Below are 1,153,433 nucleotides of genomic sequence, written 5' to 3' on the forward strand. Positions count from 1 at the left end.
TAGTGGATACAAAGCAGATGTGTTCAAGAAACAATGCAACATGCTTAATGAATACAGTCATTAATATGAAGTGGTAAATGAAGAGAAACAACCAATCTTTGCAAAAAAAAAAAAAAAAAAAAAGGAGCATCAAATTAGAGCTCTGAACCAAAAGAAGCATGCAGCCAGATAAGATATAGTTAATAAACATAATCCAAAACATAGGCATGCTAAAGACTCATTGATTTCAATGAGACCTAAGTCAGGTACAAAGTCACAACTATAGTAATAATCACTAGACAGACAAGATCTGAGACCTCCTTGACTCAAGGGAGTTGTGAACAAAATGTGCCAAGTGGAGAGGGCAGAGACTGGTACCTGTAAGAGAGTCAGAGAGTTCCCAATCTTCTCTTTGAGCATCAACCCAAACACCTAGGTGTCATTTGAATCATTTAACACCACCTTATCCAGGAGTAGGTGCTGAACAAAGACAGACTCACCTCAGTGTTTCCAGAACTGGCTGGTGAGGGGCAGGGAGAGGGGAATGTAGTATGAGAATTGAACACAAGCTGAGTCAAAAGGAGGTTCTTGATGAAGTCCCCCGCACACGTATCCCTCTTTTTGTTGTCGTTCCAAAAGAGGAATGCTGCTTAGCCTTGGATTTTGTAACTGATGAGCTGGGTGGTGATATTTCAATGTCACTGATAATACTGAAGGCATTGATACTGAGGTGTCATTTAGTGTAGCCTTCCTGAACACCAGCACCCTCTCAGCACAATGAGATGGTCTTCCATCATCAAAGAACAGCATGGGCAGAACTGAGGTGGCCTGAACCCCGACAGAGAGGTTTGGAGGTCTGCATTTGGTCCCTGAGCCTGATATTCCCTACCCACACTGTAACTGAGCACCCTTAACAAACTACGATTTCCAGGGAGGCACCATTTTTGAGTTCACCACAGGCAGTAAAATGTCTTCAGTCAGCTCTGAGTATACCAGACTGTTCAAGCCATTCTTCTAAGAAACTGCTTTAGCTGACTCCAATGAAGAGTCTCCAGAGCGTCATTAACATTTCCTCTTCTCCTTGTTTCTGTTCTGGTACCTTCCATCCTTTCCTACTTTGGGTATGATGTGTTTCTGGGGAGCTGGAGAACATCCTTTAACTAGCAGGGTTCCCAAATGACCGTGCCTTTGACTGGCATAGCCAGCTGTTCAGGTTTGAGACCGACTGATTGCCAAATGAGGTGTTGGTTTAAAGGGGAAAGCTGTTTTCCCTCCCTACAATTTATTTATTTTACAGGCATGCGGGTTGGATGGTCATGCATTTATAGGGAAGAATTAGCCCCAGAAGAGGCTATATTATGGTATGTGTGCTGCTTCAGACTCAACATTTAGAAGTGCAGATAGGTGGCAGCAGTAGCAGCCCAGCACATTTAATGTTGGCCCAAGCTTGGGCCAGACAGCTAAATGGCAAAGAGGGACAACTGCTCCAGAAGGATACTATGGTTGATGGTATCAAAAGCTACTGAGAGGTTGAGAATTAACAAGGACACATTTCCCCCATCTCTCTCCTGACATAAGTCATCACACAGGGTGACCAAAGTACTTTCTGTGCCAAAATCAGACCAAAACCCTGATTGAAATGGATCTAGAAAATCAGTTTTCTCCAAGAGTGCCTGGATCTGGTCCAAGACCACCTACTCAGGAACCTTGCCCAAGAAGATGAAATTGGCAACTGGCCAGTAATTACTTAGATTTTCCTCATTTACGGCTTCTTAAGGAATGGTCTTGGGACACGGGTGGCACTGTGGTCTAAACTACAGAGCCTAGGGCTTGCTGATTAGAAGGTCGGCGGTTCAAATCCCCACAATGGGGTGAGCTCCTGTTGCTCGGTCCCAGCTCCTGCCAACCTAGCAGTTTGAAAGCACGTCAAAATGCAAGTAGATAAATAGGTATCGTTCTGGCGGGAAGGTAAACGGCATTTCCGTGTGCTGCTCTGGTTCGCCAGAAGCAGCTTAGTCATGCTGGCCACATGACCCGGAAGCTGTACACCAGCTACCTCGGCCGGTAAAGCGAGATGAGCGTCGCAACCCCAGAGTTGTCCGCGACTGAACCTAACGGTCAGGGGTCCCTTTACCTTTTAAGGAATGGTCTTACCACTGCTTCCTTCAAGCATGCCCCCTGAAAGAAGGCATTAGCCACCTTCCTGGTCCAGCCCTCCTTACCAGTTTTTATCAGCCAAGAGAGGCAAGAGTCCAGAACACAAGTGGTCAACCTGGACCAATCCAAGCACCTTGTCCACATCTTCAAGCCTTACTACTCATCCAGTATACAGTGGTACCTTGGGTTACATATTTAATTTGTTCCGGAGGTCCGTTCTTAACCTGAAACTGTTTTTAACCTGAAGCACCACTTTATCTAATGGGGCCTCCCACTGCTGCTGTGCCGCCGCCGCACAATTTCTGTTCTCATCCTGAAGCAAAGTTCTTAACCCAAGGTAATATTTCTGGGTTAGCGGAGTCTGTAACCTGAAGCGCATGTAACCTGAAGCGTATGTAACCCGAGGTACCACTGTAGTAGGACTAGACTGTGCTCTGGACACATGTTGAGATTCAAGGTCCCAATGGATGCAAGTGATTTTATCCTCAAAATGCTTTGCATACAAGTCAGTTGTGTCACCTCCTTCGGGCCAGACTGTAAAAGGCCCTGCACTACAAAAAAATGCTCTGTCGGATGGCACAATGAGGTAAAGGTAAAGGACCCCTGAACGGTTAAGTCCAGTCAAATATGACTATGGAATTGCGGTGCTCATCTTGCTTCAGGCTGAGGGAGCCGGCATTTGTCCACAGACAGCTTTCTGGGTCATGTGGCCAGCATGACGAAACTGCTTCTGGCAAGGATGCAATGGAGGCAGCAAAGCATGCCTTCTTTGCTGCCTTCACTGCCACTAAATAGACTCAATGATGAGCCCTCACCAGTGTTCGATTACATTCTACTGGAGTTTTTCTCCACTCGTGTTTAGGTTCCATAGCCATGGGAGCTAGGCCTGCTGTTTAGCCCTCAGCTGAAAGCTGTGCAGCCCAGGGAAGAGGAAACAGGCCGAAACATCTTTACCAGCAGCCAAATCAGTCAGAGTTGGAATAGGGTTCAGGAGTGTGAGTGTGCTGAAATGAGTCAGTGAAAAACAGTGGGTTGGGTGTGTATGAATGAATGAGAAAGAGATGGTGAGGTAAGAGAGGGGTGTGTGTATAAATTATATAGCAGAAATCTTGTCCTCCCCCGCCCCATTCCACCCAATTTTGTCCGGTGAATCAGCTAAAGGGATGTTTAAACTTTTCCCCATTCCATTTAACTCCTTTCCCCCATGCTATTATTTTGAAATAAACTGCTATCCTGAGCTGCTATTACCTGTGTGAGAAGCTACCAGATAGCAGTACAGCCGTACCTTGGAAGTCGAACAGCTTAGTTCTCGAATATTTTGGCTCCCGAATACCGCAAACCCAGAAGTGACTGTTCCGGTTTGTGAACTATTTTTGGAAGCTGAATGCCCGGCGGGGCTTCCGCGACTTCTGATTGGCTGCAGGAGCTTCCTGCAGCCAACCAGAAGTTGCGCTTTGGTTTCCAAATATTTTGGAAGTCGAATGGACTTCTGGAACGGACTCCATTCGACTTCCAAGATACGACTATAATTTTTCTGCTATGGGGCTCACAGTATCTTCAGCAAAGCAACTTGAAAAGAGCATCATCTAAAAGGCACAGTGAAAAGGGATTAAGTGACCACTCCTCTAACAGGGCTGCTACTGCTATCAAAATCAGAGCTTCCTGCATCTGCTTCAAACACTTTTTAAAAAGCTCTAACATCAAATCATAAATTTCCCATGTTACTTCTGTTTTGGACCTTAAAGAATTGGCTCAGTTTCTTGAGTGATCTGCTCTGCCTGTGTTTTCAGTTCTGTCATAAATTCACCTATTGTCTTGCCCTTAGGTTCATATTGGAGTTAGCAGCTTTGCACAGATTTAGAGTTCTGTCCATGGATTCACCAAATATTTTCCCCTAGAATGTCTTCTAGATGCTTAGTTCTTCCATAATCTGCAGCATATATACAACTCATCTGCTTATATTATGCACTTTTACTCCTTATGCTTGTGGCATAACTGGGATCTTGACTGCTGTTTACTTTGGCATAACGTGGCTAGCCCTACCATTGGGCAGAATGAGGCAGTGGTCTCAGGTGGCTGATTCCCTTCTGTTCACATATGCCTGTTTCCTGCTCCCCGCCTCCAATCTGGCTTGCTGCCTTGAGTATGGTGGGGGATGCTACCCTATCACCAATGTTGAATTGAGATTCAACTGCCTGCCCATGGAGTGGGAAAGGGGAGCCATCTTGTCCTTTGCTTCAGGCAGCAAAATGTCTTTGGCTGGCCTGTGGGCTAGTCTTATATATTGGATGAGTTCTTTGGTGCCACGAGAATGGGACTTCTCAGTGGTAGCGCCCCATTTTGTGGATTACTCTTCCTAGAGGCTTGTCTGGTGCCTTCATTGCATATATTTAGGTACCAGGCAAAAACACTCCTCTTCTTCCAGGCCTTTGACTAATTAAGCAATCCATGGTTTATTTTATTATTATGTTGTTTTTCCCCATTTTGCATCTTTATGTTTTAAACCTCTCCGTGATCTTCAGGTGAAGGGTGGTATAAAAATTTAATAAAAATGATTTCTTAAAATGCAGCATTTTCTGTGGGCTCTGCCATTTATGCTGGGTTTTGGCATTTGGTTCTACTTTTTTATTATTATTTGGTTCTACTTCTTGATACCAACAGCCTCTTGCCCCCAATCCCTTCTGAACACCATGTCTTTAACACACGTCTCCCTGAGGTCCACCTGTCTGGGTATCCTGATTTTATCTTTCAAGAGTTAGTAAGCCTAATTTACAAGTTGTACAATTCTCATCACTCAGTTTATTTCCATTTTTTGTCTTAGCTGCCCATGATATCTACCAGCTGGCTGCCACTGTCCCTTCAAAGTTGACTTGACTGTACTTCCTGTTCTATGTATATTACAAATCCCACATGTTGGGGTACTTTGTGATTAAATAAACATTCAGTTGTATGAGGCTTCCATAGTATATGACTCATTTATTGGAGTTCTTATCTTTGCCATAAATCTGTCACAAGATGTGTTGAAAGTTTTCAGGAAAATTGAGATGCCAAAGAACATTGTCTCAGATCTGCTACCAAAAAGAAAGAAAGAAAGAAAACCCTTTAAAAAGGCTCACAACGAAATCCATAAATTACTTCGTTATTCCCTTACTCTAAGCAAGTGCACAGCTACATCTAGTACTTGTGGAAGCAGAATTGTTGTAAAATTTACGGATTTCTTAGACCTCAATAATATTTCTTAGACCTCAGTAATACCCCCTGTCATAGGAGCAAACTCTTAGGGGCCGAGGTTCCTCCCCCCCCTAAAATATTTGAGAGGGCTGCCCCACCCCTGATGGACATTGCCATTCAAACAGTATGAGAATGATTATGTGGGTTGAAGCTTACCTGGGCCCTTGCAATATTTTATTCAAGTTGGCACCCCTGCCTGCTGCTTTGCTATACATCAGAGCAAATGGCAATCTGCAGAAAACCCGACTGCCATTTGCTCTGATTGAGTGCTAAAGAGCAGTTTTACCTGGGTGAAAGCAGCAAGACAAGAGGAAGTGTGAATATGCTCTACTTTACAGCAGGAAAACACACAGAGATACAGAATTCTCTTAATGCTATAAACCTTCCAGAATGCCAGAATTGAAGGGGAAGAGGTTCTATTGTATTTTCTATGTTTTCAGCAATTCTTGGCTTTACCTGTAAGTTGCCTTAAATCCCACCAGGGGAAAAGGTAGAGGTGTGTGTGTGTGGGAGAGAGAGAGAGAGAGAGAGAGAGAGAGAGAGAGAGAGAGAGATCTCCATTTTTGTGTTTACTCTCTGAACCAAGTATCACATATATTATAAGAGGAAGGAATAAGCAGAACAATATGGAACAAGGAGACAGTGACAGAAGAGGTCATATTTTTATTCTTATGAGGTGAAGTAACTCTGAAAACCAGCCAAGCATTGACAAAGATGGATTTGTCAAAGTACTGTCAGGTGGAAGGACAAATAGACTTGATAAAGTGCTTTAAAGAAAGGATGTTACTTTAAGAGTTATTTTACAGACCTTGAGTCTTGGACTGAAATGCAACTTCTTTACCCCACTGAAGCTGCTCTGCATTGTGAACTGTTGTGTGCCCTGTTATTGGATCCTGATGTTTTCATCACATGTTTGGCTTGATTATCCTAATGGATTACCATCCCTTGTCTTTTTGGCAACTTAAATCTCCGCTAATAGCTTATTTGCCTAGCATTATTCCCATTATATTCTCCAGAGAAATTTACATTTGCTTTTGGTGCAGTGCTGCTATCCACATTCATTTTTCCTCATCAGTCTTTTCACCTGAGAATGAAAGCAGGCCTTTCTTCTCATCTCTAGAAAAGTCAGTATAGAACTTTCCATTCTCACACAAGCATCCTGTTTCTAACATCATTGGGATGCAAGAGATATTAAGATCTCCTAGTCATATCTTCTGCACTAAAGCAGCAGGTAGTGATTAGAGATTCCTCCCTTCTGCGAGTACTTCCTCTTCTAGTTCATCCTTATCAGTGCTAAAGTCTGCCTTGCATTTATTTTCCTCGCTCTGCTTTTTGAAATGTATACATCCTTTAGGACTCCATAATGGCATGCCTAAGCAGACTGAAAAGTGGCTATGGTCAATTTTTGAGCGCGTTAAGGAAAAAAAAGGAGGGGAGAGATGGAACATCATTTGTCTTAATTCTGTGTCTATGTGGCAGTTTTTGGTTTTTTCATTCTCCAAAACATGTTTGTCAGTCTTGGCACTGATATCACAATTAAAAGTGTCCAGCCCTTTCTAGCAGAGCATTCCATGACCTCCCGCTGCAGTGGATTCCATTGGCTTACAACACACTGTGTAGAACATTTCCTTTCATTTATCCTAACTGAAACAAGACCTTTTGCAGAGTGTTCATGCAATTGCCTGTCACAGTAGGATGGGCCCATAATACAAAGTCGAAGGTAATTTCTGACATTCCAAACTCCCTATCATAGGTAGGGAAGCTCAGTAGCTGAACATTCCACAGCACGATTGTTTTAAACATTATTATTAGCTGTCATATGGCTTGTCCTTGAGTTTGTACAGTATTAAATAAAGGCTAAATACTGTAGGAGAAGGACCTAGGATTAGCCGATATTCTTCCCTATATACTGGTAACTTGGTCTGCCTTAACTTAATGTGCCTATAATTGAAAAAAGCACTGTTTTCCCCCTCTTCAGTGTATGTATATTCCATCCAAATTTTATCAAGGCTGCAGTATATCACAATAAATCCTGCAGAGATATTTATATAGAACTCCTGCAGAATGCATCACTGGCATCTTAGCATAGCTTTCATCCACTTTCTAAAGCTGGGCTTGCTGGCATGATTAATGGCAGCATGCCATGAGCAACTCCCTTCCCCCCTCCATGCACACATTCTTGGTGTCATTTTTCTGCTAGTGAACAAATACTGCCAGAGCAAATACCAATATATTTCCCATTCCGCATAGCTGTCCATGCCGGACACTTCTAAGAATGTTACCATTCTGTACAGTAAGAAGCAGAAGTGGATGTCAGGAAAGCTGATTGACCCAGACTCCATTCTGTATCAGTTGCATCCATTCTGTATCAGAGCACTTTTACCAGACTGAGGCTGGAGATCGCATCATTTGGTTTCACTGGGATTTGCATGACCTTCCAATGTCCTTGTATTGTTTTTGTATTGTACCTTTTGAATTATTATTTTTTTTTTTTGGGGAGGGGGGAGAAGCTATTTAGGAAGCAGTGATTTAGTGTTCTAATGACAGGTATCATAAAGGTAAAGGGACCCCTGACCGTTAGGTCCAGTAACGGACGATTCTGGGGTTGTGGCGCTCATCTCGCTTTACTGGCCGAGGGAGCTGGTGTACAGCTTACGGGTCATGTGGCCAGCATGACTAAACCACTTCTGGCAAACCAGAGCAGCGCACGGAAACGCCGTCCTTGACAAGTATCATAACCATCCCTAAAGGGGCAGTTCAAAACACAAGGAGCTGTGTTTAGCCAGTATTTTAATAATTTTAATAATATTTTAATAATAATAATAATAATAATAATAATAATAATAATAATAATACACCAAGACAGCAGCAGTATGCCACCCAATTTATTAGGTTCAGCATGGCTTCAATTCTATGCTTTGGGCAGATCCAAACAATAAATTTAAAGCATACTGAATACAAATTTAAAAGGGCATGATTTCCCCAAAGAATCCTGGCAACTGTAGTTTGTTAGAGGTGCAGGAAAAAAGTAGCTCTGTGAAGGGTAAACTACAGATCCCAGGATTTGGGGGAAGTCATATGTTTTAAATGTACAGTGGTACCTCGGGTTACAGACACTTCAGGTTACAGACTCCATTAACCCAGAAATAGTACCTCGGGTTAAGAACTTTGCTTCAGGATGAGAACAGAAATCGTGTGGCGGTGGCAGCGGAAGGCCCCATTAGCTAAGGTGGTACCTCAGGTTAAGAACAGTTTCAGGTTAAGAATGGACCTCCAGAACAAATTAAGTTCTTAACCCAAGGTATACCGTGGATCTGCCCATAGCTTCATGGGAGGAAGCGCCATAGAACTCAGTGGTGCTTACTTCTGACTCCAGTGTTAATTTCTTCTGGCCTTTGGCTAGAACAACTTATAAACAATGACTACACAGATTCAACATGTAAAAACACCATCAGCTTTAACAAAAGTTTTCTAGCCAGCTGAAATGCGATCTTTAACTTTTAATTAGAGATGCAGCCAATCTTGCCAGTTACTATTTGAACTTCAAGTTTCAAAGAACCCAATAAGCAGTAGTATCCAGGTCTTTGCTTGATTACTTTCTTCATTAACACATTCACTTGCCAGAAGAATAGGGTCCATAAATTACCCTGAGGTTCTTGCAGAGGACGTTGCTGCCCCTGCTCTGAAAAAAGTGCTCCTTAAATCCCCCTTTCACTACAGCACTGGTAACAGTCAGGGCAGGAAAGTTAGTATATATACCCTACTATATGATTTAGTAATCATAGTATTGCTGCTTGTCTGGTTTTAAACTGGCCTTCACAGGTTTTTTGTCTTTTTAAATCATAATTCAGTCTTAATGTTTGATATTTCATGCTCTGCACTTGCTCAGGGTGGTAAGTACTAGGGATCAGCTTTGAAAGATCTGTATCTTTCTGCAATGACAGTGCTGGTGACTTGTGATGTTTACTATCTGTTTATCTACAAGCATACAAGGCCAGCAGGGTGGAGTAGGTAGACCAGCATTGGTGAATCTTTTTCAGCCTGAGAGCCACAATTCCTTCCATGGCAGTCATGCTTCTGAGTACCAGTTGCTGGAAGCCACAGAAGGTGGGAGTGCTCTTGTGCTCAGATCCTGCTCGCTGGCTTCCCACTGGCACCTGGGTGTCCACTGCAAGAACAGGATGCTGGGTGAGATGGACCACTGGCCTGATTCAGAGGGTTCTTTTCTTATGTTCTGTCCTCCACCAGGCAAGCAAGATAGATTACCACACTGCAAGGACACATTCCAACACTTGAAGAGGGCTGGCAAGAGGTGTGGCATGAGGACGGGTAATGGCCCAAAGGCCAGAGAGAAAGATGCCTGATGGGCCATATGTTTAGCCCGTGAAACTGAGGCTCTGAGAAAAAGAATTGTCAAAGGAAAAACTTCCAGACAGATCATGCTAGCCTTTAAAGCAGATCTCCACAAGTTTCCCCAAAGCAATTGCATACTCTTGCAGCAGCCCAAGACTACCACGACTTACCAACAAGCAGCAAAACCTTACTTTCTCCAACTCTTGCTTTGATTGAAACAGCTTCTTTGACTTCCTACACAAGATATATATAAACAGCAATTTAAAGCAGTATGCCTTTAAAGGGCAGCATGGGTAGAGGCAAAGGAGATATTAATTCCACTTCTGCCTGCGTTCCCTCACATGCCCTCATTGTTTCATCCAAATTGTTTTGCTTCCAAGGGTGGAAGAAATCCTGGTGGAAGAAAATCCTGTTGGGAGAACAACTGGGTTGCATGAAGGAAAGCTTATGCAGGGAAGGGTTCAGCTTAGCTTTCCTGCTTCCTATACTGCACTTTAAATCACCTGGCCCCTGCAATGTAGGAATTTGGCACAATCCAAAATGGGTTCAGCCAACGCCACGTTTACTCTCTGTTTCACCATCATGCATCCGGCAAGCAGGTTTGATCCGCATTCCTAGTTCTGGGAATGTCAATTGCCATTAAGCCCACATCACTTACTAAAAGCCTTATTTTGCAATGGCCATGCTGTTGAGAATGAGGAAATGTTTACTTGAAATAGCTCATAAATGAGATGTGCATAGTCTTCTCCTACGGAGAGATGGCATGGATGATTCATGGGGATTGGAGGGTGGCAGGATAAATAGCTTTTGTGATTTGCTGTGCGGTTCTTTTTTTATCACTAGAGCTCACATCTTTGGAAACTTGCCGCTTTGGAAAACTGCTGTAAAAGAAAAATTGTGTCTCTGGAGCTAGGCAATAAATTCATCCATGTTGTGCATCTGAGCAGGGCTGAAAGGAAAAGCCTTGCCCAGGGCTACAGCTGGAAATCTGGGTGTGGCTCCCCCCCCCCAACTGTGCACACATAGTGAGTCACTTTAGCACACTGTTCCATCCAGCATTGTTACCAGAGTCCCCCTTCCTACCCTAGGAAGTAAACAGCTTTGCTTAACATGGATGAAACATATTACATCAGGAAGCATGTACTGTGTTGCATTCAGTGAGTTCTCTCTCTGTTGTTCACTAGAGGAGAAATGACCACTGGGAGGCTTACAGAAAGAAGAAATGCTATGGTGAGTCTGCAGCAGCACAACCGAACACCTTCATCTGGACCAGCTGCAACAAAACATGTCCCTCATGCATCGGTCTCCACAGCCACAGCAGGCACTGTAACCTTCCCACAGTTTGACTTCACTCTCAAAGGCACGCTTCTCCATTGTCTCCCAAGACAGATGGATGCCAACCAATGAGTGACAAGGCTCCTAGCAGGCAACATAGTATGGGGCAGTTTTGTGATTGTCAGCTAAAGATAACTAGACATATACATGCTACACACAGAGAGACAGAGAAGCATGCATGCATACATATATCTCAACTATCTAAATAAACAATGCCACTGACCAGCCAATAGCCATGCCTGGTAGGTATTAGTGGTAGTGGAGACAATTCAACACAAAGCAAATGAATGCATTTATACAGAAACAAATTTCCTAGCCAGCGTGAAGGTAGATCAGGATCTACTATTAGATTTCTGGCTGATTTGCGGAAGATCTGACAGCAAATAGCAACAACAACAACAAAACCCCAACAACCTATGTTAGGGCTGCTGATATGAAGGAGGCTAACTAGGGTAGATTTTTGTGTGAGAGGTCTGTGAGCTCAGTTCAGTACTAGTACCAAAAACAAATTCCTAGACCCAGAACATACTTGGGGGGCACCCTATTTTCTTTTGCATCTTTCGCTTTTGCTTGAAAGAACTTGTGGCTCTAGCAAAAAAGCTAAACAAATTCCCAAAGCCTAAAATCTGCCCGTCCCTGGAATAGCTTGTGAAGAGATTTCAGAGAATACTGTGTGATAACCAAGTTAAGAACCTGTTTTTCAACACTTATTTTCAGTTCTTTGCTATGTCCTGATTGCAGTCTTGTTACCAGGTATTTGCTTTGCAACTATGTCATCAATTAGAGCTTGCTTATCATTATTTCCACATTCTGATCACAATAACATCAAATTTGTAGACAGAAACAAGCTTTTCTGACACTAGAGGGCAACATCAAAGTAGTATTTAGGCATTAGGACAGTTCTCATAAAAAAAAGAACCTTGCAGATTATTAATTAATTATCCTTAAATACTTTCTATAAACACAGCAAGCTTAAGAAAAGTATTAATATTACTGATCTTTGTTAAACTATATGTTTTGAATGTATAGGAAATTTTAGTATGCATTTATGAAAGGAAACAAAATGAATTTTAGTTTCAGTTGAACTACACATTAAAACAATAAACCAGGCAATTCATCACATTTATAAGATGCTTATTAAAGTAAATATCAATTTATTTTGGTTGAAATCCTTTATGGTTGTTGAGACATAGAATATATCTGAGTGGAGTGACAACGTCTTGAAATATATTTTTCCAAGAAAACTTCTGAGATTGTCACTTTGCAGAATTTTATCTGGATACTGGCCACCGTTCTTCTGTGGCAGCTGCCATTCCTTCCCACCCCTTGGAATGACAACAAAATGGTGGCCAGGTTACCAATGGCTGGTGCTGTCACTTGCAGCAGCAACAACAAAAGACCATTGGAGAGGTGGAAAGAAAGGGGTTGTGCCGTTGTCACTTCTACTGTTTAACTGGGCTTTATGCACAACATCTGCACTGATTTGAAGCTGAGCCCTGAATGCTTATGATACATGTAGATATATACATGTAGATAACTATTTTGGGAAAGCTGGAAAGGACATGATCCCCAGTCTTATGTAAGTAGCCTGTGGGCATGCATCTGAGTGTAGCTTCTATTCAAACCTTTGTCTGAATGTGCAGAGTAAGGGGGAAGTGGATGTGATCCCACACTGTTCATCCACCCATTCAATGAATGCAGATACAGCATGTGTGACTAGCTACACTTCATGCCTTCATAACTGCCTTTCTAGATCGTAAGTGGTGCTGAAGGTGTTTGAGTTGCAACTCTTCCATATCAACGCAATCATCTCCATTGTGAGCTGAGTATCCATTAAATATTCTGGCCTCTCCCTGTTCCTGGCATGAAATTTGGATCCCCTACAGTGCAAGAGGACAGGGACTGGCTCTTTTTGGGCTGAGTCACATCCTTAGGCTTACACGAGTAAATGGGTTCTGCTGTACAGGGTGACTCACACAATCAAACTAACAGCTTTCGAAAAGATTCTGCTCAGATGTGATATTCTGCAACAAGTCCCTCAGGAAGTTATTGCATATGGAATCTCGGGGAAGTGAAAAGATGAGAATGGACTAAAACAAAATGCAAACATGATTTCTGTAAATTGCTACTGAGGCAAGAAGGAGTTCTCAGCCACTAAGAAAATGGAGAGACCCACAGAATTGGGTGAGGTGGGGGTGTGTGTAAGCGTTTTCCATTCAAAAAGGGGCTCTTAATGTCTGTGGTGATTTGACTGTTGGACCAAACTTCTTTCCAGAAAGAAATTATTTCCTTGGCGACGCGCTCCAGACATGATGGATGTTTGCAAGGATAACAGATAAATTATGCATCTGTGCTCTCCTCCCCATTGTGAATGGACATGGCTTAGAAAATGCCTTCTGCAGACATTTCTGCTCAAAGCACTTCGCTATGGTAGAACCAAGATAAGATTTTATAGAGAGAAAAATAAAACCAATGTACATATTCCTTAGCAAGGCCAACAATTGTATGAAGAATTTTGAAAAACATTCTAATGCAACCAGAAATTATGGACTTTAATCCAAGAAGGGGGGGAGGATTAGTTTATTCTGAAAGAATGCGGCGGGTAGTCTGAAAATTTCTTTTGCAGCCATTCCTGACCATCTTTCAGTTTTCCGTTCATTCCCATCCTTTTTTTCTCAAGAGATTGCTACAAATGTTTCTTACTGCACATGTTTAACAGCTCATGCATGATTTGGATGAATTAAAACAAAAGTTAGCACATAAAACAAAACAAACACAAAAGTATCATTTTACTGTAAACTCTTGCCTAAACCAGTCTTAACTTCTCTTTTTTAAAAAAAACCAAAAAACATATGTTATGTAAATTTGTGTGAAAGCTAAATATTATATATGCCAAGCACATTGCTGCATCTCTGGAGACCATGTTAAAATATTAACATAGTAAAATTCTACTAATATAGTTTTGACATTTATAGTTCTTTCCATCCAAGAATCACAATCTATTTGAAGCCATCTTGTAAGGATGGTGGTACTTAAAGAATGATTCATTGTCCATTCATGCTATTGTTGGCTAGGGGAAAACAACAAAGCCACAAAGAAAAGGCAGAGCTCATCCCCTAAGCTGTCCATACCTTGCTGCCAGCATGGGTTCATGGTTCTATGGGGAAATATACCACCTAAGGTCCATAAAACAGCTTTAAAAGTACTATTATATCAAAACTTTTGACAAGGTTCTTCATTCTGAGTGCCTGACAGGGCTGGCCCAACCATTACACAGGGTGAGGTGGCTGCCTCAGGCAGTAGATGATGAATTGGCCAGTACTCTTGAGCAATTCATAGAATCATAGAGTTGGAAGAGACCACAAGGGCAATCGAGTCCAACCCCTGCTAAGCAGGAAACACAAGTTTGCACCACACGTTGCCCTACACTACCTAAACTAGCCTGCTGCCCTCTGCTACAATGGAAGACTCTGTTCTGCAGCCATGGTTGCTATAAGTCTTACTTGCTAAGGAATAACCACATTTGATACCAGTAGGGAATGCTTCCGAGTAAACATGCATTGGGTTGGGCTATTTGTCTGCATCCTAAAATACATTTACGAATAGAGGAAGCTGTGCTACACTGAGTCAAACCACTGGCCCATCTACAGTGGCTTTCCAGTGCTCCAGGCATGGAATTTCTCCCAGCCTTATCTGGAGATGTCAGAGAGCAAACCAGTGACTGTCTGCATGCAACAGCTCTTTCCCAAAAGCCAACTCCCATCAACCCTGATCTTTGGCCATGCTGGCTGAGGGGAGTCCAAAAACATGGGAAGGGCATCACGGGTTCCTCATCCCTGATCTACAGTGTGTGGCTTGAACAGAACTTTTGCTCCATTTTGCGGGTACTTACGTTAAAGGACCCACTGCTGCAGAAATGCTGATCACTTTGGGGTTTGCAGCCTCCCCTCAACCATGGTCAAAAAAGGAAAAAACTAAGATATCCAAAGAAATGCCTCACTAGAAACAGAGTGACATCCTCCCTCTCCCACCCCACAATTTCATTTCTTTTTTTAAACCGAAACATTAAAAAGGAATAGAAAATAGAAATGTTAATATTATCCCTGTCCTCCATTAAAAGCTGATTACAGAAATTGAGATATGTGGGTTTTCTTTCATACATTATGTTATGTTTGCAGATGGAAGACGTTAGTAAATGCATGCAAGTATTGAAATATTTGATCATGATATAGAACTCAGTCCACACAACACAGCCTTTTGAATAGTCCTTTGACAATCCATTGTGAGCACAACACTTGAAGGTATTTTTTGAAAATCATGTGAAACAAGAGAAAAACCATACAGATCTCAGAGGGACTTTCCAGAGGAGTTTGTAATAAACATATCCGCCCCCCTCCCCAATGATGCTTTGTTTTATGTGATCCAAAAAAGCATTTACTGGTAGTTTCTTTGACTGAAAAAAGAAAAATGAAAACCTACAGCTCAAAAGCAAAACTGAAATTGCCTGACATTTAAATTTATTGACATTTAAAGGGTCTTCTCAGAGTATGACTAATATTGGCTACAACTAAGAGTCCAGTAAGCTGCACTTTCATAATTCCATAATGTCATACTCTATTCAGTGAGATGTGAATCCCTTAAGAGGGAAGGTATTATTCACCTCATAGTTCTATCTCATAATGTATTGGTGTTATGCTTGCATTTTTAATGTTTTCAGAGATCCTTCACTATTTAAAATCTGCCTGCTACGCTTCCAATTTGTCTTGTGCAGGTAAATACCATCCTGTTGGGTACCATACAGAGACCTTACAAAGTCAAAAAGAATTTGACTGTCCTACAATTCTGTGACCTTTTAGATTTAAATGAGTAAAATGAAAGAAAAATGGTTTTGAAAGTAACTTATAAAGTCAGGAAAAGAAGGTATTGGCTTACTGGTAAAACTTTCCAAATGTGTTTCATTTAAATAATTTCCATGGGAGGAATGTGAGGGGAGGGGAAAGAACCCTATTACGTACATTTTTCATTTCATCATGTCACTAACTCTTGTTCAAATAAAAGCACCAAATCTCTTATAGTCACACACGGCTTATGGTGTATGTACATAGAAATATTATCCAAACTGCTAACATGGTATTATTGGAAGACATACACATGTTGAAATAGCCATAAATCCTGACATTAAAAGAGAAGCAAGCAGAGTACAAGAATATTAGCCAGTGAACAAAAATATGCCTAGCATTAGTTACTCTGTGGTTAGGTTGTATATTATGGCAGAAACATGTTTTGTGACATCTGGCAAAAAATGCAACGTTTAGGCTGCATTCCCTTTTGCCAGCACCATCCTTTTTGCCAAGCTAAGTTCTGCCAGTTTGCCAGGTCATGAGCTGAAAGAGGTTTCGATTTGGTGTAATTCTCACCCTATCCTGCCTCCAGGATGCCCTTCTGGGGACTTACACCAACTTTGGTTGGGCCAGCTTTGGCTGAGTCGGCTGGAGGGACTTCTTTATTTCTGGCAGAGCCAAGTTGGGGACTGCCAGCCTTGCAGGCTTTTGGTCTCGGCCATTTGAGGTCTTATTGCAATCTGCCAACACCCAACTGTTCCCTTCAAAGGACAAAAGGTTCAAGGGGGTCCAGATGCTATACCTCAGCAGTGGCGCCCTACTGCTTTTTCTCACAAGGCACTTGGTTCTGATGGCCTCTGTGGTGGGAACAATCCAGCCCATGAAAGCAGTAGCACGTGGATATATAGAGAAAAATGTTTGGTTTTTAATGTTCTTCTTTTAATTAATTTTATTCTAACCCTTTTAAGGGACGCGGGTGGCGCTGTGGGTTAAACCACAGAGCCTAGGACTTGTCAATCAGAAGGTCAGCAGTTCGAATCCCTGCAACGGGGTGAGCTCTCCTTGCTCAGTCCCTGCTCCTGCCAACCTAGCAGTTCGAAAGCACGTCAAAGTGCAAGTAGATAAATAGGTACCGCTCCGGCAGGAAGGTAAACGGTGTTTCTCGTTCACCAGAAGCGGCTTAGTCATGCTGGCCACATGATCCGGAAGCTGTACGCTGGCTCCCTCGGCCAATAAAGTGAGATGAGCGCTGCAACCCCAGAGTTGGTCACGACTGGACCTAATGGTCAGGGGTCCCTTTACCTTTATCTCTAAGGTTCAAGTGTATGGTATTAATTCCATATTTTAAAAAATGTCAGGTTGCCCCTGTGATGGAAAAGTTGGTTTAAAAAAGGGTTAACGCATGGCAGCCTCTGATTGGTTGAGGTTCCAGGAGCGAAAGTATAAAAGGAACAGATTTTGGAGAGACAGTAGGTTGGTCAGGAAGGAGGGTTGATTGTTGGTTGGATTTGGGAAGTTGGTTGATATGAGGAGGGAAAGGGAGTGAGGTTGGTTGGTTCGGAGGTGGGTTTTGGAATTGAGGTTAGTTGCCTAGATAGGGAGATAGGTAGAGATTTTGGGACAGTCAAGAGAGAGTTAGTTCAAGATAAACATCCACTCTTAGTGTAATACGGAAGGTACCTCAGGAGCAGGACTGTTTAAAGGGTTATGTGTCTGAAGTAAAGTACAACCCTGGAAAGGAGCCAAACTCTAAAGCAGTACCTAAGTTTTATCCCTCCAAGTCAGCTGTTCTCAACCTGTGGGTCCCCAGATGTTGTCGGACTACAACTCCCATCATCCCTGAGCTCTGGCCTTGCTAGCTAGGGGTGATGGGAGTTGTAGTTCAACAACATCTGGGGACCCACAGGTTGAGAAAGGCTGCTCTACATTGTTATGCTACCTTGGATTTAAATAAAGCATTATTGTTTATTTAAAAAGAAAACCCGACTGAGACTCCAATTCTTAGTTTTCCCCTCACGAAGGTCCCCCAACATTATACTCGGGGAACAGTTGTATGTTTGTGGGTTAATGGTTGTTCTGAGAGGTGGGGGCAACATAACCAAGTGAGAGCAGGTCCAACAGCGATAGGGGGGGAAATAATTAAGTGCCATTGCGCTCGCTGGTGTCCTGTCCCAGTCCCATTTTATATTCTATAAATTCGATGAACCTATCCCTAGTCTATCAACAAAAACATTTCAAGGCCAAGGCAATGCTAATGATAAGCAGAGCTAAACATGTAAAAGGGTGTTAAAGTTGGGTAACTAGCCTTTAAAATTGTTTATGTCTCACATTCAATTCATACTTGAATTATTAACTTTCACACCCAAGTTTGCAATGGCCAAATGATTCAAAGCAGAAGTCCAATTATAAAGTGTCAGTTGGTTTTTCCAGCCTGACACCATGTTACCACATGAATTTAATACCCAGTATCTCATTCCATCTGAAAGATTATGGCATGCAAGTTTACATGCAAATAGCAATTGCGAATAATTATTGAAAAGATAACTTTTCACAAGAAAAATCTTGTTTCATGGTGTCTCCTCCTTTGGCCTATAAATTAGCATGTAAAAAAGAGAAAGTTTTGTGTCGGCAACCCTTTATGTTAATATATAAAGCATCTTCCTATAAATCCTAAGAATTCAACTGATTGCCCGGAGTAAAAATCTTGAACGTCAGGGACTATGAAATCTCATCAGCAGCCCACAAAATGTTTTCCCCTTGCCAATCAGTAAAACACAACACATGACCCTGTTATGATAACAGCTCACTAAAACAGATTTAGTGCAATAAACTACAAAATAGCCTCAAACCCCAAGAAATTATATTAAATTCCATGAGACTTACCCTATGGAGGTGGGACAGAAATCCATAGCAAAGCAACTGGCACACCCAATCTCCTGCCATGCAGATGCAGCCTGGACAATGGGTGTGGGAGAGCTGTCCCTTTTTCACCCTTCCATTCTCCTCTCCCCCATTGACTACAATGCTCCAGGAGGTGCGTATGTCAGGGGAATGAAGCTTAGAATCCTGAGCATCCATCTTGCCTCAAGAATACCTCACTGATGGCAGGACACCTGCAGAACTTTCCATGAATGCACCATGGGGCCTTCAATGTCAACTCGCTTTTGGGCTGCCCACTCCTACTGTGGAGTGGCACTTGTGTCGCATCCAATGATTCCTGAGAGGATCTTTGGCTGGTTCAGGACTGCAGCTATGGTTCTTTTGTGACTAACTTATCCCATTCGTTCCAATATAATGCAAGACCAACAATAATTCTTTGTGTATCTGTGTGTATCTGAAGAAGTGTGCATGCACACAAAAGCTTATACCAAGAACAAACTTAGTTGGTCTCTAAGGTGCTACTGGACAATTTTTTTTTTTTTAATTTTTAAAATATATTTCGACTGTGTCAGCTACCTACCTGAATAATTCTTTGGTTTGGGACCTGTACCATGGACCCTAAAAGGTTTAAAATAGTTCTACAGCAAGAAACTCCATTTTGTCAAGATGAACTCTGTCACTTTCTTCAATTTATTTTTAAAAAAGAATATAAAAGCTATGCTAGCTAAATAACATATGTTAATTATAATCAAATATAAAAATGAATTGTTTGTGACAACCAAGACTTGTACATAACACTATGGGGAAAAAATGAAACTGGGTTTATTTGTTTTACAAGCTGTTCTGGGAATGCAATTGCTGTGATGTTGCATTTGTTTTTCCTGGTAAATATTCAAAAGGAACTGAAAGGGATGAAAAGTCTAATCCCCCCCACTGAAATGTAACCTAACAGTATGTATATCCCTATATCCACTTACCTCAGAAGATCCTGAGGAAGCAGCCTGCTGTGGTAATTTTTTTAATCCTTTGCTGTGTAGTGATATATTATCCTTATCATAGGGACAAAGAATAGGAGGCTGGTATTCAGGTCATGGAATTACAAACAAATGATATTATTATTTACAATTATTTCTCAATTAACTTTTTTAAAAAAAATGGTTTGCCAATAGAAACTGAAGGCTTTTGGATCTATATGTCCAGAGTTACCCCAGAACTCATTGGACTTCTGAGGCAATTCAGTCAGTCAACCTGCCATTTTCCTCAGCATAAGGCGAAACTTTCTAGTGAGCCATTACAATTTTGCTTTTCAGGAAAATCTTATTTAATGTGGACTACAGATCCCCCCCCTCCGATGTTGTGACCATTTAAAAAAACATACTGTTATGAGTTTGAGGGGCATAGGCTGTTTGCTGAGACCCTTCTAAACCTTGGATACAGTAAGTGTTTAAATATAAGCCAGGCTAGTTTCCTGATGTGGCGATTGCCTGGGTGATGCACCATTAAGGGGAACAAAGGAAATGGATCTGTGTGAGATGGCAAATGGGTGTCATTCCCCCCCCCCCCCACTGGCTGGTAGTTGGAAAAAGACAAAGGCAAGAGCTGAGTGTTCAGTGAAGCAAAGCAACAAAAAAGCAGAGAGCAATGCTTGATTTCTGTTTGAATCTAACGCTGTAGCTATAGAAGAAACAAAGCACTTGGGGGGTATTAATGCTTGAGCCTCTCCTTCATAGGCTCAGGTTGCACATTTTGTGTAAATAAACCAGATATAAAAAAGTCACCACCATCGCTCCAAAAGGAAATATGAACCCTGGGTATGCGCCTGGAACACCACTCGGATATTGGGGTGACGTGCAACAGTTTTATAATTTGTTATCTGTTCTGTGGTGTTTTGATATATTACAAATCCACAAATGAAACATTTTAGAAATGAGAGCTTCTTCTCTTTCCAAACTGCCATCATTTTAAGACAAAGCAAAAACAGGTTGTTCCTCTTCAACAGGGATTCCCATACTTCCTACCCCAAGAGAGCACTTGAGAAGGGGCTAAAACTTACTGAGGTCTACCAGTCACCAAATGGTGGTAGAGAGACGGTGCCAGTAAAAATAAATAAATATCTACCTTAACTATAGCAGCACTGCCTTGCTCCTGTAACATATCACACACTATTTCTATAGTGTATGAACTGCTTCAAAATACCATTGAAAAGCAATTGTGGAGTTGATTTTACTAGCATAGGAAATATGTGGCTCATATGAGAAACATATGGATACATGCCCTTAATCCAGATGCATTCAGCCAGTATTTTGCAAACTTAGGAAAGCACTGATAGCATAACTGATCACATATGTGTTTTTAAAAAACAAACAATTTTGCTAGACTGTAACATAATGTCTATACTGCTATTTGTAGACCATTTCATACAATGGCTTAGACCCAGACAAAGTTATCCACACTTAGGTCCCATTGAAATTAAGGGAATGTGTTAGTTATGACTAAGTTTTTAATGTGGATTTCAATAGGACCTGTGTGACTTAACACTTCTGACTTGTTGTGCACAATCAACACATCTTATGGTGATTCTGTTAGAGATATCCCACTTTACAAACTCTAGAACATCAGTACTGTTACATCCCACCAAAACAAGTGGTGCGATAGGAGCTGCAGATGCAATTTGCCCAGGGGCTGCCCAGGATTTTTACCCAGGCTTTACCCAGGACACATGGCCACCATATATCTCATGCTTTCTGCAGCCTATTCTAATTGACTGTATTGCATTTTGAACCCATCCAGTTGTATGATTCCCAATTTTGTGGTATCACTCATTTTAAAAAATCTAAGAAGAAATCACTTGTGCTTTTCCCTATATAGCCACACATACAAACTTGAAGAAGTCCACTTCACGCACTGAGAACTTTTGCTCAAATATGCCATAACTTATATTTTATATGCCTGGTTTCCATTCTTGGGGAACTATTCCTCATTTAAAATCTGAAATAGACAATATTATCTACTGTCTTTGAGACATTCATTCTTTTATTGCAGAGTATGAGCTTTAGAAAAATGGAAAGGGCATAGAAGTAATTATTTTTTCCACCAAGATTCCTCAGAAAGGGAAACATTACCCATCAAAAATATCCCTGAAATATGACCGAACAGCCTCACTCTTTTCCCCTCAGAAAGACAAAGCATTGCCATAATTGTACTAGTATGATAATTGCACTGTTGTACTTCCCTGAAGTGAAGCGAGTGGGGAATCTACTGGCAAAAGACAGGGGGATTTCCAATTATGTCGTTTGTGGGGTTATTGGGTTTTTTATATATATCCATGAAATAAATTCTTCAGCTGAATTATCCCACATGTTGTGCTTGGAGGTATTCCCAGTGATTTGCTCAGCAGGAGACAAGTGGGAGACGGGCCCAAGCTCACCCAGATCCAGTTTTGATACCATAGCGATAGTTTATTTTCTAAATAAAACAATGACATCTACTTCTTCCCTTCTGCTTTATGTATAGCTGTTCATATTCTAAATTCTTTCCCTCTGCCTAGCCCTGTAAAGCTATAACTGGGAAGGTGCAGGAGATACCTGGCCACTAACGCTACAATAGTTCTGGCTAGATGATGATGAGTATACTTCAGCATTGTCAAGGTGAATTGTGTGTCAGTGGCACCAGATGATTAGGGGAACAGTACTATAGAGCCTGCAGTTAGTAATGGGATTTGTCAGAGGCACAACAAACGCAGGCAGCCAAATGAGTTATGGCATTGGACTTTCATTGACACAGAGATGGAGTCAGTTCCTTCAAAGGGCAGGAGTGCGTCTGGTCGTTTAGTTCAACAGCTATGCTGCACTCTGCACAGTTTTCATTTAACATCTGTGTTTCAGTTTCTCCCATACCTAAAAAGCTCTCTAGCAGCGTTTAGTTTCTGTCCAATTGAAAAAGGCACAAATGCAATATTGCTGGGAATTATAACATTTATTTAGGGTTGCATTCAGGGCAACTCTTGGATAGATGTTCAACCAGCTCCTGTCTCCTTTGGGATCACATTCATCCAGTGCTTTACCAACTGCACTGGCTCCCAGTGGAGTACAGGGTCTGGTTTAAGGTGCTGGTTTTGACCTTTAAAGCCCTATATGGCCTAGGACCATAGCTGTCAACTTTTCCCTTTTCTTGTGAGGAATCCTATTCGGAATAAGGGAATTTCCCTTTAAAAAAGGGGGGGGGGAGTTGACAGCTATGCCTAGGACCCACGTACTTACGGGACCGCCTCTCCTGGTATGCCCTGCAGAGGACCTTAAGGTCCACAAATAACAAAACTTTGGTGGTCCCGAGCCTCAAGGAGGTTAGATTGGTTTCAACTAGGGCCATGGCCTTTACAGCACTGGCCCCGACGTGGTGGAACGCTCTGTCACAAGAGACTGGGGCCCTGTGGGACTTGACATCTTTCCGCAGGGCCTGCAAGACAGAGCTGTTCTGCCTGGCCTTTGGTTTGGACGCAGTCTGACCCTTATGTTTCCCTCCCCTTATGGTCTTGATTTATCAGCTATTTTAAAACGAGGCTGCATTTTAAATTGCACTTTAACTTGTATTTTAAATTGGGGGTTTTTCTCCCTCTCTTTTTCCCCTATGCTTTTATTGTGGTTTTATTTTATTGGTATTAGCCACATTGAGCCTGGCTCTGGCTGGGGAGGGCAGGGTATAAATAAAAATTTATTATTATTTTTTTATAGTTACAAAGATGAAAGGCTGTTCCCATCTGCATAGCTCTTTCCTGGATTGTGTTTCTTGGTCACACTAGGGCGGGGTGGGCATCCTTTTTGACCCCAAGCAGCACATGCAGATGAGCAAGTGGTGACTGTGGGTGTGGTCAGGCCCAGCATTTCCCTGTTACACCCACACATTCTTCACAAACACACTCACAGCCTTCCAACAGTACACATGCAACAGATGCCGCAAGATGGCTGGGGAGAGCAGGTTTTAACCTACACCCCTCAACAATTCAAATGCAGGTCAGATCACTGTCCCAGCATGGCACAGGAACAGTCATAATTCCCCCTGCCACCCAGTTTATGGTTGATAAACTGGGCAGCAGGGGAAAGTGGGTTGGGTTCCCCAGGCCTTGCCCAGGTCACACTGAGTATCGTCTAGACTTTAGGGCAAAGGCTAGGAACTGTTTTGGACATAAAATATTCTATAGCAAGGCATTTCACAGGCAGAGTTATGCCCCTCCCTTTTCATCCAGGTGTTCCCCCCTCATGGCCTCCTGGATAACTCTTTCCTCCCCACTTTCCACCTCTGGGTCTACATTCTTCTCCTTGTGTTTCCTCTCTAATTGTCCCTCCCGAAAATGTCTTTGGCTTTCTTTTCTCCATTTCTGACTTGCCCCCTGTTCTCTTGCTCTAAGCCCTGGTTGCACAAGGTCTTTGGTGCCTAACCACACAGCAACAGCTTGTTCCTAATGCTATTGTAGCGTCAGTAGCTGCCTGCCCTCATTAGCTGCAGATTCTCCCAACCTTGCGGGCAGGGTCCCTTCCGTAGTTCTCCCCCCCCCCCACTGCCCAAACAGCCCCTGCCATTTTCATGCACAGAGTGGGGGAGGAAGAGCATTTGAGATTGAGCTGTGTGGCTGGAGCAGATACCACAAAAGCAGCCACTCTAAGCACACCATCTAACCTCCACCACTTTTTACCGCAGTAGAAAAAGGATGCAGCAACTGCAACAACAGCAGGAGGACAACAACAACAACAACAACAGTAAAGCACCAGAGAAATGGGAGAAGAAAGGAAGAGGCGGCCGAAATTCTTGAGTGTCAAGAGTAATGGTTAAGTATTATTTTCATCCTCCATGAATTGCTCTAATCATTTTAAGACCGTTGTTTTTCACTTGTTGATCTTCATCTGGAAAATATGTTTAAGAATTCAGAGTCTTAATGCTGCACTTTTCTTGGCTTGTATATAGCGCTGGCCCGCCTCCAAAAAGTCAAAGCCTACACATCTAGAAACACTTACTGCAAATTCAAATGTTCTCCTTATTTGCAGTGTTAATCCCTAAAAGATAAAAGAGCTTTGAATGATAAATTAACACATTCTGATGGCATGCTTTGATCTGTGAACAATGCCAGAGGGTTCTGATATGCCAATTATAAAAAGAAATCTGATGGCAGTGGTGGGAAAGAATAGGGATTTAGAAAGTCTTGTGTCTCATTTAGTTGCATGCTATCAACAGCTGACAGCAAATAACCACCTTCACAGAGCTTTATGCAGTCACAAGTGAAAAACTAGGCCAGAGTAAGGCCTGTATAAAGCGTAGCTTCCACAAAAGCGGCAGGAAGGGACTGGTATGGAGAACCAGCACATAACAGTTCCAGGAAATCATTTTATTGTTGAACTTAGCATGCAGGTACAATTCTAATAATGTTTTCAGAAACCATAATAAAGCAACATTATATTGGGATGGCCCGTCTTTCCAATTGCTTATTTTAACTATGGCATAACAAATAAGAAGCATATGCTCTACAACGGGGTAGGCAACCTAAGGCCCAGTCGCCTTCTTAATCTGGCCCACAGCCTGTCCAGGAATCAGCATGTTTTTACATGAGTAGAATGTGTCATTTTATTTAAAATGCATCTCTGGGTTATTTGTGGGGCCTGCCTGGTGTTTTACATGAGTAGAATGTGTGCTTTTATTTAAAATGCAACTCTGGGTTATTTGTGGGGCATAGGGATTCATTCATATTTTTTTTCAAAATATAGTCCGGCCCACCACATGGTCTGAGGGATGGTGGACCAGCCCACAGCTGAAAAAGGATGCTGACCCCTGCTCTACAACTAGTAATTTTCAAACTATCGTGATGGCGTAAAGAAGCTTGCATGTTGGGTAGGCAACAGGGTCACCATTGTCACTATGTTCCTGTCCTCATACTTTTCCTAAATCATTTCTATTTCTCCACGTCTTTAGTGAACACCATCTTTCATCTCTTCAGCATCTTCACTTAAATGTCCTCCATATGTTAAAGAAGCCTCTGAGTTATAGAGACAGTGTATGAAGTAATGGTTACTGACATCAAGAAATACAGTTAACAGGTCAAGGAGGATTTTAAAAAGCCAACATTACTTTCAGTAAGCTCAAAATAAAAACAGTTCCCCAAATCCATGTAAATATCACATGAATCTGACTTGGGAGGCCATGCTTTATTCATGCATAAAATAATTTTATTTCAGTATTCGACTACTACCCCCAGTGGAATCAAATTGCTGCCCAGTGCTTCCTACATTTCCTGTGCTCTTGCTGGAAGTCATGGGAAAGGCAGATATAGTAGCTTTCTTCCACAGTTAACTTCTGTTGCCGCAAGCATTCACAAAAGAACTGAAAGAACATTTGGTGGAGGTGCTTTTGGGGAGGGTGGCATAAAGGAACACTACATTCACACAGTTGCCACCTGTATCTTGGGAGACAATGGAGGAGTACGCATTTGTGGTCAAACAGTTGACCACAAAGTTACTTGCTGTAACTGTAGAGACTGATATGGGAGACACATGTTTTGTTGCAGCTGGGGCAGATGAAGGCACCCAGTTATGCTGCTGCAGCTGCACCAAGGCGTTTCTTCTCTCTGTGCTCCTCCCAGTGGTGGGGGTTCCCCTGATGGTTCCCCAGCAGGTGCCTCCTACCACTCCTCTGCAGCCAGACAGTCCACGACAGCTGTCAGCCAGAGTCAGTAGTATCAGGCTACTTGGACCAATGATCTAAGTCAGTATAAGGTAACTTCCTACATTCCTATGCAGCACATCCACACTGATGTCTGCCAAGGTTGACTCTAGAGTTCAGTGTTGGACCTCAGAATTGCCAAATGTGAACTGAGAGACCCTAAAAATGTGATGATTGCATTGCCCTCGGATAATGTGGTCAACGTACTGTCTTTTCAGTTCTCCTAATTAAGGAATTCCCAATTAGCTTCCGCAAAATCCCTGGTTCCCTATGGATGGTTATATCATATTCCTTGCTTAATACTTTTGAATTATTAGGTTGTAATGCTTAGCACATTTCAAATATTTGCAAACATTCAGTTCTGCTTGAATGTGAGCCTCTTTGTAAGTCACGTACAGGGTTAAACTAAAAGTTTGACAGTGACGTCTTCACATTTCAGCCATGTTAGTTTCCAGTATATAGCATCTTCTTACTAGGGAAGGATATTACCAGTCGAGCTTGTACATCAAATTTCCTTCCACCATCCAAAATCCATCAACTTCATTTAAAATGTATTGTACACTTCCCGTTGTAGACAGCCAACATGTGTTAGCACAAGATGCATCTGGCATTAAAAGGCAGTATTACAAACCTCTGCTTTGGCAGAATTCTTATGACAAAATTCATATTCTGTCTAACTAAATGTGCACTTGACAGCTGATCCATAACCATCCTATATACAAATAGCAAAATAATTCTCCAATAATAAAAATAATTTATTATTTATACACCACCCATCTGGCTGGGTTTCCCCAGTGTGGACTCTTATGCAGTCAGAACTTTACCATCCCTGTACAAGGGGCAAATATCAGCAGGCCTGAGGGAAAACAAAAAAAATGAAATGGAACCCAAACAAAAACCTTTTAAAAAATACTCAGGGGAGGAACCTTAAAATGGCCATGCTTAGTTGGAACAGAATACTGTCTGTCAGGGTAGGGTAATGAAAAAACCAAGAGGGGGAGACTGGAGAAACTTGGAAGAAAGCTGGCTGGCTGGCACCTTGAACAGGAGCGCTCCACGCTTCAACAAGGTCATATTTGTCTCTTCAAATAGCCATAAAGAAATCATAACTAACAATTCTGATGTAACACAGAGGCATGCATGCAGAAGACAAGTCAGGAATTCAAAGACAACATCATAAGAACTAATTCACAGTTTAAATTCTTCCAAACTCCAATGACTGGATCTTGGGTCACAATATTGTTGAGGTCAGATTACTGAACAAAGTAGACAAACCTACCACAAGCTAGGACTCCACAAAACTATAAATAAAAATTAGTGTTTGTCAAGGGGGTGGTTATTATTTCGTTGTTTCTAACTATTTGTGCTTTTATTGCATGTTTTGATCTTGTGAACCTCCCTGAAATTTTTTTCATGAAGGGTTATATATAAATCTAATAAATAAAATAGACTCAATTATCTTTGTTCTGTGTGCTGCTCAGCGAACCTGAGTTATCATGTCACTTACAGTGTGCCTACTAGCTTGTAAAATATCTTAAAGTTGTGTCCTGTTTGAACTTAGAGCCTGTTGCACTGTGGTCTCCTTCATTTGCCTCACAAATCTTTGTATCCGATCATACGTTCTATTAATTTCAGACATTGCAAGTCAAGACAACCAAACATTTATGTCTGTGATGGTCCCATTTATCAAATTCAGGTGTAGTATGAACTGAACATCTTTTCATCTGGTCGTGAAGCTCCTGCTCAGAATGTTAAAGGACTTTCTGCACCTATGTGATCAGCATTCAGCAGACTGTTGTTGTTGTTGTTGTTTAGTCGTTTAGTCGTGTCCGACTCTTCGTGACCCCATGGACCAGAGCACGCCAGGCACTCCTGTCTTCATTCAGCAGACTAGACAACTGCTATGTGGGAACATGCACCAAAGTTCTTTAATTTTAACCCACTACTCTAAATTAAGCTCTCATTGGTTGCTCTGCACTATATGATCAGACCATCCTCCATAGCAGCCTTTCATTTTGGGAATATCTTTGTGCCAGTTCTCTCAAAGGCTATTTCAAAAAATGTAATGAGATATGCATATGGGTTAGGGTTATGCAAATGCTCTGGGGTAGGAGTGGTAAAACAAAACAAAAAAGTTCTTGGAGAATATTATAAAATGCATGTATTTAGCACCACCAGCTTGGTTATACTAACATTAGCTGGGAGAAAACAACTTAACTTTTTCTCCAGTCTCTGAGAAGGCTCATAAAAGCTGAGCCATACTGAGCTGGGGCATATTTGCTGCCCTTAATTTAGGCAGCCAAAATTATCATCCATTTCTGAAAAGCTAATGTCTACCTAAATTTTCTTTTGTCCTTATTTAAAGTGCATTGTGACATTTTAAATAAGAGTTTCAACACACGCAGCTCATTCTCTAGTTAATGGAGGAAAGTTGAAAGTGCATGCAAGGATAAACAAATTTGTCAACTTCTTAAAATGTTTATACTTCTTGGAAATGTAGTGTTTCTAAATTTAAACCCTGTACTGTTAACATTCTGTTCAACGTTCTGAACAGCAAGTTCTACATACAAGTTCTACAACTGCTGCATAGAAGTTAACAGGAAATACAGAGACAGGTTACTTGTGCTCCGCAGGCAGAAGCATAGTGGATGAAGCCTCTTGGAAGAAACATGCAATGGCCACCGAAACTGGGTGTATAATGGCCACAAACATTACTGGATACAGCTTCACAGAGACAAGTGGCATGGCATAAGGTCAGCAACCTGTTTCTGACAACCTAAGTTTTGCTAGAATGTTTCGTTCAACCTAGGCTTCTAAGTCATGCTGGGAAGTCAAAAAGCAGCAGCAATCAACAGCCCACGCTGTGCCCAAACAGCAGCACCCTCTCAACTCTGGAGAACCACCTCCCTCCCCCCAAAAAATCTCTAAACTCTAGCATTATTCTTCTGTTGGCCACCAAATGTAGGGTGCTTGCATTGCTAAACATTCCACTTCCAAACAAACACATCATTTAAATTCAGCTCTAGTTAAAATTATATGATTGTCTCTAGACTTTCTGTTTTGACTTAATTAACCCTTCTGGCAAGTACCCTGACTAGAGTGTTAAATATTGTAGCTATTGGCTTTAGTCCAAAGAGCTGCATTAGGTATGCTGAACAGCCTGCATGCATCCATCCACCTACTTTTGAAAAGAATGAAAAGTCTGAATCCCTTGTGTGCACACAGACAAGGAAGTCCTGGACTGTGGTGAATTCGTTTTGGGTTTCTAGATATTTTTCACCCCGAACACCAACAGCTGTTACTTTGTGTTGTACATGACAGCATGATCAGCTGGTGTTGAAAGGCTAAAACTTTGTTGGTTTTCATTTCACTGCAGGAGAAGTAAAACCTTATCCAGGAAGGGCAATTCTTTAGCTACTTTCTTACTATAAGAATTCTGCAAGATAAAACAAATTTCATTAGGAACATTTTAAGAAAATGTTTTGAGTTTATCTTTGTTCATAGCTCGTCTCTGCACCACTGTTCATTTTCCCCGTCAGTGTGTTAAATACTATATAAACAATATATTTTAAACCGCAGTATCAGTACAAGAAAACACCTTTCTATGTGGCAATAATCACTCATTTTGACTTTCAAAGGACAAATCTTCATCTCTGGTAACTTACTTAAGCCCTTTTTGTCATAGATGACCAATCCTATTAAACAAAACTTTGATAAATTATCACAAAATCCAGCCATACACCATTTCTCTCTCTAATACAAATTCTCCTTCTGCCACCTTCTGCTACAGACTAACCTTTTTGGATAGGATGGTGCTGGTTTTTTTGTATTAAAAGACATCCAGGCACTTCTCACTTATCCTAGTTTATTTCAGTATGATTTGTGATGCACCTTGTTCAGTTGTTTAATCACAATAATGTATATCCCGCTCCTCCACTGAGATCACAGTGCTTAGGGCAGCCTACTATAATATAAAAGCATAAAAGAAAACAAAAAATGAATAATACCATATTGTGAACCTGGATAAAGGCAGGATGTAGTGCAGAGTTTGCTAGCTTTTTGGGGCTATTGGACACATTCTGAATTTTGAGAGAGCAATGTGGGCATCAGTCACAACATGGGTGCCATGAGGAATCAGAATTGTAGAGTTGGAAGTCATCTATTCTAAACCCTGCAATGCAAGAATCCTGTCCACAGCAGTCCTTGGGTGGGCTTGAACCACCAGCCTTCTGGTTAACAGTCAGACCCACTGTGCCATTGCACCACTAAATGGCATGACACAAAATTAAACAGACAACCACCCTCAACAACCTTATGTTTACCAAAGAAAGTGTCCCGAACGCCTTGCCTACCTGGCAGCAAGTCAGTAGGCCAGATCCAAAGTTCAAGGCCCAAGGGTCGATCCACACAAGCAAAGAATGCAGCCTAGAGTCAAACCTGAAGCACAGTCCCATGGAGGTCCAGGAGCATCCAAGTCGAGATCCATCAACATGGGCAGTTGAGTAGACACAGCACCTCAGCTCTGCTGCCCATTTAGACTTTACATGCTGATTGCAGCATCTGGGCTTGATGAGGCAAGCCTACTCCAGCTGAGGAATCACACTCTGCCTCCCAGAGGTAATGAGCCCCACATGGCCAGCTAGGGAGTTGGGTTGTGGGCCCTTGCTTGTCTCAACCTCCTGGAGCACCCTGCCTGCTGCTCCCTATGCCTCAGAGCCCACCATGTTCCTAGAGACAGGGGCCTGCTGCTCTGGTTCCAGTGCCCTTACTCCCATTTCCTCCTCATTCTCTGTTCCCCCGTGAGTACTTCCCACACCAACTTCTCCTTCCCCATCCCTAGCTTGCCCCAGTGTGTCCCAGTCCCGGCTACACCCCTCACCAGGATCCTCTTCCTCCTCTTTCTCCTTCCCATTGTCCTGCCAGTTCATGACATAACTTCTGCTATATCATGCTGGTCTTAATTATGGAAATCTCTCTCTCTCTCTCTCTCTCTCTCTCTCTCTCTCTCTCTCTGTGTGTGTGTGTGTGTCTCCCTCTCTCGTGTTCACAGACAGAGCTCCTGTTCCTGTCTAATAACAGGGAGCATTTATCAGCACCCAGGAAAATATACAAAGTAGCCATAATATTCCCATTTCACAGAAATCACTTAGAAAGTACTTGCACATTTTGCCCCATAACCTCCTTTCCAGGATGGCTAGAGGGTTAACTTTAAAAATAAAATAAAAAGCTCAGAGTCTGGGGAATCTGCCCAAGGGCTCCACTGGAAACCTTCAGGAGCATAATGGTGCCCATGGGTACTGGGTTGGCGACCCCTGGTGAAGAAGAAATACCACCACAGAGTTAAACTTGGGCTTACCTCAGCCATTTCTTTATTGGGCAACTACACAAGTTTAACATCGCATTGGATGAGGACCCAACTTCTGGCTAATATTCTAGTACTGACCCAAGTGCTGGGGTTCAGCTTTAGGGGAGTGAGCATGATTCATGAGTCCATCACTGAGTGAATAATTTCCATAGTGCCTTCAGGAAACCTGGGAGTGTGGTGACCTTGTAGCCAGTCAACACCACCACCCCCAAGCTGGGGCTGTGGGCATACGGCAGCACCCAAGATCCCTTATGGGGATCCACCCCCTTGGGAAAGGGATGTGCCCATCCCCTGCTTAACCTGACTATGGATCCTTTCCACCAGAAGGAAGTTGTGACAATGTCAAGCAGGTCTACTTCTCCCCCTTTGCTATGAGGAAGAACCCCGCCCCCACTGCAGAGCAAGGCCCATTTCCGCCTGTGGTTAAAATCCCTACGTAGCTCTGTCCATCAGTGGCTGACTGCCATCCATAGCCCTGTACAATAGCAACTCCCAAGTGGTAAAAAAGCAGATCTAATGAACAAAACAAAGGGAGCTAGGTAGGGAAGTCGCCAACAAGACTGCAACCATTTTGCTTTTTAGAATTGTGAACCATTTGAGAAGCCCAGACTAAAAAGCTAATGAGTGGGCTATAATAACAATGCTCCAAGATCTGCGTTCGATATTTGAACCTAAGATTTAATATTTAATAAAGTTCGTACACAGAACTGTCTGGTACTATATACATGCTGATAGGAAAGTCGTACAAAAGAGCCATTTTCTTTTCCACTGTCATCTTATACAACGTTGCTTTACAGGGTTCAGTTGAGGCTTCAACTGGAAGCAGTACAATGCCACTTAAAAGGCTGTTCCCATTTGGGTTTTGACTTGGCCAGAATTGGGAAATGCTGGAATTCTCACATGTCCCATTTTTCTAATAATTTCAAACTGAGTAAGTAGGCAAATGAAGTTCTGGAAGGCTGTCCACATTTTTCTATTGTTCAGACCAAACCTCTGGGCCTAAAATTTGGCTCTGGCTCCTGCAACATAAAAATGCCATTATGTCCATTCATAAAATTCCCAGCTTTTACTGGTAATTGGCAGAGATGGTATCTGAGAGGAAAAAAGGGGGGTTAATATCCTCTCCCCCAATTTTTCTGTTATGGAATGCCACCAAGATGTTTTTGACAAACCACTTTGCTGTTTTTTTATGCTCCAGGAGAGAGTTGGGAAAAACATAAAAGCAATATTGTACTACTTACGTGTAGTTAATCTGATGCACACATGGTACTGTTTCTGAGCCTTAGTTGAAAAAGGATGCAGACATTTTCAGGACAAATATTTACATCATTCAAAGTTGTTTGTACAAATGAAAACTCACTCAAGCCATCAGAAAGTTGCTTTCATTAATCATAGTCAAGCTGTAATCCTCAAGGGTTTATGGAAAACAAACAATTCAAAAACAATTAAATGTATATGTGACAATTGATGTGAGGGACTTGCTTGGCATGAAACTACTTTGGATGAGTACAGGGAAGAAAGGTGTTACAGGGCAAGACTAGATGAGGCTCAATTCAAGCAACAACCAATTGTGTAAACGGTGGCTGAAAAGTAAATCACAGCTATTGGGCTCCAATCTGTAGCAGGGCCTTTGGCAGGTGTGTGTGTGTGTGTGTGTGTGTGTGTGTGTGTGTGTGTGTATAGAGAGAGAAAATTAACCCTTTGTCCACTGCAGCCATCTCAGTCTGGCCGAGGGCCCCTATGCCTGCTATTTGCATTGGGGAAGGAAAGCTTACATTCACTCCAGTTGTGTTGACTGAGAAGTGGATGCCATTTACTGCCTACTGAAAATTGTACTGTAGCTTAATAAATTTAGGTAGGGATATCTGTAACTTTGCCATAATGTTAGCATCCATCTGTACAGAGAAACAATGGAAGGGTGTGCCATCGGTGAGCCACTCCCCACCTTAAAGCCATCTCTGCTTGCTTTCAGGAGGCCTCGTTCAAGGTCATCAGGAGGCCTCGTTCAAGGTCATCCTCCGCTGGTACTAGATGCCAGTCAAAAATTAATCCCTCCCTTTTCTCTATGTTGGAAGGGTTGTGGAAAGCTTGGTTAATTTAATTATGTTTGGTGGGAATGCCCCCATGTTAAAAACTTTTGAAATAGAGTATTCTCCATTATAGCCACAATCACAAGCCAACCTCTTTCTCCAAATCCTGCCTCTTTGGATAGACTTGGGTTCCACTCTGCACCACATAGAACTACTAGGCTTCTTACTGTTGTCAGCATACTATTTGGGTGAGTGTCTCACCAGACACAGGAGGGCAATTTAAAGCATATTGAAAAGAGACACCTTCCAAGAAACATGAACCCCTTTCTTTAACTATGTTAATGGCCAAAACAAAGACCTTGTTATACCAACCGTTCAGTCTTCTCAACAGAGAGGTTACATTAAGTAATATGCTGGAACATTGAATGTGTAAATTTATGTCTAAAGCCAATGGATAGAACAAACCCTATTTGATGTACTGCTGTATGAGTGTCTAATGGTTCTTGTATTTCTCTAAAAACCAATAAAATTAAACCACTGCAGTTACAGTGCCAAACTTGACAAGAGCCAGGGCACTCTTCAAAGCATTGCCACTTGTTTTCTCAGCTGCCGTGGGGAGGAGGGAGCCACATGCTAGAAGTGGTAGGGCATGTGGGGTGCCACCTCTTGCGCTTCTGCAGCCTGGCAGGAGTTTCATCCCACCTCATTGGTGGGCCAGCTCTGCTACTTGAAGTGTTTTCATTTATTGTTCTGCTAAAAAAGATTCATTTGCGGTTACTCAGCTCTATCCGTCATAGCACATGGGGCTTCTGGGTCACAGCCAGCAACTTTTATACAGAGACGCCCCACTGAAATTAGTGGACCTAAGTTAATGGATTAATTTCAGTGGAGAGTAAAAGTTAGCTGAGTCCACCCATTGTTTCCATTATGTTACATTAGGGCTAGCCAACATGGCACCCTTCAGATGTTGTCCGACTCCAGCTCCCATCATCCCTGGCCACTGCCCATGCTGGCTGGGGCTAATGGGAGATAAGAGTCCAGCAACATTGGGAGAGCACCAAATTGGCTATCCCTGCATTACAAAATACAAATACAAATACCTTTATTGGCATTACGAGTTAAAACATTTCAAAACACTAGGATAAATTTAAAAGGGACAGGAGTGAGGCTTAAAAATTGTCCAGTAGCACCTTAAAAGGTAAGGGTAAAGGGACCCCTGACCATTAGGTCCAGTCGCGGACTACTCTGGGGTTGCGGTGCTCATCTCGCTTTATTGGCCAAAGGAACCTTTGGAGCCAAACTAAGTTTGTTCTGGGTATAAACTTTTGTGTGCATGCACATTTCTTCAGATACCCTGAAACAGAAGTCACCAGACCTTTATATATAGTGGGGTGGTGTTGACTGTCGTCAACAGTTGTCAACAGGTTTACCATACCCATCCATCTATTACCCTTCTGAGAAAAACCCCACCCCACCCTACCACTATGTAGAAGGGTCTGGTGATTTCTGTTTCAGTGTATCTGAAGAAGTGTGCATGCACACAAAAGCTTATACCCAGAACAAACTTAGTTGGCCTCTAAGGTGCTACTGGACAATTTAATTTATTTTGACTGCATCAGACCAACATGGCTACCCACCCGAATCAGGAATGAGACTGTCAAGGATCACAAGGTAATGCAAGGTAATGAGACTGTCAAGGATCACAAGGTAATGCACTCCCTGCATTACATTATGAGAGACTTATAGAAGTGGAAAGTACATTGAAACTCTTAGCAAACCAAGTATATGAGAAGTGAACAATGCAGACTCCAGTTTGGCACACCAGTTTCTGTTTTCCTAATACTCATTGAGCAGTGTCACACAGAGCCAATATGTGCTTATGCTGGCTACACAGCCATTCTACCACAAGCTCATTTTTTGACCACAGAATAAAAATAAACAGTACTAAGTGGACTTTGCATGAACACAAGTGTGATATGATCTGACCCCGAGTGTGCCTCTAGTGCTACAACGTAGAGAGCCTGCTGCTTTTTTGTTTAAGATGAAGTCAGGAGGTCTGTGTTTCAGTCCCTCTGTATGTCAGCCAAGTGCGCAGCTGCCATACACATTCTTACTCAAATTAGCTTGCATGGTTGGCCTTTAACATTACCTCTCAATTCCGCAAAACTCTATTCTGAAAGTTTGCTCTATTCTGAAAGTGTTATCCTAAAGGCTCAAAGAAAAGCTTTGAGCAGCAGCTGAGACAAAATTGTGTCATAATTTCTTAACACTACAGAGTGTGACACCTGCTGCTTATGACGAACCGCGAAAAGAGAGATGTGCCAGTAATTTAAACTGTTTACCAACATATGGATATTGCACTGCTTGTTTCTAGGACTCCAACTCGCTTTCAGAAGAGTGTGCCAACAGAATAGTTTACAAAGACATGCAAGACAGACGCTAACCAGATCCACTATGGATTGATGTTAAGGATAAATGAGTTACACTCTACTCTTTAGAATCGTATCCAACAAGGTATCCATTTATAACTTGCCTGAGAAGTTATTATATTAACAGTGAAAATGAAGAGTCAAGCCAGCTTGGAAACACATTCACCTTACTAGCAGTTTAAAAAGCCCAACAGTAATACAAGGCTTTGCCCAATCTGGACATCAATGGATTTCCATTTTTATCTATCTATCTATCTACTGATGGATCTATCTCCAAAGTCACTGAAGGGACATGGGACATATTTTGTAGGAAAAATAAGGGCAAAAGAAATCATGTATATAGCAATGGATATACAATTCAAGCTCATTCGCACACTCAGAAAGAGCAGGCGAGGCTACTATACTAAAAGATGAAGCATCTAATGTCTCTTTTTACACAACAGGAAAATGATGTCACCACAATTCTGGAACTAGCTTGTGCCTCGACAATTACAGCTATTAAACAGAATTAAATCATGCCTTTCAGATTTTCTACTTTTCCAACTAAGAACTCTGAAATCTTCCTGGCACACAGTGAAACAAACACTGTGCTCACATAGCATGGTTTTCCTGGAACATTCCTTGCTTGTTTTGAAAAACTCTTTTAAGCTCACATGTTAAATACTTCTTAATGGGAGTATTTGCCATACCAACATACAAATTCAGACCAAAACACCTCCACCCACGATTTATGATGAACAATTCCCACTTCATTCTCACCTAAAAAGGCCTTGTGAGAGCTACAGTTAAAGAAATACTATGTTGCACTTCTAAGGTAGGGTTACCAGACATCCCCATTTCCCAGGATCAGTCCCCGGATTTGTGAATAAGTCCCTGGACAAATTCCATTTCTAGAATGTCCCCAGATTTCATCTAATGTCCCCGGGAAATGCAGCAGCGGCAGCCTCAGCAGCCCGGAGCAGTTGGCTCTGGCTGGCTTCAGGAGCTGCTAGGAGGTCCCATATGATGGTGGTGCAGGGGCTCTAAGATGCAGCTTCCAGGCTGCCTCCACCTTCCCTGACCCCAGCAACTAAGCTGTGAAGGGAGGCTTCATGCTGCCTATCAGAGGGGGCAGGGATCTCTCAGGCAACGGCAAGCCTCCCTTCCCAGCTGCAGGATCCCCACTGCCTCCTGCTTGCACGTAAGTAGGAATGGGATTGGGGTTGCTCCGATGGTAAGAGGCATCGCGCTGCCCAACCCTTGCCATCGCCGCTCTCGGCCCTCCTCCTCTGCCTTCCATGCCTGACCCACCGCACACCGCTTCCCTACCACCAAAGAACCAACAACTCAGGGGCTGCCCAGGCTCATGGAGAAAGGAGATAGAAGCCTTGGATGAAGGGGAAACGTGGCAGTTGAGGTCACGGCAGCGGCTGCCCCTCTGCCACCGCCATCGCTATCACTGCATCAACGTCCCGAACGTGTAATATTTATGTATTTGTTTGTTTATTTGAAGTGTCCCCGGATTCATTGGGAAAAAAATCTGGTAGAAAGCACAACACTTCCCCCATACCAAAGCCATGTCCGCACTAGGACATTAATGCACATTTGAGTCAATGTTTCTGCGTATGCATTTGTACACCTACTGTCATGGTCCGGTCCACGGGTGATTGAAGTCCTGGCTGAGGATGTCGGGACCGGGGGCAAGATGGCAGGGTGGGAGCAGGAACGAGAGTCCAGAAGCCAGGGGTCTGAGGGTCAGGAAGCAGGGAGTCACAAAGTCGAGGGTCCGAGGGTCGAGAAGCAAGGAGCCAAGAAGCCGAGGATCAGGAAGCAAGAAACAAAACACAGCAAGGCAGGAAACATATTGCTGTGGCAAAGAGCCGAAGGGAAATGCTGACCTTATATCCCTTCCCGGCTCTAGCCACCAGGTGCAGTGAGTTACCAAGTGGCCTCACCTGTGCGGCCACGCCTTGCCTCTCCAGAACAAACTTAGGAAGGCCCCAGTCCTGCAAAACCCTACTGGTCACAGGGCCCAGCTCCTGCACACACTCCTGACAGGAAGAGGATGTGATGTGAATACTGCAAGAGAGAGAGAGGCTGGATCTAGACACATCAAAAAAGTAATTCAGTTAAACATGTTGTAAGCTTCTTAAAGGGAAATTCTGTTGGTGAAAGATGGGACTCCCCAGCGCCATCTGCTGTCATAGCGTTATTATGCATATAAAGTGCTTTTTTGTTTACTAATGTAGCTGAGTCTGGACACACACACAAGCAGCTTCAAATCCACAATAAACTGGTGTGAACAAGCCCCAAGAAATATCACTTCATAGTGGCCATAATTTCATTTAAAATATCCGAACTATTTACAAAAAATACATAAAATCATAAAATAAAAACCATTAAAATGTTAAAAACAGACAGCAATTACCCATTGAGGAATGATGTGTTATTAACAGCTTGTGTAGGCCTAGCAGAATAAAAAAGGTTTCAGCAGGCATTTAAAAGGTGAAACAGAAAGTGCTTGATTAATCTCTATTGGTAGAGTATATTATTGTTTGACTATTTGAAAAATATGGTACTGTAGGTAGATTGTGGAAGTTGTGTTAGATTTACTATCTGTGCCATATATGTATATTGCTAAAGTCCAGAAGAAAAAGTATTGCTCCCTTAATTTCAGAATGGTTTGAGAAAATTTGGGCTATAGTAATCACAACAAAGCTGACACATTATAGAAGACAAGCTAACAGATTTTTAAGAAAACTGGTCTTTGTTTGTTATATTTTAGAACGATAAATTTCAGAATATCCATCTACAGGTATGTCATACAGTGATTTCATGTGTTGTAAAAATGTAACATTTGTGTGTGTGTCATTTTTATCAGAGCAGCTAAAAGTGGAAGCTGAAATGTTTTACCACATAAATTAAAAATTCTGTTTTGTTACTGGCTAACACACATATTAGGGGACGCGGGTGGCGCTGTGGGTAAAAGCCTCAGCGCCTAGGGCTTGCCGATCGGAAGGTCGGCGGTTCGAATCCCTGCGGCGGGGTGCGCTCCCGCTGCTCGGTCCCAGCGCCTGCCAACCTAGCAGTTCGAAAGCACCACCGGGTGCAAGTAGATAAATAGGGACCGCTTACTGGCGGGAAGGTAAACGGCGTTTCCATGTGCTGCGCTGGCTCGCCAGATGCAGCTTTGTCACGCTGGCCACGTGACCCGGAAGTGTCTCCGGACAGCGCTGGCCCCCGGCCTCTTGAGTGAGATGGGCGCACCAACCCCAGAGTCTGTCAAGACTGGCCCGTACGGGCAGGGGTACCTTTACCTTTACCTTTAACACACATATTGCGAAGGTAAAGGGACCTCTGACCATTAGGTCCAGTCGTGGACGACTCTGGGGTTGAGGCGCTCATCTTGCTTTACTGGCCGAGGTCATGTGGCCAGCATGACTAAGCCGCTTCTGGTGAACCAGAGCAGTGCATGGAAACGCCGTTTACTTTCCCACCAGAATCTATTTATCTACTTGCACTTTGACGTGCTTTCAAACTGCTAGGTTGGCAGGAGCAGGGACCGAGCAACGGGAGCTCACCCTGTCGCGGGGATTCGAACCGCCGACCTTCTGATCAGCAAGTCCTAGGCTCTGTGGTTTAACCCACAGCTAAAACAACAACAGTAATAAAAAAGGAAGAAAGAAAATAAGATCAAGCAGATGATCATTTCATAAGAGATCTGCAATATATGTTTCCTTTGAAGAAATTCCCAATCAATTCAGTCAAATTTATTTCCCAGAAAGCATGTGCATAATTTTAGCCTTAAAGTCTAGAAACAAACTTGCTGATAAGAGGTCTAAATAATTCAGTCTCTAGAATTGATCAAATATTAGGCTGAAAGATATCCTGGTATGTTATGCATAGCTCTTAACATAGAATAGTCATCTGACAGGAGCAGCTCCTTCCAAGCAAAATGGAATTCAGCAACTGGAAGTTAATCTGAGACCAATTCAGCCTAAGAATAAAACATTGTGTAGCAGTAATGGTAATTAAAGACTAGTATTTGTCTCAGGAGACCTGGTAGACCCATTTTAGGTTAAATATTTCAAGTCACACTTCTGATCTTAAGGCACCGCCCATCCAATGCTGAAGGAGGCTGCTGTGTACGAGAATCTCCACCTATTGCAGAGGGGGAAACAGGAGTCTCTGGAACTGATGCGATTAAATATTGCCACTTATCTGGAAAACTGGGGCAATGGATATGAGGCAGGAACCATTGTATCTAACCCTCAATGTAGTCAGGGTGAGGCAAATGGGTGCACCCCTGCCCCAGAGCTGTGCTTTACCACCAGCCATGATTCCTGCTTGGCAGGGGGTTGGACTCGATGGCCCTTGTGGTCTCTTCCAATTCTATGATTCTATGATTCTATGATTTTTTTAAAAAACACACACGTGTTTTTCATTTGTGATATGTCATACAATGGCAACCTCCATTTAAAGAATGACAGCTTGTTTTAAGAACAGAAGCAATTTAGGAATCAAACCCTCTGAAAAATTCAGTGACTAAGGCAGGGAGAGCGCACAATGAAAGCCACACCTGGAAGTCTCCAAAAGTCTGCTCACTCAATCTGATTTGAGAGTGGAATTTTCATTATCACAATCATGAGATAATTGACATGACCCTTGAAGAGTAAAATATAAGTACTTTGTAGTATGTACTAGAGTTAGACTCCACCCCTTGGACTTTCCATTGCTCTGATTTTCAGTTTCAGCTGTGTTCTCCACCCAGCCAGTAATAAAGAAGCATACTTGTTTTTCCTGCAATAAGAAGCAAAAGTTTGCTTATTCTCCCGTTATTGTTCCCAAAAAGTGATCTGAAAAAATATCTACCTCGTTACCCTTTCCTCTTCTAAAGCACTCCCTATACCATACCCTCCAACATTTCTCTGATGAAAATAGGGACGTCCCATTCTATAATGATAACTTTGCTATTTATACCCCACACATCTTACTGGGTTGCTCCAGCCATTCTGGGCAGCTTCCAACATAAATAAAAACATAATAAATCATTATATATATATTTTTAAAAAAACCCTTCCCTATACAGGATTGCCTTCTTACAGCTCCGGGGTCAGATAATTCCATACCCTCCAACATTTCTCTGATGAAAATAGGGACATCCTAAGGAAAAGCAGGACATTCTGGAATCAAATCAGAAACTGGAATGGCTTCTCTAAATCAGGGGTGTTATGTACTGAAGTTCTCACCCTGGGCCAGCAGGGGGATACTGTAGATAGTTTTCGCTCAGGTCCACATATGCAAATAAGGAATTGAAAGTGACGTTCAGTGATTGGATAGCTACAGAAAGTTGTTACTATTGCCTTGTAGTTGAGCTCTATATAAGCAGGTTGGCTGAACCCTATAGTTCTGTTCTGTTCTGGCCTGTGAATAAACAAGAGCTGTCTGAAGAATCATCTGAGATGTTCGCCCACAACTTAACAAGGGGTGTCCCTGGAAAACAGGGACACTTGGAGGGTCTGCTATACACACAAACATAGTGGTTATTTTTTCTTCTTTTTCTTGAGTACATGATGGAAAATAATAACAGTCCTAGAGGAACAGAAACATTGTGGTGCACAGTACAGTTAGCTTGGCTGCCCACCTAGGATAACTTAGAATTTGGGGAAATCAGAAATTAGGCCTAAGTTCCATGGGCAATTGTCTATATGCAGCATACAATATACAGCCAGCCCTACGTTAATTCTCTCACTGGGTCTGGAAACTGTAAGTTGCTGTGAAGCTGGGCAACAGAAAAACCTCTGGATCTATTTTGAAGTTAGCAGAAAAGTCCTAGCACATGGTCAAGACATGGAATGTGACTGAATACAAAATGCTGGGGCCACAAACACACATCAGACTACTCACACGAGACTGCAGGTGTTTGACTGCCTCTATACGTAATCCCTGTTCACGCAAAATTAGTATTTCAGAGAGAGGGATTCTAGCCCTGCTTCATTATATTTCTCAGCACATTGGCTATACCAGAGTAGAGATTAACATGTCAGATATGTATGTTATCTTTCTGACACAGTTATAAAAGGTAAAGGGACCCCTGACCATTAGGTCCAGTCATGACTGACTCTGGGGTTGCGGCGCTCATCTCGCTTTATTAGCCGAGGGAGCCGGCGTACAGCTTCCGGGTCATGTGGCCAGCATGACTAAGCCGCTTCTGGCGAACCAGAGCAGCGCACGGAAACGCCGTTTACCTTCCCGCTGGAGTGATACCTATTTATCTACTTGCACTTTGACTTGCTTTTGAACTGCTAGGTTGGCAAGAGCAGGGACCGAGCAACGGGAGCTCACCCCATCGTGGGGATTCGAACCGCCGACCTTCTGATCGGCAAGTCCTAGGCTCTGTGGTTTAACCCACAGCACCACCTGCTTCCCAACACACAGTTTTATTTAAATACAAAAAAGAAAAATGAAAATTATTCCTTCAACACTTGATGGATATGGTGCAACAGTCATGAATGCTAAAATAAAAACTAAGTCTATGGTCCTTTTTATTAGCTTCATTGTTTTCGATTCTTGGTTTAAATTTTATTGGCCTCCACGGTGTCTATGAACTTACTGTAACGTCATCCATAAAGAAAGTTGTGTATCAAGAGGGGTGGGATAAAAGTTGTGGCACAGGTGGGAGCTAGTTCTGGTTAAACTGGCAAAGTTTGAGAAGGAAGGAGGGGAGAGATTTTTTTTTTAGGACTTTATAAACTATGGCATATTTTTAAAACAAATGTGCATTGCAATTCTTGGGAGCCTAACAAATCACACTCTGAAGAACCTTCCAAGCTGCACATGGTCTTTATGTCTCCCTTGTAAGTCCCACTAATGCCACAGCTGGCCCAAAGGATGTTAACAGGCCCCTTGCCTACTAATAATAGGCCTAACTTACAAACAGAACAAAATAATTGGCCCCGCTCCTGAACAAATTTAACTCATACAACTTAAAAATAGAATTTAGGAGAATGATAAAACGTGGAAAGAGAATGAAAGAAGCCGAAAGACAGCAACACACTGCCCTGCCCTGCCCTGCCTGAGGTGTGCAGCACTTGTAAACTACCAAAAGCGACATTTCAGATGTTTTCCATAACAAGGCAGAGGCAACTGTTGGCTGCTTCGCAGTGCTATATATCCATGTACCCAAGAGAGCTCTGCACAGTAGGGGTGCCAGGTTATAAAATGGCACAATTCCTCTGGGAGGCAAAGCAGAACGGCACTCTCTTAGCACAGGAGCAGCTGCTCGAGGAAAACCATGTCAAACCAAGCAGCTGCTTCGTGTCTGTCATTTAAAATCAGCCTGGAGAACGGTGTACAAATTCTCTCATAGCTGCTAAATCAAGATAGCTTGGAGTTGTTTTGTAATGGGTTAATTTGAGCCAGGGCTCCTCAGGCCGAGCTCTGTTACCTGTTTTCATTGCTTTGTAAAAAAATGTATTAATAATTTTTAAAAGCTGTTAACATATGCAGAGTGCTTTTCCCTCATAATCCGTACATCTTGGATTATGGGTAATCTGTGATAATGGCTCCCAGTTGGTGTTTTGTTTTTTTTAATAGGCAGGAAGGAATTTCTACATCTTGTTTTAGAAACTATACCCTGCATTTTTAATAAACAAGATTTGATATGGAGTGAAATCCAGGCTGGAAGTCTGCCTTCCAGGTGGAACTGAAGTATTTCCAGAGTGGCATTAAAGACCTGCTTCTTTGGGTGCTGTTGTCAAGCTGTATAGTCCAGGGACAGGAAACTGACTGTTTCTGGCAGGCCAGATTTTTACCTCACCCGCCTACCATGCAGGCCAAGTTTCACAGGTGGGGTCACAATGACATCATGTATGCTGTTTTCGCCCACACAGGTTGAAAGCAAACCACACAGGCGAAGGCACTGAAAATCAGCTGATTGTTGGGGTTTGCCAAGTCCAGTGTCCAATGCTTTGTGGGCACCACTGATTCAATTCCCTTCTGACTCAGTTGCATCTTTACCTGCCCCACACTGGACATAACATATGACATCAGGTCTAGTACAGGAGTCTTGGTTTGGCCAAATGGCCTTGATGGCCAAATTAGGAGCTGTGGCATAGCCTGCCTCTGTTTTCAGCCTCTCTTCTTTCCAGGTCATAGACACAGCAAGAGCTGTTGGGAAATATAGTTCTGGGGCTCCACAGTCTCCATGCAATACTAACCATGTTCTGGAAGCTCATTAACAGAGCTTTATACAGCTCTGTTAAGGAAGTATGGATAGCCCCTATCAATGGCAGACTTTGGGCTCTCATATTTCGGGGCGCCTTATGCAACGCTAAAATATTGTGCCCACTGAAACTTGCACTCCATTCTACAGCATTGCTGTGGTCACGGCACCCTGAAGCTGCCTCTGCCCACATCACATTCTCTGTATGGTCAGATTAACAAAAAGAATGTACATGGTAGCTGTTTGTGTTAGCAAATGTATTTCTCTTTTCCTGGAATTAGCGATTAGCATCTTTGTCAATAGCAAACGTATCACATTCTGCAAAGGCAGATAAATAGAGAGATTAACAAAAAAAAAGAACATGCATATATTAGCCAAAGGTATTTCTCTTTCCTGGAATAAACTTTCAGATCTTTGTCATCAAATTAATATTTTCCCTTTTAGACAAAGCAATCACCTTTCAGACTAAACAGTTCTCATCCAGCCTGTTACAGGCAGTATTCACAATTAACAAAACAAAAGGGCTTGCTATCTCCATACTTTATTCAAAGCCATTATCTCAGCTTGGAGTGCATGCTGTGGTGACAGGAGTGCTTTAAAGCATCCCAGCGTTCTTTTTCGCTGGTCTCAAACACAAGTCAGAGATCTTTCGCTTGGACGGTACTTTTCCATTAGTCAATATTTAGCCAATTTGTTAATATATTTATTTATATTGCATAAAATATATGCTTGATTAAAAAGCCTGCAGACTGTCTCGCCAGAGTGGTGCATGCTCTAGTTATCTCTCACTTGGACTATTGCAATGTGCTCTATGTGGGGCTACCTTTGAAGGTGACCTGGAAACTACAACTAATCCAGAATGCGGCAGCTAGACTGGTAACTGGGAGCGGCCTCCGAGACCATATAACACCGGTCTTGAAATACCTACACTGGCTCCCAGTACGTTTCTGAGCACAATTCAAAGTGTTGGTGCTGACCTTTAAAGCCCTAAACGGCCTCAGCCTCATACCTGAAGGAGTGTCTCTACCTCCATTGTTCTCCCCGGACACTGAGGTCCAGCGCCAAGGGCCTTCTGGCGGTTCCCTCATTGCGAGAAGCCAAGTTACAGGGAACCAGGCAGAGGGCCTTCTCGGTAGTGGCACCCACCCTGTGGAACACCCTCCCACCAGATGTCAAAGAGAAAAATAGCTACCAAACTTTTAGAAGACATCTGAAGGCAGCCCTGTTTAGGGAAGCTTTTAATGTTTAATAGGTTATTGTATTTTAGTGTTTTGTTGGAAGCTGCCCAGAGTGGCTGGGGAAACCCAGCCAGAAGGGCGGGGAATAAATACATTATCATTATTAATTATTATTATTATTATTATTATTATTATTATTATTATTAGAAACAACCCTCAAAGCAGTTAACAAAGAGAATGTTCCCTACCGCCTAACAAATCCAAACCCCTCCTTCCAACACCATCATCACATCAACACATTGGGATCACAAAGCTGCTCCTGTCTCACTGGCCCTGTACATGAAAGAGATAGCATTTCAGGAAAAGCTACCCTGGAGTTCCTGGCTTTCAACATCCTACCTAGCAACCTACATTTGGCTTCCAGGACCTCATAGCTACATTATCTCATATCATTGATGCCAACACGTACCATGACTACTGACTCCTCCCCAGCATTAACTCTCAAGCTATCTAGGCAACTGGCAACATCCACAGTCTTCATTCCAAGTAGGCAATTCACCCTGTTGTCTGTATGCCCATTGCACACCCAACCTTCTATGTACCTAATGATCAAATCACCCAGTACTCTGATCCTGCCACCCACTGGAGAAATGTCCTTGGTATGAGAGAATAAATGTTCATCCCCCCAGAATTGGTATCTTCTGAGAAAGGTCGAGGTTTTACATGGCTTACTGAACACAAACCTTTGCATCACTTTCAAAGGAACAGCTTTAATGTTTCAGGGGACAGCAGACCAAGGGATGGGTAAGGTCTCTATTGCCTGGTTGCCTGTTAATGAAGATGCAGTGAGCTTAACTCTCATAGCATGGAATTCTCAATCTTAACCATGGCTCCTGATCTCCTTCCTTTCATCCAAATGCAGGCTTGCTCTAACGAGAAGCTGAGGAAAGTACAACTTTGCTCCTCTTCCTATTAATGTTACAGAATCATAGAAGAGTTGGAAGGTATCTCAAAGATCATCGTCCAGCCCCCTGTAAAGCAAGAATATCATCTGAAGCATCCGTGAAAGATGGTTATCCAACCTCTGCTTGAAAGCCTCTAAGGAAGGAGAGTCCACCACCTTCTGAGGGAGTCAGTTCCATGGTCAAACATCTCTTACCATCAGAAAGTTCTTCCTGAAGTTTAGTTGGAATCTCCCTTCTTGTAACTTGATTCCATTGGTTCGAGTCCTACCCCTCTTTGTATATTTTAGTAAATGGATGCTTCTTGTGTCTAAAGAAGCCTTTGGTGTGGTATGAATAAACGGTTGGAACACATTTTATAAACAAGCGTCAGGTCTGATTCCTGCAATAGTTCCCACCTCTCATAAGTATGGATTAGGGTCACATGTGGGATGCATGTGTAATAAAAGAGGCTGGATCTGGACATATCAAAGAAGCATTTCAGTTAAACACATTGTAAATTTAAACAGGGAAAATAGGTAGAGAAAAACGGGACTCCACGCGCCTTCTGGTGGCACAATGTTATATTGCATATATTAATCACATATATTAATCACCTTTTCTTTACCAGTCTAGCTGAAACACTAAAGAGAAGGACTTACAGGAGAAATTATCATGCTCTACCAACTGAGCTACACACAAAAATTGGGAAGCTGTCTTCATCAGATCAAATGCTTTGTTTATCTAACCACTGGATTCTAGCCATTGGTAGCTCTCCAGTGTCTCAGACAGAGACCTTTTGAGTTGCAGGACTTGAATTTGGGACCTTGCACATGCAAAGGCCTGAGCTACAGCTCCTTTTCCTAGCATTGCATTCTGACCATTTGCTGTCTTACTAGAGGCTTAAAATTGTAGCTACCCTATTTAATTCAAGAATTACTATGCTATAAACAGCAGATGATTACCATTTAAGTCTGGCACCGCTTTGTCAGAAGTTTGAAAAGCCTGGCAAAAAACCTTTGTTTGTAAGCAATGGAATAGTTTAAAAGAGCCTTTTTTATTATGGAGCAGGTTTCTTCATATCCTCCCACACATTTCAAATTTATTGTTGATTGTTCCATGCTTGGATAGGAAAGTGCTGAATATGGCAAACCCACAACTATGTAAAGAGTGGGACACACAAAATAAAGGAGAGATTTATGTCAGGTTCATAAATTCAGACTTTTATATGATGCTTTTATTCAAGCACATGATATCAAATATAAGCCTATAAGCCTTAAATTCGATGTGCCTGAAATCAGTAGGTGTCTACAAGTTTTGGCTGCTCTTGCTAGCCAGCCATTGCTTGTAGTCAGTTTCTCTAGTCAGCTTCTCCCTCCAGGAGAGGGACTGGGTCAGACTTTCACTTGTCACAAGACTTTGAAGGTATACAGATCAGCAATATAATTTCTGCTTGTAAGGGTCAAAGTATACATGACATGGAAGGTCTGTGATGAGATTTCCTGATATCCTCCATAGTGACTACAGGAGCCATTGATCTCGATCAGGGCTGCCATGCAGGGGAAAGCAGGTTAACCCCCACACCCTGCTGATCTTCCCATTGTGAATCATTCCCCTGGAACCGAGCTGCAGAAAGGGAAACATGCATGTACACATATACAAATAATTTTTAATAGTGCAAGGAACCCAATAATTAAACCCAGTATAAAGGAACTGAAACTGACATTGGAGCAACAGAACGAGGATCTTCAAGGGGTGATTAAGAAGCTATGCATTAGTAATCCCCAAGCATGAAGGAAGACCTGTAAACAAGAAATGTTTAATTCGCTCTGGTGAGGATTTTGTGGGCCATTACAGAAGATCGTGGACAACGACACTACTGGGGAATCCATATTAAGTGTTCCATGGAACCGCCAATTTTGGGCTCCATGGTATTGTGTGAGGTCGTGATCCCACACATTTTCCCCAAAAACGTATGTTTTGAGGCTCCCTGATCCTGTGCAGGTGACAGGACCCATGTGGGAGTGGAGCTATGTCCTGGATTCTAAGGTAAAAATGTTGGAGGCTATGAAATATCCATCTTCCAAGTTCATTCGTAACAATGAATGGATGCTAACTACAGATACAATATCAGGCAGGTGTGGCAGTTTCCAAAGGTTTTTGCTTTGTTTCCAAAATGCAAATAAAAGAAACATGTTAAATAAATCACTGTCTAGGGTATCACAAATTTTCAGTTCATGAAAAATTCTGAAGCAAATTTGCAATTCAACATTTTCTGGAGGATCCTAATCCCTGTCTGGAGGTTATGTTGATGGCAAAGACTCGTGCTGATGGCTTGGTTGCAATGGGTGCCATGATCTGTTAAGTCCTAGGCCCTGTTACAAGCATGTGCATCAGGATCCAAGTGCTGCTGGGAACCATGGAAAGATTAGTTCCCAAAGTGCAGGGTCACCAATGTGGCCATGTGCACCCACAGAGGCCTTTTCTGGTGCCCACACTGAAATTAGGCTTGAAATAAACATTCTATTGTAACCAGTAGAACAGACTGCAGTGTGTGCTAGATTGGGGGAGAGGGGGGCAGTTGTCCATGATAGTTTCTCCACTTTGAAATATGCCCATGGGCCCCCCAAAAGTTGCTGACCCCTGCCATAGTGCCTATTGTCCCTGGGATATTTTATTCAGGTATATGTTGAATGTGTTCCTAAGGAACCAGTTTTACATCAATATACTTGGTTATGGCTCGAAATGCAGTGAAAAAAGTGTGTGACAGTTTTACAGTTTTAGTATTTAAAAACCTCAATTATGTGAATTATATAAAATTAAATGAATGACGTTGCTTCATTTGTGTAAGAGACATTGTGGAGAACCTGGGAGCCTTGTGGTTTACCCAGTTTTGGAGCAACTTTAAATCCCATTTTAAAGTCTCATATTGAAATGTTTAGCCATTGTAAAATTCTCCTTATTCTTCATTCTTCTGTGCCAGTGGATGTGCTCTGTTCACAATCAATTCAGATTAGGAGATGCCCCTTTTCTACTGCATTTTTCCTAGTCTGTGCCCTGATTTATCACTGACTTGATTATTCCACCGCCTGCCATATAAGCTATGCTAGCTATTATTCCCACCAAGAGAACATGTGTTGATGTGCAGCCATAGAAATCTAGTAATAAATTCCATTATCTACTGAATGGATGCTGCCAGACAATATATATGGTTTAGTTTTGACTTATAGTTTTGATATCAGTAGAGACACAATAGTAACTGAGGCTGCAGCTCCTAGAATCACATCTGTGTGTCCAACAGCAGATAACACTTATCTAAGCACCCAGCAGGTAAGTTGCCAGGGGCAAGGTTGGCGCAGTGTGGTGCACACACACCAGCCAAGTGAATCCTGTGCTCTTGCTGGCGAGTTTGCACTGCACTGGCCTTGCTGCTGCCCCCACATCCTGGTAAGCAGCAATAACTCACCTGCCGTGAGCACTAGCAGGCACCTTCACCCCAGTCTGTTACTGTATGTGTTTCAATGCTGGCACAACTTGCTCCCTCTTGTTGGACCTGAATCCACCATAAGTGATGGCTCAGTCAACAGCACTATCACTGGCATTGTGCCACCAGCCTAGCCCAGATGTGACTCCATTAGGACTGACTTTTCTAGAGTGGAGTAGAACAGAGAGTCATTTATGTAGCATAAGGATGGGAAACCTGCATCTCTACAGGTACTGTTAGATTCTTTGCTGCCATCTGCCCCAGACAGTGTTGTTGGTAATATCACACTGTGATATTACTCAAGTATGAATACAGGAGACCCAGTAGAAAGGTCACTTAGAATCATAGAATCATAGAATCATAGAATCATAGAGTTGGAAGAGACCACAGGGGCCATCGAGTCCAACCCCCTGCCAAGCAGGAAACACCATCAGAGCACTCCTGACATATGGTTGTCAAGCCTCTGCTTAAAGACCTCCAAAGAAGGAGACTCCACCACACACCTTGGCAGCAAATTCCACTGTCGAACAGCTCTTACTGTCAGGAAGTTCTTCCTAATGTTTAGGTGGAATCTTTTTTCTTGTAGTTTGGAACCATTGCTCCGTGTCCGCTTCTCTGGAGCAGCAGAAAACAACCTTTCTCCCTCCTCTATGTGACATCCTTTTATATATTTGAACATGGCTATCAAACCCCCCCTTAACCTCCTCTTCTCCAGGCTAAACATGCCCAGCTCCCTTAGCCGTTCTTCATAAGGCATCGTTTCCAGGCCTTTGACCATTTTGGTTGTCCTCCTCTGGACACATTCCAGTTTGTCAGTGTCCTTCTTGTACTGTGGTGCCCAGAACTGGACACAGTACTCCAGGTGAGGTCTGACCAGAGCAGAATACAGTGGCACTATTACTTCCCTTGATCTAGATGCAATACTCCTATTGATGCAGCCCAGAATTGCATTGGCTTTTTTAGCTGCCGCGTCACACTGTTGGCTCATGTCAAGTTTGTGGTCAACCAAGACTCCTAGATCCTTTTCACATGTACTGCTCTCAAGCCAGGTGTCACCCATCTTGTATTTGTGCCTCTCATTTTTTTTGCCCAAGTGTAATACTTTACATTTCTCCCTATTAAAATTCATCTTGTTTGTTTTGGCCCAGTTCTCTAATCTGTCAAGGTCGTTTTGAAGTGTGATCCTGTCCTCTGGGGTGTTAGCCACCCCTCCCAGTTTGGTGTCATCTGCAAATTTGATCAGGATGCCCTTGAGTCCATCATCCAAGTCGTTGATAAAGATGTTGAATAAGACTGGGCCCAAGACAGAACCCTGTGGCACCCCACTAGTCACTCTTCTCCAGGATGAAGAGGAACCATTGATGAGCACCCTTTGGGTTCGGTCAGCCAGCCAGTTACAAATCCACTGAGTGGTAGCATAGTCAAGACCGCATTTTACCAGCTTCTTTACAAGAATATCATGGGGCACCTTGTCAAATGCCTTGCTGAAATCAAGGTAGGCTACATCCACTGCGTTCCCTTCATCTACCAGGCTTGTAATTCTGTCAAAAAACGAGATCAGGTTAGTCTGACATGACTTATTTTTCAGAAATCCATGCTGACTATTGGTGATCACAGTATTCCTTTCTAGGTGCTCACAGACTGTTTGCTTAATGATCCGCTCCAGAATCTTCCCTGGTATTGATGTCAGACTGACTGGGCGGTAATTATTTGGGTCCTCTCTTTTCCCCTTTTTGAAAATAGGGACAACATTTGCCCTCCTCCAGTCTGCCGGGACTTCGCCTGTTCTCCAGGAATTCTCAAAGATGACTGCCAGTGGTTCTGAGATCACTTACAAGGTGGTTCTGAGATCACTTACAAGGTGTTTCTCCCACTCCACCCCTGCCCAGTAATTTATGAGGTAGGTCCTCCACAGTCTGGAGGATGCTGTCAACTACTGGAGTCTCGAGAGCACCAGCCTGTTATTTGCCACATGGCTGTTGCAGTGAGACCCCTAGTGCTAGTCCTTGAGGCGGTTGGAGCAGCAGCCAGCAGTATCCTTCAAAAAAACTGCTCATTTCCTCCACTGACAAGGCAATGCAAAGGCCTCTGATCTGTCTGCTCCTTGTGTAACGGATATTCAGTGTTGCAGTAACAAAGACATGGATGAGTGAAGCCTTGAAAATGTCCTGGCTTTTGTCACAGACCTATTATACTCTACTAAAAACAATTGTGTTTTGTTCTTCCACAAGTGAATGCAGATGAAAGAGACTATAATGAATAGATTAACATCGCAGAGAAGAAAACAGCAGAAGTCTCCAGATGCATTTATGAAAAATTAAAAGTATTGACGTAAAAATGTTTCTCTTTAACTAAGGTTAAGATTTAAAGCAAGTGGAATTTTCTCTTTTAAATGAAAGAGAGAATTCATGTGCATTCTTATTTTCTTCTCAAATATTGTTATTACTCTGGTGTATCACTCGAACCACAGCGCCATGGTGTTTTAATTCTCTTCCTGTAGCAGTTATGTGGCTCCATGGGCACAATTTTCTAGTAAACTGAATGTGCTAGGGCTGGCATAAAAGAAGAACATAGACAAGCAAACCAGGATGTAAAATGACTGCATGTGTCAACACATAAACAAATTAAGTTTCTCACTCTTCCTCTCATCACCTATCTTTAGAGGGAAATGCTTTTGCTTAATAATTTCATAACAGCCCTTAATACTATCTCGAAAGACAGCTTTGAAAAAAAAAAGGAAAAGCAGTAAGCAATGCAAATGGATATAAGGGCTACAGAAACTTATCTTGGCAACAGAATTCTGTTAGGGTCATCTCATAAGTAAACGATTTATAATAGTGCTGCCTTTCAAAGCTTTCCCAGTCAGTGTTGTTTCAGCTGCTGCATTTGGGCTCCCTTTGCTCCCTCAGTACCTTTAATAATTATTGCTTGTTTCATGCACTATCACTTTGTCCTGTCAGGCTAAAACAAATTGATTTCCTCCCCAACCACAAAACGCCTTACTTCAGAGCCTAGATAACAACAACAACAACAACAAAACAGGTCATGTATTAATATTATATGCCTAGAACCCCTTTTTTAATATTTAGAATTTTTGAGTGGGTCTTTTCCCACCCAACATCATTTTTGGGAAAATTCAACATCTCCTGGAAAAGAGTCATACACTGTTTTGAAACCCCTCAAATTGAAGTTTTTTGTTAATGTGGGCAGAGGTAAATTGTATAGAAGGGAAGGCCTGCTCAGGGCTGGGTCCCCATGGGTGAAGTAAGTTTATATATGTGAAGATGATCAGAGGTGGTCTCAAGTTCTTCTGAACATCTATTCAATAAAGAAAACCTGTGTGCACATTTGCGAGTCTTCATTATTAAAAAAATAGATAAGTATATTCTCCTGTCTATTGATACTTTTTTCTTTGTTCTCCACAAGTAACTCGAGTGTTAATCCTATGTACAAATACTGAACTCATTCACTGAGCACTGAATCTGATCCTTATACAGTCAAAATCTACACAGAAGTGTGGTGTTTAGCAGACCTAGGGGAGCTCCAAGGTTTGCCAAAGTGCTCAGAAAATGAAAGAAAGACTGGGGTAAAACACCTAAGGAGGGGAAATATCCAATACAACCCAGTGATGACTGAGAACATTCAGGAGCCACAGAATGGCAACTGTCTGTTGGGGAGGGGAAAAACAGAAAAGAGGAGGGATGGAATGGAATGGAGCATGCTGGGAGAGGATGTGGCTGTCAGGAACCCTGAACAGGAGCACTGCACACTGTAATCACAGCAATGATGATGACAACAACCATGCTTTTTTAAAAAAGGAGAATTCCGAGCCTGAAAAAAAAACATATTCTGGGATTCCGCATCTGGAAAACATCCCACAAGCTGAAGACAGAGTAGCGTTAACATGTCAGCTTCTGAATCCACATCAGGCTTACAGAATAAAATATTAGCATATGGAGAAAATACCATTTTCAAACCTCAGATTTTATACACTAATGTTCTTTAGGCTTTAGTTGTTTTCAGAGAAGTATTAAAATGACTTTGTACCCAGTTGTTTTGATGTGAGTTTCAGTAAGTTAAATGGTTTGGCAAATTTATAGTGGGAAGTATCATAAACCAAATCCTGGTATCTGTATCTTTGAGTTTAGTCAACATGCTTACTTCAATGTCTGTTGAGTGTTGACATGGCTGGCTACCTGCAGTCAACAAAGATTGGGTTTGGACATCTAATTGCAACTGACAATGTTTAGAGTCACTGTCAGGGCTTGAGTATAAACCTGATACAGGAGTAGAACCCTGAAGTAAATATATTACCCAAGAGGCTCCCTGCTTGTGCTAGGATGGGAAAATTGTTGTCTGCCAGGTGTTGTTAGACTCCAGCCTAAGCCATCATTGCACAGGTTCCCCATCCTTGGTCTTGAGATTAAGCCTATTTTCTATTTCTTGTTTGGTACCCCTCTGAAATTCCCATGTTTTTCAAAACGTCGTGTCTATTCTGTTACATTCTAAACAGGAGGACAGTTCCCATTCTCCCAGTTTGGGGAAAATGTTAGGACTGTAGGAACTTGTCTTACACCAGTGCAGACCATTGGTCCATATATTGTCTATACCAACTAGCAGCTTCTCTTCAGGGGTTGAGACAGGGGCCTCTCCCAACCCCATCTAGACTGAAGATTGAACCTGGAAACTTCTGCATGAAGAGCAGATGCTCTACCAGTGATCTGTGGCACTTCCCAGGGTTAAACACAGGTAACCTAGAGGACAGAACTTACTTGATGCCAAGAGCCATATAATGGAGAATCAGAGTTGTACTAGGATTTCTGGTTCAACCTCATAGGAGTCACTGCGTTACAAAGGCTATGAATACTCTGGGAATCTTTGCCACATACTGAACAATGTAGTTTAGCTTAAACTTCAGAAATCCATTATGGAGTCCATTTATCCACACTTTATCTGTAAAAATTAGCAAACACTTGCAGAGGCCGCTGTCAGGCAGCCATTACAAAAGGGCTATCGGATGTCACTTAACTAAATCCCTGAGCTTATTCTAAGGAGCAACTACAGTGGTAACTCAGGTTACAGATGCTTCAGGTTACAAACACTTCAGGTTACAGACTCCGCTAACCCAGAAATAGTACCTGGGATTAAGAACTTTGCTTCAGGATGAGAACACAATTGCGTGGCGGCGGTGTGGCATCAGCAGGAGGCCCCATTAGCTGAAGTGGTTCTTCAGGTTAAGAACAGTTTCAGGTTAAGAACGGACCTCTGGAACAATTAAGTTCTTAACCTGAGGTACCACTATAGTACACAACATCTTGTGGGATTCTCTTACAGCAAGTGTCAGCTAGCTAAACCCAAGTTAGGAAGACCAGTATTACTTGGGACTCAGTTATACAGCTGCAAATGAAACGTTTTAAGTGTGTTTTAAGTGCAATATACAATGTGATACTAGATGACGATGGTGAGCCTTATGGAAAAATCAGTGTATTTTTTTAAATGCTTTTTTTTTTTAAAGCATTTTCAGAATGTTTTTTATATGTGTGTAGATTCCACCCTGGCCTCTGCAAATAGATCAAATAAACGTTTGCCATATGATAGGTCTGCAAAGAATGAAACCACCCTTGTGGCAAATACTTTTAGGTTGCATTCCTACACATACCCACTGGGAATTACAGAGTTGAAGGGAACAGAAGTTTGAGTGTACATACTTGTCAGGGGTTCAGGAGCAGAGACACGGGGAAGAGAGGAGATGGAGAGCGAAGGGGAAGAATCCGAGGGGAGCGTAGGAGAAGAGGACAGTGGACCGAGGGATTCCATGAGCCTCTCCAGCGAATCGGAAGATTCACAGAAGGGGGCGCCAGTGGCCAGGGGTAGGGGGTTCCCAAGGGGAACGCCCCAGGAGCAAGGGGGCAGCGGGGACTCCCAGAGCAGTAGTTGGAAATCAGGACCAGCTTCCCCACCAGAGCAGAGTGGAGGGGAAGAGTCCCAAGGATCGGGGCCAGTGCATTCCCCACCAGGGAGAGAAGATAAGGCAGGGCTGACCACACCTCCATCGGAGAGTCAGACAACGGAGGGGAGGTCAGATCCGGCCAGTATCCCGGAAGAGGGAAGCAGTGACAGAAGTAGTGTAACGGTCAGGAGGAAGGTCACTGGGTTGGCGCGAGAGGCAAGTTCAAATGTACAGGAGCGCGGGACAGCAGAGAATGAGAATTGGGAACCGGGTCCTAAAGCCCGCCGGAGGGAAGGGGAGGAGCTAAGCGACTCCGCGTCGGAAGAGTCCAGAAAGGGCAATGCCCCAGCGGGCAGGAGGACCCAGAGGAGGAGAAAGCAGCGTAAAAGGTGGAGCAGGGCTAGGATCTTAAACTGGTGTCATAGGGGAGGAGACTCAGACGGTACTTCGCCGGTCTAGGCTTTAAGACGTAGAGCTGCGCGCTGCGGCTTGGAAATGGAAACTGAACCTCAATAAAGACTTTGTACATAACGACAGCCTAGCGTTGGTCCTCTGTGAGCTGGGACCTAGGGGCAGCTCTGACAATACTGGATCACACTTTGGATGGTCGAGTGCCCACAGGAAGTGTGAAGAACTGTACAGCGCACAGCACTTAGAAGTTCCCTCTCCATCCATAGTGTTTGCCCTTTTAAAAATGAAAAGCTCAACTAACTATGCCACAGCATTAAAAAACCAACAACCCCAAAACTAATTAGCCGTCAGTGAGCTTGACATTGTCCAGGATACCTATATCAAGAAGATGGTTTAACAATCAGCTTCTTATATTAAAAATGGGTCATAAAAGACTGAGCTGGTTGCAACAGAAAGAGGGAAAAGTTGGCCATCACAGTGGTATTTGGAAAGCTGTCTTACAGTAAATGTCACCAGCAATGGGCCAAGTCTATAAATGAGCATCACAGCTGGTATGGTATTACAGAAAGGCAGCACACTTTGTCTTTTTCTACTTAAGTTGTACTTCTTGTGATGCTAAATGTTGGACAGTAAATTTGTAAAGATTTGCAGTATTGGCAAAAGTGCTCAGAATGGGCAAGAGAGTGGAGTTTTACTGAACTGTCCTATTTCTCTGTATTGTATTGTATATGTAATATCATGATGCCTTTTCTCTCTTCATTCCCATCTATTATGATGCCTGCAATCCTATGAAATCCCACCGAGATCCTATCTAAATCAGCAGAATTACTTCGTTCCAAGTCAACATACTTGTAATTGGACTGTCATTTTTTTGGTTTCGAGGGTCAATAAGAATACATCACTTGCTTGTTCCCCATACTTTATTCTCAGCTTTAGACCACAATTACAATAAATTATACAAATCAAAAGCAGTAATGTTTATTATTTAAGTCTACTATGATCAAACTCTTCCAGGATGGATAGCAAAAGCTCATTAAAGTAGCAATCCCTTATGAGAAGGAATTAATTTGTCAATTTCTGATCTGCGTGACTTTTGCATGCTTTTACCTACAATTCTGTTCCACCCCTACATTAATTTTTGAATTTTAAAAAGCCCTCAAGATATCATTTAAATACATTTGTTACTATATATTTAAATGCATATTTTCTCTCAAAATGCATACTGTATTCATATATGTAGTTCTTCAAAATAATACATGTAGGTCCCACTATCCGACCACAATGTGCACAAATTGTACACAAATAATTATACCTAAACCTCATTATATGCATGACTCATTCAGATATCCCAGCAGCCAGAGTTTGATCAGATTCCTTACATGTTTGTCCTTAGCTGATTGGTGGCTGCCATTTGGGGGCAGAAACCATGCAGGGAGGGAGGGAGGGAGGGAGATCTGACAAAGTTTTTACTTTGTTTCTCTTTTGCGGGTGGGCTGCACCCATTTTTGGAAGAAACCATTGTTGGAGTACAATTTTTACATAGGAGATAATGGAAATTGTCAGCCTGTTATGCAAAGACTTGCCTAAATAATTATTTCCTGGGAATGTATTGTGTTTGGTAAGTGGGAGTTGCATGTATGTAAATGTATATTATGATCCATTTATTAGGTATGCACACAGGCCCCAAGACTCATTTTGTATCATGATTTTTTACAATTCTGATCTGTTTCTGAGTCACTTGGTGCACTCTGTGCTGAATCTGAAGGGGGATGGCACACAGACTAACTGAATGTGGATGCTCATTATGCACTGTATTACAGTATAGCACAGTGATTATAAAAGTATCTGCTTGAGTATACGTTCTCATCACGTGTAAAACTCATAAGGAATAAACAAATAGTTCTATATTGTGAGCAAGTAACTCCTAGAACAAAATTGTAAGTTTTAGCTTCAGAAAACCAAACTGTTTCCAGTTGCTTCTAGCCAACATCCTGTTGCCAATGTAGCTAAAATTTTAGCACTTTTGATTGTTAGTTGATAGCAGTGAAGTATGACAAGAGATTGGTGGGATGCTCTCCTACAGATTTCCAAAACTGTTGTACTACAGACACAGCCAGGACATTCCAGAACAATTCTATCTGATACTGTAAATGTCAGGTTTCAGTTTCACTCTAGCTATAAAGAACTGGTATATATGCAACATGTTCTAGAAGATTGCCAAAACTGAGCTCTTGGCCAAAGCATTATCCACTTCTGTGAAGTGTTATTTTTCACAAAACTAGCAATTGGTTTTCTAACTATACATGTTCCCTAATATGGTTAAAGCATTGGAATTATGCAATTCCAACTGTTGAGTTTAAAGGCTTACTAGATCCTAAGACTAAGAATGAAATTATTACAATATTGTACTTCTTCTTTACAATTTTGCCCACAGCTGCCCTGCTCACTGGGAGAACAGGAAATGGATCCGGAACACTTCAAAGCAGTACCATTGCTCCCAGGTGTCATCCTGTTTGGGCTGCCATTTTGTTAAAGCTGTGGTCTTGCTCTTGTAGTTGATCTGGGAGAAAAAAGGCAGGTTCCCCAGGAAGAAATAATTTCTGTATGAGGTGTTATGGAATGATACATTTGGTTGCCTAATAATCTCAAAAGGGGGGTGGGTCTGGGAAGGGGTGCCTCTGTCCTGGAGACCAAGCAGGGGCTAAGTGGTGGCCCTGTTGGGTTCATTCCAATTAGATGTATGCCATAGTGTGACTCCAGAGGCAGAGCTAGCTGCTCCAGCACCCGGAGTGGCGCACATGCTGTGCACCCAGGGGTGGGGCTAGCTACCCGTGGGGCGAGGCGAGCATCCCGGGGGGAAGGGCAGCGATCCGCCCAGGGGGCATTTTGTCACCCCCATCCTAGATGACACCAGGGGTGGGCCGTCCTCACTGCACCCCCCGCCACTGGGTGACTCTTTATACAGGGTTGACCCAACCTCTTATCAACCTGCAGGTGGGCTGCCTGATACCTGATGCAGACCCAATGCTTTTGCCCAAGCCTACTTACATCTGCAATCAATAAAATTTGTGGCCTACTTCAACCCAATACTGATGTCCTGAGTCTTATTTTCACTTGAGGTGGCCTCGCATATTTTGCTTTACTTCTTCCTTGTCCTTATTTGTTCTTCTGGTCTCATCACCTCACCCTATTTCAGCCTTCATTGAAATGCTTTTCTGAAATAAAATTAAAATCCCTGGATTTACACTCTAAAGAAATGTGTTTCAGATGCCCATGGAAGGAGACATTCAAAGAAAAAGGGAAGAGTGAATGGTTATGAACAGAGTTCAACATAATGTTTTGTTCCCCTTGTTTGCATCCATTCTAATTTTGCCTTTACTTGAGTTAGGGTCCTTTTTTATCTTTTTTGCAAATATGTACATCACAAGCTAGTCTGCAGCTACACACACACAAGATGGGTGATAAATTGGATCTGAAGCTTGATAGGACGCTTTTTCACCAAAAAGTATGATAATTTAAATGGCTGGATCATTTCAGCTTTGCAGGATATTACCCCCTTTTTTGTTCAACCCTATACTTAGCAATATGGTTTCAATAAAATGCATTCAAGTAATTATGCTAACAGCCACGCTAAGAAAAAAGGAAATTCTTATGTAATTTCCTCTGAGGCAGTATCTTACTCACAAAGAAGATAATCATGAGATTAATTCAAGTCAGATTTTTCTTTGAAGAGGCAGGCAGAATTTGATGAACATTGGACTAGTTATGAATATGAAATACTGGACAAGAATGGAATGACAGTGTGAAGCCAATCTGAACCTACCAACATACTTATGGAAGTGTTTTCATTGCTATCTGTGATCTGTGTGAATTGCACTTAGAAACTGCAGATAAATATAAAAATTAGGTTGGGTTTTTGCTTTTTAGGGGGGCGGTTTGCCTTCCTAGAAAGATTATTTATGCAACTAGTAAATCTTACAGACAGCACAGATATGTTGAGTCTCTGTCTACAATACTTCTAAAGTACTAACTTCTAAAGTAACCCATTACTACTTGAATCGTATAACAATCGACAAGTCCCACAAGTTCAATGGGACCCCCCCCCCCCATTTATCATTTTGGTTGCCCTCCCTTGCACAAATTCCAGATTGTCAAAATCCTTCTCAAACTGTGATGTCCAGAACTGGACACAGTTCTCCAGGTGGGGTCTGACCAAAACAGAATAGATACGGTCCATCATAGGGTCCGTCAATGGGTTACCAAGAATGCCCCCTTGTGTGTGGCGATATTCTAAGGTGATTTGATGCCAAACCATGATTGGGTAGACTTGCTATTGATGTACCGAGTGAAAGACAAACAGAAAAATAGATAGAAGATAGACTTCTGCTTAACAGCTAGCTAACATCTGGGCTAGACACAGACTAAGAATTTTAAGAGAGTTGAAAATGGAATAAGAGAGGCTGCATTGCCCATAGTCAACATACATTTCTTTGGCCGCACTGTCATTTCTGCTCAAAGAGACTTGCAGGTATGTGAATTCCTGTCATGCCTGCTTAGCATAGGAGAAAGTGGCTAATAATAACTATGTCACATCACCTGCAGCGTGCTGTAAACCAACAACCACCTGTCTCAAGCCCTGAAGGCTTTCAGGCAGAATGCAGTATGATGTTAATTCCATGTTTTGTGAGTCCTTTGGGCAAGGTGCCTTCAGATGACCCGCCTCCTGAGTAGCCCCGCCTCCTCTCTTCCATTGGTGCCCATTCAATTGCCCATTCAATTGCCTTGCTCTTCTGGGCCCAATCCCAGAGGGAGAGAGCATGGCAAGTGGAAGCTCCTCCTCCTGCTCCTCCTCCTTGCTCTTGTCACTCCTCATTCACTTAAAGGGGAACAGGCAGCAACAGCAAGAAATGGGAATAGCAGTTCAGAGGGCTCAGATGATTGTTTTAATTTTTTTTATTTATTTAAGGCATTTATCTACCGCTTAATCATTAGCATTTCTAAGTGGTGTACACTAAAAAAATGGCCATAAAGAGAATGAAAATAGAATGAAAATTCATCATGAAACCAAGCAGAAACCCAAACACGCCTGCTGGAATAAGAAAGGGCCTGAACAAATCTCTTGCTGGAAAGGCTATCCTGGCAGATGTTTTCCCTTGTGGGCTATGCGTACTGCAATCAGAATTGCCGATAGTCACAAATAATTGAATAGGCAAGTGCACCAAAGTATTAGCCAAGTGACGAAGTCCTAAACTTTGGACGGTTCATTGGAAATAAGTATGGCATTGTATTTGTAACTGATGGAAGATACAGCTTGGAACCAACTGTGTTGAGGATAGATTTAAGGCAAGTGATCTAGGCATGTAGGCAGGCAGGGATTCCATCCACTCAGTATTTTCTGCTTTCCCCCTTTTCACCTGTTTGGATACTGCATGGGAGTTGTTTTAATCATCTGTAGCAGCTGCTTTATATATAAGCACTTATGGGCAAGACTGGTGTTTAGCTTTAGACTACTAGTGTGAAGCTTTAAATTCTGTTAAATAAAATACATTGATTGGTTTGAAATGTTTTTGACTGTTTTATTGATAATTTTAATATTTATTGCAAACCGCTTGGATGTTTTAGTACAATCATGTTTTATATATGGAAAGAGGCACAGGGACCAGACCCCGCAGCAGACTCAGATGCCCACTCTGTCTCCATGTCTAATCCTGAAAGATTATTACAGGATACAATAATGTCATCTGCAACATCAAGGGATTCATTCAGCTGCTCATCTTTTGGTGGGATCTATGCCAAAATCTCCCAACAATGCCCTTCTGCATTCTCCCTCAGGCAAACAGGCCAGTCTCTACCCAAAATAATGAATGGACATATATCTGACATCAGAAATGAGAATATGCAAAAACTAGTAGGGAAATTTTTAAAACCCCTAGTACATTCTGTAAAAGACCTCAAAACCACCAATTCTTGAACAAAGGAACTTGAAAGTAAAACTGCACAATTACAATTTATCAAGAGGTTCAGTGCTATCACGTACAAAGACTGTGCTTTGTAATTATGCTTGCCACACCACATGTGTTAACTGGCTTATCAATGTTAGGATGTCTGTTTCATCAACAATTTGTGTGCTTGAAAATTCAGCATTGCCAATGTAATTATCACAGTACTTTCTACATTTCCTTTGCTTCTGACCTCAGTATTTACAACCCCCCCCCTTTTCAACCACATGACTCAGGATAACACTTCATTTGTCTAATGAGGCAGGCTGGAGTCCATAAAACTTGATGTCATAGTAAATATGTTCATCCTCAAAATGCTGCAAGGCTTGTTGTTGTTTCCTTCCCCTTGTGCATCTTTACTGGGCTGGAATGCAATGCATAGTTCCCTCCACTGTCAGTGAAACAGGAAACTGTTTCTGCTTCAGTAGATTTCCTTATAGGAGGATCTCAAATTGTGCTGTAGATCCCCCTTCATCAATAAAGGACCTGCAGGCAACATTGTTATTTGAATATCTTCTCCACCTGGCCTTCCCTTTGCTGACATTTCCCCCATATCTTTCTCTACTGCTCCCAGTACCCACTGCTGTGCCATTCTCAACCCTTTTATTTCCTTACATCAGTAGCTTTCAACCAGTGTGCCGTGGCACCCTGAGGTGCCTTGAATGATGGTCAGGGGTGCCACAGGCAACACTGGCCTCTGTCCCTCTTTCCTTCCCTCCCTCCTCTGATGCCCTCTCAAGTCTCTGCCTCCCAAAGGCTTGCACAGCTGTTTGTTGTGGCAGCACTGGCTATAAGATCCACAGGCGAATGGTGCCTATGTGAGGCATCTATCTTTGGGGTGAGGTGGGGTGGGGGGCAGCAGCTCAGAGACCAGGGTATCTGACCCCCACAAGGGAGCTGCAGCAAGAATGTAGTTGGTTAAGGGAGCAGAGACTCAGAAAGGTTGAAAACCTTGCATAGTTGATGCAAAAGATTCAACTCCATTTGGAAAAGAGAGGCTTATTCTGGAATGCACATTCCTCTATGTACTTCTCCACAAGTAACAAATTCAAAATTACGTATCATCTTGCTAGGCGCTTGAGGACTGCAAAGTGTGAAGTCATAAAACTCTTTGCCAGGATATATTGGAACAACCAGAGAAAGTGTCGTGATTAAAATGAGACTTGAGCGAGACTTTTTTTCATTCACCCATCGTATCTGAATGGAAAGAAACATTACATATAAGTAAGGTATTTAGAGCAGTTTCTTTTTATTTTCTTGTTCTTTTTTAGCCTGGAGACTTAACTTGTTAACATTCCCATAATAGCATGATTATATTAAAACGGGGGGGGGGGGGAGAGAGACCCAGAACTCTTATATAGCACAAGCTGAGACAAAGTATAAAATGTCCTGATGTGCCCTTTGCAAATATGTACAGATGTTACCACATTGCGCAAAAATAAAATGAGCTTGATTAAAAGGGTTTGACAGCACTAGCACTTTTCCTCCTTTTCATCCCCAAGTCCTCAACAGTACCCGTTGCCATATCCTTACGCAAGCTGTGATGATAACAACACTCCAACCCTCAGAGGCTGAGAGGTTCCCAGCAGCGAACTTGTTTTGTCTGTTGAAAATTGACAATGGAATACAAGCTTCTCCAATAAGTTAGTAATTTCACAGCTTTATTAACAGCTCGCTAGCAGGGCTCCTAACACGGGCCTGCAGCAGGGATTCCCCTAGGAGAAAAGAGAAGTAGCAGGAAACAGGCAGCTGAGTTTTTGCTCAAAAAGGAGCCATATTTTGCTGATAAAGTCATTGTTTACCTTGTATCAAGATTCATCATAGACCTTCCAGTTTTGAGGGAGGGTCCATAGCTTCTATTTTCATCAGATGGTTGAGTTGCCTAATGAAATTGTGGCTTGTGGTGGTTGGTTATGTATTGACTCCATGTCTAAGCCGGGGACCTTGTGTTTTTGCAGCCTGTTGGTGTTATCGTACATGTGTGTGTGTGTGTGTTTACATGTGGTTCATCATCAAAAGCTCAAAGCAGTTTACATAAAGTATTCATTAAAATTACTAATAAGTTAGCCTAAATTTAAACATTGACCAGGTGCTTGTGAGTATGCACACAATGTTCCATCCTGACCAATCAGCTATGAAGGTCAAGATGGAACATTGCTGTGCGCATACTTACATGGTAGTCAGAAGAACATGACTGGTGGGTCCAGGGTTTGGTGAACATGTCTTTGTGTGAAGGGATGGAGCTTTCCACTTTGAAGGAGGCAGTACTGTGGCCATTTCCAGGGTAGGAGGTACTTTTCTGGATCTGACAGGAGTTAACAATCCAATTGCAAAAACCTCCTTTTGGGGCAAAGTACTGGAGATGGTTGTGGCAATGCAGTTCCAGTTGTAGGTCTTGTTTGAGGAAACACATTAGCTAGGTTCAGGATGGAAATAGCTGGTGAAATTTATTTACAAGTTAAAAAGCACTGGTCCCAATACCAATCTTTGGGAGACTACTTTCCACATCCTCCATTGAGAGATCTGTCCATTTATTTTTACTCTCTGTTTCCTTTTTCTGAATCAGTTATTGATCCATACTAAGGATACATTTAATCTAACACTTTTGCATATCTCTTGATTTGAGTGTTCAAGATGATATAATACTATGAGCTTCTACTGCCCTCTAGTGAGATGCTGTAAATAAAGGACAGATGTTTGAAGGGAGCAAAATGTTAAAAGAGTTATTGTGTTAAAAGAATGTATGGTATTCAAAAAAGAACATATGCCAAAAAGAATTAATATAAAACCCCAACAACGCTGTGATTTTCAGAAAAGTCTTATGTGTACATAGAACATTAAACATGTGGACACTGCAAAATAATATTTATAAGGCACAGCAATAAGAGCATTCAGAAATATATTTAACAGCTGCAGTCACTTTGGATTGGGACTAAGGGTGCTTCCTGACTGTCACTGTTTTGCAGGATGGAATCAAACGCATATCAGGAAATACAATTCTGCCCAATTAAAGTAGATTTAAGGCCTCAGCTGCCCTAGCACAACCAGCATGCGTTTTAAAAAGTGGAGATTTACTGATCCATTCTGAGTACCAAATGCATAATTCTTTTTTGTCTTTGCTCTGTCAGCTTTCTCACCACAAAATGAGACTTGATAAGATTGTACAGTTTCTAGGCAAACTGAAGTAGAAGCAAACTTCATCTTCCACTGGTGAAGGTTCTCACAACACAAGCATATTTCTCCCTTTATTCCTGATCTAGAGTTATGGACCTTCAGGTGCCTTTTGGATGCCATTTTTATTGTGCATTCATGATTATTTGTGCTCATGATGGTACCAGGACACTTATACACAATCCCTTTCAGTGCTGTTCTTGCCTGCAAAAGTTTCAGAGCAGACATTGTGCTTTGTTTCCCATCAGTGCGTGTTCCCTAAGTTCCTGATGAAAGCTTGTAACTTTTTGTACCACAAATGTTCCAGTTTATTTGTTTTTGTCCTGCCTTTGTTGGGCTGTGGGTTAAACCACAGAGCCTAGGGCTTGCCGATCAGAAGGTCGGCAGTTCGAATCCCTGCAACGGGGTGAGCTCCCGTTGCTCGGTCCCTGCTCCTGCCAACCTAGCAGTTCGAAAGCACGTCAAAGTGCAAGTAGATAAATAGGTACCACTCTGACGGGAAGGTAAATGGCGTTTCCGTGCGCTGCCACATGACCCGGAAGCTGTACGCCGGCTCTCTCGGTCAATAAAGCGAGATGAGCATCCCAACCCCAGAGTCGGTCACGACTGGACCTAATGGTCAGGGGTCCCTTTACCTTTATCTTAGTGAAAGAATACCCTCCAGACAGCGATATTGCAATAACATTTAAGTCCACCACTAATGCACTATTATTGCATCAATATCATGCTGCAGAATACATCTCCAACCCCCCCCCCCACTAGTCTGAAGGGACCTTTTATCAGCTACATTATCCGTGGCTTCCAAGATGTGTAAGCAGTAACAGAATTAATTGTCCTCCTTCTTAAGTAGCTCTCAGTATTGTACAACTATCTTAACTAAGACTAGGCAATACAATTCCTTTAGTCCTATCAGCACACAAGTTGTAATCTAGTTTGATTGCAAGAGCTCCCTAAATAGGATCAGTGGACCTTTGCTGACTTCCAAGCAGAAACAGCATATGGAAAAGCAGCAGGTTTTTCAGCGACAAAAGGGGCTGAACCAGCAGTGGCCGATAAATTCAGCATTTCACCTGCATTCTATTCTCTTTCAACTTTAACAGGGAGGTTTTGTTCGTGCATTTATTCTTATAGAACACACAGAAGGGAAAGAAATGTGACAATGTTTTCATTATAAATAAATCAGTGTTGGTGGAGATGGGAGAACTGAACTACAGTTTCTAAGGAACCTTTTTCTGCACTTACCAACTGAATTCAGGCTCCCTGAACTGCTTCCAAAAGCCCGGTGGCATCTCTGGTACTTATAACAGGACAGGAACAAGAAAAGCAAATGCCACTTAAATTGCATCTCATTTTCAAGACAGGGATTCTGCCAATCTCTTGTGCCAATCTGCCACCCAGAGCAGCTTCCTGACAAGTGCTCCTTTTTTAAAAAGACAATGCAGTTGGAAAGTTCCCAGTAATTGTTGTGTCACAATGGAAAACTGGAAGATGTTAGTAAATGGCAAGCTGGCATGTTCAGAAATCCGCGGTTTTTAAAAGAAAAGGCAGGTTCCTCTAAGCCACTTGTTTTTCTTCCAGCTGTAATATTTTTTTCCTGTTTCCCTTCAGTGGCTGGAGCAAGAAAACATGCCAAAGTCCAGGACCAGCCAGACCGTGAGGCCATGTGAGGTAACTACCTTGGGAGGCAAGATCTGCCACCCACCTCTTTCTTATTCTGGCCTTGCCTTCCAGCTTGGCTTTGGATGTAACTTCTGCCTCCTTTTTGCCCAGAGACCCCCGTGCAGCAACTCTGCCTTCTTTTTGCTGAATTAGGAGAAGAGTGGCAGCTGGAAGAGGAGGAGAAGCCAAAGTCGCCTCTTTACCAATGTTGATCTTCCCTCCCTGCTTCTTCCCCACATTGATCTAACCACTACACCACACTGGCTCTCTACTTCCAACCAGGATTACTCCAAGTATTAATTGTGGGTCAGACTGCGAATTTAATTTAATCATGATGATATGAAAGACACCAATGGAGGAATGTGATCACTGAAGGTCTTCAAAAGATCTATATGGGGTCTGTGTCCTCCAACAGGCTCAGCCTAGACATTCTGTTAACTAAGAATTTGTCACCCAAAATGGCAGCCGTGCTTCTCATTCCCCCTCTTCTCACTGTAATATCTAATTAGAGACGTATGACATGGCACCCACCCACATTTCTCTAACCTGGCTCCACAATATTGGCTGATCTTAGTTTTCAATGTAAATTGAAGACATTTTGGCAAGTACTTAAATCTTGAATTCTTGATCCATCCTGTATTGATATTTGTGTTGATATTCATTGCATTTTCTGTACATTTATAGATAGATAGATAGATAGATAGATAGATAGATAGATAGATATAGATAGAGAGATAGATAGATAGATAGATAGATAGATAGATAGATAGAGATAGAGATAGAGATAGAGATACAGATACAGATACAGATACAGATACAGATACAGATACAGATACAGATATAGATATAGATATAGATATAGATATAGATATAGATATAGATACAGATACAGATACAGATACAGATACAGATACAGATATAGATATAGATATAGATATAGATATAGATATAGATTGCAGTGCTCAGCCCCCAGAAAATCTCCTGAAATGGCAAGGCTATAAATTATTAGAATAATCTGCATATATGCCATACCAGTGGACTGAGTCTTGGACCTAGTGGGTTGTATAGATCTAGTTTAGCAGGTCCAATAGGAAGTAGAAAACTTTCAAACCCACTTGATTAGCATGGGATGCTGCTGTAGCTGAAATTTTAAAAAAGCCTCTATTACTGATGTAGAAATCAGAGTTGAAGCATAGGACTGGGCTCCTGGGCAACTACTTAGCTTATGGACCATGACTACTGGGCTTCAGTATATACTTTAGTATAACTTTAGTATACAGTGGTACCTCGGGTTAAGAACTTAATTCGTTCCGGAGGTCTGTTCTTAACCTGAAACTGTTCTTAACCTGAAGCACCACTTTAGCTAATGGGGCCTCCTGCTGCTGCCGCGCCGCCGGAACACGATTTCTGTTCTCATCCTGAAGCAGAGTTCTTAACCCAAGGTACTATTTCTGGGTTAGCGGAGTCTGTAACCTGAAGCGTATGTAACCTGAAGCGTATGTAACCCGAGGTACCACTGTACTTTAGTATATACTTTAGTGTAAACAGCAAACATTTGTAGCTTTCTGATCTTCTGTGAGTCTCAAACCATAAGTGAATTTAGATTGTTCTCTGTCAGACAGTTCACATAATCCCAGTTTACTTTCGACCATGCTACCATACATAAACCATTGTGGGAGTTGGATGGAATTCCTTCTTGGCAGGGGACCCGAGAGACAAAAAGGGAGCCTGTGGTCACACAAGGTAAGCAGGCCTGTCTGTGAGCTCATGATTTAGCCCTTCCCACACAGTCTGACTTTAGCACGTTGCATCAGCAACAGATGTCCAGAAACCTGCAGTTAACTCCTTCTAGAAAAGGAATCACCCCCTGGTGTTGGCATCCATTTGGTTTGGGAGAAAATGGAAGTGTGCGCCTTTGGGGGTGAAGCCAAACCATTGGAGAGTTATAGTGCCTGCTGTGGCTGTAGAAACCAATATGGAAGAGACATGCTTTGTTGCAGCTGGGGCAGATGAAGGTGCCCAGTTGTGCTGGTGCAGGTATATAAATATCAGCCATTAATCCTTAACAGTTTGCAATCATCCGAAGTGTGGTTTGTATAAAACCACAGCCAAATAGAAGTGTCCCACAGTTGAGGGGGGGGAAACCATAAGCTCATATCTAAATAAGCACTCACACTTTTAGGCAATTTTCACACACCCAATGCTTCCTTTCCTCTTACAATAGTCTATTTATTTATTTATTGTTTAATGATATCAGTTGTAGTGGGATGAGATATTCAAGATTTGAATCCCTTTGTTGTTGTGTTCGTTGAGTTGATGTACATTTCTGTTACGACTTATCACTGCTGAGATCGCATCATCTGATTAATGTTTGGATCAATCAACTTGTGGCAAATGCCTATTGAATTTCATGCTTGATTAGTTAGATAGCTGCTGGCATGGCAATAGCCTATATTTAACCTAGCATTTGCCATCAGCTGAGATAAAGGCTCTCATCTGACTTATGGGAAATCATACAGCATACATTTTCCCAGCCTCAGGATGGGAGAGGAGGGGACAGAGCCTGTCAGCTTAACAGAGATTTTATTCCGCAGTTACCATGACAACTTGGTGTGTTTTTTAATCTCTTCCAATGGAACTTTAAATTCCATTGTGTGGTGTTCCTTCCCCCAGTGGCATTTTGCATGCATTTTCTCTCTCTTAAATCTAGCACTGTTGTGTGGTTGTTTGGTTTTAAGCCAAAGATCATTAATGACTCCACTATCCAGGACACCTGGCTTTCACATCACTCTTAATAAGGTATAGCTGAGGTAAAATGCCTAGGCGTAAAGGTGAACAGCAAAGGTGAAAAGCAAGTACTCTGCTGTGGCTGAGGCACAGGTGCAGCAGGTGGACAAACTTAAATCAAAAGACTTTTCACATGGCTTCCCATGCAAACGCTTCTGGTTATTGTGAAGGCATGATGTTGTTTTCAGAAACACTTTCCTCTCATAATTATTGTTGACTTCATGTGCGAAGGAAGCCTTGGAGGGAAAGAGGGTCCTCCTGAGGTTATCCCAGTCAATCCAGGGGTCATGTGGGCAACATGGTGTTAGATTTTTATACAGCAAATAAAATTTTGGGTACATGATAACTTCACAAAGTCAGGAGTGAGGACAGGAAGCCTTGCTTTGATGCCTCATGTAAACAATCAAATTATGCTTTGTGATGATCACACAAAACCAAATAAGTTTTTCGAAATTTTAGCTTATTTTGCTCGAACAATAGCCGAAAGTCAATTTTCACAATATGAGCTCCCCAGTTTCAACTCAGCCTGAGTCCTAACTATTCAGATTGACTCTGTTTTCCATACAATACCATGTCTGTGTTTAGTATTATTTAGTACAGACTTCTGATAATATAAAGATTTTGGCCATTCTTCAAATCATTTGGGGGCAAAAGCATTAAGGAGACACAAGTACTAAATTTGGAGATGAAGAACAGAGCTTAATAGATTTGTGAGGCAACTTTTTCCTTCAGTGGAAAATGTCTATTTAGTTGGAAAAACACATTGGAAAATGCCTCTCAGGAGAAAGCGAAATGTAATTAAGGAAAAGTCCTCCTGGCTGAGGTGGTCAGTTTTGGCTGCCCACAAGGAAGTTGAGCCAGATCTCCACGTTAATGACTGCAGAGTTGAGCTGTCATTATGACCACCTGTCCATTCTAAACTGGATTGAGAACCCCAGTTAACTTCTCTGGGGTAATAAATTAACAGATGGTAACAAAAACAGATGGTAAATGCTGATCTAGCTGGATTTGAGCCGGTAATTGGGAAGAGAAAGGAACCATATGCTGATGTTAATCTCCGGAAGCACCAGGACCCTTAGCACACCTTTTTTCCCCATCATGAGTTTATCCTTCTATTCTCTCTTACTAGCAATACTGTTTTTCTAGAAAGAGGTGCCGGAACTCATACAAATGCCTCCCTTATTCACTTATAATGGCAATGGCGCCCACTTGAGAGGTGCCAGAACTGAGTTCCAGCAAATTCTGGCTGAGAAAAGCCCTGCTTACTAATCTATGTACTCATGGGCCTTGCCACTGAATTACAGTTTATGAATACCCGGGTGGGGGTGGGGGAACGGACCTAGGCCATCCAGGTAAGCGGCATTGATGCCACTGCAAAGGGGGCTGCTCCATGGCACTGTCTCACCAAAAGAGCCTCTCCTGACCCTGCCTTGTACTTGGTAGATACTACAAAGAATAACATCTCAATGTGTCCCCTGTTTGACAAGGGAGCCAATTGCATCATCTTAAGGAATGATGGCATGCAGGTTTTCCCTGAACATGGAGGAAAAGGCTATTCATGGCTACTAAGTGTGATGGCTCCCAGAACATTTCCGAGCGCAATTCAAAGTGTTGGTGCTGACCTTTAAAGCCCTAAACGGCCTGGGCCCAGTATACCTGAAGGAGCGTCTCCACCCCCATCGTGCAGCTCGGACACTGAGGTCCAGCTCTGAGGGTCTTCTGGCGGTTCCCTCACTTCAAGAAGTGAAGTTACAGAGAACCAAGCAGAGGGCCTTCTTGGGAGTGGCGCCCACCCTGTGGAACGCCCTCCCATCAGATGTCGAGGAAATAAACAACTATCTGAGTTTTAGAAGACATCTGAAGGCAGCCCTGTTCAGCGAAGTTTTTAATGTTCAATTTTTTTATTGTGTTTTTAATATTCTGTTGGGAGCCGCCCAAAGTGTCTGGGGAAAACCAGCTAGATGGGTGGGGTATTATTATTATTATTATTATTATTATTATTATTATTATAGCTATGTTCTACCTTCACTTCTGGATGCAAAGAAGCGTGACTAGCCCAAGGTCACCCAGCAGCTGCATGTGGAAGAGCGGGGACGCAAACCCAGTTCAGCAGATTACGAGTCCACCACTCTTAACCTCTACACCACACTGGCTCTCAGGGGAGAGTGCTATTGTACTCAGGCTCTGTTTGAGGGCTTCCCATAAGCATCTGGTTGGCCACAGTGAGAACAGGCTGCTAGATGGGATGGGCCTTTGGCCTGATTCAGCAGGGCTGTTTCTTATGTTCTCATGGCAGAAGCAAACTGGGAATCAGCAAGGAGGAACGATCGCAATAGAAACTGTTGATTCTGAAACACGAATGGGAAATTAGAACCGAAGCTTCAACAAGGCTGAAATTAGAGTCACATGCCTTTAAATTCCCGAATTTATGTTATAGGCACATAAATGGGCTGTATCAGCTTTGGAAATCTATATTGCTGCTGATATTGTGGCAACGTTTTAAAGTTAAGTAAGACCGTTTGAAATGTATCAGCTTAAGAATTCTAAGCAACCAGTCAACACATGAACTCAAAGTAGGAAGAAAAATTTGAACTATGGAAAAATCTTTTCAAGCCTGCTGAGCCGAAAAGGAGGCACACTGAAATAACAAGCATATGGTATACAGCTTAACGTTATGGAGTAAAGATGCTTACCATCTGTTCCTGTGCTATATTGTGCTAAGCAACCAAAAACCTTACTTGCAAGACCATGAGAAATGTATTTATTTGGGCATTCATTACTTTTTATCATTGAGCTTGTACTTATGGTCCCGTTAGCATTCTGGACAATTCCTAAAATTCTTAGTCTTCAAGAATGAGTGCAATAATATGTCAGTATTTAGTCACCCTTACAAGTATTATCTTGGAAGTAGAACTTAAATGTCAAATGACATCTAGTTCTGTCTGTGCCTGAAATATCTCCCTCACTTTAGCTAGTTTTGGACCCTTCATGACTTTGGAAGATTGAAATTATCAAAGGGGAAGCTGATTCAGGCAGCTTTTTATTCCACAATATGTGTTTAGACTATGCTTCAGAAAAGGTTTGAGTTGCTGATAACTCAGTATTTTAAAGTGGAAGTTTGCAATGAAACTTATCTAAATTTCCCTCTCTCTAAATGCAGACATTTCTGATGTAGAGAGTTTGGACTCTCTACATCAGTTTTATGAAATAGAAAATGGGCTTGAAATGATACAAATGCTTTGCACTGGTATTCTTTTTTAAAGTTAATAGTGTATTTTTGTTGTCACTTGTGGTATTTTGCATCTAGTGTTTTGTATACAGAAAAAGTAGAAATTGGCAGCTAGCCCTGAACCAGAACAAGGCTCCAAGAAAGCCATCAGAGATCCCACTTATGACTAGAAAACACACTGTGCTTCACCGTGCACCTGGTAATTCCTCACAACCACGCTACTAGCACTTTAATACTGCATATTGCTGTAATTTTAAATATTTAACATTACAATACATTCACATTTATTGCATGTTGTAAAAAATACATGAAGGGAGTGGCAACAGTAACGAGGGAATTTGTGGCCCATTTATGGACTATCTGGCTTAATGCTGTGCAAAATGCACTCACAAAACCCTATACATAACACTGTATATTTCCTTTAATAACACAGGCAATTGCAAAACTGTTCCATGTTGGCAGGTAAATTACTCGTGGTTCCAACATTTGTCCATGTTCAACGTGCTGGTCATAAACTCTGTAGAAAGAATGCTGACCTATTTACAGTCCATTGGAAAAAGCAATTGACTCCTGTTGCTGATGTCCCCAAACTGCAAAATGATGCAGAACTAATTTCACTAGACAGCATAATCTCTCCATCTCTCTCTCTCTCTCTCTCTCTCTCTCTCTCTCTCTCTCTCTCTCTCATTCACAGAGGAGGCACAGACACAAAACAAACTTCTCTAGGAAATGATCATGCAAGTGTCCAAGTGAAATAAATAGGAGCTCAGCATCTACTGCACTTTTGTTCAATTATGGCTTCTCTGAAAGATCTTCCTGGTTGGAATGGAGAGGAAACTCAATTCACTTCACATTTTCAGATGAACCTCCTAAAGTCACACTTTGGGAACCAATGTGTGGACTGAAACACTGCTATCCATTGAAATTCGCATTTCTCTGAATTTTGCGTTGCAATTTTCCAGCCAGGTAATGTGTACAAAAATGCCTGCACTAGGGTAACATGTGCATATTAGTGAAAATAACATTTGGAAATGCATTATATTGGGGAAAATTGCTTTGCAAAAATATGTAAGGCAGGCAAAATTGCATACACAAAGATGCATATTAGAGGAGGTTTGCACTAAAATCCAGTGAGGACTTTCAAACATAATACTTCACAAACTTATGTGGAAATGTGGGAGACCTAAACTTAAAATTGGAAAAAAGAGAAACTGAGAAAAAAACAAAACTGAAAAATTCATGCACCACTGATGGATTGTGTTAACCGTGTTCTCCATTGGATCTTGGGGTGTAAACTTCTAAAATTCTAGACATATAACATATTTTTAATGGAAGTAATATTTTGAAATGGAAATATTTTTTAATGGAAGTAATATCACAGTATGACCTTTGAATGTATGCATATAGGTGTTGGTGCGGTCAGTTTTTCTCAACTTTAGTCCATAGAATAGTCTTTTTATTTTTAGGTGTGGTAGCTTTGATGTCTTGAGTGTACTTTGGAGTTATATATAAACATTCCTGTTTAGTCATATAAACCTATTAGCGTTATCTCTCTTTCTGGAAAGAGCAGAATGGAAGAATGGAGGTGCTCACTTCCTCAACAAATGATTATAGATGGATGCAATGTGTAGCAAGAAGCCACTACCTGCAGGTCAAACAAGGAAAAGCCCCTTCATTTAGTCCTTTGTGAGGCTTGAGCTGCCTCAGGAAGTGCTCTGTGGTGCCCTCTTCCTCTGCAAGACGCCACTAATCTTTTGCAATATTCTTTCAGCTAATCCTCTTTCATCAAAGCTGAGAGGGCTCTTTTGTAACTGCCTCTGCGAGACTGTGCTGCTGTAAGACTGCAGGACCTTTAACATGGACTGGGCATTTGTCCATATTGAGCACATTCCGCAGTCCCCTTTTCACAGTCATATTCCCCCAGTTTTACACATAGTAGAACTAGCTGCTGCTGCTGCCTTGGTGCATTTAGCTCAGAATGCCACACTTGGTTTACTATAATCTGTCTTTCAAACAATGCATCAAGCTGAACAGGTCTTTGACTCACATGATTTGGACTATTTTTTTCCTTTTTAAAAAATAATTGCAGCCATGGAGAATGGGGGGCGGGTTCCTGATCAGCGCCCCAACTGGGATGAATGGGTGAGTTAACCCCTTCCTCCCACTGGCGGGGGAAGGGGGATGCAATGGGTTCAGTCCGCCCCAGGTGGGATGCTCACCCTGCCCCCACGGGCGGCTATCCCCACCCCTGGGTGCACAGCATGTGCACCCCTCCAGGTGCTGGAGCAGCTAGCTCCACTTCTGTTTCCTCCCATACTGTTTTCCTGCTGAAAATTCCCTCTCCTAAGCCACTGACAGCAGCAAATAGCAGCTTCATCCTGTCCAAGCTCTATACCCATATAAATAACACAGCTCAAATGCCAACTGGCTGGAAATTGAACATCATCATGCCAATTTATAGGTGTGGCAATATGTGCCATACAGGCAGGGGCTCCTAGATTTTGCTGCATGCTAATAAGACTTATTAGCTGACCCCAAGTTATACCTGGTCAACACCCCCTCCCCCAATTCTGTCCAAATTAGATGGACTCCACTTGCAGTGCTGGATCCAACACTGTCGTTGGAAGCTCAAGTGGCCTCAGCGGCACAGAGTGTCTTCTACCAGCTTTGACTGGTTGCCCAGCTTCAACCCTAACTGGATGGGGAAAGCATAGCTTCAGTTGGCTAGACTACTCCAATGCACTGCACATGGGGCTGTCTTTCATGATAGTTCAGAAACAAAAATGAGTGCAGAATGTGATGGCTAGATTAACTGGGACAAGAAGACATGAACATGTAGCACTGGTTCTGGCCTGACTGCACTGGCTACCAAATTGTTTCCAGGACAATTTCCAAGTCCTGTTTTTGACTTTTCAAGCCTTATATAGTTCAGGAACAGCTCCCCATATGAACCCGTCCAGACCCTGAGAACCTTCGCTGGGTGCCATCTGTGAGAGAGGTTTGGAGGGCTGTGGTGAAAGAATGAGCCTTTTCTGTGATAGCTCCCCCTCTATAGAATGCTCTCCTGAGAAAGGCTCATCTTTTGTTAGCTTTGTCATCATTTTGATGCCAGGCAAAGGTATCTTTGTTTCCCCCGACATTTGAATAGCACCTGTTGGATGTTAGAAATTGGATGTTTTTATTCTGGTTACATTTTTAACACGTGCTTGTATTTTCAACTGTCTTTTTTTGTATTTTATTTTTGTAAATCACTTCGGAACTCTCTGTTGTGTGAAGCAATTCAGAAATTCAGTCAGCTAAATTAACTAACCTACAAGCCTTTAGGGCTTCTCAACAATTATACTGTTGCATCATTGCTATATAAATGATAAATAATAATCTTGGGAATTCTTGAAACAACAAAAAAGTTTTATTGCAGTGAAAAATAAACAGATAATATTATGTACAATAAGAAAAACATTTCCTGTATACACAATGAAATATTCATTTTTAGCATGACCAGAACCTCTTCAAGGCTAGCATTCAAGAAATCAGAAGCTGTTGTTGAAGGATGTGCACAGAGCCACATCACACAGAGTTTGCCTACATGCTAGAGAATTTTCTCTCAGACTACATGATATATTACTTGTCAATCTCTAATGATAACTAAAATATTATTTATTTCTATAACGGAAGCTGTGTCTGCACTGCCGATTAGTTTGCTTGCTTGCGTTTTCATTGCTTTAGGCACATTTGCCTATGCAGTATCTCTTTTCCTGTGAACCCATTAATTAAATTTCCTTTCTCCACATGTTTTCATTAATTATATTGTGTTGTAACTGAGCTGTGTTTTAAGACTGGAGGATTATCGCAAGGATTTCTTCACAAGCGCACACATAGCAATAGCAAAAGTCATATGATAAGCTGCTAATTAGACAAAAGTGTGCACTCAGCTCCACCCAACTGTGACAACCTTGACGACAGTGTTTTGTTCAGCTGTATCTTCAGATGATGTAATATGGCCCCTTCTTATTACTGGGGTGATTTTTAAGTAAGATTAACTAGTGCCTCAACTCCAGCTGTGCTCCCTACAGAAGCCGCAGGGAAAAGGCACTTCGGATTCACCCCAAGAGAACATTTGTGTGCAGCAAAGCAGCAGTGCAGACCAGCCCTAAATGGCAAATTATTGGTAGAGTATGAAGGCAGGAAAGAAGCATGAAGAGGTGGTTCCTCTTGCACCATGTTACACAGCAATGCATTTCAGAGCTAGATCCTAGGATGTACCTCCAGCTGCAAAGAAATGGAAGCTGGAGGATCAATCCTTTCACTTATTGGGCCTCTGCTCCTCAAATGGATTGCAATGGCCTTGGGAATCCCAAACTTTGCATAAATTGCATGGAGGAATGTTAAGGCTGCAGGGTAGCATTGTACATGTGGAGACAATGAATACTGATCACAGTTAAAACAGGCTACTTCTGGGAGAGAGGGCAAGCATATGGGTTGGAGTTATAGTTTTGGATTTGCCTTGATCCTCCATAAGGAACAGAATTACTAGAATCAACAGTATGACTCAAACTAGAGGAGTAACGAGGTGTGCTGGATTTGAGCCAGCATTGTCTTTAGCACAGCCCCCCCCCCAAAAAAAAATCCTGGGATCATCACCTCTAAACCATGCAAAACTGCATCAAAACTTCAAGTATCTATGACTTAAAAAGCTAAGCACCAGAGAGACACACAAATTGTGTATGTGAATTCACATGAGAAATAATTATCCCCTACTGGTATTTATTAAGAGTTACCTAAACAAAGTCATGCAGTTACATTCCAGGAATTACCTACTACCCAAAAGTATTCATTCTTGCCTTGTTGGGGGCAAGACAAAAATTATTCTTCAGTTCAGAATGATCTCAACCAAGAAGAGACAGTATGCAGATACAGCCAAGAAATAGTGGGGAGGGCAAATCCATAGCAATTCCAAAGAATTAAGAACTTGACTGGTATCTCTCTAGTGGGATATTTGAACCCAGTACAAATCATAGCATACAAAAACATTATCATGAATCCATTAATGAGGAAAAAACAAGATGCACAGAAAATACACTAAATTAAAACAAAACCTTTTTTAATTAAAAAAATCAGCAACAACAACCATACACTTAAGCAAACTTCTGACAAACTTCTGAACCCTTATTAGTTTAAAAATCCTTTATTTAACTGTAGCCCTTCTTGCCTTCAGTAACATGTGCCTGTGATATATGTAAAAAAAAACACGAGTACACAGCCACTCGTATTTCTTTTGGTGGAGAGATAACTTCCTAGATGATTCAGGCCATCTTATCTAATAAGTATAGCATGAAAGCCAACAGTCCGGACAACTTTGAAAATATGAGGATATTTGCAGTCTGAAATTCTTCATTTAGTATGTTCCTAATAATAGATTTTCTTCTAATTTTATATTGGACAAGAAAGGCTAAATATGCCTTACGTGCAAAACAGATAGATAACTAACTTTTCTTTTACCTTGTTCCTGTCAATGGACCAAATAGTTCCTTCTTTAAAAAAATTGCTTGTGCAGAAACAGTAGTTACCTATAAACCTGTCACATGCAACACAGCATTTTCCTCCCTACTAACACTTTTTCAACAGCAAAAATTAGCCCTCCAAAGCAGGGAACACCATCACTTTATTTTATTTTTTATTTATATAGCCCCTCCCCACCAAAAAGAAGATGTGAGAAAAAAGATTTACAAAACAAGAAAAGAATCATGTGTACAGTGGCCAGTAGCCCATTTAATTAAAACCCGCCCCTTTTTGCAAATAAATCAAACTAACTTTCATGATTGTTACAGCTTTGAGTCATCTTCAGTGATGTCCATTGCATTTGAAAATCCAAGGAAAAAGAGCCTTTCTTACATTTTCTTTCATTCATTTCAAGGTCAAACGAATCCATTCATGAACCATTAATATCCATATGCATCACTGAAAAGACTATAAGAAATTCTGAAGCCGCATCAGTGCCTCGTTCCTGTAGCAACACCATCCATCTTCATCTTATGTGATTCTTGTACTGGATCCACTTTTAAGAGCAAAATTCCTGAAAAGAAAAAAGAGAAGTCTGCCATAATTGTGTAAGTTCTTATCAAAGGCTGTGTACAGATTACAAAAACACCTGGAGCACAGGTTGTTCTTATTCATAACACCAAATTCATGTTTTATGCCCTGCTATTTTAAAAAGTTTTTCAGGAAGCATCCTGGAATCGTGGGGATGAGCCCCAGAATAAAACAATGTTAACTACTGCAAAATTTTGATGTGATTGGAATGAGTCTCTGTCGGTTAGGAAACAACTCCAATAAAGACAAAGTAAATTTTTGAAGTAGTTTAAAACACATGTGTGGTTCTTTTTTCTTTAAAAAAATAATTGTGTTTTAGATGGAAAAAGGATGGTTGCATACACACATACATTCATGTAGGCCTGCACAATTTTTACAAAAGTTCGTTTTCCTTTTGGAACAAAATTGACTAGACCAGCCCCATAATGAAACTGTACAATGTGGCTACAATGAGAAACTAGGAAGACAAAGAGACTTCATCACTTGCAGAGGGGCTCTTCCTCTTCCATTCCTTTAGTTTAGTTATCATGGTTACTCGGTTGCTGAAGAATGGACACCCTGAATGTGCTCAGGGGCAACCTGTAGTATATCCCCCTAATCTTTCAGAAGCAATAAGAAGCCTCAAAGACTAACACATTTATTATGGCATGATCTTCCATAGACTAGCATTCACTTCATCAAATGCATTGATTATGGTGGCTAAAGTATTTAAAATGATAGTCTTCAAAATGCTACAAGAACCCTTTCTGTTTCTGATGAAAAAAAACAGTCTAAGACTTCTGGCATTAATAACATGTTCTGGGACAGAGCAACAGTACACAGCACCTGTGAAACATCATCCTAAACTGAGGAAACACATGAGCTGTATCCATTCCAAATAAATAAAATATTTATTTCTTGTAAATAAAAATGTTTTATGTAACAAAATCTTCCTTGTGTATGACATTCATGTCTTAACTCCAAGAACTTTGCGGCTTATGTTAGAGAAAGGCATTTAAAATAAAATAAGCACTGTGGATTTTCGGTTGCTGCCTTTTGCTAAATACTAGCCTAGAATAGATTTGAATGCTACAGTTTACCTTGCCCTGCTAGATATGCCAATAGATGTCATGACGACTGACCATATACTCAGTTAAATTATCTACCCAATTTGGCTTCTTCAAGATGAGAGCAGCAATAGACAATTAATGTTTTGGCAATACATTGCACTTTAATGTCCCTCCTAGTAATAGCAAAGTAGTCTGAGCAACTCAGAAAGTTTGGAGACAAAATCTTACGGTCTAATATAATAGAACAATCAAAGATGGCAAATATGGTTGAGCTTCAGGCACCAGCTGGAACAACCTTTGTAATGATATTCTTTGCAACGAACAAGCTTTGTAATGACATAACTTAGCATGACAAGTTTGCAGTCTTATAGAACCCACAGTAGCAGACATTACATTCTACTAATAACTACATATTCTTAGTCATTACCTTGTTGAATGTGTAGAACTCAGGACTAACTTGTAGTAGGATTTGTGCTTCTGACAGCTTTCAAACTCCTATTTTAAAGGGGGAGAGACTATTGAATATTATCTAGTCTTAAACAAAAATACTGAAAATAATCTCTTTCTCATATCCATTTGATTCTGCTTAACCTTAAGCTTTTCAGCAGCGAATAATGGTTCTAGACTGGCTCATTTTTACTACCTCCTAAACATTTAACTGCTTTTGTAATATGTAATTTTGTAATATGTTGAGATATAATTTGAAGTTGCAATGGCACTAAAATTGCAGTTGTCCTTACAATATGGGAGTTACAGTTTTAATTTTCCACCATGAAATACAAATAACTGGGGAACAGTGAGGAATTCAATTTTAATAATTAGGGAAATAAATGCTATTGACCTAAGGCTAATAATTAACTCTTCTGAACAGTTTTATACTTTCAATATGCCGTATAATCATGAAGGTTTTGTATCTACTTTCTTCCTTGCACAGTATGATAATTTAGCTGATCACTGAATGAATCAACTGTTGCGTAGAACACAATGAGTAGGTTCAATGGAAAAAAACACCTACAGAAGTAGTTAAGAAACATTTAACTCACATTTGATGCTGCCTTACAAATTCTGCAAACTGCCGATCTTTGGCATAGAGTTCCAGGATCCTAATTCTGTCTTGAATTTCCTGGAACATTAGAAAATAATACATTACACAATTGTCCTATATAAAACACAACAGTTCCAAACAAAGGTGTTCTGTACTTAGTACAATACAGAGCAGCATAATGTACAAATTTTGTATTTTCAGTACTTTTGACTATGCTTTCATCAAATTGGTCTTCCATATTTAGCACTGAAATTGCACACTGATGTGCTATTAGCAAGTCATTCTGATGTGATAGAGGTCACATTAAAACAAGTAAAGTTACCCACCTCCTTAGTTAGCTCGCTGTGTTCATAAATGTGCCTGATTTCTTCACTGCTGTACTCAGTGGATGTCTCATTGCTTGTTGAACTATAGGAAGTAAGCTGTGGATATCTCCGATAATAGTGGCTGTGTCCAGTAGCGTCACTTTCATACATTGGGTTGTATTTCACTGCATTTTCAATAGATGAAAGGCTGTCTCCTTGCCTGTAAAGAAAGTAAAAAGAATTTATGTCAAACACAGGAATCCCCTCTTTGCAAAATATTTCCCAAAGCTTAACTGACAATCTCTGACATTCCAGGGAATAAGCTAGACATTAACCAATGTTCATGCTGCAAAGTGGAGCAACACCTCAAACAGGTAACTGACAGTTGTGCTCTTCCAGAAGCTGTGTTCAACTCTTATTGGGGATGCTTGTCTAACATGAATAGAGCTTCCATGTCTGAACTACCTGAGGGGGTTGACTTTAAAGGTAAAGGTAAAGGGACCCCTGACCATTAGGTCCAGTCGTGGCCGACTCTGGGGTTGCGGCGCTCATCTCGCTTTACTGGCTGAGGGAGCTGGCATACAACTTCCGGGTCATGTGGCCAGCATGACTAAGCCTCTTCTGGCGAACCGGAGCAGTGCACGGAAATACCGTTTACCTTCCTGCCAAAGTGGTACCTATTTATCTACTTGCATTTTGACATGCTTTCGAACTGCTAGGTTGGCATGAGCTGGGACCGAGCAACGGGAGCTCACCCCGTCATGGGGATTCGAACCGCCGACCTTCTGATCGGCAAGTCCTAGGCTCTGTGGTTTAACCCACAGCACCACCCACGTCCCTGGGGTTGACTTAAGATCTTTTCAATAGGCTAGCACTTTGCAGCAGTCACAATGTATGTGCCCATTCCTCTTCAGGCACCTATGCTTCCCTCCCATGACCAGGTTGATATTGCCTATTGCTACTCCCAGCTCCCACTTATCAAGCTAAGGTTACCCACTAGGATTTTTTTGGCATTTAGTCCTAACAAGAAGCAAACTGAAAGTCAATTCAAAAAAGAACTGAATTTAAGATTGGAAAAATGAGATACTGAGAGAAACCAAAAAGCAACAGATTTGTTCATCTCTACTATTTGTCTGTTATCTGGCTCCCCTTCAATGCTAATGGAGTCTCCAAGATTAAATAACCTACAAGTTATAGTTACCCTAACGAGTCTTCAATTTCGCTCTTTGTGTACTGATCACGAAGAGTCCTAGCCAGGAAGAAAATAACAGCAGATGCTACGAGAAGGAAGCCAGCTACCGAAGCAATTGCGATACCCACGACTAATGGCTCCGAGACATACTCTTCGCAGTGCTCTCCTCTGTACCACCAGTTCTCACCCACACGGCATCTGTGATCCACCCATGTCAAAAGGGAAGCGATAAAGAAAATAGTTATTCTACTGTCAACATGAAATGACTGAAGCTCGTATTGGATGCTAATCTTCACCCATCTAAGATAGCAGCTGAGTGAAAGGCTAAAATATTCTGCAATGGGTCAATTAAATAATGTGAGAAGAAACTGAGCAGGGGAAAAATCTGTATAGCTGCACCGCTTCCTGATCTTGGGAGGGTCACCCTTCAGGGAAGTATTCTGGATTTCTTTTGTTTTGAAACCAGATTCAATGTTAAAACTGGATTATCACATAAATAGGCCTATGCCTCTGATCTTCTGCATTTGAAATGCTGTACAAATGTTCACTTACCTGCATATTGCCCCTTGCCCTGGGATTATATCACATTTGCCATCATTTTGACAGAAGTCAGGCTGTAGATCACAAATGCTATTACAAGGCAATCCTTCAATGCTTAGATAGCCAGGATAACAGACACATTCCGCCTCTCCACTCCACTGGTTCACAAGGCATTCAGAGAACTCATTGCATGCCTGGAACTTGCAAGGATCAGCTTGATCTCCTGGAGGCACCAGCAAAAAGAGAACTTTTACTGCAGTGGCACCAGCATTTTGGGAAACTATTCCTATTGAATTCAGACAGACACCTGGAGTTTGTATATTTCTTCCCCTCCTGAAAACATTTTTGTTTCACCAAGCATTTTTAGAGAATTAATTTGATTCAATGGCAGTCATTTGTTTGGCATTTGATCTCCTGGGCACAGGAATCACGACACTCACTGCCTCCATCTTCCCAGGGTTCAAATACCGTTTATCTGGACTCATCCAGTTCACTATTGTGCCCAGACAATGATCCAGATCTTGCACAGCCCCTTCTGACATCAATATTATGGAGAAATAGAGATATGGAGAAATGGAGATGTGTGTTTTGTTGGATGAGACCAAAGGCCTTCTGTTATCACAGTGGCCAACCAGATTAGCAGGACAGGATTGCAACAGCACTCTCCCCACTTGTGATTCCTAGCAGTGGAGGCACAGCTTATTCACTATGGCTAGCAGCCATGGGTAGTCATATCCTCCATAAATTTGTCTAATCCTTTTTCAAAAGCCATTTAAGTTGGTGGCCATTACTGCATCTTGCAAGAGCAAATTCCATGGTTTAACTATGTGTTTTGTGAAGAAGTGCTGTATTTTGTCTATCTCAAATCTTCCAACATTATGTTCAACTGGCCATGAGTAGTAGTAGCTCACTGGGTGAGACCATCACTATTTTCCCCATAGATGGCTCATTTTTGCTTACACCAGCAGAGAGGAGGTGGGGGAAGATAGAGGGGAGGCTCCACAGTGCAAACACAACACTGGAAACAGCCAAGTGCTCCTACTACTAAATTTGTACCATGCTGACCTGCCACCACCTTGCCCTCTATCCCCCCAATAAACAGCAACTCATCTGCCTTGAAGCAAACATAGCAGCTCTGCCCCCCACCTAGTGAGCTGCTTCCAGCCACAAGAAAAACCTATCCCTATTTACTCTCTTCACACCAAGCATAATTGTACACGGGTGGCGCTGTAGTCTAAACCACAGAGCCTAGGGCTTGCCGATCAGAAGGTCAGTGGTTTGAATCTCCGTGATGGGGTTAGCTCCTGTTGCTAGGTCCCTGCTCCTGCCAACCTAGCAGTTCAAAAGCACGTCAAAGTGCAAGTAGATAAATAGGTACCACTCTAGCGGGAAGGTAAACAACGTTTCCATGCGCTGCTCTGATTCGCCAGAAGTGGCTTAGTCATGCTGGCCACATGACCTGGAAGCTGTACACCGGCTCCCTCAGCCAATAAAGCGAGATGAGTGCCGCAACCCCAGAGTCGTTCACGACTGGACTTAACAGTCAGGGGTCCCTTTACCATTACCTTCTTTGTGTGTGTGTAGCCTTCAAAATGATTCTGGGTGTTTTAGCTTGTGAAATTAACTGACTTGTCACTTCAGTGAGAATAAGGCTTTACTCCTAACGAAGCAGCAAATACTCCTTCCTTATCATACCTGATTCCACATCAAGGGAGTACTTGTCGATAGCCAGGTTCATGGTCTGGTAGGCAGTGTTGCAAAAGTCTTCGAGAATCATGTATACAGCATTAGTAACATTGCGAGGCACAGGTCTTGCAAACTTCATTCGGCTGTTCACCACAATGCTACCATTTCTGAAGTTCAGAATTTCCAAATTCTGGAAGCCTGTTAGATTGGACTGTAGATAAGGAACCAGCTACAAAACAGGAGAAATAGTATAACAAGATTAAATCTATTTTTCTCTGTGTTTGCGTGTCTATCCATCTATATGTCTGCACTTGTATGCACATAAACCTAGTTGTTTAATTTAGCTGGGTTTAATTCTGCGTAAACAGGCATAAGATATGTGATGTTAATTCTGTTGAACTCATTTGAACCTGAAGTTTGAATTTTCCCGTGTATGCCTTAATGTTTAGTTATCATGCAAGCGGGATGAAGCTTGCATACTTTGCCATTAGTATGGGCAGGAATAAGTATTCTTAACAATTTCATTTGATATTTTGTTTTGCCACATAGGTGTAGTCTAAAAGAGGAAATAATAAATCTGAATAGAAGTATCTGAATGTGAACTATCACAGCAGATCAAGGTGCATTTTAGTCACTATAGTAAACAAAAATCTAATGTGATGTCACTGGCTTGTAATCATTTGTGCAAAAGGTGTTTCGAACCACCCTGTGCATCTGGGTTCTACTCACATGCTAAATGCACCCTGGCAAAAAAAACTCAGTTCAAAACTATATCTTACCAGCTCTAAGAATCTCTGTTCCAGGGCTTTATATTCAGGGGAATTTTTATTAAACAAGTCCTCTGAAAACATCATGTTGGTAACTCGAAGACTAAAGAATACCACTAATGCGCGTGCAGGGACAGTAACATTGCTGAGGTTTTCATGAGTTGCCCCAGCTACACTGGCCATCTCTGTGGAATGGGCACTTGTAGAAAGCTCCACATGACTTTCAGTCATATGTCTTCCTTGGTCCTGTTCTGTAACTTCCAGATCTTTTGCGATCAAATCTTTTTCCAGTTCTGCAAGGATAACTGTGGATTGAACTACAGTTGGCTGTGTGGTGGGCTTGTCAGAGAGGGCATGGACAGAATACTCTGTAAGAGTCAGAGTTGAGGAAGAGCTTACTTCACTGTCAAAACTGCTAGGAGGAGTATTAGTGATTAGGATTGTACCAAACTCTCCAGTGAAGTCACTGGGGCCAGTTGTCATGTCTTTTAAATAAGGTACCAAGGTTGAAATTTCAAAATCAGTTGATGCTATTGAACTTGTGACTTTAGCTGCAGGCCGATGGGTAGAACTTTCAGCAGAAGGAGTAACAACAGGCTTCAGAGCAATTGATCCAGAGGCCTCTTGAGCCGTTGTGTCAGGGATCTGCTGTTCTACTATAAAATTATCCAACACTGGGCTTTCCCCAGAAGGTTTTGCTGTTAAAATTATTTCTGGTTTATCTAGCGTACTCCATGGAGAGAAGCTATCAGGTGGTGTTATTGTAATGGTTATAGGTAGATAGTCTGTTGGTGACAGTTCTGTTATGATTTGGTCTTGAATTCCAGTTATTTCAGAAATGATTTCACGATCCTCACTGGAATCTTCCAGTTGTGTTATGCTGTAGGTCTCAGTCAATGTTGCCATAACACTTTCTACTGTAGGGCCTTCTATTTCAAGAGATGACAGAGATACAACTTCATCTGGGAGGTCTTTAGATGTGTAGTCCTTTAAGGAAGGCAATATATAATCTGTTTCCTTATAGTCATATACACCTGATCCCTCTGTCTCCAATGTAGGTCTATACCAAGGCCATATGCTTGTTTGTGGTTCTTGTCCTGAACCAGAAGCATAGTCATCTACGTGGTCTTCTATATATACAGTGGGTTGCAGAGTTTCCTTTTCTAAAATTGTTGGTAATGGTTCTTTAGTGCTAGGCTCTATGGCTGATACAGAGGCCACTGGTGATAGAGGAGCAAGAGGAGTCACAGAATCACTTGTGGGTGGGATGTCACTTGGCACAATGTGAGGGGCAGGACTTGAAGGCAAAAGGAGCTCTTCCAACTCTTTAGAATCCTCAAGCCCTACAAATAAACATATGCAAAGTTAAGTAGTTCTTATAAATTTAGCTTATTGGATTTTATTTACTCAAATTCTCTCCCCCACCCCACCCCAGCAGATTATTATTATATTCTTTCTCCAGTAAATGCCGTCATCTCTTCAGGTTACAATGACTCTTGCTTACACAGGGAGGGGGCCCTAGACAGGAAGTAACTCCCCAAGCTTTCTAAGATCAGACATGTAACTCTGCTGCTACCAAGCAAGACAAAATAACATACCATCTTCTAATGAAGACAAATCAGAAATGCTTTCTAAGTCCACAAGTGAGTCAATCTCTAATGCTGTTGGCGTGACAGGATGCAATTTCTGCTTTTCATCCACAAAGAGCAGATCGTCTGGGGGAATGGTGATATCAGATTTTGAGAGGAAAGGATCTTTTGGTGTTGAACTGAAGTTGCCCAGAAATCCATCTGGTCTTAACCAGATTTCATTGCCATTGAACTGCTCGATATCAAAGATGAAACCTGGCTTGGTAAAATCAAGTGGCAAGATGTTGCTTACAGTTGACTCATCCGCAGAGGGCCATTCAGATACCACAACACGATCCTAAAATTCAGATCCATAATGGTTATAAGCCATTATGATTGCCCATATTACCTTACAAATCACAGTGCATAAACCCCAAGGCTTACTCCCACATTCCACCACATTAATAAGCTACACACCAAGACCATAAGTGACCTATGAAGTTTACCACACAATAATTTCAAAATTACTGATCAGAAGTTGTATCTAGCACTAGTCTTACTCAGAGTAGACTCATTGAAATTAATGGACACAACTAACTTATATCCATTAACATCAATGGGTCTAGTCTATGCATGTAGCCACCATCTATAAATTTGTATTGTCCCATCTGGAGAACCAGGTGTGGCGGGTGGGGATTCTCTGTACCACTTTGCAGGCAACTGATTAGCTGCACACTTTGTCTAATTACCATTCTGTTCATTTATATTCATCCATCTTCATGTAGCCATTAGTTGACTGCCATTGAGCATTGCTGACACAGTACTAGAAGGAGAAAGTGCTAGATTCTCTGGCCATCAAGCTTAGAGATGTGAGCAGAATATACTTCTGATCGGGGCGGAGGAAGGGGGCAGTGGGGACAAGACGCCCCGGGTGTCATCACTGAGGGGGGTGACATTCAGTGTTCCGCCCGTGACTCCCAAGCCTACCCTGAGCCGTCAGGGGAAAAGGGGGGAGCTGCGCCGCTTTGCCGGTGGCCTTCCCCCCTTCGTTTTGACAGCTCGAGGGAGGCTTGGGAGTTGCAGGCAGGCGGTGTGCCATTGCCCCCCCGCTCCCGGACTGCTTCCTGGGGGGGGGGGAGCCTCCCCTGAGCTGTCAAAAGGGAGAGGGAAGGAATGAAGGCTGCTGGCAAAGCAGCATAGCTCCATCACACACACACACACACACCGCCCAGGAAGCAGCCTGCCATGGGCAGCTCGCTCCACCCCCCCATGGGTGGCTCACTCCACCCCATAGGTGTCTTGCCCCTGGGATGCTCACTGTGGCACCCCCCTGGCCCTGGCCCTGGGTGCACAGCATGTGTGCCACTCCGAGTGCTGGAGCAGCTAGCTCCACCTCTGCTTCTGATCTGCATGTAGTTAAATCAATCTCCTATTTTCAACAAACTGTGCTGTCTTAGTGGCAGAGATGTTACACAGTAATCAGACAAAGCTCCAACAGCTCTTTTTTGTAAAGTGCTCTCCAGAAGCAACCACAGTGTGCAGAGAAGTTACAGGAAGCTGCTTAATCCCTACCCACAATTGCTCCAGCTCAAATTGCTCATTTTCCGTGATTAGAAAAAGTGTATAGATGCATGTTTACCTTTAATCATGCACCCGGAGCTCTGTGGGGTGGGAAAGCAGCTGGGGAATTCAGAGAATAATATAGCCAGTGGGGAAAAGGTTCAGCACCTACACACACTCCTCTACTCAGAACTTCCCAATCATATCACTGCTCTTCATTCAAAAAGCTGTGGGGCATCACTGTAGAAGACAGAAGATGATCTCTCCTAATGCCTGACTCCCACCCTTCTCCCAATCTTCATTGGCTGTCATATGAGTAACTAACATTTTAAAGGAATGTGAGCAAAACCATGAAAAGATAGTACTATGTAACCTAGAGAAATGTACACAAGTAGCAAAATAAACACAAAGACTGGGAGCAATTACTTTTCAATAGAAACATTTGGAGCATTTGCATATGTCTGCCAGGAATTACACTTCATCACTTACTTAAATTCAGAGAGATGTTCCTGTGGCATCTAATATTATTCAAGAATTCTCAGAATGGTACACTACATTAAGAAATGCAATATGATGCTGGCAAGTTTGGATTTTTATGCACAAGCTATTTGAAGAATCTACAAAATACGATAGAAATACCACTATGCAAAAACAAATTATTTTCCAAAGCTTTCTGCCAGCAAGACTGCATATTCAGTCTAATATTGTACCTGTTTCATGGATATATCCAAAATAATTTAAATGACTAAGAAAGGACTAAACCCTGTATGAAGTACTTATTGTTACATGAAGGATTTGAGAATATTTTGATTTCCCCCCCCCCCAAGAAAATATTTGAGTTTTACCTTATTGTACTTGAATTATTCAGTTAACTTCATAAGTGGCTAAAGGGCAAAGAACTGCTAGAACAAAAATGGCTTAGTGCAAATGGCTGAGCCTCTTGGCTTTCTGAAGAGAGATTGTGCCTCCTTTGACCCTCCCCGGTTATTTTACTGCTGCACCACACTGAGCTTAGCCATAGTTTGGTCCAGCATATCAACCAAATTCCTGCTCATGCTTTAACTGTTTACAGACGAACCACGAGTTGTAATCAAGGTTCGTCCCATGGTACTTTATGTCATGTGGTTTTTACAGGAAAGTTAAACCATGAGCTCAGGTTTAAACTAACTGCTAGGCTAAACTACAGATTAGCTCAGCACAGGCTGCAGCAAAGTGACTGGGGATGAGCAAAGGGGATGTGGTCTCCTCTTCGGCAGCCAGCAGGCTTATATGTTTGCACGAAGCCAAGGTTTGGCTTAGCATGATGTTTGAACCAGGCCAATACAAAAAAACGAACTTACATCATCAATGGGCCTAACAGTAATTCGAGTCGGGTCTTCTGTTACAGAAGAGAACACTTCCTTTACTGTGAAGACAAGAAACAAGGAAGACAGTAATGTATCTTAAATAGAGTTCTAAATTGCTTGTGATCTTAAGTGCGCTGATTTCATTTCCTATCTCACTGAAGAAACACGCATGCTTCTAAGCAACAATACTGCTAGTAGGAGTTCGGAGAATGGCAAATGTGCACAACTCAGCTTGCTCTCCGGGGCAAGTGCACGACTAAACTCTACTCTACTTGAAGAGTACTCTATGTACATTTTGTACTCTCTAAATTGATAATCACACAAAATAGTTACAGAATTTGATTGCCCAGTTTTACTTTTCTTGAGATTGTGGTCTCCTCTGGCAAAGGATTAGGTTATTTTCAGAACAAAGGTTCTGAATATTTCCTAAGACTTAATGTGTAGCACTTTCTCAATAGGGTGTATTAAACACACCCACCCACCCCTGCTCAGTCCAGAAATGCTAGAGTAATGCCCATGTTGTGGCTGGAGCAAACAGAATAGATACATCCACTGGCATGAAGAGACTGAGGAAAGCAGCCACAAGATGCAAATTAGCTTATTTCCCAGGATCCACTGTGGTTTCAAACTATACTAGAACACATTTGGTTCATTTGCAACCTGCACTATAATGAGTTGCCTAAAAGCCAAACTAGAAGTGACGTTAAATGTGTATTTGCGTCTAAAGTGTGTTTCTATGAGTGTGTCAACTGAGGGATCCATCAACTGAGAGGACTGATTAATTATCAGGAAACCTGGAAATGGAAAGAAACATCTAATGTCATATACAGATTGGTTCTAAGGGCAGTGGCTGCAGAGAAAAGCAACACGTGTTAGGCTTCTCTGCAGTGCTGTAGAAGATTCTTTGATGAATCACTTTGCTAGCATCCTGAATTGATTTCCCTTGCTCAGTTTTTTACTCTGTAGCCCACTTCTCAGCCACCCATCCTCATATAATGCATATAATGGGGACGTGGGCAAGGACTACTTGGCCATAAATTCAAATACATGAGGCTTGATCTAGAGAGACAAAATAGTGGCTTTGGTTTAAGAGCTTGAAGAGGAAACCCATAACAAGTCACAATCTATTAAATTCCTGGGGGCAGACGTTGCACATTTTTCTTATTTAATACACACCATTAATGAGCTGGAGAGAGTCGGGGTCCAAGTTCAAGGAGGCATTCTCAAGTAAAGCATTCTTATGAAGGATTTCAGCAATATAATTTCTGAAGTCACTGACTGTGTAAACAACGGTGGGATTATCTTCCATCTCTAGAAAGGCGTTGTCTTCCACTTTGTTGGACTGGAGGTTAATCAGGTCCCAGGTGGCATTGCTGATGGCTTCCCCATCAAAAACCACAGTGTACAGAACCTCCACGCCACTAAATGTTTAAGAAAGGAGCTGTTAGAGAGAAGGATGGATGGTACTACTGTTCTATTCTTTCAAAGATTCCATACCCAAGTCACAAATTATATTTCATTCTGATCTTTCTCTCCAAATCTGATAATGGCTAAATACTTGGGAACTGAACTTTCACAGGCTAAGTGGATTTATTCACATGAACAAACATAAAGAACCTGGAAATGCATTGATCTCAACAGCTTTCAAACAATATCCTGCTGCTATAGTTTGGCTCCATCTTTTCACTGGAAAGGGATGCTACTGCATATAAGGAAGGAAATTAATTAGCTATCACACAAGTAAGCATTTGAAGGTTTTGTGTACCTTTCATCCTGAGAAGATCTAAAAGTGAGGGGAGAAGGGAAGGCAAGAAGTTAAAATGAGGTTTTTCCCCCATATGTAAGCATTACCATTCAGTGCACCTCTCTAGCCCCTGATAAGCTAAAGAACACATATCTGAAAATATTTGTTCATGGTTCATCATTATTCTACTTCCATACTGCAGCAAACTTGAATTAAAATACACCTCAGTTCATTTTTATCAGTTTATCAGTCAGAATTATGCCCTTGCCCACAGTATGTTGTGGTATACAGAACATTTTGAATTTAGACTGCGTACAGTACACTCAGTGCAGCCCTGAAACTCGCAGTGTGGTGTTTGGATATCTCCCAAACTAACAAGCTGATTGTGGAGAAGGCACAACATCATACAAATGTGAATTATTATCACTATATTCCCCTCTTCACCAGAAGATTCCAGGCCACGTCACAGCAGTGTAAAATAAAAATTAAAAACAGTTTAAAACAGTTTACAACCACAACCAGTCCTAAAAACAATGTAACATAGTATCAAAGGCCAGAGCAATTGATCATGAGAATGATTGGTTCTGCTGTAGACAGAATTATGTCATCCACTAACATTGTTATAATTTTTAAATGGAGGAGAAGAAGAAGGAGAAGAGTTTGGATTTGATATCCCACTTTATCACTACCCGAAGGAGTCTCAAAGCGGCTAACATTTTCCTTTCCCTTCCTCCCCCACAACAAACACTCTGTGAGGTGAGCGAGGCTGAGAGACTTCAGAGAAGTGTGACTGGCCCAAGGTCACCCAGCAGCTGTGTGTGAAGGAGTAGAGACTCGAATCCGGTTCATCAGATTACGAGACTACCGCTCCTAACCACTACACCACACTGGCTCTCAAGAGAGAAATAAAGCAATGGACTTGTATGATTTAAAGCACATGACTTTCCTCAAATAATTCTAGGAACTATTGGCTGTTAAGGGTGTAGTATAGCTCTGAGAGGGGTAAGCTACTGTTCCCAGAATTCTTTGTGGGAAGCCATGTGCTTTAAACACATGTGTGCATGCAGCCTATCGTTGGTCCACTTAAGTGGATTTAGGTCCACATAATGCTGTGCTCGATAGTGGTCAGTGGAGGATTGTGAAAATAATTAGAATTACTGTACTGAAATCTGTACCAGTCTGAAGAAAGGCAACATTTCCCTCGTATAAAAATTGTGGGTTTTTTTAAATGACATAAATGGGGCATCACTTTTCTACACGTTGGAAAATGTAACATATGAAGACACCCTCATTTTATCAAAGGAAACCAAACTAACTCACAACACAAAACAAATGAGTAAGTCAGCAGCGGCAGTATAAATGTGAAGTTTTGTACCAGCAACTTTGGCAACATTAATAGAAGAAAAATGTTTTTATATTACAGGATATCATACCTGAACTCAGTTACATGGATATTCTTGTATCCAGGCAGCCCTTCATATGCATTTTGAATCTATTTGAAAGACAAGAGACAAAGATTATAGATCCCTTCCACTGCCCAAACCCTTTGTTGTTCCATCTAAATATTCACTTATTGCTCATTGTAGTGCAGGTTCTGGAGGCCAAGACTCTAGGAATAGTTGCATGAAAGATATAGCATTTTCCCTTTTGCAGTGTGTCCTCCTTTATGTGAGGGCTGGAGTATACACCTGCCCCCTTTTTTCTTTTCTTTTTTAAGCAGCAAATGACTATAACCTCTGCAATAAAGGATAATGTATAAACTGTGTGAAGGGATATCAAGCTATCAGCTGGTCTTCAATATGCTAAAATACTAGGATGTATTCAATGTAGTGCAACCAAACAATTTCCCCTCTCCTCCACCCATGAGCCCCTCAAATATGTTCCAGGGACTCCCCAACTCTCCATAGCAGATTTAGAGGGGGTACAGGATGTGCATGGGGGTGCACAGGGGGAAGAGAGGGGAAAATTCCCTTGCACTAATCCTTGTGCTAGTGCAGAAATGCAGTTTAATACTACCCAATGCTATTTCTTCCCTATGTACATAGTGTTGTAAGTTTGCAGAGGGCGGGTAGGCTGATTCCCTTCTAATTGCTGAATCCAACAAGAATTCAATTGCTGGAGTAACCAGGCAAGTTCCTTGGTAATAGCCTAAGTATGGGTCATCAAAGTAACAAAGGAAGTGTCTCTGTGCCAGAAGTTAAAAGGGTGGGGCCTGCTCTGTCAAGTGTCAGTTGGAAAGCCAAAAGGCAAAGCTGAGGTGTGTGAGCTAAAAGCAGGAAGCAGGCTGGGCAGCTGAGAGGCAGAGCCAATACTTGATTCTTGCTGAGATCCAAGGTCATAGCTATGGGAGAAGCAAAACCTTCTTGGGGTGTTAATGCTGCGAGCCCCTCCATCGTAGGCTTGGGTTGTATATATGTGCAAATAAACAATATCTCATAAGACATCACAGTCTCCGCTGCCCCTCATTCTGAGGAAACCGAACCCTGGAAATCCTTTGATTTGAGAGGTGTGCAACAATATAATACAGTTTAGAAAAAAGACAGGTTTACTTAAATAGAATGTAGGTTATGCACAGCTATGAATCCTAAAAGCAAAGTCTGCTAAGGTTTAGAAACGAAAAGCAAAAGAATTGTAGAAATGCATCCCACAGCTCGAAGAACAAGGAAAAGGCTGCTTCATGTGCATTCACAATAAAGCAGAAAAGCAATTTGACCCTTCAACTCAACAGAATAATTCCTTTCCATTTTTTAAAAATCTGCTTTTGAAACACACTTTGCCCAGAATCAAAACCATCCAAGTGCTGCAAAATGGGAAGGGTGTCTTTGTCCAAGCACAGAAAGAACTAGGCAAAGGATGAAAGGGCCATTCAGATGCCAAGTGGCCTTTGTCCGATCAGACATTTCTTTCGTTTATAGTATGGCACCGTTACTTGGCCACGTATGTAGGAAAATTAAGACGTCTCTCCTAATCTGGCCATGTATAACAGTTGCAGTGGTTCTCTTTGGCTGTGGGATAGAATTTATCTATTCCCCATATGATACAGTATCTGTCAGAAGATGAGTCCCAGTATATTGAATTCAAAAGGGTTTGCCAAGGCATGATCCAGGTGAGTTGGGGGGGTACTATAATTGTTACTGTTATTTCACAGATCTCACAATAACAGCTGGACCAAAGTGGTTAGAGAGGCAGTGGTGATCAAAAGCACATAATGCTATTGGCAACTTAAGGCAGGCCCAAACTAAAGAGACATTTGGAAGGTGCCCAGTCGTGCATGTGAGCGCCTTAAAATGATTCCGTCACCCAGACCAACTTGCTTTTATAAGGAGGGAAAGATCAAAACCGATCATTCATGTCGCTTATAATATAAACAGATGTTTGGTTATGAGAAAGGGCAACAATTGTGAGACGAGGAAGGTTTGGTTACAGTAATAATATGAGATCACAAAGAACACACCTGCATCTGTGAGCTCAGATCCTGAGAGAGCAGGGGAAGTCAGGAAGATTTCCAGATTCCAGAGGGTTTGTTTTCCTCCAGTGCCAACCTCTCTCAGCAAGGATGCCAGATGCAGAGAAAAACAAGTCTCAGCTCACAGAACTTCCTTCACCAGAAGGTAGAAGGAAGGGATGAGAGACCTTTCTGTGGTTGGATGGGTGTGACAGAGAAAGAGTGGGACAAAGCTTAGGGGCGGAGCATCTCTTGTAGGCACAAGGTCTCAGGTTAAATCCCCAGGATCTCCAGGAAGAGACACTTGTAGAAAGTACTGAGCAAGATGCACCAATGGTCTCACTCAGTATAAGGCAGCTTTCTATGTTACTAAAGGTTTCAGTACTGAAGAGCTGGAAGGATTAGTCTGCTCCTGGTGCATGTCACTTTCCTAAGTCCTCTTTCCACTCTATTTCCTCATGAATACAAAAATTCGTAAACAAGTACATACATACATATTTACATATATCAGTGCATGCATTTCTAAATGTATTTCATTGTAATATATACTACATCTTAGTACTTTTCTGAGTTTAAAATTACAGTGGTACCTTGCAAGACGAAATTAATTCATTTTGCGAGTTTTTTCGTCTTGCGATTTTTTTCGTCTTGCGAAGCACGGATTTTGGAAAAGCTTCAAAAATCACCAAAGTCTTCAAAAACTTCAAAAAAGGCTACCACACCGTGTGCTATGAGTTGCTCCTCGAAGTCAAGTCGCAACTGCACCCCCTGAATGCACGGTTTCAAGAAAAAGGAAACAAACTTGCAAGACGTTTCCATCTTGCGAAGCAAGCCCATAGGGAAATCCGTCTTGCGAAGCAACTCAAAAAACGAAAAACTCTTTCGTCTTGCGAGTTTTTTGTCTTACGAGGCATTCGTCTTGCGAGGTACCACTGTGTACCGCAAAATTTTTGAGAAGTGTAGTCTGTAGTGTATTTATATTTCAGTCCATATATTGGGCTATGTACACACTATGCCCGTGGTTCCCAATGTGGGGCACATGCCCCACAGGGGGGCAATTTGATTTTTAAGGAGGGCAATTTGAGAATGAGTTATTAACAGTTAATGGCCTTTTAGGCTTCCTCCACGTGAATAGGACTTTAATTACTGAATCATAAAAATTACATGTCATGGGGGGGCAGGCATTAGGATTTTAGAGATGCTTAGGTGGGGCATGGCGAAAAAAAGGTTGGGAACCACTGCACTAAACCATTAAAGCACATTCAAAGCACATTTCCCTTCTCAAAGAATTCTGGGCATATATAGCATATCAAAAAAGTACAAGTAATGCAATTACTTCAGAAATAAACTGCAGCGAGAGTTGCTGGGATTCTTCAGTAAAGGGGTCGCTCAGCTCAGTGGTGTATTTCTCCTCAGGAAGAAGAATGCTGAACTCAACCATCTGTTCATGAGCTGGGGTCACCAGTTTCTCATCTCTCTTTATCTCATTATTGATCTGATGAAAAAGAAATTAATTTTACTTAGCAAATTGTGGTTAGAAACCATCCTTTCACCAGTACAGGTTAAACACCAACTTAAATTCATACAAAGGGGGCTATTCCTCCATTATACATGCAAAGGGTTCCTCACGCGATTACTGGGCAGCAAGGCTGAATTGCTGGCTCTGCCTTCAAGGCTGGGTGGCTTCCACCAGCTCCAGCCCCAACTTGCCATGTTAGGCTTTTCACCTGCATACAGTTACACCTATGTGCATAGATCTCTATGCAAGTAGGCTTCACAAGGAGCTGAACCCCTGGAAAACTGGGATACAAGTTCCTGGGGAAGCCTACTTACATAGACAGTCCTTCAACAGAGGTCCCCGCCTATTCCAGTGATGTTAGTGGAGAGAAAGTCATGTGATCTTGAGGGTGGAGCCAGCAGGGCAGTAATTAATTGAGGACCCTTTCACATAGGAAGGCTCTATTGTGCCACTTGTTTCTGGTGCAATGCTTTTCAAATTTCTACCTCTTAGGCATAGGAATGTGGTTGAAGATAAGACTCAATTTCCACTGCACCTCGACTAGAAACAAACAATAGTTTCTGAAAAACAGTCAAAGGTGCTATGGAAGTGTCATAGTTTCCTATAATGTACTTATTTATTTCATTCAGCTGCTATTGCTAGTCAACCACTTCTTATAAGGTTTTGAAACAATGCACAATCCTGCTAAACCTGCTTACCAGAACAGAAAGTGAGGCAAGGAAGATATTGGGGAGTGGTGATGTCAGGACATATTGGGGAGTAGGAATCAGGAAAGATGGGGCTAAATCAAGGGAGGTAGGTGGGGTTAGGGGAGAAGAAAGAAAAGGTATTTGCATCTCTTATTTGTCTTGTAGGCGTAAGGACCAACCAATTTGGATGACTTTTGTCTCCCTTCTAGACTTTTAAGCCTATGAAATGCTATCAAACACTGCATAGAAATAGAATTCTTTCTAAATAAAGTGCTGGATTTTCAAAAGTGTCAGCCTTCAAGGATTTGGAAATAAAAACATATGTTACACATCATCTTGGTTACACTTCTGTCATCATCATTGTGATCCCACCTTTCCTTCTCCTCAACAGAGACTCAAGGTTACAAGCTAAAATAGAAACAGCTTAGAAACATATAAAAAGCAACCACTCCTACACACACACACACACACACACACACACACACACACGTAATGATCACATAAGATAATTACAATAAAATCACCACAACACCAACCCTTGCCTTAAAAGCAGTCAGTTCCCCAAAGCCTGTTGGAACAAGGAAGTCTTCACCTGCCACAACAAGGAGCCTGTCTTACTCCTCTAGGTAGGGAGGAAGTTCCAAATTATGGGAGCAGCCACCAAGAAGGCCCTTTCCCAGGTCCCTACCAAGTATGCCTGTGAGGGTGGTGGGATAGAGAGAACAACCTCCCCGAAGGTCTCAGAGCCCAGGCAGGTTTGTATGAGGCAATGCAGTCTTTCAGATAGCCTAGACCTAAGCCGTATAGGGCTCCATAGGTCATAACCAGCACTTTGAATTGTGCTTGGAAACAGACTGATAGCCATTGGAGCAGTTGTAACAGGGGAGTCATATGCTCCCTATAATTTCTAGAGCAGGCTTCCTCAACCTCGGCCCTCCAGATGTTTTGAGACTACAATTCCCATCATCCCTTACCAATATTCCTGCTAGCTAGGGATCATGGGAGTTGTAGGCCAAAAATACCTGGGGGCCCGAGGTTGAGGAAGCCTGTTCTAGAGAGTGCCTTAAACATGAAAGACATTTTTACTAAGAAGCATTTTTATTGGCTGGAGTTATTTACTTATTTGTTTTGTTATTTCAGTTTGTGTGCTGTTCTTCCACATAAACCGCTTGACAAATCTAGAAAGGAAAAGTGAATACAGTTTCTTATCCCCAAAACCAGTCTAACAAGGAGCTCATTACACATACTTCTGTGTCTTCAATTTTGTCAGTGGTACTCTCTGAAGGACTCTCAACTGAGACCACATCAGGTGGTGGAACATTGGCAGCTGCATCTAAGGTGGAAAACATGCAATACATACCCTTAGTCAATTAATTCATTGCTAGACGGTATAAACAAAGTTGAAAAAAATGAAATCTGCCAACCTGGGGGGGAAAATGTCTTGAAATGTTCGCAAAATTTAAAAATGGTGGTCACTGTGATTCAGTAAAGCTACATCAGACATTTTGTGTTATTTTTATGGTTTGCTTCATGACAATGTGGCAGGAATAACACTGACTCGAACCTGAGCCACAACAACACAAATACTGACTTGCCCTACTGCAGCTTAATCACAGCTTTCTGGACACACGCAAATATGCCCCTTCTAATTTCAGATATGGCTCGAGCAGCTCAGTGTCAACCTCCATGTACCCACAAGACACCAAAGAAAGGAAAGTCATGAGACCCTGCAATCCTATGAATAAAGATGTCCATCACTAATTGAAAGCCTCAAGTCTTCTTACTCATTTACTGCAAAATTAACATATGAATAAAGGAGAACAGACCTCTCAATGTGGTAGCATCCCCAGTCGGAGAAGGCGTTGGCAGCCCAAAACTGAGAACCAAAGACAACAAAAGGATTAAGTGTAAAAATGGGATTAAGTTTTCTTTCAAAAACAATCTTGCCCTTAACATGTGTAAGCCTCAGGGACCTTTTAACAAGCTGAGGAGAATTGCTGAATAAAATCCTCATAAAACTTTGCTGGTTCATGTTGTGTGTGTGGGGGGGGGGGTATATGTGCATCACTCGTAGGTTGTATTCAGTGGACCCCATAAAACACAAGAGATGGGTTCAGATAAAATATGAGGAGTGCAGAGTTTGGCGATCTCCCACAATGTTTCTGGTACTTTTCCAGCCCCAAAACTGAGTGTGAAAGAGGCAGTGGCCTCTCACTATCCTAGTGTAATAATATCTCACCAGCCACCATTCCATGGTGAGGTGTACTTTGCAACTTGTTCTTGACATAATGATGATGATGATGATGATGGTGATAAAGCATTAGTGGTGGATTTATTCTGCTTGAATTGATTATGTGATGCTTCCCCAATGCTACCCACATGATTACTGCCCAGAGAGGCTATCGTACAACATAAACAGGTCAAAAATGAACCAGAACATCTATGTTATGAAAAGTTATGGGATTTCAGCAGGGAGTTACAGGATATGAACTGACTGGAAGGAAATGAAGCAATGTGACTGTCCCAAAACTTTTGTAGGTGCAAACTTTATTGAAAGCAACACCGCACATGACCACTCTGGCAGCATCTGAATAGGGAATAACAACCAGACGTCTGGAGGGGCCCATAGTTCTTTGAATTAATCATAAGGAAGAATTCACTAGCAACAGAAACCCAGTTAAGATTCTCACATTGGGACTATAAATCCCACCTCTTTGTAAGATGGGGTACAGTCCTTTTCCCACGCTGAACACCACACGTACAGAATAACATGGTGCATTTTGTCCATGCAATAAATATGCTTGATAGAGATGGTTGCCACAATATTTCCCTCTAGCAACAGGAATTGACCATATTGTCTCCTGACATCTTTAAGTCTACGTTACAGTTCTGCATATATATTGTCATGGCCAATCCCACTTAGTGCAAATGATGGTTAGATTTGCCAACATGTAAGCCAACTCCAGGAATAAATTTATGGAATGTCATGTATAGTCATCATGTAATTTTGGACTTGGAGAAAACTGTTTGAATTTAGGAATCCAGTACTAAAACCACTCCCCATAAATGTTTATCTGGCACCTTCTTCCAGCAATACATTGCACAACTCCAAGAACACAGGAAGCTGTGTCGTATTATTTGTCCATCTAGTCCAATACTCTCTGACTGCCAGTGACTCTCTAACATCTCAGGCAAATGTCATTCCTGCTGCCTGATCATCTTTTAACTGGAGATTTCAGGAACTGAACATGAGATTTTATACAACATATTCTCTACCATTGAGCTGTGATCCTTCCCTCTTTAAGGGAACTTTTCTGTTGTTGAATTCCTAATAGAAATAGGACCTATTTCCATATTATTAGATTAAATCTAAACAGCCATAACTTAAGCACATTTATTTCATGAGTTTTTAAAACAGCATAAGAATATAATAGTTGTTGGGCCATTTCTTAATGGCAGCCCCGTAATTCTTTTTTCTTTGTCAGCAATAAATTAAGCAAATATTCAACCAATTCCTAGAAGGAGAATTAAGAAATATGGCAAACTAATCCAGTCTTGTTTGTCGTTTATCCAGGTTGGATGCTAAAGAACAGCTTTGCGGCAAGATGCACAAATTTAGGACATGTTGATACATGAGACAGTATGATACAGCATATGGGAACACCAAGATAGGTTAAGTGAGAAGTGCTTTCTCCAAATAAAGCAACACCTTTCACATTTTACCGTGGGGAGAGATGAGTGGTTTTTTACTTCATACATTATAAAGGAATGCAAAGGGGAAATACAAGGGATCAGTACTTCCTCTGTCTCTCCTAAAACCAACCAAGGCACTGCTGATTGAGGTGTGATTTTGAATGGTGTTGTTCTTGTCTAAATCAAACACTATCTTCATCTCTGCACCACACTATATGTGGTTCAAGCAGAACCAGAACAGGCTAAAAGACAAGAAGACACAGCTATTACAAAGTTCACAGGCTGTCATGTTGCTGCTGTTTATACATTAGCTTCGATTATTATATCATTAGAAAACCTAATCATTTATTCTAGCGACCTATTTTCTATTTAAAGAATAGTTTTGATCAAATTACAGCTTTCTCTCTATTAGCAATTTCATTATTAGTTATATAGATGAATGTTGGATAGGAAAAGATTATGACAGCAATTGTAGACTAATAGTTTGGAAAAGCTTTTTCTAGAAGAAATGGTAAAATTTAATTTCCCATATAATCATGCCTACACCTACTAAATAATAAAGTATAATTTCCAGTGTGACAGAGTAGGGCCAGCCATTAGGCAGAAAGAGATAGACCAGTTCAGAGTTTGGAGAACCACTAAAAGGCAGCAAATTGTCACTTGTTATATTTTTACTACCATGGAAGCCATTTGGATTTTAAAATCTAGATAGAAATTTTGAACTAATTTCACCATGCTTCTGACCCAAGAGTATTCTTCATATTTTTGGACATCTTTTTCTTTCTTCCACATGATTATAGCCTTTTGGTTTAAAAAAATAATGCACACCACCACTTTCTCAGAGAGAAAAACCACAATCCACCACTAGCTAAATCTCATCTTTAAATGATAGTATTAAAAGCTGTGTATGGTTCTTGAAAGAATGATAATAGCTACATTATAAGGAACTTTTTCGATGCAGCGTTCAAGCTGGAAGAGCTTGATAGTAGTAGGATGTCATTGCATAAATAGTAACCCTTTTTGAGGGAGGTTCATTTGCACAAATGATTCATTTGTGGTTCATTTGCACAAAATGAACCACTACAGTGTGCATTCTCTCCTGCCATTTGTTTCCTGCTTTCCCAAAGTTTCAAATTTATGGAGGTTTTAGAGTATCCCCAGCTTGCTAAGACCCCTAGATGCACGAGCTGGATCCATGATGCAGAGAGGGAAGACCAAAAAAGGTGAATACTGTGCAGAGAGGGGAGAAAGGAAACAGCTACCCTGCCAAGGAAGTAGGTTCGCCCAGTCAGCCATCTTTCGTTGGCAGAGGGAGTGAGACTCTCTCACTAGGGAAGCCTAAAATTATTCTCTTGGTCCTGAGTGAGGCCTCCTCATGGGTAGTGGCCTGCTTGTGACTGAAGTAATAAAGACAGGGAATTGACAGGACAAACACATATAAAATAAAAAGGAAGGGGAAAGCATAGAAGGAACACCCTCCATGTCGCCTCATGGCCAGAGAGGGAACCAGGAATCTCAGAGAAGAAACTGAGTGATGATAACTTCCCTGCTACTGAAGCAAATGGGGCCTAAGCCTTGTTCTACACTTCCTTTTCTCACAATATGTAAAAGACAAATTATAAATATTTCTATCCCACCTTTCCAAATAAAATTTCCAAGGTGGCTTTCAATATGGTTTTAAACAAATAACAATTTATTACAACTGCAGCTGCAGAAGGAACAACACCACCTTTCCCCAATAGCAATGGATCCCACATAAACCATTTAACAACCACCAAATCACTGAAAGCCACTAAAACCATAGGCCAACACTTTTTTTAACCTGCTGCCCCCCATCCCACATCATTAAAGGTGTTACTATGCAAAGTGATTGGCACAACTAAGGTACCAGCACTGAGAAGACCTGATTAGCCACCCCATCTCTCCACAGAAAATAATATAGAAAAACAAATGTTTACAGTCAAATAGTCTTGTTTGTTTTAATTCACAATGAAGGAGAAGAGAGCTGCAGGGTTTAAAAAAAATCAACAACAAAATAACAACAAGAAGTGTTTATGTAACTTTTAGTATTACGCAATCTAATGTTGTTATATTTAAAGTAAAAAAAATGTTAAGGGGGAAATCACATAGAATGTAAGAGGTAACAAATTTATCCCTAAATGCATCCTGAAGCCAATGACATAACTTCTGGACAGAACCTGGTCTATTTAATTGCCTAATTTTTCTCTTTAGAGTTCAATTATATTACAAAATTAAATAGTGGTGCTTTATTGGTTCAGAGGGGACATAACACACCACAAACTTTTATTTCTCTTGCAGAATGGGAATTCTTGTGAAAGCGCAGATCAAGGTATAGGGTCCCCAGATATTGAAAATAAAATATCTACTACCTGTTTAAATTAAAATATGGATCAAAATATATTTTCTTTTCCTTTGTTCTACCCTTGCTGCAGAACACAAAACTGGTGAGGTAGATTTTATCTTCAGTTATGCTTGTCCAACCCAACAACTTCGGTGAGAAAAATTTGGTCCATGGAGTTCCTATCATAACTTACTTATAGATAAAATGATAAATAACAATACTATAATATCTATTGCCTACCTGCATAAATGAAGCTCTGGATCAGCTTGGCTGAGTATTAAGCAAAATATTAAAAATGTATTAAATGTATAAGCAGATTTTTGTACACAATAGAGACCTAAGTACAGAGAACAGAGAACTTCAGTCACCTAGGCCTATGCAACACTGTTAAAGTTTGGAGCTCAGGCAACCTCACCAATAGACAAATTCCATAATAAGTGTAGCCATGCTTCTACTGAAAACCTGAGGGAATCTGCATGTTAATTTTTGCAGAGATTTCCAGTTATGAGGTAAAAATATTCTCTGCAAAAAGGAAACATGCAAACTGTGCTGCAATGTCATTGTACCCCTTTTACTTTACCAAGGGTAAAACAACTCAGGTAAATGCATAGTTTGGACTATTAGCATGCTTAATATTTCTATTTTACATACCACCTTGAGGGGAACTAATTGGGACTGGGACCTTCATGAGGGCAGAGTGGTCTTCTAACATTTCAATCCCATAGCAAAATCCTGACAAATATCCCACCCCCAATAGCTGCTATTTGTATTGGCAGCTTCCCTCACAACACAAAAAGCAGCTTTTGAACAGGGATTTTCCTTAGGATCACATCATGAAGGTAAACAAAAATTCCTTTGTTTCTAAAATCCCCTTCATCATGACTCCATCTTGATTTTTCTCCTGCTGCTATTTAAAGTAGAGAAATTTAGCATGGAAGTTATACTCTGCTCAACAATTATTTTCAGAGTAGATAATTGTTTTATTTTTATGATATGCCAGTCAGGTCAGCAAGGGCTGTTTCCCACACTGGCCCCAATCCATCCAAAATTAGGCTGCAATCCTAAGAACACATGTGCTTGGGAGTAAGTTCCATTGAACTCAGTGGGACTTACTTCTGAGTAAGATGCACACAAGATTGCTCTGTCAGTCTAAAATTTTGCTTGCCACTGATTGTCAACCGTTGAGATTCCAGCATTGCAGGGAGTTGAACTAGATGGTCCTCAGGATCCCATCCAATTCTACAATTCTGTGATTCTAAAAGGGGAATGTACTGTACCATGAAAAAACACAAGTATTTAAGCTAGAAGCATATTTTGGATCTGTATTGACGTCTCCTGGGGTAAACACTGTAAGTTTAAAGACATGCTGGAGGTTGTGATAGAACTTCAAGGTTCTAACTTTAGGTGGATCAGAGCCACAGTGTAATATTTTTGGGAAGCTGCAGAAAGGCTTCACACCTTTGTTTTCTAGAAAGGCATTTCTGGGCTTTTTCTGGGTTTTCATGGAGGAAACACTATCAAAAGCATAGGAGGAGGGCCAGGGCTCAGTGGTACAGCACATGCTCTGCATGTAGAAGGTTCCAGATTCAGTCCCTGGCATTGCCAGATAGGCTGGGAGAAAGCCCTGCCTGAAATCCTGGACAGCCGTTGCCACTCAATGTAAAGCAGATTCCTATATTCCTTAGCTCCCAGGCTGCTGGAAAATCTAAATTCAGTTGGTTAAGTGCTGCAGGGTTACTAATTGCTCTGGATTACTGGCATTGTTGGGGTTACTGACAATGTGTGATGCACACTGTCAGACAGAAGACATGGGATCATTATTGAATCCCACCCTATCAGCAGAAGGCCTGTGCAAGGACTGCAGGGTGGCGCAGGAGACCCCTCAGAACAGTGAGGAGGTTAGCTGAGGGAATTGTTTCATTAGGCAACCTGCAATGCTTGTGCAGACGAAGCATCCATCATAGCGCAATGTTTAATTTTACCTTTAGCCTTTGTATCTCCTATTATCAAAAAGTGGTAAGATACTCTGAATTTGCCATATAAGGTGCATTCCAGGTTGCCATATTTCAGAAAGTTTTTGAGCTATTTTTAAGGAAAATCGGCAAAAATGACACATGTCTTGCCATACGTCTGGATTTTCCCAGACATTTTTTTGACGATCAGACACTGCTTCCGACTACAGTATTCCGGGTATGTCCAGGAAATTCCAGCCATATGGCAACCCTTAAAGCACCTGATATCCTTTGTAATTAAATGAATATGAATTACTGGGAAATAACTCATTTTTGCATTGGGCTTATCAACTATTAAACATTACGTTTCAAAAATCTGAGATATAAATAAAAGAGCCCCCAGCCCCTCTTTTAAGATTAGACAATACTTCTCTTAAGTTTACATCCAATTATAATAAGGGATATCCAGTGTTAGTTAGGATTTAGGTCTAACTAACTCTGGATTCCACACACGTATTCCATGTTTAATCCAATGAATTTACAAGGTGGATTGGAGTCAAAGAAAACAATTATAAAACAATGAAAGAACATACAAATTTCCAAGTAAAACAACTACAACCAATAACATGAGCAGCATCAACAAAACATCAAATAAAACAACAGCAGAAGCAGTATATTCATTAAAATCTGACGTGAATAAAGCCGTTTTAGGCTTGACAAAACCTCAAAACAGTGGGCACTAGTTGGGCCATGCTACAGTTTCTATTGTTCTGGTAACATATATTGTGTGCTGTTTGGTTGTGTGTTGCATGTGGGGCTGCCCTTGAATACAGTTCAGATACTAGAGTTAGCAGTTAGCACACAACTGCTAAATTTATAACCAAGGCCAGATGTACGGAGCACACCTAGTCAGTCTTGGAACAGCTGTTCTAGCTCCTAATCCTTTCCCAGGCCTAAATTAAGGTGCTAGTATTTATCTTTAAAAGGACTGTACAATATGAACTGCCCTTCTCCCACATGATTCTGCCAAATAATGGATTTCTTCTGCAGAGGCATTTCTTCAGTTTCCCCCACCTACTGTGGTAAGAAGGTTGGTGCAAGGTGCTCTCCTCATTTACCCAATCTTTTATTGCTGTGGAGTCTTGCATTGTTTCAATATTATTCTTGCCTTCTGTTTTTTTACCTCTACTGCTATTGGTTTTTATGCTGGTTTATATTGTTTTTATGTATTTATTGTAATATTTTGTTTTTGATTTTGTTAGCTGCCCTGAAAAACTGACATAGAAATAGTACAAAAATAATCATGAGTGTAGAAGCCAGCCATTTTATTATCTGCTTAAATTCTATAATATAATCATAAGGCCAAAATTTGAAAAGCTATGTGTTGGAGCATAAAGTCAAAAATACCTCAGCATGTACACATTAAACACACATCATCAACAACAATAGATGAAAATTCTCAACTGCTGTTTCAAGATCACCCAAAAAATTGGAGGCTGCAAACAGTAAGTTAAGGAACTATTCGTCATTTGCAAGTAAACCAATAGTACTCTAGGTTACTTCAAAGGGAAACAGCCATAGCTCAATGGTAGAGCAAATTCTTAAAATGCAGAAAATTGTTGGTTCAACCCCTGACATATACATGTGGGGCTGAAAAAGATGCCTGTCTGAAACCCCAAAGAATTGGTTGGGATGTAGACAATACAGTGGTACCTCAGGCTACATACGGTTCAGGTTACATACGCTTCAGGTTACAAACTCCGCTAACCCAGAAATAGTACCTCGGGTTAAGAACTTTGCTTCAGGATAAGAACAGAAATTGTGCAGCGGCAGCGCAGCAGCAGCAGGAGGCCCCATTAGCTAAAGTGGTGCTTCAGGTTAAGAACAGTTTCAGGTTAAGAACAGACCTCCAGAACAAATTAAGTTCTTAACCTGAGGTTCCACTGTACTGAACTAGGTCAGGACCACTGGTCTGAGTCAGTATAAGGCAACTTCCTATGTTTTGCAAATCAGGAAAGAGTGAATGTTTGTTAATGTTTGTTTGGCTTATGTGGTGTGAGAACCAGGACACTGAATTGTCCAAGGGAAGGCCCAATTTTAACCTACGCCTCCCAAAGTTTCATAGTATTTGTTCTGAAACAAATGTACCCTCCTAGCATTTATTATCCATACATGACGTTCTAAAATCCTACACCTGATTTTTCTAATTATAATAGCAGAGGGTGGGGTTGTATTTAATAGAATTCGTCCATTCTGGCCACAATCACAATTTTGCGACATTATGCGACATTTAGAGGGCTAACAACCTATGTTTCCCATGCTTTGCAAATGCTGCATAGGTCTGTGTTTTAAATGCTGCTGGTTGATGTTTTGGTTAAATAGTGAGTCAAGATCTATATGCCTTTCTGAATTCAGGCAGTCAGCTGTTTTTTGTTTGTTTTTTGTTTTGTAGTTCCTTACATAAGTGGGATTTTGGGGTTAATTGGCATTCCCAAATTATTTCCCAATGACATCTACAATCACCTATAGTGCAAATCCATTTCAGAACAAAGAAGTCATAAGCAGCTGTCCATGTTGTTATTTATTTAAGCATCTTCAATGTGCATGGTGTTTCAAACAGTATAAAAGGGCAGATCCCTGCCCCAAGGAGCTTATAACAAGAAATGTAAGAGCAGTCTTGCTGGATTAGACCAAAGTTCCATCTAGTTGGTGATCACAGTGGCTAACCAGATGCCTACAGGAAACCCACAGGAAGACATGAGCTAAATAGCACTCTTCATCTAAAATTCGACACAGAGTAAACAACAAAAGAGGAAAGGGAAGGCTGGACCTTCCTAGGTAGGGCATTCTAGGTGGAATGTGCCACTGCAGAGAAAACCCTGCTCTTCATCACAGACAACAGCAGAGATGCTCTGAGGATCTTAACTGAAGAGGAAGCAGGTGTTCTTTCAAGCAGGGCTGTACCAAGACATTTTGGTGCCTGAGGCAAAGCACAAAATGGTCCTCCCTCCCCACTAGGAAAGAATGGGGGAGTGAAGAGATGCATTGGGGGCAAGGGGGGCGGGGAAGATCTCCATTGGGATCTGCTGCCCCTGTGGATTTTGCTGCCTGAGGTAGTAACCTCACCTTGCCTCACAGGTGGGCCGGCCCTGCCTTCAAGTATCTCAGGGCCAGATTAGTTAGAAGCTAGACAACCATCTTATGAGTCAGCACTCTTGATCTTTGGAGTAAAAACAAAAATTAAGTCAATTGCTTCCCACTCCCCACAAGAATCCACAGGTGCTTATTTGATTTCAATAACAATTTCGAGCTTTCATTGTGACATAGATTATATAGCAAGGTATGAAGGCAAAGTTTATGATTCGGTGTGCAGTACTGAATATATCGCCATTTTTTCTTTCAAGTTTAAGGCTTTTTTACCCTGAACACCATTTCCCATTTAAATTATACATGTGTATAGAAGGATACAAAGCCTAATAAAAAAATAACAATCAATACTGATTTAAGGACTTGGTCTTCTACAACTTTTAAAGAGCCAAGTCTCTTTCTACATTCATGAAACATCAGTTATATTGGAACATACTTTTATCCTAGTGTTGCATAATAGTCAGTAAAACCAACTGAGCTATTCCTGGAAGTAAGTTATGCAATAAAAACAAAACATCTTCATTTTCTAGCTACTCCAAACTATCCAGTACACAATAATTAGCTGAAATCACCTATGCACAACTATTTTCCCAAGTCCGGGTGAGATTTTATGAGGTGCTAAGGGAGACATAGCCAAAGCTGTAGTTTTATAACATTGTGCCAGACTTTTTTTGTAGAAGAACTTGTTTTAAAACTATGAAAACAAGGCGAAAACTAAGGCTGCCAACAAAGCATTTTAAGTTGATTTGCCACCTTAACTTATACGGTATGTCCTTTAAGTTTGAACCCTTCTCTTTGATCTCTAGAAGTTAAATATTTGAGTGGCAGGTTGGGTACCTCTCAACTCTCATACACAAGGCAAAGTGAAGTGGCTACCTTAAACAGGAGACACTGGTGTGTGGGGTGTGGCAGCAAGGAGTTGGAGGACAGATCTGTGAGTGCCCCACACAACCTGAAACTGCACCTTCTAACCCTTCCGATGGCTCTCAGGTGCAGAGGAGGATGCTGTCTGGCCACCAGTGTTGAACTAAAATTCAACTGCCATTGAAAGGGTGTGTGTGCACCATCTTGTCCTTTGAATTGGGATAAAAATATCTTGGGCTGCCCTGCTTATGCATGTATGTAATGGCTGGGCAACCTTTTTGAAATTGAGGACTGCATCGTGTCGGGGGAAAGTCACTGGGGCCATTTATAAATGGTGAGCAGAGCCAAAGTGCATGTGAATAACTGATTCTCACATTCCCTCTATCACCCCTTCTCTCTTTCCCTCCTTATCTCCCTCTCACACATCACCCGCCCATTCAGAGAGACACAAAAGCACACAAGCAAGACCCATCCATTCAGGCACATAACCCATTCATCCATTCTCTCTCTCACACACACAGCCTCCAGGCCAGGGTGGGGTGGGGGCAGCCAGTTACACTTGCCCCAGGCCTTGGAGGGCTAAGCTGGCTGGGGAGTGGGCACCAGGAGCCTGCCAGACTTACACTCTCATTCAAAGAACACCCTGGGCCTTCCAGCCGACTGGGGACATCTGCTTCGGGCCTCAGACAAACTCTGTAGGGGCCTGTCCTCATCCCTTCACAGAAACACAAAACACCAAGCCAACTAGCCCATGCACAAGACCCTCACTTTCCAAATCTGAAGCCAGCCTGAGAGCTCTGCCACCATATATCAGGTCACTAGTCCAACCACCATGTTGCCACTGGAGAAAGAGAAGAGCAGGCAGGTAATGGAGGACCTCTTCCCTTTGTCCTCTCCATAGTCTGCCCTCTGAGAGTGGTAAGGGAGCAATCAGTCTTGGAATGTTCATAGTATTTAAGAGTGCAGTTGGCCATCTCTGCTCTGTGGTCGGCATTCTTGAGCATGGCTGTTGGAGCATCTCTTTGGCACCTACTCTCAAAGGGCAGAAAAAAGGAGTGTGCACAATAACTGGTCAGCTTCTCTTTGTAACCCCCATATTTTAGTTAAACCTTCTCATTGGAGAACTTCTAAATGCATTCACGTGGACATAAAATGCCAGTGAACTGCTTCCTTTCCATTCCATCTCCCCAATGGCCTATCCACATAGGATTGTATCCAATGGTATCACTGTTGACAATAAGAGTCAGCAGAACAGGGGGTGAATAAATTTCCAGCTGTTCTGTTTTCCCCAAGCTTCCCCAAATGTGCTCTTCAGGGTCCTCCAACCATCTAGAACAGGTTCAGGGATGTGAGGGAGCTTCAGTGGGGAGGGGTATCTCAAAAAATGGCCTCTTTCCCCATTCTGCTGACAGAACCCTTACTGTCAGCTAAGTAACACTGTTGGATACACCCGAAAGTAAATTCTTGTGGAAATTGCATCAGTTGTGAAATTATAAATATTCTTAAGAGGTTCCTTGCCCCAGAGGAAACAGTTATAGTCAATGTGTTTATAAACTGCTTCAAAAGCCACTGCAGAACAGGCTACTGTTGAGTTAGTACATCAGAGTAAGTTAAGACAGGAAATGAAGCTTTTTGTGAAAATAGATGTGTTACAAGCACACTAAGTGCATCTCTGTTTTCTTCAATGAAATGTTGGAGAGTATGGTAGCCACATTTGGCACCTCCCTAGCATCTGGTGTAAGAAGTGAAAACAACACATCTGCTAACATTTGCGCACGCTTGGAGATGCATGCCTCCCCTTCACACTTGGTGCATGTTGGACACATGATCCAGCTGCCACACAGCATGTGAATCCACTGCGATCTCAATTATTGGAATGGCAACTATACTGAAGTTAATTCTACTTCAGACATATTTGTTTTCTTCTCTTAGCTGCTCTTTGAAAAAGAGCAGCTTTTCCTGTCATGTTTAATAGAAAGCAGCATGATTTCTTGACATCTAAATGCAGTTCTGATTCCTTAGTTACAATGCCAGTTTATTGCTCCATGGAATGTCTGGACTTGGAAGCCATCCCTGGCTGCCTCCTGATTTTCGGGGGGTTGGGATGGACCACGTATTGGAATTTCAGCCTTGCAAACAGAGTCCAACCTCTCAGCACTTGAGTACACGTGTCCCAGTACTTCAAAAAATAATGACACTATAAAAATTCCTTTAAAAATTAGTTGAAGTTGTTTCTCACACAAGAAAAATAGCTGGTTTCAAACAACTCCGTGTTTGAAGTGCTCTTGTTCTCTCCAGGACAGGCCTCAACTTAGACAGATCTTTTGTGGTCAAGATTTAAAAGCACGTCCAAAGACACGCCAGGTTTATATAAAACAATGCAGTGTCGAAACACACAGTGCAGAAAATTCTGTTCAAAATTAAAGAGACTAGTGCCATATAGAATCAGAAGAAATATAAAATAAAGGAGTTTTGGATCTCAAAACTTGATATGTCCAAACTTGAACTTGGAGACAGATGTTGCATGCAACTGTAATTACTCTTCCAGGAAAAAAACCACAAACCCAGTTTTTGTTCATGGGGAATTCCACAAATGTGGTCAAACCCCAGCCTTGCTATTTAAACTTTTTACATGGACAGCATAGTCAAGAAGGTATCTCAGTAGTTGTGGTGATTTGAAAATAAAAGAAAGAAAATGGTCTCTGGATATTTAAATACCAAAAACATTATAGGTAATAAAGCACACAACACTTATATCTATGGCCCTTTGAATGTTGTTGGAGCACAACTGCCACAGTCCTCTAACACTGGCCATGCTGGCTAGGACTGATGGGAGCCCAATAACCACTGAAGGACCACAGGTTTACTATCCCTGGTTTAGAACCTAAACTAGTCAAACTCTTAAAGGTAAAGGTACCCCTGCCCGTATGGGCCAGTCGTGTCCGACTCTAGGGTTGTGTGCCCATCTCACTTAAGAGGCCGGGGGCCAGCGCTGTCCGGAGACACTTCCGGGTCACGTGGCCAGCATGATGAAGCTGCTCTGGCGAGCCAGCACCAGCGCAGCACACGGAAACGCCATTTACCTTCCCGCTAGAAAGTGGTACCTATTTATCTACTTTTACCTAGGGGTGCTTTTGAACTGCTAGGTGGGCAGGAGCTGGTACCGAAAGACGGGAGCTCACCCCGCCGCGGGGATTCAAACCACCGACCATGCGATCGGCAAGTCCTAGGCACTGAGGTTTTACCCACAGCACCACCAGCGTCCCTAGTCAAACTCTTAGAATGTCATTTTTTTAAAAAAAAGTGCTATTGTAGTTATGCAGTCATTTTATAAGAGCATTTATATTCTGTTTAAGAGTATTTTATGTTATCTTTCCAGTGAGTGCATTGCTTACATTTGCATTCCCAAATCTACCTGCAGAATTTATTTGCAATGATGGCCAATGGCAGCTACACAGCTAGTTCTAGCCCTTACACACAATATCTAGACAGGAAGCCAAATAGTTCCTTGGACCCACCTAGCCCAGGAGAGTTTTAAAAATGTTTTTCTTTGAATAGCAGGCCTACCGTACCACATCACAAACTGCTTTTGAAAAGCACTTGCACTTTTGTCACGTGGGATGAGCGGCTGCTATTCCAGAAGCACAACTGCAAAACTCCCTTGAGTGTGAGGAAACAGTTGCACACAGTTCTTTGATTAACAAATTGAATTGTTCGTTATCTTATCTTTTGGAACCCTGGTTATCAGAAAAGTGCTTTAGGGTTTGAATGTCAACCCTTCATAGGTATGAAATTGCTAGGCTACAAGCCAATGTCAACAAGTTCATTTCTAGCTATTCTAATTAAGACATACATTTTCATGTGGCAGCATGAAGCCTGGCATAAAGTCTGAGAAGGCATATATATATATGAGAAAGACACATGCCAAAGGTGCATTGGGTCGTGAGTCTGCTTTGAGGTTTACACATGGGACCTTCAGTCTGTTTAAGCCTCTAGTGCCACTTTTTGATATTTATACGAAGCATATTCTTACAATGCTTTCATAAAACTGAACACCAGGCAGAGCGGGAAATGGAGTAGACTAAAGCTTTAAAATTGTATAAGTGACTTACCCACACGCCCAATCGCTGCAGGGACTGACAAGAAACCAAAATTTTAAAAGAAGCACAAGTGGTTGAAATGCTACTTCATATATCTAATGATATACACTATTTGTAAAATGCAGGGTAATGTTGATACTCACCCACCCATTGCGTCTTTAGCATAGGACAGCTTCTAGGAAAAATAGAAAATTAAATTCCGGGTAAGTACTTGCATTTTGCAAATTTAAGAGTTATATTTTTGCACCCTCTGTGATACCACTCCTGTTCTTGTCTAGTGCAGGTGAGCCTACAGGGAGAAAGCCCCTTGCATAGATTCTTGGCTACATCTATTCAGGTGAACAGGAAAACTTCAGATGGATTACTCAAATCAAATGACCACATTGCTAGGTTTTTTTGTTTATATTAAATGGTGCTTTACCACATTGCCTACTGTATATTATATTCAGAAAATTCAAGGGGGGGGAAAGGTTAAATAGAAATCCACTTTCTTTATGTCGCTTCGGAAAACTTATGTGGTCTTGTTAATGTGATCAAATTCCATTCAAGCTTTCTGAGAACCGCCAGCAAAACTGAATGCAAACAACTGGAGGGATCTGATTTGTTTAACTGTTGAACAGCTGTGCAGAAAGCCATCCACAATTGGTGTGGCATCCATCACTACAGTTCTCTAGAACCATTATAATACAGGCAAATTCAGAAGAACAGAATGATAGATTTTGGTTGCTGTGTGTGTGTGTGTGTGTGTGTGCGCGCGCGCGCAAGCAAGCAATATCATTTTGTGTTTTTAATGTATTATATATTTGGTGTTGTTTTATATATTTATATATCATATATATAATGAATTATATATTTGCCTTGCCAACAAAGGTCCGTATAGTAAAAGCTATGGTTTTCCCAGTAGTGATGTATAGTAGTGAGAGCTGATGTATAGTAGAGCTGGACCATAAAGAAGGCTGATCACCAAAGAATTGATGCTTTTGAATTATGGTGCTGGAGGAGACCCTTGAGAGTCCTATGGACTGCAAGAAGATCAAACTTCTTCATTCTTAAGGAAATCAGCCCTGAGTGCTCACTGGAAGGACAGATCCTGAAGCTGAGGCTCCAATACTTTGGCCACCTCATGAGCAGAGAAGACTCCCTGGAAAAGACCCTGATGTTGGGAAAGATGGAGGGGACAAGGAGAAGGGGACAACAGAGGACGAGATGGTTGGACAGTGTTCTCGAAGCTACCAGCATGAGTTTGACCAAACTGCGGGAGGCACTGGAAGACAGGAGTGCCTGGCGTGCTCTGGTCCATGGGGTCACAAAGGGTCGGACACGACTAAACGACTAAACAACAACAACAAATATTTGGTGTTAGCCGCCCTGAGCCCGGTCTCAGCTGGGGAGGGCAGGGTATAAATAAAATTTATTATTATTATTATTATTATTATTATTATTATTATTATTGGGGCAGCATAAAAGCAAGCTATCAAGGGAGTGACAAGTGTACAATATAAAATTGTACTTTTATCATAGGCATGTGTACAGGCTAAAAAAAGTACCAAAAATTGGTATTTTGTGCCTCATTTTTAAAGTTTTTATTTTTAAAGTAACATAGTTGGATTTTTTTTTTTTAGTAAATTTTAGTTTCTTTGTTTGATGAACAAAAATTAATGTCCTTTTTAATTATGTGTTCAATAAATGTTCACTTTTAAAATAAATGAATAAAATTCGCTGAGTGCATGCCCTCATGAAATTTTGCGCAAACGCCTATGACTTTGCTAATAAAATCCAATAAAAGGTTAAAATCAGGAATATTCCTTGAATGAAGGACACTTTGAAAGTGTTTGTCTGACTTCATAACACCTTAGTCCTATAACTCTGGATGACCAGAGAATATTATTACATTAAATTTCTGCGTTCTGGACACCTTTCTGAAACTACCAATAAAGCGAAGCATCAGTAGTCCATATGCTCCCTGAATAACAACCAGGAATGATCCTTTTTCCCGCTCCATGGCCATACAATTCCTCTAAGTAGTAAACTTGAATAAAGAAAATAACTATTTCCCCAAAATGCATCTCTCTCTAAATTGCTTAGGCAGGTGACCCGGTCAAGACCAGCAGGCTTAAAATAACACTTACCAGAAGTGTTTCGGTTTGATGGCACATGTAAGCGTGCTGTCACCCTGGATATTGTGGGATTAGGCACTCACTCCTGCTGTCTGGGCTTAGGACTCTGGGCAGGTGGCTTTGAAAGAGTGCACGAAACACACTGCACGGGATCAGAAATACTGGTGCTCATCCCTTGGCTTTCTTTTATTCTATTCATTAAATTTATGTCCTACCCACAGGAGCCCAAGGTAACAAACATCAAAATGTTAAAACAATACAATTTAAAATAAGAACAACGGCACACGACTGCTGTGTCTGGAGACAGAAGTATTCACAGCAGTGACCAGAGGAGGAATAACCATTGGGAAGAGCACAAAGAGAAGGAAAACTGTGGTGCCTCCATAGCAGCACAACTGGATGCCTTCATCTGCCCCAGCTGCAACAAAACATGTCTCTCCCACATAACTCTCTACAGCCACAGCAAGTGCTGCAACCTTCCAACCGTTTGCCTTCACCCCCTAAGTCTCACTCCTCCACTATCTCCCGAGATGGACGGATGCCAAGAGCATACCAGTTAGAAATGAACTGTATTATGTCTGCCTTCCAAAAGTTTTCTTCAAGTCGAGCAATTTTCATTGCTCCCTCAGTATATGAGTTTCAGGCAAACTCGGGATTTAGTATCTAAGGGCATTTTCCCAGCTCAGTAACAAGATGCTTTGTGCTCCCTTCCTTGGCCCAAGATGCACATAGAGCTTCCTTGCCTGCAAGGAATTCCCAATTCAGTGGTGGGAGCAGCTGCCTGCAAAGGCTCATATGTGTGTGCAGGACCTGCTCTGCCTTTAGGCTGAGTGAGGCAGCTGCCTTAGGCAGTGAGAGAGCATGGAATATTAGTGAGGTGTTGGAGAAGAAAGCTTCAGGCCTTGCCCCTAAGTTAGCCTGTTGCCCTCAAGCGCAGTCAAGGATGGTGTCCTGTTGCTGTTGTTAGAGTAAAACTCAATTGCTAGTCTGATTAGTTTCTGGGTGTGTAATGGGGTAGGGGTGACTAATTCTCTCTTGTCTAAGGCAATCCTATGTCTCTGTGTGTGAAGCTTCCATTTCCACTGAAAAGATGCCGGCTGACTGAGTTCTTAGTGTGCTTCTCAGTGGCTCTGAATTGGCAACGAGAATACTAAAGTAATCTTGCAACTATTTCATTGGACCTGCCAGTGCCTTGTGTCTAATTCCATAAAATATTCAGGTTCACAGTCTAAACAGGCCTGTTAAAATCATAATCAATCCCTCTTCACAGGGAACTGCTATCATTCCTGTATTGCAGAGGGCTGGACTAGACAATCCTATGGGTGCCTTCCAACTCTCCAACACATATAAAAACCATTCTGAAAATGCTTTTTTAAAAAAAAAAATTAAAAATACATTGGATTTTTCCATAAGGCTCACCATCACTGTCTAGTGTAACATTGTGTATTGCATTTAAAACACACTTAAAATGTTTTATTTGCAACTGTATAGCTGAGTCCTATGACTCCCCTAAAAGAAAGGGAAGGCTGCCTATGCTTTTTAATATTAAAAAACCCAAGTAACATCAAGTGCTTCACTAATAAACAAGTAACAGATAACGCTACATGATTATTACGCATGCAGTTAAGTACATACACTAATATGTTTCAACCATAAGCTGTAACAAAATTGGACAGGGTTTACTAGTAAAAGTGAAAAAGACTTATCTAGAAAACCTGTGTCTGCATAATATAGTCCTAACTCCCTGGCTGAAAACTAGAGTTGCAAGTTGAGGCAAATTAAGCTGCTTGGCTTGATGAATCCCAAGTAAATATAGCTGTGAATAAACATCAAGACATCTGCACATGTTGTTAGTTAAAAAGAGGGAAAGGATAAAGTCATGCTTGTTCATATCTAACTTGAGCCTTGGCATACTTGTCTGAAAGTCTTTGCCAAAGACTTCCAAAAGAAGCCACTTGCAATACTAATGTGATAACAAGCTCAAAGTTATAGGGAAATGTCTGGAAAATCTTGGGCCTCTGCTCCAAAGTCTGGAATTAAAGATAATCTTGAAGTGCACACAAATGTACCTTAAAAACAGGAATCATTGTTTTTCTCTCTTCCACAGAGCAAGCACCACTTCTCCCCTCCATTTTACAATGTTTTTTTTGACAGAGGTAGTAGCCACTATGCTTCAGGCTACTTCTGTTTTTTAAAGAATTGCTTGTATGTTTGTTCATTTGTTCATCTGGAGCCTTCTTTATTTACTTTTAGCACACACGCACACAAAATTGAAAAACTGTTCCCAGGGTGATGGGAAGATGGGTTTGTGACATCATGAGCCTCCAACCAATCAGCACTGTGCTCTGCCAGTTTCTGAACCAATTGCACATAGTTTTCTCTGAGTTTGATCCTGGGGCAGAAGATTCTGGGAGCAGTGACTGGAGTACATTTCCTTACAATAAACATTAGGGAAAGAGTTTAGAGATGATCCCTTTCGAATGGTGTGAAGGTGGATTTGAAGAAACTCCAGCAGAAAACTGGCCGTTGTTTTCTGCTAATTAATAAAACCACCATGTTAATTCTTGTCTCAAGATATTGAACCCAAACTTATTGTACTGTGTATGAATAAAATGCAGTGAGTGTGCATCACTAGGTAGAGAGTGGACAAGCCAGGAAACCAAACACAATATAGTTCAAGAACAAACATTCTTTAAGGAGGCACAATAAAACCCAAGAAACCATATGGAATGGAGAAGAAAAGCTATTTTGTTTGCTTATTCCAAGTTCTGGTGGAACTGTACGTAACTAAGGACAGAACTATACATTACAAAAAATGCAGAACTGCCACTGCCAACTCTACATTGCATTCTCCGTATCTCTATTTGAAATGTCTAATTCAATGTACCGTATACCCTGACATCACTACAATGTTTGTTTCTCTTCCCCCAGTTTTCTCCATAGGCTTCTGTAGGGACACACTCAGCATAATGATACCAGAACATAAGGGAAATTGAACTCAATATTAGGTAGGCAAAGGAGGGAACAAGAAACAGGGCTGCCATTTCCTACAGCAGTCATTTGGGTAATACCCGTACCGGAACTACATATTAATAGTCAAGGGTTAAATTCCAAACACTAGCATTAATTTAGTTTGATCTTTACTTAAAACTGCCACACCAAAGGGGTGTGGAATTAGAAGGGACCCTGAGGGCCATGTAGTTCAACCTTCCGCAATGCAGGAATCTCAGCTAAATCATCCATGATGGCCAGCCAGCCTCTGCTTCAAAACTTCCAATGAAGGAGAGTCCAACACCTTCCAAGCTTGCTGCATCTTCCTGACAACAGACCTTTAGGTATTTGAAGATGACTATCATACCCCCTCCCAGTCTCCTCTTTTCCAGGTGAAACATACCCAACTCCCTCAACTGTTCCTTAGAAAGCTTGGTTTCCAGAACCTTGCAGAACCATATTGGTTGTTCTCCTCTGCACACGTTCCAGCTTGTTAATATCCTTCTTAAAGATGTTGAACAACAAGGGGCCCAGGACAGAACCCTGCAGCACCTCACTTGTCACTTTTTCCCCAGGATGATGAGGAACCATTAGTGAGAACACTTTGGGTTTGGGTCAGTCAACTAGCTACAAATCCGCTTAACAGGTAACTCGTCCATTCCACATTTTACCAGTTCATCTGCAAGAATATCATGGGGGACTTTGTCAAAAGCCTTAATGAAATCAAGATATACTACATCCACAGTATTCCCCTGACCCCCTCATCCTCCAAAGCTTGTAACTCTATTGAAAATAATAAAGAAAGAAATGAGATTCATTTTGCATTACTTGTTTTTGAGAAATCCATGCTGGGTCTTAATAACCACAGCATCCTTTTCGAAGAGCTCACATACCAACCATTTAATTATCTGTTCTTGTTCCTTTCCTGGTATTGACATCAAGCTGACCACTCAGGAGTTACCTGGGTCTTCTTTTTTCTCCTTTTTGAAGATGGGCACAACATTTGCCTGCCTCCAGTTTGCAGGGACCTCATCTGTTCTCCAAGAATTCTCAAAGATTATAGAGGCTTTGAGATTACATCCACAAGCTCCTTTAGTATCCTTGGGTGCAGCTCATCAGGCCCTGGAGATTTGAATTCATTTAAAGTAGCTAAGTGTTCCTTTACTACCCTCTTTTCCTATATTGGGCTGCAGCTCCCTCCTTGTATCATTTATTCTGTTACCACCAGATTGGGCACTGTTTTCCTATTGGGTGAAGACAGAGGCAAAGTAGGTGTTGAGCAATTTCACCTTCTCTCTGTCACCCAATAGCATTTCTCTGTCTTCTCTATACAGAGGACCTATCACCTGCTTGTTCTTCCTCTTGCTTTGAAAATAACCAAATAAACCTTTTAAAATTATTTTTAACCTCTCTTGCATGTCTGAGCTCATTCTCAGCTTTGGTCCACCTGACCTTCTCCCTATAACTGTTGGCAACTTGTGCATTGTCTTCCTTTGTGATTTTTCCCCTTTCTTCCATTTCTTTTACATGCCCTTCTTAAATCTCAGCTCATCTGTAAGCTCTTTAGGCAGTCACAGTGGCTTCTTCAGATGCCTCCCACTTTTCTTTATTGTTGGAATTTTCTGCCTCCGTAGCTACAATATTACACCTTTAGGAAATTCCCATCTATCTTGGACTCCTTCCTCTTTGAGTACAGTGGTACCTCAGTTTAAGAACTCCGCAAAATCGGAAGTAGTGTCCCAGTTTGCAAACTTTACCTCGGTCTAAGAACAGAAGCTGAACAGTGGAAGGGCACCGGTGGCAGGAGGCCTCATTAGGGAAAGCACACCTTGGTTTAAGAACGGTTTCAGTTTAAGAACAGACTTCCAGAATGGATTAAGTTCGTAAGCCGAGGTACCACTGTATTTCTGACCATCACTCAGTAGTTCCTTAAGCTTTTTGAAATCAGCCTTATTAAAGTCCAGAGTGCATGCCTGACTACACTCAACTTTCCCTTGCCTCTGTATCATGAAACCCAAGAGGACATGATCACTTCCTCCCAAATTTCCCAGTACTTCCACTTCATCGATCAGTTCCTCCCTGTTGGTGAGAACCAGCTCCAAGATAGATAATCCCCTTGAAATTATCAGCCAGGCAGTAGGGAGTCACCTACCACCACATTTCTCTTCCTCCTAGGGGAGTAGAAGGAATCATTCTGTACATTGTACCTTCCACAGCCACCTGGGTGTATTCTGAGGTCTACAGCAGCTGTCCTTGCTCCATTGGCCCAGAATCAGTGTCTGGGGTGAGGGCATGGAATCAATTATGCAGCTCCAGTAACATGGCTCCCGACAGTCCTGCTTCGGTGTGCCACATTCCTCCAAGGATTTATCTCCTGCAATGGATGATCTCCCTCCTCCCTAGGGGCACCCCACGTACATCACAGTTTCAGGACAGTCCACTCTGCTCTCTCACTAATTTCCACGTCTTGCCCAGCAGCTCAAAGTGTGGGTAGGTGGGCCTCGTTGCTGTACTTTCTCTTCCAAGAAGTCTTGCACTTACTGCAGGTGTAGATTTGCGTACTCTCACGCAGGAAGACAAACATGGTGCAGATGTTGCAAGTCACTGCAGCTGCTCCCTTGCCATCAATGTCTCTTGGTCCTACGTACACCATGAGACAGCACTCTGGGCCTCCCCTTCAAAACACCCCTATTTACAAGTCCTGGTCACAAGCTCCCGGAGGCTGCAATCAGCTAAATAGAACTGCTGGCTGCTAACTCCTCCTGCAATATGTTCTTTGACAATAAATCCCCTAAGGATTAGGGAATCCCCTTTCTGATCCCGTATTACTTTAATCTTGCGCATCTGAACATTGAAGATACGTGATTAAATATTTCTATGAGCTACAAGTATCCAAGGAGCTGTGATATACATACTGATCATGCTATTAAAAATATTAACTGTTTTCAAAATGCAAAAATAATAATAATAATACTTCAGTAGTTAGTGATGTGTTATCATAATAGTGAATAATTCTGTGCTCGCTTCGACAGCACATATACATAATAGTGAATAATTCTATTTAATATAATACCCGCATGCTCATATCTTAGTTTGGTGCTGAGACCTTTGGCTAGGTAGCCCTCCACCCCTCCCAGTTTCATTCCTGGGCTCTGTGCTAGCACAGATAACATTAGAACATCACCAAAATGTTCCCATTGAAAAAAGCACCAGTCTTCCCCCCCCCCTCGGTTTATGCATGCCATGTCCCACACCCACCCAATGCTAGCTCAGCCAATGATTGGGTGGTGGATAGAAGCAAGTTTTGCACTGGCTGATGAGAAAGTGGGCTGGTTAGTATAGAAGAACTTCATATCACTGCCAAATATTACTAATTCTTTGGTTAGGCTTTTGGACGCATGCAAAAATTGATTTAAAAAATCCCCCTTTGCATGCCACGCTATCACTTTGCAAATCCAGATAACAACTGAATGTCATAACATTATTTTTCTTACAAATGTAGCTGACTGGAAGGTAAGCTGTACCTTTTCTTTACTTCCTTGCCACACAAGGCACTTAGAATTATTATTTTTTGAGCACTAAGAAGAAAGTGGAAAAACTTAGTGAAATAACAAAAGCATGGAATCAGAGTTGGAAGCAACCACAAAACCTGTTAAGTTTGAACCTTTGTCTAAATTCCAGAACCAACAATCCCTAAACCAATTTGTCTCTATTCCCCATAGATCAACCCAAGCATGCTATGCCAGAAAGCAAGAATAGCTTATTGTCTGAAGGTGCCTGAAAGGCAAATTAGGTACAGATGATTCAAACCAGCTTGGATTATTTATCCCCACCCAGGTTCACATATAGTGCTAAGCCAGTACGTTTCCGAGCACAATTCAAAGTGTTGGTGTTGACCTTTAAAGCCCTAAACGGCCTTGGCCCAGTATACCTGAAGGAGCGTCTCCACCCCCATCGTTCAGCCCGGACACTGAGGTCCAGCACCGAAGGCCTCCTGGTGGTTCCCTCACTGCGAGAAGCAAATCTACAGGGAACCAGGCAGAGGGCCTTTTTGGTAGTGGCACCCGCCCTGTGGAACACCCTCCCATCAGATGTCAAAGAGATAAACAACTACCTGACATTTAGAAGACATCTGAAGGCAGCCCTGTTCAGGGAAGTTTTTAATCTTTGTTGGAAGCCGCTCAGAGTAGCTGGGAGCCCAGCCAGATGGGCAGGGTACAAATTATTATTATTATTATTATTATTATTATTATTATTATTAGCCAAACTAATCAGTGGACTGACTGTGAACATCACTCATGTGGTCCCTTGCATGGCTGAAGATGGTTGAAGATGGGAGCACATCCATTGCATTAAATACTCATTGATTTTAATTGCACTTTATTGCTTTTACTTCTTATGCTGTATGACAATGTGAATTCTATGGAATTCAAATTGTAATGCAATAAAATACAATATACAAGCAACATTGAATTCTACCCAGTATGTCCAAAATCTTCATTAGATGGCTTGGGCTCTTCACACCCATAATTAGAGATCTTCCTTTGCTTTGGTTATGTATCTTTTGGCAACAATATTTTTTAATACATAAATCAATATTGAAACAGCACAAAAATAACAAAAATCAATATAAAAACAATGGGGAATGGAAACAGACCAGTTTGCGGCTTGTTAGCCCTGGCATTTGTGAAGCCAGGGTTTTTTTTGGGGGGGGGTTATTGGGTTATTGTGTATAGGGAGGTATACTGCTGCTACTACTACTACTACTACTACTAATAATAATAATAATAATAAGCAATGAGCTAAAGAGGAAAGACATCTTTGTAAAACTTCAGAAAGCTAAGCCAGCATTACTGGAATTTAATTGTGTGAAATACTTCCATTTCAAGGCATTAAATAAAAGTCGAACCAGCAAAATAATATTTTGGTCTTTCTTACTAGTCAAAGGCTTCCAGCTGAGAGATTTTTAGTACGTTCCCTTACCTACCTTCATTATGAGTCTTTGATGCTCCTCAGACTGGCTGAAGTTGGTGCCCATCTCAAATATACTCATAGCTTCTTCTTCACAGAGATGCAGCCAATTTTGGTACTCTTCGTGTCCTGGAAGCCTATCCCAGAATGTTTTGAAGACTTCCCATACTGCTTCCTGGCACACTGCAAAAGAAAAAATTAAAAGTATTATTATTGTGCACGACCATCACAGGTTGTCATGCAGACAATGAAACAGACTTGAACTTGGTTGCTCTGGGAGGCAAGAATAGCCCCAATGAGCAGAAACTGCGAGGAAACAGTTCACTCAAACGTTAGGAGAAAGTTCCTAATGGTAAAAACAGACAGCCTTGAGAGGTAGTGATCACTCGTTCACTGGAGGTATTTAATCAGATGCTGGGCAACCATCTCTCAGGGATAACGCAAGTCCCATAATGCATTGCAGATCCTGCACTGAGCAGGGAGGGCTGGACAAGAAGACGTCTAAGATTTCTCCCAACTCCCAATTCTATGATTGATCTGCTTGATCAGACCACTCATCTAGTCTCACATCCTGTTTTCAGCTGGGGGGGGGGGGGATGTCCAGGGGTAAAATCCATTGTCTTTTACTGCAAGAAGTGGGAAAGCAGACACTGCTGTGCAATATATGTTTGTTGTGCAAGCAGAAGTAGCATAACAGTACAAAACAGTGCATGATCGGTTAAAACAGCACAACACTTCAGCTGGCCCAAGCTGCCTGTTGGATCCAGCTATAGCCCTATAGGACGTGGGTGGCGCTGTAGTCTAAACCACTGAGCCTCTTGGGCTTGCCGATGAGGAGGTCGGTGATTTGAATCCGCATGACAGCGTGAGCTCCCATTGCTCTGTCCCAGCTCCTGCCAACCTAGCAGTTCGAAAGCACGCCAATGCAAGTAGATAAATAGGTACCGCTGTGGCGGGAAGGTAAACAGCATTTCTGTGCGCTCTGGTTTCTATCACAGTGTTCCGTTACACCAGAAGTGGTTTAGTCAAGCTGGCCACATGACCTGGAAAGCTGTCTGTGGACAAATGCCAACTCCCTCAGCCTGAAAGCGAGATGAGCACTGCAACCCCATAGTTGCCTTTGACTGGACTTAACCGTCCAGGGGTCCTTTACCTTTTTTATTTTATTGCCCTGTGCTAGAACAGGGCTCTTCCTAGCAGTGTAGCTGCTGCGCTGGTGGGTTGCCGCAGTTGAATCCCACTCCAGGTCTTACACCTCTTCATTCATTGAATTGTTAATTTTTATTATAAAAAATTCATTTCGGAGCAGCAGTATACTGCCTCTGAGCATAGAGACCATGCTTCTAATCCAATGGTGGGTTGGATCACTTTTGTGAGGGGGTAAACCTGGTTTTTAGTGGTTCCACCTTCCTGATACAGCCTCACTACTACTTCCTGCCATTCTAATCTAGAAGGTCACTCAGCCCCTGGAAACGGGGGGCTGCAAAGTTGTTTTCTCACTTTAACAACTGCTAGCGTCAGGACCTATATTCAGTGTGCGGGATTTGGATTGGGGAGCACAGATCGTCTAATTCAGAACTTGGGCCAGTCCACCACATTTCTGCCTAACTTACCTAGTAGAACTGTTGCAAGGATAAAAGGGGGTGGCCCCCATGAATGCTTCCTACATGCCTTTCTGGAGAGGGAGGACAGAATTACTCTAGAGATTCCAGGCACAGCCATTGAAATATTCCTCTTGCACTTCTCAGCAGAATGGATCAGAGTTGTCCAGTGGCTACAGGAGCGTAGTGAGAAGGGAATGAAACTGCAGCAGCACTCAGCACTGAAATGCCCTCTTAGCAGGCTCTTGTTAGCTCTGCAGTTTGTAACTGCAAAGCTCTCTCTCCCCCACCTCTACCTACCCCTCCCGCCATTCATCTGAGCACATTATAGTTGGTCGCATTATGATCTGCAACCTAAGATTAAAAAAAGAACGAGGAAGGTTCTTTCTTGTTGCTTAGGGGAAAGAGGGGGAGAAATTGGAAGGGTGGGGAGAATGAAGAGGATTTAGCCTACAAAAATCAAGTACAGTGGTACCTCGGGTTACAGATGCTTCAGTTACAGACTCTGCTAACACAGAAATAGTACCTCGGGTTAAGAACTTTGCTTCAGGATGAGAACAGAAATCACACGGTGGCAGTGGGAGGCCCTGTTAGCTAAAGTGGTACCTCAGGTTAAGAAGTTTCAGGTTAAGAATGGACCTCCAGAACGAATTAAGTTCTTAACCCGAGGTACCACTGTACCAACATTCAAGCATGCTGGCCACAACCTTGTTCCGAGGTTACACACAGAAGGGAGGACAAGTGGGGTGGGGTTTGTTTCAGTGAAAGTCTTAAGAGGCAGAAGCAGGCCCTGGCAGAAAAGGATGACCTTGAACTAGTCTCAGGAAAGTGGTTTTCGTCAATCAGCTTAGAAAGGTGGGGGTTGGGACAACTCTATGCTGGATACTCCCTGGACTTAATTTCAAAGACAGTGCAAGCCTTTATAGTATCAACGACCATAAAACCCAAATTTTATTCAACACAAAAAATTATACCGCCTATATTTTTATGTTCATTTACATCAATTGTGCTTTTCCTTCCTATTTTCCCTAAAGATAAGGAGCTTTTGAAATTAGCTTATACCATTTTATTTTATTTTAAATAAACATAGACATTTACATTACATCTTTACTGTCTGCATCAAGTCAGTCATGTATTAGTAATTTATTATTGTTATTTCTGTAATCTTTGGTATGTGCTAAATGTAGCTCACATAATGATGAGTCGATAAATGCCACACTCTTCTTCCTTATTAAGCAGTTATAAACAGACTGCTTTCATTAACTCGACCTCCAGACAGATAACTTGGGCCTGTTGTAGACAGGTTTGGCAACTGCAATAAATTTCCTGTAGGAGATTATAGATTGAAGTAGTGTTTGAAATAAGTGCTGTAAGGTATCTGCCTCTTTATATTGGCATTTGAGGAGGGACTGTGGCTTCCTATTTGAAAGCTATATTTTTGTCGCACTGAGACTGATACATCACAGGCAAATTTGAGTTGCAATAGCTGAAGAGTAGAACTGAAATACAACTTCAAAATCTGGCATTTCAGAAACTGGAGGTTTTTCATTTTAAAGAAAGACAGGTAGAGAACAGGGCTTCAGTGTGTGGGAATAGTCCACCAGAAAAGTTTGGGAAACCAAGACTTTAAACACACCCCTGTTTACTCTGCATCAAGTGCGCTCTGACTTCTGTTTTGGGAAGCGATGTACACATGACATTAGCCACAATCCACATCCATCCTCTTGCTTCTTATGAAATACTGCATTTTGATGGGCTTTCCCCCCAAAGAGCTTTGATCCAAATTGAGAAAAAGAACAACAAAATGCATTTTACGGCAGTAATGTGCATGCAGCCCAAAGCTCATCTAACAAGAACAGAAATTACTACAGTATATGAGTGCTCACTGAGTGCTCACAGGAAGGACAGATCCTGAAGTTGAAGCTCCAATACTTTGGCCACCTCATGAGAAGAGAAGACTCCCTGGAAAAGACCCCGATGCTGGGAAAGATGGAGGGCACAAGGAGAAGGGGACGACAGAGGATGAGATGGTTGGACAGTGTTCTCGAAGCTACCAGCATGAGTTTGACCAAACTGCAGGAGGCAGTGGAAGACAGAAGTGCCTGGCGTGCTCTGGTCCATGGGGTCACGAAGAGTGAGACATGACTAAACAACAACAACATGTCTTATATGGCTGTTTCTTTGTATATATTTTAATTATTTTGTATATGGATGCTTTAAGGTGGTTTATATCTGCAATGCCTAATAAAGGTTTGGAGAAAGAACAATATAAAAACACTAAATAATATTTGGCTTCATCTGTTTACAATTCTAGCAAGTGATCCAGTTCGTCTTGCGGGGAGGGAGCAATATGGACAAACAGGGCACTGAGTGCAGGAAAAAGGAAATGATATGGAGGTGAAGAGAAGACTGTGGTAAAGGACTGGAGTCTGCTTCTATTAAGTTTTCAAATGCCAACAGACAATGGTCTGGCTACTCTGACACTTGCAGTAATTGCAAATGTTAATTAATGGCAATTTTATTTAACACAGGCCAATTTTCTTGCTAAGGACCCCTGTTGTTTTCTTTAATAGTTTCATGCTCCTAGTCCTCTTGATAATGATGCCTCATCCCCTTTTAATTGAGGTTTCATTTAAAAAATGAATTAGGCAAGGCTACGGTATCTGAATGCAAGCTGTTCTTCCTTTTAACTGCCTCAATCAGCTCTTGCTAGCTTAGGGATTTAATATCCATCCTTCCAGTTAGTTAGTGTGACAGCAGCCACCCCACTGAGTCCAGTCTCAAAAGCTCGGCACCATCTGTAGGTTCTTATTGCATTAGCCAAACATGAACTTAGCAAGGTATGTCCTCTCTGGTGGACAGAAAGGATAAAGCTTCAGGAAGTCAGTGCACCTTCTGCTGTGCCAGGGAAACCCACAAAAACCAGACTTATATGCTTCCACCACACGGGAAAACGAAACACGTTATCGATAGAAATTCTTATTGTGCACACTGAGCAATATTGAAATATGAAAGAGAATCTTATTACTCTAAGGATGTTTAAAGCATTAGCATGGTTGAAAGTGGTGCAATTAGCCACTTCCCTGCTTACCAGCAGTCTGTGATTTTGCAAACCACTGAACCCCACCTTAAAGAGAGTTATGTGGTATCATGAAAACCACGACCAGTTCAACACAGAAGCATATTTTGAACCTAAGCTGCTGAGTAAACTTCTGTAGCATTCTACTCGGGTGGTTGGACATAAGGTAAAGGTAAAGGTACCCCTGCCCGTAAGGGCCAGTCTTGCCAGACTCTGGGGTTGTGCGCCCATCTCACTTAAGAGGCCAGGGGCCAGCGCTGTCCGGAGACACTTCCGGGTCACGTGGCCAGCGTGACATCGCTGCTCTGGCCAGAGCCAGAGCCAGAGCCGCACACGGAAACGCCTTTTACCTTCCCGCTGGTAAGCGGTCCCTATTTATCTACTTGCACCCGGAGGTGCTTTCGAACTGCTAGGTTGGCAGGCGCTGGGACCGAGCAGCGGGAGCGCACCCCGCCGCAGGGATTCGAACCGCCGACCTTTCGATCGGCAAGCCCTAGGCACTGAGGCTTTTACCCACAGCGCCACCTGCGTCCCTTGTGGTTGGACATACAGTGGACTTAATTCGTTCTTAACCTGAAACTGTTCTTAATCTGAAGCACCACTTTAGCTTATGGGGCCTCCCGCTGCCACCGTGCCACTGGAGCATGATTTCTGTTCTCATCCTGAAGCAAAGTTCTTAAACGGAGATAGTATTTCTGGGTTAGCGGAGTCTGTAACCTGAAGCGCATGTAACCTGAAGCGTATGTAACCTGAGGTACCACTGTATATAGTCAACAAGAGGTAGGTATCAATCAGCACTATCAGCTGTTGAAATAAAACATACTGGTGCCTGAGTAAGGCCTCCAGGCCACAGAATGCATTTGAGCAGCTCTAAGGGAAAAACCGGTGGGTTTCAGTGGGTCAGGGGTTCAAGCCTAGCTCATACTCTTTCTGTGCACCTAAAGCAGGGTTTGGGAGATTGCGACCCTCCAAATGTCGTTAGACTCTAGCTTCCATCACCCCTGACCGCCGGCCATAGTGGCTGGGGTTGATGTGAGTTGGAGTCCAACAATATTTGGAGAGGCCTTGGATTCCTCATTTCTGATGTAAAGCTTGAAAAACAGCAGAGGAAGAAAAGGAGCTGGCTTTGCATCTTCCTTTGCCAGCAGCTGGTCCAAAAGCAACACCCACACCACCCACATATGCACAAACCCTGGCCAGGATTAGTAAACCCTAAAGCTGATTTTGCAGCAACTTGTCTCACATATTGGCTAATAATGGATAGCTAAAGCATCTATTGCAGCTGGATCCCTTTGAACAGCCTAGATTTTCAGTATTTATTTATCTCTTTAACAAAATTTATATACTACTTGATTGTAATAAGACCTCAAAGCAGTTTACAAAAGTTAGCAATGCAAAAGTCAACATGTTGGTACAAGCTATATAAATTGACTTTGTTGGGCTGAAATAACAGTCTAAAGTCTACTGTACATCTACTACAGTAGATGAGGACTTTCACATGGGAAATGTGAAGTTGTTTTTCATTGGCATGACAAGCTTCTGTTTCAGATACTACATTTTGCCCATTACTCAAACCTCAGAATAGTCAATAGGAAAATATGATTTTTTCCCCAGCTATTAAGGCAATCAAAAATTGGAGTACTATTTGAAATACGTTTCTGCAAGAATCACAAGCACCTATTGGACAGTGCCCATGACACTCACCAAGGATGTATAATACAACTCCCTCTCATCGATCCTGAACCCTTCTGTGACCTGTTCCTTTTCATCTTTACATCTACGAGTACCTTATTTGAGAATAGTTTTCTGTTATAAATATTGTTGTTTCTACCAAATGCTTTTATTACATTCTCTTTCTGAAACTTTACGACTGAAAAATTCTCACAAGATTTTGTTTCTTACAAGAGGCATGATTCTTTTCAGGAAGCGCTCGTTTGGCATGGGTTTTATTGTTCCACGAGCTATTTATCTTTCCCAGCAGTAAGAGTGATTTAGCCTATTACGTCTTATTCTATAGAAAGGGATTTGCTAGGTTAACTGGAGGGACAGCACATGACAGGTATGGGATGCTTACAAGGGGGGTGGCGTAGCTTGCTTGGTCATTTGTGTAAATGAGCAGTGCTCAGATGTAATCCAGCCATAATCCCATTTGTACTTCTTAAGGGTTGAATCATGTACGGCAACTAGTAGTATATTGACTCAGGCAAACTATCTTCTTTTAAAACCCCACAGACAAATGTGCAATTGTTGGTTACTCAAGAGGGTAGTGAAAAAATTAATGTGGGATGCCTCTACAATTGCCAGCTTTAAGGGGGTGGGTTGCTTAAATTAGAAATTTTAAACCAATAAGATTAACTTTTCTGGCAGCACATATGAATCCTCTAGCTCTTGACTGCGTGTGTGGGTGGATGTTAAAGAATGCTGGGAACTGTAACTCTGTGAGGGGTAGACAACAGTGCCTGGAATTCTTTGAGGGAAAGAATGAGAGATACTTTAAAGGTACAGAGTGTACGCAGAAAAAGAAGGGGATGGAATAATTCACCTAAGATGAAAAGTTAAGGTAAGAGGAGTGCACAAACAGTTTTTCCTCCTTCTTAGTTCTAGAACATGAGGGCATCGAGTGAAGCTGAATGCTGTAAGATTTCAGGCAGACAAAATAAAGCACTGCGTTATACAGCGCAAAACTAGAACTATGGAATTTGCTCCCATAAAGTGGTAGTGCCAGCCACCAGCTAGGATGGCTTTAAAAGAGGACTAGGCGAATTAATGGAGGATACGGTTGTCAATGGCTGCTATCCATACTGGCTACATTCTACCTCCAATATCAGATGCAGTACCAGTTGCCTGGTACTCACAAGTGAGGAGAATGCTGCTCTGCTCAGGTCTTGTTTGCAGGCTTTCCACAGGCATCTCGATTAGTCACTGTGAGAACAAGATGCTGGACTAAATGGGCTTTTGGCCTGATGCAGAAAGGCTCTTAAAGGAGCCTCCCTCTAACCTTCCCCACCCATAGCAAGGCATTCCTCTATGCAAGAAAGGAAAACCTTGTCAGCATCCTTAAGCTTATCTAATAGTAGTGGCAGAGAAAGAGGACTGATAGAAGGTGAAAGGTGCATAGTTCAAATGCTAGACTGTACAATCCTCCTTCGATTAAAAACCCAATGTTGAGTGAGGAACTTTGTTCAATATACTTTCCTACAGTCATAATAATCCCTTGTGGTTTTCTTTATGTTACCCATTTTGAATGCATTCCCCACAAAATATGCATTTTTCAAAACATGAATTTTAAAGCACATTTTTGTAGGCTTTTTGTGTCAAGAACTGCACTGCAAAATCTAGAGAAGCATGGGACCTCATGAATACATCCCAATGTATGAGGGCAGGAGGTTTAGATCTTGCCATTTCATACTAGAATTTTGCAAAGAACACATTTCTTAAACATGCTAATCGTAAGTACATGGGAGTGTCCATAATTTGATATCCGAAATGTTAGAGGGAAATAACCCTGCAAATAGGGGCTCTTGACAAATAATGTTATTTGGCCTGAAATTCAAGGGCAAAGGGCTTTTCTCCCCTGTGCTCCTCTCTAAATGGTACCCCTGTTGTGTGTTGTCCAGTGCTCTGCTTCTGTGGGGAGACTGACAAGAGATTTGCAAATTGGTTCCAGCTGTGAGGCTATCAGGGAACAAATATTTAGAGCAAAGGCCAATTTCACACAGGCAGGCGCAGAAGACCAATTGTCACTGAGGTGTGAGCTAAAATAAACCTTGTTGAGGTCTGCTCTCATATTTCAATGTGTACTCAATTGCATTTTACCCTCTCAACAGCTGGCAGTGCATTATGGGTTGCCTCTGAAACTTCTCTGATCTGTACAAGTGACATATTGGGTGGCATGGTGAGGGGTTTGATTTTAGCAAAGGGAACTTCAAAAGTGCTCTTGCATGCCTGACGTTTGCCACGTAAATACAGCCTACTTAGTCTTGCAAAGGCCTTTCACAGTGGACCCTGATATTTTGTACACTTTACAGCAACAGTATGATTACAAACCACCTCCAAACTGGTTACATCTCTAGCCGCAGCAAACATGTTAACCTTAAACACCCACATACTCATAAAGACTTTGAGCCTAGCCTGAACATTTCCAATGCTTGTACAGTTTCTATCTGTATCTACGATGTTTTCTATCGTCTTCTTGCAGGGATGGGTCTAAACTCACTATCTTTACATATTTTATGACATCATTTCCTTGATAAGCATGCATGGGCCTCTTTTAGTAAGCTCACAATTCTCGGAGACAAATAGGTTTGCACATGTATCTAATTGATCAGAAGTCTCAAGAAAGTTCTTGAAACTTTTAATTCAGTTTTTTGATCAGTTATTCACCAGACATCTAGGGTTCGCCTCCCTACTAAATGCACTGATTTGCAAGAAAGTTGGTCTCAGCCTTACAACACTCACTTACCTCTGAGTTTGAAGTATTTCAGATGGTTAGCAATAGCCTGCTCAATAGACTCATCTGGACACACTTTAACTCCAGTAGGAAAGAAAATTGATCTCTTTCTTCGCAACAAGCGTCTGCTGAATTTCTCAGATTCCCTGAAATCAAGAAGATGCTTAGAATCTGGAAACTGGGGAAAGCTTCTAACTGATCGCCAGCCATTTGGTGGAAGATCTGATGTAGGTTCCTTGGCTTCTATGTCCTCTGTAGCTGAATAGGTTTCTTCTGCAAAATTACATCACAAACAAATCTCTTTAAGTAGCTGCACATATATTGCACAATACCACTGAGTTTCAGTTAAATAAATAGATGCAGAGATGGATCTAGACTAAAGTTGTTAATCGTACTCAAGAGCAGACCCATTGAGATTAATGGGTCTACTCTGAGTATGATGAACATTGGACATCATCCTCAATAAGTTGAACTAAAGTCCCATTGAAATTAATGGCACAAATCAATCCTGACTCAGCTTAAGCCCCAATAATTTAAATAGACCTAAGTTCAATTAACTTTGTATGGATCCGATCCATAACATTTAACCAAACTAATTTGTTTTGTGTATGCTTATTTCTATATTCATTCGGGTAACATAGGTGCTAATAGAGACAGAAGGTTCTGGCTCCTGCCCTTCCTGTTTGGTGCTATATTTTAATAACTATCCAACATGCACCATTATTCTCTTGTTCTTACTATGTCAATCTAAGGTGGTTGCAAATAAAAAGTAAATCTTTAGTGTAAGCCTAGCTAAAGAAATCTAACTCGTTCGTTATTGTTTTCGCTTAGCACACCAATATAATGGACAACACCAAATAATGGTCTATATTTCAAAGGAGGCTATCTTCACTAAGTTTGTTTTCTACATTTCCCCCAAATATATTTTAAGGTTATATTGGTTGTATTGAGTGAATGCTACACCAGGAAGATATAAATGCAACTGCTTTACCCTATTGCAAAGACATTATATCATTGCTTAGGTGTAGATACATCATGTTCTGCCAAGTCCTTTCTCACAGAGACATGGACTAGTGTAGAAGTCTTCAACTTTTGCAGACCCAGGAGGACCCACCTTTAATACAAACATGCATTTGATGGGCCATTTCTTTTTTTCTTTACTATATATTGGTAAGTTGGTAGCACAGCTGCTGTGACCCATCTTAGATCAGGCTGTGACTCTGAAGTGGGTCCCAACCCAACAGTTGAAGACCAGTGATCAAGTGTCACATCTCACACATTGTAAGACAAAATTACTCCATGTTACAGGGCTTGCAGCAATTTATTTTAAACCCCTTTACAACATCCTGTGACTGACAAAAGACAAAAACACATTAAACCTGCCACCATTTATGTATCTGATTTCATAAAGGAGTTATTATCAAGTGGACAGCTGATGTGTTCAAGTCATGTTGTATTAAATTTTGTATCTGGGAACCAATCACATTTTTTTTCATTCATGTGATGCACCTCAAATGACTTGCTTTTACAAGTGCAGGAATAATCATTTTAACTTGGAAAATTAGATTGGGGGGCGGGGTATCTAAACAGTTGAACCGTCCAGTAACTGAAAGACAGCAACTACAGCCAATATAAAAGTGTTACCGGTATGTGATATCAAACTGAATAGATAATTGTAACTGCTTAAAAGACTATATAGCAGCCTCGTGGGTGAAAATCTATAGGCAGGTGGTATGGGAGATGGGAAACATTATTAATTGTAGAGTGAAGCCCTATTGCGACAAAATTTGCTACATTAACATTAATGCAAAACAGATACTCAGTTTTTCAATTACCTCAGCATGTATATATTTCAGTGAAATATGCTAGATGTGGACATATAATGGCCCATTACTAATTTCCAGCTACAAACCTTGTTGAAATTGTTCTGACTCTGTATACATGTAACCCTATTTTCTCTCACTCTAAAACGTATTTTTTTTTTTTTTGTAAACATAAGATTCAAAGACAGTTCAGAGGATGGCAGAAAACAGGAGTATTTTCTTACCTGCAAATGCTTGAAATTCCCCTTCAATCAATATGAATATCCAGACTCCTAAGTAGATCTTCCAATAAAAGTCACACATATTTCTTTCGGAATTTTTTTTTAAAGGCAAAGGGAAAATAACCAAGTTCCTTTTTAGCAGTGCTAGCTGACCTGAACGTGTTAACCATCCAGTAACAGTCTGTTCTTAGAGAAGGTCTGGTGTCATTGGTAATTGTCTTGGATTAAAAAAAGGATTGATTTCTGCAACAAAAGTGAGTCCCAAATGTCTACAATTGTTTTGTTAAAAGAAATTATTCCATTTTCATTTTGGGAATCACAAGAGGCGGCGAAGAAGAGGCTCCTTGATGTTAGCCAATAGACCAGAGGGATAATTTTTCAGTTTTAAGCTGGCCAGCTAAGCCAGATTTACCAGAGCTTGTCATGTCGTTAACTGGCAGTCCACACAAGGACAGTACCTTTCACACTTAATTAAGAACAATTTTCATTGACTGTCTTAAAAGAAAAGCAGCAGCAGCTTGCTGTCCAAACAATAACTTATGTTAGCATCATGGTCATTGCTTGGAGATTCTCTTTCGAGGGTGCTTTTGCTATTGTCATAAGAGACCACAACTGATCCATTTTAGCCATGTGACAACCCTCAGGTATGCTGATGCAAGGTCCTGTCTATTGTTCTTCCTGGCAATTTCTCCACCCCTACCCGTTTTGAGGAGACAGGGCAAAAAGAATACACCCTCCCATCAGGTGTCAAACAGATAAACTTATATGACTTAGAAGACATCTGAAGGCAGCCCTGTACTGGGAAGTTTTTAATGTTTGAGGTTTTGTTGAGTTTTTATGATTTTGTTGGGAGCCGCCCAGAGTGGCTGGGGAAACCCAGTCAGATAGGCAACATATAAATAATAAAATTATTGTTGCTGTATTAGGTAGTAAAAACAGTGATTCTCATCCTTTCCGTTTTGCATAATCGCACTAAACAAAAACATGTATTTTATACATGCACATATTGTGCATACAAGCGGCAACTATTTGGCGGGGGGTTCCATGGGTCAGCAGAGCACATATAAGCATGGCCTGCCCCACTTCTGTTGTGCCCTCTTCCGGGTCCCAAAGGGCCTGCATATCAATTGGATGTGCCTAAAATGGTTGGTGGGACGCAGGTGGCGCTGTGGGTTAAAGCCTCAGCGCCTAGGGCTTGCCGATCGAAAGGTCGGCGGTTCGAATCCCTGCGGCGGGGTGCGCTCCCGCTGCTCGGTCCCAGCGCCTGCCAACCTAGCAGTTCGAAAGCACCTCCGGGTGCAAGTAGATAAATAGGGACCGCTTAACCAGCGGGAAGGTAAACGGCGTTTCCGTGTGCGGCTCTGGCTCTGGCTCTGGCCAGAGCAGCGATGTCACGCTGGCCACGTGACCCGGAAGTGTCTCCGGACAGCGCTGGCCCCTGGCCTCTTAAGTGAGATGGGCGCACAACCCTAGAGTCTGTCAAGACTGGCCCGTACGGGCAGGGGTACCTTTACCTTTACCTTTACCTAAAATGGTTGGTGTCTATACTGGAAATGAAAACTAACTAGAACACAGAATACTCAGCATACTAAATTGCACAATACCAGGGATAGACGATGTAATGCTTATGGGCCCCATTGAATCCAGCTCGAATAGTAGCCAACATGGTGCATTTTAGATGGAGTTGGAATCCCAGCTCCCATGAGCCTCAGCCCAAATTGTCAGTGCTCACGGATGTTAGGAGTCAATAGTCCAACATTAGGAAAGCACTGTGTTAGCTATTCTTGACCTAGAATACCTCCCACCAAACTCATACCCTGGAACTACCAGCACAAAAGACATCACAGGTTGGAGAGAAATCCCAGCCTCTATATTGCCCAACCTCTGCATTTTGTTACAGGAAAGGCATTGGCACAGCTCTCTAGCACTGGTTAGCCATGAAGGCAGAGGCTGAGTGGTGTAGTGGTTAAGAGCGGTGGACTCGTAATCTGGTGAACAGGGTTCGTGTCTCCGCTCCTCCACATGCAGCTGCTGGGTGACCTTGGGCCAGTCACACTTCTCTGAAGTCTCTCAGCCCCACTCACCTCACAGAGTGTTTGTTGTGGGGGAGGAAGGGAAAGGAGAATGTTAGCCACTTTGAGACTCCTTCGGGTAGTGATAAAGTGGGATATCAAACCCAAACTCTTCCTTCTTCTTCTTGTAACAAAAACAACTGTACAACCGAATAGCAAATAAGTCTATATTCTGCACAGGAAACACCTATTTAATATACTCTCCACAAGGGCTCCTAAACTAGTGGCTGTACACTTCTTACCATCAGCTTGTAGCCTTTAGGACACTGAATGATTTTGGGGAAGGGACATGATTTGCATGGAAGAGATCCCCAGTTCATATCCCCTGACATTTCCAGGTAAGGCTAGGAAAGATTCCCACCTGAAACTCTGGAGAGCTGCTGCCTGTCCATACAATCCTTCTAGACCAGGGGTCTGCAACCCGCGGCTCCGGAGCCGCATGTGGCTCTTTTACACCTTTGCTGCGGCTCTGGGGCAGATACTAGCGAGGGGAGGAGGCGCATTGTGCGCCCCGACACTCCCCACTGTGGCGGGCGCTGTACTGGCTGTGACGTCACCTTCCTGCCCGCCCGCTACATTGTAAGGGGCATGTACGCTGGTCACTGCATTGAAAGGGGGCATGTACGCTGGTCACTGTTTTGAAGGGGAGTGAAGAAAACACACACACACACACACACACAAAGGTAACTTGTTAATTTAACGTTTATTTCTATGAGGAGTAATTCTGAGGGGTCAAACAAAGAAATAATAAAAAAAAGTGACAAAAAGTTATTTTTATAATGACGAGTTTTGCGGCTCCCAGTTTTTTTTCCTTTGGAAACGGGTCCAAGTGGCTCTTTTTGTCTTAAAGGTTGCAGACCCCTGTTCTAGACAATTGCATGCAGAACTTTAAAGCTTGCATACTGATGTGGAAAATGGGGCAAACTGAACTTAAAACTGAAAAAACCCTTAACTGTATGCATGTAAGATATGTGGCCAATACGGTATAATGTCTTGGTAGACATGCATCAGAACAACCGCACGCCTTCATCTACCCCAGCTGTAACATAGCATGCCTCTCTTGTACTGGTCTCAACAGCCACGGCAGGCGCTGTAACTCTCCAACAGTTTGTCTTCATCCCTGAAGGCGCACTCTTCCGTTGTCTCACGAGACAAACAACTGGACAGCCAGGGACACCAAAGTTTAGTCATGTGAAGCTGGCCAAATTATTACCTCACAGGATTGTTGTGAAGATAAGAGAGGAGGTATGGAACCCGGTATATGATCCTGAGCGAATGGAAGGGTAAAAAAAATGCAACAAACAATTATGTTCTAACAAAGTTGCTGCTTCTTTTAATTTGAAAAAACAACAACATACAAATGAACTCAAGATCCAAAACAGGCAGGTAATTTTATGAAAGAAACTTAAAACAGACATTACAATTTATAAGAATTAAACACCCATCCACTCCAATATGCCATTCAATATAAACAATGTGACCATTCTTAATTAATAAATAAGTTTGGAGGCATTTATTGCTGCTGGGTTCTTACTGAGATGCTTTAGATTCTGGGGGAAGACAGACCTGCAAGCTTTATCACCTTGTACTGTATATATACTAGGGCTGAGATGGTTCTTCTTTCCTCTGGTATTCTCATCGATATGAAGCAAATCAATAATACATGAGAGAAAGACAGTGTGGAGCTCATATGAGAAAGAATGAAGATCTGGCTGAACACGAAACATGTAAGCCCCATGAAAGTTACACCAAGACGATTCACATTCGAATGGCAAAGGACATGGGAGTATTTTCAACAGAAATGTGAGCAGAAAATCCAATTAAACAGCCATAGGCCAAGAAATATATGTGTCAAGTGCCCCTGCTAGGTACCACTGGCTGTAGTGAAAATAGTTAGCAAAGTAATTTCTAAGCAACTTTTTCTTCTTTCTGTGACACTTGTTTTGGCTCAGTGCCACACTTCACACATACTTAAAAATAAGGGGGGGAAAGATAGTTACTATGTGCGTACAGAAAATGTACATTTGAGGGCAACATCAAATGTCTATTTTGCTGTGATTCCAGATATTTTGAAACAAAATTTCCAATACATGTAATCAGAGCAATTTACACAATCTTACCATGTTCACAACTGGCAGTGTATGTAGTCTCTCCCCCGCCCCCCTTATCTCATGCAGGAAAAAGGGTATGCGACGCGAGTCTTCAAAAGTATTTGTACTTGATAGCCATTACAATTTCAGTAGTCAATGCAAAGAAACAAGTATTTCTGTGCTTAAAAGAAATTTTCACTTCAAGTTTCCGGGCTTTGTCTTGTTTGTCCCAAGCCATTAGTGGTGGTTCTAGTTTATAATATAGGAGTTCTGGGTCGCTGTTGTTTGAAACACAATTTTCAAACACAGTAATGATATACAACCCCTTCTCTAACAAGTCTCTTATTCCTTCTGTTATGAATTATGGCAGAAGCATGTCCGTGAGAAAACTCACATCTTTCTGAAAAAAGGAACTATATTTATTCAGTCAGTACTTGTAGCTTATCAAATACATGATCAATCCAGATTTAAATATTTGACAATGTAACACAAATGACTTTTACTTCAGCTGAACCTCTTGCATGATTAGCTCTTCCTACAAGTATAGGTACTTGGGGGAATCACAAGCATTCAGCTTTTCAAAGTATATTATGTCTCTGAAATAATTGAGTCAGTGCCTGTTTTAAAACCAGCAGTTTTCCCTTCCATAGAATTTGGTTACATTATTCACAACGTAACCCTGCGCATGCTTACCTGGTTCTAAGTCCCATTGTGTTCTGTGGGACTTAACTTGCAGGTAAGGGTGACAACCAATGGTGCCCACCTGATCTTGCAATGGAAATGCAGTGGGGCTTCCGGTTTCTCTTCTCCTTCAGTTCCTGCCACCCACATACCACAAATTCTGCCACAGAGTCCCAGAGTGGGCGGCTGGGGAAGCAGAAGAGGGAGAAGCCCCTTTCCACAAGCAAATGCCTGCTCATGCTACATGGGCTTCACCCTAAGTGAAAACAGGATTTTAGCCCAAGTGATTAACAATCACATTTCTCTCCCCACTCCCCACAAACAAATACAATTACTGAAACACTAAAACAACTTTTGCCAGGGTGATGCCCTGTCAGATGTAAGCTACAACTGTATCCAGTACAGTGAAGACCATATGGCCTTATATATATATATATATAGTGAAATACATAGTATTCATAGCATTCGTTTAACTGCTGCACAGCAGAGAACGATTACAGCTCTGAATCTGGTTTAAGTGATCAAGTCAGACACAGGAAAAAAAATGAACATCTCTTTCTAAATTTCAGGAATGGTTTTACATTCCACTCTTGAATTCCAAAAATGTAACAGAGCAAGGTTTTAGGCATGTCAACTTCTAAGAAAGAGCAAGGTATGTCAGAATCCAAAAAACCAAACAAAAAACCACTGAGACCAGTAGCATTTGTGACCTATTCAAAGCAACCAGAATAAACATCTGTTCAACAACACCATTTTTGACATGGGAGAGATGTCTGCAAGAGCACACACTATGACTTTAAGACATCACAAGGGAAGAATCCCTACCTAAAATGGGTTGTTAACGTCTCCCTTTCGTGTAGTTTCACACAGTTCCAGATGTATCTGGAAACTAGGAATGAACCCTTTAGGGCTAAAATGTTTTCCCATCTCTGCAGCACATTCCAGTTATGCTGCTTCTATATTCCAAATAAAATTGGTCGATGTCACAAATATTTACTTTAAGTTACATAATTGCTATTTTGTAGTTCCATTTTCTCACAATGACCTACAGATCAACTTGGATATAAAATGCACACGATTTTATCTGCAGTTTTTCTTCTCTGCAAGAATAGAAGCACAAACGCTGCCGATTGGATTTCCAGTACGCCTGGGACAAAGTTCTTTTGCAAAATCGGAAGGAAATTCAGGCTAGCTTTTGGTGCCACTCTGCTGCTGCAAGTGAAGCTGCAAGACTAAGTCTCTAATTTCTTCCCGCTTGCTTCTCACCATCTGGCGAGGGAACCACCGCTCCAGGTGCATTGGAAGTTCGAAGTTAACAATAGGATTCTGGTGATTAAAAAAGAGAGAGAAAAGGGTAGTGTTACATTAATTTAAAAAGGCACAAAGACACAAAATATCCTGCTCTCCTGGCAAAAAATCCCACTGTTCACTTCGTATTAAACAAACTATAATTAAGACAAACATACGTTGTCAATGAGTTGTGGGGGGGGGGAGGGTACGTGGAATGAGTTTATGCATTGTTGCTCTTCCGAGAACGGTTGCACAATGCTGAATAGAACTGCACTTCCAGGAGCTGCCTAGAACAGGCATAGGCAAGCTCGGCCCTCCAGATGTTTTGGGACTACAACTCCCATCATCCCTAGCCAACAGGACCAGTGGTCAGGGATGATGGGGGTTGTAGTGTCAAAACATCTGGAGGGCCGAGCTTGCGTATGCCTGGCCTAGAGCAAGAGCAAGCCCAGATTGGTAGATCATGGGGTGAGCTGTCCACATCCATCCAACTACTGCTAAACATTATGGATACTTAATGTTCTGTTTATGCTCTGCCTCTTAAGATTCCCCAAGCCTTGTCCTTATTGTAATATGAAGCTAATAAAAACTTGGGTGCAAAGGCCTGTGCCGATTATTTCCTTGATTTCATTTTGTTGATGTTTTAGTGTTATGACACTAAAATATGTTAATTTCTATTACTGTTTTTTTTTTTATTCTTAAGCCTCTTTGGATCCTTTTGGAATCTATATCCATATCCATACAGATAAGTATTTAAAGTAAGATGAACAAATGAAAAGGGTTGCTCGCTCAGAGTTTTCTCATAGAATGCCAGAACCGCAGACCAGGAAGGGGATTCAGAATAATCAGAGTCCCCTGCAAAGAGACAAGAAATCACAAAACCCCCCACATATTCCTGAAACAGGAATAAACTTATGTTGTTTGTAAATTTAATCAAAGGTTAAATCTGCCTGCAAGCAGAATAAATAGTTACTACCAAGTAGATAGGTCATTCTGCACCAGATATTGAACATAAAGTAAATCCAGAAGCAGTAACAAAAATAGCTAAGAATGAAAATACTAACCGCCCCCCCCCCCCCCCCAGCAGGCACTGGAAGCTATCAAATCGGCCTTCCCATTCCTCAAGTTGCCTATGGAAGGAAGGATTTGAGAGTTCTATCCAGAAAATTTAAAATGGCATCCCAAAGGACCACTGAAATGCTTTGCACCTGGAAAAAAGTTTCCACATATTGGAGTAAATATACTCCACAGTCGCTATTGTTATGCTGCTTGGGAACTCTCGGACAGAAATCCACCATTGTTGATTTGTCAAACACCCGAAATGTGCGTTTTGCTTCACACTCTGCTTCTAGATATCTGAAATAAAAACAGAGAAAGATATGGTGGGTGGATGCAGGTTAAGACTGCAATCCTAAACATGTCTACGCTAAAGTAAGCCCTAAAGGTTCCAACGGGGATTACTTCCAGGTAAGTTGTAACCTAAGTTAGATGCATTTATATCCTTGTCAACGTAGAAAGCTAACCATTGTTAAATTAACTCACTGATTAACTCATCGTTAAATTGTCACACTGATTTTAATGTCGGGGCAGTATCTTTATTAGGTCTAACTAAATACAGTATCACAAAACAGTATGCAAGCTATTGAGTTCTCCAGAACTCTTCTTTAGGTTAGATGGCAAACAGAGCTACGTAGGGGGCAGAGAGGGAAAAACCTGACTGAAGTTGAAGCCATGGAGTCTCTCTCCATCTGGCCACGGTCTTAAGATGGATCCTATTTGTTATCAGACTCCATGAGCTTCCCACCCACCTTTCCATCTGGCTTGATGGAACTTGAAAGCTAGCACACTATTTATTATGCGATATTCTAGGGGCTATCCAGGTCTTTGGGTCTACTCAATGTTGGCTCTGGAGCAGATTGTGTTGGCTGTCCACTGCTGCTTATTGGCAATGTAATTTTCAGTTGAAATGTGCAACTTAAAATGTTCAAAACATGCAGTCTCTCGTCTTGATTTACAAAACAAAATTACATGCAAGCATTTATTAATTCGGTTGCAGGGATCTATAAGAGTAAGGCTATAAGAAATAGAAATGGAAATACTAAAATATTAGAGCAACACTCTATATTACATACTGTTTTAATAGCATATCCTTCCTTCAAAATACAAGAGCACCAGGTTGCTCACAGTATATACAATAAAAAGACTCAGATCAATATCACTTTAAACATAATTATCCGTTAAAAAGCAGAATCAAATGAAACACAGCTTTACTCACTCTCTCAAGACCTGAACTGTATTCTGCACAGAACTTGCCTTTAGGGAATCTAAGATGAGGATACATGGTCTATAAAAGAAAAATTATGTTCATTTTCCATTATGCAAAGGATCAATGCTTGTTTTAAGAATTTCAGGAGAAATTTCAATAAAATAGTTTCGTACCACTAGGAAAAACTAATGACTATTATTAGTATGTGTAGAAAAAGTGAATATGGCCCCATATTGTAGTATTATTACAAATGTAAATGCCCACCTTTTGCAAATTTTCTTCATTTTAGAAGTGCTTGAGGAGCTCTGAAAAACACATTCACAAACTATGATCAGACGAAGCAAGACCAAATAAGCAAATATGACCCTTACCCAATATATTAGCAGTTAAACAAAAGCACTTCTTGTTCAGTTTAATTAATGTATATCCTGCCTTTCCAAACCACAGTTCACTGTAAGCTTCCTGCTTTGACTGGTCACATTGCCAAGAAAAGAGAGGGCTGCAGGTGTGAGCAAAAGGCTCATTTACATCACAGCTTGTTAAGCTGAGATATGATCATCCAAACATGGCCAAAGTCACTTACTTTGAGAGCTTTGTGATCCAATCCTGGGGACACAGTTGCTTGCTGAACATTATCTAATATGCCAAAAACAACAGAATATAGTTTAATATAACAATGACATTGGAGGAGGGGGGATTATACTGAAAATGTGTGGCATGCATGAAAACGTGAAGCATGAATGAGAACTATTTTTTATGTATTACAAGAATGCTAGATGATAAAAGCAACCATGATAAAAGCAACAACCACACACACACACATACGAGCCACCAATAAAAACAATTTAACACATCTATCAGGATGCAATCCTACACTTGAGATGCACTACCTGAGAAACTATATGGAGAATATGGCAAGAAAAAGACAATTAAAAATAATACAGCATCTAACGCAGTGCGTTACAATTGCTACAACAGGCGGAAAACCATTAAGTGGTCTTCCAAGACCCCCAGCAATTTTCAAGTGGTTCACACGGGAAATTTGGGAACCACTGCTCTAGAGAGTTTATGGCAGAGAAAAGGGTTAACCTTCCTGATTTGGAGCTCTGTCTGTTAGACAGTATCTACAACAACTCTAAAAATTTGCTTATAGGTACTGAAAATTATGGTATAGCTTTCCTTGCCTGTTTTGATCTGAATTCTACTGTTGAGAATCTTGACAATATCCTCAAAAGCCCTGATCATAAACTGAAGCAAATCTTCTGAAGCAAGGTAATTCTCAGGGACAGAATAATATGTAAAAGAATATTATTTCATCTTTGCCAGCTGGTTACCAACACTTCCACTGCATTAACTCAAGCGCTCGGTTAAAATGAAATATTTTTTCAGAGCTACTTCTATTATTGCAGCATTGATGAGCAAATGCTAAGACTGTACGCCTTGTGTTGCCATTCAGAGATAATTTTAGCAGTGAGCGATTCATAGAACACTGGTGTACTCTTAAGTCAACAAATTGATTCTTGCATGGGTAAGTAGTCTACAAATTGTTCTTGGGAGCCAATTAGCTTACCTGCAAATTCATTCATCCAAGAGGTTTGTATATAATTATATTTCTAAACCATATATCATCATCTAGCATATGTTCTTAAAACATTACCTTTGGGCTGTAGGTTGCTATTTAAGTCTTGCTGCTCTTTATCACTCCTGGTATCATTAAAGACCAAAACTGATTCTGTTCTAATAGTGCCATGTTTAATTTCTGGCTGACGTGGAGATTGCTGGGAGCACGACTGAGATGAACCTTGATCTGGGCAATCCTCATATACAACTTCTTCCAGCCAAGGGAAGCAAATAACTGCAATGTACCAATGAGACCTGGAAAGGAAGAGAAAGTCAGTATCTGATACTTTAAAAAAAGAAGGGGGGGGGGCGGATTGGAACTACCAGTGCCTTTTCCCACTGTGATATCCATTAAGATCTGATAACAACTATGCTCAATACAATCAAAAGAGTGCTTCCCTCTTTCTGCATCAAGCCTAAATAAAAATTAAATTACAATAGAGGATGCATGCAGACATTAAACAATTTCAGGCTTTATACTCACTTTCAGAAACACCTACCCAAACTCTAGATATCAACTGCACGTACACCAAGTACGTAGACCATTTCTATTTTAAATCTGTAAGCAACATCATAATTCCCCCAATAGCAAACTTGGGCAACTGAGTGCTTATCAGTTAGGAAACTAAACAAATATAGGCTTCTATATACACAGGCAACTCTTTGAGTGTACAAGCTAAACTGAAGTTACAAGTTGAGAAAAGACTTAGATTTCAATTAATGAAGCAAACTTACTCTTCATTCACAGGCACAAAAATGTAGTCTTTACTAAAAATGTTTACATGTCGAGTCCATCTTTTTACTCTTCCGTGTCTTCTTTGTGCCATCCTGTGTGGATAACAAACCAGTTAATTCTGTCTGTCAGAACCAGAAGAAGCATTTTCTTCAGTCCCTCCAAATCCAGCAAAGAGGATATAAATTGTTCATATTGATCCTCAATATGCAAAATAGGCAAATCCTTTATAGAGTATTAGCTGGCCCACGCCAGGTATTAGGAAACTCCTTTTTCCAGAAGGATGTGACTGCAAGGCAGACCAGAAAACACTGAAAGATAACTTACGAAAGATTTGGGTTTTCTTCAGTGCTTGCCTCTGTCCTTGTCAGGCACTTATAGAAGAAGCTGCTAAATATATGGGACCGCTCAGCAAGTTCTTTGGGGGCTTTTTCCAACAACAGATACCTACCAAAAACGCAAAAATTGTGCAAATATTATGCATGTGGAAATTTATCTTGTATTCATTCACGTACAAAGGCAGGGGTGAAAATGAGTCTCCCCACAGGCGTTAGCACCACGTAACCCGAGTGGAACATATTATATACTATACTTATTTTACTCTACTAAACTTACTTAAGGTAAAAGTCAATGATCACATCATTGAGGAATTCTCCATACTCTAAACACTCCAAATCTTCTCTTGTGACACCCAGTCCCCCTTTGGCAGGTGGGGGAGGGTAAACGATCAAGCTAGAAAGCAAAAGAGACATTAAATACCTTCTGATAATTCAATGAAAAGCAGATCGAGTTCTTATTAAGTTATAATGAATGACAGGAGAGTACAACAAGCTGTTTTATCATTCATCTATAAAGGTGGACAAGAGATAAATGGCTCTGTTCACAAGTAACACCAAGCTAAGCCATAACATAGCATGTGGTAAGCCATAGAACAAATCTTGGCTATACCTCATGCTTTGTCTGGGGATAAAACCATGAACAATGGATTGGACGACCTGCTCAGCCAAACCACAGCTTAGCTCACAGTAGCACCACGGCAACAGGCCACAGGAGCAAAGCAGCCACAATCACCTCTCTGGGAGCCCATGTATTCATGCTAAGCCACTGCTGACTCAGCATTCCATGCTAACCAAAAATCAAGCTGCATTAAGACCATCATTTATCTCCTGCTTTGTTTTTTTCTAACAACAATGCTTTCCTGGTTTGGAGCTAGAATGACAAATGAAGAAACACATCTTCATCAACAACTTTATATTTTTTCAATGTATTTCATTTCAGTCTTTCAAGGTAATTCTTAACAACTAAGGAAGCCAGTGGGTGTTTCCCTATATAATTTCATTCTGGACATGTCAGTATCATGTAACCAACCATACATACTTCCGAACGGGTCCAGTCGCTCGCAACTCTTTCCACTCGTTCTTCTGCACGGAAGTGATGGAAAAGGAATAATGACCATTATTTGGCTTCTGCAGTAGCATGTAACTGGGCTTGTTGGGGCTTGCTTTTGATTCCTGCCAGAGAGAAAGGCAAAATCATCTTTCTTTGTCTTTGTTAAAGGCTCCAATAAGGATAAGAAAGTTGCAAGTAGGTGAGCCAAAACTTGAAAGTTGGCTTCAAGAAATCACATATGGCGACTTAAAATACACTTTCCCACCTCACTAAATCTGTTATTTGGCATGTAAGATATAGGAAATCGTCAATTCAGAATAGAAATCTCCTTAGAAAACTGTTTCTCCTGCGTATAGGGACAACTTCTACACAGAAAAGTCCTCCTTCAGCACCTTGAAATGTTACCCTATTCCTATTGAAGTATATTCAACATAGAATAATTACAAGAGCAATATCAGACAGAGTTAGAATATGTTTCATTAAATACATATTCAAGGGACAGGTTCTAAACTAATGGCTGCTTTCTAAGTGCCTACTCGTTACATAAAAGCTGATTCCAGTCAAACAAAATTTTTACACAAAGACTGAGAAACCCCATAAGGATATAGTTTCTTGCCTTTACACGGCACTTCCTCTTGGGAATGTTTTATAAAGGTTGCTGCCTTGACCAGCCACCCAATGGAGATGGTTATCATCATCAATTTACAGAAAATGGAACAGAGGTGCACATGGATGAACTGCCAAGTGTTTGGGCCCCAAACAGCTTGCATAGAAGCTGTGGGTACTTTGTACCACGGAAAACCTGGCCTCTAGAGACATGCCTGGGGACAAAGAGTCCGTGTTAGAGATAAAAGCATAGTTGGGAGTTCCTAGTGCCCAGCATCACAGTCAAATGAAACCAATGTCCAGATATCTCATTGACTGGAATATGCCACCCCTAAACAAATGATATAATCCATAAAAATACTTTTATTGCATACATTTCTCCCAGTAATATATTGGGATCAGTTAATTATATGAGTACACCACACCAAGTTACACTAACTTCCCCTGTTCCAGGTCAATGTGAAATTTTATTTGGCTGCTGCAGTGACCAGCTGAGAAATCTAACCCCTGCTCCCTCTCTCTTGATACTGGAAGCAGAAGCTGGTCTGCAACAGGGAGGCAGGGCAGATGATATAGGTCTCTAGGAGCTGAAGTCGAGGGAGTGAGCTATGGATGTTTATCTCACTTTGATTATGGTGAACTCCACATAGGGGAACCCTTGAATTGCCAACAAGCAAGAATGAGGGCTCTCTCTTCAAATCAGCTCTAGACCCAGGAACTAATCCTATAATTCTGAAAAATATTAATGCTCCAAGGCCAGTGAGACCCTCACATTTTGCACAATATAGAAGGGAATTATAAAATAGAGCGGGGAAGTGGCCATTGCTCATATAGGGAGTTGTTGGAGATGAGAAGAACACATAAACGCAAAGCTTGGCAACCCGGAAGGGCAGAAGTGGCGTAGAAGATACCCTAGTAGCTGGAAGATAAAACAGTGGCTGGTGGCAAAGGAGGTGCTGGTGGCGTCCTGGGCAGGCAAGGGAGGGAGAGACCATCCAGGAAGGACTAACAAGAGTAAGGGAGTGAATGAAAGAAGCTGTCCAAGCAAGCGTCTGAGTTGGTGAGAGGAAAAGCAGCCTGGCACTATAGGAGAGAAGGAAGTGAGTTGGTGTGCGAATGCTTGAGAGAATAGGGCTGGGCAAATGGCAGAGCAAATGGAGGGGAGGGCAAGGGCAAATGAGCGGGGGGGGGGTAGAGGAAAGACGAGGGATGCAATGAAGCACCTGCAGCTCTAAGGAATAGCTAATGAGAAAGTTTGGTAGATTCTGCCTAGAAGTAAATCTATAGGGAGGTAACACAGTCAGGTCTGTTGTTTTGTCTCACCGGTGGCAAGTCAAGGGAACATCATCAAAACAGTGCAATTACGGAAGAATGTACAAGGTACGCTGGATGGCAACACCCCTGACTCTAAACTGATTAATGTGTCTGATCATAGTAAGAGCTCTGAACTGGTGCTCTGAAGATATATGGGTGCCTAGGTACAGAAGGCAGGGGAGGGTTAAAGGCCTTATAGCAATAGTAAAGGCTTCATAAAGGAAGCCAGTGTGGTGTAGTGGTTAAGAGCGGTAGTCTCGTAATCTGGTGAACTGGGTTCACGTCTCCGCTCCTCCACATGCAGCTGCTGGGTGACCTTGGGCCAGTCACACTTCTCTGAAGTCTCTCAGCCCCACTCACCTCACAGAGTGTTTGTTGTGGGGCAGGAAGGGAAAGGAGAATGTAAGCCGCTTTGAGGCTCCTTAGGGTAGTGATAAAGCGGGATATCAAATCCAAACTCTTCTTCTTCTTCATAATATGTGATAATATATGACAATCCTATATGGTCTAATGGAGATTCCTGCAGACCTGTGCAGAGGGCGAGGGGCGGCAGTCAGGTACACTTGCCCCGGGCCTCTGAGGGATCAGCCAGCTGGGCGGGGCGGGGCGGGGGGGCTCCACCAGGGACCGACTGCTTTTTTGTTTGGGTTTATACTTTAACAAGGCTCCTTCCCAGGGCCTCAGATGAGCTCTGTATGGGCCTGGACTCCTGCACTGCAGTGTTGTTCTAGAATCAGCAGTTCTCAACCTGTGGGTCCCCAGATGTTGTTGGACTACAACTCCCATCATCCCTGAGCTCTGGCCTTGCTACCTAGGGGTGATGGGAGTTGTAGTCCAACAACATCTGGGGACCCACAGGTTGAGAACCGCTGGACTAGATGATCCTGAGTGTCCCTTCCAACTCTACAATTCTGTCATTTGTGGGTGGGGGGGGGGACATGATGAGGCTGCAGTGGGGAGGAGAGGATGATGAAGTCTTCTCAAGCATCTCTGGATTCCATTCTCCGTCTTTCAAGGTGCCGTAAGATTCTGTTGTTTCTGCTGCAGAAGACTTAACACAGCTACACCTCTGGAAAGTGTTAAAATAAATGGTAAAGGTTCTGAGCTTTAAATGCACAGTGTTCCCTCGAGGAAACTGTTGTTTTCCTTCCCAGCTCTGGTAACTCCAAATAATTCATTTGAGAATAACTGATTTACCCGAGGGGGTGGTTCCATCAGAACTGAAGTGCTGTCCTTCTGTAAGTGCTGCTGGGATGCTTCATAGCACTGATCAAGGAAGGCGTTTTCCTCACGTGGGATTTCTTTAAGAAACTCAACAGCGTCCTCCCACAGTAAGTAGTCACAGAGGTCTGGAGAGGCATTCTTCTTGCTCACTTCCACAATTATCTTTTTCAGTATGACCTGATCATCTTCTGTGAGCAGCTGAGGCAGCTTAATAAAAATAAACTCAACACTCTTAGCTGTGAGAAATGAAAAAGCAATGTGTTAGCAGCGACTTACAGGAAGCGCTATGGAGCTGCAATTATTATCTATGCAATTCAGTCAGTAGCTTAGGCAGAAGGCAGAGCAGAAATAATACAAAACAAGTCTATGAGACAAAATCTAATTAATTTAAAGGTGTGCCCACTTTCCCTCTTCACAAAAATGAGTTGATCAAAGCAGCTTACAAACAGAAGTGCAAACATGACAACAACAACATATTGCGATGTCTCTGTAAACTGTTATCTTCCACTGAAACAGTAGATTTAAAATATTTTCTTTCTTTGCTTATTCATCTGTTTAATACTGCTCTCAGTGTGGGAAACAACAACAAAAATTAAGAACAGAACCAAAAGTAAAAAACTGAAAATATACAAGTAGCAGAAGCAAACAGGACATAAAAGCATTGCAGGTGAAAAAGAAGAGCAACCAAGTGACACTTAAGAAGTTCTGAGAGCATAAAAAGATATCCGCCTGATGCACAAGGGTTACTGCTAGGAGGCCATCCACGAATAGGGATTACAGCTGGTTGCCATCAGTTGCCACCTACTGAACTTGGGCTCGGTGGTGGTGATGATGATGGGGTTGCTCTCCCAACACTGTAGCTTACACAGACGGGAAGTGGGAGTAGGGGTGTCAAGGTCGTGGATATGCACTTCAGCATGACTCTTTGCTCCCATTGGAGGACCTGGTTCACACTGGAAGCTGCCTACAGGTGACTCCCCACTTATTTGGGGGTTACGTTCCGGTGCTCCGCAAGTGTTAAGGGAAAAGCACCCCCTAGTAAAAGGTAAAGTAAAGGGACCCCTGACCATTAGGTCCAGTCGTGACCGACTCTGGGGTTGCTGTGCTCATCTTGCTTTACTGGCCGAGGGAGCCGGCGTACAGCTTCCGGGTCATGTGGCCAGCATGACTAAGCTGCTTCTAGCGAACCAGAGCAGCACACAGAAATGCTGTTTACCTTCCCGCTGGAGCGGTACCTATTTATCTACTTGCACTTTGACATGATTTCGAACTGCTAGGTTGGCAGGAGCAGGGACTGAACAACAGGAGCTCACCCCATCGCAGGGATTCGAACCGCCGACCTTCTGATCACCAAGTCCTAGGCTCTGTGGTTTAACCCACAGTGCTACCCTAAGCGCCATTTATATATCCTCTCTGCGGCTCTCCGATCCAATTAAAAAATACTGTACCAAAAATATCCACAACTGGAATAGAAGCTCTGGGACCAGTTGGAGGCTGCAAGAAGAAGCAATGGCAGTGGCTGCTGCGTCACCATGCACATCAGCTATTAGACGGGGAGCCTGAGCAGCCGAACAAAGCCCCACTGCGCCTCCAGTCCCTTCTCCGCTCTCACCAACGTCCTCTTCGGGCTCGCGAGCCACAAGGACTCTCCAGCTCTCTCCATCCATTTCTGGGTATGAATCAAATTATTTAATTATTTCCCAACTACCTTGCTTGTTTAATATAAGTGTTCCAATTTGTTTTTCAATCTGCTCCACATAATCTGATGACAGCCAAAGAAAAAAGGTATTGCAGTTCCTTGAAGTTGAAGAATCTTTATTCATCCACAGCCCGAACTTTCTTAAGTGCACAGAATCCACTGACAGTTCAATCTTCTTATGAGCCACTGCAGGGAACAGAATTTGAAATACACAAGATGATATACAGGATTGACTTGCACCAGCAACCATTGCTTCACATTACCGTTTTTCAAGGAAATAATCACTAAGCAAGATGCAAAATCATGATTCTCAAGAACATGAAATCATTTCTGAAAAATGTGAACAGTCATTCATTCAAAACTTGTCACGCTTCTGGTATATCAGATATCCTAAGCTTGACTCATTATCTCTAGCAGTCAACACTTCTTTCCAAAACAACCTATTATGTGAAATTGAAGGGAGACATGACTTATACCAAGTCAATTTCTTTGTCCATTTAATTCAGTATTGTCTGTTCTGACTGGAAGCAGTTTACAAGGGTCTTTAAGGCAGAGTTTTTACAGTTGTTTGCTATCATCTTTTTAAAACTGGAGATGCCAGAGACTGAACCTGGGGTACTCTACTACTCTTTTTGCCGGAATTGTGAATTGTATTAAAAATTGCCATCCTGCCCCAATACATGTAAATATTAGACACTTCTGAAAAAGTTGAGGGGGTATTAGACTTTATTATTATTTTTAGCAATAGGCAATGACCTGGCTCCTGCCCAAGACTAAACCACTGGTGTGTTTACTTGTTATTAATAAAGTGAACATTTATTACAGCAGTCTAACAGTACAAATTCAGTGGTCAGCAAAGAGCAGAATCTAGCCCAGGTGTTTCTGCAAGGCAAAGAAACAGCAACAATAGAGGCCAACAGGAAGGGTCAAAGTTCAGGAGTCCAAGATTTTCACTAAGTTGCAAGACTGCATGGGAGCCGTGAAGTCGTTCCAGCAAGTTCCTCTGCTGGCCTGCCTAGCTGTTAAGCAGAGACAGAGAAAGCTTAACTACTTGCAAGAATCCCTATGTCTGTAGGAATTCCTGAACTGAAGCCAGGAACCTCTTCCAGGGGGACAAGACTCCAATCTTCTCTTGAAGCACCATCTCTCTCAAGAGAGATCACTGGGCGAGCCTCCTCCTCTGAACTCTCCCACTCTGTCTCAGCTTATTGTGCCTCTGAACCCTGTTCATCGTCCACAGGCTGGGAAGGGGCAGCCCCTGGGACTCCCACCATGTCAGTTGGGGGTTAATTGGTGGCCGGGGGCATTATCAAGAAGGCTGTGCTTTACAGTCTCACTCCCCTTTCCTCATATTCCGAGCTCTTGTCCTCACTCCTGGTCTAAATAAGAGGGAACCGTGACATGCAACGCTGTAAAAACATAGCTTACTTCAATCTTCTAAACATAACTGTTATTTATATAAATGGCTGACCAAACTGCAATAAAATATCGTAGAGCCTTACCTTCAAATGGGATCTGAATGTAGCTGACGGTAAACTTGAAAAGAAAACAGAGAGAGAAAAAGTATTTTCAACAGTACTGTTTAGAAACACCTTCTGCTAATACATTAGAAATTAAATCAGAGGAAAATGAATAAGTGAGTGTTTTGACCAAACTTTATGTTGCAAATTTTGAATCTAAAATTAACACTTGCCTGGCAACCTTAAGTGCATTCACCTCACAGTATGTTCTACTCAAAAGGTGAACATTTAATAAACTTATTATTAAGATAGTAGCTTATTTTTAAGGTAAATAGCAGCATCCCCCACTTGGTGCCACAAGCCCTTTTTTAAACAGAGGGACTTTCAAAATAAGATTGCATTAACATACAATGAAGCAAGCTAATCTATAACACTTAGGCTGCAGTTTTGCGCCTTTTTTTTTAAGCATGTCTACATCTCACTACATCTCAGCAGGATATATATACTTGCAATTGCAGACTGGATGCTGGCCAGAGACGATGCTCATGAGCCAAAAAGCTGCTTAGGCACACATTAGGGGCTGCTATTGGAAGCTCAGTGGAATCTTTTCACTTTTTTCCTTTGGACAGCAGACGCCAGTGCTATATTCAAAAAATTATTCTGATGCCCTCTGCCCCCTGTTTCTGGCTCAGAATGAGGGGAGGCTGTTGTTCAAGAAAGGCAAGTTCAAGAGCTTTATGGAAAAGCTCCCGATCGCCATGGATCAGTAGCAGTAAACTTACTCTGGCACAACCTGTTGCTTTTCCTTTATATTTTCCAATATAAATTATTTCAAAATTTATATCTAAGGCAAGACCCATCTGATCGCCGAAGGTGCTATGATCTGCAGAGGAGCACGGTTTAAGTGGTTCAGCTGAAACCTATAAAATAAACAACACACACATGTTGAGGCTGTCTCCTCTCCCCACTCCTCCAAATTTCAAACTTCTAAGAATGTTTTTTTTTAAAAAAAAAAATAAAGAGTTTTTAAAGTAGACATTCCATACCCCCACTTTTATGTGTGTCATGCACAGATAATGATAACAATCAAGTTTCTACTGCTTGAAGCAAATGATAAGGTACCATACTGAATGTACCAGGCTGATAATGTACTGAATCCCTGGTAATCATTTTTTGCCACACGGTGGTGCCATTTATACAGCTATTACCAAAGGAATAGAATTCACTGTGAGGCTGTAATTCTAAGAAGAGCTTCGAGAAGTAAGCTCCACTGAAAATTTGGTTAGAAGTGGTGTGCACTATCCTTTTGGTATCTATGGGGGTGACCAGGTCACTCAGGAGTGATACATGATATGGCTTCTAGCATGATAAAGGGAGGGAAAAGCTCCTATAGAGCTGATTGTTTACCTGTTCTGTTTCACCTTCAGCTGCAACCTGTGATAGCTGCCCTTCTGACAAAGGTAACACAGCTTCCTGTTCCATTTCCTTCTCAGGTTTGAGGCTTTTCCCAGTCTGCAGGTCTCTCTCTGGATCTTCTGTCTCTGAGTGTCCCTCTTCTTCATCACTAGAAAGCACAACTAAAGCAAAATGAAAGTGGTGTAAGGCTCTAACTCCATGTGCCTGGAAACAAGGAAAGGGAGTTACAGTTACATACTTGGTTCAGCTGAATCAGCCGACTTTTTATTCCTTTCAGATCTATTCAATGGCTCTTTGGGAGGTAGAATTGTATTCGCTTTCTTCTTCTGAGCAGAGCTGAGGAGTGGGGAAACCTGCTCATCCTTGCTGGTGAAGGAAGGCTGCTTTCTCTTGGGAGAAGAGTAGGACCATTTCCCCCCTGGCCAGTGAGCAGCAGTGTTCTCATTACTGCTGGCAAATGCTTCACTACAGTCCGTTTCCAATGGTTGGGGAATATTTTCCTGCTGAGGGCTGTGCGTATGACTCTGGCAATTCTCACCTGAGCTCCTGCAGCCAGGTGACTGAATTGGTTCTGTTCTCTGTTCTTTCTGCAAAATTAAAATGAAATGAAAAATTCAGGATGACTCTGGGCAGTAAAAGTGAAGTTTCTTCACACGTGGAAATTTACGAATAAGCTTTCAATTAAGTCCACCACTGTGTGAACTCAAAGGAACAGTGGAAAGAACCTGATTAAGGTTAGGAGTGGAAAAAGTTGCACGGAAGCTCCTGAACCTCAGATTGCCTTGAATGAGACCATGGAGACAGTCACTGCTACAGGCCTCCCAGCTGTTCTCCTCCTCATAAAATCAAGTATCTCCTTCCTGCAAAACCTGCCACTCTCATGGAGTAAACCTGGACTGCTATGGGAGGAACATGAGCTCCACCAGAGGTGGGAAGCTCAGAAACCTCTAGATCTCAACATGGCCATGAGTCTAGAGGCCTCAGGAAAATCTAGATTCTTCTAAGCCTTTTCAGCCCATTTTTGAGTGCAAAGCTTTTCACATAAGACTCGAAAACAGATCGCCTTGCTTATGTATCTGAGCCTTTTTATTTTCAGAGTTTGGTACAAACACTATAGGGATTTATAGCTGACTATATACTGACGTATGTATGCATTAAATGTAAAATGACTTATATGCCACTGGCACAATTTCTCAATCTTTACTGCTACCAAAAGATGCAAAAGTTACTTACACTTGGTAGTGGTGATTTTGGTGAGGAATATATGTTCCATTGATTTGAGAAAACATCACTCCTTCTTTTTCTGCTCTCATTGTTTTGAAAGGTTGCTTCCCTCAAACCAGGAAAGAAATTCTTGGAATCTTTTCTTGTTTTCTCTGGCCAATCTCTTTCTTTATTCTTTATGTTGCAGTCTTTTTTTAAAAAAATAAAGGAATTAGCAAATGAATATACTCTTAGCCATGCATGCTTGTTTTACTGCTTTAGACATAAATAGAAAACCTTACATTAAAGGGGATATTAACAGGGCAACCCTATGCATGTTGCTCAGAGATAAGACTTACTGTGTTTGCTAAGCCTTGATAAGACTGGAGTCCAAACTTTTTTGCAACCTCACATGTTCCAAGCTGAATTTTGACTCTGGAAACTATTCCTCCCTCTCTTTATATATATGTTCTCTATGTTTCACAATCATGGTAAGAAATATTTAAAAATTGCCTTGTTCCTCTAAAAAAGCCCCTTTTATCCCTTATTGAAGAATCTAAGCATCTGAAATAATTGGCACCTTCTGTATTCAGTTATTCAACAAATTGGAATTACCACTCATTCATATATACAGGAAAAATATATCCATGCTATATCATTCATTAACTGCATTTATGAAGGAATAGTTAACTGTGCTAAACATTAGGGCAAACTTGAATTTCCATGACCCTAACCCTAAACTCGTTACACAGAAATAAGTTTCATCAAGTTTAATGGAATTACCATGCTTACAAAATTTGCATTAAGGCACAAAACACATTTCATGCCCTGTAATCTGTCAAACTTATTTCAAGGATGAAATTATCAAAGAGCTTGGATTTCTATTTTGTGGAGATAAGAAAACTTTCATAAACTGTACTGCATAACGTTTCAGAGATAGAGAACCATGTCTTAGTTTGGACAAAGGAGAACCTTATCTCACAAACCCCATTAGTTCAAATGCCATATCCAAATATTAAAATATATTACATAATTTCTAAAATACTAACCTTCTAGAATCACGTCACATCTTTTTAAAGGCAAAAAAGTGCTATGAGTTTCTGCATCTTTATATGGTTTCTGGTCATTCAGCCTTCGTTGAGATGTCCCATGCCTGTGGAAAAAAATACCCCAAGACATTAATCACCCATCTATTTTCAAGAACAATGTTTAGGTATATTTCACAATGCTACAACTGCTTACCTGGTTTATAACCTTCACAATGGTCACTAAAAATAAAACCAATTCATGCTCCTTCAAACAGATCTCAACAAGACTCATAGTCCATCTCTGACAAATAATCTTAGTCTAAGCCCTTTTGTCATGCCATATCTGTGACAACGTATGGTTTCAAGTTAGGCTCACTCTGTCCCTACTTCCTTCTGTACTATAAGAAGGGAGGAAAACATGTTCCATTTCCCCTGATATATGTACAGTAATCAGAAATATGTTTACATACACAGGGGCTGCAATCCTACCTTCCTAAATGCACTTAATAGGATGTAAGCCCTACTGCACACAATGGAACTTACTCCTGGGTAAAACCATGTATAAGATTGTGCTGTTATTAAACAAGTTAACTAGACTTATGTATCAAGTAATGGGTGTTACATGTAGGCATATTAAAAAATACAAATATAAATGATGTATATACCAGCGGTCGGGAGGGAGGGAAGTCAGGACTTGGCAGAGTCAAAGGGATTATAATGTGACAATAAGGATTGTTGGAAAAAGAATTACATGTTGAAAACAATAAAAATTTATTTGGGAAAAAAATACAGATATAATAAATTGCTACTGATTTAGCATATCAATCAGAAAGAAGCCGGCAGACAATCTCACTATATTTTCACTGCTTTAGCAAATTAAAGGAATATAAATGAGATCTATCTATCCATCGCCATCTTCTGTGATTATATTTCCATTAACAGTAACAACTAGTTGGACATAATCCAATCCTGCTTTTCCACTAGCACAGCAGACTTCTGCTTGCAAAATGGAACTTTCTCCTCTTCTCCTCCACAGCCCCTCTCAAACCCTCACAATCTGCTTCAGAGGGTGAGCAGGGAGAGAAGACATTCTGTTGTGTGAGTTTTAGACCCACATGCACAGCGTTAGACACAGCTCACAGAAAAAGACATACAGAAATCAACAGACATTGTTCAAGGATAACAATTTTACTATTAATATACCGTATTTTTCGCTCTATAAGAAGCACAATTTTCCTCTTAAAATCTAAGGGGAAATGTCTGTGCGTCTTATGGAGCGAATGTGTGGTCCCTGGGGCTCCCCGACCTGCTCTTTGGGGCTGGCGGTGGGGGAAAGCCAGGCTTCCCCCCACCGCCAGCCCCACAAGCTCGGGAGCAGTGGGAAGGCTGCGTGCTGCCTTTCCACTGCTCCCCGACCTGCTCTTTGAGGCTGGCGGGGGAAAGCCGGGCTCCGTTTCTCCTGCCGCTTCGCTGAAGGGGCACTGCGCAGAGAGGGGGAGAATTTTTTTTCTTGTTCTCCCCCTCTAAAACGTCTTATGATTGGGTGCGTCCTATAGAGTGAAATATACGGTACTATATATTTCTATGATGCATTTTCCTGTGATATAAATACTTTAAAGTACTTTGAGACTTCCCTCCGCTTACATATCCCTCTGATACGTAAACTTCGGGATGCGAATGCAGCAAACCGGAAGCATTTTTCCGGGTTTCACTACACTGCATGCATGCGCAGAAGTGCTAAACTGTGCCGCGCGGATGCGGAGACTCAGTCCTCCAGTTGCGAATTCCTTGGGATGCGGCCGGACCTCCGGAACAGATGCCGTTCGCAACAGGAGGTACCACTGTATTTATTTAGCAATAGTCTGGAAAAGACTTCCAGTTAGTATGAAATTATTATTTTTCCTTGTACCCATAAATGTCTGTTTGGCCAGTTAGAACAAAACCCTTCACCTTTCCTAACCATCCTTTTACAGATGGTATTTTCTGTAACCTCTGTTCTTTAGCATACAGTGTTCTGCTGCTCAAGGTGGCATATGTAGTTCTCCCCCCTTGCCCCTCTTTAATGCCCACAAGAACCCTGTGAAGTAGGTTAGCCTGAGAGGCAGTGACTGGCCCAAGATCACCCACTGAGCTTTGTGGCCACTTGGGATTTTAAACCCAGGTCTCCTACCACACCACATTGGCTCTCATAGTCTTATGTCCAAACCATGCCAAGGAAATGAACTCATTGACAAACAACAGAACTTTGAAATGTGGCCAAAAAAAATATTTATTGGATCTGACTTGCTGGGATATTTTCAGTGAAATAAAAGAAAGAAATAGTAAATAATCTGTTGTGTTGATTCAACTCAAACACACTGAATTTTGAAAGTTAAACCAAGTGCAAGTATCAAAGACCCACATTTTCCCTCTATCATCTCCAGTATCAGTCTTCACACATTTTGCAAGAGTGTAAAATGCAAAAACTACTGCTAAAGTAATTTTAAAAGTTGGTTACTTGTACAGTGGTACTTCGGGTTAAGAACTTAATTCATTCCGGAGATCCGTTCTTAACCTGAAACTGTTCTTAACATGAAGCACCACTTTAGCTAATGGGGCCTCCCGCTGCCGCTGCACCGCCGCTGCGCGATTTCTGTTCTCATCCTGAAGCAAAGTTCTTAACCCGAGGTACTATTTCTGGGTTAGCGGAGTCTGTAACCTGAAGCACCTGTAACCCGAGGTACCACTGTACTTACTCCCTATAAAGCTTAATCTGTTGGTTTGCAATACCCAGAAGTGCCCCATTTCAAGCAATCACATGCAAATATTTCAAGCCCAAGTGCTATATACAGGCATACTTCATTTGTGTGTGCTCTGCAGATATTGCTCCTCACGAGGATGCGGGTGCAGCTGCAGGCAGCCAAGCCCCCACTGCCCCTCTTCTGGCCACTGAAGTGGAGCTGGCTAGGGCTGCAGCTGCGTTTTCCCCCTCCTGCCCCTTCAGGGGGCCCTGGCGTAACAGACCACAGTACAGTGTAAACATAACTTCTATATGCACTGGGAAACAGTATAAATGGTGTGACTCCCTTTATTGTGGCATTTGCTTGATTGCAGTGGTCTGGAACCGAACTGAGGTACGCCTGTATTCTGAAGACGCAATAATAAATACTGTCTGTTCCCTTTATTATTGTTTGCCCCCCTTTTCTGTTTTCTAGTAAAAGAAATGAAGAAATGCCAAACAACCCATACTGAGTTGAAGTGTTTCTGCTTCAAAGTAACCGTATTTTTCGCTCTATAAGACGCACCTAGTTTTTGGAGGAAAACAATAAAAAAAATATTCTGAATCCCAGAAGCCAGAACAGCGAGAGGGATCACTGTGCAGCGATCCCTCTTGCTGTTCTGGCTTCTGGGAAGCCGCACGAAGCCTCTTCAGGCCAACGGGATGAAGGTTACCCCAGCCCTGGAGAGGCTTTACGAGGCCAAGCCAGAAGCTAGAATAGCAAGAGGGAGCGCTGCGCAGCGTTCCCTCTCGCTGTTCTAGCTTCTGGGATAGCTGCGCAGTCTGCATTCGCTCCATAAGATGAACACACATTTCCCCTTACTTTTTAGGAGGGAAAAAGTGTGTCTTATAGAGTGAAAAATACGGTAAACCATATTTTTCCTCCATCTTAAAATAACTGCTGGCCCGTTTGCATAGCACCGGCTTGTCACATACTACCGTATGTCATAAACTTATGGATTTCCAGTAGCCGTACCCCACCCTTCCATAGTCAAGATGGCTTACAAAAACCAAACGTACATTTAGTGTAACATTATTGAACTAAGCAAAGCAAAGCAGAATCGGAAGCAGCAGTAGTTGCAAATAAATCTAGTAGCCCACAAAAAGTCTGCTGAAATAAGTGAGTCTTTGTCACCTGGGATGGAAGCTCCCTAGGAAAGTTGTCCTAAATTCTGAACACTACTGCAGAGCAGACCGTTTGATGTACAAACTCATCACACATCTGACAAGAGGAACCTGAAGAAAGGCCTTTTAAAGTGGCCCATATAAGCCGCCATCTTCTTTTGGAGGAGGGGAGAGAGGACTCTTAAGAAAACTCTTTACAACTTTCAAGGGCAAAGCTAGCACCTTGAATAAAGGTTGAAAATAGATAGCCAGCTTAGATAAAACATGATTGTGGTAATGTGCTCCAATTTACCAGTTCCAGTCAGCATCCTAGCAGTCACATTTTGTACCAAATTCAGTGCCACTTCAAAGGCATCCCACATAAAGTGAGGAGGCATGTAATGGGACTGCAGTGACCCCATCATGTACATCCTTCTGCTGCCCAGCTAATAAGCACAAGGAATAGCTAGAGAGTCCCTCTCTGTTAGAAACTCAGATATATAAGCACCTGAAACCTAGGCTACGGTTGCCACAACAGATGGTCTAATCGCCATTTCTTTTTTTACAATGCAGCTTATTAATATTATTATTCATTTCATTTTATGCCACTTTACATTTTAAAGAAAAAATGTCCAAGTGGTTTACAACACATTAAAATAGCAAGTAAAACAATCCAGAATAAAACAGCAACAAGACATCACAGATTGGCTGGCTGGTAGGCAGGCAGCAGTGTATTTTGTTGCTGGGGTGCATGCAGCAGCAGAAAACGCTGCCGCCTGCCAGCCAGGTGGAGGAGATGTCAGTTGCAAAACCTGGCAACAAGACATCTTCATTTGGTCACAACTGGACTCGCGCCAATCCCAAAAGGTGCCTAGCGCCTGGGGGATTTTGAACACTATCTCTGTGGCTAAACAGCTGGGCAGCAGAGGTGGGGGGAATCAGTTGGGAAGAGGGGTCTGAGGGCTGCCCAGAAGTTGACCACTGTTGGAAGTGGGCTGCCCAGATGCACAACTTCTGCACTAGCCTAACACAAAGGGACGAAATGAGTTCCAGGTCTTTAGTATGACAGCTCCAGCATATAGCTACAGTTTTATATTAAGCGCTATGATGGAAAGAGTTGAATTCCAAATACACTATAGCTTCCATCATGCTTTAAAAAGAACCTCTATATTTTAGGTAGTATGTAGGGATATTACGCTGGCTTCTGATTTATTTCCATGTTGGCAGACTAAAAATTATGAAAAAATGCTTTCCTCCATAAAAGTCTTTTTGGAGGAATCGAGATGAAAGGCATTATTCTACAGGTAGTGTTACCTCCATGGCAATCATTGCAAATCATGGCTATGAATGAAAACAAAACATAAGCTTGCACAAAAACAAAGGGTCAAAGTTATTCAAAATCCTACTGATTTCAATTAGTGAATTAAGCATGTGCGTAGCTCTCCAGCTGAAATCAATGGCATTTAAAAGTAATTAACTTTGACCAGATTGTGACCAACGGCGATTACGTATATTACCCGTATGTATTGTTTTCAACCAAATCATAGTTTTAGTGATAAATTAAGGACCAAAATAAATAAATAAATAAAAATCAATAAATTGCTGAATGACGTACCTTTTAGGTAAAATACGGCTTTCTTGAGAGCTTATTTTTTGACATGACTCTAGGCTGGCAATGGTTGAGGAGGTCTGTTCATCTGATTGCAACTTGTTAGCATCAGATAGACTAGGATCAGTTAAAAGGTGCCTTTGAATGTATTTTCTTCCTGTTTTCGTCCTCAGAACATCTGTCAAGGTAACTTTGGGTTGCCTGCCATACATATAATAATTAGCATTCTGAAACCCATCAAATGAATGTTTGGTTGAATTACTGTATTGAAACTGTTTACTTAATCCCGAGTTTTATTAAACATAACTATCAAGAGGTTTACAATAAAAGAGAATAAAAAAAAGATGATGGCAAATAAGTGAAGGGTCCCAAAGGACAGATTCAGATAAGATCTATCAGAAGAAGTGTTACCGATAATTTTAAGCTCCTGTTGGCATCTTGGCATTGTTTTATTGAATGTCATGCAAAAACTGTAAATCCGCTCTCAATAGAAGAAAAAATGACCAGCTATAGCAGATCTTACCATTTAAATAGCTATAAGCTGACAAACTACGTATACAAAAATGAACGACAAAGCCCTGATTAACTGTGGTCTTTTGCCGTTGTTTCAGAAGCCACTGGCTGATATTCTTGGATGTGCCAATCATATCTGCTGACACTGAAGAGAAGGAGCAGCAAAAATAGACCAATGTAGAGATGGCTATCTGTTCAAAAGTACAAGACTATTGCAAAATTATTTTTCAACCAACTTTGTATGCATGAGTAATGGTGCAAACCATGAACATGCTACTGAATATGGCAGGCACTGGCCTCCTATGATGATGATCCAGGCTAGATCTTTTAAAACTTTATTGTATTATGTTGATGGTTCCAATTTGTCTACTTTTTTATGTCACAGGATCTTATGTTATGGCCTGCATGCAGGCTTCTGAATTAAAATTCAATTCCTTCTGCTTTCTAATGTATCTGTGGCAGATGAAGAGAAGCGAAAAGTGTAGCTTTGCTAATCACCAAGTAGACACTACAGTATTAGGTTTCTTGCTTATTTAAAATATTTGGCTCAAGCCAGGTTCTTACATCTTGCATGTCACTGACATATAAGTCAATCAGGGACAATTCAGGGATGAATGCTTTTTTCTTGATGTTCAGTATAGCTCCACTGAACTATAGGTAAAGTTAAACTATTACCTCTCCATGTGCCTTATCTATCAATCAATTATTTTTCATGTCAAAGGGTATTTTCAATGCAAAACACAGTGTTTGGTTGAGAGGAGTATAAAAAGTCCTACGGGAAAGCCAAGGGGCTCACAAAGGAATGGACAAGTTGCTATTGGTAACATAATTATGTTTTCATTGCAAAGAGAAGGACTGAGAAAATAGTCCAAAGAAGATTCGGCATGTGCAGGGGTGGGGTGGGAAGGGGAATAGCGGAAAAACTGCAACTCACTCTTTTCTGAGGGGGAGGAAGAGGCAAGAATGGAAATTCATGTCTCCTGAAGATGTTAATGATGCTAAACAAAAGTTAAGCATTACGAGAATAACTCACTATTGAATAATCCAAATAGCCTAGCTAGAATTAGTCCCACTGTTAGAAAGCAACTAGCTGAAGTTTTACAAGAGACATATGTAGACATATTTAATCTCATTCTAAACAATCCCAAAATGGAAGTCACAAGGGTGCTTCATAATGATACATTGAAAAGTGAGAAATGGCTAACGTAACAGCGAATACAATCGCATGCAATTTATTTTAATAATATGTAGGCAAAGCTGTATTATGTCTGAGACAGCCAGACTTAACAAAACATACCTTCTAGATATAAAAAGGTTTTGCTGAAGAAGACTTAATATTTCCCGTATCTCTACACTGTCAACAGATGGTGAGGTTTGTTGATCTGACTGCAACTGGACACCATGAGTTATATCAGTTATAAGCTGTGTCTTTATGTATTTTCTTCCTATTTCCGTCTTCAGGACATTCGTCAAGATAACTTTGGGTTGCCTGTCATACATATAATAATAATGATGATGATAAATAAGGTAACTAAAGTCTAAATAAGATACACGAGTTCAACTAAGATTCTTCGGAGGATGTAATAATCCCAACATTGTATTTTCATTTTAGATGCCCTCACCAAGAATGTATATTGTATTTTACTTTAGAGAGATGGAAGTAAATGTTCTTTCCACTCCTAATCTTTTTACATATTCTTCACTGAGAAAGCTTTGCTTACTATATTGTGTGCTTGGCCACTGAAGCCTTCTTTAAAGTGAACCTAGTGAATCATGCCTTAAAAGTTTACCAAGGCTTGTTTCAGAGGCACCTGCAGTGCACTAATTTATGTTTTCAGAAGTGACAAATGAAAATTAAATGACTTCACTGAAAGATTATGAATGGCAATGTAAAACTCTGCAAAAGCCAAGGTTGGAAATTTTCTGATACAGAATAATCCTAAGGAAGCCAGAGAAATCAGGACTTCAACCTAGAAAGGAAATAGCTGTACTAGAAGAGAACCAGCCAATTCAAAATCCTGGCTAGAAGTGCCTCACAGCTGTGTAACGTCTTCCACTGGGTTCAGAGATGCCAGGAAATTGGAGCAGTCTCTTCTTGTTCCTTCAGAGGTCACTTCAGAAAATCAGCTGGAGTCCAGGACTGTTTAGCAGTGTTGAAATGTCTTTTTTAAAAAAGAAACTTTAGAACTGCACAAACCAGCAGCTGCTACGCTGGCCAACCATAAACCAAAGAACAGACATGAACGCTGCACAGAACAATAAAGAGGCTTCCCTGGAGGCTATCATGCCTTTATCGCAAACGCAGAATGTAAACATGGCCTCAGAGAGATTATATATGGCTGCACCGGATTCAAGTCTGCACAGAGAAAACAGTCACATGCTAATGCATTCAAGATACTTCTTAGATATTTTCCACAAATGTGTGCCTATATAAAATACAAGCACCAAATAAAGGAAGTTGCATTTACTTTAGTTTACTTAAAGTCACAGCTACATGCATTTTTAAACAGCTGCTAGTTCTGTTGCCTAAGAAACGCTAATAGTCACAGTGATGTATTCACTTCACATTTAAGAACCAGCCTGTTTCTTTGGCAACAGAGACAGTGGTATCTATTTTATAAGATTATTGACTCAAGCCTAAAGTGAAAGTAAAATGAAAGCAGCGCAAGCTGGGCTGCACAAAATAACATCAGTACATTTATGGAAACATTCTTTGCTTTACATAGTTATACCTATGATCTACATAACTGGCCATTAAAAATAATATATGCTTTGTCACAGGCTTTGAAGGCTCCACTGCACTGACTTGAAGTCAAGAAGCAGAACCCTGAGAGCCACCCAGCAGATCTTCAAGGGCCCCCAGTTACATACTGAAGGGGACAGGTTAGGACAGGTTAAAAGGTAAAGGTAAAGGTACCCCTGCCCGTACGGGCCAGTCTTGACAGACTCTGGGGTTGTGCGCCCATCTCACTTAAGAGGCCAGGGGCCAGCGCTGTCCGGAGACACTTCCAGGTCACGTGGCCAGCGTGACATCGCTGCTCTGACCAGAGCCAGAGCCAGAGCCAGAGCCGCACACGGAAACGCCATTTACCTTCCCGCCGGTAAGCGGTCCCTATTTATCTACTTGCACCCGGAGGTGCTTTCGAACTGCTAGGTTGGCAGGCGCTGGGACCGAGCAGCGGGAGCACACCCCGCCGCAGGGATTCGAACCGCCGACCTTTCGATCGGCAGCCCTAGGCGCTGAGGCTTTAACCCACAGCGCCACCTGCGTCCCGCCATAGGACAGGTTAGGTTACCCAAAAACCAGTGTGGTCCCCGCCCCCCTAACCAGGCCTCAAGACTTTTAAAATTACTTTCTCTGAGGATTCAGTAGCTAGAAAAGCATTAGCTAGCATTAGCTTCGCTATAACAAAAAGGCTGAGAAAACAATGCTTTTTGTTTCCCAGGCCTCCAGTGGCCTTCCCCTTTTCCTGGGAAGGGCGCCAGGAGTCCCAAGACAGGAGTTTCTGTTCATGCTCAGGGAAACTCATGAGGCAGGGCTCCAGGGAGTGGGGGTGGGGGGCTGGAGGGAATATATGCTGTGTGCAATGGCTGTAAAAGTTGTACTTGCTTGCATAGCTGTCAACTTACAGATTTGAAAATAAGGGACCAGCAGCCTTGAAAATAAGGGACCAGCAGCCAAAATAAGGGACCTGCAGCCTCACCTGTTCCAGGCACTCCAGTCTTCCTGTCCTCCTGCAGTCTGGTCAAACTCATTTTGGTAGCTTCAAGAACACTGTCCAACCAACTTTGTAACCAGAGGTTCAACTGAATAGAATCTGAATCACATGCACCACAAGGCCTATGCAGCCTCAACTTAAGATGGCTCCCCGGCCTGGCTTTGCACTGCAAAGTTTGCAGCAGCACGTGCAACAAAATGGCGTCCAGCATTCAAAAAACCCCTCAGCTTGCATTAACTAGCCACACACAAGGCATGCAAGCTCCACCCCCCAGTCGTTCTTAGACTTCTTATTGGGTGAGCAACACAGCCAAGCAACACAGTTGGAGCCTCCCTCCTCCCTGGCCGGCAGGGAGGGAGGGAGAGGAGCTGCTTCCTTTGAAATTTAAGGGACATCATTTAAGGGACATTTAAGGGACATCCATCAATAAGGGACAGCAGCGGGACATGGCACTGGAATAAGGGACTGTCCCTTCAAATAAGGGACACTTGACAGCTATGCTTGCTTGTGAATTATCACGCAGGTTCCTTCTGCTACCCGGATGGCAGAATAAAATCTCTTTCTCTGAATTAACTCCTCGGTGTCTGTATTAGCTCCTTCTTCCCTCCCCGGGAGCAATGCTCTTCCCACCCAAGGGCAAGGCCTGAAAGGCTACAATACAAGTCCTCTCCTCAGCTTCCCTTACCCCTCATAATTATAGGCATAGCAACAGCCAGGTAGAATAGTTTCTATAACAACCAAGAAGTATCATTAAATAAGGATGAAGCACCAATGCCAACCTTTTTTAGCCTCTAAGAGTTGTTCCATGGGTAAAATGAGACAAATATATACTGTAACGTGTACTGAGTCCATGAGACACAGCAGGGAGGGAATCTAAAACAGCCCGGTCCTAAAACCCACTGCTCCAGCACATAATTGCTTGCCATGGGGCATATCAACAGTCAAACCAGTGCAATCCCAAAGAACGTTTGTTTGTCACCTTTTAGAGCTAGGGTGGGGAACTTGAGCTCCCCCCATCCCACACCAGAATTCTGTGGTTTTAAATATCAGGACATAATAACAATCATCTGTTCCTTAAAAAGGTAAAGGTAAAGGTACCCCTGCCCGTACTGGCCAGTCGTGACCGACTCTAGGGTTGCGCGCTCATCTCATTCTAGAGGCCGGGAGCCAGCGCTGTCCGAAGACACTTCCGGGTCACGTGGCCAGCGTGACAAAGCTGCATCTGGCGAGGGGCCACTAGGGGGCGCATTGGAAGATGGCCGACAATACCATCTCTCCGACCCACACGGGGTAATTAAGAGGCTGTTATGGGAGTAGCCAGCCTCCCTTGTTGCCCCAAGGAAATGGGGAACACTGCCCTTGCCTGCTGTGCCCATAAATCACCCCCTAATTCGAAAGAAGGGGGTGAGGGCCCTAGGCAGAATGTCCCCGTGTGGACCTCGGCTCTCCTGGACGCTGTCTCTGATCGCGCACTAGTTGCAGCAATTTGGAATAATTAATTACAAAAGAAGCAAATGCACATATTTCAAGTGAAGAAGGGGAGTGAAGTCTGCTAATTTAAGTGACCTCTGCGAAAGAAGACGACGGGCTGGAGAAACAGGAATATTTTACGATGAAGATACACCAAAGGCGGGGTATGTTGACAACGGGGCTTATTTGGGGGGGGGGAACCTTTTTTACTTTCCTTCTATGTAATTTACAAGAACCCCTCCTCATTAGAACAGTCGGTTGAACTGACCCAAGCAGGATGATTAAGGTCTGTGTGGAGATAAACTTTAACCAAAACTATGCTTTATGGAGACTGAGAAGCAATAAGAGCTTTTGGGAATGGCGCAGCAATTAATTCGGAGTCACCATCTTGCCAAAGGATTTATAGCTGGGAGGAAGAATGGACTTGGTTTTCAGACTGCATTCCTAGTGAATCTCCTCAGAGGTTTTGAGAAAGGAGGCAGATTGGTGAAGATTAATGACGCTAAGACTGTTTTGATGTATGGAACTGATGTTATATGGAAAACGTCTGGATATGGCTACTGGATAAAAAAAATAATATCCACGCAGGATTACAAACTGTTCTAACCAGCTTGCGGAGACTATCAGAGTTTACAAAGAGAAAGGAAAAATATATGAAAATAACAACAAGAGACGTGGAAAAATACCGTATTTTTTGCCCTATAGGACGCACTTTTTCCCCTCCAAAAATGAAGGGGAAATGTGTGTGCGTCCTATGGGGCGAATGCAGGCTTCCGCTGAAGCCTGGAAAGCAAGAGGGGTCGGTGAGTACCGACCCCTCTCGCTCTCCAGGCTTTGGGAAGCTATCCGCAAGCCTTGCAAGCCCGGCGGGAGGTCCCGCAGGCTCGCAAGGCTTGCGGGCAGCAGCCTGCAGCCCAAAAGCTCAGGGGACAACGGGGAGGCGGAGCGCTGCCACCCCGCTATTCCCCGACCTGATCTGGAGGCTGGCGGGGGGGAGAAGCAAGCTTGCTTCCCCCCCCCCCCCCCGCCAGCCCCATAAGCTCGGGGGATAGCGGGGAGGCGGAGCGCTGCCACCCCGCTATTCCCCGACCTGATCTGGAGGCTGGCGGGGGGGAGAAGCAAGCTTGCTTCTCTCCCCCCCCCCCCGCCAGCCCCATAAGCTCGGGGGATAGCGGGGAGGCGGAGCGCTGCCACCCCGCTATTCCCCGACCTGATCTGGGGGCTGACGGGGGGGGGGGGAGAAGCAAGCTTGCTTCTCCCCATCGCCAGCCCTCAAGCTTGGGGGACAGCGGGGCAAGCCGCTGCCCCACGGAGGCTAGAGAGGCTGTCCCTGAAGGCAGAAGAGGGAGACGGAGCGCTCTGTCTCCCTCTTCTAGCTTGGGGATGGCTGTGCAAACCTGGGGGGGAAATAAAATTTTTTTCCTTGATTTCCCCGCCAAAAAACTAGGTGCGTCCTATGGGCCGGTGCGTCCTATAGGGCGAAAAATACGGTAATAAGAAAGGACTGAATAGTACTGTGAACATCATAAGGTTAGATTTGTGGACATTAAAACAGCAGTAAGAAGCAAGAAGTTGATTGGATCCCTTCAGAACTTGAAATATGGGTACCCGCAACAAAAATTTAAAATTCGGCTGTGTAATTTGGAATTTATGTAAATTGGTTTGATTTGATGTGATTGGTCGGTTAATAAAAAATTATTCTTAAAAAAAAAGAAAAAAGAAGAAGCTGCATCTGGCGAGCCAGTACCAGCACAGCACACGGAAACGCTGTTTTACCTTCCCGCTATAAAGCGGTCCCTATTTATCTACTTAGGGGTGCTTTCAAACTGCTAGGTGGGCAGGAGCTGGGACCGAACGACGGAAGCTCACCCCGCCGCGGGGATTCAAACCGCCGACCATACGATCAGCAAGTCCTAGGCACTGAGGTTTTACCCACAGCGCCACCCGCGTCCCTCATCTGTTCCTTAGCAGGTCTTAAAATTAGGTTAATACAACCTCAGATGAACAGAAACACATGACACATTACACTGTGTCATGTGAATGACAGAATTCAAATGAGGGTGTGCTTTCTTTTTCCCATGACTCTGTGTGTGTGTGTGTACACCCACACACCAAGAACAAAAAACAAAAAAAATACTGGGGAATTAATAAATAATAATAATAATAATAATAATAATAATAATAATAATTTATTTATACCCTGCTCATCTGGCTGGGTTTCCCCAGCCATTCTAGGCGGCTTCCAACAAAATATAAAAAATACAATAAAACTTCAAACATTAAAAACTTCCCTAAACAGGGCTGCCCTCAGATGTCTTCCAAAAATCTGGTAGTTGTTTTTCTCTTTGACATCTGGTGGGAGGGTGTTCCACAGAGCAGGCGCCACTACTGAAAAGGCCCTCTGCCCTGTTCCCTGTAACTTCGCTTCTCGCAGTGAAGGAACCGCCAGAAGGCCCTCGGTGTTGGACCTCCAGTATCACAGTAGTGATGGGTAAGCTGGTATGCCTGGCAAAACTGCTTGTATCTGCTGTGTTGTGATAGAGATGGACCAGGGATTCCTTCCATTGCCTTCCTGTGCTGAGAGGCAGCAGTAGAGGTTAGAGTGCTGAAGCCAACATTGTACAAGGACATGATGGCTGGGGATATTTTTGTTTTCTTATGATGTCAGCAACCTGAATCCATGATGGCACATCTATCCAACATAGCAACAATACACTTTCACATCTCTGAATGTGGCAGCATCAGCACCCTCCACTGCTATGCAGTGTTGAAATCTAAGGGCAAAGCTCCCCTCCACCTTCTGTTGCCACGAGGTTGACCACTGGTAGTTTTGCCTAGCATACAGCCTCACGGCTCACCACTTCATTCAAACTAATGGAAATCAAGGAGGTACCCACAAACAACTCTCTGAGGTGTCCAACCATCAGCCTGATTTTACTAAGAGAGACAAGAAATACTCTTATAACAATATGTAAAAGAAATAACAGAAAATTTGGAATAATCCTTTAGCAAATAGCAGGGCCAGGCATCTGCTTCCACCCATTATGGTCTAATAATTGGTATAAGATTTTCATTGCATTCTATATTATAATATGGAATTATCATTTTTACTGTCATATAAATTGTTACGAGTCTGTCTAAGCAATACATAGAACTTATGATTATATTTATGCTTAGACCATGTATATGTGGAAACTCACCTGAAAATCATTTGGATATCCATGCAAATATGCTTGATATTGAGGTTTTAGATGTGCAACAAGCCATTAAAAGTTTATAACATTCAAGGTTGTGTGAATCGTTACAAACTCAACTTACAAATAACTTGACTATGAATGTATGTCAGTATTAGTTATTGTAATAATCTATCTCCCATGAGTTTAATCTAAGGTATGTTCCTATATAAATTAGAAGTCACCCCTTGCCTTGACAGCAAACAGAGGAGAACTCTCAGTGGATTATTCAATGACTTACAGTCATGGTATTCTCCTCTTGGAGATTCATCAAAGTGAGCCAATAATTTCCCACAAGTGTTGCAAGGTTTGTTTCTTTGTACTGGCATTCAAACCCAAACTGGTGGAGATTAAACTTCTATGAATATTTTTGTTGTGGTATAGACAATTTTATATTTTGCTGGTTTCATTGCTTATTTTTAATATTGCTCACCTCAAGATTGGTGAGGTTAGAAACCTAAATCCCCTAAAAATTCAACTTTGAAGACGATGGCTTCCTAGTCAGGCTGTCTTCTGATTAAAGATGCGTGAACAATCATATGACTTGTAGGCTGCAATTCCACTTCCCTGGAAGTTATGTCCCAATGACCTCCTCTGAGCAGACAGATACAGGATTCAACTACATTCTACTAGATTAAATCTGCATACATATGCATATGAATAAAACTCTCTTTTTCTTTGTTTTTAGAACGTACACACAGTACCATAGCAGGAATCACCTTAGAAAATATACTCACTCCTATGTGAAAGAAAACAGAATTCTTCTAGGAAGGCACTTGCCATCTAGCTTTGATAATTTACAAAAAATTAAAAACCTACTACCAGATTAATCAGGAGCACTATTTTAATTTTTTTCCTTAATTGATCAATCTAACTAACTAACTGTTTAATTAGCTAAACACTGCTGTCCTACATCATAGGCTTGCAGTACCCAAAATACTCAGCACTGTGGCCTTGAGTTCTGAAGCATCCTCCACTTACCCAAATGCTGGTCCTTCATCATTGATGTAACGTTTATCAAAAGGTCTTTTTCTTCCCCACTTTGCGTTAAAATTGTTATTTTTAGACCTTGATGTCCACTGAAGTTGAGGGTCAGGCAGCAGGGTGTTTGAACAAGGGGGGGGGGGAGGTGTGAAAAGAGGACAGAAAAAAATGAAGGAAAGCCACTGCCAGCAAGTATTGACAATAATGGGCTAGATGGACCAATAAAAAGGTAAAGGTACCCCTGCCCGTACGGGCCAGTCTTGACAGACTCTGGGGTTGTGCGCCCATCTCACTCAAGAGGCCGGGGGCCAGCGCTGTCCGGAGACACTTCCAATGGTCGGATGCAATATGAAGCAGATTCCCAAACAATTTCATTTATTTCAGTTACAGTCTTGAGTCTGTGGTCCTTCTCACTCCTTAGACTTTACCCAAAGGGCTGCACGGGCATTCAGCAAATGAACCCAGTTTCACAGTGGATGGAACTCCTAACTCTCTTATCTTGCTATTATAACAAGTAATTCAATCTGCTCCATGTCCCACAAATCAATGGAAATTTTGGAAATGGAACGCTATACAGACCCCCCCCCACCTACACACTTTCAATATGTGTGCGACCATGTAAACAAAATCGCTCCAGACCAGGAAGTGACACGGAATCATAATAAAGACGTCAGTGAAACATCTCTGAAAGGATGGAAATGGGGCAGGGGTGGAGCGGGGTATTTGCATGCTTTTTCAATGGGTTCCAATTACAGTAGTACCTCTGGTTACGTACTTAATTCGTTCTGGAGGTCCGTTCTTAACCTGAAACTGTTCTTAACCTGCAGCACCACTTTAGCTAATGGAGCCTCCCGCTGCTGCCGTGCCACCACCACGCGATTTCTCGTCTCATCCTGAAGCAAAGTTCTTAACCCGAGGTAATATTTCTGGGTTAGCGGATTCTGTAACCTGAAGTGTATGTAACCCGAGGTACCACTGTATGCACAAATTGGCATATTGCATCCCTGAAAACTAGCAATCTGTACGTGTAGCCAAAGGCTTTGATCTCAGACCTTGCATGCATAGTGCAGGGTGCAGAATGATCTCTTTTAAGGATAGTGTCCCTTCTCCCACCAGGTCTCTGTGCTTAGTGCACCACCATTGAGCAAAAACACCTGGAGGCTTGGCAAACCTGCCCTTCTCAATAAAGGATTGGAAAACTATGGCCTTCCAGATATTGCTGGACTGTTAACTTCCATCACCTCTGACCAAAATGGTCATACTCTGTAGGGTTGATGGGAGCCTTGTAACTCTAGAAGACCACAAGTTCCCCACCTCTGCTCTACATGGAGGCCTCTCCTTATAGCAGTAGGTTCCCTAGTCAAGCCTTCAGTGCACAGATGCTCCCAGCAGAAGCAAAGTCATGCATGTGAGGAGGAGCTGTCTGCTGGATGAGCCAAGGCATCCTCCAGTCCATGGGCTGGATGCAGCCAGCAGGCCTCTCCCCACACCACCCCCTCTCTCAGGCCCCTTTTGTCCTGCTGGGTCCCTCTGATCAGCTGAGCATGGCAGAGAGGGGGGACAAAAATGCAGGGTGGGGAGGTTTCCCTTGTACAATTTGCCACCACCACAAGTAGGGAACAGCTCAGCAGCAGGGAAGAGGAAGCATGACTGAGTCCTGCTATCAAGTTGCCCGTGAATAAAGAGTTTGCTTTCTTTCACAAGGGCAGTTTATTGCCTTTCTGTGGTGTACACTGAGAAAGGAAGCCTCCTTTCAGTACATTGCACAGAGACACTCTCTTTCTCCCTGGGCACTTGCTGCCTTATTGTCTGTGTCTGAGTGAGAGAGAAAGCGGTATGCATGAGATATCTGTCTGTCTCTCTGCTTCAGACCTGCCCATTTAAATGGATGGGCTTGCTGAGATGCCGTGTCCTTGCAACAAGCAGGTGGGGAAGAGAGGACATAAGTGCTTCTTATGAGAGACCCCTCCTCCGTATCTTGCTTTTATTGCACAGAAAACTGCAGTCAAAATGAACAAATGAAAGGTGTTAAATAGTTTCGTCCTTCATTTTTCATAAAGTGTCAGCTCAATGTGTTATTTATCATTCGCAGGCATAAAGTGCAAAACTAGATATTTAAATACAGTGGTACCTCAGGTTACATACGCTTCAGGTTACAGACTCCACTAACCCAGAAATAGTACCTTGGGTTAAGAACTTTGCTTCAGGATGAGAACAGAAATCGTGCGGCAGCAGCGGGAGGCCCCATTAGCTAAAGTGGTGCTTCAGGTTAAGAACAGTTTCAGGTTAAGAACGGACCTCCGGAACGAATTAAGTTCTTAACCCGAGGTACCACTGTAGTACACAACATCTTGTGGGATACCACTGTAATTATAGAACATTTAATTTTCAAAACATGAATAATGCTTGCCCTAAAATAGCTCTTCCCAAGCCCTTCACAGCAGTGCAGAAAAGAATAAACTTCTGTTTACCTCTTGCAATGTGCGATCCCACGGGTGGGAAAGTCTAGACAGTGGGGACTGAACATGGACATCATCTGACTGTGAGGATTTCTTCTTTGGTATTCGATACTGGAATGAAACATTGCATTTTTCGCAGCAAAAGAATGGAAAAGAAAACAACAAAACAACATTGAACTCCACACACAACCTTCAAGGAAAAAAGAGTTAAGGTACAGAAACTAGTAAATTATAATATTCGCATTTGGAACTCTGGGCACTGAACTTGTGAGACTTCCAGTGAAGATGGCAACAAGTAAGGCTACTTATCTGTGAACTCTGCAGACTGTTCTGGTTTTAGTTTACTTTTATTTTGAATACTGTTAAAGCATGCTCAGCAGCATTTAACAACAACAACAATTAAATCTGTATACCACCCTTCATCCAAAGATCACAGGGCGGTTCACGACATAAAAATATAAAATGAGAACACAAAAAACATAATACAACAAAAACCAATAACCCTTCCCCCACAAACACATTTAACAGACCATAGAATGTTAATCAGGCCTACTCACAAAGGAACATATTCACCTGGTGCCTAGATGGGTAGAGAAGGCACCAGGCAAGCATTCCAAAAACGGGGAGACACTGCAGGAAAGGGCCACTCTTGTATTGCCACCCTCCTCATGGAGGAGACACAAGAAGAAGGGGCTCAGATGACAATCACAAGGTCCAGGTTGGTTCATACAAGAGCCATTTAAGGCTTTTTAAGTCTAAACCAACACTGTGAATTGGGCTGGGAAACTAACTGATAATCAGTGCAGTTGGACCAGGATCAGTGCAATATGTTCACACCATCTTGTCCAGGTGACAAACCTGACCACCAAATTATGCACTAGCTGAAGTTTCCAAACTGTCTTCAGATGCAGTCCCATGTATAATGCAGTAATAGTACAAACATATATCAACGTTACGTATATAAAAGCAATATTCATTAGACACAAGAGTTTTAATTTGCCAAATAGGTCAATCTTACGGTCGTTGTAGTTATGCTCATGTATTTTTTATTTCCAAGAATGTGACATACATTTGTTTATTTACATGTAAATGTTATTCCGATCCATCCAAATGGTGACATTTTAGAAAAGCTACCAAATATTATGAGCTACACTCCCAAAATAATGGATGCAGAACAAGGACAACTTACTTTAGGCTGACTTGATGATGAATTTTTTCCATGTCCCTCCATAGTTGCTGCTGTACAAGGCAGACAGAAAGTAGCAGTATTGTGAATCATGTTATAATCAGCATTTCCAAAAGTAGCTAATTAAAGTATCATTAGGAGGCAATGCGTATTTCCCAGATGTTAAAGGTAGGCACATCCCGGGTGAATAAAAATGTTTCTCTGGTGATTGCTTTCTCCAAAATCTGTATACAGCTCCAAGGCAACTGCTGATCCCAAGGACTTCAAATCATAAGGAGGCGGCATTAACGACATGCCTATTGTTTTCATTTCTGCTACTGCCAAGGACATTAACTGATAAAAAGCTGGTCTGTGCCGTTTCGTTTGGCAAGTTCCAAGTTGATTGGGAAACAGAACATCCACCAATCCAGGAGCCTTTTCTATGCTAAGCGCTACTTTGAAAGAAAAAGGTCTAATTGGTACGGCATCTTCTGCATCACAGATTTAGACTATCAAAACAATTCTGACACAGGCCTTGTACAAATGTAATGGTACAATGGAGAGGAAACTGAAAATGCCCCATGGACTGGCATATTCCTCCCTCTTCTTCCTCTTCCAGGCATGTTCCTTCCTTTCCCCCTTTATTCCGCACCCCTTTCTGCACTAGCTATACTGAACATTATGTGTAAATGAGTCTAAATAGACCCATTGGGTTTAAATTTCTGAGTGGCTTTTGGCAGATTTGACTACAACATCAATAGCCCAGATCAAATAGGTACTGTGTTCTGTCTGGATTTTGAGTCGTGCTCCTCTTTATAATTGGTGCACACTCAGAGAGCCTGTGTGGTGTAGTGGTTAAGAGCGGTAAATTCATAATCTGGGGAACCGGGTTCTCTTCCCTGCTCCTCCACATGCAGCTGCTGGGTGACCTTGGGCCAGTCACACTTCTCTGAAGTCTCTCAGCCCCACTCACCTCACAGAGTGTTTGTTGTGCGGGAGGAAGGGAAAGGAGAATGTTAGCCGCTTTGAGACTCCTTCAGGTAGTGATAAAGCGGGATATCAAATCCAAACTCTTCTTCAGTGAATCACTAGTAATGTTAGCATATCCCCTTGTGGGTTGACATGTAGTGATCCATAAGGCTTGGTTTAGCAAGAGATGCTGGGAAAGTGGTAGTGTGAGACATTATCTACAGCAGGGTTGGGGAATCTATTTTTTAGCATGAGAGCCACATTCCCTCCTGGGAAACCTTCAGAGGCCAGCGTTAGGCTGACCAGACAGAGCAACAAGTGTAAATGTTATGTCTGTAAAGGAAGCGAGTTCCTACACACATGCACATACCTCTCTGCCTGTCCTTCATCCAGTTAAGCAAGAGGCATTATCAGAGTTCAAGGGCACATCCCAACCAAGCAAAAATATGCAATGTGCAAAGCAGAACCAGCTGAAATGCAGCCTTGGAAGTGTTCTGAAGGCCAGTCAGTGATGCCTGGAAGGAGCCACATTTGACACACACACACACCGCCCAAGTTAAAGCTAGTTAACTATTAGTGTTGCATTTCTGATTGGGAGAGTAAAAATGATACACCTCCCCCATAACACATACATGTGTGTGAAATAGAGATATTAACCCACCACGACAGCAACAAGAACACAATACAGTGGTACCTCAGGATGCGAACGGGATCTGTTCCAGAGCCTCATTCGCATCCCGAACAGAACATAAGATACGACAGCGCGTCTGCGCATGTCACGTTTCGCCACTTCTGCACATGCGCGTGATGTCATTTTGACCATCTGCACATGTGCGAGTGGCGAAACCTGCAAGTAACACGCTCCGTTACTTCCAGGTTGCTGCGGAGCGCAACCCGAAAGTGCTTAACCTGAAGCGTATTTATCCCGAGTTATGACTGTATCAATGAACAATTGGGGGGGAAACAAAAACCAAAAGCTGAATGTCACTGTAAAAAAAGTTGTTCTCTAAAAATCACCTGACAACAAGAGTCTCACTCTTCTTTCAACAAGACTTTTGCAATTAACAGTTAGCTGCTTGACATGCCAAAATGCCACAGTCAAACCTTTTCTTGGTCTGGAGACAAAATAATAAGAAAAGCTTCATAGCAAAATCATTGTCTTTTTCTGAACTTGAACCTTGCAAAGAAACATCTGTACATCTAGACTGCATCTTTTGTATTGCCTCAATGTTTACAGTATTTTATTCCTGTTATTATCAATGACTGGGTGAACCGGGCATAACACACCATGCATCTGATGAAATAGCCCGAGCCCCCAAGTGCTGATGGCATAAAAATCCGTTAATTTCCAAGGCAATAAAAGGCTCTCGGTTGTTTTCGCTGCTGCAGCAATAAGGACTCCTTTCTGTAAGACAGGTAGGCAAGGGCTTCGTTGTTGTTTAGTCGTTTAGGACACTTCGCGATACGCATAATACAACAAACCTCGGGATTTACAACCCCCTGTGTACGTTTAACTAGGACGTGGACGCCAACCGAAAGCAGCCCGGCTTCCTTCCGAGTAAGCATGCACAGGGACTGAGACTGCAATCCTTAAATGCGTTTACATGGCAGTAAGAAAGACCCACTGGCAAAAGGGCTACGCCGTCAACCCCCATTAGAAACACAGATGAGCCCCCAACCCGAGCCCACCCGCTCGTCTCCGTTGGGACAAACATCACATTATTTATGGTGCCTGGGAGTATTTAAAATGCAATCACGACCGCAGGACCAGCATCCCTCAGAAAGGAAGCGGATCCGGGCGTGTTCCGGGGAAAAGAAAACCAACCCCGGGTAGGTCCGGCCCCTTCACCACCCCCCTCTCTCCTCTCACCGGGCCACGGGAACGCCACGGCACCCCTCCGAGCGCGCTCGGCTTTCTTGATCCGGAGTGGCGCCGGGAGCCGCTTGGTCTGCCCTGCGCACTTCCGGCCCAGGCGCCGCCCCGCCGCTTTTTCTTCGGTGGGCAAGCCGAGCCAGGCGGCCACGTGCCGGGCGTTGCGCATCAGCCTCCTTGCTGTTCGGGCCTCTCTCCGCCCCACTTGGCCTCTCCGGGTCTGGCTGAGGAGGCCCGCCCCTCGCATACATCCACGCCGCCCCCGCCATCCCTTCATGGTCTTGTTTCGAAACGGGAAAACAAAGCTTTAAAAAAAGTTAACGTGGGGTGGTTGCGTTGGTTCATTTAAAGGAAGAAAAAGAGTAAGCCACTCTTGAGTGAGCTTTGCAGCGCGCTTGCCTGCCTTTTCACACAGTGGGTGTTGCGCGAGCGAAGGGAGAAAAAGGTTACTGGTTTGCCCCTTGGAAAAAACGGAATATGAGAGATGAAGTGACGCCCTGCTAAGAGATGTAGCGCGCAGTCTTTCTGGGCTGGGTTCCAGCCACTAGTTTCCTTTCCCTTTTGTGCTAATTAAGCATAGCTCTAACTGCTATCATGTTTCCCTTTCATTTTCTCTTTCTAAAGATACACTCTCACCCATTTCAACTACAGTATTGTTCATATGACTTGGCTTAAACTTTCTTTCTGCTTGGAGGTGTAGACACAGTTGTGCTCAATCCCAGCAATATTAAAATCTTCACTTCTGTTACAGCAGGAGATTACTGTTATAAGAATTTGAAGGTCTTTTATATATATTTACACACACAGAGAGTCATACCTCAGGTTACAAACGCTTCAGGTTGCGTTTTTTTGGGTTACGGACCCGCCAAAACCCGAAAGTACCGGAATGGGTTACTTCCGGTTTCGGCAGTCGCGCATGCGCAGAAGCAGTAAATCGTGCTTTGCACATGTGCAGAAGCGCCGAACCGCAACCTGTGCGTGTGCAAACGCGCCGCTGCGGGTTGCGAAAGTGCATCACGTTCGCAAACCAAGCGTCCAAGCTTTAATAAAGATCAGGCTTACTAGCTGCTTTGCTTCTCAATATTCTCTGGTTGGTCTCTGTTATTTTCTCCTACCAATAGAGAACCTGCAAAAGGACTCTATATGGGCTCTTGGGTACCCCATAAGGGAAAAGGAGCAGTCCGTCCCCCCCATAACACCTGTGCATCTTGTGGAGTTTTTTTGTTGATAATTTATATACTACTTAAATACAATACAGTGGTACCTCGGGTTAAGTACTTAATTTGTTCTGGAGGTCCGTTCTTAACCTGAAACTGTTCTTAACCTGAAGCACCACTTTAGCTAATGGGGCCTCCTGCTGCTGCCGCGCCGCTGGAGCCCAATTTCTGTTCTTATCATGAAGCAAAGTTCTTAACCTGAAGCACTATTTCTGGGTTAGCGGAGTGTGTAACCTGAAGCGCATGTAACCCAAGGTACCACTGTAATACCTAAAGGGTGTAAAAGTAACTGATTAGAAGAGAGATAAAAATAAGTTAAAACTATTAAATTAGAATACAGTTAAACTGTCTGCTGGGATTAAAAAAATGTCTTAAGTATTCAGCAGAAATTCAAAGGAGAGGGTGTAGAATCTTAGAAATGTATTTCTAGTCTGTATGTAACATAACTACAGTCATACCTCGGGTTACAGACTCTTCAGATTTGCATTTTTTCGGGTTATGGATGCGCCGAAACCTGGAAGTGCCGGAACGGGTTACTTCCGGGTTCCGGCAGTCACGCATGCGCAGAAGTGCTAAATCACGCTTTGTGCAAAAGCGCTGAATCGCAACCTGCGTGTGCACAGACGCTGCAGATTGTGAATGCTGCGGGTTGCGAACGTGCCTCCCGCACGGGTCACGTTTGCAACCCAAGCGTCCACTGTAATGCCATTTGCTTCTGTAAACAGAAATGCTTGCTGAAAGATATTGCCTGCTTTTTCATATGTGTCAAAGTAAGTTAGTGGAAAGTTTTCAGATACCCTTTGAAGCTCCTCCCTGTTTTTGTAACCTGCAATCCATCAAGTGCTTGAAGTAATTCAGTCCCTGCTTTGTTTCTTAATTAACGCCTGTTAAGTGATGTATAGCCACCTAATGGCCTTTTCTTTCTGTGCTTCCCAAAGGAATGTAACAGATATGGGACCTGAATTATAAGAAGGTGTGAAGGAGTTTCCCTATGTCTGGTTTTCTCAAGGTCTTGATAAGTCAGGACTGGTCTAATAGCCAGGAGGCTCCTGAGAGGGAGGAGGAAAGGCGGGGACTGGGTCTACATTTATCTGGGAGTTCCATAAAATTGGAAACCGAAGTTTGCTGCTTCCTCTTCTGCGTGTGTGTATATGATTTTGGTTATATCTTTCTGCATGTAATTTTCTTAATATAAATAAGGCTGCAGTCCTATAATGCTTCTTTGAAAATAACTTCCGTTGAATAGTAGAAATTGCGAAGCACAAGTAGATGTTTAGATGTGTATTGTGGGCATATGTAGGTTTACAACCCCCTAAGTATCAAGGTTAGTTTCATACATCACATTCATAAGGAATAGGCACACAATATTCTACATACTGCACATTTCAAGTTGCGTGGATTGCATAGGTGTAATGTTGTATGTGTTTTGGCCATATAGGGCACGTATGGCAGTTTTAACTTGGGAGCAATTTAAGAATTCAGTATGGTGCTTACAGAATTAAAGAACTGGATGAAATGCAAAGAACAAGGAAACCTCAATACAACAAAGATTAGGAAGCACTTTCCCACATTATCAGTTTTCATGCCTATCTTTAGCATGTGGTGCACAACTGAGTTTGTAAATTGTTTGCCCTTAAATTTGGCACCATAGCTATACTTGATTAGGAAACAATAAGCCCTGAACTACAACATCTTAATAGTTGACTCTGTTCAGACAGATCTCTGAAGCAAAATATCCAGAAGTATCTAGAAGCCTTTGCTGTTATTCTCAAGCAACATGAATGTAAGTATGTTCTGTATTTAGGGGTGTCTGTGCAGGGGGCATAAGGGGAGAGGAGACTGAGGGAAAAGTCTGCTTCACAGCAAGAAGTCTTGGCACCAATAGCCTTGGCACTTCACTGGATACTGGCAAAAGTCAAGTAGAAGTACACTAGAAATACATCCTGGGTTTAAATTGATCTACTTTTTAACTGTTACTACAGTGGTGGCTAAAATTACCCAGTTCAGAGAATGCTCTGAAGGTATCTACTAAAGTTTTACACTGAAGTATAGTGGGTTTGGGCCTCACCAGCACTTTAAAACATCTAATAAACCTCTCATCATTCTGTGCTACTTTGAAAATGGAACAGGATACAAATGCAACAAACAGAAATATTTGTCACTTTTTAAGTTGCACTGATTTAAGTTAAGTTATTTTTACTGCCGTCCCCACCTGAACAGTGATATTTTAAGATTTTCTACAATATTTTTTACAATAACTTGAATATAGTTGTTTAAGAAATGTATGGTTTTTTTTTGTTTATGTCATGATCTGTCTGTTTTATTTGTAGTGGTCACAGATGAATGAAGACTTGAGCTTCAGAAAACTAATAAATGGTTCAGAATGTCCAGAAACTCTCAAATATGACTTTAATAAAAATGGGGAGCTTAGGCATATGGATACCAATGAACCTTTTGTTTATGATTATCAAGATTCAGATAATGCTAATCACCGACATTATCAATTTCTTGGATACTTAATTACGCAGTATGTTTTCGAGCTCCTGGAAAAGACATGCAAACTGCAAAAGGTTTACATCCCAACAAATGCTCCAGACAATGAACGTTGCAGTTTTTTTTTCATGAGTGAGAATGCCTTAACTAATTGCTCAACTCTAGTCGTCCTCCTTCAAGACAAGGGACCTTTCCGTGCAGGTCAGTGGGGACGAAAAGTCATCGTTCATGAAGGCCTCCAACACGGATCTCAAATACCATTCATCATAAAGGCTCTGCAGTGCTCTTGGGGAGTGATTGTTTTAAATCCCAATGATAACTTCCTTGAACTGAAGACAGAACAAGAATGCTTAAGCCTGTCTGAGGAAAAAGACTCCATGTGTCCACTACAATTACCCGTGGCAGTCCCAAAGAGAGCGAGCAGTAGTCCTGAAGAGCATACAAGTTACGTTTGGGACCATTTCATTTCAAAGAGCACAGCGGAAAAGGTGGCTTTCATTGCCCATGGCTATGGAGGTTTGGTTTTCATCGACCTCCTCATGCAGAGAACTTCGGAGGTAATGAACAAAGTAGGTGCTGTTGCACTTATTGACTCAACACACCACACACCGCACCAGACACAAGGCATTTCGCAGGTGCAGGCCTGGATATGGAAACATTGCCGAGAGTGGGTATCACACAGTGAACCTTTAGATAAGTCAATAGGCTTTATGGTGAAAGTGGATTGCCCTACAGTCTCCACAGGAACTGAAAATTATAGCCTGGCTCCTTCCTCTAGTCTACAGTCCATTTTCAATTATCTTAAGAGTGCACTGAAAGTCTTCACTAAACAACCGTTCAGTCGTTCACCTATTCTTACAAGGAGCAAATCAATTAAAACAAGTTAAGCATCTGTTATTCATAGCCATTTTTTCTTCTAATAGAAGTTTTGTACTAGCTTCGATGCTTAAGCTTATCGTTGAGGTAAAAGTACTTTATCTAAATATGGAGCATACTATTACCAATCTAATATTTGTTGTCCCATTTCTATTTCTGAAACTTTATGTGAATGTAAATGTAACAACTGTTCCTTGCTTCTGGCAAAACTTCCTTCCTTCCTTTGAAAAGTCTGGGGTTTAATCTGAATAAATCACTGTATACATTGCAATTTTGAGTGGAAACTTCAGTGCATAGCAAAAAGAATGAGAAAACTTTGATTGAAAGATGGGTTTACCCCTTCATCCTTCCTACTGTATCATCATACTTTGACACAATACAGTTGAGTTTAATTCTTAATATCTTAAAATATTTATTTTTTAAATAAACCAATTTTAACATTTAAACTCCCACCCACCATCCTTTTCCAAAAGAGAATTTCCCATTTTGGGTTGTACAACTAGAAATACCTTATTATTTCTGTAGATGTAGTGTTCAGCTGATGGCTGGGAAATTAGGACAGATAGTGGGAGTAGTTATAACATTTCAGAATAAAAACCCAGTCATTACTTTTACCTTTTCTTCAGAACGCTTCTACAGGACATGGTAGCTCTAGAATGATTCTTGTTAATTATATCCTTATATAGCCCGAAAGCATTTATTTAGAACAATAACATATTACTCTCCTGCAGCTTCTTTGACATATTAGAATTAAATAAGTTGCAGCCTAAGCAATTCCAGTCAATTCCATTGAAAAATGAATTAATGAATGTCTGTCTCTGAGGCTGACCAATATGATCCTGTGTACAAAAAAGACCAGTCTCAGCTCCTTTCTTCCATTCGCTTTCAAAATGCAATTGGCAGACGTTTGGAGAAGACGTGGAATCATCAGCTTTAAGCAGTTCATATTCCACCTGTCGCTCCTCTCCCAGTGGGGCATTAAATGCCTTGATACAGAAGGTCATACTTGGGAATATTCTTTGGATCAATTGGGCTTCGTACGATTAGTTTTCCACGCATTGCTCCACGGTAAATCACCTCAATCAAATCTATGAAGTCTTGTTTTGTTTTGAAACTTCCCACAAATTTAGTGTGATCTGGAGATCTAAGTAGGAAAGCAAAAGGGAACAAAGTAAATGAAAGCTGGAACAACAACGTACAAGCTTAAATTCTGAAATAGTCATAGCTCCAAGTCTGAACCCTAAAAAAAACTCATGCCACAAATCATTTAGTCTTTAAAGCAGGGATGAGAAACCTCACGCTTAGGGGCCAAATGTAGCTTTTTGAGACTCTACCTCAGGCTTTGAGACTCTTCCTCAAGTACTTTGGCCAGGCTGGAACATGTTCATAACTGTGATGTTGCATTTTGCTTACCTGGATGGAGAGATGCAAACCAATTAACAGCAGGCTGGAGAACCCTATGGGCCCATTCCCATGGGCCAATTTTGACAGGTGGGCTGGATAGTTTTGCATGAAACAGCCTGGCTGACCAAATAAGGAGGCCTGGTGGGCCAGAGGCTCCCTACCCCTGGCTTAGAGGCGTTAATGATTAAAAGGTATATATATCCTGTTAAATGTGATATAGAGTGGTATCTCGGGTTAAGAACTTAATTTGTTCCGGAGGTCCGTTCTTAACCTGAAACTGTTGTTAACCTGAAGCACCACTTTAGCTAATGGGGCCTCCTGCTGCCGCTTGCTAACATCACAAATGGTCACAAACAAATATCATTCCAAGAATAGCTTGTACTTGGGTTACATGCAAACCAACTTACCCATAATCCACTTTCATATGCTGCCCGTTGAAAAAGAAGACAGTTGATGGAATATAGCTGATGTCAAAATATTGGGTGTACACTGGCACTTTGTTTACATCCACCAAGTAAATTGCAGCCATTTTACTTAAGTCATGAGATGTTTTTGCAAGCTGTAGAGAAAAGGTTATAAAAAGTTATACTGTCCAATATGAGAGGGCAAGAAATAAAGTCTTGAATTAAATTTAACACATTTTGAGAACAGATCGATAATTGAAGCACCAGTGCATGTGGGTTGTTGTTGTTTTTTGCGGGGATGTGGGTGGGTGGGAATGACATGAAGGAGTAACTAATGTCCGTTTACTTCTGGGGCCAACACCAGCACAACTATGTGCTGTCAAAATATCAGTAGGGCTGAAGTGTTGGTAATCTGGGTTAGGACCAGGATACCAAAGCACTATCTCTTGCCATACAGTTCTATGTAATGTAAATATTTTAAAGGGGAAAGTAAAATAAACTAGTAAAAATGAAATTTAAGAGTCTTCCAAAGAGTGGCTGATATTTTTACCCCGTGTCTCCTTTTCCCTCCCCTGGCCTCCTGAGTTCCATTTTTATATTTTTATACTTAAGCCTCTGCATGGCACCCGTTCTTTGTAAAGCACAACGTACGCAGATGTTACTTTATTAATAAAACATTTATTATTAAATTGCTTCTTATTAACACAGAAAACTTTCAAGGGAATTCTGGTAGTAAAATGTCCTCTTTTGTTCACAGCCGTGGGGGTGTGTGTGTGGGGAAAAAGTGTCTGACTTGGTTGCCCCAGACAACAAATTCCTACTGGGAGTGAGGAGAAAAAATGCAATTGCAAAGGAGCAAAATTCGCCTGCTCACAATATCGTCCAGCTGCATGCAGACAAGATCTTCATCTCTGCCGAAGCGGAGGACCAGGACTTTCTCGGCCACGCTCTTGATTGCCTCATCCACCTCCTTTTTGCTGCCGAGCTTGGGCAGCAAAAAGCTCATGGCGACTGAGCGAGGCGGGAGGCTCAGACGAGCTGCTGCAGCGCGGCCGCCGACCCATGCGGGGCGCATGCGCACAAGCTTCTTTCGCGCAGAAAGAGGGCAGTCTCGAAGCTCTTCTTGCAGCTCCTCGTGATTGGCTCGGAAACTGGCCAACCAGTGGCAACGATTGCTCAGCTCCTTCGGAAATGGACAACTGGCCTAGTGACGTTGGCGGAACTATTCGAGGGTGGGGGGAGGGAGCATCTGCATACCCACTTCCGGCGGGAAGGTGATTGGAGCCGGACCGGGCATGTGCGCAGGAGTGGAGCGCGCGGAGCTTCAGTTTGAGGTGATTGTTTAGGATGGCGCCGAAAATATTTTCTGAGCGGGTGTAATGCTGGGATAGCAGAATGTGAACGGCATTACGAGCCTCCAAATATATAGAGTTGCGTTGGTGCACGCTGGATTTCTGGGTGTACCTACTCAGAAGTAAGTCCTCTGGAGTCCAGCTAAGAGTTACTCCTAGGTAAACCTGTATGCCATGCATGGCCAAACTTGGCCTTCCAGTTGTTTTGGGACTACAATTCCCATCATCCCTGACCACTGGTCCTGTTAGCTAGGGATGATGGGAGTTGTAGTCTCAAAAACATGGGGAGGGCCAAGTTTGGCCATGCCTGCTGTATGCTCTAGGTTTGTAGCCTCCATCTGGTTGAAACTAATGGGCTTAAGTGCACTTAGCTGTCTTTTACTGTGGTTTCTGTGAGGAAGACACTTGAACGACTGTGTGTGGAGCTGGAAGATGGGTGTTAGAAGTGCACAAGGCAGTTAATGTTGATTCCATAGAGCAGCCTTTCTCAACCTGTGGGTCCCCAGATGTTGTTGAACTACAACTCCCACCACCCCTAGCTAGCAAGGCCACAGCTCAGGGATGATGGGAGTTGTAGTCCGAGAAAATCTGGGGACCCACAGGTTGAGAACCGCTGCCATGGAGAAACAGATAGCGCCCTCTTTTTCCTGCTTCTCCTTTTATAAAAAAGGCAACTGATTTCCTTGTCTGGAGTTAAAAGATCATAGGAAGCTGCTTTATACCAAGCTAGAGCAGCGGTCCATCTGTTTTAGAATTTTCTGCAGCTCTCTTAGGGTTTCAAACAGGATAGCCTACCTGGAGATTGAATATGGGACCGTCTGCACAATGCTCCACAACTGAACTATGGCTCTTTGGTTTCTCTTCCCCAGTGGTGTAGATGGCGAAAGGGAGGTGTCCTGATAAAGGACAACACAGGGGTGAGAAGACTGATCTGGGTGGAAAAAACCCTTAAAAGAGTTATCTGAAGTCTTCAAAAAAGTTCTATATGACATGTAGCTTTTGTGCAGCTTAGAGAACAATTCCATATGATGCTGTAGCTGATCATTGGTGGAGGAAAGTTGTCAAACTTCTTATTTCTTAAAGCACTTTAACCATGTGGAAACCAGTTTTAATATTCTCAAACCTATGTTTTCTTCCAGAACCTGTGGGCTTCAAAGCATAGTAGCAAGTAACTGCATACTTGACAAAAGGAAAGGTAACGTAATATTTCTATAAAACCCAATCTTCTTATTTCATAGATATTTCTGGCCCGAGGCCCAATTGCTCCCAGTCCTCTTTTTAGGACTGCAAATTGTGTTTATTGAATTTGGCCACCAGCAATATAATTAGTTATATATAAAGTTATTTTGAATCAAGGTGGTAATGCAGATGGAGCTCATTTGAAAGCTTTACTGAAATTATTGGGGCCCATGTACTGTAATTAAAGATGGTCATATCAAAAAGTTTCTGGTCTGTGAGATTTTCACATGAGTTCATTTACAAGTCTTGTACATGCTGTTTCCACATTAATATTTGGGTTTTTAAAAATGCATTTTGAATGTATTTTCTCATATGAATTTCTAAACATTTTATTTCAAAATATTGAGTTTTTAATAAATGTCTGATGTAAAGTGCATAACCTATTTTTCCCAGTTAGGAAGACTTTTGCATTATGCTTTGAAATTGGATGACTTTGTTGCTGATGTAAGTGAAGGGCCTATGAGGGTGAAAGGAGAAAAGGCTGATAATTCTATTGGTTCTTCAGTTTTATTTGTTGTTAAAATATCAATGCATGGAGCTATGATAGAGGGCAGGGTTATTGAACTGAGGAACTCTGATGCTCCTCCTTAAATCCATACACTGAGTTTTCCAACAAGTTATTCATAAGACACAAACTTATCCCTCCCTTTGAAGCATCCCACAGGTTTGTCACACCCCAGCTCTTCCTTTTATGCCCAGCCTTTTATTTCTCAGTATCTATCACATTCATTTCTCCAACTGGCATTTTCAGTTGCCTAAAGTCTCTTAATTTCCACAGTACAATCCTATTCATCAGGGCTCGGGGAGCTTGTTTTAGTTTTAGGGTTGCATTCCCTTATGAGGAGACTTCCAGGGGCTGTAAGCAAGTGGAGGGCAGGGTCAGGGCAAAAGAGGGTGGAGCAGTCGATTGTAGCCACCAAAAAAACAGCCATTTCTACAATACCCCTCCTCCTCTTCTAGGAAGTAAATGACATTATTACAGTTCAGTGACACATTCCAGGTACACTCAAGCAGGGCATGAAGGAGGGCTAGTGAGGGGGCGTGGCATTGCATAGGAAGGGTCCTGTCGGTCAGAAGAAACACTCAGAAGGCTGCCTTTTGGCCATGGTTCCCCCACTCCTTTAAATCTTTACCCTGAAGAAAGTACCACTGAGTTTACTTCTAGGTAAAGAGGTACAGAACGGCACCTTTAGACAGCTTCATCAATTCTCCCTTGCTCTATTACAAGACTAGAATGCATGTTTTTACTGACATACAAAGTGAGCGGTATTTTAAGATAGTTAAGATTAGGAGCAGCTTCAGCTTGCTAATACTGAATTATTTTGTTTTCCATGTATAATTTCAGATAACAGCCGAACATCACATTTCCAATTACAAACTTCTAAAATATGCATCTATTTAATATTATTAGAAGATCTGTCTTCCAATTAGCAGCATCAGATGGGACAAAAAGGAGATTATTTTTAATAATGCCCAGCAGAGTCATAACTTGTAGAACTTTGGTTTCGTCGGCTTGGTTGAACAAGGACTCCTCCCCGAGTGCTACTGAGAAACTAGATTTGGATGGATGGAAACATGTAATGCGGTCTGCACAGCAAGAACAAGCCACTGAAAAAACATCACAGAGTGAAGAAGATTCTCCTTTAGCGGTTACTAGGGAACTTATTGAGATGTGGAGACTATCGGGCAGACTTGTTCCTGAAAATATTAGCGAAGAAGATTTCAAGACTTTAAACGAATGTCCCACCAAGAGTTCCATAAGGAAGTACTTAAAATTCTTGGCTATAAAAGAAAGCAGGAAGAAAGCTGACAGAGAAAAGAAAGAAAAACGAAACGAAGCAAACAAGGAACGAATGTTAAACACTCAGGAAAATGCTGGTGGTGAGCTACCAAATACATTTCTCCCTAAGTTTTGGACTAGGTCACAGGATGCCGTGTACAACTGGAGAGCAGCCCAGTCTATGATCTTTGGTCAGCCTCTGGTGTATGATATGAACTATGAAAATTATATGTCACGCAGAGAAATGGAGAATACAGTCAAACAGCTGATGGAATGTGAAGGGGCCAATCGTAGAGCTTTGGACCCATTTCACTTGCATTATTGTAATCTCAAAGCAGGTGGTCCGTATCACAAAGAATTTGTCAAACGTTACGGAGAAGCATGGGACAAGTTGTTTGTAACTGTGACAGAAAAGTCTTATGTTGAAGTCTTTCCAAAAGATCAACTTGTCTACTTAACTGCTGATTCTCCCAATGTGATGAAAACATTTGAGCATGATAAGATCTATATAATTGGATCAATAGTTGATAAATCAATGAAGACTGGACTCTCCCTTGCTAATGCAAAACGGCTGGACTTGGCAACAGCACGCCTTCCTTTGGATAGGTGCTTGCAATGGGGGGAGGGTGCCAAAAATCTCACTCTAGATCAAATGATGCGCATCTTATTAACACTGAAAGATACTGGGAATTGGAAGGAAGCTCTGCAGTTTGTTCCACAAAGAAAACATGAAGGCTTTGTGGATACGTCTTCCTGGTCAATGCAGCAAATTGACACATGGAAGAAAACAAAGTTGCATGAAAAAATGGCTGGTCAAAGAAAGGCACACAAGCAGTTCGCACAAAATTTCTCCAGGCGGCAAACACAGAAAAACTGGTGGGAAGATGTGTCTTAATAGCATGTTAGCCACCCAGTGTTTGACTGATTGAAAGTTTGAATTAAATCAAGATTTAACCTTAAGATTTTAACTGCTTAAACTTTTCTCTAGCTCTTGAGTTGCATGGGTGTCAGCCAAAGTGACACAAGAACATGCTTTTCTACAAAAATGAATGTGACATATTTATTGCCTGTTATTCAATACTCAGTGATAAGTTCCAGAAGTTATTCAAGAGCCCAATAGTATCAAAATGTGACAGTGCATGTTGTAACCTTCACTCCTTCACTACCCTATTCTAGTAAGGGAATTGGTTTTCAGGCTGTGGATGCCAAATGAACTTCCCTCACAATACTTAACTATAAGATGAGGTCATGAATGTTTATATCATTCACAAGCACCCTTGGCTTCAAAAGATCCACAGACGCTTATGTCCAGGGTGTCAGTGCCAATACTTGGTAAAGCAGAATAGATTTCTTCAGCCCCCACTGGCTAGCTCAGACTTGAAGCAAGTGAGAGTTCAGCAGCATGCTGCTGTTGCTGTACTAGGAAAATTTTCTGAATGCTAGGGCAGCACAATGAATTTTATCTGCTTTATAAAGTTGCTGGACAAGAAGGAACCTACATTTTCTGGTAAATAGCAAATATGACCATTGTAGTCAGGTAATACGTAGATGTATGTAAATACAAGCTTAGCTGTGGTCGCATTGAAAAATAAATGGAAATTTATTTGATTTATGTTAGTTATGTGGCCTTTTTTTTACAAGGAAAAAGCTAGATATTTAATGTTAATAACAAATTGGATCCATAATCATTATTGTGGCTTATGTGGTGCTTTTTGGCCCAAGGGCCACCCAAGCATTGAACAACTGATAATTACAGCAAAAGATACAATAGAAAAACCAATTCTAAGAACATAAGAAGATCCTGCAGGATCAGATTCATGACCCATCAATAGTCAAGTACATGTCTATGGAAAGCCCAAAAGCAGAATATGAATGCAGCTCTCCCCATTCATGTTCCCTAGCATCTGGTGTTCAGAGGCATACAGAGGTAGTATATATCCATCCTGACTAGCCACTATTATTACAGTGGTACCTCAGGTTACATACGCTTCAGGTTACAGACTGCCAACCCAGAAATAGTACCTTGGGTTAAGAACTTTGCTTCAGGATGAGAACAGAAATTGTGCAGCGGCAGCAGGAGGCCCCATTAGCTAAAGTGGTACCTCAGGTTAAGAACAGTTTCAGGTTAAGAACGGACCTCCAGAACGAATTAAGCTCTTAACCCGAGGTACCACTGTGGCCTTATTCTCCATCAACTCCATCCAAAATGGTGGCCATCAATACATTGTCTGACAGCAAATTCCAGTTTATGTGCTGTATGAAGAAGTACTTCCTTTTGTTTTGCTGAATCTTCCTATATTCAGTTTCATCAGATTACTACAGGTATTTTGACAGGGACAAAACCTTTCTACAACTTGCATAATTTATACATCTTTTCAGTTTCTTTCCTAATGACCCCTAATATAGAATTCACATTTTTCACAGCTGCTGTGCATGAATCAACATTTTCATTATGCTGTCCCCAAACCTTTTCTTACCAATTCACTCTTATTAACATATATGTCAAGGGTTTTTTTGTCCTAATGTGCATCACTTTAGACTTGCATACATTGAATTGTTTTTTTTTGATACCCATTCACCCAGTTTGGAGAGATCATTTTTGGAACTCAAAATCCCGTTTTTGCTTTTATTATCCTGAACCATTTGATGTCATCAGCAGATGTGACTACTTCACTTCTCATTCTGAATTCCAGATCATTATGAACCAGTTAAAAAGCATCAGTCACACATAGATGCTTGAGGGGGCCCATTTGTTATAACCCTCTGTGAAAACTGTCCATTTGTTTTTACCTGCTGCTCCTTAAACAATTACTGATCCAGAAGAACATATGGCCCATTATCCCATGACTGCTAAGCTTACTTGGGACTCTTTTGTGTAGGAGCATAAGTGAAGTTAACTCTTTACTCAAGGAAACAGTCGACTCAGGAGAACAGACCTAGTGAGCACAGCAACTCCTCCCAGTATATCTTAGATATCCTATGAGACAGCTGTGGGGCCTTTCTACAGCTGTCTAAATCTCTCTTGGGTCCTTCCAAAGCAATCTGAGACTTCTTGCTGTGCCTGTCTTGGCACCGCCCTCTTCATACCTTTTCTGGTTCTGGGAGGGGAGCTGATCACAGAAGGAGTGGGAAACGCCCTGGCTTCTTCACCAGCTTGACTCATTACTGATCCTTGCCCACCCCTTCCTCTCCTCTCCCACTGCTAGATTTAATAAGCTAGGAGGGACAGGGATTGAGGGGGCACATGGTTGGACGCATTGCCACTAGCACCTGTTCCACATCTGATTGCATAAGGTGAAACTGATTCCACAAAACATTCTTGATAGCAGCACTGGGTACTTCAACCGGAGTTTCAACAAGTGCCGTATCAAGATCACTCTGAATTTACGCAACTCTATCCTCAGTGTGTAGCGAAATCCCCCCCCCCAAAAAAATCTGGTTTCGAAAACAAGTTTCTAGAAATTCTATCTCTTTTTTGTAACTACAACATGCATTTCTCTAGACCACAACCCTACATCTCACCCAGGCCTCCTAAGGTCCACTTAGTCCAGCAGCTAGAGATAGGTTGCCAGCAGGAAGGCAAGCAGCCCTCCCGGGGTTTTTATTCTGTCCCCCCACCCCACCCTCTCAGCTAATAATAATAATAATAATAATAATAAATTTTATTTATACCCTGCCCTCCCCAGCCAAGGCCGGTCTCAGGGCAGCTAACAACCAGTAATAAAAACAAGTTGATTAAAATACAACTTAAAGAAAGATTAAAATGCAACATTAAAACATTAGGATGAAGCCTCTTCACAGGAGAAGGGAAAAAGAAAGAGGGGGAGGGAATCAAACTGATTCTAAGCCAAAGGCCAGATGGAACAACTCTGTCTTACTTCCTTAGGGCCTGGGACCTTTATGGATGGTGGGGCATACCGGGAGAGGCGGTCCCGTAGGTACGAGGGTCCTAGGCCATGATGGGCTTTAAAGGTCAAAAGCAGCACCTTAAATCTGACCCTGTACTCCATCGGGAGCCAGTGCAGCTGGAAATGCATTGGGTGAATCTGCTCCCATGGCTGAGACCCCGTGAGGAGCCTCGCTGCAGCATTCTGCACCCGCTGGAGTTTCTGGATTCAGCTTCAAGGGCAGCCCCGCGCAGAGCGAATTACAGTAGTCAAGCCTGGAGGTGACCGTCGCATGGATCACTGTGGAGAGCCCCCCTTTAAAGCCACCTTCAGCCATATTTTGGCAGCTTCTTCCCACGTATTACTAGTGCTCGGGCAAGGACTTTTATCCCTCCGGAATGCGCTGCCAATCTCACTGGATGGCCTCGAGCTCTTGAGTCAAGGAGACTCCCCCGCCCTAACTCAGCTCAGTCGGTAGAGGATGAGACTCGTTAACCTCAGGGCTTGAGCCCCGCAGAGGGCAAAAAAAGATTCTTGCATTGCAGGGGGTTGGACTAGATGACCCTCGTGCTCCCTTCCAACGACGATTCTCCGAAAATGACAGCGCTCCTCAGACCTGAACGATGGAGGGTGGCTGGGTGCGGGGAGCCAAGCGCGAGGGACAACGTCACGACCAATCAACAGGCGTTCGAGGAACACCAATCCCCTTGCGTCGACTGCCAGAAGAAGCGGCCGCTCCAAGCCGGAAGTTGCGACCACTTCCGCCCGGAAGCGGAGCGAGCCGAGACAACGCAGGAGCCTCTCTGGCCGCCGCTTCTCTGCTCCCGCTGACGGCGCGAGGCGTGGGCGGGCTTGAGCGGCGCCGCTGCGCATAGTCCGTGGACGCAGCCGCGGGGAGGAGGAGGTGGGGCAAAATGGCGGACGGCAAAGGAGGCGACGTGAAGCTGAAGCGGCCGCTTCTTGACGGAGGTAAACACGCTGCGTTGCTATGCGAGGCTCTGGTCGGGAATGTTTTGGGGGGCCGCTTGGGGCTGGGTTTGGGCGGGAGAGGGTCGAGGGCTGGTTTCGGAGGGGGGAGCGGCGGCGGGCTCCAGGTAGCACCTTCTTCCCTCAAGAGCCCTTGAGAGATTTGGCTGCTTACCGGAGGCGAGTTCGCTGCCTCTGACGGGAGCCAAGTCGCAGCCTAGTCTTCCGCGCGGCTTCTGACGCCCCGTGGCTTCCGTGGCTGAAGGTCGTTCTGCAGACTCACCAAAATCCCCTCCCCCCGGGCTGCCTGAATGCTGCATTTCCCGGTGCCTCGGCTTTCTGTATCCTTCATAATTCCGCTTCTTCCCCGTCCCTGTGGCTGGGCGGGAGTGGGAACCCCTCGTGGAAGACGTCGTAGTGCCTAATAGACAGTGTATCACGCCCTGTGGCAGGGCAAGGATTTCAAAGAGCTGCTTGGCCTGAAACATTGCGCTGCTGAAGTGCAGCTGTTTCGTAAAGCACATGGGCGCCCGTGTAAATAATCCCAGTCCCTTCAAAACTTAGCGCAACATTGGCCCAAGGTCCTCTATAGACGCCACACTGGACTCAGGGGCTTTCGTGTAGCTGGACATGTGCAGGGTTTGACTACAAACACACACTATTCCCTTACAGGGATAATGCTACAGTAATTGCTTCCTTCTGAAACTTCGCCATGGCAATTTTTAGGAATAAAAGTTACGTTTCCAACTAAATGTGTTCAACCATATGCCCATATTCTCAATTTGGCATTACAGCTTTCATATCTACTTTTCACATATACTTTTCCAGTAATAGAAGTGGACGTGTCCATTATATTTGAAAGGACGAATGCTGCTTGCTAGTTTAATAACTAACAAATGGCTTGGATGCAACCTTTCAGTATTTTTAAGGTTGTTTATTGACTTTCATATTTTTTTTTAAAATGTCAGAGGAGTGTACCATAAAATAAAAATGAATCCAGTAAAATTACGCAATGAACAGAGGCAAGTTTGCATACAGCTGATATCAATGTTCTGAAAAATGCCTGGGGAGACAGAACAGTGTTAAGCAGGTGTTAAAAACCATCTTCTCTATGTATCGTTATAACTTTTAATGTCTTAAGAACATAAAAGAGCCCTTCTGGATCAGTCCAAAGGCCTATCTAGTCCAGTATCCTAGTCTCTCAATGACTATCCAGATGCTTATGAGAAGACTGTAAGCAGGATCTGAATGCAACAGTGCTCTGACCACCTGCAATTCCCAGCAACTGATATTCAGAGGAATATTGCTTCCAAGTGTTGTGGAAGAACATAGCCATTGTGGCTAGTAGCATTCATAACCTTCCATGAATTTGTATAATCCTTTTCTAAGAATGTAGGAAGGTGCCCTGTTAATCTGTATAAAGTTAGCCAGTGCACATGAAGAGATATAATATTGGTGCTACCCACCCGCAGTATTACACAATTCCCACTGTAGACTAGGCCAGGTAACATTTTGGGATTAACTAAGTATAATGAATGAATTGAATAATAAGAGATGGACAGACTTCCCTTTTTTTGCTGGTTAAAACAACTTAACACAGTAGTATTCAAATATAATGCATGGTCAAAACCCTTATTGAATACAGGCAACTCCCGATTTGTGCAGGGGCCCCATTCCTGGACATTGCTTGTGTTGCCGGAGTGCTTATAAGCCCCCTTCTGCCATCTTCTGGGTCTGAAAATGGCGTATACATGTTTGAAAAGGTACAGGGCTGTTTGTACCTTATTTTTTCTTGAAAAATTAGCTGTATGAGGCAGAACAGTGTCAAAGACACTGGTTGTAATGTCAGCTCTGCTTTTTATCCTAAACAGTTCTCTAATTTGAGTAACAATCCCTGTAATTTGAGTACAGTTGCACACTGTTTGTGAATTTGTCAAGGACTGCAGCCATTTTCTCTTCTTTTTCCCTGCCCTCAGCATCAAAACTTAAGTCATGTGTCATTTTAGACTTTTTATGGTGCTCACATATTTTTAATCCTGATTTCCTTCTTTGAACCCACAAAGTGCTATATAAATACAAGTGCTATATTCTTAAAAGATGTCAAGCTTTTTTCACTGAACTTCTTAAAGTCAAAGGATGGAATTCAGTTAGTGCCTTTGCACTTGCCGAAGGGCTTTTGTTCCAGCAGATGCCTGTGCAAATTAGAGGGGAGGCATTTCTTGCTGATTTCTTCCTGTACCACCTTCCTTGCTATTCAGCAGGACTCCCAATTCTCTGTGTCCAGTTTTTCTGGGCACTGTTGTAGGGAGAAACAATGGACACTGTTGTTCCTTAGCAGAGGCATCTGTGATCTGCTAGATCAAAAGCTGTTCCATGAGTGCAAATACACCAATTAGATTCCACCTTAAGAACTTTATTGTGATGTAAGCATTTGTTCTTTAAATATCAATGTTATAACTATAATCTAAGATGGATACAGTAATGAGTATAAATGGGGGCTGTTCAAAGCAAGACCTCTAAAATTATTCAATCAAGACGTGTGCTTTAATAACTTGCTGTACCTTGATCTGAATTGCCCTTGGCAGTAGTAATAGTGGTGCCCTGTGGCTTTAAAGGCTTATTTTGATTTCTTTTTGTATAACTGAAGAATTTTGTTCTGCATTAGTCACGTGATTGGAGCTCCCTTCACTATATGTCTATGTTCTTACAGTGTGCTCTGTATAAACAGTTGTGGAGGTGCTGACACTGTAAGTGCAAAAGTCTCCTCTGCATAACAGTGCTTTATGAGGTTGCTGCTCCCATCAGTCCACTCAGTAAAAATAGCTCATCTTGGTAAGTTGTTTCGACTTCACCAGGACCTGAAGAAGAGGCAGAAAAACCTGTGAAAACTAAGACTGTTTCTTCCAGTAATGGAGGGGAAAGTTCGAGTCACAGTGTGGAGAAGCCGGCAACTGATGAAGAATCTGACGACCCCGACACAAAGCCTGCTCCTGCCAAAATGTCCAAGTTTGGGTTTGCCATTGGCACACAGGTTGCAAAGAAACCACCTGCAATATCCATCAAGCTTGGAGCAAATGTACGTTATTGGAATGTTTTATTGTGAATTATAAAGTTGCAGTGTCTTTTTTGTGGTAGCATGCTAGTTAAGTAGTAAAAAAACAAATTAAAGCTTTTTATTTCATTATTCATTGATCAATAAACATTTAAAATATTGTAACTGTTACAAACTATGTATCTGAACCCACATGCATGTCCAGCATGCACATGCATTCATACACACACTGCCAAGAGTTTTAGGATCTTTTGCTAGAGTTATGGTGTACATCTGTTATGACTATGTGTCTACACTTAATCTTATGCCCAAAGGAAGTTCTTACACAAAAGGATTAAAGAAAGCTTGGTTTATTATATGAAATGAAGGTGACAGAATAGATATACAGGCAGCAAATCCTACAATACCGACACACTTTAATCTAAAGAGTGAAAGAATTCCTAACTAGTCTCAAAAATCTACAGAAAGTGAGTGTGGCAATTTTGCCACAGAACCCACACTAGTAGCAAGTCAAGAAATGGAAGCAGGGTAGATTATGCCTCTCCAGGTATACACAATTGGAGCATGTGTTGGCTCTTTAAGAACGCTGAGTAAGTTCTTGGTTGGGGCTTCAAAAGCTAACTAACAATAGAAAATCTAGGTGTTTTGTATTAATTTTAGGCAATGAATTCTAATGGAGGAGGAAGGTGGGCTTTGAGATAAGCATTTCCTATAATTCCAATCCATCTAATGTGCTAATGAATTTATCCTAGTTTCCTGTCTATTTCCTATTTTGCTTATTTGCTTAATGATATTTTCATTAGATTACATATGATCTTTACACAAGGAATTAGGAGCGCTGTATGTCTCCTAATGCTTTCCAGGACACATTTGAGATGAAGTTATGCTAACCTTCTTATGCATGCCATGATCAACAGTAATAAATTGTAGAAAAAGTTCAGATTGACATACACCTATTCACAATTTCTTGTGAATTATAAAGTTGTATAAAGGTGTTTTTTGGGGTAGGATGCTAGTTAAGCATAAAAAATAATAAAGCTGTTTATTTCAATATTAATTGATCCATAAACATTTATAATAATACACTGCTGCAAGGGAATGAAATTCTGGAAGCTATTGGTGGGTGTGGTGTTTGCTTGAAAAAATTCTTTTGAAGTTGGTGATTTTTGTTCTGACTTAGGTGTTATGCAGTACTGAGTACATAGCAAAATACTGGTGGTATTGTTTAGCTACACTGGTAAAAGATAGCTACACTAATATATTTTTATATCAATAAATATAATGCATGGGCCTTCGTTAAAGGTACAAATATCCATTGACAAGCATCTAAAGAACTGAAGGGGCTTATTGCTGTTTTCTAAACTATTCCACCTTTCAGTGGCTAATGGGGATTTCCAGGTAGATTTGGGAAATACCACAAGAACCACAAATACGTATAACAAAACAAAAAACCCTCACAACACAGGATAAAAAACAAGAGCTGTCTTTGTTCTCTTTCAGAAACCTAAAGAGCCTACTCCAACCCTAGCTCCAAAAACGCTTTCTGTAGCAGCAATCTTCAACGAAGATGAAGATGTAAGTAAATCTATTTTCTTAGAATAGAGAAGTATGGTGTTCTCTGACCAGGACAAGTATGGGTACAGGAAAGAGAAAGTATCGTATACTACTAGTCCAATACAACAAACACATGATATTCTGCTAAAATCTGAAATCTGTAAATGCCCTTTGAAATTTGAATTTCAAATAATTTAAACACTTTGGCATGAGGTCCAATATTGTGTAAGTGATTTCCCCTTCTTCTTGAAGCCCTGCCCCACCTCCTGTTTGCTCTGGAGGGGACACATTTTGGTACACAGCAGGGGCCTTGCAGAGAAGAGAAGGGGCAAGCCCATTTGTGAGAGCAGAAGCCAGCTATGCCAGCAGGCACCATAGTTGGGTATCACTCTTTGTTGCCAAGCTGTCTTTAAAATTTGACAGTTCACATTTTCCCCGTTTCTGCACAAGGCTGATATACGGTACAAATCTAAAGTATTTTTCCAGTCTTCACTTTTTTCAGACTTGGAGTGGTTTTTTATTCCTGTGTTTCTAAAACACATTACTACTGCCCCCTGGTGTGTGAAACCAATCGTCCCTCTGACTTGAAGTTGAGACTGCCATAGTCAAAACAAAATAAAAAAATTCCTTCCAGTAGCACCTTAAAGACCAACTAAGTTAGTTCTTGGTACCAAGAACTAACTTAATTGGACTTTAAGGTGCTACTGGAAGGAATTTTTTAATTTTGTTTTGAATTTGAGTCTGTTATCTTTGCTTCTTAATAGAACTGGCAGGAGGCAGATGAGAGAAATGTAAATGCTATGTGTTCTTTGCGTGGGGAACTTGGATCTGTTTTGGTTTTTGTCTTTGGCAGTATTGGTGATAGAACCTTGAATTTTAATTTGAGAATAAAAAAGGGTTCATGGAAGGGGGCATGTGTCAGAAAAACGTGCATACTTCTCCCTGGCTGAGATCTGATCCCTCTAGATATAGAGCTGCAACTGCCTGCTTTGTTCTGAATGTAAATATAAAGTTATTAAGTGTAAACATGAATTTAGAAGTGGCTTGTAATGTGTTCGTTATTTTATATGCCACAATTTTACTCCTACTGATTAAAATTTGTAACTATTTTCTTATGTTCATCTTTTCTTTGAAAATAGAGTGAACCTGAAGAGATGCCACCAGAAGCTAAAATGCGCATGAAGAACATTGGAAGGTAGAGTTGCGCTTGCTTGTTATTTTAGGAAAATGTGGGGTGACAGAAAGATGTTCTACATAGAAGCTTTTGTAGTTTTGCTTTCTGCAACAACAACATTTCAAAACCTTTCAGTTTTTCTTGTTATGGCCAAAACTATATGAGATCTTCTCATCCCATCCTGTCTTGTCTCTTTTGTCTCATACCCATTTTTCACCCCGCTCAGGTTATGTCTTTCAGTACAATATTTTTGAAAGTTATGTAATATCTCTGAATCACAATGACCCAAAACCTGAGAGTTAATGGAAGCTAATCTGGAAAAAGTATCTTAGCACACTAAACAGTCTGTGACTGTTCATTATGCAGATACAACTTTTATTATAAACTGACTCTAAGGTCATGGTCCATCTAGCTCTAGGCAGACAAGCAATATTAATATATTGGGGTTTTAATATTCAACATATTCAAAGTGTGTGCGCGTGTGTGTACGTGCACTGCATAGTATTCCCAGGTTCAGTATTGTGGGCATTGTCACTAACTGCTGCTTTGTAGCTGCATAGAAGATATTTCTGCGCTATATTTTTTCCATTGTGTGAGAGTAGTTCTAGAGAGGCATTTTTCATTGCCTCACAATTAAAGATATGATGGTGTTAATTTTTTCTGAACAGCAAACTTAAGAAGGTACCTACTGCATGTTAGCAGGTTAGCATGTGCACCTGGACTTCTAAACTATTAATATGAAACTGATAAAGTTGGCTACATGCTTTTTTTTTTCCTGTTATCACAGGGATACTCCAACTTCAGCAGGACCAAATTCTTTCAACAAAGGAAAGCATGGGTTTTCTGACAACCAGAAGTTATGGGAACGGAACATGAAATCTCACCTTGGAAATGTCCGTGAACATGATGACTAGTTGTGTATTGAGATCTGAGTGTTGGGAGAAATGGGAGGGTATGATATTAAAGGAACAGTTTCCTTTTTTAGAGTGGTGTATGGCTATTTTGGGTGCCACTTTTAAAAGTTTCTAGGTGGTGCACAAAAAAAACTGAGTTTAAAAGTAGAGGTAATTTATGTTTTGTATACAGATTTCAAAGCATTTGCTAATTTTGTAGCTTCGTGCAATTAATTTCACAAGGTTATGGAAAATAAAGACATTGGAAGTGGTACCTTTTTAAGAATTTTCTTTTACAACTATTCTTATATGAAGACAGAGGAAAGGTTACTGTCTCTTTAATCCATTTAAATTAAATGCTGCTGCGCTCAAGAATTCCAGCTCCTACTTTGTAATAGATTGCTTGTCTCCTTAAGGCTACTTTTATAGAAGGGGAGTAACTTGCTATACATTGAGTTTGATAGACTCTGGCTTTCTGGTCAGCATAGAACCTGAAAAGACTACTGCAAAAAGTCATTTAGTATTTTAAACATCCATAAACTCAGACTTCTGGCTGTGGTAGTTTAGCTCTATAGTCCTGTTTAGAAACTTTGTGTAATTTCTCTGTGGCCTGTTCCACTCTTAGACATCGGTCTTACATGTGTATAAATATTAGGAAAAAGGTAAATCAGTATTTTGATTGTTTTCTTAATCATGAGTCTTGACCAGTGCTTGTTAATGTTCCTTTGTCAATTTGAGACCGATAAAGAATATCAGCAGAAAAAGGCATTATCAAAATGATGATTGTACTTTTATCCTGCTTTAGTTTTGTTTTCAATATTTCCCATAATCCCTTAAGAGGAAAATAAAGCTACACACAAACCAACCGTTAGAAGCATTAATCCATATTTTGGTTTAAAGCTTTACTTTAAATGCTAGAAGACCTTCATATTGTATTTTTAAGTAAGGGACACTCTTGGATTTTTAGACAGCATTTTAATCCACTTTAGTTTTGTTATTAAAGCAATCTGTACAACATAACTTTACACTTTTATCCCCAGCTGTTTTACATTTTGTATTGCTGGAACACTGTTGAGACTTAATTTCTTTTAGCAATAGAGTTTCCTGTCAATTCTTATTTCCCTAATCTACCTGGACAAATACCTAAAACACTTGAGGACTTTTCAGCAGGATTTAAGTTGTGTAAATAGTCTGGGGTTAGGTAATATCAGCAGTCACAATTGACCGGCGTAGCTGAAATAGATAAAACACTTCAGAAGCAGTATATGGGTCTAAATTACTAGTTTTCATATGTAGTGTGAATATCATGATCATATTATAGATCACCTACTGTATGTTAGTCACTCTCACTTCAGCACAACGAGATTATCTGGTGGGGGAAATAGGCATCCAAGTTTTCTTTTTACAATTTAGAAGAGCTTTGACCATGTAGACATCTGTGTGTAAGATCTAAGCAGTTTTGTATTTGTATGTGAATTTTTGTTTGCAGTTAAAAATCTGTAACGTATATTTTCTTTAAAGGCTTTGTTATAAACATAAGAGATGTAAACAAGTTATTTCTCTAGAGCTGCAGTTGTTGAATTACTTGTGAAAGTTCAAGACTTTAAAAAAAGATGATTTATCTTGGCTCCTTATTATTGAAGCCAATGGCACAATTAACCCTTAACTAATCATTAATCAGGGAAAAGGAAAGATGGCACTTTTAACCATTTATGTACCTAAACTCAACACACACATACACATCCCTTCAATTTATTAATTCATTTATAGCCTTTGGGTGACCAATGCCACGGTCAGCTTTAGCCCCATTCTAAATAATAATCTTAATGTGTGCTTGTTTTCAGTACCCTTCCCATTATCAAAACAATGAAAAAGTGCACAAATCCTTTACCTCGGGCCTATGATATGCTAATCTCTTGAAGTTTCACAAGAACTCTTTGAAGGAGGAAGGAAAAGTCTGGAGTATTTGTCATGATTTATTTCCAAATTGGGGAAGAAATGGTGGGAACCAAAAGCTGTAACTTATTCTTCTTTGAGCTTTGCTTGTGCTGATGCTGTATAATCTTTAGCCATGGACTCTAGCTGCTGAGGCTAGTGTTTTTAAGTATAAAAACTTGTCAAGTAAAACTAAATTCCATGTCAATTTCATGTATTATAAACAAAGGAAGTGGGATATATGCTTAAATTTACCAAGGCAAGTATGAACGCAACCTTCTTTTTTTACAAAAACCCTTGGCTAACGTCACTGTCTTATTTGTGTGTACACCATTTTTCTCCCTGCTACATCTGACTAGCCAAACTTCTCGAAGTGGAGAATTTATTTAAGATAAAGAATATTTCCAGATTAAAGGAGGTTCTCAAGGCCACCATGAATTTCAACAAATTATGAATCAGACTTGGAAACTATTTTGAAGAGAGCAAGATATAAGATGTGCTCCAATTAATAATTTACCATCATTTAATGAAGCACCTGTAAGTAGTATGTTTAGCTTAAGCTATCAGCCCTTCATTTTTCTGATTGGAATACTGACCACTGAAGTGACTGCATTATTTCTACAAAAGGCAGGAGTTGCTTTTTCAATTTGTTTTGTTATCACAGATTTCTTTTGGTGTAGAAAAGCATTTTTCAAAGTGGGTTCTCACGATTCCTAGGATTTCCCAGTGAGATCAGTAGTGACAAATGTACTTGGAAAAACTGCGTGTTTTCTGTTGCTGATCTTTAGTCTGTGCAGCCATTGGAGAAGTCTGGGGGGCACTTTCATTTCTGGTGATGATGCCCAACAGGCATGGCTACTACCCTCCATAAACTCGGTGTAAACCTTTTCCAGTCTCCTGCTGCTCTGCGGGTTCCATGATGAGTTTGGACAGGGCTTTGTGAAGATCTGAAAGCCACTACTTTAGAGGATTTGATATGTTTGCATGCTAACCTCTCTGCAAACAAAATAATTGTCATTGCTTGTTTGTCAAATAGAGGTCAGGAATGGGTGTCTAGAGCATTAACCCTGTTTTTCAGGATGCTTTTTAAAAAAGCAGCTTGCCCGTCAACTGCCTTTTTCAGGAATCTCAGTGTGCTATTCCTGCTCCTTTGCTTTGTCTGCTTATCTCCAGATCTGAACTGGGGCACATGCTGCCAGCTCAGCAGCCTTCACCTTGATTTATTACATTTTAGCAGGCTGAATTTGGCAAAATTTCAAGTTACGGTAATAAAGTTGCACTCACAGAAGTTTCTGAATCTCCACTAATAGTGAAATGGTATCTAGGCAGAATTAGTAATTGGAGAGAAGAATGTGGAATGTTTGTTTAACAACTAACAAGTTGCTATAAACTTGCTGTTCAATTCCAGCAGTTGGAACTAAATTAAAACTGCTGTGTTGCCAAAATGTTGGTCTGCTTATACAGAAGTAAAATGTGAAACAAACAACAGAGGACCAGAACATTTGTGTGTACATATATAGAGCTCAGTATAAAATATGAAGCATTACAAATAAGCGTATGACCAGGCTGTTACTCTATAAATTTAGCACTATCATACTATAGTTGGCATTATACAATAAGGCTGGTATTGCCCCCAAAGTCAAATGTCAGCCTCTTTTTGCTGAACTAAATAGTAATGAGTACTTCATCTTGGTGTTTGCTGTTGTTTTATTACTTGTGATACATTAAAAAGAGTATTAAAATTGGACTTTTAAATGGGTAGCAAGAGGTTACCAAGCTGAGAGGGCTCCTGTATTTCTAAGAGCTGCTCAGAAAATGATTTCACCCAAAGCTATCCTTTCATGTACATGCAGTTGCAGTGACAAGAAAAGCTATGCAGATGACAATTTTGGTTTGAATGAACTTTAAAAGGGTTAGGAGCATCACTAAGAGCTGGACCTACCCTCCCTACCAACAAAAAGAAAGCACACTGTTTTCTGCTACCCATCCCATTTCTAGTTGTTTCACGAGATCACTTATAGTATTTGACTTAGCTCGACTGAAACTGAAGAACAAAACACAAATTCCTCACTACACGCAAATTGTGAGCATGTTCTACAATAGTCCCATCTCCTGGCACAATATTTTTATGTGGCTCAAGATATGTAAAATTCCTAAGTGCCAGCTGCTTGGTTTCCAGGCATCGGAGCAGTTCCAGTTCATGCACCTGTGGCAAGCCAGTTAGAGGTACTTCAGTTCTGTTGATTTTAATTAAAATGTGTCATCACAGGTGTAATGATTGGAGCGTAGCAACATGTTTATTACACTATTTAATCAAATTACAGGTAGTATTTCAAAATCGGGAGCAAGCTTAAGTTCCCTAGAACACACACTATCGTTCTTTCGCCACCTTTGCTTAATATATGGCTTGCAAGAGTTCTGGGAAACTCAAAAGCTTGCATATTATTTTGTGCCAGCACTATTGAATCCTAAAAAAGTTCAATATTGTATACACATCTCAGAAGCTGTCAAAATGAATCAAATCAACTGCAAGAAATAAGAGCAGGTGCTGACTTTTAAAACATACCAGTGCATCTTTACAATTGTGGAGCTCCTTTTTCGGAGGACCCACATTGTGGTTTCAGGAAGAATTAAAATATATCAGGGAATCTGTTGCTGTTGAAGTTTTGTTGTCTTACTGTCATTTGCATATTTATGTGCCACTAAGCTGGTTTGAGGCCTTTTGTTAGAATAGCAGTAAACCTGTTTTAATGAATTATAGAAAAACATGAGACGATGCATCAATAAGTAAACCATTTTGAAAAGATAATGTAAAACAGGCACTAGGAAATTAGGGGTGCAGGGAACGATATTAGTCATTACTGCTTCTTTCTTGGTTCAAGAGAATGTATTGTAATTGGGTATTCCAGGGTGACAAGTTTTGCTTACAGAGTGGGTTGTAAGGCATTGTGATATTTTCCAGAGCTGCTTGGAGTATGGGCAACAGATCCTAGCTTCTAATACCCCACCACTACCACTGGATACCGGTATGGGTGTCTGGGATGAGGTTTTTAACCCAGCAGAGGAAGACTACTGGCTGCAAGATTTCCGCTCTAGTCGAAACTCCCTATTAACTTCAGTAGCTGTCAAAGCCTATGATGAACCTGGGTTTGTCCAGTGGAAGGTATCTGTCAGGCATGACACCAATTGCTAGTGCTACCTCTTGCCATTGTAAGTGGTATAGTTAAGAAGGGAGTACAGCTTCAGGACTATTAGAGCGATAGTGATGTCATCTGCTGCAGCACCAGGGTAATGGATGGTTCCTCTTTGCTCTGAAGAGTTAATATTTTGACAATACCTTAGCCTCCAATGCTATACTGCAACCTTCCCCAACCCTTCAGATGTTCTGGACTGCAGCTCTCATCATGGCCAATGCTTAAGAGATTATGGGAGCTGTAGTCCAAAAATCTGAAGGGTACCTGCATGCAAGAAGGTTGCTTTTCTGTAACCAAGCCAGTTGCATATTCTAGCCTGTTTATTCTTCCATTTCTCTCCCCTTCTGTGTTGTTGGCATCTGTCTCGAGAGACAATGGAATGCACCTCCAGGGGTGAAGTCAAATGGCTGCTTTAGCAGCATTGAAGTGACCTCCTTGGGGCTCAAGTCTGGGCAGTGCGTATGGAGGTTCTGAGCTGCCTAGACATTACAAGACCCCTTGCTGATGTGGTTCAAAGGAAAGCAGAGCTTGGCTGCAGGCGTTGCTGGAAGGAGGCATTCAGGGTGCCATCCAACCATCTTAGGGAATCCACTCTTGAGGGTTTACTCCTTAGCCTTTTCTTTTCCCACAGATATCCTACAGGGCAGCAGAGGTTTAATATCAGTTTTCCTTCTAGATGGGCCACCTTCCCAGGTTGACAAGCGCCATCTGCCCCTCACATCTGTCTACAGCATGTGCAGAAACCACCACCTTGACTATTGGACCCACTATTGGTCTTGTCCACTAAATCTGCCAGAGCCTGTATTCACATGCAGGGGAAGCCCCAACCTTACTGAGGTTTTAGACCCTTCACCAACCCTCACCTGGTTTAGCTGGCCAGTTGAAGTCATTTCCCAGGGTATGCTCACTGTTTCACGCTGACAGCTTCTAGTAGCCACTGGTCAGAGCTGAGTGCAGGGTGGGGACCAAAGGTGGACAAATTACTCCAGAAAGAGCATAAAGTGCACCTTCCAGAGGTCCTACCCCTTCCAGTTCATTACCTACAATGTAACCACTTTGTGAAAGAATAGCCTCTCCTATCCTTTGAACAGAGAAATGACATCCCAGTAGCTCTTTTCTCTTTTTCTTGCTTGTAAGTCCCTTGCTGTAGATACCTTCTTTGTATAGTACCATGTACATGCATACTATAATATAACAGTACAGGAATACTTTTCCATTTTAAACAAGCTCTGGTTTGTTTCTACTATTAAAATTTGATATAATCCTGAGAATTTAAATTTCTGCAGTAGCAGGGCTTCTTGCCGTCACTGAAGGAAGCAATGTTTCAAATACATCACGACTGAACAACAAACAACTTCACATCTTTTCTCACACCAACTAGCAACATAACACAACAGTATTCTTTAACTGGCTATCCTTTGTTTAATGAAAACAAAGTGAGACAGATAAAAACTTGGACCCCTGTTGCCAGGTATCATAATTTCAACTGGAATTTCATGATTCTTTTAAGATAGGTGAAAGCCTGAACTAGTTATGTATACAGTAAACAATTTAGAATGTTTAGAAGCAGACATCATTACTGACACTATAATATTTTAAACAACTTCTGAGATGAAGCCACGTTGCCACTGACACAGATGTTGCCATACTGGATCCACATGGTTGTGCTTATACCCATTCAATCGCTGGCTTGACTGTATTTTTAAAGTAGGGGGGGGGGGACTAGAACCTGTAGCCAAGTCTGCTCCCATTACACGTCCCTTGCCTTCATGTTTCACATAGTTACATTTTGTTTTTTTAACAAGCATACTGAGTTCTATAATCCTTGTGAGTAGTTTTCTTGAATATATGACTAATCAAGGTATACATAATTTACAGACACTAAACAATTTTGCTTTCTGCTTCAGTAAATTGTTACTGGTAGCTTTACAAGAGACAATCACCACTTACAATCTGCAGAAAACAAAGACTCAATATCCCCATTATGGGAGGAGATGCTGTACTTCTTATAAGGCATTGGTTCTGTTGGTCTGTTTTTACAGAGAACAGGTAACAGCTTAGCTCCTAATTGATTCAGAAATTAATTTCTTTACAAATACAAACTTCAAGCCTCTATAATAAATAGTAATTGGCTTGATTAGAGTTTACCGACAGTAGCTCAATATCACTGCTATGGATATAGATTTCATCCGTTATGGTTTGATAAACAACTCAATAGGAACCCTATGGTGCTCTTTTGCATCTAACTCTAATGGGTCAAGTTTTTCTTTTTAAAATTATTAATCTTGGCAACTAGGCTTTAATTCCTTACCTTTCATAACTGCATATACAAAAGTTAGGTTTCATGGAAGTTGAAATGTACAACAAAATAAAATAACCACTCTTGGCTTTCATATACACAGCACATTCCTTAGTTTTTCTTTGTTTACAGTGCTCTTAATGAAGCATAATTGCACCAGCATATATATATAAAGTATACAAATATGTTTGCTAGTTGTAGGACATGCAATCTTAAAAGTACTTTTACAGGTTATGCAAGAGACAAAACTGAAAAAGTGCAGGAATGTACAATGCAGCAGAGATTTGTCCCAACATACGCACTGGAGTACAACTCACCGCCTCAGTCCTTCCCATGATCAGAATATTCATCTATATCGATAACAGGTTCATAGGTAAACTTGCAGATCAAACTCCTGGCCTGCTTTTCAGTGAACTTCAAACATAGCTGAGTTTTTAAGTGACTGGCACAACTCCGTAGCATACCAAACTGCCCAACAAAGCCAAAACAGCAGTATACAGTGGTACCTCTGGTTACAGACGCTTCAGGTTACAGACTCCGCTAACCCAGAAATAGTACCTCAGGTTAAGAAATTAGCCCCATTAGCTAAAGTGGACCTCCAGAATGAATTAAGTTCTTAACCCATGGTACCACTGTAAAAGCAAACTGCAGAGGGGAAAACAAAAACTACAACATACCTAACACTACCACACCAATGACTTTATTTTTGAGATTTTACTAAGTGATTACAACTGATCAGTAGTCTTAGTACATGTCCATGGCTTATATGGAAAGTCTTTGATTTTGCGTTTTATTACAGAGGTTGGTATTACACATTCAAGAAACTCTGAGCAGTGTTCTGGAGCAATTACTGTAAAAATCCAACCAGTACGATGGTTAATACTTTGATAATTGCATGCCGCTTCACCCAGGTCACCTTCCTTATTCGTGAACTTTTGTATTCAATCTAGATCAGAAACATGTTCTACCTCCACTTCTACAGTTTGAATGGCTTCTGTGACCTCAGTCATTTTCTGTCCTTGTTGTGCCAACACATAATTGACGACCTGCATGATACTTTGGTCAGAAAGTGTGGAAACTGTTGTACAGTCTTCAGCAGTTGCACCTGTTTCCAGTGTTTCTTCAGTCACTACTACTGTTTCAATCTCTTCACTGCAAACCTCTGTTTCTTGTTCTGGCACATCAGATGTTAGAATGCTGATGGCATGTTCTACTTGGGTTCCCTGATTATGAAACTGAAGTGTGTCCTTTTCCAGCATAATTTTACAAGGTACATAATCCCTGTGGAACTTGGTCATGTGCTTCCTTAAAGTACGGGCATCTATGTAGGCTTCATTGCATACTGGACAAACGTAAGGCCTCTCTCCAGTGTGTGACCGTACGTGGCGCTTTAAAGAACGTGCATCAGCCCAAGCCACTCCGCAGGTCAGACATTCAAAGGGTTTAACACCTATTTAACAAAATAAGAAAGAAAGGAGGTAACGTTTGAAAGGCTAAGGAAAACCTACTGGTTAATTAGTTCAGACCCCCAAATTACAATAGAGCACTCACTCTTTTTTCATCTGCCCATGTTACAATATATTGCTACCAGCCACTTGGAGCATTTTCTGCATTTGAACCTTTGTTGAAATAGTGTTTTTATTAACATTACAACACTTTCCTTAACGATTTACTGCATGGGTGGACGATTGGATCTGGCCAGTGGATCAAATGGTTACCCTCCCGTATTCTGGGCAAACTTTGGCACATGACACCCAATCACCTTTTGCCCCCAGGTGTCTTCATGAGCCCCTTTCTAAGTGCTCTTGCACAATGCTTTGAAAGGTGCTGCTGAAGAGCCAACAATCAGCTGACTGATACCTTACTCGGTGCTTTGCTTAAGGCTTTTCATGCAACACTGATCAGCTGTTTAGTCTGCAAATGCCCTTTCAGCTGAGCCAGGTTTCTTCCTGCCCCACACCTGAAGACATTGGGCATGTCCAAAATGGCATTGCAGGCCCAATGGGGAGCCCTAGTGGGTCTAATCAGGTCCATGGGCTGAATTCATAAAGCATACTTGAAAGTCACTGAAGTCCTCTACAAAGATGTATGTAGAAAAATTATACAGAGCTAAGAAAATCATGGCAGTCTGGCTACTGCATGATAGTCTCATTTGTTCATTAATTTTTCATCATTTCATAAATGCACCATTTATTTATACCCAGTCCATTATTTTTAGCCCATCTCAAAGCAGTGCTGACTGGAACCATTTCCCTCTTAAATTTAATGTTTTCTAAGTCCCAAATTTTGTTCATTTATTGAAACATGGCATTATTCTTAAAATTAAACTTGTCAGATTTACCCTCATGGTTGTTCATGTGTCTTCTGTACTCCCGAAGCTGGGTGAATTTTCTCCCACAGTGCTCACAAATACGTTCCAAATTTTGCTTTGCTCTTCCTTTTTTCCCATGAGTTGCTTTCTTGACATGCCTTCTGTACAAAGCTTTCTCATAGAATTCTTTGCCACACACATTGCACCTAAAAAATGAGAAGACAATTAGAGCAGGATAGAAAAGTCCTAAAAGTATTTATAACTCTTACAATAATAAGTGTTTGGGCTGGGAAGTCATTTTTATCCCAATCAGATTACTTGGTGAGTACAAAGCTGCCTTTTAACATATTAAGAAACTTTAAGGAGCTGTAGGAAGTCTAAGCTGAGGCATAATCAAAATATTTTATATTAATCATTCCTGATGGCTATGACACAGAATTTTAAAATATGCATCCAAAAGTCATTCCATTATGCACAAGCAGAATTACGAAGTACACACTGACTTGGCTACAGGTCTTTTATCATCTGAGTATTTATTCAAAGCTTAGACTAGTTTACTTGATTTACCTGTAAGGCTCAGTAACAGAATGGGACTTCACATGAGAATACCAATCTTTTTTCCAACTATAGCACTTTCCACAGGATTGGCACTGGAATGGTTTCACCCCAAGATGCTTGTTCATGTGCTGTCGGAGATCTCGGGGTTCATAGAAACTTTTCTCACATCTGAAAGAGTACACAATTGTACACATTTTGTTAAAGGAACTTACTGGGAAAGGTATTTGAGGTACAGCTATAAGCTGCATGCCCAACTAGACTGTTATTTCATGTTAATGTAACTATGGGCTGGATCTGGAGAGTTGCTTATTTTTATTTATTAGATTTCTGTCCTGCTTTTCCTCCCAAAGGAGCCCAGGGTGGCAGGTTAGAATAGATACACTGAAATTAATGTTAGTAAAAAAATTTAAAACCTATAAAAATAATCCCCATTAACAGGCGTCTAATACTTCACAAAAGTATGACCCAACTTGCTATGCTACAAAAGTCTGATGACGGGCTAATCTTCTACCCTTATAGAAAACAGTTTGATTCCCTCCCCCCATCCTTTTTATTCACTTTCTTTCTTTCTTTTCTTGACAAGCAAGCTTGTTTGATTTATAGTGGTCTTAGCTACAAAGTGTAATATAACATAAATTTTTTTATAAAAAAGAAAAGAGTCTGATTTTGAAGCCCAAATTTTCTATTGAAAAGTTGTTCCCATGCCTTTTAAAGACAAATCAACTTTCCTTCCCTAAGAAACCCACAGCCACTCACTCACCCCTATGCTATCACAAGCAACATTGTACTGGGTGAGTCTTTTAAAAGATGCGCCGTGGAACATGTGTACTCTGTATCCACGGGGCCTCTTTTAAAGGACTCGCCCTGTACAAGTCATAAGAAATGAAGTGTGATAAGAGCAAAACTCTGCTTTCACATTAAACCACATATAATCTATACCAGGGGTGGAGAACAGTTTTGGCCTGGTGGGCCAGGTCTTCATCTCCCAACCACCACTGTAACCCACCTTGGACAGATGGGCAGGACCAACCACGTGTCTGAAATCAAAATGGCTTTGAGCAATTGACATCTGTAAAAGTTAGTCCACGGGGGAGAAACAGTTTGAAGGGCTTGTTCAGCCTTGTGTGCCACCCTTCCCAAACACCTGACAACCAGCTAATTGTCAGATGTTTGGAAAGAGCTGCCTGCGCACAGCAAGCAAGCTTTGGAAGCCCGGCACTCAGTGCTTGGGAAGCGCCAAGCACAAGGTTTGCAAAGTATTCGGTGCAGTGCTTCCCAAATGCCTCACAGTGAGCTGGTTGTTGGGCACTTGAGAAGTGATGTGCAGAAAGCACTTGCAAAGTGCAAAGTGCTTTGTATGGCACTTCTGATGCGCCCAACAGCCAGCTGGTTGCTATAGAATCGTTGAGTTGGAAAGGGACCACAAGGATTATATAGTCCAAACCCTCCTGCTATACAGGATCCACAACCCTGAGATTAAGAGTCTCATGCTCTACCAGCCGAGATAATCTCAATGTCAGGTGTCTGGGAAGCAGGGAGTCAAGCCTCACCCTTATCTACCCCACACATGACATCATATTTTGTGGAGCGGGCATGGCTTGCCTGAAACAGCCTGGCAGATTTCTGTAAAAGTAACATGGGAATTCATTTTGATACCCACTGAAATTGGCAAAAATATACTTAAAACATTTAAAGGCTTGCAATTCTTTTCATACTTACTGAGTACACTGATATCCCCGAATTTCAGGTTTTGGCTGGTGTTTCTTTATATGCTTGCTAAGTCCTGAAGCTCTATGGAAAGACTTTCCACAGTGTGAGCAAAAGTATTTTGATTCTCCTGACAAAATAATAGCGGCAATGGCTTTAATAGATGCTATCGTATTCAACTTAAGGCAAAAAAACAAAATTATTTTTAACATTAAAAATGCTTTTGAAATGCATTTCCTTGCATGGTTTTGCCTAAAAAAATGAGAGAAGACAATGCGAGCAAATATAACAGGAAGGAGGTTAGCTGAGGAAAATAGATACTTTGCTCTCAGAGGTAGTAGCAGCTAGAGACCATCAGTGGAAGAAGTGAGCTGTTCATCTGGCCCTCCTCCACAGCTGCTGGAATTCCTCCTCTTGAGGAATCCAGCCTTTTTTTGCATCTTTGGTCCTCAGAAGGAATCCTTTCCCACTCCAGTCTCTGCTGACTGACTGACTGACTGAGAGCCCAACTAGGCTCCATTTACCAGGGAGTGTAGGCTATAACAAGACTGGAGTTTTGGAGTCCATTGTCAGCAAAATGCTATGTTTTTTATTATGTATTTTTTGTTCTTGTTTTTTTTTTATGCTGTGTACTGCACTGTGATCTTCAGGTGAAAGGTGGTATACAAGTTTAACAAAGAAGAAAAAGAAGAATATTCACTAGGAAAGGGAGTAGAGGCAGCAAATGGGATGAAAGGAAGTTGAGAGTAGGTAGATATGTTGTTGACAATTATGGCACAGGGGCAGCTAAGGCATGTTGCACCACACTCCAGTCTTTTTACACATGTAGGAAAAATATTTAGGCATTGAATAATTGACTAACAATTCCACTGACCAATAAGTCAAACATTCTTTAGAAGAAGCCAGCTAAGGCAGAAGAAAAGAATGAGTACAACAGGGCCAAGAAGGCATCAGAATTGTAGAGAAATTTGTAGAGATATGGTTCTGTGGAAATGGAAGAAGCTCACAGGAGATGATGAACAGTTAGGCAGTGGCTACAGAAAAGAGACTGCGGGACTACAAAGAAGACAAAGGGAAAAGCCTCACCCTGTACTACAGACAAATGGGAGATAAGTTGTGGTAAGGGATGCGGAGAAAATAATTTCATTCCCCTTTTTTAGCTGATTCAACTGTTAACACAATGAATCAGCAACAATGTTCATAAAATAAGCAGTTAATATAAAATAAAGCTGAATTTAATATAAAATAAAGCTGAATTTAATATACCGATTCAAAGCTGCCAGTTGAAAATTGAAACAGGAGAGCTCTAGTCTCTCAGCTCCCTCATCACTTATGGCTGGAATGCTGAACTGAACTGAAACCACTAGCTAAGTATTTGTGGTTTGAGTGCATTCAGTTTATACACCCATGAAAGCATAGTGCAGGTGTTACTTTTTCCTTAATAAGAAAGGGTCTCTCTCATTTACCTGTGTGAATGCTTATATGCTCCTGAAGACTTCTTTTTGTGACAAAAGACTTATCACACAATTCACATTTAAACTGCTTCTGTGCCTCATGGAGCGCAAGGTGCATCTTTAAACCGTGTTTGTAAGTAAACGACTTTCCACAAATCTGCAAGAGATCAAATGTCAGCAAATGTTACCATCCCTCCAAACAGACAGCAACTACCTACGATAAAGGAAGCATTAGATGGTAAAGTAAGAGTAGTTTTATGGCAAAACTAGGAGACAAGAAGACAAAGGGATTTAGTATCCAACTAAACAGATCCACTAGTGCAACTACCTTTGGCTGCTAAAGGGACTTCATCTCCCTCTCCACTCCCTGTGCCCCCTTAAATCTGTTCTGGGGGGCTTCCCAATCCTCTGGAGCAGATTTCGGGAGTGCGGAATGGACATGTGGGAGAAGAGAGGGTGGCAAACCTCCCATGTGAAAGCAGAAATCCTTGTGCTAGCAGATCTACTTAGTTGGATACAGCCCACAATTTGTACGTGCAGAAGTAGTTTAGCATTTCAGTGATGAAGAAAAAACTTATTCCAGTAAAACTCAAAGCTCCAGAGAGACAGAGAGCACCTGAGAAATCTTTTTTAGGTAATGCATACCCTTTAATGACAGTGCAAACTGAGATAATAATTGATGATCTTAGAAACCTAGCATGACCAATTCAAATTTCAATCTTGAAAATTGCAAAACAGATAAATAAATGTAGCAAGCCTGCCTACTAAACTCCCAACACCTATGGAACACCTGCAAATGTAATTAGATGTTTTTATAATCAATGAAATCAATCGCTACTGTTCTGCTCACATAATAGCTTTTGATCCAGTGGAGGCATCAGCTAACGTAAGAAAAGGCGATTTCCTCCCAGGTCCATTCCCTCTGCAGCCCTCACAACCCTCCAGTGGGCTGTTGGGAGGTCTTGAAGAACAGGTTGCTCGGAATATTTCAGGAGCGCACAGACACCACTGCTGGATCAAAAGCTGTTCTGCCAGTGGAATGGCAGCATTGGATTTCACCCAATACATATAAAAGCCAAACTTGCTGGGTGATATCAACATTAGTCGCAGAGCAGACACAATGAAATCAATAGGCTTCAGTAACTTACCTCAGTTGATTTCAACTCTACTCTGTAGATGTCTACTCTGAGTATGACTTAGCTAAATATTATTTAGGTATCACTGCAGCCAATGCGAGTTCAAACTGAAATCTAGGCCTTTGGGATTAAGTAAATGAAACATGGTGGCCATAACATCCACCTTTTTGAAGTATTGCAGAATCAAGATTTCAACTATGGTTTATAATTCATGAAAGGTTTCACAGCCTAATACTGAAGTTTTTCAAGGTTTTTCTAGGCTACATTAAAACTTAACACAAAGTTCCCATCCACCTTTCCTTCATTTCAGCAGTATTCATTGTTATGAATTCTGTTACTTTCAGATAGCAATTGAACTTCATATAAGCTTTAAGCCACATGGCTAAAATATCGCAAGAAATACATCAAAAATGTGAGACCATAAAGCATTACTTTTACCTTACATGCATGTGGCTTTACACCTGTATGTTTCAACATATGGATTCTCAGAGAGTAGAGTTTAGGCAAACTTCTTCCACATATATCACAGATAAACTCCCGTTTAGTTCTGCCCTTCATAGCTGCACCACTCTCCTCTATACTGGCAGTTGCAACAGTCACTTCATTTTTTCGGGTATGGCGAACAAGGTGGGCTCGCAGCGAGGCACCATACTGAAACTCTTTTTTGCACAGCTGAGAAACATAAAATTGTTTTGATATGTCACTTGAAATCTTGACACTAAGAATCAGAGATCAACATTCATACCAGTTTTGTAGCTGGAAGAGTTCTCTCCATCTACTAGATAAGGGACTTACTTCCAGGTATGCATACCTTACAGATAAAAGTAATGTATAATCTAGAAGTCTGTTCCACTTTATACATATTACAAATTGCAGACAGGAATGGCGACAACATTTCTCTTGTAACACTCCAAGATCTAGAGACTATGAATCTAAGCTATCTGACTGGAGAGCTGAAACATATTTAAGAGCAGTGATGGGAGTTTAAGTTGGAATTGTTATCTTTTGAAAAACCACGCTGGGAGATTATTGCAATGTTAAATGCCAAATGGATTATCAAAGGGAAGTGGTAGGCTGTACACAACTCAATTAATCTAGCATTTAAAGAATAGAGAGATGTTGGACATGAAACAAGAACTGATGCATGGAAATGACTATGTACTCATTCCCTAGCCAGGCCAGTTTCAGCAAATTTAAAGGGAAATTTTAAAATCTAATAGCAATGGAATTTAAAACCATAACATTAAACCTGATTTATAGAAAAGGACAGGACAATTGCTGGAGCTGTGGGATGACACAGGCAGATATTTTTGCACATATATTGGGAATTTCCTATCTTTCAGAACGTTTGTAATATAATCAGTTACAAAAACACTAGGGTACCCTAACCCTTGGTATCCTAAGTTACTACTGGGGTTATCTAAAAAACACAGTTCCATATGTCAATTTGCTAGAAGCAACCAAACAATTTTAGCAAAAAACAACAGGGGGAAACAATGCTCCTCTAACAATACTGTATATTGGTATGAGAAATTATGGTTTACTGTGAAACTGTTTAAATTAATATATTCTAGGACAACACAGATTAACAAAACCAACAGATTTATTGAAAGATTGTCTATATTTCTTAAGTTATTGAATGACAAATCTTAGGGAACGTTCAGTCGCATGATGCTTTTAACTTATTGTTAACATTTACATAACACTTGAGCCGTTTTTAAACTCTACATTAAATGGTAATTTGTACACTTAAAAAAAAATAAAGTTAAGTAATAAATGCATGAACAAGCATTGCTACAGAAGTGCCAGTTTAGAGTAATTTTAAGGGGAAACGTACTGGACATTTAAAATTCTTTGTCCTTTCATGCTTCAGTGTGTGCATTATAAGAGCATAACGCCTCTGAAAAACCATTCCACATTCACCACATTTGTGCTGAGTTTCTGTCTCACTGTGCTCTGAAGTGTCTCTCTTGGGCTGCTTCATCTTCTTGCCTCTTTGCACTAGCTTCATGGCAACCTAATTGAAAAGGATTGGTTACAATTAACATTACATAGGGGGAGGGAGGGACTGTAAAATCAACAAGCCGAGTGGAATAGCAACGGAAGTTTTCTTTTAAAATATCTCAGCAATTTTAGCAAACGGACATGAAGAAGATATATGTGATATTCCCCATAAAACCTACATGCTCATATTAGCTCAATTCAACAACATGTGAGCCCTCTTCACAGGAGCAAAAGCGTCCCAGGTTATTCCAGCACCTGTTTTCTGTGTGTACAGCACCAATGTATGTTAACACCAAAGCGTTTCTGTGTACAGCTAGAATTCTACGTGATTGGGGACCCAGGTCACACTGAAGTCTTCACATGTACAGCTGTATGTCTGCCATATCCTTTGCTACAGATGTTCATGCTGTACATGTAGACTCCAAGGAGCGATGCTTTTTGGTGCATGCTCACCTCTATATAGAGCAACGTAGAAGCTGCAATGACCAAAGCGTTCAATAATGGAGCACAAATCTAATTTTGAATTAAGATGTCATGGTGAAGCTGTGATTACAGCTTTCTTACACATTACCAAACCACTCTACAAGTAGTTTACATATAGGCTGTGCTTACTCAAGGCTTCTACACATTAATTCATAGGTTCTCAAATGTTGCAATAAGCCTCCTGAAAGGAAGAAACAACTTAGGGCATATTCATCGTGAAATTATCATCATCATCATCATTTATTAAATTTGTCAGTCGCTTTATCTTGCCCAGGCCAAAGCAACTTACAACCAAACAAATAGACAATAAACCCCACACAGATATATTTCAATGAAGAGGAAACATATATTTAAAAAGCATCCCAACCACTTCTAAAAGGCCATAGATAGCTGAAGGCAAAGTCCTGGTTATAAAGGAAAGGTTTTGTTTGTTTGGTGCCTAAAGATATATAATGATGGCAACAGGTGAGCCTCCCTGGGGGGAGCATTCTATAAACAGGGAGTCACCAGAGAAAAGGCCTGTACTCAGGTTGGCACCCTCTAGGCCTTGATATGGGGAAAAGCGGTCCTTGAATATCTCCTGCATATCTTTGTAGTGAATTCACATGCTCTGGCAAGGCCCTGTTATGTCTGCCCCTGATATTAAGGGTACAGCAGGAAGCAGCGAGATCGCAAAAGGACAGTGAAACTGGAATTGTTTTCTTGTACTGTTGAATTTACTTTTGTTGACTGTTTTAATCATTACATCTGATGATGTTACGATTTTGTATACATTACATCTTTAAAAATTATTTTTTTTATTGTAAACCACCTTGGAAGCCTTGCTGGGATTGAAATGCAAGAAAGGGAAGCAAAGAGATATCCTTATTACTACGAACAAACAAACAAGCAAACAAATAGCTCAGTGGACACAAAAAAGGTTTTTTGGACGGTAAGATTTTGAGCATACCTGCTGAATGGCTGATTTGGCTGCCGGCTTTCTATTTTGTAGTTTTTTCTCAATGCCCTTGTGCAACTTGATATAGCCTCCCTCACTCACAGAACGTTGACGTAGCTTGCTTTTGTAGGTGTCATCTTCACCGGAAACTGAGGTCTCTGACTGAGACTGAGGAGTGCTCTGCATTTTACATGGCCTGCCACGTTTTCGCTTAAGTCCTTCCCGATTATCTTCAGAGGCAGCATCTGCATTTGCTTCGCTGATCGCGTTTTGTTCACTTCCATCGTTCTGATCAGTATCGCTTTCTGCCCGAGTGCTGATAATGACTTGTTCTGCTGCTGGAGGCTCTGACTGCACTACAGAAACAGTCTGACTTGCGGTACATTCTACGATTTGGGTTTTTTCTTCAGTTTCGGTCATTTCTACACAAGTAGATTGCACTAGAGGCTCTGGAGGATTGTCCACGAGAGGCTCTGAAGCAGCTTGTGGTGCAGCCTCAGGCATAGCCATTTCTTCCACATCAGTACTCGAACATGTTCCATTCACAGTTGCTACAGCATCTTCTGTAGGTAAAGGCTGCTCCACACTGTCCGCTGGGTTCAATGGGCTTTCGTTCTGCTCTGAAAGATTCTGAGCTACCTCACTTTCGTTCTGCTCTAAAAGAGTTTGCGCTACCTCGACTATCTGAACATCTCCTTTTTGGTACACTGTGATTTGTTTATCTTCCATTTGTTTGTGCACATTTTCACAGATTTCCAGGACTTCTGTCATGACGAGATGTTGGGCCAGCTCAGCTACTGCTGCCATATTGCAGAAATCAAACGTCAGCTCTGAGGTATAAGCAAATTCTAGCAAAGGGAGGAAGCTGGCCTTGCGAAAGCCTGCAACAAATAAGGAAGAAGGTGACAAAAGGGTTTTAAGAGATGATCACTATTTAGAAATAAATTGCTGGTTCTGTTCATTACCAGCTAACTATAATAACAGCCTCAAGCCATATGAACAAAGTCCTCAGGGATTATTTTTGATTTGTATGACCACATTCTTGGAGTTCTGAAGAGAAAATGAATACTGCCAGGACAAATTATGCAACTTTGAGAGGAATACCTTAGAAGTGCAGCTGAAGGATTTTAGAAATAAGACACTGTGTGCCCTATCCATATGGCAGTCCCAGAAGCCCTCTCAAAGTAAAAGTTGCCTGCTCTGGTCTCTACTGAATAGGAACCCCTAACATATTTTCTGGAGAAACTATACAAGCAAAAAGAGAGATGTTCCATTTGTTTGAAACATGCTTAAGAGGCTTTTCTTTAGCAAAATGTAACACTCTCTAGTTTCTTTAAGTTCACTTTGTTTTAATGTCTTATGTTTCTGGCTGCGTGATTTCTAAATATGGGCAGTATAGCAATATATTATTCCCTGTATTTGGGATCTAATGAAACTTCTCCCATACACTCTGGACAACCTCCTTACTCACATATCAACAGCAGTAGTTCTGTGTCCCTGGCATCTCCGTCCTCTACTACCACACCCTGTTAGCTCCTCCTGTTTGTGCATATGAAATGCCAGCAGAAACAAAGAAACTCTGGGACTTAGTTCTGGAGACAGCATAGCATACTGAATGGTATGCATGTCTTGAAGGGCAGACCTACTGGATCAGGCCATGTATATAGCCCTGCATCCTGCTCACAAACAGCTTTCTGGCCTTCCATCAAGGTTGATCATTCATACATATAATTTCTATACCACACTTCATCCAAAGATCACAGGGCGGTTTATAATATGGCAAGCATCAAACAGGCTCATTTCAGCAGTGACCCAACATCTTGTGGAATTTTCTCTGTAGGGAAGTATGTATGGCCTTGTTGCTATCGGCCTTTCAGCATATCTTTACAAACTTCTGTTTTGTTCAGAGTTTTATTAATTTTTAATGTGTGTCACTGCTCTCTGCTGCTTTTATCTGGTTATTTCAATATTTTTGATCTGTAATTAATATACTTAATAAAGAATTACTGTCAGCCTTGGGGGAGTTTCTTGTCCTGAAAGGGCAGGGTAAAGATCTATTAAATAAATAAACCAGCTGGGGAAATTTGTCTGACTAAATCAGCTGCCTATCAATCTAAGCAGAGTATGCAAACAGACAAAATGAAATCATTCAGTCCTCTTTGATGGTGTTGGGGGTGGGGGGACGGGACAAGACACCCTACAGGTTTTCAACATCTTTTCTATTTAACCAAACAAATTCTGAATAGCCCCCCCCCCAAAAAAAAACCCCCATTATTTATGGGTTGTTGTTTTTGCTTAGATCAGTTTACCTGAAAGATCCACCACAGCTTCATGACTGGAAATAGCTCCTTTTTCGATGAAAAGTTCTCTGAAGTACTCACTGTTGGCTGCCAATATAGATTTGTGTGCTTTGTGCACTTCACCTTCAATAAGCAAAGTAACATCACAAAACTGACTGGAAAGCCGCTGCTGATTCAGTTGGTTTAAGACTGACAGAGAATGCTTTGGAGAAGTTTGTTTCACAAGACCTTTACTATCAACCTGGGATTTTTTTAAAAAAGAAAAAGTAAGAAGCAGTGTGTTTAAACTTTGTTTACTTGTAAATCCTAGCTTAAATCTTTTATTTACATCATTAAGTAATACAAATATAAAATAAACCTTGGTACCAGATTATATAAAAAGTTACTTACAAAAACAAGCTCATGTTTGGCTATTGGCTTCTTTTTCACAGGTTTTGGCAAAGCTGCTGGAAGCGACGCTGAGTTACTTAATTCATCATCTGTTTCATTACTATCTTCGTGAGATATTGTGTCTAAACCTAGTTCTTCCAGCATTTCAGAAGGATCAGACAAAGATCTGGAACGATCCAATTTTTCCTGGCATTTGCTACATTCCTTAATATAATCTTTAACTTGCTTCAGAATACCTAAAGAAAGGCATGCAAAAAAACAAACAAAAAACATTGTAAATATTGCTTCGTTGATGCAAAAAAGGATGTATTCACCTTTGCCCTTTCAGGTAATATTCAGCATGTAATTCTAGAAAATAACAACATTTGTCTTTCATTTTGATGATAATTCCACTCAGACTGTATAATATTAATAATAATAATTTATTATTTGTACCCCGCCCATCTGGCTGGGTTTCCCCAGCCACTCTGGGCGGCTTCCAACAAAGATGAAAGATACACTAAAATGTCACATATTAAAAACTTCCCTGAACAGGGCTGCCTTCAGATGTCTTCTGAATGTCAGGTAGATGTTTATCGCTTTGACATCTGATGGGAGGGCATTCCACAGGGCGGGCGCCACTACCGAGAAGGCCCTCTGCCTGGTTCCCTGTAACTTGGCCTCTCGCAGTGAGGGAACCGCCAGAAGGCCCTCGGAGCTGGACCTCAGTGTCTGGGCAGAACGATGGGGGAGGAGACGCTCCTTCAGATATACTGGACCGAGGCCGTTTAGGGCTTTAAATGTCAGCACCAACACTTTGAATTGTGCTCGAAAACGTACTGGGAGCCAATGTAGGTCTTTCAAGACCTACATGGTCTTGGTATGGAAACAGAATAATCAAGAATCAACAATTCCACCTTCTACCAGACCTCCTTGTGTGACTTAGTGCAAATCAGAGTTGCATGCATGAATTCAAGACATCCACTCCTTCAAGCTGCATCTCAATGTTGCTTACTTGACCCTGTTGGTTTCTGCTCTCTTCACTGTGCAGCGAAATGCTTGTCACAAGACAATGTTTACATTCCAGTCAGAGTTGCTGTTGGGTTTTCCCACGGGAAAGGAGACTGGATGTGACGTACACTGGTTTCCTGTTTTTCACACTGTTCTCTCCGTGCTTTAGAGGAGAGAGGATGCTTTCTCTGCTCCGGCAGAGGCAAGATGTTTTTCTGTAACCTACCAGCTTTGAAGTGTAAATAAAATAATATAGAGTATGTGGCACGTACTCCTCATCATTCCGCTGTGCTTGGGACACTGCAAATTCAACATTTTTGGTTATGGGCCCAGAAAGACGCAGTCATCTGAATGCCGGCAAAGAATGCAAAGGAAAGCAGAGGGACGGATCGGACAATATCTCTGCGCGTCAGGATGATTGATGAGAGGTATGTTGCTCATGCTCCGGGCAGCCTGCCAGCTCCTAATTAATGACTTTATGGCTGGACTTTGAACTTTTAAGGCCATTTTGCCGGGCACAGGCAAAGGCTCAAAGGAACAAGCTCCTATGTTGGGGGAAACCGAAAGTAACTTTTAAAAGTGCTTTTGGAATAAAGCAGCTGCAGAAAACAGTGACGCAGCTTGATTTAAGGCAGCAGAGAGAAAGCACTTTTGAACTTGCCTTTGGAATGAGGCTTGAAGCAGCAGAGACGCAGCTTGTATAAAGCAGCTTGATTTAAAGCAGCAGAGATGACGCAGAAGGCTAATGCCAGAGTCATGATGGCTAGCTGCAGAAGGCTGGCTGATGCAAATGGGGAATCTGATGCCAATCAGCCACATGCTCAGCTCAGAGTAGCTTGTGATACTGCCATGATTCAGAAAAAAGCAGACCGCCAGGGTGATAGCTGCATGGGAAAGGGGGAGTCTTCACAGACATCATCCCAGAGTGCAGTGGAACCACCAGATGGCGCCAAAGCTTTGAAGGCAATGAAATGCTACTTGTGTGGACGTCTAGGCCATATGAAGAGGGAATGCAAATATCCCAGGGCCAAGACAGAGCAGCGTAGCGAAAGCTCATTGCGTGGAAAAGGCCGAGGCAAAGGCGAAGGTCCGGTGTCCAGGACAACGCAGCACAAGGCAATGGTCTCACGCTTCACTCCAGAGGTTGCAAAGGTCCAGAAGACGTCTAGATCTTTTTTCGTTGTTGATTTGGCTGCAACGCACCACATGTGCAACGATAAGCGACTGTTCGTGTCTTTTGCACCGCAGGAAGGTGCAATTCACCAGGCGGATGACCACACAATCCCCAGTAAAGGCTATGGAACTGTTGTTCTTCACAGTTTGGACTTATCGATAAAAGATGTACTTTATGTACCAGATGCTAAACATAATCTGCTCAGCGTTGGACAGCTGAATGAGCGGAAAATTGATGTTTCCTTTAAGAACAAAAGGTGCATCATCACAAAGAAAAATGATTATGTATTGCATGCTGAATATGTTGATCGTTTGTATGTTTTGTATTATGATGATGTTGTGCAGGATGACACTTGTTGCATTGCAGGTTCTAACAAAAGTTTGCATGCAGGATGTATTCACGATTTTCACCGAAAATTTGGTCATTTGAATTTTGAGGCAGTATCTAAAATGCCTGCCTTGGTTGAAGGTATGACTATTAAACCCTGCAGGTACCACATGAAGTGGAAGGCATGCGCAGCAAACAAGGTGAAAATGGCTGTGAAAGGTAAGGTGTCTAGTAGACAAGCTACAGAACCATACCAAATTGTTCATGCTGATTTGGTTGGACCACTAGCGCCCTCTTTGGGTGGAAACAGGTACTTCATGGTTCTCATTGATGCATTTTCCAGGTATGTTTATGTGTATAATCTCAAGCAGAAATCAGAGGCTTTTCCAAGGTTCAAGGAATTCTGTGCTTGGTTGGAAAATGTGCATGGTAAGAAGATAAAAATTCTTTTCACTGATCGCGGGGGGGAATTCACTTCTCAGCAGTTTGAAGCTTTTCTGTCTGAGAAAGGAATTCAACACGATTTGTCTAGTCCTCGCTCGCCATGGCAGAATGGACTTTGCGAGAGGGCAAATCAAACATTGCTTCAAGGGTTAAAAACCGTGCTACATGATGCCAATCTTCCAGAGAGTTATTGGGCCGAATCTCTCTCGTGTTTTGTTTACAGTTATAATCGCAGGTTATCTTCAGCGATTGGTTGTACCCCCTATGAGAAGATGTTTGGCAAGAAACCATACATCAAAGACATGAAAATTTTTGGTTCTGACATGTGGGTTCACTCACCACAAAGCTCCAAGTTAGACAAGCGTGGATTGCATGGTATCTTTCTAGGTTATCAGAAAGGGTCTTACAGAATAATGATGACTGACTCTAAGACAATTAAGCTCACAAGAAGTGTTGAGTACAATGCCAAGTGGGGGGAGAATGTGGGAATTTTCCAATGTTATCCTGATGACAGTGATGAGACTGAGGATAGTCAAAAGCAGCCACAGCAACCCACACCCACTGATGAAGGTTCTGATTCTGAGTCTGAAACTGAATCAGGTGATTCAGAGGATTTCAAGAGTGCGAAAGCCTCTATGCGACCCTCTGAAAGCTCTGATCAAGAATTGGAGGAACCATTGTTCACAATAGGTCACTTTTCTCCTAAGAAGGAAGAGGAGAGTGTTGAAGACCTAAGGCTAATTCGCAGGTCACAAAGAGCAACAAAAGGCAGACCTCCAAAGAGATTTGCTGATGAGTTTGCTAAGATAGCAGTAACAGCTGTTAAAAGCTCCAAAAAGTTATTTGAACCTTCAAGTTTCCAAGAAATCCAGGATTTGGATTCAAAGGAAGCTGAGCCATGGTTAAATGCCATGAAGGCTGAGCTTGATTCCTTGGAAAGGAACAAAACATGGGAACTTGTTCCAGTAGTTCCAGGAATGAAACTGCTTGGAAGCAAATGGGTCTTCAAAGCGAAGACTGATAAAAATGGCAAGATAGTCAGACACAAAGCCAGATTGGTAGCCAGAGGTTTTGCACAGGTACCAGGTGAAGACTATCACGAGACCTACTCACCCACAGTGAGGTATGAGAGCATTAGACTTATGCTCAAGCTAGCTGCAGAGGAGAATCTACACATTAGTCACCACGATGTGAATACAGCTTTTCTGTACGGATCTCTAGGTGAATCTCTTTATATGCTTCCACCTGATGGCGTACAGGTAAAACAGGGATTTGTTTGTGCTCTGAAAAAGTCCCTTTATGGTCTCAAACAAAGTGCACGGTGTTGGCACACAAAACTCACTGAAGTATTGTTTTCTCTAGGTTTTAAGCAAGGGAAAGCTGATCCATGTGTATTTGTCAAAGAGGAGGGGCAAAAGAAACTGTATTGTTTGTTTTATGTTGATGATCTTTTATTCTTTTGGGATGATGTCACAATGTACAATAACGCCCTAGCTCAACTGAAAGAACACTTTGACATGAAAGATCTTGGTGAGGTAAACAACTACCTATCTCTGGAAATAGAAAGAGATCAAGATGGTAACATTCTAGTACACCAGTCACGGAAAATTGCTGATGTGTTAGGCAAACTAAACCTGATGGATGCTAACCCTGTAGACACACCGATGACAACAGGTTATCAGGTAGATGACACTGAAGAAGCATTTTCTGACACTACACTGTACAGAAGTGTGCTAGGCAAGCTAAACCTCATTGCCAGATGTTCAAGACCAGACATTGCTGTTAGCTGTAATTTGCTAAGCAGACAAGTCAACAATCCTACTGTTAAGGATTGGAAAGCTCTGAAACGCGTAGCGCGCTATTTGAAAGGCACTATGCATTACAGACTGAGATTTAACAATCAGAAGTCTGGTGGTCTTGAGATATTTGCAGATGCAAGTTTTGGAAGTGACACAACAGACAGGAAAAGTACATCTGGAGTTTGCTATATGTACAATCAGGGTCTATTTGATTGGTCATGCAAGAAGCAAACAACAGTTAGCTTAAGTACTTGTGAAGCTGAACTGAATGCACTGTCTTATTCACTTAAGGATTGTGAATGGTTGTTACAATTGTGCAAATACATGAAAATTCCTGTCAAATGTCCAATCCAGGTTTACCAGGACAACAAAGCATGTTTGGCTTTGCTGAATTCTGAAGGTTGTAAGCAAAGCACGAAGCACTTGCAATTGAAGTTGCAACATGCTAGGGAACGTATTCAGAAGGGACTCGTAACGGTGTCCTATATGCCAGGTAATGAAATTCCTGCTGATGTATTGTCCAAGATTGTATCAAGGGATCAACACTGTACCTATGTGCAGAAGTTGGGTTTGTACTGATATTGTACGAACACGCTGCCCAGTGATGTTCACAGAAAGGGGGAGGATGTTGGTTTCTGCTCTCTTCACTGTGCAGCGAAATGCTTGTCACAAGACAATGTTTACATTCCAGTCAGAGTTGCTGTTGGGTTTTCCCACGGGAAAGGAGACTGGATGTGACGTACACTGGTTTCCTGTTTTTCACACTGTTCTCTCCGTGCTTTAGAGGAGAGAGGATGCTTTCTCTGCGCCAGCAGAGGCAAGATGTTTTTCTGTAACCTACCAGCTTTGAAGTGTAAATAAAATAATATAGAGTATGTGGCACGTACTCCTCATCATTCCGCTGTGCTTGGGACACTGCAAATTCAACAGACCCTTCCTGATCCATGTGCCAAATCATGATAATGATGCACTTGCTGAAAGCTGCACACATATCCATGCAACATGGGCCTGCCCACCGCTTTTTTTCTTTTGCAATCCCCACACTTTGGAACCAACAGCACAGGAAGTTCTTCAGCAGATATGTCTTTGTTAGATGGATTGCCAAGTCACATTCTTTGACCCTCTGAGAAATGTTCCTGGTTCACAAGCAAGCCTGTGCATAATGCTGCTAAAGGTGTTTTTTTGTCCTTTGAAGACAATGTTTAGAGTCTACAATCCCTACCAAGTTGGTCCTCTGCCTACACAGCAGTGAGTTGCTATATTTATATGCTTGAAGTTGCTAGTCTTGTTTCTGTGTGGTCCTCCTATTACAGGCTTTTAAAAACAAACCCCAAATAAGATACTGTGCTAGATATACAGGAAAACCTCATATTTTGAATTAAAATATTCTTAATAATTGTTTTTAAACCATTAATGTCTCTGCAGGTCCACTGTATTAGATCTTCTCTGAAACAGTTATATTATCTAATGAACACATTAGCACATTCCATACAGCTGACTATCCACTTAACCATGTTAATGTCTACTCTTGTTTTTGCTCTTTATAGTTATGCAAAAGAAAAAGAAAAAACCTTCCAAAAACAAAGTGTGCTTCCAAGATTTAAAAAAACAACTTGCAGTCAACTCGTTTACTCAAAAATTAATCCAGTTGGTTGGAATAGATTTTTTTCATCTGGAAATAGGAACTTACTTGAAGATCTGCTGAAATCAGCAGAACTTGTTTCCCATTGAGCACAGTTGAAACTAGACTTCCCATCTAGGCATACTACTGACCACTTGACTATTGTGCTTGCCACACCGAGCCAAATCATGGCTTAGAACGAACACTAAGGCTCCTGGAGAGGAGACCCCAGCCACCATGCTGCTCCTAAATCATGGTTTAGGTCTCCCAGTCAAATCATGATATTGCTTGGTTACAGGATAAACCTTGGATAGAGCCAAACCGCGAGCCTTGAGTTTGGCCAACATGCTAAGCCAAACTATGGCTCAGCTCAACATGACAAATAGGAAAACAAACAGGGAGGACAAGTGGCTGGGGTGTCTTAGTTGGGAGTCTCCTTGTGAGAACCAGATCAGGGCAAAGCCCTCTGAACACAAGTGAGCTATGTAAAATGATAAACGTTAAAACAAAAAGGAGGCATCTACCCTAAGTTTCAAAATGTATTGGGGGGACGGACACTGAGCTGAAGACACCTGAAAACCACGTTAGTGTCTGATTCACCTTTTTCACTTTAAGACTCGGTGCCACAGCCAAAATCCACAAAGCAGCCCACCATCCTTCTTGTCAACATCGCCCATTGACTGCAAGGGATGCTGCACTGGGGCTGGACAGGCTACCTTAACCACAGGCGAGCACATGCTCACTAAGGAACGAGACTCGGGTGCATTCGGTGGGGGATTATTTTGTGTGTGTGTGTGTGTGTGTGTGTTTAAGCGGAACCCCTCCTCCTCCGAGTTCGTCCTAGGACACAGCCAACCCCTCGCTCCCCTCCGACCCGTCTTGCAGCAGCTCCGAGGAAGAGGCGGCGAGCTCCGTCCGCCTAGACCAGGGGCGGCGCTCCTCGCTCCAAGCCTGGAGCAGGAGGTGTGGCGGGCGAGTGGCGCGCGTGTCGCTTGGCTCGCTCGGGCCCGGAGACCCGTCGCTTCCCCGCTCAACCCCCCCCCCCCTTTCCCCGCTCACCTCGCCACCAGTAGCGCTTGGAGAGGCGCTGCCAGGTCTGCAGGCGCGTCCGGTGGGCGCCGTCGGGCTCCAGATGCGCCGCTCGGATGAGGCGGGCACGTCGCTCGGCCTGCAGCACCACCTCGAGCTCGGCGAAGCGCTGCTGGTCCCGCTGCCGGCGCTGGTAGTAGAGGGTCCCGCCGCGCACCACGTAGCAGGCGGCCGCCTTGCGGATCTTGCGCTTGGCGTTGCCCTCGGTGCCCGGCGCGTAAGGCTCGCGCTCGTTGGTCAGGTAGCGCAGGATGGCCAGGTAGCTCTCCTCGCTCGACATGGCCGGGCGCGCGAGGGAGGGACGCCGGCCCGCCCGCCCGCCCGCCGGGACCTTGCCCTCCTCCTCACTCGCTTTCCCTAGGCTCGCTTCTCTCTCTAGCCCCCACGGCGGCGGAGGGAGGATCGGGACAGTCGAGCCGTCTGAGGGAGGCGGGGTGCGCACTTGGGGTCCCTGGGAGGCGAAGGGGGACGGGGAGGCTGGGGGGGGGGAAGCGTCTCCTGTCACAGGTTGCCGCGAAGGAGACGGGACCGGGGTGGGTGGCTGGGTGGGAAAAGCGAGAACGGGGAGCAGGGGGGGGAGGGCGAGAGTGATGGGGGGCAAAGCAAGTTCCCTGGCGGGGTAAAAAGCAAGCCGTCGGGTCTAGACTAAGAGTCAGGCCCCAGGGGGTGGAACTGGAGTTTCGCGGTCCGCGGCGACGGGTGGGAGGAAGAAGCTCGGGCAGCAGGATCAACGGAAAGACAAAATGGCTGCTGCACAAGCGGAAGTGAGGTCAGGGATAGCTGTCGCCTAGCCCTCAACGGAGATGAGGGAAGGGGTTTGGGGGCGGGGGAAATGCCGCCATCTTTGGAGCGGGCAAGTGATGCCTGCTTCAGCTCGGGTTAGTGGCTCCTTAAGAGCAAGCGATACTAGAGCCGGCGTTTCGGCTGCCGCCGCCATCTTTAAAGCAGGCAAAATATCCCATCCAAACGTTCCAGTGTGGTGGTGGTGGTGTTTAGTCGTGTCCGACTCTTCGTGACCCCATGGACCAGAGCACGCCAGTCACTTCTGTCTTCCACTGCCTCCTGCAGTTTGGTCAAAATCATGCTGGTAGCTTCGAGAACACTGTCCAACCACCTCATCCTCTCTCATCCCCTTCTCCTATTGGAGCCTCAGCTTCAGGATCTGTCCTTTCAGTGAGCACTCTGGGTTGCTTTCCTTAAGAATGGATAGGTTTGATCTTCTTGCAGTCCATGGGACTCTCAAGAGTCTCCTCCAGCACCATAATTCAAAAGCATCAATTCTTCGGCGATCAGCCTTCTTTATGGTCCAGCTCTCACTTCCATACATCACTACTGGGAAAACCATAGCTTTAACTATACGGACCTTTGTTGGCAAGGTGATGCTTTTTAAGATGCTATCCAGGTTTGTCATTGCTTTTCTTCCAAGAAGCAGGTGTCTTTTAATTTTGTCTCTGCTATCACCATCTGTGGTGATCATGGAGCCCAAGAAAGTAAAATCTCTCACTGCCTCCATTTCTTCCCCTTCTATTTGCCAGGAAGTGATGGGACCAGTCGCCACGATCTTCTTTTTTTGATGTTGAGCTTTAAGCCACATTTTGCGCTCTCCTCTTTCACCTTCATTAAAAGGTTCTTTCATTCTTCCTCACTTTCTGCCGTCAATGTTGTGTCATCTGCATATCTGAGATTGTTGATTCCAGTGTACTTAACCGTATTTGTTCTTTTATCTAAAGTACTCGTATGGCTGCATAATAAATTGTGAACTCAATGTAAAATAATTTATTGAAAGGTCAGTAGCTAATTTATTGAACTGCCTCGTTTGAAGATTACTGAATATTTGGTTTTAGATTTCTTGTTCTCCTGTTGGATGATACAACTCTGAAGTCATTACATAGGGACAACTTTGGAGCGTCTACCTCAGTTTCGTCTACTTACAAACGACTCCGTCCTATGTTAAAAAATTTGAATGCAAGGCATATGCTTTACCACTGCTCTTCTGAACTTTCTCTCCACTCCTTAAAATAAGGCCAAACAATTGAGAATATGAAAAATGAAATTACCTGTATGTAGTGTATATAATTGATATATACAGTATAAGGTCTAGTTGCTCGGTCCCTGCTCCTGCCAACCTAGCAGTTCGAAAGCACCTCAAAGTGCAAGTAAATAGGTACCGCTCCAGCGGGAAGGTAAATGGCATTTCCGTGCGCTGCTCTGGTTCACGGCTTAGTCTGGTGCGCTGCTCTGGTAAGCAGCTTAGGCATGCTGGCCACATGACCCGGAAGCTGTACCTGGGCTCCCTCAGCCAATAAAGCGAGATGAGTGCTGCATGCTCGGTCAGAGGTATGTGCCTATCTCTCCAGGCACCGGCTGAATTCTTTTGACCTCCCTCCGGCGACTCCCGGCAGGAAAAACACTCGAGGTCCGTTCCGGCGATTTTCCTCAGGCTGTGAGAAAAACACACCAACTGCTTCTCCTCCTCCCTGCTCCCTGCATATCCCCAGGGAGGGGAATCAGACTCAGACAGAAATGTATCTTACATGCTTTTTATTCCTGTCTTTAGCAGTCATACAGTGAAAGATGTCTGCTCTGTTCAACAAACAGAGAGAAACTCAAAACTCCACCCATGTACATCCTGTACAGGTCATATGACACACACTGAGCTCACATCCTGTGCTCAATAAGGAGAATGGACTGCCCCTTTGTTTCCATGGCAACAGTCACATACATCCTGTCTGGCTTTGCAGCCACAAGCAGCTGACTGAGCTGCTAGAGCCTTTGCTTGCTGCAGCATTGCTGCTTTAGAATAACAGGCCACGACTGGACCTAATGGTCAGGGGTCCCTTTACCTTATAACGTCTAGTAACATGCCACACAAGTGGACATCTCAGATTTCTGTGCAATCTGAAGAGTACTATTAAGGTTCTGCTCATATGCAGATAAGCAGAACAGCAAAATCCTATACATCTTTCAATTCAGCTCTCAAATTTTGATGGAACTTCCCTTGTGTATGCATAGAATTGTCTCTTATAAACCCATCTATTTCAACATAGTATCAGGCTATATGGTTTTATCAGACAGGATCGCCTAATGGAATCAGTCAAGGTAGTGGGTAGGGTGCAGTGTGTCTGGAATATAGGCTTGCAGTAATGGACTGCAATCCTAAACACACTTGCCTGGGGATAAGTCCCTTTCAACTCAATGAGTCTGATTTCTGAATAGTTGAGGAAAAACTGTGTATGGGAATCTTAACACCGGTCCTGAAAGACCTACATTGGTTCCCAGTATGTTTCCGAGCACAATTAAAAGTGTTGGTGCTGACCTTGAAAGCCCTAAACGGCCTCGGCCCTGTATACCTAAAGGATCATCTCCAACCCATCATTCAGCACCTTCTGGCGGTTCCCTCACTGCAAGAAGTGAGCCTTGCACACCCAGTCTTCAAGGCGCCAGGGAGCTCCGAGATGCAGTTTCTCCAGGGGAGCCTGCTCTCCTGCTGTTTCCAGTCCAGGCTGCCTGTCAGCTCCGCCATGCGCTCAAGGCTCAAGGGGACCCTCTACCAGTACTCCCACCACTTGAGAGGTTGTTTTTAGAATACTTGGTTTTGTGGTCAGATTTGCACCATTGTTTAGAAAAGATATGAAGCAGTATGGACAGCAAATCTGAGTTAAATTTATCCATCCTGCAGTAGATTTTAGATTCATATGGAACATTGAAGGAAGGCAGAGATAACAGGGAGAACGTAAAGTGGATTTGAATTTAAGGTGAATCAATCAAGGTGTGTTTGAATACAAACGGAATGTTACTTGTTTTCTTTTTAGCTACCATTGGATTTTACTCATCTTTTGAATGTTTTTTAAATACCAGTTATTAAATTGATAATTTAAATGTTTTATTATATGTCTTCATAAACTGCTTATACTATCGTTAAAATCAAGCGGTATAGAAATTTTTCTTAAATAAATGTTCCCTGACATCTTTTTGCATCGTAACGAAATAAACACTAGCATTTCTTAATTGTCTTACAAAGGCATTTTTAGTTTTTCCCCACAAAAATCCTTGCCTATCACTCTAGCCATTATGCTCACCTTTCTAGTTATTAATGAAGTATAAATTATTTTAATATTTAAGGTAAGAAAATGACACAAAATCCCCAGAAGTGACCAAGAAACAGACAGTTTACATGTCAAATGTTTATTTCATGTAACCAAAGCAATCAAAAAAGTTAGCGTTTTCCACCAACACGAGGAGCAGAAACTTTTACAGGCTTCATGATTTTTTGCTTTGGAGCAGCCTTTGTAGGTGCCTATGAACAGAAAAAAGAACTAATGAGAATATGCTACTTGGTTATTTATCACTGTAAATTAGGTCAATAATTGTGAATGCACAAAGGGAAATACCAGGTTTAAAGTGAAAAGACAAGTTCATGCCTACTATTTAACAGGGACAATAAAGGAAGACAACCCCACACTACTATCTTATTCCCAACCAATGGAAGCATAGGAGAATGTGAGCTATACCCCTTGAATAAACTGGCAGACCTGAGGATCAACCAGACAACAGTCTAACTTTCACTTTAATTTTTTTAAAGCTTACTGTGGCTGTTCCCTGTATGGAAAGGATCACTCAAGTGTTGACTTTGCATAGCTAGAAATAGGAATGAGACCCATGTGCGACCAATACTTATGGCTATATGACACTTACCTGCTCCACAGCAATTCATGAACTACTTTTTTTTATTATGTTTGTGCCCTGATCAGATAGACATGATACAGGACAATCACAAATCTGCTTAATAAATAAATTTAGGTAAAATTAGGACAGTCAAATGGTTTCTTAATAGTGTACTCCTATGCATGTTTACTCGGAACAGAGCAACAACACGAAGTAATGGTTAGAATTCTGGGCTTAGAAGGTCTACTTGTGTCATCTTTTGCACCTTAACTAACAGGGCTTCTCAAAGGATAACTGAAGAAACCCAATGTACAAAATCCTGAAAGGCAAGAAATAATAAAAAATGGGATGGTGCAAGGGATTTAGCAAATTAATTGGAAGAGATATTTTCATGGAATTATTATGCAACACAGAAAAATGCTAAATTTAAAGGTCATATCTTGTTCTTGGAGTTTTAAAGAACTATTAGGAGGAAACTCAGAAAGCACACACAACTTCTCATCTTTAGCCATTCTCTGGGTAAACATTACCTTTGTTGTGGAGGGTACAGTTTTCTTAGTAGCCTGCTTAGCCTTCTTTGCTTCCTTGGCAGCTCTGTAAATGATATTTATAGGAACAGACTTAGTGTTAAGAATAAATGCACAATTCACAGTGTTGGTGCTGACCTTTAAAGCCCTAAACGGCATTGGTCCTGTATACCTGAAGGAGCATCTCCATGCCCATCATCCAGCCTGGACACTTAGGTCCAGCACTGAGGGCCTTCTGGCAGTTCCCTTGCTGCGAGAAGTGAGGTTGCAGGGAACCAGGCAGAGGGCCTTCTCGGTAGTGGCACCTGCCCTGTGGAACACCCTCCCAGCAGATGTCAAGGCAATAAGCAACTATTTTACTTTTAAAAGACAACTGAAGGCAGCCCTGTATAGGGAAGTGATACTGTATTGTTTTTAATATTCGGTTGGAAGCTGCCCAGAGTGGCTGGGGAAACCCAGCCAGATGGGCGGGGTATAAATTATTCTTATTCTTACTATTCATTGCTTTCACATTCCAGAATGGATTAAGAAATAGGCTTAGTCTTCAAATACAGCAGAATGAGGTGATAGTATTGACAAGACCAGTGGCTTTCAACCAGTATGCCGTGGCACCCTGGGGTGCCTTGAAGGATGGTCAGGCATGCCATGAGCAACACTAGCCTCTGTCCCTCTTTCCTTCCCTTCCTCCTTTGATGCCCTCTTGTGTGTCTGCCTCCCCAAAGCTTGAATGGCTGTTTGTTGCAGCAGCTCTGGCTACTATCTCCCCAGGCGAATGATGCCTCTGGGTCTGGCCAGGGGATGCTGGTTGCTAGGAGCAAGCCCAGCCAGCCCTTGCTGTTGGGAATGGATAGACAAGTGGGAGGCCAGGCAGGTCCCACGCTAGCCTTTCTTGTGCTTGCTGTGTGCAATGCCTGCCTGGGAGCTAAGTGCCCAGTGCTGAAAGGGAGCCTTTCTGCCATGCAGGTCTGGCAGCCCCCGCTGCTGCCACCCAAGGTAAGGTGCTAGGCTCACATTCACCTCTGGCCAGTCTCCATTGGGCCACAAAGGCTGGGGGCATCCTCTTCCCAGGCCCTTGTGGGGCAGGGTGAGGAAGCACCTCTTTGGGCAGCGTTCAGAGACCGGGGCGGCAGCAGCGGCTGCCCAGAGGACTCTCAAGGAGAGGAGGCTGAGGCATCACTCCACAAGGGAGGGTGTTCAGAAAAGGTTGAGAGGCTGCCAGTTATGCAGCCAAGGGGTGACATAACTGGGCTCCTGAGGCCCACAGGGGTACTGCAGAAAGAAGGTAGTTGGGCAAGGGAGCCATGGACTCCAAGGTTGAAAACTTCTGGGCCAGACTATTCCTGACTATAGGTAGGCAACCCCATTTTTGAGCATTTCCTTGCAAACTGAGGATAGAAACCTTCCCAGCTGTTTTTAGCTCTCTTTACAGTTTCTTTAAAAAAAAGTGGAGCAATGAAATCTGAAACTGCCTACACCTTCTCCTAAATGCAAAGACCAGGTCATAAAATGCATTACTTCTTATTGTACCATTTTACACAAAGGATAATAACTGCTTTGAATTATTTTTTACCATCAGTAAGTATATTCATTTTATAAAATAAATACACAAAAATTAAACAAGGCTAATTACTTCACTGCACTACTTTTACACCTGACACTCGAAAATGGTATAGGCGGCTTTAAGGATTATCCCAGAACCTAAACTTGGGAGGAGAACTAAAGATAGCCTGTGTTGCATTGTCCATTGTGAGGGCTCCAAATGTTTTGAAACTGGTGTAGCATGGATGAACCACAACCCTCCTCTTGAGGTTGGGGCAAGGAATTGGGAATGTCTCCATAGTTCAGCATGGTTCAGCATGGTTCTCATAGTTGGGGAGTGGACAAGAACCTGGCAATCACATTTTTTAAATGCAGGCTAACCAATATATAACCCAATTGTGAAAAATGGAGCCTATGAGGTGTCACCTGTTTACATTCCATCAATGATCACAATGAAAGCAGAAAATAAGTTTTCTGGCTGAATTCACTAGTGGTTTAGTTGCCTTTAATTGTGTTAGCAAATTTGTGTTTTAATATTGCATAATTGATTATTGCATTGCTTGTTTATTTTATCTTTTGTTTCCACCCCATCCCCACAAAATATCTATGTATTAACAGCATAATTTTTAAGTAAAATAAACAAATTTTAGAATAATTGCATTCTTGTAAAAATAGAAACCAAGAAAATGTTATAATTACTCACCTAATGGCCTGTTCCCTCTGGGCTTTGCGCACTTCAGGCTTTTGATTCCTCTTGGCCATTATTTCAGCCAAAGAGGCACCTGTAATTGCCCTATGGCACTTGACAGCACGGCGGGTACGTTTCTTTTGTACCTCTTCCTAAGCAATGAAGAAAGAGAACTACAGTAAGAGCCTGCAACTTGTGCACATTCAGCTTTACATACTTTGCAAAAAAGAGGGGCATCTTATCAAGTAATTTTGGCAATCCCACCCGCCATTACACCCAAAATCGAGGGCTTACTCTACTAAAAAGTCTATTCACAATTCAGGAGAAGAGAATATTGGGAACACACACTTTTCATAAACCTTCAAAGGGCCTGATAATGTAAGTCCATACACTACACTTCTAAGTAACTGCTACAATTTCTTTGCTATTAGTCACTGACATATTTTGACCTATTCTCTCCCAGTTTAAACTTCAAATGCATCCAGGGCCACCTCTAAAAAAAGTACAGCTTGTGAAATCAATCATTTGAACTCAGGGTATTGATGTTGCAATTCATTTTTATATGGCATCATTTCTATTCTGTTGCTATATTTGTTATCCAACTTGAAAGGCAAGGTGCAAATCATTTAATATAAATAAATAAAAAATTCACATTGAATTTTTCTAGATTTAAAGTCTATTTCACGTTCCCCAGAGGAGTGCTTAATGGACACTGCTTTATCATCTAATTATTTCAGACAAAATATGGATATATCAAAGGGTGATTCCAATATAAATCTGTCACAAAGAATGCATAAAAGCTCACATGTTCTCTAAATAACACCGAGTCAATGTTATGTTGGCTATTTTTCTCTGACTTTAAGACTGAACATACTTCAGAATATATATGTACAGGATTGTGCTACCAAGCAGCTCTCTGCCTTTTCAAGGAACTAGCCACAAGAGTTCATTATTGAAAATATTTGGTACAGGAGGCAAAACACTTAAAAAGAACCGCTTGCAACCCTAGTTACAAACTTCATTTAATAGATCAGCCTCTTTCCTCTAAAGCAATGTCCTAATACTATATTTTAATCACATCTATCTTAAAACAATATTCACTTTTCAGTGATCACAGAAGAGCTCTCTTATGTGAAAAGCCAGACACTACCACAAAACACCATAGACTAACTGAACAGATCATACTACATGCTAAGCTGCTAGATCACAAGTAAGCCAAATGAACAGCTTCGACTTTGCTGCTACATAAGAAGAAGAGTTTGGATTTGATATCCCGCTTTATCACTACCCTAAGGAGTCTCAAAGCGGCTAACAATCTCCTTTCCTTTCCTCCCCCACAATAAACACTCTGTGAGGTGAGTGAGGCTGAGAGACTTCAAAGAAGTGTGACTAGCCCAAGGTCACCCAGCAGCTGCATGTGGAGCAGCGGGGAAGAGAACCCAGTTCCCCAGATTATGAGTCCACTGCACTTAACCACTACACCACACTGGCTTAAATAAGCGTATTTAAGTACAGGGGTACCTTGGGTTAAGTACTTAATTCGTTCTGGAGGTCCGTACTTCACCTGAAACTGTTCTTAACCTGAAGACCACTTTAGCTAATGGGGCCTCCTGCTGCTGCTGCGCCGTCGGAGCACGATTTCTGTTCTCATCCTGAAGCAAAGTTCTTAACCTGAAGCACTATTTCTGGGTTAGCGGAGTCTGTAACCTGAAGCGTATGTAACCCGAGGTACCACTGTATATATAATCACTTGTCCATTTCTGAGGCACAACATACTTACAGACTGTCCTTTCTTGTGCTTCCGCCTGTACAAAACAGTCCAGTTGATCTGACGGGGGTTTCTCTTGGAAAGGAATGCAGACTCGCATTTTGCATTCAAAAACTGAAAAACCTGAAACATTGAGTTCATTTTAAGTGTTTACTTTACATGCCACACATACAGTACTATTTACCAGATGTAGGTAAATCAAAGCTCTAGAGCAGAGCTTTCCAAACTTTTCATGTCGGTGACACACTTTTTAGACATGCATCATTTCAAGACACAGTAATTCAGTTTTAATAGCAAATCGGAGGTTAAACTAACCCCTTTCCAGCCCCAGTAGGAGTACAGGGAGCATTCATGCGACACACCTAAACACAGAGTAAAGCGTCAGGACAGAGTTTAGAAAGCTCCTCTTTAGAGAGCTCTTGTAGCACAGTGGATGATCTGTGATCTGGGCAGTCTGTAGACTATCTTAAGAGGAGCAATTACCTTCTCAGCCCTACTGAGCGAATAGAAATATATTATACAATATTGCCATATACTATTTATCCTATTCAAATGCTAAACCACCAACATTTTAACTACCATAAGGTGCAAAAAGTCACACACATGCTGGCCAAATGGACTCAATTCTATTTACAACATCGCCAAATACTCTCACGCAAATAGAATGAATCAGATTATAATTCGGACTTTAGTTGTTCTTGTTATTTGTTCTTATTTATTATCCGATTTCACTTCAGGAATAGAAAAAGGAGACTTACACCATTTAGAAACCATTATAATCCTCCCGTAACACGAAAATTTCAGTCTCGTAGGTTAAGACAGTTTTAGATCAGTTTACAAGTCCTCGAGTCAACAGCGGCTCCTCTCCCTCATGAAATATCACACTATACCACAAAGAATCTGGGACACCATTAGTTCCCACTTGGCTACTTCCAGGGTTTAGCCAAGCCCGCTGCAACTCCCAATTCCTCTGCCCCTTATTTCCTCTTTACCTTGCCGTCCGTACGCGCATAGCGGCGGCCGTGGCCTGGGTAGATCTTGTACCCGCTGAAGCTGCACAACTCGACCCTGCATTGCGAGAAAGAGAACGCGAAACGGGGAAAAAGATTAGCGAGGCCAGCATCCCCCGCCACCCAACCCTCTCCAGGTTCTCCAAGCGAAGGATGGCACCGGATTAGAGCCGGGCACCGGTCCTTACTTCATAATGGCGGCTGCGGGAGCTCCCTCACAGGCAACTCCGGCGGCGAAAAGAAAGAGAGGATCATGGGAAACCGGATTCTATACTCGCGCGGGGCACCCTGGGAGTTGTGCCGGTGCATGATGGGAAGCGCTGCGCTTTCTCCGGAGGCTCGTCTATTTCCTAAAATGCTCGAAAAAATCATTCTTGGCGGCGCCGCGGCCCCTTCAGAGCCATCTATTGCCACCTGCTATTTCTGAAAATTGTTTTTTCCCTCAGTGGTTTTCACCGTCCAATCAGCGTCCAGAGCACGCCCGGTTGCCTAGCGTTGCGAGCAAGCGGGAAGTATGGCGGCGGCGAAAACGGAGGCGGCGAAAACGGAGGCGGCTAAGCCAGCCATGGGCGTCAGGGAAGGTACGGAGCGGGTCGCGGTGCCTAAAGGCGTCCCCTGTCCCTCCCCCCGTCATTTTGTGTCTTGTATCCAAGTTGGGAAGACTCGGCGAGAGCTCTAGTCAGGCTTGGACCGTTGCGGGGCTGCCGCGCGATGCCTTGTGGGGGCCGTAGTTTTTTCCTCGTCGTGTATCTTTGTTAACGTCCCGAGTCTGTTCAGCCTTGGACTCTAAATCCCAGAGGGCCCTGCGGAACACAGTTCTCTTTTTCTCTATTGTGGGGAGTGGGTCCTTTTTGAAACCTTGCAGGGCCGGTCAGAGGAGAGGCTAGAAGCTCTGCTGTCCCTTCGTTGGCACGAAAACATGCAGAAGGGAAAGGACGCGCGTCCAAACCTATCTTCTTCTCCTATTCCCGACCCATAAAGCAGGCGCCTAATGGGCAGGTGCAGCCTGCCATATAAAACACACAGGACAATGGTTGGCATCGAGGGTGCTGCTGTCATGGAATAATCCCATGTTATCTGGCTGGCATTTTGAAGGGTGCTCTGGTATTAGTTACCAGCATTGCTCAGAGGCAGGGAACGGTTCCACTGTGAAAGAGTTTGCTGAAACTCAGATCCCCGAGTTACATTATAAGGCATTCTCAGAAAAAAAAACAAAAAAACAACTAGCTATAATAACATGATACATTTTTATCACCAAGAAAGAACACAATACTACACAGCATTTTTTTCACACAAGGAAAGGGATTAACATACTATTATTTTAATTTTGCAGAAATATCCTGTAATTAGAAGTAGAAGGAAATTAACATATGTAGAATGTATCTTATTAGCAAGCTGATTCCTGGCACATTTTGAATATATAAGTCCTCCTTGGGAAGCGAGAGTTCACATTTCAAAACAGCCCTTTAGTAGGATGTATTTTCTAGATTCCACCAAAGCAGATTGGCCTTATGGAAATGCAGCTGGATGAATGAGGCAGACCGCCCACACCCATTTAAGTGGTGGCTTTCCATAGCAGCCTTTGTATACTGATAAAACTTGATTTTTGGTGCTAATGCTGTGTTTTAAAAAATAATTAGATAAAGTTTCATCTTTTTTCTATTATCACTTTTACATTTAAATATAAATATACAGAATTGAGAGAGAATTCACAGTGGCTTCTAAGATTAGAGTATTTTGACATTATTGCTAAATATGTTGCTTATGGTGAACATTCTCTTAAACCTTTTCCAAATATATAAAAAAATTGAATTTTCTGAGCTTTAGCTGGTTTGTGCATCACATCAAATCATACTTTAAACTATGGCTTGATGCAAACAAGCAGTGTGCTTGTACGATGTGCTTGTTCATGAGTCAATACTCTCCCACTGTGGTTGCCACTGCCTCCACATCACCTTGGCTTCCCAATAATTGAAAGAAATGAACCTGAAACATTGGTTGCATGTAACAGGAAGCCAGCCTCTGAGGGATTTCCTCTCTAGTGGCAGCATCAGGAATGTGGAGGAGTAAAGAAAGTGCTCACATGAAACTGCAGTTTAATTTTAAACACTTGTTTAAAATGAAATTCAAACCTGACTACTATGTACCTTTCCTCAGTTTTGCATTTTTTTTCTTTTTTCTTAGGTTCATTAATTAATTGGTCAGGCCAGGGTTTACAGAAATTGGGTTCAACTTTGGCTTGTGATGCAGATACACATACTTTGATTTTGGATAAAAACCAGCTAATTAAATTGGAGCACTTGGAGAGCTGCAAGAACCTGATGCAGGTTAGTTCCATATGTCTCTGATACAGTGCTGTGCTTATTATGTTATCCTTGCTTTATACTTAAAGGAAAAAGCATAGGAAAATAATTTTGGGTGAAGTTAAATATATATTTAAAATCCATTCTTCTCTGTTTAGCTTCAGAGCACTATGCAACTTCTTCTCCAACCATATACACTTGGTGCTACCTTTACTCTCTTAAGCAACAAAAGAGGTCTGTCCTCTGATGCCTTTAGTGGCTTGGGAGGTGGTTATTTAATGAACCTCCTGAACTTCCACGAACCTGGCTGCCAGCTAACATCTGCTTTAAAGGCCCTGTTCTGAGGACCTGGCCTTCTGACACTATGGGTAGCTCTCGGAGATGAGGTCCTGTGGAACATCCTCTCCAGACATTTAAACCTGATACTGCCTTTATTCTTCAAGCAAATGGGGGAGGTCCATCCTCTCATGCCTTAAATGGCTTTTAACCCCTTCTCATTGCTTATATTGTTTCTGTAAATTCTTCTGTGTTCTTTCATTGTTTTTAATTTGAACTTTCTTGGGCCTACATGCAAAAAGTATAGGAAAGGTTGTAATTAGACTGTGAAGTCAGAACCCATATCATTACTGGCTTACATTCTGCTGACTGAATAGCTCAATCCTATATGCAGAATTAAGCTGCTTTGAGTTTGATGGGCCTTCCTCCCAGGAAAATATTTTAGGAGTCCTACCTCAGTGAGGCCTTTCTTTGCTCTGTTATTTTGCAGTTGTCAGTAGCCAACAATCGGTTGGTGCGGATGATGGGTGTAGCAAAGCTGACTCAGCTTAGAGTATTAAACTTGCCTCATAACAGTATTGGCTGTGTAGAGGGACTGAAGGATCTGGTGCATTTGGAATGGCTGAACCTGGCCGGAAATAACTTGAAGGTAAACTTAATACCATAATTCTGAAGAACCGCTTCCTCTTATGAGTTTCCCACCACACTAAGAAGTCCTCCTTTCAGTTCTGAACTCACATTTCAGTGGAAAAAGGGAAATGACCTTTTCTGCTGTCACACCCAGGCTTTGGATTTTTTTTCATTTTCTCCCACAATCCCACAATCTTCTTTGGTTCTCCTTCTCATTGACCACCTGCTGCGATGTAAAAAGTTTTCATTTTAAAAAGACCTTTAAAGGCCTATCACCAGGCATATATGCTGCTCTTGGAAAGGGGAGGGCTTTTATGAGGGGGGCCTTATATGAAATTTCATTGTTACCGTCTTAACTGTTTTTAATCTCTTGGCTTGCTATTTTGTTTAGTTACTGTGTTTTATCTTTAATTTTTGTGATATCTTATGGTTCTTGTTGTGAATCACCTTGAACATTTAGAGGGAAAAGCAAGGTGCAAATATTCTAAACAGGTGTTATATTTTAAAACCAGAATGTCTTGCTTCCCTAAAAAAAAGTAAAATGTGTTGCCTTTCAGTGGTTTCAAAAACTAAATGTTGTCGTTTCTGTTTCCAGAGCAGTCTGCATCACATCCTCATCCTACCTTTGTGTCCCTTTTACTTTATTTCTCTCTACTTCTCCTGCCCCCATAGCCGTCACATTTCTCCTCCTTTATTGCCCCAATCCTGCCTTAAAAAATAGGTGTTAGTTTAAGACAGTGTTCAATTTGGGGAGGAAGTTCTATGGCTGATGCAATCTCTTTCTGTGGATGGTTTGTTCAGAAAGATGCATAATTTATGATGTTTCATAATGCAACAAAATATTTTCTCTTCCTGTAGACTATAGACCAGATCAATACCTGCACATCTCTTCAACATCTTGATTTGTCGGACAACAATATATCCCAGATAGGAGATATCTCCAAGCTATTATTGTTAAAGGTGAATGCTGTTCAGTTGCTGGTTGGATTGAATTATTTTCTTTGCTGAGAGGAGAGGGCTGTGTTTCATTAAGGCTGCAGTCCTATAACCACTTGTCTGGGATTAAGTTCCACTGAATTCAGTGGGATTTACTTCTTGGTAAACATGAACAGGATTGTGCTGTACAGCTCTTTCAAGTGTAATGCTGAAGTTCTGAGCTATCAATCCCTTTAAAACTGAAGGAAGTTAGTCACATTTTAGACCCACTGAAATTAAGGGAAAGTCATGGCTAATTTGTCAATTAGTTTCACTAGAATTAATGTATAAACTAGCTTCCACTTAAACCAAAGGCAAATGCCTTTTTGTTAAAACATTTCCTTTAATATCTTTTAAAGCCTCTATTGCCAGTCATTTTAAATTTTATGTTTGCACTATTTAACAAAGGCATGTTTAGTAATGATGATGATGATATTACACAGGCCTTTTTGAATGTTTGAAGGAATTCATATATGTTATTTAAACAAATGAGTACATATTGTATTTTTCTCCTATACTGTCTCTTAAGACTCTGTTACTGCATGGAAATATCATAACATCCTTGCGTACAGCACCTGCTTGCTTGCCTCAAAGTCTGGGTATTCTTTCATTGGCAGAAAATGAAATCAGAGACTTGAATGAGGTAAGAATACCATTTGTCAACAAAACTGAATACTGTACATATTTTGAGAATGCTTTACTTGCAACTTTGTCTTATATTCAGCTAAGGTTCCTTCATTACATTTTTAGTTTCCTACTTGTATCCATAACAATGTGGGACTCCATACAAAGTAGCTGGTGGTAGCGCAGTGTCAGCTACTGAAGCAAATAAACAATAATAATTAGCCATTATTAAACATTTACTCCAGAAAGGCAAAAGGCATTATGAGGGACAAATTCTCTTTTGGTAGTAATTCACATTAAGTTTCTTTGTTGTACAGCAGGCCTAGGCAAACTCGGCCCTCCAGATGTTTTGAGACTACAATTGCCATCATCCCTGACCACTGGTCCTGTTAGCTAGGGATGATGGGAGTTGTAGTCCCAAAACATTTGGAGGGTCGAGTTTGCCTATGCCTGTTGTACAGTGTCCCTGCCTGAATCTGTTGATAACAACAACAAAAAATCATAGAAAAGTACATAGAATGTATAAAGCACTGTACAAAGACTATAAAGCTCCTGTCTTGCAGCTTAAAGCCAAATAGATCCAACCCAAAAGGAAAGGAGGAGGTGAAATGGTAGAGGCCCCATTTCCTAACATTAGATAGCTCTCATAATTGGCAGCTTGAATGCAAATGGTTCAGGTAGGAAAGGACCCAAATGGCAGCCAATCTTCCAGGTGAATAGATCAAGTGGACCTTTCTGTTCCACTTCTCCCTCCATGTGGTTGCTGGCATCTGTCTGTCGTGAGAGACAGTGGAGAGTACCTCCAGGGGTAAAGTCAAACCATGTGAGAATCACAGCGCCTGCTGTGGCTGCAGAGACCGGTAATTCATAACTGCCTCCTACAACTAAAAGAAGATGATTTGAGGGTAAGAAGTGTCAAACAGCAGTTGGACCCTGCTGCCTCTTATTAATTATTGCTCTCCTGCAACAGCAACCAGGCGGAATGCTAACTTCCTGAATCTCCTCATTATCCGAAGCCATCAGATGTCCTTATGAAAATATTTAAACCTTTTTCTCTCTCTCCAAATATTTTTCATGCCCTCTCCCCTTAACCAATGTCAATTTCAGGTCTAGACAAGGGTTGTCAGTGTCTGAACTCTAAAGTATTCTGAAATTTGGATTCCTCTATATTGTGAATATTTTGTAATTAAGCAAAATCATTTATGCTTTGGGACGTCAATATGATTATGACCATGCATAGTCCCATTCAATAGGTTAAAAAGCTTTGATAGGCATCTATTGAGAAAATCTTAGGTACGTGCTATTCTGTTTGACGACAGGGAATTGAACTAGATTAGGGCTGTAGGTTGCATATTGGTGAGTAGTAGCATTAATTTATGTACTGTTAAGCTAATATCTGAAAAAAAAATCCATTACAAACAATGTAAGTTTTGAGACACGCACAGAACAAAAAGAAAAGAGCTGCTCTGAATGGAAAGAAGCAAGTCATTTTTTCTTCTTTCCTCCCTCAGATAGCTCATTGTGTATGAAAAATGTGGCTGAATGTGCCATGCTGTTGTTTATCCCATGAAAGCAAATTGCTGAACACAGGAAAATTTCAATTTATCAACAAAGCTATTGTTTCCTTTCAGATTTCGTTCTTGGCTTCCTTTACTGAGCTAGAGCAACTGTCAATAATGAACAATCCCTGTGTGATGGCCACACCTTCCATCCCAGGATTTGATTATAGGCCATATATTGTCAGTTGGTGTCTCAATCTTAAAGTCCTTGATGGCTATGTGATATCTCAGAAAGAAAGGTAAGAAACTGAAGGTCACTGTATTGAATCTGACTAAACAGAAGTAGCATGCTATTATGTATGTATGTATTTTATTAAATTTAATTGCATTACTGGCTACTTTTGCTTACAGTGTATAAACATCTACTATTGCTGTTACTTTATTCCACTACCATTGCATCTAGAGTTATTCTGAGTCTATTTTGAGTTGGATTACCCATCAGCCTGCTTTGACAACTTTGTTAGACACTTTGAGAATAAAATCACTATCATCCATTATGTCTTGAATGTCAGTGGAATAGCAGATCCTAGTGATGTAGCTTTGGTATCTCCTGTTTTGATAAATTTATACAACCCCAGAATGTAGACAACATCTTTGTAGTATTCTGTGAATCGCCTTCAGACCCCTGGCTATAGGGTGGTATATAAATTCAATTAAGAAGAAGAAGAAGAAGTAAGAAATTGTCCACCAGTGCACTGGATCTTTGCCCACCTTATTGATTAAAGAAGCCAGATGAGGTCTGGTTGGCAGCGTAAGAGTGGTAAATGACTTACTGGAGTACGGAGTAATTACCATCCAGACTTAGAATAGCTGTTGTGGGACCTTGGTCAGGATAGGGGGACTCCCACTGGATAATTTCCTCCAAGACTCCAATATGCCATTCTTGGGCAAGGTTCTTTGGTGTGTGGTGGCTTCTTAGCTCCAGGGGTCCTTGGAGGAAATGGATTACATAGACTTCAATTTTACATAGGTTCAATCCAATTTTGGACCTGGACTTGAAACTGAAACAGCTTGGATCACTTTGGCAGACAACTGCTGTGCAAGGAGACAGAAAAGGGGAGTAGTTTTTCCTTGGTTCTGCTAAACCTTTCTGTGGCGATTGATACCATCATTCTGGGCTGCCAGACACTGTTTTGTGGTGGTTCCAGTCCTTTCACAAGGGTCAATTTCAGAAAGTGATGCTGTGAGACTCAGTTTTGGCACCCTGATCATTTGGGCATGGTGTTTCTTATCAATTTTGGTTAAACTCTTTCTTTATTTTTATTGCAGTGTTTTGTGCAAAAGCATTTTATAAATGTTCACCAAGAATATTTCTTTTCAAGGTGATTGTTCTTCCCTCTAGCTTGAAAGCAGAATGGCTTTACAGTCAAGGAAAGGGAAGATCGTTTCGGCCAGGCCAGCACATTCAATTAGTACAGTATCTTGCCAGTGTTTGTCCTCTTACTAGTATGTTTGGGCTCCAAACTGCAGAGGATGCTAAACTGGAAAAAATACTACATAAGCAAAGGTAAGAACATTATCTTTTGTCAACAGCTGGGAATTTTAACAAAGTAATTGTTATTTTGTGGCAGAAAGAATAAAAGGATAACCAGTTAATCTTGACAGCTTCAGACCCGGCACTATCAACCCTAACTGTTGTTGTTTTGGACTCAAAGGAACTGGTTTGCAGAAAGACTTGTGCACCAGGCTCTTGGCTGATACTTTGCTGTTGGTTTAGAGCCACTCTGGCATTGATGCTTTAACAAAACCAGTCTCAACTCCGTGTCTTTAGGTTGCACCAGAGGCAACTAATGTACCAAAGCCAAGCTGATGAGCCACCTGTGTCTTCAACTTTGCATAAAGGGCAGCCTGCTACCAGTGAGCCAAACAGCCCTGTTCACAGGCCACAAATAATGACTGAAAGTGGTAAGATTCATGGGTTTCTGTAATACTGTTTGTGATGATGAGCCCATTGTCTAATATACTGATATCCAGCAGGAGCTGGTGGGGAGAGAGGATGGCAGAACCTTATGACTTGAAATAATGAAACTAGGGAAGCAGAGATGGAGTTGAAATTGAAAGGAAAAAGGGTTCTAAAGACCGGGATTCTGGGTTAGACAGAGATAGTGTTTATGATATCACACCTTGAACAATGTGATCAGTAGATCATGCTCAGCTCCAGCAGCGTAGTCCTGCAGAGCATTGGAGTCTTCTTGCTCTCCCGTTGTCAGCCTTTCCAGAGTGTAGAGTGTGTATTGTATCAAAATACAAGATAAGTCAAACACACTATCTACATAAACTTAAGAGATCCTAGTGCATCATGAACTATTTATCTGATCTTAGAGGTTAAACTGTAGAGATCCAAATAGACAGAGAGATCCATTCACTTACTTCAGCTCAATACTACAGTGGTACCTCAGGTTACAGACGCTTCAGGTTATGCATTTTCTGGTTGCATATCGCGCCGAACCCGGAAGTACTGGAACGGGTTACTTCCGGGTTTCAGTGCATGCGCAGAAGCGCTAAATCACACAGAATTGCGACCCGTGTGTGTGCAGACGCGACGCTGCAAGTTGTGAACACTGCGGGTTGCTAACGTGCCTCCCGCAATGATCACATTCGCAACCTGAGATTCCACTGTATACAGTTCTGTTCTGCAGCTATGCAGTAATAAGTAACTCCTAACTCTTTCCTGCTTAATGCAGCCTTGGCTTTACACCCACCAATGCATGGGTATTCTCCATGCATTCTCCACACATTCGTTGGAGAAAGGTAGGGTGGATGAATTTTAATTTCATTGGCAACCATGCATTTTTACGGGTGAAAGCCTAAAGAACGACATTCAAAGACACCTCTTGAGGTGAGAGTTTAGCCTATTCCAGAGGCCGGCAACCTAAGGGGCCCATAAGGGTCACTTAACCAGCACATGAGCCACCCCCAAACTAAGCTGCCCATTTGGCGATTCCCTGCATGCTGCGCTAAACCGGTGCGGCACCGGGACTTTCTTCTGCGGCTCTGGAAATTGCATCTGCACATGTCTGCGGTGCCAGAAATCACTTCTGCGCATGTCCAGACACTGAAAATCGCTTCTGCGCAGGCGCAGTTTCCAGTGTCATGCTGCACCAGCCCGGCCCATGGAGGTTCTCCGCAGGAGTGATCTGTCCCATGCCCATGCCTTGCCGACCCCAAGCCTATTCCTTGGTGACCCTAGCCATTTCACCAAGCCTGTTGATTTATATGGCTGTTGGTCATATTAGTGTGTGGTGGCATGTTGGAAGGCTTCCAAGATGCTCTGTTGCCCATACGCACAAGAGAAGACTCCTATCAGACAGTGTTAAGCTCTTTCCCCACCTCTGCATCCCTGCAGATGCACATGGTACTGACAATCCCACCTTTCATCCAATTAATGGAATGGACAGACATGTTGCGTACTAAGGTGATGGCTAGCAGGAAGCGGGGGGTCACTCAGTCATGCTCTACAGAGGTTCCTTAGGTATACAGGGGAGACCTAAATGGTTATGTTGCTGCCTAGTTAAGTGTTTGTCTTCTTACCCTTTTCCAGAACCTGTTATCAAAAAGAATACATGGGTAGCAACAAAGTCAAATGATGATCATTCCTATGCAGTTAAAAATGTTTTCCCCTCATCACCGCAAACTGAAGTAAGTATTTCTAGAGATCTCTACCTGGATGACATGCAAACTGACGAGGACAAGTTGAACAGTAGTCTTCTATCCTCAGAGTCTACTTTTATGCCTGTTGCGTCTGGCCTCTCCCCAGTGTCTCCTACTACTGCAGAACTGAGACTTCACAGAATTAATATTGAGACAGAAGGTATGGAGGATGCTGACTTTGAATTTATAAAAGAGGTTAATAAAAAAGGAACACAGGAAATGTCTTCTGTGATTCTTGGGGAATGTGCCATCAAATCAGCAGAGGCTGTGAAAACTCAAAAAGAGGATCAAGAGGAAGGACTATCGTCCACTTCTAGTTTGTCAGCAGCCACCGCTACTCTTTCTGCTAGCATTAGCAGTTGTCAAGTATCCTCTGAAGACCATGTTGAGCACAGTGACCTCAAGCGATCACATACTCTGGAAGAGGGTGTTATCAAAACTGTTTTCCCTGCCAAATATCCAGAAGAATTGCCTGCTAGTGCAACTGCTACTTTAATCCAAAAGTCAGATATGCTTGAAGAAATGAACAGAGCAGCCACCAAGATTCAAGCCTGTTGGAGAGGATTTTACACAAGGAACTACCATCCCAGAGCCAAGGAAGTGCGTTATGAAATTCGACTTGGTAGAATGCAGGAACATATTATACATTTAACTGAAGAAGTAGACAAGTAAGTTAGCAGTCGTTTTCAAATTGGAAGTAATTACAATTTTGAGACTAAATAGAAATATTGACTTACCGTATTTTTTGCACCATAACACTCACTTTTTTCCTCCTAGAAAGTAAGGGGAAATGTCTGTGCATGTTATGGAGCGAATGCCTGCGGGTGGCGGGGGGGATCTGCTGCAGTCGTGAGCAGAGGATCCATGGTTCCCCTTCCTTCCCTCCTCCGTGGTTACAAAGCATGGATCCACATGGATCCTCAGGATTTTTGCATTGGGCTACTCCAAACTCACTGTCAGATCACATGTCTGTGGCCACAGCATGAAGCACAAAAATCATATATCCACTATTTCGTTTAGAATATTTTTTTTCTTGTTTTCCTCCTCTAAAAACTACGTGCGTGTTATGGTCTGGTGCGTGTTATAGAGTGAAAAATACGATATCTAACTGCTAACGATGTAACAAGCATAGTAGGAGTGTTTAGGAGGTGTAGCGTCCGCCCTCAGTTGATGGGGACTCTAATTCTCTAAGGTCTCTAATTCTTTGTTTGGAGCAAGGTGGGAGAAAATTGAATAACCCATCAGCTTCAGGAGGTCTTAGAAGTAATAGAAGGTACAATCTGCTCTGAATAATTACATTAATATAATTATATACAGAAAGAGTCATTCTCTTCAAAAATTATTAGTAAAAGATAAGGGTTTTACTGTGGTCAGAAGATTCAAAAGTTCACCCATACAGATCCAATGCAGAGTCCACCAAACTGCTGATAAAATGCATAACAAGTACTGCAGCAAATTGTTTAAATTTATTTATAAAATCATATATATTTATATGTTTACCATATGTAGATTAAGAAAGGAAAAAGATGAGGAGAAACTTCAAAGACTTGTGCAAGAGGAAGCTGTAAAATTCCTTTGGGACCAGGTAAAAATATCATTTCTAAATCATTTTCTGACTCTGTGTTAATAAAAACCATGGCTCACTAAGCAAATAAGCTGAAGAGATATATGTACCATGTTGGATAGTTTACATGGTTTATAGTGCCTATCTACTCAGAAGCAAGTTTTGTTGAGTTTAGTGGGACTTATTCTCAAGGAAATGTCAATAGGATTGAAACTTAAGGGTCACCTCACACAGGATGCAGTTCTTAATATTGCTCTTTCATATGAAACTATAAATATGGTGGCACATGACGTGTATATAAGTCTAATTGAAATGATAACATTTCCTTTTGTGTGGTATTTGCAGGTTAGATGCATCCAGGAGTGGCAACTTTCAGTGAACTCACATCTCACTACTTTCCGGCAGCATAATACTCCTTCATCAAGCATTTTGGGTCCCTTCAAGGTCCATATAGACTCGCCTGGACGAAACCAAGTACCTTCTCCTGTCGGCAGTTCAACCTGGTTCGTTTCAGCTACTGAGGCTTGTAATCAGAAATGTTTGCCAGAATTTCCTGACTCGGGGTTCCATTCCTGTGTGACTGACCAGAACTGCCTTCATGAATCTCAGTGCTGTGGAGAAAACGTGGCAGAAGTAAATGGTGACGGCTCTCCAGAGGATTCTTTCAAAACGGTCAAACCATGTGAAGATTCTCTTTCCAAGTGCCCTTTAGCAGCTGAGGAGATTGAACTGGACCACGAGGAATGTTGTAAAGAGAGTTTCAACAGTGAGCAAGACAGCAGTAGTCTTATCCAGCAGTATTTAAAATCGGTTGAGCAGCTAGATAATGATGACAAGACAAGTTGCAGCAATGGAACAGGCAGTTGCAGGCCGAATACAGCTGCCTCATCAGAAGACCCGGCTGTGTTATGCAATGCTACATCAGGCTCCCAAGAGGTGCTTGCATCGGGACAAGGTGGAACTGGTCAGCCAGAAATCTGCAATTTGAATGCAGAAAGGCCAGAAGGAAAACAGACAGACTGTGACTCTTCTTTCCAGGCACTTCCTGTTAGCATAACCGTGTAGCAGGTATTCCGTTAGAAAAGCCACATTAATATGTTTTTGTTATTGTTGTTTGTATGAGATTTTTATACATTTTTGGAGACTTGTGCTCCTGTGCTGTTAAAGCATCTTAGGTTGTGAATAGTTTTGCTAATAATCTAACCTCTGACTGACACTGTGTTAATCTGTAACAAGTATGTTTCACTACAGTGGACACGATGCACTTAACTTTTTATGTGATCTGAACAGGTTTTTATGAAATATAATTTTGAAGACTCTAACTACTTTTCTTATTACCTTACTACGTGAACTAAACAGTTCTCTTTTCCCAAAATACTAAGCATACATGTGTGTTATTATCTTCATTTTAATAAACCAATGGGAGTAATTGAAATAGTTACATTGAGTACTTATAATTTGATGGCTATACAAGGTTAAGACATTCACAGTCAATAATTTTTAAGTATTTTGACCAACAGTTTGAAAATGTATGCTTAAACTCAGGTACTAAGCCATAGCTTGGATATTTTATTTGCCAGCCTTTTTTCATTTATAAGTCATCTTTTTTAAGAAAAGAAAGATGAAATAGTTGAATATCAGTTTAGAAACATGGCTGCTTGAGGTCCATTTATCACAGAGTCGTTTATCAAAGGGGTCTTTTATCTAAGAGGATTTGCCATGATGGGGAGTTTCTGTATGATACCACAGAGCTTGCTAGGAGCTTTCAAGGGCTGCAGTATTCTTGGAAAGAAAGTTGCAGTGCTAGCACTGCATTCCGAAGGTCAAAATAACAGAATTGTTCCTCTTTCACCAGTGCACATTCTGGGGAATTTTTTAAATAAAGGTGGCTGAGACATTCTTTTTTTACATGTAATATGTAAAAATATGACCATGGTTATTAACTGTTTATAGGATACTACTTCAGCTATTTTAGCACAAGCATGTCTTGGTGCTGCAACATCTGAAGTTTAGGGTATAGTTTGCCACTTTATCTTAGGAGATGTCTTGGTTCAAATCATTTTCTGCACCCTAGCAGGGACCTAAGACATTGGTGGTTGGGATGTAAGAAACCAGTGGTTGGAATTGTTCACTGCTGAAGGGGAATTGGCTACATGGATCTAGGAGTTTCCTGCATTAATGGAGACTTGGATGCTCTCCCTTTTCCGGTTGCAACTGTTGAGAGATTGACACACAAATCTTATTGGTTTCTACAGGTGTAAACTCCTTGACAGGTTTTCAAAATTATTATGAATAGTTACTGCCAGAAGTGGTAAATAGGCACTTTTATTCATAAGACTTGGAAGAATTCAGATGAGATAGTGATTTATACCACCACTACCCAAGCAATATTGTTTAATTCCTAAACAAAGATTGTGCATAGTGGTGGGGAACCTCTGGTCTGTGAGCCTAAGGAGGCCTGGTATGGCCCCCTAATTTGGCCTATGAGGCTGTTCCCTCCCACAAAACCACACCTACCTAATCCACATCTGATGGTAGGAATGCCTGAGAACATTCCTAATTGTTCCTTGGTAAATGGACAGTCCTAATCAGGTGATGGGTGCCAACAGACAGTTCCACTTCGTCTGTTTGTAGGCGTGGTTTGGATTCAAATCGATAACTTTGATGATGTCATCTGATATCGTCATGATGACTGGTGACTGACTGGTGCACAGCTGTGCTGACCTGTCAGAGTGGCCCATGGGTGAGGTGAGGATCCAGTATGCCACTCCTGTTATAGGCTGTCTGAAAAATGATGTGTCAACTTCAAAAATGGAGGAATTATTTTGCCACGTACATATGGATAGACATTTTATAAAAGTAAATGCCTATCGCTTCAAGGTGTACCATCATGTATTTTAGAATGCAAGAATGGAGTGATACGCAATGTAAGATCTAATAGATTTCATTTGAGCATTTGCTTAAGGGGTCTTGAACTGACATCACAGCCACATAACTGCTTTTCATTTTATAACTCCCCCCCCCATAGGAATTTATATTGTCTGTTTTGATTATAGGTCATTAGATTAAATTAATTCCTGTAGGCACAGGACCAATGCATCAAGAAGGGCTGCAGGCATGTAGTTAATTGGCTAAATGCCTGTTTTGTGCAAGAGAGAGAGAGAGGTCTAAAAACACTAGGCACAATTCAAATAGTTATGTATTTTAGGTCCCATTAGTTTTAATGGGAGAATTTTAAGCATGCACTTGAACTTTGCCCTTTTAAATCAGTTAGCTTAATTCTGAACATTTTTAAACTATCGTTGTGAATTATAATATCTGCATATTATAATGAATAAAGGAACAAAGCACATCTGCCTTCCAGCTGGGTTAATGAAATCTGTCTTCCATTAGAAAGCTGCAAGTGTTGAATGACTCAACACTTTAGAAGCTTGCAGTGTTACAACCTTGGCCCAGTTAAGTAAAAATTCTCACAGAACATTGCAGTATACCTAGAATTTTTAAACTATTTCCTGCTATGTCCAAAAAAAATCCATGAGATGTGCTGGAATGACCCCCATCTCTCTCAAAAGAGAATGTTAAATTAACAAAGCATGTATCTGAAAAGCAAAGGTGAAATCAAATGCCACTTGAGGAGACTTCGCCTGTAAAATACAGCTTTCTCTTCTCCTATGGCCCCCTGATCTGTCCCAGAGGACCTCCAAACCTCTGGAGCAGGTTGGGGGGGCATTTGGGGGGGACTGCAGGGGGCAAGAGAGAAGAAAGTAAGCCCCACCTCATAATGGGTTGAAGTCTGTTCTGCTTGCACATGGACAGCACTGGTTGCTGCCCAAAGCTATTTTGATCACTTACTAAAGTCTGGCCTGTGTCATGACATTTTGACAAGTGCCTCACTGGCTGCCCAATAGTTACACTGGAGTGCTTTCATGCTACAATGGAATATTGTCTGGATGCAATCTAACGGTCTCATTGACAGTGAAATGGGTTGGCCGTGTCCAGCTTGAAACATGAGAACTCTTTCTCTGCTTGTAATCTGGTGAAATGCCTGACCAGACTTGGTTGCAACAGGCTGTTCAAAAGCATCCTGAGGAAGACAATACATTTTGTAGGTGCAAAATGTAAGGTACATTTTGTAAGAGAGCTGATGCCACAGAAAATCACATTTTCAGAGAATCCTCAGAATTTTGATAGTTTATCTATGACAGTGGAGCTTGAAAATCATATGCACAAACACTTTTCAGTTAATTGTATTAAATACATTTAGATTTAATTTTGCTTGTATGTTGATGTCGACATGTAACAATGAAAAGGCTTTTAGCATGTAAAGACATTCACAGTATATACCAGTGTGTAAATTTTCTGAGCTTTGTCATACTGAACAATTTATACCAGTATGTTTTGCTTACATAGAGCATAAAAGCTAATTATGAGCATTTGGGGCAGGGAGACTAGTCTGCAGTAGGGTTATGTGTCATTTGGAATATATATATATATGCAGAAATATATTTGGAATATATATATATATGCAGAAAAATTGTGGCATTATGTAGACTAAACAGGATCACAAAACTGTTTTGTCATGGGGAAGGAAGAGTAAGTGTTAAAAGTACTCAAATTTACATAACAATCTGGTTCCTTTTCTATCACTGCATCCTTAAAATATGTGTTACATTTATATGAACAGCTGTCAAATATGTAAAAGCCTGAGTTAAACTTTAATAAAGTCAAATGCCATCTTTGCATTAGCTGGTTCACTTAATGGTGAGGCTGGTTATGTCAGTGTGGTGTTTGTTGCAGGATGTCAGACTGAGAACTGGGAGAGGAAACAGGAAGAGCAACTTTTTTCTAGTTCTGCAGCTGCTCTGCTTTCTTGTGAATTACCATAATTATAAAAGAGGAAAAGGAAATTGTGATGCACAGCAGCAGAAAGGAAGCTAGTAGTACAACTGGTGAAGGAGAGAATCTGAGAATATGGCCTATTGGTAATCATAGGTGAGTCAGTAGTTATAAACAAAGTAGGTTATATCCACCTCTGCTGTTCCACTTGTACAACAGACATCCTCCAAAATCTATTCCATTGTGTTGGCGGACCCTTTGGAAATATTGGGGGCAAGGGAGGAGAGGAAGGTTGAAGCCATGCTATGGAACTCTGCTTGTACAGTACAGCATTGGATACAAGCCTGCAATCTTGAGAGCACGTGGTCGAACACTGCTCTAAAACGAATAAAGGTTGTATCCAAGCTGCTGTTCCACTCATGCAAGACAGATGCTAAGACAATGGAACTTTCCGCACCCTTGCAAGCTCTCTGTGGAGCCTCAAAAATTTGCTCCAGATCCACTCCAATTTGTCTTCCAACTCTACAATGTGATTCGAGGAATAACGATTACAGTACTCTCCTTTTGTATCTGGCTCCTCTAGCCCAACTCTGGGCAAATATAATCCGATTAAAATACAATTCAATTTTAACAGCGCTTTTAAATTACAGGAAGCAGCAGTCTCGTGCATTTAATTTAATTCTAACGGGGAGTGTGCTTAGCGCACTTCGCTTCGCTGCTCCCAAATTGCGAGCGCTTTCCGCTCGTCACGTTGCTTCCTAGTGACCTGACGGCGTCGAAGAGACCCCGCCCCAGATTCTCCCAGAAAACCAACCCGCCCCAGGCCCTTGCCCGGGAGGAGCAAAGCAACGCAGCGAGCAGGGTGCGAAAGAACCGCAGCAAGCCAGGCGACAGAGGCAGGAGACAGGCGCCGAGGCCAGACCGCAGTGCGGGGAGTGCACCGCCCCGCACAGCGAGGATGCAGCAAAGATAAGAGACGCTGCTGCTCGCCAGATGCCAGTCTCCCTGCGCGCGCACAGGAGCCGAGGCAAGGCGGGCAGGTGTCCAACGCGCCGAGCCAGCGAAAGGAACCTCGCCGCCCGCCGCGGTCGGGGCTGGGCGGACGACTTTCCTCCAGGGCGCGAGGAGGGGAGCGCGTCGCTATCTGCAAGCGACCCCCGCGAAGTAGCGGGCGGAGGCGGCGCCGGCGCTTCGTGAGGAATTCCCCTTTCCGCGGTGGTCTCGCCCGCCGAACCCTCCTCCGAGCGGAGGGCAGCCAATGGGCAGCTGCTGAGCACCCGAAAGAGGAGGTGGGCGACGCGGGAGGGGAGGCTTCCCTGGCAGTCGCCTCCCGTCGCTCAGGAGGGTCGGAGGGGCAGGGTCGCCGCGAGGCACGAGGGCCCTGGTGAGTGGGGATGTGGGGGGGGGGGGGTGTCGCGAAGGACTCAGACCTGCTGTAACCCCGAAGCCCCTCTTGCTCGGGGCTCTTTATTTCACGAGGGAAGAGCGCTCTACGTATGCTCTCCGAGGGGTTCCTTCGCTTGCTAAGGAGGGTCGGTTTCTGCTCGCTGACTGAGCTTGGAGGGGAAGGTAGTCCCTGCATGGGTCCAGCGTCGGTGTAACATATTCGGCCCAGCGGCGCGGGAAGAGAAGGAAGCACTTTATCACTTCGGGCGGGACCGTTAGTCGGGCTGCAGCGTTAGGATTTCTTGAAAGCTTTATAGCCCTATCCCAAGGTGTCAGCTTTATATAGCAAATAGATCATCCCTTTTTTTTTTTTTTACCCTCACGTCATTCCTGCAAGATAGTGCTTCCCTCCCCCTCCCTTGTTATTGTCTTACTGACATTTCTAGATAACATCTAAAATAGTAGGAACTTGCAATGCATTAAAATGAAGAAGGAAAGGAATTGATGCAATGACTTGGCTAAAGCTTCATGGCTGAGCTGGGATTTGAATCTGATAACTGAAGGTTGAGCAATATATATGGCTGCAGGTTCTTTCTTTCCCCTGAGTTCACCTTTTCTGTTTTAGATCTTGTTGACGTGCGAAGGATTTTTTGTACAGCTTCTGGAATTTGATCTGTTCCTTCAAAAGTTATTGAATGGTCTAGGGCACCTTCCGTGGCAATCTCTTATTGGATCCACTCACACCTTTCTGTTTTGCCCTTTCATGTAGGCCTTTTGGGGGCTCTGAACTTGTGGTCCTGGGGTCTTTAGCTCTTCCTCTGTGCTACCCCCTCCTAGCAGCTGTAACCCATAAGGCTGTGGTGGTGGGGATACAGAGGGTATGTGTATCCTTGTTGCAGACCATGTTTTTTGAATGTCCCCAGGTGGATACACAAAGATTGTAAAGAGGATTCTAAAGGTTTGGGGGCTGTACTACTCTTCATTTTATATCAAATTCTTCTGTAGCTAAATTCTGGCTAAGGAAGACCCTGAGAGAATCTTCCTGGATCTAGCCCAGCATCTCTTTCCCACAGCTGTCACTCAGATGCCTATGAGAGGCTCACCAAGCAGAGTATGAGGGCAATAGCTGTCTTCCCACAGCAATTACGTAGTATTCAAAGCTATGGTGTCTCTGGTGCTAGAGGTAGTAAAAAAACAAAGGTGGTAAAGGACCCCTGGATGGTTAAGTCCAGTCGAAGGCGACTATGGGGTGTGGCTTTCAGGCTGAGGGAGCTGGCGTTTGTCCACAGACAGCTTTTCGGGTCATGTGGCCAGCCTGACTAAACTTCTTCTGGCACAACTGGACACAGTGATGAGTGCCAGAGCGCACAGAAACGATGTTTACCTTCCTGCTGCAGCGGTACCTATTTACTTGCACTGGTGTGCTTTCAAACTGCTAGGTTGGCAGGAGCTGGGACTGAGCAATGGGAGCTCATCCCGTCGCGGGGATTCAAACTACCAACCTCCTGATCAGCAAGCCCAAGAGGCTCAGTAGTTTAGACCACAGCGCCACCCATGTGGAGGTAGGATAGCTATGATGGTGAGGAGTTGCTGATAGCTTTCATGAGTTTGTCCAGCCCCATTTAAAACCACCTAAACTAGGGGCCATCACCAGATCTTGTGGTAGTGAATGGTATAATTGTGTGTGTGCTTCAGTACTTCATGTTGGCTGTCCTGAATCCCTCACTTTTCAGCTTCATTGGATGATCCCAGATTCTAGTATTATAAGAAAGGGAGAAAACCTCATGTTTATCCACTATCTCCATACCTTGAGTAATTTTCTACACCTTTATTATGACCCTTTACCCACTCGCTCTACTCCCTTATCAGTTTGGCTGCATTTTTTAAAATTCTGCAATATCTCTTTTTTTGAAATACAGCAACCAGAACTGTAAATGGTATTCCAAGTGTGGTCACACCATAGATTTGGATAAAGGCATTATGATATTTGCAGTTCTGTTTTTGATCCCTTTGCTAATGATCTCTTACAGGGAAATTCCGTTTTTCATAGCTGGCACATACTGTCTTTGCATGTCATGGTAAGCCATAGTTTATGGCTTACGGTGATTGAATAGAACCTATGATGAAGAACCTATAGTATCTGAGTAAGAATAGTAAAGCATGTGGGGTCCAGCTATGGCATCATTTGAACTTGTTTTCACAAACCTGCTGGCCTGGGTAGATTTGGCCACCCCTTTTTACACTGGATATTGCAAATTCTGACTAGAATCTGTAGCTTTGGGGTTCACTGAAGAGTTGTTGTTTTTTCCTGCTAGCAGATCCTAATTATTTATTTCTACTCCAAATTAGGAACTGCATTTAGATAGAGCTCTTAGAATGCTATATCCCAAGAGAAGGTCTGAGGACCCCACTCCAAACTCTTTATATGGGGCTCTTTCTAGCTTCAGCCTCGTTCTTCAGACTGCTAATTTAACTGGCATTTTAGGCATGCAGAGTTGTTATTGAACATGCAGAACTATCCCATTTGGATTCCCACAGAGTTAAAGGCATCCAAAACTATAGGCAATTCAGAAAAGAAACCCGCTGAAAAGATTGTTTTTAAATTCTCTCTGCCAGTTCTGTACTGATGGTAGTTTGCTGGTTGGAACTTAGAAAGTTACTAAGGGTTGTATCCATTGGATCCATGGAAATTTATGAACCTAAGTAGTCAGTGGAATTACTCCATGGAGTAGCCATAAGGCAGTATCTGTATGTGGTTCTCAGTATTCACACACAACTAGATCAGAACAGTGGTAGAATATGAAAATCCACATACAGTTACTAGCCTAGACTACGTCCAAGGGGACATAGCAAGTTGGAGGTTTCTGAATCCGCCTCCAAGGAAAAGTCTTGGCTTCTCCCCCCCCCCCCTCAAACAAGCACTTTGAGAATTGGAATTTTGCTTTGAGACTTGAGGCCTTTGAGGGTGGAGTGTTTAGTATCACTTGCTAATTTGAAACCCACCCATGGGAAAGTTAGGTTTACTGATTGGCTCCAAATCTGGGGTTCACAAACTGTGGCTGGCAGTTAGATGCTCCCGGCTACTTGTGATTTGTAAAAATGCAATTAAAAACAACAGAACATCTAACACAGTGCATTACAATTGCTACAACAGGCAGAAGAAAAAAAGTAAGTGAGCCGTCCTCATAAATGTTCATGTGGGGCGCAGGCTGTTTGTATGTGGAGACCACTGCTCTAAATAAACCAGACATGTTTTATTTATTTTTTTATTTTTTTTATAATATTTATTAAATTTTAGTTTAACAATAAAATACATAGATAATAACACAATCTTTTCCAATATCCACATTTCATATTCATCTTTGGACTTCCTCACAGCCCTTGTTCCTGCTTTCTAAACTCATAAATTTTACCAGCAAATTATTAACTTGGTTTAATTCATATAATATAATTTTCCAATATTAATATCTCAAATTTTGGGATTTAACATACTCTTATTGAAACTTAATCATAAAATGTTACTTATCCAAAATTTATCTTTTCGTCTTCCAATTAAATTTAAATTTATATTCTTTATACCTAGTTTGTTGAAGCTATGTTTTTGCTAATCTTACATCTTTCTTAACATTCATACAATTTACAATGTTTTTGTAGATAGTCCTTAAATTTCTTCCAGTCTTCCTCCACCAGTTCTTCTCCCAGGTCTTGGATTCTGCCAGTCATCTCCGCCAATTCCATATAGTCTATCAGTTGCATCTGCCATTCTTCCAGTGTGGGTAATTCTTTAGTTTTCCAGCTTTTAGCGATGAGTATCCTTGCTGCTGTTGTAGCATACATAAAAAAGATTCGATCCTTCTTTTGCACACTCTGACCAACAATGCCTAAGAGAAAGGCCTCTGGTTTCTTAAGGAAGATATACTTAAATACCTTTTTCAGTTCATTATAAATCATTTCCCAGAAAACCTTCACTCTAGGGCAAGTCTGTCCTGTGCCCATTTTATCATTGCTGATTTAACCGTTTCATCCTGTGTATTCCATTTTAACAGCAAGTTATACAGTCTTGAAAGTATCTTAGAGCTGGGTTCTAACAGTTCTGTTTCTAGCTTTGATTTTTCCACCTGGAATCCTATCTTTTTGTCCAACTTAAAAACTTCTTTAATCTGAGCATAATGTAGCCAATCTCGCACTTTGTCTTTTATTTTCTCCATACTCTGCAACCTCCAGTTATCTCCATCTTTTTCTATTATTTCCCACAGACATGTTTTAAAGGGTGGGGGCAGAAGAGGGAGCATGTTCCAATAAAAGGGTTTTGCCACAGTGAAAACCCTATCTGCCTCTCGATGATAGTAGAAAGTAGGTCATGTTGTCTGAGTGCAGGAGGTCCCTGTGGAAAGATTCCACTAAGTGGTGTTTAATACAGACTGGCCTTGCACTATTTGACATAAATCTTAAGCAAGGCATTATGTGTTTTGCAGGAGGGAAGAAGAGGAAAGCCAGCTGCAGATGGAACAAATAGCACCTGTAGTGTCGTGCTGCTCCTGGCTACCTTTGTTTTTATTCTTGCACAGCAGTCTGAACACATCTCTATAACCAAGAGTGCCTGGATCTGAAATGACCACCCTTCTTGGACCTTGCAGCTTGTTTATTCATACAAATAAAACAGTAGGATTCCCCCTTTTACTCTTATTAATCTATTCTCAAGCATGTGTTCCCCCTTATAATGTGGAGTCATCTTTCAGAATTTCATATGATCTCTGTAATCCCTTTATATAATCTGTGCAATGATTAACACGTGGTCTCTGCACTGCAGGAGCACGGATTATTTTTAAATATGTATCTGTGTGGCCATGTTCTGCTTCATAGCATTAATTTTGTAAGTGCTTACTGTGTTATTAGGATTCGCTAGCTAATTAGAATTCATTCTCTTACATAATGGAGTGAAGTGAAAGCACATTAACAGAAACCCATCCTTACTGGAATAGTTCACAAAATGCAGCTTGTTTCATAATGTGTCCCTGGAATAGTTTTCTGGAGCATAAACAGGAATAATTGAATCAATTTACAAGACCCTGAAAGAAGGCAAAGGTCAATGGAAGCAGCAGCCTTCAGATGATCGTTGTTAAATATTCAGTGCCGTATAATGCAAGCACCAGCCGAGTCTTAAAACTGCAGAGTTTATTCAGAGTAAGTCTCTCTGTCTTTTAATTTGTTTATTTCAGTGTATTCTTAAATATAATTTCACAACCATCTTCCACTGAGTAGATTCTATATTGCCCAGCTAGCAATATATTGTATGTGTTGGGCTGCATTGCCAATTGTGGTGTTCAGAAAGAACCGAAAGAGGAAAAAGAATAATTCAGTTTCCTAAATTAAATCTAGGATCTTGAAATTCATGTAGCTTTCTTAAAACAGGAGATTTCAAAGTGATGCTGAAAGGCTAAGAATTACGTGCTGTTGGCCATCCATTAGCTGAACTGTGCTGAAGTTCTAGAATGCTCACAGATATTCTAACTGCTCTGGCAAACACAGCAATTAGTTTATTGCCTGTTTAGCTACAGAAAGGGAAGTGAAATGTTAGTTTGAGTCGTAACACATCTTCACATAGGGCTTAAGGACAAGAGAAGCTATCAGCAGGGAGATGGAAAAGAAGAAATGGGGATGTCAGGCAGTTGGGAAGTGCAGGGAAGAAGGATGAGAAGAAGGCTGAGGTGTAGAGGGAGCTTGAAATAATAGGCATTGGGCTGAGGGAAAACTATGAAAAGAGTGAAGAAAAGGAGGAAATAAAAATAGGTCTTCTGGTATTATGTCCGTATACTGTAAACCACTTGCTGAATTAGCGGCTTTCTAGAGAAGAAATATCCCACCTCTGTCATGGACAAAGGCACCATAGGGTAGAATGGAGAGGCCCTTAATCTGGTAGTGTTCTCAGGACGGCTGGACTCTGAAAAAATCCATTCAGGTAAATTAATTAATTTCACTGGGGATTGGTTACAAATTCTGGTGCAAGACTTATTATCTGTTTCTTTTACTATTGGTGTAGCCAAAAGCAACATTGAAAAGGTATCTTTAATGCTAAACAGCCGTTCTGCCTCAGCTGAGATATAATGAGGATTTTCCATGCCATTATCTGTTTTTCTTTCCGGTTCCCTTTTTAAAAAAATAATTGCTTGATTTAGAGAGCCAGTGTGGTGTAGTGGTTAAGAGTGGTGCACTCGTAATCTGGTGAACCGGGTTTGCTTCCCCGCTCCTCCACATGCAGCTTGTTGGGTGACCTTGGGCCAGTCACACTTCTCTGAAGTCTCTCAGCCCCACTCACCTCACAGAGTGTTTGTTGTGGGAGAGGAAGGGAAAGGAGAATGTTAGCCGCTTTGAGACTCCTTCGGGTAGTGATAAAGCAGGATATCAAATCCAAACTCTTCTTCTTCATCTTATGCTTCTAACACTCCTGAATGTCATGTGGGAAACCCATTTTTTATTACTTTAGATGTATTTTAAGATCTAACTGGAAGCTTTTAAAAATGCATTTGCAGGAAGAGGAAATGCAGCGGAAGCCTCCGGATGAGATTTCCTGTGTAACACTGAGTAACAATGACACTGGCGCCTGTGGGATATGGGCAACATGGCAGCATCTTACGTGGGTGAGAGAGAGATGAAGGGATCATGTGGCCCAATTTCTCCAAAATACAGATTTTGTGCCTCATTCTGGCAGTGTTGGCGATTCTGGCTTTACTACACAACTTTTACGAATTAGAGGTGAGTGACTCACTTCCCTCCGGGGCAGGGCAAGTAAGTTGGGTAGCATTTTTCCTGTTCACCAGAACTTTCCCCATGCCAGATTATATACATGTGACTGCACCATATTTGCTGCTTAGGTACATCGCGAAAAGGGCATACCAATAAAATAGCATGGAAGTGTGGGGATAGGGTGGGAGGAATGTGTATGACAGGAATGTGGCCCTCAGCAGGGAAAAAAAAATTCCTCAGCCCTGGAAGGAGGATTTAGACCTATATCCAAAAAAACCTGGAATGTGTTCATTTTGGAATGTGCTCTTTCATACCTTAATTTTACACCTGTCTGTAGTAGAGCGCTATCCTTTAAACTCTCGTACACAGGCAGCAGCACAAACTGACTTGCATGTGCAACCAACATGTGCAACATATCACTGGGAAATGCATGGCAGAGTGTGGTCATATTTATTGTTGCTGGGGCTGCCCCAGGCATCAGTGATTTTCGAATATAATATTAGTCCACTTCTTTAAAAAAACACACATTGATCCAGCTTATCACCAGAGGCTCTGGTGGCCTCAGTGGCTTGGAGTTCCAGCTGTTTCGCCAGCCACAGCCATTCCTGGACAGTGATAGATAGCCATGTAATCTGTGTGCTAGTCACCTTCCATGGGAAATTTGCTTGGAGATGGTTCGGAAGCTGCAGCTTATGTGGAATACAGCTGTCAGGGTCTTCACTGATTTAACCAGGTGAAATCCTATTACAGTATATTGATTCTGAAGAGTTTGCACTGGTCGCTTATATGCTACTTTGTCAATTCAATATCTTGCCGTTAGCTTTAAAAGCCCTAAATGAGTTGGGGCCTTCTTGTCTGAAGGAGGGCCCCTCCTGTTTTTGTTTTTAAAAAAGACTTACAAATAGTTAAAACAAGCATCTTGTGCAGAGTTTTATTATCATTAAAAAAACCATCCAGTTGAACTCCCAGTATTGCTTCCATTTGAAAATTCTACTGTATTAGAGCTTCATCTTGGGCAGAACTTTCTACACTATTTTTATTATTATTAAAATATTTATGAACTCCTCTGTGTTGGTCAACCACAGGGTAGTATACAATAATAAAGGAACACCCAAAGCCACAAAAACATAAGGGAAGTCTCCCTAAATTTTACTTAGAGTAAACCTACTGAATTTTAACAAACCTAAGCAATTCACGTACATTAACTGCAATGTGTCTTCTTTACGTAGGACTAACACTGAATACAACCCATAATAACCATGTTCAGCATAAAATCTTCAATAATGCCAACAAACAGGTCAGATACTGAACTACCCTCAACATGCCCAAATGCCTAAGTAAAAAGCCAGGTTTTAAATTGGCACCATACTATAGCCAACATTGTTGCCTGCCAGGCGCCTATGAGGGGCAGGACATTCCAGGGCATCACAACAGAACACTTTCTCATGCACATCTTCATCATGCATCTCCATGTATTTTTGCAGTTTAATGGGAACTCTCTGCATTCAGAAGGTCCCAAATTCAGTCCACAGCAGCTCCAGGTACTGCTGGGAAATACCTCCTGATCTGAAATACTCCAGCCCTGCTGTCAGTCACTGTACACCATGCTGAGCTTGACAGCTCAAGGGTCTGACTCTCTGTATAAGGAAGCGTGGACATTTTGCTGTTTGTGGGATCTTTTTTATCATGCTTTTCGTTGGCTGCAAACCGCTTGTTTAGCCCATGAGTGGTATATAAACCCTGTTCGAAAGAACACATCTCTTTATTTGTGCTGTGAATAGGCCTGCTTCTATTTTTTTTTAAATAATATTTATTAAAGATTTTCAAATATAACAAAAAAAAAGAAAAACATCCAAATTTAAGGCCTTATTTTCAATATCATCTTTCCAGGACTTCCCCCTCCCCACTCCCTCTTGTATTCCAATTCTTTCAAATAGATTCAACAAATTCTTACCCCAAATTTTAAAATTATTATCATTAACCCAATTTAAAAAATATTTTTCCATCCCCTAAAATCGACCTGTTCCCTTCCACGAGTTCCCCTCTTTAATATAAGATACAGATTAACATAAAAGAATTAAAAAAAGAATAAAATATAATTTAACACCCTTTGGATTCCAAATTTCCCTCCCCCCTTTCCCGGTTGCGTTCCCAATGTCCATCAAATCCACTGTCTCCTGGAGCTCCCACATCTGAACCATAATCTAAGCCATAATCCTTCACCAGTCTGCTTTGCCGTCTTTTTAGTAATCTTTACCGTCTTTTAATCATCTTTAATTTCAAATGTCCAATCTTAGAAAGGGTCTATCTTCCAACTTTGTCCAGTTCTTGTTTTTCTTGTTGTTCTTGATGTTCTCTCTTCTCCTCTTTTTCCCCCCTTTTTTTCCCCCTGCTCTCCTGCACAAATGTTCTAATTCCAAAAAGCTTGTAATTCCTCTACAGAGGCTTTGTTATTCAGGAACAAAACATTACGTCAAGTCCCTTCCATTCTTCAATAGATAAATCTATTGTCTTCTTTAGTCTGTAGACCTCTGTAGACAAAATAGTGTTCCATTTCTGCAGTTTCCCAGGAGATAAAATGTCCGATTCAAATTCCATGCCAGCGATACTTGTAATAACCCACAGCTCCTCTAGAGGGATTATAGTAACTCAGTTTCATTCCCGATCTCACCCACCAGTCAAAGTAACTTATTATTCCTTGTTTTAAACAGTTTATATCCAATTTATAACAAATGTAACCAGCAAAGTCCTCGTAACAAAGTTCTCTTTTTGTTCTTCAGTTTTGGCAGCTCCTTTGACAGCTGTCAAAACCTCTATTTCTCCTCTCCAGGCGCTCTCACGGATCGCTCCCGGGGCTTCCGGGGGGGGGGTTGTATTTTAATTCACATTCCACTCTTCTCCTCCAGCCCAGCTTATAATTTTCCATCGCGAAATTAATATCTTTATCAAAAGAAAAGGTTGCGCTCGATCTTAGTTGTCAGGTCCTTTGCTTTAGCTCCTCTACAACAGGGGGGAGGTTGACTTCCTTTTTATACCTCCCCCGCTCGCTCCGAATTTAAGAAAAAATTTATTCCCCTTTTTAATCCAAGTTCCAATTACTCACGGGTTGTTCTTTTAAGTCCAGATTTTCAATGGAAGAAGTCAGCGCTCTCCGCCAAATGGGACGCGGCTTCGCTCAGCAGGGGAAGCGGAGGACTCACAGCACCACCACCCCCCGTCACCCGCTCCGCAGCCTTTAAAAAGGCTCCTTCGCGTGGTCGGGGGGGGCGCAAACGGTGCCAGCCGAGTCACCATGCCCATGGGTTTCAGCGCCCATGGTTTTTGAGGGTCCCCGCGTCGCCAGCGCGGTAGAACCCAGCCCCTGCCGAGCAGACTCCCTCCGGAGCTCGGAGGGAGTCCGCCATTCGGCGATGGCGCCAACCCGGAAGTCCGAATAGGCCTGCTTCTAAAAGCTTTCTTCTTTTGCAGAATCTGAATGAAGCAGGTTTAAAGTGGTTGGTAGAAGATGATGACCAACAGCCATCATTACAGATGACTAAAATACCCAGAAAGCTGTACTGTGGATATGAGCGCCAAGTCTTGTCCAAGAGAGAACAAGGGGAAGAGGAGTCCTTATTTGCTGCTATACAGTGGCCCAAACCTCCGGAGGACAAAACCCCATTTGTGAGAAGCACTGACCCCTCCCATAGCAACTTTGTGATCCTGAACACCCGTACACATTTCAAGGTTGGTGATCAGCTGGAGGTGCTAGTCCACATGAAAGACTATGAAGGCAAGCCAAAGCGTTACGGTGGGGACTACCTTCAGACAAGAATCCACTCCGCTCACCTGAAGGCTGGAGCCACAGGAAGAGTTGTAGATTACCAGAATGGATCTTACAGAGTTTTTTTCACTTTACTCTGGCCAGGGGAGGTCACAGTATCTGTGGCGCTGGTCCACCCTAGCGAAGGGATCCAAGTACTTCAGCGTTTACGAGAAGAGAGACCAGACAGGGTCTATTTTAAAAGCCTATTCAAATCAGGGAGAATTTCAGAAACGACTGTGTGCAATGTCTGTTTGCCAGGGGATATGCCGGTGTGTAACTTTACGGATCTTTACACCGGTGAGCCATGGTTTTGCTACAAGCCAAGAAAGCTCTCTTGCGCCACGAGGATCAGCCATTACAAAGGGGGGTATCAAAAGGGCCTTCTGACCTCAGAAGAGAGTCGCCTTTTCCAAAGGTACATGCTCTGTCATACCCCACTGTTGCTTCTGTTTGGGACTGTTTTATGTTGGTTCTCTGATATTTTCATTTCATTTTAAATTACTTGTATTGTTGAGGAAAGGTCCATAGTTTTCAGAGACCCCTTACCTTGGGACTTCTGTCCAGTATGTATATTGGGACCAATATGTATGTCAGTATGTACAGTCAAACCTCGGTTGCCAAAATTAATCCATCCTGGAAGATGGTTCGACTTCCGAAACGTTCGACAACCGAGGTGCAGCTTCCAATTAGTTTGGTTGCAAGAGTTTCTTGCACTCAAGTGGAAGCCGCGTCGGATGTTCGGGTTCCGGGTTTACTTCCAGGTTTTTGGTATTCAGGAGCTGAAACATTAAAAAAACGGAGCCATTCAAGAACTGAGGTTTGACTGTATATGTTCTGGCCATAACCCCTAGTAATATACATTTTGCAGAGAAGAGTTACCATTGGTATATTAATGGCACAGTTAAGCCCTCTTTTGACTGTGGATGTACATCTCTATGGAGGGATTTCCTACATATGTCGACTGCAATAATTTAATGTGGCAGAACTTGTTTTTTAAAAAGCCAAGTTGGGATCAGGTCCACAACAAGCAGGGAGAGGAATTTTAACTGTTTCATCCTCTTGCTGCAATCCTCCCTTTTGCATCAGGAGTGAAGATTCCATTTATACCAGTTGCAGCTTCCCTCCAAGTGTAAATAGCAACTTTTAAAAACCGGGGTGGGGGATTTTTTGTCAAGACCACAGCAAGATGGGAAATGGTTAAACTCTCCCTCCTAGCCTTCCATGACCCCAGTCCTGAATGCATCCCTTTTTTTTTGTTTTTAAAAAGCAGTCACATTAAATTCAATAACACATTTCACAAACCTGTAATTCACCACCTGTGTTCCTCAAAGTGTAATAAGCTGAGGTTTGAGGAATAGGGAAAGAGGCTGGAGAGGGGGGGAGGGATCCCTGTATTCTGCTTTGTAGTCCACATACACCCACCCACTTGCAAATAAGAGACTTCTGGGGACACTGTGTGCCTGAACTAATAATAGCTGGGGAATCTACATTGACATGCAGAGCTAAAATCAAAAGAGGAGTGTTATAACTATGACAGTGATGTACCAGTTTGGCCTTGGGTATTTGACCTTAGGCAAATGTGACTTTTTATCACTGAATTTCGTTTTGTTTTGTTTATTTAGTGATGTGAATATCAAAGTGCCAATATCCTCCACTGGCCCTGATACTGTGCTCGTAAGGCCCTTAAGGCATGCAGGTAAAGTTAAACATTTGAAAGACTTTGTTTCAAACCACAAAAAGCCTTAATTTATTTTACACCACAAAAGTCTTTTTCACATGTTAGATTTAATCAGAGGAAACTGCGGATGCATCCGGCAAGTGACAGTTTGATTCAGTGTGGCAATGTATTGCTGATCAGAAGCTGTGGGAGAATTTTTATTAGTGGCAGTAACATATCACTTTACAGTGAAAAGTGCATCGTGTACATTATCTTAGTAATTCTTCCAACAATCCTGTACTGTAGGTCCATATTGTTACCCTTACACTGCTGATGAGGAGGCTGAGTAAATCATGACTTTGTGGCTGAAATGAGTTTTGAACCAAGGACTGCCAAGCATACATTATTGACAACATTGTTAAATGCAAGCACTCAGTGCCTGCCAAATTAAATTAGATAAACACCAACTCAGCCAGTCATATGGATTTGCTCAGACGTCATGTTAAGTTCCCGTGATTTTGTGGTGCACCTACGTAAATTTAAGAATCCGTTATTTTTGTAAAAAGTCACAAAATGGTACCGGTCATGAGGAAAGTATGTAGCTCCTCACAAATGATCTCCATGGGTATGAGCCAGTACAGTGGTACCTCAGTTTAAGAGCAGTCCGGTTTAAGAACGATTCGGTTTACAAACTCTGCAAAACCAGAAATAGTGTCCCGATTTGAGAACTTTACCTCAGTCTAAGAACGGAATCCAAATGGTGGAAGGGCACCGGTGCCGGAAGGCCTCATTAGGGAAAGCGCACCTTGGTTTAAGAACAGTTTCGGATTAAGAACAGACTTCCAGAATGGATTAAGTGCATGAACCAAGGTACCACTGTAGTTGCCGTTTCACTCCCCACAACCATGATTTGCATTAGGCATGTAGGTGGAAAGGAATACTGGATTATTTTAGCAACAAAATATCGATCACAATCCAACAGGAAAGTGAGTGCTGTGTGCTTTAAGTTTCCATTCGACTGTGGCCATTGATTGCTGGGGAAATGCAATCTACCTACAACAAAAATACTTCCTTGAAGAAAGATATCTAGAGTCTCCATGATAGGCAAGTAATAACAGCCTATTCTCTCTCTTGCACACACACGTGCCTGGAAAAGCCTTGGGTCTCTGAATTTTTGGGGGGAATTCACCTGCAGATAAAAGGATTTGTCTACCAAAATTGATTGCTTTCCAAAATATTGATTGCTTTCCAAAATATGGAAACTTAGTACAGTGTGCTTATTAAATCTCAGTTATTAAATGTTTTCAAACTTCATGAACTTAATTACCAGCATTTTAGCAGGCTTGATGTTATGCTCCTATTTGATTTACTTATATAATTATAACACACAACTTTTCATTTCTAACTAGCAATTCAAAATTCTCTTTCAGAGATGGACAATCTGGAAAGATCTCAAAGCCCTGATGTATTTCCTTCTGGTTACTATTATGAAGATGAATGGCGAGCAAGAACACAGTGGATTCGGCATTTTAACAAGTCATCAGATATTACCGAATGTTTACAAGGGAAACTTATCCACTTGTTTGGAGACTCTACAATCAGGCAGTGGTTTGAATATCTGACAACATTTGTTCCAGGTCACTATTTTTGCCTTGCCTTTGCAGGTGTTTCACATATATATACAGAAATATGAGAAAACATTAATGTTTATACTCTTGATGTAGAGATTGTGGGATATTACTTTGTAACTGATTTTAATTTCGCTGATTGTGTTTCTGGGATTTGGAAGAGCTAGAACTGCAAAGTTTTGGCATTTACTTTAAATCTCTCTAATTCTGTGTCACCCTAAGAGTTGGCTAAGAATAGCCTTTTCATGTGCTTCAGGATTACTCTTTCAAGCCTCACCCCTTTCTCACAAAATGGTTTCTCTTTCTCACTGCATATGTTAATAGTGATGGGAGAGCTATTGCTAAAGAAAAGGAAAAAATAGGAGAAGCAGTAATAATGGGAAGGGCATGTGCAAATACACACATTTAGGCTTGCATTGGTAGTGAGGAATCCAGGATTGAGCCAAACACCTTATAGAAGAGATGGATTTTTGAGCAGTGATGGAAAAGAATAGAGTTCTGCAACATTACTGGATGATCTAATAGGGAATATGCGTGTCTTTCTGTGTGTGGTTTGCAAAGGAGAAGTTGAGAGGTGATGCAAGGGCATGGAAAGCTTTCTGAAGGAGTCGTTTGTTAAGGATGTAGACAACGATGGGATAACAGCGTTGGATTTGGAAGAAGGGGAATTGGATGACCTGAGCAGGGCAACTCTACCATTAGGCAAAGTCAGGCACCTCCCGCAGGCAGCAGTTGATAGGGTAGTTGTCGGCTATTCCACCTGAGCCCCCAGTTGCTCCCCTCTGGGAGGACAGAACTGTGTAAGCCTGTCTTGGGCCCCTAAAGTAAGCTGCTGCTTCAGGTAGAATGGAGGGTACAATACTGTTGCCAGTTTTGAAGTAAGATTCACTTGCAAGTCCAATCAGTTTTTTTTATATATTGACCGGGTGGCGAGTGCTTGCATGTGCCATTTTGTCCTTTTCCTCAGGCAGCAAAACGTTGTGCTCCAGCCCTGGGTTCGATTGACAAGAAAAGAAGTCAAATTATCTTGGTTGCAGAGCTGTGGACAGAGATAGGATAGCTCAGGAGTAGCGCAGGAAAGGCAGGAGGAAAGAGGTGGTAATAAAGGTGGGGGATGAAGAGGAAAGTGATTTTGTGTTGTAGCGATAGGAAGGGGTTGATGTTTAGAAACAGTGTATAGCAAGAAAAAGTAATGATTTGGTGGCAGATCAAATAAGGGGAACAAAAGAGAGGCACCAACGCTGAGTAAAGGGCCAAAGTGGACTGTTTTAATGAGGGATACCTGTTTAGATGGTTCAATTAATGTAACAGACTTTCCCTTCTGCAAAGAAGGTGTTTCTAGTTGAGTATCTTTGTCAAATATTGTTTTAAGATTTGGGCCCAGTTCATTACTGCAGGCTTCATGAAGCTGGGAGTGAGTCAGGCTGAACGCTGCTCCACACGACCCTTTTCTCCTTCCTCACACCTTGCTTACTTTCTTGGTTTTATTAGCTGACATTAGGGTAATTCTGACTCAATACAAGGCATTATCTTCTTGTCAAAGTGCACAGGGATGGGTAAGAGGAGAAGCATTTGACACTGATGCTTCTTCCTGGCTTCATATTGATCCTCCAAGCTGTGCCAGTTGAAATGGTTGGAATTGATACTCATGAAAAGTCTTGTGTGTTTCCTTTTTTTCCTGTCCTGTGTGAATGTTATATAGAGGACCCTAACAATTATTGTTTTCCTCTTCAGAGAGTTGCAACAGGCAGTCACTCGGTAATCCTTTTTGGTTTGCTTGTTTGTTTCAGATCTCGTGGAATTAAACCTTGGCAGCCCTAAAAATGTTGGGCCCTTCATGGCTGTGGACTCGGTGCATAACATCCTACTAAACTTCCGCTGCCACGGGCCCCCTATTCGCTTCTCCACCGTGTTTAGCAGTGAGCTGCATTACATTGCCAACGAACTGAATCGCATTGTAGGCGGCAGGAACACTGTGATAGCCATAACTATTTGGTCTCACTTCAGCACTTTCCCTGTCGAAGTCTACATCAGGAGACTGAGGAACATTCGCAAGTCCATCGTTCGGCTTCTGGATCGGAGTCCCAAGACACGGATAGTCATCAAAACCGCCAACGTTCAGGAGCTCGGGCCGGAGGTTAGCCTTTTCAACAGCGACTGGTATTCGTATCAGCTTGACACAATCATGAGGAAGATGTTCTCAGGAATTGGAGTGCACTTTGTGGATGCTTGGGAGATGTCGCTGGCACACCATTTGCCACACAAATTGCACCCAGAAGATGTTATTGTCAAAAACCAGTTAGATGCTTTCTTGTCTTTTGTGTGTCCGGTGGAAACGCACTACAGCCTCGTAAAAGGAATCCATAATCAATTGTGGTCTCTGTTTCTGTAGTTCACTTACGGACACGTTCTGCACTAGTTGTTTGTTGCTGATTTCGGGTGCCCCTAACCTGCATCTGATTCTCCAAGCCTGCACTGTAGCATACATAATTCATACTTGGAATGTCTGGGGACTGGTTGTTTTAATTTTTAAAAAAGTAAGACTATATGTGTGGATACCTCTTTACAATGCACACCTGAGAATGAAGGTGTCCACAGCTCCACTTGCCATTCTCACTACAATAAATGTTCTGCCACCATCTGGTAAGATAATGAAAGTATTCGCAGCAGCAGCAGCAGCCGCCTCCTTCAGCTTGGAGCTAGGGAGAGAGGCCACAGCACAATGCCAGAGCACATGTTCGAGATACTGAAAATTCCAGGTTCAGTTGTCAACATTTTCATAATAATAATAATAATAATAATTTATTATTTATACCCCGCCCATCTAGCTGGGCTTCCCCAGCCACTCTGGGCGGCTTCCAAAAAAATACTAAAACACTGCAATACATCAAACATTAAAAGTTTCCCTAAACAGAGCTGCCTTCAGATGTCTTCTAAAAGTCTGGTAGTTGTTGTTCTCTTTGACATCTGGTGGGAGGGCATTCCACAGCGAGGGCGCCACTACCGAGAAGGCCCTCTGCGTGGTTCCCTGTAACTTGGCTTCTCACAGTGAGGGAACTGCCAGAAGGCCCTCGGTGCTGGACCTCAGTGTCCGGGTAAAACGATGGGGGTGGAGACGCTCCTTCAGATATACTGGTTAAAAGAATGCCGTGAATGTCTAGCTTGTGGGTCTCCCTGTATTACTATTGTTATAAATTTATTCATACCCCTGATGGGACTCAAGGCAACGTACAGGTACAGTGGTGCCCCGCAAGACGAATGCCTCGCAAGACGGAAAACTCGCTAAACGAAAGAGTTTTCCGTTTTGGAGGTGCTTCGCAAAACAAATTTCCTATGGGCTTGCTTCGCAAGACAAAAATGTCTTGCGAGTTCCTGCGGTTTTTCCCCCCTCCCCCCCTTTTTCTAAGCCGCTAAACCGCTAATAGCGCTAATCCGCTAAGCCGTCAATGGGCTTGCTTCGCAAGACGAAAAAACCGTTAGACGAAGAGACTCACGGAACGGATTCTTTTCGTCTTGCGAGGCACCACTGTATATATATATATGGACCTGCTAAAAACAGGAAAACAACAAACTGTTTGGCCACTGTGAGAACAGGGTGATGAACTAAATGGCCATTTGGCTAGCTCCAGCAGAGTTTTTCTCATGTAGCAGAGCTGGAAGAAAACCTTTCCTGAGACCTTAAGAGAGAACTGCTTCAAGTCCCACAATACTGCCCTAGATAGATTGTTTGATTTAGGCTATGTACACAGGCAGCCTCTGAAATGTGCAGGAGTTGTTTTTCCAGTGTACACACCTATGCACAATAACAGCATCTAAACCAGCAGCTACTACGAGGGATGTCTGTACACACAGGTGGGCTTATTTTCAAACTAGTACACAATAGTGTTCTCCATTGCCTTCCATTCAGTTAGTGGTTCCGCTGAGTTTTTGCAAAACAATATATATATATATATTGCAATCTTTCCAAAGAGAGGGTCTCTTTCCAAAGAGAGAGCCCAGCAGAATGGGCTTTAATTGGACAAATAGTGTGGAGCAGGGACAACATGGGGTGATGTCATTTGTCCAGCACTCCCCAAAGGTGCTTACATCCTGCACTGAATGCACAACATACATAGGAAGAGGCCCATCTAGTCCAGCATCCTGTTCTCTCAGAGGATGAACAGTTGCTTGTGGGAAACTAGCAAGCAGAATATGAGCACAAGAGCATTCTCTCCTCCAGTGGGTTCCAGCAACTGACATTCAGAAGTGGTACTTGCCTCCAACTGCGAAGGCAGAGCATAGCAATTGCGACTAGTAGACATTGATAGCCTTACCCTCATGAATTTGTATAATCCATCTAAGTTGGTGGCCGCCACTACCCCCTGCAAGATTGAGTTCCATAGTTGAACTCTGCGTGGCATGAAGAAGTGTGTGCATGCCCTTAATGCACATTTACATCCATATTTGCTAGCTCTGCTGCTTGAAATTCTTTTAACTGGAGATGCTGGGGATTGAACCTGAAGACAATTATTTCCAAAAAATAATCATAATTGAAATATGAAAAAAGGGAGGAACTAAATCCAAATTAACTGAATACTAATGAAAGTTTTACAAAAGAAAAGAATTACCAAAACATTTGTAAATCTAAAAGAAGAAAAGTAACCATTTTCCCGGTGCACACCCCTACCACCCCATCTCTTTATCTCCCCCTGTTTTGGTGCCCAAGACATCTGCATGCAGGACACCCACTTTACTAATAGTTGGAGTGTTTTAATAAATTAAACATTTTGTATGGCTCGGTGGCTACCTCCTGAGTTATTCGATACTTTCCAAGGGAAAAATCTAAATGTCACCTACACTGGTATAAGTTTTAAGATCTTAAGACTGATTTGCTTTCTTTGTGAACTGCATGCTTTCAGGGGGCTTTTTGGTAGGTGACATCTGAACTGCAGGTAGCAAAAAATGATGCTTGAGATCGCAACAAACAAGTCTGAAATGTCATTGATTCCTGATTTTTTTCCTTTTTAAATAAAAGTCTAAGAGCTGTTTTGAAGACAAACTTGCTATTTAACATTTTGTTTCACTTCAGTGATGTGCCTGGGTACAGAAGGCAGACTTGACATGGTCCTCACCTAGAGGGGACTTGTAGATTACAGTAGATGGAACAAGACATGGATTTGGATGAAGCCAAAGATGTATTGGCAATAGGCCAGGGGAAAGATGGAGGGGCAGGAAAGTAAAGCTGGTTTGAGTAAGGGGTGGGATGGTTCAAGGGAACCTGTCTTGCAGGAGATAGAGGTTTGATCAGAAGAAGGCACGGCATCAGGCAGACGAGATGGGAAGGAGGCTAAAAGACATTTGGGAAACAAGCATGTCTACCAGTTGTCTAAGCTCCTGCAAGCCCACAAAGAATGTACAGAAATTATCCAGTCGTTTAAAAACTGTTGCGTGTAAAGTAGGCCCAGAACATCTTACCCACTGAACCATAAAGAAACTGAATTTCAAGTTTTGTTTACTCTGAACCTGTTTCTGTTGATATCAAAGAAGTCTACACCAATACCTGTGATTAAACTATTTCTCTATCCACAATCCCTTCTCATGTGTATGTTTGGTGCTGTTACTGTGACAGCTTTTTAAAATCACCAAATCTATCGCCACGTCTTTCTTTTCATGGCCAGCTGAAAGGATGGCAGTATATTTGACTATAAAGAAGGGAAGGACTTGACTGTTGGATTTGTCACCTTTGATGTTTCTGTTGTTGTTCGTTCTACTTCTGATACTGACAAGTGGCATCTATTTACAATTTCCCAACATTTCATCTCACACTCTGACTAACAGTTTCAAGCATCCACATAGGCTAGTGTTTGGACCAAGACTTTACTACTACAGTACAAGTAAAATGCAACTGCATGGCTAGGCATCTAGGAAACTTGGGACATGATTAACTGTTTACTATGACACCTTCCAATCAGCGGTGCCCAAACTTTTCTCAAAGAGGGCCAGATTTGATGAAGTGAACATGTGTGAGGGCCGACCATTTTGCTTGACGTTCTTTGAACCATTAAAATTAAATGCAAATTATATGCAAAGTAAATCAAATACAAATTAACTATTTTATGCAAAGTTCATTGCAAACGACATACTTTTCATTCCGTCACATGGATGACAAATCTAAACAGGTGTTAAATCACTCTGCCTTTCATATCTGAAGGCCAGATAAAAAACCAAAACCAGGAAGCTGAAATATATGTCAGGAAGATTGTAAAGTGGATTAAAGCTTGTCTGTCAACTTTTAAGTTCAAAAAATATGAACAGCAACATAACACCAGATATACATGTGTCCAAATATATTTATACCTGATTTAGACCAACTGACATTAACTGAAATTTGACAATGTATTCATCTCAATTCAAAACAAACCTTGCCTGCACTAATGTGAAGGGTGAAACTGAGATCTGGACTGCAGCATCACATAGGCTAGGTCTGGTTCAAAGGTAGTGGTCTTGTCCTCACATGGTTCTTGTTATAAACAGCCACAGTCTCTTGGCATATCAGACACACACAGTGATTCCGTATTTCAGTAAAGAAATATTCCACTTTCCACCTGTCCTGGAAGCAGCAGCCCTCACTGTCAACTTTCCTTCTCTTATTTACAGTCACCATTTTAAAAATTGGCCAGAAGGGGAAGAGATCATGTGAGCAAAGTGCCAGAGGTTTTGGTCCAAGTGTGTTTGCCCAAGCCCAAATGAATCCTCAATAAAACATTTGTCAACAGATTTGGCCAGCTCGTTCCCACCAGGAAGAAAATATTTCCCCTGCAAATGAAAGAAGAAGGTCTCGGGAGTTGATTTGTCAGAGCATAGATCTTTTCCGCAGTCGACAGCTTGAGGAGACTGCATGGATAGAACTGCTATTTTCCCTGATGGCGCAACGAAACCAGATGTTATCTGTGTTAGAACAACCAAAGGTACCATGTGCCTATTGCACCAAACAGCTACAGCTCCCAAAATACATATGAGGAAATAGCTATTGAACCCACAAGTTTGCAAGAAATGCAAATGTAGGCTTTCAGAAATCTATGGGACTTCATGTTCAGGAAGATGGGGTTATGAAACAAAGACTGCTGTCCCAGCGTTATCCATCAACCCATCTTTCCATTTTTGTCCCACCTGTCTCCAAGGAGCTCAAGGCAGTCTATGTGGTTCTTCTCCCCTGCCCTCACTTTAACTCTCACAGCAGCCCTGTGAGGTGGGTTAGGCTGGGAAAAAGTGACTTCCCCCTAAACCACAGCAGTGAGTTTTAAGTAAGAGTGGCAATTTGAAGATGGTTCTCCCCCAGGCCTCTAACCACTACATCACAATGGCTTTCAAACTTCTGAAAGGAAGGAAGATATGAGTAGGGAGTGTGTGTGTGTGTGTGTGTGTGTGTGTGTGTGTGTGTGTGTGTGTACGTACACACACAAACACATGCGGTGGGAAAGAACATTTGAATACTATAAATATGCACACAATTGGGCGTTTCGCAGCATAAAAACACAATATAAAAACAACGCATAATGAAAATAGAAATAAAAACAAGAGCAACCCAATCATTCCACCACACATTTTAAAAGCACCCACTGGAAGAGCAACATCAGCCAAGCGACCAATCATGCAGTGCCACTGCCGAAGATGCACCAATCGCAGCCTGCCTTGCCCGCCTCTAACCTTCCTTGGTGGAGCGTTGGCTCCAGGGGAGAGCAAAGCAGAGCAGCAGGCGCTCAGGGGCCGCAACAGATTGATTTCTACAAATTGCCTGTGGGGCCATTTTAAACCAGGCTGCGGGCTGCAATTGGTCTGCGGGCCGGACTGTGCACATGGCTTACAAGGTGTCTGGCTGGGTGCTGGCAAATGTATTCAGGACCGAAATGCCAATTTTGGTTGTTGTCGACTGACAACAGTAAGGAATTCCATGCTAAAAATAGGTTCTTAAATGTAGATTTATTGAGCTTACTCAGGACAGCTAGTGGTAATAACCTTGAACAAATTTATACATAAAATTTGGCAATTCCCACCAAATCATGCTTTACCCACATCAGCCAGACACTTGCATTGAGCACACAGGTGCATTGGCAACCTTTTTTTTTATTAAAAAAAGGAAGCCTGATTTATTATACGCAAAAACTATGTACAATATACTTATAAAAGAGTAAAGTCCCATTAGTTGCTCTATTTCCGTAGCATAATTTTATAAATTAATATACAAGTATACTGCATTTTTATACAACTTTATGCATTGATGTATGTATCTGTTTATCTGCTGATCACTTTAGGAAACTTGGAGTGTACAGTATATACATATAATATGTTTATATTAAATGTATAAGATGCAGTCATGATTTTTACTTTTAGCAGAACCAGTAAAAAATATCTGCGTTTTGTCAAGGTCAAGATTTTCAGAAAATTTCATTCCTAAGTGGAAACTAGGAAAAACCAGAGTTGGCTCATGAAAACATATATACTCAGTAATAGCTGAACTAGTAAGAATGAAAGGAATGTATAAATGAAATATAAAATGGCAGCATAAAAATAAATTGTAAAAAAGAATTTGAGATAACGTGTACTATATGGGTGGTTATGGAAATGTGGAAAAAATCCTGTAAATAAAGAAACAATTGAAAATTAATCTGAAGGACAATATTAATCACACAAGAACAATTAGCTAACGGAAACAGGCTGATAACTTCCAATAGAGCACATTTATTTTTGATCCTTAAATTGCATCATTTCCCTAAAATTCTCACTAGTCTAAACTGGTTTTTTTTAAATGGGAGTTTCCCACCTATTCAGCAATTTAATTTAATGATTAAACAGGTGAGGGAAAGAATTATAGCTATCAATCGAAAGCTGGGATCCGAGGAACAGGTTTCTGTGGATTTAGGGTGGAAAGCAAGAGAGATGAATCCAGGAGGAGCCAAATGGAAAATTAGTTCAGGTAGTAACAGAGAGGAAATATCTAAAATGGGAGAGTGGAGTCTGAGTCTCACAAGGTGATAAAGGAAAAATTAAAAATCTAGCATGAACCATTGAAACAGCCCAAATGGGAAAGTATCAAACATGCACACAGTTGACCCACTTCTCCAAATAATCTGTAAACAGTAATCTGGACAGCATCCATGAAAAATTTAGTAGAAGACGCCATAGTATGATACTATGAAATCTGGAGGTGGAGCTTCACTTTTTGTAAAATACTGTAATAACAAAATAGTGACCCATAATAAGTCTGCAGTACTTAAACAAGTGGGAACCACTGCCTTATATCCCTTATATGAATTTTATTGCTATATTTCTGTTGGCTACCTCAGTCTACAAAAGCAGATAGATATTAAAAAACAAACTTTGTAGGAGTCCTATGCAGTTTTGATGTGGCCACCCCACTTCAGAAGTCTGAGTAGAGAAAACAATTTGATTTCTTGCCCATTCATTAGTTCTCCAGCCAAAGGCCTAGACACAGAAATCAAGATGTCCAAATGCATGACAATATCTTGAACTGGGGTCAATGTTAGCAGTCTGAATATTCTTTTGAAATGAGATATAAGAACAATCTAGCAGTAAAAAAAAAAATGTACACAAATGAACATAAGTTATGCAAGCAAAGAATTAAAAGGTTGAAATCGGAAGGCTATTATTTTTTTCTCTTAACATGTAGATTTACTTTACAAGGTTTCCTGCAAAAGTAGAAACCCTTTTTTGAAAGAAAACAGTATTGCTTTGGGCATAGTTTAAGATCCAGCTGCAATGGTGGATATCAAGCAATTACCTGCAATCTTTACTACCTCTCCAGATTCACCGTACCATAATTTTTCAATGCTTAATATTGCAAGAGACACACCTTGTTCTCCTCTCATTGATTACCATGATGCAGAACACCACAGTCCCTAGCAATTAACTTGTTTTGAAAGTTTGATCATTTGCTGAAAGTGATTCCCATAACCGGAAAAGTGAGTGATGCAAATTTCAAAAGTGGCAGAGCGATCAAATCATTGCCTTTCAATTTTATAACTAAGGGTTTGGCCCTGAGTACTCTTGGACGTTTTAATCTGATACCGTGTAATACGGTATATCTGAAGGAGCGTTTCCACCCCATCATTCTACCCAGACACTGAGGTCCAGCGCCGAGGGCCTTCTGGTGGTCCCTCACTGCAAGAAACCAAGTTACAGGGAACCAGACAGATGGCCTTCTCGGAGTGGCACCCGCCCTGTGGACATCAGTTGTCAAGGAGAACTACCAGACTTTTAGAAGACAACTGAAGGCAGCCCTGTTTAGGGAAGCTTTTAATGTTTGATGTATTACGGTATTTTAATATTTTGTTGGAAGCCACCCAGAGTGGCTGGGGAAGCCCAGCCAGATGGGCGGGGTATAAATAATAAATTATTATTATTATTATACGCTTCAGGTTACAGACTCCGCTAACCCAGAAATAGTGCTTCAGGTTAAGAACTTTGCTACAGGATGAGAACATAAATTGTGCTCTGGCGGCGCGGCGGCAGCAGGAGGCCCCATTAGCTAAAGTGGTGCTTCAGGTTAAGAACAGTTTCAGGTTAAGTACGGACCTCCGGAACGAATTACAGTAAGTACTTAACTGAGGTACCACTGTACATTTATTCAAGTGCTGCTTGTCTTCAAATTTCCCATGTTTATGTTTCGTTTCGCCTGTGCCTCCTGCTTTTCTCCATCCTCCAGCAAAATATATGATGCTCATACCCAGATATGCTTGTTTTCTACCTGGCTTGTGGTGATGGTAATAACAATGATCGCACTTTCTTCTTTATGGCTGTGCATCTGTGTACCATACAGCCTGCTGAGACACAATTTTTTGTGGCTCTAAGACAGTACAAAAGAAGATATGCATGAATGAAAAATGATGATGAAAGGAACTGACACATAGCTGTCAACATTTTCCCTTTTTAAAGGGAAATTCCCTTATTCCGAATAGGATTTCCCTTAAAAAAAGAAAAAAGTTGACAGCCATCAACTGACAGGAAAAGCTTTCAGGAAGTTCTATACAGGTTGCACGCACACTATATCTTCAAACCACATTCAGATTTTTTTTTTTGTTTGCTTAATATACTGCCCTATACCCAGAGGTCTCAAGGCAGTTCACAAAATAAAATCAAAATATAAAACTGCACAATACATAATCAAAATAAAAACAATACCCCCCCCAAAAAACACACATTTTAAATTGCCATAGGATGTAAATCAGAACAACCAAAGGCCTGGTTAAAAAGGAACGTTTCTGCCTGGAGCCTAAAGGTGCATAATGAAGGTGCCAGGCAAAGTCCCTGGGGAGAGCATTCCTCAGACGGGGAGCCACTGCAGAGAAGGCCTGTTCTCGTGTTGCCACCCTCCAGACCTTTCGTGGAGGCACACAAAGTAGAGCCTCAGAAGATGATCTCAGGGTCTGGGTAGGTTCATATGGAAAGAGGTAGTCCTTGAGGTATTGTGGTCCTTCAATGGATTTCCCTTGAATAATTCTAGACATTATAGTTCCCCCTTCACAGAGTTCCAAGCAAGGAGGAGAAAAAAAAAAGTGTCTCAAAAGTACTTGCAATACCTAAAATTAGCCACTAGATGGGGCGGTATGGCAATCTTTTTTTATTTCTTGGTGCTTTGTTGACAACATTATTGTACTGTTTAGATAAAATCAAACCTATATTCATTTAAGAGTCACCCAGCAATCAGTCGGTGATGGAAGAAAGTGCCCAAAGTTTGAAGGATATAGTATTTTCAATTTACACCTTCCTGTCAATCCTGATATTTGCAAACAAAAGTTATACAGCCTGATCAATGAGGATAATACTGTATATGTTTGATGAAATGGACTCTAGTCCATGAAAGTTTATCCTATAACACATTTCTTAGTCTTTAGGGAGCTTCAAGGCTTGTTGTTGTTGTTGCTGCTGCTGCTGCTGCAGAGTAATGCTGCTACCCCTCTAGAATATTTTAAGAATCCTTCCTCGGATCAGACTGAATCCAGACAATATTGATTTCAGCAGGAACTAACTTTTCACAAGGTGATTTATTTTCAACCGCCTTAGGTTGTGATGATATACATACATACTTGTAAGTCCCATTGAACTCACTGGGGCTTAATTCTGAGTAAAGATGCGTAGTTAGTCAAGTTCTAACCCATTACATGTTGCTCTGATTCTTTTTGAAGACCACTTTTGTTTTACAAAATGAAGCTCCTGAACCTTAAATTTGTATGTGTGTATGGTGGGGGGGGGGAGGGGGGAGGTTCTTAACTTTTCCCCATCAGGTGTGTCAACAGAACTTCGAATGCTCAGTACACAATATGTGGATTGGACCCTCCACTCTATTAACAAAAGAGGATCCAATTTGCAATCAATCAATCAATCAATCAATCAATCAATCAATCAAGGCATACAGCATGTCTTATGCAGATGTGTATCCTCTTTTGCAGATGATGTGGAGGGTCCAAAAATAAATCAGGGGCCACACACAAGTAATAAAAAGTCTGACAGAGTTTTATTAACAGGTGACACTTTCCTTATAATTTAGAAAATAGAAACCTAAGAAGACTGCTGGTTCAGGCCCAAAGCCCATCTAATCCAGTTTCCTGTTCTTTACAACAACCAACTAGATGCTCATGGGAAGCCCGCAAGCAGAACATGAGTGCAACAGCACCCTCCCCACCTGTGAGAAAAACTTTCATGAGTCATGAGTCTCATGAATCACAAACCAGTTATGTTACTGTAGGTCTTTTATTGATTGATCTTAGGCTGACAGTACTACATTCAGAGCACTACCAAGAGTAGAATTTCTGCTTATGAGGTGGGGGAGGGGGCTCCCAAGAGATTTAAGATTTACAGCAACCAAATCTGGGATGCCCATGAATGGATAAATCCAAGATTAACCCTGTTAAATAGCAAGCAGTGTATTCCAGCAACATTTGTTGTGTGGTTCTCCTAATAACTGCAGCAATATTATCATCACAGGTCAAACAACGTTCCCTTTCCTCCTTGTGTTTTGGATTTGAACCACCAACATGAATACACAGTATTATGCATTCATTTTTAGGGCTCGTTCATATCTGGTTGAGCTTAAATAGGCTTTAAGTAGTTAGCGCCAAGGAGAGTTTTGCATGTCTGAACTCAGCAGAACATCGCCCTCGCACCCACTCATCTAATCCCAACTATCTCGGTTCTAAATTTCTTCATCAGCGTGAATCACCCTTGTCTTTTGCATGCCCTTTCTTTCTGCCTGGTTCAGCTTTAGGAAGAGAAATTAAAGAGAAATTAGCTGCTGGTCTTCTCTATCCCCCCCCCCCCCCAGTTTCTGTCATTTTTTCCTGACTGGTGCTTTCCACACACAAGCTCTTGCGCTATTTTCATTATGTTTCTCTTGGCACTGGAAGTGTGAAAGGAGAAAGTATAAGTAATTTTGAAGCAGCCGTTCACAGAAATGAAGTATGAAGGATTTATAAAAGCGTCAAGTAGGAGGCATAAATGGGTAACTCTTATACACACACATTGACAGGCAGGAGAGAAATCCAGAAAGGTTAGCAACGTTCCCACCACTCTTGCCAAATTTTGCAGCTACGTATGAAAGGTGCTTTTGTCTTACAGGTCAGGTACTTTGTCATACTTAACAAATTCTTACCACTTGAAATAAGGAAGATTTTTCCACAGCTGCAAGCACTCAGGCGGAGTTGGATCGAGGAGTTATGGCTCTGCCACTGTGCTGCTTTCATGATTTTGAGTGTTCTCTTTCCCCTCAGTTCTTTCTCAAGATCTTTCCTTGCTCCGTAGAAAACATAATTCCAAATAGTTCTGCCACCTTGTGCTGCGACTCTGCCTCCTGCTTAGCATAGAGTAGAGCAGTTGACATGGTGCCATTCAGATGTGGTGGACTACAAGTCCCAATCATCTCTGGCCATTGGCCATGCTAGCTGGGACTGATGGGAGTCGGGAGTCCAGCAATATATGGAGGGCACCATATTGACTACTTGTGGAGCAGAGTGAAGTTTTTTTTAAAGACAGCAATCCTATGGTCACTTACCTTGGGTGTGGTAAAGGTAAAGGGACCCCTGACCATTAGGTCCAGTTGTGACCGACTCTGGGGTTGGGATGCTCATCTCGCTTTATTGACCGAGGGAGCCAGCGTACAGCTTCCGGGTCACGTGGCAGCGCACGGAAACGCCATTTACCTTCCCGCCAGAGCGGTACCTATTTATCTACTTGCACTTTGACGTGCTTTTGAACTGCTAGGTTGGCAGGAGCAGGGACCGAGCAACGGGAGCTCACCCCGTCGAGGGGATTCGAACCACCAACCTTCTGATTGGCAAGTCCTAGGCTCTGTGGTTTAACCCACAGAGCCACCCACGTCCCTTCTTGGGTGTGAGTTGCACTGAAATTGGTGGGCCTTAGTACTCAGCAAAACATAACACATGGAGTCACATCATCGGTCCATTGAGTGGGCACAATACTATTGCCTACTATTACAACTGACAGCAGCTCTTCAGACAGAGGCCATCCCACCCCTGATCCTAAAGCTCCTTTGAATCAGAGATACCTTGGACATTCTGCATATAAGGTATCTGCAAGACCCCTAAGCTATGTCCTCTCCCTAGCATTTTAACTTCACAGAGCATGAGGCAGGGACCTGAGTTTGAAGGCTGACAGCTAAAACGCTAATGAGAGCACCAAGGCTAAGCTATGCAACCAGACAGCTGAGGCAAGGGCTGTATCATTTGACACTGTGGACTGTTGCTACTCCACCACAGATAAAGGCAGGCTGTGCTTCCTCAGGTGTTGTTGAGATGTCAGCTCCCATTGCCCATATTGCCTGGGGCTGATTGGAGGAGAAAAGGAGAACGCTACTTGCCTGTGTTCATCTTTGAAATCCAATGGGTACAAAAAGCTAACATGATAACCAGTTTTCTCAACACATTTAAAAGGAAGGTTCTGTTGTGCATTACCTTTGGTGCATCTGGATATGCCAGGGCAAATGCATACAACAAAATGACTGTTTTGATAGGTTTGGGAATTTTAGGGTCCCTCCAGACTGTTATGTTTTTTGCAGGAGGGATTCAAGTGCATACCAACATATTTAGGTTTGCACAATGAAAGTGGATTAAAGTGCCCTGTTGCTTTAGCTCATTCCCCCCCCCCTTTACCAGACTTTTTTAGGGTTTGGAAAGGAAAAGCAAAATGCATTCAAAAGTGTGGAATAAACGAAAGATTAATGGGGAGATATATGAACAGCCCACAAGCAAGTCAGCATGCTTGAGCATAATAAATGCTAATTGTTATACAACTTCCCAGAAGACATATCAGAATGAATAGTCAATCACAACCATATTCAATCAAACCTTGTGCAAGCATGTGATGAATGCTCAATAAACAGATCCCCTGGAAGAGCCCTTAACTGGTTTGGAACTGCCCAACTGGGCACATTGTGTTCTGCTCTCAGAATTTGATTCACAGCCCCCAACACATATTCTTCCCAGTCACTGTATTGATTAATACTCAATGGGTAGTCATTTTAGATCCTTCCTGGCTCATAAGAATGTAAGGAGATCCTGCTGATCAGGCCAATGGTCCATCTAGTTCAGCATCCTGTTCTCACAGTGGCCAACCAGAAGCCGATGGAAAGCTCACAAGCAGGACATGCGCACCAAAGCCCTATCCTCTCCTGTGGTTTCTAGCAACTGGTATTCAGAAGCATTGATGCCTCTTACCATGGAGGCAGCCATCGTGGCAAATAGTCATTGACAGTCTTATCCTTCCTGAATTGGTCTAATCCCCCTTTAAAGCCATCCAAATTGGTGGCCATAGCAAACACACTTATTTCAGGATCTGCCTTTAACATGTGTAATGTACTCTTGTAGTCTAATCCTTTCTGTATTTCCTTTACTGAGCTCGAAGCTTACTCCCACAATAACGTGTGCAGGATTGTCTTGAACATTTTAATCCTGTGTAGAGCAAGGCATCCCTAAGGCAGTTGACTTCAGTGGACAGGCACACCTAGCTGCATAGGACTGGACTGCAAATGATGAAATGTATCTGCTCCTTGGAACAAGTAGCTTAAAGCGATTAAGGCCGGCGGTGTTGTGCATCGACACAATCCGATGATGTAATTATATAGCATCTCTCGAGAGAACGGGAAGGCTTCACCCACTCAGCGTTTCCTGGCTACATGGAAAGTTTCAAAACGATCATCTTTGCGAAGGGGTAGCAGCAATCTTGGGCATCTTTCCGCTTACTCAGACAGGAGAGGGCAGAGGTTCACACACGCTTGCTTCATGCCCACAGTATCTGCTGTAGGCAGTGCTGAGGCAGGAGGCGGAGGGAAGTCCCGGGGAAGAGGCTCCACAATGAATTCATGCATCTGCCTCTGGCATCTGGCGCTGGCGCTCGTTCTGCAAAAACAGGCTCAGGAGATGTATGCAAGCCTGTGTAGATGCTAGTAGGCTGTAAAATTCTGTGGCTGCTTTCTCAAGCTGGTATGGTACACCCTGACGTAAGTGCGATTATGCACACGTATACCCCAGTTGCCATGGGTATTTTATCCAGTATGCTTTGAAAACCATGTTGCTGGAAATCTTCATACTTTTAACTCTAGCTTTAATGTAAACTGATTGAAGATTTCAGTCACTGGCAAGTGCTTGGTTGTGCGAGTCTAATATGCCAATCCTTTCCTCATCACTGACTACTGCTTAAACCCATCTTGAAACGACATAGGATGGATAAGGTGAGATATAAATATACCGTACTTAATAAATAAAATTAAATGAGTGTACAGTGGTACCTCAGGTTGCATATGCTTCAGGTTACATACGCGTCAGGTTACAGACTCCACTAACCCAGAAATAGTGCTTCAGGTTAAGAACTTTGCTTCAGGATGAGAACAGAAATCGTGCTCCGGCGGCGCAGCGGCAGCAGGAGGCCCCATTAGCTAAAGTGGTGCTTCAGGTTAAGAAGAGTTTCAGGTTAAGAACAGACTTCCAGAACGAATTAAGTACTTAACCCGAGGTACCACTGTATCAATTTCCCCAGCTCTCTAGCACACACATCAGACATTTTCATCCATTCAAACCTACTGGCTCCAATCCAGCGCTCATGAATATTTTCCCAGAGGTACAGAACTGCTGATGGAAATGTAGGCAGATCTGGCCTCCCTGGGGCAGAACATCCTGCTTGGTAACTGCTCTGGAATCTAGAGAGCTAAGTTGGAGATAGATTTGTGATATCCACCAACTCAAAATGAGTCAGATCCCCTAAGCCATGCAGGTGCCTTCAACGGCTGAACTTTTAAGAAAGGGCTCGTGTTTCTTGCGCTGTTTATCTGAGCCCTGTGACGTGGAATGCCTTTATGGTTGCCTGCATGTCACTGTCCGGTTGAGAGAAGGGAACAAAGCACCCCAGGACATCATTGCTGCCGTACTGAGATTGGGAATGACCGTCAGTACGGCTGGGCCCGAGTCTTGTGGTACAGGAACTGGGCCCATCCACACCTGTCCCTCTTCCTGTTTTGGTGGTAACTTCATAGTGCACTGGTCTTTCCTGCCATGCTCTGAGGGAACTGGTTCCATTATTTCTCCTGCCACATCCTCATCCCCAGTCCTGGCTGGCTATCTGTCAGCTTCTGTACAAGGCTTCTCAGTGTTATGAACCCTTAAAGGAGAGAGGGGGACTACTTAGATGAAAAGCCCAGTGGGTCGTAGAGATGTGCTGAATTTTATACAGAAGTGTAAAGTTATGAATGAGAGAGCACCATATATCGCAAAGTACTCCAAAGCAACACTTGACCACACTACACGTAGGTGGCTTTAGATCAGTGTTTCCCAACCTTGAGTCTCTAGCTGCTTTTGAACTACAGTTCTCACCATCCCTGACCACTGGTCTTGCTAGCTAGGCGTGATGGGAGTTGTGGTCCAAAAACAGCTGGAAACCCAAGGTTGGGAAACACTGCTTTAGATAGATAAGACAGCTAGATAGAGGCAATTGCCCTGAAGAAAATGATCATAACTTTCTTTTATCTCCTGTTGGGCCAGGTTTTGTCACTGCCAAGGTCAGAGTTACTTTATTTTAGTTTCAAAAATCAAACGGAATATTTACAGGATACCACTTCTTGCTCTGCAAGCATTTTCTCAAAACCAGTAAATGCACTCGCTTCTCCTTTTTTTTGCTCACTCTGACCAGCCTATTGACCATGTTGACAACCTTGGCTGGAGAGGAGAGACATTCCTAAAGACCCAGTGGATCCTTGCTGGCACGCACACACACACACACACACACGCCCGGCCTAGGAAAGTTACCATTCCCACAGAAAGCAAAAGTCCATCCAAAATGGAAAGCGAAAGGACTCCGGTTTTCATAAAGAACTTCGTGCAGGTCTCTAAAAACAAACAGATCTTTTGACTGCCTTTAACGACCGGTGTGCAGCGCTATTTGCATCGAGGACAACAACAAAAGCACCCCTGGAGCCTTGACTAGCAGTCCTCTCCGTCGTCAGGGCACCGGTCCGGGTTTTCCGGCAACTCAGCGGGGTGGGGAACGTCCCGGTGACCGGCTCGCCCAGCGAGGGAATTTCCTCCATGCCGAAAAAGTCCGAGCTGCAACTCTCGTCCCTCCACCCCGACTTCCTCTCTCACGTCACGACATTCCCCTTTCACCCCTCCCCCTTTTAACCATTGCAACACCAACCAGGCAACTCAGGACTGAATCACAGGCGATAAGGATATCGGGGCGTGCGGGGGGTGGGGGGGGGTGGGGGTGGGGAGGAAAGAATCCCCGAAGACCTCGAGCTTCGTTGTGAAACTTTCCCTTCTGGCTGGAGAGGCAGCGCGTGGCGGTGACGGGTTTGGGGCGGGGGGAGCTTCTGCCGGCAGAAATTTTAAGCCTCCGAGGGAAATGTTCGCTTTGCCATAGAGACGGAGCGCATAAGCAGCTGAGGACCCGTTAAGCAGCCGGGAAAACCATCTAGCTCGTTCCCTGAAACCTAGCTTCACTCCCGAGACATGAAGGTATATAAATATATATGTTTCCTTATCCTTTAAAAAGGCGAAACCGTGTGCTTTTCACACAAAAACCATTTCTATTGGGGTGAGAGGAAGAGGCTTCCTTACAGGTGCACGGCAGACAGACTTGGCATGGAGGTTTTCACCAGCTGAATTTCTGTCTAAAACACTTTTATTGCCCATTCCGGGTCGCCCAACCACTATCATAGTGTCCTTTCTCTTGGCAGATCAAGATGAGCAGGTGACAGCAAAGGTTGCAAAGTTTTTAGCTGAGGCAATCAGAATAAGATCCACTATTTGTCTATTGATTCAAAACCCTAAAAAGTATTTTATATAATTGACTTTTTATTTCTATTCTTTGTATATCGTATTGTTGTTTTATTGCTATGGCCGATGGCTGACGCAAATAAAGATTCATTCGTTGTTCGTTCTGTTAAAAACACAGAGGTTCTGTCAACAAACAAACAGCAAGCCTGGTTTAAGTTTTGGAAACTTATTTCATGTTGTTATTGTTATTCCTGTTGGACCAGATGGCCCTCGGGGTCCCTTCCAACTCTGCAATTCCATTATTCTTTTATTTGCACGTGGGAAATCTGAGGTTTGTGGGGCAGGGAGGGGAAAGGGGGTTTGTTGCCTCTCTGGTTATTGAAAGCCAACTTTTAAGGAAACACACACACAGAGAGAGAGAGAGAGAGAGAGAGAGAGAGAGAGATGTGGCTGGCTGCACATGCGCACCTGCTGGCTCCAAATAGAATTAGTTGTGCTTAACTGCCAGTAAAAATCATTAGATGAGTTGGTCCTGACTGACAAGTCGTCTTGAACTGACAGGAACTTCAGTGTCAGTCAATGGAGCTGGATTAGGGTGTCTAAGTATGAATGAAATAAAAAAATTCCTTCCAGTAGCACCTTAAAGACCAACTAAGTTAGTTCTTGGTATGAGCTTTCGTGTGCATGCACACTTCTTCAGATACGACTTCTTCTGGTATCTGAAGAAGTGTGCATGCACACGAAAGCTCATACCAAGAACTAACTTAGTTGGTCTTTAAGGTGCTACTGGAAGGAATTTTTTTATTTTGTTTTGACTATGGCAGACCAACACAGCTACCTATCTGTAAGTATGAATGGTAATGATGGACAGTTGAGATGGCAAGGTAGTGTGGACGAGCAGCTATTTCTGGCTTAGAGCAAACCCAACATGGAGTGTGGTACTTTTAAAGCAAACATGTTTATTGTGGCACAAGCTTTTGTATTCTAGAGTCCATATTATCAAATCAGACTCAGGAAGTGTTATCCTAAACTGGCAGGTGTGTGTGTTTGAAATAAATCTCTATCTGTAAATAAACACACACACACACATACACGCAAGAAGTGAGGTCAGGAGGAAATGAATGCAACAAACAAGGCTCTGATAATCATGTGTAAAGCTTAAATGTATGTAAAATATAAATGATTACAGTGACCACCCTAAATCTACGTTGATAACACAAACATCCACGTAATAACCTACCAGCTAATTTACAGGGCTCAGAAGACACTTTCTGTATGAACTTGTTTGCTATCTTGGAGCCTCTGTTTCAGAGAATTCTGGGAACTGTTCTGCTGGCTCTTCAGGAAGCTGGTACCCTCCAGATGTTTTGTACTGCAGCTTCCATCAGGCAAGCAAAGGCTGTGCCGCACCATAACTCTATTAGCACCCCAGGATAGCAACAGGGGAGAAAAGTCTATCTGCTGCACATGGGCAAGCCCACCACTGGACCAGTTAATGGGTTGAGGGCCCATTTCCATCTCTGGGTTCCTCTGAGCCATCCTTAATGGAGAGAGATACTGGAGCTTGGGGAAGTAGGTGCTATTTTCCTCCTGCATCCTAGTCCAGACAATGCTTAATGCTGAGAGGGTCCTGGAGAAAGATGACTTTGCTTCTGCTGACACCAACATAACCAACTTGCCATTCCTGTTTTGCTTGGAGAGAGACAAACCAGGAAGCTTGAGCTCATACTTGCTTCCCTGTAGTAAGAATCCGTATGGCATGGGGTGGAGTGGCAAAATCAGAGAGTTCTGAGTTTTGTTGCAGCTGCAGAGCTGGCCTCGGCACCATGGGGTGAGTTATAGAGTTGATAGAAATTTGGACAGAATATAGATAGAGCTGATAGAAATTTGGTGGCCTCAGTTGCCATCAGCAAGTTGACATGCTTTGCTGTCTCTCTAAAGAAAGGGTCTGTTTTTCTGTGTGCTTTCTTTTATATATGTCTTATGAATATGAATGAGAGGGTTACTCTATGTCTTTTGCTTTCAATTTCTTTTTTGCTTCTCCTTCTTTTACCAAACCAATAAACATATTCAGAACACGAAAAATCCTCTTTACTGTACAAAGGGAGAAATCAACTTAATATGTCAGAAGTTTTGAGAAATATTAACAAAGTTAAAATTTTCCAGTTTTGAAAACTACTTTGTGTTTAACTTTAGTTATTCCAGAAGAAAATAATTAACTGTTTATGGGCTTTTGTATTACCATTCTGACCAGCATTATATTCAACAAAGGATTATTGAATGTTTGAACACAGGTAAAATGCATAGTTGATTTTATTCTCAGCTTTATATTACTTCAGCAGAAACGATGTGCTGCATTTCCTGCTGAGATTCATTTCATTCCTCTGATCCTAAACTGAGTATTCCCACTGCATTTCTGTGGGGTTTAAAAAGAGCAGTGCATTAACTACAGTGTAGGTTTATCCAGGAACAAAGTCAAACAATGCAATCCTATACCTGCTTAGAAAAAAGCCCAACTGAGTTCAATGGGACTTACTCCCAGGTAAATGTATATAGGATTGCTACCTAACTTATTTTCTGCTGTTTGATGAGTTCAGTTCAGTTTTAAGAAATGAATTCAAGATAATAGTTCAGTTTCAAGAAATGAATTCCTGCTTACATTTAATTCTCGAACTTCTTTGCCGCACGCTTTAGAATCAAGAAGAGAAAAGTGAAAATCAGTATTGAAAATCATAATGTGCCTGCTTTATTTCATACACATTTTCTTGTCTTTAGCTAATTTTTTGAAATTGGAGATATCATATGTCATGTCACCAGCTAGTCAATGCTTTGTTTGGAAAAAGGGCCAGCTAAATACCTTTGGACACCTTAGAAACTGAGGACACGTCAACAGTGTTTTTGTGTTGTTTTCCCCTCCATCATCTTGTACTGAGAGAAAGATTGCAGGGGAAAGGGTATATGTTATGTATGGTTTTGTTTTGCTTAATTTTTTACATTTATATCCAGTCTTTCTTCCAAAGAGCTCAAGGTCGTTGACAAGGTGTCTCACTCCCCACCACACACCACTATACTGTACCACACTGGTTGTAGTAGGGAAGTAGGGAAAAAGTGAGTGATTATCTTATCCATTTACAGATAGGTAGCCGTGTTGGTCTGCCATAGTCAAAACAAAAAAAATTCCTTCCAGTAGCACCTTAAAGACCAACTAAGTTAGTTCTTGGTATGAGCTTTCGTGTGCATGCACACTTCTTCAGATACACATCTTAGATCAGATACAGATACAGATCTTATCCATTGTTTGTGTTTGTTTGGGTCCTTTGGTTGTACCAGCCCTATATTTGTGATTGACAATTGAGTTATTTGTTCCGCATGCTGGTTATGTCCTGCTTTTAGATTGTAGCAGAATTGTGGTGTTGGTTGTGTTGTGCTATGTGGGGATGTGCCTGATATCAAGCATATTGTTATGAGGTTGTGGGTTTTTTTGGAGGGGGGTCAGACTCCCCTAAATCTCTGGATTCAGTAAAGCATTAGAATTTAAGCATACCTCTGAATTCTTGGTGTCAAAAATAACACAGACCAGCTTCTTCATGAGGTCATTACTTAGTAATGGCCAAGTTGCTGACCTAACAAATGGCAGGATGATGGGCCGTTAAGCTAGATGGCTCTTGGAAGCAGCCCCTGCCTGAGCTCAGAGGGAGATAGTTGGCAGAGACAAGGAGAGTTTAGTTTTAGGACTGAAGTTTGCCTGATGTGGGCTGGAGGAAAATTGTTTTGGTCTGTTAAACACAGCAGGATGGAGAACTGGGAGGGGTGGGGATAGTCACAACACAATGTGGGCTGACGGTTCGACTCCAACATGGCAGCCATGCGACAAACAGGACCCACACAGAGTGTAATGATAGGAACCTCTCTATACTAGGCTCAGGTTATATATATGTGTGTGTGTGTGTGTGTGTGTGTGTGTGTAAATAAACCCTATATCATAAAGATACCACAGTCTCCACTGTGCCTCATTTCCAAGGAAAGCATGAATCCTGGGTAAGTGCCTGGACCCCTGAAATCTTGCACCGCTTGGAGATTTGGATGACATGTAACAATGCAATCCATGGACAGAATCATTTTCAAACAGAAACGAAGGGTTGCCATTAGTGGCTTAAAATGCAGCAAAGTGATCCCGTCCCCCTGCATTGCAGGTTACATTTGCATGGAGTCGTTTCACATCAGAGAGGGGACAGGGATTTCTCTACCTGATGCACAGGACATTTTTGTTTCCCCACCTCTGCAACCCCACAAACTTATACTCATTAAACTGTACTCTGTGCCTGTGTGATGGCTGCTGGGTATGTTCACTTTGCTGCTTGCACTGCATCCAAGTTTTCTAATCGGAGTGAACCTGGTTTGAGGGGGAAAATAGCAGTATTTGTCAAGAAACTGCAGGATCAGTATGGATTGTGGCTAACATTGTGTGAATGAGGCTTTAAGCATTAGCTGTAGGAGGGCACTGGATGTGGAGCCTGCAATAATTTGAAAGCCACTCATTTAAATTTAGGGGCAGGCAACCCAGACAACTGCCTAGGGTGCTGAGCAGACGGGGTGCCTGTCGTGGGCCTATCCGCTCAATAGCTGAAACAATAATACAGACAGTTCATGATCACTGTTATAAAGCTGGCAACACAAACCTGCACAGTCATGATTTCATTACAACTCTTTTTTATTTCAATCCATGAGAAATGTGCATCTATGCCCATTAAAAAAAAAACTGTGTGAGTCATCTGTGATCAGATCCTTTCCTGCAAATTTATTGTCAATGATAAATGATGTCTACAAATGGTGCATCAAATTTATTAAACAGGCAACAAATGCATTGAAAGAAGGTATTCAGAAAGGCACACCAAATCTGTTTCTTTACCAGGGTACCATTTAGTCTAGGACTGGCCCAGTCTGCGGATGGAATGGCTTGGTGGCAGTAAACTTGCAAAAACCACAAATACTAGCTCAAAAGGCTGCAAAGAACTTTTGCACTTAAGCAGAATGAGGTGGTAGTGTTCACTAGATATGTCCTTTGAGTCTCAGGGTCTGAGCTGCAGATGACCTGGCAATCCTAAGGCATGAATGTTTTTCAGAAGAACTTGTTCAACACTGTTTATCTTGTCTGTGAAGAACTCCTAATTAGCCTCCTTGGACTGTAATTTAACACCCACTAGTTTAAACTTCACTGTGTGATCTGCATGGGGATATTATTACAATTGAATTACATGGTGTACTTAGGGAGATTTTCCTCCCACTGTCACCTTCCTTGCACTGAGAGGAGAAGAAAGAGGAGGAAGTTTTGTTTTTTATCATTACATGTAAATGTGAGGTTTCATTTCATTGCAGTAGATGAATGAGCTGTGAGGTAATGATGTTACAGTGTATTGCACACAGACTAAAATAAACCCATAGTCTTAAAGGAAAACCTGGCATGGATTTTGAGAAGAGCTGGCATTTGACATGGCATGCTTGAGCAGTCTTGTCTATTACCGCCCAGGAGATTAAATCAATGTCTTTTCCTGTTTTGTTTTGTTTTTTGCTTCTAATGAACATATGTTAGTTCATGCACATTAGGCTCTTGAGTAATTCTATGCACATGAAATAATAAAAAGTAAAGTATTGATTTCTTGTTGAATAAAATGTTATTTTAAAGAGAATAAAATGGCCTGGCATTTTGATAGTTTTAAAAATGTGTGTCATGTGGATATGATAAGTCAAGATGGAGTTAAGAGATTTTAACTCAATTTGGTATGTAGGAGAAGGAAAAGCAACTTCATTTTTGGCAGAAAAGACACAGTGGGAAAAGGTGGTGGTGGTGTTTATTAAGATAATTTTGGTAGGGATTTTTTTTTTTGGGGGGGGGGTAAATTTCTTGGAAACTAATGCTCTGATAGTCCCCATAGCTCAATGATGTGTCTCAAACACTTGGTAAGTTAGGGTCTTCCTCTGCATGCAAAGACAGGCTCCAGCAGGTTGAGCAGACGAGACCAATTGTGGGTCCAATGGTCAAGAAGGCGGTTTCTGCATGTGCTATACAGGGAAAGTGAGGGCAGATAGGGTTCTCCAACTTGGGAAAGTAGCCCATCTAAGAGAAGGAAAACTCTGATCCTAAACCTCTGCTGCCTTGTGGGATATCTTCAGGAGAAGAAAAGGCTAAGGAGTAAATTCTACACAAATCTGGACGGTTAGATGGAGACTTGTTTGCCTCCTTCTGGCAATTCCTGCAGCCAAGCTGGTGCCAGACATATAGCTCTGCTTTCCTTTGGACCACATCAGGGAGTCATAGAGGGGGGACTTGTTGTCTGGGCAGCCCAGGACCTCCATAGACAACACCTAGGCTTGCAGCCCCGGGAGGTCACTTTGGTGTTGCTAACACAGCTGTTTGACCTCACCCCTGGAGGCACACTCCATTGTCTCTTGAGACAGATGGATACCAATAATGCTCTGATTGAGGTGAAATATCATACACAGTATGATGTGCCGTACAAAGCTCTGTAAAGATGAAATAAATCAACTGTTCTGCTATGGCGTTGTACTGTTTGCATCAAAATGCTGTAATTGACAAGGAAACTTCTTGATTTCCCAAAACAAGAAAGAGAAACAAAGATCCAGTCATTGCATTGTTTAGGGAAGTGTTGATGTTGCCATGGGGAAACTAGCTTTTTAACTGGGAAATTATTTTAATTTCTTAAACGGTAAGCCTGGAGTATCATAAAAAGTTTTCCAAGCAAATATACAGTAGTTCAATACATCACAAAATCTCCATTATAAATGCAGTTTTATCAACATAAACAACAGAGACTCTTGTGGCACCTAGAAGACTGATGACTAATGTTGTATGGCATAAGTTTTTGTGGACTACAGTCCATTTCTACAGTTGCACGAACCCCTGATGTTGTGGGTGATATTAGGTCCGGTAACAGTGCTGCCAGAATAGACATGGAGACAGAATTGGCCTGCTCTTCCTGATGAGTAGCCATTTTAGTTTGGAGGGCCAAGGGGGCTATCTGTAAATGTCTGCCAGTGCAATCCTATGTTTATTCAGAAGCAAGTCCCACTGAGTCCTGGGAGACTTAGTCCTTAGTGCGTATTGTTATGCTCACTCTCTTTCACGAACAAGAAATTTCTGGGGTGCAGTACTCACCCAGGATTGTTTTTTAGGGGGAGGAGATCACTGGAGGCTTATAGTGTTGTATAATATTTGAGTTTATATTCAAATATACATATTGAATAGATTAAATATTCCAGCGAACAGCCAAATCCACTGCCTCATATCAGATTTCTGGTGGAAGGTAGCCAGTACCCCAAAATGCTGCTGGCTTAAAGAGCCAGGGAAAAAAATCTGCTTTCTCTCTTAGTCTGTGTCACACTTGGAATCTGCAGAAAATTGGCCAGCTTTCCTCCTTGCCCTGATTAAAGGGAACAAGGATAAGTCATCTTCTTCAATCTTTTCTTAGCCTTCTTAGGCCATTTATCAGTCTACAGTCAGTTCCCATAGAGACATACATCGCCTGTAATTTCCTGAACAAAAAATGTGCCTGACAACTTTCCCAGAACTTTTAAGGGAGTCGCCAGCAGTATCTTCTGCTCCATTAACTCTATTCTGTACAGACTTCCAATCTTACACCAATTCAATATATTTGTGTGACACGCCTTGAGGTCAACTCAGAAGGCTGGTAGATGGCACAAAGATGGGCCCGCCATTTTGTCTAGAACAGCACAGTAGGTCATTTTTTTGCCCATATTCCACAATCCCTTTATGCCCCAGAGGATGTTTTCTTCCATGCAGGTTAGATACCAGAACTCAAAGTTGAAGCTGTGTCATCAGGCCTAGACATTAGAGACTCACCATGGTTATTTAATGGTGAGGGAAATTCATCATGTCCCTGCCCAAAGGTCTTCTGTGTTGGTTCTACTTCACATCTTGCAGGATAGAAAGTGGCACTGGAAAAAGCCCCAGAGCCAAGCCATGGTTCAAATGAAACACTGCTGTCATGACAGAACAGTCCCTTAGTCCCTTCACAATCACTGCCCCCCCCCGGTGACACTTGTGCAAAATCACAGCCAGCTTTATGATGGCCTAATACCACAAGAAGAGCCCTGATGGATTAGGCTAAAATCCATCTGCTCCACCATTCTGTTCTCACAGTGGCCAGCCAGATGTCTATGGGAAACCCACAAGCTGTATTTAAGTCCAGCAGCACTCACCCCTCTTGCACCGGTATTTGGAGACATACTCCCCCAGTACTGGAGGTAATTCACAGCCATCATGGCTAGTAGCCATAGACAGACTTATACTCCATGAATGTCTAAACCTTTTAAAAACCGTTTAGGTTTGTGGCTTATAATTTCCTGGGTTCCTTTTTTTAAAAAATGGTTTTACATTAGCCCCTTTCTAATTCTTAGGCATGGAGGACAACTGTAGGGATAAGTTCCATATCACATTAGAACACTTGGGTAGATGCCATGTAGACCCGGCAATGTTAGTTTATCATTGGAAGCACATTACACATAGGTGAATGCCCTCAAAGCCTCTCCATTCTTTCCCCAGACATGCTGTGAATCATGTGGGTGTTGATTTGTTGCTTATCATTTACTGATTCGATTCTCCTTCCTAGAAGGAAGCCTGCTGTTGGCATGAATCTGTTCCGGTTGTTGCAACAGTTTTGGCTGCCCTAGACAGGTGGCTTGAGGCAGATGTGACCATTAAAATGTATTACAGTGTTTGCTAGGGCAACTGGTGGCTTCCCTCAAACTGAATTGGAATTCATTTTAAAAGCTCTTCTTCTTCTTCTTCTTCTTCTTCTTCTTCTTCTTCTTCTTCTTCTTCAAATATAGCAATGGATTTGATGTGGGGTTACTTACTTGCTCCTACAGTAGGGATGAACTGAAGGAGATATGCTAGGTCTCCTTGGAGCCTCTTGCTTGCAACTGTTGCTCTTTCCTTGGAAAGCATCCTTAAACTGTCCTCTAGAAATGCCACCTACAAAACTGCATCCTTGTAAAATCAAGCGAACAGAAAAAGGATCACTATCATATTCATATTTCAAAGTTCCACAGAGTAGTAGTACTGATGACGACAAAAATCCCAAAAAGCATCTTGGGACACTTTAAAGTCTAATAGTTTTATCGCCAACACACCTGAGAAGACTTGAGACAATAAAGATGAGTAACTGGTTATATTTATTAAGATATAACAACGAAAGAATCTCCCTATCAGGACAATTAAACCAAATTAACCAAAACTGATGAGGTCTGGGTGGTTAGGTGGACTGATGGGATGATTTCAACTATCCCATCTCCTAAGCCAACTGCCAGCCACACATGAGATTATGCAGCAAGGCTTGAAGAAACTCCTTCCTCTTCAATGTGTGCTGTTTGGGTATATGAACCTGACACGTACACTGTGGTTCCATTGGCCAACATTAACCTCAATGAGAAGAGGGGAGAGGGTGGGGTGGAGTGGGCTTAAATAGCCTGTTCTCCCTGATATGGCAAATTGCCCCCATATTGTTGCCCATGTTACCCCTGTGGGAGAGTCCCATCTATTCTCCTCTTGCATTGGGTTTTGTAGCTCAAGTCCATGAGAACTTGTGACAGAACAAAAATTAGTATTTGATGTGCAAAAAGGGACTTTTTGCACTTCATACTGGCAATCTCACTAGCCAATGGATGCTAATTCAAATAAAGAAAATATCCTCACTTTTTTGGAAGACAGATGAAAAGAGCACTAGGCCCTATAAGTTATAGAAGGTTCTATCCTCTCTCCCATGTTATTTGATATCTACATGAAACCACTGGGAGGTGTCATCTGGTAATTCGAAGTGTGGCATTACCAGTATGTGTATTACGCTCAACTCTCTTGCTCCACACTGTCCAATTCAGGAGAGCCTGTGCAAGTCCTCAGCTGCTGTCTGGAGGCAGTGATTGGCAGGATCAAGGTCATTAAACAGAAGCTGAATCCTAATAAAGGTAGCAGCTTTGTGGGTTAGTGATTCCCAGGTCTTAGAATTCGATATATGACATATTAATAACAGGGAGGCAGTTTCCCTTGGAGAACAGGTGCATAGTCTAGGAATACTCCTAGATTTCAAATTGTCACAGGTAGTGCATGTGGCCTCAGTGGCAAGAAGTTTATATCCAGCTTCTGCTGGTTCATCTGCTAAAACCAGTCTTGGACTGGGATAACTTGGTTGCAGTAGTGTATGCTCTGATAACTTCCTGATTGGATTATTGCAATGCACTCTATGGGAACTTTCTTTGAATACTGTATGGAAGCGGCAGCATTACAGAATGCTGCTGCCCAATTTCTGAATAGGTCCTTTAAATGGAATCCCAGAACACCAGTCCTGAAAGCAATGCACTGGCTGCCAGCGAACTACCAGGCCCAATTCAAGATGTTGGTACTGATCTACAAGGCTGCAAATGGCTCAGGAGGACCCAATTACCTGAAGGAGTGCCTTCCCCAGTACCAACAAACTTGGATTTTAAGAAGAGTAGTTGACACCCGGTCAACACAGCATGGGAGCTGCTATACAAGGCAAGGCCTTCTTAATGGTGGCACCCTGACTTTGGAAATCCCTCCCTGTTGAGATCACGGACACGTTCCTCCACATAATTTTCACTCATGCAACACCTTAAGATTCATTTGTTCCAGCAAGCCTTTTGATCATAAAGGGAGAGTCAACATGCATAATTTAAAGTTGGCTCTTATATTTTACCTTATACTGTATGGTGTTTTGTGCTGTGGTTTCATGTGTGTGTGTGAATTTTTCATGTTAGCCGCCTTAAGTTCTCAAAGGAGGAAAGGCAAAGAACGGAAACAACAAAATCAACAACATCACTTTTATTATTGGTCGGCACTAATAAGTGATAAGGATAGGGCAGCTGCTTTTGTGTAAATTAACCTAGACTTCTACAGTGTTACTTTATTCTTGTTTGTGGAGCAGGGGAGAGCGGATTGACATCAGTGGCAATCACTTTGGTACAGCAAATATTTGTGTAGATAATGCAATGTTTGCTAATTATAAACTGTCTACTTTGAGAATGTTCTTGCAACCAGCTTCCTGTATGGTGTCAATAAAAGAGTCTTATCAGTTAATTTATTTAGCTGTTTTTCTGTTAGTTCAGTGATAGTCATCTTCAAATATCTAAAAGGCTGTCACATGGAAGATGGAGCAAGTTTGTTTTCTCCCGCTTCAAAGGGTAGGACCCGAACCAATGGCTTCCAACCAAGCCAAAGAAACCAAGGGGCATTCTGACTAAACATCTGGAAGAACTTTCTGACACTAAGAGCTTTTCAACAGTGGAACAGACTTCTTTAGAAGGCGATGGATTCTTCTTCATTGGAATTTTTAAAGTAGAGGTTGGATGACCACCTGTCATGGATGCTTCAGTTGAAATTATTGCGTTGCAGGGGGTTGGACTAGATGGCCCTTGGGGTCTCTCCCAAATCAACAGTTCTTTGATTCTATGACAACCTTCATTGAGGAGAGGAAATGTAGCACATGCTGTTCAAAGGGGCAGACTGAGTAAAGTTAACTTTTATCCTTCTGCTGGGCCTCTTGGACACCAAGGTTGCAATCCGATGCAGCTACTTGTGTTGCAGCTAGATGTGATGTTAGTCACCTGGATGCAGTTAACGTACACATATTTTTGGGAGTCATATGAGCAACAACCTGAGCAATCTCCATAGTGAGTGGTAAAGAGAGGCAGTTGTTCCTCTATTTTTCTCTCTGCCAGGTTCTTGAGGAAAACCCCCCTCTTCAAGGCTATCTGCATTTCAAATGAAGCCTCCACTGGCACCAATGGGAGCTTCCCTTGAAATGAAAACAATAACTTCAAAGGGGTGATTTTGCTGGGAACCCGACAAAGAGAGAAATAGTTGAACTTTGCCTCTCCACCAACATTCTTGGGGATCCTGCCATATCAGCATATTCTTCTTCATCACCATCCATTCTATGTACATGACCAAGTCAGCGTAATAATCGCTGGAGACATGCTGGGAATGTGGGCTTGGACGATCACATCTTTGAGAGTGTCTTGATGTAGGACATACGGAAGGCATTGAGGTGTTGTTCCCGGCAGTTGTAAGTTGCCTCTGTCTCACTTCCATAAAGCAGCATGCTCAGCACGCAAGCTGAGCATCCTATCTTGTTGAGCAGTGTGAAGAGTCTATTTCTGCTGACAAGTTCAAGGTCTATAAAGGGGCATTTCTGCTCTCGACATTCCTTCTGCAGCAGGCACAGAGAGAAAATCCTGTTGACACCTGAGCTATAAACAGTCCCCATAGAAACACAAGTTTGTAGTTTTCTGGACTGAACATTATCCTTGGCTGTTCAGCTAATGGCTGTCATCCAATGCATCTTTGCCCAAATTAGACTTATGTGCCAGTTACACCCATTCCTGAAAACTGCAGATTTGGCTGTGATGAGACGTTTTAGTTACATCCTGTCTGGATGTAACCACACACAATTGTTTTATTAAATAAAAACAAATCCGATCAGGCTGCTCAGCTGCTTCTGCATGGACACTTTTCTAAGAACCTAAACCCTAGGGTCCACACAGCATTGCTGTTTCACAGTTACTGGTCCCTTCCCCATTTACATATCAAACAATGGTTTAGCATGAACAGCATCACCTGCACAACTGTCTCAAGGTCTCTTTCTCTTCTGTGCTCTCCCACACACCTGGTCGAGCACTAAAGTGTACAGTGGTGAGCATGGGAACCTCCTATGCTGTTCTGCTCACGGAATTGAAAAGGTACCATTTTTTATTGGACAAATGTGTATTGCAAGCATGGCCATTTTTGTGATGCTCCCATTTCAGTAAGACTTAAAATTTGCAGGCAAATGTCCTTTTAAGTTATGGCCTTGATTAATCATTAATCATTTCCACAAACAACTGTCTCCTTGGATTCCTTGCTGCGTTATGTACGGTGATCTATTAAGGCCAAGTTTTTCCGCTCTGGGAATTTTCTCCTGGCCTTAGAGAATCTATAAAATGTTGATGGTCAAAAAATGTTTAATTGGCACTTTTAAAAGTTATTTTGTAATACAAGAAATGAATGGTTAACTTGACGGGCACAGCTATAGTGATTTTAAGTTTCACTTTCTCTTGTGCAGATGATTTCTTTTCTTTACCAGTTTTTGTGGATATCTGCTTGTATCAATGGTGGTTTTGTGCTTTGTATGCATACAGGGCTAGGCACCTGGCTTTCATTTATCCTCCCCCATCCATTGCAACCCCCTGATGGTTGGGAGACCCTCCAAAACAGTATGCGCAGAAGGCTGTAGCAGGGGCTAGGATTGGTAAAAATTGGATGCTCCACCTTGCACAAGCGCAAGTACTTTCTGCTTCCAAAGCCACCACTGGATACAACCCAAAGCTACTCTTCCATTAAGAAGAGCCCTGCTGGATCACACCAAGTCCTCATCTACTCCAGTATCCTATTGTCAGAGTGGCTAACCAGATGTTTATGGGTTCCTGATAAGCAGGGCATGAAAGCAACAATACTCTCCCCATTCATGCTAATGGGCTGCATTTGTGATATGAGCAGCATAGTTACGACACTTTCATAGGACCCACAGGCACGTAACTGCGCACAATATGACAGCCTTTGTTTTCTAGGTCTTAGTTGGTCATAGTTATTCCTTTTTAAACAAGAATGATTAGTGACTGCTGTATGTTTTTTGCCAGCCGCATTTATAGCTAGTGAAATGTGCAAAAAGCTCCGAGGACTGATGTGAACAAAAATCTGTTTATATTGTTTTCCTTTATTGAAGAAGTTTTGTGTGACAAAAACATCATACCTCTGCCCTATTTGGCAGGTTGGGGCTGAAAGACAGGGACTGGCCTGTTGTCATCTGGGAACTTCCTTGCTAAGTATGGATTTAAACCCAGCAGTTCTCCGTGGGCAAAGCCCCACTGCTCTATCCACTACAACACTTTGGCTCAATGTGTGGCTTTAATTAATTCCTCTTTAGCAAACCAGCATATAGAGCTGGACTGATTATCAGCTAAGGTCTCACCAGGCATTCTGTTAATGCCTTAAGAGGGGTTTGTGGGTAGATGAGTGTGCTCCCCCTTCTTCACCATTTAAGCCACCCAGTTCATGGCGGGGGACCTACTGAAGTGTGTGGGGGGGATCCTCCTGTACTCACAGAGGCTTTCTGCACATGAGAACCACATCGGGGTTCTAAAATCAGAATCTGGGGGTGAGTGGAATAGTTATACTACTGTGCTTGTCCCTGTGGCTCCTCTCACATGATGACATGCTATTTGGCTGCCTGAAGAAGGCTTTGATTAAAAAACAACAGCAACAACCCTGGCCAGAGAGACCCCCCACCACCACCTCATAACCAGCACATGCAATGCTGTTTGGATATTTTCAGGACACTCAATGAAATAATATCACTCAGTTCCTTTAGATAACAATGTCTGGTATTTATACAGAACTTTTTCTAGAAGCTACATGTGTTTCATATATATTATCTGAGTATTCCTCACAGCAACCTTGCTATAGTGGCCAGGATCATTAACTCATGTCCATAGTACAGATGGCTTAGGTAAAGGTAAAGGTAAGGTAAAGGTCTCCTGGATGGTTAAGTCCAGTCAAATGTGACTATGGGGTTGCAGCGCTTGTCTCGCTTTCAGGTCAAGGGAGCCGGCGTTTGTCCAGACAGCTTTCCATGTCATGTGGCCAGCATGACTAAACGGCTTCTGGCACAATAGAACACCACGACAGAAGCCATAGCACATGGAAACGCCGTTTAACTTCCTGCCGCAGCGGTACCTATTTATCTGCTTGTGCTATTTATTTATCTAGTTTCAAACTGCTAGGTTGGCAGGAGCTGGGACCGAGCAGCGGGAGCTCACCCCAGATTTGAACTGCCGACCTTCTGATCGGCAAGCCCAAGAAGCTCAGTGGTTTAGACCACAGCGCCACCCGTTTACCTTGATGGCAAAATGAAGTGTTAAGGCTGGGAAACTGGCCTTTGGCTAGGCACCAATGAATGAGTACATGCTGTGATTTCAACTGGGGACTTCCAGCTCATGCTTCTAACTACTACAGTTCCATTCCTCTGCATGACTCAGTGGGAAGAACTACATGTTACATAGGGATGGGAAAAACAGCAAAATTCCAGTTTATGATTATATCCATAACTAATTTTTTGTAATTAACCACACAAGCATTCACACACAGCAGGAATATATTTGCTTATGTGCCATCCACAATGAAAAAAAAGCCAGTATTTGAGAATCCAGTGCATAACAACTTATTTGGTGCTAGCAGTGGCATTAGGAGAAAGACAGGAGGACATCCTGGAGAACTTTAAAATTTAGATGGTAGCTGAGATTTCTGCTAAAATAATCAGATAAAACAATCCTATTAGAGATCTGATGAAACACTGTAGGGCCATATTATTTTGGCAAACTACTTGGAGATGGGTCTCCACCTTTTCAATCTAAGGTTGAGTCACCTACTCTGAATTGCCCAGCCCTGTAATCCCTCCCACTCATCTCACATCATGTTAAGAACCTGATTTTAAAAATTCAGAAGTGCTTTGGAAACCTTGATAATGTCCACTAGGCCCAACTGTTGAAGAGGAAATAGGTTTTGTCCAAGGAGCAGGTGGCAGGGGGAACAACCTAGCTTCTCATCTCCTTAAACAGGAAAAAGAGAATTGGTTGATCCATTCCCAATGGGTGTTAAGGTTACCAGACTAAAACATCAAAATGAAAGGGGGAAAGAGCATAAGGCTGGAATTATGATACTGATAGAATCACTTGGCTTGTATTCACAGATGTGCACTTTGGTCTTGGGAGTAGATCTCTATCCTCCCATTGTTTTGATCTGTACTTCCTCTGATGTGACTCTGTTTTTAAGCAGAGATTAATCACATTTTATGTGAGGGTTTGGTTGCAAGAGTTATGCGTATAAGCAAAAATCACGTACAGTGGCAATAATAATAATAATAATAATAATAATAATAATAATATATTTATATCTCGCCCATCTGGCTAGGTTTCCCCAGCCACTCTGGGCAGCCACTCTGGTACCTTGGTTCTAAAACTTAATCCGTTCTGGAAGTCTGTTCCAAAACCAAAGTGTTCCAAAACCAAGGTGCACTTTCCCATAGAAAGTAATACAAAATGGAACAATCCGTTCCAGACCTTTTAAAACGTCCTCTAAAACAGCAATTTAATATGAATTTTACTATCCCATTGATCCATAAAATGAAAGCAGTAAACAATGTACTAGTCACACAATCAATCAATTAGTAGCTGAACTGGGTTCCACAGAGTCACAAAAAAGAGCCACAAAAACAAAAATGCAAAATAAATAGCAAAAACAGACAGACCTCACCTCAGCGTACCACTCGAAACGGAAGTGTGGCACTCTAATCGGAAGCGTGACACTCAAAATGGAACGCGTTCAACTTCCGGAAAAAGTTTGCAAAGCGGTACACTTACTTCCGGATTTGCAGTGTTTGGGTTCCAAGTTGTTTGAGTACCAAGGTGTTTGAGAACCAAGGCACCACTGTACTGTACAGCCAAAATGACACTTGAAGCCGCTCTGTGGCTAGCCAGCCCACCTTCTATAAGGCAGCTGATCAGAGGTAGGAGGAAGCTGAAAACCCAAAGTGGACCTCGCAAGAAGAGAGCTTTAAACCTCTCTGCCTTTCCTCTAGGCAAGTGCTGTGTGCTACTTCTGGGAGTGGTGGGGAAGTCAGATCGGCTCCCCCCCCCCCTCCACTGTGTACTGTCAGAACGTCATGCAATGGGACAAGAGGGGAGATTGTTCTGTCTGGCAAGCTTGCACTGACAGAACAATCAAATTACCAAGACACCGCATTCCATGATCCACATTTATATATACCTCAAAGTTAATGAGATTTAAAAGTTCTTTTAACTCTACCTTGGAAATCATGGAACTTTAATATTCCTATCTTTGGCTGTGCTGTCTGTGTGTCTGCATGACCGGATGACCAGTACTATTTAATTAAGCTGGTGTTCCTTGTCAAAATGGGACAGCTGGAGGATTTCCTTCAGAAAGCTCTCATTTTAGCTTGAAAAAATTTCCATATAGAGGCCCATAGATCTGGAATGTCAATGACAATACAATACCTAAAGTTTTGGTGTGTGTGTGGGGGGATTATCTGTTTAGTGCCATCAGTTTCAAAGCTCAAAAAGTTGTGCAATTAACTGACAAATCATGATGCAGATTAAAACCTTTAGAGCATGACTGTTTAGTTTTCTCACACTTGGAAAACACTTTCACTTTTTAAAACTCCTCCATTTTGTGTTTCAAGTTTATGAATTCATGGAATGAAAGGAAAACAGAAAAAGAGCAATCTATTTGACACAGTAAGCTATGTGAACAGATACTATGTGCAATTTCAACTGATACTACTACTACTACTGATACTGGTACTACTACTACTGCAGTACTGCTTTTTATCCAGAGTATCTCGTGATCTACTGGTCGATTGCGAGACCCCCATCTCCCCCCCCCCAAAAAAAAACCCTCAACAACTTTGGCTGATGGTCCCCCCCAAAAAGCTCAACGACTTTGGCTCATCCTCCCCCCTGCAAAAGCTCAACAAGAGAAGTTTGGCCTCAGTAGATTCGAATTGTGAAGTAAATGTTGAGCATACTGGTGGGTTTCAGCTGCGGGTGTTTAGGACTGCAGGGTGGAAGAGCCTGTTTCTGTGATACGCTGGTCTTCATTTGGTAGCACTTCAGTGGTATTTGAGTACTACTTATAGTTCTGCTGAAGATGTCCATGCCACACAGAATTTCTGTAGGTAACTGTAGCAAGAAATGGAGCATTCATTTCAGGATATTCCCTCCTACTCAATTTTTTTAGATTTCATTTATATTTTTTTCTGTCCAGATGAAGAGTTTTACATTTTAGAGGGGTTTCTGCATGTGACTGTAGGCTATGCTAATTAGGTGATCACTTTAGGCTACCCTGGAGGAGGGACTGTCTTGCCTCTTCATTCCCTTCAAATAAATTCTCAGCTGTAGGAGTCTGAGAGAGCAGTGCACAAGTAAAAGAAATCTTGGCTTGTGTAGACCTTATGAAGGAATGTTAAACAATTTTTGTTCCTGGAAAGGCTACTGAAGGCCTTTCTATGACAGCAGCACATCAGAATGCACAAAGTAGAATCACTTCTTCAGAAACACATCCATGTTTAAAAATCCCCACAGTGGAGTAAGACGATTCCATCTTGCTCTTTCTCTGGTTTCCAGAAGACCACCTATGCTGCAACAACAGCCTATGATCAGCAATAATGTTGTGAAATCCCACAAGTTCAGGATACAACACAAGCTCTGCTGTTGCTTTCAGAAACTCCAAAGGGGAACAAGCACATAAAAATCTTATTGTGTTTGTATTGGTTGCTGCTTGGGTAGAAATATCAGTACGTATAAGGATTGGTTTCCCAAGGTCTCGCAGCTCCTGTTACTAGAGAAACTTATGGAACACCACAGTTCTAGCAGAGGACCTAGAGTGAAGGACAAATTCAGAGATTCTTGGGTGCTTTTCATAAAGTACTCCAGCATCAATCCTGCTTTTGGTGCATGGGGAGACATAGAGCTGTAGATTTGGCAATGTTTTAACGTCTTGCAGCGGAAGTGCGAAATCAGAGAGGAAATTGAGTAATGTGGGTAATACTAGTACTCCAGTGTTTCTTAAAACTGTTGGTTTATTATCGTTGTAATGGAAAATAAACCACTTCTTTTAAAAAATGTAGTGAGCCAGCATAATGATGATTAAAAGTGCTAGAAGAGGGATCCCTCCCAGTGTTTAATGCGTCTGCCAGCCACTGATGGAAACAACAAACATACATGGGCCAACTCACAGAAGGATTCATCTAATAATATAGTAAGGCTCAGATACTGCATAAGGAGAGAGAGGACCAGGGCAATGCAAGGAATATTTGATGGTCCCAGGCACTCTATATTCCCCATATGGAAAAGGTGTTGCACACAGTATCCACTAGGTTGTCCCCTCCACAAATGTTCATGCAGTGGCAAAATTATTGCTTCAAAATTTAAACTGCATGAACATAGTTTTATTTTAGTTGCTAAAATGAATAATGCACAACTGTGAAGCAGGAAGATCTTGCTAACCTTTAGAATGCTGCCCAGAACTTTAGCAAACCAATGAAAATGTGCCTTCTTCAACAACCTTGAATAATATATATATGCAGTTTGTTTGTTTTTAACAAAATTTAGGAAAATACATGCCTGTATAAAAGGGATAATGTATCAGTTTTCAGCATTTTAAAATTTGGTGTACCTTTGGCAATTTATATTTTATCAGTGAGGAACATTCATAACCCTCATTAGGTAGATCATGTACATCATGTTTCAATTTATTAGCTTAATAAATTGAACATTTATTTATAAGGTATAGTGCAGGGGTGTCAAACTCAAATTCATCGGGGGGCCGCATCAGCAGTTTGGTCACCCTCAAAGGGCCGGTTGTATCTGTAGGACTATGTAAAGTGGAGGTTTCCTGTGTAGAACGGCCAGCGCCGCTAGAGGGCAGACGTTCTCTGGCTTGTAGGCTGCTGCGCATGCGGTGAAGAGGCGGCTTTCTTGTGTAAAAAAAAAAAAAGCGAGAATAAAAGGTGAAGGCTGGCGGCCGGTGGCGGCTACACGGGCCACATGACGAGGTCTGGCGGGCCGGATTCGGCCCGCGGCCTTGTGTTTGACACCCGTGGTATAGTGTTTGGAAGCTTGTAATGGTGGAGGCTTTTTTTGTTACCTTCGCTAAAGGCGCAATCCTGTACCCTTTTAATTATGGCATGTCAGGGATGGGGAGCCTGTGGCCCTCAAGACGTTCCTGGACTTCAACTCCCATCACCCATGACCTTTGTCCTTGATGTTTGGGATTGATGGGAGTTGTAGGCCAACAATATCTGGAGGCCACCAAGTTGGAGAAGCCTGGTTTATGCCAGAATATATTTGGAAACAGGCTGATAACAGATAACCAAGCTAAGGGTTGACAGTGAGAGCTGCGATGGAGTTTCATCATCTGAATGGGATTGCTTGGGTTAATAGTGCTAATTTATTATTATTATTATTATTATTAACAATAAATGCAGGTAGGAATTGCAGACAAGTGGAAGTAGTCACGCCTTCTATGAAGACAGATTAATTCCCAGCTCAGACCATACCAATGCAAATGGGATGGCTAATCTCATTGTCATCCATCTTGCGGAAATAAATTCCATAGTTCGAGGAGAGGTACATTCTTTGTCCTTAATTTCCCACTGTTCAGCTTCATAGGAACACTCCCAAAGGTTAGCACGGATCTACAGCAGTGGTGGCCAAACTTGGCCCTCCAGCTGTTTTGGGACTACAATTCCCATCATCCCTGACCGCTGGTCCTGTTAGCTAGGGATGATGGGAGTTGTAGTCCAAAACAACTGGAGGGCCAAGTTTGGCCGCCACTGATCTAGAGGGAGAAGCAACCATGCTTAATTTTCATACGTCTCGGTCATATCCCTTGGTTTAGGAAAATGTTAATTGGAGCAACAGGGACACGGGCATCACCACCAACTTCATCGGACAGAGCTGCGCCCGCCCAGCCGCCTGGTCACGCACAGGGCATATGTGAAGAGACCACCCTAGCTGCCGAGGTCTTCCCCCGTGGCCCATCTCCTCAGCGGGACACGGCGCCGATGAACCCGAAGCGGCGGCAAGCCGCCTCTCTCTGAGCGCCGGGGAAATTCTCCAAACCGTTCCCTTTCCATGCTCCCGCTGCAGCCGCCGCCAGGTGCCCAATGGCGCGCCACGGCGGGCCAGGCTGCTTCGGGTTGCTTGGAGGCAACTCCTGAGCCCACCCCTCCTGCCATGCAGTCAGGCGGCGAGTCACGAGAGAGCCGGGAGGGCTGTTGACAGAGGCCGGCGACCTACTTACTGGAAGTGCCGCTTGCAGAGACGCAGCCGCGCCCCGCCCCGCCTCGTCGCCGGGGCGTGGAGGCGCTATAAGAGCCGTGGCAGCCGCCTCCGCCTCCCGAGCCCTTTCCCGTCCCCGTCAGCGCACCGGCTGAGCTCAAGCAGCCGCCTGCCTCTTCTTCGCCATTCGCGCCACACCAGCCGTCATGATCGTGGACAGCAGCCGCGACGAGCTGCCGGACGGCGGCGGCGTCGACGGTTCCATCAGCAGCCCTTTTAACCTGGCCTTTTTTTATGGAGCTTCTCCCCACTCCAGCGAGGGGAGCTGCTCGCCCACGCACTCCTCGCCGGGGTCCCCGGGGTCCGACTCGGGCCATAGTAGCGGAGGCGGCGGAGGCGGCGGCGACTTCGGCGCGAGGCGCTATTCCCGGCGCGGCGCGCGCTCAGCCGGGGAAGGTATACAGATTTCATACATCCGTCGCGCGCGCAGCCCCAAAAACAAACCTTCGGGGCGGAGGGATATCTACGCCGCTTCTTCTACGAAGCGGTCTGAGGCGGCGGGGGGGGGGGGCGTTCAGAGGGTGGTGTCGCCGGCCCGTCGCGTTTAGTATTCCGCCGCTTTTCCTTTCTTTTTTATGTCGTATATATATATATATATATATATATATATATATAGAGAGAGAGAGAGAGAGAGAGTCTCCTTTGCGCCTTGGCAATCCCGCTCTGGGCGGTGAGAGCGCGCTCACGCTCCGCGGCACTTCGGTTGTTTGGCTAGGTTTTGGGCAAGGAGAGGATAAGGGGGCTGCTTGGAAAGGGTGAATCCGGATTAAATGACGAGCGAGAGAAAGTGTGTGTGTTTGTGTTTGTGCGTATTCGTATGCATATGCATGCATATCCCACCAGGTCCCAATAAAACAAAGACTGTTACAAAAACAAATAATACCATTCCACCCTCAAAGCCGTATAGAAGTTGATGCCAATTGCGTTGCGTGGCCGCTTTGGAAAACTTGGAACAGTTGAGTTTCCAGCATTGCAGGGGGTTGGAATAGATGAGCATCGGGTTCCAGGGTCATTCCAACTATTCCAAAAACAAACTTTCGGGGCACGAAACCCAGGATCATAGTCTCCTTCAGGGGGCTAGTTTCTGAGTTCCTTTCCCTGCCACCGTGTAGCTTTACTCAGCGCTGTTGAAAAAGATGGCTTCTTTGGTTAGGCACTAATTCGCCCTTCCGAACTGCATGGCTTCCTGTTTGTATGTTGCTGCAACATATGCCATAGCTGTCAACTTTCAGATTTGAAAATAAGGGATCAGCAGCCTCACCTGTCCTGGGGACAGTCTATGGGATATCTAACAATCCGGGATAGCAGTGGGAAGCAACGGGAAACAGCACTGGAATAAGGGAATTTCCAACAAAAAAAGGGAAGGTTGACAGCTATGAACATATGCAGCTGCACAGCTCAAAGTACCTCATTCCGATTTGCAAGTTAGTGCAGAGTTGCTTGTTATTGGTAGGCAAGGGGAGCGCTTTGCACGCGAGTGTGCACACAGACACTCAAACAAAGAGAAAGCACATCAGTGGCTGAAAAGGTGAAATACACACAAGTATTTCAGTATGCCCAAGCATAACGTGGGAAGTGACCATTACTGTAAACCAGCCTAGGCTCCACCAAGTGCATTGAATGTATTCTGGGCTCCATAATGAAAAAGGTCTATGGATTTTTAGTACAGTATGGTAAACATATGTCCAAAGTCACCTTGAGTTTCCTATCTCAAGTTGCAATACACTTTGCACCTGCACATCCCCCAGTGCTGCTCTGTTGGTGAAAGGGTTTTATGAAGGTTGTGGAAGTTGCTTTGGGTGCTTATTGTGAGATCAGTCTCGCTCATACTTGAGTGCATGGGCATCAAAATGCAACTCCCCCCCCCCATTGGTCTAGATTCACCCTTTGCATGGAATATCCCAATAAATGAAAGAAACTTGTTGCCGTCAACCCGTTTGCAATATCTGAACGATGCAGTTGTAAAAGAAGCACTCTTTCCCTCTTTCCCCAAGTGCACAACACGGCAGGCTGCTGAAGTGCCAGCAGTTTGTATCCATTTCGTGAAGAAACTGAAAAAATGTAGTTAAGGTGTCTTATATCAGTTAGTTTGGAATTCACCAGTATTTTCAGGTATGAAATGTCCTTAAGCTTTTAGGTAGAATTAAGCAGCGTGTAAGCAGGATACTACAGTCATGCCAATTACTGTGGGTCTGAGGCGAGTTTATCCTACTGACCCTTTCTGGTGAGGTAGAATCTTCTGTCAATTATTTCTCGTGTGTGTTTGTGTTCAGGAAGTGCAAATTTGCAAAATTCTGGCTTGTATTGACTTTTCATTATAGTTGTTTAAATCTCAATAGTATTTGCCGTATTGCTGAGGGAGAAATCAAATAATTTGTTAAGCACATTAGTGTGATTTGCAAATAAAGATCAATTAAAATTGCAGATACTGGAAAATAAAATAGATCAGTGTGGTTCCCCTAATTTAATTGGAAAAGAAAATGGCTAAGTCTGGTAACTTTTCTGAAATGACTCATATTCAAGCTTTTGAATCGTTTGAATCTTCATGAAAGTTGAAAGTTTTGTATTGATTTGCTAACACAATTCATTATGTAGAAAGATTTCACTTTTATTTTTTGTACAACATGTTGCGTGGAGTGAACAAGGACAAAGCTATCTATACCAAATATAAATAGGCAGAGAGGCACAATTTATTTAAACAATGTAATATTTTTTATTTCCAAATAGTGCTTCTTATAGCTGAAATGGCTTTTGTTTCTTATGCACTGTTGCAGTTGAAATGGTATACAGTTAAGAACCTCAGTTGTCTTTTTATATAATTTCATGGTGTTTTTAGTGCTGAAGTTGCTTCCACAAATTTTCTTTCATTCAGGAATTATCTTAAAAGGTAGCATAACAATATCGGTTGTGTGTATCTTCATAATATTAAAATAGTGTGATGATTTTATTTCTCTGGCCAGTTTGATCTTTTTCCATAAGAAAACTATTGTTGTACTATATTTTTTAATTTACATTGGTTTGTATTTTCTACAAGTAATAATCTGAAGTAGTTTATTAATTGAAATATTTTGTTTTGTTTTTGATTGCTTTCACAATATTTTCTCAAGTAGACACCAGTTCTGTCTTGAAGGATACAATATAAGGCAATTTAATGAAGGACAATTAATTGCTTTCAATAGGCATACCTGTAAAGAGGAAATCATTTGCCCATAAAGTGGGTTGGGTTTTTTTTTCTAGACAGAAATTCCAGTTCTCCAGCAATTGGTTTTTCTGATTATTTAAATGTAGTGTAAACCGCAGTGCTTCTATATATAAAGTTGGAAGGGTTTGTACTTTTTAAAATGAAGTCACAACTTCTCTCTTGGATAGCATTACAGTACATTGTTGTTTCCTCTTTTCACTTCTGTTTTTTCACCTTCAGAGTAGACTATGTTAAAAGGAATGATGGCATAAGAGAATGAATGTAATATTTGCAATTCATCTCTTTTGGTTGCACATTTTCTTGGACAAGTGGATTCATTATGGAGGTGACAGGCACAAGTAATTCTGAAAATTCTTTCACGTAAAGCCATGTTAATGCTAAAATATCCTTTATATGGGACTGGTGTGTCCCTGCTTCTAACCTTCCTTTCAAATTGGGCTGGGGGGAAGAGAGAGAAGTTTCTTTTGTGTTTGTGACAACAAAGTTGACAAAATATCTTTTGTACATACTTTTAAGGTTTTGTGTAATTAATTTAGGATTAGCTATGTTTGTTTCTTGGCTAAAATTACGTACAAATCCACCCTCTTTTAAAAACCTCAACATTCTGTTTAATTGTTATCAGTGTTTTTATTTTATTTCTCATTGTTTGTGTCTCAACAGTTGAGCAACGTATGGGGGGAGGAAAGCAACAAAGAGGACCTTTTCAAGGTGTTCGTGTGAAAAATTCGGTGAAAGAGCTGTTGCTGCACCTCAGAAACAGCAAGCAGATGTCCTCAGACCATGGTGCAGATGAATTAAAGGTGCGGAACATTACTTTTCTTTTAAAATAATTTTATTCAGAATCATAAATGGCACAGTCTCTCATCTTTTAAAATATCAGTAGCGTACAACTGTATACAGGGCATAATTAGCACATGGAATTAATTCCTGTTAGGTAGGGTAATTCACGGCAGCTAGCTTGCCTGCCTTTGAAAATTTTTTTTGTTGCGCCTCAATTTGTCGGTGAATATAAGATTTGATAGCTAAAAATGGAATGTTCATAATTTCAAAGAAGTATGGCAGATGCTGGAATCGTAAAACTAGCACTTTCTGCAGATGTATAGTCTGTTGGTGAGCAAACGTTCTGCTTGGTAGAGCTTTGGTCTGATCTAAAATGGCAATTCTTATTTTCATAATCAGTGATTCTGTGTTTTGTTTTCCCTGAGAACTTTACCCCTCCCCCTTCTGCATGGTTAAACTTTAAATTTTATATCATTTGTTTTAGTCCTTTAAAATTGTAAATCAGCCTTGGCAGAAAGTCAGCATATAAATGCTGCTGCTGCTTCTTCTTCTTCTTCTTCTTCTTCTTCTTCTTCTTCTTCTTCTTCTTCTTCTTATGGCTTGTGCTGTTTTAGCTACAGAAGGGCCAGCAGTTGCACAGTAAATTCATTATTGATATGTACGAAAAAAGTTTTAGAAAACAGCAATATAAAAATTTCATTATTTAGGGTCCTCTTGATACAGCAGTTCTGTGTACCAGTTTAAGCATGTATCTGCAGGTGCTACAGATTTTAGAATTAGCAAGTTCTACAAACTTATTCATACATTCCTTGAATTGTCTTGCAAATATATAACTGTATGATTAAGCTATAATGACAAAACAACATCATCTGGAAATATTTAAGATTCTGAAAATGCATATACTTTTGTGATATTATTGGCTCGTTCACAGAGGTAATGCTTTCCAAACAAAGTAAGAATCAGAGATCAGTTTGAATAACAATATTTTCAGAAATTACCTGCACACATGCAAATTTTTCAGTCAGCTACTCTTCACATTTATGAGTAATATGTTGAAATGCTTGGAAGATTAACTGTAAAAGCCATTTTCCCACCACATTTTGTTTTGTTAAAATTATCCTGACCCAACTGGAGTAGTAGATAACATAGCAGATTGAAACTCTTAGTGAGTTTGCTTGGCTTTGTTTGGATGAAACAGAATACATTGTGAAAGCTGCAACTAATAATGGAGTTTTAGGACAGTGCAGTCCTATGCATATCTACTCAGAAGTAAAGCTCATTGAGTTCCATGGGTCTTATTTCCAGGTAAAGTTATAAGGATTGTAGTCTGAATCTGATGGGTTTCTTCTCCAAACATTCCTGAAAATATCTAGAGAGTACTGATTTTTCAGAACATTTTAGTGTGATTTTAGAACTTAATTAATATAACATTAGAAAAAGTTAGCATGGTTCCTCTTGTCATTAGAGCTGCCTTAAGACTATATTATAAATAATTCCATTTTTTAATTTTAAAAAACAGGTACAAGGAGGATTACCAAATTATGACCCATACACAGGTACCGTGTTTTACTTATATCCTTTAAGTACTTTAGATGTGTTAGTATTTAGAAAAGCATACTTGAGAAGCAGGGTACAAACTGAAACTTAGCATTTTAAATTTTTTTTTCATTAGAGTTGAAGAACATATTAACTAATGGTCGAAAAAGAAAAGCTCAGGACTCATTTTCAGATGTATCCTGTTATAAAAGAACAGCTCCTTTCCAACCTCACCTCCTGGTATGTATTTCTGTAGTCATTACTCACATTGAAACACATTTCTCACCTGCGCAGGATCATTCAAAATCTGCGTGCTCTTATTTTACAGACACCTCCACAGACACCAACATCAATGGATAGCAACATGGAGGACGCCCATATGAATGATCCGAAACAAGACAGCAGTTGTGATATGCTGCAGAACATTATGAATATTAAGAATGAATCCTGCCCAGTTTCTTTGAACACAGTGCAAGTGAGCTGGCTTCACACCATGACTAATCCTAACTCTCCAGGGGAACAGTATCAAGAGATGGTTGGAGCACAAGCTTTGTCACCTCCTCAAAGGTACCAAGCATTTCAAGCAAGCAGCCCCTCACCGATGATGGAGCTACCCCAGAATTATCAGTTTTCTTCCACACAGACCCAGAACTTGTCTCAGCATTACAATCCCCTTATGGATTGCAGGCCGCACTCCACTAGCAGCCAGTCCTCTGACTATCAGCATGTTTTTGAAAGCCAAGAACTGCAGTATTGTCCTACTCAAAGCTTCGCTTCTCTCTTAAGCGATTCAGAAGGGTCGGACATCTCTGCCCCACTCCCTCAACCACTTCCTCAGCAAGCTGATGTCAGCAGCCACCCTCAGAATTTCAGTCAGCTACCCAGTAATTTCTGTGGTGCTCTTGAAGAACATGGTGTACCATTGGCTACTTCAAATATGTCTGTGCAACATCAGGGTATCGCCAGGAACACAGCGCAGCTGGGCAAATCCTTCTTCCAGTGGCAAGTGGAACAGGAAGAAAGCAAACTGGCCAACATCTCTCAAGATCAAATTCTTGCCAAAGATGCTGATGGTGACACGTGAGTATTGTTCATGTTGTTAACCAGTACTAAAATGGAGATAATATGCTTGCAATAAGACACCTCTCTCATTAATTGTCAATTATTGCATTGTGCATTAAAAAAAAATATGTCACACAGATTTCTATGGCTGCCCTTCAAAATGTGATTAAATTGAGGTGTGCATTCAACAGTGTAATGATATATTGTTTCCCTTGCAGTCTGCAAGTTCCATAAATTGTTTGGCATTTAGGATATTTTTAAGGGAAGGGGTTTTCATAACACCTTAAACACATGTGCTTTTTCAATATTAAAAAGGAAACAAACACAGTATTTATTCCCCACAGGTTTCTTCACATTGCAGTTGCCCAGGGGCGCCGAGCAGTTTCCTATGTGTTGGCAAGAAAGATGGTATCCCTACACATGCTGGATATTAAAGAACACAATGGCCAGGTGAGGCTCTCAGCGTAACTGGCTCCCACTGTATGACTCCAAGACTTAATGCAAAACACCTTTGAACGCCTGTTAATACTAACTTCAAAGGTTAACATGGCGGCTAATTTATAACGGTGGCCTTAGAAGTACATTGGGCAAGCTGCACTCTGAAATGGTTGTAGCTTATTGGGAATATTTCATTATACTTCGGTGATTGCTATTTTCTGGTAGGATTTTGGTGAACATCTTGTTTTTCATTCTTATAGAGTGCCCTGCAGGTGGCTGTGGCTGCAAACCAGCACCTCATTGTACAGGACTTGGTTAGCCTTGGGGCGCAAGTGAATACAACAGATTGCTGGGGTAGGACGCCTTTGCATGTGTGCGCTGAAAAGGGGCATGCACAAGTCCTTCAGGTAAGCGGCCAGAGCTGAATCTTCCAACTATCTCCCTTTCTCCTGACATGTAGCAGTAAAGATCCAAAAAAGTAAAGATCCAAAAAACAGTAAAGATCCAAAACAGTAAAGATCCAAAAAAAAAATATGCCTTTCCTTTGGTGCCTCAAGTACTTGTGGGTTATACTAATACTAATGCTTTGGAATCTTGTAAATGACTGCTAAGGAGCTAGTATTCCATTACGTGTTATGACCTGTGGAACATGCCACTCCCCAACTCACACAGCAGCAAAGTTCTCACCACATCCTGTTCTCCCCACAATAGGAGGAGTGTATCTGAACACAGAAAGGTAGTTTTTACACCTAGAAGTGACTGTGTGTGGTAATACTACGTGGATCCTGTAGCACAGTTCTGTCCACACCCCAAAAGTAAGGAAATGAGCAAAGAAAGAGCATTAAAGAAATTTAATTGGAGGTAGCTGTCTCTGCAGAATGCTAAGAAAGACTTAGGCTTCACTATAACTAATTCCGTTTACAAAAAGACTGAATATTTTTTAAAAATCTGTGAGCCTTAGATCTAATATTCTGCATGACTGGAACACCATCTCAGTAGATTTACTGAGTGAATAATATTGGTTAAAATAATCTAAATAATCTAGAATAATATGTGGAGGTTTCAGTTACCGTTGTGCACAGTTGTACAGGATTAACGTATGCTCTCATTTTGCACTTACAGGCAATTGAGAAAGGAGCCATTGTAAGCAACCAATACGTAGATTGGGAGGCAACAAATTATGATGGTGAGTAGCCAAGAGTCCCTTTTCTGTGTTGTGTTAGGCAAAGAACCTAATAAAAACATGCTGAATTTGTTGTTGTTGCTTCTTAGGCCCTTGGATTTCATATGGAATATTTTACAGGAATATTTTATTATTGACATCCACTTCAAAATAGAAAAATGCAAAGCAACATTTGGAGCAGGGGAAGGCGATCAGGGCCTCTACTAAATACTTTAAGCTGGTGAAATACTCATTCATATTTCATCCTATACTTGATGCTCTCCAGTTCATCAATATACAAATCAGAGCCTGCTCCACTGTGTTGGGAATGCAAGGCAGCTGAACATGGTGGTAGCAGGATGACTGCCCCGTGTAACTTAAGTCAAAAAGTTGGTGTGCCACTGTCAGGAGAGGAATCAAAAATCATAACTACCCATTGAAACCTGTGGATATCTTTTATTCTTTTCTTATTTGGGACAGCGGTATCTGGTAAACCTGAACTATATTTTTGTTAAGGGTATCTACACATGGAAAGGCTTTTCAAAAATATGTATACTTAATTTTACATCTTCTAGTTGCCAAGCAACTTTACCTTAGTTCTTTCTCTAAAGCAATGTTGGAAACAGGTTAAAAATCCTTTAAGGGTTTGCATTGCAAACAAAGAAACAGCAGTTGAAACCTGGCTTACTGGTATTTGGGTTGAGTAAAGTTTCTGAGTCAGTCTTTGGAGAAGGGAGTCATTCAAAACAGTGTTGTTGTTGTTTTTAAAAATTGCTCACTTGTTGTGTTTCATTATTAGGTTTGACAGCATTGCACTGTGCAGTGGTGGCCCATAATGCGGTGGTACATGACATAGAGAGCCAGCAGTCACCTCACACTCCTGAGGTCCAGGAATTAAGGTTGAAAGGCAAGAGGTTGGCAGACACCATCAAATTTCTCATTGAGATGCGGGCCTCTGTTGAAGCCAGAGTAAGTACGGCAAGAAAATCATGATAACAAGCCCAGATTTGTGTCAGTGAGTTGAGTCACATACTATTTTTTAGCGTCTGTTTCAGTGTTACATTTAACAGTTGATCTGCACCAGCTTCAGACAGTCTTCCTCAGCCTCCAGATGTTTTGGACTATTATCAGCCCTTGTCAGTAGACATGTGTAGGATAGGGGTATACATTCCACTAAATTTAATGGAACTAACATTGAACTGAGGCTGCAGTTCTAAGCATACTTGGAAGTAAACCACATTGAAATCACTGGGGCTTATTTCTGAGTAAACATGCTTGAATTGTTTTGCGTCTCATTAATTTACGTCTAATTAATTAACAGGTGGCGCTGTTGGGACGCAGGTGGCGCTGTGGGTTAAAGCCTCAGCGCCTAGGACTTGCCGATCGAAAGGTCGGTGGTTCGAATCCCTGCGGCGGGGTGCGCTCCCGCTGCTCGGTCCCAGCGCCTGCCAACCTAGCAGTTCGAAAGCACCTCCGGGTGCAAGTAGATAAATAGGAACCGCTTACCAGCGGGAAGGTAAACGGCGTTTCCGTGTGCGGCTCTGGCTCGCCAGAGCAGCGATGTCACGCTGGCCACGTGACCCGGAAGTGTCTCCGGACAGCGCTGGCCCCTGGCCTCTTAAGTGAGATGGGCGCACAACCCCAGAGTCTGTCAAGACTGGCCCGTACGGGCAGGGGTACCTTTACCTTTACCTTTAATTTAATTGGGATTTCATCATGGGTGACTCTTGCTGGGTTGTGCAAACACTGATAAATCCAGCAGTAGACTGAAAGCTAGATTCTCTTGGGAGTCGAAGCTTGAATTACTTGGTCTTAATTATTCTAGAGTCATTGTGTCCCAATAGATACCACTGTTAGACTCGGACAAGAGGAAATAAAGGTTCCAAACTTCAAAGCCCACCCCAGCCTTGAATCGTTAGGTGCCACTGTTATCCCCTAGATTCATCTTCTGTCTGTAAAATGGAAATATTAGTGGCGACCTCTGAAGTTGTAGGGACAAATAAAAGAAACTATGTAGAGCAGTTTATGTTTTCATGCAATTTATTATTATTTTTTGCATTTTGCAAGTGGTTCAGTGCTTATTGTGCAAAATTAATTGGGCTTCTCCCCATCCCCTTGGACAGGATCGTAAAAGTGGCCGTTCTGCCCTTCACTTAGCAGCGGAAGAAGCAAATGTGGAACTCCTTCGTTTGTTTTTGGAGCTGCCTACTTGCCTTTCCTTTATCAATGCCAAGGTATGTTACTGTTGAGCCAGCACTAGAGATTAGCATAAAGCACGGTGTCTAATTCAGCATGTACCTGCTTGAAGGAACAAAGCATCCTGCATATACATTTTTTTAAAGAATAATGGTGTTTCTTTCATACCTCATCCAGGCTTATAATGGTAATACCGCACTCCATGTAGCTGCCAGCTTGCAGCATCGGGTGAGTCAGCTGGATGCAGTTCGCTTGTTGATGCGGAAGGGAGCTGATCCCAGTGCCAGGAACTTGGAAAATGAGCAGCCGGTTCACCTAGTACCTGATGGCCCTGTAGGAGTTGAGGTAAGAGATGCAACTAGCTGGAGCTCTTTTGAAGTGTAGTGGGTGGTAATCAGGATGGACAGCTCTGTCAGTTTTGGCATCTTTCAGTTTCTCTCCCCCCCCCCCCCCAGTCTTAAGTTCAGTCTTCACATTTCCATATCTGTTTGCCTTACAAAAATAAAAAATCTGCATCAAAGCTCATCACCATTTTAGTGCAAATTTCTCCTAATATGAACATTTGTGCAATGAATTTTTCCTGGTATATATATATATATATATCACCAATGCATGCATTTTATGAATTTCAAAGGTTAACTGTGTTTCAGTTTGCACACTGCAAATTAGGTGGGTTCACATTAAATTCCAGACTGAGCTGAATTCCTCCCTTATTCCTAGATAGTATGTTCATACTTTATTTTTAAGAAGAGACTCTTGCTTTGAGAGATGTTGAGCAACTAAAAATAAAAATATGTGTGGTATCAGCGTAATTATGCACATAGAATCATAGAATTGTGTAGTTGGAAGGGAGTATGAGGGTCATCTAGTCCAACCCCCTGTAGTGCAGGAATATTTTGTCCAGTGTGGGGCTCGAACCCGTGACTTGGATTAAGAGTCTCATGCTCTACTGACTGAGCTATTCCAGTCTGTAAAGCTACGGATGTAAACATCAGTCTTTTGAGCTTGGGTTGATTATTTACCTTAATAATCCTTTACCTGAATAATCCTTGATGCCCTGTACGTTTCTTAGAAACTGCGTCATGGGCAGGTCAGTAAACAGCTAAACTATCGCAATCCTGTTGACTTGACTAACTGTACAGCTGTGGTGATGAAATCTGGCTTTTATACTATCAGAATTTATCTGGAAACCTAGTTGGATAGATAGCTTTGTTCATTTCAGTTGATGTGTAACTGTCAGCCTGGTACAGTCATACCTTGGGGTGAATACGCTTCAGCTTAAATATTTGCGGGTTGCGCTCCGCGGCGACCTGGAAGTAACAGAGCGCGTTACTTCCGGGTTTTGCTGCTCACACATGTGCAGACGCTAAAAATGATGTCATGTGCAGAAGCGATGAGACGCGCAGTCGTGTCTTACGTTCGCTTCAGGATGTGAACAGGGCTCTGGAACGGATCCCGTTCGCATCCAGAGGTACCACTGTACTAGGCATGTTTTCCTTGGAAGTTAAGTCTCCTCACGTTCAATGAGAGTTAGGTGTTAGTAGATGTATTTGGAACTGTAATGTATTTTTTCATAATGTCAGAATCGGTGAACGTTGATAACCCGTTGCTTCTCTTTCGTTCTCCAGATAAGACGGGTCTTGAAAGGAAAAACAACTCAGCAGAGATCACCAGTCTATTAAGCTCCATGAGTGAACGATGACCTACGCTCGCTGTCAGTTAGGCAGCCGATGTTACTGTAAATAGACCATTTGTCCAGTGGAGGCAAATGTTAGTTGTTTCTATGAAACAAAAATATCTTGTTTACTATTATATAGTGGGTTAATGGCAACACTTCTGAACCAGATGGGAATGTTTCATACCCAGGTAGTTTGGATCAGTCTGAGCTGGTCCATTTAACTGACTTTACAACAGTAGTGTAACAAATATCAGGCAAGGATAATTGTTACTTTTCAAAAAGAAACTTAAACACTCTAGAGCTGTTGTTCATTACATGAAACATAAGCTTTTTAAGAATACTAACATAACATTTTGCAAGTAAACATTTATATCATACGTGTTTTATTTTATGCAGTACCATGTATAGGATGCTTTGTGATTTTCGAATTGTAATAGTTTGTTGCAGTTTGATACAGGACAAAACAATTTTTTAACTTTTAAATTTGAGAATTCTGTGTAGAATTCAGTAAAGTTTTTATAAGCATTTAATGGCTTTTATAGGTATGTTTTTGTTGAGGGAGTTGATACCTGTGTAGTCACCTTGCAGACTAATTTATGAAGGGAACATTTATCATCTCCAGTTTTCTAGCAACAGTTTATGAAAACTAAAAAAGTAAAAGAAAACATTTTGGACTTTTTTTTTTCATTTTTAAGTTATTCTCTTTACATTTAATTGGAATAACATTTGGTTTTCACACCATTATATATTTTCCACTTCTTATTTCAGAGTTATTTCAGAGTTTCTAACTTAATAAGAAGCATTCATAGAGAGGTTAAAGTTGGTTCTTCATCTGTGCATTTCAGATAAGGGATTAAGCATGTTCTTGAGTATATTAGGAACTGGATTTGCAAATGACACCAAATTAGTTTGAATAAAGAGCTCCAAATAGGCAAGTAAATGACAAATGAGATTCAGTGTAATTGTCAAGTGATTTACACTTGGGCATAAAGATCCCATTTCACATATACCCTGATGGGATCTAAATTTGCTGACCTCAAATTGTAAAGGAAGTCTTGGCATTGTGATGGATAGCTCAATAAAAATGTCCCATCAGCCTTTGCAGACACCATGTCCAGTGGTCAGGGATGATGGGAGGTGGAAACTTCATCTTCAGAATGTCAGTTGCCTGGAAAGAAACAGGGGTGTGGGTATCATTGCTTCATGCCCTGCATATGACTTTCCCAGAGGTATATGTCTGACAATGGTTAGAAATAGGGTGCTGGACTACATGAACCCTTGGGAAGATCCATCAGGGTTTGTCTTATGTTCATATGCTGAATTTGTCTCTCTGTTTTTGAATTGAGAAAAGTATTTCTCAGGGCTTTGCAGAAATTTAATTCTATTGTATTGTTTTTACCTCATAGGTATCGTAGGCAGTCAAGTATTAATGTTTTAAGAATGGTAGTAACTGTTTTTGTTGTTATTGACAATTTTCAAATTAGTACTTCAGATAATGTAGATAAAACATATTAAATACATTTATATAGTTATTTGCTTATACAATTATGCAGCATGCTTTTAAGTCTACTCCCTCTGTACATTTACTGTTTCCTGAGTGACTATTCTGCATTGCATATCTTTTCCATAGTTATTCTGATCATATTGTTTGACCAAGTATGTCTTGTAGACAAATAATTGGAGCAATGTTATCTCCAAAGCAGAGCTTATTCTTGTAATATCTGATACACATTTTGGAATAAAGTTGTTTAATCAATAGCATTGGCGTCTCATGATTTGGCTGACTGTTATCCAGGCCTTCTTAAGGGTACAAGTTCAATAATCTGGGCTTTTTGACATAACATTGAACAAATAACTTTTCCTTTTCCAAGTGATAACAAAGGTTGTCTATAATCTGGTAGATGAACAGAGCATTTAGGAATTGGTACAGAACAGCACCTTGAGAGTCTCAGTGTTCCCCCACCTTCCCCTTCTTAAATTCCAAAATTGTAGTCCTTGAGGATGTATCTTGAAAATATGTAGTCAATGCTTCACAAAATCTTAAAAACCCATGGTTGCCAAGCATGATTCCTGCTGGCTAGTCGGCAGAGTTATTGTATATATGCAGACATTTGTCTCTTTGCATGATTAACAGGATGAATTATGCAAAATCAGTAAGTACATATACATTTGTTCAGTTTGATGAACGTATTTCAATCATATCAATTTACAACAGCTTTGCACTGTTTCAATAACTAGAGAAGCTCCTTTAGTGCCATTTAACTGGCAGTGCGACAACTGTTTTATACTATTGCACAGGTCCATTGTTTTGATCTCAGGCTGGAGACTTTGGTCCCTCTTCTACCAAAGAGGCACCTTCCTACCAATCAGCTACTCTTACAATGCAGCATTTTTCTCATCATACACAGGAAGTTATCTTTAAGCATCGTCAGATCCAATCCCTCACCCTGAAAAAATATTTACCACACCAATACCAGAATATGTATCCAGCTGACCTTTCTGGGAAAACCTTCCCATGAAGAAAATGCTACAATGTCCCTTTGTTCCATTGTCTAAGGATAAAATAGGATTTAAAAGTTTCCCTAATGTCTAACATAAATATACTTTCCTATAATAAAAACCTCTTACCCTATTCTTTGTGGCAACAGAGCACATAACATTTCATCTGGAAAGCAACTGTTTAAATATTTACACTCTTACTATGCCTCCCTTTAATCTTTATTTCTGTAGGCTTAAGTGGGATAAGTGCTTTAAATGTATGATGTGGATGCGAAAGCACAATTTGAATAGTTTTTCACAGCAGAGCCTTGTTAGAGATGTCTATCTACCTGTTCCATACCTTGTTCATAATATTATTCTGGTAAATTAATTGTTTCAGATTCTGATGTCTTCAGGTGTGGCAGAGCAGGCTGAGCCCTATAAGGAAACAGCAGCTTTTGATCTTATTTATTAGATTTCTTACCTGTCCTCTGGGTGGGTAAGAAATGTAATAAATAATAATATGACAATTTCCCAAATTATGAGCATCAGGAAATGGCCTGAAGAAAAATTGTGCAGATGGATGTCAGTGACCAAATGGCAGACCACCTGGAAATTCCACAGGCACTGCTGTGTATTCCATTATGTAGTAATAGATGTGAACAAATATACATATATATGTCTTTTGCAAAATAAAGCATTTCTCCCTTTTTCCTTTTTTTTTTTTGCACACACAGTTCCATTTAATGTATAAAATCCGTATCTGCAATCCCGTGCCCTCTTTCCTCACTTTCACATACAGTACATAAATTGAACTAACATTCCAGGGAAGGTTGCCAAATTATAAATGTAAAGAAAAAAACCTTGTATAGAGAAACAGTAGGCTCCCCCCCCCCACGTCTTTTACACTGAATTAAGTCTTCTCTCAAATTCAAACCTTAACAACCTTGCAGTTGGATCCATTCCGCAGTTTGTGATCTCATCTTTTCTAGCACGTGCCTGTACATTAGTCCAAATTAAGCTCTAATTAACAGGAGTACCTCTGCTTCTTAGTGGCGGCATAGGACGGTTATCAGTAGGCGAAGTGCTTTTGCACTCAGCGCCTCCCTGCCTCCCACATTTCATGCTGGAGCGAGAACCAGGTATCGAGATGAACTATGAGTGAAGCCCGTTCCCCCCTGTCCGGGGGGGGGGGGGGAGAAACTAGCAAGGATAATGACCCTCAATCATCCTTTTTTTTTCTTCGCCAACAATCTGCTATCGTGGGAGCTGCCTCCATTAAGGCAGACCGGAACCGGAAAGCCAAAGGCAGGCCCATTTTAATCAGTGGTAGAAAATACTGTCAGGATTGAATTCCCCAAAGTGAAAATCGTAGTGTTTTGGAGGACCAGAAGGTAGGGTGAATTATAGGCCAGGAACAGACTCCAGGTGAACTCCAGCAGAGGCAGAACTATTATGTGTTCCTAAGCTCATGGCAGGAGAAAAAACATGGGTGGACCCAGTGCTTGTCTTCCCTCATAGAGGGCAAAAGAGCTCCACAGAGACACGGCAATTCTCACAGGTATTCCCACCACCAACACCACAGAATTTCCACATCACCTGCCTTGCCCAACAAAGCTTGTGTGGGACAAGTATGGAGGAAGCACCTTTCTGCACACACACCATATCTGCGCCATACATCTAAAGCACACTTGTGTGAGTTTGAACAGTCAAGGCTTCCCCCAAAGAATCCTGGGAACAATAGTTAAGGGTGCTTACAATTCTTAGGACACCCCTATGCCCCTCATAGTGGGACGCAGGTGGCACTGTGGATAAACCTCAGTGCCTAGGACTTGCCGATCGCATGGTCGGCGGTTTGAATCCCCACGGTGGGGTGAGCTCCCACCCACCTAGCAGTTCAAAAGCACTCTTAAGTGCAAGTAGATAAATAGGTACTGCTGTATAGCGGGAAGGTAAACGGCGTTCCCCTTTTTTTTAAAAAAAAATATTTATTAAGATTTTACATAGTAAAACAAATATTCAACAGAAACATTATAACACAATACAAAAGGTATACGAATAAAAAAAGGAAGTAATAAGAAAAAAATAAGAAAAAAAGGGGGAAAAAAGAAAAACAGAGAAAAAATAAAAATCTAGTTTTTTACTTACTATCTTTATAACCCTCTTTCCTGACTTCCTCCCATCTCCCTTTTCTGTGTTCCCCTTTACACAATCAAATTCAGCAATTCCTTACCCTCTTTCCAATCTTATTTAATATTATACATTTCAACCTATTATGTCTTCGGTTTTCCTTTCCTTTTAAATCCATTTATCACATGTTCTTTGTAACTTAATCCCTTATGTCATTTATTAAGCTTCAACATAATTTTACTCTGGTCTTACCCTCTTTTCTTAAAACATTTTTGCATATTTCTTTTTACTATGTCACTGATGCCATATTATCTTTATATCCAACATCATTTTAACATTCAAACATTTTACAATGTTTTTGGAGATATTCTTTGAACTTCTTCCAATCCTCTTCCACCGACTCTTCTCCCAGGTCTCGGATTCTGCCAGTCATTTCTGCCAATTCCATATAATGTATCACTTGCATCTGCCATTCTTCCAGGGTGGGCAAATCTTGTGTCTTCCAATACTTTGCGATGAGTATTCTTGCTGCGGTTGTTGCATACATAAAGAGTGTTCTATCTTTCTTTGGCACCGTTTGGCCGACAATGCCCAAAAGGAAGGCCTCTGGTTTCTTAGAAATGGTATATTTAAATACCTTTTTTAGTTCATTATAGATCATCTCCTAGAAAGCCTTGACCTTTGGGCATGTCCACCAAAGGTGAAAGAATGTTCCCTCAGTTTCTTTACATTTTCAGCATTTATTATCAGGCAGGTGATAAATTTTTGCAAGCTTGACTGGGGTCATGTACCACCTATAGATCATTTTCATAATGTTCTCTCTTAAGGCATTACATGCCGTAAACTTCATACCGGTGGTCCACAACTTTTCCCAGTCAGCAAACATAATGTTATGACCAATGTCCTGTGCCCATTTAATCATAGCTGATTTAACTGTTTCATCCTGAGTATTCCATCTCAACAGCAAGTTATACATTCTTGAAAGAATCTTAGTTTTCGGTTCTAAGCCAGTGTGGTATAGTGGTTAAGAGCGGTAGTCTCGTAATCTGGGGAACCGGGTTCGCATCTCCGCTCCTCCACATGCAGCTGCTGGGTGGCCTTGGGCCAGTCACACTTCTTTGAAGTCTCTCAGCCCCACTCACCTCACAGAGTGTTTGTTGTGGGGGAGGAAGGGAAAGGAGAATGTTAGCCGCTTTGAGACTCCTTAAAGGGAGTGAAAGGCGGGATATCAAATCCAAACTCTTCTTCTTCTTCTTCTAACAATTCTGTTTCTAGTTTCGATTTTTCCACCTGGAAGCAGGTAAACGGCGTTTCCGTGTGCTGCGCTGGTGCTGGCTCACCAAAGCAGCTTCGTCACGCTGGCCACGTGACCCGGAAGTGTCTTCGGACAGCGCTGGCCCCTGGCCTCTTAAGCGAGATGGGCGCGCAACCCCAGAATCGGTCACGACTGGCCCGTACGGGCAGGGGTACCTTTACCTTTATCCCCCTCACAGAGCTATGAGTCTCAGAATTCCCTGGAAAGAGGGATTGGTTGTTAAGCTCATTTCAGTGCTTTTTTCCCTAAAAAAATGTTTAGGGGCACTCTCTTTTTTCTACTCATATTGAAATTCTGCCCTTAATGAGGCCAAACCTAAATTCATATAATGTTTAGGGGGATGAGTACCCCTGTCATCCAGCCCACCAAAAAAGGACTGGTTAAGCTACTCTGAGAACTGTAGCTGTACGTGGGGAATAGGGGTCTCCTAACAACTCTCAACAAGCTACAGTCCCCAAGATTCTTTGAGGGAAGCAATGAATGTTTAAAGTGGTACAAGAGTGCTTTAACTGTATGGTGTAAATGTGGCCTCTGCCCCCAATGCATCAGCACGTGAAATGGCACACTGAGGCAAAATTTGGGAACATGTAAGTGTGCACTTTTTGGGGCAGCGGGTGGCGCTGTGGGTTAAAGCCTCAGCGCCTAGGGCTTGCCGATCGAAAGGTCGGCGGTTCGAATCCCCGCGGCGGGGTGCGCTCCCGCTGCTCGGTCCCAGCGCCTGCCAACCTAGCAGTTCGAAAGCACCCCCAGGTGCAAGTAGATAAATAGGGACCACTTACTGGTGGGAAGGTAAACGGCGTTTCCGTGTGCTGCGCTGGCTCGCCAGATGCAGCTTTGTCACACTGGCCACGTGACCCGGAAGTGTCTCCGGACAGCGCTGGCCCCCGGCCTCTTGAGTGAGATGGGCGCACAACCCCAGAGTCTGTCAAGACTGGCCTGTATGGGCAGGGGTACCTTTACCTTTACCTTTAAGTGTGCACTTTGAGTTAAGATGCTGCTGGCACAAGTTAAAATTCTGGCAACCAGTCCTACATTCTGTCTCATACTCAAAGCATTCTGGGAACTGACTGAAAAGTCAGAAAATTAACAGTTCTTTTCTGGTAATTGGCATATCTAGAGGGACTAGAAATAAGCAGACTTTATGGTTTTAGTTCTAGGGTGCTAATGTAATAGGAAGCTTAGAAAGGAAGTATTAAGGATGACATTTCCTTCTAACAACGAGTGAGAATATGTTTAATAAAATTGTAAGTTAATTTTATTTGTCTTACAATTATTATTTTAAACACTTCAACATTGATTGGCTAAAATGGAAATGATTGATCATAATTCCTTTTAATAGGCTGATAGCTCTAAAATTCACATGATTGTTTTGATTTTGAATCATGAAATCACTTTTGCACTATAATTTCACAATCTGGGAATATTACTTCAAGTCCTTCCCATATTTTTACATCTCACATGGAAAAGATTAATGTGAAAGCCGCAGGCTTTAATTAGAAGTTCAATCACCCCTAAAGCTTAAACTAAAGTTTTAGGAGTGATATCCAAATGGTAGTCATATTCGGGGTAAACCCACCTGTCCTCAGGGACTTAAGTAACTTATCTACTGATTTCAAAACATCCACTTGGATACCACCCTAGTTTGAGTCTATTCAATTTGCGAGAGCCAATGTATTTGGTAAAGCATAAAGGAAAATACATTTATGTATATGCCAAGGGTACTTTGAGTGTACCCTTAATAATCTACTCTAATGGGAAATCAATTCTCATTAGAAATCAATTCCTATGTCTAAAGCACCACAGGAAAATAATTAATGTCCATTGCTAAAGATGTGGCTATGCTAAAGATCCATGAACATGTAAAATTGATGGCATCTGTTTTGGTTGATTCAATGTTCTTGTTGATGTCATATTTCATTTAAAGGGCCCCCAGGCTCTTTGCTAGTTATGGCCTAGTTTACTGCCAGCAAATTACCTCTCCCCTTCTTGTCATCCTTAATTATAGCCACTTACAGCTCTTTAATTAACTGGCAGTTTTCCTAGCGCTTGCCACCCCAGTCAATTTCTTCTCCCACTCATCTCTTTAGATTTGTCAATTCCTCTGTTGGAACAGTCATTATCTGCTATTATCTTCTCTCGTGATTATTCTTTATATGGCCCATCAGAGTATGGTACAGCTGATCTTATCCAAGTCTTTGTAGTTAGCATCTATAACACTCAATAAATCTCTGTGTTACACCCTATCACTTAATATGGTTACTCTGAAGTCCCATTGATTTTCCATCAATTTCAGTGTCTTAACTTTCAAATAAGCAAGTATGCTAAGGATTGCAGCTAAAGAACATGGCACATGAGCTATGATCAAACGAAGTGATAGCTTAATTAACTTAGAAAGCAAGAGGAACCAACACCCACTGATGCTATTGCTTCAGCAGTACCTAAAAGGCAAAACTTAAATGCAGTTGGATTAGTTTATGGCTCCTCCAGATGACCTATTTATTGAGTGTTCAACCTGATTTGTTTGCACGCAACTTACATGGAGGTTATATTTGTTATTCTAAAGCAGCAATGCTGCAGCAAGCAAAGGCTCCAGCAGCCCAGTCAGCTGCTTGTGGCTGGAAAGCCAAACAGGATGTATGTGACTGTTGCCATGGAAACAAAGGGGCAGTCCATTCTCCTTGTTGAGCACAGGATGTGAGCTCAGTGTGTGTCATATGACCTGTACAGGATGTACATGGGTGGAGTTTGGAGTTTTTTCTCTCTGTTTGTTCAAGAGAGCAGACATGTTTTCTCTGTACTGAAGTAAAGACAGGAATAAAAGAATGTAAGATACATTTCTGTCTGAGTCTGATTCCCCTCCCTGGGGATATGCTGGAGAGCAGGGAGGAGGAGAAGCAGTTTGGTGTGTTTTTCTCACAGCCTGAGGAAAATCGCCGGAACGGACCTCGTGTGTATTTCGCCTGCCGGGAGTCGCCGGAGGGAGGTCAAAAGAATTCAGCCGGTGCCTGGAGAGATAGGCACATACCTCTGACCGGCCCTGAATTCTGACAATGGTAGCAGAGGATGGTTGCTACGATCCATGGGAGTCTGCATCAAGGAGACTGTATTCATCCCTCTCCATGGAAGCCTGAGATGGAAGCTGATTCTCTGCAGCCAGAAGCTGACCAGAAGAAGCTGAAAGCCAAGCTACGGAGCCCAGGTATGAGATTTTCGGGCTTAAAAGTGTGAATGCAGATGGATTAATTCTCTGCTTCATGGGAGCAACGTTTGGGAAAAACAGCTCCGAGAGAGAAGAGTCTGCATTCCAAACATTCCTGTGGTTTTTCCTGTCCAAGGAAAGGAATGTGGTTGCTTAGCAACGCAAGATAAGGGCTGGAAGTCAGGCTATGCCCGAAGAGGCACAAACAGCTCGTGTTTTGACTAGGTCCTTACAAAGGAACTGTGAAAGGGGACTTTCCAAGCAGCCAGTGTTATTGCTGCCAGGTGCACAGAGTGTAAACAAGCCAGCTATTGGATTTTAGAGGCTTGTGTTTGAGAGTCAATGCAAGGACTCAAAATGGATGCCAAGAAGGGAGGCCTGCCTTCTCCACCCCTTTTGACCAGTGACAATTATGCATCTTGGTCTATTAAGATGAAGGCCTTGCTGCAGAATCAGAGACTGTTTGGGGTGATTGAGAACCCCATCCCTGCAGCACCAACGCGTCCTTGGGAGTCACAGGATGTGAAGGCCAGAACTGCTATAATTCTGTGCGTGTCAGACTCTCAGCTTATTCATATACAAGATTTAGAGCACGCGAAAGATGTTTGGGACACGCTGAGAAGGACACATCAAAGAGATGCAGGTTCTTCAGCGTTGCTGTATTTTGAAAAGCTGACTAACCTGAGGCTTGCGCCTGATGGAGATGTTCAAGCGCACCTGACGGAAATGAAGTTTCTGCGTCAGCAGATGGTGGAACGCAATTTCCGTCTGCAGGAGGAAGTGTTTTGCTTCATGGTGATCAACAGCCTGAATCGGACTTACAAAACTGTTGCCAGTCAGCTGGGGTCTCTCCCAGCGCAAGATCTAACGTCGGACAGGGTCTTTGCCGTGGTTCTGAACGAACATGACAGACTTGCTGCCCTGGAAGTCAAGGACAGGGGGAGACAAGAACGGAGTTCTAACACCCCCACTGCTGTAGCTACTGGAGGAGACGCCGTAGCTTTGAACGTTGTCCGATGCCACAATTGTGGACAGACTGGGCATCTTCAGCGGTACTGCAAGGAGCCACGTCAGAACAAAGGAGCCAAGGGAAGCTCTACGAAGTCTGAGGCGTCAGGCAGAAGTCATGCCAAGTCACAGGCGAAGCCTGCAAAGGCTTTGATGTCCCTAAAAGCCACACCACAAGTGGGGAATTCCTTCGTTTTAGACACGGGAGCGACGGTTCACATGACCCATCGCAGGGATTTGTTTTCGTCGTTTAAGAAGCAAAGCTTCGTTGTACAACAAGCCAACGGTCAAGAGCTGGAAGCCACCGGAATTGGGACTGTGTATCTTAAAAGTCTGAACTTGACTATAAACAATGTTTATTTGGTTCCAGAGTTGAAGTACAATCTGCTCAGCGTTTCGCAGATTGCCAAGAAGGGACTAAAACTGTCCTATGATGATCAACACTGCGAGATCTACAAAGATGGAGAGTTGTATCTTTCTGCCAAAGAGAAAGATGGACTGTATTTGTTGACTTTTGATCAAAGTGATTACATGGAATGTAATTCTTGTGATTCTAACATGATCTCTTTTGCAGGTGTAGCTGAGAAGAGCGCCAAGCAGGTGACCTCAAGGGTCGACAGGGCATTTCAGCGGGTGTATGCTGATGTGATTGGTCCTTTAGCACCTTCTAGAGGCAATGCAAAGTATTACCTAATATGTGTTGATTCTTTTACAGGTTTTGTCTGGATTTATCTTTTGGAGAGACCGAAAGAAGCCTTAGAAAGGTTTAAAGAGTTTTGTGACAAGGTTAAAAATATGCATGATGCTGACATAGATTGTCTTTGCACAGATGAGAAGCCAATTTTTCTCTTACAGGATTTCCAGAGGTTCCTGAAGAAGAAAGGGATAAGACACAAAATTGCAGCTTCCGAAGAAGCTTGGAAGAGATGTATCTGTGTTAGGGTGAACAAAGAATTGCAAAAGGGAATGGAAGCGCAATTGCTTAGTTCACATCTGCCACATGAGTACTGGGCTGAGTCACTAATGTCATTTTGTTATACGTGGTTGAGAAAGGTTTCAAAAGACTTGGGATGTTCTCCTTTTGAGAAACTGTTCCACAGAAAACCTTCTGTTGCCCATTTCAAGGTTTTTGGGTCTCATGTGAGGACAGAAGCTCCAGGTGGAGTAAAGAATGCCAGAGGCATTTTTGTGGGTTATGAAAAGGGTCTCTACAGAGTAATTTTGTCTGAATCTGGTAAGGTGATTCTCACAAAATTTCTAGAGAGTGCTCCTGAACAGGAGCGAGTGATTGTTCACACATTTCCCACAGGTGATGATGATGATTCTGATGATGATGATGATGAGTTTGATCTTATTGAGTTCAGTAGTACTGATGATGACAGCGATAGCTCAGACAGCTCAGTTGTCACAGTCATTGAGAGGAAATCTCACACAATGACTAGACCCTCAGAAGAGGAGGATGAACCACTAATTAAGCTTAGTACTGGTTCTCCAGAGAGTTCAGAGGCTGAACCAGAAAGCAAGGGAGAGCAGCACCTCTTACGTAGGTCTGAGAGAGCAACGAAGGGTGTACCACCCAAGAGGTATTCAAAAGAGTTTGCTAACCTAGCTATTGCATGTGTTGCTGTTGTAAACGACCAAGGTCAAATTGAAGCTGTGTCTGAGTCAGAGACAAAGGCACAACAGAGAGTTGCTAACCAAGGTAATGCAGAAGCACTCATTCCTTGGAAGTCACACAACCAGAGAGGTACATTGGTAAAACCAGTGGCGGGTAGTTCCAAGGATGGAACTGAAACAACAGGGGAGTGTTATACATATAACAACTGTTTGTTTTCTTCTCTGGATGACGCTTTGCTCGCAGCACGCATTGATACTTTAGGGGGAGTATGTTATTCTAAAGCAGCAATGCTGCAGCAAGCAAAGGCTCCAGCAGCCCAGTCAGCTGCTTGTGGCTGGAAAGCCAAACAGGATGTATGTGACTGTTGCCATGGAAACAAAGGGGCAGTCCATTCTCCTTGTTGAGCACAGGATGTGAGCTCAGTGTGTGTCATATGACCTGTACAGGATGTACATGGGTGGAGTTTGGAGTTTTTTCTCTCTGTTTGTTCAAGAGAGCAGACATGTTTTCTCTGTACTGAAGTAAAGACAGGAATAAAAGAATGTAAGATACATTTCTGTCTGAGTCTGATTCCCCTCCCTGGGGATATGCTGGAGAGCAGGGAGGAGGAGAAGCAGTTTGGTGTGTTTTTCTCACAGCCTGAGGAAAATCACCGGAACGGACCTCGTGTGTATTTCGCCTGCCGGGAGTCGCCGGAGGGAGGTCAAAAGAATTCAGCCGGTGCCTGGAGAGATAGGCACATACCTCTGACCGGCCCTGAATTCTGACAATATTATATACAATATTTGTTGAGCATTTGTTCTGATTAGTTTGTGGGGAGGTTAACATTCATCCTAATTTGCTTGTGGGGTGTTTCGATGTATTCCCTTTAATCATTTGTTCATTCATTCCGCACTTCGCAATACAGTTCCCCATTACTTTCCTAACTGCAAAAAGTCACGTTTCTTTTTAAAAGTGTTGAGAGTTGCAACAGGCATGGCTCAGTTCAGGGCCCATGTGGATTGTAGACAAGGGTCTTGGAGTTATGCTCCATTGATCATCAGTGTCTGGATCCTCAGGAGAAACAATATCTTCTACAACTTGTACTCTTGCAGAATGTCTCCTCCCTTTGATTCTAATCTCCACATCATATTTTAGTGCTTGTCCAGCTGTTTAGAAGATGAAGCCTTTATGTCAGGAATGGGAACCTATGACATTCCAAATGTTGTTGGGTTACATCTCTCATCATCACTGACCATTGGCCATGTGGGTGGGGCTGATGGGAGTGGACTCCAGCAACATCTGGCATGCCACAAGTTACCCATTTTTGCTGCTTTATGATGTGGAATGCTCATGGTTTTGTTGCATACACCACAATTTAAATCTTCCCTCAAAATAGCACGTCTCCAACTTTTACATAAGCTCTGTTATTTGAAGAAGACCAACATTAACTACGTCACAGTTGGCTAATTGGCTGCCTTCCAGCGGTTTTTGGAATCCAGCTCTTACCAGTCCCAGCCAGCATGACAGATGGTCAATAACGATGGGACTTGAAGTCCAGCAGCACGTTGAGGAGCAGAGGTTCACCAGCCCAGGTCTACATATTCAACAAGAAATACACAAAGTAGAATTCAAAGTATCCCTGTGATTGAACTTGTCAAAATCAAGAGACTTGGCATGAATTACATATTTACATATTTAGCCATCACCTAAGCCTATGGACTTTTACAATCTCTTCAAAGCCTTCTCTGAAGACCATTTGGAAATCTTTGGCAAGGTGATACAGTAATGGCACTCATATTAACACTGATTTATTCACTATGGCTTAAAAGTTGTCTTTTGTAACAGCTACCCATGTAGTAGTACATCTTTAAATGAGTGAAAGAAAACAGACCATTTCCGACATAATCATTGAAACGTATTTATTTGCAGGAGTAGATAACGGCTACAAATGTTGCCCTGAATGACAAACATCACACAATCTCTTTGAATGTGTGGTGGCCTCATTTCAGTTTTCTAAACAGTTGACATCATCTTTGGCGAAGAGCTCAAAGGCTGACTATGAACAAAACCGTTTCCTCTTAAGATGCTTCCTCAAGGCTAAGGCAATGATCAGAACTCTGGTAGGCTTATTCTCTAAGTAAATACAATTCCATTGCCTGCAGCATTTTATGTTCTTCCAGAATCAAATTTTGAAAGAGATAATGTTGCATGCCACCACAATCTCTGAGTGGTGCAAGTTTCCAAGGGATCCAGGTGCCTACCCAGGGTTCAATTTCCTTGGAAGGAAGGAAAGCAGAGACTGTGGTGTCTTTTATATATGGTTTATTTACACATACATACAACCTGAGCCTATGCTGTAGTGGCTCACACCATTAACACTCCAAGAGGGTCTTGCTTTCCCCATAGCCACAGCCTTACTTTCCAAAAGAAATCAGGCATGGCTCTGTCTCCCAGCTGCTCAGCCTTCTTCCAGCGTCTAGCTTCTAGCTCACACATCTTAACTCTGGCTTTTGTCTTTCTAACTGTGCTGATCCCGGGGGGAAGGTTACCATAGGCGTAGTCAAAGTCCGGTCCTGGGTCACTAGCCTGGAATCAGTCCACAAGGAGCGGGGCGAGGTCCGAAACAGGAAGCCGGGCGGGGACAGGAGCACTGGAGAGTCAGGTCTGGGTCTGGGCAGGAACAGGAACTCAACAACGACGTTGCTCCCACAACCTGGGACCGGGCCGACTGGCCTTTATCTGTTCTGAGGCCAGGGGCGGTCCCGGCCCCCAGGAGACCCGCCTCTCTTGGCCTTAAGGCGAGCACTCCTCCTGGGAGCAACCAGTTCCCTTTGCCTCTCTGCCCTGAGTCTCTGCAGTTCAGGAGAGGCTAAAGGGTTACTGGGCCCAGGGGGAGACTCACCTGCAGGCACTGAGTCCTCAACCACCTCTGGAGCCAGAGTGGGATCACCTGGTGCCTGCTCCTGAGGCTCCGACACAGGTGCAGGCGCTTCAGCATCAAGGCCCTGCCCCAATTCAGCCAGCCCTGGAGGCGGGGACTCCTGTGCAGGCTGGGATTCCTCTGGTTCAGCCTCTGAATCGGAATCCCAGGCCATCACACCATCCCCCCTCCCAGGCCCCCCCCTCAATTGAGGGTCTGGACCTGGCTTGCTGGGGTACGCCGCATGGAAATCTCGGAGGCAAGCAGGCGCGTGGACGTTGGTTGCTGGTTCCCAGGAACGGTCCTCCGGTCCATACCCCTTTCAGTCTATGAGGTACTGCAGCTTTCCCCTGCGGTATCGGGAGTCCAGAATGCGTTCCACCTCGTACTCAGGCTCCCCCTGAACCAAAACTGGGGACGGTCCGGGTGGAACTCGTCAGGTGGGGCCACCGGACTCAGAAGGGACCTGTGGAATACCGGGTGAACCTTCAGGGTTGCGGGCAACCGGAGACGGAATGCCACAGGCGAGACCTGGTCCACGATAGGAAATGGGCCAGTGAAACGGGCGTCCAGCTTCCACGAAGGTCGAGAGGGGTGGAGGTAGCGAGTGGATAGCCATACCAGGTCACCGACGTGGAGTTCCGGCCCCACCTGGCAGTGGCGGTCGGCCTGGGCCTTGTACGCCTCCTTGGCCTGGCGCAGTTGCTCCATCAATAGCTGTTGCTGGGACTGGAGCTCCTGAAGCCACTCTGTCACCGCAGGGACCGCAGATGCCGGCAGCACATCTGGAAACAGCCGTGGATGAAAACCGTAACTGGCCTGGAATGGGGTCTGCTGGGTGGACGCATTCACCGCCTTGTTGTAAGCGAACTCCGCCAATGCAAGGTGGTCGACCCAGTCATCCTGCTGGTAGCTGCAGTAACACCAGAGGTACTGCTCCAGCACCGCATTCGCCCGTTCCGTCTGGCCATCGGTCTATGGGTGGTAGGCTGATGAGAGACAGACCTCTGTCCCGAGGGCCTGGTGCAAAGCTCGCCAGAACCGGGATGTGAACTGAACGCCCCGGTCGGACACCACACGCTCAGGTAGGCCATGCAGGCGGAAGACATGCTGAAGGTACAGCTGAGCGGTTTCCTTAGCTGAGGGTACGGATGGGCAGGGAGCACAGTGCACCATCTTAGTGAAATGGTCGGAGAAAACTAGAAGGCAGGTGCAGCCACGAGACGGGGGTAAGTCCACTACAAAGTCCAGAGAAACCGTGTGCCAAGGACGTGGTGGAACCGGCAATGGCTGAAGAAGGCCGGGGGGTCGCCCGGTAGGGCCCTTGGCCCGCCGGCAGACATCACAACCAGCGACATAGCGAGCCACGTCAGCCTTCAGGCGGGGCCACCAAAACTCACGGCTTACCAGATGGGTGGTCCTATACCGCCCAAAGTGTCCCGCGGCTGGGGCATCATGGGTCATCCGGAGAACCTCAGCCCGCAGTGGCCCTGGCGGGATGTATAGGCGACCGTGGTGCAGCAGAAGGCCCTGATGCAAGACCAGACCTGGATACTGAGGGCATGACCCTTCGGCCAGTTCCCGGAGTCGTTCCTGGGCCCAAGCATCGACCCGCTGCTGTTGCAGCACCCGAGCCTGCAGTGGCTCAGCCTCCTGGGTGGCCAGGAATGCAGCCGGTGGTAGGATCGTGGTGGGTACCGCTTGCTGTACCGTGTCTGCGTTGTCTTCAGGTTTCCGGGACAGGGCATCCGCCTTCTGGTTTTGGGAGCTCGGGATGTAGCGGATCCGGAACTGGAACCGGGAAAAGAACAACGCCCACCGGATCTGCCTTTGGTTCAGATTGCGGGTGGTCTGGAGGTGCTCCAGGTTCCGGTGGTCGGTTCTCACCTCCACCGGGTGCCGTGCCCCCTCAAGATGGTGGCGCCAGACCTCAAAGGCCACCTTGATGGCCAGTAGTTCCCGCTCCCACACGGTATAATTACGCTCCGCTGGAAGGAGCTGGCGGGAATAGTAGGCGCAGGGTAAGAGTGGTGCATCAGGTCCGTGCTGCTGAGACAAGACGGCACCGAGAGCCGTACTGGAGGCGTCGGTCTCTACCACAAAGGGTCGAGAGGGATCAGGGTGTTGCAAGATCGGCGCTCTCTGGAAACAGGCCTTCAACCCCTGAAATGCCTCCTCTGCCTCCTTGTCCCAGGAAAAGGGCGTCTTGGGGCGCAGCAGCCGGGTCAGTGGGGTGGTGCAATGGGCATAATCCGCAATGAAGGTCCGGTAATAGTTGGCGAACCCCAGGAATCGCTGTAGGTCCTTGCGGTTCCGAGGTGCCGCCCATTCCCGAACCACTGCCACCTTTCCAGGATCCATCTGCACCCCATCTGGAGAGAGTCGGTGACCAAGGAAGTCCACTGACCGCTGATGGAACTCGCACTTGCTGAGCTTTGCATACAGGCGGTGCTCTCGCAAGCGCTGCAGCACGGTCCGGACATGATCCTCGTGGTGAGCCGGGTCACGGGAGAAAACCAGAATGTCATCCAAGTACACCACCACGTACTTGTCTAGCAAGTCCTGAAACACGTGGTTGATGTATCGTTGGAACACAGCAGGCGCGTTGCACAGTCCGAAAGGCATCACCAGGTATTCGAACTGCCCGTACCGGGTCCCGAATGCTGTCTTCCACTCATCCCCGGCTCGGATCCGAATTAAATTGTAGGCCCCCCGGAGGTCTAGCTTGGTGAACACCTGCGCCCCTTGCACCCGCTCCAGCAACTCCGAAATAAGGGGCAAGGGGTACCGGTCTGGGATGGTGATTTTGTTCAGGGCCCGGTAATCATGGCAAAGGCGGAGCTCCCCACATTTCTTCTTAACGAAGAGCACTGGCGCAGCAGTGGGCGAGGTAGAAGGCCTAATGAAACCACGCTCCAGGTTCTTGCGCAAGAAGTCCTGCAAGGCCTTGCGCTCTGGCTCTGTTAGAGAGTATAAGCAACTCACCGGCAGGGGCGCTCCAGGCTGGAGGTCTATGCCGCAGTCAAAAGACCGATGCGGCGGCAGCTGGTCTGCCCCCCGTTCCTCGAACACGTCGTGATAGTCCCGGTACTCAGCGGGGAGCGTAGATGCAGCCTCCTCAGTGGGCGCAGCTGCTAGCATCTTGGTCTGGGCATGAGAACTTGGGTCTGGGAAGTGCACAGTCCGTTTGACCCAGTCAATCTGAACATTGTGAGCCTCCAGCCAGTCCATTCCGAGCACCAGGGGGAACCGGGGCATGGAGGCAATGTCCAAGGTTCGCATCTCCCGGTGCTGCTGGAGACACAGGACCAAGGGCTGGGTCTCCTGAGTAACGGCACCTGAACGCAGGAGCCGTCCATCAATTGCCTCCACCTGTACCGGTTCTGGCTTGTTCTGAAGTGGCACCCGATGATGGGCAGCAAAGGCAGCATCCATATATGAGCGGGTTGCCCCCGAATCCACCAGAGCATGGGTAGGGATCCAGGGCCCACCCGGAGGGTATAGACGTACCGGAACCATAAGGTGTTGCAATTCAATTGGTGCGGCCCCATTCTGCACTGTTTGGGACCCCAGGTAGCCAGGGCCATCAGCTACTGGGGTTTGGCGGTTTCCCTGTGGCTGGCGTTTCTCAGGACAGGACCGGGCGTAGTGTCCGCTTCCGCCACAATAGAGACATAGATTCCCCTCCCGATGCCGCGTCTTCTCCGCGGGGGAGAGGCGTGGCCGCACTGCCCCAAGCTGCATAGGCTCCTCCGATGACTCGGCTGTGGCCGTGGAGCTGCTAGTAGAAACTGGCGCCGAGAACTGGCGACGGTCCTCCAGCCGATCGTCTATTTGTAGACTCCGTTGAATGAGGGCGTCTAGCGTGGTGGGGCGTTCCATTGTGGCCAGCTGGTCCAGTATCTCGTCTGAAAGCCCCTCGAGATACTGGTCCCGAAGAGCAGAGTCATTCCAGGTCAAGTCCTGTGCCAGCAGCCGGAATTCCGTGGTGTATGCGGCCACAGTGGACTTGCCCTGTTTCAACCGCCTGATTGCCCGGTTGGCTTGACTCCCCTTCTGGGGGTTGCCGAACGCGGCCTCCAAATGATTGCAAAACCCCATATGGCAAGGGGGAGTCTTGCCTGAGGGGGAGTCTTGCCTGAGCAGCGGCAACGCCCATTTGGCCGCCTGGTCCTTTAACAAACTAATTAAAAAGTGCACCTTGGTGCGGTTGTCAGGGAAGTTCCGGGCTCTCCCCTGAATGTACAACTTGGCCTGGGCAAGGAACATGGGGAAGCTGGCCGGGTCCCCATCAAATTTCTCTGGCAAAGCCACTGGGTACTTGCCAGGAGCCGGGGCGTCAGCCCCAGGAGCCGGTAGGGCGTCCAACTGCTGCTGAAGTGCCGTGACCACATCGCTGAGCTGCTGCACGGTGTGGGTCAAGGCCTGGTTCTCCTGGGCCAATGCCACCAGGGCAGCTGCTTGGTCGGCCATGGCTTCTAGCTCTTCCCGAACGCACCCCAACGAAGGGAGAGTGCGGGCAGGTGGGAGCAAACTGTGCTGATCCCGGGGGGAAGGTTACCGTAGGCGTAGTCAAAGTCTGGTCCTGGGTCACTAGCCTGGAATCAGTCCACAAGGAGCGGGGCGAGGTCCGAAACAGGAAGCTGGGCGGGGACAGGAGCACTGGAGAGTCAGGTCTGGGTCTGGGCAGGAACAGGAACTCAACAACGACGTTGCTCCCACAACCTGGGACCGGGCCGACTGGCCTTTATCTGTTCTGAGGCCAGGGGCGGTCCCGGCCCCCAGGAGACCCACCTCTCTTGGCCTTAAGGCAAGCACTCCTCCTGGGAGCAACCAGTTCCCTTCGCCTCTCTGCCCTGAGTCTCTGCAGTTCAGGAGAGGCTAAAGGGTTACTGGGCCCAGGGGGAGACTCACCTGCAGGCACTGAGTCCTCAACCACCTCTGGAGCCAGAGTGGGATCACCTGGTGCCTGCTCCTGAGGCTCCGACACAGGTGCAGGCGCTTCAGCATCAAGGCCCTGCCCCAATTCAGCCGGCCCTGGAGGCGGGGACTCCTGTGCAGGCTGGGATTCCTCTGGTTCAGCCTCTGAATCAGAATCCCAGGCCATCACACTAACTACCAGAGAGTTGAGGAAGGCCCACCCATTTGTCTTCTGCACACAGCCACTTCCTTTGTTACCTTAATCATTGGCTCCTATTTCCTAGGCTAGTCCAACACTTGAATCCTTGTTGGATTCGGAAATTAGAAGGGACTCAGGAATACAGCCTACCCCACTGGAAAAATAAAAACCCTCACTACACTAACTTGTGTGCCTTAGTCCCCAACTACAATACTGATTTATTTCTTTGTTAGAGTTCTTGTAAGGTTTACCAAGATAATGTATCACGGGAAGTGCCTTGAATGTTCTAAAACCCATCATTACCATCAGTACGTTAATGAGCACAATGAGAGTTCTTACTCAACAAATGCATAAATTGTGCCCCCATGCACTATACGCCTGGTATATTTCAATCACGTTCTCCATTTGGTGGCCCATCAGATCAAAACCCAAAGACTCTTCATGTATGCCAAAACTCCTATGAATCACATGCGGAGGTGGAAGAAAGCAGGTTGTGAAGCAGCATAGACTGGCACAGTGAGTCACTAAGGTGGAGTGCTGGCCAGAGAACAGAGGAGATGGGTGAAGTATGCAAAGCTTGGATGTAGCCCAATGCCTTTCTCTGCCTTGGCATGTTGTGCGTGCGATGAGGAAAGGGCTGAGGGAAGTTTTTCTTCGCTTTGGATCTGTTTCTCCACCGCCGTGGGATCGTTTTTTGGTGGAGCTCGCTTTGCCAGCAGTGCCATGAGGAAAGCAACCTAAACGCCAAAAGTTCTCTGTAACGAGGCTCAGCTTGTTCTGCCCTCCGAGGTGTGCTTTGTGTATCCCTCCATTTTGCCTTGCTCTCACGCAAGGAGATCATTACAAATAAAAGCAAACGTTTTAGTACCTGAACTTTATTGCCGTTCTTATCTCATTCATACTTACAAAGTCTGAGCGAGGCTAATCTTCCGGGTTCTCATTTTATACACGGAGAACTGAGGTTGAAAGGTAGCGAAGTCCCCAGGGGCAGGGAAGCTTGCTAAAATGGAGTTACAACCATAACTTCCTACTTCTAGTCTAATTCTCAAGCTGCCAGATTTCTACAGTTCTTAGCATGGCATTATGTCCACACAGACATATGTTAAGTTCTTCTGCTGAGACCCTCCATCATTAAGTGTGAAGTCACACATATCTCTGACAGAGCTACAATTCCTAACACCCTCAACAAACTACAGTTCCCAGGATTCTTTGGGAGAAGTCATGTGCTTTAAATATATGGTGCGGAGATGGTGAAGTGATGCCTGCTAGGGAGTGTGCCTTTTCTGTGATTGGACTTCATCTATGGAATTGCCTCCCTTGGCACATTTGCCAGGCTTCCACTCTCTTTATCTTAGATGCCCTGTTCAAAACCTTTTTGTTTTGCCCATTTCCAGTTGATTGGCCAAGTGATTTATACAGTGGCATCAGGTTCATTGCCTGTAGTTGAACTCTTATTTATATTAATTTCCTGAGTCCAAAGTGAAAACACCATGTTTGAAATAACACCCTGTATTATCCTTGATCAAGCAATTGCCTCCTATTAATCTAACACTTCAAGCAGAAATCCTGATAGCACCCAATACAGCCACAAAGCTCTAAACTTACAATCTCTAGGATGCAATCAATCATTTCTTTCAGGAGCCGTGTGGCACTGATAGCTCTGAGAGCTCATATTGTAGTGACGTTGCAATGGAGTTTGGCCTTCTACCCTTTGTCCTCTCCTTTCTTCCTCTTGTCTCATACATGCTCGGAATATGCAAGGCTCTGAGTGATTCCACATGATCTATTTATTGAACATTTGCTCTGATTTATTTGCAGGAAGATTAGACAACAGTTGGCTACTTAATGAGCATTTATTCTGATTTGTTTGCAGAGAAGATAGGTGACATTGCAAGTGGTATCCCGCACTTTCCTTATCTCAAAAAGTCCAATCGTTTGGGGAATCATATTTGTTACGCAATACCGCTCAATTATAATTGTGCATTCTGAATTTGCTGATACATGTTTCAATCCAGCTCAAAAATAGTGACAATCTGGAAGCTCTCTAGATATGGGACTGTTTACTTAATTGCTGTAGCAAGAGGATGAGGAAAGGGAAATTTACTCTCCACTGATTCCTCCCCTGGGTGCATTTAATAAAAAAGAACCCCTTGGTGATTGTCAGGTAAGGTTATTAGAGGCCCATCCTATCAGCCTATCCTGTAAGAGTTTTATAGAAAATTGTTTTATAGAAAACAGCTTGTGTATGGCTATGCAGATCCCAAAGTAAATCGTAAGTAGAGGCTTCATTTAATATTGAAAAAGAAAGAGGGCACCACTAGCATCAGCTGCTGTCACATAAATCCCCTGCTTGGGTGAAAATTTTCAAACTATTTCTGATGCCCACCATCACCTCCAGGTTTCAGGGCTTAAAGAAACACCACCAACCTGTAATTACCAAAAGTTTTCACCTCTCACACAGGTTTATCATCAAGGCCCCAGTTCTTCTGTTCTATTTCAGTTCCCTCTCCACCTCCTGACCACCTCCTCTGTTTCTTTAACATGCAGCTAAAGGATTTACAGAACTGTAGTTCATTGTGGTCAATCATGCAAGGTTCTCGTACTCATTATGATGTAATAGCAGCAGGAGAGCTTCCTCCTTTTGATCCTTGATTTGAGTCAAGGTGTGGCATAGTCTCCCCTCTCCCGCCCCAAAGAACACATAGATGATCTGACTACACTGTTCAAGGGCAGATTTCATTAGAAGCATGCCCTCCAACATTTCTCTGATGAAAAATAGGGACATCCCATTCCATCATGATAATTTTACTATTTATACCCCACACATTCTGATCTCAGCCACTCAAGGCAGCTTCCAGCATATAAAAAACATAATAAAACATTAAACATTAAAAAAAACCCTTCACTATACAGGATTGTCTTCAGATGACTTACGGGTCAGATAACTCCATCCCCTCCAATATTTCTCCCATGAAAACAGGGACATCCTACCATACCCTCCAACATCTCTCCATTGAAAATAGGGACATCCTAAGGAAAAGCAGGACATTCTGGGATGAAATCAGAAACCAGGATGGCTTCTCTAAATCAGGAACATCCCTGGAAAACAGGGACACTTGGAGGGTCTGCAGATGGCAAAGGAGAAATCTAGGCTATGCTGCTACTGGCTTGTGAATATTCCATGTTTGAAAAGCATCTGTCAAGCTTCTCTACTCAGGGGACCTTACACAAAAACACTGTATGTCACGGAGCCATGTAGGTGTGTTTCAGGATGTGAAAGCTACAGCCTACTTGTGGCCCATGACACACCGATCACATGTAACAGAATATCAAAACTGATCAATATTATTCTGCATAAACTCTGTGTGGCTGCCCTTGAGGAAACCAGAATGTGACTACTTGGGTGGCATATTTCAGTTCCACACTCTGCCATTTGTATCCCTACCATAATTTGTAATTTGCATTCCCCCAGAAGTGACCTCCTCAAGAGTTCTTAAACTCAGTGCTATTTTTCTAGAAAAAGAGGCGCCGGACCTCACCATGAACACCTCCCTTGTTCTCTTTTGATGGCAATGGTGCCCACCTGAGAGGTGCCGGAACTGAGTTCTGTCTGGTTCTGGCTGAAAAAAAGCTTTGCTCCATGGAACATAGGGAGCTGCCTTATACTGAGAGAGGAAGCAGCTCCTGGTTAATGTCAGGAGGAGGAAGAGGAGGCTGAACATGGAGCCAAGAGTGGTACAGTGCAGCTTCAGTGGCCAGCAGCTCCTCCTCTCCCCCCTGCCGTGTAAGGGAAAGATGGGAAAAGCAGCCCCCAACTGGTGAGGGTGACAGGAAGAGGAAGCCGAGCGAGAGAGAGGAGGAGCCACCAGCCATTGTGGCCATGCTGCCGCTGCATTTGGCTCCACCCCCTGGCTCCTTCTTATGTGTCTTGTGCTACATCCCAATGTCACACATGCACAATCAGCCCCCTCAGACCTCTGCACAAGTTGCCGCCTCTACCCCAATGGATGGGCTGAAGAGCTGGGCACATTAACCATACTCTTCTATCCCTGCTTTGAGCAGGAAAGTTTGAAGTTGGATGGTGAGTGTGTTAGGAGAGGTGGGTTAGAAATCTGTTAAATAAATGCACAAATAATGATGCACGCCTGACTCAGCCCTTTGTTCTCATTAATTCTACAGCTACATGGGTTAGTTAGAGACAGACAGACTCTCACACATACTCAATTGTTCTCTATTGACCTTCTCCCTCTGGGTAAATCTAAAAAAGATTGCGTGTGCATCTGGGAAAAGTATGGAGCAATGGCTCCAGATAACTCTTATCTGACATGCTAATAAACTTAAACGTCTGTCATGTGCCATAATTTTTAATACATGCATGTTTATCTTTCAGATATTGTTAGCACTTGTTACTGCAAATATTGCCTTTCCATGTAAAGACAATATTGTGTATTATGCCAAAGCACATTATGACTGTCCTAAATTAATGATTGTCTATAATTTTGTAAATAAAAGCTGGAGAAGTTATGTTAGGCTTTTATTTTTATTAATTTCAGTGGGTGTACTCTGAATAAAAGCTAGTTGAATACAAACTGTGGATGGATTTTAGGAAAGTGAAATAACATGTTTTAAGATTAATTAAAGTCTCATGAACTAAAAAGTGAAAAGTTGCATACATTCTGTGACATGAGTCTGTCATGGATCCCAGTAAAAGGAAGTTCAATGCGGTCATAAACAAATCACACTTCTGTTTTGTGTAGATCTGCACTGAAGCAGCTCTGTTGCTGAAGCTTTGTGCTAAAATAACTTCATCTTGATCTCCTTATGAGCTGTTAGATGGGATCATTCTTGGTCTGGAAGAGTAACAGATGCGCACAGGATCTCTCCAGTCAAAAGCAAAGTCTGTGGACAAACAGGCAACAACTTTCCTTTCACATTTCATTCATATTTTTTGGACATGCATGGGTCTCATTTTTAAATCCATCCACTGCAACATTTAAAGAAACTACTTGCACAATAAAACTTCAATATTTATTTAGCCATAATAGTGTTCAGTCAACTGAAAAGGGAGATAGCCAATATGTATATAGCAGATTGGGATTGCATCCACTGGTCTCACCCCTGACTGCCACTCAGTGAAATGGCAGTTTTGGAAGATTGAAGCCAGTACATTTCTATTCCCGTGCTGTAGGTGCTTGATTTGTACCAAAACATGGAAGTTAGAATAATATAATTGTAGAGTTGGAAGGTTCCCTGAGAGTCATCAAGTTCAATCAACCCTTTGCACTGCAGGAATCTCAACTTGTGGTTCCCCATCCAATTTGAAACCATACCAGACCCTGCTTAGCTTTGCAAATGTGCTAGCAGTTTTCTTGCTGCACCACTTGGGACTGAAAATGGTGCATAGAAGCATCTGCTTCCCAGTATTCAATGTCTGTACATGCATGTTCATCATTTGACAGTTGCAACTTCAAGTGATGACCTGTGAATGTCAAACAGCTTAGTGGTTCCAGGTACATATTTTTCTTTGAAAGGAATGCTTTAGTTAAATTCCCAAAAGTTGCTTTTCAGGGTGCATTTAGGTTTTATAATCTGTGGGTGGAGTTTGGCACATTACTGAACTGCATGTTTCATGTTTAAATTTATACACACAAACACATACTCCACTTTTCTCTATAAAACTTCTCTTCATGCTTTAGCACACACGAACTCTTTAACCTTACCATCTTGCAATTTGCATGAGCAATTAATTGCCATGCCTAGATTTACTGTAGCCGCCTCTTCAGGTGAGTCACATGAACATTACATGCTTTCCAAACCCTCTCTCTGTTTATTAAGGCCATGAGGTAGTTTCGATTGACAGGCCCATAAAGGAAATATGCAAAAGGAAACAGAGCCAGGGGATGTTTCATAGTCACATAATATAGTGTGATATAGGTAAATCAGAAAATGGGTTTGAATCTACTTACTATGGTTTGCATTAAAAAAATGTAAAAAACAAAACCTTGGAAAGTTTGCTTGTTATAGTATCTGTTAAGGAAAATGTCAGAAAGGATCTGGTGTGAGGGCACTTTTCAATTGTAAGCTGCTTTGAGCTTGCTTTTTGTTAACAAAACAAAACAAAACAAAACAAAACAAAACAAAACAAAACAAAACAAAACAAAACAAAACAAAACAAAACAAAACAAGACTAATGGCAGTGATAATAATGCCATTCTGTTGCAGAATCAGTGCAGCCAAACACCCAATTGCTGTAGAGCTACAGTTGCACTGATCAATGTATTGGCATGAGTTGGATATGGAAAGAAAGGGGCTGTAAGGGAGCAGGAAGATGTAGTGTCCTAAGAGAATGGCAGTGTCAGTCCAAGACATTTTGCAGAGCAAAATGGAGTCCAAATGGTGCTCGCTCCCTGCTAGGGTCAGCACTTTTAAAAGTCTGCTGCAACATTCAGACATCAGTTCCTGCTTTCATCTCTCTCACCCACCCCCATTTAAAGTTCTGCCTAAAGCAAATTGCTTCACGCCGCTGCATGGTAGGACTGGCCCTGGATAATGGTGGAAATGCAGCACTTCCCAACATTGTTGATTGTCAGTGATGGGAAGTGCTGCATGGAAGGCTTTGTGAGCACCACTGATCAGCCGATCAGTTGTGTCGCAACACCCCATTTGTCCAAGCCATGTTTTTACCCGATCCACATTGAATGTCCAGTGTAAGGAAGCTAATGTATATGTAGCTCATATGTGGTCACTTTCACAAGAGAAGAAGAGATGGCTGATGGCTGATTTATTGCTGCTTCCCAATCTGTCTTCTAGTATAAGTTATCAGCTAGGGCAGTTTCTGAACCATGCTGAAAGCAAGAATGAAAGGAATTAATATAATTGACTTATTCCAGGAAAGCATTGAGGTGGATTGCTACCATGCACCTTAACACCTCACCCAAGAGTGGAATAGCAAACAGCATTTGCTAAAATACCCCCCCCCCAAAAAAAAAGATCCCTTCTTTAGTATAAATAGACTATGGCCATCTTGCAGAGAGGCACCAACAACTTCTACCATATATTTGGATAGCAACATGTAATTTTTTAATTAGAGAAGAATGCCAGGAGTTGCAGGTGCATGTGGTCAGTCTTGTTCCTCCAGAGCTCCGGTGTCCACATCCTAAGGCTGAACAAACTGAAAGGCATCCATAACAACCTGATAAGATGGAGCAGTAGATGCCTCCACAGTAACCTCAGACAACCAGTCCAACTTGGAGAAGATACAAGCAATTTAATCTACAAAATGCTTTGCGAACTAGTCACAGTCCCTCCCAGGGACTAGGTTGTGAACATCCCCATGTAACTTGGAACAGCTGTGTTGGAGATATTGAGAATATGAAATGGCGGTGGAATTCAGTGGTGTGCAGTGAATTTTTGTGTGTGTAGGGGACCAGTTAGGGTCAGAGGAGCCAGCTTGCAAGGGCTATGGGCGGGGGCAACATCCCGTGCATGATGTTCTGCCATCCTGCCATGAGCATTGCACCTCCTTCCCGAAGCCAGGGAAAAGCTTTGAGAACGAGGCACCAGGCTTTAATACTTTAATATGCTAATTTACCAAAAACATTTAGGAGACTAGCCTAGTCCCCCTACTGACTACACGCCACTGGTGAAAGTCTAATTGTTTCCCTGCCACCACCATCATAAAGTAGTCACTAAAATGGGTTTTGGTTCACGAGTCTTACATTAAAAGGCAACACTGAAACCATTAACACTGTAGAAAAAGGCACAGTGTGTTGTGTGAGCACATCTCCTTGAGTTTTAAATACACTCCCTGCTGATTCACCCATGCTTAGTTAGTTAAAGTGGGTTCTTTCCAGTTTGATAATCATACTACATTAGGAAGATCATCTATGCCAAACTATTGTCCTCAGTGACACTTACGAAGCATAGGCTTTCCATAAGTGTTAGTGTAAGGAGCTCTGTTGAAGCCAATTAGATATGGATTCATAATTTTCTTTTTTACTTAGCTTAGGTGTCTGCTAGGACAACTTAGGACATACCCTCCAACATGGTGAAGCAAAAAACCAGGCCACTGTCTTACGGGGCTGCATTCCCGTGTGAGTGACTCACATGAAATTGCGGCCTCGAAAGACATGCTTTTTTAAGGCCTGCCACCCAAAAATGCACGTTTTGGGGTGCCACATGGAATCGTGGCCCTGGGAAAAGTGCTTTTTTCAGGATGAGATGGTGGTGTGAGATTGTGGCGTCCAAAATGGCCACCATGCTCTCGCACAAAAACACAAGGTGTCCTAGTTTTCTTGGGACAGTTGAGAGGCATGCTACTGAAATTTAAGACCCCAAGGTCCACCACTGAGCTAGTATGGCACTCTTGCCACTGCATTTACCCAGTGCTGACCTCCCTGCTGTGTTCTTTCCCACTCTTCCTTTCAGTAAGTGACAGTGAGGTAAATGCTTCTTCCCTATCCCGGCATATGCTATTGCCTCAGGTCCTGGAGCTGGCTCTGCTCATTTAGGTAAGTTGTTAGATGGCCCTGTTGAGGAAGCAGTACACAGGATCTTCATGTGTCAGTTAAGCAACACATTCTTTCAATATTATTCAATATTCAATAATGACATCGCAGTTCCCTTTATAAAAATGACCTAATGGATTCCCTTTGTGTAAGCAGTATTTGAAACGATGTTTCCAGGCTAGTTGGTTCTTCACTTGCGTGGGTGGGGATGTCTTTGCTAAAGCCCCTGACATTTCCCTCTTATTCTCCCACATGTGTGCATTTTGGTCAAATTTCTGCCCGACAGTTTCTCTTCCCTAATACAAGTAACACATGAAGGGGCTCATCTTTTTCTTTTTGTGGTGCCTACAAAGCTTCCCTTACACACTTTGGCCACTTAGTGCCCTGCCCAGAGACTTACTTGTTTTATTGATTTGCAATTTCAGCATATTCTTATGCATGGATACTTAGAAGTAAGTCCCACTGAGTTCATGCTTCTTTATTTTGTGTGTGTGTGTGTGTGTGTGTATGTAGAGAGAGAGAGAGAGAATATCAAGAAAAAAGTGGTGCACCTTTGAAGGTGACCTGGAAACTACAACTAATCCAGAATGTGGCAGCTAGACTGGTGACTGAGAGTGGCCACCGAGACCACATAACACGGGTCCTGAAAGACCTACATTGGCTCCCAGTACATTTCTGAGCACAATTCAAAGTGTTGGAGCTGACCTTTAAAGCCCTAAACGGCCTCGGCCCAGTTTACCTGAAGGAGCGTCTCCACCCCCATCCTTCAGCACTGAGGTCCAGCACTGAGGGCCTTTAGGTGGTTCCCCCACTGCAAGAAGTGAGGTTACAGGGAACCAGGCAGAGGATCTTCTCAGTAGTGGCACCCACCATGTGGAACACCCTCCTATCAGATGTCAAAGAAATAAACAACTCTCTGACTTTTAGAAGACATCTGAAGGCAGTTTTTAATGTTTGATATTTTGTCGCTTTTGGGGAAGACTTCTATTTACTGAAGAAAGTTCCATACAAAGAAGGAAAACTTATTAATCGATGATGGGCGGGGTATAAATAAGAATAAGAATAAGAATAAAAATAAAAATAAGAATACATAATAAAAGCAGCATAAATACAGTCATTTGCCAATCCCATTCTAATCACAGCAAAAAGGGCCAGTCAATTGCTTTTTCTGTGAATGGACGTTTGCCCCTAGTCAGCATTAAATGGTGGGGTTTTCCCAGGAAAAGCAGCTGGGCAAATGAAAAACCACTTGGACCTGTTCCTAAAGTGCAAGGGTGGAAACCTCTCATACCTGTCCTTGCTAGACACAAAACAAGTGGAAGTGTGGATGAACCCTTATTTCCATTATTTGTGAAATATACGGTATTTGTATTTTCAAAAAACAAACATAGAGACTGTTCAGGTATTAAGCAGTAAATGAATATAATATAATAACAAATGAAGCCATTAGAAGTGGACATTATGGAATTTGGAGCACAATGTCATCAGTATGCTGCATTTTTCCATAACATCTGAATCAAGTGTAGCTATGAAGACCTGGACTGTTGTCTCCATCCCACAGAGTGCTATATGGAGGTGAGGGCCAATAAACTGAACTTGAATCTTGGCCAGATACAGGTGCCATACTGATTCCTGTGCCCAGGGCTGCATTCCCTCTGAATAGGCCTCCCCATCCCAAACCCTGGAGCCAGCCCTTTTGCTGTTGTCAATAAGACAAATGTGATGCATTTTTCTGTGCAGGAAATTGCATCATTAAAGGTATGTTTTCAGCCAAGAGTTGAAATCCTTCTAATGCTCCCATAATCTCTAAGCAGCTCTGCTGTTTACTTTATCTGCTGTTATTTCTTCATCAGCTGTACTGTGGTATCTTGCAAGCTTCTTTAAGAATCCAGGGGAAGGCTTGAGTTCTGACACCCATTGTACGACAAATCCTTTCATTTGACGTAGTTCCCCCCAGCCCCATCAGATAAACTATATGAAGCTGTTAATCATAGTCAAATGATGCAAATGCTTCAGTCCAGTTTCTTTCTGTCTCACTACCTTGCATGGAAGAACTACAGCTCTTCAAATGCTTTTAAAAAAATTCAGTGGAGCAGAACAGATCGATATTTTCCAAAGCTGTATAATGCTATGCTGTATAGTAGATGCAGGACTTTTTGAAAAAAATTATACTTGCCAAATAACAGCTGTAGCAAACTTCATCCATTCATAGGTTTTTCTTCTTTGTGTGGAACCTTCTTCAGAAAATGGAAGTCTTCTCTGAAAGAGGAAAGATAAACTTGAGCACACACACACCAGGCCCGTGCAGAACTTGTCTGAGGCCTGGGGTGGGAGTCCCCGGTCAGCTAGGAGGTATGGGACATTTGGGGCATGACAATGTGAGTCCGGCAGACACCTGGAAGTCTTAGCCCTCTGAGGTCTGTGGCAAGTTCACCCAACTGCCCCCCTGGCATGGGCATGACGGACACACATACAGTGCACAAACAGGCAATAAGGATGCAAAAAACAACAACAAAAATATCCAGGAAATTCATGTAAGGGTAGCTCAGTGCAGAAAAAAATGAAAATGAAAATGAATTTACAGGAAGTAGGAAGGAGACTTTAGGGCAGGAGTAAGTATGATTTGTGTGTGCGTGTGTGGTGAGGGGCACTACAGCTGTGAACCTTGAGTTACAAATGTACAAGCATTACTAGGTAAAGGTAAAGGGACTCCTGACCGTTAGGTCCAGTCACAGAAGACTCTGGGGTTGCGGCGCCCATCTCGCTTTATTGGTCGGGGGAGCCGGTGTACAGCTTCCGGGTTACTAGCTTTCTTCAAAGAAATATTGATGTGTACGCATTGTACTGGTTCTAACTAAACCGTTTCAGTTTAGATATAATCTGCATACAATACTATTTACTCTGACTCCAGTGTGCTCTCACTGTTGATGTTGGAAGCAGAGTACACATGGTGCTAGCCACTGATAAAGGGTTCCCTGTTTCCTTCTACATCACCACGATCCATATCTATCCTGTAGTTTTTCAAGAAACTCAACTGTTTGATATGTTTCCCCTCAAAGTGGCTTCCATCCAATTTGAATACGTAAGCTGTGGTTATGTATACATTTTAGAGAGCCTTTGCATGTGCACAGTTGACAGCGCATGTGCAGATCACAGCTTCATTTAACAGGAGTTCAGGAGGCGTGGGGATTGCAGGCATGGGGAAACAGATCTGGTAATGTGCATCTTGTAAAGCTATCCCCACCCTTTCTCTGGTATGTACAGCCATGTGAAAATGTGAAAGCTGATAGTATGCACATAGCCACAGATTCTAGTTTAGATTTTGACTGTGATGCTACAACAGCAAAGATATTTTGAAAGCAGAATGATAATTTTTACTTTGGATATGGAGTGGGTCACTCACATTGTAAAAGGAAGACGTCATGTTGAAATACACCATCTTGCTAAACACTACGAACACCAGTTAAAATGGGGATTTGAGGTCTGGTGGTAAGCCTGTAAACTGGACGTCACAAAATGACAAAGACTGACATTTGAGATAAAGACTTTGACATAAAGAAGCAGGTGTGATTGGGACAGGCCAGAATGAACATACCTTTGAATGTCAGAAAATGCTTTATCTGGTATGGACATCAGCTATCTCATGGGAACCTATGCAAGCAAGTATTTGTCCACAGGGCTAGCAAAATATGTGGCATAGCATGTTATCAGAAAAACAATAAAAGGCTACAGTTGTGAGACAATGCTGTTTAGGCATGCCTAGAGTACATCCTAAGCTTTCTGTGCAGTGAGCTGCTCTTGGCATTGTGAATCAAGGTGGCCGCAGCCAACTTGGCACTGCTAATGAACAGGACAAGACATGATCTGGAATCTGGCATTTCTCTTGGCGATGTTAAATGGATAGAATTTACCCTTGAAAGGGATGTTGCATCAATTTAATGAAATTTGGGCAAGTTGTCCTGTTTGTTTATTGACACAACTTGCCTGTTGCGTTTTTTGTTGTTGCAGTGAATAAATTAAAACTAGCACCACTACCAATAAACAGAAATAAATATAATAATAATAATATAATATAATATAATATAATATAATATAATATAATATAATAATAATAGCAATCTTTGTAACCAGCCCTTTCTCTATGCACAGCATTCTTGGAGTTGCAATATATACACTTACCTTGGAGTAAATCCCAGTGAACTCAGTAGGAATTGGTAGACCAGGATTGTGCTTTAAATGATGTGTCTACTTGAACATCTGCTATTTTTAATCTACCCTCTAATACTTAATATGGATGGTCTCTCATGGACTGCTCTATAATTGGGGGACCATTCCCCAAGCATCACCCCCTGGAACTTTGCTGTTACTGGTACCCACCTTGTGGGTGATTTTATCGCAGAAAGGTGGATTGTATAAATAAATGAAACAATGGAGTATCTCAACAATCTGTCTACTATTCGTGACAAGTAGGCTGGTATCCACAGCCCCAGTTGCAGAGAGGGACTGAGGCTGCTGCTGCTGCTGCTGCTGGTTAATGGCTTGCCAAAGGCAACTTAGTGAGTTCATGGTTGAGATTACGGCACTTCTGGTTTGCAGTTGTTCATAGAGTTTAGCTTGCCTTTGTGCCTTGCTTTCACTAGGCAATCACTGTTAAAGCAGAGGATGAAATGGAACAGGGTAAATGTGCATTGCAGTACCATACCATAGGGAGGCACAGGGGTGGTTGCCCTGGGCACAAAACTGTTAAGGGTGCAAAATTTCAACACCTGGTGCTTCCTCAATATAGCTGCGTGCTTCCATTGGTGGACTCCGTTGATAATGGCTTCTCCATTCACACCCGAAAGTGACCTCTTCAGACAACGGAATGACTCTTCTTTTCTTATCTCTGCAGCTGCGATCTCCTGGGTGATGTGGATGCCATTAGGCAGTTTAATGCACATGTGTATTCTGTCCATTTCCTCTCCCTCCCACTCACCTACCCATCTGCATGGCCCCGGGCACTGACAAACCACGCTACGCCACTGGTGCATAGGCTTGTAGACTAAAGGTAGGAACGGATGATACAGTCCTGATTATTCCCCTCCCCATAGTGGGGAATGGTAATGAGGATTGTGCCGTACCTTTCCATCCAACCGATGCACCTGCCCTACCTCTGATGCCACTGGCCATTCATATAGGGGTGTATAGCAATGGAAGTTTGTAGCACTGTAACTTTCAGGACTACCTGTGGATGGTCCTCAGAGGCATTGCAAAAGGGCTACACTGTCCACTGGCGTATTGATTTTTTAAAAAACTGAAATGCAGCCCAAGGGGGTTGTTATTTTGTCTAGAGCAGCTGGAGGTGGGGAAACATTTGCACTGCTATTTGCCCCTTGGGGAGAAAGTACAGTTACCTATTTTTAACACATTCCCCTGTGCTATTCCCCCCCCCAGTCAAAATTGGCCCCCAAGCTGTTATTTTATACTGATTACAGGTATCTTTTTTCATGTTTTGTTTCCACCCCCACTTCAGATCAGAGTGGGGGTGGAAACAAATTTCCACAACAAACAAAATTTCTCCTTGCTTCTGACTTTTCTTGGAAGAGATTAGTGTTGTTCATACCTTCCAACACATGTTTCAATGTAGTGGTCAACACAGACAGTTCCTGGTAGACTGTTTACATATAGCTGATTTAATGCCTCTTAAGCCTAGTTAGATAACATTAATGACACTGCAATGGTGATTCAGCAACCTTGATCAAGCTGTTTTTAAAAGAACGTATGAACTTAAGAACTGCTTTGCTGGAACAAGCCAAAAAGTACATCCAGTACAGCACTTGGTCTTCAACAGGAACAGTTCAGGCATACCAGGAAAACAGGAAGAACAAAGGTGGTCTAGTTATTCACAGTAATTTTCTCTTCACACTTAGTGTGGCCACTTATTCATTTCACATCTTTGCTTTATATATCCTGTGAAATACAGTGTTTTTATGCATTTCCCCCAAAACCAACTTCACTGTGAATTGAGAACAAGAATGACCTGACTACATTTTGAACCAGGGATGTTTATGCAGCTATAATACAGTCAGCATGTAAGCTTTGAGAAAGGAAACAAATGCTGAATATACAGGTTGTTGGAAAGAGCCCTGAGATTCAAAGGCCCACTCAGCCATGAAGTTCAAATCCGCACTAGGCAATATGCAGTAAAATAAAGCCTGAGCCTCAATTAATCATTTTATTTACCATACTTTTCCATGCACAAGACTAGTTTTTTTTAAACTAAAAAATAATGTTAAAAAAGGGGGGTAGTCTTATACCTGGGGGCAATCTCCACCCCCCATTTTCTTAATTTTGAGTCCCCCAAAATAGGGGGCGTCTTATATACGGAGGTGTGTTATACAGGGAAAATACGGTATATGCCACCTGTCCAAAGTTAAAAGCATGCTCAAGGTGGCTTACAGCATTAAAAAAAATTACAGAACTACAAACATAGCAAAAGTAGTAATAAACAATAAACAAAACACCAAAACATATACAACCAAATGGAACAAATTTCACCTAAGCACATAAGCAGAAGGATGAATCAATTTTATTTCCCCATTCAGAATGAAGAGAGGGATTCTCTTTATTGGGTTTGGTACTATGTTGGTTGCTGAACTGGGTCAACTTTTATGTTTCCTTGAGAGGAATGTAACTTTGACATTACATGTAAAGATATGTCAAAAATATTGACTCTAAAGTTGGCTATGACTCTAGCAAAGTTATGTTGAAAACGCAGCAGACACAAGGGCGTTCTGCAGGGCTAGATCAAAATTGCAGATAAAGAGCGAGAGAGATGGTGGTTTGCCTTTTGCAAAAACAAGAAGTGGGAACCTTTAACCTTGAGAGCATCAGTGTAAGATCAGCTTCTGTCAGCTTTTTTGTCTGTTCCGTGTTATGCTGCAATAGTCAAGCCCAGTGCTTTTTTTTTCCTGGGGGGGATGCAGAGGTACACATACCCCTAAACATTTTGTGAATCTAAGTTGAGAGGCAGTATTTCAATATGAGAAGGAAAATGAGAGTACCCCTAAACATTTTTTTTTTTAAGGAAAAAAGCACATATCGGCTTATTTTCTCCAGGGCTATTCCAGAATAAGAAGAAGAGTCTAATGACCATTGTGATTCTTTTCCCATTCCTTTTGAAAATGTGTGATTCTGTGTCTTTGATCATCTTTCTTGCCTGACTGGGGAGTGGTGTGTGTGCTGAAATAAACCAACTGTACAACGGTAAAATGAACATTTGTTGTCCCACACACTTTTGCTTCTGGCATTGCTCACCACTGTCATTTGGCTTTCAGAAGGTTGCTTTGAAAGAAATGCAGGCTTTGGGTTGAAAAGGATTCCCCTCTCCTGTTTTATTGTATGACTTTATCAGGTCATATACTGCTTTGAATTTAAGCGGTCTATAAGCGGTTTGGTTTTTTAAAATAAAATAAAATAAAATAAAATAAAATAAAATAAAATAAAATAAAATAAAATAAAATAAAATAAAGAAAAAAGGAAAGCCCACCAGATCTCCCCAAGAGGGGTGTCCTACAGTTGTGGCATTACTACCAAAACAACTCCGTCTTCACCACATCTCCACTGTATGTCTAGCGGAAAGTAGTATCTCTTGAGACCAGTGTTTATTGACTAAAAGTCCAACATGAAAAGTCCAACGCCAGCCTATTCCTGTGCTGGAGTGGTAGAACAGGGGAGCACGCCAACCTCTAAAGGTGTTAAACATAAAAATAAGTGCGAACTCAGTGGGCAGGAGTTATGTTGCTCATATTTAGTCACCACGACACTTGCAATACCACATTCCATGCAGCGCCAATGGAAGTGTGTGCTGGAAGAAAATAAGCATGTTCCCTCACTGGGAAAGACTGTGATTTGCATGCTGGGAAAATGCAGTATCTCTGCAACAGAAGTTCTACCTAGAGAGAGTGAGAGAGCATGCCTGGGTCTTCTGCAACAGAAATGAGTCATGGTACATTTATTGTATAAAGAATACGCTGTGTGGAAAAGCCCTTAAAAAGCACTAGAGGAAGAAAAAAAATACCGAAGAGAAGTTCAGATGCAGATGTTCATATCACATGAGGAAATGGCAACCAGATTTGTAATAGAATTTATTCTAAAGCTAGTGGAATTGTGGTGTTCTGCCTGGCTGATCAACATGTCTCAGTGAGCTATTATTACAGACGGGGAAGACCATCTTTTTTTCCACCCTGCTTGGGATAGATTAGCTGTCGGGTGCTGGAAGTTCCTGATCTTTAGGCAGTGGTAGGGTTGGTTGCAAGAGGAATCTCTTGAGTTTAGCCTGAGTCATTACATAGATGTGCCTGACAGAACATGAGAGATTCCCTTACGCATCATTTGTGGGGTTCCAGTGAGTTGCTCACTAGGTTAACTGTGCTGGCCTCAGGTACACTACACCCTCCAAGTGCCCCTGTTTTCCAGGGACGTCCCTGATTTAGGGAAGCCATCCCAGTTTCTTATTTGATCCCAGAATGCCCCACTTTCCCTTAGGATGTCCCTATTTTCATTGGAGAAATGTTGGAGGGTATGGAGATATCTGAGCCCCGAGTCGTCTGAAGGCAATCCTGTATAGGGAAGTTTTTTTAAAAAATGTTTAATGTCTTATTATATTTTTACACTGTATATGTTGGAAGCTGCCCAGAGTGGCAGGGGCAACCCAGTAAGATGTGTGGGGCATAAATAGTAAAATTATCATTATGGAATGGGAAATCCATATTTTCATTGGAGAAATGTTGAATGGTATGAGGTACACTACTGCCAGAGTTACAAAAGTCTGAGAAGCATTGACTGAGTATGTCTACAAATGCTAAACAACTCCTGCATTATTAATTTAATTCTGATATTTGCACACTGCCCAACAGTAAAACATTAAAGTTCAGTAACTGTCAATCAGCAATCATTAAAGCAATAAAAGCAACATTACTGCTGAAATTGCCTGGGCTACTGAGAGGAATGATATCACATTTCAGAGCCTAGTCATACAGGAAAGAAACATGGTTCAGGCCTCACAAATCTGTACCACTTGGGAATGTTAGTGGGAGGTTGCATGTTGGAACACTTCCCCCCCACGTGAAAAAGCTTCTGCATGTGGAGAGCTATCATTATTTCATTTATCACATACATTTATATCTCACTGTCCTTCCATGAAGGAACTCCATCACAGAACTCTGTGGAGCTTTCAAGAGACCTTTCGCCCAGGCAGCAGAAGCACTGCATGAAGGACGGGGGGGGGGGGAGGCAGAATGGCAGTGCTGGGCTCCCCAGGATGGATAAAGTGGAGGTGAGCTCCGGGGAGCTCCAGGTTGTGGCGCCACCACAAGTGCACACACCCCTGCATTTCCACTACCACCAATCCAGAGTTGTGGGAGAGCATCAACCCACACCAAGTGGATTTGTATCCAGTTTTAGTGCTTGTACCTAAGTAAAAAAATGTCAAGTGGAAAGTCACCCTCAGATGAGCAAAGGATTGTGGAGCAGCCATTAATACAGCCTTTACCAAAGGTAAACCAATGTCCCCACTGTGGAAGGATGTGTGGCTCCAGAATTGGCCTTCACAGTCACTTACACACTCATTGTTAAAACCATGTTTATGGAAGACAATCTTACTTGGCTACAAGTGATCGCCGAAGAAGAAGAAGAGGAGGAGGAGGAGGAGGAGGAGTTAGGAATTCAATCAGGATTAATTACATTAAGCAATTACCTCCATCCCCAGAAGTTTTGTTGTGCCAGACCACTATCCAGTTAAAACACACAGGCCTCACACACTCCATACATTTATCCCCCCTTCCCATACGGGAAACTGTAGTTTACCTCAGACAAAGCTACAATTCCAGACCACAGTTTCCAATATTCTTGGGATGTGTTTGTGCTTTAAATGAGTCTGCTCAGACTTCGCAGAAGGATTAGACACTGTCACTGGCAGTTTTAAATTGTTATGCTTTTGTATATCGCTTTAGGTGATTTCACATTGGTGTAAGACTGGAGCCTTGATAAGCTCTGTTTGTGGAAGGTTTCCATGCAAGGAGCTCACAATCACCGGATCTGACCCACATTAATTCATCTCCACACATTATATGCACATAGGCTTTCTCCAGGTTTACATGTGGCGGCTGGGGACAGAACCAGTGGCCCAGTCCTATTCTCTCTTTCACATATTTGTACCCAGGGCTTCCTCCCCAGCCAGAACTCACTGGAACTCCGTTCTGGCCCCGCTCAGGTGGGCACCACTGCCATTATAAGGGAACAAGGGAAGCATCCATGGTGAATTCTGGCACCTCTTTTTCTAGAAACAAGCAATCTTTGTACCCATGAGTCAAACAAAACTGTACTGCCTTGTATTCTATTCCAGTCGTAACATTATTTCAAATTTTTATGGACTCGTGGATTCTTAAGGAGGTCTATGACTCATGAAGCGAATGCTGGTGGCTTGCACAAGCTTGTCTTAACACCAACCCTCTTCTACAGGTAAAGCTTGGCTTGGAAGTTATATCTTACATGCCAGAAGGTTTTGTGGCAGAACTGTAGCTTTTGGCTAAAAAGCCTCTTTCATAGTAGAAAGTAAATTTACTCTTTGTAGATGGGTCCATTCTATTTTTCCTTTTTAAATATAGGCACTGTCTAAACAAAAACAAAGGCTGCAGAAGAAACTCTACTGAGGAAGTGAAAGGGGCTAAGAGGAAGCTTGTAAAAAACAGAATAAATAGGTCAGCATTTACGGACATGTTTCATGTCTAAAGTTACTGTCCAAACTGCTGACGACACTTAATGTAATATTAGAAAAGGGATGCATTCTGCTAGCATCATAATACAAAATGGAATGGTGTGTTCAAAGGAGGCTATTTTTACTGTAAACCACCAACAGAGGAATTTCTTAGGAGAAGTGGTATATTTAAAATAGAGAAATGTTTAATCTAGCTCCTATGGCTAAATGCCTTCTTAACAAAATTTCAGAAACATGTCACTGTATACATAGGCTTATTCCACATAAATATGTTGCAAAAACCACACCAATGACTGTGATGAATTTGGAGGGCATTCCACATACTATGGACATAATTTCTATTTCTTGTGTTTCCCCTGGGTTAGATGCCATCTTTCTCCTCTTTAAACTACAAGTCCAGTCTGCACTTATTTCCACTGGATTCCTGTTTCAAAACACAAGAACTGCCATAATGGATTACACCAAGGTCCATCTTTCTTAGCATTCCTTTCTGACACAGTCCAGCAAGATACCTTTGGAAAGTTCACAGGGAAGGCACAATGCTGACAATTACTGTTAGTTTTTTTGCTCAGCATCTGATAAATATACAAGCTTCCTCTGAACACAGAGGTCCTATTTAACTATAAATTCTAAGTTCAGAAGTGAGTGTAGATCCTTATGTAGCCAAAATTGCTGCATCCATGCACAAGAGGGACGTATCAGGTTGGGGGGTAACCAAAACCTTTCCAGAAGTACACACAAACACGTATAGCTTTAGGAAGAAAACCCTGAGAGTGGACCTCAAAAAAGCCAGGTGAGGCCTCAATGTGCTCAGTGGCTGATTCATTGTTGGTTTGGGAGGGGGTGGAAAACCAAGTCAGAGGAATAATGGAATGGAGTATCCTAACAGAGGGCATGGCTGACAGAATGGAACCACGAACTCTGCACTGCAGTGGTTTGTTGCAGAGCTCTCTTGTCATAGGAAATCTTCATTAATCATGTTTACCTCCAATGAGTTATTTGTAGCAACTGATTGACTGATATTTTAGAATATGTTCTGTATTTTACTGAATGTTATTTCACTGTTGATTGATGATGTTCACAGACATTGTATTTTTTCTGGATGTTGGCAATATATATATTTTGCAGATTAAAAAAAATGTGGACAAAGAAGATGAGGAAGATATGTTGAAGTGCCCTTCCCTTTCAGAGTACTTGAAACAAAAGTTCTTTGTCCTACCAAATGTCGAAACAGGAACTGAAAAGAAAAGCTCTGAGCTTAAAAGTACGCAGAGAACACCTGGAATCTACTTTTCACTCAAGATGTCAGAAGTGCCCTGGGCAATTTTATGTTTTGAATGGTTAAAATGATATAACATGGGGCATAAAATGGAAAACAACAGGCATCAAATAGTAAAAAACAAAAACAAATACAGTGGTACCTCAGGTTAAGTACTTAATTCTTAACCTGAAGCACCACTTTAGCTAATGGGGCCTCCCGCTGCTACCGCACCGCCGGAGCATGATTTCTGTTCTCATCCTAAAGCAAAGTTCTTAACCTGAAGCACTATTTCTGGGTTAGCGGAGTCTGTAACCTGAAGCGTATGTAACCTGAAGCGTATGTAACCCAGGGTACCACTGTATAACATATGGTACTAATGCGGAGCATGAGACAGGCAAAAATGTGTACTGGGTGTGCCATTTCAGATTCTGTGTGTGTGTGCGTGTGTGTGTGTGTGCGCTTGTGTGGGATGATTTTTAGCAAGGCTCAACAGCCTACTCTTGAATATGTTTGATACTGGTGGAGCAAAGTATTCAAGAGCAATGTTATTTTTATACATTCATCCTTCACCCTACCTTCACAAAGTTACTAATGTAGGTCAATGTTATCCTTACCCTTACTTTTTAAGTAAAGAGAGTTATACCGTTGTCATTCATACATGAGGATTAGATGAGGAGAAAGCAGCACTAGTTGTAGCTCAAATGATGCATATTCCAAGTTTCAATGCAGCCTGAGGCAGGTTGGGATTGGGCAGAAAAGGGGCAATCAAGTTACCCCCCCCCCATTATTGTTCAGCTCAAAAGCACCTTCCTCAAGCTGCTTTTTCACCTGAAAGGTTGGGGGAGAATGATATCTTGGCATCTTTCCCCTCTTCCACAAGTCAAGAAGCAGTTCTGAGCTGAACAGAGCCAGTGTGCTATTGTGCAAGGGAAATCAAACCCAGGCAAGCGCTGCTTCTGGAACATCTCATTGGTGTGGAAATGGGGAGCATGCAAAATGACACATCATGTTTTAAAAGATGTAAGCTCAATAAGATGATGCAGAAGCATAAAGTGTCAATACGACAAACACAATTGCATACTTGTTTAATCTCACAGAACGCTTGTTAGAGAGATGGGATTGGTTGAAGCTCCAGGTAGAGGCCAGGAATTTAGAGGCCCACAACACAAAATTGCGTAAAAATACAGAGAGCCCCTGGTCAAATTAGGATGGTGGGTGGCTTGAGTCTCATTGGCACTGCACTTTGCAGCAGGCCCACCCTTTGTGCAAGCAAAGTCTTTATTGTTTTTTTCAGTTTAGTAAAGAGGAGGAAGGGCAGAAGAACTGGAACCAGGCACAACAGCCCCAGGGCCTAATAATCCTTGATGTAGACTGTACAGTTGGTATTTTGATGTGGCAGCAGTTTGTGAAACAGTGTTTTGTCTGCATATACACACCTTGGCTCGATGTCATGCCCTCCCCTCAGCTGTCCTTGAAGTCGATACAGGAAGATTGCTTACTTGAAGAGACAATGCCCCTGTGACTCTGGACAAATAGAAACAACAGAGCATGTGCTTCTCCAGTACAGTGGTACCTCGGGTTAAGAATTTTATTGGTTCCAGAGGTCCGTTCTTAACCTGAAACTGTTCTTAACCTGAAGCACCACTTTAGCTAATGGGGCCTCCCGCTGCCACTGCACGATTTCTGTTCTCATCCTGAAGCAAAGTTCTTAACTCGAGGTACTATTTCTGGGTTAACGGAGTCTGTAACCTGAAGCGTCTGTAACCTGAAGCATCTGTAACCCGAGGTACCACTGTATTTTTATTATAGAGACATTCATACTAGCCTCATCTTACCATGACTGCATAAGTACCCAGGGTGCACAGGACAATTATATACCTCACTGCTGCTTTCAGATACCAATTCTGCTACAACATACAGCGTTGCTAGATTCTGCACAGCAGAGCTCAAAATTCGTTGGATGATGACCTGTGCCACAAACTAAATACAATGAGCACTCATATTAGAGTGTTCTGTAGACTGATAGCTATAGTCTTATATATACTAACCTTTTATGCTTTTTTACTCTTGTCTAATGTTCCTAACCCTTTTTTTTAGACTCTCTTAGCTTCTTTGGGATTCTTATAGTCCAGTGATGGTGAACCTTTTAGAAACCGGTGCCCAAACCGCAATCGAAAACACCCTTATTTATCGCAATGTGCCCAGAGTTGTTGAGCTTTTTTTGGGGGGGTGGGGGTGGATTGCCCGGATTTGCTAAGCATTTTTTTGAGGGGTGGTTGTTGTTTTGGGGAGAGATTTTTGGGGGAGACTTCTCATAGGAGCAGCCACTGTTGGCTGTGGTCCCTGCCAGTGAAGCTGAATCCCGCCCTAGCCGAGGACCCCGCTCCGAGCATGCTGCCCAAAGTTCTGCCGTGCAGGCTGGCTGGGCTTTTGAGGAGTCCCCAGACCCTGTATAGGCTCCGCTGTTTTGCAGCCATGACGATCAGTGGCTCATGCAAGGGGCTGGCAGTGCTCCGGCGGGGCCCCGGAACCTGGATGGGAACCACGTCTTTGTAGCTCCCTGAAAGACGGGTTGTGTGCCAGGCAGGTTCCCGGGAATGGCACAGCCCCACTCTCTGGCTTGCTGCCTCACAGTAAAGATAGCGCACAGAGGTCAGTGGCGCTTCCCGACTCGGCTCAGCAGCTGGGGCTGGGGCCACCATGGAGGGCGGGTGCCGCCCAGGCACAGCCTGCTTGGGGCGCTGCCCGAGGAGCATCCAGTAATAAATATTTGTTTGTTTGTTAAGGGTGTTGGGAGTTGCATCTCTGTGAAGGGTAAACTACTTTTCTCAGGAGTCTTTGGGGAGGAAATGTGCTTTCATCTCTGAAACCAAGATTTACTCTAGTGGAATTGTTGATTCCAATAGCATTTGAAGTTCTCTGTATGCTGAGAGCAGGAAACAGACCGCTACCTGTCTCCAGTAATGGGTGGTGAGACAGTGTAGGAATGAAGGAAAGTGTTTCCTCAATTTGGGTCTCCAGCTGTTTTTGGACTACAGTTCCCATTATTCCTGACCACTGGTCCTGCTAGCTAGGGATGATGGGAGCCAGTCAACTGTGGTGAATCCTTCCTATTCCTTATAACCTCAACAGTTGCCATTAACCAGCCCTTTCATTTTGACAAAACATTGGGCTTGTCTTAGCGTTAGAGGAATAAAATGAGCTGACTCTCATACCACGATAATATACAGAATCGGAACATTACGTAAGCAAGAGCGGGAGAAAAGCCCCTGTGCTGAACTTCCCCATCATTCCTAATTCTTTCTGGTCATTTTATCATGCTTAGTATTGCATAAGAAGGCAGTGGTTTCATGACACACGTCGCTGCAGAAAGCCAAACAACCAAGCAGCACGTGTTTTGATGTACAGTGATTCCTTGGTTTAAGAACAGCTTAGTTTATGAACAACTTGGATTAAGAATGCTGCAAACCCAGAAGAAGGTGTTTTGGTTTGTGAACTTTGCCTTGGAATAAAAACAACTTTCACTTCCTGTTGAGTGTGTTCCATTTGTAAATTGAGTCCCCCGCTGCTATGGGAAAGCATGCCTTGGTTTAAGAACGCTTTAGTTTAAGAACGGACTTCCAGAATGGATTAAGTTCGTAAACCAAGGTACCAGATGCATCTTTCGAGAACCAAAGCTCAAGAGGTCTTTTCAGGTGACCAACGCAGGGCGACAGAAAGCATGTAAAGACTGGGATCATAATAAATGGTAACTTTCTTAATGGGAACAACATACTTGAAGTGTAGGTAGGTTCCCATGAGGCAAGACATAGCAATAACAGCAAAAACCATTTTTGAACTACATAACTGGGGAACAGGGGCAAAGCAACTACTTATATACATCCCTGAAAGCCTGGGCCAGTCCCACTCTCAACGTGATTGGCTGTCTACACTTCCAAACTGCGAATCACGACTCAAGAGTTCAAGGGTCAATGGCAGAGGCCCAAATCCTGAAATGTTCTGTGATTGGACAACATGTATCGAATCAGAACACAGGAGCTCAGAATCCTTAGTCCAGACTCAAGCTCAGGCAAACACAGATCACTGAATACCTAACAATACTTGATCATTGTATTGGTGGCAAACTGTTTATCCCCCACATACACAGGATATGAAGTTGTCCCTTAGGCAACGAAATGTGAGAGTTAGTCCTTACTCTACCGTTCTTGAAGTCAGGAGCACATCACTAAGGTGGATTAGGGCTTATCCACACTCTCCTTTTGCCCCGCTCTTTCCAGGCACAGGCCTGAGCTTTAAATCTCCATATCTGAATGCTCTTTTTTATTGTCAGGAACTTTCCCCATGAAAACACGCTATTTAGCGCTCAATTGGAGCAAACAGCAATTTGAGTTTTCTGTGGGCTGCCATTTGCATTCAGCTTTAAAGAGTGGGTTTTTTGCGAGGAAAACTCTGGAGCAAACAAAAGAGAGAGGAGTGCTTGGACAAAGAGCTTATAAATGTGTGGATGAGCCCTTAGATGAGGAGAAGCAAATGCTCTACAGCCCTGCATCACATGGTTGTACTATCTCCCATTTCACATGCTTCCGTGGAAATGCTCCCCACTTTCAAAAAGAGAGGTCCAGAGACTCCTCTTTGATGCTTAAGCTTGTAATATGGAGCATGATTTTGATGTAAAGATGAATCCATGTTTTGGAGGACTGTGCCACATTGGGCGGCATTTTAGAACCATCCCTAAGATGTTGCCTCTCCTCAAGCAGATTATTTTATTTTATTCAAATTCCATTCCAGCTTGAAAGTTATGAAAGTTCCAAAGAAAGTTATGAAAAAAACCAGTTCACGTAGCCATGTGTGTTAAATGTATAGTGTGGGTTTGAAGGCACAACTTGACTCATTTTTAATTCTTCCCCCTAACGGGGCCTTATTTATTTCATAAAATTGATACACAGATTGATTTCAAAAACAAAAAAACTCTCGAAGTAGTTTGCAAAGAGAACATCACAATAAGATTCTTGGTTAAAAACAGTTAAAAACAATTTAAAACAAAAAATATATCTAAAAACAGCTACAAACACCAGCCTTCTACATATCTGGGTAGCCTTGTCTAAACAAAAGTGCTTTCACAAGGCACCGGAAAGAGAGCATAGCACAGGTAAGTCCTGATCTCAATAGTCATAGCTATGTGCAGTCCCATAACTTGCTTATAATATTATTTTGATCGAGGACATGAAGTGCTGATTGTTTCAGGTGTTGCATAGCTCTGTGAGAATAGCTTTTAATCCCAAATTGATCGATAAGACTACTCAGCTCTGTGAGAAGGCTTTGATCCTGGGTACAGTCATTGAGAGCAGAACATGCCTCTGGGTAATTAAGACCAGTTTGCGGAAGGTGAATCATAGCTGCAGTGATGAGGAGCCAATTTGTGCAGTCCGGGGTTCAAAATGGAACCGGGAAGACTTTGACCAATGTTCCTAGTAAGTCATAGGCTATCAGGTCCCTCAAACAGGCAACCCCCTCCAAAAGACCATTCACAGCGTGGGACGGCGCTCGTCAGCATTACATCCACATATGCTGTTGGACTACAACCTCCATCATCCTTATCCAGCTTAGCCGATGAGAACGTAAGAAGAGCCTGCTGGATCAGGACAATGGTCCATCTAGACCAGCATCCTGTTCTTACTGCGCCCAACCAGGTGCCTGTAGGAAGCATGCAAGCAGGACCTGAGCGCAGCAGCATTTTGCCCACCTGAGATTCCCAGCAACTGGTATCCAGAAGCATAATGCCTCTGAGGAGGAGGTGGAACTTCTTCTTCTTTGGCGATCACTCATAGCCAAGTGAGATTGTCTTCCATGAACATGGTCCTATCGATGCGTCCGTAAGTGACTGTGGAGGCCAATTCTGGATCCACATGTCCTTCCACAGTGGGGACAAAGGTTTCTGGGTGATAGTTGATCACGGTGAGGTTTTGCCAAGTGTGCCTTCCTCTTAGCGTGTTTCTCCCTTACGTCCTGAGTTTGAGCGTCTTCAAAGCCCATGATACCTTTGGTAAAGGCTGTTCTCCAACTGGAGCCCTCGCAGGTCAGTGTTTCCCAGTTGTTGGTGTTTATACTACATTTTATTAAGATTTGCCTTGAGAGAGTCTTTAAACCTCTTTTGTTGACCACCAGCATTACCCTTTCCATTTTTAAGTTCAGAATAGAGTAGTTGCTTTGGAAGATGGTAATCAGGCATGCGAACAAATGAGGTGGAACATAGCTATCATGACTAGTAGCTGTAGATAGCCTTATCCTCCATGGATTTGTCTAAGCTTCTTAAAAGCCATCACTGCCTCCTGTGGGAGTGAGATCTGTCATTTAACTATGTGTCTTGTGAAGAAGGACTTTCTTTTGTCTGTCCTGAACCTTCCAACATTCAGCTCCATTGGACGTCCATGGGTTCTAGTGCTACGAGAGAAGGAGAAAGGCTTTTCGCTCTCCACTTTCTCCATGCCATGCATAGTTTTATAAACTTCAACCATGTCACCACTTACTCACCTTTTCTCCAAACTAAAAAGTCCACAATGCCACACCCTTTTCTTGTAGGGGAGTTAATCCATACCCTCAATCATTTTGGCTGCCCTATTTTGAATGGTCAGGGATGAGAGGACGAGGGAAGTTGGTAAAGGTAAAGGGTAAAGGGACCCCTGACCATTAGGTCCAGTTATGGCTCATCTCGCTTTATTGGCCGAGGGAGCTGGCATCATCTCGCTCATCTCGCTTTATTGGCCGAGGGAGCTGGCATACAGCTTCTGGGTCATGTGGCCAGCATGACTAAGCCACTTCTGGCGAACCAGAGCAGTGCACGGAATCGCCGTTTACCTTCCCGGCGGAGCGGTACGTATTGATCTACTTGCACTTTGACGTGCTTTCGAACTGCTAGGTTGGCAGGAGCAGGGACTGAGCAACGGGAGCTCACCTCATCGTGGGGATTCAAACCGCTGACTTTCTGATCGGCAAGTCCTAGGCTCTGTGGTTTAACCCACAGTGCCACCCGCGTCCCTCCTTAACAAGGTATGGGGATCCAATATTGAAGAAGGGTTGGCATATGCTGTATGTGCAAATTTAAGTCTCTGTGAGGAGGGGAAAGGGTGGCAAACAGTCGACAAATAATCAGTCTTCGCAATTTGCACAAGCGTGGCTGCTTCATTCTGTGTTAGCGAAAAACAAACACAGAAGACTAACAAAGGTAAATGTGGCATAGGCTTTCACGGGACTAGTCCAATCCAACAGCTGATGAAATGGCCTCTGACACATGAAGCTTGTGCCACAATATAACTATTAGTCTTTAAGGTGCCACAAGAGTTTTATTTTTTATTTTTATTTTTTAAAATGCTATGATTTCTAATAGCAAAAATGTAAAAATCCCATTCTTTTGGAACCTTTGAAAGATTTACGGTAAGTTTCACTTCTCTTCCCTGCCATACACTTGAAACAATTCAGTGCTCTGCTTGTGCTAATGTCACTCACCACTGGGGCAAAGCCTCCTGTGGCACTTCAGTATTTAATATATTTCTTGTGGGCATAAGCCACAACCAAACTGTTGGTCTCTAAGATGCCGCAAGATGCCTTTCTGTTCTTTTTTCACTGGCAAAAAGTTTGTCTATCATTAAAAAGGTCACACCGGAAGTATGGCAGAGAGCCCTGTGGCACCAGTTCCTTCACCCTAGCCACAAGATCCTTGTTCCTTTTTCTCTCAGCTTCCTGAGATGTGATTTCATTTCCTAACACGGGTTGAAAGGTTATGAAGGATGGGTGCAATGAGAACATTTTGTTCTATGGTGTTTTCTTTTTTTTTTTACAACAATGGCGATCTCGTGGTTTGAAGTTGCGAAAGTCTCTTTTAAGGCAATGTGAAAGATTCAGAAAGCGACCCAGATGGTCATTTCACTACCACCTTTGAATACTTCCAGAATTTCAGAATAGAGAATTTCATGGTGTTGTAAGTTGTTGATTAATGCTCCACGCCCTGGATCTGGACCACACACACTTCTTATAAAGGAAAGAGATCAAAAGTTCAAAACAGGAGTTGACCCTAGATTGGCAAGGAATTATTAGTACAACACAGGGTGAGTTCAGAATGTGCACACATTTAAACATTTTTATATTCCTTTTCTGCCATTATTATTATTATTATTATTATTATTATTATTACTATATGTAATGTAGCTTAGAAGCATAAAACCAATTATACAAACATTAAAATATACACTCCCATAATTACAATTCATAATTAAAGTGCACAATAATTCAATTCCATTAAAAATTTGAAAAATATAAACATCTGTAATTAAAATGTGCCTTAAAACATTCCCATTAAAAACAGCAGATTAATTAAAAGGTCAATGCATCAAAATAATGCCTGAGTAAACAGATGCATCTGACAATATAGTGGAATGCCAAATTTCACCAGTGCCACCAGTGAAAAGGCCCGCCTCTACATCCTCACAAACCAATAACCATTAGAACGTGACAAGATTAGCCAGGTTCCATTTGTTGATCTTAATTCTCTTTCCAGGCAATAGAAATGAACTCATTCTCACAGCTGAAAACAAATGAATGTGGTACTAATGCAGAAATTCTGAGTTCTCACTATTGTGATAGACTGCTCCTGTTCTTTCACAGTGTTTGTCAATTCAGAAAGTGTTGTACCAATTCAATCAGTCCAATCAGAATTCAATTACTCCAATTTATCCTCTCTCCCAGCAGTGTTCAGTGTCTGTAAGTGCTGTACAATATTAGGCTGGGCCATGCATAAGGCAAGGTGAGGTGACTTCCTCAGGTGGCAAGATCATACCCTCTGACATTTCTCCAATGAAAATAAAGATGCCCCATTCCATAACGATAATTTTTTACTATTTATACCCCACACATCTGACTGGGTTGCCCCAGCCAGTCTGGGTAGCTTCCAACATATATAAAAACATAATAAAACATTAAACATTAAACAAACTTCGCTATACAGAATTGCCTTCAGACAGCTCAGGAGACAAATAACTCCATACCCTCCAACATTTCTCCAATGAAAATAGTGATGTCCTAAGGAAAAGTGGAACATTCTGGGATCAAATCAGAAACCAGGACAGCTTCTCTAAATCAGGGATGTCCCTGGAAAACAGGGACACTTGGAGGGTCTGCAAGATCCATAGGGGCAGCAAATCCCGAGGTAGATCTTTATTCCTCCTTTGTTCCTGATATAGATCTTTTCTGACCCCTTCTTTTGTGGTGAGGAGAGGGGCACCGTTTTCTGGTTCACCTCAGGAGCCAAAATGTCTTGGGCTGGCTCTGGTATTAGGCCAGAGACACACCGGCATTTAGAGGCTGCAAGAGTGTCACTCTTCCTGGCCTACATCCAATGCTGAATCTCTGAACAAACTGAAACTTGGCTTTACATCTAACACCATGAGAACTTGTCCAAGTACTTCTGAACTTCTAAAGAAAAACATTGCGTCATTTAATATTAGTTTGTTATGTTGATATATTGCACAATGTTTTTTTTTCCTTTTTTGCACCCCTGCCCATGTTGCACATGGAATTCTGTATTGCCGTACTCTAGTTACTCTATTGAACTCTCATTACCCTAGGGCCCATCCACACTATACTTTTAAAAGCAGTGTCAACACCGCTTTTTCCAACACTCATTACTTCCTCCAAAGAATCCTGAGAACTGTAGTTGTTGCAGGTGCTGAGAGTTCTTAGGAGACCACTATGCCCCTCGCAGAGCTACGTTGTGAGATTTTGGCGAGATCTCGGTCCTGTATACCTGAAGGAGCGTCTCCACCCCCATGGTTCAGTCCGGACACTGAGATCCAGCACCGAGGGCCTTCTGCCGGTTCCCTCATTGCGAGAAGTGAGGTTACAGGGAACCAGACAGAGGGCCTTCTCGGCAGTGGCGCCCGCGCTGTGGAACGCCCTCCCTTCAGATGTGAAGGAAATAAGCAGCTATCTTCTCTTTAAAAGACATCTGAAGGCAGCCCTGTTCAGGGAAGTTTTTAATATTTAATGCTGCATTGTTTTTAACACTCGATTGGAAGCCACCCAGAGTGGCTGGGGAAGCTCAGCCAGATGGGCGGGGTATAAATAATAATAATAATAATAATAATAATAATAATTATTATTATTATTATTATACAATATATACGATATACGATATCTTTATTGTCATTGTCCCATGCAGAACAATGAAATTGAAAAACTACATAAAACATTCAAACCCCCCTAAAAACTCTGAAACCCCATTTTAAAATACACTATACTATAGATACCCCTTATGCTGCGTTTATTATTATTATTATCTCACCAGAAAAGCTGCTGCTGCGGTGGCTGCTTCTCCGATGGTGTCAAGAGACAGCTAGGCAGGCTGGGAGCCCACAATGGCAAAACCTCTTGTGGTTCTATCGCCTGAGGCAGCTGTTCTAGGACTGTATGCACGATTCCTGGAACAATTGTCAAAGTCTTTCCCCTTCAAGGAGCAAACAGCCAAGAGTGGAGAGACGATATTGCACACAGCTACATCACACACTGCAGTTCAAAGCATGTGTAGGAACCGGTGGCTCTCCAGATGCTGCTAGACTACAACTCCCATTACCTCTAGTCATGCTTGGGGGTGATGGGAGTTGGTGACCAACAACATGAGGAAAGCTACTGGTTTCCCATCCCTGTCACAGAGCAGACAAACCTTTCTCAGACCCTCCGTATGGAAGGGCCAAGTAGGAGCCTGATGTTATTGCATGGGTGTGTGTGTTGGGGGGGGGGGAGGAACACAAAGTATGTATCCCATGTCACTTATTTGTCAAATAAACCATAGAACCATTTAACCTGGCTAGAGTTACCGCTTTCTGTTATGTTGTTGCTGATAAGGACTTAATTGTAAAGGAATTCAAGAAGAAATGCTGAATGGAGATATTGCGATGGATTCTAAATATGAGAACTTTTCAGAAATAATGCAAAAAAATTCATTAGTTTTCAATTTTTAATTATTTTATCTCTCTCTCCCCCCATTATATTAGGCAATGCTGGTATTGGGGTTTCCTGAAGCTGAACTCAGGCTGAGCTTGATAGCTAATTTAAAAAACGAGACTGCAGTTAGCACATTATCAGCAGGATCATGTTGTAGTTAACACCCACAACTGCGATGTGTTTTGACCAGAATATGAGATATGGATCCAGTTACAGATAGGTAGCCGTGTTGGTCTGCCATAGTCAAAACAAAAAAAATTCCTTCCAGTAGCACCTTAAAGACCAACTAAGTTAGTTCTTGGTATGAGCTTTCGTGTGCATGCACACTTCTTCAGATACCTGAAGGTATCTGAAGAAGTGTGCATGCACACGAAAGCTCATACCAAGAACTAACTTAGTTGGTCTTTAAGGTGCTACTGGAAGGAATTTTTTTTGTTATGAGATATGGAATCGTTGTTGATCGCATGCAATCGTATCTTCAAAAAAGGAAGATTTGAAAAGTCTGACAAATGTGGTTATGAGCTTGTAATTTCCACTGGTCTGGCATCGTCAAAGTTTGAGTACTTTAAATTGAAACACAATTTAACCAACCACATTTTCATGAGCAATGTTATCGAATGACTCTACAGGCAAACCCTACAGGACTTCCTCTTGATAATTCTAATACGAATGTTATATTTTTCTGAAGAATGGATGTGTGAAGAGACTGCATATTTTTCTTTTTTGCCTTGAATCTGGAAGAATAATAGAGATTACAGAAATTCCACGCAAATAAAATCATTTGTGGATATTTTATGGAGGGGAGCTCTTGTACTCTCTGTTACTCTGCAACACCATAAGCACCCAATAATCTTTGATCTACTGTACTGTAATTTGATTCCACTATGGTTGTGTACACATTATCACTTACTCTGGCCCCAGCGTGCTCCCATTGCTGATGTCTGAAGCTGAGTACACATGAGCCACAATCCATAGGTCTTCTTAGTACCCCTGCCCATACGGGCCAGTCTTGACAGACTCTGGGGTTGTGCACCCATCTCACTCAAGAGGCCAGGGGCCAGCGCTGTCCGGAGACACTTCCGGGTCACGTGGCCAGCGTGACATCGCTGCTCTGGCGAGCCAGAGCCGCACACAGAAACGCCGTTTACCTTCCCGCTGGTAAGCGGTCCCTATTTATCTACTTGTACCCGGGGGTGCTTTCGAACTGCTAGGTTGGCAGGTGCTGGGACCGAGCAGCGGGAGCGCACCCCGCCGCGGGGATTCGAACCGCCGACCTTTCGATCGGCAAGCCCTAGGCGCTGAGGCTTTTACCCACAGCGCCACCCGCGTCCCTACAATCCATAGGTATTCTGCAGCTATTGAAAAATACTTCTGTTTGATGCACTTTCCCTCAAGCCTGCTTCCATCTGATTAGAAAGTGGAAGCCAAGGTTAAACTGAGGTGCATACAGTTCAGACATTTGTTGAGCATGTACAGATGATGACTTCGGTGAATTGGAGTTTAGTGTGGGGGAACAAATATGCAATGGGGAAGAAGAAGAAGAGTTTGCATTTGCTATCCCGCTTTATCACTACCTGAAGAAGTCTCAAAGCAGCTAACATTCACCTTTCCCTTCCTCCCCCACAACAAACACTCTGTGAGGTGACTGGGGCTGCGAGACTTCAAAGAAGTGTCACTAGCCCAACGTCACCCAGCAGCTATATGTGGAGGAGTGGGGAAGCGAACCCGGTTCACCAGATTATGAGTCTACCGCTCTTAACCACTACAACACACTGGACATCCCCACCCTCTCTCTGGTCTGTACAGCAATATAAGAATACAACTTGAAATGCTGTGTTTCAAGCCACTGATGTATACATAGCCTTTGATTCTATGCTAGATGAGATGCTAATTGTGTGTATTTTTTTTAGCACATTTTCAAAAAACCTAGTAGCCACTGCGGGAAAGCAGACTGAATTGGGGCTATGGTGAACTGCCTTATACTGAGTCAGATTGCTGGTCTACCTAGCTCAGTACAGTTGACACGGACAGGTAACGTCTGTCCAAAGTTTCAGGTGAGTTTTTTTTTCAGCCTTCCCTGGATATATATAATATATAATATATATAATATATAATATATATATATATAATATAATATATATATATATATATATATATAATATAAATACTTTTTTCAAGAGGAGGATGTGCTCTGCCATTGAACTGTGCTCATTCCCCTCCTGCATTCTTAGCAAAAATGTTCTTCCCCAAAGTTGCCAATAACTCTCAGTGGAGAATAGCAGCCTGCTGGCAGGTGTGTATATGTGAGATTTTAATTGGGATTGCATGCTGTGACTCCAATGCCGCTTGCCACCCCTGCACCTATTTAAAATGTTAAGACTTTGCACACAATAAAAATCACATCTAGTTTGGCACACTAAGGGAATAGAGCTACTAACTGGAGGTGCAACTTTTCAGCTGATTCTCACACATTTCATATGGTTCATATGATTCTCATACATTTCATATGGTTGGTGTATCACTCATAAAGGATCATATGGACTGTGAGAATGTGAGCTGGGTGACATGGGGTAACATGGAACTTGTAAATGTGGTGCTCTGTGTGGGGATGCTTGAAGAATTCATGTTTTTTGTGTGAATCTGGATATAAAGGTACATGATCCACACCTACCAGACCGATACTTGGATTGGAATGCAATTATTCCACATGTTCCAGATTTGTTCTTGGTTCTATCATATTTCTATCTATGATCAAAATGCATGTAAAAATTGTGTTTTGAAATTAATACCTTTATAAATGCATACGTTGAGAGAAACATGTTTGGACTTGCTTGCTTTGTGAGAAAATACATTCAAAACATGTACTTTCATGAGGATTCCCCCCCCCCGATAGATTTGAAAGTGAGAAATAACAGTCTAATGAAGAAAAACACGTGTACCTGACAGACTGAAAATAGGCGGAGCCACCTGTCCTTCATTCTACAACGGTTGCTTCCAATGCACACAGCAACAGTTGATGTTGTGATTGTTGAGTGATGAGCAGACAATATTAGAATGACACATATTTGCTCAGCCACCTTGGGCACTTAGATTTCTCAAGTGAATCAAAGGAATCAAAACAAACAAACAATTTTCATAAGCTGACTTATGAAGCCTCAGCGAGTTTCAAACAGCAGTCATGTCTTTATAAGAAAGAAACTTATATCCTCTCTAAATGGCAACGATACTAAATAAAAGTGTGATGAAATGAAATGACAAGGCAAAACCTCAACTATGCAATCATACTTGCCCCCATGCTATGCCTCCCGTTTTACTGGAAATTTAGCATGTTGCTTCCTTTTAATTTCCTTTGATTGTTTTTCACATCTCAGAGGAAGTTAACCGCACAGGCAAAGCTCTTAACTATTGTAATGAGTTGGGGGGGGGACACAGTATGTCTGGGTTCCTTCTAGAGGTCCCAGGTTGTCCCCAAGATTGAGGGGGCCTAGAATGCGTTGTTTCGTCTGGAGGAGGCCGAGCACACTGAAGGTGAGGCATCTAATCATAAGCCTGCATTTTTATTGAGGCTTGATCAGGGCCTGTATCTTAAAATGAGCTTAAAGATCTTCAAATGTTTCATGCCAGGCAGAAGAGCAGCTGCCTAAGAACCTTGGCAAAATGTTTTTCCTCCTAGACAAGGGGGCCCCCTGATTTATAGCAGAAAACAATTCTCAAAGTAGTAAAAAGGGAATTACAGGCTGACAGCCAAGGTTACACTGACCCTACATATTACAGAAGATAAAAAAGCAGAGAAAAACATAATTAAGAGTGGGTAAATAGTAAAATAAAACCATGTGCCTCCCATTAAACTTGAGCCATATTTTCCTAAGGTTGAAAGGTCAAGAGCAATGGAAAAGCATCTAGCTGGCAGAAAGGAAGAGAGTATTTTGGGAAGTCTTTTTCTAAAGTTGTTTCTTTCTTAAACTGAGATCCTTTTAAGATTTCTTTTCCTTTTGAAAGGTTATTTATGTTATGTATTAAATATATTGGCTTAAATGTAATTATGCAAAGGAATTAGAAGCTAAGAAATGTTAAATCCTTATGCTAGATTCTTATTTCATATAGTTGGAAGAGATCACAGGGGCCATCAGCCACCAGCCCAGCCCCCCTTGCCAAGCAGGAAACATCATTAGAGCATTTGTCAAGCTTTTGTTTAGAGACCTCCAAAGGAAGGAGATCTTTCAATGATGATCCTTGACATCTGTTTAAGATAAAAATTTAAGATTAACCATCTGTTTTGGAGGGCAATAGGGCGAGGTGAGCTGGTAATTAAGGTTCCTTGTTGAGACACATGTAAGATATATTACTACTTATTTGTCATTTATAGATAGAAGAATATATAGCTTTTTGTTTCCCATAAAAGGGCATGAGGAAATGGGTGTATCTTTTGTGATTGGTTCTAGCAAACAGCCAATAGGAATTTCAACCAGGCTGATTGGACAGAGGCAGCCACAGGAGGAGCAAGGGGGCTGGATTAAGGAAATATAAGTGCTGGCCAGAATGGCAGGAGGCCAGGCCAGAGCTTGGTAACCATATACCACTGTGCCTCATATTTATTTGTCTGACAAATAAATTATTATTTTAATTTCTCTATTGCTGCGTTGAATATTTCATTCCAGCTAAGCGTTAACCACAAGCAGGGTGCTACAAAGGAGTTGGTCGCTGAAGCTGTGTTGTGTGATTCATGTGATGTCACTCATGTTTGAAGCATGCCTGCTCCCCTCAACATTGAGGTGGCTGGCCCTTTTCCAAAAATATTGATGGGGCCTGGATCCAACAAGGATTCAAGTGCTGGAATAGCCAGGCATGTTTACTGGTAATGGACTAAGTATGGGTTGTTACAGCAACGTAAAGAAACAAAGGAAGTGACTCTGTGCCAGAGAGCAAAAGGTTGAGTCCCCCTCACTCAACTGTCTGGTAGTCAGAAGACAAAATGCAGAACTGAAGACAGTGAACTAAAAAAGCTAGAAGAAGCAGGCAGCAGGCTGGGCAGCTGAGAGACAGAGCCATGCCTGATTTCTGCTCAAATTCAAGGCTGTGGCTATGGGAGAAGCAAGACGTCCTTGGGGTGTTAATACTTGAGCCCCTCTATCGTAGGCTCAAGTTGCAGATATGTGTAAATAAACCTTATATCATAAATACACCACAGTCTCTACTGTCCCTCATTCTGAGGACATCACACAATCCATTCTAGAGGTGGGAATAAGCCAAGACAACCCTTAAACACATAGTGAGAGGCACAAGGAAACTTAATTTTTGAGAAAAGGCTTGCAGCTGCACTTGGCAGAGACCGCTGCTCCAGGAAATATTTCACTTGTCCTCTTAGAGCCATTGGCAAGAGCTTCACTCAATTTGCTGCTTTTCATTATTATTATTATTATTATTATTATTATTATTATTTTAAAAAACACACAACACAGGGGGAATGTTATATTCACCTGAGTGCAATATCTATACAGTGGTACCTCGGGTTACAGATGCTTCAGGTTACAGACACTTCAGGTTACAGAATCCGCTAACCCAGAAATAGTACCTCAGGTTAAGAACTTTGCTTCAGGATGAGAACAGAAATCATGCTCCAGCGGCGCAGCGGCAGCAGGAGGCCCATTAGCTAAAGTGGTGCTTCAGGTTAAGAACAGTTTCAGGTTAAGAACGGACATCCAGAACGAATCAAGTACTTAACCTGAGGCACCACTGTAGTGGCCATGGACTATTCTCAAATGTGATCATAATCTGAGGCCTTCTTAGTGTGTCCCCTCCACAGGGGTTTGCAGTGTGTCAACATGAGACTTGTCCTTTTCAGTGGTGCCCCCCTCCTTGTAGAATGTTCTCCCCATGAAGGGATTCCGGGTGCCATATTTGCCAATTTTCGGTACCAGGCAAAGACTTTTCTCTTTGCTTAGGCTTTTGTCCCTTAATTTGACGGGTGGCATTGTGGCCTCTCTTTGTGGGGTGGGATTAGTGAGTCCCGGTATGTTTCGCTGTGCTTATAGTTTTTTTTTATTGGATGTTCTTAACTGGTTTTAATGTAAGTGGCTTTGGGTCCCTGTGTGCGAAAAACGGCTAGCAAATACTTTAAGTAAATGAATGAAGAATAAAATTGAGGATTAAGGCTTCTTCACACATTGCATTTTGAAAGCACAAGGGCATAGGTCTAAAATGTAAAATAATAATAATAATTGACTGTGAGACACAGGTTTTTGGGAATGAACACAATACAGCTGCATTAACCAAGGAGCTGGGATTAGCTGCCTGGTGTACACTCATTGGCAACATGAATTGAGAGTGGTTCTTTCTTACTACTTCCAATGACTCTTTTATGCATGCGTGCAAAAAACCAGACTCAATATTTCCACAAAGATGCACGGTTGCATGCGGCTTTGTAGTAAGGCAAACTGATATGCAACCCTTCTTAAGAGGCATATAGATTTCAGTTTTAGATGTGGTTGAAGCAGCATGGGAATGAAGGCCTCTTAAGACCTGCATCGTGTTTTGATGTAGGGCACTTGTGATAGTGGCTGCTGACTGGGTGACTTTTCAGGTAGCTGTGATGATTAATGTGGCTTGAAACCACGAACCTAGGAAATGAGAAAAGAGTAGCATCAGGAAGCTGCCGAGAGATTGCTTGTGTCTGATGGTTTCAAGAAGTCACAGTACCCATCAGCCAAGCCAGATTTTCCGTGAGATCACCACCTTGTGTCCTAAATCTTGTAAAAGATACAGACCAGAACAGGGATATAAGAAGGCATTGTTTTCCATTCCACTCTGTATTCATCACATGCAGTGCTATTTCCATTCTGGAGCAGTTTGTCTTGCTCCAAAACCTATGTCATACGTCTCACTGTCTGCTGTAGTGAAATTACATAACTTACATAAGACGTAATGAAATGTAAATTACAGCGCCATTCCATTATCCCACTCTGTTCATTTCAGTGCAAAGGAAACAAAATACAAAAGAAGAAGAAAATGTAATCAATGACATACTGTGTGTGAATTGAAAGGTATAACAGTATAGAATCACAGAACAGAACAGAATAGAACCATTGAATTGTAGAGCTGGGTGGGACCGCAAGGATCATTTAGTCCAACTCAATGCAAGGCAGGAATCTTTTTGCCCAACGTGGGACTTGAACCCACAACTCGGAGACTAAGAGTCTCATGCTCTACTGACTGAGCTATGATTTCACATTGTTCCCCAAACCATGGGAAACAGGGTAGAGATGCTTGGATTGGTGTGAGTGCGTGGGGCCTTTTAAAAAAATAGCAAAAAAGGAACATTCTTAGTCACCTCATAGAAGTAAAATAAGTATACAGTGGTACCTCGGGTTAAGTACTTAATTTGTTCCGGAGGTCCATACTTAACCTGAAACTGTTCTTAACCTGAAGCACCACTTTAACTAATGGGGCCTCCTGCTGCTGCCGTGCCGCTGGAGCACAATTTCTGTTCTCATCCTGAAGCAAGTCCTTAACCCAAGGTAATATTTCTGGGTTAGCAGAGTCTGTGACCTGAAGCGTATGTAACCTGAAGCATATGTAACCTGAGGTACCACTGTAGTATACTATTATTTGCTACAAATACTCTTATTTGCTACAAATAGTAGTATTTGCAGGATTGATTTCTGTTGTGGACATGGGACATATAAGAACACACAGACAATTTCCATTCCTGTTTCCGTTTCTGTTAGAATTCTTTGAGATCCCTAGACCAGAGCTAGTCAGAGGTGCAATACTTTTGAAAAAGCTATGCTTTTTCATGTAATCCAGGTCTAGTTTCACGGACATGGACGGCTGTCATGCAATGTGATTCAAGTACAGTGGTACAGAATGAATTAAGTACTTAACCCGAGGTACCACTGTACGTTTAATTGTAGCCATAATGGTTCTGCCAACTTTCATCTGATTATTTCTTTTTCTTCTGCATTTTCTTTTTCCTGACAGCATAACCAGGAAACTTTTCACATATTGCTCAATTGCAACCTCATTAAAATCCTCCAAGGTATGATTTTAGCTTAAAACCTTTTGAAGAAACTCTGGGTTCCCTAGTATGCAAATTGGAAAATGCATGAATTTCTATCACAGAATTATTTTGATTTGCAATTGTTGTGTTCGGCCAGATCAACGAATCCCAACAAATCTTGAGTGGTACAATAAAACCAAAGTGAAGCACTTTAAAATTCCATTGATTCCAACAGGAAAGATATTAAGCATTGCACTCTCCCATTGAAACCAAGGTCATGTTAAATTTCTTGACTGGATTGGGCTCTAAGGGTTTGAAGTGATTTGCCAGGAAACAGAAAATAACACTCATTTGAACTGGTGAGAACCGAAAGTCAGGGACTTCTCATGCACAACTTTAAAACATGCTTGTATTTATTTAAATGCAATGTAAGTAGTTACATCTGTTTTATAAGACAGGATGCTGGCTTTGATAAACTGTTAGCTTCATGAAATAAATAAATAAAAATTAAAAAATTGTCCAGTAGTACCTTAGAGACCAACTAACACAAAAGCTTATTCCCAGAACAAACTTAGTTGGTCTCTAAGGTGCTACTGGACATTTTTTTAATTTTTTAAATTTATTTTGTCTGCGTCAGACCAGCATGGCTATCTACCTGAATCTGTTAGCTTCATATTGTTGTTGATACTGTTGTTGTTGCTATTTGTTCAAGCTGCCCTTTGTATTTTAATTGAATGGCTCAAGGTACCTTTTCCATGTTGCAACTCTCAAAGCAAAATGAAAATAGTGCAACAGAGCAACTTTATATATGTGTGCTCAGAAGTGACTTACATTAGGTTCCATGGGACTTACTTCCAGTTAAGTGCATCTAAAACTGCAGCCTTAATGGTTAGGCATATTTCTTTCCCCTTTACATCCAACAGGATTCAGAATTAGAGCATGATTCGTTTAGCCTAAGTTAAGTACTTTCAAGGGCCATTGATTTTAGTGGCAATGTTAAGTATACACTTCAGCCTCTCATGCTGGAATGAATGGAATGTCTAAGTTTCAATCTCATGTACATTTATTTAAGAATAAATCCCATTGAACCCGGCCGGGGGAGGGGAGGGGTTGCCTTCAAGTCAAGATGCATAGCCCTGGGGTGTAAAACTAAACATTTCCTAATTCATGCTCTTACAATTTCCCCACTCTGTTTTTCCACTGTCTTTGTCATGCACCCACCCACCCACGTTGTGAGAGGTGATGGAAATGAATATTGGCTGAAAAGAAAAACAAAAAAACGCCAAACTACATACAACTAAGTTTAGATGTCTATCTTGCTTTCTTTCAAGTAGGGACTTTTCAGAACCCTTTTTGAAATGCCCCTGCTGTCTCAACAAGAAAAAAAACACACAGATAAGCCACATTTCAAAACAAATGGAACATCTGCAAGGGTCTTGTTGTGTAACGCATTCTTTCCTGTTTGTACCTGCAGCTTCCATGCTGAGTCAGGTGAGACCGCAGCGTGCCATTCTATGCCACAGCATTTCGCCTAGAAAGAGCAACGAGCAGAAACTGACATGCACGTTCAACCTTTAAAGGGCATTTCCCTGTGAAAATCAATTTGGGAATAGGTTATAAAATGACTTCAGTGCCAAGTGCCTCTTGTCGCCAGAGCAATAAGCCAGAACATTCAGGATAAGAGAGGGGCATACAGTGGCCCAGCAAACCTGGCTGGGTGGATTGTGTGGGGAAGATAAGTAATATGTCCTGGTAAGTGAAGGAGGAAGAGGAGAGGGTTATTAGAAATGGAAGGAAATGCTGGGAGGGTTGTGGGAAGGAGGGAAGCACTGAAGCCAAGGTGGAGTCAGCCAGAATGCTTGTACAGTGGTACCTCAGGTTAAGAACTTAATTCGTTCTGGAGGTCCGTTCTTAACCGGAAACTGTTCTTAACCTGTGGTACCACTTTAGCTAATGGGGCCTCTCGCTGCCGCAGCGCGATTTCTGTTTTCATCCTGAAACAAAGTTCTTAACCCGAGGTACTAGTTCTGGGTTAACGGAGTCTGTAACCTGAAGCGTCTATAACCTGAAGCATCTGTAACCCGAGGTACCACTGTACTGCTTTTCTTTGAAATATTGATGAGAATGTCTTGCTGCTGTTGTAAAATTAAATGTTCATATGGGGGCAGAGGGTTTCTGGTCTCGTCGTCTTTTGCGACAGCGATCTTAATTGCAGTTTTTAGAAGGTTAGGCTGCATGATTTGGCTAAAGTTGGGGTGGGTCAGGGAATGGGGCTAAATGATTTCTCCAAGAGTCCTTGTATCTTTCCTCTTATAAATCAAGTAGTGATAAAACTGTCAGTCAGTGAAGATCAGTCGGGTAAGCTGAAGTCAACTGCTAAAGTATGTTCACACAATGATTCCAATTTTAGAAACATATTTTAAGTTCACGAGATCCTACATTGCTCACATGAAGACTCAGATTGGCTGCTGGAGACATGGTTGCCACCGAAAAGTGACTCCCTCTGGAGTCAGAGTCCTTTTTATTTAATGGTCATCTAGAAAAGCATTGGTCATCTGTGTCACCCAGATGGCGTAGGAATGCATTCTATGTGAGGCTGCCTCTGAAGGTAGTTCAGAAACTTCAGCTGGTGCAGAATTCAGCAGCCAGGCTGCTCACTGGGACAAGATGGTTTGAATATATTACACAGATCCTGGCCCAACTGCACTCGCTGCCCATTAGTTTCCGGGTTCAATTCAAAGTGCTGGTTTGGAGTTGGAGCTCCAAAAGTGTTTATGAAGTCATGGAGAGGACGGATAAGCCTCACCAATTACCTGACCGATTGAACAGAAGCAGCTAACTGTAGGTGGTTTTGCTTGCTGCACGGGCAATTTCATTCTTTTGTTTAGGAGAGGGCATATTCCTTGCTGGAGTAATGGAGCAGTCCCTTTTAAGATACGTAGACCACTCTGGCTCAGTTGATAGAACAAATGCAATCTCCTCTTTTATGGATGGATTATGAAGTATATGTTGAACCAACTGAGTTGTGTACAGCTGATTAATCAGTCCTGGAAAGTTGACGCTCCTAGCCAAGGAAAAGGGCCTTGATGGTTGGACTGTCGGCTGAGTAGAACCACCTTTAACTGAAATTGAATGTTGTTTTTCCAGAATGAACTTGGAGCGAAGAGAACCAGATGAACCAGTTACACAGGCATGGTGCAATGCTTGCACCCTGTGCTATAAAGATACCATGTGCTGTTTATTATCCACCTGACAATAAAAATGCCTGGGCACTTGTGCCACTGCAGTTGAAGTGGCATGTATATTTTCAGAACCCACCCTATTTTTTATGGTATTTTTTAATAGTCAGTTTTTAAATTGTTTAAAAACACCTGAGCAAAACTCACTAAGGCTCAACACTGAGAGCTTTCTAAGAAAAGTAAAGTGTACTGTGTTGTATTTTCAATTTCTCTTGCATAAAGATCCAATTTTGAAATGTTCGTTCACTGTGAGCAATGAACTCTTGGTACCAACTGATTTCACACAAGAATGCATGCATGCTTTTCAGCTGGCGTCTCATTTATAAAGGTTGGCATGCTAGGTTATTACTTTAGGGCATACTTCCTTGCAATGCTAATGCTTGGGTAACCAGCAATTATGCAATGGTATACTTCATAAAGGTCATATTGAAGGACTATCATAAGTTCATCTTTTCTTCTATACTGCTGCTGGGATAAAGCATTTCAGATGGACTGTATATTTTCAGAACTTTTTATGTACAGCATCTCCTCTCTGTAATAGTCACATGAACCTTTGGAAAGCCAAAGCAATATTCATGCAAATGGCCTACTAGTCAACCCCCAGTCAATGGGACTATAACCCTGAGGCAATGGCGCACTGCAAAAACTGGTGTCAGACAAGGTAAATGAATGAGAGGAGAATTGTGAATGAGTTAGAGGCCATTCTTCCGTTCCTTTCATTGAGCAAGATCTTAATATTTTAGATTACAGGGAAGCTGCCTCCTGCCAAATCAGACCATTGGTCCAACTAGTTCAGTGTTGCCTACACAACACCGTCAGCAACACTCCAGGGTTCCAGGCAGGGGGGTTCTGTCCCCCTTTTCACTTGGTAACTCTAATGGTGAGCAGCAAGACTAAGACTGGATTGGGAACCAAAGGTGTAGTCCTACTTCTAGCCAGAAAAGTCTTCAGTTTTTGCATGTTCAGTCCCAGAACCCCCCCCCCCTAAATAAATTCACACATGACTCAAATTTGGGTTTTGGTTTTTGGCAGAATTTAGGCCACAACTTTATTGATTACAGAAAGTGAATGGTTGCATAGGCTCTGGTTCGACTAGCTCCCTACCATGCAGGTAGCGCTGACCCAGGGCACCAGCATAGGTCAGCCAAGGGTGAACACCTGGATAAGTGGAAAGCCAGGAATAGGCTATCTCCGCCACCCAAATGTCCCCCTGGACTCAGGCATGGGCACAACCCCCTTAAAGGGGTTGGCCAAACCATTGAGTCCCTGGATTCCTTTAATGGACTGTCCCTCACATAGGGATGGCGAGAGCGTTCTCCCATCCCTATCACCTGAACCAGAGCCTATCTGCAACCTTACAAGTTGTGACGATTTGCTATGCAGCAGGCGAAACCCAAATGGCACCAGCCAATCAGCCAAGTGGGGAAAATTCCTGCCCTGCCTCTGTTCCAATGACAGACGACACACGACGGCATAGCAAGGTCAAGCGCAAAAGCCCTAAAAGTAGGGAGAGGTGGGCAGGTGTTCCGAATGCACACACCAAAAGAGGAAGCTCTGGGTCCTGTGTATGGGCATAAATAGGTCCCTCAAACTGTTTGAACTGCGTCCCATTGGCCAGATTGCACCCAGCTATGAGGGACCTACCAATCGGGTGTTGTGGCTGATCAATCGTACCCACCCACAACACAGGGTGTCGGTTTCCAGGTCTCACCACAATATGTGCCCTCTTTAATGGAGGACCCGATTTGCCTTGTTACCACTAAAATCAGATCACCGGCACTAGAGACACAAAGTGGTATGTTTTTATTTGTCCCTTTAGTTATATTAGGTCACAATTGGCTGCATAATTACCTGGCAGGAAGTTCCACTGAACTTAAGTAGGACTTCTTAGTAGATGTGCTTTGGATTGTGTTACAGGTTTAATATTTTGGGCTGTATCCACTGTTAGTTTTACCCAGAGCAGACCCACTGAAATTAATAGACATGACTTAGTTTTATTAATTTCAGTGCAGTGGGTCTACACCAAGTAAAACTTATCTGAATACAACTTTTGTGACCAACATTTTGAGGCACATGGTTTTATATCTGTGGCCTTTTCTCCTTTTCCAATTTTTATTTTAACCAACGACCAAATAAATTCATGAGCTTCCTCACTAGTATAAAAGCTGCTGCAGACAGAGCAGAGACACAGACAGGGCAGGCAACACCAACTATCAATTAAAGTAAAATACACTCTTAGATAAAACCAAGCCATTTGTTTTACTGAATGGCGGTTCTGCTCGCTCTGGTTAAAACTTGTTCAGACTAAGTGGCTATGAGAGACTTGAAACAGTTTAAAAATGTGTGTTTCACAACTACTATTTTGAAAGTGAAGCAAGCTGAACTCCTCGCTCAGGTAAATAATGGTCAGATAGGTCAAGCATAAATCAAAGCCTTTCCCATAGCCCTCATATCTTTAAAACATCTATGCCACCAGTTTTATTATCTCCTGACAGCAATGTTTATATGAATACATGCCAAGGGAGACAGCATAATCAGACATAGTTAAGGGGGTGAAAGATACAAATTTTGATGACCAGTTGTTCATGTATCTCTCTCTGTCTCTGTCTTTTACTTGTGTCTCCTACATGCTACTTAAAGTGAATCATTACACTTAAAAGCTGAGCTGAAACTAGTGTGCTAGTTTATAGCCTTGTCTGCAGGGTCTGAAGTTGCACTGGGAGGGTGGAACTGGGAACAAAGACCCCCCACTCATTACATGATCACCTCTCTTACCATGCTGTCTGTGTTGGGGAGCTCAGTGTGAGAAGACAGGAGAGTGTCCCCACAAGTGTCTTCTCACACTGTAGAAATGTGTGCCGACAGCTGTACAACACTCCTGATCTTCGGGGGGAGGGGGTGTGTGCGCTGCAAAATGCTGATGACAGTCACAGCTGCAAACCACCTCAGAATAAATGAATCTGAGGGTAAATAGGAGAGAAGGGACTTCGCACTCTACAAACCATGCATTTTCTGCTAAGGTTGCCATATGTCCTGTTTTTCCAGGACACAACCTCATTTTCAGGGTTAAAATTTCTGTCCAGGAGGATTTTTAAAATTTGGCAATATGTCTCGGGTTTTTCGTTTGGTATTTTTGTTTACAGTAACCCAATAATTTTTTTTCTAGTGCATTAGACTCAGATCTTAGGCACCTGGCTAAGTTGGTCTGCAGCAGAGAATCACAACAGAGCAGCATCTTAAACTAGCTACATACTGTATACAGCCCTTCTCTTGTGGCTGAACTAAAAGGATGCTGGCTCAGCGACAAGATCTTGGAGAAGGAGTCTGGGAAGGCAAGAGTAAACATCCCCCTGCTCTTAAGGAGAGTCCATAAATTGTTCTGTGCACACTTACGTTCACAAAGATGTGAACATGAGCCCAAATTTCATGTGGCAAGTGAGGGAGCAATATGTGCTATTATTTTGTTAAGTTAAGAATTGTTTTGAAAGTTAAGAACATTGCTCCTAGCAATATATCACAGCCTCTATAGCCTACTGCTGGAGGAGACTCTTGAGAGTCCCATGGACTGCAAGAAGATCAAACCTATCCATTCTTAAGGAAATCAGCCCTGAGCGCTCACTGGAAGTACAGATCGTGTAGCTGAGGCTCCAATACTTTGGCCACCTCATGAGAAGAGAAGACTCCCGGGAAAAGACCTTGATGTTGGGAAAGATGGAGGGCACAAGGAGAAGGGGACGACAGAGGACGAGATGGTTGGATAGTGTCTTCGAAGCTACCAGCATGAGTTGGACCAAACTGCGGGAGGCAATGGAAGACAGGAGTGCCTGCCGTGCTCTGGTCCATGGGGTCACGAAGAGTCGGACACGACTAAACGACTAAACAATAACAACAACTATAGCCTACATATAGTGGGGTTATTTAAAATGAGAATCGTCATAGCGATCAGTAGTTAAAAGTAAAGGTAAAGGTAAAGGTAAAGAGACCCCTGACAGTTAAGTCCAGTCGCGAACGACTCTGGGGTTGTGGTGCTCATCTCGCTTTACAGGCCGAGGGAGCTGGTGTTTGTCCGCTTCCGCAGACAACCCTATTTTTTTTTCTTTTCTGAATTGTACCTTGTCTTAGTCTAGTAAATACATCACTTCCCCTTCATGTTCTTTCCAATTTCAGCAGTGGCCTACCCTAATTTCCTCACTTGCCATGCTTGTTTGCCTCCCACCCATTCCCTACCTTAATAAAACCTCCACAGCCCCACCTAATCTGGGGCTAAACTGGATGTTGACTTCTTAAGAAATGTTTTGAAGAAGAAAGGGAAGTGCATGCCTCAGATAATCGGCTCAGTCCTTTGTAGGACACTGTCAACATGATCCTTGTACTGAACTGTATTTCCTCAACCGAACATTGGCTCCATTGTTCAGGTATGCTGGGCCTTGGACACCTTGCCCTAGTCACCTTTATTTGAACATCTCCCAGGCGTGCATGTTTTTCTCTCATGGCTTTAAGTTTGAGACTGGAAGGTTTTCCTTCTATTTTTAATGAGCTGTAGTTTATTTACTTATGCTTTTTATACCACTTAATATAATTTCAAAAATCTCCAAGCAGTTTACATGAAAAGAAGAAAAATACAAAATCCAATAACATGTCCAAAACACTAGACGAAAAACAAAAAACAAAATATATACTGCAAATAAAAGTGAACGGTGTTGAAAATATAGATTCACAGTTGCACCTGAAATTCTCCAGCTTGCTCACAGGTGGAAAAGCTGTGTGGTGGTGGGGAGAGGAGCATTTCGCCAAACATTGTCCAAAGTCCCCCAAAACTCTCCATTTAGGGGAAGTTTCAGAAAATAAAATTCTTATAACAATTCTCAGAAAAATTCTCAGTCAAGTTCTACCCACCCCTTCTGAGAGTGGGTCTTTTGATGAAAAGCCATTAAAAATATATCATTATAGAGCGATGATCCAAAATCTGGTGACTCTTAATGTTTACTTCTGAATATTGATAATCCCAGAAGAAGGTGTGAATGCCACAAAACTCAGAGATCCTCCACTGAATTGTTTACCTTAATTTTACATTTACCTAAAACTTACATTTACCTAAATGCAGTTGTCAGCACCCAATATGAAGGTTGACATTCATCACATTTTTGACATTCAGTGTAACTCTTGGAAATAGCTCTTGGCTTCATACTATACAATTACTGTATGTTCTGGATTTGTTATTCTGGAGTGAGCTATCACTCCCAATTCTGCATATTTATTCACATAGAATTCACTATCCACACATGGAAACTTTGCAAACTGCCGCCCTTTTACTTTCCCTCATCTGTTCTTATTAGCACAGAAATGCACAATGGGTGAATTGGTTTATGTTAATTTATATTGGATTTCCACTCATAGGATCAACACACAACGGGTAATATGATACCTGGATCTTACTGAAATCCAAAACTATGTGTGTGGAAATTTCCAAAGCCTTGTTGGCCGCTCCTGCTGTTCTGAAATCCTAGCACACTTTTACTTTTAGCTATAAACAAATTAAATGGATCTCTTTATTACAGGTGAGGGCAGCTGAGTCATTCATTGCGTAAAACTGTGGGTGGGTGAGAACAGCTTCTCCTTTGGACCCTTGAGGCAGGGAAGGGAGAACATTTCGACGTAATCCATGTAGCTTTGATACTGTAGCTACATGTTGCAAACAAGGAGCTATAAATCTCTTCCTTTATGACTCTCATTATTAATGCGATTCTTATAAACTATCCAGGTGTTGTCGAGTCTGGCAGAAAAATTAATGGCTTGGAAGCTAATATTGCTCCTGCGGTTTTGTATGTCAGTTCTGGACTGGAGAAATTAGCCGTTATCAAAGCCAGCATCCTTTCTTATAAAACTGATGTCACTAATTAGCCGTGATTCAGACAGGCGGATGTTAGTAATCCCCCAAATGGTTTTCCATTTGCATATGCCATGGCTTTCTGGACATGCCCTATGGACATGACCAAATAGCAATGATGGAACATTAGGGCACATGAGCTCCCCTTGGTGTGCAAAAGTGGCCCTGCCTGGTTTGTCCAGGTTTCAGAGCTCATTTTGTGCTGCAGTCAGGACAGAGATATTGGTCCCTCCTCTCTCTTTTTGTAGTCCCACAAATCGTGTCCTCCATCGTGGAGGGCATGTGTTGCGGTGAGATCACCTAAACTGCCTCCTTGTTGTGGGGTGGGACTGTTTGGATAGCCACAACACCCCATTGGTTGCCCCTTGGTTGCCCCTTGGTTGCTGGGGTAGAAATTTGGCCTTTTGGGTTGTCTATTGGCTACCAAGGGGCTATTTAAGCTGTTGCATGTTGCTGGGAGCTTTCTCTTTCATGCAATGTGCATCAGATCACCCACCCTCCCTCCCTCCCTCCCTCCCTCCCTCCCTCCCTATATTTAGGGTTGTTCTTTTGGCCTAGCTATGCCTGTCTAGGGGTTGTCTGTTTTTGGAGTAGGGGCCCGGTAGGAATTTTGCCATTTGGCTGGTGCCACTTGGTTTTTGCCTACCGTGTAACAAATCGTCACAACTTTGTAAGGTTGGCGGTAAGGCATTGGTTCAATGTTTTGCGGAGGGGACCTGGTTGGCTGTGCCTGTCCCTCCATTGCTGCTGCTAGGGAATTCCATTAAAGGAATCCAGGGGCTCACCTTGCCTTTCTCTGAACCCTGTCAAGGGGTTAGGGCCATGCAGACCCCCTGGGAGCATCTGGGGTGAGCTGTGAGATCGAAGCCAGCTTCTCACTCCCCCAGGATGCTTTCCCTTACTGACATATGGTGGCGCCCAGTGTCAGTCCTGTTCCTGCCACTGTGCAGGTTCAGGTAGTCTGGAACCAATGCCTAAGCAACCACTCAGATGCTGTAATCAATAAAGTTGTGGCCAAAATTAATGCCAAAAACCTTAAACTAAATTCTGTGTCTATTGTGTCTTTATTTTGGGGGGTGGTTTTGGGGGTCTTCACACGCAACTTCTCTGTTGTTCCCTGGAGACACTTGAGAAGATTGGTGAGGTGCAAACATGGAAGCCATTCTTAAGTGCAATTGGTAAAGGGTCGGAGGCCCTTGTCAGTGCAAAACAAGCAAACAATCCCAATGGTCAGGCTAAAGAGAAAACAAGAACCTAGCAGTGTTTAGATATTGCATGGAAGGGAAAAGTCCACAGGTGCCTCCATCTTTCCTAGAAGTGGGGACTACTTTTATAGCTGAAATACTGCTATCATTCTAGTAAATGGCAAAAGATATTATATAACAAAGGTAAGAGGTGTGTTTTTTTGCTGCAATTTCACAAATACTAGTCTAGCCAGGTTTCTTTTCTTTTATGTCTGCTTGTGCAGTTGAAATGAGGCCAAAGACGTGGTGAGAGGCTTTAGAGAGGCTGCCTCCCCACAAATCATGCCTAATTCTGTTTTTACGACAACTTGGAAATTGGAGCCTTTGCCTGGTCTCAGTTTAGTTACAGCCAGGAACCCCAACCTTCACAAGACTTCACCTTCTCTGGCTACCACAACCTTCATCTCCTTTTCTGTAGGCTTCCATGGGGACATATGACAACCCTACTGGATCTGTGACAGTTTAGGCTGAACTCTTACTTCTGAAAGCAGTAATTATTGAACTCATGAATCATTTGAATGCACGCAGTCCTTCTTGTGCATTTCCTGCCACTGGCAAATTACAACATGCTTTGTTAAAAGCTGAGCTCTGATATGCTATATGGGATATCCATGACCCTCCAGATGTTTTGAGATGCAAACTCCCAGTTGGCATGGCCAATGATCAGGGATAATGAGTGGCAGTCAGGGTGGTGGTGGAGGAGGCGTGTGTATTTGTGTGTGTGTGTGTGTGTGTGTGTGTGTGTGTGTGTTGCATTATTGTGACCGGCTACAGTAAGGCTTAAAGAAGTAGCTCGCCTTGTGTGGACCCTCTGTAAAGCAGATGTGACAGTGGAAACAGTGCCACTACTACTGTTGCATTTCTTATAATTTATATGAGCAATAAATTGAGGCTGTGTCTATACTGTCCTCAGGTGATGGAAATGGATAAAGGCAAAGATGAATGCATCAAGAGACTTGACGACTGTGAGAGTCAGCAGTGAGAAATGCTGTGGCTTGCAAGGATTGAATGCTAACCCACTTTAAAAAAAAAAAGAATCATAGAAAAAGAGAGATTGTGCAAACCTGGAAGGTGCCATACAAAACAATGATGTTGTGTTGCTTCATCATACACCCAGCTCTGAATACAGTACAGTACATCAAGTGCAGGGTGGTCCTTCCCTCTACCTGGCCGATCCCCTGGCAACGCCTCCCCAGGCGGGATTGGGCGATTGGCTGAGGTAGGCGGAGACCTCCAGGTATCCAGCCTGGGGAGGGCGAAGCCAGCCCGTATTACCAGGAGCCACAGTGGGATCTGGGGGGCTGCGCACGACCACGCAAATGGCACCCCCCCATTTGATGTGGGGAGTGGGCACTTCAGAAGGTAGTGGCCTCTCGTTCACTGGAGGTTTTTAAATAGAGGTTGGATTGCCATCCGTCAGGGATTCTTTAGCGATGGTTCCAGCATTGTAGGGGGTTGGACCAGATGACACTTTGGGCAGCCCCTTCCAACTGTAGCAAAATGTTGCCATGCCGATACTTCCTGTTCAGAGTTCCCGCTGGTCTTCTCTCATCCCCCTCCCATTTTTGGTGTCCTCTGCCCCAACCAACACTTAGCGTTCTGTGTCACTGATTATGATCAATCCTCATTGGGTTGTTTTATTAAACCATTTGGGGGGGGGATTCTACCAACATTGGAGTCCCCATTCCCCAAGCCTGCTGGTTCCTCTCTCTTGTGCATGGCTATTGCCATTTTAGCTGTATAAGTAACATGACTCAAACCCTCAGCATTGGAAACAGGGGGAATGATGTGGCTGACAGACTGTGTGAAGCAGAAAGTGCTTACGGAATTGACAGGCGAGGGCATGGCCTGCAGCCAAGAAAATCCCCAAATTGCACAATGTGTGTTTGTTTTTTCTTCATGGCAGTCTTAACTTCAGCCAGCATTTATCCAGCGCTGGTTCCAAGGCTTACCACTATTTCCCGACTCATACTGGCAGGGATGCCTTCGGAATATGTTTTTTCCTCCATGGATAAATTAAGAACCTTGGAAAAAACCCCGCAGCAGCAGCATTTTGTCAGTTCAACACAACTTGTTAATCACTCTTCTCATTTTGTAAATCATGCATGGAAATCACGGTGAAGGTCAGAAATAAGGATGTTGAGCTTACATTTTGAAGAGTAGAGCAGAGTTGAGAGAACTTTTTCAGCCTAAGGGTCACATTTCCTTCTACGCAACCTTCTCAGAGTGGGCAGGGCCCGGGGCAAAAGTGACCAGAGCCATTAATACAAATTTTACCTTTGCACGGTAGGCTAGTTTCTCTCTCTATCCAGATAAGCAAGCAGCATTATAAGAGTACAAGGAAGCATTCTACCCAGGGAAAACACTTGTGTGTGTGTGTGTGGGGGGGGTGATAGGTGTGGTTTGGGAGTGGATTTGGTCTGGGGAAAGTCCTTTTGGTTTTTAAATGTCGATTTTTATTCATACTCATTTTTTAAAAAGTTATACAAAAGTTCATGCTTGATGTAAAGTATCTTTTTATAAAACACCAGAATAAAAGAAATAATATTGAAGCAAAAAAAGGGACAGGAGCAAAAAGAAGAAAAAAGGAAAGAAAGGTTGGCAGCAGCGGCCATGGAGAGGCAACAGGATGCTCCTCTGCAGCCATTGCCACTGTCCTTGGAAAATCGGAACACTTGGGGGGTTTGTATCTCACTCTCACAAAGGACGTTAAGGAATGTGGGATCCTTCCTCAAATCAAGCCAGTTTGCTACTGTTAAACTGTGAGCAGAGTTTGCCGCAGCAAAATGGCAACAGCGCAGCTCCTCCACAGGACCACCTTGTTACCAATGCCTTGCTCTGATGATGTGACCCAGAAGCACACCGGAGATTCCTGTAAGGGTCTGCTGACAAACTTGCTGCAGCGGCAAGATGGCAGCAGTGCTTGCAGAACAGGAAATGGCGGTGGGCGGCCGGCCAGGCCAAGGGAGTGTATGCAAACCAGGCACCCTTTTCTAGCCCACAAGCTGCAACAAAGGCCTTAGTATGGCAAACCAGGAGGCCAGCCCCAAGAGCGTGGGAATCAGCTTGCTTTGCTTAAAAATACAGATGGCACAGAATTCCTCAGCATCCCTTCTGATATGGCGATGCTGATTTAATCAGCAGTGAGCAATTCAGTGGAAAGCAGGTGTAACAAGCAGTGTGCTCCCTGGAAAGCATGCCTTCAGTTCTTATCAGCTAATATGTGGATGGAGACTTCCTTTGTTTCCTCCTGCTTGAACAAATGAATAAATTACAATAGTCCTAGCAAGGCTGACTCTGTTAAACAAATATTTGGCCACTGAGAAGTACATTTACTGGATTTTCTAGCCAACCTGCTGTTTGCGCTACTGGAAAGTAGAGCTGAAAAAACACACAATGCAAGGGAGAACAAAATCTGACCCAGGGCAGTCACTCTCAGGCTGCAAATGGTGGCTCATTTGCCAAAAGCAATGTATTTAGTGTTAACTCTGGAAGGGTATACAGTCGTACCTTGGATCCCAAATGCCACAAACCTGGAAGTGACTGTTCCGGTTTGCGAACATTCTTTGGAACCTGAACGTCCAGCAGGGCTTCCACGGCTTCCGATTGGCTGCAGGAACTTCCTTTTTTTTATATATAAATTTTTATTAAAGATTTTTTTAAACAAAGACAAAACAGAAAAAAACAATTAACATCTTGTAGTAACCACATTTTCTTCACTTTTTGGACTTCCTCACATCTCTCGCTCCTGCATTCCAAAGTTATACAGTTTTAATCAGCAATTTATCACCTTGTTTCCATTCTTATTCTATAGATTACCAATGTTATATCCCTAACTTTGAATACTTTTAGCTAAGCCTTAGTTACCCAATTTAAACATAATAATTGTTCAAAATTTATTTTTCTCTTTAAGTTCACTTATTCTCATATTCTTTTCAACTAACTTGATGGAGCCATGTTATTTTCAATCTCACATCCTTCTTAGCACTCATATAATTTACAATGTTTTTGTAAATAGTCCTTAAATTTCTTCCAATCCTCTTCCACTGCTTCCTCTCCCAGGTCTCGGAATCTGCCAGTCATTTCTGCTAATTCCATATAGTCCATCAGTTGCATCTGCCATTCTTCCAGCGTGGGCAAATCTTGAGTTTTCCAATGTTTGGCGACAAGTATCCTTGCTGCTGTTGTAGCATACATAAAAAATGTTCGGTCTTTCTTTGACACCCTCTGGCCAACAATGCCCAAAAGGAAGGCCTCTGGTTTCTTAGGGAAGGTATACTTAAATACCTTTTTCAGCTCATTATATGTCATTTCCCAGAAAGCCTTAACCCTAGGGCAAGTCCACCAGAGGTGAAAGAACGTTCCTTCAGTTTCCTTACATTTCCAACACTTATTATCAGGCAAATGATATATTTTTGCAAGCTTGACTGGGGTCATGTACCACCTATATATCATTTTCATAATGTTTTCTTTCAAGGCATTGCATGCCGTAAATTGCATACCGGAGGTCCATAACTTTTCCCAGTCAGCAAACATAATATTATACCCAATGTCCTGTGCCCATTTTATCATAGCTGATTTAACCGTTTCATCCTGTGTGTTCCATTTTAACAGCAAGTTATACATTCTTGAAAGTATCTTAGTCTTAGGTTCTAACAATTCTGTTTCCAACTTCGATTTTTCCACCTGGAAACCTAGCTTTTTGTCCAATTTAAAAACCTCTTTAATCTGAGCATAATGTAGCCAATCTCACACTTTATCTTTTAGTTTCTCCAAACTCTGTAACCTCCAATTGTCTCCATCTTTTTCTAGTATCTCCCAATATTTCGGCCATTTGACCTCCATATTGGGTCTTTTCAGAGCCTTGGCTTCCATAGGTGACAGCCACCTTGGGGTCTTATTTTCCAATAAGTCTTTGTATTTTATCCAGACATTAAACACTGCTTTCCTAACAATATGGTTCTTAAAGGTCTTGTGAATTTTAACCTTGTCGTACCAAAGATATGCATGCCATCCAAAAGCATTATTAAAACCTTAAAATCTAAAACATCAGTGTTTTCGAGAAGCAACCAATCTTTTAACCAGCAGAAAGCTGCTGATTCATAGTACAGCTTTAAGTCTGGCAGGGCAAACCCCCCTCTTTCTTTAGCATCAGTTAGTATTTTAAACTTAATTCTGGGCTTTTTGCCCTGCCAGACAAATTTCAAAATATCTCTTTGCCACCTCCCGAAACACTCCATTTTATCCACAATCTGTAAAGTCTGAAACAAAAACAGCATCTTTGGCAATACATTCATCTTTATAGCAGCAATTCGGCCCAACAAGGAAAGTTTCAATCTTGACCAACTTTCAAAGTCCCTTTTAATTTCTGACCAACACTTTTCATAGTTGTCCTTAAATAGACTCAGGTTCTTTGCTGTTATATTTACCCCTAGGTATTTAACTTTTTTAACCACATTTAACTCTGTCTCTTGCTGAAACCTTTCTGATTCTGAAAATGTCAAGTTTTTTTCCAATACCTTGGTTTTCTGTTTGTTTAACTTGAACCCCGCCACCCGACCAAATTCATGGATCAATTGCAACACCCCTTTTGTACTAGATTCTGGCTCCTGTAAAGTCAAAACTAGGTCATCTGCGAAAGCCTTAAGTTTATACTGTTTCGCTCCGACCTGAATTCCTTCAACCAACCGGTCTCCTCTGATCATATTCAAGAGCACCTCCAGGACCGAAATAAATAGCAGAGGGGAAATAGGGCAACCTTGTCATGTTCCCTTTTCAATTTTAAACTCCTCTGTCACCACATTGTTAACTATCAATTTAGCCTTTTGTTCTGAGTAAATTGCATCTATCCCATTTTCAAATCCCCGTCCCACTCCCATCCCTTCCAAATTTTTCTTCATGAACTTCCATGAAATATTATCAAAGGCCTTCTCTGCATCTATAAATATTAACACTGCTCTTGTATTGATATTTGTTTGTAAAAGTTCCAAAATATCAATAATGTTCCTTGTATTGGCAAACAAATGTCTACCTGGGAGAAAGCCTGCCTGATCTTTGTGAATCACTTCGTTTAACACTTTTTTAAGTCTACTTGCTAAAATGTCTGCAAAGATTTTGTAATCCACATTTAGGAGGGAGATGGGACGGTAATTCTTAAGTTGTGTCTTTTCAGTTTCTGATTTGGGTATCAATGTGATGAATGCTTCTTTCCACGATTCCGGTGCTTTCTTCCCCTCCATAATCTCATTGCAAACCTCCAATAATGGGTGTATCAAATAGTCTTTCAGTATCTTATAATATTTGGAGGTGATGGCTGCAGGAACTTCCTGCTGCCAATCAGAAGCCATGCTTTGGTTTCCGAATGTTTTGGAAGTTGAATGGACTTCCGTTCGATTTGCAAGGTATGACTATACTCGATTCTGACCAAACTAAGCCTCCTAGAGCAAAATATACACCAGGAGGCTTAGTTTGATGAGAATTGAGTATACACTTCCAGAGTTAACGCTAAATACATTAATTCTGGTAAATGAGCCACCATAGCTGCTAGAGGGCTGTTAAAATTGTGTCCTGGGCTCAGTGGTGAAGTTGCAAGCTCCGGCACCGGGGGCAGAGAACAGGCTGGGGCGTGGCTGGTGTGTGTCCCGGGGGTGTGGCATGCTGCCCGCGGGGGCGTGGTGCATGTCCTGGGGGCGTGATGCTCCGCCTGCAAGGGCGTGGCACCTGGTGTGGTGGGGTGTGTGTGGCACATGTCCAGAGGGGCAGCTGCGATGGTACCCCCTCCCTGATCGTGCTGGGGCAGTGCGCTCCCTCGCCCTGCCTTTCCTCCGCCAGTGCCTGGACTTTTTAGACTTGTTTGCCCTTGTACTATCCGAAACCAAAGGGGCACATTAGTTGCCAGATGTGAAATGTATTGACATTATTTTCAGTACTCTTATTCAATGGGGCACCATTTGGATTTAATGACACCAAAATGCCTTGGGCCATCTCCAATCTGCACAACCTAATGCCTCTTTTATTACCGAATACATGGCCTTTTATTTGCATTCCTCAATACCATTTTAAATCAACCCTATAGTAAGGCATCCCTTAAAAATTAAGATGTATTCAATAGCATGTAAGGACTAGATAAAATGTGGTGTTAAATGCACACTTTCATTTAACATGAATGTTTTTAAAAATAAAAACGAAAAGGGAAAACAGAAGCATCAGCTGGGGCGGGGGCTGACAGGAAGCAATGTAGACAGTTGCCTTATTCCAAGTCCTACCAATGTTGCAGCCAGTTTATTAATGTCTATAGTGACTGGTAGGGTTTCTGGCAGGAGTCTCTCCCAGTCCTATCTGGAGATTGTTAGGATATAGTTCCATTCCACCTTTAAAACAGATATGTGGATTGTTGTATGTCACATATCTGATTACATTCCAGCACAGTCTGCTGGGAACTTCCATTGTATATTGCTTTTGCTATACTGCTGTTTGCTTGGACACGAAGGGAAGCAGACATGTTTTTCTTTTCTCCTGCTGCTGAATAAAATGCTGTAAATATGCTTACACATGTCTCTGTTCGCCACCTCCGTTGTGAAAAGTTATTCACTCTGCTGATTAGAGCGTGCTCAGTCTCTGAAGGCTTCTGAGGCTTGAGTTGCTGATTGATGCGGAGTTTGCCCGGCTGCTGGCCAGTGGCTGGAGCCAGCTGGGGGCCTGCCAAATGCCCCCATCTCCCCGGACGCATCCCAACAGAGATGCCAAGAGTAATGATGATAATTTATTAATTATATGATTTTTTTTATTAATTATATTATGATTTATTAATTAATTACATGCCAAAATGGCTTCTAAGTGATTAACTTATAAAATCTGTACATAATTAAAATAATAAATCAATTCCACCAAAGAATTATACCTAGAATATTCTGCATGCAGAACAGATGCTCTGCCATTGAACAGGATTTGTGGCAGTTTGTGAAATTTTACCCTTTCCACATTGCTGTGATCTGAAGGAGACCCCTTCCTCTGAAGCAGGTACTTATGCCAATGGGTATTTCCTCTGCATGCAAATTCCAATTACAGATCTTCCTCAGGGCTGAAGCAGGGGAGAAAAGGGTAAAATCCCGCCTCTGCTACTGCTTCCATCACAATAATTATCACAACCCCTCAGCTGAAGCTATTTTCCCTTAAAAAAACTACAAGCCCTCTGCCTTAAATGCAAAAAACACATTTAATACCATGTCTAGTCTGACCCTCTAAAAGCCTTGGCCACATAGTAAGTATGGTTGTTGGGGGGGTGGTGGTGGTATGAAATTCCCCAGCAAACCCTAACTTAGCATAACCTTCCCCAAGATGGGGCCTTGCAAATGCTTTGGACTTCAGCTCCCATCGCTTCAGGCCAGCATGGGAGTTGTAGTTCAAAACATCTTGAGGCATTGAGCTGAGAAGGCTGGCTTGCCCAGTCACATTTGTGGCTTGAAGAAATTGGGTGTAACTAAAGGAGAAATGAGAGCAGCTTCTTGTTCTACCACACAGAAACTGTTAGCTTGTAAACTGTAATGTTGGATTTCCCCCCTTCCACAGCTCAGCAGTATTTATTCCATTCCAAGGAAAAGCTTTATTATGAACACCACCCCAGATGAGGTGGTAGAATCTCTATTCTATCAATAGATTTGGCTTAAGGCTGATAATGAGGCATCTAATCATAAGCCTGAATTTTTATTAAAGCTTATATGTTTAATCAGGGCTTGTATTTTAAAAATGAGCTTAAAGATCTTCAAATGTTTCATGCCAGGCAGAAGACCAGCTGCCTAAGAACCTTGGCAATGTTTTTACTCCTAGACAAGGGGGCCCCCTGATTTATAGCAGAAAACAATTCTCAAAGTCGTAAAAAGGGAATTACAGGTTGACAGCCAAGGTTACACTGACCCTACAAATTAAGGGTGGATAAATAGTAAAATGAGCCATATCTTCTTCCTAAGGTTAAAAAGGTCAAGAGCAGTGAAAAAGACAACTGGCTTGGCTGGAGAAAGAGAACATTTTTGGGAAGTCTTTTCTAAAGCTGTTTCTTTCTTAAACTAAGATCCTTTTAAGATTTCTTTTCCTTTTAAAAGGTTATTTATGTATTAAATATATTAGCTTAAATATAATTATGCAAAGGATTTAAGAAATGCTAGATTCTTATTTCATATAGTTGTAAGAGTTGTAACTATCCTGAAATTAAGTCAGCCACCAGCCCCCCTTGCCAGACAGGAGACGCCATCGAGCACTCCTGATATATGGTTGTCAGGCCTTTTGTTTAGAAACCTTCAAATGAAGGAGATCTCTCAATGTTGATGTGAACTCAAAATCCTTGACATATGTTTAAGATAAAAATTCAAGATTAACCATCTGTTTTGGAAGGCAATAGGGCAAGGAGGGCAAGAGGTGAGCTGGTAATTAAGATTCCTTGTTGAGACACATGTAAGATATATTACTACTTATTTGTCATTTATAGATAGAAGAATATATAGCTTTTTGATTCCCATAAAAGGACAAGAGGAAATGGGTGTATCTTTTGTGATTGGTTCTAGCAAATAGCCAATAGGAATTTCAACCAGGCTGATTGGACAGAGGCAGCCACAGGAGGAGCAAAGGGGCTGGATTAAGGAAATATAAGTGCTGGCCAGAATGGCAAGAGGCCAGGCCAGAGCTTGGTAACCATATACCACTGTGCCTCTTATTTATTTGTCTGACAAATAAATTACTATTTTAATTTCTCTATTGCTGCGTTGAATATTTCATTCCAGCTAAGCGTTAACCACAAGCAGGGTGCTACAATAACAGTATGTACTAACTATTTTATATCACACTTTCCCAGAAGCTGCTCAGTTTGTTTAGTAGCCCATCAACCAGCTTGAAATAGGCTGGCGTTATATATTATGATCATTTGCGTTCCGGTGTCTGGGATGTATTGCCAACTCTGCCTTGATTCTGGTTTTCCTATTTGCCATGTCTGAGGCAAACAATACATGATGGACAGTTCCACGATTCTTCCTATTGACTTTTTAAAAGCAGCAGCCAAGAGAGGATGAAATTTTGAGCCAAAGGTCAGCTGGGGGGGGAGGGGTAGGCTTGCTTAAAGCCTTTCTTTTCTGCATTTGCTCAAAATCTACTCTTCTGCCTGGAACACCACAACTTTTCTCTTGCAGGGAGGAATGCAGCTGGTGATTTGGAGGGGAGAAATCACAGGCCACAGCTTTGCTGGTCACCCACTCAGTCTCCTGCAGCTCCTGTGTGTGTGTGTGTAAATATGCTAGAAGCAGGGCTGGCCCTATCAATAGGCAATCACTTCAAGAAGCAGCTACATAGGAGCAGCAGGCCCTGACTATTCATTCTAAACCTTGAGCCGTTTCCACTGTCTCTATTTTGTAGGACAAATTTAGGTTGCCCTACTAAAGTGGATCTTGTCCTCTTGCAAAACAAGCCCACTTCTAAAGGAAACGGGAAAAAAAATGTGTTGTTTTTTGTGGTAAGAAAAGTGATGGCAAAATGTCCCGAAAAGAGTGGGATAACAGTGACATTGGACAATATCATATAACACCTGCACAAACAAATCAGCATGCGTGCTCATTGAACAACAACATTGCATAACCTCCTTGCAAACTCTGTCCAAATAAATCAATGAACACTCTGCTCAATGAATGCTCAATAAACAGCAACACTGTATATCCTCCATGGCAACTATGCACAAACTAATCAAGATGAAGGCTCAATAAATGGGCCTTGAGAATCTTGGTGTGTCCACTCTGGAGGGGAAAAATAAGATGGCTTGGACACTGGCAACAGTTAAAGAGTTTTTAATTTGTGATTGCTCACTTATAATGTCTTAGGGCAGGGATGGGGAACTCCACATGTAACCAGACTTTAACTCCTACCATGGGCCATGCTGGCAGAGGACTGATGGGAGATGGAACCCCAAACATCTGGAGGTTCCCCATTTCTCTCTTATTATGGCATGTTCCTCCAGCCTCCAACAGCAATGGTAGCACTGAAGGGAAAAGCACAACAGGAAAAGAATGTACTTCCTATTCTGGGAGCCCAGAGGAGATGATTCTATTTTGGCATGATAGTAGCTTATCATTGCACATCCTGCTAGTCCTTCTGGACCGGCAACAACTGGCATAGGAAATGGCACTCTGAACCCGAGGGTACAGGGGTAGCAGTTCTCTGGTCCCATAGTGCTTGCAGAGATTTGCCTTCAGTACTTTTTGTCCTCAGTTCTTGCTCACGATTACACTGCAAATCTGTATTTGCACAAGGTCTCTGTGGTATCCAAAGCACTTATTTACAGAGTGGGTACAAAAGGCTTGAAGGACAGGCTGAACAGGTACCACCTCAACGCAATGAATATCCTGCTCACTCTGGTTCCTAGCTCACTGCCGAGCTGGATTTGCTCAGCCGAAGTTCAGTACTGTTTGGCTGAAGCTTGTCCGAAGTGTTGCAACCAAGGGCTATAAATAAAGCACGTGGAATTTCCAACAGAATGTAGGGAGAGACGGCTCTGGAGTTTCAAGATATGCATTTTAACAGAACGTTTGGAGGCTGGTAGATCCTTTCCTACCACCTTAGCAAGAAAACTGGAGCAACCTAAAAAAGAAAAGGAAAAAGTGATGGAATAATTTTTGAGAAAGCAAATGCACTATCAGTCTAGCTAGTCTATTGCAATTCACAATTTTCTGATTCAAGTCCTCTTCTGCTTGCAGTACAACCCTAAAGTAGCACAGGAATCTTTAACGGGGGCAATGTGTGTTCTGAAGTCTGGATTTATTGACCAGGCATGTTCCAAAATATATCAAAACAAAGATGGAAAACATGGAACAGATAAGAACAAAGTTCGTGAAACTTGTAACCTGCAGCGTTATTCATTTACCATGAGGAGCAGAACCTGGTGCACATATATCATCACAAACATGTCAGCTGGAAATCGGTTGCCAAATGTTAGCTAGCCAGAGAAATTGTGAATCAGACACCAAAACAGAGCTAAGTTTATTTTCAGTGGCTTTCCTTGTATATCATCTGTAGCATCTGCAGTGATGCTGCCCATCTGTTGTCTCTCAATGCTTGTTTCCTTTCTATAGACCTGCTCAGTGGATGAGAGCTATGGTCACACAATAATCTTATATATAAAAGCCAGTTCCTCAGTTCTGCAGTCATGTTGTCACACTGTGCCATCAGTCAGAACTCTGAAAAGGAGGAGTCTAGCATGAGCTACAGCCACTTTGTGGGGAGCTTGATCCTTGGGGGCTAACATTAAGTACTATGGGGTGAATACATTATCTCTGCCTATTGACATTAGGTAGGCATCAAATAATGTTTTAGAGGCCTGCTGAAAATGTCTTTATTTCAACAGATACAAAATTTAGTTACCACATCTGTTAAAAGTTTTACCAACTTTATCTTTGTTTTTATAATGGCAGTTCTATGTATTGTTGTTGTTTAGTTGTTTCTGACTCTTCGTGACCCCATGGACCAGAGCATGCCATGCACTCCTGTCTTCCACTGCCTCCCGCAGTTTGGTCAAACTCATGCTGGTAACTTCGAGAACACTGTCCAACCATCTCATCCTCTGTTGTTCCCTTCTCCTTGTACCTTCAATCTTTCCCAACATCATAGTATTTTCCAGGGAGTCCTCTCTTCTCACGAGGTGGCCAAAGTATTGGAGCCTCAGCTTCAGGGTCTGTCCTTCCAGTGAGCACTCAGGGCTGATTTCCTTCAGAATGGATAGGTTTGATCTTCTTGCAGTCCATGGGGCTCTCAAGAGTCTCCTCCAGCACCATAATTCAAAAGCATCAATTCTTCAGTGATCAGCCTTCTTTATGGTCCAGCTCTCACTTCCATACAGTACTGGGAAAACCATAGCTTTAACTATATGGACCTTTGTCGGCAAGGTGATGTCTCTGCTTTTTAAGATGCTGTCTAGGTTTGCCATCGGTTTTCTCCCAAGAAGCAGGTGTCTTTTAATTTTGTGACTGCTGTCACCATCTGCAGTGATCATGGAGCCCAAGAAAGTAAAATCTCTCACTGCCTCTATTTCTTCCCCTTCTATTTGCCAGGAGGTGATGGGACCAGTGGCCATGATCTTAGTTTTTTTGATGTTTTGCTTCAGACCATAATTTGCGCTCTCCTCTTTCACCCTCATTAAGAGGTTCTTTAATTCTTCCTCACTTTCTGCCATCAAAGTTGTGTCATCTGCATATCTGAGGTTGTTGATATTTCTTTCGGCAATCTTAATTCTGGGTTGGGATTCATCCAGTCCAGCCTTTCAAATGATGAATTCTGCATATAAGTTAAATAAGCAGGGAGACAATATACAGCCTTGTCGTACTCGTTTCCCAATTTTGAACGAATCAGTTGTTCCATATCCAGTTCTAACTGTAGCTTCTTGTCCCACATAGAGATTTCTCAGGAGACAGATGAGGTGATCAGGCACTCCCATTTCTTTAAGAACTTGCCATAGTTTGCTGTGGTCGACACAGCCAAAGACTTTTGCGTAGTCAATGAAGCAGAAGTAGATGTCTTTCTGGAACTCTCTAGCTTTCTCCATAATCCAGCACATGTTTGCAATTTGGTCTCTGGTTCCTCTGCCCCTTTGAAATCCAGCTTGCACTTCTGGGAGTTCTCGGTCCACATACTGCTTAAGCCTGCCTTGTAGAATTTTAAGCATATATTTGTTAGTGTGTGAAATGAGTGCAATTGTTCGGTAGTTGGAGCATTCTTTGGCACTGCCCTTCTTTGGGATTGGGATGTAGACTGATCTTCTCCAATCCTCTGGCCACTGATGAGTTTTCCAGACTTGCTGGCGTATTGAGTGTAGCACTTTAACAGCATCATCTTTTAAAATTTTAAATAGTTCAGCTGGAATACCATCACTTCCACTGGCCTTGTTATTAGCAGTGCTTTCTAAGGCCCATTTGGCTTCACTCTCGAGGATGTCTGGCTCAAGGTCAGCAACCACACTACCTGGGGTATACAGGACATCCATATCTTTCTGGTATAATTCCTCTGTGTATTCTTGCCACCTCTTCTTGATGTCTTCTGCTTCTGCTTCCTTAACACTTTTGTCCTTTATTATGGTAATCTTAGCACAAAATGTTCCTTTCATATATCCAATTTTCATGAACAGATCTCTGTTCCCCCCCCCCCCCATTCTATTGTTTCCCTCTATTTCTTTGCATTGCTCGTTTAAGAAGGCCCTCTTCTATGTACCGTATATTGGCCTTTATTTATATTTGTTTTCAGTGGCGATAGTTTCATGCATGTTGTTTTTTAATTGGACTGGGGCTCATACACTGCCTGGAGAGCTTTTTGTTGATCAAGTGTTTTGTATGACTTCTAAAGAAAGAAAGAAAGAAAGAAAGAAAGAAAGAAAGAAAGAAAGAAAGAAATAAGACAGACTGGGTAGGAGCAAAACCTGCATCTTGGCCTCCCCTCCCCATCCCTGCAAAAACACACACCAAAAAAACAGGCTACCAGGAACAGATTCAGCCACCACCCGCTTGATATCTTAAAGCACATCCCATAACATCCTCATAAGAACAGAAGAGCAGCTCCCAGGCAGGTGTGTTTTCCAGCACTACCTGGAAATGCCGCAGATTGAACTTTGTGCTCTGCCTTTGAGCTCCAGCCCTTCAGAGTGTAGATCTGTACTAGCAAATTCCATCATTGCATCAGGCAGACACTGGGTGGAGAGAGAGTCCCTGAGGACAACACCCGTCGGCCGGAGAACTACCTCTTGCAATTCACTTATAGGGATGAAGTCGTGATGGCTGTTTCATCTCCTCCCTTCCCCCTAGGATTAAAGGCACTGTGCTTCTACATACCAGCTGCTGGGGATCATGACTAAGAGACAGCTCTGGTGTTCATGCCACACTTGTGGCTTTCCCACAGGTGTCTAGTTTGCCAGTGGGGTTGGAAAATAATAGTAGCAGTAGTGATAATATATTTATTTATATCCTGCCTTTCTCCTGGACCAGGAATCAAGGCTGCTTACACAAATTAAAACCAGAAAAGCTAAAAGCAATATATATATATATATATTAAAATACAGATAACAGAATCAAAGAACTGTAGAGTTGGAAGGGGCCTTGAGGGTCATCTAGTCCAGCCCCCTGCAATGCTAGACTCTCAGCTAGCGTCCACAACATATAGCCATCCAACCTCTGCTTTAAAATCTCCAAGGAAGGAGAGTCTACAACCTCCGTTTTGTGACTGGGACTCCAAACACTCTCTTCAAATTTAAGATGCGTCTCCTGGTGCAAAAAAAGGTTGACAATTCCTGCTCTGTAAATCTATCTTTGAGTGGAGTCAACTGAAAAAAGATTGCAGGAATGAATGAAATGAATACTACCAACTCCAGGGACCTGTGACACCACATTGCCAAAGTAAAAACAAAACAACAAAACAAAACAAAACAAAACAAAAAACATTCCCCTCTTGCATAATGGAAAACCAAAGTTGAAGGTGGTTTAGCAAATGACTTAGTCATAATGAATGAGCTGTTTCACTGAGTCACATAAATCTACACCTTATCTAGCCCAGTCCCCTTGCCCGTAAGATAGAATCATTGGCACCCAACTCCATCTTCTCAGCTTAGACCTCAGTGTGGCACATCCACAGAATGGGTACATCAGATCAAGAGGCATTCTCAGATAATAGCTCTAGAAATCTATCACCTGGTAGGTGTACTGAATACATGTTTAATCTATTTCTTAGTGTTGTTTAGATTTGCTTTGATCTGCTAACCATCATCCAATACAGGCCTGATGAACTCCTCAGAAGCATCGATCTCTACCTTTGATGCCTGCCACATGCGCATATTGGCAGTCTATCTCCTACACGGCAGTTTGTCAACCTACATGGAAGTATCACACAAACAGGCTTTCCTGTAACAGCCCACATCAGCACATGAAAATGTTGTTTTGCAAATCCACCCAGAATTGTTCTGCATACTTGATCGGCTAATGACTGCATTGCTATGGTTAACTTGTGAAGCTTTGTATAGTTTTAGGCCTTTTAATACTCCCGATTAATTGAGATGCTTAATTAAAATGAAGCCAAAGAGTATGTCTCTTCAGTCCCTTGCTTAGCTGGAAGCAGAGCATATCTCGGAACAAGCCCAACAGGTGAAGCAAGTGGCACAGATTATATAATTGCTTTGTAGGTGGGTATTCCGGTAAGAGTTCCCCATAATTGCTGCCAGCACGTTTACAAAAAGAACTAATCAGATTACATGCTCTGAATGCCAAGGTATGTGTACCAAGAAGGTATTTACCTACCACACATTGTACCTACATAAGTGCTCCACTGTGTATGATTTACTAATCCAAAGCAATAATACTTGAAGGGTATGAGTGCTCTAATTGAACATAAAGGTCGATGGGGTGGGGTGTTCTGGAAAAGAGCATAAACAAAGTCCTGCTCTGGAAGCGAACGTTTTTCCTGCTTTTGTAAAGAAGAGGGCAAAGGGCTCCTGATAGACAATATAACGGGGAGGGAGCAACCCTGCAAAGCAGATCAGGCAAAACTATGAGGAATGTTGAGCTGTTTTGATTTGGAAGTGAGTGACAAAGGTCAATGGACAAAAGGTCAAGTTCAGGGGTGTAGAGGGACAGGGATTTGGGGAAGTGGAGCTCTGGTACTTTCTTCAAAGCAGGACCTACGTAGTCTGCAGGAGTGGTATTGGCTTGTGGTGTTGGAGGGCAGGTCTTGCCTAGGCTGGCATATGATCCTTTTGGAAGGAAGGCTAGGCTAGGCTTAGGCGTTGATTAGGGATAGCGGGAAAAAACAGCTCTGTTCATTTTTAAACCTATACAATCCACACATCCAGAAACGACAGGAGAACCAAAATACAGCTACCTGTCCACGTTCACACTTCTCTGGATTTTCTGATGCAGTTCTCCAGCCAGGTAATGTGTAAATTGCATGTGCTGGGGTGAAGCCTGCATAGACATCTGAGAAGTGCTGAGGCTCAGAGTCCCTCCAAGCATCATATTCATTGAGCATTTCTTGAGCCTTCGTTTTGGGGTGGTTTATATTACAACAAACATTCATCCTGCATCTATCCCAATTTGTTTGCAGGGTGTTTAAATGTTTTCCCATTCACCCCACACTTTTCATTGCATTTCCCAATTACTTTACAAACTGCAAAAAGTCTTTTTTTAAAAAAATATAAAAAGTGGCTATTTGTGTGGGCTAGGGTGACAGAGCACTTTAATCCCACTTCAAATACACAAATCTAAAGTTCTGAAGTGTGCTTGAATCCCTCCTGCAAAATACAGTGGTACCTCGGGTTACATATGCTTCAGGTTACATACGCTTCAGGTTACAGACTCCACTAACCCAGAAATAGTGCTTCAGGTTAAGAACTTTGCTTCAGGATAAGAACAGAAATCGGGCTTTGGCGGTGCGGTGGCAGCAGGAGGCCCCATTAGCTAAAGTGGTGCTTCAGGTTAAGAACAGTTTCAGGTTAAGTACGGACCTCTGGAACGAATTAAGTACTTAACCTGAGGTACCACTGTACTGATATTATAGAGGCAGCTTCAGAGTAGAGCTGATACTTTATTTGCATGCAAAAAGTACCACATTTAACCCCTGGCATCTCCCCAATGGGGGGACAGTTCCTGTCTGAAACCCGAATGGCTGCCAATCAATGTAGACAACACTGAGTTTGATGGAACAATGCTCAGCTTAAAGGCTGAATAATAAAATGCAATATTACTTACATACCCCCACTTGGAGGCCGGAAAACCCAAGTGAAGCTTTGGCAGTCAGAAAACCATTCCTTTCTAGAAATAGAAAAATGAACCCAGCAATAGCCCCCCCCCCCCATTAACGTAAGATTAGAGCTGCATGCTTGTTATCCTATTATAATTACAAAGATGGAACTTTAGCTTTTGGAAATAGTTGTGGGATGGCTAGGTTTTTTACTCTCCACATGGATCTAAGAAAGGCAGGTGGAGTTTGCATGCCCTCTGGTGGATGGCTGAGCGCAAGGAAGGCAGAGCACTGCATATTTGGAGAAGGAGAAGAGGCTGGAGGCCTGGATAAGGTACATGAAATAGCATTAGCCACCCTGACTGATGAGCTTTATTGTGAAAAAGATGGAGGGAGTGTGACCGTATTGATTCGTCTTGATTTCTCGGCTGTGTTTGATGCCATTGAGTACAGTATCCTCCTGGCGAGGCACTGTGGATTTGGAGCAGGAGGCGCTGTATCGCAGTGGCTCTGCTCTGACCTACACAGCTGCTACCAGAGTTAGTGCCACAGGGTCTTCAAGTTCCAGAAATCTAGCAGAATGTAGCAGAAGTTCAGCCCTCATTTCTGCGCTAATCCCTGCACGGTTCTTTCCTGCTGTTTGCAAGGGCGCATCATGGGGAACAGAAGCACATCTGTGCAGAAAGGCTGAGGGTGTAGCAATGCAAAGGCCCCCTGACATAAAGCAGTTTTGAGCAGATGTCTGAAACACAGTAGGGAGGGTGCCTGTCTTGTGGAGGCAGTTCTGCAGTGTTGGTCCCACAACACCGACAGCATGACTCCTTGGTGAAATGAGCCATGCTTCCGGCACATAGCAAAACACGAATAATGTGCCCTCAATGAACTTGTGTGTACAGGGCAAAGGTGTCCTTAAGGTATCCTGGGCCAAAGGCATTTAGAGCTTTGTACAAGCACCTTGAACCTGTTCCAATAGCAGACAGGTAGCCAGTGCAGGTCTTTTAACACCGACGTCACAGATTGGTAGCAGTCCATTTCCGTCACCAGTCCAGTCACATCCAGCATGAGCTGAAGCTTCTGGACTGGAGATAAGGACAGTCCCACACAGAGCACATTGGAACAACCCAGTCTTGAGGTTACCAATGCATGAACTACCATCAGGGCTGGATTAAGACCTTTAGAGGCCCTGAGCACTTAAAAGGTTTTGGTGCCCCCATATATATTTCAAAATATAAACAATAATAAACTGTAAAAAATTTCCGAAATGAAACAAAACCTACAATAAGATGGGAAATAATGTTTATTTTTCTATATTTGTATAAATAATGTTTATTTTTGTTCAACTGCACTATATGGTCAATGGTAAATCAGGCAATGGAAAAATTCTGTGGTGCCCCCCACTTCCCTTGATGCCCTAAGCAAATGCTTATTTTGCTTAATGGTTAATTCAGCCCTGACCACAGTGGTCAGGTTATCTGGGAATGTCTGTATCTGACATACCAGCTGAAGCTGATAAAAGGCACTCCTAGCCACAGATGCCACACAAGGCTCAAGTGACAACAGGAATAACCCCAAACTACCTAACTGCCTCCTCAGGGGGAGTGCATCTGCATCAGAAGTCAGGCAACTGGCTTATCTCTCAGATACAAAATGCACCCATCCACAAGGCGTCTGTCTTTCTAGGTTTCTGATTCGGCCCTCATTCACTCCATTTTTGTATGTTATTTCACCAACATATGCATTTATATTACCCTAGTACATGCATTTCTGCACACATTGCCTGGCTGGAGGACTACATTGCAGAATGTGGAGGAGAGTGAATTTCAGAGATGGTTGGGTTTCAGTTTGCATATCTTTTTGGAAAGTGTGATTTAGGCCGGTTCACCTTTCAGTGAGAACTGAATTAAATTTTCCCCACTTTGTTCACCAGCCAGGACAATTCCTGGACTGGGATGAGGGATGAGAGATGAGTTTGTTTATACTTGAATGAGAAAGTACCTAAGTCACACTAAATTAGTGGAGAGCCCTCCACCCAACATGCCTCAAGGCACTGGTCATTATCTAAAGTGCTTACTCACATGCTTCTTCTTCTTTGGCAATCACTCGTAGCCGAGTAAGATTGTCTTTCATAAACAATGAGTTTAACAATGAGTCCATAAGTGACTATGGAGGCCAATTCTGGATTCACACATCCTTCCACAGTGGGGATATTGGTTTCCAGGTGGCAGTTGATCATGGTGTGGATTTGCCAAGTATGCCTTCCTCTTAGCACTTAGCACTTGCAGGCCAGTGTTTCCCAATTGTTGGTGTTTATACTACATTTTTAAATATTTGCCTTTAGATAGTCTTTAAACCTCTTCTGTTGACCACCAGCATTACACTTTCCATTTTTAAGTTCGGAATAGAGTAGTTGCTTTGGAAGACGATCATCAGGCATCCACACAACATGACCAATCCAATGAAGTTGATGTTGAAGAATCATTGCTTCAACACTGGTGATCTTTGCTTCTTCCAGTACACTGGTATTAGTTTCCTGTCTTCCCAGGTGATGTATAAAATTTTCCGGAGACACCATTTATGGACTATGGAGATGGTGTTTATAAGTGGTCCACGTTTCACAAGCATATAGTAAGGTTGGTAGTACAATAGCTTTGTAAACAAGCATTTTGGTTTCCCTTACTCACACTAAATGCCAATTAAACCTAACAGCCAAATTAAGCCCTGTCCAATCAAATTCAGAGCAGAATGAAGTAGGGGGAAAAGGAGCACCTAAACATCAGAGTGCACTTAAACAATTCCTACTCAGTCCCATTTGGCAATTGGTTAAGCCCACTCTGCTCAAGGGTGGGAGGGCAAGGTGCCACCACAAAGGAGAAAGGAAAGTGTCAGGAGAAGAGCATTATGTGCAAGATATTATTATGCAAGCTTCCTCTGTTAGAATTCCTGCTCTATGATTGCAGTCATGGGATTTTTTGTCTATCACGTGATGGTGTATGTTTTGACTCCACAGAGTGGGAAGTGACGGAGACAGGATGTTTGTGTTACTGTGTTCCATGAAGTGGGACTATTGTCCTTTGTTCTTTTTCTCTTTGCTGCCTGATGCTAGCAAGAGAGGGAGCCATGTTGCAGTGCTCCGTGTGTGTTTATATGTAAATAAAGTAGATTAGCCAAAATGCTGAGCTGCTGAGGTCTGTTACGTATGATGCGCAAACTCTGCGGATCCCTAAGTGTGCCGGTGTCAGTTGGCATCGGTCGCTGTGATGTTCAGGCTGAAGAAAGCTTTTGAAGCTCCTGAACGATTGACCAGGAAGAAGAGAACATGCCAGTTGGGCATGTGTCTCTGCCAGGGTCCTACTCGAGTGTAGGCTGAACTCCTGACATCCTCCATCAAGGCTATTGGCCCCAAACAGGCCACATATGGAAGGAGGAGATGACCCCTCCCCTCAGAAGAAAGCCAGTGAGACATTTTTCCTCATTGGAGTGGAGCAAACCCAACCTCAGCTGAAGGTCGGAAGAGAACTGATGTGGATTTTATTCTTATCTTTTGTTGTTAGGCAACCTGGGCACCTGCAGGAGGAAGGGGGAGATACAAAACCAAACAAACAATATTATATTTTACAACTCTGGTCCCTACTCCTGCCAGTTCTCACTCAAGGTAAACAATAATTAAGAAAAATAGCATTAAGATTCATATTTAAAAGAGGAAATGGAATGGCAGGCATGGAATGCATTAAAAGGAAACCAACAGCAGATCCATAAAATATCCCTTCAAGATAAGGAAGGATGCACAGATGCTAATATCTGGAGTGGGTGGTTTCTTCTTTTAATTACTTTAGGTGTGATGTCAGCATCTGCGATCAGAAGCTGATGCCTGCATACAGGTAAGTGAAAATATAAGGAGGATGTCAATGTGCCAGTTTGTAATTCAGATCAAGGCAGAACATGTAATTTCCAAACAATAATTCAACATAGAGACCAAAGGAATAAGGTTCTGGTCATCACTGTCAAGCCTGTTGAGAAATACAGTTGATGAGATGATGTCCATGACTTCATAGCTGAGAAGAAGAAAGGTTGGGTCAAAAGATCACCTAGTGTGAAAATCGGAAATGTCTGCAGTGAAATATGAACCTGCTAACAGGCTGAAGAGAAACTGGCAGCAATCCTGACCTTCTGAGAATTATATACCACAGTTGCACATGCTTTTAAGAGAGGTGTCGTTTCTTATAGTTGTGACAGCACACATTTGTTAACTCAGCCATCTTACCTGGCAAATTCTGGGTTTGATTCATTGAATCATTGCTCCTGCTCATGGCCAAATGACCTCCTTATCTGCTCAGAGAGACAAGATCTGGTCCCTACTCAATATCTTTTGCCAGCAGTTTCCCTCCTTTGTCAAGATATCAGTGAGCAGCAAATGCAAGATGACATGAAAACTGCTCAGAATCAGCTGTGTGTGTTCTTCTTAGCTACAGACCACAGAAGCAATTCATGGGATTTACACTATGTAGCCCTTTGCTAGCAGTTTCAGAGAAGGCAGTCGTTCACTACTGTGATTTTATCAGCATGCTATCGTGGCAGACACCTGGGGCTTCAGACAAATACTTTGGTTGAGAGCAATACAATTAAAAATGGGAGGGTGCATTCTTGTGTGAGTAATATACCAGCAGTTCTTCATATTAGCTTTAAGAACTCTGAATTTACAATGGCTTGGAAGCATAACAGCAACAATAGGTATTTTTGCAATGGCACCTATAACTAAGGTCACATCTTTAAAGCACATGGCTTCCCCAAAGAAATCTTTGGAACTACAGTTTGCTAAGGATGCTGGGATGTGTAGTTCTGTGTGGGGCAAGCTACAGTTCCCAGGATTCTTTGTGGGAAGCCACGACCTCTAAAATGATATAAATGTTCTTTAAAAACGGATTGTGTGACTGTCACCCATGTTTATCTACCTGCAATTGATGCAATTGAGACCTTGACCACTGGATGGCAGCAGAACAGCATCAAATAATGCTGGAATCCTGAACCACGCTGAAAAACAAGATTCCAAGTTAGTAAGTTTTTAGTCAAAACAAAATTTTTTTTCCTTCCAGTAGCACCTTAAAGACCAACTAAGTTAGTTCTTGGTATGAGCTTTCGTGTGCATGCACACTTCTTCAGATAAGTTTTTAGTGTTTTGGATGCGACATCTCTAGTTAGAGAGCTAATTAAATCACGATTGGTTTTAGCATTTTACGTTGCACAGAAGCAATTCCACAAAGATGCTGCTTATTATTATTTTTTAACCGATCCCTGCATGCAGGGGTTCAAGACCCCTTATATTGCTTCCATACGTGTCATGTGTTGTTGTTGATCTGAGGTTGCATTTACCTAATTTTAAGACCTGCTAAGGAACAGATGATAGCTATTATGCCGAGATATGTAAAACCACAAAATTCAAAGAGGGTGTACTTTCTTTTCCCCATGAAACACTGTATATAAGAAATCTTTTAACTGCACCATCGTTCTGACTCCATTGTGGCAATGTGGTGTTCTCTCCCCCCCCTCCACTGGTTTCAGTGGGTGACACTTTACTTTATGTCTGCTCTGATTGGTTCAAAGTTGTGCTGTTGCCATGGGTAAGAACAGTGGCACTGATATGCCAGCATATACTTATACCCAGTCCTTTTTTTCTGTAGGTATCCATAACTCTAAATCTTTGTACTTTTGTCCATTTGTGTCCATTTTGTCCATTTGTGAATCTTTGTACTTTTGTCCATTTACTGTATTTATTTTTCCCTGATTTGAACTATAAAATAGTGATTTTCTTGAGTCAAAATGAGTACCCTAAACATTTTTTAAGAACAAAAGCACTGATTATATCTGTGCAGTGTTTCTCCTGTGGTGGAGATATAACTCCAATTTTACAGTCATCGGTAACCTTCTATAAAAAGGTAAAGGGACCCCTGACCATTAGGTCCAGTCGTGGCCGACTCTGGGGTTGTGGCGCTCATCTCGCCTTATTGGCCAAGGAAGCCGGCATACAGCTTCTGGGTCATGTGGCCAGCATGACTTAAGCCACTTCTGGCAAACCAGAGCAGCACACGGAAACACCGTTTACCTTCCCGACAGAGCGGTACCTATTTATCTACTTGCACTTTGACGTGCTTTCGAACTGCTAGGTTGGCAGGAGCAGGGACTGAGCAATGCGAGCTCACCCCGTCGTGGGGATTCGAACCGCCGACCTTCTTATTGGCAAGTCCTAGGCTCTGTGGTTTAACCTACAGTGCTACCCGCGTCCCTTAGAACCTTCTATAGCGTCCTCCAAAACAGGTGTAACTTGAGCAAAGGATTGCACTCTTAATCAACAAGTGAGTTTTGAAAGGCTTGCCTGGTGCTGCTTTATATGAATCACACAATGCAGCTTGACCAGAGACCTGCTCCTACAATGAATTCAGATAGCAGGTGAATGCAGCGATTCTATGAAGCTGTAGGGAGAGGAGAAATTGCACACAATAAATGACTATGGCACTTGCTGTATGTAGGGCAACCACTTACGCATAATCAAAAAAGCAGAAATTGCTCCAAAAGAGCTGAAAAGTGGACATGGATTCACATAAAATTTCCATGCAGATTTAGAAACAATCTCTGTAAATTAAATAGAAACATATTTCATCTCACATAGTGGGGAAGACCGTGATCAGATGGACTTGCTGGTATCCATCAATGAGCAACTTTGAGGCCCTTGTTATGGTTGCTTCTTCTGAAAGGGACTTGGACCAGGAAGCCTTCAAATAGAAGACTGTCCTCTGAATAGCCCTTCTCCTGAAAGCAGGGCACATGGCCATCCTGTCTAGATATTATTAACTGTTTGCGTGTGGGTGATATACCCACAGCAATAGATTGAGAAAGCTCTTGTGGATCAAAATATACCTACTGTGTAAGAGAGATACCATCCTTGCAAAGCAAGGATTAAAAATTAATCCTTTCTCATACACATGCAGGTGGGAGTCCGTAACATCTTGAAGGATGGGCAACTGAACACAGCAAGTGGGCGGAAACTTAAGGCTCCACTTCACTCTATTTGGGGGTGAGACCAATGATTCTGCTTATACTTTCAAGCAATTGCCATGAGAAGTAAGTGGGAAGGCAGCCTACTGGTTTATTAGGCACACTGAACAATAAAACAGATCTGAAGATTTGTGTGAAGAAAGGCATTCCTCCGAACTGAGGATCTGATTCTTTGCAATCAACACCATCTTGGCAATTTGGCCCCCTTTTGTGCCATTTAGTTCTGTTAATTCTGTATTTTTACTTTGTAAGAGAATTTGTTTTATTATGGTAGTGCCTTCCTCTCAGATGTTGTGTGCTAATTAAAGTCTTTTAATTAAGACATAGCAGTGGAGGTCCAGTATATTTTGCTGGATTCATATCCTGGCTCTTAAGCATTCAAATTTAATTATGCAATAGAGATTTTAGGTTGAATCCAATGTTGCTGATACTCAGAGTAGACTCATTGAAATTAATGGACTTTGCCAACTGACATCTGTTAATTTAATTGTGCCTACTGTGGGGGCTAGATACAGTTCATTATCTTTGCGGATGGGGGGAAATATGTGATTTTGTTGTTAAACAAGTGTGCATTCCCTCTAAAATCTAAATTCATGTGCAAATAAGCAGAAAAAAGCTGTTTAAGGAGACCTCCATACATTATGATTACCAGTGTTACAGCCATGTTTTCTATAGTAAACGCAGAATGCGTAGTTCTCATACTTTCATTTACACACATCTTTAAAACTCAGTACCACGTTTAGAAACCTGAATGGGCCAAGGTGCATAAATGTTTATACAGAGGTATTTAAGGATGCATGTACATGCAAGTATGGTGTCCACATATTCTATGTTTTCTGCAGCGATAATATGTGGAGCTGCCCTTTGACAAAAGCGACATTGGCCATAACTCCCTCTATTGCCCTGAGAGCAGCACTTATCTCAGAGGAAACTGCTTTACAGATTATTAGTCCATGTACCACATTATTTCCTACTCCAGCAGGCAGCAGCTGTTCAAGGGAATATGCAGCAATGCTTGCTGCCGTACGGACAGTGCAAACAGGCTGTTTTTGTAGTTTGTGTTCATTTCCAACAGGTGGCAGTCCCTCCCCGCAAAAGCAGAGGGCTGGCCCATCAACTTTTCTTTGCAAAATGCTGTCAAAACTCATTTGCGACTCATTCAAAGAAATGGCAAACTTTTCTAGATGTGTTCAGTAGACAAATAATGGTGTTTTCACCACTTGATTTGACAGGGAATTGATGTCTGGACAGCTATGCTTCTGTGGGTAGTTTTAAACACACAGGATCTGCTGAAAATGGTTTAAAATGGGAAAAGTTAGACCATATGACATCCATCTACCTAGAATTTGGGATTCTGCCACATGACATGCCACATTTCCATGTTGGGGGGCATTTTGAAATGCAGCAGTCCAATTCGTAAGTTGCTATGGATCATGGTTTATTAATAATGGCTAACAATGCATTCCTATGCATGTCTACTCAGAGGTGAGAACCAGGGCTGTGCTTGCCCCCCTGTGATTCAGAGTCCAATCTGGTGCTAGGGGATGGCTCCAGTCTGACCTGGGACAATTCCAGGCCAACCCAAGCAGTCAGAGTAGTGACTGAACTAAGCAAGCATGTATAGGATTGCAGCTGAAAATCATCTCACCCCTTGCTTTTTCCTGTAAGACCAATTGCAGTCATTAACAGTTGTCAACAGGTTTACCACACCTATCAGCCAATCACCCAATCCTACCACCCTTTTGAGTAATACCCCTCCCCACCCTCTCACTATATATATATATATGGGTCTGGTGACTTCTGTTTCAGTGTATCTGAAGAAGTGTGCATGCACACAAAAGCTTATACCGATAACAAACTTAGTTGGTCTCTAAGGTGCTACTGGAAGGAATTTTTTAAATTTTGTTTATCACATTGATTTAACATTTATGTAGTAGCTGAGAACATAAAAAGAACCCTGACAGATTAGGCCATCTAGTCTTGAAAGCTGTTTCACAGAAGCCCCCCCCCCCCCAAGAAGACATGAAGGCAACAGCTCTGCCACACTGTTCTCATGCAGATTCTGCTATTCAGTAGCATATTGCTTCTGCATGTTGAAAGTGATTCGGATACACTCTCAGCAATCCCTACAACAACTACCCCCAAGTTATAGAGTGTAGCTGAAGTTTAGAGACAGCAACTTGGTTAAGGCCACCTAATGAGTTGATAACTAGCTGCAGGAGGGGCCACCCCTATATTTTATGGGTTGGGGCTGCTCTCCCAATGTTCCAAAAGCATGGAGATGAAACAGGGAGCTGGTTGGAGTGTGGTTCCAGTGGCCAGCTCCTCCTCCTCCTCCTGCCACGGAGGGGAAGGCAGGTCAAAGCAACCTCCCACTGGTGGTGGCACCAGGAGGAGGTGGAGCAGGAGCCACCAGCCATGCCGCCGCCCCGCCCCAGCTCCTCCCAACGTCCTGACATCATGCACATAACGTTGGGATGCTACATGTGTGACGCCTGGATGTTGCAGTATCATACAAACAACAGTGGCCCCCCACCATCACTTTCGTAAGCTGGCACCTTTGATCTGCAAGTGGGATAAGCAACAAAATATTGGCCTATATCTTCCCTTTTTAACAGAGTGATCCTCTTCAGAGTTCCACCCAGTTATTTGCTCTGAGCAGGGTGTTCAACTCCCATGCCCTGCCCCACTCAAATTCAATGGCTTTCAGAATGTGCATTCCTCACTGGGCATTCACCTTTCCTTATTTTCTTAAAACATTTTTTTTTCTCCCTAAGCAAGCAAATCTCAGGGTTCTCCTGAGCATGCTGACACCTCCGTTGTGTTTCTCAATGGTCCCATTTTGTTTCTGTCAGTGCTCACCGCCTGAGTTTGCTTTTAGAGGAAGTGATCATGCGAAATGCTTTTAGAGCCTTTGTGCCAGTGATAATCACAATTTACTATAAATATAATCCTGGGTTGTCTAGCTGCTTCTGAGGAGGGGGGTTGGTTGGAGGGAATGCAGCTCGGGGGGAAAGGGTTAGGGTTAGGGTTTCCGCACATGCAGTGGTCTAGATTATGCTCCTCCCTGTAGCTGTCATTTAAGGAATTAAAATTGTGCACATTAAACACTTGCATTTAGCATTACATATAGAGTGTAGGGCTTTTTAATGATTTGTAACTTGCTCTGGTGCATCCAGATTCTCCCCCCGCCCCCGCACCCCAACAGGTAGTGGAAAGTTGCTTCCTTTTTGTTTTGTATGAAAAGCTCAGGCATAAATGACAAAGCTATTACCCACACTCAGATATTTTTGTCACCTCTGTCCCCTGGCATTCTGGAAATGGAGAGAAACGTTTTGCTATTAATGCATTTCCAACTACATTTAGCATGAATAATAATGATCTCATTAAGGTTTGACAAATCTCTTTTTTACATGGGGTGCCTTGCATTTCCATAGATAAATTGAATGTTAGCCTTTGAGTAAAGTACAAATTTGTAGATAATTAAAACTGCGATTAGCCAAAAAGAAGGTGAAAAATTAGGGTCAGAAGCAAACCATTTGGAGTCACACACCTTTGCCCTCGTGTTTCTGCTGGTCAAAATAAAGTCCTAGCTGGTTTAATGCGCTGGACTAACAGTTTGAGGTGCACGGCTGGGAGGCAGGGGAGTTTTCAGAGCATTTCTCTACAGAAGCAAGGGAAGGAAAACAGTGATAAGAGGAAGATCAAGAAATTACTGCCAGCTGCAATCTCAAATTATAAGATGTGTTTGTGAAGGGGTGTACCTCAGACCTCTGCTTATGCTATCCCTCTCCCTGTGCCAACACCTGACAGTCTCAGGTGCAGGAAGGAGAATATTTTACAAGAATACACAGACATTATAAGGAGTGCTATTTTTCTAGAAAAAGAGGTGCCAGAACTTACCATAAACACCTCCCTCGTTTTCTTAGAATGGCAACGGAGCCTGCCTGAGAGGTGCCAGAACTGAGTTCTGCCTGGAAAAAAAAGCCCTGGTGATAAGAATGCATAGCCTAAAATAAACATACATACTGTTATGAGCATGGGTGGGTGTGTCAGTCTGAATGGTACTCTGGGTACCTTCCAATTCTTGGGATCCTGTATCTGTGGGGGTAGGACGTTGGAGAGCAAGCTTGTCATACCAGTTCCTTTGTCAAGTTAATGGTTTTGGCTGGATAGCTAAGTACCATGCTTAAGCCTAACCAAAGAAGTTGTCACAGAACAAATGAGTGGTGCTTCCCCTTACCTAGCTGCTATGTGGGAGAACAATAGCCAGAGGTGTGGAGGGTATGTGTGTGTTGAAAAGCTGAATGCTTGAAGCTGCAGACAGACAGACATGTTTTTGATCTGTACTGGGTCCAAAGTTGTGACCAATGGAGAAACAAGATCTTTTTCACGTTGCGTAAATAAAACCATATAGCCTAACAACACCACAGTCTCTGCTGTCCTTCATTCCAAGGAAGCCAAACCCTGAGTAAATGCTGGAACCCCTTGAGTCTCTCACTGCTCAGAGATTAGAGTGGATGGGAAACAATATTATGCTTTCAAGCAACTACATCTTTACAGCTTTCCATGAAAGGAAAGACAAATGTTACGTTCTCACAAATCAACAAAAAGAGAGGTCAACATTTCTCACAAGATTCTTAAATTGCACCTAGTACCTTAATTAGTTACACAGAGTTCTAGGCCTTCAAATTAAAAAAACAAACAACAACAAATGGACCCACTTCTCAATGAACATTTCCCCTAATATATGCAATTTTGTGCACATTGCTTGGTTGGAGAACTACATTGCAAAATTTGGATAAGGGTGTATTTCGGAAGATGGCTGTGATGAAGTTCTCATGTTGTTTTGAAAAGAGTAAATTCGACAGATTCACCTTGAAATGTGAACTGAAATGTTGAACTTCTCCCCATCCCTAGCTAGGACAGTAGCCTGAGTCACACAACCACACTGATCTCTTCACTCTCTGCATTAGCCGCAGCATATCTTAACAGGCCGAGCTGATCTATGTGATTTGCTAGAGGCTCTCTGCAGTTATCAGCAGTTTAGGTGTAGATGGAATTATGCTTTGACATAAAAACAGTAAGGCGAGACACTTACTTTTCATGACTTGTCTGGAGTTCTAAAACATTGTAGTGTTTACGACAACACATGTTTATGATTTATGAGGAGATGATAGTTAGGAACGAAAGACATTTCCTGGAGGTGATAAGAGTTTGCAATAATTCTACCACAGTCAGAGTTCCCTTCAGATAAAGTTCAGTCCTGTGAATTTACTTTTTTATTATTTGAAAATTGCTGTTGCAATTGATATAAATGCTTGGAGAACAAGAGGGGGATGTTATTAGAAACTTGTCCCTTGAGGCGTATTTTATAACACAGCGACAGAGCAAAAGAAGGGGACAGGAAAAGGGAGGGACTCAGAATAGAACAATGGAAGAAAGAAATAGCGTACAAACCATATAGGGCAGAAAAATGATTTTTGTTTGTAACCTACTCTGGAAAATCTAGTGTATCTTTAATGCTATAAAATGAAATGAACTATCAGAGCTCAGCTGGTGCGCAGATTATGGTCGCAATCCCAAAGAAAGCTAGGACACAGCCATAGATTACTTGCCAAATGTATGGTCCCCCAATCTGCTTACTGAGATATTGTGAGCATGAGGTCAAGGGGTTGGGGTAATCAGTATTTGGGAGGGTTTACCCTTTGCATGCTGACTGTTCTTTTTGCAGCAAATGCCCCCAAGGGATTTCCAGCTGGAGGGCATTTGCAGGGTACAGTCAGGGTACGTATAAGCTAAACAAGCTACAGTTTAGGGCCCCACTCTCTTGGGGGCCCCAAAAAAATTTAAAGGAAAAAAATGGATGCACATTTCCAAAATATAATATAAAAAACAAATAAAATAAAACCTACATATAGCAACAGTGTTTTGTTGTATTTCACTATTCATATACTTCTTAATTGTATTTCAGTTCAGCAATTACTTTGATAAAATACATATTTTGTTATGTGCAAATAGCTTTTGATACCCATTAGGTCCATAAATTACCATATAGCATATATTCAACAGTGACCATTTGTTGTTGACAAAGGACAGCTGGCCATATAAAGGGCCCCATTACCTTCAGTAGGCTAGGGCGTCATCAAACCTAAATCTGGCCCTGGGTACAGTCAGTCAGCTAGGCAGGATTCAGCGACCATTCAGTGCAATTCTATACATTTCTACTCAAAAGCAAGTCTTAGTGTTTTAAATGGAGCTTACTCCCAGGTAAGCATGTGTGTAGGATTGCAACTTGATTCTGTCCTGCAGATGCCACCTCCCATTATTTACTTGCCTCATAATATGTGCTACTGCTCTTAGGCTACATAAATTTTACAAGTCAGATTGATTTAGGCCACCAAGTCAGTGTCTCTCTCTCTCTCTCCATAAAAATGTGGATAAGAGTTTTGGTCTTTATTGTAAGTTTGTTCACAAAGGACAAATTAAGTCTTTCTACCAATTAAATAATTTATAATTGTTTACTCATTTTTTGTTGATCTTTTTGGTTTACTGGCTACAATCCAAACACTCAACAGAATTGTAGAGTTGGAAGGGACCACGAGGGTCATTTAGTTCAACCCCCTACAATGCAGGATTTTTTTTGCCTGATGTGAGGCTTGAGCCCACAACCCTGAGATTAAGAGTCTCATGCTTTACCGACTGAGCTATCCTGCCTTACTTCTGAGTAGTCATGTATAGGATTGCATTGCAGATGTAAATAAATGTGCATACCCAAAAAGCAAATAGGTGTCTTTCTGAGTTACTGAAGGAAGGGTGAGAAAACATGCAATTTAATAAATAAAAGTTACTACACATAGTTAGGGACATGGGTGGTGCTGTGGGTTAAACCACAGAGCCTAGGACTTGCTGATCAGAAGGTCGGTGGTTCGAATCCCTGCGACGGGGTGAGCTCCCATTGCTCAGTCCCTGCTCCTGCCAGCCTAGCAGTTCGAAAGCACGTCAAAGTGCAAGTAGATAAATAGGTGCCGCTCCGGTGGGAAGGTAAACGGCGTTTCCATGTGCTGCTCTGGTTCACCAGAAGCAGCTTAGTCATGCTGGCCACATGACCCGGAAGCTGTACGCCGGCTCCCTCGGCCTATAAAGCGAGATGAGCACCACAACCCCAGAGTCAGCCACGACTGGACCTAATGGTCAGGGGTCCCTTTACTTTTATACATAGTTAGGAAAGTTTAGTACTTTTTCATTCCCTGTTGCAATAGCACAGGAAGATCAAAATAGTCTCAAAAATAAAAAAATGTGACCTCAATTTTCAGTTCCACTGATTAAAATTTGCCTTCACTAATCAAGTGTATGAGGCTGTTAACACCACTTAGCAGTTTTTGCAGGCCACCTGAAATCAGCCCAATTACATCAGTCACTTGATACAGAATTATTGGGACAGAAAGATGTTTCTCTTTTATAAAAAGCAAAAGCTACTCTGAACTTGAACAATTTATTACTTGCTATGCACTTGCAACACACCTCAGGTTTGCAGTTTCTGGACATAAGTAGATATATGGTGCCCTAGCTATATGGTGCCCTGGACAGAGTCTAAGCTTCATCTGCAGCTCATTTACGGTGCGAATTACCCTGGCATTGTACCTCACTTATATGGCTATGCTTATATGGTCAAGAGGTGAGAGAGGGGTCAAAATGAGTTCATGGTGTTCATATTCCACACAGCAATTTGGGGCTTTTTGAGACAGATATTTAGCAGAATCTGTACCAAATTTCCCAGCAACCGCTGAATCTATTGAAAGTGGCTTGCTGCATTACCCTTATTGCAGTCAGCAGCACACCCATTTTAGCAGACCCTCCAAGTGTCCCAATTTTCCAGGGATTTTCCATGATTTAGAGAAGCCATCCCAGTTTCCGATTTGATCCCATAATGCCCCACACTTCCTATTTTCATTGGAGAAATGTTGGAGGGTGTAGGGAGTTATTCACCTCCCAAATCGACTGAAGTCAATCATGTATAGGGAAGTTTTAAAAATGTTTTATTATGTCTTTATATATGCTGGAAGCTGCCCAGAGTGGCTGGGGCAACCCAGTAAGATGTGTTTTTGTACTGTTTTGTACTGAATGGGGTAACTGTGCCCCTGAAGGACCAGGTGCGCAGCCTGGGACACATTTTGAACTCACAGCTGTCCATGGAGGCACAGGTCAATTTTGTGTCCAGGGCAGCTGCTTACCAGCTCCATCTGGTACGCAGGCTGAGACACTACCTACCTGCGGACTGTCTCGCCAGAGTGGTGCATGCTCTAGTTATCTCTCGCTTGGATTACTGCAATCTACTCTGTGTGGGGCTATCTTTGAAGGTGACCCAGAAACTTCAACTAATCCAGAATGTGGCAGCTAGACTGGTGACTGGGAGCAGCCACCAAGACCCCATAACACCGGTCTTTAAAGATCTACATTGGCTCCCAAAGTGTTGGAGTTGATCTTTAAGGCCCTAAATGGCCTCGGTCCAGTATGCCTGAAGGAGTGTCTCCACCCCCATCGTTCTGCCCAGACACTGAGGGCCTTCTGGCGGTTCCCTCGCTGTGAGAAGCCAAGTTATAGAGAACCAGGCAGAGGGCCTTCTCGGTTGTGGCAGCCGCCCTGTGGAACACCCTCCCATCAGATGTCAAAGGGAAAAACTACTACCAGACTTTTAGAAGACATCTGAAGGCAGCCATGTTTAGGGAAGCTTTTAATGTTTAACAGACCATTGTATTCTAATATCTCGTTGGAAACCGCCCGGTGTAGCTGGGGAAACCCAACCAGATGGGCAGGTTATAATTATTATTATTATATTATTATTAGTGGGGTATAAATAGTAAAATTATTATTATGGAATGGGACATCCCTATTTTCATTGGAGAAATGTTGGAGGGTATGTTTTAGTTTGCTCTCATCAGGGCTTGCAAATATGACTTGCAAATGTTGTGTAGCAGATGTTTAGTGGCTACTTTTGAACCTGGAAAAGCAGCTTTACAAACAAATTTCCTGCAAACTATATAATGATACTTACACAATAACAATATATGGTATGACAGCATAGACCAGAGACAAAAACACAATATAGTAATACTTGGTCCTCATGGCCTACCCTAACAGATTCTGCCTGAGTCAGGCATTGTGCTTTTTATTTCAGTTTTGCATTGCAAGGAATGGCTTGCTGTGTGTTGCCCCCCCCCCCATGAAGCACATAAGAGCATAAGTCTAGATCCCTTCAGACCCTGATCCTAAACACATCAGCCCTAATCACAGCCAACATATGGTTCTAGGGATGCCACCTTGTTAAACTCAACTGAATTCAATTTTCTTCCAAGCACAGATGCATTCTCAAATATCTTAGCAGGAAAGATGTTCTGTCCAGCTCTCTAGAACCTGCTTCCAGGTAAGCATGCTTAAGGCTGGGATGTAAGCTTTATTTTGCTCACTGGTTACGTAATGTATCCAGAAATGGGGGCCAGTGATTCATGCACTTGTTGCAAAGTGCACTTTTATAAATATTTCAGCAACTGTCTTTCCTGCTTCGATCAGATCTATAAATTCTACCTGAGCACAGCTGGATTATGAAAGAGGAGCTTGAAAGCTGCAGATATTCTTAGTACTGCAATATTTCCAGTCCCCTCACCTTCCACACATCGCTTTGCAAAAGCAGCAGCTGCGCCATCTGCCACCAAAATTATTTTGGTCCTCTCTATTTTGCGGATAAATTTTGTAAAGTGTATTGCTTATACACACACTTAATTGAACAAATGTGAAACCTATCCAGGAAAAAAGGGAAAGAAAAGCTTTTCAAGTGACAAGCAGTGTTCAATTTCCATTCAAATGGGTACTCTGGGGCTTTAAAATATGTGTGAATTCATCAAACACAGGCAGATAGACTATCTGTAGCAGATGGTGTATTTCTGCAAAAGAAGAAAAAAGTTAAGTGGCTTTTACTATCAATCTCCTCCCCCCCCCATTTTTTTGGCAAAGGGCTGACATAACAAAGATGTGTGCATTACTGACATGCTCTTTAATAATTCTACTGCCTTATGTTTTCCCTCAAGAATATGGTTAACTGAGTAGGAAAGTCTATTCAGAAGGTTTGTTTTTTAAAAATGTTTAACCATAACAAGCAGTTCTGAAAATCGGTGACAATCTGCTTCAAAAGCACCCTCACTTGGTAGGAAACATTATAATTCCCCCCCCCCCCCCCGTTCGTAAGATTCTACCATATTTTGCAAGTAGTTAATGATGATGATGATGATGATGATGATGATGATGATGATGATAATAATAATAATAATAATAATAATAATAATAATAATACTCCAATCTTTCACTGAATGGTCCCAGGACGGATACAAAAATTAAAACCACAGAACCAGCAAGTAACAAAATGAGAAGTGGGATCCTGCAAAGGCATTAGAGATGGATAATAAATTTGATTTGGCTCCCATTTAAAGGCGAACTCACCAAAGCCGCATTTTGCGAAACAATACGCGAACCGAAACCCAGCCATTGTTTGAAATTTGCTCTTCAAATTTTGCAGCATAGGTTGCAGATTTTTCAAAACTGCACACAGAAATGTGATTACTAGGAGAAGTTCACACTAAAAGGCCGGCAGATTTTCTTCAGGATTATTCTTAATTTTTGCTGCAGAAATGCAGGGAACTGAATTTACAATTTGAGAGAGATGCCACATTTAGTGTGCTTTTCCCACTTACATTTCTATTATCTGGCGGGAATCTTAAAGGCTTATCTTGAATTTTTGAAAATTTGTCATTATAAAATGTAATCTGCCCCACTCCAAACCAGTGCTTCTTTGAAGATTTAGGAAAGCCCTCCCTCCTACACACACTGTAAAAATTGCAGTGTTAACAGAACTATAGCAGAATCCACAGGCTTTTCTCCGTTAATCAAATTCACGCTCAGTACTTCTTACTCTAAAAGTAATAAGCAGATATTGATTGGCATTGAACTCAGCATCACGATTTATCGACTGGAGAGGTAACTATTGGCTAAATTAAAGTCAGGGTCAGCACATGTCTCTAAGGTACTTTAGATCTAATACAGAATGAAGAATAGGTCAATAGTATTACATATTTCTATTATTTTTAAAGGTTCTATATTAGCTGTATGACTTTGCAGTGAGGCATCGTGTTCTTGAAGTCTGTGGGACGTCTTCCTGTAAGTGTAGGTGCTGATTGGGTGAAATTAGGAAAAGTTCACATTGCTTGAGCACTAGTTGTGATTCACCAAGTTGCAATGTAGCCCCTGCAAGACATGTTGCCTTATATAATAATAATAATAATAATAATAATAATAATAATAATAATAATAATAATAATTTATTTACACCCCGCCCATCTGGCTGGGTTTCCCTAGCCACTCTGGGCAGCTCCCAACAGAACATTAAAAACACGATAAAACATCAAAACTTCCGTGAACGGGGCTGCCGTCAGATGTCTTCTAAAAGTCGGATAGTTGTTTATTTCCTCAACATCTGATGGGAGGGCGTTCCACAGGGCAGGCGCCACTACTGAGAAGGCCCTCTGCCTGGTTCCCTATAACCTCACATCTCTCAGGGAGGGAACCGCCAGAAAGCCTTCAGAGATGGACCTCAGTGTCCTAGCTGAACAATGGCGGTGGGTGTGGGGGAGCTCCTTCAGTTACACTGGGCGGATGCCATATAGGACTTTAAAGGTCAGCACCAACACTTTGAATTGTGCTTGGAAACATACTGAGAGCCAGTGTAGGTCTTTCTGCCGTTGTTCACCAGAAAGCGGGATTCAGAAGTCTGGTGCCTTTGATCCTGGATATAGTAGAGTCATCAGTACTGTTGCTGGTATCTGTCTGTGTCTGATTAATAGCCTTATCATCTGTTAATTTGTCTAATTTCCATTTAAAGCCATCATCACACCTTGTGGTAGGAAGTTTCATAGGATAATTGTTGTTGTTGAAGACATACAATTAGTTTATTAATTGCCTTCTAAACTACTGTCTTAAGGCAATATACACAAAAATTAATTGAAAACAGTTAAAACCGCAAATACATTTAAAACAAGGCTAAATAATAATAATAATAATAATAATAATAATAATAATAATATAATAAAATAATAATAATAATAATAATAATAATAATAATAATATATTTATATCCCGCTGAGTTTATATCTGGTTGAGTTTCCCCAGCCACTCTGGGCGGCTTCCAATCGAGTGTTAAAAACAATACAGCATTAAATATTAAAAACTTCCATAAACAGGGCTGCTTTCAGATGTCTTTTAAAGATAGGATAGCTGCTTATTTCCTTCACATCTGAAGGGAGGCTGTTCCACAGGGTGGGTGCCACTACTGAGAATGCCATCTGTCTGGTTCCCTGTAACCTCACTTCTCGCAATGAGGGAACCGCCAGAAGGCCCTCGGCGCTGGACCTTAGTGTCCGGGCAGAACAATGGGGGTATAAATGCTCCTTCAGGTATACTGGGCCGAGGCCATTTAGGGCTTTAAAGGTCAGCACCAACATTTTGAATTGTGCTCGGAAATGTACTGGGAGCCAATGCAGATCTATCAGGAGCGGTGTTATGTGGTCCCGGCAGCCACTCCCAGTCACCAGTCTAGCTGCCGCATTCTGCATTAATTACAGTTTCTGGGTCACCTTCAAAGGTAGCCCCACGTAGAGTGCATTGCAATAGTCCAAGTGGGAGATAAGTAGAGCAAGCACCACTCTGGCGAGACAGTCTGCGGGCAGGTAGGGTCTTAGCCTGCATACCAGGTGGAGCTGGTAGACAGCCGCCCTAGACACCGAATTAACCTGCGCCTCCATGGACTGCTGTGAGTCCAAAATGACTCCCAGGCTGTGCACCTGGTCCTTCAGGGGCACAGCTACCCCGTTCAGGACCAGGAAATCCTTCACACCCGCCTACCCCCTGTCCCCCCAAAACAGTACTTCTGTCTTGTCAGGATTCAAACTCAATCTAAAACCCTAACAAGTGGACACTCATGGTAAAGGCCCATTTATCTAGCTGGGAAAGCCTGTTGGGTCAAAAACTGTCAAAAACTTCAACTGTTTCCAGAAAGTGCAGATAGCGGGAGCCTGCTGTATCTCAATGGGAATACAATTCTATAGAACAGGGCAAGCATACAGACCTCAGTAATTTACTGAATGTTTCAGGGATAAGCTGGTATGAAAATGTACAAGGATTATATGATAGCACCAACACCTTGATAGGATATTGGCACCCAATGTGAACCCTGCAAGCTAGGAGATATATGCTGGTGGTAGTTCAGCCCCACAAGCAACCTAGCTGCCATGTTCTGTACCAAATGCAACCTCCAGACCAATCCCATTGCAATAATTGAAGAACACACTATGTGAAAAGTCATTCTTTTTGTTTGCCTTGAAGCGCCCACTATTCAGATTCGGTGGATGGCCCTAGTTTATCAAGACCATAGCGTGCCATAAAGAAAATGCTGATGCACCTAGACAGCTTCCTGAACACTTAATTGTTCTGTGAGATTTGGGCAAACAAGCCAAGACACATGTTACAAGGCAGGAGTTAAGCAGCCCCTGAAACCACTGAGTAGCTCTAAAGGGAAAAGCTCATTGAGGGGCAAAATGCTGTTTTCAGCTCCAGCTTTTAGACTACATTTTAAAAATTAATCTCCTAAACTGTCACAAAAATTCACATTTTTATGGAATTCAACAGCATCCAATGCACTCATGTACATTTACCTTTCCCTGTCAAAACATTATCACAAAGCTTATGATTCTTTTCCTTTTAGAGTACAATGATAACACAACATACGTAGTCCACTGTGAGGAAGCCAAAGTGTTTCTAAGAGCTCAATATTTCAGCGTAAAGTGTCCATTTGTCTCTGGACCTCCTTGTTAGAAATTTGTTTTTGCTCTTAGCACTAAATGAATGTTCAATTTCCAGGCATATAGTGATGGTGCTAAAAACATTACAACCAGGATGACTGTAAATCTTCTTGCAATGTAGTGGACTAACAAATCTCCACAGTGCTCCACATAAATCGTCTTCTAGCTTGTGGCACCTATGAATTTCATTTTAGAGATGTGCATTTCAGGCTGGAGTGGGGGCTCCTCTAGATGGGGATGGAACTTTTGTGGGGAGGGGGCAACTTTGCAAATTGTAGTAGTAGTAGTAGGTCTATAAGGAGTCAAGGCACTTTCTGGATTTGTGTGTGTGTGTGCATGGCTTCACTCTGGTGACTGAATTGGAGAAGTAGGAAAGCCGGATAGAAAAGGTAGAGATGAACCTGCAACTCTGTGTCCATATACCGGAGAGTAAGCATTACTGAACTCATTGGAATTTGGGGTAGACACACCTAGAACTGCACTGGAAACGGCATAGTGAGAATGTATAAGTAGGAACCAAGGTGTTATCCTGTGTCCTTCTCAACAGATGTATAGGTATGCACATGTACCCAGGCAACACATTTATTGTCAGGTCTTGAGCTGGAAAAAATGGGGCTGCGGATCTAAACCATGTAGAGAAAACCCAAGTGTGCATGCCATTAGGGTTCGAGTTTCCTGCCATGAATGAATGCAAACAGAGTACCACATGCAGATATCTGCTTAACTTTAAATTATACTACAGGGTGCTAACATGTCTAACCATGCTTGTACTGCTTTTAGGCATGCAACCTCCTCCTTTGGGGCACTAAAAGGACTGAATGAGGAAGCACATGGGATGACTTAATTAGTTCAGAGCAGGGGTCAGCAACCTCTTTGAGCCGTGGGCTGGTCCATTATCCCTCAGACCATGTGGTGGGCCGGACAATATTTTGAAAAAAATAATGAACCAATTCCTATGCCCCACAAATAATCCAGAGATGCATTTTAAATAAAAGGGCACATTCTACTCTTGTAAAAACATGCTGATTTCCAGACCATCTGCAGGCGATTGGGCCACATCTAGCCCATGGACCTTAGGTTGCCTACCCTGGTTTAGAGGTTAGGTGGATGGAGAAAGTTATTTGCATGTTCTGGAGCTTCCATGCTGGGACATGTACCCGTTGTGAGTAACTCACTGTGGTCAGCAAATGCAAACTAGAGGTTCCTTGCTCTGTGTGCTTGATACAGGAAATACTGTGTGGCATCGGGGGGGGGGGGAGAGCTTGTTGGAGAAGCAAGAATAGGCACAGGGGACATATATTATGACTGTGTATATTCTGGGAAGAGTGTTTGTGACACAAACCTGATGTATGCCTATCAACCTTGTACAAGTTGTGACCTGCCAAGCTGATCAGGATCCTTCTTCCATGAATGGCAGCCCACCACGAGCCTAGGACTATGAAACAGAGAGTTGTCAACTTCTCAACTGACCATAAAATGTAGATGGAAGATTTCATTTGGTTTGGTGGGTCACATCAGCCCTGGTCAGCATAGCCAGTGGTCAAGAATTATGGGAATTATGGGAATCCAAAACACCAGGAGGGCTTCAGGTTGGGGAAGTCTCTTCTTCAGCTTGAATAAAAGGATTAGTTTCTGTAGGAGGCTAAGATAATTTCTGAGTTGGGCACAAAAGGCTACTGAGCAACCCATGACAAAAGACCCCAAAGAAATATAGATGGAAGGCAGATGTTGGCCTCTGCTCCTATACAAACAAGGAAGTCCCATGACACAAGATACACTTGATGCTCCATTTGCACGAAAGCGAAAGTTTGCCTTTTCATTTTCATCTAGGAATTTCTTTATTATTCTACCGTTCACATAGACTTTGTTTTATTCCTTTGCCTTCCCTCCCATTTCCCCCCTCAATTGAACACAAGTACAATACCGTATGCTTCAGTAACTGGGATGATACCAAACTCCAGCAAGACTGTCTGATCCATAAATAAAACTGACACATGTCTAAATACCAGCTTGCATCTTCTTTCAGGGACAATAATTGACACGACTAAGCAGTCTGTGACTGCGTTTGCTGGCTATGATTTTTTGACAGAGGAAGCCTTGTTTGCGTAAATCCTTTGGATACAGATGGGAGTGTGATTACAGCCCTGACAAAAGGAGAGGCTGAATACAAATTTGGGAGGGATAGAAAGTGTTTAATATCTTTTTATTGTTTTCATCAGAATTCCAAATCCCTTTCAGACAGATGGCTCTGATCTTTATATCCATGTACAAAAGGAATAGAAGAAGGGATGCAAAAAGGACCCTTTGACTGAGGAACTGATTTTGTTATCACATTACAAGTGACGGTCCATTTGGAATTCTATTCAGTCATGATGACCAGACCTGGGTTTTTGTTAGAGGCCTTGCGTGGTTGGAATAGAACTGCTCTCTCTCTCTCTCTCTCTCTCTCTCTCTCTCTCTCTCTCTCCATGTACATGAGCATCATCCAATGCTGGGGCAGGGATAGTATGTAAAAATGAAATCAAAAGTTAAGGCAAGGTGGGAATTTGTGAGAATAACTGTGCCTTTGAATGAATGTGAGCCTGATATTTTTGTAAGCTTAAAATACTTACAGCGCTATTTTTCAGTGTCGGGTTTTGCTCATGAAACAATCTGGAAATCCGCCACCAGCCCAGTGACCAAATGGTGAATAAAAGGGTGTTTATTTTGCAGCAAAACCACTCATCAAGATGGGTCTTAGTATTGAGTTTCTCGTTGAGATCAAGAATAAATTGAAAGAGCTGCTTATTACCTTTCAAGTAAGTGAGTGAACAAAGCATGGCAAATCCACACTCAGGTGTGGAAGCACCCTTGGCCCTTGCTTTTCTCTCTGGCACATGGCTGCATGGTCTAGCAGGGGCTGCTGCCTTCTTAAATGTTCTATTTAATATCTTTTATTGTTTTCATCAGAATTCCAAAACTCTTAAATTGTTGGACCTTAGCACAAATTATTAGTGGGTTTGTTTAATTTTATGGTATGCTCAATAATATGATACAGCGGTACCTCGGTTTTCAAACGTAATCCATTCAGGAAGACTGTTTGTGTTCTGAAATGTTTGAAAACCAAAAATTCAATATGGAAGCCTCAATACGGAAATCTCAATATGGAAGCCTTGTGGCATGTTCGGCTTCCGAGGCGTGTTCAAAAACCGAAGCATTTACTTCCAGGTTTATAGCGTTCGGAAACTGAAATGTTTATCAAGAGAGACGTTCGAAAACTAAGGTACCACTGTATGCCAATTACTATTAATTGAAATGTTTTGTGATTGCTGGTGGAAATGTCATCAGCCCAATGAGAGAAGGGTATCCACTGCCCCCTAAAATGCCAAGGCATTCTGGATGTGGAGAATGCCTGCACAACAGCCATAGCTTGCCATGGCAGAGAAAGGCTTTCAAACACAGGGAATAAAGAAAGGGGAAGAGGAGGAACAGACAGACCTTCAAACAGAAGGTGTCTTAAAGTGGAGGACTATCTTCTTTAAAGTAGGACACATGGTCACCCTATCTCATAAAAGTAAACAGCTTGAACTTTGCAGCTTAATAGCCTGCTTTGGGAACCTCTCCCCAGGGCTGAGTGCTCAAACGTACAGTTCATAGCTCTGAATAGTGTTTGGCTCCTATAACAGAATCTCACAGAAAGTGGTATTGGGACAGTGTTGCCTCAAGCCACTTTGGCCCAGTTAAAAACCGAGCAATTTCTTCTAGTTCTGAAATGGCTGACATTGTTTGAAGCAGAAGGATGGCAAATCAAGGTATGGATGCAGTGCTGACACAAAGGAAACCTGCTCATCCTTACTCATTTGTTACAACTGGCAGAAAGGTAGCAACATGCCAGCATCAGGAAAATAAGCATTTGGGTATGCTCCAATTATGCAATTTTGAATGCACAGATTTTTTGTCCACAGAACATTCTTCATGACCTTTCCCAAAAATTCAGATATCCATCTTTCTTAATACTAGCATAGAAAGGCGAATTGTCATTAAACTGCATTGTAAAGAAAATCCACTCTAAATTGTATTGTCAGTTTATGTTTCTGTCAATACTTAATGCATCTGAAGTGGGTGCTTTAGTTTAGGTCATCAGTTTCAACGGTCTGAAAGAAATTGCTGTAAGTCTGCGTTTCCCATCAATAATATAGAGTTTGTAGGAAAACCTCTTACTGTCACATAGGGAACAAGTTTTCCATTCTGAAAGCAGACACACTATCTCAGGCAAGTGACACAGTAACTGAAATACTATGGATAAGACCTCTCCAAACGGGATCATTTTGTTGTGCTCAGCCAATCTATATAGAGTAGCTTCCCCTTCTTTTTGTTTGCAATAAATAGGGTTCATGGTCATTTATTGTATACTATTTTGTTGTTTTATACTATTACGGTAAGCCATTTTGAGGCTAGTTACAGTGTGAGATAGTAAGTGCATATGTGTAATCATTTGATTGTGGTAATGTGTGTTGAGTTGCTAATTTGTATAATAACAACAATGGCTGGTTTATCAATTGTGAACATTTCTCAGTCAATATAATAATCTTCATTGGGGAATGTTCATATCTTATTGCATTTTGTTCATTCTCCAGGCATTCTCCACATCCTCCAGTACAGTACGTCTTGGGGAATGTACACAATGACATTTTGGACATTTTCCAGGAAGTATTCATATTTTCCAGTAAAGAGGTATACTGTCCAACAAACATGCCCTTTGTTTCTGATTCTACTTAAGAACTGGACAAGCCGTTGCCCACTGAATACATGCAGCCCACTGCCTAATTGTCTGTGGCTTAGGGTGTTCCCTTCTGATGATCCAGCAGTGAGGAAAAGAGAGTGTGGCTGCTCATCTGTTCCCTTTTGGAACAGCTGATCAGCATTGCTTCTTTGTAGTTGTGGCTTACTTGCCCAACACCTGATGTAATATGGAGAGGGGCAGGGAGTCCATGACTTGGGGGAAATGCCTTCACGGGTCTCCTATGAGTCAAAGGCTTCCCAAGCCTTACATATACACATTCATTCATTCATTCATTCATTTATCCATTCACACACTGCACACACTTTGTGTATTCACAGTGTGTGTGGTTTTTGTGTGTTTGAATGGATACAAATACTCCACACTTTTTTTCAGCCCACATCCCTTTCCATCAGTCACACACATGCTTTTTGGGTATGTATGTATGCATCCATGGATGGGTGGTGTTTATGAATTGAGCTCCACTGTAAATGAAGACGTAACTTGATATGCAGCTCTTCCCCTTTCAAGGTCAACCTTCTCTCATTTTGTTGATCTTCTGGGAACAGTTGAACAATACAGGAAAGGAGGCTGATGCCACATGCTCTTAATTGTGATGTGCAGTTGCTCAGCAGGAGGCGAAACAAAATGACATAAAATTAGACGATGAGTGGCTTGCAGGCAATGGGCTGCCCACCACCTCTGAACTAGACACTAGAGATAGAAATAAAGGGCATAACATTTCTAAATAAATAAATACATGGGTGTACAAAGATGACTGAGTTCTGGACTTCTTTAATAAAAAAAAAAATGGCCTTGCTTTGCCAGTCTTGTTTAGGAAACATGTTGCATATGGCGTCAAGGAAAAGCCCTACAAAACTATTAAGCTGTTTTATGTTTGTTATGGCTGGGAGGAAGGGAAGAGAGCAGGGTCATTTGCTGCTTGGTGTATTGTGTTATATGGTAGAATTTATCTTGCCAGTCGTAACCTGCAAAGCATCCCAGTGGCAGAGTGAGTTGTTTTTCTACCTCAGCACTTTTTATTGCTCCACTTGCCAGTCTTGCTACCTAAGGAAGCAAGCAGAAGACCGGGGGAGAGCGAAGAGCTCTTTATACTACAAGCATAGCTCATTTGTATTGTTATGCATCCCAGATTTTAAAAACCTAGAGAAAAAGCTGCGTCATTGCTGGTTGGCTGCCCGGCTCGCAACAAACCTGTCATCTCTCTGTTTGATAGTCTAAGCAATCTCATTTATCTCATTAGCGCTGCCTTCTGTGTCCTGGCTGGAGGAAAGGTGCCATAACAATAACAATAAAAAGTGTGTTAGAGGAGCTTGGTGGAACTTCCCACTGTGAAGGCACTGGAAGCATATTGATGGATTGAAATGGAATTCAGCCCATTTGGAACTTTGACGCCTTGTGTGCATTTTGGATTACAGTGTAGGGAGCATAATTTTTCTTGTGGTCTGGGCAATTGTTTCTTGTCTCATTTATAGCTGTGGCTGTAATTACTAAATAGGAGCAGAATGTAAAAACGCACTTCTTATGAAACATGAAGAGGTCTATTGTTGCAGAAACACTTAAAAGATCATAGGGAAAACCGAGACGTATCTATGGAGCCGTTGGGATGCTCCGATGACTCTGGTCACCAGCTTTCCCAGCCTCCCAAGGAAGTCTGTGCATTTGCCTGATGGACTGTCCATCCTTGTGGAGCAGATCTGGAAGTACGGAGACAGGGGAAGCAAGAACCTCTGCATGGGTCAAGCCTTGGGGACTTGTTATTTTTCCATTCAGGAAGAGCTGCAGGCACCTCTCTGGCAACATTGCATGGTGGTTAAAGACAGGCATGATGGAAGATTTTAAAAAATATTTGACTTATTGCTCCTTTAAAGTGTAAGATTAAGCTGTTCCCTCACTCCAAAGCTAAAGGTCCATGTAGTCCACTATGCTGTTCTCACAGTAGCCAACCAGATTCCTATGAGATGTCCCAAAGCAACTGAGTGCAACAGCCCTGTTCCTACTTGTGATTCCCAGCAACCAGCATTCAGAGGCACGGCAGTGGAGGTAAAGCATAGCCTTTGTGGCAGTGACCATCAATAGCTTAATCCTTCATTACTCTGTCTCGTCTTCTCATGAAGCCAGCCAAGTTGGTGGCTGTTATTACATCTTAAGGGAGCTAATTCCATAGGTTAATGAAGCACTGTGTGAAATAATAGTTTCTTCTGTCTGTCCTGAATCTTTTTACAATCAGCTTCATTGAGTGACCTCAGGTGCTAGTACTGTATTATGAGAAGTACTAGACAAATGAGGGAACAGCATCTCTGTATCCACTTTTTCCACTCCGGCACTGATTTCTAAAGAAAACAAAAAGTACAGAATAGAAAATGCCACTGAAATGAAATGAACAAACTGCCTTTTATTTAGGCTTCACCAAGGCCTGAGAAGAGCAGCTCTTTGGTAATGAAGTAAAGTTTTACGCTTAAAAAAAAAAAAAATCAGGCCTTGAACACACAGTGGCCCAGTTTATTAGACTGAGATTAACATCTTGCCTGCACACTTCCCTCTCCTCTTCTCTCTTGTATGCTGTAATACAAACCTCTGGGGTTTGTAAAGCCACAGTTTCCCATTACATCTGAATTGGGAAATATCTGCTTAATCCTGGTCTACAAACTGTGGTTTGATATCCTAGTTCAGGCTTCCTCAAACTCGGCCCTCCAGATGTTTTTGGCCTACAACTTCCCTGATCCCTAGCCATGATGGGAACTGTAGTCTCAAAACATCTGGAGGGCCGAGTTTGAAGAAGCCTGTCCTAGTTTGCAGTAGGAGATCAAGACACAGTTTTCATGTTGAGATGTATCACTAAATTGTGGTTTAACAAATCTGAGAGGTTTTCCAGCATGGCTCTCAAGAGAAGTGGGCAAGAGTTTCACATCTAAACTGGGCCAATGAAGCAGTAATGCAAGTATAGTAGCCATACTTTTCTCTCTTTTTCTCATCCCCACCTTGCCTTCACACTGAGATGGTGTGAACTGGCCTTGTAATTTCCTCAACTGCTTCACGGCTTCATGATTCTCTCCCACTTCCATGTATCCTTTTTCTTACTTATCTATCTGTTTTACTTATGGCCAGAAAAGTGACATCTCTTTCAGTGTACCTTATTAATCCTTGTTTTCCTCTCAAATCTCTCCAATGAGATTTCATGAAACAGAGAGTGCTGCCCATGCATAGAATAAATGTTGATGTGTTGTATTAATTGCCTCATGCAATTTTTTCCCTGACTGGGCTGCACTTACATAATTTGCATAATTATTTTAATAGTGTGAGTACACTTAATCACATATTTATAACTATTTTCTAATTAGAAGTCATTAAGAAAAACACAAAATCATTATCAGATATAATCATTTGCAACTGAAAAGACAGAATCCAAGCTAGCTTTACATTGCAGCAGCTGTTATATGAGAATATAAGTAAAATGGTAGAAGCACAAAGCTTTCTAAACTTGGCTCAGCTTTTCAAATGTCTTTTTAAGCAAAATAACAGTGCACACTACTTCTATGCCACTAAATGAAAGCTGTCACCCAATTATATTTCTTTTAGTTGACTAATTGTATTACTTTTAATTCATTACTTGATTAAGGCTGTACTCCTAAACCCAGGACTCAGCTATACAGCTACAAATAAAACATTTTAAGTGTGTTGTAAAGTACAATATACAAATGTGACACTAGATGGTGAATGTGAGCTATGGCAAATTCAATGTATTTTTCAAAACTTTTTTTTTAAAAAAGCATTTTCACAGCATTTTTTATATGTGTGTAGATTCCACCCTGCTAAGAGGTTTAAAGACTGTCTCAAGGCAAATCTTAAAAAATGTAGTATAAACACCAACAATTGGGAAACACTGGCCTGTGAGCACTCCAATTGGAGAACAGCCATTACCAAAGGTGTCATGAGCTTTGAAGACACTTGAACTCAGGACGCAAGGGAGAAACGTGCTAAGAGGAAGGCACGCTTGGCAAATCCGCACCATGATCACATAGCTGTCAAGTGTCCCTTATTTGAAGGGACAGTCCCTTATTCCAGCGCCATGTCCCACTGCTGTCCCTTATTGATGGATGTCCCTTAAATGTCCCTTAAATGATGTCCCTTAAATTTCAAAGGAAGCAGCTCCTCTCCCTCCCTCCCTGCCGGCCAGGGAGGAGGGAGGCTCCAACTGTGTTGTTTGGCTGTGTTGCTCACCCAATAAGAAGTCTAAGAACGACTGGGGGGTGGAGCTTGCATGCCTTGTGTGTGGCTAGTTAATGCAAGCTGAGGAGGATTTTGAATGCTGGATGCCATTTTGTTGCACATGCTGCTGCAAACTTTGCAGTGCAAAGCCAGGCCAGGGAACCATCTTAAGTTGAAGCTGCATAGGCCTTATGGTGCATGTGATTCAGATTCTATTCAGTTGAACCTCTGGTTACAAAGTTGGTTGGACAGTGTTCTCAAAGCTACCAGCATGCATTTGACCAGACTGCAGGAGGACAGGAAGACTGGAGTGCCTGGAACAGATGAGGCTGCAGGTCCCTTATTTTGGCTGCTGGTCCCTTATTTTCAAATCTGTAAGTTGACAGCTATGTGATCAACTCCCGCCCGGAAACCAATGTCCCCACTGTGGAAGGATGTGTGGATCCAGAATTGGCCTCCACAATCACTTATGGACTCATTGTTAAAACCGTGTTTATGGAAGACAATCTTACTCTGCTACGAGTGATCGCCAAGGAAGAAGGAGAATTGTTTCCCATTGGATTTGTACTGTGGGGCTCCACGGTGCTCCATCTTGTCTCTTGGTCAGCTGAGGGTTCACAGTTTGGTGTAAGCAACTCACAAGTACTTCTTTTGTCTCCCTTGGTATCAGGTGCAGTTAGAATTCCCTGTGAGTGGCTGCCTGAGATCAATAATGAGATAAATGAAGGTAGTTAAAGTGAAATGTAATCCATACAATATGGAGAGACTTTTGGGTGACTGGTTCCAGATTATCACCAAGGGACAACCATATCACACTGTCACTTACAGAGCAGGGTCACATTTGGGAATGCTCCTAGATCTGCCTTTTTAGATCAGGGCAAACCCAATACATGTTGCTGCCCCCACCCTTATTTCACATACAGAAGCCAATGGAATTGGTGGTTGAATCTTCTGTCAGCACTGGTGAAGGGGCAGCATCCTTCATCTGGGACAGGTCATGTGGCAAACACAGGGCTAACCTCTTTCTTATCACTCCATGCCACACACAACCTGCAGTCTGAAGTGACTGCCTAACTCTGCCTAATGGTAGGAACCAGTCCTGCTTAGCTTGTTTTTTTAAAAAAATAACATTTATTCAAGTTTTAAAGGTTACAAAAGGACAAAAGAAAAAACACCAAATTAAGCAAAAACAAACAAACAAAAAACAAGACAATACATCACAATAAGTAAAAAACAAACAAAAAAACAACAACAGAAAAATACAAACAATTAAAAAACAAATCAAACCTTCCCATAACTTATCTTTCATTTGCTTGTTTGCTTGACCTCCTCACACCTCCCTTTTTTGCATTCTAGTTCAGTTAGATATTTCAGCAAATCCTTTCCATCTTTGTTTTTATCCTAATAATTTATCTTGATATACTGTAATTTTACATTCTCTTCTTTCACCAATTAACAATCCAATTTTACTTAGTCCTTTATAACATTTCTGCTAAAACCACATAACTTCATTCCAGCATCCTTCTAACATTCCTTAATTTTACAATGTTTCTGTAAGTAAACTTTAAATTTCTTCCAATCTTCTTCCACCGACTCCAGCCCTGCTTAGCTTGGCAAGGCCTACATTCTTTCAACTTTGGATGATTCTCCAGCTGAGTTCCTCTCTAAAGTCTTGGCTACTGCTGATTCCCCTCCCCCTTTTTTTCTTTTCTTTTGGATAACTTTTCATTTGCATTTCTTAGTGCAGAAAGTATTGATCTGATGTGTGGAGATCTTTCCTTTTCTGATTAATACAAGAGGATTTGAGAAGCTACTAGAAGCTTCTCTGTGTGAGAGAAGCAGGCAGAAGGGTTAATGATTGTTTGGGTTATACCTTCTGGGAAGCTGGTTTGAACTGGTTCTCTTATCTCTTCCAGTTAAGGTCATGCTGACTATAAATATAGGCCAGAAGGAGCCTGGGTTTTACTTTCTGTTTCTCTCTCTTCCTTCTGGTGTGGTGTACATAGTGTTAAGCTTAGAGTTAAGTTTATAAGTTTTTATAAGTGCTGCAACTGGATTTTTTATGGATTGTGCCAATCCTGAATGTACTAGATTATTGACCATTATGCTCATTTGCCTTCAGCACAAGTAAATGCTCTGCTGGATGAAATATTGCCTCTGGTCTATTTTTGGAAACTCTGCTGCATCGTGTTTAAGTTTCTCCTCCACGTACATGTATGACAGAGTATTGTAATGTTCTATGGACCTACCAATATGATGGTAGAGAACAAAATTATTTGTGCAGATACTTATGAATGGGAAAGTTATGTAAAGAAGAGCTCAGGGCTCACGACCCCTTACTTTCTTATGTAAATATTAGACCTGTCACTCCTGCTTTATTTGTGAAAAAGCCAGACATACAAATAAACAAATATGGCATCTGGCCTTCGTTGAACAGAAGCTGTCTTTTCTGTGGCTCACTATCCACTTAATGACAACAGATTAAAGACATTGCTGGAACTCAATTGTAAAATAATGACAAATGAATGAACGCCTTAAAATTAAGCTACCCAGTCTTTCAAAACCAAAATACTGCTGTAATTAATTATTTCATTGTTGTTGTTGTTTCAAAATACTAATAACTGGAGAAATGCAGCGTTATTTCCCATCTAACAAGAATCTGTTTTACGTATATGTCTCTGGAGAGGAGGAAGCAATTTTGTACTTGGGAGCCAGCCAGATTCTGTTTTATTCTCAGTCAGCGGGGAGTTTTGCTCATAAATCTTTCACGCACCAGCAACAGATCATGAACTATAGGGCTATGTGGAGAACTCCCTTCAGTCCTTACACCCTTTTCATTGTTCTTAATGAATCAGGACAGACTCTTGGCATCAATGATGGGTGAGCAGCAGCTCCTTCCACACTTCTGATAGGGAGTGAGGTCTGCGCATAACTTTCAGGTCCTTAAGAAATTGAATGTGCCTTTCCCACTTGGTGCAGGAGTCTTAAGGCACCTTTCTCTTCCCTCCTCACCCATTTGCCTCTTCTTTCCACGGAACACCAGCTGTCGTGCCCATGGACCCTCTCTGAATACTACTGTGTTTGGTTTTCACTGCCACATTTCAATATGGATGGTGCCAAACTGGAAACTACCAGTCCAATAAAAGGTTTGGAAGACAAGCCATATAGAGGAACTGGATTTAAACCAAAGAAGGCTAGGTTGATCTCTTTCAACAGTTTTATTAATTTGACATAAATGCACAGATTGCCCTACCTTGAAGACCCAGAGGGTATATAAGCATAGATCAAAATGATATAAAATCAATCCCATTATGACACCATCTCTTCTTTGCTTATGTTGCTCTGTAAAGAACCCTGGACGCTGATAAATCGAAATTTATTTATAAAGAAATATATTTCCTTTCCAGTGAACCACATCTGCTTGGATTTTCCCTGCTCAAGTAACCAGATGATGAGAAAGGTCAACTGAAAGAGAATAGAGAGATTTCACAAACTCTCAACAAACTGTTTGTCAGTTTTCACTGCAGAATATGTTGGGCAGATACCAGCACCTGAATTGGGACAAGCAAAGGGCTACCAGTGCAATCCTATTCCGGATTTATCCTGATCAGTGATGTATAGAATACCAACTACTGTAAATCCTCCTGAGCTAGTACAGACTGAAGATACAAGGAACCATAAAATCGTGGGCATCTACAGGAATCTTTCCAGCGCAAAGAAGACAAGCAAGAATGGTTTCTGACAAAAAATCAAGAAGAAGAATGTCTGTACATTTTGATCCTTATCTTAGATTCTAAATATTCTAGAATTATATATATATATAAAACAAAAGCTTGGAATATGGGGATTATGGGTCATGGGGGGGGAGGTACAACTGCCCTCCTTATTCCCCCATATACTCCCACACATAACAAGTGTCAGGCTGTGGGGAAGAAGAAGAAGAAGAGGAGGAGGAGGAGTTTGGATTTGATATCCCACTTTATCACTACCCTAAGGAGTCTTAAAGTGGCTAACAATCTCCTTTCCCTTCCTCCCCCACAACAAACACTCTGTGAGGTGAGTGGGGCTGAGAGACTTCAGAGAAGTGTGACTAGCCCAAGGTCACCCAGCAGCTGCATGTGGAGGAGCAGGGAAGCGAACTCGGTTCACCAGATTACGAGTGCACCACTCTTAACCACTACACCACACTGGTGTGAGTGGTGAGTTGGTTGTAAATAAGAGCAAAGAATCCTTTGGGTTGTATCTATCAATGCCATCCCAATAGCTATGGGATTTCTGTCTGCACAACATGTCTCCCTCTTCCTCCCCTCTGCTTGTGTTCCCCTGCTGCCCCAAATATGCTCTGATGGGCTGGGGGAATCCCCAGAGCATATGTACATGTCTCTTTGTGGGTGCATGGGTTGTACATGGTGAGAGAAGAGGGAAAGGAGGTTGTACAGACAAAAGTCCTTACATTAATGGGACAATTTTGGTGGCTACAGTCCTGTATTGCCCTCATTGAATTTGTTAAGTAACCACATGCTCCAAAAAACAGAAAGTTATGTTGAAAAGATTGGATTATATTCTCCAGTTTATAGGAAATGATAAAATGTGTTGCTGCTTCCCCTTATTACTTCTGCCACTTGCAGGGTGCATTTCTCACTGCAGTATTCATTCCTCTTCTGCCAACACAAACGTTAACAGCAATTATTAAATCATTTTGCTTCTCTGAAATAGTTGTTTATCCTGTAGGTACCAACTGCTTGTAACGAGGGAAGGGGTGTATCTGTCTTTATTATCTGCACCCTGATCAACTTTAAAGCTCACATTGCAGTGTCTGTTCCAAACCTGAGCATAATTGCATAGAAATGTTGCATTCCCAAGAGCTGATTTCTGTCAACTGATGAAATCAAACCATCTCAGAGGTAATGCTAAATCAGTGCCTGCCAGAAATGACTTTATCTCAAGGCTCATAACAATTCCCTTCGGCAATGCAAAATTTATTTACCTCTGGGGAAGATTAGATTGCTGCAGACAACTCAGTAGGTGTCAAAGAATCAACCAAGGTCAGAATGCGCTGGGACCCATTTTTAGTGAGGGTTTTTTCTTGCCCACCTCCCAACTTCCAGTGGCATATGCTGAACAATGTGCACGGCCTGTTGTGTCTTCTGTTTTTGAATAAAAAAGAGATGTAAGCAATCTGAGGACTCTGGATCCTGATTGAATCACAGACGGAGACATTCACAAGCAGACTTGAGCTTGCTGTAATGCTTCCTTAATTAGCAAAGCCTATTCTCTGCTGTTTTCAGCAAGATCCTTCCTGCTGAGATGTTGCTGCAGCAGGTCTCTGCTGAAGAATCAGGCTCTTATTTCAGTTATTGATCATTTACTAGAATTATATAGCTTTTAAAATGCCTTGTGCCAGAAACAACATGAACCAAATTTTAGACTAGGCTTGTGCTGAGTGAGGGGAAATACATGCAACTGCAAGGTCTGTATGAAGACTGGGCAAGGAAATTTCTGGCAGGGAACAGCAGTAAGTTTAATCTCTTCACTCCTTAGACCAGAGAACCAAGTTTGACTGAGAAGTTCCAACAAAAGATGGGGACATCAGTTCCTTTGTTTTACTGCCAGAAAGGCTCTGGCTGGTCTGGCTTGCAACAGTAGCCCATGCAACTGCCATAATATTTAAAGGCTTGTATTCATTGCACCTGCCTGCACATATGTAGCACATACATGCCAGCTATGAATGGCTTAAGTTGTGGTTGGGCCCAGAACAGCACATCCTTTGAAATGAAATGTAAGGTTCAAAAATGCTGTGTCACATTTCAAACCCCTGTTGGAAGCGTAATCTTCTGTGGTCATCATTCTTGCAGGTGCTTGAGCTGTTCAGCCATGAATTGCTTATTTAACATCACTTTACTATGCTCCTTTGTGAGGGTAGAGCACCGAGCAGTGAGAGCAAGATCTTACTGAATTATGGATTGCTGCTCTTTTTATTGGTCACAGGCCATTGACTTCATTGCATGCCTAAGGCTAGGACACAGGCATGGAAAAGCAATTTGTGTGTAAGGGGAGAAAACTGTGTTGTCGTTTTTTACAGAACATAAGTAATTTTGTTTAAACCTTTCTGCTCTTGTTTACATGGGAACTTCTGGATGAACATATCCCTTCTTCAGCTTGGATGCTCAGACCAGGCAGAAACCAAGTGCTGTTGGAGGGAGCAGGTGGGTGTTGGCAGCATTGAAAGATGGTTGGAAACGGACTTTCCACAGGTGGCTATAGCAGCTGCTGAAACAGGTAGATGCCACAATCACTTGGCAACTTTTCAGATAAGCCTTGTTCCTAGTGGAGCTCAGTCAGATGTCTTTTATAAGTCCATATAAAACTTCTATATTTCTTTATTTCCTTTCAAATCATTCAGAAAACATAAAGTTTCAGAATGGTAAGCTATGAAAGAAACAAGAAAGCTTCCCCAGGCATATTTTCAGACAATTTAAAAACAAACAAACTAGGAACATGGGAAGCTGTCTTACATTGAGTCAGGCCATTGGTACAACTAGTTCAGTAATGTCTACAGCAAGTGGCAGTGGTTCTCTCTGGTTTCAGGCAGTGTCCTCTTTCAGCCTGTCTTGGACATGCCAGGATTAAACTTGGACCTTTTGGTATGCAAGTCAAATTCTCTCACACCATGTAAGACTAAGACAGCCTACCCTTCAACCAGTCAGATCTGAGGGCATATAATTGTTTCCCCTTGTCAGACCACTTTTTCTATGCAACAAGTGACTGAGAATGTCTATCTAGCAAACCAATCAGAAGTGCAATCTCATAATCCTCTAACTGAATATAAAAAAATCCATTGCTTTCACCAGACCATTGTTATGTAACTAAGTAATAACCAACTGCCAGCCAACATTGGACACATTGTATTTTAAATTTAACCCTTTCCATAAACAGCTCCCCATGAACTTGTGTACATTTTTTCTGGCTTCTCAGCAACATTTCTATGGACCACTTGAATGCAGCTTTCAGACCACCAGTGGTTTATGGGCCACGGTTTAAGAACCTCTGACTTACACCACATTTACAGAAGTGGCTTACCAGAGATGGGAAGGTCTGGAAAAACCCAGGAAAAAATCGGAACCCCCCCCCCAGGGTTTTTTCTGTTTTTTCCCCAAAGCTATTTTTTCCAAAGGGGAAAAACCAGAAAACCTGCCCCTCCCATTTTCCCATCCCCCCCAGGCCTTCCCATCTCTAGATGAGGGCAAAGCCACTATGTTAGCTTCCCAGCAGGTGGGTCACTGTTGCTTATTAGGAAGAAGAGGGGGAGGGGAATGTTGCAGAAAGGTTGGTGTCTTGCAAACCCACTGGCATAGCCAATCCAGTGCTCCTACTGGTCCATTTGCACAACGCTGACCTCCCTGCAACCCAATGCAAAAAGCCATTGCTCATTTTGTCACAGATAAGATGAGAGATTTAAAAATAGGGAAGCTCAGAAAGACAAGCATTTCACACAGGATTTGAATGATGTATCTTGGAAGTGAGCAACTGAGATTTTTTGACATTTTAAAAAGCATCCTTTTCAAACTGCACCCAAGCTACAAAGGAGAAAAGAAGACTAAGATCCAAGTTTAATTTGAAAGGATCACTGGAAGAACTAGAGGATTTCAATTGTCAGATGTTTGGGCTTAAAACACACAGAAGATAACATGAAATGATTTACAAATATGTAAGATGATCCAACAGTGAAATTCTACAGAAAAGAAGCTGGTACATTCAAAGCATAGACATTTCTGATATAGAGGCATATATCTTCAATGGACCAGATATCCTGCCTTTGGGAAAGAGTCACAAGTATAAAGAATAATTTACTAAAAGAAGAGGACAGGGAAAGACTGATGGAGTCATCTCAGAGACTTCACTGAGAAGCAAAGAACCATATTTGCAATGGAAGAACACATCAAATTAATGTGGTCAATGATAATGCTGGGGATGGTGACAACATTTGCCCCATTTCTACAACTTGTAGTTGCTTGTCAACTTCACATAACACCTCACTACAGTTTCCCCCTGAAAATCCATTAATTTGGGGGCATATTGATGACAATGGCATCATATGGATGCTGTTAGAAAACAAAAGCAGAGCAAAACACAAGTGTGCATGAGGAGCACCAACCTCACAATAAACACTGTCTGGAGGCATCCTCAGTCTTTGAGAAGCATCAGGCATTGAGAAGAAGAAGAAGAAGAAGAAGAAGAAGAAGAAGAAGAAGAAGAAGGAGAAGAGTAGTTTGGATTTGATATCCTGCTTTATCACTATCCAAAGGAGTCTCAAAGCGGCTAACATTCTCCTTTCCCTTCCTCCCCCAGAACAAGCACTCTGTGAGGTGAGTGGGGCTGAGAGACTTCAAAGAAGTGTGATTAGCCCAAGGTCACCCAGCAGCTGCACGTGGAGGAGCGGAGACGCGAACCTGGTTCCCCAGATTACGAGACTACCGCTCTTAACCACTACACCACACTGGCTCTCCCAAACAATGGTTTGTGTCATTGCCCACTTGTTTACAGCCCCGGGAAATTCATATCAACAGTGATGGGAATAGCTTAGCACTGGAAGCTTAAGAATTGCAGTCTAAGTAATTATAAGACCATGTTTCACTTTGATATGAAAATCATTGTGATTTACTTCTGCAGCATCAGGCCGCAACTGCCGCAAATGAAATGCGACTTTTAAGGAGCTTTTTTTGATTAAAGCTGTTGAAGAAATAAATAATATAGTAAGCTTAAGAGCTATGGGGTGCAGAGAGAGAAATTTGATTGTAAGGATGTTCAAACAAAGATACTCTAATCACATTGGCTTATAATTATTTCATTCTGCACAACAGCATTTTGCCTATATCATTACACTTAGCAAGCTCTCATGCTATCTCCCCACAATCTGTTATATAAGACAACAAAAACAGTAGGCATTTTTTTCCATTTTCCTCCTTTATGCATCTCATTCCTAATGCATCATACAAATATTTAAGAATTAATTGTGCTACTGTTGTCCTCTGTTCCACAAAAGTACATTTAAAAATAAACAAAAATGACTTTCATTGGGGCTTTGATAATTTCCATTGATTCAGTAATTATGGTAATTACAAGTTCATAGCTAAGATATGTCATCAACAAAATCATTACAGTATTGTTACATCTCAAGCTTTTTAAATTATGTAGAATATTGGGAGATTTAATAATACTTCTATGAAATGATAATTCAATGCCTCTCAGAATAAGACTAAAGGAAGAATGCTATCTTCTCACTAGCATGGGATTTTATTTTTATCTTTTTGCTTATTTTAGACAATCCAAAGGAGCCAGGAAAAACCAGGTAAAGCCAATTATGTGGGCAAATTCAGACATACTGCTCTGTATCAAAGGATACTCCATGGAACTCCACATTTGAATGCACCTTGGAGTGGCTATAGTGCAATGGATCTGAGAAAAAAATTAACTGGAACATATGTGGTATAAAATGTGAAGAGGATGTTGGTGGGGCCCTTAGAACTGAAATGCACCAAGTGATTTATGATCCAACCAATGACATCTGATGAAAAAATCTATAGTCTTCTAGTATGCCCCTCTTTGCTTTTACTAGTGATAGAGGATTCTATCAATTCTATCAATTTTGGTTTCTTTCAGTTTCTCATTTGCCCCACAATCTTAAGTTCAGTTTACCAGATTTCCACATCAGTTTGTGATTTTTTAAAAAACAAATCATGTTAATTTTGCATGCATTTCCCCCAATACACAGATTTTTATATGCAGTTTTGCCTAAGACATTATAGTGGTACCTCAGGTTACAGATGCTTCAGGTTACAGACTCCGCTAACCCAGAAATTGTTCCCACGGGTTAAGAACTTTGCTTCAGGATGAGAAGAGAAATCGCGTGGCGGCGGCAGCAGGAGGCCCCATTAGCTAAAGTGGTACCTCAGGTTAAGAACAGTTTCAGGTTAAGAACGGACCTCCGGAACGAATTAAGTTCTTAACCCGAGGTACCACTGTACTGCAAACCAAAATGAATTTTGGACATTATTTTCCCTAACCTACCTATGCGGTTTTGCTTTACCCTAATGTAAGCATTTTTTGGAACATAGTTTTGAGTTGGGAGAACTGCATCACAAAATTTGGAGAAGTGTGAATTTTGGAAGATAGAATTTGTAGTTGACATATTAGACTGCTCAAATGTAACACGTCATGTTGTGGATATTTGAAAGAATTGATATACTTTGGGAAAAGCATGATTTGTGAAGTCATTATCTCTTTGTAGAACTTATTTTGCAGCCTTCTAATTAAACTTATGATAATAGAGCATAGAAGGCAAATTAAAAACCCTTTCAATTTTCAGTCCAATGGTAAAAGAAATGCCGAACGCTCAGAACAATTTATAGTATTCCTTTATCCTGATGACATATTGATCTAATTCCTTATGCCTCTCTAGCAAAATAATGTATTGATGTGAAAAACACAGCTTACAAAAGAAAATAGAGTATTCGATTCAGCTCTTCCATCTTCCCCTCACATACCTTTTGATACTTATTATTATAAATTCATTTCTTTTATGAATCACTTCCCAATAAGTATCTCAAAGCAATTTCACAATGCCAGTATATATAGCAACAGTTTAAAACCAGTTAAAACAATTGCACAGCAGACCCACAACTTACACACATTTAACTTGTGTGCATTCCGCTTTATGCATTTGGCAATTAAAAATAAAAAGGGGGTGGAAAGGGGTTAGGCTTCTGGGAAAAACAACTTTTGCAACCCCACCCGCCATGGCACGCTTGACTCCAAGCGATTTTGGCTTTATGTGCTATCCCCATAACGTAACCCCCACATAAGTCTTGCATCTGCTCTATATACAAAATAATAAATAAATAAAAAATAAATGTTGACTCCAATACAGATACCAATGGGGATGGAAATATCCACTTACAAGGTTTGTAGAAAGAGAGAGAACCTTCAATAGATACTCCAATGACAAAGAGGCAAGTGTTTTTATGGTGGCTGCAGAAGAAAGGGCTTCTCTCTTTGGTGGCTAGGATGAAAATGCAGTCTGCTAGCCTCTTAGGTGGCTGATAATAATGTCCACAGAGAAGTGTTGTTGAAAGAGGTGCTGAAAAAACAATAGAGGTGACACATGTCTGATATGTAAGGGGACGGCGTTCCAAAGGGAAGGTGCCAACATATGAAATACCTGATTCCAACAACACCATCATAAATCAAGAGGTCTAAGAAAGGTATTTGTTTTGGGTCACATTTTTGCCATAGAATTGTAGAGTTGGATTTTAACACAAGCCTACTTAATTCAAACTTCTCTAAATTGCTGTTCGCCAACCAAAGGTGTGTACAGAAATGCATATATTTGAAGAAAGGGCACATAAAATACATCTATTAGTTAGGGTAACTTACAAAATGCATTATATTAGGGGGAAATGTCTGAAAAGTGCATCTGGAGAAGTATGCACTAAAATGCTGACAAATCTTCATGAGGGTTTTTTTTTTAATATTGTAAACTGAACTGGAAGGCAACTGAAGTTAAAACTGGAAAAACAAGAAACTGAGAGAATCTGTGAATGGACAGATTTGTCTATCCCTAGAGAAGGCAGTATCTGAATATACTGTAGATTTGATTAACCTGGACTGCAAGGCTGCACAATGTGTGATCCCTCAAGCTGAGCCCAGCTTTCATTAAGCATCTCAAAAATCTAAAATAATAATCATACTGTACTGTTTTTGCTGTCCACTTAATGCTAGCACCAGTGGTAGTCCACAAGACATGTCTCCTGAGTTGGTATTTACTTGTGAGGACAGACTGTGCGGCCCTCCTCCCTTGGGCGCCTAACACTTGTTTTTGAGCAAGTGGATTGCTGCAATAGCTCTCAGCAGAAGGCACACCTTAATTTTAATTTTTGCTTAACCTGGCCTCATTTGACATGCTGCTTGGCCACCGCTGGCAGCATCCTTGGTGGTAGCTCCAGCTGTCACTCAGACTTCTTTCTCAGTGTTCTTCATTACCTAAGTGAAAGGCCCTGCTGTTTCAAATGTATTTTTATTAGGACTGCAATGTCTAATAGATTAAACAGCTAGATTAATCAATTCTTTTTTTTAAAGGAACCACTAAAAAGGTGCCCTCAATTAACTGGGTAGTGGAGTTTAATTTCTTTTTACAATAAAAGTGCTTCTGAAATCTTCAGAAAACCAACACCAATTCAGAGACATCCACACGTTATCTTAAAAGTAAAGAAAAGTTATTCCTTCAGAATTTTTTTATTTCATGTACATGCAGATTTATGCACATTTGGATGAATTTGCTGGGTGTCCTGAAAACAGAAAGACTGAGGAGCAGGGAATAATTTTTTAACAGAACAAAATATATTTTAACACTCCCCCCCCCCCCCCAATTACCTACCTACTCATCATATTTCTAGACTGCCTTTCAGGGCAGTGTACAGATTGTGTTAAAATGCAAAATACAACATTAATTTTAAAACATGCCTTAGTGTAATGTTGTAGTTGTATATACAAAAAACAAATTTGCTTTGTGACTCACTTCAGTGCTTAAGGGTTTGCTTTGGTCCAGATTGGACAAGACCCACTTCATTTCAGTTCTGAGGCAGTGACTTGCTTCAATTTGTTTTTCAAACTTTTGTAATAAGGAAACTATATTGGCTATAAAATTGGGGTTCTTTCAGAGCAGAATTGTATGTTTTTTTTCAGGCATAGTATGGTGCCTGGAGGAGACTCTTGAGAGTCCCATGGACTGCAGGAAGATCAAACCTATCCATTCTGAAGGAAATCAGCCCCGAGTGCTCACTGGAAGGACAGATCCTGAAGCTGATGCTCCAATACTTTGGCCACCTCATCAGAAGAGAAGAGTTCCTGGAAAAGACCCTGATGTTGGGAAAGATGGAGGGCACAAGGAGAAGGGGACGACAGAGGACGAGATGGTTCGACAGTGTTCTCGAAGCTACCAGCATGAGTTTGACCGAACTGCGGGAGGCAGTGGAAGACAGGTGTGCCTGGCGTGCTCTAGTCCACGGGGTCACGAAGAGTCGGACACGACTAAACGACTAAACAACAACAATGGTGCCTGTCAAAGTATGGTGGATATCAAAGTTTCGGCAAATAGCTTCAGAGTTTTTTCTTTGTGTGCCAGGTGGCTTTAAATTGTATTGAATTACCTTGCCACCTCTGCCTTTCCTTCCAGATATTACCTTATGGGCATCATAAGTTTTGTTATGCTTCTCCAGCACCCTTGGCCCTTGCCAAGCTATAGATTTAAAGCAGTATCCTACAACATTCAGGGCTTCCTCCAAAGAATCCTGGGAATGGTACTTTGTAAAGGCTGCTGAGTTGTTCCCTACAATTCTCAAGTCAATTATCAATTGATCTCTCTTCCCAGGGAACTCTGGGAATTGTAGTTCTGTGAGGAAACTTGGGTTCTCCTAAGAACTCCCAGCACTCTTAACAAACTACAGTTCCCAGGATTCTTTGGAGGAAGCGATGGCAGTTTAAAGTGGTATGGAGCTGCTTTAAATGTCAAGGGCAGATTGGGCCCTTGATGGAGCAGATAATAATTTGAAAGTAGACACTATTGTAGTGCTTATGCACAATCACATACAGAAAGACACAAAGAACACAGACACAGATATGATACGATCAGGCAGGCAGACAGCCACATATTGACACTGGACTTAAATCAATCAGAATACATTTTATATAGCCACCTCACAATATATCTATATGTGGATGGCTTGGCTGGTAAATTTTGTTAAACTCGTCTGCTAGCATGGTCTGCTACCATGAACATGAAACTCTACTTGGAATCAAGGACATTATTTTTGTAAGGTCTAACAAACTCCAGTCTTGAGGCTATTCAGGCTTAGTTTTTCCTCTATATTTACTCCTATCAAAACCCTGCTAATATCCTTTGAAGATGGTTGAATTAGTGGGTAAAGAAAGGATGGAAGGCTAATGTCTATACTGAAAATGTGAAAAGTTCCATTGCTGCTGTCCTGCTCATTCCAGCACTTATACTGGTGCTCTTTATGGTAGCTTTTGAGACCACTCATGTATGCAAGGGTTCAAGAATGAGAGAAAAGCTTATGATAAAGGCCCCTTGATATGGCCACAATATAACATAAAAATGTAGGCATCACTCTTTGAGGTATAATCTAAACTGCTCATAATTTTCATCCCAATAATTGTTGCTTCACTCATCCTACATTCTAATGCCGAACTGGTTCCCAATCATATGAATGAAGTAGTCTTTCAGCAACTTAACACTATACTCCAGAAAATGTGAAACCAGGAAACCACTTAGAGAATAATATCCTCTCTGTGTTGGCTTTTTCTCAGAAACACAAGAGATGCTGTTCAGCACCTGCAAGTGTGTTGGGAACCATCTGAATGGGGGAATCTGTCCACGCCTCTAAGTTTTTAATGGGCTGCTTGTTACCCCAGCCAAAAGAAGGGGCTGTGATGGTTGACTTTAAGTGAAAGAGGATGAAGGGCACAGCTGTTAGACAAGAGAGATTAGTTTAGTGTGACTTTTCAAAATCAAAATGCTCTCTTTATCCCAAGGCTTGAAATGCTCCCCCCGCCGAGCCTTATGTGAGGATGAAAATATTCACCCTTTAAAACTGTTTAAAGCATTTAGACACACAACACTGCTAAGATCTGAAAGTAGTGCTAAGTGATAGCGCCAAATTTTTAATAACTAGAATCATAGAATCCATAGAGTTGGAAGAGACCACAAGGGCCATCGAGTCCAACCCCCTGCTAAGGGGCAACCAGATATAGGGCTGACCCAAGGCATTTTGCTAGCTGAAGCAGAACAGCAACTGGTGCTTCCTTCCTGAGTCAGAGTGTACCTAAGCCTGGCCAAGTTACTTTGGCACAGGATGTAACAAAGCAAAGCAAAGCAAAGCAAAGCAAAGCAAAGCAAAGCAAAGCAAAGCAAAGCAAAGCAAAGCAAAGCAAAACAAGAAACGCCTCAACTTCCTACCTGGATATAGTTGTGGGTCTGTCCTAATTAAAAAGGCATAATGACACCCCTCAAAGCTTGAACAGACTATAGGAAGACCCCATTCTGCCAGTGTTCATAACCATGAGGCAGCTTTAAGTCCCATTAATTCCAGTGGGACGCAGGTGGCGCTGTGGGTTAAAGCCTCAGCGCCTAGGACTTGCCGATTGAAAGGTCGGCGGTTCGAATCCCTGCGGCGGGGTGCGCTCCCGCTGCTCGGTCCCAGCGCCTGCCAACCTAGCAGTTCGAAAGCACCTCCGGGTGCAAGTAGATAAATAGGGACCGCTTACCAGCGGGAAGGTAAACGGCGCTTCCGTGTGCGGCTCTGGCTCGCCAGAGCAGCGATGTCACGCTGGCCACGTGACCCGGAAGTGTCTCCGGACAGCGCTGGCCCCTGGCCTCTTAAGTGAGATGGGCGCACAACCCCAGAGTCTGTCAAGACTGGCCCGTACGGGCAGGGGTACCTTTACCTTTACCTTAATTCCAGTGGATGAGATTTACAGTGCAATCTTATTCCTGTGTGTGTGTGTGTGTGTGTGTGTATATATGTGCTGAGGAATAAGTCTCAATGAGTTCAGTAGGACTTACTCATAAGCAAGTGTGTATAGCTTGCAGCACACTAACGCTTCCTCTAAAGTCAATAGGACTTTTAAAGTATTGACGTTTGACCAGGATCATTTAACAGTGCAGTCCTATTTGTTTGTTTGTTTGTGTTTCATAAAACTTATATACTGCTTAATTGTAAAAAACAAAACAAAAAACCCTCAAAGTAGAGTGTATGTTTACTCAGTGGTAAGATAAATTGTGTTCATTGGAATTCCCAAATGACTCTCAAATAAGTGGGCATAGAATTGCAAGTTAAGTATGTTGAAACCACATACATACATACATACATACATACATAATTTTATTTGTATGTCATCTTTTCACAGTCCAAACCATGCTTGAGGTTGCTTACAACATGAAAAAAATACATAACTACAACATAACGAAAGAAGTCATAAACAGTAACTAAAAAAAACAAAACAAAATGTTTAGGGGCGCTCTCATTTTACTACTCATATTGAAATATTGCCCCTCAATGAGACCAAACTTAGATTCACAGAATGTTTATGGGTATGCATACCCCTGCGTACCCCCAGAAAAAACACACTGACTAAAACATTCAAAATACACATCCAAACTGAACAATTCACACATAAATCACAAGATCGACAATAAAGGATATAAAGGCAATAAAGACAACAATGGCTCAAGAGTCTGTTCAGTGGCCTCAGCTTTTGTAACTGGAGTCAGTCTGGGCCATGCCTCCCCAGGCTAGGAGGAAATGGGTCTTCTAGGACTCACAGCTGAGATGGTCTCATCTCTTTTGAGGAATGTATCCTGGTTTGGGGAAATGTATTTTGGTTTATAAATCAGATGTTGTTGTTTTAATCAACAGATTAACATTTTATTTGCATATATAACTTTTATGAATACATTATTTCTTTCTAATTTCAGAATCAGTTAAATGGCAGGACCTTTTCAGCATTAGTAAACAAACTGGACTTTTTTTTTTTTTTTTTACTCTCATCAGTAATGTTGTTTTGCCTTCCCTTCTACCTACTCCAGCAAAATGTTCTGTTGGTTTGCTTTGAAAATTACACACAGCACAGCAACCCATGCATTATATAGTAGGTGAAGCAGTGAATACTAATAAATGACATTCTAAACTGCCAAAGAGAAATACTTTTTTTAAAATAGTGTTTTAAATATTTGTTTTACTCATCTTCTGTAAAGTTTTCTGGAACAGTACTTTCCAACGTCAGAATTTATGGTATCCATTTGATATAAAGTGCAGTCGTAAGCATTCAGATAACAGGCTGGGTGCGTGAAATGTTGAAAAACGCATATGTCTGTAAGGAGTGAAGTGTCACTTGTAATGAGGAATCTTGTAAAGTCTGTTTTTTTTTGCTTTCCATTTCTGTGGTACATGAAGTATTTCACGCTTACATGTGTTCTGCCTTGAATAACTGGTTGCAATTGTCCTGAACAGGTCTAAAGACTCCCCATCAACCCTGTTGAATATTTTACATAGCAAAATCCTTCCTCTGTTAATAAATAGAGTTAGAATGAAATGGCATGTGGCTAACAAGCTTACACAATCTGGGGGCAGAAGAGATGAGATTGTTTCACATGAATCAAAGAGAGCAAAGGGACGCAGGCTCATTACCTTTGCAGAGATTCCCATACCTTTGAAAACCTAATCCCTCTGACCACGCTCATGAATAAAGATAATTCCCTTCCATTAAATATACATTGCAAATACTCAGGGCATTGCAACAAATTGACCACTTTGCATTCACAAATTGAATTTGGGTATTTGTGTGCCTCAGCAAAGGCATAAATTCAAATGTGTGACCCTTGAGAGGGTGTCTGAATTTTAAAATCAATGGGACTCAAGTCTGATTGTTTTCACTGGCTCTATTCTAATGAAGCATGACAAAGGCCTGGTTTGCACAGTACTTCAAACCACAGTTAAGCTTAACTATAGTTTAAAAACTGCATTTTAAAGGTTTGTTTACACTCCTCATGTATATTTTTTCCTGGAACAGCACTTTATTGACAAACGTGTCGTGTGCTTCTACTGATTTTACCATGAGTTTCTCTCTCTCTAAACCACAAGCTGTATCCACTGCTTGTTCTTGGCTCACTCCTTAAGATTTGCTTGATGGAAATAAAACCAGTGGCGTAGCGTGGGGGGTGCAGGGGGGGCCGGCCGCACCGGGTGCAACATCTGGGGGGGGGGGCGCTCGCCGCCTCTGGAGTCGCCAAAGAGCCTCGGGCGCAGGCTGTAGCGGAACCGACGAGCTGTGCGCGTGCCCAGGCAGCAGCAAGAAGCAGCTGGCAGCGGCGGCAGGTTAGGGGTTAGGGGCGCAAATTACTTGCCTTGCCCCGGGTTAGGGGGCGCAAATTACTTGCCTTGCCCCGGGTTGGGGGCGCAAATTACTTGCCTTGCCCCGGGTGCTGACAACCCACGCTACGCCGCTGAATAAAACATGAGCCCAGGTTTAGACGTAATCCTAAATCAAACCATGGCTTACAACCTGACAGGGCTGCGTAACAGGAATGAGGGGTGTGTGAAGCAACTGTGATTTTAACCCTGTGCACCAATATACGTATGATCACCTTTAAACCATGGATACAGTTATTTTCTCTTATTTTATTTTTTATGTGGTTTTTATTGTATAGTTTTATGTGTGATTGTTGTAAACTGCTCTGATTTTTAAAAACTGAATAGTGATATGTGATAGATAGATAGATAGATAGATAGATAGATAGAGATAGATAGATGATAGATAGATAGATAGATAGATAGATAGATAGATAGATAGATGATAGATGATAGATAGATAGATAGATAGATAGATAGATAGATAGATAGACTTATTTGCACCGTCCACTGTACGGCAGTCAGTCATTATTCTGTGCCGACTAGGTTCTCATTAAGTTGGTCTATGCTGACTAGGTGTGTTTAGTTCCCATTAAGTTGTTATGGGTTTTCCCCTCCCTTTAGGGCTTACTTGTAAAATCTTCTCAGTTTCCCCAAGCTTTCCTCTAAATAAATTCACACTTGACTCAAATTTAGTTTTGCTTTTTGGCAAAATTTAGAGCACAACTTTATTGATTACAGAAGGTGCGTGGTTGCATAGGCTCTGGTTTGACTAGCTCCCTGCACCCTTGCAGCAGCCCTGACCCAGGGCACCAGCATAGGTCAGCCAAGGGTGAACACCTGGGTAGGCGAAAAGCCGGGAACAGACTATGTTTACCACCCAGATGGCCCCCTGGACTCAGGCACGGGCACAACCCCCTCTCAGGGGTTGACCAAACCAATTGAGTCCCTGGATTCCTTTAACGGAATACCCTTCACATAGGGATGGTGAGACCACTCTCCTATCCCTATCACCTAAACCAGTGCCTGTCCACAACCTTACAAGTTGTGACGATTTGCTACACGGCAGACAAAACCCATATGGCTACAGCCAATCAGCCAAGTGGGGAAATTCCTGCTGTGCCCTGTCCCAATGACAGACAACACACGATGGCATAGCAAGGTCAATCGCACAATGCCCTAAAAGTAGGGAGAGGTGGGCGGGTGCTCCGAATGCATGAGCCGAAAGAGGAAGCTCTGGGTCATGTGCATGGGTATATATAGGTCCCTCGATCCGTTTAGACTGTGCCCCATTGGCCAGATTGAACCCAACATCGAGGGACCTACCAATCGGGTGTTATGCCAACCAATCCAACCCATCCACAACACAGGAGGTCAGTCTCCAGGTCTCACCGCAACATGTGCCCTCTTTTAGGGAGGACACGATTTACCAATATAAAGCATTTATATTTTCATTAATATATACATTTTATGCATACTTTACACTAGTATAGGCATTTTTGTAAACATCAATTGGAGGGAAAACTGCATTGCAAAATTCAGAGAGGTGTGAATGTTGATGGATTACATTCAGCTGTGTTTACATTCACATATTGTTTCAGAAAGTATTGATTAGGTAGATTCACATTTTAATGAGAACCATGTCCCTATATAAAAAGCTATTATTTGTATACATGGAGTTAATATCATATGATGTATTTAAAAAATAGCTATAAAAATCAAATTCACAGTTAAGCAAATTTTCCTTTCTGACAACATGCTGACCAGCATCCTACGTTTTCAAAGGCATGCTGTGATAACTGTATGCATATGTTTTTAGTGCACCAGGAAGGGCTATGGAGAGGCATAGATTGCAATGTAGATTTTGTGCTGGTGGTTTTATGGAAGACCCAAGTAATCTTGAAGAATGGACCCGGGGTTATGCTGTGCTACTGCCAGAGGAAAAGCTTTCCAAATGCCAATCGGGATCTTCATGGGGCGGCACATTTCATGTCACTGTTAATGGAAAGATACAGCGACTGAGGTTGTAAAATGATTTTATGTTTTTAATAACCTCCGCTAAAGACCAAAAGGCAAGAAAAATTTTATACTAATGACATCATAAAATCAGAAGATTCACATACTGTAAATCTACCCAAGGATAAAAAGGTGCCCTAAGTACACTTGTTTATGATGCTTAAGCAATATTCTATTGCTGATTCCTTTCAAGCAGAGAGTGATCCTGCCTTAGCTTTAATTGGAGATCTTAAAAATGTGAATAATTCTTCAGCATTCCAGCTTCTACCAATTGACAGTATCTCTGCTGAGTGAAATCATTGTAACTACTGACTGAGTGAGGTAGTAGTTAGGTTTTACTCAGTCTTTTACTTATACATACTTCAACAGATGCTAATGGGAATTTCTTCAGGTAAATTCAGTGGTTGGCACATCCATAATTTACCAGGCCATGGCTCTCTTGTGGTGTCAAAATGGCACAGTGACATGAGAATTGTTCTTTTCTAGAAATGGGGGCAGGAGCGGGGAACTGTACCTCTACGGTAGAGCACATGCTTTGCATGCAGATGGCCCCAGTTCAATCTCTGGCAATTCCAGGTTGGCCTGGAAAAGATCCCTGCTTGAAACTCTGGGATCTTGAAGCCCTGACTCAGTATATACCAGCTTTCTAAGTGGAATGCTTGGACTACTGCAATGCACTCTATGTGAGGCTACCTTTGAAAGTGACTCAGAAACTATTAATCCAGAATGCGGCAGCTAGACTGGTGATTGGGAGTGGTCGCCGCGACCATATAACACTGGTCCTGAGAGATCTGCATTGGCTCCCAGTGCATTTCCAAGCATAGTTCAAAGTGTTGGTGCTGACCTTTAAAGCCCTAAATGGCCTCGGCCCAGTATACCTGAAGGAGCGTCTCCACCCCCATCGTTCACTGAAGTCCAGCGCTGAGAGCCTTCTGGTGGTTCCTTCACTGTGAGAAGTGAGGTTACAGGGAACCAGGCAGAGGGTAGTGGCGTCTGCCCTGTGGAACGCCCTCCCATCAGGTGTCAAGGCAATAAGCAACTATCTTACTTTTAAAAGACATCTGAAGGCAGCCCTGTTTTGGGATGTTTTTAATGTTTAATGCTGTATTGTGTTTTTAATATTCGGTTGGGAGCTGCCCAGAGTGGCTGGGGAAACCCAGCCAGATGGGAGGGGTATAAATAATAAATTGTTGTTGTGGTGGTGGTTGTCGTCTCTGATCCAGATCTAGTGTGGGGAGGTTCCTCCTGCCCACCATGAGTTGCTGCACCAGCAAATAAATGGGTGGGGTGTTTTGCTATCTCTGCAGGGATTGCTATGCTGCTATAGATTTCATTTTCGGAAGCTGCATCCTTGACTCACTGCAATGCATTATACGTGGGGCTGCCTCTGAAAACGGTTCAGAAATTTCAGCTGGTGCAGAATTCGGTGCCCAGGTTGTTCATCAATCCTGGCCCAACTGGCCTGGCTGCCAATTACTTTCAATGAGCTGGTTTTGACCCATAAAGCCTTAAACAGCTCAGAACATCATTATCTCAAGGACTGCCTCGCCACATGTTAACCAACCCAGGCCATGCCGTCATCTGAGGCCCTTCTTCATGTGCCTCTTCCACAAGAGCTCCAGAGCATGGCAACATGAGAATGGGCTTTTTCTGCAGTGGCTCCTCGTTTGTGGAATGCTTTCCCCAGGGTGGCTTCACTATATATGTTTAGGTGCCAGGCAAACATTTCCCTCTAAATCCAGGCCTTTGGCCTTTAACTATAGTATCTGTGGCCTTTTAGAAGTGGGTGGGATGTTTTTGAATGTAGGTATGTGAGGTTTTTTCTTTGTATGTTTGGTTGGTAGGTTAGTTATTGGTTGTAAGTTGCTTTGGGCAAGATAAAGCAAGTAACAAATAATGATGATAATTAACATTTAATGAGCAGGGTATTTGTCACTAGACCTGTTCAAAAGTAATTAGCCACTAGTAGTTGTATACCATTTTGAGTTTACGTTATTTTGATTATTATGTATTATAATTATTCAAAATTTGATATTTCTGGATCATTTGCAAGCAAAAGATAAAATCATAAAAGACAAAAATGTGTAATGAAAATAAAATTTAAAACAGAAAAAAATGCTAAAAATGACATACAGTAATTGCAACAAAATTAAAAGGGTTAAAAACATTTTGTAGATGAAAAGGTCTCCTGGCACCAGAATGATGGCCATATTTGGCCTCCATGAGGAGGCCATTTCATAACAGGGACGCCAACATTGAAAAGACCTTGTAGTAGCTACCTACTGGACCTTATTTGGCAGAGCTACTGTGAGAAGGGCTCAGAAGTTGATCTCAGGGTTCTGTTAGGTATAAACTGGTGGAGGCAATCCTTTAGGACCTCAATCTAAAGGTTAATACCAGAACTTTGAATCAGACCCAGATATGGAATGGAAACTAGTTCACATAGCAAAGCGCTGGCCTATAATAACCATATCAACCAATCCCTGCTTCATTATTTTGGACCCACTATAGTTTCTGGATAAAGCAACTTCATGTATAAACGGTTCCCCTTAAATCTTTTCTTATACCAAATATTTTAACTTAGAAATTTAAATAACAGTTTACTTTGTTTGTTCCATTTTTCATTTCTTTTCAAAGAGCAGACTGGGGACAAATTCTTTTAAAAAGTATGTGCATGAAATATGTACACACGTCTTTTCAGATTGCGTCTCAAGACTGTAATCCCACATAAAGTTCAGCTGCTTAAGTACCGTTGACTTCAGTGAAGTGGATGCACTTCTTGGGTGCGATCAAAACCCACAGGAAATAATTAAACATGAAAATGCTGTGACCATTATTTTGGACCTTCTTCCATTAGTTAAATGTTGTTAAATAGTGATAATGCCTCTTGCTTGCCTGGTTGCTGGTTGGAGGATGGAGAGATATGTGGGGTGGTGGTGGTGGTGGAGAGAGATCAGAAACCTCTGGAATGTAGCCTACTGTTCAACAGTAAGAGGCTTATCTCTTGCTCCACCTGCTTTTGCCTCTGGCCACTCCCACTTATGCCTCTAGCTCCACCCATCAGTGGCATGCTTCCCTCAGAAAGTTGCGTATGAACAATGTGACCCTTGTGCTGATAAAAGTTCTACATCCCTTATTTGTGTCTGGTATACACCCAACCCTCTGTGACTTAAATCTGTTTTGTTTCTTTCCTGCTTTTGGTATGAAAGGTGTTCCGTTTGCCATCTGCTCAGATTTATTTCTTTGTAGTCATTTATATGGAATATTCCAAAATAAAATAAAAACCCAGCAGAATTATTTTTTAAACATACAGTAAAGCTGCAGCAGGATGACTCACATATTAAGTCAGAAGATTTATTTTTTTAAACAAAATCAGTAAGTAAATCAACAAATTGATACATTAATGATAAGTAAAAATCACCACAGCATTTAAAAATTATTTGCAGCATAGTAAAATGAGCCACTGAAACCTTTCAAGTTTCAGTGCATTATGAAAATACTCCAGTTTCCTATAAGCTGTTGCCTTTCCTCATTCTAATAAAATTTGTTAATTTGACTACATGCATTATCTTTCCAATTTTTAATGTCTGTGCTGTTATTGATGCAGCCTTTCCCCCAAGGTTTTACTGGTGGTCACTTTGGCTGCAGTGAGAAGATTTATCATCATTTCCTTTTCTTATTCTAAAATTAATGATCAAACATGCCAAAACAATAAGATCAAGAGACTTAGCGGGATAATATAACAACCACACCCTGCATGTTGGTCAACACTAGCTTCTGGTATCTCAGTTTCTAGCTGCTTGATCTATTCCATTATGTTCAGCTGGTTTTGTATGTATATAGATACCTTGCTGGTGAATTTAATCTGATGACAACTGCATTCACAGCAACATCACATATCACATTTTATCTCAACAAGAAATGTGTTGCCCCCTGTTTCTCGCTCTCTGGTTTTGAGTATGATCACAATTGAAAAAGGGTTAGAAATTTCTCACAAAGCACAACAGAACACTGATAACTGGCTGATGCTATCTCCAGGCTTGCTTTTCTCTTCTCTCTCTCTCTCTTTTGAGCAGACAAGATTTTCCCTCAATGAGCTGATGACAGAATAATATCTCCAGATTGATTGCTCACCCCCCACAGACCTCTTGAAATATTTCTACCCTGGAAAGTTGAAGATCAAAAGCATAGTTTTTTTTTTTTTTTAAAAAAGGACACCGAACTGAAAAAGCCATCATAAAGAAACTACTCCGATTTCAGTCTGGTGATGAACAGGCTTGTTAAGCATTTTGAGAATTGGCAGCCTTTCCCATCTAATATCCAGACATACTTTTAAAAAGAATTTCCATAATGAGTGTCTCTTTCCCCATCAGAGGAGATGGAGTATTTTCTGAAAAAGTTCTGCTAGGCAGTGATGTTAAACACTCGATTACATGCAGCAGCACAGGATACATGGAGTACAGCTGACTCAACAGCTACAGGGGATTTGGGTAAGTGCCCTTCATGTAAGCCACTTAAAAATGGTCCAAGATCTTTTCGGTTAGTCTCAACGGATGTGTACATTCCCCCCAAGTTTCCTTTGTATCACTTGTCAGGCATTAAGGGTTCATGGGTAACTCCTGTTGAGTTGTTGGACGTTGATTATAGGCATGGAGAAACAAAGTTCTGTCAAAGTCCCAGTGTGAGAGGAAGTGTTCATTTTTTTTTAATCCTCGTTTGTAGTTGTTGAAATCCAGCGCTGCACATTGTTCTTTTGATCTGAGAAGTGCACTAGGACAAGAAATTGTCTTAGGATGGTGAAGTAGATCTAACACAAAACTTTGCAGTTGGTTCCATGAAGCGGAACAGACAATCTTACCCAGCTAATGGTGTCAGTCTAGCAAGTTCACACAGTAAGAGATGCAAATGGGGAAGATAGATAAGGGAGATTTCTTATCAGGATTCCATTGCAAATGAAGGGATTAATTCAATGACTGGAAGAGTAATCTCAAATTGTTAACGTGAAGACCGGACATTATTTTTGTTTCTCTAAAATGGCTATGCATTTCTGATTGAGAAATAAGTTGGCTTTGAAATAAAATCATTTTTTGGCTATTGACGTAGTTCAGAACAGCATGCGGACATTAATAGTTAAATGTATTCTGAGAAGGTTTTCATCGTTCTCTGATGATAACCAAAGTGGGCATACAATCCCACTTACTATTACTCTCAATCTGAGGATATATTATAGTGAATGGCACATATTTCCCCCTTTTCCTCTCAACTAGATGATTCCCAAAATTGTTTCCAGTATGACTTCAAAGTTTCTTTGAGTGAGAGTCAAAGTACATAAAGGAATCAGTTTTCAATTTCATCATAAAATTTACCTCCCCGCACTGAGTTTTTAAATAAAAAAAACTGTGGGAATTGTGAATTTAAAGGCTTAGGATTCTACTGTCATTTTGTGTGCTTACTTAATGAAATATCAGAAACCTTATATACCCAAAGGTGTATATGTAACTTTTCAGGATTAGATAGGCTTGTATTATACTGCAACCAAATAGCACATTTCTTTCAGGCAATTTCTTTTTCTGAAGAAATGAAATCAGGAATGGTTCTAAGTGATAAAGGGATACTACCTTTATTTTAAAGCTGGAAGTGAGAAGCTACAAGATTTTCTAATTGCTAATACCTTCAGTCATATGTGAACAATTTATATTTATATGTTCACTTATTTGTTTTATCCCTCTATCATGGGAGGCAAGGCTGGTGTCAACTCAACATACCGGTACAACCTTTTCTGTTCTGCCATCTGCCCCATGGAATGCATTGCAGAGTGAACTCTATTAGGCCCCACCATGGTACCTATTTTAGGTGGTTGGTGAAAACTTTGGTTAGCTTTGAAATTTTTACTTGCATTAGCTCTATGTATATTTGTATGCTGGAGGAATTTGCTAAATTGGTTGTTTATTGTTTTGTGATTTGTTCTGTTTTAATGTAATTATTATCTCTTGTTAGCCACCTTCAGTCTCTTTGGAGAATACAACAGGATAGAAAATTTCATAATTGAATAAAGTATTTATTTATTATTCCCTATTGATTCTTTCCTCATAACAAATTAAACCCAAATGATATTTACTTTGATCTGCATTCACATCTGGAATATGGGAATATCCTATAACATGAAGCTGCCTTCTACCGAGACAGATCATTGATCTATCTAGTTCATGGATTGACTTCTCTGAAAGAAACTGAACGTTCCTTCTGACAGTGGGGAGAAGATCTTGCTCTGCAGATATCATGAGGATTATACTGGGACCATCTGTATGCATTAAGCAACATGCTCACCAAAATGTTGTAGGTTCCCCTCTCAGAACTCACAAGTGTCACAAGATTCAGAGGCAACTTATTTTTCAGAATGGAGTTAGAAGACAGAATTACAGTGCAACAACTCTGTTTTCTCACAGCTGGAAATAAGCTGCTCATTGCAAGATTGAAGAAAAATTGTTTCATTAGCATGAGTCACAGATGCATAGCTTTAAAAAAAAAATTAAAAATCACTGCTGTTATGAAAATTGTGTCATTTGCTCTTTGAAGAGTAGATGTGTGCAACCAAACAAGCCGCTTATTAGCAGTTAATTTATAAAAATAAACATATCACATGCAGTGTTGGAAAAGGGTCAAAGTGAAATTACCTAGGGAATCAAGGCTGCAATCCTAACTACACTTAAGTGGGAGTAAGTGTTATTGAACCCAATGGAACTTATTCTGATTAAATATACCAAGCATCTTGCTATTATTCTTTCAGAAAGTTCTTTGTCCTTGTAAAATTCTTAAATACTGTTTGTGTAATGATCATTATTTAAAGAATAATGATTCTCCCTATTATTAAATATCCCAAAGGAGCATAACTCAGCAGGTTATAAAACTACGAACAGTTCAATAGTTTCTGGTTGTCTTGCATGCATTTGGTGTCTGTTAATACTTGAGGGAGTGTAGTGGACTTCTATCCTGCTTATTGAAATTTGAGGCAAGGCTTCTGTCTCATTCCATTAGGAAAGGATTTATATTCTCTCCTTCAAATAGATATTTCAAAGAATCTACTTGCACCTCTCATTCTTGGAATTGAAATGAACTGCACTAAAATTGAAATATTTTCATACTAGTTAGTTACACTGAAACCTCACAATTAGATGTAGAGACTTCAGGTTATACGTATTTTTGAGCATTTATAAGCAGCCTTCTTTCTGACTGAGTCGTGATATGATTCCAAAACAGACTAGATAGCCAACTGGTTATAATGCTATTATCACATAATAATATATGCTTTTTGGAATAATCATTGGATACAACTGAATAAACAGGAGAGTCTTTAGTGAAGGGAAAGCAATAGGTGCTGGCACAAATGTCCCAAATGTCGTACTTCATATTTGATCAGTGGCTCAGCGCCACTTTTCAGATTGTTAAATGCTGTAGGAACAATTGCTTTGACCGCTAAGCCTCGCCACAGATTTATTCCAATATTATTTTGATAATACAGCATTACAGAACCAAAGAGCTTGCTGATAATGAACATGAGCATTTATCCCATTGATACAGCAGACAAAAATATATAGGAAGAAAAGTGATAGCCACAGTTGCACATATTGCAGCTGGAGAAGCCTGAATTTTTGTGCCACCTAAAAAGCAACAAATGTAACAAAAGCAAGAGGTCCCTTTTGAATCTGAAGGACTTCAATGTGAGCAAAAAGGAACTGCAGAATATAATCCATAGCCATGATAGTCAAATACTGGCAAGTAGAACATACGCTTACATTTTGGCATGTAAGCGGTATGTAAATTAAAACAACAGCAGCACCACCACCGCTGCCTATAGGAGGGAGGGATGTAGTCCAGTAGTACAGCATCTCCAGGGAGAAACCCTAACCCAAGACTCTGGAGAGCCACTTACAGTCACTGTTGTTACTGTTGTTACATGTACTGAGTTACATGGGCCAATGATCTGATTCTCCAGAAGGGCACCTTCCAATGTTCCTATGCTTTGCACACAGAAGGTCCCGGCAGAGCAGGAGTTTTGCATACTTAAACTCCCAGGTTCATTCCCTGGAATTTGGCAGGTCTGGGAAACTGCTGTTTGAAAACCTGGTAACCTGCTGCCAGTCAGTGTAGATAATTCTCATCTGAGCAGACCAGTAGCCTGACTCAATTTAATGCATCTTCCTATGTTGTGTTATTAGAAGAAGCTATTAATGCCAACAATCTATTTTGAGCGGCACGAGGAGACTCCTACCTGGATATTGTGCACACAATGTGGCACAGAAGCCAGCACACTTACAGAGCGATCCTATACATGTGTACTCATAAGTCCTCTTACTGTGCTCTGTCAGGCTTCTTCCCTTGCCTAGGTTCACAGCCTGAAACCCAACTGGGAAAACAGTACGGGGCTCTGTGATGTATAGTTTAAGCACAAAAACCCAGCAGAGAACCTTGGAAGAAAAGGAGTTCAAAGCTGTGCCAGAGCACAAAGAACGTAATGAACTGAATACAAGAGGCATGAAAATAATGCCCTCTCATTTAGGCACAGGGATGTAAGCACCAGCAGAGACATTCTATGCCATGAGGTGGGTTTCCTCCTGGTGAGCCTTTGTTGATCAGCCATTCTTTCATCCATAGACCTGTTGCTTTAAAATCAGGCAAGATGGTCAACTTCACAGCGGATCCTTGTTATTTCAGACCTGATCCAATGATCATGAAACAATCACAATAAGTATCTCTGGTGCAGTAAATGGGGACACAGAATAATCGCCTCATATTTTCCTTAGGTTTTACAATGGAACGAGCATGGTTGCTGCTCCTGCTGACTGCAAAGTTTCTCACAGTGACCGCGCAGTTCAATGGATACAACTGTGATGCCAACCTCCACAGCAGGTTTCCTGGTAAGTGTTAATTGAAACATATTAATTATAAGTCCTTTGTTAGCTTGTTTGTAGAGACTACAAAGCTTTAAAGTAAATGAAGCATTTGGAACAAACTCCTCATTAACTAACTAATGGTGAGTGAAATTCCTCTGAAGTAGCACAGAGCTTGCTACCCATGGGCGCAGCTACCCATAATAACAACAGGGTTTCATCCTCTTTCATGAAGGCTGCTTTTGTGCATTAATTCACTATGCACAGAATACTTGCACAGATTGCTGTTGACAATATTTAAAATGGATTTTCTTTCTTTCTAAAAGTATAGGAAGCTATTTCCTTAGGCCCAAACAAGATATGGCATCATTCAAGCAAGGTTTATTTATTTATTTTTTATAGAGTAAATACCTAATGTGCCACCTCCCTGATATGGATTGGGATTGTAGCAGAGGAATGTGTGTGCCAAAATGTCACCCAGCCCTATCAGGATTTCGACCTGAATTTGATTTCCCCATGGCTGCTATTTAATCCTAAAACCCAAAAAACCTCAACCCACCTGTTCACGTTGACTATAGTAAGCAAACTACAGTTTCCATGATTTTTGTGTTGGGGGTGGGTAGACCAAACTGGTATGATACTGCTTTATATGCACAGCACAGAAGGAGGTCCTTGTCACTGTTCAAGGACACATTCTAACCAGACAAAAGCACTCAGGAAGGACACAGAGCAGGACAAGTGAAGATTGTGGTTTGGGGAGAGATTAGAGCATTGAACAGATTAGACCCTTGCTAGAGATTTGCTTCCTTTGCTTTAGTGAAAGTAATAGATCTTATCAGGGCTTTTTTCAGCCGTAACTCACTGGAACTCAGTTCCAGCACCTCTCAGGTGGGCATCATTGCCATTATAAGAGAACAAGGGAGGTGTTCATGGTGAGTTCCGGCACTGGATCTTACCAAAAAGTACAACGCAGGTAGTTGCCTTTAGTATGTATGAAACAGATGTGTTTCTGATTCTTCTATTACGTTATGTAAATAGGAATAGTTTCTTCTTCTCCTCCTCTCCTCTCTTTTCAAAGCAGCCAGTTCCTAATGCTTTTTCCTTTATCAATCTAAGTATGAAAATAGAGTCCAGATTATGTAGATATTGGTCTCTGTAGACAGAATGTTTGATTGTGATTGATGCCCACTGAGCTCTATGCACCATAGTAGGCAGAAGTGTACCAGTAGCATTCTTGTCTGGATGAGGCTGGACCAGGAAGATGCTCTTGGAACGTGACTAGAGTAATGCACTGCACTCTGGTTGACTCTGAAAAGTGTTCAGAAATGTAAACTGCTCCAGAATACAGTGACAAAGTTGTTAACAGAAGATATTATATTCAACACATATTAAAAGATCAGTGTAGGTTATCAATCTGTTTCTAAGCTTACCTTTGAAGAGATTAGGAGATGAATATTTGAAGGACCATTCATCCAGGTCTTCATTGCAGGCCTTGCTTTGGGGGCCCCCTACTTTGTGGTTATGTTGCTAGGGCGTTTTCAATGGAAGACCCTCCCCTCAAACGTCAGATTTGCATCTGATTTTTTTAAAAAAGAAGTTTCTATAACTTTTTAATTATTTGTGATAGAATTGGTTGAAATTTCCACCTGCGTTTGCACCCTTTGAGACCATGAATCCTGCTGCAGATAATCCCAGATCTTTATTTTGAACAAGTGGTCACAGTTACTGCCAAGCCCACAAAGGGATCAGCAGCTAATTTGCCACCACGGGTTGCATTTGGAAAGACTGTAAAAATAAAGCTGATTCTAGACTTCACCTAATGTTTCCGCTGGTGATTTAATGCGTCACAAAAAATATAGTTCAATCATGCTTCTACAACTTTATTGATTCAATTAAAGGGACAATAATACTGGTGATTAATTTTTATCTTCAAATTAGCAATAGTGATACATAGTGTATGCTTGGGGATTCCAAACACTTATGGACTATCATTCCATCATGCTGTAACCTTTGAATGATCATGAAAATAGGAAGCTACCTCATATCTAGTCAGGTTATTGGTCAATCCAGTTCAGTAATATCTACACTGATTGGCAGCAGTTCCTCAAGTTTTCTGACCTGGCAGTAGCAGCTGGACAGTCAGGGTGGGCATTGTGGCATTGCTTACTTGGCTTTAAGAGAGAGAGCCAGTGTGGTGTAGTGGTTAAGAGTGGTGGACTCGTAATCTGGTGAACCAGGTTCCTCCACATGCAGCTGCTGGGTGACCTTGGGCTAGTCACACTTCTCTGAAGTCTCTCGGCCTCACTCACCTCACAGAGTGTTTGTTGTGGGGGAGGAAGGGAAAAGGAGATTGTCAGTCAGATAAAGCAGGATATCAAATCCAAACTCTTCTTCTTCTCTTCTTCAAAACACCATGTGTCTCTGCTGGTTACTGAAAGGGAGATAGGTAAGTCAGCAGAAAGCTCAGTGTAGTGCAGTCACAGTGGTGTAGCCAATCTGATGATGATGTTGTTGCTGCTGCGCTTGCACCACACTGAGCTCCCTGCTGTCTTGCCCCGCTCCTTCTCCCTCTCAGTAATGGACAGCAATATGTAGAATTGGAAAACCAGGTGAGAAACCCCACACCACCCTGCTGGCCGCAACTGAGATGGAAACCCTGAGTGGATGACACTTGAAAGCTGGCCTGTGAGCACAATCCTGATACTTACTCATTCACTACCTTATATACACAGATCAAATATCTGAACGGGATTAATGCATTTAAATCTATCCTGCATTTCCATTTATTGTTGGTGATATTTTAGTCCATTGCAATGTGTAGGTACATAAGAACATATTGTCGCATGCCACCCCAATCTCCATGAGCAGGGATTCAAGGGGTTTCAGGTGCTTAGCCATGGTTTGTGTTTCCTTCAGAAATTAGGCATAGCAGAGACTGTAGTGTCTTCATGATATATGGTTTTATTTGCACACATATACAACCTGCACCTAGATGGAGGAATTGCAGAGCATGCACATCCTGTGAGGGTCTGGTTTCCCCTTTAAGGGTAGAATTAGTTTCAAATGACAGCAAAAAGCCACTCTCTGTGTCTCTTAGTTCCAGCTCACATGGAGTTCTGCCCATCTGTCTCCTTCTCGCTGCTAACTCCATGGACTTCCCCCAGCCACAATATTCTAAGTTGAAACCCTAAACCTTGCCTTTGCTTCTGCCCACTAGCACCCAGCAAAGAAGGAGCCCAACTCCCCTTTGCCTGGCAATCTTGCCCTCTGCTGGTTTCTTTAATGGGTTATCACTAGCCTTTGTCTGCTGAACTGGCTTGACTCATTAGCCAGCGGATTTCCGTTTTTGGCAAAGTTTAATCAAACATTGATTAATTCTAACTTTTATTAAATCCAGGAATTAGGAGGAGGATATGACACCAGGAATTTACCACAATCTGCCCCCCTCTATAAAACCCATAACAGTATGATGCTGAGCCAGATAGTTGTTCAGACCAACCAGCAATGTCTACTCTGACTGGCAGTCACTCTCCAGGTCTGAGGCACAGCTCTCCTTAACCTTTCTGATATCTAATTCTTTTAACTGCAGGTGCCAGGGAGTGAACCTGGCAGCTCTTGCATAAAAACTATGTGCTGTGCCACTGAGTTATTGCTCCTTCCTTTAGGGTATTGTAAGAATGGATTCTAGGATTGATACTACCTCCCACAGAAACCCATTATGAAGCTGATCTAGAGACAATTGCCATTTCATGCAATATGTAGAAGGAGCAGTACATTTACTTTAGACATTCAAGTCTCATGTTGTCAAAAATGTAGCCCGACAATTCATCCTGGCAGTCCTAGTGGTAATAACTAACAGTTTTCCGGCACTTTAAGAGTGCTAAATCATTAAGAAGATCTAATAACTTCCCCTTTATTTAAATTAATGACCCATGCAGTGGAGCACAAAGAATAATTACAACGTGTAAAGAATTAACAAAGGCTCCGCTATGTTCAACAATATTTACCCCATCTTACGGGCACTGAACATTGCTCTAACACTGCAGTGGTTGGCTCTTGATTATGATGTATTATGTTTACAACTGGAGTCATAAATATATCCAGGATTTCAATACATTTTAAGATATTTTCAGTCATCTTACTTTTCAGCAGGACTTCCACTGTTCATTTAAGACAATACTTCAGTGGAAATACACATTTGAGAATTCTTTAAAAACAAGCTCAAATTCTTGGTATCCACTGAGCATGTGCAAACTGTATTGGCAACCCAGAAGCTTTGACATTTCCCCTGCTTAATAGAAGCCGTCTGCATAACAAGTTGCTCTGAAACTCAGAGCACAATCTGCAGTGCAACATTATAGCACTCATTCAGCCAATAGCCAAAAGTCAATAGCTTTGATATGCACATGAAGCACAGTATATGTGAGAACTGGTTGCACATTTTATTTTGTGCACAACCAATAGAACATTTGGGCTGGATCTATACTGATCTGTAAAAACCCTATATATAAAAAAATGTAATATAGCTCTCAATGCAATTTTGCATTGATGATGGATTGCTGCTCTATAGCACCATCTGGTGTAAATTTTTATAATGCATTTTTAACATAACTGACCAGTGTAGATTAGTTTCTGGAATGCTTTGGACAATCTTGGCATAATCCTTTGCTCTTAAACAAGGCAAAAGTATGAGAGTACGATACTCCAGCCATTTGCTCCCACACCTGGAATAAGAGACAGGACATAAACAGTGTTTGAAACTCCCATTGTTCTAGGCGCATTTTGCGACAGGGAATTTCATTAGTGCAAGCAGTTTCTGAGCTCTGGGTGCAGTACTGTGCCTAAGATTTCAGGTTGAAACTGCAGAGTGGAAGGAGGATCTTTTTCTGCCTCCCCACGTCCAGCTACTCTCTGCAGACTGTACAACAGACCCTCTTAAGAATATTTGGGGGGTGGGCAGAAGGACTAATCCATGTGAAAAATGAACATAATATTTTAGTTGCAGTTCATTCATTTTCAGATTTGTATTCTTGTTATAAAAAAGTGTGCCTAGACATTCCATTGTTGTGCCCATAACCTAGCTTTAAGGTGCCATTTAGCTCCTAGCTTTCATATCTCAGTTTCTAACACTGGACATATATCATTTGACTGAACTGGAGCAACACAGCTGAACTGCAGAGCAGACAAATCATTGGATGCTGGCAGGAGCCACCTAACAGAGCTCAGCCCCAGCTATGGACAAGCTTAACCTTGCTGCCTTGCTCCTGCTTCCAAGCTATGGGTAAGCAGAGTCTTGCTGCCTATCCCTGCTTCTCAGTATCTGCCACCTAAGGCAGCCACTTCACTCTGCCTAATGGTAGAGCTGGCATTGCTTGGAGAAGCATGACATTCAGCTAAGGATGTACATTCAAATGTGCATTTGCATTGGGATCACAGAGGAGAAAGAAAGGTGTTTATATGAATGTTTTCTCTCTGAATAAGGCTGCAATGCTGAGTGTTATTCTTAAAATTACAGCTGTAATGACTAGTGGGCACTGCTCTCAAGTGAAACTGAAGGATTAAGGCATTAATATAGAGGAACCAAGGATTACTATAATATTTTCAAAGCATTTGCTGATTTATTTTCTTTTACCTTTTCTAATAGTTCCTAATAATGTGCATATCGTTTTCTATCACCTACCTATTCCACTGTGCTGCTTGGAATTCTAAATTGCTATTAATAGCTGCTGTGTACACTTCTGGAGCCAAATGAATTGGGTGCTCAGAATACTTGCTCATCTGCATCCTACATTAAATGAGAATACCAGCGAGCAAAATGTGAGAAGAAATATTGTTTCCAAGGGCTAATTTTTGTGTAAAGGCTGCATAATGGTTCCTCGCAAGATTTAAAAAGTGCATATACTACATCATTTCGAGTTGCTTGAAAGCTTTGAATGCCCCATTTAATGAAGCCAGCTTTTTCATTATGATTCTTCTACACCTAACCTTTTGTTCATGTAATGCTGCATTAAATGTCTGCTGTTTTGCATGGACCTTGGAATCGAATATGATATGCAAAATACGAGTGGTATCAATTTATTGCCACATTAAAGCTTTTTGGGGTGCATTTGCATGTTCACCATGCTCATCCCCTGAGGGGGAAAGCACTGAATGTGTCTGAGAGGGGAGAGTCTCTTGTTCCTTTCCACAAATGAAGGATGTACAAAAATGGTAAAACAAAGTCACAAGGCAGGCAAGGTATCATGTGTGCATGTGTGTATTCTAGTTGCTACCCTATCATGCATGAAGTACCATGTGATGCTCCTAAGGTATTAAGATAAACCAATGGGTCTTTGCTTTGAATTTCAACTTTTACAGTGTTGTAGTTGGTTAGGGTCTAAGAGAGCGGTGTACCGGACAGAGAACACAGGGAAGGGTAGCTTCAGGAATTTTTTTTCAGAGAAGGTACAATGATGTAATCAGCTGGGGCAACAGGGAAATTGGTGGACCATCCTTGTGATTGCCATTGAATGTGATGTTAAGGAGGCTTTCATGTTTTCCCCTGTTTGTGACAGATTAGCATAGAGGAAGTCAGAGAATGAGGAAAATTATTAGGCCTTTCCTTTGGTAGGGTTCCTACTTCAAAGCCGTGGCTTGTATGGTAATCTTTTCCTTGCAAGATTGTTTGCATTTCTAAAAGCCAGTTTCAGCAGGCTGAAGATCTTTTGTTAAAGCCTAGGGTTTTCTACATGCTTATTCTCTAAATATTTACAGTCATACCTCGGGTTACAGAAGCTTCAGGTTGTGTGTTTTGGGGTTACGGATGCTGCGAAACCCAGAAGTACTGGAATGGGTTACTTCTGGGTTTTGAGCTCGTGCATGTGCAAAGGCACTAAATCGCGCTTTGCACATGTGCAGAAGTGCCGAAACGCAACCTGCGCGTGCGCAGACGCAGCGCTGCGGGTTGTGAACATGCCTCCCACATGGATCACGTTCGCAACCCGAGCATCCACTGTATTCCATGACTGTCAGCTGATCTTAATAAATTGTCTGCTATGTATTGCTGGTTTGGGGTGTGCTGTACACCAGGGCTGGCCCAAGTCATTTTGGCACCTGAAGTGGACCTCAGAGTGTCATGCCCCTCCCTGACAGGGAAGAAGGGATAAGGGAAGATCTATATCAGGAACAAGGGAGAAAGAAAGATGGACATTGGGAGCTGCTACCCTAGTGAATCCTGCCACCCAAGGCAGTCAAATTACCTTGCCTACATCACTGGTGCAGAGCATAACCTCTTTAGTATTTGTACCGACCCTTAATGGGAACTCTTTGTCAAAGAAGGTCCATTTGTTTCCCCATGAATTGCTTTGTTTTTAGATCACAAGATATAAATATATATAAATATATATCAATAACTTCAATGTGTCCCCCCCTTCACTTTTCATTTCAGCGGAACGAGATATCAGTGTCTACTGTGGAGTACAGGCAATTACTATGAAGATTAATTTTTGCACTGTCCTTTTTTCTGGTTATTCTGAAACGGATCTGGCATTAAATGGGAAACACGGGGACTCCCACTGTAGGGGATTTATAAACAACAACACATTTCCAGCGGTGGTCATTTTCATAATCAATCTCAGCACTTTGGAGGCATGTGGGAATGCTTTAATGGTAAGATGCAATTCTTTTGAGGCTACACAGTGAGATGGAGAAGAATTTCAGTTCAGTTTGCATTTTAGTTTGAATGTAACTAACTCCCAGCTCCCCAAACAATATGCTATTCTTTGAAAGCCACACTTCTCCGAATTTCGTGAATTAGTAAAAACACCAGACAAAAATGCATTCTGTTTGCAAAAATGTGTGTATTAGGCAAAATTTCATTAAAGGTGTGTATATTAGAAGAAGTTTGCAGTGAAATGCTGATAATTGTTAATGAGAAATTTTATTTTATTTTTAATTGCAAACTGATGCATTGAGCTTGGAAAAATAAGAAACGGGAGGAAACAAAAACTGGCAGATCATACTTGGTTACATTTCATTGCTAAAAAGAGAGAGAGAGATGAAGTATGAAATAGAGCATACCACACAAGTGAGGGGTGCAATTTGCAAATACAAATGCCTGAAGTTTAAGAATGAGCAGCTCATTTTTTTTGAAGATTGGTATGCAGTTATTGCTACAATCTTAAGTCTTACTCTTCCACTTCTGAATAAAATGTTTAGTTGTAAACGAGCCAACACATTTGCTGTGATGTTTTGTGATAATGGGACTGTTTGCACAGTCTGAAGGTGGAACTAAGCATAGGGAAATGTGTAGCTGCCGGTGTAAGAAGCATCTCCTCATCCCGTCTTCTCTTGTGGTGTCATGTAAAAACACAAAACATGGCATTTCACTCTGGGTATTCCCATCCCTACAACTACATCTCCAGTGAGATGGATCTGGAGAGGAAACTTGGAGTGTGATGGCTTAGTCACATTCCTTCTGTACAATATATAAGAAAACTACATCAAAGTAACTTGCCCACTATCTTTATGGCCCAGGATGCCTGCCTGGTGAAGCAACTGCTGTGTACGTGACATGTGAGGAGAGAGAAATGGGCATCAGAGTCAAAAGGGCACGAAGAGGGCATGAATGTAGAATCTTATGGGATTTAATCAGAAATTATCGTCAATATATCAAACCCAGTCAATACAATGCTTTCATCGTGGACACGATGGCTTGATGTATATTTTATAATTCCTCATGGTAATCCCATCTGATCCCTACACTGTACCCTCATGTTTTTCATCCAGTAAATGTTGGAGTTGTGAGTAGGCACAGAGATAGCGCCTTTGTGGCTTTTTATTTATATTTTATTTATTTATATATGTTTATTTAATGCCTAGTATAATTATATAATATCTGAAAATATTCTGGGAACATGGTAGATTAGAAGAGGAATTATGTGCATGCCTGAGCTATGTGAACCTGGTCATTGTGCTGAAATCTTGCCTGCATCTAATGATGGTTGTCACGGGAAGGACTTTGACACTGTGCTTCTATATCTGCTATGTCTCTCCTCTGAGATGAGCTCACAAACTGACAGCTGGATAGATAGGATCAAAGTCAATGAGTTCTTCATTCCCTAGCTGGCCATTCAAAGAATTCTAGCAATTCCAGTGTTTTTCTTGCAATAATGATAATGATACAGCATCAAGTGAAGCAGTACAAGGTCAAATGCTTTGTGAGCTGGAGTTCACTGCAGAAGATGTATAACTGAGAGGGGACAATTAAATGGTTTATAAGAAAGCTAATTGAAATGAAAATTCTATTATTTGCATATGCAAATATTCTGACACTTGGGTGTCACGGCAAAGGGCTGATGTTAGTGTGCAAGACTAAGGGCTGGGTCATGCCACCCATTTTCTTCCATGTAAGCATATCTTGCTTATCTCTAGTTTTGAACTTATGTAAAGAACAGCCATAATGACTATAAATAGAGTCAGTTGTAATTCATGGCAGTAGGGATGTTGTGGACTACACAATAGAGTGGGCAGAGTCCAACAAGACCAAAGACTTTTGTGTTCTGACAAAAGTTCTGGATGGCTAAGGCAAGTTTTTTTTTTAAGGATTCAGATGGACAATGTAGACCACCAAAGTTTCTCTTTAACAAGTATTATTAACAGGATGAGGAAAGGAAGAGGGGGAAATACAAGATCTTACAACTCCATCTGCTGCTGGAAAATCCTTTATACTTCTTGGGCAGGCAATGGATTAAACTCCTTACAGGTGATATGTGCAGCATCAATGTTGACAGCAAGGTCTGCACTGAGATTCCTCTGACCCTTGGTGGGCTTGGGACTCATACTACCTGGGAGTGCAGATGACACTTGAGCACCTTTGCCTGGAGTCACCTTTCCATAACCATGTCTAAGTTTATGTCTGACAAGGTTAGGGGAGTAGTCAAAACATATGGCAGTCTACAAAGGGATGAGGCAGTCTAGATATCTCCATGCTATGCTACTCAACACTGAAAGCACCAAAACTGATTTTGTGCCTTATGACTCACATGGGGATGTAGGTAGCTCTATCTCCAAATGACATATGGCTCTACCCCTTACCACTCCTTCAGCCAGGTAGCCTTTCTATAATAAGTGCTGATTCTCACAAGCTGCGATTAACTCTTAGAGAGCTCTGCTTTACAACACTGCACTGTTTTAACTACCCAAAAGTGCTAGATCAAGGTCTGCACCTGAGCAACTTTGAGGGCACCCAAAGGGGAAATTTGCAGACCATCATACCTAACTCCCCATAATACAATGGTCTTCCAGATATGTTCCAATACACCGTGCTACCAGTTACATTATTAATGATAGTTCTAGATGGGTACGGTTATTCGATAGATGCTAGCCCTATTTATGTGTTCATAGAATGTTTAGGGGGAGTGACCATGCATGTACTGGTTCTGACCCAAATATCCCTGTCTCTATTGGTACCCAATGGGACTGACAGGGCAGAAAGCAGAAGCACCAACAGTAGGGGAAGGCAGAGTCATTGGCAGGCAGAACCAACTAATTCTAATTTGGTTCCCATCCACCTTCTTGCTGAATTCTATTCAGGCAACACTGAGATGAAAGAGGAGGGGAGGAAGCTGAATTTTGAAGTGTTGGTGGTCTTATCTTTCACTATGAGTTGGATGAGGGCTCCATTATTTATTATTATTATTATTTATTATTTCATTAGGTCTAAGAGGGTTTTCTCCCTCTCCTTATTACCCTCAGTACAACCCTCTGAGGTGAATTGGGGTGAGAGTTGGTGACTGGCCTAAGGTTTCCCAGTGAACTTTATGGATGAGTGGGGATTTGAACTCCCAGTTCCTATTCTACCATACTGACACTGGTTTTTCTCTCTTTCTCTGTATTTTTACCAAAAGAATTGAAAGTTTGGCACTGCCCCAAGTAGCAGTTTGATTGCTTGGAGCAGTTTAGTCACGCTCCTGTGACCGAATGCCTCTGGCATCATGCTGCAGTGTCATTCTTAGGAGCATTTATTCTTAGGAAAGGGGAGATCTCTGCCCCTATTGTGGCTATTGGTAAAAAGGAAGAAAATATCTCAGTTGTTATCACATTTAAAGGTAACACCATTTCCTTCAAATGTCTGCCACTGGAAGTTGCTGAATATTGCCCCCACTTTTCGGGGGGGGGGTACATGGTTCTGTGAAAATATTGTGGGGGGTTATTTCAGAGCAGACTAATAGATTGGACTAAGGTTGCGCAACAAATCACTTTGATATATTTGACAGAAATGGTAGGTAGCTATTGCTCCCATTTGTATCTGTCAGTGGGACAGCAGAATGGGAGGATGGTTATACCTTTACTGTATGCCTCCAAACACCAGGTGCTGTGAATCACAAGTGGGGAGAGCACCATTGCCCTCAGGTACTGCTTGTGGTCTTCCCATGGTTCTTCACTGTGAGAATAGGATGCTGGACTATGTGGGCCTTTTGCAGGATCAAGCATGGTGCTTCTTATGTCTTGATGTAGAGGTTGTAGTGCATCAAATAAGGATGATTTCTTAACCTTTAACAGTCATATCTTCACTATTTTAAAATTTCTATTTTCTTATAAGATTGCCTCCCCATAATTCTGTTTTCTGACCTTATCCAACTAGGTAACCTCAGTTCCAGGAATTAATGCCTATGGCAATGTATCAACAGTCCAGATAGGCAATGTTTCAGGATACATAGACACCCCAGATCCACCCACAATCATCAGCTATTTACCAGGACTTCTGTATAAATTTAGTTGCAGCTATCCCTTGGAATATCTGGTCAATAATACACAACTTGCTTCGTAAGTATAAGCATGATATTGCAAGAAGTGATTGTTCTGTGTATCAGGAAGCCTTTGTATTTATTGTCATTAAGTAGCTGGCTGGAGCTTTGCATGGTCGATATGCCCTGTGAACATATCACATTTCTGATGAAATGCATGGATTCTGGTCATTTCCCCCTCCATAATTAGAAGCGACATCCAATTTGAGAAGAGGAAAGGAAGAGGATAGAGAGAAGGAAAATAATGACAAGAAGGAAAGTATTCCAGGGATTTGGTTTGCTATAGAATTAGCACAGCACTGAAGTCTGTGTTTTAATGTTAGCTTTCATGATGAAAGTTCGTCTACAATTCCTCTTAAAGATAGAGTAGTACTTGTACATAAGCAAATAAATATTTACTTTCAATTCTTTTTGCACAGCAATATATTAGTATATGTAACACAAGCAAATGCTATTTCTATGTACTGTATATCACAAGAAGTTATTTTCCCCTATCAATTTGCTTCTTAGCTAATTATTTGCCTGATCCATTGTTTCAGCAATGCCCATTGTTTCAAAGCTCTGACAGGGCTTCCACTATAAATTCCGATTTGTAGCAATTTAAAAACACAAGATGAGGGGAAAATACTCTTGGTGGTGAATTCCAAAACCTGATTTAATAGTGAAATATGGAATTGCAAAAATAAAAAATAGATGATTCCATCAATAATACTTTGCTTTCTAAATCTGTTCTAGATCATCAGCTGCTATATCTGTAAGAGAGAACAATGGCACATTTATTAGCACTTTGAATTTGCTCCTCTACAATGTAAGTATTAAAAAGCAGAAGTTTCTTAAATAAAGCAAAGGCTGCTCACCTGCCGGCCGGAGGGGAGTGGCGGCTGTGGCAGTGGGGCGATCTTCTAGGGGTGAACATCACTTCCTTCTCTGCTGGTGGCGCTGACTCCTGGGACTTGCCCACAGTTGCAGCCAATCGTGGGCAAGCTTGGGAGTGCGGTTTAGTGAGTGGACCAGAGGGAAAACTTATTTCATTTGGTCTGCTCTCTGGCTATAAAAGCCAGCTACACTCTCTGCTAATGTACCTACCATGACTGACTTATAGAATGTTATAAGTGGGACCAGCCCCTCTATTTCATTCTCTCTCCCTCTGCATTTCCAGCCCATCAAAAATAGTCAGAATGCCCACTAAGCATATTCAGTTCTCCTGTGGCTCTTTGGAGTTGTCAGATTCGGTTCCTCCACCTGCACTTCTTGAAATCTTGGTGTTCTCCCACAGCTGCCTAGCTTTCCACTTGGGTATGGGTGGTACCATTTCGGCTATTTATGCAATGGCGCTCACAGCCTTAAATTGGAAATATCAGAAATCACATGTTAGATCCAGCCTAAGATAATTGCATTTGGGTCCCTTTGAAATGAAGGCTTAATCACCATGGATCTTAAAAGGTAAAGGTAAAGGGACCCCTGACCATTAGGTCCAGTCATGGCCGACTCTGGCGTTGCAGCGCTCATCTCGCTCTATAGGCCGAGGGAGCCGGCATACAGCTTCTGGGTCATGTGGCCAGCATGACTAAGCTGCTTCTGGCGAACCAGAGCAGCACACGGAAACACCGTTTACCTTCCTGCTGGAGTGGTACCTATTTATCTACTTGCACTTTAACATGCTTTTGAACTGCTAGGTTGGCAGGAGCAGGACCGAGCAATGGGAGCTCACCCCATCACGGGGATTTGAACCGCCAACCTTCTGATCAGCAAGTCCTAGGCTCTGTGGTTTAACCCACAGTGCCACCTGTGTCCCCCACCATGGATCTTAGTGGGAACTAAATTCAGCTCATCTAGTCTGACTGCATCCCTGGCCTGCAAGAGCAAATCTAGCAGTGAAAATTGTAACTTTAAAAGTTAATTATAATTTTTAATAATGATTTTATTAGTTACATAACATCACCAGTGTATGTGGCACCTTATATCATAATCCTGTGCATGTTTACTCAGCAGTAGCTCCCAATGAGTGCAAAGAGGCTTGATGCCTGAAAAGTCTGCAAGGGACTGCAGCCTTAGAGAGTTACACAGCAAAATTGGCAAGTCCGTGCTCTGAAGGAGCCTACATTTCTAAATAGACAACGGGAAACAACAGGGGGAGGGAGGACCCTTTGTTAGACAAATGCCTTTAACAAATGTTCACACGTGCTCTAGCAAGAATAGTACAACTGATGCCTTGTGCCAGGAGTGGAACCAGGCTGGTCCACACACACACACCTGTTCTGGTACCTTCCACTCCACAAGCAAGGACTTATTCTGGTCACCCAAACTGTGTCTAAGTCATTGGTATGGTGTAAAATATAACCAACAACTACTGTTGTGGAAGATGTAAGCAATGTCAATAGACGGATGCTATTTCTTTGTGGTTCTTTTGGACAGTGGGTGGGCTAAAATTTTAAGTTCTTCCTCATGACTGCTGATTTTCTCTCTCTTCTTATTAGCATGATAATCAGATTTGAATATATGTAATTGTGTAAACTTGTATTGCATAAACAGGGACATTGGAAAGGAAATTTAAAAGACTTTTACTGGCTTTTATTTATAACAGCAACACTAATCTTCCAACTGTTATTTTTGTGTTGATTAGAAATTTTATTCATCCATTCAAATGTCTGATTTAAAAATCAGCTTTCCATTTCTCAGGCAGCATTTTAGTAAATTACAAATCCATTTTTTTGGATTATTATTCATGTCATCATGGACGTGGGTTATAATTCATGCAGATGATTTAAAAGTCTGTGCTTTCAGCTTGGGTTGTAATGAATGTGCTATAAATATCATAGCAGAATATTTCCAATTGCGTTTAAATGAATTTCCTGTTTGCAAGTAAGTTTTGCTATCTGACAGTTCAGAGATATGTTAGACTGGAGATGATATTACTTCCATTTTTTAAAATACTGAGTTTTTTTGTAAGAAAGTAGAAAGTTTCTTAAAACTTTAGGAACAAAAAATCTTTTATTTAGGGTATAGGGGATTTTGCCTCAGAAAGTTCAGTTAAAATGTTCTTAGAACACATGAGAATACGTCATATGGGGCCAATCAACATTCCAATCTTGCCCAATAAACACTCCATTTTACAATTTTGCTTTTGTAAGTCATCCTGTGCATTGATCCTGCAAATAATATCTTGGAGTGATTTCTAAAAGCAGTCTAAGGATAGTCATAGGAGCATCTTCATCCATGGTGTGAAGCCAGCTTTGCATCATTTTGTTATAGAAATATGTTCCAACAAGTGAATGCTGGATTGCTGAGTTACAGCCTGTGTCAAAGAGGTGTGTTAGCCATCAGTCTTGCTGTTGCCCCATGTCTTGTACCTCTGGTGGGCTGTTACCCTTCAAAGAACTACATATGTATTCTACTACCTTCACTTAAAATAAAACCACAAGATTATTTAATTATTTTTGCAAAATTGCTCCCGAGAATGCATGTGGTTTTTAGTGATGCCATGGGTAGCAGCCAATGGATGCTCAGCAGAACTATCTTTTCTTCAGCTCAAACTGAACCATACTGAGAACCTACAGAATCACCACACAGAGAGCAAGGATAGAACTCCATGTGCATGAGTAAAATCATTGTTTAATTGATATCTAAGATATCACAGCATGAATCGCCGTGGATCAAAATGAATATGTTTCAAGATGAAATACTGAATATTAAGCTACTGGATTTTATTTGTAAGCTAGGATCCCCATTTCAGTTTAAGACAACAGTAGCCCTGTGCAGTTGTTCTAATCTCCCACATGATTAGAATCACATTTGGTGGGATAACTTCTGTAGTGAGCAGCTTTCTTTACTCATGTAGGTTCCTGCACGATTTTGAATCTTGAAGGAGCCAGCAATGGGAAATGGAGCTTGTTTGCCTTTCCTTCATCACAGTAGGATGGGGACATTGCTTCCATTAGGCAGAGTGAGGCAACCACTTTAGGTGGCAACTTCTGGGATACACCAGGGACAACTCCCTGGATGTTCTTCCTGAGCCCCCTGGCCCAGGAGCAGTGCGTCCCCTTTTGCTGCTTGAGGTGAAATGGGAATGTGCTGCTCCCCTCCCCCACTGCTGCCTGCAGCTCTCTTACCTGTGTTGCATGGTGTTGCCCGTGAAGTGCTGGCAGTGGCACTGGCTTCCGGTGAGATCCCACAATATCTTCTTGGGTTTCTGCTGCTTAAGGCAGGTGCCTCACCTTGTCCCATCAGTGGGCTGGGCCTGCCGGCCATAACCTTTTGTTGGATGACAGAGTATTATGTACCATGTGGCCTGTTCTGCTCCTCAGTATTAGCTTGTTGCTCACAGATGCAGTGGAAGTATTGAAATAAGACTCAACTTCCAGTTTAGTTGGCTTTTGCATGTGGAAAAGAGAGGGAGCCATCTTGTCATTTGTGTCAGGTAGCAGAAAGTCTTGAACTGGTCCTGCGTTATGGATTAGGATACCTGAATTAGGCTTTTTTTTTTTAATTTATATGGGTGTTGTTCAAGCTTAAAGTTACAGCTCTGGATGAGTGGGTGAATTGTTTTTCTTCCTGCTAGGATTTCCACTGAATTCATACATCTGCATTACGTTTGCCATTGGCTTTATTAAGATTTCTTGGTGAACATGATATGCTCACGAGTAAGGGTTTTGTTAGGGTCAAGACCTTGCTCTGTGAGGACAGCGGTTAATTAAGCATGAATATGAAACATATTCATTTCCATACATTTAAAATTTAATATACTCAAGTCAAACTGTGCTGTGTGTGCATAATGAATTGAGGTACAATTCTTCACCATTACCAGAGGGTGACTTAAATACTTCTAGAAGAAGAGCGCAGTCTGAGGAAGAAATGCTAAAACTGTTGTTTAATTCACTTCATTATCCATAACTTTCTTTTTGCTAACAAATCATTAGTGGTGTAAATTAATAATGCAAGTGCCATTATTATATATGTACTTAATTAACATTTGACCATTTTTATAAAACAGAATGTGATCAAAATCTGAATTACACATACAGAAAATAAAGCAGAGGCAGAAAAACTCTACTAGGAGGAAATAATAAGGTAATATTTTGGCCCTTGGAGGCAGAAGGAAACTGCAGGCAGTGCAATTAAGGTTCACATCACAGGTTTGACTAAAGGGCTATATTCAATTTCTAGTAGAGTACAAAGGACGCCATGCAAAACCAAGACCTCATTGTTGCCTTAGCTTAGGCCATGACTGAGGAACTTGTGTCTGACCCTATAGATGCTGTTAGACTCCAACGCCCTTCAGCCTCAGTCAGATGGCTGATGACAAGGGATGATGGGAACAGGAGCCCAAAGCATATGAAGGACCACCATTGGTGTCTAGGACTGCAATCTTGAGTTGCAATTCTAGGCACATTAACAAAGAGACTCAGTGAGCGCTGTTCTCGGGTACTTGTGCATAGGATTGCAGTGATAGTTCCATTGGATTCAGGTAGGTAGCTGTGTTGGTCTGACACAGTTGAAATAAATTAAAAAACTAAAAAATTGTCCAGTAGCACCTTAGAGACCAACTAAGTTTGTTCTGGCTATCAGCTTTTGTGTGCATGCACATTGGAGTCGTTTGTGAGTGGGCTTGTTTTCCAACCAACTTGATTTCTTAAGGTACACAAACCGTGACTGTTAGTGATGTTGGGTGGGGATCGATGGGAGTTGACTTCCAGCAACATCTGGAGGGTTACATGCTGCCCACCATCGCTATGCCCCTTTACTTGGTAGTATATATCTCTGGACTTAGCGGGTATTACTTCTGTGTATAGTGTTTCACTATAAGTTTAATAACTGTGTGCTTATCAATGGGATTGTGGTATCTAATTATCTTAGGCTTCCTCTTGAATCCTAACTAATGGCAATGGCAGTGGGTTCTGGGGAAATTATTTTGGATAGCTGCAAAAGAGGGAATAATAGGATTAAATTTACTACTACCCGCAGAAAGATTGTAGCGTCATCATTCTAATATTAAGTAGAACTCTTTGGCAGATTTTATTTTTTACAAAATGCTGCTAAATTGGATAGAGGGATTATTTCCATGTTAATGTGTTCCACCACTTGGTTTATAGATTCTATATGACACATTTAATGATTTTGTTTTTCTATTCACATATCATGGCTAGTATTTGATTTAGTTTCTTTGCAAATTGTCTGGCACGGCTTGCTGTTGCCACATATCTTTCCACTAGATATGATCTCGATATATACTGACATCCTTTGCCTCCCGTAATCTACAGCATTATTAAACACAGTTCACTCTAAGTGCATTTGGTCATGTTGAATTATGTCTGAGTGCTGATCCACTTTTATGTGGTTCTCGATACATAAAGTGAAGCAGTGAAAGGTGAAGCCATTTTCATGCACAAGTCCCACTCATTATTAAAATGATCCCAAGGAAGGAGATCGTTTCTGATGTATCAGGGCTAAACTAAGCAATCAGTGGCAAGCTTAGCAAATCTAGGTTTCCACTTCTCTACTGCAAAGGGGGCAGAAGAGATGTGGGAAGACAGGGTTGTTCAGCTTTCCCCTGCCTACTGTTTCACTCTGTCGCCCAGTACACCTCCTTGAGACACATTCTTTCCAGATCTGTGTTTCCTTTCTCAAGTGGGGAAAAGAAAGGAAAAGTAGAGAAAAAAGTTTTGGGGAGGAAAGTGATAGAAGGGAAGGATGGATCAAGTACTCTTCACCCTATTCCTGTGACTGTAACCTGTTTTAACTGATCTTAATTCCAAATCTTAAACTGTTGTAACCTGCCCTAGGGCCCGCTGGTAAAGGGCAGGAAGTAAATTTACTACTACTGGTGCTACTCCTTCTGTTACGACTGTCTTCCTGCTAATTGGTCCCTTTTTCATGATTATGGAAGGGAGAAGTGATAGCCTGGGTTACCAGACCTGTGTTTGCTACCAATATCCAATAACGCAATGAGGATTTAAGGATATCTGCCTGGAAGCAATGCTTTCAAAGAGGATTGCAAACTGTTCCATTGTTACCTGATCCTTTCAGTGAGAAATGTTCTACACACATACCTGAGACTAAATCTTGAGTTTGGTAGCCTCACCAGCTGACTGCAATCACTTCTATGTTATATAGGGTCATATTGTTGGTGTGTGATTAGAACTGTTTGCTTTTCCAGGACTCCACCTACAGAGAGCAGCTGATTATCCCCAGTACAGGGTTACCGTTGAAAACAAAAGTTTTTGCAGCTGTAAGAGCAACAAACCTCGATGGCAGGTATGGTAAATGATATATTTCTCCTGCTCCCACCCCCCACAACAAAATCTGTGGTCCTAGAAACACAAGCTCCTTGGCAGAAGTAACTCTTCATGTGGGATGAAGCCAATACATCAGCTTCCTGGCAGGTGAGTCACTGTTGCTTAGGAGAGGTAAATGGTTAAAAAAAGGTAAAGGACCCTTAGACGGTTAAGTCTAGTCAAAGGTGACTATGGGGTATGGCGCTCATCTCGCTTTTCAGGTTGAGGGACCTGGCGTTTGTCCTCAGATAGCTTTCCAGGTCATGTGCCCAGCATGACTAAACCACTTTTGGCACACAGAAGACCATGATGGAAGCCAGAGCGCACGGAAACACCATTTATTTTCTGGCCGCAGTGGTACCTATTTATTTACTTCCACTGGTGTGTGTTTGAACTGCTAGGTTGCCGGAAGCTGGGACAGAACAACAGGAGCTCACCCTGTCACGGGGATTCGAACCACCGACCTTCTGATCAGAAGCTCAAGAGGCTCAGTGGTTTAGACCACAGTGCCACCCGGCCCCTTACACCTTTACCTTAGGATAGGTAAAGCAGTGGAGAGGGTGCTGCAGTGCAAAAGCACTCCTGGTAGTGTGCTTGTACCGAGCCAGCCTCCTTGCCACCTCACTCTCTTTCTCCTCTCCCACAAAACAAGCAACAGGAAGCTACTTCTGGGAAGCTAGCCTAGCAGCTCTGTCCTAGCTGGCAAGCTGCTTCTGCTCCCTGGGATACAAGGAGGTATGGATATATGGTGCTGTCTTACATCTCTAGACCATCTCTAGACCATCTCTCTTGGTGTTGTCTTTTCTATCTGGCAGCAGAACCCCAGGGTTTCAGATACAGATGGACTTATCTGTCCATTTTGGTTCATCTCATTTTCTCATTTTTCCAATCTTAAATCCATCTCTCCTCATTTTCACAGAAATTTGTTGTTTTTTAAAAAATCACCATGATAATCCACCATGATAATCCGTAATCTGGTTTGATTTCCCGCTCCTCCACATGAAGCTGCATGGAGACCTTGGGCTAGTCACACTTCTCTGAAGTCTCTCAGCCCCACTCACCTCAAAGAGTGTTTGTTGTGGGGGAGGAAGGGAAAGGAGAATGTTAGCCGCTTTGAGACTCCTTCGGGTAGTGATAAAGTGGATATCAAATCCAAACTCTTCTTCGTCTTCCTAAAAATGCATTTTTTTTGCAGTTTTAATAAATACATTCTGCAAACAATTTCTCCAAATATAATGCCTAGAGAGTAACAACAACAGCAGCAACAACAACAACAACAATTTATGTATAGCCTGCCTATCTGGCTGGGTTTTGCCAGCCTCTCTGGGCAGCTCCCAATAGAATATTTAAAACATGATAAAACATCAAACATTAAAAACTTCCCTAAACAGGGTTGCCTTCAGATGTCTTCTAAAAGTCAGATAGTTGTTTATTTCTTTGACATCTGATGGGAGGGCGTTCCACAGGGCAGGTCCCACGACTGAGAATGCCCTCTGCCTTGTTCCCTGCAGGTAGGGCTTGCTGAATGTTCCAGCTAAGTTGCAGAATCTCAGTGGTAGTTACACTCAGTAAAAAGTTATTTTATCTTTCCTTGAGCGCAAGATGTAGCAGCCTCAAATTCTAAAAGAGGCAAATGTGGTTTCTGGCTAAATGATCTCATGAAGTCTGAAGTAGCCAATGAAATGATAGCAAATTAGTACCACTTCATAACTTCATGACTATAATAGCTGCACCAATTCCTAGGTGAGCCTATAGCTTCACATTAGCTATATTGTACTCATTGTTCAGTGATTTGTTGCAGTTTAGGCACCAGGGTATTGCTCATCTTTTGAATCATAATGGAAGATGGTGCCACATTATCATCCAGCACTTTCAATGCATGTATATATATATATATATGTATATGCTGAATCTCAAGAAATGCTTAGCGGTTAATTATCTTTCATTGCACAGATGGAATGTTTTGATGGACTACTGCTATACTACTCCATCTGGAAATCCAAATGATGATCTGCGATATGATCTCTTCTTTAGGTAGATTTTCTTCTTCCAAATATAGTGTTTCTCTACCACACTACACTGTTAAAAAAGATTATTATAAAATGTATTAATTATTTTCAAAGTTTGTTTTTATATATAAAACATGTATAATGTTACTGTAGTGGTGAAATAAATATTGGCTCACGTCACAAGAAACCCTATAAGAAGAACTGAAACCTAAGAAATAAGTTAATAAATATTCATGTAAATAATGACTATCATAAGCAGGTATCAACTGAGTCTATTCTATCCTACATGCTTGTTTCAATATATGCACACTAAATATATATCCCTAAGTTTGTTTATAGGAGCCTACACAAATGATCAAACTACCCTGGCAGGGCACCCTGGAGTAGTTTGGTGATCAGTCGTGTGATACTGTTGACCAAGCTACAGTAGGGTGCCTCATATGTCATCAGTGATATATATATCACGTATATATGATGTGATAGTTTTTAAAAAGCATTTACTATAATGGCGATCTACCTAGCCTGGCAGTGAATGATATTTAACTCACATTCATATGTTGGGCTGTTCTATCCAATTCTGTGGAACTATAGAGGAATATAGCACAAGTTTGGCCCTCATTTCCACACTACAGTCATACCTCTGTTTACCCTCTGGTTACATAAACTTTGGGATGTGCATGCGGCAAACCCAGAAGTATTTTATTGGGTTTCGCCACACGCACATGAGCAGAAGCGGTCCTCAGGTTGCGGAAACCTGGGGATCTGATCAGACCTCCTGAATGGATCCCGTCCACAAATGGAGGTACCACTGTATTTGAAAACAGTTTTTTCCTGGAAGCAAATAACAATGAAATGTGCGCTAAGCTTACACTATACTCCACTAATGTTCCAGAAGTGGCTTTTATGTTGTGTGAAAGCTCAAATACAATGCAGAACTTAACAGTTAGGGACAAGACATGAAAATGGAATAAACTGCCCTGGGAATGCAGCCTGGCAGTCTAACTTCTGCACCATGCTTTGCATGTAAACAGATCAGTAGGAGCTAATGATAAGATGAGGATGAGTAATTGAACAGATCTTCTTTCGAGCTAAGTATGAGGGACAGTACAAAAGCGAATGGACTAACATGACAAGGATAAAGCATGTGTCAACTGTACATTACAATCAAGAAATGGGCTGCAAATGTAATTTAAAAATTACGGTATTCAAAAGTTGAGCCAATGTATTTAATTAATGTTTAGTTCATTAATATTTTTCTTCCATCACAAAGCTCTAGGAGTTGTACATGGGTTCCAGGTGATCTATGCAAGCACTGGCCAGAACCAGACCTGTTCTGGTGGCTGCACATCATGGGCCCTTAGACCCATGAAACCAAAGGTTTCTAACACCATTTCCCCACCATCTAGTAGTAGTCAGGATGCTTTAGTGTTTTTCTTTGAGACTCTAACCTCCTGGGAACCAGAAAACATCACTCCCGTTTCAATCTTTTCCTCCAGCTGTGACAAGGACCCTCAGACAACTATCATTGAAAATGGCAGGAGTCAAATGGGCCGGTTTTCTTTCGAGGTGTTCCGCTTCGTGAAGCACAAGAACCAGAAAATGTCCACAGTTTTTCTCCATTGTGTGACAAAGCTGTGCAGAGCTGATGATTGCCCCTTTCTTGCTCCTGTAGGTTTTGGAGTCTTTTGGTAATGCTGCAATTGGAACAAAACTTGGAATGTTTTGCACAGTGTATAGACAAGTGATTAAAACAAAACAAGCCATTGACTGTCATCCATAACATATTTAAGCAATTGGCTCTTAGAGATGTGTTTTAAATATGGAGGCTGGGATATAATCAGCTCAAGCAGTAGTTAACTTACCATGCTATGGCAATCCCTTCACTGCCAATGTATGGCAGAAAGGGCAGATTTGTTATGAATGATCAGGTTCACATTGTCAAGCAATCATGTAACAGCTGAAATTATAATGCAGGGAATATGTAGAGGGAATCATAGTAAAGGACAAGTTCACTTTCCCACCAAGCTTGTAATGAGCAGAGCTTTTATCTAGAACAAGATCTACTGATGAGGGGGATGCAGAAATTACATACAAGAACCTGATGAATAACACCAAATGTCATACCCATTTATTTTACTTATTTCATTGTATTTATTTCCTGCCTCCCCCCACCAAACAGACGTCCCCCCTCCACATTTAAGAGGCTCAAGGTCACCCAGTGAGCTTCATGGCTGAGTGGGGATTCATATCCTGGCCTCCCAGATCTTAGTCTGACACTCTAACCATTACAACACACTGAGTTTATCCAGAGATCAGTAAGTGGAACTGCTTGATTGATTCCCATTTGTCCCCTGTGCTATTCTGACACCCTCTGAAAACCTCCTGTGGTTTGGGGAACAGAAAAGCATTGAAGCTGGCACAGGAGTCTTCAGGGAGAACGGGTTCAAAGCACCTGTGTTTGCAGAAGGGCAATGCTGGGGCCAAGCCATAGTATTCTAGATATTATATTTCCACTGTTGGAGATGGTAACTTTTTGCATACCAGATGCTGGAACCCACAGGAAGGGTGAGTGCTATTGCGCTTAGGTTCTGCTTCTGGGCTTCCTGTAAGCCGCTGTGAGAGCAGGACATCCATCTAGATGGGTCGTTGGCCTGATCTATGTTCTCAAAACCAGTCCTGAATATATAAGGAAACAAAGAGGCATGGACAAGACTGCACTCTCTTTCAGGAGTTGTAACAAAAGATTGCACACAACAAAGTTACTAAGTACATAGTTTCTTTTCCAATACAGTTGTACCTTGGATCCCGAAAGCCTTGCAACTCGAACGTTTTGGCTCCCGAACGCCACAAACCTGGAAGTGAGTCTTCCGGTTTGCAAACGTTCTTTGGAACTTGAATGTCCAATGGGGCTTCTGCGGCTTCCGATTGGCTGCAGGAGCTTCCTGCAGCCAATCAGAAGCCGTGCTTTGGTTTCTGAACATTTTGGAAGTCGAAACGACTTCTGGAAAAGACTCCGTTCGACTTCCAAGGTACAACTGTACAATCAAAAAGAGCTTGTTTTTAAAATGTTCGATACAGAAGGAATGTTCTTCTCTGTCCACTGAAATCATGATTGTTTTCATTGCCCCTCCAGATCTGCAGTAACAGGAAAAAAAGAGATGCAGCAAAGAGAACCACTTGGAGCCCTCAGAGTACTTCTGGAAGTGCTGTAATCTCTGCTGGCCCCATCATTACTAGAACTGGTAGGCGTGATCATATCATTGCATGATTTCAAAAACACAACCATTTTCCTGTTTAAGGATAATTTTCCGTGAGTGACATCTAATTAAGTCCTACTCATAATTTTGGTCTTGCTACTTAATCTTGACAGTTTTCCTAGTTCTGCTCAAAATGCAAAGAATTCTTGTTTATTTGTATGCATCATTATACATATAATATTGCACACTTGAAGTAACTAGCATGTATGCAGATGCTTGCAACAATGCATATAACTCCATAAAAATATGTGGGTATTCATTAGGGCTGCCCAAGCCATTCAGTGCCTCTGATTCAGAGCCACCCCCAATAAGGTCAGCTTGCTCTGGATCAACTGCCCTATCCTGGATCCAGTGCCAAATTAGTTTTGGATCCAAATTAGTTTAATTGGTTTTTAAAAACCCAACTAATTAAACCGACCAAGAGGGTCTGTTTTGCAGGACGCTCCTTCCTAAGTGGCTTCTCTATGGGGAAGGCATATTTGTGAGCACCCTGAGCCATGCAGGATTGATGCCTCTGCTCAACAGCTGTTGCATGGAGGCACCGATCCTATATGGTGCTACTTCACAAGCAGCTTTCCTGCAGGGCTTTTCTGCACCCCACAACATCATTGTCTCTGCTCAGCATCGGTCCTGTGGGGTGGGGTGTTAAGCAGGAAGCAGAATCAGTTGGTATTGGGCTTCTACCTTCACCTGGGAATATGCAGCCAGCAGTCACATAGACTTCTGCCTTTCTTGTGGGTTTTCCTGCCTGATGCCTGCACCTCCTTTCTGCCTGATGTCCCGATCCCTGACAGCCCCAGATTCCTCAGAGCCATCCAACCCAACCTGTGGCTATTTCATCCCCACTTGACTGATCTTGCCCTGGATCCCTTCATATGGGCTCAATTTGGCTTGGGCCTCAGCCAAATCTGGTGTACAGCCCAAGTATTCATGCCCTTATGAAATTATGCTGCAGAAATAGAGTACAGCATGAGCCTGACTCTTTTACATGTATTACGGGTATGATATCTATAATTTTGCAATATAAATTTACATATAATTAGTCCTTTAAAAAACAACAACTGTGCATGAGTGGCTCAGACATAGCAGGCACTCAGTGCAAGAGGCTGTCTGATGCAAGCAAAGTTTGTTTGAGTTATAACTGTCAAATTCTGTTTATATGTTTGGAACACATGTACCCTCCACCCCAAATGTGAACAACTGTTTATAATCTCTTAGCACTCCTTAAAGTATGCAGCACAGCACTGATTATAAGTCCTAGTAAATTCAATGGGACTTACTTCCAGGTAAATATACACACCTGTCTTATAACAAATGATCTAAGATTAATCTGAACAAACAAATTGATGGTGACAAACTAATAATCTCAAAAAAGTTGTTTGAAGTATCCTAGATTATGTATGAGCAGAAAGATGCTGTTCAAATAATATCCTTAAATTTACAACGTATCTATTTTTATATTTTTGTACAGATGAGACCCCAACTAATAATTCACAGCTTGGTAAGTTGTACCAATATGAGCAAACAATTATTATTATTATTATTATTATTATTATTATTATTATTATTATTATTTTATTTTAAAGGAGTATTTTAATGTTACACTAATAATAATATATATATTTTTTATTTATAACCCACCCTTCCTGGTTCAGAAAACCGGGCTCAGGGCAGCTAACAACAAACTTAAAACACTTAATTGTAATACAATGGTACCTCGGGTTACATACACTTCAGGTTACATATGCTTCAGGTTACAGACTCCGCTAACCCAGAAATAGTACCTCGAGTTAAGAACTTTGCTTCAGGATGAGAACAGAAATCGTGCTCCAGCGGCGCGGCAGCACCAGGAGGCCCCATTAGCTAAAGTGGTGCTTCAGGTTAAGAACAGTTTCAGGTTAAGAATGGACCTCCGGAACGAATTAAGTACTTAACCCGAGGTACCACTGTATACACTATACCATAAAGCACATTCAAACAATGTTATTTCACTCAAATAATTCTGGGCAATGTAGTTTACCCCTTCATATTTAAATTCCCAGCAACCCTAAAAAACTACAGTGTCCAGAATTCTTTGAGGGAGCAATGTGTTTTGAATGTGCTTTAAAGTTATAGTGTGTATGCAAGCTGCAGCCCCATTCACACTTTCCTAGGTGTAAGCCCCATTGAAATAGTGGAGCTTACTTTTGAGCGGATATGTGGACTCACACTTATCTCTCACACTGGAATCAATGGGACTTAAGTGTGAATAAATGGGAATTTAAGTATCTTTGGTTGGATCAATTTCAGTGCCTGTAAACACCTCCCTTTTCATTTCTTACTCCTTTGTAGGTAGTCCAAATGGATCTGCTTTCCAGCTGAATTCAGTCACCAGTGCTTTGATTTCAGGAGTAGTAATTTTAGGAATTATGAGCACAATTTTTTTCATATTTTCCCTCACCCTCCTCCACAGAAAGTGGTCCAGCAGTAGCCTAGTTTTGAATGGTGTACGAAACCCAGTTTTCAACTAGAAGGAACAAATCATTTGGATTTTCTCTGTGGGATTGCCATGAAATGTGTTCCCTTTTAAGCGTCACCAAGGCGGCATTCTGCTGCTTTCAAGTTCCAGCTATTCTTACTTATAGCCTTATAAACGCTATTGTATAGATAATAAGCAGTAAAGGTAATGATTGTTCTTTTTTCCATTCGTGTATGCGCGTGACAAAGCTATTTGACATTTTGCCAATGGGATTATTGATAATCCAAACGTTTTTAAACCTCCAAGTGGGATCGTAAAGTTTAAAAATTGCTCAAGGCAGAAACCTTTCCCAAATGCATTCAAATTATACAAACACGAGCGCTATGAAACATGCATAGTTAATGAGCTCCTTTGAAAAGGACAACCTTTATTTTCTCTCTCTTCAGTTTTTCTACAACATTATACGTTTTATGCCAAACTTTTCTGTACAAAATCTGGCACTTGAAATATAGTTTTCATTACCGACTGGGCTACAAAAAGGAGTTACAAACCATTTAAAATAGTAAGTAGTTAAATTGCTTTGAAAACGCGATCAAGTGCTGCAGTGGGGTGAATTCTGCTCTGTTTCAGGGTACCATCCCATTGAACAAAGAAATGGCCACAATGGGCACATGGTTAACTTGTGTTTAATTATATTTTGCCTATGCAAAAATGTTTTATATCGCAAATTTACGACTGAATTGAAACTGCTAATTGTTTTGTGGGATGTTTTTGGCAGTGTTGAAAAGCACCCTACTGATTTGGTGTTTTGTTCCCTGGAGTTGTGGTTTTCAATTGCTTTGAAAACGTTCATCTATTTATTTCCATTACACTCTGTTGCTCTCTCTTTGCATTGAATTTGTTTACCTTTAGTGATGTCATCTCATAGCCAACTCCATCTCATGGTGGCTACATCCCATCATGATGTCATCATGTTCATTAGTGGCTACCATCACCTTTGCAAATTATCCAGGATGCATTGCCCTCACTCTGAATCGATACTGTTGGCCCTCAGTGACATCAGCAACAAGCCAGATCTGATTGGACTCTATAGAGTCATAGCATCATCATGTTCACCACATGACAACTGATTGTTGGAATCACCTAATCCAAGAGGGAGAAAGTAGCAGTAACAAGAGGAAAAGAATGATACTGAAGCAGCAGCAGTGATTTAGTGAAACAATGACACTGTGCTGAAAATACACTTGCAATGAAAGCATTGCTCAATAAATAATTCTGTCCCCTGCATATTTTTCACATGGAAACCTAAATCGCAGAATAATCATTGCATTTCTATGCAAACTCAAATTCTTGTTTCAAAATGTTTTTGATTTTTCATTGTTTATTAATCCAGTCCTAGTGTGAATACTGGATCAGAATTCAATTCTGGTCCACAAAAGATGTAAACATCTCTACAAAAGGTGTTTCTAACTCTTAAAATAATTTTAAAAATCAGTCATAGGAACCCTAAGGAAAAAAAACACTACATGCCTTTAAAAATGATGATGAGGATAATAATAATAATAATTAAAAGAATGCTTCAGACTGGAAGGTACCCAGTTATTCAATGCTTAACGGACCTTATCTAGATTCAGTAAATAGTTTGGTTTCCCCCCCCTGCTTAATTCTAATTCTCTGTCTGGGATGAAGAGGACCTTCTGTCTAGGACTTCAGTAACCTCTTTTAGGAATGGAATATACAGGAAGGGTTGTCCTGAACTTACCACCACTAAAGGAAAAGAAAACAAATAATACCCAGTGTCTTCAAAAGTTTTTGAGACTTCAGGGACAGTTCCATTCTGATCCTAACTATGATTATTTAAATGTAATTTTACATTTTGTATGCATGGAAAACACAAGAGGCTGCAATCCTAACTGTACTTAGGAAAAAGTACATTTTGGATTGCCGTCTCTGCATGATCTTTACTGCACAATTTCTCTGTATACAAGATCATTTTTTACGGTCTGTAGAGGATTTGTTCCTTAGGAAAAGTGGAACAAATCCATAGAGTCTAGAAAACTGTGAACTTTGAAGTCTGTTTATTGCCTTGGGAAAATGACCTATTTAGCTAGCCTGAATGACTCATTAATGTATGGCCTCTTTCTTGAAGTTCCCAGAACTCCACAGTGAATGCAGACATTCAAATGGTCTTTCACAGAAGGACTAGTATATTTATGATAGTGGTGACAGTTTAGGGTAGCCTTCCGCAATGGGACACACACACACACACACACACACACTATTTTCCTCTTACAACTCCCATTACCCCTGCCCTGACCATTGACCATGCTGGCATAAAGCATCTAGAGAACCCAGGCTGGTCTAGGGCTATTTGTGTCTTCATTAAGTGGCACCCTACTGCATCCTTAAAATTACCACTGAAAAAGTTGTTCAGGTGGCAATTGGGCTTCTGCTAGCTCCCCAGTTAGATCATCTGTTTCCTTCTACACCTGCTGCAGAAATCAGAACTCTGGATATGATGCATGTCAGGTGAGAAGGGAACCAGAGATAAAGACAAAGCTCATTTGTCTCATCTCTTGAGTTAGAGGCAGCTGTCAGCAGGGCCAGATCCAGGTATGAGTGGTCTCTTGACAATAGGCAACCTGTGGGCCACTTCCTATATTGGTGCCCTTCCAGCTGTGGTAGGTGTCTATGAGCCGCCATTTTACATTTTCCACAATGCCCCAGAGAACCTGATGCAGCATTGCTGTGGGCGGTTTGGGAAATTTAAGGTAGTAGTTCATTGTGCTGAGGGCCCAGGACAGGTCCCAGTACCAGTAGGCCTTGCCATTACCAACAACTGTGTGAGGTGTCAGGTCCTGACATCAAGCTACTTGTGGGCGACTTGTTACCTTTAACTGTATGAAGTGGATTCTGCCTCAGGTCAACCATTTGAAGGATTCCTTTCTCTTTTCATTTCCTCTCAGCAACATTATATAATTGTCCTTGAGATAACTACTGCTTAGGAAAGGAAGCCTTTTAAAGAAGAACAGGCTATGCATCTTATCAACATACATTGTCTCCTCACACCTCTAGCTCATCTAGTAAACTTCGGATGAGCGGAACCCAAGTCACTTTGTTTCTATAACCAGGTATTTAGAGTAGCACCTTAGATATTTCTGTGCAGCTCACCAAAATATGTAAGGGGTACTGATCATAAATGAGGCTACATAATGGCAGAATGTATAGTGGGATGTAGTTTGGATGATAATTTTATCTTTCAAAAGCTAGCAGTCTGAGCAAGTCGAATGGCTGCATATTGTACCTTTTGGGTATTGTCAAGTTTCCTGTGTTAATTTTGTCTGTCTTTTTCTGTGTGAACTTAACACAAGTGGTTAATTATCAGGGCTCTTTGAATATCATGACTAAATACGGTTAATAAACAACAACAACCTGTCATATCAGTTCACTTTGGACCTCTAAAATGGCCTATAAAGTTCATAAGATATCCAACCTGCTATAGAGTTGGGTCTTTCATAACAGTGATGTGCATGGTTTCCTCCAGTCTTAATACCTCAGAAACATGTTTTTGCACTTCAGGGTTTAGATCTGATGACATGTAAAACATGATTGTTTAATAAAATAATTTGGAAGAAAAGTCAGAACAATGCTTGTATGAGTCCTTTGTTGAGCATCATCATCATCATCATCATCATGCCACAGCCACTCTGGATGACTTCCCATAAAAGCTGGATTTTGCTACAGATCATGTTTCATCAGCAGGTCTTCACAGAGCATAAGGTAAATGCATTTGTGTAGGGCTATATTTTAGTGACAGAGCATCTGCTTTGCATGCAGAACATCCTGGCTTCACACCTCAGCATCTCCAGATATGGCTGGGAGAGACATGATGCCTGAAACCCTGCAGCACCACTGCCAGTCCGTATTGGCAATGTTGAGCTAGCTAGCTAGAGCAATGATATGGCTTTGTATAAGGCAGATGGTGGATGAATTCATTCAGTTCTCATTTAAAGGCAAATTTACTGAATTTGTACTTTTAGAATCAATACACAAACTGAAGCATAGCTATCCTTCAAAATTTGCACTTTTCTGAATTTTGCAATGCAGTCCTCCAGTCAAGTAAGTTGCACATGCTAAAGTGTCAACAGAACTATATATATTCATGGCACTAGCATACAAAAAAACACTTTATTTCAGATAAAGTTGCTTTGTAAAAAATGTGAATATTAGGAAAAGTAGCACATAACAATGTGCACATTAAGAGAAATATGCAGTAAAATGCCGACAAAATTTCATGAGGGCTTTCCCCCACCCCCAATGCCAACTGGTGTGGAAACATGGAGAACTGAATTTGAGGTTGGGGGAAAAAAAGAGAAACAGAGAAAATATGAGAGTGACAGATTTGCCTATTTCTGCTACAGCTTTTGAAAAATGCTGATGTGGTTTGTGAGGCATGGGGCCTAAGGAAGTATTCAACCCACGAATGCTGTGGAGTAGCTGAGAAGGATCCACCACACCCTCCTTCCTTGAGTGAGATGTGAGGTGGCAGGTAAGGAAGGGGTGTGGCTCTGTCACTGTCATGCAGGGATATAGTTGACACCAGTCTTGGGTGCATCTGTGAAAGTGGGGCTTGCAGAGCACAGCTGGCTAGTCAGCATCTGCCACCCCTGTGTGGTGCTAACAGAGCTGCCCCCTGACCCAGTCACCACCTCACTTCTACCTCAGGTGCTGCCCCTTCCCCTCCTACTATCATTTGGCACCCAAGTATTTATTGCCTCAGGTCCCGCACCTCACAAGCTATGTCAGCAGCTTTGAACCTTGTAGGTGTCCTTATAGGGAAAAATCGTCTCTGGGCGACCAATCTGGCACCCCTGCTTGTCGTTCAGTTTTGTACAGTTTCCTGATTTTGTTCTTGTTTTTAATTGTCCTGTTTGTTCAGCTGCTCAGAATCCCTCTTGTTCCGATTGCTTTATGTGCGCTTTGCTCGGCAAGGACTCATTAGTGAGATATTCAGCGCCTAGCTTGTTGTTCTTGTGGCTTTGATTGACTTTGTTAATTCTGCTTACAGGTGTATCTCAGACAGGCAATAATCTCTCTTTACGATGGTATGCAAATTGTTTGCTTTTTACTGCCTTCCACTCAGAAAACAACTGCGCTGCATCCTCCCCCTGGCTGTTTATAATAGATGCCCTTCCCTATTTCTCCCTGTGAGGGGGAAAATATGCCTCTCCACGATGGTATGCGTACAATCAACTTAAGCACATACACATTTGTTGATCTGATGTTGTAGGAAAAAACCGTGCAGTGTGAGTGGCTCATAAATGTGTGAATTGTAAGTGGCAGGCAAACCATTACAATGCATATATATCTTGAGGTTTTAAGCCATATTGGATTAACCATTATGACAGTGCACAGGGTCCAAGCCACACTGGGTTAACTTTACTTTGCAAGGTGTATACCTGCTCTGCTCCACCATTACATGACAGGAAAACAATGATCAGATTCACTGCAACAGACCTACTTCTGGACTGGGACAGTAACTTCAGTGGTCATGCAACACATTACACTGAGCATGCATCTTTAAAAGTTTGCTGGTCTCTCCCTCCCCCCCCAAAAAAAAAATGGCCTGTGAGCCCCTCGCTTGGATTGGTACCATGGTGTACATTGAGGAGGAGTTTAACTCTTTCGACCCCATACCACCACCTCTGCTGTGATTTCTCCCAGAGCTGTTTGCCGCAAATAGCACTTTCAGATTTAAAAAGCAGTCAGCAATGGACTCTCTCTCTCCCCCTCTCCCCTGCTTCCTCCCTTCCCTCCTCTCTTCCCCACCCCATCAAATCCAAAGAACCAAGCACACTGGCTGGCCCCTGCAACTGAGGTGGCCATGTGATGTGCTCATGTTACCTGTGGACACTGTGCAAACGTCACTGCAGGATATTGAGGGCCCCCTTCTTGAATTTTTTTTTTTTGGGGGGCCCGAGGCCCCTTGCCCCACCCTCAGTTGGTTCCCCTGATACGAACTAAAATTAACATTTTGCCCCACTGGTGAAAGCTTAACCTATATTATTTCCCCTAAGGGCAAACAGGCGCTTCATGGTGGGTTGGGAGGAAATAGGAATTTCAACTTGAGAAAATGTGTGTGAAGGTCCCAGGTCCAACCCCTGGCATATCCACAAAGGGCAGGGAAAAATTTCTGCTGGGAACTCCAGAGAGCTGCAGCCAGTCTGTGTAGACAACACTGAGATTAGAAAAGTTGAAGACCCCAGATTACATATGGTACCTTCCTATGTTCACATGAGAGCAATTTTGTTTATTTATATTTACCGTATTGGCCTGAATATAACCTGCACCCGCAAATAAGTCACACCTTTAAAATTTGGCGGCTTGGGGAAGACTTGGGAGCCGTGGACAGGACGGGCACCATTGCCCTGTGCTGCTTCCTGGGGGTGAGGGGGAGCTGCGCCACTTTGCCGGTGGTGTAAGGTCACAAATATAAGCCACACTTTAACTTTTCACAATCAGAATTTGGAAAAAAGTGCAGTTTAAATTCAGGCCAATATAGTACTTAAGTTTTGGGGGACAGACTAGCTCAGTGGCTGGAGCATTTACTTTGCACACAAAAGGTCCCAGTTTCTATCTCTGGCTTCTTCAACTAGAAGAAACCAATAGTATAATAAACCTTAAAAGGTAAAGGTAAAGGTACCCCTGCCCGTACGGGCCAGTCTTGACAGACTCTGGGGTTGTGCGCCCATCTCACTTAAGAGGCCAGGGGCCAGCGCTGTCCAGAGACACTTCCGGGTCACGTGGCCAGCGTGACATCGCTGCTCTGGCAAGCCAGAGCCGCACACGGAAACGCCGTTTACCTTCCCGCTGGTAAGCGGTCCCTATTTATCTACTTGCACCCAGAGGTGCTTTCGAACTGCTAGGTTGGCAGGCGCTGGGACCGAGCAGCGGGAGCGCACCCCGCCGCAGGGATTCGAACCGCTGACCTTTCGATCGGCAAGTCCTAGGCGCTGAGGCTTTAACCCACAGCGCCACCTGCGTCCCGATAATAAACCTTATACTTGCTATAAAGCAGCTTTCTGTGTTCCTGTGTTCTATTTTCCTGTTGAAGGGGAGGGTTAAAATCCACATGCCCCAGTGCCACAGTCTCAATCCTCTTTAGGAAGCATGCTACCACAGGCTACCAGAGAATATGTTTAAATAAATATTTGGAAGAAGAATGGTGTTTTAGCTAATGCTTTAAACTGGGCAAAGTCTTCTCACTTCATTTCTCACATATCCAGCAGTGATGTTGATTGCATTTATCACCTGATTCTCCCGGCTGGTCTCACGGGCTTGCTAGATTAGGGCCAGAGATAACAAGACTCTTGCATTTTATTTGGTAGCAAACAGAGAATAAAATATAGCATCACTAAACTATCAAATCTTTGTGACTGATACGGAGCCACAATCAGTTTGTTAACAGTCAAGCTATTTTGTTCCCGAAGCAGCATGCTTTCAAATCAATATAAGTCTGCATGAGGGAATGCTTTTTGCCACTATTGTACGCCTAATGCCAGCGAATTTACTGAGGCATCATATAACTGGAGTCATTAAGGTTAGTCTACATAATGTCGTAGTGTCAGCAGTGCGGATGTAAGCTCACAAGCTGCTCCAAATTAGCATTGCTTATAGTGTTGTTTATGGCAGACTGTGGCTCATAATTGTGGTGTTTGAGAAAATACTTCCTTGGCAGTTGTCACACTTCACATCCAGCTGTCAGGAAAAGAAATATAATAGCATTAAAGATCAGCATTAAAAATACAATGAAAGTGTCAGGAATTTATGTACCTATAGGTAAATAAATAGTCTGAATATTCTTGCCTTTATTCTCATAGCTGTTTGAAGGCATGAGTTTAAGGGGTTTGGGATTTCTAAAGAGTAGTCAAATGGCATTCTTTTAGGATGGGGGAGTCATTGCAACTTCTAGATTCTAAAACTTCTTGTTTTTCCATTTACCAAAAACTCCAGCACTTGAGTGGATAAAGAACAATGAGACCTCTTCAGTTTTCATCCTCTTTAAATGCACAGACATACATGGATCACGGCTTGCTGGCCATGACCTCAAACAATCTCCATGACCTCAAACAATTACTATGTGGAATAGAACTCAATGGAAAACCAGAATGCTGAGAACTCCTGACTGTTACAGGGCATGAGCATAATGCTGGCTTTCCTTTCTTATGCAATGACCAGAATCAGAAGCAGTTTGCTGGGTTGGGCAGCAGCTGGCTCATTGTTGCTTATGGGGAGGGAAATGGGGAGGGGCAAGGTGAGGGAACAGGGAGGTTGGTGCAGTGCAAAAACACTGGCAGGAACATCAGGTTGCCTCCAACCACATGTTTGCACTTTGCCAACCTCCCTCCTATTTCACACCTCCTCCTCCTCCTGGTAAGCAACAGTGACACACCTGCCTAGAACTTAGTGTAGTGGCTCTGCACCATCCCATTAATCAATTCTGACAGTAATGCTGCAATATAGTGTATAACAACACACACACACACACAGACACACACACACACCGCTATAGCAGAGGTATCCAAACTACTGCCTCCTTTTCAGAAAAAAATTACTCCGTGTCCCTGGAAATCTACCTTCTTTAAGCGAACAAACAGAAAGATGCAGTGACAAATTTGCATTCTCTTATGTGCCATTTTGTGTGTTTATTTGGAAAATAAAGCAAACACTATAACTTTAACTCTAAGTTGCATCAGTAAGCGTCATTATACAGATGAAACATGTACAAATGATTTTTCGAATCTTTCTTCTTTTATTTCTTTATGCTTCCACTGCCCCTTATTTTTATTCGACACCCCCAATTGCACCTAGGACTTCTACCGCCCCTGTGGATTGTTTCAGTGCCCCCCTGGCGGGGGGCAGTATCGTCCACTTTGGGCAGCACTGGTCTACAATTTTAGATGTTTTGTTAAGATATATATTTTTCTGTGAGTGTTTAGAGGAGAAGCATGATTAGTGTTATTAGTCATTGTTATTCAGTTATTTGTTTTTTTAATAAAAAAGCATTGTGTTATTTTTACAGATGGTTTGCTGCAAACTGCCTTTTGGATTATGCAAAGGGTGGCATATAAAATCAGTAAATGAATAAATTATGGCAATTCTTTCTACAGATACGATAGCACCCTTAGGATGACTGGATATTGTTTTTCATTATTAGTTTATTTACTTAAAATATTTCTAATTCATGGGGGGAAATGGAGGCCTACCACTAATAACAAAATGTAGCTTGACTACTTGAAAAACAAACTAAGAAATGGTATCAATCAATAGCCTGTACTACAATTCATAAATCAAAGGTACACTGTATTTGTTGGAATATGCATACGTTGGAAGGTATATCATATAGGGCACTTGACTTTGTCTTCCTTCTCCATACCTTTCCATTCTGTATGGATATCATTCTATGTTTCGAAAGTCTTGAGCCTCAAAGCAATGTTTGTTCTGTAAGGTCAGAAAAAAGCTTGACAACAAATTGGTTTGGAATTATTGAGCTAGTTTTTACCCTTTAGGCTGGGATCTTTATGAATGAAACAACAGTGAATGAAAGGGTGGAAAACCCTCAAAACAATCTATATCTCTGTAGAATACCATAAAAGCAAATATTGCTGTAGGGAGGAAAACCCATAAAAATCACATCAGGAGTTTCTCAGTTGTGAAATTCAATTACAGAAGGGTTTTGCTCCTGTCTACAGTGCCAATCATTTCCATAGCATCTTCTCATATAAAAGGCTGGAAAGGGGAACCATTAGTAGGTTTTGCATTGTGTTAGCAAACTGTAGCAGAGCCTAACCATACAATTCAAGGCCATCTATAGAATTGGTTTGCAGAATTTCTAAGCAGCCCCCTAACATAAGTGAGAGCATCACATACAGACCATTCTTCAGTTGTCTCATAGAAGGAATATATTTTTTGTGTCAAGAACAGGGAGTTAAGGTAAAGGAAATGATCAGTAATATACTGTTATGGCCACCCAATCTCTGCCAAGCGGTAGCAAGATTCCAGGGGTCTTGGCAGTTCCCCAGGGTTGTGTTGAGAAATCAAGGCTCAATAGAGACTAGTGTCTTCCTAAAATATGGGGAGGAACTCCACCCCACTTATTGTCTCCAGAGGAAGATCGCTTGACTTCAAACCCCACATATATTATTTTCAGAAATTATAGGGAGAACCTGGCACTCAGGAATGTTAGGGGATCCTTGCCCCCTGAAAACCCACACCAATACTGTAAAACTATGTCGGGGGTGAAACCTTTCTTTTGGTTAATTGCTGTTTACAGCTATTGCTGGAGCAAGTGTATCTGAACAAATCTAAGAAGGAGCACACCGTTTGTACAAATCTGAGGGTTTTATATATATTAAAAAGAACTGTGTACTTTGTTTCTTCAAAACTGAACCTGGGCCATGTGCTGCCTTCCTGAGAGGCCACCAATTGGCCCATGCGGCCAAACTTTAGGCAAGATCTGTAGCGATTGCTCTTTGGTTGAAACCCGTGGCAATGTTTAATAGCATGAGCTGTGTTTTTGTGTGCTTAATGACAATCAATGACCGGCTGAAGGTACTGTGTGAGTGGCAAGAAACTGTTTTGCTATTTAAAATAAAAATCCCCAAACCTGAGAGAAACTTCTATTTCACTGTTGTTGACACATTGTGAGACTTTTGAATGACTGTGATGGGAAGTGTCCCCAGGGGTGGTTAAGATGTCTGGGGAATGACTCCACCTGAGAGAAACTTAGGGCTGGCCACAACGATCAGATGTGAAAAGCTGGAGCTGGGCTCATCCTGGAGTGGAGCACCAACACCACATAGAGTAGCTGGTGCGTTTTGTTTTGAGTGCAAATTTGGATTAAGGGGAAGTGGTGGCTGTGGTGTCATGGGTTTGTTTGTTTTTTTTGACTCTTCAGGACAAAGATGTTTATACCTGGAGAGATCTTTTGTTCTGTGCATTTCACACACCCTTAAATATTCCTCAGCTGAAAATATGGATATATTCTACATCAATGTCCCCTCTCCCACCCCATGACTCCTCCTCAGAGGCTGGGGCAGGGACACAGATGCAGAACAAAGGAAACCGGAGCCAGGCAACCATAATGGATGCTCTTCGGCGTCCACAAATGCTCAGTGCCCCTAGTAGCCATGGCAACAGCCTCACAGACAGGCCATGCCCCAACCACTCTGCCACCCACCGCTTTCTTTATGGGAGACTTTATGTGAGTGCAATCCTAAACATGTCAGCCCACTGAGCTCAGTATTTCTGGGTTAGTGTGTACAGGATTGCAGCAATACTTTTCCAGTATTCACAGCCTAAGAACCATTGAAATGCAAGCATACAAACAAATTGAGTGAGAAAGAGGATTTCTTCAGCCTAAAAGCTGTGGTGTGGGAACTTCTGTGCTCCATATGCATTTTGTTGGTGAGGAAACATGGATTTGCATGTTTTTTTCTCCATAAAAAAGAACTGCAAAGTGTTTCATAGCACAAATGTTTCCCCTATAGTTTTGGTTATTTTAATTTTTTAAAATCCACTCGGTATGTTATTCTGATGTTTCCAGGTGGAAATACCAGGTATCATGTAAGTAAATCAAAAGTTTTATTTGAAGAGAGATATCTTCTAGGTGACACTCCTGTTGTTTCTTATAACAATAAACTATTGCTAGATAATTGAGAGTCAATATTGTTTTCATGAAAAGCCATTGATGTTTTTCTGGAAATAGCTTCTCTTCATTCTCTCCCCTCCTCCCCGCTGGGTCTGGAGAGTTTCCTTTTATTATCAGAGACCAGCTGATGATTGATTCTTGGAACTCAAAAGTGACATTTGAATAGTCTCAGCTTCTCTGACCTATTTCCCATAATTGCCTGATAAGGTATACCACAATGGTTTCTGCTTCGGAACAACTATATCTGAAAAAGGTGGGGTTTTTTGTTTTTGTCAAGGGGACTTTAATCTCGCCTCTGCCAGTTGCAGCTGTGTTTTACTTAAAAGTTGAAAGGGAAAAGTTACTTCATTGCAAGCCAATCCTGACATTATTCAGGAGTAAGTACTACCAATTTGAATGAGATTTGCTTCAAAGTAAATACCTGTTGTCTCCATTAATCAAAATATATCACGGTTGCAAGGGTAGCCACTCTTTGCTTGGACATTATTGTAATACATTCACTAGCTATATATCCATATATATAGTGTAGGTTATGGCAGTTCGGCCTTGGGTTGAATAGCGGTGGATCTACACGCAGGAAAAAATGCTATAAATAAGTCGTAAATTAAATCATTATAACCAAAGGGGGGAAAACCCCTACGTAAAATCTCATAGGAAAGTTTTGTGCTCCACAGCACCATCTGGTGTTGCATGTTTATAACACATTTGAAATGCTGTTTTTTGACTAATGCAGCTGAGTCCTAGGAATTGTTTGGGTGAACTCTGGTTGGACTTTGGGTGCTTCTCATCTGATTGTCCTTTTTCACCTTCTCTTAATTGGACTGGCTTTTGGCAAGTTTAGGCTTTTCAATTTGGCTGCCTGTTCTTGTCATTTATGACTGACAGAATTTCTTCTTCATCCCATTAATAAATACAACCTTTTCACCAATTCCAATCTTCTCTTCAATCCATGTATGGGACAGTTCATTTCAGAATTCACAAAAATTAAATTCTTCAAGCATCCTTACATGAAGCATGGGATATCATGTTGCATGGTCTGATTTTCTAACATGACTACTTCAGGATAATGAGAACAATAATGCGAGACTAATGAGTAATATTTGCCAGACACAAACTTTGTACAGTGTTCCAACTTGCCATAGCTGATGAACATGGACTCTTTCCATTGTCCAACCTGCTGTTTTGGTATGCGTTCCTTCTTAAAAGTTTGCAGATCTATCCAATATGGGACTTACTTGACTCTTAAACTTTTTTGTATCAGATGCTGGTTACGTATTCTCTGAAAAATGCCATTTTGCAGAAGTTCTGCACTATCAGTCTATATCTATTCAACAACATCTCATCAATTACGGGTAGCTGTGCTTTAAATTGAAAATATGGGACTGGCACCCAGTGCACTAGCCTTTGGTAATATATTTGATTGCTTGCTGCAGAATGATGTCATTTGTTTTGACTTCTGACACATTTTCTCCAAATACTGGGCAGCTTTTCTTTATCAAAGTTGACATGGGTAATATCAAATTCCTCATCATTTTCTCTGACAGTACTGTCAAGTGCCCTGGATAATGTGTCTCTCAGATCTTTTCCTGGCCTGTACTCAACAGTTAAGCCATATAACCGAAGTTGGAAAATGAATTTGTGGATCCTAGGGGACGACATCTGCCAGCCCTATCATTGCAACAGATAACAGAAGCTTATCAGTTTCTGCAACATCTGCCCTTGCATAGATGAGCACATGACAATTTTTGCACAGATATGCCAAGGCCAAAGCTTCCTTTTCTATCATTTGTGTTGGCAGCATTTTGTGAGAGCTCTAGAAGCACATGCAACCAGTCTCCAAATTTTTTTGTTGTTATTTTTGCAACAGTGTTGTTAAAATTCCCTCTTTTGAGGAAGAGGTTGACAATTTGGTTTATCTTTTATTATCAAAATTAATTTAGTATAGTGATTGTTTTGATTGATTGACTGATCTATTTGTGGCCCATTTTCAGTGTATTTTTCCTAGGTATAGATTGCATAGACTGCTTACCATTCTCAAGCAGTAGTGACAGTTGCGGTCAGGAGTGGTCACAGGCAAACTGGGGTGGGGGTGGGGGTCTGAAGTTTCCTGTGTGACCAGCTGTTTGATATCAGCTTCAGTCAGTGATGAAACCCTGGCAACATTTGATTTTACACTGGCCCATCATGGCCATGCCTGGGGGTGGTGTGTTGGTGGCGGACCTGAGACTTAGCTTCACTCAGGTGCCTCTCCTGGGCAACAATCTCATCTGCAGCATCGGAGGCATGAAATATTAACACAAATGTGCCCACACAATATATTTAAATCTCCATCAGGCTCACGTGTTTATTCTCACTATGATTTGAATCCAGCTGCCAGCTCTTATTCTTCTGTTCTCAATAGAACAATGATTCTGCTTTACATTTTGGGAATCACTTTGATAGCAAAATAGTTGTCAGTGAAGCTTCCCTTTTGAGCCAAATATTGCTAAGTAGCTCTGATAAAAGTTTGGGCAGAGTTTTCCTCAGTTTTCTTCCAGCAAAATGTTCATTTGCCTGTTATCAAGGAGGAATAAATGAGGCATTACCATAATAATTTTTTCTCATTGAAATAAAGACTGATCTCATTAAGGTATGTTTCCATAGAAATAAGTTAGGCACTAGCAATGATCCATTTTACCCCCAAAACAAAACAAAACAAAACAAAACAAAACTGTCTCTTAAAAAAACACATTTCCATTTGCACTCAACTATTTTAAGAAAGCAAAAATCAATGTAGTTTAAAGCATTTTTGTTTGCAAATTAAACTCCCATAGAATCAGGTTAATTGAAAAATGTTTATTTGCTAAGAGGCTGTAAAATTAAAGTAGAAAAGTGATCAATGTTCAGAAATGGCACCTCATTTTTACTGAGCCTGTCAGTAAAATCAAATAAGGAGTTTGCACCTAAGACACACCCAAAGTGACTTAGTCTAGAAGTGTCTGCCTAAAGCCAATATAATGACTTGCGAATCCATTAAGGTTTAAGTCTTGTTCATTCATTCAAAACGATGCTGTTGGTGTCAAGTGTGTTCTGGGGAATTAGGGGCACACATATGAGTTTCACTCCCAACATCCTCCTCTGCCACATGCTTCTTTGGGTATTGAAAGTGTGAGCCAGTTTAGCATAGTGGTCAGAGTGTCAGACTAGGACCTGGGCTCACAGAGCTCACTGGGCCACAGAGCTCACTGGGTGAGATGTTGTTTGCAGATGACACAGCCTTGAAGCACGCTTTAGGGAAGCTCGACAGAGAGTCATCAACCATTTTGCCTAAACTAGCATGGAGTTTGGCCTGACCACCAGCCCAACAGAAGCCAACATCCTGGGTCAGGACATCACCAGCACTCCACATGTCAGCATTGGTGACCATACGTTTGAGGTGGTAGACGATTTTGTCTGCTTGGCTCCACCATAACCAGCAACCTTTCTATTGATGCTAAGCTGGGCAAGCGCATAGGTAAGGCAGCTACAGCAAAGGCTGGCCTCTCCAGAGAATGGTGCTAACTACCAATACCAATACCAATATGAAGGTCTACCAGGCTTGAGCATGCTGCTTTATGTGAGTCATGGGCAACTTACACCTGCCAGGAGTGACACCTCAGTGCCTTCCATATGCACTGTGTCAGGAAGGTTTGGGGCATCACATGGCAGGACAAAGTCTCAAACAAAGATGTGCTCTTCCAAGCCCACATTCCCAGTGACATCTACACTGGCTTGGTCATGTAAACAAGAATGGAAGATAGTAGGATCGGGAAATGTTTAATGTCTAATGTTTTACCATTTTTATGTGCTGTAAGCCACCCAGAGTGGATGGGGAAACCCAGCCAGATGGGTGGGGTATAAATAATAAAATTATTAATAATTATTATTATTTAGGATCTTCAAGGGTGTGCTCTAATGGAAGCTGGCTTCAGGCACCAAGCCCATTAGCAGATCAACCCTGGCTCTGTAAGCAAACATGATATGAAGGCTGGCAACATTAACCCCACTAGTGGGAATCCCTTGCAAACGACCACAGTGGCTGAAGATAGGTAGTCAGGTCATGTATCCACAGCAGTGGCTAGAGGAGAAATGACTGCTGGGAGGAGTGCAGAGAGAAGAAACACCATGGTGCTTCTGAAGCAGTGAATCTGGACACCTTCATCTGCCCCAGCTGCCACAAAACATGTCTCTCCTGTATTGGTCTCTACAGCCACAGCAGGCACTGTAACTCTCCAATGGTTTGACTTTACCCCCGATGGCACATTCTTCCATTGTCTCTTGATACAGACAGATGCCAACAACTAGATGGTAGGAAGGGAGCTGCCTTATACTGAGTCAGATCTTTGGTCCACACTGTCTACAGTGACTGACAACAGCTCTCTGGGATTTCAGACAGGAGCCTCTCCCAACCCTAAAGGTAAAGGTAAAGGGACCCCTGACCGTTAGGTCCAGTCGTGACTGATTCTGGGGTTGCACTCTCATCTCGCTTTACAGGCCGAGGGAGCCAGCATACAGCTTCCAGGTCATGTGGTCAGCATGACTAAGCCGCTTCTGGCGAACTAGAGCAGTTCCTATTTATCTACTTGCAATTTGATGTGCTTTCGAACTGCTAGGTTGGCAGGAGTAGGGACCGAGCAATGGGAGCTCACCCCGTCGCAGGGATTTGAACCGCCGACCTTCTGATCGGCAAGTCCTAGGCTCTGTGGCTTAACTCACAGTGCCACCCGCGTCCCTCTCCCAACCCTGCCTGGGGATAATGAAGATAGAAGCTGGGACCTTTTGCTCGCAAGGCAAAAGTTGCTCTACAACTGAGCTATGGCCTTTCCATGTTACTGCAGCAGTATATGTAATCTTTTATATGCATTCGTCCCTCAAAACTTTTTTAGCATTTAGAAGCTGACTTCTGTATGGGCAGAACTGATTTTATGAGTCCTTATCATGCATTTTTCAGCCATCCAGTATTTGGGGTGAGTATCAGGCAATAATAATGTTCACAATTTGCCCAATCCACATGGCGGAGAGCATTTTAACTTGGCAGCAGTGCTATGTGATGCACCTGAAAATAAGCAGCTGCCATTGCAATTTCTGTAATGTCAAAAGGGCACCTTCTGCCACCTGGAACAATTTGGAATCAAGTTTGAAATCAAATATACCTTTTATTCAATGCCACTTTTCATTTAATTTACAGATGCAGGAAATGCAGAAACAGCTGTAAACATCTCTTGTGGAAATAGTGTCAAACAACACAAAATCATACTAAATGCTGAACTGCCGTGAACCTATTAAATGCATTGCTTCAGAGTGTTTTGATAGCTGCTTGGATGAATAGCTTTCCAAAGTGATTTCATCTGTCAGTGGAACGCAAGCAGCTAGCCGATAACAAGGAAGGCAGCTCACCTGTTTAAAAAATAGTATGCTGTTCAATAAAAGATCCTTGGGATACAGAACCAAGGAGAGACCTGACCATTCTCCATGGTTTGTGGAGGTATCTGCTGGTCTCCATGAATGCTGAACTACAGTGAAGTGCAGCTATTTTTATTTTATTTTTTTTATAAATAATTTTTATTGCTTTTCTTTTTTAAAACACGAAATATAACAACCTTTCAAATACATATCAAATACATTTGCTACACTGAGCTTGTGACTTCCCTCCTTCCCTTCAGCTGGTTTTCCAATTTCTAATAAATTGTAAGCGCATTTTAACTGCCAGTTTCTGTCCTTCAATATATAACAAGTCCCCTTTTGTCCATGGTTAGATACTATTTTTACATTACGTTACAAGATTTATTTCAGTCCTGCTAGTGTCTTCACATTTTTGCAATGATCTTTCAAGTACTCAATAAATTTACTCCATTCTCTTTGGAATTTCTGGTTGCCCTGGTTCCAGATCCTAACAGTTTGGCTAACTTTGCATAGTCCATCATCTTCATCTGCCACTCCTCAATCTTTGGTAATTCTTTTGTCTTCCACCTTTGGGCTAACAAAGTCCTTGCTGCCATTGTGGTGTATATAAATAGTCTTTGATCTACTTTTGCAATTTCTTCTCCCATCATTGGGGAAGATATATTTTAACAACCAGCATGAGTTTGACCAAGCTGCGGGAGGCACTGGAAGACAGGAGTGCCTGGCGTGCTCTGGTCCATGGGGTCACAAAGAGTCAGACATGACTAAACGACTTAACAACAACAATAGTTTAACAAGCTATTTTTATTTTAAAGGCTCCCACCTCAGATTTTGCTTGAACTGGGAATTGTGGCTTTCCATGAATCCAGGGCCACAATCTGAACACAAATATTAAATGTTTTGACAGAGACAACGGTGACTTATTTTCTCTGCTGTAAATAAAACGCTTCTTAGATTAGGAAGCAGCTGTGTACGGACTGTTATTTCTACACCCACACAAGGCACACACCGCTGCTCACAATACTCTGCTCGAAGCTGGGAAAAGTCCAGAGGCACAAGGCAGTGTGCCGGACGTTTGAATTCCACATGTTTTCATTCATTTGTTCAGGCTTTATTAATAACCACCATTAAAATAATGCTGGACATAGGTTGGAGAACATGAGGAGCAGGCAGGAGTCACCAATTCCCTCTTCTGCCTTGACAAGCATCATGGGCCAGCCACCAGTGTAAGCTCCTTGCAGCTCGCCCAGCTGTGGAAATTGGCAGGCTGGAAGGAGTGCACTGTCTATCCCTTGTAGGGGGTGTTCTGCAAACATCACACCAACTTAAAGTCAGGTGGGAAAAACAGGGCCTGGAGCTCAAAGCAGATGAAAGAGATGAGCTCAATTGTGGATGTGTAAGAGAGGCAAACTTGGACAAACGTCTATAAGGGAGAGATGTCCTGAGGCCGGCAAGAAGCCTCGATGCAAGAGGGAAGGCATGCAGGAATCCCTCTCAAACCCTGAGAATGCAAGACCCCGAGGCCTCCCCCCGTGAAGAATAATGACACATGAACACAGTATATTAGGTTAATGCTTAATGGGCAAAAATTAGGCCACAACTTTATTGGTTACAGAATGTGAATGGTATTGGCTTAGGCATTAGAAATGAACAACTATATCTGACTCTTGCCTGCCATGCAGGGAGTCCTGTAAGGGTAAACCACCATTGACTCGAGCTCCCCCATGGTTCCCGATGGGGTCGTGGCATGGCCCTAGCCCCTCCGCGGGCTTTGGACAAGATCAACACCCCTGGATCCCTTTAACGGAATACCCTTCAACATGGAGGGGCAGGTTACGGCCACACCTCCCCTCCCCAAAACAGAGACATGCCAATGCCTAACCGCCAAACCTTACAAAAGTTGTGACAATTCCTACGAAGTAGCTGAAAACCAAATGGCCAATGCCAATTTGCCAAATGGGAAAATTCCTACCAGGCCCACAACGGCGACCAACCACCAATGATGAAAACCTGAAAAGTGGGAGGGAGGGAGGGAGGGAGATCCGGAAAGGCAAGCCAGAGGAAGTTCCCTGGCTCACGCTGGAGTTTAAATAGACCCGGCCACTCACCCCGCCCCCGGCCAGCCAGATTGGCAGGCCAGGGCAATGATGTGGCCAGGACCTCCAGTGACATGGGACGTTCCTCATGTCCCGACGCCAGCGGAATGCCATGCGGTCTGACCACAACCCCACCCCACCCTGAAGCAGAGCAGATTTTTTAGCTCATAGAGCAATAGTTCTCAGCACCCTTGTCAAACTACAATTCCCAGGATTCTTTGGGGGAAGTCACATGCTGCAAATGTATGTTGGGTGTGTTTTAACATGTCTGGTGTGGATCTGCCCATAATGAGCAAGTGAGCTCTATATTCGATCACTTTAGATGGTACAAGGTAATGAGAAAAGGAGACAGCTAACAAAGGAGACAAAGACTGGAAGGTTTTCCCCTGGATTTTTTTTTTTTTTTAAATAAAGTCAGTCAGTCGAGGCACAAAGAAGCAAATGGCGATACACAGTTGCATATACAGTAAAACCAAAACATTCGCCCTTTTGCAATTTTGTAAGCCTTTGTTGGGGGATACAGCTGGCAGGAATGGGGTCATAAGAGCCACCAGCAATGTGTGTTCTTCTCCTTCTACGTGGTTTTTTTTTAATGGTATGGAATGGGAGTGGATAATGTCTGAATGGTGCTTGGGACACTCCTGTAATGCACTGGCGGAGGAAGAGGGCTGCGGGGGGAGCGCACCATCCCCAGCAGCGCGATCCCGGTGGGGTGCCATCGCGGTTCTCCTCCTCAAGCGGTGTGCCGCCACAAGCATTGCGCCACACCCCGAGGATGCACGTCACGCCCCTTCGGGCAGCGCGCCACACCCCTGAAGCTCTGCCATTGCTGTAATGCAATGTTACTTCAGTCTGGGCTGATGTGAATGTCAGTGCAGGGTTGTAGGCCATGATATTGCATTGGCACAGGAATACCAACTTTTCCTACCTTGCGATTTGGGGCTGGGCGCACAGCAAGTTGTTGGAATAAACTGTAAAATAAACAAGCATGTGAACACCAGAACTTGGCAGCTAGATATTAAAGTATTTCACAGGGTCTAGAAGAACATCCACTTTTGTTCACACAGATAACAATAATACCAATGTCTGGATGATAACCAAGCACTAAAATGTGATTGTTAAAATAAATTCAAGGTTATGGAATATTAGCAGTGCTATTTTTCTAGAAAAAGAGGAGCGGGAATTCACCATGAAGGCCTCCCTGGTTCTTTTATAATGGCAATGGCGCCCAACTGAGAGGTGCCAGAACTGAGTTTTGGTGAGTACCAGTTGAAAAAAAGCATTGCATTTTAGAATATACAAGGAAACAAACAACAGAAGTGAAGAGAAGTGCAAGGAATGAATACAGAAACATAAAGAAAAGTTCATTTCTAAGGATATACTGCCACCTTGCAACTTTTATATTAAGTACAGCAACTCAAGATCATTTTTGAAGGTGAGCTACCCACCAAAGAAAACATGAAGTCAACAAAAACAATGTTGTACGTATATATAATATTAAACAGCCTCCTTGGCTATCCAGACTTTCCTTTTATTAGAAACCTGATTCTCCTTTGCTTTGCACTATCCTGATAAATGTATTAAATTAACTGTAAAATTACTGCTCATACATTATGATTTGGGTGTGTATATGTAATCAAATTAAGTTTCTGGAGAATATCTGTGTTCTTCTAGTATCATACTTTGGAAAATCCTGAAGGCAATGCAATTCAAAGCAGCCTCATCATACAATGGTTCGTAGCTGGACTCTTTATAAGTACTATGCACTTATACGTTTGACGGATGAAGGTTTGCTTAACATTGCCATCCTGTCTTCTTTCTCCTTACTGCTACAACAGATATGTGTACAGTTCTTTCATTTCACAAGACACAGTAGTGCCCATTTCACATAAAATTAAAATCTAACCCTAGACTTCAGGTGGCCAATATTACAGGTACTTAACCTTTCTTCAGAATTTTTTCTATTTCATAGGAGGCAGGCTTGGAAATTTCGAAGTTTTTAGCTTTGTTTACAAAATTCAAGTAAAATAAAGATGCTAAATTAAAGCACTCCAATTCAAACATGTTTAATGCAAATTACCCAAATTTGCATAAATATTCCCCCCCGAAAACTCACTTCACTGGGTGGAGCACGTAGGTAGCATGCAGGAATCCTGGGTTCCGTCTCTAGTATTTCCAGGTAGGCCTGGAAAAGACTACTCTCTGAAACTCTGGAGACCCACTGCCAATCAATGAAGACAATACTGAGCCAGATGGTCCAATCATCTGACTCAATATAAGACGCAGTAGTGCCTAATCTTAGGGATGTGGGTTCGAGTCCCACATTGGGCAAAAAGATTGCTGCATTGCAGGGTGTTAGACTAGATCAGCGGTTCTCAACCTGTGGATCCCCAGATGTTGTTGGGCTACAACTCCCATCATCCCTGAGCTCTGGCCTTACTAGCTAGGGGTGATGGGAGTTGTAGTTCAACAACATCTGGGGACCCACAGGTTGAGAAAGGCTGGACTAGATGGTCCTTGTGGTCCCTTCCAGCTCTGCAGTTCTGTGAAGCGGTGTAAATGATGAAGTTCAGTTTGCAAACTTTAAGAGAGTTCTCTTATCCTGTAGAACTGTATATCCTCCGTCAGAAACACATAGGTTCACTTTTCATTAATTTGTTCCATGCTGTGACCTTCCAAGTATGGGTATCCATCATAATATATATCATATGGCTTTTTAAATTTTGGCCTTTGGTTAATCCCACCTCCCAACCCTGCAGAAGAAGAAGACAACGACGATGACTTGGCTTCTTGAAGGTGCTCTTTTACTGAACACTGTACTAAGAAAGGGAGACTTCCATACTGATGGCATGCGTTACTCTGGCCCAGTGAAGTTGAGTCTCAATAAGCCTGATTTCCATGCCAGCAAGTTAAGACCTTTTCAAAACATCTGTCCTAGAAATTCTGTCTTGCCATTTCATGTTACAAATAGACTGTAGGCAGCAGCGACTGTCATCACACAAAGTAAGGGAAAATAAACCGTGAGTTTATGGTACCATCCTTTTAAACCCCTTTCAAAAGTTAAAAAGGTTAAAGGCTTTACTCCCTTTTAAAGGTTAGGTAAACTTGTACGATCGTATTTCCTTCCAAGTCAGACAAGTGGTTATGAAAAGTTTATGAGCTTTATGTTGGGTAATCATCCTCATTGTTTGCTTCAGCTGCATCCCATGTAAAATGAATTCAGCTAAATGGGCTTTTATGAGAGTCTTTTGCGGATATGTTTTCCTCTGGAATCCTCCCACCAGCTTCCTAGTGGTTTTTAAATTACAAAAGTCTCAAAATGATCATTCGGTACCCTTCCTGCTTTCCTAAACATAAAGATGAAAAGGAAACCTCGTTCTCATGTAAATGCCCTCTGAGACTAATTACACTGATTTCACTTGACTAGCACTTAGATCTGAATTATAGTCATGAATAAGTTAGATCTTAATTAAAGTCATGTATGGGGTGCAAAAGGCAATGTTAGACATGCAAAGAAGCTGCTTTGTAATAAGTAGAAATTAGTATTAATAATAACATGTATATGAGATTTGGCTTCCAATTTGTCTTGTGTGTTGTATTATCAATTCATTACTCTCTCTTTTTGCCATGTATGGCTGGAGATTTTGTGCACCATAGCAAACCACGATCCCTAACAGACTCCAGATAAAGTATTGTTTATTGAAAAGAAAAGAAAAAGCAGTGAACAAAGCAAATCCATTTCTGGAACACTGGTGCTTAAAAGAAGAATGGAAAAATCTGTGGCCTTCCAGATATTGCTGAGCTGCAACTCCCATCATATTTAACCACTGGATATGTTGGCTTTGGTTGATGGGGGATATAATCCAACAACATCTGAAGATCCATAGCTTCCTCATCCCTGGCTTAAAGCATTATCCTCTGGGACACTTTCCTTTCTGTAATCTCAGTATGGCCACATTTTCATTGTCTAGGATGATTTTTGCCAATTGTCCAGTTCACCGCAGCTCCCTGGTTTACTTGTTAATGAAAGAGAATACAGTGGTACCTCTGGTTATGAACTTAATTTGTTCCGGAGGTCCGTTCTTAACCTGAAACTGTTCTTAACCTGATATACCACTTTAGCTAATGGGGCCTCCTGCTGTCGCTGCGCCGCCATCGCACGATTTCTGTTCTCATCCTGAGGTAAAGTTCTTAACCCAAGGTACTACTTCCGGGTTAGTGGAGTCTGTAACCCGAGGTGTTTGTAACCTGAGGTACCACTGTACATATAGCTAAGGATATACATTCCCTGCTTCAATTACAGGATCAATTTAGAAAATAGAATTCCTGCACTGTAAATCTTTTTATACTGTCTTTGTTAAGAAAATTCTTCACATTTTTCACAAGTGTTTAATAGACACACAGAGATTTTGTAAGGCTTGGTTAGTTTCAATCAAAGTGATTTATTGCAGAGGAAAAAGCAACAACTGAATAATTTTCCATATTTTTGCATCACATTATATGTTATATACTTGCCAGCTTAAATTACATGCATGAGATCAGAGGAAACAATCAATCCACTCCAAGAACAATGATAATCAATATTATTGTTTAACATGTTTCTGGGCGAACACTGTACACATCCAAACCAACTTTAAATTAAAACACTGTTCAAAACTTAAGAAGCATCTTTCCTAATAATTCTGATCAATCTGACAGCAGGAATCTTTAAAGTTCAGTGTACTTTAAGTGAATATCAAAAAGCTTTGACTGAATAGACAATAAGTTCTTATCTACTTGATGCAGCCCCCAACATCTAGCATCCCATAACATTTCAAAAAAATCTGCTAACTATTAGGTCAGATTCAATACATGGAAATGAGGAGATCACAGGACTCAGTATGAACACTCAGTGTGAACATATAGCAAAGGAATACAAATATTGATTCAGAAATGTTTCTGACAGCACAATCCTATACAACTTTTTTTTCAAAAGTCCTGTTAAGTTCAATGGGGCTTAACCCAAGAAAGTGGATAAAGGATTAAAGTGTGAGTTTTCCCGCACTTTAGGGGAAATATCCTGCTATTTTCCTTTAAAAAACAACGACAAACAAACCATAGTATGTACCATTAATATTTTGACAGTTGCTATGAATCAATATTTTTTTTTTAGGAATATGTTTAGTTCTAATGAATGCACGGAGCTCCTGCTGCCAACAATAGCTTCCTCCAGCATTCAATCCAATGGAGCTATCACAAATGCATGTGAATTAATACATACATATGGATTTACTCCAGATATTGGACTGAATGTAGCACCCTTTGTGTTGAGAGATACATGTGCAGATTTGAGAGCCCACAGATACCTGGATTTGAAGTTTTTATCTCACCGTTTCCCCAAAAGAGAGTCTAAAGCTGCTTACTATCATAAAATGTGTGTGTGTCCCTGTGCACACAGAAGTTGGGTTACTACTTTTTGTGGTGTGCCTTTTGTGGGGGCTGAAATGTTTGAGGGCACTCCTTGGTGAGAGGAAGCCATACCAGGAGCTGGTGGGTCTACAGTTCCACCCATCCTTGGATGATAGTCTTGGATGGGGGCTAGCAGCCTGGGTGAGAGCCAGTTTGCTATCTAAGACACTAGCATATCTGCGTGATTTATGCGTGGGAATTTCATATGAGTGGTTTAATTGCATCCTGATGTTTTTGCCGCACATTTTTAATACACTGGAAGGAGTAGCTGATGATCAAGCGGGTGATGCTGGAGTGAGTGGGAGATAATAGAGTGACTGGATACTTATAGATGATTGCAATGTGTGCAAGTGGAATGGAATGAATAGGGGATATTGTAGGATTTGTGTAGATGACTGCAAAAAGATCAAACTGATCCATCCTGAAGGAAATCAACCCTGAGTGCTCACTGGAAGGGCAGATCCTGAAGCTGAGGCTCCAGTACTTTGGCCACATCATGAGAAGAGAAGACTCCCTGGAAAAGACCCTGATGTTGGGAAAGATTGAGGGCACAAGGAGAAGGGGACGACAGAGGACGAGATGGTTGGACAGTGTTCTCGAAGCTACCAGCATGAGTTTGACCAAACTGTGGGAGGCAGTGGAAGACAGGAGTGCCTGGCGTGCTCTGGTCCATGGGGTCACGAAGAGTCGGACACAACTAAACGACTAAACAACAACAACAAAGACAGAATTTGAGAGTGAAGTGTTAGTGGGGTTATTATTTTGTACCGAAAGCCAGGCTGTTACTCGGTAAGAGGGAATCCTTGACTTCTAAGATGTTTTCTAAATACGCTGTTGTGTTTTTGCTTTTTATTATTTTAAATTTCACTGTTATTATAGCTTTGCATTACATTGCACTGCAGTTGTTTTTACATACGGTATATAGTACTTACATGGTCTGAGATAATGTAAATCACTTAGTTTTTAGTAGTAAGCAGGATATAAGTGTATGAAACAGACAATACACGATTCTGATTTGGCAGATTGAGAAGCACCTTTCTGTTGATCTGAAGTGCTTCTTAGGCTTCCGCACTTGGTTTGGCATCTGTCTTTGCTTTATTTCCTTCCACTCCCATTTCACTATTGGGAAATCAACACATTTTGCTGCTAAGAGTGGTTGTAATGGAATGTTAAATGTATGGCATTCTTGTGAGAGAGTGGCTGAATATATTGCTCTCTCTTGTCAAAAAGGACTCCAAAACCTAATACTATTGTTGGGAACCGTCTGTCTTGGGAGACTATGGGTGAGTGTGCCTTCAGAGGTAAAGTCAAATCATTAGAGAGTTAAGCAACTGCTGTGGCTGTAGAGATTGATATGGGAGAGACATGTTTTATTGCAGTTGGGGCAGATGAAGGTGTCCGGTTTTGCTGCTACAGGTGCACCACGGCGTTTGTTTTCTCTGTGCTCCTCCCAGCCGTCATTCCTCCTCTGGTCACTGCTATGGGTACATGGCCAGACTTATTGTCTCCAGGCACTGTAGTTGTCTGCAAGGGAGTCCCACACAGTGGGCGTAATGCTGCCAGCCTTTATGTCACATTTGCAGACATCTTTTTAATGCAAAGTTGGTCTGCCAACAGGTCTATGAAGGTGGGATCTCTGCCCTTGGCATTTCTCCTGCAGCTGGCACAGTGAAGAAATCATCTTGACCTCTGAGCTCTAAAGCCTCAAAAACGGAGGACCAAACTAGGTATTTATAGGTGCTGGCATCCGTCTGTCTCAAGACTCAATGGAGTGCACCTCCAGGGGTGAAATCAAACCACTGCATTAGCAGCACCAAAGTGATCTTCCACCACCATGCTGCAATTAGCTTTCAAAAAGAAAAGCTGCCATTGGCACTGATGGGAGCTTTTTTCTGAGTAATTATAGTGTCTGAGAGAGAGATTTTTGTCAGGATCGTGGCTGGGAGGGAAAGGTTAAACCTCCCCTCCCTTTGTGCTGTAGTCCCAATGAAATCACCCCCATGATTTTTAAATTGCTAAGTGCACCACTGGCGTACCAGCTAGTTTGACCACAAAGCAGCTGCCTATATATATCTCTATGACATGTGAAGTTGTCCACAGGGTTTAGTCCTCCCAATAGTTATTTTCACATCCAGCCTGAGATTATCCCCCCCCCCTTTTAGTTTTGATGTTCTAGCTTCACAGTTTGAAACATCCTTATGAATGAGGTGGAGGGGGAACCTGCATAGCGTTAGATAAGATGCATTGAGGCACAGTGGCAGCTGGAATTCCATAAATGACTGCCTGTCACACTGATGGATAGACTATGATAGGTTGTAGTCAGTAAAGCCCCATGATCTGCCTATTGCCATTCACAATGAATTATTGTTCCTAGATCCAGAGCCACTTAAAGGATTAGGAATATTATATGCCACAAACAGGTGCTGCTGTGTGCTTAAGAAAACAATGTGAAAAGATTTGAATTTATCAGGAGGGAGAATATGTTAAGTATATCTAATAATCCTTTGTGTATGGTGGAAGTGGAACCAAACAAAACAAAGGTCTTGCTTAAGAAAGCAGTGCTATCATATACAACCTGAAACATGGGTTACTGGTGTGTGTGGGGGGTTCTAACTGAGACTGTGTACCCCCCTCATTGCATTGCAAATGATATTTGCATGTTGCTTTACATATCAGTGGGTTTGGATGGGTTTCCAAGTCATCTGCCGTCTGTCCATGCTGGTGCGCATGGCTGTCTTCATGTGACTTGTTTCCAAATCAGTTCAAAGCAACTTTTCTGTGAAAGTGCATCAAAGAAGCTACAGGACAGATGTGGATTGTGGCTGATGCCATGTGTGCACAGCTTCACAAACCAGTGCTGGGAATTCACTGGGTGCAGAGTAAATGAGAAGTGTGTACCAGCCAGAGTTTAATTAAACATCCTAAGCATGTGACAGAGCAGGGCTCAGACAAATCGATGCCCTTGATGTAGTGGAACACTAAAATACTGCACGATTGTTTAGAAGCTTGAGGTTTTTGGTCACAATGGACAGCACATGATTATGCTTGCGCTGTTCTCTGATGAGCCGCTTGAAAATTCCCTACACCTGGGAACACGCAGATAGTTCTTCTCTTAACACACGAGCAGGAGACATTTGCTTGTCTTCCATAAATGGGATTTTAAAAACATTAGCAGCCTCTAAGCAGGCATCAGAAAAGGCTAATGCTCTCTGCAGACAGCAAGTTTGGAGTAACAGTTCCTGCCTGCTGATAACTTTTTCCATTCTTTTCAGTCTATACCCCCACCCGACCCCATTTCCTCATATAAACCGTGTTGCATGAACAGAGATAATCTACCTGGTGTTTTTTTAATGAACACAATTGGAAATGATAGGAGATCAAGGCAAATATAATAGAGATCTTTGAAGTGCTGATACATGTTTAGCAGATATGAGTAGCAAGGAAAAAGACCGTGCATTTAGAAGTTTAACTGAATGAGGCTTGTGTGAGCTACATGATGGGGTCTCTGAGGCAGCCTTTATCTAGACATTGAATCTGGTGTTACTAACCTGCAACCAGGCCAGGCTAGACTAACCTTTTCTCTTAATGACTAGGCAGGAAGTATATCAAACTGCTTTCCTACCCACAGAGTCTACTCAAACTGAGGTCCAATGCAAGCTGTGCTAGGCAACCATTTGCACATGCAGGCCTCTCCTTGTTTGCCAGTCAGCTAATTGTAATGTACACGGTTCACTTAGTACCAGTTTTGCATCAGGCAAGCACGACACGCTCTGCATTGTGTGTCACGCTTTGGCCCATTCAACTAAAGCACCAGCTCTTGCCACTGGACTCAGCAAGCTCAACCACTGGAGGGAGATCACAAACTGTGCCAGCTCATGCTGAATTCCTGCCAGCACATATTAAAAGGCTCCAAGAGAAACAATTTATTCCATAGCCACAGGGGCATTTCACACACCACAGAGGCAAAACTAGGTTTGCCATCAAAGTTGCTTTCACAATGGACACTTATTGTGGAATAGCAAGGTTTGGTTCACTCACTTTCAACAGGGCATCTGCATGACGTGATCAAAACGAGGGATGTCAGAGAATTGCAACAAAAATGGAAAAGGAAGCAGAAATTGCTGCAATTTTCATGTTTGTCTGTGGTGAGGAAAAGAAATCCACCAAGTGAATGTGATCAGTATTAATTTTCATTGTCATTGTTGTTTTTAAGTCCACAAGAGTAATCAATAATTACTTTTAAAAGAGTAATTTTCATGTAAAGGAAATGTCAAAACCATGTGAGTTATGTGAATAGTTACATTATGTATGTAACTTACATTAATTAGCAGACAGATAGATGAAAAACATAGTATTTGGTGGAAACCAAACTGCGGTGGAACAGAAACAGCACCGATTGTAATCCCTATGGTCTTCCCAGGTTTTCCCTGTTCACTCCACCCTAAACTGTTGTAGGGGTAGGCACTTGTGGTTAGGAGTACAGCGATGGGGAGGGAACATTTTACATTTTCCCCACAGACAACGTTGCAAATGAAAATCACAGCACCAAGATTTGGGACTGGGGAAAAGGGTGTATAGTCCCTTAACTTACAGAATGTTATTTGGATTCCAGAAGTCTGGAAATAGACTTGCTATTCCACTTTTCCAACTTAAAACAAAACATCAATGTTTGGGTGCTGTTAAATTGTCAGGAAACTCTCAAGTGTATACTTAACAGGGAATTGCTGCTAATAATGGCTCCTTGATTAGTATACCCATATGATGCAAACTTGCCTGCATTCATACTTAACGTTTTCAAGTATAAACATAAGACCTCTTAGACATATAACAAAAAATGTGGAATATGAGAAAGTTTTCAGGTATGCACCCTCCAAGAAATGTAAACATAGGACATTCCATACCTAGGGCAAGTAAGTAATATTTATTAAAGTTTCCACAAGAAAAAAGTTACAAAAATGGTAAAAAGAAAACACAAAAATTACTAATACTAAGAAAAACAAAAACAATTAAAAACAAATCCCTCTTTCTATATCTTACAGTTCATTTACTTATTTTCATGACTTCCTCACACCTCCATTTTTTGTATTCCAATTTAAATATTTAATTCAGCAAATCCATACCCTCTCTTTTTCTCTTAATCCTTTTCATCACATATTATAATTTTGAATTTTCATCTAATATCAATCCCTTTTTACATATTCCTTTTAACCTTATTACTAAGACCACTTCGTTTCGTTCCAACATCATTTTAACATTCAATAATAATTTATTTACAGTGCAACCCTATAAATGTCTCAGAAGTAAGCCCCATTGAGTTCAATAAGACTTACCAGTATTATTTCCAGTATTCCCAGGTAAGTGTGTATAGGATTGCAACCTAATTGATGTTGGTGTGAGGTTATTATTATTTTTAAAGACATACTCCTTGAAAAGTTTGCATGCATGAATTTTGCATGCTAAATTATTTCAACCCTTATGCATTTCCACCCTGGAAACAAAAATGATCAGAATCAGATATTGCTATACAAACTGGTGCAAGAAACCCAACAGGTACTCTCAACTATAAAAGAGACACTTAACAAGAAGAAAGTCGATGTTGTATTAGAAGATGAAATTCTGCAGAGTCAGCTGAGTTTCAGCAGGTGCAAATCACATGTGCCGAACCTGTGCGCATTGAGCTGTGTGTGCATTGGCCTCTCTGCAAAAAGATGATATGGGATGGACAATGGACAGACTGTCAATCTCCTCTCACCCATGGTGCAGGTACTTCTAATATTCACTTTGATTATCTGCAACAGGGCTTGTTTGGCAACCTAAGTGGGCAATTTTCACACATCTGAATTTCAAGGCAGTAGGAACCTGACTATACTCCTCCTCCTCCTCCTCCTCAACTTTGTTCAGTATACAGATTTCACAAGGCCATACCAGACTTGAGTACAATACATCCTCAGTTCTGCAGATTAAAATTTCTTGCAACATTACATAGGCCACTAACTCCTTAGAAAACTCATGCTATCATAAAGTTATATAGGTTCACATTTCCTGCTATGCAGCCCTCAAGGTATCTTACACGTTAGCTGAATATAAGATGTAATGATAGCCACCTGCATTTTCTAGTATATTAAATAAGTGATTCCTGCCAAAACCACACTTTAAAGTTCAGTACCAAGCACAATAAATTCATTGTGGAACATGCATTAGATCTGGTGATCATATTCTGTGTCATTCATTCAGTTCAGTTCATTGCTGTATGTTTCTTGGGGCATGGTTTGTCTGCTATCATTTTTTAACTGGATGGGTTGGGGTTCTTTGAGTAATTCTATCATAGCCACAGCCATGTGCCCCATGGCCTGTGGGCTATACTGAGCCCTTAGCCTTCCTCCTTGTGGGTCTCCAGTACCTCCATGCTACTGCCAAATGACAAAAGAAGAGCCAACAGGAGGGGATGAACCAGCCACAAACTGTGGCACCTACAGCATATTTCCTATGAAACTTTAAGTGCCTACATACATTCTGTGGTTGGGTCACAAGCAGCTAGGCACACACATTCAACCCAACTTCAGAGCATGACATAGAGAGCAGTGTTTTGGGAGGGCACTTTTATGCCCAGCATCAAAGAATGACCAGTTAAATAGGAAAGTCTATTTGACAGAAGCTATCAGTTTGACATCTCTGCCAGTGTGGTTTGTAGTTGCCAGTGTGTCCTCTCAACTCTTAGTTGCTTTCACTGAAAAATAGTAGCTGAGGAAATCTCAAAGCTGTCTTCAAGAGATGTCCCTTTTAGTCATCGCAATTGTCAGGGGTGGGCACGCACACACAAACCCTTGCAGAAACTGCTCTTTTGCAGATGTCTTAAACTGAATGTCTGCATAGGCTTCCATGTTATTAAAAGATTGCAGGGATAATCATGTTAAATAAGGCACAGCTTGGGCTTACGTTGGGCCATCTGTCAGGGATTCTTCAGTTGTGATTCTTGAGTTACAGGGGGTCACCCTAGATGACCCCTGAATCCCTTCCTTCGCTATGATTCTGTGATTGTAAAACAACACAAAAACAACATTTCCAGTTTAACTAAATAGCTAGGTAAAGACAAATGCAAAACATTGAAACAAATTAAACTGCCAATGGTTTTAGCAACATTTCCCAGGCATTTTTTCGCTTATGGTAGCTCACTCATTCCTTTGCTGTCTCTTACACAAAGAGGTCTCCACTTTGTGCCAAAAGACTCTCAGGGCTTGTCCACACTCTCACTTGTGCCTTGCCTAGGAAGCACAGGAAAAAAAATAAAAAATACTATTACAATTCTATTCCACCTTTCCTTCAAATAACTTAAGGTGGTGTACACAGTTCTTCCTCCCCCCCCCATTCTATCCTCATATTTTCCTCATACATTCTTTGAACTTTAATTTTGCAGTGTGTATATTCAACAATGATAGTCAGCATATCCTTGAACATTCCATGACATCACACCAGCTCAACCAATGGGTGAGGTGGGGTAAGAAGCAAGGAAGGTAGTTAGTTAGCATGTAATGTGTTTAGGAAAAACAACAGAAACAAAACCTGCACCATTAAAGCATTTTCTTTCATGAGTAATCTTTATGCATATAGCAGAAATGCCATGCAGCTAATCTATTCCTGCTCTTGATTTTTTTTTTAAAAAAACTTAATGTTATTAGTTTCATTTCCTGTGGAGATTAGTGCCAACAAAATGCCTATTAATAAATAAGCTGTCTATTAATGCTAGATTATCTCTGGCTTTTGGCTTGTAGTAATTAACTAGTCTCAATCCTGCAAAATTGTTTGACTTTGGTAGGAGCTACACATGTACAGAGATTACAGACTGGGGTTTACATTAACTCTGTTTCCTTGGACAGAAGATTCCAATTTGCAGTAGACTTCTTGAAAACAATGCCAGAGGAAATGAAACTCTCTTCCAAGTTCACTGGGGGAAGGGACTTAGTTGCAGCAGTCTAATTAAGATGGTTATCTCTTAGTAAACAAAGAATGCAGCACAGAAGGTAAAGGGTTTTAAAAAAGAAGAAATTGCTGTCAGCTGGAAGAGGTGTTTAGTGATCCCAGATACACAAACACATGCAGTGCTGCCAAGCTTAGTTGGAAAAGTCTGGCCTTTGGGGAATAAGAAGTTTTACAGGCATATTATTGATGGCATTTCAGACAATTCAGCAATGACAACACCGTAGACTATACATATTTAGAGTGGATAGCGTTGGCTCCATGTTGAATATATATACCCTGGCATGGAGCCATTTGTTGCAGCCCATGCATTTAGAGGGATGATCCAGCTGATAATTTATGTATCCAGAGAATCTAGACTTCTTAGTTCTGTTTTGACAGCACACTCTTGCCTAAAACATGCACTGTGGTTTATAAGTGAACCATGTGCCACCCCCAACCTTACCCCAGACCTTTTCATAATTCAGGAATGATACTGTCCCAACACAGTGATGGGTGCTATACTTTTAGTTGCTCTGCATCGACTGGATTGCTCTACTGTTGTTTGGCAAAATCCTATTCATGCTTATGCAGAAGTAAATCTCATGACGTTCGACGGGGTATAAATTCAGCAAAGTGTGCATTGGACTGCAGCCTAAGAGCACCACTCTATATAAAGGTAAAGGTAAAGGTACCCCTGCCCGTACGGGCCAGTCTTGACAGACTCTGGGGTTGTGCGCCCATCTCACTTAAGAGGCCAGGGGCCAGCGCTGTCCGGAGACACTTCCGGGTCACGTGGCCAGCGTGACATCGCTGCTCTGGCGAGCCAGAGCCGCACACGGAAACACCGTTTACCTTCCCGCTGGTAAGCGGTCCCTATTTATCTACTTGCACCCGGAGGTGCTTTCGAACTGCTAGGTTGGCAGGTGCTGGGACCGAGCAGCGGGAGCGCACCCCGCCGCAGGGATTCGAACCGCCGACCTTTCGATCGGCAAGCCCTAGGCGCTGAGGCTTTAACCCACAGCGCCACCTGCATCCCTACCACTCTATATATGTCTATTCAAAAGTAAATTCCATTGATTTCAATGGAGCTTATTCCCACCTTTGATTGAGGCATAGTCAGTTTTCTCGATCTCCCCAGCCCTTTCTCACCTTCTTTTTTAGCAGTGTGTCTTTGCATTATTGCACTGCAACATCCATTAGCTTTCAGTAGCGAAATAAGTTTTGGGTTTCCTTTCCTTGACTAATGATTGAAACTTGCTCCCTGTTGGGTTAAGCTACCAGATAAGTTCACCTGGAATTTATTTAATATTCTGGAGCTTCAGCATTTGCTGGGACCTCAGTCTTTCCTAGCCAGAAAGAAATTTAGAGCTGGTTCATACCTTACATAAATGCAAGAAAAGCAGAAGGGTAAGAGCAACTTACACCTCTTTCTCTGTTTCTGCTGTGATGTGCAAAATGAGACTTGTGCATCTCATCAATAGTCTGATCCATGAATTTAGGCGATCTCTGGGTGAGATATGCGAGTCCCAAGTCACACATTTCTGACTTTAAGGCTTGAGAGTCATGCTGACAGGGCTGTAAGGAAATACTGAGAAGCCCTTTGCTTTTAACAGAGCATTCATGATGTTCTGTGTCAAGATTTACAAGTGGCTGCTCCTCCCCTGAGGTTGAATCACGACTTTCCTCACTGCTACTGGAAGCATCACACTCTGTCCTTGATTGATTGAGCATCTCATTAAATGTCTCAAAGGTTACCCCTGGATTATGGAGGATGTGTTTTAACAGCCTAACTCCATTCTGCGCCGTTCCAGAGCTTGTTAGACATCAAGGACATGAGGAGATGGCTCTGTGATTGAATATGTCTGTTTCTGTGTTTGCAGATAGGAAATGCTGAAAAGAAATAACTAATTATTTAAATAAATATGAGCCAGCACAATGAGGGCTGAACAAAAATGTTTCCTCTGATTCCCTTTTCACTTTGCAGTTGATGGAATATCAGCCATTATTTGGGGAAGGTAAAAAATAAATAAAATGTCCTCAGGCACAGATTATGGGGTACTGCGGGGAACCTTCTTTCCATTTCGTGTTTTGCCGCTGCCACAAATTTCCCTTATTTCCCCTGGGATTATGCTACCATTCCATGAGGGCACTATGGTGGGGGAATGAGGTGGTGGTGGGGGAGATGGGCACCCTGGTCCTGGCAGTCAGATGCTGAGATGAGCTCTGCTGCTGATAAACTGCAAACTTGCAGCTAATTCCAGACCCCTAAATCTCCCTCCTCCCTGAGTTTTCAGCTCCCTGAATTTCATCTTTTCCCAGCCCCACAATTATGATCTGAAAGCTCTCAATAGAAAGTTGGCTTGCTCTTACTGAAAATCCTACCCTAAGGCAAGAACAAAAATCCCATTCTGTGTCACATTCACAGTTGTACTCCTAGAATTCTCCTCTATTGAAATGATTTTTTTTTAAAGAAAGAGATGATTTATAAAATGAAATAAAGAAATGTGTGAGTTGGTGACAAAAAGAGCAACTCACACATTTCTTTATTTCCTTTTTGAAGATCCACTCAGCATACATGGTATTATGAGGCTGGGATGTTAAACTGGGTGCCAAACCCCTCTAATCCCTGGATCCAGCTAGTGTTAGAATTTAATCAAGGCTTCTAATTCTTGAGACAGCCTGGTTGATGAGCTGTTAAGGGTCTCAGTGTGAGATGGCAAATGGGTGGGGGCTCCTCCCTCAATAGAAGTTTGGAGTTGAATGTGGTAGTCATGTGACCTAGAAGTAAAGCAGCAAGCTGGAGAGAGAGTCAGGGCTATGTTGGAGAGCAAAGTTTGATTTTTGTTTTGAATCAAAGTCTGTATGAGAGAAACAAGACCTTTTGGGGGGTCTTAATACTGTGAACCCTTTCATCATAGGCTCAGATTGTATATTTGTGTAAATCATAAAGACACCATAAAGTCTCTGTTGTGTCTCATTCCAAAAGGAAACATAAACCCAGGGTAAGTGCCTGAATTCACTGGAATCTTGCACAGCTCAGAGATTGGGGTGGCATGCAACAACATTGTTATGTGTTTCATATCAGATTGCTGTGAGTTAGGGCAATATCAGCTACCCTGAGGCAATGCCTGGCCAGCATCTTAGAAATGATAAAAGTATGTTGATATCTTGTGATGTTCTAAGTGTGGCATCTTGACGGGGAGCTAAGAAGGCTAGGTGATGATTAGAAGAGATGCCCTCTGGATTCCCCACCAGGGGGAAGGAGCAATCCATATCAGTGTGTGAAAAAGAACAATAGACTGCAATCTGAGCCAAAGGCAGACAGAGACAGGCATTTCTCTTTCATTTGTGTCCTTCACAGGCACAAATTTAACTATTCCTTTGCAGTACATCAACTTCTCATTAGCATCTGGATCCCTCCTGGATTCTTCTTCATAGACAAAGGTTGTGATTTTCTCTCTACCCAGAGGCACACATTTTGATCCTTTTCAAACCTCCCATTCCTGCCACAGTATTTAGCCATATATTTTGCATGCTGAGGAGGATTGGGCTTTTACCACAGACTGTTAATGTCCAGTGCTAGAGGGCCCAGAGGAAGCTAGAGAGGGCGCCTGGGCCCAGTTTGCCTGATGGAACTTGCAGTGGAGACGAAAATGTTGCCTTTGCAAGGCAAATACCACCTTATGGGTATCTGGAATATTAGTACAGTGGTACCTCAGGTTACATATGCTTCAGGTTACTGACTCCGCTAACCCAGAAATAGTACCTCAGGTAAAGAACTTTGCTTCAGGATGAGAACAGAAATCACGCAGCAGCGGCGTGGTGGCAGCGGGAGGCCCCATTAGCTAAAGTGGTGCTTCAGGTTAACAACAGTTTCAGGTTAAGAACGGACCTCCGGAATGAATTAAGTACTTAACCCGAGGTACCACTGTAGATGAAAAGAGGAGGCAGGCAGGATTGCACCTAGAAATGCCCCTCTGCAGAGCGACAGTCCAGCCACATAGCCACAGAAACAGACAGGTAAGAAACCCATTATGGGGTCTGTCAAGTACCATTCCCTTCTTATGTCATCACAACACGATGGCTCCAGCCATATAGCTGTAAGATGTACATGTGTAGATGTAGCTTACGCTCAATATGCCAGAGGCTCTAGGTTCAATCTTCTCCTAGGAGGAAGGGAAAGCTGTGTTGGGTTTTCTATTGATATCAGTGGCTACATAGTTACTTGCAACAGATCCATTTTTTATTAACAATGTACAGCTGGGAAACACAGGATGTGAAGAGAAAGAACAGGATCTGATCTAAGCTAGCCACTCTACCAATTCCTAACACACCCCATCAGCAAAATCACCCATTCCCTCTGCTTTATGCCAGTTTTTAGTTCTGATGGCACAGGCCTTACACTGACTTAAGTTATAGCATAAGTAATGTCATTGTAATTACATTACAACTTTCCTACATTGCCATAGAGTGGGAGGTGTGTAGGTGTAAGGTATTTAGGAGCAATCATATCCATCTGGCATAAATTGAAGACAGAATTGGGCTGTTAATCTAGCAGCTTAGCTCATAATGGAAGTTTGGACAAATGCCAATTAATGATGATTGAACAATGACCAATTGCCTGAAATTACAACAACTAATCTGTATTGGAAATGATTTTAAAAAGCTTGGAACCATCAATTTATACAATATAGCCCCCATGTTCAACTACAGAATAGAATGTAAATGAAAAATAAAGAGATCTGTACTACATATCCATTAAAAAGTCAGAACGAGAAACATCTCTCCAACAAAAGCATGGCAAATTTAATAAAATTCTGGATGAAAAAAAAATACTTACAAAACGAAGTTGCCTAGCAATGCTTGCCTTAAGCTATGTCTCTGTTACATCCTTCTGAAAGTGATGTTATGACTTAAATGTACTTTTGGAAGCACATCTGATAGTGGTAGCACAAGGAACCATGCATGCACAAGGTCTCAAAGTCAGTCATTAGCACCTCCAAATAAAATGATGGAAGAATGACTGGAAGACCATTGCCCAAGGGCAGAGATAATACTTGGTCAAAAGGACCAATGGCTTGGCAGCCTAAGGCTGTTTACAAAAAAGCATTCATAACACAAGTGAGCTTGTATTCTTTTATAAACAGCATGTTTGAAGGCTGTTCCTCCCCTTCCCCAAAACTAGGATGTTAGGAGAAAATGTTTGGTAGAAGTTTTGTTAACTTTTCACAACACGGAGAAGCAAATTGCAGTCATGTAGGTTTGAATCTGAATGCTGAAGTGCCACAACCCCAGGGTAGCTGTATTATATCCTTCTTTTGAATATGTAGACCAGCCCTAAATAAATGTATTTGGTCATAGCCTTATGCTAACAGAGCAGACACTCTTAACTAAATGCTTACCATTTCAAGGGTCTCTAGAAATGCAGCATGCATCTTGGAAGACCTGACATGCATCAGTGTCTGTCTCTGTGTTTTTAACAGAAAATAGGATGGAGATAAAAAACTTTGCCTGGTTAATTTATTTGTGTCAGAGCACTATTAAAGACACAGAAACAGGGCTATGGAACATGCCAGTTCTACATAGAAACAATACCTGGTTTGAACATTTATACTACTACTACTACTACTAAATTTATTACCTGCATTTAGCCTTCTCCATTCATTTGTTTTAACATCTGACCCAAACAATTTCATATACTTCTGCTCAAATTCCATTTAAATTCCCTTACAAAAAAAATCAATACAAATCAGTTGTGGGTATAATTGTGTTTTTCAAAGTTTCCCAAAGTTATCATGGTCTCAAGAATTCATTAGCAGTGGGTTACTTCTAAACTCCCAAATGGATATTATGTGAAAAGCATAAATAAAGTGATGGATGAGCAAGCCTAAGATTTGTTTTGTAAGGTAACGTGAAGGCTATTTTCAGAGATTGCAAATGAGAATATAAAAACAGCCTTGCTGGAGAATACCAAAGGTCCAGCTAGTTCACTGTCTTCTTTTGCTACAATGACCAGCCACATGTCTCTTGGAAAGCCCATAACTAAGGCTTGATGGCAATAGCTCTTTCTCTGTAGCTCTCAGCAGCTGATATTCAATGGCACATGATGGCTCTTCTGTGTAGCGCTAATGGAATGTTATCAAGTGCAGTGCTATAGTGACTCTTCTTCCATCATTGTCATAATAACAACAACACTCTATTACCTCCCCAGTTTCATCCTACATGTAAAATATTACAAATGTCAAATGCATGACTTTGCCTAGGGCTAGCAAACCCGTGACCCTGTAGATGTTGAAATCCAACATCTACTAGCTCAAGCCGGCCTGGGTTATGGTCAGGGATGATGGGCTGACCATCTAGAGAACCACAGGTGCCCCAGTCCCCTGCTTTAGCCAAATAACTTGTCTGGGAATAGACTTCAAGTTATTCTGTGAGTGGTTATATATACCACAGAAATCCATGCCAAAGTGAGATGAATTGAAAAAACAGAGAGAATCCCCCATCACTTCTTTATCCACACAAGTGGATGCAACGGTTAGAAACCAATATAAATGCTATGATGTTGTGAAATAATGACAACAAAAAGACAGCACAGTCCCATTTGGGTCTACCCAGAGCAGATCTAAGTCCTATTGAATTCAGTTGGGGCTTTCTCCTAGGTGAGTGAGCTAGGACTGCAGCCCTAGTGATCCCTACCCTCCTTTTGGCCACAACATCCCTTTAAGAAATTAGCTATCTCATAGCACTCCTGGCTCTTCTGTTTTCCTGCTGCTCTTTCTGGCAGTGCCGGCCACGCTCCACAAAGTGTCAGGAACGGTTCCTAATCAGCTTGAAGCTCTGGCAGCTGCGCTTTCTTCCAGAGGGCCAGATCAGATCAGTCTGACACCACACATGGTTGGCACCTCTACACTCTTCACATGAGAGCTGTTTAATAGCGATTGGCAAATGGCTTCCAGCTCCTAAGTACCATTTCTTATATTACTTTAATACCAGAATGAACAACCTACTTTCTCTCAAGGGCCTCATTCCCTCAGGGGAGTCTTGGGGGGGGGGGAGTGGCATAGGAGGAAAGTGCCAGCTGTGGGTGGAACCAGAGCCAATGAAGGGCAGAGTCAGAGGCTAAAGTGTTCTGAATTAACTAATCTGGACTGAATACCACCCTGTTCCATTTTTCACTATGGGTGCCTCAGATTGGAATTTCAAATCCTGTGTAGGTTTACTCAGAAGTACACCCCGCTGGGTTTGACAGGGTTACTCTCAAGTAAGTAAGTGGAGGATATTGTTTTAGTACAACAGATAAATACAGCTTCTTTTCTGGAAAAGGTGAAATTAATAGTTTTCTGATTTTCAACTACAAACAGAGCAGAAACCTACCAGTTTGTTATCAGACAGCTGGGGGAGGGGCACATGTCTTTGCTCCAAGTTATATTTTTTAAAAATCAGTGATTTTTTCTCAAATAAAATGCTGCTGCTTCCAGTTGCTCTGGAACTACCTTGAAATAGAGAGAAATCACTCCTTCAAAAGAGGAAAAGGACTCAAATGAAATGGAAGAATGGGGTAGCTTCAAGAGCTGCATAGAATGAGATATGGAGATACACATACAGTAGCTGCTCCAAAGAATTCTGGGAGTTGTAGTTTACCCCACACAGAGCTACAGTGCCTCAAACCCTTAACCAACTACCCTTACCAGCAGTGCTTTTTTCAGGGGGTGCTCAAGGGAATGCAGTACTGGCACCTATGTTGTTGTTGTTAAAAAGTGTGGCACTTACGGTACTTCATGGTGAGTACCGGCACCTATTTTTCTAGAAGAAAAGCACTGCTTTCCAGGATTCTTGTGGGGATAGGGAAGCCATGTACTTTTACTGTATCACACAGATGTGTGAAACAGCTTCCTGCCAATGACACCAGAATTTGTGGGTAGCATAAAAACCCTACCTGAGACTGGCCTTGGGTGTCAAGTCCTATGCAGTGAGGAGGAAATGGAACTTAAATGAAAGGCATTCCACCTCCCTGAAATTACAGATAACAGCTTTACCAAAGCTTTACTATGCTAACCACATTAAAAAGCATACAATACAGAATCATAGAACTGTAGTGTTGGAAGGGACCCTGAGGGTCATCTAGCCCATGTTTTGTGTGCATGTTTTAATGGTCATTCTTGGAATGGAAGGTCAGAAACCAGGCTCAAAATACAGACCTTTGATAAGCAAAGCTCTCAAAAACAAAGGAGGTAGGTAAGGATCTTCATCTTCCCCCTGTAGCTGAAATAAACAAACAGCTGCTGCAGATGGAAGTGTGGTGACAACACCCCCACCCCTAAAACTGTGAAAGAAAACACACCTGTGCTCTTAGTATGCTTGCAGGTGGAGACCAAGGAGAGTAAAATATATAGTTTACCATGATTTCTCTTCTTTTTAAAAAGTCATATAACTCCAAACCACCTAAAACATACTGAAAGTAAAGGCCTGTACCCTTTTGATTGCCTGCATTCTGAAAATAACTCTGCAATAATTCCTTCAGGGCTGTGCTTTATTTTACCCTACATTGCTTTTACCACACAACCTTGTATCTATTCCTTTGGGAGGGACATTGTGTCACTGTGTCTTCCTATATGGCATCTCTGTTTAGCAGATGGTTCTGCCTCCCCTTTGTCCTAAGCAACCAGATAGACTTATGAAGACATGAAAAAATGGATGGGTAGGATACTTTTCATGTCTTCATAAGTCTATCTCACCTTTCTGAGCAGCTTTTCAATTTCCTAAGACCCAAATCTTTCCCAGTCTTGCTACATGAGATCCTTTAACTGTCTGGAAAAGCTCCCAAGTACAAACCCTGGCAGTTAGAGCTGGGAATGTCTCCTGCCTGAAACCTTGGAGAACAGCTGAGAGCTTCCAGATGTTATTGGACTCCAACTCCCATCAGTTTTGTGATGGGAGCATGCCCAATAGCCAGGGATAATGGGTGATGTAGCCTAATTTGTGTCTATTTCTGAAGTGGAGGGTAGCTTTTCTGGAGCTAGCAGCAAGTGAGAGGCTCAACTATGTGTTTATGTGTAAAAAGGTAAAAAAGGGGGGCAAAGGACCTCTGGATGCTTAAGTCTAGCCAAAGGCTACTATGGGGTTGCGGCGCTCATCTTGCTTTCAGGCCAAGGGAGCCTGTGTTTGTCCACAGACAGATTTCCCGGTCATGTGGCCAGCATGATTAAACCACTTCTGGTGCAATGGAACACCGTGATGGAAACCAGAGTGCATGGAAATGCCATTTACCTTCCTGCAGCAGTGGTACCTATTTATCTACTTGAACTAGCAAACTTTTGAACTGCTAGGTTGGCAGGAGCTGGGACAGAGCAACGGGAGCTCACCCTGTTGCAGAGATTCGAACCGCTGACCTTCTGATTGGCAAGCCCAAGAGGCGCAGTGGTTTAGACCACAGTGCCACCCGTGTGTGCAGAAGACCAGTTCTGTGATAAGGCAGAGTGAAGCAATTGTTTCAGGCAGGAGATGCCATGCCTACTAAATTAGCTTCTTTTCCTCAGCTGCAGTGTTGAAGGGAGATTCATCTGCCAATTTTGTTGGTTTCTGTACATGGAAATGGGGAGGACAGCCTGTTCTTTGCCCCAGGCAGCAAAATGTCTCCAGCAAGTGTGTTTGTGTAAGACTTCATTGTGTAAGATTTCACTAATAATCAAAGACTGAGACATGCATAAAGATTAGGACACTAGATGGAAATGAAATGTTAAAAGCAGCTGACATGACATCATCTTATGGCCCGTAACTTTATTATGTGGCTAACATCAATGATTGAGGTCACTAGGCCATTGGAGACCATAGCTCAGATCTGGCTTTGCAACTTAAGATTAGACAGTTGTCAGTATACCACTTACATTTTCTGCTCTTCTTCCTCTTTCTTCTTTGGCGATCACTCGTAGCCGAGTAAGATTGTCTTCCATAAACACGGTTTTAACAATGAGTCCGTAAGTGACTGTGGAGGCCAATTCTGGACCCACACATCGTTCCACAGTGGGGACATTGGTTTCTGGGCGTGAGCAAAGCCGTTGGGAATCTCATACTCCCAGCAGGGTCACCCAAGGTGGTAAGGTCGAAGGGAAGGAGATAGACAAAGAATGATCCAAGAAGTCCTCAACCACAGAACAGGCAGATGATAACAAGCAGTATGTTATAACGGCTGTGAAGGCGGTTGAAGGCTGCAGCAGATAGGAATCTACCGTTTTGTCATAACTACTTCATGCCATTGGAACAGAGCCCTACTGCAAAGACTGTGCATTGGTCAGTGTGCACTGATCTACACACATAAATTCACGCACAGGCGTCTTCCAGAAACCCAGCCCACACCCCAAAACATTGTCTGCTAGCAGCTTGCTAAACCCACAGATTGTTTTCTTCTTCTATCTTACCTATTCTGGTTTCATCTCATTGCGGTCCCTACTTTCTTCTTCTTCTTCCATCTCTCATGGTGCTCTTTGTTTTCTTTCTCTTAATCAGTAGCAATGACTTAACTATCCACTCGCCCACCCAGAATTCCTGATCTAAACAATCTGCTAGCAGATCTGTGACTTTTACCTTGACATAAAATGAAAAGCAGAGTTCAGCCAGCCAGCTATTGGAGATCATTACCGAACCCGCAACACAGTCCTGAAGTGTTTTGTGGGTGAAGGCGGCCAGCTGTTGTAACACGGCAGACAACAGGACTTCTGTGCCGTTATTTATTTATTTGAACTGTTTATATGCTCCCTTTGAGAGGAAAAACTCTCTCAAGTGGCTTCCATAAAAGCAGTACTTACAATGCAATGCTATAACAAATATTTTAAAATTAGTAACAATAATGTTAACAAACACCAGTTCCAAATTAAATTAAATTAATAGTGGAGAAGGCTATGTTCTGCCTCCTTGTAGTCCGTCTACTTCTGAATACCAGTTGCTGAGGATCACAAGTCAGGAAAGTGCTGTTGAGATGCTGTTTGATGGGCTTCCCATAGGCATCTGAGAAGAGGATGCTGGGCTGGATGAGGCTTTGATGGGATCTAGAAGGGCTATTCTTATGTTCTTATTATGAATAAAGCCAAAATAGCAATAGGGGTGTCATTCAAGGAACTGCCAATGGGAACATGCAGGTTTTCATATCTTTCCCAAAGACCTGAGGTGCTGTGTCTGATGTAGTCAAATTGAGCTGCAGGCCTGCTGCTACAGAAGAAAGACAATTTGTTAGATGTATTCCCTCCCCCCACCCAATCCAGGAAGAGCCAACATTATACCCTTCGGCTCCAGCCATCACTGCAAATTGTCAGGGATGGTAAGAGATGCAGATCAACATTATTTGGAAGCTACCATATGGAAGCTACCCCTGCTTTTTCAGAGCCTTATAGCACAGTAACCAGAAAAGCTGCTCCTAGTCTTCCATGCAGTTATTAAAGACACAGGAAGCCTTTGGCTTAGCTGGTCACCATTGATACTGGACCCACTGGACTGAACCAGGATTGGGCAAGATCTGTGTAGGGATAGAATGTTATTTATTTATTTGGCTCCATTTTTCATTCAAAAGCCCCAGAGTAACAAACAAAAGCATTACAGTATCAACTAACAATAAAAATGCAAAAATTAATTTCTGCTGCTTCTGTTTGCAGCAGAAGCAAACATAAAATATTTGTAGTATCTCTATGACTTACATGTTGCTGATGATCACATATTTTTTTACTTCTGCACAACAGTGTATATTAACAAAGTTAACACTGTGGTCCCATCTGTACTATACATTTAAAACAATAGCATGCTGCTTTTAACTGTCATGGCTTCTCCCAAAGAATTGTGGGAAGTGTAGTTTCTTTCTTTCTTTCTTTCTTTCTTTCTTTCTTTCTTTCTTTCTTTCTTTCTTTCTTTCTTTCTTTGTTGGCTTCATAGGTTTCGATTAATAAAACATAACTTTTCAAGAGTTCTCATCTGCACTTTGGCTCAGCAACCTTGGCATGCAGCAATTTCATCAGAATGGGTATGGCTAATTGGTTAATTAAAATTGCTTAATCAACTTCCTAGCTAAAGGGACACTGGATGCACTCAATCACACTGTGTCAGATTGGAGAGAGCAATTATCACCAGAACCTGGTCTTTGGCAGTGACCCATTTTATAAATAGCTTGTTGTTCATTTTGAGTTCACAGGCAAACACCCTCAGAGAGTGCACATGCCAATATCTAGTCCATTATATGCTGGCAGCTTGAGCAGTGATGGGTTTCACACCTCAAAACCAGAGGGAAATGCACCTCTCCAGTTTTGGAAATGGAAATTTCAGGTAGCATCCTAAAGCCTGTCATCATTTGCTATACAGCTGATTAAGCTGGGGAACAAGGGCCTCTGGTGTTTCCTATAGGTGGCACTAACTTATTAATTCACGTAGAGGCTATTTTGCAAAGGTGCCTCACAGCTACACCCTCTCCATCTGACTTCATCTGAACACATGTAGAGTTGCCACCATAATTTCACCTAGAGCGAGATTGAAAACAGTTTTAAGATTATGAAATATCTGAATTATTCTGAGTGAACTCACAATAAATTTTGAAAACGCAAATGGTGTGTGAATGTATTGTTGCCTAGATGCATAGCAGTCAACTTTTTCCTTTTTTAAAGGGAAATTCCATTATTCCGAATAGTATTCCTTGCAAGAAAAGGGAAAAGTTGACAGCTATGCCTAGATGTTGCCTCAGTGTAATTACTTTGTAGCTTACGGGTTTTTCCTGGTAATGAACCACTCTTTTGAGTACTTCTTGGTGTGAAGAGTTCTTTATTGGGTAGAAGGGTAAAATGTATTCATGCATTTAAACATGCATGCTTCTCTCTGTGTGTCATTTGTCTCAAAGTAGGCACCTATTCAGGCCATATGTGAATTGGGTATGCACGTGGTTCAGACATGCACATGTAATGTAATGAAATCTCTAGCAGGGGTAGACAGAGGGTTGGAGGGGCTCCATGTTCCACAGGATTGCACATAAGCAGTATTGTTGTTTCCCACCCTACCTTGCTGCTAGAAAGGCACTGGATTTCAATTACATTATACCATTAAACCAGCATTAGCGGTCACTGATGCAGCAGGACCATCTAGATGTCTAGGTGGGTCAAACTAAACCTATGCTAGGACATGATTACTTAGCTTCATTGGGTGTTCTGGCTCTTGCTTCTTTTCTTTGTTTGTTTCTTTTCTTGCTTCTTATCTTTTTCTCTTTTATATTAGCAGCACTTTCCTGAGCATTATATGATTCACCAAAATGTGACAAGTTTTGTCTTCACTAGTCATTTTGTAATTGTCTTTAAAAACAAAAATAGAGATGCTAACCTTATCGACTGATTTAGCGCACAACTGCCTTAGTGCTATGTTTAGTCTTTGGAAATCAGGCATATTTAATGACTGTTTCGGTTCTTTTTCTTTTGAACTGAAGTGTATAAGACATTTTTCAGATTAACTGGAAAATGAAAGTTATGGTTAAACATTCCAGAATGGCCACAATCCATTGCCATGCCACCATTTGGGAGGATTTGAGGAGTACTCTGGTTCCTCTCCCTTGCAGTGGATTATATTATACCACCTGAGTGATGTCATCATGCCACGTCCATATTTGTGAAACCCTTATATATGATCGGGGGACTTTGCATGCAAGCTGTTGCCTCCATGTTCCCAGGCATGTTGGCTCCACTTCATACCTCCCCATGTTGAGAAATAAGGTGTGAAGAAGGGTCCTAATCATGTTTGAGTGAATACTCTTGGAATCCTCCTGATAAGACAGGGTTCCCAATCATGGGGAAGATAACAGAATTTCCATAGAATATCCTTAGAATGTTCCCTTCAGATATTCACTTTCAATATGAGAAGGTCCAAAGTGGAGCTGGTTGTAGGCATGGATGTGGGGAGGCAGACTTGCATGAGTGCCCCAGTCCTATCCCAACTTCTAGCCCCCACACATACAGTACATGCCAATGCCTGAATAGGACTTGGATGGCACCAACACTACTGCAGAGCTTGAACACCACTATGCAGCAGATTGCCACTGAACAGGTACCTGGAGAATTGAGGAGTTGGCTATCCCTGTCTTATATGCCATGAAACAACTACCCCAGGGCTCTAACATGGAAGGACATGGAAGGCCATTCACAGAGGATTATGAGTTGGAATGAATTTGGCATTTGAGTATTCTATAATTGATTGGTAATCATAGCACTGTACAAGTGCTTCAAAATCATGCTTTCAGTGACCAGTTCAATGGATAAGATAAATCACAATGAAGGATTCAGACAGCCACTTTGATAATACTTCTAAATGTGGAATGATTATAACATCTGGTTTCCGGCACTTTTCTAGAAGTCAGTTTGCCATGCCATTGACTACAATCACAAGTGTCAAAGATGGGTGTTTTTAAGTATGCTGATTATAGCTTCCCTTACAAACCTTTAAGAGTTTGAAAAACAGTTGGTACTAAATGTAATTTTTATCCACGGCCAAACCTCTATCACTGATATGAGACAGCAGCTTTCTAGCCTTATGGTAATAGGGATAACAAATTCTCCTAACAGCTGCTGTGCTTCAGACCAACTGGTTTGTTGCACTGCAAATTCTGGGGCTGTTTTCTTCTCTCTTACCCACTTCCCTTTTTAAACAACAACAATGCTTCATCTACGCAGTACTTCATCTGTGCCTATGTGAAAAGTGCTTCCGATTAGACTGACTAAATGGATAAATGAGTTATGCTTTCAAAGGCTGTTCATACAGGAACAAGATTGTTAGCTAGGATTACCAGGGTAATTTTCCTGATGCTTTGCAGCAAACTGCCACTGATGGTGCCCCATCAGGGCATCACTGGACAGCTGCAGAGGCCCACTGCACCTTAGTAGGGCCCACCACTGCCTGCTTGTTTCTGTGCTCTCCCTCCCCAAGGAGAGCACAACCTCCCTCCTCCTTGGGGAGAGAGGATTGGACCTTCACAGGTGGAACTCACATACACACCCAACCCTTTGGATCATGTGGCAGCAACCTCTGTCTCTCTCTACTCTCTCTCATAAGCTGGCTGTGTGAGTGAATACATGGCAGCAGAAACAGCTGCCACCAAAGCCTCTCCTCCTCCCAGAGGGGAGGTGCTGTTTCCCACATCAGCAGGGGGGCTGCATCACACCCATCAGGCCAGCCGCGCCACACCCATCAAGCCAGCCAATAGCGTTGGCTTGGGGGTGGGGTCTAGTTGCATTCAAGCGGCCGTGGCAGCCCCACACATCATTCTGCTTCCCAGAGTCATTGGATCACCTGCCCTTTAGGTCACATTTATGTTCTTGACCTTGCTATGGACTTTGGTTGGTTGCCCTGGTTGACCAGGGGGCCTGGTAGGAGTTTTTATCCATTTGGCAAATTGGCACCAGCCTCTTGGTTTTTCGCCTACTTTGTAGCAAATCGTCACAATTTTCTGGTATTGGCGGTTAGGCATTGGAATATGTGTCGAGTGTTGGTGGGTGGGGTGTGGCCATCACCTACCCCCTCCCCTTGTTGGGTATTCCGTTAAAGGAATCCGGCGGTCGTGGATCCTGTCCGATGCCCTGCTGGTGGCTAGGGCCATGGCATGACCCCCGGTGACATCAGGGGATGCTTCCAGTTGTATTTGCATCAACAAGCTCCTCCCACTGGCTATTAACCTTCAAATGACCCCCCGCTGCATGGGGTAGGGTCATATATAGGTTGTTTGATCCAATGCCTAAGCCAGTATCACTCACATGCTGTAACCAATAAAGTTGTGGCCTTCTTTAGCCCATTAACCTAAAATACACGTGTCCTTGTGTCTTATTTACCCCTACGCGGGTTGCGGGTCCTCGATTCACAATCATGTTCCCTCCCCAGAGAGGCAGTGGTGGCTCTTTCTCTTGCCACCAAATACTCCTGAATCCAGAGTTACAAAAAAAGCAGCTAGGATATCCAGAAGTAGCATTGCCTGGACAAAGAAGAGCAAGTGGCTGGTGCTAGAGCACTGAAAAACAGTTAGAAGGAGCTGCTGATTCAGGGAGGAAGAGTCAACTCATTGCTGGTCTCTTCTTTTTGTCACCTAGGAGAGAGCCAACTGGAAAACATACCTTGCTAAGAGGCCTACCAAACGGGGAGCCACCCCTGACTATACATATACTGGTGAATTAAAGTTGTGCAATTAAAGTTGATTTTGAACTCTTGAGCAACAAACCCACATTCCCCCCCCCCCCAATTTGGGCATTTTGGAAAGTGTGGGACAACATTTGTTTGATGCAACATTTTGCAGTCTCCCTTCAAACACTTCAGAGGGAGTACTCAGTAAGTAGCCGGCATTGTCTTACTTCTCTGCAAACTTTGTGCAAACAAATCAGGATGAATGCTCAATAAACAGGTTACCTGGAAGTAACCTCTCTCTTTAAGACTTGTGGCACTTATGGTGCTGATGACATATGCTGATGGAAACTTTTATAACATCTAGCAAAGGAGGAGACGCCTGCTTTAGAGAGAACACTCTGCAGAGCCATAAATGTTATCTTTACTAATAAATCATGTTGGATTTTTTCCCCTTCAAAATCAGAAGTCTGGTTTATGCACAGAGAAAGCATAACACTCAATATTTCGACTCACACACAAGCACAAAAAGTTAAATTACAAAGTTGGGAGCAGAAGAAAGGGTAGTTAACAGAAAGGAATATTAATGTGCCAGATAGAATCATAGAATTCTAGACTTGGAAGGGAGCATGAGGGTCATTTAGTCCATCGCCCTGTAAGGCATAATGTGTATAATAAAAATAATTCCAAACTAGCATGGACCAATGATCAGGGATGATAGGAATTGTAGTCCAGCAATATCCGTAGTGTCACATGTTCCCTGCCTCTGCCTTGTGGGTATGCTTCCATTACCAGTTACCCATTTTCAAAGGGTGTTTAGGATTAATTGTAATGTGTGTGTGTGTATGTGTGTGTTGGGACGGGCGGTTTCGGTTTCTTCACCGCCTCTATTGCATCTGCAGAAAACAGCAGCAGGAGACTTTTTCAGGTGGTTCACAATTTAGCCACATGTTCTCCTGCAATGATTTTGCAAAGTTTTTTTCAGATAAAATCGCTCAGATTCGGGAAGAAGTAGACTCCACCGTGGGAGCAGTGCCGGGGCGGGAGAGTGCTAGAGTTCTGTCTAGTCAAGTTGAGTGGGATCAATTCCAATCTGTTACCTCCGAGGATGTGGACAGGCTGCTTGGACGAGTGAAACCAACCACCTGTCCCCTGGATCCTTGCCCATCCTGGCTTATAAAAGCTAGCCGGGAAGGACTGGGTGATGGGCTTCGTGGGGTGGTGAATGCTTCCCTCCATGAGGGAGCCTTCCCAGACCTGCTGAAAGAGGCAGTTATTAAACCGCTTCTTAAAAAAACCATCTTTAGATGCGGCCACGATGGCCAACTATCGCCCAGTCTCAAATCTTCCATTCTTGGGCAAGGTGATTGAGCGAGCGGTTGCCGAACAACTCCAGGCACACCTGGAAGAAGCGGACCATTTGGATCCCTTCCAGTCGGGATTCAGGCCTCATCATGGGACTGAAACTGCCTTGGTCGCACTGGTTGATGATCTCCGGTGGGCTAGGGACAAAGGTGAGAGCTGTTTCCTAGTTCTGCTGGATCTCTCAGCAGCGTTTTATACCATCGACCATAACATCCTTCTGGACCGTCTTGAGGGGCTGGGAGCTGGGGGCACTGTCATACAGTGGTTCCGCTCCTTCCTCCTGGGCCGTGTTCAGAAAGTGGTGGTGGGGGATGAGTGTTCAGACCCCTGGGCTCTCACTTGTGCGGTGCCTCAGGCTTCTGTCCTCTCCCCCATGCTTTTCAACATTTACCTGCAGCCGCTGGGAGAGATCATCAGGAGGTTTCGGCTGGGTGTTCATCAGTATGCGGATGATACCCAGCTCTACCTCTCTTTTAAATCAGAACCAGTGAAGGCGGTGAAGGTCCTGTGTGAGTGTCTGGAGGCAGTTGGAGGATGGATGGCGGCTAACAGATTGAGGTTGAATCCTGACAAGACAGAAGTGCTGTTTTTGGGGGACAGGAGGCGGGCAGGTGTGGAGGATTCCCTGGTCCTGAATGGGGTAACTGTGCCCCTGAAGGACCAGGTGTGCAGCCTGGGAGTCATTTTGGACTCACAGCTGTCCATGGAGGCACAGGTCAAATCTGTGTCCAGGGCAGCTGTTTACCAGCTCCATCTGGTACCTAGGCTGAGACCCTATCTGCCTGCGGACTGTCTTGCCAGAGTGGTGCATGCTCTGGTTATCTCCCGCTTGGACTACTGCAATGCACTCTACGTGGAGCTACCTTTGAAGGTGACTAAGAAACTACAACTAATCCAGAATGCGGCAGCTAGACTGGTGACTGGGGGCGGCAGCCGAGACCATATAACACCGATCTTGAAAGACCTACATTGGCTCCCAGTACGTTTCCGAGCACAATTCAAAGTGTTGGTGCTGACCTTTAAAGCCCTAAACGGCCTCGGTCCAGTATACCTGAAGGAGCGTCTCCACCCCCATCATTCTGCCCGGACGCTGAGGTCCAGCGCCGAGGGCCTTCTGGCGGTTCCCTCATTGCAAGAAGCAAAGCTACAGGGAACCAGGCAGAGGGCCTTCTTGGTAGTGGCGCCTGCCCTGTGGAACGCCCTTCCAGCAGATGTCAAAGCGATAAACAACTACCTGATATTCAGAAGACATCTTAAGGCAGCCCTGTTCAGGGAAGTTTTTAACGTGTGATTTTTTACTGTATTTTTGGTTTCTATGGAAGCCGCCCAGAGTGGCTGGGGAGGCCCAGCCAGATGGGCGGGGTATAAATAAATTATTTATTATTATTATTATTATTATTATTATTATTATTATTATTATTATTACAACACATTAAAACACTATTTAATAATAATACAATGCCTAACATAGGAAACAATTTTAAAATATTTGCTAAACATACAATAAACTAACTCACAAATACGAAAATGTCTGTGATACAATAATGGTAAGGACATATTTACCTAACCTAATCTAGCAAAGAAAAGAGCAGACTAATATGAAAGCATAAAGTGCTACTCATTGTATTTGATTGATTTAGTGATTGCACAATCATTTCTTCTACAGCAGCAGGCTGCTTATTTCATTGATATGTATGCAGCATCTACAATAATGCGATTGCAATGTTTCATAAAATGTGTAATGTGACTGGCTTTAATTTATGGCAATTATTGTCTGATGAGTTCTTTTGTTCAAGAGGGCAAAGAGCAAGGTTGTAATAATGGATTAAACACGGGAAATATGCAAGAATTTTCTCTGCCTAGCCTTTTAAAAGTGTTGCATGAAAAGGCAGAGTTTAATATTTCAGGGGCACAAATTGTATGGTTGATATGCCTGTGCTTGCACTGGTTGATGTCAGCTCATTCAAATTTGTGTAAGGACTCATTATTAACTTCTCCAAAAGCTCTCTGAAAAGTGTTTTCCCCCCTTTTTCGTTTGTGCAGATCACATTGACTAGGTAGCTATAAAAGGCCTTCAGCGAATAAGTTGTATTCATGGTCAAAAATGTGTTCAGTAGTTCTCAGCATATGCTTCAGCAGCAAAAACAGGTTTCCAAACACTAGGCGAGATTTTAGATGTAACCATGATGCTCTTCTGCTCCCCACACCGAAAATGTATCAAGTACTTTGCTGTTTTCTCACTATTTTTCTCTGGGGTAATGAAAGGTTCACACTTGCTGTATATACTCTCTTGTCTGCCAGTTAGGGTTGAGTGAACCCCCCCCCCCAATTCAGTTTCTGTAGGGTCTGCATTCTCAAGGACAGTTTATGTTATTTCCTCAGATTATCGCTGCTACCTGTTAATTTGCACATTTAATTTGATCTTTCACATGACATAAAAATCACTTCTGGATGTCTAGCAGAATATAGTGGTAGTTTAGAGCTCATTTGTGCACTGTTTGCTTCAAACAAACCTTAACCAGGAAAACTGTAATTCCTCCATCGTCAGCTTAATTCACATCATATGATGAAATTTTGGGTGGTATTCCACCATACAATTCTTTCCTGCCACTTTTCATGGGAGGAGAAGCACTCATGTACATACAGGGTGGCAATGTGTCCAATGATGTTCTGTCTCCCAGTCAATGGGGAATAGTCTCTGTTTTGGCTCTTCTGTGCCATCCCTGCACTTCCACGTTTGCCAGGTTCTACATTTATGCATTCCTGCTCTCTAGCAACTCTCTGCATGAGCCATAACCGCCCTCCCACTTCACACTGTGTCTATGTGTACAGGTGAGAATGGCACGCTGGGCAGGGAGGATATATTCACACTCATTGCCTTTCATTTGTTGGACAGTATCAAGGGTATAAATATTATCTGATCCAGCCCAGTGTGGCAATCTAATCAGGAAGCCAAATATGACAGTCAAATCAGCTGAGCTCAGCTCTTGAGCATGCTTCTTTTATTTCAATGTGATGTGCTGGGGAAGAACATGAGGGGCTTATTGCACCTTTAGTTGACAGCATTGCACAGCATGCCTTGAAGCCTTGTTGTGAAGGACTCAGTCATATATATTGTTTTTTAAAAGCAGCTAGGAAATCTGGAAATGATAGGCAAGTCCTTGGCTTTGATAGGCATTTTAATATTCTAACAATTTGATCAGTCATACCCCCAGATTTATTTGATGCTCTAAATAACACACAAAAATGAATAAAGGCAAATCATCAGTTAAAAAACCATCCCACATATGGGCAACATTTCATTTACCTACTCTTGTGGCAAATAACATGAAGATGTAGAAGGGGGGAAATGAATTTTCTCTGCACATTTGAGAGCATTCTGTGAGTGAACCCTTTAATCTTTTCCTTTATAGAGTCAGTTTTGTTTGATGTTTGTATAGGTTTTCCACAAAGCTAGGAAGATTAATTTTAAAATAAAACAAACTTGAAAAGTAAATTTGATTTTAAAACCACAAATATTGTCAGGGAGACTCAAAGATTTGTATTTTCTGGTACGGCAGTTTTAACTCATGCTTCGAGACTGATTACATTTCAAGTAGATGGTCTTTCAGCCAGAAAAGATGGGTCTGTGGTAGTTGTGTTTTTAAAAATGACATTCTTACCTGAATAATCCAATTCTGTTTGTTCACAACAAAACAGGGAAGTCTGTACTTTGTTTTCACTAGTACCATGCAAAACTGCATTGAGATTAATTATTGAGAATGTTAGAAGTCCCACGTTCAGTCCCTGGAATCTTTATGCATGGCTAGGAAAGAAGAGCCGTATTTGAATCTCTGGAGAGCCACTACCAATCTGTGTAGATTAGGGGTGGGACTCTCAGGTCCAGGGGCCGCGTGTGTAGGTGCTGGCTGAGAAGAAAGGGTGAGATATGCTTTGTGGTGTGGTGAAGAAAGAGTGCAGTTGTGGGACTTTTTCAAAGCAGCAGCAATGGTATCATCTGCTGGAGTGCCTGAGCTTAGGGTGGCATCAATCAATGTGGGACATCTCAATTTAGAATACCCCGGAGAGGTAGGCTAGGCTTAGACACTGCCCAGCCCAAGGTCACCCAGTGAACTTTATTGCTGTTCAGGAATATAAATCTAGGTCTCCACAGGAAAAGTTGGATATGCCAACCACGATGCCACCTTTTGCCAGCTTATTGTTCTTCTAAAACTGTCAGTTGATCTGAATAAACTGGGTGTTGTGCTCTGTACTGTAAGGCTGTACATAGCCTCCCAGTCCAGCACTTCAGGGTGGCCCTGACCTGAGATGATATAGGGCCAACTTAATCCAGATTCAGGCCCCAAACTGAATTGGGGGTCTTACGTTGACTTGTACTGCTGCTCTTTGGATATATAATATACACATATACACATCTGGATTCCCTTTCATGCCATTGTTATGTACTTTTCCTAAGGGTGTAACAACGGGGCATGTCAAGTGAAGCTCCGGCGCTTCAAAATTTACCACTACATCACCAAATACATTAGCTACAGAACCGAAAAACACCCAATTTGAGAGGGGAAAAGAGGCATCTGCACTGAATGAGTACAGCCCCCAACACAGAGAGACAAAAATCATACCAGTTGAAAGATCCAGAGAAATACTGTGTCATTTTCAAATGATACATACTTTAAAAAAACAAAAACAATAAAACACTACTGGGGTTTGTAGTGAAAAAGCTCCTAGTATACATCTCAAATTCTTTTGGGGCAAAAGTGGAATCATTTAAATGTCTTCATTATTATCCTTTCTATCTACAGAATGTAGAAATTACTTTTAAATAAGCGTACTTCAAGTTTCCTGGCCTTCAGCAAGCTCTCTCTTTTGGAAGAACTGAATCATTTTAATATGCTAACTTACTTCCCACTTTTTAAGTATTAGGATAACAGAAACTGTGACATGTGGGAGATTAACATTTTGTCTCATTATAATTGTTTTCTTTTGTGATGGGAAAGCCTCACTGATGGCATTTGAAACAGAAGACAGTTTCACAAAGGTTCTTCCACAGCTTCCACACTGTAGACACCTAGGAAGAGATATCTTTCAAAGTTTATTGGATCTGGCTTTGATATGTCATGGGAATTGATTTTCTTTTTGTATGGTTTACTCCAGGCAATAAAATCCCTATTTCAGTGCTCATATGAAATACTAATTCAACTTGATTTTCTCCCTGCCTCACATGCTTTATGAAAAGAGATATGACCTTTAGCAACTATAATCATATTCTGAGCTTCTGTAATTGGAACCAGCTCATTAAAGTAACAGTATGGTGGGTGTCCTATTGCATGCATTGCCCTAGCACATGTAGGATAGGAAAGAATGCTACTGGGATATATTGTTTAACAGGTTTGTCTCAGGCACCCTTGTGAGTAAAGACAAATGTAAAGACCAAGTGAGAGGGACATCTTCACGCTATGGAAGACCACCTCCTTCAGTATCCTAACTTTCCATTCATTTGCCGAGTTGAACAATAGTTTGTACATGGAGGAGCCTAGTTTCCTGAGTATCAACCACCAGTATATTTTTGAACTGAAACATTCATATTTGTATTCCCTAACCCACTGGTAGATCGAAGAAGATGTCCTCTAGAATACCGTATAGATTAGGCTTATTGCAAATGCATCAATAGCAATTGTAGTATGTAGAGTTTAAGGCCTATTCTGAATGGCTTTCAGTTTCACAAGCTAGTAGACTGACATATAAGATCAATTCAGCCCAACCATTTAATAGCAGTAACAAATGCTTTGATCTGTCCTGGAGCAGACATTGTCAAGCAACCCTCCTTCACTGCAAAGAAGAAGGAGGTTGAGCATGGGGTGGAGTTAGCCTTAAAGGCCTGTAGTCTGCCCTAAGCTTATTGGACTAAACAGGTCACGTGCCTAACAATAAGACCAACCCGGGGAGAAACCACTTAAGGGTTGTTTTTTTTGGGGGGTGGAGAGGAATGTGGCAAAATCCACCACTATCACCACTGGAGAGTGGGAGAGGCAGAAATGTTGGAGGTGGGCACCAGCTTCAATTTAAGTGGCGTCAAGCACAAAATGCATGTGCTTGCCTTGAATTTGGGCAGCTTGAATAATTTCAGCAAGGCTGTTCACATTTTGCGCACAGCCCTGCTTGAAATGATTGCCCCAGTCCCTGGGTTTAAATAGAAACCCTTTGCCTTTCAAACATCAGTGCTGCTTGCCTGTTTCTGTTGCATAAGAAATTGCCTGCCTTGGGCGAGTGAGCAGTGGAAGTTAAAGAGCAACTATATCTTTGAATCGCTTGAGTGCTATAGTTGGGTTGGGGCCAGGTGCTCCTTCTGTGGAGCTGTGCTCAGATAACATAAAGAACCTTCTCCCTGATGCCTGGAGGCAGACTAAGTTCACAACAGTGCAAAATTCCAGACATTAAGTCTTAAAAGACTCCGACACCATACTGGGCTCAAAGAGAATTAAAACTGTTTGTGGCAAATATTCATTGCCAAGAAGCTTTATTTTGTTTCTGCCAGTCAAGTGGATATTGCTGTAAAGGGAGCAAATGAGCTTTGTTGTTGTTTAGTTGTTTAGTCGTGTCCAACTCTTCATGACCCCATGGACCAGAGCACGCCAGGCACTCCCGAATTCCACTGCCTCTCGCAGTTTGGTCAAACTCATGCTGGTAGCTTCGGAAACACTATCCAACCATCTCGTCCTCTGTCGTCCCCTTCTCCTTGTGCCCTCCATCTTTCCCAACATCAGGGTCTTTTCCAGGGAGTCTTCTCTTCTCATGAGGTGGCCAAAGTATTGGAGTCTCAGCTTCAGGATCTGTCCTTCCAGTGAGCACTCAGGCTTGATTTCCTTAAGAATGGAGAGGTTTGATGTTCTTGCAGTCCATGGGACTCTCAAGAGTCTCCTCCAGCACCATAATTCAAAAGCATCAATTCTTCGGCGATCAGCCTTCTTTATGGTCCAGCTCTCTCTTCCATACAACACTACTGGGAAAACCATAGCTTTAACTATACGGACCTTTGTTGGCAAGGTAATGTCTCTGCTTTTTAAGATGCTGTCTAGGTTTGTCATTGCTTTTCTCCCATGAAGCAGGCATCTTTTAATTTCGTGGCTGCTGTCACCATCAGCAGTGATCATGGAGCCCAAGAAAGTAAAATCTCTCACCGCCTCCATTTCTTCCCCTTCTATTTGCCAGGAGGTGATGGGCCCAGTGGCCATGATCTTCGTTTTTTTGATGTTGAGCTTCAGGCCGTATTTTGCACTCTCCTCTTTCAAATGAGCTTAGGAGAAGCAAAAAAGACTTCTTCACTGATGTCATCATTGATCATTCTTGTTGTATGGCCTCATAGATGATGTCATCAGTGTGTGACTATATTCATTTTCACAGTTCTTATACAAAGCAGCATGTTTATAGATGCCCCACACAGAGGAAGATGCCTCATTCTGAGTCAGACCACTGGTCTATCTAGCTCAATAATAACTGGCAGAAGCTTTCAAGTCTCTCCCAACCCTCCCTGAAAATGCTGGGGTTGAATCTAAGACCTTTAACATGGGAATCATCTGTTGTACTACTAAGCCATGACCCTTCTCCATACTTTATGTTGTTTTGGTGGATACACAGAAACATGTTTCTCATCTGAAGATCACAGTATGTTCCTTGTAGGATGATCACATTGCAGTAGTCTTTATCCTGATCAGTTGCTGGCTATCAGTATAGCAGGTATATGTCATGCTTTGCAGGGTCCTCTAACTGAAGGGCTATCTTGTCCAAGACCAGTTGAAATATACAAGAAGACTATATAAAAAGGAAGAGCAACCCTGGAAAGCTGACGCCAGTCAGTGTAGACCAGGGGTTGTCAGCCTGGTCCCTACTGCCCACTAGTGGGTATTTCAGGATTCTAGGTGGGCGGTAGGGGGTTCTATGGCACAAGCTGAATCCTCCTTCCATCGAGCACTTGTGGGCGGTATGGAGATTTTACCATCAAGAAAGATGCATTAGTGGGCGGTAGGCATAAAAAGGTTGACTACCCCGGTGTAGACAATACAGTGGTACCTCGGGTTACATACGCTTCAGGTTACATACGCTTCAGGTTACATACACTTCAGGTTACAGGCTCCGCTAACCCAGAAATAGTGCTTCAGATTAAGAACTTTACCTCAGGATGAGAACAGAAATTGTGCTCCTACAGCGTGGCAGCAGCAGGAGGCCCCATTAGCTAAAGTGGTGCTTCAGGTTAAGAACAGTTTCAGGTTAAGAACGGACCTCCGGAACAAATTAAGTACTTAACCCGAGGTACCAATGTACTGTGCAACCTGGACCAATTGTCTGACTGAGTACAAAGTAGCTTCCATTATTTCATAAATGGAATTTGTGGGTTAATGAGTGCTTCATTTCAGGTGGAGCCTGCTGCAGAGATGTAGATACTGGCACAAGTCCCTGGATGAGGGAGCTCCCTGCTTGTGGGAGATGAGGGGCTGCATCTTGCTTTGAGGAAGGACTATAGCTGAAAGGTCATTAGTTCAAACCATGGGTCTGTCATCTCCAGGTAGGGTTGAGGAAGTCTCCTGCCTGAAATACTGGAGACCTGTTGCCAATAACTGTAGGTAATCCTGAGGCATATGGACCAGTGGTGGCCTGATTCAGTATAAGGCAGCATTTCAGAATGCTTGGGCCTTGCTACCATGAGAGGGTAAGAGGGTGAAGTTCATGGTGTCCATTACTGGGTTTCAAAGTCAGAGACACACACAAAAGTACTTGCAGATAAATTGGATAACAATTTCTTCAGGTGAATCTGTAACAAAACTGCTCACTCATTCTATTTTGCCCTTCCCATTGCAGTTGAAAGTCACTATTTATCATGTCACTGTAACTCAAATCCACCACAGTGTAACATGTTGACAGTTTCCATCTTAAAGATTAATATGTAATTCAGTCAATAATATGCCTTAAATTTAAACAGCAACCAACCTTCAGGCTCTCAGGTACAAACAACTCCCCCTCTTCTTTTGTATATTGTTATAGCTTTTTGAACATGTCAGAGTTTGCAGTTGAAATTCTAGGTTTATTACAGCTGACCTACATTTACTGTTGGTATTAATCTTACAATGCCTCTTCTCAACAGAAAGGTGGGCTGTATAACTACTGATTGCAGCCTTTGGGTGCTTAATGATTTCTGCTGCTGAACTATCAGCATTTTCTGTTAGATATAGGAAAAAAAGTATAATCCAGACTCTGTCCAACCATTGCATCAAAACCATTAAATGCCAGTGCAGATGTCATACACAAACTCCTGTGTATAACTTGACCTTCTTGAACTGATCCTCCATTGAATGCTCATAAATCTATTCAGACATGGATTGCTAATTTGTTAAAGGAATATAATAGCTTAAATTATTTAGCATCCCATTTTATAGCTATGAATCTGTCATTTCTTTGCAAATAACGCCAGTCTAGAATCTTCCTTTTTTTAATGTTTGGAGTTTTTAATCACACACACACAAAATCTTTCCTATTTAGCCATCATCAAATTGTAATGGGTTGAAGCTTTTAAAATGCTTTAATGGTAATGATAATAGTGGTGAGCACAGTCTAACTTCATCTACATTTTTAATGTTCATAGGGTAGATATTTTGAGATAATAGAAATTATTGTAATGTTGGCAGTGTATGAAGTGTATGAATGTATTTTCTCTATATTATATGTTCTAATAGGCCTGTAAAATTAAACTGCCAGCCTTTCAAATGTCCTCATAGCTTGAAATCCAGTTGATAATGCTATATCAATTTGGCACTGTAAAACTTTCTGAAATTCTCATCCATTTATATTGCTCCGTAGGCAAAATTATACATACCTTAAATGAATAAAAAAAACCATAGTTCTTAAGATAAAAAGAAAATATATTCTTCTTGCAGATTCTCTTTAACTAGGTTATAAATTGGGCATATATAACAGGGCTGAGTGAATATGGCCTGCTAAGATTCTTCACTGTTTGCAGGTGGGAGGGGAGTGTGCATTTTGCTGAATATTCTCTATGGGAGGACCAAATTTCTCCAATACTTTGGGAGAAGCATGAAAAAGACAATTTCAAGAAATCGTCAGAAACTTGTGGACTGAAACTCTATTGTTAGCTCATGGTCTAAATGTGGAGGACTGGAGGGTGTTCATTGCTTCTTCTTAAAAAAAATAATCAAAACACAGTTAAATATTAAATATTGAAACTATATATTTGCATCCAAAATTCACAGATGGCACAGTTAGGAAGGCTGTTTGGCTGACTGTTTTCCAGGAGAGAGCTGAAATTCTCCAATGGTTCAGAAGCAGCTAAAAAAAGAAAAGAAGACAAAGGTTTGTAACAAAACTATTTTCTGAGTAATTTCAGATAGGATCAGCCTTTGGAATGCACCACCATCTGGGGGTCTGTAGGAAATACCTAAAAATTCATGTGTTTTCTCTGGCTCTCAAATGAGTATGTGTTGGCTGCTTGTTTATGGAGTTATGTGTTTGTAGGTGCCAGTCTCCCCTAAATTCCTGAGACCAGTAGGCGCTAGAATTCAATTAAGGCTAAGTGTTAAAACTGTGCCAGACCTGTATATATTTAAGTTTTGCATTAGGTGCTTCTAATCCTCTCGAATCAGCATGTGCCAAAAGCCAAGCTGGTATTTCCTGTGATGTATCAATAGCTAATTAAGCCAGGAGCTGCTTGAGATGACAGTTTGGGGGTAATAAGTCAATAAGAAGAACAATGGATCCAGGGACTCTCCCTGAGATAATCATCTCCCAAGGAAAATGATTGGGACCCCTCCTCAATAGATAAAGCGAGAAGCAACATGGGATGGAAGCTTAGAGTAGGGCGTTAAGACTGATGTAACACAGGGCGACTTCTGGGTCGGCGCCATCGCCAAATGGCGGACTCCCTCCGAGCTCCGGAGGGAGCCTGCTGGGTAGGGGTTGGGTCCTGCCGCGCCGGCGACGCGGGAACCCTCAAAAACCATGGGCGGTGATGCCCATGGACTTGGTGACTTGGCAGGCACCGTTTGCGCCCCCCGACCCGCGAAGGAGCCTTTTTAAAGGCTGCGGAGCGGGTGACGGGGTGTGTGTGGTGCTATGAGTCCACTGCTTCCCCTACCTAGCGAAGCCGCATGCCATTCGACGGAGAGCAACGACTTCTTTTGAAAATTTTGGATTAAAAAGAACAACCTGTGAGTAAATTTATCGGACTTAAAAGGAAAAATTTGATTTACGAATTCGGAGCGAGGGGGGAGGTGCAAAAAGGAAGTCCGCCCCCCCCCCGTTGTAGATGTTTTAACGCAAGGATTTGACAACTAAGATCGAGAGATGAACTTGTTTATTTGAAAAAAGATAATTTCACGAAGGGAAATTACAAGTAATTGTGCTGGAGGAGAAGATTGGTCTGTGAGAACTAAAATGCAACCCCCCGGGAACCGGGAGCGATCCGTCATGAGAGACTGGTGAAGAGACACAGAAACTTTGACAGCTGTCAAAGCAGGAAAATTAAAGAGAACTTTGTTACGATGGCTTTGCTGGTTAGATTTGTTACAATTTGGACATAAATTATTGGAAATAAAGGCAACAAGTTATTTGACTTTTGGGTCTGATCTGGAAAGAAACTAAGTTACCATATTCCCTCTAGAGGGAGTTAGGGACATTGCAATAGTGGCAGCAAGTGGAAAAATACTAGGAAATTGAGCAGGATTTGTTATCTCTTGGGAAAGCTGCAAAAACGAAGCATTATTTTGCCTACAGAGGTTTCTACACTAAAGGAGACAATGGATTTATCTATTGAAGAAAGGGAGGGACTTGACGTAAGTTTATGTTCCTGAATAAATAAAGCCTCTGTAGAGGAACCAGAAGTTTCTGAATTAGAAGGTTTTTGCAGCAGAACAGGAAAAGAAACCTGAGGAATAAGAGCTAGATTAAATTCGAAGTTAGAACATTTGGGACATCCAGACTTTAAAAGGATCAAGAAACAGAATTTGAGTTATACTCTTAAACACAGAGGTCTGGATGGAAGAAGAATGATCTTTTCTGAGAGTTTCTCCAAGATTGGACTTTCTGAAATTAAAAGCTACCAAAAAGACGGCAAAGTGGAACTGAGAGAGATTTAGACATGGGCGTGGGTTCTCCAGGCTGGCAGTAGACAGATGGATGAACTTTGGGGATCGAAACCAGGAAAGGGGGGAGGGAGATTTGGAACCCAAAGGCTGTAAAACTATATATTTTTTCTTTTCTTTCTTTTCATTTTTTCCTTGTTTTATAAAAATAGGGGAATTCGTGGAAGGGAATTGGGGTCGATCTTAGGGAAGTATAAAAAATATAAAGAGAAATGGTTAAATAAGATAAATCAATTTTGAATAAATGGGCTAATTATAATTATAATAAGGCTTTAAAATTTGGGGTAAGAATTTGTGGAATTAATTTAATGAAAATGGAATATAAGAGGGGGAGGGGGGGGGGAAGTCCTGGAAAGATGTCAATGAAATTAAGTGTAAAATGTATCCTTTTCTTTTTTCTTTCTTTCCTTTTTTATTCTGGAAACTTTAATAAATATTATTTTTTTTTAAAAAAAAAAGACTGATGTAACACAGTTGGCAAAGCAGTGGGCTGGAGAGAGAGAAACAGAGATTTCTCTTTGAATTCAGTGCTACATCTCTGGGGGAAGCAAGACCAAATGGGAGTGTAATGCTGGGAACCCCTCCATCGTAGGCTCGGGTTGTATATATGTGTAAATAAACCATATATCACAAAGACACCACAGTCTCCTCATTACCAAAAGGAAACACAGACCCTGGGTAAGCACTCCTGGGAACCCCTGAAATCTCGCATTGCTTGGTGATTGGGGTGGCTTATAACAATATATTAGATCTAAATACTCGCGAGATTGGATGGTTGTTTTACTATTACTGCCTTCTATTAATTATTTGATTTCCTTGTGTCGTGTTGCATTGCATTGTATTCTGGAAGCCACCTTTAGAGGGATTTTCCTCCTCCTCCACCTCCTTCCAAATTAGAGACAAATAATTTCTTATGGAACCCAGACACCTTATTAGACTGATCAAGGGTGGTGCCATAACACCCTTACGATTCTTTGCTAGCTTCAGGTCTCTGTGTTCTACAGGAGTCAGATGTTCTATAATAAAGGATGCATTTTAAAAACATGGGTCCTACCTTGAAATAATGAGCATGTGACAACTCCATATTACTAATTGCTCCAGCCAGCTCCATGATCATTAAGTGGTACAAGATTGCTTTAAATATATGTTGTGGATGTGTCCTTACTATTTATTTCTCCAGATCTGTGGAACTTCCATTCAAAAGTACTATTGGGAGGGCTGGCTGAAGATATTTCTGGGGGGCAGAGGGGCTCTTGGCAAAGTTTGGTCCTGGGTTTCTTGTTTTGTGATGGTGGGGATCTTGGAAGAGCTTGCCTTTTTAGTCTGCTGGTGGCATGGCATTACTAGAAACCCTTAGTGTGGAGCACAACTTCTGATGACCAGGGCCAAATTAAGTCCTGATGGAGTAGCCTGTATGGCATTTGCAATGTAGTCCATATGGCTATACAGGGAATTTACAATAGTAAAATGCTCTTGCAGCAGACAGACAGCTTTCAAGCTGGAAAAAAAGAGCAGATTTACAAACAAAGTCTGAATTCTAAGCTGTTTTATATGGTGCTTTGCAATTGCCAAGGAGCTTAAAGTAATTTTTAGGCAGGCCCCTTCTCCTCCCAATGGGAGCTGTGTCTAAAATCCTGCAGTGGCTTTGTGTTAGTTAAGATTTCTGTGCCATTTGAAGAATCAATATCCAATGCAATGGCAAACAAGATGCTTTTCAGACTGTGTGCTGCAAGGAAGATGCTGGCATCTGGCAGTAGTTTTCCATTCCAGGGACCTGCAAATTGTAGAGTTCAATTAGTATGAGGGAGTTAACTGTTTCCCCCTTTTCTTAAATTATAACAAATCAGCTACTCCATCATTTCTTGCAAGGATTATAAATTATAGTGGTGAAGCCAGTTTCTGTAAAGCTTTCAAGTCAGAGCTTTTAAACGTTAGTAAAAATGATTTCCAGCCTTTCTTTACAAAATCAAAGCATCTGATGGACTGCCAGCAAAAAATGTGTACATTTTAAGTTGCTGTCAATACAATTAGCAAATCTGTCCAAACCAGTCCCTGGGAAAAATCTGTTTCATTCCAGTGTGAGAATGTATTTTTGTAAAGAGAGATACAGTGTATAGAGAAGGATTTTGATTGTGTATAGATGTCTAATTATATACAAACACAAATGCTAACATTCTGGGCAAGCTTGCCATACAAATTGTATTACGTCGTGCTTCCCAAAAGTCATTGTTAGAAAACTCAAGTTTATTGGCTTCCCAACACCCAATCCCCACCATACTTAACACAAATTTAGAAATGTTCAAGTTGGCACACCCTGTCTCAAACATAGCTAGATTCAATGTGGAGATGGGTAAAATTCTGGTTGCCCAGCTCTCCCTCACAAGGGTTCCCAGACTGTGAGAAGGATGCAGGTGATTGCCATAGGAGGATTAAATGGGAAACCTTTATTCTGTGAATTTCCTTAAGTTATCTTGGGATCCAAGGCACAGGGTCTATTTGAAGACTGTATGCATTTTCCACTGCACACTGAATTTTGTACGTAACCCTACCTGTCAGCTGGGCATATTTACCTGGCACATTTATCCTTGCATATTCTGGACATTCTGTACAAATTTCAGCTTCTTGTTACCATTTGTGTTGCAAAATATCTCTCTCTCTCTCTCTCTCTCTCTCTCTCTCACACACACACACACACACACACACACACAGAGAGAGAGAGAGAGAGAGAGAGAGAGAGAGAGAGAGACTCTTATGCCATCAAAATGTGGTTTTTGGTTTGGTCTGAAAAACATATTGGGAAGCTTCCATGGAAGTGTTTTGTGTTTCTTTTGCTTATTCACTACTAGTCCTTTGTCACAATACAAGTGCCGAAGCGTGGATGAGCCTATGAGACTATAAATGAGTTAGCCTCCTCTCTGCCAGTTGTGGAGCCTCTGTTGAGGATTGTGTGTCTATTGAAGGGCAGTTGTTAAGTGGCAGAATGTTTGTGAAACACAAAGCCAGCATAGAGTCTTCTCTTCTCTTCTCTTCATTCTCTTTTCTAGAAGCCAGCATTAAAAATAATAATTCTGGAGACTTGTGCATTTTAGCTCACAATAAATTAATGAGACAATCTAGGTTTCTGTACTTTTTTTCCCTTCCAATTTTAGCTTTGGGAGCAATCACTTTCAAATTACTTTAATGGGTCTTATGGTTGTGATTACTGCATTTGTGGGTGTTTTTTTTAAATACTTCTTTAACATTCTAATTGCACTCAAATAATCCCCAAATCTAACTTTTCATGTACGGCTAAAAGCCTTGCCAAGATGTTGATCCTCTTGCTTTGACTGGGACAAACTCTGTCTCTTTTCTTTTCCTTCCTACTCAGTTGTCTCTCTCCTGCTCCATCATTTGAAAAAGCCTTTCCTAAAATCTCTCCTCCCTGCCCTATTGCCTCTGTCCCCTTGCCACTTCTCTTTCTCTGATTTCACACACACACACACATGCATGCATCTCAGCTGTTTTACACTTGATGAATGTGCTGTTGGCAGGCAGAGTGAGCTGACACCACTAAAAGACATTGCCCTGGAGGTGATGCAAGGCGCTCAGTGATAAAAGAATGAGCCGCATCTTGTGAAACAATGTGTGGGCTCTCTTCATTGAAAAGATGAGGGGTGATAAGGAATGCAAGTGCTTTTTGGTATACATATGTTTCACATATGCTTACTATAGGGGAGAAAACCACACACAGAGATATCCTTTTGCTAAATCTCTCTTAGCCTGCTGATGAGACTCCACAGTGACTTTCATCTTCTGATTCAGTCAAGGGGAAAGAAGAAGTCTTCCCAAGCCTATTTCTAAGCCTGCCTAATCTTAACCAGTGCTTAAAGAGCTTCCAGTTGTAGAAAGAAGCAGTCATGAAAAGTAATTCGCCAAGGGATCTTCCAGTGGCATGTCAACAGGATCTATTCCTTTGCAATGCACCAAAGACCTGGGATGTGTCAATCTGGCTTAGGGTGCATTGGCCGTGGGGTGGAGCTCTCAAGGGCTTTCTGCCAACTAGATCAGGTGTGTATCGTGTGTACCCAGCCTATGAATTTAACTCTTGTGACCAGTTCTGACAGCCTTATTCTATAATAATAATAAATCCCTATCTGGACATGGATAGCCTAACTTCTGTTGTCTATGGTCTGGTAACTGCTAGGTTAGGTTACTGCAACATGTTATTATGTAGGACTACCTCTGAAGATGGTTTGGAAACTTCAGCTTGTGCAGAATTTGGCAGCCAGTTTGAGAATATTCACCAATCCTGGTCTGACTGCACCGACTGCTCAATTCAAAGTGCTGGTTTTGACCTATAAAGCCTTAAATGACTCAGGACTGCAATGCTTCAAAACTGCCTCTTCCCATATGAACCAAACTGAACCGTGCAACCATAATCTGAGACCCTTCTTTGTGTGCCTCCTCCACGAGAGATCCAGAGAGTGGCAACACAAGAATGGGCCTTTTTTGCAGTAGCTCCCTGTTTGTGGAATGCTCTCCCCAGAGAGGCTCACCTGGGTACCTTTGTTACATCCACCTCACAATGAAGGCTCCACGGGGCTGAAGAAAACTTCCCAAGCATCACCCTCTGGAAATGGCCATCCAAGTAGAACTGGAACTACTGTAAAGTGATGCCACCCTCCTAACTTAGACAACCTCTCCAGAATTTGCAAAAGGAAGTTTTGGAGAATAAATGGCTGGATAAATGACGGAATAAAAAAAGAGGGTATATAAGCTTCACTTTGTCGGGAGAACCACCTCATCTAGGGTCAGCCCTTAGTCCAGTGGATGATTACTTCCTTGTTTTTTTCTCCTTTATGTTGCCTCTCTGTGAGAATCCCCACCCAGCTGTTGCATTTCACCAAACCTCTGGATGTCAGCCTTCAGCATCCTCTGACCTTCAGATAATTCTTAATTCAGATACATTGAAGATACCTGTTATTGCAACTTCCTCTGGCTCTTCAGCAACTACAGATCAGTGACAACAAGTGCTGTTAGGCATTGTTGAGGCTGATTTGAGAAAAGAAAGACGCCACCCATCTACAGATCATGTCTTCAGTGTCTACATGCTGATAGTCAAAGCCTTGATTAATTCCATTATATTCTTGGGAGTCAAGAAGCATCGCCATGCCTCTGCTCCAGGCGCTTCATCTGCCACCGCAGTCACGGGAATTGCCCTTTGCTGCACTTGGTGAAAATTAGACTTAGCACAGCAAGTCTCCTTTAATGTGGATGCCTCATTGAATGAATAGCTTTTGGGATGCGTGGATGAGTTAAGGGACTCTGAGCCCTTGCCGAGCAGCATGGAGGAGAATTCCATTTGTTTTCATTATGCTAAAACCTGCCTTGATATGAAGAACACAAATATTGGGAGAAAATAAGGAAAGACATACGTTTTCCCCTCGGTTCAACAAAATAAGGGGGTTCTTATAAAGTATAAAGCGCTTAGGCTTTCTGTGGGTCACATATATTTTCCATTATTACCCATCATTCTCTGATTCCTGTCACACTTTTATTTTATTTTATTGAAAGACTCTAATTTTGGTTGCTACCCAGTGCCTGTGATGTGGGCACATAACTCAATCACATGAGCTAATGAAGCACACTATGCAGAAATGGGAAGGACACACACACACACACACACACACACACTGCTATTTTTCTAGAAAAATAGGTGCTGGAACTCACCATGAACATCTCCCTTGTTCTCTTACAGTGACAATGGTGCCCACCTGAGAGGTGCAGGAACTGAGTTCCGGTGAGTTCTGGCTGATAAAAAGCCATATATATATAATTTCTTTGCAGAGAAGAGAGACCAGGGAGCTCCTGCACACCTGGAGCTTTGGTTTATGCTCAATGTCTGCATTATGTTAATAGAGAGGAGAAATAGTTTCTCTTTAATAGTCTCTGGACAGCTAATCGGATGCAGAAATACACAGCTTGGATTGGTAGCATTCAGTACACACCGGAGGGCTGCCTTCACCCCCTCCCTTTCTAATTAGCTCCACTTTTTCTCACACCAATAAACATGAGCTACGCATCCCAATATGGCTGGAAGAAAACCAAAAGAGCCTTGCTTTTTATTTGTTATACCTGGATTTCTTCCAGGCATCTGATTAATCCTGATGATTCAGAATCTTTGGCAACAGACCATCAGAAATGGGAGTAAAAGTAGAATAAAATATATTGAAAGCAACTTGAAAAATCAGGTAAGATACATTGGAAATAATGTAAGCCTCGAGAGAGATTAATGGCATTTCTGCACAGCCATTAGTGTTTCTTTTTTTTTAAAAAAAAAGATTCCTGAAGCATCAGTTATTCACAGCGAACAAACAAGCAACCATTGGATTACTTAAGATGGAAGCATAAGGAAGGATACTTACAAGGTGATTCTCAGCCTGGTGCTCTAACGAAAGAGTGTTCCTCAGCAAGGCAAGGTCTCTTTGAAGTGGGAGGCAAGTAGCCACTCTGAAAGCATATAAGCATATAATGTTTAATTGCTTTTTAAATGATAGTTTTCCCTTTGCTTTTAGCGGTTCTTATTTTTATATGTAAGCTGCTTGAGTCCCGTCAGGGGGAAAGGCAGGTTCAGTGGCAGACGGGTACTGAGGTCAAAATCTGATGCTCCATCCCAGCCCTCGTGCCACCATCCCAAAACCAGCTAAGGAAGTACCGTATTTTTCCGGGTATGACTAGGTTTGTTTGTTTTTAACCAAAAAAATAGGTTTATAATTGGGGCTCATCTTATACACGGGTAGTGCTGAGGGGCGTTTTCTTAATTTGGAGTCCCCCAAAATAGGGGGTGCCTTATACACAGAAAAATATGGTACTTGGGCTTGGGAAGGAAGCGCAAGGCTCTGGCAGGGTCCTAGAGCCCTCCCTCCTCCTTACCAAAGCTGGGAAAATACTAACTATGCTTTGGGAAGGAGCACTAATTTGTAATGCGTATGCAGAGAGCACAAGATCACAGCATCACCTGCTCACTTAACATATTCTTGTGCCCTAAGTTCTGACTTCCGGTTGATTGATGTTCATGTATTAGTGGGGTGTCTTTCCTACTGAGAGAGCTTTTGGAGGATTCCACCTTTACCCTCTTCTTCATCTGGTGTAATCCACATGTTGTTGGAGCTCTTTCACCGTTCATGAGCTGCCACCCACTTCCCAATTGCTTCTCAATGTGTGCATTGCAGTAATATCATTATATGCACATTATATTTTGTCTGCAGGAAAAAGTGTAATGAGGTTCCAGCACTCTGAAATATGAATAATAGATCTGTTTTAAAGGAAGTGCTCCTGGATTGTCCAAAACACTGAATTATCAATGCTGTTTTTCAATCTTGCTAAACATGGAGTGAATACGTAAAAGGTGGTGCGAGCTATGGGATCCACAAACCAGATTCCCATTATTATTTTCCTCAAGGATGGTGGATTCTCTACCATTAGTTATACACCAAGAAGCCCTTTGACCAGTAGGACGCATTCCTTTCACCCTTAAATATTTCTTTTGTTAACTGGCCTATGGGCAATGAGGTGTGAAAAGTAGGCCAAAAATCAATAACAGTTTTGTGCATCTCAGTGTGGGGAAAATTGAGATGTCATTTGCCCTTACTCATAGTTATTTGCCTTCCCTTTGTTCTCCTAAGATGCAAACAGCTGTCTTATGATTCATCACCAGCATGCTTTCCTTGCTCAGTGTGTAGATTCTTCTAGCTCATCTGTCAAAGGAAGCCAGAAGAATCATGCCAGGAAATCAATTTAGAATCTTGGGACACCTATAGATTTGCTTACAGGTTGGTCCAGAGAAATGATGTCAGCTGGAGGTATGAGAGATCACTGTAGTGAGGCAATCAGCATTGGAGGCAGCCAAGTGATAGAGCAAGGACACACACTCTCTGGTCATTTTTCAAAGAGTCTCAAAGGGTGTGATACAATCCTATACATACTCCGTCTGGGCAGGAGCTAGTAGGAAACTCCAGAACAGATTTATAGGGTGCACAGAGAGAGGAAAGGGGGAGAATGTTCTGTTGCCATGTGGCCCACAGAGCCCAGGCTGTGTACACATTAGACTTTTACAGTATATTCAAAGTATATTCCCCCCTCAAAGAATTCTGGGTACTGTTGGATGTTAAGCATTGCTAGGAATTGCAACTTGGGGTGGGGGTGGGGAACTACAATGCTCAGAATTACTTGAGGGAAACAATGTGCTTCAAATATGCTTTAAAGGTATACTGTGTACACAACCTTAATCCTAAGAAAAGTACACATAGTGCCTAACTTGCGAGTATGTTTTCTCCCTTTTGAAGATGTGCTGTTCTTTGAGAAGAAGGTACCTGCTGCTTCTTTCTGTGTAAGCAATACAAAAACATTCTTTCTCATTGTAGTTTGACCTTGTAAAACAAGTGCTATAAAACAGGCAAAGTTCACCTCCTTGGCAATAGCTCGCTTTTATTTTCAGAAAGGTAACCAATTTATACCAGCTGCTATTCAAATTTTTCAAGCTATAGTGTAGTCCCAGCTACATTTTGGGATCCCAGTATGGATACAAGCATATAATAGTGATTTATAAAAGATACACTCAAGTTTCTTGAGAAGGATCCTGGGGCTCCCAAGTTCAATCAAGTATGAGAAAATGTGTACAGAACTAGGTATACACACAATGGAATATTGGGTGTGGGCTAGCACTATTAAATACTGGTTGTGTTGCCATTTCCATTGCCAACCTTCAAGTCTGCTCTGTGACTTACCTACTTAAGGACTCTTATAAATCCAGATGGTTCCAACTCTTACATAGCAAAATCAGATCTATTGGTATTGACCTGGTACTCTTGTATAGTTCAAGTGGGCAATATATTTATCGTAATATTCAAATCAGATTAAGGGACATTGAAAAAAACAAACATCGAGTCAGCTGTAAATAAAATTTGCTCCCCCAAGTTTTATGGTTTAAATCCAACAGATAACAGGGGTGCTTATATTTCAAAAACGTTTTCCCCTCAGTTTTTGTCAAAGGCAGATATTTAAACATCCCCAGAAACAATAGACATGGCGGATGTTTTTTGAATGTGCCAGACACAGTAGAACATATTCTTTTCTACTGTCCATTGTACAACCAGCTAAACAAATGCATGCTCCCTTTTTTTGGTAGTCTGACATTATGGCACAATGAAAATATCAGATTCTATCTGTCTGACATTAACCTGGAAGTAACTGCAAGGATGGCTGAGTTTTTATCAAGATTATCTCTTAGAGTGGTGAATGGCACTATTTAGCAGGAAGAAACTCCAATGAAAATCCTTGTTATTACATATTTTTACATGGTTGTTTATTTGTATATATTTTAAATTTTTATATATGGATGTTTTATGATGGCCTTTATTTGTAATGCCTAATAAAGGTTTGGCGAAGTAAGTCTTATGAAAGGCTCAGACCTGCACTTGAACTCTCTGTTGAACCAGAACTTGGACTTCAAGGGTGGTGCCTGGGACCCAGCTGCTCTCATTTCACTTATGAGGCCTCCTGCTTACAAAATAAATTTCCCAGTCATACATAAAAAGAGCAGAAAATTAGGGGTGATAGACTATGCAAAGCTTTTATTACCTGAGAACACTTTTAAAAGCCACATCCGTTTCCATCATTCCAACAGGAGAGTTATTACAAGTCATTTGGCAGGCAAGAGCTGGCAATTAGATGAACAATTCCCCCCCTGCTCAATCATTGCACTATCCTGTAACAGTATTGATGATAGGGTGAGTTATGACTCTGGCAGCCTTGACGATTGCAATGATTTTATGAATTTGTGGTTCCAGGATTTTTCTTAAAGGCTGAAAAGTCAAAATACCCAATATTAAAAACCATTTCTACCTCATCTCTCCATTCAAGTTGAGGTGACAAACGCGATTTTAACCAAATAAATGTGCAAGAAAAGCCGCACAACAGAACAATTTAAATACTGTATAAAAACAGAAACAGCTTGACACAAATAATAAAAATGTTTATTATCACGGCAATGCCATCCACTTCCCAAATGCTGGCCCGTTTTGCATTTTGGAACACACTGCTGCTTGTTAAGGTACTGAACCTAGTAGAGAGAATGAATATTCCTGTCACTCAGCATGCAGCCATGGCAGTGAGAGGTCCTGAGGGTGAAACAACTATTTTAAATGGAGAGCATCAAAAGGATTCTACAAAGCTTTTCACAAACACTTCATAAAAGGAAAATAAATAAATAAAACACTGTCTTTAAAGCTTAGCTTTCCTTGTAATGAGAAGGTGCTGTGTTCACATATATGTCTGTGATGGTTTGCGTCAACTGCACCTCATCACATCCTTGGGTCGGGTATGTGTGATTCTTATGAGTTCCATAGGAAAAAAACCCCATCTGTTCCTATTTCAAGGCTCTTCAAATAACTTTCCACTTTATTTTTGGGTACCCATAAGAGTGGTTGGTGGGGTTGGCCTAAGCAGGGTGGCATTACTCAACTGTCACTGAGTATCCTTTCCCATTCCTGGGAAGAAAGCAGGAGGGATGAGGTGCAGGGAGGGAGCGAGGTGTCATGCAAGTGTGGAAGAAAGCAGGAGTGAGCGAGCTGTCATGCAAGTGTGGCAGAAGAAGCATCCGATTGGCTCCATCACAGCTCTTGAACTGCATCTCACTGCCTGTGCACCTTCCTCCCCTTCTCAGGAACCAGCAGTAATGCTCAGTGTTTGGAAGGCAGATGAGCAATGGTACCTTGCTTCCATTGAATGCTCCAATCAGAAGTTATCACTAGCCCTACTTGTTCATTTCACCAAACTTCATTGGCCAGTTGGTTCACAGGCTAATCAGCAACTGGGACAACCATGGCCCATTAGAAGCTACCATGATCAATGCAAACAGTTCTGAGACACAAATCATCATGGGGTGTGTGCCACAGAGTGTAATGTCCCCTGTGATTTCAGCATCCTAGAATATAATTAAATGCACCTTCCTAATGGCATTCCTGGATCTCAGTTGTATGGAGCTGTCCTTTTATAATATCATTTTTATTGTTACCAAAAATGGGCCTTTTCAGTGATGACTCCCTGTTTTTGGAATCTTTATTCCCTAGGGAAACATGCCTGGTGCCTCCATTGTTAGACTTTAGGTGCCAGGTCAATACATTTATATTTACAGAGGCCTTTGGTCAGAGCTGACCCAGCCACTAGACAGGGTGAGGCTGTTGCCTCAGATGGCAGAAGCTACCTAGATGCCGTGCCCATGGGTGTCCTGCCGCATCCACTAGTGGCAAAGAAATCCCTCCACTATCAGCACCAATTTGGGGCAAGATCATGTCTATCTGGGGTGAGATCTCACCCCAAATCACTCAATATCTTGCCTGAATTTTTTTTCTGCCAGTGGAGGATGTGGCAGGGCATGCACTGGCATGGCAGGGGGCAGCAGCAGGTAGGGTGGGTGGCAGCAGCAACGGAACAAGGCAGTACTTCTCATTTTGTTTGAAGCAGCAAAATGGGACATTCCACCCCTGCCTTTGGTAGTAGCTAAGTTAGTACCCACTGTAACACTCCTCTTTTAGTTGGGTGGGGTAGGACTTGAGCTTCTTATTGGGCTGTTGGATGAACATTTCAGGAACCAGTAGTCAGGATGAGAGGGTTGGAATTACAAAGAAGCAAGTTTCCCTCTCCTTGATGAGGATTTTGTCAGGGTATTTAGAGACTATTTTCTGACTGACAACTCTCGGTGCTTTCCCACAAATATTCCCTGCCTTCAGTGGCAATGCTGGGGTTTTAGCTGCAGCACCACAGACTTTTCTCATGGTCTTCACATATATTTGACTTTTCCTTCAGGGGTTTAAAAAGAGAGAGAGGCCTATTCTACTTCATTGCTCCATGTTACATTTCAGTGAGGAAAAGCTGTGTCTACCCATCAATGTACCGTGCTGGAATTAATGCAGACACTTACCATTCATAGATCAAGTTAATGCTGAAATATTGCCACATAAGCATTAACTTCCTTGTTACCACAATTACGGATAAGCAGAGAGAGGAACTTCTGAGACTGCTCCAGACATAAAACACACACTCTCACTTATTTCTATAGCATCCCCTGATATTTACAAGAACTCAGTTATTAGGGAATTAGAGGAAGGGGACGCAGTGCTCAGGCTCCAGCTGAGATTCCCCACTCCCTCCAGCTACTAGCTGCTGGGAGAATGTGGCAGTGCTGAAAGCCAACCTCATGGTGGTGTCATTACTGCCACTTCCAGGAACAGGTCAGGGTGGCAGTGAGGCCAGAGTGGCGTGACCACATATGCAAAATTGGCTTTGTTGATGTACCCTGCCCCACACCTGAACTGTCTGCATAGGTGGAAGTGACACCACTGCTGGGAAGAAGGCTCTGCAACACTGCACTCATGTAACAGCCATCACTCGGACTGAGAGAAGGGAAGCAGAAGCCCTTCTCCATTTTGCTTCGATCCAGCTCCAGGACTGAGAATCGTAGAATTGTAGAGTTGGAAGGGACCCAAGAATCATCTAGTCCAATCTCAGCTAAAGCACCCAAGACAGATGACCATCCAACCTCTGCTTAAAAACCTCCAAGGGAGGAGAGCCCACAACTTCCTGACTAAAAACTACTGCCAGGGTTTTATTTCCCCCTCCTCCCTCTAAATCCCTTTTCCATTTGTGCTTGTATCTTTTTCAGATTGTAAACTGGAGGGTTGCCGCCATTTTATTTCTGATCTTTGTAAACTATTCTTTTCTTTTCTGAAGAGCAAGGTACAAATGCTTTAACTGCTTGATTAAATCTAAGAGTGCAGAGAAGGACGTTAGTCTAAGGGAAAGACTTGTGGCTTACACCTTGCACCACTGATGTTATACAGTGGTACCTCAGGTTAAGAACTTAATTCGTTCTGGAGGTCTGTTCTTAATCTGAAACTGTTCTTAACCTGAGGTACCACTTTAGCTAATAGGGCCTCCTGCTGCCGCCGTGCCACCGCCATGTGATTTCTGTTCTTATCGTGAAGCAAAGTTCTTAACCCGAGGTACTATTTCTGGGTTAGTGGAGTCTGTAACCTGAAGCATCTGTAACCTGAAGCGTCTGTAACCCGAGGTACCACTGTATTGCCCTTCAGCTATACCAAACAGATGATTTGGAGCTAGAACTTGGATGTGCTTAAGGACTGAGGACTTGCATGCCTCCCTATCGGCCTCTGCAAAGTGTGGAATAACCTCTGGGAAAGGAGACTTCTCTTTGACACCCATTGGGAGTCACTGTGCAAGCTGCTCTATACATACAAGAACCTGTATTGAATAGGTTTCCACTCTTTGTTTTCTGAGGGTGAACATTTCTGCTGTCACTACCCCTTCCTCTCTGACATCTTGATGCTCACCTTAAAAGGTAACCGGTACCGCAGACTTTCAAAGGTATGCCTGCAACGAAAATTAATAACCTCATTGCAGCAATGTGCTGAATACTGATGATCAGTTATGCCATAAATACTTTTGCTGTAAAAGCAGCCTTTAGCACGTCTCCCAACTACCACCCCCTTTCTAGTTCCAGTTGATGCATCAATTGTTTGGGGATCAGGCCCCTGAACTAAGACATATGCATTAGTAAATCACCTTTGCTGCATATATCAGAAAGAAAATAAACTGCCTCTCTATTAAGTTAAATGAACTGACATAGCTTGAAGCTTTGCATATTCTTAATCTAAGATGATTCAAAAATGCCTCTTTGCCCATTTTTTAAAATCTCACATATTCTGAGATCTCACATCAAAAGCTGCTCACATATTAAATAAATGATTGACTGTCATATTAGAATATACGATTTCAGAAGTTCCCAACGAACTTGGGGGGGGGGGGAGAACCTGCTACCTGCCTCTCCCCACACCAGCACACTCAAGTATCTTAACATCTCTGTTTCCCACTGTTGAACAGACTGCAGATAGGGCTGCCTGACCCATGACAGTGCTTGCAGAGAGGTGAACAATTGTGGGCCTGAAGGAAGGGCTGCTGCTTTCTAGGGATGGGGGAAGAGATTCTATTCAGTTTGCATTTAAAGGTGGACCTATCCAATTTGCACTTTCTGAAACAATATACAAGCTGAAACTCTGCCATCCTTCACAAGTCATACTTCTGCAAATCTTGCAATGCAGTTCCCAACAAAGTAATGTGCAGATACATGTGTATGCTATGGTTAAGTCTGCATAAAACTGCATATGCATTCAAAATGCATTACATTAGGAAATGTTGCTTTGCAAAAATGCAAAGTTGCATGCAACCAAACATATATTTGGAGAAATTCGCACTAAAATCTTGGTGAATTTTTTTTTAATAAAAAAAAATCTCAAAGTGATGTGGAAATTTGGAGAACTGGAATAAGAGCAAGAAAATGAGGAATAGAGAGAAACCTTAATTCACCTATCTCCATCACTTTTGACCGAGGTTCATGTGCACTCAAAATGCAGGTCCTGGGTATCATCTTGCCTCAATAGTGCTCTTTCAATAATCCTTAGTGGGATTGGAGGCTATGCTAGCAAGTTGAAACCAGCCACACTTTCAGGGGGAAAGAGTGTTCTATAGCTGGGGTAAAGGTAGAGATAAAGGTAAAGGGACCCCTGACCATTAGGTCCAGTCGTGTCCGACTTTGGGGTTGCGGCGCTCATCTTGCTTTATTGGCCGAGGGAGCCGACATACAGCTTCCAGGTCATGTGGCCAGCAGGACTAAGCCGCTTCTGGCGAACCAGAGCAGCGCACGGGGTACCACCACTGAAAAGACTCCATCCAGGTGTCAAGCAGTTCAGGCTTTGCTCAAGAGCCTCCACAGCAGATATGAAGCCTGGACAGAACAAAGCTGGGGAAGTCACTCATTCATACCCAGTTTATTCAGTTTCTCATACAGGCTTATCACAGTCTCAGTTATAATAAAGGTTTGCTTACTAATCATCTCCATAATACTTGTCTTTTGTAGTTCTGTTGGTAACCATGGGTGTTCCTCCATTGTTACAGGGGTGGCTAAGATTTTTGTTGTTCTTGCTTTGTCATGCTATTCTTGTTCTAGCACAGCATACCTATTGGTGGTAGAAAAAGTATTTCTGATGATGTCCAAGTCTTTTCCTTTGGGGAATTGGTCCAACTTCAGTCATTTCCCAGCCTTGGAATCTATCTGCTCTGGAGTAAAGAGTTGCTGTTTCTTAGCTCCCATCTCAGCAGTTTCTGGCCTAATCTCTCTCTCCTTCTCTCCATTGCCGAGTTGTAAATCTTCCCTTAGTTAGCAGTTGTATTCCTGGTAGTTTCAAATTATTTTTCGTAGCTCTAATTATTCACCTCAGGTAGAGAAAGGGGGAGAGAAGCCCTAATTACAGAGGCGCCTCTGGCCTGGAGATGTTACTCCATTACCATCTTGGGCTGCTCCCCCACTCATTTATATGATTTCATTATATTTCCACCCTCCTCCAATTTATTCTCAGAATAACCAGGTAAAGGACGGAAGGCCAAGGATTAGTGATTGACCCAAGATTATACAGCAACTTTCATGTCTGAGTGGGGATCTGAACCTGGACCTCTAGTTCAACACTCTAACCACTCTACTTCACTGTCTCTCTGTGTCCACAGTTCCTGACCCAGCAGAACATTTGTGCAAAGACCTCCACCCCCTTTGGAGATCTCATGCTGTCTTTGGAGCAGGTTGCAGAAGGTTTCAGCTTATCCATCAATCGATTGTACTGTAAGTGGCATCTGAGATTATTCAACATGCAGCATCTGTTACTGGTGCCATTGCTGTTGATATATCACCCATACCCTCTCTTTCAAACCTCTTTGAAATGTAAAATGTTCTCACTTTATTTTTATTTTTTTAAAGAAACAAATTTATTTTGGCAACTCTGGCAAGCAAACTGAAAATATTTAGGATTGTAATGAGCTACTGGGTTGCATTTGCAACAAAGCGTAGATTTCCAGTTGGATGAAAAACAAACAACCTCCCCAAACAAGCAAACAGTATGAGAGAGAGGGTGTCTCTGCTAGTCAACCCTCTATTGTGACTATATTTCCCCGAGACAATGATTCATGAATCTTAGTTTAATCAACCCTGGCAAGTTATACATGAGTTCCACTATGTGTTTTACTGTCACTAGGTGGCAGTATAATATCAGGTATATATGCCACTGGTCGGGTTCATGTAGTTTATCCTTTGCATCTTTATTCTTAAATTTCTCCTTTTCCTTCCCTTACTTTTGTACTTTTCTCCTTATTTAAATTGCCTGCACAATTTCTTTTTCCTTGCAGAGCTTTGGAGGAGGAGGGCATGAGAGCAGCTTCTGTTGTTCCACGTGTGACATAGCCTGCAAACAGAGCATGTGGAGAGAGCAGCGTGTGACTTGAAGAGAGATGGAAGGGCTTAATGGTGAAGAGATGGAGTTTGATCCTCCTCTGCTAAATGTCACAGTGCTCAGCAGCTGGAATGCAGAATGTAGGAGGGAATGAAAGGCAAGAGGTGAAGGAGAGGAATCAACCGGAAATTTGATACGCCGTGTTGCTTTCCCTGCAACGTGAAAACAACAGAGGTGACAGATCCGGGAAAGGGAAAGAGGGAATGGGTCAGACATCCCCTCTGCCATGCTTTTTATTTTTAAAACTGCCTTGCTGGGTGAAATATATTCAGAGTCGAGAGTGGATTTTATGCTCTTTATTCAGCTCATAGTGATGAGGAGGAATGGAAGTTCCCCCAGAAGGTCTGCTTTATATATATTATTTACACAATGGGCCTCATCTGATTGGCTAATTCCAGGATTCTCCTGTAGGCCAATCAGGTTGCAGATTCGCTTCCACTTGGAGCTGGATTGGGTGGCTCCTGTGGACCAATCAGACTGCTGCATTCTGAATCCTATTGTTCTAGGACCAATCAGACTGCTGCATTTTGGATCCTATTCAACTCAGTACATAACACTGGATAACTGGATGTAAGGTCCATCTAGGCCACAATTGTGACTCCAGCGCCTATGCCATTGAGAAGCGTATAACCAAGACAAGGTCTTGAAAATAAACTTGCCTCCCAGCATACAGATAAGGTGGATATGTGTCCTATTTTATGCAGTTCAGACTTCCATTTGAAGGAGTTAAATTTCAAGGGCTGTCTGATCAAAGTTATGGGGTGAGGACCTGGACCTTGAGGGTGTACATCAATGGCCAGCAGCAAAGAGATCTTCCTGACCACAGCATTCTGACCACTATGATGAGATGTATTGTGTTCCTCCAAATGTATCAGCCAAAATTGGCTCCCCTGTGATTGCCTCTCATTAGTGCTGCCCCCTGAAGCAATGGAGAGCAATTCCGTTCCATCTCCTGTGAGGCAGCCATTCAGGAATTTGATAGCAGCTGTCTTCTTACTCTTCTCTTCCCTGGACTAAACATGTCCAACTCTTCTCACCAGTATCAGCTGAAGTTTTAGTGATGTTTCTAATTATGTTTTACAGCTATTTATTGACTGGTTTTAATGTATTTTCTATGTTGTAGATTGCCACGCTGTATTTTTATGAAAGAGTCTGTTAGGCATTTTCAAATAAAGAAATTAACAATTCCTCACAGGACCTGGAACCAGACAATACTTTTCCTCCAGCAACTGAAGTGGCACAGAAGCACTATTGTCACTTTCTATGTACAGACATACCCCACACCATAGCTAGGGGCAGGTTCTGCAGGTTTCAGCAGTGTTTCAAACACCTCTAATTCCAGAGGCAGTAATGGGGCAGAAGAAGATGACTGAAATGCATTATACCTGGGCCTGCCTCTGAAGATGGTTCAGAAAATTCAGCTGGTGCAGAATTCAGCAGCCAGGTTGCTCACCGGGGCAAGAAGGTTTGAGAACACAACACCAATCCTGCCTTGATTGTATAGGCTGCCAATTCATTTCTGGGCCCAATTCAAAGTGTTGTTTCTTTCTTTTAAAAAAACATGTAAAGCCTTAAACAGCTCAGGACCACAATACTTCAAGGATGCTGCAAAAAGGAGCCCTGGGAAATTACCCCCTTCCCCTCCCTCCCACCGGTTGAAAATCAAGCAAAACTCAAATGTTTTGAGATCTCTTGATGGGAAGGCTTATATTGTAAGAGCGTTCCTTTTAAAGAAAACCTATCTGCCAAGATAATCAGTTGAGTTCAAACCTGGAAGCCTTTCCCTAGTCATGTTTATGCAGTTTGTAATATCTCTAATGAGTAACAGGTGGGCACTGGAAAAGGACAGAGGAGGCCCTTAAAAGACTTTGGCAGGGCTATTGCCTTTGCTGTAACTGTCAGCCCCAATATTTCTTCCAAATCGTTCCAGTTCAAAGAGGTAAAAATACCCAATCATTATTTTTTATCTGCTTTACCACCAATATGATTTGATCTGCTGGCCCTTGTGCTTTCTGGAATGCGCTTCAAACGGCACAGTGACGGATTGATATATATGAACATGTAAAAAAGGGAAGCTGAAGCTCAGCCAGAGCTGAGAAATGTGATAAAGCAGCTTAAATGAAATTAAAGGGGCAAGGGGGCTTGCACTGCAATACTTGGAAGTCAATTCCACCCCTCCTCCTCCTGCCTCAGACTTAGGGAGGGGCCTGCACAGATCCTATATTTTGTTTCATGAGAAAACTGAGAGAAGTCCTCAAACTAACTATGTTGAACTTTATTGATGCCCCTATTGAAATGTGTATAATTTGATCCCGATTTCATAGGGTTTGTTGCTCATTTTAATCTTTCAGCCCTGAAGAAAGAGGCTAGGGGTCAGAATTTACCTGTAAATAACAAACTAAATTATATAATCTCTCCCAATCACATAAACGTAGAAATGAGATGATCTGATTTTACAACAGAAAGGGCACCTGGGTGAGGATCCTAAACCCTCCCTGCACCTATAGTTCACCTTCCTGCAATCTGGTTATCTGTCAGGAACTGACTGCAGTGGGGGGAGGCACCAGTGGGGGGGAGCCCCCAGAGGAAGAAGGCTCAGAGGCAGGAGATTGGTGGTGGGACACCGAGGAGAGGTCAGAGGAAGAAGAATGGGGGAATAGTTGGATGCTGAAGAGGCAACAGGATTTAGTGAGCAAGGAGAGCCTGTGATAGGGAACAGTGCAGACTCAGAAACTGAAGCAGAGGAGTGGGAGCAAGAGGCTGAAGAAGAATCCCAGGAGTTTGCATCTCCTACTGCAACAAGCCCATCTCCCCCATCTCCAAGGATGCAAGGACTGATGCACAGAGCAAAAGAGAGAGCACAGGTGCCCAGATGCAGTTTGATGCCGTTTGGGGGACATCCAGCAGGGGAGGACCCTTAGCAGAGGTAGAAGGAGGGGACTGTCAGCCCTGGCAACTATAGGAGTGCTGACCTGCATCTGAACCCAACCTTGACATCACCTTACACTCCCAGATGCTTCCCCTATGTCCACCTCAGTCAAAGTCTGAGACCAGAAGTAAGCTCAGTTAAGAGTACAGTGCTATAGGGAGGAGAATGGTGGCTGAAGAAAGGGTTTTGTTCTCCGCATCTGCCATCCCTTATGCTGTAACAGACACACTTTATACTAGGACTCTGAAACTGCTGCAGATGCATCCCAGACACTGATCCACATCAGGCAACTAGGAGAGCGTGGTGGGATGGGGAAGAAGAAGAAGAAGAAGAAGAAGGAGGAGGAGGAGGAGGAGGAGGAGGAGGAGGAGGAGGAGGAGGAGGAGGAGGAGGAGGAGGAGGCAGGCATCCTGGGTCTCCTTTCCCCCGTGCTTGACCATATGTTTGTTTTAAACCCCAATTAAGCACTGAACAAGGCCCCCAATTTGGTTTGGGGACCAGATCTGTGTCAAATTGGGGTCACAATAAAGCATCTGATCAGGCCCCAAATGAGATCAGGGTCACGCCCTGGGAAGACCTGAGGTTAAACAAATTGAGATAAGTAAAAAAATAGATCTGCTGCAGTTGTGTGTGGTTTGGCCCACAGAGCTGGCCCAGGACAGTGTGTGTGTGTGTGTGTGTGTGTGTGTGTGTGTGTGCATACGTACACACACACACACACACACACACACACACACACACACACTTTTTAAGCAAAAATGTCCATGGGATAACCATGCTTTTTTCTAGCTCTCTTTTTTAAGATAACTTCATCCATCCTTGACCGTGATAAAGACATTTTGTGTGTGCATGTGTGTGAAAATAGCACCCCCTTGTTCTTTATCAATCTGATCCTTTCTATGATGCCACAATCTATGGTTTGTGACATCACAATTCATCATCAAAGGAAGGATTATAGATGTTACGCTGCCTGTGAAAGAGACAGCAGGTGGAGGCTGATAAGGAAGGAGAAAGCTGTTGTTTCAGCATAAACAACTTGGTAACTGCTAAGCAGCAGTAATGGGAAGATAAATGCAAGAATTCTTTTTTAAATTCAAAATTTTATGGCACAAACATTATATATATATATATATATTGATATCATCTATCTATCTACACACATACATATATGTATATATGCACACACACGCTACAGTAAAGGTGAACCTTAGAAGGAATTGGATCCATTAATTGTGTAAACAAACTAAAATAATGCAATATGGATGCAATATATTGAATGCAAAAATGAATATAGATACTGTCAGAGCTGCCTCCAGGTCCCAGCTCACAGAGGACCAACGCTAGGCTGTAGTTATGTACAAAAGTCTTTATTGAGGTTCAGTTTCCATTTCAAAGCCGCAGCGCGCAGCTCTACATCTCGACCTTAGACCGGCGAAGTCCCGTCTGAGTCTCCGCCCCTTCCACACCAGTTTAACACTCTCGCTTTGCTCCACCTCTTCCTAAGTTCCTTTCTCCTCTGGGCCCTCCTGCCTGCTAGGGTTTCATCCTTTCTGGACTCCTCTGACGCTGACCCTGATGATTCTTCCCCCTCCTTCCGGTGGGCTTTAGGACCTGGTTCCCTATCCGGGCTACCTTCTGTGCCGCTCGCCTGTACATTTGAACTTGGCGCGCGTGCCCAGCCTGCAACTTTCCTCTTGACCGTTCCCTCGCTCTCCGATGGAGGCGTGGCCAACCCTGACTCATCTTCTCTCGCTGGTGGTGCATATGTGGGCTCTGATACCTGGGACTCCTCCCCCCCACTACGCTCTGGTGGGGAAGCTGGTCCTGATTTCCAACTGCTGCTCTGGGAGTCCCCGCTGGCCCCTTGTTTCTGGGGTGTCCCCCTTGGGTCCCCCCTTGCCCTGCCCATCGGCGCCCCCTTCTGTGAATCTTCCAATTCGCTGGAGAGGCTCATGGAATCTATCGGGCTGCTGTCATCTTCTCCTACGCTGCCCTCGGATTGCTCCCCCTCGCTCTCCATCTCCTCTCCTCCCTGTGCTCCCGCTGAGTCCCTGACAGATATGTATAACTCTATATAGCTCAGATGTTAAAAGAAATGCAGGAGCGCTTAACGAACTTGCTAAAACATATTGGAATTTGTTTCAAAGCCAGCTGGTGAAAAATGAGTGAAATCGCGTGGGGTGGGATTATTGTTTTTTGCTAACTAGAGAAAAAACTCCAACTTGGACACAACTGAACTGTGTTCAGTGTTGATTACTCCCTCGTCATTGTGTTTAGGATTGTAGCCTAAGGCTGTGATTCTATGGAACATTTACTTAGAATTCAGTCCAACTGACCACATTCTGATCTATGTTTTAGCCCAAGAAGAGCAAATAAGGTTGACTTACTGAGAAATGAGGACCAAATCAAATTCTCTTCTGCCTCTATTTTTGTAGGAAGCTCTACTTGATCTTCATCGAGGATACCCAAAGTGCAAAAAAATACCTGGAAGAAATGGAACGGCACCTTCACATTTTCTTCTCTCAGTATCTCTCAAGTATAAAATTAAACACTGAGAAGAGTCAGGCCAACCATCCGATAATTTAAATGCTTTTATTTGCTTAATTAGAAGCTGCAAGTGCCTGAATATCTCCAGGCTTTTTCTTCTTCTTCTTTTTTTTAAGTTGTGTCTTTGCTCATCTCAGTTCTCAAGCCACTTTTCACATAAGGTGCTTTCATAAATAGGATGAGATGAAATTGTGTTTTAAGGAGAGATGAAGAACCAAGGAAGACAAATATTTGAATCACTCATCATTCAGACAGGAAAGTCACCAGTTAAGGCCAAACACACACACACACTTTGGGCAGCGAAAACAGGAGGGCATATGAACATTGCTGAAAAGCAGGGGAACATCAAGCTGTGTTGATCCAAGTGACAAGTGAATTCATTAGCAAATGAACAAATTCCCCATGAGTTAGAAGCCCTTCTTTGGGGAATGATGCCAATCAAAAACATTGGTTGTTGCCAAGAGTTTCAGCCATGAATCAGAAGGTCAAGTGATGCCATGGACCCACTGCATGGTCTTAGGCAAATCACTGAGTTTCCCTCCAAGCCTATAATATGTGGGGGATGATGCTGACCACCCTTACAAGGTTGGTGTGCTGATTACAGAGATTACAGAGAATTTTGAACACTTGAAAATGCTACACAAATAGTAGGGCTATACACAACCTCTTAATCTGATTTGGGGACCAATCTAGCACTTGAGAGTGGCCCCAATTTGATCAGGGATGACCTGGGCCAACCTGACCTGGATCCAGGTAGCCTGCAGGCATAATCTTCTGTCCTTTCTCCTTGCTGCTGGCTACATCCCTTTTCAACAGCTCTAGATGACTGCGGGTGGACCTGATCCAACCCAAGGAGATCTGGGGCAGCCTCTACATGCTCTAGCTGAATCTTGGGTTGACCTGAATTACACCAATTTACTTCAGGATCCAGGATTTGGCTGATACCGATGCACACAATACTAAATAATGATCACCTGGAGTAAGATATATTTATGATTTGCCAGTTGTGCCTTGCTAATTTGAGACTGGGCTGTGCTACAATTGCCGGCTTTTGTTTGCATAGATTCTGGCACAGAAGGCTTAGTGTAGGGATAGATGCATCTGTCCACTTCAGTTTATCTCAGCTTCTTATTTTTCCAGATTTTGTCACATTTCTATATCACTTTGCTTTCTTTATTTTTTAAAGTCCTCATCAAAATTTATCAACAATTAGGTTAATATACGCATTGTTTATGCAATTTCCCTGATACGGTGCATTTCTCTATTTGTTTTTCACTAATATATGCATTTCAGTTTATATTCCGTTAATATAAATGGTTTTTTTGGCTGCAGAATAGCCACCACAAAATTCAGAGAGGTACAAATTTCAAAAAATAGCTGAGCTTTGGAAATGGATATTATATAGGTTTGTATGGTAAGGCAAACTGAACCAATTCTCCCCCACCCCATCCATAAAATGGTGTACCTAAAGGATATGGTTCTGTTTTGTTTACTTTAAATAAATCTAAAGGCAAAATGCCTCTAAGGTTTTCTTTCTCTCTGAGAAGAGACCTCTAGAAAACAGACATTTCCATATTGTTCCCTGCTGTTTAGAGGACTGCCCTTAATATGGTCTCTAGGCTGGTTATCTGTTTGAATAACAGAACCCCTTCAGGTTAGCTGCCTGTAGATTAAAACCAGAGCTACAAAACTGCAAATAGCATTTACATATAAAACATAGTCTTGTGAAATATTACACCAGTCTCATGCTGGTTTCCTAAAACTCCAAGGAAGATAAGGAAGAGACCCAGAAGACAGACATTCTCTAGAGCACATCCACTAAAAATGCAGTAAAAATACACCCAACTCCATTATAAAATACCCTGGCATAGACATGTAAGAGAAGACAGATGTGAAACACTATTGGAAACTGCTCAGCAGGATTTCCCCTGCCCCCCCCCCCCCCCCGGTTCAACATATCCTGTATGATTTTGGCAACTGATGAAGAGAGTGAAATTCTGTCTCCATCAGTTAACATTGTGGCTACTCCTAAACACTCATTCATTGGTGAGGGAAGATGAAGGGAAGGCAAGCTGTCCTATTTTGCTAAGTCGTGGGGTGTTTGGCTTGTCTCTGATTTGCAAGAAAGAGGCCATGTGACTCCATATTGTCACCCACCCTACTCATTCCCACTGCAGTTGGGTGAATTTATTCTCAGAACCCAGGATTTATCCGATGAGTTAAGACAACAAAAATTTAAAAGTTTTTAAAGTTGCAATTTCTCAACAACTCTTGATCTCTTCAAAAGGTGGAAAATAGTACTTTTACAAAGTATATTGTACTCCGCAAACACACTGGTTGTTCCCCCGTGAAGAGCGTGGGAAGGAGTAACGTCATTACTTAGAATCCGTCTACGTCTTGGGGTGGGAGGGGAAGAGATGTAGTATACACAATCTAAATCTCATACTGAGCATAAGAAAATTCATTTCTCCCCTTCCAATAGAGATGTGACGATATTTAATAGCATCGGTGGATACGAAGCAACATTATCTACTAATGCCTCTTAAAGCCAGCCAATTTTATTTATATACTTTATGGGATAGATGCCTATTCCTTGGATTTATGGCAAACATTTGATCTAAAAGTAGTTGTACGCCTGACAACAAAAGTGATAAAGAAAGTGATAAAGAAGCAGTGGAGGGAAATGAAAATTGATAGGGAGGGAGAGCGATGAGCAGCAAAAGAGTCATTATAGTCAAGCCATGGTCTAGGAGGTGGGAAAGATGGAGAGATGAGATGGTTGCAGCAATCTGGGTACCACTTGCTCAACCGGCTGTGAACATCCTGCCGGCTTTATTGACTGCCACATTTGTCGCAAATGTCACTGTAGTTTTAGTAAAGCATCCTGCACTTCAGTCTTTTTATTAGGAATGTTTGATCTTTTCATGGCATCCCCAGTGGTGGGGGGGAGGGGAAACAGAATGTTCCATGCATACGAAGCAACGTAACGTCCTAATTGATAATCTAAAATAAGGCTGATGCCAAGTTTTAATTGAAGCAGCATCTGCTGATTTATATTAAACAGAGAAAAGCTACAACAGGGACCATGTTTATCTAAACAGATTTGGACTGAGGGCATGGTATTCATTTCAGATAAATGGGGTCAACCCTATTGAATGAAATCCAGGGGAGAAGCAGTATTGTTCATTATTTGATTCTAAAATAAATGCATAGGAGGCATTTGGGTTAGGGAGATGGATTTTAAAATTCATTATAAAATAGGCAAAAATCAGTCATTAAACCAACAGTCAACTGATATTATTTATCAATTTGTAAAATATATATAACAGAGTCAGATATGATTAAGCTTTCCAAGACAGACAGGTATATAACCAACAGCCAGTTCTTTGAAGATAAAAAAGTACAAGAAATAGCAGCCAGATTTTCTACAGCCTGCAGCAGGGCACTCTTGTATTCTAGATAACTCCAAAGATGGATCTAGGGGAGCATGACTGGTTCGGTATGACTGGGTGAGGAGCTTCTGGGGCGCTGCAACTATGGCATCCAATGGAAGGTGAGAGGTGGGGTGGATTTTGGCACTGCACAGGGTGCCACCGAAGCTTGAAGTGCCAGGGTCCATCACTGATAACTCTTAAAGATTCTGAGAGCAACACAAGAGGGAAGTGGTTGATGTTTTGTCTCTGCCCCTGTTATAGTTACTCTTTGCAAATTTTAGACTCAGTTATACAGAAGATAACTGTAGATTTTACAGCAGGGGTAGTCATTGTGGTGCTCTAAAGATGTGGCTGGAAAAGACCACCCCCCATCAGCTCAAGCCAGCAAGGGATGCTGGGAGTTGCAGTGCAGCAGCATCTGAAATGCACTACAATGGCAAATCTCTCTTTTCACCCTGGTGAAATGATGCTGATGCTGATAGTGATAATAAGATGAGATAAATGAGATGAGGGGAAAGTGAAAGACTAGGTATAATGCAAGATGCATATTAACTGGTAGCCTATTCTGGCTTCTTCTGAATATTTGCATGCTTCCATGAGGACTAGAATTCTGTTGCTACTGAAACTTGGAAGTGCAAAGTTGCTTAATATGCTATCATTTCATACTTTGAACAGATTCCTTTGCTTATGAATAATTTTGTGAGAGCTAATAAGACACAGGTGGAGCTGAGTAAAGAAAATCTATTTCTTCAATATACATAAAAAATAACCTGTCATTCTCAGAAGTGACAGATTTGAATTCTGACAGGCTGCTGTCAGGAGAGCAGAGAAATCCCTATACTTGTTGCGGAAATGACACATTTGAATATATTCAACCCATAAATATTTTAGGTAGCTTTTAACCCATGCCCAACAACAACAGAATATTATAAAAATGAATCATCTTTTTTTTTAAAAAAAAAATGTTAGCAAACTCCAAGTGGAAACAGCTATAGGTGTTTTGTTTTGTTTCAAGAACAACTCAGCAAAATAAAATTCCGGTTTATTGTTGGACAGTTACAATTGATGCTAACTTTGTTTCCTCTTTGACAAAATATGAGGAGCCAGGTGGGGGCAAGCAAAAATGAACTGTGCCAGCCTAGTAGTGCTTTGTTAATATCCCTTGGGTGTCCATGAAAAACAAACGTTTTATATACAATCCACCCACCCGCCCTGCACTTCCGCGAGAGATTGCAAGTTCCAGGGCAGCTTTTCAAGGTCAATCTTTTCAAGCAAGAGTTCCAAAGATACTTTTAGGAGTTTTGTGACATCTGATTATTTAGAATACACAGGTTTGTGATTCAAACTCTCCACGGTGGATTTTAGGGCAGGACACTAGACCCTAAATAGGCAGGGCTGGTGCAACTGGACTGTGTTTTTCCTTTCCCCCTTCCTGGAAAAAATATATGATGTCATCCTGCTACCACTGCCTCATCCCCACTTCACTTCATTTGGTGGAGACAGCAGGGATAGGCGCAACACAATAACACCTCCTCTTGCATTGAGATACACTTGATATAACCAGAAAGAGAAAAGAGAGACAATGAGAGGGCAGCTCTGTGGGTCTTGCAAATCTGTTTTCCACTTTAGAGAAACACCAACTTTCCAGAAAAAAGAAGAATATTTTTAAGTTGCCAACACTGCACTGGGGGATCCTTTAACTGCTTGGAGGGGAGCAGCAAGCACACACTCCTCCACCGAGCAGTTAAAAGATGCAGAGGGAGGAACAAGCTGTATCAGTGCAGCCGATGCAGTTTTTTCTCCCTCTGCGCAGTATGAGGGCAGAGTTGGATGGCGATTTCACTCAGTGATATATCATTGCTGAAACCACCAGCGCTCCAGAGTCCCTCCGCTGGAGGAAGTTGCTAGCAAAGGGACTCAGGAGCAGTGGCGGTTTCACCAGCGATATACCACTGAGTGAAGCCGACATCACCGTCTGCTCCTCATACCGGTCCTGGGCAATATCAATATATCTCCTACACTGCACCCAAGCCTTAAGAAAATGAACAGATAGTATTATCTCTGACTTCTCAGCCAAGTATTTAAATAATTTCTTTAAGATGGCTAGGTATATTTATACACTAACAAAATTATTTTCTAGTCTGCTGGTAACCCTTTGAGTCATTCCAAAATCCATTTAAATACTGCATTAATATCTCCAATTATAGCTGGCTGCAGTGCACTTGACCCAGGTTATAAGTGCCACTAAGCTAAATTGATGGAATCAAAAACTTTCTACAGCAGTCTTATAGTTTGCCTTGAAAGTGAACCCAGGAGACAAGCAGCCACCAGATGGGGGCAAGTCACTTTTGGGCAGAAGCTGATGCTCTTAACAGTTATCTTTGCAGGTGGCAAGCTTTCTCCTCTGATATTTTTAGCTCATTGGGTCCAATTTATAAAATGGCCATATAGCTGTTTAAACCATTTAGATGAATGATGCTTACTAGGTGTGTTCCAGACAAACAATTTGACCCAAACTTAATTGCACATGGGCTGCAATCCTATGCACACTTACCTGCAAGTCAGTCCCACATAGATGGATCATGGACCAAAGGAATTGCTGAGAGAACTCTGTGACCTTGCTGACAGAAGATTTTGCAGAGGATATCTTAACTCTCAAAGAAGGCACAGATCTCTGTTCCCTGACTCCACTTCCTTCAATAGTCTTCCACTTCCTCCCTTATTTTTTATTTTTGTAGTGTGAGTACTGTGAGTTCTGTGATACTCTGCTACACCCACTTTCTCTAGGCTTTGGATAGTTAGGGACAATTTTGTTGTTGTTACTCTATAGATTTAAAATATGTGATTGTATTGAATGATATATTCTGCCTACATAAATGTAACATTGCTGCCTAAAAGCAGCACACGTGGTACTTTTCACCATTTTTTCCATGTAATAAACCAATCTATTTCTACGTGCTGGCATGGAAATTTCTTTATTAGGCATAAGGGTTGAAGGTATACATGTATATTTTATGTCCTGTTCCTGTCAGTAGCGGGCAATGGGTCCTGACATGTAGTGGACAGGGATGCGGGTTTAGATATACACATTGTAACAACTCCTCCAAAGGCTGTTTTGAACTTACCTGAGAGAAAATATGATGTGCAAAAGAAAAGCAAACAACAGAAAATGAATCCCCAGTTCTTTTGCCAAAATCTCCAGTTAGACCATTGCTTTGGCATCTTCTGCTTTCCTTTCCTTTCCAAAAAAAAAAAAAAGGCATTTATCCCATGCCTGCTTACTTTCGAATCATTCTGGACAATGTTACTGGAAGATTGCCTTATTTAAGTCTCTAAAATAAAGCAGGACTTTCCAACTGGGAGGAAAGCCAAGGGATGCTGCAGGCATAGCTGGGAGTTGGGATGGTGCATGGCCCAATGACTAGGCCACATCTACTGACAATTTGCCAGTGGTCAAAGCAGTCATAATAGCTGTTGGCCAGAAGTCACAATCCCAGAGCACCCCATTCCCTCAGAGCTCAGTGCTCCAGGCTGACTCGAAGCTATTGCTATGACTCTGATCGGTTGTTACAGTCTTAAAGCAAGGTACACAGTCACTTGGGCTCCTCAGCATCACCAGTTTCCTGAGCTGGTCACAGGAAAATAGTTTCAGCCATCTGTAGGCCATGCCATAATGAAGCCAATGTCATGATGTGGGCAAGTATGGCTTAATCGTGCCATTAGACTGGAAGCAAGGAGTGCTTTACCTTTTTGTTTTGGAAGATGACCAGGAGAATGATGCACCCAGCTTTTTAAAAATGCATTTATCTTCAACTAGAATTCTGATGAAATGTTGAGAACTGATTTTGGTGCATTATCTCCCCATGTCATAAATCCTCATCCCTGCAATTTATGCTCTTGGTTTTAAACTGACAAAATGATTCATATTAGCTGTGATTAAAAGTGAATGGTTTATAGATTTTCATACAGTTTTCCGGGGATTTGGTTACTAAAAACAACAAAATGTCAAAGCGTGGCATTTAATATTTGGGGTCAGAGGTGACATTTGAGCACTTGGGAACATGTTTATGAACAACCGGCTCTCAAACTCTTAGTATAAATAGTTCTAATAGCTGCATTAGTAGTGTGTGTCAATTCAGCTACCAGAAATACAGATTAATGGAAGGTGTTTAATGCTAAGTAACAAAACTTGCATCCATAACAAAAAGCCATAACTAAAACCTAATTCTTGAGTGACAAGTGTACTAAATGGGACACTGTGTACCTTTTGTCGATAGTGGAGGGTTCTAATACCACTTTACGCCAACCCCCCGAAAAAACAAATCTTTGTATTGATGAGTTATTCAGGCAGTGAGACTTTGAAATGAGAGGAGGAAGGCAGTTTATAAATAATCCAATATTTATTTTACTCTGTATTTCCATTTCCATTTTGGAGAACCACAAATTGCAGCTGTTCCTTGAGGCAGTTCATCTAGCCACTCAAGATGCCAATTTCTTTCTTAATGTTGTCTGATAAAATACAAAGTGAATCTCTCTCTCTCTCTCTCTCTCTCTCTCTCCTGCTCCCTCCTGCTAACACTGTTTCTCTCTCTGAAATATTTTCCTTGGAAAAATCCCAATACTGTAGCATATTGAGAAGTAAATGTTGTATAGCCAGGTTAGGCATTGTAGACCTTGACTATGACTAGGAAGAAAGCTCTAACCATTCTGAAAATAAGAGTCATCAAGGGAGGGAAGGGGATTAAAGCTAAATATATAGAGAAAAAGCCTATGCATTAACATATGCACATACATACACACACATACCCTGCACCAGAGACTCATACTTACATATTAACTGTGCAGCATGCAGCAGCTATCAATAGACAGAGAAGCTGTTTCTAATTCACAAAGTATGGTATGCTAATAAAGCTATTTTATCAAAATATTAATAAAAGGAGAAGTTTGCAAAATGCTGCAAGAAAATCCTTTCTGTATAAATGGGATTATGTGGCAATATAGCAAGTAATTTAGGCTCCCCCCAACTCTTCCTTTTCGTCTTTAGGTTGCTATGGGAGTTAAACCAAGGTTGTATACAGAAAAAGCAAATACTTGGAACAAGGTATTTTAGAGCACAATGACAATCAATTCTTTAACAGAAACTACCTTGTCCAAGCTAAGAACAAAGAATTCAGATTATGCCACCCACCACAAAATGAATGGGCAAAATAACCTATTTCCCTTCCTCCCTGCACATTTATGTACTTTCTTTGGAGTAATTCCTAGTGTTTAACAACATAGCTACATTTTTTTTTTAAAAAAAAGCACAATGCAAAGATTGTATTCCCATACAGTCAATCGATATTAATGACAGAAAGCAGGGGCATGTTTACAGACATTTTTTAAAAAATGTTTTGGATAAAGGAAAATCCTAATGAAGGAAAAGCTCCCCAAATAGCTCAGTGAAGACTGTGTATGCTCAAGAGACACAGCATGCTGTCTGGCTCCTGGGGTGGGTTCAGCAGAAAAATGGAAGATGGAATGGAGTATCCAACTTCATGCTGTAACATTTTGATGCAGATTTGACTTGATTGCATCCTAAATGCCCTGGAAATGGACCCTCACAAAGACTCAGCCAAGGAAAAAACTCTGCTGGTAGCTCTGTCTTCTGAGGGGGGTAAATGGTCTAGGAGCAGATTGCTTACCAGAATCTTGTGAGGAAGCATTCTGTCCTGTCAAGTATCCCTCACTCGCAGTGGATTTGCTCATGATTAAGGGTTCGTGTTTTGACATATTAGGCCAGGGCACCAGCTCCAGGTCATTCCTATGACCTTTGCGAGTTGGACTGCAAGTTGGGGGGGGGGGGAAGGACAGTTGCAAAGGGGCACAAGGGGAAAGAAATGAGGAAACCCATTATAGGCAAAGCTTTGAGGTCTAACTAGATGACACATTAAATAGCTTTGAAATGTAAACAGCAACTATGCTGGTGTGTGTTTCTGCGTGTGTAGCTGATTAGGATTTGAATTATATTGCACAGAAAAGTGGGTCGACTCATTCTTGCTCGTTCTGACAGCCCTGATGAAAATGGCCTCTTCCTCCCACAAACTGCTATTAGCTGTGGGAGCATTGAACTATTGGTGCCAAAAGAAGCTCCCCTCCCAGGGCTAATTAAAGCTGGGGGGGGGGAGCATCATTGGGACTTACGTAACTAACTAAAGATTCACTTTGGCTCCTTTTAGTGCTTCAGATAACAGCCCACCACAGTCCAAAGCACTCCACCCAACTTGACTTGGAGCCCGAGTCATTTGTTTGTTTGTTTGTTTTTGTGGGTTTGTTCTTTCCCACCATCACATCCAATATTATAGGGAAATCAAAATGCCTATAACTTGTTTCCCTTTTGTTATGGATGAAATTTGGAGGCATAGTAGTCCCTCCAGAATGCGTAACTCCAACCAAATTATAGGCAATGATGTTGTGTGTGTGTTGGGCACTTTTAACTTTTGTTTCCCCATCCCTGCAATAGGAACTATGTATTCCCCTACCACACTATACCTAGAGGGCCCTCAGGTCTTGAGTGTCCTTTACAAGAAGTGTTTTAAACCTCATCTAAAGCCTAGATCAACTCTCTCTTTTTTGGCAGGAAAATGCAATCTACTTTCTTTTGTGCATCTAGAAACCACAACTTTACACTTTTGTGAGTGTTTTGTTGTTCAGACCTTCATCCTTCCAGCTTAATTGGTTCTGAATGTGATTACGAAGTCAGGCATTCTGTCTAACTAGCTTCTAGAATTTCCCAATGAGTGTCTGGAATCCCAGCTTTGAGTCTTCCTTCTCTACTCTCCCAGTTCCAGTTGCCTTGTGCAGTAGAAGCTTGCTGTAGAAAATTCCACTCCTCCATTATTATTTTTTGCATTTCCTCTAATCCTGACCCACTTCCTGTGTACTGGATAAAGCATATGGGTACAGTTCTCTCTTCTCCATGCTCAGTTCTTCCATTCCCACTGCAACTCCCAACTCCTTTTTGCCTATAAACAGAAGCAATCACCACCCAGCCTCCTCTACATAATCCCTTATCCCCTGCCCCAATAACTAGGGCAGGCTTCACAGTGAACAATTGAACTGCCATGTCTTACTTTCTCATTAAAACTCAGTTTCAGATCTCATTTATGTCATTCCCTAGGGTGTCTTACAAGGGTGTTCCACCACCAGACTTACACCCAAAATTTTCCAGTACATTTCAAGAAATGTGCTAGTTTCTGGACTAGCTCTACCAGACAGGCAGCAACCTGTCCTCTGGCAGCATAGAACCAGGGTCACAGTGCAAAATGGTTCCCTTAGCACATTTGAATTAGAGTCTCTCTGCTCTTGGCTGCTCTGAGTCACAGGAAGCTGTATTATACTGAGTCAAACCATTGGTCCATCTATCTCAGAAGTCAGCAAACGTTTTCAGCAGGGAGCTGGTCCACTGTCCCTCAGACCTTGTGGGGGGCCGGACTATATTTTTAAAGAAAAAAAAAGATGCAAGAGCACCACGAGCCCCAGTGGCTGCTTACCTGTGTCCTGTGAGCAGCAGGGGCTGGCGGCGGCAGCGGGGGGACAATGAGCAGCACGTGAAAGGGCTCCAGAGAGGGGCTGCTTAAAATGGCAGCCGCTCGAGTGCTGCTGCTGGCACCAACAAAGCCCAGCCCCCTTCCTCCTCTAGGCAGGGTGGGGAGAAGCCAGGAGGGAGGAGGCAGCGGTGCCGGCACTGCCGTGTGAGGGAGAGGGAAAGAACGTGCGTACTGGCGATCCACACAGTGATTCCCGGATGGTCCATGGTCCGGATCCAGAAGGCAATTGGGCCTGATCCAGCCCGCGGCCCTTTGTTTGCTGACCCATGATCTATCTACACTAACTTGCAACAACTCTTAATGGTTTCAGACAGAAGTCTTTCTCAGTTGTAACTGTGGATTCCAAGGATTGCATGTGACCCACCTGTTCTGTGGCTGTTGAATGGTTCCACTCACTCAGATCTAATGCTGCTTTGGAGGTAAGCACACAGATTTTGTTGAAGCTCCTTCAAATTCACCCTTTGATGACAACATCCAGGGATGACTTTCATCAGGGAAAATATAATCACAAATCCAACACTACAGGCAGAACTTTCATTTCGCCTAATGCAGGAGAAGTTAATATGTTCAACTTTGGAAAGTAAGCCTTTTTTTCAGTTGACATAGAGGGAGAATAAATACAGGTGGGAAGGTCAGATCGTGGTGAGGCTTTACTTTGACCTATGCATTTTCCTTTTAAGATATGAAAAGGTTGTACAAATGTGCACCATGTGATTTGAAACTCTGTAAAAGCCATGTTTGTGATTGCCTATATACACATCCTATGTGAAGAAGAAGAAGAGGAGGAGGAGGAGGAGGAGGAGTTTGGACTTGATATCCTGCCTTTCACTCCCCTTCAGGAGTCTCAAAGCGGCTAACAATCTCCTTTCCCTTCCTCCCCCACAACAAACACTCTGTGAGGTGAGTGAGGCTGAGAGACGTCAGAGAAGTACGACTAGCCCAAGCTCACCCAGCAGCTGCATTGAGTAATCTAGTGGTATATATGTATGTATAAATCAGCACTTAGAACTAAAGAGGTATTGTGGAAGCTCTAATAAAAAGGTGAGCTTCTTATTAGTAGATCAGCACCTGAGATATGGGAGGACCTCTCATATACTAGTAGGCAAATTTTAATAGAGTGGCTTCCTCAATTAGCAAGAAACTCACGTATTTATTTTATTTTTTTGCTGCTTTCTGCTTTTAATAATCCAACAACAGGCTGCTTTGCATGTGCTTTTCTTTTAGCGTTCACTGGTCTTTTGGGCAATACGACTAGAGCTTTGCCACTCACTAGTGGATGCAGTGATGGATGCAGCAAATCCCTGACATTGGTATAAGGTTTAAAAGAGCGATTTGACGTTGCAGCTGCAGCAAAGGACCAAAACAGATGTAAAAGCAGCTGGAGGGCCATGTATTTAAACCGAGATCTGCTCCACTCATGGAGACAGAGAGTGGGGATCCAGATTTAACAGCCAAAGGGCAAAGAAGGCAGAATCCTCTCCCTGCCTGCAGCTTGCCTCCAATCAGTTGCTCTCTCCATAGCAGGTTTTTCTTCCAGCAAATAACACTTCTGGTGTTGTAGTTAGGCTTGGGAGAAAAACTTGGGGTTGGAGGCAGACAGATGGTGGGAAGGTAATCTTCCCACAGGGTTAGGAACCTTTATGCAGCTGTAGAGCATATCATTTACATGCAAAAAAATCCCATGCCCAATACCTAGCAGTTCTAGTTAAAAGGATGTTAGCTAGAGGGTGATGGGGAGGACCCTCTCTGCGCAAGAGTCACTACAAGCAGATAATACTGCGCTAGATGTTGCAAACAATCTGACCTTGTATAAATCAGCTCCCTACATTCCTAAACTCCAAGTAAAGGTAGTGATAGGGAAGATTCTGCATTTTTCACTCATGTGGCTCTTTTGCGCGAGTCCTCTCTCTCTCAGTACACGTATATACACACATGTTTCTGCATGAATTGGGACAGAGCTGTAAAATAACCCACTTGGAACTGTCACTCTCAGAGTATATATGGAGACAAAGAGGGGAAAAAAGCAGAAAAAAGGGAACCTGGAATTGGGGGGAATACCATAAACTACAGCCCATGCAATGCAATAATCCACTACTAAGGTGAGTTGACAACATGGATGGCATCTGTCAACTTGCTCTCCCAGCAGTTCTCTGAGCAGATCCATGTTTGGTTGATTTGTCTACCTGGTAACTTGTCTGTCTTATTCCTTGAGGTCATGCTGGCTTGCTGACATGCAAAGAAGGAGCTTCATACCTACTTCATTATTTGAGCAAGTACTGCCTACATTGCTTATCTCAATTACTGCTGGCATGTTCCCTGAAAAGCTGTGCATATTCCTTGTCTCCTTTTTCATCCCCACTCTTGGCAGCTTCAGTCAAAGCTTGAAATTCAGCATTTGTCTTGAGGGGGGAGGAAAGACAAAATGCAGTCCATTCAAATTGACTTTCTTGCTAATAATTTGGTCTGTTACACAATTTTAGGAGAGGGAGTCTTTGCGCTTGGCATTTCTCATATAATCTGAAAGCAGAATCCAGCAAAGCCTTCTCTGACCACATTTCAGATTGACCCGTCTGTGGACTCACTAAAATAAATGAATAAATATTACTTCTCTCACAGGCATAACTACAAATGCCAAGCAGCCTGTAGCAGTACAACTTGCCAAAACATTATATTTGATTGTATAGGGAACTGAGATACTTAAAAAGATGCATTTGTGTTTGTTGCTGGTTCAGAGAACCATTTGAGGCTCATTATTTCCAAAATTGCTCATTTGGGTACCTGAGCTGTACATTTGAAGATATTTCTTAAAAAACTGGTAGCTGTTTAATACATTGGGGGATCATGTACATTACAGCTTATGATAATATAATCTGTAGTTCTGGAATGATGGCAATGTTGAAAAGAATCAGCTGTATTGCCTAATGCATGGTCCCCACTCACCTTTTTAACATACCCTCCAATGCTTCTCTGATGAAAATAGGGATGTCCCATTCCATAATGATAATTTTACTATTTATACTGCACACATCTTAATGGGCTGCCCCAGCCACTCTGGGCAGCTTCCAACATATATAAAAACATAGTAAATCATTCAACATTAAAAAAAAAAACCCCTTCCATATACAGGATTGCCTTCAGACGGCTTGGGGTTCAGATAACTCCATACCCTCCAACATTTCTCCAATGAAAATAGGGAAAATTGGGACATTATAGGATCAGAAACTGGGAGGGCTTCTCTAAATCATGGATGTCCCTGGAAAATAGGGACACTTGAAGGGTCTGTGTTAATTGTGAAAAGGGAGAGAAGAACAGCGTGCAGTGTGGCTTGAAATTCTATATTAACCAGATGTTTGTGGGAGAGATGCTATGGAGAGAAAGGCCGACTGCAAGTTCAGGTGGAGGAAGTTGACAGCGTCCAAAGCTGTCAACTGGCAAACTGGTGGACGCTGCAGACATGGAAATGATGGTTACAGTTCAGCATAGAGTTTAGTTCTCTTAGCCTATGGTCAGATATATGGGAGCAATGGCATGGTGGAACAGAAACAGGGGGTGCACAGGAGTGATCATCTGCCAAAAGTCAAGTGCAAAGATAATTGATCATTCTACCAGGGCAAGCATTTTAGCTTGCCAAAAGAACCTCCCGTCTCCCTCACATACTGTTCTATGGGTTCTCCTGACCCCCTGCCATGTTCAAATTTGGGAGACCTGTAGGGGGAAGTGGGGGAGTCCTGTTGTGCAAATGGAAGTCCTTCTGTGGGCTTGTGTGTGATGGGACTCATTAGCTGAATTTTGCCTTTAATTTTGCCTTGATAAAGCACAACATTATATGCACTGCATACAATTATGGAGGTTTCTTTTTTTTACAGCCAAGTCACAAAGCACCTACAGCAAGGCACTCTGTGTGGCCCTTGATCCACTCAGTCATGCCTCCCGGCAGCTCCACTTTCTTCTGTGATGGGCTATATTGCCCCATAGATCACATCTACTTGTGATTCATAGTTTGTTCGCCCCTAGCAACCAGATGCTTTAAGGTAGCACGAGAAACAATAATTGCTTGGAAATTCTAGGCTCTCCTTTGAACATCAGCTATTTGGTCCATCTGGCTACTGGTGTGAGGTATTAGGAAGTTAATACAGGCCTTGGAGCAAATGTACCACTTTAAGGCCATTCATGGCTGAGATCAAAGTGCATTCACAATTTTTCCCCGTAGCAGCAACGGTGAGATAACTGTAGCCCAGCATTCAGTAAGAACGGAAGGAAAAGGCAAACTTTCTTTATAGGGTCTGATTAGCAGAATAATTGAGTGTGGTCTTCAGACGTGAGCAGAAGTGGAATGTGTGAGAAGATGGAGCTATTGTAGCAGAACATCTTGTAAAACACATAGCAGGTGACAGCATAGCCTCCACTTTCTATACTTCTTCAATTTCCAGCCTCTCCACTGAGACTGACATTAGTGCCAGCTCCGGATGGTGGCTTTTGACAAGTGTACTCACCAGCAAGTGGACCAAATCAAGCATCTCATTGCACATACAATTTCAAAACAACCTGAGACAGAATTGGCTTTCCTGTACTGTGTGCTTGAATTGCCTTCTACTAGCCAGCTACTCAAACGAAACAGAAGAGAAGCCTTCATACATTATTTTACTGTTTTCTAAAATTCACGCCCACACCCACACCCTTTATACAATATATATATATTGTGCATCCTCAGTGAGGAGAGATGATTTCCATGCTACCAAAAATTGTATCCCAAATTTCTCCCACTGTGATCTCAAAGCAGTGACACGTCACTAAAACATAACCTTAGAATATGCATGTTTCTTATTAATTTTCCATTTCTTCTTCTTTTTAAATTGTGTACCATGTCCTCCTGTAGTAAAGATGTTGCAATAGAACTTGAAATGAATAGAGGTCTTCAGAGTGGTGGACTTTCCCTCAATCTTTATTGGTAATGGCTTATAGAATTCAATCCAGGCTGGTGTGTGGCACCTGGAGGCAGATGTTGAGGGCCTTCTGGTGTTACCTGAACATTACTTAATTAGATTATATCCCATCCTTTCTCCTAAAGTTGCCAAGGGTGGCAAAAACAAAACAAAAACAAAACAGAAGGCCAGATTCACTTAATGAGCCCTTTCGGCAGAAACCCTGCCCAAGGGCTTCCACTTGCACAATGGAACATCTCCTCCTCTCCTCCACTGTTCCCCCTATCCCTCTTGATATTGGCTCAAGGGAAGCCCTCTGAACAGTGTACGGGTGGAGCAGTGGGGATTGTTCTATCTGGCAAGCTGGAATACTTGCATGGACAGAATGTTAATCAGTGCAGTGTTTAATTCCACCCAGTAAAACAAGGCAAAGATTTTAAAGAAAAAAATTGGAAAATGAGCAGCTATCCTCAAAGCTAAATAATTTCAAGGCTGGCAAGAATGATCTTGTTCAACCATCAAGTGCCTGGGTCAGCAGGAATGTTTTAAAATTCCGTCTCCTGGGATGGGTGCCTGGCAGCTGCCTTTGTAACTGTCCACAATGCTGTGGGCACTGGAGGCAATTACGCTGATGGCCACCTGGTGCTCATTGGTTGAGCATTGTTATCTCCATTGGTTTTCCTCCTCTTTGGGCTGAAAGCATGCCCACTGGTCTCTACAATGAGGCAAAAAAAGGAGAAGGGGAAAGAGCACAAGAGAAACCCATAGGAAAAGCCTGGTAGATGAAGGGAACGCAGTGGATGTAGCCTACCTTGATTTCAGCAAGGCATTTGACAAGGTGCCCCATGATATTCTTGTAAAGAAGCTGGTAAAATGCGGTCTTGACTATGCTACCACTCAGTGGACTTGTAACTGGCTGACTGACCGAACCCAAAGGGTGCTCATCAATGGTTCCTCTTCATCCTGGAGAAGAGTGACTAGTGGGGTGCCACAGGGTTCTGTCTTGGGCCCGGTCTTATTCAACATCTTTATCAACGACTTGGATGATGGACTCAAGGGCATCCTGATCAAATTTGCAGATGACACCAAACTGGGAGGGGTGGCTAACACCCCAGAGGACAGGATCACACTTCAAAACGACCTTGACAGATTAGAGAACTGGGCCAAAACAAACAAGATGAATTTTAACAGGGAGAAATGTAAAGTATTGCACTTGGGCAAAAAAAATGAGAGGCACAAATACAAGATGGGTGGCACCTGGCTTGAGAGCAGTACATGTGAAAAGGATCTAGGAGTCTTGGTTAACCACAAAATTGACATGAGCCAACAGTGTGACACGGCAGCTAAAAAAGCCAATGCAATTCTGGGCTGCATCAATAGGAGTATAGCATCTAGATCAAGGGAAGTAATAGTGCCACTGTATTCTGCTCTGGTCAGACCTCACCTGGAGTACTGTGTCCAGTTCTGGGCACCACAGTTCAAGAAGGACACTGACAAACTGGACCGTGTCCAGAGGAGGGCAACCAAAATGGTCAAAGGCCTGGAAACGATGCCTTATGAGGAACGGCTAAGGGAGCTGGGCATGTTTAGCCTGGAGAAGAGGAGGTTAAGGGGTGATATGATAGCCATGTTCAAATATATAAAAGGATGTCACATAGAGGAGGGAGAAAGGTTGTTTTCTGCTGCTCCAGAGAAGCGGACACGGAGCAATGGTTCCAAACTACAAGAAAGAAGATTCCACCTAAACATTAGGAAGAACTTCCTGACAGTAAGAGCAGTTCGACAGTGGAATTTGCTGCCAAGGAGTGTGGTGGAGTATCCTTCTTTGGAGGTCTTTAAGCAGAGGCTTGACAACCATATGTCAGGAGTGCTCTGATGGTGTTTCCCGCTTGGCAGGGGGTTGGACTCGATGGCCCTTGTGGTCTCTTCCAACTCTATGATTCTATGATTCTATGAAAAAGCAACAATGAGGTCATTAGATAGTTGCCTGCTGGTGGCAGTTTCACATTGGGGGTCCAGTGTGTTTAAACTGGCAAGTACAGGAGGAGATCCCTGCTCTGTCACTGTGTTAGTCTGTTAGTTAGAGCTGTGGTGGGGGGGGGGTTGGTATGTTTAGCCTGGTAAAGAGGAGACTGAGATGAGATATGACAGTGTCAGGGACTGGGCAGAGGAGGAATGGTGCAGACCGCCTCCTCATCCTGACCCTTCCAGGGAGGAGGAAGAGGAGGACAGTATAAATTTACAACAGGGGTTTGAGGGAGGTTGCAGCTCAGAGGCAGATGAGGGGGAAAGCTAGGAAATCATGGAAGAGCCAGAACAAAACCCAGCTGACACGTTGTCATTCCAGACCCACCATCTCCCAGAACCCGAGGAGTCTTAAAAGTAGGAGAGCAAGGAGTTCAAAGACAGAGGGCACGTAGCATCACTTATAGAGGAGATGATGAGAATGACGAAACAGGAAGTGGGAAAGACGGGAGGTGGAGATTCACTTGGGACAAAGCCATTATCCAAGAGGCTGGTTTCTATAGCCTCTCTCTGTAAAGAAAGAAATAAAAAAAGGATGGTAAGAAACCTTTCCTTGTCTTTATACTTTCCTGGGCAACCAGCCGGGAGCCGTTGACAGCATCCTGACAGATAGCCCTCCTGCTCTGGAGGGGAGGACCTGTACCGATGGATTCAAGTTGCAAGAAAGAAGATTCCAACTAAACATCAGAAAGAACTTTCTGACAGTAAGAGCTGTTCGACAGTGGAACGGTCTCCCTTGGGAGATGGTGGACTCTCCTTTCTTGGAGAATTTGAAGCAGAGGTGGATGGCCATCTGTCAAAGATGCATTAGTTGAGATTCCTGCAATGCAAGGGTTTGGACTAGATGACCCTTGGAGGAACCTTCCAACTCTATGATTCAGTTAAATTCATTTCATTGGTAACTCAGCACCAGTTTGATAAAGCTCCTACTTTGGGGGCAGGTATCAAACAAGTTTCAGTTCATAATGTATGGTTGGTAAAGTGGTCACAAGTTGTGCAGACCCAGAAGAGATTTATGTGCGAAATACTGGTGATGCTAAATCTTAATCTCCATTTAAGTGAACAGAGAACTGAGTTTAGTGGGATTGCAGCATGGAGGCAGACAATCTCCATTTTTGTATGTTTACCTCTTTGCATTTTTGTCTCTTCTGCACATTGAGAAACTACTGTTTTTCTCTCACTTTGTTGACTGAGGATGATCGTATTAGTCATACCTTTATATCAGTCTTTTGCAAACTTTTTGTTTCAAGCAGGCTTAATGAGGCAAGTAAAGCATGTCAATTGTGCTGCTGCGGAGGGAAGACCAGAATGCAACAGTATGTGATGAAGAACAGCAGGATACTTTGGTCATTGCGCATAAAATTGCTATTTGTTCAGCGTATGAGCAAACACAATTTAAATTTAATTTTAGATTCTCCTCTGTTTTGTGAAGACACATGTCCAACAGATGGCTTAAAATGGCTGCCTGCGAACTATACTGGATAGTTTAGCTAAATGTTGTAAGTTGAACCTCTTCATGTCAAGATGGCTAACCTGTGGCCTTTAGATGTTGCTGGACTCCAGTTCCCACCATCCCTTATCATTGGTCATGCTGCCAGAGGCTGATGGGAGCTGGAGCGCAACAACATCTGGAGGGCTGCCACATGGAGATCAGCTTGATGACAATGGCTACAATCCTAAGGACACTTGAACTCAGTGGAACTTCCATCTGAGTAAACATGCTTCAGAGCATGCTGAAAGAGCATTAACATCCTGCCAGTTTCTTCGTTAGCAGCAGATAGTCCCATCTGTGACCTAAAAGAAGAAAACTGTTAAGACATCCTGAATAATTTTGCTTACAGAGAACATTGGTAATGGAGCCAGTAATGTCTGAAGATATAACAAGAACGTCTAAGAAACATTTTCAACAAAATGCTTCTATTTAAAACACTTTGATGGCTCTCTGTAATTTTTAGTCACTAGCAGCGAGGTAGTTTAAGCTGAACATAAACACACGGAGAGATGTGGGAGCAGTTGATTCAGCAGATAACCTTTGTGGCCACAAACTCATCAGCTCTATCAGAAATGCAGCTTCTCAAAAGTCACATAGGTGTTTCAGCACCGATGGCGTCTTTTGTATTTATCCAATAATGAACAGTTACTAATATTACTCCTGCCATGTTACTTAATTGTAGTCTCATTACATACCCTTCTCCTTCTGCTTTAATGGATTTCCTAGCTCCAGACTGCTAAGTGGTCATTATTATATGAGATATTTTACCTTAAGTTGTGCCTCTGGCTATGCAATCTCTTCTCTCCCTTCACCTTTGCTTCTATACGCTCAAGAGAGGCATTGATTAGAGATACTTGGTGTGATGGGTCATGGAAACTTTGATTCCCCATATATTCCCCACCCCCAGCCCCTGCCACTCGGGCACAGTTAAGCTCTGATGCTAAAGATATAACCTTTGACCCTTTCCTGTACATTTTGCCACTCTGGATTTCTTCTTAAGTATGTGGCACATTAGTATAAATAGAAGAAAGGGAAATGGATAAAAGTCTACATGCTTTTATCTTCAGGTGACATTGCTCATTCCTTGAAGGGAGATTTCCAAGCCCAGCATAAAGGGGTACACTCCTCCAAAGCTCTATCACAGTGCATTTTCTATACATTTCAGATATGGAACTCCTTTTCTTTTTTGCTTTCTAAATAAACTTCATTAAAATAGACCATAGTGATGCAGAAGCAGCTCTTGGTGAATGCAAAGCTATGCACAAAGAAAAACACAACATATCACATCTATCTTTCAAAGGACTAGGGGACTGGGACATGGGGGCTCCTAGGAACCCTCAAAACATTAAAATAATCAATGGAAATGGTTTAAGGGCTCTGTCTCCACCTACTGCTGCTGTGGCCTAGCCCTGTCCATTGCTGTCACCACACTCTCCTGATGCCCACATATTCAGAGGGTGTCAGAAGGTCTCAGTTGGAGAGATGAGAAGCATGGGCCACTCATCAGTTTTACAGACTTAGAGCTCTGTGCAAGAGAATACTACGGTTCCCAGGATTCTCTGGCGGAAGCCATGTGCTTCAAATATATGGCATGGATCTGCCTAGTTCACATCTGGACGTAATTCTATAAAGCTGGACAAATTATTAGCTAGATTTAACCTTTGAACGGCTCTATTTAGCAGTTTGTGATCTTCAGTTACTCCACTGCGAGGAGGACCAAGCCACTCTTCAGTTATTTTCTACATCTTGAAAGTTGGCAAAACTCAGGGAAATCTAACTTTTTTTATTTCCTTTTAATTTTGCAATGTTAGAATAGAAGTAGCATATTAAATGCAACTGTTCGGATTGAAAAACTGCATTAGCCCTACTCACATTATGTAAGTGGGCATGCTTACTCCAGAGAGTTTTTTAAAAAACCCTGTGCATCAGAAATCCTAAAGGCTATGTGAAATCAATTGCAAACACACAGAAAATTGACTTTTAATAGTATAAAAGCAAAAGTCCTATATCTACCCACCAAAGTCCCTTGACATGCCTTTGATGAATCCATCTGAGTAAAGAGCTGAAAATTGATTTCCAGAAGCATAATGTATTTTTTCCCCATTTTTGCTTCAATAAATGATACATTAGAAATATTTCCTTTGGGTTTCATAGTAAATTGACAAAGTAATAATTTTGCATTCTCTTGTAAAAACGTCAGGTTTATCTGCGTCGCTTTAGAAAAGTTTAGCAGATGTAAACTACAAAATGTGGAAAACACTAATTGGCTCACAGAGAAACATCTATGTCCTGAATGCACAAAAAGAAAGCTTAGGTGTTATCATGTAGTCACCAAGACTGGCTCAATGATCTGCATTGTATGATCTCTTGAATAAACTCACAGCCCAATTCTAAAACGTGTGACTACAGCAAATACAACTGAGGTCCACTAATGCCACAATACTGATACAACATGCCCCCTGTACCCATGGTGGTAGCCATCTCTTTTGCCACCTGTGGGGTAGGAGGTAGGCCAGACTGCATCCTGTCCTTTTGCCATGATATAACTTGTATAGATACACATATCCGAGAACAGGAACAAAGCCCCTAGTCCTATCCAGGCATTGCATTGTGATGCTAGACTACAGTAACAGACCTGTAGCCATTTCACCTATTCCTATGAAGTTGAATCAGTACAATCAAAATGAATGTACTGAAAGGGCTGCTGATAATAATTCCATCTTCCATTTTTCAAAAACATGGATTGCTTTTTCATTAGTCCCTTCAGTCCATATCAAGAATAGCCCTTGCCAAATTACAACTCCAAATGTGTGTGGACATGTCTTAATGCCTTTGAATTGTCCCAAGGTATTTTTGAATTCCATTTTTTATGTTCTCTTTAAAGTACATCAGCATTAGACACCTTTCAGAATTTTCTTTTTCTTTTTTGCTGTCCCAACTATAGAGAAATATTGTATCATTATGGTTGGATCTACTTCTTTCTAGCTAATGCATGAAACAGCCTTGAGCATTCCCAAACAAAAGGATGTCTTAGCCTTTTCACAGAAGCTCTAAATATCCATCATCTTGTTTTTAAGGTTCTAGAAAACAATCTGAAGGTTTTGGTGGGCTTTTGCTTTTTTCTTTACAAAAAAAAGCTCTGACATATTTCCTAGTTCATGTACAGAATGTGTACATAAATGTATACACATTCTGCTGGGCTACTTTCTCCCCCCTCCCCCGTTTTCTTTTACAGGTCCATCCACTTTGAATGGTTAGAAAAGGCAGCAATAGCTGCACACCTGGAAAACAGGGCTGCATTAGGGAAAGTGGGTTGCTGCCCCACCAACTTCAGTCCACCCTCAGCTAATACCCCATCTACCTGCTTTCCTACTTAGAACTAGTCAAGGGGTGGCACTGCCTGGACTTCCTCCTCCTCAGTCTGAGTGTTGCCCTTGTAGAACACAGCAAGGAGGAGGATAGAGACAACACTAGAATTATTATTATTATTATTATTATTATTATTATTATTATTATTAACTTATAACTCACACATCTGGCCGGTCCTCCCCAGCCACTCTGGGCAGCTTCCAACAGGATAGTAAAAACACAATAAAACATCAAACATTAAAAACTTCCCTAAACCATTCAGATGTCTTCTGAAAGTCAGCTAGTTGTTTATTTCCTTAACATCTGATGGGAGGGCATTCCATAGGGCAGGTGCCACTACCGAGAAGGCCCTCTGCCTGGTTCCCTGTAACCTCACGTCTCACAGTGAGGGAACCACCAGAAGGCCCTCGGCGCTGGACCTCAGTGTCCGGGTAGAACGATGGGGGTGGAGATGCTCCTTCAGGTATGTTAGTTGGCTCTGTCTGCCATTGGCTTTGGCTTCATCTACTGTTGGGCTCCCTGCCCTCTGCCTACCAGTTCCAATGGGCACCAGTCAACACTGGAACTGGATAGGATGTAAGTAGTCTAGGGAGCCCAACTCCATGGGCAACTCCTTCATTGCCTAGACAGCTAGAAACCAATGATCAATTTCCTTTTTTAAGTTCAACACAACTTAGGCTTTTTATCTTAGGAACTGATTCAAATGCCATATTTGTATACTTGGGATATGTCCTCTGCAGCATGATTGGGCTTAGAAAAAAAGTTACTCTCTGCACATGTGATCATTGACCACAAGTCTTTTGAGGGCCACTGTACATTCATGTTTTACTGCAAAATCAAGTTTTAGCTTCTGTTGTGGATATTTATTCTGCTCATGTTTCAGAAGACTCCACTCACTGCCTTCTGCCTCCTCTGAAAGATCTGATTTGTGTGCTAAAATTAGGCAAATTTGTCAATCAGTATTTGATGGTCAAAGCAGAGTTATGGCCTCAGCTTCTACAAAACTTGAAACATATGGTGACCCATGTTTGCAATGTCTGGTGAAGTCTGAAATTGATGGTTCTTCACATTATTGGGAAAACTTTCTTTGATGCTACTTAGGGCATTGAACTGGATCTATTGCATTCAGAAGCTAGGATGACTTTGATAAATCACAGACTTTACACAAGAAACCAAATATAAAAGCACTTGGGCATGAAACAAATTGTATTTGCTCATTGGAAGGTGATCGTTCATTGACAAACAGGTCTTCAGTTTGGCTTTTTCAGTGTTGTAAGTACACAGTCAACTTATTTGCTATCTATTTCTCTGTGTGTCTCCTTTGGCAACACTTCTTCCTTTGTCATAAATCATAATTCTATTGTGATTCACAAATTATATGTGGACAGAATAATAAATAGGTGTAGTTTTACTCTTCATGCCTGCAATACTTTCAATCCCTCTGATTTGATTGTGGTGGGAAAACTGAGTTCTCCACAATAGATTAGTGCAAATTGTTTCTCTTTGGTATCAAACAATGAAATTATGAAGCTGAAATTTTGTAAAAATTACAAGTTTTATTTGAATGTTATAGGGTGATCCCTTGCCTGGTTATTCAATACACTGAATAACATTGACCTTAGATATTGACCTTCGCATTTGCATAAACTTCCAAATACCTCTACTAAATCAGCTTTCCCAACCCCAGACACAATTTGGCATGCTATTGGCTTTAAGAGTTTTGTTGGGGTGGGGAACCAGGTGTCTTCCAAATGTTGTTGGACTTTCACTAGTCCTAGTAAGCATGGCCAATATTAGGGATAATGGGAATAGCAGTTCAGCAACATCCATAGGGCCACAGAACCCCCATCTTGACTTCATGTAATCTTTTGAAAGTCAACTCAGATATCAGTCCCAATGCATTCAGTGGGGCTTGCCACTTACCTGAGAGTCAGTCCAGTCAGTCCAGTGAATATCTGTGTCTGATGGGTTGGGAAGCAACCCAATTGGCTTCAGTTCTGCTATGCATTTCCAGTTTAACTTCATTCAGATCCAAATCAGGTCTGCAGAAGCTCTGCCTCCTCCCCAGATTATAATGGGGAATAATATATATATATATATATATATATATATATATATATATATATATATTTCCCTTTGCACAGGAATTCAGGGACATTTAAAGTTTCTTCTTCTTCTTCTTTTTAATAAACAGTCTCTAGGCTTTATTTCCTGCCACAATTACCGTAAATGCAGTTTTGGGTTTAGTAAAACAGAAATCACTTCATCTCCTCTAGTGTTTTGCGGGTCATCAGTTTGAAAACTAGTGGCATGAGGGAGGTGCCCCTGGGCAAATGGGTAAAAATAGGCTGGGAGTGACCCACATTATAGGGAATTCACTTTAAAAAAAAGCATCATGAGCTGAGAGAGAGAGAGAGAGAGAGAGAGAGCGCACAGATCTAGAATGAGCAGGGAAGAAAATCTAATAAAAATATGAATAATACTGGACAGCAAGAGTTCATGTCAATGAAATCACAGGTACCCTAAAACTGAAGAGAGCGGGATGGGAAGTGGAGGAGTTAGAGGAGGAAATGAGTAAAAAGCTATAAGTAAATGTATGTGGAATACAAGAGTAGGTGCAGGGATGGTGGGATATAAATTCAATTAATGATCATAATCATAGGCGGAATAGAAGTCTACCCAAACCTACAAAAAACAACAGAATGATGAACACATAACTAAAGTAGTAGTTGGGTGGGGGGTTTTTTTTTGAAAAGAAATGAATTAGAATGAAAAGGAATGAATAAGTCACACAAAAAAACCTTTATAACTCCCTACAAAGAAAAGTAGAATGCCCTTACACTGAGTTCTCCTAAAAATTTTCAAATTGAAGAACCAAACTTAACTCAAACAGGAAAAGGAGAAAGAAAAACATTGAAATGAAAACGAATTGATTTGAGTATTGATTTGTAATCGTTTGTTAAGAAACAGAAAGTGATTGGGAAGGGTGCCAATAACTCACTGCTCTACTGAGTGCCTGTTTTCCTAGCCAGAACTCAGAGGAGAAAAGAGATCACATGAAAATCAAAGCCCTTTTCTTTTCCTTCAGAAAATGCAACACATTTTGGGCACCTGAGTCTACAGAGCAACTCAGAACTTTGGGGAGTCTTTAATGTAACTTGAGGGGCACTGTGGTCTAAACCATACCGGCGTGAGTAGATAAATAGGTAAACAGTGTTCCTGTGTGCTCTGGCTTCTGTCATGGTGTCCCATTGCGCCAGAAGTGGTTCAGTCATGATGGCCACATGACTTTGAAAAACTGTCTGTGGACAAACGCTAGCTTCCTTGGCCTAAAAGTGGAGTTGACCACCACACCCCATAGTTGAATTTGACTGGACTTAACCGTCCAGGGGTCCATTTCCTTTACCTTATATACCCAAACTAGGGCCAGTCCTGCTATGAGACAGCATGAGGGGATTGCTTCGGGTAGCAGATGCTGGGAAACAGCAGTAGTAACCCCCCCCCTCTGGTCCTATTCCTTTTGTTATATTTACACCACCAAGAATGACATAGCAACATTTGGAGATGGGCAAATTCTGGTAGCTAAGTAACTTTCGATCCACATGGTACTGACTACTGATCAGTCTGAGAGGTGAATAGCATTTTGTATCAGAACGTGCAAATATCTAGTTACTTAAGCATCCCTAGCTAACACATCTCATTTCTTTGGAAGTATTCACTATCATGCATTTACACGTGGCAAACTCTATGAAACATATATTTTATTGGCTCACCCATGGAGAAAGCTATGCAAAGATCATTTTAGGCAAACTTCAAGAATATCCTGCCAGTGCTTTATTTTCTTCCAGATCTACCATTTAGTTTCAGAAGCACTTTTGACAACAAGTGCTTTTCACCTGTATTCTGGCTCCCTTGGGCAACATCCACAGCTCTATTCCCCTTCCTCCACTGAAAATCCCTTTTCAGCAATAGGCATCAGAGGATAAATCAAAGAACTAAAGCACTCTCCAATTCACAGTGCTTTTTCCATTGGGAATGGCATATCTCATTGCTGCCAACCCTGTAGTTCTTTAATGTGAAATGCTCAACCATATTATTAGAAATATGCTCAACACAGAATTCAACAAAAACTGGAAAATTACTCAAGAAGATTTAGAGTCTCTCAGTCTTGATCACCCCACTTGGACAGGTAATTGAGGGTATGCAAGGAAAAGCAGACAATTTTATACAACTTTTACAGATATATTGGTTTGCAACAGATATTAGTAAAAGTCATCAATAGGTCTGATTATCATTGGCTCTAAATCCAAAGATAAAATTAATTGCTTTCGCATTTTCCTCTTTAGCATGTCATCTTTGCAGAGGTTTAGACTTACGATTTAATAAGGAGCAATTGATGAAAAGTTTCTGCAGAACAGGGTGTGCTGAATCTTGAGATCTGCAGTAGGAGATGCTGCAAATACTGGAATCATCAGCAGTAGGGGAGGTGACTTAGGGGGAAGAAGGAAGCAGGGACCGCCAGTCCTGGCAACTGGGCTATGGAAGTTGGTCTTGCCTTAAGGCTTTTCTGTGTTGTTTGCTGTTTTCTTGAATAAAGAATTAAACTTCCTCTCCATCTCTGTGTTTGAGTGCTGACCTGCATCTAAACTAGCCCTGACATTGCAAATGTTGGAACAAGTTAAGAAACTGAAGGGTGCCTGGACCACTTGTGCCTCCTGGTCAGTAAGCTATCCCTAGTCTGAGTCTTGATGTTGGTTCGCCCTGAATTTAAATGAGCTTTGGAGAGCTGGGGTCACAGATCTGGTCAGGGAAAGGGGAAACTAAGGGGCTACCTTAGCACCCTTTAGGCAAACCACTACATGCAATTTTTGTTTCACATGCTCTGCCTTGCTCCACCCCCGCCCTACCCGTTTCACCCCATTCAGCCCCTTTTCATAATGCCTTTAGAACATTATGAGGCTACTTCTGGGTTCGGCGCTGTGCACGTATGTGCAATTGCACATCACTGGGATGTGCCTGAATTGGGACTTCCTGCATCTCTTAGGTTCAGCTTTCATTCAAGCTGGGGTTCATGGGAGTTGTAGTTCAACCACTTTTGAATAGCGCTAGATTCACCACCTCTTGCTATCAAATCCAGTGTTTGGGTAGGATAACTAAAGGAGTACAGCTGACTCAATCTTTAATTACCGATGCCTATCTTTTCTTCTCCCTGCTCAGATGAATTCCAAAACTGTAATTTCCATAAGGGCATCTTCTCTAAAGCATAGAGGATACAAAGCCGGCACATGTACTTGCAGGATCCAAAGTTTTGTGCTCATCAGTAATGCTTATTTGGGCATTTTCTCTCATGAAGTAATTGCTCACAAACATTTCAATTTCCCAAGCCCACTATAATGTGTACTTATCAAAGAGAAAAAGAGTCTTCTTAATAATTACTGTCAACAGCAAATAGTGATGCAATCACTTTATTCCATTTAACGTCTTCTGGAACAACTCTAATCAAGCTGGTTCAGTTCTAATGCCAAGTTAACAATTTCCTTCTAAATTGAAATGTTTTGGAGAAGATAAATGTGTCCTTCAATTCTGTTCCCTCCTTCCTCTCTTATCTTGGTTAGGAAAAGAACCTGCTGTATTCCAATATTCCCCAAGTTGGTGCCATTGAGATGTTTTTGACTACAACTCCCATCAGTTGGCCTGGCTTGGGAAGATGTGAGTAGTAGTGTGGGGGGTGGGGATAGAGAGCACTAGGAAGGCTGTTCTCTTCTGGAGTCCTTGACTGAAGGTTATTTGTCTACTAAAGGGCTTCTGTAAATAGATTTTGACAGTCGTCCAATACTATGCTCCTTTGAAAGACAACCTGATCACCTCAATCCAGCACACAACTCTCCACTGAAACCATAGCAGATTCAAGCACCAAAACTTTCTGTTTCCAGGTGTGATCCTGATTAATTGCTGTGTTAGTTGTATTGTGGGAAAAATAACAAAGAGCTCCACCGAAACTTACACATTTATTATGAAATAAGCTTTCACAATTTTGGGCCCACTTCATCAGATAGATTTTGTATTAAGGATGTGCTGCAGATTCAGACAAATTACAAGCTGTGAGCTGAAGCAGACCACTTCAGAGAGATTCTGGATTTGTCCAAGGCAAATGTAAATAATTCGTTTTCTAAACCAGACAGGCACTTTTTGTGATCTACCAAGCCAAAGTTTAGAGTCCATTAGCCACACAGAGTAGTTCACCAGGGACTTGACATAACCATTTGGCTGCCTGCCTGAATTGCTGGGCACTTCCCAGACTATAATCCATAGCTGGTAGGCTGCATCCAGTCAGTTCAAAAGTTACAGTATGCAGGCAGATCTAGGTTGCAATGTATGTAAAAGGTAAAGGGACCCCTGACCATTAGGTCCAGTCGTGGCCGACTCTGGAGTTGTGGCGCTCATCTCGCTTTATTGGCCGAGAGAGCCGGCGTACAGCTTCCGGGTCATGTGGCCAGCATGACTAAGCTGCTTCTGGCAAACCAGAGCAGTGCATGGAAACGCTGTTTACCTTCCTGCCTATTTATCTACTTGCACTTTGATGTGCTTTCGAACTGCTAGGTTGGCAGGAGCAGGGACCGAGCAACGGGAACTCACCCCGTCGCGGGGATTTGAACTGCCGACCTTCTGAATGCCAAGTCCTAGGCTCTGTGGTTTAACCCACAGCGCCACCCGCATCCTGCAATGTATGTAGGGGTGAACAAATAGGAGAAAGACCATAGCTCAGGGACTGGACACCTGCTTTGCATGCAGAAGGTCTCAGAGTCAATCCCTAGCATCTCCAGGTAAGACTGGGAATGTCCCCTGTTTGAACCCCTGGAATGCCACTTCTGTTCAGATGAACCAATGGTATAAGGCAGCTTCCTGTGTCTCTTTGTCCAATCTATTTCTGGTTTATTTCATGGAATCATGAATCACAGAACTGTAGAGTTGGAAGGGACCACGAGGATCATCTAGTCCAGTGTTTCCCAACCTTGGGCCTCCAGCTGTTTTTGAACTACAATTCCCATCATACCTGACCACTGGTCTTGCTAGCTAGGGATGATGGGAGTTGTAGTCCAAAAGCAGCTGGAGGCCCAAGGTTGGGAAACACTGATCTAGTCCAACGCTCTGTAATGCCCAAGGTGGGGCTTGAACTCACAACTCTGAGATTAAAAGTCTCTTGTTCTACCGACTGACTCTTTCCCACATTTTCATGCACTTCCTCAGTGCATGAAAAAGAAAATCTTCAGAAGCCAAATTTTGCTGCGTGTCTAACAACTTTTCATTCCATTTTATTATTTTAATACAATGTATGTGCCGTGTGACTGTAACAAAACCTCTAGGTGGTTTACAAGAAATATTAAAATTATCTATTAAAAACAGTTAAATGCAAATAATGGAAAAGATTGAACAGATAATTAGCATTAACAGTAAAAGATTAAAACACATCAACGTCTATGTGTCTGGATAGGCTTGTCAAAAAGAGTACAGGAAAGGTGCCCACATGATGTCAATAGGCAGTGAGTTCCAAAGTTTAGGTGTCAACAAACTAAAATATAAATTTCTTACAACTCCAGAACAAGTATTACGTGGTGCTTGTGTCAGATCCACAGATCAAAGCGGTCCAGTGGGCACCTATGGGATAAGGTGATCCTGCAGGTAAACTGATCGCAAGCCATTAAGGGCTTTATATATCAATAGTAACACCTTGAAGTCACCCTGGTAAAAGTCGTTAACTCTAAGCAGATCTCTAAGGTACCGTATTTTTCGCTCTATAAGATGCACCAGACCACAAGACGCACCTAGTTTTTGGAGGAGGAAATCAAGAAAAAAAATATTCTGAATCTCAGAAGCCAGAACAGCAAGAGGGATCGCTATGCAGTGAAAGCAGCAATCCCTCTTGCTGTTCTGGCTTCCGTGATAGTTGCGCAGCCTGCATTCGCCCCATAAGACGCACACACATTTCCCCTTACTTTTTAGGAGGGAAAAAGTGAGTCTTATAGAGCAAAAATTACAGTATTTTACACTAACAGGGTTTCACTCCTGCCAGCAACTCCACTGCAGCTTCTGCACTAACTGTAATTTCCGGGTCAAGAACAAGTTAAGCGCCACATAGAACGTATTGCAGTAATCCAATCTTGAAGTTGCCAGTGCCTGAACTACATCTTTATAAATGAATCTGCTCTCAAAATATACACTTCTAAATGTATCTTTCTCTGAAAATATGGACTTCTGGACGCAATTTGATCTCTTCAAAGTACTGCATTGCAACATTCAGGAAGTGTGAAAGCTGGGGTTTAAGTAAGGTCTGGTCTGTATATTAGCCTGGGAGGTATGGATCAGGTTAGCTCACAAAGCTTGAATTCTTCACACATCCTTTGAAATAACAGACATGCCAGCGTAGCGTCACAAAACAAAAGGCACAGTGGTTGCAACAAAATTAAACAGGGACAAATGTTTAGAGATGGGAATGCCAGTCAATTTGTGCACACACAAAATAATATCCTTCATTTATTGCCCAGTAAATGCCAAGTTTTGTTGAATCGTTATTTGCTAGCATCTGCACTGCAGACAGATCATAATACCTAGGGCCAGTATTAATAATAATGGCATCCAGTGATCATGGCTATTAAAGCACATTGCTTCTCAAATGAGATTATAATTACTTCTGGGTGAAATGGGATACAAATTCACAGTTTTATACCCTGCTAAGCTCTTTTAGTAGTTCAGCAAAATTTCTGCATGCCAGGAAGCGTCACTACAGATAATTTGGATAATCTTCCGTCCAATTATGACAATTGCTATCTATTGACACTGGCAACATTAAGAGATGGCCTGAGAAGTCTTGGGTTTTTGGCGGAATAATAATATTATGGCATGGAGAAAATCTGTGATGGAGGGTGTGAAGTTTAAAGGGAGTAGGAGATAGGGCTTCATAATCACCCCACCTCTTTCTTCAAGGGTTGAGCCAGTTTGAATTTTGAAGATAATATGAGGACATAACTTCACCAGAAAATAATTATGCATGAAAACTCATCAGAAATTGGAGCTGAAATGCTTCTGTAATTTCCTTCATATTGCCACTTTATGGAGACTAGCAGTATGGAACTTTTAAATCTCTGGTCGGGGAGCGGGTGACCCTCCTCTATGCCAGCTAGCTGTGAGGCAGTGATATTGAATCACCCTTACCATTTATGTATCAGAAATGGATAGCTGTCATATTTCTTGATGATGGTGACGCTCCCAAGAGCACTTAAGAACAAAAGAACATTAGAAGAGCCTGCTGGATGAGGACAATGTCCCATCTAGTCCAACATCCTGTTCTCACAGAAGCCAACCAGATTTGGAAACCCAAAAGCAGAACCTGAGCACAAAAGCACTTGCCCCTTCTGCAGTTTCGGGCAACTGTGGAGGCAGACCACAGTCATCATGGCTAGTAGGCATTTTCAGAAGTGCACTAAGTAGTAACAAAGGAGAGGACTTTGTGGTGGTGGCACCTTGGTTAATGCAACTGAAAACAAAATGTCAATAGCTGTTTTAGAATAGCCTTCAGCAACAACACTAGGTGCTTAAACCAAACGTATTTCTTCCAGCCAAACACTGCAGATAGATTGTCCGTGGAACCATCTTTATATTGCCTTAGTTAAGAAAGAGATGCAAGCTGCATATGGGAAACGCTGTTCTTCCTGAAGCCCAGGCTTTGTGATGGGAAGTTATTCTGAGTTAGTTGTCACCCATCAAGGGGCCTGAAAATAGGACTCTAAGGATCCCATTCATACAGAACATTATAGCCAATGTGGTTTCCACTTCGGCTGCTCTGGGCCTCTGTCATTTCCCGTTGAAACCCTTCCACATGGAACAGCTCTGACAAATAATGTGCACTGAAAAATATGTGATTACTGAATTGGTTAACAGCAACAATTTAAAGTGGAATAAATGATTGGTCAATAGAGCATATTTGAATTCTTTTTTTCTTTTTTTTGTAGCAGCAGCACTTCAAAGAGCCATATCACAAAATGGCTGTGCTGTACCTTATAGAAAATGTATATGCTTTGAAATAACTGCAATTTTCTGCTTCTGCGTATGCAGAGTCTTATCTGCTGACATCAGCCACAAAAATAAGCCATCAGGCTTTTTTATTTCTCTCACTTCTGCAGCGCCAACACATCTATCAGAATATGAGTTAGAAGCAGCAGGACCCAATTCTTTCCGCAGTTATTCCTGGGCAACCTTACCATAGGTAATGGGATCATAGGAGTGTACAATAGCTGAGTGCAGCATTTAATCTGCAGAATATTTATTAACATCAGCAACGTGTGAACCCAGGTTCAGTTTCAGAACAAGCAGGAAGGCTGAGACTTTTAGATATCACCTTTAGATTTGTAAGCAAAAAAAGTATTAGCATTTAAAGTAATATGATTTTGTCCATAGAGGTTGCTCCCTCACTTTGAATGCTGGATGCGTTCTGCTGCAAGCGACTAAGATTGTTTAGTTGATTTTAACTACAGCTGAGTCAAAACCATTCCAACATGTGAAAAGCTTTGAAATGGATTTGGCTTCTCCCCAAAGGATGCATACATATTAGGTATATGGTTTTCAGCATAGCGCAATTAAATCACAGATTTAATTCACCACTTCCTTGATGATCTGTAAAGAAGCTTCCACCGTAATCCAGTGGCATCTTGAGTAGGTATGGAGGATAAATGTGATTCAGCACACATTTAAAGCTGAATCCATCAAATTTGCCCTTTCCAAAACAATACGTGAACTGCACGACTGCCATCCCTCCAAATTCACACTTATTCGAATTTTTCCAGACAGTTCTCCAACCAAACAATGTTTGGAAAAATAATCTATTCGGGGAAAGTGGCCATGAAAATAAAGACATGGGTGAAATAACACAGAAAAAATACATAATATTAGGAGAAATTTGTTGCAAAAAATGTGTTGAGGGATTCACACATAAGGCCTAGAGAGGAATGCTATGTTTCAATTCACAAATATACAGTGGTACCTCGGGTTAAGAGCTTAATTCGTTCTGGAGGTCCGTTCTTAACCTTAAACTGTTCTTAACCTGAAGCACCACTTTAGCTAATGGGGTCTCCTGCTGCCGCCACACCGCTAGAGCACTATTTCTGTTCTCATCCTGAAGCAAAGTTCTTAACCCATGGCACTATTTCTCGGTTAGCGGAGTCTGTAACCTGAAGCGTATGTAACCTGAGGTACTACTATATTGCTGCACCTGAGTAACAGAGCAATGTAGCAAGCAGCATAGTATGTAGACTATAGAGCAGAGGTGGGGAACCTGTGGCCATCCAGATAATTGTTGCTCTAGCCAACACGGCCTATGGTCAGGGATGATCAGCAGCAACTGGAGACCCACAAGTCCCCCATCCCTGCTGTAGAGCTTCAAGCTCTGCTGAGAAAAGCTCCACCCTCTATAGGCTCCGCCCATAACCAGTCGTCAACTGGCAGCAGCTATTTCGCTAGTCTGCCAAAGAGAAGAACGACAACTATTTTAGCGGTGCTTATGGGATATTTAGAGGGAATGTCATTTGCTGGTGGGGAGGAGAGTTAAATATTTGTTTCTACTGTTCAGAATTTCAGGCGTGGAGCAGATTAGGAAAGAAATATCATGTATGGATTGCTGTAAGAAAGAGTCAGCAGTATCCCATGACAGTCATTTCAATGTAACTTTGTAAGATTCTTTTTGGACAGTGATTTGAACAGATCACACTTCAAAAATATATTGGTGATCACAGCCTGGTTGCATGACAGGGTAACTACAGTGGTACCTCTGGTTATGAACATAATTCATTCTGGAGGTCCATTCTTAACCTGAAACCATTCTTAACCTGAGGTACCACTTTAGCTAATGGGGCCTCCCACTGCCGCCACACAGCCGCCATGAGATTTTTGTTCTCATCCTGAGGTAAAGTTCTTAACCTGAGGTACTACTTCTGGGTTAGGGGAGTCTATAACCTGAAGTGTTTGCAACCCGAGGTGTTTATAACCCAAGGTACCACTGTACTGCTTTTAAAATGGACTTTTGAATGCCCCATATATGTGATATATATATTATATAAAAGTACCATATATCAGGAGCTATTTTTCTTGGCACTCCTCTCTCCAGCCTATTATAGTGGTATGCATTAGCAAGCTGGACAGAAAACAATATATTAATGAGTGTGCTATTGTTTCAGACAGCAATCTTGTCATTTCAACGGTACTTTTATAAATATAGCTATTATAATAAATTGCACACCCCAGTTTTATAGTGACATATAAGCTTGAACAGAATGTCCAACTTTACTCTTCTCATCTTGAAAACTTTATTACAAAGCACTGGAAACAAACAACAACAACAACAACAAAAAACAGATTCCGGAATGTATTAAGGAAGTAGTGTTAATCTTAAGGGCTGCTTGAGCTGTTGAGGCTGTGCAGTGATTATCCATGCTGCTTCAGTGTTGCCAAAGCTATACAGCTACACACAAATGGAAAGGGAAAACACCCACCCACCCTATTTGAAGCTCCCTTAGAAGACACAATCTTCATTACAGGATCAGCCCATTACTGCAGCTTTCAAATAAATGCCCATGCTGGGCACTCAGTCACACTATTGCAAACCTTAGCATTTACATAATGCATTTCGAGTTGGAAAAGCAGCTTTTTGGGACTTCCGGAGGCGGCGCGAACGGCAATGGCTGCCCTTTCCTAGCTGGGGAAGGGAAGCTCCGCCGAAAAAGGGTCTCCCGCTGCCGCGAAGCGGGGACCCATTCTGGAAAACCACAGGCAGCAGAAGCCTGTGGTCTTGGGGTCCGGCGGGCGCCAGGAGCAGCCCCCAAAACGTTGAAGGAACCCCGTAAGGGGCTCCGGATCGCGGAGGGGGTTGCGGCGCTGTGGATCGTTCCGCAATCGGCGGAGTGAAGCCGCGTTGCTGCTGCCGGTGAGCGCTGTCCTTTCTTCCTAAACTACAGATTCGGAAAACAACAACCCGTGAGTAAATGGACTTTAAAAGTTTCGGGACTTAAAGTACCTAAAGTACTTAATTTGGCTGAAAGCGGAGTGACGAAAAATAGGAAGTCCGTCTTCCGCTGTCATTGAATCACTAAGCAAAGAGCCGGAGAAGTGGAGGCAAAGAGTGAACTTTTAATCTAATTGATCTGGACACCCGTGGAAATTATTTTTAAACAGAATAAGGACTTTAAGTAATTGATTATATGACTCTTATGTGGACTGTGATACCTTTCTTCTATTTGGATTACAATTTAAGCAAGAAACCCAGGTGCTGGAACTGCCTGAGCAACTGAGCAGCCAGCTTGCAGGGCTGGATACTTTTGAACTTAAACTTTGAAACAATCTGAGGGAGTTTGAACTGGCTACTTTGAAGCATCTTCTGGAATACCAGCAAGCACTGTCTGAAATACTGTGACTTTTTAAACACTAAGTCTGCTAAAAGTTACCATATTGAAGGTTCTCGGACATTAAATGGGATTATATTATTTTTATTGGAATTGTCTTCTTTCCTAAAGACATTTTAAGCTCCCCCTAGAGGATTTAGGATTAATAGCAGTGACATTGTTTTACTTTCCTTTTCCCGGCCTCCTGTTTGACTATTACCATCTGGGCCGCTGCTTTCTCATGGGAACAACTCAGCTTGACCTTGAATTTTAGATAACTCTGGAATGAGTGGCGCAAGAAAAAAGGGACCGAGAACCAGACAAACAACTCTAACCGCAGTCTCCCAGGCACGCAGATCATCCGTGCCTACTGTGCTTACTTTGCCTACTCTGACTTCTGAGAAAGAAGCTGCTTCTCTGCCACGGGCAGAAACTGAGGAATTTCAATCGGAAGAGATGGCCTCAGGAGAAATCAGTTCCACTTTAGAGAAAATTCTTGAAAAATTGGAATCTTTGGATAAAAAAGTGGAATCTTTGGATAAAAAAGCTGATCAGCAAACAGCTAAAATTGATCATAATACTGAATGTCTAAATAGACTAACTGGACAAGTTGCACAGAATGTGCAAGCAATTGGAGAACTGAAGGAGACTGCAGGTGAAAATCGGAAATTGGCTGAAGATACCAGCCAAAGATTGGGAAATTTAGAGAAAGAGGTAAGACCACTCAGTAAACAAGTAGGTGAACATCAGACCTATCTTTCTATGTTAGAACTACAGAATAGACAGACCAATTTAAGGATAAGGTCGGTACCAGAGGTGGAAGAAGGCAACCTAGCTGAGTTCCTGACCAAAGAATTTTCCAAGTTTTGGAACTTAGAGGAAAAAGACTTTAAAATTGTATCAGCCTTCAGACTTGGAAGACTTATAAAGAGAGAGAAGCCCAGAGATTGTTTAATAATACTGAGATCAAAGGAGGAAAGGGACAAGATTTTGGGTCTACATTACGGAAAGTCACTGGATATTCTGGACAAAAGAATCGAAATTTTTAAGGATATTCCTAAACAACTGTTGGACCTTAGATCTGACTATTTGGAACTAGCAAGATTGTTAAGGAGCAATACAATTATCTTCAGGTGGGATTTTCCTCAAGGATTATCTTTTACTTTTAGAGGGAAGAAGATTAAAATCAGATCACTGGAAGATAGAGACAAATTTCTGACTGCGCACGGAGAGGACCTCCAAAAAGGATTGGAACTACCTTCGGGGCCTGTAGTACCAGAGGTGCCTGCACCCTCGGATTCTGAAGACCCAGCGAACAAGGTACTACCCCCAGAAAAATAACCAGACTTATCCAGGATGTCTCTGCAACTTTTGAGTTGGAATATAAATGGCTGTAACATTCCGGAAAAAAGAAGGAAAATTTTTCATATATTGAAAAAGGAACAATTGGACATTATTTGCTTACAAGAAACACATGTGACTAGGCTCCACAGGAAAGTATTAATAAACAAAAGACTTGGTCAGGAATTTATATCTTCAGACAAAGTAAAGAAGAGAGGCGTGGTGATATATGCAAAAGAGAGCCTGTCACCTAAATTCTTATTTAAAGATGAATATGGAAGAATTTTGGCAATTGAAATACAACATCAAGGAGAAAAGATTTTGATATTAGGAATTTATGCACCAAATGAAGGGAAGTCGGAATTTTTCAAGAAGTTGCATGAGACTATGCTGGAATATCTGGATTATGACAACATCATCATGATGGGAGATATGAACGGGGTCGTATCAACTAACATGGATAAGTCACAAAGCCAGAATGTTACAAAAGATGGCAGACTACCAAAGACCTTTTTTGAACTGACTGACAATATGGACTGGATTGACATTTGGAGAACGAAGAACCCCTTGGGAAAAGAAGGAACATTCTTCTCTGAAGCTCAGCTGACTTGGACAAGAATCGACCAAATATGGATAACTAGAGGTCTGGCACCGAAGGTCAGAAAGGTGGAAATCTGCCCAAAAACCTGCTCCGACCATAATGCACTGAAAATGGATATGATACTATTACCAACTGGATCCTTTAGATGGAAGATGAATGACAACTTGTTCAGAGATCAGGAGATTATTAAGAAGGCCCAGAAAGCATTGAAGGACTACTTTGAGATAAATATGAACACTACGGTGGAAAAAAGAATTATTTGGGATGCAAGTAAAGCTGTGATGAGGGGGTTCTTGATACAACAGAATGCTGCAAGGAAGAGGACACAAAATGACAGAAAAGATAAGATTTTGGAGAAAATAAAAGAATTAGAGAAGAAGCTAAGATCAAACCCGAAGTCCCTGCCGATCTTGAGAGAAATCAAACTCTATCAAGCACAGTACTCTAAACTGATAAATCAGGAAATAGAGTGGAAGATTAAATTAATGAAACAAAAAACCTTTGAATCGGCAAATAAATGTGGGAAACTGCTAGCCTGGCAGTTGAAGAAGAGACAAAAATTGAATACAGTTACAAATTTGGAAATTGAAGGAAGAAATATTCAGAACCCCACGGAGATTAGAAAGTGTTTTTGGAAATATTTCAAAAAATTATACACCCAAGGGCCGCAGAATGAGGTCGAGATTAAACAATTTTTGGAGAAAAATGGACTCAAAAAGTTGTCACAAGAAAATAGATCTCTCCTGAACAGTAAAATAACATGCCAAGAAATTGAACAAGCCATTCAAAACATGAAACTGGGCAAATCTCCAGGGCCAGATGGGCTAACCTCCAAGTATTATAAGATATTAAAAGACCACTTGATACAACCATTGATGGAGGTTAGCAACGAAATTATGGAGGGGAGGAGGGCGCCGGAATCGTGGAAGGAAGCTTTCATCACATTGATACCAAAATCGGAAGCTGAAAAGACACAACTTAAGAACTACCGTCCCATCTCCCTTTTAAATGTGGATTACAAAATATTTGCAGACGTTTTGGCAAGTAGACTCAAAAAAGTTTTAAACGAAGTAATTCATAAAGACCAGGCAGGCTTTCTCCCAGGTAGACACATGTTCGCCAATACAAGGAACATTATTGACATTTTGGAGCTTTTGCAAACTGATATAAACACAAAAGCAGTGTTAAACTTTATAGATGCGGAGAAGGCCTTTGATAATATCTCTTGGAAATTTATGAAGGGAAATTTAAAAGAAATGGGAGTGGGTCGGGGTTTCGAGAATGGGATTGATGCAATATATTCAGAACAAAAGGCTAAATTGATAGTAAACAATGTGGTCACTGAAGAGTTTAAAATTGAAAAAGGAACACGACAAGGCTGCCCGATTTCCCCTTTGTTATTTATATCAGTTCTGGAGGTGCTCTTGAATATGATTAGAGGGGACTGGTTGGTGGAAGGGATTCAGGTCGGAGCGAAACAATATAAACTCAAAGCTTTTGCAGATGACCTAGTTCTGACCTTGCAGGAGCCAGAATCTAGTACAAAAAGAGTATTACAACTGATCCAAGATTTTGGTCGGGTGGCGGGATTTAAACTAAATAAACAGAAAACTAAGGTGTTGGGGAAAAATCTGACAGATGTAGAGTCGGAACAGTTTCAGAGAGAAACAGAACTAACTGTGGTCAAAAAAGTAAAGTACCTAGGGGTAAACATAACAGCAAAAAATCTGAGTCTATTTAAGGATAACTATGAAAAATGTTGGTTTGAAATTAAGAGAGATTTGGATAGTTGGACAAAATTGAAGCTTTCTTTGTTAGGCCGAATTGCTGCCGTTAAGATGAATGTATTGCCAAGGATGTTGTTTTTGTTTCAAACATTGCAGATTGTGGATAAAACAGAGTGCTTCCGGAAGTGGCAGAGAGATATATCTAAATTTGTCTGGCAGGGCAAAAAGCCCAGAATCAAGTTTAAGATACTAACTGATGCGAAAGAAAGAGGGGACTTTGCCCTGCCGGACTTAAAGTTGTACTATGAAGCCGCAGCCTTTTGCTGGCTAAAAGACTGGCTACTTCTCGAAGACACTGACGTATTGGATTTGGAAGGGTTTAACAATGCTTTTGGTTGGCATGCATATCTATGGTACGATAAGGTTAAGATCAATAAGGTCTTTAAGAACCATATTGTCAGGAAAGCAGTTTTTAATGTCTGGACAAAATACAAAGACTTACTGGAAAACAAAACTCCGAGGTGGCTTTCACCTCTGGAAGCTAAGGCCCGAAAAAGACCCAATATGGAGGCCAAATGGCCAAAATATTGGGAAATATTAGAAAAAGACGGAGATAATTGGAAATTGCAGAGCTTGGAGAAAATGAAGGATAAAGTGCGAGACTGGCTACACTACGCTCAGATTAGAGAAGTCTTTAAAAATGACAAAAAGTTAGGGTTCCAGGTGGAGAAATCGAAGTTGGAAACAGAACTGTTAGAGCCTAAGACTAAGGTACTTTCAAGAATGTATAACTTGCTGTTAAAATGGAATACACAAGACGAAATGGTTAAATCGGTTATGATAAAGTGGGCTCAGGATATTGGGCATAATATTATGTTTGAGGACTGGGAAAGGTTGTGGACCACTGGGCTGAACTTCACTGCATGTAATGCTTTGAAGGAAAATGTAATGAAAATGATATATAGATGGTACATGACCCCAGTTAAACTTGCCAAAATATACCATTTGTCTGATAATAAATGTTGGAAATGTAAAGAACACGAAGGAACATTCTTTCACCTCTGGTGGACTTGCCCTAGAGTGAAGGCCTTTTGGGAAATGATATATAATGAGTTGAAAAAGGTATTTAAGTATACCTTCACTAAGAAACCAGAGGCCTTCCTTCTGGGCATTGTCGGCCAGAAGGTGTTAAAGAACGACCGAACATTTTTTATGTATGCAACAACGGCAGCAAGGATACTCATCGCTAAGAGCTGGAAAACTCAAGATCTACCCACACTGGAAGAGTGGCAGATGCAGCTGATGGACTATATGCAACTGGCCGAGATGACTGGCAGAATTCGAGACCTGGGAGAAGAGAGGGTTGAAGAAGATTGGAAGAAATTCAAGATCTATCTACAAAAGTATTGTAATTTGGTTGAATGCTAAGAAGGATGCTAGATCATAAATAATTGCCTACCATTGAATTAGATTTGAATTTGACGATAAGTGAGATTGAGGGAAACACAAAATTTTTGGAGACTAGATTAAACTAACTGAACAAGATTTAAGAACATAAATAAGATGCTAAATTGCTGGAAAAAATTTATAATGATGTAAGTGGGAGTGGGAGACGTGAGGGAGTCCAAAGAAGTTCTGAAAAATGTGTTATGATCCATGTTATATTGTTTATTATTTTTGCATTTGGTATTTAAAAAAAATCTCAATAAATATTTATAAAAAAAAAAAAGGAAAAGCAGCTTTTTGGGGGGAAGGGGGACTGACCTTTCTTCCAGCAGCTGGATCTGCAGACAATATTCCTATGCAGCCAACTGAAATCCAAGAAAACCTAATCAGTCAGCTCTTCTGCACAAAGCCAATAATAGTGATGCTGCTATTGTCTGTGATTCTTCCATTTGGAACCTCAGCAACTCTGAATGCTCACCTTCATCTAGTGTACATTTCAACCCTCTCTAATCCTGAGCAAGAGGCTTACATTTCCAAGCACAATTCAAAGTGTTGGTGCTGACCTTTAAAGCCCTAAATGGCCTCAGTCCAGTATACCTGAAAGAGCGTCTCCACCCCCATCGTTGTGCCCAGACACTGAGGTCCAGTGCTGAGGGCCTCCTGGCGGTTCCCTCACTGCAAGAAGCCAAGTTACAGGGAACCAGGCAGAGAGCCTTCTCGGTAGTGGCACCCACCCTGTGGAACACCCTCCCAACAAATGTCAAAGAGAACAACAACTACCACATTTTTGAAGACAGCCCTGATTAGGGAAGCTTTTAATGTTTAACAGACCCCTGTATTTTAATATTTTGTTGGAAGCTGCCCAGAGTGGCTGGGGAAACCCAGCCAGATGGGTGGGGTATAAATAATAAATTATTATAAATTATTATTAACACCTGTCCAGCTTTGTTCCTACAGTGATAGCTGCTGTGGCAGTAGTAGCAAGCAGGAGGGCAGAGAGAAGGGTCTCTCTTCCCCTCCTCCCTCCTGGTAGCACCCTTGCCTCTTCTTACCTTAGTATGTACATTACTAGCACAAGGATCCATGGGAAATGAAGATTATCCCAGGGCTCCTGTTTCCATACTAGGATTATCAGGTTCCCTGGACTCAACCAATTATATTTCCAGGGGTCCCTAGTATCTGAAATGCTACCATGGTTGCATTGCAGGTCCCAGAGAGGAGAGAAGACCCATGCCGCAACTGCCACCATCGTCAATGGAGAAGAAAGGATGCTGGTGTCAGAAGGGCAGCTCTGTTCCATCACACATACCACTACTGAATAGAGGGTTGCCTAAGGTCACCTACTGGTTCAGTAGCTGAGGTGGGATATGCGCTGGAGATTGGGGCCTCTCCAGTTCACAACTTTTGCTCTTTGACACAGCTCTACAGTAGAGCCTGCAAATTCTGCAATCAGAAAAGCAGCAAAATGAAGGCTTACGGGGGAACCAATGGGAGAGGCTCTGCTTATGATTCTGGTGGTGGTGTTGAGGAGGTATGTTAGAAAAGACAATGCATTCCTGGTGGTAGCATCCTATCTATGGAAAAATCAATTAGTCCCCCATCAGGTGGAATTTGAAAATTAACCTATTTCTTCAGCCTTCAGGGTTCGGGTGATATTAAGGAGGTATTGTCTGCTGATTTGTTTGAAAATGTAATATATTATTTTGTGTTGTTTTCCATCTTGGGCTCCTATTCTGGAGAAAGGGTGGGATATAAAAATGAGAACCTGAGAAACTTTAGTTTTGGAGTATGAAAATAAGGAGTTAGCCCCCAAACGTTAAAAGTTTGGATGGAGGTCAGCTCAAAAGACAATTGATACTGGAAGGAAACCAGGGGAAAAAATGAATCTGGAACAGATATAGATCCTCCTCCTGCTTTGTTAGTTCTTTATCCATCTTCCACCTGCAGAAGATAGACCTTTCTGCTTTTTCTTCACAAGGCAGCAAAGACTTGATGGGACTTAGCATGAAAACTGTAAAAGAGGCTTCCTATTTTAATAGCTTTAAATGGACAATAAGCCAGAACAATTCTCTCTCTCTCTCTCTTTGCTTTTGATGAAGGCTGAAAGAAAAAGGGATAACATGGGAAGAAACTATTTCCAGAAATAAGTGTGCGGTCAGGTTTTAAAAGTAATAGAAACTCCTTAGTGATGAAAAGCAGAATAGCTTATCAGACAATTAAAATAAGGGCATATCTGCACAGGGAGCCGGATTATTCTAGTCCCGTGAGCTTCTTGCATTTTCTGAAGCTCATACAAAATATACATGGCACCAATGCAGTGCTCTACATGACAGATTAAGGGGGAAAGAAGGTCAGTCAGTGTTCTCAGTACAGAATGATGCCATTCCATTTTCTAATGTTGCAGGTATTTCTATTACAAGTTGGTCATTGCTAGTCTGTGATTTCCCACTCCACAACCATCAATGAATGTTTCAAATGTTTACAAGCATTATTACAACTTAGAAAAGGGTTGACCCTACAAACAAGTGTGCCAGCTTGCCCCAGTCATTGAGGCAGCTGGCACTGTGTGCCATGCTCCTGTCTCATGTGCATGTTTTGTACCATGCTGACATGTCATGTGCACAATGTGTGGCTTGCAGGCGCAATGCAAGCACACTGCACAGATTGTGTGCATGGCATGTGCATGTCTACGCAGGATATTGAGGGGCCCTGGCTCCCTCCTTGGATTCCCCTCTCAGATCCCCCTACATGGTGCCCCTGTCTGTGAATATTCATGGACTACCACTCCAATCATCCTTGACTATTGGCCTTGGACTATTGTCCAAAGCCATCTGGGCAGCCACAGGTTTCCCATTCCTGAGTTAGGGAAAAGTGTTCTTTAAAGAAGGATGGCAAACAGCATCATTCCTGTGAGTAGAAGCACATTTATTAATAACTGGTAATATTGTTTGCTCAACTATATTGTTTCTATTTAGGATTGTTGCATATTAGATATGTCAGCTACTACATCCCTATGAAAATACAATCTTATGCAGTGCTTTTTTTTCAAAAAACATGTTTAGGGGTACTCTCATTTTCCTACTCATATTGGAATACTGCCCCTCAATGAGGCCAAACTTAGATTCACAAAATGTTTAGCGGTATGTGTACCCCTGTGTCCACCCCCCCCCCAGAAAAAAGCACAGATCTTATGTATTTGGATTGGAGAATTGTATGTTAGCTATAATTGACTGTACTTCTTTTCTTTACTTCTTTGTTTTCTTTTAAAAAATCCCAGCATCGCTAGTTTTTTATTCAATAATATTTCCTCCATTTAAGATACGAAGTATTCTACAATGCAGTCCTGTATATGTCTACTCAGAAGTAAATCCATTGAATAAATATAGAATTGCAGCCTTAGTAATTTTTTTAAAATAAATGCTTATTATCCTTCCATTATTTTTGCTGAAGCAACAGAAATTAATGTTTACAACCTACTATTGGGATGATAATAGAAATGTGATGTAAAGCAGTATTATAAGGTCATCTGAAATTGCCACTAGAATGGTAATTGAAGAAGTAGACCTCTTTCTATTTTTGCTGTGCAATATGATGACAACTGTGATAATTAACAGGTGTTAAATTATTCACAATGGGGATTACCAATTGTTTCCTGAATTAACAGGAAACATGGTGAGAATTGTAGAGCGGAAAATTGTTAAAATTATTAGAAAGTTTGCATCATCCTATTGAACTCCATGTTTATGACCAGATTTCATTTATATTATCTTTATTTTCACCTTTATTTATTTTGTATGAACAAGAATTATCCTTCAGTTCAACCCTTCAGTCAGCCCTCCTAACAGTGGGATGTTTTTGGAGAAGCTCATCTTGGCCAACATTGGTGGCATGTAAAATAAATACTCAAGATTCCTTGCGTCTCATGTGTGTTTCTTATCTATATCTATCATCTGTCTATCTATCTATCATCTATCTATCTATCTATCTATCTATCTATCTATCTATCTATCTATCATCTATCTATATCTATCTATCTATCATCTATCATCTATCATCTATATCTATCTATCTATCTATCTATCTATCTATCATCTATCATCTATCTATCACCTATCTATCACCTATCTATCTATCTTTATCTATCTATCATCTATCTATCATCTATCTATCATCTATCTATCTATCTATATCTATCTATCTATCTATCTATCTATCTATCTATCTATCTATCTATCTATCTATCATCTATCTATGTATCTATGTATCTATCTATCTATCTATCTATCTATCTATCTATCTATCATCTATCTATCTATCTATCATCTATCTATCTATCTATCTATCTATCTATCTATCTATCTATCTATCATCTATCTATCTATCAATCATCTATCTATCTATCTATCATCTATCTATCTATCTATCTATCTATCATCTATCTATCTATCTATCTATCTATCTATCTATCTATCATCTATCTATCTATCTATCTATCTATCTATCTATCTATCTATCATCTATCATCTATCACATATCTATATGTATCTGTCATCTATACCTACCGACCTACCTGCCTACTTACCAATCAATCAATCAATCAATCAATCATCTCTCTTTCTCTTTCTCATCTTTCTATCTATCTAATCTATCATCTATCTATCTATCTATCTATCTATCTATCTATCATCTATCATCTACCTACCTACCTACCTACCTCCATGCACAGGCTAGGAAGCTCACTCATCACCTTGTTGTGGTGAGTGGGCTTGCACATTCCTATGAACCCTGTGAATGAAGCCGTCAGGAGTCTCGTACATGTGATCCAAAGGAGTTGATCCCTAGTCAGTGTAACACAGCCTGAAGTGCACTTCTTCACTGAAATCTATAAACCTAACTAGGTTTAACTCCATGCTACATATCTAGCTCCTTCCTCTTGACCTTACTGCCTTGGGTGAGCTTACTGGCTATATCACACATAGTTTTAATAATACTCACGGCATTACATGTTCTGTGACCTTACTGGGAGTATGAGATCCCTGACAGCTTCGTTCATAGGAACGCACTCACCACAGCAAGGTGATGATCCAGTGAGTGGGCTTCCTAGCTGTAATCCCCATCTAAGTCACTCAATTGTGTGTGTTGGAGCAGCGGTAACGAAAGCAACTAGTCTTATTAGAGAGGGTTAACATGATAGTTGCAATGAAAGCTTTTTTTTCTACTTCCTGTTACAATCTCCCTGCTTTGCATAAACTCATGGCTAGGGAGGGAATAGTTAAGGCTCTAGTGTTTATTATTACATTAAAACTAAAGGCACACACGATGCGCCACAGGAAGAACTAGAACTCAGAAAGTTGTGATAGAACATCTTGGAGGTTGTGAGCAGGCCAATAAGGTTCTCTCTCTCTCCGTGTGTGTGTAAATGAACTCTAAAAATTCTATTGATCACCTCATCCTGTAACATAAGCCCAAGTCTGCACCCCCAATTTTTGAGAAATTCCTCCCACCCACCCACAAAAAAAACCTGGGCTGGAAATATCAGCACAGCTCTCAAGCAAAGTTGTAAGAACAGAAGACTGTATAGCAGAATTTCTTCCTCTATAAAGATCACAGGCCTTTGAGCAGGTAAAGTTTCAAAGAGTGTGTGTGCATGTGCACATGTAAGTGCAAGAAATGGGGAAAGCTTACGATAATTGGAATATTGAGTGAGGGATATCTTGTCCCTAAATGCCATTAACAGGAGAAAACTAGACCAGCCATCATGATGATGAAAAGACCAAACACAGCAAAAACTGCAGTGAAAATATGGAGTCTCTCTTTTCCAATTTCATTTTGTTCTTGTTCTGGGACCCAGATGAAACATTAGCTGCTTAAAAGCAAAGGGAATGGCCTTTCTTTGCCCAGAGAACCGGCATGGATTATTTGTTTTTTTTCCAGAGGAAAATATTACTTCCAGCTGTGAATGAATAATACTGGGCATCACAGCAACACTTTGCTACTGGTTATGGCTGTTTATGTTGCTGACTATATATGGAGTGACAAAGAAGTGAATTACTGAGATCGTTTTAACACTGTAATAAAGCCTTGGACAACAGAACATTTGATTACCTGGCTAGCTGTGTTGGGAGATTGGATAGTTGGGCCATTTTTAGGGAATAATGTGTTTAAACCACAAAAGAGTAATAACTAAATCACCATTAGCAATGGATCTGCTTAGTTCTGTAAATGGGGTGCTTTGGCAGACTGTGGCATGCTGTAAATCAGCTTGCCTTCTAAACTGAGGTTCAGCAACATCTACAATGGGGTGCCTTTAAAACTCATTTACTGTAGAATGAGAAAAAGCCCTTCAAACTGTGGAGAGGACATTTATATGCCTCCAAACTTGTTTTGTGTCATAAGCAGGAATGGGAGAAAATTTTATTCAGTAGCATTTAAAGGCAAACCTACCTAATGAGTACTTTCCAAAATAATATGAAAACCAACATGCAGTCATTCTTCGAAATTCACACTTCCCCGAATTTTGCAGTGGAGGTTCTCCAGCCACATAATGTCTACAAAGATGTATATAATAGGTAAAGTGCTTTAAAATGCATATCTTAAAACATAAAAAAATCATTCTGTTAGGAGAAATTGCTTGCAAAATGCTAACATTAAAATAAATCACATATAAACTGTGTATATTTAGAGAGATTCACAATCAAGTACTGATGGGTTTTCATGAGGACTTCTTTTTTAAAAAAAGAATTTGCAAACTGATGTGGAAATGTAGGGAATGGAACTTAAAATTGGAAAAATGAAAAAGAAACCAGAACTGACATTTTTGCCTATCTCTAGTCATGAGACATATCTTGATTCCAGCAGAGACCTACTGACAAGATTTACACTGATTTGAACAAAATGGGACAATATCAGAATGTTATCCAATGGGCAATACACCCTTTGCTGCCGCCAACAGCCTTTTTTAAAGAATAATAATACTGAGGGAAATTTGAGAGACCAAAAGGCTATGCTTTGAGAAAACTAGTTTGTAATCTCTCATTCCAGCAGGAGCAGGTCTTTATCTCATAACCTATCTAATTATACTTTACTACAACCGTGTGGCAAGCCAGTGCTTAAGTATGACCTCTGAGAACAAGGGCACAATGCTTGCATTTCCATAGCAAAGAGGTTTTATTTTGCCCACAATTATTTGTTAAGAAACAATGGACACATGTGACTCTATGAGCCAGATTGGACACAAGTTCATGTCTTGCAAACAACCTAGTTTAGCAAGCAGGGAACAAGTGTCAGGCTCATGGGCTCCACCCTCCCTCTCCCCTCCCTTCCTGTGCCAGTTCTGGCTAGCTTAACCCGCAGTTCCTTGTTTCGCCTGAAACAGAGAACTGTGTCAGTTTTCTGATCTGTCATTGACTCTAGGAGTTGATGCTTCTCTGGGAGCCTGTTTACTGTCACACTGAACTATACACAGAACAATTCTCATTAGCCTTGGACAATGAAAATGCTGTTCCCATGGGAAGGGCCACAGCTCAAGGTTGCAAGTTCTTTCCTGGGCTAGGAAACAGCCCTGCTTGAAACCTTGGAGATCCATTGCTAAATTACATGGACAAATGGCCTGATTAGGAGGGACGTGGGTGATGTTGTTGTTGTTGTTGTTTGGTCGTTTAGTCGTGTCCGACTCTTCGTGACCCCATGGACCAGAGCACGCCAGGCACTCCTATCTTCCACTGCCTCCCACAGTTTGGTCAGACTCATGTTTGTAGCTTCGAAGACACTATCCAACCATCTCATCCTCTGTCGTCCCCTTCTCCTTGTGCCCTCCATCTTTCCCAACATCAGGGTCTTTTCCAGGGAGTCTTCTCTTCTCATGAGGTGGCCAAAGTATTGGAGCCTCAGTTTCATGATCTGTCCTTCCAGTGAGCACTCAGGGCTGATCTCCTTAAGAATGGATACGTTTGATCTTCTTGCAGTCCATGGGACTCTCAAGAGTCTCCTCCAGCACCATAATTCAAAAGCATCAATTCTTCGGTGATCAGCCTTCTTGATGGTCCAGCTCTCACTTCCATACATCACTACTGGGAAAACCATGGCTTTAACTATACGGACCTTTGTTGGCAAGGTGATGTCTCTGCTTTTTAAGATGCTGTCTAGGTTTGCCATCGCCTTTCTCCCAAGGAGCAGGCGTCTTTTAATTTCGTGACTGCTGTCACCATCTGCAGTGATCATGGAGCCCAAGAAAGTAAAATCTCTCACTGCCTCCATTTCTTCCCCTTCTATTTGCCAGGAGGTGATGGGACCAGTGGCCATGATCTTAGTTTTTTTGATGTTGAGCTTCAGACCATATTTTGTGTTCTCCTCTTTCACCTTCATTAAAAGGTTTTTTAATTCCTCCTCACTTTCTGCCATCAAGGTTGTGTCATCTGCATATCTGAGGTTGTTGATATTTCTTCCGGCAATCTTAATTCCAGTTTGGGATTCATCCAGCCCAGCCTTTCTCATGATGAATTCTGCATATAAGTTAAATAAGCAGGGAGACAATATACAGCCTTGCCGTACTCCTTTCCCAATTTTGAACCAATCAGTTGTTCCATATCCAGTTCTAACTGTAGCTTCTTGTCCCACATAGAGATTTCTCAGGAGACAGATGAGGTGATCAGGCACTCCCATTTCTTTAAGAACTTGCCATAGTTTGCTGTGGTCGACACAGTCAAAGGCTTTTGCATAGTCAATGAAGCAGAAGTAGATGTCTTTCTGGAACTCTCTAGCTTTCTCCATGATCCAGCGCATGTTTGCAATTTGGTCTCTGGTTCCCCTGCTCCTTCGAAATCCAGCTTGCACTTCTGGGAGTTCTCGATCCACATACTGCTTGAGCCTGCCTTGTAGAATTTTAAGCATATATTTGTTAGCGTGTGAAATGAGTGCAATTGTGCGGTAGTTGGAGCATTCTTTGGCACTTCCCTTCTTTGGGATTGGGATGTAGACTGATCTTCTCCAATCCTCTGGCCACTGCTGAGTTTTCCAAATTTGCTGGCATACTGAATGTAGCACCTTAACAGTATCATCTTTTAAAATTTTAAATAGTTCAAGTGGAATATCATCACTTCCACTGGCCTTGTTATTAGCAGTGCTTTCTAAGGCCCAATTGACTTCACTCTCCAGGATGTCTGGCTCAAGGTCAGCAACCACACTACCGGGGGTATACGAGACATCCATTTCTTTCTGGTATAGTTGCTCTGTGTATTCTTGCCACCTCTTCTTGATGTCTTCTGCTTCTGTTAGGTCCTTTCCACTTTTGTCTTTTATTATGGAAATCTTTGTTCCTTTCATATCTCCAATTTTCTTGAACAGATCTCTGGTTTTTCCCATTCTATTGTTTTCCTCTATTTCTTTGCATTGCTCGTTTAAGAAGGCCTTCTTGTCTCTCCTTGCTATTCTTTGGAAATCTGCATTCAATTTCCTGTATCTTTCACTATCTCCCTCACATTTTGCTTGCCTTCTCTCCCCTGCTATTTGTAAGGCCTCATTATGAGCCACTTTGCGTTCTTGTATTTCCTTTTCATTGGGATGGTTTTCGTTGCTGCCTCCTGTATAATGTTACGAGCCTCCATCCATAGTTCTTCAGGCACTCTGTCCACCAAATCTAAATCCTTAAACCTGTTCCTCACTTCCACGCTGTATTCATAAGGGATTTGACTTAGATTGTATCTTACCGGTCTAGTGGTTTTTCCTACTTTCTTCAGTTTAAGCTTGAATTTTGCTATAAGAAGCTGATGATCTGAGCCACAGTCAGCTCCAGGTCTTGTTTTTGCTGACTGTATAGAGCTTCTCCATCTTTGGCTGCAGAGAATATAATCAATCTGATTTCGATGCTGCCCATCTGGTGATGTCCATGTGTAGAGTCGTCTCTTGTGTTGTTGGAAAAGAGTGTTTGTGATGACCAGCTTGTTCTCTTGGCAGAACTCTATTAGCCTTTGCCCTACTTCATTTTGAACTCCAAGGCCAAACTTGCCAGTTGTTCCTTTTATCTCTTGACTCCCTACTTAAGCATTCCAATCCCCTATAATGAGAAGAACATCCTTCTTTGGTGTCATTTCTATAAGGTGTAAGTCTTCATAGAATTGGTTAATTTCAGTTTCTTTAGCACTAGTGGTTGGTGCATAAACTTGGATTACTGTGATGTTAAAAGGTCTGCCTTGGATTCATATTGCGATCATTCTATCATTTTTGAGATTGCATCCCAGTACAGCTTTTGCCACTCTTTTGTTGACTATGAGGGCCACTCCATTTCTTTTACGGGATTCTTGCCCACAGTAGTAGATGTGATGGTCATCCGAACTGAATTCTCCCATTCCCGTCCATTTTAGTTCACTGATGCCCAGGATGTCAATATTTATTCTTGCCATCTCATTTTTGACCATATCCAACTTACCCAGGTTCATGGTTCTTGCATTCCAGGTTCCTATGCAATATTTTTCTTTACAGCATTTACTATTACTTGTCGTCCGCTCTTCCTCAGTAGCATGTTGGACGCCTTCCGACCTGAGGGGCTCATCTTCCAGCGTCATAACTTTTATATGCCTGTTGTCTTTGTCCATGGAGTTTTCTTGGCAGGGATACTGGAGTGGCTTGGCGGTTCCTGCTCCAGGTGGATCACGTTTGGTCAAAACTCTCCACTATGACCTGTCCATCTTAGGTCACCCTACATGGCATAGCTCATAGCTTCTCTGAGTTATTCAAGCCCCTTTGCCACGGCAAGGCAGTGATCCATGAAGGAGGACGTGGGTGAAACTGTGGGTTAAACCACAGAGCCTAGGACTTGCCGATCAGAAGTTTGGCGGTTCAAATCCCCGTGATGGGGTGAGCTCCCGTTGCTTGGTCCCAGCTCCTGCCAACCTAGCAGTTCGAAAGCACGTCAAAGTGCAAGTAAATAAATAGGTACCGCTCCAGCAGGAAAGTAAATGGTGTTTCCGTGCACTGCTCTGGTTTGCCAGAAGTGGCTTAGTCATGCTGACCACATGACCCAGAAGCTGTACGCCAGCTCCCTCGACCAATAAAGCGAGATGAGCGCTGCAACCCCAGAGTCGTCCGCGACTGGACCTAATGGTCAGAGGTCCCTTTACCTTTACCTTAATGGTCTGATTAAGGATAAAAAGGCTTCCTATGTTTATGAGAAGCTACAAAGTCACCTAATATGAGCACAGGAAGATTCTACATTTCATAAAAGTGTTCCCATAATTTTTTCTAGACAAGCTTGATTTTCTAAATCAATGTGGAAGAATGCCTACATTATTCATGTTTGTGTGTGACTTTTTCAGTTGTAATCTTATGGAAACTGATATGGCCTTTGATGTGGTATCTCCATATTAACAGGCTGCTGACATATGCAGGCAGAAAACCAAACTTTGTAGGCCTACAGCCCCAAATGCTGCGGCAAAGTTTCTGTTTTCCTCCCCTCCCTGCCCCATGCCATTCCCTTTCACTGTTTCACAATGAAGAATCTGTTCTTATAATAGCTGCATTTGAGACATTTGCAATTCTAAACTATTATGCTAATGACTTAACATCCTTTTAAAATGATCTGAGATATGATAGAGGCACCTTTATCTTTATAAAAGGAAATCAAGAACAAAGTGGAACAGGGAAAGCAGATAAAACAAGAAAATAATAACACAGAGTTAAATGTGATAAAGTGTGTCAGATTATTTTGCATTAAAGGGACTGAGTGATGGAATAGAAGTGGGAGCTGAGCAAGATAATATTAATGTGGTGCATAAGCCTATTAATCAGCCGAAGCCTTTGTATGTTGCCATGGAATAGAGGATACTAGATTGGGAGAGAGGAAGGAAAGGGAAACAGAATCTCTTTGCATTCAGCTTCGACAGCAAAGAATAAAAGGCTGGGCTATGGGTGATTAAAGATTTAGTTCTGTGGATGGATAGATTAGGGGAATGATTTGGGTGAGGAATTGTGAGAGCCTGAGTAAGCTGCATTTGCAAGACTGATGTCCCAAATGCAACTGGGGAGATCCATGCTGAGACACATTGATATGCATTGTGCATAGTGTGCCTATCATTTTTTAGTGGAGAAGAAAACATGTCCCCAGGAGGAAAGCCTGTTATCTATGTAGTCCTATAGTAATTACGATGTCTTATTATGACTAATAACACACACCACCAACCAGAGAGTGAAGTGTGTGTGTGAGCTGTGAGCCAGGAAATCTCTGGTTCAAATCTCACCTCATTCACAAACTCACTGAGACTAGGTAGCCTCATGTATGAATATATTTACATACTGTGAACTCATATAAAATATTGAGGCAGCATGCAAAATATGCAAGAATAAAACATAAAAACATAACAAATACAAATAATGCTTACACCAATTCAATAATTCTTACAAGAATCCTGTTCTAAGCATTATTTTCATTATCTTCTGAGCTGTACATGTGATTTTAAATTGGAACAGTATTCATTCACATCATTTCACCATAAATAAGTTTATTGTGCTAGTCAAAGGCCATTACAATTTCATAACAGTTTGCCAAACTTCAAACCATAATATACATCATTTTAGGGAACTGTATTCATGCTATTATGGAGCTATTTTTACATGCTTCAAGCTTCACATTCACATGTTTACCAAATGTGTTAGGGACACTTCTAAAAATGGCCTAAGCACACCGTGGGGAATAGAAGCTGAACATCAGCTTCACATCAATGTGCCCTTGCTTGCTGGATCTGCACTACCTTGTTATGTCTAGCTGTTGTATACTGCAGATAACTGCATGAGGATGACCAAGAGAGTGTCACAAACATCTCTGCACTTGGTTCTGTTTCATCTTCAGGGTAACTATAGTTGTTTGGAGAATAATGACACTACTCAGCATCCCTCATTCATGGCTGGGCTGATGAGAACAGCCAAGCTGAAACTCAAATGCAGGGCAAGCCTTTCCTTTTGCTGAAAAGAATTTTTTTTGGCCCATTTCATAGTTAAAGGGTAAGATTCCCCCATCTCTAAATTATAAAGATTCATGCACTGTCCCCTCTCAAACTAATCCCTTGTACGGGAGAGATTCCAACCTTGCCCTTGGAAGTTATGAAACTTTGACTGGACTAAATATTTCCATGAAGTACAATTGCTAACCCATTTAGACCACAACTAACTGGGAGTAAAGGGATGTGGGTGGCACTGTGTGTAAACCACTGAGTCTTGGGCTTGCTGATCGGAAGGTCGGCAGTTTGAATCCCCATGATGGGGTGAGCTCCCGTTGCTCGGTCCCAGCTCCTGCCAACCTAGCAGTTTGAAAGCACATCAGAGTGCAAGTAGATAAATAGGAAGATAAATAGGCAGGAAGGTAAACAGTGTTTCCATGCACTGCTCTGGTTTCGCCAGAAGCTGCTTAGTCATGCTGGCCACATGACCTGGAAAAACTGTCTGCAGACAAATGTCAGCTCCCTTGGCCAGTAAAGTGAGATGAGCACCGCAACCCCAGAGTCGTTCATGACTGGACTTAACTGTCAGGGGTCCTTTACCTTTTAGCTGGGAATAAATCCTACAACTGAGTACAGGATTGTACAGGGAGGGATTAAAAGGTTAAAACCAGAACATTGAATTGGGCTTGGAAACTGCACAGGGCCCAGTGCTGTTGTGCATTTGCAGTCTTACAGCTCTGCTGAATAAGGATTTCATATTCTGTTCCAATCCTCATGCTGTCTACTCATTGTTAATTAACACATGCTCTCTACTTAAAGGACATTTGAACAAATGGACTACATTAAGGAATTATTCGAATAATTAGCTGCAGCTTATTTGATGTTGTTTTAGAGCACTGCTGATGGAGAAGCTGCCGAGTTGAAACTGAAAAGCATATGGGGACCTCTTAGTAAATATATGTAGTTGTTACAAATCCACAAATCCAAGTATTGCTTCTATGAAAGATTGTACTTCTCTGCTTGTTAATAACTGTTGCCTTTTAGACTCTTGGGAAACATAATTCTCAGCACCCTACAGAAAGCTCAATGCCATTAGAATGAATGGGTCTGGCTGGGGTCCCATTTGCTCAGCATTCAGTGTGCTCCCACTGCTGATATGAGGTGTACATATGACTCTAGCTACAATCTATATCTATCTTGTATCTGTTCTGGTGTTGTTGTTTTTTGAGAAACTATGCATTTTGATGCATTTCCCCTCCAAACCAGCTTTGATCTGAATTGAGAAAAGAACCACGTAGCTGTGTTTTAAGCCAGTAATCTGTACACAGCCTTCCACCAAGTAATGTGTTTTCATAGTGTGTTCGACATTACATGGGAACTGTTTTTTAATGACCGTTATTATTACAGGATTTTATGAGCAGTCAGCAAACCGAAGACTAGAGCAATGCTAACATTTGCAACAGCTGATGCTTGTATTATTGGCCTGCCAAGTTATGCATTTCGAAGTTTTTATGTTCCTGTTTAATTGTTGGACTCTCTTCATTATATCACACAAAGCTCCACAAATATTGCCATTTGGTGTTTAATTAACATCAGGTCATCATAGAAATCTGTGATACTGTGTGTGTTTATTCCAGATGTGTTAATTGCTCAAAGGAGTAGAAAATGTGCATTCTTGACAGAGCTGAGATTTGAACTAGGGATTTTGGCCCCACACATCATGCTTCAAATTGCTCCCCTACAACTATCAAACATTTTCAGAATTATTCCCAACTAGTCCTATCCTTACAGCTATGGTATCACTTGGGCTCTAATTGCAAATGGCAGATAGAGCTATCAGTGGCTATGTACCCTGATGGCTATATTCTACTTCCTCTGTCAGAGACAGTACACTTCTGAATACCAGTTGCTGAAAACCACAGAAGGGGAAATTGATGCCATGCTTACATCCTGCTTGTGGGCTTCCCATATGCATCTGGCTGGCAACTGGACTAGATGAACCACTTGCCTGGTCTATCAGGCTCTTCTTGTGTTCAAACCAATATTGCCATCCAATGAAATGCAGGCATGTTTAATCGCAGAACAGACTGAGCCAGGGCAAACAGGAACTGAGCAAGAAGAGCCAACAGCCTGTTGTAAATTGTGGATTTTTGAGGGGATATTTACTAAGACCAGAAACTGGCAGGCCCACAGGTTCCATATGGCAACCTGAGTGTGTGGATAGTTTTATAATACAGTTTAGACATTCAGCAGCGAAAATTTGTGTTCCACTCTAGCTTCCTAATTGGTGTGTCCTGTAAAGCTCCATGACAGGGAGTAAGCTCCAGTGAAAATTGCTAGCCTTAATTCTGAGTAAACATGTATACAATTCTGCTGCTAGGCCCCTTTCTTTGGTTATGCTGATAGTGTGGAAACAGTTGACCTGTGGTGCTTTCTGTGTTGTGAGAGTGATGTATAAAGTCCCAGGCCATACAAGAGGTGCTAAACCTGAGGCTTCTCACTAGATCAACATTGCTCCAGTTTGTGAAGAGGTGATGTGTTTATGTGTGAGTGTTGCAGTACAGGCTCCTTCCACCTGACCAATAATAACAATAATAATAATAATAACAATAATAAATTTTTATTTGTATCCCTCCCTCTCCGGCCAAAGCAGGGCTCAGCTCAGAGCAGGTAAAAATAGCACAATGTATATAAAATCACAGTCAATTAATTAAAATACATTCCAGAATAAATTCAGAATCAAATTAATGGCAACCAACGGGTTAGAGTTCTATGAAGATTACAGAAGGAGAGAGGGGTTCAGACTGTGCCTTGGCCAAACGCCTGGCAGAACAGCTCCATCTTGCAGGCCCTGTGGAAAGATGTCAAGTCCCGCAGGGCCCTAGTCTCTTGTGACAGAGCATTCCACCAGTTCAGGGTCACGGCCAAAAAAACCCTGGCTCTGGTCAAGGCCAGTCTAACCTCCCTGTGGCCTGGGATCTCCAATATGTTTTTATTTGAAGACCGTAAGATCCTTCGTGGGACATACCAGGAGAGGCGGTCCCGTAGGTACGAGGGTCCTAGGCCGTATAGGGCTTTAAAGGTTAAAACTAGCACCTTAAACCTGATCCTGTACTCCACCAGGAGCCAGTGCAGCTGCTATAGCACTGGGTGAATGTGATCCCGCAGCGAGGACCCTGTAAGGAGTCTCGCCGTGGCATTCTGCACCCTCTGGAGTTTCAGGGTCAATCTCAAGGGCAGCCCCATGTAGAATGAGTTACAATAATCAAGCCTGGAGGTGACCATCATGTGGGTCCCAGTGACTAGGTCAGGGCGAGAGAGGTAAGGAGACTTCTCATACCCTTGTGGCATGAAAATGAACTGTGATCCTGTGGCTTCCACACCTCTATCTTAACCAGAAGTCTAAAGTGTTGCACATTGGGCACAGAACATTAAGATAACTTTTCTGTCTATCATCACCTATTTAGCAATCTTACTATGGGGAAAGAGCCTTTGAAATCACAGCCTGGGGTGTCTGTCGCTGTCAGCTCTGGTTCAGTCACAACTTGTATTTAATTATCATTGCTAGATCCCAGTTGGCATGTATTGTGGCTCTTCCCAGCAGTTCTACTGCACCCGGATTGATACTTCAGTTTACAATTATTCTTTTCAGAAGCATATTGACTCCAGCAGTCTTTCTCAAGCAACAAGGGTGATATAAATCCAGTACAGCTGTGCTCAAAGTCCATTTTGTGGAACTGTCTCTCTCTCTCACACACACACACAAGCAGGGTGAGAGGGAGTGAAAGAGAACTTTGTTGAAATTTTCATGGGGCACAAGTCTCTTTTTGCTTATAAACATCACGATGAGGTGGCCAAGTAGTGTGTACTCTTGCCTTTAACATTTTTATAACATCTTTGTGCCAGTTTCTCTCCCCCAGCCTCCTGCACTTCCTAGGATGCCTATTTGGAGGACATTGCGGAATAATGTCCCCCACTTGACATTTCAAGAAGTGTGGCTGGGCAGAAGGTTGCTGTCATGGACTGGCTGGATGTAGGAGTGGTGAGAGGCACCCACAGGGAAAGGAGGCTCAGAGCCAGGGGATTAATGGTGGGATGTCAATGAGAACTCAAAGGGGAAAGAGGGAGCAAGAGGAAGGGGTGTTGGAAGCTGAAGAGGTAACAGGTTTTGGTGAGCAGGAAGAGGTTGTGACAGTCCAGAATCAGAGGCAGAAGGAGAGGCTGGAGAGGAGCGGGACCAAGAGGCAGAGAGGAGGCAAGCTGCTGAAGAAGCCAGGGAGTCTCCCCCACCTGCTGTGACCAGCTCCCCTTACCTCTGGTTCCCAGAACATGAAGAGGAATTGAGAGGGTGGAATGAAGAGAGACATAGTGAAGGAGCCTCAGGTTGTTGGGGAAGGAACTGGAGGAAGAGCCTTAGAAAGCAATGGGAAGTCAACCTAAAGGCTTTGCAACTGCCTCATTGGGGCAAGATCTATTGGAAAGAGTTGCTGTGGTTATTAGGCCTGAGTTGTCTTGGTTTCTTTGACTAAACAGGTAACTTCACTGACACTGGTTTGTTTTGTTTTTTTAATTGCTGACGTGCTCCTCATTGCAGCTCCTGACAGTTGCCTGCAGAGTGTTGAAGAGAGCTGCAGAGGTTGTTGCTGTTGCTGCTGTTTATTAAAAAGGAGAGAATGGCAGAGGTTAATTTCAAAAGAATTGAAAACTTCATCTAGCATAAAACGAAAAAAAATATGTCACTGACCTCCTTAAAGAATTACCTGGAGCTCTCTGACACACCTCAAGCAGTGTGTCAGAAATCTACACTTCTTGGAAATCTCAGAGTATGTCTACCTGTAACATCGTCGGAACAGACATTCCAGGAAGTGTGGGAAGCCGATAAGACAGCAAAAAGCTGTAAAAAGAGAGAGGTAAAAACACATAACACATATTTTAAGGTAAGAGGAAGGCCCAACAAACCCACGAAAGCTCTACCCAGGTTGGAAATTTCACCAAACGTATCCCACCAACCTCTTTGATTCATGGGCAGTTTCTTTTCTACCTATCCCACAGGTGAACATGGAAAATGTCAGGGAAATGCTGTAGCTCAGTAGTGGAGCATGCAAAAAGTCCCAGGTTCAGTCCCTAGCATCTCCAGATAGGGCTATCTGAACTGCTGCAGCGTGGTCAGTGTAGACAATACTGAGGTAACTTACTCGGTATAAGACCATTTCTACATTCCCAATGACAATATATATGTATATAAAGATTAGATAAAAGTAAGGCTTAAAATAGACCATGTGATAAAGGGAGCAGACACAGAAGCAGGAAGGTTGTAGTAAAAGCAGTGGGTTTGCTCATATGGAGCGCAGAAGTGCTCCATTTAATAGCAGTATTTGAAATGGGGAGAGTAGAGTAGAACAGCATTTAGAATGAGATCTGAGTCAGTTTCAGAAGTGAATGGAGTGCAACCTAGTGAGAAGTGCAGAGAGGAGTCCTTTACATTTTAGTGAATAATAAGAATATCAAACACAGTTACAGTTGCTGGAAAGCATTTAAACCTTTCTGCTTCAGGGCATAAGCCAACATCTATCTTTCCGAGAGTGGTATTAAAAAAAATAAAATCCTACTATATGTGAGTTGCAAAGTCCTCCGTTTTGTACTAGACTGCCATAAGTGGGCAAACGATCAGGAGCAGTAGGGCAATTATTTGCCTGAATGTATGTTTGCCATGTTGCTTGTGTCCCCAACTGCATCACAATCCTATGGGTTGGCTGAGGGTTGCCATGCTTTTCTTTGTTGGAGTCCCTACTTCATGCTAGAAATGTAAATGATTTTCTTTTGCAAAATTTTTGCATTTTTAGTTAGTTCTTTACATTAGTAAAGAAACAACAATTTTAATGCATTAATTATAAACATACAACACAAGACGGTGCCAGGGAGCAGAAAATTTTTCTATGTGATTTTCTATAGAAACTTGTTTGTTATAATGATCTAATTTCTGATTTATTTATAGCATTTCTTTTCCTGTGTGAAGATCTATCCCCTAATAGGTTGGGTCTTGTGCTTTATAGTACAGTGGTACCTTGGTTCCAAAACAGCTTAGTTTATGAACAACTTGGATTTAGAACACTGCAAGCCCGGAAGTAGGTGTTTTGGTTTGTGAACTTTGCCTTGGAAGCAGAACATGTTCCGCTTCCTTGTTGAGTGTGTTCCATTTGTAAATTGAGTCCCCCGCTGCTATGGGAAAGCACACCTTCGTTTAAGAATGCTTTGGTTTAAGAACAGACTTCCGGAATGGATTAAGTTCGTAAACCAAGGTACCACTGTACTACTATTTGGTATTCATTCAAACTAAGATTACACATTGTATTGGATGGAGGATTTGGCACCACTGCAAACTGTTTAATCATGAGCTACATTTCTTGTTGGCATTTGGGAATTTCTTACCCTGCAAGTGTCCTGGAAAAACCAGAACACCCCATGATTTTATGCCAAGATCTCCTTTTTGTTATTTGTAGTTTTTATTTAGGTGTGGGCTAGTACCAGAAGAAGCCTATTCTTGGCTGTATGAAACTTCTCAAACCTATTTGACCACCATTTTGTGGAATTGTTACACAGAGTAGGCCCATCCATTAATAAAAAGAGGAAGAATTCATTCTGTAGAAAAATCTTCACACTGTGATAGAGTAGCAGTATGTTGTGAATTAACTGTGCACTGCTACCTTAAGATGAATCCAAAAAGAAGGCATGCCCTTCCTCTCTTTCCTCAGACATATATATAGACATTATACCTTTAAAGTACATTTGAAGAACATTCATTCCCTCAAATAATTCTGGGCAATGTAGTTTACCCCTCACAGAGTCATCATTCCCAGGGCCCAGAATTCTTTGAGGAAAAGAATGTGCTTCAGATCTGGTTCAAAGGTATAATGGGTATGCAACCTTGCCAAAGGCATCAGTTATGCTACTTATAGAGCCTGGATTCAATAATCAAGTTTCACAAGACAATGCAAGGTGTGTGATTGGTTTTCATGCATCCAAGGAACACCTCCTTGAGAAACCAGCAACCCAGCATGCTTGATGGCAAGGGAGAAATCCCAGCTTTCCTGGGGCAATTGATGCCTTTCGCTCCTCTCCAATGGCTGCATTGAAATTACACAAGACCCATGGTATCCTGTGGCTTGGCTGGCTGGCTTGAGAGTGTCCTCTGTGGTTATTGTTGGATCATTAAGCTTGCCCACAATATCCCAGCCCTCTCCCTCTTTAACAGAGTGTCTGAGAACTGAAGCAAAACACATGACTTTTTAATAAACCCACATTAAGCTTCAGGATTCAGCTTGGCTATAGTTTTAGATATTCATATAAGCTGCACCTCTTTCTGAGGAATAGTGTCAGAATATTGAGCAGTAATCTCTTGCGCTTATTTATCCCATCCTTTCTTTAAGGTGACTGCACATAGTTCTCATTTCCCTTTGCTGCCTACAACCACCCTGTTACATAGGGCAGGCTGAGATGTAGCAAGTGGCTCAAATCAGGAGCAGCCAAAGCCATATTGCTGCCTGAAGTGAAGGACAAGATGGTGCATTCTCCATACTGTGCAGAAAACCCAATGAGATGGCAGTTAAATCTCACATCAGCACCGACAATGGAGCAGGCTCTTCAGCCACACCAAATTCACTCACTTAGTTTTACGGCTGTGTGAGGATTTGATCCTGATTCTCCCTGCTCCCAGTTCCAACACTTTCACTTTTTACTTTTATTACTACAGCACTCTGACTCTGTGTTTCACCACAGAAGCAGTATTTCTCCATTCTGAATCAGCATCCGTGATTGTGAACCTTTGCTTCTTTCCCTTTTTTGGGGAATCTGTTTTGTGTATCCCACTTTTATTACACTGGCATCATGTATTTGTAGTCAATACAAAGAGAAGAATGGAATCTCTCATTATATTTACAACAATAGCAATCTGTAATTTTTTGACCCAGCAAAGCTTTTCATTCACCCTCTAGCTGCCTGTGGAAGGTAATCAGACTTCTCTATTGTAAAGATCTGGTGTGTGAAATGGTACTGTTGTAGGGGAGAGATACATACCCATTGATTTCTGTTGCCTTTTTTGTTTTGTTTTTTTTTTTAATTTTGTTTTTATTAAATATTTTCTTTGTTTACAAAAGTACGTGCCTTGTCTCGTTTTTCAGGTTGTACAGTCTTTCTTACAAATCAGTTACATTTGTTGTGTGATTTTAGTGTTGAGTGGAGTATAAAGTTGGGGAAGAAAAGTGGGGACAGGAGGGGTGGTGTGGTGAGGCTTATATTCTTTTGTATAGTGTACGTGTGGGGTTTTGTGTCAATGTCAAGTTTGTAGGTTCTCCTTCTATTCATTTATTACATTTCCTTGACAGTGAAAGGTATTGGGGGGCAAGGTGTGGTTGGTTGTCTGTGTTTGGCTGCAGTGGGGCTTGTTTGCGTTTGTGAGGAGGGGAGGGCTTGTTGGGTCAGGATAGCCAGACTGATTCATATGCTGTTGGTGGATTCTTCTTGTTGTCTTGTTGGGCTGTGTATGTGATAAAGGGAAGCCATACTGGGGTGAAGGTGTCCTTTTCTATTTGTCCCCTTGTCAGATTTAGTTTATTGGTTAGCTTATCTACTAAGGCCATTTCCCATTGGTCCATGTTTACTCCTGGCAGGTGTCTCCAGTGTCTGGCTATGAGGTTTCTGGCTGCTGAGAGTAGGTGGGTTATAAGCTCTGTATAATGTGAGTGGTCATTGTGATCTTGGAAGATATTCGGTAGGGCCAGTTCTGGTGTGAGTTCTAATACCTGTTTAGTTATTTTGCATATCTCTTGTAGGACTGCTGTCCAGAAGGGTTGGATTTTAGGTCATTCCCACCACATGTGGAGGTATGTGCCTGTGGAGGTGCAGCCTCTCCAACATTTGCCTTTTGTTTTTAATCATATTGAAATGTTCCCTGATGTTTGAAATTCCCTTTTATTGAGCATTTGATTTCCAGCACTTTGATTTTCCTTGCGGTCTTTGGCTGGTTGAGAACGATCTGTTTTGCATTAAAGGAATCAGAGTTATTCTTGAGAAGCAAACATAACTTTTTTTGCATGTAGGAGTGAGGTTCGGCTGTTTGTTGAACTTCAGGGGCAGGTTACTCAACCCTTTAAGCTCATAGACCAAACTTTGCATAAGAAGATGTATAACAGGACTGTGCATAGGATTTGGATAAATCCTGAATCCAGGGAAGAGCATTATCTGATTGAGAGCTCTGTTCTGATCTGCATAAAAGTCTGCTACTGGCAGATTTGATCAATTTGCTAAAAATGTGGTCCTAGCGAATTTCTCGTCCATCCTTACCACAACAAAGCAAAAGGAGACAGAAAGAATGCTGCATGAACTTGATTTATTTTTCTTTGTCACAAGCAGACATATGCAGCCTGACACTTTCTCATTGTTCATGACTTTAGCCCACTCTGTGGTTCACTCATCATTTCCAACGTTATTCCTTTTCTCTCAAGGCTCTCTAATACAAAGAAACTGCTCTCATTCTTTCCCTCAGAAATGGTCTAGCAGACTGCTTCCTCATCTAGCTGCTCTACCCCTCCTACAAAGTTCCTTAGTGGCATTCTTCTCTAGCCATCTTTGGCCTCCTTCCTCAGTAACTTTGCTCACTGGGATTGGCCAGCAGAGTCCCCTATCACAAGTCTTCCAATCAGAGCATACTGACCATCCTTGGGATCCCTGACATTCCTCTCCTTTACAATGACAGCAGTAGGCCCTAGGAAGCTGCAGCAGAGCTGGATGTCAGATGAGAAAGGAGGAAGAGTCCTGCCTAGCCCTCCTTGCCCTGTCCTCCAAATACTGAAACCAGCATCATAAACACATGGTGATATCATAATCTGAAAATGGGATGTGAATAATTATGTACAGATAAATAAGTAATGATAAATAAATGATTAGATAAATATACTATGCCAGGGTTAACACATTGCACTCATGATGCAGGCTCCAGTCAGCATGGCCAATGATTAGGGGTGATGGGAGTTGGAGTCCCATTAACATCACGCGGGTGGTGCTGTGAGTTAAACCACAGAGCCTAGGGCTTGCTGATCAGAAGGTTGCAGTTCGAATCCCCGTGATGGGGTGTGCTCCTATTGCTTGGTTCCAGCTCCTGCCAACCTAGCAGTTTGAAAGCATGAAGTGCAAGTAGATTAATAGGTACTGCTCCAGCAGGAAGGTAAACGGCATTTCCGTGCGCTGCTCTGGTTCGCCACATGCTGGCCACAGCCACATGACCTGGAAGCTGTACGCCGGCTCCCTCGGCCAATAAAGTGAGATGAGCGCTGCAACCCCAGAGTCGTCCGCGACTGGACCTAACGGTCAGGGGTACCTTTACCTTTACCTTTACCTTTACCCTAGTAATGCTGTGTAAAAATGCTTTTGTTTACCTTTCCATGCTTGGACCCTGCAAAAGACCCCGCACCAGCGGTGTTATTAATATCTTTAGTATGGTGTGAGGTTCTATAAAGGGCCCAGACAGAGGTTAACAACGCCAGTGAAATACCAATCGTATTCTAACTGTTTTGGGCAGGGGAGAAGAAAGGAGGTTGCATAGGTAGCCTCTGTGCAATTAATCTCTGTGTGGAAGTTTAGGCAGCCCCCACCTTTGTTTGACTTTGGCGTACTGTTGCCTCCGAGGCTGTATTCAACATCTGCAACAGCTCAGAAAACTCAGATTTACAGCTGGCTGCCCTATAACTCTTAGTCTCTCAACAGCTATTACAGAAATATGATGTAGTGTAGGAAAAGTTACTTTAAATGAGTTGGCAGCTCAGCAAAACATGCTGTTATGACTCTACCAGGGTGGACATGGAAGCAGATTCCAGCTGCTCAGGTGGCGCTAGCAACCCAGTGATGTATCCTTTTGGCTTTGCAAAACTCTGCTTCCTCATAACCACAGACACCCATATTGGTCTTGCCAAGCTGTGTAACACTCATTGTTGACTGAGTGAAAAATGGTCCCTGGGTGACATTTTACTTCTTCTTCTTCTTCTTTTTTTACTGTGTGGGACTGTTGCAAACAGGAATTGCATTCATCCACTTCTGCAGGAATGTAACTAAAGTTTATGGCAGTGTCGTGGCTGCCACCAATTCAGGGATAATAATAATAATAATAAATAAATAAATTTTATTTATATCCCGCCCTTTTATTTATATCCCGCCCTCCCCAGCCGAAGCCGGGCTCACACTTATACACTGTTGTCACATAACACAAGCCAAGACTTCTGACAGAAATGGGTCATTGTTCTCATCAGCGGTTTTCTTCTAGAAAAAAAAGGTGCCAGCACTCACTAGGAAGTTGTTACAGTGCCACACATTTAACTAGCGCTTTTCTTCAAGGGGAAAAATGTTTCTGGTACTGAGTGCCCTTAAAAAGCAGAGACATCACCTTGCCAACAAAGGTCCGTATAGTTAAAGCCATGGTTTTCCCGGTAGTGATGTATGGAAGTGAGAGCTGGACCATAAAGAAGGCTGATCGCCGAAGAATTGATGCTTTTGAATTATGGTGCTGGAGGAAACTCTTGAGAGTCCCATGGACTGCAAGAAGATCAAACGCATCCATTCTTAAGGAAATTAGCCCTGAGTGCTCACTAGAAGGACAGAGCGTGAAGCTGAGGCTCCAATACTTTGGCCACCTCATGAGAAGAGAAGACTCCCTGGAAAAGACCCTGATGTCGGGAAAGATTGAGGGCACAAGGAGAAGGGGACGACAGAGGATGAGATGGTTGGATAGTGTTCTCGAAGCTACAAACATGAGTTTGACCAAACTGCGGGAGGCAGTGGAAGACAGGAGTGCCTGGCGTGCTCTGGTTCATGGGGTCACGAAGAGTCAGACACGACTAAACGACTAAACAACAACAACACTGAGTGCCCTTGAGTACTCCCAGAAAAAAAAGCCCGGTTATTATTATTTTGGTCATTGCTACTTAGTAGAGTAATCTGAGACCTTGTGTGGTCCAGGGGACAGCATGTCAGGTTTTAATGTGAAAGCCAAAGTTCAAATGCTGTAAAACTCTCTGGGGAGCTTTGAGCAAGTTGGCGTTCTCTCAGCCTAATCCACTGACAGAATGTGAGATAAGTGTTAAGCTCTTTTGTATGTGTGCGAAAATGCGCCGTGGAAATTAACAGTAATAACTAGATGGCCTCTCTAAATAAAAAGCCACGCTCCATCACATTAGAAGTACTATTTCCACTGGTAATAAGTGGGATTCAAATAAGTACATTTAGGGAGGAATGGGTCCCATCTAACATGACAGCCATGCTCTCAGGTGGCCATGCATTGAACATCAGTGTGAATTTATGAGCTTATGGATTCCCTGATCAATGAGAAAACCTGTATTCCTTCTCATGTGGAGGAGCCCTACAGCTATAGTGATGTATGTGTGCACAGACCCTGGACATTGATGCAGAATGCACAACTATGCCATTGTTGTTGTTTTTTTGTGGCGGGGGTGGAGGCAGGACAAGTAGCTGTGATGAATACTTAGGAGCATAAGAAGCTCCCTTGGGCCATGGACCTTTCTAGCTGAGTACTGTCACAATAACATTGGTTTTCAGACAGAAGTCTTGAGGTGGGGCTTCCTCAGCTTGGGGGAAGCATGGCAGATATAAATGTGAAGTAACATATAAGATAATAGTGAGATGCAAGGAACTGAACCTGGAACCTCTGCATGCAAACATGTGCTGTACTACTAAGCTTTGGCCTGTCTTCCTAATGGAAGCGGGTTATTTGAACAACTGCATTACAAACACATACCCTCCAACATTTCTTCAATGAAAATAGGGACATCTTATTCAATAATTATAATATTCATGCTATTTATACCTCACCCATCTGACTGTGTTGCCCCAGCCACTTTGGGCAGCTGCCAGCATATATAAAAACATAATATTAAACATTAAAAAACAACATCCCTATAGAGGTCTAACCTTCAGATGGCTTTGGGGGCAGGTAACTCCATAACCCCCAACATTTCTCTGATAAAAATAGGGACGTCCTACCACACCCTTCAGCATTTATCCAAAGAAATTAAGGACATCTTAAGGAAAAGTTGGACATTTCAGGATCAGATCAGAAACTGGGATGGCTTCTGTAAATCCAGGACTGTTCCTGGAAAATAGGGACACTTGGAGGGTCTGCAAAAGAGTGACAAAAATGGCATAAAGCTTATAGCCATAGAATTCCCATTACTATGTAAACTAATCATACAACGGATATTATATCACACAAGCTCTTTTTGTTGTTTTCACCAAGTGTCCTCCCCCCCCCCCCGCCACCTTATATTAAAGAGGAATATATTGGTAATCTGCATAAGGAACTTCAATTCCTCAAACAGCAGGAAAATTGGATAAGGTTACTATTTATTTATTTATTTATTTATTTATTTATTTATTTATTTATTTATTTGGGATACTTATAAACTGCCAACTCATTAACAGAAATATCATGGCAGTGTGCTATAAAATCATTCAGACATCATAAAATTATAAGATCATTAAACAAGAGCAAATGACCATCATACTAATAGATTTGGAATCTCTTTGGGTTTCTGATGCTAAAAATGTTGGTCCAGATTCAACACTTGTCAGATGTACATCATTTTTAAGGTTGTTGATGGGTGTGGGTGTGCGGGCTGCCTCACAGTGGCAGGCAGGCTACAAAGCTGCAGGCTCTTTACACTCAGGCATTTAAATGAATGTGTGTAGGTCATGTTGCTTCCCCTCATCTATGCATTTTCTTCCTAGTGGGGCTGTGTAAACTCACACTCCACCCCACCATAACCCTGACTTACCTCAGATACTGTAGACTATATATGGCTGTGTTGGGCTAGCATTCCTCTGGTGCAATTTGGGGTTATTTTGTCCTACCATATGCTTAGTCAGAATGGGGACAACCAGGTCCTTATTGGCAGCTCAGTGGAGGGGTATTATTATTACTATTATTTATTAAATTTGTATACTGCCCTATACCTGCAGGTCTCAGGATGGTTCACGAGATGCTCATTACAGATCCGTATCAGTTAAGAAAGTTGTGACTCTTATATAAAAATCCTCTTGTGCCTTAATTCAGTGGGGGCAATATGAACCTGGGTCTCCCCAGACATAGCGCAGAAAACACCACATGCAAGCTCATTACTAGGAATAGCAGCTCCTCCCACAGCAAAGGCATTTTAAAATTGCAACTTTCTTTTTATGTTTTGGTTTTAACATTTCTTTAATCTATCCTGAGCCCTTGGGATACAGTGGGGTTTAAAAGGCATTGAAATAATTCTGTAACATAGGTGGATATCATTTGTTTGTTTTGTGCTTGCCCCTTGTGAAAAGATGACACCTCATTGTCATAATTACATTTAATTGTGATCATTCCATGTTAGTGTTTTGAGTTTTTATTACTGTAGACTGGAAAACCAGATTAATTAAGATGCTTGACTCGTGTCTGGCCATAACAGGGATGTGTAGCTTAATCCTTTGCAGTGAAAATCAGCAAGAAAGCACCAATGAATTTGACCTAGCTCTTGGGGGGGGGGGGAAGGGGGGTCAAGATCACTTGAACAAATCCTGGACTCTCTTCTCTGATTCTGTACAAGACAGATAACACATACCACTTATGTATACTATAAACCTGCTGTCTGAAGATCTAGCATCTCCTTAGTAAAGGCTGTTTTGCAGAGTTATATGCGAGGTGATAGATTTTAAGACTTTATGGTTAGAGATGACTGTGTAGACTGGCCTGTGTTAAATTATAAGCACCACCAAATTTCCTCATTCTTTGCAAGTTTTGCTTTTATCAAATTAAACTCCTTGCTCTCAAATCATCTCCCCTGTATAGTCAATAAATATGTTTCATGAAATGGGGATATTTCCTTTTGATTTCATAAGCTTATTGTCTGATTTATTATTATTATTTCTGTCTGCTAAATCCTACCTAGGTTTGATAAATTTTAGATCAACGCTGAGCACAGTATTGACATTGGGATTTTAGTAGGCACCTTGATCTCTTAATGCTTCTCATATAATGTTGTTCAAAACATGTGTTATAACATGTGTTATAGCAGTCAGGTTGTTAATGAATTGAAAAAAGGGATAAACAGAAGAAGAAAGTGTTTCACAAATAGTGGAACTATTCTTTTTTTGAACTGAAAGCACTACATTGTTCCTACATCTGATTGTTTTCAAATTGCATTAAACATTTTTTTAATCTACATTTTATTAATCTATTTAATAACTGAAATAATGCTAAGAGCTAGAAAAGAACACCTCCACTAAAGGTAAAGGTAAAGTCTGGACAGTTAAGTCCAGTCAAAGACGACTAATGAAGTTGCGGCACTCATCTCGCTTTCAGGCTGAGGGAGCCAGCATTTGTCCACAGACAGCTTTCCTGGTCATGTGGCCAGCATGACCAAACCACTTCTGATGCAACAGAACAGAAAGATACAACTCTCCATCTTTGTAGATCTCGCAGTGTTGATCATCATAGGACAGTTTTAGTCCCTTCTTGGCAATCTGCCAAGCTGTTAGAATTCAGGCTCGGTCAGAGGTATGTGCCTATCTCTCCAGGCACCGGCTGAATTCTTTTGACCTCCCTCCGGCGACTCCCGGCAGGAAAAACACACGAGGTCCGTTCCGGCGATTTTCCTCAGGCTGTGAGAAAAACACACCAACTGCTTCTCCTCCTCCCTGCTCCCTGCATATCCCCAGGGAGGGGAATCAGACTCAGACAGAAATGTATCTACATTGCTTTTATTCCTGTCTTTAGCAGTCATACAGTGAAAGATGTCTGCTCTCTTCAACCAACAGAGAGAAACTCCAAACTCCACCCATGTACATCCTGTACAGGTCATATGACACACACTGAGCTCACATCCTGTGCTCAATAAGGAGAATGGACTGCCCCTTTGTTTCCATGGCAACAGTCACATACATCCTGTCTGGCTTTGCAGCCACAAGCAGCTGACTGAGCTGCTAGAGCCTTTGCTTGCTGCAGCATTGCTGCTTTAGAATAACATACTCCCCCTAAAGCATCAATGCGTGCTGCGAGCAATGCGTCATCCAGAGAAGAAAAAAAACAGTTGTTATACTTATAACACTCCCCTGTTGTTTCAGTTCCACCCTTGGAACTACACGCCACTGGTTTTACCAATGTACCTCTCTGATTGTGTGACTTCCAAGGAATGAGTGCTTCTGCATTACCTTGGTTAGCAACTCTCTGTTGTGCCTTTGTCTCTGACTCAGACACAGCTTCAATTTGACCTTGGTCGTTTACAACAGCAACATGTGCAATAGCTTGGTTGGCAAACTCTTTTGAATACCTCTTGGGTGGTACACCCTTCGTTGCTCTCTCAGACCTACGTAAGAGGTGCTGCTCTCCCTTGCTTTCCGGTTCAGCCTCTGAACTCTCTGAAGAACCAGTACTAAGCTTAATCAGTGGTTCATCCTCCTCTTCTGAGGGTCTAGTCATTGTGTGAGATTTCTTCTCAATGACTGTGACAACTGAGCTGTCTGAGCTATCGCTGTCATCATCAGTACTACTGAACTCAATAAAATCAACATCATCATCATCAGAATCATCATCATCACCTGTGGGAAATGTGTGAACAATCACTCTCTCCTGTTCAGGAGCACTCTCTAGAAATTTTGTGAGAATCACCTTACCAGATTCAGACAAAATTACTCTGTAGAGACCCTTTTCATAACCCACAAAAATGCCTCTGGCATTCTTTACTCCACCTGGAGCTTCTGTTCTCACATGAGACCCGAAAACCTTGAAATGGGCAACAGAAGGTTTTCTGTGGAACAGTTTCTCAAAAGGAGAACTTCCCAACTCTTTTGAAAACTTTCTCAACCACGTATAAGAATACGACATTAGCGACTCAGCCCAGTACTCATGTGGCAGATGTGAACTAAGCAATTGCGCCTCCATTCCCTTTTGCAATTCTTTGTTCACCCTAACACAGACACATCTGTTCCAAGCTTCTTCGGAAGCTGCAATTTTGTGTCTTATCCCTTTCTTCTTCAGGAACCTCTGGAAATCCTGTAAGAGAAAATTTGGCTTCTCATCTGTGCAAAGACAATCTATGTCAGCATCATGCATATTTTTAACCTTGTCACAAAACTCTTTAAACCTTTCTAAGGCTTCTTTCGGTCTCTCCAAAAGATAAATCCAGACAAAACCTGTAAAAGAATCAACACATATTAGGTAATACTTTGCATTGCCTCTAGATGGTGCTAAAGGACCAATCACATCAGCATACACCCGCTGAAATGCCCTGTCGACCCTTGAGGTGACCTGCTTGGCGTTCTTCTTGGCTACACCTGCAAAAGAAATCATGTTAGAATCACAAGAATTACATTCCATGTAATCACTTTGATCAAAAGTCAACAAATACAGTCCATCTTTCTCTTTGGCAGAAAGATACAACTCTCCATCTTTGTAGATCTCGCAGTGTTGATCATCATAGGACAGTTTTAGTCCCTTCTTGGCAATCTGCGAAACGCTGAGCAGATTGTACTTCAACTCTGGAACCAAATAAACATTGTTTATAGTCAAGTTCAGACTTTTAAGATACACAGTCCCAATTCCGGTGGCTTCCAGCTCTTGACCGTTGGCTTGTTGTACAACGAAGCTTTGCTTCTTAAACGACGAAAACAAATCCCTACGATGGGTCATGTGAAATGTGCAGCCAGTGTCAATGACAAAAGCGTTCTCCACATCTGGCTTGGTTCCTTTCGACATCAAAGCCTTTGCAGGCTTCGCCTGTGACTTGGCATGACTTCTGCCTGACGCCTCAGACTTCGTGGAGCTTCCCTTGGCTCCTTTGTTCTGACGTGGCTTCTTGCAGTACCGCTGAAGATGCCCAGTCTGCCCACAATTGAAACATCGGACAACGTTCAAAGCTACAGCGTCTCCTCCAGTAGCTACAGCAGTGGGGGTGTCTGAACTCCGTCCTTGTCTCCCCCCGTCCTTCACTTCCAGGGCGGCAAGTCTGTCATGTTCGTTCAGCACGACGGCAAAGACCCTGTCCGACGTTAGATCAGCTGCTGGGAGAGACCCCAGCTGACTGGCAACCGTTTTGTAAGTCCGATTCAGGCTGTTGATCACCATGAAGCAAAACACTTCCTCCTGCAGACGGAAATTGCGTTCCACCATCTGCTGACGCAGAAATTTCATTTCCGTCAGGTGCGCTTGAACATCTCCATCAGGCGCAAGCCTCAGGTTAGTCAGCTTTTCAAAATACAGCAACGCTGAAGAACCTGCATCTCTCTGATGTGTCCTTCTCAGCGTGTCCCAAACATCTTTCGCGTGCTGTAAATCTTGTATATGAATAAGCTGAGAGTCTGACACGCACAGAATTATAGCGGTTCTGGCCTTCACATCCTGTGACTCCCAAGCACACGTTGGTGCTGCAGGGATGGGGTTCTCAATCACCCCAAACAGTCTCTGATTCTGCAGCAAGGCCTTCATCTTAATAGACCAAGATGCATAATTGTCACTGGTCAAGAGGGGTGGAGAAGGCAGCCCCCCCTTTCTTGGCATCCATTTTGAGTCCTTGCATTGACTCTCAAACACAAGCCTCTAAAATCCAATAGCTGGCTTGTTTACACTCTGTGCACCTGGCAGCTCTAACACTGGCCGCTTGGAAAGTCCCCTTTCAACAGTTCCTTTGTAAGGGCCTAGTCTAAACACGAGCTGTTTTTGCCTCTCTGGGCACAGCCTGACTTCCAGCCCTTATCTTGAAACTGGCCTGCGTTGCTAAGCAACCGCATTCCTTTCCTTGGACAGGAAAAACCACAGGAATGTTTAGAATGCAGACTCTTCTCTCTCGGAGCTGTTTTTCCCAAACGTTGCTCCCATGAAGCAGAGAATTAATCCATCTGCATTCACACTCTTAAGCCCGAAAATCTCATACCTGGGCTCCGTAGCTTGGCTTTCAGCTTCTTCTGGTGAGCTCCTGGCTGCAGAGAATCAGCCTCCATCTCAGGCTTCCATGGAGAGGGATGAAAATAGCAGCTCTGCTCCTATTTCTGCAGACTTCCATGGATCGTAGCAACCGTCAACTGCTACCACTGTTAGAATTCTTGCTCGGTCAGAGGTATGTGCCTATCTCTCCAGGCACCGGCTGAATTCTTTTGACCTCCCTCCGGCGACTCCCGGCAGGAAAAACACACGAGGTCCGTTCCGGCGATTTTCCTCAGGCTGTGAGAAAAACACACCAACTGCTTCTCCTCCTCCCTGCTCCCTGCATATCCCCAGGGAGGGGAATCAGACTCAGACAGAAATGTATCTACATTGCTTTTATTCCTGTCTTCAGCAGTCATACAGTAAAAGATGTCTGCTCTCTTCAACAAACAGAGAGAGACTCCAAACTCCACCCATGTACATCCTGTACAGGTCATATGACACACACTGAGCTCACATCCTGTGCTCAATAAGGAGAATGGACTGCCCCTTTGTTTCCATGGCAACAGTCACATACATCCTGTCTGGCTTTGCAGCCACAAGCAGCTGACTGAGCTGCTAGAGCCTTTGCTTGCTGCAGCATTGCTGCTTTAGAATAACAGACAGAAACCAGAGCGCATGGAAATACCGTTTACCTTCCCACTGCAGCCGTACCTATTTTTCTACTTGCACTAGTGTGCTTTCGAACTGCTAGGTTGGCAGGAGCTGGGACAAAGCAACAGGAGCTCACCCCATCATGGGGATTCGAACTGCCTGCCTTCTGATTGGCAACCCCAAGAGGCTTAGTGCTTTAGACCACAACACCACCCATGTCCAACCTACACTAAAAGGGATGGTCAACTTCTGTGCCTTGGTGTTTTACCCCAAACCCAGCATCTTCACAAGTTATTATTCTACCTGTGACACTACCTAGTAGTAACTGCATGGCCACTAAGGAGCACATGTACTTGGGTGAGGTTGGCTTATATGCAAAATTCACAGAGATTTTGAGTATGATCTTGTCACTCCCCAATAAAATGTTATATGCTACATTACATGTTCAGCATTTCAGCTACAATTCTCCCATGATTTTAGGAAGCAAATTTATCTTCTGAACGAATGAAACTTCAGGAAGTTTTTTTTTAAATTACACCTTAATAGAAACTGTTTTGTTAGGCAGCCAAGAGAATGCTCTGAGGTGTGGCCTAGATATGGCCCTTTGGTTACCCAAGGACATCCTGAGATATGTACAGTCACCTGCCTGAAACTGCTTTATTCCCTATGTACATGCTTCACCAACAAGAACAAAACAACCCCTCTGCAGCACCATAAATCCAACTCAGTGGTGTAATGTTGGAAAATGTTGGTCACTTCTCCTACCTGGGCAGTTATCTTTCCACATGGGCGGACATTGGTGCAGAAATCCAGCATCGCCTGAGCTCTGCAAATGCAGCTTTCTCCTGATTGAAGTGCAGTATTTGAGGACCAGGACATTTGCAGGGAAACCAAAATGCTTGTTTACAAAGCTTTTGTACTAACAAACTTACTGCATGCTTGTGAAACATGGACCACTTATAAACGCCATCTCCAACTCCTTGAAAGATTCCATCAATGTTGTCTCGAAAATTTTTACATATCACCTGGGAAGACAAGCGAACTAATGCCAGTGTACTGGAAGAAGCAAAGATTACCACTGTTGAAGCAATGATTCTTCAACATCAACTTCGTTGGAGTGGTCATGTTGTGCAAATGCCTGATTACTGTCTTCCAAAACAATTACTCTACCCCAAACTTTAAAATGGTGAGAGTAATGCTGGTGGTCAACAAAAGAGGTTCAAAGACTCTCTCAAGGCAAATCTAAAAAAATGTAGTATAAACTGACAACTGGGAAACACTGGCCTGCGAGCGCTCCAGTTGGAGAACAGCCTTTACCAAAGATGTCATGGGTTTTGAAGACACTTGAATCAGGATGAAAGGGAGAAACATGCTAAGAGGAAGGCCCGCTTGGCAAACCCTCACCATGATCAACTCCCGCCCAGAAACCAATGTCCCCACTGTGGAAGGACATATGGATCCAGAACTGACCTTCACAGTCACTTACAGACTCACTTTTAAAACCGTATTTATGGAAGACAATCTTACTCAGCTATGAGTGATTGCCAAAGAAGAAGGAGAAAGAGAAGGAGGAGGAGGAGGAGGAGGAGAAGACAGCTTCAACTAGGAGTGACCTCTTATTAACTTTGTTCACAAATGGTCTAAACAGTGTCTCTTTCAAGTGTTCTACCCAGTCTGAGATATACAAGCAGATTCAAGTTGGTGTTCTTCTTAAGGTAGGCTGTGTCTGTCCTGATTTTGCACATAATTCAAATTAACCCTTTTTTGGTAGATCTGAAATAAAGAGATTTTAAACACTCTCTCTGACAGCTTAGCTCAGGTAAATCAATTAGAGTGCCCAGGTCTTCCAGTGCTATGACATGAACAAGAGAAAAATTCTTTTTGGCCTGGTATGAGAGGAAGGGACAGTTGACTATGGCTGTCCCTTGATTCCCTCTCACTTGGGTGCAGGAACATCTTCCTTCTGCAGCATCCAAGGATAAGTCTTGTTTGAGCAGCACATTTTTAGCTTTGCATTTATAGCTGCATTTTATATTTCAGATCTCTTGCTTTACAATCCCTGTTTTTACACTACAATAGACCGAGGCTTGTGGTTTATGTCACACTTCCCCATGTTTACAAAGGGTCTTACCTGCCCTGAGACCTTGTCGATAGGACAGGTTATAAATCTGATAGGACAAATAAATCCTATGCAAGGCACTGCACGGCCAGGCAAGTATGTCATGCTAACTTTCTGTCAGTTGCAGTCACATGATATCTGTCTAGTACAGCTGGGTTGTGGTTGCTAAATGCATAGTGGCCAATAATCTTTTAAGGTAGCAAATAACTTTCACTAGCTCTTGTTATTTCTGCACTTAATGATGGCTTTCATTGCCAACATACTACAAAATAGGCTGTATGTGTGTGTGTGAGAGAGAGAGCGAGAGAGAGAGAGCGCTTCACCTGCTGAACAGCAGCCTGAAGGGGGAGAAGGCAAAGTGACTTCACCTGCACTTCAAGGTCACACAGAAGAAAGCACTGATGAGAACCAGCTGGCTCCGGGCTTCTTAATCAGAGCTTTCAGCAGCAGTCAGATGTTGGAAACAATGTATGTGGTGTCTGACCTTAACTTGCTGATTCCTGTTCACTGACTGGGCCCTTGGCTCTGTGATCATCTGGATCCCCTGACTTCTGGACTGTCTGACTTTGTGTGTGGATTCTGCTGTAAGGCAAGGGTTCCCCAGAGACTCTTGGCCCCTGCTTGCTTGGCAATGGGACTTGGAAGGGGCTATGACAGTATGCAATTGTTAGTACTGTAATATTTTTATTATTTGATTTCTATTGCACCTTTCCTCAAAGGGAACTCAAGGTGGCAGCATACATGGTTTTCCCACTTCACATTTTATGCTCACAACAGCCCTGTGAGGCCAAGAGACAGTGACTGACTCGAGGTCACCCAATGAACTTCATCATTGAGGGGGGATTTGAACCCTGGTTTCCTAGATCCTAGTCCAGCCATGGCCAAACGTGGCCCTCCAGCTGTTTTGGGACTACAATTCCCATCATCCCTGACCACTGGTCCTGTTAGCTAGGGATGATGGGAGCTGTAGTCCCAAAACAGCTGGAGGGCCAAGTTTGGCCATGCCTGTCCTAGTCCAACACTAACCACACTAGCACTTTAGCTACATGCAACTGGTTATATTGTTCAAGGCATGATGTCATGCAAATATGCAGCTCTACTGACACACACACTGCTCATAGGATGAGGCCACAGGTTGGCAAAAAAAGGGGGGGCACGAAATGCGTCTGTAATAACACATGTAACCCCAGAAGGGTTGACATTCATTTCATTGCATGTTTTCATATCATATTGGATACAAACGAAACATCAGAGAATTCTAGATCTAAAATAATTCAGAAATAAGGATTATTAGTCTTTGAGCCTAGAGGGAGCACATTTAACTAAAGTTGATGCTGCTGACAGCAGGGAAATTATTTCAGCAATATCTGTCTGTGGATCACTTTTCTCAGTGCATATAATGATGTGCTAGCTCTAGTTTTAGTCAAGCACTCAGCTTCTAAAAAGTTAAATAGATATTCAAACACACATACACAATATTTCACAAAATGGCATTGACACAGAAGGGTCACAAGTGGACAAAAAGAATGCAGGCAGTTGTTTGTTTCCATTAGAAAAATCCCAATGCTCTCCCCCCTCTGTTTCAGACATATTTCTTAGGCTGGTGGTTAAACAAAAGGGTAAGAGCGTGAAGAGAAAAATGCATAATGGAGGCTTCCTCTGCAATCTGATGCTTTAAAATAAGGTGATAATTTAGGAAGCTCTTGGTAGCAGAGTGAAGAGTCTGATTGAGAATGATCCTGAGTCATATTATTAGTACTATAAATGCATTTGTCTATACATATATTGGTGCAAATAATATAGAAAAATGCATTACCCTATTAAAAACTGCTTTGAAAAAATATGTACATTAGGCAATTTTGCATCCAACATATGCGTACTAGAGGAATCTCTTTGATGAATTTTCACGAGGATTTTTAAAAGAAAAATTTCAAATTGATGTGGAAATGTTGAGAACTGAACTTAACATTGGAAAAATGAGAAACTGGGAGAAATGGAAATTGATAGATTTGCCCATCCCTAGCTCTAGATGTTCATAACAACATTAGCAGGACTTTGGATCAAGGCAATTGCATTTTCCTGTATATAAAGGTAAAGGTAAAGGTACCCCTGCCCGTACGGGCCAGTCTTGACAGACTCTGGGGTTGTGCGCCCATCTCACTTAAGAGGCCAGGGGCCAGCGCTGTCCGGAGACACTTCCGGGTCACGTGGCCAGCGTGACATCGCTGCTCTGGCGAGCCAGAGCCACACACGGAAACGCCGTTTACCTTCCCGCTGGTAAGCGGTCCCTATTTATCTACTTGCACCCGGAGGTGCTTTCAAACTGCTAGGTTGGCAGGTTTTCCTGTATATGCAGACCCACAAATAACAGCCCTGCCTTCAAAGAGGTAGTGTTTGAATTGGCCCTGAGAGAAACAGAAATTGCAAACACCGTCAAGCTGTAAGCTCTCTGATGCTATTCGAAGGGCCTTTTCTATTTGTTCCATAAAACTGTCAGTAAGCATTTGAGCCCTGTTCAAAAGCAGATTCAAAGTGAGCCGGATGAATTACAATTTCGAAGAAGAATTAAATACAGCTAAGTCAGATTGCTAAGCTTCAGCCACCAGATCCACAGTAACAGGAATGAACATGAAAGAGAGCAACTCATAAAGATGCTCAAGCCAGTTATAAAAAATATATGAATGAATATATATATATTTTCAGGGCTCTCTTGTTACTTTTCTCTTGATATAAAGCTGTTGCAACAGCTTTCTCTCTGTCTTCTGATCTCACTTGCAGCCTGAAGCATGTTACTGGCAATTCTTGGTGAGCCAGGAAGAGCCTTGCAGTGTGTGTGTTTGTTTGCGTGTATGTATGTGCCCCTCAATCTGGAATCCTCAGAACTTGTTATGGAAATAAAGACAAATAAGCGACAGGAAACATACAAATGGTTTGTATACTTCTTATTGGTGCCTAGATATCCCTGAAGCATAGTGTGTGGTTGTTGTTGTTGTTTTTTAAAAAAGAAATACATACAGAAGAGGCCAAGTTTCTGGTAGTACAAAGGCAATAAAAACGGAAAATGTAAAACTCTTTCCACTTCTGGCACTTACAAAGTGAACTGTTCCAAGACTAAATGTGTCCCTGATCACACGTTACTCGAACTTGCAAATTATAGATGTGACCAGAGAAGAGTAGTGTTGGGGGGCCTTTAATATGAAGTGTGTTGTAAACACACCATGGGATAAATTGGGCTATATCTTTCCCTGCTTTAATTACTTGAGTGAAACTTGAAAACAAGAACCAGTCACTGACTCCCGATTTTGGAAAATGCTTTATTTATTTACAAAATCGAAATGGTGGTCAGCATGTAAAATGGCTCCATGGCTTTGAGTGCCAAAAGTAATGTTTGCAGAAGAGTAAAATAATTCAGATAGAAAAATATTAACAAACTCTAGCCAACCAGATGTTGCCTGGACCAATATTTTACAATTTAACTCTGTATCTATGACACAGAGAGAAATAGGTGGTGATGGGACACCCTATGGTTGCCATACAGGGAGTAGGGAATGGAAAGATCTCATCATGGGAGCGCTCTAATACTAATGACATGGGTTTGGACTAGAGTTGTGCACTGGAAGCTGCTGAATCTTGGGTCCCAATTTGCCTCAACCTAGGATTTTGCCAAATTGGGTTGAAACAGCCCCGAATTGTGTTGGATTATGAACACTTGGAGTAATCTGTGGTTGTCAAAGGAGCAGTCTGTCAGCAAGGAGGGTAAGCAGCAGCAACAACAGGAATGCTACAACCAGAGATCAGGTGGGGTGCCAGATTGAATACCAGATTGAAGGAGGCTTTTGTTTTCACTAAGACCAAACCGTGTCCTGTGCCTCCTTTGAGAGTTAGTCAACGATTCGCTACACAATTAGGCATTCTCATTCATTTCAATCTCATGTGCACTGGTAACCTCTTCTGGATGAAGGCAAGTTTGTCTGTCCTAAGGATTGCTTCCTCTGTGCACCTGCAATGAGTATGCACTCCGTGAACAGTCAGCTGCTGAGCGAAGCTAAAGGAATGATGTAGTTATTCTGCATGACATCTTAACTGACCTAATTTACGCCTCCAGGCTGAATGTGTAGATTGAGACAGGGATTCTTTGCACTTCCCCACATTTTTGCAAAGCAGTTCGGGGGGGGGGAGTATCAAAATCATGTATATTTTTCAAATAAAATACATTTAGAAATGCATATTTTCTTGACAGAACATATTAATGTGCAAATGGGAAGGAGTGACAAGAAGAAAACATGCAAAAGTATTATGGACACTGGCTGCCTACTCCAGAGGTAGCCAGGTGCCCTTCTGATCTTGTTGTCTGTTGTCCGATCTCAACAGCCCCTTCCAGGGTGGCCAGTGATCAGTGAACAACAACAACAACAACAACAACAGCAACAACAACAACAATTTTATTATTTATACCCCAGCCATCTGATTGGGTTCCCGCAGCCACTCTGATGATGGGAGTTGTAGTCCAACAACATCTGGAGCCAGTGATATTGGCTGCTCCTGGACTATCTGCCCATTCCTATCTGCTTAGGATTCTGAAGAAGACTCCTTAGCAGCATGTCCTCTTAAGAAGTTTGGCTATCTGTTAAAAGCAGAGTGTTTACCATTTCCTAGGAAGGAGACAGCAGCTCCTACCAGTGGAAATTACAAACTGCTGCTTTCAAATGACTGCTGTAGCTGCTGAAGAGGGGTGATGTCCACAGATATGGCAGAAGTGTCCCCCCTCTCTCTCTGAGAGTGTGGCCAAGGCAGTAGGAAACATGATTGGAGAGTGAATGCTCATGAGATGAATGCTCATTGAAATGAATGCTCATGTATTAGCAGTTGCGGATTTGACTGGGGTGGTTCTGGTGGTTCAGCGTACAGCTTCCAGGTCATGTGGCCAGCGTGACTAAGCCTCTTCTGGCGAACCAGAGCAGTGCATGGAAATGCCATTTACCTTCCCGCTGGAGCGGTACCTATTTATCTACTTGCACTTTGATGTGCTTTCAAACTGCTAGGTTGGCAGGAGCTGGGACCGAGCAACAGGTGTTCATCCCATCACGTTGATTCGAACCACCAATTTTCTGATTGGCAAGCCCTAGGCTAAGAACCAGAGCTCACTCCCAGCAAACCTATGCTGGCACTACAAGATCTCTGTGACCATTTTCTTTTTGCTAAGATGAGAGCAGGGACTGTCTTCTCACTGATATTTGTAAGCCCCCCTGGCAGCTTTTTCCATCTAAAATGTGGGATAGCAGCAGTTATCTTGCCCACCATTTTGATTTTCTCATAGTGCCTTGGATCCCCCAATGTTGTCTTGCTCTAGAACAGGAGTTAGAAACCTCTGGCCCATGGGCCAAATTCAGCCCAAAGAGCTGTTTTCTCCAAACCACATCCATCTGCCTCATACCTGACACCAGGTGTGGGACAGGTAAAGGCATGGCTGGAGCAGCTCCATGACCAGGTTCCCAGTGGGGAACTTGATAGCACAAGTTGGGTGGGAAAGGAATCCCAAAGCACCCTTCTGACATCAGCTCTGTATCTGCCATAAATAGTCTAACCATTGGAGATACTATAGCTCAGTGGTAGAGCATCTTCTTTGCAGCTAAGCTAAAGGTAAAGGACCCCTGGATGGTTAAGTCCAGCCAAAGGCAACTATGGGGTTGAGGCGCTCATCTCGCTTTCAGGCTGAAGGAGCTGGTGTTCATCCACAGACAGCTTTCTGGGTCATGTGGCCAGCAGGACTAAACTGCTTCTGGTGCAACAGAACACCATGAGGGAAGCCAGAGTGCACAGAAGTGCTGTTTACTTTTCCCAACACAGTGGCACCTACTTGCGCTGGTATGCTTTTAAACTGCTATGTTGGCAGAAGCTGGGACAGAGCAATGGGAGCTCACCCCATCATACAGATTCGAACTGCTGACCTTTCGATCGGCAAGCCCAAGAGGCTCAGTGGTTTAGACCACAGCACCACCCATGGCCTTTGCAGCTACTGCACATGCAGAAGGTCCTTGATTCAATCCCTGGCATCTCAGAGAGGTACTGAATGAGAGAGAAGCCTGGGGACTAGCTGTCAGACAGCTACTTGGACCAATGGTCTGACTTAGTGCAAGGCAGGTCCCTAAGTTCCTATATTTTGCCCAGTGCAAACCTTTGCTCATACATAGCCCATTTAGAAAGGGTCTCTCAGAACAAGCTTTTCCCCATGAAGTTAAAGATTGACAAGGTCATATCTTTGATTTAATAAGGGTTCTATACCGAATCTAGGAAATGAGAATCTGGTGTCAGTCCTACCTATGCTTTCAAAATTAATTGGAAATTCATTCTTTCAGAGTTTCCACAAGTGTATTAGAATGGACACATTAAATTGCCAATCCAGCTTCTTAATATTCCACTTTCATGTAGCATGGCTGAAACGTACAGATGGAGAGACAAAGAGGGCTTTCTTTGACCTAATTTTCAGTTTCTTTCTCAACATAGTTTGAAAATGTCTATCTAAAGAATGTTTAAAGTACCAGTAATATGTTTGTCTATACACAAATGACATTCCTTATTACAAAGACATCAGGCAGTAATAGTTTTTTAAAGAAGTGATATTGAGAGGCATGTTAAAACCTCTCATTGCCTAGGCCTCAGTAAGTGAAGTCTCACTAAATAAATACCAGTGGAATGATTGGACCATTTGAAAGAGCTCACGAACCAGTCCTCTGCCATCCTCAGGGCAAGCTGTGCTTAAATTCAAGCACTCGTCTAATAATATTGTATACAGGGAGCCTTTTAAGCAGATGACACTGTCCCCTTAAAAGAAGAACCATACCTAATGGACTTAATTGTTTAGAAGCATTAGAAATTTCCATTTCCCCTTCAAATGCATTAGAACGTGCATGAGCTACAATAGCTTGGTGATTAATGTTGCCTCACTTTAATTACAGAGATGAGATCTGAGTGGTGTTCAAATGGTCGGCTGAAAGAGAAATTGTAAACAGGCGGTGGGAGCAAAGAAGTTAACAGAATAGTTCTAAAAAGTACTTCTAGCACATTAAAGAAATAACATGTTTTAGGCATAATTAGTTTCCATTAGAAAGGCTATGTACCTGGCAATGATGCTGAGCAGATGTGCAAATATGGCAGAACAATGTACTTATGACCGTATTATACTATATTACAATAGAAAATAACAGCCGAAGAAATTGGGGGAAACGTCCCTGGTTTAATCCCTGATGCCTCCATGTAGAGATGGGAAGGTCTGAGCTGGATGGACTTGTTGTGAGACTGCTTCTTTTGTTATGGGAGAAAAAAACCCCCATGACCTACTTTTATGAGTGAGGCTATCACATCTTTTCTATTTTTTGCAGAGCTCCCCAGAATTATCCAAGTGCTTCTGCTTTGAAAATGAAAGCAATTAAAAAAAAAAAATGTTTTGTGTAAGAAGGATACATTTTGTGCTTGTCAGTTTTTATTCTTATAGATTAACCCCAGACACCTCTGTTCATGACACTAAAGGCGAGTTCCTGCAGATCCAATTCAACAATAAGCAACATAATCCTATTTGCATTTGTTGGTCTGTATCTCTGATTTGGTTTATGGGAAAGTGGGAAAAAACAGTACTTTTCCATGCATAGTATCTCATTGCTATTAAATCTCTGGATGTTTGCAACCCATGGCATCATAATCTGATGGTCGTCTGCATGTCTAACTCAAAACTAAGTTCAAAGGGATTTACAAATAGTTGACATATTGGAGAGTCTTTGACCTATGGGTTTTCTGACTACAACTCTCATCAGCCCCAGCCATCGTGACCAATGGTGAAGGATCATGGGAGCTGTAGTCCAAAACATTCAAGGCACTTAGTTGTTACCAGTATTGGGTTACAGCTTGATTAACAATGTGCCGCTCCATTTCTGCTCACCGGTTCCTATGCCCTCTGGTTTCCCTCAGGGTAACAAACAGCCTAAGGCGAATGGATGGCAAAGTACATAGTTTCAATGGCAAGTGTAAGGTTATAACATAACTGTTCACTTGGACCAGTCTCTGAACCCATGCATGCACATTTCTGGCCATTCAACTGGGGCTGTGTGGGCAGTGTTTTAGCTATGGCTGATCCCTTGGAAACATCAGGATCTCAAGCAACTGCCTGTTTTTCTACTCCCAGAAATAAATCAAATATAAACTTTTGGCCCAGGTTTATGATAATTTCTTTTTAATCTTACCTTCTGAGCTTCACCTCTAGTTCACCTGCTGGTTTAAAAAATCCTGAAGCACCACTGGATTTTATACAGAATTTTGAATATCATAAGTGGCTGGTAATCTCCCCTAATCCAGTGCTTATTATCACAATGGTTCAAATTGTGTCAAACATCAGACAATGTGGTTGTAAGTGTTGAGTCAAAATTGCATGTTTCCCTGTTGTTTATTGGTGCTTCCTACTTTATGTTTTTCCTGCATAGAAAGAACATCTGTGTAGGACAGATATAGTATGCAACCAGTGTGGGAACAGCTTGTCGATGGTTGCATCTTATTACCTGTATTGAAGGAGTAAAGAAAATATATACAGTGGTACCTTGGGTTACATATGCTTCAGGTTACATACGCTTCAGGTTACAGACTCCGCTAACCCAGAAATAGTGCTTCAGGTTAAGAACTTTGCTTCAGGATGAGAACAGAAATTGTGCTCCAGCGGCGCAGCAGTAGCAGCGGGAGGCCCCATTAGCTAAAGTGGTGCTTCAGGTTAAGAACAGTTTCAGGTTAAGTACAGACCTCTGGAACGAATTAAGTACTTAACCCGAGGTACCACTGTATTGTGTGAAGTGCTCCTCCTGACACAGAATGCAGCCCCCCAGTTTGAATAGCCTTTCTAATGGAACCCACTAGAACACGATGATACAGTAAACATTTTAGAAGTATCTTTTAGCATGGACCTGCTGACTTCTTCATGCAGTTCTTCAAGAGTACTTGCCATTATAATTTTAAGAAAACTTGAATGGGGATCCTTCTGCTGTTATTTGCAAAGATGCATAATGACTTCTCAATCTGGTCCTAAGTAATGAAGGCAGGTGCCAGAACAAACAAGCTATGAAGTGCAGTGCACCTGGCAAGCAAGCAGCCATCCTTCAGAAAGGTTTATGAGAGCTACTAATTTCACTGCGCTGCTTTTCAGTCACTCACCACCATATTGCCTTTCCGTGAATTGGCCCATCCAATCCTGGAAAACAGCAAAATGACTATCCCTGTAGTCCAAAAAGGTTAAGGAGGTATTACTTTAGTAGATGAAGATTGCTAGGTATGTTATTGATTCCCACACATGAGTTATTCTTGCTGATTGCATAGCATTAAAAATACAGCATGTCAGTTATTTCCCATAAAATAAAATTTCCAATAAAATAAAATAAGTATTTTAGTAAAATCAGTATTTTAAATGAATACTGCTACAAAGTAAGCAAGGATTTAACAATCCTTGACCTTTTTTTGACAAATTGTATTCAGTTAGTAAGTAAATATTTTCTGAAGATGATTTATAACAGTCAAACTAGTATAAAACATTTCTAATTCAGCATGAGATTAAATCACCGAATGGGTAAGTGGGGGTAATGAGAGAAAAGGTGATGGGCTGTTGTAAATGAAATAAATGCATCACATCATGGGATAAGAAATAAAAATTCATTATGTCCTCTGTTTTCAGCTTTTGAAAATGCTTACTGCTGATTGCTGACAAGGGTGGGGACAATCTACATTAAAAAAAAAAAATTCTATAAATTTGTGTAATGCCAATGCAGGGCAAAGGACAGGGTAATAAGAAACCACTAGCAAAATATTACAGGCAGAGTGCACAAATAGTTCCAATATACAGAAACAATGGCAGCCATCTGAGCAAAGTTATGAGAGCCAGTGTGGTGTAGTGGTTAAGAGCGGTACACTCGTAATCTGGGGAACCAGGTTCGCGTCTCCGCTCCTCCACATGCAGCTGCTGGGTGACCTTGGGCTAGTCACACTTCTTTAAAGTCTCTCAGCCCCACTTACCTCACAGAGTGCTTGTTGTGGGGGAGGAAGGGAAAGGAGAATGTTAGCCGCTTTGAGACTCCTTAAAGGGAGTGAAAGGCAGGATATCAAATCCAAACACTTCTTCTTCAAACATAAGGTCAGTGACTGAGAATAGTGCAAGAGGTTTGGAATGAAAAGTTTATCTGAAGATGAGTATTGAAGATGGCTCATGAGCTCCTGCATGCAAAATGAGAGATGGGTTTCTGTGCAAATGCTTTGATGGAGCTTGTTGTGGTCTTTTCTCAGTCTGAATCAGTTTCATCACCATCTGTATCTATCTGTGCCACTGTATGACAGAGGCATACAGTGTTGCAGCGAACATTCAGCTAAGCAAATGTGCTTGCAGGAGCTCACCTCATGAAATGTGTGTGGTAAACTCTTTTCTGCTTGGCTTTCCCCAAATCCAATGCAGTATCAAACTGCTGCCTACAGTGGTAAAATGCGTGTCATTAAGGTTTGTTAACCCAAATGCTCAGACTACTATATAAGAATCGAAACCTCTGGGCTGCATTTCAAAGGAACAGCTTGCAAGTTAAGATAGGTTCGGAAGGGGCAGGCTAGCACAAGGAGAACAAGAAAAAGAACAAATCAGTCTAGTTCAGAAATACAGATCACAGGAAGGTAGAGTCAATAAGCTTTAAATATGAAGTGCTGGTCCATCGGCTAGCAGCTTCTTCCTGTTCCTGCCTCCTTTTATGTGACGGATTGCGGGCCAGTAAGTCCAGAGCAGATAATTAGTCTTACATTAACAGACTAGCAGGAATGGACTAGCAGGAATTATTGAAAGCCCAGAAAGCCTGGAAACATTTGCTATTAAGACTCAAATGTAAACTCCCCCCCCCATCAGATTTGCATGAGAGAGAGTATAAAGGAAGCCTATCATTAAATTGTGGGCAAGGAGTGGTCTAGTAGCATAGTATCTGGGAAATATACATATACAGTGGTACCTTGGGCTACATACGCTTCAGGTTACATACGCTTCAGGTTACAGACTCTGCTAACCCAGAAATATCACCTCGGGTGAAGAACTTTGCTTCAGGATGAGAACAGAAATCGTGGGACTTCCGGGTTGGTGCCTCCAGTAATGGCGGAATTCCTCTGATCGGGAGGAATTTGCCTCGTGGAATCTGGGTCTGGCCGCCACGGCGAAGGCGGAGACCCGCTAAAAATCACAGGCGGGAGAAGCCTGTGAGCGTGGGATTCAGCGGGCACCCTTTGCGCCTCCCCTACTCGTGGGGAAACCCGGTTTCGGGGGTCCAGAGTGACGTGGGGTGAGTGGCATGGTGCTTCGAATCGTCTGCTTCTTCCACGGAGCGAAGCCGCATAGCTGTTGCCGGAGAGCGCTGACTTTTTCTTGTGGACAATTTGACTTCAAAGTAATTACCTGTGAGTATAGCTGAAGTGGGAGAATTGGACTTTTAAATGTTTAATTTGGTATCGTAACGGGGAGGTTCAACACAGGAAGTCCGCCTTCCCCTTTTGTAAATAGACTGAAGCAATGAGGCTGCAAGCTGAGGTCTTGGAAAGCCCTTTGTAAAAGATTAAATTTCTATCGGTAAAGATCACTACCCCCCCCTTGGAGGCAGGAGAAGAGGGGGGGAGTTGTGGACTGAGTATGCCTGCAGGAGAGAGCGAAGAGAGCTAAAATACCGCCGCTCTGACCCTGGAAACGGGCTGCTAGCAGGACTGACGTCTTTTGGAATGTTCATTGACAGCGTTTAGAACGTTCATTGACAGCTAGCTAAATAAGAGAAATACATTGTTTCTACTGTTTCCGGCTGCTTTTAAAAAGGAGTAAAAGTAACTGAAAACTGAAACTAACTTTGGATTGTGTGAACTGTGTTTAAAAGAGGACATTACTGACTAATAGAAATAGAAACTGTACCCCCCTAGTGGAAGTCTTTGAAACTGGTTGCTTTACATGAGCGGGGCTAGGGGAATTTCCAGCTGCAAGATAAAAAACTGTAAGACTCTGGGACTGACCTTGAATCTTTTGAGTGTTATGGCAAATGGAAAGGGAAAAACAGACCAGTCAATTGCTGAAAAAACATTAAGGTCTGGGAGGACTTGGCAGCAACCCAGGAGAGGCTCAACATCAGGCCTCCCTGCTACTTCTGCTGCTGCTTTTGCACCAGTACACTCAAAACCAAGAGGAATGTCGACAGAAGAGGCCTTAGCGATTGCATTAAATAAGATAAATGATTCACTGGAACAGCTTAACAAGAAAACAGACGTGATAAATGTGAAAGTGGGTGCTGCAACTACTAAAATTGACTTAAATACAGAAAGTATAAATAATCTGGGGCAAAAGGTGAATACCAATACAGAAACCATCCAGAAATTGATACAGGGATCTACTTTGATAGGGCAGACTGCGGAAGAAGCCAGGGAGAAAGCTGTTGCTGCTGAATGCAAAGTAACACAACGAGAGAGAGAGAGAGAGTCCCAGCCCTACAGAGGCAATTTGATGAACATAAGTTGACGCTTGCTATGATTGAACTTAAAGAAAATCAGACGAATTTGAGGATCAGAGCCCTACCTGAATTGGAGAAGGAAAGCTTGACAGATTTTCTCACACAGGAATTTGCTGACTTTTGGGACTTGGACTTGGGCCAAGAAGAGTTTAGAATTTCGAGGGCCTTCAGATTTGGAAGAGGAGGGAAAAAAGAGAAGAATAGAATAAGAGACTGCTTACTCTTCGAACTAAAGAAGAGAGAGATAGACTCTTGGGTTGGCATTACTAGAAGAACCTAGAAGTACAACAGTCAAGAGTGGAAATTTTTAAAGACGTCCCGAAATATCTTTTGGATTTTAGGCCTAACGACGGAGATATTGTTGCCCTGCTGAGAAGGAATAAAATCATCTTTAGGTGGGAGTTTCCCCAAGGTCTATCCTCCAGTTTCAAAGGAAGGAAAATAAAAATAAGATCAGTAGAAGATAAAGCAAAGTTTTTGTATAAATACGAAGAAGATCTGCAGAAGGGACTTGGAAAAGAGCCAAGAGCATCGGATAGAAGATCACCAGGATGAAGTTGATGGCTATATGGAACTGGTGGAAATGACTGGCAGAATCCGAGACCAAGGAGAAGAGTCGGTGGAAGAAGACTGGAAAAAGTTTAAAGATTTTTTACGGAAATACTGTAAAATTAATGAATGTTAGAAAAATGTTGGAATGAAGTTATATGGCTTTAGTAGAAATGTTATAAGGAATTAAGTATAAATAGATTAATAGAGTATTAAAGGAAAAAATAAGGTTAGAATGTGTTAAGATAATTATAGGATAGAAAACAGAGGAAGATGGAAAGGAATTGCTGAAACAATTAATAGAAGTGGAATACAAAAAGGGAGGTGTGAGGAGGTCGCTGAAATAAGTGAATGAAAGATAAGATATTGAAATTGTTTGATGTGTTTTAAATTGTTTTTGTTTTATTTTGTTAGTTTAATGTGTTGTATTTTATTGTTCTTCTTTTTTGTAGTGTTTAAATTGTTGGAAAAGTAATAAAAATTATTTTTTTAAAAAAAGAGAACAGAAATCGTGCTCTGGCAGCGTGGCAGCGGCAAGAGGCCCCATTAGCTAAAGTGGTGCTTCAGGTTAAGAACAATTTCAGGTTAAGAACGGACCTCCATAACGAATTAAGTGCTTAACCCAAGGTACCACTGTAAAATAAAAATACCTTTTGGTCAAAAGGCAATCAGAAGTGTGGCAAAGGAACTGGAATTTCAGGCAAACGTTACAGATTGCCATTGCTGCTGTGTTTGGAAACTGTGGGTTTATAAGATTAGAACTGTTGCCCAGGCAGCATGCCAAATCCAAGATTAATATAGTAGTACCTTGGTTTACAACCATAATCCATTCCGGAGGTCCAGTTGTAAACCAAAACAGGTTGTAACCCAAGGCTTGCTTTCATCAATGGGGTCTCCCCCCCGCCCAATGGGTTGTAATCCAAAAAAAGGGACACACACTTCTGGGTTTGATGTGGTTGTAATCCAAAACGGTTGTAATCCAAAGCGGTTGCAAACCAAGGTACCACTGTAGTCCGAAACAATGGTAGTTTTAAAAATGCGCGAAGTATGTATTTCTCAAACTACTTCCTTATAGTAGGCTAAGAAGTGAGCATCTGCCACTAGAATTTTTTCTTTGGTCAAGACCCCAGTTATTCTTCTCAGGCCAATGTCCCATCATTGCAAACCCACAAGTCTCTGCAAGGTGCCAGACTACAGGGTCTGCTATTCCTAAGGTATTCTTACCCAGGTCTCAAACACATGCTAACACTGCTGTTTCCTATTTGCCAGCTTGCTCTGGGACTGCAGAACCTGCATTAGCAGTGCCTGTGCAGCGCCTCTGGTGAAAGAAGAAGAAAACCCGCCTCCCTACTATCTTCATTGCTGGGCCGAACACTAACTAATCTTCCTTTGGTTCATTTTTAGCTGGCCTCTCATCATAGAAGTTGAAGCTAAATGGAAAAAAGAGAGACTTTGGTTATTCTCTTTGCAGATTTCTAATATTGCGTAGAGTCTGCTGCGGGCAGGGGGCAAGGAGGATAGCACTTAGATGTAGCTTGATGAATGTACCCTTTGGAATATAACTAAGATTTCCCAACAGATGGGACTATGCAAAATGTAGCTAGACTTTATCCGCAAATTGATTAGAGCTCTCCCTTGGCCTCTGCAGGTCCAAGAAGCCACAATTAAACTAATAAAGTAATTGCATTCTCTCTCTCTCTCTCTCTCTCTCTCTCTCTCTCTCTCTCTCTCTCCCTCTCTCCTCACAGTGCTTTCAGAGCTTTCAGAGCTTTGCACACAGAGAAACCTTTGAAACTGTACAGACAAGAGAGTAATAATATTTTCTTATTAAGTTGTGGCTGTTGATGTGGAAGAATAAGCAAACAGCAATTTGAAAAATAATTCCCTAGGTCTGAAAGAAATGCAGTTACAGTAGGGGGTTCCCATCCCTACAGACATAAAAAATAAAACAAAAAACATGTATGACCAAATAATAATATTTTTATCTGAGCACAATCTAGCAGAAAGGCCAGCTATGTGTGCAGAGGACACACAAATGCACAGAGGAACTCTGTAGAGTGGCTGCAGCTCAGTGGTGAAATACGCAAATAATAAGGTCCCCAAGTAGGGATGGAAAGATCTGTCAACTTTAGTTCTCTCAGCTACTCATTTTTCCATACTTAAATTAAGTTCTCCATACTTCTGCAGCAATTTGCCCCAAAATATTCATTATTCTAGTGTTAATTTCTCCTGATAAAATATATATTTGTATGCAATTTTAATGAATGTATGCATTTTGCAAGCAATTCTTCCTAATATAATGCATTTTGTATGCTATCTTCAACAATGTATTCATTTTAATGCACACTTTCCTCTAATATATGGTTTGTGGGAGGGTGCAAACTCTGGTTGGAGACCAGTATTGCAAAATTTCAAAGGATGGCTGTATTTGGTTATCTTATTATTTTAGGAAAGTGTGAACTTGATAGCAATAAAATGAACTGAATTTCTCCTCCCATCTCTATCTGGCAGAAATCAGGGCTGAAATCCTGGAGAGCCACTGGCAAACAGTGTAGCACGACTGAGCGAAATCGACCAATGATCTGAGCCAGTGGCCTAGTATACATACATCACAGTAAACTATGGCTTACCAGGATGACACAAATGAGCTGGCTGCCAGAGAGGATTTCACAACTGCATTGCTCCCCCCTGGTCCTTTTGGCTCAATGCAAATTGCCAGCTAAACCAAGGTTTGACTAAATATGCCATCTGAACCTAGGATCTCTAAAACTGTCTATTGGCTACAGATTATGGTTAAGGAGAAGAGAGTTTAAACATGATCCTGGGCTCAGATGGCAAGCTAAACAAAGCAAAACATGGCTTAGCTGCCATGCTGTGCTAAAGGGGCCAGGGAAGAACAAAGGGGCTGCAATCTCCTTCCTGGTAGGCAGCTTATTCATGTGTTTGCAACAATCAATGATTTGGCTTAACATTATGTGCAAACGTGGCCAGTGTAAGGCAGCTTCCTATGTTCAAGTATGAGATACACTGGTTGACAAGGCAGTGATGGGCTTATAAATACTGTTACTGATGAAGGTGGTAGCTGAAACAGCTACTGAAATAAAGTTAAGCAATTGGAAAAAACAGAGGCAGACTTACTTGTATACGCATTTCCGTGATTGTATCCTACTAGGATTTAGAGACTACTTGAATGCAGCACTGTTTAGCACTGTTTCAAATCATCTGTATATAATTTCCAAACATGTACGTATAAATATTGTATGCAGAAGACTGGCTGCACTTAGACTGGTGATTAATAGGCCTGCTGTTAGTCATCTATGACATCTCCTTTGCATAAAGAAAGCAATTAGAAACACATTTCTGCTACCCCAGACAGACTTCTGATGCTGCGCAGCAGAAAATTGAAAACTTGGAGTAGATATTTGCTGGAAGCTAAATGAAATGTACAGATTCAACTTCATTGCTATAGCATGCTCTGTTGTCATTAATGGAATGCTATCAAAGTTGTGAGCATGAAAATTTGATTTATTTTTTTCTCTCAATCATTTCGTGGCATCCCTAAAATGTTGTACAGGAGTAAGGCATGTATTGGTAAAAGGAAACAAAAAAATTTACTGCCATGCATTCATATGCAGTTCTACTATATTAAGTAGGCCCTCACGTCTGAAAGCTTTTCTCTCGATGTAGTATCACTTTTCAATTGACTACTACAGGATGAATTATAGGAATGTTGGAATAACTTGTAAAAAAATAATTACAGTAGTTCCCAAACTCTTCTATAGTTCTTTTCTGATAGGCTCTGGTGGGAAGGCAATTCTAACTTTGTGGAACCATAATGGGGAGGGCTCTGTCTATGCCCTCACTGGCTTATCCTCATGAACCCAACAGTATACAATAGTTGTTAGTAAGAAAATGCATCAAAACATCTAGGAAAAACTAATAGCACTATTTCTTCTTTTCAGTTTCTAGACCCAAATTATGTGGCAGGGCATATATACATCTGAGTCCTGAAGCTAAGTTGAAATGCATTAAAATATCAACCTATTTCAGAATTACCTGGAGTTTGATCAGTGTCATCAACTTAGTATACTTGCCTAAAAAGAAAAATTCAATCTGGTAGGGAATGTCTTGGGTGCTCGGGGACAAGAAGGTTTGGTTCAGCATTGTATCAGGATTAATAAACTCTTCTGTCAAGACTAATTGAGATAGCCTCTCTTATGGCCATCTTCTTGCAGCTAGACAAGAAGATGGAAAAAGATCAGCAGCCTCCAATTATTCTGTATATATAGCCTCAAGAGGTTCAACTCTGTTGCAGGCAACTAGGAAAAGTAAGGATCAATGACAACTCAGGACTAGATACAGAAAAACACTGGCATCAGAGTTGATCCAGATGAAAACAGTTTGAGCCACAAAATGTCCAGAAACAAAAGCAAATAAAATTCACCAAGATATCCCCAGCTGAGTGATATTATTCTCAATACGCTACATCAGGAGATGGATACCTTAGACTATGCGGCAAATGAAGCCCTCCAGGTCTTTTTATCTGACCATTGGGATCATTCCCAAGCCATATTTCCTTTCATCAGTCAGGCCACTACACACACCAGCCTGCATGGCTCCCATTCAAAAGGGGCACCACCACCCTCTACCAAAATGCCACCCCGCTGCCCCTTTTGAATGGGAACCAAGTTTGCTTCCCATCTGTGGTGGCCACCACTATCTTAATCTATCCATAATGCAGTGTCCCAGGCTATAGAACTATGAGAACTACTCAGTCTACAGATCTACAAAATTTATAGGCTGAAGCATTGTCAGCCAAGGATCTAGCATAGATAGTAGTGAATGGCAACATGCTTGGGTCAGGCTGATGAAGAGGCCTTCTGAACCCTCAGATGGAGCCTGATTTGGCTGATTGCTGGGGCCAGGCCTATGTGGTCCCATGAAGGCTTTCCATGAGGTAATGAAGCCTTTGGATTGAAAAAAGTTCCTCACCCCTGCATTAGGCCATTTGCTATCCAAGAAGAGTTTGGATTTGATATCCCGCCTTTCACTCCCTTTTTAAGGAGTCTCAAAGCGGCTAACATTCTCCTTTCCCTTCCTCCCCCACAACAAACACTCTGTGAGGTGAGTGGGGCTGAGAGAATTCAGAGAAGTGTGACTAGCCCAAGGTCACCCAGCAGCTGCATGTGGAGGAGCGGAGACACGAACCCGGTTCCCCAGATTACGAGACTACTGCTCTTAACCACTACACCACACTGGCCCTCAAGTGTGCCAAGGCAGCCACAATGAATAAAATTAAGTAGATTAACTAGGGCTGTGGAAGAAAGTGCTCCTACCTTCATGTCAACAATCAAGCTACCGGTAAATGTTTTACTTGGGTTTTCCCCACCTCCACCACTCTGGTTCTTAATTTTTAGTTTCCTCTTGTTCTTGTTGCATGAAGTTTTCCTTAACATACATTTCAACCTAGGCCTAAGTCCAAACTTGATTTCTGGTTTCCTTGCACAACCCTGTGCTGTGAGAATGCACTTTGCAGATGACTTTACTACTAGATAACCTCTTGGGATCTTGCTTTCAATGCATAGAAGCTGTGTTCTGTGGATGGCACTTTTTGTCTGAGGGGGGAAATTATTTTCCTGCTCACATGTGCTTCCCAGAACACATGCAGAATATTTCCCCCGATAAACAATTACCACAGAATCCCTTGTGCAACCTAGGATCTAGATTGGTCACAAGAGGTTTACATATTGCTCTGTATTTCCTTGTTCTGTTGAGGACTCCAGATGCAAAACAATGTTTACCTCCATATGCAACCCATGCTGCTTAAAGCAGCCCTGTAGGAGCACAGAACGCCTGCTGAGTATGTGTGCCGTTCAAAACAAAGCTTCTATTTCAGGACACTCCTGGGCATAGGGTAAATTTTTCATAAAAAGTGCTGTCAGGGAAGAACAATAAATCATTTAAAAAGAGACTCTACCCTGGGACTTATTAAATTCAATTCAAGCAAGATAAGAAACGTATTCTTATGTTTTCAGATTTATAGACTTTCACTCTTAGTAAAGCAGAACCAGCCTTGGATTCAGAAAAGGCAGACAAATTACTTTTGATTTTGTGTGTAACTAACTGAAAAGTTTCTTAAATTGTATTTGCCAGCCAAATTCCTTGTGTGCAGCCTGGAACTTTAGGACTGTAGACTAGGCCTACTGACCATGTGGGAACTAAATGTGAAAACCTCCAAATCCCACAATGCATTACAGGAAGAATGACCAAACTTAGATGTTTTGTGTGGTGAGCAGCTCCCCAAAGCACTAAATGTTTCTTTGAGTACAGTTAAAGGACAATGAATTATCCACTGGATAAAGAGCAGGAGTCTCAAAAACATCAAAAATCTGAAGGTAGAGCCACAGAAGTTACTACACAACTTTTTAAATCCAGTGCTGTGCTGAAACTTGTATTCCAATTTCTCAAACGATTCCCACACCTCACCCAAAAGGCTTCTGTTCTCAGAGTAAACCTAGCGGTGAGGGCTAGGAAACTGTAGTGGTGGCAGGGTAGGGTTAATGGCAGATGCTGGGAAGCTGGACTTGGGCCTCTGTGCCAGTAGTGTGAGGGGATAAATTCACAGAAACTCCCAAAGCACGACCACCCACGCATTCAATCCTTAAGCTGACATAACCACAAAGGAGCCCTAGTGGATCAGAGGAGCGGCATTCTGTTTCCTAGAGTGGTGAATCAGAGGACTTGGGGAAACCCACAAGAGGACATGAGCACAATGGAGTTGTACCTCAGCTACTGGTACAGTGGTACCTCGGGTTACAGATGCTTCAGGTTACAGACGCTTCAGATTACAGACTCCGCTAACCCAGAAATAATACCTCGGGTTAAGAACTTTGCTTCAGGATGAGAACAGAAATCGTGTGGCGGCATAGCAGCAGCAGCAACGGGAGGCCCCATTAGCTAAAGTGGTACCTCAGGTTAAGAACAGTTTCAGGTTAAGAACAGACCTCCAGAACGAATTAAGTTCTTAACCTGAGGTACCACTGTATTCAAAGAAATGCTCGGATTACATTGTGGTTTAGAGCAAAAGACTAGGTTTGCACTCCAAAGTGCACAAATAACCAAATAGTCAATTCGAATGCACATGCTAGGTATTCAAGTATTCAAGGTATTCACAACTCTCTGTGGCTTTCCTGATAAGCAATAGGAATATGTAAGATCAGCCAAGATCAAATTATGTGAACTTCCGAAGCATGTTTCAGAGCTATGAGAATTAGATCTGCTCCGTGGCTTATTGGGAATCTGATATTGTGTGGGTGTGCAGATACTTTAGAGAAAGCCTTCCTGTGACAGTGCTGCTTAGACACTTTCATCAGATCCTATGGATCACTGACTCATTCCCTAAGAGTGGAAAACAAGAAGTCACACTTTAGGATCTCTTTTACATATGTTTGGTGGGACATATGAGATGCCGCTGATCAAACTCTGAAGATAAATAGAGAAGAGGGTTTAGGAATACAATTACTGCCAATGTCTGCTCTTCACATTTGACCTTTCACATTTTCAGGACTGATAGTATGCAGATTACAAGCGGTGGCATAATTTATCAGCATGCTGCTGTCTTCCACTGTTGTTTTAATTTCCCTTAAAAGCAGTCATTTAGTGTGGAGACAGGCATCAAAGGTCTTGCATTCCGAATGTCAATTAGAAGTAAAGGTGACAAAAACACACAAAGAGAAAATGGAAGCTCAGTTGACCAAAAATTGAACAGGCCAAATAATTTAAGGCAAATGATATGGTTTCTAGCTGACATAGAGGACCTGCGATGTACAACAACAGTGTCACTTCCCTTGGCTGATATCCATTAAACCTTACAATGGAAGCACGAATTAATTAATGATGCTACTCAGTGCTCCAGACACTCCTCATAGCAATTCAGTTCTGCTGCTGGCTTTTAGTGAACTGTGGTAAACATCAGAATTGTAAAATGGCTTTTCTGCTAGACATTCTAGCTTCATATATGAGCGTATGAACCTGCTGTATATCAAACCGGACTACTGGCCAATTTATTTATTTTTAATATATTTTTTATTAACAGGCCAATCAAATCATATCAATTCCAAATCACATTAGTTCCAAATTATACAGCCAAATTTTTAAAATTTTGTTGGGGGTACCCATACTTCAAGCTCCGAAAGGGATCCAAACATCACTCTTGCTGCTGCTTTAATTAAACAGTTCTATGCAGTTCTGTCCAGATAGTCTCTTTGTTATTTTCCTCATCTTCTTGTTGTTATCATATATTCCTTTCTTTGTGATCTCTGATAATCTTCACAAGCGGGTTGAAAACAAACATATCCTGTGTGGGTTTTACACTCTCCAAGAGTCCTATCACATAAAGGACAGACGCCATTTCCACACCTCCGTAAAGAAAATTCCCACAGTCTGTCCGTTGATTTCCACAGGCTTGCCAATCTATATCTCAGGGGGCTCTGCCAGGTCAAAATCACATTCCGATCACCATACATCCACATTCCGATGACCCTGGTCCTCCTCCCCCTCGTCCTCCTATGAGCAAGCCTGTCTTAACGAACCTCCATTTGTAATTGCGTTATAAAGCTTTCTTTCCATTCCCCGATGTTTCCACCAGTCCTCTCTTTAATCAATAATTCATTTCCACACAGTTCTTATTCTCCTGCTTGTGATTAGTAATTTGCAATGATTCTTCTCTCTGGAGGGGAGGGTTATTGAATACTCACATAAGACAAAAAAAAAAGAAAAGTTTTTTCCTCCCCCCCCTTTCCGGTTCAGTCTAACATACCGATCTTTTAATGATGATTCTTCACTTGATTTATTGTCCAGCCCGTCACTCCGCTCACAGAGATCCCATTATTCAGCAGTCTTTACTCCCGATCTTCACTCGATGTATGTGCATTAGCTTCTTTCCAATTATATATTTCCAATTATATATTTCGAGCTAATGCTAACCAGTGTGCGATTAGAGACAGCATCAGGGAGAGCCGACCTCACCCAAGGGCTTCGTGCCAAGTGCCCACACCCCCTTCTTTCGAATCCGGGGGTGAATTATGGACACAGCTGGCAAGGCAGTCCCCCCCATTCCCTTGGGGGGGCAAGGGAGGCTGCATACTCCCATATCAGCCTCTTAATTACCTCGTGTGGGTCGGAGAGATGTTATTGTCGGCCATCTTCCAATGCGCCCCCTGGTGGCCCCCCGACTACTGGCCAGTTCAACCCAGTATGCACTCCTCTGATTTGCAGTGGTTCTTTAGGTTGAAAGTTTTAATTCTTTTTTTACCTGCTCATATTTAATATGGATGTATTGCTGTTATTTTAAAATTGTGTAACCCATCCTAGGATCTGTGGATGACCAGCAAGTTAAAAATACTTTGAAATAAATAAACAGAAGAGCCGTTCACTTGGGTTCAAAGAGTGAAAATGAAAATGAGCCAAATGGCAAATCTGCTCCAATCTAGTCCTTGGGTCCATGCAGTCTACAAAAGGTGGAAATGTTTGTCATTTGGGTTTTATAGGGTTTTTCATAGGTAAAGGTAAATGTACCCCTGACTGGTAAGCATGTACAAAACCTTTAATAAGGAAGGTTAATGTTTGAGGATGATGATGATTTTTTAATAATGCTGCACATGGTTTCCATTCCCTGTAGGGTTGCTTTTTTAAAAAAAGAATAAAACAGAAAGATGATTGCCTTAAAAAAATAAAGATAGAGTTACTTTTTCATTTGATCATAAATTAAGCAACAAATTAGAGTGGATCTTCTGGCTAGTCTATCTGACTCTTATCAAATGAAACAGAAAACACATTCCATTCAAAGTCCATTAGCAGGAGCATCAGTCAACATTTTGCTATCATCCATAATGCAACCAAGGGAAAGAAGAAGTGCTTGGCTTAATGGCCCTTTCCAGTAGTACTGTACTTTGAGAAGCATAATGCTGCAGAGGTACTTATAAAAGTATGCAGAAGTGAAAACAAATCATTTGCATTGGTGTCTTAAAGTATGTTAGGAAAATGCTTAGGCAGTTTGGTCTTGCTCCTGAAAACACTTCCACTCCCACGCTTCCATTAATGACAGCAGCACTATATATAAGTGTTTTAGGATCCATGGTTTCATGTACTAATTGCTTCACAGTATGTGAAATGTGCTTTATTCTAATGAGTTAGGCCAATACTGGGAATCTCTTTAGTACCACTTAAGCATGCAAAACTGAACTTCTCTTTCACAAGAGCGTTCTCCGTGTATATCTATGTATTGTTTTTCTTGTTGAATACCACTCCATTTTAAATTATTCTCTCTCATTAGTATTAAGCTAATGTTATGTACTGAGTTGAATAGGATCTAAATGCAGCAGTCTGATTGGTGCTAGAACAATAGGATCCAAAATGCAGCAGTCTGATTGGTCCTAGAACAATAGGATTCAGAATGCAGCAGTCTGATTGGTCCTAGAACAATGCAGCAGTATGATTGGTCCGCAGGAGCCACCCAATCCAGCTCCAGGTGGAAGTGAATCCACAACCTGATTGGCCAACAGGAGAATCCAGGAATTAGCCAATCACGTGCGGCCCATTGTGTAAATAATGTATATAAAGCAGATATTTTGGGAGAACTTTTATTCCTCACTACTATGAGCTGAATAAAGAGCATGAAATCCACACTCGACTCCGAGTATATTTCAGCTAACATGATCAAGATAACTAAAAATATTTTGAAGTACTTTTAGTTAACACATGACATCACTTTTAGATAAGTTTAGCTATTTTGTTTTGACTAGATGAGTTTAAGATTTCTCCCACATTTTTTTTCTACCATTCACCATCAGTTTCTGAGAGACGAAACTGTCCTCAAAAATTATCAAAGGGGAGAGAAAAAATCTATGAAATTCTCATGGGTAGGATACTAGACTTTTGCTGGGCTTGTTTTACGTTTGAAGTGTCCAAGAGGTTTTGTGAATGCCTCTTTTTTCATTCCACAAAACATTTCTCTCCTGCTCTGCATCCTGGATCTTTCCCAAGTGTCTGCACTTCCTGAAAACCCCATAAAAACTTTTCGCTGGAGTTTCATGTAAGCATATGAACTTTAGGAACATGCCTATTAAGTTCTTGACAGCTGTTCTTTGTGTATTCTTTTAAAAAGTGAATTATTTTAATGTTTAAAGAAATAAGTGTGGATCTTTTTTAAGGTGAAAGGAAGAACCTCTTTTAAAAACAAAATCTACAAGTGCATTGATCTCAGAAGGTTGATAGCAAACCTCCCTGGCTTCCTATCCATGTCTCAATTAAATCTCAGGTAAAAATGCCATTAGGAAATTCCTCCAATGGAGCCCCTTCTCATAAAGAAATTCTAATTCAGAATTTGTCTGATCTCTCAACCCTCCCCCCCTTTCTTCAGTGGTTTCTTTGTGGAATGGCTGAAGCCAACCAGCAAAAGAGAAAATCTGATTTGTCTGATCTCTCTTACTCCTTCCCTCTCTTCCGGCATGGTTTCTGCCCCAAAATGGCTGCCACTAACAAGCAAAGCATAAACAAGTAAGGAAATGGGCAAATTCCAGCTGCTTAGATGTCTGAATCTGTGGAGTGTATAGCAAGGTTTGAGCATAAATATTTATATCTGGATACGTGGAATTTTGCACAATGATCAGGCAGATAGTGGGCCCTGCATGCATTTTCAGGTGTGGGTGAACTGACATTCATGTAACTGGAATGTAACCTGGTACAGTCTGCATTGAAGTAGGGATTTTTATCTCCATTTTCATCTGCATTGGTTAAAAGTATATACATATAGTTGATTTTTTTATTAAAAAAATTAAAACTCTTTTTCAAAATTCAATAGCAATCGCTGGAATATATCTATATTTGTTTCATCTGTATCTATAACTATATATTTGTACATTGGTAAGAGTCACATCAGCCCAGTACACCTGAAGGAGGGTCTCCACCCCTATTGTTCAACCCAGACACTTAGGTCCAGCTCCAAGGGCCTTTTGGTGGTTCCCTCAATGTGAGAAGCGGAGTTACAGGGAACCAAGCAGAGGGCCTTCTTGGTAGTGGCGCCCGCCCTGTGGAATGCCCTCCCATCAGATGTCAAGGAAATAAACAACTATCTGACTTTTAGAAGTCATCTGAAGGCAGCCCTGTTTAGGGAATTTTTTAATGACTGGTGTTTTAATGTATTTTTAATCTTTTGTTGGGAGCTGCCCAAAGTGGCATGGGAAGCCCAGCCAGATGGGCAGGGTATAAATAAATTATTATTATTATTATTATTATTATTATTATTATTATTATTATTTGACCCAACACTGACATGTGCCACTCTGGAAGTTTCCCCACAAGTGATTGCATCCGCCAACCTGGACCTTGCCCAAACCTGCCATAGAATTACAGCTTTCTGATTACTATTATTATGAGAATTCTTTAGACATTTCAAAACTATTTTGGGGAAGGTGGATCATTTTAAATCATGTTAAAGAAAGGCTCGTTCCTCAGCAGTATAACTATACAGCAATTATCCCAGTATATTAGCCACTTTTTAGTGCAGCAACATCTTATGGCTGAAACAGAATGAGACTTTAAATCACCAGCCAGCCCAACATAGTGTGTGATGGAGCATTTGCAGTTGAGATTGATAAAACTAGTGGGAAATATCTTATTTAACATATTAGTGAATATTTCGAACAGGTCTCATACCAAGAAAAAATATGTGAAGGGCATACATTAAGGGTATGCATTGGCTCTGTGGGGCTGGCAAATTGGGAGCAATCTACCACTACCCAGTAAAGATCAAATTCTTAAGTCAGATCAAACACTTGTGCCTTTCTGTGATTTCTGTACCTTACAGCTTTATGATTGACTTGAGTTGAGGAGATGGCTGAAGCCATACTCTGCTTCAGCAAGGAGTAAACTTAGCAGCAGCTACAGCTTAGACTGGAAGGTGCTGCTTGAATGAGCCCGGCCCATTCAAGTAGTCCTCTACTTCATCATTCCTCTCCACAAAAGTTAAATAATATAGTTTTATCTGCAGTAATCACAGACAGAACTTCTTTTTAGTTGAATTTGTGCTAAGATTATTCTTAAGTGCTTTCCAAGACACATTTTGATTTTATTGTAGAACACTTTATGTTTTGAGAATAGAACAAATACTATTGTCTGTTTCTGTTGCTGGCAGCTACTTTAATTGAATGACCCAGTGTTCTGATGTTTTGGAAGAAAGAAAATAGTTTCTACCTATTCAGTCCCCACCTACTCACACTCTTCACACTGCAATTTTGTAATCATCTAGCTTAACGTTTTGAAATAAAGCTCCAAACATACAAATGTAAGGAAGATGTTCTTGTTTCTTGAACAACTTAGGACCATTGGCCTGATTCAGTAGGCTCTTCCTAGGTTCTTATCACTAAGAAATGGAAGGCCACTTAATTAAGGATAGAAGGACCAGTCTATTTCTGATCCATGTCAGGTTCACATGTTTTCATTCACAAGTTTATTCAGTCCCACTTCTGCATCAATCTGAACTGCTGTTGTTTTTAAAAGATCTGTATGAGAATGTTTATTGAAATACATATTAAATACATATGTATTTAAATACATATTTTTATCTCAATATCTGAACATATTTCAGTCGTAAAATACACCTTGATTTTACACATTTTGCTATGGCTTTAGAACCAAGGGCTGTATTGCAAAATTCAGAAAAGTGAGAAATCTGGATACTTAGGTTTCAGTCTGTGCTGAGGGAGAAGCCAACATGCAGATCAGGCCTAGGGTGCCTGAGCCATGTCACTCTTATTGGGCTATCTTCTTCCGCATTCCTCTGACCACCCCAGCTGCTTCACTTGCTCTCCCCAGGCTGCAAACATCTCTCCCAGGCACAAGTTAACTACTAGTAGCTGCAAAGAGAGGATACAGCTCACCGGCAGCCAACTTCTGAGTGTTCCACACAGCACTAGCCAGCCACATCCAACCCCTTTATCCTGGCGTTAGATGAGCAACCCTTCTTCCACACCCCAAAGGGATGACACCCTTTGAAGGTGGTGCTACCAGCGCCAGCTCAGCTTTAAAGCTCCCCCTCCCAAAACTCCAGGCCTCGAAGACTGTTAGTGATGCCATGGACAGGCTCTTCTGCTAGAGATGTTCTGAGCTGCCTCCTCTTTCCTTCTGCTCCATGCAAGGTGCAGTAGCAAAAATGCAGCAGTGCCTTAGGTGAGAATCATCTCACCACCTCTGGATTGCCCTGGCAGCTGCGCTCACTGCCTTGGATGGTTAGAGGTATTCTTATAGCGATAATGAAGCAGTGTAGCAATACAGCTTAGATGGAAATGGCAGGCAAAAATCCAAAAGTTACTGAGAAATATAATCTACACTGGAACTAAGAGCTCTTAAATTAAGCAGCCTGATGCTGCTAGCCTGAAGAGTTTTGGCATTACTTTAGGTTTCTCACTCATTGAGAGAAGAGGGCTCAGATAACAATGGTGATTCACCAGGCAATGTTTTCTATGCATCCCACTCCTTTCATGGATACTCTTTAAGGTAAGTTTATAGTTCTGTTTTGTTATTATCACAGAATTTGAGGCAGGTGAATTAATCGTTATTTTGGGATATTATTAGTGTGATTCGGTTACATTGTTCAGGTAGCAAACTGGGGGGGGGGGGAACCAATCAGCTGAATTTACAAGTCAGCAGAGTCATTCGCTGCTGTTGAAAATACTGGTCCATAAGGATGGGTTTTTCAGATAAGCTGTTCACCTACCCAAAATTGGAAAAAGTGGGTTAAATGTATTATCCTTGTAATTGAAGAAATTATGTAGGTTCCTCCAGCTGTATCAGAGACTGTCATTATTTATTTTGTCATTATTTATTACATTTTTATACCAGCCTTCATCCAAGCATCACATATAAAGACACAAAAATACACAACGTAGTAACAAACGAAAACAATACCACCCCACAGTTTAAAGGACCGCAGACCTAGAGAGGGATGAAACTTGGGTGGCAAGTACCTTCTATGGCCATAGTGGTATTAGTTACATCATGAGCAATCTGCCTACTTAAACTATCAGCCCCAAAGCTCTGGAGAATTAAGAGGTCTGTTTGTTTTTTGGTCTGATTCATACCCTATCACAGGGCTTTTTCTCAGCCAGAACCTGTTGGAATTGGGTTCCACCTCCTCTCAGGTAGGTGCCACTGGCATTCTGAGAGAACGAGGGAGGCATTCATTGTGAGTTCCGGCACCTCTTTTTCTAGAAAAATAGCACTGCCCTACCTTGTCCCAGGAGCTTATGGGGGCTCAGGGTAAGTTCATCAGTCATATGTGTCTGTCACTGTCTGCAGTGAAAAGTGGGGAAAACAAAGCAAAGCGAAACAAAACAAAATAAAATAAGGGACAGCTGGTCCCGTGGAATAGAGAAACAGAAGCTTTTTGAAACAACACCTAAAAGCTACAGAGAAACATTGTAGGTTGTGATTGAGGGGGTGGGGTTTCCTTAATTTGTGAGCTCTTCTGTGTCAATCATTGTAGGCAATTTGGTAAATTTGTCTTTAGATTTACCAGTGCGTTCATCATCATAACATTTTATAGAATTAACAATTAACTCTGAACATAAAATGACAATAAAGCAGAAACTGAAAACAGCAACAGAACCAAATCCAACCTCCTTTAAAAAAAAAAAAAAGAATGCTGAGAGAAAAACATGTTTTTTCTTCCTGGCATCAAAAAGATATGAGCACCTGGCAAGGGAATTCAACAGGTGGGGTGTCACAACTAAGAATGCTGTCTTACTTCCTAGCTACTAGTTAGGCAAGCTGCATTTGTACATTTTGCAATCACTGATCAGGGCAGCTACATATATGCTGAGGGGCCTGTTTACGCTTTCAGGCAACTCACATCTTATGTGAGAGTTCTGTTTTGGGGTCCATGTGTATATACAAAAACACATAAAGCTAGGAACGCCCAGAACTGCTCCACATGCAAAGTAGAGGGTTGCTTACCCAGCTTCAGGAAAACATTCTGAGGGCTCTGGGAGGGTCCAAGAGTCCTTCCACCACCTTCTGAAAGCCTAATAAGTGTTTGCCCAGCTTCTGTAATGGCTGAATAATCCATAACTTTTAAAAACCAATTCAAAGCAATCGTCATAGAGACTTTAAGAGGTTACAAAACAGGAAGCATAACTGATTCATCTTTTATGGTCTTTTATGGAGAGGTAGAGCTCTGTATGTGAGCAGTATGCACATCTTCCTGGCCCTTTGCATCAGACCCAGAAGAGAGAAGCAGGAGAAGTGAAATCATTCAGGGTTCTTTGCTCCATTGCTATTTCTTTAGGATGTCTCAAACAGTCTTTAGTATAGAACTAGCAATTTCCAGCTATTTCACTGAAATGGACAGCCATTCTGCTCATTTTCTTAAATGTACTTGTTCAAAATTACATCGCTTTCTCTTCTTCTTTTAAAAAAATCCTTTATGAACTGATTGTTGATGTTTTACTCCTTTTCTTCCACACTTGACATTCAAAGAGTGTGCTATGTTGATTGGTCTCTTTAATGATAAGTGCAATACTTAACGGGAAGATAAGTCCTTCTGCAAGTGGCAGTGTACGAGAAGCAAAGAAACGAATAATATTTTTCACAGTGGTGGGTAAATAGCTTGTAACAATTATGTCTGCATGTGAACTGATGCTACGTATTTATAATTGCTGCTTGCCTGGATTGGCATCAATCACTTTATGCCCTGGAACTTTATTTCAGTTTAGGGCCCATCCTATTCTGATCAGTTTTTGATGCATGAACAAGATAGAAACACAAATGCACTCTCCCAGCTGACCTGACAGGGTTTGTGGCAGGGTTAGCATTGTGTCCACACTGGAATGGAGGCAGGGCCCATTTTCATGCAGTATGCAGATACATACTGTATTGTTTCTGTTGTAATAGACAGTTGCTAGCTCACACTTGTGTGCATGAAAAGGTTAACCTAAGCCCTGAGCTCAAGTTACCAGAACCGCTATGGCTTGGCAGGCTTACAGCAACCTCTGCTCCCCCACCTTCCTTTTTCTCTTGGAAAAGCAGGGAGCCATGCAGTCAGTAGCTCCAAGCTGTGAGAAAAAACAAAATCTCCCCCTAAAAGGGAAACTTTAAAGTGTGCGCCTTTGCTAACCTAAAGATTGCATAAAAAAAAAGAAGAAATTGTCCAGTAGCACCTTATAGACCAACTAAGTTTGTTCTGGTATAAGCTTTCGTGTGCATGCACACTTCTTCAGGTATCTTATACCAGAACAGCTTATACCAGAACAAACTTAGTTGGTCTATAAGGTGCTACTGGACAATTTCTTCTTCTTCTTCTTCTTCTTCTTCTTCTTCTTCTTCTTCTTCTTCTTCTTCATTCAACTGCATCAGACCAACACAGCCTGAACCAACACAACCTGAACCAAAGATTGCATGACCTTTTTGGTAAGCAAACCAAGTTCTTTTCATTTTTAAATTCATTTGGGCCCTTTTTTTCATATTTGTTTTACTGGAAATGAAGCCTGGCTGTTATTTGGAGTGCCAACTCACCCAAATCCAAGCCTATTTCAAGCATTCAAAGGAGCAGTGGAAGTATCACAGCTCAGCAGCCAGTGCAATTTAACAATACACAGAAATTTAATACACAGTGATTTAACAATACACAGAAAAACTTTGATGACCAGAAATAATTATGCCATTTAGAACAGTTCTCCCATTCATTTAAATGAAGCAGACTAAGACATTCTGAGGCCTGAAGCAGAGCTCAAATGCCCTCTCCTGCCCAGCTAGAAATTTCTGCTGCACTATTCAGGCACCAATTCCTATTGTTCTCTATCTCACACTCATTGGGGTGCATGGAGCAAGTTGCTTCATCCTGATGCTTGGCAGAGAGGACCTTGGCTGAACCCTTTGCAATCATTTACAAATCTTCCTCCTCCACTGAATAGGAACAGGAACCTCATGGAAACAAAAGGCTCTTGTGTCCCTCTCAAGATGTAGAAGTCTTTGCCTTGGGGTGAATGAGGTTACTTTCAAAGACTACATTTTCCTATTTTTATTATATTCCTTGTTTTCTAGGCCATCTCTTCAGAAAAGCCCGGAGATTATAACGGTACATTTAAATCTACATATGCAATAAGATCCAATTAAAATCAGTTTCAAACGGATAAAACCCGATCTTATTCCCCATCTGATTGCTACTTGCCTAAAGCCAATGTTAAAAGAGCATCTCCCTTTTTGTTACATCTTGTACAAATGTCATTAAAAAGGATGATTTCTAGTCCTTGCAGATCTTGATAGAAGAACCTGCTTTAGGAAAAAGCAAGTGGAGACTTGCAAAAATTTGAAGATGTGCTTAAAAAAATAAAAAAATGAAGAAAGTACTAGGCGCATTCCATTCTCAATTGATATTATTCACACACCTCTTTCATGTGTTACCCCCCTCTCCTCCCCACTGTCTTTCTCTGTTTCTCTTCCTAGCAAGAGTCTATCTGTCCTCAGATCTTGTATGTTGATATTATTATTATTTTGTTAACTGCAAACAATTGAAGTAAGTGATTTTAACACACATCAGCCGCTTAGGGAGGGCTCATTTTAATGAACTCAAGGTAGATCTTTTTCAGCCCATAGCAACCAAAAGAGATATCAGGTTACCTCAGTTTTTAAAATATATATTTCCTGGTGAGGGTTAGGTCAGATTGGTTAGCATGACAATGTCAGCATATGTATTCTTGGATGAAACGTCAGGTCATATGCTAACACTCCTGTTTGGGGGTCTTTGTTTCAGAACAGCAACTTAAGATAGCCTTCCTGGCAACAGTTGCGTGACTGAAATACAACCACTTTTGCACACACCAAAACAATTTATTTTTTACATTTGAATGGCTATTTGGAAAACCGTTAGGAGCGGAGAACTAGACATGTTTCATAGATCATATCAAATGCTGGTTCTTTAGTTTGCAGCATGGACGTACCACGTCTCAAAACATTTTGAATCTAGAAATCTATTTCAGTATGTGCTTTTTATGGAGCATATTTTACTAGCTGAATTGCTAGGGGGAAACTCTTTTATTGAAGAAGCAAAGCACAGCAAGTTAAATTCTGATTTGTGTGAAATTATGCATGCAGTCAAGAACTTAGTTTGAACTAGGGAAAAGTCTTTTGTTTGAAGTCTGTAGCTCTTACATTCATTTTTTTAATTAACTTTTCCCTTTAATTTTAATTCTCAGTATGTTTCTGTTGTAATTCTCAATATGCTTCTACATCATTCTGGGAACAATGGGGAAGCTTTTCTGTGGCTAATTTAACACCTGCAGAATTCCCACAGATGATGGCGAAGTAAAACCTTACCATCCTGGTGGGTAAAATGTAATCCTTCTGTTGCTAAATTAATGCATTCAGATTCTGTTTAGATTGATTTGATACGCTGGTAACATTTGTAATCTATGCATTTTATGCCATCAAAGCAGTTACCTAAGGATTACCTCTTAACTTTTTAATCAACAAAAGTCTGGCATATCATATATTTCATGTGGGCATTTTTGTGTTTATTAAAATGAAGATTAGTTGCACCAGAGCAGAACATGGATTTGTAACAAAATCTCAGAACTGAAGCTGAGGAAAACGGGTTGATTTCCCTTTATTATAAATACTTTTACGGTGTGGAATTCAACATTGTACAGAGGTGTTTGTTTATTATTTTCAGTTTCATTTCTTTATTTAATTTATTGGTCACTTTTTTACCCCAGGAACTCTACGCAACTGGCAAGATAAAACATTAAAACTGAGGTAAAAGAAAACAAAGAAAAACCTAAAAGACATTAATATTTTTAAAAAGCTAAATTAAAATATCCCATCCACTTACAGAAGCCATGGGTTATTGGTTTTGTTTGTTATTATAGTATGTCTTTTTGTGTTTTGGTACTGTAAACCTCCCTGTGATCATTGGGTGAAGGGAAGTATAAAATTTGAAGAAGAAGAAGAAGTTGTCAAAGGCCAGGAGAAAAAGAAATAATTTTTGCCTGGTGCCTAAAGATATGTAATGGAGACACCAGGCAAGCTTCCCTCGGGAGAGCATCGCATTAAAGCAGAGCCACCAATGAAAAGGCCTGTTCTTATGTTGCCATTCTCTGGACGTCCAGCAAAGGGTGAACATGAAGAAGGGCCTCAGATGATGGTTGCAGGGTCAGTTCATATGAGGAAAGGCTGTCCTTGAGGTACTAGGGTCCTGAACTGCATAGGTCAAAATGAGCACTTTGATTTGGGCCAAGAAACTAACCCATAGGCAGTGCAGTCTGGACAGGGTTGGTGTTATGTGCTCAGACTGCTTTGCAATGTGTCCATGGAATTCTCCACCAGTTGAAGTTTCCAAACCTTCTTCAAAGGTAATCCCACATATAACACATTGCAGTAATCTAACCTGAAGGTTACCAGAGTATAGTGCAAGCCAGATGCAGTCATCTCCCTTGTTGTACCGTTCACTGTTCCTGGGGTTCTCCCAATGCCCTAGAGTGGGGAGAGGATAGGGAGAAAGCCCCATTGCCTTAGCTGGACTTGTTGCACTTGCTTCCACAAGCACCACATTTTAGTTGAAACAGGCTTATAACGTAATTCTAATTCTGAATTCTCTCTTAAGGAAACCCTCTCAGCTTTTTTAGTCTGCTATGAATGAAAGAAGGTGGGAGACATCTCAAGTCATATGACATCATGGATATGCCAATGCCACACAATATTATGCATGCTTACTCAGAAGTAAGGTTACATCAGTTGGATCCAGAGTTACTGTGAGTGGAATTCTGATCATGGGATCCTCCTAGGAGATGAAGGGGATAGGTGGATTTTAATTTATTGTTCTTTTCCCCAGCAGCATACTGAAAAGCTGCTCTGAGGGGTTGTGGGACTGTCTGGAACAGTGGAGAAGGTGGATCAAAGGGAAGATAGAATTAGCTGAAATTATTTCCTCCACTGGGTCTCAGTCCCTTCTGTGCACAGAACACTCTGGAGCCAACCCACGGTGTTCAATGGGACTTACTCCCAATTAAGGTCTTTAGAATTGCAACGCAAGACTGCCAAATTGGTATGCTTGATGTCTAAAGATCTGATGATGATCATTAGGCATTCCAACTCTCTAAATGTAGTTTAACAAGTATATGTAGGTGCTAATTGACATTTAATCGGCATGGGAAAATTCTGATACCAGTGATCTGTCTTTAAAAGAGAGAGAGAGAAACAAAATTACATGTGACATATTTTTGCACTTGTTCTGAGGTGAAAAAGCAAGCTATTTTGTCTCCCGAAATGTGCATGAAATGAATTCAGCAAAGTAGGCTATTAACTAGGTGTAGGGTGAATGAAAATGCAGATGACCATACCCGTACAATTTAAAACTGTTGAAGGCTGAAGGATGACTGAGCACTCTTTAAATGCTTTCATCTTGCAAAATAAATTGAAGGCAAGTCCAATAAAATTTAGTGTATGCCCCTATTCAAATTAAGTCTATTGAAAATCATATTTTCAGTCAAGGAAAGCTATTTGGAGTTGTTGTTGTTTTTTAAAAAGACATTATGATTATGCTTCTTGAATACTTGACAACAAAGTAGGACCAGAGGCCCTTTATACCAGTTCATCCACTTATCATCAGGACATCACTTTGGTGTCTGGATTTCTCAGTCATCATGAGTGCGATTTTTTTCCTGTGTATTTTGGTTTTGTCTTTGTTTTTCTGTTTTTGCTCTTGCTAAATGGATTCAAAATACATTCAGTTGATTAGACTTGGTTCACATGTCTATGGTCCAGTTCCGGCATTGTAAAACCATTCTTATTGAGCATCATAATGGGCACATGAATGAGGAAGTGATGTCTAAGTGTCCATTGCAACTTCCCCCACCACCAAGCAGCCACCAAAGTCTCCAAACCAGTAATGGAAGCTGTTGAGAGAGAAATTTAGTTTGGATTCCATTTTAATGTGAACCTACCTAATTTGCCCTTTGCAAAAACAGCACATAAACAAAGCTATCCTTTGAAATTCTCCCCTCTCTGAATTTTGTGATGTATTTCTACCACCTAAACTATGTTCATAAACATGCCTATATTAGGAAAAAAGCATTAAAAATACATTATGTTAGGGGAAATTGCTTAAAACCTATGCATATTTGGCAAAATGCATTAAAATGTGTATTTGGAAAAATGTGCACTGAAATGCTGTTGAATATTCACATGTTTTAGAAAAGCAATTTACAAACTGATGCATAGGTGTGACAAACTGAACCAAAGAATGGAAAATTGAGAAAGTGAAAGAAACTGAAACTCATCGATTTTCCCACCCCTCATTGTTGCTCAGCAGCAGCAGAAGCAAAGGGCTGGTACTGCATATTGTATGGGCATAATATGGGTATAATACATAGAGCCCTCAAATTAAAACCAGCATTGAGCAATAACAATTTCATCCTTAACAGCAGCAGTTAGTAAAAAATGTAGGTTGAAATAAAAGCAGAGAAGCCACTATTAAGTTAGGGAGGATGGTATCCTATAGAACTTTAAAACTATAGTGTGGATTAACTACCAGTTCTCTATAACCAAACAGTAATTAGTATTAATTAATCTCCATCTGCTGATGGTTATATGTGACTTTCGCTAAAAATATTAGTAAGATGCATGATACTTTCTAATGCATAGCCAAGAATGTTGTACCTATCCATTTAGAACTGTTTTAAGAAAATGTTGAAGCACATTTGCATTTTCATTGCTGCATCAAAGCATTTTTATTGTGTAGTAAAATGCGTAGGCGGTATTTACATTTGAAAACAGTTTAAATATGTAGGCATTGTGAAAAGGGCTGAGATATTGCCATCCAGTTTTTCAGTATGAGTTTGCCTAATAAGAACACCGTGTAACAATGCATTTTAATATTGTATAGCAATGCTCTCTGGAGTACATATAATATCATGGTTAGTGCCTTTTATAGGATTAGAAAGCTAATCTGGAGACAGTTTCCAGTGTCAGTTTTCTCTCACTTGAGCAGTATTGTTGGCCTCTTTCAAAGGCTATTGCAGTGCTTCTCAAACCACAGTGTTCTCCAAAGTTCGGCAGGTGATAGAAAGACTCAGAGAATCAGCTTGCCCACTATCACTGATCTTATTCCAGACAGTGCAGTTACCAGGTTGGGTGCAGAACTTGTTCTAAGACTTTCAGGACTGTGCCACAGGCAGCAGTTGGAAGGTTGCCACAAATCAGAAGCCATGGGATGTGCCAGTAGTCAAGACAAGTCAGAACCAACAGCAAGCAGGTTAATATAATATCCAAGGATACTGGGACAAATTAGAACTCAGGAACCTCATGTTGCTCAAGCAAGCATCATCTGAAACATTAAGCCCTCCTATAGTCCTTCTGGTCCAGGAGGAGCCAACAGCCAACCTTGGTGAGCAGAGTCAGTCCAAGTTGTGAAGGTACTTCACTGAGAAGGCCGCCACTTGCAATTCAGTTGTTCGCCATTTGAGGCAGCTGCACACAGATCTACAAGGGCTATGGGGCAAGTAGCAAGTTTCAAAAGGCCTGGCCTCTCATTGATTGAACGCCTCCTCTGTCTCCTTAGAAGGTGGTGGACTCTCCTTCATTGGATATTTTTAAGCAGAGGTTGGATGGCCACCTGTCAAGGATGCTTTTGTTGAGATTCCTGCATTGCCGGGGGTTGGACTAGATGTACCTCAGGACACCTTCCAACTCTACAATTCTCTATCAGCACGGTTTTTCTATAATAAAGGTAAAGGTACCCCTGACCATTAGGTCCAATTGCGGATGACTCTGGGCACACTCATCTCGCTCTATAGGCCGAGGAAGCCAGCATTTGTCTGCAGACAGCTTCCAGGTCATGTGGCCAGCATGACTAAGCCACTTCTGGCGAACCAGAGCAGCGCACGGAAACACCTTTTACTTTCCCGCCGGAGTGGTACCTATTTATCTACTTGCACTTTGACGTGCTTTCGAACTGCTAGGTGGGCAGGAGCTGGGACCGAACAATGGGAGCTCACTCTGTTGTGGGGATTCAAACTGCCAACCTTATGATCAGGAAGCCCTAGGCTCTGTGGTTTAGACCACAGCACCACCCATGTCCCTTTTTCTATAATAGGGTTACTCAAAAGGCTCCTGAGTTCTGTAAAAGACATTTAAATGCAGGAGGGGTTCCCTAGGAAGTTTGCCGACCATTGTGTTTGTCAACAAAGATCCTCAAGTTTTCTGCTGGTGTGGGACCTACTTCTGTGAGAGTGATCCAGTGCTGCAGGAGTGAACAATACAGTCAGGTGGATGGAAGCTAATTGTATGAGTCTTTTCCATACATCTGCCATCCTGATATAAAGTGGGGAAGGGCCACAAAATCCAACTCTACCCATGTTGTAGTAGTACCTCTTCAGTGTGGGATTTTGGTAATGTCCCGTCCATGTGATCCAACTGTTTTACATAAAATAAAAAAATTCCTTCCAGTAGCACCTTAAAGACCAACTAAGTTAGTTCTTGGTATGAGCTTTCGTGTGCATGCACACTTCTTCAGATACACTGAAACAGAAGTCACCAGACGCTTCTATATAGTGAGAAGGTGGGGAGGGGTATTACTCAGAAGGGTGGTGGGATTGGGTGATTGGCAGATAGCTGTGATGAGCCTGTTGACGACTCTTAACGACTGCAATAGGTCTTACAGGAAAAAGCAAGGGGTGAGAAGGTGAAAAATGGCTTTGTTATGTATAATGAGATAAGAATCCAATGTCTCTCCATGGTTTTAAGTTTGGTAATAAGTTGCAATTCAGCAGCTTCTCTTTCCAGTCTATTTCTGAAATTCCTTTGTAATAGAACAGCTACTTTGAGATCTTGTATAGAATGTCCTGGGAGACTGAAGTGTTCTCCTACTGGTTTCTCTGTCTTGTGGTTCCTGATGTCAGATTTATGTCCGTTTATTCTTTGGCGTAAGGTTTGGCCTGTTTGTCCAATATAGAGAGCTGAAGGACACTGTTGGCATTTGATGGCATACACAACGTTAGACGATGAGCAATTAAATAGTCCCGAGATGGTATGTGTGATGTTGTTGGGGCCAGTAATGGTGTTGTCCAGGTGTATGTGGCAGCAAAGTTGGCATCTGGGTTTATTGCAGGCTCTGGTGCCAGTGTCCGTGTTAAGTCTGGTTGTAGTATTATTGTGGGTTAGGAGTTGTTTAAGATTGGGTGGCTGTCTGTAGGCAATGAAAGGTCTTCCTCCCAGAGCTTGAGAAAGAGAACTGTCATTGTCCAGGAGAGGTTGTAGATCTCTGATGATGCGTTGTACTGTTTTAACTTGGGAGCTGTATGTGATGACTAGAGGTGTTCTGTTATTTTCTTTTTTGGGTCTGTCTTGCAGCAAGTTCTCTCTGGGTATCAGTCTGGCTCTGTTGATCTGTTGTCTAACTTCATCTGCTGGGTATTTTAGTTCTAAAAAGGTTTGCTGTAGATCTCTTAGGTGAGAGTCTCTGTCTGTAGAATTGGAACAGATGTGGCTGTAACGTAGTGCCTGGCTATATACAATGGACTGTTTGGTATGTTTGGGATGGTAGCTAGAGGCATGTAGATATGTTTGTTGGTCAGTTGGTTTATGGTATAAGGTGGTGTCTATGCGCCCATCCTGTATTTTTATAGTAGTGTCCAAAAAATGTATTTCTTGCATAGATTGATTCATTGTTAGGTTGATTGTGGGGTGAAAATCATTGAATTTCTGGTGGAAGGTGTCCAGGGTCTGTTGACCATGTGTCCAGATGATAGAAATATCGTCAATGTATCGCAGGTACAAGAGAGGTTTGAGTGGGTAGGAGTTTAGGAAACGTTCTAAATCCGCCATGAAGATGTTGGCATACTGTGGGGCCATGCGGGTGCCCATTGCTGTGCCACTGATCTGAAGGAACAGGTCATCACCGAATTTGAAGTTGTTGTGGGTAAGGACAAATTGGCAGAGTTTGGTAACAAAGTCCGCTGTGGTTTTATCTGAAATGGTGTTCCTGGTCGAGGTTCTGTTGGTGTGTTTGTGAGGATCTGTTCTTGGATGTGTGGGGGTAGCTCCTTAATAATCTTGTTCAGTTCTTTTTTGTATTCTTGTGTGGGGTCTGAGTCCAATTTTATGTAAAAGGCGGTATTGGAAAGTTGTCTGTGAGCCTCCTGAATGTAGTCAGTTTTGTTCATGATGACGACAGCTCCACCTTTGTCCGCTTCTTTAATTATAATGTCTGGGTTGTTTCTGAGATTATCTATGGCTCTCCTTTCAGCATGGTTTAGATTTTGTTGTAAGCGATGGTGTTTTCTGGTCACATCTGTTTGGATTCTGTGGTGGAAGCAGTCAATGTACAAGCCCAGTGTGGTATTGCGTCCATCAGGAGGGGTCCATGTGGAGTCCCTTTTTGTGTAACACTTTTTCGATGGTAGTTGGTGGTCAGTGTTCTGTTGGGAAGGTGGTTGTTGTTCTCCAGTGGGTTGAGAGGTGTTGTGTTGTGAAGTTGTTGCTTGTTCGGCTTTGTCTTGTTGTTGTGTGTGTTGAAAATACTCCTTCAGGCGTAAACGGCGGAAGAATGCTTCCAAGTCCCCACAGAACTGAATCATGTGTGGGGATTTGGCAGGGCAGAATGACAGTCCACGTGAAAGGACTGATTCCTCAGCTGGGCTGAGTGCTTGCTGTGAGAGATTGACAATATTGTTGATCTTGTTTTGATTAGTAGCCTGTAGGTTGGAAAGGTTAGAGAGTTTCTTGTTTTTCTGTTTTTTCAGTAGTTCCAGTTGAGAGTGGTAAATGTTTTGTTTTTCCTTTTGGAACTCTTGCCAAGCTTGGTGGTTCCTGATAGAGTTGTCCAATACAAGGAGTTCCTCCTTTATTAGCTTCTGTTTAGAGTAGAGAACGCTGATCAGATGTTTGAGCAGCTTCTTAGAGAAAGTGCTGCATAGTTTCCTTGCATATTCAGTGGGATACGTGGATTGTAGAGGGTTCTTAATTCTAAGACCATTGGGTATAATGTCCAGGTTCTTGCATTTAGTAAGAAAGAAGATATCAGTCTGTACCTGTGCAAGTTTCTTGGTGAGGTTGATGGACTTCCATTTCATGCGGCTCAATGTGGTGCCTTCCATAGTTCCAGTTACAGATAGGTAGCCGTGTTGGTCTGCCATAGTCAGAACAAAATAAAAAAATTCCTTCCAGTAGCACCTTAAAGACCAACTAAGTTAGTTCTTGGTATGAGCTTTCGTGTGCATGCACACTTCTTCAGATACACTGAAACAGAAGTCACCAGACGCTTCTATATAGTGAGAAGGTGGGGAGGGGTATTACTCAGAAGGGTGGTGGGATTGGGTGTTTTACATAATAATCAGATTTAGATGCTGACAGTGTCTCTATGGCAGAGGATCCAGGCATAGAGAAGCAGAAAAATATATCAGAAGTAATGCAAAAGTCAACTTCCAGTGATGAGGAAATGTTAGCACTTCTCTAAGTTTAGCAAAGCAAACAGAAAAAGTGGGGTCAAAGTTGGGGGGGGGGAGGTTGCAGCTTTATTCCAAGTCTGAACACAGGCAGACCAAGAGGGACAGCATCCATTTCTAATTTTCTATGGGTCTAAAATGTTTTATTAATACTTTATTACCTCATTGTTATTGCTTTAATTTTATTTATTGCTTTAATAACATACAATTTCCAGTCAGAGCAAGTAAACATTTTTAGCCTTCACCTTGTGCACGTGGAAATGGCTTTCGGCATACAAGTGTATCTCCTTGAGACAAGAATATTCTTGTTACTGCAAAATGCCCATTTGATCAGCTTCTATTGCCCACAGGTTCTACTAGCTGCAAGAGATAAGTAAATTAATCTGTTTTACGTGACAGAATTTCAAAGCCATGATAACAGTATAATTATTGAAAAATGACATTCTGATTATGTCTATTTCATGTCTGGTTTTTGTTTAATTCTTTCATTATGGAAGATATAGGCCTTTTGAATGAGTTTGTGAGATGGGGGATATTGGTTGTTGTTGTTGTTGTTGTGACAGGTATTTTGCATTTCCATTTTGTATTGTTATGCTGTAACAACAACATCACCAAAGAAAAGGTTGCTTAATTGAATGGTCTGGTGATATAATTCACAGCACTTAATGAAAGTCTCATTCAGAGTAGAATGTTAGCATTAAGCAGCTTCTGTGCTTAATGCTGTTTCATGCATACAAGAAGAATCCACTCTATATACCAGGTCAAACTATTAGTCCATCTAGACCATTTTCGTGTGTACCATGATTGGGAGTGGCTCTCTGAGAGCTTTTGTTCCACCTGCATGATATCCCCCCCCTCCTATAGTAGAGATCCCAAAGGTTAAAACTGGGACTGTCTGCATTCAAAACTGGCGTCTACTGCTGAGCTACAGTTCTTTCTGAAGTACCATGCCTGTGGATGAGACCTCTGCTGAGAGACAGCTAGCTTTGCTTACCTGGCCTGCTGAGTGCTGACTGCTCATGCGCAGAATCTCACTTAAGTATTACTGCGGGGAATGGCATTCAATTCATAATGTCTAATGAACCAGGTAATGAATGGGTTTCAGTGACATCACTAATCAGAATGAATAGGAGCTGCACAATTGTGCTAACATGTTCTTGAACAGCTGCCATTCATTTTAAACTAATTGTATAGTTGTAATAAAGAGCCCTGTGGCACCTTAAAAACTAAGAAATGTATAGTTGAATCAGCTCTGAGGAGGAGTGGATGCTTTGTAGCACCTCTCATTTCACACTAGTGGGTGAATGATCATTTTTTTATTAATATGGATGATTTCTAGATGTCTCCTTCTTTATTATGTTAAGCATTACTCCTGCTGTCTCTTATAAAAAGAAGAAACTATACAGTTCAATCATCTCTGTTGCAAAACTGTCCAATAAAAGATTTCCAATCATTTCTGCCTTTAAAACGTTACATTTGCTTTTCTGTAGCCGATTTGGGCAAGCAAACGACAGGACATCATCTGCACAGTCTCCAGTAGTGAACATGGGGCGGATTTATTTGAAATTGCACACTCTTGTTTCAAAGTCTTGGAGGCACATGGTCCTACTCAAAATGCCATATCTGTCTTGACTGAGCTGATCTATCACCAAAATTGCAGCACTTAAGGGCAAAAGCACCTACATTGTCCTTGTCCCTTCTGACTTTTTACTACTTATTAGCTTATATGGTTCATTCATTGAAGCAATTTGTTCTCTGCTTTGATCTCATTTACTCCCCTGTGTATAGTGCCTCCCCCATTCCCCCACTTTTCTTGGTTTATTTCACTTTCATGTGTTTTTATTCATAAATCTATTCTGTCATGTTTTGGTATTAATCGGTGAGGGACGATGATGATGAGTATTTAAAAAGCTAATCAATTACCCACATATAATGAAGGATTTAAATACATTTTTTTTCAGATAAAAACATTTAGAAATGTGTCTTTTAGATGAAAATTTAGTTTGTGTGTGCGTGTGTGCATGTGTGTGCATATATATATAACACACACATACACACACAATGTATGAACTTTGGGGTGTAAAATCCAGTAGATAATGAAGATCAAGACCGCAAATTAGTCCAAGGGGTGCAGATCATGTTAGTTTCCATTGGACTAACAAAGACCAATTTGTCAAGCATCCCTTCTCCAGCTTTGCCTCCAGGCTGCTTTTTAGAGAGGTCCAGTTTGACCCTCAATGGCAATCAAAATGGTTTTCCTATATCTACCCGAAGTATTTAATTTACTTTGCTGGTGTATGAATGAATTTGCCTCCTTCACCATTAACACACAAGAGTGCTTGCACCACTGTGAATGTATATGTACTGGGGCTCAGCCTCCTGCCAGAAAATCACTAACATGGATTGTGTAGGAAGGTCCTACAGCAGAGCCTCTCCTCTGGGTCAGGATAGAGTCCATTCAGGATTGAAGCACAACATCTTCAATAGTGGCTCTGATAGCTGCTGGTGTATCTTTAGTGTGTCTTGGCATAAGCATGACTCCTTGTAGCTCCACCTTGGCATTCGAACCCTTAAGCCTGATGCAGTAAGTAAACACCTAAATCTATGCAGTGGCTTAGGTTGCTAGGCCAACTACAATACATGTTACTCCTATTAACACTGTCACTAATAGCTTGTATTGTTTTCTCAAAGAACATATTGCAATCCTCTGATCACTTCACTGTTGCAATTTCTTCCATATGCTCTGCTTGTGCCACGTCTCTTGATACCTTTGGCTGATCTGTTCTCATATCAAAGTTAGGATTTGCAGGCACACATTTCCTGGTCCCCCTGGCTGCCGTTGATTGACCTGCTCTGTTGATAATAGTCAGCTTGGGCAACACTGAACAATATGGAGACCTTTGAATTTGAATTCCATGCTCCACAAGCAGCTTTTGATGAATTAAAATGTAATTATTAACTAAAATTAAACAATGGCATCACCGATGAAGTACCTTGTTCAAGCAGACTGAGCTGTTTTAAAGCCTTTGAATGAAAACAGACTAGAGACTTGCTAGATTGAAGCCGAAACAGAAACTAGTTCTTTCCAAATGAATTTTCAAATAGAACAAAACAAGTTTTTGTTTGGACTAAAGCTGTAGCCCTTACTAGGGAGCATGTCCCACTGATTTCAGTACAGCTTATTTCTGAATAAACACACAGAGGTTGGATTCCAGTATGGCTTATTTCTGAATAAACATGCATAGGTTGTATTAGGTTTTAAATTGTAAAGTGGATTATGCTTCATTTTCCTTATCTTCCTTTTCCCACCTCTGGAGAATATGATAAACATGCGTGATTTTTGAGCAGAGATCCAAAAATAAAGATATTTTCAGTATCCATTCCACGTTGTCAAAACAATTAGCATTCTTTCTCTCTGTCTCTCTCTCTCTCCACCCCGATATAAATGTTTATCTGCAGTGCAGGCCTATGCATGCTGATGGAGAATTAAGCCCTAATGAATTCTGTGAGATTTGCTCCCAAAGAAGAGTGCTTAGGATTGCAGTTTAAATTGGTCAAATACTAAAGCTAAAAAAAACCCATCGAGCTATACTGAAGCTGTCTGTTCTGAGTCTTCTCCCAGTATCTCAAGACTTTATTTGAAGGACTGCCTTCATCATATCAACTTATCCACACCTTCTGCTGATTCTCAGAGCTCACTTGTGGAATTAACTAGATTGGTAGTACATGGGATAGGACCTCCTTAGAGGTGGCTCCATGCTTGTGGAAACAAGGCCTTCGAATGGCTCCCATGGCCCATTTACTTAGAATTTATTTCTCATTAATAATGATTTTATTGTGCTGCTGTATGACATGGTGTTGCAATAGGTTTAGATATTTATTTATTTTTGCTTTATTGTGTGATAGTTGGCTGTGTCCCAGAGTTCAAGAGATCCAAGGGTTGCGGTAGCTCCCAAAGCCTCTGCTGTTGCCCTTAGTGACACAACTGGTTCTTGGTACAGTGGTGCCTCGCAAGACGAAAAGAATCCGTTCCGCGAGTCTCTTCGTCTTGCGGTTTTTTCATCTTGCGAAGCAACCCTATTAGTGGCTTAGTGGCTTAGCGCTATTAGTGGCTTAGCAGCTATTAGCGGCTTAGCGGCAAAGTGGCTAAGCGGCTATTAGCGGCTTAGCGACTTAGAAAAAGGGGGGGAAGTGAAAAAAATCGCAAGACTCGCAAGACGTTTTCGTCTTGCGAAGCAAGCCCATAGAGAAATTCGTCTTGCGAAGCACCTCGAAAAACAGAAAACCCTTTCGTCTAGCGGGTTTTTCATCTTGTGAGGCATTCGTCTTGCGGGGCACCACTGTATTTTATGGTGTTTTATGGTTCCAACTGATTATAAAATATGAATATATTAGAAGCCAGCCTGAGAGCATTTTACCCTAAAAGGCAGCCTATAAATATTTTAATTTTGTTTCAATTAATTAAGCAATTTAGAAACTAAACTATTTGCTGGGGGACTTCAGAGATCACAAGGAGCTTGTTATGCACTAGCAAAATATGAAAGCATTTACTGATTGGAAGGTCAGCGGTTCAAATCCACACAATGGAGTGAGCTCCTGTTGTTCTGTCCCAGCTACTGCCAACCTAGCTGGGAAGGTAAGCAGCGTTTCCATGCGCTTTGGTTTCCATCACAGTATTCTGTTGCTCCAGAAGTGGTTCAGCCATGCTGGCCACATGACCCGGAGAGCTGCCTCAGCCTGAAGCAAGTTCACTGGACTTAGCCATCCAGGGGTCCTTTACCTTTTATAGTTACTAGTAGCAGGAGATTTGGAGTGAAGTGTCACCAATATGTAGATGGCAGCCATTATTTTGTAACATCTGGAGCCACATATGTTCTGAAACAGGGCCTGGTTGCAGTATATTTATATTCTGCTGTATTTTGATTTTATAATGATTTTATAATTTCTGTAAACTGCTTAGGGTTTTGTTTTTTTTGTCAAAAATCCCTACATGGTATACAGATTTTCTAAATGAATAAATAAATACAGGTTGGCTGGTGGGTCACTGACAACCATCATGAGCATAGTTGACTTCAGCTAGTGAGTGTGGGAAGAGCCTCTGTAATGCTCCGACTGAAGAACATTCAACCAGCATTCATAGGTGGAGCAAGAATTCTTGTGCTTCCCATTCTAGAGAGTGCTGTGAAACATTAACATATTTTGTAAAAATGCAGGGACTAATGATTATTCGGTTCTATTTAGATTCTGTTTCTCAAAGTGCTCCATTGAGTTGAAACATGGAGGTCTAATTTTAACAATATTAAAAAGCAATGCTGGGAATCACAATTAGTTTAAGGATAACTCATACACTGAAAAATTGGGGAACGGAAATTCTTTGCTACTTATACAGCTCTCCTAGAAACTTGGATACTTACATTCACTCGGTTCTATAGACAGACGGCTTCATTATTCTTGACTGTACATCCAATATATCTTTCATGGGCATGGGTTAAATTATTAAATAAAAATAAAATGCACATATGAGTCTGATCAGTGTTCACTGAGCAGATGGCTTGAGATTTTCTTTTAATGAACCGAATTTGCCTTTGTCATTCAACACTTTGTGAAAATACAGAAAATCAAATATTTTTAAAAGTATATATGAAGCTTGATAAGGAACATTCCACATCAGCAGGTAGAGAAGCATTTTTGTAAGAAGGGAGTCTGATTTATGTTTCTGGAATGAATTAGTAATGACTCCCCTTTCCCTGTTGGGTGATTACAAAACAAAAATGAAGAATTAAGGTATGAAAATTATGAAGTTATGAAGAATTAAGTTATGAAAAGAAGGGATGGCTGCATCACAATTCACAACTGTTAGGTGCTAGATCTAGCAACTTCCATGTCTTTGTATAGTAGCATAATCACACGATGCAAAAGTTGCAAGATCTGATCCAATGAACCACTGCCTGGGGAAACAAGAGCTCAGGTATCAGGATAAAGTGCACTCTCCAATTAAATGAGAGCACGTGTTGCAGTGTGGGCCGCCGGGCCAGCCCTATGTTGCCAGGCAGGTTAATGATTGTTGCCTGGTGCTTTGATTGGATAACCGGGTTGCTGGGGCAAATTGTATGTTGCAAATTGGGTGGGTGGGACTATAGTCTTTAAATATTGGGGCACCCTGGTTTTCCTTTCTCTTTTGCAGAGTGCATCGGATCACCCGCCTGCCCTCTTTTCCGGTTGACCTAGCTTTGCCTGTCATGGGGTCGCCTGCCTTGGTGCAGGCGCCTAGTAGGAATTTGCCATTTGGCTGATTGGCTGTGCCATTTGGTTTTTGCCTACTACTTAGCAATTCGTCACAACTTGTAAGGTTGCGGTTAGGCATTGGTTATAGAAAGCTGGTGGTGGAGGGGTCAGGATAGGCTGTGCCTGCCCCTCCTATTGCGCTGAAGGGAATTCCATTAAAGGAATCCTGGGGCTTGCCACAATTTCGTCCAATCCTTGTCATGGGACCAGGGCCAGCAAGCCTTGGGGAGCTGCTGGGTTGAGCAGCGTGGGTCCGACGCTTAGCTCAAATGATCCCCGACTTTGACTTTCCCTTCTACTGGCTTCCGATCAGTTGGTATGTCAGTTCTGTCCCAGGCGGGGGGACAGATAGTCATAACCAATGTCTAAACAACCACTCACTGATTTTGTATTTTAATAAAGTTGTGGCCAAAATAGTGCCCCAAAACCAAAACTAAAATTACGTGTGATGTGTGAAATTATTTGAGGGGTGGCCTGGGGACCTACACACGCAATGTTCACTGCACCATTCAAATATTATGACTTTGGGTGACAGATTGCATTATCATCCAGAAAAATGTACTGGTGGATCTGGGCATTTATACCAACACAGCTATAAACTGAAATTTGGCAGTGTCTTGCAAACAGCAACAACAACAACAACTTATTTATACGCCGCCCATCTGGCTGGGTTTCCCCTGCCACTCTGGGCAGCTCCCAACAAAAGATTAAAAATACATTAAAACATTAGTCATTAAAAAGTTCCCTAAACAGGGCTGCCCTCAGATATCTTCTAAAAGGCAGATAGTTGTCCTTCCAATCTTTGTTGGAATGCATATGCCAGTGTGGTGCAATGGTTTCAGTGTTGGATTAGGGCTGACAAAATCCAGGTGCAAATCGCTGCTCAGCCATGAAGTTCATGTCAGCTTCGCCTTTGAGCCGGTGGCAACGACTGGGCTCAACCTCTTCAGTCCCAAGTGACCTTCCAGTGCAGGAAGCAGGTCTAAGTGCAATGGACTCACAACTTTGAGCTGTGAGCACCAAACTCAGTTCCAAAGTCAGCAGAGCACAGCAGAGTATGAACTACACGAACGATGGCTCTGACTGAATAACTTCTTTATTCTTTTACAGCTACTGCAAACTAGAAATAAACTAAATACTAACGACTATCGGAGGCTACTTGACTGCATGAGTGTTACAGTTGCTTAAGCAGTCATCTTATCTCTACACAGATAACACTCCACAGAGTCAGGCTGGAGCGGAAGAAACGATGAGCAGATTCTACCCCCTCCTTTCGGAAAACATTGTCAATAGATTCTTGCAATGGGAGGGGTGAAATATCCACAGTTCACTGTGTTGATTATCTGCTGCTGACTGTTTTACACTTACACACTCTCTGTCTCTCTCACACACATGGACAGCAGCAGTGCTACTGCAATCTTTTATTACTTTCCTCAAGATTCAAACTAGAAGGACTTGCATGGAAGCAGAGTCAGTTGCAATTAAACCAAATAAACACATTTATATTATCTATCAATCTAGCATCTTGAGACACAGTCTAATATAGAAGTACACAGTGGAAATAGCATCATGAAAATAACAAAATAAACAGAGTATTATTAAATTTTCCAGGTCCCAATACTGAATTACACCTCCACTCCAATATCCGGAGTGTATGTTTCCAACATTTATTGTCCAGACAAATTCTCTATCCATGTTTTCTTCTCTGGGGAAAGCAGAAAAACACAATTTTCTGCTGCTCCTCAAAGCAGCGGCAATAATAGGAATACATGCAAAAGGAAAATGATAACCTTGAATATTTTTGAAAAAAACACACAAACACTTGACATAATGTGTTCCCTCAATACACTATAATTTTTACCATGACCTTTATAATGTAGTATCCAAGCCAAGTCTTTTGGTTTTAAGATCTGGTCGATGATCTCCAATGGACTAGGGTCAGAGGTGAAAGCTGTTTCCAGGTCTGCTGGATCTCTCAATGGCTTTTGATACCATTGACCATGGCATTCCTCTGGACCATCTAGGAAGCTTGGGAGTTGGGGTCACTGTTATGCAGTGGTTCTGCTCTTCCCTCCTGGACTGTGTCCAGAAAGTGGTGTTGGGGATGAGTGTTCAGACCCCTGAAACTCACTAAGGTGCCCCAGAGCCAAACAACGGCTCCGTCGGCCTGAGGCAAGATGAGCACCACACCACATATTCACCTTTGACTGGACTTAACCATCCAGGGTTAATGTAACCATTCACCTTTTACATTAAACATTAAATACTTGCCTAAGCAACTAAGTTTATTGACAGCTCCCTAAAACAGGCTGGATTCTCAAGATCTCAAGTGGTAACAGGATTCAGAGATGGGATTCAGGGTTCAGAGATTGCCATCGCAGGCTCACTATACCTGGAGTGTGGTGAGAGATGAACTATAGAAATAAGCACATTGTCTTGGGTTGAAATAGGCCACAGCTTTTCTTACAGTTGTAAGTAGGTTTTGGCCTGGATCTGGTCTCAAGCAGCCTTTCTGCTGGTGGATGAATAGGGTGTGGTCAACCATAGAATCATAGAGTTGGAAGAGACCACAAGGGCCATCGAGTCCAACCCCCTGCCAGAGCTGGGGGGTCGCCCCTGACATGGACCAGTTGCTACAATCTTGCTTGGGCCACTATTGAGAGGAATACTATGGCCCATCAGTCCCTGTGTGAACTGCTGGATAGATACACCCCTCTTGGACCCCTTTAGCTGGGTACCCAATCACCTACAGGCTCATCTGCAGGAAAAATTCCTCCCTGGCCCTCAATACAGCCACCAGAAAAACCATAGCAAGGGGGTTTGGAGATTGCCCATGGCAAAAGGGTCAAGTAATGGACAACCAAAAACTTGGTCTTATTAAAAGCCTTGAGCTCACTGGAAAAGCTGGGCTCCTCTACAGGGGAAAAGATGGAGCAGTTCCTTACCACTTTGCTTTGTTTCTGGGTTTTTGAAATGCTTTCACTTTTGGTGACCTATGGCTGGACCAGGATGTACATGGTGCTGCATCACTTCTGGGTTGGGTGGTAGAAAGCTCACCAGGCTTTGTGTATATAAATTACACCACAAAAGGCAGGAGCAGATGGAACAGGCTGTCACTCCTTTTCACGCCCACTGCTATTTCATTTTACATATATCTGAGATTGACTGTGCTTTTGAATGACTAGCACTGGGCTCATCATATCCAGTGCTCCGAAAGGCTGTAAGAAACATCTCCATTAAGTGTAGAGTGATGGGAAATAGCCAGATTAACTGAAACACTAAAAAGCAATTTAAGGCAAACATGACCCCAAGGCTGACACTGCTTGCAAGTTCTTATAATATATCTGACATGAACTAAACATTATTATTCACCATGGTAAGGGGAAATCTAGGTGATGCATGTTCCAATATTCTAGCAGATTTTGGGGAAGGGGGAGGTGATTAATGCTGTAATCCTAAGCATATATATTTGGAAGTAATTCACAATGAAACCAGAAGAATTTACTTCTGGGAAGTTAGGATTGGATTGACAGAGTTGTATTTTTCAAAAATTCATGTGAATATTTAAAGTTGCAATACAGCATCAGGCCACCGACTTTTCTAGCCTGGGATCATCTACTCTGACTAACAGGGACTCTCCAAGGTCACAGGCAGCGGTCTTTCCAGCACAGCTGCCTGAGGTTATTTTAATGGAAGATACGGGGGACTGGTTGTGCAGCCAAAACATTGTTAAGGATATACATTGAATGTGCACACAATGTTGTGTTTGTGTGCTTTGTATTTGAAACACCATGCAGAGGTTTGCATTAGGCAAGAGATTTGTCTGATGCAGCAGGAGAGGTTGCAGGTTTAGTTTTCAACATTCAGGTTATTGATGACTTATCCCCAGAAACCCAAGCAGAAGCCAAGTGTAAGGTTACCAGATTTTTTTCAATGAATCCGGGGACACTTCATTGAAATGAGTTGGAATGTTAGGATTTTGTCAGCGGACTGATTTGTAAGTCTGGGGACTGTCCCTGGGAAACGGGGACCTCTGGTAACCTTATCTTAGTGGGAGATGAAGCTTGTCAATGCCAGTTAGAGTGAGTCCTGAGTCAGCTTAGCATGTTGAACAAGCAGATTGCTTGTATGGATCTCTCTCTGGGACGAAAGAGAGAATAGTTCTTGGAACATATGAAGGACATAAAGAAGATTGGACCACATTACTAGTGAAACAAAGCAATGTATTAATTTGAATTTTGCAACATTTACTATGTACTACTGCTGCTGCTGCTGCTGCTCGGGTGAGTATTGGGAGGACCGCTCCCTTTCCTGCTAACTCCATCTGGCCTAGGGGGCGGGGCCTGCACTCACCACTACAGTTTAGAGGCCTGAGCAGCTACCTGCAGCAAGTGACAAAATGGTTTTAAATGTTTTAACTGCTTTTAATTTGCTGCACCTTAAATGGTGGTTGTTGTTTTTTATAATGTTTTATAATTTTATTTCTGCTTGCGGTGGGTTAAGTATTTAGTTAGGGTGGGGAGTAGTTTAATTTTAGCACTATTGTTTTTTGCTGTGCTTCTATTTTTATTATTCTGTTAAGTTATTATATAGTTTGTATTTTGCCTTTTAAGGGGAAGGGCCAGGGCTGCCTGGGAGTGGGCCTCAGCCAATAGAATGGCTGGGGCAGGTTCCACAGGGGGGAATGTATTGGGACACGGGTGATCACGGGTAGGAGGAGTTATGCTAAGACCAGACCATGTCATTACCGAGGAGGCAGGTTTAGTCGTTGTTTGAGGACTATCCCTGCCTCCAGGTCTGGTCCTGACCGGAAGGATACTGGAATCAGCAAGGGAAACCCACATGATCTGAAAGTTTTGCTGTGCAATGCCAGTTCAATGATGAATAAAACCACTGCCATCCACGACCTGATTGTGGATGGAGGATTTGACCTGGCATGTGTGACAGAGACCTGGTTGGATGAAGCAGATGGGCCTGTCCTTGCCGCTGCTTGCCCACCAGGTTTCTCTTACGCATAGCAACCCAGGTCATGTGGGCGGGGAGGGGGGGTTGCAGTGATTTTTAGGAAGTCATTAGTCTGCACCAGGCGTCTTATTGGGAAGACCCAGTTCTCTGAGTGCATGTTCTGGAAGTTGGGCAATAGGGGCAGTACAGGATTCCTATTGGTGTACCGACCTCCCCGCTGCACCAAGGATTCCCTGCCCGAGCTGCTTCAGGTCGTGGAGGATATGCTCCTGGTGGCACCTAGCTTGGTTGTCCTGGGGGATTTTAACATCCATGCCGACATGACCTTACAAGGGGCCGCTCGGGACTTCGTGGAAAGCATGGCCTCCATGGGGCTGTCCCTGAATAAGTTTGGCCCAACTCATAGCCGCGGACATGCCTTAGACTTGGTGTTTACCTCTACGGATGTTGGTGATCTGACATTAACTAAAAGCGAAACAAAAGAAGTGCCATGGTCAGATCACTTCCTGGTGCAACTGGACTTCTCTGTGACCCTTCCCCTCTGCAGGGAGGTGGGACCGATTCGGATGGTCCGCTTGATATTTTGCTGCTTGATGTGAAGGACAAGATGGTGCCTTCCTTCCCCATGTACAAAAATACAAAAAAACCAACCTGATTGGCAATTGACTCTTATTTCACAGTTGCAGTTACTGTGCCCAGTCCTATTGATGTAAGCAACTAACAGGCATGGGTGAATTCTCGCAGGAAAATTCCTCTAGCAAAACAATAAGGTTCAGATCTTTCATAAAACAATGCAGGACTCAGACTTTACTTCTCCTCGGCACTCCATCCTCTCTATCTGGATTAGGTCATAAACGACCTAGGGAAGTGTGAGTGCATAGAGGATAAGTTCCAAGCAAGCCCAATTTTTAACATTGCACAACATCATATTTCGTGTGTGTATGTATGATTTTACAAAAATAAAAACCCAAAGAACTACATATACTGTTCAAAATATAATTACATCACATTAGCCATTTTGCGTTTTGCATTAGCCATAAGTGTCCTGCCACAGGTTCAAATACACTGATGGAGGGCAAAACCCATGCTGTTTTGCATTATAACATACAGGTAGTATTCCCCTTATCTAAATGCATGTACCAAAACAAACCATTCTCCTGTTTGCATCTCAGACTGTTAGCTGCAGGAAAGTAGTTTCTAACACAGCCCCCTAGCTGCAAGTGAACTACAGAAGCCATCCTGGATTCTATTATCCATTTAAGAGATTTGGCAAAGTGGAATTAGTTTGTTCTTCTGTCTACCGAAACTCAGCAGAGCAGAATCAGCCAGTTCCACGCACCCTGGTTTAAAAACATCCAAATCAGCTCTTAGGAACACCTCCCATATTCTATTTTCTCCTGATACCATTTCATGTACACATGGGGTGAGGTTGCAGCTGTCATTCCCAAACAAGCCCTATTAAATTAAATACAGAATGCATGGGAACTGTGTGCTTCATTGTGCCAATTAAACACAAGCCTCTGTCTGCTCCTTAAAACAACAAGAAGTCACTTTTCTTTGGGTGCCTCCCTGCTGAGTTATCTTGATTTAGAAAACGTGGGTCACATTTATAATTCCCTAGAACACAACACACTTTAAATCTTAATCACTATGTTCCACCTACTCCTGCTCCTTTATAAATGGTGATGCAAACACACACACACACACACACACACACACACACACACACACACACCATCCGCTACCCCACTTATTTACATTCCTCTCTACTGAAATCTCCTACTAGCTAAGTGAAGATGTGGAGTGAATAGACCTGAGGATTTTCAGACCAAGAAACTACCCTGTTGCAGCTCTTGATGTTTTCACAACTATACATGCTTGTTTGAAGAAAAGAAGTTCTGTATCTGGAAAGGCACAAGGAAATTCTGAGTTGGAAAAGGGAAATGGTTGCCAGTGGTCTCTTTCAAAGCAAATTATGCCCCTTGTCATGATTACTGCCACAATCTTGAAGTCCCTCATTTACTCCTTCTTGATACCATTTTTCATGGCAAAAAGTATGTTTTGTGTGTGAAAACCACCCAGAAAGAACTGATGTTTCCACTAAGAGTTGAGCTAGCTTCTGGCTGGGCTGTGGGAAATCTATTGAATGAGCAAGAGAACTGAAACATAGAGTGACACTCCTAGTGTCAGCACTATATATATTTTTGGGAGGGGGGAGGCTATGGCAAGGTGCCCTCAGTGAGTCACCCCTCCTGTTTTTCCCCTTTCTCCTCACCAAGGCACCACACTCCATTACACTAGTAGTGCTACAAGTGTTCATTAACGTTGACAAATAACTGAAACTTATAAATGATAGCAAAACATACAAACAAACCCACACAGAGAATTAATGTTGTTGATGTACTTACGTCTGGAAATGAGAATTGGTAAAACTGCGATTGACTCTGAAAGTTTCTTAGAACAAAGAAGGGATTTGTGGCTCTGCTGGCAAGTGAAAAGCAAATGGGTTAGGCAGCACTTCCATGCATGAATACCTGGGAGTAAGTGCCACTGATTATCATAGGGCGGTCTTGTGAGTAAACATGGGTGGGATTCCACTGTATTACATTTTGGCTTGGGGGAACACAGGAACTGAAGTTGGCTAAAGAATGAATGAAGCAAGCAAGTCTGATTAGTGTTTTATTTTTCCAAACCTATTTCTGGGTCAAGTGGCCTCTACGGGTTGATTCCCAAAGCTTGTTTTTAAAGTGACATTTGTGAAGTTGGATGCAACATCTTCAGCATGGTAAAATTAAAAAGAAAACCCACAAGACACATGTTGTAGCCAAACACAGCTGGAATGCTTTGCCTGGTGGCAAGGGGGACACAGAGGATGAACAGAAGTTGCAGTTGGCTTACAGCAATAAAGTAATTTGTACATCCATTCCATTGGGAACTGGGAGAGGAATTACATTTTCTAGCAGAGTCTACCTACATTTTTTCCCTTCTCTCAAGGTGGGAGTCTTACTAATTCTTACTCTTGTACTTTGTGTTTTTCAGATGTGAAACAGTATTTCACTTCAAGGGATTTTTGTGAACATAAGTAAAATGTAGCAAAAAAAAAAAAAAAAGATAAAAAAGGAAGATCAGAATAGCTTTAGTTAGTCAGAGTGCCAGGTTGGCATTGCAAATTTACCAAGCGGATTTCTGATTAATGTATTTCTTTCAGATTACCCAAATACTTCTTCATAGTTAAATCAAGCTTCATACTTCTGACATAAGTTTAAAGAAGTATAGTTTCACATCATAAAGATCTGTGTTGCTAGGGGAAAAATATAAAAGGAAGAAAATAAGATCTGTCTTTGAGAATTAATGGGGCAGAGAATCCTTGAAATAAAACAATGCCACTTTAATTTTTTAAAAAATATATAAAAATACAAATAATCTAGTAAAACTTGGTGTTAAAACAGGAAATAAATAATTCTAACACCTTTTAAATTCTTTTAAGATTTTATTAATAAACATAATAAACCAAAGATAAAGAACATAAAGAAATACTGTTACAGCAGGCTGAAAGGAATGTAAAGTTGGGCATTATAATTGAACTTGTTCCAAAACATTACAAAAAATTACAAATCTTTCCATAAACCTACAGTATTAGGCTAGCTTATATGTATTCTTTTGTAATTAGGTAGCTTAATCATAGTTACTATGGACAAAAAATTATCAATCTATTCAGTAGGAGATATACTCCCAGCCCCCACATTTTTAGCTATTCTTAGCAGCAGTTATAAGGTGGAACATGATTAAAGAATACCATTTAGAAATTTAATTCATTGAAATCTTACTGCATTTCTTTTTTTCTTGCTTTAAATGAGAATTCTGGTTTAAAAGATTCAACATTTTGGAGGCCCCATTTAATTTCATTCTTCAGCTTCTAACATCCTGATTCTGTAAAAGAGCTCTGCGGAACCTTTGGCTGTTCAGCCATGCAGTTAAGCACGAGCTTCAATGGGACTTCGAATTAAGCACAGTATGTTCCTGGATATAGCCAGCTATGTATACTGAAGTATGCTAAGAACAAAATTGCCAGATGTCCCTTAGAACATAATGGACATGTTTTTAATGCAGCACACTGAAGCATAATGTTCATGTTCATTTCTAACAAAGGGTGAACGCTTATGAACATTTTTAAAAATAATAGAACAAATGTCCCAAACAATATGGAAAGCTCTTCCTCACACTTAAGGAAGATGTTCAGCTCACTGCTTCACCAAAACCTTCAGAAAATAGCCACACAGGTAGATGCACTATTGTAGAATGCTTTCAAGTAGTGAAAATAAAGTATGAGACTAATAGCCATCTTTTCCATGCTTGGTTCCTTCGAAGGTGAATTTTCTCAACAGCATTCTTTGGAGGGAACCCCCCCCCCCCAGAGTGACACACTGGCAGAACCCTTACTCCAAAAAACAACTTGGAAGTATACACTGATTAGACTTGGGCCCATCATCTCTTGTTGTTGATACTACACCACATTCCAACCAATGCTATCAGCAGCATATGCACAGTTCCAGCATAGTCTCCCAGCAGAACATCAGAGGTTCCTGCTTTACAGCAGTCAGTTTCCCTCCCAGAAAACTCCTTTCCCATACAGTTCAGTGTCTCATGGCACAAGAGAGGCATAAACACCCTAGCTGCAATAACTTTAAGATATGGTGGTGTTCCATTAACTCATCTGCTATAATACTGTTCTTCTGGTCTTGGAAGAAAACCTTGTAAGGATTTACAGAAGGATGGGACGTGGGTAGCGCTGTGGTCAAAACCACTGAGCCTCTTGGGCCTGCCGATCGGAACAGTCTCCCTCAGGATAGATAGATAGATAAAACTTTATTTGCATTAGCCAATGGCCAAAGTAACAGTAAAACATTACAGTATATGCAGAAAAGGAAATTTGATATAGGAGCACACTTTAAAGTCCTGAATCAGCAGTCAGTTAGTGGCCCTTATTCTGATTGCCACAGCTATGAACCTACCTAGCAACCTTTGGTGTTATCTGCTGCCACTGGAAGATCGGTGGTTTGAATCCCCGTGATGGGGTGAGCTCCCGTTCCTCTGTCCCAGCTCCTGTCAACCTAGCAGTTTGAAAGCACACCGGTGCAAGTAGGTAAATAGGTACCGCTGTGGCAGGAAAGTAAATGGCGTTTCCGTGCGCTCTGGTTTCCATCACGGTGTTCCATTGCGCCAGAAGTGGTTTAATCATGCTGGCCACATGACCTGGAAAGCTGTCTGTGAACAAACACTGGTTCCCTTGGCCTTAAAGCAACCCCATAGTCGCCCTTGACTGGACTTAGATGTCCAGGGGTCCTTTACCTTTACCTTTTTACAGAGAGATCTATTAGCACTTTACCATGCTAGCTCACCATGCTGTACAGCATATAACGTTTGGCTTGTCTGCTGATCCCTTGCACTAAGCAAAAGCCTCTTCTCAGTGAATCCCTCACACTCCCAACAATGTTGCTGAATGCAGCCTTGGCTTTATACCTGTGTCTGCACATGCACACATTCCTTAGAGAAAGGGAGCATGGAGGAGTCATGCTACAGGCATTTGGCCTTGAACTAAGTCGCCCAGTGCAGCTGGTTTGCTAACTCTACACAGAATCCAGACATGGGGGAATGAGCTGCTCAAGACACGGACCAAAAACTTAGTGCAATTCCCCCATTTTTCCAAATTACACCAACAAAGATCTGGGGAAAGGCCATAGGTCTGTGATACAGCATATGGTCCATATGCAGAAGGTCCCACATTCAGTCCCCAGGATCTCCAGGTACAATTGGCAAGGATGACTGCCTGAAATCCTACAGATGCAATTCTCAACTAGATGGACCAGTCATATAACTTTGTAAGATGGCATCATGTTCATCACCAGTAGGCATATAATTATATAAGCCATTAGGTGCCAAGAATAGAGATGTGTGAATATGTCATTTCAGTTGTCTCAGTATCTTTAAAAAAATTAAAAATCCATAATTTGCTTCTTCACATTTTTGCAGCAATTTCAGATATACATTTTTTTTAAGGTGAGTGTTTTAGTGTGAAATTCTCCTAATAATCACATTCTTGTATACAGTTTTGATTACAGTATACAGTTGGAGGATGGATTGTGGCTAACAGATTTGGGTTGAATCCTGACAAGACAGAAGTACCATTCTTGTGGAGTAGGCAGCAGGTGGGTATGGAGAATCCCTGGTCCTGAATGGGGTAACTGTGCCCCTGAAGGACCAGGTGTGCAGCCTGGGAGTCATTTTGGACTCACAGCTTTCAATGGAGGTGCAGGTCAATTCTGCGTCCAGGGTAGATGTTTACCAGCTCCATCTGGTACGCAGGCTGAGACCCTACCTGCCCGCAGACTGTCTCACCAGAGTGGTTGTCAGGATCTGGCAGGCTGACGGCTTAGATAATCAGCACGCAGTAGTTGTATTTATAAGATTTATTGTATACACTCATTAACCTCAGAGCCTCTCACACTAGCGATCCTCTATCAAGATGAAGTTGAGGCATCTGAGTGCAAATTGTGCCTCCAACAGGAAACACGAAAGCTCTCCCCTCTTCTTCTTTGATTGACACCTTTCTTTGACCTTTGTTCTTCTGCGAACCCTTGGACTCTTGGGGTCAACTCCCACGTCTTCCTCCCCTGTGAGGTGACTAATGGCTGCTGCTCAGAGAATTGGCCTCCGTCAAGCCCACTCTCATTGTACTGATAAAGAAGGGTTTTTTTTAGCCCACTGCCTTCGGGTGTCTGAGAAAGAGGCAAGTCTCTTTCTTCCTCTTCCAACTGGCTACCTGCCCCCCTCACTCAGACTGCTCATCTGGACTGTGGGAAGTCACGTCCATGACAGTTGTGCATGCTCTGGTTATCTCCCTCTTGGACTACTGCAATGCACTCTACGTAGGGCTACCTTCGAATTATTATTTATTTATTTATTTATTTATTTATTTATTTATTTATACCCCACCCATCTGCCTGGATTTGAAGGTGACTCAGAAACCACAACTAATCCAGAATATGGCAACTAGACTGGTGCATAATAATAATAATAATAATAATAATAATAATAATAATAATTTCATTTCCAGTTCACATATTGGTTTCAGAAGTGCGAATTAAAGCATTTCTTATTAGCATGCAAACAGAATTGAATTTCTTCTGCATTCAGAAAGCAGCTTTTTCTATCATATTCTAACACATATCAATGTCTGTGCATGTACAACTGTATATGTATATGCACATGTAGTACTAGGTGTTGTCGTTGTTTCCTGTTAACACAAACTATAGGTAACAATTCCTTATCAGCCAAATGCAGGATTGGGAACACTTCAAAGGAAATCTCTGCAATAGTGTGATGCTGCTACAAATTGATTCGTTTACACGGAAATCTTTAAAAGAATTTTATACTTGTTTGAAGTGTGACTGTGTGCTTAATGCATAATTGTACAATGAGGAGCAAATTAGGACTGGATCTAGACATATAAAAAAATGTGATTCAGTTAAACGCATTGTAAACTTCATAAAGGGAAATCCTGTGGCGAAAGACGGGGCTCCACAGCGCCATCTGGTGTCACAGTGTTTTAACTCATATAAACCATTTTTTCTTTACTAATGTATCTGAGTCCTGGAGCTGTGGTTTCAAATGATATCTGTTATATAAGTCTGATAAATAATATCCTTTGGCTGATTAATACTCTACAATCTTTAAAATGTGTGTGAGAGAGGAGGGGTTTCCCCCCTTCTTTTAACCATTTATTTGTGCTTTTACCTTGTATGTTATTTTATCTTGTGAACCACCCTGATATTTTATGATGAAGACAAGTATATATGTATAATAAATAGTAATAATGAATGATGTGAGTATTTGGATTTGTTGTTGTTGAAACCATTTAGTATTTAAACTTAAATTCAGAATAGTACAATTCAGACAAAGTCTACCAGCAAGCAAAAAATAAATTAAAATCAGAATATATTTTATGTTATTGCCTTTTGTAGCTGAGACAGACAGCTGGTGTTGAGCCTCAGGCTTGGAACAAGTGGGCAGCTATGCAAGGATCAATAAGTCTTAAAGGCCACCGAGGACATATAGAGCAAGTTAAGGTTCATTACTTGCCAAGAAAATTATCTAAGTAAAGTGTTAGCTTTGAGAAGGTCACTTTCCTTTCTGAATGACCCTTCTCATTCTCCACTTCTAACTTGCACAATCTAGTCTCTTGGTTTTTTAATCCCCTCCAGCAATGGTGCAGAAGAAGAAGAAGAAGAAGAAGAAGAAGAAGAAGAAGAAGAAGAAGAAGAAGAAGAGAAGGAGGAAGTTTTTACAACAAGCACACAAGTTATGATGATTCTGATTATTAGCTCGGATCCAGACTAGTTTAATTGAACTTTGTCCTCTTTGAAATAAGGAAAGCCGGGATTTACTTATCTCATTGATTTCCACAGAAAGCAAGTTCAGCTCATTTAGGGTGCAATCCAAACCCCTGATCTGCTATGCTGGAATCTTGAAAGAGGTGGAGGTATTTTCCAGTCAAGAACAGCTCTGCTGGACTCCACCCCCACCCCCAATGATGAAGCTGCTCAGTGAAAGAGCAGGCAGGTGGGAGATAATAATAATAATAATAATAATAATAATAATAATAATAATAATTTTTATTTATATCCCGCCCTTCCCAGCTGAAGCCGGTCTCAGGGCGGCTAACAACAATAAAATAATAAAAAGGTAAAGGTAAAGGTACCCCTGCCCGTACGGGCCAGTCTTGACAGACTCTGGGGTTGTGCGCCCATCTCACTCAAGAGGCCAGGGGCCAGCGCTGTCCGGAGACACTTCCAGGTCACGTGGCCAGCGTGACATCGCTGCTCTGGCCAGAGCCAGAGCCAGAGCCAGAGCCGCACACGGAAACGCCGTTTACCTTCCCGCTGGTAAGCGGTCCCTATTTATCTACTTGCACCCGGAGGTGCTTTCGAACTGCTAGGTTAGCAGGCGCTGGGACCGAGCAGCGGGAGCGCACCCCGCCGCAGGGATTCGAACCGCCGACCTTTCGATCGGCAAGCCCTAGGCGCTGAGGCTTTAACCCACAGCGCCACCTGCGTCCCTAGAATAAAATAATACAGCATTCTAAAATCATTTCATTATAAAATTAATTCAAATCAAATTGATGGCAACCACTGGGCTAGAGTTCTGTGAAGATTGCCAAAGGAGGGAGTCAGGCTATGCCCTGACCAAAGGCTTGGTGGAACAGCTCTGTCTTGCAGGCTCTGCGGAAAGATGTCAAGCCCCACATGGCCCTAGTTCACAATGCTCTTCTGGCAGAAGGAGGGGCTTATGGGAACATAGCAGTCATCACCCATGTTACCTTTACACAGTCATTCAAAGAGTAAGTATCTCAAAACCAATTTGCTCTTTCTGTACAAAATAATAACTCCATTATTACCTCTTAACACTCATGTTGTATTTTACATCCTCCAAGTAGTGTATAAACAGTGTCTAATTAATTTTTACAGCACTACATGAGGTATGAAAGCATTTTAATCTCTTTTCAAAAATTACAACGCAGACTTTCAGACCCATCAAGGCTATTAGCTGGGGAGAATAGGAGACAGCACTAGTCTTTGGATAGTTGTGTACTACTACTACTATCCTAATCCTGCCATGGTCTCAGATGGTGATAAAAACTCAATTTGGCCAGACCTATCCCCAAAATATCCTTCCTGTGACAAAAGCACTGAGAGGACATAAGTATCCACAAGTTCATGCTGGGGTTTACACTGTATGCACCCATTCCAAAATGGATGTTTTTAGGTAGTGCCATCTTGCCCAATATAGTGCCATGCTGAATCAATAGTGCCAACCATGAGTCAAAAAGTCACAGGTTCAAATTTCAACTACCATGAACTCACTAGATGCCCTTAGGAGTGACATGGACCCCATTCTCAGCCTCTCAGCTACAATATGCAGACAAGTTGAAAGCATGATAAATAGTTAAGCCATTGCAAACATGCTTGGTTTTATTGCCCAGTCAGGTGCATTATGTGACCCATGAGAGCAGCAAAATAACCAGACAAAGATGATGGGATAAAATCAGGCCAAATCTTTATCGACAGCAGCAGGCAGGGCAAGGGTTGGCATGGCATTGAGTCCCAAGATCAGTTCATCATTCCACAAGCCCCATGTTGATGGAATGGATCTGCTGGGTTTGGATCACTCCAGACCTGTACAACGGGAGTTAGCCAGTGCTGAACCTTGACATGGTCCAAGCCAAGCAAGCAAGGCCTCACTAAGGGTCCAGGGTGCGTATTCCAAGCAGGCAGATACCAAACCCATGCTTGGGTTTGCTGTGGTCAATCCTCCCCTCAGGCCCCTTATGGGGCCCCCTATAGTATGTTGAACCTGACCAATGCCATTTCCGCCCTCAAACAATGTTCTTCTGCCTAACAAAGGAAAGCCATAATTTCACTGAGGGAAAGATGGGGAAAACCCCAAGCAAGTGCCAATCAGGTTGAGAGGAAAAATTCCTTTCTGGACCTATCAACCAGTGGTCCAAAACTGCTCAATGAAGGTTCTAACCCAAGAGTGGGCAGGCAGGAAGCTCTCAAAGCAAAAGGACTGTGAGCTCCAGGGGACGCAGCCTTATATAAGCTTTTCCTTTCCTTCTGCAACAATGGGACAGCTTTTTCCCATGAGCCCATCATACAGAGAAGATACTGGGCAAAACCTTGCTCAGTATTTTGCTGCAAGATATGGGCCACAGTGCTGGTGGGCAAAGGTGTCCTGTGGTTATTGGGTACTGAATGGGGCATCTAGGGGATTCCTCCCAGTTCTTAAAGGAAATTATGAACATAAATTCAAGCCATGATCATGCCAGTCTCATAACATAGGACAGGGAGCCAATGTTGGGCTATAGCTCACATCATCCCTGACCACTGGCCACACTGGAGAGCACCACATTGGCCACAGACATAGGGTGATATCCAATCCTAATCATACTTAGAGTATACCCATTGAAATCAATGCACTTAAGTAACTGAAGTCCATTGATTTCAGTGGATCAACTCTGAGAATAACCTAGTTGGTATCACACATAAAAATAACTTGCCTTCTTTTTATTTTAAAAAAGAGAAAGGAAACATAAATGGCCATGAGAGTTAACAATGACTTTAAGGAGAAAGGTGTGAACTGATAGACTCTAGAGGCAGAAGGATGACAAATACTCATTTTCAGACCAGTGGAGCTGAGCTTGCCTGGCTGATTGCAAGTAACCACACAGGCTTTCCCATCCAGAACATCAGAGATTTCAACAAATATTAAACATCATAACTGAGATCAGATCCACCAGGAATTGTCAGCAGTTTGAAAAGAATTTCACTTTAGTGTAAATGTCAGCCATCTATGACTTTTACATTCAATAAATGAAAGTGTTTAAAATGGGATTTTAGAAAATGAATGAGAAGAGCAAAACAATATAAGAGGATTCAATCCAAGGTGAGAAAGAGAACATGAGGACATAAGCAGAAACCTGGTGGATTAGATCAAAGGCCATCTACTCCGACATCCTGATTCCCACAGTGGCTTTACAGATCATACAGAATTGTAGAGCTGGAAGGGACCTATAGGGTCAGCTAGTTCAACCCTCTGCAATGCAGGAATCATAGCCAAAGAATCCCTTACAGATGGCCGTCCAACCTCTGTTTTAAAACCTTCAGTGAAGGAAGATCAATCACCTTCCAAGGTAGTCCATCCACTGTCAAATAGCTCTTACTGTCAGAAAGTTATTTCTAATGTTTAGTTGGAATCTTCTTTCTTGTAACCTGAATCCACTGGTTTGAGTCCTACCCTCCGGAGCAGAAGAAAACAAGCTTGATCCATTTTCTGTCTGACAGACCTTTAGATAGTTGAAATATTTGCTTCAAATATCCCTAGTCAGATGTCACTAAATAGTGATTTTAAAAACTCACTAGGTTCAGTGAAGTCATTGTAAGAAATGTAACACATTCAATAGAGAGTTTTATATTCAGGGGCACAGTGAGTTGGTCTTTCAACCCTCCCTTCTTTCAGTTTTGAAGCACACAATGGACCTTGCTCTTCTCTCTTTTCCACTGAATGCTTTACAACTGCTACATCACAATGCTCCCTATATGCTGCAGTAAAAACAAAATGGCAAAACAGGTTGGAAACCCTGTTAACATATATTTTAAATGAAGTGAACATTCATAACCATATAAGTAGCTTAGAAAATGTAGCGGGCAAAGGATTGCAAATGCAAATATCCCTGACTGATTTCTTGTAAAGGGGATCTGGGGACCTTCTTCTCAGTGTTCACTTGGAAGTCTCACAAAGGATCAAGCACTTTCAGGGTGAGCAATGGGATTCTACTCGTGTATTTCTTAGCAGAATGGTGAATGTTGGTGCGAAGGAGGGGAAAGATTTTAAACTAACCCTAAACTAAACTAAAAATATTTAAACTATTTCCCCCCCCCACTGTTTGTATTTCACTTAGGAGTTTTTGCTGGTCATGCAACCTTAGACCACTAAAGCTCATCTTTTTGCTTTGTCTTTTTTTATTATCAGACAAGAAAAATAGCCAACAGGGTGCCACATTTGTAAATTGTATTTCCGTGTCTCAATTCTTTATTAGCCTAGCAAACTCTTAATAGAATATCAGAACAGATTATGTGTGCCCAAGTTCCTGATGTTACACTTGAAATCACTGATTTCTGATCCAAAACCTGTGATGCCAACTGAGCCATAATTAATTACTTAAAGATTAAGCTTGATGCCTACAGTATTTACTGTGGTTATTGCACAGAATACAGATATCTGCAACACTTCAACCTTCATTTTAATAGCAGCATGCATTTATGAGCAGGCAATAACTTTTTTATTAAATATAAGCGTAAGGGTCTTTCTATTTGATGCAGAAAAATTTATGCAAATAAAATGTATTAGCATTTTTATGAGTGAGATTTCAATGACAAACCCATTAATAGATCCCCAGGCAGCATTCAACTTGATGATATTAGTTCCATATATCCTGTCCTATTGGGAGGTGATGCATTTTGCCCTAGTTGTCAAGCTGATGATGATGGAAAGTTCAGATGCAGGAAGAATGGGATGGAAAGCTCAAAGTGGACACAAAGGCGGAATTTGTTATACATTTTGAACTTTGTTCCAAAGTGAAACTTCATTGGGAGAAAGTTACAAATTAAGTGTATAGAACTAAATGGCAGCTGAGGGGTCTGGGCAAAATGTCCTTGCTTGAAACCCAGCAAAATCTTGTCTAAATAATAATAATAATAATAATAATAATAATAATAATAATAATTTATTTATACCCCAGCCACTATGGGCGGCTTCCAACAAAATATTAAAATACAATAGTCTGTTAAACATTAAAAGCTTCCCTTCAGATGTCTTCTAAAAGTCTGGTAGTTGTTTTTCTCTTTGACATTTGGTGGGAGATCTTAGATATATTATCAAGCTACTTTTGGATATTCTTTAAAACTCAATGAGACTCCATAGTATTTTAGCTGTGCTGATAGAGCATTTCCATGTAGCATCTTATACCGAAAATGAATTTGGCCCAAAAGATCTACACCATTTTTTGTGCTTTGTGAATGAATGTTTTCTGGGTGCATATCTAAATGTTTTATATTTCACATAAATATTTGCCATCCAATGATTCTGCTGTAGCAGTCAACACTTGACTATGTCTGAAAGCTGGCATGCATTTTTATTAACTTCATTTATTCAACTGGTCACAAAACATCCCCTAGAATAGGTAAAGGTCCTAAAGTGTCAATGTGTGTCTTGGCCCTCAGGCTGTGATTCATCAATCAAATAAGTATAGGACATGCATATTTGCATGGGAAGAGACTACCTGTAGGGTTGGGGAACTTGGAATGATAGTTTTGCAACTGTTCTACCCAGGGCTTTTTTTTAGCTGGAACTCTGTTCCAGCACCTCAAGTGGGCGCCATTACCATTATAAGAGAACAAGGGAGGCATTCATGGTGAATTCCAGCACCTCTTTTTCAAGAAAAATAGCACTTGTTTTATCTATGGGGAAAATTGTACATATTTATTGTAATAAAATAAAATAAAATTATAAAAAAGGAATGGCAGGGTTATATACTGTTGGTGTATGTCTTTGGCTGGCATCCTGGAGAGGTGAAGTGCTTGTTTCTCATCCTCTGAGAGAAGCAATTGTACTAGCACAATCCAAGACAACATCCAAATAATTTTATTTCACACACACACAGAAACTTCTAAACTTCACAGATATTATTCACAGAACGTTGTCATTTCCACTTCATACTTTTCATCTTGCTGATGTCTCCCATTTCATCCTTGTTAGGATTTCAAGGTCTGATCACAGTGTTAAAAGTTCAAGACAGATATCACAACAGATTCCAGCTACTTTCCACTGATGGATGATGGCTCTTATCTATTGTCTTACAAGAGTTTAGGAGAGAAGAAAGAAACAACAACTCCTGGATTCTGAAAGCCTCAAGGAACTTGCAAGATCAATAGAGACACTAGGGTGAGATAATAGCTCCTCACAACCGAGGAGAGTACGTGTTCAGGAGAGGCAGCAAAGTATTTTAGAGGAAACCTTTGCTTAAGAATGCTATGGAAGGTTAAGAGACAGTAAGGAGATGAACCGCAATAAAAAAATAAATTGAACAATGAAATGCAAGAAGGAAAATAAGTAGGTTGAGAAAGGAAGGGTACAACTAATAATGAAATGTTACTTCCAAAGTCTAGGGATAAATTAATGGGATCGTTTTTGGAAGCAGAGAATGAATTATTGTGAAATGTGCTAGTGACTCACTGGGAACATTTCTATGTTCAGATTTTGGGTGAGTGTTGTACAGTATTTCTTAAGTATTTCTTAAGAGTTGATATTGGGGTGAACAAGAATTTGAAAATGAATTTGAATGAAAGCCTTGTTTATATTCAACTGTTCCCATATGGATAGGGGTTTGGGGGAGGCAAGGATGATGGAGTCCCAACCCCAGCATGGCTGTAAGGAATGGTATGAAAGGTGGAGGTATGAAAGGATGATAAGAAAGGTGGAGAAATAGACAGAAAGAGGAAGGCAGCCTCAGGTTTAGTGTGTCAAGGGAAACGCTGCTGGCTGGAAGGAGAGTAACAGCAGGCATCCTGATCACATGTGGCCCTCCTCACCTTACAATCTGAACAGTAAAAGCAGAAGAGGGGTCTTAAAAATGTTCAGGCTCCCACAATACAAATGATGCATCCTGCTAAAGTGTACTAAAGGCCTCCCTTCCCAATGAGGATCCAGAAGAGGAAGAATAGCACACTCTATGTAAAGAGAAAACAGGTTGATTTCTGCCCCCCCCCCCCCCGCTTTGGTGGACAGTGGACCTAAGATGAACTGTATAGTTTCAGCACAATGACTTAACTAGGGCTAGAGAAGATACTTTTTTGCACAGAAAGCATCATAAAAACAGGGAACTAGATATCTGCAGCTACTGCTGGCTATGCATAATGTCCTTTGCTTCCTAACAGATTATATCTCTCTCCCCACATGACATAAGCATTGGATAAATCAGTGCGCCAAACAATCAGATTGCCCAATACTGTTTCTGCTGCAGATATCTCTTAAATGCTGTGCTGGGTTTCATGCTGGGTTTCATCATTTTACCACTTTGGAGATAACTGAAATAAAAACAGCTCAGTTCTTAAAGGAATGAAATTTCATAGATAACCATTATCTTTTTAAGGAAATCCCACTAGTTTCATTAACGCAACTGCAAAATTCAGTGATAAAAAACCTGCCAGTTTTAAGACCAGAATTAAAGCTCTCTCATGTTGACTCCAGCTCCACAAAGCTGAGAAATAGGATGCTGAAGTTGATGCCTTAACAGGCATGCCCTGTGATCAGCAATGTTTTTGTGCAATGCCACAAACTGTGCTTGTTTGCAACTTACCTTTTCATTCACTCACACCTTTTCTTTGTCTATCTGGCCCATTTCCAGATGAGGAAGATGGAGTACTTGGACCAGCATAGGTGCCCCACATTGTTCTGGGTGTAGTAATGCCTTATGAAGAACTTGAGCCTTACTGTATTGCTAGAGGAATCCCCCTGCAAGTTGACCCATTCCTGTGTATTGTTTACATCAGTAGCTGGCAGGATGGATTAAACAGTGGGAGGGGAGCATCTTCTAGTATACTTCATTATCCTCATGATGGCTTGTTACAGAGGAGACACTGTGTACTCTGTGCATTCTGTGTACTAAGACTGAATAACAAGAGAATAAGGGGTTCAGTATGCAATGTCGGAGTTCTTGTGTAGGGAATGCTATATGGTGGCGTTTCAAGGTGAGAAAGGGCATATGGGAGGTCTATTTGTGGCCACCTCATGAAAAGAGAAGACTCCCTGGAAAAGACCTTGATGTTGAGAAAGATTGAGGGCACAAGGAGAAGGGGATGGCAGAGGACGAGATGGTTGGACAGTGTGCTCAAAGCTACTAACATGAGATTGACCAAACTGCGGGAGGCAGTGGAAGACAGGAGTGCCTGGTGTGCTCTGGTCCATGGGGTCATGAAGAGTCGGACACAAATGACTAAACAAAAACAACAACAACATTTGTGGTTGTGGGACATTATTCTCCATGGGAGTTCATCAGGTTTCCAAATACACCCATGGGTTCCAAAAGGTTGACAAGTCACATTTCAACCACTTTGTTGTATATCCCCTATTCAGAGGAACAAATATTGTACATAGCAACCAGAAGAGACTCCCCCTGCTGTAGACCTAGCAAAAAATTGACTTCAGAAATACATATGTGCATGTCTGTCTTATATTACCAGTAGTTGCTGCTATAGACTTTAATGGAGTAGGAAAACCTTAACAAGTGGTGAACTCCTGTTCAGAACTTCACTAAATTAATAAAGGATTGCCTTCACTGAAACACTTGAATAGTGTGTATCAGTTGTTTTCTCCAAATAGGAAAGAAATACATGAGACGACTGCTTAGAAAATGGTGTGAAAAGACTAATTTTTCAGCACTTTTTATCATGCTGTAACTGTAGCAATTTTATTGAATCTTTTGAAATTTGGCACATTAGTAGGCCCCATCAGGTAGAACATGCATGCCAAGTTTCAAGTTTGCTAACTCATTAGCTCAACAGGTAACATTTTCATAAGCAACATAACTGTGTGGCTCCCCCCCCCCCATTTTCCTTTTTGCTGCTTGGCTTAATAAACTGTCCCATTTTCTTTCAATAAGATCTGAAGCTAATAGTATTTTATTGATTTCCTCTAACAAATTTCCTAAGATTACCTCTCAAGTTCTCACACCTGCCGCTTTAGCTCATTTTCGGATGGCTTTGACTCAAAATTGTTCACAATAATTAAAACCCAAAGAAGAAAACAGATGAGTATCATCACAAAGTCAACCTATGTTTTGACATTGCCATCTTATGTACAGCTCAAGTGAAGCACAAGTGTATACACTGAAAGAGTCATCTGGTTGTCACATAGTGAACAGAAATAATCTGGATGAATATTCATAGTGTCTATTATGCAAGTCGCTGTCGTGATTCCACCAAATATCAAATAAGAATGACGGAGGGCTGTTTTGATGACCTGCTTGTATAGCGCCTTGACATTTTTCATCAGCACTTCTGAGTCAAATTGGATTCAGCAATGTCCAAACTGCTGCATTTATATGGGAAGAAAAGACAGCAATTAAGAACATGCAGAATCTAGGGGAAACAATAATTTATTAGCTCTAGTTAGTTAACAATTCAAAAAATCAGGTAGTTTATCATTATTAGGCTACTCTACATTGCTGTCTTTTCCATCAAACAAGATGTCAAAAGGAAACTAGTGTTTTCAGTTTGGCTGCTTCTCTTAATCTTGGTTTTGCTTGGCAGCCAGAACTGCCTGGATACATTTTACTGAATTCCAGTCCCCTGAGTTGCTGTGAAACATTAAGAGCCACACACTGTCACTGAAGGCTCATCACTACAATGTTACCAGTGCACATAAAAGGAGTGAACTAGCCAATTGGACAAATGAAATGTACAAAAGCAATCACCACTCATTATCAGCCTTGATCATCTTTTGGATGATTTCTCAACAGAGAAATGATAGTGTCACCTTGCACAGTGAATTTCACAGGATCCTGCAGGGAAGAGCCCCGGGAGGGGAAGAGTATATTGTCTTGTTTGTGATCCTTATGAAGTAACTGCTGGTGCACAAGGTGCAGGGTCTTGGAGATCACATCTGAGGCCTGAAGAGATCTCCAATGTGACTCCTGGTTTGTACCAAAATTGCGTCAGAGACCTGGCAGGGAGATCAGGTCCAAGGCCTCATGAGACCTCCAACATGACTTCTGGTTTGTCCTGGAAGTCACGTTGGAGGCACATGACTTTTGGTAGAAACCAGAAGTCACTTTAGAGCCTGTGCTGTGGGTGCCGAGCACCCACATTTTTTTGTGGGTGCCTGGGCCCCCAGGGCCCCCTATAGTTGGCACCTATATAAGTAAGTATTTTCAGGATTTCAGCCTAAGCAAGCTTTGAAAACAAATATTGCATTTTAACATGCTGCAAAGCTATTACTCCTGTCATTCACGACTCTCCTGAGACACGGCTATATTTCAATGAACAAAACGTTTATAAAATCTCAACATGGAAACAATCTGAAACTAAATTATGTGCATAGCTAAGTCTTGAAGCTTATCAAATTTGCTATTCTTGTTTCCTCTTTTTGGGGGGAGGGGGGCTGAAAAACAAGAGGCTTATTTCAGGACATCATCATATCTTCATCTTATATTTGATTGCTTATAATCCATTAAAATTAGCCTATCATGACCTTTCTTTGTCATTATCATACTGTGCAGACTTTACTATGGTTTCCTTTCACTATAATGTAGAAATAAAATGTGGTTAAAAATGTTGGCCTTTGGTCAAAAGAATGATACAGCAAGAGATTCTGGGGATATAAATTTTAAAAGTTTTCTTTACCCCAGCAGGCTCAGCAAAAGGTTTATCCTCAATCTGTAGGCAAGACATACATTTTCCTGGCATTTGACATACCATAGCGGTAGAATTCTTAATCCATTGTACACTATAGATGGCATCCATTGCACATAGATACCCTCTATTGCTTGTACAAACTTCTTTAATGTTTCCTTGTACTGTTCCAAGTCATAGGACTAAAGCCAGACCTGGTTATACTTAGAACAGACCCACCGAAATCAATGGAACTTAAGTTAGTGATTACTAAGTCCCTTAATTAAAATAATTAACCATGGATCCAACTCATCTTTCATTCCATATAAGGGGTTATTAATATTGCACATTTGGAAGCAATAGGGTGAATAAAAATGGACTCTTCTTCAAATAAAAATTGTCCAGTCCAAAATATTGCTCAAAAGCTTTACTAACAGAACTTGCTCCAAAACAAACTTAAAACAATAATGTTACATCCAGGTAGTTGCATTAAATCATGTGCTGATCCCAGCACAGGTAATGTATCTTAGAACTATGAAATATATTTCTCCAGAGCTGAAATCAAAGCCCTGCCTCTCCCAAACTGCCTGCATTCCAGCCTGAGGCTGTTCATTCTGGAGCGGATCATTAGCACATCCTTTCTCTTTGGTGCTTCAGACAAAGAACCACTAACACACTCAGAATGGAGACCTGTAACTGAATACTTTTCATGTGATCTAAGTTAAACACCTGACAGAGGTAGCAGAGAGACATTCTCACTTAATCATTAACTGTTAGGCTCTCTGTAGCTCTTGCCTGCAACAATGGAAATTTCCATACTATGCTTTTCGTAGTACACATACAGAAACATAGAGAGTTATTTTCCATTTCAATGTACAATTAAGCAATTATACGTAACGTTACTTTCTGAAGACCTATCTTTTTTAGCTTCTTGTTTCACTTCATCAAACAGCACTGATTTGGCTGTGGCAAAAATAGCAAGGAAACTGATATAATTGACACTGTTGACTTTTCTCATTGCATTTGGATGGCTAGACAATGTGAGTTTTCTGAGACTGTTATATATTTCATTGTTAATGTACAGCATTGGAGTTATAGTCTCCATCTCTTAATCCACTTTTGAATTGTCATGTTTCCATGTAATTTCCAGGACTTTCTGTTTACTAGTATTGCTCTTTTGTTTCTGCTTGTATGTGTTATGACATGACATTGTAGATGCCTCTGAGCTGGCATCTACAATTGCTTAACAGAATTTGATGAGATTATGGTGTCTGGCTGGCCCCTATGACAACAGGATGCTGAACTAGATATGCCACTGGCCTGATCTTTTAATTTTTTCTCTTACAGCTTGTAGACCTCTGTCATTTCTTAGCTACTTTCGATTCCACATTTTGCTTGGTTAACGCATTTTAAGACAGAGCGGATAAGTCTTGCTAGGCTTTGAATCTGACTTATGTTGCCTGGTGCTTTTGCTGTTTGAAATGCCAGTGTATTGCACTTCTTTGGGTATGCTGAGATCCCCATCATTAGGAAATTTGTGTCTATTTAATTATACAGAATTGCTGAAGATTTCACAGTTTCTGTCATTTCTCTGCTCAAATGTTGCTTTTAGGAGAGAGTCATGTCTCTCTTGAGACTTGCCATATACACTGATATGGCCAAAGCATTTTTATTTGTTGATATGTTTGACAGCTGTTTTAAAGCCTAACACGACAGCTAAATTCCTTCCAGCAACATAGTTTGTGATATTCTCTGTATTTTAAATTTTTTACAGTAGCAAAGAATTTTAATTTTTAATGTTTAATTTTACCTTCTCAGGACCCATATTAATATCCTGCAAGGGTTGCATGCTTTACTTCTGGGCCAGACCCAAATGAGTTACTTCATCAAAAATATTGATAGTTGTTCCAGAAACCCTAAATGGTTGTATTTTGGTGTTTCCTATGTAAATATTATTTGAAATTTTTAAATGTATGCTTTTTTTTAATCCTTACTGAAAAATAACTTGCTCTTCACTGCTAAGTTCTCATCCTATGTAATTTCCCTTAGCCTTTTGCTTTTTCATTGCCTTTTACAAGGATTACTTCTGCAATTCTTTTTATTGCAAGCTGTTCTTTGGGTATGGGGTAGCTGCAATGAGAGAAAAAGCAGGTACAGTCTTCATCAAACAGATACAGCTGCAGTCTTGAGCCAGGCTTTCCCTTGGCTTGTTTCCTCCACTTTCTAATACTAAGACTTAATGTTTATGTTTTCTTTTGTTTTTGGTATCTGATTTTATTACACTGCTCTCTAGATTTTATGTTGTATTATTGTATACTGTCTACACATGTTTAGTTATTAAGCAAATTAGATGTGCTTTTAAAGTAAAATAAAGGATGGTATTTACCTAGGTAAAGGGACCCCAGACTATTAGGTCCTGTCATGGACGACTCTCGGGTTGCGGCGCTCATCTCACTTTATTGGCTGAGGGAGTCGGTGTACAGCTTCCAGGTCATGTGGCCAGCATGACTAAGCTGCTTCTGGCAAACCAGAGCAGTGCATGGAAATGCTGTTTACCTTCCCGCTGGAGCGGTACCTATTTATCTACTTGCACTTGGACGTGCTTTTGAACTGCTAGGTTGGCAGGAGCAGGGACCGAGCAACGGGAGCTCACCCCGTTGCGGGGATTCGAACTGCCGACCTGCTGATCGGCAAGCCCTAGGCCCTGTGGTTTAGACCACAGCACCACCCACGTACCTAAAGTTCACTAAATTGTTATGATGAAGTTAGGTCCATGAATTTCAATGAATCTGCTCTGAGTTAAAACCACCTAAAACCATCATTTTGTTAATGGTGGCTGACTGTGCATCAACTGCTTCCATGGAGAGTGCAAAATCCAGCTGCTTTATTAATTTAATATTGCAGTCACTGAATCTATCCACAATCCACCTGTGTTCGGTGGGATATATAACCATGTAGGTGTGCAGTTTTAATCTCTTCAGCAATGAACCATGCAATTAGAAACACTGCCATAGCCATATGCAGTAGTTAGTGTTTCCGTAGCTTTCTTAAACAGAGTTTCAAGACATTTAGAGAGAACAAGATTCAATAGACAAATTTTAGGATCTCTGTAATGAAATGAAGAAGATATTTAAAATAACCTCTGCCAAAAAACCAGAAGCTTTCCTAGTAGCAGTGGCGTAGCGTGGGTTGTCAGCACCCGGCGCAAGGCAAGTAATTTGCGCCCCCTAACCCGTGGATTGCGCCCCCTAACCCGTGAAGCTGCCAGCTTCTTCTTGCTGCTGCCTGGTCTGGTCTGGTGTGGTTCTATGCCCCCGGTTTCAGCGCTGCGCTGGGCGGCCGCTGCACTGTCCCTTCCCCAGATAGTCCCTCTCTCTCTCTCCGCACCGCACTGCATGCCTGGCACCCCCCCTCCACAGTGGGCGGCGACCCGGCAGCTCAGATCGGATTCGCACAGCCAGCAATGCAGTGAGAGAGAGTGAGTGAGCCAGATAGGGGCAGAGAGCTGCAAGTGCGAGCGCGCGCCCCCAGATGTTGCGCCCGGTGTGGCCCTCACCCCCTGCACCCCCCACGCTACGCCACTGCCTAGTAGGTATCACAGGAATGGATTTACCAAGATCACAAAAGAACTTGTTTATGTATGCAACTATGGCTGCATGAACTTTATTAGCACAACATTGGAAAGAAGAAAGTGTCTTAGCTAAAGAAGATTGGCAAGTTAAATTAATGAAATATGCTGAAATGGCAAAACTGACAATGAAATTAAGAGGAAGAGACGACAACGAATTTATGGAAGAATGGAAGGACTTTACTGCATATATACCGAAACAATGTACACAGGTTAATACACTGGCAGGGTTTTAAGAATACTTGTAATTTTATTACGAATTGACAATAAGTAATTCAAATGGTTAAAACTTTATAATGGACATGTAGTACATTGATATACAATGGAACCAAGGAGGGAAATAGGGGGAAGTCAATCTGTTTTATTTTGTTTTTGTTTTTATTGATGTTTGTTTTGTTTTTGTTATTGTTGGAAAATTGATAAAATGTTATGGAAAAAAAGGCAAATTTTAGAATCTCAACCTGATCCCTTGCATGTTCATTCAGAGATAAATCCTACTGAGTTTAATTTGAGTTATTCTCAAGCAAATGGCATAGGATTACCCATTTATTTGTTTAATTTCTATTTTAATCCCACCATATATCCATAGATTTCTATGTTACTTACAAACATAAAAATATTAGTCAAACAATCATATAAACAAAACATACTGTTGTGCTAATTGTATAAAAACAAGGTAGTGTTGTAAAGGAAGGTTATAAGTAGGGAAACAAAGTTAATTATGTTTCCAACATGGTGTCTTCACTTTCTGCTTCTCCTACATCTGTCATAGTTGCTGTAGCTGTGATTCCTGCATTGCAGGGGGTTGAACTGGATGACCCTTGGGTCCCTTCCAAATATTCTGTGATTCTATGATTTTACATGGTGTCAGAAGTGGAGACTACTCATGTCCTGATAGCCTCACAGAACAGAACGGGGACCGTAGGATAACACTCAAAGAATCTTAGAAGCCCAGATTCTAAAACCACAGTGTTTATCATTGCTACAAGTAACAGGCAAAGGAGAGTCCAGGAATTAAGAGAAGAGAAAAGAGAGAGATGAAAGTCCTGGAACTGAGAAAACATACAAGAATATGCAACGATGATTCCAATAACCCCTTTGAACTGTGGACATCTCCACCACACCCCCAGTCTATTTCCTAGCTGCATCCCTAGCAAAATTTGGTTTCTAGTGCCCTGAAGGCTGGCTTCTTTGGATAAAAATGGCAGATAAAAACAGAAATTCAAACCAGGTTTAAAAATAATGAAGATGTTTAAAATGTCTTTCCCAATTTTCTTTTAATTTTTTTGCATACCACTCTATGGAGGACATTCCATAGACAAACTGCTCCTCTGACAGACAGGTTAGCTGAAACAGGGCCTGCAATAATGATATTACAGGGTGGGGCAGAACTGCTATGCTAGCTTTCTGGCAGGTGGGTTGTTCTTGCTTGTCTGGAGAAGGGTGAGGTGGTGAGGAAGCTGGCTCAGTGCGCATACACCAGCAGGAGTGATGGGTTGACTCTGCTGGTGTGTTTGCACCATGCCAACCTCCCCACTGCCTCAACCCTCTCCCTCCCAAGAAACCTACCAGGAAGATGGCATTGCAGCTCCATCTCACCTGGCAAGCTGTTTCTGATGCTAGATTGGCCTGTTCGGAAGTGACCTACTATGGCTCTGCTAAAGGTCAGAACAGAGCAGTATTGAAATACTGAATCATGTTTTTTCAAGGTCAAAGTAACCAATGGGCTTATTTTTAGGCCTGCCAAATAAACTGTAATTAATTAATCACCAGATATATAATTATAAGCTTTCCCCCCACTTTTCATACATAAAATGCAAATCTAGATGTGTTTGAAAAACCAATTATACGAATTAACTAATGCACCAGTAAGCACTACTAACAGTGGCTGCCCCTAGAACTTTGGAGTCATGTGGCGGGACAGAAATTGCAAAAAGTAAATAAGTAACATTCCTACCAATCAGGGAATGGGGAGTTGCAAGGCAGCATGTAATTATTTCTGCTACTCTGAAAACATGCTGAGCCCCTTGCAGTGTTACCAATTTCTAAATAATACTCCTTCTTGATAGTTGCTCTAATTAATACATTGGACTTATTAATTGTTCTCTCACATGCAAAGCAAAAGTTTGTAGGAGGTGCTTTCCCACACAAATGGGTTCTTTGATGTAATAACACCTGCAGAAAACGTGCTACACAGTGAATAATGTGTGACAGAGAACTGTAGGAGTGCATGGAAAGGCTTTTTGACTCAATACAGACAGTAGGGGCCAGATTGGTTTGAGGTGTGATGCACTACATGCATTTAAACAGGAAGTGTGTGAGAAGTTCAGCACGTGCCCAGTTGAAGGAAAGGACCATCTCACACTGAAGCAATACTTGATGAAATGTGCCTTTCTACCAAGACCCCTGTTGAGGGCTAAATGGGGAAACTTCCAGTGTTAGTTTACAGCATGGTGGCAAACCCACACCTTGGACCACAACTGCCCCTGATCTATTTTTTGCCCTCCCCATCTGATACACACATACAGTAGCTGACTACTCCTGGTGTCCCTTGTGCCATGATGTCATGATTGTGGGGGGGGGGGTCCTCAAAAATTCTCTTGGCATCACGGCATCACACAAGGGACCTACCGGAGTAGACAACTACTATATGTGTCCCCTGCTGTGATTCTGTGATGCTAAAAGGTTTTTTGTGAGACACCCCCCCAAAGGGTTGACCATGGGCCAATGAGGCCCCTGTGGGAATGTTCAGGTGGCAGGAGAGGATATATTGTTTATTAATATCCTTCCTAACTTGTGCTAGCAAGTTTCTTTACTTAGCAGAGTGCATTCCCCTTTACACAGCAGAAAACTAGATGCAAACTCGTGTGAGTTTCTTAAGACAATACACAATTCAATCTGGATTGTCCAGATTGAAATGTGTTCTAATATTTTCCTGGTAAGACCCCTTGAACCCTTCCTAAAAGAATAAAGACACCACAGTCTTATTCATAAGCAATAAAAAGGAAGTTTACTCATGATCAGGCAGAGCACAAGGCAGGCTTTAGGCCTAAAGTTACAAAGTTATACTAATAGGCTTATACCATAAAGGAGATGACCTGGGGGACTGCTTGGCTGGTAGCCAGCATTACATTCCATGAAGTTCACAAGACAAAAGGAAGATGGAAAAGAGAGAAACAGTGGCAGCATGCCTTGTCCTTTTACCAGGTCTGGAAAGGTCACGACCACCCACTATTCACATGCAAGCAAGGATGCTCCAGGCCAGGAGGAACAGTAAGTTTCGACTGGCTGGAACAAACATTCCCTTGCATGTCCACTCTAGCAAAACAAGGAATGTTGTATTTGACTGCTCCCAGTGGATTACATCTCCCAGCCTGTAAAGGGTTGGCCTGTACTGATTTATAGCTAAGGGAAATCACACAAAAACAAAACAAAGTTCAACTAATTTGCAAAAAGAAAACCTAAAGAGAATTTCATGAAGTGTGGAATTAATTAAGCTTGACTTTTGGGGACCTGGTTCTTCAACATTTCCCATCCTTTCACTTTTAACTTCAGCTATGTGACATTTTTTTCAAGTAACCACTGCATGCAATTCTGCTTCCCCAGCACAGGAGTATGCATGCACATCAAGTGTGATTGGTTTTTTAAAGGAGCCAATAAGAGAGCTACCGTCTTCCTTCCTCAACTCACATTTTCCATAGGATAATCTCGTTATCATTTAACAATTTTTGTCTGCCACTGAACTGTCCATGAAACAGAAGCAGTTTACAAAGAATATAAAATACACATTTAAATTGACAATAAAAAAATTATTGTTAAGAACAAGTTTCTAGAAAGTAAAATGTAGAGAACCAGGCAGTTAAAAAGATACATTCCAAGCAAAAATTACAGATTAAAATATGCATCAGCTTCACATGCCTAGGGAGGCTTGTCCCATCTTCTCTGAAAGCAGCCTATACACATGGGGCCCAGAGATGAAATATGTTGCTGGTTTGCACCTATGAAAAGTGTGCAAAAGGTAATGTACCTGCCTGTGTTGGAGCATGAAGGCATGCACAGCTTGCACTCCTTGAACACAGCAGTGATGCCTGGCCTTTGTGGGAATCCACTTAAAATCCTGCTTTTGCTACCTGCACACCTGGTGAAGCAGAATTACACCCTTCTCCCAGAACTTGAGAGAACTGAAGAAATGCTGAGTGTCTGCAAACAGAGCTACTGAATATGGAGCAGCAACTTCTGTAAACTAAGACAAATATATGTTTAAAACTCAGCCGGTGATTTTGTGCCAGATCCTTATTGCTTATTTATTTTATTCTTCTGTACCATCTTCCTTCAGATAGTCCAGGGCAGCTCACATGAGGCTCCCAGGCAGTTTTCCATCCCATGCACAGACGTGCTGAGCTTTAACATTGTGTGGCCTTACGTGCCCTCGAACCATTTTCATGATTTCATTAAAATGCACATCTTGCATAGGTTTGGGAGACAAGCAACTCGAGGTAAAGCTCACTGACTTGGAAGGTTAAATCATGATTTTCCATTTACAGCATAAATGGTTATTTTTCTAAATGACAACTCCATAGATGCGTTCTTGAAAGGCATGTCCTTTCTGCCTCTTTCATCACCAATATAAATGTCCCTCCAGTTAGCATTTAACATGGTTCATCATTTTTGGATGTCTGTGGCAGACCAGAATCCATCTTGTTTTCTCATAGCTGTCTTGACTCTACACTACCAAATCGTTGATTTTTATTTTATTTTATTTTTTTGTCAGTAAAACAAGCTAGCAAGATGTGCAGAAATGGCTTGGGAGAATAAAAATATACTTCTTTCCTTTAAAGTCTTCATTATAGTTTGAAACTTCAGCTACTTCTAGAGATCTGATTTCAGATATTTGGCATATTTTATATCTTGATTGCAATGCTGTGTTGGGCATAATGATGAAGATGGACAATATCTCCTAATGAAACATTTTGTATCATTAGCAACTATGATAGCATGTGCTTTTTGCTAATGCCTATACTATTAATGCCTACACAATTGCAATCTTAGTTATAATAACAGAGCTCTGCCAACCTGGTCTTTGAGATCTGCAGTGGAGGCGCATTTCATGGTATAATGACTTAGACTAGAGCCTTCTCTATAATACCACCCTGCTTTTATAATTGCTTCCCTGTGGACATGTGTCCATCATCCTCAATGCAGATCTTTCATTGACAACCCACCCCCAACGCCCAGGCTTTTAGAATATATTTAACCTCTCCACTTTGTTGTTGTTGTTACCAGGAGTTAATAATTGTTGGTATAAATATATTTTGATTAATGAAGTTACTGATGTTAAGTGTGTTTAATTGTTTTTAGAATGTACTGTGATGGTGGTCCACAAATGGGATGAATTGACAAGCAAATAAATAACATGCTCATTAATTGTTTTCACAATGACTCTATGAGTTTGGTATGAAAGTGACTAGTCCTAGGTCCCAACTGAGCTACGCAGATGAGAGGCAATATGAACCCAGGTAAAAATTGGTCCAAGTCCAGTATTCTGCCCAATGCACAGGAATTCTATGGCACAGTAAATACAAACCTGTTTATTTTTGCATGAGGTTGGTTAGGCTAGATGCATGAAACAGCATTCTGAATTCTGAAACAGCAGCAGTCAGGGACATCCCAAGGTATTTTCATGCCTGAGCCAAGGACAAGATGGCACCCCCATTCCATGTTCAGGTGGTGCCTGTGTTGGCAGTTCATTCATGCTCGAGACTGATGAAGTCCTCTTCTAGAACTGAAGGCAGAAGGCTTGTGGGGGAAATGCAAGGAGGGCACTCAACTCTGTACTCCAAAAAGTTGTGACCACTCCCCACTTCCCAGCATCTAACACCTGAGGCAACCACCTCTGTCTGCCCAATGGTAGCACTGGCCCTAGCAGCAGCCCCAGCACCAGGGAGCCTGGCTCATGCTGGGTTGTAAGCTTGGTGCTAGTGAAAGTCTGTTTCTCTATGCTGTGCACTTGAAGAATACAACTTGGCAAGTCTACTGGCAAAACCACAAAAGCCCTTAAGTACAAATTTGTAGATACAAGATGTCTGTCTGTGCAAGTTCTCACAGAGAAAGGTCTGCTTGAGCAAGATGATCTGCTAGAGGTACTACTTCAATGCTAACTTAAATTAGCACATATGGTAATTGAATGCAACCCATGGTTTTCTAGAGCACTTGACAGCATCTCATATGCAATGAGTCCTGGAACATGTAATTTCCAGGATTTCTGACATCCCTGTTCAGGCACTCATGGGTATAGTCAAGGGGGACAGGGGGGCAGCTGCCCCCCAATCAATAAAAATACACAGCAAACTGTGGTTCTACCCCCACTAACAAAAGCCTGAACCTTCCTAAAAATCTGGAAAAGCTGAGTTCTGACTGCTGAAATTCTGAGGTACAAATCAGTCATTAACATAATATTAGAAGCATAATATTTTCTGGTTGCCATTTTTGTTCGTGACCTTTCCGTGAATGCTGTGGCATTTGCTACATACTTCATATTTCAGCTCAGTCAGAACCCCTGTCAGAAAAACACACAAAAAGGTGACATTTAAGAACACTCATAACAACAAAAAAATATTTTTGTAATTTTTGTATTTCCCCCCCTCAAAGTATGACCAGGAAACACTGATTAAATAGCTTCAGATTTGAACAGCAAGGAGTTGTGTCTCCTTGTCTTCACTGAACTCATGGATGCCAGGAGCAGCCCAATATATTTCCCTTGCTGAGGGACAAAGGCAAATGGCATCCCCCTTTCATATCAAGGTGTGTAGTACCCAAAACTGGTGATTTCAAGCAGAAAATCACACAATTCCCTTACCTGCTCTTGGCAGTAAAAATGGAACAACAATAATAAATCCAATAATGGATAATTTGCTGCCCTTTCATAACACCTCAGATCATGTCCCTGAGGTGGTTACCTCACTACCTAATGGCAGGCTAGGCCCTGATGGATGTAATGGAACATGAGGAATCAGATAATCTCTAGCTTCTTCACAACTGTTGAGCTTTCCCATGGACAGTTATCAGATTATGTTGGCTTCTTCGCATTTCACGTTCCCTTTCCCTAATGGGGGACCATGGGTGCTTTAAGGCTCATCCTGCTTATTTTGGAATCTGGTTTGGTTAAAGGAGCAACTGGTGCAGTGAGACAGGGCTGCAGAGTAGCCCTTCGTACACTGGCATCACTGTCATGTACAGGAAGAGGGGTGAGGCAGAATGGTGGTGAGTTTGGGGCTGCACAGGGGCTCTACTGGAGCCGTTCTAGCCCATTCCTCACCTTGCTGCCACATACGTGGATGTTTGCATTTATATTCTTTCCCCATCCACACAAAACGTTTGTAGTAGCATACCAGGTCATTGCAAGTGTGCCTGTCCAATCCGAGTGAAGGGAATTTAGGGGTGAGAAGTCCTGATTCCTGTTATGAGTCCCTTGGAGGTAAATTCAAAGGCATGGTAGCTTATGTCTTCTCTATCTGATATTGTAAACCTAAATCCTGAATGCCACAATACAGTAATTCATCGGATTAATTCTGAGTAAATAGATTGCATGCATTTTGCAAACTAAGGCTCCAAAGCAGCTATGTAGCCTCATACAAGCTGGGCTCTCCTGCTGTCAAACACAGGAAGGGAAATGTATTGTGTGAGCTCCATCTGCCCTAGCTAACAATGGGCTTCCAGGGAGCATGCAGAGTTTTGGGACTGCATATCGGGAAGCAAGTTTTTCAGGAAGTACTATATGCAACAGCATCCATTTAAAGTACAATCCTCCTATTATGATTGCATACTTGAGAATAAAAGGAAGATAAGGATAACATGATATTCCATTTTCTCAATACACAAGAAAAACAATACAATTGATTGAAGCTTGAAATTCACTGAATGCAGTTAAGATAATATGAAAACAGTGGCATTTTTGCAGTTCAGTTCTCATGGAAAGTGCAAATTACATTCACCTTTACATGCAAACTGAATGTTCTTCCCCTACCCAGAAGTGAATGTGGCTCTTGGGATGACAAAGCCCTTTAGTAGCATCACTACAAGTTGGGATAGATGGACCAATGATCTCACTCTACATAGGGTAGTTTCATGTAAAGAGCAGCCACACAATAATTCAGTTTAGCCTCCCAAATGGATTTTACCATAGTTTGAAAACAGAGAAGAGATGACAGCTCCCCCCTGCTTTAAAAAGAAGCACATCAACATTAAAAACTGCATGACTAGAAGTAGTTCTGAGATCTTTGATCCAAGAAGTTCTATTTCTAGTAAAGATAATAGAACAATTACTCATCATGTCTATTTGTAGGGTTCGTTTGCATACAAAATTAATACGTTTAATTCAATATCAGGATGTACACAAGGAAGGTTATATTTCCTTAAAGAGTCCCCAGCTGCTGCTATCTATACTATGAATTATGCGTAGCCGAGAGTGCATTTGAACTTTTGCCACCAACAGCAAATGTTAGTTGTGGCCGTCAGAGTCTGATGGTTTACACATTCTCCTAATGTCAAGGGCATTTCTAATGATACATGAGAGATACATGCTTTCTATTAGCTTTGGAGATGTTTGCTGAGCCAGCAAGCAGATTCCTATAAGAGTCAGAGCCATACTCCCCTACCTACCAGCTCCCACTCATGTTTGCCTTTGTCCTGCTCGCATATGAGGTGGACTCAGGCCAATCGTTTTATTTCACTGTATCTTTATTTAAATTTACTCCTCATTAACTTGCATTAACTATTTCTGTACTGCACAGTTTGCACTGATCTTTCCTTGAAATGAGTGGGACTTCCTTCCAAATAAATCCTCGTGGAATTGTGCTGCTAAGTGCTCTTGCTCTTTGCTCTCATGTACACCTTGTTTGGGGGCATGAAGAAGGTTTGCCTGTTAAAATCGGTGGAGTCCTTTGCACATTAATCACGTGAGGGATCAATGAAAGGGGTGGCAGGCCACTGATCCCATCCCAGGGCTGCATGGCTCACTCGCTCAATTGTCCAGTTTCCAGAGTTTCCATGGCAACTGGAATCCTGATTGGACAGGACTGTAGCCCTTTAGAGGTGCTGTGAAGGATTGCCTGGATCAGGTGCCCATGCTCAGTACAGCCCCGTAAGCCTTTTAATTGCATGAAGCCACTTCAGAGGCTTAACTCATCAGCGCTTGCTCTTCTCTAAACAGGGGAGAAGAACTTGTAAATGCTCCAATACCACTTTTTGCTATAAAAAGTACTACATGCTTTCTCAATTTGTCCTGGCATAACTGTATATACAAGGGACGCGGGTGGCACTGTGGTCTAAACCACTGAGCCTCTTGGGCTTGCCGATCAGAAGGTCGGCGGTTCGAATCCACATGACAGGGTGAGCTCCCGTTGCTCTGTCCCAGCTCCTGCCAACCTAGAAGTTCGACAGCACGTCAAAAGTGCAAGTAGATAAATATGTACCGCTCTGGTGGGAAGGTAAACAGTGTTTCCATGCGCTGCTCTGGTTTCACCAGAAGCAGCTTAGTCATGCTGTCCACATGACCCACAAAAACTGTCTGTGGACAAACACCGGCTCCCTTAGCCAGTAAAGCAAGATGAGCGCCACAACCCCAGAGTCGTATGCGACTGGACTTAACTGTCAGGGGTCCTTTACCTTTAACTGTACATACAGCCAAGGAATCTGGAGTGTTTCAGAATACGATAAAAGGCTAAGAAAGGCAAATCTTTTAAAAGCTAGATTCTGTAGAGTTGAAATCCTTGCTGCTGCTGGTGGGGGCCTACCCAGGCACAATTCTTCTGCTCATCCAAGCTCCCCCCCCCCTTTAGGAGGAATGCTGCATTAATGTTTTCCTATTTTGATGAGCCAATATCCTGTTAAATGAGTTCTTGTTTCTTACTTGGTTATTGTCTGGTGATTAGTGGTTTAGCGTGCTTAATTAGGGGGGATACTGACACACACACACACACATTCCCTCCTGCACTCTCTATCTAGCCATTCAGATTCCCCCCACAGGCCACACTCCTTCCCTCAGGCTGACATTCACTCCCTCCTTGAGTGTATTTGCCAGGCTGTAAAATGTCATTTAACAGTGATAAAGCCTCTTTCTGGTTGGGATGAAAGATAGGCTTGTGTAGATACACATATAGGGTAAGCAAGCCTATTGCACAAAGGTATAAGTATAATAATAATAATACATATTTATATATCCATTTCTCTATTCACTTATGCCTATGGCCCTGTCCACTACTGGCATGTGACTGCAGAAAGTTCCCCGCAAGGGAAAGCAGTCACCAGGCTGAAAAGGTTTCGCTGCTCCACTTTAGGCTCCTTGTATCCATGTTGCCCCTTCATATTATTAACAGTTTCCAGCATGTGTTTTGTGTGATTATTATTGTCTTAATGGTTTTCAGCTATAGTTATGCATGGAGGCATCTTAAGTCTTCATTTCCAGAAACAGTTCCAAATACAGTAAATGCTCCATTTGGAAGGGGGGGGGGACAATTTAATATTTTCATATTGATGAAAGTATTCAGTCACCTAACAATTGTCTCTCTAGTGACAAAGAAAGTGTTTCTAAACATCTGCTACCTTTGAATAATACCCCTTTACAAAAAAAAAAGTTTTTAAAGCCAATAAAAACAATTTTTGGGCAGTCTCTCAGGTGAGCAATCTATTGGAGAAACAACTCAAGAGAACAGACAGCTGAAGGGACTGACCTGCAGGTTGAGCATTTTGTTTGCAACGCACTCAGTCACTGAATTCTGAATCACAGTGGCCATAAAAAAAAAAGAAAACAGTGTCAACTACCTAAGAGTTTATTTCCACAAAATTTGTTTATTTTATTAAGGTATTTACAGGCTCTCCCCCCCCCCGCCCCACCGTTTCCCCTTTATATGCTCAACTGGAAAAGTCAGTGGAAGACAGTGAGCTCTTAGCACCATTAAACATATTAACACAATATGCCATAAGCCTGTTAAATCATATGGGTATGTTGCTGGAGTATAACTCCTATCTATCTGTCGATCTATTTATCTATCTATGTATATATATGGCAGTATATATAGATTTATATACTGCTGTATTATAAAAAAACGCAATTGTTCACAACAAACCTACAGTAAAATCATAAAAGTTAAAATAAGTTAAAAGTAAAATAATTAAAAACAATCATCAGTAGACTATTGTGGGTGATGGACTTTTAGTTGCTTGCAAAAGCCTGGTGGAATAGAAAAGTTTTCAGCAGGTGCTTAAACAATGGAACAGAAGGTGCCTGCTAAATCTCTGTTGGCATGGTGTTCCACAGGACTGGGCTGGTGACACTAAAAGCTCAGTTTCTTGTTGTTGTTGAACAAGTCTCACCAACTCAGGAAACAAGCAGAGATGCTCTTGCAGATGATCTCATGCTACAATATAAGGTTTTCAGCCAATCCCTGAGGTATCCTGGACCTAAGTTGTTCATGGCTTTGCAAACCCAAGAACCTTGGTGATGGCTTGGTAGTAGATGTGCAGCCAGTGCGGTAGTAGATGGGCAGCCAGTCCATCTCGGCCAGAAGCTCCCTTCAGCAATCTGGTCACAGTTTTCTGCAGCAGCTTCTGAACCAGACCCAAGGGCAGCCCCACATACAACTAAGTACAGTAATCTAACCTCAAGGTTACCATTGCATGGACTAGAACATGTAACCATCCAAAACATGTAACCATAGAGCCTATGTCTTCCCAGGATTCAAACGAAGTTCATTGGCCCTCTAGTCTGCCACTGCATCCAGAAACCAATCCAAAGCTTTCACATCCTCTCCTGATTCAGATGATTCAGATAATCAAACTCAACCATTGGCCATCTGAATGGGGCTGATGGAGTCCCACAATATCTGGAGGACCACAGACGAACCTCCAGTGTGTGAGATAACCTAGGTGTTAGTTAAATATTTTAACAATAGCTTATCAAATCTTCATTCTCTATATACTCAGAGAATATGATTTTCATAGCTATTGTAACTTGAATGCACCAACACTGTATCATGTGAATACATTTTGCAGAAGATAATTTATTCTTCTTCATAATACAATCCCAACAGTAGCATCTAGACAAGGCTCAAAGTACCGTACTTGTGGCTATATACAGAAAACTAATAAAAAATGTGCTACATTTCCTGCACAGTAAAATGTCCTGCTATGACTTTTTCAATAATAATTGTGCAAAAGTGCTCTTCCCTGTTGGAGGCAGGTAACATTTATGGTGCTTTTCCAATCAAATTTGGTGAAGAAAGGCTATGGAATGCATTTTCCAAATTGCTCCCATCACAGTTCCATTAAGAACACTGTGAAAAGTACCAAAGTGTTTATTTAGCTACTTTCCTACTTTGTTGTGTTACTTTGGGAACTTGTTTAGATGTACAAGACCTGCTCTTGAAGCAAGGAGGAAGATAATTGGCCTGCCTCCTCTAGCACTCTGCTTATATGAATACCTTCAGTCATCTATTGTCTGCTCTAAGTATTATTTTCGCTCTGCCCTTGAAACACAGATCAAATAATACTGCCAATCCATATTCGTCACTGTCAGGCATTTTCCTGAGCCCTTGCATGGCTGAAAAACAATGTCCTTTGCTGGGGTTACTGTCCTCAATACTAAATTTAGACTTAATGGTTAACATTTGGGGAGAAATCCTTCTCTTTCCAAAAACGTTCCTGTTTGCTTGCTACAGAGAGAGTTAGCAGGTCCAGCCCTACCATTAGGCAAAGTAAGAAAAACCCCTCAAGCAGCATATCCTGTGGGCATCAGTGGCAATCACCCCAGCTGTTCCTCCTCAGCTCCCAAACCATTCATGACTGTTGGAGGTCAGAGCTACGTATGCCACAGGCCTGTCATTCATCCCCTAATCTCAGATGCCCTCAGGTGCACTGGAGTATGCTGTCCCATTGCTTCTGTGCATAAGAATTGGGGGCGAGGGGCAACAAAATGCCTTGGGCCAACCCAGAGAGCTGGTGTAGCATAGTACCTGAAAGACTGAATTTTGAATCAGATCTCACCTCTGCAATGAACTCTGCAACAATACCTCCATAAAGAAAGGGCAGTACGAAAATACTGGTGTTTCTAGGTTTTTATGATAAAAGTAAAATCACCTAACACAATAGCCTCTGGACTGATTTGTCTGAATTTTGGCAAGTTTCCTGCTGAGGGACACCTCACTCATATGCCCTGATTTAAAATGTATTGCCCACAAAACAGACACAAAAAGTCTGTTTTTACACCCTAAAATGGTAAAGTCTGCCCTTGCAGGAGAACTGCTGCACCTAACTTTTTGAAATTTGGCAGTCTTTATTCCCCCTCAGGAGAAGCAAACATGTCTACTATTTGCATACAATTCTTGCAGTAACTTTAAAAGTTGGGGACCTGTTTTCAAAAGCACACACACACAAACATACATATTAAAGATTCCCACACAGAGAAGACCTCCTTAGCTCTGCATTTAATCCACTTTGGACAGGCAGGCTCTTTTGTGTGCAAACCTCTTCCGCTTACGTGAAAATGATCAGTTTTGGTTTCTCTGTTATAGTCAATGGAGGCAAAACCAGCTTCAGATCACATTTGGACCTGACTAATGAACTGAACTGCAGTGACAGAGAACAGATTAAAAAAAGATTAGTAGACCTGTTCCATGAGGCAGAGACCCCACCCCAGGTGCCCCCCTGACCTACTTCCTCTACCGGTGGTGAAGAAGGGACAGCAGCAGAGGCACCGATTTCTGGCAAGATTCTTGAGATCCTGTCATGGGCCAGGAATCAGCTTCACTTGCTGAACAGCAGCCTGAAGGGGAAGAAGGGGGTGACTTTACCTGCAGCTGATCAGCCTTCAAGGACTCAGAGGAGAAGGCCCTGATGAGAATCAGCTGAGTTCAGCCTTCGTAAGCAGAGCTTCCAGCAGCAGTCAAATGCTGGGAGCTCCAGTGGTTCCTGGTCTAGCCATGTTGCTGCCTGCTCATCTGGACCCTGGACCTCTGACCCCATTGTCATGGGTTTCCCTGACCCCTGGACCACCAAACCATGTGGATTGCTGTTCGCCTGACCCTAGGACTGCACCTGACTTTGGATGCTGACTCCTGCTTCCAGGTAAGTATACCTCAGAGACTTCCCTAGTTGCCTGATCTCCCCCTCCACTGAGCTCAGTAATGAGACTACAAGATATTGCCAGAAATCAGCATAGCTGTTAGTGCTGCTTCTCTGTCGCCAGCTCTGGCAGTGGCACGTGGAAGGTGCAGGGCAATGTAGCACTTCTTGTTTCCTTTCAAGTGGCAAAACATGATGTGCCACCCCTGGAGACTAGGCTTCCAAATGCTACAGGTACAAGGAAAATCTTGTGGTACCTGCACACTCCTAGTAAATACGTTTTATGATTTAGAATCTGTTTAGATCAGAAGCTGCTGATCTGGTGCTCTCTATTCCCATCTGCTGACACGGGTGGGAATTCAGCAGTCAAACAAGCCAAGATGTGCTGACAGAGAATTATTGATGGCACACCTGTGCCATTCCCAGTACCTTTTAATTTTGGAATAGCTTTGTTGTCTGTCAGGTTTGGAACCCTTTGTGTGGAAACAACTGTTTCTTCAGTATGTGATATTCTGAAAAACAAGTCTCCAGATATCTCATCCATACTTAGGCTTGGAATGGATGGATATGTCACTGAGCAAAAATAAGTGGGTTAATGGAAGCTGTAGCCACCAAATTTCTCTGTCAAGAATCTCCCTCATTTCAGGAGCTACTTTCTGCTTTTGGAGACTTGATGACAGCTTGAACAGGATATTTCTATGCTTGTAGATCTCCTGAGGAGTCAGCAGCCTTGATGTGGATGGTCCTGAAATTTGCCCATTTACCAAATGTACCCTTCAGCTTTTTCTATCCTTTTCCTCTCTTTGTGTTTGCCTGCTGCTCTCCTCAGAACACGCCGGCAGGCCTCGTAAACACTCGAAAAACGTTAACTTTCCTACTTTCACACCCGCCTTCTCCTTCTCTCTTGGAGCCTGTTTCTGATGTGGAAATATGTTTGCTGAGAGGAAGTAGATAAAAAGTCCCATAATGTTTAGAGCCATTAGCGCAGGGGCTGTGACTGAAAGGTACTTTTGTTTTAATTGAAACCAGCCAAAGATGGGGCCGCAGCAATGTTCTGGAGCAATTGCTTCCCTCCCAGAAGCTTCTCCTACTGAGAACCCCCCTCCAATTGTGTTTTCATTTTGCCGTGCTTTTTTTAAAAAAACAACACCACCACACAGTGTGGGGGTTTAGTGTCAGAATTACTGAAAGAGAAAAAGTTCCTAGCACTTGTGTATCTTCTGCCTTCCCCTACTCATTTTCCTTTTCAACAGCTCTGGGTTTCAAATCCCCAGAAAAAATTGTAAACTCAGGCGAGTTTTAAAAGCAGTTGTATCTGTTCCCTGGAGACAGCTGCCAAGAGGCAATCTCTCAGAAGAATTCTCCCATTGCCATGAATGAGGCATGCACAACTCTGAGTTATAGCCTGTATGTACTGTATGTATGCCCCTCCACATGTTGCCCAACTTTCCTGTGCTGCAATCTTTGCCATATATATATATATATAGAGAGAGAGAGAGAGACAGACAGACAGACAGACAGACAGACAGACAGAGACATCACATTTCCTATTCCTATTCTGATGTCTTTTGTACAAAGCTAACTTTAACCTCGCAGCTGTCAAACAGGATATGGCATTTAGGCTGAGAAAGATAGATGAAACGGAGACTGTCCTTTATGCGATTTTCTTGCCCAAATTAAATTCCACACTAAAAGAGAAAAGAAATAGCTCTCCTTCATGAGACAGAAGGAAATTGGGATGTATATCATATTTGTTCTTGTTCTTGTGACCGAGTCATAAAGTGAGTTCTTCCTGCATGCACAATGCTTCTGTATTACAGGCACCTTGTCAATCCCCAAGATAAAGTCTCCGGCGACATCTGCCACCTTCACGCATTCAGCAAAAGCACTTGTTTGAAAGGCACAATGGAAAGGAAGGGAAAGATGGAAAGCAGTGATATATAATGTTAGGGTTCCCCCACCTCCCATTATCTTGCCCTGCCTCTTAGCATTATGTAGCAGATATGTTGGTTGGGTTTTGAGGACCCTGCACTTTAAACTCCTGTGTTTGGCTGTTGCTGAATAACATCCCAAATCCTGTAATTTCGAGTTAGTGCTCTAAGCCCTGCCATTAACTGAGATTCTAGTGTGCTAAAGAAGAACAGTGAGGAATGTTCTCTTGTCATGTCGTGCACAGTAAATCTGTAATAAAGTGAAGCTGGCAATCCAACTGGCTGGTAGAAATCTGGCACAAAGAAAATTAAAGTGCTGAAGTGTCTTTCAGCACAATTCTATACATATCTCTACATAGAAGTCCCACTGATTTCGAGGGAGCTTATTCCCTGAGTATAAGATTGCAGACTTAGAGGCTTTTTGCACACTGGCACACTTCAAATCAAACCCATATACCCAAAGGCTTTGTTTTCTCCTCCACCAGCATGCATTGCAAACTGCTTCTGAATCTCAAGCTTTAAAAGCAGTGTGTGATTTGGTGAAGATGTGTTTCATATGGACTGCAAAGTGAGGGAATTTTAAAAAGCCCACTGAGCACACATACATCCTTAGGAACACCTAAAACAGCATTATGGATCAGAACCGTAATGTTCTCTCCATGTGTCTCCCTTTCTCTTGTTTTCTCTGTTACACTTCATGAACATAGCATGGTACGCTCTTGATGTCCGAAGATTAAATAATTTTTAAAAATAGTTTCTAAGTGGGGTTTGATCTCTAGGTCTCACTGTGTGTATACCAGATGATAGGATGTCCTGAATTTCATTGGAGAAATGTTGAAGGTTGTGGTAGGATGTCCCTGTTTTCACTGGAGCCTATGGAGTTATGTGACACCCCCCCCCCCCGCTAAGGAGATAACTATACAACTTTTAGAAGACATCTGAAAGCAGCCCTATATAGAGAAGTTTTTTTAATGTTTAATGTTTTATTATGTTTTATATGTGTTGGAAGCTTCCTAGAGTGGCTGGGGCAACCCAGACTGATGGGCAGGATATCATCTTCACCATCATCATCATTGAATAGGATGCTCCTATTTTCATCGGAGAAATGTTGGAGGGTATATCTGTTGTGGGTGAACATATCAGACGACACAGTGATTCTTCAGACAGCTCTTGTTTATTCATAGGCCAGAACAGAACTGGTCTGAAGGGTTCAGCCAACCTGCTTATATAGAGCACAACTACAAAGCAACAGCAACAACTTTCTGTAACTAGCCAATCACTGAACGTCACTTTCAATTCCTTATTTGCATATGCGGACCTGAGTGAAAACTATCTACAGTATCCCCCTGCTGGCCCAGGGTGAGAACTTCAGTACATAAAAATATCAACAAATTTACAAAGGATGTAGATGGCTGTATTGAACTCCATCTCACAGATTGATTCTTTTTCAGCACTAGCCAAGATTTGGGGTGGGACAGAGTACGGGAGCAGAAGTGTATGGGGGAAAACCAGAGATATGCCAAGAGACTGTAAAAATCCCTGTCTTTATGCCGTTGGGGTAGCTAGGCATCATGGGAACACTTCCTGATACTCATGGACAGAGGTACAAGAGATTTAGCAGCTTCCAGGTCTTATTGGCCATTCTGTGATGTCAATGGGCACATAAATGACCTTTCTTGGGTTCAGTTCAGAAATACAGGCTTTCAAGCGGATGCTGAAATGGGTCCAAGCAAACAGACTCCTAGGGATAAATTCGTAAGATAAAGGTCATGAACATGGGCTTCCTGATGACATTTGGTTGACTACTGTGGTAACATGATGCTGGACTAGATGGGCCTTTGGTCTGAGTCAATTGGTTCTTCTTAAGTTCTTATCTGGCAACCAGACCTCCAGACATCAGTAACTCTTGATATTTTGTGTATTTTTAAAATTTAAGGCCAAACTCGAAAATAAGGTTTCAAATCTATCTCTAGTTACAGGTAGGTAGCTGTGTTGGTCTGCCGTAGTCGAAACAAAATAAAAAAATCCTTCCAGTAGCACCTTAGAGACCAACTAAGTTTGTTATTGGTATGAGCTTTCGTGTGCATGCATACTTCTTCAGATACACTGAAATCTATCTCTGACCACTGTTGTTTTCTCTTAGAGTTTTGACTTCTGTCCCGTGGATGCTTCAGACATTTACAAAAAGATATACACCGGTAGTAAGAGAACCTTTGAGGGCCTCCGGCCTGCAACAACAAATCTTATGTGAGTAGAACCCTGGTGCTTTTCTTTCTTGAAAGTTGTCGAGCATTTTTGTGGAAAGGCTGTAGGTCACTGGTAGAATGCAGGCTTTTTTTCATGCAAATGGTCCTGGGTTCAATCCCTATTATCTCTAGGTAGGGCTGGAAAAACCCCCTGAAGAACTACTGCCAGCCAGTGTAACTAATACTGAACTAAATAGACCAATGGTCTAACTTTGTATATAGTAATTTCTTATGTGAGCTCTGTTCCAGCCTTCAAATGGACATGTGGATGACAGCAGTGGAGACAACATATACCCTCCTTCCTTCCCACCACCCAGTGAAATCATACCTGGAAAGGACAATTGAGGGCAAAGGATAAACCTGTGTAGAGGTGTGAGCAAGTGAAGCCAGGACCTGACCGTGAACACTGACGGAGGTGGTTTTCTCTTCCCAACTCCCCCCCCCCCCAGTTATTTTATTTATTTGTTTTAAAAATGGGTTCAGCCTTATATGCTCAACTTGAGAAATAACGTTTTCACTCAAGTTGAACTTGGTGCTCATTTTCCCTTTGATTTGTGGCAGGTTCATATGAAGGTGTTACATTTGACAATGCTAAGTTATTTGTGGAATGTTTTTAAAAGGGTTCTTCTGAGGGGCAAACTCATTTTTTAGAATGTGAAAAGCAAGGACATTGCTTCCTTGTTTAGAAATTGTTTTTTTTTTAATTAGATCCCCCCCATTGTCCTGATTTAACAAAGTCAGTGCACCTACAGGATAATGAGTACTCTCAAGGGAGAAGGAAAGACACCTCTTTTGGACTTTTCCAACATTATCTTTCCGAATCTTAAGCAGGATATGTGAAAATTGCTTAACAGGTGACCCAGAACACAATTGCTAGAGGTATATTATCATCAGTCTTGGAAGTTATGCTTTATAAAGGTTACTGATAATATGCTGGTGGTTTCTTTTTTTAAAGCACAAAGGTCATGCTCAAAGATAACAACAGCAACAATTACACAAAAATTAGCTTCTAACTTTAATAAAATAAGCTTCGGTATATCAGAGGGGGAATGCAGAAGAGTGCAGCTCTTGGATCTCTCCCCCCCCCCCCGAAATAGGAGAGCACCATGGCAGTTGATAGATCCTCCTTGCTGGGACAAGTGAACAAGCTGGTCAAGCTTGTTTCTGACAGGTTAGCGGAAAGGAATTCATATAACGAGGAGAACAATCAAGCAAAGCTAAAGGCTTCTTTCCTCCTCTTTGACAGGGTTTCTAGTTCACACTAGCAGTTTAAATTAAGGGCCTTCTTTGCAAGTTGGCTTGCATTTCTAATTAAAAAAACTAAAACTTGCATTTCAACGTACTGAAGGGGTAGATCCACACCATACATTTAAAGCACATCAGTGCACATTTAAAATACATGCCTTTCCCCCATGGAATCCTAGGAGCTGTAGTTTGTTACGAAAACTGTGAATGGTTGGTTGGGGGTGGGGGAATTACAGTTCCCGGGATTATTTCGGGGAATTTGTATGCATTTGATGAATGTGTTTGATATAATGTTTTTCATGTAGTGCTCTGAATACAGATATGATATGGTCACATGTTTTTAAGTGATGTTTAATGTATGGTGTGGATCTTCCCGAGGTCTTTGCCATCCAATGTGTTTTGCAAGTTGAACCTATGCAGCCAAAAGTTGCTGAAATCAGTTAAGTTGCCTCCCAGGAAATGGTGCAAAGGATTGCTGTTGTCATGACTGGGTGTTAGGCCACGTATGGCTGTTCCTTGGTGTGTGTGTGTATGTCTGTCTGTCTGTATGAAAATGAATGAACACGGCTGCCTGCATTTTAGACTCTCCTTGGGGTATGTGGCTATGGAGGCTGTGATGATGAACCCCATTCCTCTTACCTTTTTCTGTCTCTCACCCCCAATTCATTCACTTTCTATAAGCATGTTTAGGAAAAATGCCTCATCCTTAGAGTCATACAGATTAGTACTCCACTGAGTTCTAAATACTGTGTGAGCTAAGAATTAGATTCTTGGGACTGACGTTGGATCAAAAAGAAATGTAATTAGGACTCGGAGCACCCTGCCTTGCTCAGACTATAGATCTTTTGCCCAGAATATCTGTAGAATGCCAGTGAAGTTTGGGGGATTTTTGAACGCTTCTAGCTGAGGGGTGTCTTTCTGTGTAGATGAAGCCAACTGAGAAAATCTTGAGTATATTTAGCTTTCCATGTCTTTGGAAATTTCTTCTCCTAGCGTGAACTCTGAAAAGCATAGTGATAGATTGGCATCAGCTCAGTTTGATGCAGGGACCTAAAGTGCACTCAGATTTAGATTAGAGGAAGGAATTGCTGTGGAAGAGGAGAGAAAAAAGCACATAATAATATTGAAAGCAGGTGGGGGACATCTACGGTGCCTTATGGATGTCTTAACCCAGTCGTTCTTGTCTACACATGAGGAGCAGGAGGGGCTTTCACTGATCCCCCTCCCATCACATCACTGTTCTCCAGCAGCACTGTTCTCCATCCATCAGATATTGGTCTGTACATGTGGCACCCTACTGTACTTGTGATTAAGAACCATGTTTGATCAGAGTTCAAAATTGCATGTGGAGCAAGCTTGAACACAAGTTCTTAAAGTTACAGCCACTGTCAACGGTCGTTCTGACTGATACCCCTGGGATAAAGAGTACCCCATTCCCTAAAGCAACACCCTCCCAACCCTCCAAAAACATCAGACCCAGAAGGAGTAGAGGAGGTAGCAATGCCTAGGCCAAGAGGACAGGGCAGCTCCTGAGTTATTTCCCTCAGACCTGATGGTAGTTACTCTTCACTGAAGGAGGTTTGATGGAGTGACCCTGATCCCTTGCCAACACCAGTGACAGTGTTGCCTGTTTTGCCTTCCCCAGAAGCTCTCTTCCACCCCAGAACAGATCCAGTTGTTGACAGGCACCACCTATAGCAGGTAAAATTGTACTTAATGTAAAAACGGTTAGGTCAGAATCAAGGTGTTACTATTGGTATATGTTATGTACTAAGTTGAATAGGATACAAAAGGCAGCAGTCTGATTGGTCCTAGAACAATAGGATCCAAAATGCAGCAGTCTGATTAGTCCTAGAACAATAGGATTCAGAATGCAGCAGTATTATTGGTCCTAGAACAATGCAGCACTATGATTGATCTGCAGGAGCCACCCAATCCAGCTACAGGTGGAAGTGAATCCACAACCTGATTGGCCTACAGGAGAATCCCAGAATTAGCCAATCACTTGCGGCCCATTGTGTAAATAATGTATATAAAGCAGATATTTTGGGGGGAACTTTCATTCCTCACTACTATGAACTGAATAAAGAGCATGAAATCCACACTCGACTCCGGGTATATTTCAGTATATAAAGCCCTTAACAACTTTACCTACCTATATGCCCACTCAACTTCTGTGATTGGTGGAACTGGTATTGTTACAGGTGCCACATAATACCTGTTCCAAATTTGTAAGAACTCAACCTTTTAGTGTGGCAGCACCTACACTTTAGAACTCCCTGTCTAAAAACATTTTTTATATATTTAGAAAGCTGGTGTGAGTTTTAATTTGACCGGACACAGGTTAGAGCTCAACGTTGAGCCTACCAAGTGGCGATAGCGACGGCGAAGAAGAATTTCTTCACCGCCTCTATTGCATCTGCAGAAAACAGCAGCAGGAGACTTTTTCAGGTGGTTCACAATTTAGTGGAACCACCTGCAACATCGGGGCCCAGTACGGGCCACATGTTCTCCTGCAATGATTTTGCAAAGTTTTTTGCAGATAAAATCGCTCAGATTCGGGAAGAAGTAGACTCCACCGTGGGAGCAGGGCCGGGGCGGGAGAGTGCTAGAGTTCTGTCTAGTCAAGTTGAGTGGGATCAATTCCAATCTGTTACCTCCGAGGATGTGGACAGGCTGCTTGGACGAGTGAAGCCAACCACCTGTCTCCTGGATCCTTGCCCATCCTGGCTTATAAAAGCTAGCCGGGAAGGACTGGGCGATGGGCTTCGTGGGGTGGTGAATGCTTCCCTCCGTGAGGGAGCCTTCCCAGACCCGCTGAAAGAGGCGGTTATTAAACCGCTTCTTAAAAAACCATCTTTAGATGCGGCCACGATGGCCAACTATCGCCCAGTTTCAAATCTTCCATTCTTGGGCAAGGTGACTGAGCGAGCGGTTGCCGAACAACTCCAGGCACGCCTGGAAGAAGCGGACCATTTGGATCCCTTCCAGTCGGGATTCAGGCCTCATCATGGGACTGAAACTGCCTTGGTCGCACTGGTTGATGATCTTCGGCGGGCTAGGGACAAAGGTGAGAGCTGTTTCCTAGTTCTGCTGGATCTCTCAGCGGCGTTTGATACCATCGACCATAACATCCTTCTGGACCGTCTTGAGGGGCTGGGAGCTAGGGGCACTGTCATACAGTGGTTCCGCTCCTTCCTCCTGGGCCGTGTTCAGAAAGTGGTGGTGGGGGATGAGTGTTCAGACCCCTGGGCTCTCACTTGTGGGGTGCCTCAGGGTTCTGTCCTCTCCCCCATGCTTTTTTTTTTTTTCCCCAAATACATTTTTATTGAGGTTATACACATAACAAACATACAAACAGATACAAAAGAAAAAATTATAACAAAAAAAAAAAACACAAAAAAGCGTCAGGATATACAAGCCAACTTTTTCCTCTCTCTAACTATACAAAGATAGATTAATCTGGCTGTTTCACAAAACAGTAAACGATTAAAAAAAAAAAAAAAACACACGCAAAAACCACCTCCTGGACTTCCTTCCATCCTTTTGGTAAGTATCAAATATCTGCTTCCATTACGTATTTGATTTTTAATCTATAGGCCTAAATTCACACGCTGGTAGTATTGTTCTGACCCCGCCAATCACATTAAGCATTTATTCCAATATAGTTCCAGTATTTACTCCAATTATTCAGAGATTTCTGTTCATCGTGGTCTCTTAATTTACCTGTTAATTTATCAAGCTCAACATAATTTATCATTTTAATTTGTCAATCATTTATATTGGGGATAGTTTCCACTTTCCAATATTGTGCCAATAAAATTCTCGCTGCTGTGGTGGCATAGAGGAATATCGTTCTATCTTCTTTCTTAATATCTTTACCCGTCATTCCCAGCAAAAAGGCTTCGGGTCTTTTGGGAAAAGTGTATTTAAATATTCTTTTAAGCTCATTGTAAACCGATTCCCAAAAGCCTTTCACCTTTTTGCATGTCCACCATAGATGATATAGGTCACCCTCCACCTCCCCACATTTCCAGCATTTCTTATCTTTTAGTCTATACATTTTGGCCAACTTCATAGGGTTTTCTTCACCGTTAAAGCCTCAATTGGTGAGATCCACCATGGGGTCTTTCTTTCAAGGAGATTTTTATTCCTTTCCCATGATTGGTATAAAGGTCCTCTAAAAATATGATTTAGAAAGCTCTTGTGGACCTTCACTTTCCCATACCAAAGGTACGAATGCCATCCGTACCAATTATTAAAGCCTTCTAAATCCAGTAGATCTCTATTCTCCAGTTTTATCCAATCTTTTAACCAAAGTATACAGGCCGCTTCGTAGTATAGACTTAGATCCGGGAGAGAAAAGCCCCCTCTTTCTTTTTTATCTATCAAAATTTTCATTTTTATCCGTGGCCTTTTCCCCTGCCAGATATACTTTGCCAAGACTCTCTGCCACTCTTTACATTGTTTTAGGTCTTTAAGTATGGGGATGGTCTGGAATAGAAATAGCATTCTAGGCAGAATATTCATTTTGACAACAGCTATCCTCCCCAAAAAGGAGAGTTTCATCCTCCCCCAAAATTCCATGTCTTTCTTTATACTCCTCCAGGTGACATCATAGTTATCCTTATATAAATTTATGTTCTTAGCTGTGACCCATATCCCAAGATACTTCACTTTCTTAACTACTGCAATTTCCGTCCTTCTCTCTAAATCTATTATTTCTTCCTTTGTTAAATTTTTAACCAACATTTTGGTTTTATTTTTATTTATCTTAAGTCCTGCCACGGCTCCAAATTCGTCAATCTTTAGTAAAGCTTCTTTTACACTCTTTTTTGGGTCTTCTAAAGTTAGTACGATGTCATCTGCGAAGGCCTTGATTTTATATTCCCTCTTTCCTACCTGCACTCCTTTTATTTCTGTTGCCCCCCTCAGTCTCTCATTCAGTATTTCTAGTACCGTTATAAACAGTAAAGGGGACAGGGGGCAACCCTGTCTAGTTCCTTTATATATACCAAAATATTCTGTTGTGGTGTTGTTTATTACCAATTTTGCCTTCTGTTCCTTGTATATTGCTTCTATCCCTCTTCTAAATTTCTCTCCCATTCCCATCGTTTCCAGACTTTTCTTCAAGAACTCCCATGAGATGTTATCAAACGCCTTTTCAGCGTCTATAAATACCAAGGCCGCTTGTCTGTCTATACTCATATCCAAATATTCAATAATATCTATCAGATTCCTTACATTTTCCCTTAATTGCCTCCCTGGAAGGAAACCCGTTTGATCTTTATGTATTTTGTTGTTCAAAACCTTTTTTAGTCTTTCTGCCATTATATCTGTGAATAGTTTATAATCATTATTTAATAATGAAATTGGCCTATAGTTTTTCACTTCCAGAGTATCTGTATCTTTTTTAGGAATCAAAGTAATATATGCTTCCTTCCAGGTGTTCGGGATCCTTCCTTCCTTTAATATATTATTCATCACTTCTCCTAGCATTGGGGATATTTGGTTACTTAATGTTTTATAATATTTGGCCGAAAGGCCATCTGGCCCTGGGACTTTCCCACTTTTCATCCTTTTAATAGCCTTTTTTATCTCTTCTTGAGTAATTGTCTGGTCTAATATCTCATTTTCTTCTTTTGAAATTCGTTTTAGGTGATGCACTTGTAAAAAGTGGTCTATTTCTTGCTTTGTTTCCTTTCCTCTTTTATATAAATCCTTGTAATATTTTTGAAATATCTTTCTTATCTCTTTTGGCTATTCCACAATCCTTTCTCCTTCCCTTATCCTACTAATCGTATTTTGTTTTCTTCTTTCTCTTATTTGCCACGCCAGGTATTTTCCTATCTTATTTGCTGACTCAAACGTTCTCTGATTCATCATTTTAATTTTCCATTCTACCTCTTGGTCGATTATTGTAGAAAATTTAGCTTGTAATATCTTTATATTCTGTTTTGCGATCTCCTCATTGGGGTTGATAGTCAACTTTCTTTCATTTTCCATAATCTGTGTTAGGATCTGTTCCTTCTTTGTCTCTTTTTCTTTTCTTACTTGACTATTTTTCTGTATTAAGAAGCCCCTCATAACTGCCTTTCCTGCGCCCCACACAGTCTCTATAGCAATTTCCCCATTTAAATTCCATTTAAAATAGTCTTCTATTGTCTCTATTGCCTTATTTACAATCTTCTGATCATTAAATAAAAATTCATTCATCCTCCATCTAACCGTTCGGATATCTCTACCTTTTAGCTCAATGGAGACCGCATTATGATCAGATATAGTTCTTGGAAGAATTTCCGATTTAGTTAGATTTTGAGTTAGTTCCTTCGAAATCCAAATGCTGTCTATTCTCCCCCAACTCTGATTTGGGTTTGAGAAGAAAGTATATTGTTTTGTAGTGGGGTTTTTAAGTCTCCACGCATCAATCAGTCCCAGATTTTTTACCATATCAAAGAAGGATCTCGGTAATTTACCTTCCTTCTTCTCCTGTTTTTTTGTTGACTTATCTAGGTTTGGGGACACCACCCCGTTAAAGTCACCTGTGGTGGGATAATGAGCTGCTTGTGCGTTGAAACTCGATCCCTCAGAGCTCACTCAGTGTAGTGAAACCCTGCCTTGAGAGGAGCCCTTGAGCATGGCTCCCTCAGTCGCTGGTAGAATCTGACAGTGGGCGTTTGCGGAAGCGTTTCCAACATAAAAGCTGTTTCACAGACATGCGCCTCCTGGATTCCCTGCGTGACAGTTTCCGGCGGGGGGTGGGAGTCCTTAAGGGCTGTTCTGATACCTCCTCGCTGTTCTCACTGGAAGTATCCCAGAGCCTCCCCTCCGACTCCCTTTCCTTTGGAGCTCCCGCACTCCCCCTACTGGTTCCCTCTTCTGCTGAAGAAGAGGCTCTCCTATTCTCCTGAAGCCTTCTCACCGCCTGTCCTTCCGATGGCAGTTCCCTGACATCCACCTCCCCCCCAGGGCCCCCTTCACCCCCTCCCGCCTCTTCTCTTACTGGCGGCGAGGACGGAAATCCCTGGAAGGAACTCCCCTCATCCTCCGAGGATTCAAACACTTCTAACCACGGCCTACCGCCTCTTTCCCCCTCTTCCTCTTCTTCGTCGGAATCTGTTTCCACCTCCACTTCCGACTCTGGGAACCCTTCAAATTCCCCTTCCTCATCTGTAGTCCCGAAGTGTTCCCTCCTAAACCTTGCCACTGGTTGTGGTTTACTTGGGAAACGCCGATGAAACGTTTCTATTAAAATCTCGTCTTTGACTTCCTCTGCCGGTACCCATGCGTTTTCTGACTCTTCCTCCCCCTCCCATTCTACCAAGTATTCCACCTGATTCCCCTTCCACCTGGAATCAATGATCCCTGCCACATCCATGTTGCGTTCTCTCTCTTCTATGACGGGTGTCCGGGTGACCTCCCTCTCATGTTCCCCCCACTCACACCCCTCTCTGTATGGCGACAGTAATGACCTGTGAAATACTGGGTGCAATTTCATGTGACTGGGCAATCGGAGTTTGAATGCTACTGGGTTGACCTGCTGTATGACCTCAAAGGGTCCCAACCGTTTGGGTCTCAATTTCTTACACCCTCCCTTGAACGGCAGTCCTTGGGTGGATAGCCACACCCGGTTACCCACCCTTATGGTTTCGCCTTCCCTCCTATTTCTGTCAGCTTGCTTCTTATATTCTTCTTTGGCTTTCTCTAAGTTGAGTTGGAGCTGACGGTGGATCGCTTCCATCTCTTCAACAAAATTTTCCGCTGCAGGTACACTCCACCTTCCCCCGCCCTCTCCTGGAAACGCCCGAGGATGACACCCATAATTGGCTAGAAAGGGACTCATCCCTGTGGACACGTTCTCCGCGTTGTTGTAGGCAAATTCTGCCAGAGGTAACCAGTCCACCCAATCCGTTTCTCTGTCCTTTACATAACACCTCAGATATTGTTGCAAAACCCCGTTTGCCCTTTCTGCTTGCCCATTTGTTTCTGGGTGCCTGGCGGTGGAAAAACTTACCTCCACATGCAACATGCTCATTAGTTTCCTCCAGAACCTAGAAGTAAATTGTTTTCCTCTGTCGCTCAAAACCCTCAAGGGGGCGCCATGCAACCTAAAAATGTGCTCCACAAACAACCTTGCGGTTTCTTCCGCTGTCACTGCATGTGAACAAGCTATAAAGTGGCACATCTTAGTCAGTAGATCTACCACCACCATGACCGCGGTTTTCCCTTTGGATCTCGGTAGATCGGTCATGAAGTCTATGGATACCATCTCCCATGGCCTTTCTGGGGTGGGTAAGGGTTCTAATAACCCCGCTGGCGCCAACCTCTCTCCCTTTGCTCTTTGGCACCTGTCGCATCCCCTGACATACTCCCGCACGTCCTCCCGCACCTTGGGCCACCAAAACTCCCTGGTAACCAACCACATGGTTTTGTGCTGCCCGAAGTGCCCCGCCGTGGGGCTGTCATGCAACTGCTTAAGCACCCGCCCTCTTAGTTCCCCACCTGGTATGTAGAGCGCCCCTTTGTAATATAGTTTTCCGTTCTTTTCCTCAAACCCCCCTGCGTTCTCACCTGTCTCCCTGAGTTCCCTAAGTTTCTCTTGGGCATATTCATCGTTTTCAATACCCTCTACCAGTTCTCTTTGCCCCACCAATGCCGCCCCACAAACCCAGTGGTCCTCTGAGATGATATGTCTTTCTTCCGCCCCTCCTTCCCCCTCCAAGTACTCAGGTTTTCTGGAGAGAGCGTCCGCCCTGACATTCTCAGCCCCTGGCACGTAGCGAATCTCAAAATTGAACTTGGAGAACTCTTGCGCCCATCTTACTTGTCTCTGGTTCAACACTCGGGCTGTCCTCCAGTATTCTAGATTTTTGTGGTCTGTCCGCACTTGAACCTTGTGTTGCGCTCCAATCAACAGGTGTCTCCATCTCTTGAACGCTTCGTGGACAGCGAGTAATTCTCTGTCGTACACTGTATAATTCCTCTCAGACTTGTTCAATTTCCTCGAGAAGAAGGCACACGGCCTCCATTCCGACGTATTCCCTCCTGGCTGCAGAAGCACGGCCCCCACCGCTCTGTCAGACGCGTCGGTTTCCACCCTCATCGGCTGCTGCAGATCCACGTGTAAGAGTTGTTCTTCCGAAGCAAACGCCCTCTTTAAACTTTCGAAAGCTCGCTGCGCTTCTTCCGTCCAGACAAATTTCTTCTTACTGCTGAGACAATCCGTGATGGGGGCTGTTAAATGGGCGAAGTTCTTGATGAACTTCCGATAGAAGTTTCCGAACCCCAAAAACCTCTGCACATCTTTCTTAGTTTTCGGTGGCCTCCATTCCAGCACCGCTTGCACCTTGCTAGGATCCATGGCCAGCCCCTTGTCCGACAACCGGTACCCAAGGAATTCCACCTCCCTGGTGTGAAACTGACACTTCTCCAGTTTCACCCACAGCTGGTTTTCTTGCAGTTTGCTCAGTACTTCTCGCACATCTCGCACATGCTGCTCTTCATCCTCCGAGTACACCAGTACATCGTCCAAGAACGCAGCGCAGTTCTTGTACAGCAATGGTCCTAGTACGTGATTCATGAATGATTGAAATACTGCTGAACCCGCCTGGAGGCCGAAAGGCATAACGCAGTACTCAAACGCCCCCAAGGGGGTGAACATAGTGGTTTTCCACTCATCTCCCTTTCTCATACGTATCAGGTTATACGCCCCCCTCAGGTCCAGCTTGGTAAAAATCTTCCCTTTTCTCACCCGGGTCAGAATGTCATCGATTCTGGGCATAGGGAAGCTCACGGGTTCGGACACTGCGTTTAGGGCCCTGAAATCCACAATTAATCTCGGTTTGTCCGAGTTTTTTTTGTCTACAAAGAACACTGGACTACCCCCCACCGCTCGTGACTCCCTGATGAACCCACGCTTGAGGTTTTTGTCAATAAACTCCCTTAGCTCCTGCATCTCTCTGTCAGACATTGCATACACCTTGCCCACTGGCAATTGCGCTCCTGGAAGTAAGTTGATTTGGCAGTCAAAGGGTCTGTGCGGGGGTAGTTTATCTGCTTCCCTTTCGCTGAAGACGTCGGCAAAATCTGCATATTGTCGTGGTACCCTACCTTGTTCCATTGCTTCTATCTTTGCTAACGTGGCCTGAGTGCCTACTTGGCCCCCTTTTTCTGTGCAGTGTCCCATACAATGTGCTGACCCAAAGGAAACCACTCTCTGATGCCATCCCACAAGCGGATCATGCAGCGCTAGCCAGCTCATCCCCAAAATGATGGGCGCTCCTCCCAACGTGGCTATATTAAACGCTATCCGTTCTGTGTGTCTTGCCACCCTCATTGTCATGGGGACAGTCTGCTGGTCTACTTCTCCCCCCAACAGCGCCCTCCCATCAATCGTGGTCACCTGCAGGGGATTTTTTAAAGGAATGGTTTGTATCTGATGGGCGGCTGCAAACTCCTTACTCATAAAGTTGCAGGAGCTGCCTGAGTCTAGTAACGCCTTCACTTTTAGTGGGTGTCCGTTTGCCAGCTCCAGCAATACCTCTATTACAAGAGCTGGTCTTGGGGGTTCTGGCGTGGGCACATTTACTGTTCCTTGGCCTGGCTGCTGTGCCCCGTCGGTGGCAGCCAGGCGTTGGCTTTTACTTGCTCCTTAGCTCCTTCTCCCTCCTCCCCAACAGCTCCCGCCATTCCTTGCCATTCCTTTCTTTGCGGACAAACTCTGGCAAAATGACCTGGCTGTTGGCAGAGAAAACATTTCTTGGCCCCTTTTCCCTCCTTCTTCCGCCCTTCACTGGGGTTTGAAATTGCGCGCGCGCGCGCTGTTCCGATTTCCATCGGCTCTGCTGGCAGAGAAGGCTGCTCTGGCATCTCTGGAATGCGGAAATCCCTCCAACGCTCCCCTTTCCCTTCCCGCTTCTCCAAGGCTCTGGCCTCCTGGCGTGAGCCTATGGCCAGCGCTGATTTAGTCAGAAGGTCCATAGACTCCGCCCTGGGCCCCCGGGAAAGTTCGTCTTTCACTGCCGAAGATAGTCCTTCTTCGAACAGCATTTGTATCGGTTCCGCTGACAAATCCCATCCTAATTTATGGATCAACATGGTGAACTCAGTCCAGTACTCACGGACAGATCGGTTCCCTTGTTTACACGCCATTAACTGCCTGCGCGCCACTCCCTGCTCAATCTCGCTGGAAAACATCAGATCCATGGCGCGGAAAAACTTCCTTGTGTCCCTTAGGGCTTCATTATTGGCTGCCATTAGTGGTCTCACCCAATCTCTGGCCGGGCCTTCGAGATGCCCAATCACAAAAGCAACCCTCGAATCCTCATCAGGAAAATCATCAAACTGCAGATTGAGGGCATATTGCATCTCAGTCCTGAAGGCTTGATAACTCCTGGGATCACCCCCAAACTTCTGCACCAGTCCTGGCACTTTCCTCGAGAGCTGGGCGGCTTTCCCCTTTTCTGCATCATGAGCCCTCCTCTCCTCCAACCTCGCCGTTTGCAGAGCTAACTGTACCTCCAACATCCTGTACCTTTCTTCCAGGCTAGGACCGGCTGCAGCTGCTCCCCCATCTCCGGCTCCGGCTGGGTTGCTCATGATGCCTCTCTTTGCACAAGCTGCTTTCAGGGACTGTCAGATTGCTGTGGTGGGATAATGAGCTGCTTGTGCGTTGAAACTCGATCCCTCAGAGCTCACTCAGTGTAGTGAAACCCTGCCTTGAGAGGAGCCCTTGAGCATGGCTCCCTCAGTCGCTGGTAGAATCTGACAGTGGGCGTTTGCGGAAGCGTTTCCAACATAAAAGCTGTTTCACAGACATGCGCCTCCTGGATTCCCTGCGTGACAGTTTCCGGCGGGGGGTGGGAGTCCTTAAGGGCTGTTCTGATACCTCCTCGCTGTTCTCACTGGAAGTATCCCAGAGCCTCCCCTCCGACTCCCTTTCCTTTGGAGCTCCCGCACTCCCCCTACTGGTTCCCTCTTCTGCTGAAGAAGAGGCTCTCCTATTCTCCTGAAGCCTTCTCACCGCCTGTCCTTCCGATGGCAGTTCCCTGACATCACCCATCAATATCATTTTTTGGTCCATCCATTCCATCAATTTGTCTCCTAATTCCAAATAAAAGGCTGATTTTTTATCATTTGGGGCATATATTCCCACAACAATTATTTTTTCTCCCTGAAACACCATTTGAACAATGACTACTCTCCCTTGGTCATCTTTGTATAATAATTGTGGATCATATTTTTCCTTTATGTATATTACCACCCCTCTTTTCTTCACTCTATCTGATGTCACAAAATCTATTCCCAATCTCTTATTGCTTAGTAATCTCTTATGCTTATTTATTATGTGCGTCTCTTGGAGACATATTAAGTCACAGTTCTTTTTCAGTAATATGTGAGTAATCTGATTCCTTTTATTTTTATTGTTCAATCCATTCACATTCCAGTTTAGTATTTTTAATGCCATCTGTTATATACTATTTAATTAACTTATTAAACCTATGTACAATTTAGTGTTCTTTGTCTCCTTCCTCTAGTTCTTCTCTTTCTCCTATTGAGCTCTCCTCTCTTTCTTCTTCTTCACTCCCTCCTTTTTCTTCTCCTTGCTGGTTCTCTACCTCCTCCTCCCCCATCATTTTCCCCAGGTCCTTCTCGTATCTCCTTGCAAATTTTTGAAGTTCTGAGATAGTGGACAGTTTAAACTTTTTTTCTTTGAAATAGAATGAAATACCTTCCGGAAACTCCCATCTATACAAGATCCCATTTTTCTTCAGTTGATTTGTTAATTTTTTATATGGGTCCCTCCTTCGAAGAAATCTCGAAGGAATCTCTTTGTAAATAATAATTGGGTTTTCTTCAATATATAACCTTTTGACATAGTTCTGTTTCAAAATTTCGTTTCTTATCTCCAATGAGTTAAACATGGCTATTACATCTCCTGGCAATTTTTTCCCTCTGGCCTTGGCCGATTTTGTTCTTATTCGAAATATGTTTACCAAGCAATGGTTTATCTCTTCTTCTTTTCTATCTAGCCATATTGCCAGCTCTTTCACCACTTTAACTCTAATATTCTCATTTAAATCCTCTGGTATTCCTCTAAGTTTTAGGTTAGATTGATTTTGACGCATCTGCGTCATAGCCATGTTGTCCAACAACTCTTCCTGTGTTGCTCCTATTTCTTTAACTTCTAATCTAATCCTGTCCATCTCTTTCCTACTGTCTTTCGTGTCCTTTTGAACCCTTTTCACTGAATCCTCCAAAACCTTAGCTTTTACCGAGAGATCCTTAACTTTCCCTTTCAGTTCCCCTACCACTTCCTCCAATTTTTTGTCTAGAGTATCTTGTACCTCCATCAATTTTCTCTCAATATACTGTTCATTATTTTTAAATTCTTTTCTTATTTCGGCCATCAAGCTGTCATAATCTCTAATATCTCTTGCCTCCTTCCCCTCTTCTTGTTTTGAAGGCCTCCTTTCCGCTGGTGTTGCCACCCCCTTCTTAGAACCGTTCGGCATTTGTATATTTAAGTTTAGTTCTTCCTAGTATACTGTATAATGTAATATACTATGTGGGTAAGATATAGAGGTAACAAGGTTAACAAGGTTAACGTCTCTCAGATATTGCAACAAGAGTCCAAAATTGACTAAATTGGTACAGCACAAAAATTAACCCTTAATTAAGATCAGATATTAATAATACAGTTTTAACTGTACCTAAATTCAGACACGTATTTAAATCCTCAGAGTCTTATAATTAAATGTAATAAACACCTGAACCTCCAGAAACACTTCCAGATTCAGGGGGGTTCTCAAACTCATAAGCAAGGTCCTGCGAAAACGTATTCTTTAACTTTGCATCCCGGGGTGTATGTCTCTTTAAATCCCGAAGAATCAAGAGAATCACAGCTGTCTCTGAAGCTCAAAAACGTATCCGGTTGGGGATGAAGAAGGCGGGTCCCCTTTAACTCACTCAATATGGCAGTCCTTTCACAGTCTCACCATCTTTAAGCAAACTTTAAACAAACTTTAAACACAGTCTCACAGTCCCTGTCTTTAAACACAGAGCGCTGCTAAGGCACCTATATTCCACACTCCGTTTAAGTCCCAATTCTCCCCAATCCTGAGGTTTAAAAGCAAAAGTCCTCCACCGAAACCCGTGCTGGTTAAAGCGCTCTCCGTCCCGATGAAACAGAAAAGTCTTTTTCCCCTCTCCCTAGTCGATATAGTAGTTCAACTGTTACCTTGCCTCTGACACTTTATACTTTGTGTCTGAGGTCTTTCCACCACACACTCACTGGCAGCTTGTTTCCTCTTTTCCTCTTTTGTTTCCTCTCTGCCAGCGTCTTGCTATACTTTCTTTTCACCTTACCGCCAGGAATGGACTCCTCCTCCTTTTCACCAATTATTTCTTCTCCGCTGGGTTCTTATCAAAACGTTCCTTTAATCTTATCTAAGTAATTTCCAGTATTTCTTTATCCCCACTGCTTTTTCCACAGTGATTTATAGCTACTTCCCAGCTTCTCCGCTGTTGTTGGAGGTCCGCCGCTTTCCCTCGGAGTTTGAGGCTTCACAGCATGGAGTCTGTTGCCTCCCCTTTACACTGCAGCTCCAGCCTTGTTAAACGCCGGCAACACAGGCGAGCACAGGCAGCGTCGCAGGGTACCTTGTCCCGCAGGATTCCCTCCTGTGGTTTCAGGGTTCACGTAGCCTTCGCGACCCCTCTAAATCTCCATGCTGTTTGAGACTCCCCCAGAGGAGTTATCTCACACTCCTTTTCAGCGGCCGCGGCGTCCCGGAAGTTTCAACATTTACATGCAGCCGCTGGGAGAGATCATCAGGAGGTTTGGGCTGGGTGTTCATCAGTATGTGGATGATACCCAGCTCTACCTCTCTTTTAAATCAGAACCAGTGAAGGCGGTGAAGGTCCTGTGTGAATGTCTGGAGGCGGTTGGAGGATGGATAGCGGCTAACAGATTGAGGTTGAATCCTGACAAGACAGAAGTGCTGTTTTTGGGGGACAGGAGGCGGGCAGGTGTGGAGAATTCCCTGGTCCTGAATGGGGTAACTGTGCCCCTGAAGGACCAGGTGCGCAGCCTGGGAGTCATTTTGGACTCACAGCTGTCCATGGAGGCACAGGTCAAATCTGTGTCCAGGGCAGCTGTTTACCAGCTCCATCTGGTACGTAGGCTGAGACCCTATCTGCCTGTGGACTGTCTCGCCAGAGTGGTGCATGCTCTGATTATCTCCCGCTTGGACTACTGCAATGCACTTTACGTGGGGCTACCTTTGAAGGTGACTCGGAAACTACAACTAATCCAGAATGCGGCAGCTAGACTGGTGACTGGGGGCGGCCGCCGAGACCATATAACACCGGTCTTGAAAGACCTACATTGGCTCCCAGTACGTTTCTGAGCACAATTCAAAGTGTTGGTGCTGACCTTTAAAGCCCTAAACGGCCTCGGTCCAGTATACCTGAAGGAGCGTCTCCACCCCCATCATTCTGCCCGGACGCTGAGGTCTAGCGCCGAGGGCCTTCTGGCGGTTCCCTCATTGCGAGAAGTAAAGCTACAGGGAACCAGGCAGAGGGCCTTCTCGGTAGTGGCGCCCGCCCTGTGGAACACCCTTCCAGCAGATGTCAAAGCGATTAACAACTACCTGACATTCAGAAGACATCTTAAGGCAGCCCTGTTCAGGGAAGTTTTTAACGTGTGATATTTTATTGTATTTTTGCTTTCTATGGAAGCCGCCCAGAGTGGCTGGGGAGGCCCAGCCAGATGGGCGGGGTATAAATAATAAATTATTATTATTATTATTAATTTGTTTTTATTCTACTGTTATTTTAACTTTTCCAAAGTCTTAAATTATTGTTGTGTTGCTATTTCTTATCAGTAATTTTGTTGTGCTATGTTTTGGAGAAACTGCTTTGTGGCTTTCTTTATGCAATCAAATAGTGTGTAAATTTTATTAAGTAAAGGAAAATACTCTTCCAAAGTGGGCTCTGAAGTTTCAGGATCAGCTTGATTCACTTTGGATCGCCTCAGAAGAGACATGCTTTTATTCAGAGGGTATTTGAAATACCTCCTAAGCAACTCACTTCTGTTCAGTATTTGGTGTTTGTCTGAAGGATTTGTACACACATAGACAATATTTCTGACTGACTGTTGAGCATGTGGTAGAGTTGATAGCCGTAAATACAATAAAATTCTGTACTGCTAAATAAAGCTCTCCTCAGAATGAAAAGAAGCTGTTGCAACTAGTACTGAAAACACACACCCAAAAGCCCTTTATGATATTTCTTTATGTTGGGAAGCAATGTGCATTGTCAATTTTCTTTCTTTCTTTCTTTCTTTCTTTCTTTCTTTCTTTCTTTCTTTCTTTCTTTCTTTCTTTCTAAAAGCTCAGGATTAATAGAAAATGTCTGTTTCAGAGACTAGACCTGCTGTGTACTCTCCTTCCTTTTTATTATTCCACTTGACTTGTGCAACCGAAGCAAATGTAATGCTCTATTCTTAGATCTGACAAAAATATGCAGAAAGTCTGAATTAATAATGTGGATAATGTTTTCATTGAGGGACAATGTTTCTGAATGAAAAAAGAAAAGAAAAGAAAAATATCACGGATTTCAACAACAGGCAAGAGAAAAAATTCTCTTTATATAATAGGAAAAGTCTAAGGGCTTTTTTTTTTTACATGTTCAGTAGGTTCCTTTTGAATTTATGTTGAAGAAGGAATGCGAGTGCTTTCAGGATAGGGTCTTAAATGGAAGTTGACACTGAAGTGGGTAATGTTAACTGAAAGTGCATATAGATCATCCCAACTTTTAAAGCTGGGTTGGTTTTCTCTGTCCTGCTCACCAGCTTGTGGGATTTGGCCTGCACACTCAGCTAATGTTGCACAGGGAAGGGCAGGCCTGAAAGTAAATGGCATATGCTTTAGATACAGTGGTACCTCAGGTTACAGACACTCCAGGTTACAGATTCAGTTAACCCAGAAATAGTACCTCGGGTTAAGAACTTTGCTTCAGGATGAGAACAGAAATTGCGCAGCAGCGTCACGGCAGCAGCGGGAGGCCCCATTAGCTAAAGTGGTGCTTCAGGTTAAGAACACCTTCAGGTTAAGAACGAACTTCCAGAACGAATTAAGTTCTTAACCCGAGATATCACTGTATTAAGAAATACACGTGTTGGATCAAATTCAAACCTTGTCCCTAGCTATGGCTTTGTGTGTGAGTTCTCAGGCAAACATGGAAATTTTCAGTTTGAACAATGTGTTAGTATTGCTGTTAGTTAAGAATGGCTTAGCTCCCATTCAGATTTTGCTTTCCCAAAGGAAGCAGTGGTGGTTTGTGAGGTGGGGGTGGAGGTAGTGATGTTCCCGGAGTGGTGGCAGCATGGTTGGGGGAGCTCCAGGTTGTTGTTGGTGGTGGTGGCTAGAGATATCAGAGAATTCTGAGACAAATGGAAATGTAAGCGAAATTGCCCATGTTCACTTATTCATCTCCTGTCCAGAACAAAAATCAGTTCAGCAAATACGATCAATATTCACTATTCAGTACACAAATGATACTTAATTGATGAGATTTCCCATCACCACCAGCCCATTTGCATGGCACCCCCTTTGTAGTGAAGTGAATAGTTTTAGTGGGGAGTCCAATCCAACTTGACAGAAGGGATGCAATTGATTTCACAATTCGTTCAGGAGCTGGAGAGACCCCTGAATCGCCCTGATTCACATCATTATTCAGTCCACACAGAGAGCAAAACCACATCTCTATTAGCTCCATAAGCCCCAGTTTATGGAAGAGAAGCTCTGGAAAATGATAGAATGGCCTGAAATTCACCTCTTCAGTAATTACATGGATAGTTTACCCATTATGTCACCAGCTTGCACTTCTAATTTAGTTCGTTAATGCCCCTTTCCAATTAATAAATTTCCAATCAATTGCAACAAATTATCACAATAAAATACTATTAAAATATATATGATACAAATATAAATAATATAATATTGATTAATAATAGCAGAACCAATAAAGCAATTCAACATGTATAACAAGTAGAGGAACAGCACCATTGTCAACAATGAAGAATGTAACTGCCCTTCTGGATCAGGCCAGAGGTCCATGTAGTCCGGCATTCTGTTCCTGTAGTGGCCAACCAAATGTCCATGGGCATCCTACAAACAGTGTAGCAGCACAATAGCACATACCAACAACTGGTATTCAGAGGCTGTTTATTGTTACTGGATCTAGTATATACCTACCATGGCTAGTAGCCATAGTCAACAGTGCCTCCATGAATTTGTCTAATCTCACATCATGTGACAGCAAATTCCATAGTTTAATCTGCACTATATGTAAGGAATTTCTTTTAAAATTACCTCTAGTGACAAACCAGGAGTCCTGAGCAAATAATAAAATGTTTTTGTCTGGTGCTGGAAAGGAATCAGATTCGGCTTCAGACAAATCTTCCTAGGGAGTCATAGCTGTCAACCTTCCCTTTTTTTGTGGGAAATTCCCTTATTCCAGCACCGTTTCCCGCTGCTTCCCGCTGCTATCCCGGATTGTTAGATATCCCATAGACTGTCCCTGGGGCAGGTGAGGCTGCTGATCCCTTATTTTCGAGGCTGCTGATCCCTTATTTTCAAATCTGAAAGTTGACAGCTATGTAGGGAGCACATTTTACAAGCCCCAGGGTACCACATATGAAAAGGTGGCTTTTCCTGTTGCCATCTATGAGGGACTTGGAGGGATTTCTATGGATGCTGGAGAAGTAGTGATGGAAGAACTCACCCAGATTGAGAACATACCCCTTGGAAGGGGTCAATTTCTCCTCCCAAAGCCCCAGAGAGAAATTGGTATAAATCTTAAACTAATTCAAAAGCCTAAGGAAAGGAAACCTTCTCCGCTCTACACTTTTATGCCCTTTTGCTTCAAGGAGAGCATTAAGCACATGCTAAAGTCTCTCTAGGTGAAATCATCAGGAATTAAAGGTGCTCCTGCTCTGCCCAGGATGGTGCAATTTATATTCCAGAAAACGTAAGTATAAAGACAGTGCAACTGGTAAAAAAGGGGAGTGCTCAAAAAGGATACTTATACAAACATTTATCAAACAATGAGGTTACATTTTTACTAAAATGTTTAAAAAATCAAAGGTAGAAGGTAAGGTTGTAGCTTCTCTTCTGCCTTTTGTGCAAGTTAAATTTAAAAAAACTGTTTGCTTTTAAAATTTTGACTTTGCAGAGCTTTGGAAATGAATACGTTTTGACAGTTTTAATAGACAGGATGAGAAATAAAATACTCAAATAATTTTGCATCTGAAAATGAAGGTGGAAACAGAGCAGATGTCATTTGTATAAATGGAGGGGGTTGCATTTGCCAGTATGTGCAGCTGAGAATAATTTCAGTGCATCAGTTGGGTTTTAAATTATCTTTAAGTGGCTGGTAAGTGGAGCAACACAATTAAATTTATTAAAGCTTTTTGGGGTGAATTATTGATATAACATTGCCACGGAGAGTGCATTATGTATTAGAAAGTAATGCATTGGGTAAATAGATGTAACTCTATCTTGGAAATGAGGTTCTATATCCTGCCCAATGATTTTTTTTGGGGGGGGGTCCTTGCATGTTGAGCACGCTGCTTATGGAAGTGAGTCGTGGGCAACTTACAACCGTCAGAAGTGACACCTTAATGCTTTCCACATCTGCTGCATCAGGAGGATTAGGGGTATCAGAATTCCAAACAAAGATGTGCTCTCCCAAGCCCACATTTCCAGCATGTTCAGACTCCCATCTCAGCGACGTCTATGTGTTAGAATTCCTGCTCCATGATTGCATTCATGGGATTGTTGTCTTTCACATGACGGTATATGTTTTGACTCCACAGAGTGGGAAGTGACGAAGACAGGATGTTTGTGTTACTGTGTTCCGTGAAGTGGGACTATTGTCCTTTGTTCTTTTTCTCTTTGCTGTCTGATGCTAGAAAGAGAGGGAGCCATGTTGCAGTGCTCCGTGTATGTTTATATATAAATAAAGTAGATTAGCCAAAATGCTGAGTTGCTGTCACACACGTTGCGCAAACTCCACGGTGTCTAAGTGTGCCGGTGTTGGTTGGCATCTGTCACTGTGATGTTCGGGCTGAAGAAAGCTTATGAAGCTCCCGAACAATCGACCAGGATGGAGGGAACATGCCAGTTGGGCATGTGTCTCTGCCAGGGTCCTACTCGAGTGTAGGCTGCGCTCCTGACACTATGCTGGCTTTGTCCACAGAATGGGAGATGGCAGGCTCCCCCAAGGACGTGCTCTACAGAGCTGGCTTCTGGCACCAAGTCTGTAGGCAGACCAACTCTGCATTACAAAGATGTCTGCAAATTGGACATAAAGGCTGGCAACAATAATCCCACCGTGTGGGAATCCCTTGCAGATGACCGCAGTGCCTGGAGATCGGCAGTCAAGACATGTATCCATGGCAGTGACCAGAGGAGAAATGACCACTGGGAGGACTGAAGAGAGAAGAAACCCCGTGGTGAAGCTGCAGCTGTCTATCCGGATGCCTTCATCTGCCACAGCTTCAACAAAACATGTCTCCGGCATCATTCTCTACAGCCACAGCAGGCACTGCAACCTTACAACAGCTTGACCTCACCCCCAAAGGAGTACAACTCCATTGTCTCCTGAGACAGGCGGATGCCAGCTATTACTACTACTACTTCTACAACCACTACTGCTGCTACTATTTTATATCCCACCTTCCTCTCAAAGGAGCTCACGGCAGCAAACACAAAAGCTATAAAACAATCAAAACATCTTTTAAAAATCACACACACACTACTGTTCCCTCACCTCTTGCCATATATATTCTGCTACTTTATTCATACTGCAAAAGAATATTTAATTGCGTGGTTGAGCACTATCAAAAGCAAAATTATTCTTTTTGCTCCATATTTTACGCTATTAAAAGTGAAAGATTAGGGAACATCATCAAATACGCAGCTTGCCCATAGGGAGAATGCTTTCACATTCTGTAAACTACTCACACGACATTTAAATCAAGTGAAAGAGAAAGAGAAAAATGAATTTTAATTTACAAATTGTGAATGGCTCAACAGATGGGGATAGATACAGGGAATTTGCATATCTCCCCCCTTGAGGATGTCATGTGATCAATTATATGCTGGTTCCTTATAATATTGTAAATCTGATAGTGGACTTCACTTTCAGTACACGTCCCAATTTTGATCACCAACCACTGTTGATGTCTATAAATTTAAACTTTGATTTAGAAACAACTAATTGGAGTAACACAAAATTTTGCCAACATGAGAAAATGACCCAACTAAAATGGTCTTGGAAAATACGTGTAGTAGTGCGGCAAAAACTTACGGTTGATTTTAGACACCAGGTGCTGTCTAACCTAAGGAATATCAATTATCGGAGTGACATTCTGAAAGTGTATAGTGAATTTTTCAAAACGTTTGAAGAGCTCAACACCCCACCAAATGTCAGGGCATTTAAATACAGAACTACTCCCTGGTTTGACGATGAATGTTTTCAGCTTAAAAGAAAATTGTGCCAAATTTTTAAAGATAGCCGTACTAAACTAGAACCCGTCTACTGTGATGAAGAAAGAAAACATCGTATTTTGGCTGGGAACAAATAAAGTTATATGCCTCCCAAAAATGGTCCCAATTACTCGACTCCACCCAAAACAAAAACAACATAGTGTTTGGGTTGTTAGTGTATGGAGGCCTGAAAGGTGGCGATCATTTAGTTGTTCCACAAATTGCAGAATCCAAATGGACTCTGCAAATGGTCCATATTTAATGACCTACATGGTGAATTGAATGGAAAGGAAATGAATGATAACAAACTGGACAGACTATTTTTTCAAGCTAAAGTGTCGTCCCAGCTACTTTTTGGGATCCCAATATGGATACAAGCATATAATAGTGATTTAAAAAAGATTGACTCAAATTTCTTAAGATGTATCCTCGGGCTCCCAAATTCAATCAAGTATGAGACGATGTGTGCAGAATTAGGTATACACATGATGGATTATTGGGTGTGGGCTAGCACTATAAAATACTGGCTGCGTTGCCATTTCCGTTGCCAACCTTCTAGTCTGCTTTCCGATTTACTTAAGGACTCCTATAAATCCAGATGGCACCAATTCATACAAAGCAAAATTAGATCTATTGGCATCAACTTGGAATTATTGTATAATTCTAGTGAGCAATATATTTATCACAATATCCAAATTAGATTAAGGGATATTGAAAAACAAAACATTGAGTCAGTTATAAATCAAACCTCTTTCCCCAATTTCTATGGTTTAAATACAACTGATAACAGGGTCACTTATATCTCAAAGTTGTTAATTCCAGGGCATTTATGTTAGCCCGACAGAACATTTTTTCCTCCGCTTTTGTTAAGGGCAGATATTTAAACACTCCGAGAAGTGATAGTGATAGTTTAACATCATGGCACAATAAAAATATCAGATTCTGCTTGTCTGATATTAACCCAGAGGTAACTGCAAGGGTGTGAGTTTCTGTCAATAGTATCTCTTAGAATGGTGAATGGTATGATCTAGCAGGAAGACACTCCAATGAAAATTTCTGTTACTATATATTTTATATGGCTGGGAGGGAGTTGTATATATTTTAACATTTTTCTATGCGGATGTTTTAAGATGGTCTATTTGTAATGCCTAATAAAGGTTTGGTGAGAGAGAGAGAGAGAGAGAGAGAGAGAAAGAAAGAAAGAAAGAAAGAAAGAAAGAAAGAAAGAAAGAAAGAAATGTGGAAGGAAGCAAAGTTGCATATTTATATGCATGTATACATACAGTTTAGGAAGAAAGGGGAAGCAAAAAGAACATATGTTGGCCGGTTGTCAAGAAGGAATAGAAAAGGGTTTGCAATAATATATAAGGCCTCAGTGTCTAAGATAAGAAACTACACACAATTGTGCTTAAGGGGTTGAGCTATACAGTCTCTACAACCATAGCTGTAACTCTCCAGTGGTTTTACTTCACCTCCAAAGGTACACTCTTCCATTGCCTCCTGAAACAGATGGATACCAACAGCAACAACAAAAAGTTGAGCTTTCAGTTTGCACAGGCTCCCTTCACAACCGAATCCAAGTTGGGAGTCGGACTGCTGGAGAATTCCAATGAAAACAGAAATGGGAATGGGAATCATTCCAATGAATAAGAATATTGTAATATTGGTTGGAGGGACGCAGGTGGCGCTGTGGGTTAAAGCCTCAGCGCCTAGGACTTGCCGATCGAAAGGTCGGCGGTTCGAATCCCTGCGGCGGGGTGCGCTCCCGCTGCTCGGTCCCAGCGCCTGCCAACCTAGCAGTTCGAAAGCACCTCCGGGTGCAAGTAGATAAATAGGGACCGCTTACCAGCGGAAAGGTAAACGGCGTTTCCGTGTGCGGCTCTGGCTCGCCAGAGCAGCGATGTCACGCTGGCCACGTGACCCGGAAGTGTCTCCGGACAGCGCTGGCCCCTGGCCTCTTAAGTGAGATGGGCGCACAACCCCAGAGTCTGTCAAGACTGGCCCCTACGGGCAGGGGTACCTTTACCTTTACCTTAATATTGGTTGGAAGCTGAACTGCAGTGAAATGGAAACAGTGATGCATGAGATGACTACAAGGCAAGATGGTAAGTGTTGCCTTCTTGCATCCGTAGCTGGCAGTATAAATTAATTGAGTAACCCTGAGGACCACTCAGCTACAGTCTTTCCCATGTCTGCTACCCACATCCACAGGGCATTAGGGAGATCAAACTGATCTGTTCCAGAAACCTTGCTGGAAGACAATCCCTGGTTTATTTGAATCATGTCACAGCTGTCAGCTATGGCAACATTGGGTAGTAGTAGTAAACTTCTAATGACTGCACCTTAGAGCTGAAAGCTTGGATCAGCCATGGTTTGTTGTCCTAGTTTGGGATACTTGCCCAAACTGCAGTTTATCAGTTCAGATGTAGCAGCAAATTGTGGTTTGATTGAACCTGAAAGTGTTCTTTGAAGCTGATTGCCCAAGGAGAGGTGCAGAACTTGTTCCTTTCCTTTGAGCCACAGTAACATCTGGATGCAGCCAATAATTTAGCAACTTGTCAAAAAAGCACATTCAGACCTTCCCTCCCTGTACCCAACTTTTTAAATTATTATTATTATTATTATTATTATTATTATTATTATTATTATTATTAATGTGTATCCCACCCATCTGACTGGGTTGCCCCAGCCCCTCCTTTCAGGCTTGATTTGACCCAAACAGCGTCTCAGTTTTGAATGTAGATTACAGACTTTTATTCTGTCACACATTTGCTTTGGGTCTAGACTCTTTGACTATTTTGTGGCAATCTGGCGATGTTAGTCAATTCAGGGCCTGATCCTGCAAGAACTGAATTGGTGTTCCCTGGCACGATGTGGCTTTCTGACATAGCTGGTTGTGTTCTTTACCAATTTCTCTCACTTTGCTTCACTGTCAAGACAAATTTTTTTCCCTATACATATTTTACCCGCTTTAGTAGGATAGAAGATGATGTCCTACCCAGAGAGAAATAACTCATCTAGTCTAGAATGATTAAACCAATGGGCAAAAATGTGCCAGAACATTACCCTGGGATCTTATAAATTCAGAACACACATTCTACCACTGAGCTGAAGTTTCATTCTCAGTTGTTCAGGAACAGTAAGTGCATGATTTGGATATTTATTTTGATGATTTTGCAATACCTAGAGCGGAATCGAACAAATATATTCATTATAATGCAAGCTGAAATGATTGTATGGCAATAGCATTGTTTTGATTATGGAGTATGATCAGACACCTTATCTTTTCAGAGATTCTACTTCTCGCTAGTAGCATTGCATGCTTGTTTGCTACAGTATTTTTCAGCTTTGGTGCTGGGCTTTCTTAATTTCCCTAGTCACTTTGCAGGGTGGGATGAGGGCTGTACAGAATCTATTTCCAGAGGACATGCCATCAGCCTGGCAAGTGCTCAAACGCCAAGCAGAACAATGTCTAGCAAAGTGAGAACATGATGCATTGCGTGGACAGGCGGAGTCCCCAGATCCCGAGTGGTCCCCCCCGTCATGTGGAATAACGACTCTAGACAACGTGCTATGGAATTAAATTGGCCACAACTTTATTAAATTTCAAATGTGGGTAGACCTTGGCTCAGGCATTGGGCGTTCTCCCTCCCTAGTCCCCAGCCGGGGACCTAGGGAGCATCAGGGTTATCCAGTGTGTGTGGGGGGGATGGGCCGGCTCTGGAGAACATATGTTCAAGCAGAGATAGCCGCCCCCGTTACGCCGCTGCAGGGGAGAGCAATGACGACCTTTCGGCGTATGGCCAAAGCCTCCCTTCAAAAACCCCTTTAACGGGGAACCCTGGTATCGCCGCCGCAAAGAGGAAGATGGACTAAAGGATTCCGCCCAAGGCCTGATACCGCCAAAGTTGTGATGTTTTGCTACGGGAAAGGCGAAACCTGCCAATGCAGGGAAATTCCTTTCCGGCCCTTCAACAGCGACCTTATCGTAGCAGCGCCCGCATACCTGTGGAGACAGGTTAACCTGCAAAACCTATGAAGAAAATTTAACCTGCAAAAGAAGACATTAACTGAGGGTGGGTAGGGTGGGAGAAGCTCTGGAGCCAAGTGAGGATTAACAATTAAGATCCACCCTCTATTGTGTGGGCAGGTAATGCCTCCCCTTACCTGGCCTGGTTTCCCTGGCAACGCTTCCCCCAGGTGGGATTGGGCAACTCACTGGGGTAGGCGGGGACCTCCAGGTATCCCACCTGAGGGAAGGCAAAGCCTATGCTGATGGGGCCACTCCAGATCCAGGGCTGCACGCGTCCACGCAAAAGGCGCCCCCCGTTTTAAGTGGGGAGTGGTCATTATAATGCAAGTCTTATTCCTCGGACACAAGAAATGGAGTCCAACACAACAACTGGGTGAAAAAAGGAAACATCTTTATTTTATGCTGATGAAAGAGGACTAATTGTGTGATGTGTTTTAACCAAGATCTGCCAGCCCAGACCCTGGGGCCAACAGAGAGCATATTAACAGGATTGCTATTTTTTAGGGCAGAAAAATTGACTATGCAGAGCTTACGGCTGACATCAACTTTCATATCCAAAACTGCTCGAAGTGACGGATGAGATTTTAATGATTGCCCTGGATGGCCTACACTAGAATGATTTACTGCTTTAAGATGGCCTCTGATATTTTTTTTAAAAAAGATCCTTTTGGATTCAATTGCTACTTCCATATTACTGTGTAAAAAGTTCACTTTATGTTAGCAATGCACTGGGTTGCATGTATTTTGTGAGTGAGTGAACTCATTGCATGTGGCTGCTTCTCTCTAATATAAGAAAAGGAAGGTGTACCAGGGGCCACATGGACTGCCTTGCTATTAATCTACAAGGCTTCCGATAAAAGAAGAGAAGGCATTCACTACCCAAGGCTTCGTCTTCCTACCACTTCAGTCTGTCCTGAGGCTACACAAGGATGGCTGGGAAATCCACACTTGCCTGTTGCCTAAACAGCCAGACACACATTTTTTGGCTTTCATGGGAATGTAGGAAACTTAAACTCTGAATCATAGGGTTGTATATGTCCTCTGGATGCAGATGAACCAATCTAAATATGCTTAGGATTGAACCCTTCTGCATGCAAAACAGATGCTCTATCAATGAGCTATGGCTCTTCATATCTCAGCTGTCTGTCACTATGAGAAGCTACTTTATCTTCAAGATATGTGTGTGCTTTTGCTGAAGATTTCCAGGAACCAGATGGAACCAGGAACTTGTTGGCAGAAAGATAGTTCACTTTGTTGTGGCCCAACTTGATCTTGCTTGTGAGAATCGTGATTGGATCTCCTAACATACTTTTCTCCCTGCTTCTCCTTTTAATAGAATATATGGTAATTACATTGGGGTAGCCAGTCATGGATCTCCCGTGTAACATGCAGCTTGGCCGTCAGGTACAATACCTGCAGTGTGTTTGACAGCTCTGTGATTTTTTTATGGAATGCTAGTTTTGTTTTATGTAAGACAATTTGGGTTCAGTGTTGCTTCAACAAAGGCTAAGCCCTTGAATTCCTGAGCAGGGTTCCTAGAATTCTGTCCTGTAAAGTGAAGGTGTGAAGATTATGAGAGGAAAGAAACAGTTCATTAGATCTATTATATTCTCCAGTTGTATCTTCTGCTTCTCCATTCAAGGACCTCTAGGGGAGTTGTGGAATATCTCATATGGATGTTCAGACCCCTCATTCAAAAAGCTCTCATCCACCAGTTCTGGACTCTGCATCCTGCTCAAAAAGGTACATAAAGATTCCCACTATTTGGATGCTGTGTTTTAGATGTCCATCTTTATTATCACCATGAGACAGAGATTATAACAGCCCCCGTGAGTTCTCCAAACTGAAATCTCCAACTGGCACAGTCAGGACTTGAAGAGTAATAGAGTGTCTAGATTGCTGGTGCCCCTGAATAGCGAGTCTATTCTGCCACCAGATCAGGGATACCCCATATCGTGCCACAGCCTTACTGGCCCATGAGCCCTTCCTTCCCAGTGTTACCTCACTGATATTGTAAGGACTAAGAAATTAAGATGGAGAAACCAGCACACTTAGAAGTCTAATGAAGATGCAAAGCATATTGAAATTGCTTGGTCTTCAAGTTCACCCACCTGAGAAATTCAATTATTTATATTTATTTAATGGTAAAGGTCAAAATTACAGTTTATGATTTCCTAAAGGGGAAAAAACCCCTAGAGAATACCACTGAGGGCTGTCAAGAACAGAAAATTTACAACATGCCTTCCAATTTAAGAAGGTGCATTTTCAAATAATAGATCAGTGATGTCTTAGACATTCCTCAGGACCCACATGAAAAATGTAATTTGGTGGTGTTTCATGTGGTTTCACAGAAGACTAAAGGTAGGGGACATGTAGTGCATGCGTCAAACAGAAGCAAAATCAAAATAAACACCAGCAATAACAAATCATGTTTGCCAAGATCCAAGTTTGGAGCAAGTACTATTTGATGAGAGAACCCCATAAAAGATTTAAAGTCATGAAATATGCAACAAAATTAAAAAAAAGGAAATATAGATTGATAGACCTTTAAATATGCCCTTCCAGCATAGGAAAAGACCATGTCTGGCAAGTTAAAAATTGGTTTACTTACAAACTTTTCAAGGGTCAAGTTCATGTGCTTCTGAAAAGTTGCACAGGCAGTGAAACTTGGCTTAGTTACAAAGTGGTTAAAGTTCCTAGATTATTGATACTGGAGCATAAATGAGTGGCTGGTGATACTTCTGTGGTTGAACTGGAGCAACTAGTTCAAACCTCTTCACTGTGTTTCTCTGGTAGACTGAGTGGGGGACAGTAAGCTTAATTACCTATTTCATCCCAAGGCAAGTGAAGTGACATAGTGAAGCCTGGCAGGACAATTTACTCTATGGTTTTAACCCCTTCATGTTGGTTATATGAGGTTGCTTATCCCATAGCAGAAAATAAATTTGTCTTTAAACTCAAAATGCACAGAATATAATCTAGCCACTCTTCTTTTCTCGCAAAGTTTTTGCACTTTGCTGAGGCAGCTCCAAAGATAAGAGGCAAAGGCAGCTAGCTACCTTATGGCTAGCAACCCATGGGGCAAAAATAAAACTTATCCGTGTCCTTATTATTACCTATACAATGTCACAAATCTTATTTTATTGTTGTTGTTGTTGTTGTTTTTACAGTTAGCCTATCCTTTCTACAAGGACTTGATGGTGGTGGGGCATTGGGTGGGGCAACAAAATGTATCTTTACCACAATCCTATGTTGCAGGTATGTCCAAGCCACCTTGTGGTCTTTATGATTGAACAGGGCTTTTGAACCTAAATCTCCCTGTTCCAAATCCAGCGCTCTGTCCATTATAGAGATATTATTTATTACAGCAGTGACCCTTTAAATCTTCAGTTGGCATAGGGTGGAATCTCAGAATAATGGCTGGCTGCCACCAGTTAACTCCTCAATATTATTTATCAATGCTTCCAAATGCTTTGTTCTACTTACAAAATTCCAGGGAAAGTGCAGTAACCCTACAGTACAGAACACACCTTGGGTGTGTTCTTGCATACAGATCTCAGCCTAACCAAGGCAAGATCTTTCAGTGTGGAAAGTAACTCCTAATACCATTCCTCAATTCTTCTATAAATTCTGACAGAATGGTCTAATATTTCATGACACTATACCATTGCAGTAATCTGTATCCTGATAAGTTTGTTTGCTGGCACAGCAAGGTTTGAGATTGGGATATTCTTAATGGGAAAGTCTGTGTTATCCATTAGAGGATATTGTTAAATGATAGCAATTGTACAGTCTTTGTAATTGCCTGTGTGTGCTCCATGATGCAAGGCATTTGTTTGATTATTCCCTCACAGAAAGCAAAGGAATGGCATGATTTAACACTCTCCTGCATTAATACCCAAGTCAATTAAAGCGAACAGGATTTGCATCTCCCTTCAGGTTTACTAATTACTGTTTCCCCTAAGATTCTCTGTCACTGAGCTGTTTAGGCAGACCGAACAACATAAGCAAGTTAAGACTTTATTTATAAGCAATTTATTTCCACTTTATGGCCTCTTTACAGTATTGTTACAGTGTAGGTGTTATTGTGTGCCTCAAAGCTTGAAAAACTCAAAGCAAAGCATGTATCCTTGGGTGAATGCAGACTTTTATTCTGTTCCTGAATTATCTATTGAAAAAAATACAGCATTTATCTTCTGCATTTCCAAGTTTGTTTTTTGTTTGGTATTTTCCAGGCACTTACTTTAAGCAGGTATTTTTCATATTCCTCCGTCATTATATTCTGTTAAACTGATCACTCCTCCAAACCTCCCTTTTCCCCAATAAAACCCGCTGAATTGGACCAAACAGCGACTGGGTTTTCCCATGGACTGCTGTTTGTTCCAATTTAGCAGTAGAGAGTGTTTTCCCAGGAAAACTGTGTGGCAAATGCAAAACTGCTTGCATAAACCGCAAGGGATGAAGAGACGTGACAGTGGCACATGCAGAACTAGGTGCTGGGTAGTTCAGTCACAGTGCCTGCAAACAGTAACTATTATTATTGATTATTCAACAAAACAAACAAGAGACTTAAAGAAAACCATTAGCCCCAATGGTGTAGCAGAAGGTAGGGATGGCCAAATCTGCCAGTTCTGGCTTCTCTCAGTTTTTCATTCTTCTGTTCTTTCTTTCTTTCATTCATTCAGTTCACTTTTTTATAAAATAAAATGACCTTGTGAAAATCCATTAACATTCTAGTGGAAATGTCTTCTAATTTACACATCTTACACTACTTGGCTGGACCCAAAGCATTACAAAATTCAGAGAAATTTGATTTTTCAAAGGATATCTGTTTCTTGGTTCACATACTGTTTCAGAAAGTATGAATTAGTTCAATTCACAGTTAAATGTGAATTGAATTCATCCCCAATAGAAGTTCATGCTAAATTCCTCTATACTATAAAACTGCTATAGACATAGTCTCCCTACCCTATATTGAATCTGACAACTTTCCTGTTCTGCTCTCAGGAATGCTTTAAAAGAGTAAATTAATTCCTTATGAGGACTTTCATGAACATAAGACACTGCTCTGAATTTCAAATATTTTCTCTTAAAAAAGGAAGAAGCCCACTCATAAGCTAACCTTCTTACCACTGCTATCTTAGCAGAAATCACTATAAAATTAGGATTTGCTAGTGAGTGTTGTGTGATGAGTACATGTCACAAAGGAGATTTTTGCCTCAATCTAGATTGCTGCATGGGCATGCCGAGCTGAACTTTTGTATGGGATTCACCTAGGTTAAGAATGCTATATGAGTTTTGAAAAATAGATAATGGGGAGGGAGGGAAATATGATGATGATTTGAAGCAGCAGGGGACCCTCCAAGCTTTTCTCTTTGACTTCTCCATCTTTTCTCCAGTTGATATACCTAGCTACCTATATCTTGCTCCCAGTCTCCTCACCAATATCACCTTCTACTTACCAACAATATTTATCCCTTAATATGGCCAAATGTATAAGAGGGAAAACTTTCCAGTGCTCGGTGTAAATTAAAGTAAGCAGCTCACTTTAAATGAAACAGGCCATAATTTATATAAGGCAGCTATTTAATAAGCAACTCTGCCTCTATAACAGGAAAAAATTCAAATGTTTTATGTGTTTCCCATCCCTTATCCAATGTAAAACCACTTCTTTAGGAGGTTATTTAAGTGGCACTAATATCTAATGGCAGGCAGCCCATAAAAATGAAAAATAGACATTTCAATATGCAGAAGAGAATTGCTGTAACATTATCCCTAACAAACAAGATGACTAGGAAACTGTAAATGCAAAGGGTCAAAGGGAAGAGTGAAGCAAATTAAAAGCCAGACACCAATATATTCTTTATTGCCATTTTCATAAATTAAACCAGCAATGGGCAGATCGTAACAGCTGTCAAAGCAGGATATGTGAGTGGGATATGTGCAGCCACACCAATAATTTCCAGAGCACCTGCACACTTTTTCAAAACACTAGACCCACAGTGTGACCCTTTTCATTTTAAGGAAGCTACAGCAAAACATTTATGTTACGGTGCAAGTGAGAATCCAGGACCCTTCCTTTGTTTCAGTTTAAAGGAGCAATTGGAAAGGGGGTACAAAGAAGTCTTTCATTGACAAAGCCTTTGTCTGCAGCATTTCACAAATGTTCAGTGACTACTCTGAGGCTATGATACCCACTTTTAATTTCTAAGCAGGCAGAGCATTCCATCAGACTGGTCAGGAATGGGCATAGTGAAGTAACATAGTGAAGTAAACACTGTCTCCAGCAACATGCTAAATGGGAGGCGGAAATGTTTCTGATTACTAGTCTCTGGAAACCACAGGAGGGGAATGTGCCTAGTTGGCCCTTGTGAGAACAGGATGCTAGACTAGATAGGCCATTGTCCTGACCAAGGATGCTTATCTTATGTTCCTACCACTTCTGTCCTGCAGTTCATGATTACATTGGAGGCTGGTCAATTAGAATGACTCAACCACTGCCTGCCAACCTCAGTTTGCTGTCAGCCAGCCCCCACCTGCCTGCCTTATTTACAGCCAGACCAGGTGGTGGCATTGGTTGTTGGCTGCTTCCTACTTTCAGCAATGCCTTTGTAGGACTAAGCTGGGAGGTAGATGGGAACAAAACTATTTGGTTGCAGATATGCACACATCTCCTTAGTGACCCTAGCCATTACAAATCAAAGGTGGTATTCAACTAATGTATGTTTTCCTCATAGTAGACCTATGGAAAATAATGGGATGAAGCCATATTTATCCATTTCAATGGGTCTACTATGAGTGAAATTTAGTTGAATACCACCCCAAGGCTGCTTCTGATCCTAGCTGTTAGCTCCAAGACTGTTGAAACGTCAGGAGTGTCGAATGTTGGGACTAGTTCTTATATAGATTTGAAATGTTCATATGTCAGAAATATTGATTTGAACAGCCAATTGTCTTATAAGTTCAAAAATATTCCAGTTAAAACAATTACAGTCCACATATTCATTTGCTAAATTATGGCCAATGTAACCTGAAACAAGAAAAATGCAAAATTTCACTCATTTTTCTAAAAGCTAAATAAGAAACATGTTTTGGGCAAAGCTAAATTTTATCACTAGTCTTTCTCTATTTCCAGTTTTCAAATGCCACATCTTGCAAACATGCTTAGAATAATAATGTTGGCATTATAGTATTATTTCTAATTTGGTGTTTGGATAATGGTGTTAAGTTCACGCCAAAAAAAAAATTACACTGAAGTTATTTGGCTAGTTAATTAAAGGAAGTGTTGTTGTAATGCTTTCAGATGTATAAGAGTAGGGAAGCAGGAGGGTAGCTATCCTTTTAATCACACCACAAAATTAAAGACCCAGTCATTGTAGCAATTCTTCTTTGCTTTTGTGTTAAGAATGGCTGCAGAGTATTTACTGGGATATAAAGGAGAGGTATTTGAAGGTGGTGACTGACATGAGCAACATAACTTTGTAAGAGATGTTTTACCAATGAAAAGAACATTAAGGAAAGAGCTGGTAAAATATAAAGGATTTGTGCCCATGCTGGTATCTCAAATGAAATCAAAAGAACATTTCTTTTTTTGAATCCCTCAAGGCTAAAGCTATTTTCGTTAACAATATATGGAGATGAAGACTTGGAAACAGAAATATGGCACCCCTGTCTGGAATCTGCCTCCCATACTGAATGATTGACTCATATTGCTTCATAGGAAGGCCTGTTCAGTTTCATAGATTCCCTTTCTTGCAGACTGACCTGTACAAGTGTTTGACATGATTCTTCAGTAAACTTTTTTCCCTAGGTCGGACTTCCATTCTATTATAAGGTGACCTATTTTACAGAAGACAGTTGTCAGTTTGATGTAACCCTCTGTTTTAAGAGCTGTCCGCTGCAAATTAGGTCTAAGTTGCAAGAAATCAGAATCAGCTCAAGACATTTTGCTTGAGGCAAACATGCTCATCCCCATTCTGCATACAAAATCCAACTGAGGTGGTAGTTGTAGCTTACTTCAACCCTGATGACAGGATAGGATCCTTTTCTGCACCAAATGAAGCAGGCTAGCTGAGGGTGGGTTGGTCAAGATAGGCTGCACTGCATATCCTGGTCTGCTTTCCCACAGAGGGGAATGGTGGTGGTGGGGGTGCTTAGAGGGGCAAATTGAGGGTATTCCTGCTGCACCCTCCAGCATCTGCCACTTGAGGCAGGCACCTCATTTTGCCTAATGGTAAGGCCGGCCCTGAATGAAGTTGCCCAGCACCTGGGCAGCAGATTGAGCAGGCATATAGGTTGCCTGGCCCCAGACTTCCCCATAACTGAGATTATTGTATTTCTACTTTATTTTATTGATTGATTCAATCATTAATTTCATTTAATTTCTATACTGCCCATTAGCCAAAGTACTTTGTACATTTTACAAAAATCAATACAAATGTGGACAATGTCTGACAAACTCAATACAAATAAACCAGCAAATAACTTTATCCCAAATCAGTAATAAAATCAAACCAGTATAAGTTTCATTTTTTAAATTTTTTTTAAAAAGCCTTTAAAACAGCAAGGAGCAAGCAATTTCTGCAGATTTAGAAGTACTGAAACATTTTGATATTAAAAGTCCTGGGAGAATAAACCAATTATCCCATCATGTTGAAAAGACCATAATGTAGGCACTAGGTGAGCCTCTCTGAGGAGTGAATTAGTGAATTCCACTATTTGGCGGGATCAGACAATTTGTGATTTATTTTTTTAAATTTTGTATCTGTATGTCTAAATGTGCATATGCAAATCTGTGGCATCTGTTAGTGATACATTTCCTCTTCCTAAGTGGCCACCCTGGTACAATTGCCTGTGCTATCACCCTCAGAGTTCTCCTCTCAAGACCCTGCCCCCCAGTGCTTAGAATGGAGGGGTTTTATACTGCTGTCTTCCATGTTCCTCTCTTTCTCCCTGAAACGAGGTACTTTGGTCCATGTGAAGTGAGGTGGCTGCCTTCACTGACCCCAGTGCATATCATCATCATCAGCTCTTTCTGGCTTAGAATGCTGTCGGCAGTTAAATAATAAGGAATACATGAAAAATGAAGGAAGGCTTGGTCTCTGCCTCGAGGGGGTAACAATCCAATTAAACCTTTCCATTGGCAGACAGAGAAGAGAGGTCGGCTAGCCTTCTAGCCCCTCAAGCAGAACTGAGGCATGTCAACAGGGAAGCTTGCATTGCTGTTATTCTGTTTAGCTCGTGGGCAAAGAGGATTTGTCATCCTACAGGAATGCAGTTCCCCCCCTTTCTTTTATGAGCCATAAATAATGCTTTTGATACAATACCTGAATGTAAAGAAAGCTATTAAACCTCTGTAGATACCATAAAGCTCACTATACAACTGAAATTGTGGTGAAAGATTGTAAAGTTCAGGGGATGTCCTGCTTTTTATTTTTTTGCACCTGGGTATTTCACCTGGGGCTGATCAGGTCCAATACTTGTTGCATAAACATGTATGTATGCTCTCATAAAGGGATGCAATAAAATCAGCTCAAGGTCAACATTACAGTTAAGGCTACGGTGAAAATAATTGTTTTGTTCTCTTCTTGCATATTTTTTAAACAGAGAACTGTAGAATATTTGGGTTGGTTTTACAAATGACACTGTGAAGAAGGCAGAAAACAGCACTTTCATTACATGCTACAAAACATTTTGCTGCCTGATGGTATTATTTGTTTATTTAATAAATTTATATACAGTGGTACCTCGGGTTAAGAACTTAATGCGTTCTGGAGATCCGTTCTTAACCCAAAACTGTTCTTAACCTGAGGTACCACTTTAGCTAATGGGGCCTCCCACTGTTGCCGCCCCACCGCCACATTTTTTCTGTTCTTATATTGAGGTAAAGTTCTTAACCCGAGGTACTGTTTCTGGGTTAGTGGAGTCTGTATCCTGAAGCGTCTGTAAGATATCAAGGTGGTTCGCAAAATAAAAATACAGGATAGAAGCACAAAATAAATGGTTAAAACAAAAATAAAGCAATAACCCCCAATCCCACAAACACATCCAGGCCAAGGAACACCTTACTTCAAACTAGTCTGTGTTGGCGCCTGTGGTAGAAATTCTCAAAAACACCAGCCTCTGGGAGTAAGAATACAATAAAGATAAATAACTTCACCTAATGGTAGAGCTAGTCATGTTTCATGTGCTTAGGATAAGGAAAGGATGGGGACTGCTATGGCAGGATTTCACCATCAAGTAAGAATCAATTTGTTCTATGTGTGGCAGGACTTAATGGGTCGTCCCAGAGTGCAGGTCCCTATTCTGTGCTGCTGTGATTTACTGTTTTATTTATGGTTGGTTTATAGATTGTATTTTATGTTGCAGAATGGTTTTAAAACACATTGTGAACCACCCTGTGACCCCTTTGTACGATGAAATCTTTTAAATACAGAGCAGAAGTAGCAGCAACTGCAGCAGATCTGCTTCTGGGTGGAAGTATTATGATCTTGTCTTTCCCAGGGTGCAAACACCGATGTGGGAGAGAGGCAAGTATGAGTACCAAGAGCTGAGAACACCAAGTCATGGAGGCTGTGCTCACTTTGGTGGAGGGGAGCCATAAGAGTTAGGGCTCCCCCCGTCCCCAACATATATGCTAGGTTAGAATTGTGTGCTAGTCTGCTGTTTTGCTTTTCTTCTTATATTAAATGGGCCTGAGACTGGGTGATTCTTCAAGGAGAGCCTAGAATGTGGCCACTGGCAGTGAGAAATATTATGTTGGAAGAAGAGTTGGCCACCTAAGTGGAATGCTAACTAATGTCTATATCTTGTTCTGCACCAGCTTTAGGGATATTGGCTGCCTTATCGGCCAGTCCTTGGGCATGCAGATTCTGCCTTTAAATGCAAAGTCAATTTCTAATAAGATCTACATAAGATCAAAATTGATTGTGGTTGTCAATCTGGTATATATAATTGAGACATGGGTTGCTAGACAGAGAAGGTGTCATAACAGTCTACAGGAATTAATTCTGTCTCTCCAGGCATCTGGCCCAGACTGGTACATACACAGAATGTTTGCACGTATGTGGTTGAATCCATCTGTCTCCTGTTTGTGTCACCTTTGCATGTGTTCATTCATAAATCTGCTCTGTCCCATTTCCACATTAATCTGCAATTATTCTTTTTTTTATATCTTCATGAAAATCTGTATTTAAATACATAAAAAGGTAAAGGGTAAAGGGACCCCTGACCATTAGGTCCAGTCGTGGCCGACTCTGGGGTTGCGGCGCTCATCTCGCTTTATTGGCCGAGGGAACCAGCGTATAGCTTCCAGGTCATGTGGCCAGCATGACTAAGCCGCTTCTGGCGAACCAGAGCAGCACACAGAAATGCCGTTTACCTTCCCGCCAGAGCGGTACCTATTTATCTACTTGCATTTTTGATGTCCTTTCGAACTGCTAGGTTGGCAGGAGCTGGGACCGAGCAATGGGAGCTCACCCCATCGCAGGGATTCGAACTGCCAACCTTCTGATCAGCAAGTCCTAGGCTCTGTGGTTTAACCCACAGCGCCACCCGCATCCCTTATTTAAATACATATATAAACATATATAAATACATACATTTAAATACATTAAAATGCATTTAACACATATATAGTTTTAAATGAATATTCTCTCAAAATGTACATTTAAATTTTAAATCTATGTTGATATGGTTTTTTGAGCTGAGACCTGCATTAGAACATCCAGGAAATGAGAAAGCTGATGGTTAACAATGTTCCTAACCACTTTTTCCTCTAGGATATCCTTCACCAACCAGGTGCCTTCCAATATTTTGGATTATACCTCCCATCACTGCATTAATTGGAAATACGTGATTGCTTTCAAAATTAAAGTATGACCTGCCTTGAAGCTTGCTGAAAAATGTTTTTTACAAGTTCCACAGAATCAAAGTGTGAAACAACAATGTGTTGAGGCTATTTGCCAAATCTACAATAAGAATGAAACTAGAAAGTATGTTGTGATTTGATTGAAGTTTCTTTCTTTCTTTTTTGCATACCTGGATGAAGAAAATCTGAAATACTTTGAAATAAGTTCTCACTTCATGGGGAAAGAAAGAAACTGGAACTATTTAGTTTGTCTTTCCTCCATCCAAATGACTAATTTTACTCTCCAAAAATTTCTGGGCCTCAAGCCAGGCCAAGATACATGCAAAAAACCGCTATCCTGATACTGTACTTTTACAGATACATAGTATATAGTGACAGGATATTATGCCAAAGTGTATGCAGTGTATTATCTTTTTAACACAGCTTTTCTGTCTATTTACCTGTGGGTAATCCCCATTAAACTCGATGGAGTTACTTGTGGGTTGACACGTATGGGCTGCAGTGTTAGTTTCTTATTTCCAGCCTTTCGTGATAATGTGTGTACTGTTGACATGCTGAATGCAGTTTCTTACAGATATTTTTTTGTCGTGTGACTACTTTAGCACATAGCAAATTCTGAATTGCTGCTGTGTGTATTCATTGTGCAGTGAGGGAGACAGAGAACATTGTTGATTGTGTCTATACTCCAAAATGGAATAGCAATAGTAGAACAGATATAAACAGTTTCTCTCTAGCCTGCCTGTTCCCCATTTTGAATTAATGGGGGGCGGGCAGGGAGGAGGTTCGGCATCATGGAGAAAATGTAAAGAAAGAAAGAATCTGGGACGCAACCAGGATATTCAGACCCACCAAGATTGAACTTTGAATGAAGGTCCTTGGCAAAATCCAGTTTGTGCTTGTCTGCTGGGTTGGACAGACAGAGTACAATCCTTGCTCCCAACCTACATATAAGTTCTGCACACCACATTCTCATCTGAACCACCCCAGACAACAATTTATGTTTTGCAATAGTATTTTAAGTTTGCCAAGTTTTCCAGTACTGGCTAGATGGACCAATGGCATAAGGAAGTTTCTTATGATCCTATGTTCATTCAGAACTCTGAGGGTAACAGGCGCTTTGGGAGCAAAGACTACCCAAGGGGAGTGATCCTCAACAGGTGACAGACATAGGAACCATTCTACAGCAGGAACACATTTGTGATGGTAGATTCCCCCCTCCCCCCCCCAAAAGGTGGAAAGTTTAGCATGATTTATTCCACCTAGAAGTATAGATAATGTAATGTGTAGTTTGGCTCTGGAGCAGGCCACCTGTACAACTTGTATCTTTCTTGAAGCACTTGAATGCCCACGAGTCCTGTTCTTTTTGGAACATAAGCCCAATAATAAACAGTATAACATATATCATAACATAGTTTCATAACTTCTTTGGACTCCCTCACGTCTCCCGCTCCCACTTACATCATTGTAAATTTTGCCAGCAATTTATCATCTTGTTTAGATTCTTGTATCCCATTCATTTGAATATAATCTAATAATTCTCCAAAAGGTTTATATTTTCCTCAATCTCACTTATCGTCCTAATTCCGCCTAATTTGGTGGTGCTCAATTATTTATGATCTAGCATCCTCCTTAACATTCAACCAAATTACAGTATTTTTGTAAATAAATCTTAAATTTCTTCCAATCTTCTTCAGCTCTCTCCTCTCCCAGGTCTCGGATTCTGCCGGTCATCTCAGCCAATTCCATATAGTCTATCAGTTGCATCTGCCATTCTTCCAGTGTGGGTAGATCTTGGGTTTTCCAATGCTTAGCGATGAGTATCCTTGCTGCCGTTGTTGCATACAGGAAAAAAGTTCTGTCCTTCTTTATCACCCTCTGGCCGACAATACCCAGGAGGAAGGCCTCTGGTTTCTTGGGGAAAGTATACTTAAATACCTTTTTCAACTCATTATATATCATTTCCCAGAAGGCCTTCACTCTAGGGCACGTCCACCAGAGGTGAAAGAATGTTCCTTCATTTCATTTACATTTCCAGCATTTGTTATCAGACAAATGGTATATTTTGGCAAGTTTAACTGGGGTCATGTACCATCTATATATCATTTTCATTACATTTTCCTTCAAAGCATTACATGTAGTGAAGTTCAACCCAGTGGTCCACAACCTTTCCCAGTCCTCAAACATAATGTTATACCCAATATCCTGTGCCCACTTTATCATAGCCGATTTAACCATTTCATCTTGTGTGTTCCATTTTAACAGCAAGTTATACATTCTTGAAAGTACCTTGGTCTTAGGTTCTAACAATTCTGTTTCCAATTTCGATTTCTCCACCTGGAACCCTAACTTTTTGTCATTTTTAAAGACTTCTTTAATCTGAGCGTAGTGTAACCAGTCTCGCACTTTATCCTTCATTTTCTCCAAACTCTGCAATTTCCAATTGTCTCCATCTTTTTCTAGTATTTCCCCATATTTTGGCCATTTGGCCTCCATATTGGGTCTTTTTCGGGCCTTAGCTTCCAGAGGTGATAGCCACCTTGGAGTTTTATTTTCCAATAAGTCTTTATATTTTGTCCAGACATTAAACACTGCTTTTCTGACAATATGGTTCTTAAAGGCCTTATTGATCTTAACCTTGTCATACCATAAGTATGCATGCCAACCAAAAGCATTGTTGAAACCTTCCAGATCCAGTACGTCAGTGTCTTCGAGAAGTAGCCAGTCTTTTAGCCAGCAGAAAGCTGCGGCCTCATAGTACAACTTTAGGTCTGGCAGGGCAAAGCCCCCTCTTTCTTTTGCATCAGTTAGTATCTTAAACTTAATTCTGGGCTTTTTGCCCTACCAGACAAACTTAGATATATCTCTCTGCCACTTCCGGAAGCACTCCGTCTTGTCCACAATCTGTAGTGTTTGGAACAAAAACAACATTTTTGGCAATACATTCATCTTGATAGCAGCAATTCGGCCTAACAAAGAAAGTTTCAATTTTGTCCAACTGTCTAAGTCTCTCTTAATTTCTGACCAACATTTTTCATAATTGTCCTTAAATAGATTCAGATTTTTTGCTGTTATGTTTACCCCTAGGTACTTTACTTTTTTAACCACATTTAATTCTGTCTCTCTCTGAAACCGTTCTGACTCTGTATCTGTCAAATTTTTTCCCAATACCTTGGTTTTCTGTTTGTTTAATTTAAATCCCGCCACCCGACCAAAGTCTTGAATCAATTGTAATACTCTTTTCGTACTAGATTCTGGCTCCTGCAAGGTCAAAACTAGGTCATCTGCAAAAGCTTTAAGTTTATATTGTTTCGCTCCGACCTGAATTCCTTCCACCAACCGGTCCCCTCTAATCATATTCAAGAGCACCTCCAGAACCGAAATAAATAGCAGAGGGGAAATAGGGCAGCCTTGTCGTGTTCCTTTTTCAATTTTAAACTCTTCTGTAACCACATTGTTAACTATCAGTTTAGCCTTTTGTTCTGAATATATTGCATCAATCCCATTCTCAAAACCCCGTCCCACTCCCATTTCTTTTAAATTTCCCTTCATAAATTTCCAGGAAATATTGTCAAAGGCCTTCTCCGCATCTATAAAAATTAACACTGCTTTTGTATTTATATCTGTTTGCAAAAGTTCCAAAATGTCAATGATGTTCCTTGTATTAGCAAACAGGTGTCTACCTGGGAGAAAGCCTGCCTGGTCCTTGTGAATTACTTCATTTAATACTTTTTTAAATCTACTTGCCAAAATGTCTGCAAATATTTTGTAATCCACGTTTAAAAGAGAGATGGGACGATAGTTCTTAAGTTGTGTCTTTTCAGCTTCCGATTTTGGTATCAATGTGATAAAAGCTTCCTTCCACGATTCCGGCGCCCTCTTCCCCTCCATAATTTCATTGCTAACCTCCATCAGTGGTTGTATCAGATAGTCTTTTAATGTCTTATAATACTTGGAGGTCAGCCCATCTGGCCCTGGGGATTTGCCCAATTGCATGTTCTGAATGGCTTGTTCAATCTCTTGTCGTGTTATTTTGCAATTCAGGATTGATCTATTTTCTTGTGACAATTTAGGTAGTCCATTTTTTCCCAAAAATTGTTTAATCTCAACCTCGTCTTGCGGCCCTTGAGTATATAATTTTTTGAAGTATCTCTGGAAGCACTTTCTAATATCCACAGGGTTCTGAATATTTCTTCCTTCAATCTCTAAATTTGTAACTGTATTTAGTTTTTGTCTCTTCTTCAATTGCCAAGCTAGCAATTTTCCACATTTATTCGCCGATTCAAAAGTTTTTTGTTTCATTAATTTAATCTTCCACTGTATTTCCTGGTTTATCAATTTAGAGTATTGTGTTTGATAAAGTTTAATTTCTCTCAGAATCGGCTGTGACTTCGGGTTTGATCTTAGCTTCTTCTCTAGTTCTTTAATTTTCTCCAAGATCTTATCTTTCCTCTCATTTTGTGTCCTTTTCTTTACAGCATTCTGTTGTATCAAAAACCCCCTCATCACAGCCTTGCTTGCGTCCCAGATAATTCTTTTTTCCACCGTAGTGTTCATATTTATCTCAAAGTAATCCTTCAAAACTTTTTGGGCCTTCTTAATAATCTCCTGATCTCTAAACAAATTGTCATTCATCTTCCATCTAAAGGAGCCGGTTGGTAGTAGTGTCATGTCCATCTTTACCGCATTATGGTCGGAGCAGGTCTTTGGGCAGATTTCCACCTTTCTGGTCTTAGGTGCCAGACCTCTAGATATCCATATTTGGTCGATTCTTGTCCAGGTCAGCTGGGCTTCAGAGAAAAATGTTCCCTCTCTTCCCAAGGGGTTCTTTGTTCTCCAAATGTCAATCAGATCCATATTGTCTGTCATTTCAAAAAAAGTCTTTGGTAGTCTGCCATCTTTTGTGACATTTTGGCTTTGTGACTTATCCATGTTAGTTGATACGACCCCATTCATATCTCCCATCATAATGATGTTGTTATAGTCCAGATAATCCAGCATAGTCTCATGCAACTTCTTGTAAAATTCCGATTTCCCCTCATTTGGTGCATAAATTCCTAATATCAAAAGCTTCTCTCCTTGATGCTGTATCTCAATTGCCAAAATTCTTCCATGTTCATCTTTAAATAAAAAATTAGGTGACAGGCTCTCTTTTGCATATATCACCACACCTCTCTTCTTTACTCTGTCCGAAGATATGAATTCCTGGCCAAGTCTTTTATTTATTAACACTTTTCTATGGAGCCTGGTCACATGTGTTTCTTGTAAGCAAATAATGTCCAATTGTTCTTTTTTTAATATGTGAAATATGTTCCTCCTTTTTTCCGGGATGTTGCAGCCATTTATATTCCAGCTCAAGAGTTGCAGAGACATCCTGAATAAATCTGGTTATTTTCCTGGGGGTGGTATCTTATTCGCTGGATCTTCAGGTTCCAAGGGTGAAGGTACCGCCGGTGCTCCCGGCCCAAAGGGTGATTCAATTCCTATTTGAAGGTCCTCTCCGTATGCAGTCAGAAATTTGTCTCTATCTTCCAATGTTCTAATTTTAACCTTCTTCCCTCTGAAGGTAAAGGATAGTCCTTGAGGAAACTCCCACCTAAAGATAATTGAGTTGCTCCTCAGCAACCTAACCAATTCAAGGTAGGCAGATCTAAGGTCCAACAGTTGTTTAGGAATGTCTTTGTAAATTTCAATTCTTTTATCCAAAATGTCCAGTGACTTTTCGTAGTGTAGGCCCAAAATCTTATCCCTTTCCTCCTATGATCTCAATGTTATCAAACAGTCTCTGGGCTTCTCTTTCTTTGCAAATCTTCCGAGCCTGAAAGCTGATACAATTTTAAAGTCCTTTTCCTCTAAATTCCAAAACTTGGAAAATTCTTTAGTCAAAAACTCAGCTAAGTTGCCTTCTTCCACTTCTGGTATCGCCCTTATCCTTAAGTTACTCTCCCGGTTCCGCAGTTCTATCATAGAAAGATAGGTCTGGTGTTCACCTACTTGTTTGCAGAGTGGTCTTACCTCTTGTTCTAAATTTTCAAGTTTTTGGCTAGTGTCCTCAGCCAATTTCCAATTTTCTACTGTGGCCTCCATCAACTGCCCAATTGCTTTTACGTTCTGTGATACTTGTCCAGTTAATTTATTTAGACATTCTGTATTTTGATCAATTTTAGCTGTTTGCTCATCAGCTTTCTTGTCCAAAGATTCCACTCTCTTGTCCAGAGATTCCAATTTTTCATATATTTTCTCTAAAATAGAAGCAGTTGCTCCTGAGGCCATATCTTCCAATTGTAACTGCTCAGTTTCTCCCTCCCCTGCCTGTGGCAGAGAAGCAGCTTCTTCCTCTGAAGGCAAAGTAGGTACAGATGATCTACGTGTCTGCAAGGCTGAGGTTAAAGTTGTTAAAGTTGTTTGTCTAGTTCTTCCCCTCTTTCTTGCGCCACTCATTCTAGAGTTATCTAAAAGTCAAGGTCAAGCTGAGTTGTTCCCATGAGAAAGCTGCAGCCCAGAGGAAAACAGTCAAACAGGAGGTCAGGAAAAGGAAAGTAGAATAATGTCACTGCTGTAAATCCCCAAATCCTCTAGGGGGAGCTTAAAATGTCTTCAGGGAAGAATCCAATTCTAGTAAAATTATTAAAATCAAATTTAATGTCCCAGAACCTTCAGTAACAGGTTTTAAACAGAGTTAGTGTTGACAGCCACATTGTTTCAAACAGTGCATACTGGTGTTTCAAATGATGTTTCAAAATAGCAAGTCCAAACCCCCTCAGATTGTTGCAAATTTTAATACACAGTAGCCAGATCTTGCAAACTGACAGCTCAGTCTCAGGCAGCTCCAGCACCTGGGTTTCTCACTCAAATTGTAGTTCCAATAGAAGAAAGGTATCACGAAGTAAATAAAGGGCAAAAAAACAATTGCTTAAAGTCCTTATTTCGTTTAAAGGAAAGTTCAGTGGGTGCTCAGATCAGTTAGGTTAAAAGTTCTTTCTATGCCCCCACTCCTCCAGCTCTTTGCTTTGAAGTTCAGTGGCAGCGGAAGACGGACTTCCTGTTTTATGTCACTCCGCTTTCAGCCAAATTCAGTATTTTTTAGTCTCAAATTTTTTAAAGTCCTTCTTTACTCACGGGTTGTTGCTTTTCCGAATCAGAAGTTTCCAGGAAAAAAGGTCAGCGCTCACCGGCAGCAGCAGCATGGCTTCACTCCGCAGATTGCGAAACGACTCACAGCGCCGCTACCCCCTCCACGTTCCGGAGCCCCTTACGGGGTTCCTTCAGCGTTTCAGGGGCAGCTTCTGGCGCCCGCCGAGTCCCGAGACCACAGGCTTTTGCTGCCTGTGGGTTTCCCGAATGGGTCTCCGCTTCGCCGTAGCGGACAACCCGGTTTCCACGGAGCTCCTCCTCACAGAAAGAAGAGGACCGCCATTGCCGTTCGCGCCGCCTCCGGAAGTCATGCTGAGAGCCAAAATAAATGGCAAATGGGAGATGTGCAAACAGCCCTCCATTTTCAGTGGAGAAATGGAAGGGGAAGAGGCTGCTTAACCTTTCCCCTCATGCCATCTGTCCACTCAAAACCACTTTTTCAAACAGGGGGAAAGATATAGGACGGTGTAGGTAGAAATACAGCTTAAATATTTGTATGATTCTTTGAGCAAAGAAATGACGAGAGGGGGTAGGGTTAAGAAACCCTTTTTTCATTCCTCTTCCATTCATAGATTCCAGTTATATTTTTCAATATAGAAAAAGAAAAAAGGAAGGAAGGACCACATTTGGAGCACTGTTTACACATGTTCTGCGCATCATCTTTGGCCCTTATGCTTTCATCATTCCAGGTCTACCAGGATAATGGAAGCAAGTTATATTAAGCTTTCTGTGCTGTTAGAAGTTGTAACTGTTGTAAATGTAACTAGATTTATTTTTTAACTTTCAAACAGATTCAGTCAGCACCAATTCAAATGTTTCAAAAGGTGAAATATGTTTAAAAGATGACTTGAACAGGGTAGAAGAGAACTCTTTAAAAAATTTTTTTGATGCAAATGACAAATTTCCTTCTTTTTTGCATTACTCTTTTTATATGTTGCTCAGTGATCATATAACTATAAAACCACAGGAACTCAATTATAGAAAGAAGATAAAATATAGCAGTAAGTATGAAAACAATGTGAGCATACATTTTCTCCAGACCTTTTCCATTATATATATTTTTTTATTTTAAAAATTCTCCTTGATGTGTTGCAGACTGGAAACTTGATACATAATATGTGTGCCTTTCATTGTCTGTGTGTGTGTGGGGGGGGGGGGAAATAAGAATGTCAAATGAAGAGGCCAGTAGAAACCTAAAGCACTAATATGTGTGAGTAAGGGAAATGTCTTAAATAATATAGAACAATCTGAACCATGGATGAATACAGATCATTCTTCCTGTTAACAATTACTCCCTCTTTGCAGCTTTCTTTCTCTCTGATCCATCCTTCTGACCTTCTGTAAAAGCAAGGACAGCCTAGATTTTATCATTCCCCCCCCCCCTTTTCTTGTCATCCTACAATTGTTCGCAGTAGTTTCTTGGAGCATCCTCTGAAGTATGTAGATGGTTCTTATTTATTTTTGTCATATGGTGTAACAATGTAGATAAAGGAGACTGCGGCTGCAATTCTGTATGCTCTCACCTTGGATTGAGTACCATTCACTCACTGGAGTTTACTTCTGCGTAGACACTTATACAATTTTACTGTTAATATGACAAAATAGCATGAGTAGAAAAATGATGAACGTAAAGTAATGTGTAGGGGGGAGAGCCCTGAGGATGCTCACTGAGAATCAGGACTGGATTGGAATATGTAACAGACCATCTTAAAATGTGAGGGCAACACTGGTTTGAGGAAAATATGCTAAATTTGACTCACAGGACTCACACTATATCCAGCTCTCATGCCTGCTTAACAGTCTTCTTGGGTGCTTTCCCCTAGAATATGTCCTTCAACTGTGATTTTCACTCTCCACACCCCCCAGCCCCTGCTGCACAAATGTTCATGTGCCAGGCGGGGACATGGTGTATGTGTGTGTGTGTGTGTGGGGGGGGGTTATCTTCACCCTCTGTGCTCTCCACCCCCCGCCACTGGCAGGATGTGATAGGGATCTCTGCAGGGGGCACCTGATTCATGCCCCCCTCAGATTGTGTACCTGGGGCAAGGTCCGCACCCACTATGCCTCTGAGTGATCAACACAGGCTTTTTTGGCACCTAGGAGCTGCTGTTAGAGTAACCGTGTCTCTTACATTATGGTCCTTTCTTAGAAGGGCTGTCTGATCCAAGACCGGTTTTATGATAAAGAACAGAGAATGGGGGCCTTGGAGCTGAACATCAGGAGTTAGCTGCTGGATGGCAGACTGATCAGGTACACAGACCCATTTGGTCACAGTCTTCCACACTATCATTAGATACATCATAAAAAGGTAAAGGGACCCCTGACCATTAGGTCCAGTCACGGACGACTCTTGGGTTGCGGCGCTCATCTCACTTTATTGGTGAAGGAGCCGGCGTACAGCTTCTGGGTCATGTGGCCAGCATGACTAAGCTGCTTCTGGCAAACCACAGCAGCACATGGAGATGCTGTTTACCTTCCCGCCTATTTATCTACTTGAACTTTTATGTGCTTTTGAACTGCTAGGTTGGCAGGAGCAGGGACCAAGCAACGGGAGCTCATCCCGTCGCAGGGATTCAAACTGCTGACCTTCTGATCAGCAAGCCCTGGACTCTGTGGTTTAACCCGCAGCGCCACCCGCGTCCCATACATCATACTTCTATTTAAATTATAGTCAGTGAGTTTTTCGTTAGTCCAGCTCAGAGTAGGTCTTTTGAAATTAATGGAAATTATTAACCTTAGCTGCATTAATGTCAATAGATGTGATCTGAGGAGAATGCAGCTGGACATATCCCATTATTTATAAAAGTACACCTCTACAAATAAGTTAACATTTGCACATGTGCAAATGTGCACCCTATTTTCTTTTTGCCAATGCAGAAGTGGCCTTGGAGGACTGAAGGGCTTTCTCCGATTTTTGTAAGATGATTCTGAGGGGGGTGGGGAGAGAGAGAATAGAAAGCAGCAATGGCCACTAAACTAAATGGTTGGCCATAAGTTGCCCACTGGTCTTCCTAAATATATTTTCAGGAAATGTGGTGCTGGGTTGCTCTGTAATGAGCCACGCTTATCCATTCCACTGCAGTTTTGAAGCAGGAGGAGGGTATCACGAAGGAAAAACAAAAACAAACCACACTAATCTGATCAATAGTAATCTATCCAACTGTTAGTTATGGATACTTGTTTTGTTTACTGCTTTTTTTACTGTGAAGGTGAAGCCAGGTGAACACAATGCCATATTCACACCATGCATTTAAATCACTGTGATACCCCTTGAAATACCCATGGCTTCCCCCAAAATGGGAGCTGTAGTTTGTTTGTTTGTTTGTTTAGGCTGCTGAAATGGTTAAAAGACCTGTATTCCCCTCCCAGAGCTACAGTTCCTAGAGAGGTTTAGCAACCAATCCCTCTTCGCAGACAACTCTGGAAATTGTAACTCTGGGAGGGGAATAGGGGTCTCCTAGCACCTTTCAGCACTCTTAACAAGCTACAGTTCCCACAATTCCTTGGGGGAAACCATAAATGTGTGAAGTGGCATCAATGTGCTTTAAATGTATGGTGCGAATGTGGCCAGAGTGAAGCAGAAAGGAGTGACACTCTAGCTCCTGTATTCCTGTATGTACAAAGAAATCTTTATGACATATACCTTACAACCACCACCCATGGGAATTTGTTAGGATAAGTATGTGGATTGCTGGGGTGGAAAGTAGGTGATTGTAAGCCATACGGGTCAATAATTAGGAAATGACCTTCTATCACCCTTCTTAAGGGTAAAAAACCACGATGCTTGGATTCTACATGGACCCTAGACAAGATAAAAAGTGACAGTTCCTCCTTACCTACTGCATGCAGCTGTGCTATAGCTTTTAAAGAGTAATCACAGCCTACTAATAAGACCAATCCTTAAAGCAAAAAGTCTGTAAAGTTTAGGAAGGTAATCCATCAATGTAGAAAGGTGAATAATAATTGGAAAAGGCAGCAGCAGGGCATGAGTTGCAAATCCAGCTTAGCTAGCAAAATGCAGTTCTTCACTGGCAGTGCTAGTAAATATTGGCCACTTTTATGGTGGTAGTGGAGAAGCCAATTTCATTCAAAATATTTACATGAAAGCAATTAAACTATCACAAGTAAGGTAATTTTCCAGGATATTGGTTTAGATGTTATTATCTGGCCCTTTAAATCCAGGTTTACTCGGGATTAAGCACACCTATCCATTAGGTGTCCGATGATTTTGGCTTCCAACCTAAATTGAATTATAATTTCTGAAGCATGTATAAAGATCATTCCAGGAACACTAGGTTCCCCTATATATAGTAACATAGCTGCATCAGTGCTGCTTCCCAGTGGATTCTTAACATCCTGACACAGTTACTCTTGGGCTTTTGGGACCACGTGCACAGAGCTAATAACATGGGTCTTCCCACCCAATTGTCACAATACATCCTGGCAGCCATAATAACACGTGAAGATGTCCTTGGTGGTTCTTCTGAATAATTGTATGGTGGTCTAAAGTGAGATTTGTAAGGACTGTAGGCATAATTCCGTCAAGCAATTTAAGTTGTGCAGATTTCCACAGGTAGTTAAGCAGATGCCTAAAGCTTTCCCACTGGAACTCAAGGGACAGAAAAGTGTTTTTCTGAGTCCTTGGGGTTTTCACACATGAGACAAAAAACAGCTTTAAGATAAAGTCTTGAGGGAAATACAGATTTTTCTTCAAATTCTCTCACACATTACAAATATTCATATATGATGCAAAGTAAATGAGAGACTCAAATGCATTTTTGTGTGTCATGTATGGAACTCCTCTAAACGACCAAAGCCACTTTGGCTTTTGGGAGCCCAAATGCCAGTGACGTTTTGCTAAACCTCTTTGAATGCCTTGCAGGGGAGATGTGATTCATTGTCTGCTCCTCTTTTCTTAATGATACAATTAACTAAGCCCGTATTTCAAAAGGTTCTGAGGTGCTTAATTTATGCTGGAGATAACTCGAGTTTCACTGCCTCCGAAAGCTGTACAGTAGGTGGTGCCCATGTCCCTCACATTTCACTACGATTTGAGGATAGCAGGAGTTAAAATTATACCTAATTTGAGAAATCTGTTTAGAGATAATTATAAACCAAGTTTAAAACAGATTGATGAGGACCCTGCCAGATGGAAGTGGTTTCTGCTTTCCTTCTGAAGGGTTGAGGGTATAGTTAAAAGGAATATACTCCCTCATCTAATCTCTCTGCAGCAGATATTACCTCTCCCCCCACTAAATCACTGAAAAAAAGGAGCTATCCTTACACTTGGAAACAAGATGCCCCATGCTTCAAATCTCCTAGCTGATTAAATATAGATAAACTGCAGCCAATTCTCAGCAAGGTTCAGTCAGTATTTATTCTGAAGAAGGAACCCTCTCTCCAGAAACATTGTGCTACCCACAGCACAGCCATCCCAGTGTGCCAGCTGCTGCTTTGCCAGCCATGCTCTTCCATTGTACTGTGAAATAGTGTGCTTTGGATGAAATGTAGCCTGTGTCTGCAAGTCGCTTCCCTTTACACCAGCCATGCCTAGCTATACTGTTTTGTATATGTGTTGAGCAGCTATTTGCAGATCAAGAGTTTGACAAATGGGTACCCACAGAGGCTTCCAGTTTCTTGAAAGCCCAAACACAATATCCTGGGAACTCAATTTCAGGATGAGTAGAAAAACCAATGTGGGCAGGGCTGGTTAGGTTCCTATATAATAGGTAGTGAAATTCCTATCGTGGAATTTTTCCCCATCAGGGAGAAGAGCAGCTCTGTTCTGCTTTATGAACCCCAGTTATGGTGGACTGAATTATCAGCAGTTGATTTGCCTACCATGCACATTAGGGGCATGGAAACATTGGGTATCTTATGCAACAGATAGCTAGATAGATAGGTAGATAGCTAGATAGGGGAGCATTCTCTGCTCATCTACAATGCTAGTGCACAGCATTGTGATGTATAGCTAAGCTTGCAACAGCTATGCATTAGCTTAATGCTTATTTCACATAATTCCTTCACAGGAAACATTTGGCAGCAGGATTCCAGGTATGAAAGAGAGAAAAGCCAGTGCTGCTATGCAGTGCTTGGGAACACTGGATCGCTCTTTTTAATAAAATAAGTTGGGAATTCTCTGGCATCATATACTTGATATTGTGCTGAAACTCAAATCCCACACAATGATGACTATTGTAGGTATATAGTATTATGCTGAAAAATCCCTCATTTTTCTCCTGACCCAGTAAATCAGTAATTAAAGAGAAAATAAATTGCTTCTGGAAATGATCAAAGTAGAGCAAAAAAGCCAGTGAAATTGTCAGGAGTGAGATGCATGCTTTGTTTCTGCACTTCCCTAATTTCCAAGCCTCCCATGTGCTCCTTCTGAGTGTCCTTACATTCTACAAATAATCCCACTTGTGGTCTGCATTCTGCAGCCTTCCTGGGTGCCCATGTTTCCTGAAAATCCCATGACAACTTCAGCTTGGATTTCATTGCCCATTGCAGGAGATGAACTCATACTGAGGGGGACAGAGGCAGCAGTGGGCAGAGGTAACAGGATGTCCTAGGAGGTGTGATTTATTCATGATGTGACAGAGACGTTACCAAGCCTTATAAAGCCCAGACCACAACCCCTTCTTTCATGGATGCTTTAGTCGAGAGTCCTGCATTGTAGGAGGTTGGAGTTACTGACCCTCGGGGTCCCTTCCAATTCTACAATTCTATGATTCACATAGGACTGGGAGAGTGAGAAAGCTGTATGTGGTGTACCTGACAACTGCTTGTTAATGTGGTACCCTTAGGTGGACTCCCTGAAGACAGGCGAGAGTCAAGATATAGCCTAGCTTCAGCCAATGCCTAAGCCAAACCGATCACATCTGTGACCAATAAAGTTGTGGCCTAGTTGAACCCATAAACCTAAATACTCGTGTTGGTATGTCTGTTACCCACTAGGGAACTGCGGGTCATGGGGTCTTGGCATGCAAATTGGAGGATAGGCCAAGTAATATAATATCTCACATTCATCTTCCTCAATATGTCTTCAGCTCAACTGAAGAAGTTTCAAGAAGTGACATGGATCTGTTCAACCTGTACATCTCCATGCCAAAACAAAAGGGAGGCATGTTCTTATCTGAGTGATGTTTGCAGATGATGCAGCTTTGACAGAGCACTTCGAAGATGCTCTGCAGAGACTCATCAGCTGTTTTGCCCAAGCCTGCATGGAGTTTGACAATGTCTGCAAATGTGACATGAAGCCACATTAAGCCTTCTGTATGGGAATCCCTATGGACGCGGGTGGTGCTGTGGTCTAAACCACTGAGCCTCTTGGGCTTGCCAATCAGAAGGTCGGCGGTTCAAATCCCTGTGACGGGGTGAACTCCCGTTGCTCGGTCCCAGCTCCTGCCAACCTAGCAGTTCGAAAGCACTCCAAAAAAAGTTTAAGTAGATAAATAAGTACCACTCCGGCAGGAAGGTAAACGTTTCCTTGCGCTGCTCTGGTTTTGGTGTTCCGTTACACCAAAAGCTGCTTAGTCATGCTGGTCAGATGACCTGGAAAAACTGTCTGTGGGCAAAGGCCGGCTCCCTCAGCCTGTAAAGCGAGATGACCGCGACAACCCCAGAGTCATCTGCGACTGGACTTAACTGTCAGGGATCCTTTACCTTTTTATGGGAATCTCTTGTAGACAATCGCAGTTCCTGGAGATAGTCAGGTGACGTATCCACAGCAGTGACCAGAGGACAAATGTCTGCTGGGAGGAGTGCAAAGGGAAGAAATGCCAGGGTGATGCTGTAGCAGTAAAAGCAGATGCCTTCATCTGCTCCACCTGCAAGAAAACATATATCTTCTGTATTGGTTTCTACAGCCACAGCAGGCGCTGCAGCTCTCCTACAGTTTGACTTTAACCTGAAGGCGCACACTCCCATTGGGAGAGTGGTTTACCCACCCATAAGCCTACAAATAAAGTTCCCAACCATGGTCTGAAGGCTAACAATATGAAGGCCATCCTTTTCCATATGCATGAAATTGTTTATTTTTATATAGCTATATATCTATAGATTTATATCTATATTTATTTATCTATATCAATTGAATGTTTTGAAAGAATTCTCCAAGATGTTCATACTCTGTACATTTTTCTGATGAATGAGCACTTTGAAGGGAACACATTTTGAAGGCAGATATAGAGGGGGAAATTCTGCCCATTATAAGGGTATTTACCTGTAATGTAAGGCACAGATGCTTGGTTTTGAAAAGGTTGGCATATATAGGGGGAAACTGTATATTGAATAGGGGGGTGGCGGGGGGGGGGAATTCATGAGGCAATTTTCACCTTGTTACCTAATTTGAATTTTAATAGACAAACTCTTACAACAGTGGCAGGCTGGAAGGAAGCAATGATTGAAAAGAGCCAAAGAGGATATTACCAGACAATTACCATACAATTTAAAATGCATATTCCATTGTTCCTGCACAGTGTTTCGTAAGCTCCTCACAAGCCATGGAGAGGTTATAGCTAAGAGCAATGATCAGAAGGGAGCAAGTACAATCCCCATTGACAATTCCGCTTCCCTCCCTCTTCGCTCACGCTGGTGCAATGAGGCATTGGATTGCAAATGGAACAGTGCCCTTGTTGACCATTTCGAATCAACAGAATTAAATTCATCTGCACTTTAAGTGGGCAAATGTTGAAAGCATTTGGAATCTGCAGATATGCAAAACACCAGCAAGTCCATAAATGGAAAGCTGAGAAAAGGAAGGGGAGGGGGAGACCTTGACTTTCGTTCTTGTTTGAGGGAAAGTGGTGCCGCTCTTGTAGCTTTGGTAAACACCCCCACTTTCTAACATTTAGAAAGCGTTTTTTTTAATGCTTTGTGCAAATGGTGGACCCATTCCCATGGAAATTCCTCAGCGCTGAGGCGCTGGTGCCAAAGCAGTTCTGTAAAAGCACAAGACAAAGCCTGCATTTCAAAATGGAGCGTCTCCCACTATAACTATCAGCAGCTGGCTCAGCAGGTATGATCATATTTCACCCTGAACATTTAAGGTGGCTAGACAGACTTCCACTTGGGACAGAAGAAAAGCAGCTATTTTCCCTTTCTCTGCAAGGAACAAAGGCAGAATATAATCACCACCCAAGTTGTGATTAAAAACACCTGTTGAATAAAAAATTGATTCTTAGCAGTGTCTTCATTTGATGACTAACAGGGTGCCCTCCTTTAAAAATGCATTTCAGAGTTCTCCCGAGAAAGGGTCTTGCCTACCCCAGATCTTTAATATCTCAGGCGCAGCTCTTTATTGCAGCCTGTCTGCCAGATGTCTGGCTTGATTGTTTCTCAGGTTCATTTGGTATAAGCTGCAGGGGGAAAAAATGGTGTTTTGCAAGTCTTGGTTGTGTTGTGAAGTTGAATTGACTTAAAGGAGAAAACAGCTGCCAGTGCAGTCTCTGTGTTTACGGGAAGAAAACAGATGAAGGAATAATCTGGCATTTGAAGGGCATCATTTCTTTAAAAAGTGCATTGGGCTATTTTTCTCTCTGTCAGCACCCGCCATTTCATATATGAGCTAAATGCCAGCATTAGATGACACTAGACCATTCCATTGCACTGTGAGCTAGAGAATGTGAGTTGCACATGAATTTCTGGAGTAAATTCTAGAATAGTCTGATCCTCTAGCCCAGGTCCCTTGCTTTCTGCTTTTAATAAAATAACAATAACAATAACAATAACAATAACAATAACAATAACAATAACAATAACAATAACAATAATTTATTTCAAAAAATTCTACAATGATGGCCATTTTTCTTTTAGTTGGAAGTCACCCTGGAAGATTATTCCACAATCATTCTTGGCTATTTAGTTACCTACTTTTATAATCCAGACTTTTTTCATGTGTAGTTAACCTAAAGACACATTCCTATAATTTGATTGTTCTTCTTTACTTGCTTTACTTCTTTACTTTATTATTAGTTGATACCAGGTTAATCAACTGTTTCCCCATTCTGGATATGGTTTTAATGCCTAACCCACTGAACCTCTCTCGTCCACCAATCACACTGCACAATCCTATACATATCTACTCTGAAATCAGTCCCACACTAATCAGTGCACAGCATTACACCCCTAATCTTTCATTTCTCCACACCAAACATGTCAGTTTGCATTTTTTAGTGTGGAAATTATTAATCTGATGTGCAGAGATCTTTCCTATCCTAATTAATTCAAGAGGGTTCTGGAAGCTTCTGTGTGTGAAAGTAACAAGCAGAAGGTTCCTGATGTTTGGGTTATTCCTTCAGAGAAGCTGAGTGCAGCTAGTTTAAACTGGTTCTGTTATCTCTTCTGTCAAGATCATGCTAACAATAGAAGTAAGGCCAGAAGAAGCCTGGGTTTCACTTTCTCTTTCTATCTCTTTTCCTTCTGGTCTGGTGTTCTGTATGTAGTATGTTGGGTGTTAAGGTTTGGACTTATTATAAGTTATTGTAAATCTAAGTTAAGTCTGTTGCAACTGGATTTCTTATGGACAGTGCCAATCCTGAATGTATTGGATTTGTGACCATTATGCTCATTTGCCTTCAGTAGCAGTAAAGCTCTGCTGGATGAAATATTAATTGCCTCTGCTCTATTTTTGGGAATCCTGCAACGTGTTTCAGTTGTTACTCTGCTAACTATACATCTACTCTGGATCAGTATTGAGTAGAATTTCATGACAAAACTTTTAGTCCCTTCCACCATATAGCAGCCCTGTAACCTGCCCTTAAACTCACTAGTCTCCTTCTGCAATGCCAGTATTGAAAATATTGTTCAGAATAATAGTCTCATCTGTTCTGAGAAGAATAGTGGTACCACTTCCAAAGTCTTGAAACTGATGCTCCTTTTAATACAGTATAAAATGGTGTTAGGGAGTAAAACACTATTGACTCACTGTACAGTCAACTGTATATTCTAATCCTGCAATCTTCCTTGCTATCTAGTCACTTATTCTCATCGCCAGCACCATGTACATGTACTGTACTATGATCTTTGTTTCTTAGCTCCTGTGTGCAGTAAGAGCAAAATGCTAAGTGTTCTGCTCACCACACTGTATTTTGAATTACTTGCATCTGTATCTTAATGTTGTTCTAAGACTAACCTGCATTTTCAGGCACTGCACATTTGAAGAGTAGAAAATCTTATTCTTAAAACAATACAGGTTTGGGCTAAATCTCAAGGTAGAAAACTAGTTTCAAAATCATAACTTGAAAATGTTTACTTGCTAAAGCATGGATATTGAAAGTTAAAAATATGGAAAGGATGTAAGCGCTTTTGGCAAAATGTCACTTGACAAAAGAAATACATTAACCATAGCCTTTGTGAAACCTACATTATAACAGTTGACAAAATGGGCTTGAGGCACAGCACATTATATTCTGTCTGTCAATGGTCAGGAGTCTGAATAAACTGTAAAGGATTAAAAGGCCCTGGTAAAAATAATTTATAAACTCAATATTTTAGCCTTGGAATTCTTGAATATGTTATGTTCAGAAATAATTCCTCTCATAACTCAATGATATTGCATTCCAGATTAGTCACTGAGTAGCACAGTTGCTCTCGTACAGGCATCTTTTCAGCTTTTCCTGTCCAGGTAAAAATAAATATGTCCCTTTATAGGTCTTTAGGCACTGTACCAAAATTGTGAGTGATTACTGTATCCTTTGGTAGTATAGCAACATATTGCTTCTGCTATCAAAGTTTTTCTTGTTTGTGTGTGTGTTTTTAAAGCAAACCTATATTTCATTTTGTGTGTGTAAAGGTTTGTGTATCAAAGGAACCTCTTTTCCTCTTGCTCTGTTGTTCTGTGTGCCTAAGAATATTAATGGAAACAGGGGGGAGGGGGGGAAACTTGGATGTGAAACCACTGTATAGTCAAGAAATATAAGGCCACTGTCGTATTTGAGTGCACCCAACCACTCTCCAACAGCTGAAAAGGTGGTGTTTAGTATCCCAGGCACCACAAGCAATGGGCAGCAGTGAAGGGGAGGAGGACAAGTGACAAACGTGGAGATGTGGTGGCATTTCCCCCGAGAACCGGCCCAAGTGACACTCCTGCATTGAAATGGCAAGCAGTGCACTGCCACCCAGCCTACTGTATTCAAAACAAGACATGAAGAGGCAGGGAGGTGGCAAATCCACAGTGCTGTCAGGTATCTACCAGGACTCACGGCATGTCTCAGTACCACACAGAAAGTGTCTTGAGCAGCAGGGGAAGACCATGCCACAAGGTGGGTGCCTTCAAAGAGTAGACCCATATCCAAATGGTCATAAAATGAATGTCAGCAGAAAATAGCACCCCCAAGAGTGCTTCTTCTGATTACCCTATTGGGTGGGTACATTGAGAGAGCAGGAAATGTTCTTTCAGCTAGCCTGTGCCAAGTTGAGTGTGGCCTTATAAGTCACCAGCAATACTTTAAACGTGGCTCAACAGGGAATTGACAGCAGCCAGTACAATTCTTCCAGTGCAGGTAATCTTAATTCAGACCTTTCACTTATTTCTTTTCTTCATGAATCCTGATAAGGAGTACCAAAGAGAGTACTCTGACCTTAAGAACCACAGGAGTGAAAGCTCAAGCGGTTCAGTCATGTCATTGTAATTCCAAGGCAGATTCCATAGCAGGCCTAATTCATCATGTATTAAATATCCACAGACAGCACCATCCGCCTTTTCCCACCCCATAATTCCATTATAATTTGGAGGTTTCAAATGGCTGTAGGTGGCAGCTACTAAACAAACCTTTTAAATGTTCACAAACAGAAAGCTACGGATGCTGACACTTCCTGCTGGGGTGTGTGTGTGTGTGTGTGTATCAGCAGGGAGAATTAAAGACGAACCATGAAATAAGGCAGTATTTAGATAAAATTATTTCTGATTCGCTGATGATCTATGTGTGGCTCCATGCATACTATTCCTTCTTCAAGCTTATCTGCCCTGTTTCAGGCCAGTCCCTGGCCAAAGAGAGTCTACAACATGACCCACAAGCATTCTAGGTACCCGGCAACCATCTAGCAGTTCAGGCACGGAGAGAGGAACCGGCAAAGTCAAGAGCAGGCTTCCTCAACCTTGGCCCTCCAGATGTTTTGAGACTACAATTCCCATCATCCCTGACCACTGGTCCTGCTAGCTAGGGGTCATGGGAGTTGTAGGCCAAAAATATCTGGAGGGCTGAGATTGAGGAAGCCTGGCCAAGAGACAGCCCATGGTCACACAGCAGCAGTTCAGGCTGGGGCTGGAGGAGACAGATTGTCCCAGCCTCTCTTCCAGCCTGGAACTGAGGTTTTGAGCTGGAGCTGCTGAGGGTGCAGCTGAATTCTATCCGCTGGTGTCAAACAGACATCTCCTCAGGAAGAAAACCTCTTTTGTGAGAAGACTTTGATTCCCACAGAATCTTATTTTGAACCCTGACAGGGGCAGGTTCCCATCGGCTGTTTAAGGTGGTGACAGTCTTGTAGGCTCAGGGCCTGTTCAGCCTCAGCTTCTGAGGCTGAACTCTCCCACATGGCCAACCCCCTGGCCCAAGAGTCCTGGCTCTTCCTCATCCCTAGTTCTAGTCAGATCCTGGTTTTCCTAAATAACAGGTACTCCAGGTCATTCTCTGGTGGGGAACCCTCCAGATGAGGCATGACATTATCCTACTTGAATATTAGTTTCCAGAAACTTCTAGGGAATACACACACACACATATATGGCATATTGCAATGTGTGTGCATCTTTGTGCGCACCCACATACTAGAAGTACTCAAGAAGAATATAAAATGTTCATAATTTTTTTTTAAAAAAAAACATTAGCTGAAGCAGCAGAGTCTGGTAATTACTGAAGCATTCATCATGATATAATACATGTCCAAATAAAAAGAAATTACTTTTGTAGTGAAAAACTTGCCCATAATCCTTATGCAAACTCTGAGTAACTCAGTCACATTTACTGATGGATTCAAATGTTGCCACTTCCCACCCCAAACACTTTGATTCTATATATTGTTTCAAAGTATTTTGACAAGGAGATAAAAAAAAGTATATTGGAAAAGTGGGGGGGGGGATTTCTATTCTTTATGCTTAGTGACTGATTTATGTCCATTTTCTCATAGACTTTTGATGGCTATGATCCTAAAAACACTACGATCAGCTGGGATTGGGGCATTAGTCCTACTAGTTATTCATTTTAAAGGCTGTTAGGCTTGGCTGAGCCCAAAGATAAATTATACAAAAGAATGGGAGATTTGCAGTCGGAATTGAGCTCACCTTTTCTCTTCCATCCACTTTCTGAATCTTTCATCTGAAACTTTCATCTTCAAAAGTCACACGGGCATACAGGCAGCAAGTGACATGAAAACCTCAATATTTTGTAGTTCAGAATGATTGTAAAGCTGCTCCTCTGAAGTATAAGATCAGCAGATTGTGCTGGAGGTGCTGGGGAGGATGAACATTGAGTTTTAAGAGGACCCACTGTGTAATGGAGGGATGCCTAGGCAATTACATTTTCCTGTGTAAGCCTGGAGCCAGGAGTTTTCCAGATGTGTTCGGTACAGTCCACAAAGTAGTTTTTCACTGGATATAAGCGACCATTTCTCACCATGGTGAAAGCTTTCTCGGTCTTTAGCAAATGGAACATCTTGCTGATGGTAGTAACTACTTCTAGCTTAAGGCATCCTAAGCCTTTGAAACTAAATTAAAAACAATGGCCAGGATCCAAAGAACTATGGAAGTAGTTCTGTGAGCCCTGGGCTTCCTTCACTTTATACTTGCTTCCTCTCCTACTCTCAAACAGCTATTTTTTTATTCCTCACAGAAAAACTTTTGAAAAAGGGATAGTTTTAAAAGCAGTTTATAATATAGTAGAGGGGGCTGCTAGAAAAAAAAAGTTTAAAAGTCAATTAAAGCGCCTTGCACAATTCTAAGTAGTTCTTTGGATTTTGGCCAATTACCATATGAAGCAAAGACAATTGTTTTCTATTGCATATTGTGAACATGTGTGAATGGGTGCATGCATGTACACACAAACATGTGAGACAGTGTGTTTATATAAAAAACTCAGTAAGAACAAAGTCATATATGTATTGGCTTAGGGATAGTGAAGACTGTGAATTTCAGCTTCCTCTATTTCCAGTCTTTTCAGTTCCCCCTATTTCCACATCAGCTTACAGTGGTACCTTGGGTTACATACGCTTCAGGTTACATACGCTTCAGGTTACATATGCTTCAGGTTACAGACTCCGCTAACCCAGAAATAGTACCTCGGGTTAAGAACTTTGCTTCTGGATGAGAACAGAAATAGTGTGGCGGCAGCGCAGCAGCAGCAGGAGGCCCCATTAGCTAAAGTGGTGCTTCAGGTTAAGAACAGTTTCAGGTTAAGAACAGACCTCCGGAACAAATTAAGTACTTAACCCGAGGTACCACTGTACTTTAAAAAAAAAATGCATTTAAAGGCATATACCTTTCCATGTGCATTTCACCTAATACAGTGGAACCTCGGAAGCCGAACACCTTTGAACTCGTATGTTTTGGCTCCCGAACAATTGAAAACCGTGATTGTTCCAGTTTTCAAATGATTTTTGGAAGTTGAACGTCTAGCGTGGCTTCTGCGGCTTCCGATTGAAAACCAAGGAGTGTCCTGCGGCCAAACAGTTTCAAAAGTCGAACAGACTCCTGGACCGGATTAAATTCAAAAACTAAGGTACGACTGTATACACATTTTGTATACATTTTTGTCCAATATGCACCTTTTTTGCAAGCAAATGTTCCTAATAAAATGTAAGTAATAGGAAACATGGCAGAGGTGCATGCATTGATTCACAGTGTGCAGAAACTGGTCAGACAGAAGTTTTTCTTCTTCTCCCTCCTCTTAGTTTTGTTTAAAGTGTGCTTTGTGCTGTGGAGAGTGGTCCACTGGAGCAATGGGGTACAGCCCTCCCATTGAAAATGCCAAACAGTTTGTGAAGATGACAAAATGGGGGGGGGGGGGAGAGAAACTAGCCATCAAGAGGGCTAGCAAAATTCAGGGGATATTTGGGCTCAGCTTGTAATGACTTGAGGATTTCCAAAGTTGGGAGTTTATTCCTTTGCTCCCCATCCCCAAAATCTCTATCACAACAAGGAATGTATTGATCACCATGGGACACCTGCAGTAGTACAAATGTTCAGATATGGCAAGTTGTGATCCAATGAATACTTATCTGGGAGCAAGTCCAACTGAACTCAGTTGGGCTTACTTCTGAGTAGACTTGTGAAGGACCGCACTGTGAGAAGCCTGAATGTTCAAACAACATGGACGTCTTGGGTAGGAGAAAAGTGTGCAAAGAAAATTAGGCACACACTTGGGAAAACAGGGCACAACTATCCACAGAACCATCCAAACTTCCTAAAATGTCAGAACTAATGAAATCTTGAAGCTGTACCCAATCTGAATACACTGAAAGATTTATTAAGAACACAGGCAATGAGAGGAAAGGAAATGTAGCCTTTAATGAGTGACAACAGAGATTATGTAGATGAATGCTAATATAAAGATTGAATTATTTATGCATTGCTCATGGTAACAGAATTCACATTGTTAACATTTCTTTGTGTTTTGCACCTAGACAGCAAATCGAGCCACAACTCTAAATTGGCTTTGACTGAAAATCAACAGTTTCCTTCATCTCATCCTGTCACCTTTCTATTAGCTTGTAATGAAAGATGTTGTCCATCTCAGAAGCTCTGAATTCACCTACTCTTCAGCATAATAGCAACAGACTTTTAAAAGGGCAAAACAAAATTTCAGCTGCTAAATCAGGAAACACTTGAAATCAGTAAAGCCTGAATGGAGTTGTCATGAGTTAGACTTAAGATAACATTAGACATTGAAATATTCAGCCTTGGGTCATCACAAATTATACCGAGCTGCATCAAATGCTAGTCCTACTCAGAGTGGACACATTGAAGTTAATAGACATGAGGAACTTAGATCCATTAATTTCAATGGGTCTACTCAGAGGAGAAACTAGTTGGATACAAACCATTATCTTCTTCTAGTAATCAAACTGCAACAAAAAAGTCACACACACACGTATATATTTAAAGCAGTAATGACTGGTACCTGTTGCGAATGGTAGGGCAGAAGACAGGGAGACCAACAGGGTCAGGGAGTCTGAGTCAATGACAGGCAGAGACAAACTAAATCTAATTCTCCCTCTGCCCCACTAAGTTCCACAGGGGCAACACTAAGACTAAAGATCCTGTGAACCGGCCTAAGACCTGCAGGTATAGGGCAGTATATAAATTAAACAAACAAACAAACAAACAAACAGGGCAGTGCAAACCCTGTGGACTGGCTGTAACTTTCGAAGACAGGCAGGTAGGGAAGGCCAGGAGCAAAATAAGGTTTCTGGAGCAGTGCTCTTTTCCTTAGTGGATCAGCACTCTACTGCTTTTAAACGCAACCTTTAGTGGGAGGGATATATATGTTGTTTGGGAGGAGGTTGTTGCTGTTGTTGCTATTGTTTCTTGGTACTTCGTTTTAGATCATGTGATTAATAATAATAATTTATTTATATCCCGCCCATCTGGCTGAGTTTCCCCAGCCACTCTGGGCGGCTACCAATTGAGTGTTAAAAACCATACAGCATTAAACTTCCCTAAACAGGGCTGCCTTCAGATGTCTTTTAAAAATAGGATAGCTGCTTATTTCCTTGACATCTGAAGGGAGGGCATTCCACAGGGCGGGCGCCACTACCGAGAAGGCCCTCTGTCTGGTTCCCTGTAACCTCACTTCTCGCAATGAGGGAACCGCCAGAAGGCTCTCGGCCCTGGACCTCAGTGTCCAGGCAGAACAATGGGGATGGAGACACTCCTTCAGGTATACAGGACCTTTATGTGGAAATTGTTCAGTTTAGTTGTGTATTTCTTGATGTTATGACTATTATTTTTTAGATGTTGTAAGCTGCCTTGAGCACGAATTGATCTGTGGAAAGGTGGCATGCACATAAAATGATGTATGCATGTATGGATGGATGGATGGATGGATGGATGAATATATGTATGTGAAGATATTGGCACTGAAGGCCAGGCAAAGTTCTGGAAGCCTAACAACTTGTGTGTGTGGTGGAATAAATTATCCCAAGAAGAGGTTTTATGAAGAGAGATAGAGCAAGAGGTTTAGATTGTATGAGCAGAGTTGATAAAGTACCTGCTGTTTTCTTAAACTAGATTACTGTTTTTGTGATAAGATAACTTTGTGAACATGGATAACCTGCCTTTTCCAAGCTAAACTTTATTTCTAAACCTTTTGCAGTTGTCTCAGTGCTGACATTTTGTAGGCGACGCTGCTGTAAAGATTTGCAAATATAATAGCCAGTCACTCGCTCTGACAGAGCTGTGTCTCCCTGAGGGTTTTCATCATGTGGGTATTTGAAGAATAGGGTCTTTCTTCCTTCTTAAACATGTCTTCATTTTAATTCTTTTTTTTTCTTTTGTAAGACAAAGGAAGGAAAAAGCTTAGAAAACAGAGGTATTTGTTAAATTTGAATGATTTTTAATGGCAGCATTTAAGCCCATTGTGTTCCTACTTCTGTTTGAAGTGAGCACCTTGCAAATGTTATAGGGAGAAGAAGGAAACAGGTAGGTATGTAGAAGGAGAGAGGGAGGGAGGGAGACAGAGAGAGAGAGAGAGAGAGAATAGAGTCAAAGTTCTCACCCTCAGGCCAACAGTCCCAAAGCCTGCCATTACCATTATAAAAATATGATTCCTATGCATAATGAACACAGGTATGGCATTATGAAAAATACTACATTTTTTTTAAAAAAAGAAAACAATTTAGAAAATGACAGAATCACCTTTATTTAAAGCAGTCTGCCTGTGGAAAAGGTACAGAGACAGTCTGCTTTATAAAAGTTCCATTTTCTGACAGGTAAATCAAATAATTCTTTACCACTGAGCATTCTTAACATATGCAAACACTGTCTTAGGATATGTGGGCATGAATTCAGAATATATTTCTTTCTTTTCCTAAAGAAAAGGATATATAGTTAGATTTTTCTGCCCTCTGCTACTGTTATGGAAGACAGTGGCTACGTACAGTTGCTCCTTCTGTCATATCACAGCTTTATTTTGGCTTTTTAAACACTACCAAAGTATTTAGGCTTATATGTATTAATTTGGAAAATATGAACTAATTTGTTTGTCAGGGAAGCATGCCAAGAAGTTATCTTTAGGCTGTGGAATTAAGGAAATGTGTAGATCATCACATTTCTCTTTTCTGTTGAACAAATGGTAAGATTTGGCAAGGTGTGCTGTGCTACAATGAAAACTGATAAAATATTCGTTGTAAAAGCAAAGCTGACTTGAGGAGTTAAACAAAGTTTTTGTAAATCTACTTAATGCAGAAAAGGGGGGGTGCCCATTCTGAAGATAACTTTGGTGCTCAAAAGCTTGCACTGATACTCACAAATTCCTTATCAAGCCCGCTTGTGTGCCTGCAACCAGGGAGTACCATATTCTTTTGGACTGCCCTTTGCAACAGCAGACTCCGCAAACAGATGTTGAGCAAGATGTTGGACCTGCGACCCATGGCTCTGAGAGAAAGCCAAATGAAGTTCCTCCTAGTGGATAGGGACAAGGACTTTAATGCCTCAGTGGCTGCCTTTTTAATCTCCATCTTACCTGAAAGGGTTCTAAATGCATCATCCCTTTAGGGAATAGACAGGGTGAAGCAGAACAACTGAGTGCCTTGTGACCCTCAGCAGCCTCATTCCTGTCCCTTTTAAATTTATCCTGGTGATTTGAAATGTCTTAACTTGTAATGCCAAGAAAGGTATTTATTGTATTGTATTGTATTGTATTGTATTGTATTGTATTGTATTGTATTGACTGCCCAAACGCTACCAGGACAGCTTCAATTTCTTACAAGGCCCTTAAAAATTTTGGCCCATGATACCTCAAGGACCTTAAATCACTGAGGTCTTTGGACAGGGTGGTCTACCATGGCTTGTTTGCCACTTTTGTAGAACTCCTTTCTAGCTGAGGTCAGACAGCTCCCCTTCCTGTTGAACTTTTGGAGCTTACTGAATACTTTTTGATTCCAGTTGCCTTTTTAAATTTGAGTGATTTTTAATTTTTACTCAGTTTTAAAGTATTGGGTTCCCTGTATGCACCTGAGTTTGTGCCTTGGTTTCTAGGCACAAGTCTGAGCAGGGTACTTTTCGTCCCACTGCTTTTGCCAGGAAAACCAGCTGTTGAGAGAGCAAATGTCATGCCATGGAAAACCCAGCTTACATTTGTTCCAATTCAGTAGAAAACAGGGATTTTCCCCAGGAATAGTGGTGGGGAAAACCCCATTCAGACCCCAGCCTAGAAATCATGGACCTGTACCTAGAAATCAAGGCACAAACACAAGTGTAAATGAGTCCTTAGAGATAACTGTGATTAAGAAGTTTACAAATTGTTGAAATGGGATTAAATGGCTGGAGAGTAACCTTCACTCATAATTCACTTGGACCACAGCTTAGCGTTTTTATATACACTGGGTGGTCTTAATTCAATGAAATGAAATAAAAGTAGTTCTGAGATTTAAGTTGAAAGTGGACCCACTAAAATCAGCTGGAAGATAAATTTGACTAAGTGAAAGAATTTGAATTTATTGTTGTGGATTAGGCTGAAATTTTGCTGCATAATACATTGGCTCAAATATGCCGAGGATCAGAGTGTATGTCAAGAGAAAATTCTACTCTCTCCAACTGTGCATAAAAATAAACCAGGATTTTCCCTTTAATGAACGTCTAAGTAATTCTCTGCACGAATGCTGTTACAAGTTGGGCTAAAAAAGTTATTTTCTTAATAAAATATGCTTGAGAGCTAAGTGTCTTTTCTGAGTGTTCTGTCCAAGGAAGCATGAAAATTATAATAACAGAAGATTTGCTTAGCCTTCTTTACATCTTCTATTCAAATTCCAATTACAAAAATGGACAGTGATAAAAGTGTAAACAAATATTAATTTATCGGTAGCAGCTTGTCCAACTTCATGGCAACAAATGAAGCTCCCCTCCTCAAAAATATCATTCCACAGCAAGCGGAAGCTTTAATCAATAGAAAAGTATAATCACTGCCTGAGTCAGGAAGCACGATGCAGAATGTTAAAACTTGATGCTTCCTAGACTTAATAAATAAAATGAAGACTATCTGAAGAGCATGCATCTTTTTGTAAATGTTGATGAGTGGTTAGGTTCACATAAGTGTTATCAAGATGGTGGAAAGAATGAGAGGGAAATAATGAGCTATCTTGGACAGGGATCCTGCTGTGGTTTCAAGCACACTTCAGTTAAGTTGGCAGATGATAGAAGTGCCACCTAGATACTAATGCAAGTTAATATGCCATCATTTTGCACGAAACTTTGCTTGCTTTGCTTACGCTGCTTTTCTGAGCAATTCAGTGGAATTATTCATGCGAATAAGACTTTGGTGGATGGGGTTCAAGGATTGAGTACCCTGATTTAATCTTCCTTCCTTTCAAGTCCAAAGGCAAACACACCTTTTTCCTGCAAATGTGATTGACAATAAATGACATTGTAGAAGCCATGAAGAGGATGCTGTTCTTTCCAACAAATACGTTCACCTGGGGCAATGTGTTTAAACTCTTCATGCCTTCTTTCTCTTTTCACTACTATATAATCTTTTTTCAAAAAAATATATAAACAGTAAAGGAAATTGAAGTAGGAGGAAGATGTTTCTGACTACACAGCCATTGATACAATGTGTCTTTGGAATTAGAATCTGGGTTTCTCCTGTGGCTTTCTTAAGGATGCTGAAGAAACAACTCCTCTGTGTCCAAGAACAATTCAGTGACCTTTGTCTCCCCATCATTGGAGCCAGTAGTCAGGTGGTCTTCTAGAGGTAAAGAATGGAAAACTAATCAGTGTAGGAGATGAATAACAAGACGAATCAAGGTGATTTGGGGGTCTCTCCCTCTCTAGTTGAAACCAATGTCAGTAACCTTCCGGTATCAGATCATGGCCTCAACAAAGCCCTGCACTGTTGTGTCACTTTAGTTTCTGTACGTTTCTGACAGTATAGCTCTGTATTTCCTCATTCTCTTTGTTTCCCTAGGTTGTTGGGCTTCTAAGAAGTGAGGTTGTACAAAATGTTGCATTCAGAACACTGAAGAGCTGAGGGGTTTTGGTTTTTTTGTTGTTGTTGTTAAAGCACAGAAGCAGAGGGTTCTTTTGAAAGTTAAAAGCTTCATTTAAGATTTCCCCCCTCCCATCCAAAAAACCATATGTTCCTCAGAGTTCTTCTAACCTCTGCCAGCAGCATTCTAGATTGCCTCCCACTGTAAGATGTATCAGAGGCCTGTAATGCCTAGCACTGCTGTGAAGCTACAATGTTTTTAAAAATGTACACACTAGAATACATGCTACTCAGCCACCTCTTCATCAAGAAATGCAAATCCCTTTTATTTTCTCCACAAAAGCCCCTGAACCTATTTGTCTGCAATTTGACAGACTTAATCTACACTGGAGGGGGTGGGGCAGGCTCCTGGGTCAGTGAATTTCATCCATTTTGTCCAAAAGGGGTGGTATAACCAGTTATCATGAATCTAGAGCCCAAAGTTATTTGTTTATCCAGAGCTGCTCAGAAAACACCATTTGAAAAAGAAAGAGTATAGAGTGATTCAGGAACAGAAATCACCACAAACCAGTGCCAGCTACCCCTGACTCATTGACATTATTTTACAAGGTTCAGATCCTTATGATTTCATATACAGTGGGGGGGGGGAGTATTTGATCCCCTGCTAAATTTGCCCGTTTGCCCTCTGGTGAAGAAATGAGCAGACCATAATTTTAATGGTAGGTTTATTGTAACTGTGAGAGACAGAATAACAATAGGAAAACCCCCAGAAACCCAGAAGACAAAAGTCAGAGATTGATGTGCATTATAATGAATGAAATAAGTATTTGATCCCTTTGCAAAAGATGACTTAGTACTTGGTGGCAAAACCCTTGTTGGCAATTACAGAGGTCAGACATTTATTGTAGGTGGCCACCAAGTTTGCACACATCTCAGGAGGTATTTTGTCCCACTCCTTTTGCAGATCCTCTCCAAGTCAGTAAGATTTTGAGGCTGATGTGTAGCTACTTGAACCTTCAGCTCCCTCCACAGATTTTCTATGGGATTAAAGTCTGGAGACAGGCTAGGCCTCTCCAGGACCTTAATGTGCTTCTTCCTGAGCCACTCCTTTGTTCCCTTGGTCGTGTGTTTTGGGTCATTGTCATGCTGAAATACCCATCCTCAACCCATTTTCAATGCCCTGGCTGAGGGAAGGAGGTGCTCACCCAAGATTTGACAATACGTGGTCCCGTCCATCGTCCTTTCGATGTGGTGAAGGTGTCCTGTCCCCTTAGCAGAAAAACACCCCCAAAACATAATATATCCCCCTCCATGTTTGATGGTGGGGATGGTGTTCTTGGGGTCGTAGGCAGCATTCCTCCTCCTCCTCCTCACACGGCGAGTTGTGTTGATGCCAAAGAGCTCGATTTTGGTCTCATTTGACCACAACACTTTCACCCAGTTCTCCTCTGGGTCATTCAGATGTGCATTGGCAAACTGCAGACGGGCCTGTACATGTGCTGTCTTGAGCAAGAGGACCTTGCAGGCTCTGCAAGATCTCAGTCCTTCACGGTGTAGTGTGTTACCAACTGTTTCCATGGTGACTATGGTCCTAGCTGCCCTGAGATCATTGACAAGTTCCCCCCATGTAGTTCTGGGCTGCTTCATCACCGTTCTCCTGATCATTGCAACTCCACTAGATGAGATCTTGCATGGAGCCCCAGACTGAGGGAGGTTGACAGTTATTTTGTGTTTCTTCCATTTGCGAATTATTGCACCAACTGTTGTCACCTTCTCACCAAGCTGCTTGGCAAGAGTCTTGTAGCCCGTCCAGCCTTGTGCAGGTCTACAATCTTGTCCCTGACATCCTTGGACAGCTCTTTGGTCTTGGTGGCTACTTTGGAATCTGGAATTTGTCAACAGGTGTCTTTTGTACAGGTACTGTAATGAGCTGGGATTACAGGTAAGACCTCTCCCTTACAGCAGATGCTTCTAATCTCAGCTTGTTACATACAGTGAAAATACCAGGTAGCCCGACATGTGGTTGGTTGATAGGGGATCAAACACTTACTTCACTCACATCAACTCTGACTTTTGTCTTCTGGGGGGTTATCCTGTTGTTATTCTTTCTCTCACAGCTACAATAAACCTACCATTAAAATTATGGACTGGTCATTTCTTTGTCAGAGGACAAATGGGCAAATTTAGAAGGGGATAAAATACTTCCCCCCCTCACTGTACATGTTGGCCAAGCAACATTCTTTTAGAAAGCATTTGTCTGATGATAGGTTTAGACGCCTTCACACTGATATGGAACAGACTATATATTCCTACCAAGTCTTTTTGTCTGATTGCATTTCAATGGAAACAAAATGATTGCAGACAAGGGGGGGGGGGAGCAAGCTTTGGACAGTAGAATCCATTTCTCCCTGTGGCAAATTCCCGCAATAAAAATTGGTGCAAGGTAACATGACTGGGTTTGGGGTGCTTTCAAACGTGGACACTCCCTGTCAGTAACACTTGATAGGTCTGAGATTCTCTGCATGTGCTAGCGCTAAATAATAGCCAGCAGCAAGGACTTTTAAATATGAAAAAGGAGGGAGGAACCTATCATTGAGTATATCTTGGAAGCAGTCATTTAATTTGGTTGGGCTTGTGGTGGGTTAAACTGTGGTACAAAGCAGAGGCAAGGCTAGGGTTCACCATCTTCTATATGAGGGGTGGGGAACACTTTTCAGAATGATGGTGAATTTTCCTTTGGGGGCAAACTTCTGGAGCACACGGACCAATGGTGGGTGAAAGTGGATAAAGCCATTCAAATGTCAGAGGTTTCTGTTCACACACATACACACAGAGACTTGCATCTAGGCAAACAAAATGCTTTATTATAGTTAAGCACACATTCCAGCCAGACAAAAACACTCAGGGTGGGTATGTAAGGGGGTGGTCTGTGTAGAGGGTGTGTGGTCCCCGTGGGGAGGGGAAAGTTCCAAGGGCCATATAGAGAGGCCTGTGGGACCATATCTGACCCCAGACCTGAGGTTCATTCCCCCCTCCCCGCCAATACTACTTTATTCTGAATATATTTACTTTCACCGGCACCCTTGATGCAAATAGCCCCATCTCCTTTGTCCATGCTATGCACTGGCAAAATGTTATGTGAGCTAGTTATTTAGTGAAAGCATGACAGGAGACTTGCAACAGCTATATAATTGCAAGTTGCTCAGTATGCCTTCCGTGCTACATTTACCTCTAGGATCAGGAACAATGAGACGTGGGACTGAAGAAATAACAATGTTGTGAGCTTTGGAATTTGCTAGTAAAATGGCTTTGGCAGACATCTGAGAAAAATAAATTGCTTTTCCTGAGTTTTAGAGGGGATATTGTCCTTCAGATCTTGTTTTAGTGCAGTTCCCTTCTTGCAGAGTGAGAGGCGTTTTAAAAAGTGAGCATGCTACTAGACTGCTACTAGGAAAGTATGTGGCTTAAAAACAGCTGGCTATAAAAAGCAGGCAGACTTATATTTACCGGTATATTGCTCGCGATGTCCATACCACATTTGCAAATGCTGGTTTTTTCTGTACTAAAAACTGTGAGTTTCTTCCTGCAAATATTCAGATCTCTATAGCAGTGGATGAACTTTCTGCGTTTGAGAAGCTCCCACTTCTAGTGATAAGAAGATATTGGAAAAAAAGCTGGAAATAACTGGGATTTTTTTTAACAGAATAATTGGGAGAAATTGAAGAGAAACCTGTTATGGGATTTTATTTTATTTTGAAATAGCAAGTGAAATATTTTTAAAGCACACCCAAAGCTCCTTCCTTTCCCTGAGATACCCACAGCACGAGGCTGTCATAGCTAATGGAAGGACAGAAGAAAAAAATGACTCCCACACTTGTCAATCTGCCCAAAGTGATAAAGCAGAACAGTGGATGTGGGGCTGCTCCATCAGTGGATTCCTGGCCCCCGCACCACACTCCATAAATGTAAGGTAGGGTTGCTCTGTAAGAGCCCTGCCAAGATTAGAAGCTGGTCCACTTTAGGGCCGCCATATGTCTGGAATTTCCCGAACATATCCGGGATTCATCTGTCAGAAATAGCGTCTGGGCAGAATTACTGACCATCGGTGGAAAAGTCCGAGAAACCTCTACAGCTTGTGTGTCCTGATTTTCAATTTTTGAAATATGGCAACCCTAGACTCCACCTTCATCAAACAGATCTTACTCTAGTTGTAAATTAGGGCCCCGTGTAGAAAATGTTGAGCTTCTAATCTGAAAAATCTATAAAGCAAGCATGAAAGAAAAATAAAATATAAAAGCGGTGTTTATTTATTTATTTATTTATTTATGCATTTATTTCACCAAATTTATACACCACTAGCTTGCAAACAAAAAACATTTAAAAAATTATTATTATTATTATTATTATTATTATTATTATTTTACCAGTCCTTTACCAGCAGGTCCCAAACCTGGATTACAACAATTTAAAATTCAGTAGTAAAAACAAATTACAGCCACAGGAATAGGATTAAGCAATTAGCAAATAGAAGCTTTGGTGGTGGAACTACCCAAGTTGTTAATAAATAATGCCTAAATATCTTGTGTGCTAATAATTGCTACAGCACCATGTTGGCAACATTTTAAACTGAAAAGGCTTGAGGAAGTGAGATTGGTATCAGAATCTTAAACCCCGCTAGAAGCGATAGCAAGAGCACACTATCAGCTTGCTGATTTGAAACGGTAGGAGATCTTATTCCTTATAAGATAGATTTGCCAAGTTGACTGCAAGTAGAATTCTCATTCCCCAACACACCCGTGAAATGCATTTTCCTCAACATATTTGATTGGGTAGTTACTGCAAATACTAACCCACCTCTCCCCCCACCCCCGGTAATTCACTGCTGTATGCAAATCCTAGGGTGACTTTTATCTTTTACTCTGCATATTTTCTAGGACTAAAGGTCTGCAAAAATACAGTTGGAGGCAACACATATGGTACCTGTAATTCATACCGTGGGGAAACGAAAAAAAATAGTATTTGGTAGGCTAACATGCCAGAGAGTCAGAACAGAACCACTTGACATGAGAAGCCAAGCATCAGAAGGAAGGTCTCCCTGTAGCAACTATTCTACAGAGTAGATGCAAAAACAAAACAAGGGGGAGTATCTAAATAAAATATGTATTGTTCCTGTAAAAATGTATCAGTACTATTTTGTACATCACAGCAAGTCAGATTTAAAAGACCATGCGCTCTCTTTTTAGGGTACTTTTGTAGAACAGTGGTAAAAGGTAAAGGTAAAGGTACCCCTGCCCGTACGGGCCAGTCTTGACAGACTCTGGGGTTGTGTGCCCATCTCACTCAAGAGGCCAGGGGCCAGCGCTGTCCGGAGACACTTCCGGGTCACGTGGCCAGCGTGACAAAGCTGCATCTGGCGAGCCAGCGCAGCACACAGAAACGCCGTTTACCTTCCCACCAGTAAGTGGTCCCTATTTATCTACTTGCACCCGGGGGTGCTTTCGAACTGCTAGGTTGGCAGGCGCTGGGACCGAGCAGCGGGAGCGCACCCCGCCGCAGGGATTCGAACCGCCGACCTTTCGATCGGCAAGCCCTAGGCGCTGAGGCTTTTACCCACAGCGCCACCCGTGTCCCTAGAACAGTGGTACCTCTGGTTAAGTACTTAATTTGTTCCAGAGGTCCATTCTTACGCTGAAACTGTTCTTAACCTGAAGCACCATTTTTAGCTAATGGGGCCTCCCACTGCCACTGCACGATTTCTGTTCTCATCCTGAAGCAAAGTTCTTAACCCGAGGTACTATTTCTGGGTTAGCGGAGTCTGTAACCTGAAGTGTATGTAACCCGAGGTATCTCTGTACTGATTTTTCTGCAAAGCTGTTGATGCTGAAATTAATTCTGCATTGGAAATATAAGGTGAAATATTCAAGTACTGATTGAGAATTTAGATAGTTGAATATAAACACCTGTAATATGATACCTTTCACACACACCTCAGCTGCTTCAAGTTTGTGTTTTTATTCCCATAGGCCTTTTTCTCTTAAGCTACTTTGTAGGGCTGTGCAAGCCCAACTTCAATCAGATCTCCCCACTTATGAACAGGCAAACCCTACTTGACTCAATAGGTTATACTGTATCTGGAGGCCTCAGGAGATACTTTCAGTCAACTTCAACTTATGCCCAATGACCAGAAGAGAATAACTCCAGAAAGGACAATATGCCTATTTATCTCCTGGGCTGGTCTTCTTTCCTTTCAGCACTGGAAGCAAAGCATATTTCTTTATGCATAGCAGTACACAGACCATGGATACTTTGTGTGGAACTAAATATTTGCTTAGAAATTCACATTGCTTGTGTTACAAATATGGCGACTTTGTCAACCTTATGACATTTGTTCTCAGAGCTTAAAAGATGTGTAATCTCATTGCTAAAGTAAGCAGTATTTTTGTCTCATGTGTGAAATCATTGTGCAGAGATTTCTTTGCAAGCTTTCTGTTCTGCTGTTGGTAGGATCATTACACTAGTAATGGGTCTTTTTCTTATTTTACAGGACAGGTAAATCAAAACCACTTTGAACAAATCAAATACTGAAGATATCTAAAGAATTAGAAAGAAAATATCTCAGGCCTATAGGTTCTCTTGCAAAAATCTACCATGTTTCTTTATGCTCATTGTGTGTAAATGTCACCATAATCATATCGTTTTGTTGGTTAGCAGCAGTATTTGTTGTTAATTAAGCAATTAAAGTATATCACACCATTTGTGCAGATGCACCTTAAGAGATTTGAAAATTAAACTTGGCAAATACATATTGAAGTCACAGAACAACAAAACAACGTAAGTTAAATAAAAACAGGAAACAAATGGATATACAAAAGACAGCCATGCTGCAGAGGGGGAATCAGCACACCAGAGCTACCCCAAAATCCCTCTTTATTTGTCTCTGGAAGGCAGGCACATAGAGGAGAAATCCAGAGCATTGATACCTCTGAAAAATTCAGAATTTTAAAAGCACATAACAAACACTGCACTTTCTAAGTGCTACAAAGCATCTAGAAACAATCTTTTTAAAAAGAGAGAGGGAGCACAAATGAACCAAGGAAACTCTTAGACTAACTCCCAAGACAGTGATGAGTGGTGAGAGGGAGAAGAGGGAGGAGACTGGGAGGAGGAGGTGTTGGGATCTGAAGAGGTAACAAGGCTTTGTGATAAGGGAGAGTCTGTGGTAGAGAGAAGTCCAGAAGCAGGATAGTGGAATGAGGGAGGGCCAGAGGCAGAGAGGAGTCAGACAGGTGAAGAAGCCAGGGTGTCTCCCCCTGCTACTGCAACAGGCTCCCCTACCCTATGGTCTCCCAAGATCAGGGGAGGCATGAAGTGGGAGGAGCAAAGGCAGGCATGCCGACGTAGACTCAGTGTGCTGGTCCCGGAGGGTTACTGTGCAGTGTGGTCCGAGTCCAGTCCGAGGTCAAGGGTGTGGTATGGAGGCTGTCCATCAAGGCTGAAGCAGGTCCAAGGCAAGGAGTCAGGTGTGGTCAGGAACTCTGGCAGAAGAGCAGGACAGGGTGCCAGCAGGAACAGGTTACCAACAATGTTGCTCCCGCAACCTGGGACTGGGCTGGCTGGGCTGGCTTTTATCTGCCCCGAGGCATAGGGCAGCCCGGTCCACAGGTGATTCGCCTCTCCTGGCCTGGAAGCGAGCACTCCTCCTGCGAGAACTTAGTTCCCTCTGCCTCCCTGCCCTGAGCCTCTGCAGCTCAGGAGAGGCTGGAGGGTTACTGGACCCAGAGGCAACCTCACTTTCCCCTGACGGGCTGAGAGTGGAGCACTTGCAGGCAATGGGTCCTCAATCACCTCTGGAGCCAGAGCAGAATCACCTGGTGTCTGCTCCTGAGGATCCGGCACAGGTGAGGGCCCTTCAGGTTCAAGCCCCAGCCCTGGCTCAGCTGGTCCTGGAGGCAGGGACTCCTGTGCAGGCTGGGATTCCTCAGGTTCAGCCTCTGAATCCGATTCCCAGGCCATCACACTCAGATTGCTTGGGAGTGGAAGAGACAAAGGGAGCTGTGTGAAGGCGGAGACCTTCATGCAACTTCCTCAAAGGGTTAAGAAGTACTGAAGAAGTGTTGCTGTGCTCATTAGGCATGGCACTCTTGAGCAGATTCTGTTTCTTCTAAGAAAGGGTTAATTTCACTTACTCCATGTGATTTACTGCTGGCTTGCTACTGACGCCATTCCATCAATTCCTACTGTCTCCCCTGTTTTTGTGAGTTTTTTATTTTGTTTGAATATGTATGTTAGCAACAGTGTTTTCTATGTAGGGTAAATTTGGATTCTGGGTATTAATTTAATAGGCATTATTAAATTGTATAGTGGATATGGTGGAGTCATGGTCCTTCTCTCCTGATCGAACCAACTTTAATTAGTCACAGCAATGATAAAGCATATGCTTCATCTGCAAATAGCCCCAGGTCCAATTCCAGTTTAAAGAATCAAGTGGCAGATAATGGGAAATGTCTTTCCCCTTGCAGAATAGTTGCCAGGCAGAGTAGATACTGCTGAGCTAAATGGGCAAGCAGTTTGACCTGGTCAAAGGTAGCTTTCTGTCATCCTGTGAAATGAGCATGAGCTTGCATATCAGAAGTCCAATGCCTCAAAATGATGGCCACACATGTGGCTATTAACAATTCACAGAGCAATTCAATGGTCTGTAAAAACAAACTGGAGTGGACCTGTAATCCACTAAATCATGGTACTTGGTTAGTCTCTGAATCTCTGCTTGTTACCTATTGTACCACTGTTGCAAATTAGCGATCAGCTAGCTTTGTTCTTCAGGACTATGAGCGCTCTTACTGAGCTTCTTCAGCTGTTTCATAAATAACAATAAAACCACCACAGCATCAAATAGTCAGTTACTGTAGTGGAATCTTTTTATTTAAGGGGCAGGAAGCGGAGGAATGCCAAAATGCATGAATTTTAACTGATGCTAAAATTTGCAATGACCACAGCTCCATTGACTTCAGTGGAGCTTCACTGATTGAAACCAGGTGAATATCTACCCTTAATGTGCTTTTGAAGCATACACTTGCTTTTCAATGACACAATGACTGCATGTCCTTTCAAGGACAAGAATTCGACAGTGATTGGTGACACAGCTGAGCAGGTATGGGTGACAACTAGAGGTGCTTCCAATGATGGCAAATATGTTCTTGAGGGTGTGTCCAAGCATATAACAAGTCATCTAAATCTATCCCGCCAAAAAAAAAAAAGCAATGCTAGAGTCACTGAAGGGGAAAGTTGCAGACTTTCTACATTGAAATATGTGATATAGGGAGATTGCTGAAGTGCAAAAAAAAAAAATGCTATTGAAAAGACATTTCCATTGTTTAGAATATCTGGTTACTATTGCATTCAGTTGGGATCATACATAGTTTTTGGGTACAAGCACAATATCACATCCATTTATTTTGAATTGATAACTCAAAACGGCTACCACATGGTGCTCTGCATATAATAAGGGAATTTAGGGTTGCGTGGTAAACTATAAACTATTAAATTTCTTCCCTAGAAGATACCTATCTCAAATGGAACATTATCCTATTGTAGAATGATAATGTAGCTACCAACATGGAACATTTCCATGAAGTAGAATTCTCTGCCTAGACAAATTTATTATTATTTATTATTATAGCTTTTGGAGGTTTAACCTATTGTTGGTTTCTCTGGTAACTTCTTTCTCTTAAATAATGGATGTTGGCAAATTGGATTTTAAAAAGGCAAAATAATATTAGAGTTGGAGCTGTCAGAGATGCACAAGGGAAACTGTGTTTTAATGCTTATGAATTTGTCAAAGTCTTTATATTATGAATTTTTATATTAATGATATATGCTCTATTTTATTTTATTAATACTATTGCCTAATACAAGTTTGCTATGGTCTTTGGCTAGAACAATAAACTTATGAACTGAACAGTTATAGTCCATCCTCCCCCCCCCCCAGGAGTTTAAATGGCATTCATGGTTATGCCTTTTCATTTTATCCTCACAATTCCCCAGTGAAGGAGGTTAGGCTGAATGGTGCTGACTGACCAAAAGCCATCCAGTAACTTTAGGTTTTCAAATCCCCATTTATTCATAGTCTCCCACATCCTTCCTCAACACTATAACTATAAACTACATTCTCTAATATGTAAAGGACATGGTTGGATTAAAGTTTGCTTGGCCAAAGGATGCAGTTTTAAAATAAATAAATAAATAAATAAATAAATAAATAAACAAAGAGTTGGCAGCTTTGAACAATTGTTTGTAAATGTGTTATTTCTAAATGGTATGCTGAAATGGTTTTATAAATAATTCAAGGAAGGTAGCCTAGATTGCCTTTAATATACCTTCAGCTTCTGTTTCTGTGGCTTTTTGTATATTGTAGAATATATTGAGGCTGTGGACCTGAATTCGCCTGGATTCTTAGAAGATCTGTTGGTTTCCATAAGATTTATGAACATGAACGCAGGTTCTGGATTGAAGCCTTAGGTGGTATATTTTATTGGACCCACTTTTGCTAATGAAATTGTGAAGCCGTTTTATCGGTACACCCATTCTTGGTTCAATAAAAGATGTTGCAATCTACTGTATATCTCTTAAAGCCTGTAGCAGACTTCGCAAGTTGAGAGTACTTTTATTTGAAGAAAGTTCCTGTTAAGCATATTCTACCCATACAAGATTTGTTCCAATAGCAATACCATTAAAACCACATATCTCAGTATATGTTAAATAGAATATCATAAAAATACACTGCATGATATTCTTTCACCCCATGCAAATAACCAGAAATTAGAAGTTGCATTTTGGAGATTTTCCTCTTTCACATTTTTAAATCTACTAGAGACCAGTAGTGAAAGTTTTAGCTGATTAGTTCAAACTAACACATCAGATACAGCCTTATATATTAGTTCCTGGCCCACAACAGCTAGAGTTCCTCAGCTTGTTTACTCCTTCCCTATCAATACCACCTAATCTATTGCATGTCCAGTTTGGGTATCCTTAGGCCCAATGTATACAAAGGCTAGCTCTCATTTCTTACTGGCCATTCCTTTTAACTATTGTGTATTAGATTTCACCAAGACCAAAATCCTGAGCCAAATCAGGCCTACTTGGAGGAATCTGGAGGTTACTCAAGTTGGGATGGCCCCAGATTGCTACAGGTCTGGTATAGTTTCCCCTGTCCCCTGAACAGATCTTAGGAAGGTGAGGCAGGCAGGAGTCCGAAATATCAATCATGTGTATTAATATGTCTAACAAAAGTCCTTTTAGAAACTTCTTTGAAGATTGGAGCAGTTTAGGACAGATTGGGGCTTTGATCAGATTATACTAATAGTTTATCAGATGCACTGGCTCCCAGTCCGTTTCCATGCCCATTCAAACCTGGGCCCCAAATTACCTGAAAGATTGGTACTACCTGTGTATCACCACCCAAACCAAATGTTAACCTCCTAACAGATTCCACTTTTAGCCCTGAGGTCCCCTATTCCTGCTGTAGAGTTGAATGGCCAGGTTCACCCAGGTTTCTAAACCTGTATTTTAAAATGAACACCATGTCTTTATTTTTTAAAATAAAAAATGTGCTTTAAAATGCCTTGTGCCCTCTCTCTTTTATTGTAGTTCTAAACTGATCTGCAGATTATTTTATTTTGTCTCTGCTAGGCAACATTTTATGTTGTTCATACTGATTTTTTTAAAAAAAATCATATATATATATCTATATAGACATAGATATATATTTATAGATATATATAGAATTTTATATTTTATAAGTCACCTAGGGAAAGTAATTGATGGATGGTATCAATATTATTATTATTATTATAAATAATAATAATAATAATAATAATAATAACTATAGGGATTATGATTGTGTCCCTCCAGGTCCCGGAGGCTATAAGAAAAAATCCTCTTTCTTGAAAGAGGCTGTGAACAAGTTGATTCGGAAGAAACTAAACCAAGGCCTGAAAGATGTCAACTTTTTTTTTCAACTGCTTGATATCCATGGGGCAATATTTGTTCTCATAGTCTTATGTCAGAAACTTTCATAACCGAGGTAGAATAAGGATTCAAGGTGATATGAGCATGGTTAACACAAGCCATCATTCAACCATATTTGCACAGGTCTATTTGAGGTAAAGGCCAAATACAAATGTTCCTCAAAGCCTATAAAACAAGTACAGATGGGAAATTATCTAAATTGCATCAGTTCTGAATACCATCAGAGCAAACATACGCTGTTAGCAGAGTCAATGTTCATGAAGAGGAACAAGAATATTTGCATCCGGCTTTGGGCAGCGCTTCAATACCAAGCAAGTTCCTATAAATTGTCAATTATGATGACAGTGATTTTACGCAATGTGAAATAATTTGACCCAGGTGAGATAAGAGCATCAGTTCTTCAACATATCAATGAAAAACACAACTTCCTTTCATGTACCACTGGCTGAATCGGTCTGCATTTTGGCATTTCATATTATATATTTCATCAAGTAGAATCTGAATTTCAAGTATGAACAGTTTTTAAAAGGGCTCTCTACTGGAGAAACAATTATTAATTACTCTATTATTAGTTTTTAGTTCTGGTAAGATTCTAAGATGGGAGCAGGGAGAAAGAGAGAAGGAAGTCTGTGTGTGTAGCTAGGTGGCATGACCTTAATAACTAATTTGACGATGTTTTAATTATTACTTCATTATTTTTTATTTCCACCCTTCTTTTCTCTTTAGAAAACACACAGTGACACATGAATGCTAAAACAGACAATAAAAAAGCCAAATCTGCAAACAGTACAATATGCCTAACAAAAACACCAGCCAATTAAAACATCAGCCACTTTAATTAAAAAGCAGCATGCCACAGATCAACAGACTACAATCATACACTAAAAGTACACTGAAAAACATATTTCTTAAAAGACGTCTCAAAAACAGAAGAGATGGGGTTGGATAATACATGCCAATGGCAGCTGAACTTAAAGTGAACATGCCTTTGCTTGTATCAGTATAACTGTGGTAATTTTAAAGCTATTACAATGAACAGTGACCTCCATGGGGAAGGGTTCACATGTATCACAACATAGAAAAAAAGCAAGGATGCAATATGGGCTTGTGTATAGCTGCCTAAGTTGCCATTAAAGCACCAGACTTCAGTGTCCCTTCCAGAAAACCCCAAAATATGTACAATACTGTTTTGATAGAGTGTGCACCACAATGGGAGTGGTCAAAATTCTGCCAAAGCTACATCACAACTTAGTGCCCTGAGAATCCTTTGGTGGTCAAAGATGCTTTATCAAACCAAATTGCCTCCTGGTCTATATGTAGTAGAAGGTCCAACACAGCATTAACCTTTCCTTCTTGCCTACAGAAGACAGGTAGCAGTGTTGTCACTTTTCCAAATATATATATTTTTAGCGAATGGGAGTTGAAAGGCCCTCCCTATGGAATGTCCAGGTTCAATTTTTCAGGCTAGCCTGGGAAATGCTGCAATTTCCCCCCGGTTATGTCTCTCTTTGTTCTCTGTTCTTGCCCTTATAAAAAGGGGATTTGGTGTATGCCACCTTTATTGGAATGGGAGGCCGCTGCCAAACACAGCCAAATAAAAGCACTGTGCCAACTATTTGCTTTGTGTTCCCTACTGATATAGCCCTCAGAGCAGCAAATAAAATACTGTCCTGATCAGGAATTTAATTGCATTCACTTTTCTTGCTATGTGTATGCTCTTGGCAGAATGACAACCCTTTCTGTTCACCATTCCTCCATCTTGCCTGTGATTTGACATCCACCTATAAAACCAAAGCAAACCATATTAGCTGGAGTGAAACTTTCCCCTCTTGCTTCTTTAGTGAAATGATATAAAAGCATGCTTCAGTATTTTTATACTTTTAGCACAGTGCATGAATCCTGCAATTTTTATTCGGAGAGGTGGGCTGTTGCTCAGCATTTCAAATGCTGGCAGAAATCCTTATTTGCCCATGTGCCTCACAGGATGACTTTGGGCCAGTCAACATCTATTAGCCTAACTAAATTTGTTACATGTGTAGGAGCATGTGTGTGCATTCACTTCACACATTACTCTAAAACAGGAGGCAGGAACTTTTGCAGGAAAAGCAATCAAGTACTGTTCTGACGTATGTCTAACCTGTATTTATCTCCCCAGACATATAAAGAATGAATAGATTAATTCTGCAGTAATAGATGTGGGCAGCATATATAAAAGTGCTTAATACATGCACAGACCTAACTAGACAAATAAAAGACCCCAATTTTCTACAGAAATAAAGCAGGGCAGTTATGAAACCCATAGAAAATAGAGAAAGGTTGCAAAGCTTATGCCTGGAATTGCTCTTGCAGCTTTCTTAAAGCCAAGCCTTATAAGGAATGGTTGAAGGAGCTGGGTATGTTTAGCCTGGAAAAGAGGAGACTGAGATGGAGATAGGGTAGCCATCTTCAAATATCTCAGGGGCTGCAACATGAAAGAGAGAACAGGCTCATTTTCTCCTGCTCTGGTGGGTAGGACTCAAACCAATGGCTCCATGTTGCAGGAAAGGAGATTCTGATTAGACATTCGAAAAAAGTTTCTGACAGTAAGAGCTGTTTGGCAGTGGGACAGTCTCCCTCAGGAGGTTGTGGACTCTCCTTCCTTGGAGGTTTTTAAGCAGAGGCTGGAGGGCCATTTGCATGGGTACATAGCTGTCAACGTTTCCCTTTTTTTTAAGGGAAATTTCCTTATTCCAAATAGGATTCCTCGCAAGAAAAGTTGATAGCTATGCATGGGTATAGCCAGGATTTTTGTTGTGGAGGACAGAACCTCAGTTAGCTATGTATTTTTATTGATTCTAGTTAATTTAAGGGGGGCAGTTGCCCCCCTTGGCTATGCCCATGGCCATCTGTCATGGATTCTTTAGCTGAGATTCCTGTATTGCAGGGGGCTGGACTAGATGATCCTTTGGGTATCTTCCAATTTTATGATGTATGTATAATAGTGTGCCTGGTAGGGAGTGTGTGTATATGATAGAGAGTGTAAGTCTGCGGTACAGCCAACAACAGAAGTTAGGATCAGAAATTTCTGTGTTGGAACTCATAATCTCTGCCCAGTGCTGTTACTTTGAGTTTTGGGATGGCAGCCACAGGGCACTGCTTCTAGTAATGATTATGATGAAGCATGATGATGATAATGATGGCTGACTGAATAGACTAAAATCTATCCTTTTTGTAAGGCTTCAGTTTCATTAGTGTGTATGGAAACAAGGAAAGGTGCACTGATGTGGAAAAGAGAGTGAGGAGTTTGTAACTTTCCTGCCAGATGGGCTTCAAGATTATCAACTTGCCTATGTGCCGTATGTGTGCTGTAAACTCCTGCATTTGTGAGAAACAGGCTCTTCAAAGATGTCATAAATTATACCTGGGCTGACAGCAATGCACACTTGGTAGAAATTTGTTCTCTGAGGGAACTGATAATTACTAGTTTGGGAGCCTTTCTCAACAGTGTTTCTGTTTCTGCCCGTGGTTATCAATACTGACCTCCTTGTAACTTCTGGAGTCAAGAAGTCTGATCCTGCAATCTACGTCACAAACAAGAACAAGGGTCACAGAGGGACTGCTATAATGCAACACAAGCAAGATGGATGCCTTGTTTCATCACAGGGAACCAAGGAGAAGTCAGGTCAAGCGTCCTTCTATGTTTTGAAGATAGAATGAGAGGGGAAAGACTAGCGACACTGCCTTGATCTTCTTGGATAAAAACATAGCTGTTCCATTCCATACTACTGCCTCATGTTGGGTTGGGGGGGAACAAATTTGGCTGACAAAGTGTAAAGGGGAACTCCAGTTGCAGATTTTCAGAACCAAACTAGGCATCATGTTAAATATCTCATTATTACCAGTGATTCCTCTTGCCTTCACCCCCAAAAACTAGTGACAGAAGGGGAATTTTTCCCTCACGACCCAAACAGAAGAGGAAAGGGTTAAATTCCTTGTGTGCACTTGCTCTGATCCTATTAATTATCACCTCCTCCCCTCAACTGATGCAAATTTGTAGTAAAAACATGCACTTCCAAGAGGCTAAAGTCATAATTAGGCTGGGCTTCCGCCTGTTGACTCCTGTAGCATTTGATGGAATAGACCCTAGTTTGCAAAAGCCTATGCCATTTTCTTTTCTAAAAAGAGTTAGCCTTTAAGGTGATACAGGACTCTTTGCTGTTGTTTTTCAAGTGCATGAGTAAACTGAAAGGAAATCAGTTAGGCATTTAAATGAAGTCCTCCTAGCACCCCCAGGGGCTTAAGTAGATAGATGATATTGCTCTTCAGTCTTCATTTTAGCCACTAGATTGGTTATGAAAAAGGAAAAGCTGTCACTAGCAGAAAACAAAGAAGACCTCTGGGTACAGCTATTAGCAAAGGTAGGGATACATTGCTACAATAATCTGAATTAATCAAGTAAAGCATTGTGAATAAGTTGTTAAAAGAGTTTAATAAATGAAGCAGAGGGCTTGAGACCTAGTCTGGTGCTGCAGAGAGAATCAAGTAAGTAGGGTGGCCACTTACACATTATGAAAAAAGGAGGGCCAAAGTGGATACCAATTTGCATATTCTAATTTATATGTATAAATATGAATTTAGAAAAGATTGCTGGGCTTTAAATACTACAGGTCTTGCCATATTGGGAAACACTATGACCAGTTGACCGCTGTGTTGCTGTTTCTGTTTTACAGGTGCTTGCTATTGATGGACAATTTTGAGGCCCCCTTGCTGTTCCTTCTTAATGTTAAATATCTCTGCAGTAGATATGTCTGGACTCTCCTCTGCAATGTAGGACATAATCTACCTCAGAATAAGACATATCCGTACCTCCTAACTCTCTTTGAGGTATGAAAAAATAACATATCAGTTTACAAAAGAATTTTGGCTAAAAGCAAAATGCAATGTGAATATATACTATGGAATTATGAATGTATAGCTTTTTTCACCAAAAACGCCTTGCGCATAGGTATTTTCTTCTTCTTATCCAAAACAGGCCTATATTTATGTCATTCCCATTGCAGCTTCTTATTTAGTGTCTGTCTGTGGTGTGGGCATAGTTTTGGAGTGAGGTGGGATTCTTTCATGGTGCCTCAGAACCTAAGTGTTTTAATATCCACATTTATTTGTTTGTTTTATCAAGCAGTAGTTTCTGATTAGCCAGCAAAAATAGGGAAGTGGGAGGCACAGGGTTTTCAAAGCACTCTGCAAAGATATTGTACAGTGGTACCTCTGGTTAAGAACTTAATTCGTTCCAGAGGTCCGTTCTTAACCTGAAACTGTTCTTAACCTGAGGTACCACTTTAGCTAATGGGGCCTCCCTCTGCTGCCGCTGCTGCTGCTGCGCAATTACTGTTCTCATCCTGAAGCAAAGTTCTTAACCTGAGGTACTATTTCTGGGTTAGTGGAGTCTGTAACCTGAAGAGTCTGTAACTCGAGGTACCACTGTATATGGGTAAATTCTTTGGGATAAAAATAGTATGGCATTGAAATAAATGGATACTAAATGACAAATCAGGATCCTTCTAAACCTTTGGAAGAAATAAAGGCTCTTCTAGGATAAGCCCCCCCCCCCTCCAAATGTCAAGAGCTAAATAGATCTTGCCAGTCAAATCAATTTGGTAACTAATTAACTAGACAGATATTTATGTATTGGAACATACATCTGTAGGATTCAAGTGGGATTAAATCATATAAAGCACCAGTAAGACTATTATAATTTAGCTATAGAAAAATTATCTAAACCCACAATCAACATGTGATGGCTCGAGTTTATTGTGAAAAGAACCAACTCTTGAGGCATTGTTCATTTCAGAGGTGCTTTCTTTTGTTTTACACATTTTCTATGATGTCGCTGTCACTTTATGTAAAGTGACAGAGCTTTTACGCAGGAAAAAAAATTACTGTCATTAGGATATTGCTTGAGGGGTAAGACATTGTCTCATTACTTGTAGGTGGAAAGTGAGCTGATATTTTGCTTTTCATGCATCTGGAGCATAAACCTCAAGCTAAATGCCATTAGTTCCAGCAGTCAAAATGACTACATCTTGCTGGGACAAAGAACAATGGAAATAAATAAATAAATATTGTAGACTCCCAATTGCAGGGGAGTTCTCACTTTGGAAGATCAGCAAAGTCACTGCCGGTACAAAGTGGCCATAAGTTAAGAATAGATACACTGGGGATCAAAAGCTTTGAATCTGCAATAGCTGAAATTGGGTTTAATTGTATTAGCTATGGTATGTAGACATTATATGATGCAACACCTTAGTTAACATAGATGTACCCAAGTGTGAGAAAAGCGAAAAGAGGCAGAAAGCTACATCTATTATACACTCTTAGTCTGCAGTCCTATATACACACTTACTAGAGAGTATCCTATTGAAATGAGCAGTTCTTTCTTCTGAACAAGCATGCAAAGGTTTGCACTGCACATATGTTAGTTACTATTTTTTGAGAGTGCTGAAGTCATAAGAATATGCTTCAGGGAAAGTAATAAAAGAAGCAATTTGGAGAGGGCTAGATCATTTTGCTGCTTTAAAAGTACAATGGGAACTGACCATTTCCTCCCTGGAAATTGGAAATCATTGTACAAGGAATATAATGGCAATATGTTAAGACTTTGTGGGACATTCTACCAGGGAAGGCTTGTCAGAAGGTCAGAGGTAAAGAATATATATGAAGTTATGAAGTTAGATATTAACAACTGAAGATTTATGGGGCCATTTTCAGGTTAAGGCCACATTCTTCTCCTTCCTTGGCTATCCTGCCCCATCTCCAGCCTGTGCTTTGTTTCCCTGCTTTCCTCATCTGTTCATCCTCATTCCCACTAAATGCATACAGCTTCTTTGTGAGGCTTTGCTCCAGATCCTTTTTCTCATTGACATCTTGTTCCATCACATTTCAAATATCATACATGGCGGCTGTAAGCTGCACAATGGGACTTCCTTTCCCTCTCTCCTTCTCACACTGTCCCCATATCTGTTCTAGGATATATCCATTTGGAGCATATTTTGGGGGAGGCGAGGGCACATGGAGACAGGAGAGAGATTCGAAGCTCTATTGCGCAGGTGGAAGTCCTTATGCTGATAGGTGACCTCATTATATACAACTCTGTGAGTGGCATTCATTTAAGTGGTATTCAATTAAGTTTTACTCCGAGCAGACCCATCAAAGTGAATGAAGGTAAGTCAGGTCCATAAATATGGATGGGTCTACTCTGAGTAAGACTTAATTGACTACCACCCAAGGTTTGTGAGGGGATGGTGGATAGTTGTGGATATTCAGAGAAAGATTCTACAGAGTGACATTTGAGAAGGGGGGGGGGGAATCAGAAATTATCTCAGAGAATTTCAACTAGGCTTTAGTGCCTCATGAATTGTGGAGCTTTCCTAACCATTTTAATATAGTCCATTGATATTTTCATTAATGGTACTCAAGCTCTGGAACATTCTCTCCCACCAGCCCCAAGAATTGGCTAGTGCTGACACCTTGACTAACTTTCAGAACCATCTGAAGATGTCCCCCTTTTTCAGATGTATGGATAATAGGATCTTTGGCCTGTGCGGTGCAGTGGAGCTTTTCTTGATGAGGATGTTTACACTGATTGATTTAACATTGCATTTTAAAGTTTGTATGTTGAGCCTCATTATCCACCCTGAGTTTTGTTTTGTTTTACAATGGGAGGAAAAGAAATAACTTTAATTAATTTACAAAGGGAGAAATATAAATAGCTTTAATTAATTAGCGTAGGGCTTGTGGAGTGACTAGTTTGATTCCCAACTGTATTCTGCTGTTTGCAGAATCTGACTACATTGCAGACTAACCCCTTTCCCTCTCCTATGCCATCCCTACAGTGGATGCCTGCACCCACTTCAGATTTAAAGGAATACATTTATTGAAAGTACAAGACTCTGCCTTTAGGGATCCAAATTCCCAGCCTCATCCTGAAGCTAAGCAAGTCTACTTTCTTTCATTCTTGTCGTCTATATCAGTTTATATTTCAAAGGTTATCTTCTCTGGGGGAAAGGCCAGGGAAGAAAACTTTTAAAAGAAAAATTAGGTTGTTTTTCATACACATAATTCCTCCAAATCTTGAGAGGATGCAGGCTATTTACAGAACTCAAAGCACAACTCTACCCAATTGTAATCTTTGGTTCAGTGCTATGGCATTTTGTCTTTAGTCTAGCTTGGTAAGTCTAATTAAACTGAATTCTATTAGTCTGGCAACACTGAAAGTAAGAGGCAAAACATTCTTTGTACATTTTAAATCTTGTTTGAAAGAGTGAGCAAACTATATATATTTTGACTACAGGGTATTTTTGTCCATAAACACGAGGCTGTTTTTCTTTTTTTCCCTTTTTAAAAAAATCATAAACAGCACAGTTGTGGTTGTTATCTGAATAGGGCAATTATTAACATGTTATTCAAGAGTGTGAGTTGGCGGTGACTTAGCTTTTTAACACCTTTGAGCTATCATTAATGGGAAGCCAGTGTAGAAAATTGCTGCATTGTTCACTCATAGCTTACCAGCCCTCCTGGTGATGTTTCTGCCAGTGACACCATTAAAGTGCAGCACTTGAACTGAGCTTGGATGCTCTCAGAAAGTTGTTATATCAATTTATATTGGTGATAGAAAGGAACCAGTGATTATGCTTCTGTTCACAAGCCGTTCACATACTGCCAAAGCTGTTCACATTTTTTTAAAAAAATTTTTTTTACAGCTGTGCTTTCCATCTCCGTTCCTTAGATGCAATGTGTTTTACGGCTCTGACGATCCAAGGATCCAGATTTTCATTGCTCTTAGAATAATAATCATATTTAACAATTCTTTTTTAAAAAATAAAATAAAATCAATAAATCTAAAAGTGTTACACAACATTTTCATTTTGCAGATGGTGAAACTAAATGGTTTGTAAATGGTGTTGTCAAAGTGTAATTTCTGAAATAACAGCGCAGCTGGAGCAAGAGCTGCTTCTGTGGCAGACTGCTGTGGAGTTCTGAAATGAAGGACATCCATGATATTCTGAGGAAGTTCTGAAGTAATGGTCAGGCAGCAGGAGCTGGAAAATAAACTTATTTAGGTATCTATTATATTTGTATACCGCCCTATACCTGTGGCTCTCAGGGTGGTTCACAACATAAAATCACAATATATATACACCCCCCCCCCGAAAATGCATACAAAAAACAAAGACAACCCAATAATCCTCCCTTTCACAACACATTTTGAAAGGGCATCAGATGACCATAAGCCAAAGGCCTGGTTAAAGAGGAACATTTTTGCCAGGTGCCTGGAAGTCTATAATGAAGGCGCCAGCCTAAACTCCCTGGGGAGAGCAGAGTGAGGTGAAAGTTTTAAAATAACTTGAGCACATTTTATTTGTGAAGCCTCTATACTCCATTCCCCAAAGACTAAATAATACATGGTATGAATACAGTGACCAGGATAATGCATATGGAGAGCACACTGTTCTTTTTTCTGTGGTTGCTGGCTTGGGATTTCATACATAAGACCATTTTTAAGTTGCAGGTTGGTATATACCTGGTAAACAGTGTCACTTCCTACAAAACATTTACCCAGCCAATCCTATTGTTGAATTTGATTAGGTGGTTGACAACTGATGGATAATAATTTAAAAAGGGGAACATGGGCTTTTGTATGTTATTTGTAGCCTGTGTTGACCACTCAGGCTTCATACGTGTATTGTTAAACCAATCCCTTAACTGGCAAACATCTTTGGCTCGGGAGCACATTGATTTATTTTGCATTCTGCTTTCAGCTCAGATCATAACCTTGATAAACAGAACCTGGATGTGCTCAGAGTATTTTGTTCTAGAGCTAGAGAGTCAGTAGATGGTCTCTGGAACTACAGTCCTGGGCAGATAAAGTACAGGTGGGTGAGAAGAATACACACAACAGACGTTTTACTGACGCCAATCAGCTGGCTGGAGAGGCAAACCGCTTTTAAATTGGAAAACAGTTTGCCTATTCTGCCAGGTGATCAGCTGCAGTAAAAACTATCAAAACACCAGTGGCTGTATATGCTTGTTTTCCTGCCAGGATAGCTATTCTAGATTGTATCCTCATGTTTTCTGTAGGGGTCTCCAAAGTTTGTCAAAGAATCTCCCAGCTAGCATGTCCTTTCCAGTGGATCAGAACCATCTTTACAAATTTCAAGATTGATTTTCTGTGTCCTTCTGAATACAGCTGCCAAAAAGTATATCTATATGTATTTATATGAATTACTGTATTTTTCGCCCTATAGGACGCACTGGCCCATAGGATGCACCTAGTTTTCAGGGGGGAAATCAAGGAAAAAAATATGATTCCACCCCATAGCTCTGGGAGCAGCAGACAGGCTGCACGCAGCCTGTGCGCTACTTCAAGACCTTCTTCCTGCTTTTGAGGGAGGTGGCGGAATTCCCCCACCTCCCGGAAAGCCCACAGGAGCCGCGTGCAACTCCTGCAGGCTTTTCGACCAGGAGGGAGAAGGGACTGAAACGGCTAGTCAGCCCCTTCTCCCTCCTTGGGGAAAAGCCCCAAGAGCGGCACACTCTTTAAAGGCTGTGTGGCTCCTACGGGCCTTTCTACGAGGTGGGGGAAAGCCAGCAGAAGCCGCGCTGCCCCTTTAAAGAGCGCACGGCTTTTGCCTGCTTTTGCGGGAGGTGGAGGAATTCCCCCCATCTCCCGCAAAAGCCCACAGGAGGGAGAAGGGATGGACTCGGACCGTCAGTTCCTTCTCCCTCCTTGGGGAAAAGCCTGCTTTCCCCCACTGCCAGCCTCAAAGCCGGGTTGGAGAGTAGTGGGAAGGCGTCGTGCGCCTTCCCGCTGCCCCCCATCCTCTGGGGCTGGCGATGGGGGAAGCGCTGCTTTCCCCCACCGCCAGCCTCAACGAGCAGACTCTCCTGGCTTCAGCGGAAGCACCGCGAAGCCTCTGGAGCGCAGGCTTCGGAGGCTTCGCGTTGCTATCGCTGAAACCAAGGAGACTGCATTAGCCCCATAAGACGCACACACATTCCCCCTTCATTTTTGGAGGAGAAAAAGTGCATCTTATAGGGCTAAAAATACGGTATGCCAACCCAATTTGTCTTTGCAGTGAATGTAACAGTCCACCAACAGTCTAAACACCCAGTGATTGACCTGGAAGATATTTCTCGTGCATACACACTGAAATAGTTCTGGGTTTTCGTGATGTAGTGATAAATTTTGAGGCACAGGATTTCGTTATGACAGCTCCCAGAGCCACACCCCCAGAAGGGAAAATAAAAATGCATGAACTGTCAAAGTTTACTGATAAGTATTGGGGTGAATACATACTGCAATATTTGCTTTGGGCCCCAATTCAGCACTTCAGAAAGCATACCAATTTGATTTGTGTAGATTTGGAGGCTTCCTGATTCTGGTCCCAAAACCTTTGTTTTTAAGGGAAAACTCAAGCACATACTTAAGCATTAAAAAAAAAAGGATGGGGGGGGGGATGACATAAAATGGTTGGTTAGCAAAGCAACATTCCTTAAAAAGAATATTTTTAAAAGGAGTGGGAGCTTCAGACCCTATGCAAACAGGAGATATTGTTGGTTATGTGAACCATAACCTTTAAGAAAAGTGGCAAAGGATCAATGAACCAATGGGGGAGGGAAAAGAGGAAAATAATAGGAAGGAGATTTTCTGTTTACATTTTAAAAGGACAAGAAGGGGATATGAGTCTCTGGGGAAGCAATAGAGGAAGAAGCAGGCCTAGGAGAAATTTCTTCCTTTTTTTGAACATTGTACTTGTTGGAATAAGTAGAGAACACCACTGCTCATAGCCAGGAAAGCTGGGTGGGCGTATAAGATTACATCCACACCATACATTTAAATGAATGGCTTTTCCCAGAGAATCCTGGGAAATGTTAAGGGTGCTGGGAATTTTAGTTCTGTGAAATCTAAGCTCAGGGGTAGGCAACCTAAGGTCCAGGGGCTGGATGTGACCCAATCGCCTTCTAAATTCGGCCCACAGACGGTCCAGGAATCAGCATGTTTTTACATGAGTAGAATGTGTGCTTTTATTTAAAATGAATCTCTAGGTTATTTGTGGGGCATAGGAATTCGTTCACCCCCCCCACCACAAAAAAAAATATAGTCCAGCCCACGACATGGTCTGAGGGACAGTGGACCGGCCCACAGCTGAAAAAGGTTGCTGACCCCTTTGTAAGCTACATTTCCCAGGATTTTTCAGGGGAAACAATGTGCTTTAAATGTATGTTGTGGGTGTAACCTTATATGCACAGTAGAACTTGCAGGCAGACAGTGGAGCAGAAAGTTTGGACATCTCTGGTGCTCTGATTGAAGCTGCTGACCTCTAGTGTTCTTGAGGAACCCTGGGCCCTACAGCTCCCACCAACCCCAGCCAGTATGCCCAGTGTTCAGGGTTGATGGGAGTTATATAGCCCATGCTATACAGAAGGCACCATACTGCCTACCCTTCTGCCAGAAGTCTAGAACTGCTAGAAAAATATGGAGTGGACTTCTAAACATTACAGCAAACCTGTGGCTCAACTATAGCACTTCATATATGATGGAATGCTCTCCCAGAGGGAAAAAAGACTTCTGCAGATAGAAAATGAACATGTCAGGGAGAATGGTGGACTATAACTCTTTTTGCTGATATTGAAGTATAGGATTTTCATTTATTCTTTTGTATGGAAAAATATTCAATCCTACGAACTCCCATGTAGAGGATGAAGTGGTACAGTTAAGGCACAGGTTTACGCCTCCGTGCCTATGCAAAAGGATGCTGCGGTTTTTAGAATAACCACCACAAGCAGCCTGCATCGCGAGTACAAGATGTCACTGTGTCTTAGACTGCAAGTATGTTATCAACATCTGGTGGGCAACTTAACTGACGTGAGCCTGAAATGAAACAACGCTACTAATAGGTATGTCAGCCAGGGAAGCTGCAATTCAAAACTACCAAGCCAATCATTTGGCAGTCGCAAGTAGAAGAATGATTGACTTGACATAAACAACATTTCACAGCTTCTGAGCTGGGGCAGGTAGAAAGCAGGTAATTACTCTAGTCACCCAAGGGTAGAAAGTGGGAGCAGGTGTTCTGCTGCCAGCAGAACTCTGGTTGCAGATAATTTTGGATACAAATGTAGCTGCGAGGGTTGAGCCAAAATAGGACAGCTGAGTTTTTGCCATCTCAATTTTGTGGATTATAATTGAGTTTTTGCGTCCCTGGCCCGGTTCGTTCTCGTGCACTCTGCATTGTTGTAACTAAAAATAAAATAAAATACATGTTAACTTCCTTATACCGTTGATAACTGCCTTCCAATCCATTTGGAGTCATTTGCTTTAAGGCGCTCCTGCTGTTTGCAGTTTCAGCTGACAAATCCTTCCGCTGAAAGATTTATTACTCCAACTCACTGAGTGATCGGGGAATGGTGGATTTGTCGATTTGCTTCATGGAGATCTTTATGAACTGCAAAAGGTGGGGAGGGGGGATTAGGGCAGGAAGGAGCAGGAGTCTATGATTGAAAGGAACATAGAATGAAAGAGGGTGAAATTAAGAACGGCACTAGGGGGGAGGGGGGATTTCCATAACTTCCGAGTGCCACTTCTAATCTTATCTTTTTAAAGCCACTGGAATCTTTCATGAGTTGGTCTAACTTTTGAAGGTAAAGGGCATGTGAGAATGAGTTATGGCCTCCAGTAGTTCCAGGCAGGGCCAGCCTAAAACTTTTTGCTGCCTGAAAGTGAAGAACAAGATTGTCCCCCACACCCGAGTCCATCTACAGGAGGTAACTAGAGTGGCAGTTTAGGAGTGTGGGTTGCATTTCATTGTAAACCTGCCTAATTTGTACTTTCCCAAATGAAATGTGAACCAAAATGCAACTGTTTGACAAAATTTGCACTTCTCTGAATTTTGTAACACAGTTCGCTAACCAAATAAGGGTACAAATGCATATTTTGGGGAGTGGAAGTGCATAAAATGCATGTATTTCTGAAAATAACATTTAAAAATGCATTCTAGTAGGCAAAGTTGCTTTGTCAAAATTTGCATATTAGAAAAAATCACATAGAAAAACCTCTGTATTTGGAGAGCTGCACAACAAACCTTGGTGAATTTTTGCTAGGATTTGATGCAGAAATATGGTAAATGAAACTGAAGGCTTAGTTTTTTTCTCATAATATAATGCATTTCTGTATGTTCTTTTCACAAAAAATATTCATTTTAATGCACAGTTTTCCAATATATGTGCATTTTAGTAAACATTGGTTGGAGAAGTGCACTGTAAAATTCAGTTAAGTGTAAATTTCAAAAACAAAAAACAACAACCCAAAGCCTGCTTTGTGTTTCAATCTGGTCTCACCTACATATGCATACAACTGGAATAACTACTTCAAAATCAATGCAATTTCGCATGCCTAAAAGAAGTGAGAAGGATTACATCTTCCCAAATTGGAGACAGATGTCTCTGTCTTTCTTTTTATTGTAAATGGCTGGTGCACTGCAGAAAGGATGGTGACTTTTTCTTCATTCTCTTGAACTATTTGCTTCTTTCTCACCCACAATGTCTGGAACGGGGGCATCTTTTCCCCACCTCTTGCTTCCTTTTATCATCAGTTTAACAGAAATGTGTTTGCATAGATTAACAAAGCATACTGGATGTAAGTGAGACTACTGAAGCAAATTCAAGGAAATAATAATGAGTTGGCGGGTGTTATCTTCTGGGTGGAGAACTGTAGGTGCTGTACAGCTTCTTTAGTCCTTACAGCTTTACAGCACAACTTTATGCATGTCTAGCTGTTATTATGTTGGCTACGCCAGCAATAGTAAAGGTAAAGGTACCCCTGACCATTAGGTCCAGTCGTGACCGACTCTGGGGTTGCGGTGCTCATCTCGCTCTATGGGCCGAGGGAGCCAGAGTTTGTCCGCAGACGGGTCATGTGGCCAGCATGACTAAGCCTCTTCTGGCGAACCAGAGCAGCACACGGAAACACCATTTACCTTCCTGCTGGAGTGGTACCTATTTATCTACTTGAACTTTGACGTGCTTTTGAACTGCTAGGTTGGCAGGAGCTGGGACCGAGCAATGGGAGCTCACCCCGTCGTGGGGATTTAAACCACTGACCTTCTGATCAGCAAGTCCTAGGCCCTGTGGTTTAACCCACAGCGCCACCCGAGTCCCTATGCCAGTAATATCCATTCCTAAAAAGGGCAGATCTAATCGTGGAAATATATACCTTATTATTGGATTATTGCAATGCAATCTTATGTGGAGGTGCCTCTGGAAAGTGTCTGGAAAGTTCAGTTGGCTGCCTGTTATCTGAAGCCAGTTCCTGGGAGCGTCATGTGATTTCTTTATTTAATAGTTGCACTGGCTCATTTCTAGGCACTGTTTGTTCTGTTTGTTATCTTTAAAGCCCCAAACATCTTAAGAGCAGGATATGTAAAGGATGGATCTTCCATATGAGAGGGTCTTTCTGCAACACATTAGAACAAAAGGTGTGATGAATAAATCTGTCCATTTCAGTTTCTCACAGTTTCACATTTTTTCCCCAACCTTATGTCCCATTCACTCCATTTGGACTTGGATATCTTTCCCCTTCAAAAATTGGAAGAAAAACTTATCGGCATTTCTCCTACTATCTTCCTTTTTGTATGCAGTTTTGCCAAATAAACGTATTATTGTAATCATTTTACCCTAATATAATGTAATGTTGGATCTGCACCAATATATTCATTATATCCACATTTTTTAAAAAATAATAATCAGTGAACTGCATTACAAAATTAGAAGTGTGAATTTCAAAGAATTTCCCAGTTTGCAAACTGAATTTTCTAAATAGATTTTTTTTCATCCCTAATGGAGACACATGTCAAAGTCTTAACTTTGGCAGCACCTAGGTTGTCGAACTCTCTGTCTAGTGGGGCTTATTTTAACTTCATCTCTGTGGTTTTCTTTAGTCAGCTGTAATCCTGTCTTTTTTTAAAAAAAAAAAAGTTGCAATGCCATTGCTTTTCATTATATTGTAGGCTTACCCAGGCATTCTTTTCAATGGAGTATAAGTACTTTCAATAAGGTATTAGCTGTGATCAAAGATTTTTTTGGTGCATTTTCCCTCCAAAATCATGATGATCATGGAGTAGACAGAAATTGTCCAAAACTGCTGGCAAATTGAGTGAGCGTGGTTGGTTCTCACTACTTTTGGGTAGACACGTTTACTAGAAGTGGGTGAGTGAGCAGCATTTCCTTCCTTCCATCCTTCCTTCCTTCCTTCTTTCCTATTATTGTTTTCCTACCATTGCAAGCAGCAGTGGCTGCGGCACTCTTATGTAGCAGAGTTTCTTGCTGCAATGCCTTGTTGAAACAATTGACCATTGGAGGACCACCATCTTCTTTTTCAACATCATGCCATAAGGGATGTTTGCACATTACATTCAACAACTGTACAATCTGAATAACTGTGTACACAAACACTTGAGCTGTGCACTCATACAGTTATTCACATATAACTTCCAACAAAAGTGCAGTCTGTGTACACAATGGTTGAGGAAGTCATCACATTTCACCGTCATAAAAACATATTGTTTGGGTGGGATCCAGTTGGAACCTTAAACTTTCAAAAGCGTTAGGGCTTTTGGTCCAGAAGAAACATCCATTAATGGGATAAGAGGAATTTTTTGCTGATTCCCCCTATACAGTGGTACCTCAGGTTAAGTACTTAATTCGTTCTGGAGGTCCATTCTTAACCTGAAACTGTTCTTAACCTGAAGCACCACTTTAGCTAACGGGGCCTCCTGCTGCAGCCATGCCACCGGAGCACGATTTCTGTTCTCATCCTGAAGCAAAGTTCGTAACCCGAGGTAATATTTCTGGGTTAGCGGAGTCTGTAACCTGAAACGTATGTAACCCAAGGTACCACTGTACTCTCTCTCCCCCCCCTTCACATTCTTCTACAGAGACTTTCAACCTTTTGGAGCTATCTGTGCGACACTAAGGACTGTGGGATTGGCGAAAATACCCTTCCCTCCTCTTCCGTTAGTGGATGCCTCTGCTGAATCAAAAACCTTTTGAGAATGCAAGGGCACCAGTTGAATCCTTCCTTCTGTTTTCAGTTTAATTGTGTGTCAAACACTAATCCTATTAATCACACAAACACACACTATTTGCTTCCCTCTCCTACTGAAATATGAAAGGTTGCCCATTCTTGGCATTTTTATCTGCCTATGGAATGGGGCAAGCTAGAAACGGAAGGGGAAAACAAAAACAGAACCTGCTTCCTAGTAAAAAGCTTTATCCTTGTCTCATAACATTATTATGGACAGTCCACACTGTGATAACTCTTCTTGACCTTCTCACTTGCAACCAGGTTCTGTGGCTCAGGCTTTAAGATGCTGCCTAACACTTGCTCAGTGGCCAGCCCAGTTGGTAATCTAAAGCCCTTTGAGTTTCAAACTGTGTAAACTGTTTTTGAAAAGATTTATTCCCAATCTTCTTTTAAATATATAAAAGGTTAAGGAGTACAGATGATAAAGTTGGACTACCCAGACGCTTTGGAGAATATAACAATACATGCACAGCATTGTCTTTGTTTCCTCTTTTCTGTCTGCAAGTGCACACAATTATGAGATAATCTTTATAAGCTACAGCTCTTTGGGGCATTCTTAAAAGAACAAACTCAAGATGAGATAGGCAGAGCAGCTGAGGGGAATGAAACACAAAGAGGGAGGGAGAGGGAAAGAAAAGAGTTTCAATATTGCTGGGAAAACAAAGGACAAGAAATCAAGACAAGAGAAATGACTGATAGCTAGTAGGATTAAAACATGAGAAAATATATCGAAGTTCTGTTTTCTGTTGCTCATTTTGTATAAAACCTGAATCATAATACATTTCTGTTGTTTCCTCTTTCCTGAAAGATTGACTGGCTATGCTGAAACAGATGATAAAAATGAAAATCATTCACTTAGGAGAGGAGTAGCTAACCTTAGAGCTCTCTGCATGTTGTTGTGCTACAACTGGGAGTAGCAATCCAATAATATCTGAAGGGCACCATGCTGGCAACCCCTAACTTAGGGTGCTTCCAGATGACAACAAAGTTTCCCTTCTTTTCTTTTATAAAGCTATGCATCAGAATGATTTGTTTACGAATGAACCTCTTGTAAATCACAGCTGGGCTGGAAAAATGTAATGCTTGTGTGACTCAAAATTTGGATGTCAGAATGAGAATCTGATATACTTATCAGCACTACCACCTAAATATTTCATGCTCCTCTTAGAGTGGTATTGTGTCACATGTGATGGTAGTGATTAGGGACTTGAAACATTTTCTTCCAGCTTTCATTTTTAGCCAAAATATGGAGATGCATCAATTGAATCATGTTGGCAGCTCAATTAAAACCTTCAAGGAATTTTCAGATTAGCAGACCTGAAGAAACTTTTAGATTTAGTTGGCACTGAATATACCTTGGCAGAAAATATATTTCAACATGCACCCATGGAGGGTGATAAGGAGGAAGTATTCTGGGGAAATGTATATATCCTTCCCATGATGCATTCTAGGGGCATTCCAAGCCATGGACCAAAATAGGCCCAGGATGGGCCTTGATTCAGCCCATGTAGCCATTCCCCCAAACCACACCCAACTGCTCCACACCTGATGTCCTATGTGACGTGAGGCTGCCAATGCATAACCAGGAGCCTTAAAGTGTGCTCTAGATTGTGCATTGCCCAGGTAGGCTTCTTACTAGCAGTCTCCCAGGATTGACTGTGCTACTGAGGAACTCAACAGAGCAGCCGACCCCAACCCAAAGTGGGGCATGGGAAACTCCAGTGGGCTTGAAGTTGCTGCCTATTGTCTGAGAGGCAAGAACTCCATGCCTCCTGGATCAGCTATGAGACAAGAGAGCCTCTCCTTCTTACAGAGGGGAGGAGTTGTGAGTGGAAGCCATTTCCACCATTGGCAGGGGGTGTTCTGGCCCTTGCCCAGCTATCCCGGCTGCCGCGCCACGCCCCCAGGTAGCCAACCACTCAGGTGGAGGCTTGGGGGCAGGGTTTTGCCACTCAAACAATGCCGTGGCAGTACTTCCCATCCATTGTGCTGCTGGTTTTTGTTGGACTACCCACCCACCCTCCCTTTAGTTCATTGCTTGGTTCTTGACATTGCTATGGACCTGTGGTTGGTCGCCTTGGTTGGCCAAAGGGCCTGGTAGGAATTTTTATCCAACTGGCAAATTGGCACCGGCCACTTGGTTTTTCGCCTATCTCGTAGCAAATCATCACAACTTTTTTTGTATTGGCGGTTAGGCATTGGAATATGTTTGCGTATTGGAGTGCAGGGTGTGGCCATCGCCTACCCCTCCACTTTATGGGTATTCCAGTAAAGGAATCCGGCAGTTGTGGATCCTGTCCGATGCCCTTGCTGGTGGCTAGGGCCATGGCATGACCCCCACTGACATCAGGGAGAGCTTTCAGTTGTATTTGCATCAACAGGCTCTTCCCACTGGTGGTTATTCCTCGATAGACTCACCCCTCCCTGAGGGGGTGGAGTCACGCTCTGTTTTTTTATTCGGTGCGTAAGCCAATACCTCTCACATGCTGTAATCAATAAAGTTGTGGCCTTTTTTAGCCCATTAACCTAATATACCGTGTCCATGTGTCTTTCTTATCCTCAAGCAGGTGGCAGGTCCTTGAATCACAACAGCCATTTTCTGCAGAAAGCAAGCTTGAAGTCACCACCTATCTGCAAATAGGCAGTAGCTTCAAGCCTGAGCTGATCAGTGGAACATCAATGCATCATGATAGGCTTTTTTACGAGCTGTGTGGGCTGCTTTGAAGTCTTGACGATCATCACTAGAAATCATTGTGGTGGTCTGATGATTGACAGATGGGTCCCTTATTTTATTGTCATAATGTATCAGTGGTGGAGGAGACTCTTGAGAGTCCCATGGACTGCAAGAAGATCAAACCTTTCCATTCTTAAGGAAATCAGCCCTGAGTGCTCACTGGAAGGACAGATTGTGAAGCTGAGGCTCCAATACTTTGACCACCTCATGAGAAGAGAAGACTCCCTGGAAAAGACCCTGATCTTGGGAAAGATTGAGGGCACAAGGAGAAGGGGACGACAGAGGATGAGATGGTTGGACAGTGTTCTTGAAGCTACCAGCATGAGTTTGACCAAACTGCGGGAGGCAGTGAAAGACAGGAGTGCCTGCCGTGCTCTGGTCCATGGGGTCATGAAGAGTCAGACATGACTAAACAACAACAACAACAACAACAACATCAGTGGTGCAGGGTTTCCCACTTCCACTGTTGATGTCTTCCTGGCACCTGGCACGAAAAATAGCCTACCACCGGCACAATGATGGGTGGCAAACCTTGTAGTTTTCTAGATGTTGCTGGACTCCATATCCTATTGCCTCTGACCATTGGCCATGCTGGCTGGGACTGATGGAAACTGGAATCCAATAAAATCTGGAGGGACCCAGGTTCCTCATCCTTGCACTATGCTATCGTTTTATTGATATACCTTCATTATTCTATATATTTATAATTAATTCTTAACTGCTTATTATTGAAATAATCGCAAAGCCTCTGCAAAGAGTCACGTCTTCCTGCCTATGTATACCTGCATACCATTTTGTTCTACTCATACAAGGGATTTAGTAATGATGCTATCTTCCCCATCCAGTAGAACTCGAGGACAGCCTTAGTCTATTCATTTGTGGCAATATTTCCTCGAGAATATTGCATATTGCTAGGAACGTAGCTGCTGTCATGCCCACTTGATTGACACCTAACTCCCTGCTGAAACTATAATTGAAAATGGCAAACTGTGATTCATGAAATTATAGGCTTCTAGTTTTAAGTTGGTATCAGAGCTGTACATCTATTCCTCTCTCAAAGCCACTGAAAGATATCACAGAAGACTTTCAAAAATGCTTCTAGTCATTTTCATGGTATCCTGACAAGGCAGAGGGGGTCATGCCTCAAAAAAGAAAGAAAGTATATACCTCCTTATCATCTGATTACAGTGTGTCTGGGTTTTTTTAATCTTTTTTTTAAAAAAAGGCAGGAAAGGGCAGGAAACAAACTATCCCATAATCAACAAACAAGAATAGCAGAATATGCAACTTGAATTGTTTCCACATCCTCACATTGTGGATTCATCGCCATCTTCTGCTTCTGAGCTGCCACACTGTCACTGTGCAAGACTTTGCCTAGTGTTGATGAGCAGCTGACTTGCCGTATTGCAATGATATAGCTCTAGTCAGAAGAGTACAATTTTGGTGCCTCTAACCAAGCTGCCTTTCAAATCCGCTGCTGTGGATTTCTGCAGTTCACCTTGATTGAGTCTCTGGAGCCTGGCTCTAGCCCCAAGAATTTGACGGAGATGTTCAACAGCTGCCTTTTTGCATACCTGAGAAGGAAATGTGTCAAGAAAGATCATTACAACTGCTTCCTTTGTCCCCTGAGGCTTTTCCAACCAGGTATTTTCCCTGCCAATAGTGAGACTGATTACAAGTATTCTGTCCTTCTGGCAGGTATCTTTCTGAACTGTTTTCTAAATGCTGGGTTCAGTCCAGCTGCATGTATTTCACTGGTATAGAACTATGAAGGTCAGTAGATTCAATAAGCAGAACCAAGGAGTAAAGTTTTTCATGAACTGCACCACTTCAGACGGTAGCAATGCTGGGGCTTTATGTTTCAGTGCTTCCCTGATAGCGGGGGGAAAGCATCTCCCTACATATTGAACATAAGTCTGCCAGAGGCTTAAATTGGTTAGAATCCACCCCAAAGGAATTATATACAGGTGAGATGGCCAACACTGTGCCCTCCAGATGTTGTTGGAATATAACACCCATCTTCCTTGACCATTTATCATGCTTTCTGGGGCTGATGGGAATTGTAGTTCAAATTTTTGTTGTTGTTGTTGAAATTTATCTACCACCCATCATCAGAAGATCTCACAGGATAAAAATACAGGATAGGAAAGGTAAAGGTACCCCTGACCATTAGGTCCAGTCACAGATGACTCTGGGGTTGCGGCGCTCATCTCACTCTACAGGCCGAGGGAGCCTGTGTTTGTTCGCAGACAGCTTCCAGGCCATATGGCCAGCATGACTAAGCCGCTTCTGGTGAACCAGAGCAGCGCACGGAAATGCCGTTTACCTTCCCGCCACATGCTTGCACTTTGACATGCTTTCGAACTGCTAGGTTGGCAGGAGCTGGGACCGAACAACAGGAGCTCACCCCGTCATGGGGATTTGAACCGCCGACCTTCTGATCGGCAAGCCTTAGGCTCTGTGGTTTAGACCACAGTGCCACCCATCATCATCTACCATCATCTACCACCCAACATCAGAAGATCTCAAGGTGGTTCATGGGATAAAAATACAGGATAGAAGCACAAAATAATTGGTTAAGAGAAAAATGAAACCAAACAATAACTCCCTCCCACAAACACATTTTTATAACAACAACAATAATTGAGATTTTCCCATAATATAATAAAATGGCAGTTACAGAAGTTACCAAACAAAAGAAAAGAAGAAGAAAGGGACAGTAGAAATAAAGAGAGGAAAGAGAGAGAAAAAGAACATAAAGAAAGCAAAATAAAAGAAACTTTCATAAAATAAAAATGGGGAACTTTTGATTTTCCATCTGCTATTTACATAAAAGAAAAAAAAATCATTATTTCAATAATGATATGTGAACATCTATCTTCTACACTTCATTTTAAACAATATTTCTTCTGTTATGGTGTCTCAGAATCATTCATTTCCTTTCCCCATGAAAAGTCCAAGATACGTTCCCTAATTGTTATTATTATTGTTTGCGCGTCAAGACCACAGTGTATCCCCAAGGATAAATACATACACACTGACACAGAATTTTACTTTAATGTTAATGGGCAAAAATTTAGGCCACAACTTTATTGATTACAGTGGTACCTCGGGTTAAGTACTTAATACATTCCAGAGGTCCGTTCTTAACCTGAAACTGTTCTTAACCTGAAGACCACTTTAGCCAATGGGGCCTTCTGCTGCCGCCGCGCCGCCACTGCATGATTTCTGTTCTCATCCTGAAGCAAAGTTCTTAACCCAAGATACTATTTCTGGGTTAGCGGAGTCTGTAACCTGAAGTGTATGTAACCTGAGGTACCACTGTACAGCAATGTGAGTGGTATTGGCTTAGGCATTGGCAATAACTATATCTGACTCCTGTATGCCTTGCAGGAAGTTTGGAAGGGTAAACAACCAAACGGGGGCGCTCCGTCGATGGCAACCAACTGAAGCTCATCCTGGGGTTCCCGCTGGGTCCTGGCATGGCCAGGTGAATCCCCAGAAATGCGTCGCTGCCTTTTATATGCCCCCACAATCACACCACTGATCTCTGGTTGGCCAATAGGTCATGGTGTGATTGTGGGTCCATCGCTTGGGCCGGGCTCAATCTCCCGCCCACCCCAAGATTGTGGGGGGGGGGGCACCTTGGCCCACGCACAACGCAGACCCTCAATTAGGAGGATCTGATTAACCATATTTTTTTCCCTTTTAATTTTACCATTGTCTGGGCTGAGCAATGTGGGTGGAGATGCTCCTTCAGGTATACTGTGCCAAGGCCGTTTAAACACAATTTTAAAACATCTAGAACAACTAAAAACATTTAGAAGTAATCACCCTCACAGCTCTTAATTTGCAGTTGCCAGGGCCAGTATCTATCAGCCATCAAAGCCTGAGTAAACAGGGATGTTTTAAAATTTCTCCTGAAAGTCATTCATGAGGGAGAGGCAGGTGCACTTTGCCAGGAAGGGCATGCTATAAATGGAGACCCACCACTGAGAAGTCTTTGCCACAGGTCAACACCAACTGGGCAACAGCCAGAGGCAGTTCCATCAACAGAGCCTCCTCTGCCATTTTTAAACACATTACAGTTCCACACCTCCTGCCATAACACTTACCGCATTGTGTAGAATCAGCCCCTGTATTTCTCCTCCCATCACTGGGCAACAGAGTCGAAGAGCAGGTTGCTCACTTTGTGATGATGTCCCATCATGCAGTAGGAGCTTGCAAAAGTTTGTGTCATATATTTAATTCATCTTACTGGTTCAACCTTTCTTGATCATTCATTAGGCAGGACTTGCTTCTTCGCCACCGCTGCTGCTACACTGATTTTTGGAGTTGGCCCAAATCCGGTTATAATACAACATTTTCACTTCTTTTTTGTCATGCAGGCCATAAGTATGAATAATCGGAATTGGTGGCACCAGAGGATGAGTGATGTTGTAGTATTTATATCCTACCAGAGTTTTGTGGGACTTGGTAAATGGAAAATAAGGTAATATAGTTAGTATTATATTACTCACTGTATGAAGTACAGTATCAACTGCTGGCAAAACATTGCCATGAAACAATATTTCCTGTGCAATATTGTTCTACAGTTGCATCACCAATAGAGAATACAACCATATCTCGTATTGCCCCATATATATTGTATTTGTTCTTATTTCCAGATTTGAATCTGTTAGGGCCATTAATAGTTATTTTAAAAAATTGTTTCAGATAATGTGCTCATCTCCTCACTTCACACTGAAGGTGCCAGTAGACAGCTGGCTGATGGATTCCAAGAACCTCCCACACTCATTAAATATGATAATTATTCTGCTCTACAATGCACATTATTCTCTTTAATGTCAGGATCTAACTTTCACAATGACCTTCCTTTTCTTAGTTGCAAACCAGACTTCAGGCACTTGCTACTCAAAGTAATAACAGTAAAAAATCTGGAAAAGAAAGGAATCCTCAATGCCTGCTTAAGCACGGAGATATTGGCTGGTTGCATTGCTAAAGAATACCAGGGGATCATCAATATTCCAATCAAGTGCCAGGCATATCTATGAGGGCAGCTGATCTTAAACTTTATATATACAGTGATTGATTTGTTCTCTCGCTTACCTGCTGCTTGACACGGATAGCACAGACATGCCTCTATTTCTCATTCTCTTCAAATTATGTTTGAACATATATTTTATATATTGTTTGCCATATTTGTTGAGCTTTGGGAGGGGGGGCTTGCCCCCAAAATAGTGGTTTTAAGTTTTTGGAGCTGTTTATGCTGATTTTTTTTTTCATCATGTTGCCATGCATCTGGATTTCCCCTGACATTTTGCCAATTTGGCAAAATTCTCCCCAACACCATTTTTACACCCGAAAACCAGAACATGTCAGAAATTTTCCTGATGCCTAGTTTTCAGCTCTTCTCTTTTAAATATTTTAAGCCAGCCAGAGAGAGGGCTGCAGCCATTTTGAGAATCAGTTCCTCTAAGAGAGGTTATGGCTCTCCCTTGCCCTGAGCCACTTCTGTTGGATATGTTATAGTGTGTGTCAAAAGATCAGGGGCTGTTGATGTTTGCCAGTACAGTGGTACCTCAGGTTACAGACGCTTCAGGTTACAGGCGCTTCAGGTTACAAACTCTGCTAACCCAGAAATAGTACATCGGGTTAAGAACTTTGCTTCAGGATGAGAACAGAAATCATGCTCCGGTGGTGCGGCAGCAGCAGGAGGCCCCATTAGCTAAAGTGGTGCTTCAGGTTAAGAACAGTTTCAGGTTAAGAACAGACCTCCAGAACGAATTAAGTTTGTAACCCGAGGTATGTATTCACAGCTTGATAGGCAAGGGGTGGGGAGGAGAGAAAGAGAGTAAAACTCAAGAACTACTGTCTGTCATTTGGTAAATCTGTTTTGTTAAGGTGTGGGTAGGTTTTTGTATTTTTGTGGTTTGGGAGATGTCTTGTACTTTTATAAGGAAAGGAAAGCATACATTTAGAAATAAATAATGATCTCAATTACCATAACCACCCCTATATTTGTGATTCACCAGCAAATCAAGGGAATTGTAGATATTATATCTATTTACTTACTTATTTGCAGAGCAATCCAATCTTCTTATGTTGGTCAGGGGTGGGGGAAAATAGGCAGAGATGTCCCTGAAGGACGATTGGGGGACGATTCCAACGGATTCCACATGAAAAACGCTTATGTCCCTGTGGAGATGGAAGTACCGAATCAGTGGTGCCTGGCCTTTTGGCTTGCACTCTTTATAAGAATTTGAGGAATGAGGTTATCACCACTCTTTTATTGTCTATTCCAGGTTGCCCAACCACTACCACAGTGTCCTTTCTCTTGGCAGATCAAGATGAGGATGTGACAGCAAAGGTTGCAAGGTTTTTAGCTGGGGCAATCAGAATAAGAGCCACTATTTGACTACTAATTCAAAACCCTAAAATGTATTTTATATAATTGACTTTTTATTTATATTCTTTGTAGATTGTATTGTTGTTTTATTGCTATGGTCGATGCCTGATGCAAATAAAGGTTCATTCATTCATTCATTCATTCATTCACTGATTGTGTGGGAGTGCCATTGGGGGGCTGCCCATCAGCAGTAACCAGCAGAATGAGATGTAGTGTTCCAAAGAGAGGGAGGAAATAAGGTTGAATTTGGATTTCACCCTTCCTTCTGTCTGCTAAGAAGTAAGCCCTGTTGAATTCAGTTGTACTTACTCCAGGTAAGTGGACTTATGACCTCGGCCTTCTTACTACAATCCCAGTTCACAAAGAGTTAAGTCCTTCAGGTAGTTAAATGTTTATCTAGATGGGTTGGAAATGGGATTACACCTCGCAGTCTTTCCCCTGCCTATTTTCATTCAGTGCAATGGTGGCACATAGTCTTATCTGTATACAGACTGAATTGTAGTCTCTATGCTGACATTGTGTCAGACATGGCAAGTCTCCTCCTGCTCCATAGAAATGTGGCACTGCCAGCCCCCAGAACACTATGATGCTTTGGGTTTTTTGTTTTGGGCAGAGTACTGACTTTTGGGGGCCTTCTTACAAGGCTGTCTGGATCACTCATCACTTGATAGAATGTATATTTTAATGCTGTATTTTGTACTGCTGTAACCAGTCCTGGGACTTTCTGGTGAAAGGAAGCTAATAAATCTAATTATAATATACTATGACTATGTGGGCAGGGACAATTGAAAAAACTCGTTTCCGTTCAAGATGAATCATTTCAGCCAAATCATGTCCTCCAAATCATGGAGAGCTCATTGTTGCAGTGAGATCACCAAACTGCCTTCTTGTTGCTGGTGTGGGCCCGTTTGGATGTCCTCCGCACTTCATTGGTTGCCCCTTTGTTGCTGGAGAAAATTTTCTGTCGGTTGGGGTTTGATTGGCAACTAAGGGGATATTTAAGGGGCTGCACGAGGCGAAGTACTTTCTCTTTCACATTGTGCAACCGATATTCCTCCCTCCCTCCCTCCCTCCCTCCCTATAATTTAAGGTTGTGTTTTTGACCTTGCTATGCCTGTCTAGGGGTCATCTGTTTTTGGAGCAGGGGCCCGGTAGGAATTTTGCCACTTGGCTGATGGGCTGGTGCCATTTGGTTTTTGCCTACCGTGTAGCAAATCGTCACAACTTTGTAAGGTTGGCAGTTAGGCATTGGTTCATTCTTTGGTAGAGGGGGATTATGGATTGGCTGTGTCTGCCCTTCTTTTTTGTTGCTGCTGCTAGGGAATTCCGTTAAAGGAATCCAGGGGCTCGATTTGCTCTGTCTGATCCCCTCTCAGGGGTTGGGCCATGCCAGAGTTCCTGAGAACATCTGGGGTGAACTAAGAGATGGAAATCTGCCTCTGTGCTCCCCCAGTATGTTTTCCCTTACTGACCTTTGGAGGTTCCAGTTGTCAGTCCTGTTCATCTGGTGCAGGTTCAGGTAGTCTGAACCAATGCCTAAGCAACCACTCACATGCTGTAATCAATAAAGTTGTGGCCAAATTAATGCCAAAAATCTTAAACAAATATTCTGTGTCCTGTGTGATTTATTTTGGAGTGGGTTTGGGTTTGGTCTTCACACGCAATAGGTCCATAGCTTTGAAAGACCGCAGCCTATGTTTACCTCAGTTTTCTCCCCCCCCAACATTTTTTTTTAAGTTTATCTTATTTCGGAGCAAATTGCCTTAAATCACTTTCCTCCCCCTCAAAATCAATGTGTGCTGTACCTTAATTTGATTCATTGTTTCCTCAAACATCACAGTGATCTAGCACTGACTTCATAAAGTGAAACATAGATGTATACAGAGATATACGATTTCCTGTTGAAAGCTCAAAGCAAAAGAAAGCAAGAGTTCTTTGAGGACTTTGAAAAAGAAAGAAAGAAATCAGGTATTAGAAGCAGAATATTGAAAAAACTAAAAAGTCCATTAAATAGTCACTTCTAATGCAATGCTAAATTGGTATGCGTGGATAAGCTTGATGCATTTCATTCTCATTTACAATCCTTAGTAACCTGTGAATCTGGATTACTTTGTAAATGAGTTTTCCAGCAGAAATCTTTTAAGTTAAAAAATGGTGCTATTATATCATTTTTTCTTAAAAGGGTTAACAACTTACCTGGATTTACAACCTTAAGATGGATTTACCTAAAGTGTATCATGCATGTGACAATCTTCTCGGCCCTTGGGATTATTGAAAGTGTGTGCTGCAATTGTTGTTCTTAAAAAAAAAAGAAAAATCAGAATTAGAGTTGAGTAAACCATTTATTTTCGAAGAGCTTTGTTCTTTTTAACCTTGCTCGTTCTTTTGTCAGTCTCCAACAGATGGCTAGATGACTTGCGTCTTCTAACAACATTCAGCACTCATTATCACCATGCCATTTCAAGTTTCCATCTTCCCACCTCTTTTTTATCCCTTCATTTATCAAACCATCCATCCATTTTAAGTGTACTGACGTAGATGAACATGGCAATGCCTGACTATAGTTTAATCTTCTAGAATGGTACATGGGTGTTTGGTTGGAAACAAAACAAACAATGCCAGGTGCTGAATTAACTATAAACCTGCCCTGAATTTCCACATTAGGTTTTTGTTTGTTTGTTTTAAGGCTGAAGTGAGGCTTTTGGGGTGGGCGAAATAAGCCTCTCTCAAAACTCCTTTCAAACCTCTTGCTGTTCGCAGTGCTACTTGCAGTGATTCACACTGCTTGTTTTCCTCCCTTTGTGGCTGCCCCATGCTATTGTCTTGGCTACAAGTCCTCTTCCACAAGTGACCCTAGGCAATTAGAATCTGTGAGGGTTCCTCAGTTTTTTTGGGGTTTGGGGCCCATTTGGAAATTTAAGAAATTCTTGCGGACACCATAAAATACCTATGTCACAGAAGGAAAATAGGTGATGCTCAGAACCCCCTTTAAACAAGTTATGCCTGCTGATGCTCTCACATCTTTTTTACCCTGAGAGAGTTATGGCCTACACGGTCCTCATCTGCCTGCTGTTGCTCCCATCTCAATAACAGTAAAAGAGAGAGTACAATGATGTCAGTTGGTCAGATAACCGACTCCTCTCACCCTGCATCCATCGTGCCTGCAGGGGCGGACTTTGGCTTTTCAAATTTCAGTGGTGTCCTGTGCAAGGCCAACATTCAGCTCCCCTGCCTCTCGCCTTCCATTCTGGTCAATTCACTATGCCATAGTTGCAATGCCCTGCAGTGCCCCCTAGGCTCGGCAGATTGTGCAACTGAACCAGATATGCTGTCCTAAATCCATCTCTGCTGCCACCTTCCTCCAGCCTATCTGTTCAGAACCCCTTCAGAAGGATCCAACATGCCTAGAAGCATTATGGGAGAATCCCATAATGCGAATATAAACTGCAGGATCTTGTTTTTCTTGGCATAGATTTATTTTATTTTATTAATGCAGTGCACACACAGCCCTGATTTAGCATTTCTATGTATTTATGGGGAGGCATTAAGATATATATCGTTTGACATAATATTAATGTCTGTATTTGAGGAATGCTAAATCTAGGTTGCTTCATTAAAAAAAAAAAATCCAAGCTAGTGACGGCTCATCTAAATTTTTAAGAAAAGTGTCAAATCTTCAGTTGGAGTAATGTTTTTGCTACTGAGCAGTCTAATATTTTCCTTCCTTCTCTAATTCCTGTATTGACAAATCTGACAAGTGATGAATTTACAAGCTCCATCATGGGTATGCATTTTTGTCTCCGACAGCATCATTAGACTTGCTGCACTGTCAGTTTTTATTGAAACTATGTATCACTTCAAGCCATAATCCTGGGAACCTGGTTCTCTTTATGCCCCAGCATAAGTTGCAAGGAGCAAACTTTCAGTGACAAAGGCTGACTTCTCAGAAATTTGTAAATATTAGGACTGCACCAAATCAGATGACTTTGGTTTTCTGCCATACAGCATTGTTAAGCAACTTTTCCCAACAGAGCAATCCTATGCAAGTTTACACAGAGAGAAGCCCCACTGAGATCAATGGCACCTGCTCCCAGACACATGAGCAAAAAAATTGCAGCACAAATGGCCTGTGCTGTATGTAGTCTAATACTACATACAAATGGCCTGTGCTGTATGTAGTCTAATGAAAACATGTGTGCTGAGTACACCCACTTGGGATGCTTCTGAGCAGGGACAAGGAAATTGCAACCTTCCCTCACTCTCGATGTGTTGACTACCAACTCCCATCAGCCCCAGCAAGCATGGCCAATGATGATGAATGATGGGACTTTTAATCCAACAGTAACTGAAGGTTCACCATCTTTTCTTTTGATGTTTCAGGAGAATGTACACAGTTTTTATATTTAGAGTTTCCAGGAGATTTTGGGACTGTTTTTACCAGGATATTATTGAATCAAGGGAGCAGCAACTTGGTCAACACTGAACAACTTTAAAAGTGCTGCAGTACATACACCAGATGTGTAAATGGAAGCAAAAATGTGCGTGTAGCCAGTATCTCACCAGTGGCTAAATGACCTTTTCTCATTCCTTGTAAAACTAAAATGAAATAAAAAATGCGTGACTTTTCCTATTGACTTCGGAATTAAAGGGAACGTAACAGCATTTTTATTTCATTTTTTTTTTGTCCACAGTGTTCACAAATTTGAGCTCTTAACCAAATTATGTAATATCCTGATGGCTTTCCAATCACTAACAACAAACGAAACAATAAATCAATAGCAATTACAGAAAGAATACAGCAGAGGCAGTCTAAAGCACACAGCAGCAACCAGGGCAAGTTAAAAATAATTCAGCTGGTATTTTAAAAAGGTGTGAGGAAATAAAATTGTCTTTCTCTTGTACCAAAAAGCATCAGACAACACTCTATAGATGTTCGATGAGTTTAATGAGACTTGCTGCAAGGTAAGTGGGTCCGGGTTTGCAGCTTTAGGGACTGATGATCAAGGGACTTTCCATGAATAACTTACAGTGCATTTCAATACTGAAGCACCGTGCTTTCATCAACAATCTAATTGACTTGCTTGGAATGATCATATGAAACAATATGGCTTTGGATTGTCTCTTGTTCATCCTTGCACAGGTGATCGGAACTGTATTCCATCCCAAGTTGCATACCTTGCACTGGGATCACAACATCCAGTGGCAGCCCTCAGTTGAGGTTGACAGTTGTTGAAGAGCAGTGTGGTTCTTTACTGGAATAAAAGCTGACTCCCGTAGAGACTTAGGGCAAAGGGTTTGTCTTGGGTTTGTCATCACCCAAGGAAGATGACAGTGCTGTGTGTTTAGGTGCCATCTCAAAGAACAGCTCAAAAAAACTCCTCCAGACTCCCAACACAATTGCTCTCTCCCAGACTCCTTCCTCAAACTTCCAATTGTCCACAGTCCTCAATGGTCAGTGCAAGGGCTCTTGGGATTACAATGGCAAAGGCCATGGGATTGCTAGGCACTGTTTTTACACCTTTCCTGACTGCTTTGCCCCTCTTCCGGTACCATTTTAGCAATTTTTAAATTCACTTCTGGGGTAGGCATGATGCACTTATACACGGTCGCACATGTATTGAATGCGGGTAACTGGGGGTTGCCTGTATGTTCACATTTAGATGCAAAGTGAATCGAATTTCTCCTCCAGCCTTATCTACCACTGAATTTCCCCTCATTTCACGTTTGTCAAAGCAAGTTGCTCACTTGGAACTATGCTTGCTGTATCTTCTTGCTCCATGTCTCTGTGTTAAGGACAGGACAGGATCCAACACAACCCTTCTGTTTTCCTCAAATTCCACATTTGCAAAAGTCAGTTGCAACTCTGAAAAGATAATACTTTGTGTTGTGCGGTTATTTGCCACTACTTCTAGAAAAATGGAGGGCAGAAGAAGAGCCAGGAAGAATCATGAAAGCATTTGAAAGGCAATTAGCCTAGATATGGGAGAAACTGGAGCCAATGGACAGAGCAAAAAGATGGAAAATGGAAGAAAGGAAAGCTAATCTACAGTAGATACAGTAGATTAGACAAGCCAGCAGAGTTAACAAAGGTTTAAAGGTGCAGGCAGGAAGGCTAATAGGGTGTCTGAGATAAGAGAGGACTCCCCTGAGTGAGTGCTTGAGGGCCCTGCTCTTGCCACTTACCATCTGGCCTGGGGCGGGGCCTGAAGCCTCATAAGGACTGTGTGGTGCTTGCTGCCTGCTGCCCAGGAGGACTCCCCTGAGTGAGTGCTTGAGGGCCCTGCTCTTGCCACTTACCATCTGGCCTGGGGCGGGGCCTGAAGCCTCATAAGGACTGCGTGGTGCTTGCTGCCTGCTGCCCAGGAGGACTCCCCTGAGTGAGTGCCAAGGGCCCTGCTCCTCTCTGCCACTTACCATCTGGCCTGGGGTGGGGCCTGAAGCCTCATAAGGACTGTGTGGTGCTTGCTGCCTGCTGCCCAGGAGGACTCCCCTGAGTGAGTGCTTGAGGGCCCTGCTCTTGCCACTTACCATCTGGCCTGGGGCGGGGCCTGAAGCCTCATAAGGACTGCGTGGTGCTTGCTGCCTGCTGCCCAGGAGGACTCCCCTGAGTGAGTGCTTGAGGGCCCTGCTCTTGCCACTTACCATCTGGCCTGGGGCGGGGCCTGAAGCCTCATAAGGACTGCGTGGTGCTTGCTGCCTGCTGCCCAGGAGGACTCCCCTGAGTGAGTGCTTGAGGGCCCTGCTCTTGCCACTTACCATCTGGCCTGGGGCGGGGCCTGAAGCCTCATAAGGACTGCGTGGTGCTTGCTGCCTGCTGCCCAGGAGGACTCCCCTGAGTGAGTGCCGAGGGCCCTGCTCCTCTCTGCCACTTACCATCTGGCCTGGGGTGGGGCCTGAAGCCTCATAAGGACTGTGTGGTGCTTGCTGCCTGCTGCCCAGGAGGACTCCCCTGAGTGAGTGCCGAGGGCCCTGCTCCTCTCTGCCACTTACCATCTGGCCTGGGGCGGGGCCTGAAGCCTCATAAGGACTGTGTGGTGCTTGCTGCCTGCTGCCCAGGAGGACTCCCCTGAGTGAGTGCCGAGGGCCCTGCTCCTCTCTGCCACTTACCATCTGGCCTGGGGCGGGGCCTGAAGCCTCATAAGGACTGCGTGGTGCTTGCTGCCTGCTGCCCAGGAGGACTCCCCTGAGTGAGTGCTTGAGGGCCCTGCTCTTGCCACTTACCATCTGGCCTGGGGCGGGGCCTGAAGCCTCATAAGGACTGCGTGGTGCTTGCTGCCTGCTGCCCAGGAGGACTCCCCTGAGTGAGTGCCTGAGGGTCCTGCTCCTTCCTGCCACTTACCATCTGGCCCAGGGCAGGGCCTGCCAGGCCTCACTAGGACAGTGTTACTGCAGGAGGGGCACAGAGTGTTTTTAAAATGTTTTTTAAAAAAATTCTTTTGGATTTTTTGTATGTGGGGGGTGGGGGTGGGATGGATGTTTGGTTGGGTTTGGGGAATTATTATTTTTATTTTGATGTTTTTGTAATTTTTAAATTTTTTTGTTTGTATTGTTTTATTGGTTTTGTTTGTTTGTATAAGTTGTTATTTTGTTCTTAGGGGGAGGGGTCAGGGCTGCCGGGGAGTGGGCCCCAGCCCACAAAATGGCTGGGGCATGTTCCACAGGGGGGGATGCACTGGGACAACCGATCTCAGTGATCACGGGTAGGAGGAGGAGTTACGCTAAGACCAGACCATGTCATTACAGAGGAGGCAGGTTTAGTCGTTGTCTGAGGACTATTCCTGCCTCTGGGTCTGGTCCTGACCGGATGGATACTAGAATCAGCAGGTGATACCCACATGACCTGAAGGTGCTGCTGTGCAATGCCAGGTCAATGATGAATAAAACCACTGCCATCCATGACTTGATCATGGATGGAGGACTTGACCTGGCATGTGTAACAGAGACTTGGTTGGATGAAGCAGATGGGCCTGTCCTTGCCGCTGCTTGTCCACCAGGTTTCTCTTACGCACAGCAACCCAGGTCATGTGGGCAGGGAGGGGGGGTTGCAGTGATTTTTAGAAAGTCATTAGTTTGCACCAGGCGTCCTATTGGAAAGACCCAGTTTTCTGAGTGCATGTTCTGGAAGTTGGGCAATAGGGGCAGTACAGGATTCCTTTTGGTGTACCGACCTCCCCGCTGTACCAAGGATTCCCTGCCCGAGCTGCTTCAGGTCGTGGCGGATGTTCTCCTGGAGACACCTAGCTTGGTCGTCCTAGGGGATTTTAACATCCATGCCGACACGACCTTACAAGGGGCAGCTCGGGACTTCGTGGAAAGCATGGCCTCCATGGGGCTGTCCCTGAATAAGTCTGGCCCAACCCATAGCCGCGGACATGCCTTGGACCTGGTGTTTACCTCTATGGATGTTGGTGATCTGACACTAAGTAAAAGTGAAACAAAAGAAGTGCCATGGTCAGATCACTTCCTGGTGCAACTGGACTTCTCTGCGACCCATCCCCTCTGCAGGGAGGTGGGACCAATTCGGATGGTCCGCCCCCGCCACTTAATGGATCCAAATGGTTTCCAGAGAGTGGTAGGGGATGCTTTATCCCATGTTGATGGCCTTTCAGCTGATTCCCTGGTGGCCCGCTGGAATGCGGAGTTAACCAGGGCTATTGACTGTTTGGCTCCGAAGCGCCCTCTCCGATTGCATGGAGCCCGGAGAGCCCCGTGGTTTTCCACGGATCTGAGGGCAATGAAACAATCTTTGAGACGGCTAGAGCGCCGGTGGCGGATAACTCATTCCGAATCTGACTGGACACAGGTTAGAGCTCAACGTCGAGCCTACCAAGTGGCGATAGCGACGGCGAAGAAGAATTTCTTCACCGCCTCTACTGCATCTGCAGAAAACAGCAGCAGGAGACTTTTTCAGGTGGTTCACAATTTAGCGGAAGCACCTGTAACATCGGGGCCCAGTACGGGCCACATGTTCTCCTGCAATGATTTTGCAAAGTTTTTTGCAGATAAAATCGCTCAGATTCGGGAAGAAGTAGACTCCACCGTGGGAGCAGGGCCAGGGCGGGAGAGTGCTAGAGTTCTGTCTAGTCAAGTTGAGTGGGATCAATTCCAATCTGTTACCTCCGAGGATGTGGACAGGCTGCTTGGACGAGTGAAACCAACCACCTGTCTCCTGGATCCTTGCCCATCCTGGCTTATAAAAACTAGCCGGGAAGGACTGGGCGATGGGCTTCGTGGGGTGGTGAATGCTTCCCTCCGTGAGGGAGCCTTCCCAGACCCGCTGAAAGAGGCAGTTATTAAACCGCTTCTTAAAAAACCATCTTTAGATGCGGCCACAATGGCCAACTATCGCCCAGTCTCAAATCTTCCATTCTTGGGCAAGGTGATAGAGCGAGCGGTTGCCGAACAACTCCAGGCACGCCTGGAAGAAGCGGACCATTTGGATCCCTTCCAGTCGGGATTCAGGCCTCATCATGGGACTGAAACTGCCTTGGTCGCACTGGTTGATGATCTCCGGTGGGCTAGGGACAGAGGTGAGAGCTGTTTCCTAGTTCTGCTGGATCTCTCAGCGGCGTTTGATACCATCAACCATAACATCCTTCTGGACCGTCTTGAGGGGCTGGGAGCTGGGGGCACTGTCCTACAGTGGTTCCGCTCCTTCCTCCTGGGCCGTGTTCAGAAAGTGGTGGTGGGGGATGAGTGTTCAGACCCCTGGGCTCTCATTTGTGGGGTGCCTCAGGGTTCTGTCCTCTCCCCCATGCTTTTCAACATCTACATGCAGCCGCTGGGAGAGATCATCAGGAGGTTTGGGCTGGGTGTTCATCAGTATGCAGATGATATCCAGCTCTACCTCTCTTTTAAATCAGAACCAGTGAGGGCAGTGAAGGTCCTGTGTGAGTGTCTGGAGGTGGTTGGAGGATGGATGGCGGCTAACAGATTGAGGTTGAATCCTGACAAGACAGAAGTACTGTTTCTGGGGGACAGGAGGCGGGCAGGTGTGGAGGATTCCCTGGTCCTGAATGGGGTAACTGTGCCCCTGAAGGACCAGGTGCGCAGCCTGGGAGTCATTTTGGACTCACAGCTGTCCATGGAGGCACAGGTCAAATCTGTGTCCAGGGCAGCTGTTTACCAGCTCCATCTGGTACGTAGGCTGAGACCCTATCTGCCTGCGGACTGTCTTGCCAGAGTGGTGCATGCTCTGGTTATCTCCCGCTTGGACTACTGCAATGCACTCTACGTGGGGCTACCTTTGAAGGTGACTCGGAAACTACAACTAATCCAGAATGCGGCAGCTAGACTGGTGACTGGGAGCGGCCGCCGAGACCATATAACACCGGTCTTGAAAGACCTACATTGGCTTCCAGTATGTTTCCGAGCACAATTCAAAGTGTTGGTGCTGACCTTTAAAGCCCTAAACGGCCTCGGTCCAGTATACCTGAAGGAGCGTCTCCACCCCCATCATTCTGCCCGGACGCTGAGGTCCAGCGCCGAGGACCTTCTGGCGGTTCCCTCATTGCGACAAGCAAAGCTACAGGGAACCAGGCAGAGGGCCTTCTCGGTAGTGGCGCCCACCCTGTGGAACGCCCTTCCAGCAGATGTCAAAGCGATAAACAACTACCTGACATTCAGAAGACATCTTAAGGCAGCCCTGTTCAGGGAAGTTTTTAACGTGTGATTTTACTGTATTTTTGGTTTTTATGGAAGCCGCCCAGAGTGGCTGGGAAGGCCCAGCCAGATGGGCGGGATATAAATAATAAATTATTATTATTATTATTATTATTATTATAACAACTTTCCAATATAAAGTGAAAAGGAAGCGGTAAAGTTTAGAATTATGATGAGGCTGGAAACAAGATTTGGCATGAAATTTGAATTTATACAGAAGAAATGAAAGGTTACACTTGAGTTTCAAAGTAAACAGAGCAAATTGGAAGATAGATACAGTATGTAAGATTAAAAATTCAGTCTTGGAGGAGATAATCTTACAGTGTTTGTGTTGGGAGGAGAGGATGCTCCCTACCTGGACATTGCAAATAAATAAATAATACATAATCTCCAAATGACGGTGTCACCCATGCATGATGGCTTCCACTGTACAATGTGGAAGAAGTCCAATGTGTGTTAATGAATGGAATAGATTTTGATCTGGAATAGCCACCCAAAGATGTTGAGCTTTAACCGCCATCAGCTCCAGCGGTTACAGATTATGGGAGTTGTAGTCAAACAGCACCATGTTGGTGGGCACCATGTTGCAGGGCACCATGTTGGCTTCCTTTAATCTTGATAGTGGTATTATATCCTTCCTCATCTTAAAGGCTCATGAGGTTTTGTAGCAGACAGAAAATGTGTGTGTGTGTGTGTGTGAATATGATTAAAAATAAATAAATACATACACCACATGAATTTTCTTCTTGCCTTTAGAGCTGAATTTAAATAGGCTTTTGATGATGTTGATCACAAACAGGAATCCCCTTAAAAAACCCCAAACCCAACTAATGCTGAAATTCTGTATCTGTCATTCTTCCAAACTCCTGCTGGCTAATTTAGCATTGCTTGCTTGGATTTGTTTGCTACGACTCAGACCGAAGATATGATCCGACTGGTAAGCATGCTTCTTTTCATACATCACACGTCTTTTCCTTATCCATAATGGATGAACTTTTCCACACACTTGCACAAGACTACATTCTACGGAGATGGCTAAGATTTATTTCTGATCAAATAAGCTTTTATCACTGGACTCTCTGACCAGTTGCGTGTGCGTGGATGACTGTGAGATCTTCATTTTCAAAATAAAATAAAATAACAGAAGCCTGCAAAAGTAGAAATAACAGATTCAAACTAACAGGTACACCATGTCATACAACCCTTCTGGGCTGTATCAATCTGTTCATTAACACACAAACAGTCTAACTCTCAGGCCAGTTTACAAATCCATTAGAAGTACAAAAACACACCGCTAAGATGAAATATGTGGTAGGGGAAAAGGGAGGAGTCTAAAGCAATCTGAAGTCAAGCAGATTGCATTATGTCTGTGACTGAGGGCACTCCAGTCATGAAATGTTGAAGGTGCCATTGGGGAACATGCAATTAGCCTATTTGAGCCCGTAAATGCTTATAGCATCCTGGAGGTGAGCAGCATTAGGGTCAGGATGGGGAGTTCATGCCATGATCCCAAGCTGTATAGCAGGGGTGTGGGCCTTTTGCCTCCATATGTTGAAACCTGCATAGCCAGTGACCAGGGATGGTGGGAGCTGTAGTACAGCAAGCAACATCTGGAGAGCCACAGGTTCCCCATCTCTACTATATCGAAATAAGATGCTATTGTTCAGGACCAGCAGCCATTCCCAGTCCTGAGATCTCTAGCTCTATGGGGCAGAGCAGGGGAATCAATTTTTGGATGAAGGTGCATTTTAAAATCAATACATCTGATAACGGTTTCAGAAGAGTGTGAAAGAAGGTGTCTTCTGGGAATCCAAGCAGTGCCTGGAGTCCCTACTTGTCTTAAATATAAACAACATGAATTACTTTATTAAACTGTAAACTCTGCCAACTTTTCTTAAAGCAGATGTTTAAAGCATGCTCCCTTTACGATAACCTAAGTGTTTTCTTACATTATTGGAAACTTTGTTAATAATAAACCCGCAGATGTTCAAAATGTGATAGGAAATAAATAGCCAGAATTAAAATGAAGCAAAGGAAATGACAATATTGGAAGACTTCATCAGTAAAATTCCAGTCATGAAGGACATTAATTTTATCTCATTAATTTACATTTGAGGATGCAGCAATAATGAATGAAAGTAATTCAATTGAACCTTGCAAAGAGAAGGTGTATCTGAAGATCATCAAGTTATGCAACCCTGAATTTCAGGCATTACAATAACATGAATAGATATTATAACAATCAGTGGTGTAAATAAAAAACACTGGCTTGAGCTCAGATAAAACATTTTCCCAAGACACATTTTCAAACAGCATTTCCATATAGATAGAAAACCTTATTTTTTGTGATTAATATTGTCTGAGTGGGCTAGAAGTTTCAAACACATCAGAATGAAGATGCATATGTCCTGGCTCAGTAGTTCTAGAATGTATATACTGACTGCCATACTTGCAGAGAGCTCTGTGTGACCAATATATAAAAAGAAGAGCTTGGTGCATCAGGCCAATGGCCCATCTAGTCCAGCATCCTCTTCTCACAGTGGCCAACCAGATACCTATGGGAAGCCCACAAACAGGACCTGAGTACAAGAGAGCTCTCCTCTCCTGTGGTTTCCAACAAGTAGTATTCAGAAGCATTACTATTCAGAGCTATGAAGGCAGAAGACAGTGATAGCCTTATCCTTGTTTAATTCACTTTTAAAGCCATCCAAGATGGATCTTGAGCTTCAATATTATTTCCTATTGTGCATGTGGAACATTCTGTGATATTGGAAGGACCAGGACAGTCCTTGTTTACAAGGAGTTGCATGTATTCTCTCTCTCTCTCTCTCTCTCTCTCTCACACACACACACACACACACACACACTACATATAAACACATGCTTCTGGTCAAGGCGAACACATTTCTTTTTGACAAAAATGTGGAAGCTTGATGCAGGTCATTGAAACATGAACCACTTAGAGGTATATTATTCCCACAAATAGCTTCTAATCATGCAACCATCTCCTACAGATTACCTTTCCCAAGCAGGATTTTGGGCGGAAGACAAATAAAGCCTACATACACACAGGAGCCAGCAGGATTACAAGTTTAAGGGGATCTCTCTAGTAGGGGGTAGCTGACTGCCCCCCATGGCTAAACCAGTTTTTTCCCCCAGCTCAGATTTTAATCTGATCCCCAGAAGAATTTGGGAGCTTGTAGGGTTTGACTCTGAACATCACATACCCTTGTCACTTTATCAAGCCCAGAACCCCGCAATTTTCACAAGCATCTTTATGTACAGTAACTAGATTTAGGCATGCTTTTCTCTAGCATGCACTTACCCTTCCCCATTTTGTATTATTTCCAAAGATGAGCACATGAAACCATCTCTCTCTCTCTCTATTTCAAGGTAGTATAACATATCAGTAGAATCTGCCTGTTTTGACCTTACCTTAACTCGAAAACATGCAACTCACGCTCACCCCTCCCCAGGTTATGCTCAATGGAGACCAGGTGCAATCACTCAAGTCAGCTTTTCAGCAAAATACAGGCTACGTATATGAATATTTCATAGCATGGATTTCTGTGCGAAAATAAAATCTAAGGCAATATTTGCTGCTCGGCTTTCAGATTTCTCTGCAAAAAAAATTTCCACACAGCCCCAGCCAGTCTTAATCTATGCCATGAAGGCCACACACCTTTCCTATTGTTTGACTGCTCCTCTCAGCTTGATGTAGATAAACAGATGTATTATGTTTTTCCTCTTCATTGCACTGTACACAGCTATCAATCTTTGCCAAACAGGGTCTCAGTTCCAGTGATCCAGATACTGTCTGTATGTATATATTCGTGAACATGTGGGCATGTTGTCATGCGCCTATGTAGAAGTTCTTATAAACTCTTTATCAGATTTATTCATCTGTTTCCATGGCTACCAACTTCTGTTTCTGGGTATCTCTCACTTTCTACAAAACCTTGTCTAGTCATCAGGATTCTTAATGAGCAGTTTCAGATCTGATTATTTGCTCTCTTTACATAAAATACCTTTGTTATCTTATGCTTCAGCTAGTGCCACATTGATTTTTTTTCTTTTTAAAATAAAAAGTACAGATAAAAATAGAAGTGTCTTTCATGGTTGTTTTAAATAAAGTGTGCCATTTCCTCCTGAAGATATTTTTTTAGTGAATAAAGACTACCAAAAATTGCAAAGTTAAATTCATATTAATAGAATATTAAAAACAGAATTCATCATTAATAAGAGCACATCACACTACTTTTCAGTGTAGGATTCATTGGGAGGTTCATTTTATTAGCCTATATAGAAGAGTCAAAAGTAGAAACAGAAACAAAAGTTGTATCATGAGATTCTGCTATATATGTAGATAGGCCTTGAATCATAGGGAGACATGGGCTGAAGATTTTGCATCATTGGCTATATTATGCTATCCCTTTATTTGGATTCTAAATGAAATTGGTGCAGTTTATCTCTGCAAGCCATAGGCAAAACAAAACAACAAACTCTTTTAAACTCTTGCATGGCAAATTTCCCTAAGCATACAAGATGAATTGTGTGAGTGTCTGGAGGTGGTTGAAGGATGGATGGCGGTTAACAGATTAAGGTTGGATCACAACAAGACAGACCATATAACATTGGTCCTAAAAGATCTATAGTGACTCCCTGTATGTTTCTGAGAACAATTCAAGTGTTGGTGTTGTTGACCTTTGAAGCCCTAAATGGCGCCAAATGAGGTCTACCTCTGAGGACCTTCTGGTGGTTCCTTCATTGTGAGGGAAACAAGCAGAGGGCCTCCTTGGTAGTGGTGCCTGCTCTGTGGAACGCCATACCACTGCATGTCAGAGAGATAAATAATCATATGACATTCTGTAGACATGTGAAGGCAGACCTGTATCGGGAAGCTTTTAATTTGTGATGTTCTGTTGTGTTTTTGCATATTCTATTTGAAGCCACCCACAGTGACTGGGGCAACCCAGTCAGATGCACAGGGTACAAAAAATGTTATCATCATCATTCTAGGTGCTGATTATATCTAAATATAGAGGGACCCTAGCTCAGTTGTACAGCAAATACTTTTCATGTTGGAGGTCCCAGTAGATTAGACCCTGAGAAAGTAGGCTTCAAATGAAACTAGGCTTCATTGGGTGACCTTGGGCCAATCACTCACTCTCAGCCTAACTTACCTCACAGGTTTATTGTGAGGATATTTTTTTTTGGGGGGGGGGGGAGAAGTACCATATACATCACTTTGAGTTCTTTGGAGGAAAGGTGGGATACCTTTGCGTGCAACAGATAAATAAGATCGCTAGTTAGAATGATCCAATAGAACGCAATGGGAAAAACCTCTGCCTGAAACCCTGGAGAATTGCTTCTACACAGGGAGGGAGAGAGTCACGAGTGGTAGCAGTGGGTGGCAGGTGGAGCTAATCTGGCACTTCCAGTGGCATGGTTGTAGCACCATGGTTGCTGCATTGCCCATCACCCTCCCAGTAAGTCACAGCAACACCTGTTATAGGAGGTCAGGTTACTACCCCACCAACTTCTACTGATTAGCAGAATCATGCCATCTTCTAAATCACACGGTGAGCCTTCTCCAATATAGCAGGTTCCTCATGTCAGGCTTTGGAGGGCAGGATCAGGCAGCATCACCCACTCTTGGTAATTGCACAAAGGGAGACAGCATGAACAGGACATATATGGAGTGGATCCTTATTTTGCATATGGAGCTCAGCATCGACAGTTATCTCTGGTGTGATGCATGCAGAGCTTAATATCTACATTGGAAGATGCTGGAGCTCTGGCATGCTTCTATTCGCTGCATTGATTTGTGGGGCTGGCTGTGTTTTCATGCTTTTGAAGAAAAAACACACTGCACATTCTCAGAGGCACTTAATACTTATTGTAGGTGTTCCAGAAGTCAAGGGAGGCGTTCGTGGTGAGTTCCAAGAGAACAAGGGAGGTGTTTATGGTGAGTTCTAACACCTCTTTTAATAGAAAAATAGCACTGGTTACGTCTATGGATTACAGCACAGCTAAATCCCGTTACAGAAGTTCTTTCCCCCTTGCTCCATTATCACTGCAGTGTAATGATTTGTATATTACATTTGATAGAAATGAAGCACAAGGAAAGTAAAGAAGAAGAAAATCACAGGGGGTTGAATTTGTCAGGAACCCATTTAAGCAGTGCAACAGAGCAAGCACATTCCCATATTAATTTAGGCGATAACAAAGCATCATTGAAAATAAATAAATAAATAACATCTCATTTAGATGTGATTAATTAGGATGTTCTGCCTTAGTCCTGCTTGTTTGTTTTTTTTTCCCTTTCACATCTTCCAGGAAACAGTTCCAAGTTAATTCCTAGTCAACCATGCACATTTTGGCAGAATAAAGAGGGTTGTTTTCATTGAGACCAATGGCTTCCAGTGTCTGGTCTGCTAGTCTCTGTTTCTCCAAGAACTGCTTGAGTGTCATAATCTATCCATTAGCTCACTCAAGAATTATCAAGAAAACCAGGGGAGGACTGTGGTGTTTGAGGCAATCAAGCACTTGCGGAAGGATTATACAATAGATCTGGAATTTTGCCAAGAGGGATCGTGAGGAGCACATAACTCTAGTGGGCAGACTATGTTGCTGTTTAGAAGGAATTAATTTCAGGCAACCCCTAAATAACAAAGCAAGTTGGAGTGGTCCAAACATCAACTTGCACCATTAACAAGGTGCCTTGAGGCTGATTAGTGACTCCCTAAGCTTCTGAGTCACTCTGTGGCTTTGAATGTCTCCCAAAGTGAACTTTTGACTCCCCAACTTTCTTTTTCCTAGGCACAGAACCAATCTCCTCTCCTTCTTTATGTGATCCTTCCTCTGAAGATCACAGGGTGGTTTACAGTATACAACAGAAAAATGCATAACATAACAACAAACAAAACAATATTAGGTTGCCATCCTCTGGACCTCTTGTGGAGGGGGCACACAAAGAAGGACCTCAGCGAATGATCACAGGGTCCAGGTGATCCTTGAGGTATTGCAGTTCTGAGCCATTTAAGGCTTTTTAGGTCAAAAACATCACTTTGAATTGGGCCCAGAAACTTATTGACAGCCAGAGCAGTCAGGTCAGAATTGATGCTATATGTACAAGCTGTCTTAACCCGGTGAGCAACCTAGAAGCTGGGAATGCCCGGAAAGCAGAGGTGAAGACATGAGAAATCTTTTATTTTGACCAAAAGTTTCTTAGCACAGTGCATTGTTTTTTGAGGCTACTCCAAGCACAGTGGTTTGGGGAAGTAAATAGAGTTCTTCTTCATATGGGTTATCATTCTCCGCTACATTTTGTCTAGGAGGGCAGGGGGCAGGTGGTAGAATCAGACCATTGTACCAGCCAACCTGCTCCTTTGTCAATCATTCTCTTTCTTAAGAAAGATTTTTTTTAAAAAAAAAAAAATCTATGACAAATACTTCAGTCTTCACTCTGCTTTTTAAAATGGGGTGGGTTTGGTACTTTTTGTTCTTAGTTTGGAAACATTTTGGAGAGTTTAGTAATAGGATCATTCCACTTTCCCTCTCAGTTCACTGTGGTTATAATAAATAAAAGTGAAATAATATGTGTTGGCACTATCTGCCCAAGGTTTAGTCCACAAACATGTTGATAATGTTAAATTCAATTAAATCAATGTGACCTACCATGAACCATACAGAGATATGTGGCTCAGGCAGCAGACTGAGAGGTGTGGTTGCCTGCCTGCTAATCTGCCAGTCAACCTTCTGGCTGCCACTGTTGCCACCACTACCTATTGACCAGTCAGCTTGAAAGCTTCCTGTTAAACTTTCAGGAATTTCATCCACCCAGATGGTGCTGGCCATGAATGTGATTGAAGAGCGAACTGAAGGAAAATTAACTTTTGTCTGGCTTGTGTTCTTAGAAACCAAAGAAAATCACATGGACATTTTGTTCACCTGCTTTAGATATGGCATCATTCGGTTTATAACACACACAAGAACACAGAAAGCTGCCTTCTAACAGGTCAGACCAGCTGTCCATCAACTCCATTATTATCTACTTTGAGAGGCAGTGTCATCCCAGGTTTTGCTGTCACAGGCCCATGATATCTGGGGCTGGTGCAGGAAAGACTGAGAAAATGAACAGAGGAGATGAGTAATAAGCTCAATTAGGCCACAACTATACTGATTACATGTAAGAGTACGCTGGCTAAGACACTGGGCATGTATGCCACATCAGGTATGCTGCCTGATATGAACCTGGTGGGATGACTCTGTGGGGGGGAGTCGCCCCCAACATGGATCAGCTGCCTGTATAGGCCACAACTGGGAGAAGTGTATTGATCTGTGTGGCCTCCCAGGCAGAGTCACTGCTCTTGGGGTACCCACACAACCCAAAATCCCACAATAGTCAGCAAAGAGGGTGGCCTCCACATGGTTGCCCTCTTAACTGCAGCAGGGGTGGGCATGATTGGTATTGTCCCAAATGGACGGTCCACATCTACTATTACCTAGTACTTTTAAAACTGTAGGTGCCAAGGACTGAGCCTAGGACCTTCTGCATATAAAGCATCTGATCTGTCACTGAGCTATGATCCATCCCCTAGAGTAGCGGTTCTCAACATGTGGGTCCCCAGATGTTGTTGGACTACAACTCCCATCATCCCTGAGCTCTGGCCTTGCTAGCTAGGGGTGATGGGAGTTGTAGTTCAACAACATCTGGGGACCCACAGGTTGAGAAAGGCTGCCCTAGAGCATATATGTGTTCAAGTTCCAGGTCTAAATTTCAGCTTGCTTGGGTACTTATCATTAGGCCAAATGCTTTTGGCAGTTGTGTGTGAACCCAGGACTAGATGAGGAACACAGAAAGAGAACTGATGAGATTTTCAGACTTTAAATTATGCCTTTGAAAATGTTAGTGTCACCTGAAGCCTTTCCATCTGCAAATTAAACCCTGATTACTCTTATCTCTTTTGTCATTCTAATGACAACCTTAGTAAGCCCGAAATTTCCAGTATTGAAGGAAAACGATAACCAGAGCTTTGACACTGACAAAAGCAAATCGAGTCTTTTCCTTTTATCAGGGTGTAATATTATATATATTCTTGTCTGATCATTTTGAATGATTGTAGGATTGTTTTTCTGTTTTTTTTTTTTTTTTTTTTTTGCTTAGAACCCCTCTCATCTGTGCATTAATCTACTAATCCCATTTAGCATTCTGTGCATTTGTCTATTTTCTTTTGAAATCTTGATATGCAAAAATAATTAACCTCTTTGTAGCAGCATATGCCGTTTCTGCACAGCGATTGATTTCTGTGAAGACGTGCATCCCCTCCCCTTCCCATCTCTGGTCCTTTTTCATAAAAAGCAACTTGGGATAAATTACTGGGACTTTGTTGTGGTGTTTATAATTATGTGTAAAAATAGCTTTCCCTTCAGTTTGAAGAACTAAGCTTTAAATTCATTTCCTAATGCCCAAATAGGCAAAGATGCAATATGACATGAAAAGAGTATACCAGCCATTATATCTAATTGTTTAACCAACAGCTGAGGAGTGAAGCATGTCTACATTTTTTTTTAGTTTCTGGGTCCAACTGACTTTGAACTCTATGGTAACTCCAACAGCTTGATGGGGAGATATGGGGTGGAAAGGTGTAAGGTAGTGGTGGCGAACCTGTGACCATCTCAGATGCTGGCCCCAGCCAGCATGGCCAATGGTCAGAGCTGATGGGAGTTCCATTCCAGCAACATCTTAGAGCTGATGGGAGTTCCAATCCAGCAATATCTTAGAGAGCTACGCGTCCCCCATTTCTCGTGTAAGGGAACCTGAATGTAACTAAAGCCTTCCCTGCAGTCTTAGGTATGTACTGTCTGAAACTTGTTCACACATTACACTGAATATGTTGTAGAGGTTCTCTGTCCATCTGTAGAGCTTTCTATAAGAAGAGTGTGATGATACTGATTTTTAAAAGCAACAGGAAAAGAAGTTGTATAATTATTGACTTTAATATGTGAAAAATCCCTTTTGTGTGCAGATTGGTCACCCACTGAATGTAACGTGGACATCCCTAGAGCCTTATTTGAATGTCTGCTACCTTTTCTCACATTTCATCTTTGGCTGTGGCCAAAGTAGGCTTCGTGGCTCCGCTATCAGACTTCTCCCTTGCTTTGTTTACCACAGCATGATGAAGAATTCTGGAGAACTCAAAAGTTTGCATACTATTTTATGGCATATCTAATAAAGATATTGCCCTAAATATGGATTTGGGGATTATTATTTTGAAGGGGACAATATGACTACCTTTCATTTCAATTTCCAGGTTAATTCAAGACTTTAAACCCTTGTGAACTGTGATGAGCAGAGTCCACCTCCCTGTGTTTTATATTCTGTACCGTTATACTATCTGGTAGAGTCAATAGTTGGGAAATGATCGTGATGACTCATTGATTCTTCTTGCACTGCTAACCATATTTCCATTAACTTAGGAAAGTTTGCAGTCCAAATGAGGTACTTGGAATATTGACAGTTCAGCGTTGCTGATCAGAGTGAATCAAGAGGAAACTTAGAAAAATTGGATCCTATCAAACTCATGTAGCTAAGACAGAGTTAGCTACAGATCAGTACTAATGCCAAGAGGGGGGAAAATGCTGAGATTAATTTAGCTTTGCTAAAATATATTTGTATTTGACAAACACGCACAATTAATGTGTGTAAATGCCTATTTATTATATTAGTTTATGCTTGCATGGTTTGATTTAGGATACAAGAGGAACTCATTTAGCTCATAAATATTAATTACTCCATAGGCATTAGCCTATATTTGAGCATCAGGGGAAAGTGCTGATCATTACATTGTTTTTGTTAATGTATTTTTAGAAGCGGGGGGGGGGGGGGTGCTATGGGTATAGCCAGCCTGATTTAGAGAATACTAGTATGAAAGGTGTAATGCATTAATTTGCAGTCTAATATTTTAAATGCCATAAACTGCAGTGAAACAGCATACTCAGCCTGCACTATATTAACTGGGCTGCATAATTTCAACTCCTTTGGCACCTTCCAACCAGCTTTGACTATGAAAAGTATAAAATAGATTAATACCATATGGCAGTACCACTGGGGACCCAACTAAAACTGTTAAAACATAGGAGGCAAAATGTTGAACGAGTGCTTCACATGTGGCAAACTGGGATACTTTTGACATTGCTCATTCCACAGGTGGATCATGATTTTCAGAGGTGTTTTTGAAGGCCCAAGGAAATAATTTCTTCAGAAAATTCATCTCCCTGTTCAAATTGTGGACGAGTCTGTTTTCATATCCATTCCTTCAGTATTGCCAATTGCTCACTTGAATTAAAAATGCAAGATGTATTCACGCTTGCATGGCTGCCTCACAGTTATGCATGTAGCAGAGGGTCATGTAGTAGTCTTGGACCTGATGTTCTTGCGTGTCCATAGTTTATTCACAAGAATAAAAGTGTGTTGATGGAAAAGTCAAGTCTAAGACCAGCATTAAAACTGAAGTATAGAGTATTGCTTTGTGTAACCACCTCATGTGTGCTGAGTAGCCATGTTCTCTGAAGGTTTCCACATGACCTGAAACCATGTGACTGAGAAAGACCAGAGTTCCAGGTTGCCTTATAACAGTAATGGCCAAACTTTGCGCTGCAGCTGTTTTCGGACTACAATTCCCATCATCCCTGACCACTGGTACTGTTAGCTAGGGATGATGCGAGTTGTAGTCCCAAAACAGCTGGAGGGCCACGTTTGTCCATCACTGTCTTAAAACATTCATGACCATGTGAAAGTCCCCCTCCTGGAAGATGTTTGCACTCTACACATAGAAGACGGAGCCAGGGCTGTTCAGTACAGCCCTACTCATTGCTTCTGTGTTGCTCTGTGTAGGTGCTGTAGTATCTATATAGGGTTACAGTGATGAGAAAAACCTACACATCTTGATTCAGAATGGAATCCCCCATAGAAAAAAAATCTACTTGTTAAATTCGTGGAGGAGTAGGGGAGATATATATCCCAGGGGTTCAAAGAATGCTCAGAAGTCTTTACTGCACCCATTAAGAACAGAATAGCTTGTTAGCTTCTTTCTTGGAAGAGTGTGTGCATGTGCATGTGTGTGTGTTTTTCCTCAAGTGAGTCAGGAGTAGGGATAATGGATACATATGATTAAGTACACTTTTAAAGCTGAACCTAGCAAACCCACACTTTTCAAAACAGTGGAGGAACTGAAACACAACTGTCAGGGAACTGACATCAGAGCGAGAGGCGGAGGCAGGGCTCCAGAGCGATGCCGGAGAGGGGACCAGCAGGGGGGAAGGAATTCAGCGTAACACCAGTAGAGAAGAGAGGGAGATGGAGGAATTGGCCACAGGGCTCCGAGACCCTTCACCAGAAGCTAGTGGAGAGAGCGCTGGCACGCCCCAGCCTTCCCCTTACTTGCGCAGACGAGTTCCGCGCAGGGAACATAGGCGGAGACTGGGTGTCAAACAGCTTTTATGCTGGAAAAGATTCAAGAAACGCCCACTGACGGATTCTGCAAGTGACTAGCAGGTCACGGAGGGCGAGCTGTGAGCCTAAGCATGGTTGGGCAAGCAATCAAACTAAACTGAAGGCAATTTACGCACAAGTAACCCCCTTACAACCATTACAACAACCAACCTATGAAATCGTCATTTATTGAATCCTGCAATGTACTTTCCAGCCATGTAATTGTAAAAAAAGGCATGTGCTAATGTAGTGTACATATATTTGTCAAACTAACAGACAAAATGCATTATATTAGGGGGAAATGCTGTGCAAAAATGTGTCTATGAGGCAAAACTGCATAGAAAGATATGTTTATTGGGGAAAATTTGCACTTAACTGGTATTTGTTTAAATGCAAATCACTACAGAATTGTGGAAGACTGGATTTTGGTTTGGAAAAATGAGAAACCGAGAAAACCAAAATGGACAAATCTGCCCATCCCTAGTGAGGAGACATAAAGTATTACACTTAGAATCATAGAATCTTAGAGTTGGAAGGTACCCAAGGCTCATGTAGCCCTCTGCAATGCAGGAATCTCAGCTAAAGCATCCATGACAGATGGATGACACTTGTTACAGTTCATGATGGAAATGCTCAAACAGCCTTTGTACACAGTCTCTCTCTTTTTCCTTGCAGCATAGGAAGTTTAGAAAAGCAGAAGGAAATAGGGAGGAGGAGAAAATAGCAGAAGAAAGGGCAGGCATCAAGCTATTATGAGCAGAGGAGAAATTTGAGTGGGAAAAGGGAAGGCTGGGTTTAACTCCAGATACAACGGAGGCTTTTCTGCCCCTTCCACATAGGTGCTATCTTGTGCAGAAGATTGTGGGTGCCCGCAACAAAGGGCTTCAACTTTGCCCATCGACTTTGTGCAGGCCCAGCCCCACACAAAGCATCCACAGCCCTCTGGAGTTGGCTCCAGTGCCCTTTCCACTTTCCATAAATCTTTCCTATCCCTACTAAACTATTGCAACAGTGCAGATGGTTTAGCTCCTGAATATTCATGTTTTCCCTACAAATGTGAAAAGTGCTTGGCATAAAAGCTTAAACTATCAAAATAAAACAGGGGTGGCATGTGAAAGGAATGTGGAAGGTTAACATATCACACAACAGTGGGGATATTGCAAGAATACAGAATGTGAATTTGCATAGCTGTAACTTCCACGAAGATGTGTTGAAAGCACTGCAAATTTCAGAATGGTTGCCAAAATTGTAAGATCAGGATTCCAATGTGACATTAACAACACACATTTGTCAACAATTTCAACATCAAAAGTATTTTGTCCCTCACTCCTTTTCTTATATGATTCTTGCAAAACACCCAGACTTCATTTATAAGATTTTTTTGGGGTGGACAGCATATTAAGCACCTTCTGCTTCTTTTGCTCAAACACATTTGAAAGTTTGTTTTGTTGAGTCTCAGGAGAGAGCCCATTCGGAAGACCCAATTACCCCATGGTTAATTCTCTTGCTTCATGATAGCTTAGACATTCATGTCATAAAAACATAAGACAAACCCTGCTACACCAGACCAAAGGCCCTTCTAACTCAGTATTCTGCCTGTACAATAGCCAGTCACATATCTATCAGAATCCCACAAACAAGAGATGAGTTCAACAGCACTTCCCCAGTCCTGTTCCCCAGCAACTGGCAATCAGAGACATGCTGATTCTGATACTGGAGACAATATTCCACCATACAGCCAGGGATATATTAGCATTTATCAATAGCCAGTGCTGGGTAAAATATGATAAACTGGATTTTTAGGATTGGTTTTCCATTGATATTTTATTGTTCAGAATTTATGTTGCCTTATTTTAATATAATTCTAGTTACAGGTATGTTTGTTTGAGATTGGGTGGCTGTCTGTAGGCAATAATACAAGAATAAAAGAATAAAAGAATAAAAACCATAGAGAGACCTGGTCTGAATAGAGACATTGGATTCTTATCTCATTATACATGATAAAGCTATTTTTCGCCATCTTGCCCCTTGCTTTTTCCTGTAAAACCAATTGCAGTCATTAATAGTCGTCAACAGGTTTACCACACCTATCAGCCAATCACCCATTCCCACCACCCTTCTGAGTAATACCCCTCCCCACCCTCTCACTATATATAAGGGCCTGGTGACTTCTGTTTCAGTGTATCTGAAGAAGTGTGCAAGCACACGAAATCTCATAGCAATAACAAACTTTGTTGGTCTCTAAGGTGCTACTGGAAGGAATTAGTTTATTTTATTTTAATATACGGTAAGGCTGCTTACACACAGTACTTTTAAAGCACACTCAAAGCCCATTTTCCCCTTCAAATAATTCTGGGCACTGTAGATTATCCTTATCCCTCTTAGAGTTACAGTTTCCAGCAACCCACAAACTATAGTGATTATGTCATCTTATTTTTTAGCTGTGGTTTGAATGTTATGTATTTCTGCCCTGTGACCTTTGGGTCAAGGACAGTTTATAAATATGAATGCAATATGGGTTTAAGGGGTGGGGGGAAATAGGGGTGGGACAGAGACAGAGTGCAACCCTCTGAACACCCTACCCATTGTTTTAAAATGTATATTAAGAAAGTGTTTCCAGGTTGATTTTTAAGGATTTCCCTTAGGACTTACTCCCATCCCCTTTGAGAACTGGGGTAGACTCTCCTTTGTTGGGTCCATCCATCCATATTCATAGTTGAGGGGAATTTGACACCAGGTTTCCTGTTCTTAGTCAGGCACTTTAGTCACTATAGTAGCTTAGTATGCAATAAAACCAGTAGTAAAACCAACAACAGAATCAATGAAATAGTGTTGTACCTAGAAGCACAACACAGAATAAGAAAAAGCTCCCTTTAAAACCCCATCGTTGGCATCTGACAGAAGCTCAATAAGAAGTAAGTCTCACAGGCATCTCCGGGAAACCATTTCTACAGCAAGGTGACAGCTATTAAGGACACCCCATTCCTTGCAATGCTTTCTAAGCACTGTGAGGACTTTTGTGGGGCAAAGCAGTTTGTTAGCACTATTTGCTCCCAAGTCACTCCGGGTAAAAGGGTTGGGAACAATAATCGAACGGTTCAGCTTTCTTGGAAACGTCTTGTGTTGAACCTACACAATCTGATGTGTAAGCAAAACCTTAGACTATCTCCACTGCTGTGTTGTAATGGAACGAGCACTTTCCCATTAGCTCTCTTGCTCAAAGGTTCCCTATGTTCATTAGGGAGTCTTTTTGAAATAGTTTCACATCATTGGGTTTGAATGGTTATTGCTCACTCTAAATTGGGGCCTGAACTGCTGCCTAAGCATCTCCTCGGAATAAATTCACAGTATCTGCGAATATCTGTGAATTAGGATTTCCTCTGTTGCAGTCCCACCCTGCCTTGCCCATGTGTTTTGAAAAGTTGAGTGGATTTTCTAAGCAATTATTACCCAGCAAGCTATTGCTACCACTTCATTTGCTGCTTCAGTTGTGAAAAAGAAAAGGCTGCCATGCAACACTCATCCTCCAGTCTTTCCTTTTGCCCTTGAAGATGGAGAAATAGTAGAGAAATAAGGAGGGTGGTCCTCCAAGAAAAAGGGCTATTGAATTATCTAGGGTCTTACCTGTAGTAAGCTTCAGGTGATTTGATGTCACTGGCTTATCTGGTTAGGTTATTGTCCTGACCACAGGTGAATACCACTGAAAGTTAGGCACAATTGTGTAGAAGGTTGCCACCTAAAATGAGTACTTGCAGTCAGTCCTGAGCTAGGGGAGGACCTCAGCTCAATGGTAGAACGCCTGCTCTGGATTCGGAAAGTCCCAGGTTCCATCCCCACCATCTCCAGCTAGAGCTGGGAGAGACCCCTGCCTAGGATCCTGGAGAGCTGCAGCCAGTCAGTGTGGACCATACTAAGCAAGATGGACCAAGGCAGCTTCCTACACTCCTAATGAAAGACTTGGTCACATCACTGCTCATCCCAACTCCAGATTGTTTGTGAACAAGTTAGGAAGCACAGGTCCCAATACTGGTCCCTGGCAGACTCCGCTTTCTACAGTTCTCATTGGTGTCTAGTATCAAAAGTGGGAAAGAACGAAGGCAAACCATTGATAATCTTAATCAGAACTACACAACTTGTGATTTAAGAAGCCAAAGGCTCAATCAACTTCATGGTTTTGCTGCCCCTCTGGGAAGTTGCAATGCACCTGGCAAGATGGGGATGGGAGGATGGCTGATGGGTTACATTCAGCTTCGTGGACCACAAATTGCACAAGTTTGTCTTATACCTTTGCAATCCTTCTCTAATTTATTGGATTAATGTACCACCAAGTTTAACAGTCAAAAGCTGGACTGATTAGACAGTCTACTGCGTAACTGCTTTTCGCAATGTGAAAGCACATACAAATATAAAGCAGAATTCTGGTGGATGATTTAGACATGATGGGGGCCTGGAATAGATGAGATATGGGACATTGATGACTGGCTCTCCCTAAGTCCTTTGCTAGTGTGGAGTGGGAGATAGATCAAACAAATGACAGATATGAGCTAATCTTTCCCCACTGCACCGCTCCCCCAGTGTCTGCCCCTCCCAACTGCTATTAGCCACAAACCATAAGGCGTCAGGGGACTCAAACCAGGGAGTCAGATAGCAGGGCTCAGGTGTTTTAATGCCCAGGGTAGCTCTCAGGCCAAGTGAAATATAGGCCTGCTTTTTCCTATGCTGCAATGCCATACAGATGGTGGTCAGAGAGGAAAACTGAAGTTCATCCAGCCATCTTGAACAGCAGGGCCAGTCCTATCAATAGGCAGAGTGATGTGCATGCCTCAGACAGCTGCTTTAGGGTATCATGTAAAAGTAGCAGATAGTTAATTAATTGTAGAATCTTTTACTGCCAAGAGGGGAGGGAGAAGGACTTGTATGATTTCTTCCTCAGGTGCCATAATATCTTGAATGGTCTTGAGTATTATGCAGCATGCTGGCATGGAGGAAGCCATTTGGGGCTCAGCTTTAGGCAGCAAAATGTATTGGAACAGACTTATGGACAAGGTGAACCAAGAAAACAACAAGGGTATTATTGGCCTTGTATACATTGTTGTTTAAGATTGCTTCCTCAGTAGGGATGAGGGAGAAATTAAATTCAGTTCACATGTAAAAGCAAACTTACAAAATTCACATTTCCCAAAACAATATGCCAACCAAAGCACAGCTATCCTTTGAAATCTGCACGTATCTGAATTTTGCGATGCTGTGCTCCAGCCAAGTAATGCATATAATGTGGTATATAATGTGGTAAAGTGTGTGCATCAGTGCACTCCTTAATGAAAATAACATATAAAAATACATATTACAAAACGTTGCTTTCCAAAAGTGTGTTTAAACTGCACACAAAATATGTATAATAGGAGAAAGCTATGCATATTTCCATATTTCAGAAGCACATAAAAACTGTTGAGAATGTAACTTAACATTGGAAAAATGAGAAACCATAATTGACATATCTGCCACTCCCTATTCCTTAGTCTGAGAAACTCACAAAAGCGTCTGAGTACATGCTCCCATGTCTTGCTTTACCTCCTACCTTTGGAACCCAACTATCTGCCTAACCTTGCAGACTACCTCCTGTCCTCCTGATCCCTGTTTACTGCTTTGACTTCTTGAGCTGTACGACACATTCACCTCTGGCCCCTTCCAAGTAACCGCTGGCAAGCCTTATATCCCCTCCCAACACTGGTACACAGTGGGAAACATTGAAGTACTCCTATCTTACTTATATGTTTTCTCTTCTGCAGTTAATAGCAATTTGAGGGAGAAATTTGGAGCAGGGCTGCAGTGCTCTACTCTGACAGTGCAATCCCAATCCACATCACTTCCAAAGTTACATTTCGGTATAAGAAATCTAGGGGCTTCCACATCATGTTTAGTTGGGCCCGGGGAGTGCAGGAATGGAGCAATCCCAAGTTGTTTAGGACAGGCAATGATTATTGCACTGAGAAGCCACTTCAATACAGAAAGGGAAAAAAAAAAAAAACAGCAGAAGCTTAGCTACACAGACTCAATAAATGTTTGTGGTCTTAGCCCAAGCCTATTCAAGTTAATGAGATTTCTTAAATTGACTTGTATAGTAGTTCTCAGCCTGCTTACTGTGGTGCTGTCTCATTCAAATCAATAGGACAACTTCAGAGGGAAAGGGAACAAAGATTACAGCTTCTGTTGAGCATTAATGCGTCCCTTGGTTGTATAACATAATTACATACAACCCTAATTTCTCCCCAGAAATTTTTGATTGTTTTTTGAATGTATTCCGTTAGGTAACGTTGAGAAGCATTTTGACTGTGCTGTGCTTTTTAACTTGTTCATAAATGATTTAGATTTAGGACTGAATAGTGAGGTAACCAAGTTTAATGATGAAACAAAATTGTTCAGGGTGGGTTGAAACAAACATGAAGTTGTAAGGCTAACTCCAAACAGAGTAAATGGGCAAACATCATGATGCTGAAGGGCGACATCTCAGCACAGCATACCAATGGCAAAGGATGGAAGAACAAGTGGAATGCAATGTGGCCCATGAATCTCCTTTGTCAGTGAGGGAAATGGCAGGCGGAACAAAAGAATATGGTAACTTTTATATTTCAAATTCAAGCAACGCACTGACTATTCAGCTTATTTATATTTCCCCACAGCATAGCACCATGCCATAGCTAATGATCTTCACCTTTAGCTTTATCTGCCCCCCTCCCCACTTACTAAGCATTTATCCACTTCTACTTCCTGTCCAGCAATGTGCTTTTGTCTGCTGTCAAGTGTCTGTATTACCCAGAACAAACACCATTTAATAGATCGGACTGGTGTCTGGATCGATTCAGCTGGGCCAGCAAGATACTTTTTTTGTATCTTCTCCAACAATATCATAATACAAAGCTATAGTTATACAAAGCTATAGTGTGACTGCACTTGGAATGCTATGTATAATTTTGGTCACCTAAAGGAAAAAGTTATTGTAGAGCTGGAAAAGGTCCAGAAAAGGGGCAAGCAAAATAAATCAAGGTGAACAGGAAAGGTTGCAACATTTGGGACTTTTTAGAGAAAGGTTAAGAGGAAACATGGTGTATATAACTATGCACAGTGTGAATAAAGTTGAGAGAGAGAGAGAAAATTCTCCTTCTCTCATGGAAATCCAGTGAAGCAGAATATTGGAAGATTTGGGACAAAATAAAGTACATCATAAATTATAGAATTTGCTCCCACAGTGATGACCACCAACTTGGATGGCTTCAATAGAGGAAAGGACAAATTCATGGAGGATAAGACTATCAGTGGCTACTGGCATTGATGGCACCATGCCTCTGAAGGCCAGTTGCTGGGAAACAAAGCTGGAGAGTGTTGTTGTGCTCAGGTTCTTTGTCCAGGCTTTCCTCAGAAATCTGGTTGGCCCTTTTAGGAGAATGATGCTGGACTAGATGGTCCACTGACCTGATCTTCTTAACTGTAAGTCAAGCCTCCCTTGCTTACTTATTAGCATATTTTCCCTCAGTCACTTAAAAAGGCTGGAATGAATGAGACTAAAAGAGCTAAAATCTGTTATGATTTCAGGAAGCAGACTTTTAGCGTGAGCTAAGGATTTAGGCCAACAAAAATTAAAGCCCTTTAAAAACTGCAAGTTGTGCTGAAAAATTACTCAGGCTTCCATCGCATAAGGAAGACAATACCATTTTCATGTACATTAATTTGGAGAAATTACTAATGTTAATCTTTAAGTATAGTAATTACTTTTTTTTTACTCTTGCTCAGGGGTAAAATGAAATCCACGTGGGAGCCAATATTGGACTAATTGTCAGTTGTAAGCCTGCTTTGAAATCATTATGTGTCCCAAATGTATCAGTGTTGCTGAAAATATCCTGAATTTGTCTTAATGGAATAACAAATAGTGGGTTCACTGCATAGCAATTGAATTTCATTAAGCATGCGCGTGCGCACGCACGCACACACAGTTTGTAGAAATAGATTTGATCAAGATTTCAAGTTGCTCAAATAAAACATTATTATTGGCATTATAATGTTAAAAAGTGAGTTGAGAATTATGGTTTCTGGTTTAAACTGAAAATGGCAATAGCTGTGAAACTTCAGTTGGAGTTAAGCTACACTGCACAGGTGGGCAGTAACTCAGACACAAATTTCCTAGTAACTAAATTCTCTAATTGCCCAAAGGCTGGCAATTACCTTACCTGAATGAACTTGGCATTCTTGTTGGCAGACATATTTGCCACCTGTAGGTGATGATTCCAATGTATCTACTAAGAAATGAACTGAGAATGCCAAGTACATAGGCACCAGATGGGCTGCTCATTGTCATTTTTTGTTTTTGTTTTATTGCTACTCACCTGGTCCAATGATCAAGAGGAAAATCACCTCCACTCTGCCCCCACCAATCCATCCAAAGTTCTAGCTTTTTATTACTAATCTAACTGTAATGAATAATAGAGCACTACAGTAAAAGTGTGGGTGTGGTTACATGTTCATTTTTGTACAGGTGTAAAGGAACAAAGGAAGTATTTTTTTTCCACTTGAACAAAAAATAATAATGAAGATTTCAAGCTTGAACTGGACTCAGTCTTATGAAAGTGAAATATGGGCAATTAAACTGCAAAATAAGACCAGTTATTGGAAATCACCTGCCTAGCTTAAGTCATAATTTAGTTCGGCTTTCAAGCATCACAGTGCTATTTGCTGCCTTGCACAATGGAACCTCACAAAACTTAGATAAAGGCATTATCCTGCCCTTCCTTAAAAACAAACTGGATGGCATGTTTACTCTCTGCTGTGCAAGTACGACAATGGTCCATCAAGCTATAAGTTGGTTTATCAGACTTAAATTGAAACACCATTGATGGGGAAATGATGGGTTGGAATGTGGGGCAGAGCTTTCTCTGTAGCTGTACTCACTTTGTGGAATTACTTTCCTTAGGAAGCAAAGTTAGTGTCTGGATGTTCTGTCACCTGATCAAGATACTTTTATTCTGGAAGAAATTCATTTATCATCATATTTTCTTACATTTTAATTCCATCATTCTTCCATCATGGAATGCCAAGCGGCATACCCATGGATCTCAACCTGTGACCCAGTGGCGTAGCGTGGGGGTGCAGGGGGACCCGGCCGCACCGGGCGCAACATCTGGGGGTTAGGGTTAGGGGGCGCAAATCCACGGGTTAGGGGGCGCAAATTACTTGCCTTGCCCCGGGTGCTGACAACCCACGCTACGCCACTGCTGGGCCCTGATCAGATCCAGACCTGCTTAAGTCTCCCTCATGTGCCTTCAGACCAGGGGTCGGCAAGGTTTACCTTGCCTGGGCCGGTTCATTCGAGTGGATATCCCTCTGTGGGCTGGATCACGTGTGATTTCCGGTGTCTGCGTTTGCGCAAATGCAATTTCCAGCACTGCGGAAGCAAGTCCCTGCACTGCACTGTGCTGGTTTAGCGCAGTGCGGGGGACTCACAGAGCGGGTGGCTCAGTTTGGTGGTGTCTCATGGGCCCATTAAATGACCCCTGTGGGCCGCTTAGGTTGCCGACCCCTGTTTCAGACCATCCCTCAAACAAATGGAGTTGCCTGAATATAAAACAGGATTTTTATCTGCTGTTGCCTTGGCCTTCTGAAGGTGTTGTGGCATCCTTTTTGTAGTGTTGTGTTTTTTGTTTGTTTTTAATTGGCATAAGCTGCAGAGAACACTTCTTGATCAAGAAGAAAACAACAGCCTATTTGGGCAGGGGAAGGGTTCAGATTTCCCCTCCATCCATGGTGTGGCATTTCCCTCACTGAGTAGAGATTCAGCAGGAAACCTGCCCAGAAACATGGATGAACTGCCACCGTCACATCTAATTTGGCTCTTAATTTGTTTTTGCTTCAGAGTTTTGGCTGTACAGATTTAGACCTTTGAGCTGCTTTCTTGTCAAGGATACATTTTAGCCTAGAGTTATCTAGGAAGTCTTTGCAGATTGGAAAGAGACAAGGAAGGAAGAAGAGGCCCTTCTGCATTCAGGTTTTGCCACATATACGGGAAAGACAGTGTTCACATTCCTGTATGTTCCTGATGCCTTTTCTGTTCCGATTCTGATAAATGCCAGGAGTATGCCTACAGGCACAGTGTATTTGAACTAGCTGCTATTCTGATTCAGGCTTTCAACACACACACACACACACACACACACACACACACACACACTCTCCAACAACTATTTTAGTGTGTTACAAACTCTTCCACTGTTATGCAAAAGCTTTCTCTTGAAATTGAACTTATCCTTGGTCCTATTTTTTTATAGAAGAGAGCTGCTGTAATTTTCACTGGATTAGGAAATTTCATCTTTGTGTTTCGAAAGCAGAGCTTCAAGATATTCTCCCCAGGTAATGCTGTTACCATGAATGAGCTCTGTGAAAGAAAATTGATATGCCTGTGAGCGACCTTGTTTAAAAAACAAAAACAAAACAAAACTGAGATGGAGAAACCAGTGACATTTCAAGTCTAGGAAGTCTTGGGCTGCATTCACACAGCAGTTTATTCTGTTACCCCAACATTTTCCCAACTGTTAATTCTGCATTATATTTGAGCTTTCACATGACATAAAAGCCACTTCTGGAAAGCTAGTGGAATGTAGTGGATGTTTAGTGCTTACTTCTATGCTAATTTCTTCAAGAAAAAGAATCTGTTTGCAATCTAGGTCATTTCCAGATAACTTGTTGAGCAATCATCTTGATTTATTGGCAGGGAGGTTAGCTGATACCAGCTCTTTATTCTGATTTGTTTGTGGGGAGGTTATACAATGCATTAAACAATGCTGCATTAAGCATTATTCCACACTTTCCAGTGCATTTCTCCAACATTTTCCATATTTCAAAAAAAAGGGGGAGTTATTGTGCAAGACTGCCAGATCCATTTTAATTGTTCAGCCGAAATTCACCTTATGTGATTGAATCCCACCTAGAAGTAGTGCCATTTCGAAAGCACCCCAGAGCACAAAAAACTGATAATGCCTTTATGCCATTTTAAGACTATAAATCTAATTGTCACCTGAGGAAGGCAGATTCATAAGAAGTATTTGCCATACGAAATTGACAAGGAACAACCTTGTGATTTAAAATTGAAAACATGGAAATAGGACCTGTACCATGAAACTAAACAGACTGGTTATGCTTCCTACCTTTTCAAAATCTTCACAACCTAAGGCTGATATCCAATAAATAAACAGGGGAAGGTTAGCATGATTATATTGCTGGAGCTTCTCACCATTAAGCACTAGAGGTGTTCATAGTGCACTCAGTTCTCATTAAATTTCTTGCATGGATTTTAAACCAAAGGTAAGTGAGCAAGTACTTATCAAAGATGAACCTACAGGATACTCCTATGGGTGTTTAGTTCAACGTGAACCCACTGTGCTCAATGGAACTTACTTGCAGAAAAAAAGTGCTTATAAGACTGCAACCGTAATCTCACAACCTTTTAATATTCTTCCACCTCTCCTTGGTATTTGAAATGGAGGCAGAGCAATCAGGCCTTTGCCATTTAATAAACAGAATATGTTTATTAGATTGCAGTCCCAACCACCAGTCCATGCAAATGTGTCCAAAGGTTCTCTCAGAAATGCCGGATGGAAGAAATCATTTAGTAGATGCAGGGATTGGACTAACAGCCAGCTATATTAAGTTGATCTCTGACTGTAGTCAGGCTTCAATTTTGAAGCCTGAAATAAAGTACAAAGCTTTCAGATTCAGAGAGGTTTAAATGAAGACAGGAATAACCTTGCCATCTAATGAATCAAGCTTTTCTATTTGCAAATCTGTAATGCTTGTCATAGGAGTCACCTGCAGCTAAAGGACACACGGACATGAAAAGTAAAACAACCTTCCATTATGTATATTTGACTTAAAGTTGAAATAAACTTGGCTCGATACAATTTATTTTTAATAATACACTTAAAATGAAAAAAAGCCAATAATGTTGGTGTAGGGGTGGGGAAGGAAACACTTTACTTCTCCAGAAGCAAATAAATCATCATTATTTTTTAATAAAGCAACAGGGATAGACTCAAATGAATACCTTGTCAGCACATTTTATTTAAAAAGCACCCCTGATCTATCAAATAATTTTTCCTGACTGGATTTATTGTCAAGAAGGAGCAAAGGTGAAAAGAGAAAGTGAGTGAAAATAAAAATATCAGTTCCGCTGTGGGATTATATATTGGGTAATATAAACCTTCTGGACTCTATAATAGAAATCAATCTTTGCTGCCAGATGTAAGTGGTACATAAACACACTTTAAAAATTCATTCTTCAATTAACAGGAAAGAGAAATATATTAATAAAATGTTATCGTTGAATAAAACCCATTTAATAAGTCACATTTTGTGTCTGTTTCGTGGCATTATGATGGCTTTCTGTTTTGCTGTGTTGGATGTCCCCACTGCAGCAAAGCAATAGGAAGTCGCACATTATATTGATTTACTGCAACGGTACTGCAGGGGAACTGAATACTGGGACAGCCAATTCTACACCTCTCTAAGTGACATTACTGCCAGATAATTAACCTTGCTGTTTGTTTAGCATCCTCAGAATGCTTCATTACTGACGCAGTCAATTATCCACTCATAATGGGTGCTAGCGAAGGTAAAATTGCTAATTAAAATTATTTGGACCAAAGCAGTTGTTAGATTGGCTGAGAAGTATTGTACAATATTTTCATCTCTGTGAATATGGCGTTTATGACTTTTATAGAGTGGGCATTCAAACATGGCAAAAGCAGATACAACAAACTTTTTCACTACGCCACAATTTGTGATATTTGTACCCTCTTCTTCCTAAGACATCTCAGCATCTAACAAAAGGTTTCCAGATAATATTGCACTGACAAAATACACAGAGGCCAGGAAAGCAAAGCAACTCAAACTTGCTTCAGGCAACCCTCTAAAGACATTATCCAGTTTTAGTCTGTCATACCAAAAAGCAGCAGTGTAATTGACTCACACTCATTATGCTGTAAGCTTAAATGTACAGTATACAAAACCAGTAAAACAGCAAAGCTTGGTGATAGCACACTATTCCTAGGTTTAACACACCTGGAGGGACAGGAAACAATTTCATTCACAGCTAAAAAAAGAGAATTAAACTTTTTGATATGTTCTAATTGAGTGCTTTCATGCTTTGCTGAAAAATGGCTACAATAAGGTCTTTTTCGAAGTCATTCTCTTCCTAATAATAATAATACAAACAAATGTTCCTGTTCATTTTCACATATATATGTTGTTGTAAGTACATAATTAATTAAGAGCCTGTTGTGCAGAAGAGCAGCAGTAGGTGAAAAGCAGTCAATCACCTGCATTTAGCCGGAGCCCATAAATAAATCCATTAGGTTTAAGTGTAAATTTTAGAAATAGGAATCATTGCCTTTGAGGAAAAAATGACCACCTACATGGGGACAACAGCAACAACAAGTCTTGCAGAAACTTTAAAGACAAACAAATTCCAGGAACATACTTGTCAACTTCTGAAAATTCAAAAGACAGAGATACAGGTCCTACTTAAATACGAAATGCCCCAATTTTTTGTACTTAGAAAAGAAGCCAGACTATTTCTTTTAATATTTGCATTCATACTGGGAGTGCCACAAGGAGGTCTCCATCTCTGAACATGTGGTAAAAGCAAAAATATTTTAGATATTTTGATGTCATTCATTAAAAGGTAGAAGACTGAAATATTCTGCTTTGTAAATTCTAACATAAGTACCTCCTGCTTAGCTTAAAAGTAAAGGTAAAGGTACCCCTGCCCATACGGGCCAGTCGTGACCGACTCTGGGGTTGCGGGCTCATCTCGCTTAAGAGGCCGGGAGCCAGCGCGGTCCGAAGACACTTCCGGGTCACATGGCCAGCATGACGAAGCTGCTGTGGCAAGCCAGCACCAGCGCCGCACACAGAAACGCCGTTTACCTTCCCGCTATAAAGCGGTACCTATTTATCTACTTGCACTTAGGGGTGTTTTCGAACTGCTAGGTGGGCAGGAGCTGGGACTGAACGACAGGAGCTCACCCCGCCGCGGGGATTCAAACTGCCGACCATACGATCGGCAAGTCCTAGACACTGAGGTTTTACCCACAGTGCCACCCGCGTCCCTCCTGCTTTTAAGGAACTACTAATCCTGAGTACAGTGGTACCTCATATCAAGGACTTAATTCACTCCAGAGGTCTGTTCTTAACCTGAAACTGTTCTTAACCTGAGGTACCACTTTAGCTAATGGATTTCATCCTGAAGCAAAGTTCTTAACCCGAGGTACTATTTCTGGGTTAGCAGAGTCTATAACCTGAAGAATCTGTAACCTGAGGTACCACTGTAGTTCAAAGATTCAGATCTAAAGACTGTGTGGTAGGCATGCAATACATTAGATTGGATTGCTAGATCTGAACTAGGGATAGTGAAGAATTCCAGTACAAATGGAAACAAGAGCAAATATTGTTGATGTTGGCTTATTTGTCCCAGGTCCGGAACAGCAATCAGTCCAGAAAATGTGATTGGTATTTGCTGCTGTTGTTGTCCACAAGTTGAGAACTTTTCTCCCTATTTGCACTGAAATGCATTAGAATAAGGTAATTAATTTACGTTAAATTCTACAGCACAGATAGTTAGAGGAAGATAGTAAGAAGCCAAACTGCAGCAGAATAAAAACAGCACTGTATGCAATGAATATGGGTTGAAATGGAAACAAATAACTTCCTACATCCCTAATCTGAGCCACCTCACACCTCAAAGAAAGCTAAATTTAAATGGAATCAAGATTGAAAAGTTGCAGGCATGCAGGGCACCTGATGTGACTTTTTGGAGAGGTGTCTTGTTGTTCTATTAAGTGCCACTGTCCACTGATTTTGCTGGGACTGTTACACATCCAGTGGGAGTGTGCATGAATGCTTTCTTTCAAGGGAGGAGGCATCACAGAAAAATCTTATTTCAGACCACCTTGTTGTGCTCAGTGGTGCAGTAAGAGAAGGCACAACCAGGGTATACTAGGACAAAATTCAGGTAAGGATCAGTCTGTGCTCTGGGGAATACAGAACTCTGAAGTTTCTCCAGCAAGGAAGAAGCCCTTAAAAAGTGGTAGTTCCATCAACAGCCTAGTTGTTAGCCCCATCTGTACTGCAAGATGCTGCTCTACTTAAAGGGCCCAGCCTTTTCAACTAATCTCCTGCTGTAATTGAGAGGGGGAGCCTCAGGTCTTCCTGGGTCTTCTGCAGTAGTCCTCTGAGTCAAAGGAAGCCAGCGCCACATCCTCATAATGAGGGAGAAGGCAACCCAGTGACCCTGTCCTTGCAGATTCATCCGAGAGCACTTGGGGGCTGGCCCTGCATGCATACACTTCAAGTGTCCCAATTTTTCCTGGACTTCCCAGATTACAGAGCCTGTCCTGGCTTCTGATTTGATCCCAGAATGTCCTGCTTTCCTCCTCTAGTGTCATTGCCAAGCATGGGGGGGGGGGAGGATGAGCGGGTGCTTGCAAAAAGCACTGGTGCTTGCGGTGGTGCTGTGCTCTCAGCTGGCTCCTGCAAGACAATGGCACCCAAAGACATGTACCCCAAATTTCATAAGAGGAATGTTGGAGGGTATGCCCTTCCCCTTCTGGTTCAGTGTCCTCATCCTCAGGAAGAATCTGACTCCAGGGTCATGATACTCCTTCTGTAAGCAGAAGAACCACTTCACATCCAATCCCAATGTTGCCTGATTTCTTTTCAGGTCAAAAGGAGGACAAATGTGACCATCTCCTGCCCTGGTTAGGAGTTTTGGGAAGGGTGTGTGATGGGCCAGCTTAGGAACTGGCATTTTCTTATATATATAATTTTTATTTATTTTCCATTTAATAATATACATTCACATCAATACACTCCACTTTACATCCCTGGCTCTTTAGAGCCAGTCAACTTCCTTCCCTCCCACCTCATGGCTTTCAAAATTAACCTTTATATCATTGCATTTTGTACTTTTTCCAATTCTAATTGCACACATTACAAAGTAAACTCAAAATTTAAATAAATATAGAAAGGTAGAAAGTTTCTCATTACAAGTCTTCAAACAACCCTGCTAGTGATGTTAATTGCTTACAATAATCTTTCAGATATTGTATAAATTTACTCTAGTCCTTTTGGAATGCTTGATCATGCTGGTTTCGGATTTTTCCTGTCAGCTTCGCCAGTTCTGCAAAATTCATCCTCTTCATCTGCCACTAATCTTTCGTTGATACTTCTTGTTGTTTCCATTTTGGGGCTAAAAGAATTCTCTTTACCCACTATACCCAATAAAAAGGCTTATTTTTTTTTTAAACAAAAGTATTTTTTAACATTTTCTTTAACTCATTATTTATCATTTCCCAGAAAGCCTTTACCACTTTACAAGTCCACCACATGTGGTAAAAGATACCTTCTTTTTCTTTACATTTCCAGCACTCATTAGTTCTAGTCTTATACATTTTGGCAAGTTTAAAAAGGTAAAGGGACCCCTGTCCATTAAGTCCAGTCGCGAACAACTCTGGGGTTGCAGCGCTCATCTCGCTTTACTGGCCGAGGGAGCCAGCGTTTGTCCACAGACAGCTTCCAGGTCATGTGGCCAACATGACTAAGCCGCTTCTGGTGAACCAGAGCAGTGAACAGAAATGCCATTTACCTTCCTGCCGGAGTGGTATCTATTTATCTACTTGCACTTTGAAGTGCTTTCGAACTGCTAGGTTGGCAGGAGCAGGGACTGAGCAATGGGAGCTTTCCTTGTCGCAGGGATTCAAACTGCCGACCTTCTGATCGGCAAGCCCTAGGCTCAGTGGTTTAGACCACAGCTCCACCCGCGTCCTGATTTAGCTGGTGTTAAATACCATGGGACGCAGGTGGCGCTGTGGGTAAAAGCCTCAGTGCCTAGGGCTTGCCGATCGAAAGGTCGGTGGTTCGAATCCCTGCGGCGGGGTGCGCTCCCATCGTTCGGTCCCAGCGCCTGCCAACCTAGCAGTTCGAAAGCACCCCCGGGTGCAAGTAGATAAATAGGGACCGCTTACTAGCGGGAAGGTAAACGGCGTTTCTGTGTGCGGCTCTGGCTTGCCAGAGCAGCGATGTCACGCTGGCCACGTGACCCAGAAGTGTCTCCGGACAGCGCTGGCCCCCGGCCTCTTGAGTGAGATGGGCGCATCAACCCCAGAGTCTGGCAAGACTGGCCCGTACGGGCAGGGGTACCTTTACCTTTACCTTTACCTTTAAATACCATGGAACTGGCCTTTTCATAGCATTAAGTGGTCCAGGCCTGGACTTAACAAGCTGTAGTGGATGTCATGTTGGAAAGAATGATTTTAACAGCTCAGAACAGGACTGCATTTTGTGGAACAGAAAATTGACTTTTTCTTCCTGCAGCCGGCCTAAAACTTTAGTAAGAAGTCTGGACTTGATGTGATGTTTGCTGCTGCTTGAATGTATACAGTTTATATTGGCAATCCCACAAATGCAATTCCACCCTAAAAAGTAGGTGCGAGGAGCACTTTAAATAAGCTCTTGTCATTCAGTGACTGATTTTCAACCAAGTACCCTTAAACGTTCCCCCCCTCCAAAGACAATCAGCTCAAAATAGACCCTCAAGAGACAGGATAGATGGATACAAATGGATTCAAGAAGATGTCAAATTCTCAGCTGTGGAATACAAACAGTGAAGAGGAGGAAAAGGGTACTTGAAATTGTTTCCTCCTAGAGAAAAAATAAAATAAAAGAATGTAATCAAAGCATAATGAGTATTGAAATTAACAAATTATAAATAACTGGCCACAAAGTGAGAACCCAAAAAATGTGACAATCAATGCTAATTATGTTTTCAGTATTGTAAATGAATTTTTAAGAGGAGTCTCTTTTCATTTCCTTTATTCACTCTATTATCCGCTTTTGTCCTTGTTCCTAAAGTAGTGATTAGGGGATCTGAATTCTATATAGGATAATACAATAGAAAAGCAAAATAATTATTTAAAGATAAAATGGGAGGTGCTGACAGTGGACTAGTTATATTTTATTCTCTGTTCATCTGTGAAGGAGAAAAAAGTAGAAATGTGTTAAATATTTCTTGCCTGAGCTGGGTGGCATTATTCATTTTGCTAATGGAAGTAATGTTTGTCAGTCGTCTTCCTAGAATGCCATTAGATGGCTTTTTGTGGCAAGCCAAATTTGTCGCAACTCTTTAGAGTGTTCTCTTACCCATCCAAAATAAATGGTGAATTAGTGGCTACTTTAAAAATTAAAAATCATTTATTAAAAACATTATGAACATTCATAATTGAAAACAGTCGCATATGTATCTTGGAATGGCCCATTTCTTTCAATTAACACATGGAATTTGGCTTCTGCATATGAATTATCTTTCAAACGAGGATCCATGTGTGCAGCAACCCCAGCCCCCCAAATAGCATCGAATGTCATTTATGTCTCTTGTTGGAGTCGGACACAGATTGGAAATGTGTTTTGACCCATGGATAATCAGGGGAATGGGGGCAGGGCAGCACATACACATTACAACAATGCACACTACACAACCCATTATACTGGTTACCACACCACTAAATGATATTGCAGATCTTAAAAAAAGGTTGCAGAAAAGGACAACCAAAATTATCAGGGGGCTGGAGCAACTCCCCCATGAGGAAATGCTTCACCTTTGGGGTAAGGTTACCAGATTTTTTACAATGAATCTGGGGACACTTTTCAACTTCAATTGATTTTGTATGGGGACTGATCTGTAAATCTGGGGACTGTCCCCGGGAAATGGGGACATCTGGTAAACTTACTTGGGGGTAGGGTCCATTTCCTATTTTTTAAAAAGCAAGGGTAAATGGTGGAGATTTCTAAAATTATGCATGGGGTGGAAAAAGTAGAGAAATAACAACAACAACAACAACAACAACAACAACAACAACAACGACAATAATAATAATTTGTATTTATACTCCACCCTCCCCAGCCAAGGCCAGGCTCAGGGCAGCTAACACCAAGTATAAAAACAATTGATTAAAATACAACTTAAAAACAAGATTAAAATACAACATTAAAATGCAGCTCATTTCAGTAGAAACTCAAATCAAAACCTTTTTGGGGATGAAAACCTCAAATCTTCACCAAGGTCAACTATCCAGACGTGGGCCAGAAAAAAGCCAGGGAAGTTCCCAAATAGGAGTTCCATCACAAAAGGAAAAAGGAAAAAGAAAAGAAAAGAGGGGGATCAAGTTGATTCCAAGCCAAAGGCCAGGTGGAACAACTCTGTCTTACAGGCCCTGCGGAAAGAAAACAGATCCTGCAGGGCCCTGGTCTCATGAGACGGAGTGTTCCACCAGGCCGGCACCAGAGTTGAAAAGCCCTGGCTCTGGTTGAGGCTAATCTGACTTCCTTAGGGCCCGGGACCTCTAGGGTGTTGCTATTTATGGACCTTAAGGTCCTCTGCGGGGCGTACCAGGAGAGGGGGTCTCGTAGGTACGAGGGTAGAAATTTCATTCCTCTCTCATAGTCCGTCCAGTGAAGTTGAATGCTCTGAGATCCTGGGCAGACTAGAGGAAGCACTTCTTCACATGTTGCATAGCTAAGTGATGGGATCACTAATTTAGATGGCTTTAAAATGGGATTGCACAGATTCATGGCAGTCAATGACTGTTTGTCTCAATGGCTTTATACTCCCTCCAGCATCACCAGTAGGAGAGGATTATTGTACAGTGGTACCTTGGGTTACAAATGCTTCAGGTTACAAACACTTTGGGTTACAAACTCCACTAACCCGGAAGTAGTACCTCGGGTTGAGAACTTTGCCCCAGGATAAGAACGGAAATCGCACGCTGGTGGCATGGCGGCAGCAGGAGGCTCCATTAGCGAAAGCACGCCTCAGGTTAAGAACGGTTTTGGGTTAAGAACAGACCTCCGGAACTAATTAAGTTCGTAACCCAAGGTACCACTGTACTCATGTCTTACTTGTGGACTTCCTGCAGAAATGTGGGTGACCACTGTTGGAAGAGAATGCTGGACAAAATCTTTGGTCTGATCTCAAAAAGCTCTTCTTATGAAAGTCAATGGCACATGCAATTAATAGTGCATTCCTTAGGCACCGTGGGACTATCTGACCAGGATCAGGACCATGCTGCAAAGGGGGGGGGGGAGGGAGAGGGAAGCAATGTATGATTGCATTCCTCCTTTGATCATTTGTGTGTGTCTGTAAATCAATTGTTAGCATTTCATTTGAAGACCCAGACTAAGTGGAGGGCAGGGGCAGGTAGAATCTATATTATTGATTGAATGGGATGAGCCACTTTCTAACCATAAAGACCAAAACTGAGAAGCTGTAGCCTTCCTAATAGAAAACTGAAATTTAAAAAGTGAGTAACAAAGGTTATTTTCCAATGTTATTTGCAAAAGCACCAGGGGTTTGATTTAAATTTTGTTCATTTGAGCTCGGCTGAGTGCTTTTCTCCACCTGTACATGCGAATGTAAAATATTCAGATTGGGATTTGTTGGTTAAAGTTCCAGAAATTGGGTAAGTGTCCATAAAATATAATTTACCACTGCAGTACAGTTTGGAGGGCTGGAAGGAAATGGGTGCATTGTTCGTGACTAGATGAAATACTGCAGGATGAAAAATTTATTGAAGAAGCTGGAAAAAGGGCAAAAATAGCACATAAACCAAGGCATTGCTAATGCTTCAGATCTGCAAAGGAGAACTCTACTGCTCAAGAAACATTGGCTGAATGCAAATGATTTAAATACTCCTTGAAGAGGGCCAAATGGCATTACTGTAGTCAAATGCTTACATAGATAGGTACTACTCAAGAGTTTTATGGAACTATCAGAAGCACCAAGAAGTTTTAGTAGGAATCATAATTCAGAAGTCATCTTTCTGGTCTAATAAACCACAATATGTTTACTAGGAACAAGGCACAAGCTCAAAGCTCTGCCTGTCCCTCCCCTCTGCCCCTTCCATGTCTGGCTTCCTGATTTGTTTTGCCACAGTTTGGCATCATGTATACACCAGATAATTGTGGTTTGATTAAACTATGATTTGCAATCTTGCTTCGCAAGGACCATTTAACAGGAAGGAATGGAAGAAAAGAGGATTCCGTGCTAGAGCTCTTCTCTCATCCAACAAACCATTTCTTGGACCAGGAACGTGATATTTGAACCAGGTGTAAATGCACCTCCTAAAGCCAGTTTGAAGTATTTACATATACAATGATCTTATTGACAGCAGACCAGCTATTTCAAAGACTGTAATTTAGCAGAATAAAAATTTACTTGCTGTCACCACTAATTCTGAAATTGCCTTGTGCGATTCTAGAACTGATGCAGGCGAAATAGCTTGGGGAGCAGCATTTTCATTCTATTTGTAATTTGAGTAACCTGCAATATATAATTAAAATTAACACATTTTCTTTCTTTTCTTAGCCATCTCTCTTCCACCAACAAACCCAAAATAGGGGCTATGTGGAAAAAACTGAAAATTTAAAAATGAAACTATACTGGTAATGGCTAGTTTGTGTGTGAGCTCTCCTGTGCTCTTTTTCCTTTGTTTTTGCAGTTAGGCAAAAATGCTGAAGTCAAAAGGAATTATGTATTTGTGTAAAAAAGAGAAAAATCAATGCAGAGTAACTATTTTATCCATGTCTATTTTATCCAACATCAAGTATATCCAACATCAAGTATATACTCCTGATACTCCTGATACTCGGGCATCATAAGAATGTTTCAAGTGTTCACTGGAAAAATGGGAAGTTTTTGCAGACTCAGATTTGCTTGGCAGTTAACAGTAAACTATTCTCTTACCATTTTCCCCCCAGACCTGTTTCATGCAGTGTTGCTCACTGCAGTCAATAGGTATACTGTAGTAAATGGCCAGAAAAGCACAAGAGGAGCTACTGACTGATGAGACAACTGGAAATCTATTAACAGAATACCACCGATAACTGATTTACTTTGTTCAAAGCTTTGGAAAATGGAACAATTCATTAAGAGAGAACCAGCAGAAATGACAAAGTTGCAGACATGGATACTTGAGTATAAAGAAATATAATTCAGTGCCCAATGGTTTCACCAATAATCACATCTTTTCACATGGAAGAAAGTATTGGGTAGCTGATTGAAATTGGAAAACATCAGTACAAAAACACGCTTGCTGGTTCCCTAAGCCTAGAAGTCAATCTCCTTCACTACATCTATAAATAGTAGCAGAACTCATGCTTTTTACACACACAATGTCAGTTTTAGTTACTTCTATCTTCTGACAGGACTGGGAAAGATCCCAGTCTGAGACCCTTTAGGTGGAATCCTGGGTAAATTTGCTTGTGCGGAAAGTAGTCAAGTGGGCAAGGTCAACAGCCAATGTCAATTGGGCTAAGCACACACACATGTAGCCATTCTCTCATACACCCCCTTCATCTATTTGTGATATATAAATTGCAATTGTGAATGTGTGTTGTCTGATTACTAAAGAAAATGAATAATAAGAACAACTTTGCTTAAAAGAAGATTTGTGATGGAGTAACTGTCGGGATTCACAGAATGCTGTGTGAGATAGTAAGTCTGCAGGCTTGAGTTTGCTAGCTGATGCAACTGGCTGATGCAATCAGCCTGCAATACTTTCTATGGAAGTGCTGGGTCAGAATGACTTAGCAGTAATGTGCTGTCAGCTGATTGGCTGTCATTGGTTTAAAAGGGAAACCTGTCTATCAATAAAGGTGTGGTGTAGAGGAGTGTGGTCAGAGAGAGAGAGGTCTTCCTATTTGCCTTAAGGTCCAGCCAGGTACTCTGTTTGACTTTATGAACTGCTCGTGTATTATAGCCTGTAGATATTTGTATATATAGCTCACAATAAATATACTGCACTGAAGAACCTGGAACTCTGAGCATTTCTGCTAAAGCGCAGTGAAGAATTTGTGACAGTAACACCAGACTTGATTAAAACCAATAAACTAATCATCTTCACACAATTATTTTTAGGATATCATATTGTTTGTTGTCTGCCTCATTTTAAAATTTAAGTAACTCTGGTTTCAGTCAACGTAAGCTTAAAAATGACTTTAGATAATAGAAAAAGGCACACTTCTAAGTGCTACAATGGACTAAAGACCTGGGCCCATGATTGGTCCAGTTGAACCAAGCTTACTGGCTGGGAAGTAACGCCCACATGGCCGCGATGGCCAATGGGAATTCTCCATCAGGCGGTAGCCATACAAGTCCAGCTGGCTAGGAAGAAGCCAGAGAGTGGGGGTACACAACCAACGCTAACCAGGGAAGCGGTGAATGTTTACTAGTTACAGACATTTTTCTAGAAAAAGAGGTGCCGGAACTCACTATAACACCTCCCTTATTCTCTTAAGATGGCAAGGGTACTGACCAGAGAGGTGCTAGAACCCACCTGAGAGGTGCTGGACTGAGTTCCTGTGAGTTCCTGCTTAAAAAACCCTGGTTATAGACATCTTTACAAATTCAGTTTGCTTTGGTCCCAGTGCTGAACTTACTAGGCTGAATAGGTTGCTAATTCCCAACTACACAGAAAGCAACATTAGTTATAAGTACAGCTATTTTTGCTGTATCTTTCCATTTTGCTCAATGGAAAGGCATATGTAAATCAAAATCCTTCATTTTACACAGAGGTCAGCTGAATAAAACATATTCTCAGGTATCTCTTGCATTCTAATGCTGATTTTTTTAGTATCCCTATTTGATTCCCTAAAATCCAACGCAAAGTGACATTGATTGAATAAGTTGGTGATGCCAGACAAACAAGCCAACATGCAGTCATTCTATCAATGATTTGTACTCTGTGCCTGGAAAATCGAATGTAAGCTGTGTGCAAATGGCTTCCTTAAATTCTTCACCCTATATAAATGCACAGAAATGAGGTGGTGGAACATTTCAATGGATTTCTTTTAGCGCAGGAGAAATTATCCAACAATTTCTCAGTGGTAAGAGCCTCACCATTAGCAGCACCACTAGGTCAGATTCATCCTTTCCCCCCTAAGTTTGGAATCATCCATACTTCTGCTTGTCCCGTGCTTTCTAGACACAAGTCTGAGTGGTTTTGCCTTTGCTCCGCTGCTTTCCCCTGGAAAACCCCCTCTTTAGTGCTAAACTGGAGCAAACATCAATCCAGAAAAAAACCAAGTAACATTTGCTCTGATTCAGCGCGAAAAAATGGGTTCCTCCAGAGGAAAGTGGCAAGGCAAACAGAAGTGTTGCTGATGTGCAAATGGCAGCAGTAGGAACTGGGCTGGCATCTATTTTGTATGTTCCACAATGCTACTCCTGCCCTTTGAGCAATTTGTCACATACCCTTGGGCATGTTCTTTCCCATGTGGAACGCACGGGGATGGATGTTCCTTTAATAAGGAGGCTGCTATTTAAGCCCAGTCTGCCTTCTCTGCTTCCTCTTTTTAGCAGAATCTTCTACAGTGTGCTACTTACCTTTTCTAGGGACTATGTAAGATTTTTAAAAGATTTTTTTTTAGGGGGTCCCTTTATTGGCCTTTGGGACTCCTCTTTTTTGCCTTCTCCAGTGGCGGGGAAGTATTCAGAGAAAAAATTTCACCTTTTTCTAGGGTGTTAAGACAAAGTAATGTGTCTTCTGTAAAATTTCAGCATAGAATTAAACACGTCAAGAACAAGCTGAGGCATCTGAACCCATTGATATTCCATTAAAGATGAGAAACTAAAAATCTCAGAAAGCTAAATTCATGACTGTTATTTATGTTTAATAGACCTTTGTAAAGTAAGTGTTCTAAGAACTTAGAGAGTTGTGGAATAGTGAATTAGAATATGCTATATGACCTAAAGAATGGAATTTTGTTTTAGGTTTTATTGGAGCATTTCTCTCAGTTTGAAATTCAGACTGATGCAGCACAAATGGAGCTTTGTATGTTGGTCTCAGCAACAATTATACAAGGAAGGCACTTAGTACAGATAGATGCTAGAGTTGTAATTCTGAAAAGGTCTTGCTTCGGTATACAGTAGTACCTCGGGTTACATATGCTTCAGGTTACAGACTCCACTAACCCAGAAATAGTGCTTCAGGTTAAGAACTTTGCTTCAGGATGAGAACAGAAATCGTGCTCTGGCAGCGTGGCAGAAGTGGGAGGCTCCATTAGCTAAAGTGGTGCTTCAGGTTAAGAACAGTTTCAGGTTAAGAACGGACCTCCGGAACGAATTAAGTACTTAACCCAAGGTACCACTGTATAATGTGGGCATGCCCAGTGATATGTTCTAAAGTTTGTCTACATTTTGTACAGATGACAATTGTATTCTCAATGTGAGCTGACAATGTGTATCGTCATCCTTCACAAATATATATTTCTTTGCTTCTGTTTTTCTTATTTGTTAAATTTGACACTTTAAAAATATATAAGCCAGGCTGTAATATTATGCACATATATGTGAAGTTTGTTCCATTGAACTCAGTGAAACTTACTTTCAAGCATTCATATATAAGACTATTCTGCAAATGATCTGTCATGGACATGAATTAAAAAGTTACACTAAGCTTTTAAACTTAAGTCTTGTTTTATCGAAGTGGCAAACTGGCCAGCGGAAGAAGAATCATCCAAGACAACAACACCTTTCCATTTTTCAAATAATCAATAACAAAATGGTTAATTTTTAATGGCTCCATAAAAACTCTTTCAAGTATAGTAACAGATCCATAATTCTGTACAGCTAAAGGAGATAAACATAGAGTGGTCAGTTCCTTTAATAAGGAACTGATTCACCCTTAGAATAATTGTTCACAGTGGTTTCTAGGTCTGAGGTCTATCTTGATGCACTATTTTTAACTATCTTAATTAGAGTCAATAAAGTTTTCATTTACAGGCTTCAAGTTTTTTTAGATATAAAGTTTTACTGTAATACAGGCTTAGAAGCTTGTAGTCAGAGTTTGGTTCCACATGACATGTCAAGATACGGTATATAACAGACCTTTAAAGTGATTTTCCAAAGACACTATGACCTCCTTATGCTTTCTTGTTTATTTTAGGCAGTTTTCACTCCTCTTACATGTGCACGAATATGAAATGCATGCATGAAAGGCTTTTGACGTAGCTGCTGGAAGGGAAGGTGACCTTTGCTAATTCTCCTGAAGCCCCCATTGCCTGCCTCTGCCCCAAACCAACACACACACACCACTGTTTGGGAGGTCTATCAACATGCACAGTTGAGCAGACACAGCACCTCAGCTCTACTTCCCTTTTATAATTTGCATGCTGATTGCAGCACCTGGGCTTGGTGAGGCAGGTGACCCTTACCTGTTCTGAGCCTACCCCAGCTGACAAATCACACACCACCTCCCAGAACTAGCGAGCCCCACCTGGCCAGCTACTGAGCTTGTCTGTGGGCCCTTGCCTGTCTCAGTCTCCTGGAGCACCCTACCTACACCTCAGAGCCCACTGTCTTCATGGAGACAGGGCTCTGGTGAGTACTTCCTATACCAACCTCTCATTCCCCATCCCCAGTTTGCCCCGGTGTGTCCCAGTCCAGGCTATACCTGGTATTGCCAGTTCATGACACTATTGAATAATTGACTTTTTAGAGACCTTTGGCTGAGACTTATGAAACTCAGTAATATGCAATGTTTTTAGTTAGTTTATGTGGCTGCTCTCTTTTCTGTCTGTGCAGAGGAAGTGCCACAGACCATTTAAATGTGGTTTGTGAATGCTCACAAAGCTTTCCGCCTCTATGTGTGGAAACCTCTTCACCTGAACTACTTGGTATAGTGTTTGTGTCATGTTCATTTGTATAGTGTTCGTATGCATTCTTCCATACTGGCAGTCTTTTTGCCCGAATGCTAGGGCGTCTTCTCCATGAAGGAACAAGTAATCCGTGGACTGTAAACATGTCTTAATTTGGTACAGTTTGGAAGACTTGTGAAGTCTATGGTTCACGCAGGTATTGCAGCGAGGTGAATTAGGGAAGAAGGATGCAGTCTGAGGCTGCTTTCTCTGACAGCCTGCTGTTGTTTCTGTGCTGTAATTGCACTTGCTGTCCCCCCCTTCCTCCCCCTTTTGAGCTCATCACTATGCACTTTCTGGAGTTAACCTTTCAACACAATTAAGGCAGATGTAAATCACAATCATCAGCCCTCTCAGATCTGCCTGGAACACTCACTGTTTGAAAAAGGTCTGTTGTGCTTACTAGAGTGTGTTGGCTTATTATTCTAGAAGGTTGTTTGAGTATTTTCTCATCACAGCTGAATGGCTTATTGAGCTCATAATTGTTCCTTGTTTGTGCATTCCAGGGCTTTTGCTTTGTTATTTAATTAAAAATGGTAAATTTTTAAAGTCTAATAGTAGTGTTGTTTGCCTATGCATTCTGGCTTTATTGAGAGCTGATCCAAACATCTGATAATCCTCTTGCAATACTATACAACCTCAGAATGAATGTAGGAGAGCTTATGTTTAAAGATACCCCCATGTTGAAATATCCATGCATGTGTAAAGTTAACACTTCAGGGGAAAATATTTCTCTATGGTACAAGCTTTCCTTTTATTTTATGAAATTGTCAGACAAACCAGTCCCACCTGCATATCCTCCTTTAGAAACAGCAACTTGGAATGTTCACATATTTACTTCCTACTAGGAGTGGGGGAGAAATTTGGTTCATTTAAAGATGAACTTACAAAATATGCACTTTCTGAAAGAATATGTGAACCAGAACACAGACATCCTTTGAATTTTGCAATGCAGTTCTCCAGCCAAGTGCACAAGACTGTATATATTAGGGGGAAGCCTGCATAAAATTGCATATATTAGTGAAAATAACAAAAAATGCATTACATATGGGGAAATTATTTCCAAAAAACGTGTATATGGGTTAAATCTGCATCCAGAAATATGATTATTAGAAGAAATATGCACTAAAATGCTGAGGAATTTTCCTTTAAAAGTTTTTTTTTAATGGAAGTTGTTGTGCAAACATGGATAACTGCGTTTATGAAAAACTTAAACTGAAACCAACAGATTTGTCCATCCCTACTGCCTCCTAATTTCTTGCTAGCCAACATACTTCATAGACCATTTGTATAAGAGTGATGATATCACTGTAATTATGGTTTAAACATGCTTAAGTAGAGCAGTGCAAACCATTGACTAATCATGAACCCCAGTGAGAGATTTTATATTTATTTGCAACAGCTCTGGCATCTAAAATACAGAAATGGGAGTAAAGCACACATAATTAATTGTCAGCAAATAAAACCTGATCCTATACATCTCTGCTGTTGTTGAATGGCAAAGTGTGCATAGGATTGTTGCCTCAGTCATGCTTAAGCCTTCCTGTCTCTGTCCCTTTATATCTCCTTAAGCCTGAAAACTGTATAATAAATTGTTTTTCTGGTTACCGAAGATCTAGAATTGGTTATATGCATTCTAACAATGGCAAAAATAGAAAATCTTGTAGCAAGATGAAAATCACAACCAGATGTCCAAAGTGAAAATCTGTGGAAATTATAGATTGTAGCAGAGCTGACTAAATTAATAAATTTGATGAGCATCAGAAGCAGTTGAGCATCCATAACTAATTATTTTGGATCTAAATAGCAGTTAATGTTTTTGTAATAAATATGTGAGCTACTAAGCAATCTGTTTTCAACTTTTTTGTGCTAACAGAAGTAGCTTTCACCCAGAGGTTAATAACAATACTTTTTGATATAAACCATGCATGTTAGCAACAATTTAATAAAATTGTTTAATATGATCTTTCGTTCAGCATTTTCAGTGGAACCCATTGTTTAGTGGAAGACTGTAAGGTCGCTCCTGACTTATTCAGCTAAAAAGATCTTAAATAGAAAGATTGAGGAGAAACTCTACCTAAGACATTGAATAGTCATTGACAGTCAAAATAGGTAAGACAAGGTGAAATGAATGTAATGTTTGGCAGGGCAGGACCATCGACAGCAGTCTGAGGTTTGCTGGGTGTCAGGATCGAAGAATAAGCCAGAAACGAAGAATAAACCAGTAGGAAGGACTAAGGAGCAAGCCAGAAGTAGAGACCCAAGAGCATATTGGGAGAGACGGATGATAAAATGATACAGCAACATACCAAAGCATAGAAAGCCCTTGTTGCTCAAGAAATGCTTATCTGGAAGAATAACCCCTCTTCTTGTGTTTCTTACCCAGGAAGACTCAATGACCACCCTAGGGGGACAAGGTCAGTGCAGAGCCTAAGGATGCTACATTGCCTAGCCAGATACTACAATGTGCAGTTCAATGGCTTGTTAAAGATTTAAGCTTAATCTGCATAAAATGCAATGTTTGGATGCATTATGTCTGAAAACATTTTGTAAAGAGAAGTTTGCATTAGGCAGGTGGTTAAACTCTAGGTAAATGTGACAAGGAGAGACTGGAGATCTTCTGTTTTAGTGATGATTCAACCATAGGAAAACTTGATAACTAAGTGTCATAGCAGGGAGATGAAGGCAGCAGCACCAGCAGTAGCGACTCATCTCAACATTGATGAACATGTAAGGTGATTAGGAGCTCTCTGGGGAAACAGAAAGAAGATAGTTCTTGGACTAAATTAAGGATTTAAAGAAGAATGGAACCCACTGCTAGTTTATTTAAGAGCAATGTGTTGCTTTTTATTTTGTAATGTTTATATGTAACCCTTTTAAGACTGTTTGCTGGAAAGCTTTAAAGCTCTTTTCTTGTGGTAGAGAATTCATTCAGTTCTACTCTGCACAAGGTCTAGATCGGGGATTCTGTTTGCAGCAACTCTAATATGGCTCACCATTGGGGACAGTTGTGGACAGATCTAAAGAGTCTGAGTTCAAACCACAGTAGCTCCTGACAGAGTGGGGCATTGTAGATCTGGGGTAGCCACAAACCATGGTGTCTGAGAGTGAAATCCAGTGCGTTTTTTCCTGGGCACACTCAAGGGGACACAGTACTGGGGACACAATACAATTTTTTCTAGAAGAAAAGCACTGGTGACATCACCGTATCACAGACCCAAACACTTTGAAATAGAGGTTCAAATGAAGATGAGGAGGTGGAAAAGAATAAGAGCTGAGACTGATGTGGGCATCTCTGCAATGGGAAGGTTGGTGGTGTGTTTTCTCCTAGTGGTGTTATCTTAAAGGTAAAAGTAAAGGGACCCCTGACCATTAGGTCCAGTCACGGACGACTCTGGGGTTGCGGTGCTCATCTCGCTTTATTGACAAAGGGAGACGGCATACAGCTTCCGGGTCATGTGGCCAGCACGACTAAGCCGCTTCTGGCAAACTAGAGCAGCTCACGGAAACACCGTTTACGTTCTCGCCGGAGCGGTATCTACTTGCACTTCATGCTTTCAAACTGCTAGGTTGACAGGAGCAGCGACTGAGCAACAGGAGCTCACCCCGTTGCGGGGATTCAAACCGCCAACCTTCTCATTGGCAAGCCCTAGGCTCTGTGGTTTAACCCACAGCGCCCCCTGTGTCCCATAGTGGTGTTATCTTAGGAAAATACTAAAACTTTCTCTGAAACATGTGCCATGCTTCCACTCATTTATATGGACTGCTATAGGGAAGCAGGATCTGAGGTGCCCCTCTGCGCCCAGAGATGACAACATGCAGGATAAAGCAGCTTGAAATCTTCAGTTCATGCATGCATCCAGATGTCACTCATCAAGCATTATATATGCATGGGTAAGACAAACTTAAGCATATCTAATTTGGGTTAGCTGTGGTCACAGAATGCATGAGCTATGTAATAATTTAACAGGCTGAGCATGTAGAAGAATCCTAGTGATGGGAAATCCAAAGGGAGTTTTAGTGAATGTCAGAATACTTACAAACAGCATGTATTCTATGAGCCAATCCACACCACACATTTCAAGTTCATTCAGAGCACATTTAAAGCATCTGGCTTCCCTTCAAAGAGTCCCAGGAACTGTAGTTTGTTAAAGGTGTTGGCAGTTCTCATTCAATATGCTTTAAATGTATGATGTGAATTTGCAGTGGGACAACCATCCCATGTTATTTATATGTAAATGTTCAAGTAATATATACAAGGAAATATATCATATCACTGCATGCTATGCAATGTTTGATAAATATATCAGCAGTAATAAGACTAGAGCAGAGGAGAAAGGGGGAAGTTGCATGATGTTAATATATTTTATTTATACTTAAATAAGCACAGACAAAACCCAACGAAAAAGTCTCCAGAATGCATTTCCTCAGCATTATGTACATTAAGATATTATGCAGGAATATATCATTCCATGACACTGACATTTCTGCTCTCTAATAACATAATCTCAAGCAGAGTTACTGTTTATATGTGTTTTAGCTTTTAAAATGATGGTTTCAATAAAAACTGTAGAGGGGAAGAGCAGAGTAATTCACTAAAGATACTGCTTGTGCCCAAAATATAATTAAAATGTTTTTTAGCATATCAATTTTAAATAAGTATTTAAAAGCATGAATTTTACGCCAGAACGTATGACAGCATAAATATAGTGGTTATTTTTAAAATAAATGTTTATTTTGATTTCTCATTTCATTTTTGAGTTTTATTCATAACCAAGAAATAACACCACCACAAATGCCACATAATATGACTGCCATTGACAGGATGCAACAGTAGGAGGCCCTTAATGTGCTCACCTGCAAGGAGCTGGATCTGAAGGCTAGCAGCATGCAGAGATCTCTGTGTATGCAAGGCAGGGAACAAGTTGCTTGTAATTGTCCATGGGAGCCAGTGGTCAGCTGACTCCCTGCTAAGCTGTTGAAAGATCTATAGCCAGAAACAAACTCAGGTTGCTGGCTTATGGACTATGTCCACCTGAACTGTACTCAGAGTAGACCCATGGGAATCAATTGATGTACTAAGTTAGTGAAAAGATCTCTTTTATCATTTTTATTCCTCTTGTGTCAGGTCTGTTTGTATCCATGCCTTGTTTAATGCAGAGCTGGGCAATGTGTGTTTGGACTGAAACTCACGTTATCGCTGAGCATTGGCCATGCTGGCTTGGACTGATGGGAGTTCGAGTCCAACCACATCTGGAAAGACACAGGTTCTCATCCCTGGTTTTAAAAGTCACAGAATACTTTGGGTGTTTTCTGCTACAAAAGACTCATATGACTAGCACTCTAGAATTAATTGGTTTTGGAAATGTATATGCAATAGACATAGAATAAGGATTATCAATGTCCTTAATTCACTTGACATTCCTACTCGTCAGATAGAAACAAGTGCTTGGCACAGACAATGAAACTTGAAAACCAAAATCAATTTGATACTCTCCATTATTGCTTTGGACACAGGATTGAAAACTTGCTTTTGTAATTGATTTGTTTCCCACTGCAAAACTAATTACATCCAATGCAGTTGGAAAACTGTTTTGGCAGTTGGTGGCTTCTGCCTTAAGTGTTACTGTTCCTCTTGCTCTTTTGCTTGCTCTCTTTTGAACACCCATAGTTCCTTTAGGCTTGTGATTTTGTTGGAGTTTGGGGACTAAAAAACAATTTCCTCAGTTTGGAGTCCCTCTGCCCATTTTGAGCCAAGCTCAAACCTCTGCCATCTTTGGGCCTAGCTTGCACTAGGAGTGGGCAGGTGCCAGCTCTTTGCAATTTAGCCTCCTGTTCCTTTCCCTCTGGAAGCTTCTCAAACAGCTATAGCAGCAAGCTCATGCCATAGGACCTCGATTTGGCTGATGATGTTGCAGCAGCCCCTTAGCCGCAATGATCCATGGGAGCTGCAGTTCTTATGAGTTCTGATGCCCCAAAAGGTCACCAAGAGCCATTGGAACTCCATTTTACATGCATCCTTGCACATGGTACACTATTATGTGTGTTCATGAGAGCACAGTATCTCAGGCGTAAATAACAACAGGTGTATAGTTTGCATGGAAGCTAAAGGCCTTCTTAAGGGTGACAGGATCCACAGATGACGTCTCCCATCCACTCTTGTGGCCAGAAAGCTGTCAAAGATCTAATAGAACCCAGTGGACAGTTGGGGATGGGGCGGGAGAGAAGACTCAGAAGCTTGCTGAGAACTGGGCTAGAGAGGAGCAGTTATGATAGGGTTCCCAGGTGCAGGGCAAATAAAGAGTAGATGCGGTGGCACATCTTGACCAGCTTATCAAAGAGTTAATTGAGGAAGGAGCAGGAGAAGGTGGGGAAGGACAAGGATCCAAAATATGAGAATGAAGGAGTTGGTGTGGAGGAGCATCAAGAAGAGGTGGAAGTTGATGAGGAGGAATTGGACTGGGAGTAGGACAGGCCATAAGTGAAGAAGTGGGATGCTTGGAGACCACCACCAAGGAGGCTAAAGCCAGTAGTTGAAGGGAGTGGGGGAAAGTGAGGCAGAAACTCCGGTGAGAGTGGACCATACCATGAGAAAAGGTGGTCATCTGATGAAAGAGATTCAGTGTTGCTTTGCATAAAATACTTGAGAAGGCCGCAGTTTGGAACTATGAAGAGGAAGTAAGGAAAATGAGGGCACGGCACCAGGGTGATGTCTACCAATGAGCCTGAGACTGTAGTGGCGTCAAATACGATCTATAAACTGTCGCTGAATGTCAGTTTCCCAGTGGAACTTGGTGAACAGCTCATGAAGAGCTCATGGAGTTGGTCCCTGCAGGCTCTGACACAACATATCCTCACACATTGAGGCTTCCAGCTAGTGAAGCCTTGCTGCTCAGCTACGTTTATGGGAAAGGAACAGTTTTGGCTGCAGGCGTAGGCATGAAGGCCCCACCATGTTTCCAATAACATAATCAGGAACACAATCAGGCTTTACAGTGGAATGGGGCTGAGATTAGATGAGTTTAATTTGGGACAGGATTGAATCAAGTTCAAATTGAATCAAGTAAAGATTAACTCATTTGAGGTGAGCTCATTTCAAATGAGCCTGTGGGAGCTCAGCAGTCACTGGTTTCAGCAGAGTCATTGACTTTCCAGCAAGTTTCCCCAGATATATTATTGCCTGCCAGGGACATAAAATCCAGACATGCAACACTAAGAAAATTGTGTTGGTGCATTGAGAACGCCTTCATTGTTCCACTGTGTAACAGCTGATACCTAATTACCAAGTGACAGAGAGATACCTACACATTTGCAACTTTTTCCCCAATTGGGTTTTTAAAGGGTTGCTTCATTTGACATAATCTAGCCTGGTTGCTGCTGTTCTGTAAATTCCTAATGATAGTCTCCTAACTCCTTAGAGCTTCTCTTCTACACATTTTGATTATTATGTGTAATAAAGTTCAATTCATGGGACAATGACAGCGATGCTTTGCAGCTTGGTCTGTGATTTGAATTCATAAAATGTACCAATTGCTAGGTATTTACATGCATATTAACTCTTCAAAGCTTTTCTACTCAAACAGCCTATCCAAAAACTAATACTAGATCACACCTCAGCCTGTGAGTTTATTTATACTTACATTAAAGCATTTTTATCCTACTCTCCAGCTGAAAAAGGCTTCCAGGGCAGCTTACATAGATCAGAAATAAACCCTGAGGCTTACAGTCTAAAAGATATGTAAAAGCAAAAAGGATTGGCAAAGAGGTAAACAGCAAACTCAGACACCAGTTCATAGGTACAAAGTTTACCAGGATGTAACTGAGCCAGTCATGGAGCTAGGAAAGGGTCATAGTTTATGGTAGGGCACCTGTGCTACATGCAGAAGGTCCTAGATTTAATCCCTGACATCTCCAAGAAGGCCTGGGAAAGACTTCATGCCCCAAACCCTGGAGATCTGCTGCCAGTCAGTGTGGACAATCTTAAACTAGATGGATCAATGTTCTGACTTGGTATAAGATAGGTTCCTATGTTCCTATGGATTTTAGCATGATAAAAGGACAATTGTTTCCCCTTCATCTGATGGTCTATGGGGTGGCACTTGGTGGTTGGGCAGAAGGAAGTTGTCAGCTGGAATAATGGAGGGTGCCATTAGCATAAGATGGAATAATGTTGTCAGCTGGAATAATGGAGGGTGCCCGATAGCTTGTTCTTCTCCCTCTGATGGCTTCAGCAATAGCAGCTGAAAGCTGAAGGGAAGGGGTCTCAGCTGGAGTGGAAGGACTTGGGCTTGCCAATCAGAAGGTCAGTGGTTCAAATCTCCATGACGGAGTGAGCTCTTGTTGCTCTGTCCCAGCTTCTGCCAACCTAGCAGTTCGAAAGCACACCAGTGCAAGTAGATAAATAGATACTGTTGTGGCGGGAAGGTAAGCGACGTTTTTGTGTGCTCTGGCACTCGTCACAGTGTTCCATTGCAGCAGTCATGCTGGCCACATGACCTGAAAAGTTGTCCATGCACAAACGCCGGCTCCCTTGGCCTGAAAAGCAAGATGAGCACCACACCCCATAGTTACCTTTGGCTGGACTTAACCGTCTAGCATCCAATTGCAACGGGCAGATACAGCTGTCTTTTTTTCATCGGTTGTATTTCTGTACATTCTGAGTAGGGACAGGAGAGAAATGCAGTTCATTTTGCATTTTTATGTGAACCTACCTAACCTGTACTTCCAAACAACATGGGGACGAAAACACAGCTATCCTTTGAAATTTGCACTTGGAAATTTTGCACTTCAGTTCTCCAATGCACATGAATCCATATATTAGGGGAAAGTATGCATAACACACACTTTCTCTCTGTCTCTCTCTGTTTGTTTGTATTTATATACCAACTTCCTGCCAAGGCACTCATGGTGGCTTACCATTTTAATATATTGAAACAAATATGGTACATAGAGTGTACAGTGACATAATCACCTCAGGCTATCTGGGAGGTGATGGTATGGGCTCCCTCTCTTCTGCCCCAGGGAATGCATGGGAGTAGCTGCCCCAACATCTCTCTCAGGCTGATTATGGTTCCGTCTTTATTAATGGAAACATACAGAAATACATTATATTCTGGAAAATTACTTGCAAAAGTGGGTGTATTACATGCAAGTAAAATGTGTATATCTAGAGGAACTTGCACTAAACGCTGGCAAATTTTCGAGGACTTTTTTTTTTAAAAAAAGTACAAATCGATGTGCAAATTTGTGGACCTGAACTTAAGAGTTGGAAGATAAGAAACTCAGAGAAACGGCAATAGGCCATCCATCCCTTGTACTGAGAGTCCCCAACCAGCATCAGCATCTCCTGACTTGGCTTGCTGGTAGAATACCAGCTGCTTCATGAGTGAGGGGCACATCCATCCTTAGCAGTAGGCATAGTGAGGTGGTGGTTAAGGTAGGGGGTCACCCCATTAGTACATTGCTCTTTTGACTGCTAGGCTATCAGTGGTTGTGTACTTGCGTAGTGTTGATATAGCAGTCTCCCATATCTCATGTCCTTCTCCATTGAAAGCATTGGTTCTTTCTCTACTATTCAGTGAGACTCCTTGTGGCACTCCTTGCTGGAAGCAGCTACGCAAGACACTGCATGGACCGCTGCGTAAGGCACTCCGGTAATGAATGCTTGCTACTCCCACTGAAATCAATGAACCTGAGAGCTCTCTAAATATTTCATGAGGTGTTCAGTATCTCAGAAATTGAGCTTGAAGTTAAATCAACATCAAATTAGGTGGAATATAGCTTTGAGTTGTTCTTTTAGTTTAAGTGAATATCTTTAACGCTTCATTGCCTCCTACTTAATGCATTAATTCCACGTTATGGTTTCTAGGTTATCTCCAGGTTCCCAGTCATTTTTGTGGATGAATGACTTACAGGTATATTACTATTACTTTTCTGATCCTCTGCAGGAAGCTTGTTTAAAGCACTGTTCTGCCGAGCAATGGGCACCGTTATCAGATCTTAAGATTTATGTACCTCATTTGTCTCTTAGATGAATGCAAAGGAGATGGGGAAAAGGAGAAGAAGGAAGTCTATTGGACTTTCCCTTAAGAGCATGTGGAATGCACACAAGTGTTGCATTTTAGCATGTAAACTTTCATTTCATGGGGGTGGGGGGAGTGCTGAAGACATATTCAGACTTTTCTCAGCTCGGAAGCAGGTTTTTTTCAGCCTCTTATATGGAAATGCAATGGAAATGCAAACATTGGTATGTGTCCAATTACAACATGTGGTAAATCCCCATGATACTGGAACAAAACCACGGCAGTTGGGTGACTAGATGTCTATGTTTTCAGAATAACAAACCCTCCAATTCTATTGAGTTGTTCATATTTCTGCCATTGCTAGGCTAGAGGATGAGGGATAAGGCAGCATTTGTGAAAGACATGTTGTGCTATTGAGATCAGACTGCCTTGAGTGCTGCCCTGAATTTTTATGAGGTTCAGCTTTTGACATGACAGTTGCCCTTTTTTAAAGGGATAAAAGAGTTTGTGATAATACACCTGCCTTTCTACTCTTGTGTGCATTTTGTTTACACCTGCTCACAGCTGGTGTCCTCCCTCTCCAATCTGTTGCTACTTTGGTGCCATTTTATCACTGTCTGATGGTGCCAACCCAATCAGGGACCATGTTGTGAATATGATAACAGCACGTAGTAAGTCAGGTCTGGCTATGTGATGACATTGAGGGAAAATAAAGCCCTTCCACTAATCTAATTGTGAAAGGTGGTGTGTCTCCAAAGTCAGCAGATGCTTGTCCATTAGGATAAATGGGGCATTTCCCCACAAAGGTTACCCTGTCCTCAGCCAGCACCCTACTTTTTTTCTTACAACCAGCCCAGGGGGTTGGCCCTGGCTGTCAACATCCTCATTCTCAGTCTTGACCTTGTAAGCTTCATCAGGGGGGTGGGAACAAAGCTAACATTAGTTGGCTTCACTTGTCATTAGTTCAGGCTCCACCTATCACTGACTCTGGTTCCACGTAGTATTCACCACCCTGCTTTCCACCCTACAAGTCCATTGGTTCTCATTGCCAGGTTTGCTGTGCTGTGCTGCGCTGCTAATTTCATTGCCTTCCAGAAATGGATGGCAAGACTTTTGATTCTGATCCTGTTCCAGATACATATCAGGTTGTGACTACATTGCCATGTACTACATACTTCATGGCATGTGTGATTCTGTAGCTACTTAGTTATATACATAATGGCACCTGATATGTTTTGAGAGTAAAATCTCTTTCATATGCTCACGAACTTGTTCAAGTGCTTACTATTGCTAGCAAACCATTGATACTCCCACCAGCTCTAAGTTGCCCATGATTTCTATGCATTCTCATCTGATCTCACCACAGCAGTAAAACTGGTGTGTTTTCCCTTCCCAGCCAGAAATATGAAATTTATTTGTTTGTGATAGTGAGTGTACCTTGCTATACGGCTATATATTTCTGCAATTTATTTACCAGAGTTCCACCTGAAGTGAGCTGTGAGGTCTACAATTATAAGCTGTAGCAAAACTTCAGAATAAGAAACAGGCTTGCATGAAGAAGTAATCCTAAAGGCCAAAATACAATGTAATGTACAATTTCATGTTCAGGATGTTTTAACAAACAGGTGAAGTAAACTATGCCCCTTGTGGTTCTTAGCTGGTATTCCTTAATTCTGCATTTGTGTTCTGCACTTCTGGCACTTCTAGGAAGGATCACTTGTCTCGTCCTGAATACTGTGGTATGTCTTTGCTCCTATTTCCCAAGCTATATAGTTGGAAAGGAATTGGGTCAACTTTTTTCATGACCTTTGGGAAAGTGAGTCCTATCTGATTGCTTTGCCTACTCTGTCCCAGAGCTCATCCTCCCCAATTTTCTAGCGTCCACTTAAACTTGGTGCCATGAAATATTGTCAATGCTAAAATAATGGACATACCGCAAAATGGAATTGTAGAGATAGCATAAAATCAATTTAATATCAAAATAAGCAGCAACGAGGCTACTATAGAGACTGTATTATTCAATTTCATATTTCATTAAGAACCTTCATTTTTAATTTAAATTAAACTGCATTAGAATTTCCAAGCCGCTGCACCAGACTGCCACAGATCCAGGAATTTTACATCCAGCTCATCACAGACTACACAAGAATTCATTCATGATCATGTGCTTGCATTTTCAGGTTGTCATTCAGAGAAGTAGCCGTGCATGTCATCTAAAAACAAACAAACAAGAGTGTATGTTTGTAACACATACTACTACTGCAAGTTATAAAAGTTATAGCAACTACAGGCACATCCTTGTTATTTCAGCAAAAATGCTGTCAGGGGCTCAGGAGCAGAGGCACAGGGAAGAGAGGAGATGGAGAGCGAAGGGGAAGAATCCAAGGGGAGCGTAGGAGAAGAGGACAGTGGACCGAGGGATCTCCAGCAAATCGGAAGATTCACAGAAGGGGGCGCCAGTGGCCAGGGGTAGGGGGTTCCCAAGGGGAACGCCCCAGGAGCAAGGGGGCAGCAGGGACTCCCAGAGCAGTAGTTAGAAATCAGGACCAGCTTCCCCACCAGAGCAGAGTGGGGGGGAAGAGTCCCAAGGATCGGGGCCAGTGCATTCCCCACCAGGGAGAGAAGATGAGGCAGGGCTGACCACGCCTCCATCAGAAAGTCGGACAACGGAGGGGAGGTCAGATCCGGCCAGTATCCCGGAAGAGGGAAGCAGTGACCGAAGTAGTGTAACGGTTAGGAGAAAGGTCACTGGGTTGGCGCGAGAGGCAAGTTCAAATGTACAGGAGCGCGGGACAGCAGAGAATGAGGATTGGGAACCGGGTCCTAAAGCCCGCAGGAGGCAGGGGGAGGAGCTAAGCGACTCAGCGTCGGAAGAGTCCAGAAAGGGGAATGCCCCAGCGGGCAGGAGGACCCAGAAGAGGAGAGAGCAGCGGAAAAGGTGGAGCAGGGCTAGGATCTTAAACTGGTGTCAGAGGGGAGGAGACTCAGATGGGACTTCGCTGATCTAGGGTTTAAGATGTAGGGCTGCGCGCTGCGGCTTTGAAATGGAAATTGAACTTCAATAAAGACTTTTGTACATTACGAAAGCCTAGCGTTGGTCCTCTGTGAGCTGGGACCTAGAGGCAGCTCTGACAAATGCACATGAGAAAGTGTCCAGAATATGGATGCATGATGCAAACCTGATAATTATTCAGCAGATAACAATTATTTAAAAGTCAGAAAACATCTCATGATGTGAGATTTGAATTGTACTACACATCTAGAGTGAGTGGAAGAATAAATAAAAGTCATTTCATATAGCCTTAACTTCTAACCAAACACACTGAGCTGGCAAATGCTTCTCCCACCCAAATATGTAAAAAACCCAGCAGCTAATTTTCAAACTGCAAGGTACTGTTTTTACAAATTTTAGCATGATTTCATTTTCTTTTTCTTTTTAAAGATTCAGTTTCACAGGGAACTACTGGCAAGGCATTATTTGCATGTTTTTAAACGAATAACAGTACAAATCCTATCTTCAAATTGTGCCTTTTTGCCTGTTCAGCAAGGCATAAAAGGTAAAGGTAAAGGGACCCCCAACCATTAAGGTCCAGTTGTGATCGACTCTGGGGTTGCAGTGCTCATAATTGCTACTAAGTAATACTAAATAATAATTGCTACTAAATCCTCATGCTCCAGTGAAACCAGAGATAAGTTGACATAATGAAGGACCATTCATTGGTCCTGCTTTTCTTCCTTTCTTCCTTCCTTCCTTCCTTCCTTCCTTCCTTCCTTCCTTCCTTTCTTTCTTTCTTTCTTTCTTTCTTTCTTTGGCTTCAATGTGTCCTTGAACTCCAATAATGTCTTTCTCAACCCGTTTTTGCCTCTGGCCCTGTCTACCATTGGCCTTGGGGGGGGGGCGTTGTCCAGAAAGAAATGCTGCGCACGGGCTGAATATTACAATATATTCTATGTAAATATACATGTGAGTGTACATCTTCTATGTACACTGCACTACTGTAACATTATACCAGGATATCTACATTGTTGATAGTGTGCCATTGGTAAAAGGTGTAGAAAGCGAAGGAACCAGGGGACAAGCAGAGTTAGTTTTTATCCCTGCCTATTCAGTGGTTGATGCCCACAAAAAAGATGGGATACTATCATATCTATGGGCGGGGGGGGGGGGGTTAGTCCTAATCAATTTAGTGGCGAGTCCCAGAGGTTTGGCTCCCCACCTCCTCCTCCTCTTCCTCCAGAGTGACAATGGAGGATGCTGCTCTCAGAATCAAAATAGATGACTGCAGAGATCCACCATCTGATCACTCTTCTCTTTACATTTTGACAAACACCAGCTCAGGGGACCCGGAACTTGACTGGAAGTACTGTGCTTAATAATAATAATAATAATAATAATAATAATAATAATAATAAAAATTATTTATACCCCACCCATCTGGCTGGGTCCCCCTAGCCACTCTGGGTGGCTTCCAACAAAACACTAAAGTACAATAACCTATTAAACATTAAAAGCTTCCCTAAACAGGGCTGCCTTTAGATGTCTTCTAAAAGGTCCCATCACCTCCTGGCAAATAGAAGGGGAAGAAATAGAGGCAGTGAGAGATTTTACTTTCTTGGGCTCCATGATCACTGCAGATGGTGACAGCAGTCATGAAATTAAAAGACACCTGCTTCTTGGGAGAAAAGCAATGGCAAACCTAGACAGCATCTTAAAAAGTAGAGACACCACCTTGCCAACAAAGGTCCATATAGTAAAAGCTATGGTTTTCCCAGTAGTGATGTATGGAAGTGAAAGCTGGACCATAAAGGAGGCTGATCGCCGAAGAATTGATGCTTTTGAATTATGGTGCTGGAGGAGACTCTTGAGAGTCCCATGGAGACTCTTGAGAGTCCCTAGGTGGAGACTTGGCGTCAAAGAACTTCTTTGCTGGAAGAAGTTCAAGAAACGCCCACTGACGGATTCTGCCAGTGATTGAGACAGCCACGGATGAGTGGCTGTCCGGACAGAAAGGGTTCACCCAGGTGACTCAGCCAGGTGTGGCGACGACTTACGCACGAGCAACCGCTAGAACCATTACATATCCATTCTGAAGGAAATCCGCCCTGAGTGCTCACTGGAAGGACAGATCGTGAAGCTGAGGCTCCAATACTTTGGCCACCTCATGAGAAGAGAAGACTCCCTGGAAAAGACCCTGATGTTGGAAAAGATGGAGGGCACAAGGAGAAGGGGATGACAGAGGATGAGATGGTTGGATAGTGTTCTCGAAGCTACCAGCATGAGTTTGACCAAACTGCGAGAGGCAGTGGAAGACAGAGGTGCCTGGCATGCTCTGGTCCATGGGGTCTCGAAGAGTCGGACATGACTAAACGACTAAACAACAACAACAAAAGTTTGGTAGTTATTTTTCTCTTTGACATCTGGTGGGAGGGTGTTCCACAGGGCGGGCGCCACTACCGAGAAGGCCCTCTGACTGGTTCCCTGTAACTTGGCTTCTCGCAGTGAGGGAACCGCCAGAAGGCCCTCAGTGCTGGACCTCAGTGTCTGGGCAGAACGAAAAGAAGAAGGAGGAGGAGGAGGAGGAAGGTAGGTATATGAACATTCAGGGGGCAGATATAAAAGTCGGGGACACAGACACATGGACACGCATAGTCCTCTCCATCCCAGTGTTCATTTCCACATCCTCAAAAAATGGGAAAGTCAAATATGAGTAAATGGTTGGAGACTTGCACTGGGAAGGGAGTGGGTATTTATGGGTGAATGGGAATTAGAAGTCAGAGGGGATTTGGTGGGGTGTCTGTGCATGTAAAAGCATAGAGAAACTTGGAGGGTTGAAACCCTTGTATCACATTTGAGGCAAGTATTGCAAGTTACTAAGATTTGCATTCCAGGCCCAAGAACGCAAACTTTGGGTGAGATATATACCTATGATAAACATTAAATACCACTTTATTTCCTGGCAACCCACCGAGGTGGTTGCAAGTGAAACCCTTGTTTTCCTAAACATATTAGAATGGGTGGTGGCGGCGGAAGCTGCTGCAGGCCTGTGGGAATGTGTATCCATCTTACTAAGTTTTCTCTTACTTCCTCTGGTACTGTTTTTCTTTCTAAGGCTAAGAGTGCAAAGGATCACAGCTACATTTTATGCTGACATACCCGGTAATTTAGTGTAGCAAACCATAGGATCAGGTAGTTTGTGAGATTGCTGGTGGTGTGACTTTCTTAGACCTTTCCCCGGATGTTTTATTGTAGTACACATTTTAGGAGATGAGTTGCTTCTACTAAAAACAGCAGCCTCACTTCTCCTTTTCTTCTATCCCCAAGTGACATTTAGTAGATGAGGAATCCTGATGTGACCTCATTGCAATCTTATTTTCTATTGTTGTGCATCTCATCAGCCAATGAAGGGCAGTACTGCCCCTTTCCTTTATCTTTGACTTCACTGCTTTTTTAATGTCAGCTCAATAAATGTATTACGTATGCATGTATAATAAACTTACTGTGCCATTTCCTGAATAGCCATCACAGGGCAGAGGTAAGGCCCAGGGAAAGCAGAGTTTGGCAATGGGATGTAGCTGACAGCAGTTTGGGGAATAGGGTGCATGAACTCCTGGACCTCTTTTGGGAAGTGGTTCAGGGAGTCAGATCTCTAAGGAGAAACAGGTTAATTCATCTTACAATGCACACACACCTCTATTCTCCCCCCCCCCCAGAATTAAGTGCTTGCAAGCTGAATATCTCAAACACAGCTCATGCACAAGTCAGTTCTGTCCCCTCCCCTGCAAATGGTACTTATTATTTTGATATAAAGCTGCTTCACACATTACTTGACTTCACAATTGCTATAATCCAGGCATGGGCAGAAGGTCAACCAAAATCCATCAATGGACAATTGGCTTTTTAAATATAGGCCTTTTAGTACCCGTTGGCTGTTGGGAGTATTGGAAAGAATGCTGAGCTAGGTGGACCTGGATGTCACATCGAAATGGACTTCATCTATTCTTAATCAAGTATGCACCCTCAGGATCAACACAAAATTACCTTTTAAGAGATCCTGCATATGCACTCTGGCATTGTATGTTGGAGGGTAGGTCGTCAAGATTCAAGCTGGAAAATCAACTATATAATGTTTTGTATACAGCAGCTCTTTACACATTATATGCATGTAGCACTATGAACTATACCACAGTGCACAGCACCCCTACATGTGTATTACAACAAGTGAAAAGGGCTATATTGTAGAAGGGACTCCCCTTCTAATTCCTGGGTGCCGGACGCTGAAATTAGCATGTTAAAATATAAGCCATGCTAAAAATACAAGCTAGGAGCCAGGGTGGGTCATAGTTGGGATAAAGAAGAAGAAGAAGAAGAAGAAGAAGAAGAAGAAGAAGAAGAAAAGGAGGAGTTTGGATTTGATATCCCGCTTTATCAAAGGAGTCTCAAAGCGGCTAACATTCTCCTTTCCCTTCCTCCCCCACAACAAACACTCTGTGAGGTGAGTGGGGCTGAGAGACTTCAAAGAAGTGTGACTAGCCCAAGGTCACCCAGCAGCTGTATGTGGAGGAGCAGAGACGCGAACCCGGTTCACCAGATTACGAGTCTACCGCTCTTAACCACTACACCTCACTGGCTTTGTGCCAGAGGGCAAATGGGAGAGACCCCTCTGTTAACTCAGAATTAGTTAGAAAGACAAAAGCCTGAGAATAGAGTTTTAGAGTTTTTGCTGTGATGTGAGCTGGAGGGGAAGGGCGGCAGTCTGCAAAACACTGTGAGCTGCAGAACAAATACCATGGGGTATTTGTTTTTGGATCCAGGGCAGTGCTTATGGAGGGAGCAAGACCCAATAGGAGTGTAATGCTTTGAGCCCCTCCACAGTATACAATGGAACCTTGGTTCTCGAACGGCTTAGTTGATGAACAAATTGGCTCCTGATTGCTGAAAACCAGGAATAAAGTGTTCCAGTTTTTGAAGGTTTTTTGAAAGACAAACATCTGATGCAGCTTCCGCTTGAGTGCAGGAAGCTACTGCGGCCAATCGGAAACTCTGCCTTGGTTTTTGAATGTTTTGGAAGTTGAATGGACCTCTGGAGCGGATTAAGTTCGAGAACCAAGGTACCACTGTATGTGTAAATAAACCATATATCATAAAGACACCACTGTCTCCACTGTGCCTCATTTCCAAATTCCAAACACGAACCCTGGGTATGCGCCTGTAACCTCTGGAATCTTGCATGGCTGTGGAGATTGGGGTGGTGTGTAACAATACCAATTATTAAACCCCTTTGATAATTGCATGTTACCTTTAGCATGCCGCTGAGTTAATAAGAACATGTCAAAAATAGTACATTTTCTTAATGTCATCTTTAATCTTGGATGATTTGGCCTGGCACAACTTCAAATTGCACTCAGCAGGTAGAGACCCTGTTTTTAAAAGTGTCTTTCATTTCCTCACTTGACATGATTCATGAAATTCTTCTAGATACTTGAGGGGGAAAAGAATGAAAATATTGTTGCATCTGTTCTCTAAAGAAAGGAATAAGACCTGCAGCTGAACACACACATATATAGTATGAATGGGGGGGGGTCCCCCATCTTTCTCTGGGACCCGTAAGGTTGCCCAGGTTACCATAGTTCCTGGTTTCCTTAGTAACCCTTCTCTCTATGGCTTAGAGTAACAATCAGAAAATAGCGTTCAGCTAGTAAAGGATCTCTGGAAACCACCAATCTAATACAGTCATACCTCGGGTTGAAGTTGCTTCAGGTTGAGCGTTTTCGGGTTGCGCTCCGCGGCGACCCAGAAGTAACAGAACGCATTACTTCCAGGTTTCGTTGCTTGCGCAGACGCTCAAAATGACGTCACGTTCATGTGCAGAAGCGGCGAATCGTGACCCGCGCATGTGCAGACGCCCAGATGCGGGTTGCGTTCGCTTCAGGATGCGAACGGGGCTCCAGAATGGATTCCGTTCGCATCCAGAGGTACCACTGTACCTATCTCCTTTTTTGTGTATGTTTCTATGGCAGAGGGTTGGAGAAGGAATGGGGAGCAAAGTAAAGAGCAGGCAAAACTCTAGCAGAAAAATCTAATGTTTTGCTTCTATTGAATCCATCTGGAAGTTAAATTATCAATTAGCACTGACTTTACCCAAAAAAGAATATTTGGAAGTTGCATATTTGAACATGATAAAGATCGGCAACATCCCAGAATGTATAATATAGCATTCTTGTTCACACACCAAAAAACTGGAGACACATCATTTTCCTTATTTTTCTGGTGGGTGGAAAATTGTTTTTTTCAACATGCATCTTTTGTCTCGTATAAAGAAAGGAAAATATTGCATGGTTATTGAAAGTATTTTGAAAGTACACCTTGTGTTAGATTTTTGTGGTTCAAGTACATAAAAAACGATGAACCCGAAAATACGATTTGAAAATACGTAATTTGAAAATACGATTAACAAATCCATGTCCTTTCTCACAACATCCAAACTGTTGCTAGAAGTCTCTGAATAGCATTTTCTCTCTGAAAAGTTGATAAGAGATTGGTTTTGAATACCCGTCTTCTGGGTAGAAAAATTAACTAGACATCATCCTATCCTAGTGCATATCAAAGTTTTAATACCTAGAATTTCCCACCAGCTCTTTCAGAATGCCTCAAGGGTGTCTTTCAGTTAAAGTCCTATTTCTGCTGCTCCCTGTAGCATCGTTTTTATTCCTAAGTAAATGAAAATGTTCTACTACTTCGAAGAAACCCCAGTGTATGAAATCACCAATTTTGCTCTGCAAGTGTTTCAGTGCCATAACCATAATGTTTAAAATGATCCATGAGGAAAATAAGTAAAATTCTCTTCTCTTCTACAAAAAGCATTAAAAAAAACTGCTTAGGGCAAAATAAAGTTGCAATTTAATATTGCAGAAATGGGATTTGATTTTTATTTTTGCAATGTTCTTCTAAAAAGATCAGGTTGTTCATAGATAAGCAGGGTGCTCCCTAGCAGACCAAACAGAACTTAGTAAATGAATAAATTTACAGGGCACAGCAATGCAGGCCCTATTTTTACTAGAAAGGCAGTAGCCCTTTTCTCTTATCATAAGGTAACATAAGAACTCTCATCCCTCTTGTGAATAAATGATTTTATTATTGTAAAGACATAGCTGTTTATAGAGTTGTGAATGATTGTAAGCATTGTCCTATGGCTAAATACCTCAACTTGAAAGGAAATATGAGGTAAGGCTGACCTACTTTGCATAACACATGAAACCAGTGAGGCTTAGTGAGACTGCAAGAACATGTGAGCTCCCAAAGAGGAACTTGCAGATACGTTGATCCTCCCTAGTCCTTTTTACTGCTGCACCACACTAAGCCAAGAGAAGTTTTGGCTTAGCCTTTGTGTGTGTTGTATGGTGCACAGTCACATCATATATTTAAAGCACTATGACGCCGCTTTAAACGGTCATGGCTCCTCCAAAAGAATTCTGGGAATGTAGAATTTTGGAAATTGTAACTCTGTGAGGGAAACAGGGGTATTTTTAAAAACAACTGAGCACTGTTAATAAACAACAGCTCCCAGAATTATACTGGGGGAGCCATGACTGTTTAAAATGGCTTCATGTTGCTTTAAGTGTATAGTTTGAATGTGGCCTAAGTCTCAGGGTTAAGTTCTCTTTACACTAACTACACGCTGTAGCCAAGGTTTGCTCTTGGCTGACTTACAGTGACTATTTCAGAGCTTACGATCAACGTTACAACTATTGCAGATCAATTATAGTGCATTAAAAGAAGAGCTAGAACAGTCAAGGGCTGTCAATATTTTGGGGGAACTGGTAGGCACATGAGGAATTTTTTTTAAGTGCCATGGGAGCCAGTCACAAAAAGGCTGCTAAGTGGGGCGGGGCGGGGCATGGCATGGCATGGCACAACAAAAGGGCTGAAGTAGAGGCGTGACATAACACAAAATGGCTGCCACATCTAAAAGAGAAAAGAGACAGGATCACAAAATGGTGTGGCCGTGCCTTCCATCAATTAGAAGAAAGCACCTACTCACTGCTGTGGAGGGTGAGAGTGCTTAAAACAATCAATCCTCCTGTCAGAGTGGGAATATCCCCTCTCTCAGCCAGTTTAGGATATTCCACCATTCTTCATCTGGGTTTATTTTCTTTCAGCAAAGTAAGCGGCTCACGTACAGGGGCATAGCTAGCTGCCCCAGCACCTGGAGTAGCGGGGGGGGGGGATCCGCCCACGGGGGGCACGGGGGCGCCGGGGCAATCTGCCCAAGGGGGCACCACGGTGAGCTGCCAGCAGAGTCTGCCTGGTGGACGCAAGCCCCATGCTGTCATTTCAGGCAGCGTGGGGCACAGAGCCACTGCGTCACTCCCTGGAGAGACAAGTGGATTTGGTGCACAGCAGGCCAGGCCCCACGGTAAGTGCCACCCCCTGCGGAGTGCCATTTTGTCACCCCCTCAGGCGTGACACCCGGGGTGAACTGCATCCCACGCACCTCCATTCGTATGCCCCTGCTCACGTATACAGTGGACCCTCTAGTTATGTACTGCTCTGGATACGTAATTTTCAGGTTGTGAAGGTGGCAAACCTGGAAGTGTATACTTCTGAGTTTTGCCCCGCGCGCATGCATAGAAGCGCTCTATAGTGCCACGTGCGCAGATGTGGTGCCTCCAGTTACGGACTTTTCAGGTTAAGTACGGACCCCCGGAACGAATTTAATTCATATCCGGAGGGTCCACTGTATGTCAAAGAAAGCTTTACTAATAAAGAACATTGTAACACAATAGCATACTGTCTAAGAACAACTAGAACAACATGAGGCAAGTGTTAAGTTGTGGGTTGACATAGCAGACGACACAGCGATTTCTCCAAGTAGCTCTTTATTTTGTAAGCTGGAATAGAACTGACTGCAAACAGCTCAGCCGGCCTGCTTTTATAGGCAGCAGGCTGTCAACATTGTAGCAACAAGAGCCCAGAGTTCCCGCCTAAAATAACTGACGTGGACCTGAGTGAAAACTATCTACAGACCTGAGTGAAAACTATATACAGTATCCCCCTGCTGGCCCAGGGTGAAACTTCACTACATAACACCCCTCCCCACCGAGATAAGGCATTAGTTACAATCGTAATGGTTTCCTTATATACAGCACTACGCGTAATGGTTCAATTAGGCACAAAAGCATATCGGTTACATTTCCCATACTTAGACCAACAGTGATACATGTCCAACAACATAGTCCTTTAAATAAGTTGGGCGCTTGGGAACTCTGCCAGACCGCCGGGGACTGGTAGCCAAATCCAGAGGGCCACACAGTTCTTGCTGAGGCTGTGGTGCGACCCTAGGTGGCGTTGGAACCAACTCCCCTGGATCCGCTGCTGTGGGTGGAGCCTCCGCAAGTGGAGTGGTCTGAGTCTGTGGTAAGTCTGGCAGACCCTCTGAAGCGGCTTGGTTCGGCTCCACACTGGCAGTTTGCGAGGGAGGTGTAGGTGGGGCCTCGCCATCTGTATGTGTCTCTTCTGGAGCCGCGAGCGCAGTTGGGGGCACCTCGGTAGTGTCCAAGTCCCCAACCAACCCTGCGCCTAAGCTGGTCTATGTGCCATCACCACAAGCGTCCGTCTTCGGGTGCCACCTGGTACGAGCGAGGTCCAGTGACTCCCACTACTGTGGCTGGCACCCAAGGAATGTCCCCCACATAGTTCCGGGCAAAGACCTGGTTTCCTGGGACAAATGACCGTGGCGCGTTGGCACAGCCTGGGGGTTCAGCCACGGCAAAGTCCAGGTGTAGCCGGTCGAGTGGTGACCTGAGGCGGCGGCCCATAAGCAGTTCAGCAGGACTCCTCCCTGTGGCCGCATGAGGGGTGATGTGTTGCACGAACAAGTATTCGGCGACCCGCTCATGCCAGTCTCCCCGGTCCAGGCGCGCCAGTGCCTCTTTTGCCGAGCGCACCATTCTTTCCGCTTGCCCGTTGCTGGATGGATGGAAGGGTGCCGTTAGGGCATGGCGGATGCCCAGTCCCAAAAGATACCGTTCAAACGTGCCTGACGTGAACTGCGGTCCGTTGTCAGAGACAAGGACATCAGGACACCCATGCGTTGCAAACAGGCCTCGCAGCACCCGGATGACAGCTTCGGTAGTGGTGGAGGGCATCAGGGCGACCTCCAGCCATTTGGAATAGGCGTCCACCACTACCATAAAGGTCCGGCCGTGAAAGGGGCCAGCCAGATCGATGTGCACCCTCGACCAGGGTGTCTTTGGCGTCTCCCAGGTGTGTCCCTTAGCTGCCGGTGGTGCAGGCCTCGACTCTTGGCACGCTTGACAGGCGGACACCCAGGCAGTGATGGCATCGTCCATATTAGGCCACCAGACGTAACACCGAGCCAACGCCTTCATTTTAACAATTCCCGGGTGGCCAACGTGCAGAGCCTCCAGGACGCGCTGACGGAGTCCCTGGGGAATCACGACACGGTCTCCCCACAGCAGACAGCCGCGATGAGCTGAGAGTTCATGTTGTCTGGTTACGAAGGGCTGGAACTCCCATGCAAAAGGCCCTTGTGGCCACCCCCTCCACACCCAGTTGAGCACCCGGCTGATGGTGCGATCCTGGGCAGACACGGAGGCCACAGTGGCAGCCGATACAGGCGCTGCCGGAAGATCCTCAATCAGAAGGAGCGATGAAGCTGGAGCCGGGTCTTCCACAAATGCTGGAAGAGGGCAACGGCTGAGGGCGTCGGCATGGCCCATTGATTTCCCCGGGCGATGGATGAGCCGGTAGTGGTAGGCAGCCAGGAAAACAGTCCATCGCAGCATGCGTGGCGAGAGGACCGGTGGAGTTGGACGATCACTGGCGAGGAGGCCCAGGAGTGGCTTGTGGTCAGTGATGAGGTCAAAAGTCCTGCCATAGAGGTATTCATGGAACCTCTTCACTCCAGCCACAAGTGCCAGTCGAGCTGGCTGTAATTCCGTTCCGTCGGAGATAGCGTCCTGGAAAAGTAGGCGAGCGGTGCTTCTCTTCCGTCTGGAAAACGGTGACTAAGGACAGCACCGATGCCAAAAGGTGAGGCGTCGCAGGCAAGGACCAGCGGCCTGGATTCACTGTACTGTACCAGCACACTGTCTGATGAAAGGAGAGCCTTGACCGCGTTGAAGGCCGCCGTCTCCCGATGACCCCAGGCCCAAGGCGTCTTAGTGCTAAGGAGTCGGTGAAGAGGCTCAGCCACTGTGGCTTTGTGGGGCAGGAACATGTTATAAAAGTTCAGCAGCCCCAGGAACGCCTGCAACTCCGTCTTATTCTTTGGGGTGGGGGCCTGCTGGATAGCGTGGATCTTGGATGTGGTCGGGTGAAGGCCGGAGGCATCGATAAGATAGCCCAGGAACTCTACCTGTGGAACGGTGACCTGGCACTTCTCCCTCTTTACCTTGAGCCCGGCCTCTTGGAACCTGGTCAGCACGGCACGGAGGCGCTCGAACAGCTGCTGGTGTGAGTCTGCAGACACCAAGACGTCATCAAAATATGGTACCACGCCCGGAAGCCCTTGCAGGAGACGCTCCATAAGGCTTTGGAAGATGCCAGGAGCCACACTCACCCCGAACTGCAACCGGCGGCAACGGAATGCCCCCCGGTGGGTGACGATCGTCTGGGCTTCAGCAGTGGCATCATCGACTGGCAGTTGTTGATAGGCTTGGGCAAGGTCGAGCTTAGCGAAGACCTTACCCTCACCCAGGGAATGCAGCAGGTGTTGGACAACAGGAACCGGATAAGCGTGCTGCTGAAGTGCCTTGTTGATCGTGCACTTGTAGTCAGCGCAGATTCTCACCGACCCATCTGGCTTGACAGGCGTGACGATGGGGGTTTCCCACTTGGCGTGGTCAACCGGCTCCAAAACTCCTTGGGCGATCAGTTTGTCCAGTTGTTCGTCCACCTTAGCCTTGAGAGCAAAGGGAACCCGGCGTGGCTTTAGCTTGATGGGGGCGACTTGTGGATCAAGGCTAAAGGAGATGGGCGTACCTGTATATTGCCCCAAGGTGCCGTCAAAAACCTCGGCAAAGTCTTTGACCAGACCCTCAGTCTCTGCGTTAGAGATGCAGTTGATACCGGTGACTTCCAGGCCGAGGGCATCAAACCAGTCTAGCCCTAGGAGGCTTGGCCGCTGACCTTCGACCACCACCAACCGGAGCAGGCCCGAAAAATCCTTGAAGGCGATCCGGAACCGGCCAACGCCTACCACGGGAATGTCGTTTCCCTGGTAGTCTCTCAGGTGTACGCGGTGAGAGTCGAGTTGCCCTTTGGACACTCTGGGTACCAGTCTTTTGATGGTGCTCCATGACACAATGGACAGGGCAGACCCGGTGTCGATCTCCATGTCACATGGAGCTCCTTCAATGAGCACCGTGATGTTCAGCTTGCGTCGTGTAGGCGAGTCGGTTTGGCCAATCGTGGTTCCAGACGGGCAGCGGCAGTTGGTGAGAGCGAAACAACTTTCCTTGGCAGACGAGAGTGAAGACTTGGACTTGCGAGTCGATGAAGGGGGGGTGTCAGACGGAGCCGATCGGCAGACCTTAGCTATGTGGCCCCTTCTGGAACACTTCCTACAGATGGCGTCTCTGAATCGACACTTGGCACGGGAATGGTTGCCTCCGCAGCCGGCACATTCCGGTTGGCCCTTGGACTTCTGTTGGAACTTCCTGCGCTCCCGCTTTGTCTGGTGCACGTCATCGTCTTCACTGGAGGATGCCTCATCACTGCTGGCCTCTTCATGATGCACCGGAACTGGCTCCCTAGCAAGACGCGGGCTGCTGGACTTGCGGATCTCCTGGGCGGAGCGTTCAGCAGCTTCTGAGGCCACAGCCTCCTCAATGGCTTTCTGTAGCGTGAGGTCTGGCTTGGCGAGGAGACGCTGTTGCAGGTGGATGTCCCGGACCCCGCAGACGATTCGATCCATCAGGGCATCGTCTAAGTCTCGGAACTCACAGTGCATTGCAGCCTGTCGCAGGGCGGTGGTGTAGTTGTTGATTCGACTCCCCCTCTGCCTGGTTCCGGTGGTAGAACGCATGGCGGGCAGCAATCTTGGACAGCTTTGGTGCGTAGTGGTTGCGGAGCTTCTCTTGGATCATGTCCCATGGTGTTGCCTGGACTGCTTCAGGCGCAACCAATGCTCGGGCCGTCTCGAACACCTCAGGCCCACAGAGGCTGAGGAATAGGCCCCGCTTACGCTCCTGTGATACTTGTGTCAGCTCGTTGGCTTGGAGGTAGCAGTCGAACCGAGCGAGGTAGGAGTCCCATGATTCAGAGGCTGGCGCAAACGGCGGTAGAGGCACAAGTGAAGCCATGATTCCGATGCCGGCGTGAAGGGCGATGGATGGAACACAGTGCTCTTAGCCAGAACAGTCAGCTCTGAATTGGTTCTGTCCAGTGATTTCGCTCAGTGATTTCGCTCTGTGATTCAGCTCAGTGATTCAGCTCAGTTCAGAGGCTGGCCGCATCTGGCTGTGCTCTGATGTCCATCGATCCCATCCTCGTCGCCAGTGTTAAGTTGTGGATTGACATAGCAGACGACACAGCGATTTCTCCAAGTAGCTCTTTATTTTGTAAGCTGGAATAGAACTGACTGCAAACAGCTCAGCCGGCCTGCTTTTATAGGCAGCCGGCTGTCAACATTGTAGCAACAAGAGCCCAGAGTTCCCGCCTAAAATAACTGACGTGGACCTGAGTGAAAACTATCTACAGACCTGAGTGAAAACTATATACAGTATCCCCCTGCTGGCCCAGGGTGAAACTTCACTACATAACAGCAAGAATGACAGTTGGTCTCTCTAACTGAACTTAACTGAACATCCGAAGGAAGGGCTGATTCCAGAGCACAACATAAAAGCCCCGCCCACCAGATGCCAGACGCTCTACTATTGAAGTTAGGCCTCTATGTTTTTCTAACAGTCACCACCACACTCACTCACATAGAGAAGCACTTTATACTTCTCCTCTATTCAGAATGGTATTCAAGGTATTGTCTGAGGGGGCATATTGAAAGGAGGAAGAGGTTAAGCCAGTACAAACATAAAGTGAGAAAGAAAAGTAAGCTGTCTCTTGTGCATTGTGGATTTCTGAGAGGATATATGCCATATGAGGTACTGCTGGGCACACAGGCAGCTGCTGGCACCAAATTGTTGACCTATGAGGTAAGTGTCCAAAGTAAATTGATTTTTGCTGCATATTGGGAATCTTAGGAATAACCAAATTTTTCATATGATTATCAAATGCATTTCATTTGTGATACAAAATATATTAGCATTGTTGGTATTCCAGGTCTACTATTAATCAGCAATAACATTTTATAAAGAAAAAGGGATACATTTACACTTTTGTTTTCTGCTTTATTAGTTAATGTGATAAGACTGAAGCAGTGTGCATCAAAATGTTTGTGTGTGTGTGTGTGTGTGTGTGTGTGTATACACACACACATACACATAATTCAGAAACAAGCAATTATATGGTTGATTGAATTCCCTCATTAATCTGCTCTGTAAAATAAAATAAAATAAATTGTCATGGTCTTAATTCTGCAATGTGGAATGTCTGGAACCAGCCAGTTTATCTCAACTTCATCAAAGGGCCTGATTAAAGAGTTTCACTGTGGACCCTGAATATTAGTGGCAGCAAGGAGCATTTAATAGTTCCTGTCAGGTGTTTTGAGTTGGATTTGCCAACTTGTAAGCAGGTCTGAAATGGGGCTAGAAAGCTAAAAAGCACTCCGCTGTTCATATTTTGGCTGCATCTTCTGAGGGAGCTTTGGATTGTGAAAACAAGGGAGAGGGCCTTTTTGGTTGTGCCTCCCTGCTTATGGTATGCTCTCCTCAGCGAGGTCCACCTGGTGCCAGCATTAGCATCCCTTCAGTGCCAGGTAAAAAATTATCTCCTCTCTTAAGCATCTGATGGATTATGATGATTTTGGTGTTTATTGGTGCTATTTTATTGGAATTGTTTTATTTGCTATTGCATGGTTTTGATCATAGTCTATTTTTCCTTTATATGTTACACTTTATGCTCTTTAAATTTCATAAGTTGCTTGGAGACTTCTTATGTGGTGAGTGACTAATAAATTGAAATGATTACTTTTTTTGGGGGGGTCTCTGTTGGTGGTCCCCCATGGCTCAGCTGCATGGCTCTTAGCTAGTAGAAGCCATGCATTCAGTGTTGTAGAACCTCCTGACTGAGAGTAGTCAGACACCCTCCTTGCTAAATTTCAGATGCGTGACAAAGACTTGCTTATTTCTGTAGGAATTTTGGTACTTTTCTGCCTTTTTGATGAATTTTAATCATTATTCTCTCTTTGTTTCTGCTTTTATATTTGTTGTACACCACTTACAAATTCTGAATGTTAAGTGGTTTCTAACTATCTGAAATAAATAACAATAGTTCTGTGGTGCACTTAATATTGTGCTTTACCTTCATTAACTTCCAACAATTCTGATTTGTAAGGTGAAGAGAGGAAAAAGTGATGACTTTTGTTTGTACTATCTGAAGAGAAGCGGGTGCAGGCAGCATTAATCCTCCACCAACTTCTTGTTTTGCTGAATTTTATTTATTTTTCTTGGAGTGGGGGAGAAAAGATGAAACATCTTGCTGTCAAAGATTCAATGCAAGTGAAGGATAATCCACCCCTTCTCATATTGAGTTGAAAGCAATGGGAGATCCTGCTGTTTTCCAAGCTGGGATAATGCAAGGAAGGGAGAATTCCTGTTCTCAGCTTTGGAAAGCAGCCCAACCTCTTGATGCTTGAAAAGCTCTATAGCTAGGGAAAGGGAGAACTTCATCATTTGGACCGAAACCTGAGAGCTTTGCAAAAGAATTAGACTTTTCTGTACAAGTATAATTGTCTAGCTTGGTGCAATAGGAAGGCCCTGCTAAGCCTGGCTTTGGCACCTTTAATAGCTGTGTAGAAGAATGAAATCCATTGGGTATAACTTGTCTGGATAATACATAAAGAGAGAATAATCAAGTGATGATTTTTGCATTAAAATTATGCAAAATGAAGCTGTGGAAGCACTTACATGTCTGCCACTCAAGCAAAGACAGAAAGCTTTCAGAGGCAGGGTAAAAGAGGGTCCAAGTGACATAAACACATTAGCACTTTGTTTCCAAATTAATGTGTGAAAGCAGTCTTACCATTAGTCCATCTAGCCCAACTGGCAATGCTCCAAAATCTTGAGGACACTTGACCGGCTCCCTGTCCTAACCCTGCTATGTATCGTCTTTTCATTGGTGATGATGGGAGAACGACTGGGATTTTCTATGTGACAAGCATATGCCCCAATAACAAACTGCTAGTATTTTGAATCTGGAAGTTTTCCAGCTCAATAGCAGATGGCCTCAAAGACATCATTATTGTGTAGTATGTGTCTCTAGATACTTAATGGGAGAAAACACTAGAAATTCATGCAAGCTGCATCTGATGAAGACACAAGCTGGTGTTCCCACTGAGCAAGCCGTGCTGTTATATATGTGGGTGGGACATAAATAGTGAGGAGTTTATTCAAATTTGAAAGTGATTGGAGTTATGGTACATCAGATCACTACCGTTAAACATAGTGAAACAACATCCTAGAAATACAAGCAACAGCCCTATACCAAATATCAGACCATTTGTCCATCTAACTCAGTGTTGTCTATGCCAACTGCAGTAGTGCTCCTGAGTTTTCCCCAGCCTTAACTGAGAAGGTCCCAGGTTCAGACTCTTGCATCTCCACTTCCACTTCCACTGAGATATGGTCCTATCTCTTCCAGGTGCTGTGACTCAAAAGTGGAACCAAGCAGCTGTGCTGGTGAAGCTCTTCTCTGGCCCTAATTCCCCACTCTCAGCTACCACTTAACCCACTAGGGCAAATGAGAACTCTCATTGGCTGCTTTGAACTACAAATTAAAATGTCCACAGATCTATACATGAATGTCCTGCATATGTGCACTTCAGCCCTATGATACATTTATGGATTGGTTTATTTTTCGTATCACATTGATAGGGAGCTACAACATTTCTCCTACTTTGGAGGCCGCAGCACAAAGGTGGGAGGCACTTGGGGGCAGTATTGGCACTTTCATCCTTCTTGCTTCTAAAAAAAAATGTTTCTTATAGGCTTCATTCCATCTTCACTCTTATAAGTACATATTTGTGTGAGGGGCTTGTGTCCACTCCCCTTAATGTTGGAATTCCAGACAATATGTTGCTTGTGACTTTGCCTCTTCCTCCACTATACAGGATGGAGTGGGCACTTAGGTACTGCAAAAAAAAGAAGTAGCAATGTGTCATAAAGAAAGACGAACCAAAATGGCACAGATTTGCATAAAGTTTGCAAATCCTAATGTGTAGGTGCATAATAATTGTTACAAGTTAAAATGGAAAACAATCCATCTCACCAAAGGCAGGTAAGCTGGGGCCAGGTAACCTGTGTGCCTGGCTGCACAGTTTACTATACAGGATCTATCAGTTGATGGGTCTCTACTCTTCTCTTCTCTGGCTCATTATCATTAAATTGGACTTGGACCAGACAACTTTTTTTTTTTTTAAAGGGGGCTCCATCAAATAGCAAATACATGGCCAGCCTAGCACAGGAACTATATTGCCTGCCTTTTAAAACACAAATGTATTGCTATTTCATAGACAGGGCACAGTAGCAAGATCAAATGCAAGAAAATTGTTGCATGCTATAGAACATTGATTGGGAATTTTGATCATTGTATGCCTCCAGCTTTATGTTTTTCATCAAAGATGAACAGCTATTATTGCCCTATAAATCTGTTGCATAAATCACATTTATGTTGTAATTAAAGGATTTGCACATGATAGCCTTGATTATAGCAGACCTGTTGTATACTTAGTAATATCTCTAAGCCTGCTCAGATGTACTAGTCTTCTGGTTTTGTTATTCACGCCTGAGCTTCAAAGCAGCCAATTTGCATACTGCAAATGACATTCCTTTACGGAAAGGTGGCTAATCTTTTATAGATGGGGGGGACGGACTCATTGGCATTTATTGTTCACAAAGAACGCTGCTGGTATTTTGATGGCTATTATTTGCAATTCTAAAGAAACTCCACTGCAGTTTAACATATATTAATGCCCAATTATATTAAGTGTTATTCTACTTTTCTCTTAGCTAGAAGCCTTACATTTTTGAAAAAGGTACTTATTTAGCTAAAAGATTTCAGGTAAAACTGTTAAGCTTGAAGCCAGCCCAGTAATTTTAATTAATTTTTGGAGGGAGGGGTAAAGCCTACTGCACTTATCCCACTTCCCCTAATACATGCAGGAGGATCAGAATGGCCTTGTTCCTTTCTTCCACATATAAAGGTCAAATTCTGCCCACGTTTATCATCCAAATGGATCATCAGATTAAAATTTCAGTCCAGTAATGCTGCCGTTAGCATTAGTTTTATATCTTGGTCTTCAAAACACAGCAGGCTTCAGTCCCATTCATCTCATTTGAACTACTGCCCAGGGAAGATTTTGAAAATAAGATCCCGAAGCTGAAAACCGATCACTTAATATTTACAGCTAGTCTCAGCATCCATAATGCCTACAACTGCAGGTATATTAAAACTGTCAGAGGGGTCGTACTGCTATCATACATTCCAGCCCTTCGTTGAGCTGCACTTTTACACTGTAATTGAAAAGAGCCACAAGTTCTGGGAGAGGAAAAGCAGTAAATAACTCATAATCCAGTACAATGTAATATTTTAAATTCACAATGGTGTAAGGATTCCAAATGAAGGACTCTTTTAAATGTGATCCTGTGTTACAAAAAGAATGATTGCCTGATAATCTGGTGCATTTATTTTAAAGCACAGAATGGATCCAAATTGGGGGGGGGGGACACCCTAATGATCCTTAATTTATATCTGTGGATTGCCATCAGCAAATGTACCAGCAAGGATAAGTGATCCGGAACAAGGATATCTGAAGAGCTGGCTCATCCCACATATGCCGGTTTGTATTGGGCTAACATTTGTTTTCCCATCAGAAGTAAAGCAAGTGAGCATGAGAGATGGGACATTTTCCTTGATGGAGGGGCACTGTCCAGAGGGGAGCTCTTTTGCCCAATCACTTCATACTTTCTACAAGCAGTGAAAGCCCAGCTTTTCCATATAGATTTTCTTAATTTATTAATTCAGTTTATTTCAGAAGATTTACATACCATTGAATCAACCAAATCTTCTAAACTACTCACATAAAACACTATAAAATGCTCACTCAAAATGACAATAAAATCAAATGTAAAAAAAAACAAACTGTCATACACCTTATCAAAATAAAAATAAAATCAGCATTTCTAAAATGAATCTAAAATGACTTGAATCTAAAATGGCATGTTGAAATTACTTGTCTGGATAGGCTTGCTAAACAAACCCTTGGGGTCCCTTCCAACTATACAATTCTAAGATTCTATGAAAACAGTTTTTATCAAGTGCCAAAAGCAATAGAATGTGGTTCCTGCTACTTTGAAGGATCATTTCCTAGCAAGTGCAGAATGAACACTGTGTCGCACCTGTAAAAGTGGTAGTTGTATTTCTTAGAATCATAGAATTGTAGAGGTAGAAGGGACCCTAAGTACAATCTAGTCCAACCCCCTGTAATGCAGAAATCTCAACTAAAGCATTGTAAATTAAATGAGTATATAGAATTGGCAAAATTAACTTCAGTAATAAGATCTCAATCAAATCAAAAGTTAAGAATGGAGTGGAAGTATTTTGAAGATTATATGTCAAAATATTGTTCTAAAAATGACATGCTAATAGGCTTAGAATAAGAATTGTAAGCAAGAACAAAACCAATAAAGAGAGAAGGAAAAACCAGAATTTAACAAAAATAATTTATTATAGAATGCAAGGGGGGAAAGGTAGAAAGAAATATAAAGAAGTCGAATTGCTGTGGAGGGAAGTAGAGGGTGGGTGGTGGGTTTTATAATTAAGTATTATTATGCAGATGTTGCAATTTAGATATTATATTTTATGTGAGGGAATCATTGGGAATTTTGGTTATTATGTATATATGTTAAGTTTCAATAAAGATCTTTTGGGGGGGGGGAATTAAAATAAAGCATCCGTGACAGGTGGTCACACAGCCTCTGCTTAAAAACCTCTAAGGAAGCAGAGTCCATTGCCTTCCAAGTAAGTCCATTCCACTTTTGATCAGCTCTTACCATCAGAAAGTTCTTCCTGATGTTTAGTCAGCCTCTCCTTTCTTGTAACTTGGAGCAACATATTCCCACCTATTAGAAGGCTAGCAAATTGGCTCTGCCACAGCTAACAATCTGCTTCTGGACATCTCTTTGAGAACCACATGTTACAAGTGAGTGTGTTCATTCTCTCTCTCTCTCTCTCTCTCTCTCTCTCTCTCTCTCTCACACACACACACACACACACACACACACACAAACACACACCCCAGCCCAGCCCAGCCCACAGAAAAGATGACATTCTACAAAAGCTTTTGCCATAGTTAATTTGTTGCCCATTATATTTCAAAAGACTCTTTGGTATTCCTCAAACTGTAAAATAGTGCAATTGAAGTTTTGAGGCAAAAGTGATTGGAAGATTGCATGTGGTTCTGGGCACTTGCACCTTTAAAAATTGTATGATAGGCATTCAATAAGTGCAACATCCCAATATGGAAATGAAATGATGGGCTTGCATTCTTCATCACCTTTTCCAACTCACTGGACCTCGGAACTTGCTACCTGGCACAGAAAACCACTGTTTTCTTATTATTTATTTCAGTGCTTAATCCTGTCACATGATTGGTATAATGCTTAGAAAACATTCAGGAAAAGAATGAAAGAACTGTCTGCCCCTGCCCCAAAAGCAATTAGAAATTAAATTGAAATATCTATACTATATACCCCATCAGAAACCATATTCAACAAAAACATATTAAATCTATGAGATATCCTACATGAAAGGCACCTTTTCCCAATGATAAATATTGTATGGATTTCAGTACAGAGAAGCTATGAAGGTCGAAAAGAAATTTCACTTGTTACAGTATTTTCAGGGGCTAAAAGTCACGCACAACAATTATTGCTGTTTTCACCCTTTGGTAATCATTTGATAGAAATAAGATTGATTCATGTTTCCCTGTGATTTGCTTTGGGCCAAATTCAAAGATTGTCAAATTAAGGTTTATTGTAGTAGAGAGGACTTTACCAGTTTTTAGAGTTGTTGTTTTTTTTTAAAAAAAAAATATTCTACACATATTGCAGACCTGTCACCATCTAATCTGAAGAAAGGGAGATTCTTGAAAATACCAGCTCATGAGCATGACTTACGGGAATCAAATCACAGAATTGTTATTAAAAAAAATGATGCCACTTTAGAGTCTTATCCAAAGTACAATAAAAATTCACTGACTTAATTCAAAGCCTTTTATTTATATCATATTTCAGCATGTCTTAATAGCTTGGTGTGGATTCAAGTGTACAACAATAAGAATAAACATGTAAAATATCAGGGTAACAGTTCTGTGCAATCCCCCAAATTTTAACATATCCTAATATTATGGCATCTCCAATTGAAATTAGGACTGTCCATCTTCTCTAGAAGCTTTGGTAGAATTCCAAAACGTATGTCCAAACTATTTCAAAGGGTCCTATGTACCTCCAACTTAGAGCAGCTCCTGAAGTCCATATGTCTCATGGATGCAAGCAACAGGTATCACCAGCAGTAATCGAAGCTCCCATTGTTCTAGGCGCATTTTGAGACACGGAATTTCATTTGCACGAGCAGTTTCTGAGGTCTGGGCACAGTACTGCACCTAAGATTTCAGAGTGGAAGAAAAGGAGGGCCTTTTTCTGCCTCCCCACTTCCAGCTACTCTCTGAAGACTGGAGAAGAGACCCTCTTGAGAATATTAGAGGGATGGGTAGGGGAAGGAATAGACCATGTGAAAAATGAACATAATATTTTAGCTGCAGTTTATTCATTTTCAGCTTTGTATTCTTGGTATGAAAAAGTGTGTCTAGACATTCCATTGTTGTGCCTATAACCTAAGTTTAACGTGCCATTTTGCTCCTAGTTTTGATATCTCAGTTTCTAACACTGATCACCAGCGCTGTCACAGAGATGTTGTACCAAATGTATTTTCTGTTGTTCCAGAGGGTAGGACCAAAATCAGTTACAAGCAAAATGTTTAGACTAAGCATTTAGAAGAACTTTCTGGTAATATGAGTTGGGAAACCTAACAAACACAGAAATTAACAGTATTCAACCCATTGAATATCCCAGCAACACACAAATAACAGAGCTGAGCCAGCAAAATTGCAGAATTAACTACAGGGATTTTTTAAAAACCAAGTCTTCACCAACCATCTGAAGTAGTATAGTGCTGGAACCTGATGGACCTTGGTTAGCAAGGCATTCCATACTGCAGGGGAGGCCTTACCTGCTAGTTGACCCCAACCTTGCCTCCCAAGTGTCTTTGAAAGTGGTGGACTTCACTTCATTAGAAGTTTCTGTACAGAGGCCAGGTGGTCACCTATTAGAGATACTGTAGAAATGCTTCCCCTCTCATAATAAGGACTTTTAATGAACACAGTGGTACCTCTGGTTATGAACTTAATTTGCTAATGGGGCCTCCCGCTGCCGCCATGCCGGCACACAATTTCTGTTCTCATCCTGAGGTAAAATTCTTAACCCAAAGTACTACTTCCAGGTTAGCAGAGTCTGCAACCCAAAGTGTTTGTAACCCAAGGTACCACTGTAACTGAAAGAAGTAATACTATGAATTACAGGTCTCTTAAAAAAACATCATTTCAGTCTGCTAATAAAATCATACCCCACACCTGCAAGCCCTTGGGCAATTAGAGCTTGATAAGTCATGAATGCTATCATATACCAGAACTAAACTATTAATTTTAAACTGAGATTCTCCAGGCATCCATATGTAATCTGAATCCCTGTATTCAATAGGCAGAATCAAGGCACAATAAATTAAAAATACATAGATACTCTGATATTGATTGATTGCAAGCTTTGCGGACTATTTCACAAACTGAGATTTTGTAGTAGAAAATGGCAGGTAAACTCAAGATCATCACACTAGGAAGAATAAGTTTTAAAGCAGGTTTCCAAGACCCTTCATCTATTTTGGAGCTTGCCATATCACCATTTGGCCTTCTTCCTTGACTTCTTTATCCATCATGATAGCTTGAAATGACAGCACAAATCTTGAAACCACATGTAATTCTAATTGTTAGAATATATGCAGTGTCTATTATGTAAGCAAATTCTATCTCTTTCACTATTAAACACTGTTAAAGATGGTATCCATATAGCTTTTTACAGTAATTTAGCCCAGCAAACTGCCACAAATTAGCACTGGACTCATTTGGAATCATTCTTGTCACTTTCTCTGTTGGATTCAAAGAGAATGTAATAAGAGTCCTGCTGGTCTGAGGCTTGTCTATCATCCTGTTTTCCACAGTTGTCTTGGCCAACCAAATGCCTATGGGAAGTCTACAAGACAAGAGTGCAATAGCCTTCCACTGCTCTTATTCATCAGCGATTCTACTCTTGGAGATACAGGTAGCATATGTGATGTTAGCTGTATCAGCAGGAAGGCCAGTGGCTGTTGCTGTGCAAGGAGGTTAGAAGCTGCAAGAAGGAAAATAAAGTTAGCTACGTTTCACTTCTCCCAAAATGGTACAGTCGCTCTTAGTTAATCCTACATGATGGAGTGGAGTCTACCTAAAGGTAAAGGTAAAGGTACCCCTGCCCGTACGGGCCAGTCTTGACAGACTCTGGGGTTGTGCGCCCATCTCACTTAAGAGGCCAGGGGCCAGCGCTGTCCGGAGACACTTCCGGGTCACGTGGCCAGCGTGACATCGCTGCTCTGGCGAGCCAGAGCCGCACACGGAAACGCCGTTTACCTTCCCACTGGTAAGCGGTCCCTATTTATCTACTTGCACCCGGAGGTGCTTTCGAACTGCTAGGTTGGCAGGCGCTGGGACCGAGCAGCGGGAGCGCACCCCGCCGCAGGGATTCGAACCGCCGACCTTTCGATCGGCAAGTCCTAGGCGCTGAGGCTTTAACCCACAGCGCCACCTGCGTCCCTGGAGTCTACCTAGGTACACTGTAATTTACCTATGTTCACTATCCTGAATTACCCAATAGCTGCCACTGTGTTCATTTGAAACATACACATAACCTGTAGATACCGTATTTTTCACTCTATAAGACGCACCAGACCATAAGACGCACCTAGTTTTTGGAGGAGGAAAACAAGAAAAAAAATATTCTGAATTTCAGAAGCCAGATCAACAAGAGGGATCACTGCGCAGCGAAAGCAGCAATCCCTCTTGCTGTTCTGGCTTCTGGGATAGCTGCGCAGCCTGCATTCGCTCCATAAGACGCACACACATTTCCTCTTACTTTTTAGGAGGGAAAAAGTGAGTCTTATAGAGCAAAAAATATGGTATTCCATCTGGGTGTTTAAAACGCAAGTACAGAGTATAATAATGCTGGAGCGTGGCAGTCATTACTGTATATGATTCTTCCAGATCATTGTCTCAAAGCAGCATTGGCTTAATGTTGGTTTCTTAGCAAACTCTGTCACAACCACCTGCTGCTCTAGTAAACATACCCTAATGAAAAGCACTAAAGTAAAATTTCTCTCCCAATCTTTATTCATTTATTCATTTGAACAAATGATTGTTTCTCACCCTTGCATTACAGTGGAGCATCTTTCCACAGTCTTCTCCCACTACAATGCATTTGATCTGTTAGATACTAATAATATGTTTTGCTTCTGTTTTCTGGTGGGTTTTTTTTTTTTTTTATAGGCTTGTTAAATCTTGTACATCTGAATAGCTTTTAGCGGATAATATATTTCTCTTCCTTTAACGACAACTTCAGTAACTTCCATAAGCAAATAAGCATGAAGCTCCACACAAAGACTTCTTAAGTGCCTGGTGAAATACTTACTACCTTTATTCAAGGGGGGGGGCAGAAAGCAGGGGAGGGGAGAAAGACCTTCCGTTTGTTGTTGCAAGTCAATGAATTCTATTGCAGTGACTGAACACCCTAATTGTGATTCTTTTCGTGTTTTCATCACCCTTATTCATTTCAAATTTATTACAATTTCTTATAATAGAATTTAAATCTTGTTGCAGTCCTTCCATCCATATTACTGTTCACATTTTTTCTGTGACATGCTGAATCTTAATATTTCCTGCTAATTTAACCCACAGCATACATGAATCTGTTTGCCATAATAAATTGTTCATGAGCTCGCAATATGGGGGAGCTAACCACTGATATGGGACGCAGGTGGCGCTGTGGGTTAAAGCCTCAGCGCCTAGGGCTTGCCGATCGAAAGGTCGGCGGTTCGAATCCCTGCGGCGGGGTGCGCTCCCGCTGCTCGGTCCCAGCGCCTGCCAACCTAGCAGTTCGAAAGCACCTCCGGGTGCAAGTAGATAAATAGGGACCGCTTACCAGCGGGAAGGTAAACGGCGTTTCCGTGTGCGGCTCTGGCTCGCCAGAGCAGCGATGTCACGCTGGCCACGTGACCCGGAAGTGTCTCCGGACAGCGCTGGCCCCTGGCCTCTTAAGTGAGATGGGCGCACAACCCCAGAGTCTGTCAAGACTGGCCCGTACGGGCAGGGGTACCTTTACCTTTACCTTTAACCACTGATATGGCTTGCATTCTGTTGACGTTTATGGAATATAATACAATAGTCTGATAATCAGTATCTACTAGTGACACATTTGCAGGGGGTATGATGGCGTTTGGCAGAGGATAATTTCATCCTTAGTCTTTCATCTGCAATCTGGGCTTGTTGTAATGAATACTGAGATAAGCCATGAAGGATAAGGCTACCAGTGGCTACTAGGAATGATGAGTCTGCACTACATGCAGTACTGGAGGCAGTATGCCTCTGAATATCGCAGTTGCTGGGAGTCACTCATGTCCTATTTGTGGTCTTTCAATAGGCATTTGGGGGGCCACTGTGAGAATGAGCACTCACACTTTACATTGTGGGTGCCCTTTGCAGGATTGTGCTCAGTGCTACAGTTCCCAGGGAACTTAATAGCAAACAGGGGCTGGCCTGCCTCTCATTGTTATTAGCAAACAGGGGCTGGCCTGCCTCTCAGTCGGCTTAAGAGATTCACGCCCAGCCTCAGTAGTCAAGTTTCATTGCTGGGAGGTGGGCCAGTCTCATTTATATATAGGGGGTGGAGCCGACAGTAGCCAGGCAGTCTGCTCAAGAGATTCACCCACCCTACCCTCCCTTAGTTTAATATTTTCTTGTTTGAAGGTTAACTTTTTCTTCCTGTTTAGCGGGTGCTGCTACGGTCTTTGACTGGTTGCTGTTGAAGGCCCAGGAAGAAATTTTCCTGCATTGGCAGGTTTTGTCTCCCCCGTAGCAACTCGTCACAACTTTGGCAGTTTATGGCCTTGGGTGGAATCCTTTAGTCTTTTCTTGCCTATAATGGGGTGTGTGTGCGTGAAGTGGTGACTCACCCCCCCTGTAGCGCCGATTCCAGGGTCCCCTTTTAAAAGGGGTTATATAATAGTTGTCACTGGCCATACACCGAAAGGTTGTCAGTGAACTACCCTGTGTGCAGGGATATGGGCTGGGCTGCCTGCATATACTTATGTCTCACAATGCACCCCCATATCCCATTTACCCTGATGTTCCCCAGTTCCCCCAGCTAGGGGGCTGGGAGGGATACACACCCAAGGCCTAAGCCAAAGTCTTCCTACATTTGGAAGTTTAATAAAGTTGTGGCCTAATTTTTAATTCCATTACACGTTGTCTTTATTACTTTCTTATGATCCCTGGGGGCTGGGGCTGTCATGGCTTGGTCACGCAAAATAATGCTGTATTAGATTATTCTTTGGCTTGATCCAGCAGGGGTTATGTGCTTAATATGCCAGAGTTAAAGTGCTCCATAAATGTGAGTTACGATGACATTGAACGCAGGTTTCCTTCAATCTAGCTCAGTGTATACAATTTGAACCAAATTTATCCCAAGCTTAAATGGATAACAATTGTAAAGCTGGTAGAAGTTACTTTGTAGTAACTTAGACAAGAGACTTGCATATTTAGAATCTTTCTGAGAAACACATTGTATTATTTTTCATAATTGCAATAGCTCAGTATGAACCTCTTGATTTGTCCTTGTTATTAACACATTGGCGGGCTTGACTCGGATATATTTACTTATGAACATTTTGTTGATAGTATCTTTGGACATTTTGCTAACTTTAAATAGCAATCTTAGAGGTATAATCCATGTTTGACTAAAACATACATCTCCTAATACTTAAGTTCAAAGTGTATTACTTTACAGAGAATCTGAAGCTCGATTTATATATCATCTGTATTACAAAAAGTGACATTTTGAAATTTTCTGTTCAGCAATGCTTTTTAGAATTAGCCATTGGTATTTGGGGTTTTCATCAGTCTGAATGTCACCTGCCTTTCAGATAATGCTTTAAATAAGGTCATACATTTTCATATAGATTTATGGATTGTACAAATAAAAACAGGAGCCTTTAGGTCAGATAAACTAACTTTCAGTACTGGCTTTCAGTGAGTTACCATTTTCTTCCTTTCTCAACCTGGTATCTTCCAGACGTTTTGGACAACATTTCCCACAAATCTCTCACCACTGGCCATGCTCATTGGAGTTAAAGAGAATTTTAGACTAAATCATCTAGAAGGCACTAGGTTGAGGAAGCTACATTCAATGGTTAGCAAAAGTATCAAGTCACTGTACATTTCTATTTGATAATTAGAAGATACAGTGCGGCCAATCAAAAACAGTGCCCAGTGTAGTGGCTTGATAAGTACCAGTAAAACTCATTGTAACTGCAGTGTAGTAATATAGGAGGAAGAAGAAAATACATTCATACGGATGTGCCTCAGCCAGTGCCAAGCAATTGTGCAATTGCTGCTAAAACAGTTGTCCCCACATGATCACAGGATGCCAACAAGTGGTTGCATGGTACTGGTTCCTGAGTGTATCACCCTCACCTCCCAGCAGCAGGAGCGGTGTTTTTCCTCTCCCTTTATTGTTATCTGTGGCAGCCACTAGGTTTGCTAGCAAACTGGCTACTACTGGCTGTCAAGCAGTTGTGCAGTTTAGCAACAAATACATCCTGCCAATCCACTGATCATAGGCTGTGCATTAGTGGCTACAATTTGGTGTCAGAAGTGATGGTCAAGCTTCATGTCTGCAAGAATCAAGGTCCCATAAAAACTTCATGAATTTTGGTAGATCTGCCAGCTGTAGCAGACTACTGTCCAGCTTTCAGCAAAACTACAGATTTTGAGTGCCAAAGTTTTATTTGAATTGGCAACCCTCCAACAAACACTATGTTTGGTACATGTGTCTGTCTGTCTGTGTGTATGTATGCAATATGTATTATGGATATGGGAATACAAACCTGTTTTTGCCCTTGAATATGAATTTGAATTTGAATTTGAAGGGACGCAGGTGGCGCTGTGGGTTAAAGCCTCAGCGCCTAGGACTTGCCGATCGAAAGGTCGGCGGTTCGAATCCCTGCGGCGGGGTGCACTCCCGCTGCTCGGTCCCAGCGCCTGCCAACCTAGCAGTTCGAAAGCACCTCTGGGTGCAAGTAGATAAATAGGGACCGCTTACCAGCGGGAAGGTAAACGGCGTTTCCGTGTGCGGCTCTGGCTCGCCAGAGCAGCGATGTCACGCTGGCCACGTGACCCGGAAGTGTCTCCGGACAGCGCTGGCCCCTGGCCTCTTAAGTGAGATGGGCGCACAACCCCAGAGTCTGTCAAGACTGGCCCGTACGGGCAGGGGTACCTTTACCTTTACCTTTATGAATTTGAATATGAATATGAAGAACTGCAGCTGTAAGGAGCAGCATTAAACTGAGCTAGCAGTGTGTGCAACACAACTTCCAAAAGCAAAAAAGTATTTTATAAACACCTTTCCACATGTATATATTTAAAGCACTTTTTGTTGGAAGTTTTGTTGCTTTGCTTCTTGAATGTTTTTCTCCATCTTTTAGGTGCAGTTATTTGTGTAGGCATTCATATTCATGTAGTTAACCAGGTTTGTATTTTGCATTCTCTTTTTAGATACCTTCACACTGCAGTGGTTTGCATTCATATCCCTCAGCAACAAAATGCATGTGGGACTCTCTGGTTGCTGTGTAAATATACAGTTGCACTAAATAAAATTTATCTTTGGGGACAAGTAATTTCTGCTGGCAGCATATTTCTTTGCTTGCAGGAATCCAAAGGCCTGATTCCAATCTTACACATCATTATACTACAACTCCACTGGCTCCTGTAAAAATTCCTCCTATTTCCTTCATTAGTGTATATAATCTCAAAGCTCTATCACATTAGAGTTTGTGGCTGATACTTACGGGAAGGTGAACAGAGGGTGAAAATCAAGATAGAAAAGGAAGAAGGGACCAAATAAAAAAGAAAAGAAAGGAAATTTGGACAGGCGATGAGGAAGAATGAGAAGGAACAAGATAGGGTGAAATTGCAATCATTTCCAAAGCCATAGAAAAGTTACTTAGACTGACAATATGGCTAAAGTTTTTAAATACTGTACTTGTTTCTACAGCATCAGTAAATCTAATGTTAGGAAATATGTGAAAGATTAGTTCAAATGGACTTTATGTTTACTCAGAGAATTTCTACTTAGAAATCATGTTCTTTAGCTTAAAGGAGTGAAAATGAAATCATTGATCCAAACTGGTGCTACTGAATTCTGTAGATCCAACTGACAGTAAATGGCTTCCAAGTATAAACTTCAACAAGCAATTTAATGCTGTTTCCAACAGTGGGTGTCTTTTCTGGAACTTACATCATTTGTCCCACAGCCAGAATAAAGACTCAACACAAGGGTATAGTAAAAAGTTATATTTATTAAAATATAACAAGGAATACTAGCACCAAGCCAAACAAAAGTATGGGCAAGCATAACCTGTGCCAGCAGGCAGAAAATGTAATGCCTGCTGCTAAGGGCCAAACCAGCTGAAGGAAACTCCCTCACCCAAGCTGTTGTGAAGGGAGGCGGAACCATCCTTGCATAAAGGGAATCTGTAGGCCTGTGACCAGAGAGGAGCCAACCACCTTTTTGTTCAACGTTCAGCAGGTGGCCTCTACCAGACCTCAAGATCACAGCGACCAACCAAGCAGGACTTGAACAGAACAGCCCTCTTCCATCCTGCAGTTTCCAGCAACTGGCACATGACCAAATTACTGCATTTTCTATGTTGTGCTCCCATATTTTTTAAAGAGCTGGTTGGTTCACCAGCCCAAACAAATGATGAGACATTTGCTAGCAGCAGGACAAATTGGGCTAACGTCAAATTAGTAATGGTACTTAGGATCTCGCCTATGGGATGGGCATTGCGGGCTTGTAGTTGGGATTATAATGCTATGTTGTGTGATATGTGAAGCTATTGTTTTGACTGCAATTCCCACTGCAGTACAGCTATAGTTCATGGCACTAAAGGGTCCTATTGCAAAACAGTTCTTAAACTTTACTAGGGAAAGAAATCTAAAATATTATCTCAATAGATGGCCAGATCTGCTCATAAAAAGACTAATGTCTACTCTCTAGATTCTCTTTAATAATTTTTAAGGTTCAGCTCAACACTCATTTTGTTTGTTTAAAACCATGGACTGTCACATTCACAATGAAACTAGTTAGGTCCATAGATATGAGCTCTGATCCTTCAGATAACAATGCAAGGTAGACTGCCACAGAGGCATATTAGATTGGAAGATCAAAGCTTTGAACAACCCAAAGCAGAATTATTTCTGATCTTTCTTTGCATTTTTATAGGGCATGCTACTTCACTGACATTTGCCCTCTACATACAAGACCAGTATCAATTCTACCCATGCTACAAGGGACCTGCTATGATTGTTTTATGACTTCTATTTTAATCAGTCTGAATATCACCACCACCCCTGCATGAGTCCCTGAAGCAGATTTGATGGTGTCTACAGTAAACAAGTTCATGTTAATAGCTGCCACAGAGAAACACATATTGCTGGCAGGTGGCCAATGAGCTCTGTAATTGTCCAAGGTTGGTGTACATAGTACACAACTAGAAATCTATGCTTGTGGTTATCTGTCCACACGATTGCTTTTTTAAAATGCATGTGTTTATTCTCCCCCTCTCTATCATTTTAAAATGGCTATAGGGATTGAAACAAACCCTCCCCAAAAGATTAGATGAGCCCTTATTCCAAACATGCCTTCTAAATACAATATATAAGTCACAGCAATGCCCTTCTTCTTCTTCTTGATGGTTTTGCAGCTTGGACATGTATAAAACACCACTGTTAGGAAATAACTTGTTGTTGGAATATACTTGGGCAGTGCACTGGATCTGTCTGACTCCCAAACTGAATCAGGCTAATTCGGGCCCTGTCTGGATCAGGTTGAGGCAGCTACAATTCGCTGCAGAGCAGAGCTGCTCCAAATTTATTGATCCTGATTTGTAGCTCAAAGCAGTCTCTCAGAAAGCCAGATAGACTGCCTCCAAACTGTTGCAATAATGAATTATAACACCATATAAGGAGAACATCAAGATGGGGAGAGGGGAAGAAGGGGAGCTGGAGAAAGGCTAGAATAATCTTGTCTCACCCAACAGTTACAGTGTTTGAGATCTCTTTTACAAGTTTTGTCTCTTAGAAACTTTGATGGAGTTGATTGGGCTGGGCATCTCCTCAATTTGTGTTTGTTTTCTATCCTTTCCAAAGATGTCCCAATCCCATCCTTAATTCTTTTAAACAAAATGTTCATTGTCTGTGTATTTACCACTCCTTTGCCTCTAGTTTTTAAGGTATATTTACAGCTATGTGCAGTTTTCTAAGTCTATATTTATTAGTACTGTGTCCTGTATGTGCACGCATTGTGCATATCCAGTCCAGTATATTATTATTATAATGGTGTTCTGATTGCAACCCAGCCGACAATGTAAAAGCCTTTATGTTACAATATTATTTATTAGGAGCATGGTTAAGTATTCATGGTCTTTAATTTTATATTATATATATATAGTGAAAGTGTTATGTACTGAGTTGAATAGGATCCAAACTGCAGCAGTCTGATTGGCTCTGAGTATATTTCAGAAAGCAAATTTTAAACATAGCTAGCATGAAATCCCCTAGGGCTACCCACCTGGAGATCTGTATTTTCTAGATTTGAATCTGCAACGTGGCCACAAATTTGAATTGGTGGTCCATGCTCAGCCCTAGAATATACCTTTTTGTTAACCACTGCAAAGGACATATTTAATTGTGTTAAATAACAATGAACACATAAATTTCAGAAGGTTGTGCCCATTTTTGCTACTATGGTTCCTCAGATTACCTGTGGTTCTTAGCACTCAGTATTTGTGTGTGAGTGTACATAAATATAAATATAGATATATGGACACAAGTACAAACATGGTCACACCACTAGGAAGCAACTATTATCAAACCTTGTCCCACAATACTGATTTCCCCATCTCATCCCCAACCTTCATTTTCTCAGTCTTCTCCTTGACTACTTACTCCTCTACCTGCCCCAACTTCTTTAAGCGTAATTGACTGAGATGATAGAATGTTAAAGAAGATCTGTGCTGTTGCAGTCTTTCTGACTTTGCTTTTATGACATAAAAGAGCATACTTGGGCAGCTGCTAAAGCTCTGCACTATGGAAGGGACCGCTGAAGACCTCTGAGACACTGCTGCTGCTACTCCTCAATGTAATTTGACGGAAGACCAGCCGTCACTAAATGGTGCTTAGCATAGCGTAGAAAAAAAGACACAAAGAGGCAGCAAGTATTTTCAGGATGGAGGGGCAGCTCCTTCGACTTCCCTCTTGTCCGGTAACTTTTATTATCCTTTGTCTCTCTCAGCCTGCATGGCCGTGTGCTAATGTCTCACGTTACATCCTGGTAATAGCTTTACACTCCCATCACCATATAAGGTAATCACTGCCCAAAGGAAACACAACTCCATATAAGGTCAATACATTCTATACACTGCCAGGCACAGAGTGCTGGTCAACAAAGTCAGCAGGCACAATACAAGCCTCTGCCATGGCTTTATGACTCCCACATGCCCTCTTTCTTTATTTTTATTAATCAGAGTCATATATTTCATTACCAATACGGTTATATCGAGTGCAATAGGCAACTCTTGTGAGGCCGGAAGCAGGCCGCTGACGGGAGAACCATGCAATACATACAGAGATTAAAGAAGGAATGCATTGTATACAGCAAGACAAAATAACACAAATAACTACTATAATGATCACTGAAATCAATAAATGTCGAAGCCAACTTCCATCCGGAAGCCAAGAATATAACCATGCCCATGGATCAATGGAAGGCAACCATAACTCTCTTTGGAGTAAATAGCTGATATTACTACTCTGTTGGGACCAATTAAAGGCTGCAGTAAATAAAGAACTGATATGAAATTGCTTATCTGTGGCATTTGCTAAGCCAGGGATATAAGAATTCAGATTCCAATTTGCATGGTAGGTTTCTTTTCTAGTTTTTAGCCATGCACTGGTATCACTCCTATAGCACTGAGATTGGTCACTGTATGTTCCTGTAAGAGAACAAGAGCTATTAAAAGTGAAATTCAATGTATATTGACAGTTTGGATATATGCCCCATGATTCTTTCCCCTCTTTAATTTGAAAACAAATGGGGGCAGGCTCATGGAGGGTCAATTGTACTGGAGGCCAAAAAGATTGCTTGGGGGATATAACATTTGTAAATTGAAAGGATCCATTAACAGGCACACCATGAAGCATTATGCCTGAATGACGGGCAAAAGGGGGCATGTGCATACACAACCAGCATCTAGAAGCATGCAATAAACTGGTAAACATAATCATATCTTGTACAAAAATATTATCCCTCCATATCTTATGATAATTTTCTCCCCTAAAAGTCTTATTCAACAATGCTGTTCTTCTAGTTCGAGAGTGGCTGAGCCGTGGATACTGCCAGCCAGAGTAGGATTCTGACGACAGCGGCTTGCCAGCTGATAAGGTGAAATATGGTGGTTTCAACTGGGTCGTCTGCTTCTCTTCCTTGTATAACGGTGCAACAAAGGATGGCAAGGCAAATGGTTAGGAAGGCGCTTCCGCGGTTGAGGGGACTCGCCATGGCCGTATGCATCGAGCTGGAACCCACAAAGGCTTGTCCTCTAGGTGGCGCATGCGGAAAGGTTTCAATGCTTCACCCACAAAATGTTGACAAAGTGTAGGGGAGTTCCGCATGCCCTGAGGCAGGACAACCCACTGATATCGCTGGGTGGGCTGCGAATTGTTATATACTGGCAATGTAAAAGAAAACCGTTCCCTGTCTGCTGGGGCCAGTGGGATAGAAAAGAAACAGTCCTTTAAATCAATCACCGCCAACTGATATTCTCGCGGGAGCATATTTGGATTTGGCATGCCAGGTTGTAAAGTTCCCATTGGCTGTATTTGTTCCTTGACTTTTCTCATTGCTTGTTTAGCAGCAAAGGCAGTATCCCTCAATAAGATTTACGACAGTGTGGCTTGCACTGAAGCCTGAACAAAGGGACCACGCCCCATCATGGCGTCTATGACATCTGCGAGGGTAATATTAGGATTATTGCCCCTGATTTGTTGTAATAAAGCTGGAGCATATGCACGGCAGGCAGTTTCCCATTTGTGGGCAAACAATACACCTGCTGATGGCGGTAACACTGTACTGGCCAGAAGCCTTATGTCAACTGGAACCAAAAGCTGGGCTAATGTGGCTTCCAAAAGCACTTGCGTATATGGGGCTTGGAGTCCATTTGTCCTTACTAACAATTGCAGCTCTTTCAAGATTTTAAAGTCAAAAGGTTGATGTTGGGATTGAGTTCCTGCAGGAGCGCCAGCAGGTGGCACTATAACGGGAAATGCCACAGTATCCTGAATTAAAGAACAGGCAAGGACTGCACGTTGAAAAGGGGTGGCTGGTTCTGTTGGTGAGAGAGTAGGATCATTGCCAGCCAGACCACGGTATTTTTGCAGGATTGGATCCTCTGGTGAGGAACTATAGTCCGGAGGCTTGGGGTCTAGTGGTGCTGGCAAGGCAAGTGCCAGAACTGATGGCAACACGGCAGGCTGGGTTAAAGAAGCCGGAGGTGATGTTGGCAATACAGCCATGGAGATATTTTTCGGTGATAAAGAGCCCATGGCATAACGAACCTTGCACCATGCATTCAAAACGCGAACACCAATGCTGGGGTGTCCATGAAAATGTGCTCCAATCTTATCCCAGTCTCTTAATTCCAAAGTTCCATCCTGGGGGCACCAGGGGCAATGCTCATCGATGGCCAGAATAAGCTGTATCAGATCACCCTCAGGAACTTCCAATTTGTTGGAGGAGAGGAGAAATTTTAAGTCTTTTAAAAATTTCTGTTGGGGAATAGACAAAGAGCAGCCCATTTTTCTAAAATCAATATAAAAGGGATTGACTCACTGGGATCCTAAAATGATTAGCGCTTTGTAATCCTTGCCGGATGTGGCGAGTCGATGATATCCGTAACTTGGATCAAGAAGCCTCACACGGTTTCCTTTGAAGTCAGCCTCACACTGTTTTCTTTAGTTAGCCACTTCTTTTAAGTTAGCCTCTTCTTTTAAGTTAGCCTCTTCTTTTAAGAAAGCCTCACACAGGGCACCACTTGACGGAAGACCAGCCGTCACTAAATGGTGCTTAGCATAGCGTAGAAAAAAAGACACAAAGAGGCAGCAAGTATTTTCAGGATGGAGGGGCAGCTCCTTCGACTTCCCTCTTGTCCGGTAACTTTTATTATCCTTTGTCTCTCTCAGCCTGCATGGCCATGTGCTAATGTCTCACGTTACATCCTGGTAATAGCTTTACACTCCCATCACCATATAAGGTAATCACTGCCCAAAGGAAACACAACTCCATATAAGGTCAATACATTCTATACACTGCCAGGCACAGAGTGCTGGTCAACGAAGTCAGCAGGCACAATACAAGCCTCTGCCATGGCTTTATGACTCCCACAGTAATTACTGCATGTTCACCTCTGTCATTGGTGGGCAAGCAAGAATGGTGGAAAGAGCTAGTAGCCACCAACACTACCCTCTTCTTCTTCTTTTTTAGATATAATTTTTATTAACAGGCCAATCAAATCACATTATTTCCAAATCACATTAGTTCCAAATTATACAGCCAGATTTTTAAATTTTTGTTGGGGGTACCCATACTACAAGCTCCGAAACGGGGTCCAAACATCACTTATATTGCTGCTTTAATTAGACAGTTCAATCCAGTTCTGTCCAGATAGTCTGTTACTTTCCTCATCTTCTTGTTGTTATCATATATTCCTTTCTTTGCGATCTCTGCTAATCTTCACAAGCGGGTTGGAAACAAACATCCTCTCTGTGGGTTTTACACTCTCCAAAAATCATATCACATAAGGACAGATGCCATTTCCACACCTCCGTAAAGAACTTTCCCTCAGTCTGTCCGTTGATTTCCCCAGGCTTGCCAAACATATCTCAGAGGGCTCTGCCAGGTTTAGATCACATTCCAATAACCATTCACATTCCAATGACCCTGGTCCTCCTCCCCCCGTCCTTCTTAGGCATGCCTGTCTTAGCGAGACGCCATTTGAAACTGTGTCATAAAACTTTCCTCCGTTCTCTGATGTTTACCAATCCTCTCTTTGATTCACTCCACACAGTTCTTGAATTCCTGCTTGTGATTAATAAACTGCAACAATTCTTCTCTCTGTGGTGGAGGGTTATTAATACTCACATAAGGCAAAGAAAAGTTTTTTTCCTCCACACCCTTTCCGTTTCACTCCAGACATACCAGTCTTTTAATGGTGATTCCTCACTTGATTTATTTGTCCCACCCGTCGCTCCGCTCACAGAGATCCATTAATCAGCAGACTTTCTCCCGAGCTTCGCTTGATGTATGTGCTTTAACTTCTTTCCAATTATGTATTTCCAATTATATATTTCAAGCCAAAGCGAACCAGTGCGCTGATTGGAGATAGCGTCAGGAAGAGCCGACTTCAGACGAGGGCTTGTGCCAAGTGTCCGCACCACCTTCTTTCGAATCCGGGGGTGAATTATGGACACCGCTGGCAAGGCAGTCCCCCCCATCCCCTTGGGGGGGGGGCGGGAAGGCTGCATACTTCCCATAGCAGCCTCTTAATTACCTTGTGTGGGTCGGAGAGATGTTATTGTCGGCCATCTTCCAATGCGCCCCCTGGTGGCCCCCCAACATTACCCTCTTCAGTACCATGACATGAAAAATATTTTGCAAGATGAAAAACCACATTATGTTTAACTATGTTTTGCTCAGAGTTGACCCATTGAAATTAATAGACCTAACTTAGTTGTTCAGATGTTTCCTGCTTGCGTCGATGATCATCCTGCCTCTGTTCTGCTTTTGCAAAACTTCACATCATTTCTGTTACATGTGCAATACATCTTTAGGAGTAGATTCCAGGAAAATGTCATATTGGACAGTTTCTCTCTGCCTCAACTCAGCATTATTATATCAGGCATAAAGAGTTGTGCAAATAATGATTTTGCAGTGTAAAAATGCTTAGAAATCTGGTGCTTCAAAAAGATTAGTAGGGATTAAGGGGGGGGGGGAATTAAATTCATGATGCTTTCACACACCACCCTACTGAAAAAGCTAAAGATTCTGTGTTTGTTAAAGCTTGAAAGTGCTTAATTAAAAATAGGGGATGATGCTTTATGAGGGGTAGTAAAATAGTAATGAAGGGCTGTAATTTAGTACAGTTAAGCACAGCAGATTGCATGCATGTAGGTAAGTCTTTTAAATGTGTAAAAGTCAATTCTTCAGCCTAAATCCATATTAATTAGATCTGGGAGAGTTCTAATATGAAGATGGTGGGATTAAATTTTCTTTTCGTTTTCATGCCATACATACTTACATGTTTAAAAGAGGCTTCCTTTTTCAGGGCAGGCATCTAAAGTAACAAGAAATGGGAATGCTTGGCAACTATAAATACAAATGAGCAGGAATACATTCTATATTTTAGAACTAGCACAGTTGGGCATTTTCCCACCCCCATTAGAACCTCCTTGTGATGCAGATATAAAAATGGTATACAGTGGTACCTCGGGTTAAATACGCTTCAGGTTACATATGCTTCAGGTTACAGACTCCGCTAACCGAGAAATGGTGCTTCAGGTTAAGAACTTTGCTTCAGGATGAGAACAGAAATCGTGCTCTGGCGGTGCGGCAGCAGTGGGAGGCCCCATTAGCTAAAGTGGTGTTTCAGGTTAAGAACAGTTTCAGGTTAAGAACGGACCTCCAGAACGAATTAAGTACTTAACCCGAGGTACCACTGTACTCTGTTGAAGACTTGCTAGCAAAGCAATTGCTCACATTACTGAACAACTAATAGTAACAACAGTAAACTGTCATTGTAGCATGCTTGATGTGCTAAAGAAGAATGTGCCCCAAATTCAAAACAATCATCTTGCTCAAGACTGCTTCCACACACATGCACAACATGGTTCGTAGAAAATCAGTGCTAAAGATGCTGATGAATGTTCGGTTGCATGTCTGCTAGATCACAAATGCTCTAACCCAACGAGGGGGCATATTTCAACGGAGGAAGCAGGGCTCTTTACACAACAGTCTAAGGTAGTTGAGGAGCTTTGCACACAGATCGGTGTTTCTGAGTCTAATCCTCCTATGCCCTCAGTAGCAATTTAAACTGAAATCTTAGGCACGGTTTACTGCAATAAGAGTTCAGAAACTGCTCGCAATAATAAAATTCCCTGTTGTATTATGCAACCACTTCTATAGGGGTTTTGAACACTGACAAGGAATGTGTTGTATCTAAGTGCAGCAAATTAACTGCACCCATCTCCTTAACCCTAATCCAGCTTTCAGAATACCCATCTTTCTCTTTTCTTGACCTAAGAGAAAGTCTGTTTGGGGCCTGTGTTGTAGAATCTTGTCAAATCACCATCACCATATTCATTATCAACCTGTAATATTATTAACAACCAGTTACTAATATTATTAACAGTAACATTAATGACAACCAGTGTGCAGGAATCAACAGGCAAAACAAGGTTAGTGAACTGTTCCTCCATTTTCTGAATATCTGCATCAAAATATAGCCATCTGATTCTGGTTTGGTAACATTTAATTTACTTCAGCAGGCACTGTCCCTTTCCCATCTCTAGGTAGTTAGATTTTGGAGCCTACTATTTAGCAGAGATTTAACAAATTCTGAAAAGATATTGGAGTTTGGTTGAAATTGCAGTGGTGTGCTGTAGGTTTTATGCATTCTGTTTAAAAGTGAATGGTTAGGAAGATTACTTTATAAACAAATGGAATAATGATTTAGGAGCTGCATTGGAACCTACAGTCTGGAAAGCAATCTGCAAGCTGTTACATTCTTTTTCATTATGTCTGGATTTAAGAAAAAGCTCTGTACAAAATGATGTATCAGTAGTACTTAATGCTCTCCAGGCTACATAAGATTTAAAAAACAAATAGCTACCGTAGTTGGAAATGGACCAGTATAGAGATGTTGCCTTTATGCATGCTTGGTAAGAAACTTGCCATGATAACAAATATCGGCAAAACATTGTTTGGCATATATTCAAAATACCCAAGTAAAATAAAATTATACCCTAAAGTTGTATTTGTTGTATTGGAAGGCTTAATAAACATTATAGGAATTATATAACTAATTTGTTATTTGTGAAAACAACAATTTAGACAACATACTGGAGGGCTAAGTTTGTACTTAAGGCCTTTGCATAATGTATCATGCAATCCTATGCATGTTTATTTAGAAATAAGTCCCATTGTATCCACTGAGATTTAGTCCTGTGTAATTATGCAGGGTGAAGCTTTAAAAGATTTGGGATGTAGACTTAATTGCACCATCAAAGCATTGTTCCATACTCATACTTTTTGTGCTGAAGGGCTGAAATACTGTCTCACAAAATACAATAATGGTAAATAATTGTTTGCAATAAACAAAGAATTTTCACCCAATAAAGAACTTGTACCCAATAAAAATAAGTCCATGTGGCAAGGAAATCTGAAATTATACAGACTGGCTTGTATCCAGTGCAGTGCCTAGTAAGCATCCTGCCCTAGACTGGATTTAAATCTTCTGGGAATTCTGCCTATCCCCATTAATAAATTGAAAGAGTTAAAGCAGGGGAAGGGCCTTTCAGATGCTGTTGGACTATAACTTCCATCACACTGACCATCGGCTGTCCTGGATGGGCTTATGGTAGTTGAACAACATCTGATGAGTGCAAGGTTCCCCACCTTTGGGTTTAAGGCTTAGTTAGGGTGCTTGTCAATAGCACCATGTGAATCAGTTTCCCTAATGGTGAGTTTGTCAACCCCCAGCTGACAATAACGTTTAGAAGCTCTTATCATACAATGCGTGCCATCCAACACCAGTGGCAACTTCTGGTACAGGTGAATATATTTGAATTTTGAAACCATGTTATGTGGCAAGCTTGTCATATTTGGAGATGGTGGAGAACTTGTGGCAGGGATACTGATCCACAAGATGGCCATATTATCTCAAACCAATGTCTTTCTATTATGGGGCACAGCAGGATGTTGACTGGCAGATATGCTGCCACACACACACATTTTTTCCTATCAAAGTACACTTGGATAATGGTAGGAAATGTACTATAAATGCACTATAAATGCACTCTTGCAAACTGCTGATAATAAAAACTGCTAAATAGTAAATCTGTGATTTACTGTTCCTCTTTTCATTTTTAAGAAGCCCTGGCATGGCTGTAGGCACAGTTTTATTTCCAGTGCTTCAGTTGTTTCGAATATACTTAGGACACAATCTGATCAAACAGAGAACCATTCACAAGACCAAGAGTGATGCATATATTGCAACAATCAACCCAATCTATCTTCCTTCAGTTTGTTTCTTTGCACGATGCAAATATAGGCAGTGAAATAGATCTTTAGTTGTTATGTGTGGCTATCTGCAGGTTTACTGTCTGTGCTTTTTGTGTTTGATATTTGTGCATGAAAATAATCTGTGTATTGGGGTGCTTATCACAGGACTGATTTATTTACTTTCTCTATCACAGCAGTAGGGAGTAAGATCCACCTAGTAGGTCGATCCTCCACCCCACCCCCGTGGACCATCACCTGATATGTCAATGAGTCTATTGAAAGCATAGTATAGATTCTCCCTTCCCACATCTAAAAGCATTCTCTTGAGTGGCTTGGATTTTGATGTTAATATGTGTCTGTATTTTCATTGATGCTATGGGTAATCTTTCAAAGGACGACACACTTCAATCTGTAGTGTGTCTTCTCTTTTGATGGCACAAATTGCCTATTGGTTTCCTATGGCTGTTAGCATTAGTTCTCCGTACAAATGAAGCGTGGAGTCCTTTGTGCTGCTACTCTCAGCTCTGATATGTTCTTCAGTCCATTGTGCTTTTACCTTGATCTCTTTCAGCATAAGGACGGTGTCTTTGCTAAGCTGTTGGGTGCATGAACTTCAACTACTGTATAAAGATAAACAGGAGTAAAAGCATAATATATCATTATTATATTTTGATTCACACCGCCAGATCACTTTGAGATATTTGAGGTCTAATAAAAGGAAATCTGTCTGCAAATAATATGAAAATGTTAACCCTAAACTTGTGCTATATTCCACTATATTTTCAGAAGCAGTGTTTATGTTGTGTGAAAGTTCAAATATATTACAGAAATCAACAGTTAGGGAAACATCAGGAAAACAAAATAAATTGCTTTGTGAATGTTCTGTGTTTATTAGTCCATGTTATGAGGCAGATTTGATATTCTATGTTTTGAGAGAGGTTTATCCCTGGCATAATACTTTCTATACTGTGAGAACCTCTAGGCTGATGGCTAATTAGACCATGCAGGAGGGCAGAATATGGGCCATGAGACAATTTCCCCCCTGTGTTTCCTGCTTGGCAGGGGGTTGGACTCGATGGCCCTTGTGGTCTCTTCCAACTCTATGATTCTATGATTCTATGACCATGCCCACCTTCCCAGTATCTGATGTCAGGTATGGAGAAGGAAAGATGCGGCTGGGATGAGATGCTGCTTTCATTGCTGTTTGGCCGATAGTTTCTGAGAGTGTGTGCACCATTTTGAATGTCTAGAGCCTAGTCCCATACAGACCATCTGGAATTTGGTTTTGGGTCCATCCTAGTGAAGGTCTGCAGGGAAATCTGAACCATGTTCAGCTGAATGTGCTTAGAATCCTCTCCGATTATGAAGCATGATTGCACCAGGTTTCTGACTGCAGTGCCAATTTTGACCATGTTTAACTGAACATGGTCGGAATTGTGTGTGTCAAAGGAGCAACTGGTGCATGTGGGGACATAGACAGTGAAGCTTGTGTGCACACTTTGTCCCCACTTTAAGCTGATATGTGTGGTTAGATGCTTGATGAGGGCCTTTAATTATTCAGATTCTTATTTTATTACACACTCACCAGAGAGAGACAGAGAGAGAGAGAGAGAGAGAGAGAGAGAGAGAATATCCACCTTTTTCTCTGAATTTCAGTCTACATTTGTTATGCATTATATCTGGGAGCTGTCTTTCACTTCTCACCTTTGAGGTAAAAGTATATCAACCTTGCATGATATATAGACTGAGGCTGTTTGATTTCCTTACAAAAGCCTCCCATTTACTGACTCTTCAACTGGAAATGTACTGTAATGTTGTAAGACAAAAACGTTAAAACAAAAACAAAAGGAGAAAAATCCAAGGCCCAGGAAGCTAAAAATCATAAATGTATAAATAGAAACTACTAGATTCATCAATCAGAGTAACTTATAAGCCAAATATTTTTTTACAAACCTCTCCTTTTTATAGCACGCAGAAAGAAAATAGCAAGCTTTGAATGGCTTTCATTTAAATTTATAGGGAGGCAAAAAGTGAGTTAATCTACTTACACAACCTGTTGTATGTGTGAAAGCAACAGTTAATGAGTAGAATGAGACAATAAAACACATAAAATAGCATTAGAACAATAAAATGCATAATGCTGCAGGAAGACTGGTGTGATTCTACTTCTACAGCCCATTTTTACCATTTGGATAGTTTAAATGAGGCTGAAAATCGGGATATATATTTATAACTGTTTATATTTGTTGGAAGGAAACACAAATTCCTCACCAGGACAATATAAATTACATGCTCATAATGCATTATATAATTCTATAGTGTAAAGCTTTTTCTGCATGCACATAACTACTTGCTGTGTTTTTTTCTCAATCTGATGCTCAATGCTTAATGAGAGAAAAGGTTTAGGGCAAAAATGAAGCCTAAGTAATGGATTGTGGGGGGTGGGTGGGTTATGCACTCTGAGAACAGGCATATAGCCTGCATACTATGTGCCCAACAGCATATTTTCAGTGTGCATAGATTTGGTTTTCATTATGCGCCTAATTCGCAACTATAATTTTGGCATTTCCCCCCATAAAGATAAGTGCCTGGTCCAGATAACCCCACATACTCAGAATGTACTCTGAGATATAAGGACCCCCATCATGAGCACACACCATTCTGATCAGTGCTTGTAGCCCTTTTCAGGCCTTATTGCCCTAAGTGGGAACATCACTACAGCAGGGACACAGGGACACATGCTTAGCTCCAGCCCTGAGTCTGCACAAACCCTCCTAGCTCCTTGTGGAAGATCAGGGTTCTCAATCATGCAAGGAGCCTCCATGGGTATAAAAGTCTCCTTGCTGCAGAAGTTCACTTTTACCATGAGAAGTGCGCACAGAATTTACACAATCTTACACACTGAACATACATTAAATTACACACTGAACATATATCTCTAGAGTCCTTCTCTACCTGAGTTCCCACTCAGGTTGATAACAAGAGGGCCTCTGAGATTCCTTATCTGCAAAAGGGTAAATTGGAATGAGAATGGTTAGGAGTTACTAAAACTTGGAGACGAAGGTATGGAGTGGCTACGCAACAGTGGGCATAAATAAATGAATAAACAGAAGACACTAAAACTGAAACAAAATCAACACTTTCATCAATGTTGCTGGCTTCAGCTCTGGTGAATTTTCCAGAGAAGAGAGGTCAACTACCTATACATTCCCTTGCTATCCATATTATGAAAAGCTTCTCTTGGCTATATATATATATATATATATATATAATACTTCTCACTAGCATATGATTTACCAACTTTAAAGCATAATCCTATACGTGTCTACTGAGATATAAGCCACTGTATTCATTTGAGATTACTGTAAACAAGCAGGTATAGGAATGTACTGCTATTTATCAGAATATCAGTTCCAGAATGCCTTCTTGGAATATCACAAGTTAATCTTTTAGTTGCGGTATCTAGAGTCATTTAGGAAATGTTGGTCTATTTATGGGGTTGTTGTTTTGAAGCTTAGGTATTTGTTCCTTTAGCATGCAAACCTAACACCAAGGCGCATTCACTGATAGTAAAATCAATTCAGTGTGTTGAACAGAGATGTAAGTGCTATATCCTAATCATATTTGATCTGAAACATAGAGGGAGACTTCTGTTTGCCAGGCCTCTGAAAACAGCAGAGCTGTGTTTTGCTTGTAAAATGACTTGCTTAGCAGTGATCATAAGCCACTACCCAGTATTCTTCTACTTCTCAAAAGCTAGGATTAGATGAAGGAAATTTGGGCTCAAATCATTGCTTGGCCATTCTGAAACACTGATCTACACTTGCAACAGAATAAGATGCAAATGACATGATGGAATTCTGGAGTTGTAAAATGGATCATACCACTTTGAATGCAAATAGGGAAATCATACTTCTCCCTGCAGGTGGAAAACTGTCATTTGGAGTCTGAAGCATACAATTCTAGCACCTCAAGATTCCACCAACCTATTCTGCTCTCTCTCTCTCTCTCTCTCTCTCTCTCTCTCTCTCTCTCTTTCTCTCTCTGTGTGTATGGTAAAGGACCCCTGGATGGTTAAGTCCAGTCAAAGGCAACTATGAGGCATGGTGTTCATTTCGCTTTCAGGCATTTGTCCACAGACAGCTTTCCGGGTCGTGGGCAGCATGACTAAACCGCTTCTGACGCAACAGAGCACTGTGATGGAAGCCAGAGCACACAGAAACACTGTTTACCTTCCCACCGCAGCGGTACCTATTTATCTACTTGCACTGGTGTGCTTTCGAACTGCTAGGTTGGCAGGAGCTGGGACAGAGCACTGGGAGCTCACCCCATCACGTGCATTGGCAAGCCCAAGAAGCTCAGTGGTGTAGAACAGACTAACCTCACGAGGCTATTGTGATAATAAAGTCTCATGATGTATGCCATCCTAAGCATCAAGTAGGATACCAGTATGATTAATATTTCTATTGTTTCCTTGACTTTTACACATCTTGGCCATTCATAAAAGCTTCCATTGCCAGGATAATCATTTGTTTTACACATATTATTGAAAACATCTCTGGTACAGATTTAAGCATAGATGCTCATTTTAGGTACAGCTGGTTGACACCCATATCATTTATACTGAATTTGTTAAATGTAAATGAACGACAAACATCTTGGCAGACATTAATGCTGGCAACTTTGCTCTATGAGGATAGAGAAAAAGCATTTTTTGGTTAATTTTGATGTATGCACGGCTCATATCCATTATTCATTCTGCTGCTGGCTGCAGCGCATATACAATCTGCACAGTATAATGTGTTGTTCTCATGGAATGCGCCTGTATATAATATCCTATTGTATATTTGAACATTTTAGACATTCTGTCATTCTAATGCAGTTCCTCTTTCTCACATGCACAACCTCCTCATACAAATGCATGCACAAAGACACAGCACTCATCAACTCCCACACAAGCCCACATCCCATTTACACCAACACAGAAAGGTAGCATGCAAATATTGTGCTGAGAAAACCACCTCCGGAAAATATTCTCAAGTATCATCACCACTTTGGGGTCTTTTGCGCTGCCAGCCTGAACTGAAGTGCTGGAACTGCAGAAACTTCTGAGCTGATGTGTTTGTATATGTTTATGACTTGTGACCATTCGTGAACACTTGTGTAGGGCTCATGGGCCTTCCACAGGTACAGCCAGAGTTGTGCCCATTGTTTTTAAAGGAAGAAAGAAGAAGAAGAAGAAGAAGAAGAAGAAGAAGAAGAAGAAGAAGAGGAATTTGGACTTGATATCCCATCTTTCCGTTAAGGAATATCAAAGCAGCTAACAATCTCCTTTCGCTTCCTCCCCCACAACAAACATTATGTGAGGTGAGTGAGGCTGAGAGACTTCAGAGAAGTGTGACTAGCCCAAGGTCACCCAGCAAGTGCATGTGGAGGAGTGGGGAAGCGAACCCGGTTCACTACATTACGAGTCCACCGCCCTTAAGCACTACACCATGCTGGCTTTTCTGATTGCTCCATCGTTATCCAAATGTCATTGTGTTTCGTTGGGAAATCTATCAATTCTTCTGACTTAAGTAACCTTGTACAGATTCAATACTGTAGGTATGTATGTGTAACTTGCCTTTTCAACCTGTTGGCATTGTAAATAAGAATGGACAAAGAGCCCATGAGAAGATGACTGGCTCCCTCAACTTTGATTCAATGATACAAAAATAAAACAATGGAAGGTAGAATTCTGGGAATCCTATAATAATTACAATTATCTGCTATCCTCTAACTAGAGTTTTGTTTTAGCTATTTTTATATCCTTTGGTCAAGGACACAGAAGGTGTGGCCCAGTCTAAACCCCTCACTGGGCTAAATTATAGTGTGTGTCACTGAACACTGCTGAGAAATCAGCAACTATTATTATAACCCCCCCACCCCCACCTTGCCAGTCTTTTCAAATAGTTTCTAACTTTTTCTGCTTTAGACAAGGCAGCTCAGCTTTTAGGAATGACAAATGTTCTACCCTCCCCCCATCCCAGGGATCGCTTCTGTGATCTTATAAATAATATAATTTATAATTTAAATTAAATAAGATGTAAGAAATCATCGTTGATATAGCCTAGCAGTGGTTCTGAATGAATTGGAATAATTCTTTTTATACAAACAGAGAATGTGGCCAAGAGCAATGTCAACATTAATTATGATGTTTTTCATACCTACACATATCCACACTGAAGAGAAGGCATATAGAGCACTCTCCCCTTCCTTTCAATTTTTCTGTTCCATGCCAACTTTGAAGGGTGTTTTCTTTCTCTCTTAAAGCTGGTTCATATAGTCTAACTCAGTCTTTCCCAATTGGTTGCTCCCCAGATGTGTGGGATTACCATTCTGATCAGCCCTACTGGCCATAGTTATGGGTGATGGGAATTATAATCCGAAACTTTTTGAAGGGCACTAGGTTAGGGAAATCTGGATGAACACTCAGCTTGCTTTCCTAACAAACTACTCACATGATTACTCTGCAGTGCATGATAAGAGGAGAAGGCTTTGTAGCATTTCTCACAATGAGAAGATGGACTGGGCTTTTGAGTCACTTCCACTATTGATGCAGTGCTCATAACCTGCAGTGTGCAATAAGTTGTATAATCAAACCACTCGGGAGATCATCAGAAAGCCTTCTAAATTGAAAGTGAGAATTGCTTTGATGGGCGGGAATGGTCAATTTATATATTTTTTTAAATTTTCTGATAATTTTTATGTTGAAGAAATGTATAAATAAAAGAGTTGTTTCTTCCTCATTTAAATTTAAAGCTTTTAAAAAATGGGTGCATTTTTTAAAAAAGACAGCTCCCCCTCATGAAAATTAATGGATTTTGGACAATCTCTAAAGATTATTATAATCTTCAGAGGACACTCTTTTACCTACCCCCTGAAGCTTCAGCTAAGCTTTGGACTGGTACCTGTACCTATACCATACCTTTGTATTTGCAGTAAAACAAGCTTTCAGGTTCTAAAAAGAGGCCTTGGATTGTTTTGTTGTTTGTGATGAATGCCTTCTGAAAATGCAGAGGATTTTTTTTTAATGGAGTAGATCACAATAGGAGCCTTACACAACCAAATAACTCTGTAATTGATCTATTTCTCACAAAGTCTCCAAATGTCACAGCATGTATAGGATCTGAGCATATAAAAAATCATTGCAGAACATTTTAAAATTATTTGTTATCTCAATTATGGGGTGAGGTTGTTAAAGGTTTAACATAACCATTTGAAATTCACAACTTTGGGTCAAAAGCATAGGGGAAAACTTACATTATCCTGTTAGGGGTGTTTGTGTGTGTTTACACACACATACATTTGCTGAGATTAACTTGCTGTCATGCTTAGTTAGCCCTTTCTTTATTTTTAAAGGTGAGTTTGAGCCCAGGGAGGCGAGTTGTTTTTGCAGCTGAAGTGTAATCTCTGGAAAAATAATAATAATGCTTTGTAGTTTTGTGAGGGAAATGCTGACAGACCCTTAAACTTGAATGGTATAGATAATGACAACAGCTTCCATAAATCGGGTCCTCCCTTAAAGAGGGCACGTATTGCGATGAGACCTGGAAAAACGACACCCTGTGTTTGGGTGGGTAAAATTGGTCAGCCACAACACCCGATTGGCGGGTCCCTCATAGCTGGGTGCAATCTGGCCAATGGGACGCAGTCCAAACAGTTTGAGGGATCTATTTATGCCCATGCACGTGACCCAGACCTTCCACTTTCAGCACATGCATTCGGAATACCTGCCCACCTCTCCCTACTTTTAGGGCTTTGCGCTTGACCTTGCTATGCCATCGTGTGTCGTCTATCATTGGAACAGGGGAACAGCAGGAATTTTCCCCACTTGGCTGATTGCCTGGTGCCATTTGGATTTTGCCTGCTGCGTAGCAAATCGTCACAACTCGTAAGGTTGCGGATAGGCTTTGGTTCAGGTGATAGGGATGGGAGAATGCTGTCACCATCCCTATGTGGAGGGTGTTCTGTTAAAGGAATCTAGGGACTCGATGGTTTGGCCAACCCCTGAGAGGGGGTTGTGCCTGTGCCTGAGTCCAGGGGGACATTTGGGTGGCGTAGATAGCCCATTCCCGGCTTTCCGCTTATCCAGGTGTTCACCCTTGGCTGACCTATGCTGGTGCCCTGGGTCAGCGCTACCTGCATGGCAGGGAGCTAGTTGAACCAGAGCCTATGCAACCATTCACTTTCTGTAATCAATAAAGTTGTGGCCTAAATTCTGCCAAAAACCAAAACCAAACTTTGAGTCAAGTGTGCATTTATTTAGGGGGGAGGTTTCTGGGTCTGAACACACAAATGCTGACAGACCCTTAAACGTGAATGGTATGGATAATGACAACAGCTTCTATAATAGTTGTTTTTGAAATGTTCCCGACAGTAATTTCTCAGTCTTCATATAATACCTGTGAGAGCATCTGAGGAATGATTATTCCAGGCATCCAAAAAGATTAACAGCTATGAATGCTTGCCTAATATCTCATGCAAAGGATCAAAACACAACATGTCCAACATTTGTTGTAATCATATTGTTTACTATTATAAGGCAAGGTCCTCCATCCTTGTGCCTTAATACATTTTTGCCTTCCTTTACTTCAAAGGTCAGGGGATGATGTCTGTTCAGACAAGGACCCCTGGGAATTTAACTACAGTGGTACCTCAGGATGCGAACGGGATCTGTTCTGGAGCCCCGTTTGCATCCTGAATAGAACGTAAGACGCGTCTGCGCATGTACGAGTGGCAAAACCCGGAAGTAACGTGTTCTGTTACTTCCGGGTTGCCATGGAGCGTAACTTGAAAATGCTCAACCTGAAGCAACCTGAAGCAACCCAAGGTATGACTGTATACGGATCCTGAAGACACCCCCCACCTCCGGCATTCAAATGAGTAAGAAAATCAGGGAACAGATCCTGAATGGGAACTATGCTGATCTATTTACTTGGCTCCCTCCACAGTCAGAAAAGGGGAACAGGGACACCCAGAAGGTAGATAATACCAAAAAGGGCAAGAAGAGCCCAGCAGAAAGTTTCTTTATAAACTGGCTGGTCACATTCTGCATCAATGCAGGCATAATCAGTGTTAAGTTCCACAAGAGGGCCTCTGATAACTCTTGCTACAGGGGTCAATCTCAGAAGGAAATCTTCAAAGTCTGATATGTGGTTGGAATTGGTGGGACCAAACATTGCAAAGGGGGGACTGAGCCAGCCAAACTGGCAAAGCTCATTTACAGGCACGAATCATTTCCACACGGTATATTGGGAATTTAATCAAGGGACATAGAGTATGCATGGAAATATAAATAAAACAAAGCTATTTTTTGCATGTCTTATGCTCTGCCGAGAGACTCACAATTATCTGTCATATTTAAATGGGCAATAGTTTACACACAACTTGTGAATACTGAAGGCAATGCCAATAACATAAATTATGACTACTGCTTTTGATAAACTTGATTGTGGACATGTAATTAGCTAAAGCAAAATGGATGAGTATATCTAGCTAACGAAATGCCTCAGAAATGAGCCTGGATGTTTTTGTTGCTGACAGTTAACATTTGGATTATGCAAATAAACAAAAATGTCCTTTGGACTTCGGAGAAACCTAGAGATCTGCCAACCCTAATGTAGCTTTCCTGGTTATGGATAAGAGTTTAATACAGGATTTGGCTTCTCTTATTTATTTGTGGTTTTTCCCTCATCCTTTTGTTTCTTTACTGTCATGTGCCCTCTGACTAATCTTTAAGAAACAGACTTTTACAAGCCCCAAACTGCAGAGGCAGACTCCTTTTTTACTATCCAAATGAGGGGATGCCATAATTAGCACTGAGTGGCCTCTAAAGAATATGAACATATTATTTCAGCCCCCTCAGCAATTTGTCCTTCAGTAACAAAGAATATCCTCTTTTTCACATTGGGCTGGTTCCGAGACAAACATGACTAAGGACTGCTGTTCTGTAGTACGGTGGGAGCAAAGGCAGGTACATGTTCTTTCCCTGCCAAGCATATATGGTGCTGTGTGATCTGGGTATTCCCTTTACAGATGGGAAGCCTGTAGCTCTCTAGATGTTACTGGAATAGAAGTTGGCTATTGGCCATGCTTGTTGGGACTGATGAGAGTTGCTGTCCAACAACATCTGGAGGGCCATAGGCTTTACACTCCTGCCTTGTTCGTAAAGGACCAATTCATATGATACTAGCCTCCTCAGTAAAGGGAAGAAGCCCTGACTTCCATGCACTATTGTGTCAGTGAAGGTGCAAGAAAGTAGAAGAGTTAGGTAAACAGGAGGAATAACTGAATGACAGGGAGTATCTGGGAAGTGATTCAGCACAACAGCAAAGAGAGGCAAGAGGGACTCCATGGAGTATAGGAGGTTCAACTAGCTTTATTTTTTATTTTTAGAGAAAGTTGGCTGTAGTGAGATAATAACTGATTCTGTTGATAGCACTTTCTGTAACAAATAAGAAATGAGAGTCCTCTGCAGGGTGACAATCACATTGATTGCAGGGGTATGTGAACGTTCCTTTAAAGGGAATTCCTATTGCCAATGATGCTGCAACATCCAGTGAGGTTCACTTGCTTGCACAACAGAAATCTGCTTGCACAACAAGCTGATTGGATTCTTTTCTCCCCCTTGTGTACCCCCTAAATCTGTCCCAATGACTCTTCCCTACAAAGAGAAGAGGAACCAGCAGCAAGAGGCCTTGGCTGATGCCAGCCCTGTCCCACTGAAAGCTCAATATAATATTGCAATTGCAATATATATATATACATATACATATGTGTGTGTGTGTGTGTGAGAGAGAGAGAGAGAGAGAGAGAGAGAGAGAGAGAGAAATGCATTTTCCTGTTAGAAAGTATTACTGTTCAGGCTCACAAAATATGCATAAAATAATAATAATAATAATAATAATAATAATAATAGGAATGGAAACCCTTTGTGGGAGACTTGGCCACAAGTGCCCACCAAGTGCAGTTGAACTGCATCCTCAATCAATTCCACTTGCTCACCCAGCCTTGGTTATCTTTCTTATTCTAAATCCTTTAGAAAAGTCTTGCCCCAGTTCTGTTCTCTGTAAGTGCCAAATATATATTTATTGTCAGATTAGCTTTTTTATTTATTATTTGTTGGCTTATATAAGTCCTTCTCATTATCATTTTTATTGAAAATCCCTTAGTTTTTTGCCTATCACGCCTTTCAGGGAGCAGTCTGTATTTATTTTGCAATTTCTTGACATCTGACCTTGCGACCTTTTATAAAAATGTGATTATAGTATGATTTATTTTCTTCTTCTGAACTGGGGCTTCCAACCTAAACCTATTCACCCTTGTTGTATGCTGGGATTTTATTTGCCTGTTTGTCCACTGACTCTATACTCAGAAAATTTTCCAGTTCTCCACGTTAAATCTAATAAACCTCAGGCAAGACTGTTTTGAGTTGTTGTTGTTTTTACTTCTTCAGATGGAGTTGAAATTCGATGCCAGATGATATTTCAGTGCATCATCCAAAATTCCTCTACAGAGAGACTTTTTGGCACCACTCCCTCTATTACTGATGTTCAAGCTGTGTGTGCCATTGTTTATGTTGCCAAAAATGACACCATCCATGCACAATACTTGTTAAATTACAAAAAAAGATGTATCTTTCGAACAGCCCAATGAGCATACTCAGTGGCCATGGAATTCCTGACTGACTACTGGTGGGGAATTGGAAAACAATTGCTGTAGGGGGGATGGGATTGAGTGGAGTGGATGTGACCCCAAACAGCAGTACCTTACATTGTAACATTTTGCGTCAACTGTCACTTTTGTTCTTAGTTGTTTATGTTTCCACCTATTGCTGCATTCGCAGTATGCTACGCCTGACACCTTGATCAGTCACCTTGAATTGTATCAAATGCAGCACTAAGTTAAAGGCACTTAGTATACTTGTTGCACTGTTGTTGCACAAGAGAATGCATGAGCATCTGTTTTGCAGTGAGTTTCTGCTAGCTAGCAGAACTGTTGTAATAATAATATTATAATAATTTATTATTTATACCCTGCCCATCTGGCTGGGTTTCCCCAGCTGCTCTGGTTGGCTTCCAGAAAAATATTAAAATACAATAATTCATCAAATATTAAAAGCTTCCCTAAACAGGGCTGCCTTCAGTTGTCTTCTAAAAGTCAGATAGTTGTTTATTTCTTTGACATCTGATGGGAGGGCATTCCACAGGGCAGGCGCCACTACCAAGAAGGCCCTATGCCTGGTTCCCTGTAACTTTACTTCTCACAGTGAGGTAACCGCCAGAAGGCCCTCGGAGCTGGACCTCAGTGTCCAGGCTGAACAATGGGGATGGAGACACTCCTTCAGGTTGTATTGAATTCCTCTGTTGTGAAACATTAAGACACACTAAAGTCCTCATTAAAGCTCTTGTGCTAGTTGACAGGGAGCATTGTATATGGCCCTCTATCATTTTTCTGTAGCTTCATGGTTGTATATTGACAAATAAAGACAAAGCAGTTTCAAAAACCATTTCACCATCTTCTACAAAGCATATAGGTATACTTGAACTTATAATAACTCGGTTATTGCGAAAGGCTGGGCTGGATGAATCCCTAGCCGGAATTAAGATTGCCGGAAGAAATATCAACAACCTCAGATATGCAGATGACACCACCTTGATGGCAGAAAGTGAGGAGGAATTAAAGAACCTTTTATTGAGGGTGAAAGAGGAGAGCGCAAAATATGGTCTGAAGCTCAACATCAAAAAAACGAAGATCATGGCTACTGGTCCCATCACCTCCTGGCAAATAGAAGGGGAAGAAATGGAGGCAGTGAGAGATTTTACTTTCTTGGGCTCCATGATCACTGCAGATGGTGACAGCAGCCACGAAATTAAAAGACGCCTGCTTCTTGGGAGAAGGGCAATGACAGGCCTAGACAGCATCTTGAGAAGCAGAGACATCACCTTGCCAACAAAGGTCCGTATAGTTAAAGCCATGGTTTTCCCAGTAGTGATGTATGGAAGTGAGAGCTGGACCATCAAGAAGGCTGATCGCCGAAGAATTGATGCTTTTGAATTATGGTGCTGGAGGAGACTCTTGAGAGTCCCATGGACTGCAAGAAGATCAAAGGAAATCAGCCCTGAGTGCTCACTGGAAGGACAGATTGTGAAGCTGAGGCTCCAGTACTTTGGCCACCTCATGAGAAGAGAAGACTCCCTGGAGAAGACCCTGATGTTGGGAAAGATGGAGGGCACAAGGAGAAGGGGGCGACAGAGGACGAGATGGTTGGACAGTGTTTTCGAGGTTACCAGCATGAGTCTGACCAAGCTGCGGGGGGCAGTGGAGGACAGGAGTGCCTGGCGTTCTCTGGTCCATGGGGTCACGAAGAGTCGGACACGACTAAACGACTAAACAACAACAACAAATTGTAAAGTCACCTGTGGAGTTTTAACCATCATTAGAAAGTGGTCCATTGAGAATGATCCACCAGAGTTTCACAATGAAACAAAACTAAGCATGCCTCAAGCTATGCTACTGTATTGGATAGGAACCGCTGGGTTCCATTATTAATTCTTGGTCCTCTATCTGCTATATATACTTTATGTTTGTGACTTTCTCCTGGGAAAACAAGTCCACAGAAAGCTCAATGGATGTTCTCAATGGCCTCTGCTTTTCATGAATTAACACATGTTTTTGTGTGTATTAGCCACCACTTGAATCATAATATAATTTCAAATAGACTGTTGACAAACTAGAAAGCAAAACACAGGCAAGAGCAATAAGAACAATAATAGCCTTGGAAGTCAGCTGATTTTGTAATGGTAATTGAAATAAATATTGTAATCTGTAATTCTTCTATAACTACACTAGCATTCCACTCTAAGCCTCTGCTAGTAAACTTTAGCGTTCCAATGTTGCTATGGTGGCTCACAAGGAACATTAAGTGCTTGTGTTTGGTTTTGGCTAGTAGTGAAGACACGACAATAAGATGACAAAATGGTAAGGCTACATGTTGTAAAACTGTGTACTGTACAAAGTCAGATAATTTTTCTTAAAACATTGCACATTGCACTGCACCAGTAATAAGCCAATGCTGAAGAAAATTAAGGAGACTTGGCAGAAGATTTAAGGGGAAACATACCCAGATCAAAGTGGTTGAGTAAGCCTTTAGAGGGCAAGGCGATTCCTCAAGTAAACTGGTCTTAAGCTGTTAAGTGCTTTATACACTAATAGTAAAACCTTGAATGTGATTCAGTAGTAGACTGGCAACCAGGGCAGATCTTTGGGCATGGGTGTAGTGTGATGACAGGTTCTCATTGTGTTCCAAGCACAGGGCTCCAGGATCAAAGAACACACACTGGGACCAGAGTGAGTAAAACATGGCCACAGTCTGTATTGATTACACTCATAAAAGGGATTTGCATGGCAAAAGCATCCTGTTATTAGGCATCCTTATCTAATATATCCATTCTTGGTACAAGAAGGGAGTTGCTAAGCACTAATAAGGGGCCCATCTTGATGCTGCTCATTCTGGGGAATCCTGCACACAACCTTGGTGTGCTCCTCATCCTCACCCCAAGCTGAAGCTGTGGGAGAACCTCAACCAAGACCCCATTTGACTATGAATCCTATTCAGTTCCCATTCCCTACAGAACCAGGAAGCTTTGCTGACTGGCTCCTGGCCAGGCACACCCCCTCATGCGCTGACCAGAATCTGTGATTGGCTCCTGCCAGTTACAGATAGGTAGCCGTGTTGGTCTGCCATAGTCAAAACAAAATAAAAAAATTCCTCCCAGTAGCACCTTAAAGACCAACTAAGTTAGTTCTTGGTATGAGCTTTCGTGTGCATGCACACTTCTTCAGATACACTGAAACAGAAGTCACCAGACCCTTCTATATAGTGAGAAGGTGGGGAGGGGTATTACTCAGAAGGGTGGTGGGATTGGGTGATTGGCAGATAGCTATGATGAGCCTGTTGACGACTCTTAACGACTGCAATAGGTCTTACAGGAAAAAGCCAGGGGTGAGAAGGTGAAAAATGGGTGAGAAGGTGAAAAATATACATGACAAAGCCATTCTTGAATTTACCAGTGCATGAATTACTGTAGTCAAGCTATATCAATCCAGGTACAGCCACAGTTATTGCACCAGCTGAAGCTGGTGGAAGTTGCTCCTAGCCACAGAGGTTGCCTGGGCCACTCATTGCAAGGCTCAATCCAGGATCAACCCCAGACTGCTTACCTGCGCCTGCAGATAAACAAACATAAACACGTGAGCTCAAAATGGAGGTGAAGCTCTTACACTTCTTAGCATTTGCAGTTTCTCTGACACGTGTATGTGTCTGGGAGGGGTGGCAGTGAACATTGCAAGAGATGTTCTGAAAGACAATGTGAGATTTATGGGTGCTGTTCCTGCTTTTTTTTAATGTGTGAGGACTCAGCTACATCAGTTTTTTAAAAAGTGTTTTGAATGCATTATAAACATGCAACGCTAGTTAGCATTGTAGAGCACAAAACTTCTATGTGATTTTACATGGGGGGTTTTTCTTTCGTTATAATGATTTAATTTATGACTTATAACATTTTTCCTGTGTGTAGATCCACCCTGAATCTGCCCACAGACCTTGACAACCCTGATCTTGAGTGGGCATGGGACAGAGGAAATTATTACTGTATTCTTAATTCCACACTTCCCTTGTTTATTTAAAATATACCGTACAGCAAACTGTTTTTGCTTCCTAAAGTGTGCAGTGTTTATGGGAACCTGCAGCTCAGTGGAAACTTGTTAACTCCACTAGATGCACCTTATTGCATAAGCAGCCAATTGCAACTGCCCAACTTGGTTAATAAACTCATCCTCAGTAATGTCTTAAAATCCCAGCTGATAAACAGAAGACGGGGAATTTCCCAGTCATTCAAACAGTTTATAAACTACTTTGTGTATAAAAGCACTGAATGTATCAGTCACATAGCTGCTATTGTAAACTGCAAAGGCACTCAATAAACATTATAGCTTTACTTAAAGATCCCATTTCCTTTTGAGTTAAAGCAAAATACAGTAGAAGTTTGCAGCTCTCCCCTTATAGATGGGAATAAATGCCACCACCCCTTCTCTGAGGCTAAGGGGCCACAAATGGTAAATACCATTCAAGTAGAATCCATCAACTTTGGGGGAAGTAATTAGTTGGAACAAACAAATTCCTGCTTCCTCATTTCAGCTCCTTCCCATGCAGCCTGAAATGCTAAATGCCATGGTAAATCAGTAAATGTGCTAGTTCAGGTTTCTGTTCAATTAGTAAAACAACATATAGTGCCTTTACAACAGACTTTCTCAACATAGTGTTTGCCAGATTTTGGGGGCTAGAACTCCCATCATCCTCAACCAGAATGTTGGCTGGGGCTGATGGGAGTTCTAGTTCAAAAACATCTGGAGAATACCAATTGAGAAAGGCTATTCTAGACCTACTTGCTATTATGATTAGTCCTTAACTCCTTTTCGAATAAGACAGCCAAAATAACTTTCAGTATCATTGCTTGCTCCTTTGTTTGTAGTTCAGTATGGAGACTGATTCTGTGACATGCGTTCATTAATAATTATAAAATACCCCTCCCCCCTCATATTTGGGCCTTCTGACTCCACACCCAAATGTGTTAGAAGTCATTCTTGTGTGTGTGTGTGTGTGTGTGTTTGTTTGTTTGTTTGTTTATTACCAAGCTACTTTTAGAATTTGCCTGCTGCATTTGATCTGGCTTTTAGCTGGTATATTCTCCCCCCACCTCCATTATTTTCAACCAATGTTGAAAGAATGTATATGTGCAAGATTTGAATACTGTGAAAAAAGAAAGCTCAATGTCATGATTGCATCATCATGATTTTTCTTTTCTGCACTGCGCTATGCAGCACAATCTTACGCATTTTTACCTAGAAATAAGTTCCAAATTGAGTTCAGTGCTTAACTCCCTGGGTGAATGAGTATAGGATTGCAACTTTAATCTGTTAAACCATATGAAAAACAATGTTACCTCTGTTTCTCTTGTCTGAAGCCCCTTGGAACTAGTGTTGCAGATTTGGAAAACTGAAAGTTTGAGGGAGAAGGCTAACACTCTCCCAGAACCACTGCTCTGATCCAGTTTTGTTCCCACCCACCCACCCAAGCTGCTTTTAAAGGGAAAAAATGCAAATGTTGAGAAGTTAATTCACAAGTGTATGCTTTGATTTGAAGATTTCACATGGGGAGAAATTTTGATGTGGGGGTGCTCACAAACAAGCAGTTCCTCACCTGCATTTTGAGGTGTTGGACTCTTGTGATTGGGCTGTGAGGATCGCTTGAACCATTTTCTAGGCTAGCAAGGAGCCCAACGCTTAGTTTAAAAAACTGAATCACACTGAAATTTTCATTAAATTTCCCATTTAGCAATGGCCAATGCACAAACGGAAATAGAAACAAGACAATTTTAATATGTCTGAAAGGGCTTTTAAGACAATTTCCCCATTATCCTCCAGACCATACAGAGGAAACAATTATATCTGCAAATTTCAATCTCCCCTACTTTCTTGTTCCAGTGGGCATGCAGTCTTTCAGACTGTAGTCAGAAATGATATATTAGGAAACAACTTAAATTTTGCTGCACACTCTAATCCATGGCAAGCAATGTCTTTCATGACTGCAGCATTTGGGTTTGCTTTTTGTTTTATTATTTGTTTTATATTCTCATACTGTATTTTTCTGTTGTGAATTGCACTGGAATGAAAGGCAGTGTACAAATTTAATATTTTTTGTATTAATGTTATTATAACTCAAATGTCAGCAGTGTTTGAAATACTAAAGTAAAGCTTAGTACTAGTTGACTGTTCAAGACTTTATAAAATGAACTCCGACCATTTCTGCCCAAAAAACATGCATCCTCCCAAGAGCTGATTCTGAAATGATAAAAAGATAGAAAATGAAAATTGCACATGATATTCTTCTGGATGTACTTTGGCTAATTCTGTTCCATGTGACCAGTTAGCTGAGTTAGCTGAGTTTAGAGTCACAGTGTTTGGTCTCCAGTGGAAGGCCATCAGTTGAAGCCTCTTGACCTTTTAAAATTTTTGCATATGCAGGTTCAACATAGGTGGAGTTGAAGATGAAATGCTCCTAATGGTCATCCACAGGTTGCTACTAAAGACAACCAATGTCCTAGGGTGCTTTTGAAACCCCTTATTCTCTAGACCAGGGGTCAGCAACCTTTTTCATCCATGGGCCGGTCCACCGTCCCCCAGACCATGTGGTGGGCCAGACTATATTTTTTTTTGGGAAAAAAATAACGAATTCCTATGCCCCACAAATAACCCAGAGATGCATTTTAAATAAAAGCGAACATTCTACTCATGCAAAAACATGCTGATTCTCAGACCGTCCGTGGGCCGGATTGAGAAGGTGATTGGGCCGCATCCAGCCCCTGGGCCTTAGGTTGCCTACCCCTGTTCTAGACAGGTTCTATTCTCAACAAAATTAGGTACAGAAGTAAAATAATGAAAAGTAGATACATATAATTTCCCTCTGTCTCTCAAGCCAACATAAAATTTCTCCTGATCTTCACCAAAGTCAGAATACTTTTTGCAATCATCTCAGTAATATAGGAGGAAACACCCCTTAAGCAGGATAATACAAAATAGTCAGGAGGTCTTTGCAGGAGAATTCTAAGGAAAGGAAGAATCAACCTCTCTCTACTTGCATTTCAGTAGATGTAAGTAAAAGCCCTCTGCATGTATATCTTCCCTGCTACTGGGGAAAGCTGGGTCATGTACACAGTAACACGGGAATGGTGTGCTTCTGCCCATATAGTAGCTCAACCCACACATGTTCAGGCAAATGCCTGAACATGGTTTCTACATAATCACATGAGCACTGTTCCAGAGTATTTTTTCATTCTCATGTATATTATATCAATTCAAAAAATGATTGGTTAATGAAGAAATTACACATCTTTCTACCTACGAGTGTTTGTTGAACTAATTGGCTGATGAAGAACTGAACGAAACAGTGGTTGTTATCCGGAAACACTGTTCAGCAGAGTTCAGATTTGGACATCAGAATTGGACATTTGTCAATTATACAAAGCTTTACAAGCTTGATATCCGCCAGGTAAAGTCTGGGACCATGACTTATTCAAGGACTTTCAGATACTTCAGTTTGATAGTTTTGATGTTTTGCATTATTTCATAAAGTTTTCTATACTGTAATTGTTTCTGGCCATCGTGTTGCTTTCAATATTGCCGAGTCATATTTTGCAACAAAGGGGTTTGTTTGGTTGGTTGTTCACTCATTGTTGTACCATGAACATGGTTTCTGGCTGTTTTCCCTCTTGATTCCAAAGCTCTGTCTCTCTTCACTCAGACCTTTGCTTCCTTAGCCCAGGGCTGTGTGTGTGTTGAGAAAGTCACATCCCTTTGCAACAATGACTTTCAGCCTTCTAGAAAAATCATTCTGGAAAATGATCTAGCAGTCGGTTCCTATGGCAACCCTTCAAAGGCCATTAACAAGTCCAAGGTTGCATTCAGATATTGCTTCAAGGAAACCCAGTGTAACAAGCAGGCAGTGCAACTCCCCAAACCTTCTCACTGGTGATAGGGGTGTCCCTCATGCCAGCAGCCTGTCGACATCTGATGAAGATGTACTGGTATATTTTTCCTTTGGGCTTTGGGAGATGGATGAATTACTGAGTTGCGTTATCTGCAGTAATGAATATGTGTCCGTGGATATTTCTCTGCTGATGCTTATTGGTTTTATGGTTTAATATTGCTTTTTCATCTGCTGGATATTATAGATTATGTCTACATACCAACCTTGGCATTGAAGACAATTTTAAATATTATTTTTATTATTAACTATTGTTATGGAAAGGTGTGCATTGTAAACCATGAGGTGCAGTGTGTGCTACCAAAATATACGCATTGGGCATGCATACTGTAGATGGTGAATTTTCGGTTACATTCAACAAATTCATCTCCCTGTTGCAGGGCAACCTCCAAGATCATATTCCTCATGTTCATATTCCTCCATTGCCATCAACCCACAAAGCCTTGCAAATCTATAATGCTTTTCAGCCATTTCCATTTTGATATTACAAAGGCAATGATTAAAATGTTTTGGATTATCAGTTAATTCAGATCTTAATTTATCCAAGTCTGCATTCAGGTTTTCTCTCTCATTTTCATGCTGTGAAGACAAGACAAGATAGGATTACTTGCTTATTACATCCAAGTCATATTTTAACCTGATCAAAATTTTCTAGTAGTACAGCAGGGAAGATTCACCTTATTTGCACAGCAATGTTTTCCTCTCCCCTGTATGATCCAGGTGTGCTTAACGTTTTTCAAAAGGAGATTCATTTTAATTGTGCCACTTGTGAAAGGTCTTTCATTTCCATTTCAGAGTTTTATGCAAAGAGAATATAGAATGCAGCCCCTATGCACTTACTTTTCAATAGATAAGCTTCCCTCACCCTGGTGCCCACCAAATGCTGTAGGACTAAAACTCCCATCAGCCATGACCACTGGTCATGCTGATTAGAGCTGATGGGAGTTTTAGTCCAACAACACTTTGAGCTCAATGTGTTGGCGAAAGCAGCGATAGACCTAGTGAAAGAAAAAATAACCTTTATTAGCCTTCTTGATAACTCTTTTGTCTTCCCTTGAAATCCCTCCGATGTTTTGCCTGAGGAGAATATCTCTTTCTCACATCTGACAAGTTCCTTTGAGTTTTGTTTTGGGCAAAAAACTATGGTGGCAACTCTAATTTGTGCACTGAAGCGAGATCACTATAAGGAAAGGATAAACATTTTCAAGTTGTTATGGGGTGTGCAGCAAACAGAAATGCTGTTTAATTGGCACAGGAGAATATTCTGTAGAATTTATATAAATCTGAGGGATACCTTTCATATTCTCCCTTCCTCAGCAATTTGTTGTCAGCAAGACAGAATCCCCAGCTGAGAACATTCCACATAAGCTCTGACCTTACCTTCTGGCACATACCCTGAAAAGACTTTTAACTATTAGCTTCCTCACACTTAAGCTTCCTTAAAATAACTATATACAAACCTGTCCACTTATTGATTTGTTTTCTGATTCTTCTCATGCACTCCCTCTTGCAGTAAAATGACTCTGAGAAAATAGCTTACTAGTCTTGGCTATTTTCTCCCCATTATCTACAACACTTTTATTATCCATAATATTATTTTTCAGATACAGTTTGTGGAAACACTTGACATTAAAATGACTTTCGAAAATGAAATTCATTCGACAGTGTGCCACCCCGTTTACTGCTTTTTTGCACAAAGCATGGCTGAGCTCCCACTTTTGTAGTGACAGACACAGTTCACTGACATTTTTGTACCGTTAGATTCCTCTTGGCCCAGGTTACAGAATGATTATTTTAGTGTTGAGCCAATATTTTTAGCAGATTGTATTTGAGGCTGTGCCAAAATAGTGGGGAGGGATAGTTTCAGTGGTGGGGATACTGTAGTATCATGATTCTCAGTGATCACTGGGAGTGGTTGGTGGGAAGATCAGAGATGGTACAGCAGAGAGAACAACAGAGGATTGCACCTGGTGCCCATATTCGTACTGCTGGGTGTTTATCCATTGTTCTGAATAGCATGGTGGCACTGCTGTTAAACACCAGGATGGCATGTAATAAGGCAGTGCTTGCTCATGACTTAATTGTGGACGAGAGTGCTGATCTTTCAGGTAACATGATTCTAAGTTGTTTAGGGCTATTTATCTCAATAACAACACCTTAAATCTGGCTTGGTAGAAAACAGCCAATCACTGCAGCTATTTTAGCACAGATGTTATGTTTGGATGGTACCACTTAGTAAACTAGCTGCTGCATTCTGCATCAGCTGCAACCTCTGATACAGCTTTAAAGAGAGCCCCAGATAATGCACATTACAGTAGTCTGGTGATTACTAATACATGAATCATAGAGGCCAAACTATACCTATCCTAAAATGTACATAGCTGGCATACTAGCTGAAGCTGACAATAGGCACTCCTTGCCATAGTCATTAATTCAGCCTCCCGTGACAACGTTGGACCCAGGAATACCTCCAGACTATGTCCCTGTTCCTTCAGAGGAAGTGCACTCATATCCAGAACAGGTAAACTCCCTAATTCTTGGACCTGGGAACAACTCACCCACAGAGCTTCTGTGCTATCTCAATAATCCCAGTATATTCATAGTATCCCAATAATCAAGGTAATACATGGCACGGAAGCAGAGAAAGAAAAAGTGGGAGGGAAGTATGATGGATGCCCATTAGTAGAGGCAGATTTAACTGGCTACGAGTGATGTTTTCATTAATGAGAGCTGAATGTGATTTCTTAATTTGAGTAATGAAAACTATAATAGATGTTCTTGCTAATTGCTTGGTTTTTTATATTTATGTATCTTGGTGACTTTATTGACCTACTTGTGACATTAAATTGTCATGTTTCTTCTTGAGGATTACTTATTCCTTCAAGTAGCATTTACCATAAGATGATATCTGTTACGATAGATGATTTCTAATGAGAATTCCATTTATTTTTTTGAAATCCTTTCATCAACAGCTGTTTAATACGGAGGATCTTAACGTAAATAGTAAGAAACTGAATCATCCAAATAATAGTTAGGTCTAGAAGCACAATGCCTTTTCTACATTTTCATGTAAGAGTTATGCTTACGCTATTAGCTGAATGGTCATGGAAATGTATGGTTTAGGTTTGGCAGAGTTGAGGAGCACCACTGAGTTAGAAAAACAACAACCCATGAAAAAGTGAATAGAGGGGATAAGACACTGTATCATTGACTACTCAAAATCAGTTGTAAAAGGTGTGTTGTCCCTTTGAATTATGTAATATACAGCTATAATAAATGCAAAATAACACCAAGTGCAGAGAAAAGGGAAATGCTATGGTGGAAAGGGACTGTGCATTTCATAACCAAAGCAGCGACTATGATGACGTCATATTTTTAAACAATCATTTATCCATACTAAATGCATCAGAGTTCCGGCAAACCTTTGTCATGTCACATGGCATCCAATTAAAAGCCAACACAATTAAAGATCAAAGTCCAGTGGAGGACAAAGGCATTTAACAAACACAAAAAATGCCATTTTACACTCATGGGTAAAGCTAGAAATTCTGTTTACACCAAAATAAATTCTAAGTGTTTGAAGGTTGCATATTAAACAGTCTTAGAGTGTTCAGTGGGTTCTTATCATTTTTAATCATTGTGCTTCTATACTTACTTATTTACTTACTCAGAAGTATGCTTCAGTAAGTTCTCAGTGGAGCTTACTTTTGAGCAAGTGGGCATAACATCTCACCTGTCTTCCTTCATGGAATCCACAGGGGCATATATATAGTCAAAGAAGCTCAACAACTTTGGGCGAAACAAACAAACAAACAGCTCAACAACTTTTCATTTTTGAAAGTGGGCAACCCTACCAGTGTAGTTTACATAAAATCAAACCAAGACACTCCCTCCCCACAGGCTTACACTTAAATAAACAAACAAACCCAGCACAACACAACAGCATAGAAAAGGGACAAAGAGGGAAGAGGAAAAGATAACTCCAAACTTCTTCCTCCTAATCATTCTTGCCATTGCAAAAAGCCACTTTATGAGTAAAAAAGGTGCTAGAGTTTTTCAACAACTGCAGAACCCTCTCCACCAAGGACAGACTGCTTTCTTGAACCAACGGGGGATTTAGAAAGCATTTCCTAGGCTCTGTATATAATGGGCTTGTATAACACCTAGCACAGCATTAAATGTTTATTAATAAAAATAATGGTGGTAGTGATGGCGATTACCATGTCATTTACTTCACATGCCATTCTAAAGCCAAGGCAAACTCAGGTCCAAACATCTCAAACACACCCCAGTCATTCAATCAAATACCATAGCAAAGAATATTTTCATCATGTTCTAGTGTAGTGGTGGGGGACCTTCCCCCCCAACCTTTGGGCCAGATGTAGTCAAATCCAACCTTCTGGGTTCCCTCTTAACCACCAGCTGTTTATCAGGGTGTAGCTAAGTGGGAAAAGGCCACCATTATGCAAAGTGTGCAACTTTAGCTCCTTCCTCGGCGAGATCTGATGCAGTGTGGGATATGGCACAGCAGAGAAGTAGGCTTCTGTTTCTTGTGATATTAAAAAAGCCTATACCTGCCAACGTCCTGCCAATTAAAATCAGGGCACAGGTATTTTGGTGCCGCACTCTTGTGAGAGCCAGCTGGGACTTCCCCACCTCAGCCCCCTGTCTCCTTTATCAGCGGCAGCCGCCTCAGTGAGTGCCCTCACAGCTCCTTCTCCTCTTCCTTGCTGTTATTCTCACCTTTGTCGTCTTATTTCCTTCCTCTGGTGGGAGTGTCATTGGGCAGAGGAGGTGTGGCCTCAGGGCCCAGCAGGGGCAGCCTGGCCTGCACCACCATCACCTCCACCTTCTCCTTCTCCCCCTCCATTGGCTCTGGTTCCTCTTTTGCGCAAAAGACGTATGTATTTTGGTGCCAAGCTCTCATGGGAGCCAGCTGACTTTCACAGCAGCTTGGCACCGAAAACGGGACATCCAATCAGAAGCCGTGATGGCTTCTGTAGTTCTGGAATGTCCTGATCAAATTGGAACTGTTGCAGGGTATAAAAGTCATCCAAGAATTTTGCAATTGCATGCATGCAGGTTTGAGGAGGTATTTGCATAGGTTAATGGCTATGAATAGCTGTAGGGCAAAGCTTGCAGTTGGACTGTGCATTGACATGATTTGCATTCTTCTGCTGGGATTATTGGGTTCTTTTTGCCTTTTGCTTGCACAGCCAGGGTAGATGAAGAATTCTTGAGAGTTGGGGTGTGTGTGTATGTGTGTACACACACACCCTGAACTTTTTTTAAAAAATGGCTGTGGAGAAAATAGTAGCTGCAGCTTGTATTGATTTTCTGAGGATTATTTTCTTTCTCTTTCCATGAGGCAAAGCTTTGTATGACTGGTTCTCTCACTCTCAAATTGTGCATGTGTATTAAGGATATGTGACTCTGTTTTGCCCTTCCCTGGCTACTTTGGAGTCTACTCCATTCAATACTGGAACGCATAGTCCACCAACAACCTTCCACCTGGGTGATGTGGCCTTGACTCCAAAAATGCTCTCCCGCCCTAGTATTATAATGAGAGACAGAAGTTTGTTACTTCCAGCCATGCAATGCTGCTTCTGAGAGTGTTACTACACCCAGACTGGGATGTGTGGGGGAGACCAGGCTGGTTGGCATGGGCACACATGCATACTGGCACCTGAGGGCATGGTTGAAGGCCTTATGTGCCTTGGCTGCACCACTGATGGCCCTCCTCACCCGGCCATATTCTTGGTCTTACCCAGCCTGCCCTCCATTCTAGTATAAGATGACCAGTAGCAATTTTTTTCCTGCCTTTACATTGGCCAAGCAAGTTTTTTCACCTACACCTTACTGGATCCAGGGAGTGTTTATGCCTATGGGTCTGTGCTGTTAAATTGACTGATTTAGTTGCATGGTTAAGTCAGTCACATTGTTGGAGAGAAGGTGTGGGGAAGATTCAGGGCAGATAAGGGTAGAGGTGAGGACCCTTGGGTGAAGGGCATTTCCAGAGATTAGTTGCTCTGGGTTAGAAGGCCCTTAGCCTGGATGTGGAATGTGCTTGAGGCTCATCTTTAGCACCTTCCTAGAGTTGTAGGGCCCAGGAGGCAGTGAGGAAGTAAGGCCTCCCTCCTCTTCATAATGTGGGGGCTCAAATAGACAGGGTTCGGCTTGCCCAAAGTTGAAATTAAGCTGCCTTCCCACTACAGTATTCTTATTTCCCCTGAAGATACAGCATAAATAAAATGTGACCCAAATTCAACTCATCACTTACGTCCCACTTCTATATTCCAGAGTGCTATTTGCTTTTATCCATACTGCACTTAGCAAAAAGAATGTTTTTATAGGATAGAATCAAAGACTCATAGAATTGTAGAATTGGAAGGGACTCTGAGGGTCATTTAGTTCAACCCCGAGAAATGCAGAAATCTCAGCTAAAGCATCCATGAGAGATGGAGCATGGGAAAAATGAAGGGGGGGTGGAAGATGGGTTTGTCTTTAATTGCTTTGTGTAAGAACATGCACCCCATCTTTAACCAGTCCAAAACTTACCTGCTACCTCAATCAGAATTATGCATAGTGCAATACACTGCGTGGTGCACAATCTAGGCCAAATATAGTATGGGATAGTCTTCAGACTTTGTGCTGGGAAAAGTGACTTCATTTGACAACTCAGAACAAAGTGATTTGAGGGCAACAAACCAAGCTGCCACTGTAGTAAAATTAAATGGATAAACAATTTCCAGCCTTTCCATTTGGCTGATTGTCGATTGAAGTATCTGAGAAGGGTTGAAGGAATGATCTTGTTCTGAGCATTAACTGAAAAATATATCAATTAAGCTCTTAGGAAGAATAAACCCCCTTTAAGTGCTGTAGAACATCCATTTACATTTGACAGACATTAGGTTATAGGTCTTTCATCAAAATAACCAAAAAGTTATGAATAAAAAAAATGATAGGCTTTAATAGGTACCAATTAACATTTTTTTCTGATGCAAGCTCTGCTGTTAAAGGCTATGTGTTGGAAAAAATTACATGAATAATTTCATTAAATGGACCCCAAAGGTTAAGTTTAATGCTCATCATACCGTCCCTATTGTCCGCTTGTAATTACTGGCAATAGACAAATGCAGCATAATTTAATGAGTGTTGATACCAATGGTTGTATTTCCCAAAACATGACACATGATTCACTTTTGGGAGAGTGACCCTGTAAAACTAGCTTGTCTGTGACACAAATGCTCTCCCAGCCTCACCAGCAGTCCTCCTCCTGTTTGCTCTGATGCTCCAAGCTCCAAGCCTAGGCGTCCTTGTTTCCGCCCTATTAAACTCATTGACACTTGCTTCCAAGTAAACAGGAACAAGATTGCACTGCATGACAGGCAAACACTTGAAAAATACTTGGACATAGTATTGTCAGTAGGTTACATTTTTTTTTAATAACACACGTTTTGAAGGCTTTTTATCTTACACAATAAATGTGATTAGTGTATGGCATGTTTCATTCAGGCTTTCTCACTTCGACTGAGTTGAAACAGAGGCTAAGCACAGGGCAGATACATATGTGATGAAGAACACAGGGGTGCAGATTTTTAAAAAAAATGAATTAAAACTGTGTTTAATTTGTCCCTTTGCAGCTTCTATAATGTGTGGGTACTGATGACCCAGAGAGTTCTCTAAAAATGAATTGTAAAAAGTTAGTTTTGCCTTACATCTTCGAATCAATGCCACAATTTGGAACTTCTAATTAGTCATTGCCAGCCTAATTTTAGAGTTGTCTGCAATGAACTTTTCCCGCTGCACCAGCATGTACATTGAGGCAAACTAATTGGCATCTGATTCTAAGCAGATTTACAGTGGTCTGTGATGGTGTGCGGTTTATTTTGCAGGCGTGGTAGTGCTTTATTTATACTGATGCTGCTACATATATTTATTATAATCATAACCATTTCTATATTTACAGGCCATCTTTTAGGGTTGACCCATCTCAAGGCAGTTTCCTACACATTAAAAAACAACTTGTAACCTATAATAACCTCTGGTCGTTATAAGAACTACTATTTAACATTAAGCATTGATGTCTGAGTTTGGTTCCTCCCCCTCTTCCCTTCCCATCTCTTTTGCTCATGTTGTATCATCACCTTTAAACTGGAGGCCTGGAGTCTGGATCCATCTTGCTTCAATCAATTGTATGTATGCTGGTCTTGGAGCCTTTATGGCTGGTGAGTGGCCTCAACCACTGGACTTCAGCTGATGGATCGGGACCTACTACTCAGTTGCAGCCTGGTCTAAGGTGGGCCACAACAGAGGAGCACTGCAGCCATGCAGATATATGGTAAAAGATTAAGAAAAGGTAAAGGGACCCCTGACCGTTAGGTCCAGTCACGGACGACTCTGGGGTTGTGGCGCTCATCTCGCTTTATTGGCCAAGGGAGCCAGCATACGGCTTTCGGGTCATGTGGCCAGCATGACTAACCCACTTCTGGTGAACCAGAGCAGCGCACGGAAACACCCTTTACCTTCCTGCTGGAGCGGTACCTATTTATCTACTTGCACTTTGACGTGCTTTCGAACTGCTAGGTTGGCAGGAGTAGGGACCGAGCAACGGGAGCTCACCCCGTCGCGGGGATTCGAACCGCCAACCTTCTGATCGCCAAGTCCTAGGCTCTGTGGTTTAACCCACAGCACCACCTGCATCCCTAAAAGATTAAGAAAAGGGTCATCAAATGTTTGTTTTAGTTAAAAGTGAGTCCCAGGCTTGAAAAGGTTGAAGACAAAGTTATAAATGATTAATAACAAAACATAAGTTTTCTTTCTTCTGGCTTCACTCCTTTTCATTGTTGTACACAGATACATTATCCACAGACAGCAATGGAAACACACACCCTCTGCCTCCTTTCCATTCTTGTTCATAGTTTTTAGGTGGTGGTGCTGGGGGTTTGTGGCATTGACCCCTGTGTCAGAAAAAAAGCCAGAATGATTAATACATGGTAGAGTTTTGCTTCTTGTTTTGGCCATATGTCCTTAGGCATGAATTATTGCTATGTTTTTCTGTTTTGGATCAGTATGCACCGATGTCATAAGTATGTACAAGAGAAATGGTAAATCCAGTAAGTGATATTTAAACCACCCATATATTGTGTGTGTTTTTATATTAGTGGCATTTTCTGTGCAGCAAGCCTTATGTATGGAGCAGCTCACAAGGCACATTTTCGCCTAATCTTCATGAATGACTCACTGGGTTAGGACCCCCCACCATCTGCAGCACCTTAAAGATTCAAAGCAGTCGTGATTTTAGAATTCTGCTTCTGAAAACCTGCTACGTTTCCCACTGGTTGTTATGCAAAGACAAACATCTGTTTTAGGTTGGCTGTTTATGTCCCATTCCGTAACGGACAGCAGGAATCCTTGTGTGATTTCTGCCACAAAGGGGGAATAAAAAGATACAGGCATACATAAAAAATCCCAAGGCAAATACTCTCTGCAATGCTCAGCCCTAATCTAGCTAAAAATAACCATGTGCTTTCCTCCAACAATAAAATATGTCCCAAATAGAGACACTGGCTTCTAAAAGAAACTTGAAGGATCAGCAGATGCAAAGAACCCTCTTCCCTTCCCCATATTTTTTTTTTTTTTAAGGAAACCATTTCTTTAGAAAACTAAAAGAAGGGAAATGAGAGCTCAGCTGCTTCACTTCTCAGCTGCAAATCCTGTTTATGGGGCCAACAGATGTAGATCTCAAGTGTGCAGCCATGCAGAGAGGAATCGTTCTATTTTGGGGACTGTGCTTCTTCCCCATCCCCCCCCCACCAGTTTGAGATTATGAACAGTCAAAATCCCAAATGTTCATTTGTGGGATTGTGTGTGTGAGTAGGAGAGTGTGTGTGCTAGGAGAACCAGAGGACAAATGATGCTTCCCTGAATTTAGCACACGTCGCAGAGAACCACTCTGATTAGCCAGCTGTCCTATTACCAAGAGTAGTCCCTTTTTCCTAGTCCTTTTCTCAGGTAAACCATGATCCTTGTTTTGTTGTGCTTTTTGCGTTTTCTGGGATGTTCTTGCATTGCATTGAATTGCATTGCATTGCAAGCACATTTAGTGCATATTATTTCTCCCAAAGAAACCCTGGAACTGAAGTGTATCCCTCATAGAGCTACAACTCCCAGAAACTTTAACAAACTATTGTACAGTTTTCAGGATTCTTTGGGGGAAAACAATGCACTTTAAACATATGGTGTGTATTTTGGAGAGAGAGGCTTGGAAGAAAGATTCCTATTCTCCCATAGCAGAGTTAAGCACAATCCTGATCGCTACCAAGAACATGATAACTTGGCTAGATCTACATCTGCTCTCATCCATCCTCAAACAAACGTTCCCCATAAAAATACTTAGGCTAGAATAAATCACACAGCTGTCTGCATCTATCAATTCAGTTGGGCTTGGAGAAGCATGCCAGATTTTTTAAAAAAAAACAGTATTAATGCCATGTTTTAGAAATGGGCTGTACTGAAGTGCTGGGACCCTGGGAGCTGCTCAAGGATGCAAATGTTCATGCTGGCCCAAGATTCATAGAAGAATAGAACTGGAAATATTAGAGTTCATAGGCATCCTCCCTGTTCCCTGCTTAGGACAAATCCAAGGCTCCTTCAACACTCATGAGAATTTAGCAGACAGCTGTTTCAATTCCTGTAACACAGGGGTGGGGAACATGAGGCACATGGGCCAAATGTGGCCCTCCAGGCTTCTCAATCTGGCCCTCAGAAGTCTCTCCAAGCCTCACATCTCGCTGGCCCTTTGTGTTTTTGCCTGCCTGGTATGTGTTCTTGAACTCTGACTGTCTGGATGGGGGATACAGAAGGGGATGAGTGTGTGTGTGTGTGTTTTAAAAAAGCTGGTATGCTGTTCAAAGGTAAATATTTCATTTGTTGTTTTGCCCACTTTCACCCCTGACCCTGCCCACCCCGGGCATGTGGGCCTTGGAATTTTGCCCCCAACAGGAATGAACAGTCTTACCCATTCCTGCTGCAAAATATAAATGACTCAGTTACTTCACCACTCTGTTCACATGATTTATTAAAAGCAGCCGCTGTTCACTGCTTATAGAGATAAAAAGAAGAATATGGTGAAAAGCAAGCAGGTATTTGTTTTCCTATTGCTCACTTTACATTAAAGCCAATGCATTTTAAATTATATCAGTATTTCCTGAGACCTTTTAAGCTTCTGGGTGCATTTCCTTTTTTTGTAAACATAATTAAATATTAAAATTTCATGACTTTCTGCCTATGTTTGACAACTGCAATAAGCAACCCTCAGATTAATAACTTACAAGAAATTCAGTCGTTCAGGGAATGCATATGAGCTGTACAGAAGTCCCTTATGTCCTTCAAGTACAGATCGTCTTCAGGCAATAATAAATAAATTAGGTTTTACTTCTGACCAGAGAGTCAACAAGGTTAAGCCTCACAAGAAGAGCAGGGTTGACTGAGTCGTGGATTATTATTATTTTTTTTACACACAGAGGGGGAAAATATGCAGCTGAAGAAGAAATTGTTTTTCAGAAAAATATCAGCTACAGGCATAGATTTTAAGAATGCCTGGACAGGTATCCTTTTCCTGATGTGTTTTCTCTGTTTGGAGAAAACATGTCAACAAAAGCCATCTTCAGGAATTCCTAAATTCTCTCATTGGAAGGCATGTGCTGGCCCTCCTCCTCCAATCATAACTCTCCAAATTGTGTCTTAGGGGCTGGATTTTATTTTATTACATTTATTCCAAATTGCTTGAGGTGGCGTATCTGGTTCTCTGCCCCCATCTTATCCTCACAACCACCCTGTGAGGTAGGTTCGGCTGGGAGACAGTGACTTGCCCAAGGGCACCCACTGAGCTTCACAGCTGAGTGGGGATTCAAACCGTGGTCTCCCAAGGTCATAGTCCAACACTCTAACCACTATACCACACTGACGCTCTAAAGATGAGGGAGCGGTCTTTGTTCCTAAGATTCATCATGATGGGATTCGAACTTGCAATTTCACATCTCCTGTTTCCTAACCCCTTACCTCATGCAGTGAGCTATTAGCTATTGTAAGCACTTATAGCCCTCCTTTGGATCAGGGCTTCCCGTCATGGGGAGGATTGTAACCACATCCAGATCTTCTCATAGAACTTCCCACCCCAATTTGGAGGGGATGGAGTAGGGCTGACACATGGGCCCCTGCACCTCCTTCATGGATAAAATTTCAGAAGGCCTGAATAGCATTAAAGCAGCCCAGAACCTATCTACCGTATTTTTCGCTCTATAACACGCACCTGACCATAACACACACGTAGTTTTTAGAGGAGGAAAACAAGAAAAAAAATATTCCAAACGAAACAGTGGATATATGATTTTTGTGGTTCATGCTGTGGCCACAGACATGTGATCTGACAGTGAGTTTGGAGTAGCCCAATGCAAAAATCCTGAGGATCCATGTGGATCCATGCTTTGTAACCACGTTTTTGCACCACTGTGGCACCAGGCAACAGTGGGTGCGTGATTTTTTTGGTGCAAGATGTAGCCATGGACATGCTATGTGATCTGATGGTGAATTTGGGGTGACCCAGTGCAAAAATCCTGAGGATCTATGTGGATCCGTGCTTTGTAACCACGTTTTATTTGGGGAAGGAAGGAAAAGCACTCAAGGGACAAGGGACACACGTGGGGTGTGTGGAGAAGGATACTGCTAATAATGAAGAAGAGGGGTATAAGGGAAGAAGGCTCCTCTCCTCTCCCGCTTTGCTCCTTTGAAGAAGCAGGCTCTATGTCCCTCTCTCCTCCCCACTCCGCGGCTCTTCTCCCGCTTTGCTGTTTCAAAGCGAGCCACGGAGGAGGGAAGGAAGGGGAACCATGGATCCTCTGCTCATGACTGCAGCAGATCCCCTCCGCCACCCACAGGCATTCGCTCCATAACACGCACAGACATTTCCCCTTACTTTCTAGGAGGAAAAAAGTGAGTGTTATGGTGCAAAAAATACGGTATTTTTATCAGCTTTGTTGAGAGTTGGAATTCTTAGAACCATAGAATTGTAGCATTGGCAGGGACCACAAGGGAAATAACATGGAAACTACTGAAAGCCACAGCCTTGTGATGATGCATTTCCTTTTCCTCATTCCAGAACACCTAGCTGAACTTACGTTCTCATGTCATCCAGATATGTCTTTTCCTGCCCCTGCTGTACACTATTTCCTCCCAAGGCAGCATGTTTTCTAAAGGGACACATTTCAGCTCGGGAAAAGCTTAAAGCTCCCCTGCTCCCCATGACAGGTTCCTGACAGTATACTCTTGAATAACCTATTCTGCCAATTGCCTATTGCGTGAATGACGTCTCATCTAGTCTGGTCCTCATTTATGCATGTTTGAAGTTTTGAAAGAGAGCTTTGTATGGGCCCAGTGCTTCCTTCTCAGAGAGATGCAGCTCAATGGTTGAGCATCTGTAGATGGTCCAAGATTTGATCCCCAGCAGCTCCTGGTATGGCTGGGAAAAACAATTGGTCAAAAACATTAGAGAGGCAATGCCAATCAGTGTAGAACAGGCTTCCTCAACCTCGGCCTTCCAGAAGTTTTTGACCTACAACTCCCATGATCCCTAGCTAGCAGGACCAGTGGTCAGGGATGATGGGAATTGTAGTCTCAAAACATCTGGAGGGTCTGGGGGTTGAGGAAGCCTGGTGTAGAAAATATAGTGCTATTCAGTATGGGGCAACATCCTATTTCTGAGGTGGAATTACTGTTAGGCACATTATTAGGGAGGCTAGAGTCATATGAAGAATGTGACCACTTCACATAGGTGAAGTGACTACCTCAGGCAGCAGGATCTACGTGGGCAGCAGATTCCTCCAAGGAATGCATCACCCACTGCCACAGTAGCAGCAACAGCTGTGGTGTGCTTCTTGGAGGTCAGAACTGCCCCTTCCTCGGCAGCCCCACAATGCTGTCTCTACAGCAGCCTGTCAGTGAATAGGAGACACTGCTGGTCTCCTCCCACCCCAAGGTAGGAAATGGTGAGGGCTGTACTCTGGGGTCTACTAGGCTCTTCACCTGCCCAGCTTGATTTAGAGCGGGTCCCTCCCTCCGAGGTGGCCTTTGACACCCCCTTTGTTCACAATGTAGATCTTTATTATCCCCCTTGTTCCTGATGTACAGCTTCGCTCATCCCTTTTTATCCTGGCAGGGGCGCACACTGTTTTGTGGTTTGCCTCAGGTGCCAAAATGTATTGGTCAGGCCTTGCTGATGACAAAACTGGTAAGAACCAGTTTCAGCTATCAATAACCCCTCACAGGGACTTCTGAAACATGTAGTTCTCGGGGGGGAATGGGACCTCCTAACAATTCTCAGCACCTTATCCAATGACAGTTCCCAGTATTATTTGCAGGAAGCCATATTTGTTTTTTAAGTTGTATCAGCGCATCTTATGACCTGGACTGGGAGCGTGTTCTATAGGCTTAGGTCCTTGTCGTCTGCTTATCAATGCAAACTTTCACTCTCTTGTTCTACTACCTTCTGTTGATTGTCCATCTCTAACCACATGCAAATCCCTGTGTTTCAGATTTTCAGCCAGAACAGAAATAAACAAAGATGATTGTCCTTGCGTGAAATAATGTCCTCTAGGGAGCTTTGACTATGATAAATGCCGTAAATATTTGTGTGCTTCTCTGATGAATGTACAATCAACTGGCTGTGTACTTTGTAGCCTGGCAATTTTTATGCGTAGCATTAAAAGATACGGGGAAGCAATGTGCAAACAGCAACACAACAGCCCTTGTTACATTGACACATAGGCACAATAAATGGGACATGGTGGCAGAGGATGAGAATGGAGCTTGTTGCAATGAAGGTAATACAACTTGGGTTCTGTGAGAGACGTGCATTCAATTTGCTGCAATGAGCTGTAACATTGAACAGTTAGCCATGAATGCTCTATTAACTTCCATCTTATTAACACTAGATATTTAGGGTGCAATTCATAATTCCATTTAAATCAGTGGCAAACCTCTCATTTCTGTCAATAGATTTGAATTTCTCCATTAATGTACAAAACAAGCAAGCATATTAGGATGCAAGGAAGGATGCCAGAATGCAGAACTACTTGAGATTAATGAGAATTTCGTTAGAACACACAGTTTTGGAGAGCTTTATTGAACACGACCTCTTATTCCTCAGGCATTTCCACCTCATTTTTAGGGCTGAATTCTGGGGAATGGATGTAAACACTGAAAATGTACTAATTGTGTTACAACCTTTAGATAATAAATCCATCTAGAGGGTGCATACGTGTAAAAAACAGGAACATATCCCCAGGTGGATGAGAAACACTGTGAATGAGTGCTGTGTGATGGCTCCATCAGTTGGAGTTATGGATGTGAAGGGAATAACTGAATGGTGGATTATATACAGCAGGGTTCGGGGGTGGGGAGATAAGAACAGAGTGAAGTACTGCCCCCATTTTTTAAAACAACAACAACACCACCTCCTAGTATCATTGAAATAAAAGGGCCTAAGCCAATGGTTATAAACAGGGAAGAGGCACATTTCTAGCTTGCTTGTTTGCATGGAATTTCCACCTCTCAAAGACATGGCATCTGACTGTGGCTACTAGTTACATATTTGCAAATCAAATGCACTTTGCAGAGGCTCAGAGTTTATTATGATTTCAGGTGTTTCAGAGCCAAGTCAGGCTGTCAAAACAAGTTTCTGGTCTGAGTTTAGATTTATGCAACTACTTGTGCAGCAATAAATCTACAGCTTACTGGCCCCAATTGCCTCTTCTGTGTCTGCTTAGCATTTACTATTGCTTTAACCATTATTTTTTTCATAAAATACCAATTTTCATGGAAAAAAATCCAGATGTATTGTTCTTCATCAACAAGTGTGTGTGTGTGTGTGTGTGTGTGTGTGTGTGTTCAGTATTGTTTTGAGTTTGCCATCTGATTACTGTGACTAGCTCCGTCACTATGGTTTTGCCTTAAAATGATGTCTAGTTAGCAAATGTTTTTAATGGATGTCTATGGATGCCTGAATGAGCAATTCACTTACAGGGGTGGGGATTCCTCATACAAGTTCCTAGTGCAGTGTGTTGTTTGCATTTGTGGATAAAGAAAGCTGAAAGTTTCTAGCTACAGTGAACTGAAACTAGAGGTACACTCTGAGGGTTGCCCAAGTTACTTGAGGGGCCAGGGAGGCTGTCTTCTGCTGAGGCTCTGCTTGCATGCGTTCAAATCAAGCACTTATTTAGTTAGTTAAAAATGCTTATGTCTTTTTATCCTAGAAGTGCTGGGATGGGAAGACCCAGCAGTAGAGGGTGGTGGCAGGCCAGGCAGGAGGTGGCACATTCTTCTTGCCACCACTCTAAGCTTGCTGCTTCCACCCTCTCCCCAACCACACCAGCACAGCTGGTGTCAATAGCTACATTTCTGCCTTGTATACAGCTCAAATCAGCTCAACTTCATTTGTGGTTGCAATCTCATGTTGAGAACAAGAAGCAGCGCAGTACCTTGGTTCTCAAACCTTGGTTCCCAAACACCAAAAATCCAGAAGTAAGTGTTTTCCGGAAGCTGAACGCCCGATGCGGCTGTTGGCTATTGTTTCCAGGGAGCCTCGACCAATCAGAAGCATCGGCTTGGTTTTCAAACATTTCGGAAGTCAAATGGACTTCCGGAATGGATTAGGTTCAAGAACCAAGGCACCACTGTAATTGGTGCTTTTGGTTTTGCTATTTATTTTGTGTTTTTGTTTCTGAGGCTTTTTTTGGTCAGTTCAGCTGATTGATTGATTGACTGACTGCGGAAGCCCCCCCTCCAAACAATGACTATCAGCAGAGCAAGTAAGATTTTTTTAAAAAAAAAATTCATCATCTGCAGTACTGTCTTATTTATTTTATAGTACAGTACATTGATTATTGCTTTCATTTTATGGTCTTGTTAGAGAGTAAAATTCATGTTAAATTGCTGTTTTAGGGGTTGTTTTTAAAAGTCTGGAATGGATTAATCCATTTCGCATTACTTTCTATGGGAAAGCATGCCTTGGTTTTGGAACTCTTTGGTTTTGGAACGGACTTCTGGAATGGATTAAGTTTGAGAACCAAGGTACCACTGTACTTTGATTCTCAAGTTGCCATGATTTTTTGTGTTCATGCAAGGTCTGAGAATGTCCACAGCCTTTTCTAACTGTCTGCCTTTGCACAGAATGCTGCATTATTATTCAGCTGATCTTGACGTTGTGCTCATTTTAATGACTGCTGGATTTGTTAATTTGCATTTAATTGTTTTGAGTTTAGTTTGGAATGTTATTTGTTTTATATTGTACTCATTTCTGTTTAATTGTTTAGGGTTTAGTTTGGAATGCTATTTGTTTCATATTGTATTATTATTTAATCCGTTAGCTGCTTGGAGTTTATATGGAAAATAAGGCAGAGTTGTTTTTTAAATAAATTGGACCAGTTGTTTTCAACCACCCATCATTGTTTGCTGCAACATGATCAAGATCTAGATGATGTCAGTGCTTTAGAACAATATTCAGAATGCTTTCATTTAAAAACAGAACAAAAACAATAATGACAATAGCAAACAAAACAAATATACATAATCATGCAATAAAAAGGAAAAGTGAGTTATTGTAACTTGGAAGTGATCAACAACAACATGATTTCTTATTTTTTTAAAACTACATTATTTAATGATATTACAATTATAAAATAGATAATGATACATTAATCAACATTTTATTAACCTGCATTACTTTATGCACTCATTAAACATAACCACCAATTTTCATTTACATATTCTCCTTTCAGAGCCACCAGAAATCAAATTCATTGAATGTATTATACATAATATTAAACTTCTATCTATACAGGATTGAATCTAATAAGTAGACTGTTTGTACAACACCTTTTCAGAGTCATCATTTTCCATAAAAGTAACATTTCACCCAAGAAATCAACCTTGAAATTAGGTGTAAAGCAGCCCTGATTTGCATAGATATTTTATCCATTAGTAAAAGTGTTAGCAGCAAAGTGTTCATAACTTGATGGAGCTGATTACGTATCAACAAAAAGACATTTTCCTTGTCTTCTGTCCCCGCCATTATTTATTCATAGTCGCTTCCATTGACCGTATTCATGGTTATGCTTTATACATTTTCTGACTATGTGAATATATAATACTCTCATGTAAATGCAAATATATTTTCATGTTTATGAAAAACAATGCATGATAAAATATTGCAGTCTTATGCTCTAGGTACATGATATAAAGTAGCATATGGGGATCAGCCAGGAAGCTTCCTCTTGCAGCACAGAAATGTAATTTGTTGGCATTTCAAACCCTTTCTAACTTATTCCCACCTTCTCCTCCGAAACACTGGCAGCTGCTTGTAAATAGATTTGGTTTCCAATATAAGTGACCTAGGGTGCCTGCTAGGGTGCTACACAAAAACATCTGCTGGGCAGTGGAGGCTCACTAGACTGGTTGAATACTTTGCTGCCTTTCAACTAAAGCATAACTATACTGTACAGGGCAACAAAAGAAATCCATGGATGCCAATATCCAAGTTTGGGGCGAGTACTCTTTGATGAAAGAACCCCAGCAGAGATTCAAAATCACAAAGTAGGTAGCAAAGTTGGCTGGCCACTTGGTTACTCTCTCGCATTCATTTGGTAACTGTGCCACTACTCCTCACTTGGTTATTTCCTCTCACTAACTCTGTCTCTGACTCTCCTCAAAATTTACTCTCACAGAAGGCACCTGGGCTGGCAGCCCATCCAGAATGGAACATATCACAATGCAGAATATGTCACTGTTGCTTTAGCAAGCTTGCCCAACAAAAGTTACTGCTCAATATAATCTTAGTTTTTTATGACACTTATTCTGCTTAGCCTATTGTGTGTCACAGGCTTTTTTTACAGGCAAATATCTGACTGGCCTTGATAGCCAAGTTTTTAAAATTATTATTATTATTATTATTATTATTATTATTATTATTATTATTTTCAGGAAGTTAAACTCAGAGCTGGGCAATGGGGTTGCTCAGAGGAGACCAGTGTGAGGTGTCTCTTCTTCAACTCATCAAGGAAACCTTTATGTGGCTGCCTTTCGTGCAAGGGATTCAGCTAGGAAGCTGGGTAGTTTGATCTCTTCCAGTTGACATATGCCCTCTTAATGGCTTTAGGTTCTTTTGGGTGGACAAGAACCAACAGAAAACAATGCCTCTTGATTGATTGATTGATTGATTGATTGATCGATCAATCGATCGATCATTTATTTATTGTGTGTGATGAAAACCCATTTCAACTAATCCCTCTTGATGAGGTGGGTGTCATCTCACTGCACATAGGAAAAGCAACAATCTTGTCCCTGGAGAAATGCTGTGTATATGCCTAAATTTCATATCTCGAAAATATTTCTGTGACCTTTGTTGATATAGGTGTGTAAATGTCAAAGATCATGCTGTTTCTGTGTTGCAGGCCCATTCAGTGGTAGCTGCTTGTCTTGGTGATAGATTCTGATAGCAATGAGAGAGGGAGACTTTTAGTATTTGTGGATGGACTTTGATCATATATACCTATTTTGATTTGTCTGAGAAACTGCAGACTCTGATTGGTTGAAGGTTCTGTTCAGCGAAGAAAGAGCCGTTAGAACATCATTTGGGAAATAAGTGTTGGAAATGTAAGGAAACTGAAGGAACGTTCTTTCACCTCTGGTGGACTTGCCCTAGGGTTAAGGCCTTCTGGGAAATGATATATAACGAGTTGAAAAAGGTATTTAAGTATACCTTCCCTAAGAAACCAGAGGCCTTCCTTTTGGGCATTGTTGGCCAGAGGGTGTTAAAGAATGATCGAACATTTTTTATGTATGCAACAACAGCAGCAAGGATACTTGTAGCTAAATATTGGAAAACTCAAGATTTGCCCACGCTGGAAGAATGGCAGATGCAACTGATGGACTACATGGAGCTGGCAGAAATGACTGGCAGAATCCGAGACCTGGGAGAAGAAGCAGTGGAGGAGGATTGGAAGAAATTCAAGGACTATTTACAAATATACTGTAAACTATATGAGTGTTAAGAAGGATGAGAGATTTGAAAATAACAGGGCACCATAAAGCTAGTTGAAAAGATTATGAGAATGAGTGAATTGTATGAGAATAATAAATTTTGAATAAATATTATGTTAAAATTAGGTATTTAAGATCTAGATAAAATATTCAAAGTTAGGGACAAAATATTGAAAATGTGTATAATAAGAATGGAAATAAGGTGATAAATTGCTGGCTAAAGTTTTATTAATGTGGAATGCAGGAGCGGGAAATGTGAGGAAGTCCAAAAATGAAGAAAAGTTGGTTATTACATGATGCCAAATTTTATGTTTGTTTTTCTTTTCTGTCTGTTTTTTTGCTTATGCTGTTTTTTCTTTCTATTGTATTTAAAAGAAAAAAAAAACTCTTAATAAAAATTTATATATATAAAAAAATAGAACATCATTTGGGAAAGTCAATTGATGGTGCAGGTGTGAAGCAAAGACCAGAAAAGGCTGAGGTGGAGGTGGATAGCTGTGGGGCCTCATTATTGAGCATTTCTTCCTTGCTGTGACCTTTGCTGGTAAAGATACAAAGAAGGGAGCCCATACATTAAGTTAAGAAGTTGTACTGTGTAAAGATCTTCTTAGAAGAAAGTTGCACAAGTAGATTTTTAAAATCAACCACACAATAAAAGCAGCCAACAGGAGGCGCTTTCATTGCAGAGAAAGATGGTACCATGTAGCTGTACTGGGTTGTGAGGGAAATTGGCTGGGGTGGAAACAAAACAAACATCCAAAACCCGGTAGTAATCAGAACATTCTGGGATTCAACTTGGAACTATTAGGATATAAAACCCCAAAGAATCTTGGACCAATGTACTTAAAATACTTCCTTATTCATTTTGACTGTGAGATGATGATGGTTAATTATTAAATTTGTATATCAACCTTCATCTAAAGATCTCAGGGTGGTTCACAGCATAAAAACACAAGATAAACACAAAATACATAATAAAAACAAAAACAAAACAAACAAAGAACATTTAAAAGGATACAGGATGCTAATCTGCCAAAGGCCTGGTTGAAGAGGATGTCTTAAACATGGAATGGGAGACAGATTTAAGTCAAACAGTAGATGAACATAGGTGGGGCAAAATCTGGGAGTTTACCCCATATAATTGTGGAAGCATCCCAGAACTGCTGGAGGAATTGTGGGAGTAAGAGGACATACAGGCATTGATTGTGGGAATGCCCAACAGTGACACATTTTGGGTCTGCAATAACATGGGAAATGTAAACAATTTTGAATGATCAAGTTGACTTCACTCCTCAATAGCTCCTTTTGTGAATATTGTTGTTGTTGTTGTTTAGTCATTTAGTCATGTCCGGCTCTTTTTGACCCCATGGGACAGAGCACGCCAGGCACTCCTGTCTTCCACTGCCTCCCACAGTTTGGTCAAACTCATGTTGGTAGCTTCAAGAACACTGTCCAACCATCTTGTCCTCTGTCATCCCCTTCTCCTTGTGCCCTCCATCTTTCCCAGCATCAGGGTCTTTTCCAGGAAGTCTTCTCGTGAGGTGGCCAAAGTATTGCAGCCTCAGCTTCAGGATCTGTCCTTCCAGTGAGCACTCAGGGCTGATTTCCTTCAGAATGGAGAGGTTTGATCTTCTTGCAGTCCATGGGACTCTCAAGAGTCTCCTCCAGCACCATAATTCAAAGGCATCAATTCTTTGGCGATCAGCCGCCTTCTTCTTCTTTGTGAATATATTTGAATATAATTATGTATACCTTGAATCCCAAGACCTGCTGGCCAGGGCAGAGAAGTGGAAGATGCTGGAGTGTTTGGACTTGGATATAGGCTATCATAATGTGTGGACTACCACAGTGGCAGCATGAATAACACAGACAGATAGAATAAATGCCAAATCGGATTTATGCCATTTGGCATGGCTTTATTGAATTTGTTCATAGTATGGAACAATGCCATCCTCCCTCAGAAATGCAAAGATGGGTCTAGCTGACAGGCTGACTGTTCCTGTGAAGCTCTCGCTCTGAGACATGCTGGAGGGCACTTCACATCTGGACCTGAGGGGACTGATCTGGATGGAGGAAAAGAAAACAAATTTAATCTTCCATATTGGCCTGGTGGATGGACTGATGTAACCTTTATTGTATCCACTTCAGGAAAAAGATTATTCCTACTTGTACATTTGCACAGTGGTGTTTCATTTACTTTAGTTCATACTTTTGTTATCTATTCAGATAGATAAAACTTTTTTTAAAAAAATTGAATAATAATAAGAACAATTTATTGGCACTACCCCTTTATCATTACGTACTAGTGAAACACCGTTGTGCTAACCTCCTTAGATTAGGTTTTTGTGGCTAGTGACCTTTCTGTCATTCATTTATGTGATGTGACTGAATGTCCCTTGAACACTGGCAGAGGTGGAGGAGTGCGGGGGGAGCACACCGCCCCCGGCAGCGCGATCCCGGTGGGGTTCTATTGCAGCTGCCCTCCCGCCCATGCTGGGCACCCCGCCCCTACAGATGGTGCCCCCCACCCCCAGGACGTGCACCCTGCCCCTGCAGATGGCATGCCCCCCCCGGGATGTGAACCAGCCCCGCCCCGCCTGCTCTCCACTCCGTGGTGCCGGAGCATGACGCTCCACCACTGCCCTTGAATGCCATTACAGACAGGTTAAAGTACTTATGAATCTGTTAACTTCAGATTCTCATTTTCCCAATTACCAGATTTTTACATTAATTTGTTTTCTTTAAATAATGAACATCATCACAAAAATTCACAGGCATTTTAGTGTGCAGTTTTCCCAGATACAGACATTTTTATACAATGTTGCCTAATATACAGCATGCAATTTTGTGTATGTCATTTTAACTAGAATATGCTTTGTCTTACACACTTTCCCCTAATGTATGCATTTTTGTACACATTCTCTGGTTGGAAAACTCCTTTGCAAAATTTGGAGAAGTATTTAAACAGATAGCTGCATTTCAGTTCACATGCTGTTTTGGCATGTGTGAAATTAGACAGTTTGTATTAAAATGCAAACCAAGCTGAAGTTATCCTTCATCCCTAGTCATATGCACACCACTGTAAACTTCATCGGTTGGAATGTGTGGGGCCATGTGTATGTGGCTTTGGCCTATAATCATGAGCTTTGGACTGTCTACTGTGGGGAATCGGCTCTGCATTAGAGTTACTTCAGTGATAATAACAACATGTTTCTGGAATTGAGTTTTCTCAGAGGAAGGCACTAATCCAGCAGCCAGCAGCAAGAGGAAGTCTGTACCCAAGAGCACTAGAATAAGGGCCCAAAATCTTGATCAAGAAAGGCCTATTTGAAGATGTTCCTCTTCAATGCACATAGAACATCGAAAGTAAGAAAAAATGGGAGCTGAACACTGTACTGATAAATCAGTACACATAATAGGGAAACCAAATAGCTGTTTTATAATTCAATTTAGTTGTAGCTAGAGCTGAGGTGAAATGGTATTTTAGTTTCATTTTTGCTATTGTCTAAAGGCAGTTCAGTTTCTTGGTTATACTTGGACCGATTATCTCAAAACTTCATACAGTGGTACCTCAGGTTAAGAACTTAACCTGGAGGTCCGTTCTTAACCTGAAACTGTTCTTAACCTGAGGTACCGCTTTAGCTAATGAGGCCTCTCACTGCCGCTGCGCAATTTCTGTTCTCATCCTGAAGCAAAATTCTTAACCCAAGGTACTATTTCTGGGTCAGCGGAGTCTGTAACCTGAAGCGTCTGTAACCTGAAGCATTTGTAACCCAAGGTACCAGTGTGTGTGTGTGTGTGTGTGTGTTGATTGAGTTTTGGGGTCTAGAATGGAAAGAACAAAAATAAACCAATTTTTAATACTCAGTTGGCCTAGGGTTGGGATGGGGATCCTATGGCTGCCCAGATTCTGTTGGACTACAATGTCCACTGTCTTGACCTTTAGCCATTTTGGCTAGGGCTGATGGGAGTTGAGTCCAGCAACATTTGAAGGGTCACAGATTCCTCATCCCTGGCACAGAGCCACAGCTGGCCTTTATATTGAAGTGCTGGGCAGAAGACACTTATGAGAAAGCTGAAGCTGCAATGTGGCCCAGCTAAAAGGGACAAATGTGTGTTGCTCCTCCCCACTTCACTTAAAAGATTTCACAGCTAAATGGAGAAGGAAGTATTCCTTTCTTGAGCTCTCTAAGGAACCATCCCCAATGCATCCCTGCTTTTCCATCTGCTGCTGTGAAGCACTGAAGAAAGAGGTCTACAGTTCTAATTGCTTATCCTGAAGCTAAGATGTAACCACCCAGTGTTGTAGCCAATCCTAGTCATACTGAGAGTAGACCTACTGAAATTCTTGGACCTGATTTAGAATCTAGAAGTTCATTTGCAGGAGTAGCTTTTGGGACAGTCTTAATGATAGTGACTTTTTTTTTTTAAATGTTTTTGCCAGCCTTACTAATTACATTGTTTGATCTCCAATGCTTTATTGAAAGTTGGTAATTCTGACATCTCTGAATGCCACCCCAACAATTTCAAAATAGAAGTCATATATATGATGTCACTGCAGGGGACATTTCAAAAAAGCAAGTAGCAATAGATTGTGGAAGAAGAAGAATAGGATCCATGAAGCAAACAGATAGTGTGCAGAATATGTGAGGGCATTCTTCCTTCCTTCCTTCCTTCCTTCCTTCCTTCCTTCCTTCCTTCCTTCCTTCTGTCTTCACAGCATTGGCTCAAGATACTTAATTGAAAAAGTTTCTGTTGTTATTGCCCCACTTAATTGCTTTGAAGACTGTCACCTTCAATGATAACTATCTCTTCATGTTTTGCATTTTGCTCTCAGCTTTTTTCTAATGATCAGCTTTACAGTGCAGACAGCTCACAAACCCCACATAACTGAATGCAAAGCTGAGTGCATGTCACTCCCCGGAAAATGCACTGTGAGGATCGGGTCATTAGCCAACTTCAGCCCCATTGAGTTTTAAGGTGAATCAAAAGTAATCAAGGGAATCAGTTTGCATGCACACATTCATAGGCCAAAAGATTAATCAAAGAACCACTTAAAACTAAAATGATTAACAGGAGATGGCTCCAAGTCATTTGCAGACAGAAATATGGAGCTGGGAAAATGGGTCAGGGATTGGGAGATGAGAGGAAAGTGCTGTTGGGAGTAAAGCAACAATGCTTTTAGTAAGTTACCTGAACCAGCGGGGGGCAATAGACAGAAAGGCAATCTATTTTTCCTTCACTGATTCCTTCTAGATTGGTTTTTACTCTCAGGTTTTACTTTCTTTCTCCTTCAGACAGTGTTAGACTTTCCTTTTGTTAACCTCTTGAAAGACTTCACGATGGCCACATGTTAGATTGTACTCAGAATGGCCCTGTTTGCCAGGAGTAATCAACTTTATGTTTCTTTATTCTTTCAACCAGCAGTTTTACCGGACTATTAATTTCTGCATTTTGCTTCAATTCCAAGCCCCAACAATCCCTGTCTATGAAAGTGAGGTAGCATTTTCAGCTATGTTCAGGTGGGTGATTAGCATTTTGGTAGGAGGTGAGAAGAGATGGCAGAGGCTTCCATTTGTGTATCTGTTTTACTTTAAGATGCATTTTAAGCAAAAAGCAGCCTTGCAGCAATAAGGCATTCTCCTTTTATAATGAAGCCCAATTTGAATGATGATTTCCATGAGCGGAGCTCCAAGGAGCACTGTTTTTTTTAAAAAAAGAAAACCTGTCTCCACCTCCTGAACACTTTTAGATTCTAGAATATTTTAGATTGCTTTCCTGAAAATAAAGCCATTTTTGTTATGTCTTTTTGGAGGACATCACCTCTTGAAATTGGACAAAAAGGTTAACTGATAACTGGCCTTGGTAATGGACTGCATGAAAGCCAATAAACCAAAGCTCAATCCAGATAAGAATGAGGCACTGTTAGAGGTTGCCTGCTCTTGATGGGGTTATACTGCAGGTATGCAGTTTGGGGATACTTCTGCATCCATTGTTGTCACTAGACGTTTAGGTGCCCCCAGTGGAGTGCCTTCCATCAGCTTCAGCTGGTGCCCAACTGTGCCCCTTTCTGGGCAGGGATAGCCTAACTTCTGTTGTCTATGCTCCGGTAACCTCTAAATTAGATTACTGCATTAAACGTGGGACAGTTTCTGAAGAAACTTTAGCTGGTGCAGAATTCAATGGCTAGGTTTCTCACCCGAGCACAACAGTTTGAGCTCATAATATGAATCCTTCCCCAATTGCACTGCCTACCAATTAGTTTCTGGGCCCAATTCAAAGTGCTGGTTTTGGCCTAAACTTAAATGGCTCAGGACTGCAATGCATCAAGGACTGCCTCTCCCCATATGAACCAACCCAGATCCTGGGATCTTGATCTGATACCTTTCTTGGTGTGCCTCCTCCATGAGAGGTCGGGATGGTATGCAATACAAGAATAGGCCTTTTATGTGGTGGCTCCCCATTTGTGAAATGCTCTCCCCAGGGAGGCTTGCTTGGTACCTTAATCTATCTATTTTTAGGCACCAAGCAAAACATTCACCTTCTCCTAGGCTTTGGCTAATTAAAACACCTATGGCATTTTAAACTGTTTGTTACTATGTTAGGTGTTTGTGTTTTTATACAGTGGTACCTCGGGTTAAGAATTTAATTCGTTCTGGAGGTCCATTCTTAACCTGAAACTGTTCTTAACCTGAAGCACCACTTTAGCTAATGGGGTCTCCTACTGCTGCCACCGCACGATTTCTGTTCTCATCCTGAAGCAAAGTTCTTAACCTGAGGTACTATTTCTGGGTTAGCGGAGTCTGTAACCTGAAGCATCTGTAACCTGAGGTACCACTGTACTGTAAACCACCCTGTGATCTTCAGATGAAAGGTGGTAGAAATAACTATAAATAAATAATTGTCCCTTCCTTTGTTAGATCAAGTTTCCTTTTTGTAGATTGGTCTTCAGTTGTGAATAATAATAATAATAATAATAATAATTTATTATTTGTACCCCGCCCATCTGGCTGGGTTTCCCCAGCCACTCTGGGCGGCTTCCATAAAAACCAAAAATACACTAAAATATCACAGATTAAAAACTTCCCTGAACAGGGCTGCCTTAAGATGTCTTCTGAATGTCAGGTAGTTATTTATTGCTTTGACATCTGATGGGAGGGCGTTCCACAGGGCAGGCGCCACGACCGAGAAGGCCCTCTGCCTGGTTCCCTGTAGCTTTGCTTCTCGCAATGAGGGAACCGCCAGAAGGCCCTCGGCACTGGACCTCAGCGTCCGGGCAGAACGATGGAGGTGGAGACGCTCCTTCAGGTATACTGGGCCGAGGCCGTTTAGGGCTTTAAAGGTCAACACCAGCACTTTGAATTGTGCTCGGAAACGTACTGGGAGCCAATGTAGGTCTTTCAAGACCGGTGTTATGTGGTCTCGGCGGCCGCCCCCAGTCACCAGTCTAGCTGCCGCATTCTGGATTAGTTGTAGTTTCCGAGTCACCTTCAAAGGTAGCCCCACGTAGAGCGCATTGCAGTAGTCCAAGCGGGAGATAACTAGAGCATGTACCACTCTGGCGAGACAGTCCGCAGGCAGGTAGGGTCTCAGCCTGCGTACCAGGTGGAGTTGGTAGACAGCTGCCCTGGATACAGAATTGACCTGCGCCTCCATGGACAGCTGTGAGTCCAAAATGACTCCCAGGCTGCGCACCTGGTCCTTCAGGGGCACAGTTACCCCATTCAGGACCAGGGAGTCCTCCACACCAGCCCGCCCCCTGTCCCCCAAAAACAGTACTTCTGTCTTGTCAGGATTCAACCTCAATCCATTAGCCGCCATCCATCCTCCAACCGCCTCCAGGCACTCACACAGGACCTTCACCGCCTTCACTGGTTCTGATTTGAAAGAGAGGTAGAGCTGGGTATCATCTGCATATTGATGAACACCCAGTCCAAACCCCCTGATGATCTCTCCCAGCGGCTTCATATAGATGTTAAAAAGCATGGGGGAGAGGACGGAACCCTGAGGCACCCCACAAGTGAGGGCCCAGGGGTCTGAACACTCATCCCCCACCACCACTTTCTGAACACGGCCCAGGAGGAAGGAGCGAAACCACTGTATAACAGTGCCCCCAGCTCCCAGCCCCTCTAGACGGTCCAGAAGGATGTTATGGTCGATTGTATCAAAGGCCGCTGAGAGATCCAGCAGAACTAGGAAACAACTCTCACCTTTGTCCCTAGCTCGCCGGAGGTCATCAACCAGCGCGACCAAGGCAGTTTCAGTCCCATGATGAGGCCTGAATCCCGATTGGAAGGGATCCAAATGGTCCGCATCCTCCAGGCGTGCCTGGAGTTGTTCAGCAACCACGCGCTCAATCACCTTGCCCAAGAAAGGAAGATTTGAGACTGGGCGATAGTTGGCCATACTGGCCGGGTCTAAAGATGGTTTTTTAAGAAGCGGTTTAATGACCGCCTCTTTCAGCGGATCTGGGAATGTTCCCTCACAGAGGGAAGCATTCACCACCCCGCAGAGCCCATCGCCCAGCCCTTCCCGGCTTGCTTTTATTAGCCAGGATGGGCAAGGATCCAGGAGACAGGTGGTTGGTTTCACGCGTCCAAGCAGCCTGTCCACATCCTCGGGGGTAACGGATTGAAATTGATTCCATGCAACTTGACCAGACAGAGCTCTAGCACTCTCCCGCCCCGGCACTGCTCCCACGGTGGTGTCTAGCTCCCTCCGAATATGAGTGATTTTATCTGCAAAAAACTTTGCAAAATCGTTGCAGGAGATCTTGGGGTCTTTACAAGGCCCCGGTGGTAAAGGTGGTTCCGTTAAATTACGAACCACCTGAAAGAGTCTCCTGCTACTATTTTCTGCAGATGCAATAGAGGCGGCGAAGAAAGTCTTCTTCGCCGTCGCTATCGCCACTTGGTAGGCTCGACGTTGAGCTCTAACCTGTGTCCGGTCAGATTCAGAGTGAGTTTTTTGCCACCGACGCTCTAGCCGTCTCAGCGATTGTTTCATCGCCCTCAGCTCCGAAGAAAACCACGGAGCTGTCCGGGCTCCATGCAATCGGAGAGGGCGCTTCGGAGCCAGACAGTCGATAGCCCTGGTTAACTCCGCATTCCAGCGGGCCACCAGGGAATCAGCTGAAAGGCCATCAACATGGGATAAAGCATCCCCTACCACTCTCTGGAAACCATTTGGATCCATTAAGTGGCGGGGGCGGACCATCCGAATTGGTCCCACCTCCCTGCAGAGGGGATGGGTCGCAGAGAAGTCCAGTTGCACCAGGAAGTGATCTGACCATGGCACTTCTTTTGTTTCACTTTTACTTAGCGTCAGATCACCCACGTCACTAGAGGTGAACACCAGGTCTAAGGCATGTCCATGACTATGAGTTGGGCCAAACTTATTCAGGGACAGCCCCATGGAGGCCATGCTTTCCACGAAGTCCCGAGCAGCCCCTTGTAAGGTCGTGTCGGCATGGATGTTAAAATCTCCTAGGACAACCAAACTAGGTGTCTCCAGGAGAAAATCCGCCACGACCTGAAGCAGCTCAGACAGGGAGTCCTTGGTGCAGCGGGGAGGTCGGTACACCAAAAGGAATCCTGTACTGCCCCTATTGCCCAACTTCCAGAACATGCACTCAGAAAGCTGGATCTTCCCAGTAGGACGCCTGGTGCAAGCTAGTGACTTCCTAAAAATCACTGCAACCCCCCCTCCCCGCCCACATGACCTGGGTTGCTGTGCGTAAGAGAAACCTGGTGGGCAAGCAGCGGCAAGGACAGGCCCATCTGCTTCCTCCAACCAGGTCTCTGTCACACATGCCAGGTCAAATCCTCCATCCACAATCAGGTCGTGGATGGCAGTGGTTTTATTCATCATTGACCTGGCATTACACAGCAACACCTTCAGGTCATGTAGGTTTCCCCTGTTGATTCCAGTATCCATCTGGTCAAGGCCAGACCCGGAGGCAGGGATAGTCTTCAAACAACGACTAAACCTGCCTCCTCGGTAATGACATGGTCTGGTCTTAGCGTAACTCCGCCTCCTGCCCATGATCACCGAGATCGGATGTCCCAGTGCTTCCCCCCCTGTGAAACTTGTCCCAGCCATCGTGTTGGCTGGGGCCCCACTCCCAGGCAGCCCTGATCCCGCCCCTTAAAAACAAAACACAAACTATACAGAACCAATAAAACAACAACAAAAAAAGAAACAAAACAATTATACTAAAATTAATCCCCAACTAAATATCCATCCCACCCACCCCCAACAATAGAAAAAAGGGGGGGGGGGAAATAAAAATTTAAATTTAAATTTAAATTGCCACCGACTGCTTGAGGACATTTTAAAGCACATTAACCACCTGGAACAGGGAAGAATGGCAGAACACTTCCCACCCTTCCCAAAAAGTTTGTTCCAAATAAGTGCCTGGGCCACGCCCCCTGAGCCAGTTGAAAAAGGCCCTGGAAGGGAGCAGGCCCTGCAGTCCTCACCCAGCCGATGTTCCGAGGCCTCACTGCAGCAGGAGTCCCTTTATAGCCGGGAGAGAGGTCCTGGGCCACGCCCCCTGGGCCAGTTGGAAAAGGCCCTGGAAGGGAGCAGGCCCTGCAATCCTCACCCAGCCGATGGTCCGAGGCCTCACTGCAGCAGGAGTCCCTTTATAGCCGGGAGAGAGGTCCTGGGCCACGCCCCCTGGGCCAGTTGGAAAAGGCCCTGGAAGGGAGCAGGCCCTGCAGTCCTCACCCAGCCGATGGTCCGAGGCCTCACTGCAGCAGGAGTCCCTTTATAGCCGGGAGAGAGGTCCTGGGCCACGCCCCCTGGGCCAGCTGGAAAAGGCCCTGGAAGGGAGCAGGCCCTGCAGTCCTCACCCAGCCGATGGTCCGAGGCCTCACTGCAGCAGGAGTCCCTTTATAGCCGGGAGAGAGGTCCTGGGCCACGCCCCCTGGGCCAGTTGGAAAAGGCCCTGGAAGGGAGCAGGCCCTGCAGTCCTCACCCAGCCGATGGTCCGAGGCCTCACTGCAGCAGGAGTCCCTTTATAGCCGGGAGAGAGGTCCTGGGCCACGCCCCCTGGGCCAGTTGGAAAAGGCCCTGGAAGGGAGCAGGCCCTGCAGTCCTCACCCAGCCGATGGTCCGAGGCCTCACTGCAGCAGGAGTCCCTTTATAGCCGGGAGAGAGGTCCTGGGCCACGCCCCCTGGGCCAGTTGGAAAAGGCCCTGGAAGGGAGCAGGCCCTGCAGTCCTCACCCAGCCGATGGTCCGAGGCCTCACTGCAGCAGGAGTCCCTTTATAGCCGGGAGAGAGGTCCTGGGCCACGCCCCCTGGGCCAGTTGGAAAAGGCCCTGGAAGGGAGCAGGCCCTGCAGTCCTCACCCAGCCGATGGTCCGAGGCCTCACTGCAGCAGGAGTCCCTTTATAGCCGGGAGAGAGGTCCTGGGCCACGCCCCCTGGGCCAGTTGGAAAAGGCCCTGGAAGGGAGCAGGCCCTGCAGTCCTCACCCAGCCGATGGTCCGAGGCCTCACTGCAGCAGGAGTCCCTTTATAGCCGGGAGAGAGGTCCTGGGCCACGCCCCCTGGGCCAGTTGGAAAAGGCCCTGGAAGGGAGCAGGCCCTGCAGTCCTCACCCAGCCGATGGTCCTCACCCAGCCGATGGTTGTGAATTCACATTTGGAGGGTATGCAAAATTGTTTTAAGGTATGATGGAAGATGGACCTTAGTTTAAGTTCTGCACAAATCAAGAAGTGAGTCATTTCTCTGTATGTGGTACTTTTTAATTACTTTAGACATTTTCTGTGAAAATCCAATTTAACTCAAAGCATTTAATTGTTTTGGGGTGCTTTTCCTTCAGACTTTACTCATAAAGGATTCATCTTCACCACTCTCCTGCTGATTTTTGAGAAGTAATCAAGGGACTAAAATTAATTGAGTGACCTAATGACAGCTTCGTCTATCATAATTAACAGAAAAAAGCCACATCCTTAAGGGCCAAGGTCTGCACAATTAATTCTAGAGATCTGTGGAAGAGTGGAGATTAAGCAACAATAAACATATAATATTGGAGAACTTTTTATTCCCTGTTAGAAAAACAGATTCTGCTATGACAAAAAGTGCTGAGTAACTTACATAAGCTTCTTTGTTTATTGCATTTATCTACCATCTTGTTCAACAAAGAGGCTTTCAGCATCCAATGTAGCCTTGAACAGTCCTATATTTTTCTCTGGTGGGCAAAATGGCAGTTGATCAAACACCCCCATTCTGCTTTACTGCATTGTGCATCTCTAGTCTCATTTGACCTGTGAAGGCAAATGATTGTTAATACAGGAATACACACAACTTACAAATGGCATCCTATGCCTTGAGATCCATTTTTGGATGGAAAGATAGTTTATTATTTTAAGTAATAAATAAATAGGGTCATTAGTCCTCAATGTTAAAAAAGAAGTAGCGCTAAGTGATTAGAAGGGAAGGAATAGGAAAAGAAATTTTCTCACATTTATAGTCATTGTTATAGTCCATTTATTTTTCTGCTGCTTTTTCCACAAATACATTTGTGCCCAAAGTGGTTTATAGAAAATAATGTGACGACAATAACAGTACACTAATCATAATACATAATAAAAATCATATTATCACTACACAAAAACAGCAAAAAATCAATAACTACCTGTTTAAGGCTTAAGGCTAAAGCGCAAACAGGCAGCACTGTTGGGTTTCCCCAGATCCCCAACATTTTGTGAAAATCTGCCTACACACCCATGGTAGTGTCCTGGCTCCTGCTCAACTCACATTAACAGGGACACTTGCCTGGAAGCAAGAAAAAGATCTTAGTTCAGGCAAGTAATGGTACAGGCTTGGCAGCAGACACAGCACCCAGGAGTCATGATTCAACAAGCTTTCCTGCCTCTCATGCCAAGCTGTTAAAGATGAGGCATGGTTTGATTATTCCTCAGAATCTCTGGCCTTGTGGAAATGTCAGGACTGCAAGAGTGTGCTCAGTTGGGCAGGGTGTGAAGGTGGTGTCTAGTTCTAGGCAACAGGACTGCATTCTCCTGTTTGGGCTCCTGTTTGCTGTGGTGTAAACCACTGAGCCTCTTGGGCTTGCTGATTGGAAGGTCGGCAGTTCAAATCCCCGCGACAGGGTGACGTTCTGTTGCTCTGTCCCAGCTCCTGCCAACCTAGCAGTTCAAAAACATGCCAGTGCAAATAGATAAATAGGTACCACTGCGGCGGGAAGGTAAATGGTGTTTCTATGCACTCTGGCACTTGTCACGGTCCTCCGTGCACCAGTACAGTCGAACTTCCGTTTATGCAACCCTCTGGTTACGAAAATTCGGGATATACACGTGGCAAACCCGGAAGTATTTTACTGGGTTTCATTGCGCATGCACAGAAGTGGTCCTCAGGTTGTGGAAACCTCAGGATCCAACCAAAGCTCCAGAATGGATCCCATCCGCAACCGGAGGTACCATTGTAGCAATTTAGTCATGCTGGCCACATGACCCGGAAAAACTGTCTGTGGACAAACGCCTGCTCCCTCGGCCTGAAAGCAAGATGAGCACCGCAACCCCATAGTCACCTTTGACTGGACTTAACCATCCAGGGGTCCTTTACCTTACCTTTACCTCAGTCACTTCTGCTTTCTGCTCAGCCTCCTCCCTCATCTGATCAAAGCCATCCCCAATGACTGAAGTCAGGGTGGAAAAGGAAGATTACTCATCCTCCATTCAGGTTTCCTCAGTTCTGTTTCTTCTTCCTCCCCCTCCATTAAAACCTGCCAACCTAAGCCTAATTCAGACACCCCTGCTGGGCTCATGACAGGTAATCTAAAGTGTTATTTTTGTGCTGAACCAGTTATCTGAGGCCTGTAATGCAATGTAGGTGCAAAGGCAGCCCAGAAGGCAGAGCTGGAAATGCAAATAGATGACACCACAGGCCATGGGGCCCAAGCACTCAGGGAAGACCACCTCAGACTCAGTCAATATGATGATGTTGAACATTGTACAGTGGTACCTTGGTTTACAGATGCTTCAGGTTACATACTCTGCTAACCCAGAAATAGTACCTTGGGTTAAGAACTTTGCTTCAGGATGAGAACAGAAATCGCGTGGCAGCAGCGGGAAGCCCCATTAGCTAAAGTGGTACCTCAGGTTAAGAACAGTTTCAGGTTAAGAACGGACCTCCAGAATGAATTAAGTTCTTAACCCGAGGTACCACTGTATAGCAAATGGCATTGCACCCCAGTTAAGCTATGACACATTAACCAGATGCTGTTGCTGCTACACTGGAATGGCTGTAACAGGATTGAAACATGTGGTGGGAGTGTCCATGAATACTATAGTGCCAGCTATGGTAGAACAAATAGTGCTGCTGGACTGTATGCTGGCCCAGCTATTCATTTTTCCTACCATGTTGCAATAGCTTCTTCATAAGGCTCTTGTCATCTTTCTTTGGGCAGTAGCAAGGATGAAGATTGCCCTGCATTGTAGATCCTTTACAGAGAGGGGTTGGTTAGCATACGGTTTCTGGCAGCAGGGAAGGAGTGCAGCAGGGTTCTTAGGGGAAATGCACTTCATAATTTTGCTGAAGTCTGGTGTTCTGTTCTAATACTGTTTCTGAATGGATCCAGCAAATCTCACAGGATCTGAACAAGAGATACAGATACACAGGGAAATAACTTTCCATAAACATATTGAAAACATGATTTCTAATTTAGCCTCATTTTCTTTTTCTCTCATGTTAATGGAAATGCAGCTGCCCCTCTAATGTCTACCCCTGACCCTTCCAAGCATACTCCCCCACCCTCCTCTTCCACCCCACGTTGTCAGAGCCATTCCAGACACCATCCTGAAGATGGTACAATTGTTTTCACGTAGACTTCCCCTGAATATAAACATTTTAACAGCTTTACTTTTGAGTAGGATTGGAATTCAGGGTGGAGAGGGTAGTCAGGAATGCACGTCCTGCTTAAAAAAAGAGAGTAAAATTAAATCTGTTTGGATACAGAATTGATGCTATAAATACAAATAAATCAAATGGGCATGTGGAGGGCAGGGGTGAGCTGAATTGCCTGGTGTGGGGCATCAGATTGTTTTCTAAGCTGGAGTTAGACCTAGAGCTGTGGAAGGAAGTCGGATACCTATATATTCTTCACATAAAGGCAAATTGCATCAAGAGTCAATACTGAAAACAGGACTTCTTAAATATGCAATAAACCACAAAACCAGAACAAACTCTTTCAGGGAAATGAACCCTCTCAGGAAAAGTAATATCCTGTAGCAAATTATTATAAAGGAATTAAAATAAATTAATTAATTTAAAAGGCAATTAAATGCAAATACAGTAGAACCATGCTAATTTGCACTAATGACTGGGAGACCCATTGCAAATTACTGAGTTTTTCAAATTAGCTGGTGAATAAAAACAATGAAACAAAGCCAAAATGAATGCTTCATAAATTGTGCTTGGTGCTATTTCTTTTTCTTCCTCCACTTATAGCTGGCATATCATAATAGGTTGGGTCACCCTTAAAAATTCATGTGAAGATGCTGGCTAATTAAAGGGCGTGTGATGCTTCTAACAGATACTATGGTATAATACACAAATCTGTAATAATACAAGGTATAGGCTATTGAAAAAGTAGGGTCAATAAAGCAATGATCCCATTCTTTGTTTTGCTATGTTGCAGTAATTATTATAACAAGATTATGGTGAAGTGTGCATTTTTAGCTCTAGGTACGTTATTTATCCTTGTGTATTGTTAGGCAACCTCTTTTATGGCAAAACAATGCCAATGACAGGTAACAGAATCTCAGCTCTGAATTTAGCCTTAAAAATGGCATTGGGTCAGTTATTCTTTCTTTTCTTTTCTTTTCTTTTCTTTTCTTTTCTTTTCTTTTCTTTTCTTTTCTTTTCTTTTCTTTTCCCCTCAACCTGTCTCAGAGTTGTTGTGAAGATGGAATGTGGGAAAGAAATATACTACCCCGAGTTCCTGAAACAAAGAGTGGAATAAAATTCAGTACTTCAAATAGCAAAATGGGCTGGCAAGTGCCAACAGAATCATGCACAAAAGTGGCCACTGACTATGAAGGAGGAGACTTTAGCATGCTCCAGAGAACCCCTTTTATTCTCCCTCTCGGAATGCTGTTCCTCCCCCCTCTGTGGCTATCCTGACTGTAGCCCATCCGTGAGAGGCTCCAGCACTCTGGTGGAGTTTCAGAGGAACTACATCACCAGACTCTAGTCTGGCTCTGCTGTCCATCACAGGCACAAACCCCAAATAGCCCAACGAGGGCCAAATATGCTTAGTGGGCCACAGAACAATATTGACTGGATTCAACTAATCCAATGTGCTGGTAGAAGCCAGAACAAGTGCTCCCAATAGTGCAATAGGGCTTTCCCCCTCCTTCCCCTGTGCCTACACCAAATTTACTCTGGAGGGTCAGAAGAACTGACAGAATAGCATACATGGGGAGGAGAGGGAACTATCATGATAGTGCAGTGTTGAATCCCCACCCCCAAGTATCTATTGAGAGAAAAAGAAAAGGAGACTAAAACCAGGACAGGAGAAGGTGAATTAAATGGAATATTATTGAAGTGGTCATGGCTGACTGGCTCAGACCCTGAACAGAAACATGGGAATGACAACTAGCTCATACTAGGAGTCTAGACTTGATGTCCTGTTAAAGGAAATGAACATCATCACAGTTGGGCTTTGGTCTCCAAGCAGTCTTTAAACAGGACACTGTTGCGAGTCAAACATTTTGTATGAAGATGGTTGTGTGTAGATTCATACAGTATGACATTTCATATTCCATTAGATTATACAGTTGTATCTTGGAATTTGAATGGAATCCATTCTGGAAGTCCATTCAACTCCAAAACGTTTGGAAACTAAAGCATGGCTTCTGATTGGCTGCTGGAAGCTCCGGCAGCCAATCAGAAGCCGCAGAAGCCCTGTCGGACGTTTGGTTTCCAAAGAACGTTCGCAAACCGGAACACTCACTTCTGGGTTTGCGGCGTTCAGGAGCCAAAACATCCAAGTACCAAGGCATTCAGAATCCAAGGTATGACTGTAATCTATTGTCAGCCATATCTCTCTTTCACAGGAGGTAAAGCATGGGGTAGATGACAAAACGATACCCTAAAACATGGGAGGATTGATGTCATACAAATGTATCTCCCTTGTTCCCTGGCAACAGACCATGCTAGCCTTTGGCCAGCCAGTTCCGTCACTGAGAAACTGCAATGTCTCCACACATTGGGGATTAAGAATAAGGACTTTTAGATCAGAGGGTGCTTGTTTATGTTTCCAACAATTAAGCATTTAAACATACTGCGCACAATCCTGTCGACTTTAAGGACTTTTAAAATCCATTGATTCAGTTGGACAGAGGGCTTAAACAAATGTTTACCAGCATTATTGAAACAAACAGGACTTATAATGGCTTTAATTTGGCAAGACTGTGCTATGTTGCATATGTTTTTATGCCAATGTAAGCATCTTGGTCTAAATACAAATCGAGGAAAAACAAGCAAAAATTGATGTTAGAATTCAGGAACTGTTTTAATTGTAAATGAAAGTCCCCTGTCTACGAGCTTTTATTTCTAACAGGCTAGAAACCATGCCAAAAATAGAGAGGCAGAAGTGTGTGTTTGCCTTCAGCTGAAATAATTATTGACTGTATTTTGTGACCCTTCAACATTATTGCTTAAATGAATCACGGAAAAGAAACAAAGACAGAAAGACATTCTGTTTTATGTCTGATCTGATCATCAATAAATCAGGAGAGGCCCCCTTGGCAAGGACAAGTGCTTCATGTCATTTGGCCAGATCAGTCATCATATTAGAGCTGTGTAGCCCTTATTGTTTAAGTGGAATTACATACACCATGAGGTTAAGGACTGAGCTTAAGAAGATGTACCAAATGGCACTGGGGAGCCAAGGTGGCTGTTACAAGGCTAGGATAAGCTTTCACAGGACTGCTTCACAAACTAATGAATGATGTGGCTGGAAGAAGCATACACATAAATGACCTGAGAGAATGTAGCTATTGCTTCCATCTCCAGCATGCATTATGAAATCATTTTTGGGAACAATGTATGTATTGGGTGTGGGATATGCATTATACCCAATTTTTATATAAGAATTAAAGAAATTGAAGGCTAGCACAACACCACCAATGCAAGTTAAGTTGTCAAAATCGAAGGGGTTAAATTGAAGGCTTGGCTTCAAAGTGATCTCTGCTGACTTAATTTTGCACTTGCCATTTTATCTTTTGTTCCTCCTTGCTGCTATTAAAACTCTCATTGCCTTTCAAGGCCTCCCATCCCTGTATTGTGTCATATAATGGGGATTGTGTAAGAATGAAGAGCCTACTTATTTGTGCCAGGTTCCACATGACTGGCAGGAGCTGTGCACCCTCTAGTCTAGTTCTTTCCATCACAATTAAGCACTCTGCTCCATCTAGAACTCTTGTGATACTTGAGCATTTTGGCTGAATGGCACAAGAAAGCATAATGGAGCAAATCTTTCTTGTGCAGTCACTCATTAACTGAGCACATAGGATCTGACAACATTTATTTGGGCAGGCAGGTGGGCCAGGTAAATGTGGTTTTTTTGAAACAGTATGTGAAATTATATGAAAGCTGTCAAAGCAAAGAACAGCTGTTCCATTTGTATGATTACAGTTTAGCATTTAGCATAGAATTGTAGAACCATATGCACGATTGTTTCACAAAGATTGTATAAAGCCTGTGAAAGGTTATGTAAAATATACCATTTTCTTAAAAAGTAAGGTTTTAAACCATGAGTTGGGTTTCGGATAGCACACCAAGCCAAGCCATGGCTTAACTCACCATTGCACAGCTAGAGGAGAAGCAAAGCAGCTGCAATGTCTTCTCTATGAGCCCACATGGTTTGGTTGGGTGAACCAGCTCTTTTGTGTGGACAACCATTTTTAAAGTACTGCTACAAACCAGAGATGGACACTCCTGTCCTGGAGTGTAGCTAAGAAAAACAGTTGGTGAAAACACTTTAATATTTGGATTCATTCAGAACACATGGAATAACTTCCACTGCTATTCAAAAGTAATCTCCACCCATTTTATTGAATGGACTTCTATGTAGCATGCTTAAGATCAGATGTAAAACACTTCATTACTACATTCTAATAAGGTCAAAAGAAACATGATTCAAATATAAATCTGAGAGCTATATGTTCTGAGTAATCTAACTGTTCTAAATCCAAGCCTAAATTGAACTGATTGCCCAAAATAGTATATCAGACTGCAGAAACTTGTACACTTGATCCATGGTATAGTTAAACTTCTTTCTGGCTTCCATCCTACTGCTGATAATAATAAAACGTGAAATATCATGCTAGCAGGAGAAATTCAGTGGCAAAGGAGAACAATAATTCAGGAAATGCCATGTGTTGTACTTTCCCCCCAAGTCCACACAGCTGGAGAACTGAAGAATATTTGCTTTTCATTGTCATCGTTTCAAGGAGTGTCACTTGGCTCACAGCAGATGCCTTGATTCTTACGGAGTGCTGAGATGTCAGCTTTTCATGTTTCATAGCTCCCTCACCTTTCTCAACAGATTTGGCCTCTGGGGGAAATCTCAAAGCATTCCCACGCTTTGAAACAGGGCAAATAGTAGGAGTGAAACATGATTAACTCCCTAAATATAGCCATACAAATAAATCAAATATATCTGCTTGACAAAAGCAAGCATTTAATGTTGAAGAAACAGCATGAATATAAACGTAATAAAGAGATGCAAAATTGGTTATGTGTACAAAGGTAACGCCAACATCTCCCAAGCATCCTCTGAATGTGAAATTATTTGGATTCCCCCCTCCCCAGGGAGCATAAACATTTGCTTAATCACTGAACACAACAAGCAGCACATTGTTGGCATACGTCAGTCTTGGGAGACAATGGAGGAGTGTGCCTTTGGGGGTGAAGACAAACTGTTGGAAGGTTGCTGTGCCTGCTGTGGATGTAGAAGCTGAAATGGGAGAGACATCGTGGTTAAGATCTTTCCTTCTTGGCCACAATCTGTAGCCAGGATTTGTCCTATGGCTACAGATTATGGTTATTGAGGAGATATCTTAACCATGATTCTGAGTTCTGATGACATGCTAAGTCAAACCTTGGTTTAGTTACCATGCTGTGCTAAAAGGACCAGAGCAGGTGCAAACGTCTCTGCAAAAGCCAGCACATTACACAGTCCCAGTAATCCATGGTGGTGGTTTACTGGGACATGCGAACAAGACTACTCCTTAGCACATTTCCCTCCTTTTTTGTTGAGGAAAGATCATGGGGTTTGTTTTTTTTTTTGTTTTTTTGAAGGAACTCCACGGCTACATTATTGCTATTATTTAATTTAGGCATCTCAGATTGGCAGTAGGTTTTGTTCATTTTTTGCTAGTCATTTTCAAGAAGAACCATGGCTTTAATCACTGGGTAGGTACCCTATTTTGCCAGAAATCAAATCCAAATGTGAATGCCAGTCTTGGAGTAGTTTCCACAGTAGTCTGCTGAGTCAGGCAGCAGTGCATTGCATGTGAAGACCCCCAAACCCCCTCCAAAATAAATCACATAGGAAACAGAATATTTGTTTAGGATTTTTGGCCTTAATTTGGCCACAACTTTATTGTTTACAGCGTGTGAGTGGTTGCTTAGGCATTGGTTCAGACTACTTGAACCTGCACTGGCAGGAACAGGACTGACAACGGGAACCTCCAGAGGTCAGTAAGGGAAAACATACTGGGGGAGCACAGAGGCAGATTTCCATCTCTTAGTTCACCCAGATGTTCTCAGGAACTCTGGCATGGCCCTACCCCTGAGAGGGGATCAGACAGAGCAAATCGAGCCCCTGGATTCCTTTAATGGAATTCCCTAGCAGCAGCAACAACAAAATTGAGAGGCACCAAAGAATGAACCAATGCCTAACCGCCAGCCTTACAAAGTTGTGACAATTTGCTACACAGTAGGCAAAAACCAAATGGCACCAGCCAATCAGCCAAGTGGCAAAATTCCTACCGGGCCCCTGCTCCAAAAACAGATGACCCCTAGACAGGCATAGCAAGGTCAAAACATCAAAAGATTATAGGGAGGGTGGGTGGGTGGGTGGGTGATCTGCTGCACGATGCAAAAGAGGAAGTACTTTGCCACATGCAGCCCCTTAAATAGCCCCTCAGTTGCCAATCAAACCCCAACCAACAGAAATTTGCCCCAGCAACAAAGGGGCAACCAATGAGGCAAGGAGGTCGTCCAAAAGGGCCCATCCCAGCAACAAGAAGGCAGTTTGGTGATCTCACCACAACACGTGGCTCTCCATGATTTGGAGGACACGATTTGCGAGAAAGGAAAGCAGGAGAGATACAAATGATATCCTTCTCTCAGTGGCTAGAAAATTGGAAGTGACAGGCCTTCACCCAACCAAGCATCTTTGAAATTGTAAATTTGTGAGGGAGATGAGAATTGTCTTTGAATGCATGCATGGTCTGAGCCAGTACTAGAAGAAAGATGGTTGCTCAGTGGTAAAGAATTGCCTTTTATGTAGATGGTCCCTGGTTCAGTCCTCGGTATCTCCAAGCAGGACTCAGATAGACCTCAGTCTGAAACCCTGGAGAACTGGTGTCATGCAGTGTGGACAATACTGAGGTAGATGAACTTTCTGATTCAGTGTAAGGAAGCTCTGTATGTTTGACTCACAACAGTGAAGCCATTCCTTCAGAGGCATATAACTCCCAGGTTTACTTGGAAGGAAATCATCACTGTTAAATATAATGAAGCTAAGCAGCCTGAGTAAGGATAATAAACAGATGCTATGAACTTAACACACGTGGGGAAGAAATCTCTCCTCCTGTGTATACCCCTTTGTTGTAATTTGCAAGACATATGCAAGTTTGACAACCACTCCCATTTTTTCCCATTTTTTTTGCAAATTGCAAATTGTAGAACAGCCTAATAGCAAACTAGTGGGAAATGGATCAACACTTCAGAAATAAAGGGCCTACTGTTGTGATGGCAGTATTCCATGGAGCTGCAGAAACATATGTTATTTAAAAGGTGTTGTTAAAAAAAAAAGGCATATGCCAATTTTAACATCCCTGTACTCCCCCCCCCTCAATTTCAACAATATAAAACTTGATCCCACCTCTGATTTTTAGTAGCTCATTTCATAACTGCAGTTCACTTTAATGTTAACATCCATATTTTCATTCATCAGATGCTGAAGTATCAGTGGGAAAGCTCAGAGGTCTCTGTGCATCTGTTTCCAAGCAATGGTGCCTGCATTCAGATCTTTGCCAGAAGGACTCTCAACAATATGGGCCCCATAAAGGATTTGCTCTAATACAGTATTGAACACATAACTTTCTGAAATCATAGCATCAAGCTCCAACCAATGCACTCAGTGCAAACTGCAAAGTACGCAGGAGATAAAAGCATTCAAGTGCTCAGCTTAAACTATCGGGCTGCATTAGCCCACACCAGAACATATCATTCTTTTGCTTGGAGACAAAACACACAGAATGCTCAGGATTGCCAATTTTTCTTCACACAACTAATATATTGTGTATCCTCCCAGCCTTTGCTAGACTAGTGCCTTCAGAATTAATTGATTGATTGACAAACTGCATTGCAAAATCCAGATAAGTGAATTTCAAAGGCTAGCTGTGTTTCAGTTTGCATATTGTTTTGGAAAGTGTAAATTTGATAGATTCAGCTTCAGAAGAGACTTGGATCAAATTTCTCCTCCATTCCTATCGCAGCCAAACCCTTCAGGAGCTGTGATTGGCTGCTTGTCCCTATTTAGTGTACACTCAGTGAAGAATGTGGGTTTTATCTCTATATGTAAGTAGTGGGGAACTTCCAGCGTGACTGCCTCATCAGGCCTAGCAGGAATCCTAATTTGCCCCACAAGCCACACTCACCTGCCCTGCACCTGATGCCATATGTTATATCAGGTGTGGGAGGTAAAAGACTCTAGTCTAAGATTCTACGATTCTAAAAAGCAATTGGGAGCCATCAATTGTTCCTTGGCAAGAATCTACATACTGTGTGAAATGGGCCTTAGAGGCATGAATACTAGAGAAAGTGCCATGAACGCAAGATATATGTCATATTCCTGTATCTGATTATTTGATGATTAGGTCTAAAAAGACATATTCCACTTCCCTACATCTAAAAAGACATATATTCCACTTCCCTACATGTGTTTTCAAAACATGAGTAAGGAAAATAAATAACATCCAAAGCAGCCCTGAAGTGGAATTATTTAGTAGTGTCTTGTGTCTTGGTGAATTATAGGTTTGCATCTGAAAAAAGTAATTGTTTGAAGTTTAGTACTGAATACTAATTCCTGGAAGCATTTTTCAGACTGGCACTCCTCAACGAATTTCAATTCCATTTTCATTCAGCTGCATTTTAGGACTTATTAATAAAGCAGAAGATGAGAAGGATAGCAATTGAGTTTTCCCCTCCCCTCCCAAATAGAACAAACGAAATCAATCTATTGGCCATGATGGATTCCTTATGCCGGAACTCCTAATAATAGAATGTAGAACATAAAACACTCAATAGTTGTTAAGATTCCCCCCTTTCTCAAGGGATTAGTCAGCTCTGGAAACCAAATACTTATTAGCCTCATTGATCCACATTATCGCTCAACTAGCAATGGGTCGCTTGTGGTTTCCGCTCTTCTGGACAAGGCGTATGGCATCCCACAGGAATACAGGGCAGTGACCCTGGGCTATTACAAGATGCACATGGCGGGCAGACTAGAATACTGATTAAATATTAACCACATCAGACACATTATTTCCACTTTGCTTTGAAATGAGGCTTTAATTAGAATGGGGGGGGGGCGAGAAAGAGAGAAATGAGTGAGGTTTCATGCTTGTTGTCTGAAGTAAATATTTTGACCCATATGCTACTGTCACAGACTTAAAAAGCCCCCAGAGACATTCAAGCTGCCACTCTCAGATCAAAGGCAGGTGCCATGTTCCAAGCACAACTTTCAATCAGGGAAGGATCTAGAGGCTAAATCAAAGAGCTGCTGTTCTTGCTTAAATATTAAGAACGGTAGTTTTGCAATGTTTGGCCTCTGCCTTTTCCAATCTGCCTTTCTTTTAAGATATATTGTACTGATAGATTTTCTCCCTTGTTCCCTTTATACGGCATGTTGGACAAGCATAAGCCCTTGACAAAAGGATATCCCAATCATATGTTGTTTGAAAGGTTCTCAATTTAACAACATTTTTTTTATTAACCTTAACATTGCTGTGTGTACAGGAGGGCTTCTAGTAACAACACTGAAAGTTGCACTCATCTTGGGGGGTATCTGGCAAAAGGACCATAGTGTCAGGGACCAGGAGTCGGATTCTGCTTCATTTGTCATGAGTGCTGAAGAAGCTGGATGAACTGGGCTGGGGGTGGGATGTGAAGAGGTGCCCGATGATGACCCTGGGAAAGGACCCATTGAGTTGGGGTGAGCACATCTAGTCCCCAAGAGTCATTCAAGCTATTAAGGAGCATCTGCAGGTATGGAATCTGTTTCCATGGAGGGACCTGGTGGGCTGTCACCTTGCTGGCCATTGCTAGTCCTACCTGTTCCACCTCTTGCCCCTGCACCATCTCCCATGCTGCTGGAGCCCCTGCCCAGTCTGATTCCAGGTGAGCACTGTCACCTCCCCTGTCACCTAGGACATAGAGATACCAGTACAGACAGACAGCTCAGGCCAGGGCCCACGATGTGGAGTTTCCATTTGTGCAAACCCAAGCCAAGTCATGCTTGCTGCATTAAAGCTGTGCCAGCCCTACTCCTTTACAACAGGAGCCCAGGGGCATGTCACCTGTTGAATGTCACTACTTAGCTTGCTTATCCATGCTGTACACCTGTTGCACCAGTGATCCTTGCCTTGTCTATGTACCATACTGATTTGAACATTAAGGTTTGTAGCAGAAAACAAAATCCAAGTTCAAACACTTTGTCAGTGGAAGCCAGGACACATCAGGTGATAGAGAACATGATTCTGAACCTGAAGGGGAAGGGTACGCAGGACCAGCTCCAGAAGCACTACTACCAAATGGTCCTGTGGGGATGGCAGTGTTCCCTCAAGGTTGTGGCACAGCTGCCTGTCCCTTGACTCTGAGGACTCCACTGCAGAAGACCCTGGAAGATCTCTGCCTCTACTGCTCCATCACAGTATGAGATTAGTAAAGGAGCTTGGAACCCTTTAAATTAGTGGTGTCCAAACTTTTTTCAAAGAGATTTGATGAAGTGAAGGGCCGACCAAAGTTGTTGGGTTTTTTTAGGATTTTACCCCCAGGAAATAAACTGCCACAGGGGCCAGATTAAACTGACCGGCGGGCCGGTCTGGACTCTGGACATGCCTGCTTTAAGTAGATCAGCATTTTGCAGTGCTTGTGGTGCTGAGACCATAGGTGCTACTCCTATAAAAAGGTTTCAGCTTGTTCCTTGCTGAGCAATCTTAATACTCTTTGTTTCCGAGAGTACAGACTGCATCCAGCCTGAAATCTGTCCTGCCTTGGGTCTAGCCTGAACCTCACTTTGTCCTACAAACCAGCTGAACCTTGCCCCACACCACAGAGCAGGACACAAACTACTGGATATTGGTGGTGAAGAGAAGACTTGGCTCTTCTAACCTCAACAGTACCACCAAGAAGAACAGGACTTGATTTTTCCCTACAAGTGGAAGGGTGCACATACGAATCTAGCAGTGAGAGGGCTAAACCTGTCCCTCTACGTGACTTGCTCCAGACAACCCGTTCTATTGAGTATGCATCTTGATTTCATTTCAACACAGATTATAGGGAGGTTATATGGCTTCTACGCTTTAATGAGCATCCGTTTTTATTTATTTGCAGGGAGGTTACACAACATTGCATCAAATGATTGTTATCTCAAACTTTGCAGTGCATGCATTTTCCTACCACTTTCCTTGACACAAAAAGTCTGGTCTCTTTTAGGGATGGGAGGAAAGTGGGCTTGTTGAACAAGAACTATAAATCCACTTTAATTTCCTAATATCAACTTTCCAGTATGTAATAGAATCCCACCTGCAAAATAGCAACAGACTGAAGAGGACTCTGTCACACTACAAAGCCGGGGTGCTGACTTAAATCCCAAATTTGTTTGGGGGGCAAGTAAGCTCCACCCTGCATAATTAATCACAAGATGTAGCACTCACCATTTGAATGGCAATGCCCATCTTTTTGGGGGAGTCCACCCCAAAAAAACATTTTATTGGGTGTCAAAGGACTTCCGCCCCTAGGAGTTGGCTCCTATGCTACAATGTGACTGAATGATGGGTCCCGGCTTTTATATTGATGAATGGATGAATGCTATAGGGGCTGTTGCTTTTAATTACTTTGGAAGGAGAATAGAGGCATTTATAACTGTGTTTTACATCTTAGGATGGTTTTAAAGAGTAAGTTTGTTAACTTTCTATATGTTGTTGAAGCTATTTTTCTCCTACTTACATTTATGTCCTGCAAAATAGCTGTTCAGGCTGGTCCTTTGATTACATTATGTTGCAGTACTAATGACAATATCATCTCCCTTCACCCCACTCCAACCTCACCCGGCAGAAGGAAATAAAAATGCATTCTGCAATTTTACAGCAAGGCATTTATGGATTCCTCTGATAAAACTAAATGTGATTAACCATTGATTAACTAAATTAACGGCTGCATCAACTTAGGCATAAATAAACTCTGACTCCACTGCAATGCATGTTTTTAAGAAAAACAACAACCACCTGTTCTATCACCGTAGCTAGAAAAGGAAATTAACTGAAATCTCTCTATAGGCTTCATTAACTCTAGGTTACTCATTTTACTCATTAATAATTAAAAATCTGATATGAAAAGACACAGCAAAGTCTGTGAATTATATTCAGTGAGGTGGAAATATGATAATTACTCTAGTGAATCAGGCTAGCAGTTCATTATTGGGTTGGAGGTGGTCAGAAGATGTGTCAAAAAGTTCCGCAATGAAACTTGAAAGAGAGGTGGTACACAAACACACACACACACACACACACACAGAGAGAGAGAGAGAGAGAGAGAGAGAGAGATGCAACTTTAGAAATAATGACTGTAATTTAAATAGAAGTACACTGCCAACCTAACAGTTCGAAAGCATGTCAAAATGCAAGTAGATAAATAGGTACCACTCCGGTGGGAAGGTAAATGGCATTTCCGTGCACTGCTCTGGTTCGCCAGAAGCAGCTTAGTCGTGCTGGCCACATGACCCGGAAGCTGTACGCCGGCTCCCTCGGCCATTAAAGCGAGATGAGCGCCGCAACCCCAAAGTCGGTCACAACTGGACCTAATGGTCAGGGGTCCCTTTACCTTTACCTTATAGTGAAGACCACTGTAGTGGGGAAGACTGTGATCAAATGGCCTTTGTGCCTGTTTAAGTGCCAGGATGGACAAGATCCCATTTCAGCAGCCTTGGCTTGGGCAGCTGTTAAAGTAGAGGACTGTTGTCTGACAGTCCTTCAAACAGAGGACTATCCATGATAAAGGAAGTCATACAGTCACCCTACTGTCAATAAAGAAGTGGCATGAGGCAGGTCTATGAAAGGCCTTTGGAATTCATGGTTGTCTCATTATGTCCAAAGCCAAATTTCTCATCTTTTCTTCAAAGACCTAGTCAGATTCAGTAAGATTTTTTGTTGTGCTGCTACTGCAAACAATGGTGTACGGTTTAATATTTGGGATGAATAATTATGATGGTTATGCATGATTAGTAAAGTAATTTCAGATTAATGAGGTCAAATGTAAAAAGGACAATTGAATTGAAAAAGGACACCTCCTTTAGTATCCATGTTTTTACAAGTTAGAAGAAAAGGCTCATTCCAAATTCCATGCAGGCCATTGTGAGGGTGTGTATTGTCTCATGGGCAACCTTCTGGGGACTTCATGCAAGTGGTGGCAGGCGTGGCCAGAGGCAGAAGTGGGTGGAGCAACAGAGGGACTCTTACTAGGTTACATTCCAGCGATCAAATGTCACAGGATTCCACACACACGGCTCTCTATCCAGGCAAGCGAGAGGCATTATTGCAGTTCCAACACACATTCAAGCCAGGCAAAAGCAGTCAAGAAGGGTAGGGGACAGATCAGTAAGGGGTGAGGCCAGGGAAAGGAGGTGGGGCCTAAGGAGGAAGCACTGTGGACTGGATATAGAGAGACCAAGAGGGCTACATTTGGCTCTCACCCTCAGATTTTAGTGCACAAATCATCTGATATTTGCATGTGATATTTCATGGAAGCCTTGTGATGCAGTTATGGCATGATCTGCTTCTTCTCCTTCTCCTTCGGCGATCACTCGTAGCCAAGTAAGATTGTCCTCCATGAACACGGTCTTAACAGTGAGTCATAGAATCATAGAATAGAATCATAGAATCATAGAGTTGGAAGAGACCACAAGGGCCATCGAGTCCAACCCCCTGCCAAGCAGGAGTCCTACATACACAAACTGATCTGAGGGCAGCTTTGCATTTAATGGAGGAGTGACAATTGAGGATGTGTAAGGAATTGTTGTATCTTGTAGTTTGGGATGGGTACTCACTGTGTGAGGAAAGCTTACAATAGTTCTGCCCTGTTCCAGAAGAAAGCAGGACCTGGAATAGTTGCATATGTTTGTCAACAGCACACTAAAACTCAGTATACCAGCTAGGATTCCCTACAAGGTTAGACAGATGTCCCCACTCTACTATAGAGGGAAGCACACCCAGATTGGGGAGGGGCATTTCTATTACAAAGTAGGCATGCCACTTAAAGAGACAAGCCACACATAATACAGGAACTCATCTTTCTGTGCGTCGGTCATCTCATACAAAGAAGGAACTCCTACATTTCTCCCCCTGTCCTCTCGTGGAGTGAGGCAAACATTCTTGATGTGGTTATAGTTCATTCCTATGCCCATTCCTCCTGTGCTTTAAATCCTGAAAGTGCAGAAATATATGTTGATCTCTCCAGTGCTATTTTTTCTAGAAAAAGAGGTGCCGGAACTCACCATGAAGTTCTCCCTCATTCTCTAAGAATGGCAGTGACGCCCACGTGAGTGGTGCTGGAACTGAGTTCCCCTGAGGTCTGGATGAAAAAAGCCTTGGATCTCTCACACATGCCATTTTCCATGCTTCTATATCATGTACAAAATCTATCCATAAAAAATAAATGTTAGGAGACCAAACTGTTTATGTTAATCAGACGTCACCATGGCAAGTTCCTGTCTTCGCTTTTCCAAAGAGTGTTACAGTTGCTCTGAAATGACCCAAATAATTTTTATTAATGGGCCCAACATTACTTTTCATTTAAAAAGAGACAAGTCATTTAATAAAACGTGTATTTAGTTGTGTTCATTAATGTTAATCAGGAGTTCATTAAACCTTAATCACATCCATTCAGGTAGTCTAATAAAGGGCTCAGTAGTAAAAGAACACACTTTGCATATGCAGGAAAATACTTACCCACAGTTGATGTAGCTGTGAAATATGCTGCTCAGGAGAGATGTCATTGAGAGAGAAGAATGGCAAAAGTTCTTAATCATATACACATAGAGAAGGCTCGGAGTTGTATTAACAAAGATTTGGAGTTTCTGTCTGCAAAATTCATACATCAAGTAAGCTAGTAGGCTTACTGTCATATTCACCTCTACCACTGCAATCCCATGCATGTGTGCTCAGTAGTCAGTCCTATTGAGTTCAACTGAGTTTACTCCTAGGTAAATCAGCATAGGATTGCAGTCTAAGTTTCTTTATGGCACATAAATGTTCATTTATACAGTGATGTTTGACCCAAAGACCCCCAGAGCAGTGAACAGATTATATTAATACAAACTCCCCAATAAAAATACACTCAAACAATCAATACAATATGAAATACCCATTGTCATCAACTTCCCACCAATCACACTGGATAGACTTTAGTAAACTGCACTGGTGCTTTCCTCACAAGATGCAGTTCCCCAGCGTTCCCCAGTTCACCTAGAAGCCAGGTTAATTTACATTCACCCACCAAACCCAGTCCAGTGCCCATTCACAATCACTTGGGGAGGCTGGTTGTCCTCACTCTCATCCTGATTGGATTTGGTCATTCAAAAGGCTTGCTAAGAAATATTACTACTGAAGCTTTCCTGACCCCTGCTGCTTCCTGGTATTAGGGCAGACCCCTTGCAAGGTTCTCTCACACAGTGAGTCCTGTTTCCCAAACCATGGGATGCTACACTTTTCAGTTGTTTGCTCTGGGAGCCTATTTCAAATGCAAAGGGGGAAGACTATAAATGTGTGCAGTAGATTTGTTTGAAAATATCCAATTTAATTTTAGAGTGGCTTTTTAATAAGTGAATGAGTAAAATTCACCCAAAGCAGGATTATTGGCCACTTTTTCTAATTCATCATCCAAACCTCAACTACAGCATCCAGATGGAAAGGATGTGCTTTTAATTACCTCTTACTAGCATGCCACAGGGATGCGGGTGGCACTGTGGGTTAAACCACAGAGCCTAGGACTTGCCGATCAGAAAGTCAGCAGTTTGAATCCCCATGACAGGGTGAGCTCCTGTTGCTCAGTCCCTGCTCCTGCCAACCTAGCAGTTTGAAAGCATATCAAAGTCCAAGTAGATAAATAGGTACCGCTCCAGTGGGAAGGTAAATGGCGTTTCCGTGCACTGCTCTGGTTCACCAGAAGCGGCTTAGTCATGCTGGCCACATGACCCGGAAGCTGTATGCCAGCTCCCTCGGCCAATAAAGCGAGATGAGCGCCGCAAGCCCAGAATCGGCCACGACTGGACCTAATGGTAAGGGGTCCCTTTACCCTTTACCTAGCATGCCACACCGAAGAATCTGTGAGGAGAATCAGAACTTACAGGGTTAAACAGTTCTGAGTGACGTCTCACATTCTGAGGCATGGCTATATTCACATAGGGGAGTGTTTCTCTGTGTGTATGTTCTCTTCTTTCGCTTTTGACGGAGAAGCGGAAAGATGCCTGCCAATTCGCCGGGCTGATTTATGTTGTTTTTCTACTCATTAAAGACTATTGGAGATAAGAGAAAAGCCTGCATCCAGTTTGATTTATTTTCCACAGTTTTCCCCCGCTCTGTGAACTCTGCTAGGACTAAGCTAAGAAAGCTGAAGTTGTTTTGATCAGCATGGACAGCCAGTGGCGCAGCAAGGAAACGTGCCGGACGCCATTTTGACCCACAGAATCTGGTGACTTTTACCTGAGGGAAGGATCTGATGTCAATCTGATATCTGGAGACCAAGTGCCTTTCATCACCACTATTCCTGAAGTATTCATTGGGGAAGGGTGGGGACTTTTGGCAAAGGAAGGGAAAAGACAAGAGTCCCAAATGGTGGTCATATGTAATCCATCTAAACAGTTTTGCTAGCACAGTGAGTTTTAGCTGTGGATGGAACTTTGGTGCCCTCTTCTTCCTCTGTGCACCCTGTAAATCTGCTACAGAAGGTTTGGGGAAACCCCTGGACCAGATTTGAGAATTGCAATGGGGAGAGGCAAGGGCATGGAAGCTAAACTTCCTTGCACTAGTGGAACTGTTTAGTTGGGTGGTGCCCTGATTACTTTCATAAAATGGAAGGTGGGAATCTGTGGGTTATGGTTCAACTGAGAGCAGGTGTTAATTGCCCCCTTTGGAGGCAGTGTTGGTTTTTTGTTTTAAAATGAAAGATGCTGGAAGTGATGTCCATGTCTGTTAAAGTGTTTGTACACCTGCTATAGTGGAAAGTGGTGGATTCTGGGGTGTTAGCAGGGGGAAAGTATTGTAGGCAGAGCTGTGTGTTCCCCAAAGTTTGACCTTGACCCTCTAAACTAGCTTACTGCTTTAGCAACAGTGGAGGATTCTGGGTCCTATAACCAGTGCAGAAATTAGATTCAGCTGCTAGTCCATTTGGCTTCCATGCATGTAATAGCAAGGCACCATCTTGCTCTTTGCCAGAGGCAGTGATAAATCTTGAGCTGGCCCTGGCACAATGCTTTGTTCTCACTGAATATCACCTGAAATCAATATCAAAGGGAGGAGATTTTTCCTCCTTAAAAGGTGGTATTTCGTAGGTCTAGATGATTTTGCAGCCTTTAATGGCCTGACAATTCATACTAATACTTTATTTCTATAACAATAACATTTCAGTGGAAAGAAGTCTAAAACAAGAAAGATCTCCTCTTCCTCCCTGCTAGGAGATAACCAATATAAGGGAAAACCTATTTAGTCCCAGGCTTAACTCTGTTTCTTTGCTTTTGTACAAATGAAATACTACAAAACATTATGGCAAGATATATGCAATACCAAGAAGCATTTAGTAAATGACTTTCTGGGCATATTAATGCAATAGAGCTATCAGTGCCTCTGCTAAGAGAGCTATATTCATCATATCCCCTCTAAATGCTGATGTGGAGGTAAGCAAATGGAATATTTACTTTCTCAGACTACTCTATTCAGTACTGAATTACAAGCACACAAAATAGCTGTAAATCATTTCTATTTACTATCTTGATAGTTAAGACCAGTGTGTATTCATCTAGCTTGTCTGATGACCCCACATTTTATCTGCCTTTGTTTATTGAAGCCTAATGCTTTACATTACATCACTACATCCTTTAAATGGAATGTAAATAAACTTTGGCATATGAAAATGAACTTGTGCTCTATCTGTGGGAAAGGGGGTAAACTCTTAACTAGATCTAGGCAGCAGCTTTGACATATCTGCACCCAGCTGTTGCCACAGCTTCCTTATGTAACCGAGAATAAGGGCCCTATCCAAGAGGAGAGTTTTAATGCAATGGGCAGCTGTTTATCCCCATGAATGCTGCCACCTGGTGTGTGGAGAAAGTTGTTTGGTGTTGAACACAATTGTGTATATAATCTGAACACACAAATACATACAGCCTGTGTGTGTGTGTGTGTGTGTGTGTGTGTGTGTGTGTGTTATACAGCATTTTGAGAACCTTCCTTCAGCTCTCATCAACTACTGATTTAATGATTTTGCAAATAATTCTTGATGGAGCAGAGCTGAAGGTATCAGGAAGTTTTTCCTGTAACCATGGATGCATTCAGATGCATTTGGATTGTGTTGGTTTTCCCATTTATGATGCTAGTGCTGTTGCCCTAGTTTCTGACATTCCTTTCACAATGCATTAACTGTTGCATTTTGGAATATGGTTTTTGATAAACATATGCCACGTCATGTTAAATTTCATTCTCACCACTAGTCATTGTTTGATGCAAAAGTGAATGTCATTGGGTATCTCCCTCCTTCCCACTTCTTCATGCACCTGCTTGTTTCTGTTCCCTCATGAGTCACCCACAAAAATGGCAGGAAAGAACTGTATGCCAGAATACCACCCCCAATTTTATAACATGGTGCAATCCATTGAAACAGTAGGAAAATTACTTGTGATTTTATGGGTTAGTGGGGCTGCAAATGGGTATTTTCCCTAGAAGCAAGTAATAGAAATAAGTACTAAACTTCCAGTGGATTCCACTAGGTTTCCATAAGTAGTTTTACATTGTGTGAAAGATCAAATTCAGAAATTATCAGGTTAAGAATGTCAAGAGAACAGAATAAAGTTATGTCTGAACGCAATCCTGAGCATGGCTTTCATTGTGGCTACCTCAGTTTTGTAGAACATCGTCCCCGTTGAGATATGACAGGAAGCCACTATTTGTATATTTCCAATGAGCTCTGCCTTTGGTTTCTGTTTCAGTTGTTTTCAAACCTGCCTTTTGTTGCGTTTTGAACTGCTTTTAAGCCTATTTTTACTTGTTTTATTGTATGATTGTAAAACTGCTATGAAACCTGTCTGAATGGCAATCCATAGATTCATAGATCGATATTACTATCTTAATTAAATAATGATAGTAATAATGATAGCAACGACAATAGTAAGATATTTGGGAGAAGCTGCAGCAAACCCACTCAAAGTCGAATTAAGAAATTGAATTATCTTAAATTGTGGTATATGTCTTACAAATGGAATAAGAAATTTAACTAGCTAACGAAGGGACAGCATTAAAGTAGGGAGGGGGGATAAAAGCTTTGAATTTCAGGAGTCCCATCCCCACCTTTGAAGTAGGAAAGTTGCTAATCTGTAGGTATATGACTGTAGTGCTCTGTATGGTTGTATACATCCTCAGTAGGGTCAGCGTTGCATGTTATGATGAAGCAGGGAGGGGGAGGACATTATGAACATAGGAATTAGCCTTGTACTGAGTCAGACAATTGGTCCATTTAGCTAAATATTGTCTACATTGCTTGGCAGTGGTTCTCCCAATTTTCCAACAGGGAATCTTTCCCATCCCTACCTGGAGCTGCTGGAGATTCTAAGTGGGACCTTCCTCATGCAGGGCAGATCCTATATACACTTACAACTAAGTAAGCTTACAACAGACATGGGGAAAACTGGAATGTAAACAGAATTGTACTGACACAAAGACTTAATGTGTCAAATTTTGTACGTAAAGGTTCATATCGGGGAAAAGTGAACCTGTGTTCCTCCAAATGTCATTGGGCTCCCAGTTCCCATCAGACCCACCCAGTATGGCTGCTTAGAGAATTTTCTATCCCGTTAAGCAGGTTTTCAATTAAATATTCTTAAATGAATAAATATATGGAAGTTGGAGTTGAATAACATCTGGAGGGCCACAACTTCTCCAGACCTGGCTTATATAAGGTCTGGTTTTCAGTCACATTTTTCACACCTGGAACTTCTAGATCTGATTCTCTTTATACTAGAAGCATCATGAGAGGGGTTACATTTCACATGTGATTTTTCTTCCACTAACCTACTTTGTTGCAACAGTGGAAATCTGGCCTGGACAAAGGATGGGGGAGCTCGCACTGGGCTGCCTTCCGACGAGAGAGGGGGTAGCTGAGAAAACTTAAACAACTGCACAATATTTCCTGTTAGGGATTATTATTTTTACGTGGAAGACCAAACTCTTAGTTTTTAAAGTTATGAGTCATATCAGAGTGATTTATAGTGATTTTATGTGTAATTTAAGGACTGAATGGTTAAAAGCAGAGTTATGTATGTTTTATAATGTATATCAAGTGGAGAAGAGACAGAACATAGGTGAGCAGAGATGATGTATACTCTGGAATACTATTGTTTCACGTCTTGCCTGTCCCTGACATTGATTGAAGGATTATTTAAAATCATATAAAATATTGTGTGTGTGTGTGTGTGTGTGTGTGCGCGCACACACACACACACACACATTTTCTGTAAGTAAATGCTAATTGAGGTAAGCAAATGCAATATTTATTTTTCAGCCTACTTTACTCAGTACTGAATTACGAAAAGTTTAAAATCATTTCTATTTACAGTACCATCTTTATAGTCAATACCAGAGAGAGAGGGAGGGAGAAAAGGACGTAGCAGAAAAGTCATTTGTATGGATCTCCTGGAGAGTCTCACAAAGAGCTATGTGCTTTCTTCTTATTCAAAATAATATTAAAGGTTGCTACTGGCACTTTCAAGAGCTTGTGGAATTTTGGAAGTACAGTCGTAAATGTGCAGTCATTGATACTTTCTTTTGCTGTTTTGAGCATATTGTCTTGAGTCTTCAAGTCAAAGGGAAGTTCGAGTTACTTCAACATATATTTTGTGTGTGGTAATCATTTCATGCAGGCACAAGTGCAAATCCAGCCAACCCCAGTTCTTGGAGGTTGGCTCATTAAATTGCTTTAGATGTGTTCTTTTCGCTTCAGCTGGGAGTCCTGTTGTCAAAGCCGCACAACTGTGCTCGCAGTTCTTGCAGAAATATGTAATTACATGGCTTCCAGAACTTCTTGTGCATTTGGAGTTTAATGGGTTTCATAAGTAAGGCATAGCAAGAGCTTCAGATCACACCAGAGGAATCTCTCTCTCCTGCACTCCATGTCCTGCAATGCTACAATGTCTGCCTTGACTAGAGGGTTTCTCAGTCATCTTCTTACCCTGAGCAGACCTTTGTTTGTCCAGAGGTCATAGGGAGAGGACTATTATGGCCAGGTGCTGCTTGTTGACTTCTCATAGACACATGATATCCTGCTGTGAGAACAGGATGCTGGACTGGGTAAGGGTTTGTGGGTGGGTAGTGAAGCAATTTTCAGCAGAAAACACACACAGTGCTTCAATTCATATTAGGAGCACATTCCAGATTGGATGTCTGTAGCTGCTTTTCCTACAAAATAAAAGGGGCCAATTTAAACACACTTACTTAAACATGTGATTAACACTACATTACATTTGGGCTGAGAAACAGGCTTTCTTGTGTTGCTGTGAGATTTAAAAACAGCTAAGGAGCACAGTGGGATGTGGATGGCTCTGTGGTCTAAACCACTGAGCCTAGGGCTTGCCGATTGGAAGGTTGGTGGTTCGAATCCCCATGACAGGGTGAGCTCCAGTTGTTTGGTCCCTGCTCCTGCCAACCTAGCAGTTTGAAAGCACGTCAAAGTGCAAGTAGATAAATAGGTACTGCTTCGGCGGGAAGGTAAATGGCTTTTCCGCGGGCTGCTCTGGTTTTGCCAGAAGCAGCTTAGTCATGCTGGCCACATGACCCGGAAAAACTGTCTGAGGACAAATGTTGGCCCCCTCAGCCAGTAAAGCGAGATGAGCCCCAGAGTCATTTGCAACTGGACTTAACTGTCAGGGGTCCTTTACCTTTACCTTTTAAGGAGCACAGAATCACTGGACTCCATTTAATGTTTAGGGCTTCTTCACATCCCCTTTTGCATCAGATGCGTAATTTATTTTTGTCCACTGGACAAAATGCTGCCTTTTATACTAGCTTACACACCATCATTATTACCATTTACGTATAGAAATTTCATGGTTATGAATGGTTAGCTCACTGAAGTATCCATATAGACAAACCAAGTAGCCATATTTCCTGTGACAAGTTGCAAGTTGCAAATCTTTTGACTGCTGAGCAAGACCCACAGGGATAAAACATGTTTTATTCTTGGGCATAATTTATTTGTTATTTCTCAGACACTGACTGAAATATATGACTCCATTAACTATTCCATTTTAATTTATACCCTTATTATATTTTAACATGTGATTCCTCCATGGCAGGGGGTTGAACTAGATGATCCTTGGAGTCCTTTCCAATGCTACAATTCTATGATTCATATGTGGAATTAAATTTGCATTCCCCCCCCCCCCTTACTATTTGGTGTAATTTTTTTATCTCACCCAGCTTAGTGTTTGAGTTCCCTGTGCAGATGCAGAAGGGCACCCTAATTATTCCCAGTTTCTTTCTTCATGTATTTGCATAATAAATGTATTAGTACACATGTGTCTGCATGTGTGCAATACGTTTTTATATGCACACATAAATTTTCTCATGCCCATGTAAACACATAAACTCAGAAGCAGTCCTTTCTGATGTTTGCTCCAATGTAACTCCCACTTCATTCAATGACACTTACTCCCAGGTAAAGGGGTCTAAGATTGTAGTATGGAGCTGCAATTCTAAAAAAACAAAAAACAAACCCACTTACTGGTGATAAATCCCTACTGAACTTAGACTTGTTTCTGAGTAAACATGCACAAGATTGCCTTTTTAAATATCTTACAGCCTAGTTCTATGTATGTTTACTCGGAATTATCATGTCAATGGGATTTATTCCAATGTAATTTTGCATAGCACCAGACTTTTAGTTTCTTTAAAGAAAGATAAAATTGATGTGACACAATGGATCCTTGATTCCAATCAGGTTTCCTGGCTGCTATTCCATTGTATAAATAATAATAGTAAAATGCGTGAAAGATACTAATGAGATTCTTTTTGTAATGGGCATTGTCAGTAAAAGTTTTTAAAACTTGCTTTGGCCCTGGGCATAACATAATTAAAGTCTAACTGCATCCATTCTCTGAAAAGTATTAATATTTTAACTTGCAACAATAATGAATTTTGTTGTATTAAGACTGCTTTTTTTTTTTTAAGTGACTGGCAAGAGCACTTGAATATTCTGCTTTCGAAAGTGTGAATTGGATGTGCTGTATTCATGCAAAAGCCACAAGGATTCTGGCAATACTTTCCCCTTGTTTTCGTAGTAACCAAAGGTTATCACTCTCATAGTATTGTATTAGTAGCATGAGTCTCTGTAGAGTGTGGCTTTCAGTGCATCATTGACAGGACTGTCAGATGTCTACTATTTTCAGGGATTGCTCAGTACTCCATAAAGCTTGAATCCCCCTAAAAACAGAAAACGCAGGACAAGCCTACACGTTACACAGTGAAGCCCTCACTGCACTAAGAATCATACTACTAATAGCACTGGCATTCTCCTAGAACTGCGTTACCTTAGGTGTATTTTATCATGGCAACTGGATATCCACCATGTCAGGGACATGGCCCACAGAGAAGAATCGGCAGAGGGGGAAGAAGAGGCAGAGGAAAACCAAAGGCTGCCTGTCAAAGCAACACTGAGATGCAGGAGCAGGAAGCAGGTGGTAGTAGGGGGTTGGATTCAACTCCAGAGGAAGAGGAATTGGCTGCACCTGAGTCTCCCAGAAGTAGGAGGTGGAGCAAGCGATTACAACAAAGGAAGACCAGCTGGATGCTGGGGTGGGCTTGGTGTATATCTGGCCTCGGAAGGGGCTGGAGGCCAGTCGAGTCAACTGACTCTGACAGTGAAGAATGAGCTGTGGGGAGGCTCTGTTTGCTGTAAGCCTGTAATTGCTAAATAGAGCTAAAGAAGTTAAACTGCCAGCTTGATGTGTTGTGCGTGAGAGATGTGCTAAACCTAACACACCATCAGGAAGGACGGCAAGTGGAACCTATGGAATGGAACTTACTATGAACACTGGATTGTCTGTAGCTGATTATAGTGGTGGAAATACTATGGGCATTCCAATCCCATCCCTGTTCTGAGGCAAGAATATCCATATGCAAGTCCAACAGATAGAGTGATGAGTTAGCTCCTCTCTTGCATGGATTAACCAATAGATTCAAATTACAAAAAAGGATATTCTGATTTAGGAGTAACTTTCTGATGGTAAGAGCTATTTGACAGTGGAACAGACTGCCTTGGAAAGTGGTAGACTGTCCTTCATTGGAGGTTTCTAAACAGTTTTGATGGCCATCTGACAGGGATTCTTTAGCGATGATTCCTTCATTGGAGGGGGTTGGACTTGATGAACCTGGCAGTCCCTCCAACACATCTGTGATTCTGTGTGCTGATAACCTACACATGGAAAGTGACTTTTGAACTTTTCTTCCTCTCTGTGCATAGACCTAATTCTGTGCCGCATTAGCATGAGCATATCAGCTGTCCCTTATGGACATGTGGTAACTGGTGTGCATAATGCTTGTTCCTATTTGCAGATCAACAGTATGAGCTGGGGCTTTCGGATGGGAGCCAACGTTCTGAACCAGTTATCTCCTTTACTTCCTAAGATCCAATACATTTGGAAGTGTCTTAGAGAAGAGGTTATTAATGAGTCTTTTCATTGGAAAGGAATGGATTTTGCATTACACGTCTCCTGCTTGGCTTTGCTTATGCTACTATAGAAAGGAACAGAAGGGAGATAATGAGCAGCTGTGTATATTTTGGCCAAGTATGGAAACTACTAGGTGAGCTGATATATTGCTGGAACAACCAATGCTATATTAGTATGGAAGTTTGAGGGCCACACAAATGTCATCGTCTGAGTGCATGGAAACTGAACAGAATGTTTCTTCTGCCTGATGAAGGATTGTGAATAAAGCAAAAGCTTACACAATCCTGACAAAAGTTAATTTAGGAAAACAAACCACTTTACCTATTGTATAAAATTTGTATTCTTTGGCGATAGCACCATACATAGTAGCAAATCAATAATGTTTGGAAATTGAAAGAGCACATGAATTTAAAAGGGCACATGAAACCATTCTAAACAACCAAGATATTTTAAAATATACAGCAAATATGTAGCCAGGAAGGAGACAAGGGAGATCATTAAAGTATCAGAATGGGAAGTTAATGGCTGATGAGGTTAGTCTAATTGAAAGCTGGATTGAATGCTCATCCTTAATATTCATATGAAGAACTGAAGGTCATGTTAGATAAGATGGCGATTTTTTGGCAGAAGGGCAAAATATAACCATATACATACACTGCAGAAATGCCACAATTGAAAAATTAAACAGTAAGATCCATTACACCTATAAATGTCAAGGAAAGAGGAAGGGATTTTGAAACTTCTGTTTCACTGAAGAAGAAATCTGATTTAAGAAAACCTCAACAAAAATGGAAGTATGAATAAATGAAAAGTCTCCCCCCCCCCCCCCCCCCCCGTAGTCAAAGCTTCCTGTAAGGAACAAAAGATTTATGGATATGAATTTGTACTGACAAAAAAGTCACATCTGCAAATTTCTCCCCCTCCCCAGGTTTACATTAAAATTAGCATTGTTCTAGATGTGATTATTATATACAATCAACAACTTATGTGAGGGTTACATTCCAGGGATAGCGCCTAAAGCCAAATCATGTACAGTCAAAACGCATTGGGTACAATGGTGAGTGGGATTGCCAAAGTCTTTCCCCCTGGATGCTCACCCCCTTTTATTTTTGATTTTTAATTTATGCTAAGCACATAAAGCTGAATGGGCACAAGTTAAATAGATCCCAAGAGCACTGGTTGTTCCTGCCATTCCCACAACACAATATCTTTAAGTTTAAATTGTATTTGCGGTCGTTCAGAAGTGCTCCTACAAAAGAGAAGAATAGCTTTCCTATGTTCAGTCCCTGCTTCTCATGTTTCAAGTATCAAGGAAGGCAGATGGCAAGTGGTAATTAAATAAAAACCAAATTGATGCCTCTGTGTGAATTCAGAGAAATGGCCTACTGAAGCCAAAGGTTTCTGCTTTGCACTGCTCTTTCTCGTCTTAGCCTGAGGCATGTATGAGGCCATCATCAATTGGATGACTTTGGCTTTCTCTCAAAACTGAGATGGGCAAAATAAGCCTGTGGTCAAATGATCAGTAAACAAAACAGTTTCAAAGAAATTCCAATAACACATGGCAGAAGGAGACCTTTGCAGCTACTGTGATATCAAAATATGAGCACTTATAATTAGGCGACTTATACATGTCTAAGTGTGTCCGCGTGAAGGATAACAACCTGGTGTTTTGAAGAGAAACCACTGAGTTTGAATTCCAAAACTCGAATACCATCAAACACACTCCTAGCTGAAATGTTGTATGATGGAACTGGCTTTGTATAAGCTTCTCTGGACCAGAAATAAAGAAGGCCGCAAAGGAAAATCTAAAGTCATTGTGTCGTAGACTAATATTTAAAAATTCTTTGGTGTCACTTCCTGTGTTCAGGTGTTTGCTATTAAGATAAAAAGAAAGAGGCACATTTGTAGAAAGGAGAGGGCTGTGGCTCAGAGGCAGTGCATCGGCTTTGCACCCAGAGAGTCCCAGATTCAGTTCCTGACATCTCCAGATAGAACTGTGAACATCTTCTGTCTCAAACTTTGGAGGCGCCAGCTTGAGCCTCAGACCATGGGTGCCCAGTGGCATGCGTGAGGCCGGGCATCCACAGTGAAAATGTTGTGGGTGCCCAGGCACTCAGGTGCCCCTGGAAATGGTGCCAAACATGCAAGTCAGTGTGGGCAAGGTGAACTAATAGTCTGACTCAGTATAAAAAAAGCTTCATATGTTCCTAAGTCAGAAGTCAGTTTTAACAAATCAAAATACAAGTAAGGAAGGGTTAGGTTCAATTCAGACTGCCATCCGATGGCTTCTTCCCATGCCACTTCAGGGCTATTTGGTACAGAAGTCATATATCTGGCCCTGCCCCAAAGGGTTTCTGCCAACAGTCTCAGAGCAGTGTAGGAAGAAGTCTCAGACACTGAAGTCTGCAAGCTACTTGAATTGCACAATAAATGCCTCCCTTGCATCCCCTCCAACAATTCTCCAATGATAATAGGGACGTCCCATTCCATAATGATAATTTTACTATTTATACCAGGACAATGTGCCAGGAATAACACTGACTTGAATTTGAGCCACCACAACACCAATACTGTCTGGCCCTACTGCAACTTAATCATAGATTTCTATACTCAGGTAAAATATGCCCCTCATTTGACTCATTTCTCATTTGGCTAAAGCAGCTCTGTGTCAACCTCCATGAACCCTTGGTGTACCATGGAAAAGCATGTGATGAGACCCTGGAATCCTGTGAATAAGGATGTCCATCACTAACTAAAAGCCTCAAGTCTTTTTACTCATTTACTCATTTACTGCAAAGTTATCAGACCTCTCAATGTGGTAGCATCCCCAGTCGGAGAAGGTGCTGGCAGCCCAAAACTGAGAACCAAAGACAACAAAAGGATTAAGTGTAAAAATGGGATTAAAGTTTTCTTTCAAAAATAATCTTGCCCTTAGCATGTGTCAGCTTTGGGGACCTTTTAACAGGCTGAGGAGAACTGCTGAATAAAGTCCTCATAAAACTTTGCTGGGGGGGGGGTATCAAAGCCTCCAACGTTTCTCTGATGAAAATAGGGACATCCCATTCCATAATGATTTTACTAATTATACCCCACACATCTTACTGGGTTGCTCCAGCCACTCTGGGCAGCTTCCAACATACATAAAAACATAATTAAACATTTAAAAAACCTTCCCTATACAGTGGTACCTCAGGTTAAGTACTTAATTCATTCCAGAGGTCTGTACTTAACCTGAATCTGTTCTTAACCTGAAGCACCACTTTAGCTAATGGGGCCTCCTGCTGCTGCCGCACCGCCGGAGCCCGATTTCTGTTCTTATCCTGAAGCAAAGTTCTTAACCTGAAGCACTATTTCTGACTTAGTGGAGTAACCTGAAGCGTATGTAACCCGAGGTACCACTGTACAGGATTGTCTTCAGATGGCTTGGGGATCGAAGAACTCCATGCCCTTCAACATTTCTCCAAAGAAAATAGGAACATCCTAAGGAAAAGCGGGACATTCTGGAATCAAATCAGAAACCGGGACAGCTTTCTAAATTAGGGACATTTGGAGGGTCTGCCCTTGAAAGCAATAACCAGTGAGGTATAGTGGGGCAGCCTAGGTTCAAATTCCATAAAGCTCACCAAGTGACCTTGAATCAGTGTCTGTCAGCCTTACTCATCTCACATAGTTGTGAGGATACTGTGGAGTAAGGCAGCTAAGACTCTGAAATCCTTGGAGGAAAACTGGAATAAAAATGTAACAAATACATTGGGCTATTTCAGCATAACTAAGTTAAAATACAGAAAGGGCAAACTACAGATCACGCCATTGTGCTTTTGTGCCTATTTTGTGATAACCAAAACTCACTGGAGTTGGTAGCTCATGTTAAGTAGCGGTGAAAAAGAACTAATCACATTTCAATTCTTGTAATAAAACACACATTTTAACAATGAAATCCAAATGCAATATCATGTTACTCGATGTTTATAGAAAATTAGAGTTTTCCAAATAGTGTTAATTTAGAATTTATATCAACACTTTTGTTAGACAATATTGTAGAAATAGCAAGGTTTGTGGTTTTCTCGTGGTTGTTTTTCTTTCAATAGAATGTGCTGCAATATCAATATCTTTCAGATAATTGCACTGACACTTGCCTTTTTTATACAACCAGTTTGGGTGCCTTTTGTGCTCATACAGTCATAATATTTCATGTGCTGTACTACTAAGCAAAATATTCCATACTGCTGCCATATGCAGAACATAACGTTTTCAAAACACTTTATCCTCTGAGACAGATTTTCAAATTCAGAGCAGAGGAGGCATATTTCCTGCCACAAACACCAGAATGGTTTCCCTTCCCTTTCACTTAGAAGCAAGTTTTCAAAACATTTACAGTGTTTAAGAGTTCCCTATTTGTGTGCAAAATGGTAGTGATCAGATGGCCTTATGAGTTAGGATAAGGGATGGTGTGTATGTGTTTATGTGTGAAGGGTGCTTCGTAAATGTATGTGCAGTACTGCTTGATAAGTGCTACACTGGCAGCGTTTAGATCGTGAAGTAAACCATAGTTAATGGTTTATTGAGGGTGAAAGAGGAGAGTGCAAAATATGGTCTGAAGCTCAACATCAAAAAAACGAAGATCATGGCTACTGGTCCCATCACCTCCTGGCAAATAGAAGGGGAAGAAATGGAGGCAGTGAGAGATTTTACTTTCTTGGGCTCCATAATCACTGCAGATGGTGACAGCAGCCACGAAATTAAAAGACGCCTGCTTCTTGGGAGAAGGGCAATGACAGGCCTAGACAGCATCTTGAGAAGTAGAGACATCACCTTGCCAACAAAGGTCCGTATAGTTAAAGCTATGGTTTTCCCAGTAGTGATGTATGGAAGTGAGAGCTGGACCATAAAGAAGGCTGATCGCCGAAGAATTGATGCTTTTGAATTATGGTGCTGGAGGAGACTCTTGAGAGTCCCATGGACTGCAAGAAGATCAAACCTCTCCATTCTGAAGGAAATCAGCCCTGAGTGCTCACTGGAAGGACAGATTGTGAAGCTGAGGCTCCAGTACTTTGGCCACCTCATGAGAAGAGAAGACTCCCTGGAGAAGACCCTGATGTTGGGAAAGATGGAGGGCACAAGGAGAAGGGGGCGACAGAGGACGAGATGGTTGGATAGTGTTTTCGAGGTTACCAGCATGAGTCTGACCAAGCTGCGGGGGGCAGTGGAGGACAGGAGTGCCTGGCGTTCTCTGGTCCATGGGGTCACGAAGAGTCGGACACGACTAAACGACTAAACAACAACAATGCATGAGCCAATTGTATCTGTGTCATTCTGCCTACAATCACTGGGGAGAAGCAAAATGGGCTCTGTGGATAATGCTGTAGCTCTAGATTCCCTACAAGTAGCTAGGAGTTGGATTAGATGGCCTTTGTTCTTCTTTCTTGATGGCCTGCAAGATTCCCTCTAACTCTATTTCTGTGAACTTTTGAACTGCAGAAATTCAACATTTCCTCATGCAATCTGCTACTTGCAGGTACGCAGGGCAGCGGTGGGGGATGGATGGACATGTAACCCTCCAGATGTTAAAGCTGAGCTTCCATCAGCCAGACCATTGGCCATGCCAACAAGGGAGCATGGGCAGTGAAGTCTAAAAAAACATCTAGAGAGCTACAGGTTCCCCACTGCGATGCACACTATGCAGTGTGAACCACTTGTACACACATAATTTAGTGTTCCCATGAAACAGCATGTGGGGCAGCCGTCTGTTGTGAATGCTCAAGCTCAGTTTCCCTGAATCAAACAGGTGGTTGGCCTCCTCCAGCTAAATCATTCTACTGAAAACCTGCCAAAGCAGAGGGATGCAGTTAGTCTTCTGTATTGTACTGGGATGTGTTGACCACCTGCCTCCCAAGTGTGGGTACATGCTGGATTGAGTCAGAGATGAGCTCAGATCTGTCCCAGCAACTGGGTACGTAGGGAGGCTTGGATGATATTTTGAAAATAATTTGCATGTGCTGAGATGCTGTGAAGTTAAAGTTTTCAGGATGAGTAATAGATTTTGGCAGTGTTAAAAAGAAACCACCTCAGTCATTATGATACAGTTTGTTTTGTTTTGTTTTGTCTTCTTTTTTTACTGTGTGTTTAATTATGTACTAATGTGTAGATAGCTTCTTTCTCTGAAAGCACATGCAAAATGTTGTACAGAGCATAGTGGGAATGCTGATAGCAGATGGGCATTTTTCTGGAAGTCTGGAAGCAGAGCAGGGGGTGGCAATGAACTGGCATTTGTCTTGTGTCAGCCTAACTAATGCCATCTGGTGTCCAGTTAGGGAACAGGTTGAAATTGGCTAATTACTGAAAAAATGAACAAGCAGGGGCCAGTCTCGGTAAATCAATTGGCTGTGTGGGCTGCATATGTCATTGGCTTACCACATTATGTATGCCTATAAATTAAGTCACAAAAGCCTCCAGTTATTCATCTCGGAGCAGCAAAGAAACTTTGATGTGCTCGGATGAGATGTCAAAGCACCGCAGCTCAGTCCTCTGGCAACACCCCACAGAGGAAAAGATTCATATACATAATAGTGGGGAAATGAATTCTCTTTGAAGCATTACAGAGCAAACCTGAGTTTAGAAAGAGATTTGACAAAACTATTTTTGATATTTCTAGGAAGATCTGAGAACACACAACAATAGGAGCATTACTTTGCATATGTATCCCTATTTTCCATGCCTGTCGCAGCTGGTCTGTGATTTTCATAACTTTTCCTCAACGCCATTTATAGCTGAGTGCTGATCTACTGTTCGAGGAATGAACAAACAGAGATAGTGTAAGCACCCCCAGAGCAGCCACCCATGGATAGAGATGGATGAATCAGCTTCTCTCAGTCTCTCATTCCCCCCCCCCCAATGTTATGTTCACCCTGTGAACAGGGAAAATAGGGACAGGGACCAGAAACCAGGGATTGTTCCTGATAGTAATAATAATAATAATATTTTATTTATATCCCGCCCTCCCCAGCCGAAGCTGGGCTCAGAGTGGCTAACAACAATAAGAATAGCACAGCATTGTAAAATCAAATCATTTTAAAATCAATTCAAAATCAAATTAATGGCAACCATTGGGCTAGAGTTCTGTGAGGGATTACCAAAGGAGGGGTTCAGACTGTGCCTTGGCCAAAGGCCTGGTAGAACAGCTCTGTCTTGCAGGCCCTGCGGAAAGATGTCAAGTCCCGCAGGGCCCTAGTCTCTTGTGACAGAGCGTTCCACCAGATTGGGGCCACAGCTAAAAAAGCCCTGGCTCTGGTTGAGGCCAGCCTAACCTCCCTGTGGCCCGGGACTTCCAAGATGTTTTCGTTTGAAGACTGTAAGATCCTCCGTGGGACATACCAGGAGAGGCGGTCCCATAGGTACAAGGGTCCTAGGCCATACAGGGCTTTAAAGGTTAAAACCAGCACCTTAAACCTAATCCTGTACTCCATCGGGAGCCAGTGCAGCTGGTATAGCACCGGGTGAATGTGATCTCGCAGCGAGGACCCCGTAAGGAGTCTCGCTGCAGCATTCTGCACCCGCTGGAGTTTCTGGGTCAGTCTCAAAGGCAGCCCCACGTAGAGTGAGTTACAATAATCAAGTCTGGAGGTGACCATCGCGTGGATCACAGAGACTAGGTCAGGGCGAGAGAAGTAAGGAGCCAACTGCTTAGCTTGGCAGAGATGGAAAAATGCCGCCTTTGTTATAGCTGTAATCTGCACCTCCATGGAAAGGGAGGTGTCAAAGATTACACCCAAACTCTTAACGGACGGTGCTGGCACTAATTGCACCCCTGCAAGAGAAGAGATGGGAGTTGCCCCCCCATCCCGTATCATCCCGACCCAGCCAAAGGACCTCTGTCTTCGAAGGATTTAACTTCAGCCGATAAGTAGTAACCTAGCAGACTTATAGTAAGTCAGACCATTGATCTGTCCAGCTCAATATTGTTGACACTGACAGGAGTTTTTCCTTCCGAACGATTGTGAAGATTGAACATGGGACCTTTGGCATGTAAAGCAGCAGCAGACAACAGGTGTGAGGGAGATGCTTACCTAAACTCATGGAAGGTGAGTCCCAGCTGCTTTTTTTGGGGGGGTGGGCAAAGTGGCAGGAAGGGAGTTGTGGTGCACACACAAAAGCAGGAGCCCCCCCATCTCCTGGTAAGCAGCAGTGACTTGCCTGCTACAAGGTCAGGTAAGCCTCTGCCCCACCATGCAGTCCATGGAACTACAGCCCCTCCTTTGCTGTGGCACACAATAACAGCCATGCGTGAGTCAGCTTGGGAGATGCCAGGGACTGAACATGAAGCCTTCTGCACGCAGGGCACATGCTTTGCCACTGGTGAGCTATAATCCCTTCCTGGGGATTTTCAAAGATATGCATCTGGCTGTACACCCAACTGAGGAAAACTGCATCTGCCCAACCATTCATAACCATGTTAGCATTTTCTCCCCCTCTGTCTTGAGAAGCATCCTTGATAGATATGGCAGAGGAGTAACAATAAGCAACAAACCACCCCACCTGAGGCATCAGCAATGCATGCATTATAGGGTTATTAAAAGGAAAATAAAAACCGTAAGACAAATTCAGTCCACAGATAAAATTACTTCCTAGCCCCATCAACCAGTGGCTAGCACTGTCTCTAGAGTAATCCTGCCCTAGATTCTTTTCAACTTCAGTGACACCGTATTATAGAAAAAGAGCATAGGTAGGGATGGGTAGTCCAGAGGAACAATGGCTGTGCCTTTGACTGGGCCAGGGGGTGGGTGGGGTATTTTTAATTGTCCAGGTTCCCTCTTGTTTGGGAGGGGTGCAGAAAGGCCAACTAACACCATAAATCTACCTGCACCATATGCATGAAGAAGGGCTTCCCATGCAACCAGTAGCCTAGTTTTGCTTCGTACATGCACACACACACTCACAGACAGTGCACCACTTCAGTTTCATAGTAAAACACTCCTTCTTGGATGTACAGTACAGAGGACAATATCACGGGCCTATTAGCTAAGTTCTTAGAGATAATTAATGGAACAATGAAGCAAATAATTTGTAGCAAATGAATGATATGGCAAATTTAGCTTATTCCTTTCTGTCAACCCTTCCGTGAGCAGATGATGATTGATTCTCCTTTCAGCCTAGGTAAAGAGACAACGTGAAACCATTTCCCCTTCCCTCTAGAATAGATTTTGCAGCCGGCTAGGTGAAAGGATGAAAGGTTTTTATATTTAAGTCCCTGAAGAGTCTGCTGACCCCATTCAGAGAACAGACGGAAATGAGGGCCTTTGCATGACACAACAGAAGCCGATCATAGTGAGAGCAGGAAGAGAAGAGTCTTTTCATCACTCATGTTCTTCTCCTCAGCACTGACACTTCATGGCAAAATGAGGGGAGGCCAACCTTCTTTGGGCTCTTTGTCTTGGAGTTTTCCAAGTTCACAGCAGCTCCTGCAATTTCAAAACCTAAATATTCAAAATCTCCAACCTTTTGTGAAAAGGGCAACACACAAACAGTAATGGTCATAATAATAATAGTCTTAACTTCCTTTTAGGAAGGGGTGGGGAAACTTTTTCACCAAAAGGCCACATTCCCTCAGAAGGAGCTTCCTAAGGTGGTGATGGGGGTCAGGGCAGAGGTAACTGTGGTTGGACCAGTGGATGTGATTCTTACCATTGGGCAACATCCCAATCACTCAGAATCCAGGGGTTTCTACACCCACATTTCTCTCCATCTGTGCAAGCAGAAGGCTTTATCACATTTCAAGGACACTCGGCAGCTAGCCAAGTGGAGAAGATGCAGAGCAGAGCTGGTGAGGGGTATGGCCAAGAGAGATGGAGTGTGACCTGAGGAGGGGTGTGGCCTGGTAAATGCCCTGAGGGCCAAGCAGAGAGGTCTTGAGGTTTGCATTCAGTCCCTCCTCTAAGACTTAGTTCTCAGAAGTGGTCAGTCTATACCTGGGCATGACCACTTCAGACTTCAGGAGGGGACTAGCACAATTGCATGCCACACAGAGAAGGTTCCTGCATTCAGGTTTTTATTCATTTGCTTATTTCCATGCAGAACTGTGGTAGGATGTGATTGCTGTTGCTAAAAACACCAGGTGATAGCTCCCCAACACAAGATCACACAATAAAAGACTTAGCCTCCACAAATCCACTCACCTCCTCACTAGGGGCAAGGGTGAACCCAAACCTTTGGTGAGCAGAACACCCAGCAACATGCAGATCCCTATCCTGAAGTTCTCATTTCTGCAACAATGTTTTGAGAAGCTATGTCAGGTGTCCCTTGGGAATGGCTCTCATAGTTACCTATCGATTGGTTTATTCGTTCAAAATGTCTTTAAATCAATGTTTATTTTTAAACCATCCTTACTGATCTCAGCGCAGTAAACAAAGGGCATGACCATCTGGAGTATGGTAATAAAACAAAAATACAACATTTCACAATCATTAAAATACAGAGCAGCTAAAATGCTCTAGTGAACCAATACAATGCTCAAAATTCCTGGGCAAATAAAAAGGTTTCTTCTCCATATCTTGGAAAAATGAGAGAAGGCCCTGCCTTTCTCCAAAGCCCTGTATGCACGACAGAGGACTCAAGAGAGGGGAGGATTGGTGGTGACCCCAAAAACCAAATGACTAGTAAATCAATCCAGCATATGTGTACCTGTCTGTCCGTGACTCTGCCCTACTTGCCAAGTTTAGGATGACACTACAGCTGCAGGGGCTCAAGTAACTGCTTGAGCTGCTATAGCTGAAGCAGAGACCAATACACACAGAGAATCTACAGCAAGAGTACAATCCAAGAAAATTAAGTGTGCTTAAACCTAGCAAAATCAATGGAACTTAATTAAGCACGTACTTAAGCACTTAAGTTCCATTGATTTTATTGGGATTGGAGGGCCATGGCACACACTGCATTTGCTTCAGTAGCCTTCCTGTAATATATGATCCCCACCTAGGTAACAGCTCTGCCTGGTACAAGATAAGGCAAAGCTGAACCCGTAGACATTGACTAAAAGCCATAGCTGAGTTGAGCCTGGGGTAGTGTAGTGTGAAGGGATGAGTTAAGAGATTAGAATTCTTTGAAAATATTAATTACTCCTTTGGAAGAAACCTGTCCCATCTGTTTAGATGTGAGTCAGCTTGAAGGTTGACACAATTTCCTTAACTAGAGCGGAAGGACCATAGCTCGGTGGCAGAGAAAATGCTCTGCATGAAGACCATCCCACACTCAATCCCTGGGAACTTCATATAAACAGTGAGCAGGCTGCCAGTACAAGCAGACACTACTGGACTCAATGGAGAAATGATCTTTTAAAACAATATTGTATTGTTTTGAATGAAATAATAATAAACAGCAACTGATCTTTTCCCAAAAAGTGTGGTGTGTGTTGTCATTCTGAGACTGGGTTTTATGTTAGCCACAATTAATAAAATGTATATCCATAATCTTCTCTAGGACTGCCCTTGAGCCATTAAATTTGATTTGTCCTTAAATCAAAATGGCCTCCCTAGTATTTCTGCATTGTTTTATTGACTGAGATAGCTCAGTCAGTGGAGCATGAGATTCTTAATCTCTGCTCAGCCATGAAACTCACTGAGTGACCTTGGGCCAGTCACTGCCTCTCAGCCAAACCTACCTCGCAAGGTAGTTGTGGAGATTAAAGAGGAGGGGAGAACGATGTATGCCACCTTGAGCTCCTTGGGGGAAAAGGTGAGATATAAATGCAGTAAATATGAAATAATAAATAAGTAAGTTACTGAGCAAACGTTAAGAACAAGGCATTCTCATTGTTAAAGATGCTGCAGGTTGCTTGTGTGTGTGCGTGCCATTTAATTAAAAAAATGGGAAAATGGCTACCCCTTAATTAGACTGAAATCCATCCAAGTTTTAAGCCAGCAAACAATCTGGCCAATCAACAGAAGTAGTCATTTTTTGAAATTATAGAACAATTTGTTATTTATGGCATGCCAGGTTTTTATCATACCAAGAAAGGTGGTGATTATCATTAGGACTATTACTTGGTCTTTTTAAAACAACAACAACAACAGAAAATTAGTTGGGTTGGTGCCAAAGGATGGGGGAAAGTGCAGTTTACTGATTAGTGTTTTCTGTTTTAAAATCACTCCAGATTACACCTCCTGAAATCAATAAGGCTAGGGTATTTAAAAGTGTTTTCTCTCCCTTTCCTTATAAAGGTATTGCTTTGTTTGTTTAGGTTGCTTTTTAAAAGATGAATCGTAATATTTGCTAGAATCCAACTATCATAATTTTGGAAAGAAATATTGACGCGGTCTCACTGCCTCCTTCCTACAACATTCCCTCCTACAAGCCAAGGCAGTTCAGTTCATCCAAGAGCCCACCATAGACTAGCCTATATAGAACCCAAACCACATTTTGGAACCAGCATACACTCAACAAATAATTCAAATTGACTTAAGAGTAACCCAAATGGCATGCTTTAAAGGAAGGCTGTCATTTTACAGTTTTTGTATGATCCAACAAATGCATCTTTGCTGCCCTTTTAAAGACTGGTGCATCTTTGTGTGAACATTTCTTTTCATTTGTTCATTTGTTTGGTTGCATCACTAATCTAGTGAGAGTTGCTTTTTGTGTGTGTAAACATATGATGCTCATTCCATCAGCGTATGTCTCCGTGCCATTTCTATTTTGAAATTAATGTGTATCCTTTAATTGCCCCATTTCTTAATTTTCTGCAATCTCTGTTGTTGCCAATGATGCTGCTTTTTCTCCTTCCAATAACTATCTCTGCTTCCCTTGCTGAATATCTCTTGAGCGCCTGTTCTCTAAAGCATGCACACAATCTTTTACTGAGAAATGGTATTTCAGTAATAAATGCCTACCACAATCCTGGAGCCAAGAAACAGGTTGGCTTGCATAAATATATGAAATTCAGCTCCTTCCTCACTTCTTGGGTTTTCTACTCCCTTCTGGGTCACAAGGTTGCAATACTACAGAATTTACTTTCTATATATCATTAGAGTTGCAACATGTCTCTTAGGGTCTAGATTGGGGCTGCCAGCATGTGCCTTCTGGATGCTGCTGGGCGGCAACTCCCATCATCCCTATTGGCCAGGTTGACTCCAGACAACATCTGGAGAGCATCCTGTTGACTACCCCTACTCTAGACTCAGTACATCACAAGCACATCCTGGTAATTCCATGACCCACAGTCTGCAGCCCTCCAAGCCTATTTTGCTCTTGGGATCAAGGTGATGTTTGCCCCCAATGTTCTTGGCTTCTACATTTTCCCCCTCCATGCTTCCAAACATTCACCCATTTCCCCCCTTCAGGTTATTGCTTTTCTAGCTTGCAAACTAAGAGATGCCCAGTTAAGTGTCAACCACCACTTCAGTGTGCTTGCCAGCATTTACTTCTGAAGGCAATTAAATTTGTGTGTTGCTGCAAAGAGACAGATAACCCACTTTTCAACCTTCGGTTGGCAGCATTTGCATGTGACTGTTGACTTTCACCAGATTTAGGACATTGATTGTAACTTTACACATTTCTAGAAGATTGTAGAGAAGGCATAGACAAATGGTTGTTTTTCAGTCATCAGAGGTAACATTTTAATACACTGCCATTTTGCCCTGGCAACTGCATGCTTTTTATTTATCCACAACACCCGGTTCTTGCTTTGTGAACATCTGGAAGGAAGATGGGAAAGCATTTTCAAAGGAAACAATCAACACTGCAGCAGAAATCACAGAGCTTTTACATCTACAACAGCTTGTTTCTCTGCAGCTAAAATATAATGTGATTCCAGAATGCTTAGAGTCTGATATTAACACATCTATTTAGGCTTTGATGACAGTTAACATAAATATTAATAGCAATTGCATCAAAACTTGATTTCAGACTAAAGCAAAATGTTATTTGAGTCCATCTCTTGAGTGTTAACTGGTGCTCCCTGTTGAATATATATAGTATTAGTCCAGATTGCTGTGTGTGACAGGAACTTTATTCCATGCATGGGAAAATAGACTTCTTATTTTTTAAATTACAGGGATTTTCAAATAGGGAGAGCTGGGTATAATGGGCATCAATTATCTTGTGGAACAGTACATGAGAGGTGCAGCGAGAAATTAGAGGACACATCTGAAGGATAATTAGTGCAGCAGGTAACGAGAAACTTGAACTAATTCCAGGTGAAATGTTTCATGCTCTATTTTTCTTTCTGACTATTTAGTGCCCTAGTACTAATATTTCATACCTTTGAGTCTCTCCTGTAGTAATTATGGCAAAATGTGTGACTGATGTCTAAGGAGAAGCTATAGCGCAACAAGCGTATTGTTCACATGAAATAGCATGTGTTGATCTTTATGTTTTAATCCCTCATTTACTATAATAGCCTTCATGTAAATGAATCTCTTACTGAAAACGCATAAATATTTTTGTTCCCAGCATTATGATGTCATAGCACCTATAAATATACTCAAGGAAGAGAAATAAATTCCATTAAAGGGAGGGTTTATTGCTCCTCTGGGAGCACCATCCAGCAAAAGGATGTACAACTCATAATTCTGCCCCCTTCTTTTCTGGGGGAAGGAGAAAATGAATGGGAATTCCATGCTTCCCACCAAGTAGCACAAAAAGATCCTGATACTCAAATTCATATGCCATGCTTTGCCTAGGATGGGCTTGTGAAGTGCTGGCAGACTTAATTGTTATGCCCTGGGGAGCCACAGTTGGCAGATACAAGTGATATTAACAAGACAAATATGTCTCACTATATTTACCAGGTGATTACTGCTATTTCAAAGGCAGTAAATTCTTATATTTGTTCGTATGCTGCTGCAGTGACAGAAGGCAGGCTTGATGTTGAGGAGGAAACAGGCTTGGGAAATGCTGTGAAGGCATTCAAGTAGCATTGCTACCATTAACTGCCTTTCAATGGTAGCATTTAAAACCACAAGCATTTCACACTGTGTATGCAAGTGATTTATAAGGCCACATATACTCTACAATGGCATCTGTAGCTTCCAAATGTCTAAGCTGTGCCTAGACTTTATGTTCTGTTTCTTTTAATTACTGCAATATGTTGGGTTGCATCTAAGGCTTGTTCATTTTTTTTATATATAAAAACAACATTTGGTATTTGCAAATTTCAACAGTTTGCCTATACTTATTAATGGCATGCGGTTAAGTGACATTTTTTTTTGTCAGCCTCCAGCTCTATTTTTCAAGTTTTCGAGGAGGGTGACGGTTCACTAAGAGAAAGAGAGCATGTAGAAAATATTAGATTGGCTTCTGCAATCGCGATATAGCCATATTTAAAATTTAGGTTCAACTTAACCTCATGGAAGCCTCCAAGTGCACAACCAGAGAGTACAATGCTGCAGTTGAATAGCTGGTGCTCATTTTTAGTCTGTGTTTCTCTGGTCTCCCATCCACAACGCCTGCAGGGCACCACTTTGGGGGTCCCTGCACTAAAGAATCCATAGGCGGGGTATAGTCAAGGATAAACTATGGGATGACAAAGCTGAAGGAATATTCTCTACCAATAACCATTGAACCTCTGCATCCCAGGAAGAACATCATTGCAGGAGAACACCAACCTGACACCATCCATCAGCTAGTGAAGATATAGCAGTTCAAATGTTTGCTTCTGTCTTCCTTCCCATTTTCTTTTTCATTTTGCTCTGTGTCTTTTTAGACTGTGAGACTGCAGCAGGAACTGTCTCATTATCTTTTGATATATCTACAATGCTTAGGAAATTTTAGGTGCTTTAAAAGTGTTTAATGATGATGATCTGCAGGGGTGAGCCACCACTGTGAGCATTGTCCTTGGTGCATTAGTCTAATCCCACTCATCACTGCATATTGTGACCCATAATCTCCAGTCTGTGTGGCAATGGCATTATTACGGCGTGCCAAAATCTGGGCTGGCAAGACACTAGGAAATATCCACACTCATTATATGACTTCAGCTGTGCAGACTGCATGCTAGTTTTAGTCTCAGCAGTGTAGGCTGAAGAATCCTACACAGCTGGACTGAGAAGTTTGAACATGGTCAATAGTGCCTTTTACAAGCAGTCAGTAGCAACCAAACTGACCCATGGAACATAAAAGCAAAAAAATATGGTGCCTAATCTTGTGATGCCCAGTCTATTGTTGTGCCAAATCTGCAAAATGATTTGCAAAGTTCATGTTGCAAAACATTTGACAACACTAACTCCATGGTTGGCTAAACCCTCTGAGGAAATTTGTACATGGAGAAAATGATGAACTGCAAGAACTCTTCACATTACCACAATACATAGTATTTAGGATAAGGGTTTTGTTTGGGGTTTTTTTCAGCCAGAACTCACAGGAACTGAGTTCCAGCACCTCTCAGGTGGCCACCATTGTCATTCTAAGAGAACAAGGGAGGCAGTCATGGTGAGTTCCGGCACCTTTTTTTCTAGAAAAATAGCACTGTTTATTTTAAAGAATTTGAAAGGGGTGGGTGGGAGTGTTTTGAAAATCCACCACCATTATTGACAAGGGTCTTCAATGTTGTCTTGAGCACAATCGTGCTTCCTGTTTCTGGCAATATGGACAATAGATTACTTCTTGATCCTGAGCACTGTTTGATTGTTCTGTTTCATCACTGATACTGATGAGCCTATAACTACAATCACTACCTATAATCACTCTCACTGCTTGACTGTGGGCTGTAGGACTGAGGAAAAGTAAGCTCCATTTCTCTAGCTTTTATAAAAACACATGTTCATATCTGATATGTTAGATTAACGGTGATCCCATCAGGTTTCTATGGAAAGCAGATGGCTTTGGGTGCTGTGCGAATCATATCCTAGGGAATGAGAAATAATTGAAAGGTATGTTCACTGACATTTTAATATCAAACAAAGTAATATTCTGGCAGCAATGTAATCTTCCAGCCCCATCAAACACTATAATATCATGTAACAATGAACCAAAATATTAAACCTAGTCGAGTAAGCACACACCCAATTTTCTCCTTTCCGTCCTGCAATGCTACCACACACAGTCCTGTTACTTCACCTTTTCCCTATTGAAAGGGCATGTGTCATTTAAGCTTTATTGGTTCATAACCTGTTGCAGAGAATTTGTGCTTATCTGAGCATTACTGGGCCAGCACATTTTGTTTGTGTGAATGTCTTCGTTCAGGATGTCTGCTCTGGCATCTTGCTATGGTTAAGCAGCTCGCTGGTGTCTTGCCAGCAAGTCATACATACCTCTCCCTTCTCCATCTCCTCTCCTCCCCCCTCTCCCTTCCTTCCTCTTGTGTCACACATACTGTAGGTGCCCAGTGACATTAAAATGTTGAGTCCTCATTATTTCCCAGCTCCGACTGGTTGGTTGTGTGTTGTCATCTCATGTGCTTTCAACTTCAAATGTTGTTATCGATTTCTTCTGCTCGATACATCTTCCCTGACTGGGTTGGGAGGGAACTTAATAATTCCATGCACAGTCGTACATCAGAAGTCAAACAGGATCTGTTCTGGAAGTCCGTTCGACTTCCAAAATGTTTGGAAACCAAAGCACAGCTTCTGATTGGCTGCAGGAAGTTCCTGCAGCCAATCAGAAACAGCAGAAGCCCCATTGGACATTTGGCTTCCAAAAATAGTTCACAAACCAGAACACTCACTTCCAGGTTTGCGGTGTTCAGGAGCCAAAACATTTGAGAACTAAGCTGTTCAAAAACCAAGGTACAACTGTATATCCCCCAAAATAGCAATGAAAGTGCCTTTTCAAATATGTATTATCTCAGGATCTGACCTGACAGAGGCAGAATCAGAAGCATTCTGAGGATAGAACCATAGGAAGCAGTGTAATAGGAACATAGTAAACTGTATAATACTAGGCCATACTAAGTCTATCTGTACCAGTATTGTCTACTCTTACTGCCTGGCGTGCTCTCGTCCATGGGGTCATGAAGAGTCGGACACAACTAAACGACTAAACAACAGCAACCGGCAGGAACTCTCCAGGTCTCAGGCACAGTTGTTTCATGTTACCTAATATTTGACTTCTTTAACTGGAGATGTCAGGGTCTGAACCTAGAACCTTCCAGATTGAAAGCATTTGCTCTACCACTGATCTATCATTTCATGTTCTTAAAATGCTCACAGCCATTCGTTCCTCTGAAATCTATTCCCACCCACACATAATAATTTTTACCTCAGTAAATTATTTCCTTATGCAGTAAAAATGAAGACTGACTCTCACAACAATTTCCCTGTTCTTGATTGCTCCCCCTCCACCCTCCAAAATCCCAGATTACACGTTCCCTCAGTGGTGATGTAAAGATGCAAAGGTTCTACAGTGAGCTCAGACTGTAGCTGAGTGCTCCATTGTGAGAATTGTCCACAACGTGCAAATGAGAAAAAATGAGACTTCTACACTTTACACATATTGATTTCTGCCTGTGCCAATAAATTTAAATAAAAATTGGTTCCTTTTTCATCAATACTTTTTCAAGTCAGTTGGGAATATAGCAATTCAATCTTAGTGTAAAGGGGTCAGAATGGAAGCCTTTTTCCATCTATATATTTCTTCTGTCCTACTGCTCTTCCTTTCGCCAAAGGATCAGATATGGTGCCAGCTGGATATAAGTTGAGAGTGGGGCAGAATCTTAAATGATAGGAATAATCAAATAGCATCAGTAGGTTTTATGTTTTATTGGGTCGTGTATCTCAAGAGGATTTTTAAAAGTGAATTATTTGGGGAAAATTGGAATTTTAAGTTTTGGGAAAGGAACATTTCCCACCTTTCATTTATTCTTTTAACAAGCATTATTAATAATCAATAAAACTCTAATAAAAATCACTTCATGTTACAATATTACATAAGTACAGATGAATTACCATAAAGTTTCAAGATTCCTTCTAAATCCATTCAGAACCTACTTGAATTTGCTTTTGCAAGAGGTAATTATTTTCCTGACGATATTATATAAAGGGCATATGTTGTTGTTTTTAGAATTTGCAAATATAACAAAAAGAAAGAAAGAAAGAAAGAAAGAAAGAAAGAAAGATATATAAAAACATTGCCAGCTGCCATTAGCATTATTTCTTCACAAGTAGCCCATATGTCCAAACTGGTGCTGAAATAAGATTGATGATTGTGAATCATATCTTCTCTTCTTCTTTGGCGATCACTCATAGCCAAGTAAGATTGTCTTCCATAAACACGGTTTTAACAGTGAGTCCGTAAGTGACTGTGGAGGCCAATTCTGGATCCACACATCCTTCCACAGTGGGGACATTGGTTTATGGGCGGGAGTTGATCGTGGTGAATCATATATTCAAACACTGAAAGTGCAATAGATGCCACCGTCTATCTAAAATAGTCAGTTCCTTCCATTAGAGCTGGCATGGAGTCCTATGTACCTGAAACATCATTTTTAATTGAAGCTCAAGTTTAAATATGAATAAACATATAGATGCTAAAATAGTCCCCTTTGCCTGAATAGGCAGCAAGGCAGGTGGTAAACTAGCACAACCCCTAATCTGTCCCAATTGCCCGGTGCCAGAAACACACACTCTGGACAAAGAGCCAGGGTGGGGTAGAGAGAGAATTTCTATAGACCGCAGCAACTCTCCTTCCCCAGTCCTCAAGTCTGCCCTGATGCTGCACAGAGAACCCAGGTGGACACATCTGGGTGAGACCAACTCCACGCTGCTCACCTACCCAGGTCTCAGCAATACAGAGCATATCAGCCTCCTCAGCCATAACCAGATCATGGATGAGGGAGGTCTTACAATGCCAGCCTGGCATTCAGCAACAGCAGCCAAGGGCTGGCTGATAGAACAACTGCAGTTCTCCAGGTTAGAGGACGGGCTAGCACACAGCACAGGCACTAACTGCCTGTGCCTTGTGCCCCTTACCTGGCCTGCCCCACCTCCCACCTCATACTTCCCCTACCCTGAACCGCTGTGATGCCTCCCCCTGCTCTCCTCAGCTCCTCTCCTCATAGATCCCGTCCCTCAATAAAAATGAACGACAAAAACCCCTACACAAATTAGAAACAGTTTAAACAGTTTAAAAAAATTAAAAACAGTTAAAATGGGTTAAAACTAGTGTAACAGCAGTCCTGTCTCTGCTGGTGCTGCTATGTTCGCTGTGTCATTACTGCATGGCCACTGATCCCATCACCTCCTGGCAAATAGAAGGGAAAGAAATGGAGGAAGTGAGAGATTTTACTTTCTTGGGCTCCATGATCACTGCAGATGGTGACAGCAGCCACAAAATTAAAAGACGCCTGCTTCTTGGGAGAAAAGCAATGGCAAACCTAGACAGCATCTTAAAAAGCAGAGACATCACCTTGCCAACAAAGGTCTATATAGTCAAAGCTGTGGTTTTCCCAGTAGTGATGTATGGAAGTGAGAGCTGGACCATAAAGAAGGCTGATCGCCGAAGAATTGATGCTTTTGAATTATGGTGCTGGAGGAGACTCTTGAGAGTCCCATGGACTGCAAGAAGATCAAACGCATCCATTCTTAAGGAAATCAGCCGTGAGTGCTCACTGGAAGGACAGATTGTGAAGCTGAGGCTCCAATACTTTGGCCACCTCATGAGATGAGAAGACTCCCTGGAAAAGACCCTGATGTTGGGAAAGATGGAGGGCACAAGGAGAAGCGGACGACAGAGGATGAGATGGTTGGACAGTGTTCTCGAAGCTACCAGCATTGAGTCTGACCAAACTGCGGGAGGCAGTGGAAGACAGAAGTGCTTGGCATGCTCTGGTCCATGGGGTCACGAAGAGTCAGACACGACTAAACGACTAAACAACAACAAATGATCACTTATCTATCATCCTTTTGATAGTGAGTTATCTTCCATCTCAGCACAACCCAGCTGCTTTCAAACTGCCCAGAATCAGACTTCAATATCATAAAAGATACACACCTTGAATGTCTGCTGTATTTCCAGCTCTGTTTATACTTGTCTTTTTCTTAGCACAGATGATGATGCTTAATCTGCATTGCCCTTCTTTCTTTTCTTAAGGCTTACATGCTCAGTGTGTGTTTTTGCAATGAGCAGAAGGGTTTTTGCACTTAGGTTCATTAAAACTCCAGGGAGCATCACTGTTTGTATTTGCAAAGAAGAGTTGACAATGGATGATACATTGGTGTTAACTAGTATCCTAGGGTATACCAAATGTTTAATTACTCAAAGACTGGGCTATGCAATAGACCAGCTCAAAGCAAGTTAAATATATGTTGCTATGGTTCATGCTTTGCTTTCTTTTAAATCATTTCCTTTGTTAAATTAAATGTGAATAGCATGATACAAATTTGAGCAACTGCTCCAGAACAATGGAAACACTTTTTCTGTAATTTCCTGAGTAGAGATAATATAAATATGGAAATGATTAGTTGCTCCTGCCTGACAGGGATTCCCAAGACTCAGTTGAATGCAAGTTTTAAACAGTAGATTAATCAACCAAATTTACAGTTGATTAAATGATAGGTAAGGGTTTAATCGGTGAGGCTTAGAATTAAGGGCGCCATTCTTTGTTCGTACTTGGCTCTGATATAGTAATATAGAAATGTACTCTCTTACAAGAGTTTGTGGTTTCCCAAATTTCACATCCCTAAAGTGAAAACTACAAAGTATGTTGGTACTATCACAACAAATAACAGGTAGAGGTAGGACTTTGATGGATCCTGATTTAAAATGTGCTAGGGGTGGCATGATCTAAAACATGCTAGTATAAAACAACTGATTCTTACGAAAGTGAAGCATGGGGTCTGACTAATTTTGAAAATTTAATCATGATGCTAAAGCACATTTACTGCACTGGTTAGTACCCTAACCCTACTCATCAGACACTAAAGGTGGAACATTTGCCTTTCACTTCAAAAACACATTGTGCAATTCTTACATTTTGGCTCAAGCTGTATTAATGTTCCCAAAACTGTGTTCCCAAGTCTGAGTCCCATTCCCCTTCAAACTTCAATTAACATCGGACTTCCGGGTTAGCGCGATCGGATTAATGGCGGATTCCCTCCAAGCTCCGGAGGGAATCGGCTCTGCTGAGGACGGGTCTTACCGCGCCGGCGACGCGGGGACCCTTAGAAACCGCAGGCGCGGAAGCCTGCGGACTTGGTGACTTGGCGGGCACCTTTAAGCGCCTTCCCCGACCCACGAAGAGCCTTTTTAAAGGCTACGGAGAGGGTACGGGGAGTGGCGTGGTGCTGTGAGTAGACCGCTACTTCAGTGGAGCGTAGCCGCGAGCCATGGCCGGAGAGCGCTGACTTTTTTCCCAAAATTCGGACTGGAAAATAAACAACCCGTGAGTAGATTGGAATCTGGACTTTAAAATTTATACCTTTGAATTTGGTACAATCGGGGGATGTGCTAAAGGGAAGTCCGCACCCCCCCTACCTACAAACAATCTAAAGCAAGGATTGGAGAACTAAGGTGGAGAGTATTGTTTTTGGTGTCAGATAAAAGATACTTCAATGAATTTGACAGAAGAAGTCTTTGTGCTGGAGAGAAAGTGAGGAATTTTGGAAGCTTTTGTGTAAACCCCCCCCCCCGAACCCGGGAGTGTCCTGTGCGTAAGCCGGAGGAAAAAGAATAAGGAGTTTGACAGCTGTCAAAGGAGCTGTCAAACGGGCGGTTAAAGTTAAGAACTTTGTTACTTAAAAACTCTCTGAATTAAAAGTGTTGCATTTGAACTGAGGTGGTTGGAAACAACGTAGCTATAAACAATAAGTAACGGACTGTTGGAAAAGGACTATCAAGTAATTGGAATCCCCCTAGGGGGAACTAGAGACATTACAATGGCTGCAGAGGGAAAATTACTGGCAGAGATAGAAAAAATGTTTTTTTCTCATGGGAATCCTGCAAGAGCAGAGTACGGCTATGAACAAAGAACTTATGACCTTGAATTCTAAAACAAACAACTCTGCTGAATGCATAAAGGATTTGACTAATAAGAAATCTGCAGCTGAACCAGAAGAGACATTTTTGGAACAGGTGGAGAGGAAAGAAGGAGTGGAAAAGGAAAATACCAATCAGAAGCCTATATTGTCAGGAAATAAAGAAGAAGATCTTCGGATTACAAATCTGCGAAAGATGAGAAAGATGAAGGAAGAAGTCCCTGGAGTACCTGGAATTCTGGAATTTAAAAGAATAAAGAAATATGATTGGGACTTCCTCTTTGAGTATGGGAGATCAGCTGACCTTTTGCAGCAACTGCTTTTAAGTATTTTGGATGGAAGAAAACTTGGTGTGACTGCGACTGAACTCCTTCGAGACCTGAGGACCAACAAAAAGGGTTACCAACAAAATCGGCGGAGAGAGACTGACAGAGACTTGAAGGCCTCGGATGTGAGGAATCCGGGCTAGGAACTGTTTCTGTGGACATAAGGGATGGAAACTGGGGTAGGGAGGGAGGGGAGAACAGAATTTTAAAATTTTATGATTTTTGTATTTGGCCATTATGACATATAATTAATTAAAATATAAAGGGAGAAATTCGTGGGAGGGAAATTAGGTCGACCTTAGAAAAAAGATTTAATGTTTATAAGAGAATTGGATAAGTTAAATGTGGACAAGTAAAAAGAGTTAAGTTTTAAAAATAATAATATGTTAAAGATGAGAGATAAGAACTTGCTGAATTAATTATTGGAATTGGGATGTATGAAGAGGGGGTGGGGGGAAGTCAAGGAAAGAGGGTAAAGAAAGTAAGAGTATGAAATTATATATGTTTTGTTTTTGTTTTTGTTTTTGTTTTTGTTGTGTGTGTGTGTATAAAATGTGAAAACCTAATAAATTTTTTTATAAAAAAACAAACAAACTTCAATTAACATCATCAGGATCACAACAGAGTTAAAACCGCTCTTCCCATGAGCGCTCAATTTGCCCCAACCCACTAGTGAGCAATCACCCTACCTCAATATTATTTCTGGGATAATTCTGTGGTGGTGGCAGCAACCACAAATACAATAGGCTGGGCTGAACCAGATAGGAGTGGGCAAGTTTCATTAACCTTTTCACATATCTGGAAATTACTTCCATTTCAGGAACACAGATACTTGAAAAAATGTCCAGGGAGGGGAGTGTGAATGTATACCTCTTTTATTTTGTTGCTGTGTGGCATAGCAAGACACAGTGCAGATATACATCTAGATACCCCCCCCCAATTCATTCAAGCATAGATGTCTCAGAACATCTATATCCATGTGTATGTGTTTTCTAACGTGACTAGAGGTACAGGAAAGGACAGCTTGTCTTTATTAGCCTTTGTGGGCAATTTGATTGATTTCAGGATTCCTCATAGGCTGGAACCACATAATGGTGGTTGGATGAAACGAAAATGGTACCCGACTAGCACCAGCAATAGAACAGAATAACAACAGCTGGAAACAAATGCACAAAATGGAAGACACTTTGCTTCAAAAATGTTTGATATTGAAACAGACACAGCTCTATTACGACGTGCAAAAAGTCCTTCCTTTCCTCTCCCCTCCCATTAAACTTTTTGACTGATGAAAAAAGGCACATTCCAAACACTGTTGTATGAATGGGTTATGATTGAGCAAGTGTTTTTCGTATTTGCAGTGTCATGTTTTAAATATGATGGGTTCTTTTTCTCTTTGGTTTGTGTGTGTGTGTTGCACAGAACTGAACATATCCCTTGCCACCTCCATTCCAGGAGAGGCATGATCCCCACTTTTTAATAAAGTAATGACAATTATTTAATTGATTTAATTGGAATAAAGTGAAATGCATGAAACACACACCAAAATAGCCATGCTTGTCCTAGCTATGCATATGCAGTTAAAAGTTACTGAAAAGTAAGTTCCTTTAAAATTGGTGGGATTTCCACTCATATAAATGTGCATTAATATTGTACTCTTAGTGGTGTGGAATAGAAGCAAAAATACTCTTTATTCATTTTGTTGTCAGTGACCATGTATACATTTCTTCTTCAATTTAGTCAAGAAAATTAAGTATTTCCTTAGCAGAAATGCTAACAAATGGTGATGATCTCAAGTGCCAACTCTCATATGTGTACACTTTTACTTTCACATTTGGCTTTCATTTTCATAAATCAAAAATCTGCCACTTCAGGCTACAACTGAGGACTCATAGGATGCAACCTTCTTCCATGCAAAAAGAAGCAGCCATTCTTACACACTGGAAGCTAGCCTGTAGTAGAATGCTAGGCTAGAACCATACTTCCTGACATCTTATTTTTTTACATACAGGGAAACATTTCTGTATGAAAAGAGCATTCCGTCACTGTCTTCAATCACAAATTGTGAACCTGCATGCAGACCATACTATCTCAAAATGCCACAGTTTGCAGTAGCAGCAGGTAAATAATACACATTTATTCATATTATGTAAAAAAAATTACTATTTTATGGTGGTACTCAAGGGTACACAGTACCGGCACCTTTCCCCCCAAATGGCACTTACTCTAACAACTTCATAGTGAGTACAAGCACCTTTTATTCTTAAAAAAGCACTCTGTAAAACCAGTGATAAATAGTCGTATTAAACCTCCTTTAGACATGCACTTGTTGGTGTAGTTGCACCTAGATCAGGGGTGGGGAATCTGTAGTGCAAAGGCAGCATGCAGTCTTCAGCCTAAATTCCTGCAGGTGTGAAGGAGAGAAGGAAAGTAGGTGAAAATCAGCAGCAGAGCACCAAACTGAGGGAGTATTGGAAGAAAGTGGGGTTCAGATCTGGCCTTCCTTTAGCAGCCTGCTGAGTGGGGAAGAAAAGTAGGGAGAAAAGGGGTTAACTCCACCCCTAAAACTAAAGTCATTTTGTTTGTTGTTCTCTCCCGATCTGTTGAGATAAGATGTCTGCTATTTTTTTTCTTTCTCATCTCCACTCATCCTGTAAATAGTTCCTACCTGAACAAAGCCTTTGAACTCCAGAAACTGTAAGCAATTATTCCACTTTAATTCACCCTAGCTGCAAGGTCTGCTAACAAGAGCTGGGGGAGCAAAGAAATATCTAGAGAAGATAATTCTGGAGAAGTCTACAGAAAATAATTTCTATAAATATTTTCTATAAAAGTAGCCTGAATACTGTACAAAGAAATTTTTATATTCCTGTGCTAGATACTCCCTTGATAGCAAAACAGCAACATTACTACCTACACTGAACAATAACCATTGTTAAGACCTTAACTTTTAGCCTATTTCTCTAACAATTTTTAGATTGCAATCCTAAACATGCTTACCTGGCAATAAATCCCATATTTATGAATAGGGCTTACACTGTTAATTGGCTTTTGGCATCATTCTGAGTGTTAACTTGATGCAATTCTAATCACTTAGCATAGAAAAAGAAAACACAACACAGTATTAAAACACATCTGAGTGTTCAGATAATGAGTTCAAAGCTTGTGCCACATCCATTTCCTTGTGATAAGCGCTGGTCAAAATACGATCCCTTTCTCTTTCCAGCTCTAGCAGTCAATCATCATGCTTTTCTCAGAATTTCATCCAGAAGAAACATTAAAAAGATGTGCTGTTTATTCAAATGTTTCAGTGCCTTCTGTTTCCAGAGACTTTAAAAATAGTTTTAGAATCTCAGAAGGAAGACATAATTTCTTTTTTTAATACTAGTTTATTGCAGTATCTGTCACTGTGGCAATCATAATGTGCAAGTGCAGATGTTTTCAGAAGCTGCAGGTTTCATTTTTAGATAAGCATCACCAATAACTTCAGAAAGGTCCCCCCCCATCTCTTTCTCTCCCGGCGCCCCTGTTTCCTTTATCCTTCTGCCTGCCTGTTCTGTTTGTGTACATGTGTTCATGGGTTTTCTTAGAGAAAGGGTGTCCGTCTTCCTAAGCTGACCTGGAAAATGATGTGTAAAATATTGTAATGCATCAATTTATCAAGTTATCTCCCCTGAGATTGCAGGTGGGGGGAGATGATTGAGATCACTATATTAAGCTGTTTGCTCATAAGACCCCAAGCTAATATCACTTCATTTCAAAGCTGTGCTCTCAAGCTTTTTCATCTCACTTTGCGATCTGAACTGCTTTGAAACCTGCCATCTGCTTTTAATATTTCCAAAGCGCTGTGGCTTCAAGGTGTAACCTCTTTGCCTCATAGAAAGAAACCCACATGAATCAAGAATCCTTTCAAATGACAGTACCTGGATTGAAGTGAACACTAAATTGTAACTCCTTCCCATAGTAGCATTGTCATATTACTCAAAAGTTGGGAAGGCATGGGATCATGGACTCTTCCAATGTGGTGCAGATCTTTCAGTGAGAGAGCTGTAGCTTGTGCCGTATCAAGTTTCCCCCCATCCTTGTCCCTTTCTTTAATTTTGGTATGGTATTTCCATTATGTCACTTGTTATTGTTGCCCCAAATTTCCTAAGTGTCATGTACCCCCTAGGCAAAGGATAAAATGGATGTGCTTAAGAAAGCAAAGGCGCTTAAAAAGGAATGAAATACCTTTATAGCAGATTCAAATCATGTCTCTTCCCAAAAAATCTGGAAACTGTAGCTTACCCCTTACAGAGCTACAATTCCCAGCACTTTAAGAAACTACACTTTCCAGGATTATTTAAAGGTATGGTGTCTACACAGCTTTATTCTAAAACATTTTGCTTTATTGACATTTTGTGTGCATGTTTCAGATGTGTGCTTTACACACCAAAATAAAAGTGTAAATCTAAAAGAAGAGTTTGGATTTGATATCCCGCCTTTCACTCCCTTTAAGGAGTCTCAAAGCGGCTAACATTCTCCTTTCCCTTCCTCCCCCACAACAAACACTCTGTGAGGTGAGTGGGGCTGAGAGACTTCAAAGAAGTGTGACTGGCCCAAGGTCACCCAGCAGCTGCATGTGGAGGAGCGGAGATGCGAACCCGGTTCCCCAGATTATGAGACTACCACTCTTAACCACTACACCACACTGGCTCAAAAGGAGACAAGAGGGTATCAGCAATGGGTTGTTTTGTGTTAAGAAAACACACACAAACACACACACACACACACACCATGAATTGTAAAGTCTTCTGCCCGAAATCTTTTGAAGGCCAAAGTTTAAAATTGAAAGGTGGTAAACTGGAGGCCACTGGCAATAATATTAGGTCCATTTTCCTGAAATTCTGTTCCTTGCTTTTTCATTTTATGACAAAAAGATGCTTGTTCCCCAAATGGATAGCAGCTGTCGGATCTAAATGTACATGTTACTACCGTGCTTGTTTTTCTGTGACTCCAATCCACGTTGTACTTCACTGACTAGTAACATTACACTGCACATCTGACATGTGATAAAAAGTAGATGATTCAAAACATATGGCTGGCATCTATGGTGTCTGCCAAAGTACTGGTTGGAAATTGTACTCAGACAGACTGGAATCATGGCTATCTTGCTTTCTTTGATTCTACGATGGTATCTGGTACTTTTTCATATGAAAGCTCATGTTTTATTCACCTTGATGTCTCAAAAGGTTATTTACTATGCTCAGCAAAGGAACTATATTGAAATGGATACAGTATCAAAGGCTCTTGAAACCACAAAGCATGAATTACGGTAAACCATGGGGGATAACTGTAGCTCTATGGTAGAACATCTGCCTTGAATGCAGAGTTCCCAGGTTCAATCCCTGCCATCTCCAAGATTCATAAAGTTGCCTCTCTGAAACCCTGGAAATCCTCTGCCATTCAGGATAGATAGATACTGCTTCCTATATTCCTTTTAAATATTGAATGGGATAGTTGCAAAAATCCTTCCTTATGTTCATAAAATGAGTTTGCGTTGGGGTAAACAAAATTAAGGTGACTGCTGTTCCTTTGCTATCCAAAGCCATAGAAGCCCTCAGCCTTGTATACCTGAAGGAGCTTCTTTACCCCCATGGTTCAGCCTGGACACTGAGATGCAGCATCCAGGGCCTTCTGGCGGTTCCCTCACTGTGAGAAGTGAAGCTACAGGGAACCATGGAGAGAGCCTTCTTGGCAGTGGCACCCACCCTATGGAATGCCCTCCCATCAGATAGCAAGGAGATTAACAACTTTATCTGAAGGCAGATAACATCTGAAGGCAGCTTTTTATAGGGAAGCTTTTTAATGTGTAATGTTTTATTATGTTTTATATATGTTGGAAGCCTCCCAGAGTGGGTGGGGCAGCCCAGTCAGATGGGTGGGGTACAGATAATAAAATTAGGAGGGGGAGGAGGGGGGGAGGAGCTGGGCAGTGGTTATAATTATTTCCTTCCATCTGCATGCATAGGAGATATGGAAAACCTCACAGCAAACCTGCCCACCACCATATTCCTCTTAAGCATTTCCAAGGAATGGGTGCAGTTGGGTAGCATGCCTTCTCAAACAGAATGAGACAGGAACCATCTAATTATTATTTTTTTGTCAGTTAGTGAGGTGCATGAATCCTTTCCAGTGCCTTTTCCTTCAGTTATGTAATTTCTAGCAGACACTCTTATCAATAAGTGTCTCTGCAGAGTTGTCCAATTAGTCAAAGTTAGAATACTTCCAGAAGTCCCCAAACATAACTTCAAAATCTGCTTCACTTTAATCTATATTTGGTGAATTAGAGAAGGGTAGAATCCAGATAATACTGATATCAATGAAAATGTCACAACTGCATACAGTGATGCACCCTGATTCTGTACAGGACATGTTGATTTTAGAACAAAGTCAGAAGGTGGAGGACTATTAATGTCCACATCTAAAATCTATTTACTTTGATATTTTTCTGGCATAGACGGGGTTGCTATTATTATTATTTCATTTCTATATTGTTTTATATTTTACAGAAAAAAATATCAAAGTCATTACAACTTCCATTAAAGCATAAAATAGAACAATGTAGAATAAAGCATTACAGAAGAAAGTCAGATATAAAGTATGCATTCAAAGCAACATAATTAACAGGAGACTAGCATATTATCTTAAAGATTTCAAAATAAAACATTACAAAGGAGGTCAAGTGTAGAATGCACACAACACAGCAAAATTAACAAAAAAAATCTTAACCTTTCAAAAGAAAACATTAGTAAAGGAAGTTGGATATAAAATGCACATATAAATGCATAATTAGCAAGAGAATAATAATAATAATCTTAAGAAAAGGTTATACTGTATTATATAATTTGGTTAGAACTGATTCCCCATACCTGGCTCCCATCGCACACCAGTAATGTAAGGGACATCAGCATTGTGTGGATCACCTGGATCATTTCATACTAGCATATCGCTTCCATGTGGACTGCTGATACTAAGATGAAAATATCCACGTGATTAGGCCTACACATATGATGATTTAACATAAGGAATGGTATGCCCAATTGGGTTGTTTGTGTGTTGTGTAATCTACAAGGCTGTGGGGAGTATTGTATGGGAAGCAAGCCTCCCCATCTCATGAAACTGCATTTGAATGGACCTGAGTGAAGACTTCAGCCCCTAGTCTTCACTCAGGTCCATTCACTGGGCACTCATCAGCTTAGTTGGAGCTAGATTCCCCACCTCCCACTCTGTGTAGCATATGGTCCCGCCTGGAGGTGAAAGAGGAGGCCCTACCTAAGATCTTGCTATGGGACTATTTGGTTGCTGTATTCAGGGACAAGGATGAATTTGCCTGAAGACAAATTGGGCCTCTCTGAGGGTTTTGCCTGTTGTTGTTGTTGTTTAGTCGTTTAGTCGTGTCTGACTCTTCGTGACCCCATGGACCAGAGCACGCCAGGCACTTCTGTCTTCCACTGTCTCCCGCAGTTTGGTCAGACTCATGTTTGTAGCTTCGAGAACACTGTCCAACCATCTCGTCCTCTGTTGTCCCCTTCTCCTTGTGCCATCCGTCTTTCCCAACATCAGGGTCTTTTCCAGGGAGTCTTCTCTTCTCATGAGGTGGCCAAAGTATTGGAGCCTCAGCTTCACGATCTGTCCTTCCAGTGAGCACTTGGGGCTGATTTCCTTAAGAATGGATGCGTTTGATCTTCTTGCAGTCCATGGGACTCTCAAGAGTCTCCTCCAGCGCCATAATTCAAAAGCATCAATTCTTCGGCGATTAGCCTTCTTTATGGTCCAGCTCTCACTTCCATACATCACTACTGGGAAAACCATGGCTTTAACGATACGGACCTTTGTTGGCAAGGTGATGTCTCTGCTTTTTAATATGTTGTCTAGGTTTGACATTGCCTTTCTCCCAAGGAGCAGGCATCTTTTAATTTCGTGACTGCTGTCACCATCTGCAGTGATCATGGAGCCCAAGAAAGTTTGAGGTGGGGTTTTGCCTACCTCATAGCAATTGTCACAACTTGTTGGCATTGGGTTAGATCCTTAGTCTAGGTGGAAGGGGGGGAGTTGGGAGCCCACCCACACCTGCTTCTGGGAATTGGAGGTACCCCGTTAAAGTTTCCCAGAATGGTGGTGTTGGAGGGAGTGCTCCTATTTGATGTACATCATAGGAAGATCCTTAACCCAGGATCAACCCTGCAAAATAAGCAACCAGAAGTCAGGCTGGATGATTTAGGATATATAATCAATGCCTACAGTGAGGGGGGGGAGTATTTGATCCCCTGCTAAATTTGCCCATTTGCCCTCTGACGAAGAAATGACCAGTCCAGAAATTTAGCAGGGGAACAAATATTTTCCTCCCCTCACTGTATGTCAAAGGCTGCTTATATCTCTAACCAGTAAATTTGTGGCCTATTTGAGCTGAAGATGTTTGCCCTCCTCCACCTCCTCCTGGCACCGCCACTGGCAGGAGGCTGCTTTGACCCTCCTTCCCCTCCACAGCAAGAGAAGAAGCATTCAGCTCCGTGCTTTGCCTCAACACTTTTTGGACATTGGGGGAGGTGGCCCCCACCCCCAAAATATTCAGGGGGCCAAAAGGGCTCGGATAAGAGCCTGATGGATCAGGCCAAAGGCCCATCTAGTCCAACATCCAGTTCTCATAGAGGCCAGTCAGACTTCTATGGGAAACCCCCAAGCACAACAGCTGTGTCCCCACGAGATTACAAGGGGTCAAACAAATTGGATGTACCGTGCCATATTAGAAGCAAAAAACTTGTTTTGATGAATTGGAAGAGCCGCAAAAAGATTCCATTGAGCACATGGATTGATGATATGGACAGACTAGCTTCATACAAACAAATTGCACATTGACGCAAATTAAGAATGGATAAATATGAAGAAATCTGGAAGGAATATTTAAGCGATAAGGCGGACAGTGGAGGGAAATAGGGGGAAGAGAGGTGGGGAAATATTGTTATAGGTATATCAGTACTCAAATCTGAAATGTTAAATTGTGTTATTATTGTGGTTTTTCTTGTGCTTTTTGTGGTTGTTGTTTGTATTGAAAAAATGATTTAAAATATTAAAAAACAAAACAGCAACTGGAATTCAGAGGTATATTGACTGAAAGTGGAGGTAAAACAAAGCCATTGTGCCTAGTCGCTATGGATAGCGCCTCATTGCCATTAATTTGTCTAATCCTCTTTGGAAGCCATCCAATTTGGTGGCCATCACTGCCTCCTGTCAGAGAGAGTTCCACAGTTTAACTACAGTGGTACCTCTGGTTATGTACTTAATTCGTTCTGGAGGTCCATTCTTAACCTGAAACTGTTCTTAACCTGAAGCACCACTTTAGCTAATGGGGCCTCCTGCTGCCACTGCGCCGCCGCCATCCGATTTCTGTTCTCATCCTGAAGCAAAGTTCTTAACCTGAGGTACTATTTCTGGGTTAGCAGAGTCTGTAACCTGAAGCGTATGTAACCTGAAGCGTATGTATCCCGAGGTGCCCCTGTAATCTGAAGAAGTGTGCATGCACACGAAAGCTTATACCCAGAACAAACTTAGGTGGTCTCTAAGGTGCTACTGGACAATTTTTTTAATTAATTTATTTATTTTGACACTTTAACTAAGTGCAGTATGAAGAAGTGCTTTCTTTTGTCTGTTCTAAGTCTTCCAACATTAACTTCATTGAATGTCCCTGAGTTCTAGTGTTATAAGAGGATAAAAAAATTTCTCTGCCCACTTCCTCCACACCATGCATAATTTTATACTTCTCTATCATGTCTCCTCTTATTTGCCTTTTCTCTGAACTAAAAAGCCCCAAATGTCATAACCTTTCCTCATTGGGAGTTGCTGTATCCCCTTAATCATTGCGGCTGCCCTTTTCTGAACCTTTCAGTGGGAACAGAGATCATATGGATTACTTCTGAACTCTTTCTGTGTGTGGCCTGTGAGGGATGGAGAATGATTCTTTTTGCAACCATCTAACTCCTGTTTCAGAGAACAATTTTTAAGTGACACATTGCCCAATCTGGGGACATTCTATAGATGGGAAGTAGGGCATGCCCTGAAAGAATCAATATATAGAGATGGACTTAAGTAGCTTATAGATTTGACCTCTTCTCCACAGCCACAAAATGGCATCTGTTACTGCCACTAGAATAGTCTTTGTCATAGATAGGTCATGGGTTTAACTGTTGAGTAGAGTTCAGAATACGGGTAAATTATACTCTTATGGCCCTTAGTGTTTTTAGCATTTAGGAAAGATGTTGGATATATGATATTAGTGTAAAGATTTTCTTGACCCAAAGGGAATGCCACACATTTCATGGCAGATAGAATGTTTACTGATGAGGTCATGCCACCTTCATTTTAATCATCAGTGAGTCTATGGTTTTGGCTAATGAGAGGATTAAAAAAGAAAAGAAAAAACCAATCTTTTACACAAGTTATGGTTTGAGCATTCATTACTCTTACAAATGATTCCAGTGCTGAGGGATAGCTTAATCAGTAGAGCATCTCAAGGTCGTGAGTTTGAGCCCCGTGTTGAGTGAAAGATTCCTGTATTAGACTAGATGATCTTCATGGTTTCTTCCAACTCTACAGTTCTATGATTTTGTGAAGTCCAGTCAATTTGTGCATCCTTGGATTGCTGACTTTTTTAAAAATTCCAGGCAACAGTCAATAAACGTGTTAGGCAAAATTGGCAAGCTACCTACCTACAACCAATCTAATTACAACAAAAACTAAACCTGAAGAATGGAATATCTAAGAGGTTTGTGTGTGTGTGTGTGTGTGTGTGTGTGTGTGTTTGTGGCAACCATCAGAAAATAGTCCCATTACATCTTTGTTATGGTTTTATTTTTTTTTAACTTTCAGTGGGATCAAATGGATATGTATGTGCTTTTTAATGCACATATATATTTGCTCTGGGTTCACTCCCTGACACCTCCAACTAAAGGATATAAAGTAGCAGGTGGAGAAAGATTTCCTCACAAGACCTTCAAGAATTAACTGGTACAATAAGCCTGCAATTTACGTGAGGGTTTTGTTCCACGGATTGTGCCTAAAGCTAAAACTGTGTATAGTCAAAACCCATTGGGTTCAATGGCAGGTGGGATTGCCAACATCATTTTTCTTGAAACCACACTTCCTTTCTATCCCATTTTTATTTTTATTTTATTTTTGCCACATGTGTAAAACTGAATGTTCACAAGTTAAATGTGCATAACCTGTGGGCTTTTTTTTTAGTGTACTAGATAGAGCATTGGCTTGACTTTTTTTAAGGCAGCATTTCATTTCAAACTGGTAACATTCTTGGAATAAGTAGAGAGATCAACTCTGTCCTTATATATCCCCATTGAACTAGCGCTGTGCCATAAATATTTAAAGGTTCATGCTCAATTATGAAATATATCTTTTTGAGAAATATATAATTTAATAAAACTGTCATATATAATTGTGGTAATGGAGCAACGCTCTGAAGAATATCTTAAGAAAATGATGATGCTAAATCACCTTTTTACAAAAATCTGCAAATGATGTATTTCAGTGGGAACTGAATCTAATGGAGTAATCGCTTACTCAAAAAATCTCACTCCAACAGAAGTTTGTCCCTTTTTAAGGTACCACAAGAGACTTAGCTGTTTTTGCAACATGGAAGATAAACATGGTTTTGAATCTGGAATGGACTTGTGGTTATTTTATTTCCTGTTTCCATTATTCATCCACTAATGTTTTCTGCTTGTGAAAAATAGTCCAGTTCATTTACAATGTAGTATTTTCACTGGACGGCCACTGTGGAAAAGAAGTCAAATACCTCACTTTCTTATTAAATGTATATCCTGCCTTTCCAGGTACTGGTCTTGAAGTTGATTAAGAAAAATAGAAGCAATATGCAAATAATTACACAAAGAGAGAAATTCCAAATTAAAACAAGTGATAGAGCAAAAACATGAGCAGATAGAAACAAAAGCAGAATCAAGGAGAGGCCAACTGAAACCTATATTCAAAAGCAATATTCACTCTGGTAGGACAAAGGCAAATTAATCAATCAAGTCTTCAGTGCTCCATAAAAAGCTAACAGAGAAAGTCCTATAGGGGTTTCCCTGGGAATGGAGTTCTGATTTTCAGTTCATTTATAGAGTTCTATTTTTACCTTAGTTAGCTGAGGGTGGTGCTTGTGTCATATCATTACATACAACAATACTTTGAATGACAAAACCTTGGCAACTCTTGAACAATTTGAAATAGTCAATATGACCACCAAATAAGTTTGGCAGCAGTACAACAAACAAAAAAAGTAGTTTGCCCAATATATTTCTGATATTATATTTCAGGTATGCTTAACAGATATATTCACATTTAAAAAAGCCAACCCCAAATGATCATTGTAGTATGTTGGTGACCAAATTTCAAGTCCTTGTGACTGTTGAATCTTTTCAAAGGAAGGAGGAAAGGGGGAAATATTGGTTGTAAGTCCTGGAAGACCTGTTCCCTGCCTTGCATATCTCTTACACCTGACCTGGGATGGCAGGGCCCTGACGAACTCCAGCTACAAAAGCTGAAGGAGCTGAACAGACTCTTGGGCCTGGGGTGTTGCCTAGTGGTTTTGTTGGCAGGCTTTGTTGCTGCTATTGATATTATTTTTTGTATCTTTATTTTTAGATCTTATTATGATTTGATGTGGAAATTGTTAGTTTAGTTGTATACATTTTGATGTGTTCTACTGAATGTTTATGACTATTTTTATCATATTGGTAATTATGTAATTTTTTTTAAATTATAAGCCACCTTGACATGGTTTTGACTATGGAAAGGCAGCTTACAAATAAAATGTCTGCCTGCCTGTATGAAATACATTGCAATGTGATGCCTACTTTAAAGCCTCAGATATTGGAATGAAAGTTGATGAGCATGGGCAACATTTCTAACTCTGAACCAGACACCAGACCCTTTTTCAAGGGGTTCAGGAAATGTGTTAAGCACACTGCAATGAGATCAGTCGTCTCCTTTGAGGAAAGGGATGCGAAAAGGATCTAAGAGTCTTAATAGACCACAAGCTTAACATTAGTCAGCTGTCTGTTGCAGTGAAAAGGAAAAAGAAAAAGAAAAATACTACATTGTGTTTACTATAGTCGATGATGGTTTGAAATTGCTTAACGTCATATTTTGCCAATGTTTCACATTTTTAAAAAATCCATTTTCCTCACCACCATGTCATGCTAAAATTTGTTTGATCATATTGAACTGCAACATAAAAACACTACATAAGAATTATAGTTATATTATATTTAGTGTGCTCTTTGTAGTTGTGTGTGCCAACAACTTAGTGTGTTCTTCATAGATGTGTGTGCCAGCTATGGAAATATACAGTTTCTGTTTGGTTTAACCTTCACTTTTGGAGGGCAGGACATAAAAGAGGCAACTCACAAGGATAAATGACAATATAGAGGAGACACATTTACTGAGAATATATCAATGTAGGAATCATATGGCATCATGAAACAACTATTCTAGTTTTTGATTAATCACAATGATTAATCACAATAGTCATGTTCATGTAAAAATAAAAATATGGATAGTGATGTCAAGAAGGCATGACTGAAATGAAAGAGAACATCAGAATACATTGGAAAGATCATTCTTCCAGATTTTGTGCTCAACTGATTTACTCATTTTTTTGGTATTTTCCTTCTCCCTTTTCCAAATTTTGTAATACATTTCTTCAACCTTAAAACTGCTTAAAAAAGAACATATATTGTGGGAAACAAAGTAAAAACAATGCAAGATAATAAAAAAACCTGTGCAAATTGATGTAAAAATGGGACAATCTGAATTTAAGACTGGTTAAACAAGAAATGGATATAAACCAAAATTGACAGATCCATCCATCCCCAAGCAGAGATATTTGGCATTGCAGAGCATGCTCTCGACAATTGAGCTATGGGCCTTCTGTGACTCCTGCTCTGTATTAGATTTTAGCAATTTGTAGACTTTATTTCAAAGATTCATTCATCATATAACTATCATTTCATTTTAAGCTTCATTTAAAATGGAGGGAAATACAAGGTGGTATCCAGTTTTGTGTGAGTGAAATTCCATTCCTTCCTCTGGGGCAGATTGGGGAGATATTTAGAGGGTTGGAAAGAAGAAGAAAGGAAATGTCCCATGGAATTTTTAGCTCACCCATAAAAGTCTCGCAATGAGAGGAATTCCTAGAAACAGTGGACATCCTAGTCTCTCACACTAGACTTCCTTTTTATGGGCAGGCCCAAGGTGGATGGTACTTCCTCAGGCTGTCCGGAGTTGTGTCCCATTCAGCTGCTCTCTCCACACCCAGTTTCAGGGGCATCAGGTTTGTTGTGTTTCCCAAGGGTCCAAAAGTTTGGAAGAGGCCCCCCCAGCTCTTTCTTCACCCTCTGCCCTTTCCCCCTTTTCCAGCTGTTCCATACTGGATACACTGTGAGACACTGTTCTCTTTGGACAGCATCTTCTCCCTGCTTCTACAGTGGTACCTCAGGTTAAGAGCTTAATTCGTTCTGGAGGTCCATTCCTTTTTTTTTTTTTAATAAATTTTTTATTAATTTCCAATTTTATAACATACACAAAAACAACATAAAAACAAACACAAAAAAAATCATAATTTCTTAACCTTATTTCCATAAACCTCTTTTCCCGGACTTCCCCATGCCTTCCCCTTTTTGCATCCTTTATTTTAAACAATTGTTCAGCAACCCTTCTTAGCCAATTAAATATAAATTCATTCTCCTTTTCAATTTCAGCCTAAACTAAACACAATTTACCGCTGCAATTCTACGTCTTCCTCTTCCTCAGCATTTTAGCACTCCTCAATTTTGTAGTAACTCTTAAGATATATTTTAAACTTCTTCCAATCCTCTTCCACAGTCTCTTTCTCTTGGTCGCGGATTCTGCCGGTCATTTCTGCCAGTCCCATAAAGTCGATCACTTTCGCCTGCCATTCCTCCAGCGTGGGTAGCTCTTGTGTCTTCCAATACTTTGCTAGGAGAATCCTTGCTGCCGTAGTAGCGTACAAAAAGAAATTCTTATCCTTCTTTGGCACCAGCTGGCCGACCATACCAAAGAGAAATGCCTCTGGTTTCTTGTGAAAAGTGCGCTTAAGCACTTTCTTAATCTCATTATAAATCATTTCCCAGAAGGCCTTAATCTTTGGGCAGGTCCACCAGAGGTGGAAGAAGGTACCTTCAGTCTCTTTACATTTCCAACATTTGTTATTGGGCAAATGATAAATCTTCGCAAGCTTGACTGGGGTCATGTACCACCTGTAAATCATTTTCATAATGTTTTCTCGTAGGGCATTACATGCCGTGAATTTAATACCTGTGGTCCATAACTGCTCCCAGTCAGCAAACATAATGTCATGACCTATGTCCTGTGCCCATTTAACCATAGCTGACTTCACTGTCTCATCTATTGTATTCCACTTCAACAGCAAGTTATACATTCTTGATAAATTCTTAGTATTGGGTTCTAACAGTTCTGTTTCTAATTTCGATTTCTCCACCTGGAAACCAATTTTCCTGTCTTGTTTGTAGGCCTCCATTATTTGAAAATAATGGAGCCAATCCCGTACCTTGGACTTTATTTTCTCATAACTTTGTAGTTTAAGTTCACCACCTTCTTGTTCTAAAATTTCAGAATATTTCGGCCAATCTGGAGGTCCATTCCTAACCTGAAACTGTTCTTAACCTGAAGCACCACTTTAGCTAATGGGGCCTCCTGCCGCGCTGCGCAATTTCTGTTCTCATCCTGAAGCAAAGTTCTTAACCCGAGGTACTATTTCTGGGTTAGCGGAGTCTGTAACCTGAAGCGTATGTAACCTGAAGCGTATGTAACCCGAGGCACCACTTTATTACTGAAAGTCAAAGGAAGCTAACAAATCAAGTGATAAGAACTGATGAGAGAATGGGTGTCATGCTTTGAGTTTTAGGAAACATCGTAAACACCGGATAGTTCCTGCATTGATAACAAGTGTTTTTGAACAGAGCTTGCATGGAAGTGGGCCGGGGAGTAGAAATGTTTAACCACTAATGAATTTCTCATCGTAAGCTATCATTCTGGTCCAAATGATCTTGCATGCAAATTGGAATCACATGTGATAAGTTGTTTTTTTAACCCTTTCCCCAATGTTTTATTTAGTTCATTATTAGTCTACACTTTTAATGTTGTGCACATTCTCTCTCTCTCTCTCTCTCTCTCTCTCTCTCTCTCTGTGTAAAATCTATTGACCTTTGCTTTGCAGAGCCAGAATGGGTGACTGATTAGTACTGATGATTAGCAGCTTTCAGCCTTTTGCAGGAGCACTGAAATACCTGCTTCCTCCTGGATTGCCCAGTATAGTGTTCAGTAATTTGTGCACACATTCAAGTGTTATCTCCAAAAAGTTATCAGGAATGTGCAAATACTCGGGGGGGGGGGGGGATTCAGTAGCAGTGGCATAGCGTGGGGGGTGCAGGGGGGGCCGGCCACACCGGGCGCAACTTCTGGGGTTAGGGCAAATCCACGGGTTAGGGGGTGCAAATCCACGGGTTAGGGGGCGCAAATCCACGGGTTAGGGGGCGCAAATTACTTGCCTTGCCCCGGGTGCTGATAACCCACGCTACGCCACTGTTCAGTAGTCTTATCAAAATCACTTTTTTACTTCCCTCAAATGTTTAATTTGACCAGGGTTCTTCGAATTTACCTTAAAATTTGGTAGCAACTAGAAGAAATTTGTTACTTACATTAGTTAAAGGTACAGGTGGCTGCCAATGCAAGGTGTGACTTCTGAAAGCAATACAAGATGAAAGGGAGCCACAAACCAAACACCAGCAAAGATCCCATGTATAATTTCTCCCCATCCTTATCTTCAGAGACAGATGCCTAATTTGCCATTGCATCCATGACAGGGATTTGAAAGTAATAAGCAACAGGTCTCTCTGCATGTGTTTTTCTAGCTCTAACATGCCTTAGGTTTGTTGGCAGAAACATAACAGAAACATATTTGTATTTTATACTAGATAGTTACTAGTTGATTAGGTTGCAGATAAATCTAAAGGATGAAACTGCTGCAGCATTCAAAGTGACTGAAGCAAAGGAAGGGTGAAGGCGACAACCAAGATGAATCTTCATGCTGCCGATTTCAGTAGGAGACCCACATTCATTCTAAATTGGAGGAGGATAAATAGGGATAAATGTAATGATGGCCTTTTGTTCTGAGGATCCTGTCGTGGAGCACTTGAAAGCCTCAGCAAATAATGAGAGAGGCAGGAAGAACAGCAGCAAGTGCAGGAGGGAAACAGTGAGGCAGAGAGCAAGAGAACACCTAGAGGGAATATCTGTCTTTATAATCATCCCAGAGACAAAAGGAAAAGCTCAGAAGCCAGCAGAACTTGCTGTGAGCAATAATCTGAATATAAAAGTGCAAAGGGCTACAGTAGATCATGTGCTCCAGCAGCAACACTTCCCTCTCCCTGAAAACCTCTTCAGCATTTATCCTGCATTATAAAGCTTTGATTTACTTCCAAGCTCCGAGCTCTTGATCTCCTGTTTCGATTCCCTCCCTCCCTCCTCTCCTCTCTCTCTTGTTCTGTCTCCCTTTAAAAAATATTTTGTAGTGTTGTCACAGTGTTCTCGCCTCTCTGCTCCCCCTGCCCAATCTGTTTGTTTCTAGGAAGCTCACATCTTGCTAAGTCACTGCTATTAATCACACTTTAGAAAAATAATAATAATCCGGAACAAGTCAGTCATTGCCTATGAGCTCAGGAAATACAGGCAGTGTCATGAAGGAACTTTGAACAAGAAAGCCAGCAAGCTCGGTTGCTTTGGGGGCTGCTTGTGAATTTCCAATTCAAAGGTTAGCAGCATTAACTCTACTTAACTGTACGTAATGGCACAAAGTGCCATCTATTTACAATGCCTCCTTCATTCTTCAGAGACCACGCACAGTACAGTGGTACCTCGGGTTAAGTACTTAATTCATTCTGGAGGTCCATACTTAACCTGAAACTGTTCTTAACCTGAAGCACCACTTTAGCTAATGGGGCCTCCTGCTGCTGCTGCACCGCCGGAGCATGATTTCTGTTCTCAACCTGAAGCAAAGTTCTTAACCTGAAGCACTATTTCTGGGTTAGCAGAGTCTGTAACCTGAAGCGTATGTAACCTGAGGTACCACTGTAATGCATCGCCCTTGATGCATCTTCTTACCAGTGGTGGACCTACTGAACAGAAAAAATGGACCTAGAAGAATCTGGAAATAGATAGGCTTAGTTGATTTCTATCTAGCTGATGTAATCACCAGCCCCCAGATCAAACCTAATAATCCCATCCAATATTTTTCAGTAGCATACAGCAAGTATAGCACAGCATATGCCAGTTTGATCAAATAACCCCAGTGAATTCGAGAAAGCAAGCAAAGTCATGCATTGCAGGGACAGAAAAAGGAAGCAAGCAACCCCAAGGCCATTAACCAATATGCCCCTAGCCTGCCCATACACACACACACACACACACATATAGATATATACCTATATTCTCAAATACAGCTATGCAGCAGGCCTGTGATATAAGCAGAACCTATCAACCATTCTATTCCAATTTCCATTCCATTCAGCAGTCTCAAATTGTGCATGTGTTGGGAGAAAGCCTTCCTGCCCTACAGGAAACTGCATGTTTGTCTCAAAATTACAATAGTGTGTTAGAATGATATCTAATAGCAATTTCCAGCACAGGAGTGGGTTGGATCGGGAAGCATACTGAACCTGCATTACTCAAAGCATTTACTGTAGATTAATCGTACCAATACTTAGCTGAATTCAATCATATGTGCTTCATTTACATTTTTCTGACACACTTCACAATTTCATTTATGTTCCTTGCTGTCCCAGAGTTGAGTTTTACTTGTTTCTCACATTCACTTCCTTCCACTTGAATTTCATGATTGAGGAAGGTGTTACTGGTAGGTGTTTGTAATTGTTTTTGATGACTGGATGTGCACAATTACTGCCAGAAAAAAATTGTTGTCATAAAAGAGGGAAAGACCTGGAAATGGAGTCAGTTGTAAAATAAGCAAGTTTTTAGCTTCTACTGAAGGAATGGGTTTCTGTGTAGTCAGTTTGAAACGGGACCCAAAAATTCCCTTTTCTTCTTTCTCCAAGGGATCATTTCTAAAATGCATTAACTTGAGCTGTTGAGCAAAATGCATAACAATAACACAGCTGTATAAACAAAGCTCTCTCCTTTATCAGTCATGGCAATGGATGACCTTGGCTGTTCCAGTGGAGTAGGGATGACATGTCTGGGTCTTATCTTATCACACTCTGATGCACAGACCTAGTCCGGGAACAGCACCAGAGTGTGTTCTTGGAGTTGGTGACCTCTTGCTCCAAGATAAGAGTATAGGAACAGGAATACCCTTTTATGGTCAGAAGTACAGGAAGGAAAACCCTTTTATGGTTAAGAGTACCAGAGCAGGAACATCTGTGATGTCAACCTGCGTGTACAAGCTGACGTGCCTGGATTCCTGGGGAGGGGGGAAGAGGGTGCCTGGAGGATATATATACTGCATAAAATCTGTCATTTCTTTGGACTTGCTGTGGACTGACCACGCAAGTGCCTTTCTGCTGCTCCAGAGAGCAGAAATAAAGAACTCTTTCTGTGAACCAACCCTCGGTGTCATTTGACTTCCTTCCTCCCGTCCGGGAGCAACACAGAGCCCACCAATCGGTAAAGTCTAATAAGGCTACACTACTATGAAAGTGCCTTGGATGTCTGGGGTAAGAGTGCAAATTGCTCCACTTCTCTCCAAAAGCTTTGAAACAGATGAAGTTACTCCCCAAAGGCAAGATACAAATCAAATATTGTGGCTGGTACACACTATATGGTTACTATATGGTTTGGTCTAAGCACACAGGCCTTCCAGCTCCTGAATGAAGTACAAAGATTTAGAGTAAGATCCCTTAGGTCTGTGTCCACTTGTATCATGATAACGGTATTGGATGGTGCATTGGGACTGTGCCACCACTGCTGCTTACCTGATCTTCCTCCAGCTGAGTTTCTGCTGCATCCTGGAACAAAGAAGGTGAAGAAGCAGTAATTCCGGTGCAGTGCAAACATTTTAGTGAGGCCAATTCAGTGCTTTTGCCAGCACATGTGGCCTACACAGACTTCACCGCCACTACACGATATGCGTAGTGCAAAGTCTCTTTGTCATGAAAATATCAACAGCAGATCACATAGCTTTCCACTATGGATGTGTCTGATGGAGTTGGTTACATAAGTGCATAAGTGGAGTTGGTTACATAAGTGCAATATGTACAGTAAAGCCAAGATAAGTAACTGCGTCTTGAAAGCCATCCTATTGCTACTTTTCTGTCTGTTTCATCTTCACTACGCATCTCCCCAATGCATCGGGGGGGGGGGCAGTTTCAAGTCCAGTACACTGAACTCATAATGCAGCCCTGCACATTTTGCGTCATTGTCAAGATTTTCAATACCAACACTGTTAAGACACCTCACAATACACTAGCAACTATGATATAAGTTTCCTCATATGCCTGGAAGCAAATGCTTGGGCAGTATTCGTTAAATCAATATGCCTTTTTTGTTATTTCTTGCGACAAATTATTATATTTCATTTATAAAGTGATAGGATATGAAATAGCTACTTCTCTCCATAAGCAATGTCCTGTTTATGAATATTTTTGCAAGGGCAAATTGAGATAAAATTCAGTTCACTTCCATGACTAATAGGTTCCACACCTAACTATGTATATGAATTGAAGCTTAAAATTGGGCCCCTATTGTGTTTCTTTTTGTTGTTCTAGTTTTTGAAGTGATGGTGAATGATTAAAATGGTTAATTATGGCCCACACTTGTTTACAAATGCATTTTGCAGAAATAAATGGCTGTAACAGTTTAGACATATTATCAAAATTTATTACCGACAAGCTTTGCTTCTAATAGTTGAGCATCCATTGATGGCAATATATTGTCTGTGTTCCCTGTTTTAAAGCATGATAATAGACTTGGACTAAGGGTTATCTGTAACTCTAATTATATTAAAGTACCTCTGCTAAATGGCAAATTAATCATACTCTTTAAGCTATCCAGAACAGTTGCAGCCCACACCAACTATCCTAATCACAACTGTAGTTTGCGCAGTGTTTCAGGTGGTAGTTTCCTTTCCTTTCTACATTAGCAATAGTCACTCCAGCATGCTTGCCATTTAAAAACCGTCATGCAGTTTTCTGTAGGTCTACAAATGACCCAAGTTCTGAATCAGGAAAGAAGAGGGACATATATGTGGACATATATGCATGCCATTCAACATACCCACAGTGGACGGATTCTAACATTCTCCAGAGGCCAGTACAGTGCAGTTGGAAGTTTTGGTGCTGACCTTTAAAGCCCTAAAGAGCTTAGGCCCTGTATACCTGAAGGAGTCTCTCTTCCACATCGTTCAGCCCGGACACTGAGGTCTATCTGCTAGACATGAGGTTACAGGGAACGAAGCAAAGGGCCTTCTTGGTAGTCACACCCACCCTGTGGAGCACCCTTCCATCAGATATCAAGGAGATAAAATATGTATCTCACTGTCTTCTGAAGGCAGGGGCGGAGGAAGGGAGGTGCAGTGGGTGCAGTCCGCCCTGGGTGTCACCACTGAGGGGGGTGACAAAATGCCAGGTGGCACTCACCGCAGGGCCTGCAGTGCGCCCAAGTCATGTGTCTCTCCTGGGAGAGACTTGGTGGCTTGGGCGCATGCAGGCTCTGTGCTGCCCAAACGGTCTGCCTGCTACCTCCCCCCACTAGCTGTAGGGTGGCTGAGCGGGAGGAGGCAGGCAGATTCCAGAGGCCCCATGGTGCACCCCCTCCCAGGCGCCCGAGCGGATTTCTCCACCGCTGTCTGAAGGCAGCCCTGGACAGGGAGACATTTTAATGTTTGAGGTTTTTCTTGGAAGCCACCTGGTGTGGCTGGGGCAACCCAGTCAGATGGGCAGCATACAATAAAATAAAAATGGAATGAGCAAGTGAGCAGCACAGGGTGCTATTGAGCAAGATGGAAGGGGTGCTTTTTGTTGTTGGCTGTAACAGATGCTTCTATAGTCACTCATTGCCCTCTGGTCATGTGGTGGCTAGTTGCTGCTCTGTAAAAGAGAGTTTTGATTGAGTGAACCTTTAATGAATTTAAAATTTAAACTCAATCTTGTTTGGGCTGTCTCTTTATGTCTCATTACCATATTCAAGACAACTGTTTGCAGCAATCACAATCTATCGTGCAAAGACAGCATATGATGACAGGCCTAAGATACCATAGCCTATGACTGACAAAAATGATTTTAGCTTGACACAAAAGTGTGATAGCTATCCTGAGAGTGGTAGGGGGAGAACTACTCTTCAGACTTTTAGCTTATATAATGTCTGCATAAATTATTATTTTTTGTTCTACAGCCACTCAAAATTTGGGGTGACTGGTGCTTTAAAAACAAACATTTTTTCTATGTGAAATTTGTAAAAGGTATTCCAAAATTTTTTTTTCATCTAACTCCTTATCCTAAGGCAGAATCTGGTTTAGACAAACACTCTTAACAGATTAGTTTACATCACTGATTCCAGGGAAAATTCCAAAAATAATAATATGTCCCAACTGCAAAAAAGAAAAGGAAGGAAGGAAGGAAGGAAGGAAGGAAAATAAAGATGAAAATAGCATTGAGGAATGTCCCAGTTATACTTTTTGCCAAGACAAAAGGAGATCAAGGAGAGCCATAGCCACAGTTCATGATATCTAAAAGAATTTCACCTTTTAAAATGTTATTCACTCAAGAAGCAGAGAATAAGTCAAGGATTACTGGGGTGAGGGTGGGGAGCAGTGAAAGGCATGCAAGAACTAAAGGTTTTCCAGAAGCTCAGTTTCTTAATTGCATGTAGTTTCACAAATAAATGTTTTTGTTCCAAATACATACATACATACATACTGAATTAGATGAACTAAAGGTCTGACTTAATATAAGACAGGAAGCCTTTCATTTTCTTAACTGCAGAGTAAATGTGAGGCTGTATTTAAGAGCAAAAGAGCAAGAAATTTTTTTCTCTGAGCAACAGAGAAATGTAGACAAGAATGTATTAAGTATGGCACCATAGGAACAACACATGTCCACTCTATAGCAGTCCCATCCAATAGGTTGATGTTATATTTAAACCCATAAAAGGTGAAATGCAATCATGGTTTAAAAGCTTGAAAGCTATTTTTTCCTTTCCTTTCCAACTGCATGGAGTTCAGTGCAATTGCAGATTCTAATCTCTGTCTTTCTTACATACACATATAATTCTATGTTGCTCATGTTTTTCAATCTTTTCCCTATTCCACCTGTTTATCCCAAAGTAGGGCAATCTATCTCTAATGTAGTCCTGGCAAATATATGTATGATATACACCTACTCCTTGACAAGATAGGATATCCCATAATCCTCATGATTGCCGCACTTCTTCAATCCATTCAAGATTTCAGCAGAATGGCATCATGATCCCTATTGGCATGAGGTTTTATGAGCAATAAAGTACATGGATGAGCTCATTTTACAAAATAAGTGGGACACATGTGCTTCCCAGGGTATCTGGTAGAAGTTTTCCCTATTCTTCAGTAGGAAAGTAAATCACTTGGAATGTAATCAGTTAATAAAGGAGCAGCCCACCCTTATGAGTTCATTATTAGATATCAAGTTCAGCACCCCCAAGAGGTAAGCTTGTGGTATGTTACATTTCCATTACCTTATTGAAAAGAGCCAAGTGCTTGCACTCAATCAGATTAAGGGCAAGCAAAACCTTTTTGTCATGATATTTTATTTTTTGCAGTACGACATTTCATTTCAGAGAACAGAGGCATTCTATTAAGATCCGTAACTGTATTTGAAAATATGTGTGCAAACCCCATCTCTGATATAGATATTACCTCTAAGTTGCATTTACTTTTCATTATATAATCTCTCTAGCCCAGATGGCAGTTCTCATACTAATATTCAAAAAAGTACATCAAAAAGAGCCACGTTGCTGCAGAACAGCAGCTTCAAATGCACAAAAATATTAGCAATATCTGTGTCCTTATCTATTATTGCTTCAGGAATTCTGAATTCCAGGGAGATGAGCTATCTTGATAAAGATGCTCTTAGGATAAACCTCTTCCTGCACTGGGGCACCAATTGCTCTGGTGTTAACCTTACTAGTTTCTCAACTTACTGAGTATAAATGGTACATGACTAGTGTAACAATGTGAGTCTCAAATCTGATCATATTTCCTGGTTCTGTGCTTTGGGAATTCGAAAGATTTTTCTATCTATTAAAAAAAAATGTCTATTCTACCTTTCAGTATAAAACGGTCAATGTAGTCAGCAACAAAGATGTCAGTTAAAACAACCAATTAAACCAATACATTGGAAATCAAATATATAACCAAAATGTAAGAAAGTGGTGTGTATACAGGGGAGGGATGATAGTGAAGAAATAGTGAGAATGATAAAAAAACAGCACTGACAAAAGTAATAAGATATCTATTTCAAAGCCTGCAAGAATAGAATTGGCTTACTCTGATGCCTAAAAGTTAACAAAGTAGAAATGATGTTAATAAAGACCCTTCCCAGGAATGGGGTGGCAGCTCACAGGAACCGGTGTGTGTGTGTGTGTGTGTGTGTGTGTGTGTGTGGAGTGTGGCACCTTCATCCCTCATGCCTAGCCATTTGTGTATAGCTGTGGCCAGCTGCAGGGGGTGATGGGATTGCCCACCAAAATTCAAACTTAAACTGGCCTATGGTGGCCTAGTTCGAGGACAGAGTTTTGGCAGTGAACCAGGGAAACCAAGGCTTCCCTCAGGTCCTCCATTGGAGCATTTAAATGGACTGTGCTGTCTAGTAGTAGTGCAGACAGTAGCTGAGCAAATGGGGAATTTGGCTCTGTCCTCAGGACCATCAGGTAATACTTGGTATGTTGTTGTTGGCTAGGCATTTTACTGGTGAATAATTGTAACCTGAGAAATAGTAGGGTAGATATATACAAAACAAAACAAAATATCTGTATATTGGGCAAGGGAAACCTCACTGTTCTAGGTCAGCTCACTAGACATCATTCTAGGCAATGGTCATTACTGGATGGTTCAGCCTTCCTGGTGAAGATGTTGCTTTATCTGGAGCAAATATCCTTGTTTGCTGTATGTTGACATATTTATTCTCGGCAACTATTCATGATAATCTGTGATGAGGGCCTACCCAGTCCCCTTGTATTAAAGCAATCATTAGCACCAGCAATTGGGCAGTTGTCCAGGCATCAAGGAAGCCCCCCCCCCCCCCGTGACCCTTCAAATCTCATCTATCACTTTTGCATGATGAAATTTTGATAGGCAAGTCATTGCAGCAATTGATGTTGCCAACAGCCATAGACTGCACTGGACTCTCCCAAGGTTTGTTCACATGATCAATCTGTTCCCAAACTTGTTAACTTAATTTCCTTGAGCTAAGAAAGCTTTATAATTCTTCATGAACATGGAGAGAGGAGTCAAGCCAGAGAACAAATTATTATGCAAGGGACATTCCTGTACTAGGTTGAGTGTACTGGCTATTCCCTACTGTTCTTGTCTAATATATCAAAGTAAAATATCCATCCTTGGTTAAACTCCGCTGATAAACTTACTTGTGACTGGCCTTGCTCCACAAAATGTGATTATGTAATGACCCTGTTCACATGACCCATGGATAGATACTTCAGTTCAACAAATGCATTTAAAGTCTTTAATGCTCCGTTAACAGTTCAGAATGAGGTCAACCGATTCATTTCATGCATGCAAGGTATTGTATCACTGCCTGTTGAAACACAGCTCTGTGAAATGCCGTCTGCTAATGATGGCAACCTGTTTATGGGAAGAGCTTTTCTGCATAGTTCCTGCACTTTTCTCCATGCCTTTACGAATCACAAAAGAGGGTTTGCATCTTTGTGACAACATGATTGAAAGTGCAGCTACATGTGAGTAGTTAATCTTTCACATCATTGATAGCTTATCAAGTGGCTCAGCTTCTGTGTGACTGTGTGTCAAGCAACAAATGTGCTCTTATTTGCCTGTATGAACTGAGCTCGAAGTAGGTGTTAAAAGTAGAATGAAGAAGAAATGCAGGTCACAGGCACACCATACATTGAAAGCATTCTTATACCACTTCAACACTCATCATTTCCCAGCCACCAAGAAAGAAAAAAGAAAACCCTGGAAACTACTTATCAAGCTATAGTTCCCATGAATATTTGGGGGAAGCCATTTCTGTCAAAGTGGTATAATAATGTTTTAAATGTATAGAGGTAAAAGGTACAGGACCTCTGGATGGTTGTTGTTGTTGTTTAGTTGTTTAGTCGTGTCTGACTCTTCATGACCCCATGGACCAGAGCACGCCAGGCACTCCTGTCTTCCACTGCCTCCTGCAGTTGGGTCAAACTCATGCTGGTAGCATCAAGAACACTGTCCAATCATCTAGTCCTCTGTCATCCCCTTCTCCTTGTGCCCTCAGTCTTTCCCAACATCAGGGTCTTTTCCAGGGAGTCTTCTCTTCTTATGAGGTGGCCAAAGTATTGGAGCCTCAGCTTCACGATCTGTCCTTCCAGTGAGCACTCGGAGCTGATTTCCTTCAGAATGGATAGGTTTGATCTTCTTGCAGTCCATGGGACTCTCAAGAGTTTCCTCCCCTGGATGGTTAAGTCCAGTCAAAGGCAATTATGGGGTTGCAGCACTCATCTCGCTTCAGGCCAAGAGAGCCGATGTGTGTCCACAGACAGCTTTCCGAGTCATGTGGCCAGCATGAGTAAACCGCTTCTGGCACAGCGGAGTACCATGACGGAAACCAAAGCACACAGAAATGCCATTTACCTTTCTGCCACAGCAGTACCTATTTATCTATTTGCACTAGTGTGCTTTTGAACTGCTAGGTTGGCAGGAGCTGGGACAGAGCAACAGGAGCTCACACTGTCACATGGATTTGAACCACTGACTACCCGATCAGCAAGCCCAAGGAGGCTCAGTGGTCTAGACCACAGCACCACCCACTCCTTTCTTCTTCTTCTTTTTACCTTTTTAAATTTATGGTACAGGTGTGACCATAGACTCCTGTTTGAAAAGATATCTTTGTTCTTATGACCCTCTCTTGGAGATATCACAACCCTAGGAGTGGCTAACCTGATGCTGTTGAACTACAACTCCCTTCATCCCTGACTGTTGGCCATGCTGGCTGAGGCTAATGGTAGTTGGAATCTAACAGAATTAAGAGGACCACAGACTATCCATGCCTGCTCTAACCCCCCCCCATTATACCATAAAAGATACGACTGCAGCAGAAAGCAGAGGCAAGGCAAAATCTCAGATATCCCCCTAAAGCTTTCACTGACAGTAGTATGTCATCCTGTTATTAAAATATGTATCTGAAGAATAAAGACTATCACTGCCCCTTCATGGATCACTGCCTTGCCGTGGCGAAGGGGCTTGAAGAACTCAGAGAAGCTATGAACTATGCCGAGCAGGGCACCCAAGATGAACAGGTCATAGTGGAGAGTTTTGACCAAACGTGATCCACCTGGAGGAGGAACCGGCAAGCCACTCCAGTATCCCTGCCAAGAAAACTCCATGGACAAAGACAACAGGCATATAAAAGTTATGACGCTGGAAGATGAGCCCCTCAGGTCGGAAGGCGTCCAACATGCTACTGGGGAAGAGCGGAGGGCAAGTACAAGTAGATCCAGAGCTGATGAAGCGGCTGGGCCAAAGCCGAAAGGACGCTCAGTTGCGGATATGCCTGGAAGCGAAAGGAAAGTCCAATGCTGTAAAGAAAAATATTGCATAGGAACCTGGAATGTAAGAACCATGAACATGGGTAAGTTGGAGGTGGTCAAAAATGAGATGGCAAGAATAAATATTGACATCCTGGGCATCAGTGAACTAAAATGGACGGGAATGGGTGAATTCAGTTCGGATGACCATCATATCTACTACTGTGGGCAAGAAACCCGTAAAAGAAATGGAGTGGCCATCATAGTCAACAAAAGAGTGGCAAAAGCTGTACTGGGATGCAATCTCAAAAATGATAGAATGATCTCGATACGAATCCAAGGCAGACCTTTTAACATCACAGTAATCCAAGTTTATGCACCAACTACTGGTGCTGAAGAAACTGAAATTGACCAATTCTATGAAGACTTACAACACCTTATAGAAGTGACACCAAAGAAGGATGTTCTTCTCATTATAGGGGATTGGAATGCTAAAGTAGGGAGTCAAGAGATAAAAGGAACAACTGGCAAGTTTGGCCTTGGAGATCAAAACGAAGCAGGGCAAAGGCTAATAGAGTTCTGTCAAGAGAACAAGCTGGTCATCACAAACACGCTTTTCCAACAACACAAGAGACGACTCTACACATGGACATCACCAGATGGGCAGCATCGAAATCAGATTGATTATATTCTCTGCAGCCAAAGATGGAGAAGCTCTATACAGTCAGCAAAAACAAGACCTGGAGCTGACTGTGGCTCAGATCATCAGCTTCTTATAGCAAAATTCAAGCTTAAACTGAAGAAAGTAGGAAAAACCACTGGGCCGGTAAGATACAATCTAAGTCAAATCCCTTATGAATACACAGTGGAAGTGAGGAACAGGTTTAAGGATTTAGATTTGGTGGACAGAGTGCCTGAAGAACTATGGATGGAGGCTCGTAACATTATACAGGAGGCAGCAACGAAAACCATCCCAATGAAAAGGAAATGCAAGAAAGCAAAGTGGCTGTCCAATGAGGCCTTACAAATAGCGGGGGAGAGAAGGCAAGCAAAATGCAAGGGAGATCGTGAAACATACAGGAAATTGAATGCAGATTTCCAAAGAATAGCAAGGAGAGACAAGAAGACCTTCTTAAACAAGCAATGCAAAGAAATAGAGGAAAGCAATAGAATGGGAAGAACCAGAGATCTGTTCAAGAAAATTGGAGATATGAAAGGAACATTTCGTACAAAGATTTCCATAATAAAGGACAAAAGTGGAAAGGACCTAACAGAAGCAGAAGACATCAAGAAGAGGTGGCAAGAATACACAGAGGAATTATACCAGAAAGAAACGGATGTCTCATATACCCCAGGTAGTGTGGTTGCTGACCTTGAGCCAGACATCCTGGAGAGTGAAGTCAAATGGGCCTTAGAAAGCACTGCAAATAACAAGGCCAGTGGAAGTGATGGTATTCCAGCTGAACTATTTAAAATTTTAAAAGATGATGCTGTTAAGGTGCTACACTCAATATGCCAGCAAGTTTGGAAAACTCAGCAGTGGCCAGAAGATTGGAGAAGATCAGTCTACATCCCAATCCCAAAGAAGGGCAGTGCCAAAGAATGCTCCAACTATCGCACAATTGCACTAATTTCTCACGCTAGCAAGGTTATGCTTAAAATTCTACAAGGAAGGCTCAAGCAGTATGTGGACCGAGAACTCCCAGAAGTGCAAGCTGGATTTAGAAGAGGCAGAGGAACCAGAGACCAAATCTCAAACATGCGCTGGATTATGGAGAAAGCTAGAGAGTTCCAGAAAGACATTTACTTCTGCTTCATTGACTATGCAAAAGCCTTTGACTGTGTCGACCATGGCAAACTATGGCAAGTTCTTAAAGAAATGGGAGTGCCTGATCACCTTATCTGTCTCCTGAGAAATCTCTATGTGGGACAAGAAGCTACAGTTAGAACTGGATATGGAACAACTGACTGGTTCAAAATTGGGAAAGGAGTACGACAAGGCTGCATTTTGTCTCCCTGCTTATTTAACTTATATGCAGAATTCATCATGCGAAAGGCTGGGCTGGATGAATCCCTAGCCGGAATTAAGATTGCCGGAAGAAATATCAACAACCTTAGATATGCAGATGACACAACCTTGATGGCAGAAAGTGAGGAGGAATTAAAGAACCTTTTATTGAGGGTGAAAGAGGAGAGTGAAAAATATGGTCTGAAGCTCAACATCAAAAAAACGAAGATCATGGCTACTGGTCCCATCACCTCCTGGCAAATAGAAGGGGAAGAAATGGAGGCAGTGAGAGATTTTACTTTCTTGGGCTCCATGATCACTGCAGATGGTGACAGCAGCCACGAAATTAAAAGACGCCTGCTTCTTGGGAGAAGGGCAATGACAGGCCTAGACAGCATCTTGAGAAGTAGAGACATCACCTTGCCAACAAAGGTCCGTATAGTTAAAGCTATGGTTTTCCCAGTAGTGATGTATGGAAGTGAGAGCTGGACCATAAAGAAGGCTGATCGCCGAAGAATTGATGCTTTTGAATTATGGTGCTGGAGGAGACTCTTGAGAGTCCCATGGACTGCAAGAAGATCAAACCTCTCCATTCTGAAGGAAATCAGCCCTGAGTGCTCACTGGAAGGACAGATTGTGAAGCTGAGGCTCCAGTACTTTGGCCACCTCATGAGAAGAGAAGACTCCCTGGAGAAGACCCTGATGTTGGGAAAGATGGAGGGCACAAGGAGAAGGGGGCGACAGAGGACGAGATGGTTGGATAGTGTTTTTGAGGTTACCAGCATGAGTCTGACCAAGCTGCGGGGGGCAGTGGAAGACAGGAGTGCCTGGCGTTCTCTGGTCCATGGGGTCACGAAGAGTCGGACACGACTAAACGACTAAACAACAACAACAACAATGCAGAATTTGTTCACTTTTACACTGCATTATTTTTAGTGACAGCTCATTGTTTGAATAGTTCCTTAAGTTCTGTTATTCAGACATCACCTTCAGAAATATCTGTGCGCCTAATTTTCTTTTAAGGAATTTCTTAAAATATATTTTTTTGCTCAACGACAAGTATATACATGTGCATATATGTGCATAAATGAATATCATGATTATGTGGACTCTACTGTACTTTGATAAATAAAGAGTTTTCAAATTATGTTAAAGATTATCAAGGTAGACAGTGCAATCCTGTTCATCGGGGATAGCTGATAGAGTACCCTCCAGATGTCATTGGACTACAACTCCTATCTTCCTTGACCATTGGTCATTCTGGCTCAGTTGTTCCCAACAGCCACCATGTTGGCTGGCCCTGCTGTACATGTCAACTCAGAAGTACTTTTATTTTGAATGAGGCCTTTCCAAGCTAAGTGTGTATTGGTTTGCAGTCTAAAACTCTTTACAAACATATGGTGGTGTGGAAGCTTCTTTACATGGTACAATCCCAAACAGTCGCAGTTTATGGGATGTGGCAATATGTCGGTGAACATCAGGACTACATGGGCATGGTTCTTTTCAATATATTTTCATTCTATCTTCTTTCCAGATAGCATGATTACAGGGTGGAAGTAACAGGAGACTGAGTAGAGGAAAAACCCACATTATGCCTTGCCAGAGTGATGCATGCTCTATTTATCTCCTGCTTGGACTACTGCAATGTGCTCTACGTGGGGCTACTTTTGAAGGTGACTCGGAAACTGCAACTAATCTAGAATGTGGCAGCTAGACTGGTGACTGGTAGTGGCTGCCGAGACCATATAACACTGGTCCTGAGAGACCTGCATTGGCTCCCAGTACGTATCTGAGCACAAGTCAAAGTGTTGGTGCTGATGTTTAAAGGCCTAAACGGTCTCGGCCCAGTATACCTGAAGGAGCGTTTCCACCTCCATCATTCAGCCCGGACACTGAGGTCCAGCGCCTAGGGCCTTCTGGTGGTTCCCTCACTGTGAGAAGTGAAGTTACAGGGAACCAGGCAGAGGGCCTTCTCGGTAGTGGCACCTGCCCTGTGGAACGCCCTCCCATCAGATGTTAAGGAAATAAGCAACTATCTTATTTTTAAAAGACATCTGAAGGCAGCCCTGTTTAGGGAAGTTTTTAATGTTTAATGCTGTATTGTGTTTTTAACATTCGGTTGGGAAATGTAGTCAGATGGGCGAGGTATAATTAATCAATTTATTATTATTATTATTATTATTATTATTATTATTATTATTATTATTACTCAATGCTGCCTTGGATATAATTTACTAAAGGGATAGGATCTGAGTCATAGGAAGTGTGTTGACATCACAGATGATAGCACACTTATCAATCTACCATCTTTCAAGCTTTCTCCCAGAATATCTCTTTTGTGTTACTAATGGCATTGGGAACAGTGCATTGAATAAATTCATAGAAACCCTTAGAAGTTTGTTGCCACTGATGAAGTTATGGTAGCCTTTCAAACTCTTTTTCTTAGTAGGCCAGGGCACATCTTGGCAATTTGATCTAAATAATGGCTGTTGTTCATTTCTGTCTTCATTGCTCTTTTTAGACTTTAACTAAAAGCTAGAGGGGTTTTTTGGTAATAATTTCCCCCTTTAGTCTCATTTAGAGATAAAAAGCATTATTGTATCCAGCCAACTGAACTTCAAAAGGACAATTTATGACAATGTTTTCCATTTACAGTTCCTATAGAGTTTCTTTCTGAGATTAGTATAGACTTCTTTTAGAAATGAAGTAAAACTAGTTCAACTGGCCATTTCAGAAAAGATCTACAGAAAATTGGCCCATTTTCCCCCTTTTGAATCTCCTAACGTTTTTTTTTTCAAAGAACTCCTCATTTTAGAATTCTGCGACTCCTTTCCTTAGAAATGTGTGTGGCTTTTCTATATATATAATGGAAAATTTAAGCAAGCTTTTTTTGAAGCCATCAGAAAGAGTTTTGGAAGAGCCACAAGCTGGTCCCTTTTCCAGATGAAAGTTCTTCTCATATGCCTTCAAAAGACATAATGAATATAAACTAGCTATAGAAATGGGATTACACTGATGTCAAGAAACCCTCTCTTCCTATGCTTCACATCTATATGCTATTTCATTCAAATATCCTGGGATACTTACTGTATTAACCTCTGTGCTGTTTCCTACACTTTATTTATGATCCTTCAGGGACCCTTTTGATTTCACTGTCGGCATATCCCCTTTATTCTGTTGATATGCTACTGACACTCTTCTTCCGTTTCCTTCCATATTGTTTTCATGCAGTTCTGCTTTTCTCTGATACTATGTGCTGGAGCAGATATTATGGGCAGAAACCTATGAAAGCTGGTGGCCAAAAAAGTTCTTTAAATACAAGTTGTCCCTCAAATTTTGGAAATATAAGCACAGAAAATATGTCAGCCAGTAATATGATGGGTCACACCAGTATATAATAGTAGTATCATTTATGATACTTTCAAAAACTTCTGGATAATCTTTTTTTTTTTAAAAAAAAGGAAAAAAGTAAGCCTTGCCAGTGGGTATCCTAAAATAGAGTTGCCATATTTCAAAAGTGAAAATCCAGACAGAAAAGTTGTTGAGCTTTTTCTTAGTTTTGCCCAAAGTTGTTGAGCTTCTATTGCAAAATCGCAAATAAATTGGACATTTTTGAGCTATTTCTAAAGAAAATCTGCAAAAACAACACTGGCTACATTGGCTGCCATATGTCCAGTTTTACCAGATATTATGCCAATTTCTGCCCGGACTCTGTTTGCAGCTGCAGAATTCTGGAAATGTTCAATAAAATCCGAATGTATAGCAACCCTGTAAATGAAATAACTCATTAGCCAGTCACCTGGGTAAATAGGTAAATTGTAGCCATGCTGAATTTAGCATCCCCCATCTCCCCCCCCACTTGGTAGCCAAATATTATTTTCCAGATTTTTCAAAGCTTTAAATAAGTGTATTTTCATACAATGCTGAAAGACCTTTACTAGGTTTTTGCAATTCAAATGTAATCTGGCCACTGAGTAGACTAAACGGGGGGGGGGGGGGTAGCTCTCTTCCACTTTCTACCTTGCATAAACGGCATTCACATGTGCACAAAAATAGCACAGAAGAGGTTTGATAGAGCCAGGAGACAGGGGAGATAGAGACAGGAGAGGTTTGAGAGAGCCAGTGTGGTGTAGTGGTTAAGAGCGGTAGTCTCGTAATCTGGTGTACCGGGTTCGCTTCCCTGCTCCTCCACATGCAGCTGCTGGGTGACCTTGGGCTAGTCACACTTCTGTGAAGTCTCTCAGCCCCACTCACCTCACAGAGTGTTTGTTGTGGGGGAGGAAGGGAAAGGAGAATGTTAGCCGCTTTGAGACTCCTTTGGGTAGTGATAAAGTGGGATATCAAATCCAAACTCTCTTGATACTAAAGGACTATGGCACAGAGCCAGGTTTGCATCAGCAGCTTTGGTGTTAGAAAGTAGAATGCACTTTCCTTTATGACAGGAAATAAATATATTGCCAATCATTCTGCTAATCAATTTGATCCCACTATTTATTTATTTATTTATTCATCCTTCTTCTCTTTTCGATTTTAAAAAAGTTTAAATGTTAAACTTGAAGATTTCAGAACAGCTGTCTATTCCTTAAATAATAGATCAGGTTTTAAGAAAGACTTTGAACAATATCTGTAATGGTTGTAAGGGGGTTACTTGTGCCTAAATTGCCTTCAGTTTAGTTTAATTGCTCGCCCAACCATGCTTAGGCTCACAGCTCGCCCTCCGTGACCTGCTAGTCACTTGCAGAATCCGTCAGTGGGCGTTTCTTGAACCTCTTCCAGCATAAAAGCTGTTTGACACCAAGTCTCCGCCTATGTTCTCTGCGCGGAACTCGTCTGCGCAAGTAAGGGGAAGGCTGGGGCGTGCCAGTGCTCTCTCCACTAGTTTCTGGTGAAGGGTCTCGGAGCCCTGTCACCAATTCCTCCATCTCCCTCTCTTCTCTACTGGTGTTACGCTGAATTCCTTCCCCCCAGCTGGTCCCCTCTCTGGCATCGCTCTGGAGCCCTGCCTCCGCCTCTCGCTCTGATGTCAGTTCCCTGACAATATCCAACATTCATCATACTCAGCTGAAATTAATGAACTTAAGTTGAAGAGTACAATGTCATTAAGCTGCTAGAACTGACTTAAGACACTAGAAATAATATTTTCATTCATTATTGAGGCTGCCAAAACATAAATAGAAACCCTATGGATGAGATAAGCATCCGTGTCAAACAGTAAAGAACAACTCAGCTGTAGGTGGGTCAGAACGGTGCCAAGAAATTTAGAATATGGTTCGGTATTGGCCTCCATTCTCAAGGAATTATGCGTGTCTCTCTTTCATCACTAATAAATGATTACAATAGCTACTTGTCACATAGAAGAATAAACAGAACAAAATCTACAATCATATTGTACCTGAGGATGCTGAATTTCCTTCCCATAAGGAAACATAGGATAGTCCTCTTCACATCTCCTGTATGCTTATTTTTTCACTTCAGGAAGTGAAAGGAAATCTAAAGGAAAATAGATTTGTCCACACATGATTTGGTTAGTCATTCATACCATTAGTACAATATTCATTTTAATATGAATGTAGAATGGTGATGTGTAATCAATACTGATACAAAGCTCATTATTTTGCATTGCATGTTTTTGTTTCCTTGGCAACAATTTCTCTATCTCTCTTGACAAAAAATCTCCGTTTGGAGTAATTCCAATGGATAAATGTCACTTGTACCTGTGTGCTTGTGTTCCATAGTTAAGCTTTTCATACTATGGTCCCCAGGTGCTATTGGCTTGGCCAAAAATTCTAAATGCAGATTGCCAAATTCTCATTATAGTTCAGTCTCAACTTTATAACAATGCACTTCATTATCCTGAGAACTGTACTGTCTATTTAGCTAAGTGAATTAGAACATAAAATATGCCTTGGTAGATCAGAAACATCTAGCCCATTGTTCTGTTTTGTCAGCAGCCAGTCAACATATTTAGAAATGAGAGAGCCAATTTGAGCTTATTATGTAATGCGCAGAGACGCATGATTTTGAAAATAGTATCCACTGGCAATGTACTTTGAGCTCTTTGTTAACAAATTTCTCCCTGCTTTGTTTCCTCCTATTTGTTCCATCTTGTTTTGTGTTTGCATGCTTTCATCATGAGTTTGCTACTCCATAATTAGTCCATAAATTTCAAGTGTATCTGTGCCAATAGGATTTAAGCCAGTGAAATATTATAGAAGCACCATCAACAACTCTGCAGTTCAAGGTCTCTCACTATTTGTGAGATGACCTCTCTTTTTACTAGCTTGTAATTTGGGCCATTAAAATTTGCTTAGTACGGCAAACTATGACTTCATCTCAATGGCAGATTCAAATAAAATCTGAGAGAAAGTTGTTTGAGCTAGTTTCAGGTTACATATGTCAGTGTCACTTGCTTGGTATTTTCTTTTAGTTTCAAAGTAAAGGCCCAAGGTCATGCGCAAGGAGCTTGCATTGGGCAAGGGTGACCACATGCTCTGGAATCTTGGCCATCTTGGCTGATAAAAATTAGCAGGAAGGGGACAGCTGGCTGAGCCAGGGAAGTGGTTAATACCTCCTTGTGAGAGGGCCTGGTCACTGCCGGCTTGAAGGAGGCAGGTGTTATGGACTGGCTGGATGTAGAGGATAGGTGGGAGGCACCAGCTGAGGAACCCCCAAGGGAAAAAGGCTCCAAACTAGGGGATTGGTGGTGGTGTAGCAATGATGAATGGTCAGAGGGAGAAGAGGGAACAGACTGGTAGAAGGAGGTGCTGGAAGCTGAAGAGGGTTTAGTGAGCAAGAAGAGGCTGTGACAGAGAGCAGTCCAGAATCAGAGGCAAAAGCGGAGGCTGCAGAGGAGGGAGACCAAGAGACAGAGACAAGGCCTACTGCTGAAGAAGGCAGGGAGTCTCCCCCTCCTGGTGTGACCAGCTCTTCTCCCCCTGGTCTCCCAGAACCTGAAGAGGTAAGAAGAGAGTGGAGCAAAGACACAAGTTGAAGGACCCCCAGTTTGCTTGGGAAGGATCTGAGGGAAAATGAGACTTGACAGTTGTGGGGAGGCAGAGACCTTCAGTCTTCCCAACTGCCTAATTGGGGCAAGATCTACTTGAAGGAGTTGTTGTGCTTACTAAGCTCGAGCTGTTTTGTTTCTTTGCATAATGAGTTAACTTCACTGACACCTTGTGAGTTATTGCTCACCTGCTCCTGACACCTGCCCTGACAGCAGGGATAAAGCCAAGAAAACCCTCCCTGGATTTCCGGCCAGGTGCCAATCTCCCCTTCTTGGACAAGGTTCTTGAGTAGGTGGTTGTGAAGCTGATCCAGACACTCATGTAGGAACTTTATTTTCTAGATCCATTTTAGTCAGGGTTTATGCCTGGTTTGGGCACCCTGTATGATGACATCTCTCAGGAGAGAGACAGGGGAAATGTGTCCTTGTTAATTCTCCTCAACCTCTCAGTGACTTTTGACGCCATTGACCATGATATCCTTCTGGAATGGCTGTCCGAATTAGTATGGGTGGTATCATTTTGTGGTGATTCCAGTCTACTTGGATGGTCATTTCTAGAGGGTGATACTTGAGGAGTACTGTTCAGCTCTATGGAGCCTTCAAAGTGGGGTTCCTCAGGGTTCTAAATTAGGTAACTTTTGAACATCAGATGTAGGCTTTTGCTTTTTTACATTGACAAGATGAGGAATAAATGAAATGGTCAATTTTGGTTTCTCCCATTTTCTAACATTTGCAAGTGGAAGACTATGCTCTGTTCTACACATTTCCATATTGGTTTATGATTTAAAAAATAAAACATCTGCACAAAAAGAAATCAGCATTTTAATGTAAATATGTCCTAATCAATACATATTTAATATATACACATCATATACACATTTTGTATGCAGTCTTATCCAATATAGAATTTTTTACAAGTAATTTTCCCTAATATGTTTTTGTATGTTATTTTCAGTATTGTATGAATTTATGCAGTATTGTATGAACTTTTCCTGTAATATACACATTCTTGTAATCACTCTTTGATTGCAGAACTGCATTCCAAAATTTAGAGAAGTGTGCATTTTTAAGGATATCTGTGCTTCAGTTTGTGCATTGTTTGGGGGAGTGCAAATGTGGGAGTTTGACATTATACTGTGAATCATATAGAATTTTTCCCCATCGCCAAGTGTACTTTGGATCTTCACATTTCTGCCTACTCATAAAGTCCTAATCCCCATCCACTTTGGACTCTATGGATGCAATCACTCTCACACCCCAGAAAAGATGTTAGACAGGCTGGCTACACAATATGAAGTAAGCTTATTTTCATGGAGTAGCTGTGCTAAGAAGTCCCAGTGCATCTTCCCTGATGAGTGTTAAGGGAACATGAGGTGTGTACTTTAAGGATGCTCTACTAAAAATAGAAGTTTTTCTGTTCAAACATCATAATAAAATCTTGACATGAATTGGGCCTTAGTAGCTGACAAATTGATTTCAAATACTAGATTCATGATTAATCTTCACATTTGAAAGCTAGAGCATATCTGTATGAAGTTTAATCTCATTTATGAGTTCATTTTTATATATATTGTAAAACCGAGTTCAATAATTTTGCTGGATATGCTGTTTGCTATTCATTGCTTTCATTTGATTGTTAACCAGTTAAGAAATGAAGTTATTCCAAGTTGATCTTTGACTTGTTAAATGTCATTCATCCAGCATGATAGTCTTATGCAGAGCTTGTGACAGAGTAAGTGGGCCTGAAAATATCAGCAGGAACAATTACAAATCAATGCATGCAGAGTAAATAATTTCAGCAGCTCTGGAAAACATCATTTGTCAATGGTAAGCAGTTTCAAAAGTGCACAACGACATTATATTGTTTGCTATGTAAAATAGTAAATGACAAACTTTCTAACAGGAATCGGACTTTTAACTCCCATCAGCACCAATCAATGCGGCCAATAGGAGGAATGGGTAGGCAATATTAAATTCTGATCTGCCCCATTTCTGTATGAGCACATGGCTAAGTCAGTTCCATGTCTGGGATGATTTTTAATGGGAAATAATCTAAAATCCATGTGGAAACACATTTTAAAATGCATCAGGGAATACAATTGCACACAACCTCCATTCCTCCCAAAATAAACTTACTTTTAAACTTTTTCAAAAAGGCCAGCTGTCCATAGCCTAAAAAAGCTGAAAATTCAGAAAGTCTTCCTGGGAGTGATAGGACCAGCATTCTCATGGGGAGTTGAATGGGAAAATATGGCTGCCATGGTAGAAACACTAGAGGCAGCCATTTTTTCTGTTGTATAATTCCCCCAAAGAGTGGTAGAATGTCATCAAGTCCCATAGTTCCCAAAGGGACTTACTGTGTTTTCAAAGTGAGTGGCAGCAAGGTGCCCTATATGCTAGCCATTCCAGGCTGTGGTGTCCTATTTTCAGAAGTTTAAAATAAATATCTTTATTTATCTTTATAAAGAGAGGAACAAAGGCAACATGCAACCCATGTAACATCTCATAAAGGAATCCACAGGACTGTTCATCCTGAAGTGCAGAAGCACAAGGAAGAGGGGAGATGGAGAGCGAAGGGGAAGAATCTGAGGGCAGCGTAGGGGAAGATGACAGTGGCCCGAGAGATTCCATGAGCCTCTCCAGCGAATCGGAAGATTCACAGAAGGGGGCTCCGGTGGCCAGGGCAAGGGGGGTCCCGGGAGGGACGCACCAGAAGCTAGGGGCCAGCAGCGACTCCCAAAGCAGCAGCTGGAGATCGGGACCAGTTTCCCCACCACAGCGTAGCGGGGGGGAAGAGTCCCATGTGTCAGGGCAGGCTTCCCCTCCAGTGGGGAGAGAAGATGAGTCAGGGCTGACCACGCCCCTATCGCTGAATGAGGGAACGGAGGGGAAGTCAGATCCAGCTAGCCCCCCCGAAGGGGGAAGCAGTGACAGGAGCAGGGTAACGGTCAGGAGGAAGGTGGCCGGGTGGGCGCGCGCGCCAAGTTCAAATGTACAGGCGCGCGGGACAGCAGGGAGCTCGGATTGGGAGCCAGGTCCTAAAGCACGCCGGAGGCAGGGGGAAGAATCCGGGGACTCTTCAGCATCAGAAGAGTCCAGAAAGGGCAACACCCCGGCGGGCAGACGGACCCAGAGGAGGAAAGAACAACGGAAGAGGTGGAGTAAGGCTAGAGTCTTAAACTGGTGTCTAGGGGGAGGAGACTCAGACGGAGCTTCGGCGGTCTAGGATTTAAGACGTAGAGCTGCGCGCTACGGCTTTGGAATGGAAACTGAACTTCAATAAAGACTTTTGTACATAACGACGACCTGGCGTTGGTCCTCTGTGAGCTGGGACCTTGGGCAGCTCTGACACATGTCATGATTAGTAATGTTAAATTCTTGAGAATAATCTTTTGGAGAATATTCTTGATTAATGAGGTGTAGACAACACAGAATTTACAGTTTGGGGAGAATGTTTTCCAGAGAATTTTCTCAAGAATTTTCTCACCTCACATCACTAGTCATGATTCACCCCAACTGAATCAGGTGAGACTGCTTTGGAATCCATGTTCAATGGGCTCCTTCCCCACTCCTAACCAGTGATCAGGAATGACAAGAGTAATAGCCCAACAACATCTGTTCGGCCATAGATTCTACATCCCTGTAAATAAAGTAACATAATATATTTTATCCTCATATCTTGATGTGAAGTCAGATTCTTTATTTGGGTAGGTGAATTTTCCTTGCATTGCATAGGAAATGAAATGAGTAGTGTGTAGTAATTGTAGAGTTGTTGATAGTGCCTCTATAATATTTCACTGCCTTAAAAACTATTTGCACAGATACAGCTAAAATTTATGGACTAATTATGGAGCAGCAAACTCACAATGAATGCATGTTGGGATCTTCAGACAACATAAGGGCTCAGAGGTAGTGAAGAGCAAATTATGTTGCAATTCTGAGTTGTAGTAATCTCTGTCTCTCTTTGTATTAAGTAGCAATCTTACAAGCCCTAACTTCTTCAGATTCCTGTGAATTAGTAGTAAAATGGGAGATCCAAGGATCAGTCCACCAGACCAATGAGCAACAGATGGTTGAATCTATTGAGCTATGCTTCTACAAGGACTGCATGAGTATTTGATGTCTCTAAGTAAAGCACCTCCATCTAATATGTTGAATTAACAGTTGTTGGATAGCAGCTTTGAGTTGCACAGAGTGTGTTGGTGGCTTGCACACTATAGCTGTCATATTGTTCATTAAGTTACTTGAAATGTATACAAATAATGCAAACTAAATAATGTGCAGGAGCTTGCTTTTGCTATTTTAGCTTGATATTTCTTTGTTAAAATGGTTACCAGGGTGTTTAGGACATGGATTTACTGTCTATGCATGGTGTCCGTAATGACCCAGTAGACCAGAACATCTTCAGAAGAGCTGTCACAATCTATCAAATCAATGATCTGTGAAATATAAATTCTCTATGGAAGCTGTTATGGGCCATTAAATAAATAATACCTGTTTTATAAACTCTATGTTAACTCCATGGTTATTAGAGAAGGTCAAGGTGGTCGGAAGAGAAAAAGAAGTAACTTGAAGGCCTGACTAAAATTCAAATTACATAAAATCCTTGTCACAATACGCTGACAGTTTCTTATAGATATTTTCTTATAAAATGAAATTCTAATGGGACAAGGCAGAATGTGGAATACCACAACCCACCACTTACCTGATCACACCTCCTAAGATTTGGAGGCAGATTTTTAGTACTGGTAGAAGGTTACTTTAATTATAACTCAACAAAGTGCTTGCTCCTACTCTGGCATGGCAGTAGGAGTCATAAGGGCTTCTGAACCAGTCCCTGAAAGTCAATGCACCCATGTACACATAGAAAGTGTATATAGCCCAATATAGCAATGCTCTGTTGCACCCAGGTTTTTGTATGGGACAGTGTCCACAACTGTTGCTATTAGACCTGAGCCAAAAGTTCTTCCTTGAGCAAAATAATGAAATTTTATTTTTTCTCACCTGCTGAGAAACTAAAAACCACTTTGCATTTTTTTCTTCAAATATTCTCCATCATTTTGTGGGTGGGTAGCAGCCACTGTTTCGCCTCAAAGTAGTCTGGAACGATGATAGGTCTGGAATGTCATATGCAAAATGGAAGCCAGCCTGACAACACCATTGTGGTTCTTCTCACCACTTTCAGTCAAAACTTAGATAGAAAAGAGATGCTAGTGCCACTAGTGGTGGAACTTGGAGTATCAAATTTCCATGGCACCCTGTACGACATAAAAATGTGGTGCCTCTCACACTCCATTCTAAAGAATAGTCGCTGTGCCCCCTTATTATTGTTTGTTTTAGTTTATGTAACATATATTTGTTCATTCCAGTTGATCTCTCTTGGGGTTTTTTGCGTACCCTTGCAGTGCTTTAGGGGGGAAAAAACATTCTCATTCCATTTTCATGAAATGTGCATAAGCATTGAGATACTTGACCACTCTTAATGGATACAGTGCAGTACTTCTCTCTGGCCTTTCATGTAATTTTCAGCCTGATACTAGAAGTCAACACAATTAGTGAGTAAGCATCAATTAACAGGGAGCATCAGTGAAGGAAGCTCAGCAATGAAAACATTTGCACATATTGAACATCCTACCTAATAGAGGATAGTTTAAGTGCTGCTCTTAATGAATGTTTATCGTTTCCTTAGTGGTACGCATGGACTTTAGAAAGTATTTCCATCTATAAGACAATGTGATAGATATTTTGTCTTTGTAGAGATCTTCACTTGTCAGTTCATCTCCCCAGAATCTGCCGAAAATCCTAATCACATAGCCTGATCCAAAAACTATCTCCTTCCATCTCCCCCCCTCCCTTTCTCTCTCACACACAGAGGGAGAGGAACTATACAGACGGATTTTAGAGTCCTTTCACACTTAATAGGGCTTCATAGGATAATGTGCCATTCAGATATCACAAAAAGGAATTGACAGCAAGCTTTTTGTTTTGTTTTTTTACCTTGCCAGATTTTTATTTCTGATTCTCTTACAGTCTCTATGTTTTTGTTGTAATTTTCCTCTAATTGATCCCTGTCTGCTCCATTTTTTGGGGGGGGTTGTTGGGGGAGTGATGGAGTTTTAGATCCTATAGATGCAAGGCTTCCTTAGATCCACTGCTGCCATGCCCATTGCACATCCATTTTTTCTCCCTATCACCCTTAGTGCTCTCATAGTCTGGAACGCCTCTTCTCAGATTATGCCTGTTAAAACATATGTGTGCAAGATTCAGTGCTTCTTGCTTAACCCAAATGGAAGTTTATGCACATTTAATCAATAGGCTAATCAACTAATATTCATATTATTAATCTATTAAAATTTCATTAATCATGTTAAAACCTTAGTAAATATTAAAGTGCTACTGTTTCCTGTGGGAGATAGTGTAAGGACGGAAATGTTTGTGGAATTTAAGACTAAGATATTTGATTTCATCAGCCAGATAAAAAAAAATAGAGGACAAATTTACAACAACCTTACTGCAAAAAATCTTGATGACAAGAACTGGAAAACCAATAAGATAAAATCTTGCTACATGAATGGCTTTGCAAGCTTTGGGGCACTGCCTAGGTTCTTTAAATGATTTATTTTATAAGAGTCTGGGAGGAAATTCAACCCTTTGACATCTTCCAGACCAGGCAGGTAGAAATCTTTAATTATGCTATGGAACTTTAGAAAGCACCATGTTAGTTTCTAACTCTTTGCCAGTGTTGTGACTCATTTCAGCTATGCCATGGAAGTAGTTGAACAGATGTTTAACTTCTCACCCCCAAGGCAGCTTTTTCTTCATTTTGTTATTTTGATAATCAGTGTAACAAGATTATGAAAGCGTTTTAAAACAATAAGAATATTGGTTAATTATATTTGGTTGGATATATTTGGTTGGATTCAGGTATCCATGAGCAGCGATTTTCTAATTGATATGGTACCCTTGGATTCCACTTCTCATTTCCCTTCTCAGCCACCTTTACTTGGGGGCAAGGCTTCTGGAGCATTGCGGGAGATAGAGTGTGTGGGGAATTCAGGTGTGAGGGAAATCAGTTGAAATTGCTTCTACTTCCACTTCATTTCATGGGGATACCTAAATGACACAATGGGCACTTGGCATTTGTGATAATAGAAGAAGGTGCATACACCAACATGGACCTCATCTTCCGAGTTGTTTATCAAGAATAGGATTCCCTCATCTAGTCAATGGACAAAAAAGGCCAATAGGGCAAAGATAGGGCTGATCTTGGCATTACTACACCTCTTTGAATAAAAAAAAGCCTGAGTATAGTCTGTGTTTAGAGGGGGGGCAGAATTAATGTTTGGTGTTTCATCGTGTTTTTAATATTCTGCTGGGAGCCTCCCAGAGTGGCTGAGGAAACCCAGCCAGACGGGCAGGGTATAAATAAATAAATAAAAATATTATTGTTGTTGTTCTTGTTCTTGTTGCTGTTGCTGTTGTTATTCCAACAATCAACTATGCTGAGGATATGGCATACATGGGGAATGACTTCCATTAACCTATATAAGTTTTGCTTTTGACTTTTTCTTCACTCTTTCCATTGGAATGGAGTAGGTTTTGTGGATTCTTGTATAAATGTATGTATAATCCATTCCGAATTATAGTGTCTTGTGGATTCAGGTTTTCTGCAAAAGTTAAATTTAAAGGTATATATGAAAAGTGTCTTCAAAACTGGAAAGTTTGTAAGAGAATTCCATGGAAACAGGGAAAAGAGTGTGAAGTGGGATCACCACCCCCAATAAGTCTTGCCTTTCAGGCAAAACTTTCTAAACTAGGACAGCCATGCCTTTAGAAAGTGAATGAACATTTTGTTATGCAGCTAACTCCTGTACTAGCCTTATCTGCTATTTATCAGATGGCATTACCCATCTGACAAATAAATCACCCTGCCTTCTAATCCAAAGTAGATAATTACTTGCATGTAACTTGGATTCCATTCAGAACATGATTGATTACAGCCAAAATTGTATACCATGATTCATCAATTGATAATTAGATCTCTTCTCATTGAGCACTTCACTTGTGTCATTATGATCAGTAGTGATAAAGGCAAGGGTTGCTGATTGCATATGTTCAGATAAAACAATAACTACAGGGTCCTAAAAAGCTCACAATCAAGTAATTGATTGGTTCCCCCCTCCTTTTCCCTTTATGCCCTAATATTCTCAGCATACCTTAGGCATATATACCTCTTCTCATTTTGGGCTTGCTCCTAATTTCCCTATCAATATTATCTGAAGATCGAGCCAGAATGCAGATTGATCTTACACTGATGTGATATTCATGGTTCAGTTTCTGCATGATTTTCTTTCAACTAGAAAATGACAACACTGCATGTGACAAATGCTTTGTGTTTTGTTTTGTTTTTTGCATGTCTGAATGTGTAAGGGGATGTTGGAATTCACACACAACATGCACACACAGCATAGTTTTGTGGTGAACCTTTTGACAGCTTGGGCATTTCAAGGACTTCAGTCTCTGGTGTGATTGTTCTGATGAGCAGAAACTAGGATTCCAAATAAAAAACTAGATTCAAGTCATACAAGAAAACTTCCCCACAGAATGATTTTTGATGTTAGAAATATATATATATATATATATATATATATATATATATATGCACACATACAAAATATTACTCCAAAAACCAGTTTATGTGACATTAATGTTTGATGACCACTGCTTAGATTTTTCTTAATTGGCTTATTAAGACAAAATCATTTATATGGGATCTCTGCCAAGGAGCAGAGTTTTTTCCAAACGATGTGCCAAGTGGAAAAGCGAGAGAAATGTCTGGCAAGCTGATCTTAAGCACATATGCTTCAAAAAAGATCCTCTAACGAGTTCACTGTAGCTTACTTCCAAGTAAATTTCCTTAGAATGGGAGCCATAGATGCTCAGAAAAGGAACGGACAAACATTAGAGAGATAAGGTTTCTAGACATAGCATGGGTCCAATGAGCCCCCATGGGAAGAACAGGCTCAACCCAGAATTGAGCAGCAGAGTGAGAAGGCCTCGTCTAGCAGGTCATCTGAGTGGGAGAATATTGCTGATTAGCCAGTTAGCAAATATCAGAATACATGTGTAGGATAGAATGCTGGTTTGCACAATCTACTAAGGATGGGATCTACTGCAGTGATCACAGCTTCCCCCAGGTGCATTCTCACATTCAAACACATTGATGGAGCCAATTCAGTCTTCCTGCTAGTACATTTGCAACATAGCAACCTCCCAACCACTAACAGCAACCCATCTGCCAGGAAGGTAGCATAGCAGCTCCACACACAGTCTTGGCAAGTCATTTCTGGATGTTCCAGTATGGACACACATATATTTGTCTTGTAGTAGGCAATGAGTTTTCCATGTCTTTGAATGTGCAGAAAACGTTTACTACTTTTCTTCAGTAAGGAATGTAAGTTGAGTGATTAATGTGCATAACAACTGGCTGTTATGCACATTTATCAGTTCTCATGGGAAATGTGCATATAATCCTTCCCTGAAGAGGAAATTGTGTACGTTTCCTGTTCAGTATACATAATAACCAACAGGGAAGTGTGCATCTCAGCTGAATTTTGTACATTCTCTGGTCAGTATGCATAGTCTCCAAGAAACATGCCTTTTTCACACACACACCCCCCCCCGAAGTGTGCAGTCTTTGCTTCTTCCTGCTGCTTGGCTGATCTCTGGAGCAGTCGGCTGTGGGCTACAATGGCCAGCTGTTATGCACAGTATCAATTCAACTTATATCCTCCTTAACATGTACACAAAATAGCTGCATATTTGATCAGAAACCATTATAACTTAAGATACAAGTGCATAGGTTTATATTCAAATTTTAAATGCACTAATGTCAGCAGCCTTAACGATTTCAAAGAAAGCCTATTTCATGGCTAGGATAAATAGGATAATAAGCCTCATAAAGCTTACGAGTCACAATATGTGTGAGTACACTATAGCAGTAGTTGCTTAGCACTTTCCCCCCCCCCCCAGAAATAACAGCCAGCAAATCAATAAATAATACCTTACATTCCTGTCAACTATGTGTATACCAGAAAAATGCACTCAATAATGAAAAAAAAAAAATTGTAAAAGGGAAAATAGGGGTTGGTAAGTAACTTTCAATTTAAAACTTAGTAAACTATTCCTATGAAACAAACATGAATAATGTATGTATAAATTAACAACAGTTTAATCAGTTGCAAATGCAAATACAAATACACAGCACATAATTCTAGCATAAGGTGACAATTATAGAATTTTCTGTTGAATTGAGGAAGCATTTACAATTCTGTCACTAGCTAAATCTCGTTTAGGATAATATTGCTCACTTTAACTGAAAGTTTCATTGAAAAAATATTTATAAAACATATCAGGATAAAACACAAAATGCAATGGTCAGACTAATTATGTGATGAATTCTGAAATACGTGAACGAAATAATTTAAGTTGCCTACGCAAGTCATGTAAAACATATGATGGGATCAAATAGCAGTTGTTCTTCCCTTACTTTGATGTTGTCTTATAATCGTATAGCAACCTGGGGGGCCACCAGGGGGCGCATTGGAAGATGGCCGACAATAACATCTCTCCGACCCACACGAGGTAATTAAGAGGCTGCTATGGGAAGTATGCAGCCTTCCCGCCCCCCCCCCAAGGGGATGGGGGAGAATGCCTTGCCAGCGGTGTCCATAATTCACCCCCGGATTTGAAAGAAGGGGGTGTGGACACTTAGCACAAGCCCTCGTGTGAAGCCGGCTCTTCCTGACGCTGTCTCCAATTAGCGCACTGGTTCGCTTTGGCTTGAAATATATAATTAGAAATATATAATTGGAAAGAAGCTAAAGCACATACATCAAGCAAAGATCGGGAGTTAAGACTGCTGATTAATGGATCTCTGTGAGTGGAGCGACGGGCAGGACAAATAAATCAAGTGATGAACCAAAATTAAAAGACTGGTATGTCTGGAGTGAAACGGAAAGGGGGTGGAGGAAAAAACATTTCTTTCTTTTTTGCTTTATGTGAGTATTAATAACCCTCCACCCCAGAGAGAAGAATCGTTGCAATTTATTTATCACAAGCAGGAATTTAAGAACTGTGTGGAGTGAATTATTGTTCAAAGAGAGGATTGGTAAACATCGGAGAACGGAGGAAAGTTTTATGACGCAGTTTCAAATGGCGTCTCGCTAAGACAGGCTTGCCTAAGAAGGACGGGGGAGGAGAACCAGGGTCAACGGAATGTGAAGGATTTTCGGAATGTGATCTAACCTGGCAGAGCCCTCTGAGATATGTTTGGCAAGCCTGGGGAAATCAATGGACAGACTCAGGGAAAGTTCTTTATGGAGGTGTGGAATGGCATCTGTCCTTATGTGATATGATTTTTGGAGAGTGTAAAACCCACACAGAGGGTGTTTGTTTTCAACCTGCTTGTGAAGATTATCAGAGATCGCAAAGAAAGGAATATATGATAACAACAAGAAGATGAGGAAAGTAACAAAGAGACTATATGGACAGAACTGGATAGAACTGTCTAATTAAAGCAGCAATATAAGTGATGTTTGGACCCCTTTTCGGAGCTTGAAGTATGGGTACCCCCAACAAAAATTTAAAAATTTGGCTGTATAATTTGGAGCTAATGTGATTGGAAATAATGTGATTTGATTGGCCTGTTAATAAAAATTATATTTTAAAAAATATATAATCGTATAGCAAGCTAAATTCAGCTTTTTCAGTGAAACTAGTGTTCTGTTCAATGTTGGTGTATATTACTGCCCTTATTTCAAATGTTTAAACATCTGTTCTGGACCAGTGCCAGCTTTGAGTGGTCCCTGGACAAATATTGCCCCTGGTATCCTGCCCCTCCTCACACCCTGTACAACACTGTTGGGCTGTATTCAAAAGGATCTATATGGAGGTTTCCCCCATCCTTCACTTGCTCCATACTTATGGTAGTTATGAGTGAATTCCACTCCAAATATTCAGAGGCAACATATTTTCCTCTAGAAAGAAATGACTCTCCAATCTAATTTCCCACTCTGCTTCTAAGGGTGCTTATACCTTTAATAGTTTAATGCCCAGAAGATGGCATTTAAGTTAACGTTAATTTAGTTTAGCTTCAAAATAACTTGCCAGCTCCCCAGTTCCAGCAATGGCCTCTACATTAGGATAAGCCTGCTCTTGGGAAGTGACTTGTTATAGCCCTACAAAAATGATGATATCTTACAGTGGTGTCTGGTGAACTAATTTCCCAGGTGAGACTGGGAGCAGTCTCCGAGAAGCAATCAAGTGAGAGAAGATTCTGGTCTGTACTTTTCAAGGTCAGGGCAGAGGCAGGTAGGCAGGGGCACCCCAGTCAGTATAGTACAGAAACATGGTTGCTGGCTGAATAGCTTCCCCTGGCACAGATAAATGCTGCTGACATCAGCAGGGATGACTATATATGGGCTGAGCATGCTGGTGGCAGAGCCAGCTGCCATACACTTCTCTGATACAATGGCTGTTGTCTATTTCTCTCCACCCGCTGAGTGAGTGAATTGAGAGAAATGTGAGAAGAGGGCTTGGCTATACCCTATAATATGGGATCACTTTCAAATAAAGGCTTTCCCCCTTTCTGTCCTTCACCTGACTCTATAGGGAAAACAGGTGAGTGAATTGCAGAAAAGTAAGGATGGTTCACCTCTGGCCTGCCAGATGTTCCCCCCAACTCCCATCAGTCCCAGATATCATGGTCCCAATGGGCAGTGATGATGGGAGTTCTAGTGCAGCAACATCTGAAGGAGTAAAGGTCAGCTCCCTGCCTGTGCTACAGGGTACATTCTCCCCTGCGAATCTCTCATTGCATATCTACTATCACAGAAGATACTTAAGGGACATAGGAAGCCTGCTGGATGAAACCAAAGGTTATCTAATCCAGCATTCTGCTTTTACAGTGGTCAACCAGATGTTTACAAGGAAACTGTTACATTTGGACTCAGTTTTTCCTCTGTTAAAAAAATATTTTTAGAGGTTTATTTGGTGTTAAAATAGTACCGATACAGCCTTTTCAATGTCTTTAAAGTTAGACATCTGCTTCATTTAAAATCAGACCTTCCAATGATCTGAATCAAACATTTTTTGATTTCAGATCTGTAGCAGCCATGTTTAACATGCCGTATTTCAGACTCAGGCATGGATTACCAAACCTCAGCATCTGAAAGTCATCACTTGATATTAAATAGCAGTGTCTACCTTGTTAAATGGAAGGAATAACCATCAATGCGTAATGCAGACCACATTTAATGAGTTCCTTATGCTGCTTCTTGGGATTTACAGTCTTGGTTAACCAGTAACAGGGACTGAAAAATGTTGCCTACAGTAAATGTGTCTGTGCATCATATTTACTATCTTCTTGGCTAACTTGTACATACAGATGATTTGAAATCTTCAAATTAAAAGTTAGTTGAATGCCACTTTATATCTTTGATAAACTTTTACCTCAGAATACACGCTTTAATGGACATGATGAAGTGTGGTTCATTAATTTCAGTAGGTCTACTCTCAGTAAAACAGTTGAATACCACCTGAAATTTCCAACAATAAAGCTGCTAAGTATGTCTGGAAGAAACATGCTGACAGATACCCACATGTCAATTGCTCATCAGAAACCCGATCAATGAAAAAAAGCAAAATCCAATGTCAGCCCATGTACCTGAACCAATTCTTCCTGCAATTGAGGAAAGTTTCGGGGGGGGGGGATGGGTGAGAGAATTCTCTTTGAGGAAGCTACATAATTAACTGGGTGAAGAATACCCTTCTGTTTGGTATGATATTACTGTTATTAGTGCCTGTTTTTGAGACATACTAACTATTCAGTGTCTAGATTGTCTTTGGAGATAATAATATAATGATAAATATTTGTTGTAAAGTCGGTGTTGGGGAATAATGTTTGTTTTGGTGAAGTGTTTGTTTCTCAGGTGCATTCTAATTACTGGCTTGAATTCTAATGATAAAGTGTATTGCAGCATTACTCTTTCCTACAAAATACATACCAAACTTGTGTGATGCTGCAATTCCTTCAGGTCCCTGATTTCACAAATGACTAAGGGACAGTCAGAATGGGACCAGACAGGATGAATGACTTCTTACAATGAGGAGTAGATGAATCTACCAGTTTCAGTTCCTCTCAGGCCATAATCACACCATACATTTAAAGCACTATGATGCCACTTTAAAGAGTCACGGCTTCCCCCAAAGCATTCTGGGAGTTGTAGTTAAGGGTGTTGAGAGTTGTTAGGAGACCCCCTATTACCCTCAAAGAGTAACAGTTCCCAAAGTGGCTTAACAAACCCCATTTAATACTCCGAGAATTGAGGTGTTTAAAGTGCTATCATAGTTGTTTAAATGTACAGTCCTTATTTATCATTTTCCCAGCCTTAAGTTCAGTTTGCCACATGTCTGCATGAGTTTGCAATTTTATTGTATTTCTTAAATCTATAGGTATTTTCCCCAATATATGCATGTTTATGCACATTTGCGTGTTGAGTCCCACAATGCCACCCACCAAAAAATTCACACTTCACACATAAATTTTTGTTTAAGGTTTTTGGCATAAATTTTGGCCACAACTTTATTCAAATACAAAAAAATGTGAGTGGTTGCTTAGGCATTGGTTATGACTATCTGTCCTTGCCCTCAAGGACAGAGCTGGCCCTTCCGGACACCAACAGAAGCCAGCGTGGGAAACAAGTATTGGGTGAGAAAATGAAGCTGGGCAACAGTCCCTCACTTCTCACCCTCATGTTCCGGTGGGGCTTGCACGGCCCAAGTCCGACTCCGGGGACAAGGACGAAAAGAATGGCAAGCCCCTGGATTCCTTTAACGGAATTCCCTTTCCACATCATTTGGAGGGATAGGCACTTACCCCTCCAAGCACCAATTTAACCAATGCCTAACCGCCAACCTTACAAGTTGTGACGATTTGCTACGCAGTAGGCAAAAACCAAATGGCACCAGCCAATCAGCCAGATGGCAAAATTCCTACCAGGCCCCCGCACCAAGGCAGACGACCCCATGACAGGCATAGCAAGGTCAAGCAATGAAGAAAAAACCACCCTATAAAAGGGAGGGAGGGCGGGTGATCCGGTGCAAAACGGCCAAGAGGACGTCCAACGTCTGGCCCCTGTATTTAAAGTCTCTGACCCCTCCTCCAAATTGGCAACAATCAAAACTCCCCAGCAACCCAATTTTAACCACTTAAAGGCTTGGGTTCCTATACCAAATTTGCCTAGTCACTGCAGGGTGGCCTGTTTCCCCAACCGCAACACGTGCTCTCTGTTAGGGAGAACACGCTTTCCCCCGATATGTGCATTTTAGTACACATTGTTTTGGTTGGACGACTCATCACAAAATTTGCAGAGTGTGAATTATGAAGGATAGCTAAGTTTTGGCTCACATATTTTTTTCAGAAAATGTGAATCAGGTAGGCAAACCTTAAAATGTTACTCAAGTAACACTTTACACCATCAGTGTCTGCAAATTCCTAAGGGTAAAAGTTATGTTCTTTCCCTAGGGAAGTTGCACCTGTTAATTTTATTCTGGTTAATGGGTACAAGATTAAACAACTAGGATGGAAAGATTCAGACATTATAGTGAAAAATTATGAGTATTCCATTCAATGTCTTTATGACAGTCAATGGCCAATATTCAAAAAGAAACTTTGTACAAATATATAAAACAACACCAAACAAAACAAAATAAAGAATCATTATAATAAAATTACTAATAATTGTATTGTACTGTAGAATGCCAGGCATAGAAAACAAAATTGTAAGTTTCCCCAAAATTAGTCCCTGGTGGGTTTTGCATTCAGCAGCAGCATAATTTTTAGCCACCCTGGAAAAGATTAATGTGTTGTGATTGAAAAGGAGGAAAAAAGGATAAAATGCATCCAATTATCCTGGGAATCTCCATAAAAGGGTTCACTCTTACAAATATCACAATAAAAAGAGCAAGGCATAAGAACACGAGTTACCAATTCTACCTCTGCAGATTCACAGGGACATTTATGTTGGCCATAGGAGAATTTTTGGGAACCTGCCATCTAGAACCACTGATAAAAGAATATTTAAACATACCAGAGTAAAGGTTCCATGGGTTTGGTTTTTTTGAAGAGAGAGCATGTAAAGATGGTTTGATTGCATGTATATTTTATTTGCTCCCATGCCCTATGGATTTGTGCATTCTTCAAGGCAGTCATTGCAAGATGTGAGGGATATCCTGTTCCCCACACACATACCTACCTGGGGAGGTAGTGGTTTCCAAAATATTCCAGGCGCCCTCATCCCCACAAAGACATTTGTAATCTCCATTTTCCTGATAAAGCAGCTGTCTTCCTGGAATTTTTGCCTTCACTCATGGCAGCCTGACTTCTATTTTTAACTTTCCAAGTGACTCCTCTGTCAGTCTCCATTAGTGATACAGGGAAGCTAACAACTTTCTTATTTTAATTAATGTATAATATTCTGTTTGTGTGTTGAGGGTGGCAATTTAAATAAATTTGTAGGGACTGTGCAATTCTTCCTGAAGTTTTCTTTAAAAAAAGAAGCTGACACTTGCACTTAACAAGTCATTAGACTCAACATGCCTATGCCTCATTTTCAACCTTATCATTGCCACCTAATGTATTCACTGCAGTAGATAAGAGCTGGAGTGTATTGTTCTCTTATCTGTTGCTACTCAAAGGAAATCTTTAAACAGCAGACATGTCAGTTTCACCACTGGGTGTTGCATTTGATCAAACTGGCTGCAACCAAAGTCCACTGAAATTAAAAGGACCTCTGCCCTGATTTAAGATATTAGCTTTCATCTGCTTGCTAAATGCTCAGCCCTATAAGCTGCCAACCTTGTTCTTCCATATGAGAGTTACTTAACTACTTTCCCTTTCTCTCCCTGAACACCACCGCTTTGTTGGCAACCAACAGTTCATGTGAAGTATCCAATTGGATTGGACGGAAGTTGAATGGTTGTCTTCAGAAGTGGCTTGCCACTGTGCTAACTTCCAAGCAGATGGGCTGCTATTGCTATGAGGAGGGATGAGGTGGCGGAGAGCTCAGCACCATGCAAACACAATGGCAGTGGTGTCACATTACCTCCACCAATGAGATTGCACCATGCTGACCTCTCTGTCACCTTGCCGCTCCCACTCTCCCTTCTAGTAAGCAATAGTTCCACTTTAACTAGGGAGCTGCTTCCGGTTATCTTATTTTGATTTCACCAGGTTAAATCAGTGAATATTAAATGTACCTTGGGTGATGTAGGACAGATAGGGGGAACCTTTGGCACTCCAAATCTTGCTAAACTACAACTCCTATCAGCCCCAGCAAGCACGGTCAATGACATGGGGTGACAAGGTCAGCAACATCTGGAGGGGCAAAGTTTATTTGCACTTGAAGTAGAGAAAAAACAAACAAGTTTGCAACCCTCAAGTTACTTATACCCCAAAATCTGGGGAGGGGAAAAACTATATAAGGTCTATTAGTTTCAATGGGTCTATTCTGAATTGGAATAACATTGGCTACAACCCAATAAGGGGAAAAAATGAATTAAAACATCAAGCCTTCAGCTAAGATCTTCAATTTATACTGTGAGTTAGGGGCCCAGGGCATGGGGGCCAGATTCAGCACTTGATACCTCTCTGCTCAGCTCTCAATTATTTCATCAGGACACAGTCATTTCCCTGGCCATACCCCACACTGGTCCTCCTTCACTGTCTCAAGAAGTGCTGTTGCCTAGCTTCAATATGTCCTTAAAATGTGGTAATGGCTGTTTTTTGCCTAGATGAAGGATGAAGATATGTGTATGAGTAGAAACCTTTGAGTTTTGCATAGCTGAAATGTAGCCTACTGTACAAAGATAAGTGTCACATCAATTCCACTGCCAATTTTTGCCTGTGGTCACTCCCACTACAGGCTGCCAGAGATAGGTGCACTCATTGATTTTGGTTTTAGGGGAAGTGCTTCCTTTGACCTTAAAAATAAAGTCTGCATCATGGGGAATCATGATCCTCAGGATAGTCCAGCTAAGGATGTCAGGAAACCCAGGCATCCAGGAAGGCGACATTGTGCAGACCACAAGAGCCATACTCATATAATGCAAGGTCTTTCAAAAACAACCCCTAGGGCACTTTGAGAGTAAGGTATGTGCACCAAAACCCCTGCATCCCATCCAGGTCCTGCATCCCATTTGATAATTTTCAAATGCCATTCCATTTCTCATTAATTGATGGAGAATGGAGGGAGGGAGGGGTGATAGTATTTTAGCATAGCACTAGTGAAAAGGCAACTTGTGCCCTTGATCATCCCTAGAGGACAGATTAAGAGGACCGCATGTACTCCTCTGCTATGTGCAGTGAGCTTTTGTTATGCACGTGGGTTCCTGTTCATTTCAATGAAGGAGACAGATAAACATGCTCAGTAAATTGCAGTTGCAGATCTGCTGCATTAGAATGAATGGAGACTCCCTTGAGGGTGAGGAAGCTGATCACTCGAGAATAAATATTCTGGTGTGCTGGGAACCATCAGTCAAACACTTAATCGGCAAATATATATCATTCAATCAGTGATAGTGTAAATATGTGTCACCTTATAAAAAAAGAACCTCAGTTATATCTAGAAAGTCGGGTCCTCTTTCTTTTTCAAATGCAACAACAGCATGACAAAGTCTGCATGTTTGGGAATCTCTCCTCATGGATCTTACAAATAAAGACAGGTGGTTTTTTTTAAGTGTGTTGTGCTTACAATTAACCATGTATTTGCTTAAGGGAATATAGGGATTCCAAAAACATGGGGCTCAGTTATTTTACACAAAAGAATGGCACAAAAATAAAATTAAATGTAATGAAGGCAGTTTGCTCTTGATGATATTTAATATGCCAATGCAGCTAAGTGACTGAGTTCTGAGCAGGAGAACAACTTCCTCCTTATTTTCCTATACCCCATTAATATATCTTTATAAAAGCTACTACTTTATCAGATAAGTTTCAAGCAAACAGCAGAGAGCAGCACAGAGCTATGAGTCGGGAAAGTAAGCAGTTCCTTTAAAATGTCAGTTGGTGGAGGAAGCAAGAACCAAGGAGTTAGAACTATTTCTTTCCATATTCACCAAAGCAAAGAGCATATGTGTTTCCTGTTGAGAGGAAAATGGTACTGAATGGTGACGTAAAGCAAGGGAAGCCTTGTTGTTGAGATCTACTGAGCATGATAATCTCTCAGGTATGTGGAGCTTTCACACAAATCCATATCTATCTATCTATCTAGCCACATCTGAATCGTGGAAAAAAGCAAATCTGTCTGTTTCTAGTCCATGTCAACTTTCACATGCTTTTAGCTATCATAATTCTGTTCCATTCCATAATTCCATTATAGAAATTCCATGTGGAGAACTATGTACAGTTCTGGTTGCCTCATCTGAAAAAGGATATATGTAGATCTGGAAAAGGTTCAGAAAAGGGCAACCAAAACAATCAAAAGAATTGAATTATTCCCTTATAAGGAAAGGTTGCAACATTTGGGGCCTTTTAATTGAGAAAAAAGTGGTTAGTAAATTATGAATGGTGTGGTGTAAGTGGGTTGAGAGAAGTTTTTCTCTCTCATAATACTGGCATGTGGGGCTGTCCAATGAAGCTGAAAACTGGAAGATTCAGAACAGAAAAAGGGATGTGCAATGCATAGTTAAACTATGAAATCTGCTCTGCAAGAGGTAGGAATGGTCACAATCTTAAATGTTTTTTTAAGGAGGTTTAGACAAATGTATAGATAATGATGATATCAAGTGCTACGAGCTATGGCGATGATGTATTGTCTCTGGTGTCAGACAGCTCTGAATACCAATTTCTAGGGAGAGTGCTCTTATGGTGAGATCCTGCTTGTAGGCTTCCCATAGGCACCTGGTTATCCAAGGTCAAAACAGGATGATTGACTAGATAGGCCCTTGGCCTGATTCAGCAGGATCTTCTCCTTGTCTTTTTATATATTGATATCACAGGATAATTTACTGTAACTCATTGAACTACAGAAGAGCAGTAATTACAGTATTAAGACACAATACCTGGAAATCTGAAATGGACATTTCAGGTGCAGATTTCATTGATAATTAGGGATGCTTTAAACACTTTAAGTTACCATTTAATATAAAAGTGCCAAGAGGTTAAATTCTATTTATATTTTTTTTATTGTATAGGTTTTTGGATAGCTCTAGCAGTCAATAAATGAACCAGACCCCTGCAGACAGCAGAACTGAACCCTCCTGCTCTGGAAGAAAGGTGAAACACAACATTCAGTTTGCTTGCCCAACTGAGAGGAGCAGGGGAAGCAGTGGTGGCAAAGAGGATATGCTGTGTCTCACCTGAAAGGCCCCAAGAAGTGGTTGGGTGGCAGCAAGCATGAAGAGGTTGAGGAGTAGTGATAGGCAGAGTCAGTGGCCCCCCCCCCCGAAAAATAGGTGCCGGTACTCCCACCCCCCAAGTGAGTGAGCCCCAATGTCCCTTTCACTTGCATGCAAGTGGCTCCCACCCCCACGTGCGAGACATCAGGGCTCACTTAGCTGGGGGGTGGAAACAGTTTAAAGAAGCTGAGTGGGGAATAAGCTGTATCGGCCTAGTGATACAGCTTGCTCCTCTCTCTGTGGTATGAGGGGCAGTGTGTGATGGCAGCTTTACCCAGCAGTATATCATGGGTGAAGCTGACAAAGCTCCTGAGTCCCTCTGCTACCAGCTGCCTAATGTTGAAAGTGGCACTGCTAGCAGAGGGACTAGAGTGCCACTCCTACACAGAAAATTCTGGAACCCTCTTTAAAGCTTCCAGGAACTTTTATATGTATCTTAAAGACTGTTTTCCTAACAGGCAATGTGTTGATACATCACCCAGGCCGACCCCCCCCCCCCCCGCTACATCTGCTTTGCACTCTCCTTGAGTGGTTTTGCCTGGCTGGAATGTGCCCTTGAGTTTTTATCATGCCTCTCGCTTGCCTTGATGGAGGAAAGAAAGGGGTATTTGTGTAAAAACTCAGGCTCCTATACATGTGAAATTTTACGTGTTACTCCACTACCTTTGCCTCTGACCCTGACCAAAGCTGGCATTGAAAAAGGTTCCCACCCCTGCTCTAAGGATACAAGTATTTGTTATGCAAGGGTAGATGAGACAGGGTGGTCCATAGAGACTAGGACTGAGCATCTGATTTGTCCAAATCCCAAACCAAATAGGAGACATTGGCCTGGTGGTGGTGGTTTGGCAGAGTCAAATGCAGATAACTCTGGATCACCCTGGATTGGGTTGGGTTGCCCATAGCAATCCAGTATTGTCAGGGGGCTGTCAGTGTGGTGTCAGGTGAGAAGAAGGAGAGGCAGGCAGCCTCTACCTTGCAAGCACATTCCCTGCAGGGACACACTGGGGAAGCAGAGCCCTGCAAGACTGAACCCTCTAGTAAGCATCAGAACTGGCATCCACTTTGCAATAATAATAATTAATAATAATAATAATAATAATAATAATAATAATAATAATTAATAATAATAATAATAATAATAATAATAATAATTTATACCCCACCCATGTGGCTGGGCTTCCCCAGCCACTTGGGGCGGCTTCCAACAAAATATTAAAATACTGTAATACATCAAACATTAAAAGCTTCCCTAAACAGGGCTGCCTTCAGATGTCTTCTAAAAGTCTGGTAGTTGTTGTTCTCTTTGACATCTGGTGGGAGGGCGTTCCACAGGGAGGGCACCACTACCGAGAAGGCCCTCTGCCTGGTTCCCTGTAACTTGGCTATTTGCAGTGAGGGAACCGCCAGAAGGCCCTCGGTGCTGGTCCTCAGTGTCCAGGCGGAACGATTGGGGTGGAGACCATTTTCTTGCCCAGCTCCATTCAGCACATCAACAGCTCCTTTTGCTGAGCACAAATATGGCTTTGTGTAGCTGTTCAAGGCCTACCAGAAAAAGCTCGCCAAGGTGGGTGTCCTTCTGGTCTACCCAAACACCCAGCTTGATGAATCCTGTTCCTTCCTACCACTGCCTTGCATGCAGAAAGTAACAGGTTCAGTCCCCAGCATCTCTGGGTATTGGTGGGCGAGAGCCTTGTCTGAAAACCTGGAGATGCACAGTCAGTCTGTGTAGACACTGCTGAGCCAATGGTCTGACTCAGTATAAGGCAGCTTCCTTTGTTCCTATGCCTGCTTTACAACAAAATGTGTCAGAAACAAATGCTACCACAATACAAACTCAACAAGAAGGAAAAGGGGGGGGGGTATAATGAGGTGGGGTGAAACATAATCCAAATACCTTATTTAAAAAAAAATAAAGGAGCAAGAAAAATGATATTTTGTGAAGGTCAAGGCTATACTCCAATGATAAACATGAAATAGTAGCTTCTTCCAACCGAGTTTTATAATGAAATCAAGTTCCCAAGGAGGAAATGATGTGCATTATGAAGTTCATATTACATTTTGATGCCTTGTGTCAGACCTCATATTGCTGCCTTTGAGCAGGACAAGGCACTGATGTGGTCGTTTGATAAAAACTGCCATCTGGAACTTCTTCCCCTTCCCTTTTCAAAGAAAGAGATGGGGTGAGCATTTCCACAGCGACATTCTGCAAAACTAGCAATCCTGCTCACTTCTCCAATGCTCTTAAAGTTTTGCATTTAGGTACCTGCAAGTCCTTTCAATCTTTTTAGAATAGCGTTAAATATTTTATTTTTTAAAAGATTTGTATCCAGTGATAGTGGAAATCCCACACTGTGAACTTTCATGAAAAATCAATTAAAACCAACTATTTCTCCAAATAAAGGATAGCATATATCCACGCACAGAAAATCTAATATTTCTGCTTTGGCTTAGTATTTATCAAGTTGAGAATATACCTGCTAATGTGAAGTAGTATGAAATCTGATGAACAGCAAAAACATTTTGAAACTTGAAGTGGGGAGATTTTGTGGATTAAAACTGCTGGGCTTTGGATTTTCCCTTATTTAGTATCAATAGATGAACTCTGAACCACCAGGTTTTATCCATCTCTCGTCTTTGTCTCCTTCGTTATCCCCTTCCTATCCCTTCCTATCCTATATAAATGAAGCAGCTATTTATATAAAATTATACATTAATTCTGAAGTAACAATTAAAAATGGATCAGATTCCTCTCTGCCGTTTATTGCTCTCAGTTATGGAATATATGTTTTTGTAGGATTCACTTTAAACAGAGTTCCTTAGCACTAGAACATGGAATTCATAGAAGCACCCAGTTTTGTTTCTTTTGGTGGGAGGGCAGTGTTAATTAGTTCCATTTTGCTCCACTCAGTTATGTTGTAGACTGTAGAATCTGGAAGAATTCCACAATCAGTCTGGGTCCACGCAAAGAGAATGGAGGAGAAATTGTGTGATCCTCATTTTAAGGTGAATTCTTTGCTTCTGGATTCATGTGGCCCTTTTCTCAGTCCCACCACCCTCACAGGCACAAGAGAGGGCCTTCTCTGTGGCTGCTCCTAGTTCTTGGAACTCCTTCCCTAGAGAAGTTGGACTGGCTCTCTCCTTGTTGTCCTTCCGATGGCAGACAAATACTTTCTTGTTTTAGCAGGCTTTTAGGAACTAACTGCTTTTAATGAAAGGGCTGGTGCCATGCTATTTTTATTGTAATTATTTGTATAGTTTTAAAATATATTTTACATATTTATATATAATACCTACTCATTCTTATTTTTTTGTGGTTTTAGCAGTTCTTATTATTATCTATAAGCTGCCTTGAGTCCTGTCAAGCACTCAATAGGTGGGATAGTAATTAATTAATTAATTAATTAGTAACAACAATATATAATGTGGATTGGAATGGAGCTATGGATCAGGATACAAATGTCTCTGGATTTTGTAATGCAGTTTGGGTTTTAAAACAGTGTGTGATTTATATATAGAAAAAGAATACAAAAATGTGCATTTTAGGGGGAACTGAGCTGAAAAGCATAGAAACTGTGTATTTTAGGAGAACACATACGAATTGCAAACTTTATAGAAAAGTGCATGCGTTTCAATTGCAACATTTCCCCGTACATTTTATTTTAAATTTTGCAAACAAACACAGGCTGGAACAGATGTATCATCGAGATCATATGAAACTAACTCAGAACAGAAATAGGCTGCTCCAACCATACCTAAGTATGGCTAGCTTTCTTTGTGCAAATCTGAATAACTCTGTTCTGAGGAACAGATCTTCACGGGTCACCATCTACTCTACAGTGGTACCTCAGGTTACATACGCTTCAGGTTACATACGCTTCAGGTTACATACGCTTCAGGTTACTGACTCCACTAACCCAGAAATAGTGCTTCAGGTTAAGAACTTTGCTTCAGGATGAGAACAGAAATCGTGCTCTGGCGGCGGGGCGGCAGCGGGAGGCCCATTAGCTAAAGTGGTGCTTCAGGTTAAGAACAGTTTCAGGTTAAGAACGGACCTCCGGAACGAATTAAGTACTTAACCCGAGGTACCACTGTACTTGTTTTCAAAATGGGCCTCAAACACACCGACTCACCCAAAAGATTCTGACATGGGATGCACTTTGGCGGCATTCCTAATAATTAGAGATCATAAAGAAGAAGAAATTACAGCTCTGAGCTTGTACCTGCAGCTCTGGGATTGTAAAAACAAGGTTTCTAGGTTAAAGGCAACAATCCAACACACAGCTAAAGGCACTTAACCCTATTGATTTCAGTTGACTTAAGTGTGCTGAACTTTGTGTTGGTTTGTTGCCAAACTATGTGGCTTTTAGATGGGCATGATCTCCACGACTCCTTTCCTTAGAAATTAATCATATTTCTCAAGGCCTGCAAAATCTCTGTACACTTGGCAAACCAGTTCATATATTAGAATAATGAAACACTGCTGAAATGCCATGAATAAGCTACTTTTTGACTTGTTTGCACTAAATTCATACCGCAGATAATTTGTCCCTACAAGATATTATTTTACAATTCTGATTTGTAGCACCTGCTCCCTTGTCACAGATGATCTTCTTCCCATGTAACGAAATTAAGTATTTTTAAGTATGCAGATTTTTGGCAATTGTCCTGGGCTCATCCTCATGATAACTGCTAAGTCTTCTGGCCGTATGCAGTTTAATTGAAAATCTACTTGATACTGAAGTCAACTTCAGGATTACACTTCTGTCATTGCTGTTATCAAGGGACTCAGGCATTAATAGAGGTTCCTTGTTAGGCTTTCTCCTCCTCACCTTGGTTTCTCACATTACCCAATTGCTTTGAGATTTTTCGACACCACAGCTCTAGTGTCTGAAATAAATCTAACTGTGAATTTTCATTATGGAACACAGACTAAAGAAGAAGCCGAGATGTGTGCAGTTTCTTTCCCCTCCATCATATCCTTTACAAGTGGAGCGACTTGCCACCAGTGACTGGGACAGACTGGGCAGAGAGAAGAAGGAAATACTTTATTATTTTCCTTGCTTCTCCACTCTTCTCCTTCAGCCTCCATGGCATTTGACTGGCAGCTCTCCCTGTGAGAAAAGTTCCAGGAGGTCACTCTAGCTTCTACACAAATACCAATGTGTATTATTAGATACGTTTATTATTTGCACCAGGGTGGGTCACATATTTATTTATTATTTTATTTTATTTAAATACATTTATAAAAGGCTTCATATTTCAAAATTAAATCTCAAAGTGATATACAATCTCACTAACTAACAAACATCATTAAATAAAATATTAAAACGAAAACATGATCTCAAGTCAATAAATGACAGCATAAAAACACATAAATGCAAATAAAACAGAAATTCAAAGGACTCACCAGGATTTTAAACAGGGTCCAATCTAATGAAATAGTATGGCTAGACCGAATGCATGCTTAACCCCTTTTCTGTCTCTTGCTTTCATTTGCAGTCCACAAGAATGAAGCATCATTTAATCATAAATGGTTTCAATATAGGCCAGTGGCTAAAATATCAGTTTTACACATCTCCAATTTTTTTATTACTTTCATTAGTTCCAGAAGTTGGGAACACTGGGAACTCCTTTTTGACCATGATATAAAATAAAAAGGAAGTGGTTTCAATCTCCTTTCCAACTTGTCTGCAGCCTTAGAGATTCAACTAAAGCAGTATTATGAGGAGTAGAAAGGGAGGAAGTGACTGGCTATTCCATAACTGCTCCTGATAGTTTACAGAAATATAAAGCAGTGAGTTACTGCCATTGTGAAAACCAAATCAGATCTTAGAGAGACATCCTCCTGCCTTGCGTCTGTCACCCATGGAAACTGAAGCTGAAGCTGATTTTCCATCTTAATCAATTTTATCTCTGCTTGGACTTCTATTGCCATTCTTCCTTGCCCCAAGGATGTGGACTTCCCTCCATTTGTGGACTGACCCCACCCTGTGTGTATCCAATGGAAAATCTGAGAGTGGCTCCCACATGTTTACAAATGGATGCAGAAGCTTTTCTATGTGATGATCAATCATGTTCTGCTTTATTCTGTGGAAAGTGAATCATATATTATCCAGGACCGATAAAAGTTACATTAATATTATTCTTCCTGGGATCCACAAACCGTCTTAAACGTATTAAAATACTTCCCTGAAAGGTCGTATAAAATGAGTAGTTGATGGTTTATAAATTGCAAAATTTGCATCTGTGTGAAATAAGCATGCAAATAAAAGTGAGGGACATTTACCTCTTTAAATTTGCAAGTATTGATAGAGCTTTATTCACTCAAGATTCACTGAGTCCCTCTTACATTTTGTGTAACCAATAGGCAGTCATATAACCTATTATTTTGAAAAATGTCCAGATTGCATGTCGAGATCCCCAAGACACCCCCCCCCAATAAAACACAATTGACACATAATTTTAGTTTAAGGCTTTTGGCATAATTTTGGCCACAACTTTATTAAAATTACGAGCAATGTGAGTGGTTGCTTAGGCATTGGTTGCGACCATCTGACCCTGCACGGGGACAGACTGACATTCTCCCACCAGCGAAGTCAGAAAGGGAAAACATTTTGGGGAGAGAGACGGAGCTGGGTACCATGCCTCACCTCTCCCCAAATGCTCCCAGGGCTCTTGCATGGCCCTAGCCCCTTGGCAGGGGTTCGGACAAAAGCATGGTGAGCCCCTGGATTCCTTTAACAGAATACCCTTGCAGCAGCAGCATTTGGAGGGGCAGGCACAGCCAATCCATTCCCCTCCACCAACCAATTAAAACCAGTGCCTAACCGCAACCTTGCAAGTTGTGACGATTTGCTACGCAGTAGGCAAAAACCAAATGGCACCAGCCAATCAGCCGAATGGACAAAATTCCTACCGGGCCCCTGTCCCAAAGCAGACGACCCCATGACAGGCATAGCAGGGTCAAACGAACAACCCTGAAAATAGGGAGGGCGGGTGATCCGATGCGTGCAGCGAAAAGAGGCTACGGCTGTCAATCACAAAATGGCAACATATAATTCTCCCTAGCAACAAGAAGAGCTCAGTGATAATGGTGGCCAATCTCTTTCCCGCCTAGCAACAGTGTGTGTCTTGATAGCCCCCACCGCAACATGTGCTCTTCATGAAGGAGAACACGCTATATGAAATAATGGGCTGTCTGGAATTAGTAGTCCACAATGGCTAGCTGTTAACAGAGGGTGACTCTTTCCTACCTTCACACTATGACCCCTTTATTTTTTGGAATGGAACAATATAAACACCTAAGGCCTTGAAGAATACTTAACTCTCTGAGGAAACTGCATTCATTTGAGAATGTTCTGGTTCTACATGGATCTATGATCAGATGAAGAGCAAGGGCAAATGAAGTCAAGGAGAGTGAGACAAAAGCCTGGCTGCCATTAGCCCGTGACATTCTTGGCAAGTGACCCTGGGCCACTTAAAAGAAGGGAAATGAGAAACAACCATGACTATGAAAATAAAAAAGGCATTGATCAGTTTGGGAACAAAGTGAACAAATATGCAGTGAGCATCAAAATGTGATTTTCAAAAGCACTAGGGCAAGTTTTCAGCTCTGCCATAATATACCTTAAAGAACCACAGAAGCCACAGAAATTATCCCACTAGCCCCCATATCTTTATTTCCCTATCTTACTGGGAGATCAGGCAGACTGCTTTCTTTCCCAATTTCAGGAGATCAAAACCTTCATCCTGCTCTTTAGAGATCCTCTCTACAGGTGGAGGGATATTTTAACATTAATCTTAGTGCTAAGTACCACAGTGGCGAGATCAGAAATAATCCCTCTGCATGCTTTTCAGCTGTAAAATGCAGCATTTTCCCCTGACTCAAGAGCAGGTGGGTGTGGGTGAGAGCTCCTTGCTCTTGAAGAGGAAGCAGAGGGTTTATCTCTCAGAGCATTGGTGGTTAGCACCAAGATCAGAGAGACAATATCCCTTTGGTACCTCTCAAGTGCTTCCCTGAAGCACATAAAACTGTTTGTCTGCAATTTGGCAGGCTGTATCTGCTCTGGAGACTTTCCTATACCTGTAAATTTTGTAAACTGCTTTGAGATTTTATTGTTGTTGTTTAGTCGTTTAGTCGTGTCCGACTCTTCGTGACCCCATGGACCAGAGAACGCCAGGCACTCCTGTCCTCCACTGCCCCCCGCAGCTTGGTCAGACTCATGCTGGTAACCTCGAAAACACTATCCAACCATCTCGTCCTCTGTCGCCCCCTTCTCCTTGTGCCCTCCATCTTTCCCAACATCAGGGTCTTCTCCAGGGAGTCTTCTCTTCTCATGAGGTGGCCAAAGTACTGGAGCCTCAGCTTCACAATCTGTCCTTCCAGTGAGCACTCAGGGCTGATTTCCTTCAGAATGGAGAGGTTTGATCTTCTTGCAGTCCATGGGACTCTCAAGAGTCTCCTCCAGCACCATAATTCAAAAGCATCAATTCTTCGGCGATCAGCCTTCTTTATGGTCCAGCTCTCACTTCTATACATCACTACTGGGAAAACCATAGCTTTAACTATACGGACCTTTGTTGGCAAGGTGATGTCTCTACTTCTCAAGATGCTGTCTAGGCCTGTGATTGCCCTTCTCCCAAGAAGCAGGCGTCTTTTAATTTCGTGGCTGCTGTCACCATCTGCAGTGATCATGGAGCCCAAGAAAGTAAAATCTCTCACTGCCTCCATTTCTTCCCCTTCTATTTGCCAGGAGGTGATGGGACCCGTAGCCATGATCTTCGTTTTTTTGATGTTGAGCTTCAGACCATATTTTGCACTCTCCTCTTTCACCCTCAATAAAAGGTTCTTTAATTCCTCCTCACTTTCTGCCATCAAGGTTGTGTCATCTGCATATCTGAGGTTGTTGATATTTCTTCCGGCAATCTTAATTCCGGCTAGGGATTCATCCAGCCCAGCCTTTCGCATGATGAATTCTGCATATAAGTTAAATAAGCAGGGAGACAAAATGCAGCCTTGTCGTACTCCTTTCCTAATTTTGAACCAGTCAGTTGTTCCATATCCAGTTCTAACTGTAGCTTCTTGTCCCACATAGAGATTTCTCAGGAGACAGATGAGGTGATCAGGCACTCCCATTTCTTTAAGAACTTGCCATAGTTTGCCATGGTCGACACAGTCAAAGGCTTTTGCATAGTCAATGAAGCAGAAGTAAATGTCTTTCTGGAACTCTCTAGCTTTCTCCATAATCCAGCGCATGTTTGCAATTTGGTCTCTGGTTCCTCTGCCTCTTCTAAATCCAGCTTGCACTTCTGGGAGTTCTCGGTCCACATACTGCTTGAGCCTTCCTTGTAGAATTTTAAGCATAACCTTGCTAGCGTGAGAAATTAGTGCAATTGTGCGATAGTTGGAGCATTCTTTGGCACTGCCCTTCTTTGGGATTGGGATGTAGACTGATCTTCTCCAATCTTCTGGCCACTGCTGAGTTTTCCAAACTTGCTGGCATATTGAGTGTAGCACCTTAACAGCATCATCTTTTAAAATTTTAAATAGTTCAGCTGGAATACCATCACTTCCACTGGCCTTGTTATTTGCAGTGCTTTCTAAGGCCCATTTGACTTCACTCTCCAGGATGTCTGGCTCTAGGTCAGCAACCACACTACCTGGGGTATATGAGACATCCGTTTCTTTCTGGTATAATTCCTCTGTGTATTCTTGCCACCTCTTCTTGATGTCTTCTGCTTCTGTTAGGTCCTTTCCACTTTTGTCCTTTATTATGGAAATCTTTGTACGAAATGTTCCTTTCATATCTCCAATTTTCTTGAACAGATCTCTGGTTCTTCCCATTCTATTGCTTTCCTCTATTTCTTTGCATTGCTTGTTTAAGAAGGTCTTCTTGTCTCTCCTTGCTATTCTTTGGAAATCTGCATTCAATTTCCTGTATGTTTCACGATCTCCCTTGCATTTTGCTTGCCTTCTCTCCCCCGCTATTTGTAAGGCCTCATTGGACAGCCACTTTGCTTTCTTGCATTTCCTTTTCATTGGGATGGTTTTCGTTGCTGCCTCCTGTATAATGTTACGAGCCTCCATCCATAGTTCTTCAGGCACTCTGTCCACCAAATCTAAATCCTTAAACCTGTTCCTCACTTCCACTGTGTATTCATAAGGGATTTGACTTAGATTGTATCTTACCGGCCCAGTGGTAAGCTGAGCTTACCGGCTCAGTTTAAGCTTGAATTTTGCTATAAGAAGCTGATGATCTGAGCCACAGTCAGCTCCAGGTCTTGTTTTTGCTGACTGTATAGAGCTTCTCCATCTTTGGCTGCAGAGAATATAATCAATCTGATTTCGATGCTGGCCATCTGGTGATGTCCATGTGTAGAGTCGTCTCTTGTGTTGTTGGAAAAGCGTGTTTGTGATGACCAGCTTGTTCTCTTGACAGAACTCTATTAGCCTTTGCCCTGCTTCGTTTTGATCTCCAAGGCCAAACTTGCCAGTTGTTCCTTTTATCTCTTGACTCCCTACTTTAGCATTCCAATCCCCTATAATGAGAAGAACATCCTTCTTTGGTGTCACTTCTATAAGGTGTTGTAAGTCTTCATAGAATTGGTCAATTTCAGTTTCTTCAGCACCAGTAGTTGGTGCATAAACGTGGATTACTGTGATGTTAAAAGGTCTGCCTTGGATTCGTATCGAGATCATTCTATCATTTTTGAGATTGCATCCCAGTACAGCTTTTGCCACTCTTTTGTTGACTATGAGGGCCACTCCATTTCTTTTACGGGTTTCTTGCCCACAGTAGTAGATATGATGGTCATCCGAACTGAATTCACCCATTCCCGTCCATTTTAGTTCACTGATGCCCAGGATGTCAATATTTATTCTTGCCATCTCATTTTTGACCACCTCCAACTTACCCATGTTCATGGTTCTTACATTCCAGGTTCCTATGCAATATTTTTCTTTACAGCATTGGACTTTCCTTTCGCTTCCAGGCATATCCGCAACTGAGCGTCCTTTCGGCTTTGGCCCAGCCGCTTCATCAGCTCTGGATCTACTTGTACTTGCCCTCCGCTCTTCCCCAGTAGCATGTTGGACGCCTTCCGACCTGAGGGGCTCATCTTCCAGCGTCATAACTTTTATATGCCTGTTGTCTTTGTCCATGGAGTTTTCTTGGCAGGGATACTGGAGTGGCTTGCCGGTTCCTCCTCCAGGTGGATCACGTTTGGTCAAAACTCTCCACTATGACCTGTTCATCTTGGGTGCCCTGCTCGGCATAGTTCATAGCTTCTCTGAGTTCTTCAAGCCCCTTCGTCACGGCAAGGCAGTGATCCATGAAGGGGAGATTTTATTACAATCAAGCAAAATGTAAGTCTTGAGAAATAAATAAATTACAAAAGAATTTTTATCCACTTTAGCCAAAAGGGGGGGAAGATATAGCCATGTTTAGATTTCCCATTAGAGTGAATGGGGACCACAGAGGTTTGCCTTATATAGAGCAATGTCAAACCTAAATTACAGAAGTGAAGAAAACACAGAGAGATACAGAAACAGGTCTTTTCTGCACAGATGCAATGTGAACCTTGGGGGCCATGCACACCCCTAGTATTTACGAGCAGACAACACTGTGCACATCATTTGTTAATTCATCATAATTATCTGCTCCAAGATTTTATCAAGCAAAGCAGCACCTAATTGAAACCTTTTTTTATGGGTGGCTACTCTCAAGTGACTTATTTCCTCTCATCATTTTTTTGGGGGGTATGTTGGGCATTTCGGCAGTGAGATTTCACATTATGGTGTGTCCCATCAGCCTGTACACATCAGTCATGATGCATTTAACTCATGTTCTTATTATCTTGGATGCAGCCAAATATGAAACATCAAAATATACAACATTCAGGAAGATAAAGAGACATTAATACTTCCGGTATTTTCTGCACACGCAGACACACACACACACACACACACACACACGTAAAACAGAACTGTAATTTGCCAGTTCCACAAGAAATGCATGCATATCTTTCCTCCCTAAGAATTATATTTTTTTTGCATTTTGAATAGGAGTGCAGATCAGAGCTTTTTAATGCAGTCTTTGGAGAAAATTCTGTGCTTTGAACTCTGATTTGCACTTTCAGGGAAATGCCTCTGGCCATTGATGCTGAAGTCATGTTCAGAATACTGTGTGAAATAGATGTTGCCACATCACCTCCCCTCCCCCCCTCAGGTTCAAGTTCTGAGCTTTATTACAAAACTTTGCATCTCCCCTTTTCCCCTATAATCAACCCTCCATGTTGCTGCTTATGGAGCTGTTTTTTTCAGCAGTATCACCACTCTTTTTTGCCAGAGTGGCCACCCTTAACATTTCAAGAAACATTTCAAGAAATAGCAACAATGAGTCTGCATTTCAGCTGAACCTTACCTTAGTAATAGCATAACAAAAAAAGTTAATGCATGGGTAAGGGAATGGGTAAGGGAAAAGTTAATGCATGGGTCTGTAAGGGAACCTTATTGTTGTTGGGAGTTTGCATCTTTTCACAAAAAATAACTAAGACTATGATTCTATGGGTAACACCAATTAAACATGATGCCTGGTTGGAAAGTGAATGGGTTTCTCTTTTGACAATCAACAAAGCCAATTGTTAGACATTATCAAAGGTGCTGGGTTGCAGCCAGTGTTGGTTTTACTCAGAGCAAACCCATCAAAATTAATGGGCATGACTAAGTGAGGACCATTAATTTCAGTTGGTCTACTCTGAGTAGAACTTGCTTGTATCCCACCTCTTCATCTTCTTCTATGTTTAAGTCATAGCTCTGTTTACCTAACCTGGGTGAGGTGGGGAGAAATGATCTGCTCTTTTTATATTTAGTATTTGTTTCAAAATCAATAAAGAAAATGAATAATATAAAAGTTTTGACAATAAATGTAAAAGGATTAAACATCCCCAATAAATGAATTGGATCTGTAATGTTATGAAAAAGAAAGAAACCAAGAAAAAGAAAATGCAGCTTTAAGCGTGTTGCAAATAATGCATATCAAGAAAGGGGAGGGATGAGTATTGGATGGTTTTAAAAGTCTCTTTCTCATGCTCTGAATAAAGAATAGGGTGGGAGGTGTAACTGCATCTGTGAAAAAAGGCCCATTCCTATATCCTTTTGAGAATGTCTAAACGATAAAAAAAGCCAGTTCATATTTAGGATAGGGCATCTGACAGATAAATCTTACTTTATAGGCTGCATATTTATACCCCAAACAATAACTTTTTTAAAGAAAATAATATAACAAAATAATATAAACAAGCAAGCAATATATTACTTTCCTGTAGTGAGTGGTACCAATCTGAAGTTGAACATTTATTTTTTTAGATGTTGAAGTATGTACTTCCTTTCTTTGCTTTTTCAGAAGGTTTCATTCTCTTTTTTAAAGCTATTATCCTACTTAGATGTATGAAAGACTGTGAAGGAGCAGTGGAAGGACCACTATTGGAAAGAGTGAGAAACACTGTTGAAAGCCAAAATGGAATCAAAGGGGAAAGTATCTCAAGTAAGGCAGTGAGATAATATTCTAGGTAGTATCGAAAAGCCCATTTCCCTTTCCCCTTTACCATTTTCTGGGAAATACTTTGAAGGGGGGTGAAAGTGTTTATCCATGAAGAGCAGATACAGTCAGTGATGCAGAAAGCTATGATTGATACTGGTAATGTTACTCTCACTTCCAACTGGCTTTGTGTGCTCTCACTGATATGGTCATGCATCCAGACTGACTGGCTAGGCAGTGGATGATGTCACCTTGATCAACCATGTGATTAAACAAGGATGACAAGAATGTGAAGTGATTCATTTCCTTCATATTTTTACTTGGTTTTATCCACTTTTATGTCAAAGTAGGGAGAGGAAAGAATGGCAGCAAACTGCAGTAAAGGCTTGGCAAACATGAACATGCACTTTTTCTCCTTTTGATTTCTTTTTTCACCAAAGCTCCTGTTTTTTTGTGCAAAAATCAGACAAATAGTACCTCCCTTCTCAGTGACAAGCATGGTAATTCTAATTCGGTGAAAGCTTAAATCTATTAAGAAACCCAGAGAATAAATATACTGAATTAATATTCTTGAAATGAAGGTAAACAGTGCAATGGTCATTCAAGGAAGTTTGCTATTATAGACATTGTTAGCAACAGAAAAAGATGAGACCAATTGTATTCAAAAACAATCATCTTGAACAATCAGAGGACAAGAATATTTAATGCCTTTCCCAAACAGATGGAGGAATAAAAAATACTGCACTGCAGATGTGTACATATGGGCAAATGAATGCATTGTTAACACTAGCATATAAAGCAAATGCATCAATATTCCATGAAATGTTTGATTTGCAAACTACAGTATGGAGATAGGAGCTGTCAATATAACCTGGTTCTAAGAGATACGAACAGGGGTGGTTGGACTTAAGACTTCACAGCTACAAAAGACAACGCAAAGTTTAATACCATTGTGTTGGTATACAACCAGGATTCTCAGTCCTGTTGACATATTGCAATTAGCACATTTCTTATCTTTCTGAGTGGCCAAGAAGAAGAGAAAACTACATTCTTGTCATAAATTATAATTCCAGTCCTCCTCTTTAGAGTCTGACCTCCACACCCAAGTACTCTTTACTCCTTCCCTTTTTAGCCCCTGTTTTCTAGACCTACTGAAATTTGTGTATTGGTCACACCCAACCTGACATCAGACTTCTTTCCAAAGTTACAGGAACATGCTTCCTTGTTTCATTCTTCTGTGTGGAACTTTCGGGAGTATTCAACCACTCCTCCTTCTTTGTCTATTGTCTTTTGACATTGTATATATGGTAGGGCCTAATAACCTCAGTCTTTCTGGAATCTTCTGTATGAGAAGCCTTCTCTGACTTTATCAGATGAGGTTAACATTATATCAGTGATGGCATGCCTTTTATGGTTTAATGTAATAAAACCTTTTTGACATCCTTGGAATGAGGAGTCAATTTCTGTAAACAGGCATTGAACAAAACTCATAACCGAACTCGCCCTTGAACTTACTCATAATTGAGACTGATTGAATATCAAACAAAGCAACCTTACAAACACAATGCCTCACACCATTAACGGTCATGTGTGGGTCAGAGCAGGACCACTCCAACTGCCCTCATACCCACAGTCGCATTACCTGTCTGAACTCCCCCACCCCCATTGTCCAAATGTTGCATTAAGAAGCCATACTGAAAATTTAGTTTAGTACAGTCCCACTCTCCTTCTCATATGATAGTTTGGAGCAAGGTGATGCTTGAAAAGAGGCTACAGCTGTATTTTCCGGGTATAATCCACCCAAAACGATTGCTTTGTATATTTTCCCAAGTCTCCCATGTTGATATAAATGGAGCAATTTTCAATTTTAGATGCTCCTATGTATTTTGCCGTGCATATAGATCTTCCATGTGTGGGGGAAGACTCACTTAAAACAGAAGAGTAAATTCATATAAAGGAATATGCATGCAAGGTTGCCATCTCCATTTAGGTCAATGGGGCAGACTTTGTAAGCTGGAGAGCTCCACTGGAGATCTTGCTAATCATTACTTCAATTCTTCTGGGCCAATGGTATGAAAAGCAATAAGGCAGGCATAGGGGACCCGAGGCCCTTCAGGTGGTGTTGGACTCCAGCTTCCACAACCATCCATGCTATCTGGGGCTGATGAGAGTTGAAGTCCACCAACATCTGAAGGGCCACATGTTCCCCATCCCTGTTACAAGACCACTCTTCGGCCTCAAACAAAGAACAGTGATTCAAGGGGAATCAGATACCTCTTTTCAATAGAATTCAGAACAGGCCTTGAACTGACATAGTCACAAAGGACCATTCTCTTAAACAAGAAGGGGAAACTCTTTTGATGATTATGTGAGGAGACTTTGAGCAGTGTCTGTCAAAACTATCCTTCAGGCCATTAAAACAGTGCTTTGAATTATCAAATTTCTGGAAGTTTCCCAAACTAAAATGACTGAAAAATGTTTTAAATATTTTACAACCAAACTGATAAACCATTAATTGTACTCTTAATTATACATGAAGTAAACCATTACATACAAAAGAGGTTAATTAATTGGTTTCCTAGGGAAGCCTGGGGAAAAAAGAAGAAAACATTGCCAAAGGCTTCTTATACCTCATTTGGATATGTTTGTTTGTTTCACCGCATTACTGACAGTTTCAACATTCATATATATAGATACAAAAATAACTAAAATATTATGAAGTTCAATCAAATTTGGAATACAGTATTTGAATGTATGTATGTATGTATGTATGTGCTTCAGGAAGTCTGTTGCATGTTTAATAATGACTTTTAATAGTGTTGTGCTGCTTTATTACCTGCATTTTAATATATTTAATGTTATTTTAATTCTGTTTTTAATGATTATCTTTTATATGTTTTAATTGTGATGGCACCTGGAGGTGAGCAGCTACAAGGCTTTCAAATCTCAGTTGCTGCACGATTCCAGCTGGCATCTTGTCATCCACTGTGAGACCAGGATGCTGGACTAGATGGGCCCGTTAGCCTGATCTAGCAGACTGTGATTATGTTCTGGTGTTCTTTTATTTATTTATTGAACTCTGTCTTGACTTTAAGTGGTTTTTACTCTCTTTGTGGATCTTTATAGAACCTTATAAGTACAACCCCCATGATCTACATATATAATTGTGGGTGAAATAGACTTACTTGAGAGCTAGAAATCCAGATAGCTGGGGCCGTTTTTCTGACAATCTTCACATGTTCAATGAATATACAAAGTGGTGGGAAGGCAGTATTGTGAAATTAAACCCAGCCTCATGCTATGTGCATTCACCGCAAGGTATAAACAAAATACAAAAAAAAGCCCCATGCACCCAAACCTCATTCCCCCACGCTGTGTATATTCATCAGGTGTTTTAATATGGTCTGAAAAGGGATTTTTTTAAAAGCTGCAGATGGAATCTACACAGACTGTGAAAAATATGTGTCTGTGTGGAAACATCTGGGAACTGGCTAGTAAAAGACTAGTAGCAGAAATGCCACAGCGCATGTGAGACCACGAGAAATCCAGAAGGATTGCCCAAGGAAATCCTTGGGAAATCTATGTTGTTGGGTTTTCTTTAAAAAGGGGATAATGAAACAAAATTTCTTCTGAGCATTTCAAGCAACCCTATTGCAGGCTCACTTATGCCACAGATGAATCTGCATTGAGAATATACCTTTCCTTTAGAAAATGAAAGAAATAATATCTTGCTGTTCTTTGCCACCCAGTTGCTCAGGCACCATTTCCCTAGCAAATGTATATTCGAGACAGAACATTTCTTGCCTTTTCTATTCTCCTCCCAAGCATTTTGTTTGCCTTACGCAACTGTTATCTCAGCTCCACTGGTTGAGGTTCATATTCCGGGCCAAGTCTGAGAATCAGTGCAAAAGACCCATTCATTTGTTATCTCCACACAGGAACTCTCATTGGGTGAGGGAAGTCAGAGACTCCATGTCTTAGTCTCACTATCCCCATGTGCGTTCTAGATCTTTCCACATTGAGCAGGGAAGGTCTGAAGGGAGCTTACACCTGTTTTCACTTAAATATAAGTAGAAGCCCCCATGCAATTGGGAGCTCTGATAAAGCAAGATTTTTTATTACATTCTAGTGATTGTGGGTAGAAACTTCCTCCAGAACTTCTCTGACCAACACAGAGGGACCTGTGTGGCCCTGTGGCCCCTACACAGATTAATCTTCCCTTTCCAGGCAGAAAGCCTGAATAGGGCTTTATGGCAATACTGCATCCTAGGATCATTTCTTGTCACTTTCAAGTAGGCTTGGGAAAGATTTTGGTTTGAAACCCTGGTGAGACACTGCTAATCAGTGTAGAAAAAATAATGAGGTCAGTGGAATAGTAATCTGATTCGATTTAAGGCACCCTCATATGTACCAGGGTCTCACTGCAGTATGAATACAATGTACTTTACCATTATCCCAAACAGAGAAGTTTCACTTTAGGTATGGGAAAGTTCAGTTTGAGAAGCAGAAAAAAGGCATTGCTCACTTGAACAATCAACTCTTTACAAAAAGGAATTAATAGGTAGTAATTGATATCCAGCAACATTTCTATGATTTTATTATCTAAAATGTTTTATTAATTTAAGATACAGGCAGATTTTTGGCTGCCTATCTTCTAGTTTCCCATATAATATAAACAGTGTGACATCTGATTAATTAAATCACCACCACCACTACCACCAAAAGGGCAACAATAGTGGATGTAAATCTGTTAGGGTTTGGGGGTTTTTTAAAGGAAAAGGTTGCCTACCAAAAATGTTGCTTTACCCCACCAATCTTTTCAGTTGTATACTTCGATGAATTACAAAATCAGCAATAAGAAGACATAATTTGCTGAAGCAGATAAAAAGCCAATAATGTCCTTCACTCTTTTCAAATATTCATTTCTGCAGGGTTCACTACAGGCCATAGGTCCGAAGAAGGTTCTTTAACCCTTTTTAAAAATGTGTCCTGATCTCAGCAGTAAAACAAAACCTCAGGAGGAATCTTCTTGCATTTATATTATGCCAATAAGAAGACTGGTAAAAATATAATAGCTTCCGACAATAATGGATGGCCATTGAGAGAGAATTTTATCTCCTGTAGAAATAGTGTAGAATCAATAAATTATTATTGTATAAATTATTAAATCTATAGACAGAAGAGAACCATGATTTGAGTTCCTTCTCATTAATTTATTAAATGAGGACATAAACTTATTGTTATCGCCTGTCTATTAATTTAATAATTTATTGAATAATGGATTCTGCTGGTACAAAGTTGAGTGGGGTGGTATCCATCTTCGAAGTTATTTCAGCACTAATGAGTGTGACACTACATTAGTTCCTCTGCCCTTTTGTCAAACATCTATACTTGGTGGGAAACAAGAGGCAATTTGGCTGAACTTGTATGTAAGTTATTTTCCACAGTGCTATTTTCCATTAGTAAACTAGCTTTATGGAGTCAGTCTGGTAAGTAACTATGGACTCACTTGATTCAATGCAGTGAGGATGGTACTTATCAACAATTCTTATTCAACGTACTTAGAGCATTACAGCACTGATGCTGTGGTATAACAGTGGGAGATGAACTTTGGCATCAGTAGAACTTTGGCATCAGTAGAAGTTTGCATTATTCTTAGTGGGCTTATGGCCTCCTTGTGAAGCTAGTGGAACTAATTTAAGATACAAATGAAAACTCGAATGCTTACCTAACTCGAAAAGCTGTTTGAGATCAATTGCTATATAAGTGCTATGCATTCCATTAGCCGGGAAGATATAAATTTTTATCTCAGCTTCCAATAAAACTGATTTTACTATTACCAAAATGAAAAGCTGCTATGTCTACAAGAAGTCATTTTATGTTATTTCTGGTGTTCTGAAATTATCACATTTTCGAGCTAGGTTGGGAACTTTCTGACAGTGTTATGTTGCTCATTCTCCATAGCAATGTAAATTATTTCACTTAAACACACACACACACACACACACACACACACACACATTCTTCCTTCTACTCTGGTGATGCCAATACTCTTCTATGTGCAGCACTGAAGGCCACAAACTGTTGTCGTAAATGAACAAAGATTGAAGAAAAAGGTAACTGTGCATGAACCTCACATGTGCAAAAAAGTGCTTGGTGGGTAAAATCCCACGTCTGTCACCTATAGCTATGTACACCATGCTCCTGAACCAGATGCACAGATCACTATAACTTTTTCCACTGTGATCTCATTTGAGCCATGAACACTGTCTACCTGGTTCTCCTTTGACTTTCACCAACTGTTGGGCAGCTTCTGCTAGACAGCAGCACCAATTAGCTACTTGGCACAGAGAACAAGTTGAGCCCTGCTGGATCAGACCAAAGACCTGGCTAGTCTGGCATTCACTCTTCCCACTCACGATCCACAGCAACTGGTACTCAGAGACATATGGCCTCCAATCATGACTAGTAGCCATTAGTAGTCCTTTCCTCCATGAATTTCTCTTATTCCCTTTTAAAGCCATCTAAGCTGGCCGCAAACACCACATCTTATATAGCAAGTTCTAGAGTTTAACTATGTACTGTGTGAACATCTCACCCAGCTCTACCTCTCTTTTAAATCAGAACCAGTGAAGGCGGTGAAAGTCCTGTGTGAGTATCTGGAGGCGGTTGGGGGATGGATGGCAGCTAACAGATTGAGGTTGAATCCTGACAAGACAGAAGTACTGTTTTTGGGGGACAGGAGGCGGGCAGGTGTGGAGGATTCCCTGGTCCTGAATGGGGTAACTGTGGCCCTGAAGGACCAGGTGCGCAGCCTGGGAGTCATTTTGGACTCACAGCTGTCCATGGAGGCACAGGTCAAATCTGTGTCCAGGGCAGCTGTTTACCAGCTCCATCTGGTACGTAGGCTGAGACCCTATCTGCCTGCGGACTGTCTCGCCAGAGTGGTGCATGCTCTGGTTATCTCCCGCTTGGACTACTGCAATGCACTCTACATGGGGCTACCTTTGAAGGTGACTCGGAAACTACAACTAATCCAGAACGCGGCAGCTAGACTGGTGACTGGGGGCAGCCGCCGAGACCACATAACACCGGTCTTGAAAAACCTACATTGGCTCCCAGTACGTTTCCGAACACAATTCAAAGTGTTGGTGCTGACCTTTAAAGCCCTAAACGGCCTCGGTCCAGTATACCTGAAGGAGCGTCTCCACCCCCATCATTCTGTCCGGACGCTGAGGTCCAGCGCCGAGGGCCTTCTGGCGGTTCCCTCATTGCGAGAAGCAAAGCTACAGGGAACCAGGCAGAGGGCCTTCTCGGTAGTGGCGCCTGCCCTGTGGAACGCCCTTCCAGCAGATGTCAAAGCGATAAACAACTACCTGACATTCAGAAGACATCTTAAGGCAGCCCTGTTTAGGGAAGTTTTTAACGTGTGATATTTTACTGTATTTTTGGTTTTTCAACTTCCTTGAATGACTCTGGGTCCTAGTATTGTATGTAACATGCAGGGAAACATCTCCCTTTCTGCCTTCTCCACACAGTAATTTTTTTTATACACCTCTATCACATTCCCCCTAACTTGCCTGAAATGTCCTTTTTCAAAACTTCAAAAGTATTCCTTCCTTCCTTCCTTCCTTCCTGTTCTCAGACACCTTTTTGCTCACACACCTAGAATGAAGACTCAGCAGACCTAGTTTGATAAATGATTATATTTTATTTATTAACTATAACTTGAGGATCTGTGCCGAACAAGTGTGGGCAGGTGGAATCTGTGTAGACAAAGAGGCAAGGCCTCCTGTCTATCACCATCTAGTATCTATTGTTCCTATAATAGTAAGTTCATATAAAATCAATGAAAAGTTCAAAACCAAATAATAGCACAAGCTAACTTCTAAAACAAACATTAAAACAAGCTCACAATACATATTGTGTAGCTGAACACACAATATACACAAATAAAATAGCCAAGTCTTCATGTTGCTGTTTTTTCTATAAGCGTAAAGTCTTCACTGTTGGTGGAAATGATTTCAAACAGCAGCCAAGCAGACTTCTCTTGGGACTGAATGTTACAAAAGGGACACTGTAACAAAGAGGTCCTGCTCCACGTTCTCCTTGCTTCCCCAGGATTTTTCAGTGAACATAGAGGATTATATAGGAGAAAGGAATCTGCTATGGGTTTATCTGCAGCCTAAACTCGTGGATGAATATATTTGCACTTGAACCAGTAGGTTGGTTCCAGAGTTACAGCAGACCTATTGGACTGAATGGGACTGATTTAAATTCCACAGATTTTAATGAGTTATCTCTAAGAACGACAAAGTCAGCATCTACTCCTATGCATTTAATTAAACCTGCATGCATCTGTGCAATAAAGTAATGTTCCAGAACACCCAACACTGTGATTTGTTTCCCCTCCCCCTTTCCTTCTTGGCTACCAATGAATCACCATGCTAATCATCCAGAAGCAATAATCATGCTATCAAATGGAAATTCACCAAACAGAAACTTTACTGAGCTCTGGCTGTCAGTGGCTTTGACTGAGCAAACGAAACAGATGAAGATGCACGAGGCAGCCTTAACTGATTAAAAAAAAAAAAAGTTGGTGTGTTTGCTCCCACATAAACAGGGGTCTTTGAATAGTTGCATAAATCAAGTGTTTCTGCCCAAGTGAAATATTCAGAACTATCTCATCAGCACCACCTTTCGCTAAAGGAGTGATTGTGGAGTCTTTTTGATGCTAATGTAAGCAGACTCAAATCCCTTGCCATAATATTATACACGTCAAAATGGTTTCTTCACTGAGAGTGGACCTCAAAAGAGACAATAGAGCAGAAGAACAAATAGTTGGTTAAGGACCTACCTGCATCTCAACAATATTATAACACTTTCTGAAGATTTCAATTCAAACGTTTTCTCCCTCTCCCCTCCATACTTATTTCCCTTTTCTAATTATCTGTAACAGGAACCAATAAAATAGCAACAGAAAAAAATATTTTTCAATGAATAGCAGCTGTACTTTCCCCTTCCACAGTAGCAGCCAGTGGAGAGAGGCAGTACTTTGCTTCTGACCTTCCAACAGCAGTACCCCCGCCTCAAACATGCTATTTCTTCCTGAAGCTCCTGTTCATTGCAAATGGCAGATATATGAAGATCTGAGAAACAGCAGGAATACTGAGTTTCGAAAATGTCAGCTCTATCCTTGGAGAAACCATGCAACGGTCCATTCCTCAAAGTATTTCACCTATGGGAACCACACCTATGGGATGCATAAAAGTGGAACACATAAAAATCCAATGATAAAATTAAAACGTATTTGTAATAAAATTAAAATCACAGTGCCTCCCAGAGATTGTATTTGACATGCATAAATTCATTTTGCAATCCCCCTTACAGGTAAAGCTCCCAGTAGATTTGCTTAACGTGGATTATCATACTATTTTCTGAATGACTTGAGGCAGTCCCTGTTCAAGTCCACCAAGGATTGCAGTAGACTTCAGTAGCAGGAGAAACAATCTGAGGAGCTGGAGGAGGAACCTGAATGGAAAAATGCTGAAACAGAATGGTAAGCAAAGCAGTACAGAAAAGTAAACTGCTAACACAGTTTTGGCCGCTAAAGCAGGGAAGAACATTCAAGAGCTGTCAAATGTTGATGCTCCATCGCATAGTAACTTGCAAACAAAATACATGCAAACATGAGGCAGTGAGAGAGAAAGAATCAGCAAAAGGATAAATATCAATGTATGTTAGAAGTGAGAAGCTAGGTGGATCGTCAGTGTGTGATTTATTAGAACAACCCAGGAGGAACTGACTTACCTGTCATAAATTCACAGATGATATATTTTTCTCTTATGCTAATCAATCACCATTTTCTTTCCGTGCTAGAAAAGAAACACCTCATCATGCCTGTGTTGCAAGTAAGGGAAATGGTTCCATCCCAAAGGTCAAGACTAAAGGCTGCAGGCATTTGCAGTTTTATGCCACCTAGATTCAGATACTGCAGCACTGGATTAAGACCCAGATCACCATTAACGGATGTAATGATAGAAAAGTCCCTCAGGGTGTCCTGTTTAAATGAGGAAATGTCAACATCTCCTTCAGAATGAACTAATGTGCTGCAAGCTATTAGAGATGCTGCATCTCTGGGATGGAAGTCTTGCAGCTCAAAAGAAGCACAGATGTTCACACCATGTAAAGGTCTCTGCAACTCTGCAAACCCTGGAGAGTTGAAGTGGCTAACCTCGTCTCTATAGAAAGGATATAAGCCAGACATATGCACAATAGTCTTTTGCTCACCACCACCTCAGATACTGGAGGTATCACATAGACATCATGCCTAGCACCTGTTGATAGCGTTATTTTCAATGAAATTTGTCATGCCTCCTTTTAAAGCTTTCCTGGTTGGTGTCCTGCTAAAGGGAACCTGTGGCCCTGTTTCTGGACTACAATAATCCCAGACTATTTGGCCATGATGACTGGAGCCAATAGGTTCCTCACTCACATGCTACTAAAACTGGAGATCTTATGGTATGGGTTCATAAAGATAGTCGAAACACAGTTAGCTGGCACAGGTTGTGCCTCTCAGCAAGGAGAAGAACAAAAACGAGATTATTTACAGCCCAAATGGCAAAAGTGGAGGGTAGGAGTGCTCATCAACCCCTGACTTTGATTACAGTGATTTAATCTGCAATGATCAAAGTAGAATATGTTGCATCTATCAACAAAGCCCAAACAACAGCTGAATCAAGATCTGTTGGTGGTATGTGTTGGGTGGTGGGTGGGTGTGAATCATCAACATTGCAAAGGGAGAGAAACTAATAACAGGGTATTGCTATGTCTGATTCATGGCATATGACTTGCAAAGTAAAGATTGTGGTTTGGGTTACACAATCTGTTTCTTCCGGATGTACGAGTCATTGCCCAAACCCATGTCTTGGAGCTAGACAGACACACACACCTGAAAAAGGGACACTAGTTCTATCTCTGAGGGCTTTTAGGCAGGCAGTAAAAATGCATTGGTTTTGCCTGGTTTTCAATAGTGTTTAATTAAAACACTGAAGTCCTGTTTCTTCACTTTCATGGCTTTTAATCTTTGCTTAAATGCTGTCTATATTCAAAAGCAGTCTAGAAATGTTCATAAATAAGTAAACAAACAAACAAACAAACAAACAAACAAATCTATACTGCCTTTTTAATGTGCATTTTTAGATTGTCTCAATTCATAAGAACATAATAATGGACATGCAAGAGGCTATTCAGATTAAATTGCCACATTTCTACAGACAATCAATTTAGATTAAGAGTGGCCAAGTATCCTATTGCAAACCATTTGAGCTGCACTGGCAAGTTAAAAAAATGTTTTGGAGACAAAACACAAGACCAGGTCTTGTGGAGTAATGTATTTATTGATCAGGTTTATGAGATAAATATCTGGAGGAATGGTACTAGCTGGCTTATCTCATGTGCACCACCAGAGCATACTTAAAAGTCATCCCCAGGGTGGAAGGAGGTAAATATATAGTACATTTATTGTATTCCCCTGGCTCTAAAGGAGGAGAAAGAATGAGGTTCTCGAAGGACTGTCCTCAGGAAATAAACTTTGTGCATCTGCTCTTTCTTATCTGACATTGTTCCTTAAACCAACATCTTGCCTCTGACTTTTTTAAAAAAGTAACATTAATGCTAATCAGACTGGGTAACAGCAATATTTCACTTTAATTAACGTTAATAAATTAGAGTGAAAAGAAGGCGATTTCAAAGCTTGATAACATCAGCTGTCTAGATGCAGCAGCAATGTGACATTAGTGAAAGAGCTTATAGGAAAAGCACCTGTCTCTGCCATCTACTAAATTCCTCTGGGCTGTAGAAAAGTCAGAATATATTATCTTCCTGCAATGCTTTCAGAAAGTAACATTGGTGAACAGTAGTTTGTGGGCATTATGGAAGTTGGGCTGCTCTGAATTTACTGTTGCATGTGTGTGATTAGATATGTTTATTTATTCTCTTTGCAATATTGACAGTTGAGTTGCCTGCAGACTAGTTGCTTTTGATACATTCCATGGTGCAATAATCATACAGTCTCCAACTGCCCCCAAAATGCCGGGGCCGTCACAAAAAACCTTAAGCCATCACAGCTTTTCACTTTGTCATGTAGAGTTCTAAATTCCCAAATGCAACCCTTTCCTCCCCCTCCTCCTCCAAACCCTCAGATCTTTTCTCAACTTTTTCATTTATTGATCCTTCCGTCTCCTGGCTTAGGAAAAAGAAGCAGCAACCTACTTCAGATTCTCCTTTGCATGCTCTTACGAGCTGCTCAGCAACATCGCACACAACGGGGAGTGTCTGCTCCATGTCCAAACGTCTTAGGTCCCTGCCCAGTTTCTTTGCGTTGCTGCCTCACCTTTCATTGCCAGTGTTGTTTGGGAACCTGAAGTGTCACTGAGCTGCCACCACCTGTGTATGTAGCAGGCATTTCCTCTTTGGCTCCTGCTTTGAGAGAGATCCTGAGAGATCTGATCCTGCAGCTTGGCTCTCTCGGTGGCTTAAAATGAACCGGACTAGATTCCTAGAGAGAAAGGGGATCCAAAAGCCCCTTCCTAACAGCACTTGGCACCTGTAACACACCACATTTCCCAAGATTCTTTGGGGGAAGCCATGACTGTTTAAAGTGGTATGATTCTGCTTTAAATGTATAGTGCAGATGGGGCCTAAGTTCCATCAAAACCATGAGACTCTATTTACCAGATAAGTTTTAAATGGAACTATCTGTAAGGCTCTCACAGAAATGGGGTGAAGGAAGGAAGGAGTCTCCAAAGGTTACTTCCATGACACACAGAAAGCTGGGATTTTTGTGTGCCCATCTCTTAAACCCCTGTATAGACTGCCTGTGTGAAGAGGCTCTACATGAAGACCGGGAAGGGACCCCTGACAATTAAGTCCAATCGTGAACGACTCTGGGGTAGCGGCGCTCATCTCGCTTTACAGGCCAAGGGAGCTGGCGTTTGTCTGCTTCCGCAGACAGTTTTTCTGGGTCATGTGGCCAGCATGACTAAGCCACTTCTGGTGAAACCAGAGCAGCACACAGAAACACTGTTTACCTTCCCGCCAGAGCGGTACCTATTTATCTACTTGCACTTTGATGTGCTTTCGAACTGCTAGGTTGGCAGGAGCTGAGACCGAACAACAGGCGCTTACCCATCGCCGGAATTCAAACCACCAACCTTTTGTTGTTGTTTTTTTATAAATATTTATTGAGATTTTTTTAAATACGAAATGCAAAAATGATAAACAATATAACATGTATCATAACACATTTTTCAAAACTTCTTTGGACTCCCTCACGTCTCCCACTCCCACTTACATCATTGTAAATTTTTTCCAGCAATTTATCATCTTATTTATATTCTTAAATCTTGTTCAATTAATTTAATCTAATCTCCAAAAGTTTTATGTTTTCCTCAATCTCACTTATCGTCAAATTCAAATCTAATTCAATGGTAGGCAATTATTTATGATCTGGCATCCTTCTTAGCATTCGACCAAATTACAATACTTTTGTAAATAAATCTTGAATTTCTTCCAGTCTTCTTCAACCCTCTCTTCTCCCAGGTCTCGAATTCTACCAGTCATCTCGGCCAGTTGCATATAGTCCATCAGCTGCATCTGCCACTCTTCCAGTGTGGGTAGATCTTGAGTTTTCCAGCTCTTAGCGATAAGTATCCTTGCTGCCGTTGTTGCATACATAAAAAATGTTCGGTCCTTCTTTAACACCTTCTGGCCGACAATGCCCAAAAGGAAGGCCTCTGGTTTCTTAGTGAAGGTATACTTAAATACCTTTTTCAACTCATTATATATCATTTCCCAGAAGGCCTTCACTCTAGGGCAAGTCCACCAGAGGTGAAAGAATGTTCCTTCATGTTCTTTACATTTCCAACATTTATTATCAGACAAATGGTATATTTTGGCAAGTTTAACTGGGGTCATGTACCATCTATATATCATTTTCATTACATTTTCCTTCAAAGCATTACATGCAGTGAAGTTCAGCCCAGTGGTCCACAACCTTTCCCAGTCCTCAAACATGATATTATGCCCAATATCCTGAGCCCACTTTATCATAACCGATTTAACCATTTCGTCTTGTGTATTCCATTTCAACAGCAAGTTATACATTCTTGATAATACCTTAGTTTTTGGTTCTAACAATTCTGTTTCCAACTTCGATTTCTCCACCTGGAACCCTACCTTTTTGTCATTTTTAAAAACTTCTTTAATCTGAACGTAATGTAACCAGTCTCGCACTTTATCCTTCATTTTCTCCAAACTCTGCAATTTCCAATTGTCTCCGTCTTTTTCTAATATTTCCCAATATTTTGGCCATTTGGCCTCCATATTGGGTCTTTTTCGGGCCTTAGCTTCCAGAGGTGAAAGCCACCTCAGAGTTTTGTTTTCCAATAAGTCTTTGTATTTTGTCCAGACATTAAAAACTGCTTTCCTGACAATATGGTTCTTGAAGACCTTATTGATCTTAACCTTATCGTACCATAGGTATGCATGCCAACCAAAAGCATTGTTAAACCCTTCCAAATCCAATACGTCAGTGTCTTCAAGAAGTAGCCAGTCTTTTAGCCAGCAAAAGGCTGCGGCTTCATAGTACAACTTTAAGTCCGGCAGGGCAAAGCCCCCTCTTTCTTTCACATCAGTTAGTATCTTAAACTTAATTCTGGGCTTTTTGCCCTGCCAGACAAATTTAGATATATCAAACCACCAACCTTTTGACCGGCAAGCCCAAGTGGCATAGTGGTCACCTGCATCCCCACAGCTGAGTAAAAGGTAAAGGTAAAGGGACCTCTGACCATTAGGTCCAGTCGTGACCGACTCTGGGGTTGTGGCGCTCATCTCGCTTTATTGGCCGAGGGAGCCGGTGTTTGTCTGCAGACAGCATGACTAAGCCACTTCTGGCGAACCAGAGCAGTGCACGGAAACGCCGTTTACCTTCCTGCTGGAGCGGTACCTATTTATCTACTTGAACTTTGACCTGCTTTCAAACTGCTAGGTTGGCAGGAGCTGGGACTGAACAATGGGAGCTCACCCCGTTGCGGGGATTCGAACCGCCGACCTTCTGATTGGCAAGTCCTAGGCTCTGTGGTTTAATCCACAGCGCCACCCGCGTCCCACTCCACAGCTGAGTAGGAACCTCCAAATTTGCACTTCATGGGTGATATGCTATGCAATCATATATATGTTGACTCAGTAGTAAATCTCATTGAATTTAATGAGATTTATGTCTTGGGAAATGGGTATGCCATTATAGAGGGGAAATAGCAGCCATATGAAACCACAGTGAAAAACTTAGCAAGCAGTACTTATAGTGCATTCGTGGTTTTTTTGCATGTGTATGCTATACATGGAATAACATTTTCTAAAAGGATTTGTTGAAAAAGCAATGGCCTGTCAGTCAGTAATATTATACAATGAACTAAACAACAAAGAAAAGTGGGAGAATTCATCAACATCACCTGCTATTTTATCTATAGACTAATGCCTCTCTCATTGATTCACTTAATCTTTTATTACCCAAGCCAGTGATAGAATACCTCTCTATTGAACACATCTATGAGGGGCATGAACTCTGAGAACTTGAACTTTTTAGGAATGGGAGCTCAAAGTCAATCTAAATATTGAGTTTCTGAGCAGTTCCATAGATTTGCTTTTCACCTGTCAGTCAAAAAGAGAAAAGGAAAAAAGAAAGGAAAAAAGGGGGGTCACATGCCTCCTATGCAGCTGCAGAAACCATCATGCAAGTGTTTGTTTCCTAAGACTGTTGTTTTCACATACTGCCTTTACTTACAGTTCTGATGCAGAGATTTATTTAGAGTAACAACAACAAAATGAATTTCAGTTTAAGTCTCAGACTTTCAAGTTGCTGTATTAGCAAACATGTTTGGAATAGGCTCATTAAATATCAGGGCACAGCAGGATGTGGTGTTGTGCTTATATCTCAAGTCAAACCAAGAGATTGAAATGGTGCACATGTATGAATTGGTGCTTAGTGACTGCGCCATTTCTTATAATTGTTCTGTTTTCCTAACACACCAGTCCTAGAAAGCTAAGATTGCCTCAGCAATCAGTCATGGCTACAGCGGCATTGCATTTGAGATGTAGGACGGAACCCCTATTTGTCAGTGTTGCCAATAATAAAAGGATATAAACAAAAATTAGCCTTATGTGGACACTGCTGAAAATGAGACGTTTCCCAAACCTCTGCACTGATCTCTCTCTCCACTCTCATAACTGTTTGGTAGATGGTAGAAGATATTTTGAAATAAGAGGAAACCCTAAAATGCAAATTTTCCTTTCTTGAGAAGTATGGGCTTCATTAAATGTCACGTCCAGGGCTTTTAAAGCTGCTCCTGACTCACAGTGGTCTTCTAAGCTTTATCTGTTGGGGTTTTCAAACAAACAAACAGTTTAAAAGAATAACTGATTGCTTGAATTTACTTATACGCCACTTTTCCATAATGAGCTGTGTCCAAAGTGGCTTACAGCAAACGTTCAAAACATCAAAACACAGACCACTGGAAATGAAAATATACAAAGGAGGTCAGTAAATTAAAAAAAATGACACACACATGTAAATATACCTATTTGAAATATCTCTACCTCTATATCTCTAGATCTAGCTCTATATCTATACATCTATCTATATCTATATCTATATAGGCATCCTGTATTCTGCTCACAATCAGATGCCCATGGGACATGAGTGAAGCAGTAGTCTCCTCACTTGTGATTCCCAGGTTCACAGGTGATTGGCCCCACCATAATGACATAGCAATATGATGTAAAACTTGCTTGTATAAGAGTAAAACTTGCTTGTGTAAGAGGAAAGTTGCTTTGTATCCCATGTACTGATGGCAAATAAGCACTTACTCCATACTTTTGTGGAGAAAAACAGTTTTTTCATACATAGATACTATCTCTAATTCTCCTTGGAACAAGAAAGTCATGCGTAAAACAGCCTTTAAATGTTAAGATCACAGATAAAGAATACCCAAAATGATGAATATGGTTTCACTGAAGTACATTAAAGCGAATCTTGACATGTTCAATAACTTGCATGCTGAGGAAACAAAAGGAAGCAAATTACATTTGGGTAGGTTCACTGTCATGTACACAAAACTCTCAGTTCAGGTCATGCTTTCCCGATTCACTCCTAATTTTTCCTGCTGATTACCTGTGATGCCTATCAAGGCCTCCCAGTGATTTTTATTAAGGGAGTTTTATTTTTCTGCCTTGCATCCCTGAAAGAAGCTATCACCTTTTATTATAGGGGTTTTGGCAAGCAGGCACTCTTTCTGAAGTTCTTGGTTTTTCATGCTGAACATTGGATCTCTCCCAGTAACAACATCTGTTGTTTAGGTGGTATTCTCAAAAAGCTGACCCAAACTGAACTGCAATATATGCTCATTACACCTAAGGAGAACACCAAGCTTCAAATATTCCATTACTTCCCTTATGATGTGGAAAGGTACTATACCATCTTGATTGAAAAAGCTATCTGTTCCACACTGCCATCATGGTGTGCTTTTTCTCAACAAATTAGGAGATTGCTTTCATATTCTTCTCTTAATGAGGCAGCATTAAGTCGCGCTTGTAGTGGTCACCATATCCAATAGCAACTAGTCAGCAGCAGCTGATCTCTCTGCACTCTGCTTGCTCTACAATTTGGGCAAGGAGACAACCATCACAACACACACTCCTTTGTGGCCGGGCTAAATTTTCTGCCAGAAAGTTCAGATGTTTCAGCAGAAACATGAGGCCATTTATTCCCAAATAATGGTCCAGAATACCACAATGGACTCTAACAGATTACAGTGGGTTCTCAAACATAATCCGTTCCGGAAGTCCATTCCAAAACTACAGCGTTCCAAAACCAAGGCGTGCTTTTCCATAGAAAGTAACGCAGAATGGATTAATCCATTTCGGACTTTTAAAAACAACCCCTAAAACAGCAATTTAACATGATTTTTACTATCTAACAAGACCTTTGATCCATAAAATGAAAGCAATAAAAAATGTACTGCAGTCACACAATCAATCAATCAATCAATCAATCAGTAGCTGAACTAGGTTCCACACAGTCACAAAAACAAAACAAAAAAGCCGCAAAAACAAAAACGCAAAATAAATAGCAAAAATAGACAAACCTCAGCGTAACACTCAAAACGGAAGTGTGGCACTCAAAATGGAATTGTGGCACTCAAATCGGAAGCGTAACACTCAAAATGGAGTGCATTCGGCTTCCAAAAAACATTTGCAAATCAGAACACTTCCTTCCAGGTTTGCAGTGTTTGGGTTCCAAGTTGTTTGAGTACCAAGGAGTTTGAGAACCAAGGTACCACTGTAATGGATAAGTTAGCAGAATGTTATTAGAAGATTCTGGAAACATTGTGTCACAAGGAAATAAGAGGATTTCCAATCCAGGTCAGGGGTCAGAACCAACAGATAAGTTCTCAAAAGATGAAAATCAATAGGTATTCCATCCCATTTAGAGGAGAATTAGGCACTTAGGTAGCTATAACAGATGGGTTAAAATAGATTAACAGCAGCAATTTCTTCATATACAGGAAAATGATAAGTCTCAGTAAATATTTCAGAGGGGTTTTTTTTTAGCTTACAGGTATGCAGAAAACAGTGTCCTCTCAAAATTATCTTTTTTCTCCTTTTGTAAGGATAAAAATGTGTATAATAACTGCAGACAGAATCCCCCCCCCCCCCGCTGTTTCTGTAAATCCCTGTTTACCACACCACTTTGGTATAAAACAGCTGTTATGCTTCTGGGTTTTTATAATTTTAAATATAGTTATGTTGAATAAAATTCTGCCTCCCAATCTAATTTGCTGAGATGCTGTTGTTATGGATTACAGGTCTTCCTCCTCCTCCTGTTTTGCATCTGAAATTGAGAGCTTCTGCTTTTGTTGCTTACAAGGTATTAAAATATTTTCTTTTCTATGTGTACAAGTGTTTTTGTTTAGAAAACTGAGCCTTTAAGAACAAGCTCCTGCAAGTCCCTCTCCCTTTTCCACATCCCATGTAATCACATTCTCTTTATGCTTCTATAATTTTGTACATGTCACATACAGGGATGCTGCATAAATTTGATTCTGTTTGCATTTAAACAGAATTTAACAAATTTGCATTTTCCAAAACAATATGAGAAATGAAACAAAGCCAGAGATGACCGGCAGAATTCGTGACCAGGGGAAAGAGACAGCGGAAGAAGATTGGAAGAAATTCAAGATATATCTTAAAAATTATTGCAAAATTGAGGAGTGCTAGATGTCAGGGAATAAGAAATAGAGAATTGCAGCTGTAACTAATAAGTTAAAGAAAAAGGAATGTAATGAAAGTGAATTAAATAATTAATTATTGGAGAATTGCTAAAAAAAAAATGTTAAAAATTAAGGATGCAGTAAAAGGGAGGTATGGGGAAGTCGGAGAAACAAGGGGTATGAAAACAGGATTATGAAATTATACATGTTGTATATGTTTTTGTTTGTGTATGTGAATGTGTTGTTTGTTTTTATTTGTGTTGGAAAACCAATAAAAATTATTTTAAAAAAAAAGAGAAATGAAACAAAGCTAACCTTCAGCATTTTGTGATACAGTTCTCCAGCCAACCAATGTTGGTTGCATGCATTAGGGGAAAGTGTACATAAAAATGAATATATTTGTAAAAATATGGGAGGAAATTATATCCCCATTATTAAAACATTAAGCCTGTGTTGCTTTCTATGCGCCTTTGCATCCAGTCAGCACAATACACTCTCTGTCTTTCATTTCTCTGTAAAAAACAAATATTGTTCTACTTCCATACCTTCCAACTTTTTCTGATGAAAACTGGGACACAAGTCTTCCAGGATGCACCACTGAGTGCATCATGTGACCTGTGCCTCGCTCTCACCCCGCAAATAGTGTCAGAGCATGAGAGATTGCGGCACCCAAAATGGCTGCCAAGATCTCACAATAGAAATTGTGATGTCCTGTTTTTTCCTGGGCACTGAGAAGGTGATACGTCTGCTTGCTTTGTACTGCTGTGATAAGTCTGCTTTCTATGGCGGGTGGCTTTGTGGGTAGGCCCCGATCCACTCTCATGTACAAGCAAATGGCAGGCCAGATTGTCTGCCTGCTGCCAAATTGGCCAATGGCAGCAGGACCTTGTGGGCATTTTCTTGGGTGCAGGTCCAACTGCCCAAGGTTGACATATCCAGGGCCAAGATAAAAGGCGGCCTCCCAGGCCATTCAGCCTCTTCCTCCTTCGCCAGTTCTCCCACCCAT

General features: G+C 41.9%; 13 protein-coding genes and 4 long non-coding RNA genes across 32 annotated transcripts; 11 read left to right on the forward strand and 6 right to left on the reverse strand.

Moving 5' to 3' along the window:
- Nucleotides 1-22,242: 22,242 nt before the first annotated feature.
- Nucleotides 22,243-26,660, forward strand: LOC307215557. Its single transcript, XR_013838576.1, has 3 exons — nt 22,243-22,423; nt 24,471-24,597; nt 25,529-26,660. It is a non-coding gene; the product is annotated as an uncharacterized lncRNA (long non-coding RNA).
- A 50,043-nt stretch (nt 26,661-76,703) lies between these two features.
- IMPG2 (interphotoreceptor matrix proteoglycan 2) lies at nt 76,704-135,657 on the reverse strand (the record flags this gene model as incomplete). Its single annotated transcript, XM_079972180.1, has 21 exons — nt 76,704-79,389; nt 80,883-80,950; nt 81,499-81,578; nt 81,827-82,025; nt 83,007-83,195; nt 83,550-83,760; nt 85,233-85,452; nt 86,003-87,333; nt 87,589-87,916; nt 90,459-90,523; nt 91,641-91,885; nt 92,230-92,247; nt 93,642-93,700; nt 96,990-97,148; nt 99,109-99,194; nt 99,688-99,737; nt 113,992-114,015; nt 114,123-114,154; nt 124,075-124,241; nt 133,201-133,461; nt 135,645-135,657. 20 exons carry the CDS (start codon nt 135,655-135,657, stop codon nt 80,908-80,910), a joined length of 3,780 nt encoding a protein of 1,259 aa, XP_079828306.1. The 3' UTR covers nt 76,704-79,389; nt 80,883-80,907.
- Nucleotides 135,658-139,503: 3,846 nt separating this feature from the next.
- On the reverse strand, nt 139,504-179,449 carry SENP7 (SUMO specific peptidase 7). Of its 6 annotated transcripts, none has more exons than XM_079974348.1 (25): nt 179,177-179,261; nt 178,549-178,711; nt 176,362-176,412; nt 175,185-175,283; nt 172,711-172,808; nt 164,605-164,796; nt 162,801-162,995; nt 157,345-157,448; nt 156,326-156,504; nt 155,331-155,679; nt 155,084-155,253; nt 154,459-154,596; nt 153,719-153,752; nt 152,226-152,402; nt 150,491-150,753; nt 147,362-147,495; nt 146,600-146,716; nt 146,312-146,431; nt 145,987-146,079; nt 145,289-145,506; nt 144,215-144,267; nt 143,896-143,936; nt 143,641-143,709; nt 142,574-142,721; nt 139,504-141,401 (listed from the first exon to the last, which is right to left on the reverse strand). In XM_079974348.1, the coding sequence occupies exons 2-25, from the start codon at nt 178,636-178,638 to the stop codon at nt 141,264-141,266; spliced, it is 3,270 nt and encodes a 1,089-aa protein (XP_079830474.1). In that variant the 5' UTR covers nt 178,639-178,711; nt 179,177-179,261; the 3' UTR covers nt 139,504-141,263. The 6 variants fall into 6 exon arrangements, 5 of the variants coding, with proteins under 5 accessions (XP_079830474.1, XP_079830476.1, XP_079830473.1 ...); XM_079974350.1 differs by having other exon boundaries at nt 176,362-176,411; nt 178,594-178,711; nt 179,177-179,255; XM_079974347.1 differs by lacking the exon at nt 178,549-178,711 and having other exon boundaries at nt 176,362-176,411; nt 179,177-179,447.
- LOC307215282 (putative protein ARB2BP) lies at nt 170,970-183,959 on the forward strand. Of its 8 annotated transcripts, none has more exons than XM_079974447.1 (4): nt 170,970-171,385; nt 175,312-175,467; nt 182,115-182,179; nt 182,727-183,959. In XM_079974447.1, exons 3-4 carry the CDS (start codon nt 182,174-182,176, stop codon nt 183,774-183,776), a joined length of 1,056 nt encoding a protein of 351 aa, XP_079830573.1. In that variant the 5' UTR covers nt 170,970-171,385; nt 175,312-175,467; nt 182,115-182,173; the 3' UTR covers nt 183,777-183,959. The 8 variants fall into 8 exon arrangements, with proteins under 8 accessions (XP_079830573.1, XP_079830572.1, XP_079830575.1 ...); XM_079974446.1 differs by having other exon boundaries at nt 171,369-171,467; XM_079974449.1 differs by having other exon boundaries at nt 171,369-171,467; nt 175,312-175,384.
- A 193-nt stretch (nt 183,960-184,152) lies between these two features.
- On the reverse strand, nt 184,153-186,662 carry TXNL4B (thioredoxin like 4B). The gene is made up of 3 exons (XM_079974470.1): nt 186,448-186,662; nt 185,577-185,728; nt 184,153-184,909 (listed from the first exon to the last, which is right to left on the reverse strand). The coding sequence occupies exons 1-3, from the start codon at nt 186,646-186,648 to the stop codon at nt 184,744-184,746; spliced, it is 519 nt and encodes a 172-aa protein (XP_079830596.1). The 5' UTR covers nt 186,649-186,662; the 3' UTR covers nt 184,153-184,743.
- Nucleotides 186,663-186,819: 157 nt separating this feature from the next.
- TRMT10C (tRNA methyltransferase 10C, mitochondrial RNase P subunit) lies at nt 186,820-191,552 on the forward strand. Of its 2 annotated transcripts, none has more exons than XM_079974440.1 (3): nt 186,820-186,907; nt 188,065-188,120; nt 189,510-191,552. In XM_079974440.1, the coding sequence occupies exon 3, from the start codon at nt 189,553-189,555 to the stop codon at nt 190,837-190,839; it is 1,287 nt and encodes a 428-aa protein (XP_079830566.1). In that variant the 5' UTR covers nt 186,820-186,907; nt 188,065-188,120; nt 189,510-189,552; the 3' UTR covers nt 190,840-191,552. The 2 variants fall into 2 exon arrangements, with proteins under 2 accessions (XP_079830566.1, XP_079830567.1); XM_079974441.1 differs by having other exon boundaries at nt 186,906-187,047.
- Nucleotides 191,523-194,526, reverse strand: LOC307215301. Its single transcript, XR_013838443.1, has 2 exons — nt 194,118-194,526; nt 191,523-192,932 (listed from the first exon to the last, which is right to left on the reverse strand). It is a non-coding gene; the product is annotated as an uncharacterized lncRNA (long non-coding RNA).
- Nucleotides 194,527-194,643: 117 nt separating this feature from the next.
- On the forward strand, nt 194,644-203,602 carry PCNP (PEST proteolytic signal containing nuclear protein). The gene is made up of 5 exons (XM_079974461.1): nt 194,644-194,800; nt 197,653-197,873; nt 199,350-199,424; nt 200,543-200,598; nt 201,365-203,602. Exons 1-5 carry the CDS (start codon nt 194,746-194,748, stop codon nt 201,489-201,491), a joined length of 534 nt encoding a protein of 177 aa, XP_079830587.1. The 5' UTR covers nt 194,644-194,745; the 3' UTR covers nt 201,492-203,602.
- A 4,394-nt stretch (nt 203,603-207,996) lies between these two features.
- ZBTB11 (zinc finger and BTB domain containing 11) lies at nt 207,997-230,045 on the reverse strand. Its single transcript, XM_079974355.1, has 11 exons — nt 229,593-230,045; nt 222,179-222,414; nt 221,798-222,029; nt 219,501-220,369; nt 217,902-218,081; nt 216,503-216,736; nt 214,941-215,085; nt 213,487-213,604; nt 211,777-211,935; nt 211,240-211,415; nt 207,997-210,348 (listed from the first exon to the last, which is right to left on the reverse strand). The coding sequence occupies exons 1-11, from the start codon at nt 229,900-229,902 to the stop codon at nt 209,840-209,842; spliced, it is 3,168 nt and encodes a 1,055-aa protein (XP_079830481.1). The 5' UTR covers nt 229,903-230,045; the 3' UTR covers nt 207,997-209,839.
- Nucleotides 230,046-233,791: 3,746 nt separating this feature from the next.
- RPL24 (ribosomal protein L24) lies at nt 233,792-240,074 on the reverse strand. Its single transcript, XM_079974471.1, has 6 exons — nt 240,008-240,074; nt 239,802-239,877; nt 238,822-238,932; nt 237,057-237,193; nt 234,818-234,881; nt 233,792-233,919 (listed from the first exon to the last, which is right to left on the reverse strand). The coding sequence occupies exons 1-6, from the start codon at nt 240,010-240,012 to the stop codon at nt 233,839-233,841; spliced, it is 474 nt and encodes a 157-aa protein (XP_079830597.1). The 5' UTR covers nt 240,013-240,074; the 3' UTR covers nt 233,792-233,838.
- A 193-nt stretch (nt 240,075-240,267) lies between these two features.
- CEP97 (centrosomal protein 97) lies at nt 240,268-252,839 on the forward strand. Its single transcript, XM_079974364.1, has 11 exons — nt 240,268-240,400; nt 242,004-242,146; nt 242,889-243,047; nt 243,887-243,988; nt 244,533-244,646; nt 246,259-246,425; nt 247,529-247,693; nt 247,958-248,091; nt 249,728-250,505; nt 251,347-251,422; nt 251,747-252,839. Exons 1-11 carry the CDS (start codon nt 240,334-240,336, stop codon nt 252,464-252,466), a joined length of 2,625 nt encoding a protein of 874 aa, XP_079830490.1. The 5' UTR covers nt 240,268-240,333; the 3' UTR covers nt 252,467-252,839.
- Nucleotides 252,840-257,077: 4,238 nt separating this feature from the next.
- Nucleotides 257,078-273,928, forward strand: NXPE3 (neurexophilin and PC-esterase domain family member 3). Of its 2 annotated transcripts, XM_079974661.1 has the most exons (8): nt 257,078-257,621; nt 262,099-262,285; nt 262,690-262,807; nt 264,154-264,376; nt 267,836-268,587; nt 269,795-269,868; nt 271,260-271,466; nt 273,248-273,928. In XM_079974661.1, exons 4-8 carry the CDS (start codon nt 264,284-264,286, stop codon nt 273,847-273,849), a joined length of 1,728 nt encoding a protein of 575 aa, XP_079830787.1. In that variant the 5' UTR covers nt 257,078-257,621; nt 262,099-262,285; nt 262,690-262,807; nt 264,154-264,283; the 3' UTR covers nt 273,850-273,928. The 2 variants fall into 2 exon arrangements, with proteins under 2 accessions (XP_079830787.1, XP_079830788.1); XM_079974662.1 differs by lacking the exons at nt 262,099-262,285; nt 262,690-262,807.
- A 16,393-nt stretch (nt 273,929-290,321) lies between these two features.
- NFKBIZ (NFKB inhibitor zeta) lies at nt 290,322-325,552 on the forward strand. Of its 2 annotated transcripts, none has more exons than XM_079974378.1 (12): nt 290,322-290,470; nt 315,600-315,739; nt 317,239-317,275; nt 317,392-317,495; nt 317,584-318,335; nt 318,662-318,767; nt 319,016-319,162; nt 319,878-319,941; nt 320,717-320,886; nt 322,041-322,151; nt 322,291-322,458; nt 323,742-325,552. In XM_079974378.1, exons 2-12 carry the CDS (start codon nt 315,611-315,613, stop codon nt 323,793-323,795), a joined length of 1,842 nt encoding a protein of 613 aa, XP_079830504.1. In that variant the 5' UTR covers nt 290,322-290,470; nt 315,600-315,610; the 3' UTR covers nt 323,796-325,552. The 2 variants fall into 2 exon arrangements, with proteins under 2 accessions (XP_079830504.1, XP_079830503.1); XM_079974377.1 differs by lacking the exon at nt 290,322-290,470 and adding an exon at nt 311,786-312,133.
- LOC307213948 (uncharacterized protein) lies at nt 323,812-931,324 on the forward strand (the record flags this gene model as incomplete). Its single annotated transcript, XM_079972181.1, has 3 exons — nt 323,812-323,851; nt 334,637-335,728; nt 931,291-931,324. The coding sequence occupies 3 exons, from the start codon at nt 323,812-323,814 to the stop codon at nt 931,302-931,304; spliced, it is 1,146 nt and encodes a 381-aa protein (XP_079828307.1). The 3' UTR covers nt 931,305-931,324.
- ZPLD1 (zona pellucida like domain containing 1) lies at nt 465,559-499,651 on the forward strand. Its single transcript, XM_079974443.1, has 11 exons — nt 465,559-465,608; nt 469,920-470,033; nt 477,433-477,653; nt 481,630-481,811; nt 482,528-482,600; nt 488,946-489,043; nt 491,017-491,097; nt 492,569-492,740; nt 494,206-494,314; nt 495,801-495,830; nt 496,661-499,651. Exons 2-11 carry the CDS (start codon nt 469,928-469,930, stop codon nt 496,837-496,839), a joined length of 1,251 nt encoding a protein of 416 aa, XP_079830569.1. The 5' UTR covers nt 465,559-465,608; nt 469,920-469,927; the 3' UTR covers nt 496,840-499,651.
- LOC307214526 lies at nt 579,339-580,946 on the forward strand. Its single transcript, XR_013838189.1, has 2 exons — nt 579,339-579,404; nt 580,801-580,946. It is a non-coding gene; the product is annotated as an uncharacterized lncRNA (long non-coding RNA).
- Nucleotides 931,325-1,069,444: 138,120 nt separating the features above from the next.
- Nucleotides 1,069,445-1,079,835, forward strand: LOC307215302. The gene is made up of 2 exons (XR_013838444.1): nt 1,069,445-1,069,557; nt 1,079,329-1,079,835. It is a non-coding gene; the product is annotated as an uncharacterized lncRNA (long non-coding RNA).
- The last annotated feature ends 73,598 nt before the right edge of the window (nt 1,079,836-1,153,433 follow it).

This window comes from Podarcis cretensis (genome assembly GCF_951804945.1).
Source record: "Podarcis cretensis genome assembly, chromosome: 4".
Taxonomy (NCBI): Eukaryota; Metazoa; Chordata; class Lepidosauria; order Squamata; family Lacertidae; genus Podarcis; species Podarcis cretensis.

Bases quoted from the DNA above. Each gene is read 5' to 3' on its own strand.
- SENP7 (XM_079974347.1), bottom strand. From the start codon at position 179,426: ATGCGAGGGGCGGGCCTCCTCAGCCAGACCCGGAGAGGCCAAGTGGGG. The intron at 176,412-179,176 runs GTGAGAGGAGAG...TGCCTTGTACAG, and splicing joins CGTGGCGTTCCCGTGGCCCG to CAGCAACTATGGAGGGACAT. The intron at 146,717-147,361 runs GTATGTATGGTT...TTTGCTTTCTAG, and splicing joins GCGACTGGACCCGTTCGGAA to CTTGATCGTTTACCCTCCCC.
- ZPLD1 (XM_079974443.1), top strand. From the start codon at position 469,928: ATGGAACGAGCATGGTTGCTGCTCCTGCTGACTGCAAAGTTTCTCACA. The intron at 470,034-477,432 runs GTAAGTGTTAAT...TTTTCATTTCAG, and splicing joins CCTCCACAGCAGGTTTCCTG to CGGAACGAGATATCAGTGTC. The intron at 482,601-488,945 runs GTAAGTATTAAA...TTGCTTTTCCAG, and splicing joins TGAATTTGCTCCTCTACAAT to GACTCCACCTACAGAGAGCA.
- NFKBIZ (XM_079974377.1), top strand. From the start codon at position 311,884: ATGATCGTGGACAGCAGCCGCGACGAGCTGCCGGACGGCGGCGGCGTC. The intron at 317,276-317,391 runs GTACCGTGTTTT...TTTTTTCATTAG, and splicing joins AAATTATGACCCATACACAG to AGTTGAAGAACATATTAACT. The intron at 322,152-322,290 runs GTATGTTACTGT...TACCTCATCCAG, and splicing joins TTTCCTTTATCAATGCCAAG to GCTTATAATGGTAATACCGC.
- NXPE3 (XM_079974661.1), top strand. From the start codon at position 264,284: ATGTGGCCCAATTTCTCCAAAATACAGATTTTGTGCCTCATTCTGGCA. The intron at 264,377-267,835 runs GTGAGTGACTCA...CTTCTTTTGCAG, and splicing joins ACAACTTTTACGAATTAGAG to AATCTGAATGAAGCAGGTTT. The intron at 268,588-269,794 runs GTACATGCTCTG...TTGTTTATTTAG, and splicing joins GAGAGTCGCCTTTTCCAAAG to TGATGTGAATATCAAAGTGC.
- ZBTB11 (XM_079974355.1), bottom strand. From the start codon at position 229,902: ATGTCGAGCGAGGAGAGCTACCTGGCCATCCTGCGCTACCTGACCAAC. The intron at 211,936-213,486 runs GTAAGTATGAAA...GTACTCTTTCAG, and splicing joins CGGGGATATCAGTGTACTCA to ATGTGAGAAAAGTTTCTATG. The intron at 211,416-211,776 runs GTAAATCAAGTA...CTCATTTTTTAG, and splicing joins TCTGTTACTGAGCCTTACAG to GTGCAATGTGTGTGGCAAAG.
- PCNP (XM_079974461.1), top strand. From the start codon at position 194,746: ATGGCGGACGGCAAAGGAGGCGACGTGAAGCTGAAGCGGCCGCTTCTT. The intron at 194,801-197,652 runs GTAAACACGCTG...CGACTTCACCAG, and splicing joins GCGGCCGCTTCTTGACGGAG to GACCTGAAGAAGAGGCAGAA. The intron at 200,599-201,364 runs GTAGAGTTGCGC...CTGTTATCACAG, and splicing joins CGCATGAAGAACATTGGAAG to GGATACTCCAACTTCAGCAG.
- RPL24 (XM_079974471.1), bottom strand. The intron at 238,933-239,801 runs GTAAAGAGGAAA...TCAATGTTTCAG, and splicing joins ATGCGCGTACGGACGGCAAG to GTTTTTCAGTTTTTGAATGC. The intron at 234,882-237,056 runs GTGAGTAATTAT...TATCATTTACAG, and splicing joins CAGAGGGAACAGGCCATTAG to AGCTGCCAAGGAAGCAAAGA.
- CEP97 (XM_079974364.1), top strand. From the start codon at position 240,334: ATGGCGGCGGCGAAAACGGAGGCGGCGAAAACGGAGGCGGCTAAGCCA. The intron at 247,694-247,957 runs GTAAGAACATTA...CCGTGTCTTTAG, and splicing joins AAAATACTACATAAGCAAAG to GTTGCACCAGAGGCAACTAA. The intron at 250,506-251,346 runs GTAAGTTAGCAG...TACCATATGTAG, and splicing joins TTAACTGAAGAAGTAGACAA to ATTAAGAAAGGAAAAAGATG.
- TRMT10C (XM_079974440.1), top strand. From the start codon at position 189,553: ATGCATCTATTTAATATTATTAGAAGATCTGTCTTCCAATTAGCAGCA.
- TXNL4B (XM_079974470.1), bottom strand. From the start codon at position 186,648: ATGCGCCCCGCATGGGTCGGCGGCCGCGCTGCAGCAGCTCGTCTGAGC. The intron at 185,729-186,447 runs GTGAGCAGGCGA...TTTTCTCTACAG, and splicing joins GCATGCAGCTGGACGATATT to CTTGCAAAAACATCTCATGA. The intron at 184,910-185,576 runs GTAAGTTGGTTT...TTTCCTACTTAG, and splicing joins CATATGAAAGTGGATTATGG to ATCTCCAGATCACACTAAAT.